This window comes from Budorcas taxicolor, chromosome 15 (assembly GCF_023091745.1).
Source record: "Budorcas taxicolor isolate Tak-1 chromosome 15, Takin1.1, whole genome shotgun sequence".
NCBI classification, from domain to species: Eukaryota; Metazoa; Chordata; class Mammalia; order Artiodactyla; family Bovidae; genus Budorcas; species Budorcas taxicolor.
Genome location: NC_068924.1, coordinates 1188309 through 2341741, shown reverse-complemented (window position 1 = coordinate 2341741; position 1153433 = coordinate 1188309). Strand labels below are relative to the sequence as shown.

At 37.5% G+C, this 1153433-nt stretch overlaps 3 protein-coding genes, 1 non-coding gene and 2 pseudogenes across 4 annotated transcripts; 5 read left to right on the top strand and 1 right to left on the bottom strand.

Annotated features, from left to right (window-relative positions):
• The first annotated feature begins 14078 nt into the window (after positions 1-14078).
• Positions 14079-14662, top strand: LOC128060890 (cytosolic iron-sulfur assembly component 2A-like). The gene has a single exon (XM_052653253.1). It carries the CDS (start codon positions 14079-14081, stop codon positions 14559-14561), a length of 483 nt encoding a protein of 160 aa, XP_052509213.1. The 3' UTR covers positions 14562-14662.
• A 250148-nt stretch (positions 14663-264810) lies between these two features.
• On the top strand, positions 264811-925180 carry GRIA4 (glutamate ionotropic receptor AMPA type subunit 4). Its single transcript, XM_052652329.1, has 16 exons — positions 264811-264898; positions 266111-266269; positions 491570-491809; positions 717746-717930; positions 791403-791456; positions 836069-836227; positions 841218-841385; positions 843048-843152; positions 853890-854000; positions 861679-861885; positions 867539-867909; positions 870269-870467; positions 876468-876715; positions 912180-912294; positions 920993-921127; positions 925016-925180. Exons 1-16 carry the CDS (start codon positions 264811-264813, stop codon positions 925178-925180), a joined length of 2709 nt encoding a protein of 902 aa, XP_052508289.1.
• Positions 528485-528556, top strand: TRNAS-GGA (transfer RNA serine (anticodon GGA)). Its single transcript has one exon. It is a non-coding gene; the product is annotated as a tRNA-Ser (tRNA).
• Positions 575578-575696, top strand: LOC128061041 (uncharacterized; annotated as a pseudogene).
• Positions 925181-943523: 18343 nt separating the features above from the next.
• Positions 943524-982125, top strand: LOC128060591 (splicing factor 45-like; annotated as a pseudogene).
• A 47456-nt stretch (positions 982126-1029581) lies between these two features.
• LOC128060915 (myb/SANT-like DNA-binding domain-containing protein 4) lies at positions 1029582-1030961 on the bottom strand. Its single transcript, XM_052653273.1, has 2 exons — positions 1030497-1030961; positions 1029582-1030157 (listed from the first exon to the last, which is right to left on the bottom strand). Exons 1-2 carry the CDS (start codon positions 1030956-1030958, stop codon positions 1029582-1029584), a joined length of 1038 nt encoding a protein of 345 aa, XP_052509233.1. The 5' UTR covers positions 1030959-1030961.
• Positions 1030962-1153433: the final 122472 nt, after the last annotated feature.

The following is a 1153433-nucleotide window of genomic DNA, read 5'->3' as shown; positions in this document are numbered from 1 at the left end:
CACAGGGAGATTAACCAATACGTTTCTAAATAAGCAACAGGTTATTGAAAAGATCAAAGGGGAAATTTAAAAAAAATTCTAGAAACAACTGAAAATGAAAACACAACAACTCAATACCTATGGGATGCAGCAGAAGCAGTTTTAAGAGGGAAGTGTATAGCAATGCAATCCTACCTCAGAAAACAAGAAACATATCAAATAGAAAACCTAACTTTATACCACAAACACCTGGAAAAAGAAGGACAAAAACACCCAAAATTAGAAGGAGGAAAAAAATAATAAAGATTAGAGCAGAAATAAATGCAAAATAAAAAAAATAAAAAATTAATCAATCTAAAAGTTGGTTCTTGGAGAAGGTAAACAAAATTGACCAACCTTTCTAATCAAGAAAAAAAGAGAGAATTTTCAAATCAACAAAATAAAAATGAAAAAGAAGAGGTTACAGTAAACAATATAGAAATACAAAGGATTATAAGGGATTATTATGAACAACTATATGACAATAAAATGGATATCCTGGAAGAAATGGAAAGACACTTAGAGAAGTTTAGTCTTCCAGGGTTGAACCAGGAAGAAATAGAAATTATGAACAACTCAACTAAAAGCACTGAAATTGAAGCTGTGATAAAAAAAAATCTCCAAAAAGACACAAAAGCCCAATACCAGATGGCTTCACAGGAGAGCTCTATCAAACATTTAAAGAAGAGCTAATGCCTTTTTTTGTAAAGCACTTTCAAAAAATTGCAGAGGAAAGAACACTTCCAAACACATTCTATGAGGCCTCCATCACCGTGAGACCAAAACCAGACAAAAATAACATAAAAACAGGAAACTACAGGCCAATATCACTGATGAACATAGATGCAAAAATCCTCCACAGAGTTTTAGCAAACAGAATTCAACACCACATTAAAAAGCTCATACACCATAATCAAGTTATGTTTATTCCAGGGATGCATGGATTCTTCAATATACAGAAATTAATGAATATGATACATCATATTAACAAACTGAAAAATAAAAAACATATGATAATCTCAATAGATACAGAAAAAGCCACTGATAAATTTCAGCACCCATTTTTGATGCAAACTCTTCAACAAATGGGCATATAAAGAACCTACCTTAATATAGTAAAGGCCATATATAATAAACCTCTAGGAAACATTATTCTCAATGGTGAAAAATCGAAAGCATTCCCCCTAAGATCAGGAACAAGACAAGAGTATCCACTTTCACCATCATTATTCAAGTTTTGGAAATCATAGATATAGCAATCAGATAAGAAAAAGAAATAAAAAGAGTCCAGATCAGAAAAGAAGTAAAGCTCTCACTCACTGTTTGCAAATGACATGATACTGTATATAGAAAACCCTAAAGATACTATCAGAAAATTACTAGAGTTAATCAGTGGATTTAGTAAAGTTGCAGGATACATAATCAATACACAGAAACCATGTGCATTGCTATAAACTAACAATGAAAAATCAGAAAGAGGAATTAAAGAATCATTCCCATTCACCATTGCAACAAAAAGAATATAAAATCTAGGAATAAACTTACCTAGACCAAAGAGGAGACCAAAGAGACCCATACATAGAAAATTATGACACTAATGAAAGAAATCAAAGATGATAGAAACAGATGGAGAGATATTCCATCTTTCTGGGCAGGTAGGAAGAATCAATATTGTGAAAATGACTACACTACCAAATGCAATCTACAGATTCAATTACAAATTACCAATGGCATTTTTCACAGAACTAGAATAAAAAACATTCACAATTCATATGGAGACACAAAAGACCCCAAAAAGCCAAAGCAGTCTTGAGAAAGAAGAGGGGAGCTGGAGGGATCAACTTTCCTGACTTCAGATTATACTACAAATCTACAGTCATCAAGACAGTATGGTACTGGCACAAAAACAGAAATATAGACCAATGGAACAAGATAGAAAGCCCAGAAATAAACCCATGCACCTTATGAGTACCTTATTTTTGACAAAGGAGGCAAGAATATACAATGGGGCACACAGCCTCTTCAATAAATGTCACTGGGAAAACTGGACAGCTACATGCAAAAGAATGAAATCAGAACACCTAATAACACCATATGAAAAGATAAACTCAAAATGGATAAAAGACCTAAATGTGAGACCAGAAACTATAAAACTCTTAAGAGGGAAAGGTCAGAACACTCGATGACATAAATCAAAGAAAGATCCTCTATGATCCATCTCCTAGATTAATGGAAATAAAAACAAAATTAAACAAGTGGGACCTGATTAAACATGAAAGCTTTTGCACAGCAAAGGAAAGTATAAGCAAGGTGAAAAGACAGCCCTCAGATTGGGAGAAAATAATAGCAAATGAAATGACTGACAAAGGATTAATTTCTTAAATATATAAGCAGTTCATACAACTCCATACCAGAAAAACAAACAGCCCAATCAAAAATTGGGGAAAATACCTAAACTGATATTTCTCCAAAGAAGACATATAGATGGCTAACAGATACATGAACAGATGCTCAGCATCAATCATTATTAGAGAAATGCAAATCAAAACTAAATTGAGATATCATCTCACTCCAGTCAGAATGACCACCATCAGAATGTCTACAAACAATAAATGTGGAGAGGGTGTGTAGAAAAGGCAACAACTTTGCACTGTTGGTGAGAATGTAAATTGATACAGCCACTATGGAGGACACTATGGAGATTCCTTAAAGAGCTAAGAATAAAACCACCATATGACCCAGCAGTCTCACTCCTAGGCATATAGCCTGAGGAAACCAAAACTAAAAAAGACTTATGTATCCCATTGTTCTTGAAGCACTATTTATAATAGCTAGAACATAGAAGCAACATAGATGTCCATCAACAGATGACTGGTTAAAGAAGTTGTGGTACATATGCACAATGGAATATTACTTGGCCATAAAAAAGAATGCATTTGAATCAGTTTAAGAGGTGGATGAAACTAGAGCCTATTATAAAGACTGAGGTAAGTCGAAAAAAACAACGATAAAAATCATGTTTTAATACACATACATGGAATCTAGAAAAATGGTACTGAAAAGTTGATTTGCAGGACAGCAATGGAGAATCAGACATAGAAAACAGACTTATGAACATGGGGAGAGGGATGAGAGGCTGCAATGTATGGAAAAAGTAACATGGAAACTTACATCACCATATGTAAAGTAAAGGTTGAAAAGGGAGGGGATATATGTATACCCATGGCTGATTCATGTTGAGGTTTGAAAGAAAACAACAAATTCTGTAAAGCAGTTATCCTTCAATTAAAAAAAAAAATCATATCCAGCAAAGAATAAAAAGTTGACCTAGCAACTAGCAACCAGGGAGTCTGCATTACAGAAAGGGCAGTTCACCACAGAACACTGAGTAGATTTTAGCTCTTACATTCTTTAATCCTCACAACAGCCCATACTGTTGCTCTTGAGAGTTTACAGAAGAGAAAATCTATCTCCAATAAATGATTCAGATCTCACCCACATTCTTGCTCATAAAGCAACTTCTGAATTCCTTTGGGTTTTAGTCTATAAGCATGGTGACCTAAATGGGATTAACTGCAGAAAAATAGGGGATGTATGTATATATGCAGCTGATTCACTTTGCTGTACAGTAGAAACTAACACAACATTGTAAAGCAACTATACTCCAATTAAAAAAAAAAAAGGAATAAAAGACCACAAATAACAAATATTGGTGACAATGTAGTGCAAAGGGAAGCCTAGTACACTGTTAGTAGAAATGTGAATTATTGCAGTCACTGTGAAAAACATTGTTAAGTTTCCTCAAGGTATTTAAAACAGAATAACCCTTTGATCCAGAAATTCTATTCTCGTGTATATATCCTCCCCAAATGAAAACCCTAATTGGAAAAGATACATACACTCCAATATTATTAACAGCATCATTTATTACATGCAAAATATGGAAGCCTCCTAAGTGTCTATCAACCAGTGAACCTATAATGATGTGATATGCATATATATATATATATATATATATATATATAACATAAAAATGAATTCAATTTTGCTATTTGTAACAATATAGATGAACCTAAAGGGTATTAACTTACTGAAGTAAGTCGAACAAAAAAAGACAAATGTTGCAAATTAGCACTTAGTGGAGTCTAGAAAAAAAAAAAAAAGGAGCAAATATAACAAAACAGAAATAGACAGATAAGAATAACAAAATTGTGGTTACCAATGAGGAGAGGAAAAAGGAGAGGGACAAGGTAGGGTTAGACTATTAAGAAGTGCTAAGTACCAAGTGTAAAATAAATGAGTACAAGGTGATATATATATATATATATATATATATATATATATATATATAATATATTTATTGTACAGCACAGGATGAAAGAACTGGCTTGAAGCTCAACATTAAAAAACTAATATTTAAAGAACAGAATTTTGGACTCTGTCAGAGAGGGAGAGGGTGGGATGATTTGGGAGAATGGCATTGAAACATGTATACTATCATGTAAGAAATGAATCGCTAGTCTAGGTTCGATACAGGATACAGGATGCTTGGGGCTGGTGCACTGGGATGACCCAGACAGATGACATGGGGAGGGTGGTGGGAGGGGGGTTCAGGATTGGGAACTCATGTACACCTGTGGTGAATTCATGTCAATGTATGGCAAAACCAATACAGTATTGTAAAGTAAAAAAAAAGAAAACTGAAGAAAAAAAAAGAAAACAACAACAACAAAAGAAAAAAAAAAAACATAAAAAACTAATATCATGGCATCTGGTCCCACTACTTCATGACAAATCGATGAGGGAAAAGTGGAAGAAGTGACAGATTTTATTTTCTTAGGCTCCAAAATCACCACAGATGGTGACTGGAGCCATAAAATTGTCACTTGCTCCTTGGAAGGAAAGCTACAACAAACATAGTATATTAAAAAGCAGAGATATATAAAAAGGAGGTCTGTTTAGCCAAAGCTATGAATTTTTCAGTAGTCATGCATGGGAGTTAGAGTTGTGCCACAGAGAAGTCTGAGCACCAAAGAATTCATGCTTTCTAATTGTAGTGCTGTAGAAGACTCTTGAGAGTCCCTTGGACTGCAAAGAGATCAATCCAGTCCATCCTAAAGGAAATCAGTCTTGAATATTCATCAGAAGGACTGATGATGAAGCTGAAATTCCAACATTTTGGCCACCTGATGAGAAGAACTCATTTGAAGGAACCCTGATGCTGGGGAAGATTGAAGGCAAAAGAAGAGGACAGCAGAGGATGAGATGGTTAGATAGTATTACCAACTCAATGAACATGAATTTGAGCAAACTCCTCGAGACAGTAAAGCACAGAAAAGCCTAGTGTGCTGCAGTCTGTTCGGTCTCAAAGAATCGGACATGACTTAGCAACTGAATAACAAGAAAACCAAGGAATATAGCCAATGTTTTGTAATAACTTTAAATATATTATAATCTATAAGATTATTATTGAATTACTATGTTATAAATCTAAAATTAATATGTGATTGTAAATCAATTATACTTCAACAAAAATCACATATTTACAGAAGAGCACAAGAAACAGCATTTAAGAAAACATAGCTGACTTTTCAGTGCAGTCTTCTGGAATCCATATCCTAATCCAAGTGAGTGGTTCTACTAATACAATTTTAGTCAAATTAGCAAGTAATAAAAGAGATCCTTTTGGACAGGGAGACATTTACTCTCCCTCAAACACATTTTCTTGTGTAATTATTCACAGGAATATTTTAAAAATTATAATGCATATTTTAAGTACCAATTTGCATTTAAAATTATAGAGAACATCCAATGAGTAAATTGCAATGCCTTATTATTTTACTTTGTCAGTTTAATGATCCCATCCTGAGAATTTTGAATTCATTGGCAAATTTATTTTTCTTACCTTTAAATTTATCATTTAACATAGCAGGAAAGGTACAATCAACTCACCTGGCAATAGGTACTATAATATGTTTAATAGCATTTTATAGAAATGTCATATTCAATTAGTAGTTTTACCATGCCACCTCAATAATTTGTGAACTAATCTATTAAATGCCATTAAAAATCACATCAAGGGAGTTTTTTTTCATCAGTCATTAAGAAGTTATTAATACACTGTCAAGTTTAGAACTCAAGCTGAATTCATAGCAAATCCATGATCTTCAGATTTTCTCAGTGACTTTATGAACCAGTGACTTATAGGTGAAAGACTATTTTCCTATTTCCTTTTATCTAAATTATAATCTTTTCATTTCTCTGTGTGTCTCCACTGTTCTTCCTACATGACTAGAATCATGAGTTGTATTGGCACTGAGTTGAGTCTCCTACTCAACTCAGCTTCTGCCTATTTCTATATCCAGTTAGAAGATGATGGGTTTCACTGGAATTTCAAAGACAGAATATGCCACTAACATTGATTTTTTTGTAATCTGTAAGAGGGTATTATGTTGACATCCCTTCATTGAAATTTTAAATATGTGTGTTATTCACAAAATCATATTATTCAGAAATACTGTAAGTATAATATTCCTGTTTTCATATATCAAAACTACATTGTGCTTTGTTCTTTCTTTTGCTTTTAAAATTTTTTTTCTCTTGTAATATGCAAATTTCAGGCAATTCCTGGTTGTTGCTTTTCATAAACTTCAATATAAAATTAAGATCTGCTTTTCCTAGGACAATATTTCAGAATAATTGTGTAGATATGTCCCTGCCACTAGGATATAAGTTAAACTATTTATTAACCAACCAATATTTTGAAGTGTCTAGTTTAAGAAGAACTGAAGGGATACGAAGAGATGGCCACATTTTGTCCTTAAAGAGCTTACAGTTTAGGTTAGAAGGAAATGCTCAGTCAAATGAAAAATCAATTAATAATAATGAGTTAATTTGGAATGCAATCTTGATTCAAACGGTGTGACTCAATATTATACGACCATTAAATGACTAGTGAAAATAGAATTTCTGTGGTCCAGTGAAGCTTCAAAATACTTTAGCTAGGCTTTGAAGGACAGCATTAAAATTTAGAGATTTTTGTGGAGAATCCAATCCTAGCTTCAAAATCAACATATAATTAAATAAATCTGATTCCCTCTTGGGATCCTCTTATTTTAATTTGTCTTTAACTGGTAATTCCAGGATACTAAAAACCTGCAAAGAGCATGGACAATCCCTAATCCTGGCATCAATAGCCACACCCAAGATGAGCTACTCTATTTTTTCATGTTTCACTGACCTATTTTGCCCTTAAACTTCAATTCAAATTAAGCAAAGGCCATCTGTCAAAGCTTGTGATGGGTCACTCAGGGTTATAAAAATGAATATTATAGGTTGCTGTTTATATTTTCATGGGAAAGATAGTCTCTCAGATTCCCCTTCCCTTTATGAAATGGCATATGATGGAGAAAGTGGGTTTAAATGACTTTGGAGATTTACAGGAAAAAGGGTTCTCATAATCATAGGACTCTTCCGGAACTCCACAGTATTTAAGCTTGTTTTCTAAATGAAATCTGAACTGGAGACAAAACTGAACCAGTGACAAAACTGAACCAGTGACTGATGAGCTGCAACTGGTTCTACTATGCTCTTTTGGAGAGTTAAATATTATTGCTACTACCCACTGAAGTGGTTCTGATGATTTATTCCTGATCATAAAGCCCAAAACTTTATCAGCTTTTCATCCTGATCTACAGTTCTGCCTTTATACACGTACCCTCAAGCCAGACAGGAATTCCTTGGATTACTGTAAAATAACTATGGATAACCAAGACCTCTGTTCCAGGACCACCTGTTTGGATGCTTCTTATCAATGAGTCTGTTAAGTAACTGCTTTTAGGGATGTCCCCAGAAATTTACAGACTCTTACTAATGTCTGAAGTGAAGCATGAAACAAGTCCTTATATTACCCATTGATGGTGCAGTGGGTAAGAGTCTGCCAGTCAAAGCAGGGGACAGAGGTTCAAACCCTGGTCTGGGAAGATTCCACATGCCTCAGAACAACTAAGCCCATGCACCACAACATGAGAAACCTCTGCAATGAGAAGACTATGCACTGCAATGAAGAGTAGACCAGCTTGTCACAACTAGAGAAAACCTGCATGCAGCAATGAAGACACAGTGCAACCAGAAATAAATAAATAAAATAAACATTTTGGAAAATTATTTTGCTATTGTCTAAACCTAATGATAAGCTTGGAGTTTTGCCACAAACATGTCAGGTGCTTATAGTTAGCTCTATCTGATTTATTATCTTTTTGTTTTATTTGCTCAGTCATGTCTGACTCTCGTCGACCCTGTAGACTGTAGCCCACCAGGCTTCTCTCTCCATGAGATTTTCTGGGCAAGAATACTGGAGTAGATTGCCATTTCCTTATCCAGGGGTCTTCCGGACCCAGGGATTGAACCCAGGTCTCCTACATTGCAGGTAGATTCTTTACCATCTGAACCACCAGGGAAGTACATTATTTTTGAAATGATCCTAATTAATGAACCTCTCCATCTATATGTAGATAAAATCAAGCTGGTTACAGATTTGAAGTAATCAATTTAAGTTATAGATTTGAAGTAATTTGATTTGAAGTTACAGATTTGAAGTAATTTGATGAAATCTTGCATTGAAAAAATGTAAATAAGAAATTAAATTTCTCTGATAATGAGTGATGTTGAGCATCTTTTCCTGTGTTTGTTAGTCATCTGTATGTCTTCTTTGGAGCAATGTCTATTTAGTTCTTTGGCCCATTTTTTGATTGGGTCATTTATTTTTCTGGAATTGAGCTGCAGGAGTTGCTTGTATATTTTTGAGATTAGTTGTTTGTCAGTTGCTTCATTTGCTATTATTTTCTCCCATTCTGAAGGCTGTCTTTTCACCATGCTTGCAGTTTCCTTTGTTGTGCAGAAGCTTTTAAGTTTAATTAGGTCCCATTTGTTTATTTTTGCTTTCATTTCCAATATTCTGGGAGGTGGGTCATAGAGGATCCTGCTGTGATTTCTGTCAGAGAGTGTTTTGCCTATGTTCTCCTCTAGGAGCTTTATAAGAAAGCTGTGGTACATATACACATGGAGTATTACACAGCCATGAAAAAGAATACATTTGAATCAGTTCTAATGAGGTGGATGAAACTGGAGCCTATTATACAGAGTGAAGTAAGCCAGAAAGAAAAACACCAATACAGTATACTAACACATATATATGGAATTTAGAAAGATGGTAATGATAACCCTGTATGTGAGACAGCAAAAGAGAAACAGATGTATTGAACAGTCGTTTGGACTCTGTGGTAGAGGGAGATGGTAGGATGATTTGGGAGAATGGCGTTGAAACATGTATAACATCATATATGAAATGAATCACCAGTCCTGGTTCGATGCATGATACTGGATGCTTGGGGCTGATGCACTGAGATGACCCGAGGGATGGTATGGGGAAGGAGGAGGGAAGAGGGTACAGGATGGGGAACACGTGTATACCTGTGGTGGATTCATGTTGATGTATGGCAAAACCAATACAATATTGTAACGTAATGACCCTCCAATTAAAATAAATAAATTTATATTTAAAAAAGAAATTAAAGTAATATTTAGCACAATATTGCTCCAATTAAACTCTGGAAAAAGGTGATATGGATACGTATCAGTTAGAGTTCTATCAAATAGGACCCATAGGACACTATGATCATCATAATAGGTAAAAGAGATATTGACAGGCTGGAATAGGAACTATAATGTAAGAGCTGATGCTTCAGTCCATCGACCAGCAGAATTTCTTGTTCCCTGAGGAAACTTGTTTTGCTGTTGAAGATTTTTCAAGTAACTGGTTAATTTCTCATTTACTTAATACCAACTGATTGTGGATATTAAGCACCATCTATGAAATAACTACATAATGTCTATATTAGTGTTTTATTTCATAAATGGCTACCATAGTGTAGTACAGTTTAAAACAAAAAGCAAAAACTAACAACTGCTGTTACTGTCATTCAGTCACTAAGTCCCATCTGACTCATTGCAACCCTGTGGACTACAGCACATCAGGTTTACCTATCCTCTACTATTTCATGTCCCATGAATTGGTGATGCTATCTAACCATCTCATCCTCTATCGCCCTCTTCTTTTGCCCTCAGTCTTTCCCAGCATCAGGGTATTTTCCAAAGAATCAGTTCTTTGCATCAGGTGGCCAAAGTACCAGAGCTTTAGCTTCAGCTTGTCTTTCAATGAATATACAGCATTGATTTCCATTAGGAAAATATGTGTTTTTTAAAGAATGTTTAAAAGAATATCTTTATGACCTTGTGGCTTGCTAAAATATCTTTGACAGTAACACAAATGCACACACACAACTGTACATTGACCACTGATAAGCTGATCTCTTTCAAAATAAACAATTTCTGCTCATTTAAAGTCATCATGAAAAAGTCAAGTTATAGCATAGGTTAAAATATTCACAATACAAATGTTTGACAAGACACATATGTAGATGTGAAAAGCTCTTAAAACCAATATTAAAAATCAAATAACCCAAGTAAATAGTGAACAAAGACTTCAATATTTCACAAGGAAATATACAACTAGACAGAAAACAAATTAAAATGTGCTACAACTGTCATTAGAGAAGGAAAATTATCTGATACCACTACACTCTAACACTGCAAAAATAAAAGGAACTGAAAGCATGAATATCTGTGAGTTTCTTATGCAACCAGAACTTTCATTCATCGACAGTGGAAATATGAAATGGAACCAAGTTAGAAAACCATTTGATAGTTTCTTATAAATTTCAATATGAACTTTCTATGACTCAAAAATTCCATTTTGTATTTATTTTTGCAAGAGAAATTAAAACATATATCCACAAAAAATTAGTACAAGAATGTTCAAAGCTCCAAATATTTCCAACAAACTGGAAACTTCCTAGCTGTCTATATACAGATGAATAATTTTAAATGTATATATACACAATGTAACACTTCTCTGAAATTAAAACTAGCTTACAACTCATATCCTCAACATAATGGATTAAATAAAAAACAGTACATAAAACAGAAAAAGGTTTATGCAAAACAGATCATTTGTGTGATTTGATTTATATAAATTTTAAGAAAAGGCAAAACAAATTTGTGATGATAAAAATTAGATCTGATATCTCTTGTTGTAGGAGCACTGATTGGAAAGGAATATGAAAAAACTTTCTGGGATGATAAGAGTTCTAAATCTTGATTGTGATATTTGTTACACAAGTTTATGTTTTTGTCAAAATGTACTGAACTAATAAGGGAGATCCATACATTTCTCTACATGCAAATTATACATTATAAAAATAAAGTATTAGGATCTCTCAGCTTACTTAGCAGATGGCAGTCAGTGAGGAAGTGCTTATCAGAAATTGGAACCATGCCAATTATTATAAAGGATAGTTATTTTGTAAAATTGTTTCCTTTGAAAATCTGGATAGCTGAAGAAGAAAAGGTTATACAGCAGACCATCAGTTATGTGTGCTGTTTTTAAAGTGACACAGTAAAGCACTGCTGAAAATAAATAACTATGTAAAAACAGAGATGAGCCTCAGGAAGAATTGGGTAATTTGAAAGCAGAAGTGAATTTAAAAGAGAAGAAATAAGAAAAATCTAAGACTCGCAGACTGAAAAAGTCAGCTGCTTCTAGATCCCCACCTGGGAGAGGCTCACCTAGATCTTTTTGTTGAACAAAGGACTTAGTTATAGGCAGAAGCTGAAGTGTGGGGAAAACTGAGTAACAGGGTTCAATTCATATGTAATTAATTTCAGAGGGAATGAAAGAAAATCAAGGAGGTAAGACTGAAATAAATAGATCAAGCTAGATAACTAACATCTAGCAGCAAACTTGAGTATAGCTTCAAATATGTGGTACTGACCAAGGTGATTAGATTCACTTATTCAAAGATTTTATTGTCAAATAAACCATAAGCCTGGCCTAAAAATAATTTTACTTTCAGGATATGGCCTCAGAATATGAATTCCACAAGAAGGAATACTCCCTAATGCCCATTACAAATGTTGTCATGGATTACAGGGGGAAATGAAAAGAAAAACAAGAACAAAAACAAAAACAAAAAACTGTGGACAAAAGATTTGTTCCCAGAGAACAGAGTGAAAGTCTGCTTAAATAACTTTCTCTATTACCAGGGCAGAGAGTATTTATAAAGTCAGTCCTGTAGGTTTTCATCATTGCTGTGACTCTCCCACCCTTCACTTCCCCAAATGAGACTTTCAGTGAAGTTTGCAGCCCTCCCTGCTTCAGGAAAGACATTTCACTTGTCTTTTTCCATCTATTGTCAGAGTAGGATGTCATACCTAATAAAGAGGACTGCACAACCCCCACAAAGCCCACTTGGACTTTGAAATGGATATTTCCTGGGTGAGCGAGTGATGTTTAATGAGGCTTGGGAGGCAGATTATGCAGGAATTTTTTTGACAAACTCAGTGAATTTAACTTCAAGCAATGGTCAGCTGTTGAAGGATTTTAGCGGACATGGCATGACCTGATGCATGTTTTGAGAATGTATCTCTAACTATATGTAATATGTTGAGTGGGTTAGAAGTGGATCTGAGTGAAAAATAGGCAATAAATTAAGTTTTACAGCAATTAAGATAAAGATGATGACAGCTTGTAATAGGCTTGTGGCAGAGGAGATTTAGGAGCATGAGTCAATCAGAAATACTTAAAAGGTAGTTAATCGAAACTGGTGATGCATTAGAAATAGGTGAGAGAAGGCTGAGAGCAAGAGAGTCTTTTTACATTTGACATAAAAGCTTAGTTGTATTATGGTGTTATTTGTTGGGTAAACAACTAAAAAATAACCAGGTTTGAAGGAAATATATTGAAATTGGACCAGTTGGATAAGGGGTGGTAATAGTCACCTGGAGCTATCTAATGTCTTGACTTCAGGAGTGACATGATCTTTGAATACTCATCTAGGAATAAGTAAGATATAAAAAATGATTGAGGATATTGTTTTAAATTAGTCTAGGAAGAAACTGTGGGCTTCCCTCATAGTTCAGTTGGTAAAGAATCCGCCTGCAATGCAGGAGATGCCAGTTCGATTCCTGGGTTGGAAAGATCCACTGGAGAGGGGATAGGCTACCCATTCCAGTGTTCTTGGGCTTCCCTTGTGGCTCAGCTGGTAAAGAATCTGCCTGCAGTGTGGAAGACCTGGGTTCTATCTCTGCTTGGGAAGATCCCCTGGAGAAGGGAAAGGCTACCCACTCCAATATTCTGGCCTGGAGAATTCCATGAACTGTATAGTCCATGGGGTCACAAAGAGTCGGACACGACTGAGTGATTTTCACTTTCAGGAAGAAACTGTAGAAGGGAGGGGGGTTCAGGATGGGGAACACATGTATACCTGTGGTGGATACATGTTGATGTATGGCAGAACCAGTACAATATTCTAAAGTAATTAACCTCCAATTAAAATAACTAAATTAAAAAAAAAAAAAAAAAGACAAGAAAGCCTAAGTCAGTGGAAGGGGGAGCTCCATTAAATAATTATGTCTAATGGAAGTTTGGTAGCATTTAGATTAAGTTCAAATTGAATTCCAAATATGTATCATATTCTACAATTCAATGGAATATGCTGCAGAAGTAAGAATTTGAGTCAAAATATCATTTTGTCAGTTAATAGATGTTGACATTCATCTAAATATTTAACCATCCCAGGGTTCCGTTTACTCATGGGAAAAGTAGGATAGAGACTGATTTGGAAAACTATTGTGGAAGATTATGGTTATTTTTAAAAGATAAAGCATTTGATATGTATTGCGAGTTCAAAACAAAAGTATCTCTATATTATCAACTCTGTGACCTTAGAAATATTGGGGCAAAAACATGCCCCTGTTTAAAATTTTACATGTGAATTATTCTTTTAAAAATAAATGTAGAGGCCCCGCCTATTATCTGCTCCCCTGGACATATAGGCTTCTCTTGGCCCATTTGAAGATCAGGAAGTTGATAACTCGCGAGGCTCGCTACTGAGAGACAGTGGCTCGGATGGGACAGTCGCCAGGGATGGCTGAACGTAAGGATGGAGCGGGAGTCCGGACTACTCTCTTGGACGCTGAGCAGATTCCTGTGGCTCTCGGGCCTCTCTGAGCGGGAAGCTGCCCGGCAGCCCCGGATCATGGAAGAGAAAGCGCTAGAAGTTTATGATTTGATTCGAACCATCCGGGGTCCAGAGAAGCCCAACACTTTAGAAGAACTGGAAGTGGTAACGGAAAGTTGTGTGGAGGTTCAGGAGATTAATGAAGACGACTGTTTGGTTATTATAAGGTTCACACCAACGGTACCTCATTGCTCTTTGGCGACTCTTATTGGGCTGTGCTTAAGAGTAAAACTTCAGCGGTGTTTACCGGTTAAACATAAGTTGGAAATCTACATTTCTGAAGGAACCCACTCAACAGAGGAAGATATCAACAAGCAGATAAATGACAAAGAGCGAGTGGCGGCTGCCATGGAGAACCCCAACTTACGGGAAATCGTGGAACAGTGTGTCCTGGAACCTGACTGATAGCTGTTTTAGAGCCACTGAAGTATAATCGTTTGATATATTTGTTTAAAGTCTTTGTAAAATGTAAAAGATTCATGTTTAATACATAGGTGATTTGTACCTCAGAGCATTTTTTTAAATGATGATTTCCAAGCAAGATTTAATTATCAGGTAGTACTTAGTTTGTCCAATGTCTAACATTCTCAGGATTTGTAACCCTTAAATGATCAGACAAAAATATTTTCTAGTTATTGTCTGTAAGATGAGTTGCTATTTTTCTGATGCCCATTCTGATGCTTTTCATGTCAAAATATTTACTGTGCCCAAGTGTATTCATTTTAAACCATTACTCTGTAAAATAAATAAAACAGAGATGATTCTTATAAAAAAATAAATAAAAATAAATGTACTAGTAATTACTATGTAATTATCAAAAATATTAAAAATTAATATTCCATATTCATTATTTATAATCAGATTGAAAGGTTACTTTAAAATTTAATTGAAGAAAAGTGTTATTTTTATATCAGAGATAAAGAGAAAAATGCTTATAACTTTGCTGTGGCAATAATGGGGCAACTGTAATATTAAGATGACTTTTTTCAGTAGTTATCAGTATCATTTTTCCTGCCACATTATTTCCAAGATAAAAGAAAATTAGCAACTCTCAGCCATAGTTACTCTGAAACATTTCATTAATGTGGCTCATATTATTTGTACATTTAATTATTCTCTTTTTTCCCCTTTTGAAGATGAGTAATTAATGTTTGCTGGGTGAGGACTTAACAGATACAAAAATTTTATTCACAAGGAGAAAAAGTTTTTTCAGCCTGTTTTAGTATCTTTATTGACATGTTAGAAAATAAATTTTTTGAGGGTATGGGATGTCTTTTTTTTTTTTTTTACTTTATTTTACTTTACAATACTGTATTCGTTTTGCCATACATTGACATGAATCCACCACGGGTGGGATGTCTTTTACTTCATTACAAAGTTTATTTTCTAAAGAGATCTCTAATCTAAAAACTCCTTTAAATCAGTGAATATGTAATAAAAATTGCTGATTAAAAAAACAAGAAAAATAATATAAAAGCACTTAGATATTTGATCATTTTATTTTCTATGAAGTATTTTAGTTATGCTGTATCTACAAAGTTCTATGTATGAAATTTAATTTTTCAGAATTTCCCTGAAATTGCCTGTGGTGTGAAGGTAAAGGAGAGGATCATGCTAGAAACAGACTTAAGAATATGTTGTGTGCTATTCACTAACAGAGAGAAATATATTTAAAATTAACAATTGCTATGTTACCATCAGAGCAGGGTCAAGGGAAAGGGAAAACTAATGGGAACAAAGCTTCAGGCAAACTATGAAATCAAAAGCACTAATTAGTCTTGTCAAACAAGCAGCTACAGTCACCACATTGTGATCAACTTGAGAAAAAGATGTGAGACTATTTTTACTAGCATTTTGACAAAAATTCACTTTTTGTGCAAAGAAATAACTTTTAGCATGTCTGTGTCCTTAGATCAAAATTGTGTTTCATTACTATCACTTTGAAATATCCAAGGATTTTCAATCTGACTCTGCCACTCAGCACTCCCACAATTTCTAGACTGGACACTAAGCGCATGGATTTTATATATGTGTGTGTATATATATATATATTCCAACAGGAGAAAGCAGCTTTATATGAATTTCATCTTGTCAAAGAATAAATGATCACTAAATAACTGGCATTTAAAACAGTTCGGGGGTGACAAGTATTCATTTTATATATTTTAATGTACACATGTATTCACAAATATTTGTGTTTTCAGTTACTCTATTTTCTCTGCAGATTTGTTTATCAAAATTGGAAAGAGTGAACTTAACTCCCATTTGCATTCTTACAGAAGAAAATAAAAAGGTTAGAATAGTCCTAGTTTTTACATGATATATATATATATATATATATATATATATATATACATATATATATATGATTTTTTGTTCAATTTAGATTTGTTAACTCTTGTCTTAAGAATTTTAATTTGAAGATTGGAAAGTTTTCATTTCACAGTCTGTTTTAGGCTTTTTTATTAGGTTTTTATTAACATTTTCTTGTCCTCCTTTCAAATTCTAAATTCTGCTTAAACTGTGTGTGTTTGTCTGATTTAGGCATCCACTTTGTTATTTCTTTATTTGTTGGTGTTGTTGTGTCCAAGTCTTTGTGACCCCATGGACTGCAGCACGCCAGGCTTCCCTGTCTTTAACCATCACCCAGAGTTTTCTGAAACTCATGTCCACTGAATCAGTGATGCCGTCTAACCATCCCAATCCTCTGTCATTCCCTTCTCTTTTTGCCTTAGATCTTTCCCAGCATCAGGGTCTTTCCCAGTGAATAGGCTCTTCACATCAGGTGGACAAAGTGTTGGAGCTTCAGCTTCAGAATCAGTCCTTCCAATGAATAATCAGGGATGATTTATTTTAGGATTGACTGGTTGGATCTCCTTACTAGTCCAAGGGACTCTCAAGAGTCTTCTCCAGCACCACAGGTCAAGGCCATCAATTTTTCATCGATTGCTCAGGCTTTTTTTTGTTGTTGTTGTTCAGCTCTCACGTCTATACATGACTACTGGAAAAAACATACTTTTGACTATACTGACCTTTGAAGGCAAACTTATGTTTCTGCTTTTTAATATGCTGTTTAAGTTTGTCATAGCTTTTCCTCAAAGGATCTTTTAATTTCATGGCTGCAGTCACCATCCACAGTGATTTTGGACCGAGAAAATAAAGTCTGTCACAATTTCAAATGTTTCCCCATCTGTTTGCTATGAAGTGATGGAAAAGGATTCCATTATCTTTGCTTTTTGAATGCTGAGTTTTAAGCCAGCTTTTTCACTCTCCTCTTTTACCTTCATCAAGAGGCTCTTTCATTCCTGTTCACTTTCTGCTATAAGGGTGATATCTTCTGCATATCTGAGGTTATTGATATTTCTCCCCACAATCTTGATTCCAGCTTGTGTGCAACTTCACATGATGTGCTTTGCATCAGTTACATTCTGTTCAACCACTCAGTCATGTCTGATTCTTTGTAATCCAATAGACTGCAGCACTCTAGGTTTCCCTGTCCATCACCAACTCCTGAAGTTTGCTCAAACTCATGCCCATCGTGTCTGAGATGCCATTCAACCTCATCCTCTGCCATCCCTTTCTTCTCTTGCCTTCAATCTTGCCCAGAATCAGGGTCTTTTCCAATGAGTCCATTATTTGCATCAGATGGCCAAATTATTGTAGTTTCAGCTTCAGCATCCATCCTTTCAATGAATATTCAGGACTAATTTTTTTTTAGGATTGGCTGGTTTGTTCTCCTTGCCATCCAAGAGACTCTCAAGAGTCTTCTCCAACATCACAGTTCAAAAGAATCAATTCTTTGGTGCTCAGCTTTCTTTATGGTTCAACTCTCACATCCGTACATGACTACTGGAAAAAACATAGCATTGACTAGATGGAGCTTTCTTGTTAAAGTAATGTCTCTGCTTTTTAATATGCTGTTGAGGTTTGTCAAAGCTTTTCTTCTAAGGAGCAAGGGTCTTTTAATCTCATGGCTGTAGTCATCATCTGCAGTGATCTTGGAGCCCCACAAAATAAAGTCTCTTACTGTTTCCATTGATTCCCCATCTATTTGTCATGAAGTGATGGGACAGAATGCCATGACCTTAGTTTTCTGAATTTTGAGCTTTAAGCCAACTTTTTCACTCTCCTCTTTCACTTCCACCAAGAGGCTTTTTAGTTCTTTCCGCCATAAGAGTTGTGTCATCTGCATATCTGAGGTTATTGATTCTTCCCCGGGCCATCTTGATTCCAGTTTGTTCTTTATGCAGCCCAGCATTTCACAAGACATACTCTGCATATAAGTTAAATACGCAGGGTGACAAGATACTGCCTGAAGTAATTTCCTGATTTGGAACCAGTCTGTTGTCTCATGTCCAGTTATATCTTTTGCTTCCTGACCTGCATACAAGTTTCTCAGGAGGCAGTAAGGTGGTCTGGCATTCCCATCTTTCTAAGAATTTTCCACAGTTTGTTGTGATATACACAGTCCAAGGGTTTAAGGTAGTCAATGAAGCAATATTAGATGTCTTTTTTCCGTTTACAGTTATCCTAATCTTAATGGGATGTCCCTGGTGGCTCAAATGGTAAAGAATCCACCTGCAATGCAGGAGACCTGGGTTCGACCCCTGGGTTGGGAAGTTCCCCTGGAGAAGGGAATGACTACCCACTCCAGTGTTCTAGCTTGGAGAATTCCTGGAACAGAGGAGCCTGGCGGGCTTCAGTCCACGGGGTCACAAAGAGTTGGACATGACTGAACAATTTCACTTTTACTTTTCACATTCAATATTAATATAACTGGTTAAGATCAATTAGGCCATTCATGCTTTTTCTCTTCAGTTGATATCATTGTATCAAGGAAATTTAACTCAGAAGACTGAAACAAGCTTATCACTTTTTTCTCAATTTCCTGCTCCTTCCACATAGGGGACTCCTCCAGTGTTCATCAAGGCCGGGTGAATCCAGCTGGCTGAATCCAGCTGGCTGTGTTGAGTTTTCAGAGTCACTTGGGCACTGGGGACAATCTGGCTCATTTATTAGTATCTGAATTTTTGGTCCAAAGAACAATATCGCATAAACAGCACTTATAAAAGTCTCAGTTTTTCAGGATGTCAAGTTTTGTGCAAACCATCTTCTTGGAAAAGATATACTGTTTTTCCCTATTCCAGCTAACGATATTTTTTCAACATTACTTTTTGGAAAGAATACCTGTGGAATTTAGTTGAAAAACTAACAACAAAAACAAAACAAAACACAACAAAAAACCCAAACCCTAAGTGATGCAAATGGAAGTGGTTCCTGTGTGCTAAGTTACTTCAGTTTTGTCTGACTCTGTAACCCTGTGGACCATAGCCTGCCAGGCTCCTCTGTTTGTGGGATTCTCCAGTCAAGAACACTGGGGTGGGTGGCTATGCCCTACTCCAGAGGCTACGCCTGACCCAGGGGATTGAACTGCTTCTCTTATGTCTCCTGGCTTGGTAGGCTTGCTCTTTAACGCTCGTGCTAACTGGGAAGCCCAAATGGGAGTGGAGATAGGACAAAATCGGCAAATCACTCAATTTCAACAATATCTAATTTCCAAACAAAATTTTCTGAGCTATATATTGTGCAATCTACATCTATTTAGTGATGCTGGATTTTGGTCTCACTAAAAAAAAAGAAAAGAAAACAAAAAAAAACACACCCTTAGGTATCCCCTGGTTTAAACTCTAATTCCAAGTTAGCAAGCGGGTTTTGTGTTAGGAAAAGTCTATTGCAGCTCAAATGCAAAAGATTATTTCCATAAACTTTACACATAATTGCAGTGAAAATAAGCAGTGATTAAGCAATTTGAAGTGAACAGTATGAAAAGGCAAAATGGTAGGATACTGAAAGAGGAAGTCCCCAGGTCATTAGGTGCCCATTATGCTACTGGAGATCAGTGGAGAAAAACTAGAGAAAGAATGAAGGGATGAAGCCAAAGCAAAAACAATACCCAGCTGTGGATGTGACTGGTGGTAGAAGCAAGGTCCAACGCGGTAAAGAGCAATATTGCCTAGGAACATGGAATATCAGGTCCATGAATCAAGGCAAATTGGAAGTGGTCAAACAGGAGATGGCAAGAGTGAACGTCGACATTCTAGGAATCAGCAAACTCAAATGGACTGGAATGGGTGAATTTAACTCAGATGACCATTATATCTACTACTGTGGGCAGGAATCCCTCAGAAAAAATGGAGTAGCCATCATGGTCAACAAAAGAGTCTGAAATGCAGTACTTGGATGCAATCTCAAAAACAACAGAATGATCTCTGTTCACTTCCAAGGCAAACCATTCAATATCACAGTAATCCAAGTCTATGCCCTAACCAGTAAAGCTGAAGAAGCTGAAGTTGAACCGTTTTATGAAGATCTACAAGACTTTTTAGAACTAACACCCAAAGAAGATGTGCTTTTCATTATAGGGGACTGGAATACAAAAGTAGGAAGTCAAGAAACACCTGGAGTAACAGGCAAATTTGGCCTTGGAATACGGAATGAAGCAGGGCAAAGACTAATAGAGTTTTGCCAAGAAAATGCACTGGTCATAGCAAACACCCTGTTCCAACAACACAAGAGAAGACTCTATACATGGACATCACCAGATGGTCAACACTGAAATCAGACTGATTATATTCTTTGCAGTGAAAGATGGAGAAGCTCTATACAGACAACAAAAACAAGACCAGGAGCTGACTGTGGCTCAGGTCATGAACTCCTTATTACCAAATTCAGACTCAACTTGAAGAAAGTATGGAAAACCACTAGACCATTCAGGTATGGCCTAAATAAAATCCCCTATGATTATACAGTGGAAGTGAGAAATAGATTTAAGGGCCTAGATCTGATAGATAGAGTGCCTGATGAACTATGGAATGAGGTTCATGACATTGTACAGGAGACAGGGATCAAGGCCATCCCCATGGAAAAGAAATGCCAAAAAGCAAAATGGCTGTCTGGGGAGGCCTTAATAATAGCTGTGAAAAGAAGAGAAGTGAAAAGCAAAGGAGAAAAGGAAAGATTTAAGCATTTGAATGCAGAGTTCCAAAGAATAGCAAGAAGAGATAAGAAAGCCTTCTTCAGTGATCAATGCAAAGAAATAGAGGAAAACAACAGAATGGGAAAGACTAGAGATCTCTTTAAGAAAATTAGAGACACCAAGGGAACATTTCATGCAAAGATGGGCTCGATAAAGGACAGAAACGGTATGGACCTAACAGAAGCAGAAGATATTAAGAAGAGGTGGCAAGAATACCCAGAAGAACTGTACAGAAAAGATCTTCATGACCCAGATAATAACAATGGTGTGATCACTCACCTAGAGCCAGACATCCTGGAATATGAAGTCAAGTGGGCCTTAGAAAGCATCACTACGAACAAAGCTAGTGGAAGTGATGGAATTCCATTTGAGCTATTTCAAATCCTGAAAGATGATGCTGTGAAAGTGCTGCACTCAATATGCCAGCAGATTTGGAAAACTCAGCAGTGGCCACAGGACTGGAAAAAGTCAGTTTTCATTCCAATCCCAAAGAAAGGCAATGCCAAAGAATGTTCATACTACCACACAATTGCACTCATCTCACATGTTAGTAAAGTAATGTTCAAAATTCTCCAAGCCAAGCTTCAGCAATGCATGAACCATGAACTTCCAGATGTTCAAGCTGGTTTTAGAAAAGGCAGACGAACCAGAGATCAAATTGCCAACATCGACTGGATCATGGAAAAAGCAAGAAATTTCCAGAAAAAAACATCTATTTCTGCTTTATTGACTATGCAAAGTCTTTGACTGTGTGGATCACAATAAACTGTGGGAAATTCTGAAAGAGATGGGGATACCAGACCACCAGACCTGCCTATTGAGAAACCTATATGAAGGTCAGGAAACAACAGTTATAATTGGACATGGTACAACTGAGTGGTTCGAAATAGGAAAAGAAGTATGTCAAGGCTGTATATTGTCACCCTGCTTATTTAACTTCTATTCAGAGTACATCATGAGAAATGCTGGGCTGGAAGAAGCACAAGCTGAAATCAAGATTGCTGGAAGAAATATCAATAACCTCAGATGTGCAGATAACACCACCCTTATGGTGGAAAGTGAAGAGGAACTAAAAAGCCTCTTGAGGAAAGAGAAAGTCGAGAGTGAAAAAGTTGGCTTAAAGCTCAACATTCAAAAAATGAAGATCATGGCATCTGGTCCCATCATTTCATGGGAAATAGATGGGGAAACAGTGGAAACAGTGTCAGACTTCATCTCTTTGGTCTCCAAAATCACTGCAGGTGGTGACTGCAACCATGAAATTAAAAGAACCTTATTCCTTGGAAAAAAAAAAAAATATGATCAACCTAGATAGCATATTGAAAAGCAGAGACATTGCTTTGCCAAGAAAGGTCCATCTAGTCAAGACTGTGGTTTTTCCAGTGGTCATGTATGGATGTGAGAGTTGGACTATGAAGAAGGCTGAGCACCGAAGAATGGATTCTTTTGAACTGTGGTGGTGGAGAAGATCCTTGAGAGTCTCTTGGACTGCAAGGAGATCCAAACAGTCCATTCTGAAGGAGATCAGCCCTGGGATTTCTTTTTTTTTTTTTTTTAATTTTTATTTTTATTTTTTATTTTTTTTAATTTTAAAATCTTTAATTCTTACATGTGTTCCCAAACATGAACCCCCCTCCCACCTCCCTCCCCATAACATCTCTGTGGGTCATCCCCATGCACCAGCCCCAAGCATGCTGTATCCTGCGTCAGACATAGACTAGCGATTCAATTCTTACATGATAGTATACATGATAGAATGCCATTCTCCCATATCATCCCACCCTCTCCCTCTCCCTCTGAGTCCAAAAGTCCGTTATAGACAGCTGCGTCTTTTTCCTGTCTTGCATACAGGGTCGTCATTGCCATCTTTCTAAATTCCGTATATATGTGTTAGTATACTGTATTGGTGTTTTTCTTTCTGGCTTACTTCACTCTGTATAATCGGCTCCAGTTTCGTCCATCTCATCAGAACTGATTCAAATGAATTCTTTTTAACGGCTGAGTAATACTCCATTGTGTATATGTACCTCAGCTTTCTTATCCATTCATCTGCTGATGGACATCTAGGTTGTTTCCATGTCCTGGCTATTATAAACAGTGCTGCGATGAACATTGGGGTACATGTGTCTCTTTCAATTCTGGTTTCCTCGGTGTGTATGCCCAGCAGTGGGATTGCTGGGTCATAAGGGAGTTCTATTTGCAATTTTTTAAGGAATCTCCACACTGTTCTCCATAGTGGCTGTACTAGTTTGCATTCCCACCAACAGTGTAGGAGGGTTCCCTTTTCTCCACACCCTCTCCAGCATTTATTGCTTGCAGATTTTTGGATCGCAGCCATTCTGACTGGTGTGAAGTGGTACCTCATTGTGGTTTTGATTTGCATTTCTCTGATAATGAGTGATGTTGAGCATCTTTTCATGTGTTTGTTAGCCATCCGTATGTCTTCTTTGGAGATGTGTCTATTTAGTTCTTTGGCCCATTTTTTGATTGGGTCATTTATTTTTCTGGAATTGAGCTGCATAAGTTGCTTGTATATTTTTGAGATTAGTTGTTTGTCAGTTGCTTCATTTGCTATTATTTTCTCCCATTCAGAAGGCTGTCTTTTCACCTTGCTGATATTTTCCTTTGTTGTGCAGAAGCTTTTAATTTTAATCAGATCCCATTTGTTTATTTTTGCTTTTATTTCCAGAATTCTGGGGGGTGGATCATAGAGGATCCTGCTGTGATTTATGTCTGAGAGTGTTTTGCCTATGTTCTCCTCTAGGAGTTTTATAGTTTCTGGTCTTACATTTAGATCTTTAATCCATTTTGAGTTTATTTTTGTGTGTGGTGTTAGAAAGTGATCTAGTTTCATTCTTTTACAAGTGGTTGACCAGTTTTCCCAGCACCACTTGTTAAAGAGATTGTCTTTACTCCATTGTATATTCTTGCCTCCTTTGTCAAAGATAAGGTGTCCATATGTGTGTGGATTTATCTCTGGGCTTTCTATTTTGTTCCATTGATCTATATGTCTGTCTTTGTGCCAGTACCATACTGTTTTGATGACTGTGGCTTTGTAGTAGAGCCTGAAGTCAGGCAAGTTGATTCCTCCAGTTCCATTCTTCTTTCTCAAGATTGCTTTGGCAATTCGAGGTTTTTTGTATTTCCATACAAATCTTGAAATTATTTGTTCTAGTTCTGTGAAAAATATGGCTGGTAGCTTGATAGGGATTGCATTGAATTTGTAAATTGCTTTGGGTAGTATACTCATTTTCACTATATTGATTCTTCCGATCCATGAACATGGTATATTTCTCCATCTATTAGTGTCCTCTTTGATTTCTTTCATCAGTGTTTTATAGTTTTCTGTATATAGGTCTTTAGTTTCTTTGGGTAGATATATTCCTAAGTATTTTATTCTTTTCGTTGCAATGGTGAATGGAATTGTTTCCTTAATTGCTTTTTCTACTTTCTCATTATTGGTGTATAGGAATGCAAGGGATTTCTGTGTGTTGATTTTATATCCTGCAACTTTACTATATTCATTGATGAGCTCTAGTAATTTTCTGGTGGAGTCTTTAGGGTTTTCTATGTAGAGGATCATGTCATCTGCAAACAGTGAGAGTTTTACTTCTTCTTTTCCAATTTGGATTCCTTTTATTTCTTTTTCTGCTCTGATTGCTGTGGCCAAAACTTCCAGAACTATGTTGAATAGTAGCGGTGAAAGTGGACACCCTTGCCTTGTTCCTGACTTTAGGGGAAATGCTTTCAATTTTTCACCATTGAGGATAATGTTTGCTGTGGGTTTGTCATATATAGCTTTTATTATGTTGAGGTATGTTCCTTCTATTCCTGCTTTCTGGAGAGTTTTAATCATAAATGGATGTTGAATTTTGTCAAAGGCCTTCTCTGCATCTATTGAGATAATCATATGGTTTTTATTTTTCAGTTTGTTAATGTGGTGAATTACATTGATTGATTTGCGGATATTGAAGAATCCTTGCATCCCTGGGATAAAGCCCACCTGGTCATGGTGTATGATCTTTTTAATGTGTTGTTGGATTCTGATTGCTAGAATTTTGTTGAGGATTTTTGCATCTATGTTCATCAGTGATATTGGCCTGTAGTTTTCTTTTTTTGTGACATCTTTGTCAGGTTTTGGTATTAGAGTGATGGTGGCCTCATAGAATGAGTTTGGAAGTTTACCTTCCTCTGCAATTTTCTGGAAGAGTTTGAGTAGGATAGGTGTTAGCTCTTCTCGAAATTTTTGGTAGAATTCAGCTGTGAAGCCGTCTGGACCTGGGCTTTTGTTTCCTGGAAGATTTCTGATTACAGTTTCAATTTCCGTGCTTGTGATGGGTCTGTTAAGATTTTCTATTTCTTCCTGGTTCAGTTTTGGAAAATTGTACTTTTCTAAGAATTTGTCCATTTCTTCCATGTTGTCCATTTTATTGGCATACAACTGCTGATAGTAGTCTCTTATGATCCTTTGTATTTCTGTGTTGTCTGTTGTGATCTCTCCATTTTCATTTCTAATTTTATTGATTTGATTTTTCTCTCTTTGCTTCTTGATGAGTCTGGCTAATGGTTTGTCAATTTTATTTATCCTTTCAAAGAACCAGCTTTTGGCTTTGTTGATTTTTGCTATGGTCTCTTTTGTTTCTTTTGCATTTATTTCTGCCCTAATTTTTAAGATTTCTTTCCTTCTACTAACTCTGGGGTTCTCCAATTCTTCCTTTTCTAGTTGCTTTAGTTGTAGAGTTAGGTTATTTATTTGACTTTTTTCTTGTTTCTTGAGGTATGCCTGTATTGCTATGAACTTTCCTCTTAGCACTGCTTTTATAGTGTCCCACAGGTTTTGGGTTGTTGTGTTTTCATTTTCATTAGTTTCTATGCATATTTTGATTTCTTTTTTGATTTCTTCTATGATTTGTTGGTTATTCAGAAGTGTGTTGTTCAACCTCCATATGTTGGAATTTTTAGTAGTTTTTCTCCTGTAATTGAGATCTAATCTTAATGCATTATGGTCAGAAAAGATGCTTGGAATGATTTCGATTTTTTTGAATTTATCAAGTTTAGATTTATGGCCCAGGATGTGATCTATCCTGGAGAAGGTTCCATGAGCACTTGAGAAAAAGGTGAAATTCATTGTTTTGGGGTGAAATGTCCTATAGATATCAATTAGGTCTAATTGATCTAATGTATCATTTAAAGTTTGCGTTTCTTTGTTAATTTTCTGTTTAGTTGATCTGTCCATAGGTGTGAGTGGGGTATTCAAGTCTCCCACTATTATTGTGTTATTGTTGATTTCCCCTTTCATACTTGTTAGCATTTGTCTTACATATTGCGGTGCTCCTATGTTGGGTGCATATATATTTATAATTGTTATATCTTCTTCTTGGATTGATCCTTTGATCATTATGTCGTGGCCTTCTTTGTCTCTTTTCACAGCCTTTGTTTTAAAGTCTATTTTATCGGATATGAGTATTGCCACTCCTGCTTTCTTTTGGTCTCTATTTGAGTGGTATATCTTTTTCCAGCCCTTCACTTTCAGTCTGTATGTGTCCCTTGTTTTGAAGTGGGTCTCTTGTAAGCAGCATATAGAGGGGTCTTGTTTTTGTATCCATTCGGCCAGTCTTTGCCTTTTGGTTGGGGCGTTCAACCCATTTACGTTTAAGGTAATTATTGATAAGTATGATCCCGTTATCATTTACTTTATTGTTTTGGGTTCGGGTTTATACACCCTTTTCGTGTTTCCTGTCTAGAGAATATCCTTTAGAATTTGTTGGAGAGCTGGTTTGGTGGTGCTGAATTCTCTCAGCTTTTGCTTCTCTGTAAAGCTTTTGATTTCTCCTTCGTATTTGAATGAGATCCTTGCTGGGTACAGTAATCTGGGATGTAGGTTATTGTCTTTCATCACTTTAAGTATGTCTTGCCATTCCCTCCTGGCCTGAAGAGTTTCTATTGAAAGATCAGCTGTTATCCTTATGGGAATCCCCTTGTGTGTTATTTGTTGTTTTTCCCTTGCTGCTTTTAATATTTGTTCTTTGTGTTTGATCTTTGTTAATTTGATTAATATGTGTCTTGGGGTGTTTCGCCTTGGGTTTATCCTATTTGGAACTCTCTGTGTTTCTTGGACTTGGGTGATTATTTCCTTCCCCATTTTAGGGAAGTTTTCAACTATTATCTCCTCAAGGATTTTCTCATGGTCTTTCTTTCTGTCTTCTTCTTCTGGGACTCCTATAATTCGAATGTTGGAGCGTTTCATATTGTCCTGGAGGTCTCTGAGATTGTCCTCGTTTCTTTTAATTCGTTTTTCTTGTTTCCTCTCTGATTCATTTATTTCTACCATTCTATCTTCTATTTCACTAATCCTATCTTCTGCCTCCGTTATTCTACTATTTGTTGCCTCCAGAGTGTTTCTGATCTCATTTATTGCGTTATTCATTATATTTTGACTCTTTTTTATTTCATCTAGGTCCTTGTTAAACCTTTCTTGCATCTTCTCAATCCTTGTCTCTAGACTATTTATCTGTGATTCTATTTTGATTTCAAGATTTTGGATCATTTTCACTATCAATATTCGGAATTCCTTCTCAGGTAGATTCCCTACTTCTTCCTCTTTTGTTTGGTTTGGTGGGCAACTCTCCTGTTCCTTTTCCTGCTGAGTATTCCTCTGTCTCTTCATCTTGGTTATATTGCTGGGTTTGGGGTGGCCTTTTTGTATTCTGGTAGTTTGTGGAGTTTTCTTTATTATGGAGCTTCCTCACTGTGGGTGGGGTTCTATCAGTGGCTTGTCAAGGTTTCCTGGTTAGGGAGGCTTGTGTTGGAGTTCTGGTGGGTGGAGCTGGGTTTCTTCTCTCTGGAGTGCAGTGGAGTGACCAGTAATGGGTTATGAGACATCAAGGGTTTTGGAATAATTTTGAGCTGCCTGTATATTGAAGCTCAGGGGAGTGTTCCTGTGTTGCTGGAGAATTTGAGTGGTATGTCTTGTTTTGGAACTTGTTGGCCCTTGGGTGGAGCTTGGTTTCAGTGTAGGTATGAAGGCATTTGATGAGCTCCTATTGCTTAATGTTCCCTGAATTCAAGAGTTCTCTAATGTTTTCAGGCTTTGGACATAAGCCTCCTGCTTCTGGTTTTCAGTTTTATTTTTACAGTAGCCTCTAGACTTCTCCAACTATACAGCACCGATGATAAAACATCTAGGTTAAAGATGAAAAGTTTCTCCACATTGAGGGACACTCAGAGAGGTTCACTGAGTTACAAGGAGAAGAGAAGATGGAGGGGGTAGTTAGAGGTAACTGGAATTAGATGTGGTGAGATCAAAAGAGGAGAGAGCAAGCTAGCCAGTAGTCACTTCCTTATGTGTGTTCTATAGTCTGGACCGCTCAGAGGTATTTACGGAGTTATACGGGGAAGAGGAGAGGGAGGAAGTAGACAGAGGTGACCAGGGGGATAAGAGAGAGGAATGAGAAGGAGAGAGACAAATCCTGCCTGTAACCAGTTCCTTAGGTGTTCTCCACTGGCTGGAACACACAGAGATTCACAGAGTTGGATAGAGAAGAGATGGGGGAGAAAAGAGGCAGAGGCCACCTGGTGGAGAAAAAGGAGAGTCCAAAGGAGGAGAGAGTGGTCAAGCCAGTAATCTCGCTCTCAGGTAAATTTGGGTAGTGAAGTTTGGGTTTTTAGATGTACAAAATTGACAACAGAAACCTAAGAGCAAAGATTAAAAATCTAGAGTAGAGGTTGGATTTTAAAAAATACAATATTAAAGAAAAGAAGCAGAAGGAAAAAGGAAGAAAGAAAAAAAACACACAAGAATTATTTAAAAAACAAACAAACAAAAAAACAAAACAAACCAAAAAAAAACAAAAAACCACCAACAACCATCCAAAGGCTATATATGGTGTTTGCCTTAAAAAAAAAAAAAAAAAAAAAAAAGTCTTTTTTTTAAAAAATATTAATAGTAGGTTATAGAAATAAAAATTAGAGGATAAATAGAAGACTTAACAATTAAAAACAATAGTTAGAAAAAAAAAAAGAAGAAAAAAAAGAAAAAAAAAAAAAGGAATGATTTTAAAATTATTAAAAATATATCTGGCCGTTCTCTGATGTTTTGGGCCGTGTGGGATCACTTCCAAGGTGGTTCCCTCTGTTTAACTTCTTCTGTTTGCTGGTTTTTTAGGCTCACTAGTTCAGTCGCGCTGTGGGGAGGGGGGATGCTGCAAACAAATAGCACTGTCGTGTGCACAGTGTCTCAGCCCCGCCTGACTTGTCCCTTCTTGCGGCGTACAAACCGCTCCGGCTCTACGATGCTCCGCCGGGGACCGTCTGGGGCCGGCCCTAGGCTGCGTGCACTTCCCCGGTCCAAGCCGCTCAGGCCGTCCTCAGAGGCACAGATTCGGCTGGGACTGCGTTTTGTGCCCTTCCCAGGTCCGAGTAGCTCAGGAGTTTGGCGAGCGCGATCGCCGCGGCGTGTCACCTTTTCTGCCGCTGCTGCTCAGCTTTCTGGGTGGACCGCTGGCGTCCCCCGTGAGGCAGATTGTGAGTGTCCAGCACCCCCAGAAGTCTTAGCAAAGAGGCCTGCTTGCAGTTAGGTAAGTAAAGTCTCTCCGGGTCTGCAATTGCCCCTTTCCAGTCCTTACGGCTCTGGCTGCCTGTCCCCGGCGGGGGATGGTCTGCAGCCGGCTTTTTCCGTTCCGTCCTTTGTTCTGTGCTCGGTCCTGGCGGTGTCTTATGTTCGAGCTTTTCGCGTGGTAGCTATCCCACAGTCTGGTTTGCTAGCGCAAGTTAGATCGTTCTGGTTGCGCGTGGGGCGTTCCTGCCCGATTCTTACAAAGCACTGTAGCCTGCGCCTCCCGCGCGTCCCTGCCCTGCCCCCACTTCCCAATGGCGGATGCAGGCGTCTGTGCCGCTTTTCCGCTGGGGGAGTTACTGTTGGGCTTGTAATCTCTTGGTCTTAATTATTTCTTTATTTTTCCTTCCTGTTATGTTGCCCTCTGTGTTTCCAAGATTCGCCACTGACTCGGCAGGGAGAGTGTTTCCTGGTGTTTGGAAACCTCTCTTCTTAAAATTCCCTTCCCGGGACGGGCTTCCCTTCCCGGGACGGAGCTCCCTCCCCACCTCCTTTGTCTCCTTTTTCGTCTTTTATATTTTTTCCTACCTGTTTTTGAAGACAATGGTCTGCTTTTCTGGATGCCTGATGACCTCTGCCAGCCTACCGAAGTTGTTTTGTGGAGTTTGCTCGGAGTTGAAATGTTCTTTTGAGGAATTTGTGAGGGAGAAAGTGGTCTTCCCGTCCTATTCCTCCGCCATCTTTTCGCAAGCAACCCTGGGATTTCTTTGGAAGGAATGATGCTAAAGCTGAAACTCCAATACTTTGTCTACCTCATGCGAAGAGTTGACTCATTGGAAAAGACTCTGATGCTGGGAGGGATTGGAGGCAGGATGAGAAGGAGAAGATAGAGGATGAGATGGCTGGATGGCATCACTGACTTGATGGACGTGAGTCTGAGTGAACTTCGGGAGTTGGTGATGGACAGGGAGGCCTGGCGTGCTACGATTCATGGGGTTGCAGAGTCTGACAGGACTGAGCGACTGAACTAAACTGAACTGAAGTGAAGTTAAAGTCACTCAGTCATGTCTGACTCTTTGCCACACCATTGACTGTACAGTTCATGGAATTCTCCAGACCAGAATACTGGTTTGGGTAGCTGTTCGCTTCTCCAGGGAATCTTTCCAACCCAGGGATCAAACCCAGGTCTCCTGCATTGCAGGCAGATTCTTCACCAACTGAGTCACCAGGGAAGCCAAGAGTACTGGAGTGAGTAGCCTATCCCTCCTCCAGTGGATCTTCCCAACCCAGAAATTGGACTGAGGTCTCCTGTATTGCAGGTAGATTCTTTGCCAGCTGAGCTACCAGGGCAGACCTTTAACAATGTAATAGCTTTCAAATCTTGTTGCACTAAACAACTGATATTTTCTTTCTTAACTGTTAAAAGAGTAAGACACAGGTCAAGTAGGCTGAAATAGAGATGGTATTGTGGGTTATATACAAAGTTTACTTAATGTAATTGTTACTTAAAAGCTCCAAGGTGGGTATAGCAAGGCATAAGTCAGGGGCCCAAGAGACCAGCCCTGAGTCAACAACAAATTAATACAGACATGGACACAGTAGTGTCCAGGGTCAAAACAGAGTTAAAGAGCTTATACCAACTGAAAGGCAGAAAGTCCAAAAAGTAAGGTGGCAAAGTATAGACCTGAATGACTAAATCAATAACCAGAAAGGTAAATGGGGTAGTAGAAGATGGGGATCTCCAAAAGGAAAGCCAGATAGTACTTGATTCTAATGGACATAGTTCTACCTCACAGTTTTTATCTAAAAACTGTATTTCTATCTAAACACTGACTTTGAAGACAAACAGTTGAAACTTTAAGGCCAAATGAGTACTCTCTAGAATTAATTATCCTAGAGATTCAGTGGGTGCATGCTAACTCACTTCAATCATGTCTGTCTCTTTGTGCACCTATGAACTGTAGCCCACAGGCTTCTCTGTCCATGGGCTTCTCCAGGCAGGAATACTAGAGTGGGTTGCCATGTTCTCCTCCAGGATACCTTCCCGACCTGGGCTCAAACCATCTCTTATGTCTCCTGCATGGCAGGCAGGCTCTTTACCACTAGCGGTACCTCAAAAGCACAGCCATCATTAATATCCACACCTGAGTGTTCATATGTATATATTACTAGATGGTACTTAAAAATAAAGTTGTTATGTATTTATCTATTTATTTTATAACCTGCTACTAGAGTAAAATAAGAAAAGCATCCTTTTCTATCATGTTCATGGCTATATGCCCAGCAGATGGCTTAAAATGAGCATGTATCAGTTGCTTTATAAATATTTGGTGAATGAGTCAATAATAGCTATTTTTTTCTTTTACTTTAATGCTCCATTTTTTAAAATTATGAATCATGTCTCATGACATTCTTTTTTGTACAGTTTCAATCTCTGTTTTATTACATATGAAAATGGAAATCTTTATTATGTAGATATATTAGCACTGCTCAGAAGCAACAGAAGTTAATTCTAAATACCATTTTCTATTGGAAGCACATCCAAAATCCTAGGAGATTATAAAAATGAAACAGTGGCATATGGTGTGATAAGATTAAATAGGACAGAAGTGTAAATTCTCTTAAAAAAAAAAAAAAGAGAAAACAGTACTTTAAGAAGAAACATATTTATCCTAAAATATCATAAGTGCATAGTACTAACAACATTTATTAGTTAATATAATTTCTATAAATTACAAAGACTAGTGCTTTAGTCTATATAACCTTATCATTTCTATATTATAAATTATATATAGATATAAATTTTGGAAAAACCTATTATATAATGTTGCTGAGCAAATAATAAATATGACAAATCTGGGATTTAATATTTGTTTTTATTTTGGTTCCATGTTACCTTATTATAAGTAGAGAACTTCTTAAAGAAATTCCATCATAGTTGACTATTGCCTATGTTAGGGAAGATTCTCAAACCTGGCTTCAAACTGGAAACCAAATCAGTCTAGCTGTGTGTTGTTAAGGGATTAGATCATGTGATGCAAAACCTGGCAAAGGAATTACTGCCTCTCCAACAAGGCTGAATGGAGCAGTTCCCTTACTAGGGGACAGATTGGGACATCCCCATAGGTAGGCCCTAACATTTAAGAAAGTTTAGATGGAACTTAAAAATTCACCATAATTTTCCAGAAGTCATGTACAGATGTGAGAGTTTGACCATAAAGAAGGATGAATGCCAAATAACTGAGGCTTTAAAATTGTAGTGCTAGAGAAGACTCTTGAGAGTCCCTTGGACAGCAAAGAGATCAATCCAGTCAATCCTAAAAGAAATCAACCCTGAATGCTCATTGGAAGGATTAATGCTGAAGCTCCAATACTTTGGCCACCTGACAGGAAGAGTCAACTTGTTGGAAAAGACCCTGATGTGGGAGAGATTGAGGGCATGAGGAGAAGAGGGTGACAAAGGAAGAGATGCTTAGATGGCATCATCAACTCAAAGGCATGAATTTTAGCAAACTCTGGGAGATAGTGAAGAACAGGGACACTTGACATGCTGCAGTCCATGGGATGACAGAGCGTCAAATACAAGTGAGTGACTGAACAACAACAAAAACTCCCCATAGTACACTCTACTGGGTATGTTTTTATAATCGGTAAATAACTTCCTTATTTTCTTGACACATGTAGAAATAATTGAAAGAGAGACGCAGGAATCACACAAATGGAAATCAAAATGCCAGTGTCATAATTAAGACTGTTTGAGAAGCTTGGCTTAGCTCTATGGCAACAGTGGCCTTCTTAAATGCTGTACTCTAAAATTAAATTTGTCCATCTAGTCATTAAACATGCTCAGATACTCCAGAGCTCATCCAAAGAGGCTGTGCTTCTAAACCTAATGATATGTAGAAGCAAAGAAAACCTAGCTGGATATTTATAAGAATCAGTTCAGTTCAGTTGCTCAGTCGTGTCCGACTCTTTGCGACCCCATGAATAGCAGCATGCCAGGCCTCCCTGTCCATCACCAGCTCCCGGAGTTCACTCAAACTCACGTCCATCGAGTCCGTGATGCCATCCAGCCATCTCATCCTCTGTTGACCCCTTCTCCTCCTGCCCACAATCCCTCCCAGCATCAGTCTTTTCCAGTGAGTCAACTTTTCGCATGAGGTGGCCAAAGTACTGGAGTTTCAGCTTCAGCATCATTCCTTCCAAAGAAATCCCAGGGCTGATCTCCTTCAGAATGGACTGTTTGGATCTCCTTGCAGTCCAAGAGACTCTCAAGAGTCTTCTCCAACACCATTGTTAAAAAGCATCAATTCTTCAGTGCTCAGCTTTCTTCACGGTCCAACTCTCACATCCATACATGACCACTGGAAAAACCATAGCCTTGACTAGACGGACCTTTGTTGGCAAAGTAATGTCTCTGCTTTTGAATATGCTATCTAGGTTGGTCATAACTTTACTTCCAAGGAGTAAGAGTCTTTTAATTTCATGGAGCCTCCAAAAAATAAAGTCTGACACTGTTTCCATCTATTTTCCTTGAAGTGATGGGGCCAGATGCCATGATCTTCATTTTGTGAATGTTGAGCTTTAAACCATTCAATTTCCCAAATTGATTCTTCACCTAGATCTATTGCTATCCCAGGGAGTAGAGATGGAAAGGGCACAAAGAGAGGGGTCAGGGTTACCCTAAAGAGTCCTTCTTCTCAAGAGGTCAAGTGGTTGAAACTTAGTGTCACTCTATGACACCCTTAATCCTTTAGTCTTGCATGTGAATGTCCTATCCTAATAGATACCTGCTAATATATGTTGCTGCAGATTAATTGTTCCTTTTTTCCTCCTTTAATATTTTCTTACTGTTTCTTTTCTATCTCTTTCATTTCGTATTTTCTTATTTTTACAATATAAACTGTATTATTAAATAACTATTCAAAAATAATCTGCTATTTATGGAAAAACATTGGAATACTTTCCATCACAAATGTCTCAATCAAAGGAAAATTGGAAAAAAAGCAAAACCACTTAGAGTTTAGTGAAAGCAGAGGGATTTCATTAAAAGTTAAAATAAATAAATGTATATTTAAAAAGTTAAAATGAATTGAATTGTCATGGACGGCAGAAGTATATGAAGAGCCATAGACAGGTTTCTGGGAATATAGATGCGAAGTAAACACTGAGAAAAAGATCTTGCCCTTAAACACCAGTCTTGGTATTACAGTCCGGAACATAAAAAGTGTATGATCAAGGGTAATGAAGGCCATTTATGCCTAACTATATTGGGATATTTCAGAAATGTAGCTCTTCATTTTTTCAGGCAGAATATATTTAAATGGAATAAAGCATTAGACATACAAAGGGTGTAGCTTTGTAACATTTTATGAGTAAATATTTCAAGTAATAAGAAATCATGTAAAAAGTACAATTTAAAATATAAAGAAAAAGTTATTCTACTGTAAAACAGAACATCATTTCCCACACATTTCGTACAAAATATGATTTTAAGTAATTGTGAAATTTATGCTCTTTTCTTATTGTTTATTCAGAAGGCAAATTTGCTTACTGACCATGTAACAGATTTATCTTTGAAGACTCAGCCATCAGACAATAAACAAAATCTATACTACTTCAGCTATGCTAAATATCAAATTGTGCACTGTAAGAAGAAATGACCTCAAAAATTCTTCACCTCACTTCGGAAGTAGCAGGAGGCTTTCCTGCTTGATATAAACATAAAAATTCAATTTCACTTTTATACTCAAGTCCTGAAGAATAAATGAATAAATCTGGTCAGGAGTCAAACTGGGTAGAAACTCAGGCTGGAAATGAACCAGCTAAGGGTTAAGGACTGCAGCAGGTCATAAACAGTTAGAGATCTGGACCTCAAGTCCTTGAAATGGAAGTTACACAATTTCAATTCTGACTAATCTGAAGAAAGCTGAAAACATGAAAACAGGAATATAGCAGGAGAGGATAGAAAGAGGTCAAGGCAGGCAGATGTCAGCAAATATGAAATCGCCTATATTCCAAGAACACTAAAATCGCAAGTGTGACCAACTCTGATTGGATTGGATTGTTTAGCCACTTAGTTGTGTCCGACTCTCTTGCAACCCCAAGGACTGTAGCCATAGACAGAGGAGCCAGGCTCCTCTGTCCATGAGATTTCCCAGTCAAGAATACTGGAGTGGATTGCCATTTCCTTCTCCAGGGGATCTTCCAGACCCAGGGATCAAATCTCCATCTCCTGCATTGGCAGGCAGATTCTTTTCCATCTGAGGCATAAGAATGCTCATGACTGACTCCATATCTAGGTTTTTGTCTTTGATTTTTTTTTTTTTTTCAAGAGCAGGAGGCTATGAATTAGAAATAACTATGGGAAATAGTTATTTCCTGGGTAAAGGAAATGTCAGCAATTCTACAAAAATTGTCTAACCAATCTCTTTCTTTAAACAACCAACAGACATACAGGCACACCTCTGATTTATAGCTTCATTTTTTCAGAAATTAATGGAATATTCAATTGTAATTCTGGTATTCATTTTTTTCAATGTGTTTCACTGCCTTCGTGGTCTCTAGATCTTCTAACTTTGATTCATGTTTGGTGTCAGATTTGAAAATAGAATCCATATTTCTATAGTAGCTTGCTAGGACCACAACAAAGTATCACAAAATTGAATGGCTTAAACAATAGAAATTTATTATCTCACAGTTCTGAAAGCTAAGTTTGAGATCAAGGTGCTGGCTGGGTTGGTTCCTTCTAAGAGTTGTAAGAAAGAATCTGTTCCATGCTGTTCTCCTAGCAATCATTGGCATTGGTTGAACTGTAGGTGCAACAACTTATTTCTGATTCATGTTTAAATGGACTTATCCTGCATATCTGTGTCCAAATTTTACCTTTTTATAGCAACGTCAGTCCTCTTGGCTTTGGGGTATACCCACTTCAGTATGACCTCATCTTAACTAATTTCCTACAATTATTTTACTTCTAATAAGGTCACATTCTGAGGTACTGGGAGGTACCTTAATAGATTAATTTTGGAAAAATAGAACCAATCCATAACAGTTATTCTAATCATATGGATTTCATGCAAACCTTGTGCATTAACCTTGTTTTAAACCTACTCCTTCAAAGAGTTGTGATTGGTATAGTCACTAGGGAACATAGTATGAAGATTCTTCAAAACAAAAAATGGAACTACCATATGGCATAGCAACCCCAAATCTATGTATATATATGAAGAAATTAAAATCACTGTCTCAAAAAGGTAGATGCAGCCTCGTCTTTGCTGCAATATCATTCACAGTATCCAGACACAGAAACAGTGTAAGTATCCACAGAAGGATGAAAACGTTTTTTATTTTATTTTTACTTTACAATACTGTATTGGTTTTGCCATACATCAACATGAATCCGCTACAGGTATACATGTGTTCCCCATCCTGAACCCCCTCTCTCCTCCCTCCCTGTACCATCCCTATGGGTTGTCTCCATGCACCAACCCCAAGCATCCAATATCATGCATTAAACCTGGACTGGCTGTTCGTTTCATATATGATATTATGCATGTGTCAATGCCATTCTTCCAAATCATCCCAAAGCGTTTTTTAAAATGTAGTATGTGGAAAAACATTTAGCCCCCCAAATAAAGGAAAGCCTGCTATTTGTGGCCACATAAATGAACCTTGAGGGTTTCCCAGGTGGCAAGGTAAAGAACTTGCCTGCCAGTGCAGAAATGGATCCTTGGGTCAGGAAGATCCCCTGGAGGAGGAAGTGGCAACCCCCTCCAGTATTCTTGACTGCAAAATCCCATGGACAGAGGAGCCTGGCAAGCTACAGTCCATAGGATTGAAAGGTTGTTGTTGAATCACGACGCTGGGATTCTTGGCCCCCGGAGGAGAATAATTCAATCCGGGGCCACAGACGAGGCTTGATCACTCAGAGCCTTTATGTAATAAAGTTTTATTAAAGTATCAAGGAGATAGAGAAAGCTTCTGACATAGGCATCAGAAGAGGGCAGAAAAAGTATCCCCCTGCTAGTTAGTCTTCAGCTGGATGTTATATAGTCACTAGCAGTCTGTTAATGAAAGAAAGGAATGTCTTAAAACTCAGAATGGCACCAGGCCCTCACCCATAAGATGCATTTGGGGATAATCTTGGTACAAAATGGTTTATCCTGGGCCATAAAATGATTAACTTGAATCTTGAAGAAGGGAAGCTCACCATACAAATAGTTTCATTTGCATAGATTGGAGGAACAATATCTGAGTATAACATACTGGTTTGTCAAGCAGGTTCTGAGCCAAGAGGCAGAACCAACTTGAAGACAGAGTTTAGGGTAAATGCATAGTACATTAGCATAGCTTAAGATAAACATTTCCATAAGAAAAAGACATTGGTTATCTCTAGGTTTGAGAATAGTTAACTTCAGGTGAAACCAGGTGTCATTCTGGCAACACAGTATTTTAAGAGAAACCTCCTTTTAAATTTGTTTAGAGAAGGAAAAAATATCTCTAGTTTGTTTCCTCCTGCTGCTTAAGAGAGATAAAAATGTCTGACACTTGCAGGCTATTTCCTCCGTTTGGAGACCCCTGGCCTTCCTGCCTTTTGCCCTCTCAGGATCACGAGGAGTCAGATATGACTGAAACGACCTGACATGCACATACACAAACTGACCTTGGGAGCAATATGCTAAGTGAAATAAATCAGACAGAGAAATGAAAATACTGTATGATATCATATATGGTGGTAATTTAGTCATTAAATCATGTCTGACTGTTGTGACCCCGTGGCTTCTCTGTCGATGGGATTCTCCAGGCAAGAATACTAAAGTGAGTTGTCATTTCCTTCTCCAGGGAATCTTCCTTACCCAGGAATCTAACTTGGGCCTCCAGCATTGCAGGCAGATTCTTTACCAACTGAGCTACAAGGGAAGCCCATATATGGAATAATTTTTAAAAACTCCTAAAAAGAGAATAGAACAGTTCTTGCTAAAGGCTCTGAGGAGGGGGAAAAGAGGAAATACTGATCAAAGGGTACAAACTTCTAGTTATAAATGAATAAATTCTGGTAATCTAAAATCTGGCACAGTGTGGTGACTATAGCAAAAATACTGTGTGGAAGTTGTTAAGAGAATAAATATTAAGTGTTCTCACTACACACACACACACACATTAACTATGTTAATTAAGCTAATGATGGTAATTCATTTTTGCAATATATATACAAATCAAAACATCAGGCTGTACAATTTAAACATATATGAAGCTATATATCAAATATACTTCAATAAAGCTTGAAAATCTTACAACAAATAAACAAACTAAGAATTGATTGTGAAGATGAACGAAGAGAATTGAGTTAGCTAGATAAGTTACTAGACAAGTTGTATTATGGGGTTTCCCTCATAGCTCAGTTGGTAAAGAATCTGCCTGCAATGCAGGAGACCCAGGTTTGATTGCTGGGTTGGGAAGATTCCCTGGAGAAGGGAATGACAACCCACTCCAGTATTCTTGCCTGAAAAAATCCCATGAACAGAGAAGCCTGGAGGGCTACAGTCCATGGGGTCAGAAAAGTCAGACACAGCTTAGTGACTAAACCACTAACAGAGTTGTGTTATAACCAAAAAAAGCTTATTTCTTTAAAAATAGTAATTTTTACTATTTCTGTCTTTCTTTTCTTTTTCTTTTCTTTTCTTTTTTCTTTTTTTTTTTTACCATCTCCTGACTCTCTACTCATTTTTTCCTGGCTTTATACTTAGCATTTGCACAATAGTGATCACTTGAAGACTGCCTTCATGTAACTTTAAAATCTCCAAATTGAAAGTTCTATTCTTCATTTCAGTCTCCTCTAAACTGCAGCAATTTTCATCACAGCCATATTCAGACTCTCTCTTCTCCAGGATTTAATTAGACTCAATATCTAGTCTCTTACATTATGTCTCTGAACCACATACTTTCCATTGTACTGTCTATCTCTCCATCTTTCTGCTGTTTCCGTAAATATTTACTGAATAATTGAGTGTATAGAAAAATGGATGAATGGACAGGTGGACAAATGAGGAAATTTTGGGCTTATAGGAAATGGAAAGTTTTACTAAGGGAATTACACAACTAGATGTGTATTTCCTTTCCAAAAAAGAAATTATATTTTTGATAAGCGAAGTGAAGTCGCTCAGTCGTGTCCGACTCTTTGCGACCCCATGGACTCCAGCCTACCAGGCTCCTTTGTCCATGGGATTTTTCAGACAATAGTACTGGAGTAGATTGCCATTTCCTTCTTCAGGAAGGAAATCTTCCCAAACCAGGGATCAAACCCAGTCTCCCGCATTGTAGACAGATGCTTTACAGGCTGAACAATACATATATATATAGTGAAATGATACCGTACTCAAGCTAAGATATCATCCCTTCACAAAGTTAATATTTTGTGTGTGTGATAAAAGTACATGAAATCTACCCTCTTAGCCAATTTCTTATATGAAATGCAATATTTTAAACTACAGTTATCAGGATGTACACTGAATCTCTAGATTCATTCATCTCTCATAAGTTCAACTTTTTAAACTTTGACAAACATCTTCCAATTTTCCCCATCTCTTCACCTGCTGATAACCACCATTCTACTTCTGTTTCTCTATATTCAACTACTTAGAAACAAAATACAAGAGATAACATTGTTTTATTTTGTTTTTATTTCTCTGTTTGACTGATTTCACTTAGCATATTTCATGGTAGTATTTCCATAGTTTTTCCTTTTTTTCTAACTTAATTTCCCCCCAACAGTTTATCAATTTACTATTTTTTAAAACAACCTTTATCAGGAACATCATTGGGACTCATTAACTGAGTAACTAATAAATACATTACTCCAGATTGAAGTCTTTAAATTTTTCATCAGCCCCACTCCCCACTATTTTCATATAGGTGCTCTAAGATAGTAATCAAGTACTTTTGAAGCCTATATATATATATATATTTTTTTTTTTTAAATTTCTGAGATATTGTGACTACCACTCACTCTGCCTGGAACATCTTTTAGAAATGGATTATTCACCTATGTGTTAATAAAATTAGTTTTAAATATGTTATCAATTATTTCCTGGGGAAATTCTTTTTGCATATTATCTGACAGTTTTGTTTCCCAGAAGTGGAAAAATAATTTATTTTCTTCTGGAACTTTCTCAGATAACAATACCTCTTACAATTATTTAGAAGGATTAGTATTACTTCCATTTCTCAGAAGTTTTATGGCTGTTCATTTTATACTGATGGTCATATAGAAATTTACATGTAAAAGTTATAGAATTTTATGATTTTAAATAGGTTCTATTTCTGACTTCCCTTGATCTTGCTACTCTTAGGTCAAGAAGAATTAATGTATGTTTATTTTCTTAAACATTGTTTACTTGAAAATAATAAAAATGTTTAGATAATCAGCTGATAGAAAGTTGGATAAGAGATCAAAGTCATTTAATTTTTAGTATTTTTCTAGACAGCATAATAAAAAGCAGACATTGGTTTGCCAACAAAGGCCTGTATGGAAAAGTTATGGCTTTTCCAGTAGTCATGTATGGATGTGAGAGTTGGACCATAAAGAAGGATGAGTGCCAAAGAACTGATGCTTTGAACTGAGGTGTTGGAGAAGACACTTGAGATTTCCTTGGACTGCAAGGTGATCAAACCAGGCAATCCTAGAGGGAATCAACCTTGAATATCCATTGGAAGGACTGATGCTAAAGCTGAAACTCCAGTACTTTGGCCACCTGATGCAAAGAACTGACTCACTGGAAAAGCTACTGATGATGGGAAAGATAGAAGGCAGGAGGAGAAGGGGACGACAGAGGGTGAGATGTTTAGATGGCATCACCGACCCGATGGACATGAGTTTGAGCAAGCTCCAGGAGTTGGTGATGGACAGTGAAGCCTGGAGTGATGCAGTCCATGGGGTCACAAAGAGTTGGACATGACTGAGCAACTGAACTGAACTTAACTGAACTGAACTGATGTTTATTATAGAAGAAGCTGGAAATTTAAATATAAGAAAATTCATTTTCTTTGATAATTTCTATTCTTCTTTCTTTTGAAATGACATTTTTCTATTAAGCCAGTATCATTGTTCTGGGTTACACTAAAAATAATGAGAATTCTTGTGCATAAAGTTCATTGTTACTTGTCCTTGAAAGCAAACTTTAAAATACAATGAGAAAAAAAATTATAACATTAAAATTAGAGAAAATTTTAAAAACTCTCCTTCAAGTTGTTTTTAAAAATTGTTAGACTTGCTTTCATAGGTTACTTATTGGGAAATATCCTCTAGATACAGGGCATCAGCAACTTTACATACTTTCAAAGAAGAAACACTAACTGAGTTTTATATTGATTTTTAGTACTGTGGAATTTGCCACAATCAAAAAATCCACAGATAATTTTTAAATGAACATTTTTATTTTAGAGCAGTTTTGGATATATAGAAAAATAGCTAGTACAAGTTACATACTCAATTCCCCCTCTATATAATGTCTTACACTAGCATGCTCTATTTGTTTCAATTAACAAACCAATTGAATTATTATTAACTTAAGGCTGTAATTTATTATGATTCCCTTTGTTTTTACCAAATGTCTTTTTTTATTTTCCAATATAGCGTGTTACATTTTATTGTCATATCCTCTTAGGCTCCTCTTTACTGTGGCAGTTTCTCACACTTTCCTTGCTTTTAATGGCCTGGGAGTCATTTGAGGATGACCAAACAAGTACTTTGTAAAATATGTTTCAGTTGTGATCTGTCAAATATTTTCTCATGATCAGATTTAATTATGGATTTGTGACAGGAGGATCATAGAAGTACTGTCTTAATCATATCACATATAGGGTATGTATGATTAATAGAACTTACAATTATAGTGTTATCACCTAGCTGAGGTGGGACCAATTTTTCAGAATTTCTTCTACTTACCCTCAACTCTGCTTTTCCATACTGTACTCTTTGGAAGAAATTATCTGTGCACAGCCCACAGTTAAGAAAGTAGAGTATCTACAAAAGTAGTTTTAGATTTTTCTTCATGAGGCATTGGAATATTCTCCATAATTTTTGTATGTAGTCATTTATTTCTATTGGTACAAGCTCATGACTATTGATCATTTACTTTAGACTATAATCTAATGACATTATTTTTTGTTATTGTTGTTCCAGCTTAGACCTCTGGGTGCTTTAGTTGTCTCCTGTTTACCTTTGATATACCTTATGCTTATGTTTTTGTTTTTAGCTTTTTCCTAATTTTTTGGCATGTTCCAAAATCATCTTTTATATTTTCTGCCTTGGGCCTACAATGAGCCATTTTTTTCCAAGAAGCTGTGGTTCCTATTATGAAAGAATGATATTAGAAACCAAGATCTGGGTTCTAGAAGTGCTTGTTTATTGCTATTAGGGTATTATGGCTTCTAGGATATCTCAGCTAATAAAGCAAGATTTCACATGTGTGCATGTAACCTATGTATATATACATATATGTGTATATGTGAACTAAATGGCTAAGTGGTAAAAGAACTCAGCTGCCACACAGAAGATGCAGGAGACTCACATTCAATCTCTGGGTAAAGAAGATCCCCTGGAGGAGGAAATGACAACCCACTACAGTATTGTAGCCCAGAAAATCCTATGGATGGAGGAGCTTGGCGGGCTACGCTCCATAGGTTTACAAAGAGTTGGACATGACTGGCAGAGTATACACACACACACACACACACACACACACACACACACGCGCATCCAAAAATGTTTCAGTATGTAAACATGTGTATGTATATTAACCTATAAGAATTCATACTTATCTTCCACCACAATCTCTCGTCACCTGGATTTTTATAACATTCTCCTCTTGCTTTTCTGTAACCTTCCAATTCAACAGTGAGAAATCTAACTCTCATCATCTGTCATTTGTTTATTTAATTCCAGGGTATATGTACAGCAGTATCAGAATTTTTAACCAGTACCCTGATGGGAACAAGCTTAACCATCAGATTACCAGGCTCTGTACAGTTTTTCTGCCTTTAGTCTTAACAGACTTCAGTCATTTCCAAAACTACTTAGGTCAACAGGGGAATCTCATCATACCCCTTCTGTGAGGTCATTTTATATATTTGTAAAACAGCTAGATTCTCTCATAGAGTCTATATTCTATCTTATATCCTACAATGTTCACATGATTTTTATAAATGTGTATATGTTTCAGCTCACTTTTTGTATTGTCAAGTTCTATGGCCTTACACAAAGGCTTAGTGTCATGGTATCATATATAATAATTTGATCTCTACTTTAAAAATTCATGTTTTAACTCCAAAAAATTGCCTCAAAGTTCCTGGCAACCATAGATCTTTTACCATTTTTATAGATTTGTCTTTTTCAAACAGCAGTTTTAAAATGGGATTCTTTCACTTTTTGTTGATCAGTCACTCAGTCATATCGAACTCTTTGTGACCCCATGGACTGCAGCACGCCATACTTCCCCGTCCTTCACCATCTCCCTGAGTTTGCTCAAATTCATGGCCATTGAATCAGTGCTGCCATCTACCCATCTCATTCTCTGTCATCCCCTTCTTTTGCCTTCAATCATTCCCAGCATCAGGGTCTTTTATAATGAGTTGGCTCTTTGCATCAGGTGGCCAAAGTATTGGAGCTTCAGCTTCAGCACCAGTCCTTCCAGTGGATATTCAGGGTTGATTCCCTTTAGGATTAACTGGTTTGATCTCCTTGCAGTCCAAGGGATTCTCAAGAGTCTTCTCCAACACCTCAGTTCAAAAGCATTAATTCTTTAATGCTCATCCTTCTTTATGATCCAACTCTCACATCCATACATGACTGCTGGAAAAACCATAGCTTTGACTAGATGGACCTTAGTTGGCAAAGTAATGTCTCTGATTTTTAATATGTCATCTACATTTGTCATAGCTTTTCTTCCAAGAAGCAAGCGTCTTAATTTTGTGAATGCAGTCACCATCTTCAGTGATTTTGGAGCCCAAGAAAATAAACTCTGTCACTGTTTCCATTGTTTCCCCATCTATTGCCATGAAGTGATGGGAACAGATGCCATGATCTTAGTTTTCTGAATGTTGAGTTTTAAGCCAACTTTTTCACTCTCCTCTTTCACCCTCATCAAGGGGCTCTTTATTTCCTCTTTGCTTTCTGCCATAAGGATGGTGTCATTTGTATGTCTCAGGTTACTGATATTCCTCCTGGCACTCTTTATTCCAGCCTGTGCTTCATCCAGCCCAGAATTTTGCATGATGTACTCTGCATAGAAGTTCCATGAGCATGGTGATAATATACAGTCTTGTACTCCTTTCCCAAATTGAAACCAGTCCATTGTTCCAGGTCCAGTTCTAACTATTGCTTCTTAACTTGCATGCAGGTTTCTCAGGAGGCATTGAAAGGTGGTCTGGTATGCCTATCTCTTTGAGAAGTTTCCACAGTTTGCTATGACCCACACAGTCAAAGGCAGTCAGCGAAGCAGAAGTAAATGTATTTCTGGAACTCTTGCTTTTTCAATGATCCAATGGTTGTTGACAATTTGATCTCTGGTTACTCTGCCTTTTATAAATCCAGCTTGAACATCTGGAAGTTCTCAGTTCAAATACTCTTGAAGTCTGTTGTGGAGAATGTTAAGCATTATTTTACTAGCATGTGCGATGAGTGCAATTGTGTGGTAGTTTGAGAATTCTTTGGCATTGCCTTTCATTGGGATTGGAAGGAAAACTGACCTTTTCAAGTTCTGTGGCCACTCTGAGTTTTCCAAATTTGCTGGCATATTGAGTACAGCACTTTCATAGAATCATCATTTAGGATTTGAAATAGCTCAACTGGAATTCCATCGTTCCACTAGCTTCGTTCACAGTGATGGTTCCTAAGGCCTACTTGATTTTACACTCCAAAATGTCTGGCTCTAGGTGAGTGATCACACAATCGTAATTATCTGGGTCATTAAGATCCTTTTTGCATACCTCTTCTGTGTATTCTTGACACCTCTTCTTAATATCTTCTATTTCTTTCACTTTGTGATATGCATTTAGCTTTTTTCACATTTTTCTCTAGCTAAATATATTTCATTTTACAGATGTTCCAGAGGGTATGGTGTTTTGTTTGTTTCTTTCTTTAGTTAATTTTCATTGGCATATAGTTGTTTTACATATTGTCTTAATTTCTACTGTATATGGCAGCATGTATTTAATCCATTCACCTGCTGAGGATAAATTAGTTGTTTTTAGTTTTTTTTTTTTTTTTTTTTTTTTTTTTCTTTTACAATATTGTATTGGTTTTGCCATACATCAACATGAATCCGCCACAGGTATACACGTGTTCCCCATCCTGAACTCCCCTCCCTCCTCCCTCCCTGTACCATCCCTCTGGGTCGTCCCAGTGCACCAACCCCAAGCATCCAGTATCATGCATCAAACCTGGACTGGCGATTTGTATCATATATGATATTATACATGTTTCAATGCCATTCTCCTAAATCATTCCACACTCTCCCTCTCCCACAGAGTCCAAAAGACTGTTTTATACATCTGTGCCTCTTTTGCTGTTTCACATACAGGGTTATCATTACCATTTTTCTAAATTCCATATATATGTGTTAGTATACTGTATTGGTGTTTTTAGTTTTGTCAATTAAAAATAAAGCTACTCTGAACATTTATGTGCAGATTTTTGTGTGAACATAAATTTTCAATTCATTTGGGAAATGGCAATGAATATAATTGCTGGATTTTATTGCATGACTATGTTTAGCCTTGTAAGAAATTCCCAATCTGTTTTCAAAGTGCCTCTATCACTTTGCATTCCCACCAGCAATGAATGAGAATACCTGTAGCTCCTCATCCTCTCCAGCAACTGGCACTGTCATTTTATTTTTAATTTTAGACATTTAAATGGGTATTTTGTGGTATCTCATTGCTGTTTTAACTTGTAATTACCTGATGACAAATAGTTTTAAGTGTCTGTCATATGGTCATATGCTCACTTCACATCTCTAGATCTTTTTTTAAAAAGTGTCTGTTCAGATTTCTTTTCTTCATTTTTTATTTGTATTTGTTTTCTTATTCCTGAAGATTAAGGGTTCTTTGTATTTTGGATACAAGTTCATTAGCAGCTATATGCTTTGTAGATATTTTCTCCCAGACTGTGGCTGATCTTTTCACATCTTTAATATCATATTTGTATGAGATTTTAACTGTAAAAAAAAAGTTATCATTTTTTTCATGGATATATTTTCAGTTTTGTTTGTAAAAATAAACAAGACAAAAAGATAACTCTTAAATGGGAGGAACTATTTGTAAATTAAGTAACTGACAAGGGATTAATCTCCAAATATACAAATAGTTCATACAGCTCAATATCAAACAACAAACAGCCCAATCAAAAAATGTGTGGAAGACCTAAATGTCTTCTTTTCTCCAAAGAAGACATACATATGGCCAAAAGGTACATGAAAAGATGCTCAACATCATTAATTATTAGAAAAATGCAAACCAAAACTACAATGAGGTACCACTTCATACTTGTCAGAATGGTCATTATTAAACAAAAAAAAAAAAAAAAAGAAAGAAATTTACAAACCGTAAGTGCTGGGGAGGAACTGGAGATAACAGAATCCTCTTACATACCTGTGTAATATAAATTAATACAACCACTATGGAGAACAGTTTGGAGATTCTTTAAAAAACTAAAAATATAAATACTATATGACCTAGCAATCCCACTCCTGGGTATATACTCAGAGAATACCATAATTCCAAAAGATGCATGCATCCCAACATTCACTGAAGCACTGTTTACAATAGCCAAGGCATGGAAACAACTAAAATGGACATTAACAGAGGAATGGATATAGAAGATGTGATGCATGTACACAATGGAATGTTACTCAACCATAAAAAGATACGAAATTGTGCCATTTGCAAAGACACGAATGGACCTAGAGAGTGTCATACAGAGTGAAGTAAGTCTGAAAGAGTAAAACAAATATCTTATATTAAGGCATATGTGCACAATCTAGAAAAATGATACCGATGAACCAATTTGCAAAGCAGAAATGGAGACACAAACCTAGAGAACAAATGTATGGACACCAAGGGGGATAGGGTGGTGGTGTGATGGACTGGGAGATTGGGACTGACATATGTACACTATTATGCATAAAGTAGATGACTAATGAGGGCCTATGATATAGCAGAGTGGAAAAGTAAAACAAACAATCTGTTTGTAGGATATATGTTAAATTAACCTTAAAAATGCATTCCAATATACATTAAAGTGAAGTGAAGTTGCTTAGTCACGTCCAACTCTTTGCGACCCCATGGACTGTAGCCTACCAGATTCAACCATCCATGGGATTTTCCAGGCAAGAATAGTGGAGTGGGTTGCCATGATGCAGACAAATTCTGTTTTATTCCACTTATATAAGGTACATAAAATACTCAAATTCATAGAGTCAGAAAGTATATTGGTAGATATCAGAGGTTGAGGGGTGATGGTGGGAAGGGGGAATAGGTAGTTAGCATTTAATGGGGACAGAATTTCAGTTTAGAAAGGTGAAAAACTCAGGAGATGGTTGGTGGTGAGAGTTGCACAACAGTGCGAATGTACTTAATGCCATTGAACTATAGAGCTAATTAAATATGGTTAAATAGCATGCTTAATATTATGGGACTTTTACCACAATTGGAAAAAAAAATATTAAAAAATCTTGTGTGCACAGATGTATCGGTTCCATCAGTTTCCTTTTAGAGTCACCATTTGGTCCCCTCCTCTGGAAATTTAGGGATGGATGCAGTGGTTATACTGTTTTTTTCTTAGGAGGACCAACCAAGAAGTGTTCCAGATACTAGAAGGAGGTTCAGTTCAGTTCAGTTCAGTCACTCAGTCGTGTCCAACTCTTTGTGACCCCTTGAATTGCGGCACGCCAGGCCTCCCTGTCCATCACCATCTCCTGGAGTTCACTCAGACTCACTTCCATCGAGTCCGTGATGCCATCCAGCCATCCCATCCTCTGTCATCCTCTTCTCCTCCTGCCCCCAATCCCTCCCAGCATCAGAGTCTTTTCCAATGAGTCATCTCTTCGCATGAGGTGGCCAAAGTACTGGAGCTTCAGCTTTAGCATCATTCCTTCCAAAGAAATCCCAGGGCTGATCTCCTTCAGAATGGACTGGTTGGATCTCCTTGCAGTCCAAGAGACTCTCAAGAGTCTTCTCCAACACCACAGTTCAAAAGCATCAATTCTTCAGCACTCAGCCATCTTCATAGTCCAACTCACATCCATACATGACCACAGGAAAAACCATAGCCTTGACTAGACGGACCTTAGTTGGCAAAGTAATGTCTCTGCTTTTGAATATAGTATCTAGGTTGGTCATAACTTTTCTTCCAAGGAGTAAGTGTCTTTTAATTTCATGGCTGTAATCACCATCTGCAGTGATTTTGGAGCCCAAAAAAATAAAATCTGACACTGTTTCACTGTTTCCCCATCTATTTCCCATGAAGTGATGAGACTGGATGCCATGATCTTCGTTTTCTGAATGTGGAGCTTTAAGCCAACTTTTTCGCTCCCCTCTTTCACTTTCATCAAGAGGCTTTTTAGTTCCTCTTCACTTTCTGCCATAAGAGTGGTGTCATCTGCATATCTGAGGTTATTGATATTTCTCCCAGCAATCTTGATTCCAGGTTCTGTTTCTTCCAGTCCAGCATTTCTCATGATGTACTCTGCATAGAAGTTAGATAAGCAGAGTGACAATATACAGCCTTGACGTACTCCTTTTCCTATTAGTTCGCTGAAACAAATAGAAATTCATTTTCTCATAGTTCTGGGAGCTGAAAGTCTAAGTAAGACTCCAGCAGGTTTTTCTTCCTCTGAGGCCTCTTTCTTTGTCTTGCCAATGGCCACATTTTTGCTTTGCTCCCTCTATGTACATAAGCACTAGGTATTTCTTTGTGTATTCAAATAACTTCTTTAAAAAACTTATTTGGTCAGATTAGATTAGTATCCACCCCTAATAGCCTTGTTTTAATAGCCTTGTTTTAAATTTAGCCTAATCTCTTAATGTCTTTAAAGGCCCTATCTCTAAATACAAGTTAGTATTTGAAAATATGAATTTGAGGGGGTTATAATTCAAATCATGATAGTGATTCTGGCTAAAATATAGACTTGAATGCTATCAATTGCTATGGGCTCAATTGTGTCTGTCCAAAATTCATGTATTGAAGTTCTGCTTCCCAATGTGATAGTATTTGGAGCTGGAACCATTGAGAGAAATTAGATTTAGATAAGATCATCAGGAGGGGCCCTTGAAGCATTAATGTTCATATAAGAAAAGATACCAAAGAGTTTGCTCATTTTCTATCTCTGTCAAGTGATGGCACAGTAAAAATGCAGCCATTTACAAATCAGGAAGAGAGGTCTATCCAGAAATTGACCTTGCCTATACATTGGTCTCAGACTTTTCAGCATCCAAGACTGTGAGAAAATACATGTCTGCTGTTAAAGTCTCCCAAATGTATCATATTTTGTTATTGTAACCTAGTCAGACTAAAATATCAGTGAATGGTAGATGAAGCCACATGAACAATGAGATTACCTGGGGAAGAAGGTTCAGGGAAGAACTGTGAGAAATACCACAAGGGGAAGACAGAGGATGAGATGGTTGGATGGCATCACCGACTCTACGGATATGAGTTTGAGCAAGCTCCAGGAGTTGGTGATAGACAGGGAAGCCTGGAGTGCTGCTGTCCATGGGGTGACAAAGAGTCAGACGTGATTGAGAGACAAGTGAACTGAAAAATGCTGGAATGAGTTGCTGCCATTTTCTTTTCCAGTGTTCTGCTTCTTTGAAAAATCCTAAAACTAAAAAATAACTAATGTAAATTAATACGACACTAATACCCAATACCCAAGTATTCTTAAACATCAGGGAATTTCAGTAACAATTTGAAATGTGTCAATTTTGTAGAAATCAGAAAGAGTCACAAATTAAAAAAAAAATTATATTGTCAGAGTATCAAAGAAAACTTTAAAAGTCCATGGGAAAATATGAAGTAAGTGAAAGTGAAAGTGAAGTCGCTCAGTCGTGTCTGACTCTTTGCAACCCCGTGGACTGTAGGCCACCAGGCTCCTGCGTTCATGGAATTTCCCAGCCAAGAATACTGGAGTGGGTTGCCATTTCCTTCTCCAGGGGACTTTTCCCGACCCTGGGATCAAATCCAGATCTCCCTCATTGCAGGCAAATGCTTTAACTTCTGAGCCTCCAGGGAAGCCCCCATATATACACTACACTTTGGAAAATATGAAAAAATTTAGAACATACTATGATGCAAAAACTGTAAGTTTAACTTTACTAATTAGTTCCGACAGAAGTAATTTCCTACAGAGAGAAGCTCATTTCTTAAAATTTGTCTTTAAACATAAATAGAATAAAAATAACAGAGAATATTACTTATTCAGTATATTAATTATTGAGCCCTAACCTAAGCCAATTGTTGTGCTGTTTGGTATGTCTACAGAGAAGCAGGAGACATTCAGGAGAGGGTATATATATTATTAAATGTATATGTGTTACCGTTTTAAACAATACTCAAGCACTTACTTTTTTAGTTTTCATCATACCTCTATACCTATATCTACAATTGTGTACATATAATATTTCAGCAATTAATAAGTATGCCTATATGCTCAGCTGCTCAGTCATGTCTGACTCTTTTGTGCCTCATGGACTATAGTCTTGCATAAAGAATAAACTGTCAATCCATATATATTGCCACCTAAAAATGTTAAGAACTAAGTATATTTAATGGGAGGATAATATTATCTTCTGTGTTATCATGACTCATTTTCCTATTCCATTTTGTATGATTATATGAAAAAAAATTATGAATAATTTTCCTCTATAGATACCCCTCATAATGATGATTAGCAGTTATCTTCCTAAACATTACAGTGAGGGTTGCAATTTTCATTTCTAATATTCTATGTGCTGAGTGATAATTATATATTTATATAGGGGAAAAGAGTCACAGTTTTCTATTAAAAGTTTATAACTTTATTCTCTTTATGTTGAAATGAGTTGCAGTTCATAAACTGCCTTTTCCCTTTATCTATAACAGGAATATCACTTTAGTCCTATAATTTGACAGCTCAGAGAACTGTGTTTGGATATTAAAAGGAAGCCAGCCTCTTTATCATATTTGTGCTTTACTGATACATATTAACTTTCAGAATTGATTAATCTTTCCTGACTTTCTCTCTTTCAGAACCGAGACTAATAGTCTGCTAAAATTCTGAGTCCCATAATGGAAAACATGATTGGCCTAGCATAGGCAAAATATATAATCTTGATTAAAAGAGCTGGAACTAAGGATATAGATTTACATAATAGTATAAAAACACTGTATAACCAGTGTGTAGTACATTCTTGACACTTCTGCAAATTAAGTTAATAAATATTTAATTCATTGAGCATCTGTTTTGCAACTAGTAATGTTCAATGAAAATATTTAGCAGGATAAGGTTTAATTCAGACATTTTACAAATATTTTAAAAGTTTATTTTAACCAAACATAATGTTCTAGAAAAGACTATATAAAATTATAAAAATCCTTATGATTAAACTGACCATAAAAATAGCAAAATATTTCATCAGAGAAAAAGTAAATAATAACAAGAACAGTCTGATTATAGGTAATTGTTAAGCATACATTTTAACATACTCCTTTATAGAACAATTTGTCAGAGCTGCTTTTATTATCCTCCTCATTTTTTACAGATGAGAAATTGAGAGAGGAGCTTTCTAAAAACTATTTCCCAAATAGAGAGTGATGGAGAAGAGACTGAACCCAGTCAATTTTTCATCAGCATCTGGTTTCTAAAGCAATTTCTTTAAAAAATAAATTCTATATAACTATTCAATTTAAAATGAATCATCCATATTGTCAAGATAATTAGTCAAGTTGAATGAAAAATTTTCAAATATTTTTTCTAAAGATTAAAAAAAAACTCATGGATTTTAAAGTTAAGTTCAATTAAAAAATATATGAAAATAAAACCATAAATATGTAAATAAGATATATAAATTTATATGAATAGTGATCAAACCTGTGAAGAAGAGAAAGATCTCTAAATTTAGAAGCAAAGGAATATCATAAAGGATGAGATGATCATATTTCACTATCATAAAAAACTGAAATCCTTTACATTGATGCTTTAATGATTAAAATTATTAAAATAATGCTTTAACGAGTAAAAACAAATAAGAAATACATCTGCAATAAATGCTAAAGTCAAAAGGTACAATTTGTTCCTAAAAAATGTTTGCAGGTTTAATCCAAAGGTATGAATAATTAATATTACTATCTATAAAAAGAGGAACAGAGCATTTGAATTGTAAAAGAAATGCACAAACTGCAATACTTAAATAGAGAACAGGAATAAATACAAAATCAACAAAAGGATAAATAAAATAGGCTTACAATCATAGAAAAATATCAACTTATTTTTATGGTACCAGCATTATAAGTTAATGTATTATTTTCATCATTTAAATTAAGAAATATTTTTAAGACATTCAATACAGCAAAAAATGAAATAAGAAAGATAGTCTCAGATACTGCTCATAGGAATAGAACTCTAATATCAGATATTGTCAGTAACTATATAATATTCATGGATTATGATAAAGAGATTTTCATTCATGGTAATAGTCAATAAAAAAATACATTAGGAATAGAAAACCATGCACTTGATAAAAACTGAAAATAGTCTATCCAATTATTTGGTGGAATGCTAAAAATTTAGAATGTACCTATTCAGAGGAATATTAGCTATCTCATTCCTTATATATAATATTATCTCTTCCATCATTCAGTCATGTTCCACTCTTTGTGACCCCATGAACTTCAGCACACCAGGCTATCCTGTCCATCACCAACTTCCAGAGCTTACTCAAACTCATGTCCATGAAGTCGATGATGATATGCAAACATCTCATCCTCTGTCGTCCCATTCTCCTGGCTTCAATCATTCCCAGCATAAGGGTCTTTTCAAATGAATCAGTTCTTCATATCAGGTGGCCTAAGTATTGAAATTTCAGCTTCAGCATCTGTTCTTTCAATGAATATTCAAGACTGATTTCCTTTAGGATGGACTGGTTGGATCTCCTTGCCGTCCAAGGGACTCTCAAGAGTCTTCTCCAACACCACAGTTCAAAAGCATGAATTCTTTGGCACTCAGCTTTCTTCACAGTCCAACTGACTACTGGAAAAACCATAGCCTTGACTAGACTGACCTTAGTCGGCAAAATAATGTCTGCTTTTGAATATGCGATCTAGGTTGGTCATAACTTTTCTTCCAAGGAGTAAGTGTCTTTTAATTTCATGGCTGCAGTCACCATCTGCAGTGATTTTGGAGCCCCAAAAAATAAAGTCTGACACTGTTTCCACTGTTTCCCCATCTATTTCCCATGAAGTGATGGGACCGGATGCCATGATCTTTGTTTTCTGAATGTTGAGCTTTAAGCCAACTTTTTCACTCTCCTCTTTCACTTTCATCAAGAGGCTTTTTAGTTCGTCTTCACTTTCTGCCATAATGGTGGTGTCATCTGCATATCTGAGGTTATTGATTTCTCCCGGCAATCTTGATTCCAGCTTGTGTTTCTTCCAGTCTAGAGTTTCTCATGATGTACTCTACATAGAAGTTAAATAAGCAGGGTGACAATATACAGCCTTGATGACTCCTTTTCCTATTTGGAGCCAGTCTGTTGTTCCATGTCCAGTTCTAACTGTTGCTTCCTGGCCTGCATACAGATTTCTCAAGAGGCAGGTCAGGTGGTCTGGTATTCCCATCTCTCTCAGAATTTTCCACACTTTATTGTAGTCTTGACTAGATGGACCTTTATATAATATTATAGATATGTTGATATAATATTAAATGAGAAGTACAGGACATAATGCTATACATTTAGAACAAAAATGTTTGGGGTCTTCAAGACAAGGAGTCTTCTGTCACCATTCTTATTCATCACAGGCCTTGTTGCTGTTGTTTACTCACTAGGTCATGTTTGACTCTTTGCAACCCTATGGACTGGAGCATGCCAGCATAATCCTAGCCAGAGCAATTAGACAAGGAAAAGAAATAAAAGGCATTCAAATTGAAAAAGAAAAGTAAAACTGTGTCCTTTCTCCTCTCCTTAAAGATATTTGGTAGAAACAATCTCAATGGTCTGAAGCAGAGTTGTAATGACCTTTTTTTTTTTTTAATTTTTTTGTTTTTTAATTGAAGGATAATTGCATTATAGAATTTTGTTATTTTCTGTCAAACCTATCACTGATTCATGTTGACCTTTTTTTTTTAATTTTATATTTTATATTGGAATATAGCCAGAATGGACATGGGATTAGTGTATATCAATGACTGGGTTGCACACACACACAAAAAGAAAAAGTAAAACTGTCATTGTTTTCAACTAACACGATTTTATATTTATAATACTGTAAAAATTCTACAAAAACTACTAAAAATAATAAACAAATACAATAAAGTTGCATGGTACAAAATCAATATAAAAATGTGTTGCATTTTAACACACAATGAACTAGCAGAAACAGAAATTAAGAAAATAACTTCATTTAAAATTTCAATAAACAAAGAATAAAACACCTAAATATAAATCTAGCTGAGGTAAAAGATACATACTAAGAAAACTATAAGATATTGTTGAAATAAATTGAAGAAGACACAGAGAAATGAAAAGATATTTTGTGCTCAATTGGGAAAAACTAACATTCCTAAAATTTCCATATTACCTAAAGCAATCTACAGATTAAATGCCATCCCTATTGAAACTGCAGCAACATTTTTCACAGGTATAGAACAAATATCCTAAAATTTATATGGAACCACAAAAGACCGTGGATAGCCAGCCAAAGCAATCCATGGGGGCGGGGGTGGGAAAAGAATTAAGCTACAGGTATCATAGTGCCTGATTTCAAACTGTATTATAAAGCTATAGAAATCAGAACAACATGATACAGGGAGAAAAACAGACATATAGATCAGTGGAACAAAGATGTGAGCACAGAAATAAGCTCTCAAATGGACAATTAATTTATGACAAAGGAGCAAAGAACATAAAATGGACAAAAGAAGAGTCTCTTCAGTAAACACTGTGAAAATTAGACATCAAAAGAATGAAACTAGACCACTACCTCACACCATAAACAAACATCAACTGAAAATGGATTAAATACTTGAATATAAAACCTTAAAGCATAAAGCTCCTAGAAGAAAACAACAACAAAAAAAAAGTGCAACTTTTGACATTGGTCTTAGCAATATCTTTTTGGCTATGTCTCCTCAGGCAAGGGCAACAAAGGCAAAAGTAAACAAATGGGACTTCATTGAACTTAAAAGATTTTCACAGCAACAGAAACCATGAACAAAATGAAAAGACAATTTATTGATTGGGAGAAGATATTTGCAAGTCATATATTTGAAAAGGGTTAATATTCAAAATATATAAAGCATACATACAACTCAACAATAATAAAAAAAAAAACCTGATTAATATATGGACAGAAAAGCAGAATAGACAATTTTCTAAAAGAGGCATAAGAATGGCTAAAAGACATATGAAAAATCAAAACTACACAGTAATATCACCTTATGCCAATTAGAATGGCTATTACCAAAAAAAAAAGGCAAGAAATTACAAGTGTTAGAGTGTGGAGAAAAGAGAATTCTTATACACTTTTGGTGGGAATGTAAACTGGTGCAGCCACTATGAAAAACACTATGGAAATTACTTTAAAAATTAAGAATAGAACGATAAGATCCAGCTATTTCACACTGGTTATTTATTTAAAGAATATGAAAACATTAATTTAAAAAGATATATGTACCATGAGAAAACCACAATTCAAAAAGACACATGTACTCCAGTGTTCACTGCCGCACTATTTACAATAGCCAGGACAAGGAAGCAACCTAGATGTCCACCAGCAGATGAATGGATAAAGAAATTTTGGTACATATATACAAAATAATATTACTTAGCTGTAGAAAAGAATGAATTTGAGTCATTTGTAGTGAGGTAGATGGACCTAGAGCCTCTTATACAAAGTGAAGAATGTCAGAAAGAGAATAAGAAACACAGTATATTAAAGTATATATGTGGAACCTAGAAAAATGATACTGATGAACCTATTTGCAAGGAAGGAGTTGAGACACAGATGTAGAGAATAGACTTGAAGTCAGAGTGGGGGAAGGAGAGGATGGGACAATTGAGAAGGTAGCACTGACATGCACACACAGTGGGATATACATAGTTATGACTGATTCACAATGTTGTACAGCAGAAACCAACACATTATAAAGCAATTACACTATAATTAAAAATAAAAATTAAAAATTAAATGGAACAGAAAAAAGACATATGCACCATTATGTTAGTCACAGAATTATTTACAATAAGCAAGATATGGAAGCAACCTAAGGGCCCACTGATGGATGGATATAGTATATATACTACATATATGGATATACTATGTCTATATATGTACTATATATATGAATAAACTAAATCCATATATATATATTGGATATACATATTCCTAGGTGGCTCAGTGGTAAGAATGCAGGAGACAATGATTCAGTTCCTGGGTTGGGAAGATCCCCTGGAGGAGGACATGGCAACCCACTCCAGTATTCTTGCCTGGAGAATTCCATGGACAGAGGAGCCTGGCAGGCTACAGTCCATAGGGTCACAGAGTCAGACATGACTGAAGTGACTGAGCATTCACATAAGTGAATCTCTGAATCATCATATATATTCACATGATATATATGAAGATATATATCCACATAAAGATATATTATATATACTGAAACTCTATCTAGCCACACACACACACACACACACACACACACACACACACAACAGTGAAATGTTGCAATTTGCAACAATATGGGTGGACATTGAGGATATCATGCAAAGTAAAATAAGTCAGAAGGAGAAAAAGAAACAGTGCATGATTTCACACATCTGTGGAATACAAAAATAAATATATAACAAATAGATAATAGACAAAGAAGCAAACAAAACAAACAGGAAACATGTAAATACAGAAAACAGAGTAGTGATTACGAGAGTAGTGAGTTTTTGTTCAGTCACTCAGTCATGCCCAACTCTTTGCAACCCCATGGACTGCAACATGCCAACCTTCCCTGTGCTACACCATCTCCCAGAGCTTGCTCAAATCCATGTCCATGGAGTCAGTGATGCCATCCAACCATCTCATCCGCTGTCATCCCCTTCTCCTCCCACCTTCAATCTTTCCCAGCATCAGGGTCTTTTCTAATAAGTCAGCTCTTCTCATTAGATGGCCAGAGTATTGGAGCTCCAGCTTCAGCATCAGTCCTTCCAATGAACATTCAGGATTGATTTCCATTAGGATTGACTGGTTGGATCTCCTTTCAGTCCAAGAGACTCTCAAGAGTCTTCTCCAACACCATAGTTAAAAGCATCAATTCTACAACACTCAGCCTTCTTTAAGGTCCAACTCTCACATCCATACATGACCACTGGAAAAACCATAGCTTTGATTATAGTAGGGGGTAATGGGAATTAACTGGTGACATATGGAAACTAACTTTTTGATAGTGAGCATGCTATGAAGTATACACAAGTCAAAATATAATGTTGTAAACATATAATTCATGTTGTAAGCCTATGTCATGTCAATAAAAATATAATCTTATTTATGTCAATAGTTATTTACCAAGATATAGGTACAAGCATGTACCTCTGTTTCTGTGTGAAAGAACCTAAAACAAAGTTGACCAAAATATCAACTAATTTTTATGAGTGACATTTCTGAATTTCTGAAAACATGTAATAATTATGAATCACCTTTAGAGTGAGAAGAGGAAAATGTTAACAAAACAAAAGAAATGGGTAATGAAGTATCAAAAAGCTTCCTAATGAAATATCATAATATAAAATGCATATTGGTGTTTTCTCTAATACTTTGTCACTTTTGTATATGAAATATTTTACAGAGACAGTGAGTTTTGGAAAAATGCCAGCATAAGGCCGTAACCACTTTTCATCATTTAGGAATCTACTTCTCAGATGATCCAAAAAGAAACTCATTTTTTTTTTTGTTTTTGTGAACTACTTCTTTAAACTGAAACAAAATCTTCAGGTCACAATTCAATGATAAAAATCTGAGAACACTCTCCTGATTTGAAAATTAAATTCTGGGGGAATAATAGGTAATAAGATCACCAAATTTTATTACCTATTAGTAATAAGTTATACTCTTGGAATTCTACTCTTTCCTTGAACTATTTTCATTTCAGAGTTATCCCCATGAGAAAAAAGGTGACAGTATAATTGCCCCATTGTAGGGAAGCATGTTTTCCAGAAATCATGAACAATGCGACAGCTTTCAAAAACAGCAACCCTCCTTAGAGCCAAGCAGCCTATGAATTCGAAGGGATGACAAGATAATAGAAATTGGGGGAATTCCCTGGTGAACTAGTGGTTAGGATTCTGCACTTTTGCCGACAAAAGCCAGAGTTCAACCCCTGATTGATATTCAGATCTCACAAGCCACATGACATGGCCAAAAAAAAAAAAAAAAACACCTTTTTTTTTTTTCATACAAATCTCAAATTGACAACTATATTCTAATATATTATTTTTAACCAATTTCTATTAAATAATAATTCTGACAAATACTATAAGGCCAGCATTTTATCTCTGCCTTAGAATTTATAAAGTTAAGGAGCTGACCTCATAGTTGGGATTTTTTTTTTTTAACTTTAAATGATTTTATTTTTGTGTATAGTGTTAGAAAGTGTTCTAGTTCCATTCTTTTACAAATGGTTGACCAGTTTTCCCAGCACAACTTGTTAAATAGATTGTCTCTAATCCATTGTATATTCTTGACTCCTTTGTCGAAGATAAGGTGTCCATAGTTGTGTGGATTTATCTCTGGGCTTTCTATTTTGTTCCATTGATCTACATTTCTGTCTTTGTGCCAGTACCATACTGTCTTGATGACTGTGGCTTTGTAGTAGAGCATGAAGTCAGGCAGGTTGATTCCTCCAGTTCCATTCTTCTTTCTCAAGATTGCTTTGGCTATTTGAGGTTTTTTTGTATTTCCATACAAATTGTGAAATTATTTGTTCTAGCTGTGTGAAAAATACCACTGGTAGCTTGATAGGGATCGCATTGAATCTGTAGATTGCTTTGGGTAGTATACTCATATTCACTGTATTGATCCTTTTGATCCATAAACATGGTATATTTCTCCATCTATTAGCATCCTCTTTGATTTCTTTCACCAGTGTTTTATAGTTTTCTATATATAGGTCTTTAGTTTCTTTAGGTAGATACATTCCTAAGTATTTTATTCTTTTCGTTGCAATGGCAAATGTGATTGTTTCCTTAATTTCTTTTTCTACTTTCTCATTATTAGTGTATAGGAATGCAAGGGATATCTGTGTGTTGATTTTATATCTTGCAACTTTACTATATTCATTGGTTAGCTCTAGTAATTTTCAGGTGGAGTCTTTAGGGTTTTCTATGTAGAGGATCATGTTTTCAGCAAACAGTGAGAGTTTTACTTCTCCAATTTTGATTCCTTTTATTTCTTTTTCTGCTCTGATTGCTGTGGCCAAATCTTCCAGAACTATGTTGAATAGTAGCAGTGGAAGTGGGCACCCTTGTCTTGTTCCTGACTTTAGGGGAGATGCTTTCAATTTTTCACCATTGAGGATAATGTTTGCTGTGGGTTTGTCATATATAGCTTTTATTATGTTGAGGTATGTTCCTTCTATTCCTGCTTTCTGGAAAGTTGTTATCATAAATGGATATTGAATTTTATCAAAGGCTTTCTCTACATCTATTGAGATAATCATATGGCTTTTATTTTTCAATTTGTTAATGTGGTGATTTACATTGATTGATTTCCAGATATTGAAGAATCCTTGCATCCCTGGGATAAAGCCCACTTGGTCATGGTTTATGATCTTTTTAATGTGTTGTTGGATTCTGATTGGTAGAATTTTGTTAAGGATTTTTACATCTATGTTCATCAGTGATATTGGCCTCTAGTTTTCTTTTTTTGTGGCATCTTTGTCAGGTTTTGGTATTAGGGTGATGGTGGCCTCATAGAATGAGTTTGGAAGTTTACCTTCCTCTGCAATATTCTGGAAGAGTTTGAGTAGGATAGATGTTAGCTCTTCTCTAAATTTTTGGTAGAATTCAGCTGTGAAGCCATCTGGACCTGGGCGTTTGTTTGCTGGAAGATTTCTGATTACAGTTTCAATTTCCATGCTTGTGATGTGTCTGTTAAGATTTTCTATTTCTTCCTGGCTCAGTTTTGGAAAGTTGTAATTTTCTGAAAATTTATCCATTTCTTCCATGTTGTCCATTTTATTGGCATAGATTTGCTGATAGTAGTATGATCCTTTGTATTTCTGTGTTTTCTGTTGTGATCTAAATGCAAGACCAGAAACTATAAAACTTCTAGAGAAGAACATAGGCAAAATACTCTCTGACATACATCACAGCAGGACCCTCTATGATCCACCTCCCAGAATACTGGAAATAAAAGGAAAAATAAACAAATGGGATCTAATTAAAATTAAAAGCTTCTGCACAACAAGGGAAACTATAAGCAAGGTGAAAAGACAGCCTTCGGAATGGGAGAAAATAATAGCAAATGAAGCAACTGACAAACAACTAATCTCAAAAATATACAAGCAACTTATTCAGCTCAATTCCAGAAAAATAAATGACCCAATCAAAAAATTGGCAAAGAACTAAGTAGACATTTGTCCAAAGAAGACATATGGATGGCTAACAAACACAGGAAAAGCTGCTCAACATCACTCATTATCAGAGAAATGCCAATCAAGACCACAATGAGGTACCATTTCACACCAGTCAGAATGTCTGTGATCCAAAAGCCTACAAGTAATAAATACTGGAGAGGGAGTGGAGAAAAGGGAACCCTCTTACACTGTGGGTGGAAATGCAAACTAGTACAGCCACTATGGAGAGTAGTGTGGAGATTCCTTAAAAAACTGGAAATAGAACTGCCTCATGACCCAGCAATCCCACTGCTGGGCATACACACCGAGGAAATCAGAATTGAAAGAGACAAGTGTACCCCAGTGTTCATCGCAGCACTGTTTATAATAGCCAGGACATGGAAGCAACCTAGATGTCCATGAGCAGACGAATGGATAAGAAAGCTGTGGTACATATACACAATGGAGTATTACTCAGCCATCAGAAAGAATACATTTGAATCAGTTCTAATGAGGTGGATGAAACTGGAGCCGATTATGCAGAGTGAAGTAAGCCAAAAAGAAAAACACCAATACAGTATACGAACACATATATATGGAATTTGGAAAAATGTTAATGATAACCCTGTATGTGAGACAGCAAAAGAGATACAGATATATAGAACAGACTTTTGGACTCTGTCGGAGAGGGAGAAGGTGGGATGTTTGGGAGAATGGCATTGAAACATGTATACTATCATGTAAGAAAAGAATTGCCAGCCTAGTTTCGATACAGGATACAGGTGCACTGAGATGACCCAGAGAGATGGTATTGGGGAGGGAGGTGGGAGGGGGGTTCAGGATTGAGAACTCATGTACACCCATGGCGGATTCATGTTAATGTATGGCAAAACCAATACAGTATTGTAAAGTAAAATAAAGTAAAATTTTTTAAAAAAATTTAAAAATGAATGATTTTATTAATTTGATTTTGTTCTAAGGTAAGGTAAGAAGCTAAGGTACGTTTATTTAACAAGGCACAATTTAATAGCATATTAGTAATCTGTATTCTCTGAGCAAGTAGAGTTAAATCTAAAATGACATGTTTATAGAAACAGAAACAAATAATAAAATCTTAACATGATAGGCAAAGCAAAGGTAATCCATTCTTCCATTTTTAGGCTATTTTAGATAATTCTCATTTCAGGATGTCTTAACATTTTTTCTCCCTTTTAAGGAATTTGGTGAGACTTCTGTCCTTTCTTCCTATACATTTCTAATCAACCTTTTCCCCACATTCCCATTAAAATTGCTAAATTACTTAATTCAGCAATAGTCTTATTCATTATCCCTATAACCATGAATTATGGGCCAGAGTCTTGGGCCATAAGTATGACTAACGTTTCTACTTTGATGTAACTCTTGAAAGTTTATTTTGTCACACAAATTCCTTGAAAACTGAATGATAGTTGCTTTTGTTTTGTTCTTTTTTTCTTTCTTTCATTTTCTCATGGCCTTTTTCATTTCTTTTTTTAATATAAATTTATTTATTTTAATTGGAGGCTAATTACTTGACAACATTGTATTGGTTTAGCCTTTTACATTTCTTGGATGTAATTCTGTTTAACAGTTTCAGGTCCAAATATATATTTATATATATATCACTGAAGTTGTTTCATACTATATAATATACAATAAATATACCACTTAATGATGTTAAAAGTTACTGTTTTAACTTAATTCCATTAGCAGCCATTGTAAATGGCAATTCATTAGGTGCTGCTGCTGCTGATGCTTAGTCGCTTCAGTCATGTCCGACTCTGTGTGACCCCATAGATGGCAGCCCACCAGGCTCCCCCACCCCTGGGATTCTCCAGGCAAGAACACTGGAGTGGGTTGCCATTTCCTTCTCTAATGCATGAAGGTGAAAAGTGAAAGTGAAGTCCCTCAGTCACTAATTCAATATATATTTTAAAATATATCAACAAATTTTCCATTGTCATGTTACTGTGACTGATTTCTTCAGGTATGAAGTCATTTTGAAAATGCACATAATCATCTTTTCAAAGTTTTAAGCATATCATATAAGTAGGAAGTTAATATTTTTCAGCAAAAACTATGTTAATTTTCTACTTTGATTGACTTTAAAATATACTAAAGTTAATCTTACCCATACTGAATGTTAAGGCCAAAATTATACAGTGCAATTAAATGAGAAAGCAATGAAAGTTAAAAAAAGAGTCGACAATGATCCAGATTGATAATTCAAAAATCACTCTACTAGGTAGAAGGAAAAACAAAAAACAAAAACACAGATTTGAGAGTAAGTTATTCTTTCTCCTTACTAGTAGTGAAAATTTAAAATTTATTCTGTAAAACCCATTACATAGAGTACCAAATTTATTCTGTGTAAAGGTGATAAGAAATGCAAAATACATATAATTTCCACAAGTTTATAAGAATAATTAAATTTGAAAATCTGCATTGGTATTATATTTTCATGATTTCCCCTAATTTAGTAATAAAGATATTGAATCTCAATGCTGTGTAAGCAGCACAGGTAGCTGATTATGTTTACAGTTGGACAAGCAATAAGAAAAAGTCAAATACAACTACTAGTATATAAATTGTCAAAATTATATGTTGTCATTCATTTATTGGGTTATTTTAATGTATTTACTCAAAATCAACTCCAAATCTGGCACTAAATAATTGTAAATGTTTGGGATGAAACAATCATCCCTGTCTTCATGGAGCTTATGTTATTGGGTGGGGTCAGAAAAAGAGTAAACATACTAAATAAGTAAATTAAATAGTATGTTTGAAGGTGACAAGTAATTTGGAGAATAGAAACAAGAAAATAACATGAGTATCTAGATTAGAAATAGGTGATGGTTGCCATTTTAATGAGATATTCAAGGTAGTCTCATTCAGGAAATGGCATTTGAGTAAAACTTGAAGGAGAGAATTCACTACACAGATACAGGCAGAGGGGAGAATGTTTCAAGCAGAGGAAGAGCCAGTGTGAAGGTCTTACCAAGGGAGCATTTTTATATACAAGGCAGTGGAAGTAGGTTGATGTGGTTGGATTGAGTAAAGGAGAAGCAAAAAAGAACAGAAGATGAGGCTTAGAAAGGTTCATCTCATGGAGGACTTTGTTATAGAGGATTTAGCTATTACTATGAATGAAATGCAAAATCATTGGAGGGCTTTGAACAGAGAAGTGATATAATCTAATGAATCACTTTAGATACTGTGGAAGGTAAAATAATGGCTGCTCAGAGATGTCTACATCTTAATACCTGGAATGTACAAATACATTACCTTATATGGTAAAAGGGAATTTACAGATGTGATTAAGTGGATGCAATCTGATCAAGAAGAAATTTGGAAATGTAATAGGAAGGTAGATTGCTGGATCAGAGTTGCAACATGAAAAGGACTCTATTTGTCATTGGTAGGTTTGAAGATGATGAAAGGGAGCTATAAACTAAAGAATGTGGTGGCCTCAAGAAACTAGGAATTGCTCTCAAGTTATAGACAGAAAGATAATGGGGACCTCGGTCCCCAAACCACAAGGAACTGAATTCTTCCAATGACTGGAATAATGGCAACCCACTCCAGTATTCTTGCCTGGAGAATCCCATGGATGGAGAAGCCTGGTGGGCTACAGTCCACAGGGTGGCAAAGAGTCGGACACGACTGAGCGACTTCACTCACTCACTCACTCACTCACTCCACTAGTGTCTTCAGAAAGGAACAGTCTATCAACACCTGGATTTTTTAAAGAGACCTTTACTAAGCTTCTAATCTATAGAACTATAAAATTATTTTATACCACTAAGTCTATGGCAGCCTGTTATAAGAGCAACAAAAATCTAACTCAATTACTGTGTTGATAAACTGCTTTGAAAGGTGGGGAGGAAAGGTGAAACCAAGAAGGGTTAGGAAGCTATTGCAGTAATTAGATGAGAAATGATGATTTGAATAAACGTTGTAGCCAACAATGTGAAAAAGGATCCAATTCTAGCTATCTTCTGAGGTAAAGCCAACAAGATTTCCTAATCTAGTGGATGTAGAGGATGAAAAAGAATTAAATACAGCCCTACTAACTGAAAGGATACAGCTGTCATCAGTTAAGATGGAGATGACTATAAGAGGAGCAGGTTTTGAGGAAAGCCCAAGAGATCAGTTGAGGTTTATATTAAATATCTGAGTAAAATTTGAAAGTAAGAAGTTGAATATGCAATATTGAACACTTGAGAAAGGACTGGGCTGATTATAACATTTGGATGTAGATGATATACAGACTGCTATTAAGCTGTAGACTGAATAGGGAAAGTGTTGATAGAGCTCCATTTGGCTAAATATTATTTTCAAAAAATATTTAATTTTAAAACTACACATTTAATAGATAGTTCAGTTGTCTGTAATAACCTAAATAGGAAAATAATTTGAAAAAGAAAGATGCATATATATGTATTCTTGAATCATTTTGCTGTACATCTGAAAATAGCACATTGTTAATCAACTATGTTCTAATATAAAGTAGCCTATGATATATTTGGAGAAGTCCTCCTTGCAAACCACTTTTTTTCTATCACAGGAAGTATAGAAGTGTGCAGAGTTTTAAAAGCAGGGTGTTTAGATATAGAAGATACTGATCTAGACAGAAGCGTCTGTGTGTGCTTAGTCACGCAGTCATGTCTGCTTCTTTGAGACCCCATGGACTGTAGTCTGCCAGGCTCCTGTGTCTACAGGATTATCCCAGCAAGAATAGTGGAATGCGTTGCTATTTCACCCTAAAGGGCATCTTCTCTTGTCCCAGGAATCGAATCTGTGTCTCCTGTTTGTCTCCAGCATTCACAGGTGGATTCTTTACCACGGAGCCACCTGGGAAGCCCATCTAGACAGAAGAGACCTAGACAAACAAACATAAACTTTTCTCACTAGGTTATTCCTCCTAATCTTTCTCTAATTACACAAGCACATTTTTAAAAAATTCTGACAATATTCCATATTAGAAACTGAGTCATGGTCAGTATATTAATCTCTGGGCCATTGCTTGATTTGCCTTTGGAAAAAATGGCTGCATTACTTTGTCAGACTTTTCACTTCTTCAAATGCTATAATCCCTTGAAAACAACTGAAAATACGTAAACTTTAAATAGGAAAGTCAATCTGAAACAGAAATAAGCAGACTTAGATGTCTGTCTTTCCCACACAAAAAAAAATGCCTATCTCACCAAAAAATGTCCTCCCACAAAAAAAAAAAATGCTCAGAATGTGCCAGATGCCATGCTAAATGCTCTGCATGTGTCATTTCACTTAACTCTTCACAAAAATCTTATGAGGTGGCACTATAATTGCAGGTGAAGTGAGTAAATTTTGGGGAGATTAGTAAACTTGTCAAGTATCATTCACAGAGTTAGATAATTTTACAATCAGGATTCAAATACAAGTAACACCGACTCTAAAGATTATTCTAGCAGTTTGCATGTTATTTACTAGTCAGTAACACATAATTCTAATTTTAAGTTTAATATTATCTTTAAATCTTCCCATTATCTCCATACCTACCATTAATGCTTACCTCATGCCCTCTTTATTTAATGCTATTTTATTTATGTTTCTTAATTTATATCACAATGCTTTGCTTCTCTTGCTCCTAGTTCTATTTTCTTCCAAAGCATTCTTAATGAGCTACCAGATTTATCTATCTCAAAAACAACTTTTTTTTTTTTTTACAATTATCTTGCCTTAAATGCTTTTGTGGTTGCTCCCTATATCTTATAAGATGAAGTGAATCATCTTTATTATGCTATAGAAACTCTTTGTTTTATATTTCCAACCTCACATATCATAAGTCTTACTGCCTGGCTTGTTATGTTCCAGTCACACCAACAAAATATACATCCCTGAATGAGCCCTAAGCATCCAGCAACTCTTCTACAAACACCACCCAATGAATAAATTATATTTAGCATTAAAACTTAGTGCTGGAATCTTTGCATCTTTATAGTAACTTCCTTCTACAAAAAACAAAACAAAACAAAACAAAAAAAAACAAAAAAACACACATTTATTGAGTATTTACTCTGTGCCACACACTATGTTAGACATTCTTGAATTTATAGATAAATAATATGACTATTCTTTAAAAAATATAGCATTTATCTAGGAGCAAATCATATGAACAAAATGTGAATGTGATATTCAAAGCAATAAGAGAGTTGAGCCTGGGAAATTCTAAATATACTCAGTAACCCTTTCTGCCCTCAAAAATATACTATTATACCACTTTAAAATTACCTGTGAATGATTGTAAAGACAACGTTATTTTAAACCACAAAATATTATATTTTTGATATGCTATTACTATCACACCAGAACTCATTTGAAATAAGTTTAAATTCACGTATTTTTACATAGGAAATCTGATTTCCCTTTCTGAGAAGAATGTTCTTATACTATACATATAAAATAAAAGAGCAAATATAACAATCAAAATAATAATATACTGAATATAATGATTTGTATACAATATTTGTTAACATTTAAAATTTAAAAATAAATCTCTCTAAAACAAAGTGTTATTTTGGATCAATGCATATGATTCAGATTTTTGGAGAGCATTTTTGTGAGTGCTATAAACAGTTGACTGTACATATGGACATCACTAAATACCAAAATCAGACTGATTGTATTCTTTGCAGCCAAAGATGTAGAAGCTCTATACAGTCAGCAAAAACAAGACCTGGATCTGACTATAGCTAAGATGAACTTCTTCTTCTTTTCAGATGAACTTCTTATTACAAAATTCAGGCTTAATTGAAGAAAGTAGGGAAACCTACTACACCATTCAGGTATGACCTAAATCTAATGCCTTAAGATCATACAGTAGATGCGACTAACACATTCAAGGCATTAAATCTGGTAGACAAAGTGCCTGGAAACTATGGACAGAGGTTCATAATATTGCACAGGAAGTGTTGACCAAAACCATTCCCAGGAAATGCATAAAGGCAAAATGGTTATCAGAAGAGGACTTAAAAACAACTGAGAAAAGAAGTGAAAACCAAAACAGAAAAGGAAAGATATATCCACTGAATGTAAAATTCCAGAGACGAGCATGCAGAGATAAGAAGACATTCTTAAATGAACAAAGCAAAGAAGTGGAGGAAAACAACAGAATAGGAAAGACTAGAGACTCTTCAAGAAAACTGAAGAGTTAAAGAAAATATTTCATGTGAGGATGGATACAATAAAGGACAGAAAAGGTAAGGACCTAAGAGAAGCAAAAAAGATTAAGAAGAAGTGACAAGAATACACACAAGAACTATACGAAAAGGTCTTAATGACATGGATAACCATGATGGTGTGCTTAATCACCTAGAGCCATATATCCTGGAGTGCGAAGACAAGTGGGTGTTAGGAAGTATTACTACAAACAAAGCTAGTGGAGGTGGTGGAATTTCAGCTGAGCTATTTCAAACTCTTAAAATGATGCTGTTAAAGTGCCATACTCAATATACCAACAAATTTGGAAAAACTCAGTAGTGTTTGCATGACTGGAAAATGTCAGTTTTCATTCCAATCCTAAAGATGGGGAATGGTAAAGAATGTTCCAACTACTGAACAATTGCACTCGTTTCACATGGTAGCCAGATTATGCTCAAAATTCTTCAAGCTAGGCTTCAGTAGTACATGGACCAAGAACTTCCAGATGTACAAGCTGAATTTTGAGGAGGCAGTGGAACCAGAGATTAAATTGTCAACATTCATTGGGTCACAGAGAAAGCAAGGGAATTCAGAAAAACATCTACTTCTGCTTCATTGCCTATGCTAAAGTCCTTAACTGTGTGGATCGCAAGACACTGTGGAAAATTCTTAAAGAGATGGAGTACCATACCACTTTACCTGTCTCCTGAGAAATTTGTGTGTGGGTCAAGAAGCAAGAGTTAGAACTGGACATAGAATAACTGACTGGTTCAAAATTGGAAAGAGTTTGATAAGGCTGCATATTGTTATCCTGTATATAAATATCCTATATTTGTAAGTTTTATGCAGAGTACTTTATCTTGGCCTTCAGAATGAAAAAATATAATCACAGAAAACTAACCAAAATGATCACAAAGATTATTGTGATCTTGAAACTCAATGAAACTAGACAGATGGGTCATGGTGGACAGTTCTGACAAACATGGTCCACTAGAGAAGGGACTAACAAGCCACTTCAGTTTTCTTGCTTGATAACACCATGAACAGCATGAAAAGGCATAAAGATATGACACTGGAAGATAACCCACCAGGTCGGTAGGTACTCAATATGCTAAGGGGGAAGAGCAGAGAAATAGCTCCAGGAAGAATGAAGAGGCTGAGCCAGAGTGGAAACAATGCCAAGTCCTCAATGTGTCTGACTGCTGGTGAAAGTGAAGTCCGATGCTGTTAAGAACCTGGAATGTTAGGTCCATGAATCAAGGTAAATTGGAAGTGGTCAAACAACAGATGGCAAGAGTGAACATCAACATTTTAGGAATCAGTGAACAAAAATGTATGGGAATGGGTGAATTTAATTCAGAGTATCATTTTACCTAGTACTGTGGACAAGAATCCCTTAGAAAAATGGAGTAGCCTTCATATTCAACAGGAGTCCAAAATGCAGTACGTGGGTGTAAACTTAAAAACGATAGAAAGATCTCAATTTGTTTCCAAGGCAAACAATTCAACATCACAGTAACCCAAATCTGTATATTATGTACAATATCTATACACAGTATGATAAGGCTATATACTGTCACCCTGCTTTTTTAACTTATATGCAGAGTACATCAAGCAAAATGCTAGGCTGGATGAATCACAGGCTGGAATCAAGATTGCTGGAGAAATATCAAAACTCAGATATACAGATGATACCTCCCTAATAGCAGATATTGAAGAGGAACGAAAGAGCCTCTTGATGAAAGTGAAAGAGGAGAGTGAAAAAGTTGGCTTAAAACTCAACATTCAAAAAACTAAGATCATGGCATCTGGTCCCATCACTTCATGGCAAATAGATGGGGGAAAAATGGAAACGATGGTCAATTTTATTTTCTTGGACTTCATAATCATGGCAACACTGACTGGAGTCATGAAATTAAAAGACACTTGCTCCTTGCAAGGAAAGCTATGCCAAAACTAGTTAGCATATTAAAAACTAGACACATTATATTGTGACAGAAGTCTGTATAGTTAAAGCTATGATTTTTGCAGTAGTAATGTACAGATTGAGAGTTGGACTGTAAAGTAGGCTGAGTACTGAAGAATTGATGCTTTCAAATTGTGGTGCTGTAGAAGACTATCAAGAGTCCCTTGGATTGCAAGGAGATCAAACCAGTCGATCCTATAGGAAATCAACACTGAATATTCATTGGAAGGACTGATACTGAAACTGAAGCTTCAATACTTTGGCTAGCTGACAAGAAGGGCTGACTCATTGGAAAAAACCCTAATGCTGGGAAAGATTGAAGGCAGAAGGAGATGGAGGAGGCAGAGGATGAGACGGTTGGATTATATCACTGACTCAGTGTACCATGCTATTTATAATCACACTTCTATATTCACAATATATCTTCTATATATTTTCATATGCTGTATATTTTCAAATAATGTATTCTATACCCATATTATCTTTATAAGCAATTCTATATACATTTTATATATTGAATTTAATATTGTAAGGACTTATGGCTCAGAAGTTTTGAAAACCTTTCTAGGACTTCAGAGCTAACAAATAGAACTGGAATTCTGTTCTAAGGTTTATCTGACACCAAATGATTCTTTGATCCTGATAAAATGCATTAATAGCTCAAAGGATTTGCCCACGTGTTAGTTATTTATTAATATTGCCACCTTGATCAGAAACCTAGTTTGTTCATAGTTTACTCTAGTTTTTTTGTACTAATATGTTGACACAATGGTACCTATTGATCAATTCTAGATTCCAGTAACATGAATGACTGAACTGTCATAGAACTCCCTCTCATTTTTAAAAATAAAATTCTTGAGAAAACATGATGCTTATAAAATAATACAGAGTCAGGTAATACAAAGATAACCTCCAATAACAAGAATAAAGCTGGGACTAAAAGTCACACTGGTAAAAGTCATTCAATACTAAGGTTGTTATCAGATCTGAAAAAGAGTCTCAGAAAACAGTATCTAGTATTTTAATGGTAACATAACCTTGGACTTGGTCAAATTCAGAATTGGAATTGAGAAAACTTCATCAACCTGGGGCCAAAAAAGTCTATGCAGCCATGAAAAGTGCCCAAAGCATTAAAAAAAAAAAAAAAAAAGTTTGCTTTTTCTGGGACCTCTGGTGGAAAGAAGAAAGAGAAGAAACACAGTCTTCTGTGAGAAATTAAGACCCCAAGCATACATGCTATGCATATATGGAAGTTAAATTTTCTTGACGATATGAGACTCTTAAAATAAATGGATTGACCAAAAAAATTAGTTTAGGACCCAAGAAAATCCCAGAGTTCCAGCAGAAAAAAATTAAAATAAGGCCACTTCAATACCACAAAAGCATGAGATTCCTGAGGAAAAAAGAAAAAAAAACTCTCCCTAAAGGGGAGTTTTCAACAAACATTTCAAACTAATGTGGAAATCAGGATGAGAGAAAATCACCCAGCACAATCAATAAGAAAACTGGAACACTAGAAATTACAAACTTGTCTGTGGTACATTTAAAGTGTTGTAAGAGATACAAGGGAAAACACAGTGAACAAGAATAGTGGGGGGAGGGGGGAAGATTATTTGAAAATTTTATGAATATAACATTGTAAATATAAAAGCTAATGTAATAAATAAAAGTAGATTTTAAGTGGATTCAAAAGTAGATAACTTCTAACTGGATAACTACAAGATACAGCTTAGAAAACTGACCAAAAGAGAGAGAAAAGAGATAAAAAGTTTGATTATATAAAAGTAAGATTACAAAACTTTGGAAACAAAAGTTGCATTTGTCTAATAAAAGTTTCGGTGAGGAACAATAGAAATAATAAAGCAAATGTGATACTTGGAAAGGCAGTACCCTTCATCTTCTATTTCCAGTAATAATAAATTAACATAATATGACTATTAAATATTATTGAGGAAAGCCACCATAACAGGGCAAAATACTTTTTAAAAATTATCTTGCAGGCAGAATACAAATAAAAAAGTAAATAATAAGGTCAAGGGATAGGTTCTGAAATTGTAAGAATGAACACTGCATTTTGAAATGCTACTCTCTGGGAATGCTTGGCATAGCTTTGAGCAGTATATTTGAAAGACTTGGGTCTTGGAAATAAAACTGGAATCCAGTTACCTGCAAAGCCAAAAACATGACCCTCTTCCCCTCTGAAGGAATATATGCTTGAAGTAAAGATAAACCAAACATAACTCAGAAGCTGTCCAATTTTGGGCAAATACATTTCTAACTCAAAAATTCTGACTCTCTGAATTCATATTAAAATGATTCTAGATTGCTAGTGCCAACAAGTACTGTGATAAAGAAAACAAAATCCTATCTGAAAAAAAAGAAAAAAGATTCCTAAGACTCAAGTTATTGCAACAATTATATTTCCAAATAAAAGAGATAATGACTTAGACATTTATTTTAAAAATCCACAAAATATAAGAAATCATGAATTTAAAAAGCCCTAAGATCCCTAAGAATAAAAAATTTAAAAAGAAATTTAACATAGAAACATCAAAAGGAAATTTCGAAAAACCAAAGTCAATGAGGAAAAAGATATAATACTTTTAAAGGAAAAGCAATAAAACTTAACAGTTAACTTCTCACCAGAAACAAGAGAAGCAAAAAGACAAATGACATTTTCAGTTCATGTTTTCATTACAGTAAACAAAATAGAAATAAAAATTTCAGAAAAGAATGAAAAAACATTTTTTTTTCAGAAATGAATGAACAATAAATAAAATACCAAAATAGTTCCTTTGGCCTAAAGAAAGATGATCAATATGCAAGATAAAAATTTGAAGAAGAAAAGTGTAGCAAACCATACAATGATAAATATACGGATAGATGAGATTTTATTTGTTCCAGCAATATTCCTTGAAAAATGCATTATTTCCATAATTGCACAGAGTCAATACTTGGGAAAAATCAGATAACTGTATTTGTGTTTGTCTATTTCTTAATTCTATAATTCCACTATTTTATCTCTCTATTCCAATACCATGCTGTATTGGTTCCTGTTATTTTCAGTAAGTCATTAAAGTTTCCTCCCTTCAAGCTGTTTTCATTCCAGCTATAATTGAGCAATCTGTGTCAGTTCTAACCTGCAACAACAAAAAAATTCTTTGAAGCTTTTATTATGATTGCTTTCAATTTAAAGATCTTATGGAAATACTTGATAACTTTAAAAATCCATGACCAGAATATTTCATCTTAAGACTGTCTTTCATTTATCTTGGAAAATTTTCAGTTTTCATTGTATAGATATTTAAACAATTTTATTTATTTCTAAGCATTTTAGGACTCTAATTTTACTCAGAAATATTTTGCAATTTTCACAGTAGAGGTCTTGGATGTCATTCTTTGAATTTATTTTGAAATATTTTGTATTTTCTGATTTTATTAAAGTGGCATTGCTTATATCTTTTTCCAAGTGTTTGTTGCTGATACATAAAAATGAGTATTTTTGTATATTGATGTGTGTTAAAAAAATCAGTTAGTTTTATGAATTTTTTAAATACCTTGCATAGTATTTTTTAATATACATAATAAAAATATTTCTTTGAAGAAAGATTACTCTCTTTCCAAACATTTTGTTTTATTTGAGCATGTCATAAGGCTTTGAGAGTATTTGGAGAAGACTTTGAGAGTCCCTTGGACTGCAAGGAGATCAAACCAGTCAATTTTAAAGGAAATCAACTCTGAATATTCTTTGGAAGGATTGATGCTGATGCTGAAGCTCCAATACTTTGGCCACCTGGTATGAAGAAGAGTTGACTCACTGGAAAAGACTCTGATGATGGGCAAGATTGTAAGCAAAAGGAGAAGGGGGCAGCAGAGGATAAAATGGTTAGAAAGCATCACCAATTCAATGGACATGAATTTAAGCAAACTCTGGGAAACAATGAAGGACAGAAAAGGCTGGCATGCTGCAATCTGTGAGATGTCAAAGAGTAGGACATGACTTAGCAAGTGAACAACAACAGCAAAGGTGGAGAAAAGTCAAGTTACTTAACTGTATATATAGCTCAACAATTCCGATTCTTCTATATAAAATATTAGAAGAATAAACATATTTGCTTTACATATTAGTGCATATTAAGTAAAATTAAAAGAATAAAAAAAATTATGAGTAGTGGTTACCTATGTGGAAGAAGGGTGGTAATAAGAAGATCAGTAAGGGTACATATTCATTGGAAGGACTTATGTTGAAGCTGAAACTCCCATACTTTGGCCACCTGATGCAAGAGCTGGCTCATTTGAAAAGATCCTGATGCTGGGAAAGATTGAAGGCAGGAGGAGAAGGGGGAAATAGAGGATGAGATTGTTGCATGGCATCACTGACTCAATGGACATGAGTCTGAATAGACTCCAGAAGTTTATGATGTACAGGGAGGCCTGGCGTGCTGCAGTCCTTGGAGTCGCAAAGAATCAGACACAACTGATCAACTGAGCTGAACTAAACTGAAGGGTATAGTTCAATACAAGCTGGCTTTAATAAGAGTGTTTCAGTTTTAATCAACTGTAATAAATGGTAGGTATAAGCATGTTCATTATATTACTATTGTTATATAAAATTTTTTGCACTTAATTATGCATATTCTTTAGTAGGTGTAACATTTCACAATAAAATAAATAAATGATGAAAATGAACTTATTTTGAGAAGAGTAGATTTCAAAAGATATATAAAACATGATGACATTTAGGTATATATCAAAAATAAATGAAAATACTGTATTTTAGGATACATATAAATATATGAAAACATTGTGCAAGATTACATACATTTCTGAGATTTTAATGCTGTGTAACAAATCACCCTAAAACTTAATGGCTTGAAATAATTTATTAATTTTTTGTCATGCTCTGTGAGTCGATTGGGCACATTTCGATTGTTTATACTTGGAGTTTTCTCAGAGCTACCAAAGGAGGGCAGCTGGATTGAAGTCACTAGAAAATTCTGTGCCTTGATAGTCCTTGGTCTTTTTCTTCACCTTTTGACTCATCTTCCAGGACCTCTCTATGGAAGCCTTCCACAACATGGCAATCTCAATTGCACCATACTTCTTACATGGTGGGCTTCACTTGTGCCTCAGATGGTAAGAAGTGAAGTGAAGTCACTCAGTCGTGTCCGACTCTTTGCGACCCCATGCACTGTAGCCTACTAGGCTCCTCTATCCATAGGATTTTCCAGGCAAGAGAACTGCAGTGGGTTGCCATTTCCTTCTCCAGGGGATCTTCCTGACGCAGGGATCGAACCCGGCTCTCCCTCATTGTAGGCAGATGCTTTACCGTCTGAGCCACCAGGGAATCCGCCTGCAATTCAGGAGACCTGGGTTTGATCCCTGGATTGGGACGATCCCCTGGAGAAGGGAAAGGCTACCAACTCCAGTATTTTTGCCCTGGAGAATTTCATGGACCATAGGGTCGCAAAGACTCGGACAGGACTGAGCAACTTTCACTTTTGCTTCTTTCACTTTCTTACATGGCTGCTGGCTCTTAAGAGTCAGGAAACAGAAAGTGAAAGCCAGTTGAAGACTGCTCAGAACTGACCTAGCATCAAATCTGCCTTTGGTCAAAGTAGTCTCAGCTATTATTGCTCTGATTTAAGGGGAAGGAGCAATATGCTCCTTCTCTTAATTGCAAGATTTCCACAGCTACATTGAGAAGCACATGTGGGATGTTGAATGCTTTTGTGGCCAGTTTTGGAAAATACATTCAGCCACAACATTTATTTCAGGCTAATGGTAACCATTGTAGAGGCAGGAAGAGAAGGAAAGAAACAGGTAATGTTATAGGGAGAACTTTAGTTCGACCTTCATTGTTTCATCTCTTTAAAAAGGAATTATCTGAAGTAAATATGACAAATCAGCTTGTGAATACAGAGATATTTATGATGTTATTCTTTGTACTTCTTTATGTTTAGAGTATTAAAGCATTTTGTAATTGTGAACAAGTATATAATATTTTTAAAAAAAATTCTAACTTTTAGAAGATAGAAGAAACCTGTTACATCTTAAGTTGTCCTGTATCTAAGCTGTCACAAGTCAGACATTTTAGTTTTGGATAATTTTTAAATATTTTGGTTCTAGATTATCCTTTTAAATAAGCTAAAATATAATTTTATATTCCAAATAATTTAAAATATATAATTATCAACTCTATAATCACTGTTTCATTTCCCTGAGTAAAATATAGTTGAGTAAGTCTTGATTTTAAATTATTTCCTGAAGTTATATTAAAAGTACTATGACATCTCTATAAGGTTTATAGAAGGAAAAAATTTAAAACCTATACTTTTATTATAAAAGTAGAACTGCAATTTAAACATGTTCTGATTTAGAACACTAAGTAACTAACTGAATTTACTGTTTTCTAATTCTTTCATTCACTAATCACTGCAAGAATCTGAAGAACATTACAATTCTTTAAGAAATGAAAAATCATGTGCATCATAAAACATGGCTTGCATTTTCATATAGCATTGGTTTGGTAAAATTCTAAAATTAATTGAATCAAAAACACTTTGAGAGTCAACTACTTTATGTTTTCCTGGTCACCATCCTGTTTTCAACCACGCTTCTTCGGCTGTTTGTTTTCTGTCTTCCAAGTGAAGCTTGTTGAATGATTACTGAAATTTTGGAAAGAGCTTCCAAAAGAGAACATTATTACTGATTCTTAGAGTAATAGTTACCAGAACAATAATATACAAAATGAATTACTGCAAATTACATTGTATTTTTCTATTAATTTGCACCAACATCAGACTGAAGCAATTATCCCCTCTTATCAACTCTAATGATATGTGTTGTCAACTTGTTAACTGAGCTAATATTTCTACAATAAAATGCTGACCCAAGGACAAACAAACAAAAAATACTTTGAATGTCACTAGTTCTAAGGGAAAGATTTAGTCATTTTATAAGCTATTTTTCTGATATTCACTGCTATGCTTTATTTGCCATAAGTGAAAGTCACTCTTATGGACAAAGAATATGGTGTTTGTGTCAGGCATGCACAGTCCTGAGAACCCTGGTCAAAGAGGGACATGTTTTGGTCACCATTTCCCTTCTCATCAGTTCAGTTCATTTCAGTCGCTCAGTCGTGTCCGACTCTTTGTGATCCCATGAATTGCAGCACCCCTGGCCTCCCTGTCCATCACCAACTCCCGGAGTTCACTCAAACTCATGTCCATTAAGTCAGTGATGCCATCCAGCCATCTCATTCTCTGTCGTCCCTTTCTCCTCCTGCCCCCAATCCCTCCCAGCAACAGAGTCTTTTCCAATGAGTCAACTCTTCATATGAGGTAGCCAAAGTACTGGAGTTTCAGCTTTAGCATCATTCCTTCCAAAAAACACCCAGGACTGATCTCCTTTAGAATGGACTGGCTGGATCTTCTTGCCCTTCTCATAGCATTTCTCAAATAGGTATGCTACACTTAATGATCAAATGCAAAAAGAATGTTTTGCTTCGATATGGGGAAATCCCTCATATCTACTTATATGTAGTCAGAAGACTTTTTAACAAAGACACAAAATTGGCAGCAATTTGTCTTTTAGCACTATAATTTTCTCAGCCCTAAAATTTGATTTAAGCCAATATATGAACTTCAATTTGAGAAAGAAGCAACGTAATAGCATAAACAAATAAATATTGCATTTTAAATAAAAAATAAAGATTATGAAAACTTTCTCATAGAATGAGAATATCACCCATTTTTCTCTACAACTTTATTCACAAAATCAAGTGAGCAGAAAATCAAGGGCATTTTTCTGATATAAATTCATTTCAATTTTAATAGGTGTTGGTAAGGAGAAACTTGAATCTCATTCAGTTTTCATCTCTACTCTCCTCTGCCTTTGCCTAAATTTTAGTGGTCTTTACACAGAGTTGAGGTATTGGAGGAGGAGTCATTTTACATTCAAGTCCTTCATACTCAAAGGTATCTATAGAGATGCCTGTCCTCCCATCTGGACTGGGATATTTACAGATTGTTTCTGTGATACCCCTCATTTTCATAAATATCCTTCAGGTCTGGAAGATCTTTCATACACTTCTTCTTCATCATTGAGAGTTAGAACTTCCTCTGGTGTTTCTTTCCTTTCTTTGGATCATGGATATATCTGTGAGATCATCCGTTGTCTTCATCTATCTAGACTCCTCATAGAGACAGAACCTATATCCAACAAAGAGACAAAGAAGTCCTATAAATTAGAAAAATATAGATAAATCAGTACAAAATTGAACAAAAGCCTTCAAAAGAGGATGTTTAACAAAACATGCGCCAACATATTATTTATTGGAAAAATTCAAGTTAAAGTTATGAGATACCATTACATGCATAAGATTTCCAGGTGGCTGAGTGCTAAAGAGTCTGCCTGCCACAGCAGGAGATGCAAAAAATTCAGGTTTGAGCCCTGGACCAGGAAGATCCCTCTGGAGGGGGAAGTGGCAACCTGCTCCAGTATTCTTGTCAGAGAAATCCTATGAACAGAGGAACCTGGAGGGTTATAGTCCATAGAGTCTCAAAGAGTCAGACACGACTGAGTGACTGAGTATATGAGCATCACATATATACTGTAGACAATGTTTTTAATGTAAAAGCCATTGCATGTGTAAAATCACCAGACTTCCCTTTGACTGGTAGAAATACAGATTCGTGGTACTGTTTTTAAGATTTTGGACAATATCATCTATGAATAAATATATGCATAAACCCCACCACTGTGATTTTTATTTATCTTCTAATCTATCTACTCATCCTAGCATACCCAAGCACATGTACACATGATCAGATATGCGCTATTCATAATATCTAAATTTTTATCAAGAGTATAATGAAGAAAATATGGCACATTCATGGAATATAGTACTATAGATGAATGAGCTTCAAAATGTAATTACTGGGTCAACAGTATCAGTAACAACTGAGAATAATTGAGTCATATCAATCGATTTAACTGCAAATTATCAGTCCTCACAACAAATCTTCTGATTTGAGGACTCTAGAGGTGGGGCTTCACTTTTCAGTTTCTGATAAATGTTCCAGGTGGTTTGGATGCATGCCTAACTTAGGAAGCATTATTCTAAATGAAAATATGGATGTATAATTATATATATATATATTCCTGCTTAGTAGCTCAGCGATGTTCGACTCTATGCAACCCCAGGGACCATAGCCAGCCAGGCTCCTCTGTCCATGGGATTTTCCAGGCAAGAATACTTCAGTCGGATGCCATTCCTTCCTCGAGTGCATCTTCCAGACCCAGGGATTGAATCCCTGTCTCCTTCATTGACAGGTGGATTCTTTACCACTAAGCCACCAGGGAAACCTTCATCAGATGGTATTCAAGTATGTTCAGTCATGTCCAACTCTTTGTGACCCTATAGACTGTAACCTCCAGGCTCCTCTGTCCATGAGATTTCCCAGACAAGAATACTGGAGTGGGTTGCCATTTCTCCCTCTAGGAGATCTTCCCAAGCAAGGATTAAACCTGAAATTAAACCTGAATCTCCTGGGTCTCCAGCATTGGCAAGTAGATTCTTTACCATTGAGCCACCTGGGAACCCCACATCAGATGATACTGATGGCTTTATTTGTTGATCACTAAGAACAAACCTAGAGGAGGTGATATAATTCCAACTGAGCTATTTAAAATTCTAAAAGGTGATGCTGTTAAGTGCTGCTCAATATACCAGCAAATGTGGAAAACTCAGCAGTGGCCACAGAACTAGAAATGGTCAGTTTTCATTCTAATCCCAAATATGGGGAATGGTGAAGAATGTTCCAACTACTGAGCAATTGTACTTATTTCTCATGTTAACAAAGTTATGCTTAAAATTCAAGCTAGGCTTCTGTCGTACATTAACTGAAAAATTCCAGATATACAAGCTGGGTTTTGAAGAGGCAGTGGAGGTAGAAATCAAATTACAAACATTTGTTAGACCATGGAGAAAGCAAGGGAGCTCCAGGAAAACATCTACTTCTGCTTCACTGATAATGCTAAAGTCTTGGACTCTGTGGATCTCAACAAACCGTGGAAAATTCTTAAAGAGATGAAAGTACCAGACCACCTTACCTGTCTCCTGAGAAACAGGTCAGGAAGCAACAATTAGAACTGGACATGGAACAACGGATTCATTCAAAATTGAGAAAGATAAAAGCTGTATATTGTCACCCTGCTTATTTAACTTACATGCAAGAGTACTTTGTGCAAGATGCTGGGCTCGATGGAATCAAAATTTCCAGGGGAAATATCAACAACCTCAGATATGCAAATCATATCATTCTAATGACAGAAATTGAAGAGAAACTAAAGAGCTTCTTGATGAGGGTGAAAGAGAAGAGTGAAAAAGCTGGCTTGAAACTCAATATTTAAAAAAAAAAAAAAAACCTTAGAAGATGGCATCCAGTCCCATCACTTCATAGTAAATAGAAGGGAAAAAAAATTGGAAACAGTGGCAGATTTTTTTCTTGAGCTCCAAAATCACTACTGACGGCGACTGCAACCATGAAATTAAAAGATGTTTGTTCCATCTATGATAAACCTAGGCAGAATACTAAAATCAAAGACACTTTGTTGACAAAGATCCATATAGTCAAAGCTATGATTTATCCAGAAGTCATGTAGGAATGTTAAGAGTTATACTATAAAGAAGGCTATGCACTGAAGAACTGATGTTTTTGAACTGTGGTGCTGGAGACTCTTGGGAGTCTCTTGGACTGTAAGGAGATCAAACCAGTCAATCCTAATGAATACAATACTTGGCCACCTGATGCAAAAAGCTGACTATTGGAAAAGACCCTTATGCTGGGAAAGATTGAAGGCAAAAGGAGAAGAGAGTGGCAAATGATGAGATGGTTATATAGCATCCCCAACTCAATGGACAGGAGTCTGAGCAAACTTTGGGAGATAGGGGAGGACAGAGGAGCTACAGCCCATGAGTCTCAAAGAGTCAGACGTGAACAACAATAACAACCATATGGTAGGTACTTCACATATGTCACTTTATTAAACCTTGCTATGAAATAAAAACATTCCTGTTTTGGAAATAAAAGTTCTGAGGCCTAGAGAAACTGCATAATTTCCTCAAAAAGTAAGTGACAAACAGGATTAGAAATCAAGTATGGGGAGAGAGCAAATTAGCCAAGATGGCATGTTCAGGCTCTCTTGCCCCGCGTTTTGTAAATAATGTCTATGTAACAGCTGAGCTCATTTATAGCATGCTGCATGTGCATCATGAGGTACTCGCTTCGCATGGGCTATTGTGCTGTACACATATCTGAGATCCATCTACAAAGTGGTCGTGTTACTGCTGTGTCACGGCTGTGTCTGTTGAGTCAGCCACAAGAGGTGAGGATATTCATGTCTGCTGCTACGGCTGCTGCACCAGACAGGAGAGAATACTGCTACGGCTGCTGTGTCAGCCAGGAGAGAATAAACATGTCTGCAGTTCCTACGTCTCTTCGAGTCTCCTTCCAGGCTCTTAGCTCATGCCTTTCCTTATCCTGAGTTCACCAAACAGTGTGAACAGTGAGACAATTGGTGTCACAAACAGGATTAGCAATACATCGTTTGTCTAAATTCAAGTTCATAATTCTTCTAGAGTATTATAGGTAATATCATAACAATAGCAGAAGTTACTACATTGCCACAGAAAGAAAGTGAAAGTGGAAGTGAAGTCGCTCAGTCGTGTCCAACTCTTTACGACCCCATGGACTGTAGCCTATCAGGCGCCTCCGTCCATGGGATTTTCCAGGCAAGAGTGCTGGAGGAGTGGATTGCCATTTCCTTCTCCAGGGGATCTTCCCGACCCAGGAATCGAACCCGGGTCTCCTGCATTGCAGGCAGATGCTTTACCATCTGAGCCACCAGGGAAGCCTTTCATTTCCACTAGATGCACAAAACAATTATTAAATCTACCTAGTATACGATTATGGGAAAGACAAATGAGATTTATAATGCTAGGAACGTCATATGCTTCTTTCTCCCTTATACCCAATGGTTACTATTCTGCTTACTTTAGTGTCATGAAAAATATTATTTATATGACAGAATATCAAGCATTCAAAGTCTATATATATATATATATATATATATATATATATATATATATATATATATATATATAGTTCCTCCAGTCTACACTTTGTTTGGTCCCATTTCTTTCAGTATTACCTGCTTTTTGGGCCACTTTATGATCTTACTCTTTCCCTTCTGACTATTTCAATTTGTTTATATCTTTTTTTAAAGAGTGGTCATACTTAGGTCTTGTCTAAGAAGCAAAGCAGAGCAGTAACACTTCATTTTTTTTTTTTTTTTGAAGTCTCAAGTGCTTTTCATTACGCCAGAGAACTCTAAGAACTGAAAGGGTAGAAACTACCTATTTTTGTTTAATATATACTTCAGCTTGGATCAGGTCCTTGTAAGAGCTTAAACAGAGGAAAAGTGAAAGAGAAGTCACTCAGTCATGTCCGACTCTTTGCGACCCCATAGATTACAGCCTAAGAGGCTCCTCTGTCCATGGGATTTTCCAGGCGAGAATACTGGAGTGGGTTGCCATTTCCTTCTCCAGGAGATCTTCCCGACCCAGGGATCAAACCTGGGTCTCCCGCATTGTAGGCAGACGCTTTACCTTCTGAGCCACAAGGGAAGTCTAAACAGAGGAAAGATTTTAATAACCATAATTGTAGCGCAATTATAATTGTAGTGCAATTATAATTGATCTGCCTCATCCTCAGTTGTGCGAAGCATTTTCATCAGAGTAATGAGATGATCAGTATAACCCATATTAGATTCATAGATAGAATGCCTGACAGTTAATGTGTGAACTGGATAATTGTTTTCCCTTCTTTAAGTGAGTGTTCTTACTAACAGTGAGGTAACATCTCACACTGGTCAGAATGGTCATCATCAAAAAGTCTACAAGAAATAAATACTGGAGAGGGTGTGAAGAAAAGGGAACCCTCTTACTCTGATGGTGAGAATGCAAACTGAGAGAATACTATGGAGATTCCTTTAAACCCTGATACTACAATTGCCATACAAACCAGCAATCCCACTGCTGAGCATACACCCTGAGGAAACCAGAATTGAAAGAGACACATGTACCTCAATGTTCATTGCAACACTATTTACAATAGCTAGGCCATAGAAGCAACCTAGATGTCCATTGGCAGAGGAATGGATAAGGAAGTTGTGGTACATATACACAATGGAATATTACTCAGTTATAAAAAGGAATGCATTTGAATCAGTTCTAATGATGTGGATGAACCTGGAGTCCATTATACAGAGTGAAGTCAATGAAAAAGAGAAAGACAAATAATGTATATTAATGTATATTAATTAATTACTGTATTATTACTGCATTAATTAATTACATGTTAATTATTGTATATTAATAAATGAAATTTAGAAAGACATGGCAAAAAGTGAAGAGGAACTGAAAAGCCTCTTGATGAACGTGAAAGTGGAGAGTGAAAAAGTTGGCTTAAAGCTCAACATTCAGAAAACGAAGATCATGGCATCTGGTCGCATCACTTCATGGGAAATAGATGGGGAAACAGTGTCAGACTTTATTTTGGGGGGCTCCAAAGTCACTGCAGATGGTGACTGAAACCATGAAATTAAAAGACGTTTACTCCTTGAAAGAAAAGCCATGACCAACCTGGATAGCATGTTGAAAGGCAGAGACATTACTTTGCCAACAAAGGTCCATCTAGTCAAGGCTATAGTTTTTCCAGTGGTCATGTATGGATGTGAGAGTTGAACTGTGAAGAAAGCTGAGCACCAAAGAATGGATGCTTTTGAACTGTCGTGTTGGAGAAGACTCTTAAGAGTCCCTTGGACTGGAAGGAGATCCACTGGTCCATTCTGAAGGAGATCAGCCCTGGGATTTCTTTGGAGGGAATGATGCTGAAGCTGAAACTCCAGTACTTTGGCCACCTCATGCGAAGAGTTGACTCATTGGAAAAGACTCTGATGCTGGGAGGGATTGGGGGCAGGAGGAGAAGGGGACGACAGAGGATGAGATGGCTGGATGGCATCACTGACTCGATGGACATGAGTCCGAGTGAACTCCGGGAGTTGGTGATGGACAGGGAGGCCTGGCATGCTGCGATTCATGGGGTCACAAAGAGTCGGACACAAATGTGACTGAACTGAACTGAACTAAACTGAACTGAAGGATGATCCTACATGCAAGGTAGCAAAGGAAACACAGATATAAAGAACAGACCTTTGGACTCTAGGAGAAGGCAAGGATAATATGATTTGAGAGAATAGCATTGAAACATGTACATTACCATATGTCAAATAGATGACCAGTGCAAATTCAATGCATGAAGCAAGGCACCCCAAACTGAAGTTCTGGAACAACCCAGAGGGGACAGGGTGGGGAGGAAGATGGGAGTAGAGTTCAGGATGGGGGGACTCATGTATAACTGTGGCCAATTCATGCTAATGCATGGCAAAAGGCATCACAATGCAGTGAAGTAATTATCCTCCAGTTAAATTAATTAATTAAAAATAAAATATACAACTTCTTAAAAAATTAAGGGATATGAATTATTTACTAATGTAGGAACCATAAATCTGTAATTGGTCTAGAACTATGTCAAATATACTCTCTCCTATCAAGTAAGAAAATGGAAAATAATGTAGCTTAAACTATGATGAATATAATATTAAATAGATTGAACAAAAAGAAATGGACTTGTCCACTTGAGTGGACTAAGTGAAAAAAATTATAAAAGTGATAGTGTTTAACACATAATAGCTTAATTCATTTCTCCTTTCCACAGTTCCCCAAAAGACATAGAAATATAGGACTAGCTTATTCAAATAGCAAACATCATTTCACTATCATAACCATCACAGCCATACCATTATCATCATTATCACACATATTTTTTACATGTTTACAGTGTGCCAGACACTTTCACAACCCTTTTCATGTTTTACTTCATTTTATTAAACTCTTACATTAACTTCCTGCAGTAACTCTTTGTATTAATATTATTGTACACTTGAGGAAATTAAGGCACAGAAAAGTTAATAACAAAATGTCATTGTTTATACCAAGGTAGTAAATGATGATGTACAGTTCTATACTACAGATTCTAAGAACCTTTATGATTAAAAGAAAACATTAATTCTGTATCTTCATTAACAATATATTTGGCCACACATGCTCACTTTTAATCAAAGAGTTATGGAGCACATTGCTATGAGCCAAGTATTTAATAAATTTCTTTATTAAATAAACAGCTGCTGCTGCTGCTAAGTCGCTTCAATTGTGTCCAACTCTGTGCGACCCCATAGACGGCAGCCAAGAGAAAAATATTCTTCTATGGAGCTTACACCTTAGAGGAGACAAAAATAATGCAGTTGAACCAAAGAGCAAAAGGAAATTGCCATAAGCTGTGATTGCAGCCATGAAATTAAAAATAAACAAACAACCAAAAAAAAAAAACTGCTTAATCCTTGGAAGGAAAGTTGTGACCAACCTAGATAACATATTAAAAAGCAGAGATATTACTTTGCCAACAAAGGTCCGTCTAGTCAAGGTTTTTCCAGTGGTCGTGTATGGATGTGAGAGTTGGACTGTGAAGAAAGCTGAGTGCTGAAGAATTGATACTTTTGAACTGTGGTGCTCGAGAAGACTCTTGCAAATCCCTTGGACTGCAAGGAAATCAAACCAGTCCATTCTGAAGGAGATCAACCGTGGGATTTCTTTGGAGGGAATGATGCTGAAGCTGAAACCCCAGTACTTTGGCCACCTCATGCGAAGAGTTGACTCATTTGAGAAGACCCTGATGCTGGGAGGGATTGGGGGCAGGAGGAGAAGGGGACGACAGAGGATGAGACGACTGGATGGCATAACCAACTCGATGCACATGAGTTTGGATGGACTCCGGGAGTTGGTGACGGACAGGGAGGCCTGGCGTACTACAATTCATGGGGTCGCAAACAGTCGGACACGACTGAGCAATTGAAATGAAACGAACTGATCTGATGATATATTCTACAAAATATTAGAAAGCGCATAGAAGGAGTTAATAATCAAGAATGGTTAGGAGGCAAGTTTTTTCAAGAGAAAAAAAATGCAAATACCTAGAATCTACAGAAATTTCAGATTTTAAGTAAATTGTAAATTAGTTTTATGTATACAAAATATAGAATTTTTAACCCCCCCAACAAGTCATGAATTTGGAAAGATATTTAGGGGCCAAATCTAGACATAATACTTATAAGTTTTGGACTTATCCTAAAAGTGATGCAGAACGTAAGAAAATTTTTGTCATGGGAATAATGTAAGTAGTCTGAGGTTTTAGACAGTCTTTCAGATAGTGTTGTTGGAACTGATGAAGAGAGAGAGTGAAAGAAATTGAGGAAAATGGTCTCAAAAGAGAAAGATTAGTAATCAGTGAAATTTCTGCAAATTAAAAAAAAAAAAAAAAAAGGCATGAGGTGCTAAAGAGGGATGATAGAGAGAAGGGGGCCAGATTGGGGTACATTAACAAAAGTGAACCAGTAAGACATGGTGTATGTTTCTGTGTGCATGTATATGTGTATTTGAGGTGTGAGGAGGTGAAAAAATGGGGGAAAACAAAAACAAAAATGAGTCTCATTTTGTAAAAATGCATCTCTCTTGATGTGCCTTTAATCTTGTTTCCCTTCTTGGATGTAATAGCATATAGATATTAGCAGCCTTTGCTTTATTTTCCCCTACCTCTGCTTGTGTCCTTTTAAAGATTAAACTACTTTTTTTCCAACCTGAGTTTTAATGACTTTCAGAATAATTCCCCAATTTCCAGAATAAAACAAACTAGAGAAGGGAAATATTTAAGCAACATCAGACTCAGATTTAGGTCACTTTCCCATGCATACAGAATGTAGGTAAATTTATTAATAAACCCACCATTTTCCAATAATAAACTGTATTTCCTGAGTCAACACCCTAGCAGGCTAACGAGGGTCACCAGACCCCAGGACTCATCAACAGGTTTTAGGAATTTTATCTCATTCCCTCGAAGCTGGAGCACAGCCATTGCTGACCAACAACTTCTCTCAGGTCACACTTTTAATCTTTATGCCCTTATTCAGATATTGAGGTTCCTATATCTAAGATCAAGTACTTATTACTACTTGGTTTTTATTTTGGCTCCTTTTCTCACATGCTTATGTTTGTAACCTGCTTAGTATTTCAAACCTCTCCTAAAACAGTCACAGTTCTGCTATGTTCACACCCTGGGAACTAAAACACTGCTGGTAATTTGTCATTTTGGAGTAAGTAACTAGTTACCTATTTTTCACATGCCCCCAAAACTATCTTTTCTGGAGCTCTGTATATATTCTGATTGCCTTTTCATTGATCTTTTTTCCTGATTGAGTATCTTGGTATGCTTTCACTCCATGACACTAAGAATGAAATACCTAATTTTGAATTAGAACGCTCCAGGAACACAACATTGTCCATTGGCAGCTGACCTAGAATCTACCCCTAGGTTCTCATCTTATACCGTTTCATTACTTTGTGACCATGTAGTCATGCCCCATCAATCCACTCTGAAATGTAATAGGCATCATCCATAAATTTTCCTTCTTTTAAGATAGGATATCAAACACATAAAATGTCTCTGAATTATAAAAAAAAAGAATAATGTTACTTGATAAAAAATTTTTATACAGATAAAAATATTCCATCACAAGCATCAGTAATAGCATCCTTATGCCCTGCTTCTCTGCAGTTATCTTAAAGGAAATTAACTTTATAAAACAGCTATGGTAAAGAGTGTTTGTTTGCAAAATAGTTCATTTTAACTGTAAATTTGAATATCTCTATTATATAATCTGGAAAAAAATTTCTATCCATTCTATCTTATAAAACACATTCATTTATAAGTCCAAAAATATGCTAGAGTAGAAAGGATATGGAGACACTGGAACCATTATACATAGCTGATGGTAATGTAAAATGTTGCAGCTGCTTTGGGAAACAGTCTGGCAGTTCCTCAGAAAGTTAAGTATAGAGATAAATAATCCTCAAATCTACTCCTAAAAAGCCTATATTTACACAAAGACTCATGTGTTTTCATAGCAGCATTATTTATAATAGCCAAAAAAATAGGAAAATTTCAAATGCCCATTAGCTTCTTAGTAGATAAATATTAATAAAATGTCATATCCATACAATGGAATATTATTCAACTAAAAGGAATGGAATACATACATGCTACAATGACTTGAATCTTCACGCTAAGTAAAAGAAGACAAGCCAAAGAAAAGCCATATGTTGTATAATTCCATTTATATTAAATGTTCATAATAGAGAAATCCATAGAAATTGAAAGTCAATGTATGTTTGTTCATGGATAGGATAAAGGGGGAGGAAAGTAACTGCCAAGGGGCACAAGTTTTCTTTGGGGATTGATGAAAATATTCTAGAATTAAATAATGGTGATGATTGCACAAATTTGTAAATATCCTAAAAATATTTCAAAATGGTGAATTTTATAGTATATATATTACATTTTAAAATGTAATAAATCAGAATAGGGCAATGTGCAATATAATACACGAAATATCTGGAAATGCAATAAAAAAATCACTTGATTAGATAATTTTTTAAAAAGATACGAATTGAGCCATAAAGCCCTAAATCAGAATGTATTGGAATTCTGTGCTTTCCTTTTTCTTTATAATCATATTATTTCCTGAAACTTTAAAAGTAATTGCAAATTCCTAGAGATTCACAGAACACTTCAGAACTTCCTCATCTGAAAGATAATTTAAAAATTTAAAGACCACAGTGGTTCTACTTACTTATTTGTTTATTTTTGCTGGATTTGAATTGCTGCTATGATCTATAGGAAGAAAATTCTCTAAAGTAATTTTCAGAGATGAAAAAAAAAGTGCAATAATGCTATCCAATCCTGTTCTTAAAATGATAGAGAAACTAATATCTATCTTTGTTAACTGAGCTGCTGTCTACTAGTATAAGTTTAGCTAGTAGCACAACTAAGATCATGTCACTAAATCATAATGAATTATTATGTCATCCTTTAAGGCATAAGAATTATTTCTTACTTTTTGAAAGGTTAAACTTTGATAATCATTTATTAAAATTTTCTTATCCTAAGTTGTTAATTAAATATTATAGTTAGGTCAAATATTCCAGGATGGGGTCACTGAACATGCTCTGCCCTCTGTCCAATTCTCTGACCTTTTCCACTGGTGTTCTTCCCCTCTCTCATTCTCCGGCCCACATTGGCCTTCCGTTTATCTTCTAGCATCTAATCATTTTCTACCTTAGAGACTATGCATTTAATATTTCATCCATCTGAAAAGTTATTTGCCTAGAACTGTGTGCAGTGTGTTCCTTCATATCATTCATAGGCCTATTCAGAGACCCTCTATGACCACCTAACTAAATTCAGTCCTTTATCATCCAGAAACCTAATATTACCTGAAATATTTTACATTTATCTGAAAGGATGCTTTAGTTTGGAGGACAACTACTTCATAGTGTTGTGTCGATTTCTGCTGTACAACAATCATCCATAAGCACACCCATCCCCCAGCCCTCTTAAGCCCCCTGCCCACCACTTCCTAGCCCTTTAGGTCAGGACACAGCACCAAGCTGAGTTTGCTCTGCTCTATAACTTCTTCCTGCTACTAGCTATCTATTTCACACATGGTAGTGTATATATATTAATGCTAATAAACCCCACCTCTTTCCCTCACTATGCCCACAAGTTCAATCCCTATGTCTGAGTCTCTATTCCTGCACTACAAATAGGTTCGTCAATACTATTTTTCCAGACTCACTATTTGTTTTTTCATTCTAGCTTATTTCACTCTGTATAACAGATTATAGGTTCATCCACTTCACATCAACTGACTTAGATTCATTCCTTGTTATGACTAATACTCCATTATGTGTATATATATATATATATATATATATATATATATATACATATATACATATATACATATATACATATATACATATACATATATATGCACACACACACACACACATATATATGCACACACACACACACACACACACACATATATAATCCACACTTTTTAATCCATTCATCTGTTGATGGACAATTAGTTTGCTTCCATGCCCTAGCTATCGTAAATAGTGCTGCTGTGAACATTGCGGTACACATGTCTTTTTAACTTACAGTTTTCTGAGGGTACATGCCCAGTAATGCAGTGGCTAGGTCATATAGTAGTTCAACTTTCCTGACTTTAGGCTGTACTACAAAGCTACAGTTATTCAAGACCATATAAAATTGGCAAAAAAAAAAAAAAAAAGGAACAAGATAGAAAGCCCATAGGTAAACCTATGGCACCTTATCTTTGACATAGGCAAGAACAAACAATGGAGGAAAAGCATCCCCTTCAGTAAGTGGTGGTGGGAAAACTGGAGAACTACATGAAAATGAATGAAACCATACACAAAAACAATCTCGAAATGGATTAAAGATCTAAATTTAAGGCGAGAAAGTATAAAACTGTTAGAAGAAAATGTATGCAGATCACTCTTTGACGGAAACCACAGAAAGATTCTTTTTGACCCACCTCCAATAATAATGGAAATGAAAATAAAAATAAACAAATGGGACCTAATTAAACTTAAAAGATTTTGTACAGCAAAGAATACTATAAACAAGATGAAAGGACAATCCTCAGAATGAGATAAAATAATTGCAAATGAAACAACTGACAATGGATTAAATTTCAAAATATACAAGCAGCTCATGAAACTCAATATCAGAAAAATAACAACTTGATCAAAAAATGGGCAGAAGACCTAAACAGACGTTTCTCCAAAGAAAACATATAGATGGAAAACAAAACACATGAAATGATGTTCAGCATCACTCATAATTAGAGAAATCAAAACTACAATGAGATATATAATTATTTTGTGCTATAAATTTAGTTTGTCGTTTCCATTCTGAAAGGGCAAGAAAAGTAAAGGTTACGATCAAGATATTTATTTAGTTTTATTTTTTTAAGATTTGGAAAGAATTTTATTTGAGCCAAACTGAGGAATATAGCCTGGGAGATGGATTCAACAAGCACTTGAATTTTGTCCACCAGACCATAAAAATGGGGGAAACTTATAAATGAAAAAAAAAAAAGAAAACACCATGAAATCACATAAGTTAACTGTGAAGAATTAGGATATTAGGATTCTGGCAAGAAGTAAAGGTATTTCTTTTTTGATTGTTTGTTTTTTTAATTTATTTATTTTTAATGGGAAGATAGTTCCTGTACAATGTTGCATTGGTTTCTGTCATGCAACAATGTGATCAGCCATAAATACAAATATGTTACTTCCCTCTTGAAACTCCCTCCTCCATCCCACCGCCTTCCACCCCTTAGGTTGTCAAAGCATACCCAGTTGAGCTCCCTGCATCATTCAAATTTACATTGGCTATCTATTTTACATATGTATATATGTCAGTGCTACTCTCTTAATTCGTCTCACCCTCTCCTTCCCCTACTGTGTCCACAAGTCTCTTCTCTATGCGTATGTTCCTACTGCCACACTGCAAGCAGGTTCATCAGTACTATTTTTCTAGATTTCATAAATATGCATTAATATATGATATTGTTTTTCTGTTTCTGACATATTTCACTCTGTATAATTGGCTCTAGGTTCATCACCTCACTGGAACTGACTCAAACAATTTTTTTTTTTTTTTAATGGCTGAGTGATATTTTAATGTATATATGTACCACAACTTCCTTATCCATTCACCTGTTGATGGACATCTGGGATGTTTTCATGTCCTGACTTTTATAAAAAGTGCTGCAATGAACACTGAAGTACATGTGTCTTTTAGAATTGTGGCTTTCTCAGGGTGTATGCCCTGTAGTGGGATGGCTGGATCATATGGCAGTTTTATTCCTAGCTTTTTAAAGAAATCTTCATACTGGTTGTATTGATTAACATTCCCAGCAACAGTGCAAGAGGGTTCCTTTTTCTCCACATTTGCCTACTGCATTTATTGTCTATAGGTATTTTGATAATGACCATTCTGACCAGTGTGAGGTGATATGCCATTGTAACTTTAATTTGCATTTCTCTAATAAACAGTGATGTTGAGCACTTTTTTTCACATGTGTGTTAGACATCTGTATATCTTCTTTGAAAGGTTTAGTCACTCAGTCTAACACATAGATTACAGAGAAGGGGATGACAAAGGATGACATGGCTGAATGGCATCATTGACTCAATGGACATGAGTTTGAGCAAACTCCATGAGATGATGAAGGACAGGGAAGACTGGTGTGCTGCAGTCCATAGGATTGCAGAGTCAGACACAACTAAGCAACTGAACAAGTCCCTCAGTCATATCTGACTCTTTGCTACCCATAGACTGTAGCCCTCAAGGTTTCTCTGTCCATGGAATTTTCCCTGCAAGAATAATGGAGTGGGTGAACACTCCCTTCTCTAGGGGATATTCCCGACCCAGGGATCCAACTCAGGTCACTTACATTGCAGGCAGATTCTTTAGCATCTGAACCAACAGGGAAATGTCTGTTTAAGTCTTCTGCCCATTATTTTATTGAGTTGCTTGTTTTTCTTATTCTGAGCTGGCTTAAATATTTTGGAGGTTAATGGTTTGTCAGTTGTTTCATTTGCAGTTATTTTCTTCCATTCCAAGTGTTATATTTTCATCATGCTTATGGTTTGCTTTGCTGTGCAAAAGTGTTTAATCATTTATCATTTGTTTATTTCTGTTATTATTTCCATTAATCTAGGGGCTGGGTCATAGAGGATCTTGCTGTGATTTATGTCATAGTGTGCTGTGTATGTTTTCTGCTATGAGTTTTATAGTTTCTGGTCTTACATGAGTTCATCTTTGTATTTGGGGAAAGGAAGTGTTCTAATTTTATTATTTCACATGTTATTGCTGTTGCTGTTAAATCGCTAAGTAGTGTCTGACTCTTTGTGACCCTGTGGAGACACTATCTCCTGGAGATTGCCAAAATTCATGTCCATTGAGTCAGTGATGCTGCCCAGTCATCTCATCCTCTGCCATACCCTTCTCTTTATGCCCTTAGTCTTTTCCAGCATCAGAGTCTTTTCCAATAATTCAGTTCTTTGCATCCAGTGGCCTAAGAACTGGAGCTTTAGCTTCAACATCAGTTCTTCCAATGAATATTCAGGGTTGCTTTCCTTTAGAGTTGACTGACTTGATCTCCTTGCAGTCCAAGACACTGTCAGCAGTCCTCTCTAGCACACAGTTTGAAAGCATCAATTATTTGGCACTCAGCCTTCTTTATGGTCCAACTCTCACATCTGTAAATGATTACTGGAAAAACCATAGCTTTGACTATATATATACACCTTTGCCAGCAAAGTAGTGTCTCTTGTTCTTTATATGCCATCTAGGTATGTCATAGCTTTCCTTCCTCTTTTGAACATAGCTGTCCAGCTTTCCAATACCACTTATTGAAGAGGATGTCTTTTCTCCATTGTATATTCTTGCCTCCTTTGTCAAAGATAAAGCTCCCATATGTGCATGGGTGAGTGTCTGGGCTTTCTGTCTTTTCACATTGGTCCATATAACTGCTTTTGTGCCAGTACCATACTGCCTTGATTACTGTAGCTTTGTAGGATAATGTTAAGTTAGGAAGGTTGATTTCCCCTGGTTTAATTCTTCTTTCTCAAGATTAATTTTGCTGTTTGGAGTCTTTTATTTTTCCATACAAACTGTGATTTTTGTTGTTGTTATTGTTCTAATTCTGTGGGGGAAATGCCACTGGTAAATTAACAGGGATTACACTGAATCTGTAGATTGCTTTAGGTAGTATACTTATATTCACAATATTAATTCATCTAATTTGAGAACTTGGTATATCTCTCCATCTGTTTATGTCATCTTTGATTTCTTTCATGAGTAAATTTTGGTATACAGGCCTTTTGTCTCCTTAGGTAGGTTTATTCCTAGGTATTTTATTCCTTTCTTGCAAAGAAGAATTGAATTGATTCCTTAATTTTTTTTCTGACGTCATTATTAGTGTACAGGAACACAAGAGATTTCCAATCACTGATTTTATATCCTTTGAATTTACTAAACTCACTGATTAGTTCTATTAATTTTCTGATAATATCTTTAGGGTTTTCTATGTATAGTTTAATGTCCTCTGCAAACAATGAGAGTTTTGTTTCTTCTTTTCCAATCTGGATTCCATTTATTTATTTATTTATTTATTTTTTCTTCTCTGGTTGACATGGAAACAGCTTCCAAATCTATGGTGAATAATAGTGGCAAGAGTAAGCACACTCGTATTATTCCTGATCATAGAGTTTTCTGTTTTTCACCACTGAGAACAATGTTTGTTGTGGATGTGCCATCTATATCCTTTATTATGTTGAGGTAAGAACAAAAGAGCCTCTTGATGAAAGTAAAAGAGGAGAATGAAAAAGTTGGCTTAAAGCTCAACATTCAGAAAACTAAGATCATGGCATCTGGTCCCATCACTTTATGGCAAAGAGACAGGGAAACATTGGAAACAGTGGCAGACTTCACTTTTTGGGCTCCAAAATAACTGCAGATGGTGACTGCAGCCATAAAATTAAAAGACGCTTACTCCTTGGAAGGAAAGTTACGGCCAACCTAGACAGCATATTAAAACTCAGAGACATTACTTTGCCAACAAAGGTCCATCTAGTCAAGGCTATGGCTTTTCCAGTCGTCATGTATGGATGTGAGAATTGAACTATAAAGAAAGCTGAGCACTGAAGAATTGATGCTTTTGAACTTTGGTGTTGGAGAAGACTCTTTAGGGTCCCTTGGACTGCAAGAATATCCAACCAGTCCATCCTAAAGGGGATCAGTCCTGAGTGTTCATTGGGAAGACTGATGTTGAAGCAGAAACTCCAATACGTTGGCCACCTTATGCAAAGAACTGACTGATTGGAAAAGACCCTGATGCTGGGAAAGTTTGAAGGCAAGAGGAAAAGGGGACTAAAGAGGACGAGACCATTTGATGGCATCACCGACTCAATGGACAAGAGTTTGGATATACTGCAGGAGTTGGAGATGGCGAGTGGCCTGACAGGCTGCAGTCCATGGGGTCGCAGAGTCAGACACAACTGAAAGACTGAACTGAACGGAACTGAGAATCCTTCTGGGCCCATTTTCTGAATAGTTTTCTTCATAAATGTGTGCTGAATATTTTGAAAAGCTTTTTTTGAAAATATTAAGATCATTATAGTATTTTTATCTTTTAATTTGTTAATATGGTGTATCACATTGATTGATTTTCATATATTGAAGAATCTTTGCGCCGCTTGCTTATACCTGAGTTAATCATGGTGTATGATCCTTTTAATGTGTTTTTGGATTTTGTTTGCTATAATTTTGTGAGAGTTTTGCATCTATATTCATTGGTGTTATTGGCCTGTAATTTTCTTCTGTGTGTGTGATGTATTTATCCGGTTTTGGTATCAGGATGATGGTGGCCTTACTTGTAAATTTTGGAAGAATTCATTTCTTTTCAATTTTTTGAAAGAGTTTGCAAAGGATAGGCATTAGCACCTCAGAAAATGTTTGATAGGATTCACCTGTGAACCCATCTGCTCTTGAGCTTTTGCCTTAGGGGGAGATTTTTTTTTTTTTTTACAATTTTTATTTCATTGCTTGTGATTGCCTTGTTCATAATTTCAATTTCTTCCTGGCTCAATCATAGAAAGTTGAAATTTTCTAAAAATTTGTCCACTTATTTTAATTATCTGTTTTGCTAGCATATGATTGCTCATAATAACCTCTTATGATCCTTTATATTTTTGCACTGTTATAACTTCTTTTTATTTTTCTTAAATTTTGATTGTGCTAATTTGCATCTTCTCCCTTTTTTTATTAGTGAGTCTAGATAATGGTTTGTCAATTTGTTTATCTTCTCAAAGAATCAGCTTTTAGTTTTATTGATCTTTGCTATTGATTCCTCCATCTCTCCATCTCTTTTTCATTTATTTCTATTCTGATCTTTTATGAGTTCTTTCTTTCTATTAACTTTAGGGGCTTTATTTTCTTTATTCAGATGCTTTAGCTGTAAAGTTAGGATGTCTGTTTCATATTTTACTTGTTTCTTGAGGTATGATTGTATTACTATAAACTTTCTTCTTAGAATTGCTTTTGCTGAATCCTATAGTTTTTGAGCTGTTTTCATTGTTGTTTCTAGATATAGTAGTCTTCCCCCCCCCGCCCCCTTTTATCTCTTGAGTAACATGCTGGTTTATTGTTGTTGTTTGGTCACCCAGTCATGCCTGTTTGTGATCTCCAAGTTCATGTTCATTGCATCAGTGATGCCGTCCAGCCATCTCATCCTCTGACGTCCTCTTCTCCTTCTGTCCTCAATCTTTTCCAGCATCAGGGACTTTTCTGTGAGTCATCTGTTCGCATCAGATGACCAAAATACTGGAGCTTCAGCATCAGTCCTTCAAGTGAATATTCAGGGTTAATCTCTATTAAGATTGACTCATTTGATCCCCTTGCTGTCGAAGGGGCTTTCAAAAGTTTTCTCCAGCAACACTGTTCAAAGACAGCTATTATTTTACATTCTGCTTTCTTTACAGTCCAGATCTCAAAAGCGTATGTAATCACTGGGAAAACTATAGCCTTGACTGTATGGATGTTTGTTGGTAGAGTAATGTCTCTGCTTTTCAATACACTGTCTAGGTTTTGCATCACTTTCCTGCCAAGAAGCAACCGGATCCTGATTTCATGGCTACAGTCACCATCTGCCATAACGTTGGAGCCCAAGAAAAGGAAATCTGTCACTACTTCCACATTTTCCCCTTCTATTTTCCATGCAGTAATGGGGCAATATATCATGATCTTAGACTTTGTTTTTAGCATTTCATGTTAAGCTGGCTCTTTCACTCTTCTTCACCCTCATCAAGAGTCTCTTTAGTTTCTTTGCTTTTTGACATGAGTGGTATCATCTGCATATCTAGGGTTGTTGGTGTTTTTCCTGTCTACCTTGATTCCAACTTGTAACTCATCCAACTTGGTATTTTCCATGCTGTGCTCAGTGTATTGGTTAAACAAACAGGATGACAGCAGGCAGCCCTGTCATACTCCTTTCTTGATCTTGAACCAATCGGTTGTTCCATACAGGGTTCTAACTGTTGCTTCCTGATGCACATAGAGGTTTCTCAGGAGACAGGTAAGAGAGTCTGGTATTCCCATCTCTCTAAGAGCTTTCCACAATTTGTCATGATCTGAACAGTCAAAGGCTTTAGCATAGTTGATGAAACAGAGATAAATGTTTTCCTGAAATTCCCTTGTTTTCTCTATAATCCAGTGAATGTTGGCAACTTGATGTCTAGTTCTTCTTCCTTTACAAAACCCAGCTTGGACATCTGGAATTCTTGGTTTATATAATGCTGAAGCCTAGCATGCAAAATTTTAAGTATGACTTTACTACATGGGAGATGAGTGCAATTGTCTGATGGTATGTCATTCTTTGGTACAACCCTTCTTGGGAATTGGGATGAGAATTGACCTTTTCCAGTCCTGTGGTCACTCCTGGGTCTTCCAGATTTGCTGACATAATGAATGCAAACCTTGTTTGCATCATCCTTTAGGGATTTGAATCATTCTGCTGGAATTTCATTGCATTCAGTAGCTCTATTAAAAGCAGTGTTCAGTTCAGTTCAGTTCAGTTGCTCAGTCGTGTCTGGCTCTTTGTAACCTCATGAATCACAGCACACCAGACCTCCCTGTCCATCACCAACTCTCATAGTTCACTCAAACTCATGTCCATAGAGTCGGTGATGCCATCCAGCCATCTCATCCTCTGTGTCCCTTTCTCCTCCTACCTCGAATCCCTCCCATCATCAGGGTCTTTTCCAATAAGTCAACTCTTCGCATGAGGTGGCCAAAGTATTAGAGTTTCAGCTTCAGCATCAGTACTTCCCATGAACACCAGGGAATACTCTACATATGAACATCACCAGATGGTCAACACCGAAATCAGATTGATTATACTCTTTGCAGCCAAAGTTGGAGAAACTCTATACAGTCAGCAAAAACAAGACCGGGAGCTGACTGCAGCTCAGATCAAAAACTCCTTATTGTCAAATTCAGACTTAAATTGAAGAAAGTAGGGAAAACCACTAGACCATTCAGGTATGACCTAAGTCAAATCCCTTATGATTATACAGTGGAAGTGAGAAATAGATTTAAGGGACTAGATCTGAAAGACATAGTTGCTGATGAACTATGGACGGGGGTTTGTGACAGTGTACAGGAGACAGGGATCAAGACCATCCCATGGAAAAGAAATGCAAAAAAGCAAAATGGCTGACTGGGGAGGCCTTAGAAATAGCTGTGAAAACAAGAGAAGTGAAAAGCAAAGGAGAAAAAGAAAGATATAAGCATCTGAATGCAGAGTTCCAAAGAATAGCAAGAAGAGATAAGAAAGCCTTCTTCAGCAATCAATGCAAAGAAATAGAGGAAAACAACAGAATGGGAAAGACTAGAGATCTCTTCAAGAAAATTAGAGATACCAAGGGAACATTTCATGCAAAGATGGGATCAATAAAAGACAGAAGTGATATGGACCTAACAGAAGCAGAAGATATTAAGAGGAGGTGGCAAGAATACACAGAAGAAGTGTACAAAAGAGAGCTTCATGACCCAGATAATCATGATGGTGTGATCACTCACCTAGAGCCAAACATCCTGGAATATGTAGTCAAGTGAGCCTTAGGAAGCATCACTACGAACAAAGCTGGTGGAGGGGATAGAATTCCAGTTGAACTATTTCAAATCCTGAAAGATGATGCTGTGAAAAGCAGTGTTAACATATAATATAAATTAATAAAATAAAAACAAATTAATTATAAAAATTATATTATAAATATAAATAACTGATTATTTAACAGCATATTGTTTAATCTCCATGTGTTTATGTTTTCCGCAGTTTTTTCCTGTAATTCCTGTATTTGACCTCTAATCTCATAGCATTCTGATCAGCAAAGATGCTTAATAGCATTTCAATTTTCTTGAATCTACTTAGGTTTGATTTGTGATCCAAGATGTGATTTATCATGGAGAATGTTCCATGTGCACTTGATAAGAAACTGTGTTCCTCTGCATTTGGATGAAGTGCCATGAAGATATCAGTTAGGTACATCCAATCTGATGTGCCATTTACACCTTGTATTTCCTTATTAATTTTCTCTTTTGATGATCTATCCATTAGTGTCAATTCAATTCAGTCACTCAGTCATGTCCTACTCTTTGTGACCCCAGGAATCGCAGCACGCCAGGCCTCCCTGTTCATCACCATCTCCTGGAGTTCACTCAGACTCACGTCCATCAAGTCGGGGATGCCATCTAGCCATCCCATCCTCGGCCGTCCCCTTCTCCTCCTGCCCCCAATCCCTCCAAGCATCAGAGTCTTTTCCAATGAGTCAACTCTTTGCATGAGGTGGCCAAAATACTGGAGCTTCAGCTTTAGCATCATTCCTTCCAAAGAAATCCCAGGGTAGATCTCCTTCAGAATGGACTGGTTGGATCTCCTTGCAGTGCAAGGGACTCTCAAGAGTCTTCTCCAACACCACAGTTCAAAAGCATCAATTCTTCGGTGCTCAGCTTTCTTTACAGTGCAACTCTCACATGCATACATGACCACTGGAAAAACCATACCCTTGACTAGACGGACCTTTGTTGTAGTGGGATATTAAAATCCCCTATTGTTCTGTTACTGTCAGTTTCCCCTTTTTGTCTTTTAGGGTTTCCCTTATGTACTGAGGTGCTCATATTGGTGCATAAATATTTATAATTTTTATGTCTTCTTCTTGGATTGACCCATTGAATTTTATGCAATGTTCTTCCTTATCTCTTGTAATATTTTTAATTTTAAGGTGTATTTTGTCTGATATGATAATTGCTACTCTGGTTTTGTTTTACTATTCATTTTCATGGAATATCATTTTTCATCCTCTCACTTTCAGTCTATATGTGTCCCTAGGTCTGAAGCAAGACTCTTCTAGACAGCATATACGTGGGCCTTTTTTTTTTGTATACATTTAGTCTGTCTGTGTCTTTTATTTAGAACATTAATCCATTTACATTTAAAGTCATTTTTAATATATATGTTCCTATAGGTATTTTCTTAGTTGCTTTGGATTTCTCTTTGTAGGTTTTCACTTTTTCCGATGTTTCTTGCCTACCGAAGTTCCTTTAGCATTTGTTGTAAAGCTGGCTTGCTGGTACTAAATTCTCTTAACTTTTGCTTTTCTGTAAAGTTTTTGTTTTCTCCATAAATTTTGAATGAGATCATTGCTGGGTAGAACAATCTTGGTTATAGGTTCTTCCCTTTCATTACTTTAAATATACACTGTCATTCCCTCTGACCTGCAAATTATTTGCTGAAAGATCAGCTGTTAATAATATGGGGTTTTCCTTGAGTGTTACTTGTTGATATTCACTTGCTGCTTTTAACTTTTTTCTTTATTGATTGTTTGATTAATATGTTTCTTGGCATGTTTCTCTTTGGATTTATAAATTATGGAATTTTCTGCTCTTCTTGAACTTGATTGACTATTTCGTTTCCCATGTTAGGGAAGATATGTACTATAATCTCTTCAAAAACTTATTCAGACCCTTTCTTTTACTCTTCTTCTGAGCCCTCATAATTTGAATGCTAATGAATTTAATTTTGTCCCATAGATCTCTGAAACTATCCTCAGTTCCTGTCATTCTTTTCTCTTCATTCTGCTATACAATAGTGGTTTCCATCATTCTATCTTCCAACTCACCTATTTGTTTTTCTGTTATAGTTATTCTATTGACTCCTTCTAGATTGTTTTTAATTTCATTGTTTGTGCTGTTCATTATTGTTTGCTTAGTCTTATTCCTTTTAGGTCCATGTTAAATGTGTTAAATGATGCTTGCATTTTACCCATTATATTTTCAAGATTTTGGATCATCTTCACTATCATTACTCTGAAATCTTTTTCAGCTAGTTTGCCTATTTCCACTACATTTATTTGGTCTTGTGTATTTCACCTTTTCCTTCATGGGAACAGTATTTCTTCTGTCTTTCATCTTATGTAACATACTGTGTTTGAGATCTCCTTTGCTTGGGGTATAGGACAGTAGTTCCTCTTGCTTTTGGTCTCTGCCCTTGGTTAATGAGGTAATGGTCCAGGGGTTTGTGTAAGATTCATCATATTGGGAGAGACTCGTGCCTGTGTTCAAGTGAGAGGAGGTGAGTTTTACCCTCTGAGGTCAGGGATGTGTGAAGTCGTGTGTTTTGAGGTGTCTGTAGGAAGTCTGCCTGCTGACGATTGTGTCTGTGTTCCTGCCTTGCTTGCTGTTTGGGTGAGTTTTCTTGCTGTGCTGGCCTTGGGTACAGGTGGAGGTCTTCATTAGAGTTCTCACTAGCTAATACTGCTTCAGGTCAGGAGTTCTCTGGCAATCTTGTATCTTGGAATCAGCACTCCCACACCAGAAGCCCAGGAATGATCTCTGGTCAAGGAACCAAGATGCCACAAGTTGTTTGGTATGACAAGAAAGGGGATTAAAACAGACACATAAAACAAACAAACAAAAATATCCAAAAAAAAAAAAAAGGAAACAAAAAATGAATCCCAGAAAAATGGTAAATGAAGAATCAGACAAATAGAAATAAAAACAATGGTACAAACACACACATACATATTTATACACAAACAAAACCAAAATATTCCAAGAAAATTATGGACAAGAGAGTAACCTGGTGAAAAAAGGAAACCAAATATGATATCAACCAATTAAAAACAAAATTAACTAAAACACAAAACAGGATACAAGACCAAAACAGAGCCAACTGAGGAATAAAGCAAAGCAAACAAAACAAACTAGGAAATATACTGAAAAGAGGAAAAAAAATAGAAGAATGCAAAGTTTAAAAAAGTATATTAAAATATTTAAATATCTTAGAGAATATTTACAGCAACAAAAGAAAAACAAAGAAAAAAAGAGAGCCAAAAAGAAAGAAAGAAAAACAACAACACAGAACTGCAAAAAGTCAGTGAAATAGTACAAGTATATAAAGTATATTGAAAGTGTGAATTTAAAAATAAATTATCAAAATTGAAGCAATAATAATAACAAGAACAACAGGAAAAAAAAAGAGAGAGAAAGAGAAATCCAGAACCAACTACAGAAGGAATCAAAGTAGAAGAACAACTGTTTCTCTAAGGTCTCAGTTGCCAGCATCCTTTCCCCCACTGTGAGCCACAGCCCATCACCACCTCCCTAACAGACCGTCCAATACTGTGAGTGAGGGAGTGGTTTCATCTTTGGACCTGATCTGGGGACAGCTCAGACTCTAATCTGGCTCTACTCTTTCATTTTTGTGCCTTCAATGTCCACAGCTGCTTGAGTTAAGGCATTTTCTTTGTGCAAACACTTGCCTTTTGATATATTCCATAGACAGTTTACCCAGTTAAACATGTGGATTTAATATGAAGCTTGCACAGCTGGTAGGAAGGTTTTTAATCCTCTTCCTTAACCACTCCACCCCTGCAGCTCCATTGTGGTTTTACTTCTACCTCTGCATGTGGGCCATCCACAACTTTGCTCCTGAGGCTGTCCTGGAAACTTGGGTGTGTCCCACTGAGAACCAGGCATGAAGGTGCCATGGCTGCTAGGATCATATGGACCCTGGTGGCATCAGGTGCACAGGGAAGCTGGAGGACTTAGGTACAAGAGATATGGCATTATCATGACTCTTTTCTAGCCTCTGGCAGCTCTGTCCCAGTGAGAACAAAGCTTGGAGGTGGCATGACTGCTTGGATCGCAGAAATCTCAGTGACACCAGGTGCACAGTGAAGCAGAAAATATGGTTCTCCTAGGATATTTTTATAGCCTCTGACAGCTGGCATTCAAAGAAAATCCCTGGCTGGCCCTTTTCTGCCACTCTGCGCATCAGGCACTCAAAGAGCCACCCTCTCTGGGGTCTTTCTCTGTTGATCAATTGCTGGTACCAGCATCTGGGGAGAGAGAGGCTACAGTGATGGTTGCATCTATTGTGCATGAATCTGCAGTAGCACCCTGCCTTCATTGCTGCCTAGATTTCCTCCAAAGGCATTCCCCACCACTGTCTCCTGCCTGTCCCTTCAGGTTGCCTTCCTGAAGTCAACAGCAGTCCTCACACCAGGATTTTTCTCCCATTTTCACACTACAGCTCCCAACTGCTGCACATTCCAGTGGACTTTCATCCCTGTCCAGGGTACATAGGAGTGATAGTTGCTCAGTCATGCCTGGCTCTCTGCAACCCCACGAACTGTAGCCTGCCAGGCTCTTATGTCCATGGAATTTTCCAGGCAAGATTACTGGAGTGGGGGGTACATAGTTTTTTGGTTCTTCCTCCATTCAGACTGCCACAGATGAGCTACTTCACTCTCTGACAGTCTCAAATGCTTTATCTCTTTGGCAACAAATTGCCCTGATTTGGAGATCTTACCTCTCCTCAGCTCCCACACCACCCATGTGCATTTCTGCTCCCTCTTACATACATCTCCTTTAAGCTTCTTTTATAGGTCCTACCAAGTTTTGCATGGATATATATTTCTTTCTTATGATCAGAGATTCCTCTGCCACTTCTCAACTGGTGCTCTGTGAGATCTTCTGCAACTGAAGATATATTAATGATGCACCCTTGGAGTGAAATGCACTCCACATCCACCAAGTCTTCCACCACCTTGTCCCTCTATTTTATTAATGTTTATTTTAAATTGAAATGTGGTTGTTACCAATGTGTTAGTTTTAAGTGTATAATGCAGTAATTTAATTATATATAAAACATTTATCTATTCTTCAAATGACTTTCCCATTAGATTTTTACAAAATATTGAGCCTCATTCCCTGACCTGTACAGTAGGTCTGTGATAGTTCTCTATTTTAAATATACCAGTGAGTACATATCAGTCCCACACTCCCAATATATCCCTCTCCCCAACCCTCCTTTACCCTGGAACAAAAAAACATTCCTGGGTCTATTTTGTTTTGTAAATAAATTCACTTGGATCATTTTTTTTAAATTCCACACATTAAGTGATATCATATGATATTTGCCTTTCCCTGTCTGACTTACATAGTGTGTTAATCTCCTGGTCCCTCTATGTTGCTGCAAATGGTATTATTTCATTCTTTTCAAGGGCTTAGTAGCACTTCTTTGTGTGTATATATACACAATGGGAGGTATATATACATATATATATATATATATATATATATATATATATATATATATATATATATATTCTTTATCCATTCATCTGTCAATGGACATTTAGGCTGCTTCCATGTTTTCATTATTGTGAACAATGCTGCAGTGAACATTGGGATGCATGTATCATTTTGAATTATGGTTTCCTCTGGGTACAAACACAGGAGTGGGATTACTGTTCATATTACAGTTCTACTTTTAGTTTTTAAAGAACTTCCATACGGTTCTCCATAGTTTCTGTACCAATTTACATTTACAAAGCAATGTCAGACAATTCACTTTTCTTCAGATCTTCTCCAGTATTTATTGCTTGACAACTTTTTGCTGATGGTCATTCTGCCTGCTAGGCGATAAGTCATTGAAGTTTTGATTTGCATTTCTCTAGTAATTAACAATGATAAACATCTTTTCATGTGCCTGATAGCTATCTGTAGGTCTTTGAAAAACTATCACTTCTTTCAAATAGTTTAATTTGTTTTTGGCTTCCCTGGTGGCTCAGACAGTAAAGAATCTGTCTGAAATACAGGAGACCCAGGTTCAGTCCCTGGGTTGGGAAGATCCCCTGGAGAAGGGAATAGCTACCGATTCCAGTATTCTTGCCTGGAGAATTCCATGGACAAAGGAACCCGACGGGCCACAGTCCATGGGGTCAGAAAGAGTCAGACATGACTATATGACTAACACTTTCTATTTAGCTTTTCTGTGTATTTTTTATTAGGTTGTTTGTTTTGTTTTTCATATTAAGCTGCATGAGTTATTTGTCACATCCTTTGCAAATATTTTCTCCCATTCTGTGGATTTGCCTTTTCATTTTCTTTATGGTTTCCTTAAAACTTTTGAGTTTAATTAGGTCTTATTTGTTTATTTTGTTTTTATTTCCATTATTCTAGGAGATAGCTTGGAAAAGATATTGCTGTGATTTAGTTTAAAGACTCTCCTGACTATGTTTTCCTCTAAGAGTTTTATATTCAGCCTTATGTTTAGGTCTTTCATTCATTTGGAGCGTATTTTTGTGTATGATGCTAAAGAATGATCTATTTTCATTCACTTGCATTTATCTGTCCGGTTTCCCCAGCACCATTTGTTGATTAGACTGCATTACCTCCAGTGCATCCTTTGTCATAGATTAATTGACCATAGGTGTGTGTTTATTTCTGGGCTTTCAATCTCATTCCATTGATCTATATTTCTGTTTTTGTGCCTGTTTCATACTGTTCTGATTACTTTAACTTTGTAGTATAATCTGAAGTCAGGGAGCCTGATTCCTTTCTTAAGATTGCTTTGACTATTCCGGGTCTTTTGTATCTCCATACAAATTTTAGGATTGGTTTTGCTTTAGTTGCATGAAAAATGCTATTGTCAGCTTTATAGGTATTGTACTGAATCCATAAATTGCCATGGGTAGTATAATCATTTTGGCAATATTGATTGGATGTGACAATTCAAGAACATGCTACATTTTTCCATCAGTTTATAATATCTTCACTTCTTCCATCAGCAAATTATAGTTTTCAGGTACAGGTTTTTTCTTACCCTTAGGTATGTTGCTGCTGCTAAGTCACTCAGTCATGTCTGACTCTGTGCGACCCCATAGACAGCAGCCCATCAGGCTCTGCCGTCCCTGGGATTCTCCAGGCAAGAACACAGGAGTGGGTTGCCATAGACATTACTTTGCCAACAAAGGTCTGTCTAGTGAAGGCTATGGTTTTTCCTGTGGTCATGTATGGATGTGAGAGTTGGACTGTGAAGAAAGTTGAGCACTGAAGAACTGATGCTTTTGAACTGTGGTGTTGGAGAAGACTCTTGAGAGTCCCTTGGATTGCAAGGAGATCCAACCAGTCCATTCTGAAGGAGATCAGCCCTGGGATATCTTTGGAAGGAATGAAGCTAAAGCTGAAACTCCAGTACTTTGGCCACCTCATGCGAAGAGTTGACACATTGGAAAAGACTCTGATGCTGGGAGGGATTGGGGTCAGGAGGAGAAGGGGATGACAGAGGATGAGATGGCTGGATGGCATCACCGACTCGATGGACGTTGAGTTTGGGTGAACTCCGGGAGTTGGTGATGGACAAGGAGGCCTGGCGTGCTGCAATTCATGGGGTCGCAAAGAGTTGAAGATGACTGAGCGACTGAACTGAACTAGGTATGTTTATCCCTAGGTATTTATTCATTTAGATACGATTGTAAGTGGAATTGCTTCCTTACTTTCACTTTATGATCTTTTTATTTTTTTTTCTTTTTTGCCTTAGAAAATGCAGCTACTTTTTATACATGTAAAGATGTTCTTACAACTAAATAGAGGAAGATACAAAGTTCCAATGATTACTTCATCCATTTCTAGGCTAGGTCATGTTATCTTAGTCACAGTCCCAAATATTTACTTATGTATTTATTTAATTGGAGGATAATTACTTAACACGGTTGTGTTGGTTTCTGCCATACAATAACACAAATATGTCAAAGCTATGTATATTTATGTATATGTGTGAATGCATATATGTATACACACTATATATATATAGTAGGCTCCTGCTCCCCACATTCTACCATTCTAGGTCATGTCATAGGGCCATGCAGGCTCCCTGTGTTATATAGAAGCTTCACACTATATAACACACAGCAGTGTATATATGTCAATTCAATGCTCCGTTCTCAATTCATCCTATCCTCTCTTCCCTTCAATGTGTCCACAAGTTTGTTCTCTATATCTGTATCTCCATTCATGCCTTGCAAATAGATTTATCAGTACCATTTTTCTAGATTCCATATAAATATGTTAATATATAACACTTGTTTTTCTCTTTTTGGCTTATTTCACTTTGTATAGCAGGCTCTAGGTTCATCTATCTGACTTCAACTGACTCACTTTCATTCCTTTATGTGGCCAAGTAATATTCTATTGCATACATGTATCACTTCTTTTTTATCCATTTTTTTTGTTGATGGACATTTAGGTTGCTTCCAAGTCCTGGTTAATATAAATAGTGCTTTGATTGAGGTATATGTACTTTATATGAACTATGGTTTTCTCAGGGTATATTCCTGATGCCTCAGCAGTAAAGAATCTGCACACAGTTCAGTAGCTGCAGGAGATGTGGATTCATTCCCTGGGTGGAGAAGATCCCCTGGAGGAGAGTATGGAAACCCACTCAAGGATTCTTGCCTGGAGAAACCCATGGACAGAGGAGCCTGGAGGATTACAGTCCATTGGTCAAAAATAGTCAGACACGACTGAAGCAACTTAGCACACACATGCATGAATGCCCATGAATTAAATTACTGTCATATTATAGTTTTATTTCTAGTTTTTTAAAGAAATTTCTACAATGCTGTCCATAGGCTGTATCAATTTATATTCCCCAAATCATGCAAGATAGTTCCCTTATCTCTACATCCTCTCCAGCATTTACTGTTTGTAGATTTTTTTGATGGTGGTCATTCTGATTGGTGGAAAGTGATACCTCATTGCACTTTTGATTGCATTTCTCTGGTAAAGAGCAATGTTGAGCATATTTCCATGTGTTTGCTGGCCATCTGTATGTCTTCTTTGGAGAAACTTCGTTTAGATCTTTCTCCTAATCTTTGATTGGGTTGTTTTCCTGATATTGAAATGTTTATTTACTCTGGAAATGAATCCTTTCTCAATTGTTTCATTTGCCACTATTTTCTCCCAATCTGAGTCTATCTTTTCATCTTGCTAATATTTTCCCTTGTTGTGCAAAATCTTTTAAGTTTAATTAGATCTGACTTGTTTATTTTTTAAATTTATTTATTTTAATTGGAGGCTAATTACTTTACAATATTGTAGTGGTTTTGCCATACATTGAAATGAATCATCCATGGGTGTACATGTGTTATAATTCCATTACTCTAGGAGATGGGTCATAGAGGATATTACTGCAATTTTTTTCACAGTATTCAACCTGTTGTCCTCTACAAGTGTTATTGTTTCTCGACTTTAAGTTTCTAATCCATTTTTAGTTTATTTTTGTGTATGGTACTAGGGAGTATTCTGATTTCATTTTTCTACATGTAGCTGTCCAGTTTTCCCAGCACTTCTCGTTAACAAACTCTCCTCCTCATTGTTTCCTCTTTCCTCCTTCCTCAAATTTAAGGTGCTCATAGGTGCATAGATTTACCTCTGGGCTTTCTAATTGCTTCTTTTGTGCCAGCACCATACTGTCTTGATTACTGGAACTTTGTAGCGTGAAGACTGGAAGGCTAACTTCTTCAGCTGTTTCTCTTTCTCAAGATGTCTATGGCTATTTGGGGTCTTTTGCATTTCCACACAAATAGTATACATTTTTTTGTTCTAGTTCTGTGAAAAAATTGCATTGATAATTTGATAGGGCTCACTTTGAATCTCTAGATTGCTTTGCACAGTATAGTCATTTTCAAAATATCCACTCTTCCCATCTAAGTGCATGGTGTATCTCATCATCTGTTTATATCATCTTTAATTTCTTTCATCAATGTCTTATGGTTTTCTGCATACAGCTCTTTTATCTCTTTAGGTAGGTTTATTCCTAGATATTTTATTCTTCTTTTTGTAATTGTGAATGGTATTGTTTCATTAATTTCTTTTTTCTGATTTTTCATTGTTAGTGTAAAGAAATGCAATATATTTATGTTCATTAATTTTGTACCCTGTGGCTTTACAAAATCAATTGATTAGCTCTAGTAATTTCCTGGTAACATCCTTAGGGTTTTGTATGTTTAGTATCATGCCATCTTCAAATAACGACAGTTTGACTTCTTTTCCAAAATGTATTACTTTTATTTCTTTTCCTTTTCTAATTGCTGTAGTTAGGACTTCCAAAAGTATATTGAATAATAGCAGTGAGAGTGAGCATCTTTGTCTTGTCGCTAATCTTAGAGGAAGAGCTTTCAATGTTTCACCATTGAGAATAATGTTTGTTGTGGGCTTGTTGTATACGTCCTTTATTATATTGAAGTAGGTTTCTTCTATTCTTGAGAATTTATTTTATCATAAATGGGTTTTTAATTTGTGGAGAGCTTTCTCTGTATCTAATGAAATATCACAAGGTTTCTATCTTTCAAATTGTTAATATGATGTATCATGCTGATTGATTCGCATATGTTGAAGAATCTTTGCATCTCTGGGATAAAACCCACTTGGTCTGGTATATGGTCCTTTTAATGTTTTAATGTTCAATTCTGTTTGCTAGAATTTTGTTGATGATTTTTGAATCTATGTTTATCAATGGTATTGACCTGTAATATTATTTTTTGTGATAGCTTTTTGTGGTTTTGGTTTCAGGACGATGGTGATCTTATAATATCAGTTTGGGAGTTTTCATCCCTCTGAAATTTTTTTGGAGTGAAGCCTTTTGATTTGGATAGGTATTAGTTCTTTTCTAAATATTTGATAAAATTCACCTGTGATGCCGTCTGGCCCTGGGCTTTTGTTTGTTCCAAGAACTTTGATCACAGTTTCAATGCCAATGCTTGTGATCGGTATGTCCATACCTTTCTTACTGGTTTAGTCTTGGAAGGTTGCACTTTTCTAAAAATATGTCTATCTCTTCCCAGTTGACCATTTTATTGGTGTATAGTTGCTTACAGTAGTCTCTTATGAGCTTTTGCATTTCTATGTTGTCTGCTGTAACTTTTTTCCATTTCAAATTTTGTTGATGTGAGTCCTCTTCCTTTTTTTTTTTTTTTTTTTTTGTTAGGCTAATTGTTTGTCAATTTTGTTTATCTTCTCAGAGAACGAGCTTTTAGTTTTATTGATCATTGTTGTTGTTTCCTTCATTTCTTTCTCTTTTATTTCTTTTCTGATATTTATGATATCTTTCCTCCTACTAACTTTGGGGGTTTTGTTCATCTTTTTCTAATTGCTTTTTAGGTGAAAGGTTAGGCTGTTTATTTGATGTTTTCCTTGTTTCTTGAGGTAGGCTTATATTGCTATAAATTTCCCTCTTAGTATCTCTTGCTGCATATGACAGATTTTGGGTTATTATGCTTTAGTTGCCATTTGTTTCTAGGTAATTTTTAATTTCTTTGATGTTTCAGTGTCCACATAGCTACGTAGTAGTTTATCATATTGTTTAGCCTCAATGTGTTTAAGATATTTACAGTTTGTTTTTTTCTTTCCTGTCAGTCAGTTCGGTTGCTCAGTCATATCCGACTCTTTGCGACCCCATGAATCTCAGCACGCCAGGCCTCCCTGTCCATCAACAACTCCCGGAGTTCAATCAGACTCACGTCCATCAAGGCAGTGATGCCATACAGCCATCTCATCCTCTCTCATCCCCTTCTCCTCCTGACCCCAATCCTTACCAGCATCAGAGTCTTTTCCAATGAGTCAACTCTTCGCATGAGGTGGCCAAAGTACTGGAGTTTCAGCTTTAGCATCATTCCCTCCAAAGAAATCCCAGGGCTGATTTTCAGAATGGACTGGTTGGGTCTGCTTGCAGTCCAAGGGACTCTCAAGAGTCTTCTCCAACACCTCAGTTCAAAAGCATCCATTCTTTGACACTCAGCTTTCTTCACAGTCCAGCTCTCACATCCATACATTACCAATGGAAAAACCATAGCCTTGACTAGATGGACCTTTGTTGGCAAAGCAATGTCTTTGCTCTTCAATATGCTATCTAGGTTTGTCATAACTTTCCTTCCAAGGAGTAAGCGTCTTTTAATCTCACGGCTGCAATCACCATCTGCAGTGATTTTGGAGCCCCCAAAAATAAAGTCTGACACTGTTTCCACTGTTTCCCCATCTATTTCCAGTGAAGTGATGGGACCAGATGCCATGATCTTCGTTTTCTGAATGTTGAGATTTAAGCTAACTTTTTCACTCTCTTCTTTCACTTTCATCAAGAGGCTTTTTAGTTTCTCTTCACTCACTTTCTGCCATAAGGGTGGTGTCATCTGCATATCTGAAGTTATTGATATTTCTCCCGGCAATCTTGATTCCAGCTTGTGCTTCTTCCAGTCCAGCGTTTCTCATGATGTACTCTGCATAGAAGTTAAATAAGCAGGGTGACAATATATAACTTTAAAATACTCCTTTTCCTATTTGGAACCAGTCTGTTGTTCCCTGTCCAATTCTAACTGTTGCTTTCTGACCTGCATATAGGTTTCTCAGAGGCAGGTCAGGTGCTCTGGTATTCCCGTCTCTTTCAGAATTTTCCACAGTTTATAGTATCCACACAGTCAAAGGCTTTGGCATAGTCAATAAAGCAGAAATAGATGTTTTTCTGGAACTCTCTTGCTTTTTCAATGATCCAGCAGATGTTGGCAATTTGATCTCTCTGGTTCCTCTGCCTTTTCTAAAACCATCTTGAATATCGGGAAGTTCACGGTTCACGTATTGCTGAAGCCCGGCTTGGAGAATTTTGAGCATTACTTTACTAGCGTGTGAGATGAGTGCAATTGTGTGGTAGTTTGAGCATTCTTTGGCATTGCCTTTCTTCGGGATTGGAATGAAAACTGACCTTTTCCAGTCCTGTGGCCACTGCTGAGTTTTCCAAATATACTGGCATACTGAGTGCAGCACTTTCACAGCATCATCTTTCAGGATTTGAAATAGCTCCACTGGAATTCCATCACCTCCACTAGCTTTGTTTGTAGTGATCCTTTCTAAGGCCCACTTTTTTCCTGTAATTGATATCTAATCTTTTAAAGTTTTGGTCAGAAAAGGTGGCTTCTATAATTTCAGTTTCCCTAAATTTACCAAGGATTATTTTTTGGCCCAAGATGTTATTTATCCTGGAGATTTTCTGTTTACATTTAAGAAAAAAATTGTATTCTGTCACTTTTTTTGTGGAATGTCCTTTAAATAATACACTAAGCCTATTTGGTCTATTGTGTTATTTAAGGCTTGTCTTTTCTATTTTCTATTTGCATGATCTGTCCATTGGTGTAAGTGGAATGTTATCGTTCTCCAGTATTATAGTGTAACTGTAGATTTCCCCTTTTATTCCTGTTAGTATTTGCCTTATATATTGAGGTGCTCCTATGTTGGCCATATATGTTCTTATAATTGCTATATCTTCTGCTTAAACTGAACTGAATCCTTCATCATTATGCAGTATCCTTACTCATCTCTTGTAACAGTCTTTATTTTGAAGTCAATTTCATATGAATAACTATCACTACTCTTGACTTCTTTTGATTTCCATTTGCATGGAATATACATTTGTCCATCCCTGTACTTTTAGTCTTAATATTTCCCTAAGTCTTAAGTGGTCTTTAGTAGACAACACGTATGTAGGTCCTGCTCTGTTTTGTATCCATTCATCCAGTCTATATCTTTTGGTTGGGGCATTTAATCCATTTACATTTAAGGTAATCATTTATATATATGGCCTTATATTCATTTACTTTACTGTTTGGGATTTATTTTTGTTAAGTCCTTTCCTTCTCTTTCATTTCCTATCTAGAGAAATTCCTTTAGCATTTGTCATAAACTGGTCCACTGGTGCTGAATTCTCTTAACTTTTGCTTATCTGTTAAGCTTCTAATCTCTCCATCTAATCTGAATCTGATCCTTGGTTATAAGTTTTTTCCTTTTACAATTTAAGTATATCCTCTCACTCCCTTCCAGCTTGTATAATTTCTGCTGAAAAATCAGCTATTAACCTTATTGAAATTCCCTTAAATTATTTCTTCCTTTTCCCACTGCTTTTTCATCCTGATTAACTTTCAGAAATGTGGTTTTTGTTCTAGCTGCTGTGGGATTGTGGTTCTTCTATCTACAGTCTGATGGAGGAGGCTAAGGGACCTGTGTAAGCTTCCTGATGGGAGGGACTAGAGTTCAGAAAAACTGGATCTTGCTCTGGTGAGCAAGGCTGTGCTTAGTAATTGTCTGATCATGAATGGGGTTGTGTGCCCTTCCTGTTAGTTTTTTAGTCTGAGGTGACCCAGCCCTGAGGTCTATGGTCTCTATGGTAGTGATAGCTGTGATCTCCAAGAGGACTTTCACCAAGACGCCCCTTCCAGGACTACTGTTTCCAGTGCCCCCATCCCCACAGCAAGTCACTGCTGACCGATACCTCCACAGGATACTCTCCAATACTAGCAGGCAGATCTGGTTCAATATTCTGATCACTGCTGCTTTCCCTGGGTCTTGGTGCACACAATATTTTATTTGTGCCCTCCAAGAGTGGAATCTGTTTACCCCAGTCCTGTGAACGTACTATAGTTAAATCCTGCTGGCCTTCAATGTCAGATTCCCTGGGCATATCCAGTTTGTTTGTTGGATCCCCAGGCTGGGAAGTTGTATGTGGGGCTCAGAACCTTTACAAGAATAGGAGAACTTCTTTGGTATTACTATTCTCCAGCTTGTGCATCACCTATGCAGCAGTTATTCTGCTTTTGGTTCTCTCTAGTGCATTTTTTTTTTCCCCCTTTCAGCTATTGTATTATTCATTGATGATGTTTGTCCTTTATTTCTTCTAGGTCCTCTTTAAACATTTGCTGTATCTTCTCAATCTGTGTCTTCATTCTATTTATCTGTACATCCATTCTATTTTTGAGGGTTTGGATCATCTTTACTATCATTATTCTAAATTCTTTTTCAGGTAGACTGCTGATTTCCTCTACATTTGTTTGGTCTTCTAGATTTTTACTTTGCTTCTTCATTTGATGCATGTTTCTCTCTCTTTTCATTTTGTTTAACTTACTGTGTTTGGGGTATCCTTTCCTTAGGCTGCAGGGTCACAATATCTCTTACTTTTAGATTCTGCCTCCAGTGGGTGGTGGGTGGGATTCATTCTGGTGGGTGGAGCTGGACTTTGTCTCTCTGATGGGCAGTGTCACATCCACTGTTGCATTTTGGCGTGTATGTGAGCTTATTAAAGCTTTAGGTGACCTATCTATTAATGGGTGGGATTTTCTTTTCCTGTTTTGCTATGGCATGAGACATCAAGTACTGTAACTTGTTGGGTAGAGCCATGTCTTAGTATTGAAATGGAGGCCTTTGGGAGTATTATATATATTATATATATATAAAATATATATTACACATTATATATAATACTATACATATATATTTAAAATTTTAAATTTTTATATTTTATGTTTTATAATTTAATTTTATATTTAAAATTAAAATTTACATTTTATAAAATTATGTTATAAAATTTATGTGAAAATTTTTAAATATTTAATTTTATATAAAATTTTATATTTCATATTTAAATTATATATTTATATATTATATAAATATATTTAAATATACAATATATGATTAATATAGCATATATTTTATATTACATATGCAATATGTAATACTATATAATATTATACATTATTTAATATTCATTTACTGTTTATTTAAAATATTTTTATTTTTAATATTAATTTTTAATTTTAATTGGAGGCTAATTACTTTACAATATTGTATTGGTTTTGCCATACATCAACATGAATCTACACAGGTATACACGTGTTCCCCATCCTGAACCCCTCTCCCTCCTCCCTCCTTATACCATCCCTCTGAGTTGTCCCAGTGCACCTGCCCCAAGCATCCAGTATCATGCATCAAACCTGGACTGGCGACTCTTTCCATATATGATATTATACATGTTTCAATGCCATTCTCCCAAATCATCCCACCCTTTCACTCTCCCACAGAGTCCAAAAGCCTGTTCTATATATCTGTGTCTCTTGAAAATCACCAATACACTATACTAACGCATATATATGGAATTTAGAAAGATGGTAATGATAACCCTGTATGCAAGACAGTAAAATATTTTTATATTTTAGCAAAAAGAATATTTTTCTATGGCCTCAGTGGTCAATGTCCTTGCCCCCAACTTGAGCTACAGCTAATCTGCCTACTCAGACAGTCCTTCAGTCTTTCTAGGAAGGTCTCTGGGTCTGATGTGGGCACTGTGGTCCCAGTTCAGATTCTGATCTGGCCTTACTTCATCTTGTAGGTGCTTCCAAAGTCTGCAGTTGCTTCCACAGTCCGCAGTCTCAAATATAGGAATATTCATCACCTATTCAGATATTTCAAAGATACAGAATTAACCAAGTCAATTGCAGGAATTTAATGCACTATTCCTGAGGCTACATGAGCGAATCCCCCTCCTCTTCTTTGGTCACCTGGTCCCCAGTTACTCAGCTTTGGTTTTTACCCCATCTCTCTATGCTGCCCTCCTGCATTGCTTCCCACAGGGACAAGAGGGGGTGAAAGCAGCGACTGATTAGGACTCACTGGAAATGGGAAGAGGGAGGGATATGGCAGACACATTTGAGAATGTTCAGGGAGTGCCTGCAGTAACAGGGGCCGGCAGGAATTTGCTGCAGCCTGAGTCAGGCTTTGTGTCTCCCAGGGGAGTTTGCCCCAGGTGGTGGGTCCCTTGGCAGTGCAAGGGTGCAGGGGCTGCTGGGAAGATATGGATAAATGACCTGCATTTGCTTATAGCTTGTTGGCAGCAGCTGTCATGTCCACCTCTGGGGTTGGATATAGCAGCCACAGCTTGCACTGCCTCTGGAGCTCACTAAGGCAGTGCCATGCCACATTTGAACACATGGATTTAGAGGATATTTTGCTTGTCTCCTCTTCTCCTCACATACCCCAAGACAATGATCTCTTGCCTCACTGGTAAGCCCAGATGTTTCCTTGGACTCCCACAGCTTTATTGCACTGTCCCTCTCAGACTATCTTTGTAGCAGTCAACCACAGTCTTCTCCCTGAGGTCTGACCCCCAAAGCCTTAGCCTCAGTGCCCAGCTTGCACCCACCCTAGCAGATCTGCAGACAAACTTCTCAGACTAGAGGGTGCTTGTCAGCACTGATTCTGTGAAGAATTACTCCGCTTTGCTCTCTGCACACCTGTAGCTACGCTCTTCTCTGATGCTTCAAAGCCTTCCTCTATGCCTAGAAGGGAGGGTTTTCCCAAGTGTGTGGAAAATTTTCCTCCTTCACAGCTCCCTCCCAGAGGCTCAGATCCCATTCTAATTCCTTTGTCTTTCTTTTTTCTTTTTTTTTTTCTTTTATTTTGCCCAACCCCATTATGTGAGGATTATCTTGCCTTTTTGACAGTTTAATGTCCTCTGTCAGCATTCAGTAGGCATTCTGTAGGAGTTGTTCCACATGCAGTTATATTTTTGATGCATTTTTGGGGAGAACGATGATCCCCATGTCTTACTCTTCTGTCATCTTGAAGGTTCCCTCTGATCTTTTGGTTTATTGTATAGGAATGCAAGACATTTCTGTATATTAATTTTGTACCCTGAAATTTTGCCAGATTTATTTATGAGCTCTCATAATTTTCTGGTAGCCTTTTTAAGATTTTTGTGTATTAGTATCATGTCATCTGCTAACAATGACAGTATTACTTCTTTTCTAATTTGCATTCCTTTAATTTCTTTTTCTTCCCTAATTGTCATGGTTAGGACTTCCAAAACTATATAAAATAAAAGTGACAAGAATAGACATCCTTATCTTTTTCCTTATCTTAAAGGAAATTCTTTCAGGTTTTGTTGTTGTTGTTAACCAAATGTGATGGTTTTATAATCATTGAACGTGATGAGTGAAGATCCAGATTTTTGATGGTTGAACTTCAAAATGACTACCATCAGAATTGGTTAGAGAGAGCTGTTGTGGAATGTGCAAATTTTCATGCCCACATCAGAAGTCTACTTGTAGGCTTCTTAGTTTGGAATATGTTTATTATCTAATAAGACCATGTTTTCAAATTTATCTTCCATGCTGTTAATTTAGTATATGTATTTTGATTCTTTACCATGAATTAATGTGATAGATAATGAAGCTGTTAGATACAAAAACAGTGCTTGATAATTACAAAGAGTAAACCAAAATTCACCTTATTAAAGTATCTTATTATTCTCAGGTTTTTCCATAATGCAAATATGTCAAATGCTAAGAAGAGCTAATATTTCCTTATTGTTCAGTTATTTTACTATTTATATGAGAGCAGCAGGCTGTACAATCTTTCTGTCATTTTTTCACCGTGAATGACAAAGTGGATTTTTTTTTTTTTTTTGGTTAAAATTAATTTATTCTCTAGTCTGTTCCAACTGAGCGTGTTTCAAATAAATATGCAAGCATTAATTTTGTACTACAAAGAGATTTTTTTCTTCCTGCAAAATTTGCCTTGAAATATTTCTTCAAAACCTGAGGTCTCGATCAATACTTCAGTACTGATCATAATTTTCACTTGAATTGGTTGAGTATTACCAGGAATCTCTTTTTCACAAAAAATGTCTTGTCAATCACTGACACTGACAATTCTTAAAAATAAAATTTGTCAGATGATTTTTTTTAATGCACATATCCTAAAATAGCTTGTTATAAATTAGTAGCTCATAGACCATTTTCTCAAATGAGATATTCAGATTGTGTTAACAGTTGGATGCCTGTGGGAATAATGTCACTATGAATTTGGAAATGTGAAAAATGTTACTACTGCATTAATTTGCTAGAGTTGCCATACCAAAATATCACAAATAGGTGACTCATTAAAAAGTAAATATATTGTCTCACAATTCTGAAGAATAGAAATTTGAAATCAAGATTTTGGTTATTTCTGAGACCTTTGATAGAAGGATTTGTTCTAGCCCAATCTTTTGGGGCTTAAGTGTGGTCATTTTTATCTCTACATCTCTTAATATCATCATCCCACTACCATGTATCCACCTCTATTTTATTTTTTTTATTTTTTTTTTCATTTTTAATGAGAACATCAGTTTATTGGATTAGGGGCCTACTCTAATTCACTATGACTTTTTCTTAACTGTTTACATCTGCAACAACTCTATTACCAAATAAAATAACATCTCAAGTATAGGGGGGATACATATGAATTTTGAGGAAACACAATTCAACTTATAATAACTACTAATAATAATCAGATCTTTTGTGCATAGTGTTATATTTAACCCTTTATGAGGTAGATGGTATTAATACCTTTTTTGTAGACAAGGTTAAAAGGGTGATTTTTTTACAGAGTTTATTATAGGCTGAGATTGGAATTACTCCTGACTCCAAATTCATTGCTGGACAATTCTACTGAGTTTGACCATTTTGGCCATGACCCCTTGTTTAACAAACTGAAATAAAATGTAACTATAAAGTGATGACTTATAATGTATTGAATTATTTACATTTACAATTACTGATTTATCTATTTTTATGTAGCTACCCTCAAACCTAGACGCTTAAATGACCATCTTTGTATTATATCTCATGATTTGGGGGTTACTCAAATGTCTGGTGGAGAGGTCTGATAGAATGTGCTCCACTGGAGAAGGGAATGGCAAACCACTTCACTATTCTAGCCTTGAGAACCCGATGAACAGTATGAAAAGGCAAAATGATAGGATACTGAAAGAGGAACTTCCCAGGTCAGTAGGTGCCCAATATGCTGCTGGAAATCAGTGGAGAAATAACTCTAGAAAGAATGAAGGAAGGGAGCCAAAGCAAAAACAATACCCAGCTGTGGAAGTGACTGGTGATAGAAGCAGGGTCTGATGCTGTAAAGAGCAATATTGCATAGGAACCTGGAATGTCAGGTCTATGAATCAAGGCAAATTGGAAGTGGTCAAACAAGAGATGGCAAGAGTGAACTTTGACATTCTAGGAATCAGCGAACTAAAATGGACTGGAATGGGTGAATTTAACTTAGATGACCATTATAGCTACTGCTGCGGGCAGGAATCCCTCAGAAGAAATGGAGTAGCCATCATGGTCAACAAAAGAGTCTGAAATGCAGTACTTGGATGCAATCTCAAAAATGACAGAATGATCACTGTTCATCTCCAAGACAAACCATTCAATATCACAGTAATCCAAGTTTATGCCCCAACCAGTAAAGCTGAAAAAGCTGAATTTGAACTGCTCTATGAATACTTACAAGATCTTTTAGAACTAACCCCTAAAAAAGATGTCCTTGTCATTACAGAGGACTGAAATGCAAAAGTAGGAAGTCTAGGAACACCTGGAGTAACAGTCAAATTTGGCCTTGGAATGCGGAATGAAGCAGGGCAAAGATAAATAGAGTTTTGCCAAGAAAATGCACCGGTCATAGCAAACACCCTCTTCCAACAACACAAGAGAAGGCTCTACATATGGACATCACCAAATGGTCAACACTGAAATCAGACTGATTATATTCTTTGCAGACAAAGGTGGAGAAGCTCTATACAGTCAACAAAAACAAGACCGGGAGCTGACTGTGGCTCAGATCATGAACTCCTTATTACCAAATTCAGACTTAAATTGAAGAAAGTAGGGAAAACAGCTAGACCATTCAGGTATGATCTAAATCAAATCACTTATGATTATACAGTGGAAGTGAGAAATAGGTTTAAGGGCCTAGATCTGATAGATAGAGTGCCTGATGAACTATGGAATGAGGTTCGTGACATTGTACAGGAGACAGGGATCAAGACCATCCCCATGGAAAAGAAATGCCAAAAAGCAAAATAGCTGACTGAGGAGGCCTTACAAATAGCTGTGAAAAGAACAGAAGCAAAAAGCAAAGGAGAAAAGGAAAGATATAAGCATCTGAATGCAGAGTTCCAAAGAATAGCAAGAAGAGATAAGAAAGCCTTCTTCAGCGATCAATGCAAAGAAATAGAGGAAAAAAAACAGAATGGGAAAGACTAGAGATCTCTTCAAGAAAATGAGAGATACCAAGGGAACATTTCATGCAAAGATGGGCTCGATAAAGGACAGAAATGATGTGGACCTAACAGAAGCAGAAGATATAAAGAAGAGGTGGCAAGAATACACAGAAGAACTGTACAAAAAAGATCTTCATGACCAGGATAATCACAATGGTGTGATCACTCATCTAGAGCCAGACATCCTGGAAAGTGAAGTCAAGTGGGCCTTAGAAAGCATCTCTATGAACAAAGCTAGTGGAGGTGATGGAATTCCAGTGGAGCTATTTCAAATCCTGAAAGATGATGCTGTGAAAGTGCTGCACTCAGTATGCCAGTAAATTTGGAAAACTCAGCAGTGGCCACAGGACTGGAAAAGGAGAGTTTTCATTCCAATCCCGAAGAAAGGCAATGCCAAAGAATGCTCAAACTACCACACAATTGCACTCATCTCACATGTTAGTAAAGTAATGCTCAAAATTCTCCAAGCCAGGCTTCAGCAATATGTGAATCATGAACTCCCTGATGTTCAAGCTGGTTTTAGAAAAGGCAGAGGAACCAGAGATCAAATTGCCAACATCTGCTGGATCATGGAAAAAGCAAGAGAGTTCCAGAAAAACATCTATTTCTGCTTTATTGACTATGCCAAAGTCTTTGACTGTGTGGATCACAATCAACTGTGGAAAACTGAGAGATTTGGGAATACCAGATCACCTGACCTGCCTCTTGAGAAATCTGTATGCAGGTGAGGAAGCAACAGTTAGAACTGGACATGAAACAACAGACTGTTTCCAAATAGGAAAAGGAGTACGTCAAGCCTGTGTATTGTCACCCTGCTTCTGTATATTGTCACCCTGCTTATTTAACTTATATGCAGAGTACATCATGAGAAACGCTGGACTGGAAGAAACACAAGCTGGAATCAAGATTGCTGGGAGAAATATCAATAACCTCAGATATGCAGATGACACCACCCACCCTTATGGCAGAAAGTGAAGAGGAACTCAAAAGCCTCTTGATGAAAGTGAAAGAGGAGAGTGAAAAAGTTGGCTTAAGCTCAACATTCAGAAAACAAAGATTATGGCATCTGGTCCCATTAATTCATGGGAAATAGATGGGGAAACAGTGGAAACAGTGTCAGACTTTTTTTGGGGGGGCTCCAAAATCACTGCAGATGGTGATTGCCGCCATGAAATTAAAAGACGCTTACTCCTTGGAAGAAAAGTTATGACCAACCTAGATAGCATATTCAAAAGCAGAGACATTACTTTGCCGACTAAGGTCCGTCTAGGCAAAGCTATAGTTTTTCCAGTAGTCATGTATGGATGTGAGAGTTGGACTGTGAAGAAGGCTGAGCACTGAAGATTTGATGCTTTTGAACTGAGGTGTTGGAGAAGACTCTTGAGAGTCCCTTGGACTGCAAGAAGATCCAACCAGTCCATTCTGAAGGAGATCAGCCCTGGGATTTCTTTGGAAGGAATGATGTTAAAGCTGAAACTCTAGTACTTTGGCCACCTCATGAGAAGAGTTGACTCATTGGAAAAGACTTTGATGCTGGGAGGGATTGGGGGCAGGAGGAGAAGGGGATAACAGAGGTTGAGATAGCTGGATGACATCACTGACTCGATGGAGGTGAATCTGAGTGAACTCTGGGAGTTGTTGATGCACAGGGAGGCCTGGAGTGCTACGATTCATGGGGTCGGAAAGAGTCAGACACGACTGAGCGATTGAACTGAACTCAACTGATCAGATGTCCGATTATTTTGTTCCACATGATGTCAACCGGAGTTACTCAATAGTATTTAGCTGAAAGTTTATCTTATCAGGAGGATCCAAGAAGACTTCATTCACATAGCTAGGATCTTAGTGGAACAACTAGGCCTGAGTTCAGGAGCTTCTGGTCGTCAGAAATTCTGTTCAGCAAGTAATTGAACTTCTATGCTGCTCAAAGTTTCAACAGTGAGTATACCAAAAGACTTTTCTTGAACGGCATTAAATTTGTTAAGAGTGACTGACTGACAATTAGAGAACAGAATCACAAATTTTCTTGGAAGTATAGTTCACTTGGAAGCCCCATTTGAAAATGACTGAAATATTATAAGGACTTAAAAACCACCAAATTTAGTTTTCAATCTTGTTAAGTACATCAGCAAATGAAATTTTTAATGTTTTTTCATATTTGTGGTATTTAAATATTATTATAAATTACAATAATAATTTGATTATAAGCTCAATAATATTTCATCTGCTCTTCTATTCTAGTATTTATGGTTATATAATTAACAAATAAGAACTTGTTCCACAATCACTTGTTTTTATTTCTGTAAGCTAAAACATATTTATCTATTTGATTACAGTCTTCAAAAACAAAACTATCAGATACCAACCGTTTCTAAAAGCATAGAGAAAAAAAGGTGAATAATTTCAATTCCCAAATCTTGGTTTTGAGATATCTGAGGCAGGCCTGAAAGATGACATGTTTTCTCCAAGATTACCTCTAGTCTAAAGAGTAGACCTCATAACTCCTAGATTTGTTTCTAATAAAACAGTATTGCTCTCTCTTGCTGCTTCAGCAGTAAATTTTGCAGGAATACAACCTTGTAGAGTAGTTAAGCATAGATACAAGACATATTTAGGTTCATAATCTGGTTGTGGTCATTGAAAGTTAAGTTACTTTATATCTCTCTGTTTCACTTCCTTCAGTATTATGTAAGGTTAATATTAATATATATTTTAAGGAGATGTGAGAATTTAGAATTAATAAATGAAAAACATTTAAATCAGTCTAAGACATGGTAAGTATTACATAATCGTTTACTAACATTATTGCTATGATTGTTCAGTCTCTACGCTGTGTCTGACACCTTACAACCCTATGGACTGCAGCAGGCCAGGCTCTTCTGTCGTTCACCGTCTCCTGGGGTTTGCTCAAATTCATACCTATTGAGTAGTAATCTTATATAACCATTTCACTCTCTACCACCCCAATCTCCTTTTGCCTTCAATCTTTCCAAGGATTGGGGTCTTTCCCAAAGAGTCAGCTCTTTACATCTGGTGACCAAAATACTGGTGTTTCAGCTTCACATCAATCCTTCCAGTGAATATTCAAGGTTTCTATCCTTTAGGATTGACTGGTTTGATCTCCTTGCTATTCAAGGAACGATCCAGACTCTTCTCCAGCATCATGACATGAAAGCATCAGTTCTTTGGTGCTCAGTCTTCTTTATAGTCCAATTCTCACATTAATACATGACTACTGAAAAAACCATAGCTTTGACTATACAGACCTTTGTCAGCAAAGTGATGCTTCTGCTTTCTAATATGCTGTCTAGTTTTGTCAAAACTTTTCTTTCAAGGAGCAAGGGTCTTTTAATTTTATGGCTGTAGTCACTGTCAGCAATGATTTTTGAGCACAAGAAAATAAATCTGTCACTGTTTCCAATTTTTCCCTTTCTATCTGCCATGAAGTGATGGGACCAGATGCCATGATCATAGTTTTATCATAGTTTCTTTAATGATGTTTCAAGCCAGCTCTTTCACTCTCTTCTTTCACCCTCAACAAGAAGCTCTTTAGTTCCTCTTATCTTTCTTCCATTAGAGTGGTATTACCTGCATATCCGCAGATATATACAGAGTGGTATTATCTACATACCTACAGATACATACAGAGGAACCTGCTAGGCTACAGTCCATGGGGTCACAAAGAGTAGGATGTGACTGAGCAACTGACAAACACACATCTGCATATCTGAAGTTTGTTGATATTTCTTCCAGCAGTCTTGATCCCTGTCTGTGTTTCATCCAGCCTGACATTTCACAAGATGTTCTCTGCATATAAGTTAAATAACCAGGGTGACAATATTGTATTCCTTCCCAATTTTGAACAAGCCACCTGTTCCATGTCTGATTCTGTTGCTTCTTGACCCATATACAGCACTAATCCATTCACAAAAAAGTAGTAATCATTGACACAAGTGAATAGAAAGCATGTTTCTTTTCCTTTATATTTGATCTTAGAAAAAGTTGACATTTAAAATTATTTAATAATATTAATTAGACAACTTTAATATGTAATGTAGTTTATATACTTGATTTACTTAAAATCTTAAAGCCTATAACATATACCTGGAACCATGGACTTTAATTCTGTGCATGCATTCTAATAATCATATTATTATTATTGGCATCATGTCAATCATTCCCCACTCTTTGTGACCCTACAGACTGTAACCTGCCAGCCTCCTCTGTCTGTGGTATTCTCCAGGCAAGAATACTGGACTGGGTTTCCATTTCCTACTTCAGGTTATCTTCCTGACCCAGGGATTAAACTTGAGTGTCTGGTATCTCCTGCATTGACAGACAGGTTCCTTACCACTATAGACACTTCAGTTCAGTTCAGTTTAATTCAGTCGCTCAGTCGTGTCTGACTCTTTGCAACCCCATGAATCGCAGTACGCCAGGCCTCCCTGTCCATCACCAACTCCCGGAGGTCACTCAGACTCACGTCCATCAAGGCAGTGATGCCATCCGGCCATCTCATCCTCGGTCGTCCCCTTCTCCTCCTGCCCCCAATCCCTCCCAGCATCACAGTCTTTTCCAATGAGTCAACACTTCGCATGAGGTGGCCAGAATACTGGAGTTTCAGCTGTAGCATCATTCCTTCCAAAGAAATCTCAGGGCTGATCTCCATCAGAATGGACTGGTTGGATTTCCTTTCAGTCCAAGGGACCCTCAAGAGTCTTCTCCAACACTGCAGTTCAAAAGCATCAATTCTTCGGCACTCAGCCTTCTTCACAGTCCAACTCTCACATCCATACATGATCACAGGGAAAATCATAGCCTTGCCTAGATGGACCTTAGTCAGCAAAGTAATGTCTCTGCTTTTGAATATGCTATCTAGGTTGGTCATAACTTTTCTTCCCATAGACACTTAGGAAAGTCCTTTTAGTTCTAGAACAACTTTTTTTTTAATTCTAGGCAAATTTTTCTGAATATTTATTTTACAGATTGGGAATATTTTGTCCAAAAAGGATATGCAATTTATCCAAGTCTGCACTGTGTAAAAGTGAAAAATGATATATATTTTTCTCTTAATAAATTAGTGATATTTCATCTCTAGCATATTTCAGTTTCAAAATCAAACCTCAAATTCCTCTGTTTACATTCAAGTGGAAACTTGCACATCAAATCTCCTTACGTTTTGTGACTATTAAGAAATGCATAATATCTTGAGTAATTGATAAACCTTGTAGAGACCACATAAGCAAATACAGGACATTGAAGTGTGGAATATATTGAGAATGCATGCCAAAGCAAGTGACAGTTCTAAGTATGATGATACTCTGCCCTCTGCCAAACAAGCATGTAACACTTGGGCTGATCAAGATTTCTAATTGGTTTTGCCATACATCAACATGAATCCGCCATGGGTGTACACGTGTTCCCCATCCTGCAATACAATATCGTAAGGTAATTAGCCTCCAATTAAAATGAATAATTTTTTATTAAAAAAAGATTTCTAATTGGTACATCATTGCTAGAAAGATGACATATGTTAGTATTTCATCTTTCTCAAAAGCAGGATGTTGCGAAGATAATTACCAAATTTTAACAACAACAAATAATTGCTTTAAATAATAACAACCAGTTAAGTAATTGAGAGAAATAATTGCTAGCAAATATGGACTGTTGGAAGAACAGCACTTTAATGAACAGAAAACATCTCACAAAGAAAGCACATGTAGTGGGGAAAATATATACAGACAAATAGTAAAATCTGTGTGTTAGAATCACTTTATGCTTCTCAAAGAAATTGGAACTCCATCATGCAGTGCAGAAAGCATAACTATTAACCATCTCCGTCTGTGCCTGTGGTGTGAGTAGGCCATTTCCTACCTTAGTCTATTTGTATTCCTTCATGGCCATAAGGATTATATTCACATTACCAGAAATATTCATCATCACATTTTGATTGGCTTTAGAAAATAAGTGGGTCCTTATAAATAAAAGAGCAATTTCTGTTTAAAGCCCTTCAAGTTTTCTCCACTGACCAAGCACAATTTCCCTTTCACCCACTTCTTCAGCCCTGATCTACCCCATATCTTTCTCCTCTGTCTACCTATCTCAGTCATATTGGGCTCTATTTATTCAACCATCCCATACCCTACCCAATCTTCAGTCTTAACACATCATAGCTTTCCTGTATAGAATGCTCTTCCTTCCCACTTTTCATTAAATTCTTTAGACCTGAGCCTGGTTATCAGCTACTTTAGGAATTGATGCTTTTGAACTGTGGTGCTAGAGAAGACTCTTGAGAGTCCCTTGGAGTGCAAGGAGACCAAACCAGTTAACCTTAAAGAAAATCAGTCCTGAATATTCATTGGAAGGACTGATGCTTAAGCTGAAACTCCAATATTTTGGCCACCTGATGTGAAGAACTAACTCATTGGAAGAGACCTTGATGCTAGGAAACATTGAAAGTATGCCATGATCTTAGTTTTTTGAACGTTGAGTTTTAAGCCAATTTTTTTCACTCTCCTCTTTCACTTTCATCAAGAGACTCTTTAGTCCTTCTTTGCTTTCTGCAATAAGGGTGGTGTCACCTGCATATCTGAGGTTATTGATATTTCTCCTAGCAGTCTTGATGTTAGCTTTTGCTTCATACAGCCTGGCATTTCTCATGATACACTCTGCATATAAGTTAAATAAGCAGGTGACATCATACAACCTTGACACTCTCGATTTCCCTATTTAGAACCAGTCTGTTGTTCATGTCCAGTTCTAACTGTTGCTTCTTGACAGGCATACAGATTTCTCAGGGAGCAGATTAGGTGGTCTGGTAATCCCATCTCTTGAAGAATTTTCTACAGTTTGTTGTGATTTATACAGTCAAAGGCTTTGGTGTCATCAATAAAGCAGAAGTATATGTTTCTCTGGAACTCTCTTGCTTTTTCGATGATCCAGCAGATGTTGGCACATTGATCTCTGGTTCCTCTACCTTTATTAAATCCAGCTTGAGCATTTGGAAGTTCTCAGTTCATGTTGAAGCTTGGCTTGGACAATTTTGATCATTACTTTGCCAGCGTGTGAGATGAGTGCAATTGTGAGGTAGTTTGAAAATTCTTTGGCATTGTCTTTCTTTGAGATTGGAATGAAAACTGACCTTTTCCAGTTCATCTTTTAACATTTGAAATAGTTCAACTGAAATTACATCACCTCCACTAGCTTTGTTCTTAATGATGCTTCATTAGGTCCATTTGACTTCACATTTCAGGATGTCGAGTCTAGATAAGTGATTATACCATTGTGGCTTTCTGGGTTATGAAAATCATTTTTGTGTAGGTCCTCTGTGTATTCTTGCCACCTTTTCTTAGTATCTTCTGCTTCTGTTAGGGCCATACTATGTCTGTCCTTTATTGTGCACATCTTTGCATGAAATATTCCCTTGGTATCGCTAATTTTCTTGAAAAGATCTCTGGTATTTCCCACTCTATTGTTTTCCTCCATCTCTTTGCATTGATCACTGAGTAAAGTGTTTTTTTGTTTGTTTGTTTTTATTTTTTATCCTTTAGCACTATTCTTTGAAACTGTACATTCAAATGGGTATATCTTTCTTTTTTTCCTTTGCCTTTAGCATTTCTTCTTTTCTCAGCTATTTGTAAGGCTTCCTCTGACAACCATTTTGCCTTTTAAAATTTCTTTATCTTAGGCATGGTCTTGATCACTGCCTCCTGTTCAATGTCGCTAACCTCTCAGTCTATTGTTCTTCAGTAACTCTGCCTATTAGATATAATCCCTTGAATCTATTTGTTAACTCCACTGTATAATCATAACGGATTTGATTTAGGTCATATCCAAATGGTCTGGGGCTTCCCTGTTAGCTCCATTGGCAAAGAATCCACCTGCAATGCAGGAGACACCAGTTCGATTCCTGGGATGGGAAGATCTGCCTGAGAAGGGATAGGTTATGCCTTTCAGTATTCTTGGGCTTACCTTTTGGCTCAGCTGGTAAAGAATTCATCTGCAATGCTGGAGACCTAGGTTCAATTACTGCATTTGGAAGATCCTCTGGAGAAGGGAAAGGCTATCCACTCCAATATTCTAACCTGGATGGACATGGAACAACAGATTGGTTCCAAATAGGAAAAGGAGTACATCAGGGCTGTATATTGTCATCCTGCTTATTTAACTTATATGCAGAGTACATCATCAGAAACGGTGGGCTGGAAGAAGCAGAAGCTGGAATCAAGATTGCCGGGAGAAATATCAATAACCTCAGATATGCAGATGACACCACTCTTATGGCAGAAAGTGAAGAGAAATTAAAGAGCCTCTTGATGAAAGTGAAAGTGGAGAGTAAAAAAGGCAGCTTAAATCTCAACATTCAGAAAACGAAGATCATGGCATCTGGTCCCATCACTTCATGGGAAATAGATGGGGAAACAGGGGAAACATTGTCAGACTTCATCTTTTTAGGCTCCAAAATCACTGCAGATGGTGACTGCAGCCATGAAATTAAAAGACTCTTACTCCTTGGAAGAAAAGTTATGACCAAACTAGATAGGATATTCAAAAGCAGAGACATTACTTTGCCGAATAAGGTTCATCTAGCCAAGGCTATAGTTTTTCCAGTGGTCATGTATGGATGTGAGAGTTGGACTGTGAAGAAAGCTGAGTGCTGAAGAATTGATGCTTTTGAACTGTGGTGTTGGAGAAGACTCTTGAGAGTCCCTGGGACTGCAAACAGACCCAACCAGTCCATTTTGAAGGAGATCAGCCCTAGGATTTCTTTGGAGGGAATGATGCTAAAGCTGAAGCTCCAGTACTTTGGCCACCTCATGTGAAGAGTTGACTCATTGGAAAGGACTCTGATGCTGGGAGGTATTGGGGGCAGGAGGAGAAGGGGACGACCTAGGATGAGATGGCTGGATGGCATCACTGACTCAATGGACGTGAGTTTGAGTGAACTCCGGAAGTTGGTGATGGACAGGGAGGCCTGGCGTCCTGCGATTCACGGGGTTTCAAAGAGTTGGACACAACTAGGCGACTGAACTGAACTGAACTGAACTAATACAGTATCTGGGGTCACAAAGAGTCCTACATGACTGAGAGACTTTCACTTTCATAACTGAATGGGGATTGGTTTTCCCTACTTTCTTCAATTTAACTCTGAATTTTGCAATAATAAGTTCATGATCTGAGCCACAATCAGCTTCCAGCCTTGTTTTTGCTGACTGTATAGTGCTTCTCCATCTTTGGCTGCAAAGAATATAATCAATCTGATTTCAGTGTTGACCATCTGGTGATGTCCATGTGTAGAGTCTTCTCTTGTGCTGTTGGAAGAGGGTGTTTGTTATCACCGTTGTGTTCTCTTGGCAAAACTGAATGGTCAAGGACTTCCTTGATAGCTCATTTTGTAAAAAATCTGCTTCATTCTGTACTCCAAAGCCAAATTTGTCTGTTACTCCAGGCATTTCTTGACTTCGTACTTTTGCATTCCAGTCTCCTATGATGAAAAAGACATCATTTTTTGGGTGTTAGTTCTAGAAGGTCTTGTAGGTCTTCATAGAGCAGTTCAAATTCAGCTTCTTCAGCATTAATGGTTGAGGAAAAGACTTGGATTACTGTGATATTAAATGGTTTGCCTTGGAAATGAACAGAGTTCATTCTGTCATTTTTGAGATTGCACTCAAGTGCTGTATTTTGGGCCTTTTGTTGAATATGAGGGCTACTCCATTTCTTCTAAGGGAGTCTTGCCCACAGTAGTAGACATAATGGTCATCTGAATTAAATTCCCCCATTTCAGTCCATTTTAGTTCACTGATTCCTAAATTGTCAGTGTTCACTCTTGCTATCTCCTGTTTGACCACTTCCAACTTGCCTCAATTCATGGAACTAATATTCCATGTTCCTATGCAATATTATTCTTTACAGCATCAGACTTTACTTCCACCACCAGTCACATCCACAGCTAGGCATTGCTTTTGCTTTGGTTTCATCTCTTCATTCTTCCTGTTGTTATTTCTCCACTCTTCTCTAGTAGCACATTGGGCACCTACCAACCTGGGGAGTTCATCCTCAGTGTCCTATTTTTTTGCCTTTTCATACTGTTCATGGGGTTCTCAAGGCAAGAATACTGAAGTGGTTTTCCATTCCGTTTTCCAGTTGACTACATATTGTGAAAACACTCCACCATGACCCGTCCATCTTGGGTGAACCTACATGTTATGGCTAATAGCTTCATTGAGTTAGACAAGGTTGTGTTCTATGTGATCAGCTTGATTAGCTTTCTGTGTTGTGGTTTTCATCCTGTCTGCCATCTCATAAGGACAAGAGGCTTCTGTAAGCTTCCTAATGGGAGAGACTGACTGTGGGAGAAACTGGGTTCTGTTCTGATGGTCAGGGTCACACTCAGTAAATCTTTAATCCAATTTCTGTTGATGGATGGGGCTGTTTTACCTCCCTGTTGTTTGACCTGAGAGGAAATTGTGGTGGAGTTAAGGAAGATAATGGTGACCTCCTTCAAAATGTCCTGTGCATGCACTACCACACACACTGCCCCTGACCCTGCATCAGGCCTCCATCAACCCATGCCTCCACTGGAGACTCTGGAACACTCACAGGCAAGTCTAGGTCAGTCTCCTGTGGAATCACTGCTCCTTTCTCCTGGGTACTGGTTCCAAGGAACTCTCCACTACCACAGCTTGATACAATCAATTCTTCAGTGCTAAGCCTTCTTTATGGCCTTACTCTCACATCTGTACATGACCACTGGTGTGCACAAGGTTTTGTTTGTGCCCTCCAAGTGTCTGTTTCCCCAGTTCTGTGTAAGTTCTGTAATCAAATCCCACTGGCCTCCAAAGTCAAATTCCCTGGGGATTCTCAGTTCCTTTGCCAGATACCCAGGTTGGGAAATCTTTTGTGGGTCCTATAACTTTCTTAACAGTGTGAGAATTTCTTTGTTGTAATTGTTCTGCAGTTTGTGGGTCATCTGCTCAACAGCTCTGTGATGGGGTTAATGGCAACCTCCTCCAAGAGGGCTCATGACACATATGTGTGACCTAGATCTGCTGCATCCAGTGCCCTGCCCCTGTGGCAGGCCACTGCTGACCCATACCTCCACAGGAGACACTCAAACACTCAAAGACAGGCCTGGCTCAGTCTCTGTGGGGTCTCTGGGTCCTAGTGTGCACAAGGTTCTGTTTGAGCCCTCCGAGCATCTCTGATGGGTATGGCGTTTGATTCTAAACTTGATTTTGCCCCTTCTACCATCTTACTGGGGGGGGTCCTCCTTTGCCCTTGAACATGGGGTATACTTTTTTGGTGAGATCCAACATTCTCCTTATCAACGATTGTTCAGCAGTGAGTTGTAATTTTGGAGTTCTCCCAGGAGAAGATGAGCACATATCCTTTTACTCCACCATCCCTCACCTCAGTCTGAGAAACTGTTATCAAGACTAAATATTAAGCCTGGAAAGAGTTATCAAGAGTAAATATTAAGGACAAGAGCTTCTCATTGTTTGTTCCATAAATAAATCATTTTATCAGTATCAGAATTAAGATGAATATTTATTTAAAGTTCATATGTATCAGCTTTCCCCAAGAACTATTGGATAATTCTAGAATACAGGCTGTGCCTAGATGCTCAGTCATGTCTGACTTTTTGAGACCCCATGGACTGTATAGTCTGCCAGGCTCCTCTGTTCCTGGGGATTCTCCAGACAAGAATACTGGAGTAGGTTTCCATTACCTTTTCCAGGAGAATACAAGCTAGAGACATTCATTTTTGCAAATATCCCCATGAATTTTACAAACACCAACGTTATGAAATTCACTGTAATAAAGTATGGCTGTGGACAATACATGAGAACATAAGAAAACAGATTATTTTTAAACCATGATTTATATGGCCAAGTTTCTTAGATAAAGTAGTAAGTAAAATATCTTTATGTGATAATTTTGAGCTGAAAACATTATTTTGGAAGCATATAATTCCAGTTGTCATGTACAGATGTGAGAGTTGGGCCATAAAGAAAGCTGAGCACTGAAAAGTTGATTGTATCAAACTGTGGCACTGGAGAAGAATCTTTAGAGTTCCTTAGAGAATAAGTAGATCAAACAAGTCAATCAATCTTAAAGAAAATCAACCCTAAATATTCCTTGGAAGAACTGATGATGAAGCTGAAGAGGCACAAATGTGAAGAGTTGGCTCATTAGATACTGGGAAAGAATGAGGGCAGGAGGAAAAGGGGGTGACAGAAGATGAAGTGTTTGGATGGCATCACTGATTCAATGGACATGAATTTGAGCAAACTCAGAGGGATAGTGAACGGCAGGGAAGCCTGGCGTGCTGCTGCGTATAGGGTCACATAGAATCAGACATGACTGAGTGGCTGAGCAACAACAAAAATACTGTGATAGAAACAAAGTAGAGGTTTGTCTGGACAAGAAATAGTGTAGAGTGAGAGGGTCTGTCATCAGAGGGATTGAGCAAGTATTCATTAATATAGTAATAATGAAGAGACAGGGAGTTTCAAAGGAGTGTTGCTACTTCTAAAATCCATCAAGTTTAATTTAAAACTTAAGCTTTGTTGAACATTTAGCCTATGTTTATTAAAAATGCTACATTAACATAATCTTCAATCATTTATTGTTACTGAATTAACATAAAAAATCATTGTAATATAAATGTCTATTTTTTCAGAAATTAAAATTTTTCTCAACTCAACTCAATGTCCATGCTCAGATGTGTCCTGGAATGTGAAGTCAAGTTGGCCTTAGAAAGCATCACTATGAACAAAGCTAGTGGAGGTGTTGGAATTCCAGTTGAGTTATTTCAAATTCTGAAAGATGATGCTGTGAAAGTGCTACACTCAATATGTCAGCAAATTTGGAAAATTCAGCAGTTGCCACAGGACTAGAAAAGGTCAGTTTTCATTCCAATACCAAAGAAAGGCAATGCCAAAGAATGCTCAAACTACCACACAATTGCACTCATCTCACATGTTAGTAAAGTAATGCTCAAAATTCTCCAAGCCAGGCTTCAGCAATAAGTGAACCATGAACTTCCTGATGTTCAAGCTGGTTTTAGAAAAGGCAGAGGAACCAGAGATCAAATTGCCAACATCCACTGGATCATGGGAAAAGCAAGAGAGTTCCAGAAAAACATTTATTTCTGCTTTATTGACTATGCTAAAGCCTTTGACCGTGTGGATCACAATAAAATGTGGATAATTCTCAAAGAAATGGAATGCCAGACCACCTGACCTGCCAAGTAAGAAACAAATATGCAGCTCAAGAAGCAACGGTTAGAATTGTACATGGAATAACAGACTGGTTCCAAATAGGAAAAGGAGTACGTCAAACCTGTATATTGTTACCCTGCTTATTTAACTTATATGTAGAGTACATCATGAGAAACACTGGGCTGGAAGAACCACAAGCTGGAATCAAGATTGCCGGGAGAAATATCAATAACCTCAGATATGCAGATGACACCACCCTTATGGCAGAAAGTGAAGAGGAACTATAAAACCTCTTGATGAAAGTGAAAGTGGAGAGTGAAAAAGGTGGCTTAAATCTCAACATTTAGTAAAATCAGATCATGGCATCCAGTCCCATCACTCCATGGGAAATAGAATGGGAAACAGTGGAAACAGTGTTAGACTTTATTGGGGGGGGGGGGGGCGGGGGCTCCAAAATCACTGCAGATGGTGATTGCAACCATAAATTAAAAGACGCTTCCTCCTTGGAAGAAAAGTTATGACCAACCTAGATAGCATGTTGAAAAGCAGAGACATTACTTTGCCAACAAAGGTCCATTGCCGGTGTCCAGCCCCGGTGGATCCCGGGAATTCGAAGGGTGGATGGAGTCGGTGAGGAAAAAACTTATTTATTTATTAATATAAGATTAGATTAGGAAGAAATAGTGTAGTAGGAAAATTAAGTGGAGGAAGAGGGCTGAATAACTTGGATTATGCGGAAGACCAATAAAATTCCAGACAAGGAATTTGCACCATCTACGTTGGGCCACCAGCACTAGCTTGAATATCTAAGGGTGCCTTGCCTTAGGCTCCCTTTTGCGCGCGTCTTAACAGCCAGGGCAAGTAAGTAGACTTGGTGAGCCTCCGTGCCCCAGATGGGAATTCAGCCTGAAATTAAAGAGCAGAGGGAGGGAAAGGGAGAAAGACACGGAGGAAACCAGTCCAGCGACTGACTCCATCCTCTATTGTTCAGAAGGCCTTTTATATTTTTGATAAAACATGGAGATCAATGGGTAACACAAAGTTATGCAGCATTAGCAGTCCTGACTCTTATCAAAACCAGGCTTTTCTCTCTGCATACCTAATTGTATACACAAGTCTTAGGTGATTTACATCATCTTCTGGCTAAGAAGGGCCAATTAACATTTTACAGCCTTTTTTCTGATAAGGGTTTGTTAACTAGAAGACTTATTTGTGTTGATCTTCCCAATGTCTGGTGCCATTCTCAGAAAGCACTAAATAAAGTTACATTCTTACATAGCAAAGATACAGCAGTTTATAACAAATGAAAGGAGTACAGTGATTTATAACAAAAGAAAAGTAATTAATTCAAAAGTCTAGTGTTGCTAACATAAAAACTACTATATATCTTTTTCCATATTCCATTTACATTGATTAACATCCTCCCAGGTGCCTAAAAGATAAAGAATATGGAGGCCTGGCAGCAATCATTGAGTCAACAGTGAAAACCCGTCACCAATATGATTTTTAACTCTTTAGAAAAGGCTCTGTATCTTTAAGACACTTTTAAGCTTTGTGCCTCTCCCTGTTGGGGGGCTGTAAGCAATTCACAAGCTATAAGAGGTCTGGGGGAAACTGTTAGGCAAGCTAGAGAGTTATCAGAGGGGGTTTAACTGAAACATCCCTTTCAAATGCAGAAGACTAAAGCCCTGATTTGACATTTTCCAGAGACTATTAGAAGAGCGGAAAAGCAGAGCACAAAAGCCGGCAGATTTTTGTTTTTTTGTGGGGTGGATGCTCAGGAAATTCCAGGGGAAAAACCTGAGGTCTGATTATCCTTGCCATCAGAGCTCTTGCCGCATGACCTTGTCACGGGTGGAATTCCTCACACTGGCTCCCGGCAGTTCGTCTAGTCAAGGGTATGGTTTTTCCAGTGGTCATGTATGAATGTGAGAGTTGGACTGTGAAGAAAGCTGAGCACTGAAAAATTCATGCTTTTGAACTGTGGTGTTGGAGAAGACTCTTGGGAGTCCCTTGGACTGCAAGGAGATCCAACCAGTCCATTCTGAAGAAGATCAGCCCTGGGATTTCTTTGGAGGGAATGATGCTAAAGCTGAAACTCCAGTACTTTGGCCACCTCATGCGAAGAGTTGACTCATTGGAAAAGACTCTGATGCTGGGAGGGATTGGGGGCAGGAGGAGAAGGGGACGACCGAGGATGAGATGGCTGGATGGCATCACTGGCTTGATGGACATGAGCCTGAGTGAACTCCGGGAGTTGGTGATGGACAGGGAGGCCTGCCGTGCTGTGATTCATGGGGTTTCAAAGAGTCGGACACGACTAAGCAACTGAACTGAACTGAAACATAGATAGATAGTGATGATTAGATAAATGAATGATAGATAGGAGTGAGGGCTAATTTTCTTTGTGTGTTGCTATTTGTAGAATTATTTCTTTCAGTTTAGTTTAATTCAGTTCAGTCACTCAGTCATATTCAACTCTTTGTGATCCCAAGGACTGCAACACGCCAGGCTTCCCTGTCCATCACCAACTCCCGGAGCCTGCTCCTTCTTTTTAAATGCATGTAGAAAATGATGAATTTTATAGAAAAGTAGGAGTCACATCTGGCAAGCTATTTTTTTTTTTTTATTTACTGAGCTTGGAATAGCTGCAAAAATACTTTATCTTACAAATTTGTATAATCAATCATTTGTTGCTTTCTTTGCATACCAGAATTAGTTTTATATTACTAAGCTTTCTCTCCATTATATATCATTAATATATGTCACAAAGCAATTCAGTTCAATTTTAAATTCAATAAAATTAAGAGTATGAGTAGAAGTTTTCTGCTAATGCCTTTCTAATATATACACATACAGCAGCAAAGTCCGAGTCTTTAACCACAACAAGCTCTTAACTATACTTGAGATCTCCTCCAAGTAAAATAAGAAATTATGGAGTAACAAAATAGAGAATTCTGGAATTTGAACTGAAAGAAATATTTTGTAAAGGGTCAAAATTGGAAAGCAGCACTCAGTATTGATAGCAAGATCCAAAGAGAGCTTCATAATAAAGATGGACAAGTGACTTAAGTTTGGGTAGACTTTGAATAATTTTTCACTTCTTCCATGGCAAAAAAAGTTTGAAAGCTGAAAAGTTTGATTATGCAGGGATCAGTTAAGGGGTAGTTTATGATTTAGACTTTTGAATGTCAGACTTTTATATATGTCAGCTACTTAGCAATAATGTAAGCCCTTTGAGCATCGAAACTAGGAAGGTAAAATTGATAATGGAAAGGTTATAAACTATAGAATCATAAAAACCTCACTTCTCAATCTTGTCTTGGCATTCATCAGCAAGGTTATATCTTGGAAATTTACTGGCATTCTTTGAGCTTGGGATTGGCTTTTTTTTTTTTTTTTTTTTAATAACAATGGAAATGTGTGCTTAGTCGTTCAATCGCGTCTAACTCTTTGCGACCCCATGGACCACACCAAGGTCCTCTGTTCATGGGATTTTCCAGACAAGAATACTGGAGTGGGTAGCCAGTCCCTTCTCCAGCATATCTTCCCCACCCAGTGATCAAATCCAGGTCTTTACTATCTCTGCCACCAGGAAAACCAATGGGAATAATTAACCCTTTCTTGAAGGACTGTAGTAAAGATTTAATAAGAGTAATACTGTACAACAAATAATGAGTAAAAATATATGAACTTTCTTGGTGTAAGTATGTACACTGAACATAATAAGGGTTCATTATGTGTGATGTGCCTGAAAGAAAGATGATTCTGTAGGTAGTGGGACATCATTATATATTTTTTTCAAGAATTTTAGGTACTTAAATCATTAAAATGGATAAATTTTTATCACCAAGGGCTGACTGTGACTCAGATCATGAACTCCTTATTGCAAAATTCAGACCTAAATTGAAGAAAGCAGGGAAAGCCACTAGACCATTCAGGTATGACCTAAATCAAATCCCTTATGATTATATAGTCAAAGTGACAAATAGATTCAAGGGATTAAATCTGAGAGACAGAGTGCCTGAAGAACTATGGACTGAGGGTTCCTGACATTGTACAGTAGCCAGTGATCAAGACCATCCCCAAGAAAAAAATGCAAAAATGTTGTCTGTGGAGGCCTTACAAATACCTGAGTAAAGAAAAGAAGTGAAAGGCAAAGGAGAAATGGAAAGATATACTATATAAATCTGCACGCAGAAAAACCAGTCTTAAAACTCTACACTCAAAAAAAAAAAAAAATCATGAAAATGGATAAAATTACACAAGGAGAACATGTGAAGGAAAATAGATTAAGGATAGAAACATGGAAAGAATCACAATTACAGAGTGGGAAGAGGAGGAAAATTTCAGAAGAGAACATAGAATAAGTGGTTAAAAGTATGGAACTACATGCTCAGGAGGGCATGGAAATAGTGAAGGCAACAGAACAGAAAATACCAAAACACACAAAGTGTTCAACAGAGTCTAATGTGTTAGAGAAACCAGAAGCTGTAAACACTGAAAATTTTCCATTGGATGGAGACCATCGATAAAGCTTCGTAAGAACAGGTTCACCTGTGTGGCTGGGGAGAGAGATCAAACTTCAGAAGGCTTAAGAATGAAGGAAAGCTGAGGAAATGCAGTGAACTCCTACTGCTTTTCAAGACTTTGCTGACAACAGAAGAGAAAAAGCTAGGCAATTAGAAGGGATGCTGTGTTAAAAGTGAAAGGAAAGTCAGAAGCTTGAAACAGAAGTGTGGAGCAAAACCTAGCCTCCTTGGAGTGAGCTGAGAAGGTTTAGAGAGAATAAAGTAAAAAGTGAATTGAGATGTTTACAATGTGCATTGTTTAGAGGTAGGAGGTAGATCTGGTAGATCTTATATGCTTATATAAGATCTTTACCACTAACCACAGGAACCATGATAAAATTTTCTTAGATAAACCATGTTCGTGGAGGCATGTGGGAAGAAAAGTAAAGAGGAAGAGAGGGATGCAGCTTGTATTCTTTGTTTGAATAAATATCATCAAAAAATGTATTACATTGAGATTTATTGTAAATATAGACTATATTAAAATATTTAGTCCCTGCATAGCATCCATAGAAAAAATTAAAAATAAATTTGGAAAACGAGGGAAATCAGATGGAGAAGTAAGGGAATCTGGAGCTCATTGCTCCCTCAAAACCCACAAATACATGAAAAAATTCATCTATATGTGGGAAAAAAATCTCATGGAAAATTAACTGGAAACTGACAGAAGAATTCCTACAAAATCAAGCCTGTAAAAACTCCTACTTCCACATAATCTAGTAGGACTGGGGAAAAAAATCTATTCGGGAATTGTGCCACTGGGAAGGGAAAGCTGCTGCTGCTAAGTTGCTTCAGTCGCGTCCAACCCTGTGCGACCTCATAGATGGCAGCCCACCAGGCTCCCCCGTCCCTGGGATTCTCCAGGCAAGAACACTGAAGTGGGTTGCCATTTTCTTCTTCAATGCATGAAAGTGAAAAGTGAAGGTGAAGTCACTCAGTCGTGTCCAACTCTTGGCGACCCCATGGACTACAGCCTACCAGCCTCTTCCATCCACGGGATTTTCCAGGCCAGAGTACTGGAATGGATTGCCATTGCCTTCTCCTGAGAGGGGACTAAGAGAAAAAGAAGATGACCTGGGCAGAGTGGGCATGTCAAGCCACAGACTGAGTTTCCCAGTCCAACGGGTCCTAAGCAGGGTAGAAAAGATCCTGTGAATGTTTGGAGAATGTTAGGGCTGAAAGAAAGCCTGGTGAGGAAGAATACATGGGTGCTAGCTCTCTTGCCATCAAACAGGACAGAGAAAAGTCCACCCTAGTAGTTGCAGCCCTACTGCACTCCCCAAACCAACCTGAGTAAATACTCAGATCTCACTCATTCCACACTACAGCTTCACACTGTATCTAGAAAGGCCGGCTCCTAGGAATAAGTTCAATCTATAAAAACAGAGGTTACCCCTGGGACCTGAGGTTTCTAGGTGGGAGGATGGTGGCTATTTTTGATAACTACCAAAACAGTGCCTCAGAAGACCAGACTTTTGAGGGTGGTGCAGTCTCTTCAATTTCCATGAAAACAAAGCTCTGACTCACAGTTACAGTCAAGAAAATACTCCAGCCCCACCTGCTCCATACCATAATTTTGCCCTATGTCTGGAAGGACAACAGGGAAATAGATGCAACCTTGGACTGTGTCTGAGAGGAGCCACAGATATCTACATCATACCTGTACGTATATAAACCTTACGTTAGTACTCTTCTCCATTAGGGCAAAAGTTCTAGTGTGCAGAGAATGAAAAGCACACACTTAAAGGGAACAGAGTCACCTTAAGCCTGAACCTAAGGGGATCGTCTTCAGTAATATGGAAGCAGAACCCACCTAAGACAAGACTGTGACTGCCACTGAGAAGAGAGCAAGTCTCACCTCACACATTGCACAGGCTCTAGTTTCTGCAACACTAGACACACTCCCATCAAGGTGATGTGGATGCCAGTCACACCTTTTCTCAGGGTATGCTAGCCACTATCACCTCTGTTTTCCCCTTTTTCTCCTGCCCTCAATCTTTCCTAGAACCAGGGTCTTTTCTAATGAGTCACCTCTTTCCATAAGGTGATCAAAGCATTGGAGCTTCAGTTTCAGCATCAGTCCTTCCAATGGATATTCAGGGTGATTTCCTTCATGTTTGACTGGACTTGCTGTCCAAGGGACTCTTAAGTGTATTCCCCAACACCACAGTTCAAAAGCATCAATTCTTTGGTGCTCAGCTTTCTTTATGGTTAAACTCTCACATCATACCTGACTACTGAAAAAACCGTACCTTTGACTAGACAGACACCTGTTGACAAAGTAATGTCTCTGTTTTTAATACACTGTCTAAGTTGGTCATAACTTTTCTTCCAAGGAGCATGCATCTTTTAATTTCATAGCTGCAATCACCATCTGCAGGGATTTTGGAGCCCAAGAAAATGAAGCCTGTCAATATGTTCATTGTTTCCCCATCTATCTATCATGAAGTGATGGGGTCAGATGCCATGATGTTCATTTTTGAATGATGAGCTTTAATCCAGCTTCTTCACTCTCCTCTTTCATTTTCATCAATGGGACTCTTTAGTTCTTCTTCACTTTCTGCCATAAGGGTGGTGTCATCTGCTTATCGGAGGTTATTGATATTTCTACCTGCAATCTTGATTCCAGCTTATTCTTCATCCATCCTGGCATTTCTCATGATGTATTCTGCATATAAGTTAAATAAGCAGGGTGACAACATACAGCCTTGACGTACTCCTTTCCCAATTTGGAATATAAGGATATTCCCATATAAATATACACTTTCAAGATCACAATAGGTAACTGCTTCACCTAAGTTGATAAATACAGAGAAAATTAAGTTAAATAAAAGATAGAGGAGATACTTTCAATTGAAAAAGCAAGAGAAAAAAATAATTAAACAGATAATCAATGTACAGACTATGAGTTCAAACTTCGGTAATAAAAATGCTGACAGAATTAAGAGAGATAATTGATCTAAACACATATTTTATAATGATTTTCCATAATGATGTATTATAGGATATTGAATACAGTCCCTTGTGCTGCGCAATAGGGCCATACTGTTTATCTATTCTACATATGCAATACTTTGCATGTGCTAGACCCAAACTAATAATCTAATGCTTCCCTAAATTCTCCTCCACATTGGAAATTACAAAAATATTCTCTATGTGTGTGTGAGTTTGTGTCTGTTTTTGAGGTAAGTTTTCATTTGTCATATTTTAGATTCCACATATAAGTGATATCATATGGTATTAATCTTTCTCTTTCTGCCTTAATTTACTCAGTATAATAATTTCCAGGTCCATCCATGTAGCTGAAAATGGCATTATTTCACTTTTTTATGGCTGAATATTATTTTATTGTATATAATACAATTATACATACTATATATTTGGCATCTTTATCCATTCAACATTTGATGGACATTTAGGTTGTGATTATGTCTTAGTTCAGTTCAGTTCAGTCACTCAGTCTTGTCTGACTGTTTGTGACCCCATGAACCACAGCACGCCAGGCCTCCCTGTCTATCACCAACTCCTGGAGTTTACCCAAACTCATGTCCATTGAGTTGGTTAGGCTATATAAATTGTGTTCCTATGAACATTGGGGTGCAGGTAACTTTCTGAATTAGAGTTTTTATTTTTCCAGATAAATGCCCAGGAGTGAGACCACCAGATTATATGAAAACTCAATTTCTTATTTTTTGAAGGAAACTCCATACTATTCTCCATACCGGTTGTATCAGTTTACATTCCATCAACAGTTTAGGAGAATTCCCTTTTCTCTTAGGTGATACCTCAATGTAGTTTTAATTTGCATTTCTGTACTAATTACAATAATAAGCATCTTTTTTGTATGCCTTTTGGCCATCTGTATGTTTTCTTTGGATAAATTAAACATAAATCATTTTAACATGGAATTCAGTTCAGTTCAATTCAATTTAGTCGCTCAGTCATGTCCGACTCTTTACGACCCCATGAATCGCAGCATGCCAGGCCTCCCTGTCCATCACCAACTCCCGGGAGTTCACTCAGACTCGCGTCGATCAAGTCAGTGATGCCATCCAGCCATCTCATCCTCTGTCATCCCTTTCTTCTCCTGCCCCCAATCCCTCCCAGCATCAAAGTCTTTTCCAATGAGTCAACTCTTCGCATGAGGTGGCAAAAGTTCTGGAGCTTCAGCTTTAGCATCATTCCTTCCAAAGAAACCCCAGGGCTGATCTTCAGAATGGACTGGTTGGATCTCCTTGCAGTCCAAGGGACTCTCAAGAGTCTTCTCCAACACCACAGTTCAAAAGCATCAATTCTTTGGTGCTCAGCCTTCTTGACAGTTCAACTCTCACATCCATGCATCACCACAGGAAAAACAATAGCCTTGCCTAGATGGACATTAGTCGGCAAAGTAATGTCTCTGCTGTTGAATATGCTATCTAGGTTGGTTATAACTTTTCTTCCAAGGAGAAAGCATCTTTTAATTTCATGGCTGCAGTCACCATCTGCAGTGATTTTGGAGCCCCAAAAAATAAAGTCTGACACTCTTTCCACTGTTTCTCCATCTATTTCCCATGGAGTGATGGGACCAGATGCCATGATCTTTGTTTTCTGAATGTTGAGCTTAAGCCAACTTTTTCACTCTCCTCTTTCACTTTCATCAAGAGACTTTTGAGTTCCTCTTCACTTTCTGCCATAAGGTCCCGGGGCCAGCGTGAGGAACTCCGCCCATGGCAAAGGTCATGAGGAAGGAGGCTTGGCATAGACAAAGGCGTGATCAAGCCTCAGGAAACCCCCTGTTCCCGAGCATCTACCCCGAAACCAGAGTCTGTTTTATGCTCTCTTCCATAACCGTTTTTCTTGGAGAAGGAATAAACGTGCAGCTCCAAGTCAATAAAAATTCTTGGGCGTGACAAATGTGTTTCAGCTTAGGGATTCCTCTGAAGGTTATCTAGCCTGCCTGTATAGGTTCGTCAGACCACATGTGATTGTTTACAGCCTCCCAACCTGAGAGGCATGAGATGTTTTAGACTTACTAAAGGCAAATTCTTTTGGGGAGTGGAAAATTATTAGTACAGTGGGTTGGTTAGGAATTATATTGGTGAAGGGTTTTTCATTTGTTGTGCCAATAATTGCTGCTAATTCCCTACCCTGGGTGTGACAAGGGTGTTTCAGGTCAAACCTCTCTGCTGACAGACTAGCTTGTGTGACAGGATTATCCATACTCCTGCCACTACACACATGATTGTTTACTACCTCTCAACCATAAACAGCACAGAGTTTCGGAGTATTTTGAGAGTCTTAATTAGCATAGGGCTTTTTCTTCTTGTTGAGTCAATGATTGCCACCAGGCCTCCATATCCTTAGGCACCTGGGAATATATTAATCAATGTATTTGGAATATAGAAAAGTAAATAAGTAGTCTTTAAGGTTAGCAATACTAGACTTTTTGAGTTAATGAATTTTCTCTTTTGTAATAGATCACTGTACTTTGTTATAAATCACTGCGTCCTTGCTATGTAAAAATGTAACTTTATCACTATCTTAAGACTAAATTGATCTTAAGGGGAACATTGATGAAAGGATTTTCATTTGCTGGGCTGATGTTTGCTGCTAAATTTCCATATTCCCTGCCCTTATAATGAATATAACTAGCATTTAGGAGAAATAAGCATTAACCTTTAAGATTAATCACGTTAACCTTGGGTTAAATAAATTCTTTTCTTGATTGTAACTCACTACACGCTCACCCTATAGGAATGTAACTTTTTGGAGGGTGGTGCCTGGTTTAAGAAAAAACACCCTTGGAAAAAATAAGTTTTTGGTTATCAGAAAGAAAGGATCATAAAATCCTTAAGACCTTTTTATGTGAAGCACTGATTTTGATGAAGGTCAGGACTGCTGACCCCCACGTGACTCTGTATTCATCCCTATATGTGACAAAAGGTATATAAGCAAACCCAAAAATAAACAAATCAGACCACTTTCCAGAAAGACTGATTCCCCCATGTCACTTCTTTCTTACTCTCATTTTTCTGGCTGAATTTCCACCTGGAGCATGAATGCTATTCTACTTAATCCAAGTTATTCAGCCTCTTTTTCTCCACTAATCTTCCTACTACACTATCCGTTTCTAGTCTCTCTCTATATCTGTAATTAAATATGTATTTTTCCAAAGACACCGACGCCGTCCCCACCTTTGAATTCCCCGGATCCATCGTGGCTGGACCCCGGCAATAAGGGTGGTGTCATCTGCATATCTGAGGTTATTGATATTTCTCCCAGCAATCTTGATTCCAGCTTGTGTTTCTTCCAGTCCAGCGTTTCTCATGATGTACTCTGCATAGAAGTTAAATAAGCAGGGTTACAATATATAGCCTTGACGTACTCCTTTTCCTATTTGGAACCAGTCTGTTGTTCCATGTCCAGTTCTAACTGTTGCTTCCTGGCCTGCATACAGATTTCTCAAGAGGCAGGTTAGGGTGTCTGGTATTCCCATCTCTTTCAGAAATTTCCACAGTTCATTGTGATCCACACAGTCAAAGGCTTTGGCATAGTCAATAAAGCAGAAATAGATGTTTTTCTGGAACTCCCTTGCTTTTTCCATGATCCAGTGGACGTCGGCAATTTGATATCTGGTTCTTCTGCCTTTTCTAAAACCAGCTTGAACATCTGGAAGTTCACGGTTCACATATTGCTGAAGCCTAGCTTGGAGAATTTTGAGCAGTACTTTACTAGCATGTGAGATGAGTGAAATTGTTCAGTAGTTTGAGCATTCTTTGGCATTGCCTTTCTTTAGGACTGGAATGAAAATTGACCTTTTCCAGTCCTGAGTTTTCCAAATTTGCTGACATATTGAGTGCAGCACTTTCACAGCATCATCTTTCAGGATCTGAAAGAGCTCAACTGGAATGCCATCACCTCCACTAGCTTTGTTCATAGTGATGCTTTCTAAGGCCCACTTGACTTCACATTCCAAGATGTCTGGTTCTAGATGAGTGAGCACACCATCGTGATTATCTGGGTCGTGAAGATCTTTTTTGTACAGTTCTTCTGTGTATTCTTACCATCTCTTCTTAATATCTTCTGCTTTTGTTAGGCCCACACAATTTCTGTCCTTTATTGAGCCCATCTTTGCATGAAATGTTCCCTTGATATCTCTAATTATCTTGAAGAGATCTCTAGTGTTTCCCATTCTGTTGTTTTCCTCTATTTCTTTGCATTGATTGCTGAGGAAGGCTTTCTTATCTCTTGCTATTCTTTGGAACTCTGCCTTCAGATGCTTATATCTTTCCTTTTCTCCTTTGCTTTCACTTCTGTTCTTTTCACAGCTATTTGTAAGTCTTCCCCAGACAGCCATTTTGCTTTTTTGCATTTCTTTTCCATGGGGATGGCCTTGATCCCTGTCTCCTGTACAATGTCACGAACCTCATTCCATAGTTCATCAGGCACTCTATCTATCAGATCTAGGCCCTTAATTCTATTTCTCACTTCCACTGTATAATCATAAGGGATTTGATTTAGGTCATACCTGAATGTTCTAGCGGTTTTCCCTACTTTCTTCAATTTAAGTCTGAATTTGGTAATAAGGAGTTCATGATCTGACCCACAGTCAGCTCCTGGTCTTGTTTTTGGTGACTGTATAGAGCTTCTCCATCTTTGGCTGCAAAGAATATAATCAATCTGATTTCAGTGTTGACCATCTGGTGATGTCCATGTGTAGAGTCTTCTCCTGTGCTGTTGGAAGAGAGTGTTTGCTATGACCAGTGCATTATCTTGGCAAAACTCTACTAGCCTTTGCCCTGCTTCATTCCATATTCCAAGGCCAAATTTGCCTGTTACTCCAGATGTTTCTAGACTTTCTACTTTTGCATTCCAGTCCCCTATAATGACAGGACATCTTTTTTGGGTGTTAGTTCTAAAAGGTCTTGTAGGTCTTCATAGAACCGTTCAACTTCAGCTTCTTCAGCATTACTGGTTGGGGCATAGACTTGGATTACTGTGATATTGAATGGTTTGCCTTGGAAACAAACATAGATCATTCTGTCATTTTTGAGATTGCATGCAAGTACTGCATTTCGGACTCTTCTGTTGACCATGACGGCTATTCCATTTCTTCTGTTTTTTCTTTGCCTCCATCCCTTCATTCTTTCTGCATTTATTTCTCCACTGACTTCCAGTAGCAAATTGGGCACCTACTGACCTGGGAAGTTCCTCTTTCAGTATCCTATCATTTTGCCTTTTCATACTGTTCATGGGGTTCTCAAGGCAAGAATACTGAAGTGGTTTGTCATTCACTTCTCCAGTGGACCACATTCTGTCAGACCTCTCCACCATGACCCACCCATCTTGGGTTGCCCCACGGGCATGGCTTAGTTTCATTGAATTAGACAAGGCTGTGGTCCTAGTGTGATTAGGTTCACTAGATTTCTGTGAGAATGGTTTCAGTGTGTCTGCCCTCTGATGCCCTCTTGCAACACCTACCATTTTACTTGGGTTTCTCTTACCTTGGGCATGGGTTATCTCTTCACGGCTGCTCCAGCAAAGCACAGCTGCTGCTCCTTACCTTGGATGAGGGGTATCTCCTCCCACCACCCTTCCTGACCTTCAACGTGGGGTGGCTCCTCTAAGCCCTCCTGCACCCGGGCAGCCACCACTCTTTGGACATGGGGTTGCTTCTCCCGGCTGCCACCCTTGGCCTTGGGCATGGGGTTGCTCCTTCTGGCCGCAGTCCCTGGCTTCGGGTGCTGTCCCAGCTTTGGGCACTGCCCCAGCCTCGAATGCAGTGTGGCCCCTCCCAGCCGAACCTCAGACGTGGGGTAGCTCTTCTTGGCCGCCGTCCCTGACCTCGGACGCTGGGTGGCTCCTCTCGGCCATCCCTGTGCCATCACAGCCTGTCAATCTAGGCAGCTGTCCCTGACCTCGGACATGGGGTAGCTCTAGGCTGCACTTAGTGCGCCACCACCGCCACCACCGCCTGTGCTTAGTGTGCCGGCCGCCGCCGCTGGTGCCTAGAAACTATAAAGTAGAACCAATTAACAATGATAATTCAATTTCTGAGATAAAAAGCACTTTAGAAGCAATGCTGCTGCTGCTATGTCACTTCAGTCATGTCTGAGTCCGTGTGACTCCATAGATGGTAGCCCACCAAGCTACCCCGTCCCTGGGATTCTCCAGGTAAAAATACTGGAGGGGGTTGCCATTTCCTTCTCCAATGCATGAAAGTGAAAAGTGAAGTCGCTCAGTCGTGTCTGACTCCTAGCGACCCATGGACTGCAGCCTACTAGGCTCCTCTGTCCATGGGATTTTCCAGGCAAGAGTACTAGAATGGATTGCCATTGCCTTCTCCCTTAGAAACAATGAGTAATCAACTAAATGACACAGAATACATGTTGGATGACAGAATAACGGGAATCACCTAATCAGAACAGCAAACAAAAAGACAAATTAAAAATGAATGTAACATAGGCGATCTATAGGACAATATAAAGTGTGCCATACACATTATAAGATTTCCAGAAGGGGGAGAGAGAGAAAGAAAGAAATAAAAAATGTATGTGAATAAAATATGGTTAAAAACTTTCCCAAACTAATGAAGGAAACAGATAATCAGCTGCAGGACACACAAAATATGTATTTTGGTCAGTCTCACCAAGAAGAAAAAAGAGAGTACCCAAATAAACAATATAAGTAATGAAACAGGAGAATTAATAACTGACACCACAGAACTACAAAAATCATAAGAGAATATTATAAAGTTATATGCCAATAAGTTGAACAACCTAGAAGAAATGCACAGATTTCTAGAAGCATATAGCCAGTCAAGACTAAGTCAAGGAGAAGCAGAAATCACTAAAAGCGAAATCGAATCTGTAAATTTAAAACTCTCAGCAAACAAATGACCCCTGGGAGAGGAAATGGCAACCTATTCCAGTATTCTTGCCAAGAGAATCCTACGGACTGAGGAGTCAAGATGGCTACAGTTCATAGGGTCATAAGGAGTCACACATCAGAGTGACTGAGCACACATGGAAACAAATGACCAGAATTGGATGGCTTCCTTGAGGAATACTACCTAACATAAAGAAAAATCTATACCTATCCTTGTCAAACTGTTCCCAAAAATTTAAGTGGAGGAAAATCTAGCAAATTCATTTTATGAGTCTGCTATTACCCTGATACCAAAACCATTCAAAGACACTACAAAAAAGAATATTACAGGTCAATATCTTTGATGAATATATATGCAAAAATCCTCAAAAAAATATTAGCATACCAAATCGAACAATACTTTAAACGAACATATACCATAATCAAGTTGGATTAACTTCATGGCAAAAAGGATGGTTCAATATATACAAACAATGTGATACATGACATTAGTAAAAGGAAATACAAAAACCACATGATAATCTCAATAGGAACAGAAAACCATTTTGACAAATTTCATGATAAAAGCTCTTATCAAAGTGGGAATACAGGGAACATACCTTAATATAATGAACACACACAAAAAAATGAAAGAGTAGTCATTCAGTAGTGCCCCACTCTTTGCTACCCCATGACTGTAACCTGCCAGGTTTCTCTGTCCATAGAATTTTCCAGGCAAGAATACTGGAGTGGATAGCCATTCTCTTCTCCAGAGGATCTTCCTTACCCAGGGATCAAACTCGTGTTTTCTGCATTGCAAGCAGATTCTTTACCATCTGAGCCATCGGGTACAATACAATAAACCCAGAACCAACATAATACTCAACAGTGAAAAGTTGAAAACCTCTCCACTAGATTTCAGAACAAGACAGAATAATCCACTTGCAATACTTCTATTTAATGAAGTCCTAGCCATAGCACTCATATATATATATATATATATGTATGTATCCATAGTGAAAAGGAAGAGAAAATTATCACCATTTGTAGATGACATGACACTCTATAAAGAGAACTAGAAAGTCTTCACCTAAAGCTAAAAACTCTTAGAATTAAGAAAATTTCAGGAAGATAGCAAGATATAAAATTAATATGCAGAAATTTGTTGCATTTCTATACACAATAATAAAATATCAGAAAGACAATGTTTAATAATTCCATTTAAAGTCACATTAAAATACCGAGGGATATATTTTATCAAGGATATGAAAGACCTATATTCTGAAACTATAAAACACTGATGAAAGAAACTGAAGAGATTGGAAAGATAAAGAAAAAGATAGAGAAATGAAAAAAAAAAAATCCTGTGCTTTTGGATTGGAAGACATATTAAAATGATCATAGCACCCAAAGTGATCTACAAATTTAAAGTAATCTCTATCAAAACACCCAGGACGGTTTTTACAGAGCTAGAACAAATAATCATATAATTTCTATGGAAGCATAAAAAAAAAAAAAAAAGAATTGCCAATGCAATCCTGGGAGAGAACAAAAGGAGAAGTGTAACTCTCTCAGAATTCAGGCTATATTACAAAGTTACAATAATCAAGGCAGCACAGTACTGGCATAAAAACTGATACAGAAATTAATGGAACAAAATAGAGTACCCAGAAGTAAATCCACAGGTCAATGGTCAAGCAATCTTTGACAAAAGAGACGGGAATATAGGATGGATAAAAGATCGTTTTTCAAATAAGCAGTGTTAGGAAAACTGGTCAGTTGCATCTAAAACAATAAGATTACAACATTCTTCACACTGTATAAAAATTCAAAATATTTCTAAAAAATAAATTAAGACATGAAAATATAAAACTCCTAGAAGAGCACATAGTGGGAGAATTATTTGTCATAAACTGTAGCAATAATTTCTTGGCTTAATCTCCTAAGGCAAAATAAATAGAAACACAAACAAATAAGACATTAAACTTTAAAGCTCTTGCACAGCAAAGGAAACCATCAACAAGATGAAAACTAAAAAATATGGGATGGGAGAAATATTTGCAAATGATATGACTAAAGAGTTAATATTTAAAAAAAATAGGAACAGCTCATACAACTAACTATCAAAAAACAAAAGATATCAATGAAAAGTGGACAGAAAAATCAGCTTGTCCCAAAGACATAGAGATGGTGAACAGGCACATGGAAATATGCTGAACATTGCTAGTCATTCAGTTCAGTTCAGTTCAGTTCAGTTGCTCAGTCATGTCCAGCTCTTTGCAACCCCATGAACTGCAGCATGCCAGGCCTCCCTGTCCATCACCAACTCCCGGAGTCCACTCAAACCCATGTCCATTCAGTCGGTGATGCCATCCAACCGTCTCATCCTCTGTCGTATTTCCCAGCACAGGGTCTTTTCCAGTGGGTCAGTTCTTCCCATGAGTTGGCCAAAGTATTGGAGTTTCAGCTTCAACATCAGTACTTCCAATGAAAACCCAGGACTGATCTCCTTTAGGATGGACTGGTTGGATCTCCTTGCAGTCTAAGGGACTCTCAAGAGTCTTCTCCAACACCATAGTTCAAAAGCGTCGCTTCTTCGGCACACAGCTTTCTTTACAGTCCAGCTCTCACATCCATACATGACCGCTGGAAAAACCATAGTCTTGACTAGATGGACCTTTGTTGACAAAGTAATGTCTCTGCTTTTTAGTATGCTGTCCAAGTTGGTCATAACTTTCCTTCCAAAGAATAAGCGTCTTTTAATTTCATGGCTACAATCACCATCTGCAGTGATTTTTGGAGCCCAGAAAAATAAAGGCAGCCACTGTTTCCACTGTTTCCCCGTCTACTTCCCATGACGTGACGGGACTTGATGCCATGATCTTAGTTTTCCATATGTTGAGGATTAAGCCAATTTTTTCACTCTCGTCTTTCACTTTCATCAAGAGGCTCCTTCATTCTTGTTCACTTTCTGCCATAAAGGTGGTGTCATCTGCATATCTGTGGTTATTGATATTTCTCCTGGCAATCTTGATTCCAACTTGTGCTTCCTCCAGCCCAGCCTTTCTCATGATGTACTATGCATATAAGTTAAATAACCAGGGTGACAATATACAACCTTGATGTACTCCTTTTCCTATTTGGAACCAGTTCATTGTTCCATGTCCAGTTCCAACTGTTGCTAGAAACATAGAATAAATCCACAGTGAGGATTCTGACCTCACACTTGTCAGAATGATTATCATCAAAAGTATGCAAATCACAATTGTTGTAGAGGATATGGGGAAAAGGGAACCATTGTACACTATTGGTGAGAATGTCAATTGGTGCAGCCACTATGAAAAACAGTATGGAGTTTTCTTTAAAAACTAAAAATTGAACTACCATATAATCCAGCAATCCCACTCTTGGTTGTATATCCAGAAGAAACAAAAACACAAATTCAAAAATATACATGCATTGATCATAGTAAAGATATAGAAGCAACCCAAAGCCCCATCTACAGAAGATTGGATTAACAAGTGTGATATACAGTGGGATATTACTCAGCTATAAAAAGGGAATGAAATACTACCATTAGTGACAATCTGGATGGTGTTATAGAATATTATACTTCATGAAATTGCATTTAGGGAAAGATAGATTAAAATATGATGTCACATATACAAATAAATTATATACAAAAAACAGAGTCACCAAATAGAAAAAAATCTTGTGGTTACCAAAAGGAAGAGGAACAAGAGGAGGAAACAGGGACAAATTAGGGACATGGGATTAACAGAAACAAGCTTCTTTATATAAAATAGATGGGCAATAAATATAGGTACATATATTGCATACCCCAAAAAAACACAATATTGTAAATAAATTATACTTCAATAAATACATAATAAAGAGCATATTTCAGAAGTTTAAGTACCATATAAAACTCTGGAAAAAGCACAATTAAACTATTTTGTTTAGTCTTATTATATGGTTTCAAAAATGCAAGGAAATGATAATCCACCATTCAGAGCAAGTAGGATGGTAATGAGATAGGATAGAAGAACTACACATGACTCATATCAGTGCTATTATTAATTTTCTAGTTAAATTGTGTGATGGTTTTACTGATGTTTGTTATCTTTCTCCATAACTTACATACACTTCTATAACTATCAGACAGTTCAGTTCACTTTTGTTGCTCAGTCGTGTCCAACTCTTTGCGAGCCCATGAATCGCAGCATGCCAGGCCTCCCTGTCCATCACCAACTCCCGGAGTTCACTCAAACTCACGTCCATTGAGTCGGTGATGCCATCCAGCCATCCCATCCTCTGTCATTCCTTTCTCCTCCTGCACCCAATCCCTCCCAGCATCAGAGTCTTTTCCAATGAGTCAACTCTTCACATGAAGTGGCTAAAGTATTGGCGTTTCAGCTTTAGCATCATTCCTTCCAAAGAACATCCAGGAATGATCTCCTTTAGAATGGACTGGTTGGATCTCCTTGCAGTCCAAGGGACCCTCAAGTGTCTTCTCCAACACCACAGTTCAAAAGCATCAATTCTTCTGTGCTCAGCGTTCTTTATAGTCGAACTCTCACATCCATACATGACCACTGGAAAAACCATAGCCTTGACTAGACGGACCTTTGCTGGCAAAGTAATGTCTCTGCTTTTGAATATGCTATTTAGATTGGTCATAACTTACCTTCCAAGGAGTAAGTGTCTTTTAATTTCATGGCTGCAATCACTATCATATACTACTCAGTATGAATATATTAAAACACCTTTAGTACACTAACTCCTCAGAGTAGAACCTGTCCTGCTTTCCTGGTAGAGTTCCACACATATTTAGATCATTAAATCCTTGCATTTTCTGCAGTTCCCTTTGCCTAGAAAGCATAGATTGTCACTGAGACTTGTATTCCCTGATACCACTTGTAACAATCAGGCTATTTGTTAACTTTGCTTAGTTAACACTGCCAGTTACACTTTCTACCATTCATTCTTTCCCAGGGAAAAGGATTTTAAATGTTTTTGTATATCTTGCCTGACATTTCCATTTAGTTCATTTAATCACTAATCTTATGGAAATATTTTGAATATAATATGAATAATCCCTTAGCCTAGTTATTAAAAGTGTTGGTTTTAAAGCCAGATTTCTTGGGTTCAAACTCAATCTTCATCATTAGCTAGTATTATGATTGAGCAAATTAGCTTCATTATACTTCCATCATCTCATTTATAAGGTGAAAGTAATAAAAAAAAAAAACTAATCACACAGATACTGTGTATTTAAAGTAATTTATATCTTTATACCATTTAAAAAGTAGTTGGCATTTTGCAAGCTTTTAATTCATGTTAGCTATCATTTTGTATATGTTATTTATTTTCTAAAATAAATGCTTAAAGAGAATTTCTTCTTTTATCCCAACATTGAATACTTAAAAAAAAATAACAAAAGAGAGTTGTTTAAAATTTTTACAAAAATAGATGAACCTAAAAAATCATCATGCTAAGTGAAAAAAGTAAGTCATGACTACATGTCATGAAACTACATGCTATGATCCCACTTATATGAAGTGTCTAAAAGAGACAGATTTAGAGATAGAAAGCAGAACAGTGGTTTCCCAAGGCTCTGGGTAAGACGAAAAATAACAAAATGGAAGTGATGAAAATGTTCTAAAATTGTATTATGGTGATGATTACATGACTTCATAAATATACTAATATCATTGGATTGTACACATATAAAGCTTATTTAAAGGACATGTTCAGAACATTTACTTTAATAGAACTTTCATCAGTATGGGTAAAATCTGATTAAACTCTCATATTTGAATATAGTAAAAAATTCAGCAATATACCATCATGTGTGGGTGGCATAAATTATGTTATATGTTAATTGGGAGAAAGCTGATTTTATTAAACCTTGTGTTCAAGAATGCAGTATATTTTTAAAATTAAAAACTACATCTGAAGAAAGGGAGTTCAGTTCATTTCAGTCATTCAATCGTGTCCAATTCTGCAACTCTATGGATTGCAGCACACCAGGCTTCCCTGTCCATCACCAACTCCCAGAGCTTACTCAAACTCATGTCCATCAAGTCGGTGACATCATCCAACAATTTCATCCTCTGTCTTCCCTTTCTCTTCCTGCCCTCAATCTTTACCAGCATCAGGGTTTTTCCAGTGAGTCAGTCCTTCACATGAGGTGGCCAAAGTACTGGAGTTTCAGCTTCAGCATCAGTCCTTCCAATGAATATTCAGGGTTGATTTCCCTTATGATTGACTGGTTTGATCTTCTTGCAGTCCAAGGGACTCTCAAGAGACTTATCCAACACCAGAGTTCAAAAGCACCAATTACTCAGCTATAAAAAAGAATGCATTTGAGTCAGTTCTAAAGAGGTGATGAAACTGGAGCCTTTTATACAGACTGAAGTAAGTCAGAAAAGAGAAACACCAATACAGTATATCAATGCATATATATGGAATTTAGAAGGATGGTTACAATGATCCTATATGCAATACAGAAAAATAGACACAGATGTAAAGAACAGACTTTTGGATTATATAGGAGAAGGCAAGGATGGGATGATTTGAGAGAATAGCATTGAAACATGTATATTATCATATGTAAAATAGATGACCAGTGCAAGTTTGATGCATGAAGCAGGACACTCAAAGCTGGTGCTATGGGACAACCCAGAGAGACCGGGTGGGGAGGGAAGAGGGGAGGGGAGTTCAGGATAGGGGACATATATGCACCCAGGACTGATTCATGTCGATGTAAGGCAAAAAATACCACAAACTCCTAAGGTAATTATCCTCCAATTAAGATATTTTTTTTTATTTTATTTTTCTAATTTTAAAATCTTTAATTCTTACATGTGTTCCCAAACATGAACCCCCCTCCCACCTCCCTCCCCATAACATCTCTGTGGGTCATCCCCATGCACCAGCCCCAAGCATGCTGTATCCTGCGTCAGACATAGACTAGCGATTCAATTCTTACATGATAGTATACATGATAGAATGCCATTCTCCCATATCATCCCACCCTCTCCCTCTCCCTCTGAGTCCAAAAGTCTGTTATAGACAGCTGCGTCTTTTTTCCTGTCTTGCATACAGGGTCGTCATTGCCATCTTTCTAAATTCCATATATATGTGTTAGTATACTGTATTGGTGTTTTTCTTTCTGGCTTACTTCACTCTGTATAATCGGCTCCAGTTTCGTCCATCTCATCAGAACTGATTCAAATGAATTCTTTTTAACGGCTGAGTAATACTCCATTGTGTATATGTACCACAGCTTTCTTATCCATTCATCTGCTGAGGGACATCTAGGTTGTTTCCATGTCCTGGCTATTATAATCAGTGCTGCGATGAACATTGGGGTACATGTGTCTCTTTCAATTCTGGTTTCCTCGGTGTGTATGCCCAGCAGTGGGATTGCTGGGTCATAAGGGAGTTCTATTTGCAATTTTTTAAGGAATCTCCACACTGTTCTCCATAGTGGCTGTACTAGTTTGCATTCCCACCAACAGTGTAGGAGGGTTCCCTTTTCTCCACACCCTCTCCAGCATTTATTGCTTGCAGATTTTTGGATCGCAGCCATTCTGACTGGTGTGAAGTGGTACCTCATTGTGGTTTTGATTTGCATTTCTCTAATAATGAGTGATGTTGAGCATCTTTTCATGTGTTTGTTAGCCATCCGTATGTCTTCTTTGGAGTGAATAACGCAATAAATGAGATCAGAAACACTCTGGAGGCAACAAATAGTAGAATAACGGAGGCAGAAGATAGGATTAGTGAAATAGAAGATAGAATGGTAGAAATAAATGAATCAGAGAGGAAACAAGAAAAACGAATTAAAAGAAACGAGGACAATCTCAGAGACCTCCAGGACAATATGAAACGCTCCAACATTCGAATTATAGGAGTCCCAGAAGAAGAAGACAGAAAGAAAGATCATGAGAAAATCCTTGAGGAGATAATAGTTGAAAACTTCCCTAAAATGGGGAAGGAAATAATCACCCAAGTCCAAGAAACACAGAGAGTTCCAAATAGGATAAACCCAAGGCGAAACACCCCAAGACACATATTAATCAAATTAACAAAGATCAAACACAAAGAACAAATATTAAAAGCAGCAAGGGAAAAACAACAAATAACACACAAGGGGATTCCCATAAGGATAACAGCTGATCTTTCAATAGAAACTCTTCAGGCCAGGAGGGAATGGCAAGACATACTTAAAGTGATGAAAGACAATAACCTACATCCCAGATTACTGTACCCAGCAAGGATCTCATTCAAATACGAAGGAGAAATCAAAAGCTTTACAGAGAAGCAAAAGCTGAGAGAATTCAGCACCACCAAACCAGCTCTCCAACAAATTCTAAAGGATATTCTCTAGACAGGAAACAGGAAAAGGGTGTATAAACCTGAACCCAAAACAATAAAGTAAATGATAACGGGATCATACTTATCAATAATTACCTTAAACGTAAATGGGTTGAACGCCCCAACCAAAAGGCAAAGACTGGCCGAATGGATACAAAAACAAGACCCCTCTATATGCTGCTTACAAGAGACCCACTTCAAAACAAGGGACACATACAGACTGAAAGTGAAGGGCTGGAAAAAGATATACCACGCAAATAGAGACCAAAAGAAAGCAGGAGTGGCAATACTCATATCCGATAAAATAGACTTTAAAACAAAGGCTGTGAAAAGAGACAAAGAAGGCCACGACATAATGATCAAAGGATCAATCCAAGAAGAAGATATAACAATTATAAATATATATGCACCCAACATAGGAGCACCGCAATATGTAAGACAAATGCTAACAAGTATGAAAGGGGAAATCAACAATAACACAATAATAGTGGGAGACTTTAATACCCCACTCACACCTATGGACAGATCAACTAAACAGAAAATTAACAAAGAAACGCAAACTTTAAATGATACATTAGATCAATTAGACCTAATTGATATCTATAGGACATTTCACCCCAAAACAATGAATTTCACCTTTTTCTCAAGTGCTCATGGAACCTTCTCCAGGATAGATCACATCCTGGGCCATAAATCTAAACTTGATAAATTCAAAAAAATCGAAATCATTCCAAGCATCTTTTCTGACCATAATGCATTAAGATTAGATCTCAATTACAGGAGAAAAACTACTAAAAATTCCAACATATGGAGGTTGAACAACACACTTCTGAATAACCAACAAATCACAGAAGAAATCAAAAAAGAAATCAAAATATGCATAGAAACTAATGAAAATGAAAACACAACAACCCAAAACCTGTGGGACACTATAAAAGCAGTGCTAAGAGGAAAGTTCATAGCAATACAGGCATACCTCAAGAAACAAGAAAAAAGTCAAATAAATAACCTAACTCTACAACTAAAGCAACTAGAAAAGGAAGAATTGGAGAACCCCAGAGTTAGTAGAAGGAAAGAAATCTTAAAAATTAGGGCAGAAATAAATGCAAAAGAAACAAAAGAGACCATAGCAAAAATCAACAAAGCCAAAAGCTGGTTCTTTGAAAGGATAAATAAAATTGACAAACCATTAGCCAGACTCATCAAGAAGCAAAGAGAGAAAAATCAAATCAATAAAATTAGAAATGAAAATGGAGAGATCACAACAGACAACACAGAAATACAAAGGATCATAAGAGACTACTATCAGCAGTTGTATGCCAATAAAATGGACAACGTGGAAGAAATGGACAAATTCTTAGAAAAGTACAATTTTCCAAAACTGAACCAGGAAGAAATAGAAAATCTTAACAGACCCATCACAAGCACGGAAATTGAAACTGTAATCAGAAATCTTCCAGGAAACAAAAGCCCAGGTCCAGACGGCTTCACAGCTGAATTCTACCAAAAATTTCGAGAAGAGCTAACACCTATCCTACTCAAACTCTTCCAGAAAATTGCAGAGGAAGGTAAACTTCCAAACTCATTCTATGAGGCCACCATCACTCTAATACCAAAACCTGACAAAGATGTCACAAAAAAAGAAAACTACAGGCCAATATCACTGATGAACATAGATGCAAAAATCCTCAACAAAATTCTAGCAATCAGAATCCAACAACACATTAAAAAGATCATACACCATGACCAAGTGGGCTTTATCCCAGGGATGCAAGGATTCTTCAATATCCGCAAATCAATCAATGTAATTCACCACATTAACAAATTGAAAAATAAAAACCATATGATTATCTCAATAGATGCAGAGAAGGCCTTTGACAAAATTCAACATCCATTTATGATAAAAACTCTCCAGAAAGCAGGAATAGAAGGAACATACCTCAACATAATAAAAGCTATATATGACAAACCCACAGCAAACATTATCCTCAATGGTGAAAAATTGAAAGCATTTCCCCTAAAGTCAGGAACAAGACAAGGGTGTCCACTTTCACCGCTACTATTCAACATAGTTCTGGAAGTTTTGGCCACAGCAATCAGAGCAGAAAAAGAAATAAAAGGAATCCAAATTGGAAAAGAAGAAGTAAAACTCTCACTGTTTGCAGATGACATGATCCTCTACATGGAAAACCCGAAAGACTCCACCAGAAAATTACTAGAGCTCATCAATGAATATAGTAAAGTTGCAGGATATAAAATCAACACACAGAAATCCCTTGCATTCCTATACACCAATAATGAGAAAGTAGAAAAAGCAATTAAGGAAACAATTCCATTCACCATTGCAACGAAAAGAATAAAATACTTAGGAATATATCTACCCAAAGAAACTAAAGACCTATATATAGAAAACTATAAAACACTGATGAAAGAAATCAAAGAGGACACTAATAGATGGAGAAATATACCATGCTCATGGATCGGAAGAATCAATATAGTGAAAATGAGTATACTACCCAAAGCAATTTACAAATTCAATGCAATCCCTATCAAGCTACCAGCCATATTTTTCACAGAACTAGAACAAACAATTTCAAGATTCGTATGGAAATACAAAAAACCTCGAATTGCCAAAGCAATCTTGAGAAAGAAGAATGGAACTGGAGGAATCAACTTGCCTGACTTCAGGCTCTACTACAAAGCCACAGTCATCAAAACAGTATGGTACTGGCACAAAGACAGACATATAGATCAATGGAACAAAATAGAAAGCCCAGAGATAAATCCACACACATATGGACACCTTATCTTTGACAAAGGAGGCAAGAATATACAATGGAGTAAAGACAATCTCTTTAACAAGTGGTGCTGGGAAAACTGGTCAATTAAGATATTTTTTAAAAGCAAAAATTTTTGGCACTGAGTTTTCTTTATGATCCAACTCTCATATCTATACATGACTACTAGATTTGGCTAAATGGACCTTTGTTGGCAAAGTAAAGGCTCTGTTTTTAATATGTTGTCTAGGTATGTCATAGCTTTTCTGCCAAGTAACAAGTGTCTTTTAATTTCATGGCTGCACTCACAATCTGCAGTGATGTTGGAGTCCAAGAAAATAAAGTCTGATACTCTTCCCATTATTTCCCCATATATTTGCCATAAAGTGATGGGACCAGATGCCATGATCTTAGTTTTTTGGAAGTTGAGTTTTAAGCCAGCTTTTCACTCTCCTCTTTCACTTTCATCAAGAGTCTTTTAGTTCCTCTTCACTTTCTGCTATAATGATGGTGTCATCTGCACATGTGAGGTCATTAATATTTCTGCATGCAATCTTGATTTTATACTTCATGCAGCTTAGCATTTCCCATGATACAGTCTGTATATAAGCTAAACATTCAGGGTGACAATCATCCTGACATTCTCCTTTCCCAATATGGAACCAGTCTGCTTTTCCATGTCCAGTTCTAACTGTTGTTTCTTGACCTGCATACAGTTTCTGAGGAGGCAGGTAAAGTGGTCTGCTATTCCCATCTCTTCAAGAATTTTCCACAGTGTGCTGTGATCCACACAGTTAAAGGCTTTCACATACTCAGTAAAGCAGAAGTAGATGGTTTCTGAAACTCTCTTGCTTTTTCTATGATCTAACAAATGTTGACAACTTGATATCTGGTTTCCCTTTTCTTTTTATTTTTTTAAATATAAATTTATTTATTTTAATTGGAGGTTAATTACTTTACAATATTGTATTGGTTTTGCCACACATCAACATGAATCCACCACAGGTATACATGTGTTCCCACCCTGAACCCCCCCCTCCCTACTCTCTCTCCGTACCATCCCTCTGGGACATCTCAGTGCACCAGCCCCAAGCATCCAGTATCCTGCATTGAACCTGGACTGACGATTCATTTCATATATGATATTATACATGTTTCATTGTCATTCTCCCAAATCATCCCACCCTCTCCCTCTCCCACAGAGTCCAAAAGACTGTTCTATACATCTGTGTCTCTTTTGCTGTCTCGCATACAGGGTTATCGTTACCGTCTTTCTAAATTCCATATATAAGCTTTAATATACTGTATTGGTGTTTTTCTTTCTGGCTTACTTCACTCTGTATAATAGGCACCAGTTCTAAATCCATATTGATCATCTGGAATTTCTTGGTTTATGTACGGCTGAAGCCTAGTTTGGAAAATTTTGAGCATTACTTTACTATCATGTGAGATGAGTACACTTGTGCAGTAGTTTGAACATTCTTTGGCCTTGCCTTTCTTTGGGGTTGGAATGAAAACTAACCTTTTCCAGTCCTATGGCCACTACTGAGTTTTCCAAATTTGCTGGTATATTGAATGCAGCACTTTCACATCATCATCTTTTAGGATTTTAAATAACTCAGCTCAAATTCCATCCCCTCCACTAGCTTTATTTGTAGTGATGATTCCAAAGGCCCACTTGACTTCTCATTTCAGGATATCTGGCTCTAGGTGAGTGATCACACCATCATGATTATCTGGATCACAAAGATCTTTTTGCATAGTTCTTCTGTGTATTCATGCCACCAGTTCTTAATATCTTCTGTTTGAGTTAGGTCCTTACTGTTTCTCTCTTTTTATTGTGCCCGTCTTTGCATGAAATATTCCCTTGGTTTCTCTAACTTTCTTGAAGAGATATCTAGTCTTTTCCATTCTATTATTTTCCTCTACTTCTTTATATTGATCACTGAGGAAGGCTTTCTTATTTCTTCTTGATATTCGTTGAAAGTCTGCATTCAGATTGATGTATCTTTCCTTTTATCCTTTTCCTTTTGCCTCTCTTCTTTTCTCAGCTATTTGTAAGGCCTCCTCAGACAACCACTTTGCCTTTTCGTATTTCTTCTTTCTGGGATTGGTTTTAATCATGTCCTCCTGTACAATGTCATGAACCTCTGTCCATAGCTCTTTAGTAACTCTATCTATCAGATCTAATCCCCTGAATATGTTTGTCACTTTCACTATATAATCATAAGGGATTTGATCTAGCTCATACCTGAATGGTCTAGTGGCTTTCCCTACTTTCTTCAATTTAAGTCTGAATATTACAATAAGAAAGGGTGCTATTTGAGTTTAAATGAGATTAAATTAATTTTTAATTACATGTTCTACTTATTTACTCAACTAAGTTTACAAGATCAAAAACCTTGTCATCCAGGGAAGAACTGTTACAGTGTAAATTTGAGAAAAAACATGTTTAGGTACAGTGACCAAATGATATATCATTTGAAATAATTTATATAGAAAGAGCTGTGAAACATAGAATTCTATCCTCTGAATGCTAAAATACCACACACATCAAAATCCTGAACTAAAACAAGAGAAGAAAGTAAAATAATCATCACATTTGTAACTTCTGTCATATAAATTGCAAAACAGACTTTCTTACCATTCATTTCCATTAAAGATCCAACTTCTTTTTCAGAAACAACTTTGACCCTGGACCTCGGGCAAGATTCCACTTGGTTTGTTACAGTCTGCTTTCACATTCACTAACTTTTTGTAAAAATTCTTCACTTTCTGACATCATGTTTTGCAGTATTTGATACTCATTTGGAAATAGTCATTTTCCTACTGAAAGGTTGTTGCTGATCTGTGAAAGACACCAGGATTCTTGCCCTCCAGAGGAGAGCAATTCAATCTGGGGCCAGTGATGTGGTTCAGTCACTCAGAGCTTTTGTGTAATAAACCTTTATTAAGGTATAAAAGAGATACAGAATGCTTTTGACATAGACATCAGAAAAGGGCAGAAAGAGTGTCCCCCTCCTAGTCTTTAGCAGGACGTTATATAGCTACTAGCAGGCTGCTTATTAGAGAGAGGAAATGTCTCAAAACTCAGAGAGTGTCCCCAGGCCCCTCACCCACAACATGCATTTTGAGATAACATTGGCACAAGGTGAGTTGTCCTGGGCCATAAAATGATTGACATAAATCTTGAAGAAAGGTAAGTTTCCAAGCAAATACATAGAATCATTAACATAGCTTAAGAGACCATTTGCATGAGTAAAATCTACTGGTTTGTTGAGTAAAACATACTGGTTTGTCAAGTTAGTTCTGAGTCTTAGGAGAACCTTGAAGAGTCTAAAGTAAATATATAGTTTATTAACATAGCTTAAGAAAAACATTTCCATAAGAAAAATGCATTGGTTAGCTCAAGGTTTTGAGAAAAGTTAAGTTCAGGTGGAACCAGGTGTTGTCATGGCAACATATAATTTTAAAAGAAACCTCCTGTTAATTTTGTATAGAGAAGGGGGAAAAAAAGAAAAAAAAAAAACCTGACAGTTGTAGTCTGCTTCCTCCTGCCACTTAAGAGAGAGAGAAAAAATATTTGATACTTGCAGCCTACTTCCTCTGTTTGGGTTCCTCTAGCCTTCCTGTCTGTTATGCTTTCACTGGATTCTAATGATGTCTAATCCAGTGCTGGAGCTGGACTCTGGCAGGGAGCTGCGTTAGGCATTACTGACAACCCAGCAGCTGAAAGCTACTGAAAATATAGAAAATGTGTATGCACAGTACAAAATTCTTTAAATTATGGCTGCTGCTTAATTTGCAATTTTGCTGTCATATAGTATGACCAGTGCACTATATGAAAACCTGAATTCCACAAATATGTAGATTTTTAACAGCTTATTAGGGTATTCTCGTGTGAATTGAATAAAAAAGTTCATGTGTCTGAGGAAAACAAATCTGACTTGATTTAAATATTATTACTTTATTAAACTAGTTGAGCAGTGTCACAAGCTGGTTAAGTGTGTCAGTACAGGAGTTAGAAATGGATAAGAATTCTAGTCACGCATCTTGGAAAGTTATGTGATCTTAGACAAGATTTTTAAACTATATGAGCTTTAGTTTTTCTATAAATAAAATGGGGATGATTAACATACATACCTCTTGGGTTGTTTAAAGTTTAAAGGAAATGATAGCATTCACTCAGCACAGTGGCTATTAGATAGCAAGTTCTCAGTGAGTTCTAGTTACTATAAGTCAACGACAATGAAAAGGTTTTGGGTTTCTTAATGTTATGCATTATAAACAATATTATTGAATTTATTTTATCTCTTTAAAATGTACTTCAACTGATTTTAATGCCAACTTAGAATAAAATGTATAAGTTTGATCTTTTTCTTTTTGCATAAAACATTTGTGCACATGGTTTTGTGCCTGGCTTCAGAATCCCTCTATAGATGTAACTTGCAATCAGTTCTTTCTCTCCTTCCTTCCACACTGACTCCTCTTTGAACTTCTGTGGATGCAAAGATGCTGATGGTGGTGGTCAGAGTTTTTAGAAGCAGGAGCATTCACAACATTTCCTCAAACAGTGGAATAATCACCAGATTTTTGTTTGTTTGTTTGTTTGGTTGGTTGGTTGGTTGGTTTTCTTATTAGTGTTAATGAAGGACCATCTGCTACCACAAAACTGTCATGGCTTGATTTTACTTTACTAGTCTAATCAAGCTCTCAGTGCCTCCATTGATTCTCTTTTCCTAACTAGGAGTTTACATGATTAGCTAATACTCACAAAAATGATAGTTGGATATGATGACAATTACTAGTCATCCCCTGACAGAATTTTATTTTTCACCCAGCTGTTAAGACTTGATGACCATGTTACCCCTTGGAATTTCTAGTGACTATTGTTCAATACTTGCAATCTCAGTAATCTTCAATATCTATCTCTGAACTTTACAAGTACAAATCTTCAATTGCCGGGGGCCAGCGTGAGGAACTCTGCCCATGGCGAAGGTCATGAGGAAGGAGGCTTGGCATATGCAAAGGCGTGATCAAGCCTCAGGAAGCCCCCTGTTCCCGAGCACCTACCCCCAAAACCAGAGTCTGTATTATGCTCTCACCTACACCTCTGACTTTACGGGGGGCTCTCTCCCATCACCATTTCTCTCGGAGAAGGAGTTAATGTGCAGCTCCAAGTCAATAAAAATTCCTGGGCATGGCAAGAGTTTTTCAGCTTATGGACTCCTCTGAAGGTTATATAGCCCACCTGTATAGGTTCGTCCAGCCACATGTGATTGTTTGCAGCCTCCCAACCTGAGAGGCATGAGATGTTTTAGACTTACTAAAGGCAAATTCCTTTGGGAAGTTGGAAATTGTCAGTATAGTGGGTTGGTTAGGAATTATATTGGTGAAGAGTTTTTTCATTTGCTGTGCCTATAATTGCTGCTAATTCCCTGCCCTGGGTATGACAAGTATGTCTCAGGTCAAACCTCACTGCTGACAGACTAGCTTGTATGACAGGATTATCCATACTCCTGCCACTACCCACATGATTGTTTACTACCTCTCAACCATAAACAGCACAGAGAGTTTGGAGTATTTTGAAAGTCTTAATTAGCATAGGGCTTTTCTCATTGTTGAGTCAATGATTGCCACCAGGACTCCATATCCTTAGGCACCTGGGAATATATTAATCAATGTATTTGGAATATAGAAAAGGAAATATAGTAGTTTTTAAGGTTAACAATATTAGACTTTTTGAGTTAATGAATTTTCTCTTTTGTAATAGATCACTGTACTTTGTTATAAATCACTGTGTCCTTGCTATGTAAAAATGTAACTTTATCACTATCTTAAGACTAAATAGATCTTAAAGGGAACATTGGGGGAAGGATTTTCATTTGTTGGGCTGATGTTTGCTGCTAAATCTCCATATTCTCCTTCCTTATGATGAATATAACTAACATATAGGAGAAATAAGTATTAACCATTAAGCATATAGGAGAAAAAAGTACTAACCTTTAAGATTAATCATGTTAACCTTGGGTTAAATAAATTCCTTTCTTGATTGTAACTCACTACACCCTCACCCTATAGGAATGCAACTTTATTTGGAGAGTGGTGCCTGGCTTAAGAAAAAACACCCTTGGGAAAAATAAGTGTTTTGGTTATCAGAAAGAAAGGGTCATAAAATGTCAGCAGGTCTCATGGCCAGAAGATGATGTAAAACCCCTAAGACCTTTTTTTTATACATTTATGTGAAACACCTGATTTTGATAAAGGTCAGGACTGCTGACCCCCACGTGACTCTGTATTCATCCTTATGTGTAACAAAAGGTATATAAGCAAACCCAAAAATTAAGAAATCGGATCAGTTTCCGGAAAGACTGATACCCCCATGTCGTTCTTTCCTGCTCCCCGTTTCTCTGGCTGAATTCCCATCTGGAGCGTGGGTGCTCGCCATGTCTGCTTACTTGCCCTGGTTTTCAAGCCCACGTGAGAAGGAGCCCAAGGAGGGGCACCTTCCAATATTCAAGTGGCACCGGCGGCCCAACGTAGATGGTGCAAATTCCTTGTCTTGGAATTTTATTGGTATCCCACAAAAACCAAGTTATTCAGCCTCTTTTTCTCTCCTACTGTTTTCTGGCCGAATTCTCATCTGGTGCATGGGTACCCTCCAAGCCTACTAATTTTGCCTGGGCTTCTAAGATCAGACTGGGGGGGCCTCAGTGCCTCCTCTCCTTCGGGAGAACAGGAAGACCCCTGCGGCCTATGTAGGTGGTGATTGGTATTCCATGTGAACCAAGTTATTCAGCCTCTTTTTCTCTGCTAATTTTCTAATCCCTCTCTATCTGTAATTAAATAAGTTATTTCCAAGGACAGCGACTCTGTCACCACCTTTGAATCACCCTGGATCCACTGGGGCTGGACCCTGGCATTCAATCATGAACCCCACATCATCATCACCACACACACTATTGCCAATCTCACTATGGCAAAAGAAGAAATACAGAAAATGAAATGGATTAAAATGAGTATCATCATTTGCTTAGCCATAAAGGGATGGAAATCCATATTATTTGCTGATACAGAGTCCATCTAAGCCAGACATCAAGAACAAACACCACAGGTTAATAAAAATCTTGGCAGAATTTCCCAGAAGGTTTGCCTGTTATGTCTCACAATCATAGGACCATTCTCATTATAAAAATTGTTGTGATTTTCAAAGAAATCAGAAAGACTGAGACGCCATTTTCTTGAAGCCTCATTCTAATACTAAGAAGAACAGATAATCATGTAAGTCCCCAGCCCCCCACCCACCCCCCCACGATAAATTTTTTTGTCGTATATCACCTAAAACTCTACAGGGATCTAGATGAAGATTAAAACCCTATGTTGAAAGTGAAAGTCACTCAGTTGTGTCTGATTCTTCGAGACCCCATGGTCACGATAAAATTCATGGAATTCTCTAGGGCAGAGTACTGGAGTGGGTAGCCTTTCCCTTCTCCAGAGGATTTCCCCAACCCAGAGATAGAACCCAGGTCCCCACATAGCAGGAAGATTCTTTACCAGCTGAGCCACAAGGAAAGCCCAAGAATAGCGGAGTGGGTAGCCTATCTTTTCTCCAGTGGATCTTCCTGATCCAGGAATCAAACCAGGGTCTCCTGCATAGCAGGCAGATTCTTTACTAACTGAGCTATCAGGGAAGCCCAAACTCTATATTAAGAAAGGAAAAAGAGCTAATATATTGATCCCAAGCAAAGGGTAAGTGTTGCTGAAGGTATGTGCTAATATTTTCTGTCAACCAGTGTTTCTCAAGACTCTGCTTAGCTTCAAGAATAACAGTGTTTATCTTCTCTATAAAACTTTTATATGCAAGACAGCAAAAGAGACCCAGATGCAAAGGACTGTTGGACTCTGTGAGAGAAGGTGAGGGTGGGATTATTTGAGAGAATAGCCTTGAAACATGTATATTATCATATGTGAATCAGATTGCCAGGCCAGGTTCAATGAATGAGGCAGGGTGTTCAGGGCTGGTACACTGGGATGACCCTGAGGGATGGGATGGGGAGGGAACTGGGAGGGAGGGACAGGATGGGGAACACATGTACACCCATGGCCGATTCATGTCAATGTATGGCAAAACCACCACCATATTGTAAAGTAATTAGCCTCCAATTAAATTTAAAAAATAAAAATAAAAGAAAGCAAAAGAATAAGTAAATAAAACGACGCCAGAGAAGAATAGAGGAAAAATGTGAGTAGAAATTATATACATTGTATTTAGATCCTAAAAGAACTGTGTGTATTGGCAATGGTTGCAAGATCGATTTATAGTTATAATGACAAATTAATGGTGGTAGATGGAGAGAGAGATTGATTATTATTGCTGGAATAATTGGAATTTTTCTTTATTTGGTTTTTTAAGTTTTTACAGTAAAAAAAATTTCCAAAATGTAAATTTGCACTTTGGTGCATCATTTTACAAAATGATAGGTAATACTCTTCATGAACAAGCTTGAAAACCTATTAACTGAGTGCTATATTCCTACAGCTGTCATCAGATAACATTATAAATAACATGCAAAATTAAATCCTTTACAATATTCCCTTGAATATTATATGATACTCTACAATGGTTCTGAGTTTATTACATGTAATATTTGATCTTTTGAGATGTGAGAGTTAATTTTATGGAAATTTATATTATTTATTGTATTTATATTATTTCTTTTAAAATATTTATTTATTATTTAAGATTTATTTCATTTTTAAGATTTATATTATTTTTTAAGAAATAATAATTATTTTAAAGACTTTATTGAATTTGTTACAGTATTGCTTCTGTTCTATGTTTTTGTTTTCCAACCACAAGGGGTGCCAGATGCTAACTCCTCCACCAGGGTCAAACCCACAGCCCCTGTCACTGTAAGACTAAGTTTCAATCACTGGTCCACTGGGGAAGTCCCCTATATTGTTGCTTAACTTTTTCATATAAAGTCTTACTGAAGATGATATACAAAAGTAATTAACCTCACTTTTTGTGCACAAAATTAGTTAAGACTTTATCCAAAAAAAAATTCTTTTGAGCAATTAACATTGTAGAACTTCTAGAATATACCCTATTGGTTACCCTCTACAGTTCCATGCTTTCCCTTATGTTTTCTAAAATACCCAGATTTTACTCAACTATCCAACCCTTTATCAATATGAAAAGAAAGAAAGACCCCATTTAAATATCATTGACTTATTTCTTCTTTTTTCAATTTTAATTACTTTATTTATTTTTTAAAAAATTAAATGAAAATATGATAATGCATTTACAGGAGACTTGGAAAATACATAACAAAATTACATCTAGTTCCACAATATATTGTAATTATTTTTAAGTAGATAAATTAAGTTTGATATTATGTAAATTAAATTTAATATTTAGTTAAAACATTAATATCAAACTTACAAAAATTAACAGAATGAACATATAGAAAATTAGAAGGATATATTAAACCTGAAAAGCACTACAAATCAATCCAACATAATTAAGATTATGCAATTTTCACACAACAATAGTATACAAATTCTATTCAAGTGCCATAGACTATAAACTAGGAGACGCTGGAACATATCAAGGAATATAAAATAAAATGCAAACATTTCATGCTTTAAGGTTATTAAAGTCATATAGAGTCTGTTCCTTTCTCACTGTGGAATTATGTTAGAAATCAATATCAAAAGATACTTGAAAATAATCCACATATTTTCCAATGCAAAGTGACATTTACCAAGAGAGATCTTTGACTTAGCCATTGAAAATCTCAATAAAGCTAAAAGACTGAAAAACACAGAGGGTGATTCCTGAGAAGCATTTATATGAGAAATTAATATCGAAGACACTTTAAAAAAAAGCCCATGTATTTGGAAATGCAATGCCCACTTTTAAATGATGAATCTAAGAAAAGAAAACTGGAAAACTTTTGTACCAAAATAAAAAGTAAAACAGAATTTACCAGAATTTGTTGAATGCTGCTGAAGCTGCTTAGTGCAACTAAATACAATGTAGAATCTTGAATAAGGTATGAAAACAATTCATGGACTTTAGCATAAAATTTTGTGAAATTTGAACAAGATCTGCACTTTAGTTAATAATAGTGTATCACCTGTTAATTTCCTTTTTTTAGACAATATATTATTTCCTTGTACTATTAGAATTTGATTAAAAGTCTCAAGCCTCATTCACATATTTAAAAATCACTAATATATAAGCTTTCTAGATTTTTAGCAGTAATGGCAGATGACAGTATAAAAGGAGACATGAAAATTTTAAGTGAATATAAATCAGAAATTTGGCATTAATTTCATACTTAATCAAACAAGTGGCATTAAATTGTCATAAATATTTTAGGCAAAAATTTGTCAGTTTTCTAAAGAACCTTACCTTCCTCCTGAGAAACCTGCATTGTAGGTCAAGAAGCAACAGTTAGAACTGGACATGAAAGAATGGACTGGTTCCAAATTGAGAAAGGATTGTCACCCTGCTTATTTAACTTATAGCAAAGTATATCATGAAAAATTCTGGGCTGGATGAATCACAAGCTGGAATAAAGATTGAAGGGAGAAATACCAATAACCTCAGATATGTAAATGACACCACCCTTATGGCAGAAAGCAAAGAGGAACTAAAGAGCCTTTTGATGAAAGTGAGAGGAGAATGAAAAAGCGGGCATAAACTTCACATTCAAAAATGAAGATCATGGAATCTGGTCCCATCACTTCATGGCAAATAGATGGGGAAATAATGGAAACAGTGAGAGACTTTATTTGGGGGTGGGGGGTCTCCAAAATCACTGCAGATGGTGACTGCAGCCATGAAATTAAAAGATGCTTACTCCTTGAAAGAAAAATTATGACAAATCTAGACAACATATTAAAAAGCAGAGACATTACTTGGCCAACAAAAGTCCATCTAGACAAAGCTATGATTTTTCCAGGGCTTCACTCATAGCTCAATTGGTAAAGAATCCGCCTGCAATGCAGGAGACTCTGGTTCAATTCCTGGGTCAGGAAGATCCGCTGGTAAAGGGATAGGCTACCCATTCCAGTATCCTGGCCTGGAGAATTCCATGGACTGTATAGACCATGGGGTCGCAAAGAGTTGGACAAGACTGAGCGACTTTTGCTTTTGCTTATGTATAGATGGGAGAGTTGGGATATAAAGAAAGCTGAGTGCCAAAGAAGGATGCTTTTGAACTGTGGTGTTGAAGACTCTTGAGAGGCCCTTGGACTGCAAGGATATCGAACCTAAACGAAATCAATCCTGAATATTCATTCAGTTCAGTTCAATTCAGTTCAGTCGCTCGGTTGTGTCTGACTCTTTGCAACCCCATGAATTGCAGCACGCCAGGCCTCCCTGTCCATAATCAACTCCCAGAGTTCACTCAAACTCACGTCCATCGAGTCCACAACTGGATATTGTTTTTGCTTTGGCTCCATCACTTTATTCTTTCTGGAGTTATTTCTCCACTAGAAGGACTGATACTGAAACTGAAGCTCCAATACTTCAGCTTCCTGATGTGAAGAGCCAACTCATTAGAGAAAAACTTGATGCTGGGAAAAATTGAAGGCTGGAGAAGGGGATGACAGAAGATGAGATGGTTGGATGGCATTACTGATTCAATGGACATGAATTTGAGCAAACTCCGGGAGATGGTGAGGGACAGAAAAGTATGGGATACTGCCGGCCATGGGGTCGCAAAGAGTTGGACAAGACTGAGTGAGTAAAGAAATGTTTATGTGTATATATAATATATATAAATGCTATATATACACATATTATATAGAAATGCCTTATATATATAAATACAAAAACCTTTATATACTTGATAAAAGCTTAAGAAAGAACAACATAAAAAGAGACAGAGAAATTGGAAAAAAAACATGAAATGAAATGGGAACACTGAATATGAAATAGAAAAAGTCTAACAAGCTAGATAAAAGTAAAATATCATCACATAGTCTAGTTTGTTTTAACCATGGCTGCTCATTAGAATCACATCTGAAGATTTGGAGAAAACAATACCTAGGCATTTGTATTTTTCCAAAAATTCCAGGATAAGTCTAGTGAGCATCTGGATTTTAAAAAGTGATTACAGGTTTTTTCTATTAAATGGTAATTCTAGTGATATAGAATTCTATTATTTTCTGTTGACCAATTCTGATACAATGGTATTAAAATGAGTAATAGTAACATAATCACAAAAGTAAAAGATGTTGATCAGTTTTCACAATAAATAGCCAGACAAAACATAAAAGATAATTACAACTGTAAGCCATAATGGAACCATGATTAATCCAACAATATAAAATAATTACATGAACTTTGGGGGTTTATGTAGAGCTCCATGTGGTAAGTGAAAGCACATGGATATGCTTGTTTTCATACACCCAGCTATTCTGTGTCTTTTTGCTGTTGCATTTAATCCATTCCCCTGGGTCAGGAAAATCCTTGGAGTAGGAAATGGCAACCTGCTGCAGTATTCTTGCCTGGAAATCAGTGGAGCCTGGCATGCCACAGTCTGTGGGGTCACCAAGATCTGGACATGATTGAGAAACTGAGCATGTGCACGTGCGCGTGCACACACACACACACACACACGATTCAATTACCATTTTCTTAATTATTTGGGTTTATTTTTTGTAGGTATTTTTCTTTTCTTGTGTATCCTGCCTAGAGAAGTTTCTTTAGCATTTGTTGCAAAACTGATTTAGTGATGCTGAATTCTGTTAATTTTGCTTGTCTGGAAAGCTTTTGATTTCTCTATCAAATCTGAATGAGAGTCTTAGGTAGAGTAGTCTTGCTTGGATGTAGGTTCTCTTTTTTCATCACTTTAAATACAGTGCACTGTTCCCTCTGGCTTGTAGAGTTTCTGTTGATAAATCAGCTGATAACCCCATGGGAGTTCCCTCATATATTAGGCTGAACAACTAACCAACCACCACCATGACCACCTGAAGGATATGGGATTTGATTTTTATGTTGATTTCCTCCCTCCTACCATTTTGTAAAATTTAAAACTGTAATTCTTTGGCCTTTAATAATTCAGTGGAATTATTAAAGATGGAAACAAGCTGGATTATGGAAGTAAGCATTAGCTATAATTAGGAACTCAAAGGACATTTGGCAAATTCAGTGAAGCTACAATTTGTAGGTGTTAATGTCACTTTGCGGAGAAGGATATGGCAACCCACTCCAGTACTCTTGCCTGGAAAATCTCGTGGATGGAAGAGCCTGGTAGGCTACAGTCCTTGGGGTCGTGAAGAGTCGGACACCACCAAGCGACTTCACTCTCACTTTTCACTTTCATGTATTGGAGAAGTAAATGGCAGCCCACTCCAGGGTTCTTTCCTGGAGAATCACAGGGATGGGGGAGCCTGGTGTGCTGCTATCTATGGATTTGCACAGAGTCGGACACAACTGAAGCAACGTAGCAGCAGCAGCAGAATGTCACTTTGATTTCAAGTTAAAAGTTAAAAGGCTACAGGAACACCTATATTGAAGTGCAGTGATGATAATAGATTATTGTATTATATTTATTAAGATTAATGGTAGCTTCTGTTTGTCTTTGGATGTATTTTTTCTTTTTCTTTTTTTTTTTTTTTTTGGTGAGTTCCAGCATCCTCCTGTCAAAAGCTGTTCAACTGTTCAATTTTGGTGCTCTCATGTGAGAAGATGAATGCATGTCCCTCTACTCTACCAACCTGAATCAATCCCTCCAGACAGTAGGCCAAGATAATTGTGGTAATCTGATTGCCCTCTGCAGCAATCAATTGATTATGTCTGAGTATGTCATTCTGATCAATGAGATATAAGGACAAATTTATTAAGGAACAGTAAAAAGATGCACTTCCTACTTAATAAAGAAATAATGTAATAGAAAAAACTTCTTTGAACTTTGGTTATTATGCTATTTCGATGTGACACCTGAAACTGCTGAAATTAGTTAAGGATAAAGCCATGTAATCAACACTGAAATCAGATTGATTATATTCTTTGCAGCCAAAGATGGAGAAGGTCTATACTGTCAGCAAAAGCAAGACTTGGAGATGATTGTGGTTCAGATCAGGAAATCGTTATTGCCAAATTCAGAGTTAAATTGAAGAAAGTAGGGAAAAACACCAGACCATTCAGATATGACCTAAATCAAACCCCTTATGATTATACAGTGGAAGTGACAAATATATTTAAGGGATTAGATCTGATAGACATAATTCTTGAAGAACTATGGACAGAAGTTTGTGACATTGTACAGGAGGCATTAATCAAGAACATCCCCAAGAAAAAGAAATGCAAAAAGGCAAAATGGTTGGCTGATGAGGCCTTACAAATAGCTGAGGAAAGAAGAGGACCTAAAGGCAAAGGAGAAAAGGAAAGATATACCATTTGAATACAGAGTTCCAAAGCATAGCAAGGAGAGATAAGAAAGCATTCCTCAGTGATCAATGCAAAGAAATAAAGGAAACCAATAGAATGGGAAAGACTAGAGATCTCTTCAAGAAAATTAGAAATACTAAGGGAACATTTTGTTCAAAGATGGCACAATTTAGGACAGAAAAGGTATGGACCTAAGAGAAGCAGAAAATGTTAAAAAGAGGTGCCAAGAATACACAGAACAACTATGTAGATCTTGATGACCCAGATAACCACAATGGTGTGGGCACTCACCTAGAGCAAGATTCTGGAGTGTGAAGTCAAGTGGGGCTTAGGAAGCATCACTATGAACAAAGCTAGTGGAGATAATGGAAATCCAGTTGAGCTATTTCAAATCCTAAAAGATGATGCTGTGAAAGTGCTACACTCAATATGCCAGCAAAATTGGAAAACTCAGCAGTGGCCACAGGACTGGAAAAGGTCAGTTTTCATTCTAATCCCAAAGAAAGATAATGCCAAGGAATGTTCAAACTATTGCACAATTGCACTCATCTTACACACTAGCAAAGTACTGCTCCAGCTTTTCCAAGCCAGGCTTCAACACTACATGAACTGTGAATTTCCAGATGTTCAAACTGGATTGAGAAAAGGCAGAAGAACCAGAGATTAAATTGCCAACATCCGTTGGATCATTGAAAAAGTAAGAGATGTCCAGAAAAACATCTATTTTTGCTTTATTGATGACACCAAAGCCTTTAACTGTGTAGATTACAACAAACTATGGAAAATTCTTCAAGAGATGGGAACACCACACCACCTGACTTCCCTTCTGAGCAATCTGTATGCAGGTTAAGCAGCAACAATTAGAACCGGACATGGAACAAGAGACTGGTTCCAAATAGAGAAAGGAGTACGTAAAGGCTGTATGTTGTCACCCTGATTATTTAACTTAAATACAGAGCACATCACGCAAAAGGCTGAGCTGGATGAAGCACAAGCTGGAATCAAGATTGCAGGGAGAAATATCAACAAGCTCAGGTATGCAGATGACACCACCTTTATGGGAGAGAGTGAAGGAGAACTAAAAAGCCTTTTGATGAAAGTGAAAGAAGAGAGTGAGAAAGCTGGCTTAAAACTCAACATTCAGTAAACAAAGGTCATGGCATCTGGTCCCTTCACTTCATGGCAAGTAAATGGAGAAACAGTGGAAACCGTGAGAAACTATTTTGGAGGGCTCCAAATCACTGCAGTTGGTGACTGCAGCCATGAAATTAAAAAACACTTGCTCCTTGGAAGAAAAGCTATGACCAATCTAGACAGCATATTGAAAAGTAGAGACATTACTTTGCCAATAAAAGTTTGTTTAGTCAAAGCTATTGTTTTTCCAGTCATCATGTATGGATGTGAGAGTTGGACTGTAAAGAAAGCTGAGCATCGAAGAATTGATGCTTTTGAATTGTGGTGTTGGAGAAGACTCTTGAGATTCCCCTGGACGGCAAAGAGAGCCAACAGGTCAATCTTAAAGGAATTCAGTCCTGAATATTGATTGGAAGGACTGATGCTGAAGCTTAAATTTCAGTACTTTGGCCACCTGATGTGAAGAACTGTCTCCCTGAAAAGCCCCTGATGCTGGGAAAGATTGAAGGTGGAAGGAGAAGTGGACAATAGAAAATGTTTGGATGACATCACCAACTCGATGGACATGAGTTTGAATAAGCTTCAGGAATTGGTGATGAACAGGGAAGATTGGTGTGCTGCAGTCCATGGGGTCGCAAAGAATTGGACACGACTGAGCGACTGAACTGAGCTGAAAGCCATCTAATAGAGGACTGATCTCTGATGTGCTGGACCTGGGACTTATATGTCTTCTTATATGAGATAACATATATCTGCATTACTTAAACCAGTTTCAAATGGGCTTTTCTTATAATTAAAAAATCCAATTCTTTGACATTTAATAATTCAGTAGAAAAGCTACTCAAATTGTAAACACGAAGAGTTTATATTTAGGTTATCTGCAGCAGAAAACAAATTGGATTGTTAAAGTGAATATTAGCTATAATTAGGAACTCAAAGCACATTTGGCAAATTCAGTATAACTACAATTTATAAGTGTTTACATGACTTTGATTTGAAGTCAAATGGTAAAAATCTTCTGGAACATCTGTATTGTGATAGGGTGATGATAATAGATTATTTTTTCATATTCTTAAATTAATTTTAGTCAAATCTTATTTAAAAATTAAATTAGATTGGATTTATCACTCAGATATAATTTAAACATGTTTAGACTATACATATCTAGCACTCATGAACCTATAATCTTGGAAAACTTATGAACCATTCATTTAACAGAACAACAAATAAAATGCCATCAGACTATAATTACTCAAAGATGTGTCAGTAAGAGTTATGGAAATACAGGATTTTCAATGAGAGATGTAGAACTCTCTGACCATGCCTGTCATGGGAAGATATTAGATACTGTAAAGTGAAGCACTCACTGTAATTTGTAATACATGACAGAAAGTATCTCAAGGGATAATAATGTTGCTTATCAGTTTCTATAAGTAAAACTAATATTGTCCCAGTTACACAGGCTGGGAGTCACTTCTCTCTTTTCCTCAGTTTACTATAGCCAGTTTACTGAATTGTTCCAATTCTTCCTCCGTGATATCCTTAATTCCTCCTCTTTGTTTTCACTACAGAAAATATTTCTGTTACAGAAAACTCCCTAACTAGGATCAGTGTTTTCACTCTAAATGGATTCTTCTGGTTACCTCAAATAAGTATTTCCAAAGTGCTGATGTCACGCTGTCATGAGTTCGAGTGAACTCTGGGAATTGGTAATGGACAGGGAGGCCTGGCGTGCTGCAGTCCATTGAGTCACAAAGAGTCGGACACAACTAAGCTAAGCTACTGAACTGACTGACTGACTGATGTCACCTTATTTCTTTCTCGTCAAAACCCTGTATAATCTTTATTGTCTTCAGGAAGGAATAAAGAAATGAAAAAATTTACCCCTTCTTTTAAATACTTCATAGTATGGTAGAAAATTACAGGAAAACATACACGTAAGTAAAATAAATTATTAAAGAATTTCTGATAGAAGTTTGCTCTTAGTAGAAAATATCTTAATGATTGAGCAAATTAAAATATTTATCCAGACAAAACGACTCAAAGTAATTTATACTTCTTCATCACTACGTCTTTTCATAAAACAGTTCTCTTCTCTGGAAAATTTATTGTCATAATTTGTTTGTTAATCCATAGATATTCCTCAAGGCTTATTCAGAATTTAGCTTTCTCCTCATTTTATAAGCTTTTATTCTTTATATAGATTCCACAAGCCTCTTCCTAGCCATTCTCTGTGGTGCAGAGGCGCATTGTACTTTAGAGAGCAGCTTGTTCTATTTATAAACTATGTGGATTATCAGCAAAAACTTGCTTAAATGGAACAAAAATTTACTTTTCTCTGTCACTTTTAGTAGAATATTATAATGCAGCATTAAAGAAAATATTTTTGTCTCATATATAACAATTATTTAAATATAAGAAAATTTTATCATGGCATCACTATATTTTCTCTTTTCTAGGAAAGCTATCAACAACAGATATGTTTCTCCAATAGTGCTCTTTCTAGACATTCACCATTTTATTGATTTTATTTTAGGAATTAATTATGGAATTGTTAAAAATAAAATGAGAATCCAGGATATCTGCTTCTGACTATGGTAAATGATCTTATATTACAACAATTGCTCCAAACATACCAAGTAGGAAAACTCAACAATGTAATTTATTGGCCACCTATTTCAAGAATTATATTTCCTAAGAATGTAAAGAACTTAAGAGAAAAAATCAAATACAGAAAGTAAATATAAAGAGATGAGCCAAAACTTTCAAGGGTTGCTACTCACCAAGGAAGATGTCAGTACTGAATACAAGTCAAAAGCTGAACAAAGGAAAAGACTTTTGGACCTAGAGATTGCCATATGCAGTTCAGCTCAGTTCAGTTGCTCAGTCGTGTCCAACTCTTTGTGACCCCATGAATCGCAGCACGCCAGGCCTCCCTGTCCATCACCAACTCCCGGAGTTCACTCAAACTCATGTCCATCGAGTCAATGATGACATCCAGCCATCTCATACTCTGTCATCCCCTTCTCCTCCTGCCCCCAATCCCTCCCAGCATCAGAGTCTTTTCCAATGAGTCAACTCTTCTCATGAGGTGGCCAAAGTACTGGAGTTTCAGCTTTAGCATCATTCCTTCCAAAGAAATCCCAGAGCTGATCTCCTTCACAATGGACTGGTTGGATCTCCTTGCTGTCCAAGGGACTCTCAAGAGTCTTCTCCAACACCACAGTTCAAAAGCATCAATTGTTTGGCACTCAGCCTTCTTCACAGTCCAACTCTCACATCCATGCATGACTACTGGAAAAACCATAGCCTTGACTAGACGGACTTTAGTTGGCAAAGAAATGTCTCTGCTTTTGAATATATTATCTAGGTTGGTCATATTAAGTAAAGTAAATCACAGAAAGATAAATATCATATGATATAACTTATTTGTGGAATCTATAAAATGACTGTTATTCAGTTGCTAAATCATGTCCAACTCTTTGTTATCCCATGCGCTGTAAGGTGCCAGGCTCCTCTATCCTTCACTGTTTCCCAGAGTTGCTCAGATTCAAGTCCACTGAGTGGGTCATCTATCTTATCCTCTGTCATCCCCTTCTCCTTTGGCCTTTAATCATTTTCAGCATCAGGGCCTTTTCTACTGAGTCAACTCTTTGCATCAGGTGGCTGAAGCATTGGAGCATCAGCTTCAGCAACAGCCCTTTCGATGTATATTCAGCCTTGATTTCCATATTGACTGGCTTGATCTCTTTGCTGTCCAAGGGAGTCTAAAGAGTCTTCTCCAGCACCACAATTTGAAAGTATCAACTCTTTGGCATTCATCCTTCTTTATAGTTAAACTCTCACATTAGTACAGGACTACTGGAAAAAACATAGCTTTGACTATACACAGGTTTATCGGCAAAGTGATTGTGGGGAGAGAAAATTAGCAAAGATGACATGCTCAGGCTCTCTCGCCACACGTTTTGTAAATAATGACTGTGAAACAGCTGAGATCACTTACAGCACTCTGCAGGCACATCACAAGGCATTTACTTGGCCATGGGCTACTTTGTGCTGTACGGATATGAGTTCCATAGAGAAAGTGGTGGCATTACTCCTGCATCATGGCTGTGTCTGTTGAGCAAGAGGAGAGAATATAGCATTTCTACTGCTACAGCTGCTGCATCAATCAGGAGAGAACGCTGTTATGGCTACTGTGTCAGCCAGGAGAAAATAAACATATCTGGAGTTCCTATGGCTCCTTGAGTCTTCTTCCAGCCTCTTAGCTCATGCCTTGCCTACCCTGGGCTCAGTGAACAGTGAGACAACTGTCATCATGAACAGGATCAGCAATAAAGTGATGTTTCTGCTTTTTAATATGCTGTCTAGGTATATCAGGGCTTCCCTGGTGGCTTAATGGTAAAGAATCTGCCTTCAATGCAGAAGACATGGGTTCAATCCTTGGGCGAGGAAGATCCCCTGGAGAAGGAGATGGCAACCTACTCCAGTATTCTTGCCTGGGAAATCTCATGGCAAAAGAGTTGGACAAAACTTGGCAAAACAAGAACAATAACAACCAGGTTTGACATAACTTTTCTTCCAAGGAGCAAATGTCTCTGAATTTCAGGGCTGCAATCATTGTCTGAGGTGATTTTGGAGACTAAAAAATGAAATCTGTCAATTTCCACTTTTCCCCTATCTATTTGACTTGAAGTGGTAAGACTGGATGCCATGATGTTAGGTTTTTGAATATTGAGTTTTATGTCACCTTTTTCCTTCTCATCTTTCACCCTCTTCAAGAGGCTTTTTAGTTCCTCTTGATTTACTGCCATTAGAGCAGTATAATCTGCATATCTGATGTTATTGGTGTTTCTCCTGGCAATCTTGATCCTGACGTGTTTCATCCACTCCAGTATTTTGTATGATGTAGTCTGCATATAAGTTAAATCAGCACAGTGACGATATAGTGCCTTGTCATACTCCTTTCCTAATTAAGAACCAGTCAGTTGTCCCACATACAATGAACTTATTTACAAAGTAAGAAATAGACTCACAGACATACAGTGCAAATGCATGAGTACTAAAGGGGATAGCAGCATGTGGGAGGGAGAGAAATATGGAGTTTGAGATTAACATACATATACTATTATATAGAAAATAGGCAAAAAAAAAAAAATGACCATGTATATATCAGGGAACTACACTCAATATCTTCTAATAACCTGTTATAAAAAAGGAATTTCCAGGTGATTCAGCAATAAAGAATCTACCTGCAATACAGAAGATATGGACTTGATCTCTGGGTTGGGAAGATCCCCTGGAGAAGGAAATGGCAACCTACTCCAGTATTCTTATCTGGAAAATCCCATGAACAGAAGAGCCTGGTGGGCTACAGTGCATGGGGTTGCAGAAGAGTCAGACCGAACTTAGTGACTAAACAACAAACAAAATAATGAAAAGGAATGTGGGAAAAAAAGTATATATGCATACATATATGGATATGTGTGTGTGTGTATTCAGTTCAGCTGAGTTCAGTTCAGTCACTCAGTCATGTCGGACTTTTTGAGACCCCATGAATCGCAGCACACCAGGCCTCCCTGTCCATCACCAACTCCCAGAGTTTACCAAAACTCATGTCCATCGAGTTGGTGATGCCATCCAGTCATCTCATCCTCTGTTGTCCCTTTCTTTCTATATATTTGTATGAGGCTGCTAAGAGAAATGGAGTTTAGAATTAGCCAAGGAGGGGAGGTATTGATAAAATGCCAGTCTCTCACTTGAGACATCTAAAGGTTCACAAACAATAGTAAAAACAATTTAAACAGTCTGAATCTCACAAAAACTGAAATAAATAACCTCAATATAAACATGCTTTATAGTGATCTGCCTCTTCCTTAATATACTTCCAAGAAGAAAAATTAAAACTAAAAAAAAAATTTTTAATAAAAAATAATAGCAGACTAGCTCTCTAAATTTTCATACCAAAGGGTTGACAATTAATAAAAAAATAAAAATCACCAAGTACACCAAAAAACAGGATTATTAAAAACTAGAAGGAAAAATTTAAAACAGAAACATAAGATTATACATGATTAAATATATTTTTATAATCAGAAACAAACTTTAAAATAAAGTTGATCAATTTTTTTTACAGAAAAAGAATTACACTGTGAAAAATTTAAGCAGAAAATAAAACTATTTTGTAAAAAAATAGACAATGCAAATACTAAAATTAAAAAAAATGCCATTTAAAATTAGTCAAAAACTCAAAATATTGTGTAAAATATCTACAGTACTTGTATGCTGATTTATTCTAAATGAAATGAAAGAAATCAAAGAAAAGCTGGATATATGGAGAGGCACACTATGTTCATGGATTGAAAGAATCCACATGGAGAAGTTGTCTGTTGTCCCCCAAACTGTATAAATTTAATGTCATTCCTACTAAAATATCAGCCCATCTTTGTAGGCATAGGCAAAATTATTTTATAATTTATATTGAAAGCCAAAGGAACCAAAATAGCTAAAATAATTCTGAAAAAGAATGGTAGAAAGGAAGAAAGTATTCTACCAAATTTAAAATTTTATTACACAACTACAATAACCAAGACCACATGCTCTGGTTAGAGGAATAAACACATTAGTCAATGGAACCATAAAAAGAAATCATATCCAACCAAATATAGCCAACTGATTTTAGAAAAGGCATAAAAACAATTCAATGGAAGAAATATAGCTTTTCAACAAATAATGCTGTTAAACATGGACATCCAGAGGCAAAAAAAAAAAAAAACAAAACACTAAACCTCAATCTAAACCTCATACTTCCTATAAAAGACTCAAAATAGACCACAGAATTAAATGTAAAATTATAAATCAATATAAAAATGGGAGAAAATATTTGAATTCTAGGTTTAGGTAAAGATTTAGACTTGGTATCCAAAGCATAGTCCATTAAGGAAAAAAAAAAGTAATTGGACTTCATCAAAGTCAAAAACTATTGCTCACAAAAATACACTATGAGAGTATGAAAAGACAAACAGCAAACAGAAAAAAATTTGAAAAACACATCCAACAAAGAACCAATTCTAAACTATAAAATAATTCTCACACTAACAGGTAAAAAAAAAAATTAAATTAGAAAATGGGCAAATAATATACAAAGACATTTCCTTGAAGAGGACATAGTGATGGCAAGTAAACACATGAATAGATACTTAACATTAGCAGCCATTGGAGAAATGCAAATTAAAACCACAATAAGGATCTACTCTATAGCACAGAAAACTCTACTCAATAATCTGTAATAATCTATATGGGAAAAGAATCAGGAAAGGATTAAATATATGTGCATGTATAAGTGAATCACTTTGCGATACACATGAAACTTACACAATATTGCTAATCAATTAGTTTGTTGTTGTTGTTCACTAAGGCATGCTCCCTTCTTTTGTCGTCTCATGGAATGTCGCCCACCTGTCTCCTCTGTTCATGGGATTTTTCAGGCAAGACTACTGGAGGAGGTTGCCATTTCCTTCACCAGGGGATCTTTCAGACCTAGGCATCAAATCTGCGTCTCTTGCTTGGCCAGCACAATCTTTACTACTGAGCCACCTGGGAAGCCCTATACGCCAATAAAATTTAAATATATATATATATATATATATATATATATATATTAAAAAAAGAATAAACAACAGCTTAAAAGTTTTAAACAGTTTTAAAGTTATGACCAATCTAGGTAGCATATTAAAAAGAAGAGACATTACTTTACCAACAAAAGTACATCTAGTCAAAGCTATGGTTTTTCCAGTAGTCGTGTGTGGATGTGAAAGTTGGACTATAAAGAAAATTGAGCACTGAAGAATTGATGCTTTTGAACTGTGGTGTTGGAGAAGACTCTTGAGAATCCCTTGGATTGCAAGGAGGTCAAACCAGTCCATCCTAAAGGAAATCAGTCCTGAGTATTCATTGGAAGGACTGATGCTAAAGCTAAAGCTCCAATACTATGCCCACCTGATGCGAAGAACTGACTCACTGGAAAAGACCCTGATGCTGGGAAAGATTGAAGGTGGGAGGAGAAGGGGACGACAGAGGATGAGATGGTTGGATGGCATCATCAACTCAATGGACATGAGTTTGGGTGAACTCCGGGAGTTGGTGATGGACAGGGAGGCCTGGCGTGCTGCGGTTCATGGGGTCACAAAGAGTCAGATACGACTGAGCAATTGAACTGTATAAAACTTGTTAATATCAGGAATGATAGGGAAATGGGAAAGTAGAGATCTCATAGATTTTTAAATGTTTATTAAAGGACATTATAAATAAGAGTATGTTAAAATTTGAAAAATTAAATGATGTTGACAAATTTCTTTAATCATAAGCTGTGTTAACTAACAGAGCTTATAAAGATTAATACAAGTGTAAAAGAAAAATATCTAAAGCACTGATTCTACTGAGGGAGGTGGGTTCAGGATGGGGAACACGTGTATACCTGTGGCGGATTCATGTAGGTGTATGGCAAAACCAATACAATATTGTAAAGTAATTAACCTCCAATTAAAATAAATAAATTTATATTTTAAAAAAGAAATTAAATATTCAATTTAAACCTGCCTGTGAAGAAAACTTTAGATCCAGATGACACTAATTATTCATTCTTCCATTAATTATTGATTTCTCCCATTGATGTGATGAAATATTTCTAGAAAGAATATTGCCCAAAATCTTTCAGGAAAGAAAAAAAAAAAAAAAGACAATAATCACCATATCATTTTCTGAGAACAACATATTTTGATAAAAATTGAACAAAAACAGCATAACAAAGGAAAGCTTCCATGAAATTGCTCTCAGAAATAGAGATGTAATCATCGTGAAAAAAAATAGAAATCCCAATTCAGCAAAGTGCAAAATGGATAATATGTCATATTCAAGGTTGATTTATTTCAGAAACATGATCCATTAGAAAAATATGTCAATGCAAATCGCCCCATTCATTGATTATTTCAGTTGACTCAGGAAAGCATTGAATAAATTTCAACACCCACTCATGACTTGTTAAAACTGTGTCACCTGATACAAAGAACTTACTCATTGGAAAAGATCCTGATACTGGGAAATTTTGAAGTCAGGAGGAGAAGGGTACAACAGAGGATGATATGGTTCCTAGCATCACTGACTCAGACTTGAGTTTGAGCAAGCTCTGGGATTCAGTGATGTATAGGAAAATCTGGCTTCTACAGTCTATGGGGTGCCAAAGGGTCAGACATGACTGAGTGACTGAACTAAATTGATAATTTTATATAGCAGATATTATGTAATATATTTTTAAAGATTAATAAGACACTAAAAACATCAAATATCTAAGAAGGAATACAACAAAAGAAAATCAAAAAATGTAAAATATAACACATTAAAGAAATTAGTGAACTGTTTCTAGTCTATCATGTTTATTGATAACAATAAACAATATAAAAATATTCTCCCAAATGTATCTCAATTCAATATAGTCACAATCAGATTCTTAGACAACTTGTGTGTATGGCCTTTCTTAGAATTGAGAATTGTAAAATCTATTTAGGAAAAAGGAAGTAGGAAAATTGGAAGAGTAGGAAGACTTTGAGTTTACCTCCTCTCACAGGCACATTAATGTTACAACTATTTACTGAGTAACTATCAATAAGATCAACCTGAAGACTAGCAGAAAAAAAAATATTATAAAAATATAAAGAAGGAACCACAATGAGACAGTTAAGAGGGGCAGAGACATTGTATAATCAAGACCCAGAGCTCCCGGTGTGAAACTGACAAATGGGAGAATAATTACAAATGCAGGGTTCTCCCCAAAGAGCAAAGGGTTTAAGTCCCACATTTGTTCCTTAGCCTGGGGCTCCTGCAGTAGAAAGACAAGCCCCTAGAAAGTTTATCTTTGACTAATAATGGGATGTACTTTCAGGAGAGCCAGTGGACTACAGAAAATGAAAACTTTACTCTTTTTTAAAATTAATTAGTAAATTAATTTTCTTAATGTATTTTTGGGCTGTGCGTCCTAGTTGTGCCATGATGGATTTTTTGTTGTGGCCCTTGGTCTCTTTGTTGCCACAAGAGGGCTTCTCTCTAGTTGTAGCATGTGGGCTCCAGAGCATGTGTGCTCAGGAGTTGCACTGTACAGGTTTTCTAGTTGTGGCACACATGGTCAACAGTTGTAGCACATGGACTTAGCTGCCCCATGGCATGTGGGATCTTAGTTCTCTGACCAGGCAATTAACTCCCACCCCTGGCTTGGAAAAGCAGATTTTTAACCTCTGGACCACTAGGGAATTCCTGAGACTTTATTCCTAGTATACCCAAAATCTTATATTTTGAGTCCCAGGGCAGAGGCAGAAATTTAAAAGAAGCCTTGGTCAGATCCACTGTCTGATCTTGGAAAGCCACCTAGAGAGGCAAGGGGTGATTAGGACTCACTTTGGGGACATAAATATTGACAGTAGCCTTTTAGCAGAGTTCATACTACCATGTGAACAGTGATGACCATGTTTGGAATGTACTCTCTAGCATTGGGCCTGCCCCACCCACCATCCAGTCACCATCAGTCCTAGGACACCCCAGTCCAGGCAGCTTGCTGGGTAGTGACACAGTCTGACCAATCAGCAGGTAGGCTGCAAAGACCCAAAGCCTTCATTAAACCGCTCCACCCATCAGAAAGCAGACACTAAGTTTGAGACTTTCAGGGCTCTGTAGCCAGAGACCCTAAAACCCACCCTCATTCACCATAGTGCCAGCACTAACACCAGGACACACTGGGTCCCAGTCTAGCCCATTAGGTTGCTAACATCAAATTCTGGAAACCCTACTTAATGTAGTCACATACCAAGGACCCTGTTTCACCCACCAGTGGGTGGGCACCAAACACAAGGAACCCTTGAGACCTTCCCTGGTCTAATATCCACTCCCAGATCATCAGTGTCCTACAAGCAAAGATCCAAGCTTCATGCACTAATGAACATACGAAAGCTCTAAAATATCCGTGACTCAAAGATAAAGACTCCAGGTCCCAGCTCCGGAAATCAGTGAGAAAGCATCAGTCCCAGGATCCCTTAGACGTTGTCCCCACCCATGAGAAGGCTGACACTAGCTTTGGTACCATTTGAAGTGAAGTTGCTTGGTTGTGTATGACTCTTTGCAACCCATGAACTGTAGTCTACCATGCTCCTCTGTACATGAGATTTTCTGGGCAAGAGTACTGGAGTGGGTTTCCATTTCCATCTCAAGAGGATCTTCCCAACCCAAAGATTGAACCTGGGTCTGCCGCATTGTAGGCAGACGCTTTACCATCTGAGCCACCAGCGAAGTACACTGAACCTCTGGGACCATTGAATCTCTCCAAAAGTTGCCCAAACCACAGTGTACAGAAACCTGCTCTACGATTTGCCAGCCTCACCCAATAGCCATTATTTAGGACCCAACAGTCCAGAACTCCACCCACAAACAGGCAACACTAATACTTAGGATTCCAGTGTGACAACCAACTAGCCCTGAACACAGATCAGTTGCCAGTGGGCCAACAGTAGCCCCATAACACCACAGGTCTTCACAGTCAGTTGGTTTATAACCCAACTCTGCCCACCAACAGGACAGCAATACCCAGGATACCCTGAGCTCTGCAGCCAACCTTGTCTGCACTTGCCTCTGCCCACCATCTGCCAGCAGCCTCTGTACTAGAAAGAGCTTACCAACCAACTAGACTGGAGGCCAACCATACCTACAATCATAACTGTGGTAGTAGGCTACCAAAACAGAAAGGCCATTGCATCTCACATAGAGAGAAACCTAAAGCATACAGCTCTGATGACAGGAGGGAGTACACTTCAGAGCCCTATGGGATAGCTCATACAAACTGTCATTTCTCCAAGATCAAGAAATGTAAGCAAACTACCAAATACATAGAAATAAAAACAGAATTAGGCAAAATGAGGTGACAGAGGAATATGTTCTCAATGAAGGAACAAGATAAAATCCAAGAAGAATTAGATGAAGTGGGGATACATGATCTGAACATTAAGAGATCAAAGTAACGATGTTAAAGATTCTCAAAGAATGCAGGAGGAGAATGTATGAATACAGAATTTTAACAAAGAGTTAGACAATATAAAGAGCTGTGTGTGTATGTGTGCTGTTGCTCAGTCATGCCCAATTCTTTTTGCCCCATAGACTGCAGCCCACCAGGCTCCTCTGTCCATGAAATTTTCCAGGCAAGAATACTGGAGTGGTTTGCTGTTTCCTATGCCAAGTTTTCTTCCCAATCCAAGGATCAAACCTGTGTATCCTTCTGCATTGCAGGTAGACTGTTTGCCACTGAACCACTGGGGAAGGCCCAAATAATAACTAAACAGAGCTAAAGATAAATGAAATTAGAAAACACACTAAAAGGAATTCATAGTAGATTAGATGATGTAGAGCAAAGGATTTACAAAGTAGAAGACAGAGTAGGCAAAAACACTGAAGTTGAACTAAAAAGACAAGAAAAAATGACTTTAAAAAACGAGAGCAGACTAAGAAACATCTGAGACAACATGCATTGTATTTACGAATGTTCACAGCATAAGAATCCCAAAGGAAGAGGAGATAGAAAGGGACAGAGAACATATCTGAAGGAGATGAAAACTGTCCTAACCTCAGAAAGGAAAGATATCTAGGTCCAGGAAGAATAATGAACATCAAGCAAGAGGAATCCAAAGAGTACCACACTAAGGTACATTGTAACTAAAATGGAAAAACATAAAGATAAAGGGAGATCCAACCAGTCCATCCTAAAGGAAATCAGTCCTGGGTGTTCATTGGAAGGACTGATGTTGAAGCTGAAACTCCAATATTTTGGCCACCTGATGTGAAGAGCTGACTCATTTGAAAAGATCTTGATGTTGGGAAAGATTGAAGGCAGGAGGAGAAAGGGACGACAGAGGATGAGATGGTTAGATGGGATCACTGACTCAGTGGATATGAGTTTGGGTAAACTCCAGGAGTTGGTGATCGACAGGGAAGACTGGAGTTCTGTGGTTCATTGGATTGCAGAGTCGGACATGACTGAACAACTGAACTGAACTGAACTGAAAGATAAAGGGAGATTATTTAAAAGAGCAAGGAAAAAGCAACAAGGTATATGCAACGAAATTCCCATAAGATTCACAGATGACTTTTCAGTCAACATTGCAAGCCAGAAAGGAGTGGCATGATATTATCTATGTGATCAAAGAAAAGAACTTACAACCAGGAATGCTCCAACTGACAAACTTATATTTGAAAGAAGGATTAAAAGTTTTACAGAAAAGAAAAGCTAGCAGAGTTTAGACTTCACAAGAAATGTAGGAACTTATCTAAGTGAAAAAGAAAAGGGTACAACTGAAAATATAAAAGTTATAAAAGGAAAAATATCACTGGTAAAGGCAAATATATAGTAAGGGTAGGAGATCAACCACTTATAAACCTAGAAAGAAGGTTAAAGGCTAAAGGAGTAAAATCATCTATATCCACAATGAGTAATTAAGAGGTGCACAAAACAAAAAATATGCAAAATATCATGTCAAAACATTAAACAAAAGGGGAGAAAATATACAGAATTGTTAAAATGCAATAAGTTAAGTTTAAACTTAAAAGATCAGCAACTTTAAATAAACAGAAAGATTTATCACTATAAAGATAAATAGACCCATAAATAGAGCCTCTATCTATGAGGTTATAGACAAACCTCATAGTGACCACAAATCAAAAATCTAAAGCAGATATATACAAGAAATAACACTAAAGATAGTCATTAAACCACAAGGAAAAAGAGCAAGAGGAAAAAAAAAGAAAAGAAGAAGAACTATAAAAACAACCAGAAAACTATTGACAAAATGGCAAGTACAAACCAACCAATTGTTACTTTAAATACAAATAGAATAACGTTAAATCAAAAGATATACACTGGCTGAATGGACACAAAACAAGATACATATGCTGTCTACAATATACTCAGTTCAGATCTACATCCACAGATTGAATGTGAGGAGATGTAAAAAAGTATCAAATGAAAACATAAATGAAAAGAAAATCAGGATGATAATACTTAGGCAAAATAGACTTTACAACCAAGACTGTAACAAGAGAGAAAGAGCAATACATAATTATAAAAGGATCAATTCAATGATATACACAAATAGCAAATATATATGCACACAAAATGAGAATACCTTGATACAAAAAAAGAAATATTAAAAGACTTAAATGAAGAAGTGGACAATACCACAGCAATAGTAGATGGCTTTAACACCTCCATTTACATCAGTGGACAGATAACCCAGAGAGAAAAAAATCAATGGGAAAACCCTCTCCTTTAACTTATTGAACCAAATAACAGTTCAATTAAGACCTACAAGACCTTCTAGTACTAATACCCAAAAAAGATGTCCTTTTCATTATAGGGGACTGGAATGCAAAAGTAGGAAGTCAAGAAACACCTGGAGTAACAGGCCAATTTGGCCTTGGAGTATGGAATGAAGCAGGGCGAAGGCAAATAAAGTTCTGCCAAGAGAATATACTGATCATAGCAAGCACTCTCTGACAAAAACACAAGAGAAGACTCTACACATGGACATCACCAGATGGTTGACACCAAAATCAGATTGATTACATTCTTTGCAGCCAAAGATGGAGAAGCTCTATACAGTCAGCAACAAGACTGGGAGCTGACTGTCACTCGGATCATGAACACCATATTGCTAAATACAGACTGAAATTGAAGAAAGTGGAGAAAACCACTAGACCACTCAGGTATGAACTACATCAAACCCCTTATGAGTATACAGTGGAAGTGGGAAGTAGATTTAAGGGACTAGATCTGATAGAGTGCCTGATGAACTATGAATGGAGGTTCACGACATTGTACAGGAGACAGAAATCAAGAACATCCCCAAGAAAAAGAAATGACAAAAGGCAAAATGGCTGTCTGAGGAGGCCTTACAAATAGCTGTGAAAAGAAGGGAAGTGAAAAGCAAAGGGGAAAAGGAAAGACATAAGCATCTGAATGCAGACTTCTAAAGAATACCAAGGAGAGATAAAAAGGGCTTCCTCAGCCATCAATGAAAAGAAATAGAGGAAAACAACAGAATGGGAAAGACTAGGGATCTGTTCAAGAAAATTAGAGATACCAAGGGAACAGTTCATGCAAAGATGGGCTCAATAAAGGACAAAAATGGTAAGGATCTAACTGAAGCAGAAGATATTAAGAAAGGTGGCAAGAATACACAGAAGAACTGTAAAAAAAAAATCTTCACGACCCAGATAATCACAATGGTGTCATCACTCACTTAGAGCCAGACATCCTGGAATGTGAAGTCAAGTGGGCCTTAGAAAGCATCACTACGAACAAAGCTAGCAGAGGTGATGGAATTCCAGTTGAGCTATTTCAAATCTTAAAAGATGATGCTGTGAAAGTGCTGCACTCAATATGAGAACAAATTTGGAAAACTCAACAGTGACCACAGGACTGGAAAAGATCAGTTTTCATTCCAATCCCAAAGAAAGACAATGCCAAAGAATGTTCACACTACCACACAATTGCACTCATCTGACACACTAGTCAAGTAATGCTCAAAATTCTCCAAGCCAGGCTTCAGGATTCCGTGAACCATGAACTTCCAGATATTCAATTGATTTTAGAAAAGGCAGAGGAACCAGAGATTAAATTGCCAACATCTGCTGGATCATCAAAAAAGCAACAGAGTTCCAGAAAAATATCTATATCTGCGGTGTTTACTATGCCAAAGACTTTGACTGTGTGGTTCACAAAAAAACTGTGCAAAATTCTGAAACAGATGGGAAAACCAGACTACCTGACGTGCCTCTTGAGAAACCTGTATGCAGGTCAGGAAGCAACAGTTAGAACTGGACATGGAACAACAGACTGGTTCCAAATAGGAAAAGGAGTATGTCAAGGCTGTATATTGTCACCCTACTTATTTAACTTCTATGCACAGTACATCATGAGAAACGCTGGGCTGGAAGAAACACAAGCTGGAATCAGGATTGCCAGGAGAAATATCAATAACCTCAGATATGCAGATGACACCACCCTTATGGCAGAAAGTGAAGAACTAAAGAGCCTCTTGAGGAAAGTGAAAGAGGGGAGTGAAAAAGTTGGCTTAAAGCTTAACATTCAGAAAACGAAGATCATGGCATCTGGTCCCATCACTTCATGGGAAATAGATGGGGAAACAGTGTCAGACTTTATTTTTGGGGTCTCCAAAATCACTGCAGATGGTGACTGCAGCCATGAAATTAAAAGATGTTTACTCCTTGGCAGGTAAGTTATGACCACATAGACAGCATATTTAAAAGCAGAGACATTACTTTGCCAGCAAAGGTCCGTCTAGTCAAGGCTATTGTTTTCCCAGTGGTCATGCATGGATGTGAGAGTTACACTATAATGAAAGCTGAGCACCGAAGAAGTGAATCTTTTGAACTGTGGTGTTGGAAAAAACTCTTGAGAGTCCCTTGGACTGCAAGGAGATCCAACCAGTCCATCCTAAGGGAGATCAGTCCTGGGTGTTCATTGGAAGCACTGATGTTGAAGCTGAAACTCCAATACTTTGGCCACCTGATGCGAAGAGCTGACTCATTTTAAAAACCCTGATGCTGGGAAAGATTGAGGGCAGGAGAAGGGGATGCCAGAGGATGAGATGATTGGATGGCATCATTGAATCGATGGACATGGTTTTGGGTAAAATCTGGGAGTTGTGATGCACAGGGAGGCCTGGGGTGCTGTAATTCATGGGGTCGCAAAGAATCAGACATGACTGAGCAACTGAACTGAACTGAACTGGACTTAATAAATCTTTTTAGGTTTTATTCAAAAGCAACACAATACACATTCAAGTGCTCATATAAAGTCCTCTAGGAGAGATCCTGAATTTAACCAAAATACAAGTCTTCATAAGTGTAAGAAGATTAAAATTATTAATATATGAAGCATCTTCCCAAACACAATGCAATGAAAATAGAAACCAACAAAGAAAAATCTGTAAACACACACGTACACACACACACACACACACACACACACACACACACACAAATGCATGAGAGTTAAACATTACACTGCTAAACAACCAATGGATCACTAAAGAAATTAGGACTGGAATGAAAAACAAAAACAAAAAACCTGGAGACAATTGCAAACAAAAACTCAAATTCCAAAATCTATCTGATGCAATAAAAGCACTTCTAAAAGAAAACTTTATAGCAATAAAAGTTTACCTTAAGAAACTAGAAAAGTCCAAAATAAACCACCTAAAGTTAAACCTAAAGGAACCACAAAAACAAGAAAACCCAAAAAGTTAGCACAAGGAAGTAAATAAAGATCAGAATATAAATAAATAAAATATGAACTAAAAATATCAATGAAACTAAGAGCTGGTTCTTTGAAAAGATAAATGAAATGATAAACCTTTACTCAGATTCATCAAGAAAAAAAGAAAATTTAAATTAACAAAATAAAAAAGGTTTAAATTAATAAAGTCATAAATAAAAGATGTTATAATTTAATTCATAGACACACAATCATTTAAGCTTACTATCAATAATTATATACCAAGAAAATGGACAAGTCATACTTCAGCATAATAAAGCACGTATACTGAAAAGGTCACAGCTAACATTATACACAACAGAGAAAAGCTGAAATCAATTCTTCTAAAATCAGGAACAAGGCAAGACTGGCCACTCCATCCACTTTTATTTAACATAGTATTAGAAATCTTAGCCGTTGCAATCAGACAAGAAGATATAAAAAAGAATCCAAATTGGAAAGAAGGAAAAAAAGTCACCATTTGCAGATGACAGGAAAATCATAGAAAATCCAAAAAATGTCAACCAAAAAATTCCTTGAAATTTTCAATTAAGTTTGTAAAGTTTCAGTTGATAAAATAATATGTAGGAGTCTGTTATATTTATATACACTAAATACAAAATGTAAGAAGAAAAAAATAATAAAATAGCCCTATTTGTACTTCTATTGGAAATAATAAAATATAAAGAGTAAATGTAAGTAAGGAGGCAAAGAACCTGTATTCAGAAGAGTGGAAGCTTTGTGCTCTCTGATTTTGCACTATACTACAAATCTGAAGCAAACTAAACAATATGGTAATTTGGCACAGAGGCAACTACCTCAATGTAATAAAGGCCATATATGAAAAACCCACAGGCTTCTCTAGTGTCTCAGATGGTAAAGAGTCCACCTACACATGCTGGAGATCCAGACTCTATCCCTGGATTGGGAAGATCCCCTGGGGAAGGAAATGACAGTCTACTCTAATATTCTTGCTTAGAAAATACCATGGAAGGAAGAGCCAGGTAGGCTACAGTACATGGAGTTGCATAGAGTCAGACATAACTGAGTGACTAACACACATACACATATGTGACAAACCCACAGCTGATATACTCAATGGAGAAAAGCTGAAAGCATTTCCTCTAAGATAAGGAAGAAGGCAAGGATGTCCACTCTCATCACTTTTATTCAACATAGTTGTGGAAGTACTAGCCATGGCAATCAGAGAAGATGAAAAAAGAAAAGGAATCCAAATTGGAAAACAGAAATCAAATTATAACTGTTTGCAGATGACATACTATATATAGAACTTCCTAAAGACACTGTCAGAAAACTACTCGAGCTCATTAAAGTTGCATGATACAAAATCAATGCACATAACTCTGTTACACTTCTATCCACTGACAATGAAAGATCAGAAAGATAAAGTAACAATAGCATTTACTATTTCATCAAAAAATAAGATACATTTATTGACTATGACAAGCCTTTGACTGTGTGGATCACAATAAACTGTGGAAAATTCTGAAAGAGATGGGAATACCAGACCACCTGACCTGCCTCTGAAGAAACCTGTATGCAGGTCAGGAAGCAACAGTTAGAACTGGACATGGAACAACAGACTGGTTCCAAATAGGAAAAGGAGTACGTCAAGGCTGTATATTGTCACTCTGCTTATTTACTTTATATGCAGAGTACATCATGAGAAATGCTGGGCTGGAAGAAACACAAGCTGGAATCAAGATTGCCAGGAGAAATATCAATAACCTCAGATATGCAGATGACACCACCCTTATGGCAGAAAGTGAAGAGGAACTAAAAAGCCTCTTGATGAAAGTGAAAGTAGAGAGTGAAAAAGTTGGCTTAAAGTTCAACATTCAGAAAATGAAGATCATGGTATCCGGTCCCATCACTTCATGGGAAATAGATGGGGAAACAGTGGAAACAGTGTCAGACTTTATTTTGGGGGGCTTCAAAATCACTGCAGATGGAGACTGCAGCCATGAAATTAAAAGACACTTACTCCTTGGAAGAAAGTTATGACCAACGTAGGTAGCATATTCAAAAGCAGAGACATTACTTTGCCGACTAAGGTCCATCTAGTCAAGGCTATGGTTTTTCCAGTAGTCATGTATGGATGTGAGAGCTGGACTGTGAAGAATGCTGAGCACCAAAGAATTGATGCTTTTGAACTGTGGTGTTGGAGAAGACTCTTGAGAGTCCCTTGGACTGCAAGGAGATCCAACCAGTCCATTCTGAAAGAGATCAGCCCTGGGATTTCTTTGGAAGGAATGATGCTAAAGCTGAAGCTCCAGTACTTTGGCCACCTCATGTGAAGAGTTGACTCATTGGAAAAAACTCTGATGCTGGGAGGGATTGGGGGCAGGAGGAGAAGGGGACGACAGGGGATGAGATGGCTGGATGGCATCACTGACTCGAAGGACGTGAGTTTGAGTGAACTCCGGGAGTTGGTGATGGACAGGGAGGCCTGGTGTGCTGCGATTCATTGGGTCGCAAAGAGTCAGACACGACTGAGCGACTGAACTGAACTGAATTGAAAGAGGCAAAAGACCTGTACTGTGAAAGCTATAAGATGTTGATGAAAGAAATCAAAGAAGACACAAAAAATGGAAAGATAGACTATGTTTTTGAATTAAGGAATCAATATTGTTAAAATGAATTTATTACCCAAGGCAAGCTACAGGTTCAATGCAAGAATGAACAAGTTTTCCATGGCATATTTCACAACACTAGAACTTCAAAACAAACAAACAAACAAACAAACAAACAAAAAACTCTTGTATGGAAACTCAAAGGACCTGAAATAGCCAAAGCAATCTTGAAAAAGAAAAGTGGAGCTGGAAGAATCAGGCTCCTTGATTTCAGACATATGACAAAGCTACAATAATCAAAATAGTATGGGGCTGGCAATAAACGAGCTTATAGATCAATGGAACAGGATAGAAAATCCAGAAACAAACCCAAGCATATACGGTCAATTAATTTACAACAAAGGAGGCAAGAATATGCAATGCAGAAGAGACAATTTCTTCAATTAGTGTGGTGCTGGGAAAACTGCACAGTTATGTTTGAAAGAATGAAGTTAGATCATTCTCTATTGCCATAAAATAAACAAAAATAAACTCAAAATGGAATAAAGACCTGATTTTAAAACTGGGTACTATAAAATCCATAGAGGGAAACATAGGAAAAACAATTTTTGACATAAATCTCCATAATATCTTTTGAATCCATGTCCTAGAGTAATGGAAATGAAAACAAAAATTAAAAAATGAGATATAATTCAACTTAAAATCTATTGGACAGAAAAGAAAGCCATAAACAAAATGAAAAGACTTCTTACAGAATGGGAGAAAATATTTGCAAATGATGTGACTGACAAAGGATTAATCTCCAAAATATACAAATAGCTCATATAGCTCAATATCACACAGAAAAACAATCCTATCAAAAAAATGTGAAGATGACCTAAAAAGACATTATTCCAGAGAAATCTTACAGATGACCAAATGCGCATGAAAAGATGTTCAACGTCACTAATTATTATAGAAGTGCAAGACAAAATTTAAAGGGTGTATCACCTTACACTGGTCAGAAAGTCATCATTAAAAGGTCAACAAATGATAAATGCTGGAGAGGGTGTGGAGGAAAGGAAACCCTCCTACTCTGTTGATGGAAATGTATATTACTGCAGTCACTATGGAAAACAGTATGGAATTCCTCAGAAAACCATATATAGAAATGCCACACGATCCAGCAAAACCAATCCTGGGAATATATCTGAATACCATAATTGTTAAAGATACATGCATTTCAAAGATCATAACAGCACTGCTTACAATAGCCAAGACATGGAAGCAACTTAAATGCCTATTGATAGATAAATGCATGAAGAAGATGGAGTCATTTGCATCCCCAACATCTTTATACATATATATGGCATCTTTATATTTATATATATGATGTGTATACACCAGAGAAGGCAAAGGCACCCCACTCCAGTATTCTTGCCTGGAAAATCCCATGGATGGAGGAGGGTGGTAGGCTGCAGTCCATGGGGTCACGAAGAGTCAGACATGACTGAGTGACTTCACTTTCACTTTTCACTTTCATGCATTGGAGAAGGAAATGGCAACCCACTCCAGTGTTCTTGCCTGGAGAATCCCAGGGATGGTGGAGCCTGGTGGGCTGCCGTCTATGTGGTCTCACAGAGTCGGACATGATTGAAGTGACATAGCAGCAGCAGCAGCAGACACACACACACACACACACACACACACATATGAAGATGGGGTTATTTGCATCCACAACATCTTTATACACATACATGGCATCTTTATATTATATATATATATGTATACACACACACACACACATATATATATAGCATCTTATAGTTGTTATTGTTGTTCAGTCACTAAGTTATGTCTGATTCAGTAGGGCCATGAACTGCAGCAACCATACTTCCCTGTCCTTCACTATCTTCCTGAACTTGATCAAACTCATGTCCATCGAATCAGTGATGCCATCCAGCAATTTCATCCTCTGTTGCCACCTTCTCTTCTTGCCCTCAATCTTTCCCAGCATCAGGGTCTTTTCCAATAGTTGGTTCTTCAGATCAGGTGGCCAAAGGATTAAAACTTCAGCTTCAGTCTCAGTCCTTCCAATGAATATTCAGGATTGATTTCCTTTAGGATTGACTGGTTTGATCCACTGCTGTCCAAGGGACACTCAAGAGTCTTCTATAGCATCACATTTCAGAAGCATCCATTCTTCAGCACTCAGCCTTCTTTATGATCCAACACTCACATCCATATATGACAACTGAAAAAAAACATAGCTTTGCCTATATAGATCTTCATCAGCAGTGATGCCTCTGCTTTTTGATATGCTGTCTAGGTTTCTTATAGCTCTTCTTCCAAGGAGCAAGCACCTTTTAATTTCATGGCTGCAGTCACCATCTGCAGTGATTTGGGAGCCCCCATAAATAAAGTCTCTCGTTTCCATTTTTCCCCATCTATTTTCCATGAAGCGATGGGACCAAATGCCATGATCTTCATTTTTTTGAATGTTACATTTTAAGCCAGCATTTTCACTCTTCTCTTTCACTTTTATCAAGAGGCTCTTTCATTCCTCTTCACTCTCTACCTTAATGGTGATGTCATCTTGAGAAGGTATCAGGCAGGAAGCCTGTTTCCTCCCCAAACAGAGGAAATAGGCTGCTAATGTTGGACGTCTTTTATCTCTGTTAAGCAGCAGGAAGAAACAAACTACAACTGTCAGATTTTTTTCCCTTCTCTATACATAAATTAAAAGGAGGTTTCTTTTAAAATTCTATGTTAGAGCACCTTGTCCCACCTGAACTTAACTTTTCTCAAACCTTGAGCTAGCCAATGCATTTTTTCTTATGGAAATGTTCTTGTTAAGCTCTGTTAATAAACTATGTACTTACCTTAGACTCTATCTTCAAGTCAGTTCCATTCTGCCTAAGACTCAGAACATACTTGACAAACCAGTATATTTTGCTCATGCAAATGTTCTCTTAAGCTTTTTTAATGAGACTATATATTTGCTTGGAAACCTGCCTTTCTTCAAGATTTATGTCAAACTTTTTGTGGCCCAGGATGACTCATCTGGTGCCAATGGTATCTCAAAATGCATGTTGTGGGTGAGAGGCTTGGTGCCAGTCTCTGAGTTTTGAGACATTCCCTTTCTCTAATTAGCAGCCTGCTAGTAGGTATATAACGTCTTGCTTAAGACTAGTGGGGGGGGGGGGGATGGGGGGGGCGACATTCTTTCTTCCCCCTTCTGCTGTCTATGTTGGTACCTTTCTCTATCTCTTTTATACTTTAATAAAATTTTATTACACAAAAGCTCTGAGCGATCAAGCCACATCACTGGCCCTGGATTGAATTATTCTCCTCTGGAGGCCAAGAATCCCAGTGTCTTTCATTACTCAGCAACAACCTTTCAATCTGCAAATCTGAGATTATTGATATTTTCCCCAGCAATCTTGATTCTAGCTTGTGCTTCATCCAGCTCAGCATTTCACATGATGTATTTACTCTGCATATACATTAAATGAGCTGGGTGACAACATACAGTCCTGACGTACTCCTTGCCCAATTTTGAACCAATCTGTTGTTCTATGTCCAGTTCTAACTGTTGCTTCTTGTCCTGCATACAAGTTACTCAGGAGGCAGGTAAGGCGGTCTGCCATTCCCATCTCATTAAGAATATTCTACAGTTTGTTGTGATCCACAAAGCCAAAGGCTTTATCATAATCAATGAAGAAGAAGTAGATATTTTGTGGGGGGATTCCCTTTCTTTTTTATGATCCAATGTATACTGGCAATTTGATCTCTGGTTTCTCTGCCTTTTCTAAATTCAACTTTATATATATATATATATAAAAAGTTATATATATATATATATATAATGTTATATATATATATATATAAAGTTATATATATATATAAAGTTCTCAGTTCATGTACTTCAGAAACCTAGCTTGAAGGATTTTGAGCATAATCTTGCTAGCATGTGAAATGAATGCAATTGTACAGTAATTTGAACATTCCTTGGCATTGCCTTTTTTGGTATTACTGAGCCATAAAACAATGAAATAATGCCATCTGCAGTGACATGAATGGAGATAAAATATCATATGAAATTCAAATATATGATCTCATATATGTTTGGAATCTAAAAAAATACAAAATAAATGAACTTATTTAGAAAACATAAATAAGCTCATAGACATACAAAACAAATTTATGGTTATCAATACTTTGGCCACGTCATGCAAACAGCCAACTCATTCGAAAAAACCCTGATGCTGGGAAAGATTAAAAGCAAGAGGAGAAGGGGATGACAGGATGAGATGGTTGTATGGCTTCACTGACTCAATGGACATGAGTTTAAGCAAGTTCTGGGACATGGTGAAGGACATAGAAGCCTGGCATGCTTCAGTACATGGGGTCACAAAGAGTTGGACGTGACTGAGCAACTGAACAGCAGCATAGTTAGAAAAGGAGGTGAGAGAGAAATTAGGAGTTTAGAATGAAAATAGGTACACTACCAAACATAAAATATATAGTAAATATATAGTAGGTAGATAGACAAAGAGATAAAATAGACAACAAATAAGGGCCTACTGTATGTCACAGGAAACTACACAAAATACCTTGCAATAATCTACAATGGAAGAGAATGAAAAAATTAATATATAATACATATATGTACAACTGAATCATTTTCTGTACTCTTGAAACTAATGCAACATTGTAAATCAATTATATTTCAACTAAAAAATATAAAATAAAAACTGTATGCTAATGAACCAACAGCAGACATATAGATTAATGGAACAGAAGATAGTGCCCAGAAATGAACTTTCACTTAAATAGTTATGGAAGGTTTCCCATTTGGCTCAGAGTTTAAAAACCCACCTGCCAATGCAGGAGATACAATTTCAATTCCTGGGCTGGGATGACCCCTGGGGAAGGAGTTGGCAACCTACTCCAGTATTCTTGCCTGGGAAATCCCATTAATAGAGGAGACTGATAGGCTAAGTTCATGAGGTTAGCAAAGAGTCAGACACGACTTTATGATGAAACAGCAACAACAAATCTATGATAAAGCAACAGGAATAGACAATATGGAAATGAGAATCTCTTTAGTAATTTGTGTTGGAAATCTGAGCAACTTCACACACACAAAAATTAAACTTTCTCATATCATATGCAAAAATGAACTCAAAATGGAGCAAAAATTTAATTGTAAGAACCAAAACCATAAAACTTCTAGAAGAAAACATAGACAGTACATTCTTTGAAATGGTTGTAGCAACATCGTTTGGACTATCTCTTGCCATGCAATGGAAACAAAAGGGAAAATCAGCAAATTGGATTGCATCAAAATAAACAGCTATTAACAAACAGAAAAGGCTAAGCACTGAATGGTAGAAAATATTTGCAATGTCTAATAATCAGTTAATGTCTAAAGTAGACTAAGAGCTCATTCAACTGAACATCAAAAAAAATTGATTAAAAAATGTGTAGAGGATACAAATAGACATTTTTCATAAAAAGTGATACTGACAACCAAAAGACACATTAAAAAATGCTTAACATGGTGATCATCAGGGAAACGAAAATAAAAATCACAATGAGATAGCACCTCATGCATATGAAAATAACAAATAACAGGAATTGGCAATAATGTGGAAAAAAAGGGAAGCACTGTGTACTGTCAGTAGGAATGTACATTGATGCAGCCACTATGGAAAAGAGTATCGAGATTCCTCAAAAAATTATATATATATAAATTTATAAATATAAAATTTATATATATATAAATGATCCAGAAATTCTACTCCTGGGTTTTTATCCAAATAAAACTCTAATTCAAAAATATATGTGTGCCCTCATTTTCATAGCAGCATTATTTTTTTTTAATTTTTATTTTACTTTACAATACTGTATTGGTTTTGCCATACATTGACATGAATGCACCACGGGTTTACATGCGTTCCCAAACATGAACCCCCCTCCCACCTCCCTCCCCATAACATCTCTCTGGGTCATCATCGTGCACCAGCCCCAAGCATGCTGTATCTTGCGTCGGACATAGACTGGCGATTCGATTCTTACATGATAGTATACATGTTACAATGCCATTCTCCCAAATCATCCCACCCTCTCCCTCTCCCTCTGAGTCCAAAAGTCCGTTATGCACATCTGTGTCTTTTTTGCTGTCTTGCATACAGGGTCGTCATTGCCATCTTTCTAAATTCCATATATATGTGTTAGTATACTGTATTGGTGTTTTTCTTTCTGGCTTACTTCACTCTGTATAATCGGCTCCAGTTTCATCCATCTCATCAGAACTGATTCAAATGTATTCTTTTTAATGGCTGAGTAATACTCCATTGTGTATATGTACCACAGCTTTCTTATCCATTCATCTGCTGATGGACATCTAGGTTGTTTCCATGTCCTGGCTATTATAAACAGTACTGCGATGAACATTGGGGTAAATGTGTCTCTTTTAATTCTGGTTTCCTGGGTGTGTATGCCCAGCAGTGGGATTGCTGGGTCATTACTGTACCCAGCAAGGATCTCATTCAAATACGAAGGAGAAATCAAAAGCTTTACAGACAAGCAAAAGCTGAGAGAATTCAGCACCACCAAACCAGCTCTCCAACAAATTCTAAAGGATATTCTCTAGACAGGAAACACAAAAAGGGTGTATAAACCCAAACCCAAAACAATAAAGTAAATGGTAACAAGATCATACTTATCAATAATTACCTTAAACGTAAATGGGTTGAATGCCCCAACCAAAAGACAAAGACTGGCCGAATGGATACAAAAACAAGACCCCTCTATATGCTGCTTACAAGAGACCCACCTCAAAACAAGGGACACATACAGACTGAAAGTGAAGGGCTGGAAAAAGATATTCCACGCAAATAGAGACCAAAAGAAAGCAGGAGTGGCAATACTCATATCCGATAAAATAGACTTTAAAACAAAGGCTGTGAAAAGAGACAAAGAAGGCCACGACATAATGATCAAAGGATCAATCCAAGAAGAAGATATAACAATTATAAATATATATGCACCCAATATAGGAGCACCGCAATATGTAAGACAAATGCTAACATGTATGAAAGGGGAAATCAACAATAACACAAAAATAGTGGGAGACTTTAATACCCCACTCACACCTATGGACAGATCAACTAAACAGAAAATCAACAAAGAAACGCAAACTTTAAATGATACATTAGACCAGTTAGACCTAATTGATATCTATAGGACATTTCACCCCAAAACAATGAATTTCACCTTTTTCTCAAGTGCTCATGGAACATTCTCCAGGATAGATCACATCGTGGGCCATAAATCTAAACTTGATAAATTCAAAAAAATCGAAATCATTCCAAGCATCTTTTCTGACCATAATGCATTAAGATTAGATCTCAATTACAGGAGAAAAACTATTAAAAATTCCAACATATGGAGGCTGAACAACACACTTCTGAATAAGCAACAAATCACAGAAGAAATCAAAAAAGAAGTCAAAATATGCATAGAAACTAATGAAAATGAAAACACAACAACCCAAAACCTGTGGGACACTATAAAAGCAGTGCTAAGAGGAAAGTTCATAGCAATACAGGCATACCTCAAGAAACAAGAAAAAAGTCAAATAAATAACCTAACTCTACACCTAAAGCAACTAGAAAAGGAAGAATTGGAGAACCCCAGAGTTAGTAGAAGGAAAGAAATCTTAAAAATTAGGGCAGAAATAAATGCAAAAGAAATAAAAGAGACCATAGCAAAAATCAACAAAGCCAAAAGCTGGTTCTTTGAAAGGATAAATAAAATTGACAAACCATTAGCCAGACTCATCAAGAAGCAAAGAGAGAAAAATCAAATCCATAAAATTAGAAATGAAAATGGAGAGATCACAACAGACAACACAGAAATACAAAGGATCATAAGAGACTACTATCAGCAGTTATATGCCAATAAAATGGACAACGTGGAAGAAATGGACAAATTCTTAGAAAAGTACAATTTTCCAAAACTGAACCAGGAAGAAATAGAAAATCTTATCACAAGCACGGAAATTGAAACTGTAATCAGAAATCTTCCAGCAAACCAAAGCCCAGGTCCAGACGGCTTCACAGCTGAATTCTACCAAAAATTTTGAGAATAGCAGCATTATTGACAACAGCTTGGATATAGGAAAAGCCCAAGTATATCCATCAATAAATGAATAGATAAAGAAGATAAGGTATCCATACACAATGGTATATTACTCAGCAAGAAAAAAATAAAGAATTAAATATTGCCAAATGTGACAACCTGGATGAACCCAGAGGGTATCATGCCAAGTGAAATGTCAGGCATAAAAGACATATACTGTATGATTTCTCTTATATATGGAATATAACAAACAAAACAAATGAATAAATGTTATTAAATAGAAAGTTACAGATATAGAAAAAAAGTAGATGGTTGCCAGAACAGAGGGGTTGTTAGAGGGAAAAATGATTGGTAAGGAGATTAAGAGATTCACACACAAAATAAATAAGTCACAAGTATGCAGTTTACAGTGTGCAAAATGTAATCAATAATTATGTAATATCTTTGTATGGTGACATAACATAGTTAGAATTTTCGTGGTGATAATTTTGAAATGCATAGAAATGTCAAATCGCTATGTTGTGTATAAGGAATTTTGGTTACCAAAGGCTGATGGTGAGAGAAATTTAAATTGTTTGAAGATATTCAAAATGTACAAACTTCTAGTTGTAATTACGTACTAGGGAAGTCATGTACTTTAATAAATACAATCAACACATATACTGTCTTATATATGCAGTCTGTTAAGAATAAATCTTGAGTTTTCCCACAATTTTAATTTTTCTCTATTTTAAAAAATCGTTAGATATTTTCTGTGATAACTTCAAGATATAAGTCAAACTATGATGCACATCTTAAACTTATACAGTGCTCTATGTCAATTATATCTAAATGAACTGGAAGAAACAATAAAATTAATTGTATTTCAAAACTGTAAGATCCAAGAATATCCAAAATGTTCTTTAAGAAAAAAGAAAAAAGAAAGGAGAACAATACTGAATGGCAACAATTGGTATATTTAATATAGTATGGTATTAGTACAAAGCTAGATTAGAACCCAGAAACCATAATAGGGATGCACACATATAGATATTATATATGACAAAGATGTCATTCTTGAGCAGTCATTGAAGGTCAATCTTTTTTTTTTTTTTTTAATTTTATTTCACAGACTTGTTCCAAATAGGAAAAGGAGTACGTCAAGGCTGTATATTGTCACTCTGCTTATTTACTTTATATGCAGAGTACATCATGAGAAACACTGGGCTGGAAGAAGCACAAGCTGGAATCAAGATTGCCGGGAGAAATATCAATAACCTCAGATATGCAGATGACACCACCCTTATGGCAGAAAGCGAAGAGGAACTAAAAAGCCTCTTGATGAAAGAGAAAGTGGAGAGTGAAAAAGTTGGCCTAAAGCTCAACATTCAGAAAACGAAGATCATGGCATCTGGTCCCATCACTTCATGGGAAATAGATGGGGAAACAGTGGAAACAGTGTCAGATTTTATTTTGGGGGGCTCCAAAATCACTGCAGATGGTGACTGCAGCCATGAAATTAAAAGACGGTTACTCCTTGGAAGAAAAGTTATGACCAACCTAGATAGCATATTCAAAAGCAGAGAGATTACTTTGCCAACAAAGGTCCATCTAGTCAAGGCTATGATTTTTCCAGTGGTCATGTACGGATGTGAGAATTGGACTGTGAAGAAAGCTGAGTGCAGAAGAATTGATGCTTTTGAACTGAGGTGTTGGAGAAGACTCTTGAGAGTCCATTGGACTTCAAGGAGATCCAACAAGTCTATTCTAAGGAGATCACTCCTGGGTGTTCTTTGCAAGGAATGATACTAAGGCTGAAACTCCAGTACTCTGACCACCTCATGTGAAGATTTGACTCATTGGAAAAGACTCTGATGCTGGGAGGGATTGGGGGCAGGAGGAGAAGGGGACGACAGAGGATGAGATGGCTGGATGGCATCACCGATTCGATGGACATGAGTTTGAGTGAACTCCGGGTGATGGTGATGTACAGGGAGGCCTGGTGTGCTGCGATTCATGGGTCGAAAAGATTCGGACATGACTGAATGACTGAACTGAACTGGACTGAACTGAAGTATAGTTAATTAACAATGTGATTAGTTTTTGGGTGGACAGAGAAGAGATTCAGTTGTACATAACTTGTATCTATTCTTTTGCAGATTATTTTCCCCTTTGGATTTTACAGAATATTCAGCAGAGTTCCCTCTGCTATCAGTATGTCTTTGTTGGTTATCTATTTTAAATATATAGCAGAGTGTACATGTCAGTCCTAATTTTTCTGGGTTAATTTGCTATCGATGCAGAAAACATGTTTTCCAATATTTCACACTACAGAGAATAATCAATGCTAGGTGCATTGCAGATCCAAATGACAATGGTAAATAAGTCAGTTTTTTAGAAGATAATTTTTAAAAATCCTCAGTATTTCAAGGATAAATTTGACAACATTAATACCAAGAACTTGCAAGACAAAATAAAAATAAAAATGAAAGCTGATTGCTAAATATATTTGCTATATATTTAATGAAGAACTTAACAAAAGAAAATTTCCATACAGCCAATGAACAGGGAACCCATACATCCTAATTTTCCTGAAATGGTCCTGGTTTACATCTACTCATATTGTTTCCAATTATTGCCCCTTTCATTCTCAAAATATATAAATTATAATATCTTAACACTATAATAAATTATAGGGTCACTCTGATGCATTGTTTTGAATACTAGCAATACTTCCTAGCTTTGCACTCACATGTCACTGAAATGTGACTTCAATTCCTCCTTTCAATAAGAGTCATAGCCTTATTACCTATTTCTCCATTTATCCCTTTGAATTTATCTGGATTTGTAATGGCAGCTGACAATTAAAATGCAACAGAAGTCACTTCAGAGGAGTACTAGTGAAAAGTCCAAGCTAGTCCCTATGAGAATGAAATACCACATAAATAGAGAAGGCCCAGCTGACACCACAGACAAGACACTTTAGTGCTACCATCTTAGATATCCAGCCCAAGCTGAGCTACAAGATGCTGATAGCAACAGGACCAGCCCCATGATGGAACACCTGATTACTGGCTGCTGGTTACAAAGTTCTGCTCAACTTTTGAGAATTCATTCAGCTCAACCACTTTTTTTTTTTTTTTTTCTATTTAGGTTATAATTCAATGAGTTTATTTTACAAATATAGTCCTGAAATCCAAATTCAAAATTCTTATAAGATGTGGTCATTCTAGTGTAACTATTATCTTCACTATATTGGACAAATTCCTCATAAAATTCATATTAAAATTTATTTGATTTTTAAGAAGCCAACCCATTGTTTCAATTTGCAGTCACTTTAAGGCACTTAAATTTTACCTGCACTACTACATAATGAATTTTTTCTTTCCAGTTCTATGTTGAGAAGGTTTTGTTTTTAGGCCCAAGTGTAATATATCCCTGTTAAGTGTGATTTGGTTACTTTTATGATTTAAGCATTATTTTAACCTCTGAAGGTACATTTAAATTTTCCTTCATAGTCAAAAATCGAGGGAGAGGACTAGATGGAGGAGGAGTAGGTGAGCATGGAGTATATGTCTCTCCACAGATACATTAGGAATACACCTTCAGACACAATAGATATTCCACAACACCAGCTGAGAGCAGGCAGGAGTACCTGATCATCTGAAAGAATATATAGAACCACACAAAACTCGGTAGGAAGAAGAAAATAGGGAGAAAAAGAGAAGAGTTAACAGGACTGGACCTCCCCTTAGTAGGGCGGTGGGGAACAGAGGCATGGGTCTGATCTACACATCAGGGCAATTGTTTGGGACAAAGGAGAAACATTTGAGGCTGTGAGTGAAGCAGCTGACCTGTTACAGTTCAAACAGAATAAGAATCACACAGACAATCCTTGCTGCAGCCATATATACCCCGGGCAGTAACGCAAGTCCCCTAGAAGACACAGAGGCTTGGAGCTGGAGAGCAAGGATTGAAGAGTAATCCTAGGGAGAGGTCTGCTGTTGACTGTAGGGAGGCAGCTCAACGGGACATGAGGGAGGAGACTGTGGTGGGAAATGCCGATGAAGGAAAACCAGGCAGCCATGGAGGTAAGGCTGAGTCATGGGTAGGGGGTGGAGCCATCATTGTAGCCTATCTCTGCCTACATTCCATCAATGGCAGCTGAATAATAGAGAACCTGGCCCTTTAAGCACGTGACACTGAACAACAGAGTAGGACCCAAGCCAGGGGGGCACTTTAAGCGCCTGAATAGGCAGAACAACCGAGAAGGACCAGACAAAGAAACTCTCTGTTCGCCAGCTGCCAGAGACTAGTAAAAGACTAATAGGCCCATGGCTCCTGCAGCTGAGGAAGTCAGTTGGTCAATTCAGTCACTGAGTCATGTCCAACTCTTTACAATCCCATGGACTGCAGCACTCCAGGCTTTCCTGTCCATCACCAACTCCCAGAGCTTGCTCAAATGCATGTTCTTTAAGTCAGTGATGCCATCCAACAATCTCACCTTCTGTCATCCCCTTCTGCTTTCAATCTTTCCCAGCATTAAGGTATTTTCTAATGAGTCATCTCTTCACATCAGGTGGCCAAAGGATTGGAGCTTCAGCTTCAGCATCAATCCTTCCAATGAATATTCAGGATTGATCTCACTTAGGATTGACTGGTTTGATCTCCTTGCAGTCCAAGGGATCCTGGAGAATTTTTTTTCCAAAACCACAGTTCAAAGGAATCAATTCTTCATTGCTCAGTTTTCTGAGCACTGTAAGGTCCAACTGTCACATTCCTACATGACTACTGGAAAAACTGTAGATTTGACTAGAGGGACCTTGGTTGGCATAGTAATGTCTCTGCTTTTTAATTTTCTGTCTAGAGTTGCCATAGCTTTTCTTCCAAGGAGCAAGTGTCTTTTAATTTCATGACTGCAGTCACCATCTGCAGTGATTTTGGAGCCTAAAACAATGAAGTCTGTCAATGTTTCCATTATTTTCCCATCTATTTGCCATGAAGTGATGGGGCCAGATGCCATAAGCCAATTTTTTCACTCTCCTCTTTCATTTTCATCAAGAGGCTTTTTAGTTCCTCTTCACTCTCTGCCATAACAGTGATGTCATCTGCAAATCTGAGGTTATTGATAATTCTCCCGGTAACCTTGATTCTAGTCTGTTCTTCATCCAGCTCAGAATTTCACATGATGTACTCTGTACATACATTAAATAAACAGGGTGACAATATACAGTCTTGGCATACTCCTTTTCCAATTTAGAACAAGCCTGAGGCAGTCCATGGCCCTGTACAGTTAACACCATCAGGGGCCCCAGGACTCAAGCAGCTCTGTGACCTTCATACTCAATCTTCACTGGGACAGAGATGCCAAGGACAGAAAGAAGCCCCAATAATGCCATATCTCCTGTGACAATAGCTGCCAGTGCCGTTGCATAGCTGGCATTGCCAAAATCCCCGTGGTCCAAGAAACTGTGCCACCTCCATCCATGATCACCACTGGGACAGAGCTTCCAGAGGCTAGAAAAACTCCTGTGGGCCTGCAGGTGAGGTGGTTTCAGTCATGTCCAATGCTTTGCAACCTTGTTTACTGTAGCCTGCTAGCTTCTCTGTCTGTGTGTTTCTCCAGGTGGGAATACTGGAGTGGGTTGCCATGCCCTTCTAGAGCACCATATTTCCTGCTGGCCTAGCCACAGGCTCCTCTGAGTACCTGGTGCTGCCAGGGCCCCTGCAACTCAAGCAGCAGTGCTACCTTCACATCCGGTCCTCACTGCGGGAGACCCAAGTCCTTCAGAGCAGCCACAGGAGTAATTTCCTTTGGGCGACGCACATGCAGAGACAGAGATAAAACCACAATTGAAAACCAAGGGCTGTGCAGCTAAGGAAGAGGACACAAAACCTCATCACCTGCACAAGGTGCAGATTAAATCCATATAATCAACTAGGCAGATGCTGTGTCTATGGAATACATAAAAAGACAATGAAAGTTCCCAAAAAGAAAATTCACTAGTTCTGATAGTTGTGGACGTTTGAGGCAGGAGCACACAGAAGTAGGACCAGACTAGAGTCTAAGCTGCCCCTACAGTATGTTCAGAGACCAGCAGACATCCTGAGGAGGCGAGCTGGACTGTGACTCCCAGGGAGGGAAAAGACACAGATCAATAAAATTGTGTATTATTCTTATATTTTGCCTTGTTTTATAGTTGCTTCTGCATTATTCTTTTCTTCTTTTCCCCTCCATTGTTGTAGTTGTTGATTTCATTAGTACTATCAAATCATTAAGCTTTTGAGAATTTTTTTTAATGACACTCTTTATATATTTCTGCCTCTATGTTGGCCTTTTGTGTTTCTGTGTGGTTTTCCTATTTTTTCCCTGTTTTATTTTACTTTAAAAAATTTTAAAATTCATTATTTTTCTTCCTATGTTTATTCTATTGCTTGTTTTTCCTATTGTTCTTTTCCCAATGTAGTTATTCTTTAATATGTATAAATCTTCTTTATCTAGCACTATTTAACTTTGCATTTCTATTCTTTCTTTCCTTTCTTCCTTTTCTTTCTTTTCCTCACCCGTGTTTGTTTGTTTTGTTTTCATTGCTTTATCCCCCAATTACCATCTTGCTTTAGTTTTGTTTTCCAGTTTGTGCCTTAGTTAGTTTTGTTTTTAACTGGTTGATATCACTTTTTGTTTCCTTTGCTTGCTAGGTCAATCTATTGCACTTTATTTCTTTTGGATTCTTTTGGTTTTGTTTATGGGTGTATATGTATGTGCATATATTCTGTTATTTTACTTATTATTTGCCTGATTTTGTAAGTGTCATTTGTCTGGGGTACCTCTTCTGTTTCTTGTGTCTGTGTTTGTTTTAATGCCAGTTAATGCTATTAACAAAACAAAAGAACATCTTGTGGAATCTCTATTCCCAGAGCCTTTGGAGTGGAAGCACTGACTCCAAACCCTAGACTAGACTACCACAGATCTCCTAATGCTGCTGCTAAGTCACTTCAGTCGTGTCCAACTCTGTGTGACCCCATAGATGGCAGCCGACCAGGCTCCTAACACTAGGGGATATTAATTAGTGAGGGCTCCCACAAAGACAATCACCTGTATACAAGACCCAGCATGAACCAATTGCCATCAGCTCCCTGTGCAGGATGACTCATCCAAACAACAAACAAGACAAAGCACAAACTCAATCATCAGTAGACAGGATTACCAACTCATACAGCCCTGCCTATCAGAGGGAAAGAAAAAAAAAAAAAAAACTAACCACTTCCCACCACAAGGCAAGCACAGCTCATACCCTACATAAAGCTGAGGCAAACCACTGGTCCAACCTTACCCACTAACGGCAGAAACTAAGAAGAAGAAAGAATTCAACCTAAAAGCCTGGGAACAGGAGACCTCAAACACATAAAGTTAAAAAAAAAAAAAAAAAAAAAAAACAGAAAAGGCAGAGACCAAATGAAGTAACGACCTAGAAACACAAAACTCCAAATAAATGAAGAGGAAATAGGCAAACTACCCGAAAAATAATTCAGCATAATGATAATAAAGATGATCCAAAACTTAAAAAGAAAAATAAAAAATAAAGAATAGAGAAGATGCAATAATCAATTAACACATTTAACAAAGACCTAAAAGAAATAAAGAATAAACAAATACAAACAAACAAGTACAGGCAAAATCAAACAAATACAGAAAAAAACACATTTACTGAAATTAGAAATACTCTAGAAGGAATCAATAGAAGTACTGAGGCAGAAGGTTATGTAAGCAATCTGGAAAATAGAATAGTGGAAATAACTGCTGACTGGCAGAATAAAGTAAAAAGAGTATAAGAACTGAGGATAATCTCAGAGACCTCTGGGACAATATTAAATGCTCCAGCATTCGAATTATATGGCCAAGAAGAAGAGAAAAAAAAGAGGTATGAGAAAATTTTTGAAGATATTATAGTGAAATTTTCCCCAACATGGGAAAGGAAATAGTCAATCAAGTCCAAGGAGTGCAGAGTATCATACAATATAAACCCAAGGAGAAAAAATGCTAAGATATACTAATCAAACTGACAAAGACTAAACACAAAGAAATATTAAAATCAGCCAGGGAAAGCAGTAAGTAACATACAAGGGAAACCCCATAAATGTAACAGCTGATCTTTCAGCAGAAACCCTGCAGGCCAGAAGAGAATGGCAGGACTATTTAAAGTACTGAAAGGAAAAAATCTGCAACCAAGATTACTCTACCCAGAAAGGATCTCATTCAAAATTGATGGAGAAATCAAAAGCTTTAACTTTTACCTTAAACAAAAGTTAAGAGAATTTAGTACAAAAAACTCAGCTTTACATAAAAAAAAAAATGTTAAAAGGACTGATATATACAGAAAATACTAGAAAAATAAATATAAAATCAAACCACAAACAATTAAGAAGATAGCAATAGGTATATATATATATATATAAATCAATAAAAAATTTAAATGTACATGGATTAAATACTCCAACAAAAAGACACAGACTGGCTGAATGGATACAAACAAAAGACCCATATAAATGCTGCCTACAAGAGACTCACTTCAGACCTGAAGACACATGCAGACTTAAAGTGAGAGGATGGAAAAATATATTCCATGCAAATGGAAATCAAAAGAAAGCCAGAATTGCAATCCTTGTATCAGACAAAATAGACCTTAAAATAAAGATTACAAAAATAAGGAAGGACACTACGTGATTATCAAGGGATCAATCCAAGAGAAAGACATAACAGGCTTAAGTATTTATGCACCAAACATAGGAACACGTCAATATATAAGAAAAACTCTAACAGACACAAAAGGAGAAATTGACAGTAACACAATAACTGGGACTTTAACACCCCACTTATACCAATTAACAGATCATCAAAACAGAAAATTAATAAGGAAACACAAGCCTTAAATGACACATTAGGCTAGATGGATCTCGTTGATGTCTTCAGGACATTCCATCCAAAAGCAGAACACACTTTCTTCTCAAGTGCACATAGAACATTCTCCAGGATAGACCACACCTTTGGTAACAAAACAAATTTCAGTACATTTAAGAAAGTTGAAATCATATCAAGCATCTTTTCTGATCACAATGCAATGAGATTAAATAACAATTACAGGGGAAGAAAACTTTACAAGAAAAAAAAGGACACAAGCACATGTAGATTAAACAATACGTTTCTAAATAACAGGTTATTAAAGAAAGAAAAAGGGAAATTTAAAAATTCCTAGAAATAATTGACTGTGAAACACAACACCTCAAAACTTGTAGGATTCAGCAAAAGCAGTTCTAAGAGAGAAGTTTATAGTAATACAATCCTACCTCAAGAAAGGAGAAAAATATCAAATAGACAACCAACTTTTGCTCCTGAAACAAAAGGAAAAAGAACAACAACAGCAACAAAAAAAAACAAAAAATAAAGTTAACAAAAGGAAAGAAGTTATAAAGATCAGAGCAGAAGTAAATGAAAATGAAATGAAAGAAGCAATAGTAAAGATTAATAAAATTAAAAGCTGGTTCTTTGGGAAGATAAACAAAACTGGCAAACCTTTAGACAGACTCATTATGAAAAAAGAATGAAGAATCAAATCAACGAAATTAGAAATAAAAAAGAAAAGGTTACAACAGACAATGCAGAAACACATAGGATTATAAGAGACAATTATTAATAACTATATGACAATTAGGTGGATATCCTGGAAGAAATGGACAGACTCTTAGAAAAGTTCAATCTTTTGAGATTGAATCAGGAAGAAATGGAAATTATGAAAAACCCAATTATAACTTTTGAAATAAAAATTTTTATCAAAATATCCCGCCAAAAAAAGCCTAGTGCCAAATGGCTTCCCAGGTGAATGCTACCAAGCAGTTAGAGAAGAGCTAAAGCCTATACTTCCAAAACTGTTTCAATAAATTGCAGAGGAAAATTGCACTTTCAAACTCATTGTAAGAGGTCACCATCACCCTGATATCAAAACCAGACAAAAACAATACACAAAAAAAGAAAATTATAGGCCAATATCACTGATGAATATGATGAAAAATCCTCAACAAAACTCTGGCAAAGAGAATTCAACAACAGATTAAAAAGACAATACACAATGATCAAGTTGAGTTTATCCCAGGGATGCATGGATTCTTAATATAAACAAATAAATCAAAGTGATATACATATTAACAAAATGAAAGATAAAAATCATATTATAATCTCAATAGATGCAAAAAAAAGCCTTTGACAAAATTCAGCAATCACTCATGATTAAAACTCTTAAAAAAATGGGCATAGAAGAAACCTCAGTTCAGTTCAGTTCAGTTGCTCAGTCGTGTCCGACTCTTTGCAACCCCATGAATCGCAGCACGCCAGGCCTCCCTGTCCATCACCATCTCCCGGAGTTCACTCAGACTTACGTCCATCGAATCCGTGATGCCATCCAGCCATCTCATCCTGGGTCATCCCCTTCTCCTCCTGCCCCCAATCTCTCCCAGCATCAGAGTCTTTCCCAATGAGTCAACTCTTCACATGAGGTGGCCAAAGTACTGGAGCTTCAGCTTTAGCATCACTCCTTTCAAAGAAATCCCAAGGTTGATCTCCTTCAGAATAGGTTGGTTGGATCTCCTTGCAGTCCAAGGGACTCTCAAGAGTCTTCTCCAACACCACAGTTCAAATGCATCAATTCTATAGCACCCAGCCTTCTTCACAGTCCAACTCTCACAGCCATACATGACCACAGGAAAAACCATAGCCTTGACTAGGCAGACATTAGTGGGCACAGTAATGTCTCTGATTTTGAATATGCTATCTAGGTTGGTCATAACTTTTCTTCCAAGTAGTAACTGTCTTTTAATTTCATGGCTACAGTCACCATCTGCAGTGATTTTGGAGCCCAAAAAAATAAAGTCTGACACTGTTTCCACTGTTTCCCCATCTATTTCCCATGAAGTGATGGGACCAGATGCCACAATCTTCGTTTTCTGAATGTTGAGCTTTAAACCAACTTTTTCACTCTCCTCTTTTACTTTCATCAAGAGGCTTTTGAGTTCCTCTTCACTTTCTGCCATAACGGTGGTGTCATCTGCATATCTGAGGTTATTGAGATTTCTCCCAGCAATCTTGATTCCAGCTTGTGTTTCTTCCAGTCCAGCGTTTCTCATGATGTACTCTGCATAGAAGTTAAATAAGCACGGTGACAATTTACAGGCTTGACGTACTCCTTTTCCTATTTGGAACCAGTCTGTTGTTCCATGTCCAGTTCTAACTGTTGCTTCCTGACCTGCATACAGATTTCTCAAGAGGCAGGTTAGGTCGTCTGGTGTTCCCATCTCTTTCAGAATTTTCCACAGTTTATTGTGATCCACACAGTCAAAGGCTTTGGCATAGTCAATAAAGCAGAAATAGATGTTTTTCTGGAACTCTCTTGCTTTTCCATGATCCAGCAGATGTTGGCCATTTGATCTCTGGTTCCTCTGCCTTTTCTAAAACCAGCTTGAACATCAGGGAGTTCACGGTTCACATATTGCTGAAGTCTGGCTTGGAGAATTTTGAGCATTTCTTTACTAGCATGTGAGATGAGTGCAATTGTGTGGTAGTTTGAGCATTCTTTTGCATTTCCTTTCTTTAGAATTGGAATGAAAACTGACCTTTTCCAGTCCTGTGCCACTGCTGAGATTTCCAAATTTGCTGGCATATTGAGTGTAGCACTTTCACAGCATCATCTTTCAGGATTTGAAACAGCTCAACTGGAATTCCATCACCTCCACTAGCTTTGTTCATAGTGATGCTTTCTAAGGCCCACTTGACTTCACATTCCAAGATGTCTGGCTCTAGAAGAAACCTACCTCAACATAATAAAGGCCATGTATAATAAAGCCACAGCAAATATTATTCTCAATGGTGAAAACCTGAAAGCATTCCCCCTAAGATCAGGAACAAGACCAGGGTGCCCACTTTAACCACTATTATTCAACATAATTTTCATAGTCCAAGCTACAGAAATCAGAAAAGTAAAAGAAATAGAAGGAATCCAAATCAGAAATGAAGTAAAACTCTGACTGTTTGCAGGTGACATTATACTATACATAGAAAACCCTAAAGATAGTATTAGAAAATTACTAGAGTTAATCAGTGAATTTTGGGCTTCCCTGGTGGCTCAGAGGTTAAAGCGTCTACCAGGAATATGGTAGACCTGGGTTCCATTCCTGAGTCAGGAAGATCCCTGGAGAAGGAAATGGCAACCCACTCCAGTGTTCTTGCCTGGAGAATCCTATGGATGGAGGAGCCTGGTAGGCTACAGTCCGTGGGATTGCAAAGAGTTGGACATGACTGAGCGTCTTCACTTCACTTCACTTCACTTCAATCAGTGAATTTAGCAAAGTTATGGACTGCAAGGAGATCTAACAAGTCCATTCTAAAGGAGATCACTCCTGGGTGTTCTTTGGAAGGAATGATGTTAAAGCTGAAACTCCAGTAGTTTGGCCACCTCTTGCGAAGAGTTGACTCATTGGAAAAGACTCTGATGCTGGGAGGCATTAGGGGCAGGAGGAGAAGGGGACAACCCAGGATGAGATGGCTGGATGGCATCACCGACTCGATGGACGTGAGTTTGAGTGAACTCCGGGAGTTGGTGATGGACAGGGAAGCCTGGCGTGCTGCAATTCATGGGGTTGCAAAGAGTCAGACATGACTGAATGACTGAACTGAACTGAACAGGATAAAAAATCAATAACCAGAAATCATCTGCATTTCTATGTACTAACAATGAAAAATCAGAAAGAGAAATTAAAGAATCAATTCCATTCACCATTGCAACAAAAATAAAAAAAATATCTAGGAATAAACCTATCTAAGGAGAAAAAAAGAACTGTATACTGAAAACAATAAGACACTTATGAATCAATCAAAAAGGACATAAACAGATAGAGAGATATTCCATGTTTCTGGGTTAGAAGAATCAATATTGTGAAAATGACTATGCTACAAGATTCAGTACACTGATTCAATGCCTTCTCAAATTACCAATGGCATTTTTCACAGAACTAGAATAAAAAATTTCACAATTCATATGGAAACACAAAAGACCCCAAATAACCAAAGCAATCTTGAAAAAGAAGAATGGAGCTGGAGGAATCAACATTCCTGACTGCAGACTATACTACAAAGCTACAGCCATCAAGACAGTATGGTACTGGCACAAAAACTGAAGTGTAGACCAATGGAACAAGATAGAAAGCCCAGACATAAACCTACACACCCATGGATACATCATTTTTGACAAAGGAGGCAAGAATATGCCCAATACAATATAGTAAAGTAATTAGCCTCCAATTAAAATAAATAAATTTAAATTTAAAAAAAAGAATATACAATTGGTCAAAGATTGCCTCTTCAATATATGTTATTGGGAAAACTGGACAACTATATGTAAAAGAATGAAATTAGAACACTTCCTAACACCACACACAAAGATTAATTCAAAATGGGTTAAAGACCTAACTGTGAGACAAGAAACTTTAAAACTCTTAGAGGAAAACATGGGCAGAACACTTGATGACATAAATCACAGCAAGATCCTCCTTGACCCAGCTTCTAGAGTAATGGAAATAAAAACAAAAATAAATATGTGGAACCTAATTAAACTTCAAAGCTTTTTCACAGCAGAGGAAGCTATAAACAAGGTGAAAAGACAACCCTCTGAATGGGATAATATAACAGCAAACGAAACAACTGTCAAAGGATTAATTTCTAAAATATGCAAGCACCTCATATATACCAATACCAGAAAAACAAACCACCCAATCAAAACGTGGAAAAAAATACATTTTTCCAAAGAAGATATACAGATGGCTAAAAAATACATGAAAAGATACTTAATATTTCTCATTATTAGAGAAAGGCAAATCAAACCTACAATCAGTACAATCACACCAGTCAGAATGGCCGTCATCAAAAAGTCTACAGACAATAAATGCTGGAGAAAATGTGGAGAATAGGGAACCCTCTTGCATTGTTGGTGGGAATGTAAACTGATACAGCCACTATGGAAGATAGCATGGGGATTCCTTTAGAAACTAGGAATAAAACCACCATCAGTTCAGTTCAGTTCAGTCACTCAGTCGTGTCCAGCTCTTTGCAACCCCATGGACTGCAGCACTCCAGGCTTCCCTGTCCATCACCAACTCCAGGAACTTGCTCAAACTCTTGTCCATCGAGTTGGTGATGCCATCTTTACAACATATCACCCAGTAACCCCACTACTAGGCATACACCCTTAGGAAACCAAAACTGAAAAAAACACATGTATCCCAATGTTTCAGTTCAGTTCAGTTCAGTCGCTCAGTCGTGTCTGACTCTTTGCGGCCCCCTGAATCTCAGCACACCAGGCCTCCCTGTCCGTCACTAACTCTCGGAGTTCACTCGGACTCACGCCCATCGAGTCGGTGACGCCATCCAGCCATCTCATCCTCTGTCGTCCCCTTCTCCTCCTGATCTCAATCCCTCCCAGCATCAGAGTCTTTTCCAAGGAGTCAACTCTTCGCATGAGGTGGCCAAAGTAAAGGAGTTTCAGCTTTAGCATCATTCCTTCCAAAGAAATCCCAGGGTTGATCTCCTTCAGAATGGACTGGTTGGATCTCCTTGCAGTCTAAGGGACTCTCAAGAGTCTTCTCCAACACCACAGTCCAAAAGCAGCAATTCTTTGGCACTCAGTGTTTACTGCAGCATTATTTACAATAGCTAGAACATGGAAGCAACCTAGATGTCCATTGACAGGTGAACAGATAAAGAAGCTGTGGTACATTTATATGAAATATTACTCAATCATAAAAAGGAGTGAATTTGTGTCAGTTCTAATGAAGCGGATAAACCTAGAGCCTATTATACAGAGTTATGTAAATCAGAAAGAGAAAAATAAATATCATATATTAATATATATATGGAATCTAGAAGGATGGTACTGATGAAGTCATTTGCAAGGCAGCAGTGGAGATGTAGACATAGAGAACAAACTTATGGACATGGAGTGGGGAGCAGTATGGAGACGATGGGATGTATGGAAAGAGTAACATGGAAACTTACATTACTATGTTGAAAATAGAGAGCCAATGGAAATTTTCTGTATGACCCAGGAAACTCATGATGGGACATTGTAGCAAACTAGAGGGGCAGGATGGGAAGGGAAATGGGAAGGAGGTTCCAGAGAGAGGAAACATGTGTATACCTATTGCTTATTCATGTTGATGTTTGGCAGAAATCAACACAATTTTATAAAGCAATTATTCTTCAAATAAAAAATAATTAAATTTAAAATACAAAAAAATTAAAAAAAAAAAAAAAACATACACCCTGAGCAAAACAGAATTGAAAGAGACATGTGTAGCCCAATGTCCATTGCAGGAGTATTTACAATAGCTAGAAGATGAAGACAATCTACATGTCTATTGGCAGATAAATGGATAAGGAAGTTGTGATACATATACACAATGGAATATTACTCAACTATAAAAAAGAATGCATTTGAGTCCATTCTAAAGAGGTGGATAAACCTGGAGCATATTATACAGAATGAAGTAAGTCAGAAAGAGAAACACAAATACTGTATATTAATGCATATATATGGAATTTAGAAAGACAGTAAAAATAATTATATATGCAGGGCAGAAAAAGAGACACAGATGTAAAAATCAGATTTTTTAACTCTGTGGGAGAAGGTGAGTGTGGGATTATTTGAGAGAACAGCATTGAAACATGTATATTACCATATGTAAAATAGATGACCAGTGCAAGTTTGATGCATGGAGCAGGTAATTCAAACCTGGAGCTCTGAGACAACTCAGAGGGATAAGATGGGGAGGGATGTGGCAGAGGGATTCAGAATGGGGAACACATGTTCCTGTGGCTGATTCAGTTCAATGAATGTCAAAAAATATCACAATATTGTAAAGTAATTATCCTCCAATTAACACAAATAAAATTTTAAAAAAAAATCAAACATAGTTTCCTTTGAAATTGCTAATTTTCTGAGTTTACTTCTTATAATTGAGTAACCTGGAAATTTTATAAATGTGTGTTAAAATGCTGGATGAAAACTTATGTGAGTTTACTGTAAATTAAATATTTCCAAAGCTATGATTTGATTTATATATAATACATATATTGATAGGAAATGAGTTGATATACAAATGCAAATATAAAATAATTACTTATCTTTGGATATTTCTACTGAATGGCAATGCAGTGTAGAGATTAAGAAGTTTATATTTGGAACAAAACTAAGGTGATTTAAAACAGTACCCGTGCTACCTACACACCACAAGACATCAGGTAAGTTACTTAACGTTTCCATGCCTAGAAAAAGGGAGAAAATGACAGTACCAGAAGTCATATATGGATGTGAGATTTAGACCATAAATAAGGCTGAGCACCAAAGAAGTGATGCTTTTGTATTGTGGTGCTGGAGAAGACTCTTCAGAGTCCCTTGGACTCCAAGGAGATGAAATTCTTCAATCCTAAAGAAAATTAACTCTGAATGTTGACTGGAAGGACTGATGCTGAAGTTCCAATATTTTGGCCACTTACTGCAAAGAGCTGACTCATTGGAAAAGACCCTGATGCTGGGAAAGTGAGGGCAAAAGGGAAGGGTACAGCAGAGGATGAGACGGTTAGATAGCATCACGAACTGAGTGTACATGAATCTGAACAAATTGGGAGATAGTGGAGGACAGAGAAGCCTGGAGTATTGCGGTCCATGGGGTTACAAAGAGTTGGACACTACCTATCAAATAAACAACAGTACACACTTCAAACACTTTTTGTGCAGATTAAAGGATCTAATTACATATAGATCACTCAGAGTACAATTGTGCAGTATAGCAGTTCTGCCTTAATACAGTAAATGCTCAATGATTGCTAGTTAGTAATTTTTATTTGGTGAAATTATTGACATGAAAAGCAAAGCTGCTGAAACAAGAGGACTCAAACATATAGTGGCTCAAAGAATATACAATTGAATTATTTTTTGCACTACTTTTCCAAGGTGAATGGTCCAAACTCATCAAGATATTCAGTGTCCCAAATTCATTCCACCAGGTGTTGCATTGCCATCTCTCCTTACTTTTATCTGCAAGATCACACAAAACCTTAAATATGTCCATGCTCCAGGTGACTAGAGGAAAAGCACATATTGAGCCCTGTGTGTTCAAGGCCTCATGGTTCATGCTGCTGCTGCTGCTAAGTCGCTTCAGTCATGTCTGACTCTGTGCGACCCTGTAGACGGCAGTCCTCCAGGCTCCCTCATTCCTGGGATTCTCCAGGCAAGAACACTGGAATGGATTGCCATTTCCTTCTCCAATGCATGAAAGTGAAAAGTGAAAGTGAAGTCGCTCAGTCATGTCCGACTCTTTGAGATCGCATGGACTGCAGCCTACCAGGCTCCTCCATCCATGGGATTTTCCAGGCAAGAGTACTGGAGTGGGCTGCCATTGCCTTCTCCACTTATGGTTCATAATTTTATATAATCTCCATTCACATCCCATGGTAAAAAAATATAGTTACATCACTACACCTAGCTCTAGAGGAGTCTAGTAAATATAGTCTATCATTATTCACTTACTCTGGAAAAGGGGGAAAGTGAAAAAGAAAAAAGGTGGATTTCAGTGACCTGGATAATACTTAATATTTGACATATGAAGTTGTTGTCCTTGAATGGTTAAAATGGGTAGCTCTGATCAAAACAATAAGAAAATGTCTCTTTAAATGGGTGTTTCCTAAATCACTGATATTAGTGAATATTTAATGTAAATGAAAGGAAAGTAGCAGAGATGCAGCCCAAGGTCAAATGCAACTTGCTCAATCTGTGCACAGTAGGATATTGACAATTAGAAAAACTGCCATATAGAAAAACCATAGTACATATCCATATAATAGTTTAAGTACAAGTTCCTCAATTTTTTGTAAATGTAAAACCTTTCTCCAAGATGTAGCTCTAGAATTGGGACTTTGTAGAATGTTTTGGGAAATATGCCTCTAGTTACTGGCTTGCTTCCAAATCTACTTTATGTAGATATAGTTTCTTAGAGTTTTTTAAATGAAAGTTTTATTTTATTTTTAGAAACATAGATTGCCAGGAAAAATATTAATAACCTCACATATGTAGATGACACCACCCTTATGGCAGGAAATGAAGAGGAACTAAAGAGTATCTTGATAAAGGTGAAAAAGAATCGTGAAAAAGCTGATTTAAGACTCAACATTCAAACAAAGAAGATCAAGGCACCCAGTCCCATCATTTCATGGAAAATAGATGGAGGAACAGTGGAAACAGTGACAGACTTTATTTTGGGGGGCTCCAAAATCACTGCAGATGGTGACTGCAGCCATAAAATTAAGACACTTACTCTTTGGAAAAAGGCTATGACAAACCTAGACGGAGTATTCTAAAGCAGAGACAATATTTTGCTGCAAAGGTCCAAATATTCAGAACTATGTTTTCTTCAGTAGTCATGTATGTATGTGAGAGTTGGACCATAAAAAATGTCTGAGCACTGAAGAATGGACGCTTTCAAACTATGGTGTTGGAAAAGACTCTTGAGAGTCCCTTGAACTGCAAGGAAATCCAACCAGCCAATTCTGAAAGAAATCAGCCCTGACAATTCATTGGAAGGACTGATGCTGAAGCTGAAACTCCAATACTTTGGTTCCCCGCTGTGAAGTATCAGCTCATTAGAAAAGACCCTGATACTGGGAAAGACTGAGGGCAGGAGGATAAGTGGATGACAGAGGAAGAGATGAATAGATGATATCACTTACTCAATGGATATGAGTTTGGCAAAACTCTGGGAGATGGTGAAGTACAGAGAAGCCTGGTGTGCTGGGATTGCAAATGGTTGGACATGACTAAGTGACTGAGCAACAACAATTGTGTAAATTTAAAGTGTAAAATATGTTAACTTGATATATAATATAATTTGACTGCCATATATACTTAATATATACATATTTGCTGTATATATTTTGATGCATTTGAATACATGGATACGTCTGTAATAACATCACAATCAGAGTGATAAATACAGCTATCATCTTCAATAGAGTTCTTTCATCCCCTTGCTTTATTTATTTATTTTGGTGGCAATGAGACAGGCTGGGATCTGGGACCTGGGAACCTTTGCTATAGTGCTTGCAACTGAACAACCATCTCCTTAAGAAACAAAATACAAAGAGCTATAATGGACTAAACATAACTACATGCAAGCACAGTTAGGGAAAATTATGAACAATAAGATACAAAAAGACAAAGAAAAAACCCTGCCATTTCTGAATAGCTGAGAGCAAGAACAGTGCATTGGGAACAAAATCAGGATATTTCACATGCCTCTGCATTCAACACCAGCCAAGTCACCATTCTAGCATGACCCCTTGACACAACCCTAACTCAACCCATGTAAGAAACAGGTTTGCCTTCCTTTAGGAACAAACAATGGAGAAGGCAATGGCACCCCGACTCCAGTACTCTTGCCTGGAAAATCCCATGGATGGAGGAGCCTGGTGGGCTGCAGTCCATGGGGTCGCTAAGAGTCAAACAGGACTGAGTGACTTCACTTTCACTGTTCACTTTCATGCATTGGAGAAGGAAATGGCGACCCATTCCAATGTTCTTGCCTGGAGAATCCCAGGGACAGGGGAGCCTGGTGGGCTGCCGTCTATGGGGTCGCACAGAGTCAGACACGACTGAAGTGACATAGCAGCGGCAGCAGGAACAAACAAGGCAACCTTTACTCATTTTCACTGTGGAAGCACCAAGAAAGCCTAAGTTTCTGGTCTGGCTTCTTTTCAATTTCTATGTGTTCGAGAAGGCTAAGAACCCCAGTTGGTGTCAGACTTAGCAGTAGTCAACAGGCATAGCTCTTTCCTCCCAGGAAGGCTTGGGCGCCACCAAGACTATCAAATGCAGCATCCCCATTGGTGACAAGTGACCATCTGAACCTCTTATTTTAGCATCACCACATTTGGTAAGTCTGCTTTTCTGGCCCCGAGGAGCCATAGTACTCTCATTCAAGCAATATTTCTCTTCTCCCCATAGTCTCATTTCCTGTTCTGACATCTCTCTACTTCTTGGCTGTATCCTCCAAGAGAGTATATGTCAGGCAGCTACAGCATCATTCCTCTAAGCTTGTGAGAACATGCTCCCTGTGATCAGTTTTCACCTATCTCATTTTGATGAGTGAAAAGCGGAGGTGGGAAAGTCTCACATTATACTGTGCAGAACCTGGTGCAGTAGGTTCAGGAGGTTTATGAAAGAGATAGAGGTTTAAAGCACATTTCATGCAGTGACTAGAAATACTATCACCACAGTATTCTCACCTTTATTTTGTGCTTACATTTTATCTTTTTTTCAATATACTTCCACCTCTTATTTCACCCCTGAAACTTGTAACTTCACTCCCATCCTGTTTATGCTGAAGACTTCTTGTGTCTTCAAGTTTTGATCATTGCTATCTTTGCATTATGTAGTTTTCTGATTGTTTGTTGACTTTTTGGTATTGTTGTTTGTTTGTTTTCCTGTGCAACTGCTCCTGCAAGTCTCTGATGAAATTGCAAGCATGGTGGAACACTTGAGCCTTTAAAAACAAACACAGCAAACAGCCCATGGTGCACGAGATTTCAGCCTTGGGTTACTTCAGGTCAGTTCAGTTCAGTTGCTCAGTCGTGTCCGACTCTTTGCAACCCCATGAATCACAGCACACCAGGCCTCCCTATCCATCGCCATCTCCCGGAGTTCAGTCAAACTCATGTCCATCAAGGCAGTGATGCCATCCAGCCATCTCATCCTCTGCCATCATCTTCTCCTCCTGCCCCCAATCCCTCCCAGCATCAGAGTCTTTTCCAATGAGTCAACTCTTCGCATGAGGTGGCCAAAGTACTGGAGTTTGATTCCTTCCAAAGAACACCCAGGAATGATCTCCTTTAGAATGGACTGGTTGAATCTCCTTGCAGTCCAAGGGACTCTCAAGAGTCTTCTCCGATACCACAGTTCAAAAGCATCAATTCTTCAGTGCTCAGCTTTCTTCACAGTCCAACTCTCACATCCATACATGACCAAAGGAAAAACCATAGCCTTGAATAGACGGAAGTTTGTTGGCAAAGTAATGTCTCTGCTTTTGAATATGCTGTCTAGGTTGGTCATAACTTTTCTTCCAAGGAGTAAGCATTCTTTTAATTTCATGGCTGCAGTCAACACCTGCAGTGATTTTGGAGCCCCCCAAAATAAAGTTTGACACTGTTTCCACTGTTTCCCCATCTATTTCCAGTGAAGTGATGGGACCAGATGCCATGATCATAGTTTTCTGAATGTTGAGGTTTAAGCCACCTTTTTCACTCTCCACTTTCACTTTCATCAAGAGGTTTTTTAGTTCCTCTTCACTTTCCGCCATAAGGGTGGTGTCATCTGCAGATCTGAGGTCATTGATATTTCTCTGGCAATCTTGATTCCAGCTTGTGCTTCTTCCAGCCCAGAATTTCTCATGATGTACTCTGCATATAAGTTAAATAAGCAGAGTGACAATATACAGGCTTGACGTACTCCTTTTCCTATTTGGAACTAATCTGTTGTTCCACGTCCAGTTCTAAATGTTGCTTCCTGACCTGCATATAGGTTTCTCAGAGGCAGGTCAGGTGGTCTGGTATTTCCATCGTTTTCAGAATGTTCCGCAGTTTATTGTGATCCAAACAGTCAAAGGCTCTGGCATAGTCAATAAAGCAGAAATAGAGGTTTTTCTGGAACTCTCTTGTTTTTTGGATGATCCAGCGGATGTTAGCAATTTTACTTCTGATTCCTCTGCTTTTTCTGAGACCAGCTTGAACATCTGGAAGTTCATAATTCATGTATTGCTGAAGCCTAGCTTGGAGAATTTTGAGCATTACTTTACTAGTGTGTGAGATGAGTGCAATTATGTGGTAGTTTGAGCATTCTTTTGCATTGCCTTTCTTTGTGATTGGAATGAAAACTGACCTTTTTCAGTCCTGTGGCCACTGCTGAGCTTTCCAAATTTGCTGGCATATTGAGTGCAGCACTTTCACAGCATCATCTTTCAGGATTTGAAATGGCTCAACTGGAATTCCATCACCTGCACTAGCTTTGTTCATAGTGATGCTTTCTAAAGCCCACTTGACTTCACATTCCAGGATGTCTGGCTCTAGGTGAGTGATCACACCATCGTGATTGTATTGGTCGTGAAGGTCTTTTTTGTACAATTCTTCTGTGTATTCTTGCCACCTTTCTTAATATCTTCTGCTTCTGTTAGGTCCATACCATTTCTGTCCTTTATCGAGCCCATCTTTGCATGAAGTGTTCCCTTGGTATCTCTAATTTTCTTGAAGTGATCTCTAGTCTTTCCCATTCTGTTGTTTTCCTCTATTTCTTTGCATTGATCACTGAGGAAGGCTTTCTTATCTCTTCTTGCTATTTTTGGAACTCTGCATTCAGATGCTTAATTCTTTCCTTTTCTCCTTGGTTTTTCACTTCTCTTCTTTTCACAGCTATTTATAAGGCCTCCCCTGACAGCCATTTTGCTTTTTTGCATTTCTTTTCCATGGGGATGGTCTTGATCCCTGTCTCCTATACAATGTCATGAACCTCATTCCATAGATCATCAGGCACTCTATCAGATCTATTCCCTTAAATCTGTTTCTCACTTCCACTGGATAATCATAAGGGATTTGATTTAGGTCATACCTGAATGGTCTAGTGGTTTTCCCTACTTTCTTCAATTTAAGTCCGAATTTGGCAATAAGGAGTTCATGATCTGAGCCACAGTCAGCTCCCAGTCTTGTTTTTGCTGACTGTATAGAGCTTCTCCATCTTTGGATGCAGAGAATATAATCAATCTGATTTCGGTGTTGACCATCTGGTGATGTCCATGTGTAGTCTTCTCTTGTGTTGTTGGAAGAGGGTGTTTGCTATGACCAGTGCATTTTCTTGGCAAAACTCTATTAGCCTTTATCCTGAATCATTCTGTTTTCCAAGGCCAAATTTGCACGTTACTCCAGCTGTTTCTTGACTTCCTACTTTTGCATTCCAGTCCCCTATAATGAAAAGGACATCTTTTTGGGGTGTTAGTTCTAAAACGTCTTGTAGGTCTTCATAGAACCATTCAACTTCAGGGTTACTTAGTAGGATTTTAAACAGGGAAAAAGGAGAGGAGCTTGTATCTCCTATGCTTTTTCAAAGCAACTCTGCTACTTGGGCTCAAGAAGCTTACATTTCTTTCCTTTGCCTGTGCAATGCAATTATTCTGCCTGCATTCTCAGGAACTATCTGATTCATCTGTAGTTTCACAGACTGAGAGGAAAAAAAAGAGAGAGAGACCTTCTTAAATTCAAGTTGGAAAACTATGAGATCTCTGGTTCTGTCTTTACATAATAGTTAGCTTGTAACTTAGCTACATTTAATTGGCTTAAAAAATTAAGTGCTTCTATATATTATCAGAAATATAAAAGAAACTGACCAAAATGCATTTCAGGTTCATGTGATCTGGGAAATATTCAATATTGAATTAATATCTAGTATTAAAGCTAGCTTAAGTTTGTGGGTTAATTAATACAAATTTGTCTTTACAGTCATCAACACTAAGTATGGTAATTTTATTGTATTGATGGTTACTGAAAGTCAGTAAGTACATGTTTTTGTTATAAAATCTAGCAACAGAGAAAATAACCTGATGTGATCAAACTTTTAAGTAAATGTAACAGACAGCTTTTTGGTAAACTCAGTAGGAGTAATTATGCTTTGGAAATGTCCATCTAAAATAGTCCCTCCAAATTTTGGTGGCTTGAAACAAAATTTAGTTAAATGACAGAAATGCATTGAACATCCAGGTCATTTCAACTAAGATGAAATACTGGAACATTTATTGCTAAACAGATCTAAATTTACCTACATTTGTTTTCTTATGAGAGAGAAACTACAGTTCTTTGGGTATATTAAACACAAGTCTGGTTCCACATAGGAACCAGTTTCTTCTGAAGGAAAGAAATTGTGCTTTGGAAAGAAGCATGTTTCTAGAGGTCATGGGATATTCCAATCAGGGAATGCTAATGTAAAAGATAGTTTATGGTTTTACTTACAGAAGGTAGGATGTAGATTTTCAGTAAAGGAAGATATGCAAAATGGAAATATGTTCCATTAAAGGAAAAAGGGTGATTTTACTTTTGATTATTTCTGAATAGGAGAAAAGGGACAAAATTGTATGGCTTCAGAAAATTGCAATAGTTTTGAGGAAAAGGAACACTGGGAAAAGAATTGTGTATGTGGTCAAGACTTTTTTAAGATTGGATTACATTTTATTAGATAAGTAGATTTTATCAAGAATGTTTACCTAGAATCCTGCATTTCACAACATCATGTGAGTTTGTGTGTCTTAACTGATTTGTGTTTACTTTTGCAATCCTTTTTTCACCCTAGCTCAAGGATAAGTACCTATGATCTTATCTGACTGGATGTTTTAAAATTTTTTGACAGACTTTAAAAATATCAAATTTTAATTAAAGTTATTTTGATCACCAGCTACATTTGGGGTGTCTCAAAGGGTCCCTGGAGCATCCAAAAGAGAGATCCTAAGTTAATTGTGCTCATGTGGTACATTAACTTACATGGGACACACTGTTTAAACTCATGGTTGTTTTTATCAGATGGAATCATTGGGTTCACCTCCTTTTTATTGTACCTGCCAAACAGATAGGGGCAATGGGTTTGGGCTATACTGCTACCTAGTCACTTACCTATGTCCAAAAATCCCCTGTAGACTCCCACCTCTAAGTCTTCAGGTCCTGACCTTCATAGGATTTTCCATTGAGCCCAGCTCCAATTCTTTCAGGAGTTTCTTTTTAAATCTCTAGGACCCCCTTCACTTCAGGACTTAGCAGACATACACTGTTGAAGACTACCTATTGTGCTGGCCACTTCCAAGCAGCCTACATCCTAGGCTTTATAGATGCTCAATCTTGAGGAATACATCCCAGTAGGGAAACTCATTGTAGGAAATAAGCTTTATAGACAACAGATCCCCATCGAGGAGAGTCTTGGCAATGACTGCTTCAAATTTCCCCTCCTGGGGACCCATTATGCAAGTGACTGGGTTGACCAGAGATATCTGGTTATGTGACAGGAGAGTGGAGGACACTGAAAATCCCATTAAGTAAGAAGGGGATTTGGAGGACACTTCAACCCCCTTTCAGACATAAGTCTCCTGGTAAATGTCTCTGGGATACCAGACTTCATTTCTAGCAACATTCTCAGTTGTAAGCTATTCAGCATGGGAGGATCATCTTCTAAGTCAGAAGAAACCCCTCTGGAGTGTATCCTTAAAAGTTGGAAATTTTTAAAAATAGGCAGGCTGAAAGGGAAAAACATAAACTTAGTGTAACAGTGCTAGCTTTTATATAATTTGGGGATGGAGAAAAAAAAAAAAAAAAAGCCTGGAAATTGCAATACCATCTTGTAATTTGATCTTTACTGTCACAAGATAGGAAAATAGACTGAAGTTCCCTATATTCAAGCCTTCATGGTCCTTTACCAAAATCCCACTCTATGAGGCATCTATAATCAAGTTTGGGGAACCAGAAAACACTCCTGATATTTTAGATGACCCCTTTGTAAACTTTCCCAACTCTCAGGGTGGAAACGAAGTTTCACCTGCTTCTCCAGAGTCACTTACTTCTCCAGAGGTACTTACTTCCCAAAATACTTCTGACAGATCCCATACTTTGCCTTCCTATGTCACCTTATACTACCCCAGGTAGTAGAGGCTAGTCCCTCCATGGTAACTCATATTGGAACTTGGATCAGAGAAGATAAGCCCTCTTAGTGAAGAGGGTAAATTAGGGCACATGTGCCCTTCTCCTTAACCAATGCAGACAGAGACTGGGCTAATTTTTCTGAAGAGCCTAGTAAGTTAGCTGAAGAGTTTCAGGCCTTAAATCCTGCCTTTGCTTTAACTTAAAAAGATGTCTACATAATTCAGTCTACTTTGTTGTACCGTTGAGGAAAAAGAGGTAATTTGAACATCATCCCAGCAGTACAGCAACCAGCTTGCCACGGACCCAAACACAACATTTTGTTATGGATGGAGTCAAAGTTCCAAATAAGGAAGCCCATTGGAATTATAATTCCAAGAAAAGAACAGAAGGAAGGAAGCACATGATTCAGTGCATATTAGAAGGGGTGAGAAACTGTATCAAAACACCAGTTAACTATAAAAAGGCTAAAGCAATTCCCCAAGAAGAAAAAGAAAATCCATCCCTTATTCTGGGACAGCTTATAGAGGCTTTAGAAAATTGATCCTGAGGGTCAATGTCCTCTGGCACAGCATTTTATCAACCATTCCACCCCTAATACTAGGAGTAAATTCCAAAAGTTACAATTTGTTCTCCAAACCTTAATGCCCCAGCTCTTACAGATGGCCTTGGGGATATTTAATAATGGAGATCAAGCTGAGGAGGAAGGCAGAACTCAACATGAAAACAAACAGGCCAGAGCTCATACTAAACATGGCCATTGCAGTCAGCCATGCCTTGAAACTTCAGCACAACCCAAGGGGCTCAAGGAAATTTAACCATCCACGTGGAGGTAAAACCAGCAGGGGGAAATGCTTCAAACACAAGTAAACTAGCCACTGGGCCCATAAATGCCAGAAAGATTCGCCTAGTTCATAAGCAGTCTGAAAATGAACAGCTTATTGAACTGGGACTGCCTACAGTTCTAAAGAGGAAGAGGGAGCTCCCATTCCTGATACACTTATGCTAAACAACTGAGGTAGCCTGGGGATTCTGGCATCTTCCCTCCCCACTCCCCACCACGAACTGTCTCTCTCCATCAAGGAGTGCTAAGTGGTCCTTTCCATAGTACGTATGAAAATCAGTTTTTCAATGGATTCAGAAGTCATTTACTCTGTACTGATCTCTTATGCTGGGTCTCTATCCCCTCTAAAAGTTCTATAACGATCAGTGTCAACAAAAAGCCTAATACCCGTTACTTCACTGGGCCTCTCACTTGTTGATTTGAACAGTGTCAGAGAACATCAAATGCTTTTTTAGCTGTGCCTGAGTGCTCTGGAGAGATCTTCTGGGCTCCTCTGGGGCCATATTATGATTAGAAGGCCCGAGCAGCCTCTTTTCCTGACTCTAAGACAAATCAGCTAGAGGAACAAGGGCCTATTACCAGTCACATTCTGTACATAGTAAACCATGCCGTTTGGAACAAAGGAATCTCTGGGAGGGTTATAGATGTTCAATATTTAAAATTAACCTTAAGCCAGAAGTCACACATCCTAGCAAGAGAGAATATCCCATAAAGCTGGAAACAAAAAAGAAAGACTTTGCAACCTTTTATAAATTCTTAAATATGGCCTCTTAATATGCTTTCAGTCTCCATGCAGTAACCCTGTTATGCTAATTGTTCAATCAAATGGAGGATATCAAATGGTATAAGACATTAGAGCAGTAAATGATGCAGTGGTCCTTATATATCTCCTTCTGACCAATCCTTATATTAGCCCAGGTTCCTGGAGATGCCAAACAGTTTACTATTCTCACCTTCTTTTGCATCCAACTTCATCTTTCATCACAGTATCTATTTCCCTTCAAAGGGACTGTCACCCTTTGGGGCCAAATGTAACAATATACCTGTGCAGTGTTATCTCAGGTATTTCAGGATAGCCCACACTTGTTGGTCCAGGACCTAGGAAAGGGATTAAAGGGAATACACTTAAAAGAAGGAGCAATTCTACATGATATAGATGATTTATTAGGTGGTAAAGTGTCTGTCTACAATGTGGGAGACCCAGGTTCGATTCCTGGGTTGGGAAGATCCCCTGGAGAAGGAAATGGCAATCCACTCCAGTACTATTGCCTGGAAAATCCCATGGACAGAGGAGCATGGTAAGCTACAGTCCATGGGTTTGCAGAGTTGGACACGACTGAGCGACTTCACTTCAGCCTCACCATAGAGTTCTCAGATCAGAACCACTGAAGTTCTTAATTTCCTTGGGACCCAGGGCTACAGGATTTCTCAAAAAAAAAAAAAAAAAAAAAAAAAAACCAGCACAAATCTCAAAAGATCATGTTAAATACTTGAGATATCTTGTGAACCCTGGAAGTAGACAATTATCTCCAGATAGAAAGCAAACTATACTAGACCTAAGCACCCTAAAAACAAAGAAACACATTCTCAGGCATGGCAGAATCTTGAAAAATTTGGATTCCAGGATTCAGACTAATGACTAAGCTTACATATGAAGCCACTAAAGGCCCAGATACAGAAACATTTTTTGGATTAGGAAAACAAGAGATTTTTATTATATCAAACAGGCCTTCACCAGATCTGCTCTGGGTCTTCCCAACTTAAAAAAAGTCACTTTTCTTGCACCTAGACAAAAAGCAGGGGACAGCTCTGAGAATCCTCATATAAAAACTTAGAGAAGCTCCCCAGCCTATAGGCTACTTTTCCAAAATTACATTTTATAGCCCAAGTTTAGTCTCCCTGCCTCTGGGTGGTAGCTGCCATCTCTTTATTAGAGGAAGATGCTAAAAATCTTACCTTTGAACAACCACTTGAGAGAGTCTGGAGTTAAGGAAGTCCAGACTCCTCATCAATGACAAGGAATTCTGGAGATTAAAGGCCACCACTGGGTAACTGGAGGCTGCCTTAAAAAGTACCAAGTACTCCTTGATTTCCCCAAGGTAATCCTCAAAACTTAACATACACTTTATACCTGTCCATTCATTTGCTCAGTTGTATCTGAGCCAACCCAATGGACTCCAACACGCTAAACTTCCTTGCCCATCACCAACTACTGGAGCTTGCTCAAACTCATGTCCATTGAGTTGGTCACATCATCCAACCATCTTGTCCTCTGCTGTCCCCTTCTCCTCCTTCCTTCAGTCTTTCTTAGCATCAGGATCTTTTCTAATGAATCAGTCCTTCGCATCAGGTGTCCAAAGTGTTGGAGCTTCAGTATCAGTCCTCCCAGTGAATATTCAGGATTGATTTCCTTTAGGACTGACTAGTTTGATCTCTTTACAGTCCAAGGGACTCTTGAGAGTCCTCTCCAATACCACAGTTCAAAAGCTTGATCTATTAGACCAGGCCACAGAAAATATTGAGGAGGAATGGTTTACTGATGGCAATCATTTTGTTAAGATAGAGTCATGAAGGCAGGCTATGCTATTGTGAGGACACACAGTATCATAGATGGAAAGCCTTTGCCACCCAACACATCAGCCGAGAAAGCTAAACTGATGGCCCTACTCTGAGCTTTAATATTAGGGGAAAGAAAAATTAGAAAGGTTTCATTTCAGTTCAGTCGCTCAGTCGTGTCCGACTCTTTGAGACCCCGTGAACTGCAGCATGCCAGGCCTCCCTGTCCATCACCAACTCCTGCAGTTCACTCAAACTCATGTTCATCAAATCAGTGATACCATCTAGCCATCTCATCCTTTGTCGTCCCCTTCTCCACCTGCCCCCAATCCCTCCCAGCATCAGAGTCTTTTCGAATGAGTCAACTCTTTGCATGAGGTAGCCAAAGTATTGGGGTTTCAGCTTTAGCATCAGTCGTTCCAAAGTACACCCAGGACTGATCTCCTTTATTTTTATTTTTTTAAATTATTTTATTTTATTTTTCTTTAGAATGGACTGGTTGGACCTCCTTGCAGTCCAAGGGACTCTCAAGAGTCTTCTCCAACACCACAGTTCAAAAGCATCAATTCTTTGGTGATCAGCTTTCTTCACAGTCCAATTCTCACATCCATACATGACACTGGAAAAATCATAGCCTTGACTAGATGGACCTTTGTTGACAAAATAATGTCTCTGCTTTTGAATATGCTACCTCCGTTGGTCATAACTTCCCTGCCAAGGAGTAAGTGTCTTTTAATTTCATGACAGCAGTCACCATCTGCAGTGATTTTAGAGCCCCCAAAATAAAGTCTGACACTGTTTTCACTGTTTCCCCATCTCTTTCCCATGAAATGATGGGACCGGATGCCATGATCTTCGTTTTCTGAATGTTGAGCTTTAAGCCAACTTTTTCACTCTCCTCTTTCACTTTCATCAAGAGGCTTTTTAGTTCCTCTTCACTTTCTGCCATAAGGGTGGTGTCATCTGCATATCTGAGATTATTGATATTCCTCCCAGCAGTCTTGATTCCCGCTTGTGCTTCTTCCGTCTCAGTGTCTTTCATGATGTATTCTGCATATAAGTTAAATAAGCAGGGTGACAATATACAGTTTTGACGTTCACTTTTTCCTATTTGGAACCAGTCTGTCATTCCATGTCCAGTTCTAACTGTTGCTTCCTGACCTGCATACAGATTTCTCAAGAGGCAGGTCAGGTGGTCTGGTATTCCCATCTCTTTCAGCATTTTGCACAGTCCACACAGTCAAAGGTTTTGGCATAGTCAATAAAGCAGAAATGGATGTTTTTCTGGAACTCTCTTGCTTTTTTAATGATCCAGCAGATGTTGGCAATTTGATCTCTGGTTAATCTGTCTTTTCTAAAACCAGCTGGAATATCTGGAAGTTCATGGTTCATGTATTGCTGAAGCCTGGCTTGGAGAATTTTGAGCTTACTTTACTAGCATGTGAGATGAGTGAAATTGTGCAGTAGTTTGAGCATTCTTTGGCATTGCCTTTCTTTAGGATTGGAATGAAAACTGACCTTTTGCAGTCCTGTAGCCACTGCTGAGTTTTCCAAATTTGCTGGCATATTGAGTAAAGCACTTTCACAGCATCATCTTTCAGGATTTGAAATAGTTCAACGGGAATTCCATCATCTCCACTAGCTTTGTTCATAGTGATGCTTTCTAAGGCCCACTTGACTTCACTTTCCAGGATGTCTGGCTCTAGGTGAGTGATCACACCATCGTGATTATCTGGGTCGTGAAGCTCTTTTTTGTACAGTTCTTTTGTGTATTCTTGCCACCTTTCTTAATATCTTCTGCTTCTGTTAGATCCATACCATATTTGTGCTTTATGGAGCCCATCTTTGCATGAAATGTTTCCTTTGTATCTCTAATTTTCTTGAAGAGATCTCTAGTCTTTCCCATTTTGTTGTTTTCCTCTATTTATTTGACCTGATCGCTGAGGAAAGTTTTCTTATCTCTCCTTGTTATTCTTTGGAACTCTGCACTCAGATGCTTATATCTCTCCTTTTCTCCTTGGCTTTTCACTTCTCTTCTTTTCACAGCTATTTGTAAGGCCTCCCCAGACAGCCATTTTGCTTTTTTGCATTTCTTTCCCATGGGGATGATCTTGTTCCCTCTCTCCTGTATAATGTCATGAATCTCCATCCATAGTTCCTCAGGCATTCTATCTATCAGATCTAGGCCCTTAAATCTATTTCTCACTTCCACTGTATAATCATAAGGGATTTGATTTAGGTCATACCTGAATGGTCTAGTGGTTTTCCCTATTTTCTTCAATTTAAGTTTGAATTTGGCAATAAGGAGTTCATGATCCGAGCCACAGTCAGCTCCTGGTTTTGTTTTTTGCTGACAGTATAGGGCTTCTTTATCTTTGGCTGCAAAGAATATAATCAGTCTGATTTTGGTGTTGACCATCTGATGATGTCCATGTGCAGAGTCTTCTCCTGTGCTGTTGGAAGAGAGTGTTTGCTATCACCAGTGTGTTCTCTTGGCAAAACTCTATTAGCCTTTGCCCTGCTTCATTCCATATTCCAAGGCCAAATTTGCCTGTTAATCCAACTGTTTCTTGACTTCCTACTTTTGCATTCCAATAAGCACGGCACACATGAATTTCTTTACGAAACAGAAATAGAGTCACAGATATTAAAAGAAAAACTCATGGTTACCAAAGGAAAAAAGTTGCAGGGGAAGAGAGGATAAACTAGGAAGTTGTGATGGATATGTGCACACTATTATGTACAAAATAGATAACTAATAAGGGTCTACATTATAAGACTGGGAACTCCTCTCTGTTCTCTGTAATGAGCAATATGGGAAAAGAATCTTAAAAGAGTATGTATATGTATATGCACAACTGATTCACTTTGCTATATAGCAGACATTAACACATCATTGTAAATCAACTGTACTCTCATAAAAATTTTTAAAAAGACAAATCATATGATTATCTCAACAGATTTAAAAAAAAAAAGGTTTTGACAAAGTTCAGCATCCATTTATAATAAAAGCTCTCAACTGAGTTCAGAGGGAACATACTTCAACATAATAAAGACCGAATAACACATACACACAACTATCATACTTAGTAGTGAAAAGCTAGAAATATTTCCTCTAAGAATAGGAACAAAACTAGGATGCTATTCTTTGTCATGTCGTTTTGAAAGTCCTAACTCCAGCAATCAGAAAAGAAAAAAAAAAAAAATAAAACTAATGCAAATTAAGAAGGAAGAAGTATTAACAGAACTATTTTTTGCACATGACATCATACTATATTTAAGAAATCCCAAAGACATCACCAAAGCTCCTAGAATTCATCAATGAATTCAGTAAAGCTCTAGTATTCAAGATTAATAGATCTGTTGCATTTCTATACATTAGAAATAAACTATCAGAAATAGAAATTAAGAGAATAATCTCATTTGCAACTACATCAAAAAAGAATAAAATACCTTGGAATAAATCTCATTTAGAAGGTAAAAGACATGTACTCAGAAAACACACTGGCAAAAGAAATTGAAGATTACACAAACAGATAGAAAGGTATACTGTGTTTATGAATTGGAAGAATTAGTATTTTTAATATCAGTATACTTCCAAAGGCAATCTACGGTTTCATGTAATCTCTACCAAAATACAAATGACTTTTTGTTTCACAGAACTAAAACAAATAGTTCTAAAGATTTTTTGGAATCACAAAAGCATCTGAATAGCCAAAACAATTTTGAGAAAGACAAACAATGCTGGAAATATCAGGTTCTCTGACTCCAAAGTATACTATAAAGTTACAATAATAAAACAAGTATGATATTACACAAAAACAGACAGATAATCAATGGAACAGAATAGGAGCTCAGAAATAAATATACAACAGAGAATGATATCCTCTTAAATAAATGTTGTTGGGAAAACTGAACAGGTACATGCAAAAGAATCTAACTGGACTACTCTCTGACACCATGCACATAAAATCAATTTGAAAAATTGAAAGTATCAATTACATTCAATTTGGTAAGTAGATTAAAGACTTAAATGTGACCCTTGAAATCATAAAACTTCTGGAAGAAAACATAGACAGTACACTTTTTGATATTGGTCTTGGTAATAAATATGGATATATCTCCCCAGGCAAGGGAGACAGAAACAAAAGTAAACAAATGGAACTACATCAAATTAGGAAGCTTTTGTAGAGGAAAAGAAGCTATCAATAGAAAGGAAAGGTCACCTACTGAATTCGAGAAGATATTTACAAATAATATATCCAATGAGGCATTAATATTCAAAGTATACAAAGAACTCACATAAGTCAACACAGAAAAGAAAACTTATTAAAAAGTGGAAAGACGACCTTAATAGACATTTTTTTTTCCAAAAAATGCATGCAGATGGCCAAGAGGCATATGAAGAGACAATTAACATCACTAAACAGAAGGGAAATTAAATCAAAACTACAATGAGATATCATTTCACACCTGGTAGAATTTCTATTATCAAAAAGACCACAAATAACTGGCATTGTTATAGAATGTACAGCATGAAGAATATAGTCAATAATCATGGAATATCTTTATTTGGTGATGTTCTATAAATAGGCTTATCATAGCCAAGTTGTCATTTTGAAATATATAGAAATATTAAATCACTATATTATGTACCAGGAACTGACATAGTACTTTAGGTCAATTATACCAAAATACAAACAAACCTACTCAGAATAAGATCAGATTTACAGGTACTAGAGGAGGAAATTAAGGGGAGGTGGAACTGAATGAAGGCAATCAAAAGTACAAACTTCCAGTTCCAAGATAATTAAGTACTAGGGATGTAATATATAACATGATAAATGTAAGTAACATTGCTCTCTGTTGTATGTGAAAGTTGTTAAGAGAATAAATCCTAAGGGTTTTCATAAAAAAAAATTAAATGCAAGGCTTCCACACAGAGTTTGAATAATTTGTTGGTTGAATCAATCAAACAATAAATATGAGTGCATACAGTAAATAATACAGTAAACTTGTTCCATCTGGATCTGTATACATTTACAGTGTATTTTCAACTTTGCAGGCCATTAAACCCAGTACCAAAACAAACCAAAATTATAACCAGATCTTCAAATGCCTGTACCTTAAAGAATGAAAGCAAAATTGCAAAACTAGTGAAATGTATTTGATCAAACTGCTGTCTTACAAATTAATGATACATAAAAACATACTGGAAGATACAGAATATGCTACCAGATTTTATTAATAAATTATAAAAACAATATTTTATGGAAAATTAAAAGATTTTCCTCTTAAGAAAAAAATCAAATTGAAATATTCTTTATTTCCTAGTTCTTAATATCCAATTTCAATGGTTTACCTAAGAATTTACATACACTCTGCCATTAGAAAATATGCAATCACTGTTTTACACATTGGCATAGTCTGTGTGTTGCTCAGATTTCTCTACCCATCTGATATGTTCCTTCTCTGTCTTACTATGAATTTCACTTATGGGATATGGATTCTACTTCAACCAAGATATTTTTACATACTTTTATGCTTGTTCCAGAAGTACTTGGTCCATTTCAATCATATACATTTTGTTTCTTCCAATTATAAAGGAAATTCAACCACTTTTCTCCACAAATTGGTTTAATGTCCAAATACATTAAATTGATAAGATATAGCTAATGTTCAAACATATTTTGGATTATAATAAATGCAAATTATTATAAATATCACTAAATTTATATTAGAATATGTGTTCTTTTTTTATTAATAGAAGAATGAAGAAAAATTTGGATACTACTATCACCACAGTATTAAAAGTCTTTCATAATACAACCATGTCCACAGGATGCTATGTGGTTCCTTTGTCTACCATCTGTCTGACCTATATTCTAACTTTCTTTATGCATATAGAATAAACACCCTAAGAATGGATACAAAACTAATATACAGAAATACTAACAGCAAAGTATCAAAAACATAGTACAATTTCATTTATAACTACATTGAAATAATAAAATAAAGAACTAATCTAAGAAGGTATTATAAAAGAACTTTACTGAACAAACTATAAGACGCTGGACAAAAATAAGTTTAAGATGACATGAACAGATAGTAAAATAAAGTATGTTCAAGGACTGGAAAAACTGATTGTTAAAATGACCATATTACCTCAGAAAGTGAAAGTGAAGTTGGTCAGTCGTGTCCGACTCTTTGCAACCCGTGGACTGTAGCCCACCAAGCTCCTCTGTCCATGGGATTCTCCGAGCAAGAATACTGGAGTGGGTTGCCATTTCCAGGGAATCTACAAATCAATGCAATCTCTGTCAAAATACCAATGGAATTTTCCACATAATTAGAACAAATATATCTACAGTTTACATGGGATCACAAAGACACTGAATAACCAGAGCAATCTAGAGAAATAAGAACAGAGCTATAGGTGGTATACTCTCTGGCTTCAGACTATACTACAAAGCTACAGAAATCAAAAGAGTGTGGTATTAGCCCCATACCTTCTCCAAAAAAAGACATGTAGACCAATAAAACAGAGTAGAGAGCCCAGAAATAAACCTGTGCACTTATACTTAGAGTCAATTAGTCTATCACAAAAGAGGTAAGAATATACAATAGGGGAAAGATAATCTGGGAAAAATGCATCTACACATAAAAGGAAGAAATTAGCACATTTTCTGATACTACATACAAAAATAAACTCATAATGGATTAAATGTAAGATTAAAATCATTAAAACTTATAGAAGTAAAGATAGGAAGAATACTCTTTGATATTCAGTTTAGTTCAGTTCAGTCACTCAGCCATGTCTGACTCTTTGTGACTCCATGGACTGAAGCATGCCAGGCCTCCCTGTCCATATAAATCAGCAATATTTTTTGAAATTGTTTTCTAAGGCAAAAGAAACAAAAGCAAAATTAAAAATGTGGCTTAATTTAACTTAAAAGCTTTTACACAGCAAAAGAAACCATCAAGAAAATGTAAACAACCTACAGAGTGGGAAGAAATATTTGCAAATGATGTGAGTGGCAAGGAGTCATTATCCAAAATATATGAGCAGTTCATATAACTCAATACAAAAAAAAAAAAAAATCCAATTGAAAAACAGGCAGAAGACACCAACAATTTTTTTTAAAGAAGACATAGACATGGCCAACAAGCATATGAAAATATTCTCATCATTGCTATGCACAAGGAACCTACAAATCCAAACAAAAATGAGATATCATCTCACACCCATCAGAACGGCTATTATCAAAAAGAACACAAATAAAAAAATGTCGGAGAAAAGGGAACCTTGTACACAGTTGATGGGAATGGTAGTTGTTGTAGTGACTGTGGAAAACAATGTGGAGTTTCTTAAGAAGAATAAAAACAGAACTAATATATAATTCAACAATTCTAATCTGGTTACATATCCAAAGAAAATGAAACTAATTGGAAAATAGATGTGCACCCCAAAATTCATAGCAGCATAATTTCCATAAGCCAAGATATGGATGAAACTTAAGTGTCTATCAACAAATGAATAAATAAACAGGATGCAGCATAAATGCAATGGAATATTACACAGCTTTAAAAAATGAATGAAAATTTGCCATTTGCAAAAGCATGGATGACCAAGTAGGTACTAAACTGAGTGAAATAAATCAACAGAGAAAGACAAATACTGTGTGTTATGACTTAAATGTGGAATAAAAAGAAAAAAAACATGAATTTAATAAAAGAGAAGCAGATTCACAGATATAGGGGAGAAAAAATTGGTTACTAGTAGAATAGGTAAGAGGGAAGGATGCAAGATAACGGGAGGGGCTTAAGAGGTACAAACTACTAAATATAAAATACATAAGGCATAAGGATATATTGCACAGCACTAGAATCTAATAAATATTTTATAAAATTTTAAATGGAGTACAATCTATAAAATTGTTGAATCACTATGTTGTACACTGGAAATTTATATAATACTATAAATCAACCATACCTCCATAAATCAATACAGACTACTGTAGAATTTTTGAAAGTATGTAAAATATATAAAAGAAGACAGAATTACTTATGATACCTCATCCCCAAATACCATTAATAATGTTTTGTTTGGCTTCAAGTTAGATGGCAGGGTAGAAGAATGCTGTTTGGGAGGTTTGGGGAGAGGTGTGGGTTCACAGTGGCCTGCTGTGGGATCAGGACCACTACCAGGAGCATTGGTCCAACACTGTCAGTGTGTTGGCATAAGTCTTCTTGGAGAAGGTTGCCATTAGGCCTAACAAAGACTATAGCACTTCCATGGAGAGTACAAGACTCCAGGATTCGGCTGCCTCAGGCCAAACTACAGGGAGGGAGCCAGCCTCACTCATAAGCAGAAAATCGTATTAAAGATTTGTTGATCACAGCTCTGTCCACCAGAGCAAGAACCCAGTTTTCCCCACAACCAGTCCCTCCCATAAGGAAGTTGGCACAACCCCCTCACCTTCATCCATCAGAGGGCAGACAGTATGGAAAACACAATCACAGAAAACTAACTAAAATTATATTACATTGATCACAGCTTTGTGTAACTCAATGAAACTGTAAGCCATGCCATGCAGGGCCACCCAATTTGGATGGGTCATGGTTGGAGACCTTTGGGAAAACATGGTTGACTTGAGAAGGGAAAGACAAACCACTTCAGCATTCTTGCCTTGGGAACACCATGAACAATATCAAAAGGTAAAAATATATGACACTGAAAGATAATCCCCCCAGATCAGGAGGTCTCCAATATGCTACTGGAGAAGAGTGGAGAAAGTCCAAAAAGAAAGAAGAGGTTGAACCAAAGTGTATACGATGCCCTCTTGTGGATGTGTCTGGTGGTGAAAGTAAAGTCTGATGCTGTAAAGAAAAATACTGTATAGGAACCTGGAAGATTAAGTCCATGAATCAAAGTAAATAGGATGTAGTCAAACAGAAGATGACAATAATTAATATTGATGTTTTAGGAATCAGAGAACAAAACCGGTAGGTAAAGGGCAAATTTAATTCATAAGATCATTGTATCTACCACTTGAGGCAAAGATCCCTTAGAAGAGGAGTAGTGTGGACTTAACAGAAGCAGAAGATATTAAGAAGAGGTGGCAAGAATACACAGAAGAACTATACAAAAAAGATCTTAATGACCCAGGTAACCACGATGGTGTGATCACTCACCTAGAGCCAGACATCCTGGAGTGTGAAGTCAAGTGGGCCTTAGGAAGCATTACTATGAACAAAGCTAGTGGAGGTGAAGGAATTCCAGCCAAGCTATTTCAAACCCTAAAAGATGATGCTGTAAAAGTGATGCACATTCAATATGCCAACAAATTTGGAAAAGTCAACAGTGATCACAGGACTGGAAAAAGTCATTTTTCATTTCAATCCCACAGAAGGGAAATGTCAAAAATGTTCAAACTGTGACACAATTGTGCTCATTTCACATGCTAGAAACATAATGTTCAAAATCCTTTAAGATATGCTTCAAAAATGCATGAACTGAGAACTTCCAGATATACAAGTTGGATTTAGAAAAGACAGAGGAAACAGAGATCAAAATGCACTATCCATTGGATCATAGAAAAAGCAAGGGAATTCTAGGGGGGGAAATTACTTCCGTTTCATTGGCTATGCTAACACCTTTGACTGTGTGTATCAGAACAAACTATGGAATATTCTTAAAGAGGTATGAACACAAGATAAATTTACCTGCCTCCTGACAAATCTTTATGAGTCAAAAAACAACAGCTATAACTAGACAGGGAACAATGAACTGGTTCAAATTTGGGAAAAGAGTAGGTCAAGGGTGTTTATTGTCACTCTGCTTATTAACTTATAAGCAGAATACATCATGCAAAATGCTGGGCTGGATGAAGCAGAAGCTGGAATCAAGATTGCCTGGAGAAATATTATACCACTCCAATGGGTGAAAGTGAAGAGGAACTAAAGAGCCTCTTGATGAAAGTAAACTAGGAGAGAGAGAGAGAGGAAAAAAAAAAAAAAAACCGGCTGGACTCTGTGGGAGAGGGAGAGGTGGGATGATTTGGGAGAATGGCATTGAAACATGTATAATATGTAGGAAATGAATCGCCAGTCCAGGTTTGATGCATGATACTGGGTGCTTGGGGCTGGTGCACTGAGGCAACCCAGAGGGATGGTATGAAGAGGGAGGAGGGAGCAGGGTTCAGGATGGGGAACACGTGTATACCTGTGGTGGATTCATGTTGATGTATGGCAAAACCAATAAAATACTGTAAAGTAATTAACCTCCAATTAAAATAAACAAATTTCTATTTTTAAAAAATTAAAAAATAACTAATAAATTAAAAAAAAAACCTCAACATTCAAAAAACTAAGAACACAGCATGCAGTCTCATCCTTTCACAGCCAATGGATGGGGAAAACTGGAAGCAATGATAGACTTTATTTTCTTGGGCTCCAAAGTGACCACAGATGGTGACTGCAGCCATGAAATTAAAGGACAGTTGCTCCTTAGAAGAAAAGCTATGACAAACCTAGACATTGTATTAAAAATCAGAGACATCACTTTGCCAACAAAGATACCTATAGTCAAAGCTATGGTTTTTCCAGTGATCATGTACAGATGCGAGAGTTGAACAATAAAAAAAGCTGAGCACTGAAGAATTGATGCTTCTGAACTGTGGTTCTGGGGAAGACTCGAGTCCCTTGGACTGAAAGAAGATCAAATCAGTCAACCCTTAAGGAAATTAACCCTGAATATTCATTGGAAGGACAGATGCTGATTTTGAAACTCTAATAATATGACTTAGTCTAATACTAAGTATTTGACTTAGTCTAATACTAAGTATTTGACTTAGTCTAATACTAAGTATTTGTCAAATACTTAGTCCTGTATGGATGTGAGAGTTGGACTATAAAGAAAGCTGAGCACCAAAGAATTGATGCTTTTAAAGTGTGGTGTTGGAGAATACTCTTGAGAGTCCCATGGACTGCAAGGAGATCCAACCAGTCCATCCTACAGGAGATCAGTCCTGGGTGTTTATTGAAAAGACTGATGTTGAAGCTGAAACTGCAAACCTTGGCCACCTGATGCAAGGAACTGACTCATTTGAAGAGATCCTGATGCTGGGAAAGATTGAAGGTGGGAGGAGAAGGGGACAACAGAGGATAAGATGGTTGGATAGGATCACTGACTCAATGGACACCAGTTTGAACTCTGGGAGTTGGTGATGGACAGGGAAGCCTGGTGTGCTGCAGTCCATGGGGTCACAAAGAGTCAGACACTACTGAGCGACTGAACTGAACTGAATACTTTGACTACCTGATGAGAAGTGCAAACTTACTGCAAAAGACCCTGATGTTAGGAAAGATTGGAGGCAGGAGAAGAAGAGGGTGACAGAGCATGAGATGGTTGGATGGCATCAACAATGTAATGGACATGAGTTTGAGCAAACTATAGGAGATAGTGAAGGACAGGGAAGCCTGGAGTGCTTCAGTCCATGGGGTCACAAAGAGTTGGATGTGACTAGGTGACTGAACTGAACTGAATGCTTTCTTTGATATATCTGAGTTACATGCAGTATTTTATTGTGTATAATTATACATACTTTAGAAAAATATAGTTTTGTTTTCTTCTAGTCCCTTGGACTACAAGGAGATCTAACCAGTCCATTCTGAAGGAGATCAGCCCTGGGATTTCTTTGGAAGGAATGACGCTAAAGCTGAAACTCCAGTACTTTGGCCACCTCATGCGAAGAGTTGACTCATTGGAAAAGACTCTGATGCTGGGAGGGATTGAGGTCAGGAGGAGAAGGGGACGACAGAGGATGAGATGGCTGGATGGCATCACTGACTCGATGGAAATGAGTCTGAGTGAACTCTGGGAGTTGGTGATGGACAGGGAGGCCCGGCATGCTGCAATTCATGGGGTCGCAAAGTCAAACATGACTGAGCGACTGAACTGAACTGAACTGAACTGAATAAAGTTTTTAAAATAATCTCATATTAAGAGTGTATCTGGGGATAGTTGTAACCGATCACTTTCAAAAATAGCTTATCTATAATCTCTCTTTTGGACTAAGAAGTGTGCTGGGAGACCAACATTGCACAAGAATGTTTTGAACATTCAGAAAACCAGGAAGTTTGTGAGCAGAATTATCTTGAAAGTGAAATCAGTATGACTCCATGTTATTTTTGTTAAAAATACTATGCCAAATACATTCATTCACAGTCAAATATATATAAGGGAATACAGTTGGATAAGATGTGACTAAATGCATACAACTCAATCTTATGTGACAAAAAAGGAAGAAAGAAAAAGAATCTGAGAAAATTTATAAATTAAATGTAATAAACCAGGGTGTATATGATTAATAATAGGGAAGAAGGTGATTCTATTATACATCAATTATTCGAGTTGTTTCAAGTACTGGCCTTCCCTGGTGGCTCAGACAGTAAATAATCTGTCTGCAATGTGGGAGACCCGGTTAGATCCTTGGGTGGGGAATATCTCCTAGAAAAGGAAATGACAACCTGCTCAAGTATTCTCACCTGGAGAATCTCATGAACAGAGAAGACTACATGGGTTACACTCCACGGTGTCACAAACCACTGGACATGACTGAAAGTTAGTCTTTCACACTTTCTTCCAAGTATCAAATGTTTATGTGACTAGAGTGTGCCTGTGTATTTCCCTTTTTTAATTTTTTTTCCTTTTTAACCAATCAAACATTTATATTTGTTAAGCTGGAAGAAATAATTACAATTGATCTAACTTTGCTATCATGGCATTTTTCTTAAATGACCCAGTGAGTAGTAATATTTCAAAAAAATGAAAATATACATAATTTTTTTCATTAATGATGCATAAGCTTCAGCTTAAATCAGAGCCATGACAATGATAATAATTGTTGTAAAGCAAACATTTGTCTTTTTTCATAAATATATGTGATATTTATTGAATTAGATATCTCCTTGAATCCTGATGTACCATTTCTAGCTATGTGACACTGGCCTTCTTACTTAAACAGTTTAGGCTATAATTTTCTCATCTCTAAAGCAAAGTTAGTAGTACTTACATTGGAAGATTATTTTTTAAGAACTAAAAATTGCATTCTTATATCACAGTAGTTGCCTAATAAAGAACAATTATAGTCATCACTTTTAAACTGTCCAAAATTGAATTAAACTTTTAAATATTACATGTATAATTTGTGAATGTATCCAGTGTGGTTGTTTAAACAGGAAATAACAGTACAATATTTACTTTTTAAATCTGAAATATCATTTTGGAAAAGCTTGATTATCCAAATAATTTCATCAATTTTCCATCAACTGTCTATATATGAATCAAGTTAAGCAAAACAACCTGTGACTTCATAACTAAAATAAATACAATAGCACTTGTTAACAAGGTAGAGGAGAAATGTATGACTCAACACCTTTTTTGTATCCCTTGTCAGTTTTGTTTACAAGTATTTATTTAATGTCTACATATGCCGAACTCTTCAAAGTCTGGCTTTAACCAAGCTCTTGAGTCCAGCTGACTGTGTACATGCTGCATGCTCAGTCCCTGCATGCTCAGTTGGTCATGTCCAACTCTTTGCAATCCTGTGGACTGCAGCCTGCCAGGCTCCTCTGTCCATGGGATTCTCCAGGCAAGAATACTAGAGTGGGTTGCCATGCCCTCCTCCAGGTGATCTTCTTGACCCAGGGATAGAAACTGTGTCTTCTGAATCTTTGCATTGTAGGCACATGCTTTACTGCTGAGCCTTCAGGGAATCCCCACTGGTTACTAATTGCCATCTTGACAACTACTTCTGGGTTACTCATTGTTTCTAATGCACAACCACTTCTTTCCTCTGTCTGGAATGCTTCTCCATTACTCAACAAAAGATAACCATCCAGGTTTTGTAACCATGCTCAAGTACTAAATTTCCCATGATACTTTACTTGATGATTTCTATCCTTCAGCAAGTATTAAGATGAGGAATTAACATTAGGGAGAAGTAGATTCATGTTTAATATAACATAATTCTTACCTTGAAGGAGATAAATCACATCAGTTTCTACCACTGAAGTAGGGTTTACTTTTTTTTTTTCTTTTGTACTTACTTGTGTATGTGTGTTTATGTACACAAGTCTGTATTTAGGATCTTGTAATTTTAAGAAACAAATGTCATAATTGCTAAAACATGCTTTCATTCCTTCATGATGCCATGATACATAATAAATGTTCTATAAATAAACAGTGAATGAATGAGTGAATTAGTTTTACTTAGTGATCCCTTTCAATTATAGTGACTCCAGAGTGGAATGGGGAACATAAAGCAAGAAAAGTAGTCTCTTTTTGGGTGTTCAAGAATTCTGTGGTTTTGAAGGCGAGATAATTTATCAACATTAAAATTACACTCAATGTCAGTCAGTTTCATGGAGAAATTCTATGAGGTAGAAGACAAAAAGTAAATTAATCAAGTAACTGCTTTAGGGCAAGATTAGTGTGCTGATTTCAAGCATGTTTGACAGGTAGATAAAAAGGTACAACAATGAGGCAATAGGGTATTCACATTGATGGAAAGTGATTTCATCAACCTATATGAAAATCAAAATGGTTCAATTTAAATGGGGAAAAAATGTATATATTGAAAAATCTAAACCCTACCAAGAAATGATTTAGTTAATAAATACATAAGAAAATATATTTACTAAACTGTTGGTATTAGTCTATTTAATGCATTGGCCTCTTATAGGACATAAAGCCATAGACAATGTCACCCATTTATTTTAATGTCTATAGAATTCATTGTGTTTCAAGCATGCAGAAAATCAAAAATAGTATACATGCTTTTTCAGTAATCATGAGTGGATGAAAACAAAAATATGGTAAAAAAATTAAATTGCTTTGGAAAACTTAGATTTGGGTTTATATCATAAGTAAATATATTTTACTTGACTGGGGGAACCATGTTTCCCATGGTTAGAGAGAAGTTATGAATTGATTTCCTAACATATAAAGACTGATGAGAATGGTTTCTTTTTAAACTCATCATTATAATGTCATAGATTTAACAGTTATATAATATAGTCCAGATATAATTTCTTTTGATATCTAACAATATGAGAAAAAGGGAGGCTACAGCACAGTCTGTAGCGCTGGATTTGAGGTGGAAACATCAGTATGAACTCATATTTAGTTTAATACATATGTAGATGAATAACATGGAGTAAGAAATGACAGTTCACTCCAGTATTCTTGCCTGGAGAATCCCATGGACAGAGGAGCTTGTCAGGCTACAGTCCAAGGGGCTGTAAGAGTTGGACATGACTGAAGCAATTTAACACAGCACAGCACATGGATAGCTAGAAAAATAACTTTCAGTATGTATGTATATATAGGTTGGGCTTCCCTTGTGGCTCAGATGGTAAAGCGTCTACCTACAATGTGGGAGACCTGGGTTCGATCCCTGGGTTGGAAAGTTCTCCTGGGGAAGGAAATGGCAACCCACTCGAGTATTCTTGCCTGGAAAATCTGATGGATGGAGGATCCCGGTAGGCTACAGTCCATAGGGTCGCAAAGAGTAGGACACAATTGAGCGACTTCACTTCACTTCATACATAGGTTAGTATACAAGCTCTATCTTACTGAAAACCTGGAAGCAATGAAAACCCAGTAACAATGAGAAAACTCATTGCCTAGATTTTTTTTTAATATCATGCTCTAATAAGAGAAAATAGGACTCTTTAAAGAAATGTACCATACTAAGGCTACAACAGAAATAGCATGTAAAAGTGATAGTAGTTTTTCAGTCATGTCCCACTGTTTGTGATCCTATAGACTGTAGACCATGAGATTTCCATGTCCATGGAATTCTCCAGGCAAGAATACTGGAATGGGTATCCATTCTCTGCTCCAAGGGATCTTCCTGACCTAGGGATTGAACCAGAGTCCCCTGCACTGCAGGCAGATTCTTTACCATCTGAGACACCAGGGAAGCCCCACAATAAGCATGTGATGGTGTAGTCACTACATGGTGTCTGATCCTCATGACCCCATGGACAGTAGCCTGCCAGTCTCCTCTCTCCATGGGATTTCCAAGGCAAGAATACAGAAGTGGGTTGTCATTTCCTTCTCCAGGATATCTTCCAAACCAGGGGTCAAATCTGGGTCTTCTGCTTTGCAGGTAGATTCTTTACAAACTGAGGTATCAGAGAACTCACAATAAGCATGGGAGTATTCAAAAAACAAGAGGATGGTGTCATAACAATAGTTCCAAATGTCCAAAGATGAACTAATGTAAGCAACAAACAATTGACAGAAAACTAAGCAAAAAAAAAATCTTCATAACCCAGATAACCACAATGGTGTGATCACTCAGCTAGAGCCAGACATCCTAGAATGTGAAGTCAACTGGGCCTTAGGAAGTATCACTATGAACAAAGCTAGTGGAGGTGATAAAATTTCAACTGATCCATTTCAAATCCTAAAACATGATGCTGTTAAAGTGCTGTACACACTATTCCAGCAAATTTGGAAAACTCACCAGTGCCCACAGGACTGGGAAAGGTCAGTGTTCACAGCAATTTCAAAGAAAGGCAATGCCAAGGAATGTTAAAACTACCACACAGTTGCACTCATGTCACCCACTAGCAAAGTAATGCTCAAAATTCTCCAAGCCAGGCTTCAACATTACATGAACTGAGAACTTCCAGATGTTCACACTGGATTTAGAAAAGGCAGAGAAATGAGAGATCAAATTGTTAACATCTGTTGGATCATCGAAGAAGCAAGAGAGTTCCAGAAAAAACCCTACTTCTGCTTTATTGACTATGCCAACGCCTTTGACTGTGTGGATCACAATAAACTGTGGAAAATTCTTCAAGAGATGGGGATAACAGATCACTTGACATGCCTCCTGAGAAATCTGTTTGCAGGTCAAGAAGCAACAGTTAAAACCAAACATGGAACAGCAGACTGGTTCCAAATTGGGAAAGGAGTATGTCAAGGCTATATATTGTTATCTTGCTTATTTAACTTCTATGCAAAGTACATCATGCAAAATGCTGGGCTGGGATCAAGATTGCTGGGAGAAATATCAATAACCTCGGATACACAGATGGTAGAAACTTATGGCCGAAAGTGTAGAAGAATTAAAGAATCTCTTGATGAAGGTGAAAGAGGAGAGTGAAAAAGTTGGCTTAAAAATTGACATTCAAAAAACTTAAGATCATGGCATACGGTCTCATCACTTCATGGCAAATATGTGGAGAAACAATGGAAACGTGACAGACTTTATTTTCTTGAACTCCAAAATCACTGTAGATGGTGACTGCAGTCATGAAATCAAAAGACACTTGCTCCTTGGAAGAAAAGCTATGACCAGCCTAAACAGTATATTAAAAAGCAGAGACATTACTTTCCTGACAAAGGCCTGTCAAAGCTATGGTTTTTCCAGCAGTCCTGTATGGATGTGAGAGTTGGACCATAAAGAAAACCTGATAGTCGAAGAATGGTGCTTTTGAACTGTGGTGTTGGAGAAGAATCTTCAGAGTCCCTTGGTCAGCAAGGGGATCAAACCAGTCCATCCTAAAAGAAATCAGTCCTGAATATTCATTGAACAGACTAATGCTGAAGCTGAAATGCCAATACTTTGGCCACCTGATGCAAAGAACTGACTCATTGGGAAAGACCTTGATACTGGGAAAGATTGAAGGTGGGAGGAGAAGGGAATGACAGAGGATAAGATGTGGATGGCATTGCCGACTTGATGGAAATGAGTTTGAGTAAGCTCTGGGAGTTGGTGATGGACAGGGAGGCCTGGAGTGCTGCAGTCCATGGGTCGCAAAGAGTCGAACATGAACTGAACTGAACTGAAGCAACAAAATAATTAGTAAATAAATTAATTTTGGATTATAGCCCAAAGTATAAAATGAATATGTCATTCAGCTGGTAAAGAATCTGCCTGCAAGGTGGGAGACCCGGTTTGATTCCTGGGTTGGGAAGGTCTGCTATACAAGGAATAGGCTACGCACTGCAGTATTCTTGGGCTTCTCTGGTGACTCAGAGGCTTGGATTTGATCCCTGATTTGGGAGGATCCCCTGGAGAAGATAACAGCTATCCACTCCAGTATTCTGGCCTGGAGAATTCCATGGACTGTATGGGGTCACAAAGAGTCAAACACGACTGAGTGACTTTCACTTTCACTTTTCTTCATATTTATTTAAACAAAAAATTAAATTTAAGGGTGAGGATATGAGACAAATCTTCCTTACAAAATTCCAAGTAATACATGTAGATATCCTGTCATCCTGGAGAGTGAGCCATACTTCATGACTCACTGCTATGGACTAGATTAAGGAATGGAAAAACTGTAACCTTACAGTGGAGAAGCCTTGCAAATACTTTAACCAGATGATGAAGATTATCACTAGCTATGTCAATGGGAATAGCATGGAACCCTGGTATGATGTGTTAAGAAGGGCACGTCAATTCTTTGGTATTCTTACCAAAATTCTATAGTCTCAGTTCGCATGAGAAAGTGTCAAATCCAAACTGGAGAACATTCTACCAAACTCCATGTTTTGTACTCATCCTACCGTTGAGGTCATGAGAAACGAAGATGATGAAACTTGCAGAATAACAGAGACACAAATAATCTGCCTGCAGTGCAGGAGACCTGGGTTCAACTAAATGCATAGAAGTATTCTGAATTGAATTCTACAGCAGAGTAAAACAATAATGGAAAAACCAGTAAAACACAAAGTCTGGAGTTTTTTTGTTGTTGTTTTTTTTAAGAGTAACATGCTAGTGTCAGTTTCTTAGTTTGGATAAATGTACCAAAGTAACGTAATCTAACATTGCATTAAATAAAATAAACTAGGTTAGGGGTATAGGGAAACACTCCATAGTACCTCTCCAACTCTTCTATAAATCAAATATGATGCTAAAATGAAAAGTTTATGTTAAAAATTTATGACTTGGTTTCCTAACACCTTATAAAGTAGACCAATGAAGCCTCTATCTCTTTTTAAAATTATCACTATGATGCCATGGATTTAACAGTGATGTGTTATAATGTACCTTTTGATATTTAAATTATCACATATTCAATCAATGGAAAGATCTTCCAGTTAGCTGCTGGAAAATCTCGACGTGAACTCAGTAATTATGTCTTCATTTCTTTCTGTTACAACACACTGTTTCAAGCGCATTGTACTGTTTCTTCTGTAGACCTGAAATGAGCCATTTCCCTACACTTGAAATGTATTTTAGGTGGGTATAGTATTAGATACCATAAAATGTGCACAAGAAATGCTGATTTTTATAGTTTAGTCATTATTTCTAAGTCTTTAGTATGTGGAACTAGAAAATACATATTTTATTGAAAATATAACATGTCATTAATCCATATGGAAATTTCCAGTCCCAAACTGCCAGGTGTTTTACTTACCCTCTTTGATCTTAAGTAACTAGCCTCCAATTAAAATAAATAAATAAATATTTTAAAAAGTTACAGTAAAAAGGTATCACCTTTCTCCAATGCTTTTTACAAGATCACCAGCATAATAGTTCATTGGCTTTGTGTAACAATATATACAAAACATTTTCCAAGCTGTAATATCAATATTAGCGAAAGTAGTGTAAATTTTTGTATTTAGGAGATATCCCACTATAGAAAATGCCAGAATTATCTGCTTTTAAATAAATTAAAATAATGAAAACCCAAGTAACCATAGAAGGTTTATTGCTTCTTCCTCGTCACCCTGACTTTCTGTCCCTATAGTAAATACACCTTCTTTTAGGTAAATGCTAGTGTGCATATATGTGTCTCTGCCTTTCTTTCTCTCACATAATATATCCTTGAGGTCATTCCACAGAGGTATATGGAGGCACTTCTCTTTCACTGAATAACTCATAGCACACCAATGTTTAGCACACCAATGGTACAAACTCATACCATAGTTTGTAAAATAGTCTCCTCTCAAAGGACATTTGGGTTACTTTGGTTTTGCTATGATAAATAATACATAGCTTTGTACATGCAACTTTCATAATTCTGCTAGTATATATCTGGGTTCCCCTGGTGACTCAGTGACAAAGAATCTACTTGTCAATGTAGGAGACACAGGTTTGATCCCTGGGTCGGGAAGATTCCCTTGGGACGTAAATGCCAACCCACTTCAGTGTTCTTTCCTGGGAAAACACATGGGCTCAGGAGCCTGGTTGGTTATACTCCATGGGGTTGCAAAAGAGTTGGACATGACTTAGACACTGAAAAACAACATATTAATATATGGGTCAGAAAGCTAACATATGATTTCATGTAAATTAAATTATTACTTTAGTTACACGATCATTTTTTCACCTAGACTATTTCTACAGCTTTCAAGTTGGAGTTTCTTGCCTCCAGCTTCATCATATAGCTTGCTACACATTTCAAGATTTTGGATTTGAGGATCTAAAATGCAAATCTGATCATTTTATTCCTTTATTGACAACCTTTGTTTCTCTATCTCTACGAGATTCAGACAAACTACTGAATGAAACATTCCATGACCTTCCTTTGCTTTGCTTTCCAACCTTACTTCCAGTACTAACCCCAATACAACCTTAAGTCCAGTTATACGAAACGTCTAGTAGTTTATAGAAAGGCCTATGCCCACTCATGTCTTGCATCTAATCTTCTCTCTCTACCTAATCCATAAAACACACCCATAAAAATTCAGTTCAAATTATCTTTCTTTGTGAGTTCTTTCTGGATTCCCTCAAAATCAGAATTAGACCTCTTATTTGCTCACATGGTACTCTATGCCTCTCTATTAGTACTTTGATCACATATTTTTTGGTAATTCCTTATTAATGAGAACTGCCAGAACTGTAAACAGTTCTTTATTAATAAGGACTGTTCCAGAACTGTGCTGGAAATTTACATATATTCTATCAGAATAGAAAGTTAAGTAGTGTATCTATGCTAATGCATAGACACTAGTCTCCTAAAATCTCAACCCAGTTAGTTTACTGTAAAAGCCTGAGGTCTCTGAACTAGATATACTACATTGCATTTCTAAACATTGTGGATTCTTCCAATTCACTTTTTCTCTTCCAAACCCCTTTTTGTACCTTAAGTTGCACCTTAGCTCATTAACTCAGCAGGTTTTAATGAGGACAATATGGTCTATGAAGTTAAACAGACCTGAGTTTTATCCCTAACTCTTGGTTTCATCAGTTACTAAGAATATAAACGTATCAGAATTTTAATCTTTAGATAGGTTTTCTAATCAGTTTAATAATATTTAAATTTTTTTGTAGATCAAATTATATATGTAAGGCAGGAAGAGAAGAGGACAGCAGAGGATGATATGGTTGGATGGTATCATTGACTTGATGGACATGAGTTTGAGCATGCTCCAAGAGTTGGTGATGGACAGGAAGGCCTGGCATTCTGCAGTCCATGGAAGAGTCAGACATCACTGAGCGACTGAACTTAACTGAGGTTCACAAATATTAGGAATCTTACAGTAATAGCCTGAATTTTGTCTGTTTACCATTATATCTCAAACACTTACACATCGTAGGCACTCAGTATATAACTATTTGAGCATGAATTGTTTAATAAAAAGCCTATTTCCCAGAAAACTTGCCTTTCTTTTAAGTTCCTTTTCTCAACTGAGGGTATTGCCAACCTGCTGATGACCGCTTTATAGAATAATCAGGTTTCAAACTTGAGGTTACCTTTGATCCTAGCTCTTAAATATGTGCCACACTCCCATGACTCCCCACCAGGTGACGATTGTGCTCTGTCAGCTTTATCTTGGCAGTAACTTTTATATCTTGTTTATCCCATTTCTTTTTACAGTTTTATCCCAGACATTTGTGCCATTTCACTTGATTTTCTGAAAGGGCAGCCTATAAAATAAACTAGTCTCTGCTTCTGCCTTTCCTGTTACACATCACCAAACCACTTCACTATCACCAATGTCCCCTTTCCATATGTATACATTCTAGACACTGTCTCATAGAATATATCAAGTACTTCCTTCCACATGCTCTCTTTTATGGTCCAACCTGACTTTCTGTCTTGTCATCCTCTATAACCCCAAATTTGTACCTCAAAACCACTCAGCAGCATGTGCTTTATACCATCAGGACTTGGACACCATTTTTCTACTTAGAAAGCAATACCTATCTATCAATATATATTTCTTCTCACTGAAAGTTCTCCACAAAGCCTTCACTGATACACTCTAAGTGCTATTTCTCCTCTCCTCTTTCACAATGATTTACTGATTCTATGTGATCACATTTGGCCACACAAAGTGAATGTTGTTGTTATTGTTGTTTTTTTTTCCTATTTTTAAAACTTTTTTTTTTTAATTAGCCACAATTATACATATATCCCCTCCCTCTTGGTCGTCTCTCCCCTCCCCTCATCCCATCCCTCCAGGCCATCACAGAGTGCCAGATTGGGCTCCCTGTGCTACACAGCAAGTTCTCACCAGCGGTCCATCTTACACCTGACATGGTGTATATGTTGATGCTATTTTACCCATTTATACCATTCTCTCCTTGTCCCTCTGTGTCCACAGGTCCATTCTCTACATTTTTGTCTCCATCCCTTGCATATGAGGTTGTGGTACATTCAACTGTGGATTGCTCACAGCATCAGGGCATTTCCAACAGTAGAATTGTCCAAATCCTGGCAGAACTGATCATAAGATCAAAGATTTGAGTAACTATAAGAAATTTTAGAAATCTTCAGGTTTGATACCTTCTTTTAATAGATTAGTAAATTGTATTTCAGAAACTGAAAACATTTACTTAGAATAACCAAAAAGCAATAAAATATGTTTGATTTTCTCAGCTAGCAGCAACACTTTGAAATTTTGGTAGTGATGTAGCAGGATCTTTTACCTCTGCCTTTACGAATATTCCAAAGAGAAGATAAAGAAATTGGTTTTTATATATAAATACATACCTGGAATAACAGGAAGTGGGTGACAAAATTTATAACATTTTTTGTTGTTCCTCAGTCGCTCAGCCATGTCCAACTCTTTGCAAGCCCATGGACTGCAGCACGCCATACTTTCCTGTCCTTCACCGTCTGCCAGAGCTTGCTCAAATTCATGTCCCTTGAGTTGGTGATGCCATCCAAAAATTTTATCCTCTGTCATCCTGTTATCCTCTTTCCTTCAATCATTAGGGTCTTTTATAATGAGTCAGTCTTCACACCAGGTGGGCAAAGTACTGGAACTTCAGCTTCAGCATCAGTCCTTCTGATGAATATTCAGGATTGATTTCCTTTAGGATTGACTGGTTTGTTCTCCCTGTAGTCCAAGGGACAACTCAAGAGTCTTCTCCAACACCACAGTTCAAAAGCAGCATTTTTAAAGTGCTCAGATTTTTTATGATCCAACTCTCACATCCATACATGACTACTGGAAAAACAATAGCTTTGCCAAGACAGACTTTTGTTGGCAAAGTAACATACCTGCTTTTTACTATGTTTTCTATGTTGGTGATAGCTTTTCTTTCAGGGAACAAGCGGCTTTTAATTACATGGCTGCAATCACCATCTGCAGTGATTTTGGAGCCCAAGAATATAAAGTCTGTCACTGATTCCATTATTTCCCTATCTTTTTACCATGAAGGGATGGGACTGGATGCCATGATCTTCATTTTTTGTATGCTGAGCTTTAAGCCAGCTTTTTCACTAAGCAGGGTGACAATGAACAGCCTTGACATACTCCTGTCCCAATTTTGAATCAGTCTGTTGTTCCATGTCTGGTTCTAACTGTTGCTTCCTGACCTGCATATAGATTTCTCAGGAGGCAAGTAAGATGGTCTGGTATTCCCATCTTTTGAAGAAGCTTCCACAGTTTGTTGTTATCCACACAGCCAAAGGCTTTAACATCAACAATGAAACAGAAGTAGATGTTTTTCTGGAACTCTCTTCCTTTTTTTATGATCCAATGGATGTTGGCAATTTGATCTCTGGCTCCTCTGCCATTTCTAAATCCAGCCTGAACATTGTGAGTTTTCGATTCATGTAATGTTGAAGACTACCTTGGAGAATTTTGAGCTTTACTTTGGGCTTCCCTGATAGCTCAGTTGTTAAAGAATCCACCTGCAATGTGGAAGGCCCAGGTTCAATTCCTGGGTGGGGAAGATCTGTTGGAGGGCGATAGGGTACCCACTCCAGTATTATTGGGTTTCCCTTGTGACTCAGTTGGTAAAGAATCTGCATGAATTGAGGGAGGCCTGGCTTCGATCTCTGGGTTGGGAAGATCCCCTGGAGAAGGGAAAGGCTACTCACTCCAGTATTCTTGCTTAAAGAATTCCATGGACTGTATAGTCCATGGGGTCACAAAGAGTTGCACATGACTGTGCAACTTTCAATTTCACTTTCACTTTGTTAGCATGTGTGATGAGTGTAATTGTGCAGTTGTTTGAACATTCTTTGCCATTGTCTTTTCTTTGAAATTGGGATGAAAACTGACTTTTCAAGTCCTGTGGCCACTGCTGAGTTTTCCAAGTTTGCTGGCATATTGAGTGTAGCACTTTGCCATCATCATCTTTTAGGAATTGACATAGCTCAGCTGGAATTTCATCTCTTCTACTAGCTTTGTTCACAGTGATGCTTCCTAAGGCCTACTTGATCTCCCAGTCTAGAATGTCTGGCTCTAGGTGAGTTATCACATCATAATGCTTATCTGAGTCATTAAGACTTTTTTTTGTTATAGTTATTCTGGGTATTCTTGCCACCTCTTCTTAATATTTTATGCTTCTGTTAGGTCCATACCATTTCTGTCCTTTATTGTGCCCATCTTTGCATGAAATATTCCCTTGGTATCCCTAATTTTCTTGAAGAAACCTCTAGTCTTTCCCATTCTATTTTTTCCCTCTATTTCTTTGCATTGATAACTTAGGAAGGCTTTCTTATCTTTCCTTGCTATAGTATGGAACTCTGCATTCAGATGCCATTTACAGAAAACTAACCATAGTGATCACATGGATCACAGCCTTGTCTCACTCAGTGAAACAATTAACTATGCCATGTAGGGTCACAAAGATGGACAGGTCATTGTCAAGAGCTCTGACAAAATGTGGTTCACTGGAGAAGAGAATGGCAAATCCCTTCAGTTTTCTTGCCTTGAGAACCCCATGAACAATATGAAAAGGTAAAAAAGGTATGACACTGAAAGATTAACTCCCCAGGTCAGTCAATGCCCATTATGCTACTGGAGAAGAGTGGAGAAATAGCTCAGGAAAGAATGAAGAGACAGAACCAAAGCAGAAACAAAACCCTGCTGTGGATGTGACTAGTAAGGTCCAATGCTGAAATGAAAAATAATGCATAGAAACCTGGTATGTTAGATCAATGCATCAAGGTAAATAGGAAGTGGTCAAACGGGAGATGGCAAGAGTGAACATAGACATATTCAGAATCAGTAAACTAAACAGATGAGAATGGGCAAATTTAATTCAGATGACCATTACATCTACTGCTGTGGGCAAAAATCCCTTAGAAGAAATGGACTAGCTCTCATAGTCAACAAAAGAGTCCAAAATCCAGTACTTGGATACAATCTCAAAAATGACAGAATGATTTCTGTGTGTTTCCAAGGCAATCCGTTCAATCCGTTCACAGTAATCTAAGTCTATACCCCAAACACTAATACCAAAGAAGCTGAAGCTGAATAGTTCTGTGAAGACCTACATGACCTTCTAGAATGAATACCAAAAAAAAAAAAAGATGTCCTTTTCATCATAGGGAACTGGGATGCAAAGTAGAAAGTCAAGAGATTTCTGAAGTAACTGGCCTGTTTGGCCTTGAAGTACAAAATGAAGCAGGGCAAAGGCTAAAAGTTTTGCCAAGAGAATGTACTGGTCATAGTAAACACACTATCCCAACAACACGAGAGATGACTCTACACATGGACATCACTAGATGGTCAATATCAAAATCAGATTGATTATATATATATTTTTTGTAGCTGAAGAGGAAGACACTCTATACAGTCAGCAAAAACAAGACTGGGAGCTGACTGTGGTTCAGATCATCAACTCCTTATGGTAAAATTCAGACTTAAGTTAAAGAAAGTATGGAACATCACTAGACCATTCACGTACGACCTAAATGAAACTGCTTACAATTATACAGTGGAAGAGACAAATAGATTCAAGGGATTAGACCTGATAGAGTGCTAAGAACGATGGATGGAAGTTAAGGAACATTGTACAGAAGATTGTGATCAAAACCATCCCAAAGAAAAAGAAATGCAAACAGGTTGTCTGATACAATATTGTAAAGTAATTAACCTCCAATTAAAATAAATAAATTTATTAAAAAAAAAAAAAAAGGCTGTCTGAGGAGGCCTTAAAAATAGGTGAGAAAAGAAGAGAAGCAAAAGCCAAAGAAGAAGGAAAGGAAAGATATAGCCACATGAATGCAGAGTTCTAAGCAATAGCAAGGAGAGATAAGAAAACTTTCCTAAATGATCAAGGAAAAGAAATAGAGGCAAAAAATAGAAAGAGAAAGACTAGAGATCTCTTCAAGAAAATTAGAGACATTAAGGGACGATTTCATGCCAAGATGGGCACAATAAAAGACAGAAATGGTAGGGACTTAACAGAAGCATAAGATATTAAGAAGAGGTGGGAAGAATACTCAGATGAACTATTAAGAAAAGATGTTGATGACCCAGATAACCACGATGGTGTGATCATTAACTAAAGCCAGACATCCTGGAGTGTGAGGTCAAGTGGGTCTTAGGAAGCATCATTGCTGACAAAGCTGGTGGAGGTGATGGAATTCCAGTTGATCTATTTCAATTCCTAAAACATAATGCTATAGAAGTGCTGCACTCAATATGCCAGCATATTTGGAAAACTCAACAGTGGCCAGAGGACTGGAAAGAGTAATTTTCACTCCAATCCCAAAGAAAGACAATGACAAGGAATGTTCAAACTACTGTTCAATTGCACTCATCTCACACACTAGCAAAGTAATGCTTAAAATTCATCAAGCTAGGCTTCAATATTATGTGAATTGAGAACTTCCAGATGTTCAAGCTGGATTTAGAAAAGGCAGAGGAACCAGAGATTAAATTTCCAAACTCCACTGGATCATAGGAAAAGCAAGAGAATTCCAGAAAAAATATCTACTTCTGTTTCACTGATGATGCTAAAGGCTTTGACTATGTGGAAGACAACAAACTGTGGAAACTTCTTCAAGAGATGGGAATACCAGACCACCTTACCTGCCTCCTGAGAAATCTGTAAGCAGGTCAGGAAGCAACAGTTAGAACCAGACATGGAACAACAGACTGATTCAAACTTGGGACAGGAGTACATCAAGGCTGTATATTATCACTCTGCTTACTTAACTTTATATGCAGAGTACATCATGTATAATGCTGGGCTGGGTGAAGCACAAGTTGGACTCAAGATTGCCAGAAGAAATATCAGTAATCTCAGATATGCAGATGACACCACCCATGGCAGAAAGTGAAAAGAAACTAAAAGTCTCTTAAGGAGAGTGAAAAAGCCAGCTTAAGACTCAACATTCAAAAAATGAAGATCATGGCATCTGGTCCCATCACTCCATGAAAATAGTTAGGAAAAACATGGAAACAGTGACAGGCTTTATTCTCTTGGGCTTCAAAATCACTGCAGAGGTGACTGCAGCCATAAATTAAAAGTCGCTTGTTCCTTGGAAGAAAAGCTATCACCAGCCTAGAAAATATAGTAAAAGGCAGAGCATTACTTTACCGACAAAGGTCTGTCTAGTCAAAGCTATAGCTTTTCCAGTATTCATGTATATGTGTGAGAATTCACCATAAAGAAATGAGCACTGAAGAACTGATGCTTGAACTGTGATGTTGGAGAAGACTCTTGAGAGTCGCTTGGACTGCAAGAAGATCCAACCAGTCCATCCTAAAGGAAATCAGTCCTGAATATTCATCAGAAGGACTGATGCTGAAGCTGAAACTCCAATATTTTGGCCGCCTGATGTGAAGAACTGACTCATTTGAAAAGACCCTGATGCTGGGAAAGATAGTAGTCAGGAGGAGAAGGAGATGACAGAGGATGAGATGGTTGGTAACATCACCAACTCCATGGACATGAGTTTGAGCAAACTCTGAGAGTTTGTGATGGACAGGGAAGCCTGGAGTTGCAAGGAGTTGGACATAAATTAGCACCTGAATTGAACTGAACTGATACAAAAGCATATATCTTTCTTTTTCTCCTTTGCCTTTCACTTCTCCTCTTTTCTCAGTTATTTATAGCACAGTTGGTAAAGAATCTGCCTGCAATGCAGGAGACCGAAGTTTGATTCCTGGGTTGGGAAGATTCCCTGGAGAAGAAAATGACAACCCACTCCATTATTCTTGCCTGTAGAACCCCACGGGCAGAGGAGCCTAGAGGGCTACAGTCCTTGGGGTCCCAAGAATTGGACACAACTTAGCGACTAAACCACCACCGCCTCTGAGAACCATTTTGCTTTTTTTGTATTTCTTTTTCTTGGGCATGGTTTTGACCATAGCCTCATGTAGAATGGTGCTAACCACTGTCCATAGTTCTTCAGACACTCTGTCTCTCAGTCCAATCCCTTGAACCTATTTGTCACTTCCACTATATCACTGTAAGCGATTTAATTTAGGTCATACCTGAATAGCTTAGTGATATTCCCTACTTTCTTCAATTTCAGTCTGAATTTTGCCATAGGGAATTCATTATCTGAGCCACAGTCAGCCCCCAATCTTGTGTTTGCTGGCTGTATAGAGCTTCTCCATCTTTGGCTACAAAGAAAATAAACAATCTGTTTTCAGTATTGACTATATGTAGAGCTGTCTCTTGTGTTACTGCAAGAGGGTGTTTGCTATGAATAGTGTGTTCTCTTGGCAAATTTCTGTTAGTCTTTGCCCTGCTTCAAGTCCAAGTTTTGTACTCCAAGTCCAAACAGGCCAGTTACTCCAGACATCTCTTGACTTCCTACTTTTGCATTCCAGTTCCCTATGATGAAAAGGACTTTTTTTTTTTTTTTTTTTTTTTTGGTGTTCATTCTAGAAGGTCATGTAGATCTTCATAAAACCATTCACCTTCAACTTGTTTGATATTAGTGGTTGGGGTATAGACTTGGATTACTGTGATATTGACTGGTTTGCCATGGAAACATACAGAGTTCATTCTGTCATTTTCAAGATTGTACCCAAGTACTGCATTTTGGACTCTTGTTGACTATGAGGGCTAGTCCATTTCTTCTAAGGGATCCTTGCCCACAGTAGTAGATATAATATCATAATATGAAATATATATAACATAGTTTGTAGTAGTAGTAGATATAATATTTTTTGGAGGGCCAAAAATTCAAGATTAAAAGTGCAGCTATACTTACCAGATCCATTTTTATTTTTCACTGCTTTGTCTTCACCATTGTGATCATCATTCTGTTATATATGAATGCACAGCATTTGCCACAGCCTCCACTTGCTGTCATTCCCAGCCAAATCCAACCTTTTTTTTCTTTTGTTAAATCTTAACAAAAGAATCTGCCTTAAAGACAGGCATGACAGGAGGGCATGTCTATATGTATATCCATGTAGGTATAGATATAGAGAAAAATATCTAGGTCTATATATTGGAAAATATAGCCAAGGTCATTTTTAGCCAAGGTGCCATCATACTGATTAGATGAAAAATAAAATTTGTTTTGCACTTCGATTGATAGTGGCATTTCATCCTACGAATCCTCAACTCTTCATTTTTGAGAACAATGGTTAATAATCACCTCTATGCGTTAAGGAGAGCTAGACTATTTGCCCAGGAAGTGATGAATTTAATGGCTTTCTGGGTTTTGAAATTTTAATTTCAGCTCACTTCAACTTAAATTTTATGTGATCTATTTTATTATCTTCTTATAAGAGAAACAATAATATAATTACAATTTGGTTTTTACATTGACAGAAAAGACAAAAAAGCAAGCATTTCAAATCCCACTTGACTTGAAAAACTAAAGCTTTATAAACTAAGTGACAAATGTATGCTTTGTGACATCCAATTACTCATAACTGTTTAAGTTGTTTTTTGTCATGACAATTTGTAGAGAAATGTAACAGAAAAGTAGACGAATAACAACAACAAAAAGATGTATTTAAAAGTAAAATTCAGAACTTAAAGAAACACTCTGAAGAAATGCACTCTGACATTTCAGCCAAGATTATTACATGTCATCCTCAAACTCCAAATACAGGCACTTGGTGACATCTAATAAAAGGATACTTGAAGGAGTAAAGGTAATACATATTTCAAAAAGTCTTTACCAATTGAGCCCTTGTAAGAACTCCACACTAATCAGTTCTTTCTCTTCTTTTCCCAAACGTTACATCAAATAAACACAGGCACTTCCTATATTCATTCCTAAAATATAATAGAAGACAGTACTTTAAGTGTAAAAGATACCAATGCATTAAATGAAGGCATCATGTCTCTACATTTCTAAAATTTCTTACAGTTAACCTTTAAGGGGAATCCTTCCCTCTAACAACTCTTCAGAACTTTGGCTTTAGCTAATGTGACCCAGTATTGCAGACTCTAAAATGAGATGATTCAAGCAATGGCACGAAAAGACCTGTAAAGATTTAAAACACTTTTTCTTTCATCACTTAATGGAATTTGGGGATTAAATATACTGTCTAGGTCAGGAGACAGATGGTACAGAGGAAATTAGAAACCTTTCATCCCTTGCTTGTGCAGTGGCTCTCTGGGTGTGGCACAGGCTCCATCCAACACAGTCAAGTGAATTGAAGTCGTATAGATGACCCATGGAGAGGCAGTGAAACCATAGCTCTAAAACTTTTTGGATAATGAATTTTCTTCTACCCATTTAAAGCAACTATTGACATCATCAACACAGTGCTTAAGCACTCCTGGGATGACATGGAGTAGAGCTGAGTATTCTGGAGCTCCAGTTAAGAAAAGATGTGCATGAAAAACACCCGATTTTTCTATCGGGCACAAATAGTCACTCGTGCCCGCTAACCCAAGGAGGACTAAGAGGTTCTCCTTCGTCAGCCTCTGAACTATGTGCTTCCTAAATCCTGAGGCAGGTCCAGCACAGAGGAAATGTGTCACCTGAAAAAAGCCTGCAAAGAAAGGACTCTTTAACTCTCCTTTATACTTGGCAGCTCAAGCGGTTCTTACTCCTAGTTCCCTGACTTTCAAAGAACAGCGTAGAGGCCCTATTCAGTTTTCATTTCTCAGTCCCTTCCCCACCTTGGTCGTTACCTTTCTTTGTTCTTTAAATTAACTTTTCCTTCCTTGCTCTCTTTCCTAGCCTGTTTCAGCCTCCCTGTGTTTCTTCTCCAGCCTGACGTTCCTCACTTCTTCCGTCGCTGGTCCCGGACTCAGACTCGCCCGTGGCTGCCCTTTGCGCCTTTCCTCATCCTTGCTCTCCCTGAGACCCCTCATCTCATCCATCCCTTTCTCAGGCCCTCCAGATTCCCTGGGCTGTTTGCTGATAAGAAACATTTGCTGCAGCGCGGACCGGAGTCCTGTGCGCAGCCCAGTGGCAGAACAGGGTGAGGCTGAGAGAAAGGCTGAGCTGGAGAGGGAGGCAGCCGGTCCTCCCCAGAGCCTGCAAGAATGCGGCAGGGTGCCTGGAGCACCGGGAGGGACCAGCTCCCAGGGGCCCTGGTCGGGGCTTGAGGACCTGGCCCGCGGGTAGATTTCCAGCCTCACGTGGCCGCGGAACAGGGGTGCCTGGAAAACAAAGAGAGGGACCCTGGGGGTGCCCACCCCCAGAGTGGAACCCCCTGCCAAAGCGGGAACGAGAGAGGCGGGAGCGGTGAAAGGGAAAAACCTGTCTCCTCTGGCTGCGGAGCGTTGGAGAGCCTGGGGCGCTCCGGTGAGCAGCCGGGGGCGAAGACCGCCGGGCGGTGGGCGAGGGACGTGTGGAGCTAGCGCTCGGCGCCCACGGAGGGGCCGCCGGGGGGCGCGACGCGCGGGGCGGTGGGGACTCTAGGTGGCCGGTGGCAGACCCCAGCCGCGGAGCGCGCGGCGGCCGCGGCGCCAGTGTGTGTACGTGTGTGTGTGTGTGTGCGCGCGCGCGCGCGCGTGTGTGTGTGTGTGTAGGTGAGAAAGCGAGGGCCGAGCGTGAGTGTGAGCTAGGCACAGAGAGAGCGCATGTCTCATCCCTGCGAGCAGCCAGGAGCCGCTCCACCACCATCTTTTGCATGGGCAACATTTGCAGCCGGACAGCAAACCTCTCCCAGGGCTATGGAGACTGCAGGAAAAACCTGGCAGCTCGGGATGGATTGCTAAGGGAAGTCATAACCCTAAACAGTCCAAACCTCTTTCCGTTTTTTTTTTTGTTTGTTTGTTTGTTTTTAATTTTATCGCCGTAGTCCTCAATGCCTCTCTGAACGGTCTTTAGGAAGAGTACGAGAGAAAGAGCGCGCGCCAGGGAGAGGAGAAAAGAAGATGAGGATTACTTGCAGACAAATTGTCTTGTTATTTTCTGGATTTTGGGGACTCGCCATGGGAGCCTTTCCGAGCAGCGTGCAAATAGGTAAGCTCTGATTCACTGGGGTACGCATGTGGGTGGCTGTAGCAGATACCGAAAGTGAGTTAAATGAGTTGCTGATAAGCAATTTAAGGGAACATTCGGCGTCTCCTTTCTGCTCTTCTCTCGTCTTTTCTTCCCTTTATAAAGACTGCCTCTTTGGTGCTGGTTCAGTCGAAACAGCACAGAGCGGTTCTCAATCTACATTCCATCCATCCTCAGTCTATACTCCTATTTGTCTCATGTCGCTGAAGTAGGATTGCAATAAGTTGGGATAAAATCTCCGTGGGGTTTGATTGCATTTTATCTAATATCTCCTTTCATTTCTTTCTCTGGAGTGTGAAGGGATGTAGAGTTTGCTTAAACAAAGCAAAACCCATCCACTCTTCTTCCCGTGCTATAGGCAACAGCTTTTGCTATTACAAGAAGACATTGCTTAGGTAAAAAAAAAGAAAAAAGAAAGAAAAGGAAAGAAGACATTTACACCCTGACCTACTTGCCTTTGCTTGCTACCAGTTAACCGATTCCAAAATTATGTCCCTTTCCTGGAACCTTTTCTTCTTTTATTTTCCTCTTGAATTTTTTGCCCTTAATCCCTCCTCTAGACTCTATTTCTGGGGACCCTATCCGTCCTGCCCTTGGCTTTTTTTTTTTCTATTCTCCCCTGTCTTTTGATGGGACGCAGCTCTTGAATTCCTTCCAACTAAGCCCAGCCTCACACTGCATCATTTCTCATGGACATTGCACAAAACGGGGCTAATTAGGCTGGGTCCAGGAACTGCATAAAAACAAAGTTCACGTCTCCCTTTGATTTCCCTCTCACCTGCATGTCATCACAAACCTTCATTTCTCTATTTTAATGCGAATTGTCTTTTCTGCTCATCTGCATGCATCTTAGAAATGCCTGGAACTGGCTTCTGTAGCAGTGTGCTGGGAATCATAGGGAGGGCAAGGAGAGAAGGCAAAACACACTAAATGGTCTGTCTCAGAGGCCACTGTGATCATGACAAATTGGGACAGTAAAAAGCTGAGCTGTCCTAAAGACTGAAATGCTAAACATACTCTTTAGAGACAAAGGGCAGTCTCCCAAGATGTGGCAGGGCTAGCTCCTTAATGTGTGTATTGGTGAATGGCCGTGGATTTGACAGTGCTTAGTGCGGGTGTAATAATAGTTACAAGAGGAAACACTGAACGGGCTTTTTCTGCTGTTTTTGCTAGGTGGTCTCTTCATCCGAAACACAGATCAGGAGTACACTGCTTTTCGATTAGCAATTTTTCTTCATAACACCAGCCCCAATGCGTCAGAAGCTCCTTTTAATTTGGTACCTCATGTGGACAACATCGAGACCGCCAACAGCTTTGCTGTAACAAATGCTTGTAAGTAAAACATAAGTTGAAGATAAATGAGAAAAGAATTAAGTCAGGGCAATAGAGGCCCTTTTCTCTGTATTATTACTGTTATTATATTTCAGAAAGACATTCAAGCTCTCCACAGTTTGCTGGTTAGAGAGGAAATCAGAGTTACAGCAAGATTTAGTCTCCAGGATATTTGGCTGGTCTTTCCTTCTCTTCCTTCCTCCTTCCCTCCCTTCATCTCTCCTTCCCTCCTCCTCCCTCCCTCCCTTTCTTCCTTTCTTTCTTCTTTCCTTTTTCTTGAAATTACTTTCTCCTTTAACATTTCAGTATTAGTCCTACAACCTGCATGTCAAGTTAGTGAAAATTGTACTCAATCTTGTTTTTTATTTATTTTCCTTTGGTTTGTATTTGCTTTTCACTTGAGTGAGCATACAAGACACATGCTCTCTTACACTGATAAAGGGAATGGAAGGTGTGCTAACAGTGAGAGAGTGGGGAGTGGTGGTGTGGAGGATGTATATTCCACTAGGTTGGTTGACACTGCAGATGATCTGGTGATGTCACTTGAAGCTGCCCTGCTCTTATATTCTGGGTTGTAAATGTCTCTTGCTATCAGGTAATGTATATATTCTGTGGATATAACTCCATGGAGTCTTACCTTGGTGGCAAATCATGTTAATCTCCAATCCACTGAATTCACATACTAACCCAGCTGGATCTATTATCCCCACAATACAATTTAGATTTGGTGATCTTATCTAATGTTATGATTAAACAGTTTTTTAGAGCTCCTCTGTGAAAATACTGTATAACATAAAGTAAAAATATAAGCAACTGTGTAAAAATCAATAAAATATGATCAATAGAGCATTTAGGTTACATTTTCACTCGAGGAAAATACATGTTTTCCATACCTCCTTATTTTTAGATGCTAATTTACAGCTCCTTAAAATTTGTGTGTTAAGATAATTGTTATAGATTACGTAAGACGTGTAGGAATAGTTCCTATATAAAGTTTTGCACAATAATAATAAAATATTCAGTCTGCATTGTATAATATTTTTAATATATCAGACTGAGTATATTTTTATTTTGAAAGTACTCTAAGTACAAGAAACTGTATTTCGAACAAACAAGTGAATTTGAAAACAAAGAGTTTTTATGTGTTAGGAGGATATCTGTTTCATTTAGCTTATATATATCTGCAATTAATTCATCTAACAAATAACATGATCATGTTTCCTTAATTTTAGGCACCTAATTAATACTTTATTTTTGAACTTCATTTCATAAGGAGGTTAAAGCATTTGACTTCTTTTTTTAATCTAAAGCAATTGTATTCATTTGCAGGAATGTTTTAGTTCCTTTGAGTACTACTTAATTTGAAAAATCACTTGCTTTATTTAGTAATAAAATAAATATTCTTTATAAAGATAATTATATGGGAATTATTTTTAAGCAGAAATGAACATAAATTAGAGCTAAATTTATGGATAGCTATTTTTTTAATGTCTTGTTATTATTTTTTGTTCCAAGTTTTGATAGAGATGTCAACATTTCAAATTAGCTCTAGGTATAAAATATTTTCCTTAGTACATGAATGCTATCTGTTGATTTAAGTATTTTCCTTATATCTCTCATGAGATTTTGGCAACAAAAACACTACTAAGTTTAAAAATAATTTATGATTCAAATACATCTGAAGGTAATTTGTCTACAGTAAATTGCTATTTAAATATATTTTTTTATTATTTAATTTTGAAAGACTTTCATAAAAGTGGAACTATATTAGTTTTATTTTTCCAGATTAGGTTCTTAAGTATTCTAAAGTTTGTATTCTGGCTTCCAGCTTTATAAACTACAGTGATAATTCCTTCTTTTCTCCTTCCACATAGTTTGTTAATCTCATTCAGGTTAATTTTAATATCATATTATTTATGTGATAAAAATGTTATATAGAATAAAACGAAAGTGGCAAATAACCTGTAAACATAAAAAAAATTAATAAGAAACTGTACACAGCATGAAAAAGTAGAAACAGGTATAAAATATAGGTAGTATGCTATTCTTTAACGTGTTAGAATTGAGAAAATTGAAGCTAAGAAAACAAAGTCTGCTTACTTTGATTCCAAGTGTAATGTAATGTTAGTGGTATCATGTTTTTGATCAGAGGGTATGGGTCAGGTGATTGGTGTTTGTTAAGTGAACTGACCAAGAGCCTGTATGCACGTGATTTTCCAGTCTAATCAAAGGTGAAACATAAGCAATAAGTATGAGGCAACCTCATGTATCAAGCTCTATGCCTTTGGGTACAAAAGGTAAAAATAGTGTTCTAGAGAATTAACATGAATTTATTCCTCATAGCAATACAGACTAGATTTTAAAATTTTTCATGCTGAATTAAATATAAATGTACAATATGTGTTCAACTAGGTTTATTTTAAATATGATTTTCCTAAAGTGAATCCTTGTAAAACTGAGTAATCTAGTATCTTTGTGAATGAGAACCACTGTATAGGATATATTTATTTTATGAAATATACACTTAAAAACTAAAAATAGCAGACTAAGGAATAAAGAGTATTATTGGTCATCTACTGGATAAATGTAATTTAAGGTTGATTCTTCTGTCTCAAAATTAAAGTTTAAAGAATATTTTGGACAATGTAAACATTCTGCGTATGGAGTTGACATACTACATAAATATAAACCCCAATAAACTTAAAATTTGCACTGTTCGGATAAATCTCAAATTTCTGAAGGAGAATCAGGTTTATTTTGGTTTGTAACTTTAAAAAAAAAAAAACAGCATTTGTGTAAGATTAAATTAAAATGCTGTTCTCTTTTTAAACTATTCCCATTGTTGAAAAATCATACTTTGCCTAGTATAAAACTGAAACTACAAGAAATACAGATAATATAGAATTATGGCATATTTAAATAACAAAGTGTAGGTGTAATAGGTGGCCCAAGTAGTCAAATTTCAAAATGTAATTAAAGATATACATTTATTTGCTGTAATCTATTCAAAGTATGGGCTTTGGCAAAATAGATATTTAAAAAATAATTTGATGTGGACAGTTTTCTTTAACAAAATATTATGCATTTGACTCCAAATAGCTATCTTCACAAGCAAACATGCTAGTTAAATAGAGTATGTTCTCTGCAAAACATTTAAGACAACCTAAAATGAGGCTGTGTTCTTATATTTTTCTAACAGTTAATTAATAAAGATGTTTTTGTTTTGGAGGATGATATATCTTAAATTTGGCCAAAGTAATAATGACCAAAGTACTGATGTAGTCTATCATCAAGTTTTCTAAAAGATAAAACAAAATTAGATATTGCAATTATCACTTGAACTCAGTTATGTTTGAAATCCTGTAAAAGAGGTAGCCTCTTTACAATAAAACACAGAGATGTTCAGTTTCTCAAATGATTCTTTTAATTTCAAATGGGTAGTGGAAAATACATAATAAGATACATTAAGTAGTTATGTATTGTCACTTAGGTGAAATATAATTTTTGCTGAATATTTCCAACTTTTTAAACTTGGATAGGAAAGACTAACTGGTTAATATTTTTGTTATCTTTTATTTATTTTTTTTAATGATTTGTTTATCTTACTCACCTTTTCTGTCTAAAATCTGTCTATTCAGTGGTTTGCAACATGACGGATTAGAAAGTTGTAAATCAAGAATGGAATGCATATTATACCTTAGTAATGATGAAAAAGTTGTTCTTTTTTAACTTAAATATTAACTCTATTTGTGAAGGGTTTGTTTACCAATCCTAAATATCCAAGTTGAGTGCTACTTGTAAAAGTAGGTTAGTGTGTAAAAAAGACTTGTTTAGTTAATCTAAATATGTTTTAAATGTGACAGTATATCCAGTAGGGTCCACAGACATTTTTGCTTATATACTACGGACTGAATTAAAACATGTTAAATTTAAGGGTGCTGAATAATAAGGTCTTGTGGCTTTAACAATATTTAAATATTATATATCTTTCTTTTCAGGAACATGAAACCCTAAAAAGGCATTCTAAAAGTATATATTGGACTGATATAATATTTTTAAAATGCTAAAATAAAAACTCTGATATTTTGACCTTGTTATAAGAAATATATTACAATTGAATATTGTTTGACTTTTGATTATTTTTAGGAAAATGAGTTACTGGAATTCTTTCCTTATTTTGAGTTGGTAGCAAGATTCTTTGTTGATTTGAAATAATTACTTAGTTTTATAATATTATTTTCCCCTTTTATCTTAATTTTCCATCATGACATTGATGACAAAGATGAGTCATATTCCTGTGCCTTGGACCTTTCTTAAATGATGCACAATTGCATTGATGTATTTCAGAATTGTCACAGGATTAAACTTCCTTAAAGCCATTTGAAAAAATTATCTTTACTTTTTTCTTATGAATTCTCCAAAGAGGTTTTATTTCTCAAAGAGGAACAATTTGTACTTTCTGACTTTAGGAATTATGTATATATCTTAATAACAGAATTTTACTAGTGTTCAGGAATTTAAAATGAGAAATAAATTCCATATACCTTCCATTTTATTATAACACAGGTTTTATACTGTTTTTGTGTACATGATTTTATTTGACCTCAGCTAATCTTGGAGTGAGCCTGTCTGAGAAGTTAGTCATTATTTTTTAGGTAAGCCAGATTTGGCTCAAAGAAATCGTTTGATTTGCCAAAGACCATGTAGCTAAAAAGTCACAGAGTTTAGATTTGAACCCAGTTGTTCTAGTCACTATCCTAGCACTTTAAGCAGGAGACCATGGATGTGAAAAGTACATCTGTACTGAGATTACTTGAATCAAGAAATAAAATAACTGTCTTTTTTTTCTAATTTTATTGTAATATTTTTAAGAAAACAGGGCAAGACATTTCTGGGCAACTTATTAATTAATCAGATGACAGTGAGTGATGCAGCAAAGACCAAAGTTATATTTTGTAATGAATCTGCCCATTCACTCACTAGATTAGGTAATAAACATAGTCACTTATTCATTAAACATGTTTATCAAGGACAACTGTATTTAAGACACTCTACTAGAAATGAAGATTGATATTTAGTCGCTAAATCATATCTGACTCTTTTACAACCCCGTGGACTATAGCCCACCAGGCTACTCTGTCCATGGAATTTCCCAGGCAAGAATACTGGAGTAGGTTGCCATTTCCTTCTCCAGGGATTGTCCTAACCCAAAGATCCAACACGTGTCTCCTGCACTGAAGGCAAATTCTTTACCACTGAGCTACCTGGGTAGCCCAGAAATGAGGATACTGAAAATTATGAGTAGTTGTTGCCGTCAAGGAGCAGTAGGAAACACATACAAGCCAATTATCACAGTTCAGTAAAACAAAGTATTATGACAGAGAAATAGAGTGCTGTAACAGAGTAACACAGGAAGGAACCTCAAACTTGTCATGCTGCCCTATGGGAGTTATTACCTGATCTGAGTTTTATGGTGCTAGTTATTTGAGATATTGACAGGAAGGAAGGCACCCCTCGCCACAGTAGGAGCACATGACAAGGCATCAAAGGATGGTGAGGCCAGATGTGATTGAACCACTGAATGTGGTTTAGTCTGACTGTAGTACTGGGTGTGAGGGGAAGGAGAGGTGTGCTAAGGGGCGAGCTTTGTAGATCCACACAGGGACTAGTAGCTCTTGTAAGGAAACTCTTTTGAATAAAAGGGGGGGCCCATAAATAATTTAACACAACAGTGGCTGAATCAGATTTATGTTTTATAAATAACAGGATTATTTCAAGAAGGAAAATGTACTAGAAGGGGGCAAAATGGGAAGAAAAAAATAGTTGTCTTGAAGTAATTCAACTTAGGATAGTAAGTTCTTAAATAAAAGTGGAAGCTCTGAGACAAGAGCAAAGTAAATAGACAAATACAGAACTGTTGACAGAACATAGTGATGGATTGGATGTCTGTGTAGGCTGCTGAAAAGAAGCATCAGTTCAGTTCAGTTCAGTTCAGTCACTCAGTCGTGTCCGACTCTTTGCGACCACATGAATTGCAGCACGCCAGGCCTCCCTGTCCATCACCATCTCCTGGAGTTCACTCAGACTTACGTCCATCGAATCCGTGATGCCATCCACCCATCTCATCCTCGGTCGTCCCCTTCTCCTCCTGCCCCCAATCCCTCCCAGCATCAGAGTCTTTTCCAATGAGTCAACTCTTCACATGAGGTGGCCAAAGTACCGGAGCTTCAGCTTTAGCATCATTCCTTCCAAAGAAATCCCAGGGTTGATGTCCTTCAGAATGGACTGGTTGGATCTCCTTGCAGTCCAATGGACCCTCAAGAGTCTTCTCCAACACCACAGTTCAAAAACATCAATTCTTCGGCACTCAGCCTTCTTCACAGTCCAACTCTCACATCCATACATGACCACAGAAAAAAACCATAGCCTTGACTAGATGGACCTTAGTCGGCAAAGTAACGTATCTGCTTTTGAATATACTATTTAGGTTGGTCATAACTTTTCTTCCAAGGAGTAAGTGTCTTTTAATTTCATGGCTGCTGTCACCTCCTGCAGTGATTTTGGAGCCCCCCAAAATAAAGTCTGACGCTGTTTCTGCTGTTTCCCCATCTATTTCCCATGAAGTGATGGGACCGGATGCCATGATCTTCTTTTTCTAAATGTTGAGCTTTAAGCCAACTTTTCCACTCTCCTCTTTCACTTTCATCAAGAGGCTTTTTAGTTCCTCTTCACTTTCTGCCATAAGGGTGGTGTCATCTGCATGTCTGAGGTTATTGATATTTCTCCTGGCAATCTTGATTCCAGCCTGTGTTTCTTCCAGTCCAGTGTTTCTCATGATGTACTCTCCATAGAAGTTAAATAAGCAGGGTGACAATATACAGCCTTGACATACTCTTTTTCCTATTTGGAACCAGTCTGTTGTTCTATGTCCTGTTCTAACTGTTGCTTCCTGACCTGCATACAGATTTCTCAAGAGGCAGGTCAGGTGGTCTGGTATTCCCATCTCTCTCAGAATTTTCCACAGTTTATTGTGATCCACACAGTCAAAGGCTTTGGCATAGTCAATAAAGCAGAAATAGAGGTTTTTCTGGAACTCTCTTGCTTTTTCGATGATCCAGTGGATGTTGGCAATTTGATCTCTGGTTCCTCTGCCTTTTCTAAAACCAGCTTGAACATCAGGGAGTTCACGGTTCATGTATTGCTAAAGCCTGGCTTGGAAAATTTTGAGCATAACTTAACCAGCATGTGAGATGAGTGCAATTATGCAGTAGTTTGAGCATTCTTTTGCATTGCCTTTCTTTGGAATTGGAATGAAAACTGACCTTTTCCAGTCCTGTGGCCACTGCTGAGTTTTCCAAATTTACTGGCATATTGAGTGCAGCACTTTCACAGCATGATCTTTCAGGATTGGAAAGAGCTCAACTGGAATTCCATCACCTCCACTAGCTTTGTTCATAGTGATGCTTTCTAAGGCCCACTTGACTTCACATTCCAGGATGTCTGGGTCTAGATTAGTGATCACATCATCATGATTATCTGGGTCGTGAAGATCTTTTTTGTACAGTTCTGCCGTGTATTCTTGCCACCTCTTATTAATATCTTCTGCTTCTGTTAGGTCCATACCATTTCTGTCCTTTATCAAGCCCATCTTAGCATGAAATAATCCATTGGTATCTCTAATTTTCTTGAAGAGATCTCTAGTCTTTCCCAGTCTGTTCTTTTCCTCTATTTCTTTGCATTGATCGCTGAAGAAGGCTTTCTTATCTCTTGTTGCTATTCTTTGGAACTCTGCATTCAGATGCTTATATCTTTCCTTTTCTCCTTTGCTTTTCACCTCTCTTCTTTTCACAGCTATTTGTAAGGCCTCCCCAGACAGCCATTTTGCTTTTTTGCATGTCTTTTCCATGGGGATGGTCTTAATCCCTGTCTCCTGTACAATGTCAGGAACCTCATTCCATAGTTCATCAGGCACTCTATCTATCAGATCTAGGCCCTTACATCTATTTCTCACCTCCACTGTATAATCATAAGCGATTTGATTGAGGTCATACCTGAATGGTCTAGCGGTTTTCCCTATTTTCTCCAATTTGAGTCTGAATTTGGTAATAAGGAGTTCATGATCTGATCCACAGTCAGCTCCTGGTCTTGTTTTTGTTGACTGTATAGAGCTTCTCCATCTTTGGCTGCAAAGAATATAAAAGAAAGAAAAGAAGTATGGTAAGAATTAAATATGATTTCTTCAATTTTTAGTTTTGACAAATTATCAAAACCATACTAGGAAGGCGCACACCAAAGAAGGAGCAGATTTGAATGAGGAAGGTGACTTTAGTGTGGATGTACAGATAAGGAGGCATTTAAAAGACATTTAAATGCAAAAGAGTTCTGGTCATATATATCTGGAGCTCTTGGGCTCAGTCTGAACTGAAGAGAGACACTGAATAATGAATGAAACCATGGATGTGGATGATATCATCCAGAGAGAGCAAAATCAGTGAAAAGAATGCTGAGGACAAAATCCGAAGAAATACCAGTATTTCAGGGACAAGGAGAGAAAAGGAAACTGAAGGAAATGGGTCAGAGTTCAGAGGAAAGTGAGGTAGGAATAATTCACGATAGCCAAGAGATGGGAAGAATTTCAAGTAAATAGTGATCAATCATGTCTTTGATTGATGAATTTTTATAACAAGTTGCAAGGGTAATTGATTCTTAACCTCAGTCTTTTACTTTTTTTTCTTTAGTGTTCTTTTTTTATTTTGACTAAAAAAAAAAAAAGCAGCCTTTATTAATCCCACATAGATTCTATTAATGCATACTCTTTGTGTATAGCGGCCTAGAATATTCTTATAATTAGTGATAGGGATAATCTTTTCTGGACTTTTGATCCAAATGGGCTTGGATTTGCAGCCTGATAGTGGGCCAGTTACTTGCACTTTTGAGCCTCAGTTTCTTCATTTATTAACAAAAGACCCATATATTTTATGAATATTAGAAAAGTGCATGGAAAATATTTAGCCTATAATTGTAACTCAATTAAATTTAGCTATATTACTTTTTCTATGTCACAGAGAACATTTATTTCTGAATCAGTGGAAAAATTTCAAGTTTATATTTCCTGTTTATATTTTGAAAAGTAATTTGTGTTTTGAATAAATATATTTTATTTATATTTCATAGGAATTTTTGACCTCTAACTTAATTGTTAATTTTAATTTATACACAAATCTAAATGCATATTTGTCTAAACTATTTCTAAGTCCTACAAGAGGGTAACTTTGTTGGGAATCTGTGGACCATTTGGAGAAAAAATTGGTTCATGAATGGATTAAAGGGATTAATGGATTCTCCTAATTGTATGCACAATTGTGTGTTCTTGAGTGTGGCATGTGTATTTGCATGTATGTGTGTGTAAACAGAGAGACAGTCTAAATTTTTGAATAGATTATCGATGAATTTCAGTCCACTCACACACACACACACACACACACACACAACAGCCCACAGCCCTAAAGGAGTTATACATAGATTAGATAAACAGTACTCCATTCCTTATCTTCTTCATTTCAAAAGCCAGTTGGATTTTATTTTTAAAACTAACCAAGAACTTTTCCATAAACTTCATCTCCAATAACTTCTTCCTCATCATAGAAAATAATCAATGTGTCCTAGCTGGGAAAATGCTTGGTTTGGTATTCTGCCTATTAAACTATTATCATATTATTTTTATTTCTTCTCTTAACTATCAAAAGCTCTACACATTCCACATCAACTCCTATTTTTATCATGACTTGCCTTTTCCTTTAACAATCACCACTACTACAACAGTGTTCTTGAAGGTCATCAGTGATTTACAGATTAGTAAATTCCATTGTTCCTTAGTCACAGTCTTTTAATAATTTACATAACTTGACATAGCTGATTATCCCCTGTTCTTGAAACTCATTTCTCCTTGATAATATAATTAGCTAGTGATTATATGCCAAGGGTCTATATTAATTACTTATATTCTTACACAACTGTAAGAAACAGGCATCACTATTGTTTTCATTTTATATATGGAGAAACTAAAGATTTGTAGTTAAGACAATTTGCCTAACCACAAAGTATTCAGGGCATCAGATCCTAAAGTCAGTTTTGCCTTCCACTCACATTAAAGTGTCCTGATTAGTATAGTATATATAAGATAACCATCACTCTGTGTGACAGTGGTTAGCTAACTCCTAATTTGAATAGAAAGATGTTTCCCTCAAAGTTACTTCTTTAACAATTTCCATTTACCCAGTGAATAAAATGCCACCTGGAGAAGACAATGGCAACCCACTCCAGTACTCTTGTCAAGAAAATCCCATGGACGGAGGAGCCTGGTAGGCTGCAGTCCATGGGGTAGCTAAGAGTCGGACTTGACTGAGTGACTTCACTTTCACTTTTCACTTTCATGCATTGGAGAAGGAAATGGCAACCCACTTCAGTGTTCTTGCCTGGAGAATCCCAGGGACGGGGGAGCCTGGTGGGCTGCCGTCTATGTGGTCACACAGAGTTGGACATGCCTGAAGTGACCTAGCAGCAGCAGCAGCAGCAAAATGCCACCAAGTGTAAAAATGAATGACTACCACCAGATTTTAAAATGAATAAATGAGTCTTTATATGCGGCACAAACATTGGATGCTTCATTATTTGGCCAACCTACATAGTCTTTATAGGAATGTTATTTGATGACCAGTGGTCAGAGAGTTCATTTCAGGTTTTCCCTTACATGTTTTTGGATTCCAATAAACGTAATGAGGAATGTCTTAAAGATCATTGACCTAAGTCAAAATTGCTGCCGTCTTCATAGTGTCCTTACTTGCCTCCAATTTGATAAAACTACTAGAGTCATAAATAAAAAGTTCAATGTTATCTTAGAAAGGAAAGGTAAAAAATTGTGATGTAATACTTTTCTTTGAACAAGCCATTATACTTCTCCAGCAAAAATTACACCTAAACTATAACCATTGTTTGCTTATTTTTGCTTATATCCTTATTTTTAAAAAAGCAATTTCTCATTGTTGCTGCTGTTCAATCACTCAGTCTCTTTGCAACCCCATGGACTGCAGCACACCAGGCTTCCCTATCCTTCACCATCTCCCAGAGCTCGCTCAAACTAACAGCCAGTGAGTCAGTGATGCCATCCAACCATCTCATCCTCTGTCATCTGCTTCTCCTCCTGCCTTTCATTTCTAATCGTTCCCATCATGGTGGCCAAAATATTGGAACTTCGGCTTCAGCATCAGTACTTCCAATTAATATTCAGGACTGATTTCTTTTAGGAGGGACTGATTTGATCTCCACACTGTCCAAGGGACTCTCAAGGATCTTCTCCAACACTATAGTTCAAAAGCATCAATTTTTCAGCATTCAGCCTTCTTTATGTCCAAATCTCATATCCATATATGACTACTGGAAAAATCATAGCTTTGACTATATGGACATTTGTCGGCAAAGTGATGTCTCTGCTTTTTAATATGTTGCCTAGGTTTGCCATAGCTTTTATTTCAAGAAGCAAGCACCTTTTAATTTCATAGCTACAGTTACCATCTGCAGTGATTTTGGAGCTCAAGAAAATAAAGTCTGTCACTGTTTCCATTGTTTCCCCATCTATTTGCCATACAGTAATGGGACTGGAAGCCATGATCTTCATTTTTTGAATGTTGACTTTTAAGCGAGCTTTTTCACTCTCCTCTTTCACCTTCATCAAGAGGTTCTTTAGTTCCTATTCACTTTCTGCCATAAGGGTAATGTCATTTGCATATCTGAGGTTATTGATAATTGTCACAGCAGTCTTGATTCCATCCTGTGCTTCATCCAGCCCAGCATGCTCATGAATAACTTTCTCATCAGTAACTTTATATATATATATATATATAACCTATTGTGTTCTTTCCATTCTCATATTTCTATCTTTTTAAACTGACCCATGAAAATTTCAAGTGATTTAGAAATCTTAAGAGCCAAAATATTATTGCAATCTCACCACTAAGGGGTAATCACAGTAAATAGATCTTTCTGGAATTTTCTTTTTATGTGTATAGACCTAAAGTGAGCAGTAGAATACTATAAACATAAAATACATACATATATATAACTTTTTAATAACAATATTAATCTATAAGCATATTTTATTAATGTTTTATTTCATGCAAAGTTTTCCCTCAGTGTATAAGACCTATCTTATTTTCTTTTACTGCTATGTAATGCCATTAGAAAAGACTCTGATGCTGGGAGGGATTGGGGGCAGGAGGAGAAGGGAACGACAGAGGATGAGATGGCTGGATGACATCATTGATTCGATGGACGTGAATCTGAGTGAACTCCGGGAGTTGGTGTTGGACAGGGAGGCTTGGCGTGCTGTGATTCATGGGGTCGCAAAGAGTCGGACACAACTGAGCGACTGAACTGAACTGAATGCCATTGTGCAAAGTTTCTATTAAATGTAGTCAGTACCCTCTGTATCAACATTTATGTTGTTTCCCGTTTTTTATGTTACAAACAGAATAGCAGTAAAGCTATCTGAGTACCTGTGTTAATATTCCCGTAGGATTAATTCCTGGAAATGAAATTACTAGATTGAACAATGTGTATTTTTGCTTTTAGTCCATATTATTAATGTTCTTTCCTCAAAAAGTATTATTTATATTTACAGCAACCAAGATGTAAGAATAATTGGTTTTCTATGACCTGCTAACACTAGTCATTATCAGTTTCTTGAATCTTCACTTGTCCTAATGCATGAAGTTAAGTTCAGTTCAGATCAGTCACTCAGTCGTGTCCAACTCTGGGACCCCATGGACTGCAACATCCCAGGATTCCCAGTCCATCACCAACTCCTGAAGCTTATTCAGACTCATGTCCATCAAGTCAGTAATGCCATCCAACCATCTCATCCTCTGGTATCCCCTTCTCTTCCTGCCTTCCATCATTCCCAGCATCAGGGTCTTCTCCAATGAATCAGTTATTTGCATCATGTGGCCAAAATACTGGAGCTTCAGTTTCAGCATCAGTCCTTCCAATGTATATTCAGGAATGATTTCTTTAGGATTGACTGGTTTGATCTCCTTGCAGTCCTAGTTACTCTCAAGAGTCTTCTCCAGCACCACAGTTCGAAAGCAGCAATTCTCCATCTTTCTTAATGGTCCAGATCTCACATCAACACACGGCTACTGAAAAAACCACAGCTTTGACTAGACAGAACTTTATTAGTAAAGTAATGCCTCTGCTTTTTAATATGCTGTCTAGGTTGGTCATAGCTTTTCTTCCAAGGAGTAAGCGTCTTTTAATTTCATGGCTGCAGTCACCATCTGCAGTGATTTTGGAGTTCAAGAAAATAAAGTCTGACACTGTTTCCATTGTTTCCCCATCTATTTGCCATGAAGCGATGGGACTGGATGCCAAGATCTTAGTTTTCTGAATTTTGAGTTTTAAGTCAGCTTTTTTACTTTCCTCTTTCACTTTCATCAAGAGGCTCTTTAGTTCTTCTTCAATTTCTGCCATGGGGATGGTGTCATCTCCATATCTGAGGTTATTGATATTTCTCCCAGAAATCTTGATGCCAGCTTGTGCTTCATCCAGCCCAGCATTTCACATGATGTAGTCTGCATATAAGTTAAATTAACAAGTGACAACATGCAGCCTGGACATACTCCTTTCCCAATTTGGAGCCAGTCCATTTTCCCATGTCCAAAATACTGAGGAAACACACTCTTGGAGGGCAGAAATAAAACTTTGTTCGAACCAGGATCCAAGAGGAAGGAGCAGTGTCCCCACAAGAGACTGAGCCTAACATGCCTATGAGTGTGTGGGAGTCTCAGATGGAGGCATGGTTCAATAGTGGCCTGCGGTGGGGTTAGGGACACTGTGTATCATAGTGTGGGCATAAGTTCTCAGGCCAAACAACAGGGAAGGAACAAAGCCCAGTCCACCAACAGAAAGTTGGATTAAAGATTTACTGAGCATGACCCCGCCCATCAGAACAAGACCCAGATTCCCCCACAGTCTCTCCCATCAAGAAGTTTCCAGAAGCCTTTTATCCTTGTCCATAAGAGAGCAGACATAATGAAAACCATAGTCAAAGAAAACTAACCAAATTACTCATGTGTATCACAGCCTTGTCTAACTCAATGAAACTATGAGCCATGGCATGTAAGGCCATCCAAGCCGGACAGGTCATGGTAGAGAGTTCTGACCAAACGTGGTCCACTGGAGAAGGGAATGGCAAGCAACTTCAGTATTCTTGCCTTGAGCCCCATGAAGTGTATGATGGGTCTAAATGACATCTAATTGATGCTTTAATTTGCATATTTTTGATTAATAGTGAGGCTAAGAATATTTTCCTGAATCTATAAGACCTTTTATCTCTTTCTGTGTGAACTGTTGTTCTTTCACTTTACCAACGTTTTCTTCTTTATTTGAGGGAGTGTTTTACTATAGAAACTATAGAAATGAATTCTTTGTCATGATGTTTAAGATTTTTTTTTTTTTTTTACTATTTTTCTATGTGCCTTTGGCTTCCAGCTTCATTTATGATGCCTTTTACCATACAGATATTTACAATTTTTATATAGTCAAATCTGTGAGTCATTTTCTTCATGGCTTCTAGATTTCATGCTATGCTTATAAAGGTATTCCTATCCTTAAAACTGTAGAATATTGTTCCACATTTTTTTTTTTAAGAATACTTTATGGTTTTATATTTGATATTTATAATGCTAACTCTTTGGGGATTTTTTATGTGTGTTAGGTACTAATCTTTATTTTTTTCTGTTTTATTTATTTGAAAAGCTATTTTTTTTTTTTTACTATTTCTTTGAACTGATACATTTGTGCAAATCTCCTGTAATCATGACTGAATTTGAGCTTGAACAGTTCTGCATTTTACCTCTTCCCAAGTTCTCCTTTTTGCAGTTCTTCATCTCCCTGTCCTGACAGTCTTACGTGGTCATACTTGCTAGTTTTGATGTTTTTATTATCTGCTTTCTTGGTCCACCTATTACTTTCCTAGGTTTTCCCCAAGTTTGTTGCCATCTGATCAACTACTCTTGTTTCTATCTCCAAAATTCATTACAAATATTTCCAACTTTCACCATTTCCAGCCCACAATTCTAATGCAAGTCAATTATACTTTTCTAATAATTTAGTACTGAATATCCCGCTACTGCCATTTCCTCTCCCCACTCTCTTTACATACCAGAGCCTGTGGTTCCCTTCGGAAGTGAAGCAAAATACTGTTTCTTCTTACTTAATGCCCTCCAGTGGTTTTCAGTTTCTTGGAGTAAAACTGCAACTCTTTTAACAGACTTGGACTCTAAGCATGATCTGTCTCTCATCCATCTTTTTGCCATGTTCCACCATGTTGGAGTTTACTCAGTCTTCTTTTTGGTTCCTACACATGATTTAATCATTTCTTTCTATTATCTATGCCTTTTCATTTTCCATTCTCATTTTTGGGGATGGGAAGTCCTCCAATGCAGTTTTTTTCAAGTAGCTTTTTCTGGATCTTCAGGACTCAGGTCAAAGTCATTGCCTAAGAGAAATCTTCCATGACAACCTCTGTAGAGTAAGCTCTCTCACACTAAACTCCATTTACTTAGTACTGCATTGCCAACCCTATTATAATCTTTGCTTTTTTTACAATCTGTAATTGTTATTTTCATTTGTTTACATATTTATCATCTATATTTCCAGTAGAATAAAAACTCCCACACCCAGGACTTTATTTGCCTTGTTAAACAATATATCCTCATAGCCTTACTCAATACCTGGTACAAAATAAGAATCATCATGTATCTTTGAATACATGAATGAACAATGTGTTATGAGTATTCTCTTCACTCATCTTTGGGACATTCTTAAGATAGCTAAGACTTTTCATGTATTTTTTTTATATAAATTTATTTATTTTCATTCAAGTTTAATTACTTTACAATATTGCATTGGTTTTGCCATACATCAACATGAATCCACCACAGGTATACACGTGTTCCCCATCCTGAACCCCTCTCCCTCCTCCCTCCCTGTACCATCCCTCTGGGTCATCCCAGTGCACCAGCCCCAAGCATCCAGTATCATGTATTTTAGAAGAAAATTGAACAGAGCATCTAAAAACAATAAGGTATTGGGTTCATTCCTTATCTTAAGCATATATATATATATGTTTTTCTCATTTGTTTTCATTAGAGTCACTTGATGCAATGGGCTAGGTAAGGAGGAAGATAAGTCTTATGAAGAAGAAAGTGGAAGTATTAATGCAAATTGATTTATATTGCATTGGCCTGAAGGCACTTTGGTGAATTTAAATATGGTAGAAAAGAACTTCTAGGTACTTATAACATGTAGTCTATGCTGACAAAAGAACTAGAAAATGCTGATTCAGTACTCTTTCAGAGTAGAAGAAAGCACACGTGGGAAGCCCAGGTGTATTAGTAAGCATGCTCAAGAGAATCATCTGTTCAGATGATCTGTTCATTGGCTGCTTCCTTGAGTGAGTGAGTGAGTGAAAGTCACTCAGTCGTGTCGGACTCTTTACAACCCCATGGACTGTAGCCCACCAGGCTCCTCTGTCCATGAATTCTCCAGGCAAGAATACTGGAGTGGATTGCCATTTCCTTCTTAGCGAATCTTCCCAACCCCAGGGATTGAACCTGGGTCCCCTGCATTGCAGGCAGACACTTTACTGTCTGAGCCATCAAGCCCCGCTTCCTTAGCGCTTCTTGAAGTTCATGAAATTAGAAGACATGTGAAAGAAAGCATCTGTAGTCAAATGTACAATGAAAACCTTTCAATTCTTAATTACCTACACTGAATTTTTTATACATTTCACAATTTGCCAGTTTCAATAGCCCTTATCCGTCCTGTTTGAAATTAATTTATTCTTGTTTAAATTGCTTAATTTAAGCTATGTATATAATCTTACCTTGGCAAGTTGGAGAAGCATTTCACTATTTCTCTGCTCCAGTGATTTAAAATCAAGATAAATATATACTTTCTGAAAAAACTGTGTATATGCTTTCTTTTTTGTAATGAAAAACATGTCAGTCCAAATGGTTCCCTTTTTGCTCTGATTACCAAGGAGCTCAATTTTCACGTTTACTGATAAGTAACAACACTGGTCCCCAGTTGAAAAAAAAAAGAGCTTTGTATCATTTTTCTAGATTCCACATATATGTTAGTACATGATATTTGTTTTTATCTTTCTGAATTACTTTACTCTGTATAATAGTCTCCAAGTCCATCCACATCTCTACAAATGACCCATCTCTTTTATGGTTGAGCAATATTCCATTGTATATATGTTGTATATATGTACCACATCTTCTTGGACTTTCCACGAGGCACAGGTGGTAAAGGACCCACCTGGCAATGCAGGAAACTTAAGAGATGCCTGTCTACACCTGTGTTGGGAAAATTCTCTGGAGAAGAGTGTGGCAACCCACTCCAGTATTCTTGCTGGAGAAGATCATGGACAGAAGAGATTCATAGGGTTGCATAGAATTCATAGAGTCCATAGGGTTGCAAAGAGTTGAATATGACTGAAATGACTTAGCATGCACACACCACATCTTCTTTATCCATTCATTTCTTGTTTGACTTTTAGATTGTTTCCCTGCCCTGGCTATTGTAAATAGTGCTGGAATTAACACTAGGGTAGAGAGATCCAGGCATAGAGAAGGGACATATGGACACAGCAGGGGGAAAGAAAGGCTTGGATTAATTGGGAGTGTATGACACTATCTCAGGTAAAATAGATATTGAGAATCTGCTATAAAGCACAGGAAGCCCATCTTGGTGATCTGTAATGACCTATATATGTAAGATGGGGGTTGGGGGTGAAAAGGAGGGGTCATATGTATACATATAGCTGTCTCACTTCAGTGTAAAGCAGAAACCAACACAACATTGTGAAGCAATTATACTCCAATAAAAAAAAAGCTTTGTTTATATATTTTTGTTTTTCTAAACTAATATATATAATATAAATAATATGAGTTTTATCTATGATACAATGTAGATATTGAACATTGTATAAATAAACAATGCATAAACATTGTATATATGATACATAAATATATCTTATAAGACTATACACATCATTTTAAGAAAGAAGCACAAAGGTACAATATCTATAAATTAAGATTGTAGACGATACCCCTTTTGATCAGCTTTTGCTTGAATAGTCAACTTTTGTATATAGTACTTTCTATATATTGTATATGCCTTGGAAGATTATATATTGATAGGTACATAACCTGTCAATTCCATTAGATTGTGAGTTGGGGACAAGTATTAACCTCAGATATGCAGATGACACCACCCTTATGGCAGAAAGTGAAGAGGAACTAAGAAGACTCTTGATGAAAGTGAAAGTGGAGAGTGAAAAAGTTGGCTTAAAGCTCAACATTCCGAAAACTAAGATCATGGCATCTGGTCCCATCACTTCATGGGAAATAGATGGGGAAACAGTAGAAACAGTGTCAGACTTTATTTTGGGGGGCTCCAAAATTACTGCAGATGGTGAATGCAGCCATGAAATTAACAGACGCTTACTCCTTGGAAGAAAAGTTATGACCAACCTAGATAGCATATTCAAAAGCAGAGACATTACTTTGCCGACTAAAGTCCGTCTAGTCAAGGCTATGGTTTTTCCAGTTGTCATGCGTGGATGTGAGAGTTGGACTGTGAAGAAGGCTGAGTGCCGAAGAATTGATGCGTTTGAACTGTGGTGTTGGAGAAGACTCTTGAGAGTCCCTTGGACTGCAAGGAGATCCAACCAGTCCATTCTGAAGGAGATCATTCCTGGGTGTTCTTTGGAAGGAATGATGCTGAAGCTGAAACTCCAGTACGTTGGCCACCTCATGAGAAGGGTTGACTCATTGGAAAAGACTCTGATCCTGGGGGAGATTGGGGGCAGGAGGAGAAGGGGACGACAGAGGATGAGATGGCTGGATGGCATCACTGACTCAAAGGACGTAAGTCAGAGTGAACTCTGGGAGTTGGTGATGGACAGGGAGGCCTGGCGTGCTGCGATTCATGGGGTCGCAAAGAGTCAGACACGACTGAGCGACTAAACTGACTGACTGACTGACTGATGGTAATCTTATTAGTATGTCTGTTCCATGAGTCTATCACTATACTAGGATGTTCTACGCTTAATGAATGTCTGCTGACTGATTGTAGGGCAAGAGGAAGAAGGGAAGGAATCCTTTTCTTGGTTGGTTATTATAACAACTAATTCCTAGTCAGAACTGAATTAAAATAACATAAATCAACTTCTTTTCCACATGAACCAAACCCTTTACAATTTTGAAAACAGATGTCACAAATCCCCTTTGGGCTTCCCAGGCTAAATAACACTTCTTTATATGGTATACTTTCTAAAAAATTTAACATTCTAGTCCTGGCATTTTGAATATCCCATGAATTTGTCATAATTTTATTAAAATATATTCACCTAAATTAACCCCATTCTCTTGTCATAAGCTGTCCAGATTTAAACCACAATTTCTACACAGATGATTATGATCTGACATGATCGATCCAGGTGAGAATATTAATTCCAGTTATTTAGGCATTATACATATAAAGTGTAGACCAAGATTATTTGAGTTTTATTAGCCTGTTATATCACTCTGTTCCTGATAAATTCATTGTCAATTAAAACTTAAAACTTTGCTCTTTATCCTACATGAATTGCTACAGATCAACCTCTCCATAAGGCAGTTTTTAAAATTCAAAATGAAAGATTTTACATGCTCAGTTCAGTTCTGTCACTCAGTCATATCCAGCTCTTTGCGACCCCATGGACTGCAGCACACCAGGCCTCCTTGTCCATCACCATCTCTAGGAGTTTAGGGAAACATCAATACCATTTTGAGTTATAATTAAACTAGCTGTAAACCATTTTCAACTCCATGTGACTCTTTGCTGTATGATTATCCTCATTGATGATCAAAATTAAAAAACAAGCTGTGGCACCAAGTCATGAACCAATACTCTTTAGGTATGTGTGGTATTTAAATGTGAATTATCCTAAAATAATGTATGATCAAATTTCTCCATGTTGCTTATAAAAATTGTCATTTCACTGCACTTTTACTTTTCAAACATTAAAACAAACACAAAGGTCATCAAATTCAATTGAAAAGGAAAATTTTAAATCACTCAAGATGGCTAGGGCATTTAAAATTGATACAGTGCTTTTGAAAATCAATTGGTCACAATAGGTCAAAGACAATAAAAATTGTGAATCACTTGAACTCATGAAAACAGGAAAATCTCTAGTCATGAAAATGTTCATTAAAGCTTTACTTAGCAATATGATTAAATTAATTAAAATCCAACCCAGATTCTTTAAGGAAGAATATCAATTGTAATCCTCTATTTGACTTGTCCCACCAGTCCTGAGTTCAATAATTTTTCCTATTTATATAGAGACTCTCTATATGTTTGTTTCCTTTCTTTGTATTATTTTGTTTTGTTTTCTTACTGAAAAACCAGTGTCATAATAGAAAAGAAGAAGTGTTCTAGTCAGATATAAACAAGATGTTTTCAAAGTGTGATAATGACTATTGGAGTTGGATAGAGCTATTTGAATGGTTTTTAAAAGCATCAGCTGTTTAGAGGGCATAGATCTTCCACACCAGTGCTGACTGATAGCCAGGTAAAGGTAGGCACATTGTCCTGGAGGTGGTGTATTTCATGGTTCTGTGCAAATATATGGGAATTCTAGTAGATGAATAATATGAGAAATCACTGTCATTGGCTTTGCCCAATTTCTCTAATCTTCCCCTCACCTTTCATCCTCCCAAGCACAGAAGATATTGAGAGAGATTCAGGAATTATGTGATAATCTTGGGTCTGAAAGATGCATGAGATTTTGCCATTATGTAAAGGGAAACATATTTCTACAGACAAAAGAGTATCATAGAAAAAAAAAGTGTAAAGGTGTATGGACAATTTTGGGTAGCAGAAATGCAGAAGGAAAATAGAGGCATGGATGGGAGAACAGAGGGTCAAGTGGAAGGTTTGCAAACCTAACTACAGAGGCAGGGAGGAATCTTCAAATTGCCTTGTAAGTTAGGATAAGGATTTTATTTCTTTTCTTCTGGGCCAGAAGACAACAAGAATCATTTTAAGCAGTTTATAACATATTTGTGTTCTAGGAAGAATTCTAGCACCACTCTTCATCATTCATGTGTATAGTTTAATGGGATTCCTTTCCATGCCAAATACACAAAGAAATCATTTCCTAGGCATGAAATGCTATTTTGCTACTTCAGTTGCTCTTTGTAAAACTCATTATTGTATGTGATTCTACTCACTATTTTCAAGAGCTGGTACTTCCAACAACAACAAAAAAAGCACCTCAGATGGGGAACACGTGTACACCCGTGGCGGATTCTTGTTGATGTATGGCAAAACTGATACCATATTGTAAAGTAATTAGCCTCCAATTAAAATAAATAAATTTAAATTAAAAAAAAAAAAAAAAAAAACCTCAGGTTATCATTTCAACCATGTACATTCAAACAGCAAATCAGATCTTTTATAATATGCAGGTTGGAAGAGAGTTGTTATCTATGGGAGGGGAAAAATGAACAAAATATCATTTGTAATATGTTTAAAGGCAAATAAGTCTCCTTAAAGATTGGTATAGATTCTGATAGAACACTACATATGCATTCCAGGTTAAATTTCAGACTATCTTCCCTCTTTTAAATGATTGATCTTCAGTTCAGTTCAGTCGCTCAGTCGTGTCTGACTCTTTGCGACCCCATGAATTGCAGCATGCCAGGCCTCCCTGTCCATCACCAACTCCAGGAGTTCACTCAGACCCATGTCCATCGAGTCAGTGATGCCATCCAGCCATCTCATCCTCTGTTGTCCCCTTCTCCTCCTGCTGCCAATCTCCCCCAGCATCAGAGTCTTTTTCAATGAGTCAACTCTTCGCATGAGGTGGCCAGAGTACTGCAGTTTCAGCCTTAGCATCATTCCTTCCAAAGAACACCCAGGGCTGATCTCCTTCAGAATGGACTGGTTGGATCTCCTTGCAGTCCAAGGGACTCTCAAGAGTCTTCTCCAACACCACAGTTCAAAAGCATCAATTCTTTGGCACTCGGCTTTCTTCACAGTCCAACTCTCACATCCATACATGACCATAGGAAAAACCATAGCCTTGACTAGATGGACCTTAGTCAGCAAAGTAATGTTTCTGCTTTTGAATATGCTATCTAGGTTGGTCATAACTTTTCTTCCAAGGAGTAAGCGTCTTTTAATCTTGGAAGAGGTTTATTATTCACTTTAGTTGTCACAGATGAGCATCTATACTAAAATTGTGACTTGTCACTCAGTCACATAATGCAGAGTTATAAGAACTGGTTTTTAAAAAGTAAGCTGAAAAGTTGTAAGACTAGAATAATAATTAGTACAGTTACAAATAACTGTAAATAACTATACACTTTTATTTATAGATGCAAAAATATATAGCATATACATCAGAATCTGTTGTGTACATATATATTTATGACTTTAGCATTTAATTCTTATTGTTTTATACACAATTTGTTTATGGCTGTATATTCAGTTCAGTCCAGTTCAGTTCAGTCCCTCAGTCGCCGCCGACTCTTTGCGACCCCATGAATCGCAGCACGCCAGGCCTCCCTGTCCATCACCAACTCCCGGAGTTCACTCAGACTCGCATCCATCGAGTCAGTGATGCCATCCAGCCATCTCATCCTCGGTCGTCCCCTTCTCCTCCTGCCCCCATCCCTCCCAGCATCAAAGTCTTCTCCAATGAGTCAACTCTTTGCATGAGGTGGCCAAAGTACTGGAGTTTCATATATTATGAAAACATAATTGGTTATGAAAATATGCCTCATTTTACAGAAATGAAAAATCATAGATTAGAAACCAAGTATGAATATTTAATTGAGAAGGAATTCTTGCTAAATTTTTAATTTTTTTTCCAAAATAACAATATCTTTACTTATCCTGCAGTTTATTTCAAAGGGTAATTTTACATTTCATGATAGTAATACTCCAGTGCTTTTAAGTTAATAGAGCACAACCAATGTGCTCAGTCTGGTAGAATAGCATGTGCACTTGAGCATGCTCAGTAGCTCAGTCATGTCTGACTCTTTGCGACCCCCATGGACTATTGCTTGCCAGGCTCCTCTCTCCATGGGATTTCCCAGGCAAGAATACTGGAGTGGGTTGCCATTGCCCCCTGTGAGGGATCTTCCCAGCCCAGCAACTGAACACGCATCTCCTGCAACTCCTGCAATGGCAGATGGATTCTTTACCACTAAGCCACCCAGGAAGCCCCAGAAGAGTAAATAATTAGAGACACTTAATATATAGGATATAACATCAGTGAAAAAATATAGGCTCTCTTTGATTCCATTTTCATAAGAACCATAATACATACAAGAGATTTAAAGTTACCATACTAAAGTTTTGGTAATGATTGTTTTTCTTTAATGTTATTATGCAGAATTTTTGTTTTTAATTTACATAGTTCTGAGGTTTTTATGTTTACAAAAAGCATACATTTAGAGTTTTCTGATTAACAATATTTAATTAAAAGAACATATTGTGCTCTCACCACTAAGTATTCTATTTGTCTTGCACTATTAAATGTGACAGATAACCTATGGAGATCTTTAGACATTTAAGCCAATATCAGATCTTGATGTCAGACTATCATGTCCACTTATCAGAAACCATGTTTGATCTCTTTGTTTATGTACATTCATTATTTTAAAATGGAAATATCAGCTTGAATTAATTAAAAGTATTAAAATTAAATCATTATGTTTACTTTAAAAGAATCAAGACAACATTTGGTGATTACAAGCATTTTTCATTGCCAATTAAAATATATAACTTACCACGTCTAAGAGTATATATTATTTTCAGTTCTGTAGAAAGCATACTACTGGGTTGATGGCTTTTGACTATCTGGTCACTGTCTTTCAGTCATCTTTTTTGATCACCCTGGGCTTCCTTTGTGGCTCAGCTGGTAAAGAATCTGCCTGCAATGTGGGAGACAATCATGAATACAATGTGTTTATACAACTATAATAATTGTAATAATATTTACAATTATGCATGAGTCATCTACTCGTATGGGGATGTCAATAAAGAATTATTTTCCATGTTTTTTTAGTGTCTACAGTCACATTGCCTTCAGAATGTTGACATTCTCCCCCTGGAATGTAAACTCCTGGTTGACTAGGTTCCCATTGTTTTTGTGAATGAATCCCTACTGCTTGGTTCATGGAACAATGCCTAGCATATATCACTAAATTACTGCCTATTGAGTTTATGGCTATGAGAATGGGGAAATTTATGATGACATACTAGTGTTGTTTTTTTTTCTTCAAACTTTAGACTTTTTTATTTGTATTGGGGTATAGCCAATTAACCATTGTGTTAGTATCAGGTGAACAGCAAAGGGACTTAGCCATACTAGAAACTACTGTTTTAAATCAAATTTTTGATCATCTAGTTAAGAATTGTGGCAGATTCTGTATTACTGTCTAAGACACTATAAAACCATGGTAAACAATTCTTTGTTGGCATCCCCATATGAATAGATGACTCATGAATAATTGTAAATACATTATAGATGTATAAACACATTGTCTTCAGGATTTAGAGGCTAAGAATTCTATATTTAGACTCTCCATGTGAGAAGGAACAGCCTAACAAGTGGCCTTCCCTCTGAGTTCATATATCTCAAGAGGATTGTTTCACCTGAATTATTGTTACTTGCAGGATGCCTGCACATAACAGGGATATCTCAGCTCTCCATTTAAAATTCTGACCCAAGCATCAATAATTTCTTCTCATTTCTACTCCAGACTTTGTTTTTTACACAGCATCCATAAAAGTTTAGACCCCTCAAAATTCTTGCATTTCTACCTGCTTCCAAGACAACTTTTTGTGTGTCTAGTGTGCCAAGCGATATTCCATTCTGGAGACCCAACCCTCTTTGCTTTTAAGTGAAATACTATCTACTGATGACCACTGAAAATCTCAATGTAATGTGACAGATACTATGATTACATTAGAGAGGAGGCAGCTAACTCCACATGTGTACATGTTTTTATAATGTACTTTTAAAGGCATATTCTCTTTTACCTCCTCAAGGGGAGAGGACAGTTTGACTGTCTCTTATAAGGCCAAGATAACAGATTCAAGAAAAGATTCAATACTAATTTGATTAATGAAGTAAGATTGGATGATCTAGTCAGATGCCAGAATTTATATGGAATATGATACCAAATAGAAAATAGAAACCCAACTTCTTTGTCAGTAGGTTTCAATCAACAACTATGAATCAGAATGGCTCATATTGTCTCATAGACATCAAAATACTTATCATTTCTATATACTGTATTCCTTAAGCATCTGTAAGTGTTTGCCACCAAACTATTCTGCCCCTGTTCATATGCAGCTTTTTAAGCGCTCAATTGTCAGTTTAGTTAATTGACTGCTCATTGGCAACAGTCTTTTTTCTTCATTGTGCTGCACATTTTATTGAAAAGAAATATTAGATGTGTGTTAGATGTGATATTGCGATATTTATCGCTTATAATTTGCTGGAAAAGTATAAACAACTAGATGTGAAATAAGAGAATAAGATGATGTTAAATTAGAATATGGATAATTGCCAAAGAAAGAATATCAGAAGAGGCCATTCTTTATAAACGTAAACTTTCAGTTCAGTTCAATTCAGTTCAGTCACTCAGTCGTGTCCAACACTTTGCAACCCCGTGAATCACAGCACACCAGGCCTCCCTGTCTATCACCAGTTCCCGGAGTTCATTCAAACTCATGTCCATCGAGTCGGTGATGCCATCCAGCCATCTCATCTCATCCTCGGTCGTCCCCTTCTCCTCCTTCCCCCAATCCCTCCCAGAATCAGAGTCTTTTCCAATGAGTCAACTCTTCACATGAGGTGGCCAAAGTACTGGAGTTTCAGCTTCAGCATCATTCCCTCCAAAGAAATCCCAGGGCTGATCTTCAGAATGGACTGGTGGATCTCATTGCAGTCCAACGGACTCTCAAGAGTCTTCTCCAACACCACAGTTCAAAAGCATCAATTCCTCAGCACTCAGCTTTCTTTACAGTCCAACTCTCACATTCATACATGACTGCTAGAAAAACCATAGCCTTGACTAGATGGACTTTTGATGGCAAAGTAATGTCTCTGCTTTTGAATATGCTATCTAGGTTGGTTATAACTTTCATTCCAAGGAGTAAGCGTCTTTTAATTTCCTGGCTGCAGTCACCATCTGCAGTGATTTTGCAGCCTAAAAAAATAAAGTCTGACACTGTTTCCACTGTTTCCCCATCTATTTCCCATGAAGTCATGGGACCGGATGCCATGATCTTTGTTTTCTGAATGTTGAGCTTTAAGCCAACTTTTTCACTCTCCTCTTTCACTTTCATCAAGAGGCTTTTTACTTCTGCTTCACTTTCTGCCATAAGGGTGGTGTAATCTGCATATATGAGGTTATTGATATTTCTCGTGGTGTCTTGATTCCAGCTTGTGCTTCTTCCAGCCCAGCTTTTCTCATGATATACTCTTCATATAAGTTAGATAAGCAGGATGACAATATACATGTTTGACGTACTCCTTTTCCTATTTGGAACCAGTCTGTTGTTCGATGTCCAGTTCTAATTGTTGCTTCCTTACCTGCATACAGGTTTCTCAAGAGGCATGTTAGGTGGTCTGGTAAACTTTAATAAAGTTTAATAAATTAAAATCTTGTCATAAAAGTATTTGGAAGGGTAAATAGCGGCATAAATAAAAGAGATTTGAACAGAGAAAGCACACATACTGACCTCTTGAAAAGGCAGTAGGAGAGCCCAGAAAAGTGTCTCATTGGATCCAGGTTGAGTTAGAGTGAGGGGTGACAGATAGGGCAGCCCATTTCAAATTCAGGAGTGTGGAAGCCAAGAAAGGGAGCTGATAACAAGGAACATCTTAAGGCTTGACCAGGAGACTTGCATTATGAAAAGTAGAATTTATGGGTCATTATTTTGGCATGATATGTGGGATCAACAAGAGAGAAAAGAGGGCAGATGCAAGAACATGAAATGAACCTGAACAAAATGTCACTCATCTCTAATTACTCTCAATGTCCTGGGTTCCCTTCAATCTATAGTTTTAACTGACTTCTCATCTTAGCTCCTCATAAGAATCTTCTCTAGACACTTCTGTTTACTTATATTTCTCACTTTCCAACCTCTTTTCTTTCTCACTTCTATCTAGCTTCAAAGACAATAAATTACATTACTTTAAATGTTTTTCCACATTTACATAGGTAGAAGCACTTCCACCCTTTTAATCGAGGTTCTTGTGGAGGGAGGAAAGTATAGACTTGAGGTAGACATAGATTCAATTCCCATCATTGTCACTCAACTGTGAATTTTTGACGAGCTAAACTCAGCAGTGGCCACAGAACTGGAAACGTTCAGTTTTCATTCCAATCCCAAAGACAGGCAATGCCAAAGAATGCTCAAACTACTGCAAAATTGCACTCATCTCACACGCTATTAAGGTAATGCTCAAAATTTTCTAAGCCAGGTTTCAGCCATATGTGAACCATTAACTTCCAGATGTTCAAGCTGGTTTTAGAAAAGGCAGAGGAAACTGAGATCAAATTGCCAACATCCGCTGGATCATCGAAAAAGCAAGAGTTCCAGAAAAACATCTATTTCTGTTTTATTGACTATGCCAAAGATTTTGACTGTGTGGATCACAATAAACTGTGGAAAATTCTGAAGGAGATGGGAATGCCAGACCACCTGACCTGCCGCTTGAGAAACGTGTATGCGGGTAAGGAAGCAACAATTAGAACTGGACATGGGACAAAAGACTGGTTCCAAATAGGAAAAGGAGTACGTCAAGTCTGTATATTGTCACTCTGCTTATTTAAGTTCTATGCAGAGTACATCATGAGAAACACTGGGCTGGAAGAAGCATAAGCTAGAATCAAGACTGCCACAAGAAATATCAATAACCTCAGATATGCAGATGACACCACCCTTATGGCAGAAAGTGAAGAGGAACTAAAAAGCCTCTTGATGAAAGTGAAAGAGGAGAGTGAAAAAGTTGGCTTAAAGCTAAACATTCAGAAAACGAAGATCATGGCATCCAGTCCCATCACTTTATGGGAAATAGATGGGAAAACAGTGGAAACAGTGTCAGACTTTATTTTTTAGGCTGCAAAATCACTGCAGATGGTGACTGCAGCCATGAAATTAAAAGACGCTTACTCCTTGGAAGAAAAGTTATGACCAACCTAGATAGCATATTCAAAAGCAGAGACATTACTTTGCTAACAAATCTGTCTACTCAAGGCCATAGCTTTTCTAGTGGTCATGTATGGATGTGAGTTTTGGACTGTGAAGAAAGCTGAGTGCTGAGGAATTGATGCTTTTGAACTGTGGTGTTGGAGAAGACTCTTCAGAGTCCCTTGGACTACAAAGAGATCCAACCAATTGATTCTAAAGGAGATCAGTTCTTGGAAGGACTGATGCTAAAGCTGAAACTCCAGTACTTTGGCCACCTCATGCAAAGTGTTGACTCTTTGGAAAAGACTCTGATGCTGGGAGGGATTGAGGGCAGGAAGGGAAAGGGATGACAGAGGATGAGATGTCTGGATGACATCACTGACTCGATGCACATGAATTTGAGTAAACTCCGGGGGTTGGTGATAAACAGAGACGCCTGGCGTGTTATGATTCATGGAGTCGCAAAGATTCGAACATGACTGAGTGACCGAACTGACTGACTGAATCAACCTCCTTGAGTTTCTGGAGCCTAAATAATAAATTAAGTGGAATATTAATTTTTTAATTGGAAACAGAAAACTATGTGTTAAAATATGTCATATAAATTGTGTTTAGGTGTTCTCCTCTGAGGATTGTGTAACTGCAGTAATCATTGAAATAATAATATGTATCATTCACTCAGCCTCATGTGAAGAAAATAAAATACTGACTTTAACGGCTGATGGAGGTAAATGGGCAGATGTCTCTACTATTAAGAGTTAAAAGATAGTTGAGAGTATGGTTGCTAAGCAGGATATGGAATGAAGATAGAATTAAAGGTCCTAGAGCAATGTATGCTTTATTTTATAGCTAATTAAATTATGAATTCTTTCTGCTGGAGGAGTCCTTAGGCATTTGGGTAGTCAAGTAGCTGCAGAAAGTTCTGAGTTAAAGATACGGGTTTTACAGTAGTCTGCAGGTAGGTGACAGTTAAAAATATTAACAAGAAGGAGATTGCTGAAATATATGCTTTTAGCTTAAAGAAAAGAAAAGGATTCCTGGGGAATATCAATAGCAGGAGAAGGAAGACAAAAGCGGTCATATTTGGTTCACAGGACTTTAAAAATGTAATTTATTTCCAAGCTAAAAATCAGTAGCTTGTACATAAAATTTTATATTTCTAAGTTCTATGGAAAATTACAAAATCTTTATTACAATTTATCAGAATTTCCTAATGACAGCAATAATATGAAGATTAGTAAGTGCCCCAGTTAAATCAGATCTCATTTCTCTAGTCAGGTGATAGAAACCCTGAGGCCTACTTCCATTCAGGCCTTATATGCATTTGACTAGATGACTCCTGAGAAAAAGAACAAATAAGCAAGAACAGTTTCTCAGAGATTCACAAACTTGGCATATGCCTCAGAGAGGTGTAGGGAGTAAAACTGAAATATCTGTGATTAGTGAGAGACTACTCTGACTGCCCTGTGGGACAGGGAGAAAGTGAGATGATTTGGGAGAATGGCACTGAAACATGTATAATATCATATAAGAAACGAATCACCAGTCTATGTTTGATGCAAGATACAGGATGCTTGGGGCTGGTGCAGTGGGATGACCCAGAGAGATGGAATGGGGAAGGAGGTGGGAGGGGGTTTCAGGATTGGGAACACATGTACACCCGTGGTGGATTCATGTTGATGTATCGCAAAACCAATACAGTATTGTAAAGTAAAATAAAGTAAAATAAATAAATAAATAATAAGATCATTTAAGAAGGCAACCTCCCCAATACCTTGCAGTATTTAGAACAAATCAGAACATAAACATAGAAACTCCTTGAAGGTAGTTACTCTGTTGTGTTCTATGTTGTATTTTATATATTATGAGAAATATTAGTTCTGTATGTGCTTAGTAATTACTAAATGACCTTAATAAAAAGTGCAATTTAAATAGAAGAAATTTACTCTTCCACACATGTGTATATCTGCTTGAAAATTATCTTAAAGTCAAGGTTGATGTTTTTATTTTTTTGGTCAGGAATCATTGATTTTCATGACTGACAGTGTTGTCATTTCTTTTTGAAAGTTAATTACTTGTGGCTGCTCTGGATCTTGATTGCTGTGTGCGGGCTTTCTCTGGTTGTGAAGAGTGGGGACTACTCTCTAGGTGTGGTGCATGGGCCTCTCATCATGGTGGCTTCTCAGGTTGTGGAGCATGGGCTGTAGGGCACATGAGTTTCAGTGGTTGTGGCTCAGGGGCTTAGTTGCCCTGCGGCACGTGAAAATCTTCTGGACCGGGATCAAACCTGTGTCCCCACAACTGGCAGGCAGATTCTCAACCACTGGGCCACTGTGGAAGCTCAGTATTGCCATTTCTTAGAAGATTTTTATACGTCTATCTAAAACAGGAGTCCCCAACCTCCGGGATCTAATATCAGATAATCTGAGGTGGAGCTGATACAATAATAATAGAAATAAAGTGTAAAATAAATGGAAGGCCCTTGAATCAACCTGAAACCATCCCCCTCACCATGGTCCCTGGAAAAATTGTCTTCCATGAAACTGGTTTCTGGATGTTTGGGACCAAAATGTTGTGGACCGCTAATCTAGAGTATGTATTTTTCTGGTTATCAAATTCAAATAAACAGATTCCAAAGTATACATTAACAAATTCTGCAGCAAGTTGTAAATCTGCTCAGTACAGTATAAGCTTCTCCTGGACAGAGTCTATGGCTATGTTCTGTTTTATACCCTGAATATAGAACATAGCAAGTATGCAAATTGTAATAAACTCAGGAAATATTTTTGCCTATAGATTTGCATTATTACTCAAGCTGTGAGTCCACAAATCAAGTATAATTGCACTGGAGGTTTTTTATTTTTTAATTTATTTATTTTAATTGGAGGTTAATTACTTTACAATATTGTATTGGTTTTGCCATACATCAACATGAATCAGCCACAGGTATACACGTGTTCCCCATCCTGAACCCCCTTTCCTCCTCCCTCTCCATACCATCCCTCTGGGTCCTCTCAGTGCACCAGCCCGAAGCATCCAGTATCATGCATTGAACCTGGACTGGAGATTCGTTTCATATATCATAATATACATGTTTCAATGCTATTCTCCCGAATCATCCCACCCTCGCCCTCTCCCACAGAGTCCAACAGACTGTTCTATACATCTGTGTCTCTTTTGGTGTCTCACATACAGGGTTATCATTACTATCTTTCTAAATTCCATATATATGCTTTAGTATGCTGTATTGGTGTTTTTCTTTCTGGCTTACTTCATTCTGTATAATAGGCTCCAGTTTCATTCACCTCATTAGAACTGATTCAAATGTATTCTTTTTAATGGCTGAGTAATATTCCATTGTGTATACATACCACACTTTCTTATCCATTCATCTGATGGACATCCAGGTTGCTTCCGTATCATGGCTATTATAAACAGTGCTGCGATGAACATTGGGGTACATGTGTTTCTTTCAATTATGGTTTCCTTGGTGTGTATGCCCAGCACTGGGATTGCTGGGTTAAGGCAGTTCTATTTCCAGTTTTTTAAGGAATCTCCACACTGTTCTCCATAGTGGCTGTACTAGTTCGCATTCCCACCAACAGTGTCAGAGGGTTCCCTTTTCTCCACACCCTCTCCAGCATTTATTGCTTGTAGACTTTTGGATCGTAGCCATTCCGACTGGTGTGAAATGGTATCTCATTGTGGTCTTGATTTGCATTTCTCTGATAGTGAGTGATGTTGAGCATCTCTTCATATGTTTGTTAGCCATCTGTATGTCTTCTTTGGAGAAATGTCTATTTAGTTATTTGGCCATTTTTTGATTGGGTCATTTATTTTTCTGGAATTGAGCTGCATGAGTTGCTTGTATATATTTGAGATTATTTGTCTGTCAGTTGCTTCATTTGCTATTATTTTCTCCCATTCTGAAGGCTGTCTTTTCACCTTGCTTATCATTTCCTTTGTTGTGCACAAGCTTTTAAGTTTAATTTGGTCCCATTTTTTGATTTTTGCTTTTATTTCCAATATTCTGGGAGGTGGGTCATAGAGGATCTTGCTGTGATGTATGTCGGAGAGTGTTTTGCCTATGTTCTCCTCTAGGAGTTTTATGGTTTCTGATCTTATGTTTAGATCTTTAATCCATTTTGAGTTTATTTTTGTGTATGGTGTTAGAAAGTATTCTAGTTTTATTTTTTTACAAGTGGTTGACCAGCTTTCCCAGCACGACTTGTTAAAGAGATTGTCTTTAATCCATTGTATATCCTTGCCTCCTTTGTCAAAGATAAGATGTCCCTAGCTGCATGGATTTATCTCTGGGCTTTCTATTTTGTTCCATTGATCTATATTTCTGTCTTTGTGCCAGTACCATACTGTCTTGATGACTGTAGCTTTGTAGTAGAGCCTGAAATCAGGCAGGTTCATTCCTCCAGTTCCATTCTTCTTTCTCAAGATTGCTTTGGCTATTCGAGGTTTTTTGTATTTGCATACAAATTGTGAAATTATTTGTTCTAGCTCTGTGAAAAATACCGCTGGTAGCTTGATAGGGATTGCATTGAATCTATAAATTGCTTTGGCTAGTATACTCATTTTCACTATCTAGATTCTTCTGACCCATGAACATGGTATATTTCTCCATCTATTAGTGTCCTCTTTGATTCATTTCACCGGTGTTTTATAGTTTTCTATGTATAGGTCTTTAGTTTCTTAAGGTAGATATATTCCTAAGTATTTTATTTTTTTCATTGCAATGGTGAATGGAATTGTTTCCTTAATTTCTCTTTCTGTTTTCTCATTATTAGTGTATAGGAATACAAGGAATTTCTGTGTGTTGATTTTATATCCTGCAACTTTACTACATTCATTGATTAGCTCTAGTAATTTTCGGTGAAGTCTTTAGGATTTTCTATGTAGAGGATCATGTCATCTGCAAACAGTGAGAGTTGTACTTCTTTTCCAATTTGGATTCCTTTTATTTCTTTTTCTGCTCTGATTGCTGTGGCCAAAACTTCCAGAACTATGTTGAATAGTAGCGGTGAAAGTGGGCACCCTTGTCTTGTTCCTGACTTTAGGGGGAATGCTTTCAATTTTTCACCATTGAGGATAATGTTTGCTGTGGGTTTTTCATATATAGCTTCTATTATGTTGAGATATGTTCCTTCTATTCCTGCTTTCTGGAGAGTTTTTATCATAAATGGATGCTGAATTTTGTCAAAGGCTTTCTCTGCATCTATTGAGATAATCATATGGCTTTTATTTTTCAATTTATTAATGTGGTGTATTGCATTCTTTGATTTGTGGATATTGAGGAATCCTTGCATCCCTGGGGTAAAGCCCACTTGGTCATGGTGTGTGATCTTTTTAATGTGTTGTTGGCTTCTGATTGCTAGAATTTTGTTAAGGATTTTTGCATCTATGTTCATCAGTGATATTGGCCTGTAGTTTGTGTGTGTGTGTGTGTGTGTGTGTGTGGCATCTTTGTCAGGTTTCGGTATTAGGGTGATGGTGGCCTCATAGAATGAGTTTGGAAGTTTACCTTCCTCTGCAATTTTCTGGAAGAGTTTGAGTAGGAAAGGTGTTAGCTCTTCTCAAAAGTTTTTTTTTTTTTTTTAATTTTAAAATCTTTAATTCTTACATGTGTTCCCAAACATGAACCCCCCTCCCACCTCCCTCCCCATAACATCTCTGTGGGTCATCCCCATGCATTCTATCATGTATACTATCATGTAAGAATTGAATCGCTAGTCTATGTCTGACGCAGGATACAGCATGCTTGGGGCTCTTCTCAAAATTTTTGGTAGAATTCAGCTGTGAAGCCATCTGGACCTGGGCTTTTGTTTGCTGGAAGATTTCTGATTACAGTTTCAATTTCCGTGCTTGTGATAGGTCTGTTAAGATTTTCTATTTCTTCCTGGGTCAGTTTTGGAAAGTTGTACTTTTCTAAGAATTTGTCCATTTCTTCCACATTGTCCATTTTATTGGCTTATAATCGCTGATAGTAGTCTCTTATGATCCTTTGTATTTCTGTGTTGTCTGTTGTGATCTCTCCATTTTCATGTCTAATTTTATTGATTTGATTTTTCTCCCTTTGTTTCTTGATGAGTCTGGCTAATGGTTTGTCAATTTTATTTATCCTTTCAAAGAACCAGCTTTTGGCTTTGTTGATTTTTGCTATGGTCTCTTTTGTTTCTTTTGCATTTATTTCTGCCCTAATTTTTAAGATTTCTTTCCTTCTACTAACCCTGGGGTTCTTCATTTCTTCCTTTTCTAGTTGCTTTAGGTGTAGAGTTAAGTTATATATTTCACTTTTTTCTTGTTTCTTGAGGTATGCCTGTATTGCTATGAACTTTCCCCTTAGCACTGCTTCTACAGTGTGCCACAGGTTTTAGGTTGCTGTGTTTTCATTTTCATTCATTTCTATGCATATTTTTATTTCTTTTTTTATTTCTTCTGTGACTTGTTGGTTATTCAGAACTGTGTTGTTCAGCCTGCATATGTTGGAATTTTTAATAGTTTTTCTCCTATAATTGAGATCTAATCTTACTGCATTATGGTCAGAAAAGATGCTTGTAATGATTTCAATTGTTTTGGAATTTACTAGATTTATGATTTATGGCCCAGGATGTGATCTATCCTGGAGAAGGTTCTGTGTGCACTTGAGAAAAAGGTGAAATTCATTGTTTTTGTGTGAAATGTCCTATAGATATAAATTAGGTTTAACTGGCCTATTGTATCTTTTAAAGTTTGTGTTTCCTTGTTAATTTTCTGTTTAGTTGATCTATCAATAGGTGTGAGTGGAGTATTAAAGTCTCCCACTATTATTGTGTTATTGTTAATTTCCCCTTTCCTACTTGTTAACATTTGTCTTACATATTGTGGTGCTATGTTGGGTGCATATATATTTATAATTGTTATATCTTCTTATTTGATCCTTTGATCATTATGTAGTGTCCTTCATTGTCTCTTTTCACAGCCTTTGTTTTAAAGTCAATTTTATCTGATATGAGTATTGCTACTCCTGCTTTCTTTTGGTCTCTATTTGCATGAAATATCTTTTTCCAGTCCTTCACTTTCAGTCTGTATGTGTCCCCTATTTTGAGGTGGGTCTCTTGTAGACAACATATATAGGGGTCTTATTTTTGTATCCATTCGGCCAGTCTTTGCCTTTTGGATGGGGAATTCAACCCATTTACTGATAAGGATGATATTATTGATAAGGATGATCCCATTGCCATTTACTTTATTGTTTGGGGTTTGAGTTTATACACCCTTTTTGTGTTTCCTTTAGCTTTTGTTGGAGAGCTGGTTTGGTGGTGCTGAATTCTCTCAGCTTTTGCTTGTCTGGAAAGCTTTTGATTTCTCCTTCATATTTGAATGAGATCCTTGCTGGGTACAGTAATCTGGGCTGTAGGTTATTTTCTTTCATCACTTTAAGTATGTCTTGCCATTCCCTCCTGGCCTGAAGAGTTTCTATTGAAAGATCAGTTGTTATCCTTATGGGAATCCCCTTGTGTATTATTTGTTGTTTTTCCCTTGCTGCTTTTGATATTTGTTCTTTGTGTTTGACCTTTGTTAATTTGATTAATATGTGTCTTGGGGTGTTTTGCCTTGGGTTTATCCTGTTTGGGACTCTTTGGGTTTCTTGGACTTGGGTGATGATTTTCTTCCCCATTTTAGGGAAGTTTTCAACTATTATCTCCTCAAATATTTTCTCATGGTCTTTCTTTTTGTCTTCTTCTTCTGGGACTCCTGTGAATCGAATGTTGGGGCATTTAACACTGTTCTGGAAGTCTTTGAGATTGTCCTCATTTCCTTTCATTCGTTTTACTTTTTTCCCCTCTGATTCATTTATTTATACCATTCTATCTTCTAATTCACTAATCCTATCTTCTGCTTCTGTTATTCTACTATTTGTTGCCTCCAGAGTGTTTTTGATCTCATTTATTGCATTATTCATTATATTTTGACTCTTTTTTATTTCTTCTAGGTCCTTGTTAAACCTTTCTTGCATCTTCTCAATCCTTGTCTCCAGGTTATTTATCTGTGATTCCATTTTTATTTCAAGATTTTGGATCATTTTCACTATCATTATTTGGAATTTTTTATCAGGTAGATTCCCTATCTCTTCCTCTTTTCTTTGGTTTAGTGGGCATTTATCCTGTTCCTTTACTTGCTGGGTATTCCTCTGTCTCTTCATCTTGTTTATATTACTGCATTTGGGATGTCCTTTCTGTATTCTGGCAGTTTGTGGAGTTCTTTGTGGAGTTTCCTTGCTGTGGCTCGGATTGTATAGGTGGTTTGTCAAGGTTTCTTGGTTAGGGAAGCTTGTGTCGGTGTTCTGGTGGGTGGAGCTGGATTTCTTCTTTCTGGAATTCAATGAAGTGTCCAGTAATGAGTTATGAGATGTCAATGGTTTTGGAGCAACTTTGTTCAGCTTGTATATTGGAGCTCAGGTCTGTGTTCCTGTGTTGCTGGAGAATTTGCATGGTATATCTTGCTCTGGAACTTGTTGGCCCTTGGGTGGTGCTTGGTTTCAGTGTAAATATGGAGGTGTTTGATGAGCTCCTGTCAATTAATGTTCCCTGGAGTCAGGAGTTCTCTGGTGTTCTCAGGGTTTGGACGTAAGCCTCCTGCTTCTGGTTTTCAGTCTTACTTTTACAGTAGTCTCAAGACTTCTCCTATACAGCACCATTGATAAAACATCTAGGTTAAAGATGAAAAGATTTTCCACAGTGAGGAACACCCAGAGAGGTTCACAGAGTTACATGGAGAAGAGAAGAGGGAGGAGGGAGTTAGAGGTGACCCAAATGAGATGAGGTGGAATCAATAGAGGAGAGACCAAGCTAGCCGGTAATCACTTCCTTATGTGCACTCCACAGTCTGGACCACTCAAAGATGTTCATGGAGTTATACAGTGAAGAGGAGGGAGGAAGGAGACAGAGGTGGCCAGGAGGATAAAAGAGGGGAATGAAAAGGAGAGAGACAGATCCAGCCAGTAATCAGTTCCCTAAATGTTCTCCATCGTCTAGAACACAGACAAATTCACAGAGTTGGGTAGAGAAGAGAGGGGGTAGGGAGGAGACACGGTCGACCTGGTGGAGAAAAAGGAGAATCCAAAGGGGGAGAGAGCAGTCAAGCCAGTAATCTTGCTCCCAAGTAAAAATGTGTACTGAAGATTGGGTTCTTAAAGGTTTAAAATAGATAGCAAATACCAAAAAGCAAAGATTAAAAATCTAGAGTAGAGTTTGGAATTTCAAAAATACAATATTAAAGAAAAGAAGATAAAAAAGAAAAAGTCACAAAAATTTTAAATATATATATATATGTGAAATTTGCTTTTAAAAAATAGTCTTTTATTTTTGCAAAGTAATAGTAAGTCATAAAAGTGAAAATTAAGGGAGTAATAGAGGACTTAAAAATTTTAAAAAAAATAAAAGAAAAGAAAAGAATGATCATAAAAATAGTAAAAATATATCTAGGACTTTCTCTGGTGTTGTTGTAGGTATTGTGGCGTCAGTTCATTTTTGGATAGTTCCTTGCTCCAGCTTATATTTCTCTAGATCTGTAGGCCTCTTCCTAAGTAGTCGGTACTAACGACAGGGTTTTAATCTATTGCACCTGTCACTTCCAAAGTGGTTCCCTCTGTTTTAGATTCTTCTGTTTCCTGGTCTCTTCAGTGTCTGATTTCTGCCCTGACACCAAAGGGGCGGTGATGGACACTTTTTTTAGGCTCATTTGTTCAGTCGTGCTGTGGGGAGGGAGGAACGCTGCAAACAACACTGGCATGTGCTCGCAGTGCCTCAGCCACACTGGGCCTACCCCTGCTCATGGCACCTGTACCCTCCCTGCCCACACTGCTGAGGCTCTAGGTTGCTTCACCAGGAACTGTCCGAGGCTGGCCCTGGGCTGCACGCACCTCCCAGATCTAAGCCGCTCAGATTCAGACACTTGGGTAGTCCTCAGAGGCACAGACTCGGTTGGGCCTGCATTTTGTGCCCTTCCTAGGTCCAAGCAGTTCAGGTGATGAGGTTTTTGGTGAGTGCAGTTGCTGCGACTTATCACCACCCCCGTCCCTGCCGCTCAGTTTTGTTGGTGTACAACCAGCGCACCTTCTCAGGTGGATGTTGACCGTCCAGAACCCCAAGAAGTCTTAGTTAGCAAAGAAGCCTGCTTACAGTTTTGTAGATAATGTCTCTGGGGCTGCGATTGCCCCCTTCTGGCTCTGGCTGCCTGTCACTGGAGGGGGATGATCTGCAGCCTGCTATCTCTGTTCAGTCCTTTGTTCTGTGTGCTGGCCTGGCAGTGTCTTAAGTTAGGGCTGGCTTTTCACGCGGTAGTTATCCCACAGTCTGGTGTGCTAGCCCAAGTTAGTTCACTCAGATTATGCTAGGGGCATTCAGGCCAGATCCTTGCTCTAAGCAATGCAGCCCGCACCTCCCTGCCCAGCCCCTGCTTGCTAGTGGCGGGTGCAAGAGTCTGTGCTGCTTCTTTTATGGGGGAGTTACTGTTGGGCTCATAATCTGTGGGTTTTAATTATTTATTTTTCCTCCCTGTTATGATGCCCTCTGTGCTTCCAAGGCTCACCACAGACTCGGCAGTGAGAGTGTTTCCTGGTGTTTGGAAACTTCTCTCTTTTTAAGACTCCCTTCCCAGGATGTAGCTTCATCCGTATCACCTTTGTCTTTTTTTGTCTTTTACATTTTTTCCTACCTCCTTTCGAAGACAATGGACTGCTTTTCTGGGTGCCTGATGCCCTCTGCCGGCATTCAGAAGTTGTTTTGTCGAATTTACTCAGCGTTTAAATGTTCTTTTGATGAATTTATGGGGGAGAAAGTGGTCTCCCCTTCCTATTTCTCCACCATCTGAGGACAGCCCCTGAACTGGAGTTTGGAAGTGGAGTTTGGAGATCTCATGTGCCACAGAAATTCAGACTAAGTCAAAGAACTGTATTCCAGACCAAGTTCAATAACAAAATCAGAATCCAAACCTGGAAAACACTTTGGAATCATGTAAATGACAATAATATAATTTATAAAACCTCTCATAAAGCTTATGTTACTTTCTTTTAAATACAACCCTGAGAAATAACTAGAAATATTCATCTGGAATCTGGGACTCCTAGCACTAGCCTGGAGATTAGTGTTCTTTGGCTGAAAATGGTTTCTGCCACTTCCTAGACATCATGACCTTAAGAAGACTATTGAACCTTTTCGAGTCTCAGGTTCCTGATATGCAAAACAGGGAAAATAGTAATAACCTAAAGGGCTCCTGTAAGCTTTGACAGAGATTTTGCTTGTAAAGTGCTTAGCATAGTATCTCTTGCATGGATCAATCCCACTGTGACTATGATTATTTTGCTATTTGATTATTTTGCTACTTGCCCACGGTCCCTCAGCCAGTAAATGGACTCCAAACTGAAATTTTCTGACTCCAGATTCTAAGTTTTCTATTCCACAGTAGACTATACAGACTTAAAATTTCCACTATTTAATATCTCAGATTATAAGAGTCCCCAAATTTCTTAGGTTACTTTTGTATACTTACATAATATCATATGTGGAAAATAATATTTTGGACTGGCTGCATGACTGTGAAACTAAAACATTGCTAGATACTCTAGGTATAGGTGAATGTTGGAAAAGTTTTCATAAAAACTATTTTTTAAAAGTGCACACCTGCAGTCATGCACCAGCATTTTTACTAAATGATTTTGGGGGTGTGTAATTTTGGACTGAGACTTGAAGAATATGAATACCTTTGTCTGTAGAGCTGTGATAATACCTCACACATGTATAGTATGTCACAATGTTTAAAAAATTAGATGATATACAGAGTTTCTGATAAGTGAGTCGCCAGTTAAAACTACAACTTTTGTCTTTTTCTTAAATATCTACAATCAGACACAGGAGTCATATTTAAACATTCTATAAAAAAGCACTGTCAGAAACTTCAGAAATAAAGTATCTTTAATTTTCTTTGGAACACAAAATAGAAGCAGGGGAATTAACCTCTCCACAGGATATTAACAGTGAAAAGTAAAATACAGTGTCAGTATTTGAATTACAACATTAGGAGAAAGAAAACAATATTGTAAGGGGAAAGACAATATAAAGAAGAGCTGTAAGTGCTGATAAATGATGGTTTCACAGTTAAGTGTCAAGCATAAAAATGTGTATTATAAATTTCTTTGGTTTTAGTCTAGGAGAAGTAGCTAAGTAAAACTGACATAGGCATTATGGAAGTTACATTTCTGACAAAGGAAAAACTATGAAGGGCATTTTGTAATTTCTGTGGAACTCACAGAGGTGAGTCTCATCCTGGGTTCATGCCATTTCACAGATCATTAGAGGCATGAGAAGAGCCTTTTTGCCTGGCTGAGTTGTGGCAGCATTCCACACAGACTCCAAGCCAAACAATTCCAAGTGACCCTCATCATCATTGCACTTGAAATTGTATTAGTGGCTAATGGCAGATTTTGGCCTTGAATATGAACCAGTATGGACTATTTCTCACATTTTTATGTACAAGTTAAATATCACAGTAGAATCTAACCTTATTTCAACTATTCTCCATAAAATTAAATCCTAAGAAACCATATATACATTATTGCATGTACTAAGAAACTGGAAGAAACAGCACAATCATCTCTCTCATGTGAGAGAGTGCTTCCAGAGAACGTGAGAGCTGAGTGATCCACATCAAACTAGAGGCACCTCTGCTCATGTTTCTGTTACCATGAGTGTGTACAATGCTAAACACTGGCTCTTGTTTATTGGAATCCTTTAAATGTGAAGGCATTTAAAAGCAGTTTTGGAATACAAAGTGAGCAGCTTCTAATACATAGAAAGTAAGACAAATGTCTTTTTGTTTTCCATTAGTTATTTTTGTTAGATGAGTCCCCACATGAAATGTCTAACAGTATAAAATTTTCATGTTTTTAAAAGAAGATAATGTTCGTGAAATGTACATTTTAAGGCAATAATGAATAAAATTTGCAGAAGTATAAATAGTATACTTCTAGGTTTTTTCCTAATAACCTGGTCTCTTCATTTTATACCTGAAGAATACTTCACCATTTTTCATCACACCTTTGATTTTCAAAGTGACTTTTTATTCAGAGTCTTACATTCCTTACCCCACCTGACCTACATACCAAATCAAAATGTCATATATTTTCATCTCTTTCTCTTCTTTATAGTAATCTATACATTTTCAGGGCTAACCTGGAAAAGAGTTCCCCAGCCATTTTCCCTAGTGTTCCAAGGTTTCAGAAGTCTGTGGTCTAAAGTCCACCCTCATATAATGCACACCATATGGTGATACTTCCCCACTGTTGTGACAATGTCATTGTAAACATATGCTTAGGTGAAAGGATGCTTATTTAATCCATTAAATCTTTGTAAAGAAAAATTCTAAAATGATGACCTGGGATGACGGTATCTCTCAACAATGAATCATTTCAAATAAACCACAGAGGCAGAGGTGCTGAGTTCCTACAGCACTTGGCTAGAATTGAATCAGCACATTACCTGAGATCCTGAATTCTTATAATGGTATATTTTTGTTACCAATACATCATGTAAGTTTGAACTAACTTCACTGTCACTTGGTAGACGATATAGGTTGATATTTCTGAAAGAACTAGAGTAGCTTTTATGCCAAGTTGTTATGCCAGAGTGAAATTGTGTGGTTCCTCTCCCAGAGAAATCCTGAAGTTGAAACACTATTAATGGTGAATTGACATGAAACCAAAGTAGCAGACAGATCATGCTGATATGAATACGGGGAGATGAAGTGGAAAAGATGGTTCGGAAACATTGTTAACTAGAGGCTATACAGGCCTGGTCTTCCCAGTAGCTCAGCAGTAAAGAATACTTCTACAATTCTCCTGGGTTTGATCCTTGGGTTGCGAAGACCACCTGGAGAGGGAATGGATAACCACCCCAGTATTTTTGCCTGGAGAATTCCATGGACAGAGGAGCCTGGTGGACTACAGCCTATGGGGTCGCAAAGAATAGGACACGCCTGAGCAACTTAGCACCACCATCAAAGCCTGGAGTGTGCACAAAAAAATACTCAATAAGCACAGTGTATATGCTTTCTTTGAATTACCCAGCTTTCTTTGAATTATTGGAACTCTCTTCCTTTAGCTTTTCAGGGTAATATTTAGTCTTCATTTTTCTTCTCCTTCATCTTTTACCATTTTTATTAGTGAAGTTGTCCTCATATTCTTTTCTATTATATACTCTTAGTTCTCAAATTAAGGTACTACATGTAGTAGATAATCAGAAGATATTTACATGAACACTCAGTATTTCAGATTCCTTGAATTTGCTGAACACCTATTGTTTTAAATCTTATTACTTTATTCTGTAAAAAAAATACATAAATTTATTTTTAAAATAAATGCAATAGTTACAAAGTAGTGATATTATCAAATAATTTTTCTCCTCAGGAATCTTCACCTTTGAGAGTACTTTTTTCTATATATATTTTACTACTGCAAGTATTTGCACCACTTTTGAAATAACATCTTCTATTATTCAGCCTTTTTTTTAAAGTTTTAATAGTGAAAACTTACTATTTTCATTTACCCTAATCTTTCAAAGTTTTTTCATTGACCTTAGGTTTTCACAGTTTAGCCTGCATAACTTATAGTGAACTACCATTTTCACTTCCTCTCTACTCCTGGAGGGAAGTACTTGCTTTATCCAGCTTTCTTTGAATTATTTGAACTCACTTTCTTTAGCTTTTTCAGGGTAATATTCAGTCTTCATTTTTCATCTCCCTCATCTTTAACCTTTTTAATTAATGAAGTCATCCTCATATTCTTTTATATTATATACTCTCAGCTCTCAGTTAAGGTTCTATATGTAGTAGATAATCAGAAAATATTTATATGAACACTCAGAATTTCACTAACCATGCCTTTATTTTCCCTTAAAACATAGAACAACAAAGAGAGAAAACAAATTTTCATAAATAAAGCAAGAAATAGATCTTATCTCACACTTTATGGGAAAGGGAATATTTATTTAATCATATTAATGGTTAAGTACACTGATTATCTTTTTTTCTTGAAATGTTATTTATAATACCTACAATATTATGCCAATTCCAGGTCTACAACATAGTGGTTCAGTATTTCTATACATTACAAAATGATCTCAATAAGTCTAGTTATCATTGCCACTATGCAAAGATATTACAATATTGTTGACTATATTCCCCATGCTTCACATTTCATTTTGTTACTCATTTATTTCATAACTGGAAGTTTGTGTCTCTGAATCTTTCTAACCAATTTCACTCATCTCCCATCTTTAACTCCTGCCCCTCTGGCAACAACTTGTTTGTTATATGTATCTTTCAGTATATATTTTAGATTCCACATATAACTGAAACAATATGGTATTTTGTCTTTCTTTGACTTATCTCACTTGATATGATACCATCTAAGTCCATTCATATCTTCACAAATGGTGAGATTTCTAACGTTTTTTATGGATGAGTAATATTCCATTGAATAGATACATATCCTTTGCCATAGATTAATTGACCATAAGTGTGTGGGTTTATTTCTGGGCTCTCTATGCTGTCCCATTGATCTATATGTCTTTTCCGTACCAGCACCACGTTGTTTTGATGACTGTAGCTTTGTAGCATGGTCTGATGTCAGGAAGCATAGTGCCTCCAATTTTATTCTTCCTTCTCAAGATTGTTTTGGTTATGAGGGGTATTTTATGCTTCTCTATGAATTTTCAGATTATTTTTTCTAGTTCTTTATAAAGTTTCATGACATTTTAATGGAAATTGCATTGAATCTGTAGGTTGCTTTGGATAATATGGTCACTTTAATAATATCAATCATTCCAACCATAAATTTAGGAAATCATTACTTTTTGTGTATCATCTTCAATGTTCTTCATCAATGTTTTATAGACTTCAGGGTATAGGTCCTTCAGATTCCTTGGTTAAGTATATTTTTATCTATTTTATTTTTTCTGATGTAATTTTGAACAAAAATGTTTTCTTACTTTCTCTTATAGTTCTTTATTAATGTATAGAAAACTAACAGATTTATGTATATTTATCTTAGATCCTTCAACTATGACTCATTAATTTCTGAGTTCTAGTAGTTTTTGGTGGAGACTTTGTGCTTTTTACATGTAATAGCATACCATCTTCAAATAGTGATGGTTTTACTTTTTCTTTTCCAATTTAAATGTTTTTTATTTCTTTTTCTGTTTTGAATGCTAGGACTTCCAATCCTATGTTTAATAAGTGATGGAAGTGGGCATTCTTGACTTTTTCTGGATTTTAGAGGAAGATTTTTTTCTTATTACTTTTCAATGTTAAATGTGATGTTAGCTATAGATTTTTCACAAAGTCTTTATTACTTTGAGATATGTTCCCTCTATAATAGCTTTGATGCAAGTTTTTATAATGATTGAATGTTAAATGTGTTTTGTCACTTTTTTTTTTTTTTTTGGTGCATCAACTGAGATGATTTTTATCCTTCCCTTTGTTAATGTAGTATATCACATTCATTGATTTCCAGATAGTGAACCATCCTTATATCCCTTGAATAAATTCCACTTGATCTTGTTGCATGATCCTTTTTATATATTGTTGAATTTGATTTGCTATATTTTGCTGAGTATTTTTACATCCATATTTGTCCAAGATATTGGCCTATAACTTTCCTTTTCTTACTATGTCTTTAGTTTTGATATCAGGATAATGATGGGTTTGTCTCATATAATGAAGTTTGGGGTGATAATTTTTTACAAATTTTTGGAAAAGTTTAAGAAAGAAGATATTAGCTCATTATATATTTGGTAGAATTCCCCTATGAAGCCATCTGGTTCTGGACTTTTATTTTCCAGGAGTTTTTTGGTTATCAGTTCAATTTCACTACTAGTGATCAATTTGTTGAGATTGTATGTTTCTCTTTGAATCAGTCTTGGAATAGTGTATGTTTTAGAAATTTACCCATTTCTTCTAGTTTGTCCAAATTGATGGCATTACTGTTCATAGTATTTATTTTCCCATGATTTTTTTGTATATCTGTGATATTAGTTGTAATTTCTCCTCTTTTATCTTTTTATGTATTTTCTCTCTCTCTTTTTTATTTTTTTCCCCCTTGTAAGCTGGTCTAGAGGCTTAGCAATTTTGTTAATTATTTTAGCAAGACAGCTCTTGGTTTTGTTGATTATTTCTGTTGCTTTTGGTTTGAATATTTCCTTCTTTCTGCTGAAATTTAAACTTTGTTCTTTTTCTAATTCATGATGGTTAGGTTGTTTACTTGATATTTTTCTTATTTCTTGAGGTAAGTCTCTATACATACATATATATATATGTATATATCTTTGAGGTAAGTCTCTATACATATATATGTATATTCCTTGAGGTAATGTTGACTTATAGCTGCATGTTGATCTATATTTACTTATTTTAATTGATAGTCACTTAAGTTCAAACACATTCTGAAAAATTTATATTTTTATTTGCCTCCCCCACATTTCACATATTTAACATTGTATTTTGCATCTTTATGTCTAACTCTTAACCATTTATTGTATGTGCAGGTTATTTCACACTTCTTTATAGTGGGATTTCTATTTGGTTTGAAAATCATTACCAGGGGGCTGTAAGAAACTGAATGCGCATATGTTTATTCCTGGGAACAACTCCAATAATTAATGTGTCATTTAAGATTAGTGTTTCCTTATGGATGTTTAAGTCCCCAAATATTATGGTATGATTGTCAGTTTCCATTTCTACATATTCTTCTTCCTGTAGCTTTTTATTTTCCACCTGAAGAAGAGTTTTTAATAATTCTTGTAAGGCTGGGCTAGTGTTGATGAAATCTCTAACCTTTGCATGTCTGGTAACTAACCTCTCCCCTTCAGCTCTGAATATGTTGGCCATGGTGTGTGTATCATAGGCCCTGGGTGTTCCCTCTCAGGACTTACTACATCATGCCACTCCCTTCTGTCCTGTAAAGTCTCTTTTAAAAATAGGCTGATGCCCTTATGGGGGTCCCCTTGTACATGCCTGTGTGCTGCCTTTAAAATTATCTTTATTGATTTTACCATTTATGAAATATCTAGGTATAGGTCTCTTTGAGTTCATCTTGCTTGGGACTCTCTTTTCTTCCTATACCTGGAAATCTGTTTTTTTCTGCAGTTTTGGGAAATTGCAAGTCACAATTTTATAAAATACACTTTCAACCTTTTTTTTTTCTTTTCTTTTAATTTTCTTCTTCTTTTTGGACCCTTATAATAAGAATGTTTGTATGCCTGATGTTGTCCAAACAATCTGTACAATATACCTATTTTTGAAAATGTCTTCTTCTTCTTACTATTCTGATTGGATGACTTCTATTCTATTTTCTAGCACTTTTATACATTCCTCTGTATCACCTCCTTTGCTGTTAACTCCTTCTAGTGTACTTTTCCTTTTAATTATTGTTTTCTTCAGCTCTGAATCTTTCTTTTAGCATTCTTATTACTAAATGCTTTGAACTCTTTATCTGATAAATTATCTCTTTTTTTATTAGGATTTTTTCAGGGATCTTTATTGCTCTTTCATTTGAAATGCATTTTTCTGTCTTCTCACTTTTTTTTAAACTTTCCTTCTTTATGAAATAAGATAATAAGATAAAATAGTTACCTATCTTGATCTTGTAGGGATATACTTTTGCGTGGAGATCACACTGTTGTCTGCATTTGTCCAGTGGCTGTGGTAGGAGATCTGGATCTGAAGTTAGCACAGGTAACATTTTCCCCCAGAATGTTCTGACAGCTGCCACTTCGTTGGGAGGCAGGGAGTAGACACGGTGACACTAGAGCCAGAGCAAGGTTTGAGCCAGGGCTTTTCCTGTGCCCATTAGCAGTCACCATTTTATTGGGGTGGTGGCAGGGTCCAAGGTGCTGGAGTAGAAACCCTCAGAATCACCTCTGAGCTGTCCCTTCTAAGTTGTGCACTTTCCTTGCTAATGACAGTGTTCCCCCTAGTGGAGAGCAATACTTGAGCAAGAGGGATGAAGTGGGTGCCCTGTGCAGTTTGGGGGTACGAGTTGTGGTGGTCTTGGCCAGTGATTCAGAGTCCCAGGCAGTTTCCAATACTGCTTCTGTGTAAGTGCTGCTAATGTGTGTGTGTGTGTGTGTGTGTGTGTGTGTGTGTGTGTTTCTTTTTTGCCATGTTCAGAGACATTGTCTGGTGCAAGCTAGCTCTATCCCTTCTAGTTGTGCACAGTCTCATTTGCAATGTCACCTCTGCCCTAGTTGAGAAGAATGCTGGAGCAGGAGGAGCTGGAGCAGGTGCCCAGGATGGGCTAAGGTTTGGGCTGGAAGGATCCTAACAAGCTGGTCAGACCAGTTTTCAATCTACTTCCTCTATGTTTTTCCCAGGAATAAGCATATGCACATTCAGTTTCTGACAGCCGCCTGGTAAGTTCTCACTGATTTTCAAACCAGCTGATAGTACTCATTTTCCCTGTGTCAGACCCCAGGCATGGAGTATGCAATATGTGGCTTGAATTACTCATTCCCTGAGCCCCTGATATGTCCCTCCTCTTTCATGTCCTCTGCTAGGGGTGTGGGACTTGTCCTCCTCCCTTAAATTACTTGGTTTCATATGGATCTTTCTTTACAGCTTTGGTTGTAGAAAAGCTTTACTGACAGTCTCCAGATTGTTTTCAATGTTGCTTAATATGTAGATGTATTTTTGATGTCTTCACTGGAGAGGTGAGCTCAGCATCTTCCTACTCCTTCATCTTGATCTCCCTTACAATGGATAAAATTTTTTAAATAAAAAAAATAATGTATTTGTTTTCAGTTCAGTTAAGTTCAGTTGCTCAATTGTGTCTGACTCTTTGGGACCCCATAGACTACAGCATGCCTGCCTTCCCTGTCCATCATCAACTCCCAGAGCTTGCTCAAACTCATGTCCATCGAGTCGGTGATGCCATCCAACCATCTCATTTTCTGCCATCCCCTTCTCTTCCTGCCTTCATCTTTCCCAGCATCAGGGTCTTTTCCAACGAGTCAGTTCTTCCCATCAGGTGGTCAAACTGTTGGACCTACAGCTTCAGCATCAGCCCTTCCAATGGATATTCAAGACTGATTTGCTTTAGGATTGACTGATTTGATCTCCTTGCAGTCCAAGAGTCTTCCCCAACATCACAGTTCAAAAGCATTAATTCTCTGGTGATGTTTTCTTTATGATCCAACTCTCACATCTACACATGACTACTGGAAAAACCATAGCTTTGACTAGATGGAAATTTGTCAGTAAAGTAATGTCTCTGATTTTAATATGCTGTGTAGGTTTGTCATAGCTTTTCTTCCAAGCAGCAAGCGTCTTTATATGTCATGGCTGCTGTCACCATCTGAGGTGATTTTGGAGCCCAGGAAAATAAAGTGTCACACTCTTTCCATTGTTTCCCAATATATTCACCAGGAAGTGATGGAACTGAATGTCATGATCTTTATTTTTTGAATGTTGTGTTTTAAGTCAGCTGTTTCACTCTCCTCTTTCACTTTCATCAAGAGGCTTGTTAGTTCTTCTTAACTTTCTGCCATAAGGGTGGTGTCATCTGCATATCTGAGGTTATTGACATTCTCCCAGCAATCGTGATTCCAGCTTGTGCCTCATCCAGTCTGGCATTTCACATGATGTACTCTGCATATAAGTTAAATAAGCAGAGTGGCAATATACAGACTTGACATACTCCTTTCCCAGTTTGGAAAATTTCTCATTGGTTTCCTGGATTCTGGTGTGTACAAGGTATTGTTCGAGTCCTCTGAGCATCTCTGCTGGGTATGTGGTTTGATTCTAAATGCATTTTCACCCATCCTTTTGTCCTATTGAAGCTTCTCCTTTGCCTTTGGATGTGAGGTGTCTTTTTTTGTGCTGAGATTCAGCATTCTCCTTTTGAGGTTCATCGGTTAGTTGCAATTTTGAAGTTCTCACAGGAGAAGATGAACACACGTCCTTTACTCTATCATCTTGGCCAGATTTTAAATGCACCTGTTAGGCAATTTTCAAAATTCGGCTATAAGAAACAAAACAATTAAAATCACAGTAATTAGACTACTAAAAAATAAATTTATGCATACTAGTTTTACTGTTTTGAAGACACTTATTTTGTAAACTATGTTGTGCTGCTTTACATTAACATTTTGTTTTAGGCCTTTTCCCAGTAAGTTATAAAAAAATATTGTTTTAATGATCAACTAATATTTTAATCTATGGATGTTAATAGTATATTTAACTGAAAATTTTAAAATGGTTTAATTTTTCCAGTTTATAACAAACTTAAGTAACAATTTGGTCATATTCCTTCTTATGTCCATTGAGTTTGTTTATAGAATTGCTGCATGAAGAAGCATGAATATTTAAAGACTCTTGATACTTACTGTGAAATTGCTTTCCAGACAGACAAATATGGCCGTCATTAGTGTCTTATGAGATACTTTTCGTCACACTATATATTAATTTTTATTTATTTTTTAATTAGATGGATGACTTTTCATAGTTAAGTATTTTCATTTTGTTTTACTTTCTTTGTTATGTATTTTAAACTACATTTCCTTTGCTCAGTTTTTACTTTTCCCTTAATTTACATGAAAAAATAAATTAGATTAAACTGGTCTTTTCAGCCTCAAACAGGACATATTTTATAGCATTATTCTTATCTTAACTGTTTTTATTCATGATATTTAAAATTATGCAACTTTTCTATATAAGCTTTTAATGAGCACTTACAAATGTTTATGAGTGTCTATCCAGTGTTGTCATGATAATATTGAAGAAAATAAAAGTAAAATAAAATGGAACTTTGATTTATCATTTAAATCTAGAAACTTAGTAGCATTTAATGAATAAGTAATGTAGAATAATTATTAAATTTATATGTATACTAAAATTCTGAAATCAGCAACAATATTATTGTTTAATTAGAATTTAATTTTTATCAAATTTAGATCTAGTGGTCATTTAACCTAAATTGTTGTATTACATTTGGCTTTTGCTCTCTACCCTGGCCATTATCTTCCTTTGGATGTTATTTCCCAGTTCAATCTGGTCACTGATATTTGTTTTAGTAATTATATGAGCAGAAAATTGAGAATTTTTTGCTTAATGGTTTAGCTGAGGCTAGTACAGAGAGCATTAAAATGTCAATAGACTTGATAGGTAAGATATCTCTGATATGGGAAATTGTTTTTAATATACAAAGAATCCTTAAATATAACAAAATAAGGCATAATCTTCACAAATATATGGGCCAGCATATGATATCATTCTATGTCATCCTTCACTTTGGTCATGTGGATCTTATGGGCCCTATGGTGATGTCATTCATCGATTTCACTTCTAGCCCATAGAAAATTGGCACCTGTCTGTCCTTCAGTACTTTGCTGTAGGAAAAACAGTTCTCCAGTAAGTGTTCTGCTAGTGGTCCACAAAGCAGTGTTCAGTTCAGCTCAGTTCAGTCGCTCAGTCGTGTCTGACTCTTTGTGACCCCATGAATCACAGCATGCGAGGGCTCCCTGTCCATCACCATCTCCCAGAGTTCACTCAAACTCATGTCCATTGAGTCAGTGATGCCATCCAGCCATCTCATCCTCTGTCATCCCCTTCTCCTCCTGCCCCCAATCCCTTTCAGCATCAGAGTTTTTTCCAATGAGTCAACTCTTCACATGAGGTGGCCAAAGTACTGGAGCTTTAGCTTTAGCATCATTCCTTCCAAAGAATCCCAGGGTTGATCTCCTTCAGAATGGACTGGTTGGATCTCCTTGCAGTCCAAGGGACTCTCAAGAGTCTTCTCCAACACCACAGTTCAAAAGCATCAGTTCTTCAGCGCTCAGCTTTCTCCACAGTCCAACTCTCACATCCATACATGACTACTGGAAAAACCATACCCTTGACTAGACCTGTATCTTATTCCTTGCAAGATACAAAATTGCCCTTTCCACTGTACTCCTGTGCTTTCACAGAAATGCACATTTGTAGGAGGAGGCATGGACAGCAAATAAGTTAAGACCACTCATTGCATTAAACAAAGTTACCCATGCATCCTGAGGGAAACCCGTTATTCATGAAACAAAATTGGATACTCTTTGTTAAATGGTATGCTGAAATTTCATCCATACAGTTGGATCACATCCAACAATCCTTGGGATGTTAATGGGTGATCCTTATTCCTAATTAGGGACCTAAACCTTTACAGTCATATAAAAACTTCAAAGGTATTAATTAACTACATCATCAATATTCTTAATTATTAAGCAAATATATAACTGGCAAAAGAAGCCTTACCCTCCTACTTTACCAGTCACTAAAGTTCTGGAAAAGAATAGATGTATCTAAATTGATCTAGACCACATGTCTTAGATCCTAGGTTTAGGCTCTCTATTGGACTCTATTAATGCAAGATAAGTTTTATTATGTAGTTAAATCAGACACATCTAGCTTAAAATATTGCTTGTTTTTAATTCTGATTCAAATCCAGGTCCTACACATTCTATAAACATTTAGGTAATTTGTTTAAGTAGAGTATTTCATATTTCTTCCTGATTTTTGTTTTGAGTACAGTTCAGCGTTCAATACAATATGTTCAATACAATACAATATGTTTGATATATTCACCATTTTATCTGCTTCTAAATTCCTAAAAATATTATAAACACTCAAAGGAATGATAGTAATATCAATGTAGTATAGGAACATTAAAAGATGACACTGTAGAATTTCTTTTAAAAAATCTCTCCTTTTGAAAATGTTGATGTCTGTCAATAGTCAACGTTATTTAACCAGTTAAAATGACTCTGAAATATGTTCTTCTGAAGTGCCAATAAATTAGATGTACCTCGTTTTCCTGATCTCCTTCATTGGAATTGGTAGGAATCACCCTCATAGTAGAAATGTAGGTACTACTAGTAGTTGTAGATGTGAAAGTAACAGTACTTGTAACATTGTGTTACACACAGTTATTCCTGCTGCAGTTTAACTAAGTTACCAATATAACTTAGTTATATCAATATAACTTAGTCAGATATAAAGCTAAATATGAGAAGAGTTCTACATAGAAAGATTTTTCAAAGGAAGTTACTGAAAACCTGATTGTTTTTGCCAAAGCTGGAAAAAATGGTAAAATCCAGAAATGCTCCTTAGCACAGGGTCAACTGATGTGGAAAGAAAGTGGGAAGAAATAAGCCCAAAATGGAGCTGCCCTTTGCCTCAGGCATTATTTACAGCTTCCTTCAAGCAAGTGAATAACTAAAGCATCCAGTTTAAAGAATCAGGAGAAGATTCCAACAGCATCTGTTTAAACAAGGAGGGGAAATAAAATACAAGCCATCAACATTATTTTGGGGCAGTTAACAGGAATGAATGGAACTTCTCTAAGTCATAATTAAACAGTATAAAAACAACAAACGCAGCAAAGAATTCATGGTAACTCTGTAAAGTTACAAATCGACAAAAAAAGAAAAAGAAAAAAAACAAACAAACAGAGATAGCATGCAAGGACAAATGAGGAGTATTTAGTTAAATGTATAATCTAAGATATTGGAAACAAAAGCAGGTGTTTGAACTTTAAAGAAAATTAAAGAGACTATGATATCTATGAAATGAATTATTAGAGTAAAGAAAGAACATAAAGAGTTTAAAGGGAGCTGGCAAAATTAAGTAAAACATTTGATTAGAAAAGCAAAATCACCTCAAAGCTTAAACCTACATTAGCAACATCAATAAGTAAAATCAGCATTTTTAAAGTAAGGAGGATAGAGTGGAGAATATATCACACAATGAAGACCTGCAGAATCAGAACCTAAGAAACGATGGATTAGCTATTATAGAAAGAATTATAGGTTACCTAATCTATAGGAAGATAATGTTGCTCAAATATATAAATAATTGTCATTTTTAAAGATGAGGAAAGAATGAAAAAATGAATACAATGAAGTTCCAGATATGGAACAATGTTCACTTTAAGTTCTGTGTAGTAAAATCTTGTTTTATTGTGTGAAAAAAAGCTCATGCTTTATGGCAAGACAAGAAAAACGTAAACATAAAAAAAAATTTTTCTCTAGCTTTTGGCTTCCTCTCTCCTCTCTGCTCTGCTTTGTGTATCTGCATTATGCATTGACCAGATCTCTCCCATCGACAGAAATACCTGTGTGCTGTGCTATGTTTAGTCACTCACCCATGTCCGAATCTTCACCACTCCATGGACTGTAGCCTGATGGGCTCCTCTTTCGACAGGGATTCTCCAGGCAAGAATACTGGAGTGGGTTGCCATTTCCTTCTCCAGTGGACCATATTTTGTCATAACACTTCCATCTTGTGTGGTGCTTCACAGCATGGTTCATAGCTTCATTGAGTTATGCAAGCTTCCTCTCCACAACAAGGCTATGATCCATGAAAGATTTTTACATTGATGTTCCTTTAAAAAATCATCCTATAAGGAAGGAACTTTGATTTTAAAATGAAAAAAAAAAAAAAGCTATTTGGGGCTGAGGTGGGATTGAAAACTCTCCATTGGAAAATATGTAGTTATTAATTCAATAATGAACCTGATAGAAGAATGTATGCTAAGGGTACACTAATAATAATTTAATGAAACAGTTTACAGTCCTGAGTAGGTACTATCATTTGACCTGTACATTTAGGATGATTGTTTTATCTCTGAAGGAAACAAAAACAATATAAGTTAAATGAAATGCAAGCTTTTAACCTAGTGGCTAATAGGGGCCATAGAAACTATATAGAGAACCTAGGAAACAACATTGGTAGGTGTGATAACCCTCAATTTCAGTAGTTAACATTGGAATAAACAAATTTATGCTAAGGAAACAATTATTGTTAATAGATAGAAGCTTACGCTTTCCCCACACTTTTTATGAGCAGCAATCACATTTTTCAAGTTATTCATAATATGCAAAAATATTTTACAAATATTGGAATAAATTTTCTTTTCCTTAGTTAACAAAAGAGATATCATGATTCTTAGATGTGTTATTCATCTTCCATTTATTTACCCTTAGTAGTTTTGACTGGGGACTTCCCTGCTGGCTTAGATGGTAAAGAATCTGTCTGCAATGTGGGAGACCCGGGTTCAACCCCTTGGTTGGGAAGACCCTCTGGAGAAGGGAATGGCTACCCACTCCAGGTTTCTTGCCTGGAAAATTCTGCGGACAGAGGAGCCTGGCAAGCTACAGTTCATGGGTTGAAAAGAGTCAGACATGAATGAGTGATATTTCTAACCTAATGTTAGAAGTCATGCCAAAATCTAAGAAAAGATGAAGGGGCTGGCCCATACACTCTTGGTAAAAGTCATTTGTAAGCTTCTTTAAGTTACTGTTAAACTGTCTTTCCAAATCCTTTGGTAAATCTGCTCTGATATGTCTTAGTATTCTGAATGTTGCAATACATTTTAGGGTCAGATGCCCATTGATGGAATCAGCAATGTTTCCAGTTTTCATCTCCTCATGATAGTATTCTCAACTATTAGGTTGCCTGAGACATAGATACATGATTTTACAGCATTTAGACGGACCTTAGTCGGCAAAGTAATGTCTCTGCTTTTAAATATGCTATCATAACTTTTCTTCCAAGGAGTAAGCGTCTTTTAATTTCATGGCTGCAATCACCATCTGCAGTGATTTTTAAACCTAAAAAAAAAAAAAGTCTAACCCTGTTTCCCCTGTTTCCCATCTATTTCCCATGGAGTGATGGGACCGGATGCCATGATCTTCATTTCCTGAATGTTGAGCTTTAAGTCAACTTTTTCACTCTCCTCTTTTGCTTTCATCAAGAGGCTTTTTAGTTCCTCTTCATTTTCTGCATAAAGGTTGTGTCATCTGCATATCTGAGGTTATTGACAATTCTCCCAGCAATCTTGACTCCAGCTTGTGTTTCTTCCAGTCCAGCGTTTCTCATGATGTGCTCTGCATAGAAGTTAAATAAGCAGGGTGACAATATACAGCCTTAATGTACTCCTTTTCCTATTTGGAACCAGTCTGTTGTTCCATGTCCACTTCTAACTGTTGCTTCCTGGCCTGCATACAGATTTCTCAAGAGACAGGTTAGGTGGTCTGGTACTCCCATCTCTTTCAGAATTTTCCAGTTTATTGTGGTCCACACAGTCAGAGGCTTTGGAGATAAAAATAGTTCCTTTACATATAGCTAGTAAATATTGATGTTTCATCAACAGAGTCACTTTAGAATTATACAGTGTTGTAGAATCTATACCTGAAGGTGTGGAAAATTCCAGAAAAGACTATGTATTGCATCATAATCATAATACTTCATTGTGTCTCAGACAGCCACATAAAGACCAGTGATAAGAAGCAATGGATTACAGGACATAGAGAAAATATTGACTTCATTCTTAGAAATATTAGAATCTGGTTTATTATTTGCTGTTATAAAAGTCTTATTCTATGTGGAAATTTCACCTTCAAAAATTGTAATTTAAAGAAACAGTTATGGACTTAATGATTAAATATGGGCACATACACTATATGATGGATGCACAACAGGAAAAATATACAATTGCATATTGGACCTTCTGATTGAAGTTTGACATGAATTTTTTACTTTATTTAGTAGCTGATTAATTTAAGAATCCAAAATAGTCTGTTTCAAAGGACTGTGTTTTATTATATATGCAAAATTAGATTAACTTCTTTTTTATATAAATTTATTTATTTTAATTGGAGGCTTATTACTTTACAATATTGCATTGGTTTTGCCATACATCAACTTCTATATGAAAAGGAAAAATACAATTTATATATTTAAAGAAAATGCAGGTGGAAGCCAATTTCATTTCCATGAAATAAAATTTTAGATTTTTATTATAGCTTTTAATTTAGTCATTTGGGTTTACATATATTTTATCTCTAAGTTCCTCACTTTAAATAATATTTTTAAAGAAAATGTTAACATACTTTATAAATACTGGAAAGTTAAAAAATTGAAAATTATCAATATGAATATCATATAGTCTATACTTACAAGATGTTTGCTTATATGGCCTTTCTTAGGTTCCAAGTAATCAGTAGTATTGCTTAAATATATATATAGAAATTCAAGTTATGTGGTGGACATTGTCATCATGTACCAGAAAAAGTTAAATTTATTAAACAATTTATATACTTATATATGTAAATTTGCAACTTAGAACCTATAGAGAGAAATATTTCTAGTAATGAAACATTTCACTGATTTGAAAGATGAGGAAACCAAAGTTTTAAGGTACAAAGTGAATTTTCTAATTTAAAAAATGTTGAATCTATTATTTTTGGTGCTTTACTTGTGAGTATAACACTGTTAAAAATTATACTTTTTGTTCTGAATGTATCTAGAAATCTGAAACATTTATGCAAAGGTAGGATGCTGACCTTAGACTATGTCTTTTGTAAAATAGCATCACAATTTTTCAAAGACTATTACAGTTAATGCAATAGGTTTTATAATAAATAACAAATTTGGGGATGAAAAAATATTGGTGTCTTTTGGGGGTTTAAAATATCTCTAGATGAATTTGCTACATGCTATGACATTGTACAGGAGACAGGGATCAAGACCATTGCCAGGAAAAGAAATGCAAAAAAGCAAAATGGCTGTCTGGGGAGGCCTTACAAATAGCTGTGAAAAGAAGAGAAGTGAAAAGGAGAGGAGAAAAGGAAAGATATAAGCATCTAAATGCAGAGTTCCAAAGAATAGCAAGAAGAAATAGGAAAGTCTTCCTCAGGGATCAATGCAAAAAAATAGAGGAAAACAACAGAATGGGAAAGACTAGAGATGTCTTCAAGAAAAATAGAGATACCAAGGAAACATTTCATGCAAAATGGGCTCGATAAAGGACAGAAATGGTATGGACCTAACAGATGCAGAAGATATTAAGAGCTGGCAAGAATACACAGAAGAACTGTACAAAAATGATCTTCATGACCCAGATAATCCTGATGGTGTGATCACTCACCTAGAGCCAGACATCCTGTAATGTGAAGTCAAAAAAAGAAAGCATCACTACGAACAAAGCTAGTGGAGGTGATGGCATTCGAGTTGAGATATTTCAATTGCTGGAAGATGATGCTGTGAAAGTGCTGCACTCAATATGCCAGCAAATTTGGAAAACTCAGCAGTAGCCACAGGACTGGAAAAGGTCAGTTTTCATTCCAATCCCAAAGAAAGTCAATGACAAAGAATGTGCAAACTACCACACAATTGCACTCATCTCACATGCTAGGAAAGTAATGCTCAAAATTCTCCAAGCCAGGCTTCAGCAATACATGAACCATGAACTTCCACATGTTCAAGCTGGTTTTAGAAATGGCAGAGGAACCAGAAATCAAATTACCAACATCTGCTGGATCATGGAAAAAGGAAAAGAGTTCCAGAAAAACATCTATTTCTACTTTACTGACTATGCCAAAGCCTTTGAATGTGTGAATCACAATAAACTGTGGAAAATTCTGAAAGAGATGGGAATACCAGACCACCTGACCTGTCTCTCGAGCAACCTGTATGCAGGTCAGGAAGCAACAGTTAGAACTGGACGTGGAACAACAGACTGGCTCCAAATAGGAAAAGGAGTACATCAAGGGTGAATATTGTCACCCTGCTTATTTAACTTATATGCAGAGCACATCATGAGAAATCCTGGGCTGGAAGAAGCACAAGCTGGAATCAAGATTGCTGGGAGAAATATCAATAACCTCAGATGTATAAATGACACCATCCTTATGGCAGAAAATGAAGAGGAACTAAAAAGCCTCTTGCTGAAAGTGAAAGAGGAGAGTGAAAAAATTGACTTAAAGCTCAACATTTAGAAAATGAAGATCATGGCGTCTGGTCCCATCACTTCATGGCAGATAGGTAGAGAAACAGAGGAAACAGTGTCAGACTTTATTTTTTGGGGCTCCAAAATCACTGCAGATGGTGACTGCAGCCAAGAAATTAGAAGACCCTTACTCCTTTAAAGGAAAGTTATGACAAACCTAGATAGCATGTTGAAAAGCAGAGACATTACTTTGCCGACTATGGTCCGTCTAGTCAAGGCTATGGTTTTTTCAGTGGTCATGTATGGATGTGAGAGTTGGAATATAAAGAAAGCTGAGTGCTGAAGAATTGATACTTTTGAACTGTGGTGTTGAAGACTCTTAAGAGTCTCTTGGACTGCAAGGAGGTCCAACCAGTCAATTCTCAAGGAAATTAGTCCTGAATATTCATTGGAAGGATTGATGCTGAAGCTGAAGATCCAATTCTTTGGCCATCTGATGCAAAGAACTGACTCTTGAAAAGACTCTGATACTGCAAAAGATTGAAGGTGGGACAAGGAGGGACAGAGGATGAGCTGGTTGTATGGCATCACTGACACTATGGACATGAGTTTGAGTATGCTCCAGGAGTTGGTGATGGACCAGGAAGCCTGGTATTCTGCAGTTCATGGAGTTACAAGAAGTCAGACACAACTGAGTAACTGAACTGATCACAGATGAAACCCTGAAGCATGTCTAAAAGAAGAAAAGGTCACTTTTCTAGTAAAAGTATATGGGTTTAAGAGGGGTGACTTCTGTGGGGACCAACTGGTGGAAGTTTATGAATTCAATATGAGTAAATTCATGCAGAAAGAAATGAGGGTCTGAAGGAAAAAATACTGACAAGTAAAACAAGAGATGGCGGAAATTATTTTGGCTGTGATATTTTGACATCAACAAAACATATTATAAGGATACAAACTCAAATGTGAAATGAACGGAGACTTCCCAGATCATTACTGAAGCTTTTGAGGAAGTTTCTAAGAGATGTTGTTCATGGAAAACTAGCAGGATGTAATAAACTTACACTTTCCTCCTTAAATGTGACTTGAAAAGTAGGTTGGTAATTAAAACTCCAACTGATCCTGAATTTAAAATTTTCATGTCAAAATGATACACTGAATTCACACATTTATCTCTTCTTCTAAAACCCTAAAAAATGACATTCAAGTAATTAAAAGATATAAATCCACATTGATGGAGGTAGTGGGGAAAGGCCATCAATAGATCAAAAAAAGTTCTCAGAAACAAAGCAGAAAAGAAACCAATGAATTTGGCCAAACACTAAAAAGATTCATGACTCAAAAATACATGGAAGTTTCACAACATTAGTTCATTCCTCATCTAACCCGTATATGACAGATGCTTGGGATTAGTAACCCAAATGTTACCCATATTAACCTCCAAATTTTTCTTTATTGAAAGAGATTACTGTCACCATCAAGCTTAAAGTGCCAAATATTCATTTTTTGAAGACTTATACATCTTGGTCATGAGCATTTGACCCAACCCTGATAAGCTGAATGGATAGGAGCTCTTAAGAGACTCCTGGGGAAGGTATGTCTCACTATGATAAAGAATTTTAGGAGAAAACATCCTTTTTATTCATGTTTATCATGTCTACCTAGGATATCTGGAATTGCCACAGACTTCTGTTAGTAAAGGACAAACCTATAACCCTCTTCCCTGAATAGAATCATTGAATTTATGATTAACCCTGGAATAACCTACCTAAATATTTATAGATTTTCCAAAGTTTAAGGCATTTTACTTAATCATTGTGTTACTGAGGCCAAAATTATTCCAACAGACAGCCTCAAATAAAGCTTCTGATTGACAAACTCCTACCCTATCCAAAGTCCCAGTCAGTTTTTATTAGCTAATTTTAAAATATAAACAAATAGGCAAGGGGCACCAGACTTTTGAGGAAAGCCTATAATGTGGTACTAAATGTATACTTTAAAAATACCACAGAAAAGAAAAATAATTCAATTAAAAGAACATAAATTTGACTGAAATCTCTAATTATATCATCAGCAAGTTTACTGTCCCTAGTAACTTCTATAACATAAGAGATTGAACTCACAAAAGAACTAAATGCAATTTGTAATATATGGATCCTGTTTAGATTGGATTCAAAGAGCTTTTTGAGAGATATGTAACTTCGAAATAAATAGGAAAATAAAAATATAGGCTGAATATTAGATGAAATCAAGGAATTAGTTGTGTTAGGTAATAAAAGGACATCTTATTAGATGATAAAAATTTATGTACTTTTAAAGAAATTTTTGTTTAATTCCTTGTACAGAAGGCTATATAAAAAGATTGGATAGCATTATGTCTGGACTTTACTTTTAAATGAAATCCACCTGAGTTGGGAGGATCAAGGGAAGGGGAAAATATAAGTAGTATGGTAAATTCTTGATAATGATTAATTTTGGGTGATGGCATATGGTGATTAAATAATATTTTTTGCAAACACAGTTTTGCCCCTAGAGAAGACTTGGTTAGGAAAGATGAGACAACAGATTTTCTTGTCATTATAGGACTTTCTACAACACTTGCTTTTTTTTTTTTTTTTTTTTTTTGAAAATTGTGTTCATATATTTCAATGCAAAAAATGTAATTTATTCTTCTAATATAACCATTAAGGAACTGTAAAGTTGAGGTAATAAGACTTTTAACTGTGCAAAGTATGTGTGAATGTGTGTGCACACACCAAATGTATATTAAAAGTATGAGCTCAATAGTATTTGACAAGGTGAAAAAAATGTGATGTGGCAAGTCAGGCAAGACAACAAAGCAGATGAGATTTTATTTGTCACAGAATAATAGTGGGCCATATACATTTATGCTACCTTATACACAATTAGAAATTTGTCTGTCCACTATAAAATGAACTCCCCAGGTCAGTAGGTGCCCAATATACTACTGGAGAAAAACAGAGAAATAGCTACAGAAGGAATGAAGAGGCGGAGCTGAAGTGGAAATAACACCCAACTGTTAGTGTGTTTAGTGGTGAAAGCAAAGTCCAATGCTGTAAAGAAAAATATTGCATAGGAACCTTGAAGGTTAGGCCTATGAATCAAGGTAATTTGGAAGTGGCAAACAGGAGATGGCAGGAGTGAACAATGACATTTTAGGAATCAGTGAACTTAAATGCATGGGAATGGGTGAATTTAATTCAGATGACCAGTATATCTATTACTGTGGGCAAGAATCACTTAGAAGAAATGGCATAGCCCTGAAAGTCAATGAAAGATTCCAAAATGCAGTACTTGGGTGCAGTCTCAAAAACGACAGAGTGATCTCTGTTTGTTTCCAAGGCAAACGATTCAATATAAGAATAATCCACGGCTATGCCCCAAGCAAAAATGCCAATGAAGCTGAAGTTGAACAGTTCAATGAAGACTTACATGACCTTCTAGAACTAACACTGAAAAAAGAAAAAAAAAAAAAATGTCCTTTTCATCACAGGCACTGGAATGCAAAAGTAGAAATTTAAGAAATACCTGGAGTAAACAGGCAAGTTTGGCCTTGGAGTGGCAAGGCTAACAGAGTTTTGCCAGGAGAAAACATTGATCATAACAAACCCTCTCCAACACACGAGAAACAACTCTACTCATGGACATCACCAGACAGTCAATACCTAAATCAGACTGATTTTATTATTTGCAGGAAAATATGGGAAAGCTCTATACAGTCAGCAAAAACAAGACTGGGAGCTGACTGTGTCTTGGATCATGAACTTCTTATTGCCAAATTTGAATTTAAATTGAAGAAAGTAGGGAAAACCACTAGGCTATTCAGGAGAGACCTAAATAAATTCCCATATGATTATACAGTGGAAGTAATAGATAGAACCAAGGGATTAGATCTGACAGTGTGCCTGAATTATGAACAGAGGTTCATAACATTGCGTAAATGGAGGTGGTGATCAAAACCATCCTCAAGAAAAAGAAATGCAAAAAAGCAAAATGGTTGTCTGAGGAACACTTGAAAATAAATGAGAAAAAAGAGAAATGAAAGGCAAAGGAGAAAAGAAAATGCACACCCATCTAAATGCAGAGTTCCAAAGAGTAGTAAGGAGAGATAAAGCCTTCCTCAGCAATCAATGCAAAGAAATAGAAGAAAACAATATAATGGGAGAGACTAGAGATTTCTTCAAGAAAATTAGAGGTACCAATGGAACATTTCATGCAAAATGGGCACAATAAAGGACAGAAATGGTATGGACCTAACAGAAGCAGAAGATATTAAGAAGAGATGACTCTAATACAAAGAAGATCTATATATAAAACATCTTAATGACCCGGATAACCATGATCACTCAAATAGAGCCAGACAGGTTGAAGTGCAAATTCAAGTGGGCCTTAGGAAAGCATCGCTATGAACAAAGCTAAGTGGAAGTGATGGAATTCCAGCTGAACTATTTCAAATCCTAAAAGATGATTCTGTAAAAGTACTGCATTCAATATGCCAGCAAATATGGAAACTCAGCAGTGGCCCCAGGACTGGAAAAGTCAGTTTTCATTCCAGTTCCAAAGAAGGGCAATGCCAAGAATGTTCTAATTGCCACACAATTGCACTCATTTCACATGCTAGCAAAGTAATGCTCGAAATTCTCCAAGCTAGGCTTCAACACTGAATGAACTGAGAACTTCCAGATGTTCAAGCTGGATTTATAAAAGGTAGAGGAACCAGAGGTCAAATTGCTAACATCTGTTGAATCAAAGAAAAAGCAAGATAATTTCAGAAAAGCATCTACTTTTGCTTCACCGATTACACTAAAGCTTTTGACTGTGTAGACCAAAAGAAACTGGAAAATTATTCAAGAGATGGGGATACCAGAGCACCTTAGCTGCCTCCTGAAAAACCTGCATGCGGGTCAAGAAGCAACCGTTAGAAACAATTATGGAACAATGTACTGGTTCCAAATTGGGAAAGGAGTATCTCAAGGCTGTATATTGAAATCTGGCTTATTTAACTCATACACATAGTGTATCATGCAAAATTCTGGGCTGGATAAAGTTTAAGTTGGAATAAAGATTGGTGGGGAAAATATCAATAATCTTAAATATGCAGATAACACCAAGCTAATGGCAGAAAGCAATGAGGAACTAAAGAGTCTCTTGAGGAAGGTGGAAGAGGAGGGTGAAAAAGCTGGCTTAAAGTTCAAGATTCAAAAAATGAAATCATGGTATCTGGTCCCATCTCTTCATGGGAAAATAGATGGGAAAACAATGGAAACAGTGAAAAACTTTAGTTCTTGGGCTCAAAATCATTGTGGATGGTGACTGCAGCCATGAAATTAAAAGATGCTTCTTGGAAGAAAAGTCATGATGAACCTAGACAGTATATTAAAAAGCAGAGACATTGCTTTGCCAACAAAGGTCCATATAGTCAAAGTATGGTTTTTCCAGTCATCATGTATGGATGTGAGAATTGGAACTTAAAGAAAGCTGAGATCTGAAGAATTGTTGCTTTTGAACTGTGATGTTGGAGAAGACAATTGAGAGTCCCTTGGACTACAAGGAGATCCAACCAGTCAATCCTCAAGGAAATCAGTCTTGAATATTCATTGGAAGGAGTGATACTTAAGCTGAAGCTCCAATAATTTGGCCACCTGGTATGAAGCACTGAGTCATTGGAATAGACTGTAGTAGCAGAAGTATCGACAGAGGATGAGGTGGTTTAATGGCATCACTGACTCAAAAACATGAGTTTGAGCAAGGTCCGGAAGATGGTAAAGGACAGGTAAGCCTGGAGTGCTTCAGTCCATGAGTTTTCAAAAAGTTGAACATGACTGAGCGACTGAACAACAACAATAATATCATTTTATAGAACACTTGTAAGATATACTTTTCATAGGGTGGATAGGATGGGTAATGAAAATGCTAATAGTCCAAACTGAGGAGGTTAAATTGAGATGGAAAAGAGGATCTATCGGATGAGTAGGACTTAATAGCTGTAAACAAGGCCATGGTAAAGTGACAATACTGAATTTTTAGGGAGAAAAAAAGTTTTACTCTTGACTCATTCTGAAGTAGAATTTTTAGAAAGATGGAGAATACTATATGACAAAGCAAATACTATGTAATTAGAAAGGCATCTGTAGAAAGGTGAAAGTAAATGATGTAGGAGAATGCTAAATATTTCAGAAAATATAATGATTGAAAGCAGAAAAAGGAAGTTACAGCCTGAGGCTAAGATTTCCTCAGCACTGATAAGAGGAAAGATGGAAGGGCATCTCTGTGTTCTTTAACTACAAGTGAAGATTTCATTGTAGTTGAACTCATACTCTCTCACACTAAATTGTTTGCTGCTCTACAGCTATGACAGAGAAAGGAAAATATTACATAGTAAAATATTCTAGAATATAAAATATTCTAGAAATTAGTTCACAGAATAAATTTTGCCAAACATTTATATAGCAGATAATCCAAAATGTCCTTATATCTTTATGAGGAAACATTGTTATTGAATACCAGTAATTATAAACTCATGCCTCTGAGAAAGAAAAATTTTAAAAAGTATAACTGTCTTGAAAACTATGAACTCTTTTTATCTAGTCCATCAATTTACTCAGCTAATTTTTGATATTGAAAAGTTTATATATCTAAAGTGCATAAGATTTCCAATTCAAAGTTACTCGGTTAAGAAATTTTGTCACGTTATAAATCTCTCTACAAAACACAGTTCAATAAACAACAAAAATCTCATCGTAGACATAAGTAATAGAGATTACCTAAATTCATCTATTTCTTCAACAGGCATTCATTGCAACTCTACTATATTTGAGGCATAGTAGCTACATAGATAAGAAGGCAGAGTCATTACTCTAATGGAACTCATACTCTCATGTGGAAAATCAACATGGAAATGTGTTTTAAAGTGACAGATATTGCAATAGACATCGGTATAACATGATATGCAAGCAGAGATGATGGCAGGGCTCACAGTGTTCAAGTTTTTATTCATCTTTGCTAGTAGGTTAGTCAAAATATAAGAGTTTTGGAGCCAGAAAAACCAGATGCTAAATCTGGGCCCTTACTAGTTATAAATCATAACAATATTTACCTAGCAAGGTTGTTAGGAAGACTGAATTAAGATGTTTTATGTATCACTAGCAGCACACAGACTATCATGTAAAAAAATGATATTCCACTCTTCAACAAATAATTTATTGTGTCTAGTGTATGGAGTGAACTAATCAAACTTTTGGGGATACCTTAGAGAAAAGATAGCAAAGGTGTTGATTTCTTGGATACTAGATTCTAGTAATAGGGGTAATTAGATGTGTTTTCTCATTTGAAGTGAATCTGTGGTCAAGACATAAACAATTGAGTGTCAGACAAGTGAGGATCAGGAAAAAAGAGTCCAAACCAGGGACCTATGTTCAAAATGAGCCTGTGAATTTTGAAACAGAAAGTAAACCAACATTTCTAGTATGAAGACACGGTGGCAAGTAGTAAAGAAAGTGGAACAAGATGAGATCCAAGAGGTATGTACATGTAAGGACTTTGAAAACCAGAATGAGTTTTGATTTCTATCCCTAATTGGGATAAGGAAAAAAAAAATCTGATGTATACATGAAAATGATAACTACTCGGATATGTATTTTGTAGCTTTGATGTTCAGTTCAATTCCATCACTCAGTTGAGTCTGACTCTTTGGAACCCCATGGACTGCAGCACACTGGGCTTCCCTGTCCATCACTAACTCCGGGAGCTTGCTCAAACTCATGTGCATCGAGTAGGTGATGCCATCTAACCATCTCATTCTTTGTTGTCCCTTTCTCTTCCTGTCTTCAATCTTTCCCAGCATCAGAGTATTTCCCAATGAGTCAGTTCTTCGCATCAGGTGGCCAAAGTATCGGAGTTTCAGCTTCAGAATCAGTCCTTCCAATGAATGAATACTCAGGACGGATTTCCTTTAGGATTGACTGGTTTGCTCTCTTTGCTGTCCAAGAGATTTTCAAGAGTTTTCTCCAACACCACAGTTCAAAAGTATAAATTATTTGGTACTCAGCTTTCTTTAAGGTCCAACTCTCACATCCATATATGACTACTGGAAAAACCATAGCTTTGACTAGATGGACATTTGTCAGCCAAATTATGTCTCTGCTTTTTAATATGCTGTCTAGGTTGGTCATATCTTTTCTTCCAAGGAGAAAGCATCTTTTAATTTCATGGTTGCAGTCACCATCTGGAGTGATTTTGGAGCCAAATAAAATAAAGTTTGTCACTGTTTCCATTGTTTCCCCATTCATTTGCCATGAAATGATGGAACTGGATGTCATGATCTTAGTTTTTTGAGTGTTGAGTTTTAAGCCAATTTTTTCACTCTCCTCTTTCACTTTCATCAAGAGGCTCTTCATATGGCTCTTTCTGCCATAAGAGTGGTGTTATCTGCATATCTGAGGTTATTGATATTTCTTCTGGCAATCTTGATTCCAGCTGTGCTTCATCCAGCCCAGCATTTCGTGTGATGTACTCTATATATAATTAAGTGAGGATGACAACATACAGCCTTGACATACTCCCAGTTTGGAACCAATCCGGTGTTACATGTCCATTTCTAACTGTTGCTTCTTGACCTGAATACAGATTTCTCATAAGGCAGGTAAGCTTGTCTGGTATTCCCATGTCCTGAAGAATTTTCCACAGTTCATTGTGATCCACACAATGAAAGGCTTTGTCATGTCAATAAAGCAGAATTATCTGTTTTTCTGGAACTGTCTTGCTTTTTCAATGATCCAACGAATGTTAGCAATTTGATCTCTAGTTCCTCTGCCTTTTCTAAATCCAGCTTGAACATCTGGAAGTTCTCGGTTCACATACTGTTGAAGCCTCAGTTGAAGAGCTTTGATATGATTGATATTATCTAACACATCTGTTGCAGAATCAGTAGTCTTTTCTATCTGTAAAATAACTTGTTAAAACAACCAATTAAAACCTTGCTTTGTTAGACTAGTATGACTTAATTAGTCCTCTGTAAAATACAGCAATATTCTGGCCAATCTTCAGAAGATAAACTATTGTGAGACCAAGATGTCAAAGGTGATTCCAATCAAGATGATGGAATAATAAGTTGTTAAACTCACCTCCTCCCACAAATACATCAAAAACATATCGACATGTAGAACAATTCTCACCAAATACCTACTGAACACTAGCAGAAAATCTCAGACAGCCAAAATTATAAGAAAGATCTCCACATAACTGGATAGGATAAAAAACAAAGGAATCAAGATAGGGCAAGCACCTTCAGGAGAGAACTATGAAAGAGGAATGATTCCCTCACCCTGGTAAGCCTCTTCACCAGTGGGGAGACCAGGTGGAACAGAAAGGTAGCTTCAGAGACTCAGAGGAGTGCAGTAGCCAGTTTGTAATAGCACAGAGGTCTGTGTTACCTCCTTTTACTCCTCAGTCCAAGATGTGCATCCACTAGGGTGGGCAGGGGCTCAGTACTAAAACTTGGGCTTCAGAGGACAGACCCAGGGAAAGGATTGGAGTTGACTATGTGGAGAAAACCTGAAAGGGTGGAAGTTTGATACAGGCTGCAACTGGAGGTATACATGAGAGGAACCCAGGCCCATCACAGAGGGTAAGCATCATTATTAGCAAGTCCATGAAGAAAAAGCCAAGGCCCACCATAGCATCCTCTTTCTCAGCACAATTTCAACCATCACGGCAACACTTCTATGGGCTCTGGAACCATGCAAGCACCAGAATGTCACCAGAATATATGGAAATGGGACAGAAATCAAAGCTGATTTCCTGGGGCCATATGACTTAGGAAGCTGGACCGAAATCTGAGCTTTCTCCTTGCAGGTGTGGTTTACACAGGTATACAGCTCAGCCTCTGGGGCTTTGTAAACTCAGGGACTGTAGGACATCCCAGTGGACTATGGGTGCTCCTGTGGCCTGGGTGTGTCCAGCATTAGCAGCCACAGGCATAGTGGGTGTGCATATGTGGAGGTCAGGCCTAGGCCAGCCTTCTTCTGTAGCTCCCAGTGCAGATGTGGATGCACAACTGCTGTGATCCTGGTACCTGAATTTAGTGAAAGTGTGCTTATGGTCTGCTCTGGTGGATTTGTGAACACAGCATCTGCATTCCCATGGTTGAGGCAAAGCCAAGGGCAGTGCCAACAACAATGTTCTTTGTGAGCCTGCACAGTGTGCAGCACCACAAAATGCACTCCTTAGCTGGCAGCTCCAGCCGAAGAGTACTCACAGGCTCCTCTCACAGTAGGAGCTTTCCAATCCCACCTACTTCACACCACAGCTCAGAAATAGTTCTGGGGGCTTCTACTCCAACAACTAAGAAGCAAGCCCTACTCCTGACAAAGCTGTGACAATCACAGAGCAAAGGGGAGGCTTCATTCAATATCGAGTGCAGACTCTGGTAAGCACTAATCACACTCATGATCAAGGAGATAAAGGCTAGCACACACTGAGGAAAGATGCAACAGGGATCCATACTAAAAACAGTCCTCACATCCAAAATAGTAGCCCACTCAGCCTACATAGGAATGCTGTCACATAAAATTAGCCTTCCAAGAAAACAATGTATAACTGTTTCCTCTGAACTCATAGACTCAGAAAAATAAATAAAACGAAGAAACAGAGAAACAATTTTCAATTAAAATATCAAGAGAATTCCCCTGAAAGAACAATCAATGAAAGAGACATGTTCAGTTGAATAGACATTAAGTTCAAAAAGGAGGAAATGAAAATACTGAAGGAATTAAGAAAGGCTATCAGTAGAAAATGGATTCCTAGGTGGCTCAGTAGTAAAGCATTTGCTTAGCAAGTCAGGAGCCACAGGAGATGTGGGTTTAATCCTTGGACTGAGAAAATTCCCTGAAGGAGGAAATGGCAACCCAGTCCAGTATTCCTGCCTGAAAAATCCTATGGACAGAGGAGCCTGGCAGGCTACAGTCTAAGGTATTGCAAAGAGTCAGACATGACTGATCAACTGACCACATGCTCATCAGTGGAAAAGCAAAGTACTGTAAAAAGGAATGAGAAACTATAAGCGGTGACAAGAATATTTAGAAAACTCATTTGCCAACACAAAAGCCATGCTAAAGACAAAATAGCAAATTGAATAATACAGAAGCACAAATAAGTTATCTGGAAGATAAAATAATGAAAATTAACCAATCAGAACAGCAAACAGAAAAAGAAATGGGGAAGAAAAAAAAAAAACAAAAACATCAGTAAAGAGAACTAATATGACATGTGTCAATCTACACATGATAGGGATCCCAGAAGGAAAAGAAACAGAAAGGAGGATCAAAAATGTATTTGCAGAAATTATGACTGAAAAATTCCCAAATCTAAAGAAGGAAACAGATATCCAGGTACAGGAAGCAAAAAGGTTCCCCCAACATATAAACCCAAATAAATCTATAAGGCATGTTGTAATTAAAATGCCAAAAGTTAGATAAAGAGAAAATTTTAAAGATGAAAGGTGAACAAAGATTTAATTACAAAGCAACCCACAGAAGACTATCAACTGATTTGTCTACAGAAACATTGTAGGCCAAAGGGAAGTACAAGATATATTGAAAGACTTGAAAGAGAAAGTTCTGAAACCTAGGATACTCTAACCAGAAGAATTATCATAGAATTTAGAAGGATAAATTTAAAAATTCTCAGAAAAGCAAGAAAACAAAAAGAATACAGCAATACCAAGCTTATCCTAGAATAACTATTAAAAGTTCTTCTGTAAATAGAAAAGAAGCAAAAATCTGAGGGACCAAGAAAATCACAATTGGAAATTAAAACACTTCAATAATTCAATATATATGTTTTAGAAAAAAATGTGAAAGAAATGGTAACCACAGTGAAGAGCACAGTGATAAAAATGAAGATGGGCAAGTGGACATCAAAATCATAAAATGTGGGGAAAGAGAGTAAGAATGCATGGATTTTTAAAAATGTGTTTCAGCCTGTATGACTAGCAATCTAAAGCAAGAAGATACAGGACAGGGTTAATATACTTGAAAAACAGGGTAACCACAAATCAAAAACATACAATAATTTCACAAAAATAAAAAAGAAGAGGACACAAGCATAATAAAAGTGATTTTGGGGGAGAATGGATACATGTATATTTATGGCTGAGTCACTTTGCTGTGAACTTGAAATTATGACAACATTGTTAATCAGTTGTATTCCAATACAAAATAAAAAGTTCAGGGAGGGAGGAGGGAGGGGGGTTCAGGATGGGGAACACGTGTATACCTGTGGTGGATTCATGTTGATGTATGGCAAAACCAATACAATATTGTAAAGTAATTAACCTCCAATTAAAATAAATACATTTATATTAAAAAAATAAAAAAGTTAAAAAAAGAAAGAAAAACATCACACCACAAAAGGAAAAACAAAAAGAAAAAGAAAGGAACATAGAAGGGATACAACTGGAAAACAAGTTAAAATAGCAATAAATATATATCTATCAATATTTACCTTAAAGGTCGATAGACTAAATGTACCAATAAAAAGATTCTGAGGGGCAGATTGGATAATAAAATAAAAACCTACAGTATACTGCTTACAAGAGACCTACTTTAGGGGGAAGCACACATTGATTGGAAGTAAAGGGATTGAGAAAGATATTTCATGCAAACAAAAATGTCAAGAAAGCAAGGATAGTGATAGTATCAGACAAAACAGACTTAAAATACATGCTGTAAAGAAAGATAGAGGACACTGTACAATGATAAAAGTATCAATAAAAGATGATATTATACTTGGTAATATAGATGTACACAATATAAAAGCACTTAAATACATAAAATAGATACTAGCTGACATAAGGGAGAAATTGGCAGGAATGCAATTTTAGTAGGATTGTAGTAGGATTTTAACACTCAAGTCATATTAATAGACAGATATTTGAGACAGAAAATACACAGAGATGACAGGGCTTGCATATTAAGAGGAAACAGAGATCCTAAATGATACAATCAAGTGGCTAGACTTAGTTGATATTTTCAGGATATTTTATATATATATATATATGTTAAAAAATACACATTCTTTTCAAATGAACATAGAACATTCTCTAAGATTGACCATATATTGGGTCACAAAATATGCCTCAACAAAATTAAGAAGATATAAATTAGTTCAAGCATTTCTTCAAGCATCTTTTCTCACCACAACAGCATGAAACTATAACTCAAGCACAGGGAAAGAAATGAGAAAAACAAAACAAAACAAAACAGTTGCATGAATACTAAACAACAAGTTTAAAAAAAAAAATTACATTCTTTTACCATTTATTTCATTATAATTCTCTCTACAAACAAAAGTCCAGGACCAGATGATTTTACTAGGGAATTCTACAGAACATATAATGAACTTACACCAAGAACTTATACCAACTTATACTAACTTCTCAAACTTTTCCAAAAAAATTGCAAAATAAGGAACAATACCAAAGTCATCACTCTGTTACCAAAATCAGACAAACACTACCAAGAAGGAAAATCACAAGCCAATATCTTTGATGATGACAGATACAAAAATTTTCAACAAAAATATTAGCAGATCAAATCCAACAACACACACACAAAAATATAATACACCACGACCAAGTTTGGTTCATCCATGGTCACAAGGATAGTTCAACATAAGCATACCAATGAATGTGATTTGCTACATCAAGAAAAGAAAAATCATGATCATCTCAGTAGATGAAAAAAAAAGCATTTAATAAAATTCAACATACATTCATGATAAAAACTCTTATCAAATTGGGTACAGAGAGACCATATCTTAACATAATAAAAGCTATTTATGACCAACTTTATGATGGAAAGCTGAAAGATTCCTGTTCAAATCTGGAACAGGACAAGAATGTCCACTGTCACCACTTCTATTCAACATACTATTGGAAGTACTAGCCACAGTTGTCAGATAAGTAGAGAAGTAAAAATTACCCAAATTGAAAGGGAAGAGGTAAAACTGTCATTAATATACAGATGACATGATACTATATATAGAAAACCCTAAAGACTAAACACAAAAACCACTAGAACTGACAAATGAATTCAGAAAGGCAGTGAGTTAAAAGATTAATATATAGAAATAGTTTGCATTTCTTTACATTAAACAATGATATAACAAAAAGAGAAGGTTTAAAAATAAATCCCTTTCAAAGTTGCATCAAAAATATTTATTTATTTTATTTATTTATTTTTAATTTTACTTTACAATACTGTATTGGTTTTGCCATACATTGACATGAATCCACCACGGGTGTACATGCATTCCCAAACATGAACCCCCTACCTCCTCCCTCCCCATAACATCTCTCTGGGTCATCCCCGTGCACCAGCCCCAAGCATGCTGTATCCTGCATCGGACATAGACTGGCGATTCGATTCTTACATGATAGTATATGTTTCAATGCCATTCTCCCAAATCATCCCACCCTCTCCCTCTCCCTCTGAGTCCAAAAGTCCGCTATACACATCTGTGTCTTTTTTGCTGTCTTGCATACAGGGTCGTCATTGCCATCTTTCTAAATTCCATATATATGTGTTAGTATACTGTATTGGTGTTTTTCTTTCTGGCTTACTTCACTCTGTATAATCGGCTCCAGTTTCATCCATCTTATCAGAACTGATTCAAATGTATTCTTTTTAACAGCTGAGTAATACTCCATTGTGCATATAAACCTGATCAAGGAAGTGAAAGATTTATATGAGAACTATAAAACATATCAGTGGATATATGGAAACAATGTGATTCAAAGAAAAGGAAAGATATCCCATGATCTTGGATGAGAAGAAATAATATTTTTGAAATGGCTATACTACCCAAAACAATCTACAGATATAAAGCAATCTGTATCAAATCACTCTTGACGTTTTTCACAGAACTAGAACAAATAATCCTAAAATTTATATGGAACCGGAATTGCCCAAACAATTCAAAGGAAAAAAAGAAAAAACAAGAGGCATAAACGTCCCTGACTTCAGACAATACTACAAAGCTCCAGTAATCAAAAAAGCAGGGTCTTGGCACAAAAACATCATCTAGATCAATGGAACAGAATGGAGAGCCCATAAATAAATCCACACACCTATGGTCAATTATAACAAAGGAGGCAAGAATAGACAATGGATAAGACAGTCTCTTTAGAAAGTGATGCTGGGAAAGATGGAAGTGAAGTGAAATTCATTCAGTCATGTCTGACCTTTTGTGACCCCATGGACTATATAGTCCATGCAATTCTCAAAGCCAGAATACTGGAGTGGGTAGCCTTTCCCTTCTCCAGGGGATCTTCCCGACCCAGGGATCGAACCCAGGTCTCCCACATTGCAGGCGGATTCTTTACCAGCTGAGTCACAAGGGAAGCCCAAGAATACTGGAGTGGGTAGCCTATCCCTTCCAGAGCGGATCTTCCCAACCCAGGAATCAAACCGGTGTCTCCTGCATTGCAGGTGGATTTGTTACCAAATGAGCTATCAGGGAGGCCCAGGAAAGATGGAAAGTCACATGTAAATCAATGAAGTTAGAACATTCCCTCACACCACACACAAAAATAAACTCAAAATGTCCTATAGAATTAAATATATGAAAGGACACTATAAAACTCCTAGAAGAGAACATAGGCAAAACCTTCTCTGAGATAAATTATAGCAATTTTTTTTTAGGTCAGCCTATGAAAGCAATAGAAATAAAAATAATAAGCAAATGGGACCTAATCAAGCTTACAAGCTTTTGCACAGCAAAGGAAGCCATAAACAAAGCAAAAAGACAACTCCATTTATTTGGATCTATCCATGCTGACTCTTATTCCAGGTTTTTTATGATTACTCTGTATCAAAGTAGAATTCTTCATGGGGAATGGCATTAGGACAGGACCAGGTGGAATGCTACAAGGAGCTAGGGCATAATACTAGGTACTGGGAACTGAAATGAAAGGAGACCAGAAAGTAGAAAACACAACTGTGAAGCAATTTGTCTGAGTGTAACATACAAACAAAACATTAATTCATATATATATAGCACACACACACACACACACAACTGAATCAGTTTGCTATACATTTGAAACTAATACAACATTGTGAATTAACCATACTTCAATTTAAAAATCTGAAAATATTAACAGGCTAAAAGTTTACTTTGATTTTGGTTTAAAAAATAAATAAAGGGAATTCCCTGATAGTCCAGTGATTAAGACTTGCTTTCGCAGCCGTGGTCCAGGTTGAGTCCCTGGTCAGAGAACCAAGATCCCATTTGCTATGCGGCATGGTCAGAAAAAAAGAAAAAAGTGAATAAAAACTGAAGTCTTAATTTCAGTACCTTTCCTGAGCTTTGCTCATCTGTTTCTGACCTTCTCTGCTGGACATTGCCAGCTAGGTGCTCCTGGCACAATGCTGCCCCCCCCCCCCCAAAAAAAAAAAAACAGTAATAATTTTACCCTTTCATCATTTGCTGCATTTCTTAGAGTACCATACATTTCAGTTATATATGCCAGAAAACTAGAAGCCACATTTATATTTCCTATACTTGCTACATTAATTAGTTACCAAACCCTTATTATTCCTACCAGGTATTTTCAAAATTTCTCTTATTCTGTGTTCTCTTTTCCAATTTTACAGCCTCTGTTCTAATTTTGTTTTCTCCCTGAATCACTAAAATATTCTTTTTCGCATGTACCAACTTTACACTAATCTCTTTGGACTTCACTCTATCTTCCATACCAGAATTAAAACAGAATTAAAGCATATATAATTAACACACACACACACACATATATATAATGTTGTCATATGTTCACTTTCTATATTCTTTATCACCTTCAAATTCAGTCATACAGGATGTGCAGTCACTGTTCATTTATTCATACTGCTCTTTCTGACTGGGTAGACTTTAACCAAACCTTTATACAAACAAAATCTCATAATCTCTCTCCCAAGACCAGCTTCACTTTCTACTCAGAATACGTAATGCTGTGATTTATTTTCTTTCTGACCTATTTCGATCCTTTATCACAGGTAGACACAATGCATTGTAGTTAATGGTTAATTTGTTGGTCTCGCTAACCCTATTACCTTTTTAAACTTGGCAATTGGAGACTTCTTTTGGCTGTGCTGGGTCTCTGTCGCTTTGTGCCAGCTTCTTCTAGATACCATGAGTGGGTGCTGGCCTTCATTACTATGCACAGGCTTGTCACTCTGCTGACTTTTGTTGTTGAGCACCGGCTTGAGGCGCGCGGATACGGTTGTGGCACACGGGCTCAGTAGCTGTGGCATATGTGCTTAGTTGCTCCATGGCATGTGGAATCTTCCTGGAGCAGGGATTGAATCCTTGTCCCCTGCATTGGCAGACAGTTTTCCATCCACTGCACCACAGTGGAAGTCCCAGATCAGAGACTTAATAGATGAGTATATATTCTTCTGTATATCGGGTACCCAGGAGAGTGTCTCCTCACGTTAAGGAAGTTTGGGAGTGGTGAACACCATGTGTTTTGTATCCGCATGATTCTATATCGTTGGTCTTCAGTCCTTCCCAAAGTGCTCCCTTAAGTGGGACCAAAAGTGTGTATCTTGCAAAATTGTTTCTGCAGGGTGCTGATCCTGTATGAGTACACCGGTTTTACATATTTTAAATAGATAGCTAATGGGAAATAGTGAGCTCAACCTGGTGCTCTGTGGCAACCTAGAGGGGTGGGATGGGGTGGGGGGTGGGAGGAAGGTTCAAGAGGGAGGGGATGATTCACACTGTATGGCATAAACTAACACAACATTGTACAGCAGTTATTCTCTGTTTAAAACCAAGTGTGTCAATAGGGCTTCTCCCCTTCCCAGAAGCCAGGTCTGTTATATCAGTCTCCTTGCCTTTTCCAGCTCCTAGGGGCTCTTTGTGTCCCTTGGCTCCTGGATTCTGTCTTCCAACTTAAGAAAAAAGAAAAAAAAAGCAACAGTGAATCTTTTTTGTTGTTGAGGGTTTTTTTTTTTTTTAAGTTGAAATATAGTTGAATTACAATGTTGTGTTAACTACTGTTATACAGCAAAGTGACTAATTTATACATATACACACTATTTTTCATATTATTTTCCATTATATTTTATCACAGAATATTGAATATAGTTCATCACTAATTATTAGAGAAATTAAAATGAAAATTACAGTGAGGTACCATCCCGTGCTGGTCAGAATGGCTATCTTAAAATACCTACAAATAACAAATGTCAGAAAAGGTGTGGAGAAGAGTGAACCTTCCTACACTGTTGGTGGGAATGTAAGCTGGTGCAGCGACCATGAAAAACAGTATGGACGTTTGTCAGAATAGATAATATATACAAATAGATAATATATTCAAATATATAATCCAGCAATCCGACTCCTGGGCATATATCCAGATAAAACTATAATTCAAAAAGAGAGATACACTATAGCAGCACTGTTCACAATAGCCTAGATGTGGAAGCAACCTAAATAAATATCCATCAGCAGATGAATGGATAAGAAGATGTAGTACATATATAAAATGTAATATTACTCCACCCTAACAAAAAAAAATGCTATTTGACAAATGCTCTTTTTTATGCCTTTTTACTATAGTCACTTCATCTTCTCTGACCACATCTGGTAAAGGTTCTTTACTTTCATAGGTTCATGTGATTATATTAGTCCTTCTTGGATAATATAAGATAATCTCCTCATTTCAAAGTCATTACTCATTTCTGCAAGACCCTTTTAGCTCCATAACCTGTATTCAATTGGTTCCAGGGATTGAAACATGAATGCCTTTGTGGAACCATTTTTCTACCTACCATGCCTTGTTTTCAGAATGGATAAATGGCTTGGGGATCTGTGAGAGGGAGTTAAAAGGACTATACAGAGGATGTGATCAAAAGAAGTTTTATTTCTGACATTGATAACTGGTCAAATGAGTTTCAAAATCAGAATTTATGTAACTATGGATTTAACTGTATGGTCCATATAATATTAGAGAAATAAAAATGAAACTGATAATCTATTCTTAAGGAAATACCTATTAATATTCATAAAGTTTTATTCCATTTTTACAACTGATATTTAGGGACTCTGTAACAATGTACATCCCAGACTCCATTCACTATGGATGTTGACTCAATAGGCCTTTGATTGGGTGGAGACTTTTGCTTTTTAGCATTCATATCAGGTGATTCTGATTGTGTACATTTACTACAATGCTTCAAGAAATGTTGCTATAATTTTTATGTTTTTACTACTGGAGCTGCTGCTGCTGCTGCTAAGCCGCTTCAGTCGTGTCCAACTCTGTGCCACCCCATAGATGGCAGCCCACCAGGCTTCCCCATCCCTGGGATTCTCCAGGCAAGAACACTGGAATGGGTTGCCATTTCCTTCTCCAATGCATGAAAGTGAAAAGTGAAAGTGACGTCATTCAATCATGCCTGACTCTAGTGACCCCAGGGACTGCAGTCCACCAGGCTCCTCCATCCATGGGGTTTTCCAGGTAAAAGTACTGGAGTGGGGTGCCATTGCCTTCTCCAACTACTGGAGCTAGAACATCTTAATTGCTGTTACTGAAATTGTGAATCACTGCTTTAGAGAATATATATATTATTCAAAAGTGACATTCAGTATGAAATAGAATAGTGTAATATATAGTTTTAAATTAAAGTAAATATAATTACCAAGGTCTATGAAAAATACAACATTTTAATCAGTTACTACAATTCTTTCATCGTTTAATAATTGTATAGAATTAAAATGAGATGAATAATCATAAATTTTGGCTTTATTCAAAATAAATTCATTTATTGGTCACCCTACACATAAATGTGGGCTAACTGCTATGTGAGGATCGAAGTAGTCACATCTTTAGAAAGCACATTAGTCTTACCCATTCTACTTAAAAGGTAAAGAGGAAAGAATTTCTTTATATTAATGGAAAAATACAGCTAATGTAGCTCATAAATTACCAAAGAAAATATTTGTTTTAATATTACTATATTTAGTTTACTTTAAATATAATACAAATTGAAGGCTACATTCTAACACTAAGGCCCAACCATGGAACTTCCCTAGAAAGACAAGTCTGGAGGCTCCAGTGGAAATAAACTGACTTTTTAACATAAAACTCAGAATAACTTTCCAATGTAGAGCTTAATATTGACCTCTGTTTGCAAGGATAATGGCATCCTCACAGCCAAATAATTGGGCATATTTTTATTTTACTGCATTATCATCTGTTATTTAACTCAGAGATGCAGTCATTTCCATAAGGTAGTTCAGCTGTGATTGCTATAAGAAATGATACATGTTAATTAAGGAATTATTTAGGAAGTTTAATTTTTTCTAATTTTTGATTAATTTTACCAATCTAGAATTTGTTTTCTATTCCTATAGACCCGGGGTCTAGTTTCCATATCAATTTTCATGCCCACAAATATATTACAGCTATTTATTAAATACCAGAATTCATTTAAAATATATGTTTTCAGAATAGGTCATTTGTGTCCTTGTAGCTGATTTGAACTTTTCTAATTGAAAATCAGATTGGATAGTTCACTTAATTTTTTTAATTAAGCTCTTCTGATCTATCCCCTTTGCTTTTAGGATAACTCTAAATATCCTAGTATGACTGAAAAGGTCAACAGTATCTGACTTTTACTCACCTCTCCAGCCTTATTGCATATACTTATCTCTACCCACCAAAGTTATAGCTATTATAATTCAGTTGCTGGGAGTCACATTTTCTGTACTTTTTCTGAGCATGTGCACATGTTATTCTATTCCAAGAACATGCCACTCTCTCCACATTCTGCCTGGATACCTCTTACTGTTAAGCACACAAATTAGCACTATGAATTAAGTGCAAGTTTTCTTCTCTATCTAACTGAATTGTATTTGCCTACATTGTCCCTGAACTGTAAATCTGTTGAAAATAGAACCCTAGAACAAGCTAACTAAAAGAAGTGATATCCTGGTGCTGAAAAGGTGATTGAGACTAGGTGCCTGGTTCCAAAAATAATGGAAAAACAAAAAATTGGAAACACATATTAAAGTGTTATATGATAAGTAACATTGACATACACTATACTTATTTAAGGGGTTCAGAGAATAAAGAATCTGCCTGCAGAGGGGGAGACCCAAGGTTCAGTCCTTAGGTGAGGAAGTTACCCTGGAGAAGGGAATGGCTACTCACTCCAATATTATTACCTAGAGAATTCCATGAACAGAAAAGCCTGGCAGGCTAAAGCCCATGGGGTCGCAAAGAGTTGAACAACAACTGAGTGACTTTGACTGTCATATGCTATGTAAAATAAAGTGTACAAATCGAAATGTTTTCTGACTTTTTCATTGGAGCTGGCAAAATGTAAAACTAGAAGGAATCCCCTTATAAATTGATGTAAATAAGTGTTTTCTTCCAAATGAAAAAGAAACACCACTCTCATTTTTTCCACATTCATCTCTCATAAAATAGCTCTATTTTATTTAAAGTTCCCATGTTGCTATATTACTTAGAAATAAAGATTAAAATTTTAATTAACATGTGTTTAATTAATTAAAGACAAGAAAGTACTTAAAACAGGTGTATGGATTATTTTTTCTTACATTCAGAAACTTCATTACTGGTAAAACTATTTCTTAAATTTATCTACATCAAATTATAAGATCAACTGATTATAGTTTCAGTGGCAAAATTTTTCAAATAGTAGAATATATCTAATATTTTAAAAATATAAGTGGATTCTCAGGTGTTCTTAGATTATTAAATGTAGTGAGAGTTAAGGAAAGGACTACTTCACCACTTGCATACTCAATCCATTTAAAGTTATATCTATATTGGAAATGTAATGTGCTACTTACCTGAATGACATATGAATCATGAAGATTGTGGAAACATATGTGGAAATGGAGAAATAGCACTTTAAATGTTTACTTTTTTAATCTAGTAGTGAAATATTCTGAGTTTCTTGCAATCATGTTATGAAATGTGTATGTATTTTGACAATATGTGTATTCCACGATGTATTTACATTTTTCCATGCAAGTAAGTCAGTTTCAAATTTTGAGCAATGTTGAATTAAGGTAAGTTTAGCAAAGTAATGATGTGTGTGTATGAGTGTGTGGTGAAAGAATTGGGTAATCTTTAGTCACACAGAAGTCAAGTCCACGTCTCTATAACTTGACATCTACCAGATGTTTTAGAAACCCATTTGCCAAGGATGATTTCTGTTGAAAGAAAAAGGATGGAGTAGACTTCTGAAGACAGTAGTAATGCTGTGGCAATATACAGGTTATATTGCAATTCAGTTATGAGCAAAATTATGAGTTTCCATCTGGTGAACCACATTGTTTCATTGTGTTTGCAAGTTTGAAATCATATGCATAAATAGAGAGTCCAATTATTTCAGGATTTCCATTAAGATATACTTATATATACTACTAAGATATGCATACAAACTAGGATGCCTATATATATATTTTGTATTATCACAGTTATTACTACTGGGCATTAAAAGTGTGCATCAAAAGGAAAACCTAGCTTCCAAGTTTAAGAAAAGGAGTATTGCAAGAAGAAAATGGAAGGTTACTTTAGAATCCCTATTTATAAATGTGAAATAATCTTTTACTCCATGAAAAAATAGAACAAACTCAGGTGAGAGACTCAGTTGTAAGATCAAAAACTCAGTAGTACTAGGCCATCATCTTGCAGATGAAAGTATTAACTCTCTCTTAGTCCTCAGGGACTTGTAAAGAATTGAAGATGTAAGTGCTTATGTGAAAAAGGAAATCTCTGTATGGAGAACATTTTTAAACTACTAAAAGGGTTCCTTGGGGGATATGTTCTTATTGTAGCTAACAGGTAGAGTGCTCATGCTCTTTTCAAGATTTTCAGTGTAGCTGAAGCTCAGGAAACTAATGGCACAGACTTTGAGTTGGTTTCTATTTTCAAGTAATTAGGTATGAATTGATGTCAACATAGAAAAAAAATCCCATGATTCCCCTTTGTATTGATTCTGACTTTGTAAAAAGCTATCTGCTCCTTGTTTGTAAAAAACATTTTTAATGTATGATTTTTGTGACCTAGGTTAATTTTTTTTTTATATTGCAACTCTTTTATTTACCTCTTGAAATATTTTTATTAATCTCAAATAAAAAGGAAAGCTTCTTCCTTAATAGTTGGATTGTTTGGTTTCCTGGAATAATTTCATATATTTTGCAAACTTGGATAGTTTGGTAGTTTTAAATAATCGAAGGCTTGTTAATAGTTACATCAGAAATTAGAGCTATTGTATATGATAATTTGACGTTTGAAGTTTTAACTGAAATATTCTGTCCATTTTAGCAGTACATTCCATAAGAATATAATTACTTGAGCCATTTACTTATTGACATGATCAGAGTAACAGTTCTAATATTTAGGACTCAAAACACAGTTTATTGACCAGGAGATTTAATTAATCCTTAGAGTATCTCTCTTGCTCAATTTGTAATAGAAAACATAGACAGCCAAAGCGAATTTGCTGTATGTCTCAGAAAACTCAAAAAGGGGCTCTGTATCAGCTTAGAGGGGTGGGATGGGGCGGGACATGGGAGGAAGATTCAAGATGGAGGGGATATATGTATACCTATGGCTGATTCATGTTAAGATTTGACAGAAAACAAGAAAATTCTGTAAACAACTATCCTTCAATTAAAAAAAAAATTAAAAATGAACACTGAGAAATTTAATAGTAAACATAACGACACTTAAAAACTCTATCTCAGATGTCATAGTCTTCCCTAATTGGAATCATCAGTCTTTTCACATTTATAAATATATTACTTTATTCAACAAGTATTTAATAAATACAAACTAACCAAGGTAAGTAGTTAAGCACAGGGGATACGTTAATAAATAAAATAGAGAATATTCCTTTTTGAAATGTAGCATATAAGTATTGAGTCTAGGTGTTTCAGTGGTAAAGAATCGGTTTGCCAATGCAGGAGATGTGGGTTCAATCCCAGAACCAGGAAGATCCCCTACAGAAGGAAATGGCAACTCACTCCACTACTTTTGCTTGAGAAATCCCATGGACAGAGGAGACTGCTGGGCTACATTCCAGCATCACAAGAGAGTTGGACATGACTTAGTGACTAAAAGAACAAAATAGAAGTCTTGGAAAGAATAAGAGGAAGTAGGTGAGTTCTTGCACTGCTGATGTATAAAAATTTGTTATACCAACTGTATTAGGGAGTTTGGTAGTAAATAGCATTATTAATGAAACAATGGACTGGTTCCAAATTAGGAAAAGAGTACATCAAGGCTGTATACTGTCACCCTTCTTATTTAACTTATATATAAAATACATCACATGAAATGCTGGGCTGAATGAAGCACAAGATGGCATCAAGACTACTGGGAGAAATATCAACAACCTCAGATACACAGATGACACCACCCTTAAGGCAGAAAGTGAAGAAGAACTAAAGAGCCTTTTGATGAAAGTGAAAAAGAGGAGTGAGAACGTTGGCTTAAAACTTAACATTCAAAAAGTTAAGATCATGGCATCTGGTCACATCACTTCATGGAAAATAGATGGAGAAACAATGAAAACAGTAACAAACTTCATTTTCTTGGGCTCCAAAATCACTGCAGATGGTGATTGCAGCCATGAAATTAAAAGACACTTGCCCCTTGGAAGAAAAGCTGTGACAGACATAGACAGCATATTAAAAAACAGAAAGATTACTCTGCTGACAAAAATCCATCTAGTCGAAACAATGGTTTTTCCAGTAGTCATGTATGCATGTGAGAGTTGGACTATTATAAAGAAAGTGAAAGTGAAAGTGAAAGTAAAGTCACTCAGTCATGTCCGACTCTTTGCGACCCCATAGACTGTAGCCTACCAGGCTCCTCTGTCAGTGGAATTTTCCAGGCAACAGTGCTGGAGTGGATTGCCATTTTCTTCTCCAGGGGATCTTCCCAACTCAGGGCTTGAACCAAGGTCTCCCACATTGTAGACAGACACTTTACCATCTGAGCCACCAGGGAAGCTGGGTGCCAAAGAATTGATGGTTTTGAACTGTGGTGTTGGAGAAGACTCTTGAGAGTACCTTGGACTGCAAGGAGATCAAACCAATCAATCTTAAAGGAAATCAGTCCTGAATATTCAATGGAAGAACTGATGCTGAAGCTAAAACTCCAGTACTTTGGCCACCTGATGCAAAGAACTGACTCTTTGGAAAATACCCTGATGCTGGGAAAGATTGAAGGTGGGAGGAGAAGGGGATGACAGAGGAATAGATGGTTGGATGGCATCACTGACTCAATGGACATGAATTTGAGCAAGCTCCAGGAGTTGGTGATGGACAGGGAAACCTGGTGTGCTGCAGTCCATAGAGTCACAAAGAGTTGGACGAAACTGAGTGACTGAACTGAATTGAGCATTATTAAAAATTTATGCATATTCTTTTTGAACAAGCTTTTGGGTATCTATTCTAGAAAAATACCTGTACAAATATACACAAGGTAGTTTCATTATTTTACATCAGGATTGTTTGCATTAGATGAAATAGAGGAACAAACCAAATGTCCTTCCATTGGTAATGGCTAAATAAACTTCCCTGTAATTTATACAAATATTTGAATGAACAGGACAAAAGTTTCATTTGGTTTGTAGAACATATTCACTAGGTATATTTAAAAATATTTATACAAACAAATGAAGATATTTGTCAGAGGGGGTGTGTATGTGTGTGTGTGTGTGTGTGTGTGTGTGTGTGTGTGTATGTGTATATTTATAAATGCATAGAAAGAAGTCACAAAATATATACATGAATTGATAATACTAATTACTTATGGGGGAAAAACTGGCTATGTGGTGATGGTAAAGGTGGATTTTAGCATTATTTCTCTATTTCATATATGTAATAACTGTAAAGTGAAAAATAAATAGCAAAAATGAATTTAATGTGATGCATGCTACAGAAGCATGCCTGAGCAAAGAGCAGTAACTAATTTTAGGTGTCTCTAGAGCAGGGAAATAGTTCACATGCATGAGTTCAACAAGTATTAAGTGTATGTGTTACATTCCAAAGTGGTTTTTTTACCAATTTATATCTTAAAGTTTTCATGGATTTATGGCATAGAGTTTGTGCAGTTTTTCCCATGGCAAAACTTCCAACAGTGCCATTACATATTATTTACCTCAAAGGCTCACATTTAGGACAGCTCCTCCCTCTCCACTGCCCACCCCACACTGACTATGCCGTTTCCTCTTTCGTGTCCTCCTTCTGGGTCCTGTGAATCTCATGCAGTCTTTTCCTCCAAAAGGCTACTAGATATCCCTCGTGACCCTCCCACCACAGTGTATTCCCTAATCTATTCCTTTTCTTGTGAGGAAAACCTCGCCATTGAATTCTAGCTGCTGAAAGATTTCACGTCATCATGCATTGTTATCTAGTAAACATTGCACTGGGTGCTGTGAGTACCAAATGAGTCAGGTAAAAAATCTCATCTTCAAGAAGCTTCATTTTTAGAAGGGGAAAGATTCAGGTGGACCAGGAAGTGTGCTAACACCCTGTAAATAAAGAGTTGTATATGCATGCTCAGTTGTATCCAACTCTTTGCAGCCTCATGGCAACGGAATTTTCCAGGCAAGAATACTGGTGTGGGTTGCCATTTCCTACTCCAGATCTTCCCAACCAAAGGATTGAACCTGTGACTCCAGTATTGGCAGGCAGTTTTTTTTTTTTTTTTTAACCACTGTACCACCTGGGAAGCCCCAAATGCAGAGATAGAAGTATGTAATGGGGACAGTGATCACGAAGGGAAACAATTAAATTTAAATGGCAAGGACAGAAAAAAATTCACAAAGAAAGTGAAATTTTGAGTGAACATTGGAGGAGCAAATTGTGCTCTTTCTGGAACCTGAAGGATGATTTTAATGATTCAGTTTAAGAGACTATATTTTAATAACCACAGAAATGTTCAAATACTTTGGAATTACTAGAGAAAAGAATTATTGGGGAGCAGATGAAGCAGGTGAAAATTTCTCTTCGGATATTTACTATTGAATACTTAACAATTACATATGAATACAAATGGCTCAAGTAGTAGAGAATCTGCCAGCAGTCCAAGAAGCTCATGATACTTGGTTCAACTCCTAGGTCAGAGAAATCCCCTGGAGGAGGAAATGGCAACCCATTCCAGTATTCTTGCCTGGAAAATCCCATAGACAGAGGCTCCTGGTGAGCTACAGTCCATAGGGTCGCAAAGAGTCAGATACAACCAAGCATACACGCATAAGTAAATTACATAGGTTACATGTTTTAATAAGAAAAATGAGCAATTTAAAAAATTCAATTATACTAAGTACAGAATTCGTAAAGAACAGAAGTAGATTTACATGTTACTGTTAATGCATACATGTGAAAAAATCAGACCTAAAGATAAAATTATTTTCACCATTTCTAAATGAGTGACAAGTGATGCAACCTCTAATTTTTATTTATCTCTAGAATAAGTAATTAAAGTCAATATTTAAGCTATAAAACCTTAAGTACAAAGTGCCTTTGGTGTGTCTTCTGATGAAGTCAAGAGAAGGGCAAAGTGATAAGCATGGTCAAGCAATACACTCTTGATGCTTGTGGTGAAAGAATACTGGAGTAGGTTACCAATTTCTCCTCCAGAGGAATCTTCCCAGCCTAGGGATTGGTCTGTGTCACCTACGTCTCCTGCATTGAAGGTGGATTCTTTATCCACTGAGCCATCAGGGAAATCCAGTGAACAATTAGTTAACTGGGCAAAAATAAGCTGAGCTAGCTTTCTCCTGTCTTCCTGACCAGGGACCATTCCTAATAAACTGCATGATCAGTTAATAAAGTATCAACAAATTAAGACAATGTCAAAAAACAGGAAATAGACAATGTGATAGAACTAGTGATTTTTTTCAAAAGTAATTTACAAATTCAAACAAAGAAGAGTTTACCCAGGTACTCCCTCCCTAAACAAAAAGAAAGCAAAATTTCAATTCAGATCTTGAAAATTTGTAGTATATTGGATTTTTAAGTATTTTATGTTGCCACCTCTCAGATTCCTTCTTGTCTAGTATTCCTCATATTCCTTTTGAAATTAAAAAAAGTAGTACAGACATGCAGCAATTTCAGTCTAGAAAGAAGATAATTTTTGAGTCCAGTTTGAATAAGAAAACTAGCCAAGCAAAGACCTACAGAAAGAAATGTAGGTTCAGGAAACAGCCATTGCAAAAGCCAGTCTGGCTAGTGTGCATGAACAATGATGGTATTTCTATGAGTAAAGGATCAGGTCACAGAGGCAGAGACTAAGTAAATGTTTGTAAATTATGAAAAGGAATCTGGATATTTTACACTGTAATCATTTATGTGTCTACATCTTCTATAACCTGCTCAGAGACTAACTCCATCTCATCACCCAGTGTCATCACTGAGGTTTACACAATGCCTGGCACTAAACAGACACTCAATAAATATTTTTTGGATAAAATCATATTGGAATTTGATATTTCCATGTGAAAGTGAAAGTCGCTCAGTCCTGTCCAACTTTTTGTGACCCCATGGACATGGAATTCTCCAGGACAGAATACTGGAGTGGGTACCTGTTCCCTTCTCCAAGCGATTTTCCCAACCCAGGGCTCAAACCCAGGTCCCCAACATTGCAGTTGGATTCTTTACCAGCTGAGCCACCAGGGAAGTTTCTATTCAAGTATGCACTTTTAAAAATATTATAGTTTTGTATTTCAAAGCCTGGGAGCAAGCAATATTTAAGCCAGGATATGGGTCACTAACAATAATGAGAAAATTCTGTATGAGTAAATGTAAAGGTCATGTAGGGGCCCAATTAGGTAGATGTTTTAAGCTTAATCTAGTTCAGCATTGACTATGATGTTTCCTTTCTCACTTAGAACTCTAATGGGCTTTACCCATTATCATTATCTTGCTCATTAGTGAGCAAGCATTTCAGAAGATTAAAAGAGAGTGGTAAGAATTGAAAATTGTTCCCACTTGTCTTTTTCACTCTAACTCTACATTTAATTGGGGGAGCTAATGCTTTTCTATTTCAGTTTTCTATTCATAACTGTTTATGAATAGAAATGCAGTATAGTTTTTGACATTTCACGTAAGCCACACCAAATTTGTATTCTACATTTATTTAAGCAAGTTTCATAACCTGGTGCTGCATGTATAAGCTCTATGTTTAGTATCCAAAATTCACCTCTGAATTTCAGCTTTTGAAATTAATTTCTGAGTGTTTTTACACAGGAGCTTCTCATTGAAATTGCCATTCATACAGATGTCAGTGAAGTACATCAAGAAATTATAAGATGAGACTATGAATAAGCCATTCTAGATAATAAAAAAAAAGTTAAGCTAAAAGCATACTAAATGAGCCAATTTTTTGTAGAAATAACTAAAATTAAGCAAATATTTAATCATAGTGGGTAGGATGTAAGGTCTTTTGGGGTCCAAGGGGATAAATTAGGAGTGGATTGTAGTTAATTTTCCCTCTTGAAGAGAATTCAACCCTGAATGGAATGGTTTACAGAATGTTTTTTAACTGAAAAAAAAAAAAATACAAGATTTGGAGATTCAACTAAGAAAATTTTGATTTAGTGAATGATTAGTCTAGGTTCCCTATAGAAACAGAATCAATATTATATATATATATATATATATATATATATATATATATATATAGAGAGAGAGAGAGAGAGAGAGAGAGAGAGAGAGAGGGAGAGGGAGAGAGAGAGAGAGAGAGAGAGAGAGAGAGAGAGAGATTTAAGAAACTGGATTACATGATAATGGAGGCCAGTAAGTACAAAATTTGCTAGAGTATTGGCAGGCTGGAGACCCAGGGAAGAGCCATGTTATAGCTCAAGTTTAAAGACCATCTACTGGCAAAAATTCTTTTTGATTGGGGAAGGTGTTTTTTTGCTCTAGTAAGGCCTCAACTGATTAGATGAGGCCCACTCACATACACGGAGAAGGTAATGGCAACCCACTACAGTACTCTTTCCTGGAATATCCCATGGACAGAGGAGTCTGGTAGGCTGCAGTCAGTCCATGGGGTCGCAAAGAGTCGGGCACACTGAGCGACTTCACTTTCACCTTTCACTTTCATGCACTGGAGAAGGAAATGGCAATCCACTCCAGTGTTCTTGCCTGGAGAATCCCATGGACAGAGGAACCTGGTGGGCTACAGCCCATGGGGTCTCAAAGAGTCGGACATGACTGAGCAACTTCACACTATCTGGGCATCATGGTTCAGGCAAGTTGACACATAAAATTAACCATTACGAACTACTCCTTGTCATGTTGGCACCTATATGCATCTTCTAAAGCATACTTAATGTTTCAGGAAAGACAATCAGTTCAGTTCAATCACTCAGTCATGTCCGACTATTTGCAACCCCATGAATTGCAGCACGCCAAGCCTCTCTGTCCATCACCATCACCCAGAGTTCACTCAGACTCACACCCATTGAGTCAGTGATGCCATCCAGCCATCTCATCCTCGGTCATCCCCTTCTCCTCCTGCACCCAATCCCTCCCAGCATCAGAGGCTTTTCCAATGAGTCAACTCTTTGCATGAGGTGGCCAAAGTACTGGAGTTTCAGCTTTAGCATCATTCCTTCCAAAGAAATCCCAGGGTTGATCTCCTTCAGAATGGACTGGTTGGATCTCCTTGCAGTCCAAGGGACTCTCAAGAGTCTTCTCCAACACCACAGTTCAAAAGCATCAATTCTTTGGCACTCAGCTTACTTCACAGTCCACTCTCACATCCATACATGACCACTGGAAAAATCATAGCCTTGACTATACAGACCTTTGTTGGCAGAGTAATGTCTCTGATTTTCAGTATACTATCTAGGTTGGTCATAACTTTCCTTCCAAGCAATAAGCGTCTTTTAATTTCATGGCTGCAATCACTATCTGCAGTGATTTTGGAGTCCAAAAAAATAAAGTCTAACACTGTTTCCACTGTTTTCCTATCTATTTCCCATGATGTGATGGGACCAGATGCCATGATCTTCGTTTTCTGAATGTTGAGCTTTAAGCCAACTTTTCACTCTCCACTTTCAATTTCCTCAAGAGGCGTTTTAGTTCCTCTTCACTTTCTGCCATAAGGGTAGTGTCATCTGCATATTTGAGGTTGCTATTTCTCCCGGCAATCTTGATTCCAAAGTTTCTCTTGATGTACTCTGCATATACGTTAAATCAGCAGGGTGACAATATACAGCCTTGATGTACTCCTTTTCCTATTTGGAATTAGTCTGTTGTTCCATGTCCAGTTCTAACTGTTGCTTCCTGACCTGCACATAAGTTTCTCAAGAGGAAGGTCAGGTGGTCTGATATTAAATAAAGTCATAATTCTACCTAACATGATACAACCACAACCATCCTTCATACAACTGGAAAAGCTAATCCATTTCCAAGGAAAGAAGCAAAGTCTTTATGTGATTCTTACTCTTCTCCTTGACATCCTGTAGCTTAAATATTATGATGTAAAGTTAATAATATTTAAATATGATGATACAAAGTAAATGGATTTTATGTTACATGATAAGAGAGGACCAAAAAACAAATATATTTGTGTGCATATATATGCAAACTCATGTAAAACAAAATAAAGAAAATATTCATGATAATTATAATTCTGGTTTCTATTAACTACCCTTGTGATCACAGTTCGTATGACCTCAGCAGGCATCTCATCTCAGTTGGTCATGGTTTATTACCTGGTAAGGAACCCCATTCAACAATACGGTAATCCAACTCTATGCCCCGACCAGTAATGCTGAAGAAGCTGAAATTGAATGATTTTCTGAAGACCTACAACCTTTTAGAACTAACATCCAAAAAAGATGTCCTTTTCATTATAGGGGACTGGAATGCAAAAGTAGGAAGTCAAGAAACACCTGGAGTAACAGGCAAATTTGGTCTTGGAGTACAGAATGAAGCAGGACAAAGGTTAATAGAGTTTTGCCAAGAGAGAATGCACTGGTCATAGAAAACATCCTCTTCCAACAACACAAGAGAAGACTCTACACATGGACATCACCAGATGGTCAACACTGAAATCGGACTGTTTATATTCTTTGCAGCCAGAGATGGAAAAGCCCCATACAATCAGCAAAAATAAGACTGGGAGCTGACTGTGGCTCAGATCATGAACTTCTTATTGCCAAATTCAGATTTAAATTGAAGAAAGTGGGGAAAACCACTAGACCATTCAGGTTTGACCTAAATCAAATTCCTTATGATATATAGTGGAAGTGAGATACAGATTTAAGGGACTAGATCTGATAGACAGAGTGCCTGATGAACTATGGATGGAAGTTCATGACATTGTACGGGAGACAGGAATCAAGATCTTCCCCAGGAAAAAGAAATACAAAAAAGCAAAATGGCTGACTGAGGAGGCCTTACAAACAGCTGAGAAAATAAGAGAAGCAAAAAGGAAACTGGAAAAGGAAAGATATACCCATTTGAATGCAGAGTTCCAAAGAAGAGCAAGGAGAGATAAGAAAGACTTCCTTAGCAATCAATGCAAAGAAATAGAGGAAAATGATGGAATGGGAAAGACTAGAGATCTCTTCAAGAAAATTAGAGATACCAAGGGAATATTTCATGCAAAGATGGAGGGGCACAATAAAGGACAGAAATGGTATGGACCTAACAGAAGCAGAAGCTATTATGAAGAGGTGGCAAGAATACACAGAAAAGCTGTTCAAAAAAGATCTTCACATCCCACATAATCACGATGGTGTGATCACTCACACTCACCTAGAGCTAGATATCATGCAATGTGAAGTTAAGAGGGACTTAGGAAGCATCACTACGAACAAAGCTAGTGGAGGGGATGAAATTCCAGTTAAGCTATTTCAAATCTTCAAAGATGATGCTGTGAAAGTGCTGCACTCAATATGTCAGCAAATTTGGAAAACTCAGCAGTGGCCACAGAACTGGAAAAGGTCAGTTTTCATTCCAATCCCAAAGAAAGGCAATGCCAAAGAATGCTCAAACTACTGTACAATTGCACTCATCTCACATGCTAGGAAAGTAATGCTCAAAATTCTCTAAGCCAGGCTTCAGCAATACATGAAACATGAACTTCCAGATGTTCAAGCTGATTTTAGATAAGGCAGAGTAATCAGAGATCAAGTGATCCAATCAACATCTGCTGGATCATCAAAAAAGCAAGGGAGTTCCAGAAAAATATCTGTTTCTGCTTTATTAACTATCCCAAAGCCTTTGACTGTGTGGATCACAATAAACTGCGGAAAATTCTGAAGGAGATGGGAATACCAGACCACCTGACCTGCCTCTTGAGAAACCTGTATGAAGGTCAGGAAGCAACAGTTAGACCTGGACATGGAACAACAGACTAATTCCAAGTAGGAAAAGGAGTATGTCAAGGCTGTATATTGTCACTCTCTTTACCTAGCTTATATGCAGAGTACATCATGAAAAACGCTGGGCTGGAGTAAGCACAATTTGGAATCAAGATTGCTGGGAGAAATATCAACAACCTCAGATATACAGATGACACCACCCTTATGGCAGAAAGTGAAGAGGAACTAGAAAGCCTCTTGATGAAGGTGAAAGAGGAGAGTAAAGTTGGCTTAAAGCTCAACATTCAGAAAACTAAGATGATGGCATCCAGTTCCATGACTTCATGGGAAATAGATGGGAAAACAGTGGAAACAGTGGCTGACTTCATTTTTGGGGCTCCAAAATCACTGCAGATGGTGACTGCAGCCATGAAATTAATTCCTTACTCCTTAGAAGGAAAGTTATGACCAACCTAGACAGTGTATTAAAAAGCAGGGACGTTACTTTGTCAACGAAGGTTGTCTAGTCAAGGCTATGGATTTTCCAGTAGTCATGTATGGATGTGAGAGTTGGACTATAAAGAAAGCTGAGCAGCAAAGAATTGATGCTTTTGAACTGTGGTGTTGGAGAAGACTCTTGATAGTCCCTTGGACTGCAAGGAGATCAAACCAGTCCATCCTAAAGGAGATCAGTCCTGGGTGTTTATTGGAAGGACTGATGCTAAAGCTGAAACTCCTGTACTTTGGCCACGTCGTGTGAAAAGATGACTCATTTGAAAAGACCCTGATGCTGGGAAAGATTGAAGGCAGGAGAAGGGGACAACAGAGGATGAGATGGTTGGATGGCATCACCAACTCGATGAACATGGGTTTGCATAGACTCTGGTAATGGTAATGGACATGGAGGCCTGACGTGCTGTGGTTCATGGGGTCGCAAAGAGTCGGCCGTGACTGCGCTATTGAACTGAACTTAACTGAATGAACCCCAAACCCCCATTCCTGAGACATAGGTATTATGATGTATGATACAACTGTTTAGGTTTCTTATGAGTTCTAGCTGAAGACAAATTCCTCTTTGACATACTTAAGCACTATTTCCAGAATATTGAAAAGAAAGTACCATTAACAGCATGCTGCTGCTACTGCTGCTGCTAAGTCGCTTTAGTCGTGTCTGACTCTGTGCGACCACATAGACGGCAGCCCACCAGGCTCCCCCACCCCTGGGATTCTCCAGGCAAGAACACTGGAGTGGGTTGCCATTTCCTTCTCCAATGCATGAAAGTGAAAAGTGAAAGTGAAGTCACTCAGTTGTGTCCGACTCTTTGCGATCCCATGGACTGCAGCATACCAGGCTCCTCCGTCCATGAGATTTTCCAGACAAGAATACTGGAATGGGGTGACAGTGCCTTCTCCAGCCTTCCTCGGCTACAAAACTAGTGCATACCCCATCTCTCTTCAGTTTGGAACCCCTCAGTGGTCAAAAATGACACTCTTTCTCAAATTTATAATTAGCAACAACCTTCTACTTAATGTTTTTTAGTCACTAAGTCATGTCTGACACTCTTGCTCCCCTGTGGATTATAGCCTGACAGGCTCCTCTGTCCATGAGATGTCCCAGGCAAGCATACTGCAGTGGATTGCAATTTCCTTCTCCAGGGGATCTTCCTGACCCTGGGATTGAACATGCATCTCCTGCATTGGCAGGTAGATTCTTTTACCATGGAGTTGCCTACAAAGCCCTTTTAGCAACGAAGTGTAAACTAGTAAACTCCATTAAATTTTATTTGCCTTACAAAATAGTACTTCTTGATTACTTTCTATCAAGTAAAATGAGCCAAGGATCATATGATACACTTTTCATTGGAGATCAGTATAAGCAATGTGTTCAGAAGGCAGTTAGGATCTGTCTACTCGGCAGTGGGATATAAATAGATAGCAAGCAATGCACTTCTTGGATAGAGATGTCATTAGCCCAGCCATGGGTATTACTTAACCCTGTGTACAAAAACAAGTCATGATCAGATTTTTACTGTTTTCTCTCTTATTTTAACACAGCACTGCAGTTGGCTCAGTTCAGTTCAGTCGCTCAGTCCTGTCCGACTCTTTGTGACCCCATGAATTGCAGCACACCAGGCCTCCCAGTCCATCACCAACTCCCAGAGTTCACTCAGACTCATGTCCATCGAGGCAGTAATGCCATCCAGCCAGCTCATTCTCTGTCATCCCCTTCTCCTTCTGCCCCCAATCCTTCCCAGCATCAGAGACTTTTCCAATGAGTCAACACTTCACATGAGTAGCCAAAGTATTGGAGTTTCGGCTTTAGCATAAGTCCTTCCAAAGAAATCCCAGGGCCTATTTCCTTCAAAACAGACTGGTTGGATCCCCTTGCAGTCCAAGGGACTCTCAAGAGTCTTCTCCAATACCACAGTTCAAAAGCATCAATTCTTCAGCGCTCAACTTTCTTCACAGTCCAATTCTCACATCCATACATGACCACTGGAAAAACCATAGCCTTGACTAGACAGACCTTTGTTGGCAAAGTAATGTCTCTGCTTTTCAAAATGCTATCTAGGTTGGTCATAACTTTCCTTCCAAGGAGTAAGTGTCTTTTAATTTCATGGCTGCAGTCACCATCTGCAGTGATTTTGGAGCCCCCCCCCACAAAGGGAAAAAAAAAAAAAAAATCTGACACTATTTCCACTGTTTCCTTATCTATTTCCCATGAAGTGATGGGACCAGATGCCATGACCTTATTTTTCTGAATGTTGAAATTTAAGCCAACTTTTTCACTCTCCTCTTTCACTTTTCTCAAGAGGCTTTTTAGTTCCTCTTCACTTTCTGCCATAAGGGTGGTGTCATCTGCATATCTGAGTGTCGGGGTCCAGCCCCAGTGGATCCAGGGTAATTCGAAGCAGGGACGGAGTCAGTGAGGAAAGACTTATTTATTTAGAGATATAAAGAGACATTAGGAAAGAATAGTGTAGTAGGAAAATTAGTGGAGAAAAGAGGCTGAATAACTTGGTTTACACAGGAGACCAATATAGCTCTGAGACAAGGGGCTTGCACCATCTACATAGGCCACTGACGCCTGCTTGAATAGCAGAGGGTGCCCTGCTTTCGGCTCCCTCTTGTGTGGGTCTTAGAAGCAAGGGCAAATAAGTAGACGTGGAGAGCCTCTGTGCTCCAGATGGGAATTTACCCTGAAAAGGGAGGAAAGAATGACATGGGGAAGTCAAGCATTGGTGCCAGACCCAAGACTTTATTTTCAAAGGCAGCTTATATACCCCAAGTTGTACATAAAGAAATAATGGAATATGTAGAGTTATGTAGGGGCATCAGTCCTGACCCTCATTGAGACCAGGCTTTCTTTTTGCATACCTTCCCATATACAAAAGGTCTCAGGTGATTTACATTATCTTCTGGCCAAGAGGCCTGTTAACATTTTTATGGCTCTTTTCCTAGATAAATGTCTATCAACCAGAAAACTCATTTTCCCTTGAAGTGTTCTTTTCTTTAATCTGCATCACCCTCAAAGTATTAAATAAAGTTACATTCCTGTAGAACAAAGGTGCAGTGGGTTATAACAAAGAAATTACTTAACTCAAAGATCTAATGTTGCTAATGCCAGGGCAACCACCTGTTTTTTCTACGTACCAACTATATCAACAAATAAAAGATATGAAAACTTGGCAGCAAGTATTGGCTCAACAATGAAACCCTTAATCAGTCCTATTCTAATGATTTGGACTCCTCAGAAGCCCCTACATTCCCAGGATGTTTTAAGCTTCCTGTGCCCCTCGAAGTCAGGAGGCCGCAAACAATCACATGCTCAGCTGTAAGAGTCTGGACAAACCTGTCAGACAGGCTAGAAAGCCATCAGAAGGGTTTTTGGATCAAAACACTCTTATTATGCCCAGGAGACTTATTATCTATAAGCTCTAAATTAACTTTTTCCAGAAAAAGGTGGTGGGGGGACAGCCCCTTGTTAATGTCAGAGGAGTTGGTGAAAGGTATAACATAGTAAGGCAGACAGATTCTGGTTTGGGGGTAGATGCTCAAGTAAATCCAGGGGGACCCCTGAGGCATGATCCTGCCTTTGTGTTTGTCAGGCCCCCTTCCTCATGACCTTTGCCATGGGCAAGATTCCCCATGCTGGCTCCCAGCATCTGAGGTTATTGATATTTCTCCCGGCAATCTTGATTCTAGCTTGTGCTTCCTCCAGCCTAGCATTCCTCATGATGTACTCTGCATTTAAGTTAAATAAGCAGGGTGACAATATACAGCCTTGACATACTCCTTTTCCTATTTGGAACCAGTCTGTTGTTCCATGTCCAGTTCTAACTGTTGCTTCCTGACCTGTATATAGGATTCTCAAGAGGCAGGTCAGGTGGTCTGGTATTCCCTTCTCCTGAAGAATTTTCCGCAGTTTATTGTTAGCCACACATTCAAAGCCTAGGTGATTACTTAAGAAACACTAAAATTTAAAGAAGACCACAGCTTGGAACCCCAACATTAATCTCTTGGAAATGGCAGTCACCTTCATGGTAATAAATGATTGGAATAGCAATTGTAGTTGTCTTTAGCAAAACCCATTTGCTTGAACTGATGGTTCATCTTCCTGATGTGAAGAATGTCAAAACCTTCACCCATCATATAAAAATGCCCTGTTATCTAGGCATTATTTTTTTTATGAGTGAAATCCTCTTGGATAGAAAGAAAAAATCTCTGATATTAATAGTAACTTTGAAATACAAAATCCATTTATACTAATAATAGGTCTTGGATTTTTTCTAGTCTTACAGCTCTAAGGAAATAAATCAATAAGCTAGATTAAAACATTTAAGATAGAGTGGAAGTACAAGGAATTTAAAGCTTTTTTCTCTGTTATATTAAACCATATGTTACTTTAACAGGCATTTTGTTCAATGATATTAAATGATAATTATATTTCAAGTTTTTATGGCACTTGATATTTTGCAAATAAATCATTGTATATTGTGGCCCCTAAAATGACATTAATTAATATTAATTACTTTTTCTTTACTCCTACCCAAAATCAATCTGAAGCAGTCAATTACTAGTATTTTTGACATTTTTTAAAAAATCAATATTTTGATTAGGAAATGTATGAAAATAGACAATATTTACTTAAACTTGGAACTAAGCTTAAAACCAAGGTTTCTAAAGGCAGAAAGATTTGTTTTTCCCAATATAAAATAATCTATAACCAACTTTTTAGAAACTTCCTAAGGCTTTAATTTATGACTCAATTATAGAGTATATCATCAAAGAGTATAAATAAAATATTTCATTATTTTATTATTCATGGCAATATTTGGTTCTACTTTCTAATTCTTCTTTCATGTGAGTAATAAGATATAAAAAATACTTTTACATGATTATCATTAACTTTCTCAAACAATACATGATAGATGGATTTGACTATCTGATCACAATTTTTGGATATTACAGTGCTACTTAATATCATAGGATTAAGGAAAAGAGCAAAGAGGGGGAAAGTGAAAGTTGTAAAAGAGTGAAAATGGGGAAAGAGGAAGATATAGATGAAATAGAAAAAAATGCATATTATTGGAATGGAGGTGTGCCACACAGAATTTTGAAAGGGAAACTTAGATTTAGTATGACAGATCTTATGTCTTTAGGATATTCTTAGCTTGAGAATTTCCTGGATGATTTTATACAAATAGGGAGCAGACATTGTATGATTTGTTCATCATTATACCATGTATCTGTTACAACTATATGTGTAGCCCTAATGTTTTATGTCTCAGTCATTTGTATGAGTGAGTGACTTGCTTTTGTTTCAACTGTTAAACTAAAATGATGTGAAGATTATGTTGGCTTACAGTGAACACAGAAAACAAGCAAAAAACATCTTATGTGATTTTTGTTTCTGAGGAAAAATAGGATAAATTGAGACCCTGTGGACTGCAGCACACGAGGCCTCCCTGTTCATCCAATTCCCAGAGTTTACTCAAACTCATTCCACTGAGTTGGTGATGCCATCCAATCATCTCATCCTGTCGTCCCCTTCTCCTCCTGCCTTCAATCTTTCCCAGCATCAGGGTTTTTCAAATGAGTCAGTTCTTTGCATCAAGTGGCCAAAGTATTGGAGTTCCAGCTTCAGCATCAATCCCTCCAATGAATATTTAGGACTAATTTCCTTTAGGATGGACTGCTTGGATCTCCCTGTAGTTCAAGAGACTCTCAAGAGTATGTGCCAACACTACAGTTCAAAAGCATCAATTCTTCTGTGCTCAACGTTCTTTAGAATCCAACTCTCACATGCATACATGACTACTGGAAAAACCATAGCTTTGACTAGGTGGGCCTTTGTTGGCAAAATAATGTCTCTGCTTTTTAACACGCTGTCTAAGTTGGTCATAACTTTTCTTCCAAGGTGCAAGCATCTTTTAATTCCATGGCTGTACTGATCATCTGCAGTGATTTTGGAGCCTGCCCCCGCCCCCGCCCCCCCCCCCCCGCCCCACCAAAAAATAAATAAATAAATGAAAAAAGTCTCTCACTGTTTCCCCATCTACTCTCAATGAAGTGATGGGACCAGATGCCATGATCTCAGTTTTTTGAATGTTGAGTTTTAAGACAACTTTTTCATGCTCCTCTTTCACTTTCAGCAAGAAGTTCTTTAGTTCTTCTTCCCTTTCTTCCATAAGGGTGGTGTCATCTGCATATCTGAAGTTACTGATATTTTTCCCAGAAATGTTGATTACAGCTGGTGCTTCATCAGCCAAGCATTTCTCATGATGTACTCTGCATATAAGTTAAATAAGCAGGGTGACAATATAGAGCCTTGACATACTCCTTTCCCAACTTGAAACTAGTCTGTTGTTCCATGTTCAGGTCTAACTTTTCCTTCCTGACCTGCACACAGATTTCTCAAGAGGCAGTACAAGTGGTCTGATCTCGTTAAGATCTCGTAAAGAATTTTCCACAGTTTGGTGTTTTTCTTTCTGGCTTACATCACTTTGTATAACAGGCTCCAGTTTCATCCACCTCATTAGAACTGATTCAAATGTATTTGTTTAATGGCTGAGTAATGCTCCATTGTGTATATGTACCACAGCTTTCTTATCCATTCATCTGCTGATGGACATCTAGGTTGCTTCCATGTCCTGGCTATTACAAATAGTGCTGCGATGAACATTGGGGTAGTGATCCATACAATCCAAAGCTTTGGCATAGTCAGTGAAGCAGGAGTAGATCTTTTCTTGGAACTCTCTTGCTTTTTCTAGGAACCAGAGGATGTTGGCAATTTGATCTCTGGTTCCTCTGCCTTTTCTAAATCCAGCTTCAGCATCTGGAAGTTCATGATCCACATACTGTTAAAGCCTGGCTTGGAGAATTTTGAGCATTATTTTACTAGCATGTGAGATTAGTGGAATTGTGTGGTAGGTTGAGCGTTCTTTGGCATTGCCTTTCTTTGGGATTGGAATGAAAACTGACCTTTTCCGGTCCTGTGGCCATTGCTGAGTTTTCAAATTTGCTGGTATATTAAGTGCAACACTTTCACAGCATCATCCTTTAGCATTTGAAATAGCTCACCGGGAATTCCATGATCTCCACTAGCTTTGTCATAGTGATGCTTCCTTAGACCCCTTTGACTTCACAATCCAGGACGTCTGGCTCTAGGTGAGTGATCATACCATCATGATTGTCTGGGTCAGGAAGGTATTTTTTGTACAGTTCTTCTGTGTATTCTTGCCACCTCTTCTTAATAGCTTCTGCTTCTGTTAGGTCCATACCATTTCTGTCCTTTATTGTGCCCATATTTGCATGAAATGTTCCCTTGGTATCTCTAATTTTCTTGAAGAGATCTCTAGTTTTCCCATTCTATTGTTTTCCTACATTTATTTGCATTGATCACTGAGGAAGGCTTTCTTATCTCCTTGCTATTCTATGGAATTCTTCATTCAAATGAATATATCTTTCCTTTTCTCCTTTAGCTTTCGTTTCTCTTCAGAGCTCCTCAAACAACTATTTTGCCTTTTTGCATTTCTTTTTTTTCTTGCAGATGGCCTCAATCCCTCCCTCCTGTACAGTGTCACAAACTTCCATCCATAGCTCTTCAGGCACTCTGTCTATCACATCTAATCCACTGAATCTATTTCTCACTTTCACTGTATAATCATAAGAAATTTGATTTAGATCATACCTGAATGATCTACTCATTTTCTCTAATTTATTTGATGTAAATCTGAATTTGGCAATAAGGAGTTCATGATCTGAGCCACAATTTGCTCTGGGTCTTGTTTTGCGGTTTAGAGCTTTTCAATCTTTGGCTGCAAAGAATATAATCAATCTGATTTTGGTATTGACCATCTGGTGATGTCCATGTGTAGAGTCTTCTCTTGTGTTGTTGGAAGAGGGTGTTTTCTATGACCAGTTTGTTCTCTTGACAAAATTCTATTAGCCTTTGCCCTCCTTCATTCCTTACTCCAAGGCCAAAGTTGCTTGTTATTCCAGATATCTCTTGACTTCCTAATTTTGGATTCCAGTCCCCTATAATGAAAAGAACATCTTTTTTTGTGTTAGTTCTAGAAGGTCTTGTAGGTCTTCATAGAACTGTTCAACTTCAGCCTCTTCAGCATTACTGTTTGGGGCATAGACTTGGATTGTCGTGTAATTGAATGGTTTGCCTTGGAAAAGAACAGAGATCATTGTGTCATTTTTGAGATTGCATTTCAGACTCTTTTGTTGAGTATGATAGCTACTCCATTTCTTCTAAGGAATTCTTGCCCACAGTAGTATATATAATGATCATCTGAGTTAAATTCACCTATTCCAGTCAATTTTAGTTCACTGATTCATAAAATGTCGATCTTCACTTTTGCCATCTCCTGTTTGATCACTTCCAATTTACCTTGATTCATGGAACTAATATTCCAGGTTTGTATGGTGATTACAGCCATGGAATTAAAAGACACTTATTCCTTGGAAGAAAAGTTATGACCAACCTAGATAGTTAATTCAAAAGCAGAGACATTACTTTCCCAACAAAGGTCCGTTTAGTCAAGGCTATGGTTTATCCTGTGGTCATGTATGGATGTGAGAATTGGACTGTGAAGAAGGCTGAGAGCTGAAGAATTGATGCTTTTGAACTGTGGTGTTGGAGAAAACTCTTGAGAGTCCCTTGGACTGCAAGGAGATCCAACCAGTCCATTCTGAAGGAGATCAGCCCTGGGATTTCTTTGGAAGGAATGATTCTAAAGCTGAAACTCCAGTACTTTGGCCACCTCATGCGAAGAGTTGACTCATTGGAAAAGACTCTGATGCTGGGAGGAATTAGGGGCAGGAGGAGAAGGGGACGACTGAGGATGAGATGGCCGGATGGCATCACGGACTCGATGGACGTGAGTCTGAGTGAACTCTGGGGGATGGTGATGAATAGGGAGGCCTGGCGTGCTGCGATTCATGGCATCACAAAGAGTCGGACATGACTGAGCGACTGAACTGAACTGAACTGATGCAATATTACTCTTGAAAGAATTGGACTTACTTACATCACCAATCATATCCACAGCTGGGTGTTGTTTTTGCTTTGGCTCCATCTCTTTACTCTTTCTGGGGTTATTTCTCCACTGATCTCCAGTAGCATATTGAGCACCTACTGACCTGGGGAGTTCATCTTTCAGTGTCCTATCTTTTTGCCTTTTCATACTGTTCATGGGGTTCTCAAGGCAAGAATACTGAAGTGGTTTGCCATTCCTTTCTCCAGTGGAGCACGTTTTGTCAGAACTCTCCACCATGACCCATCCATCTTGGGTTGCCTTACATGGCATGCCTCATAGTTTAGTTGAGTTAGACAGGCTGTGGCCCATGTGATCAGGTTGGTTAATTTTCTTTGATTGTGGTTTTCAGTCTGTCTTCCCTCTGATGGAAAAAGATAAGAGGCTTTTGGAAGCTATCTGATGGGATAGACTGACTGAGGGGAAAACTGTGTCTTGTTCTTATGAGTGAGGCCATGTTCAGTAAATCTTTAATCCAATTTTCTTTTGATGGGTGGGGCTGTGTTCCCTTCCTGTTATTTACCTGGGGCCAAACCATTGTGGAGGTAATGAAGATAATGGGGACCTCCTTTGAAAGCTCCCTTGCAGGTAGTGTTACACTCAATGCCCCCAACCCTGCAGCAGGCCACCACCGACCCATGTTTCTACCGGAGACTACTGAACACTCACAGGCAAGTCTGGATCAGTCTCTTGTGGGGTCACTGCTCCTTTCTCTTGTGTCCTGGTGTGCACAAGGTTCTGTTTGTGTCCTCCAAGAGTCTATTTCCTGTGTCCCGTGTAAGTTCTAAGAGTTCTCAATAGAAAATAGTAAATTGACAGATATTCTCATAAAGAAATCGTACTTTTCTGAAAAAAAAAAAAAAAAAACACACACACAAACAAACCTTATTTCCCAGGTAATGTAAAGAATTGGAATCTTGAACAACTATTTTCATTGATTCCTTTTGTGAATAAAAATAATATGACTGATCTGACTACAGAAGAACAGTATTCCTGGTATGTCTTGATGATAGCATTTATGATCAGATAGCACATCTATTTATCAATTACCTGCCACCTAGATTCCTTTGAGTCTTTGGTTTTGCCACAAAAATCCTAGCTACAAAAATAGAGGGAATGAGAAAGAGAAGGAAGGAAGGAAAGAGAGAGGCTAGGAGAGAGGGAGGGAGAGGGGAAGGAAGAAGGGAAGAAAGACAGAAAAATTCTTCACATACCCATAAAACTGAAATAAAACTTAAAAATACCCACTGGCTGCAGCCTATTTTTCAGAAATGGATGTGACTTCAGAAATGGAGGTCACTTCATTAAAGTGAGATTCTCAGTCAAAGCTCTAAGCTTAAAATGTAAACTTTAAAAAATGTATTCAAACTTACCAGACTTAGCCCCTGGTTTCAAATCACTGCCAAACTGGCTCTGTAATAGCATAAAAATATAATGTAAAATCATATGGGCTTGCCACTTTAAAGGTCAACACTGAAGATTCAATACTTTGATATATTTCAGCCTGATAGAAGAGTAACAGTCACTACAGCATATGTGGAGAGAATATAAAACATAATCGTTGGCCAGTAGCTCCTAATTACGTAAAAGAAAGAAGTATGGAAATTGATTTATATATGATCAGAAAAGTTTTAAACTGAACTAGATTGGATTGAGAATGAAAGTTAGATGGAAGACATTCTAAGAGAAAAGAGAAATACCAACAAATTTATGAAAGAGTAAAAATGTAGAGTGTATCAGAGAGTTATAACAGAAAAAAATAGCCTTCTATGTGTTGCATGCGAAAGAACAGAGAGAGGCTAGAATCTAAAGGTTAACAGTGGCCAGATTTTAAAGATCTTTTGACACTACATGAAGAATTTATGAATCTAGTATATAATAGAAAAAATAACAAAAGTTTTTCATTCACATAAGCTGTCCTGAATTTCTAAAAGATAGATAAGGCAATGGCAAGCATATTGGACAAAAAGAGTATGAGACGACTGTCAAAGCTGAAAAATAAAATTGAAACTACTGCAGCAATGATATTCTGGCAATAAAGCTAGACCAAAATTGGCAAAAGAAATGGGGCCCAAAATAAAAATAAAAAGGCTTGAGAAACATTTAAGGAGTTAGTTGAAAATTTTTGCTCTCTTCTATGGACAAGACTGGGACATTCCATTGGCTCAGCAGTAAAGAATCCAGCTGACAATGCAGGAGATGTGAGTTCAATTGCTGGACAGTGAAGATCCCCTGGAGAAGGAAATGACCAAAGTATTGGCCCTTCAGATTCAGCATCAGTCCTTCTAATGAATATTCAGTGTTGATTTCCTATAAGCATGGTTGATTTGATCTCCTTTCTGTCCAAGAGACTCTCAAGAGCTGTCTCCTCTTTTATCCTCATCAAGAGGCTCTTTAGTTTGTCTTCCGTTTCTTCCATTAGAGTGGTATCATCTGCATATTTCTCCTGGTAATCTTGATTCCAGTTTGAGATTCACCCAGCCCAGCATTTATCATGATGTACTCTGCATAGAAGTTAAATAAGCAGGATGACAATATATAGCCTTGACATACTACTTTGTCAGTTCTGAATCAGTCAGTTGTTCCATGTCCAGTTCTAACTATCACTTCTTTACCTGCATATAGGTCTCTCAGGAGACAGGTTAGGTGATCTGGTATTCCTATGTCTTTAAGAATTTTCAACAGTTTGCTGTGATCCACACAGTCAAAGGCTTTAGTGTAGTCAGTGAAGAAATAGATGTTTTTCTGGAATTCCTTTGCTTTTTCATGATCTAACAAATGTTGGCAACTTGATCTCTGGTCCCTCTGCTTTTTCTAAGCCCAACTTGTACACCTGAAAATTTTTGATTCACATACTGCTGAATACTAGCTTGAAGGATGTTGAGTATAACCTTATAATATGTGAAATGAGTGCAATTATATGGTCTAAAATAATCACAAACTAGTGAGTATAACAGAAAAGAAAAATTAAAAAAAAAACACATATATAGATAAAAAACTAGTAGTTACTAGTTGGGGGGAGGTAATATAGTAGTAGGGGAGTGGGAGGTAAAAACTATTGGGTATAAGATAGGCTCAAAGATTTATGGTACAACATGGGGAATATAGCCAATATTTTTCAATAATTTTGGATGAAAGTAACCTTTCAAATTTCCATAAAAATTTTTAAAGTAACAAAATAAAATTGTTATAATTATTTTTAAGGAGAGTTCAATTTTATTGCCAAAAGATTGCTCTATTATTTGCAGAAATAAATCATAATTGATACCAAAAGAGTACAACCTTCAAGAGAAAGTTTTTCAAAACATCAAATGGAACACTTAGTTTCTAATTGGTCTAGTTTATCTTCATTATGATCTTATTCTCTCTCCTTTACTCCAGTATCAGCAAGTCATGTGATAGAATCCCTCTCATGTAGTCAGCCCAGAACTTTCCATTCCAAATTCCAAACTCTCTAGCAACTAACTTTTGTGCAGTAGGGCTTCAGGAGGTTGTAAGCAAAGCACAATTATTCTTTAACTTTGAAGATTTGCCCATCTTTGCAGAAAGGCTTTCAAATTCCTATCAGCAGCTTCTGGTCTAGTCCTTACGCTATAGCTATGCTTAATTAGTTCTTATCCTTACACCTCAGCTAACCCCCCTTTTTTGGAGCAGCTTTCTGCTACCCCTGACAGAAGAAGCATTTTACTTGCATTTTCCCCTTGCACCTAAAGAAATGCAGTGTTTTCATCTCTCTTGATCGCATGACTTTTCTGACCTTTCAGAAAAGGAGTGTAACTTGATTTCCATGGCAACCCCAATGCTCCAGCCTTTAGCAAGTTTATACTTAACTTTCCCTTGTATTTGAGTTGACATTATTTTTCTTAACTGAGTTCATGTTCGGTTGCTGACAGAAGCTGCATTTTTTTTTAAAGAAAGATCTTACATTGTCACACAGAAAAAAGTCAGTCATATAGAGATAGACAAATATCATATGATTATTGCTTATATGTGGAATCTAAAGACATGGTATACATGAACTTATTTACAAAACAGAAATACAGCCACAGGTGTAGGAAACAGAGTTGTGGTAACCACGGGCTAAGGTTGGAGAGGGATAAATTGGAAGATTGGGATTAACATATATTCACTACTGTATATAAAACGAATAACTAATAAGGACCTGCTGTACTGCATAGGAACTCTTCTCAATACTCTGTAATGACCTGTATGGTAAAAGAATCTAAGAAAGAGTAGGTATATGTACATGTATAACCGATTCACTTTACTGTACCCCTGAAACTAACACAATATTGTAAATCAACTATACCCCATTTAAAATTTTTAAATTGTAAATAAACAAGTTACACTTTGGCGGCGGCTTTAATATTTGACCAGTCTGCAGTACATATGTGGCTAAATTAGCTCTGTGTAGGTTAATCAGTCAGTTTTACCTTAATGGAAATTAACAGATTCTGATAGATTTACTCTTAACAGAGTTAGGGAAGAGTAGGGTCTGAATAGGGATATTAACATTAAAGGGACATTCCTAAAATAAAGATTCAAAAATGAAAGAATCAGGGATAAACATAAATCTTATTTTACAACATTTTCACAACCTCTGTGATAAAGTTGCTTAAATAACAGAAATATGTATGTATTTTAAGTAAAAAGATACATACATGCTATATCTCAAAATTTTGAAAATATTCAACCACCTACCATGGATAGATATTTTCTTGCCCAGGGTGGAGATCACTCCAAGTGACTTTTCTAGGGATTTTTAAATAATCACATCTCAGATACCACTTATATTTAATAAAGACAAAGTTACTAAAGAATTGACATAACTTCAAGATAAAATATTTAAACTATGTGGGTTAATAAATTTTCCCACCAGTCTTTTTTGTGTTCTTTCTCTATGTGCATTTCATATTCAGTTTTTATTTGAAACTGTCATAAGGGCCTGCAGTTTACTTGGAGATTACTCAGAAATGGCTTTTTATGATGCTGTATAATCTCTGTGTATGTGTGTTTGTGTGTGCTTCTGTATTTGTTCACTCATGTAGCGAAGGAATCCTTGTTATACTACCAGTCTCCTATATACAAATAACTGATTATATTGTATCATTTTTCCTTAATATTAAGGACTTCTTAAAATTTTGAAATAAATAGAAAATAAATGGATGCTTTTCTTGGGTAAACCTTGTCTTCCCTTTGTGTTAGTACTTCACTGAGTAGTCAAGGGCAGAGAGTGAATATAAAGAAGGAAGATAATAGAACTCCAAGGAGAATAAACAAGATCAAGTGCTTCCTGCAGTTTGCACTGACTCAGAAGAAAATAATTATGGTGCTAAGAAAAAAGATGAAAGGAAAAATCACCTACGCCTTGTTGCAAGTTTTTATTTTTCTAGCTATATGGTTGATTAGCTAATTGTTTGGCTAGTTAATGAGATAGTTCATTAGTTTAAGACTAGCATGCTGGAAAGTGCATGCAGGTATGATGTCTTGGTATAGATTTTTATAAATAAGTAAGTTACAACAGCCAAGTTAGACTAACTAATGTGTGCCTGCTGGAGGTGACAAGATTGAGTAATCAAGAAAAAAAAAATGTATATATATATATGTGTGTGTGTATGTGTGTGTGTGTGTGTGTGTTTCCAGATTGTGTTGTTTAAATACAGAAAATAAAAGGAAAGAAATAAGAACAAGACAGACAGGAACAGAACAAGAACAAGACAGAATAAGGAATTTCTTAGAAAAAAAAAATACTATATTTTTGTAAGAGGAGAAATTAAATTGTCCTATGAAAATCATATTTAAAATCTATTGAGTCTGAATAATTTCTCACTTAGCTTAATTAAAAGTTAGTTTTAAATAATTGAATCTCAGTTTTCCCACCTATAAAATAAAGATAAGGATAGTAGTAATGTCATAGGACTATTTTGATGATTAAATGAATAATCTTACTGAAGCCTATTTTAAAACACTGTCACGTAGTATTAAATATTAGATATACAAAAGCATATTTCTAAGTTCTAAAACTGTACACCTAAGAGAATATCTATCATACACCATGACCAAGTGGGCTTTATCCCAGGGATGCAAGGATTCTTCAATATCCGCAAATCAATCAATGTAATTCACCACATTAACAAACTGAAAAATAAAAACCATATGATTATCTCAATAGATGCAGAGAAGGCCTTTGACAAAATTCAACATCCATTTATGATTAAAACTCTCCAGAAAGCAGGAATAGAAGGAACATACCTCAACATAATAAAAGCTATATATGACAAACCCACAGCAAACATTATCCTCAATGGTGAAAAATTGAAAGCATTTCCCCTAAAGTCAGGAACAAGACAAGGGTGTCCACTTTCACCGCTACTATTCAACATAGTTCTGGAAGTTTTGGCCACAGCAATCAGAGCAGAAAAAGAAATAAAAGGAATCCAAATTGGAAAAGAAGAAGTAAAACTCTCACTGTTTGCAGATGACATGATCCTCTACATAGAAAACCCTAAAGACTCCACCAGAAAATTACTAGAGCTCATCAATGAATATAGTAAAGTTGCAGGATATAAAATCAACACACAGAAATCCCTTGCATTCCTATACACCAATAATGAGAAAGTAGAAAAAGCAATTAAGGAAACAATTCCATTCACCATTGCAACGAAAAGAATAAAATACTTAGGAATATATCTACCCAAAGAAACTAAAGACCTATATACAGAAAACTATAAAACACTGATGAAAGAAATCAAAGAGGACACTAATAGATGGAGAAATATACCATGTTCATGGATCGGAAGAATCAATATAGTGAAAATGAGTATACTACCCAAAGCAATTTACAAATTCAATGCAATCCCTATCAAGCTACCAGCCATATTTTTCACAGAACTAGAACAAATAATTTCAAGATTTGTATGGAAATACAAAAAACCTCGAATTGCCAAAGCAATCTTGAGAAAGAAGAATGGAACTGGAGGAATCAACTTGCCTGACTTCAGGCTCTACTACAAAGCCACAGTCATCAAAACAGTATGGTACTGGCACAAAGACAGACATATAGATCAATGGAACAAAATAGAAAGCCCAGAGATAAATCCACACACATATGGACACCTTATCTTTGACAAAGGAGGCAAGAATATACAATGGAGTAAAGACAATCTCTTTAACAAGTGGTGCTGGGAAAACTGGTCAACCACTTGTAAAAGAATGAAACTAGATCACTTTCTAACACCACACACAAAAATAAACTCAAAATGGATTAAAGATCTAAATGTAAGACCAGAAACTATAAAACTCCTAGAGGAGAACATAGGCAAAACACTCTCAGACATAAATCACAGCAGGATCCTCTATGATCCACCCCCCAGAATTCTGGAAATAAAAGCAAAAATAAACAAATGGGATCTAATTAAAATTAAAAGCTTCTGCACAACAAAGGAAAATATCAGCAAGGTGAAAAGACAGCCTTCTGAATGGGAGAAAATAATAGCAAATGAAGCAACTGACAAACAACTAATCTCAAAAATATACAAGCAACTTATGCAGCTCAATTCCAGAAAAATAAATGACCCAATCAAAAAATGGGCCAAAGAACTAAATAGACACATCTCCAAAGAAGACATACGGATGGCTAACAAACACATGAAAAGATGCTCAACATCACTCATTATCAGAGAAATGCAAATCAAAACCACAATGAGGTACCACTTCACACCAGTCAGAATGGCTGCGATCCAAAAATCTGCAAGCAATAAATGCTGGAGAGGGTGTGGAGAAAAGGGAACCCTCCTACACTGTTGGTGGGAATGCAAACTAGTACAGCCACTATGGAGAACAGTGTGGAGATTCCTTAAAAAATTGCAAATAGAACTCCCTTATGACCCAGCAATCCCACTGCTGGGCATACACACCGAGGAAACCAGAATTGAAAGAGACACATGTACCCCAATGTTCATCGCAGCACTGTTTATAATAGCCAGGACATGGAAACAACCTAGATGTCCATCAGCAGATGAATGGATAAGAAAGCTGTGGTACATATACACAATGGAGTATTACTCAGCCGTTAAAAAGAATTCATTTGAATCAGTTCTGATGAGATGGACGAAACTGGAGCCGATTATACAGAGTGAAGTAAGCCAGAAAGAAAAACACCAATACAGTATACTAACACATATATACGGAATTTAGAAAGATGGCAATGACGACCCTGGATGCAAGACAGGAAAAAGACGCAGCTGTCTATAACGGACTTTTGGACTCAGAGGGAGAGGGAGAGGGTGGGATGATATGGGAGAATGGCATTCTATCATGTATACTATCATGTAAGAATTGAATTGCTAGTCTATGTCTGACGCAGGATACAGCATGCTTGGGGCTGGTGCATGGGGATGACCCACAGAGATGTTATGGGGAGGGAGGTGGGAGGGGGGTTCATGTTTGGGAACACATGTAAGAATTAAAGATTTTAAAATTAAAAAAAAATAATAATAATAAAACTGTACACCTAAGAGAATATCTAAAATCAACAAAAACTGAGTTACAAGTTAACCCCATGGTTCTGATCTATTTGAAATATACCTTTCCTAAGATGTATAGAATGTAGAGATTGTATAAGTTTGATGGTGTTGTGATGTTGATGATGGCAAAGATGATGATGAGAAACAGGATAATAGCCATCATTTACTTAAGTACATTACATGGATTAAATCTGCAATAGAAACATTGCATATGCAATCACATTAACTTATTTAAGCTGGTATTTATTGAGTGATTTTTTAAACATCATTGGGTACACAAAGACTCTAATGGTACCTCTCATCTCCAAACACCCAGTGCTATTAAAGAAATACCAATACAGTATTGTAAAGCAAAAGAAAAAAAAAGAAAGAAAGAAAGAAATATGATATGAACTGGGGCAAATTAAATGTCAATGAAATATTTGCTATTCCTTCAAACTTCTGTAGATTCATCCCTTTGATTGGAAAGTAGTACTGTTTTCAAATGTAAATCACTCATAAAACCAACTGGGGGAAAAAAAAAAATCCATCTTAACATGTTCCATTAGAAACCCAAATCAAAGAATGGACTTATACCCATTTAACTAGAGCTAGACTCAAAATAGCCACTTGTTTAACTATGCTTTTACATAACCTTTTAGTAACTCATTCATTCAGCTTTAGATAAGGAAGATATTTGGATATCTGAGAGAGATGGAATTCTGAATTGTAATCACTCAAAACTACAATAATGTAATAAATAACATATAAGTTGAGTATTTTTTCCTTTAGGGATTAATGAACATTATTTTACAAAAATTATTAAATTAATTTTGGTTTGGTATAGTAACTAATTCATGTCTGACTCTTTGCAACCACATGGACTGTAGCCCATCAGGCTCCTCTGTTCGTGGGGATTCTTCATGCAATACTACTGGAGTGGGTTGCCATTTCCTTCACCAGGGGATCTTGCTGACCCAGGAATCAAACCCAGGTCCCCTGCATAGCAGACACATTCCTTATCAACTGAGATATAAGGTAATTGTAGTATTTTTTATTTCAGCTAAATGATGCAGTTTTGAGCATTGCTAAACATGAATGGATATTAAACATGTGAAAGCATATTGTAGCCTTTTTGGCATACACTGTACTTATTGGGAGAAAATATATATTAGATTCTATATTCATAGCATTTGCCACTAAGTCATCATTTGTCAGAGATTTCACTGTAGGAAGGGAGTTGAACGCTTCAACTATATCTATACCACTACAGTCAGATCAGTCACTCAGTTGTATCCTGCTCTTTGCGACCCCACGGACTGCATCACACCAGGCTTCCCTGTCCATCACCAGGTCCCTTTCCCGGAGCTTGCTCAAACTCATGTAAATCGAGTCGTGATGCCATCCAACAATTTCATCCTCTATAGTCCCCTTTTCCTCCTGCCTTCAATCTTTCCCAACATCAGAATCTTTTCCAATAAGTCAGTTCTTCGCATCAGGTGGCCAAAGTATTGGAGTTTCAACGCCAGCATCAGTCCTTCCAATGAATATTAAGGACTAACTTCCTTTAAGATTGACTGGTTGGATCTCCTCATTGTCTGAAGGGACTCTCAAGTGTCTTCAGCACTACAGTTGAAAAGCATCAATTCTTCGGTGTTCAACATTTTTATGCTCAAACTCTCACACCCATTTAGGACTATTGGAAAAACTATAACTTTGATTAGACAGACCTTTGTTTCCAAAGCAATCTCTCTGCTATTTATTATGCTATCTAGATTGCTCATAGCTTTTCTTCCAAGGAGCAAGCATCTTTTAATTTCATGGCATTCACCATCTGCAGTGACTTTGGAGCCCAGGAAAATAAAGTATCCCACTATTTCCATGTTTCCCCATCTATTTGCCATGGAGTGATGGGACCAGATACTATGATCTTAGTTTTCTGAATGTTCACTTTTAAGTCAATGTTTTCAACCTCCTCTTTCACTTTCATCAAAAGGCTCTTTCATTCCTCTTCATTTTCTGCCATAAGGATGGTATCATCTGCATATCTGAGGTTATTGATTTTTCTCCTGGCACTCTTGATTGCAGCTTGTGCTTCATCCAGCCTGATATTTTTCATGATGTACTCTGCAAATAAGTTAAATAAGCAGGGTGATAATATACAGCCTTGATGTACTGTCTTTCCCATTTGGAACCAGTCTGTTGTGCCATGTCTGGTTGTAACTGTTGCTTCTTGACCTGCATACAGATTACTCAAGGGAAAGGTAAGGTGTCCTGGTATTCCCATATCTTTAAGAATTTTCCATCATTTGTTTTGATCCAAAGAGTCGAGGAATTTGGCATAGTCAATAAAGGAGAAGTAAACATTATTCTAGAACTCTCTTGCTTTTTCAATGACCCAAAGGATATTGCCAGTTTGATTTTTGGTTCCTCTGCCTTTTCTAAATGCAGCTTGAACATCTGGAAGTTCACGGTTCACATGCAGTTGAATCCTTCCTTGGATAATTTTGAGCATTACTTTACTAGTGTGTGAGATGAGTGCAATTGTGCAGTAGTTTGAACATTATTTGACATTGCCTTTCTTTGGGATTGGAATGAAAACTGATATTTTCCAGTCATGGGACCACTGCTGTGTTTTCCAAAATTGCTGGCATATTGAGTGAAACACTTTCACAGCATCATCTTTTAGCATTTGAAATAGCTTAACTGGAATTCCATCACCTCCACTAGCTTTGTTTGTATTGATGCTTCCTAAGTCCAACTTGACTTCACATTCCAGGATGTCTGGCTCTAGGTGAGTGATCACATCTTCTCGGTTATCTGGGTCATGAAGATCTTTTTTCTATAGTTCTCTGTGTATTCTTGCCACTTCTTCTTAATATATCAGCTTCTGTTAGGTCCATATCATTTTTGTCCTTTATTGTCCCCATCTTTGCATGAAATGTTCCCTTGGTATCTCTAATTTCCTTGAAGAGATTGCTGTCTTTCCCATTCTACTGTTTTCCTTAATTTCTTTGCATTGATCACTGAGGTAGTCTTTTAATCTCTCCTTGATATTGTTTGCAACTCTGTATTCGGATGGATATATCTTTCCTTTACTCTTGTTTTTAAGTTCTCTTGTTTTCTCAGATATTTGTAAGGCTTCCTCTGACAATCATTTTGCCTTTTTGCATTTCTTTTTCTTGTGATTGTATTGATCACTGCCTCCTGTACAATGTCATGAACCTCATCCATAGTTCATCAGGCACTCTGTCTATCAGATTTAATCCCTTGAATCAATTTGTCACTTTCATATATAATCATAAGGAATTTTATTTAGGTCATACCTGAATGGTCTAGTGTTTTTTCCTACTTTCTTTAAGTCTGAATTTTGCACTAAGGTAGTCATGATCTGAGCCACAGTCAGCTTCCAGTCTTATTTACGATGACTATATAGAGCTTGCCTGTTGACTCAGCTAGTAAAGAATCTGCCTGCAATGAGGGAGACATGGGTTTGATCCCTGGATTGGGAAGATCCCCTGGAGAAGGGAATAGATACCCACTCCAATATTCTGGCCTGGAGAATTCCATGGATTGTATAGTTCATGGGGTCACAAAAAATCAGACATGACTGAGTGACTTTCACTTCAGTTCACACAGAGTTTCTTCATCTATGACTACAAAGAACATAATCAATCTGATTTCAGTATTGACCCTCTGGTGATGTCCATGTGTAGTCTTCTCTCATGTTGTTGGAAGAGGGTGTTTGTTATGACCAGTGAGTTCTCTTGGCAAAACTCTGTTAGCCTTTGTCCTGCTTCATGCTATAATCCAAGGCCAAATTTTCCTGTTGCTCCAGGTATCTCTTGACTTCCTACTTTTGCACTTCAGTCCCCTATAATGAAAAGGACATCTCTTTCTAGAAGATCTTTCAGGTCTTCATAGAACTATTCAACTTCAGTTTCTTCAGCATTACTGGTTGGGGCATAGACTTGGATTACTATGGTATTGAGTGGTTTGCCTTGGAAACGAACTGAGGTCATTCTGCCCTTTTTGAGATTACTCCCAAATACTGCATTTCAGATTGTTGACTATGAGGGCTACTCCATTTCTTCTAAGGGATTCTTGCCCAAAGTAGCAGATACAATGGTCGCCTGAATTAAATTTGCCCATTCCCCTGCATTTCAGTTCGCTGATTTCTAATATCAGTGTTCACTCTTGCCATCTCCTGTTTGACCAATTTGCATTGATTCATGGACTTAACATTCCAGGTTCCTATGAAATATTTGCTCTTTATAGCATCGGATTTTGCTTCTATCACCAGTCACATCCACAACTGGCTATTGTTTTTGCTTCGATTTCATCTCTTCATTCTTTCTGGAGTTATTTCTCCACTTTTCTCCAGTAGCATATTGGGCATCTACAGACCTGGGGAGTTCATCTTTCAGTGTCCTATCTTTTTGCCTTTTCATGCTGTTCATGGGGTTCTCAAGGCAAGATACTGAAGTGGTTTGCTCTTCCCTTCTCCAGTGGACCAAGTGTTGTCAGAATTCTCCACCATGACCCATCTGTTGGGTGGCCCCACATGGCATGGCTCATAATTTCATTATGTTAGGCAAGGCCATGTGATCAGTTTGATTAGTTTATTGTGACTGTGGTTTTCATTCTGTCTGCCCTCTGCAGGATAAAGATAACAGACTTATGGAAACTTTCTAGGGTGAGAGACTGACTGAGAGGGAAACTGGGTCTTATTTTGATGGAGGAGGCCATGCTCAGTAAATTTTTAATCCAATTTTCTATTGATGAGCTGGACTGTATTCCCCCCCCTGTTGTTTGACCTGAAGCAAAGGTATGGTAAGGGAATGAAGGCAATGGCAACATCCTTCAATATGTCCCATGTACACACTGTCGCACTCAGTGCTCCTGACCCTGCAGCAGGCCGCTGCCAACTCACAGGTCTACCAGAGACTCCTGGACACTCCTGGGCAAGCCTGGGCAAGTCTCTTGTGGGGTCACTGCTCCTTTTTCCTGGGTCCTGGTGTGCACAAGGTTTTATTTGTGCCCTCCAAGAGTCTGCTTCCCCAGTCCTGTGTAAGTTCTCTAATCAAATTCCACTGGCCTTCAAAGTCAAATTCCCTGATGGTTCTCAGTCCAGTCGCCAGATCCCTAGGTTCGGAAATCTGTGGTGGGCCCTAGAACTTTCTTAACAGTGTGAGAATTTATTTGGTATAATTGTTCTGAAGTTTTGGGTCATCTACTCGGTGCCTCTATCGTGGGGTTAATGACAACCTCCTCCAAGAGGTCTTATGCCACACGTTGTATGACCCAGGTCTGCTGTAGCCAGAGCTCCTGACCCTGTGGCAGGCCATTGCTGACCCATAGCCCTGCAGGAGGCACTCAAAAGCTCAGAGGCAGGTCTGACTCAGTCTCTGTGGTATCTCTGTGTCTTGATGCACACAAGGTTTTGTTTGAGCCCTCCAAGCATCTCTGACGGGTATGAGGTTTGATTTTAAACACGATTTCACCCCTGCTACCATCTTGCTGGACTCCTCCTTTGCCATTGGACATGGGGTGTCTTTTTTTGGTGGGATTTAACATTCTTCTGTTGACGGTTGTTCAGCAGTGATTTGTAATTTTGGAGTTGTCACAGAAGGTGAGCGCACATCCTTATACTCTGCCATCCTGTAGGGACTATACCACTTTATGCTATTAATATTAGTAGATTGTAATTTTTAATATTGTCACTCCCCCAGTAATTAAAAGACATAACTAAATAAAATAAATGAGTGAAATCAAATCAAAGTTCAGAAAAAAGGAGTGAAAATAAAACAAATAATAATGTCTACTATTTAGTCCCTTGCAGACGAATATTTGTGCATGTTATGAAAATAATTCTTACACTCACTCCATTCTTGCCTCTGATAAATATAAGTTTATCAGCAAACTGGCAAATGACATCTAGCCAAGGGAAGAATAAAATATTGTTGGGGTTTAAGATTTCTAAAATTAATTATTAAGAAGCCTTAATCAGTGTTTTTGACTTTTAGGAAAAGACATTTTTTTAAAAATATTTAACTGTAAAGCGAATTTTTAAAATTTGCAGAATTTAAAAGAGAGGATATAAATATTCCTAGAGATTGTGAATTCTGTGTTGTGGTCAGTCATTCAGTCATATCCAATTCTTTGCAACCCCTTGGACTGTAGCCTCCAGGCTCTTTTGTCCACGGACTTTTCCAGACAAGATTTCTGTAGTGTGTTACCATTTCCTACTCTGGGCATCTTCTCAACCCAGGGATAAAATCTGCGTATTTTTCATCTCTTGGATTGGCAGTTGGATTTTTTACCACTGTGCCTCCTGGGAAGCCCATTCTTAGATACATGCTGTCCCTAATGGCCAGAGAGAGATCTGGTGTGTCTTCCTGTGTCCTCACACAGTGCAGAATCCTTTCTAGCATGTTATTATACTTATTATTGGTTTACCTGTTATTCATTGTAAACCCTTGAACGGTGCATAGTATTTAATATTTATTTTCTTCCTTCCTCCCTTATTTTCCTCTCTTATCTCCAGAAGCATGTCCTTGCAGTCTACTAAGTCGTCTGTACATTTACCACTGTTTAACCATCCCTTTTTTCAGTGAAAAACTCCCAGTTTGCCTCTTACTCCAGGCTAGTCCAGTGTCTGAATGTAGTATCCTACAGCAAAAGAATTTAACTAAAATTTAACTACCTGTGGAAATCACAAAATATATTTAATTAGGAACAATTATGTGCCAGGTATTCTCTGAGATAAATCAATGAACAACACTGAAATCCTTGTCTCCTAAAATTTATATTTTATATTTTGCCTAGAAGAGTCAAACTCATAGTAAACTCTTGTTTATGTTGCCTCTTGTGTTTGTTTCTGATTCAGTTTGGAGCACTTTTAAAAATTACAAAACATTTTTAAGTTCTCACACCCATTGGTTTTTGAAACTTCTATCTTTCTGTTTCAACTAAATAAAACTGAAGAATTAAATTAACCATGCCTTCAGTTGAATGTTGTATTCTTAGAAGATATTATATGTGTATATGTTAATTATATGTGTATGTATGTATATATATATATATATATATATATATATATATTCCTACATACATACATATATTTGTGTGTGTGCGTGCACGTGCACAATATACTTTTATGTTAGGAATTTTTCTTTTACTTCTAAGTGTTGAACCTTGGGTAAAATTTTAAACTTTTACTAAGTATTTTTTTTTTCAAAATATATATAATAGGGTTCTATTTGATCATCTGTCATGATGATCAGAAATAGTGTAAGAAAATGATCATCAAAAGGTCACTTATACTGTCACAAAAGCCTGAACAGATGTGGAATTTAGGGATTAAAATTAGCAAAGTAATTTGCCCAAAAGTATAACTTGCTTAAGTTTAATTGTTGCTAAGTTGTATCCAACTTTTTGCCACACCATGGACTGAAGCATCCCAGGCTCCACTGCCTCTATCTCCGGGGGTTTGCTCAAATTCACATTCATTTTTCAGTTGTCCTATCTCTTCCTCGGTACCCTCTTTTTCTTTTGCCTTCAATTTTTCCCAGCAAAATGGTCTCTTTGCATCAGGCAGCCAAATTATTGGAGCTCTGGCTTTAGCAACACTTCTTTGATGAATGTTACAAGGTTATTTCCTTTAAGATTAACTGTTTGGATCTCTTTGAAATCCAAGGCACTATCAAGAGTCTTCTGCAGCACATCACAGTTTAAAAGCATCAATTCTTCAGTCCTTAGCCTACTTTATGAACCAACTCTTTTCTTGACCTGCATACAGGTTTATCAGGAATCAGGCAAAGTGGTCTGGTATTCCTATCTTTCTGAGAATTTTCCACAGTTTCTTGTGACCCACACTGTCAAAGGCTTTACAGTAGTCAGTAAAGCAGAAGTAGATGTTTTTCTGGAACTCCCTTGTTTCCTCCATGATCCAACGAATGTTGGCAACTTGATCTCTGGTTCCTTTGACTCTTTGAAACTCATTTTGTACATCTGGAAGTTCTCACTTCACATACTGCTGAAACTTAGCTTGAAGGATTTTCAGCATAACCTTGCTAGTATGTGAAATGAGTGCAATTGTACCATAATATAAACATTCTTTGGCAATGTCCTTCTTTGAAGTTGAAATGAAAACTGACCATTTCCTGTCCTGTGGCCACTGCTGAGTTTCCTGTATTCAATGACACATTCAGTGAGGCACTTTAACAGCATCATCTTTTAGTACTGCAAATAGCTCAGCTAAAATTCTGTCACCTCCACTAGTCTTGTCCATAGTAATGCTTCCTAAGGCCCACTTGACTTCACACTCCAGGATGTCCAGGTCTAGATGAGTGACCACACTTTCATGATTATCTGGGTCATAAGATCATTTTAGAATAATTCTCCATATTATTGGCACCTCTTCAAAATCTCCTTTGTTTCTGTCAGACTTTAACAATTTCCTTCCTTTATTGTGTGCATTTCTGTGATTGTGGTATTCATTCCGTCTGCCCTCTGATGGATGAGGATAAGAGGCTTATGTAAGCTGTATGGAGGTCAAGAATCAACAGTTAGAATTCGACATGAAACAACAAACTGTTTCAAAATTGGGAAAGGAGTACATCAAGGCTGTGTATTGTCACCCTGCATATTTATCTTCTATGCAGAGTACATCATGCAAAATGCCAGGCTGGATGAAAAACAAGCTGAAATCAAGATTTTAGGGAGAAATATCAATAACCTCAGATACACAGAGGACACCATCCTTATGGAAGAAAGCAAAGAGAAAATTAGTAACCTCTTGATAAAAATGAAGGAGGGGAGTGAAAAAGCTGGCTTAAAATTCAACATTCAAAAACCTAAGATTATGGCATCTGGTCCCATCACTTCATGGCAGATAGATGGGGAAATAAAGGAAACAGTGACAGACTATTTCCTTGAGCTCTACAATCACTTCAGATGGTGACTATAGCCATGAAATGGACGTTTAGAAGTTTCATGGCTGAAAGGACGTTTGCTCCTTGGAAAAAAACTGTGACCAACCTAGATAGCATATTACAAAGCAGAGACATGACTTTGATGACAAAGGTCCGTCTGGTCAAAGCTATGGTTTTTCCAGTAGTCATGTATGGATGTGAGTTGAACTGTGAAAATTGATGCTTTCTACCTGTGTTGCTAGGGAAGACTCTTGAGAGTCTCTTGGACAGAAAGCAGATCAAAACAGTCTCCTAACGGAAGTCAAACTTGAATATTCATTGGAAGGACCAATACCTCTTTACTTCCTAATTTGCATTCCAATCCCTTATGATGAAAAGAGCATTTCTCTCTTTCTTTCTTTTTTGGTTTTAGTTCTAGAAGGTGTTGTAATTCTTCATAGAATCATCAACTTCAGCTTCTGTAGCATCAGTGGTTGGAGCATAGACTTGGATTACTGTAATGTTGAATAGTTTTCTTGGAAATGAACCAAGATTGTTGTGTTGTTTTTGAGATTGTACCCAAGTACTGAATTTTGAACTCTTTGGTTGACTATGAGGGGTAAGAGATTCTTGCCCATAGTCGTAGATAGAATGGTTCTATAAATTAAATTTGCCCCTTCCCTTCCATTTTATTTCACAGATTTCTAACATTTTGATGTTGACTCTTGCTGTCTCTTAACTGACCACGTCCAATTTGCTTTGATTCATGGATGTAACATTCTAGGTCCCTATGCAATGTTGTTCTCTACAGCATTGAACTTTACTTTTACCACCAGAAACAACCACTTGAGCATAGATTCTGCTTTAAACCAGCTGCTTCATTCTTCCTGGGGCTATTCATAATTGCCCTCTGCTCTTCCGTAGTTGCATATTTGACACCTTCCAAAATGAGGGGCTCATCTTCCAGTGTCATAACTTGCCTTTTTATACTGCCCATAACGTTCTCCAGGCAAGAATACTGGAGTGAGTTGCCATCTCCTCCTCCAGTGGACCACAATTGTCAGGAGTTTTCACTGTGACCCATCCACCATGGGTGGCCCTAACGATGAGGCTCACAGCTTAAGTTAGTTATGCATGCCCCTTTATCATGACAAAGCTGTGATCCTTGAAGGGGCCCAAGAAAGTAGAAGATCTGAACTCAAGATTGCCTGATCACATTTTTTCTCCAGCCTTACAATCATACGGCCATTTAGACATGGCTAAAGTATTGTTTATTTGTTCATTTAATCTGAACTAAAATTCTTTATGAAACATATTAACTACACATTTCCCACTTGTGCCTTGTGGAGCACTGCATTTATCTCATTGTGTTTTATTTTGTTTTGGTGAAGGCCAATTACATCTGCCATCTATTCCCAAGTGATTTTCTTCTCTGCTGTGACAGTCTTATCAGCCTTATCAGTCTTTTTCAGTCCATGGAGTAGCTCCATAGCCAGAACCAATGCTGCTCATTTGCATTACCTTCTTCTCTCTCTTAAGTTTTCATTCTAGAGAAAAGAGAAAGTGATAGGAGGACGAATATTTCTTCTTCCCTTTTTTCTTACTTTGATTTGAAAACGGTGGCTTTTCCTGAAAAATTCAGTTAATCAGTGTTTTTATCCTAACATTTGTTTGGAGGACAGTCTTAAAATCCATTATTTTTAGAGATACGTGTATTTTTTGTTGTGTGCTAAATGATAGTTTCTTTGACAGGAAATGAAAGTGTAGGGTTTTGTTTTACTTATTCTTTTCCAGTTTTTATTTATAAGAAAACATTCGTTACATCTGAAGTTTATGGAAACAAAATTCTAAAGACCTGAAGTATTTGAACTAATTTCACAGCTGACCTGCCTCTTGAGAAACCTGTATGCAGGTCAGGAAACAACAGTTAGAACTAGACGTAAGGAGTATGTCAAAGCTGTATATTGTCACCCTGCTTGTTTAACTTACATGCAGAGTACATCATAAGAACTGCTGGGCTGGATGAAGCACAAGCTGGAATCAAGAATGCCAGGAGAAATATCAATAACCTCTGATATGCAGATGACACCACCCTTATGGCAGAAAGTGAAGAGCAACTAAAAAGCCTCTTGATGAAAGTGAAAGAGGAGAGTGAAGAAGTTGGCTTAAAGCTCAACATTCAGAGAACGAAGATCATGGCATCTGGTTCCATCACTTCATGGGAAATAGATGGGGAAACAGTGTCAGACTTTTGGGGGGGGGGGGCTCCAAAATCACTGCAGATGGTGATTGCAGCCATGAAAGTAAAAGATGCTTACTCCTTTGAAGGAAAGTTATGACCAACCTAGATAGCATATTGAAATGCAGAGACATTACTTTGCCAACAAATGTCCATCTAGTCAAGGCTATGGTTTTTCCAGTGGTCATGTATGGATGTGAGAGTTGGACTGTGAAGAAAGCTGAGTGCTGAAGAATTGATGCTTTCGAACTGTGGTGTTGGAGAAGACTCTTGAGAGTCCCTTGAACTGGAAGGAAATCCAACCAGTCCATCCTAGAGGAGATCAGTCCTGGGTGTTCATTGGAAGGACTGATGTTGAAGCTGAAACTCCAATACTTTGACCACCTCATCTGAAGAGTTGATTCATTGAAAAAGACCCTGATGCTGGGAGGGATTGGTGGTACGAGGAGAAGGGGAAGACAGAGGATGAGATGGCTGGATGACATCACAAACTCGATGACATGAGTTTGAGTGAACTTCGGGAATTGTGATGGACAGAGAGGCCTGGCATGCTTTGATTCATGGAGTTGGAAGGAGTAGGACATGACTGAGAGACTAAATTGAACTGAAAATGGTGGCTTAGGTGGTAAAAAATCTGCCTGAGATTCAGGAGGACAAGGTTCGACCCCTGGGTCAGCAAAATCCCCTGGAGAAGGAAATAGCTTCCCACCACAGTATTCCTGCCTGGAAAATTCCTTGAACATTTTATTGAGTCCAAACTCACTCTGCTCACTGCACAACAGGCCAGTGAATCCAAGAGATGAGATGTTGAGGCAAGGAATATGACTTAGTCTTAAAGCTGGCAGACCTAGAAGATAGCAGACTAATGTCTCAAGACAACCATTATTTTCGTGGTCTGGATGTCAGGTTATTTTATAAAACTAGGAAGAGAAGAGGTGAGAAAGTAAAATAGAAAAGGCAGAATAGAGAGAGGTGGGAAAGTAAAAAGGGCCATCAGTTTTGCAAACATCTCTGGGAATCAAGGAAGCATCAAGAAAGGGAGGGATGTCTTAATCTCTTCTTGCTTTCAGAATTTCATAGATGGTCAGGGTCAGGTTATCTCTCTAATATCTGAAGAAAGACACTTTAAAAGGCAGAGGGGTCATTATGTGTGACTATAATAACAAAAACAAGAAGCTGTTCAAAGAAATACTTCCAACGTAGAATCAAAATTGGTCCTTCTCTGCAACAGACAGAGGAGCTTGGTAGGCTACAGTCCATGGGGTGGCAAAAATCGAACACAACTGAGTGACTCAAGGTATTTAAGACAGTTCTTTTTTATTTTTTGCAATTTTTCATTTTTTAGAAAAATATTTATTTTTCTAGATTCCTTATAATTATGTCAGAATATGATATTCATCTTTCTCTTTCTGACTTACTTCATCCTGCAGAATAGACTCTAGGTTCATCCACCTCCTTAGAACTGACTCAAAGGCCTTCCTTTTTTATGTTGAGTAATATTTAATTGTGTATATGTACCACAACTTCTTTATCCATTCATCTCTATATGGACATCTAGGTTGCTTTCATGTTCTAGCTATTGTAAATAGTGCTGCAATGAACAATGAGATACATGTGTGTTTTTCAATTTTGGTTTCTTCAGGGATTATACCTAGGAGTGGGATTATGGGTCTTATGGTGATTTTATTCCTTGTCTTTTAAGGAATCTCCATATCATCTTACAAAGTGGCTGTATCAATTTACATTGCCACCAACAGTGCAAGAGTGTTCCCTTTTCTCCACACACTTTTCAGCCTTTATTGTTTGTAAACTTTTTGATTATGGCAATTCTGACCAGCTTGACGTGATATCTCACTGTAGTTTTGATTTGCATTTCTTTAATAATGAGAGATGTTGAGCATCTCTTCATGTGTTTGTTAGCCATCTGTGTGTCTTCTTTGGAGAAGTGTCTGTTTAGGTCTTTTTCTCACTTTTTGATTGGGTCTTATTCTTCCTGGTATTGAGCTGTATGAGCTGCTTTTATATTTTGGAAATTAATCCTTTGTCAGTTGTTTCATTTGCTATTATTTTCTCCCATTTTGAGGGTTGTCTTTTCACCTTGCTTATAGGTTCCTTTGCTGTGCAAAAGCTTTTAAGTTTAATCAGGTCCCACTTGTTTACTTTAATTTTTATTTCCATTACTCTAAGAGGTGGGTCATAGAGGATCTTGTTTTGATTTATGTCACAGTGTTCTCCCTGTTTTCCTCTAAGAGTTTTATAGCTTCTGGTCGTACATTTAGGTCTTTCATTCATTTTGAGTTTATCTTTGTGTATCTTATTAGGAAGTATTCTGGTTTCATTCTTGTACATGTAACTGTCCACTTTTGCCAGCACCATTTATTGGAGAGGTTGTCTTTGCCCCATTGTATTTTCTTGTCTCCTTTGACAAAAATAAGGTACCCATAGGTGCATGGACTTATTTCTTGGCTTTCCATTTTGTTCCATTGGTCTATGTTTCTATTTCCGTGCCATTACCATGCTGTCTTGATGACTGTAGCTTTGTATTATAATCTGAATTCAGGAATGTTGATTCCTCCAGCTCCATCCTTCTTTCTCAAGACTATTCAGGGTCTTTTGTGTTTCTGTATCAATTGTGAAATTTTTTTGTTCTAGTTCTGTGAAACATGCCATTGGTAATTTGATAAGGATCACACTGAATCTGTAGATTGCATTTGGTAGTATAGTCATTTTCACAATATTGATTCTTTCTACCCAAGAACATGGAATATTTCTGCATCTGTTAATGTCATCTTTGATTTCTTTCATCAGTGTTGTTATAATTGTCTGTGTACAGTTCTTTTGTCTCCTTAGGTAACTTTATTCATAGATATTTTTATTATTTTTGTTGCAATGGTGAATGTGAATGATTCCTTAATTTCTCTTTCTGATTTTTCATTGTTAGTATATAGAAATGTAAATGATTTCTGTGTATTGATTTTGTATCCTGTGACTTTGCTAAATTCATTGATTAGATCTAGTAATTTTCTGATAGTGTCATTAGGGTTTTATATGTACAGTGTCATGTCGCCTATAAACAGTGAGAGCTTTCCTTCTTCTTTTCTGATCTGGAGTCTTCTTATTTCTTTTTCTTCTCTGCTTAATGTAGCTAGGACTTCCAAAACTATGTTCAATAGTAGTGGTGAAAGTGGACACCCTTGTCTTGTTTTTTATCTTAAGGGGAATGCTTTCAGGTTTTCACCATTGAAAATAATGTTTGCTGTAGGATTATCATAAATGGTCTTTACTATGTTGAGGTAGGTTCCTTGTATGCCCATTTTTTGAAGAGTTTTAATCATAAATGGGTGCTGAATTTTGTCAAAGGCTTTTTCTGCATTTTTGGAGATTTTTTTTTTTTTTAATCTCTCAACTTGTTAATATGATGTATCACATTGATTGATTTTCAAATATTGAAAAATCCTTGCATTCCTGTAATAAACTCAACCTGATCATGTTGTATGAGCTTTTTGATGTGTTGCTGAATTCTGTTTGCTAAAATTTTGTTGAGGATTTTTGCATCTATGTTCATCACTAAAATTGGCCTATAGTTTTCTTTTTTGTGTTATCTTGTCTGGTTTTGATATCAGGGTGATGGTGGCTTCGTAGAATGAGTTTGGAAGTGTTCCTTCCTCTACAATTTTTTGAAAGAGTTTTCGAAGGATAGGCATCAGCTCTTCTCTAAATGTTTGATAGAATTCTCCTGTGAAGCCATCTGGTCCTGGGCTTTTGTTTTGTGGGAAATTTTTGATTACAACTTCAATTTCAGTGCTTGAAATTGGTTTGTTTATAATTTTTATTTCTTCCTGGTTCAGTCTTGGAAGATTGAACTTTTCTAAGACTCTTTCCGTTTCTTCCAAATTATCCATTCTATTGCCATATACTTGTTCATAATCTGCCTGCAATGTGGGAGACCTGGGTTCAATCCCTAGGTTGAAATTCCCTGGAGAAGGGAAAAGCTACCCACTCCAGTTTTCTTGCCTGAAGAATTCCATGGATAGTCCATTGGGTCACAAAAGGTCAGACAGTACTGAGCGACTTTCATGTTCACTTTCAATAGTGTCTTATAATCCTTCATATTTCTGCAATGTCTGTTGTAACCTACCTTTTCAATTCTAATTTTGTTGATTTGATTCTTCTTTCTTTTTTTCTTGATTAGTCTGGCTAAAAGTTTTGTCAATTTTGTTATTCTCAAAGAACCAGCTTTTAGTTTTATTAATCTTTAATATCATTTCTTTCATTTCTTTTTCGCTTATTTCTCTCGAAATTATTATTTCTTTCCTTCTGCTAATTTGGGGACTTTTTTGTTCTTCCTTTTCCAGTTGTTTTAGGTATAAAGTTAGGTTGTCTATTTGATGGTTTTTGTTTGTTTCTTGAGGTAGGATTGTATTGCTATAAACATCCCTCTTAAAACTGCCTTTTCTGCATCCCATAGATATTCAGTTGTTGTGTTTTCATTGTCATTTGTTTCCAGTGAGTTTTTTTGCTCATTTGTTTGTTTTCTTTTGATTTTTTTCAGTATCCTGTTGGTTATTTAGAAACATATTATTTAATCTCATTGTGTTTGTATTTTTCACAGTTTTTTTTTTTCCATAGTTGATATCTAGTCTAATAACATTGTGTCAGAAAAGATGGTTGATACAATTTCAATTTTCTTAAACTTACTGAGGTTCGTTTTGTGACCCAAGATGTCGTCTATCCTGGAGAATGTTCCATGTGCACTTGACAAAAAGGTTTATTCTTCTACATTTGGATGGAATGTTCTGAAGATATCGCTGAGATCCATCTCTTTGAATGTTTCATTTAAGACTTGTGTTTCCTTATTAATTTTCTGTATTGATGATCTGTCCATTGGTGTCAGTGGGGTGCTAAAGTCTCCTACTATTATTGTGTTGCTATCAGTCTCCTTTTGTGTCTGTTAGTGTAGGTCTTATGTTCTGAGGTGCTCCTATTTTGGGTGCATTGGTATTTACAATTGCTATGTCTTCCTCTCAGATTGATCCATTGATCATTGTGTAGTGTCATTCCTTGTCTCTTGTAATCTTTATTTTAGGGTCTATTTTGTCTGATATGAGGATTGCTACTCCAGATTTCTTTTGCTTTTCATTTGCATGGAATATATTTTTCTATCCTCTGACTTTCAGTCTATATGTGCCTTTATGTCTGAAATGGGATTCTTCTAGACTGCATATATACGGCTCTTGTTTTTATATCCATTCAGCCGATCTTTACCTTTTGGTTGGAACATTTAATCCACTTACATTTAAAGTAATTGTTATATATGTTCTTACTGATGTTTTCTTAATTGTTTGGGGTTTGATTTTGTAGATTTTTTTTCTTCCCTTGTATTTCTTGATTATATAAGCCCCTTTAACATTTGTTGTAATGCTGATTTGGTGGTACAGAATTCTCTCAAATTTTGCTTGTCTGAAAAGCTTTTGCTTTCTCCATCAGTTTTGAATGAGATCCTTTCTGGATAGAGCAATCTTGTTAGTAGGTTTTCCCCTTTCAATATTTTAAATATATTCTGCCATTCCCTTCTGGCCTGCAGAGTTTCAGCTGAACAATCAGCTGTTAAACATATGTGATTTCCCTTGTTTGTTACTTGTTGCTTCACCCTTGCTGCTTGTAATATTCCTTCTTTGTGTTTAATATTAGTTAGGTTGATTAGTGTGTGTCTTTGTGTGTTTCTCTTTGAGTTTATACTGTATGGGACTCTTTGTACCTCTTGGACTTGATTGACGATTTCCTTTTGCTTGCTGGGGAAATTTTCGACTATAATCTTTTCAAAATTTGTCTCATATTCTTTCTTGTTCTCTTCTTTTCCTGGTACCCCTATAACTCAAATGTTGCTTCCTTTGATATTGTCCCAGTTGGCTCTGGGACTATGATTAGTTCTTTTCATTCTTTTTACTTTTTTCTGTTCTTCAGAAATTATTTCTACCATTTTATCTTCCAGCTCACTGATTTGTTCTTCTGCCTTAGATATTCTGCTATTTTGTCCTTATAGAGTATTTTTAATTTCAGTAATTGTGTGGTTTGTCTTTTTATGTTTATTCTTTAATTCTTCTATGTATTTGTTAATTGAATATTCCATTCTCTCCATTATGTTTTTAAGGTTTTCTATCATCTTTACTTTCATTATTCTAAATTCTTTTCCAGGTAGTTTGCCTATTTCCTCTTCATTTCTTTGGACTTCTGTGTTTCTAGTTTGTTCCTTCATTTCTGCACTATTTCTCTACCATTTCTTTCTTTTTTTTTTTTTTAATGCATTGTGTTTGAGGTCTCCTTTTCCCAGGCTTCAAGGCTGAATCATTACTTTGTTTTGGTTTCTGCTTGTCTAAGGTTGGTCCAGTGGTTTGAGTAAGCTTCTTATAGGGTGCAATTTGTACTGAGATCCGCCACCCCCCCCCCACCCCCCGCCCGCCAATGGACAAGGCTGAGTGAGATGGTAGTCTTGTCTGTTGATGATTGGGTTTGTATTTTTGTTTTGTTTTTTTTTTGTTTGTTTGTTTGTTTGGCTGAGGTGTCCTGCGCAGGGTGTAACTGGTGGTTGGGTGATATCAGGTCTTGTATTCAAGTGATTTCCTTTGTGGGAGTTCTCACAATTTGATGCTCCCTAGGGTTAGGTATCTCGTAGTCTTGAGTCTTAGAGTCAGAGCTCCTACTCCAAAGGCTCAAGGCTTGTTCTCTGGTCAGGAATGAAGATTCCACAGGTAGTTTTTTATGGCATTAAATGAGATTAAAACAAATACCCAAAAATTAGCAACCAAAGATGAACCCCAGACAAATCACAGTTACAAAATCAGGCAAAGAAAAAGCAATTAAATTAATGAATATACACATATACATATACACCCATGAGCAAAATCAAAACAGCCCAACAAAAATAAACTACAATAGATTGACCCAGCAAAGGAAACCAAAAATTGCATCTACTAGTTAAGAACAAAGTAAACTAAAGTGCAAACTGGAAAACACAGCTAAGGCAAAGTGCCAAGTGGGGATTAAAACAATGAAAATGAAACTAACACATATGTGGAGAGGAAAGTAAAGAAAGAATAGATATGCCAAGTTAGGTTGAGATAGATAAAGAAGATTTATATATATTAAAAATTAACTGCAAGGGGAAAAGAGCAGTAGGTAAAGTAAATGGAGAAAGAAATGTAGAAAAAATATTAATAGGTTTTTAAAAAATAAAATTAAGAGAAAAGAAAAAAGGAAGAGAAAAAAAAGAAAAAACTCCATAGAACTGCAAAAGCCCAATGTAGAAAAAGAGGTTTATAACACCCATACAAAAATGTGTGATTTAATTTTTAAAAATCCAAAAACTTAATTAAATTTCATAGCACCAATAAAATCCACAGCTACAACAGAGGGAAAGGGGAAGGGGAAAAAAAAAAAAGTTAAAAAAAAAATCATCAAAAGAAACTACAGAACAAGTGAACACATAAGAATAATAAATGTTTGTTTTTGTTTTTGTTTTCTTTTTTAGTCACTCCTGTCAGTGTCCTTTCCCTCACTGGGAGTCACAGTCCACCTCTCCTTTCTAGAATGCCCTCCAACACTCTGCTAGTCTCTGGACCTGCTGTCGGGCAGCTCAGATTCTAATTTGGTCTGACTCCTTTGTGTTCATGCTGCCAATGTCCACAGCTATCAGAACTGATGCTTTTTTTTTTTTTTTTTGGTAGGAGCTCTCAATGTCCTTTTATATATTCCATAGACACAGTCTCTGCCTATTTGATCATGTGGACTTAATCTGTAGCTTGTAGATCTGGTGGAAAGATTTGGGGGCTTCTTCCCTAGCCACACTGCCCCCGGGTTTCAATTGTGGTTTTATTCCCCCCTCTGCATTTGTGTCATCCACTGGGGTTTGCTCCTGAGGCTGCTCTGGAGGATTTGGGTCTGCCTCTGTGATAACCAGGTGTGGAGATGGTGCAGCTGCTTGGGTCCCAGGGGTTCTGGCAGCACCAGCCACTCAGGGAAGTTGATGGCTAGGGCAGCAAGAAATATAGTGCTTATGGCAGAAAGTGAAAAGGAAATAAAAAGCCTCTTGATGAAAGTGAAAGAGGAGAGTGAAAAAGTTGGCTTAAAGCTCAACAGTCAAAAAACGAAGATCATGGCATCTGGTTCCATCACTTCATGGGAAATAGATGGGGAAACAGTGGAAATAGTGTCACACTTTATTTTTTTTGGACTCCAAAATCACTGCAGATGGTGAGTGCAGCCATGAAAGTAAAAGACATTTACTCCTTGGAAGGAAAGTTATGATCAACCTAGACAGCATATTAAAAAGCAGACATTACTTTGCCAACAAATGTCCATCTAGTCAAGACTATGGTTTTTCCAGTGGTCATGTATGGATGTGAGAGTTGGACTATGAAGAAGGCTGAGCACTGAAGAATTGATACCTTTGAACTGTGGTGTTGGAGAAGACTCTTGAGAGTCACTTGGACTGCAAGGAGACCCAACCAGTCCATTCTGAAGGAGATCAGCCCTGGGATTTCTTTGGAAGGAATGATGCTGAAGCTGAAACTCCAGTACTTTGGCCACCTCATGCGAAGAGTTGACTCATTGGAAAAGACTCTGATGCTGGGAGGGATTGGGAGCAGGAGGAGAAGGGGACGACAGAGGATGAGATGGCTGGATGTTATCACTGATGGACCTGTGTTGGGTAAACTGCGGGAGTTGGTGATAGACAGGAAGGCTTGGTGTGCTGCAGTTCATGGGGTCAGAAATAGTCAGACATAACTGAGCAACTGAACTGAACTGAACTGAAGAATGGTATGGCAACCAGTATTGGCTAATACACTCCAGTATTTTTGACTGCAGCACCTCCAGACAAAGAAGCCTGGCAGACCACAGTCCACAGGTTTGGAAAGAGCTGAACATGCCTGAAGTGACCCAGCGTGCATAGATGCAAGACTTTTTTTTTTTTTCTTTGCCTCTGGCAGCTCTGCCCCAGTGAGGGTTGAACGTGAAGATGGCACAGCTGCTTGAGTCACTGTGACCCTGGCAGTGCCATGTGTGCAGAGATAAAAACTGCGTCAGCCACAGGAGTTATGGCCTAATTAGAGGGTTTTTTTGTTTTTTTTTTTTTTTTTTTAACTACTGATAGCTGGTAATCAGAAGGCCTCTTTGGCTAGTCTTTCTCTGTTCAGTTCAGTTCAGTTGCTCAGTCGTGTCTGACTCTTTGTGACCCCATGAATCGCAGCACACCAAGCCTCCCTGTCCATCACCAACTTCCGGAGTTCACTCAGACTCACGTTCATCGAGCCCGTGATGCCATTCAGCCATCTCATCCTTGGTCATCCCTTTCTTCTCCTGCCCCCAATCCCTCCCAGCATCAGAGTCTTTTCCAATGAGTCAACTCTTTGCATCAGGTGGCCAAAGTATTGGAGTTTCAGCTTTAGCATCATTCCTTCCAAAGAAATCCCAGGGCTTAGGCACTCATAGTGCCCATTCAGGCACTCTCTTGCCTGGGGTCCCTCTCTTTTATTCGGTTCTTCAGGCACTTAAAGGAGCACTCTGGGTGGGGTCCTACTCTAGAGTTCAGTGTGTCAGGCACTTGACAGGCCAGCTTCTCTATGGTTCAACTGCAGATTGTGGCCTGTGGGGAGAGAGGCTATGATGATGGCTCCATCCCCTTCATGTGACTCAGCAGTATCACCTTGTTTCCATAGCTGCCTGGCTTTCCTCTACAGCCATTTCCCACCATGATCTCTTCCCTCATATTCTCTCAGTCCATCTCTCCGCAGTCAATAGCAGCCCTCACCCTGGGATTGCTCCACAGTCCCTAAGCTGCAGCTCCCAGCCATTGTGCCTTCTAGGGGAACTGCATCCCTGTCCAGTGTACATATGGCTGCAGCAAGGACTGTCTGATTCTCATTCCATTTAGGTTGCCACAGATAAGCTGTTTCACTCTCAGCTTTAAATGTTTCTCTTCTGACTCAGACAATTTCCCCGATGTGGGGATCAGACCCCTGCTTCAGTTCCCTCACCCCCCCAGATAGCAGGTCCAGTCCTAGTAACACTCCTCTTTTTCCTCCTAGATCCTTCATCCTACCGAGCTTTTGCATGGTTCTATATATTCTTTTCTGCTCATCAGTTACTTCTGTCTACTCTCAGCTGGTATTTGGCATGCACTTCTGTTCCTGAAAGTCTATTCCTGATGTATCTATGGGGAGAGATGTATTTCATCTCCACTTACTCCACCACCATCTTGTTCTCTTTGTTCTTTCTTGACTCTTGACTTTGCAAATATTATTCCCCATTCTTGGTAAAATTTCTCTCCCATTTTTGATAGGATGTATTCACTGTTCCTGACTTAAGTTTGGAGACTATCGTATTCAGAATTTTCTTCATCCTCCGGGACGAATTAGGTGTCTTTCCTCTGTGCTTCCCTGGTGGCTCAAATGGTAAAGAATTTGCCTGCAATGTAGGATACCTGGGTTCAATCCCTGGGTTGGGAAGATCCCCTGGAGAAGAGAATGACTACTCACTCCTGTATTCTTGCCTGGAGAATTCCATGGACAGAGGAGTTTGAGGAGCTACAGTCTATGGGGTCACAAAGAGTCAGACACGACTGAGCAACTAACACTTTCACTTTTATCTGTGCTTATATGTCACACAGTGATCACTTTTATCATAAGATTTAAAACACACAGTACTAAAATTGCCTATTTACTTTCTTGCTTACCCATTAGCCTACTATCTAATAGATAGCCACTATCTACTTACCCACTAGCCAAATATCTAGTAGATAGTATATAGCCACTACTATTATCTGTGTTAAACACAGTGCTTAACACACAGTATTTAGCATCATTTGTTGAAAAAGTGCTTAATTGCTATGAAAACGTATTTATATTCATGCAGATAGTATGCTTTTATAGCATCTATCTACAAGTCACTTTTAGGAGTTCACAAGTTTTTAAGAAAATCAGAGGCTTTAAAATATATACAAATGTGTTTTAAAATTAAAGTTTTTCTTTATTTCAAAGCAGAATGTACCCATTACCTGTGATCAATAATTCACTTCCATTATTGAATAGAGTATATAGGTCCTTATGAATATGAAATAAAGTTTATTTAGGGTATTGGGTAACACTTTCTGCATGTGTAAGGAAAACATAATTTTGAACTTTCTTGAATGCAATTAAACAATGTGGAGAAATCATGGATTAACATTACACCTTCACTTAGTTTCTTCCACCTGAAAAGTGTTAACTGCTGGATTTGTGACAACACTAGAAAATGAATAAGAAGAAGTTAATAAACATAATACACTTTCAGACCTGATACTATCAGACTGTAAAATGACTTCCCCTGAAGTTAGGTGTGTGACTTAAAACTGTAAAATGTTTCATTTTTATATTATTGCTGGAATAAATATTTTATCACAGTTATATATATTTTTTCTCAAGCGATTTTTATTCTTATATACTTTTTTCTAGTCATTTATGAACAGTTAACTGTGGCTATGTACAGCTTCAAAGACAACCCACAATAAAGTTCCAATTAAAAATAAAACAATTGAAAATAAAATTTAATATCCAAGTCATTCAGAACATTCTAAAGTAATACAGGAAAATACAAAGAAAAACTGATAAATATACATATATATAACTAAAATATAAATATACATATATATACATATATAACTAAAAAGAAAATAATATTAAAAATAATGATGAAGATAAAGATAATAAGAAAACTAGGGATGGGAAACATGTAGTTGAAAACAAGAATGGGAAGAAATTTATATAATAAAGACATTTTTTAAAATACTAACAATTCACACTAATAATACTAGATAACATATATATTATTTTTAAATTTAAATTTTTATTGATATATCAATATAATGAACACATAACATTGTATAAGTTTAAGGTGTAAAATGTAATTTAATATATTCATATATTGCAATATGATATCCCTCATAGTATTAGTTAAACCTGTATCATGAGTGAGAGTGAGAGTGCAAGTCATTCAGTCGTGCCCAACTCTTTGGGACCCCATGGACTATACAGTCCATGTAATTCTCCAGGCCAGAATACTGGACTGGGTAGCCTTTCCCTTCTCCAGGGTATCTTCCCTAACCCAGGGATTGAACCCAGGTCTCCCACATTCCAGGTGAATTCTTTATCAACTGAGCTATGAAGGAAGCCCAAAACCTGTATCATGACTCATAATTATATTTTTGTGATAAAGAACAACTAAAATATAATCTCTTAACAACTCTGAAATTTATAATACAATGTTGGTGTCCATAGTCACTATTTTAAGCATTACAGCTCCAGGATTATTTATCTTCTAGTTTTTAGTTTAAACAACATCTTCCAATTTCCTCTACTCTCCAACCCTTTCTAACTATCATTCTACTCTCTGTTTTAATGAATTCGTTTTATTAGATTTTACATATAAGTGATATCATACAGTACTGTCTTTCTTTGCCTGACATCTCACTTTACATAATACTCTCAAAGCCCAATCATATATACAAATTACAGGGTTTCTTTCTTTTTTGTGGCTGAATATTATTCCTGTGTATATTTATATAATACCATCTCATTTTACTACTCTTCACTTAATTGCACTTCATTGATATTGCATTTTTTATGATTTAGAGGTTTGTGGCAACCCATGTCAAGAAAGTCTGTTATCATTTCTCCAACACCATTTCCTCACTTTTTGTCTCTGTGTCATATGTTGGTAATTCTCACAATATTTCAAAATTTCATTATATAATATTTGTTAAGGTGATCTGTGACCTAATGTTACAGATATGATTGTTTTGGGCCACCATGAACCTTGCCAATATTAGAAAATACACTTAACTGATAAAAGTTGTTTGTGTTCTGAGTGATCCATTAATTGACCAGCCATTACCTCATCCTTCTTCCTCCCCTCAGACATGCATATTCTCTGTGTCACAAAAATGCTGAAATAAGTCAGTTGGTAATCCCACAATGAACTCTAAGTATTCAAGTGAAAGAAAGTCACACGTTTCTCTCTTTAAGAAAAAAGCTAAAAATGGTTAAGCTTAGTGAAGAAGGCATGTTGAAAGCCTAGGTAGAAACCTAGGCGTCTTGCACTAAACAGGTAGCCAAACTGTGAATGCAAAGAAAAAGTTCTTGAATGAAATTAAAAATACTACTCCAGTGAACAAATGGTAAGAAAAAAAAAAAGTCTTATTACTAACATGGAGAAAGTTTTACTGGTCTATAAACAAGATCAAGCTAGCTACAATATTCCCTTGAGTCAAAGCCTAATCCAGAGCAATACTCTAAACTTCTAAGTTATAAGAGGGCTGAGAGAGCTGGGGAAGGTACAGAAGAAAAACTTGAAGCTTAGTAGAGGCTGGGTCTTAAGGTTTAAGGAAATAAGCCATCTTCATAACATAAAACTACAAGGTGAAGCAGCAAGTTCTAATGTGGAGGCTGGAGTAAGGTATCCAGATATCTAGTTAAAATAGTTAATTATGATAGCCACACTAAATAATAGATTTTCAATGCAGATGAAACAGCCTTATGTTGGAAGATGATATATTTTAAGACTTTCAAAGCTAGAGAAGACTTCAAAACTTTAAAGAACAGACTCTCTTGTTAGATGCAACCTTCAAATTTAAGTTAAAGCCAATGCTTATTTCAGTTAAATTCAGTTCAGTCGCTCAGTCGTGTCCAACTCTTTGCGACCCCATGAATAGCAGCACGCCAGGCCTCCCTGTCCATCACCATCTCACGGAGTTCACTCAGACTCACGTCCATCGAGTCCGTGATGCCATCCAGCCATCTCATCCTTGGTCGTCCCCTTCTCCTCCTGCCCCCAATCCCTCCCAGCATCAGAGTCTTTTCCAATGAGTCAACACTTTGCATGAGGTGGCCAAAGTACTGGAGTTTCAGCTTTAGCATCATTCCTTCCAAAGAAAACCCAGGGCTGACCTCCTTCAGAATGGACTGGTTGGATCTCCTTGCAGTCCAAGGGACTCTCAAAAGTCTTCTCCAACACCACAGTTCAAAAGCATCAATTCTTCAGCACTCAGCCTTCTTCAGAGTCCAACTCTCACATCCATACATGACCACAGGAAAAACCGTAGCCATGACTAGACGGACCTTAATCGGCAAAGTAATGTCTCTGCTTTCGAACATATTATCTAGGTTGGTTATAACTTTTCTTCCAAGGAGTAAACGTCTTTTAATTTCATGGCTGCAGTCACTATCTGCAGTGATTCTGGAGCCCAAAAGACTAGAGTCTGACACTGCTTCTACTGTTTCCCCATCTATTTCCCATGAAGTGATGGGACCAGATGCCATGATCTTCGTTCTCTGAATGTTGAGCTTTAAGCCAACTTTTTCACTCTCCTCTTACACTTTCATCAAGAGGCATTTTAGTTCCTCTTCACTTTCTGCCATAAGGGTGGTGTAATCTGCATATCTGAGGTTATTGATATTTCTCCCGGCCATCTTGATTCCAGCTTGTGTTTCTTCCAGTCTAGCATTTCTCATGATGTACTCTGCATAGAAGTTAAATAAGCAGGGTGACAGTATACAGCCTTGACGTACTCCTTTTCCTATTTGGAACCAATCTGCTGTTCCATGTCCAGTTCTAAGTGTTGCTTCCTGACCTGCATACAGATTTCTCAAGAGGCAGGTTAGGTGGTCTGTTATTCCCATCTCTTTCAGAATTTTCCACAGTTTATTGTGATCCACACAGTCAAAGGCTTTGGCATGGTCAATAAAGCAGAAATAGATGTTTTTCTGGAACTCTCTTGCTTTTTCCATTTACCATTCCAAAAATCCTAGGGTCCTTAAGAATAATGATGTATCTACTCTGCCTATACAATATGCATGAATCAACAAAGCCTGGATGACAGAACATCGGTTTACAACATGGTTTCCTGAATAGTTTAAGTCCATTGTTGAAAACTACTGCCTAGAAAAAGAATTCCTTTCAAAATATTACTGCTCATTGACAATGTGTCTGATCACCCAAAAGCTCTGATGGTGAGGTACAGTGAGATACATGTTGTTTTCATGCTTGCTAACACAACACCCATTCTGCAGTCAATGTATCAAGGAGCAGTTTTGACTGTCAAGTCTTAGAGATAATGATTCCTCCAATGGATCTGGGCAAAATAAATGAAACCCATTTCAAAAGTATTCACCATTCTAGATGCAATTAAGAATATTAATGCTTCATGGGAAAAGGCCAAAATATTAACATATATAGGAGTTTGGAAGAAGTCAATTTCAACCCTCATGGGTAACTTTGAAGGGCTGACAACTTCAGTAGAGGAAGTAACCTCACATCTGGTGGACATAGCAAGAGAACTAGAAGTGGAATCCAAAGATGTGGCAAAATAGACTGCTTCAATTTCATGATAAAACTTTAACAAATGAAGAGTTGTTTCATATGAAGGAGCAAAAAAGTAGTTTTTGAGATGGAATCTACTTCTGGTGAAGATGCTGTGAAGATTATTGAAATAGTAACAAAGGGCCTAGAGTATTATATAAACAACTGATGAAATAAAAGAACTTGGGAGGACTGATTCCAATTTTGAAATTTCTTTTGTTGGTAAAATGCTAGCCAACAGCGTTGCATGCTGCAGAGAAATTGTGAAAAGAATAGTCAATCGATGCAGCAGATTTCAATGTTGTTTTATTTTAAGTACGACAGCTATGTCAGCGTTCAGCAACCACCACCCTGATCGGTTAACAACCATCAACATCAAGGCAATATCCTCCACCAGCAAAAAGATTACCACTTGCTTTAGGTTCAGGTGATGGCTAGCACTTATTAGCATTAAATTATTTGTAATTAAGGTATGTACTCTGTTTTTTTTCTTTTTACATATAATGCTGCATGTGTGCTAAGTCACTCAGTCATGCCTGACTCTGTGACCCAATGGACTTTAGAATGCCAGGCTCCTCTGTCTATGGGTTTCTCCAGGCAAGAATACTGGAGTGGGTTGCCTTGCCCTCCTCCAGGGAATCTTCTTGACCCAAAGATTGAACCCACCTCTCTTATGTTTCCTTCATAGTAAGGTGGGTTCTTCGCCACTCACACCATCTGGGTAGCCCACATATAATGCTGTAGTTCACTTAATAGACTGCAGTATAGTTTAAAGATATCTTTTATCTGCATTCAGAAACCAAAATGTTTGCGAGACTTGCCTTGTTGACATAGTCACTTTATTGCAGGGATCTGGCATTGAACCAGCAATAGCTCCAAGGTTTGCTGTATATCCAAAAATGGAATTGCTGGACCAAATATGAGAAGGGGATGGCATCACTCGCTCAATGTACATGAGTTTGAGCAGGCTCTGAGAGATAATGAAAAACAGGGAAGCCTGATGTGCTGCAGTCCATGGGGTCACAAAGAATCAAACATGACTAAACCACTTATCAACAACATGATAAGTTTCCTTTATTTAATTTTCAATGTTGTTTGTGTACTGTTGTTAGTACAACTGGTTTCTGTATGGTGATTTTATACAAAGAGCTGATACATGCGTTTATACTGATAACCTAATGGAAGTTCCTTTGTAGGGTCACTATTAATCCTTAGCTGCTGTTGGAATTCTGTATCTTTGATTTTTGACAGTTTCTTTATAATGTGTCTTGGAGAAGGTCTTTTTTAGAGTGATCTCTCAACTTCATGTACTTGGATGTCCAGTTCTCTCCCAGGTTTAGGAAATTTTCTCAGTTATTATTTCTTTTAAATAGTTTATCTCCCCTTTGCCCTCTCTTTTTCTGGACTCTGGCTATTCTATTTGTTTTTTGTTTTTGTTTTTTGGAACCCCATAGAGCACATTTTTTCTTACTCTTGTCCAATATTTTTCTTTGTTCTCTAAGTCAGCTATTTCAAGCTCCCTTTTCTATACTTTATTTATTATATCTTCATTTGCCCTGCTCTACTGCAGATGCTGTTTATTATATTTTATTTCATTCACTGAATTTTTAAGCTCCAGAATTTCTGTTTAGTTCTTTCATATAACTTGTGTTCTTTTGGTAAATATCTCATTTTGATCACTACTTTTTTTTCAAGACTTCATTGAAAAGTCTTTCTGAGTTCCATTATATTTTGTTGAGTTTCTTTAAAAAAGAAATTCAAAACTATTTTGAGGTATTTATCAATTAGATCATATACTTTAATGATCCTTTCAGCTCAGTAATTGGAGAATTACTTTTGTTGATAATATTATCTTGATATTTTTAAAGTTCTTTTTAGTTTTATGTTGCTTCTTTTATATTTTATGTAGCAGACTCCTCCTTAAATCTTTGCTAGTTTCCTTCAGATGGGTTATTCTGTTTATTGGCCCTATATCTTATACTTATTCATGTGTGCTTATTTGAGTCTGACTCTTTGTGACCCCATGGACTGTCTACCAGGCTCCTTTGTCCATGAAATTTTCCAGGCAAGAATACTGGAGTGGGCTCCCATTTTCTCCTCTAGCATATCTTTCATACCCAGGGATCAAACCTGTGTCTCTTGAGAGTCCTGCCATTGCAGGTAGATTCTTTACCTACTAAGACATACAGGAGCTGGATCTTTTATAATATAAGACGAAAAAAAAAAAAATCTAGGGTTTCTTTTCTTTTGTATAGGTACATTCTAATCTTCTTCTCCCTCTTGTGGCAGAATTCTTAAGCGTTGACGTCTATCTACTTTGGTTCTTAGCAACTCATCAGGCTGCTACTGGAAACTTTGGTTTTTCAAAAGGTGGCACTATAGCTCAAGTTTGTACCTTCTCCCTTGCCCACAGATCCTGGTATGTTTTCTGAATGTATTTCCTGTCTACTGTATCTTGCCCTTCCTTCTGCACAAGAAGCTGCCTCAGTGTGGCAGGTGGTGTGTGTTTGGCACCTGCGACCTGCAGACCTAGTAAGAAGATACTCAGATGAGGTATTTCAGAAGCTCACAAGTGTGGACTTCCTGCTCTAGTCTACTGTGCAGAATTCAGGAACTGCATTCCTTTAATGTACTTTGATATTGTTATCTGCCTCTTTCCTGATCATCCCTCTCCTCCAAGTATACTGCCTCAGTACTCTGTGTGCTGCTAGAGAGAAATGGGTCCACTGATCTCCCTTTTTATTAAAAGTTCTTTTTCAATCATGAAATAATTAAAAAATGAACCAGATGTTAAGAAAGTAAAATGAGAGTTTATTTATTAAAAAGTACACCCTCAGGAGGAAAGCTGGCACACAGGTGAAGAGCTACAACCCCTGGTCTTTTTGTGAAGCTTGTCTTGTTATTGTTGTTGTTTAGTTGCTAATTCATATCCTACTCTTTTGCAGCCCCATGGACTGTAGCCCACTAAACTCCACTGTCAGTGGGATTTCCTGGGCAACAGTACCTGCGTGGGTTGCCACTCTTTTCTTCAGAGGATCAGTATACAAATCAAGGGGAGAAATATTCACTGGGAAAGGAGGAGTTTCTGGGTCAAATTCCCTGATTTTTCATCCCAGCTCCATTTCCTTAGGGGAGGAGGAATTTTTGACCTTATTTAGCTTAGATCAGAAGTATTGTTGTGTCAGTGAATAATAAGTACTTCTTATATGTAAGGCTAATTTTACTGTAATGTGAGCATAAAGAACACAACATTACATTCAGATACAAGAAATTGCTGTCTTTCCCCAGCTTTCTTTGTTACTGGGACACTTATCACCAAAAATTTGTGGTTTCTTGTTTCTTGTCAGTCTTGAGATTCGTGCTTTTCTTTGTCTGCCTATAGACTCCCTCTGTTTACAAGATCTGTGATTTCCTGGATCCTGGCCTCTGCCTCCATTTCTTTGCTCACACCTAACTACCTGCCTGCTGTAACAAAAGATGGCCACTGCTGGATAGTTCAGCCACATGTGGTATTGCATGGGGTGGGTGTAGGGAGTGGACTGGGGATAACATTGGCAAAGTTTTCACCATCTTCACTGCATCCTAAATAGTATATTTTTTTTCCAATTGTCTGCTAGAATTTCCCCTCAAGAGAAATTTCCCTTCTATAGTTTGGCTTTCATTTATGCATATCTTCCCAGGTGAGCCCTATTCAGGATTTTTCCTGACTTTGGTTAGCGATGGAGGCAGCTTGGCTGCTCGACCAGCCTGTACTCTCTGTCTTCCTGTGTTGGATACACAAATGACAAGACTTTTCCAAGTCCCTTGTCATGTAACTTTGGATCCCATTACTCCCAGAAGGGCATCTAATTTTTTGTTGTTATAAAGGAGACAAAAGTAGAAACATTTCTTGCCACAATGATGCTAATTTCACTCATATATAATGTTTGAGGTGTGCCAACTGTTGTTCTAAACATTTTTTCATATATTAATGCATTAATCCTATAAGAGATGTGATATTATCCCCGCTTGAAATAAGATAACTAAAAGACAAATAGGATAAATCACAACACAGTGTTAACTAACTAGAAAATGACAATGTCTAGATAGAACGTGTACAAGGATTATTTTCCACATAAAATCGTGTAAATATTTAAAATAAGGACAAAAACTACAATTGTAAAGATTAATAGAGCACAGACACTTATGAATAACCATCAATTAAGTAGTGAGTTGTTATTGTTCTCTTGACCAGTTTGATATTCAAACAACATGATTTTATTAAAACTTCTGATATTATTTCTTATAATTTATATCAAAGAAATAATTCAAAAATTAAATAATTAAAAGTTTTTGTGTAAAGATATTGCAACATATTTGCACAGAAAGCTTAGTACGGCAAGACTGAGTAGTTGAAATAAATTTTTTAAAAAGTCAAAAATTGATGAATTGTTAAATAGATTGGAGATATTGTAATAAAATTGATATTGCCATTAAAATTATATATTTCAAAAATATAAAGCAGTACCAAGAAGTGAAATAAAACTACATGAAAGGGGAAAAAAAATACATTTTTTGGAGTATAGTAGGCTTGCAATTTTGTGCTAGTTTCAGGTATAGAGCAAGGTAAATCTATTCAATATATACATATATCTACTTACTTTTAGATTATTTTCTCATATAGGCCACTACAGAGTATCGAGTAGAGCTCCCTGTGCTATACAGTAGGTCCTTATTAGTTACTTATTTTATGTAATGTGTATATGTCAACCCCAAACTTCCAATTTATACCTCCTTCATTTAAACCTGATAATTATGTTTATTTTCTACATCTGTGACTCTATTTCTGTTTTGTAGGTAAGATTATTTGTACGCTTTACTTTATGTTTCATATATAAACAATATCATGTGGTATTTGTCTTTCCCTCTCTGTCTTATTTCACTGAATATCACAATCCCTACCTCCATCCATATTGCGGCAAAAAGCATTATTTTGTCCTTTTTATGGCTGAGTAGTATCCCATTGTATATATGTACCACATCTTCTTTATTCATTCCTCTGTTGATGGACATTTAGGCTTCTTCCATATCCTGGCTACTGTAAATAGTCAGGGGGTGTATATCTCTATGAATTATGGTTTTCTCCAGATATATGCCCAGCAGTAAGATTACTGGATCATATGGTAGCTCTGTTTTTAGTTTTTTAAGGAACCTCTGTATTGTTTTCCATAGTGGCTGTATTGATTTACATTCCCACCAACAGTATAGAAGAGTTCCATTTACTCCACAATTTCTTCAGCATTTATACATGGTTTGATGATGGCCATTCTGACTCGTATGAGGTGATACCTCACTGAATAATTAGTGATGTTGAACATCTTTTCATGTGCTTTTTAATCATCTGTATGTCTTCTTTTGAGAAATGTGTATTTAGATGTTCCGCCAATTTTTTGATTTGATTTTTTTGATGTTGTTACCAAGTCTAAGCTCTCACTCCTTGCTGCACAACAGGCCAACGAACCTGAGAGACAAGGTGTTGAGGCAAGTAATACACCTTTATTTGGAGAGCTGGCTGATTTAAAAGATGGCACAATAAAGTATCAAAATACCCATCTTCTGAGGGGCAGATGAGGAAACAAAGTAAAAAAGGCCATTAATCTTGCAAATATTTCCTAGAATGGCAAGCCTCAGACAGGGTGATGTGTTAATTTCTTCCTTCCTGTCATCTACAGGTGGATAGAGTTCTGAACAAAGGCACTTTAGTTTAACAGTCTGGCAGTGGGGCAGGATTCTGAGCCAGGCCATTACGAATGATTATAATAACAAAAGCAATGGAAAGCAATTCAAAGAAACCGTTCCAACATGGACTCCTAATTGACTTCTCCCTGCACCAATTCCCCACTGTAAAACCCTAAAATCCTGTAGAAAAGGGGCAATGACCCTTCTAATTGCTACATCAGAAGGATCTTTCCAGGAGTGTCCAACATTAGTGTCAGTGTTCCAGTGCTGATATTTGTCTTAATTTGTTCCATTTGGAAAGTTTCGACTTTACAAGAATAGACTTAGAAAAACCCCTGGGGCAGCGTCTAGGAGTTTAGCACTTTTCTATGTATGGAAAGATGCAAGCACTCACTAAAACCATTTCATTGATAGTACCTCAGCTATTCAGGACCCGTAGCCCTCTATTCCTGGAGTTTCCTCAGGGTTCACCACAGGGAGTGTCCACAATCTGATGATTGCCATATGGCAAGTATTCTGCTTCCTCGGGGCTCACTGTCTGATGCTGGAGGGCTAGACTATTGATTCCAATTATCAGGTCTTACCCTCTTGCTGCCTTCAATCTTTCCCAGCATCTGGGTCTTTACAAATGAGTCAGTTCTTCACATCAAGTGGACAGAGTATTGGAGTATCAGCTTCAACATCAGTCCTTCCAATGAATAGTCATGACTGATTTCCTTTAGCATGGACTGGTTGGATCTCCTTACAGTCCAAGGGACTCTCAAGATCTTCTCCAACACCACAGTTCAAAAGCATCAATTCTTCAGTGCTCAGCTTTCTTTATATTCCAACTCTCACATCCATACGTGACTACTGGAAAAACAATAGCTTTGACTAAATGGACCTTTGTTGACAAAGTAATGTCTCTGCTTTTTAATATACTGTCTAGGTTGGTCATAACTTTTCCTCCAATGAGCAAGCACCTTTTAATTTAATGGCTGCAGTCACCATATGCAGTGATTTTTGAGCCCAAGAAAATAAAGTCTGTCACTGTTTCTTTTGTTTCCACAACTATTTGCCATGAAGTGATGGAACCATGATCTTAGTTTTCTGAATGTTGAGCTTTAAGCCAACTTTTTCACTCTCCTCTTTCATTTTATCAAGAGGTTCTTTAGTTCTTCTTCACTTTCTGCCATAAAAGTGGTGTCATCTGCATATATGATGTTAATGATATTTCTCCCAGCAATCTTGATTCCAGCCTGTGCTTCATCTAGTCCAGCATTTCTCATAATGTATTCTGCATGTAAATTAAATAAGCAGGGTGACAATGTACAGCCTTGACATACTCCTTTCCCAATTTAGAACCAGTCTGTTTTCCATGCCCAGTTCTAACTGTTCCTTCCTGATCTGCATACAGATTTCTCAGGATGCAGCTCAGGTGGTCTGATATTCCCACCTTGTGAAGAATTTTCCATAGTTTGTTGTGATCCACACAGTCAAAGGATTTGGTGTAGTCAATAAAGCAGAAATAGATGTTCTCCTGGAACTCTCTTGCTTTTTTGACAATTCAGCAGATGTTGGCAATTTGATTTCTGGTTCTTCTGCCTTTTCTAAATCCAACTTGAACATCTGAAAGTTCACAGTTCATGTACTGTTGACTGTCTTGGAGAATTTTGAGCAATACATTTCTAGCATGTGAAATGAGTGTAATTGTGAAGATACTTGAACATTCTTTGGCACTGACTTTCTTTGGGATTGGAATGAAAACTGACTTTTCCACTCCAGTGATACCTGCTGAGCTTTTCAAATTTGCTGGCATATTGAGTGCAACACTTTCACAGCATCATCTTTTAGGATTTGAAATATCTCTACCAGAATTCTATCACCTCCACTAGCTTTGTTCATCGTGATGTTTCCTAAGGCCCACTTGACTTCGCATTCCAGGATGTCTGCCTCTAGATGCCATGGTATACCATGGCAGGTGCTAAATTTTGGACCAGGTCCCATAAATTAATTAAAGGTTCTCTGTTGTCTGTCTAATTATAATCTGGGAGACATTTTCCCTTGTTTCTTCTTCCAGTTCCTAGATTCACACTATTTCAATTATTTTGTTATAAATATGATCTATTTTTTCAAGACATTTAGCCATAGAAGTTTTTTTAAAGGCCTCTACTGAGTGGCTCTAGTGGTAAAGGACATGCTTGCCAGTGCAGGAGCCATAGAGTACAGGTTTTATCCCTTGGTTGGGAAGATCTCCTGGAGGAGGACACAACAACTCACTCCAGTATTCTTTCCTGGAGAATTCCACGGAGAGAGGAGCCTAGTAAGCTACAGTCCATGGAGTTGCAAAGAGTCGGACATGACTGAGCCAACTTAGGATGCATGCACTGTCAGAAACAATAACCTTATACATTTGACAGGATAATAGTAACACAGCTAGTCACACTGACAAAGACGTAGTGCAAAGAGGAAATGCAAAGCACTGGAAAATAAAGAACACATTTAAACAATGATTAGTATAACTAGCTGTAATCCAGTTGTAATAACTGATTTAATAAATTATCTGCAGTTTCACTGTAATGGCCATACACACTTATGCATGACTTAACCTTTGAGATAAGCATATGCCCCTGGCAGAATCAACCAGGTAGAGAGAAAAAGATAAGTGTTTCAGTTCTACTCACAAAAGACACAATCTACCAAACTACTGAAAGTCATAATTATTTGAAGGAGATTTTCCTTACATCTGGAAAGCACATATTTAAACCAATAATCTTTTAAAAGTAGAAACCATAAAAATTACAACCATGTTTACCAGTTTACTGAGTCCTATGTAACTAGTACATTTTGTTAACAGTTTTATGAAGTCATCATCTTTCTCATTAGAATTCTTCAAGTTTTTACTCAGTTCAGTATTATGATCTGAAAGACAGAAACATGTAAAAATCCAAATGTCCTTTTTATAAATCTTGAAGAGGCATTTTCCCAAAGGCATCTGAGTGAAAACAGAACTGTCTGTTTGACAGTTAACGACAAAAAACTTAAGAAGGCACGTTTATATCTAATGCAATTGACAAAGTAACCTGGTTACTGCTGTGACATACAACACTTTCAGTAAGAAACTAGAATTATGGACAGCAAGGAGATCAAACTAGTCAATCCTAAAGGAAATCAGCTCTGGATATTCATTGATGCTGAAGCTGAAGCTCCAATACTTTGGCCACCTGATGCAAAGAACTGACTCATTGGAAAAGACCCAGATCCTGGGAAAGATTGAAAGCAGGAGAAGAAGAGGATGACAGAGGATGAAATGGTTGGATGGCATCACCGACTTGATGGACATGAGTTTGAGTAAGCTCCGGGAGTTGGTGATGGACAGGGAAACTTGGCATGCTGCAGTCCGTGGGGTCACAAAGAGTTGGACACAACTGAGTGACTGAACTGACAGACAGATGACTGATATTATTTTACCAGGATATATTAGATTTTTAGGAGCTCCATATAATCTCTAGAATATCTGTATCATTTACCACATGATAAAACTTAAATTTTATTATCCATTTGCTATCAATTCACATGCAGTTCAACACACCAAATAAATCAATTAGTTTAATACCTACCTCCCTTTGGGTCTTTCAGGGGACTTTTGAAACATCCCAAAGTTAGCAACAGGACAAGTGTACTTTATCAGAATTTGATTTGGGATGTTTTGTCAAAAGAGCAGTAAAACAAAAACACAACAGGATCATAGATCACTGTGAAAGTGTAGTTACTTAGCCAAAGTGACAATAAAAGATTTCAAAGGCAAATACAGATTATTTAAAAGGTAAATAAACTTAAAATCTCTTATTAAAGTTTAACATCTTCAGAAAACTTGTCTTTTCTAATAGAAGTCAAGTTTAAGGTTTACACCAACTTAAAGATTCATTTACTCAAATCCCTGGTAGCTCAGACAGTAAAGCATCTGCTTATAATGCAGGAGACCTGGGTTCAATCCCTGGGTCAGAAAGATCCCCTGGAGAAGGAAATGGCAACCCACTCCTGTATTCTTGCCTGGAAAATCCCATGGACTGAGGATTCTGATAGACTACAGTCCATGGGGTCCCAAAGAGTTGGACACGACTGAGCGACTTCACTCACTTTTACTCAATTAAACTTGTTTAAACTTGGCCAGTCCTGACTGCTCATGTACAAAACTCCTTTTTCAGGGTCTATTTTTCACAAACGTTCCATCACTTAATTTTAGCACAATATTAACTTTCATGTTGTTGAATAGCTTGAAAGATCTGAAAATATGATTATTTCTAAAAGTTCACTCAAAACTCTTATCACATTTGCACCTTCCTCAAAAGTTACATTATATCGAGTTACTTTCCTCACTTGGATGTATGTATGTGTTCCTTAGATCTTTCTATGGGTGTGAAAGTTGGGCTATAAAGAAAGCTGAGCACCAAAGAATTGATGCTTTTGAACTGTGGTTTTGGAGAAGACTCTTGAGAGTCCTTTGGATTGCCAGGGGATCCAACCAGTCCATCCTAAAGGAAATCAGTCCTGAATATTCATTGGAAGGACTGATGCTGAAGCTGAAACTCCAGTATTTTGGCCATCTGATGTGAAGAAATGACTCATTTGTAAAGACCCAGATGCTGGGAAAGATTGAAGGCAGCAAGAGACGGGGACAACAGAGGATGAGATGGTTGGATGGCATCACTGACTCAATGGACATGAGTTTGAGTAAGCTCTGGGAGTTGGTGATGGACAGGGGGATGTCCTGGCATGCTGCAGTCCATGGGGTCACAAAGAGTCAGACACAACTGAGTCACTGAACTGAACTGACTTTCCTTGTCTACAAATCTGCAACAGATATAATAAGATCTAATTTAGTTTATATTAAACCTAGGTACAATGAAAATATGATATTTAATATTGATTACTCAAACATGTGTATATTAATTATATGATCAAAACAGAACATTATTGCTAGTACCAATGTAACATTGAACATTTCCCAGTTCATGTGTACCTGAAATTAATTTATCTTAATTTATCTCATATTCAGAATTATTTGATTCCTAAGCACTAACTTTTGTTTAAGTCAATTAAATAGAGCTTTCACAAATCAGCCACAGCAATGCTCTTCAAAAATATATTTAAAAAACACACAGTGAGACCTCAGTTTTTATTTCAAAATTTCAATCCTAAATCAGGTGCAGCATGTAAATCCCATCAGTTTACAAGAGGTTGAATTAGAACTGGGTTTCTCACAGATGGAGCAAGTCAAGCCCACTTGGCTAGATGGCTAATATTTGCATAAAAACAATTTCTAATTACCTTGGACAAGCCAACTTCTAAATTATATTCTCCTCTTGAAAATTTGCATTTTAAAAAGACCACAGAAATTAGGGTTCCTGAGAAGAACAGGAAGACATCTGCATCTCAAAGATACAGACTAGTTCTTCCTAGGATGACTTTGTTTTCCCTTTGTTTAATACTGAGGGTGAAAGATGTGAAGGCAACAGGAAAGACAGGCTTAGTAATCTGACTTATAGTCCTGCCAGGAGTTCAGCAGCCAGGAGGGAGTGGGCTCAGTGTTTTGCTTGAAACAATATATGCCTAACAATGCACATGTGTGCCATGTCGCTTCAGTCATGTCCAACTCTTTGCAACCCCGTGGACTATATCCCACCAGGCTCCTCTGTTCATGTGATTCTCCAAGCAAGAATACTAGAGTGAGTTTCAGTTTTCTTTTCCAGAGCATCTTCCTGACACAGGGATCAAAGCAGCATCTCTTGCATCTCCTGCATTGGCAGGCAGGTTCTTTATCACTAGCACGAACGGGCAAGCCCATAACAATGCACAGAAGTTGTCTTGTTGGGGGCAGGCACTAATGGTCTGCTCCATTCCCTTACTCCCTTATCCTGTCATGGGAGTCTTCAGGAGGAAGGTGCCCTAAAGGCTTTTAAGTGCCTGACCCATGCTTACACAATTTTAATTGGTCTGGTCCTCAGCTTAAGGGATAAAGAGGAAAAGAGAGTCCTCACCCATTTGGGGACAGTGGATTATGGGGCCTTTGGAACACTCCAGAGTGTAACCCTGGCCAGAGTTCCCCAACTACTTCCACAGGCACTAGCCTGTTTGCAGAGGGTTCAAGGAGTGAGAAATGAGATTAGGGGGAACTTTATAGGAAGTGCTTCTCAATTTAGCCTGAGTGGTTAGTACCAGATGTTTGTGTATTACCAAAGTAGCTAGAATGAACCAAAACCTAGCCAGCCAGAAAATCACACTAACCTGACTTCCCAGTCTCATTAGATCTGTGACCTTTGTCTAAAGTGCCTTATAAATGGAATTTTCCTTCACAGGGAAACTCCCCAAGTTGAAGCTAAAACTCCTCACTATCAAAGTTACCCAAGGCTCCTGTAGGAAAAATTAGAATCAGGTGCCTCAAGTCCAAGGGAGCCCCCAGCTCTTTTCATTCATTATCAAAGTGTTCCTCTCCTTTGCAAGGTGTTTGTAACTGTGAAATTGTATAATTGGGAGCCATTTAGAGACCATTTCTTTTCTGTTCCTCAGATATCTAATATAGGCCCAAAGCAGTTTCCTTCAAAACAGATGAAATATTTGTCATCTTTATAAGTTTGATAACACCAAAGCACAAAAGACAGGCAGATTTCACGAAACACACACACACAAATAAATTGCACTGATACACAGATGATCCAGTTCCCAACTCAGGTAAATAAATTTACTGTATAAAAGTGAACTGTTACAACTAGGGTAGGCTTAACCCCTCTATGAACTAGTTCCCAATGAACCAGTTCTAACTCAGGTAAATTCCAAAACCTCCCCCTGCCAACAAGATACCCCATCCAAATTGGCATGTCCTATAAAGAAAAGTCCAAATTGAGGGGATAATATGTTCCCAGCACACCAGAGAAACATAGCTTACAAAATCAAGTCCATCAACTCATAGCACAAAGGGGCACACAGAAATGCAGACAAACTGGCTATTGAATTGGGTAAACTTACCCCATGAAATTGATTCCATTGATTCATAAAAGTTTGTCTGTTCCTTGCTTCAGCTGACAAGTGTAGGAAGAGCCAGTGCTGCTTCAAGGAATCTTGAACAAAAGATCCTCAGGAAAAATGGACCAAGCAGCTGCTAGAGCCTTGACCCATTATTTCCTGACTGGGTTGACTAGCCGTAAGGAGCAAGGATGCTGTCTGGCTAAGCCAAATTTGTTACTGAGTCCAAGCTTGATCTGCTTGCCACATAACAGGCCAATGAATCTGAGAGAGGAGGTGTTGAGGCAAGAAATATGCTTTCATTCAGAGAGCCAGATGACCAAAGAGATGCCAGAGTAATGTCTCATAATAACCATTTTGTCAGGGAGAGTCTAGATGTCAGGTTCTTTTATGGATCAGAGATGGGGAGGGAAGTGAGGAAACAAAATAAAAAAGCCATTAATCTTCAAATGGTTAAATCTGTAGGCTGATGTATTAATTCCTTCCTTCCTGTCATCTACAGGTGGATAGAGTTCTGAACAAAGGCACTTTAGTTTAGTGAGTCAGAGGGGCAGGATTCTGAGGTAGGCCATTATGTATGATTCTAACAGCAAAGGCAATGGCAAGCAAGTCAAAGAAACAGTTCAAAATGGACTCAGAATTGACTTCTCCCTGCAACAAAATTGAGCTCCATGAGCTGTTTGTACATTTTGGAGATTAATTCCTTGCTAATTGTTTCATTTGCAAATACTTTCTACCATTCTGAGGGTTGTCGTTTTGTTTTGTGTTTAGTTTCCTTTGTTGTGCAAAAGATTTTACATTTGATTAAATCCCCCCCCCCTTTTTTTTCCCATTTTTCTTCTTGTTTACATTACTCTAGGAGGGAATGGGAAAAGATTATCTTTTTTTGTAATTTATGTCACAAATTATTCTGCCATTGATTTCCTCTAATATTTTCATAGTATCTGGCCTTACATTTAGATTATCAATCCATTTAGAGTTTATTTTTCTGTATGGTGTTAGACAGTGTTCTAATTTCATTGTGTTATATGAAGCTGTTTTGTTTTCCCTGCACCAACTTATAGAATAAGCTGTCTTTTCTCCATTTTGTATTCTTCCCTCTTTTGTCTAATATAAAGTGACTATAGCTGTGTGAGTTTATCTCTGAGCTTTCTATCCTTTTCCATTGATCAACAAATACTTCTATTTTTATGCCAGTACCATACCGTCTTGATGACTATAGCTTTGTAGTATAGTCTTAGGTCAGGGAACTTGATTCCTCCAGCTCCATTTTTCTTTCTCAAGGTTGCTTTGGCTATTTGGGGTCTTTTGTGTCTTCATACAAATTGTAAAACTGTTTGTTCTAATTCTGCAAAAAAGTTTTTGATAATTTGATAGGGATAGCATTGAATCTATAGACTGCTCTGGGTGGCATAGTCATTTTGATAAAATTTATTGTTCCAACCCAAGAAAATAGTATGTTTCTCCATCTGTTTTTTGTCATTGTATATATTTTTCACCAGTATTTTACAGTTTTCAGGCAAAAAAAATAAAAAAAAAAAAAACACACCTCAAATGAGTAACACACCAGGAAACACCTTAATTAAACTAACAAAAATTAAATACAAAGAAAAAAGTATTAATAGCAGCAAGGGGAAAGCAACAAAAATTACACAAAGGAGTCCCCATAAGGTAATCAGTTAATATTTCAGCAGAAACTCTGCAGGCCTGAAGGTTAGTAGCAGGATATATTAAAAGTGATGAAAAGGAAAAAAACTGCAATCAAGATAACCCAACAAGGCTCTCATTTAGATTTTTCTTTATTTTTTAAATTATTTATTTTGGTTAATAAAATGTAAGTATTTTTTTTTTTTTTACAGTTTGCCAAAATCCTTTTTTATTTTTTTGCACGATACTTGACTTACTTTGTTATGCTGGTTTCTGCCATACATCAACATGAATCAATCATAGTTATAGACATGCCCTCTCCCTCTTGAAACTCCCTCCCCCTTCCCACCCCATTCCATCCCTTTAGGTTGTCACAGAGCTCCAGACTGAACTCCCTGAGCTATACAGTAACTTCCCATTAGCTATGTTTTACACATGATTGTGTATTTATCTCAATGTTATTCTCTCAATTGCTCACACCCTCTCCTTCCTCCCCTAGTGTCCATAAATCTGTTCTCTATGTCCAAGTCTCTATTCCTGCCCTGCAAATAGGTTCATCAGAACCATTTCTCTAGATTCTGTATATATGCATTAATATATAATATTTGTTTTTCTCTTTCTGACTTAACTTCACTCTGTATAACAAGCTCTAGGTTTATCCACCTCACTAGAACTGACTCAAATGTGTTCCTTTTCATGCCTGAGTAATATTCCATTGGTTGTATATACTACAACTTCTTTATCCATTCATCTGTCAGAGACATGTAGGTTGCTTTCATGTCCTGGCTATTGTAAATAGTATTTCAATGAACATCGGGGTACATGTGCCTTTTTCAATTATGGTTTACTCAGAGTATATGGTCTGTAGTGGAATTGCCGGATTTGGCTAGGAAATCAGAAGGTTTACAGATAAGTAAAAGCTAACAGAATATAGTACCACCAAACCAGTTTTAAAACAAATACTAAAAAGAATTTCTGTAGGCAGGAGACATTAGAGAAGGGAACAAAAGAGAAAGAGAAGAAAAAAGATCTACAAAATGAAGCCCAAGCAATTAAAAGAATAGGAACAGAAACATACATTATCAATAATCACCTTAAATGTAAATGGACTAAATGCTATAATCAAAAGACATAGATTGGCCCAATGGATACAAAACCAAGATTATATATATGCTGTCTACTAGATACCAACTTCAGATCTAAGGACAGATGCAGACTGAAAATGAAAGTAAGAATTAAAGATTTAAAAATAAATAAATAAAAAAGGAAAAATATATTTCATGCAAAAGGAAATCAAAAGAAAGCTGAAGTAGTAATAGTTATATAAAAATATAGAGTTTAAAAGAAGACTGTTACAGGAAACAGGGAAGAACACTGCATAATGATCATGGGATCAATCAAGAAGATGTAACAACTGCAAATATATATGCACCCAACATAGGAACATCTCAATATACAAGGCAAATCCTAACAACTATCAAAGGGGAAATCAACAGTAACAGAACAATAGTGGTAAACTTTAGCTCCCCTCTTATATCAATTGGCAGATTATTCATACAGAGAATTAATATGGAAACACAAGCCTTAAATGACAGATTAAACGTCATAGGGCATTCCATCTGAAAACAGAAGAATATACTTTCTTCCCAAATGCACACAAAACCTATTTCAGGATAATCACATCCTGGTTCACAAATCAAACCTCAGTAATTTAAGAAAGTTGAAATCATATCAGGCATTTTTTCCAAACACAAGACTACGTGATTAGAAAACAACTACAAGGGAAAAAAAAAATATTTTTTTTAAAAGAAGGTTAAACAATATGTTGCTAAATAATCAATGGATCTTGGAAGAAATTAAAGAGGAAATTTAAAAATACCTATAAACAAATGACAACAGAAACATAATCAAAACCTATAGGACATAGCAAAAACAGTTATAATAGGGAAGTTTATAAACAATGCAATCTTACCTTAAGAAAACAACCTCAAATAAACAACCTAACCTTACACATTAATCAACTAGAGAAAGAACAAACAAAAGCCAAAGTAGAAGGAAAAGAATCACAAAGATAAGAGCATAAATAGATGAAATAGACATGAAGAAAGAGCAGCAAAGATCAGTGAACCTAAAAGCTATTATTGTTCTTTTTTTTTTTTAAGATAAACAAAACTGATAAAACCTAAGCTAGACTCATCAAGATAAAAGGAAGAGGACTCAATTCAATAAAACTAGAAATGAAAAAATAAGAAATTACAATATACACCACAGAAATATAAAGAATTTAAAGACATTACTACAAGCAGCTATATACCAATCCAATGAGCAACCTTGAAGAAACAGATTCTTAGAATGGTATAAATTTCCAAGACTGAAACAGGAAGAAATAGAAAACATGAACAGATCAATCACAGTTGAAAGGAAAAAAAAAAAAGCAAAGAAAACATAAAAATAATCAAGAAACAAAAGCTGAGAATCAAGCAGAAAAAAAATGAAACAGTGAAATAAAAATATATTAAAAATGTAAGAAGTAAAAATAGTGAAACAACAACAAAAATTCCCTGGGGCTTCTGCTACCGGTATCCTTGCCTCCATGGTGAGCCACAGCCAACCCCTACCTCCTCTACAGGCCCTCAAGACCTTAGGCAGGTCTCTGGACCCACTGTGGGCACTGTGGGGGCAGCTCAGACTCTGACGTCTCCCAACTCCTACATGTATGTGCCCACAAAGGCTACAGATGCTAAAGCTAGACTGATCTTAGTTGTGGAAGAGTTCATTGTCGGTTCCGATATTCTGCAGGTGCTGGGCTTACCGGGTGATTGTGAGGTTTAATCCACAGTTTTGTGCAGTTGCAAGTAGAGATTTCAGTTCTTATTCCTTAGTCTCTCAGCCTCTGTGGCTCACCTTTGGTTTAGGGCTCACCTTTGATTTGAGTCCCACCTCTGCATGTGGGGTAACTTCAGGTGTCTGCGGAGATGTCTGCCCCAGGATAGAGGGGGCAAAGGCTGGAACTGGAGGCATGCTGCTCCATTTTGACTGGATGGGATGGGGCAACAAGTGACTGGGGCACTCTTGCTAACTTAGGTGGGATGGGCAAGAGGTGGTGACTGAAAGGCAGATGCTCACTCATGTTGGAGAAGAATAAGGCAGCAACAAGTGGGACACTCATGCTTGCTCTGGTCAGAGCCCCTCCCAGTGCCTAGGGCAGGGGCTGGCATGTGGGGAAAGAGGCCTCGATGGTGGCCCTGCCTTTCAGCATCGGTGCCTGGCTTCCATGGCAGTCTGCGCTTCCTCCTGGGTCATTCCTGGCTGCAAAGCTCCCCACTGTCAGCCCCTGAAGCTGTCTGCACACAGCCAACAGTAGTCCTCTCCCTGGGTACACTCTCTAAACCCCAAGTTTTAGCACCTAGCCTTTGCCAGCATCAGCAGACACCTATCTGTTGCTTGGATATGAAAAACTGTGGCATGGACCATCTGTGTAAGTCTTGTTCTGTCCTGCCTGCCACAGACTGACCTCTGCAGTTTCCTCTGATAGCCAGCCCGCAAGGCTCCCCCAAGGCTCTATTTCAGCTGATCTCCCAGCTAGTGAGGGGGCTTCCCCGAGTCCAGTAAATCTCCTTTCCTAAAGGTTCCCCCAAGCAGGCAGGGGTGTGCGTCCCATCCCATTTCCTCTTTTCTTTTTCTTCCTTTTCTCTTTCATCTAACCTATCCAGGTTAGGGACTTTTCTTGTCCTTTTAGGTGCCTGAAGTCCTCTGCTAGTGTCCATGAGCTGCTCTGTGAAAATTGTTCTATGTGTTAATATATTCTTAATGTACCTGTGGCAAGAAGTGAACCCTAGGTCCTCCTATTCCACCAACTTGACGCAAACTCTAGATGACTTAAAAAAATTTTTTTTAAGTATACTCTTACTGCTGCTGCTGCTAAGTCGCTTCAGTTGTGTCTGACTCTTAGCGGCCCCATGGACTACAGCCCACCAGGCTCCTCCATCCATGGGATTTTTCCAGGCAAGAGTACTGGAGTGGGGTGCCATTGCCTTCTCCTACTCTTACTAGGATTCTATTAAACCCATGTATACAAAAAAATAAATATTGGTAAACAGAAATACAGTACTTATTGCCTAATGGAGATAAAGCAATAAATTATTTTAAATTTTTTCCTCTTTAATGTTTTACATTTCTTAAAAAATAAATTCACTCCTCAATGCACTTACAAACATAAAAAAAATTAAGACTACAGTTTTGTTTTTAATTTGCCAAATTCTCAAACCTATTACCTTCTGCCTTTTCTGCATTAGATTCCAAAGTCTAATGGTATATGTAAAGAATGAGTAGTTTCATACAAATTTTTAAAAGATTAATCTACTTCATCTAACATTTTAGTCATAGTACATTCAAGTGCTAACAATACTTTTCTGTAAAAAATAAGATTAACAGTATTTAATTTATTTTGCAAGCATACACATAAGAGTAAAGAAGAGGATCTAAAACTCTTGATATATTTTAGAATTATAAGTGTATCTTTTAATCTAATTTATTTCAAAGGCTCGTAGATATTTCCAGCTCTATAAATATAGTAAATACTTACTCAATACAATTTAAAGTGTTTGCTTAAAAGGATAGGTTTACTATCTTCATTCAATAAGAGTCTGTACTACAGAATAGTCTGTGGCAGCCATCAAAGAAAAAAATTATTTCCCCATAAGTTTTTATTAATCAATTTATAACCTAGTTAACTATTAAATTCCAATTTCAGGGAATGCTTAAAAGGTAAAGATTCTATAAAGTGTAAAATGCACACTGAATTCAGAGATTAAGAAACATATCCTCAAGATAGTGACAGATCTGAGTAGTGAAAAATGACTAAGGTGACTAGGTGAGGAAGTAGTGGTTAAGTGCACAGGAACATTTCAGGGTTGAGGAAGTAAGTATTTTCTTATAAAAAGAAAAATGGATAATGTGGCTATATAGGCCAGAAGGTAGAAGACTTGTTAGGCCTATGTAGGAACTTGGTCTTCATTTTATGCAGAAGTTTTTGAAGGACTTCAGAAAAAATATATATATATATATATACACTTTTAAAAAGATCACCCTGGATCCAATGTAGAGAAACAATTGAAGGAAGATATGAATCATTGCTGAGAGTTTCTTAAGTAGCCTAAGAAAGATATGGATGGGTACAAAAAAAAAAAAAAAAAACAAAAACCTATAACAACTGCAGCAAACAAGATTAAATATTTCAAATAAAAAGAAATATGCATTACCTTTATAAGAGAAACTTTAAACCATACCTGAGAGATGCAAATTAGACTTGAGTAAGTAGAAAGACATTTCATCTTCTCGTGTGAGACTATTCAACTATAAAGATGTCAGTACTCACTTAATAAACTTATAAACTTAACTCAATCTTAATCAAAATATTAGCAGACTATTTTATGGTATAAAACAAGTAAATAATGAAGTTCATATGGAAAAGCAAACATACAAGATGAGGCAGGAAAACACTGAAAAGGAAAATGTATGAGAAGATATTAGCTGTGCCAGATAGAAAGGTATAGATTTACTTCCAACTTTCTGTTAAGAGAACAGAGGAACAGAATGGAAAACCCAGAAATAGATCCATGTACATAAAGAAATTTATTATATGATAAAGGTAATATATTTGGAGCAACAATGACTCAAAGATGCAGTTTTAAATGAATGATTGCTGACCAACTGGGAGATCATTTGGAAAAAATAATGTTTTATAAATATCACACACCATATACCAGAATAAATTCCAAATAGATCAGGAATCTAAATATAAAAATGAAAATAACACAAGAACTAGAAGAACACTGGGATGAGTTTCTCTTTATCATCATAATAAGAAAATACATTTTATTTTTCAAACTGTAGAAAAATGAAAGAAAAAACACTGATGAATTTGACCACATGAAAGTGAAGTTAAAAAAAAAAGCTAAGATAATAACATGAAGTATCACAGATAATTGATGAACTGGGAGAAAATAATTGTAATGTGTAACACAGAGAACAACACTATTGATACACTGTTCTTGTTCACTTGCTAAGTTCTGCACAACTCTTTGTGACCCCATGGATTTCAGCCCACCAGGCTCCTCTGTTCTCCATTATCTTTCAAGATTTGCTCAAATTCATGTCCACTGAGTAGGTGATACTATCTAATAATTTCTTCTTCTGCTGCCCATTTCTTTTTTTTGCCTTCAATCTTTCCCAGCATTAGGGTATTTTCCAGTGAGCTGGCTCTTCACTTCAGGTTCCCAAAGGATTGGAGCTTCACCTACGGCATCCATCCTTACAATGAATATTCAGGATTTATTTCTCTTAGGATTGATGAGTTTGATCTCCTTCCAGCCCAAAGGACTCTCAAGTATTTTTTCCAGCACCACAATTCAAAAGCATCAATTCTGCAGTGTTTAGCTTTCTGTATGGTCCAACTCTCACATTGTACATGAATACTGGAAAAAACACAGCTTGGACTATATCAACTTTTGTTGGCAAATTGATGTCTCTGCTTTATAATGTGCTGTCAAAATTAGCTTTCCTTCGAAAGAGCATGTATCTTTGAATTTCATTGCTGTGATTACTGTCCTCAGTGATTTTTGAAACAAAAATAAAATCTGTCAGTGTTTTCATTTCTTTCCCTTCTATCAAAGTGGTTGTGCCATAATCTTAGTGTTTTTTTTTTTTAAATGTTGAATATCAAGCCAACTTTTTCACTTTCCTCTTTCAGTCCCATCAAAAGGATCTTTAGTTCCTCTTCAGTTTCTGAAGAGTGTTATCATCTGCATATCTGAGGTGTTCACATTTCTATCAGAAATCTGGATTCCATATTGTGATTCATCCAATCTGAGATTTCAAATGATGTACTCTGCATACATGACTTCCCTAGTGACTCAGTGTGTAAAGAATCTGCCCATGATGCATAAGATGCAGGAGACATGGATTCAGTCCCTGGGTCAGGAAGATCTCTTAGAGGAGGGCATGGCAACCCACTCCAGTGTTCTTGCCTGGAGAATCCCATGGACAGAGGAGCTTGGTGGGCTACATACCACGGGGTCACAAAGAATAAGACATGACTGAAGTGATGGAGCATGCACACATGGACTCTGCATATAAGTTAAGTAAGTGGGGTGACAGTATACAACCTTATCATGCTCCTTTTTTCAATTTTGAACCAGTCAGTTATTCCATGTATGGTTTTAACTGTTGCTTCTTGACCCTGTTATAGATTTCTCAGGAGAAAGGTGAGGTCTGATATTCCCATCTCTATAACAATTTTCCCAGAGCTTATAGTGATCCACACAGTCAAAGTATTTAGCAAAATCAGAAAAGCAAAATAGATATTTTTCTGGAACTCTCTTTCTTTCTCTATGATTGAACGACTGTTAGCAATTTGATTTCTTCCCTCACTTCAATTAGCTTTACTCGTTGTAATGCTTTCTAAGGTCCTCTTGACATCACACTCTGGGATATCTGGCTTAGGTGAGTGACCACACCATCGTGGTTATCCAGGTCATTAAGATCTGCTTTGTATTGTTCTTCTGTGTATTCTTGCCACCTCTTCTTAATCTCTTCTGCTAAGTCCTTACATTTTCTGTTCTTCATCATGCCCATTGTTGTGTGAAATCCTTCCTTGATGTGGCCAATTTTTCTGGGGAGATCTCTAGTCTTTTCTATTCTGTTGTTTTCCTCTATTCTTTTGCATTGTTTATTTAAGAAGGCCTTTTTATATCTCCTTGCTCTTCTCTAGAATTCTGCATTAAGTTGGGTATGTGTGTTTGTTGGTCACTCAGTTGGGTTTGACTCTTTATGACCCTTGGACTGTAACCCACCCAGCTACTCTAACCATGGGATTCTCCAGGCAAAAATGCTGCAGTGAGTTGTCTTTCCCTTCTCTAGAGGATCTTCCAAAGCCAGGGATCTATCCTAGGTGTCCTGTACTCCAGGAAGATCTGTTACCATCTGAGCCACCAGGGAAATCCTCATTTTGGCATGTCTTTGTCTTTCTCCCTTGCTTTTTTCTGCTCTTCTTTCCTCAGCCATTTGTAAAGCCTCCTCAGACAATCACTTTGCCTTCTTGCTTTTCTATTTCTTGGGGATGGTTTTGGTCACTGCTTCCTGTACAATGTTATGAACCTCTGTTCATAGTTCTTCACATAATCTGTCTACCAGATCTAATCTCTTGAATCTATTTATCACCTCCAATGTATAAGGGATATGATTTAGGTCACACCTGATGGCCTAGTGCTCTTTCCCTATTTTCTTTAAGTCTGAATTTTCCAATAAGGAGCTCATGATCTGAGCCACGGTCAACTCCTGGTCATGTTTTTGCTGACTCTATAGAGTTTCTCTGTCTTTGGTTGCAAAGAATATAATCTATCTGATTTCAGTGTTGACCATCTGGTGATGTCCACATGTAGTCTCATGAGTTGCTGTTAATTGGTGTTTGCTATGACCAGCACGTTCTCTTGACAAAAATCTGTTAGCTTTTGCCCTGCTTCATTTTGTACTCCGAGGCCAAACTTACCTGTTACTCCAGATATCTCTTGACTTCCTACTTCTGCATTCTAATCCCCTATGATGAAAAAAAACTTTCCAGGTGGCATAGTGATTAAGAATCTGCCTGCCAATGCCAAAATATGCAAGAGATGCAGGTTTTGTCCCTAGGTCAGGGAGATCCCCTGGAGTAGGAAATGGCAACCCACTCCACTATTCTTACCAGGAAACTTTCATGTAGAGAGGAGCCTGGTGGGCTACAGTCTATGAGGTCACAAAGAGTCAGACACAACCAAGCAACTGAGCACACACACATGCTGAAAAGGCCATCTCTTTTTGGTATTAGTTTTAGAAGGTGACTAGGTATTCATAGGACCTGTCAACTTCAGCTTCTTCAACATCAATGCTTGGAGCATAGACTTTGATTACTGTGATGTTAAGTGGTTTGCCTTGGATATGAACTGAGATCATTCTGTTGCTTTTGAGGTGGCACTGAAGTACTGCATTTTGGCCTCTTGTTTACTATAGGGCCTACTCCATTTCTTCTAAGGGATTCTTGCCCACAGTAGTAGATATCATGGTCATCTGAATTAAATTCACCCTTTTCCATCCATTTTAACTCACTGATTCTTAAGATGCTGATGTTCAGTCTTGTCATCTCCTGCTTGACGATGTCCAATTTAACTTGACTGATGGACTTAACATGCTTGGTTCCTATGCAATATTGTTCCCTACAGCATTGGACTTTATTCACTACCAGAAGCATCCACATCTGCCATCAGATACAACTGAGCATCATTTCCACTTTGGTCCAGCTGCTTCATTCTTTGTGGAGTTGTTAGTAACTGCCCTCTGCTCTTCTTCAGTAGCCTATTGGACACCTTCCAACCTGAAGGGCTCATCTTCTAGTCTCATATCTTTTTGCCTTTTCATACTGTTTATGGGGTTTTCATGGCAAGAATACTGGAGTGGGTTGTCATTTTCTCATCCAATGGACCACTTTTTTGCCAGAACTCTTCACTACAACACAACCTTATTGGGTGGCCCTTCATGGCATGGCTCATAGCATCATTGAATTACACAATGGAAGTTATGATCTTTTATCCTAATACATATAGGCCTCTTAAAACTAAAAAGAAAAAAAAAAAAAACACACACACACAAAAGTTCAATAGTCTAACAAAATAAGAAAAAGACCCAAGAAGAAATTCACACACGAAAAAAGAAAAAAAATAAAAATAAAAATCACCCTTAAATATATTATTTTAAAATTTCATTTGTTTGGCAAAATTTTAAAATGTAACAATATATCCTCTTGGTGGTGAACAGGGACTTACATATTATCAGAGAGAATGCAAACTGGCAGGACCCTTCTTGTGGAGAATTTAACAAGTAAAAAAATACTCTGTGTGTGTGTGTATATACACACACACTTATCTTTTGATATTTTGATCTGGTCATCCCACTTTTAAAACTCTACCTACCTTGAAGATACACCTCTAACAATACATATGCATAAGTTTCTTCTTTGCAGTACTGTTTGAATTACAAAATATTGGAAATTACCTAGGTGATCTTACCCAGCAGAGTGCCTGAATAAAGTATATACTTCCAACAACAGAGTACACTACCATGTTTTAAATTAGATAGCTGGTAAGAAGTTGCTATATAAAACAGGGCATTCTGTGATGACCTAGAGGGGTGGGATGAGGGGAGGGGAGAGAGCCTTAAGAGGGAGGTGATATATGTATAATTATGACTGATTTGCATTGTTGTCTGGCAGAAACCAACACAACATTGTAAATCAATTATTCTCCAAAAAAAAAATAATAAAAATAAATTTTAAAAGGGAATAAAGAACATCTCTACAAGATAAAGTGAAGTAATTTCCAAGCTATATTGTTGTTTTTCCTTTTTAATCTTGTTGCACACAGATTTTCACACATGGGAAAACAGGAAGGGAATGGAAGCTACTGTGTCATGCAGGTTGTCTCTCACTTCACCAGTGCATGCCTCACTACCGCTTACATAAATTCTTTGATGATGATGACCTGCAGTCTTTCAACAGATTAGGCCAGTATCAGAGCACTGCATCCTCATCTTACTCAGGCTTATGCCAAAGATGATGACAGTGTCTTTGGTAAAGACACTAAAGCTTTAAGGTGTATTAGACATTTTAGTTGATGTTAGAGTCATTACCAAGTGGCTAAAGGGAAGAACAGTGTTTGAAAAGTCCAAAAATAACAAAAGATGGTGTGGCTACTGCAAAGTCAATTGCAATACTGAATAAATATTAAAATATTGGACTATACTTGTTTAAAAATGTTGCCAATAATACAAATGAAAAGATTGCAGACCCACCACCAGTGCCGCAATACAGATATACTCTATTATGAAAGACAGCTGAGAAAACATTGAAAGTCAAGTGACTGTGCTGGTAGCTCAGTCGTGTCCAACTCTTTGTGGCTTTATGGACTCTAACTCACCAGGCTCTTCTATCCATGGAATTCTCCAAGCAAGAATACTTGAGTGGGTAGCCATTCCCTTCTTTAGCGTGTCTTCCCAACCCAGGGATCAAACCTGGGTCTCTTACATTGCAGGCAGATTCTTAACCATCTGAACCACCAGAGAAGCCCAAAGACAGCTTAGAGAAAATTAGCAAAGGTGTTAATACAGTAGAAATCATAAAAGGTGTAATCAGCTATAGATACTGTAATTGCTAAACTTAATATGCAGTCCAAAACTGTATTAGCCCTTGAAGAAATTGCTGATTGCTAAGATTTCACCAAAGAGATGGGCTATATACAATGATGGATAAATCATGAATGATGATTATAAATTATTAAATTATTAAGTGGAAGTATAATTCTTCATATTTTTATTCACCAAAAGATCAGAAATGTTAATTTCAGAATGCCTGTATTCTATTTAGTGAAAAGAGAGTGTCTAGTCCGTTATTGCTGCCTTTGAAATTGCCAATGCTCATTGTTGTCTTTGATAATGATTGCTGAAAATATTAACGGGGAAGCTCTAAATAAATTCATTTTGAATAGGCTAAAAGTTTGTCTTCAGATTGTAGCAATCCAGATGTTGTTGATAATATGAAAAATCTGCTTAAGGACATGCCTGTCACTGCTTGTGGGCTTCCCAGGTGGCTCAGTGGTAAAGAATCCACCTGCCAATGCAGGAGATGCAGGCTTGATCCCTGCATTGGGAAGATCCCTGGAGGAGGAAATGGCAATCCACTCCAGTATTCTTGCCTGGACAATCCCATGGACAGAGGAACCTGGCAGGTTACAGTTCATAAGACCACAAAGAAGAAGAAACTAGGGAGAAAAAGCAGTCACTCACCACTATTTGTTGGTTCAATGCTTGGAGAAGAGAGTTTGGTGTTAAACCTTGATGCTGATGTTGTTCTCACTGATGACGTAGACAAAGTTGGGGAGGTCATGGTGACCAAAGATGAAGCTCTGCTCTTAAAAGGAAAAGGTTGACAGTCTAAAATTTAAAAGCATGTTTAAGAAATCAATGAGCAGTTAGATATCATAACTAAAGAATATGAAAAGGAAAAACTGAATGTACTTGTAAAACTTTCAGTGGAATAGCTGTGCTGCAGGTTAATGAAACAAACTATGTTGAAGTGAATAAAAAGAAATTTACTCTTGGAGTTCCAGGAGTTGCTATTAAAGAAAGCATCATTCTGGGAGGGAGTTGTAATCAGCTTTAATACCTTTCAGCCTTAGAGTCACTAAATTTTTGAGTGAAAATTTATTTAATGATATAGAAATTACTAAAAGAACACTCAAAATCTTGTTGTGATCATTGTTTAAAAGATGTACATGTAGGAAGATTATTGATAATTGATAAAATCATGCTAAGTTTCTCAGTAGTTGGTTGTGATGCTATGCTTGGAGATTTTGTGAATATGTTGAAGAAAGGAATTATTGATTGATATTAATATTGCAAGAATTTCTTTATTGGGTGGTAAAGAAGAAAAATATCCTGGAACTCAGTGGAATGGGTGGAATAGGGGATGATATGTTCTAATTATTAATGAACTATGACAGGATGTTTGAGACAATGTTTCTCACCAATAATTTCAGAGAAGTCAGTTGAAGAAAGTGACTGAAGAAAAGGCTGTCTGATATTTAAGAAATTTGCAATAAACATCATTATGAGTTTTAGTTGACAATATATAATGATTTACTACTGTCATTGTCCATACTTATTGATATCAATAATATATTTTGTATTTCAAATTAAAAAGTCATTTGTACAATCATGAAAAAGGGACGTGTGAAAGAATATCTGTATTATGCTATCCTTTATGTAAGGAAAAGGGGCAATGATAGAAAATATATTTATCCACTAATCTCTTCAAAAGAAATATCAGAAAGACAAAGCAGAAACTCATGAAATTGGTCCTCAGTATTAGGTGGATAGGAATGGAAATGAAAGAATGTGAAAGCAACCTCTAAGTATAATTTCCTGTGTAGCACTGTCTTTTAGGATATACCCTACAACAAAAATATATGATAAAACCAGATGTAGAGGGAGCCCAAAATGGAATACAAGAATAGCAATAGTACCAAATACCTAGCTATTAATATATTATAAATAAATGATATAACCATATATAGAGAAAAATGAATTCACTTAGTAATTTTGGGACACAATATTTTGTTTGGGAAACAAAATTGAGTTAGTATATACAATACACAAATATATACTACTGTTGACTTAAAAAATATTCACAACCTAAAAGGAAACTTTAGGACTTCAAGCACAAGAAAAACCCTCTCAAGTAAAACCCTGAGAGCAGTACTTAAAGGAAATGAGAGGGGATCCAAGTTATATTGAAGTTTTGCAGGTCAAAATGTCAAAAGATTAATTAATTAAAGGAAACTCGATATCCCAAGTTAAAGACTTCAGGGCTTTTCTAGGAATGGGACAATGCAAGAGTCTAGGCTCACTGAAATCATTCTTATGATATGATTCTCAGCTATTTGTGGCCAGTATCCTTCATTTTCACATCCTGAGTTTCCTTGGGACACACTAGCTGACACTGGAGGGCTGTAATCACTGGTGACTGTGAAACCCTTTGTTTATGATACAGTAGCCAAAGAACTGATGCTTTTGAACTGTGGTGTTGGAGAAGACTCTTGAGAGTCCGTTGGACTGCAAGGAGATCTGACCAGTCTATTCTAAAGGAGATCAGTCCTGGGTGTTCTTTGGAAGAACTAATGCTAAAGCTGAAACTGCAGTACTTTGGCCACCTCATGTGAAGAGTTGACTCATTGGAAAAGACTCTGATGCTGGGAGGGATTGGGGGCAGGAGGAGAAGGGGGTAACAAAGGATGAGATGGCTGGATGGCATCACTGACTCGATGGACGTGAGTTGACTGAACTCCGGGAGTTGGTGATGGACAGGGAGGCCTGGCATGCTGTGATTCATGGGGCTGCAAAGAGTCGGACACGACTGAGCGACTGAACTGGACTGAACTGAACTGAACTGAGGAAATACAGTAAGTCCCTACATATAAATGAATTCCACTCTGAGAGCATGGCTGTGAATCCAACAGTTAGCCTAGGTATCCAACTAGCACAATGTGCGCTATAATAGATTTATAATACTTTTCACACAAATAATGCATCACAAGCACAAAGACTAAAGAAAACATATCTAATATCATAGTACATTGCCTTGAAAAGCGTAGCACACAGCAGTACAATACAATAGCCCAACATCTGGCATAGAGGGGCTGGCATTGAGCATTCAGGCAAGAAGAGTTACTGAGTGGAGGAGAGATAGCAGGTGGGAGATGATAGAGCTGAAGGAATGTTAGCAATAGAAGACAGAGAGCAAGCTGCAATTTCACTCACACTTGAGTTTATGACATAGGTTCTGGTTCCTCACTGGATTCAATTCGATCTACCCTCTTGAAAAAAATAATCCAGTGGTGTCTGAGTAGTAGCTGTTTTTTTCCTCATCATGAATGACATGGTAGCACTGAATTGGCTTCTGAACAGCTGCTGCGACCTTCATGTACCATTCCACATTTAGGTCCTGTGTCTAAAAAACTAATAGTGCCTCCTCAGACAAAGAAAAATCCCTTTGCCATTTCTTGTACTATGAATCTCTTCAGCTCTTCAGTTCTTCCATTACTTCTTCTTCCTCTTGTCTGTCTTCATCCTTTCTCTGGGGCTCCAAATCCATCAGGTCTTCATTAGTAAGCTCCTTGAGTTGCACATCAAGGTGTTCAGTGATTTTCCTTTTGCAGATCTAGCTCCAGCTTCTTTCTGAGGGTCATTAAGTTGCAGAAGAAATCTTTGAACCACTCATCCACCTTCTCAAATTCATGAAAATTGTGAATGAACTGTGGGCAAAGTTTCTTACAAACTCCACTCATGGTGACAGCCATAATCTCACACCAAGCAAAGCCAATGCTTTTTATGGCCTTGTAGATGTTATAGTTCATCCGAAATTGTTGCAAGGTTGCTACTGATTTATCACTTATCATTACTCTTTGACAAAAAGTGTGACATAAATAATATTTCTTGAAAGTCACCAAAACTCCCATAGATTGAGTATTCAGTGGTAGATGCACTACTTTGATGTTGAGATGAAAGTCATCAATTATAGGAAGTGTCCTGGAGCATTGTTGAGCAGCAGAAAAATGTTGGATGGAATGTTCTTCTTTAAGCTATATTTATCTATCTCTAGGATAAAGTGGTATAAAAAACAGTCCTGGATTACAGCCTGTGTAACCGAGGCTTTGGGGTTATCATCCCCACAACAGGAAGAGAGCTCTTGGCTATGTGTTTAAGGGCTCTTGGGTTCTCTGGATGATAAACTAAGAGAAGCTTAGCTTTACATGACCAGAAGTATTGCCACCAAACAGTAGAGTTTCTGATCTTTGCTGCTTTAAAGCCTGGCATCAGCTTTCCCTCATTACTGATGTAACTTTAGTCTGGTGTTCTTTTCCAGTACAGTTCTGTTTTACCCACATTAAAAACCTGCTTGAATATTATATGTTTCTTCACCAATAGTTTCTCAAATAGTTTCAGGAAATTCCTGGACAGCTATCATATCTGCACTCACTGCCTCACCATTTACTTTCAGGTTGTGAAGCTTGGCTCAAGTTTTAAACCAATGGAACCAGCTATATCTGATATTAAAAGATGTGCCCTCTAATCTTTTGCCATGTTTCTTCTTCATGTCTTTATAAAGGCTTTAGACTTTCTCTCGAATCAGCAGTAAGCTGAGCAGGACTGAATGCTGGATGCTGATCCTGCATCTACATGCTGAGAAGTTTCTTCATCTCCTCCACCACTTTTCCATGCTTTTTCAATTATTGTCAACATTATCAGCAGAGCAGACCTTACACGTGCCGTGATCTTGTCCTTGTTCTTCTGAATTGTGCCAATGATTGAACAATTCATGTTACAAGAACAAGCAACATCTACCATCTTATAACTTTGCTTCATTCAATCGTTTTCACCCTTTTTTTCAATCATTACTGTTTGGCATGTCTTAGCAGTACCAGCTATCTCACTGCTGCTTTTGTCCTTGCTTCCACACATTCTGGGCTTGAAATAAAGATATTTTAATACTGTATTCTATATAGTACTATATAATAAAGTACACAAAAGCACAACCACTTGTAGAAGATGCCTGCATGTGACAACATACACCAGATATGTGAACTAACTTATGTGATTGGGCATGTGGACACATGTTCACATCTTTAAAAGTTCACAACTTGAAGGTTTATATGTGTGAGACTTACAATATTCCATTTGTCAGTCACATTATTAAGCCAACATTAGTTAATCTATTTATTTGAAGATCATACATATCAATATAGTGGATCATTGCTAAAGCAGACAGATAATTGTTAATGTATACACAATATACTTTTGACCTATGTAATGCAAATTTATTCACCTAATTTGGCTCAAAGCAACATTCTAAAACTAAATTTATGAAGAGGATAAAAATTATTCCTTCATGTGTTAAAGCATACTTGTATTTTATGTTGTCCAGACTTTTGCTTATTATAAAGAGCTTGATTCCTATGGATTTGATCCATATACTTCCTTTGGGGAAAAAAAAAAACAAAAACTGAAAATGAACAAAGTAGAAGCCACTCTGAAAATAAAATACTCAGAACACTATTTCAGTGAGAGTGACTTTTTTTTTTTTTTTTTAAGGCAACTTTTAGAAGAAATGTCAGGGATGATGATATAGGAAAACAGACTGTTTAGTGAAATCAACACTGATTAAGCATGGTCCATGTCCCAGACAGTATAAGCAATTTTATTGATATAATCTTTTTAAGATGTGGTATCTGTCCTTAAGGGTTTAGAACCAGATAAGCCTTCACTTAAGGCTCAATTTTATTCTGGCTCAGCAATTAACTAAACTATACTATTGGACAAGTTAAAAACCTTTCTAAACTATGGTTTCACCCTCTTAATATGGGAATATCACAACACTTATTTTGAAAACCTGTGAGAACTAAATGTAAAATATTGTGAAGGTAATTTGCCTGGAAATAAATGTCTGTGTTTCTTTCCCTTACCCTTTATCACAGCATTTTTTTTTAGAAGATTCAGCTTTAAAATACATGGATGTCATAAATCATTATATAAATGAAAATAATTGTTATTAAGAATAATTAGAAAAATGGCTTTTACTGTTATCAGTCTCATAAATGAACACACATTTTTGTACATTTTCATGGTCAACATGTAGACATAGGACATTGGAAAATAGGGTGGCTTTTTCCCTTATGGTAAAGATCTGATGTATCTAATTCATGTTAAACTGTCCAAGAGATTTATGTCTAGAATATCTAGATATAAAAATAAAATCTTCGGATAGTAAAAATAAACTCAAGGGAACTAAAAGGGTCTATAGGCACATTCCTTGCCATGCTATGTCAGCCATATAATTCAGTAAATTTCTATCTTATTCAGAATAAGAAAATAACATAGGAATGGAAATAGAATAAATAATACAAAATTCTGCTACATACAAGAAGATTTCAAAGTCAATTCATATTTGCTTCTCAACAAAAACATTATTTCGATACTTCAACTCATTTCTGTGCAGAATTTAAAAATCACATTACTTTTTTCCCCTTATTAAACTTAGTGAATCTTTTTCATGTAGCTTTTTGTTAATATTAAAAAATCTTCAGTGAAGTATCTATGAACAAATCATTGAACTCCAGATATAAAGGTATATTTGGATCAGATCATTCCTCAAAACTAAAAAATGCTCAAAAAATGTGACAAGAGTGTTAAAAAGGCACTGAAAAAATTATTTCATTAACAGACATCATACAATAAATTTAAATATATTTTAAAAATGGAAATATCATTCAATATTTTTGTATATGAAAATGTTTAATTTCTTGATGGAGATATAAAAATAGTGTTTATCTTTAGAAATCTAAGCAAAACTCTTCTACTAAGAGGTTACTATTGCAATACAGAATACAAAAACATTCCAAATACATTTAATTTTGTTCCTATGGACACACACTCAAAGGAAATTTATAAAATGAAATTACTTATTAAAATGATAGGATTATGGGAATTTATTCAATTTTTTCCAATGCTTTAATAAATAAAACCCATGCTTAATTTATGAAAATCCCATCATTCATTATGCATTCCAATTTTAACTGCAAGTGTTTGCTCTTTCCTGAATGATCAATGGGAATAGACGCTTTCAACATATTTTCAACTACCTGTTTCTCTGTCTTATACAAGAAGCAATAGTAGGTACAGCTGTCGGTGAAACAATTACTTGTGTACTGGCAGGCTTTGGAACTTGTAGATACTTCAGTGAGCACAGGTATGCTACACTAATTTCATTTGTTATAATAATAATATTGAAATCACTAAATTTAGAAAGGCCTTGGGACAGCCCATGATTAGGTTTAAGTTTTATATGACTTAGGTTGTATAAAATATTTTTTGAGTTTCTTGTATGTGAGAATTAGAGAATTTATGTGTCAACTTCCAAATTCAATTTACAAAACATTACTACAGGCTATATTTGATAAACCAAAATTATATTTTTTACTTTTATAGGAACTGATCTCAATCTTATTTTGGTAATTTTTATGCTAAGAATTACAAAAATTTATCGTGAAATACTTTAAATTCTAAAAAAAGACAAATAGAAACCAAATAAATATACAATTTTGATTTAAAAGCTATTGGTGCAACTTTTATATAAACCAATGCAATATTGTAAAGTAATTAACCTCCAATTAAAAAAAATAAATTTATATTTAAAAAAAGAAATTATTCTGGAGAATATGTGTCACAAAATTAGACTATGTTCAATTTCTTAATATTTTAATAATGTGTTACCACTTCTACATAACCTTGTTGAAATTTCCCTATAATAAATGATGGACAAATCACCATATAAGAATAACATGTCACAAATAACATGTCACAAATCAACAACAGTAGAACATAGTATGTTAATATTATTAGTTATAAGACTGGCATAATCTATTATGAAATAACATCAATTGTCCTTCAAGATGTAATTAGTTCATTTTTAAATAAATCTATCTTAATGAATGGACTTCAAAATAATTATTTTATTCAGATTCATCAGAAATCTATATTGCTCAAATTAGATATGTCAATGCAGATATTTATTGAATTGCAATGATAACATCTGCTTTAGAATATAATACAATTATACTGCACTGAATGATTCTGTGCCTTTAATCAAGTTGGAACAGACCCAGAAGTCTGTGAGTGTGCATTTATGTGTGTGGTATTCTGACTGTTTCAAAGGTGTCTTTGAAAGTTATCTATTAGTAAAGATTCTAGATTAAATTTCCTTATGTCCACAGAAGGATAGTAGCCAAACCATATACTTTTCTGCTCTCCAACATAATGGATTCACCATCAACAAACAACTCAGAAATTTCTTCCATGGAGGTCAGATTTGATACAATCATAGTCACAATTGATTGCTGTGCAATATAATATCATATATGAAACGAATCGCCAGTCTAAGTTCAATGCATGATACTGGATGCTAGGGGCTGGTGCACTGATACGACCCAGAGGGATGGTACGGGGAGGGAGGAGGGAGAGGGGTTCAGGATGGGGAACATGTATATACCTGTGGTGGATTCATGTTGATGTATGGCAAAACAAATACAATATTGTAAAGTAATTAACCTCCAATTAAAATAAATAAATTTATGCTAAAAAATAAAAAAATAAAATGAGGAACAAAAGTCTGGCACACAGATATCATATCTTATGGAGAATTTCTAAAGACAGTGCTGTTAAATAAATCTGATCTTCAGTTTGTGGCAGGAAAATATCAATTACCTATTTACTATGTATTACTTTGACACCCTGCAGAGCTGCCAAGCATGACAATCAATAGATGCCACAACTCACTATATTATTGAATCTATTAATTACATTTCTTTCAGGCATGTTGTTGAGGTCATTTTCTATTATGTTTATGTCTTCTCTATATGAAGTTTCATGTTTAAAATATACTTTAGAATTTAACATTAGAGAAATCTTTCTTTCCATCTCTGGGAATGTTTTTTACCCACTGGAAGTAAGAGTAATTAACTTTTCATTTTTCCATTTTGCTTTGATGGCCAAGAAGCCTACAGACAGATGTTTCACTCTAATTAACAGTCAATTGATTAGCATAAGAAATCTGATAAGGAAAAGACCATTTACATCAAGATGAAAGCAATAGGAAGTCTGCAAGAAAGATAACGACTTTGAGCCAAGTCTGAGAATATAGACTATATTTGGACATTAGACAGGCAGAAAGAATTCAATAGAGCTCTGTTCTGGCTAGAATAGGATAAGTTGCTATGACAAAAAGACATAAACATTTCAAAATCAATGAAAGAGAAGTCATAACTCTATAATGCATGTTCGAGTCAACAGAAGAAGGGTTTTCCTCTATGTCGCTTCTGGGCACCAAGGATCCTTTCATTTTATGGTGTTGGCATCCTGTAAAGCCATCCCTGCTGTCTTCCTTCAGCTAGCAGGAAAAAGTACAAAGTACACGTGAGAGGTGAAATGTGTCAAGCTGGAAAGTGGCTCATATGATTCTACTAAATTTTCATTGGGCAAGATTTATTTCCTCAGCCACCAACAACTGCAAATGAGCTGGAAATGTAATGGAACTGAGTGATAGGAAGCAAACCAGAGTAGATGCTAGTGAACTCTGATACAAATATTAAAATAATAAATTACTTATAAAATACAAATATTATTGGAGATACTAATAAGCATATTTTTCCCTTAGATATGTTTATAATTTCTCTATAAATTTCTTATCAATTATAGCTATTTGTTTTTCCACACATACGAAACTTTATCTATATACTAAAAGGTTTTGAATCTATTGAAAAATCCTATATCTACAGGCCACTATCCTATACTTCAGAACATTTATTAATTGTGATTAAATGCAGATTTAATTGAGAGCACAGAAGAAAGAACAAACATCTGTTTACATAAAAAGTAAAATAATTTGCTTACTTTTACAGTCTATTAGATAATACATACTTTTCCAAAGATTTTTAAAGATTTTATTTATCACTGGATTCTCAACTTCCTCAATTTCAATAATTTTAAATGATCATGAAGTTGTTTAAAACTTTAGTTTTCTAAATTAAAATTTACTGCATCACTGAAAATCTAAAATATCTATGCTATAACAGAACATGATGCATAGATACTCTGGTTAGAAAAAAATTGGTAGACAGTTTCCCAAAACCTCTGTACTATACACCTTCACTGTACAGATGTGTATAGTCTGGCTGTATGCTATTAGCAGCATATCAACGTGCCCTAGTACAATTTTCTAGAGTAGAATTCTTGTGTTTAACATCAACACCACTTTCTATAGACATACTATGTGTCTATAAATGTATTTCTATGTCATATAGTATTATGAGGTTTCATAACTTAGTAGAAATACTCCTGTATAACAGAGAACAAAATTCTGTAAAGTGAGGAATTATTGAAAAATCTACACTCAAATAGACTGCAATTCAGCACTGAAATAGAAAAGATACTATGTTATAATGTAAATTACCTTGCTGCCTTATATTCAGAAGAGAAAAATGTCTCACTTTCTACCACTTGATAAGCAGTTGCTCTAATTCAGAAAATAAGAAACTCTAAATCTGTGCCTTTCCCTACTCTCCATAACCTTTACTATTCAGTCTTACATCAATTCAGTTTAGTCACTCAGTCGTGTCTAACTCTTTGCAACTCCATGGACTGCAGCATGCTGGGCTTCCCTGTCCGTCACCAACTCCCGAAGCTTGCTCAAACTCATGTCCATCGAGCCAGTGATGCCATCCAATCCTCTGTCCTCACCTTCTCCACTCACCTTCAGTCTTTTTCAGCATCAAGGTCTTTTCCAATGAGTTAGTTATTTACATCAGGTTGTCAAATATCAGAACTTCAGCTTCAACATCAATCCTTCCAATGAATATTCAGGGTTGATTTTCTTTAGGATTAACTGGTTTGATCACCTTGTTATCCAAGGGAATCTCAAAGAGTCTTCTCCAACACCACAGTTCAATAGCATCCATTCTCCGGCTTTCTTTACAGTCCAAATCTCACATCCATCAGGACTACTGGAAAAAAACATAGCTTTGATTACAGGGACCTTTTTCGGTAATGTCTCCGCTTCTTAATATGCTGTCTAGGTTGGTCATAGATTTTCTTCCAAGGAGCAAGCATCTTTTAATTTTATAGCTGCAGTCACCAGCTACAGTGACTTTGGAGCCCAAGAAAATAAAGTCTCTCACTATTTCCATTGTTTCCCCAACTATTCACCATGAAGTGATGGGACCAGATGCCATGATCTTAGTTTTCTGAACTTTGAGTTTTAAGCCACCTTTTTCACTCTGCTCTTTCACTTTCATCAAAAGGTTCTTTAGTTTCTTTTCACTTTGCACCACAAGAGTGGTGTCATCTGCATATCTGAGGTTATTGATATTTCTCCTGGCAATCTTGATTCCAACTTGTGCTTCATCCAGTCTGGCATTTCACATGATGTACTCTGCATATAAGTTAGATATGCAGGGTGACAATATACAGCCTTGATGTACTCCTTTTCCTATTTGAAATCAGTCCATTGTTCCATGTCCAGTTTTAACTGTTGCTTCTTGACCTGCACTCACTGTTCTCAGGAGCTAGGTAAGGAGGTCTGGTATTCCCATCTCTTAAAGAATTTTCCCCAGTTTGTTGTGATCCACATAGTTAAAGGCTTTGGCATAGTCAATAAAGCAGAAATAGATGTTTTTCTGGAATTCTTTTGTTTCATTTTCTCTATGATCCAATGGATGTTGGCAATTTGATCTCTTGTTCCTCTGTATTTCCTAAAGTTCGGTAGCTCCTCCCTTCTTCAGGGGATCTTCCCAACCCAGGGATCAAGCCCAGGTCTCCCACCTTGCAGGTGGATCTTTACCAGCTGAGCCACAGGAAAGCCCAAGAATACTGGAGTGGGGAGCCTATTCCTTCTCTACGGGATCTTCCTGACCCCGGAATCAACCTGGGGTCTCTTGCATTGCAGGTGTATTCTTTACCAGCTGAAATACCAAATCCAACTTTATATAGATGTTTATTTTAATAAAATCTTTCATGACATTTTATCCATTAATCTATGAAATTAGAATAATTTCATAGAATTGATTCATAGAATATAATTGAATTAATTCTATGAATTAATTTTATGAATTCATTCATAAAATTGATCTATGAAATCCATTAATCTATGGAAAAAATATTCCTCTTATTTTGAAGATTTTTTCCTCTTATTTTGAAGATTTTTTCCTCTTATTTTGAGGATTAAATTGGCATTATCTTAAGCTCCATAGGCTGACACATTAGAAAGATTAGAACTCAGAATTCCTGAAATGCCAGTCCAAATGGGCCCTGTCCAAAAGTCATCTTTTTAAAATTCATTTTTCCATGTCAGTTCAGTTCTGTTCAGTCCCTCAGTCATGTCTGACTCTTCGTGAGCCCATGGACTACAGCATGCCTGCTTCCCTGTCCATCACTAACTCCTAGAGCTTACACAAACTCACATCCATTGAGTCGGCGATGCCATCCAACCATCTAATCCTCTGTCATCCCCTTCTCCTCCCACCTTCAATCTTTCTTTCCATGTCAGATTATGACAAATCCCATGATAGGTAAATTTCCTATGTGACTATAAACAGAACATATTTGCTTAACAAAAAGAAGAAAGGAAAAAAATTAAGGTAAGAAATTCTCCTCTTACCTGAGCTACAGTAGCAGTTACTTTTAAAGAACTTGTAGTGATGAGCTTTTTAGAGAATGTGAAATAAATCTCAACTTCATTCTCTACTAAAGCAAGACTTCACCTAAGACAAAGTCTTTGACTCAATGACACATTTCTGAATTCCTAAAAAGATATCACTACCAATTAGATTTTTTTCTTGCAAATAAGAATTAGTCATACTGGGGGAAAGAAATAGAAATGCCGATGAGAATAAGCCATCAGTCTAGGATCAACAATGAAGAGGAGAAGAGAAATGGAGTGAACCTGACTATGATATTCAAGTGCAGGCTTTGTGCTTATGAAAAAAGAATGAAGCATTGCTTAACTATGTACTAAAGTCAAAATCAAGTTATGTGCTTTGGTTCACCTCAAATATATACCCCATATGAGAACAGAATACATATAATCTTAAAAATCTTAAGAGCCATAGTACCTGTGAAACTCATGTACAAAATTCATTGTTATCACACAAGTATATAGAATATATGTGAAGCACAGCTGAGCTTTTCTGATATTTCACTAGTTTGTAAATGGATCTACGGTATAATTCATAGATGACTTATAACTATATGAGACTCTAGGCAGCAGTACCAATTGTATATTTTATGTACAATAAGCACACTCTCTCTTCCATCTAAGTTCTTGTGATGCTTTTAAACAAACCTCATTGTTTAGGTGAATGGATGGGCAGATGGCTATTTGAGGCAGGTGAAGATTTCAAAGATTTTGAAGCCAATATAAATAACAAGAGAAAATTATTGCTGAACCATGATAACATATGTAGAAAAGAATGAGGAAACTTTAACTCACTACATACAGATGGAATGATTATCTAACACAGGCAAACATGCCTATTAACACACATGATGCAAGGCAAATATTAGCTATCAGAATCATTATCCTTTTAAGAATCTGGGAGATCTCACAAGTTGTGATGTGATAGAGTGCCAATATTCGCAAAGATATATTGATAGAATCTTCAGAGATAACATCTTTGTCTCTTTGAAGGAGGGATTCTCAATTAAAAATGTTTAGCAATTCTCTTTATAAGAAAATTTGCATACCTTTCACTACAATAAAGGAAACTTGATAGCAGAGAGTTACAAAGGTCAGTGACCTTAAAAAAGTGTTTATTTTCTCATCAAAGATATGCATATTCAGAGTCTTAAATGAGGTATCCTTTTTTGTTTGTTTGTTTTGGGTGGCAGTGATTTTTTTTTTTTTTTTCATTTACCTAGTTAGCTAATATCTCTTGAAAGGAACTAAAACAAAATTCTGAGTTACTATTAGGTGAGTACTGATAACAGGAGAGGGAATGCCTGTCCATCCATTGCTCCATCAACAGCTGTTTCCTTAGAATTATCAGAGCATTGAAATGGAAAAAATTAGTGCTTGCTCAAACTCCCAGAGCATAATTCTTGTCTGTTTCAATCAGTGGCCTACTTAAGAATTTGGAACCAGAAAAGAGACACAAAGTGAGGAATTATACATGAATGAACTTACATCCCAGGTATGTCTGTTGAGCTCCATATTTGAGGCATTGACAGCATTGCAGTCTTTATTCTTAAAACATTGACCTTTTTCTATCTCACAATCTCTCTCTCTCAACCTTTCTCTCTCTTTTTCTTTTTTTGATATGAAAATTAATGTTTTGAATCATTTTTAAATTTAAAAGGAAGTCAACTGATTACAGTTTAACTGCATGGTACAGACAACTTAATCTCTTAAAGTACCTCATCTTGGTGCTCAATTTTTTAATTCTAACTTTAGAAAGTGCTATAAAGAGGTCTAGTTTTCACCCAAAGGATATTAATGAGTAATAGAATTCTACATTTTCCCTATTACTATGTTTGCTAGAGAGAATTGTGATTCATATTAGGAATTGTCAAGATGACTAGGTTATTATGATGTAGTTTTCCCATGAGTCACTATGTTTTGGCAGATTATGATTTCTGATCTGTTATGGACATACCTATTACCAAACTAGCAGTCCTTTGTGCATGGGCATGTTTTTAACCTTTGTAAATGTTAGAAACAAGTCATTTGGAGAGTTCTGAGCAGGTAGAGAAACTTGTATAATTATGAACCCCTTTAAAGCAAGAGGTGAGTTATATAGTCCTCAGGACATGGCATAGTGGGCAGCAGGAACAAATAGGCACTCAAGACAGAGTTTATTTAAGATAAACAAGTATAATCATTTTATTCTGAAAACTAAATGAAGCCCTCATCACTCATTGGGCTTTTTTATTTCAGGGCCTTGAGTAAAAGTATATAAAAATATATAGCACAAAGATGTTGTGTCAGTTTTTTCTTTGTAAATGACTCAGATGGACCTTGACTAAGTCGGAGAGAAAAATTTGTTGATGGAGAAAAGGAGCCTGACTTGGCATGGATAATATTCCAAGCCATGACTATTGAAACTGTAAATGTGAATGGCTTCCTATTCTAGATTGCATTCTTCATAGCAAATATAACATCCTTCATAATCACATTGTTCACATAACTGCTAATTAGTCTTTCCCTCAGCATATTTCATTTCAGATTCCCCATAAACTTTTAAAATTTATTTATGTTTTTGTTTTTTATTGTGGTAAAATTTATGTATATTGATATGCATAGATATTAAGTGTACAATTTAATGAGTTTTGATAACTGTATTGATCTATGGGCCCATGATCCTATCATTCCAGAAAATTATTTAATGATTCCTTCCAATCAATCATCACATCTGTAGACAATTATTACTCATTTCTTTCACATAGATTTTAATAACTTGTTCTTTAATTGTGTATAAATGAGTCACATGAAATATACTCTTTCTTCTACTGAACATAATGTTTCTGAGATTCACCCATGTTGTTAAATGCATCTCTAACTCATTCTTTTAAATTGGTGAATAGTACTTATACTGTGATTCATCTATTCTGTTGATGGGCATTTGGATTATTTCAAGTTTAGGTGATTATGAATAAATATACTACTTTTGTACAAGTTTTTCAGTAGTCATGTGATTTCATTTGCCCAAGGGGTAGAATTGTTGGACTGCAGGGGTAAATGGTTTTTAATTTCATAAGGAACAAACAATTTTCTGAAGTATTATACAAATTTACACTCTGATCAGCGACATATGAAAGTTTCAGTTGCTTTTTACTCAAGTGAAAGTGTTAGTCGCTGAGTGCTGTTGGACTCTTTGCAACCCCATGAACTGTAGCCCATCAGGCTCCTCTGTCCATGGAATTCTCCAGGTAAGAATACTGGAGTGGGTAGCCATTCCCTTCTCCAGGGGATCTTCCTGACCCAGAGACTGAGCCCAGGTCTTACATATTGCAAGCAAATTCTTTACCATCTGAGCCACCATAATGCTGTAGATGTGAAGCTTCACTCCAGTTCAGTTCAGTTACTCAGTCATGTCTGACTCTTTCCAGCTTCATGGACTGCAGCACGCCAGGCTTCCCTGTCCATCACCAACTCCTGGAGTTTGCTCTATTTCATGTTCATCAAGTCAGTGATGCCATCCAACCATCTCATCCTCTGTTTTCCCCTTCTCCTTCTGCCTTCAATCTTTCCCAGGATCAAGCTCTTTCCCAATGACTCAGTTCTGCACATCAGGTGGCCAAAGTATCGGAGTTTCAACTTCAGCATCAGTCCTTCTGATGAATATTCAGTGTAATTTCCTTTAGAATTCCTAAATGAAGCTTGCATAGTTATAAATTAATGTTACCTCAATAAAAATATTTTTAAAAAAGAAAATAATTAGGGGCATCTCTTACTTGCATTAAATTTAATTAATTGATTTAATTAATTATAGAACAGCATTATATTGAGTTGATCAGAAAGTTTATTTGATTTTTTCTGTAACATCTCATGGAACAACCCAAATGAACTCTTTCACCAATCCAATATTTTTACTTCTATGTAAACTACAGCAGGCTTCCCTGGTAGTTCAGCTGGTAAAGAGTCCACCTGCAATGCAGGAGACCCTGGTTCAATGCCTGGAGAAGGGATAGTCTACTCATTCCAGTATTCTTGGGCTTCTCCAGTGGCTAAGACAGTAAAGAATCCATCTGCAATGTGGGATACCTAGATTCCATCCCTGGGCTGAGAAGATCCCCCTGGGGTAGGGCATGGCAACCACTCCAGTGTTCTCACCTGGAGAATGCCCATGAACAAAGGGGCCTGGAGGGCTACAGTCTATGGTATTGCAACTGAGCAACTAAGCACAGCACAGCACAGACTATGGCATCTTTATCACCAAAAGCTTAGTTATACTAGTCACCATAAAATTGACTTCCTTTACTTAATTCACCTACTCAGTTCCTGCCCTGCCCCTCAGGTAAATATTACTCTGTTCTGTGTCTATGTGTTGGTTCTTGTTTGATTTGTTCATTTATTTTTTGTTTGTTTATATTCTTATATTTTAAATATTAATTAATCATATTATTTGTCTTTCTGTCTCTGACTTATCAAAATGAAAACACAACCTACTGAATGAAAGAAAATATTTTCAAGTCATATATCCAATAAAGGGCTAACAGTCAAAGTATATAAGGAACTCACACAATGCAACAAGAGAAAAACAAACAGCTCAATTATAAAGACAAAGGAGCTGAATAGACATATTTTCCAAAAAGAAATACAGATGGCCTGCTGGTACATGAAAAGATAGTCAGCATCACTAGCTATGAAGGAAATACAATTCAAATCCACAATAAGATAATACCTCATGGTTATTATTCAAAAACTGAAGAAATAACAAATGTTGGTGAAGTGGAGAATAAGGAACCCTCATAGGCTGTTGGTAAAAACACAAATTGGTATAACCACTGTGGAAAACAGTATAATGATTCCTCAAAAAATTAGGAATAGAAATAACAAATAGCTATGCCACTACTGAGTATTTATCCATACAATATGAAAACACTTATTCAAAAACAATATTCATTTTTACGTTCTGCTGCTGCTGCTGCTGCTAAGTCGCTTCAGTCGTGTCTGACTCTGTGCCACCCCATAGATGGCAGCCCATCAGGCTCCCCCATCCCTGGGATTCTCCAGGCAAGAACACTGGAGTGGGTTGCCATTTCCTTCTTCAGTGCATGAAAGTGAAAAGTGAAAGTGAAGCCGCTCAGTCCTATCCAACTCTTAGCGACCCCATGGACTGCAGCCTACCAGGCTTTTTATGTTCATCACAGCATTATTTACAATAGCGAAGCCATGGAAATTACCAGATGGATGAATAAAGATGCAGTCTCGCCACTCATGACAATGTAGATGGACCTTGAGCATTCTGTACTTTAGTCTTTAATGTGTTGGAAAATATATTCACCTGCTATCTGTGAAGAGAGTATCTTCTAACAAAGGTGCAAAATTGTGTCAAAGTGCCAAATTTGATCTCTAGACTACTATTTTCTTTAGCCAAAATTAATTTTAAAATTTTAATTATGACCTAATATTTTCAAATTTTGAAATGACTCATAAAATTCCAAGTGTCTGGCTTTCCCAGAACATTTTAAGATTCAGCATTTCTAACCCTATATGTCTACATAGCAATCATTTGTTAAAGCAGACTAGCAGCAAATTGTTTCAGAGAGAGAAGCACTTTTCATTTTGCCAGAAGCCTGATGTCACTCTTCATCATCTCAAACTTTTTTTTTTCCATAAAGTAAAGTTAGCAAAAATGAAATATTTCATGTATCCATGATCATACCTAATGTGAGAAAATAAAATATAAAGCTTAAAAATTTATGAAGTTTTCAAAAAATGTAAAAAAGCATATATCTTGGTGAAAATTAAAAATATTTAAACAATATGTTTTTAATAAGCACAAAGAGTATAATGTGAGTTTGTCTTAACTTACAACCAAATTGCTTGACTCACTTTAACTGTTCCACTTCTTGGGAATTTATATTTTAAAGTAACAGAAACTATTAACACATGTCTTGGTGCCTGTTCTATCAAGTGTCAACTCACATTTTTGAGAAGTGTACAAAAGTTTGAGTACATAAATCTCCAGTCTGTCATATCACAGAAATACTGCAACATCACAGACTGGGCCTGCAGAAGAATTGGCTGCTCTTTTGGAATATTATTCCAATCCGTCTAGAGATATCAGGAATAAAGTATATTTGGGAATTAACTGGATAGGATCTATGCAGTGCTCAACAGCCTCCAAGTTTTATCTAAAGTTGTAAATAGCAAGGGTTGCTGGTTCCCAGAAGTCAAGTGGGATTGGGGCAGTCTGACTTGAAGAATTTCCACAGACAGTATCACGTTGTTTGATTGCTTCTTCTTGAGACTGGAGCCTTGTTCTTGGAATTGGTGCCTGCTTCCTATATTTCATCTGGTTGATTATACTGTGATTTGGACTCCATGTTTAGGGTTTTTAACATCTATATAATTTCTTTTGCTAATTGAACCCCTTAAGGCTCATTGAAAAGAATATATGTATATACATACATATATATATATGGGGCAGATGGCTCCCAAAGATAGAACAGTCAAAAAGGAAGAAAATTCTAGTTCTTCTGTTAGTGGTTTTTATTTATTTCTGAGCACCACCTAAAACCCAACAATGTCCTTTTCCTTCTCTTGTTGCATTTCTGCCTGAATTTTCATTTCCCTCTCACATCTCTTCTCCATTCTGACAAACTGGTTAAGGAAATCACCAGATTCAAGGACTCATGTTTAATTTCTATTCTGACTATTAATCTCTGGGAGCGTGTTTTTTGTTATTTATAAAAATAATTTATGAACCAGTACTCCAACATTAAGGAATATGCTATTACTGGATTTCTTGCACTGATTATACAAATATTTATTGAGGGTGCAAAGCACTGTAAAAAGTGCAGCAGATAGATTCCTGTAGAAGGTCTAGCTCTAGTAGGTTTTACAACCAAACAGAAAAGAAATTTCATTAAACTTGCAATTGTACAATGATTAATCCTGACCTTTACAATTTTCTCCCTTCTTCCTGGAGCATTTTGCCCTCAGCTATTCCCACAGCAGGCTAAATCTTATCCTCCCAATCATTAATATTGGGCATGAAGATCTTAAATAGCCCAAGACAAACTGCATTAGAGATGCAGGGAGAGCTTTGGTTTTCATCTCAAAAATAGTTTGCTCTTTGCAGAAGACCAGTCATGATCTTCATACATTCAAAATAAAACTTATTTTTCCTAATTATAAAAGTAATGAGTCTTGAGTATAGCAAATTTGATATAGCTGGAAATTATAATAGAATATATAAAAGTTCTATATACTTGCCTCTCCATGACAACTCTTCTTGATATATTGACACATGTTCATTCTTCTATTCTCCTAATCTGAAATCATATTGTATATTCAACTCTGAAACTTCTCAATATTGGGAAATTAAGTACTTTCCAACTCCCCTGTACTGCTATGCTATCAATATTAGACATCTTTGTGTATTAGTCTGATACTTTCTGCTGATGGTGGGCAGTGGCAGTGAACTTCAGCTCCCACTCAGCCACTCAGGAGGATAAATGTTTATAAACATTTTGTTTTTTACTTTCAGAACAGCATTCAATAAATTAGATAAGATATTCCACAATTCTTGATTTTGCCCAACTGTAGGTAAATGTGAGTGTTCTGAGCAGATGGAAGCTCAAGTAATTCAGCTATGATATTACATAGGTTCAGTTCAATTCAGTTCAGTTCTGTCACTCAGTCATGTCCAACTCTTTGTGACCCCATGAACCACAGCACTCCAGGCCTCCCTCTCCATCACCAACTCCCAGAGTCCACCCAAACTCATGTCCATTGAATCGATGATGCCATCTAACCATCTCATCCTCTGTTATACCCTTCCCCTCCTGCCTTCAATCTTTCCCAGGATCAGGGTCTGTTCAAATGAGTCAGCTCTTCTTTTCCAATTTGGATTCCTTTTATTTCTTTTTCTGCTCTGATTGCTGTGGCCAAAACTTCCAGAACTATGTTGAATAGTAGTGGTGAAAGTGGACACCCTTGTCTTGTTCCTGACTTTAGGGGAAATGCTTTCAATTTTTCACCATTGAGGATAATGTTTGCTGTGGGTTTGTCATATATAGCTTTTATTATGTTGAGGTATGTTCCTTCTATTCCTGCTTTCTGGAGAGTTTTTATCATAAATGGATGTTGAATTTTGTCAAAGGCCTTCTCTGCATCTATTGAGATAATCATATGGTTTTTATTTTTCAATTTGTTAATGTGGTGAATTACATTGATTAATTTGCAGATATTGAAGAATCCTTGCATCCCTGGGATAAAGCCCACTTGGTCATGGTGTATGATCTTTTTAATGTGTTGTTGGATTCTGATTGCTAGAATTTTGTTGAGGATTTTTGCATCTATGTTCATCAGTGATATTGGCCTGCAGTTTTCTTTTTTTGTGACATCTTTGTCAGGTTTTGGTATTAGGGTGATGGTGGCCTCATAGAATGAGTTTGGAAGTTTACCTTCCTCTGCAATTTTCTGGAGGAGTTTGACTGTTTGCAGATGACATGATCCTCTACATGGAAAACCCTAAAGACTCCACCAGAAAATTACTAGAGCTCATCAATGAATATAGTAAAGTTCTAGGATATAAAATCAACACACAGAAATCCCTTGCATTCCTATACACTAATAATGAGAAAGTAGAAAAAGAAATTAAGGAAACAATTCCATTCACCATTGCAACGAAAAGAATAAAATACTTAGGAATATATCTACCCAAAGAAACTAAAGACCTATATATAGAAAACTATAAAACACTGATGAAAGAAATCAAAGAGGACACTAATAGATGGAGAAATACACCATGCTCATGGATCGGAAGAATCAATATAGTGAAAATGAGTATACTACCCAAAGCAATTTACAAATTCAATGCAATCCCTATCAAGCTACCAGCCATATTTTTCACAGAACTAGAACAAATAATTTCAAGATTTGTATGGAAATACAAAAAACCTCGAATTGCCAAAGCAATCTTGAGAAAGAAGAATGGAACTGGAGGAATCAACTTGTCTGACTTCAGGCTCTACTACAAAGCCACAGTCATCAAAACAGTATGGTACTGGCACAAAGACAGAAATATAGATCAATGGAACAAAATAGAAAGCCCAGAGATAAATCCACACACCTATGGACACCTTATCTTTGACAAAGGAGGCAAGAATGTACAATGGAGTAAAGACAATCTCTTTAACAAGTGGTGCTGGGAAAACTGGTCAACCACTTGTAAAAGAATGAAACTAGATCACTTTCTAACACCGCACACAAAAATAAACTCAAAATGGATTAAAGATCTAAATGTAAGACCAGAAACTATAAAACTCCTAGAGGAGAACATAGGCAAAACACTCTCCGACATAAATCACAGCAGGATCCTCTATGATCCACCTCCCAGAATTCTGGAAATAAAAGCAAAAATAAACAAATGGGATCTAATTAAAATCAAAAGCTTCTGCACAACAAAGGAAAATATAAGCAAGGTGAAAAGACAGCCTTCTGAATGGGAGAAAATAATAGCAAATGAAGCAACTGACAAACAACTAATCTCAAAAATATACAAGCAACTTATGCAGCTCAATTCCAGAAAAATAAACGACCCAATCAAAAAATGGGCCCAAGAACTAAATAGACATTTCTCCAAAGAAGACATACGGATGGCTAACAAACACATGAAAAGATGCTCAACATCACTCTTTATTAGAGAAATGCAAATCAAAACCACAATGAGGTACCACTTCACACCAGTCAGAATGGCTGCGATCCAAAAATCTGCAAGCAATAAATGCTGGAGAGGGTGTGGAGAAAAGGGAACCCTCCTACACTGTTGGTGGGAATGCAAACTAGTACAGCCACTATGGAGAACAGTGTGGAGATTCCTTAAAAAATTGCAAATAGAACTACCTTATGACCCAGCAATCCCACTGCTGGGCATACACACCAAGGAAACCAGAATTGAAAGAGACACATGTACCCCAATGTTCATCGCAGCACTGTTTATAATAGCCAGGACATGGAAGCAACCTAGATGTCCATCAGCAGATGAATGGATAAGAAAGCTGTGGTACATATACACAATGGAGTATTACTCAGCCATTAAAAAGAATTCATTTGATTCAGTTCTGATGAGATGGATGAAACTGGAGCCGATTATACAGAGTGAAGTAAGCCAGAAAGAAAAACACCAATACAGTATACTAACACATATATATGGAATTTAGAAAGATGGCAATGACGACCCTGTATGCAAGACAGAAAAAAAGACACAGCTGTGTATAATGGACTTTTGGACTCAGAGGGAGAGGGAGAGGGTGGGATGACTTGGGAGAATGGCATTCTATCATGTATACTATCATGTAAGAATTGAATCGCTAGTCTATGTCTGATGCAGGATAAAGCATGCTTGGGGCTGGTGCATGGGGATGACCCAGAGAGATGTTATGGGGAGGGAGGTGGGAGGGGGGTTCATGTTTGGGAACACATGTAAGAATTAAAGATTTTAAAATTAAAAATATATATATAAATAAAAAACAAACAAACAAACAAACAAACAAATGAGTCAACTCTTCGCATCAGGTGGCCAAAGTACTGGAGTTTCAGCTTCAACATCAGTCCTTCCAATGAACACCCAGGACTGGTCTCCTTTAGTATGGGCTGGTTGGATCTCCTTGCAGTCCAAGGGACTCTCAAGAGTCTTCTCCAACACCACAGTCCAAAAGCATCAATTTTTCTGCACTCAGCTTTCTTTGTAGTCCAACTCTCACATCCATACATGACCAATGGAAAAACCATAGCCTTGACTAGATGGACCTTAGTTGACAAAGTAATGTCTCTGCTTTTTAATATGCTGTCTGAAGTGAAGTGAGGTGAAGTCGCTCAGTCATGTCTGACTCTTTGCGACCCCATGCTGTCTAGGTTGGTCATAACTTTCCTTCCAAGGAGTAAGTGTCTTTTAATTTCATGGCTGAAATCATCATCTGCAGTGATTTTGGAGCCCAAAAAAATAAAGTCAGCTGCTGTTTCCCCATCTATTTGCCATGAAGTGATGGGACCAGATGCCATGATCTTAGTTTTCTGAATGTTGAGCCTTAAGCCAGCTTTTTCACTGTCATGTTTCACCTTCATCAAGAGCCTCTTTTGTTCTCCACTTTTGGCCATTAGGATGGTGTCATCTGCATATCTGAGGTTATTGATATTTCTCCCAGCACTCTCGATTCCAGCTTGTGCTTCATCCAGCCCAGTGTTTCTAATGATGTACTCTGCATATCAGGTAAATAAGCAGGGTGACAATATATAGCCTTGACATACTCCTTTGCCTATTTGGAGCCAGTCCATTGTCCCATGTCCAGTTCTAATTGTTGCTTCCTGACCTGCATACAGGTTTCTCAAGAAGCAGGTCAGGTGGTCTGGTATTCCCATCTCTTTCAGAATTTTCCACAGTTTATTGTGATCCACACAGTCCAAGGCTTTGGCATAGTCAATAAAGCAGAAATAGATGTAGTTTTGGAACTCTCTGGCTTTTTCAATGATCCAGTAGATGTTGGCAATTTGATCTCTGGTTCCTCTGCCTTTTCTAAAACCAGCTTGAACATCTGGAATTTCACGGTTCACGTATTCCACAGGTTAGGAGACATTAAATGCATTTTCAGTTCACAGTATTTTCAACTTAGAGTGAGATTATCAGGATATAACCTCACTGTAAGTCAAGGGAGATTGGTATGTATACATTCCTTTAAATTTTATGAATTATTTTTAAAAAATATTTGGCTGCATCTGGTCTTAGTTGGGGCACATGGAATCTTTCACTGTGTTGCATAAACTCTCTAGTCGTGGTGTGAGGGCTCAGTAGCTGTGGCTTGTGAGCTTAATTGTTCTACAGCATGTGTGACCTTAATTCCCCGATCATGGGCCAAACCTTTGTCTCCTGCATTGTAAGGTGGATTCTTAACTACTGGACCACCAGGGAAGTCCCTTTTATATGAAATCTTGTTTCTATCAGCAGTAAATACAAGCTCTAGTTTTATTGTGCTTTTACCAATATTGATTATATATTTTTACAAACTTCTCTAACTTCTAAGGTTAAAATGGTATCACTAACTTTTATTTCCTTGAAATTATATTTTAGTTTATATCTATATATCATCTGATATATATCATATTATGATGTCATAGCTATGATATATATTGCATTAATCTCTCAGTCGTGTCTGATACTTTGCAACCCCATGAACACACCAGGCTCCTCCATCCAGGGATTTTCCAGGCAAGAATACTGGAGTGGGTTTCCCTTCTCTTCTCCAGGGGATCTTCTCAATCCAGGGATTGAACCCAGGTCTCCTGCATTATAGGCAGTCTCATTACCATTTGAGCCACTAGGGAAGCCATATAATATATATACACAATAATAATGTAGACTAAATATTTAAGTATTTATTTAAGTAAATATTAAGTATTTATTTAAGAAAATATTTAAAAACTTAACTTCACAACCAAATTTCCATGCTCAAGTTATTTTTATAATGAAATCATATTATAACCAAATGAATACAATCACAGGCTTTGAATTTGTCACTCCTGCAAATCACCTTATTTTTTAAAAAATTATTTTTTCTTTTAAATGATTTTTCACTTAATTAAATATTAAGACTGTTAGAGATGTAATAGCTCAGTGTTAATGACCCCACAATTCAATTCCAGGAAGAAAACAAATGGACACTGAAATCTGGCAAAGAATAAGGTTGAAGAGATACTTATTTTAAAAAGAAAGAGGGGGATAAAATGCTCCTAATTATATACAAATGTCTCAGCAGTGAGCAATCATGGAAAGGAAATGTTGGAAAAGTACTTGACATTTAAATGTCAATTTAATCAAATTATGCAATTTTTAAACTGCCGTTGAGTGCAATGGGCTCTTTAAATTGTTTAAACCTTGCCTCTTCCTAAAATGGTCCAGGAGCATTTAGTTGCTTAAGCTGTGTTTTGAAACTATGTAAAGAATGACTGACTAAACTACCTCCTTCCACTTTAAAAATAAACATGTAAATTTAAATTCTGCATTTCTCAAGAATAAAATATATCAACATATCTAATGAACAATAATGATTGGTTAATGTTTATGGTAAATTAATAAGATGATGTTCCAAAGAATAGATTAGAGAGTTAGGGTGTGTAAATTCTAAGAAGGAAAGTTATTCACACAATGAGAAAGAAAGGATATAAGATTCTTACTCCCTACTAACTTTATTAACATTGTCTTTGATAGGAATTAACTTTAACCCCAAGTTCCTTATCCTCCCTAATCTATACCATTCACTGGATAGAGAATTAATAATTATCTTAGATTTCCCAAAATATCAGTTTATAGGGAAACTGTGATGAATGGGTAGAAAATGATTAGGAAATATCTCAAGGAAATGTTAACTCAGTTTGGCCCCGAAGTTCAATAAAATCTGAGCTCTGGATTGAGCACTAATGATACCGAAGTAGCTTTTTCTCTCTAGCTTGACTGTCAAATATTAATTCCTGTTGTTGGGGAAAAGTAAAAGTCTGTGTTTCATCACACATTATTGTCACAAAAAACTTCCGGTAGCTCAGATGGTAAAGAATCTTTCTGCAAGGCTAAAGACCCAGGTTCAGTCTCTGGGTTGGGACTATCCCCTGTAGAAAGGAATGGCAACCCACTTCAGGTTTCTTCCCTAGAGAATTCCATGGACTGAGGAGCCTGGCCTTCTACAGTTCATGGGGTCACAAAAGGTCAGACACGACTGAGCGACTAACACTTATTGCCACAAAAGTTATAAAGAAGATGTCTGCCAGTGCAAGTAAGAGCACCAAATTTAGAAATCAAATGCCAATTTGACTATAATCTCTACTATTTAACTCTGATTTTGGACAAATCTTTTCTCTCTGAGCTTTAGTTTTATAAAATATAGATAATTGCTACTTTATCAGATTTGTAACAGGATTAAATATAATATATGTACAATAATTGTAAAATACCTAAACAATGTAAGTCCTTAGTAAATATTAGCTATTTCTAACAGTTTTCTTAATACCAAGCAATGGAAACTAATTCTAGCTCACTTAACACAAAAACTACTTCATTAGAAATTTACTAACTAGAACTAGAACTACTAACTAGAATTTTCAGGCCAACTGGTTAGCTAGATCCAGAAATATGACGTGAACATTGCACAAACTAACCACAAAATGGTCCAGTGAGGACATGTGTGTGCTGTACACAGAATATAGCCTTTTGCACCAGAAACTCCTCAGGACTAAAACCTGACTGCCACCACAGAAAGCACCCTGTGATTGCTAATTCTACACAGCATTAATACCTACTTGGATTGGCAAAATTCAGATCATGAGCTGTACCAGTTAGAATCTAATCATGACTTAGAAGCCAAGTAATTATTTGCTAGTAGGGGCTGGGGAAATGATTTATTATAAACAATCATTAATACAATCAAATTAAGTACTAAAAGGCATACAACAGTGTCCAGAATTAGCAAGTGCAAAAGAATAGCTACAGTCCTAGAGTGAGGAAGAGTGAACAATAGGAATTAAAGATGGAGGAAGGTTCCCTGCCAAGGGAAGAAATTCAGACTTCTGTGAAGAGAGTATAGCTACCATAGGAAACTGCAGCCTGCAGGTAGCAAAGAAACCTTCCACAAATTGCAGGCTAATCCTGGTTTCTAGAAATGATCCAGAACAAATCTGTTGAGTGAAGGGTTTGAGTGGGCAGAGTTCATATCTTCAGATGCATTTGAAGCTGCTATTGTGGAGAATGTATGGGTTTGTAGAACAGCTCTGTGTTGCTAGTGTGTTCTAGTGTGTTGAAGAAGCTTGGAAGTCTCTAGTGGGGAGAGTGTGACCTGGAATGTTGTTGGAGCTCCTCAGAGGGAGCTACTGGATGCCTCCTTGGAAAATACTAATGGAGGGCCAAACTCTAAAGAAAATATCTACCTTCTACTATCACTTTGTGCCCTCTGTGAAAGCCTCACATTCCACCAGCTGGCAAAGGGGAATATTCACAGGATCTAGCACCAGTGGTACAAAGCAGGATCAAGAGCCAGTATCACATGAAAACATAGATTTGGAACAGAGGGAAATAAGTCACACAAGTTCACAGGTTAGTTTCCAGGGAGGCTGGGAAAACAATGTCTGGTATTTTCAGGCTTTAAGATTCATGAGGTGGTGAATTTCCTATACACAGGCAAGCATTTCCAATATCAGGCAGTTGAAATTACTGACTAAGATCTATTGCACTATCATTAATTGCACAATTTACACATTGCTTTCACATTTATTATCTCACTTGATGTAGTTAAATGTCCATATTATAACATAAAACATCCTCTTTATATCTTATGTTTCATATCATCTTTCTTGTGTGCAGATTGTGGCTAAATGTAAATTCAGTGTATAGGCAAACCGATTTTTTTAGATACATCATATATCTTTAAGGCATAATAGTTGAAAGAGTTAATACAGCTTAATAAATGTATATCTCATTGTAATAAAGTTACCAAACTCCAAGAAAATAATTATAACCAGTGATATCTTTAATATCACACTATTGGATGAAATAACCCTTCATATAAGATACTGCGTTAATAGTATTAATATACCAACACATGTAGCTAGAAGTGATAAGGGTGTATATATGATACACATATGAAACAGACACTTATTTACAATTAGACATTGATGGACTCCTAAATAAATATGGAATGGATGTATTCTTTGCATCTGTAAGTAGTTTTTTTTTTTTTTTTTTTTTCCTCTCATTCCTTGGTTTCTCTTTGGTTTCCAATGATTTCTATTCTTATCTTGTTTTAATGTCCCCATTCTGCCCAGGCAGTCTTGGGAATTAATGACCCCTTATCTTTTCTGAATCACTTTTTTTCCATTATTATTCTAGGATTATTCTATGATGACACATTGTACTGACTTTCTTTTCATTCTCATACCTTTCCTACTATGGCTAGCCTCAATCTGTAAGTTTTTTCTAAAATTTTCAGCTCCTCTAAATTCAGAGGGAATTTATGTTTAATATGATCAAATATTCTATCACCAGCTTTAGATGTATGTGCTGAACTGCCTAATTGGCATTTCTCTTTGAACTTCTTCTAGGTATCTCAAACTCAGTATGTACAAAACTGGACTCACTTAACCTTCCACAGCTTATTCTGCCTCAGTGAAGGGTGAATACCCCAGCTATCTTTCAACCAGTTGCTTTCACAGGAAACTGAGACATGAATTTGCCTAATACTCACATATTATTAATTACAAAAGTTGATTACTTCTACTTTCTAAGTATAGCTTGAGTCCTTGTATTTCTCTCCATCTTCACAGCCTCTGAATTCTAAACTGTCATCAGTCTGGACTACTACAATGGGAGATATCAAGTTTCCTAGGATCTATGATTTGTTGTTCAGTTGCTAAGTTGTTTTTCTCTACAACCCCATGAACTGCAACATGCTATGTTTCCTTGTCCTTCACTATCTCCCTGAGTTTGCTCAAACTCAAGTCCGTTGAGTCAGAGATGGTATCCAACCATCTGATCCTCTGTTGCCCCCTTCCCTTCTTGCCCTGGGTATTTTCAATGAGTTGGCTCTTCACATCAATATTGGCAGTTCAGCATCAGTCTTTCCAATGAATATTCTTGGCTGATCTCCTTTACGATGGACTGGTTTGATCTCCTTGTTGTCCAAGGGACTTTCAAGAGTCTTTTCCAGCACCACACTTCAAAAGCATCAATTCTTCAGTGTTCAACTTTCTTTATGGTCCAACTCTCACGTCCATATATGACTACTGGAAAAACCATAGCTTTGACTACTATATGGCTATTTGTCAGCAAAGATACATGATTAACCTTGTTTAATTTTTCCACAAAGCAGCTAGTATTCTAAAAACACAAATCAGAGTGCTTTTCTTTTCTACTTCCCAATAAGAGAGTGGTTTCCCATTGTATTTAGGATAAAGTGCAAAATCCACACTGTCCTTACACATCTTCTCAAAGAACTGGCTTTGTATTTCTTCTTCAGATTTAACACTTGCAAAAACAAGAATCTGCTTAAAGACTCAATAAAGTAGAATATGACTTACATGTCCGTTCACCTACAGACATGAATAAATGTCTGTAGTGAATAGATTTTAAAAACCAACTCATTTTCTTACTCAGCAGAAGAAAAAGGAGAACAGTTTATACAAAATGAAACACTGATTAAATATTTGAGTAATTAAAATGTGCTCAGACCCAGAATGAAAATCTACAGGCATATTTGGCAGACACTCTGAGCTCAATACTTTCGTAAAATATAGTTTAACACCATGACAAAGGACAGTGTATACTTTCTTTGCTCACAGATCTCCCTGCTCTACCAGTAACAAATAATACACTCTATAAAATTTAAATATCTATTAATTCATAGTTAGGATCTTTCCATTGAGTTACTTCTTTTATTTGAACGGACTTCTGACTTGTGCTGTTTGTCTAAGCTAAGGATGTCTGCTTTACTTTGTCAGTTTCTAGAGGTCATGGGAAAGTGACTGTATAATAAGAATACACTTTCTTACTCCATGGAGATAGTTCAATCAGGGTGGTCTCTAAAAGTTCTTCCAGTCACCAAGTTCCGTAATCTAGGAAAAATATTTTCTCTTTGACACTGGAAATATACCCACTTATATACTTATACATACTTTTTAATATCGACAATAAACAGTTCAAATTTAAGAGCACCAGGTTAACATAAACAATGTGAAATTCATAACACTTAGTTTGGCAATATATTGTTAAACCTAAATGAAGAGAAATAGATTATTTCTGTCTAGAAATAGAAAAAGACTAGAAAATAGAAATAGCAAATAGAAAAAGACTATTTCTGTCTAGAAATAGTCCCAAAATCTTTTGTTTCTAGTAAATATGCTGCCCACAAATAAAAATTGTCCCAACTCACTCTACAATAAATAATGTTTCAATTGTTGGCCAACATTTAAAAATGAGACTACTCAGAAATATTCATATTTAAATACTTGTTGAAAATTCTAAATTCCCCACCACATTGAGCCATTAATCCCCCTTATAACAATTACATAAAGATGAGAACGACTAGCCCCCTTAAATGGGCAAGTTCTCTCAGGCTCATTACTGATTTCATCACCCTTCCCCTGCCCTGTTTCATCCAAGCACATGTCCCACGTAGCAACTATGGGGATCAAATTTTGTAGTCATCATTTAGAGGACATTAATATTAGGTGAATAATCAGGAAGACTTTATATACATATATATATATATGAGAGGAGCAAAACTGAAAAAAAATCATTATTCACTTCTTTTAAAAAATGTTGCTTATGTTAGAAGACTATTATATTTGAAAAGCTTAGGATTTTTCAGAAAACTATGGATCTTAGTATTAGTATATCATTTCTGAAATCTATTATTTTCTTTCACAGTGTTCCAAATAATCAAGTTATTTAGAAAAATTTTAGATTCTCCCTGTGTAATATATTGTATAAAAACTGTGTCTGTCAGTCTTTTCAACACTTGACATAAATTTACTTATACATGATTAAAACTTTTATTGCAAAACTTATTTTTCTTCAGATAAAATGAATAAATGTTTCTTTGTTTAATTGGCCAAGAAACATGTACATAAATTGACTTTTTTTTCAAAAATCTATGTTCTAAATCTATGTTTTTTGTCATAAATAATTTTAATTATTGTAAGAAAAGTTATTAGAAAAAATGTTTTAGTGTAAAAGCAAGAAGATATAAACTTTAAATTTTAATTCTATATGCGAGACAGCAAAAGAGACACAGATGTAAAGAACAGAATTTTGGACTCTGTAGGAGGAGGCAAGGGTGGGATAATTTGAGAGAATAGCATTGAAACAGGTATATTGCCATATGTGAAATAGATCACCAGTCCAGGTTCGATGCATGAGACAGGGTGCTCAGGGCCAGAGCACTGGGATAACCCTGAAGGATGGGATGGGGAGGGAGGTGGGAGGAAAGTTCAGAATGGGAAACACACATACACCCAGGGCTGATTCATGTGAATGTATGGCAAAAACCATACATTGTAAAGTAATAGCCTCCAATTAAAAAAAAAAAAAAAAAAGCTTCAACATCATTCCATCCAATGAACACCCAGGACTGATCTCCTCTAGGATGGACTGGTTAGATCTCCTTGCAGTCCAAGGAACTCTCAAGAGTCTTCTCCAACACCACAGTTCAAAAGCATCAATTCTTTGGCACTCAGCTTTCTTTATAGTCCAACTCTCACATCCATACATGACTACTGGAAAAACCACAGCCTTGACTAGACAGAGCAAAGCAATTTATGGCTTTACAGTAAGAATGTCTTTAACTATGAAAACTCTGGAAGTGATACTAAGATGTCACAAAAGTTAAAAATATAACTTTGACAAAGTAACTGGAGTGTCTTATTATTTCCATTTTGTGTTTTCTTTCTTAGTGCACAGTTCAGATGTTTGAAAGTTGTTCTTGAAGTTTGAGCATAGGCAAAACAATGTACCATGACACACAAGTAAACCAATCATTTTATGACCATTACTAACATCTGACTACTGGTTTTAATTATATTCTAGAAAGGGAAAAATGTAGATGCTTTTATAGCTGAACTAACTACCCTGCAAATATTTAATATCTCCATCTAGTCATGGTTACTTGTAAATTCTCTTTCAGGATTTTGTTCAGGGTGATTTGCAAATGCACAATTACAAAGAAAAAAAATTTGAACAGTGAATACTGCATCTTACTTGTCTGAATTATGTATGTGTTGTTTGTTCTTTTTAAATTGACAGTTAAAACTCGGTTTGCTTTAAGAAGTGACTTTTTAACACAAAATCAATTTTCTATAATCTCTTAAGACCTACTTCTATTTCCATGAAATATAAGTATACTTTTCATGAATAAAGGTATAATGGCCAACATCCCTTCAGTAGAGCAGAATGGAAGAAGTGCTTAACCAGATTTTTCCTTTCAAGCAGTAGAGTAGAATGAGCATGAATTTTGGAATCTGATGGGTTAAAATTTTCTCTTTTACCACTTAGACGAAGAAACTTATACAAATTACATAGCTTTACCAAATTTAACTTCTAAAAAAGAAAAAGAAAAAGCATAATGCCTACCTTGTAGGGTTGTCAGGAAGTTTGAATGCTATAATAAATGCAAAATGACTAGTACAGAGCCTGACACACTGTAGGTATTCAATAATTAAGTTATTTCCCCTTTTGCTTCTTCAGCTAGCTGTCTAGATGGCTCCCTCATGCTTGGGAATGGCATTAGAACATTTGTATATGTATCCTTAGCCTAAAGCACAGAGTTGGCAGTCCCATTAAAAGTATGTAAGCTGTAAGTTCCAAACAAGTTTTACGTAAATTAGCTTTGGTAAAATTGTGTCATCTTAAATACAATACATAAGTATACTTTGTGAAAATACAGTTTTGCATGTTAGATTTGCTTGAAATGGCTACTTGTATCATTCAAAATATTATTTATAGCCAAATATCTTAATGAATCACAAATACTTTTCACACATTATCTCTTCTTTGTCTCCATTGAGTTGGTTATTCATTCAGCAAATATTTACTCACCACCGACTATGTGCCACAAACTATGTTGAATGCTGGAGGAAAAAACTTTTGATCAAAGCAGCTAGAATCTTTGTTATCCAAAAATTATGTCTAGTAGTACCAACATAAATTAAACAAATGTCACAAATTCTGCATATAAGTATTGACACTCCAGTTATTCAGGAAGCATAATATTCATGAGAATAGTTCTTTCTAAAACTGACAATTGAGTAAAACCTACTCAAATACCTAACAAATACTATTCCATTCCACTTTTAATTGATGTTATCCTCTTCTACAACATACTCAAATCTTTTTTTGGAAGACAGCTGTGTCTCCTCAAAGGAAGAAAAGCTTTCAACGTATTATTTAGATCCTTGGGAAAAAAATGTTTATCCAGCATAAAAAGAAGCTACTGAAATTATGCTATTGAGTTCAGTTCAGTTCAATTCAGTCGCTCAGTCGTGTCCAACTCTTTGCGACCCCATGAATCGCAGCACGCCAGGCCTCCCTGTCCATCACCAACTCCCAAAGTTCACTCAGACACACGTCCATCAAGTCAGTGATGCCATCCAGCCATCTCATCCTCTGTCGTCCCCTTCTCCTTGTGCCCCCAATCCCTCCCAGCATCAGAGTCTTTTCCAGTGAGTCAACTTTTCACATGAGGTGGCCAAAGTACTGGAGTTTCAGCTTTAGCATCATTCCTTCCAAAGAAATCCCATGGCTGATCTCCTTCAGAATGGGCTGGTTGGATCTCCTTGCAGTCCAAGGGACTCTCAAGAGTCTTCTCCAACACCACAGTTCAAACGCATCAATTCTTCGGTGCTCAGCCTTCTTCACAGTCCAACTCTCACATCTATACATGACCACAGGAAAAATAATAGCCTTGACTAGATGGACCTTAGTCGGCAAAGTAATTAATATCTCTGCTTTTGAATATGCTATCTAGGTTGGTCATAACTTTCCTTCCAAGCAATAAGCGTCTTTTAATTTCAGGGCTGCAATCACCATCTGCAGTGATTTTGGAGCCCAAAAAAATAAAGTCTGACACTGTTTCCACTATTTCCCCATCTATTTCCCATGAAATGATGGAACCAGATGCCACAATCTTCGTTTTCTGAATGTTGAGCTTTAAGCCAACTGTTTTACTCTCCTCTTTCACTTTCATCAAGGGGCTTTTAGTTCCTTTTCATTTTCTGCCTTAAGCGTGGTGTCATCTGCATATCTGAGGTTATTGATATTTCTCCCGGCAATCTTGATTCCAGCTTATGTTTCTTCCAGCGCAGTGTTTCTCATGATGTACTCTGCATAGAAGTTAAATAAGCAGGGTTACAATATATAGCCTTGACGTACTCATTTTCCTATTTGGAACCAGTCTGTTGTTCCATGTTCAGTTCTAAGTGTTGCTTCCTGACCTGCATACAGATTTCTCAAGAGGCAAGTCAGGTGGTCTGGTATTCCCATCTCTCTCAGAATTTTCCACAGTTTATTGTGATCCACACAGTCAAAGGCTTTGGCATAGTCAATAAAGGAGAAGTAGATGTTTTTCTGGAACTCTCTTGCTTTTTCCATGATTCAGCAGATGTTGGCAATTCTGTTGAGTTACATAGTATAAAATATAGATGATGAATCAAAATTTTCCATTAAGGGACCACTTAAATGTAAAGATTTACTCCAAATCCTTGAATGTTAAACAGTAAATCACTGGCTGCCCTTCCCTGTACACGTTCGTCATGATTGTAAGCTAACAAATAACAAACATATTTGTTATGTCTTAGTTGCTTTTTAGAATTGATTTCTTTCTCTCCTTTTACTTTCCTTCCTTCTAAAGGCTCACTTCTTGAGTCTTTTAGTTATATATTAGTAGTGTAAAAGAATGACTGATATTCTTGGCACATAAACTGTTGCCAAGGAAGCAATCTTACGCTAACTGGAATCTTGCTTCACATCCTGAGTATTGCAGATAGCCTCTGCTTATTCCTTTACAGGCCTCGAAAGAAAAAATGTGCCATCGGTTTCCATTATGATGGCCTGACTCCAGAAAGAAATGTGCAAACAAGTTTGTATATTTTGCTAAACTTTCAGTTAGTTTAATTTAGAATTTAGATGTTCTTTCTAGCTGAGACATCATAAAAATGAAGGGGAACATGTACAGTGCTCTGCAAGTGCAGCCCATGATTATATCTCATTGTGATATTTGAAGGCCTTGTCCAGAGCATCTTCAGAGAAGACATCTGAGAAAATGAAAGAAATTAATTGTGATATAATTAAAGTGAAATATTTTTGTGTAATTTGAATTTCAACTTGTCGTTTATAGGGATGAGCTTCAGAAAGCTTATATACTTTAGCTAACCACCATCCGGACATCTAACAAAATTAGCTTTTACATATTAATAAACTATAATAATGCCTTAAAGGCATACATTAATGAATTCTGGGTCCAGCATGTGCTAATCACTATCTATTTTAGTCTTTCCAAACCTAAACATGAAGAGCTAATCATGTTAAGAACAAGTAATTAAAGAAAGAGTAAAATGCTTAATGAATACTTCCTTTTTCAAGATTTCATATAAACTGTTAGTGTTTTAAGAAAAATTATTTTAAAGATTTGATGGGTGAGTACATTTCTTTTAAAAGAAAAATAAATAGAAGGAATCTAAAAATTAACAGGTTGAAACTACGTGAATTCATGGTGGAATAGAGTAAAGAAAGTCTAGGACCAGGAGCTATACAGAGTGAGGTTCAGGAAAGTATACAAGACCAGGAATAAATAGAATTTCACATGCAACTTCAGATTCTGTGCTGTGGTAAACTTATAGCCTCATCATCTTCTAGCTAAAATTAAATGTATACAAATTATAGAATTGCTCTGATAAAAATATAAAAATATATTTGTGGACAATTGTGAAGAAAAGAATCATTCTATTGCCTGAATTTTAAGTTGTTAAAAATTATTATATAATTTGATTGTATATTTGATTATATAATTTGATAATTATATATTTGATAATTTGATAATAACTGTATACTAATTATTATATAATTTTGTATAATAGATTTCCTTATACCAAATTATTAAATTTCTATGTCAAGAGCTCACAATTTTTATTTTTTATTTCTTTTAAAAAAATTATTTATTTTACTTGTAGGCTAACTACTTTTCAATATTGTAGTGTTTTTTGCCACACATTGACATGAATAAGCCATGGGTGTACATGTGTTCCCCATTCTGAGCCCTCCTCCCACCTCCTTCCCCATCCTATCACTCGGGGTCATCCCAGTCCACCAGCTCTGAGCACCCTGGTTCATGCATCAAACCTGAACTGGTGATCTGATTCACATATGATAGTATACATGTTTCAATGCTATTCTCTCAAATCATCCCATCCTCGCCTTCTCCCACAGAGTCCAAAAGACTGTTCCATACATTTGTGTGTTCTTTTGCTGTCTCATATATAGGGTTATCATTACCATCTGACTAAATTCCATATATATGTGTTAGTATACTGTATTGATGTTTTTCTTTCTGGCTTACTTCATTCTGTATAACAGGCTCCAGTTTCATCCACCTCGTTAGAACTGATTCAAATGTATTCTTTTTAATGGTTGAGTAATACTCCATTGTGTATACGTACTACAGCCTTCTTATCCATTAGTCTGCTGATGGACATCTAGGTTGATTTCATGGCCTGGCTATTACAAGCAATGCTACAATGAACATTAGGATACATGTGTCTCTTTCAATTCTGGTTTCCTCAGTGTGTATGCTCAGCAGCGGGATTGCTGGGACACATGGCAGTTCAATTTCTAGTTTTTAAGGAATCTCCACACTGTTCTCCATAGTGGCTGTACTAGTTTGCATTCCCACCAACAGTGTAAGAGGGTTCCCTTTTCTCCACACCCTCTCTAGCATTTATTGTTTGTAGATAAACAGTCATTCTGACTGGTGTAAGATGGTACCTCAGTGTGGTTTTGATTTGCATCTCTCTGATAATGAGTGATGTTGAGCATCTTTTCCTGTGTTTGTTAGCCATCTGTATGTCTTTTTTGGAGAAATGTCTGTTTAGTTCTTTGGCCCATTTTTTGATTGGATTATTTACTTTTCTTGAATTGAGCTGCAGGAGTTGCTTGTATATTTTTGAGATTAATTCTTTGTCAGTTTATTCGTTTGCTATTATTTTCTCCCATTCTGAAGCCTGTCTTTTCACCTTTATTATAGTTTCCTTCGTTGTGCAAAAGCTTTTAAGTTTAATTAGGTCCCTATTATTTATTTTTGCTTTTATTTCCAATATTCTGGGAGGTGGGTCATAGAAGATCCTGTTGTGATTTATGTTGGGGAGTGTTTTGCCTATGTTTTCCTCTAGTTTTATAGTTTCTGGTCTTACTTTTGACCTTTAATCCATTTTGAGTTTATTTTTGTGTATGGTGTTAGCTTCATTCTTTTACAAGTGGTTGACCAGTTTTCCCAGCATCACTTGTTACAGAGATTGTCTTTGCTCCATTGTATATTCTTGCCTCCTGTGTCAAAGATAAGGTGTCCATAAGTGTGTAGAATTACCTCTAGGCTTTCTGTTTTGTTCCATTGATCTATATTTCTATGTTTGTGCCAGTACCAAACTGTCTTGATGAGTGTAGCTTTATAGTATAGCCTGAAGTCAGACAGGGTGGTTCCTCCAGGTCCATTCTTCTTTCTCAAGATTGCTTTGGCTATTCGAAGTTTTTTTGTATTTCCATACAAATTGTGAAATTATTTGTTCTACTTCTCTGAAAAATATCGTTGGTAGCTTGAAAGGGATTTCATTGAATCTTTAGATTGCTTTCGGTAGTATACTCATTTTCACTATATTGATTTTTCTAATCATTAACATCACATATTTCTCCATCTGTTTGTGTCCTCCTTGATTTCTTTCATCAGTGTTTTATAGTTTTCTGTATCTAGGTCTTTTGTTTCTTCAGGTAGATTTATTCCTAAGTATTTTATTCTTTTTGTTGCAATGGTGAATGGAAATGTTTCCTTAATTTCTCTTTCTGTTTTCTCATTGTTAGGGTATAGGAATGCAAGGGATTTCTGTGTGTTAATTTTATATCCTGCAACTTTGCTATATTCATTGATTGGCTCTAGTAACTTTCTGGTGGAGTCTTTAGGGTTTTCTATGTAGAGGATCATGTCATCTGCAAATAGTGAGAGTTTTACTTCTTCTTCTCCAATCTGGATTCCTTTTATTTCTTTTTCTTCTCTGATTGCTGTGGCTAAAACTTCAAAAACTATGTTGAATAGTAGTGGTGACAATGGGCACCCTGTCTTCTTCCTGACTTTAGGGGAAATGCTTTCAATTTTTCACCATTGAGGATAATGTTTGCTGTGGGTTTGTCATATAGAGCTTTTATTATGTTGAGGCACATTCCTTCTATTCCTGCTTTCTGTTTGTTTTTGTGTTTTTTTTTAATCACAAATGGATGTTGAATTTTGTCAAAGCCTTTCCCTGCAACTACTGAGATAATCATTTGTTTTTTCTGTTTCAATTTGTTAATGTGGTGTATTACATTGATTGATTTGAGGATATTAAAGAATCCTTGCATCCCTGGGATAAAGTCCACTTGGTCATGATGTATGATTTTTTTAATATGTTGTTGGATTCTGTTTGCTAGAATTTTGTTAAGGATTTTTGCATCTATGTTCATCGGTGATATTGGCCTGTAGTTTTCTTTTTTTGTAACATCTTTGTCTAGTTTTGGTATTAAGGTGATGGTGGCCTCATAGAATGAGGTTGGAAGGTTACCTTCCTCTGCAATTTTCCAGAAGAGTTTGAGTAGGAAAGGTGTTAGCTCTTCTCTAAATTTTTGGTAGAATTCAGCTGTGTAGCCATCTGGTCCTGGGCTTTTGTTTGCTGGAAGATTTCTGATTACAGTTTCAATTTCAATGTTTGTGGTGGGTCTGTTAAGATTTTCTATTTCTTCCTAGTTCACTTTTGGAAAGTTTTATTTTTCTAAGAATTTGTCTATTTCTTCCAAGTTGTCCATTTTATTGACATATAGTTGCTGATAGTATTCTTTTATGATTCTTTATATTTCTGTGTTATCTGTTGTGATTTCTCCATTTTCAGTTTGTTGATTTGATTTTTCTCCCTTTGTTTCTTGATGATTCTGGCTAATGGTTTGTCTATTTTATTTATCTTCTCAAAGAATCAGTTTTTGGCTTTGTTGATTTTTGCTATGGTCTCTTGTGTTTCTTTTGCATTTATGTCTGCCTTAGTTTTTATGATTTCTTTCCTTATGCTAACCCTGGGGTTCTTTATTTCTTCCTTTTCTAGTTGCTTTAGGTGAGATTTAGGTTATATATTTGACTTTTTTCTTGTTTATGGAGGTAAGCTTGTATCACAATCAACCTTCCTCTTAGCACTGCTTTTACTGAGTTCCATAGGTTTGGGGTTGTATTTTCATTCATTTCTATGCATATTTTGATTTCTTTTTTGATTTCTTCTGTGATTTATTGGTTATTCAGAAGCATGTTGTTTAGCCTCCATATGTTGCAATTTTTAATAGTTTCTTTTCTTTTTTTTTTTTTCCTGTAGTTGACATCTAACCTTACTGCATTGTGATCAGAAAAGATGTTTGGAATGATTTCAATTTTTTTTTTTTATCAAAGCTAGATTTATGGCCCACGATATGATCTATCCTGGAGAAGGTTCCGTGTGCACTTGAAAAAAAACGTGAAATTCATTGTTTTGTGGTGAAATGTCATATAGATATCAATTAGTTCTAACTGGTCCATTGTATCATTTAAAGTTTATGTTTCCTTGCTAATTTTCTGTTTAGTTGATCTATCCATAGGTGTGAGTGGGGTATTGAAGTCTCCCACTATTATTGTGTTAATTTCCCCTTTCATACTTGTTAGCATTTGCCTTATATATTGTGGTGCTCCTATGTTGGGTGCATATATATTTTTAATTTTTATATCTTCTTGGATTGATCCTTTGATCATTATGTAGTGTCCTTTGTCCTTTTTCACAGCCTTTATTTCAAAGTCTATTTTATCTGTTATGAGTTTTGCTATGCCTGCTTTTTTTTTTGGTCTCCATTTGCATGAAATATATTTTTCCAGCCCTTCACTTTCAGTCTATATGTGTCCCTTGCTTTGAGGTGGGTCTCTTGTAAACAGCATATATGGGGTATTGTTTTTGCATCCATTCAGCCAGTCTTTGTCTTTTGGTTGGGGCATTCAACCCATTTACATTTAAGGTAATAATTGATAAGTATGATCCCATTGCCATTTACTTTGTTGTTTTGGGTTTGAGTTTATACACCTTTTCTGTGTTTCCTGTCTAGAGAAGATCCTTTAGCATTTGTTGAAGAGCTGGTTTGGAGGTGCTGAATTCTATCAGCTTTTGCTTGTCTGTAAAGCTTTTGATTTCTCCTTCATATCTGAATGAGATCCTCACTGGGTATAGTAATCTGGGTTGTAGTTTTTTTTTCTCTTTCATCACTTTAAGTATGTCTTGCCATTCCTTTCTGGCCTGAAGAGTTTCTACTGAAAGATCAGCTGTTATCCTTATGGGAATCCCCTTGTATGTTATTTGTTGTTTTCCTCTTGCTGCTTTTAATATTTGTTCTTTGTGTTTGAGCTTTGTTAATATAATTAATATGTATCTTGGGATGTTTTACCTTGGATTTATACTGTTTGGAACTCTCTGGGTTTCTTGGACTTGGGTGGCAAATTCCTTCCCCAATTTAGGGTAGTTTTCAACTATTATCTCCTCAAGTATTTCCTCATCGTCTTTCTTTTTGACTTCTTCTTCTGAGACTCCTGTGTTTCAAATGTTGGAGCATTTGACATTGTCTCAGAGGTCTCTGAGGTTGTCCTTTCTTTTCATTCTTTTCTCCTCTCTGCTTCATTTACGTCCACCATTCTATCTTCTACTTCATTTATCCTATCTTCTGACTCACTTATTCTACTGTTAGTTCCCTCCAGTGTTTTTTTTTTAATCTCATTTATTAAATTATTTATTATTGATTAACTTTTTTTTATTTCTTCTAGGTCCTTTTTAAACATCTCTTGCATCTTCTCAATCCTTGTCTCCAGGCTGTTTATCTGTAACCTCATTTTGTTTTCAAGATTTTGGATCATCTTTACTATCCTTATTTTGAATTCTTTTTCAGGTAGACTCCCTAGCTCCTCCTCTTTTGTTTGGTTTGGTGGGCATTTTCATGTTCCTTTACCTGCTGAGTATTTCCCTGGTTTTTCATCTTGTTTAGATTGCTGAGTTTGGGGTGGCCTTTCCTCCTTGTGGGTGGAGTTGGATGAGTGGCTTGTCAAGGTTTCCTGGTAAGGGATGATTGTGTCAGTGTTCTGGTGGGTGGAGCTGGATTTTTTCTCTCTAGAGTGCAATGAAGTGTCCAGTAGTGATTTTTGAGATATTTATGGGTTTGGTGTGGCTTTGGGCAGCCTGTATATTAAAGCTCAGAGCTATGTTTCTATGTTGCTGGAGAATTTATGTGGCATGTCTTGCTCTGGAACTTGTTGGCTCTTGGGTGGAGCTTGGTTTCAGTATAGATATGGAGGCTTTTGGATGGAGCTTACAGTTTTTAGAAACTAAGATTTAATTAAAAACTAATAGTGAGCTGGCACATGGTTGAACGGGAAGAGAGAACACACAGAAACACGTATATAATTGTACTGCATGTGTTGTGTTAGATACTGTTGTGAATAAAATAGGCATGGTTCTTTGTCACCACATAATTCATAAACTGTTTATGTTTTCTTGGTTATTTTTCTGCCCTACCCTCTGCAACAACTTGAAACCTCTGCAGTTTTAAACACCAGTCTCAAATCTCACTGATACAACTTTACATTTTATATCAGTGCAACTAAAAAACTATCAGCTCACATCTTACCTAATTTTTTCATTTGTGGAATCTATAGAATGAGGTACCCTTAACACACCTGCACATTTCATTCAAGGTCAATCTTATATTGACCCTGACCAAAAAGATTCTGCTTTTCTGGGGCCTTACTTAATTACTGTCCCTTTTTTCTTCTGTATTCTATCTTCCTCTCTTCTGGCTTCATTTCTTCAATCCATAAACATGTTCAAGTTTCTCCTTTCCTCCCTCCAGGATACCCCAAGATAATATCAATATTACCACTTGATATTCTGTAAAATCATATTTCTTTGAAGATAGATTCAGCATCATTAACAAAGACAACAATTTATTGGTATCTAATCCTATTGTTGATGGAATCATGAATCTGAAAAAGTATTATTGGGAACTTTTTAATACTTATATTGCTAATTATCTCCTAGTTGTTATGTACAACAACTTTGATCTGGAGTTCCTGGATGAGAAGCCATGTCTCTCTTACAGTGACAAGAACCTCATTGACCCCATGGACCAAACGACATACTTTGGCTGTTTCACTCTCCTCTTTTTCATTCTCCTCTTTCACCTTCATCAAGAGGCTCTTTAGTTCTTCTTCACTTTCTGCCATAAGGGTGGTGTCATCTGCAAATCTGAGGTTATTGATATTTCTCTCGGCAATCTTGATTCCAACTTGTGCTTCATTTAGTCCAGCATTTCTCACGATGTACTCTGCATATTACATTAAATAAGCAGGGTGACAACATACAGACTTGAGGTACTTCTTTCCTGATTTGGATCCAGTCTGCTGTTCCATGTCCAGTTTTAATTGTTACTTCTTGGCCTGTACACAGATTTCTCAGGAGACAGGTCAGGTGGTCTGGTATTCCCATCTCTTGGCCCAAATTGTTGGGATCCACACAGCCAAAAGCTTTGGCATAGTCAATAAAGCAGAAGTATATGTTTCTCTGGAACTCTCTATAATAACCTATTTATTGATTTCTATGTCTTCAACCTTAGCCTTCATAGACAGGTGTCATTCCTCCTGTCTGCCTTCTCTATGTCATCCTGACTCCTCTGTATCCTCATTCCCTGCACCAATTCCTTATTGAATTCACCATCTTGAATATCAATTTATATCTCTATCTTGTCCTCTAGAGTGTGAATTCTCAGTGAAGATATCCTATCAACGTATTTTGTTAAAATGTTTAACACAATGACTAAGCAGTATGTAAGAATTTGTTGAATGACATGAGTGATAGTTTTAAGTCTACCCTTTTTGCAGTGCATTATTTCTGAAACAAATGGAACATCAATGCTTTTTCAATATTTTATACAGTTTGTCCAAACCAGGAAACAGTTATGTTTATGTAGGAAAATGGATAGGTTAGTCATCTAAATTCAAGTATCTACAAGACTGGGCTATTACCATAAATATCTGAAGTATCATAGTAGTAGTAATAAGAAGTGGTTTATCTTGCAGCTTACTAAGGCATGCACCCTCAACCATAAAGCATTCATACTCAACTGGAATAAAACTGGGGACAAATAAAGCTCATATTTTCTAGATTTATGGGTTTAAGCTGGTGATACCTGCTATAGATGTACTACAATAAATAACCCCTGTCATCTTAGCTCAGAAAATGGCAACTCACGGAGAAGGAAATGGCAACCCACTCCAATATTCTTGCCTGGAGAATCCCAGGGATGGGGGAGCCTAGTGGGCTGCCATCTATGGGGTTGCAAAGAGTCAGACACGACTGAAGCAACTTAGCATGCATACATGCATATAAATATATTCTACATATTATTTACAAATTGGATAGTACAAAAGATGATAATGTAATTTTAATAGCTTTATATTTTCTGCTCTGCTCTTTTTGACAGAGCCAGTGTGTCCACAAACCATGCATTACACTTTTCAACTTTTCATAAAGTTTCCAATTTTTAGTGATTTTATCATAGTGACATATTTTCTATCTGCAGGTTCCAATCATACTTTTGTTGCTATAAATACAGTAAATTTCCAAAAAGAGTAAGTAATTAAGATTTTTATAAGAAAAATGATTAGTTATTTTTTCTGTACTCTGATAATATGTGAGCATTGTTGTTTTTGTTGTTTAGTTGATAAGTCATGTTCAACAATTTTGCAACCCCATGGACTGTAGCTGACCAGGCTCCTCTGGCCATGGGATTTCCCAGACAACAATGCCTGGGTGGGTTGACATTCCCTACTCCAGGGGATCTTACCAACCCAGGGATTGACCTGTATCTCTTGCATTTGCAGGTGGATTCTTTACCACCAAGTCACTGGGGAAAATGAAAGCACTGAATCAAAAACATATGTACTCCCCAGTGTTCATGGCAACGTTATTTACAGTTGTAGGCTATGGAGGCAACCTGGGTGTCTATCAATAGATAGATGGATAAACAGGATACAGTGTATGTATGTGGTGCAATGTCACTCACCCACAAAGGAGACTGAAGTTTTGCCATTTGCAACAAACATGGATGGATTTAGAAAATATATTGATCTGGGTAGGGTGATTCAGACACAAAGGGACAAGTACAATGTGGTTGTGTGGAATCTAAAAAATAAATCAAACTAGTGAATATAATAAAATAGAAACAGACTCATGGATACAGAGTACAGACAGGTGGTTGAAAATGAGACTAGGTAAGGGCAAGGAAGGGATAGAGGTTTAAGAGGTACAAGTCATTATATATAAAATAGATAAAAGACAAAAACATATTATACAAAACAGGGAACATAGCCAATATTTTATAATAACTATAAATTAAATATAACTTTTACAAGTTGTGAATCACTATGTTGTACACCTGAAACTTATGTAATACTTTACATAAACTGCACATCAGTAAAAATGAAAAATAAAGAATGAGTAGAGGAAGAAGTTAGCAGTTCCAAAGAGAATAATTTTAACATTAGATAAATTTCTGTGACCTATATTTTCATGTACTAAGGAATAATTAATATTTTCTTTCATATAAAATGTAAATGATAATAGTAACAATAAAATAGCAATAATAATAAATGAGGTAATATATGTGAATTTTCTTAGAAAAATGTAAAGACCTATCTAAATGAATAAGCTCTTGTCTTTTTAAATCTTTTGCCTACATATCCTAGCACTTCTGTAGCAGAAAAGGCTGGGGAAAATATTCAAGGCAATAGATTTTCATTAATGCTAACAAAGTCAGCTAATTTATCAAAGTCATCAGAGTGGAGAATTTGTTTATTTCTTGGGTATCTACAAATGTCATAATGACCAGCAGGTAGAACAAGTGGAAAAGACTGGTTCCAAATAGAAAAAGGAGTACATCAAGGCTTGTATATTGTCACCCTGCTTATTTAACTCACATGCAGAGTACATCGTGAGAAACTCTGGACTGGAAGAAGCACAAGCTGGAATCAAGATTGCCAGGAGAAATATCAATAACCTCAGATATGCAGATGACACCATCCTTATGGCAGAAAGTGAAGAGAAACTAAAAAGCCTCCTGATGAAAGTGAAAGAGGAGAGTGAAAAAGTTGGCTTAAAGCTCAACATTCAGAAAATGAAGGTCATGGCATCTGGTCCCATCACTTCATGGGAAATAGATGGGGGAAACAGTGGAAACAGTGTCAGACTTTCTTTTTTCGGGAGCTGCAAAATCACTGCAAATGGTGACTGCAGCCATGAAATTAAAAGACACTTACTCCTTGGAAGAAAAGTTATGGCCAACCTAGATAGCATATTGAAAAGCAGAGACATTACTTTGCCAACAAAGATCCATCTAGTCAAGGCTATGGTTTTTCCAGTGGTCATGTATGGATGCCAGAGTTGGACTGTGAAGAAAGCTGAGCACTGAAGAATTGATGCTTTTGAACTGTGGTGTTGAAGAAGACTCTTGAGAGTCCCTTGGACTGCAAGGAGATCCAGCCAGTCCATTCTGAAGGAGATCAGTCCTGGGATTTCTTTGGAGGGAATGATGCTGAAGCTGAAACTCCAGTACTTTGGCCACCTCATGCGAACAGGTGGCCAAGACTCTGATGCTGCTGGAAAAGAGGTGGAAAAGACTCTGATGCTGGGAGGGATTGGTGGCAGGAGGAGAAGGGGACAACAGAGGATGAGGTGGCTAGGTGGCATCACTGACTCGATGGACGCAAGTCTGAGTGAACTCTGGGAGTTGGTGATGGACAGGGAGGCCTGGCGTGCTGTGATTCATGGGGTCGCAAAGAGTCAGACACAACTGAGCGACTTAACTGAACTGAACTGAACTGAGAACAAGTGAAGTAACACATAAGCACAAAGTACCTATTATGTTTACCCTGACTAATCCATTAGAAGGAAAAATCAACAGATCTAAGCCAATATCTCTAGCATAATAATGCATTTTACCTTACAATCCTTATAAGTTTACCTATATCTGGCTCACACATTCTTCCCTAGCTCTATCTGCAAAATGTAAAGACTACTTCATTTGTTGTTCTAACTAACCATTTTAAACATTATTTGCATTGGTAAATATTAGTATAAAGAAGAGGTTTATCACCATAGCAGCTAGCAATGAGACTTGTGTATTTCAATCTATTTTGAGACCTGTACCCAACATGGCCTTGTTCCAACACATTCTTAAGTTACCTCACTTCTGTGATCATAGGAATATAAATATCCTTTAGCCTCCCCTTTTTTTAGCTTATCTCTTTCTCCTCAATATTTGCCTTATTGTTCTTCTTCCCCTGAAGTTACAGAGTCATCACATTCTATTTCTGATAACCAAAATTAATACATTTTCCTCCTCCAATATTAATAGATACAATTTTTATTAATATTATCTAACAATTATTGTTGAAATATATCTATAAACATTTATGCAATATGTCTACATCATGCAATATCTAATATTAATTGTATACATAAACCTAGTAGCTAAGAAAGAAACAAATAACCTGGCTACAATATAATAATAGAAAGCAATAAATTTTCTGAGAGAATATTTCAGATCACATGAAATGATAAGCTTCCTTAAAATATTGTATTTTTTAAAATTTATTGAGCTTCAGTGGCACTAGTGGTAAAGAATCTGTCTATCAATGCAGGAAACAAAAGATGTGCGTTCAATCCCTGGGTTTGGGAGATCCCGTAGAGTAGAAAATGGCAACCCACTCCAGTAATGTTGCCTGAAATTACATGGGCAGAGACGCCTGGCCAGCTACAGTCCAGGGGCCACAAAGAGCTGGACATGACTGAGCACATATATGAGTTACAGATGTGCAACAGAGTGACTTATTTAGGTACTTGTTCACTCAACAAAATATCCATTGGCGAATATAAGATGACTAAGACTCCCAGGAATCTCATGGCTATTGGTAGGGATAAATAAGAAAAATAATTGTAACAAACATAGCTTAAAATGTTCAATGTTTCAAGAGAAATGTATAGAGTAAGAAATGTATAGAGTAAGAAAGAACAAAAGAGGAGGGACCTCTAATTCACCCTAAGGAAATCAGGGAAAGTTTGAAAGAAAATAAAATTTCTGCATTATTAGGACTGATAATTCTTCAGTTCAGTTCAGTTCAGTTCAGTCTGTCAGTTGTGTACGACTCTTTGTGACTCCATGAATTGCAGCACTCCAGGCCTCCCTGTCCATCAAACCCCCGAGATTCAGTCAAACTCACGTCCATCGAGTCAGTGATGCCATTCAGCCATCTCATCCTCTGTTATCCCCTTCTCCTCGTGCCCCGAATCCCTACCAGCATAAGAATCTTTTCCAATGAGTCAACATTTTGCATGAGGTGGCCAAAGAACTGGAGCTTCAGTTTAAGCAAGGAAATCCCAGAGCTGATCTCCTTCAGAATGGACTGGTTGGATCTCCTTGCAGTCCAAAGGACTCTCAAGAGTCTTCTTCAACACCACAGTTCAAAGCATCGATTCTTCTGTGCTCAGCTTTCTTCACAGTCCAACTATCACATCCATACATGACTACTGGAAAAACCATATCCTTGACTAGATGGAGCTTTGTTGGCAAAGTAATGTCTCTGCTTTTGAATGTGCTATCTACGTTGGTCATAACTTTACTTCCAAGGAGTTCAGTTCAGTTCAGTTCAGTCGCTCAGTCGTGTCTGACTCTTTGTGACCCCATGAATCACAGCACGCCAGGCCTCCCTGTCCATCACCAACTCCCGGAGTTCACTCAGACTCACGTTCATTGAGTCAGTGATGCCATCCAGCCATCTCATCCTCTGTCGTCCCCTTCTCCTCCTGTCCCCAATCTCTCCCAGCATCAGAGTCTTTTCCAATGAGTCAACTCTTCATATGAGGTAGCCAAAGTACTGGAGTTTCTGCTTCAGCATCATTCCCTCCAAAGAAATCCCAGGGCTGATCGCCTTCAGAATGGACTGGTTGGATCTCCTTGCAGTCCAAGGGACCCTCAAGAGTCTTCTCCAACACCACAGTTCAAAAGGATCAATTCTTCAGTGCTCAGCTTTCTTCACAGTGCAACTCTGACATCCATACATTACCACTGGAAAAACCACAGCCATGACTAGACAACATTTGTTGGCAAGGTAATGTCTCTGCTTTTGAATATGCTATCTAGGTTGGTCATAACTTTTCTTCCAAGGAGTGCGCATTTTTTAATTTCATGGCTGCAGTCACCATCTGCACTGATTTTGGAGCCCCCCAAAAATAAAGTCTGACACTGTTTCCACTGTTTCCCCATCTATTTCCCATGAAGTGATGGGACCAGATGGCATGATCTTCATTTTCTGAATGTTGAGCTTTAAGCCAACTTTTTCACTCTCCTCTTACATTTTCATCAAGAGGCCTTTTAGTTCCTCTTCACTTTCTGCCATAAGGGTGGTGTCATCTGCATATCTGAGGTTATTGATATTTCTCCCGGCAATCTTGATTCCAGCTTATGCTTCTTCCAGTCCAGCGTTTCTCATGATGTACTCTGCATAGAAGTTAATAAGCAGGGTGACAACATACAGCCTTGACGTACTCCTTTTCCTATTTGGAACCAGTCTGTTGTTCCATGTCCTGTTCTCACAGTTGCTTCCTGACCTGCATAACCGTCTTTTAATTTCATGGTTGCAATCACCATCTGCAGTGATTTTGGAGCCCCAGAAAATAAAGTCTGACACTGCTTCCACTGTTTCCCCATCTATTTCCCGTGAAGTGATGGGACCACATGCCATAATCTTCGTTTTCTTAATGTTGAGCTTTAAGCCAACTTTTTTCACTCTCCTCTTTCACTTTCACAAGAGGCCTTTTAGTTCCTTTTCACTTTCTGCCATAGGGTGGTGTCATCTGCATATCTGAGGTTATTGATATTTCTCCTGGCAGTCTTGATTCCTGCCTGTGCTTCTTCCAGCCCAGCATTTCTCATGATGTACTCTGCATAGAAGTTAAATAAGCAGCGTGACAATATACAGCCTTGACATATTCCTTTTCCTATTTGGAACCAGTCTCTTGTTCCACGTCCAGTTCTAACTGTTGCTTCCTGACCTGCATATACGTTTTTCAAGAGGCAGGTCAGGTGGTCTGATATTCCCATCAGGCCAAAATATATCAGGGTCTATGCCAAACATAAGTCTGGATGAAATTTCTACTTTAGACCACAACATCTTAGTCACATATATAACAAAGGCTTACAGAATTATTTCTAATTCTATAATATAAAGCATACATTTTAAAAACAATTGTAGAGCAACACCTACATATGTATATACTACCATGTGTGAAACAGGTATCTTGCAGGAAACTGCTGTAACAGAGGGAGATCAGACTGATGCTCTGTGATGACCTAGAGTGGTGGTGGAGAAGGGTGGATGGGAAGAAGGATAACGAAGGAGGGGATACATTATAGTTGATTCACGCTGTTTTATGGCAGAAACCAACAAAATATTGTAAAGCAGTTCAGCTCAGTTCAGTCACTCAGTCGTGTCCGACTCTTTGTGACCCCATGGACTGGAGCATGCCAGGCCTCCTTGTCCATCACCAACTCCCAGAGTTTACCCAAATTCACCTCCATTGAGTCGGTGATGCCATCCAACCATCTGATCCTCTGTTGTCCCCTTCTCCTCCAGCCTTCAATCTTTCCCAGACTTGAGTCAGCCCTTCACATCAGGTGGCCAAATATTGGAGTTTCAGCTTCCACATCAGTCCTGAACACTGATGACTGATCTCCTTTAGTAGGGACTAGTTGGATCTCCTTGCAGTCCAAGGGACTCTCAAGAGTCTTCTCCAACACCACAATTCAAAAGCATCAATTGTTTGGCCCTCAGCTTTCTTTATACTCCAACACTCACATCCATACATGAGTACTGGGAAAACAATATCCTTAACTAGATGCACCTTTGCTGGCAAAGTAATGTCTCTGCTTTTTATTTTTTATTTTTTATATAATATATTATTTATGATATATTTAATATATTATTTATTTATTTTAATTTTATTTACTTATTTATTTATTTTTACTTTATTTTATTTTAAAATACTGTATTGGTTTTGCCATACATTGACATGAATCCGCCACTGGCGTACATGAGTTCCCCGTCCTGAACCCCCCTCCCACCTCCCACCCCATATCATCTCTCTGGATCATCCCCGTGCACCAGCCCCATATATCCTGTATCCTGTATTGAACCTAGACTGGCAATTCGTTTCTTACATGATAGTACACATGTTTCAATGCCATTCTTCCTAATCATCCCACCCTCTCCCTCTCCCTCAGAGTCTGCTTTTTAATATTCTGTGTAGGTTGGTCATAGCTTTTCTTTCAAGGAGAAAGTGTCTTTTAATTTCATTGCTGGAGTCACCACCTGCAGTGATTTTGGAGCCCAGAATAATAAAGTCTGTCACTGTTTCCATTGTTTCCCCATCTATTTCCCCTGAAATAATGGGGCCAGATGCCATGATCTTAGTTTTCTGAATGTTGAGCTTTAAGCCAACTTGTTCACTCTCCTCTTACACTTTCATCGAGTGGCTCTTTAGTTCTTCACTTTCTGCCATAAGAGTGGTGTCATCTGCATATCTAAGGTTGTTGATATTTCTCCTGGCAATCTTGATTCCAGCTTGTACTTCATCCAGTACAGCGTTTCTCATGATGTATTCTGCATATAAGTTAAATAACCAGGTTGACAATATACAACCTTGAAATATTCTTTTTCCTATTTGGAACCAGTCTGTTCTTCCATGTCCAGTTCTAACTGTTGGTTCCTTACCTGCATACAGATTTCTCAAGAGGCAGATCAACTAGTCTCTGTTTCCATCTCTTGAAGAATTTTCTGCAGTTAATTGTGATCCACACAGTCAAAGGCTTTGGCATAGTCAATAAAGCATAAATAGATGTTTTTTCTAGAACTCTATTAAGAAGAGGCAGCAAGAATACACAGAGGAACTGTACCAAAAAAAAAAAAAAAAAATCTTCATGACCCAGATAATCACAATGGTGTGATCACTTACCTAGAGCCAGGCATTCTGGAATGCGAAGTCAAGTGGGCCTTAGGAAGCATCACTACGAACAAAGCTAACTGAGGTGATGGCATTTCAGTTGAGCTATTTCAAATCCTGTGAAAGTGCTGCACTCAATACTTCAGCAAATTTGGAAAACTCAGCAGTGGCCACAGGACTGGAAAAGGTCACTTTTCATTCCAATCCCAAAGAAAGTCAGTGCCAAATAATGCTCAAATTACCACACAATTGTTCTCATCTTACATGCGCGTAAAGTAATGCTCAAAATTCTCCAAGTCATGCTTCAACAACATATGAACCATGAACTTCCAGATGTTCAAGCTGGATTTATAAAAGGTAGAGGTACCAGAGAACAGATTGCCAATATCTACTGGATCATCAAAAACGTGGATGAGTAAAAGTAAAGCAATTATCCTCCAAACAAAAATAAATTAATTAAATAAAAAACAATTAAAAGTATTAGATATTTCAAATGTATATTGACTTTTCAGGCTTATATCTGAAAGACAGAATTGGGGAACTGAAAGCAATAATATTTTAAAACAAGAGTGGGCTGTGCAGCTTTCATTGAGAAGATTTTAATGTAATGTCTGAATGAGAACATTATTTTAAAGACATTGCCAACAGATGGCATGAAGTTGGAGTTAAGACTACCATATAAACCAGGCTTTAGGGAAAGTGCATATTTTTAGTGGCTTGCAAGAGCTCTTTAGACAAAAATAATCATAATGATGGTCTCCCATGAGAATTTTTATATAGTTTCCTGCTCTCATGCAAGATTCCTGTACAAAGTTATGCACTCTGAATTTTCTAAGAGTCCATAAACTGAGAAATTCATGGATATTGCACATAACACATGCACATACACACACAACAGCACCACTATGGCCAACAAAAGTACAAATGCCTTGATGTGCTTGGCAGTGAATGAAGTGAGTGAGTGAAGTCACTCAGTTGTGTCTGACTCTTTGCAACCCCGTGGACTGTAGCCTCCTAGGCTGCTCCATCCATGGGATTCTCCAGGCAAGAATACTGGAGTGGGTTGCTATTGTCCTTGGCAGACTAATGGCAAATTTGCTTTGGAGAAATGTTTCTCTGAAGCAGGTTTCTGTAAATTCTCACAAACAGACTTTGCTAAAATGAGCTCAGTATACAAAACTATGTAACTAGAAAGTTGACAACTCACCTTGAGCAAGCATTAGAATCCACAAAGTTCAGTTCAGTTCAGTCGCTCAGTCGTGTCTGACTCTTTGTGACCCCATGAATCACAGCACACCAGGCCTCCCTGTCCATCACCAACTCCCGGAGTTCACACAGACTCACATTCATTGAGTCAGTGATGCCATCCAGCAATCTCATCCTCTGTCGTCCCCTTCTCCTCCTGTCCCCAATCCCTCCCAGCATCAGAGTCTTTTCCAATGAGTCAACTCTTCGCATGAGGTGGCCAAAGTATTGGAGTTCCAGCTTCAGCATCATTCCCTCCAAAAAAATCCAGGGCTGATCGCCTTCAGAATGGACTGGTTGGATCTCCTTGCAGTCCAAGGGACTCTCAAGAGTCTTCTCCAACACCACAGTTCAAAAGCATCAATTCTTCGGCACTCAGCTTTCTTCACAGTCCAACTCTCACATCCATACATGACCACTGGAAAAACTATAGCCTTGACTAGATGGATCTTTGTTGGCAAAGTAACATCTGTGCTCTTGAATATGCTATCTAGGTTGGTCATAACTTTTCTTCGAAGGAGTAAGAGTCTTTTAATTTCATGGCTGCAATCACCATCTGCAGTGATTTTGGAGCCCCCAAAAATAAAGTCTGACACTGTTTCCACTGTTTCCCCATCTATTTCCCATGAAGTGATGGGACCGGATGCCATGATCTTCTTTTTCTAAATGTTGAGCTTTAAGCCAACTTGCTCACTCTCCATTTTCACTTTCATCAAGATGCTTTTTAGCTCCTCTTCACTTTCTGCCATAAGGGTGGTGCCATTTGCATATCTGAGGTTATTGATATTTCTCCCGGCATCTTGATTCCTGCTTGTGCTTCTTCCAGCCCAGCGTTTCTCATGATGTACTCTGCATAGAAGTTAAATAAGCAGGCTGACAATATACAGCAAAGAAGTGTTAAATTACCAAGAGTTTCAGAAATATGAGATAGAGGCTATGATATGTTTAAAATGTTTAAACACATGAGGAACTACAATATTGAATAATAAAATGTATGACAAGAACACAGTTTCTAGGATAAAATGCTTAAATATCTTTGTGTTATTCAGATGGAATGTGGATTTATTTATTAAATTTAGAATTTTACAACCAAGGCGGCAGTGTAGCCGACCCAAGCTTCTGTCTTCCCACAGAAAACAATAATTAAGGCAGTTGTCCTCAAACGAAAATAACTCTTGGAAAGCTCAGGAACTTTAGAAACACCACAGAGCAAAAATCTTAGTAGCCACACAAAAATGATAGGAAGAAAAACTTCATTTTGTCTCCATCATCCCTGCTCAGTGCCCAAAGGGGGCTCCCAACCTGAAAGAGTTCTCTTGGTCCGGTAAAGAAGAGCAGGGTGAGTGATCAGTTTCCCCAGTCTTTTAGGGAACTGCACAAAGTACCCACTGTGGGTTTGCCATATCCAGAGACCAGAGATGCTGAGACATCTAGGAATAATGAAGAAGGGAAGGGGTTACCAATAATAGTCATATGCAGAGATGACCTGGGTTCCAGGAGCCTGCTTGTTAGAGAATCACAGTAGGCTTCATGGCTAAGGATATCAACAGCCCTTAAAGACTTTGCAGACCAGCACAACTTTTGTCACTAGACCCCAGAAAGCTAGTCTACAGCAGACCCAAGCAGATTTCTCTGCTGACGAAACCAATTAGAATAACCATCACAGAGTCCCTGTATATTTCATGGCTGAAATTTTTGTCCTGCATATTTTCACATTAACAGATGCCAGTTGCTTGATTCCCTTGCTGCTTTCTTCCTTCCTCTTTTGCCAGACCCAAGATCTGTACTAGCATTCAGACCCAGCCTGTGCAGTTACATGCATGCAGGATGCCAGCCTGGATCCCTATAGCCAACTCCCACTGCTGTGTTCACATCCATTATTAGCTCCTATAGCCATATAAGTGCTCACCAAAAGCCAAGGTCCCAATACCTGCTGTGGGCCCAGATCTGGTCCTGACCTTTCTCACTGGCCTGCACTGCCATTGGTTACCTACAGCTTGTCCTAGTAGCCAACAACCTGAGCAATCCTTGCCCTGATTCCCATCACCAGCTGCCACCCCATCACGCATGCACTTGCAGTTAGCCCATGCTGTCACATGACTACATACGAATAACCTGGGCTTCAAAAACTGCTAGTGTTCTTGCAGCTAGCGCTGGATCCTGCTTCCAGTCTCAGCTCTCACTACTGTATGTGCTTATGCAGCCAGCCAAGGATATGAACACCGTTGGTTCTAGTCACCACTGTCACCTTCCCTTGACCCTTGCTACTGGATCTGAAGATGCTGTGAGAACCCCAGTAACCTTAGTGGCCACTGTGCAATCACCCCCACAGCTATTACTAAGGACCATCCAGTTTTCAATGTTATAGACCCCAGCTGCCTGAGCTGATGAGGGAAACATGACAGCACAAAAGGAACACAGTAAATATCCAGTAATTGACCACAAGAAAATGATGATCCATGAATTGCCTGACAAAGAATGCAAAATAATTTTCTAAGGGTTCTCAACCACAGGAGGAGACAGATAAGCAATTTAAAGAATTCAGGAAAGCAATACCAAGAAATGAGTTCAACAACAAAAGTAGAAATAGAAAATATAAAAAGAACTAAATAGGAACCTTGGAGCTCAAAAAATATCATGACTCACTGGAGGACTCAATAGAAAGTTTCAACAGCAGGCTCAACCAATAAGAGGAAGAATCAGTGAGCCTGAAGGCACACTACTTGTAAATATCCAATTGGACTAACATTTTTTAAAAAGGAGGAAAGAAAGAAAATGAAGAAAACCTATGAGACTTATGAGATACCATAAGATAAACAGTCTATGAATTATGGGATTTCTGGAAGAAGAGAAGAAAACAGGAACTGAAAACTTACTTAAAAAATAATGATTGAAAATTTCCCAGATCAAGGATAAGATTGGGACATTCAAGATCATTCAAGATCACAGGTCACTAAATTCAACTTGAAGGTTTCCTATCCTTTTGCATATTTATTGTATTTTCTCCCTTCTTTTCTGATATCTTGAAACGTCTGTACTGTCATTGCTCTCAGTTCTTTTTCAGATAGGTTGCCTATTTTCTTTTCACTAATTCCATCTTAGAATTTTTTTACCTTGCTCCTCCATCTGTAACATATACTTTCGTCCCTTCGTTTTTTTGGATAGGTAGGATTGTGTTTCTGTCTTAATAGTTATTTGGCCTGAGGTTTCTAGGAGTGGGATTTGCAGGCAGTTGGGTAGAGCTGAGTCTTTGTGTTGAGATGTGAACCTCTAGGATATCTCACTCAGATTACTATTCCCAGGGTCCTGACATACTTTGTCACTCCAGCAGTTTGGACTCAGTGCTACCACCTCAGCGGCTCAGGAATGATTTCTGCACTGTAAACTGGGATCCCACAAGTTGTGGAGTGTGGAAAACCAAAAAAAAAAAAAAAAAAAAAAAGAGAGAGAGAGAGAAAAGAAAGGAGCGTCAACATATATACACTATTATGTATAAGATGGATAGCTGTTGAGAAGTTGCTGTGTAGCACAGGGAGTCCAATCTGGCACTCTGTGATGACCTGGAGCAATGAGATGGGGGGAGGGAAGGGAGGCTTTGGAAGGAAGGATGTATGTATACTTATGATGTACATGTAGGTATACGTATGTATACTTTGTGTTGCTGTATGGCAGAAACCAACACAACATTGTAAAATATATTTTAGAAAAAATAAAAATAAAAGACTTGAATAGGCATTTCTCTAAAGACAAATTGATACATGAAAATATCCTCAACATTAGAGAAATCAATCAATCTGGAAAATGCAAATCAAAAGCACAATGTGATATCACTTCATACCTGATAGAATGGCTATTATCAATAAGACAAATGATAACTGTGTAAAAAGTAAAACTGTAGAAGATGTGGAGAAAAAGGAAGACTCAGACTTTGTGGGGGGCAGGGAGGATACAAATTGGTATAGCCACTATAGATAACAGCACAGAGGCACCTTCAAAAATTAAAATAGTACGACCATATGATTCATTAATGTCACTTTTGGGTGTATATCTGAAGGGAATGAAATCACTATCTCAAAGAGATATCTGCACAGCCATGTTAACTGCAGCATTTGTACATGCTTAGTATACAGTGGCCAATGTAAGGAAACAAACTAAGTGTTCACTCTAGGGTGAATAAATAATATAGATATATAATATTTTTATGAAATTTTATGAATTGATGCAAAAGTATAATATTTAGCACCAAACTGAAAGCCGGTATCTTAGATTTGAGTTCCAAATCACTTCAACTTTTTTTTCGGTAAAGTGTATAATAAAAATTAATTGAACCAGATTACTGGATTACTTAGTACATAAAAATTGAGAGTGGGCCAACTTGCATGAAAAATCCACTTGATTTTACATGAAAATCAAAGGAACAGGAAAGTATGAAATAAGAAATTTACTTAGTAACTCCAAGCTATATGCCAAATTATTAATACTTACATAAATATATCCAAATCTTGGTGGAACTTTCATGAGGTTAAGGTCCAGTCCAGCAACAATTTTATTAGGTGTTTTAAATTAAAGAACTTTATTGAGTTCAAATTGAAAATATCCATGTTAAGCTATGATGTTTCTCATAACTTCCAGGAAAATTATAGCAAGTTATTTTGTCAGAACAAGCTTTCTAGGTTAGTGAATCTACTCAATTAATCAAATTCTAGTTCCTAATGAATACAGATTAGAATTGAATATTCTTTCTTGGTAGAATTTCTTTATAAACCCTAATGCAAACATTCATGAAAATAATTGGTATTTGTTATGCAGAATCTGAATACTTGGTTTTCGATGAACTGTGGTATTTCACTCTCTAATCCTTTTGTGCTCATACTAAACACTACAACACAAATATAGAAAATTTGTGTTCATAAGATCAGCCACTTACTAATCGCCTCATATATACTTATAAGATGATAGACTTACATGCATGCTCATTTGCTCAGTCCTGTTCGACTCTTTGAGAACTCATGAACTGTGGACCACCAGGCTTCTCTGTCCATAGATTGTTCAGAGAAAGAATACTGGAGTGGATTACAATTTTCTTTTTTTCTTTTTTTTTGAAAATCATGAAATTGTTTTACTTCAGACAAAAGGGAGACATTTTTTTTTAACATTTTCACATTTAGATGTGTTTTTCTCACATTAACCAGGATTGTCTTTTTTTTTTTTTTCCCCCTGCAAAAATCAGGGGAAACAACAGTGGTAAGGTTTCACTAAATATGCAAAAGCAAAAAAGATTATGGAGGGGGCATTAAAACATGTTTACATAATATTTGAGACAATACAGGATGTAAATATTTGAGAAAAGCAATAAAAATACATGATTTTGCAAGGTAGCGTTGGTCAGTGGGTTTTTAAAATTATTTATTTATTTATTATTTTTGGCTATGCTGGGTCTTTGTTGCTGTATATGGGCTTTCCTCTAGTTGTGGTAAGCAGGAACTTTTCATTTTGTTGTCCTCTCTTGTTGCAAAGCAGGGACTCTAGGGCACATGGGCCCAGAATTTTTGGCACATGGGCTAAGTAGTTGTGGCTCTCGAGCTTACAATTTTCTACTCCAGCGGATCTTTTCGACACAAGGATCAACTTGTCCACATCTCTTGCGTTTCCTGCATTGGCAGGTGGATTGTTTACCACTGAGCCACCTGGGAAGTCCAGTCTTATATACTTTATCTCATATGATCCTTGACATTTTATATATTCATTGTTGTGGTTGTTCAGTTGCTCAATCATGCCTGACTATTTGCAAGCCCACGGACTACAGCATGCCAGACTTCCCTGTCCTTCACTATCTCCTGGAGCTTGCTCAAACTCATGCCCATGGAATCAGTGATACCATCCAACCATCTCATCCACTGTCATCCACTGCTACTCCTGTCTTCTGTCTTTCCCAGCATTAGGGTCTTTTCTAATGAGTCAACACTTCACATCACATGGCCAAAGTACTGGAGCTTCAGTTTCAGCATCAGTACTTCCATTTAGTATTCAGGACTGATTTCCTTTAGGACTGATCTCCATGCAGTCCAAGGTACTCTCAAGAGTCTTCAACCACAGTTCAAAAGCATCAATTCTAGGTGCTCAGCTTTCTTTGTGGTCGAACTCTCACGTCCATACATGATTTCTGGAAAAAACATAGCGTTGACTAGATGGACTTTTGCTGCAAAGTAATGTCTTTGCTTTTCAATATACAGTCTAGATTTGTCACAACTTTTTTTTTCAAGGAGCAAGTGTCCTTTAAATTCATGGCTGCAGTCACCATCTGCAGTGATTTTGGAGCCCAAGAAAATACAGTCTCTAATTGTTTCCATTGTTTTCCCATCTATTTGTCATGAAGTGATGGGACCGGATGCCATGATCTTAGTTTTTTGAATGTTGAGTTTTAAGCCAGACATTTTAACTCTCCTCTTTCACCTTCATCAAGAGGCTCTTTAGTTCTCCTTTGCTTTCTGCCATAAGAGTGGTGTCATATTCATATCTGAGGTTACTGATATTTCTCCATGCAATCTTGATTCCAGCTTGTGCTTCATCCAGCCCAGAATTTTACCTGATATACTCTTCATATAAGTTAAATAACCAGAGTGACAATATACAGCCTTGGCATACTCCTTTCCCAATTTGGAACCAGTCTGTTGTTCCATGTCCAGGTCTAACTGTTGCTTCTTAACCTGAGTACAGGTTTTGGGAGGTAGGTAAAGTTGCCTGATAGTCCCATTTCTTTAAAATTTGTCCACAGTCTGTTGTGATCTACACAGTCAAAGGCTTTAGTGTAGTCAATGAAATAGAAATAAATGTTTTCCTGGAATTCTCTTGACTTTTCTATGATCCAACTGATATTGGAAATTTGGACTCTGGTTACTCTGCCTTTTCTAAATGCACCTTGAACATATGAAAGTTTTCAGTTCACATACTGTTGAGGCCTAGCTAGAATAATTTTGAGCATTACTTTGCTAGCATATGAAATGAGAGCAATTGTGCGGTAGTCTGAACATTCTTTGACATTGCCCTTCTTTGGGACTGGAATGAAAACTGGCCTGTTTCTGTCCTGTGGCCAGTGCTGAGTTTTCCAAATTCCCTGGCATACTGAATGCAGCACATTCACAGCATCATCCTTTTAGGATTTAAATAGCTCAGCTGGAATTCAATCACCTCCACCAGCTTTTTTTGTAGTGATACTTCCTAAGGCCCACTTGACTTCACACTCCAAAATATCTGGCTCTAGGTGAGTGATCACACCATCGTGGTTATCTGGTCTTTATGATCTTTTCTGCATAGCTCTTCTGTGTATCCTTGACACCTCTTCTTAATATCTTCTACTTCTGTTAGGTCCATACCGTTTCTGTCCTTTATTGTGCCCATCTTGCTTTAAATGTTCTCTTGGTATCTCTAATTTTCTTGAAAACCTCTCTAGTCTTTCCTATTCTATTTTTTCCCTCTATTTCTTTGCATTTATCTTGTAGGAAGACTTTCTTATCTCTCCTTCCTATTCTTTGGAACTCTGCATTCAGATGGTTATATCTTTCCATTTCTTCTCTGTCTTTCGCTTCTCTCTCTCTCCCTTTTTTTTTTTTTTTTTTTTCCAGCTATTTGTAAGGCCTCCTCAGACAACCATTTTGCATTTCTTTTTCTTGGTGATGGCTTTAATCACCACCTTCTGTACAATGTTATGAACCTCTATCCATAAATCTTCAGGCAGTCTATCTATCAGATCTAATCCCTTGAATCTATTTGTCACTTTCACTGTATAATCATATGGGATTTGATTTAGGTCATACCTGCATGGCCTATTAGGTTCCCCTACTTTCTTAAATTTAAGTCTGAATTTTGCAATAAGAAGTTCATGATCTGAGCCACAATCAACACCTGATTTTTTTTTTTTTTTTTTTTGCTGACTGTATAGAGCTTCTCCTTCTTCGACTGCAAAGAATATAATCAATCTGATTTCAGTACCGACCATCTGGTGTTGTCCTTATGTACAGTCAGCTCTTGTGTTGTTGGAAGAGGGGGTTTGTTATGACCAGTCCAGGGTATTCTCTTGGCAAAAGTCCATTAGCTTTTGCCCTGCTTCATTTTTTACTCTAAGACCAAACTTGCCTGTTACTCCAGGTATCTCTTGACTTCCTACTTTTACACTGTGGTCCCTATGATGAAAAGGACATCTGTTTTGGGTGTTATTTCTGGAAGGTCCTGTACATCTTCATAAAACCTTTCGACTTCAGCTCCTGTTCATTAATGTTTGGGGCATAGACATGTAAACTGTGATATTGAATAATTTGCTTTGAAAATGAACAGAGATCATTCTGTTGTTTTTGAGATTGCACCCAAGTACTGCTGCAGCCAGAGCCCCTGTCCCCTGGCATGTCACTGCTGAACTGTGCCTCCACAGAAGATACTCATATACTCGAAGGCAGATCTGGCTCAGTCTCTTGTTTAGGTCACTTCTCCATTTCCTGGGTCCTGTTGCACAGAACAAATTGTTTGCACCCTCCGAGAGTCACTGGTGGGTCTGTGATTTGATTTTAAACACAATTGCACCCCTCCTACTGTCTTGTCTGGGCTTCTCCTTTGCCCAATGTCAGTTCTATCTTAGTCTTATTTGGATGAGCATAGACTGTGGTCCCTTAGTTGAGCTTTAATTTTTGTGGAACATGCATGTATCTCTTGGAGAACATCATCTAAAGAAAATCAATAGCACTTTTATTTTAATTGTTACCCTCTTCCAATTTAATTAAATCTCTTAGACTCCATCCCCAATTTCAAGACACACAATAGAAAAGAATAAAAGAAACATTTCCAGATTTTATTAATTTATCTTATATAATTATTCTTCATAATTTCCTAAATCCCAGGTATAGAACATAGATACAAATGTTATCAGGATTGCTATTTTTTTCAAGAGCCTATTACTGCAAGTTTCTTATATTTCACAAGGAATTATACCACTATCCAACATTCTAGGCTTCTTAATGAATTTATCAGTTAAATCTATAAGTAAATTTTTCTATAACTTGAGAAGTTCTTAAGCTAGCTATATGAACCCAGAAGAAATAGGCCTTTAGCCATATGTGATTAACTGTAAGAATTTGGAATTCAAACATTCTTGATTTACTGTATATACAAAAAAGAGTATCCTTTAATGCAGGTCTGTATCCATTAAATTTTAATTTAAAAGTCATCCAAGTTTGAAAGCAGTCATATCAAAAGAGGGAACAGAATATGATTTTTCAAGAATCTTGAGAAAAGTTTTTTGGTTTGGGGTTTTTTTTTCTCTTTATGAATTGGCCTTCTTGTCCATGTGACAACTGAGAGCATGGGAAAGAAATGTCAAGACGAGCCTGTGCACTTATTTACCTGAAGTTCTTTTAAATACTTCAGGAAAACTTGGTTCCATTGGGTTTGAGAATTGCTTCCACCTAGAAGCTACACAGTAGCTCAGCTGGTGAAGAATCTGCCTGCAATGCAGGAGACTCCAGTCCTATTCCTGGGTTAGGAAGATCCCCTGGAGAAGGGATAGGCTACCTACTCCAGTATTCTTGGGCTTCCCTGGTGTCTCATATGGTTAAAGAATCTGCCTATAGTGTGGGTAGACCTAGGTTCTATCCCTGGGTTAGGAAGATCCCCTGGAGGAGAGCATGGCAACCTACTCCAGTATTCCTGCCTGGAGAATCCCCATGGAAAGAGGAGCCCTGGCGGACGGCAGTCCATGAGGTCACACACGACTGAGCGGCTAAGCATGCACATGCGCAGAAACTACACAACTGGCCACAATTCCACTAACCTTCTAGGATAGCACAATAGTGACTTTTCAGATAGAATAACCTCTTGTTTTCAAATGTAAATCAAGAGAACTCTAAAGTTGTGGTAAAAACTGAAACCTACCTTGCAAAAGAAAACAAAAAAGTAATAATTTAGACTAAGTAGCAAAAGCAATCTAATTCAAAATAGAAAAGACAAATAAATGCATATAGTTTAAGAAGGATAGCACTGCTGCTAACTGCTGCTGCTGCTAAGCCGCTTCAGTCTTGTCCGACTCTGTGTAACCCCATAGACTGCAGCCCACCAGGCTCCCCCGTCCCTGGGATTCTCTAGGCAAGAACACTGGAGTGGGTTGCCATTACCTTCTCCAATGCATGAAAAGTTAAAAGTGAAAGTGAAGTCACTCAGTCGTGTCCGACTCTTAGCGACCCCATGGACTGCAGCCCACCAGGCTCCTCCGTCCATGGGATCTTCCAGGCAAGAGTACTGGAGTGGGGTGCCATTGCTTTCTCCGATGAATTGACCACAGACAGCAGATTCCTGTAGATCTCCAGCATCACGTCCCTGTAATGTAAATGCTCCTCTAATTAATAATCAGATATTTTTAACTATATTATGATATTTTTGCATATAATAAAACATAGAGAGAAAAATTGGTATTTGTCATACTTAAAAATTTCTAGCATAGGATTTGTCACATTATCATGGAGAGCTATATATTATTTGATTTTAGTCAAATTTTCCTTAATTTAAATTGGTTTCTTGAGTAAACCTCTTGTTATCTCATTCACTGCAGGGCACTGAGTACAGCCTCAAGAGTTCATTAATTATTTATATCACTGATTGCACACTTCACTTTTTCTCTTCCTCATATTATATTCCTGACATATCAATGATTCAGAAATTTTTTTCATAAACTGTAGATGTGGAGTCAACAATTTTAAAAATGCACTAATAGTTTTTTTTTCTTCTTCTTCTTCTGTTTTAGTCTGTTCCCAGTATTCCAGAGGAGTATTTGCCATTTTTGGACTCTATGATAAGAGGTCAGTACACACCTTGACCTCATTCTGCAGCGCCTTGCATATCTCCCTCATCACACCAAGTTTTCCTACTGAGGGGGAGAGCCAGTTTGTGCTGCAGTTAAGGCCTTCCTTAAGAGGAGCCCTCTTAAGTCTGCTGGATCACTATGAATGGAACTGTTTTGTATTCCTGTATGACACAGACAGGGGTAAGTTGAAATTCCACATCTACATAAGTAAAACTCTAATTTTCAGTTTAAATGACTTTGTATCACTTGTGTGATTTAGCAAAATATTTTGATCCTTAACATGGCTTAAATGAGAAAATGGTCAATACGAATTCTTACTGTTTTTATCTTGATTCTGGGGAAAATTTTCTAATTAAATGAACTTCAAATTCACAAGGTCACTCATGCAATATCTACTCTGTTACTTAGTTGAAATTGAAATATATATATTTTTTAATTTCCATGGTAATATTTCAGGTGCAGTCATAAAATAAGTGTTTTTTACCTCAAATGCATATCCTTTAATATTTCAGAAGATTTTAAAACAGTATCAGGTTGGGTTAAATGTGTAATTGAAGGGTCATGACAATGAGAATAAAGATTTGGTGGTAAGGCCTCTGCTTGCTGGCAACCTTTCACTTTATCTTTTTCTATAAGTCTATATAGATTAATAAGTGATACAATATGATCCTTGTATTGGATAAATAAGATAGATAACATTGAATGGGGAACAGGTGTACACCCATGATGGATTCATGTTGATGTATGGCAAAACCAATACAATATTGTAAAGTAATTAGACTCCAATTAGACTCCAATTAAAATAAATAAATTTTATATATTTTTAATTTATTGCAATACACACAATTTTGTACAATGTTGAAATATTTTTATTTTATTTGGAGATGTATCTTAAAGAATTCCAATTTTTGCTCAGTTTTGCTCTTTATTTGGTGACCAAAATCATAGCAATATATTATGTTTCAAACAAATATCAAGGAAGCACCTGTAGGGATTTGTCCAGTCCTTTTTTCTTAAAGCATAAGGTTTATGAGCAAAGAAGTTATAGTAAAAGTTCAACCAGGCAACATTTTAGGAACATGCTTGAGTAAGTCTATCTGTATAATGAATTTAAAATAAATGTAAAAATAATAAGCAAGCAAAATAAGTAATTTAATATATAATTATCTTCAAATTCCAAATATTCAGAATCTTATATTCAGAGATGAAAATTCATTAAATGAATTCATTTCTCATTAAAATTTGCATATTTAATGATATTTAATTTACACACCAATGATAGCCCTTTGCTTAAATTGGCATTCTTGGTAAACTTACCATTTGGAAACAAGCTCAGAAAATTTAATATCATCAGTGTATTTTCTTCAGTATTGTAACATACATTAATTCTCACTTGGAAATTTGGGAGCATATCTATATTTCTTGATGCCATTTTCCAATAACTGGCAATCCAAAGCATCCTAGAAGATGAATTACACACTAAAAAATTACCACTCTGTTCATTTCTAATATTTAGAATTATCGTTAAGTAAAAGGACACTGAAAATGGAATCATAATGCAAATTAAAACAACGATGAGATACTACTATATATCTATCAGAATGGCCAAAATTCAGATCACTGACAACATCAAAGGAGGATTAGGACATGGAGAAACAAGAACTCTCCTTCATTGTTGGTGGGAACACAAAGTGGTATAGCTATTTTAGAAGACAATTTGACGATTCCTTACAAAATTGAATTTATTCCTACTATATGATCCAGCAGCCATGATCCTTAATATTTTCATCCAAATCATAGAAAAATCTTCACACAGATGTTTATAACAGTTTTATTCATAATAACCACAACTTAGAAGCAACCAAGATGCCTTTCAGTAGGGGAAGAGAAGGTTAAACTGTGGTTGCTGTTCAGTCATTAAGTCGTGTTGAACTTTGAGACCCCATGGACTGCAGCATACCAGGCTTCCCTGTCCTCCACTATCTCCAAGAGTGCTCAAATTCAGGTGCATTGAGTCAGTGATGCCACCCAACCATCTGATCCTCCGTCACCCCCTTATCCTCCTGCCCTCAATCTTTCCCAGCATCAGGGTCTTTTCCAACGAGTCAGCTCTTTGTATCAGGTGGCCAAAGTACTAGAGCTTCAGCCTCAGTATCAGTTCTTTCAATGAATATTCAAGGTTGGTTTCCTTTAGGATTGACTGGTTTGATCTCCTTGCAGTCCAAGGAACTCTCAAGAGTCTTCTCCAGCACCTCAGTTTGAAAGGATCAATTCTTCAGCACTCAGTCGTCTTTATGGTCCAACTTCTCACATCTGTACATGACTACTGGAAAAACCATAGCTTTGACTTATAGGGACTTTTGTCAAAAAAGTGATGTATCTAATTTTTAATATGCTGTTTAGGTTTGACATAGCTTTTCCTCCAAAAAGCAAGTGTCTTTTAACTTTTTGGCTGCAAGTCACCTTCTGCAGTGATTTTGGAGTCCAAGAAACTAAAATATGTCACTGTTTCCACATTTACCCCATTTATTTGCCATGAAGTGATGGGACTGGATGTCATGATCTTGCTTTTTGAATACTGAGCTTTAAGAAGGTTTTTCACTCTGCTGTTTCACACTCATCAAGAGGCTCTTTAGTTCCTCTTCACTTTCTGCCATTGGAGTGGTGTCATCTGCATATTTCACATTGCTGATATTTCTCCCAGCATTCTTGATTCCAACTTGTCATTCATTCACCCTAGCATTTCATATAATGTACTCTGCATATAAGTTAAATAAGCAGGGTGACCCTATACAGCCTTGTCATACACCTTTCCCAATTTTGAACCAGCTTGTTGTTCTATGTCTGGTTCTAACTGTTGCTCCTTGACCTGCAGACAGGTTTCTCAGGAGAAAGTAAAGGTCAGCTGATATTCTCATCTCTTAAAGAATTGTCCGCAGTTTGTTTAGATCCACACAGTCAAAGGCTTCTACATAGTCAATGAAGCAGATGTTTTTCTAGAATTTCCTTGCTTTTTCTAAGATCTAATGGATATTGGCAATTTGATTTTAGGTGTTTAAAAGCTGAATCATGATGTTAAGAAATACATACTGGAATATAGATGAGATGGCTCTTTCTGTGGTCTATTATGACACAGCTCAGTTTGCCGTTAAGGGCAAAAGTTGCTCTGAGAAATACCACAAGTAACTGTCCTGCTTCTTTCTTTGCCTTGTGAAAACCAGTCTCTGGCAAGGAGAGGGTTCTAGGCATTCATGCATCAACCTCCCCACCCAATAAGGATTAAAACAGTACTGAAAGTGAAAGTGTTAGTGACTCAGTCCTGTCCAACTCTTTACGACCCCCTGAACTGTAACCCACCAGGCTTCTCTGTCTATGGAATTCTCCAAACAAGAATACTGGCATGGGTAGCCATTCCTTTTTCTAGGGGATCTTCCCCACCCAGGAATCAAACTCACATCTCTTATGTCTGATTTGTGTTATTGTATGGCAGAAACCAACGTGACTTCTCAGTCACTCAGTCCTGTCTGACTCTTTGTGGCCCCATGGACTATAGTCCACTAGGCTACATGGGATTTTTCCCAGCAGGAATGTTGGAATGGATTGCTGTTTCCTTTTCCAGGGGATCTTTCCAACCCAGGAATTGAACTTACATCTCTCGTGTCTCCTGCATTGGCAGATGGATTCTTTACCACTGAGCCACCTGGGAACACAACATTGTAAATCAACTATCCTTCAATTAATAAATAAATAAATATAAAAATTATGCTTTGTTTTTGCACCTGTTTATACTTTTTAGGATACTCACTTCTGCATAACAATTCAGATGCTCCAATCTTAAATCACCTCCATTTTTTTTTTTACCATGAGATCACTCTAATGTAAGCAGATAATACTTGGTTATTAAAGGCTTCTTTTTCCTGGCTAAATATCCGCATTCAAAGGATTAAATTCATCATGGTACAAGCACTATTTCTTCTAATAAGCAACTTGAAACTATTAACGTACTTAGCTTGCTGAACAAAATGCCTCCTCTTTTTTGTCACCACCCAATAATTGAACTGGTTTACTTCTAACCAACTGATGCAAGTCACTCTCTAGAATCTCTAGTTTCTCTCCGGTAACTTACTTTGGGATGAATAGCTAGTCATTTGAACGGCATTTTGTTATAGTAACTCAGTGTTTCCAAGGTGGTTCAAATGGTAAAGAATCTGCCTGCCACTGCATAAGCTGCAGGAGACGTGGGTTTGATCCCTGGGTCTGGAAGATCCCCTGGAAGCGGAAATAGCTTTGCACTCCAGTATTCTTGTTTAGATAATCCCATGAACAGAGGAGCCTGTCAGTCTACAGTTCATGAGATACAGAGTTGGACATGACTGAGTAACTGAGTACACACAAACACATAGTAACTCAACCTAACTTCTAAATATACACCTTTATTCCAGGTGGCAATTACATGAATAAAAATAACATGTTTCTTATGTTCAGTTGGTTCACTCTGCCATGATATTAACATTTTTATCAGTATTCTAGGTCTTACTCTAGCACTTGCAAAGGACAAGAATAATTCCCCCCCCCTTTGAAATTATTATACTCATTTGATGATTTTAGGATCACAAGCCCAATTTAACTCCTCTTAGATACGGTGTTTAAAATTATGCCTCATTATCACCAACTGAAGTATGAACCTCAGTTATGAAAGTGTGTTTAACTTCTATCATAAACATAGTTGGCTAAGAGTCATCTATATTTTTACCTCATTAAGAATTAAAAGAATGTTCACACATCAACATTAGAGACCAGATTAAAAAAAATAATAATAATGCACAAAACCAAATGTAAGGAAATAAGGTAGTATGGTATACTTTGGTACTTTTACCTAATCCTTTATTGTTATTATGAACTGCTCATCAAAACATTTCATCTATTAAAAGTAACTGCCTTAATATGATCCTGGATTTCTCTGTGAACTTGAGTGAAACATAACTTTCTTTATTTTTTATCTTTTTAGTTTATTTATTTTAATTGGAGGCTAATTACTTTATAATATTGCACTGGTTTTGCCATACATTGACATGAATCAGCCATGGGTGCACATGTGTTCCTCATCCTGAACCCCCTTCCCACCTCTCTCCAGATTCCATATCTTTCTGGTGCCTCATAAATTCTTATTTTAGAATAAATTATTTCATTGATCCACTGAGTTATTTCTTAAATTGTTATCACTTATTCTATTCTTTCCTCTGAAATGGTGGGGGAAAGAATTAAGATAATAGGTAGAGTAAGTGATCTCTTTACCAGTTGATGACTACCTGCTTCTGGTCATTTGACTGACTTTCAAAGAAGAAAAAAAGAAAAAACTGTTCATTTATTTATGGGTTCAATGTATTTATTTATCTATTTAGCATTCAATAAACCTTTGTTTTTCAGATTTAATCAAGTAATTTGATAAGTATTAACAATGCAATAATAAACAAGACGCTACTGAAAATAAGCTCTTGCTATGACTTCGTTAGGAAATAGTACACAACATTCTACTTGACAACTAGAAACTTGCCTTTGATTCATAGCTTAGTGTTTTTACAGTTTTAAATTAGAACACAATTACTTTCCATAAAAATCTTTGTCTTTTAAGAAAAAAACACTATGAAATGTCATTTAAACACAAACTTTGGTAAGATTTTTGTGTTAATAAATATGACATCATTAAGTTATTTACAATATGGCTTATATACCTGCCTGAGAAACTGAATTTTAACTTTTATCTTTAATTGATTAATTTAAATGGTTAATTTGCCTAAAAGCTACCATATTGGAAAACACAGCATATCTAACCAGTGAGCTCATTTATAATAATTTATTTCACTTTGAGTGAAATTTCCAAATCTCTTTTTGATTCATATTTTACTGTGTAAGAAAAGAACTTAGAGAACATCCTGTGCATAATCCTTTTATAGTAAATTTCACACTGCAATGTGTATACATTTACATATCTTTTCTTCCTTTAGAAATGAAAGTTCTCCAGTTGTTGTTAAATCTTTTTATATCTATACCTTTTCTGTTTAACATAGTAATGCCTGTTAGGCATACTATAAATATTGAATACATGAATTAATCAAGTGAAGTCATTGGCAATAAGTATCAAATTATTTTAGAGCTCTAAAAACTAATCATGTAACTCATTTTTTATTAAAGGGCTTCCTAGGTGGCTCAGCAGTAAAGAATCCACCCTTAAGGCAGGAGACCCAGGTTCAATCCCTGGGTCCAAAAGATCCCCTAGAGAAGGAAGTGGCAACCCACTCTAGTATTCCTGCCTAAAGAATCCCATGGACAGCAGAGTCTAGTGGGCTTCTGTCCATGGGGTCGGGTGCCATATTTTAATGGACTGGATAGTTCATAGAATAGTCAAAATGAAAAATTTTCTTGTAGGAATGTACTTGAATTGAATGCAATTTCAAGAAACATCAAGAAGGCTGAAAAATAATGTTCTTAATTTAGATATATTAAATATTTTTAAAATGTTTAAAAATATTTTCAGTAATATAAAATCTTGATTTTTTTTCAGATTTCCTTGAGTGAAAAAACATATTAATTTAAATATTCACAAAATAAGTAATGGTTAATCTTCAATAAACCTTTTCAAAATAAATATTTTTATTTTGTGTCTGTTGCCCAACATTTTAAGTATTATGATGTGTTTAAGGCTATTTCTAACACCATTGATAACAAGGTGAATTTATGATCAATGGAAAAAAGAAGAAATATAAACCTCACTTTTTCTTAAATTTCAATGAACACTGTCCATATTTTTCATAAGTGTTACGATGGCCAATGATGGCCATCAGCTTTGATCTCATGTCTAACCTAAGCAATGGCTGACACGGACCTTATTTTACTTAATCTTGGTTCACTTTAAAGTTTAATGCTCAATGTTTTACCTACATCAGTACTTTCCAAGCTATTGATGTTGTTTCATTTGTTTCTAAATATCTTTTACCCGCTATCATAATAAATATTATAGCTTTATGTAAAATATGTCTAGGAGAGATATATGTGACAAAGCATGGAGGATAAAACTTTACTTTGTTAGTTTTGGCTTCTTTCCTTTTGTGTTTCTTGTTTTTTTTTTATTTTTTTTTTGGGGGGGTGAGCTTTTCTTTTGCTACAAAAATATGTTCTACACATTGCATAATCTATGTAATGAGAAGCTTAAAAAACAATACTGTGGATGGCATAATATGTACATGCTGATTATCCTATGCTGAAGCCAGTGTAAGTAATGAGGGGATGGAAAAAAAATATATACATATGTTTGCCTAAGGAGGGGAGGCATCTTGGTATTTTATTTCTGCTTTTTGGTTTTCACCACATGCATACCATTTATTTTTAAACTGCCTTAAATCCATTTGCAACAAATTGAGGTCTAAGTAATAGAAAAAGGAGTAAATGAAAAAGCATGAGATACCTTTCAGTATCCCTTTTACTCACCCCAAATTAAACCTGTATGAATCACTCCAGAAATCTCTCCTGTCTTTCTTTTGGGTTCAGCTCCAATTTTCTTCTCTATTTTTTTTTTTCACATTGTTTCATTTTATTGTTCTTTCCCTCTTTCTCTGCCTTCGCTCATAACCTAGAGTGGGTAGGCAACATGAATGATTTCAATCACATTGAGAACCTTAATCTTTCTCTCAACCATTACCAATTATGGACTCCTACAATCTCCTTAAACTCAAATTTATAATAATGTAGAGGGATGACAGAGCAAAGATCGCTAAGGAATACAGTCTAATGACTTCAAGTCACACAAAAGTAAAATTACTGATATCTACTCCTTCTTTGAAGTCTTTTTCAAATAAGAGTGAGATGGGGAAAAATCAAGAGTAATTATGCAGTCATACAGACTGTCAACTGAACTTGGAGTTCCTAGTGTCTACAGTACTGATTCAGTTCAGTTCAGTTCAGTCACAGTCGTGCCCGACTCTTTGTGACGCCATGAATCGCAGCACACCAGGCCTCCCTGTCCATCACCAGCTCCAGGGAATTCACTCAGATTCACATACATCGAGTCAGTGATGCCATCCAGCCATCTCATCTTCTGTCGGCCCCTTCTCCTCCTGCCCTCAATCTCTCCCAGAATCAAAGTCTTTTCCAATGAGTCAACACTTCGCATGAGGTGGCCAAAGTACTGGAGTCTGAGCTTTAGCATCATTCCTTCCAAAGAAATCCCAGGGCTGATCTCCTTCAGAATGGACTGGTTGGATCTGCTCGCAGTCCAAGGGACTCTCAAGAGTCTTCTCCAACACCACAGTTCAAAAGCATCAATTCTTCGGTGCTCAGCCTTCTTCACAGTCCAACTCTCACATCCATACATGACCACTGGAAAAACCATAGCCTTGACTAGACGGACCTTAGTCGGCAAAGTAATGTCTGTGCTTTTGAATATGCTATCTAGGTTGGTCATAACTTTTCTTCCAAGGAGTTAAGTGTTTTTTAGTTCCACGGCTGCAGTCACCATCTGCAGTGATTTTGGAGCCCCCCAAAATAAAGTCTGAAACTGTTTCCACTGTTTCCCCATCTATTTCCCATGAAGTGATGGGACCAGATGCCATGATCTTCGTTTTCTGAATGTTGAGCTTTAAGCCAACTTTTTCACTCTCCTCTTTCACTTTCATAAAGAAGCTTTTTAGTTCCTCTTCACTTTCTGCCATAAGGGTGGTGTCATTTGCATATCTGAGGTTATTGGTATTTCTCCCAGCAGTCTTGATTCCAGCTTATGTTTCTTCCAGTCCAGTGTTCCACATGATGTACTCTGCATATAAGATCGATAAGCAGGGTGACAATATATAGCCTTGACGTACTCCTTTTCCTATTTGGAACCAGTCTGTTGTTCCATGTCCAGTTCTAATTGTTGCCTCCTGACCTGCATACAGATTTCTTAAGAGGCAGGTCAGGTGGTCTGATATTCCCATCTCTCTCAGAATTTTCCACAGTTTCTTGTGATCCACAGAGTCAAAGCGTTAGCATAGCCAATAAAGCAGAAATAGATGTTTTTCTGGAACTCTCTTGCTTTTCCCATGATCCAGTGGATGTTGGCAATTTGATCTCTGGTTCCTCTGCCTTTTCTAAAACCAGCTTAAACATCAGGAAGTTCATGGTTCACGTATTGCTGAAGCCTGGCTTGGAGAATTTTGAGCATTACTTTACTAGCATGTGAGATGAGTGCAATTGTGCGGTAGTTTGAGCATTCTTTGCCATTGCCTTTCTTTGGAATTGGAATGAAAACTGACTTTTCCAGCCCTGTGGCCACTGCTGAGTTTTCCAAATTTGCTGGCATATTGAGTGCAGCACTTTCACAGCATCATATTTCAAGATTTGAAAGATCTGAACTGGAATTCCATCACCTCCACTAGCTTTGTTCATAGTGATGCTTTCTAAGGCCCACTTGACTTTGCATTTCAGGATGTCTGACTCTAGATGAGTGATCACATCATCGTGATTATCCAGCTCATGAAGATCTTTTTTTGTACAGTTCTTCTGTGTATTCTTGCCACCTCTTCTTAATATCTTCTGCTTCTGTTATGTGCATACCATTTCTGTCCTTTATCAAGCCATCTTTGCATGAAATTTTCCCTTGGTATCTCTGATTTTCCTGAAGAAATCTCTTGTCTTTCCCATTCTGTTGTTTTCCTCTATTTCTTTCTCTATTGATCGCTGAAGAAGGCTTTCTTATCTCTTCTTGCTATTCTTTGGAACTCTGCATTCAGATGCTTATATCTTCCCTTTTCTTCTTTGCTTTTCGCCTCTCTTCTTTTCACAGCTATTTGTAAGGCCTCCCCAGACAGCCATTTTGCTTTTTTGCATTTCTTTTCCATGGGGATGATCTTGATCCCTGTCCTGTACAATGTCACCAACCTCATTCCATAATTCATCAAGCATTCTATCTATCAGATCTAGGCCCTTAAATCTATTTCTCACTTCCACTGTATAATCATAAAGAATTTGATTTAGGTCATACCTGAATGTCTAGCGGTTTTCCCTACTTTCTTCAATTTAAGTCTGAATTTGGTAATAAGGAGTTCATGATCTGAGCCACAGTCAGCTCCTGGTCTTGTTTTTGGTGACTGTATAGAGCTTCTCCATCTTTGGCTGCAAAGAATATAATCAGTCTGATTTCAGTGTTGACCATCTGGTGATGTCCATGTGCAGAGTCTTCCTTTGTGTTGTTGGAAGAGGGTGTTTGCTATGACCAGTGCATTTTCTTGGCAAAACTTTATTAGTCTTTGTCCTGCTTCATTCCGCATTCCAAGGCCAAATTTGCCTGTTACTCCAGGTGTTTCTTAACTTCCTACTTTTGCATTCCAGTCCCCTATAGTGAAAAGGACATCTTTTGGGGGTGTTAGTTCTAAAAGGTCTTGTAGGTCTTCATAGAACCGTTCAACTTCAGCTTCTTCAGTGTTACTGATTGGGGCATACACTTGAATTACCATGATATTGAATGGTTTGCCTTGGAGATGAACAGAGATCATTCTGTCATTTTTGAGACTGCATCCAAGTACTGCATTTTGGACTCTTTGTTGACCATGATGGCTACTCCAGCACCTTTTTTTTCCCCCTCATCCCTACCCATCTCCAATTGTTAATTACCACACATACTGATACTCTGCTAACATACATCTACTATTAAATTCGCCACTTAAAATGCTTCAGGACCATCTTTCTTATTAAAAACAAAATTAGAAATACAATATCAAGACAGAGTTAATTGACATATAAAGTTAGGAGAAGTAAGAATCTTACAAATTATAATTGGGTATTTTTATGATCCCATAGACTGTAGCCCACCTGGCTCCTCTATCCATGGGATTATCCAGCAAGAATACTGGAGTGGTTGCCATTTCCTCCTCCAGAGGCCTTTCTGGCCCGGGGTTCAAACCCACATCTCCATCAGCTCCTGCACTGGTGGGTGGATTCTTTACCACTGAGCCACATGGGAAGCCCTTTTATCCAAGAAAGGATAAGTAATTTATCTTTAATTCTTTACAGCATTAAGCCCTATTTTCAACTTATTTTCTAGTCCTGAAAAAAAAAAAAAAAAAAATCTTTGTCTAAAGCACTTACCAGGATGAAAATTAATTCTGTTTTGTAAACCTCTCATGACAACTTTCAGGCAACGATCCATTTATAGTGAATACATTAGGATTTAGACTATACTATATAGCTCATCCAAACGTGCTTACTGACTTTTATTACATTTATGGTCAGACTGACATGCCAAATACTTACTTGTTTCAAATTGCCAAGTGTGAGGAAAACCCATTCCAACAAGAGGGAAACAACACAACTATATCTTTCAAAAATGTATTCCTGCCTTCCTGCTGGATCCAGGTCAGTGGAAGAGCAAAGGAAAATGTGGATATAACAATGGAGCTTCGTACAGAGATTCTAACTTGTAACTGAGGGAGAAATAGCACAGTAGTCCCCTCTTATCCTTGGGGAATATATTTCACCCCTAGTGGATGCTTGAAACCATGAATAGTGCTCAATGTTTCATATGCTGTTTTTCCAGTGATAAACTTTAATTTATAAATTAGGCACAGGAAAGACAATAACTAAAAGTAGAAAGTTATAAAAATGTACTGTAACAAAATTTATATGAATGCAGTCTCTCACTCTAAAAGTATCTTGTTGTAAAACTGTAATGCCTTTTCTATCTTAACTGAACACATCACAGAATGTGATACTTTTATAGTTTGTACAACAGAAAACCTAGTACAAATTTCTATTTTCTTCTTCATTCTTTCATAGATAGAACATTCGTTCCAACCACGGACCTTAGCAATTTCATCATACATTTTTTTTTCTTATTAAGAATTTTCACTTTTATACTTAAAGGAAACACTTTATGGTTTCTCTTTGGTATATCCAGATTTGCCATAATCACTGCTCTTATGCCTTGGGGCCAAACTTAAGTAAAATAAGGGTGACTTGAACACAAGTACTGCAATACCTTGACAGGTGATATGATAAGCAAGTCAGCTACTAAATTAATAAGGTGTAAGATAGATGGACAAAGGGAGGATTCACATCTCAGGCAGAATGAAGCAGGAACAGTAGGAGATTTCATCATACTTCTCAGAAGGGCACACAATTTAAAACTTATAAACTGCTTATTTCTACATATTTTCATTTAGTATTTTTGGGCCATGGTTGACTAAATGCTGCTGAAACCATGGAGAGTAAAGCCTCGGATAACAGGAACTAGTGTGATCAGAAAAAGGCAAGGCATTTCCTGCTCCCTGAATAGCCTCTCCTTTGGTTGTTACTGCAAAGTGTATTGGGGCTTCTCAGGTGGCGCTAGTGGTAAAGAACCTGCCTGCCACTGCAGGAAACTTAAGGGATGAGGGTTTGATCCCTGGGTCAGGAAATCCCCTGGAGGAGGGCATAGCAACCCACTCCAGTATTCCTGCCTGGAGAATTCCATGAACAGAGAAGCCTAGTGGGCTACAATCCATGGGGTCACAAAGAATTGGACACAACTGAAGCAACTTAGCATACATGCATGCAATGTTTATTCCCTGTTCTTGTTAACCCAGAGTCTATAGGCTGTTGCTACTGTGGGCTAGGAAGGGGAGAAGTGTACTAAGGGGTGCTGCTGCTGCTGCTAAGTCACTTCATTTGTGTCCGACTCTGTGTGACCCCACAGACAGCAGCTCACTAGGCTCCTCTGTCCCTGGGATTCTCCAGGCAAGAATACTGGAGTGGGTTGCCATTTCCTTCTCTAATGCATAAAAGTTAAAAGTGAAAGTGAAGTCGCTCAGTTGTGCCCGACTCTTAGTGACCCCATGGACTGCAGCCTACCAGGCTCTTCCATCCATGGCATTTTCCAGGCAAGAGTACTGGAGTGGGGTGTCATTGCCTTCTTTGACTAAGAGGTGAGTGGATAGAATTAAGGAATATTGGTGGGTATTTTTATAAAGAGGGTTTGTGTCCAATCTCTTTTCATTGTGAGAGAAGTCAAAAGAGGTGCACATTTATCTGTCATCTCCCACTTTTCCTGGCTATAGAATGAAAATTTGAGGACAAATACTAGAAGTTAATAAAATGAAGATCATGGCATCTGGTCCCATCACTTCATGGAAAATAGATTGGGAAACAGTGGAAACAGTGTGAGGCTTTATTTTTGGGGGCTCCAAAATCACTGCAGATGGTGATTGCAGCCATGAAATTAAAAGACGCTTACTCCTTGAAAGAAAAGTTATGACCAACATAGATAGCATATTCAAAAGCAGAGACATTACTTTTCCAACAAAGGTCCATCTAGTCAAGGCTATGGTTTTTCCAGTGGTCATGTATGGATGTGAGAGTTGGACTGTGAAGAAGGCTGAGCACTGAAGAATTGATGCTTTTGGACTGTGGTGTTGGAGAAGACTCTTGGGAGTCCTTTGGACTGCAAGGAGATCCAACCAGTCCATTCTGCAGGAGATCAGCCCCGGGAATTCTTTGGAAGGAATGATGCTAAAGCACAAACTCCAATACTTTGGCCACCTCATGTGAAGTGTTGACTCATTGGAAAAGACTCTGATGCTGGGAGGGATTGGGGGCAGAAGGAGAAGGGGACGACCGAGGATGAGATGGCTGGATGGCATCGCTGACTTGATGAACATGAGTCTGACTGAACTCCAGGATTTGGTGATGAACAGGGAAGCCTGGTGTGCTGTGATTCATGGGGTCGCAAAGAGTCAGACACGACTGAGAGACTGAACTAAACTGAACTGAACTGGAAGTTAAATGCTGAAAGAATGCTGAAATCTGGCAAGGAGAATGAATCGGAATAGGACTGCCAAACAAGGCAGAGATTAGCAAAGAACAATGATATGAAGCTAAAATAAGGGAAGTCAAAGAAAAAAGCAGAGCCAGAAGCAGCAAAATAATTAATGGGTTGGCAGGATGAAGAAATTCTAGGGTGAAATATAGATGCCTACCATTGATTTTGTGGTGCCAAAAGCCTTTAGAACATTCACTTGAAAGGTTAAAGACACCTGAGTGGAAGGGCAGAGAAAACAATTATGCAGTCTTCATGAATATTTGAGCTGAATTTGAATATTAAGTTGTAAATAAATTAACAAAAATTTAGTTGTTACTTAGTAGGCACTAGACACACATTGTTGACTGACTGACAGATCACCTGTCTGGACGTTCTTTCTTTGTTACTTATTCCCACTGTGTGCTCAGTCTATAGATAAGAAAATAAGAACATAACTGGGTGGGGGAGAGACCATGGGGACAGAGTTAAAGGACACAGAACTTGCCTCCCTCAAAGGTCACATCAAAATTTTTGTCCACCTATGGAACAGTTCTCACTGCAAACACTGCCAGTGGGGACTGGCAGAAAGAGTGTACAAACCGAGTGTGAGAAAGGTCCACACAGAATCAGGTAGGAGTGGAAGAAAAGCAGTCAGGTTGGAACTGTGCCCTCAAGAAGGAACACAGAAGAGGAATCTGTCAGGCTGGTTGGAGAGCCAGTGGCAGTGAAGGAAGGCTGTCGGAAGCCTAAACTCCACTCCTGAGGAGCACACACACACTCCTGAAGCAAGGCAAATTGAATCTGTATGGGATCACTGGCCAGTTTTCCAGGACCACCCGTGCACAGACCCTATCCTAAACTGAGTGACTGCCTCAATCCCAGTTGCCTCAGGACACAGCTCCATGCTGGGGTGAAGGCTGCTGCAGCTGGGGGTAGCTCAGCTGTGAGGGACAAAGGCAGCTCAGGATCTGAGCTGCATCTGAGCAGAGCAAGGGAAGCTGTGATGGTGCTTACACAGGCAGTGTATCAGAGTCGCCTTGGGGTTCCAGCTATGGTGGGACTGCCACAGCCCATGCCCAGACTCATGTGGGCCTCCCACACCAGCCCTTCTACCCAAGCACTGCTCTCCTCAGGGGTGAGAGCACCAGTGCTAGAGGATAGCAGAGCATACACTTAAAGGGAACGCAGCCATCTAGGATTTAACCATCAGAATTTATGCTCCACCAACTTAGGACCCACCTCCCACCCAGATAGGGCAGTGAAGGCCACTGAGCATAGGAGACTCCCCAGCTACACCTGACTGTGGTCTAGCCACTGCATGTTAAGGCCCACTTCCTTCCAAGGTGATAGCTACCAGCACCTCCTAGGAAAAGGCAAGTCTTTTGTGTTCATATCAGATCCAGCTCTACCAACAAAGTCATTGAAGTGAATTCGCTCAGTCATGTCTGACTCTTTGCGATCCTGTGGACGGTAGCTTATCAAGCTCCTCCGTCCATAGGATTTTCCAGGCAAGAGTACTGGAGTGGGTTGCCATTTCCTTCTCCAGGAGATCTTCCCAACCCAGGGATCGAACCCGGGTCTCCCATATTGTAGGCAGACGCTTTACCGTCTGAGCCACCAGGGAACCAAGTCATTGGGCACATGCAAACTATACACAGACACTCCCACACAAAGACATCCTCCTTCAAGACTGCAATAGGTAAACACTTCACTTAATTTCACAAAGAAAGAGAAAGTTAAACAGAATGAGAAGACAGGTTTCAATTGAAAGAGCAAGAAAAAACAAACAAAAAAATTTAACAAATAATTTGCAAGATAAAGAGCTCAAAGCATTAGAATAAGGATGCTAACTGAATTAGGGAAAAGAGTGGTAATAAAAATGTTAACTAAATAGGGAAGTTTGGTGTGAATTATAAAAAAGGAACTAGAAAATATAAAAAAAAAAGAAGCAGTTAGAATTGAATAATTCAATAACTGAAATGAAAAACACATTAGAAGTAATTGTCAGTAGACTAGATGATAGAGAAGAACTCCTCACTGATCTTGAAGACAGACTAATGGAAATCACCCAATTAAAACAGCAAAGAGAAAGGCAATTAAAAAAAAAAAATGAGAACAATTTAAGAGGGCTCTAAGGCAACATGAATTGTACCAGCATTCACATTACAGGTCCCAGAAGTAGAGAAAGGGAAGAGAGTCAGAAATATACAGCAAGCAAAGAGGGTTCCAAACAAGATGAATGAAAACAGTTCACACCAAGATTCCACATAATTAAAATGGCATAATTTAAAAATAGGACTATAAAAGGCATCAAGAGGAAAAAGCCACATACAAGGCAACTTTCATGGGGCTATTAGCTGACGTTTTTTGCAGAAAATCTGCAGGCCAGAAGGCAATGGTAGTATATATTCTAAGTCCTGAGAGGTAAAAACCTGCAACCTAGGATACTCTTGGGCTTACCTGGTGACTCAGATGGTAAAGAATCCTCCCATAATGCAGAGGACTTGGGTTCAATTCCTTTGTGGGGAAGATCCCCTGGAGAAGGGCATGGCAACTCATTCCAGTATTCTTGCCTGGAGAATCCCCATGGACAAAGGAGCCTGTTGTGTTACCATCCATGAGGTTGCAGAGTCACACACAACTGAGCAACTAAGCACAAACTGACAGGATACATTATCCAGCAAGACTATCATTTAGAACAGAAAGATTTTCTCTCAAATCAGGAAAAAGACAAGAAGGTCCATTCTCACTCCTTCAATTTAACTTAATATTGGAAGTCCTCACCACAATTCTGGTGGCTCTGTGGTGGGCTTAATGGAGATCTCTTCCAGGATGGCTTATTCCACACCCAGGTCTGGCACCCAGAGCCCCTGCCCCTGCAGCAGGCCACTGCTGACCCGTACCTCCACAGGAGACACTCAAACACTCAAAGACAGGTCGGGCTTAGTCTCTGTGGGGTCTCCTGGTGCGCAATGTTTTGTGCCAAAACTTATACAGGACTGGAGAAACAGACTCTTGGAGGGCACACACACACAAAATCTTGTACACACCAGGAACCAGGAGAAAGGAGCAGTGACCCCACAAGAGACTGACCCAGACTCGCCTGTGAGTGTCCAGAAGTCTTTGGCATAGGTGTGGGTTGGTGTGGCCTACTTCAGGGGCAGGGGCACTGAGTGCTTCAGTACCTGCATGGGACTTTTTAAAGGAGGTCCCATTATCTTCATTACCTCCACCAAAGTTTGGTCTCAGGTCAAACAACAGGGAGGGAACACAGACCCAATCATCGACTGAAAATCTGATTAAACATTTTCTAAGCATGGCCCACCTATCAGAACAAGACTCAGTTTCCCCCAGAGTCAGTCTCTCCCAGCAGGAAGCTTCCATAAGCCTCTTATCTTATACTTCAAAAGACAGACAGAATGAAAACCACAATCACAAAAAAACAAGTCAAACTGATCACATGGACCACAGCCTTGTCTAACCCAATGAAACAATGAGCCACCCAAGATGGAGGGGTCATAGTGGGGAGTTCTGAAAAAATGTGGTCCATTCAAGGGGGAATGGAAAGCCACTTCAATATTCTTGAGTATCCTGTAAAGAATATGAAAAGGCAAAAAGATATGACACTGAAAGATGAACTCCCCAATTCCATAGGTGCCCAATATGCTACTAGAGAAGAGTGGAGAAATAACTCCAGGAAGAATGAAGAGATGGAGCCAAAGGAAAAACAATGCCCAGTTGTGGATGTGACTGGTGATGGAAGTAAAGTCCGATGTTGAAAAGAATTATGTATAGGAATCTGGAATGTCAGGTCGATGAATTAAGACAAATTAGAAGTGGTCAAACAGGAGATGGCAAGAGTGAGCATCAACATTTTAGGAATCAGTGAACTCAAATGGACTGGAATGGGTGAATTTAATACAGATAACCATTGTATCTATTACTGTGGGCAAGAATCCATTAGAAGAAATGGAGTAGCCATCATAGAAAACAAAAGAGTCCTAAATGCTGTTCTTGGATGCAATCTCAAAATGGCAGAATGGTTTCTGTCCATTTCCAAGACAAACAATTCAATATCACTGTAATCCAAGTCTATGCCCCAACCAGTAATGCTGAAGAAGCTGAAGTTTAAAGGTTTTATGAAGACCTACAAGACTTTCTAGAACAAACATCTGACAAAAAAGAAGTCCTCCTCATTATAAGGGACTAGAATGAACAACGAGGAAATCAGAAGATACCTGGATTACTATAGGCAAATTTGGCCTTGGAGTACAAAATGAAGAAGAGCAGAGGCTAACAGAGTTTTACCAAGAGAATGCACTAGTCATAGCAAAAACCCTCTTCCAACAACAAGAGAGATGACTCTACACATGGACATTGCCAGATTGTCAATATCAAAATCATATTGATTACATTCTTTGCAGCCAAAGATGGAGAAGCTCTATAGAGTCAGCAAAAACAAGACTGGAAACTGGCTATGGCTCAGATCATGAACTCCTTATTGCAAAACTCGGACTTAATTAAAGAAAGTAGGGAAAAATCACTGGCCATTCAGGTATTACCTAATCAAATCCCTTACAGTTATACAGTGGAAGTGACAAATAGATTCAAAAGATTAGATCTGATAGACAGAGTGGCTAAAAAACTATGGATGGAAAAACTATCCATTACCTTGGACAGGGGCCAGTGATCAAGACCATCCCCAAAAAAAGGAAATGCAAAAAGGCAAAATGGTTGTCTGAGGAGGCATTAAAAATAGCTGAGATGAGAAGTGAAAGGCAAAGGAGAAAAGGAAAGATACACCCATCTGAATGCACAGTTCTAAAGAATACCAAGGAGAGATAAGAAGTCTTAGTGATAAAATGCGAAGAAATAGAGGAAAACAATAGAATGGGAAAGACTAGAGATTGGTTCAAGAAAGTGACAGGTACAAAGGGAGCATCTCAAGCAAAGATGGGCACAATAAAGGATAAAAATGGTATGGATCAAACAGAAGCAGGAGATATTAAGAAGAGGTGGCAAGAATACACAGGAGAACTATACAAAAAAAGATCTTCATGACCCAGATAACCACGATGATGTATTCACTCACCTAGAACCAATTGAGTGTGAAATAAATGGGCCTTAAGAAGCATCACTACAAGCTAAGCTAGTGGAGGAGATGGAATTCCAGTTGAGCTATTTCAAATCCTAAAAGATAATGCTGTGAAAGTGCTGCATTCAATATGGCAGCAAATTGGGAAAACTCAGCAGTGGCCACAGAACTGCAAAAGGTCAGTTTTCATTCCAATTTCAAAGAAAGTCAATGCCAAAGATGCTAAAACTACTGAACAATTGCACTCTTTTCACACGCTAGTAAAGTAATGCTCAACATTCTCCAAGCCAGGCTTCAACAGTATATGAACTGTGAACTTCCTCAAGCTGGATTTAAAAAAGGCAGAGGAACCAGAGAGCAAATTGCCAACATCCACTGGATCACAGAAAAAGCAAGAGAGTTCCAGAAAAACATCTATTTCTGCTTTATTGGCTATGCCAAAGTCTTTCACTGTGGATCACAACAAAATCTAGAGAAGTCTTAAAGAGAAGGGAATACCAGACCACCTTATCTGCCTCCTGGGAAATCTGTATGCAAGTCAAGAAGCAACAGTTAGAACTGGACATGAAAAACAGACTGGTTCCAAACCAGGTAAGGAGTATGTCAAGGCTGTATATTGTCAACCTGCTTATTTAACGTATATGCAGAGTACATTATGCAAAATGCCTGGCTGGACAAAGCACAGGCTGGAATCAAGATTGCTGGGAGAAATATCAGTAACCTCAGATATGCAGATGAGACTACACTTATGGGAGAAAGTGAAAAGCTAAAGAGCCTCTTGATGAAAGTGAAAGTGAAGAGTGAAAAAGTTGGCTTAGAAGTCAACATTCCGAAAACTAAGATCATGCCATCCGGTCCAATCACTTCACAGCAAATAGGTGGGGAAACAATGGAAACAGTGAGAGACTTCATTTGAGGAGGTGGGAGGCTCCAAAATCACTGCAAATGGTGACTGCACCCATGAAATTAAAAAATGCTTGCTCTTTGGAAGAAAAGCTATGACCTACCAAGACAACATATTAAAAAGAAGAGCCATTACTTTGCTGAAAAATTTCTGCCCAGTCAAAGCTATGAATTTTATTGTAGTCATATATGGTTGTGAGATTTGGACTTAAAGAAAGCTGAGCTCCAAAGAATTGATGCTTTTGAACTGTGATGTTGGAGAACACTCTTGAGAGTCCTCAAAGTGATGAAATGTGTGTATAACAATTTAGCAATTGTTTTATCTTAAAAGGTCAAGCTGCATAAACTTTCTATGGTTCCACCTTTTCACTGACCCATAACTTTCTAAAGCAGGAATTTGGAAAATGAGTTGCAACTTCCTGACAAATTCTTCATTTAAAAAAATGTTGCTTAATTAAAGATCTGAAAGGAAAAATTAGCTGTTCTGATTGAAGACAGGGCCTCAAGATTATTTTCACTGTCTCAATTAATTTTCTTTCTATTATAAAAATGAAACAAAATGTGCATGTAATGACAATGCACAATTAACGTTAAAATCCTTACAATGTAACACTTATACCAGAGGTGAGCTTTACTCAAATGTGTTTATATGGTTTATTTGCCATGTTATAACATATATGCTATTAAAACTATGGAAAGCAGTAACTTCCTGTGTGAAGCAATGGGAAAGAGTTCTAAGATATAACTTCCTTAGTTTAATCTATTATATAGCTCTGATGATCTCTTGCATGCTTAAATAGAAATAATTCCAATATTATTTCAGTTATATAGCCCAGATTTTGCCCGTGGAGGACAGCCCAAAGACTGTAATGTTAAGTGCATGAATTCAAAAACAAGCTGTGTTACTTATTAGTTCAGTTCAGTTCAGTCACTCAGTCGTGTCCGACTCTTTGCGACCCCATGAATCACAGCACGCCAGGGCTCCATGTCCATCACCAACTCCCAGAATTCACTCAGACTCACTGTCCATCGAGTCCGTGATGCCATCCAGCCATCTCATCCTCGGTTGTCCCCCTCTCCTCCTGCCCCCAGTCCCTCCCACCATCAGAGGCTTTTCCAATGAATCAACTCTCCTCATGAGGTGGCCAAAGTACTGGAGTTTGAGCTTTAGAATCATTCCTTCCAAAGAAATCCCAGGGTTGATCTCCTTCAGAATGGATTGGTTGGATTTCCTTGCAGTCCAAGGGACTCTCAAGAGTCCTCCAACACCGCAGTTCAAAAGCATCAATTCTTCAGTGCTCAGCCTTCTTTACAGTCCAACTCTCACTTCCATACATGACCACTGGAAAAAACAGAGCCTTGACTAGATGGACCTTAGTTGACAAAATAATATCTCTGCTTTTGAATATGCTATCTAGGTTGGTCATAACTTTTCATCCAAGGAGTAAGCATCTTTTAATTTCATGGCTGCTGTCGCCATCTGCAGTGATTTTGGAGCCCAAAAAAAGAAAGACTGACACTGTTTCCCCATCTATTTCCCATGAAGTGATGGGACCAGATGTCATGATCTTCGTTTTCTGAATGTTGAGCTTTAAGCCAACTTTTTCACTCTCCTCTTTCACTTTCATCAAGAGGCTTTTTAGTTCCTCTTCACTTTCTGCCATAAGGGTGGTGTTATCTGAATATCTGAGGTTATTGATATTTCTCCCGGCAATCTTGATTCCAGCTTGTGCTTCTTCCAGTCCAGCATTTCTCATAATTTACTCTGCATAGAAGTTAAATAAGCAGGGTGACAATATACAGCCTTGACGTTCTCCTTTTCCTATTTGGAACCAGTCTGTTGTTCCATGTCCAGTTCTAACTGTTGCTTCCTGACCTGCATACAGATTTCTCAAGAGGCAGGTCAGGTGGTCTGGTATTCCCATCTCTCTCAGAATTTTCCACAGTTTATTGTGATCCACACATTCAAAGGCTTTGGCATAGTCAATAAAGCGAAATAGACGTTTTTTTGTAACTCTCTTGCTTTTGGCATGATCCAGCGGATGTTGGCAATTTGATCTCTGGTTTCTCTGCCTTTTCTAAAACCAGCTTAAACATCAGGAAGTTCATGATTCACGTATTACTGAAGCCTGGCTTGGAGAATTTGGAGCATTACTTTACTAGCATGTGAGATGAGTGCAATTGTGCGGTAGTTTGAGCATTCTTTGGCATTGCCTTTCTTTGGAATTGGAATGAAAACTGACCTTTTCCAGTCCTGTGGCCACCAAATTTGCTGACATATTGAGTGCAGCACTCTCACAGCATCATCTTTCAGGATTTGAAAGATCTCAACTGGAATTCCATCACCTCCACTAGCTTTGTTGGTAGTGATGCTTTCTAAGGCCCACTTGACTTCATTTTCCAAGATGTCTGGCTCTAGATTAGTGATCACATCATCATGATTATCTGGGTTGTGAAGATCTTTTTTGTACAATTCTTCCGTGTATTCAGGCCACCTTTTCTTAATATCTTCTGCTTCTGTTAGGTCCATACCATTTCTGTCCTTTATGGAGCCTATCTTTACATGAAATGTTTCCTTGGTATCTCTAATTTTCTTGAAGAGATCTCTGGTCTTTCCCATTCTGTTCTTTTCCTCTATTTCTTTGCATTGATTGCTAAAGAAGGCTTTCTTATCTCTTCTTGCTATACTTTGGATCTCTGCATTCAGATGCTTATATCTTTCCTTTTCTCCTTTGCTTTTCATCTCTCTTCTTTTCACAGCTATTTGTAAGGCCTCCCCAGACAGCCATTTTGCTTTTTTTTTTTTTTTTTTTTGCATTTCTTTCCCATGTGGATGGTCTTGATCCCTGTCTCCTGTACAATGTCACGAACTTCATTCCATAGTTCATCAGGCACTCTTATCTATCAGATCTAGGCCCTTAAATCTATTTCTCACTTCCACTGTATAATCATAAGGGATTTGATTTAGGTCATACCTGAATGGTCTAGCGGTTTTCCCTACTTTCTTCAATTTAAGTCTGAATTTGGTAATAAGAAGTTCATGATCTGAGCCACAGTCAGCTCCTGGTCTTGTTTTTGGTGACTATATAGAGCTTCTCCATCTTTGGCTGCAGAGAATATAATCAATCTGATTTTGGTGTTGACCATCTGGTGATGTCCACGTGCAGAGTCTTCTCTTGTGTTGTTGGAAGAGGGTGTTTGCTATGACCAGTGCATTTTCTTGGCAAAACTATATCAGTCCTTGCCCTGCCTCATTCTGCATTCCAAGGCCAAATTTGCCTGTTACTCCAGGTGTTTCTTGGCTTCCTACTTTTGCATTCCACTCCCCTATAATGAAAAGGATATCTATTTTGGGTGTTAGTTCTAAAAGGTCTTGTAGGTCTTCATAGAACCGTTCAACTTCAGCTTGTTCAGCGTTACTAATTGGGGCATAGACTTGCACAACTGTGATATTGAATGGTTTGCCTTGGAGATGAACAGAGATCATTCTGTCGTTTTTGAGATTGCATCCAAGTACTGCATTTCAGACTCTTTTGTTGACCATGATGGCAACTCCATTTCTTCTGAGAGAATCCTGCCTGCAGTAGTAGATATAATGGTCGTCTGAGTTAAATTCACCCATTCCTGTCCATTTTAGTTCACCGATTCCTAGAATGTCGATGTTCAGTCTTGCCATCTCTTGTTTGAGCACTTCCAATTTGCCTTGATTCATGGACCTGACATTCCAGGTTCCTATGCAATATTGTTCTTTACAGCATCGGATCTTGCTTCTATCACCAGTCACATCCACAAATGGGTATTGTTTTTGCTTTGGCTCCATCCCTTCATTCTTTCTGGAGTTATTTCTCTACTGATCTCCAGTAGCATATTGGGCACCTAATGACCTGGGGAGTTCCTCTTTCAGTATCCTATCATTTTGCCTTTTCCTACTGTTCATGGGGTTCTCAAGGCAAGAATACTGAAGTGGCTTGCCATTCCCTTCTCCAGTGGACCACATTCTGTCAGGCCTCTCCACCATGACCCGCCTGTCTTGGGTTGCCCCGCAGGCATTACTTGGTTTCATTGAGTTAGACAAGGCTGTGGTCCTAGTGTGATTAGATTGACTAGTTTTCTGTGAGTATGGTTTCAGTGTGTCTACCCTCTGATGCCCTCTTGCAACACCTACCATCTTACTTGGGTTTCTCTTACCTTGGGCGTGGGGTATCTCTTCACGGCTGCTCCAGCAAAGCACAGCTCCTGCTCCTTACCTTGGACGAGGGGTACCGTTCCTGACCTTCAATGTGGGATATTTCCTCTAGGCCCTCCTGCCCCTGCACAACCACTGCTCCTCGGAATGCTTCTCCTGGCAGCCGGCCCTGGCCTTGGGTGTGGGTGGCTCCTCCCAGCTGCCGCTCATGGCCTCGGGCTCCAAGTGGCTCCTCAGGGTCTCCGCCCCTGGCCTGTGTTAATTATTAGTTGTTACTTATTAGGTGTTCCTTAATACAGTTAGATCTCAATTTCTTAGACTGAAATATAATATTAATAATCAAATCTACCAGGCTATTATGAGTTATATGTGAAGTGATAATAAAGTTATATATAAAGCTACATATAACTATATAAGTCACCCTGTTGTTGCTGTTGTTACTGTTTTTATTTTGGTAGTAATAATATACTAACTATTAATTAGTATAATTAAGTCACTAAGTCACTCATTCATGTCCTACTCATTTCGACCCCATGGACTGTAGTCTATCAGGCTCCTCCATCCATGGGATTCTCCAGGCAGGAATACTGGAATGGGTTGCCATTTCCTTCTTTAGATCTTCCCAACCCAGGGATTGAACCCGGGTCTTCCTCATTGTAGGCAGACACTTTACTGTCTGAGCCACCAGGGAAGTCCAATAATATATATACTGATACTATAATAATTTAGGCTTAGATTCTTATAAATACTGATAAATTTAATATTATTAGCCATCAATCAAAGGTGTTTAGTTAATTTTTATACAATATTTTATAAGACAAGTTTTATTATAAGATAGCAGCTTATGAGATCAAAATCTTTATAAAGAAAATTCTTAAAGAGATGGGAATATTATACTGCCTTACTTGTCTCCTGAGAAACCTCTATGAAGATCATAAAGCAACAGGTAGAACCAGACATGGAACAACAGACCAGTTCAAAATTGGAAAAGGAGTATGACAAGGCTGTATATTGTCACCCTACTAATTTAACTTATATGCAGAGTACATCATGTGAAATGCCAGGCTGGAGGAATCACAAACTATAATCAATATTGCCAGTAGAAATATCAACAACGTCAGATACACAGATGATACCACTCTAATGGCAGAAAGTGAAGAGAAACAAAAGAGCCTCTTCATGAGGGTGAAAGAACTGGCTTGAAATACAGCATTCAGAAAATCATATCATTGCATCTGGTCCCATCACTTCAAGGCAAACAGAAAGGGGAAAAGAGGAAGCAGTGACAGATTTTATTTTGAGGGAGTCTAAAATCACTGTGGATGATGATTGTAGCCATGAAATTAAAAGACGCTTGCTCCTTGGAAGCAAAGGTTTAATAAACCAATACAGTGTATTAAAAAGCAGAAACATCATTTTGCCAATGAAAGTCCATGTGTCAAAGGTATGATTTTTTCCCGTAGTCATGTGCAAATGTAAGAGTTGGATCATAAGGAAGTCTGAGAGCTAAAGAATTGATGCTTCTGAATTGTAGCACTGGAGAAGACTCTTGAGAGTCCCTTGAACTAACTGCAAGGGGATCAAACCAGTTGATCCTAAAGGGAATAATCCTGAATATTCTTTGAAAGTACTGATGCTGAAGCTGCAGTTCCAATACTTTGGCCACCTGATGTGAAGAGCCACCTCATTGGAAAAGACTTTGATGCTGGGAAAAATTGAAGGCAAAAGGAGAAGGGAGCAACTGAGGATGAGATAATTAGATAGTATCATGGACTCAGTGGACATGAATTTGAGCAAACTTTGGGAGATAGTGGAAGACAGAGGAGCCTGGCATCCTGCAATACACGGAATCACCAAGAGTCTGACATGCCTTAGCAACTAAACAACAATAACAGGAATAAATAAGACACTTCTGGTTATAAATGCTAAATTGATGACTGAATCATAAATTTGTGATTTCTTATTTTTCATTTCCTTCATAGACTTCTTCTAACTTCTCTTAAAATGCTGGTATTCCCCCATGGGGTCTTGCCTCAGCCACTTTCCCTCTGTAAATTTCCATTCTTGATTAGAATTTACTTCATGAATTTTAATATTACTTTTTTTAATAAAGTTCAAATTCCTTAAGTGATACTTTATAATACATCTCTTGATTGTTTCTCACACACCATTATATAGTCCACTTCTCCTGAAATACCAAGCCCCAGCGAAAATGGCCTTTTTAAAGATTTTGAGTCCTAAGTTCTCTCATTGGCCTTGACAACTCTGCAATTGCCATTCCCTCAACTTCAGACATTTATTGCATATCTGTGAAATAACTCCTATTCCTCCTTCAGGTATGAACATACCTATAATAGATTCAAGAACTTTTTCTACATCTACATCTACCCTCTACTGAGTTAACCTCCCTTTCATGTACTCTGATAGTATTTTGCATTATCTCTATTGTGCTCAATTGCTAAATCATATCTGACTCAGAGTAACACCATGATCTATAGCCTGCCAAGTTCCTCTGTCCATGGAATTCTCCACGCAAGAATTCTGGAGTGGGCTGCCATTCCCTTCTCCAGAAGATCTTCCTAATGCAGGGATCAAACTCATATTTCCTGCATTGCAGGCAGATTCATTACTATCTGAGCCACCAGGGAATCCCTTTATTATCTCTATCAACCTGATATTTAACTCTTTGTTTAATTCTATGCCTTTGTCATTGGATTATTTAAGGTCAATAATAGCAGGAATTCTGTCTTACTCACTGAGTTTCCCTAAGCAAGGACTGGACCAGTTATTTAGTCATACTCAATAAATACAAATCAATGAATCTTATGGTCTCGTCTTCACATGTGTGACACATTTACCTGGCATCTATTGAATTTCCCACTTGTATCTAAAAGCTCAGCTTTGTAAGAGTGAATCTCCCACCATCCCCCTCAAACATGTTCTCTTCATACATTCTCTATCATAGAAGGTGGTTCTCTGCTTTGCGTGCTAGACTTGCTCCTCTCTTCTCCAAACCAATCACCAACCTTGCCAAATGTGTGTTACATAAAAAGATGTCAGATTCATCCTTTTTTCTATGTAAGTGCACAGAACAAAGATTTGAGGAGGATAGTAGTGGAGACTTTGCTCAAGCCTTCTTCATTCCCCTGCGTCAATCAATGTCTCTCCTTGGCTCCAACACTGTTCTTCTTAAATTCATCTTCCATTCACTTGGAAGGGTGAATTACTTACAACACAGATCACAGATTGTCACTTTTGTGCTTTAAAATCTTCAAAAGTATACAGAAATTGTACATTGAACTTGCAAATACTTCCTACATATTTGGAAAGAATAATTTATGAGATACTTGTGTGAAGTGTGATATTTCTAAAGAAAGTGCCACAAAAGATTACTAGAAACTGTTTCCTATCTTGGCTAGTATATGAAATAGGAATAGTTAAGGATTCAAATAAAACAAACACAGAATAATATTATATATCAATACACACATATTATATATATATATATATATATATATATATATATATATATATATAATACATATACTATGGAACTATTAGGAGAAGGAAATGGCAACCCACTCCAGTACTCTTGCCTAGAGAATCCCGTGGACAGAGGAGCCTGGTGGGCTGCTGTCCATAGAGCCACACAGTGTCAGACACAACTGAAGTGACTTAGCATGCATGCATGCATTGGAGAAGGAAATGGCAACCCACTGCAGTATCCTTGCCTGGAGAATCCCAGGGACAGAGGAGCCAGGTGGGCTGCCATCTATGGGTTCGCACAGAGTTGGACATGACTGAAGCGACTTAGCAGCAGCAGCAGCAGCATGGAGCTATTACATAACTCCTCTGGAAGCCCCATTATATTTTAGCAATCAGACTTCTATTATTGGTGCTACAACATCCTTAACATGCGTCTTCACTTAAAGGTCCATGGTGGCTACTTAAGCTCCAGTCAGGTATCCTAAGTGTTTAACAGTCAACAGGAAGAAGTGGCGGAGAATAAAACCACAGCACCCCCTTATGCAATCCCTGGTTTGGGAAGATCCCCTGGAGAAGGGCATGGCAGCCCATTCCAGTATTCTTGCCTGAAGAATCCCATGGACAGAGGAGAGCCTGGTGTGCTACAGTCTATGGGGTCGCAAAGAGTTAGACATGACTGAGCAACTTTCACGCACTTACTCACCTCCTCATTTTACACATGTAGTTACACATGCAATTTTGAAGCAAGGTTATGAGGGCTTTCTAGACTATGTTGCAGAATATTCTTTATTTTTTCTGTTTTCTGCATGTGTTTGTATGTTAAATCTAACTTTTCCTCAAAAGTTTGATAAAACATGTCTGAAAATATTTAGGCATGAAGTCTGAAAAACCTTTTTAACTATGTTTCAACTTCTTTTATGAGTCAATAACATCATTCAAATGTTTCATTTCTCCTTGTGTCACACTTGTTAAGATACATAAAATGCATTTGTGTGAAGTGCTTAATGAATTCTAGCAGAAAATGTGTTCTCTGCGATACTAATTTTTTAAACTTTTTAGAACTTTCTTCATGTTCCAATGCATGTACAACTTTAATAATATTCCATAAAGCCTAAAGATAGTTTCCATTTTTTGCTGTAAATTTCTATATAATTATATATTTTATTCAAATTTCTGTTTTTATTAAATTTTTGACTAACTTGAGACATGTACATAGAAACCTCCAACTGTGCTCATAGATTTCTCAATTTCTTACTGTATTCCTATTGATTTTTGCTTTATATGTGATCTATTTTAATATAGAATACTTTAGAATTTTTAACATCTTCCTAGGAAATTGAACCTTTTTTATACTGTGTAATGAAACTCTCTCTCTTCAATGATACTTTTTGTCTTAAGGCCTCTTTTTCAATCTTTTAACATAGCTAATATGTAAATTTTCTTTTGGCGCATATGTGTCAAATATATCTTATGCCATAATTCTTTTTTTCCCTGTATTCTTAGATTTTTTTTTTTTTACTTTACATATCTTTTTCACTTTACCACTGTCATTCTGCACTGTTATCTACTATGTATGTTATATGTTTAATTCTCTCCAAACTCAAAAGATAAGTAGAATTATTATTCTGTTTTGTTTCTGAATAATTAAAACTTAGTTTAAATATTTTTTCCCAAAGTCATATAACAGTCAATGAGAGACCAAAGCCTCGGTAGTCAACAAACTCCTGCCTTTAAGTGCTTTGTTATACTATATGCCAAGAAAAGTTTACATTATGTTCATTGTTCCTTACCTAATGAGGGAGGGTGATGAATGCCAAGGCTTAGCAAACTTTTACTATACAGAGGCAGATAGCAGGCAGTTTAGTCTTTGCAATGCGGTTTCTGTCACGAATGATGTTGTAGCAAAAAGAAGCCACTGATGCAGAATACATGAATGAATGAGCAATTATAAGTTCTAATGAAACTATATTATAGACACTGAAATTTTAATTTTATATAATATACATATGCCAAATGTTTTTTTTTTTTTGTTTCACTCTCTCCCCTCTAGACATTTAAAATGTAAAAACCACTAATTCCTTATATGAAGTGAAGTGAAGTGAAGTGAAAGTCGCTCAGTTGTGTCCGACTCTTTGCGACTCCAGGGGGATTTCTTTAGGCCAGAATACTGGAATGGGTAGCCTTATCCCTTCTCCAGGGGATCTTCCCAACCCAGGGATTTAACCCAGGTCTCCTGCATTGCAGGTAGACTCTTTACCAGCTGAGCCACAAGGGAAGTCCAAGAATACTGGAGTGTTTAGCCTATCCCTCCTCCAGCGGATCTTCCCGACCCAGAAATCACAATTGAACCAGGGTCTCCTGCATTGCAGGTACACTTTTTACCAACTGAACTATCAGAGAAGTCCAATTCCTTATAGTCTACAGCAAGACAATTGGGGGCCTGGCCCATGAACTGTAGTTTGCAAAACGTATACAGATCGCCATTTTTTAAAACTCTTAACTTTTAGACATTGTGTTGTTGTTTAATAAGATTAACTGTATTAAATTAAAAGTTCACTAACATGTGAGAAATGATTCTCCAATTATATAGCTAAAGGAGTGTTACAACACATGTATGAGCCTGTAAACCTTCCCAGCACATCTCTTACTTATACTCCTTTGGAGTGTCTTAATATAAACTCAAAAAAAATACTCTTTGTTAAATTTTTGCTTAGAGTCCAAGTAATAACTTTTCTGACAATTATTTTCTTGATGATTTTGTCTCTAATTGGTTAATTAGAATAAACTGATCTCTAACATTGAAATCCAAATCTCCAAGCTATGAATTATTAGTTTGTTTTGTAAATATGTATCTGCCATAAATATTTTTGCTTGCTTGAGGAATTTTTACATCATAATGCATTGTATACTACACGTTAATAGGTTACAGAAAAAAAAAATAAAACTATTTCAGATCAATTTCAGTAGCAACTGTTGACTCAAATTTAAGGACCATGTTTCAGTGTGTGGCATATGTATGGTCCTATCAAAGTAAAGGAGTGGGTGAAATACAAAATAAAAAGAGCATATTGGTAAATATCAGGTTCAAAGTAATAGGAGATTCTAATACCCTTTGCTGACTGACAAGTGATCAGTCATATCCCACTCTACAATCCTGTAGCCCTCAAGGATCCTCTGTCTGTGGGATTTTTCCAAGCAAGAATACTGCAGTGGGTTGCCATTTCCTTCGCCAGGGGATATTCCCAATCCAGGGATTGATCAAACCCATGTCTCTTGAGTCTGTTGCATTGGCAAGCAGATTCTTTACCAGTAGTGCCACCTTTAGGGGAGGACAAAATAGTCTCATGACCAAGTGGGCTTTATCCCAGGGATGCAAGGATTCTTCAATATCCTCAAATCAATCAATTTAATACACCACATTAACAAACTGAAAAATAAAAATCATATGATTATCTCAATAGATTCAGAGAAACTCTTTGACAAAATTCAACATCCATTTATGATAAAAACTCTCCAGAAAGCAGGAATAGAAAGAACATACCTCAACAAATGACTTTACAATTTAAAAAAAAGCACAAAGAAAAGTTAAAAAAAGAAGCTATATATGGCAAACCCACAGCAAACATTATCCTCAGTGGTGAAAAATTGAAAGCATTTCCCCTAAAATGAAGAACGAGACAACGGTGCCTACTCTCACCACTACTATTCAACATAGTTTTGGAAGTTTTGGCCACAGCAGTCAGAGCAGAAAAAGAAATAAAAGGAATCCAGATTGGAAAAGAAGAAGTAAAACTCTCACTGTTTGCAGATGACATGATCCTCTACATAGAAAACCCAAAAGACTCCACCAGAAAGTTACTAGAGCTAACCAATGAATATAGTAAAGTTGCAGGATAATTTTAACACAGAGAAATCCCTTACATTCCTATACACTAACAATGAGAAAGCAAAGGGAAACTAAGGAAACAATTCCATTCACCATTGAAATGAAAAGAACGAAATACTTAAGAATATATCTACCTAAAGAAACAAAAGACCTAGATATAGAAAACTATAAAACACTGATGAAAGAAATCAAAGAGGGCACACATAGATGGAGAAATATACAGTGTTCATGGATCGGAAGAATCAATACAGTGAAAATGAGTATAATACACAAAGCAATCTATAGATTCAATGTAATGTATCAAGCTGCCACTGATATTTTTCAAAGTAGAACAAATAATTTCACAATTTGTATGGAAATACAAAAAACCTTGAATAGTCAAAGCAATCTTGAGAAAAAAGAATGAAACTAGAGGAATCAACCTGCCTGACTTCAGTCTCTACTACAAAGCCACAGTCATCAAGAGAGTTTGGCACTGGCACAAAGACAGAAATATAGATCAATGGAACAAAATAGAAAGCCCAGAGATAAATCCACACACCTATGGACACCTTATCTTTAACAGAGGAAGCAAGAATGTACAATGGAGAAAAGACAATCTCTTTAACAAGTGGTGCTGGGAAAACTGGTAAACCACTTGTAAAAGAATGAAGCTAGAACACTTTCTAACACCATACACAAAAATAAACTCAAAATGGATTAAAGATCTAAATGTAAGACCAGAAAATATTAAATTCTTAGAGGAAAACATAGGCAAAACCCTCTCCAACATAAACTACAGCAGGATCCTCTATGACCCACCTCCCAGAATTTTGGAAATAAAAGCAAAAGTAAACAAATGGGACCTAATTAAACTTAAAAGCTTCTGCACAACCAAAGAAACTATAAGCAAGGTGAAAAGCCTTCAGAATGAGAGAAAATAATAGTAAATGAAGCAATGGAAAAATAATTAATCTCAAAAATATACAAGCAACTTCTGCAAATCAATTCCAGAAAAATAAAAGACCCAATCAAAAAGTGGGCCAAAGAACTAAATAGATATTTCTCCAAAGAAGACATATAGATGGCTAACAAACACATGAAAAGATGCTCAACATCACTCATTATCAGAGAAATGCAAATCAAAACCACAATGAGGTACCATTTCATGCCAGTCAGAATGGCTGTGATCCAAAAGTCTACAAGCAATAAATGCTGGAGAGGGTGTGGAGAAAAGGGAACCCTCTTGCACTGTTAGTGGGAATGCAAACTAGTAAAGCCACTATGGAGAACAGTCTGGAGATTCCTTTAAAAAAAAAAAAAACAAAAACTGGAAATAGACCTGCACTATGACCCAGCAATCCCCTGCTGGGCATACACACTGAGGAAACCAGAATAGAAAGAGACACGTGTACCCCAATGTTCATCGCAGCACTGTTTATAATAACCAGGACATGGAAGCAACCTAGATGTCCATCAGCAGATGAATGGATAAGAAAGCTGTGGTACATATACACAAGAGAATATGACTCAGCCATTAAAAAGAATACATTTGATTCATTTTTAATGAGGTGGATGAAACTGGAGTCTATTATACAGAGTGAAGTAAGCCAGAAAGAAAAACACCAATACAGTATGCTGCTGCTGCTAAGTTGCTTCAGTCATGTCCAACTCTGTGCAACCCCATAGATGGCAGCCCACCAGGCTCCCCAGTCCCTGGGATTCTCCAGGCAAGAACACTGGAGCGGGTCGCCATTTCCTTCTCCAATGAGTGAAAGTGAAAAATGAAAGGGAAGTCGCTCAGTCTTGTCTGACTCTTAGCAACCCCATGGACTGCAGCCCACCAGGCTCTGCCATCCATAGGATTTTCCAGGCAAGAGTACTAGAGTGGGGTGACATTGCCTTCTCCCCAGTACAGTGTACTAATGCATATATATGGAATTTAGAAAGATAGTAACAATAACCCTGTATGCGAGACAGCAAAAGAGACACAGATGTATAGAACAGTTTTTTGGACTCTGTGGGAGAGGGAGAGGGTGGGATGATTTGGGAGAATGGCATTGACACATGTATAATATATAAGAAACGAATCGGCAGTCCAGGTTCGACTCATGATACAGGATGCTTGGGGCTGGTGCACTGGAATGACCCAGAGGGATGGGATGGGGAGGGAGGTAGGAGGGTGTTTCAGGATGGGGAACACATGTACACCCATGGTGGATTCAAGTTAATGTATGGCAAAACTAATAAAATATTGTAACATAAAATTAATTAATATTTTTTTAAGAGTCTGAAGAAATAAGATTTCTAGAAGAAAAGGGAGTAAAGAAAGAAGGCATTCTTGGTAGAGTTGGCAGAATAAATCAAAATGTGAAAGTGAAAAAGCTCACGGAGTGTTTTTCAGATGCTAAGAAGTCTGGTTTGGTTAAATCTTTGGCATATAGGATTTACAGGGAGGTGCAAGTTGAGACCAGTGATGTGGTTGTGGTGACTATGCTTCACTAAGATTAATGGTTGGCCCTGTGCCATTGTGTATTTACTAAAGTTTTTAAAACTTGTGAGAAAGTATGGAATGTAACTAGAATCATCTATTCATGGAAGAAGAGATAAGATCTACTAAACAGATGGAATATACCAGAAGAGTTTGGTGACTAAACACAGTAATCATTGTCATACAAAAGATTACATTCTAACTATTTTTCAAAGTTTATTTTCTGGTTTTATTATGTTTTGATAGTTGCCAGATTATGACCAATAACAAACGAACATTTTTTCTCTACTAGAGGAAAATAGCATAAATGTTCTCCTTTATAACATCCTGCCACTTCAATTTGCAAAGTAGAGAAAATAATTTTTGAGGGATATTGCTCCCTGGAACGTTTACATTTTTGCCTACTATACCCTGCCAGAAATGATTCCATGTCATAGGATAAGTTATGTGAGTGCACATCTTACTTTGGTTCTCTCTTACTTCATTGGGAATCGTTTAGCTCTTTTCATATGAAATTTAGAAAATGATATTTGAAAGGGGCATTTCTATCAATTCTAGTAAGAAAAGATTTGAGCTATAAGTCATTTAAAATTTTTGTTTACTTATATCTTAAAATCCCACAAGCATAACCTTAAAAGGTCAATTTAGAAAAAGATGACAAGTAGAGTATAAAATTAAAACTAAGATTTTGTCACTGATATATCCTGAAAATATTATTTTTCTGCAGTTTTATATCAAATTTGATAATTTATGTTAATTCTTATTTCCATTTTTACCTGAAATGTATGTCATTTGAAGTATTTCATTTACTTCATTTTATGAGTTTTATGTTATCTATTTACATTATCTCTTGGTAAAGAATCTGCCTGCAATGCAAGAGATGCAGGTTTGATCCTTGGGTCAAGAAGATCCCCTGAAGAAGGAAATGGCAACCCATTCCAGTACTCTTGTCTGGGATATCCAAGGGACAGTGGAATCTGGTGGGCTACCATCAATAGGGTCTCAAAGAATCAGGCTTAGCAACCAACACTTCACTCAGTTACTTAGAAAATAAATGATATATAGAATCAAAGATTTCACATGCCTATTAAGTCTAAAAAAATACCCCTCTAAGTTAATTTAAATGAAAAAGAATTTCTCTGTACCTCCATCCCAGCCCCAACGCCATGAAGATCTACTTTTTTTTTTTTTTTTAAACACCAGAGATATACATAGTGTATTAAGGAGTTCAGTTAAATTCACTTCAGTCACTCAGCCGTGTCCAACTCTTTGAGACCCCATGGACTGCTGCATTCCAGGCCTCCCTGTACATCACCAACTCCCTGAGCTTGCTCAAACTCATGTCCATTGAATCAGTGATGTCATCCAGCCATCTCATCGTCTGTCATCCCCATCTCCTTCCACCTTCAATCATTCCTGGCATCAGGATCTTTTCTTTCATTTTTTTTCTTTTATTATTATTTATTATTATTATTATTATTACTTTACAATATTGTATTGGTTTTACCATACATCCATGTGAATCTGCCAGGGGTGTACACGTGTTCCCCATCCTGAACCCCCTTCCCACCTCCCTCCCCGTACCATCCCTCTGGGTCATCCCAGTGCACCAGCACCAAGGATCCTGTATCATGCATCAAACCTGGACTGACAATTTGCAGCACTGTTTACAATAGCCAGGACATGGAAGCAACCTACATGTCCATCAGCAGTTGAATGGATAAGAAAGCTGTGGTACATATACACAATGGAGTATTACTCAGCCATTAAAAAGAATACATTTGAATCAGGATTTTTTCAAATGAGTCATTTCTTCTCACAAGTTGGCCAAAGTATTAGAGTTTCAGCTTGAGCATCAGTGTTTCCAATGAATATTCAGGACTAATTTCCTTTAGGATGGACTGGTTGGATCTCCTTGTAGTCCAAGGGACTCTCAAGAGTCTTCTCCAACACAACAGTTTAAAACCATCAATTCTTTGGCACTCAGCTTTCTTCAGAGTCCAACTCTCACATCCATACATAACTACTGGACAAACCATAGTTTTGACTAGATGGGCCAGTGTTGGCAAAGCAATGCTTCTGCTTTTTAATATGCTGTCTAAGTTGGTCATTACTTTTCTTCAAAGGAGCAAGTATCTTTCAATTTCATGGCTGCAGTCACCATCTGCAGTGATTTTGGAGCCCCCCAAAATAAAGTCTGTCGCTGTTTCCACTGTTTCCCCATCTATTTACCATGAAGTGATGCCATGATCTTAATTTTCTGAATGTTGATTTTAAGCCAACTTTTTCACTCTCCTCTTTCAATTTCATCAAGAGACTCTAGTTCTTCTTTGCTTTCTGTCGTAAGTGTAGTGTCATGTGCATACCTGAAAGTGAAGTTGCTCAGTCGTGTCTACTCTTTGAGACCCCGTGGACTGTAGCCCACCAGGCTCCTCTGTCTATGGGATTCTCCAAGCAAGAATACTGGAGTGGGTTGCCATTCCCTTCTCCATAGGATATAGATATTTCTTTCAGCAAATTGATTCCAGCTTGTGCTTCATCCAGACCAGTATTTCTCATGATATACTCTGCATATACGTTAAATAAGTAGGGTGACAATGTACAGCCTTGACTTGCTCCTCTCCTGATTTGGAACCAGTCTTTTGTTCCATGTCCAGTTCTGTTGATTCTTGACCTGCATGCAGATTTCTCAAGAGGAAGGTCAGGTAGTCTGGTATTCCCATCTTTAAGAATTTTCCACAGTTTTTTGTGATCCACACAGTCAAAGGCTTTGGCACAGTCAATAAAGCAGATATAGATGTTTTTCTGGAACTCTCTTGTTTTTCCTATGAGCCAATGGATGTTGCAATTTGATCTCTGGTTCCTCTACCTTTTCTAAATCCAGCTTGAACATCTAAAAGTTCTAGGTTCAGGTACTGTTGAAGCGTGGCTTGGAGAATTTTGAGCATTACTTTGCTATCATGTGAGATGAATCCAATTGTGTGATAGTTTGAACATTCTTTGCCATTGCCTTTCTTTGGGATTGGAGTCCCTGGTGGCTCAGAGGTTAAAGCATCTGCCTGGAATGCAGGAGACCTGGGTTCAATCCCTCGGTAGGGAAGGTCCCCTGGAGAAGGAAAATGGCACCCACTCCAGTACTCTTGCCTGGAGAATCCCATGGAGGGAGAAGCCTGGTAGGCTACAGTCCATGGGGTCCCAAAGAGTTGGACACGACTGAGCGACTTCACTTTCACTCTTTGGGATTGGGATGAAAACTGACCTTTCCAGGTGTGGCCACTGCTGAATTTTCCAAATTTTCTGGCATGTTGCACGCAGTACTTTCACAGCATCATCTTTCAGAATTTGAAATAGCTCAACTGGAATTCCATCCCTCCACTAGCTTTGTTCATAGTGATGCTTCCTAAGGCCCACTTGACTTCACATTCCAGGATGCCTGGCTCTAGGTGAGTGATCACACCATTGTGGTTATCTGGATTTTTAAGATCTTTTTTGTACAGTTCTTCTGTGCAGTCTTGCCACCTCTTCTTACTATCTTCTGCTTCTGTTAGATCCATACCATTTCTGTCCTTTATTTGCCCATCTTTGCATGAAATATTTCCTTCATATCTCTAATATTTTTGAAGATATCTCTACTCTTTCCCATTCTATTGTTTTTCTCTATTACTTTGTATTAATCACTGAGGAAGCCTTTATTTTATTGATTGTGATTATAAAATTGATTGTCAATAGAATCATCGTGTGTGAAAAGGTTTGTTTCTTCTCCTCTGTATACGTTTACATTGCTAAATGAACCAAGTTTGCAGAATACAAAAATACATTTTAAAAATCATTCTTAAAAGTAACTACGTATTTGGCAAGCTAATTTAAGTATAAATACTATTTTCTTGCTGCAAGTGTAAGTATGACTAGCATGGAAATAACATTTACTATGTCTATTTATACCATAAATAGTGATATTACACCTGATATATTGCATTTCTGACCTAACAAAGTTTTAGTTTTCATATCTTTCACAGTAATAATGAACTATTCCTACCAATTATGAGTCTTTCTTTTTAAAGAAAGATATTTTCTATTCTTCAGGGTAGGCTACAATCACAAGACAAACCTGATCAAAGACTCTAATGTGATATATCCAACTAGGGATTTTTTTGTTTGTTTGTTTGTTTGCTTTTATGCATGAGATGCCTAGGAAAAATATTAAGGCATCTCAGTGTGTAGAAGTTTTTTTTTTTTTTTTAATGTATATATGTGTAGATTAATAAAAACAACATAAAATAATGTCACTTATCTCAAGTCATATGTAGCTTTTTTGTTTGTTTTATGCTGCCTTATATCTTTTGAAAAGTAATATATATATTTGGAAATTAAACTTGAACCAATTGTAACATAGCACCAGTGCTTTTAATGGATTTACACATATTTCCAAACTCTTAATTGGGCATATATATATATATATATATATATATATATATGACTTAGTTTTCTTTTATGACTTAGATACTAATTCAAATAAAAAGTAGATCAAAGGCAGAGGCACCACCATATATATGCTATGTTGCTACTATAGCTTCTTTTGTTATCTACCTTGCCTTTTTCTATTTTGGTATTCTTTATTATTATTTGGCATAATAATAACAACATTATTTGGTATTCTTTATTATTTTTTATTTGTTTAATTTTTATTTTATACTAGAGCATAGTTGATTACCAAAGTTGTGTTGGTTTTAGGTGTACAGCAAAGTGATTCAGTTATACATATATATGTATCTATTCTTTTACAAATTGTTTTCCCATTTAGGTTATGAAAGAGTATTGAGCAGTGTTCCCTATGCTATAAACTAGGTCCTGGTTGTGGATTGCTACCATAGCTCCTTAAATGACTTCTCTGCTTTTGTCCTTGTGCCTAACCTTGGTGAATTTAGAACAAAACATATGACTTGAGATAAGTACATTGTTCTAACTTCACCAGGGTTAGGCATAAGCCCACAATGTTTTGATGATTCATACATTTTTATAAACAAGAAGCATATGCTACAAAATGCAAGTGTAAAAAACATGAACACTGAAAAATGTTAATTTTAGATATTAGAGGACTGTTTCTTTCTAGTAGTGTCTGAGGTTTTTCAAAAATTAGAATCTAATAATAATTGCAAGCACTCATATAGGGCATAAAATATGCAGGCATGATTCTAAAAACTATATATGTAAACTCATTTCATAGTCATAGCATTCTGAAGTGGCTGATATTACTTCTATTTGTAAAGATCATAAATCTGAGGCCTACAGAGGTTGAATAACTTGTCCAAGATAAAACAGCAAGTCAGTTAAAGATCCAGGCTTCAAATCTGGGTAGCTGGACTTCAAAATCTGTGCTCAACACACTACACTATGCTACCAAGACTTCCACCTTTAATTTGAATCAGAGATAGGGAATTCTCTGAAAGTCCAGTGGTTAGGTCTTGGTACTTTCACTGCCAGGGTCCACGTTCCATCCCCAGTCAGGGAATTAAGACCCTGCAAGCCCAGTGGCAGGGAAAAAAAAGAATCGGAGATAGCTAAAGAAGATGGCAGAGTAAGCAGACTCTGGGCAGTTCGTATATATCACTACGCCTCACTGGGAAATCCCAACAATTTCTGAATGGCTCAAAAAAGAACCAGTCACAGATCCAAATATTTCAGCTTTAGAAATTTACTTCAGCATGGACATCTGAGTGCTGCAGCTGCTGTGTATGGTCTTTTGTGTGGTCACAGGTGTTGGCTGTATTACTAGAGCACACAATGGAGAATGACAAGGCAAGCATAGTAGGGACTGCCAGCCCCAAGAGATAATGTGCCAAGTTTAGTACTGAAAGTCAAAGACATTCCTGTGCCAGTTTTCTTCTAAATGCATTTTTATTGAAGAAAAACAAAGCTGTCTTCTAAAAACATCATCTGTGCATGGATAAAGGATGGCACTGCCTTAAAAAGAGTAGCATTAGCAGGCTTTGAAAATTAAAATTTTATTTTAATTAAAATTGAATATAATAGACTAATGAAATTAGACAGTTACATCAAGGAATAACCACTTGAATATCAAGTAAACAATAAGAATCTATATATTTCTATTTTAGGAAGTCAAAGTGTTGCTTATGTTTTCATGGGAAAAAATTAAAAAGTGAAAAATAAACCATATGCTCAAAAAACCAGTGCTTAAAAAAACAAACAAACAAAAAAACACCTGGAACTTTCTATAAATAGAGGTTTCAATGACTGTATTAAGTGGTGCTTTGGTCAAGGGGACTAGAGCTTTACTTATACGAGTTGAGTCATCCAACTGACTTAAACAAATATCTGTGGATGATTATTCATGTGTACTATCGCAAGATGAATATACACATAAACTATAGATCTTGATAGCAACAAGAAAACAGTACACAAGTCACTGTAATATAAATACATTAAGAAAGTAACATGATAAAATTACAAAGAAATGTTAGGATTCAAAGGAAGAAGATCCCCTTATCGTTTTGAGACTAAGATTGTCCTAAGTAGGAATTAGAATTTGAGTTGGTGCCTAAGAAGTTAAAGCATGCATTCAACTAGAGAAAAAGGAAGGCATTCCAAGGATGGGGAGAATTGAATGAATAAAGGGGAAGAGATGGGAAGATAAAATTTCAACATGAATGGAGATCTGTTCAAATTTTCTGGGGCAAAGTTTCAGTAACCTAGAAAAGATTACAGTCTAGTAACAGAACTGTGAACCAAAGGACAAGTACTAGGTCTTGTTCAAACTCCTCAGACCAGTGGTTGGATATATAACAGGCATTTGGAATTTAGGTGAAATTAAATGACTTGTAAGTGAAATGTTAAATGGAAAAATTTTGTAATAATATCTATGCAGATAACCATTATGTAATTAATGTAAGAGTGTGCATGTGCTCAGTATTGTCAAACTCTTTGAGACCCCATAGACTGTAGCTAAGCTTCTCTGTCCATGGAATTTTTCAGATATGAATATGGGAATGGGCTGCCATTTCCTACTCCAGGGGATCTTTCAAACCTAGGCTTTGAACTGGCATCTCCTTCATTAGAAAGCAGATTCTTTACCACTGCAGAAATGTAAACCATACAAGACGCATTAAGGCACATACAAGACTGTGCACAGGAACAAAGAATACAGATTAATTTGCCTAGACAGTCAGAGGAGACTTCAAAAAGGATAATATTTAAGCTAAGCAGATTTTAAAGAGTAACAAAGAGGCTTCCAGATGAAATGAGTAAAGAATGGTATTTTTTAGAGATGATAGGACATACATCAGCATGATACATTATGCAAATGGTAAATTACTCAGTGTGGTTTAATAAAAAAAGAAGTAGGAGATGATTGGCAGGGAGAATGGGACTGACTGAGAATTGGGACATATGAAAACAAATAAAGTTGGATTGTATATGCCCTCCTGAGAATATAGACTCTGTGCCCTAAGTAAGGGGGTGCCAATAATTAGAGTGTTGATATGATAAAAGTTTTTGTTTCAAAAATATGACAATCAATATGGAGAATGAAGTGGAAGTGGTAAGTTTCTGCAGACTAGAAAAAGGAACCATGAAAATTAGAACGTGACACATAAACAAGTAAAAATGAGCATGGGAAAACCTATATACATTATTGTAAAACATAAAAGTAAAGTGAAGTCGTTCAGTCATGTCCAGTTCTTTGCGAATCTGTCGACTATAGCCTGCCAGGCTCCTCCGTCAGTGTCAATGGGATTTTCCAGGCAAGAATACTGGAGTGGGTTGCCATTTCCTTCTCCAGGGGATCTTCCCAACCCAGGGATCGAACCCAAGTTTCCTGCACTACAGGCAGACTCTTTATGTCTGAGACAGCAGGGAAGCTCACATAAATGCTACTGCTACTACTACTGCTAAGTCGTTTTAGTCGTGTCCGACTCTGTGTGACCCCATAGACGACAGTCCACCAGGCTCCCCCGTCCCTGGGATTCTCCAGGCAAGAATACTGGAGTGGGTTGCCATTTCCTTCTCCAAGGCATGAAAGTGAAAAGTCAAAGGAGGTGTTATATCCATGAATCATCAGAGTAGGCTGGCTGACAAAATTTATCATTTGGGATTTGGATTCAGATGTTATTTTTTTTTTAAGTCCCCACATTCTAACTTTTATGTTACTCTTAAGTAACAAAAAGCAAAGTAATACTTTAACTCATGGATCTGACATCAGTTCTATATTTCAACATGTACTAAAGATGCCAGTAACATCAATATATATATATTTTTCTTCATGTCATAATACATCAGTTATAGTACTGCTAAGTCGCTTCAGTCATGTCCGGCTCTGTGCGACCCCACAGACGGCAGCCCACCAGGCTTCTCCATCCCTGGGATTATCCAGGCAAGAACACTGGAGTAGGTTGCCATTTCCTTCTCCAATGCATGAAAGTGAAAGTGAAAAGTGAAAGTGAAGTCGCTCAGTCGTGTCTGACTCTAGCGACCCCATGGACTGCAGCCTACCAGGCTCCTCCGTCCATGGGATTTTCCAGGCAAAAGTACTGGAGTAGGATGCCATTGCCTTCTCCAGTTATAGTACTATTTGGTGTAATAGTAATACATATATAGAATATGATACACATATAGAATACGGATGATAAACTGCTCTAGCTTGCTACAGCTTTATAATGTACATAGCATCCTGATGCAAGGAGAATTTGACTGTGATGACCCAAATACTTAATATATTAAGTATTTGAGTGCATGACTTAGCAATACCCTCCAACTCAACATAATTTTTTAAAATAAACCCAATCATTCAATCTTTCCCTACTTCTAAGCTTCCAGTTAGTCCTGAGGAAAGACATAAAATGGTAATGCTTTGTACCATTACAAACTGATCTAGGCTCTCACTTCTGCTAAGTGATTTCTGCTTATCTCTACTTAAAATCTTGTTACTTTACCCAAAGTTCTTATTTAAAGTATTTTTATATTTTTCACAGATATAAAGCTAGCTTTTTTTTTTTTCCCCCTCCCTTAATTCTCTGGAAATCAAGTTGTTTTCCTTGAGGCCATTTAATATGAGCTACCTCAATATTTATCCACATCAGAATGATCTGAATATTCCTCCTATGTTCTTTTTGCCTTCAAGAAATAGTCTTTGAGGAAATTTCTCCAAATGTTCAAGGGTAACTCTCCAAAAATTTTCTCTCATTTTACCCTTTGGTCATTTACACAACCTCTTTGACCTTCAGTTTTCCCTCTTCGTCTATACATATGACTAAAATTTCTCCAACTGTAAGCAAACTTTTAGCACTCTTTATAACCTGAACTCTCCTGAGCCAGTATGCTAAATCCCTCATCATCACATTCATTGCAACAGAGTCTACAAAATCCTTCCTACATTTTCATGCCTTAACCCTTTGTAATTTGGGTTCTACTACCATCACTCTACCCTACAGATTTAACCTCTTCAAAAATTAACCTTCAGCTCTCCAAATCCAAGGTTGCTCCAGATATTTCATATTCTTGAATGCTTCTTATTCTTTATCCTCTTAAATTGTTCTTTGATATCTGATACTAATTTGCACTAGTTTTTGAAACTATATTTCCATGATCATCTTCAGTACAGTCAGACCTCCATAACCATAGGTTCTATACCTGAAAATTCAACAAACTGCAGATCAAAAATATTCAGAAAAATTTCTAGAAGTTTCCCCAAATCAAAATTATTTACATAGTATTTATATTGCATTAGGTTTCATAAGTAATATCAAGATTATTTAAAGAATATTGGAGGATGTACAGAGTTTCATGCAAATACTGTATTTCATATAAGGGATTTGATCAACTGTGGATTTCAGAATCTGCAGCAGTCCTGAAACTGATACTCTGAAGATACTAAGGGACAACTATGCTGTTTGTTCTCTGCCTCATGTTCCTCATCCTAAGCATTAGTATTCTCCACATTCAGTCCTTACTGCTCAACTCTGTTCTCTCAACATTCTCTCCGGAGCCAATACTGCTTGTACCATTGCTTTTAATGGTAAAAATGTTTTTAAATAATTTTGATCTGAATGATTCCTGAATCTCTACCTCTACATGAGGTCATGCTAAAGCTTCAGTCTCTTTTTTTCAAACAAATTCCTCTAAGAAGGTATAATTAACATTCTTAAATAAACTAGGTATTGATTGATTTACACAGCTAATATTGAAGAAATAAGCACTGAAATGATTAGGATTAAAGGAGCATAATATATACATTTTGTGTCAGAAAAAAGTATGTATAACCCATGGAATATATACATGTACATGTATACATAGATAGATATACATATTTGTGTGTAGAATTGATAACTCTAAGTAAATTTGTGTATATGGATTTTTGTATTATTTTTATACTTAAACTTTTCTGTAAGCTGAAATTATTTCCAAATGTAAATTATAAAAATATCTGCAATGTAATTGAAACTGTACTGAGAGGTATTTCATACTTTTGAAGAAATTTATCATAAAACAAGAAAATTAAATACAAATAAACTAATCTTTCAACTCAAGATGCTTAAAAAACAAAAGGACACACTTTATATATCTAAGGTAAACATGAAGAAAAAATTAAATAATGTGGTCAAGGGTAAAAATTAATATATGTGAGTAATATACATGAGTATCCCTGTTTTGAGAAGATTCCCCTGGAGTAGGAAATGGCAACCCACTCCAGTATTCTTGTCTGGAATATTGCATGGACAAAGAAGCCAGACAGAATACAGTCCATAAGGTCAGAAAAGAATTGGACAGACTTAGTGACTAACCAACAGCTACAATAAAGCTGCAGGAAATATTCACCTACCAATTTGTTGCTAAATAGGTCCTCATTCATTTCCCATGGAGATGAACCGTTCAATTTAATATTCATATGTCTTTCCTTACATCTGATTAAAATAAGTCCTTACTCCTTTTAGTGCATAATCATTGAGGAAAATCTTTACCATTGTTTCAATGGTGATCTAAATAACACATTAATTTAAAAAAACATATTCTTTTATGATTTTAAATACCATCAGGATGAAGTGTTCATAGTTCATGGAAATATGAAAGAATGCCTGGAAAATTTCACTTTCTAGAGTCCAGTTTACATATTAGAATGGCAGCAATTCATCCCAGTAACTTTTATATGAATAATTGAAGTATAATAATAGTCATAAAAAGAAATTACTTCTTCCAACCGCTCACTTGAAAGTAACAGGAGTGTGCTGTAACAGGAATGCACATAAATAGGAATGTAAGTAGCAGGAATGTAAATAAAATCTTTAAATAACTAAGTATAAAAGAGGATGTTTAAGACACCAATCAAGGAAAACATTATTAAAAATCTCATCAATGTGAGAGTACAGATATCAGCTCATATGTAAGCTATCAAAATATGACAAATATCCACATTTATATTCAATAGCTCACATTTATGGCCTTTGCTTCATTGGTGGTGCTTCCTGGTCCCAAAGTCAAGAATACAAAGAGGTCTCAGTAAGGAAAAAGGATCAAGAGCTGAAAAATCACCAGGCCAGGCAGGAGGATGCTCTTCTGGTTTGGGTTTTCACTTCATAGTTTCTATATTTCAAGAATGGGTCAGATACTGGTTCACTCCACAGATACTGATTCATGAGTCTAAGCCAGAATGTACTGGATTGAGTCTTCTTAGTTTTTATTACAAATTTCTATTAAAGGGAATTCTTGGCCAAGATTTGGTAAGGAATTCCCCTTGAACTAAGGATAGTGGTCTCCTCATGTTTCCTAAAGTTTCCCTGATGCTTTTAAAAGCCTTTTAGCTTCTATTACTGAATGTCATTTTATTATAAATTCAGGGATTCCATCTTATAGATTGTATGTTCAGAAAAGGAGGTCATTAATGCCTTGTGGAAATCCCTAAATATATATATTTTTTGCAAAAGTGCACACACCTTTTTAAAATGACCTTCTTATTTTACCAAATGAATGCAAACAAACTCTTTAAATAACTAAGTAGAAGGGAGGATGTTTAAGACACCAATCAAGGAAAACATTATTAAAAGTCCCATCAGTGTTACAGAGTACAGAGCTCATACTCTATTTCTACGATCATAGTAAGTCATTCAAACAAGACAAATATCCACATTTATATTCAATAGCTCACATTTATGGATTTTCCATTTTAAATGGATAGTAGTTGCTTGAAAACTATGGAATGTCTATTTTCAATGGGGCATTGATTGACTCAAGGGGTTGCTTGAAATAATAAGTGCATTCAATTCAGTTCAGTTCAGTCGCTCAGTCGTGTCCGACTCTTTGCAACCCCATGAATCACAGCATATCAGGCCACCCTGTCCATCACCAGCTTCCAGAGTTCACTCAGACTCACGTCCTTCGAGTCAATGATGCCATCCATCCATCTCATCCTCGGTTGTCCCCGTCTCCTTCTGCCCCCAATCCCTCCCAGCATCAGAGTCTTTTCCAATGAGTCACCTCTTCGCATGAGGTGGCCAAAGTACTGGAGTTTGAGCTTTATCATCATTCCTTCCAAGGAAATCCCAAGGCTGATCTCCTTCAGAATTGACTCATTGGATCTCTTTGCAGTCAAGAGTCTTCTCCAACACCACAGTTCAAATGCATCAATTCTTCAGCACTCCGCCTTCTTCACAGACTAACTCTCACATCCATACATGACTACTGGAAAACCAATAGCCTTGACTAGATGGACCGTAGTCAGCAAAGTAATATCTCTGCTTTTGAATATGCTATCTAGGTTGGTCATAACTTTGCTTCCAAGGAGTAAGCGTCTTTTAATTTCATGGCTGCAGTCACCATCTGCAGTGACTTTGGAGCCCCCAAAAATAAAGTCTGACACTGTTTCCACTGTTTACCCATCTATTTTCCATGAAGATGGGACCAGGTGCCATGATCTTCGTTTTCTAAATGTTGAGCTTTAAGCCAACTTTTTCACTCTCCACTTACACTTTCATCAAGAGGCTTTTTAGTTCTTCTTCACTTTCTGCCATAAGGGTGGTGGAATTGCAGAGCACTGATTAGTTCTCAAAAAGATAAATGTATCAAACCTACCCTACTGTCTACCTACAGCAGTTTCATCATGTGTAGCCTTCCCTCACACTTTCAAAGCCTTCAGGGTGTTGGATTCTAACAAGGACATAGCTTTGGATCTCCAGTTCTTCTCCTATATTTGATCATCCATACTCCTGTTCTTTTTTTCTTCCACCATTCAGAGACTTTTTTTAAAATCAAAGATGAAGTTTCCAGATATATAAAGTGAATAACTATTTTCTTCATTTTTGTTTCACAATTTCTGTGGTACACTTCATTTTATATTGGTTACTATCTCATACTTCATGTGAAATAAAACTTAAAGCTTCTATATAGAATTAGATCTTACAGAAAAGAAACACTGTTTACTCATTGGTACTCTCAATTTATTGTTATTCAGTCACTGAGTTGTGCCCATATCTGCAACTCCATGGACTGCAGAATGCCAGGCTTCCCTGTCCATCACCATCTCCCAAGGTTTATTCAAACTCATGTCCATCAAGTCGGTGATGCCACCCAACCATTTCATCCTCTGTCATCCCCTTCTCCTCCTGCCTTCAATTTTTCCCATCAGGGTCTTTTCTAATGAGTCAGCTCTTCGCATCAGGTGACCAAAATATTGGAGCTGCAGCTTCAGCATCAATCTTTCCAATGAATATTCAGAGTTAATTTTCTTTAGGACTGACTGGCTTGATCTCCTTGCAGTCAAAGGGACTCTCAGGAGTCTTCTCCAGAACCACAGTTTGAAAGCATCAATTCTTTGGCACTCAGCTTTTTTTATCATCCAACTCTCACATCCATAAATGACTACTGGAAAAAAACATATCTTTGACTATAAGGACCTTTACAGGCAAAGTAATGTCTCTGCAATAAGTATTTCATGATCTGAGCCACAGTCAGCTGCTGGTCTTGTTTCTGCTGACTGTACAGAGCTACTCCATCTTCAGCTAAAAAAGAATATATCCGATCTGATTTTGGTATTGACCACATGGTGATGTCCATGTGTAGAGCTGTCTCTTGTGTTGTTGGAAGAAGAGGATGCTATGACCAGTACATTCTCTTGGCAAAAGTCTGGTAGTCTTTCTCCTCATTCATTTTGTATTCCAAGATCAAACTTGTCTGACATTCTAGGTATATGTTGAGTTCCTACTACTGCTTTCCAGTTCCCTATAATGAAAATCACATCTTTTTTTGGTGTTAGTTCTAGAAGATCTTGTAGGTTTTCAGAGAACCATTTAACTGTGGCTTCTTTGGCATTAGTGCTTGTGGTATAGACTAGGATTACTGTGATGTTGAATGCTTTGCCTTGGAAACAAACCAAAGTCATTCTATAATTTTTGAGACTGCCCACAAGTACTGCACTTTGGAATCCTTTGTTGACTATAAGGGCTGTTCCACTTATTCTAAGGAATTCCTGCCAACAGTAGTAGATATAATGGTCTTCTGAAATTAAATTTGCCCATTCCTGTCCATTTTTGTTTACTGATTCCTGAACTGTTGTTGTTCACTCTTGCCATATCCTGTTTGATCACGTCCAATTTAACTTGATTTATGAGCCTAACATTCCAGGTTCCTATGGCAATAATGTTCTTTACAACAATACTTCACTTTCCTTGGAAGAAAAGTAATGCAAACCTTGACAGCATAGTAAAAAGCAGAGACATGACTTTGCCTACAAAGATCCAAAGCTATGGTTTTTATAGTAGTCATGTAGAGATGTGAGAGCTGGACAGCAAAAGAGGCTGAACACTGAAGAACTGATGCCTTTGAACTCTGGTGTTGGAGAAGACTCTTGAGGGTCCCTTGGAGAGCAAAGAGATTAAACCAGTCAATCGTAAAGGAAACAACGCTGAATATTCACTGGAAGTACTGATGTTGAAGCTGAAGCTCCAATACTCTGGCCACCTGTTGCAAAGAGCTGATTCTTTGGAAAAGACCTTGATGCTGAGAAAGATTGAAGGCAGGAGGAGAAAGGGAAAACAGAGGATGAGATGGTTGAATGGCATTACTGACTCAATGGATATGAGATTGAGCAAGCTCTGGGAGATGGTGAGGGACAGGGAAGCCTGGTGTGCTGCAGCCCATGGGTCTCAAATAGTTGGACATGCCTGACCAACAGAACTACAACAACTGCTTTCTAAAATGCTGTCTAGGTTTGTCATAGCTTTCCTTTCCAAGGAGCAATTGTCTTTTAATTTCATGGCTGCAGTCATCATCCACAGTGATTTTCAGCCCAAGAAGTCTCTATTTCCACTGCTTCCTCATTTATTTGTCAAAAGTTATTGGACTGGATGCCATGATCTTACGTTTTTGAAAGATGAGTTTTAAGCCAGCCTGTTATCTCTCCTCTTTTACCTTTATCAAGAGGTTCTTCAATTCCTCTTCACTTTCTGCCATCTAGGTTGTGTCATCTGCGAAAGTCTGTTGCTGAACCATGAAAGACGCTGGGATTCTTGGCCTCCAGGGGAGAAGAATTCAATCCAGGGCCAGAGACGAGGCTTGATCTCTCAGAGCTTTTATGTAATAGAGTTTTATTAAAGTAAAAAAGGGATAGAGAATGCTTCTGACATAGATATCAGAAGGGGGCAGAAAGAGTACCCCCTTGCTAGTGTTAGCAATGGAGTTATATATCTTTTAATTAGTTATTACAATGAATCAAAAAAATGTCTGGAAGTTGTAAAAGTTTTACCAGACCCACTCCCACAGTTTACATTCTAAGATACCAGGATTACTCACAAGGTTTTCAGGAAGAAGAAACTGTCCTCAAGCAGGATACGTTGTTGTTGTAGAATCCCTAGTAAAGAGTTTAAACTGAGTTATGTAATTGACTAAGACTAAGAAATGTAGACAAAAAAAAAAGTTTGTCCTTTCATCCTTGAGAATTCCAGACCCCTCTCTCCTTGGGGACACCGGACTTCTTATTAACCTGCCTAGGAATTGACTCCCATCTGCATATCTGAAGTTGTTGATATTTCTCCTGGAATCTTGATTTCAGTTTGAGCTTCATCTACCTTGACATTTTGCATGATGTATTATGCATATAAGTGAAATAAGAAGGGTGACAATATACCACCTTGACATACTGCTTTCCCAATTTGGAATCAGTCCATTGTTCCAAGTCCAATTCTAACTGTTGCTTCTTAACCTGCATACACGTTTCTCAGGAGGCAGGAAAGGTGGCCTTGTATTCCCATCTTTTTTTAAAAAAAAATTTATTTTTTTACTTTACAGTACTGTATTGGTTTTGCCATACATTGATATGAATCCACCACAGGTGTACATGAGTTCCCAACCCTGAGCCCCCCTCCCACCACCCTCCCCATATCATCTCTCTGGGTCATTCCAGTGCACCAGCCCCAAGCATCCTGTATCCTGTATCGAACCTAGACTAGCAATTCATTTCTTACATGAAAGTATACATGTTTCAATGCCATTCTCCCAAATCATCCCACCCTCTCCCTATCCCACAGAGTCCAAAAGTCTGTTCTTTACATCTGTGTCTCTTTTGCTGTCTCTTAGGGTTATCATTACCATCTTTCTAAATTCCATATATATGTGTTAATATACTGTATTGGTGTTTTTCTTTCTGGCTTACTTCACTCTGTATAATCGGCTCCAGTTTCATCCACATCATTAAAACTGATTCAAATGTATTCTTTTTAATGGCTGAGTAATACCCCATAGTGTATATGTACCACAGCTTTCTTATCCATTCGTCTGCTGATGGACATCTAGGTTGCTTCCATGTCCTGGCTATTATAAACAGTGTTGCGATGAACATGGGGGTACACGTATCTCTTTCAATTCTGGTTTCCTCGGTGTGTATGCCCAGAAGTGGGATTGCTGGGTCATAAGGCAGTTTTATTTGTAGTTTTTTAAGGAATCTCCACACTGTTCTCCATAGTGGCTGTACTAGTATTCCCGTATTCCCATCTTTTTAAAAATTTTCCAGTCTGTTGTGATGCACCTAGTCAAAGGCTTTCCCATAGTCAATGAAGCAGAAGTAAATGTTTTTCTCTAATTATCTTGCTTTTTTATGATCCAGTTGATATTGGCAATTTGATCTCTGGTTCCTTTGCTGTCTCTAAATCCAGCTTGTACATCTAGAAGTCTTGGTTCATGTACTGTTGAGTCCTAGCCTGGAGAATTTTGAACATTACCTTGCTAGCATGTGAAAGGAGTGAAATTGTCTGAACATTCTTTATCATCGCCTTTTTTGGGGATTTGAATGAAAACTGACTTTTTCCAATCCTGTGGCCACTGCTGAGTTTTCTAAATTTGTTGTCATATTGAGTGCAGCACTTTAACAGAATCATCTTTTAAGATTTGAAATATCTCAACTGGAATTCCATTATCTCCACTAGCTTTGTCTATAGTGTTGCTTCCTAAGGTCCACTTGATTTCACACTCCAGGATGTCTGGCTCTAGGTGAGTGATCACAACATTGTGTTATCCTGGTCTTTAAGATCTTTTCTCTTTTTTTAATATAAATTTATTTATTTTAATTGGTGGTTAATTACTTTACAATATTGTATTGGTTTTGCCATACATCAACATGAATCCTCCACAGGTAAACAGATGTTCCCCATCCTGAACCCGTCTCCTTCCTCCCTCCCCATAGCATCTCTCTGGGTTGTCTCAGCTCTTCTGTGTATTTTTGCCACCTCTTCTTATTATCTTTCCTTCTGTTCAGTCCATGTCATTTCTGTCCTTTACTGTGTCGATCTTTTCATGAAATGTTCTCTTGGTATGTTTGATTTACTTGAAGAGATCTCTAGTCTTTCCCTTTCTATTATTTTCCTTTATTTCTTTGCATTGTTCACTTAGGAGGGCTTCCTTATCTTTCCTTGTTAGTCTTTGGAACTGTACATTCAGATGGGTATATATTTTCTTTTCTCTTTGCCTTTTGCTTCTCTTCTAGTCTCAGCTATTTGTAAGGCCTCCTCAGACAGCCATTTTTTTTCCCTTTTTTGCATTTTTTTTTTTTTTCTTGTGGATGGTTTTGATCACTGCCTCCTGCACAAACCTCCATCTATGGTTCTTCAGGTATTCTATCAGATCTAATCCCTTTAATATATTTATTACTTCCACTGTATAATCATGAGGGATTAGATTTAGGTCATACCTGAATGGCCTAGTGGTGAATTCTTTTGGCAAAACTCTGTTAGTCTTTGCTCTGCTTCATTTTTTACTCTTAGGCTAACTTGCCTATTACTTCAGATATCTCTTGCCTTCCTACTTCTGCATTCCAGTCCCCTATGATGAAAAGTACATCTTTTTTCGTGTGTATGTGTGTGTTAGTTCTAGAAGGACTTGTACATCTTCACAGAACCATTCAACTTCAGCTTCTTCAGCATTAGTGGTTGGGACGTAGACTTGGATTACTTTGATGTTGAATGGTATGCCTTGAAAACAAATTGAGATCATTCTGTCATTTTTCAAACTGCACCCAAGGACTGTATTTTGGACTCTTTTGTTGACTTTGTGGGCCACTTAATTTCTTCTAAAGGATTCTTGACCAAAGTAGTAGATATAATGGTCATCTGAATTATATTTGCACATTCCCGTCCATTTCAGTTTACTGATTCCTAAAATGTTGATGTTCACTCTTGCCATCTCCTGTTTGACCACTTCCAATTTACCTTGATTCATGGACCTAACATTCTAGATTCCTATGCAATATTTTTCCTTACAGCATCAGACTCTATTTTCACCACCAGACACATCGATTACTGGGTATTGTTTCAGCTTTGACTCAGACTCTTCATTTCTTCTGAAGCTATTTTTCTGCTCTTCTCCAGTAACATATTGGCACCTACTGAACTGTCAGTTTATCTTTCAATATCATATCTTTTTGTTTTTTCACACTGTTCATGTGGTCCTCAAGAAAGGAATGCTGAATCCCTTCTCCTGTGAACCATGTTTTCTCAGAACGCTCCATCATGACCAGTCCATCTTGGTTGGCCCTGCACAGCATGGCTCATAGTTTCACTGAGCTACCCATGTGGTTAATTTGATTAGTTATCTGTGGTTGTGGTTTTCATTCTGTCTGCCCTCTGATGCATGAAGATAAGGGGCTTGTGAAATCTTCCTGATACAAAGGACTGGCTGTGGAGAAAAGTGCGTCTTGCTCTGGCCATACTCGGTAAATCTTTAATCCAATTTTCTGCTGATCTGTGGGTCTGTATTCCCGCCCTGTAGTGTGCCTTGAGCTCACACTATTGTAGGGTTAATGACGACCTCCTCCAAAAGGATTTATGCCGGTGTGCCATAACTCCCAGTGTTACAGGAAGGGGAACCTCTTCCAGGGCCTGAAAGTAGGCTCTTCTCTAACCATCAGAAATAGATTGTCCAAGGAGACACATGTGCTGACAAAGCAAGAGATTATTGGAAAGGTGGCCAGAGAACAGTAGGGTAAAGGAATCCAGGATAAGTGCTCTCCACATGGCTCACTTTTATGGTGATTGGGATTAGTTTCTGTGTTGTCTTTGGCCAATCATTCTGACTCAGAGTCTTTCCTGGTGGCACACACATTGCTCATCCACAATGGATGCTAGTGAGAAGAATTCTTGGAAGTGGTTGGACAATTGATGCCTCCTTTTGACCTTTTCTGAACTCTTCCAGTTGGTGGTTGCTTATTATAAATTTTATGTTCCTTACCAAGATCTCTTTTCATAAAACAATGCAAAAGGTTACAGTGGTGCCTAGCCAGCATGAGTGGTTTCAGTCAGCATGGTTCCACTAACATCATAACTGCTACAGTCAGTGTCCCTGGCCCAGCAACAGGCCACTGTTGACCCACGCCTCCACCAGAGACTCCAGAACACTCACAGGCAAGTCTAACTCAGTCTCTGGTGGGGCCACTGCTCGTTTCTCCTGGGTCCTGGTGCACACAAGGTTTTGTTTGTGCCCTCCAAGAGTGTATTTCCCCAGTCCTGTGGAAGTTCTATAATCAAAACCCACTTACCCTCAAAGTCAAATTCCTTGGGGGTTCTCAGTCCCTTTTCTGGATCCCCAGGTTGGAGAATTTGTTGTGGGCACTAGAACTTTCACAACAGTGTAGAACTTCTTTGGTGTAATTGTTTTCCTGTTTGTGGGTCATCTACTTGGTGGCTCTATAGTGGGGCTAATGGTGACCTCCTCCAAGGGGACTTATGCCACACACTGAGCCTCTCAGGACTGTTGCTACCAGATCCTTGTCCCTGTGGCAGGACACTGCTGACCTGTGCCTCTGCAAGAGACCCTCAAACACTCACAGGCAGGTCTGGCTCAGTCTTTGTGAGGATCGCTGTCCCTTTCTTTGGTTCTAGTGAACACAAGGTTTTGTTTGTTCATTCCAAGCATCTCTGGCAGTATGAGATTTGATTTTAAATGTGATTGCACCCCTACTACCATCTTGTTGTGTCTCTTCCTTTACCCTTAGACGGGGAGAATCATTTCTGGTGGTATCCAACACTCTCCCACTGATGGTTGTTCAACAGCTAGTTGCAATTTTGGTGCAATCGCAGGAGAAGATTAGCACAAGTTCATCTACTCTGCCATCTTGAGTGTCCACTCTTTCTATTTATAGATAGGATTAATTCAACTCAGAGTTCTATTAGAAACCACTTATAATCTCCCATCACCTAGGCAATAATGGAATGCAACTTTCATTCACATTTTTTAAGTTCTGGGGAACCCCTCTTTAACCTTTATTTTTAATACACATGCATTTTAATGTGTATATTGCTCATTTGTATGATTATGGTGTGATCACTCACCGAGAGTCAGACATCCTGAAATGCAAAGTCAAGTGGGCCTTAGGAAGCATCACTATGAACAAAGCTAGTGGAGGTGATGGAATTCCAGTTGAGCTCTTTCAAATCCTGAAAGATGATGCTGTGAAAGTGTTTACTCAATATGCCAGCAAATTTAGAAAACTCAGCAATGGCCACAGGACTGGAAAATGTCACTTTTCATTCCAATCCCAAAGAAGGGCAATGCCAAAGATTGTTCAAACTACAGCACAATTGAACATATCTCACACACTAGCAAAGTGATGCTCAAAATTCTCCAAGTCAGACTTTGACAGTATGTGAACTAAGAACTGACTGATTTTCAAGATGAATTTCAAAAAAACAGAGGAATCAAACATCAGATTGTCAATATCTGTTGGATCATATGCAAGGCAAGAGAATTCCAGAAAAACATCTATCTGTCTAACTGATTATGCTAAAATCCTTTTCTATGCAGATTACAACAAACTGTGGGAAATTCTTCAAGAGGTAGTAGTATCAGATCCCTTCCCCTGTCTCTTGAGAAATATGTATGCAGGCCAAGAATCAACAGTTAGAATCAGACATGGAACAAAAGAGTGGTTCTAAATTGGGAAAGGAGTATGTCAAGGCTGTATATTGTCACCTTGCTTATTTTACTTATACGCAGAGTACATCATGTACTGGATGCAGAGTACATTCCAGACTGGATGTAACTCAAGCTAGAATCAAGATTGCCAGGAGAAATATCAATAACTTTAGATATGCAGATGTCCAGAGAGGGCACTGGCAGCCCACTCCAGTACCCTTGCCTGGAGAATCCCAGGGACGGAGGAGCCCAGTGGGCTGCCGTTTATGGGGTCGCACAGAGTCAGACACGACTGACACGACTTAGCAGCAGCAGCAGCATGCAGATGTCACCACCTTTATGGAAGAAAGTGAAGAGGAACTAAAGAGCCTCTTGATGAAAGTGAAAGAGGAGAGTGAAAAATCTGGCTTAAAGCTCAACAATCAAAATATGAAGATCATGGCATCTGGTCGCATCATTGCATGGCAAATAGATGGGGAAACAATGAAAACAGTGACAGACTTTATTTTGGGGGGCTCCAAAATCACTGCAGATGGTGACTGCATCCATGAAATGAAAATATGCTTGCTCCTTGGAAGGAAAGCTGACAACCTAGACAGCATATTAGAAAGCAGAGACATTACAGACAAAGGTCCATCTAGTTAAAGTTATGGTTCTCCCAGTAGTCATGTATGGATATGAGAGTAGGACTATAAAGAAAGCTGAGAGCCAAATAATTGATGCTTTTGAACTGATGTTGGAGAAGACTCTTGAGAGTTCATTGGATGTCAAGGATAACAAACCAGCCAATCCTAAAGGAAATCAGTCCTGAATATTCACTGGAAGTACTGATGTTCAAGCTGAAACTCCAATACTTTGGCCACTTGATGCAAAGAGCCAACTCACTGGAAAAGACCCTTATTCTGGAAAAGACTGAAGACAGGAGGAGAAGGGGGCGACAGATGATGAGATGGTTGGATGGCATCACTGACTCAATGGACATGAGTTTGAGCAAGCTCCAGGAGTTGGTGATGGACAGGGAAGACTGGTGTGCTGCAGTCCATGGGATTGTAAAGAGTCAGACACAACTGAATGGCTGAACTGACCTAAGCCCAGAAAAATAGAAAATATTAACAGACTGATTATAAATACTAAATGAATTTGTAATTTTAAAACTCCCAGCAAGTAAAAGTTTAGGACCCGGTGGTTCCGCAGGCAAAGTCTAACATTTAGAGAAGAGTTAGCACATATTCTTTTGAACCTATTTTAAAAAAATTGCAGAGGATGAAACAATTTTGAGCTCATTCAATGAGGTCACCATCACCCTGATAACAAAACCAGACCCAGATACTATAAAGGAAGAAAATTACAGCCAATATCACAGATAAACATAGATTCAAAAATCATCAATAAAATACAAGCAATCTGTATCCAACAAGACATTAAAAGATCATATACCATGATCAAGTGAGATTTAATCCCAGGGATGCAAGTATTTTTCATTATCTACAAATCAATCAGTGTGGCGTACTAAATTGAAGAATAAAAAACAATTTTGATACATGCAGAAAAAGCTTTCAATAAAATTCAGAAATAATTTGTGACTCTCCAGAAATAACTCTCTGAAATAACTCTCCAGAAAGTGGGAACAGAGGGAACATATGACATACCCACAGCTAACATCATACTCAGTGGTGAAAAGGTGAAAGCATTTCCTCTGAGATCAGGAACAAGACAAGGATGTCCACTCTCTCCCCTTTATTCAACATAGTTTTGGAAGTCCTAGCCACAGCAATAAGAATTGTAAAATAAATAAAAGGAATTAAAACTGGGGAAATAGAAGTAAAATTGTCACTATTTGCAAATGACATGATATTATTATACATGTGAAAGTATTAGTTGCTCAGTCGTGTACAACTCTGCAACCCTATGGTCTGTAGGCAACCAGGCTCTTCTGTCCATGTAATTCTCCAGGAAAGAATGCTGGAGTGGGTAGTCATTCCCTTTTCCAAGGTATCTTCTCAACCATGGGATCAAACCTGGGTCTCCTGCATTGCAGGCAGATTTTTTTTTTTTTTTTTTTTTACCATCTGAGCCACCAGAGAAGCCTGATATTATACATAGAAAATCCTAAAAATGCTTACTTTTGAAGTTTCAGTGAACCCAAGAGTAAATTATACACAATAACCTAGAAAAAATAGTTGGTCCCCAAAGAGAAGCATTTATTTCTGCACTGCAGATTTATTTTCCAATCAGCAAGAAGGTATTAAGCTTTTTGAGTAATGTTTGTTTAAAGATTCAGAGGAGGGTAGACTTTTGTTAATTGTAAAATAAACAAATCTGAAGCAGAAACAGGAGATTATGCCCAAGAAAAACTGAATATGTTTTCTAAAGCATAAAGATAACCTTGAAAACTATTCCCCTCACTGAATTTAGGACCACTTATAATCAAGTCACGAATAGTGTATCTGGCCTGGGACTAAGTTCTCTATCAATTATAGTATCAATAACCCTTGACCTATGCAGTTTAGACATTTTCCCACCAGGAAACTTATATGACTTTTGCCTCATTCCCTCAGGAAATTTCTAGATATTTACTAATTATCTCACAAATTCACCAGCATTAACTTTTTAAAGCATGATTCTGAGTAAAAATGCATTCTACCACGATATGTGTTTGATGTTAACATAGTTTCTTAGAAACAAAATCTCACAACCCAGAGTTTTCATACTAAGATATTTTCAAGTTTTGAGACTTTTTAAGCACATGCTTATGTTTCAATGATAATAACCACAGAAAATTAGCGAAGGGTTATTGAATATCCTTTATAACTAAGGGGTGTTTGATTTCAGTTTTTCTATAAATGTGTGAATTTTTACTCTCCATCTTTCCAGAGATCGAACCCAGGTCTCCCACATTGCAGGTGGATTCTTTACCATCTGAGTCACCAGGGAAGGCCAAGAATACTGGAGTGAATAGCCTATCCCTACTCCAGGGGATCTTGCCCACCCAGGAATCCAACCAGGTCTTCTGCATTGCAGGCTGATTCTTTACCAGTTGAGCTACCAGGAAAGCCCCCATTATATGGAATCAAATAATAAAGCAAAGGTACAGGGCTTAGTTTTTAAGGTGATGTTTTTCACATTAGCATTCACAGACTCTGAGAGGTCTGAAGATAATCTTTCAGGTCTGTGATTTCCCAAGTTTGAGAAACACTACCTTAAATTCAAGACTGAATCAAATGGATAAGTGACAGGATGAAGATTATGCACTGTTGTGAGTAGATCTTTGTGTCCATCTCAGATCACACCAAGGAACTGCCCACTTCTCATCAACAAAAGCCCAACATGACTTTATAAAGGAAGAGAAATATTTGTGTGCTATGGAAAGGTCAAGGGCTTTGGGTTCAAACAGAACTGGCTCGGATTTAGATTATGGCTTCAGCATTTTCTGGCTGGTTATCAGACTTCAGTTCTCTGGTAAGGCTGAAGATAGAGTGAAATAATAAATGCAAAGTTGTATTGGTACTCAAATCAATACCAGGCCCATAATAACTGTTTACTAAAGGTTGCTCCCACTTAACTCAGAATTTAGCATGAAAATGAAATATTCTGACACCAAATTCAGTGGTTTTACCTTTTTAATGCCAAAGTAAAACTATTACGTCGCTCAGTCATGTCCAGCTCTTTGTGACTCTATACTCTGTCCAAGGAGATCCAACCAGTCCATTCTGAAGTAGATCAGCCCTGGGATTTCTTTGGAAGGAATGATGCTAAAGCTGAAACTCCAGTATTTTGGCCACCTCATGCGAAGAGTTGACTCATTGGAAAAGATTCTGATGCTGGGAGGGATTGGGGGCAGGAGGAGAAGGGGACGACAGAGGATGAGACGGCTGGATGGCATCACTGACTCAATGGACATGAGTCTGGGTGAACTCCGGGAATTGGTGATGGACAGGGAGGCCTGGCGTGCTGCGATTCATGGGGTCGCAAAGAGTCGGACATGACTGAGCGACTGAACTGAACTGAACTGAACTGACTCTGTCCATGGAACTCTCTAGGCAAAATCACTGGGGTGGGTTGCCATTTCCTTCTCCAAGGGATCTTCCCAACTCAGGGATCAAACCCAAGTTTCCTGCATTGTAAGCAGATTCCTTACTGTCTGAATGACCAGGGAAGCTCTTATAATGCCAAGTTGCCCTTGGGGGGAAAAAAAAAAAAGTAAAATAATTCAAGGATAAATGTTTTTTACTGTGGTTCTTTATTATTTCCAGTGAAGAATAGAAAATATATGCATTAATTGTATCATTATCATGGATTAAAAGGCATTTTGAACTAATCTAATCTGAAACAATTTACTGTGTGTAGTTCTCAAACATTTGGGAAAGTTTAAAACCAAAATTAAGAGAACGCAAAGCCCCACAATCTTCTCATTTCTAGAATCACTTTCAGTCTTAGCCTCACACAGCTGTTATACTGGGAACCATCCAACTGCACAGAGATAGATCTCTTTCCACTCATTTGCATAATTCTGAATTCCTTTCAGAGGATGCATAATACCAGTGCAGAAATATAAAGACTCAACAACAGTCATCTAAGGAAGAATTCAATCAACTAGAACAGCTGTTCATCAGAAATGTTGCAAAGCTTCCTTTATCAACCATATGTTTCTTCCTGACAGTTGCAATTCCAAAATTATATTGGTTACCTTTTATTCGGGTATAGTATTAAAATATTTCTCAATTGCACCATTCAAAACATAAAAAGCTTTGAAATAAAACATTAAAATAGCTTCTTGGTTTGTGTGTGTGTGTATAAAAGAGAGAAAAATCTTATGCACCAGTATTTAGCTTCATCTTACTCAGTTTTGCGAAGTTGCATTGTAATACATTAATCATTTACATGTTGATTTAGATGTAGCAAAATTATTAGAGCATAATCATCTTCAATGCTAACCTACCTGGGTTTACATCCTGATTTTACCTCTTATATTATGTGACTGTGGGTTGCTTATCTCTGTGTTCCTCACTTCAACATGTCAAATGGAGACAATAATACTACCTTCCCTATATACTTGTTTTGAAAGATTGAGTGCATCTATGAAAAAGCATAGAACAATGTTTGAATCATCATAAATATTATATAAGTTATAGTTTTCATAATTAGTACTATTTAACATTATCCCATAAATTTATCCCTATTTTTTAAGCAAAGTAATTGCAGTGTAATTTGGTTACCCTATTATCGGGCTTCCCTGGTGGCTAAAATGGCAAAGAATTTGCTTGCAAGAAAGAGATCCAGGTTCAGTCCCTGGGTTGGGCAGATTCCGTGGAGAAGGGAATGACAACCAACTCCAGTATTCTTGCCTAGAGAACTTCATGGATGGAGGAACCTGGCATGCTACAGTCCATCAGGTAATTATGAGTCAGATATGACTGAATGACTAATCAGATCTAATTTGGAAGATATTTACTTTGGAAGACAAAAGAAGCATTTTCTATAGTCTGTTAGACATCACATTTTTATAATTTGCATACAGACTAGACAGATAGCTATTAAAACTTTAATTATGTTATTAAAACAATTAGTTCAATATTAATTCTTGAATATGACCATTTCATAGTTTAAATGGCATGAGTACAGGGGTCTGCCCCCACTTGTTCATCTTCATAACCCTGGTAATTAGCACAGTACTGGACATGTATTTACACTCAATCAGTGTGTGCTGAGATATATTTAGTAAATGAGATCTATTTAGTAAATGAGTTCTATTTAGTAAATACTGGATATTGGCTTAGATGTCTTGAAATTTTGTGATTTTTTGTACAAATTATCTTTTCTATTGTATCGCAATAAAGTACCAATTTTCCATTTTTAAGTCATGCAAACTTTAAACTTTACAAGTATTTCTTCCAATCAAAGATTTAGCCATACTCCTTTTGCTGGCATAAATCAGATTTGTGTTGTTAAAAAAAAAAGTGAAAGTGAAAGTCACTCAGTGGTGTCCAACTCTTTGCAATCTCATGGACTAAACAGTCCGTGGAATTCTCCTGGCCAGAATACTGAAGTGGGTAGCGTTTCCCTTCTCCAGGGAATCTTCCCACCTCCAGGGATCAAACCCAGGTCTCCTTCATTGCAGTTGGATTCTTTACCAACTGAGGTATCAGTGAAGCCTGTTAAGAAGAAAAGAACTCTTAAAACGTAACTACTATTGCAAGGAAAAAATAATTTAAAAAATTTAAGCATCACTTAATTGGATAGACTATAGTTGTGGTTCTCAATAGAGATTCTGATTCAATGGATATGGGATCTATTTCAGAATCTGTAGAAATTCACCAATGCTTATTGAAAGTCGTTTGCATATATGTGCAAAATGTGCATATGTTAATTATTGCTAATATATTGATCAATTATATCAGTCTGAAAGGCAATAAATGCTGTTTCCAATATCAAATGGGGAATAAGTAAGATATTACAGGGAGGGTAGAATAAAAAAGTATTATAAGTAAATAAAACACTGATTAAGGATGATTTAATTTATTTCTGGAGAAGGCAGTGGCACCCTACTCCAATACTCTTGCCTGGAAAATCCCACGGACAGAGAAGCCTGGTGGACTGCATTCCATGTGGTCGCTAAGAGTCGAACACTACTGAGCACTACTGAGCACTACTGAGCGACTTCACTTTCACTTTACACTTTCACGCATTGGAGAAGGAAATGGCAACTCACTCCAGTGATCTTGCCTGGAGAATACCAGGGCTGGGGGAGCCTGGTGGGCTGCTGTCTATGGGGTTGCATACAGTTGGACATGACTGAAGTGACTTAGCAGCAGCAGCAATTTATTTTAATTTATTTTTTTTATTTTTTAATATAAATTTATTTCTTTTAATCGGAGGTTAATTACTTTACAATATTGTATTGGTTTTGCCATACATCAGCATGAATCTGCCACAGGTATACACGTGTTCCCCATCCTGAACACCCCTCCCTCCTTCCCCGTACCATTCCTCTGGATCGTCCAGGTTCAATGCATGATACTGGATGCTTGGGGCTGGTGCACTGGAGCAATTTATTTCTGTAAGGTGTCACAGAGACATAAAATGTTTCTTGGGAAGTTGCAACTAACCATCACCTTTAGACATTTCTAATAAAGCTTGAACTAAGCATGTGCTGATATAGCTTAGACCTTTAATATTTTTCAAATGATAGTCCTTTCATAGGAAACTTACAATATATATAATCAAATTATGCTCACATCTTTACAGTTATGTCAAAAAGTCACTTGTTCCATATTTAAATAACATCTAGCTAATCTCTCAACTTCTGGATTCTGTCTTTTAATCTACTACTAAAATCAAACAATTGAAACATGAAAATATTGGAGAACTCTTGCCAATGGTAACAATTGCCTAGGGTAAAGGTGTTCACGCCTAGAATAAAATGTGTGCTATTAATCAGCAGTTTATTAAAATGCTTTTTAAAAATATTAATGATCTTGTTACAGCACTTAAGATCATGTCATTGAGGTGTATCTACTATTATAATGGTTTATTGCAAGTCATGATGAAAGTGAAGCATAATTTTTTCTTCTTTAGGTTCATTCATTATAACAAATTTCAAAATCTAATCATTAAGCAGTGTAGATTTTACTTCTCAATATATTATTGATTTATGAAACATTTATCTTTATAATGCTTTCCTATCTCCTTATGAGAATTTTTTAGGTGAAAGTGTACCAAACAGAATCCAAGACTGGATTAATTATACTAATTAATTTACTAATTCATTCATTTAACCAAGAATTTTCAGGTGCTGGTGTTGTATCATGTACTGTGATAGACTCAAATTACAAATAAGATATAGTATATATTAATTTTTCTCTTGTAATTCAGTGTGGGGGAAAATTCTTGGTCCATAACCAAGGTCTTTTATTGTGAGGTTCTTTCGATTTTTTGTAAGATAAGCCTAAATGTAATGTGAACATTATTCTGCAGGAGCAGTTCTGTCTAAATATTTAACCTAAATAGACATTTCTCCAAGGAAGACATACAGATGGCTAACAAACATATGAAAAGATGCTCAACATCACTCATTATCAGAGAAATGCAAATCTAGACCACAATGAGGTACCATTTCACACCAGTTAGAATGGCTGCAATCCAAAAGTCCACAAGCAATAGATGCTGGAGAGGGTGTGGAGAAAAGAGAACCCTCTTACATTGTTGGTGGGAATGCAAACTAGTACAGCCACTATGGAGAACGGTGTGGAGATTTCTTAAAAAACTGGAAATAGAACTGCCATATGACCCAGCCGTCCCACTGCTGGGCATACACCCTGAAGAAACCAGAATTGAAAGAGACACGTGTACGCCAATGTTCATCACAGCACTGCTTATAATAGCCAGGGCATAGAAGCAACCTAGATGTCCATCAGCAGATGAATAGATAAGAAAGCTGTGGTACATATACACAATGGAGTATTACTCAGCCATTAAAAAGAATACATTTGAATCAGTTCTAATGAGGTGGATGAATCTAAAGCCAATTATACAGAGTGAAGTAAGCCAGAAAGAAAAACACCAATACAGTATACTAACGCATATATATGGAATTTAGAAAGATGGTAATGATAACCCTGTATGCAAGACAGCAAAAGAGACATAGACGTATAGAACAGTCTTGGACTCTGGGATAGGGAGTGGGTGGGATGATTTGGGAGAATGGCATTAAAACATGTATAATATCATATAAGAAATGAATCATCAGTCCAGGTTCAATGCAAGATACAGGATGCTTGGGGCTGGTTCACTGGGATGACCCAGAGGGATGGTACAGGGAGGGAGGTGGCTGGGGAGTTCAGAATGGGGAACACGTGTACACCCGTGGTGGATTCATGTTGATGTATGGCAAAACCAATACAATATTGTAAAGTAATAATAATAATAAATAAATGATAAATGGTTAAAATAAATAAATAAATATTTGATCTACACAACAGTGGTTTTAATTGAATCACTAGCAATTCCACCATGAATTAGGCTGTAAACATGCTGTTAAGGTACATCCTGAACTTTCAGAAAAGAGAAATGGACTCCCTCAATCAAAGAGAAATCTCCTTCAGAGACTAGATAAAGGATAGTTACCAGAGCCAGGACTCACCCCCATGGAAATGGAGGCATTGCTTTCTGACTCCCCAGATTCTCCTCAGAAAACAGAGGTGAAAAGCACTCTTTTCCTTAGTGTATGTTTTAAACATTACAGTGATTTTTATTCATTCCATTCTAGTGAAAAAAACAGAGAGACTCTAATCTGGTAGTTCAGACCAAAGACAGTTTTAGAACTGTTCAAAACCCATCTTTCTTCTCTGCATAAACAATCAAAAAGCATTTGGTTCTAGTAGACTATAGTCAAAGTAATTCATAAATGATTATATAATACTTAATATAAATTTGAGCAGACACAGTGAATGAGTAATAGTGATTATCTTTCCCCAATTGTACATGAAGCCCCATGGTTTATGTAGAGCTTTATTAGAACCCCTACCCCTTGAGAAATACAAAAACTGTAATGTTGTTCCTACAGTCATGGAGTTTAGAGAAATTTAAGAACAAGGAAACATTTTGTAAACAACATAACACAGGCTGTAAGAAGTGAAGAATTCTGTTCATTGAGCTGTTCTTCAAGTTCAGAAACAGAAAAACAAAGTGGGAGAATTATGCAAGTATCATGTATCATATAATTTTGATGTTTTAAAATGTTGTTTACTGTTTGTAGTAAAATAAAAAGGTGAATTGACAGTATTCCTAGTTTGGGGTTTTATCTCTAGTTCTGTTTTTGTTTTATTAGCATTAACAATGAAAATATACTGTCTTTACAATAGTTTACTTCTATTTATTAAATAGGAGTATATTGACTGTTCATTGTAAATAAGAGATTCCCCCCAAAAATCAAAGAAATAAAAGTGAATGGAACTAGTCCATGCTTGATTAGTAACACTAATACTGAAAACTGTTGTTGAAAATAAGATAATGTTCAATATAAAATTGATATTGAATGACTATATGACAAGAAATATCATTCTAGAAATCAAAATATGCTATATTAAAATGGCGTTAAAATATTCTAAGCAGCCTATAAAACTCTATGTGATGTTTCTAAAATTAATACAATTAAGATAGTCTACAATATCACTGTTAATTTCAAAAAGCAACTGGAAATATCTATGCAAATAAATAGTAGAGAATAAAAGGCTTTGCAACCACTACTCCATACATTCATGACTAGCTGGATTGAAAACTAGAAGTCAGGTATGAAATAAGGACAATCTGTTAAAGCCTTTGAAAATGATGATAATAGAAATTTTTGATAAACTATATTCATATAAAAATAGACAGTGACATGAAGAATACTTAAAAATGTTGAATTATGGAATCTGGAATTCTCAAGTCAAAGGAAATCAGGGCTCATGACTAAAATATCTGCAGTTAAATGTGGGAGTTAGACATTTTAGCCACACACAGGGAGATGGAAGCATTTAATGGATTCTACCCTCGTTCTGAAGGAAAATCGAACCAAAAGGTAAATAAGCACTTTTTGGAAAAAAAAGAACACAAGATTTGGTTTAATTACAAATACAATTGATAAAAACCAGGAAACATAAAAGTGTACAAGACAAATTAAGATGTTAACTTCATGATGTGATGAAATACAGATCTATAAAAATAGTGATAGGCTGCTAGTTCTGTGAATTGCAACTATAAAAGGCACTTGATATTAGAATTTTACCAAAGGTTCAAGGCTTATATTAAATCTCAAAGTGCTGATCTCAAACTACCCAGTTCAATTCAGTTCATCGCTCAGTCGTGTCCGACTGTTTGTGACCAAATAAATCGCAGCACTCCAGGCCTCCGTGTCCATCACCAACTCCCGGAGTTTACCATCTAGTTGGTCATCGAGTTTGGTTCATCAAGTTGGTCTGTAAAGTTGATGATGCCATCCAGCCATCTCATCCTCTGTCGTCCCCTTCTCCTTCTGCCCCCAATCCCTCCCAGCATAAGGGTCTTTTCCAATGTGTCAACTCTTCACATGATGTGGCCAAAGTATTGGAGTTTCAGCCTCAGCATCAGCCTTCCAATGAACACCCAACTGATCACCTTTAGGATGGACTGGTTGGATCTCCTCGCAGTCCAAGGGACTCTCAAGAGTCTTCTCCAACACCACAGTTCAAAAGCATCTATTCTTCAGCACTCAGCTTTCTTCACAGTCCAGCTCTCACATCTGTAAATGACGACTGGAAAAACCATAGCTTTGACTAGATGGAAATTGTTGACAAAGTAATGCCTCTGCTTTCGAATATGGTATATAGGTTGGTTATAACGTTACTTCCAAGGAGTAAGCGTCATTTGAATTCATGGCTCCAATCATTATCTGCAGTGATTTGGGAACCCCAAAAAATATTCTGACACTGTTTCCACTGTTTCCCCATCTATTTGCCATGAAGTGATGGGACCAGATGCCATGATCTTCGTTTTCTGAATGTGGAGCTTTAAGCCAACGTTTTCACTCTCTTTCACTTTCATCAAGAGGCTTTTTAGTTCCTCTTCACTTTCTGCCATAAGGGTGGTGTCATCTGAATATCTGAGATTATTGATATTTCTCCCAGCAATATTGATTCCAGCTTGTGCTTCATCCAGCCCAGCGTTTCTCATTATGTACTCTGCATATAAGTTAAAAAAGCACAGTGACAATATACAGCCTTGACATACTCCTTATCCTATTTGGAACCAGTCTGTTGTTCCATGTCCAGTTCTAACTGTTGCTTCCTGACCTGCATATAGGTTTCTCAAGAGGCAGGTCAAGTGGTCTGGTATTCCCATCTCTTTCAGAATTTTCCACAGTTTATTGTGATCCACACAGTCAAAGGCTTTGGCATAGTCAATAAAGCAGAAATAGCTGTTTTTTTCTGGAACTCTCTTGCTTTTTCCATGATCCAGCAGATGTTGGCAATTTGGTCTCTGATTCCTCTGCCTTTTCTAAATCCAGCTTGAACATCTGGAAGTTCACGGTTCATGGAATGCTGAAGCCTGGCTTGGAGAATTTTGAGCATTACTTTACTAGTGTGTGAGATGAGTGCAATTGTGCAGTAGTCTGAGCATTTGGGGCACTGTCTTTCCTTGGTGTTGGAATGAAAACTGACCTTTTCTAGTTCTGTGGCCACTGCTGAGTTTGCCAAATTTGCTGGCATATTGAGTGCAGCACTTTCACAGCATCATCTTTCAGGATTTGAAAGAGCTCAATTGGAATGCCATCACCTCCACTAGCTTTGTTTGTAGTGATGCTTTCTAAAGCCCACTTGACTTCACATTCCAGGATGTCTGGCTCTAGATGAGTGATCACACCATGTTGATTATCTGGGTTGTGAAGATCTTTTTTGTACAGTTCTGTGTATTCTTGCCACCTCTTCTTAATATCGTCTTCTTCTGTTAGGTCCAGACAATTTTTGTCCTTTATTGAGCCCAACTTTGCATGAAATGTTCCCTTGGTATCTCTGATTTTCTTGAAGAGATCTCTAGTCTTTCCCATTCTGTTCTTTCCGTCTATTTCTTTGCATTGATCACTGAAGAAAGCTTTCTTATCTCTTCTTGCTATTCTTTGGAACTCTGCATTCAGATGCTTATATCTTTCCTTTTCTCCTTTGTTTTTCACCTCTCTTCTTTCCACAGCTATTTGCAAGGCCTCCCCAGACACCCATTTTGCTTTTTTGCATTTCTTTTCCACAGGGATGGTCTTGATCCCCGTCTCCTGTACAATGTCACAAACCTCAATCCATAGTTCATCAGGCACTCTATCTATCAGATCTAGTCCCTTAAATCTATTTAGGTCATACCTGAATGGTCTAGTGGTTTTCCCTACTTTCTTCAATTTAAGTCTGAATTTGGCAATAAAGAGTTCATGATCTGAGCCACAGTCGGCTCCTGGTCTTTTTTTTTTTTTTTTTACTGACTTAATAGAGCTCCATCTTTGGCTGCAAAGAATATAATCGATCTGATTTCCATGTTGACCTTCTAGTGATGTCCATGTGTAGAGTCTTCTCTTATGTTGTTGGAAGAGGGTGTTTGCTATGACCAGTGTGTTCTCTTGGCAAAACTCTAGTAGCCTTTGCCCTGCTTCATTCAGTACTCCAAGGCCAAATTTGCCTGTTACTCCAGGTTTTTCTTGACTTCCTACTGTTGCATTCCAGTCCCTTATAATGAAAAAGACATCTTTTGGGCGGGGGGTGTTAGTTCTAAAAGGTCTTGTAGATCTTCATAGACCCATTCAACTTCAGTTTCTTCAGCATTACTGGTTGGGGCATAGGCTTGGATTACCATGATATGAAATGGTTTGCCTTGGAAACAAACAGAGATCATTCTGTCATTTTTGAGATTGCATACAAGTACTGCATTTCAGACTCTTTTGTTGACCATGATAGCTACTCCATTTCTTCTAAGGGATTCCTGCCCTCAGTAGTAGATATAATGATCATCTGAGTTAAATTCATCCATTCCAGTCCATTTTAGTTCACTGATTCCTAGAATGTCGACATTCACTCTTGCCATCTCCTGTTTGACCACTTCCAATTTGCCTTGATTCCAGTTTCCTATGCAATATTGCTCTTTACAGCTTCAGACCTTGCTTCTATCACCAATCACATCCACAACTGGGTATTGTTTTTGCTTTGGCTCCATCCCTTCATTTGTTCTCAAGCTTTTTCTCCACTAATCTCCAGTAGCATATTGGGGACTTACTGACCTGGGGAGTTCCTCTTTCAGTATCCTATCATTTTTCCTTTTCATACTGTTCATAGCGTTCTAAAGGCAAGAATACTGAAGTGGTTTGTCATTCCCTTCTCCAGTGGGCCACATTCTGTAAGACCTCTCTCCCATGACCCATCCATATTGGGTGGCCCCACACAGCATGGCTTAAATCAATGGCTTAATTTCATTGAGTTAGACAAGGCTGTGGTCTGTGTGATTAGATTAGCTAATTTTCTGTGATCATGGTTTCAGTGTGTCTGCCCTCAGATGCCCTCTCACAATATCTACCATCTTACTTGGGTTTCTCTTACCTTGGACATGGGGTATCTCTTCATGGCTGCTCCAGCAAAGCACTGCTGCTGCTCCTTACCTTGGACAAGGTCGCCCTTCCTGATCTTGAACATGGAGTAGCTCCTCTCAGCCCTCCTGCACCCTTGTAGCCGCTGCTCCTCAGATGTGGGGTAGCTCCTCTCGGCCGCTCCTGCACCGTCGCAGCCTGTCACTCTCGGTCGCCACCCCTGACCTTGGGCATGGGGTAGCTCCTCTCAGCTGCACTTCTGTGGGGGTCCATTTCAGTCGCTGCACTTCTGCTCAAGCTACTCAAGGCCCTACTAATTTTATTTTCTCTGAACTTATCTAGATTATGAAGAGACTAACACCAATTGTAGTACATATATGTGACAATTTCTGCAGCATTCAGAGACATGATGCATGTGTCCTATTGCAGTCTTCTTCGCAACATAATCTGACTCAGTGCTGGACTTGAAGAGTCTTTTGCTTTACTTGCTCTGTGACCTTGAGCAGTTTTATCTTTTTTAATCCTTCTTGTTTCTTTTTTTTTTTTTTTTCCCAGTTGGATAATCATTAAAGTCAATCATACCCTAAACTGTTTACAGTACCAATTCAAATTCTGTTATCTTATTTGTGTTGACACTGCTTCAAAGAAAAACACAGAAGGCAATATTCTGACATGCTGAAGTGAAATTTAAGCTTACATAAGCAGATTTTCTAATGATTATCTTTAATTTCATTGTGGCTCAGGATGACTTTACTGACCAAAAGCAGCACGCACACACACACACAAATGCTGAGTGAAATCATTGTGATAGTCTTAACAGTCTTAAATGTCAATTTGAAAAATAGGTTACTTCTTCTGAAGCATTCCCCTTTAGAACATAGTGTACTGCAACACTGATGGATGATCAAGTCATACAAGTGGACTTTATGCTTCTCCAAATTAGGAGAAAACACAGAATTTTTTTTTTTTTAATCACTCTCACAGCCATGAAATGCTGCTAGCTATTCAAAATGCAAAATTGGCTACCAAAACCTGAGAGAAGATAATCTTTTTTTTTTCCTACCACCTGCATGGGTAAGAACCACAGGCTTGTGTGGGAACTTCTCCAAATTTCTTTCTCCTTTTCTACATCCTTTTTGTATACAAATAGTTTCTCTAGCTAACCTGTAGAAGAGACATCTGTTACCTTTATGTAAGCCAATGTACATTGGTCTATGTCACCTTTTGTTTTTTCAGTGCCTGCATGCTGCATCAAATCTTTCTAAGTTTCACCCGGGAAGTCTGTTTAGCTGTGTCACTAAGGGCACGTGTGTTGTCCATCCTCAACTTCAGACACTGGCAGCAGGTATCTGGAGCTTACTTATCTATTTACATGCTGAAGAAATGACATGAAACCTCTATAAATTGCCAGTTTTTAAAATACTATCAAGTACAGAAAATTAAGGAAAAAAAAAATGAAGCATCCCTTATATAATCTCAATGCCCTTGTACACCATTCTTCCATTACATTTCCTCTTTCTGTCTCAAGTCAGGGAACAAAAAGGATTAAGTGAAATGTTATAAATTTAAAAAATGTAAGTCTGTGGAGGTCTTAGTAGATGTTTGCAGGATACAGAAACTTACTGTGCTACTACTGGTATTTTAAATGCAATGCTTTTATTTATTTACTTTTGCCATTCAATAATTTTATTTAAAAAATATTACTGGACTGCAAGTCTCTTGGACAGCAAGGAAATTCAACCAGCCAATCCTAAAGGAAATCAGTCTAGAATATTCATTGGAAGGACTGATGCTAAAACTGAAACTCCTATACTTTGGCTACCTCATTCAAAGAACTGACCTACTGGAAAGGTTCTGGGAAAGATTGAAGGCAAGAGGAGAAGGGGATAACAGAGGACGAGATGGTTGGATGACATCACCAACTTGATGGACATTAGTTTGAGTAAGCTCCAGGAGTTGATGACGGACAGGGAAGCCTGGTGTGCTGTAGTGCACGGGATCACAAAGAGTCGGACAGGACTGAGTGACTGAACTGAACTGACTGAATTTTATTTAGTGTGTTTCTTTTATTGAAATGTAGTTGGTTTACAATACTGTGTCAGTTTCAGACATATAGCAAAGTGAGTCAGGTATATAAATATATATGTATGTGTTTGTGTGTGTGTGAGCACACACTAAGTCGCTTCAGTCTAACTCTTTTAGACCCCAAAGGCTGTAGCCCACCAAGCTCTGCTGTCCATGGAATTCTCCAGGCAAGAATACTGGAGTGGGTTGCCATGCTCTCCTCCAGGGGATCTTCCTGATGCAGAGATCAAATTTGTGTCTCTTTTATCTCCTGCATTGGCAAGTGGGTTCTTTACCACTAGCACCACCTGGCAAACTTGTGTGTGTGTATATATTGTTTTTCAAATTATTTTCCCTTATAGGATATTACAAATATAAATATAGATCTCTATGCTATACATTAGAGATCTTGGCTTTTATCTATGTTGTATACAGCAGTATGTATATGTTAACCTCAAACTCCTAATTTATCCCTCCCCATCATTTCCCCTTTGGTAATTATAAGCTTGTTTTCTATGCCTGTGGGTTTAACTCTATTTTGTGTATCAATTCATTTGTATCTTTCTTTTATTTTAATTCTGTTTTGACTGTGTGGATCACAACAAACTGGAAAATTCTTTAACAAATGGGAATATCAGACCATCTTACCTGTATTCTTAGAAACTTGTATGCAGATCAAGAAGCAACAGTTAGAACCAGACATGGAACAATGGATTGATTAAAAATTGGAAAGTAGTACATCAAAGCTGTATACTGCCACCTTGCTTATTTAACTGATATACAGACTAAATCATGCAAAATGCCAGGCTGGATGAAGCACAGTTGGAATCAAATTGCTGGGAAAAATATCAACAACCTCAAATATGCAGCTGACACCACCCTTATGGCAGAAAGTGAAGAGGAACTAAAGTGCCTCTTGACGAAGATGAAAGAGGAGAGTGAAAAAGTGACTTAAAACTTAACATTTAGAAACTAAGATCATGGCATCCAGTCCCATCACTTTACTGCAATTAGATGGGGAAACAATGGAAACAGTGAGCAATTTTATTATCTTGTGTTCCAAAATCACTGTGGATGGCAACTGAAGCCATGAAATTAAAAGATGCTTGCTCCTTGGAAGAAAAGTTATGACAAGCCTAGACAGCATATTACAAAGGAGAGACATCACTTTGCTGACAAAGGTCTGTATAGACAAAGCTATGGTTTTTCATAAAGAATGCTAAGCACCAAAGAATTGATCTTTTGAACTGTGGTGTTGGAGAAGACTCTTGAGAGTCCCTTGGACAGCAAAGCAATCAAATAAGTCAATCCTAAAGAAAATCAACCCTGAATACTCATTGGTAGAACTGATGCTGAAACATTTGGGCACCTGATTCAAAGAGCTGACTCATTGGAAAAGACCCTGATGCTGGGAAAGACTGAAGGCAGAAAGAGAAGAGGATGACAGAGGAAGAGATGTTTGGATGACATCACCGACTCAGTGGACATGAGTTTCAGCAAACTCCTGGAGATATTGGAGAACAGGGAAGCCTGGCGTGCTGTATTCCATGGGATCACAAAGAGTTGGACATGACATAGCAAATGAACAAAACAACAATATAAAGAGAAAACATGTAATGTTTATGCATATCTTTTGAGGAGGGTTTTATCTATATTGTTCATTTAAACAAATATACTTTAAAGAGTAAAGGCATTTCCTTCAAGTGGTTTATAGTATAGAACAGGACATAGACACAATAGTGACATTATAAATTTTTTTTTCTAGTGTTATTGAAATGCAATTGATATTCAGCACTTTATGAATTTAAGATGCATGGCATAATCATTTGAATTGTATGCATCATGAAATGTTTACCACATAAGTTTAGTGAACATCTATGATTAAAGAAATAGAAAAAGTATATTTTCTTGTGATAAAAACTCAGGATTTGCTTTCTTAACTTTTATTTATAACATGCAACAGTGTTAATTGTATTTATCATGCTGTTCATTACATTTCTAGCACTCATTTACCTTCAAATTGGAAGTTTGTACCTTTTGACTGGTTTGTTCAGTCACCTCTTCCCCTGCCATAACCTTTGATACACATATAAATCTGATCTCTTTTTCTAGGATTATATTTGTTGCGTTACTTAAGTTTGTAGTATAACTGACCTAAAATAATATGTTAGTTTCTAGTACACAACATCAATTCAGTCAGTTCAGTTCAGTCGCTCAGTCATGTCCGACTGTTTGCGACTCCATGTAACACAGCACACCAGGCCTCCCTGTCCATCACCAACTCCCGGAGTTCACTCAAACTCATGTCCATCTAGTCGGCGATTCCATCCAGCCATCTCACCCTCTGTTGTCCCCTTCTCCTTCTGCCCCCAATCCCTCCCAGCATGAGTCTTTTCTAATGAGTCAACTCTCTACATTAAGTGGCCAAAGTATAGGAGTTTCAGCTTTAGCATCAATCCCTCCAATGAACACCCAACTGATCTCCTTTAGGATGGACTGGTTGGATCTCTTTTCAGTCTGAGGGACTCTCAAGAGTCTTCTCCAACACCACAGTTCAAAAGCATCAATTCTTTGGCTCTCAGCTTACTTCACAGTCCAACTCTCACATCCATACATGACCACTGGAAAAACCATAGCTTTGACTAGATGGACCTTTGTTGGCAAAGTAATGTCTCTGCTTTTTAACATGCTGTCTAGGTTGGTCATAACTTTCCTTCCAAGGAGTAAGCGTCTTTTAATTTTGTGGCAGCAATTACCATCTGCAGTGATTCGGGAGCTCAAAAAAATAAGGTCTGACACTGTTTCCACTGTTTCCCCATCTATTTCCTATGAAGTGATGGGACCAGATGTCGTGATCTTCGTTTTCTGAATGTTCAGCTTTAAGCCAACTTTTTCACTCTCCTCTTTCACTTTCATCAAGAGGCTTTTTAGTTCCTCTTCACTTTTTGCCATAAGGGTGGTGTCATCTGCATATCTGAGGTTATTGATATTTCTCCTGGCAATCTTGATTCCAGCTTGTGCTTCTTCCAGCCCGGCGTTTTTCATGATGTACTCTGCATATAAGTTAAATAAGCAGGGTGACACAACATAGTGATTCAATATTTCTATGTATTTTATAATGATCACCACAGTAACTCCAGTTACTGATTGTCACTGCAAAAATATATAATTATTGACTATATTCCCAACACTGTAAATTTTATACTCATGACTCATTTATTTGCAACTATAAGTTTGTAACTCTTAATTTCCCTCACCTATTTCTATTTTCTCTCTAAACCCATCCTTCTGGCAACCACCTGTTTGTTCTTTAAATCTGTGACCCATTTCTTTCTATGCTTATTTATTTGCTTTATTTTTTAGATTCCACACAAGTCAAATAATATACTCTTTATATATCTCTGTCTGAACTTATTTCGTTTAACATAATACCCTCTATGTCTTTCCATTTTGTCACTGAGAACATGATTTCATTCATTTTTATAGCTGAGTAAGAAATCATTGTGTATATATATAAATATACACAACATCTTTATTCATTCATCCATTTATTGGCACTTAAGGCCCTTCCATATCTTTATTATTGTAATGAACATAGGGATGCATATATCTTTTTGAATGAGTGTTTTCATTTTCTTCAGATAAATACTCAAGTGGAGTTATAATAATTCTGTTTTTAATGTTTTGAGGATTCTCCATGTTTTCCATAGTGGCTACACCATTTTACATTCCCATCAACCGTGCACAGTAGTTCTCTTTTTGCCACATTATTGCCAACACATTATTTGTTGTCCTTTTGCCATTCTGAAAAGTGTGAGGTAACATTTCATCATGGTTTTAACTTTACATTTCCCTGTTTATTAGTTATGTTGAGTATGTTTTCAAGTCCCTTTTGGCCCTTTCTTTCTTCTTTGGAAAAATGTCTATGTAGATCCTCTGTCCCTTTCTTCAACAGATTATTTACTATTTTTATTTTGAATTGTATGAGTTCTCTATATATTTTGGATAGTAACCTCTAATGGTATGTGTCATTTGTAAATATATTCTCCCATTAATAGGTGACCTTTTTTTTTTTCTTTTCTTTCTTTCTTTCTTTTTTTTTTTTTTTTGACAGTTTCCCTCACTGTGCAAAAGCTTTTTAGTTTGATGTAATCTAATTTGCTTATCTTTGAGAATACGCAGAGAAGGCAGTGGCACCCCATTTCAGTACTCTTGCCTGCAAAATCCCATGGATGGAGGAGCCTGGTAGGCTGCAGTTCATGGGGTCTCTAAGAGTCCAACACGACTGAGCGACTTCGCTTTCAGTTTTCACTTCCATGTATTGGAGAAGGAAATGGCAACCCACTTCAGTGTTCTTGCCTGGAGAATCCCAGGGATGGAGGAGCCTGGTGGGCTGCCGTCTATGCGGTCACACAGAGTCGGACATGACTGAAATGACTTAGCAGCAGCCATAAAATCATTGCTAAGACCAATGTCAAAGAGAATACTGCCTATTTTATTCCAGAAATTTTAGTTTAATGTCTTACATTTAAGTCTTTAATGTATTTTGAGTTTATTTTTGTATATGGTATGAGAAAGCAGCCCAGTTTGATTACTTTGCATGTAGCTGTACCAAACAACATTTATTTAAGAGTCTGCTTTACCTTATTGTATACTCGGCTCCTTTGTCCTAGATTAATTGAGCATATAACTGTGAAATCATTTCTGGGCTCTGTATTCTGGTCCATATTTATCCACGTGTCTGTTTTTGTGCCAGTACCATACTGTTTTGATTACTATAGGTTTGTTTTATAGCTTGAAATCAGATAGCATAATGTATCCAGATTTTGTTCTTTCTCAAAAATTGTTTTGGCTATTTGAAATCTTTTATGTTTCCAACAAATTTCAGAATTATTTGTTCACTTGTGTGAAAAATGTCATTTTTTAAATAGGGATTGCATCAAGTCACAGATTGCTTTAGGTAGTATGATCATTATAACAATATAACTTATTCCAATCCATGAGCATGTTGTCTGTTGTCATCTTTTGTGTGGTCTTCAATTTCTTTCTTGTGTCTTATATGTCTCCAAATACAGATCTTTTACCTCCTTTGTTGGATTTATTCCTCTATATTTTATTATTTTTGCTGCAATTACAATTGTTCTTTTAATTTTTATTTCTGATACTTTGATGTTAGTGTATATACAATACAACAGATTTCTACATATTAATTTTGTGCCCTGGAATTTACCAAATTATTACTTCTAAATATCTTGGTCATATCTTTAGAATTTTATATTTATAGTGTCATGTCACCTACAGTGATATATTTATTTCTTGCTTTCCAATTTGGAGGTCTGTTATTTCTCTTTTTAGTCTGATTGCTGTGGCTACAAATTCTGATATTATGCTGAGTAAAATTGTTGAGAGTAGCCATCCTTGTCTTATTCCTGATATTAGAGGAAATTCTTTCAGCTTTTTACCATTGAATATGACACTTAGCTCAGTTCAGTCACTCAGTTGTGTCTGACTCTTTGCAACCCCATGATTACAGCATGCCAGGCCTCCCTGTCCATCACCAACTCCCAGAGTTCATCCAGACTCACATCCTTCGAGTCAGTGATGCCATCCAGTCATCTCATCCTCTGTCGGCCCCTTCTCCTCCTGCCCCCAATCCCTCCCAGCATCAGAGTCTTTTCCAATGAGTCACCTCTTCGTATGAGGTGGCCAAAGTACTGGAGTTTCAGATTTAGCATCATTCCTTCCAAAGAAATCCCACGGCTGATTTCCTTCAGAATGGACTGGTTGGATCTCCTTGCAGTCCAAGGGACTCTCAAGAGTCTTCTCGAACACCACAGTTCAAACACATCAATTCTTCAGTGCTCAGCCCTATTCACAGTCCAACTCTCACATCCATACATGACCACTGGAAAAACCATAGCCTTGACTAGATGGAACTTAGTCAGCAAAGTAATGTCTCTGCTTTTGAATATGCTATCTAGGTTGGTCATAACTTTTCTTCCAAGGAGTAAGCGTCTTTTAATTTCGTGGCTGCAGTCACCATATACAGTGATTTTGGAGCCCCCCAAAATAAAGTCTGACACTGTTTCCACTGTTTCCCCATCTATTTCCCATGAAGTGATGGGACCAACGCCATGATCTTACTTCTCTAAATGTTGAGCTTTAAGCCAACTTTTTCACTCTCCTCTTCCACTTTCATCAAGAGGCTTTTTAGTTTCTCTTCACTTTCTGCCATAAGGGTGGTGTCATTTGCAATTCTGAAGTTATTGATATTTCTCCCGGCATTCTTGATTCCAGCTTGTGTTTCTTCCAGTCCAGCGTTTCTCATGATGTACTCTGCATATAAGATAAATGAGCAGGGTGACAATATACAGCCATGATGTATTCCTTTTCCTATTTGGAACCAGTCTGTTGTTCCATGTCCAGTTCTAACTGCTGCTTCCTCACCTGCATACATATTTCTTAAGAGGCAGGTCAGGTGGTCTGGTATTCCCATCTCTCTCAGAAATTTCCACAGTTTATTGTGATCCACACAGCCAAAGGCTTTGGCATAGTCAATAAAGCAGAAATAGATGTTTTTCTGGAACTCTCTTGCCTTTTCCATGATCCAGCAGATGTTGGCAATTTGATCTCTGGTTCCTCTGCCTTTTCTAAGACCAGCTTGAACATCAGGAAGTTCACAGTTTACGTATTTCTGAAGCCTGGCTTGGAGAATTTTGAGCATTACTTTACCAGCGTGTGAGGTGAGTACAATTGTGCAGTAGTTTGATCATTCTTTGTCATTGCCTTTCTTTGGGATTGGAATGAAAACTGACACTTTCCAGTCCTGTGGCCACTGCTGAGCTTTCCAAATTTGCTGGCATATTGAGTGCAGCACTCTCACGGCATCATCTTTCAGGATTTGAAAGAGCTCCACTGGAATTCCATCACCTCCACTAGCTTTGTTCATAGTGATGCTTTCTACAGCCCACTTGACTTCACATTCCAGGATGACGGACTCTAGAGGAGTGATCACACCATCGTGATTATCTGGGTCATGAAGATCTTTTTTGTACAGTTCTTCTGTGTATTCTTGCCACCTTTTCTTAATATCGTCTGCTTCTGTTAGGTCCATACCATTTCTGTCTTTCATCAAGCCCATCTTTGCATTAAATATTCCCTTGGATCTCTCATTTTCTTGAAGAGATCTCTAGTCTTTCCCATTCTGTTCTTTTCCTCTATTACTTTGCATTGATCACTGAGGAAGGCTTTCTTATCTCTTCTTGCTATTCTTTGGAACTCTGCATTCAGATGCTTATATCTCTCCTTTTCTCCTTTGTTTTTCACCTCTCTTCTTTCCACAGCTATTTGCAAGGCCTCCCCAGACACCCATTTTGTTTTTTGCATTTCTTTTCCATGGGGATGGTCTTGATCCCTGTCCTGTACAATGTCACGAACCTCAATCCATAGATAGGCACTCTATCTATCAGATCTAGTCCCTTAAATCTATTCCTCACTTCCAGTGTATAATCATAAGAGATTTGATTTAGGTCATATCTGAATGGTCTAGCGGTTTTCCCTACTTTCTTCAATTTAAGTCTGAATTTGGTAATAAGGAGTTCATGATCTGAGCCACAGTCAGCTCCTGGTCTTGTTTTTGTTGACTGTATAGAGCTTCTCCATCTTTGTCTGCAAAGAATATGATCAATCGGATTTCAGTGTTGACCCTCTGGTGATGTCCATGTGCAGAGTCTTCTCTTGTGTTGTTGGAAGAGGGTGTTTGCTATGACCAGTGCATTTTCTTGGCAAAACTATATCAGTCCTTGCCCTGCCTCATTCTGCATTCCAAGGCCAAATTTGCATGTTACTCCAGGTGTTTCTTGACTTCTTACTTTTGCATTCCAGTCCCCTATAATGAAAAGGACATCTTTTTTGGGTGTTAGTTCTACAAGGTCTTTTAGATCTTCATAGAACCGTTCAACTTCAGCTTCTTCAGCATTACTGGTTGGGGCATAGACTTGGATTGTGGTGATATTGAATGGTTTGCCTTGGAAACGAACAGATCATTCTGTCGTTTTTGAGACTGCATCCAAGTACTGAATTTCAGACTCTTTTGCTGACCATGATGGCAACTCCATTTCTTCTGAGGGATTCCTGCCTGCAGTAGTAGATATAATGGTCATCTGAGTTAAATTCACCCATTCCAGTCCAGTTTAGTTTGCTGATTCCTAGAATGTCAATGTTCACTCTTGCCATCTCTTGTTTGGCCACTTCCATTTTGCCTTGATTCATGGACCTGACATTCCAGGTTCCTATGCAATATTGCTCTTTACAGCATCGGACCTTGCTTCTATCACCAGTCACATCCACAGCTGGGTATTGTTTTGCTTTGGCTCCATCCCTTCATTCTTTCTGGAGTTATTTCTCCACTGATCTCCAGTAGTGTGTTGGGCACCTACTGACCTGGGGAGTTCCTCATTCAGTATCCTATCATTTTGCCTTTTCATACTGTTCATGGGGTTCTCAAGGCAAGAATATTGAAGTGGTTTGCCATTACCTCTCCAGTGGACCACATTCTGTCAGACCTTTCCACTGTCAGACCTTTCCACTTTCCACTATCCTCCGCCCATCTTGGTTACCCTGTGGGCATAGCTTAGTTTCATTGAGTTAGACAAGGCTGTGGTCCTAGTGTGATTAGATTGACTAGTTTTCTGTGAGTATGGTTTCAGTGTGTCTGCCCTCTGATGCCCTCTTGCAACACCTACCATCTTACTTGGGTTTCTCTTACCTTGGGCATGGAGTATCTCTTCATGGCTGCTCCAGCAAAGTGCAGCCACTGCTCCTTACCTTGGACGAAGGGTATCTCCTCACCACTGCCTTTCCTGACCTTCAACGTGGGATAGCCTCTCTAGGCCCTTCTGCGCCTGTGCAGCCACCACTACTTGGATATGGGGTTCCTCCTCCCGGTGGCCACCCCTGGCCTCGGGCACAGGGTGGCTCCTCCCTGCCGCCCCAACCTTGGATGCAGGGTAGCTCCTCTCGGCCGCTGCCCCTGGCCTCCGATGTGGGGTAGCTCCTCCTGACCACTGCCCCTGACCTCGGATGTGGGATAGCCCCTCTCAGCCATTCCTGCACTGTCGCAGCCTGGCACTCTCGGCTGCTGCCCCTGACCTCGGACGTGGGGTAACTCCTCTTGACTGCCGCCCTTTGGGCATGGGGTCCTCCTGGCTTCTGCCCCTGACCTCGGACGTGGGGTAGCTTCTTTCAGCCAAGCTTAGTGCACCAGTTGCAGCCGCCCACGCTTAAATTTTTCATTTAGACTTCATTATACTGTTATGTTTCCTCTATACACACTTTATTATCTGTTTTTTATCATAAATATTTGTTAGATTTTGTTGAAAGATTTTCCCACATCTATTGAAATGATTATATTATTTTGTTCTTCAATTTGGTAACATGGTAAGCACATTGATTGACTTAGGGATGTTGAACTATCCTTGTATTCCTGAAATGAATCCAATTTGATTATTTTGTATGATTTTTTAATGATCATTGAATTGGGTTAGCTAATATTTTATAGAGAAGTTTTACATCTACCTTTATCAGAGATATTAGCCTAGAATTTTCTTTATTGTGATATCTTTGGTTTGACATCAGGATGGTGTTCATATCTTACAATGAGTTTGTAAGTATTCCTTCTTTTGCTGTTTTGTTGGCTAATTTAAGAAGGATGGGTGGTAATGCTCCTCTAAATATTTGGTAGCATTTACCTGTTATGTCAATAAACACCTGTGATCTTTATTGAGATTTTTTTTAATTAATGACCCAATTTTATTGGTAATTGGTCTCTTCATATTTACTTACTGATTTAATCTTGGGATAAGGAACATTTATAGGAATTTGTCCATTTCTTCTAGGTTGTCAATCTTATTAGCATATGATTGTTTATAATAATCTTTTATGATCCTTTGTATTTCTGTGATATCAGTTGTAATGTCTCCTTTTTAACTTCTAACTTTATTAATTTTGAACCTCTCCTTTTCTTTTTCTTTTCTTTTCCTTGTTGAGTCTGTCTACAAGTTTTTCAATCTTGCTTCTTTTTTCAAATAACTAGCTCTTGGTTTCATTCATGTTTTTTTTTTCTTTATTTATTTATTTTATTTTTAGTTCTTATGTCATTTATTCCTACTATGATACTTATGAATGTTTTTCCTTCTACTGAGTTTGTTCTTTACAGCATTGGGCTCTACTTCCATCATCAGTCACATCCAAAACAGTGCATTGCTCTCACATCTGCTTTGTCTCTTCAGTGTGATGCTGTAAATAATAGTGTTGTATAGGAATCTGGACTGCTTGGTCCATAAATCAAGCTAAACTGGAAGTGGATAAACAGGAGGTGGCAAAAGTGAGCATCAACATTTTAAGAATTGGTGAAATAAAATGGACTGAAATAGGTGAATTTAATTCAGGTGACCATTTATATGTACTACTGTGGGCAAGAATCACTTAGAAGAAATGCAGTAGCCCTCATAGTCAACAAAAGACTCCAAAAGCAGTACTTTGGTCCAATCTTAAAAATGACAGAATAATCTCTGTACATTTCCAAGGCAGACCATACAATACCACAGTAATCTAAGTCTATGCCTCAACCACTAATGCTGAAGAAGCTGAAGCTGAATTGTTCTATGAAGACCTACAAGATCTTCTAGAACTAACACCAAAAACAGATGTCCTTTTTCATCACAAGGGGCTGGAATGCAAAAGTAGGAAGTTAAGAGGTACCTAGAGTAACAGGCAAGTTTGGCCTTGGAAGTAAAAAATGAAGCAGGGAAAGGCTAACAAAGTTTGCCAAGAGAATACACGAGTCATAGCAAACACCCTCTTCCAACAACACAAGAGATGACTATACACATGGACATGGCCAGATGGTCAGTACAGTAATCAGATTGATAATATTTTTTTGCAGACAAAGATAGATAAGCTCTATACAGTCAGCAAAAACACAACCAGGAGCTAACTGTGGCTGAGATCATGAACTCCTTATTACAAAACTCAAACTTAAATTGTAGAAAGTAGGGAAAACCACTAGACCATTCAGGTATGATCTAAATCAAATACTTAACAATTACTCAGTGAAAGTAACAAATACATTCGAGGCATTAAATCTAATAGGCAGAACTATGGATGGAGGTTCATGACATTGTACAGGAAGCAGTGATTCAGAACATCCCCCCAAAAAATAAATGTATAAAGGCAAAAAGGTTGTCTTAGGAGGCCTTACAAATAGCTGAGAAAAGAAGAGAAGCTAAAGGTAAAGGTGAAAAAGAAAGAAATACCCATCGAATGAAGAGTTCCAAAGAATAGAAAGGAGAGAAAGAAGCCTTCCTCAGTGATCAATGCAAAGAAATAGAGGAAAGCAATATAATGGGAAAGATTAGAGATCTCTTCATGAAAATTAGAGATACCAAGGGAAAACTTCATACAAATATGGGTAAAATAAAGGACTGAAATTGTATGGACCTAACAGAAGAAGAAGATATTAAGAAGAGGTGGCAAGAATACACAGAATACCTATACAAAAAAGATCTTAATGACCCACATAACCGCTGGTTAACCCAGATGGTATGATCACTCACCTAGAGCCAGACATCCTGAAATGTGAAGTCAAGTGGGTGTTAGGAAGCATCACTATGAACAAAGCTAGTGGAGGTGATGGAATTTCAGTTAAGCCATTTCAAATACTAAAAGATGTTGCTGTGAAAGTGCTGCATTAAATATGCCAGCAAATTTGGAAATCTCAGCAGTGACCACAAGACTAGAAAAGGTCAGTTTTCATTCCAATCCCAAAGACGGGTAATGCCAAAGAATGTTTGAACTGCTGCATGCTTGCACTCATTTCACATGCTTGCAAAGTAATGCTCAAAATTCTCCAAGCCAGCCTTCAACAGTACATGAACTGAGAACTTCCAAATATTCAAGCTAGATTTAGAAAAGACAGGGGAACCAGAGATCAAATTGCCAACACATGTTGGATCATACAAAAAGAGAGAGAGTACCAGAAAATATCTACTTCTGTGATATTTGCTACGCCAAAGTCTTTGACTGTGTGGATCACAGCAAACTGTGGAAAATTCTTAGAGACTGAAACACCAGACAACCCTACATGCTTCCTGAGAAGTCTGTGTGCAGATCAAGAAGCAACAGTTAGAACTGGACATGGAACAATGGACTAGTTATAAATTGGGAAAGGAGTGCATCATGGCTGTATAATGTCACCCTGCATATTTAACTTACATGCAGAGTATATCATGCAAAATGCTATACTGGGTGAACCACAAGTTGGAGTCAAGATTGCAGGAGAAATACCAATAATCTCAGATATACAGATGACTCCTTGAAAGCAAAGAACTAAAGAGTCTCTTGATGAAAGTGAAAAAGGAGATGAAAAAGTTGACTTAAAACTCGACATTCAAAACATTAAGGTTATGGCATCCGGTCCTATCACGTCATGGAAAATAGATGAGGAAACAATGGAAACAGTGACAGACTTTGGTCTCTTGGGCTCCAAAATCATTGCTGATGGTGACTGCAGCCATGAAATTAAAAGATGCTACAGCCATACCATCCTGAATGCGCCCGATCTCATCTGATCTCAGAAGCTAATCAGGGTTGGGCCTAACCAGTACATGGATGGGAGGCTGCCTGAGAATATCAGGTACTGTAGGCTTTTCTTTGAGGGCTTTCCTGGTGGCTCAGACAGTAAAGCGTCTGCCTGCAATGCAGGAGACCAGGGTTCAATCCCTGGGTCAGGAAGATCCCCTGGAGAAGGAAATGGCAACCCACCCCAGCACTTTTGCCTGGAAAATGCCATGGACTGAGGAGCCTAGTAGGCTACAGCCCATGGCGTTGCAAACAGTTGGACACGACTGAGCGATTTCCCTTTCTTTTCTTTCTTTGCTCTCTGGAAGAAATGACTAACCTAGATAGCATATTAAAAAGCAGAGACTTTAGTTTGCCAGCAAAGTCCTGTCTAGTCAAAGCTATGGTTTTTACAGTCATGTATAGTTGTGAGAGTTGGACTATAAAGAAGACTGAGCACCAAAGATTTGATGCTTTTGAACTGTGGTGTTGGAGAAGATTGTTGAGTGTCCTTTGGACTGCAAGGAGATTCAACCAGTCAATCCTAAAGAAAGTAAGTCCTGAATATTCATTGGAAGGACTGATGTTGAAGCTAAAACTCCAGTACTGTGGCTACCTGATTCACAGGTAGAAGGATTCTGGGAAAGATTGAAGGCAGGAGGAGAAGGGGACAACAGAAAATTAGATGGTTGGACGGCATCACAGACTCGATGGCCATGGGTTTGAGCAAGCTCAGGAAGTTGGTGATGAACAGGGAAGCCTGAAGTGCTGCACTCCGTGGTGTTGCAAAACTTCAGACATGACTGAGAGACTGAACTGAACTGAACTACTGGGTTTTGTCTGGGTTTTGCTTGTTCTACTTTTTTTTACTTTAATGAAGTATGCAATTAGTTCATTTACTTGCTTTTTTTTATGTCTCCAGAGGCAGAGTTCTATCACCATAAACTTCTCACTTACAACTAATTTGTTGCAACCCATAGATTTTGGGTCATTGTGTTTTTATTTTTCTCCAGATATTTTTTTGGTTTCCTCTTTGATTTCTTCAATGGTCCATTAGTTGTTTTTAGCATGTTGTTTAACCTCCAAATATTTGTGATTTTTGCATTTTTAATGCAAACTGTTAATAAAATAGTTGATTTATAGTCACATAGCAAAGTGATCAGAAAAGATGCTTCCCATGAATTCAGTTTTTTTTGTGTTTATTGATTAATATTTTATGGCCTAGCACCTGATCTTTCCTAGATAATGTTCCATGTACACTTGAAGAGAATATGTATACTGCCACTTTGGATGGAATGCTCTGTTATCATTTAAGTCCATTGGCTCTATGTGTCATTTAAGATCAGTGTTTCCTTATTGATTTGGATGATTTGGCCATTGATGTAAATGAGGGGATAAAGTCCACTATTATTATTGTGTTTGTTTTATGTATTTAGGTGTTTCTATGTAGGGACAATATATATTTACAGTGCTTTATCTTTTTCTTAGATTGATCCCTTGATCATCTTGTTACAGTCTTTGTTTTAATGTCTGTTTTGTCTTATATAAATATTGATACTCCAGCTTTCTTCACTTTCATGGAATACCTTTTCTCATCTCACATGCAGTCTGTGTGTGTTTATATCTGAAGTAAGTCTCTTGGAGGCAGCTTCTGTATGGGTCTTATTTATGTATACATTCAGTCACTCTGTGTCTTTTCTTTGGACCACTTAGTCTATTTACATTTAAGGTAATTATTAATAGTTTTGTACTCATTGCCATTTTGTTAATTGATTTTGGATTATTGTTGAGTAGTTTTTTGGTCCTTTCTTTCCTGTTGATATATTCCCCTGTGATTTGATGACTATCTTTAGAGATATAGTCAAATGTCTTTCTCTATTCCATAGGTATATTTATGACGGATTTTTGGTTTGTGATTACCACTGTTGTTATTGTTCAGTCGCTAAGTCATGTCCAGCTCTTTGTAATCCAATGAACTTCAGCACATCAGGTTTCCCTGCCCTTCACCATCTCCCAGAGTTTGCTCAAACTCATGTCAATTGAGCCAGCAATGCCCTCTAACCATCTCATCCTCTGTCACCTGCTTCTCCTCCTGTCCTCAATCTTTTCCAACATCAGGATCATTTCCAATGAGTCAGCTCTTCACATCAAGTGACCAAAGTATTGGAGTGGTTACCATGAGGTTTATATACACCATCTTATGTATACATGATTATTTTAAGTTGCAGTTCTAAGTTCAAATGCATTTTAACAGCCCACTCCCATTTACAGTTATGACATCATGTTTTACACTTTCTTGCTTGTGTATATCTTAATTATGCACTATGCATATAGATGATATTCCTACTTTGATCTTTTAAGCTTCCTACTAGCTGTGTATGTGGTCAATTTATTAACTTAACTGTATATTTACCTTTACCAACAAATCTTTCCTTCCATCCACTTGATATTTCTAGTTGTGGCTTTTTCTTTTCTACTTAGAGAAGGCCAAAGAACATTTCTTGTAAAACCCTTTGCTAGCTTGCTGAACTCCTTCAAATCAGAATGAAATCCCTGCCAGATAGCCTTCTTAAATGAAAGGCTTCTTGGTTGTGCATGTTTCCTTTTTGTCATTTGTAAATATATCATGCTATTCCCTTATGGGTTCTTCTCTGGTGGCCTAAACAGTAAAGAATCTGCCCATAATGTGGGAGACCCAGGTTTAATCCCTGGGTCAGGAAGATCCCTGGAGAAGGAAATTACAATCCACTCCAGTATTCTTGCCTGGAGAATTCCATGGACAGAGGAGCCTGGCAGGCTACAGTCCATGGGGTTGCAAAGAGTTGGACACAAATGAACAACTAACACATTTCCTTATGACCAACAGAATTCCTGCTGATAAGTGTGCTGATAGACTTTTGGGAATTCCTTTATGCTTAACTTGTTGCTTTTCCCATGCTGATTTTAATAATATTTCTAAATTTAATTTTTACCATTTTGAATATGATATGCCTTAGTGTGTACTTCCAGTTTGATCCTGTTTGAGACTCTCTGTGATTCCTGGACCTGGATATTTGTTTCTTTCTCAGGCTAAGGAAATCTCCAGCTATTTTGTCTTCAAATATAATTTCTGCCCCTTCTCTATCATCTCTTTCCGGGACCCCTAAAATATTAATGTTAATATGCTTGACATTGTTTCATAGTTCTCCTAACTGTCCTCATAATTTTACTGTTTTTTTCTTTCTTCTTTTCAGCTTCCACTTTTCTTGCAGTTCACAAATCTGTTCCTTCATATCATCTAATCTACTGTTAATTCCTTCTAGTATATATTTTATTTCAGTTATAGTATTCTTAAGCTCTGTTTGAATCTTTTTTATATTTTCCAATTCCTTGTTAAAGTTCTCAATGTGTTTGTCCATTCTTATCTCAAGTACTTTGAGCATCTTTATGATCATTATCTAGGACTCTTCATTGGAGAGATTGCTTATCTCCACTTAGTTCTTCTTCTAGGGATTCATTTTGTTTCTTCATTTGGAACATATCTTTGTTCTTCTCATTTTGTCCAGTTTGCTGTTTTAATTTTTGTATTGTTATGTTAGTTAAATTTGCTGATCTTGGAGAATTGGCTTTTTCTATGGATGTCTCATGCATGGGATGAATCCATTCCTCTAGTCACCAGGGCTATATGCTCTAGGGGAGCCCCTTACATGAACTGCATGGGCCTTTCTATTGTGAAAGGCTGACTGCTGTGGGTAGTCTTGTAAATGTGGCTTTCCTATAGTTCCACTGCTTTCCAGACCCTGACTTGTGCAGCAAATGTTGGCCAGTGTGGCCAGGTCTTAATATGGCAGGCTGTGTAGCTTCAGGCTATTGCTGGCCCAGAAGTGAGAGGAGTTGAGTCCCAGAGTGACTAGTGCTGGCCAGGGGATCCCAGATTTACTGTTGGCTTGTTGATGGTGGGGTCAGTTCCTAACACAGCTGGCTACAGGCTCCAGAGTGTCCCAAAGGTAGTGCTGCCTTGCTGGTGAATGGTATCAGATCCTAAGGTGAGTGGATTAGGAGTCCAATGAGTCTTGGACTGGATGCAACATGCCAATGAGAAGCATTGGAGCACAATGTGGTGCTAGGGCTGGTGTCAGTACTGGTGAGTGGGACCAGGGCCCAGGGTATCACAGGACTAGTACTGTCTCACTGATGGGTGAAGCCATTTCCTGGGGCTATTGCCAACTCACTGGTAAATTGTATTGGATTCCTGAATCTGTTGCTATAGGGAGCAAATATCTCAGAGCTGATATCAGTACACTGGTGGGTGGGGCAGCAGCCTAGGGAGTCCAGAGACTAGTTCCAGCCCACTTGGGCATGGAGCTGGGACCCGCAGTCTCTTATTGCCCTTGCAATAGGAATCTCAGGAGTCCCTGAACTAGTGCTAGACTGCTGGTGAGAAAGGCTGGGTCCTGGCCCCTCTTATGAGCACGGCTGGGTCTCAGAGCATCTGGGGACTCAGGGGTGTCCTGAGGCAGCTTCCTTGGTGGCACATGGAGCTGTAGTCTCACCCAGATAGCTGCTTGGCCTGAGACATCTCGGTACTAGTTCCATGGTTGGGTTTGGATTGGGTTTTCATGCTAATCAGCTTGAGGGAGGATTCTGAATTGGTGCTTACTAGCACCAGTGTTCTCATGACAGAATGAGCCTCTAAAAATGGCTGCTTCCAGTGTCTGTGTTCCCAGGTTGAACTCCATTTGCCTTCTGCCTCTCTGAGTCTCAGCAAGTACATCTAACCCAGGCTCCTTTCAAACCACTGCTTATTCCCTGGGTCCTTGAGCATGTGAGATTTTGTGTGTGCCATTTAAGAGTGCAATCTATTTCCTACATGTCTGGCTTCTCTGAAAGTAAGCCTCATTTGACGTCCAAAATCAAACATCAATTCCTTGGTCCATGATCCCCAGTCTAGGGTGCTTGCTGTGGGGCTTGGATCCATTGCTCCTTGGGGAGAAACTTTGTCATTGTCCTGTTTGTGGGTCATTGACCCATGGGTATGGATCTTGAATATACCTTATTTATACCCTTTCTAACCATATCATTATGGTCTATTCTTTACATCTTCAGTTGTAGAAAACCTTTTCTTTTTCTTTCTTTTTTTTTTTTTTTGTTGGTCTTCAGATCTCTGTCATCAATGCTTGTTTTATTCAGTTCAGTTCAATCACTCATTCATGTCATATTCTTTGCAACTCCATGCACTGCAACACATCAGGCTTCCCTGTCCATCACCAACTCCCAGAGCTTACTCAAACACATGTCCATCGAGTCTGTGATGCCATCCAACCACCTTATCCTCTGTTGTCCCCTTCTCCTCCTGTCTTCAATCTTTCCTAACATCAGGGTCTTTTCCAATGAGTCAGTTCTGTGCATCAGGTGGCCAAAGTGTTGGAGTTTCAGCTTCAGCATCAGTCCTTTCAATGAACATTCAGGACTGATTTACTTTAGGATGTACTGGTTTGATCTCCTTGCAGTCCAGCTGTAATTTTGTTGTGCTCATGTAATTTTGTTAAGCTCAGGGTTTACCTACACCACTAACTTCCTAAATAAATATTTAAAGTCTCAATCAGGGATATGGTCAAGTCTATGCCAGTTTACCAACTGGTTGATCCATAATACACAAATAGGCTACATATTTGTCTACTCATAAGTTAAATTATTGAGATTTTTAAATAATGCATTCAAAATCATGCTAGGTTTTCACAGATTCCCTTTATTCTCTTTTTTAAGGAAAAGTATGCATTACCAACAGGGAAACAATTTCTTGTGGCAGCAGTCTAAAAGCATCATAATTTCATTAAAATCACTTTGGTTCAGTTCAGGAATCATTTATAGCTAGCTACCATACACTGGACACTGTGCCAACTCCTGGAGATACAAATAAAAGTAAGACTGGGTTAGTACTCTGTGGGATTTTAGGCTAGAGAAAGTAGATTTAAGTGAGGACCAGTAAGTCTCTTGAAAACATACCTGAAGCCAATGTCATTTCCTATACTTTTAAAGATGTAGACAGTAATAAGGACACTATACATATATGAGTACATAAGGATGTCCCTCTTCTACGTCCTCCTCAAGAGTAAATAGAGGATGAGGGATAATGCCAGTCAGGTATTAGGATCACAATATCTTGACACAATCCCTTTGGAGTTTTGGGAACCCCAAAATGCATGCATTCTTCTACCTCTCTTAAAATTGACCTTTAAATATTCTCAGTAAAGCAGGAATGAATGTTCTCAGATTTGAAGGGTTTTCTTTCCCACAGGGAGTTCAGAAGCAGTGTTTCAATAGAGAGAGTGATGTGTCAGCTTTACTGAGGTCCCATAATTTAGAGAAAGGAAAACAAATATATGCAATAACAGGCAGATAATTTAATTCCTGTCTGTCAGCTATTCACAAATATAGACATACCCAAAGTGCTACTTGAACACCAAGGAAGGATTCCAAACCAGACTGGTGAAGCTATGTGGAGAGGAGTGTAGAAAAATCTTCCCAGAGAAGTGATATCTCAGTCCTGAAAAGTTAGTAGTTACCAAAAAGAATGGGATCTCAAGGAAGGGATAATTGGATAAACAAGGATATGAAGGTGTATAAATTATGGTTCTATATCAAGAAGCCCTAAATAAGCAGGCTGTTATGAACATGTATGTTTTAAACAGTAATAATTTCTTTCCACTTTAAATGATCTCTTTATTATCAGCCAATTAATTCAGAACTTCAATACCTGACTAAAACCTGCTATGGCTAATTCATGTTGAGGTTTGAGAGAAAACAAAAAAATCCTGTAAAGCAATTATCCTTCAATTAAAAACTAAATAATTTTTAAAAACTGCTATAGTAGGTGTTTCTAGACACTTATTGATCTTAGAAAAGGTCAAAGTAACAGAGAAATATTGTATTCCATGAACAATATGAGTCTCTTTGATGTGCTTCCCTCTCCCATGAGAATGAAAATTCCATGAAACATACTGCTTTTGTCTTATTATTCACAGCTCTATCTCCAACACATAAAACAGAAGTTGATATATATGTAGTTATGTTATAGTTGTATAATTACATAGTCAAAAAGTGGGGATTCAATGACAGGCAGGAAAGATCTAGTGCCTCTCCTTACTGAGTTGACACGTTAGTAGACAGGCTTTAGCCTAGGATAGCTAGAGGGCATTGTAAACTTGTATTAAAAAAATGGCATCTTTAGTTTTCCTTACCTATAACTGAAAATTAGCATTAAATTTAATTATTAATATAGGCCATAAATCACAGAGGTATTAGTAGTAAATGTGACTCTGTCACCATTAAAAACCATAGATAATACCTCTCAGTGTTGCAGATATCTGAAAATATCATTTTTACTCCTCATGATATTTTTTAATTAATTTATTTTTATTGAAGGATAATTGCTTTACAGAATTTTGATGTTTTCTGTTAAACCTCAACTTGAATCAGCCATAGGTATCATATATCCCCTCCCTTCTGAACCTCCCTCCCATTTCCCTCCCCATCCCACCCCTCTAGGTTGATCCAGAGCCCCTGTTTGAGTTTCCTGAGCCATACAGCAAATTCCAATTAGCTATCTATTTTACATATGGTAATGTAAGTTTCCATGTTACTCTTTCCATACATCTCACCCTCTCCTCCCATCTCCCTATTTCCATAAGTCTATTCTCTATGTCTCTTTCTCCACTGTTGCCCTGTAAATAAATTCTTAGTACCATTTTTCTAGATTCAGTATATGCATTAGTATACGGTATTTCTCTTTCTCTTTCTGACTCACTTCACTCTGTATAATAAGTTCTAGGTTCTTCCACCTTATTAGAACTGACTCAAATGTTTTCCTTTTTATGGCTGAGTAATACTCCATTGTGTAAATGTACCACATCTTTATCCATTCTTTTGTCGATGGACATCTAGTTTACTTTCATTTTCTAGCTATTATAAATAGTGTTTCAATGAACAATGGGATAAAAAGACAATCCTCAGAATGGGAGAAAATAATAGCAAAAAAAACAACTGACAAAGGATTTATTTACAAAATATACAAGCAGCTCATACAACTCAATGCCAGAAAAACACTCTTCATGATTTTTAAGTTGTTTGTTATTGACTTACCACTAGGTTTTATTACTTAATGCAATAATTAAAAATCAGGAATATTAGTATGACATCAGTTTAATTATTAATGTCTCAAATATATATTTCAATATAACAGGTTTCTCTTTGTTATTCTAAATAACCTATCTTGTGTCTTTAAAAGCATTGTTCTGAGAAGGGAACTAATAAACCTCATCAGAATACTAAATAGGTTCATGACACCAAAATTTGTTAAGAACTCCAAGTCTAGAAATATAAAATAATTTAACTAAAAATTAATTATTGTTCAATGATATGGCAACTGTACTGATAGGGGAAGAATAGAATGCTGTTACATATATAGGATAGATGGGTGTCTTGCAAAGATTTTCATGCCCTGCTTCGTCTGAAAAATTAGTAGGAGAGTATACATGTACAGACACTGAAGGAAGTTTATTGTGAAAGGAACCAGATGTGACTGTGTGGGTAGAGGAGGTGAGTGTTTAGAGGATAAGAAATACACCTTCACTAAGTGAGACAAGACTAAAAAAAGTTTGCACGTTATTCCAAGGATAATACAAAGCTACTCATGAGTTTTAAAAATAGAGTAAAAGATCACTCTGGAGTGAATATATATGGGGAGCGGCAAGCATTAAGCAGGGAGACCAATTAAAATAGTTACAATAATTCAGGATCATTGTCTGAATGCTACATTGTCATTAGAAAAATACAGATAAAGAAAATCAACATAGTGCTAGAACATCAATGTTTATTATGTTTTCGTATTCAACTTCACTAATGCGGGACACCTGACTTCAATCATTGGTTTGGAAAGATTCCTTGGAGAAAGGAAACGCTACCCACTCCAGTATTCCAGCCTGAAGAATTCCATGGACTCTAGCCCATAGAGTCTCAAAGAGTAAGACATGACTGAACATTCCCTTTCACTTTCACTTTCAAGATGATTTTGTTATTAGTAACATAAATTTTCAAACTACCACACAATTGTACTCATCTCACACACTAGCAAAGTAATGCTCAAAATTCTCCAGGCTACACTTCAGCAGTATGTGAACTAAGAACTTCCAGATGTTCAAGCTGTATTTAGAAAAGGCAAAAGAACCAGAGATCAAATTGCCAACATCCACTGTATCCTAGAAAAAGCAAGAGAATTCCAGAAAAACATCTACTTCTGTTTCATTGATTATGCTAAAACCTTTGACTGTGTGGATCACAACAAACTGTGGAAAATTCTTAAAAACGTTGAAGTACCAGACCACCTTACCTGCCTCCTGAGAAATATGTATGCAGGTCAAGAGTTAGAACAGGACATGGAACAAAGGACTGGTTCCAAATTGAGAAAGGAGTAATTCAAGCTTGTATATCATCACCCTGCTTATTTACCTTATACGCAGAGTAAATCATGTGACATTCTGGACTGGATGCTGGACAAGCGGAAATGAAGATTGCAGAAGAAACATCAATAACCTCATATATGCAGATGATACCACCCTTATATCAGAAAGTGAAGAGGAACTAAATAGCCTCTTGATGAAATTGAAAGACAAAAGTAAAAAAAAAAAAAAAAAAAAAACCTTGCTTGCTTAAAACTCAACATTCAAAAAATGAAGATTATTGCCTCCAATCCCATCACTTCATGACAAATAGATGGAAAAACAGTGGAAACAGTGGGAGACTGCATTTTCTTGAGCTCCAAAATCACAGCAGATGGTGACTGAAGCCATGAAATTAAATGACACTTTCTCCTTTGAAGAAAAGCTATGACAAACCTAGACAGGATATTTAAAAGCAGAGACATTACTTTCCCGACAAATATCCATATAGTCAAAGTTATGGTTTTTCCAGTAGTTATATGTGGATGTGAGAGTTGGACAGTAAGACAGCTGAGCACTGAAAAATTGATGCTTTTGAATTGTGGTGTTGGAGAAGAGTCTTGAGAGTCCCTTGGACTGCAAAATCAAATCAGTCATTCCTTAAGGAAATCAGTCCTGAATATACATTGGAAGGACTGATGCTAACGCTGAAACTCCAATACTTTGGTCACCTTATGCAAAGAACTGACTCATTTGAAAAGACCCTGATTCTGGGAAAGATTCAAGACAGGAGGAGAAGGGGATGACAGAGGATGAGATGGTTGGATGGCATCACTGACTCAATGGACGAGTTTGAGCAAGCTCCGGCAGTTGGTGATGGACAGGGAAGCCTTGTGTGCTGCAGTCCGTGAGGTTGCAAAGAGTCAGACACGACTGAGAGACTGAACTGATCTAAACTGAGCATAAGCTTTATTGCTCTTGCCTAATGCAACTATTTTCGTTTCATTTGATGGTTAAAGGAAGTAATGTTCAGCAAATTACAAATGCCAATGCAGCGGTAAGTCCATGCAAGAAAGACTACCAGCCAACTGCCTTCAGGAAAGCCCATTTTAATCATCATCCTAAGCCTTCATTTGGATATAGTTATTTCTTGATGAGCTCTATCATTTTAAAGGACACATATCAGTTAGTTCAACTTTAATTCTATCTTTAGCCAAATTCTCTCTTTCCTCTACTGCTTGTTCCCCAGGATAAAATTCAATATTTTCATTGATTCCATCCAACTAATTTATAAATCTAAAATCAAATGCCCCATGTTGTTCAGCAAGATTATTCAAAATTTTGCTTTTTTTTAGCATGCATTCATATATTTGGATATTTTCTGCTGATTAAATGCTAAACCTGTTGTTTTCTTTCTAAATCCATTGAAGCATGATACAACTTTTATTTTGTTTATATACAATCATTTTACATATGATCTTATATAAAATTTATATATGATTTTTTAAGTTACATATTTTGGAGACAATTAGTGAACTCTGGAAATGACAAACTTGGTTATTAAAGCATTTAGTCTCTATTCTAATTAGTCTCATGAATATCAGTGTTCATTGTAGTCAAAAATTTCAAATATTTGATAAATATTGTGTCATTACTGTATTTACTTTCAACCAACCTCCTGTGCAAGCTGATTTACATCAATGTTCTTGTTCTTCCATCATCCTGTGAGGTACAAGAGAAGGCAAATAGGCAGTTATTTAGAATGTAAACACATGGAAAAATAAGAAAGAAAATGTATCTTCTTTATAAGATAAAGAGACTCTGTAAATAAATAAAATAGAATTTATTTTCCTTTAAACATTTTTTAGATAGCTGTACCAAACTTACCACTAAGCAATAGATTAATCCATTGATAAATACTGATGATTTTTCTTATAAAGAGCTCATAGAAGATTTTCTCATTTGCCTTTCTTTTCCATGCAATGTAAACTTTAATATCCTATTTTGTTAATGAGAAGAAAGAAGCCCAAATAAATCAGAGAGAGACTGTCCATAAGGCACTACATTAGAAGCAATGACATATTGCAAATACTAAAGATTTTGTGTTTAGATGACAAAAGAGACATATATAAAACTCATTGTCAAACACGGTTATCAAATGAAAGTTTAATGGGTTGTATGCACCTTCTAGAAAATTATTATGGTATACATGTGCACAAAGTTGCTTCAGTCCAATTCTTTGCAACCTTATGGACTGTAGCCCTCCGGGCTCCTCTGTCCATAGCATTCTCCAGGCAAGAATACTGGAGTGGGTTGCCATGCCCTCCTCCAGGGGATCTTCCCAACCCAGGGATCATAACCATGTCTCATGTCTCCTGCATTGGCAGGTGGCTTCTTTCCCATCAGCACCATCTGTAAAGCCAATCATGGTATATACACATAACAAGGAAAATTTGAACTGTTTTGGTTCTAGAAATATGAATAATTAGGAAGCTTGATTATATAGTGAGCTTGGGGGTCTATGATTGCACTCTAACTCACAATTTAACACTGCATGCTTCTGTATTTTGCTTGGAATACCATCACCAAATTAAAATTCATTCCCTTAAATCATCCTAATTAGTCAGTTCTCCAACATCCTTCCAATCTAACTCATGGTTTATCCTTGTTTTCTAGGTAAATATTACCCATTGCTTAAATCAGCTTAATTATACCACTTTTGGAAACCATAGTGGATTCCTGTATATTGTATCCATCTCCCCTTCTTGGGATTTGTAATCAGTACCACACCACTTGCAAATAATTATAGGCCAATTTCTGCTACTTATTGTTGACTTCAACTGCTTTCCAGCAAGAATGTAAACTCTCTATCTGCATGTCTTCTAGTACACAGCAAAGAGCTAAATGTATCTGTTGAGTGGCTGACTACAATTTAAATGGGCTTCCCTGGTGGCTCAGATGGCAAAAATCTGTGTATAATGCAGGAGACCCAGGTTCAATCCTTGGATCAGGAAGTTCCCCTGGAGAAGGAAATGGAAACTCACTCCAGTATTCTTGCCTGGAGAACTCCATTGACTTAGGAGTCTGCTGGGTTACAATCCATGAAGTCGCAAAGAGTCAGACACAAGTGAATGGCTAAAGCTTTCACTCTCACAATTTAAATAATAGAAATTAAGTGAAATGTCCTATAAATATCAATTAGATCCATGTAGTCCAATGTATCATTTAAAGCTTGTGCTTCCTTACTAATTTTCTGTCTGATGTGTCCATTGGTGTGAGTCCTGTGTTAAATTCTCCCCTTGTGTTATTGTCAATTTCCCCTTATATAGTTGTTAACATTTGCCTTATGTATTGAGGCTTCCATGATGGCTCAGAGGGTAAAGATTCTGCCTGCAATGTAGGAAACCCAAGTTCGATCCCTGGGTCAGGAAGATCCACTGGAGAAGAGAATGGCAATGCACTCCAATATTCTTGTCTGGAAAATTCCATGAACAGAAGAGCTTGGCAGGCTACGGTCCATGGGGCCACAAAAAGTCAGACATGACTGAGTGACTAACACTATGTATTGAGTAGCTTCTATGTTGGGTGTGTATATATACATATATATATATATCTTCTTAGATCAATCATTTGATCATTATGTGGTGTCCTTCCTTTTCTCTTGTAATGGTCTTTACTTTAAAAGCTATTTTATCTGATATGAGTATGGCTACTCATGCTTTCTTTGGATTTATATTTGCATGGAATACCTTTTTCCATCCCCTCACTTTCTGTCTATTCTGTAGACAGAATATATAGGGATCTTGTTTTTTATCCATTCAGCCAGTCTGTGTCTTTCAGCTGGAACATTTAGCCCATTTACATTTAAGGTAATTATTGATTTGCATGATCCTTTTACCATTTACTTTATTATTTGGCTTTGTTATTGTAGATTTTTTCTGTCTCTTGTGTTTTCTGTCTAGAGAAGTTCCTTTGCATTTGTGTAAAGCTGGTTTTGTGGTGCTGAATTCTCTTAACTTCTGCTTATCTGTAAAGATTTTCATTTCTCTGTCGAATCTGAATGATATCCTTGCTGGCTAATCTTGGTTGTAGGTTTTTTCATTGCATCACTTTAAGTATACCTTGCCACTCCTTTCTGGCCTGAAGAGTTTCTTTTGAAAAATCAGCCATTTGCCTTATGGGGATGCCTTATATGTTATATGTTGTGTTTCTCTTGTTGCTTCTAATATTTTCTTTGTGTTTAATCTTATTACTTTGATTAATATGCTCTTGATGAAAGTGAAAGTGGAGAGTGAAAAAGTTGGCTTAAAGCTCAACATTCAGAAAATGAAGATCATGGCATCCACTTCCATCACTTCATGGGAAATAGATGGGGAAACAGTGGAAACAGTGTCAGACTTTATTTTGGGGGGCTCCAAAATCACTTCAGATGGTGATTGCAGCCACAAAATTAAAAGACACTTACTCCTTGGAAGAAAAGTTATGACCAACCTAGATAGCATATTCAAAAGCAGAGACGTTACTTTGCCGACTAAGGTCCGCCTAGTCAAAGCTATGGTTTTTCCAGTGGTCATGTATGGATGTGAGAGTTGAACTGTGAAGAAAACTGAGCACCAAAGAATTGATGCTTTTGAAGTGTGGTGTTGGAGAAGACTCTTGAGAGTCCCTTGGACTGCAAGGAGATCCAACCAATCCATTCTGAAGGAGATCAGCCCTGGGATTTCTATGGAGGAAATGGTACTTTGGCCACCTCATGCGAAGAGTTGACTCTTTGGGAAAGACTTTGAAGCTGGGAGGGATTGGGGGCAGGAGGTGAAGGGGCCGACCGAGGATGAGATGTCTGGATGGCAACACTGACTCGATGGACGTGAGTCTGAGTGAACTCCGGGAGTTGGTGATGGACAGGGTGGCCTGGTGTGCTGTGGGGGTCGCAAAGAGTCGAACACAACTGAGCGACTGAACTGAACTGGTGTGTTTTTCCTTGTGTTTATCCTGTATGGGACTCTCTGGGCTTCCTGTAATTGGGTGTCTATTTCCTTTCCAATGATAGGAAAGTTTTCAGCTATAGTCTCAACAAAAATTTTATTTTATTTTTTCTTTTCTCTTCTTCTTCTGTGATCCCTTTAATTCAAATGTTGGTGTGCTTAAAGACTCAGACGTCTCTGAGGCTGTCCTCATTTTTTTTATATTCCATTTTTCTCTATTTGGCTCTGCTTCAGTTATTTCCACTATTCTATCTTCCAGCTCATTTATCCATTCCTCTACCTCAGTTATTCTGCTATGGGTTCTCCCTAACATGTTTTTTCTTAGTTATTGTGTGGTTCACTGCTAATTGTCTATTATTTTTTTCTTCTAGATCCTTGTTAAACATTCCTTGTATCTTTTCAATATGTTCCTTTATTCTATTTATTGGTGCCTCCATTTTATTTCCAGAATTTTGCATCATGTTTACTATGATTCCTCTGAATTCTTTGGTAGATTCAGATCTCCTATTTCCTCTTAGTTTGTTGGTGGGTTTTTTTGTTTTGTTTTGTTTTGGTTTTGGTTTTGGTTTTTACCATGTTCCTTCATCTACTGCACGTTTTTCTGTCCTTTCATTTCGTATGATTTACTGCGTTTGTGGCCTCTTTTCTGCAGGTTGCAAGGTTGTAGTTCCTCTTGTTTGTGGAGTCTGCCCTCAAAAGGCTGGGATGGACTAGAGCCTTTTGAGGGTTTCCTGGTTGGGGGGACTGCTGCTTGTGTTCTGATGGGTAGAACTGGAATATGTCTCTCTGAAGGACAGTGACATGTTCAGTGATGTGTTGGGGTTGTCTTGGAGCTGGGAATGGTTTGGGTAGCCTATCTGCTAATGGGTATGGTTGTGTTCTTATTTTACTGATGGTTTGGCATGAGGTGCCTGCCACTGGAGCTTGCTAGCTTTTGGGTGAAGCCTGGTCTTAGTGTTGAGATGGAGGCTTTTGGGAGAGCTCTCCCCAATTAATGTTTCATGGGTTCCAGAGTTCTCTGGCAGTCCAACATTCTAAACTTGGGGCCCCCACCTCAGAATTTTACCAGGACTCCACAAGCTATACAGCACAGAACAGAAAGAGAAAGAGATAAGGTGGTGGGGGCTGGGGGGAGAAAGTCAAGGAAGTATACAAATAAAAAAAGTAATGGACACACAAGACCCCAAGACAAATGGTTTAAGCAACAATCAACAGACAAGAACACCCAAAGAAACTCACACACTCCTGAACAGAAAGAAGAGAGATAAAGAAGAACAAAACCAGAGGTCAGAAAAGAAGAGATCAATCTAGCCAATAAACAAACCCGTATATAAAAACGAATAATAAAAACTATACTAGAAAAATACAAAATAGAAAACATGAGGGGAAATGCAACATAACTAAAGAAAAATGTAAAAATAGGAAAAATAGAATAAAATGAATTTATTTAAAATAGAGTTTTAAAAAGGAAAAAGTAAGTTAAAAATTAAAGGCATAATAAAGAAGGACAACAGAAGAACAATACAATAAAGAAAAAAAAACTATATATATATATATATATATATATATATATATAGTGACTGCAGCCATGAAATTAAAAGATGCTTGTTCCTTGGAAGAAAAGCTATGACAAACCTAGACAGCATATTAAAAAGCAGAGACATTACTTTGCCAACAAAGTCCATATAGTCAAAGCTATGGTTTTTCCAGTAGTCATGCATGGATGTGAGAGTTGGATCATAAAGAAGGCTAATGAGCAACTGAATGGCAACTATATATGTATATATATATATATATATATATATATATATATATATATATATGTATGTATTAATTCAGTTCAGTCTCTCAGTCTTGTCCTACTCTTTGCGACCCCATGAATCGCAGCATGCCAGGCCTCCCTGTTCATCACCAATTCCCAGAGTTCACTCAGACTCACATCCATCAAATTAGTGATGCCATCCAGCCATCTCATCCTCAGTTGTCCCTTTCTCCTCCTGCCCCCAATCCCTCCCAGCATCAGAGTCTTTTCCAATGAGTCAACCCTTCACATGAGGTGGACAAAGTACTGGAGTTTCAGCTTTAACATCATTCCTTCCAAAGAAATCCCAGGGCTTATCTCCTTCACAATGGACTGATTGGATCTCCTTGCAGTCCAAGGGACTCTCAAGAGTCTTCTCTAACACCACACTTCAAAAGCATCAATTCTTCAGTGCTCAGCCTTCTTCACAGTCCAACTCTCACATCCATACATGACCACTGGAAAAACCATAGCCTTGACTAGACCTTAGTCAGCAAAGTAATGTCTCTGCTTTTGAATATGCTATCTAGGTTGGTCATAACTTTTCTTCCAAGGAGTAAGCGTCTTTTAATTTCATGGCTGCAATCACCATCTGAAGTGATTTTGGAGCCCCCCAAAATAAAGTCTGACACTGTTTCCACTGTTTCCCCATCTATTTCCCATGAAGTGATGGGACCAACGCCATGATCTTCGTTTTCTGCATGTTGAGCTTTAAGCCAACTTTTTCACTCTCCTCTTTCACTTTCATCAAGAGGCTTTTTAGTTTCTCTTCACTTTCTGCCATAAGGATGATGTCATCTGCATATCTGAGGTTATTGATATTTCTCCCGGTAATCTTCATTACAGCTTGTGTTTCTTCCACTCCAGCGTTTCTCATGATGTACTCTGCATAGAAGTTAAATAAGCAGGGTGACAATATACAGCCTTGATGTACTCCTTTTCCTATTTGAAACCAGTCTGTTGTTCCATGTCCAGTTCTAACTGTTTCTTCCTGATCTGCATACAGATTTCTCAAGAGGCAGGTCAGGTGGTCAGGTATTCCCATCTCTTTCAGAATTTTCCACAGTTTATTATGATCCACAGTGTCAAAGGCTTTGGCATAGTCAACAAGGCAGAAATAGATGTTTTTCTGCAACTCTCTTGCTTTTTCCATGATCCAGAGGATGTTGGCAATTTGATCTCTGATTCCTCTGCCTTTCCTAAAACCAGCTTAAACATCAGGAAGTTCACGTATTGCTGAATCCTGGCTTAGAGAATTTTGAGCATTACTTTACTGGCATGTGAAATGAGTGCAATTGTGCGGTAGTTTGAGCACACATATATATTGAGAGAGATAGGGAGAGAGTGGCAGTAAGAATGTCCTCCTGAGTCCTCCATAATCCTCATCACACACAGTGAGCTAATCTTCCTACTCATGAAGTCATCCAATATCTTTAGAAAGGTCTCTGGACCTGCTGTGGGCACTGTGGGGTCAGTTCAGACTCAGATCTGTCCTTACTCTAGCTTCTACTTTCTTCCAAAGTCCATAATTTCCCCCAACGTCCACAATGTCAGGATAATTGCAGGGATTTAATCCACTGTGCCTGGTGTGCTGTGATTCATGGGGTCGCAAAGAGTCAGCCACGACTGAGAGACTGAAATAACTAACTAACTTACCTGTCATTTCAGGAGCAAAGTCCCTTCTTCCTAAGGCACACAGCCCCTGGGGCTCAGCTTTGGTTTTGGCACTACTTCTGTCTGTAAGCTGCCCTCTGTTGTCTATTACCCATTCAGACAAGAAAGGACAAAAGTAGAAGCTTATTAGGGCTCACTTGCTCAGTCAGGCTGAGGAGAGAAAGTGGTAGGGCAGCCACAGTCAGGGTTTGTGTTGAGTGCCTGCTGTGGCCGAAGCCTTTGGGAAGTTGCTACAGTCTGGGGCAGTTCATGCACTCCCCCAAGCTATTCAGGCTGGTGTTGTGGATCCCTCAGCAGAACCAACCTGCACAGGCTTTCAGGAGGTTGTGGGCAGAGATCAGCACCTGCTCACAACTTGGTGGTAGCTGCAGCTCCTGGAGTCGGGACCATGGCAGCCTCCTGTTCTATACCTCTTGAACCCACACTGCCTTGGCAGTAACCAAGTGGCTATCATTGCCCTCTCTGAGACTGCAAACTGCAGTTGCAGGTAGCCCTACCTCTGGCATTGTCACTGGCTTTGGTGTATGTACTTCTGGGGTCACAGTCCATGGCAGTGGCTCAGCCCACCTATGACACTAATGAAGACGGGGTCCTGCAAGCACGCAGTGTTAGTTCCCGGCAGCAATGTTCTCTTGACTCTTTTGAAACCCCAGGCTTTTCCCTGGACTCCCTCAGCCATGTGCATACTAGCCTCAGAATATCTTCATGGCAGTCAACCCCAGTCTTCTCCCTGTGGGCTGAGCCTTAAGCCTGAGCCTCAGCTCTCAGCCCCCACTCACCAATGAGGGCACGCAAGCAGTTTCTCAGCTGGGAAGTGTTTGTCAGCAAGGATCTCTGCAGTGAATTCTCTCCATTTTTGCCTTCCAAGCACTTGTTTCTCCATTCCTCTCTGAGATTCTGAAGCTTTCTCCTGTCCTCGCCCATGAGGGGTTTTCCAAGTGTATGGAAACTTTTCCTCCTTCACGGCTCCCTTTCTGAGCCATTAGTTTCCATCTCAAATGCTTTGTCTCTTTATTTTCCCATATCTTTTGTCCTACTTCATTCAGTGGAGATTAGCTTGCTGTTTTGGAAGTCTGAGATCTTCTGCCAGTGTTCAGAATGTGGTCTGTAGGAGTTGTTCCACATGCAGATGTATTTTTGATGTATTTGCGAAGAGAAGGTGATCTCCCCATCTTACTCCTGCATCATATTGAAAGTTCCCCTATTAATTTTTAGAATAAGATAAGCCTAGTTTGAATTCTTCTTCCTCTATGTATTCATTTATTTAGCAAATATTTATAGAAACTACTGTGTGCCAAGAACTATCCTAGATTTAGCAATATAAGCAAGACAAATGAAATCACAATACACACACACACACAAACAAAATAGAGCTATGAAGAGGAATATGAAGTGTTAGTAGGAGAGTGGATTCACCTGTCAGGTAACTTTGAGTAAGATCTGAAGGAAGTGAAGGGTTAGCCTTGAGAATATCTATGGGAGAGTTTTCAGGCAAAATAACAGTTGTGAAAACCTGAGCAAGAAAATAACTTCCTTTTAGTGCTTGAGGAATAGTGATGAAGTGAAGAGTCTGGGAAAATAGGATGAGGAGGAGAATAAGGAAGTTGGCTTAGAGAGGTCATGGATGTTATATTACATGGGACCCTGCAGGATCTAGTTTTGAATGAAAAGAGAAATGACATAATATGACTTACGTTTTAGCAAGATCTCTATGTTTACTGATTGACAATTGCAGTGGGCAGAAACATGGGGCCACTTAGGACAGTATTACAATAATCCAAGAAATGCATGGATTCGCACTAGGGTATGGTCACAAATGGTTAAATACAGGATATGTTTTGAAGGTAGAGTCAATAGGACTTGTGCTATGATGGAGTAAGAGGAACATGGAAGGAACAGCAATGACATCAAGTTTTCAGTCTCTCAGTTCAGTTCAGTCACTCAGTCGTGTCTGACTCTTTGCAACCCCATGAATCGTAGCACGCCAGGCCTCCCTGTCCATCACCAACTCCTGGAGTTCACTCAGACTCACGTCCATCGAGTCCATGATGCCATCCAGCCATCTCATCCTGGGTCATCCCCTTCTCCTCCTGCCCCCAATCCCTCCCAGCATCAGAGTTTTTTCCAATGAGTCAACTCTTCGCATGAGGTGGCCAAAGTACTGGAGCTTTAGCTTTAGCATCATTCCTTCCAAAGAATCCCAGGGTTGATCTCCTTCAGGATGGACTGGTTGGATCTCCTTGCAGTCCAAGGGACTCTCAAGAGTCTTCTCCAACACCACACTTCAAAAGCATCAATTCTTCGGTGCTCAGCCTTCTTCACAGTCCAACTCTCATATCCACACATGACCACTGGAAAAACCATAGCCTTGACTAGACGGACCTTAGTCGGCAAAGTAATGTCTCTGCTTTTGAATATACTATCTAGGTTGGGCATAACTTTTCTTCCAAGGAGTAAGCGTCTTTTAATTTCATGGCTGCAGTCACCATCTGCAGTGATTTTGGAGCCCCAAAAAATAAAGTCTGACACTGTTTCTACTGTTTCCCCATCTATTTCCCATGAATTTAACTGAGATGACCATTACATCTACTACTGCGGGCAAGAATCCCTCAGAAGAAATGGAGTAGCCATCATGTTCAACAAAAGAGTCTGAACTGCGGTACTTGGATGCAATCTCAAAAATGACAGAATGATCTCTGTTCATCTCCAAGGCAAAACATTCAATATCACAGTTATCCAAGTCTATGCCCCAACCAGTAATGCTGAAAAAACTGAAATTGAACGGTTTTATGAAGACCTACAAGATCTTTTAGAACCAACACCCAAAAAAGATGTCCTTTACATTATAGGGGAGTGGAATGCATCTTTCAGTCTCTAGCAGCCAGAAAATGGGATTGTCATTACTGAGATAAGGACAGGCAGGAAAACACTGGGGGGAGTCAAGGAGAATTCAGTTTTTAATATGTTAATTATGAGGTGTTTATTGTTAAATCTCCAAACGGAAGTGCTAAGTAAATATGTTGGTCTAGAATTAAGAGAGGATCAATATTAAGATATAGATTTTGGAGTTATCAGTATTAAGATGATATTGAAAGTCATCACCATCACTAGAGGATATTAACACCTGGACAGTAAGGATAGAAAAATAAAAGAAGTCCAAGTAGTGAACTATGCCCTAGGTGTACTGTGATTTGTTGAGATGGATGAGATAAAATCAATAAAATATTGTAAAGTAATTAGCCTCCAATTAAAATGAATAAATTTATATTTAAAAATTAATTAATTAATTTAAAAAAAGGATCAACAGAGTCTGAGTAATGAATGGCTAGAAAGAAGGAAGGGCCTTCCCCAGTGGCTCAGATAGTGAAGAGTCTGCCTGCAATTCAGGAGACCCAGGTTCAATCCCTGAGTCAGGGAGACCCTCTGGAGAAGGAAATGGAACCCACTTCAGTATTCTTGCCTGGAAAAATCCCAGAAAGAAGGAAAATGAGGTAAGTTTGGTAGTTCTAGATGCCAAGTATCAAATGGTTTCAAGGAAGAGTGGTCATTTGAGTAAAATGCTTTTTATTAATATAAATTGAGTATGATTAGGCCTGAAAAATTCCCATTGGATTCAACAACTGCTCCTCACAAGAAAAGTCTCACCAAAAGAACTTAAAACTTAATTTGTGCTCAAGAAAGAATAGAAGAGAAATTGAAGACAACAAGAATAAACTACAGTTTCAAGGAGTTTTACTATAAAGAAAAGGACAAAAATGAGGCAGTAGCTGAAGGGAAAATAAGACCAAGATGTAGAAGAAATAACAGCATGCCTATAAAGCTGATAAATGATCCAGAGTAGAAAAAGTGGTGATTCTGGAGAGAAAGATGTCCTTGAATAGGTAAAGGAAGATGTAATGTAAGGCACCCATAGAGGACTTGGTCTTAACTAGGAACACAGGTAATGAACTCACAGGAACAGGAGAAAAAGTGGAATATTTGCACACAGAGTCAGCTGCATTTGTGGATATAGTGACAGTAGCTTATGAAAGCTCTTTTTTGAAAGCCTAAGTTTATAAATAGCAGGCTTCCCTGATCGCTCATTTGGTTAAGAATCTGCCTGCAATGCAGGATACCCCTGTTCAATTCCCAGGTCAGGAAGATTCCCTGGAGAAAGGGTAGGCTATCCATTCCAGTATTCTTGGGATTCCTTTGCGGCTTAGCTGATAAAGAATCTACCTGAAATGTAGGAGACCTGGGTTCAATCCTTGGGTTGGGAAGATCCCCTGGAGAAGGGAAAGGCTACCCACTCCAGTATTCTGGCCTAGAGAATTTCATGGACTATTTAGTCCATGGGGTTGCAAAGAATTGGACATGACTGAGTGATTTTCACGTTCAAGTTTTTAAATACAATAGGGGTTAAGGTCATCTTCTGAAATTGAGCATGTGAAAAAAATTGAGAAAAGAAAAGATTTAGAAATCACCTGAGATAGAAGGAAAGAATAAATAGGGAAACAGTGTAAGGTTTCCAGGAACAATAAAAGGGACACTAATTTGTATGACTGAGATTTTACCCAACCACATTCAAGTATATGCATGTAGGCTCCACATGATAAAGAATTGAATTTAATCTGGGTTAGATTTTTTTTTCATATAAATACAATAAACTGGAAAGAGTTAAATGAATTGATAGTGTATGCAAGTGTAAAATCCATGAATTTTAGGCTAGTTTAAGAGACAAGAGAGTTCCAGAAAAACATTTATTTCTGCTTTATTGACTAGGCCAAAGCCTTTGACTGTGTAGATCACAATAAACTGTGGAAAATTCTGAAAGAGATGGGAATACCAGGCCACCTGGCCTGCCTCCTGAGAAACCTATATGCAGGTCAGGAAGCAGCAGTTAGAACTGGACATGGAAAAACAGACTGGTTCCAAATAGGAAAAGGAGTACGTCAGGGCTGTATATTGTCATCCTGTTTATTTAAGTTATATGCAGAGTACATCATGAAAAATGCTGGACTGGAGGAAGCACAAGCTGGAATCAAGATTGCTGGGAGAAATATCAATAATCTCAGATATGCAGATAACACCACCCTTATGGCAGAAAGTGAAGAGAAACTAAAAAGCCTCTTGATGAAAGTGAAAGAGGAGAGTAAAAATGTTGGCTTAAAGCTCAACATTCAGAAAATGAAGATCATGGAATCTGGTCCCATCACTTCATGGGAAATAGATGGGGAAACAGCGGAACCAGTGTCAGACTTTATTTTGGGGGGCTCCAAAATCACTGCAGATTGTGATTGCAGCCATGAAATTAAAAGACACTTACTCCTTGGAAGGAGGATTATGACCAACCTGGATAGCATATTAAAAAGCAGAGACATTACTTTGCCAACAAAAGTCTGTCTAGTCAAGGCTATGGTTTTTCCAGTGGTCATGTATGGATGTAAGAGTTGGACTGTGAAGAAAGCTGAGCAGCAAAGAATTGATGCTTTTGAACTGTGGTGTTGGAGAAGACTCATGACAGTCCGTTGGACTGCAAGGAGATCCAACCAGTCCATTCCATTCTATTCTATCTCCCCTATTCTAAAGGAGATCAGTCCTGGGTGTTCTTTGGAAGGAATGATGCTTAAGCTGAAGCTCCAGTTCTTTGTCCACCTCATGCGAAGAGTTGACTCATTGGAAAAGACTCTGATGCTGGGAGGGATTGGGGACAGGAGGAAAAGGGACTGACAGAGGATGAGATGGCTGGATGGCATCACCGACTCGATGCACATGAGTTTGAGTGAACTCTGGGAGTTGGTGATGGACAGGGAGGCCTGGCGTGCTGCAGTTCATGGGGTCGCAAAGAGTCGGACACGACTGAGTGACTGAAATGAACTGAACTGAACTGAAGAGACAAGAAAACACACAAAGACAATGAGGGCTAGAGCAAAAAGAGTGGGACCAATTGACCAAGAATTCTAATGGGGTCAAAGAATTGTTGGAATATGGGTCTCAGGGGAATTAGTTGGAGGAACAGGAAGTGAAGTTTAGAGGGTAACTGATTATGTAGGGATTGCAGTTTTTGTCAATATCACAGCTGTATCTATGGGTATGAGTGGCTACAGTGTGTTGGGTGAAATTAAGATAGCTTAAAAATAAGAAACAACAAAATTGAAGGAAAAAAAAAAAAGAGGAAGAAGCCTAGGACCACAATCTACTAACTATAACTTTTGGGAAATTACTTAACAATTTCTGAACTGTGGATTTTTGCTTCCACTCTTATTTTCCATGGGGAGAAAAATATTTTAATAGAAAATTTTGTGCTATAAATAATAATAAACACTATATTTATTGTCTTCAGTGCATAAGCTTAATGCCCTTTTTGAGGCCAACAAAGGATAAAACTACAGAGAGGTTGAATTTGACTCAAAATAAGAAAGAAATTTCTAACAAAATGTATAATGAAAATGGAATTGAGTTCCTTCTGATCACAGAGGTTTGCAAGAAAATATTTTATATCTAGCAGTCTATAATGCTAATGGTGTAACACCTAGGTATGAGTCACAAAGAAAAGATATGAAGCAGGTCAGAATTATAGACAACGTTGAAGATACTTGGCATCTGGTATGCCAATTCTAGAAGAAAGAGGCAGCAAACTTCGTGGAATGAAGAAAAAGAATAACTTAACCAAGTCACCCTGCTTAGGACCAGATAGACAGATGTTTCATCAGTTTGATCAATGACCCAAAACAAGCTTACAGACCCAGGACAGCTGAGTTCCAGGGACTGGCAGTGGGAAAATAGAGCATAAGAACAGAAAAGCCAAATGGAACCTGGAGTTTAAGAGAAAAAATCCTTCTGCTAGTGGAACATCAAAAGTAAAGCCAGAATGGCAGTGCTAGACAAGATGTTGAAATAGAGCTTCTATGCATTCCTGTTTAAGAGCTGAGTCAATCACTTTTAGATTTAGAACAATCTGAGATAAATAGATACTTGCAGTATGAAGACGAGTAGACATACATTAACAGCAAACAAAATCTGAAGATTTAGTTAACCTCATCAGTGACTCAGGCTGTCAAAATGTAGGAAGTGTTAGCGCTAATTGAACTGTAGCCACAAAATGAGGAAAATGGTTTGATATACAAACAAGCCTATCAACAAAGGCAATTATTAATATTTCTGAGTCTGTTATAGTAGGTGGGATATTCTCTTTCTTCTCAACAATCAGTAAAGCTTCATAAGGTTTTTTAGATATGCTTATTAAATCAATTCAAAATTTTTATGAATAAATACTGATAATTTCTTTAACGTTTACCAAGAATTGTTTTTCTTTACAAGCATATTAAATATAATTTTTCTTACTAAAATTCATCACATAAGTTAATTTCAAAGTATATGTCCTTGAAATATCATTTACTTTTACTTCTTTCAAAAAGATTATTTATAGCTATATTCTATTAATTTATATTGTTATGACATATTAAGAATATAAATATTATGCACACTATATACCTGCATAGACACACTGCATATACATATACAAACAGAGGTGCAAGCAGACATACTAGAACCTCATAATAATACTTATCACTATATAGTGATACTTTAATTTTTTGGGGAAAACATAACAAAAGAGCTGGGCTTTGCATCTCAGATAGAAAAATAGAGATGAATTCTGGCACTATTTATCAGCTGTACAACTTTTGAAAAGTTTCTTACCTTCAGTAAAACTCAACTCTATTGAATAGATTAATCACTCCTTCTTTATTGGGTTGTTGTTAGGTTTGGTAGTTAATGCATCATGTACCAAACATGTGTCAATAAATTTTAGGCATTTCCCCACCCCCCCTGTAAATCCTTCTTGAGAGCTCAAGATTTGAATATATATCACCTTTCTGGTCTAGAAGCTTTTTTTTTTTTTTTTTTTTTCCTGAATTGTTCTGTTTCTTATCTAAGTATATGTGCAAACATGTTCAAACCAACTGTCCTCCTCTAGCTCTAGTTATTGCTGTTCTTTCTACCATTTGATCCCCTCCATCCATTTCTCCCACACGCTGCTTCCAGCAAAAACCACCAATCTGTTCTCTGTATAAATAAACTTGTTTTGTTTTGTTTAGACTCCATATTTGAGAAAGATCATACCATATGTCCTTCTCTGTGACATCTCACTTAGCATAAAACCCTCTACATCGATCCATGTTGTCACAAATGGCAAGATTTCATTCTTTTTTATGTCTGAAAAAATATTCCAGTTTGTGTTTGCATGTGTGTTTGTCATAATTTCTATATTCATTTGTCCATTGATGGATGTCCATTGATTGATCAATTCATTCATTGGGTTGCTTTTATATCTTAGCTCTTGTGAATAAATGTCACGACACACATTGGAGTGCATGTATTTTTTTAAATTAGTATTTTTGTTTCTTCAGGTAAATACCCAGACGTAAGTTTACTGCATTGTATGGTAGCTTTACTTTTAATATTTTTAGGATGTCTATATTATTTTCTATTCCCATCAACAGTGCACAATGGTTCCCTTTTCTCCACATCCTTACCAACATTATTATGTGTTGTCTCATTGAAAATAACTATTCTGACAGGTGTCAAGTGATATTTTATTGTTGTTTTACTTACATTTCCGTGATGACTAGCAATGTTGAGCATCTTTCCATTTGCCTATTGATCATCCATAGGTCTTCATTAGGGAAAATGTCTATTTAGATTTGCTGCCCATCTTTTCATCAGGTCGTGTATTTATTTATTTTTTATGTTGAATCCTATGAGTTCTTCATGTTTTGGATATTAACCCCTTATGGCTTTTATCATTTGTAAACACCTTCTCCAATCAGTAGGCAGCTTTTATGTTTTGTTGATAGTTTCCCTCATTGTTAAAACTTTCATTTGATGTAATCTCATTTGTTTATTTTTGCTTTTGTTTCTCTTGTCTGAGGAGATATATCCAAAAGAATATTGCTAAGATTGATGTCAAAGAGTGTACTGAGTATATTTTCTCCTAGGAATTTTAAGGTTTCAAGTATTACATTATTTGTTTTAGTTCTGTGAAAAATGCCATTGGTATTTGGATGAGCATTGCATTAAATCTGTAGATTTGCCTTGGGAGTATGGTCATTTTAACAATAACAATTTTTCCAATCAATAAGCATAGAATATATTTTCATTTGCTTTGTTATCTTCAATTTCTTTCATTAATATAGTTAAAGGAGTACAAGTCTTTCCCCTCCTTGGTTAGATTTTTTCCTAAGTATGTTACACTTTTAGATGAGGTTATTTTTAATTTCTATTTCTGATAGCTTGTTGTTAGTGTATAGAAATGCAACAGATTTCTGCATGCTAATTTTTATCTTTCAACTTTATATATTGAATATATGAATTGAATAAAAGTACTTCATTTATTGCTTTTAAACGTTTTTTTGGTGGCATCTTTAGGATTTTCTATAGGTAACAGCATATCTTCTGCAAGTAGTGTCAGTTTTACTTCTTCCTTTCCAATTTATATTTTTAATAAATTTATTTATTTTAATTGGAAGCTAATTACAATATTGTAGTGGTTTTGCCATACATTGACATGAACCCACCACAGCTGTACATATGTTCCCCATCCTGAACCTCCCTCCTACCTCCCTCCCCAGCCCATCCTCCTTTTGGTTTCTTTTTCTGGTTTGATTGTTGTGACTAGAACTTCCAATACTCTGTTAATGTTTTTCTTTTTTTTTTTTTTGGTCATTAATATGTTGAGATATGTTCCTTTTATGCCTACTTCATTGAGAATTTTTATCATAAATGAATGTTGAATTTCCTCAAAAGAGTTTTCTATATCTATTGGCATGATGATATGATTTTTATTTTTCACTGTTTCTGTGGCATATCACACTGATACGTTCACAGACTTTGAATTACCCTTGCATCCATGGGGTGATTCCCACTTGATCATGGTTTTATAATCCTTTTAATGATTGAATTTGGTTTAACATTAGTTCCATAATATAAAGAAGACTGAGGGTTTATTATTTGGAGTTATTGACACTTTGAAGTCTAGATTCTTTCCTAGCTAATAATACATTTAGGTCAATGTGTAAAAAAAAAATAAACATATCTTTAGTATACATTCATAGATGTATACATGAATTTAGATTATAATATGACAGCTTTATGTATGATATTATGTTTCATAAAGCATAACAAAAGTTATTTATTCATGTTAATGTGAAAGCAAATTTACACTGACAAGTTAATTATTTGTTTTAACTGCTTTGAGGCATAATTGAGGTAATTAAACCCATAGACTTTTCTGAAAAATATTTTTTAAATATTCATTTACAGCTAAATAAATTGAACTGCTGTTTCTCTCATAATTTTAATTAGTTAAGCAATATACACTGTAAATCTTTCAGTTAAAGAACACTTTATGAGCTCTTAATGAACTTTGTTTTAGGCTTCAAAATTATAGATGTGGTGCTAGTCTCAAAGTATGCTTATAATGTAGTTGGTAAATTGAAAAGATAAGTGATGCTAATTGGTGCTATAACCAAAAAATTAAATATCAAGATACTGGTAACTTGAAATTTGCAATTAAGAAGAGCTCTCTCTTGTGTGTTTCTTATTTCCTAGATTTGAAAAAGCCAAAGGTAAATTTGAGATAAGAAGAATGAGGTATTTGAAAGAAAATTATAAAACATGTTTATTTGCTATCTTTAGAAACTTTGTTATAGAATATATTGTTAATTATTTGTTTTTGATGTTACTTTTATTTAAAGTAGAGATTAGTAATCTAGTGAATCACTCTTATATGACATACTTATGAAATGTTAACTAAGCATCTTAATTAATACATATGATTAATACTGTTACCAAGCCTCAATGAGTAAGTGACCACACAAGGGGTCTTTTGTGCAGTGCAGGCACAAATGCTAATCAAATGAAGCTAGGTTCAATATAAGCAAATCAAGACCTTTATTCATTGATCAAGAAATGAAAAAGAGAGAACTCATACTCTAAAAACACATTCTCCTCAAAGAAAGGGCAGTAGGGAATTTTAAGGGGTAAAAGGAAGAAATGTCTTCAGGGCTCTAGAGATTTCCAGGGGAAGAAAGGCAGCTGGGCACAAACTTCCACATTATTTTACAGCTAATAGAGTACAAATAACCTTTGTGCAGAAATGGTAATGAAGCAAAATTAACTTGGACCCCTCATGTCTTATCTGCGCAGGCATGTTCCTGTGGTCAAATCAGAACCACTTAAGGGCCGTGGCCAACATGTATCTCTTAAAGTGCAGATAGAAAACATCTCTGTCAAGCACCAGGGGCTTTTGGAATAAACACATAGCTAAATCAAGGCTGGATCATTTAGGTTTCAGGGGCAGGTATGGGTGATAAAATAATCTCTAAAAATAATTTCACTCAGACTTTGAAAAGTGTAAATCTGAGCAAGGGATAGATCAGAAGATTGTGATTGACATATACACACTACTATACTTTAAAGAGATAACTAATAAGGACCTAATATATAGCACAGGGAACTCTACTGAATACTCTGAAATGATCTAAATGGGAAAAGAATCTTAAAAAGAGTGGACATGTATATATGTATAATTGATTCACTTTATTGTACAGCAGAAATTAACACAATATTGTAAAGATTTTGAAGAAAATAAATACATAAACCTGAATATTAGTCATATTATGTCATATTAGTCATGATTAGTCATATTATGATTGAATATAAACTTTAGTTTCTCCTGGGCTTCCCTGAATTTGGTTCCAAATCCAGAAAGGAATATGTCAGGGCTGTATATTGTCACCCTGCTTATTTAACTTATATGTAGAGTACATCATGAGAAATGCTGGGTTGGATGAAGCATAAGCTAGAATCAAGATGGCCGGGAGAAATGTCAATAACTTCAGATATGCAGATGACACCACCCTTATGGCAGAAAGTGAAGAAGAAATAAAGAGCCTCTTGATGAAAGTGAAAGAGGAGAATGAAAAAGTTGGCTTAAAACTCACCATTCAGAAAACTAAGATTATGGCATCTGGTCCCATCACTTCATGGCAAACACATGGGGAAACAACGGAAACAGTGAGAGACTTTATTTTGGGGAGCTCCAAATCACTGCAGATGGTGATTGCAGCCATGAAATTAAAAGACACTTGCTCCTTGGAAGAAAAGTTATGACCAACCTAGATAGCGTATTAAAAAGCAGATACAGTACTTTGCCGATAAAGGTCCATCTAGTTAAAGCTATGGTTTTTCCAGTAGTCATGTATGGATGTGACAGTTGGACTATGAAGAAAGCTGAGCGCCAAAAAATTGATGCTTTTGACTGTGGTATTGGAGAAGACTCTTGAGACTCCCTTGGTCTGCAAAGAGATCTAACCAGACCATCTTAAAGGAAATCAGTTCGAATATTCATTGGAAGGACTGATGCTGAAGTTGAAACTCTAATATTTTGACCACCTGATGCCAAGAACTGACTCATTTGAAAAGACCCTGATGCTGGGAAAGATTAAAGGTGGGAGGACAAGGGGACGATAGAGGATGAGATGGCTGGATGGCATCATCAACTCGATGGACATCATTTTGAGTAGGCTCCAGGAGTTGGTGATGGACAGGGAAGCCTGGTGTGCTGCAGTCTATGGGCTCACAAAGAGTCGGACAGGACTGAGTGACTCAACTGAACTGAACTGGACTTCCTTGATAGCCCAGATGGTAAAGAATCTGCCTGCAATGTAGGAAACCCAGGTTTGATCCCTGGGTTGGAAAGGTCCCCTGGAAAAGGGAACAGCTACACACTCCAGTATTCTGCCTAGGGGATTCCATAGGCAGAGGATCCTGGCAGGCATTAGTTCATGGGGTTACAAAGAGTTGGACATGACTGAGCAACTAAAACTTTCACTTTTCACTTAGTTTCCCCTCCCCTTCATGGATCACAGCCTTATCCTCATGAAGGGGCTTGTATAAATCAATGAAACTATGAGCCATGCCATGCAGAGCTACCCAAGGGGGTCATAGTGGAGAATTCTGACAAAATGAAGTCCACAGGAGAAGGATATGGAAATTCACTCCAATATCATTGCCTGAAGAACCCACAGACAGTAATGAAAAGACAAAAAAGACATAAAACCAGAAGATTTTCAACCTGAGCCTCTCAGGTTGAAAAGTGTCTAATAGGCTATTGGGGAAGAGTGGAGGACAATTACTAATAGATCCAGAAAGAATGAAGGGTTTGGGCCAAGCAGAAATGATACTTAGTTGTGGATGTGTCAGGTGGTGAAATTAAAGCCCAATGCTGTAAAAACAGTATGGGGTAAATTCGACATGGTGAAACAGGAGATGGCAAGATTGAACATCAACATTTTAGGAATCAGTGAACTAAAATGGATGGGAATGAGATAATTTAATAAAAATGGCCATTATATCTGCTATTGTGAGCAAGAATCCCTTAGAAGAAATGGGGTAGCCATTATTGTAAACAAAAGAATCTGAAATGCATTACTTTGATCTCTAGGATAAAGATAGTTTTTATTTAGCTTTGCTTCACAGCTTTCATCCATTCAGTCTGGAGTTTAGCTTGCAACTTCCATTTTTTTTAGTACATTTCATCTTTTTTGCATTCAAACAATTAATATCTGTATGTTTTATTTTCCACCTGAAATGATAACCTTGTATATTGTAGGATGGGGTTATATTCCTTTAAAAAAACTGCATAATAATATGAAGCCCTATATGATTGTCACTATTCAAGAGATACACGTTTGTTTTATACAAAGGAAAAAAGTCTATTTGTTCCTCCACTGTTGGCTAATAAATTAACTAAGTCATATCACAGCAGCCTTGTTCCATGACAGTTTCAGTCAAGTAACATAGTTTTCTCCTTTGCCTTTAGCTTCTCTTCTTTTCCCACCTATTTACAAGGCAAAGGAGAATAGGAAAGATATTCACATTTGAATGCAGAGTTCCAAAGAGTAGCAAAGAGAGATAAGAAAGTCTTCCTCAGTGATCAATAAAAAGAAATAGAGGAAAACAATAGAATTGGAAACACTAGAGATCTCTTCAAGAAAATTTGAGATACCAAAGGAACATTTCATGCAAAGATGGGCACATCTGTTGGATCACTAAAAAAGCAAGAGCTCCAGAAAAAACATCTACTTCTGCTTTATTGACTGCACTAAAGCCTTTGACTGTGTGGATCATAGCAAACTGTGGAAAATTCATAAAGAGTTCAGAATATCAGACCACCTTACCTGCCTCCTGAGATATCTGTATGATGATCAATAAACAACAGTTAAAACTGGACATGGAACAACAACTGGTTCCAAATTGGGAAAGTCTATATGTTGTCACAATGCTTATTTAACTTACATACAGTGTACATCATCTGAAATGCTGGACTGGATAAAGCACAACCTGGAATCAAGATTGCTGGGAGAAATATCAGTAACGTCAGATATGCAGACGACACCACCCTTATGGCAGAAAGTGAAGAACTAAAGAGCCACTTGATGAAAGTGAAAGCGGAGAGTGAAAACATTGGCTTAAAACTCAATCACAAAGAAAACAAAGATCACAGCATACAGTTCCATCACTTCATGGCAAATAGATGGGGAAACAGTGAGAGACTTTATTTTCTTGGGCTCCAAAATCACTGCAGATGGTGACTGTAGCCATGAAATTAAAAGATGCTTGCTCCTTGGAGAAAAGCTATTACCAATCTAGACAGCATATTAAACAGCAGAAACATTACTTTGCCAACAAAAGCACATCTAGTAAAAGCTATGGTTTTTCCAATAGTCATATATGGATGAGACAGTTGGACCATAAAGAAAACTGAGTGCTGAAGAATTGATGCTTTTGAACTGCGGAGTTGGAGAAGACTCTTGAGAGTCCCTTGGACTGCAGGGAGATCAATCCAGTCAATCCTAAGGAAACTCAGTCCTGAATATTCATTGGAAGGACTGGTGCTGAAGTTGAAACTGCAAATCTTCGGCAACCTTATGTGAAGAACTGACTTCTTGGAAAAAACCCCTATGCTGGGAAACATTAAAGGCAGGAGGAGAAGGAGACGACAGGGCACGAGATAGTTGGATGGCATCACCAACTCTATGTACATGAGTTTGAGCAAGCTCTGGGTGTTGGTGATGGACAGGGAAGCCTGGCATGCTGCAGTCCATGGAGTTGCAAAGAGTCGGACACAACTGAGTGACTGAACTGAACTGAACTTAGTTTTAACACTGGAAGAGAGCTTGCCAGTGTTAACCTCTTTCTTTCCTCTTAAATGAAGGGCAATAGTAGGGGATCTAGACCTCCACTTGACTGAGAGCCAGAGTCTGCAGTACTCACTAGCCATCTGGCTACCTCCTACAGGTGATTTAAAGGACTGCAGGCAACGGCATTTGCCAAGCAATTCAGCTAAGTGAAACTGTCACAGTGAAAGCCCATTTTTAAATAGTTTATTCCATTAGGTCCTAGAGGGATTAATCTTCAAGGGGGTTATAAAGGGAGATCACCGCTGTAAATCTTAATATATCTAAACAGCATTTCTTGACTATCAGTGGCCAAAGTAAGGAAGAAAATAATTCCCTGAGGAATTTTTCCAGAATATACCTGTCTTCAACCTTCTCCCTAAGATGTAACTGATTCTCTAAAGAAGAGGTTATAGGTAAATATTAAAGCTTGCTTGGATATTCAGGTAAACTTCCCTTACTATCTCCCCAGCATCTTTGAGAATTTCACCTGATACCTGAAAACAGGAATAAGCAGATTTTTTGCATAAGCTACAATAAGGGAAAAGGCAAATGCTTGTTGACTTTTTTTTTTTCAGAAATATTTTTATAAAAAATTGCAATATCTGCAACTGTGTTTAAGCATATTTTAAAATGTTGATTACTGTTTCCTTTTATTATACCTGTGGCAGATTCATGTTTGATGTATGGCAAAACCAATACAATATTGTAAAGTAATTAACCTCCAATTAAAATAAATAAATTTATATTTAAAAAAGAAAGAGAAAAAGATATAAATAAATAAAAATAACCTGCTATTTCTGAAGCTGTCTAGCCTGCACTGCAATACTGATTGCAATGCTACAACTTTTAGCAAATTATATGCCAGATGAGATTCTGTATACTTGAGAAGAGGTAGGGGAGAGATGATTTATTTAGAAGCGATGAGTTGAATTTTTATTAGAATGAAATCACCCTTCCTCCCAATTATAAAATTACCCATGCAGTGAGTCTTAAGTGGTAAGAGAAGAAAGGAAGTCACAACTGTGAGCCATGATTGAGATAGAGCTGCAAGGACTGCAGAGAGTGCATGGTGAGGGAATTGTGTTAAACATGTGACTTTCAGACTTACTTCAAGAGTCTTAGACTGTAAAAGAGAAATGAAAATTCTTACTTCAATCTATCTGGGAACCAGAGGCAGGGAGACCTTTAATCTATCTCTTCAGTTCCTTTTTCTCTAACTCTATCTCCCACATTCCTTTGGTATGTCAAGTCCCAAATGTCAAGGCCCCAAAGGCAGCATCTGATGTCAGCAACTTCCAAACCCCAACCTGCCAGTACACAAAGGGTTGGCTAGAATTGCTCAGTCTCAGGAGGAATGATATTTTTAATGATCACTTACTAATGAAACAGTGATAATATTGGTATGTTTATTGTTTTTGAAAAAATGAAACTCAGACTGGACTGACAAAACACAGGACACCAAGCTAAATTTGAATTTCAGATTAACAATGAATAATGTTTTTGAAAGGTATATTTCAAACATTGCATGACATGCACTAAAATTTGATGCTCATCAGAAATTGAAATTTAACTGAGCATCTTATATTTTTACTTACCATGTCTGACAATCTTAGATCACCTCACTTTAGTCATGTCCGACTCTGTGCGACCCCATAGACGGCAGCCCACCAGGCTCCCCAGTCCCTAGGATTTTCCAGGCAAGAACACTGGAGTGGGTTGCCATTTCCTTCTCCACATCACGAATCTAGGCCATGATAAAACATCACTTGATGGAAAATAGAAAGGGAAAAGTTGGAAGCAGTGACAGATTTTATTTTCGTAGGCTCTAGAATTACTGCAGACTGTGACTGGAGCCATGAAATTAAAAGACGGTTGCTTCTTGGAAGGAAAGCTATGACAAACCTAGACTGCATATTAAAAAGCACAGACATAACTTTGCCAACAAAGGTTAGTATAGTTAAAACTGATTTTCCAGTAGTCATGGCCAGATGTGAGAGCTGGGCCATAAAGAAAGCTGAACGCCAAAGAATTGATGCTTTTGAGTTGTGGTGTTGGAGAAGAACCTTGAGTCTCTAATCCTAAAGGAAATCAATGCTGAATATTCATTGGAGGAATTGATGCTGAAGCTAAAGCTCCAATACTTTGGCTGTCTGATGCAAAGAGCAGATTGACTGGAAAAGACCCTGATGTTGAGAAAGATTGAAGACAAAAGAAAGGAGTGGCAGAGGATGAAGTGGCTCAGTGGACATGAATTTGAACAAACTCCAGGAGGCAGTGAATGACAGGAGAGCTTGGCGTGCTGCAGCCCATGGGGTCACAAAGAGTTGGACAAGACTTAGTGACTGAAAAACACCACCACACTCTCCTTAGTAAGTGTTTCTGCTGGGTTAAAATTCACAGATTAATATCCTTGTGGCACTCATCGGTTCCCTTCTATTCCTGTCATCCTTTGCTTTACCCTTCCCTCCCCTGCTTTTCAGAAAGGGAGCCTATGAACTCTGATTTTAGAGTAAGATGGTTCCATTAGTATACACAGAATGAACATCTGGACAGGTGGGAGAGTGTTGAGGAGAAAGGAAAATACCTGAAGTAACCATGAATATATCAATTTTGCTGAGGATTATCTCTGTTATCTTAGAACTGATTCATTCAACCACAATGCTTTTGGGTTTGTACTGTTCTCTGTCCTTTCTCATGTATTGGGTTGGCCAAAAAGTTGATTTGGGTTTATCTGAATGAAAATTTTGGCCAATTCAATAGCATAAAGGGAATCTTTCACATTTATTTGTTAAGTATTTAAGAACGAGTGAAAGTCTGTCAGTAATGTCCGACTCTGTGACAGCATGGACTATAGAGTCCATAGAGTGAATTTTAATATTTTATACATACTTACTGTTCAATGAATGTTAGCAATTAATAGTTTATTGTTGTTGTGTTGGTGTTTGGTTGCTAAGTCATGTCTGACCCTTTAAAACGCCATGGACTGCAGCAGGCCAGGCTTCCTTGTCCTTCACTATCTCCCAGAATGTGCTCAAACTCATGTCCAGTGAGTCAGTAATGCCATCCAACCATCTCATTCTCTGTCACCCCCTTCTCCTCTTCTCTTCAATCTTTACCAACATTTTTTCCAATGAGCGAGTTCTTTGCATTAGGAGGCCAAAGTATGGGAGCTTTAGCTCCAACATTAGTCCTTCTAATGAATATTCAGGGTTGATTTTCTTTAGGATTGACTGGTTTGATCTCCTTGCAGTCCAAGGGACTTTCAAGAGTCTTCTCCAGCACCACATTTCAAAAGCAGCAATTCTTTGGCGCTCAGCTTTCTTTATAGTCCAAATCTCACATTCATACATGACTACTGGGAAAACCATAGCCTTGACTAGAAGGATCTTTGTTGACAAAGTGATTTCTCTGCTTTTTAATATGTTGTCTATGTTTGTCATAGCTTTTCTTCCAAGGAACATGTGCATCTTTTAATTTCATGGCTATAGTCACCATCTGCAGTGATTTTGGAGTCCAAGAAAATAAAATCTGCCACTGTTTCTATTTTCCATCCCCCAATCTTTGACATGAAGTGATGGGACTGGGTGCCATGATCTTAGTTCTTTGGTTGTTGAATTTTAAGCCAGGTTTTCATCAAGAGACTCTAGTTCCTCTTCATTTATTTTTTCCATTTTGGTAGCATCATCTGCATATCTGAGGTTGTTGATATTTTTCCTGACAATCTTGATTCCAGCTTGTGACTCATCCACCTGGCATTTTGCATAATGTACTCTGCATATAAATTAAATAATCAAGGTTACTTTTTAAATAAAATCTGCTAGTTATTATTTTTGGTATTACTCTAAGTGTATAAGCAGATTATTAGTGACCTTGTCATGTGCTTGATAACCATTAAAGAAGTTAAAATGATATGGTCTCTATCATTAGGTTAGATAAGCTATTTTATACATATTTTGGTTTCTGTGTAGCCTTGAGCAAATTATCTCACTGAAAATTCAGTGTTTTGGTGTGTAAAATGGTAACAATGGTAAGGTGTTGGGATTCATATGAGAAAACATAAAATGCCCAGAAGAGAGGCAAATAATAGGAAAATAACAAATGCTACTCATTATTATCATTTTAAGTGTATACACAAAGGGAAAAACAAAATTAGATATATCTTCAGCTTCATATCCATAAGAACATGTGCAATATATACAGAAATAAATGCAGAGAAATTCATGTAAACATCTATTGTCATAATATTCCTGGCAGACCTTCCTCTTATTCCTTCTGCTACAGGGAATCCCAACCAATTCATGAAGAGTCCCTCCCAATGATGGGGTAGATCCTATTCATCATTAACCTCCTGAATTTGCATACACACTGACACTTTATTCATGTCTGACTCTGCAACAATATGGACTGTAGCCACCAAGTTCCTCTGTCCGTGGGGATTCTCCAGGCAAGAATACTGGAGTGGGTTGCCATGCCCTTCTCCAGGGGATCTTCCCAACCCAGGGATGGAATCTGCATCTCCTGTGGCTCCTGCATTACAGGCAGATCCTTTACCTCTGAGCTATGGGGGGAAGCCCCCCACCAACTAACACATACAAACATAACTCACGATTGACCAAACTATAACATCACCCCCCAATCCAGAGTGATAGATTCAAAATGGACATATGATCCAAGCTTTGCCAGTCACAGCAATAGCAAAAAATAAAATAAAATAACCTTTTGTTGGAGTGAATACATAGATAAGCTCTATCTGGTACTATAAGCAAAAAGGCTCAATTTTGCTCATTGAGAAATAGACTCCTAATGACAGTGTATATGTCTCTAAATCAACTAACACATAAAGCCAGGCTTTCACTGGACATCTCCAGTTACATGAGTCAATAAACCCCCACTTTTTGCTTAAACCAGTGTTATGAATCAGATTCTTATCTAATAGATCAGCTAATATATTCGACTATTTGGGGCACAAGTTTAGTGTTCTCCAAAGCAAATATTTCACTCTGTCTTGAAAAAGGGATTTAGAAATATAACCAGCTAAGACAAGAAATGTGGCTAAGATTCTTTCACCTCTCAGAAAGTAAGTGGAAATGTCCTTCCTTTCCCAGAGTCTTGTTGTTCTTCCCACTCTTCATCTGTTCTCTTGCCTGACTTCTGACTTCCCTCAGCTACCAGATCATCCTCAAGTCTGAAATCTCGCTGTGTCCTTTTTGTTGCCTAACCTAATGATTTTGCTCCAGCTGACATTGCTGAAGGCTGAGTAAGAAGCTTTTAGATACACTGACAGGTATGTATTTAAAGAGTTTATATAAATGAAAAAGAACTTCCCTGGTGGCTTAGATAGTAAAGAATCCATTTAAATATGGGAGACATGGGCTTGATCCCTGGGTTGGGAAGATTCCCTGGAGGAGGGTATGGCAACCCACTCCAGTATTCTTGCCTGGAAAATCTTCATAGACAGAGGAGCTGGTGGACTACAGTCTATGGGATTGCAAAAGAATTGGACATGACTGAGAGACTAAGCACATAAATGAAAAATGACAAAACAAAACAAAACTTGTATGAAACAAAATTTGGATTTCTTCTTTCTTATACCCAAAGCATTAGCAAAGTTGTTAGATTTTGGAAGTAATTTCTAAATTTTTTTAATTAATTTTTAATTAAAGGATAATTGCTTTACAGAACTTTAATAAAAATTTTAGGAAGTAAGATAGCTTCAGGGAGCATATGATTTTAATAGAAAAGGTCATAATTTCTTATGAAATTTCTCAGTCACTTTAAGGTTGATTGAATTTTTTTTTTCAATTATTTTTTCAATTGAAGGATAATTGCTTCACAGAATTTTGTTGCTTTCTGTCAAACTTCAACATGAATCAGCCATAGGTATACATATATCCCCTCCCTCTTTTTTTTAATATAAATTTATTTATTTTAATTTATTAATGAGCCAAGATTCATTCATTTTTCTACATGTTTCCAGGAAATAATTAAGATACATCTCCTTATTGCCCAGTAGCCCACGTGATACCATTCCTAACATTCTGGGTGTATGTGATATAACATAAGATAGCATAGCATAATGAAGAAAGCACAGGCTTTAGATTTCCTATGCCTGGGGTCTCTGCTCACTCATCCTATGTCTGTAACATTGGGAAAAACCAGTTCTCTGAGCATTAGTGTCCTATTCAATAAAATAATACCTACAATGTAAGGTAGCTTCCCTGGTGGCTCAGTGGTTAAAAAAAAAAAAAAAAAAAAAGCCTGCTATTCAGGAGATGCAGAGAGGTAGATTTGATCCCAGAGTCAGGAAGATCTCCTGCAGGAGAAAATGGCAACCCACTCTAGTAATATTGTGGGGAAAATTTCTACAGTGCATGGGGTTGCAAAAGCGTCAGACACAACTGAGCAACCAAACAACAACAAAATAGGTTATTTTATGTTTAGAAATAGTACATGTATGATTCCTAATAAAGTATTGCATATTGTGATAGACACTTTAAGTATTATGTGACTATTTTATTTTTTGCCCAGTTCCAGTTATTTTGCAAACAAACCAAATGCCCATCAACTAATGAATGGATAAACAAAATATGGTCTGTTTATATAATGGAGTATTATTCAGCAATAAAAAAGTACTAATACATCATCAATAAACCTAGAAAACATTGTGCTAAGTAAAAGAAGCCAGAGACAAAAGGCTGCAAACTATATGACTCCCTTTACAGGAAATGTTCAGAATAGGTAAATCTGTAGGGACAAAAAGTAGATTAGTTGCCAAGAGTTGTGAAGAAGTTGCCAGGAGATGACCACTGAAGTGTCCAAGGTTTCCTTTTGAAGCGATTAAAATCTTCTGGAATTAGATAGTGGTGATAGTTGTACAACATTGTGAATATACTAAAAACTGTTGTACACTGTTTAAAAGAGTAAATTTTATGGTATGTGAATTACATTTCTTTTTTTTTAATTTTTATTTTTACTTTATTTTGCTTTACCATACTGTATTTCTTAAGATAGCATATCTAAGAACAACACAACTCCAAAGTTTGGATGACCAAAATCTTGTGGAATATCTATAGAGTTTACTTTAAAAACATTTATCTCATTCAAATCATAATCAAAAATTATAAATATGGTAAAATAAAGCTAGCTACTTCACCTCTTGGAATTTTCCACAATAAACAAGAAAATTAGAAACAATCCTAAAGGCCATTATTGGTGAAACTAGAAAACAACAGAAATCTTTAGAAAAAAAAATTATTTATTTATGAACAATTTGCTTGATACCAAAGCAGTGTCAAGTGGGGTTGTGGTCGAAGGCAATATAGAAATGACATTGAGACAGATTTCAGAACTGGAAACTTGCATCTTAAAGTAAGAGGCTCAATTTGAGGTATAAAACTTAAATTTCATGTCAGTGACAGTAATAGAGCATAGTGGTAGCAGTTTCCCTGGACTGTTTTGTTCCAAGAACTACAGAAGCTATAGCTAAGGAAGGACTAACGAAAACAATCTGTACTTGCAAGAAGATAAATCCCAATATCTGGTAGGGAAGAGAGTGTTTACATTGCCAACAATCTCGAATCTCTCTTTCCCCACTGAATGGGGAGCAATAAAAGTGAAACACACTTATCAGCAAAACCCAAGTTCTGAATAAAAATTTGTTTCCATAGAAAAGAGCTACACCCATCCCTCTTCAATATATATTGCATACTAATAGATATTTCAGGAATAACTCGACCTCCTTCAAAAGTTAATAATAAAAAAGCATGGGTCAGAAGAGGTAGGAAGAATGTAAATGAATGGAGAAAACAAGCAACAAAAAAACATATACTAACAAACTAAATCCAATGAAACTTGTGGTAAACCTCTTTTGGGGAACATTTACTTTTAATTTTATTTTCTTAGTTTCACTGTGCTATAACTGACATAAAGTCCACTGTTGTTTTAGGTATACAACATCATGATTTGACTTACATACATCATGAAATAAGTATAGCAATAGTTTAGCTCAACAGGTTTAGTTTAGAACATCCATCATCCCATAAAGATACAAAATAAAAGAAAAAATGTGCATAATGAGAACCCGGAGAAATTTTTATCTTAACTTTCATATATAACATAAAGCAGCATTAATTATATTTATCATGTTTTGCATTATATCTCTAGTACTTATTTATCTTATAAGTTGAAATTTCCAGTACCTTTTGACTGCCTTCATCCAGTGTCCCTTTTCCACACCCACTGCCTCTGATAACCACAAATTTGGTCTTTTTCTATGAGTGAGTTAGTTTGTTTGGCAAGCATTTTAATTTAATGATGCAAGCACTTAAATGATGAAAGAATACAAGCAGAGATACAAATGCTCAAGAAAATAAAGGGATAAAAAAGAAATAATGATAAAATTAGAAGGACAGGAGAGAATTAACACTACTAAAAGTACAGTATGATTCATCAAAAATCAGCCAAATAAAGCTAAAGACTGTTAGAGGTGTCCTTGCTGGCTCAGCGGTAAAGAATCTGCCTGCAAGGGAGGAGACCCAGATTTGATCCCTGGGTTGGGGAGGCCCCCTAGAGGAGAGCATGGCAACCCACTCTAGTACTCTTGCCTAGAGAATCCCATGGACAGAGGAACCTGGTGGGCTGCAGTCCATAGGGTCACACAGAGTTGGACATGACTGAAGTGACTAAACAGCAGCAGCAGCAGTAAAGACTTTGAAGAGATTATATAGCAAATTGCAGTGATGGAAGACAGGTCCAAGAAATCTGCTCAATGCAGAATTATAGTCCCTAGAGTTAGTAGGAAAAGATGATGCTTAGTTTAGCACCTAATGACTTAAAGTGCCATGCCACACTCACATTGAGATGTCCCATAGAAGGTTGGAAGAACAGGTCTGTTTTTCAGGAGAGAGGTGGATGCAACTTCAGAACATTGTTTTCACATTAAGAGCCTGGGTAACCTACTACACTCCAAAAACTTGGATATATGACTGGTGATAGTTCCAACCATTATAACCAGTGATACTTACAAAGAGCTATCCCTCATCCTCCTTTGCTTGTTATGTTATATGCTCCAAATATTTAGTTAATAGTTTATTACACATAATAACAGTGACAGAGATTATTCAGATCAATGACATTCTTAGAATGGCACAAACTTCGTCTGAGTGACACTTTCATCACCTTAGAGCACAAAATGCATGCTAAGAATAATTCTGTGACAGATGCAACTTTTACACACTGACCTCTTCCCTTCACGTGCATAGAGGAGAGCATCAATTCAGCTCAGTTCCGTTCAGTTCAGTCGCTCAGTTGCGTCTGACTCTTTGCGACCTCATGAATCGCAGCTCGCCAGGCCTCCCTGTGCATCACTAACTCCCGGAGTTCACTCAGACTCACGTCCATCGAGTCAGTGATGCCCCCAATCCCCCCCAGCATCAGAGTCTTTTCCAATGAGTCAACTCTTCGCATGAGGTGGACAAAGAACTGGAGCTTCAGCTTAAGCATCATTCCTTCCAAAGAACACCCAGGACTGATCTCCTTTAGAATAGGGGAGATAGAATAGAATGGAATGGACTGGTTGGATCTCCTTGCAGTCCAACGGACTGTCATGAGTCTTCTCCAACACCACAGTTCAAAAGCATCAATTCTTTGGAACTCAGCCTTCTTCACAGTCCAACTCTCACATCCATACATGACCACAGGAAAAACCATAGCCTTGACTAGACGGACCTTAGTCAGCAAAGTAATGTCTCTGCTTTTGAATATGCTATCTAGTTTGGTCATAACTTTTCTTCCAAGGAGTAAGCATCTTTTAATTTCATGGCTGCAGTCACCATCTGCAGTGATTTTGGAACCCCCCAAAATAAAGTCTGATACTGGTTCCACTGTTTCCCCATCTATTTCCCATGAAATGATGGGACCGAAGCCATGATCTTCATTTTCTGAATGTTGAGCTTTAAGCCAACTTTTTCACTCTCCTCTTTCACTTTCATCAAGAGGCTTTTTAATTCCTCTTCACTTTCTGCCATAAGGGTGGTATCATCTGCATATCTGAGGTTATTGATATTTCTCCTGGCAATCTTGATTCCAGCTTGTGTTTCTTCCAGTCCAGCGTTTCTCATGTTGTATTCTGCATATAAGTTAAATAAGCAAGGTGACAATATACAGCCTTGACGTACTCCTTTTCCTGTTTGAAATCAGTCTGTTGTTCCATGTCCAGTTCTAACTGTTGCTTCCTGACCTGCATAACTGGACCCAAATGACTGAAGGGCAAGCATCAGGATAGAGAATGTAGCCACAAAGGGCTTCTGTTAATAGCCAAACTTAAGTGACCTTTACCACATGATGCCAACATAACCCTGAAAATAGTCACAAGTTTGATATGGGATTTTAGAAGTCATATGTTTTAAACCTAAACATTTCCTCTGTTTTTAATTAACTTTTTACGATTGAAAAGAAAATCAAGGTATATAAATTGCTAGATTTCAGACCATCCACTTTAGATAAGGAAATTAGGACAATGGAAGAAAAAGTTCCCTTCATTTTTCTGAGGCACATAGATTAAGGACCTAAAAAGCAGACTTTCAAGTTTGAGCACTATCAGTTTTTCTTTGTATATAAGTTTTCCCTTGAGTCACTATGAAACATTTTATGCTTTAAGGAAGAACTAGGGCCTCCAAGGATAGAAAAGTGGAAATGTATCTTTATTTATCTGCATGCCATTATTGAGAAACATACCAGCAGAATTCAAGAACCTGTGGTCTAACCATTATATCTGATTTTGGATCCTGGCTTCCCCTCTTACTATTTATGTGACCTTCTGTAATGCTGTTAACATCTTGTACCTTGCTTTTTCCATCTGTTAAAATGAGGATGGTCATGAATCTATTTGGGTGACAGCTATTTCATATAATTTCACAATAGTGATCAGTACATAATATGCACTCAATTAATTTTATATTTTATAACAAGCTTACATTGTTATACTTTATCATATGTAAGCCTCTCAACAATGCAATGAAATATGCAGACATTACAGTGCCTCTAACTGGTTGAATTGTGTCCCCTTAAAAAAAGAGAAAAAACACTGAAATCCCAACATCCAGTAACTCAGAACATGACCTTACTCACATATAGGATCACTGAAGATGTATTTAGTTAAGATAAAGTCATACTTAAAAGATAAAGTCATACTGGGGCTTCCCAGGTGGCTCAGACAGTAGAGAATCTGCCTGCAATGCAGGAGACCTGGATTCAATCCCTGGGTCAGGAAGATCCACTGCAGAAGGCACAGCAAACTACTCCAGTATTCTTGCCTGGAGAATTCTATGGACAGAGGAGTCTGGCAGGCTACAGTCCATGGGATTGCACAGAGTTGGACATGACATAACACTTTCACTTTCTTTTCAAAATCATACTGGAGTAGGGTGCTGTGAATCAAATATGACTAAGGAATCCTGATAAGACAATATGTGAAGCCAGAGATACAAGGGAAGAATGCCATGTGACAACTAAAGCAGACAATGAAGGTATGCAGCTCCAAGCCACGCACAGCAAAGATTGTAAGCAAACCATGAGAAGCTAGGAAAATGCAAAGAAAGATTTCCCTACAGATTTCAGAGGAAGTATACTTCTGCCTTGTAAACTGCAGAAGTGTGAAGATAATGTACTTTAGTTGTTTTAAGTCACCAAGTTTATGGTTTTTGTTACAACAGCTCTAGGAAACTAATACAATTCCCATTTCATAAATAAGGAAATTCAGGCCCAGACAGTAAAAGATTCATCCAAGATCACATAATTAGTAAGTAAAGGAAGCAATATGTTTTGGATTTAAGATCCAACTCCCTGTCTCTTTCCAGCATTACTTCATACACCTTCCATTCCAGGAAGCCATGATTCTCAACTAGTCCTTCCCCACTGCCAGGCATGTATACTGTGCATTTGGCCATAGAAAGAAAAATGTCTTCATGACTGGTTCCTCCACACAAGACATCACACTGCCAGTTTGCATATATAATGTTCTCTCAGAGTAAAATATTTTCCTTCATTTTTCCTTCACAAAAATCCTCACCCTTCAAATTCTAAGTCAGACACCCCAAAATCCTTGTTTTTCATCTACCTTGTCAGAATTACTCCTTTTTTTCCTGTTTATATCCATGTTCTATCCTTATTTATTATCCATTTTTTTCACTTAGCTCTCATTTCATTCAGTAGTGTTTGCAGGTGATTAGTAACTTAAATGAAGGCATTAGTAACCTCATGAATTTTAAATTCCTTACAGTCAGGATCAATAAACTAAGGCATTCATACCTTTTAAATGCATCACTTGCTACATCTGTTTTTATGTAAACTTTGTCCTAATCTCCAACCCAGAAATTGATCAACAGGCTGTTAGGGACAGAGGGAAGACTTCCATGACAGTGTATGAATCTTGGGCTTCCAGTAGTTTGTCACTGTTGCTGTTGTGTATTGATTGGCTCTCCATTTATACCACTATTCATACCTCTTCCTTGGAGAAGGAAATGGCAACCCACTCCAGCATTCTTTTTTTTTTTTTTAACTTTATTTTACTTTACAATACTGTACTGGTTTTGCCTGGAAAGTCCCATGGATGGAGGAGACTGGCAGGCTACAGTCCATGGGGTCGCAGAGTCAGACACAACTGAGCGACTTCACTAGCACTATACCTCTTCAATTGCATGTCTTCTGTTACAGTTTAAATTTCATTGAATCTTTAGAACCCCCTAAACTAAGAGCTCACTTCATCTCAATATTCAAGAAAATAGTGAGACTAAAAACTTAGAGTCAAAAGTTGCATTTTAGAAATTGTTTTCATAAAATAATATGTTAAAAAAAGAAAAAGTCAGAATCTGAATTATTTAATTAAAATTGTATTTAAGCAATTTAATTTTGGCAATATCACTCTTTCTGAAGAAATTTTCAAAAGATCTTGCTAGTTTGAATTCTGTAATTTTTATTTCCTGTCCATAATTTCCCAACAAAAATTAAGTTAAAAAAATTATAAACATACACATATGCACACACATAGGGACAGTACATTAGACCAAAATCCAACACAAACTATGACTTATCATATTAAGCAGAGTCAGACTGATTTCACTGCTACTCTGAAGCACCCACAAAATGCAGCAGAGCTATTACATACTGCAGATACGCTAGCCTAAGCTTTGCTAGCTATAAAGGTTCCCAGAAATGGGAAAATCCTTGTACTGCAGAAGAATTTGCATTACAAAGAGATGGTAATATCAAAAACTTAAGTAGAACTGAAAATACTTAGCTTTAAGCCAAGCCATCCCTTTGTATATATAATGCTATTTCAATTCCTGTAGCACCTTTCATTCTTCAAGGTAATAAGGCACTTGACAAATGATATAAATATGGTTTTTTAACTGGTATGTGATAATAACCAAGATAAAGTTTAAATGACAGCAGAAGACTTTGCTTGGAGTGCTGCCTGAAGCCTACCCCAAAGGAAAGCAAAAGTGTCTTTGAGAAAAAAAATCTGAGGTTTACTGACCTTTCCATTTGATTTTAGTTGATTTTAGAGAATAATTTGTTAAGTTTGGGAATGTTAGATACTTACTATATGTGCTTATCTTTATGCAGACTGATGTCAGCAACATAGATTTTAACCTCTTGGGAAATAAACATGTTTTAATCACTTTTGCATGTATGTAATATTTAGCATAATGTTGGCAAACAGTAGGGTATTCAAGAAATGCATTGATTTTTTTTCTACTGATTTTCCTTTTACTATATTTGTTCACATTCTTATTCTATTTCCTTGTAAGTACTTAATTTTTTGTGTGTTTTGGAAGTAATTAATTAAAATATGATGAACTGGGACTTAATTAGCCCTGTCTACTAAAAAAAAAAAGAAAAAAAGCACAACTAAAAGTTGAGAGTTATGTTTTATTCAGCAGGCTTCTTAGGATTTCTAGAAGACAGCATCTCAAATGAATCTGAGAGACTACTTCCAGAAGGCAAGTAGGGAACCAGGATTCATAGGAGTTTTTGCAACAATGGGCAGGTAGTCAGAACATCAAAAGGTTATTAAAGAAAGCGATCCATCTCAACTTAAGAAATTTAGGTCTTTTTTTATGTATGAATCATGCAGTACCTAGAGGACTGCAACATTCTTTGTTTACCTATATGGCTGGCAGCGTTCTTAGTTTACAGCCTTAATTAAATAGCTTAACATACTAATGTAGTATAATGGCAGGGAAAAGAGCAAAACTATCTGAAAGAAGAAGGTGGAGTCAATATGGCAAAAAATTATATAACCAAAATGGATTTTTTGATGGGATTATATAATATTTGGGCATTAGTTTTCCAGGTCTGACTACAATATGTAATGTATTTATTGGCCAATTCCTTTCTGCTATCTTTAATACAGTTGATACTTCTGAACGTACCTAATGTCATAATGTTCTAACTACTCAGGTTTTTTTCAGTATTTTTAGGCTATTCCCAATGTTTTCAGTTCTTTTAAAATGAAACTGGTGGTAAGCAATACATTAACTCTCTCTCAGTCCAATCTCATTTCACACATCTCCATTAATTTTGTTCAGTATTTCTGTCAGGATCTTCTCAAATGCATTGTGATAAAACAGGATTCTTATCATTGCTTACAAAAATTCATTTGGAATCACAATGTTTGTTTGCAGATATCTCCCAAAGAATTTTCCAGGGTTGGTTTGGACTTATAATATTATAGAGTTTGAATTACAGAATTACAGACCATAAAGCCAACTTTTTTTTTTTTCTTCTCTTGCCATAATCATTCAGTTTCTCTAAAGAACAGGAAGAACTTTGTGGTTAAGTTCTTGTGGTGGTGGGGTCAAAGGGTACTAAGTTAAAAAAAAAAAAAAAGAGAGAGAGAGAGAGACAGAGAAGAGGTCAAAAATGAAAGAAAGAGAATTAAAAAAAAGAAACACAAATGAAAAAATCCTGGGTGAATTCAAGATACCAGGTGGTAGAAAGGGTGTTTTGCAAGATTAAATGGGACCAACTGACAAAACAGTAGTGTCGCTTTCCTACAAGATATTGTGATTACTTCTATTTTGCTTCAGTTCACTTCAGTTCAGTTGCTCAGTCATGTCTGACTCTTTGGAACCCCATGAACCACAGCACGCTAGGCCTCCCTGTTCATCACTATGGTTTGGTTCACCCAAACCATGTCCATCGAGTCAGTGATACCATCCAACCATCTCATCCTTTGTCATCCCCTTCTCCTCCTGCCCTCAATCTTTCCCAACATCAAGGTCTTTTCAAATGAGTCAGCTCTTCTCATCAGGTGGCCAAAATATTGGAGTTTCAGCTTCAGCATCAGTCCTTCCAATGAACACCCAGGACTGATCTCCTTTAGGATGGACTGGTTGGATCTCCTTGCAGTCCAAGGGACTCAAGAGTCTTCTCCAACACCATAGTTCAAAAGCACCCATTCTTCAGTGCTCAGCTTTCTTGATAGTCCAACTCTCACATCCATTCATACATGACTACTGGAAAAACCATAGCCTTGACTAGATGGACCTTTGTTGACAAAGTAAATGCCTCTGCTTTTTAATATGCTGCCTAGGTAGTGAATGTCTTTTAATTTCATGGCTGCAATCACCATCTGCAGTGATTTTGGAGCCCAGAAAAACAAAGTCAGCCACTGTTTCCACTGTTTCCCCATCCATTTGCCATGAAGTGATGGGACCAAATGCCACAATCTTCGTTTTTTGAATGTTGAGTTTTAAGCCAACATTTTCACTCTCCTCTTTCATTTTCATCAAGAGGCTCTTCTTCATTTTCTGCCATAATGGTGGTGTCATCTGCATATCTGAGGTTATTGATATTTCTCCTGGCAATCTTGATTCCAGTTTGTGCTTCATCCAGCACAATGTTTCTCATGATGTACTCTGCATATAACTTAAATAAGCAGGTGACAATATACATCCTTGACGTACTTCTTTTCCTATTTGGAACCAGTCTGTTGTTCCATGTCCAGTTCTAATGTTGCTTCCTGACCTGCATACAGGTTTCTCAAGAGGCAGGTCAGGTGGTCTGGTATTCCCATCTCATTCAAAATTTTCCACAGTTTACTGTGATCCACACAGTTAAAGACTTTGGAATAGTCAATAAAGCAGAAATAGATGTTTTTCTGGAACTCTCTTGTTTTTTCAATGATTCAGTGGATATTGGCAATTTGATCTCTGGTTCCTCTGCCTTTTCTAAAACCAGCTTGAACATCTGAAAGTTCATGGTTCACATATTGCTGAAGCCTGGCTTCAGAGAATTTTGAGCATTACTTTACTAGCTTGTGAGATGAGTGCAATTGTGTGTTACTTTGAACATTCTTTGGCACTGCTTTTCTTTGAAATTAGAATGAAAATTGACCTTTCCCAGGCCTGCACCCACTGCTGAGTTTTCCAAACTTGCTGACATACTGAGAGCAGCACTTTCACAGCATCATCTTTTAAGATTTGAAATAGCTCAACTGGAATTCCATCACCTCCACTAGCTTTGTTCATAGTGATGCTTCCTAAGGCCCACTTGACTTCACATTCCAGGATGTCTGCTTGACATCCTGCTTGAAACATGTAAATGGATCTAAAATTAAATGTTACTTTTCAAGTTATGTCATATTATACAAAGCATTAATATAATATTTCAGCTGGCAATGAAGTTTGAAAGTAGAACTAACTATAAAGTCCTATAAGGTTTAAATTTGAAGGATGTTTTTAAGATATGATTTTTTAAATTAATTAATGTGTAAATTATGGGCTGAATTGCATTGCCACCAAATTCACATGTTGAAGCCCTACCTCCCAGAACCTCAGTGTAACTATATTTGGAGATAGGACTTTTAAAGAAGTGATTAATTTTAAAGGAGACCTTTATGGTGGGCCCTAATCCAATTTGACTAATGTCCTTATACGAAGAGCAAATTTGGACAGAGAGACACGAGGGATGCACAAGGAAAAGTGTATATGAAGACACAGAGGGAAGGCAGCAGTCTGTTAGCCAAAGGAGGCCTCTATTGACTAAAAAATATTCACAACCTAAAAGTTGAGCTATATTTTATTCTGTGGTAATTTTTAGGACTTCAAGCCCTGGAGATATCATCTCTGGTAAACCTGAGAGAATTGCTCCAAGGAGGCAAAGAGGGGCAGTTGAGATATATAAGAATTTTACATCAAAAGACACATTGTTATATATTCTTAATTAAAGAAAACCAGATATGTCAGGTTAAAGAATTTAGCACTTTTCTATGTGTGGGAAGATGCAAGACGCTGGGCTCACTGAAATCATTCCTTATTAAGATAAGGAAACTTTGCTCTCTTGTCAATAGCAAGCATCTCAGCTATCTGGAGCCAGTATCCTGTGCTTTTACCTCCTGAGTTTCCTCAAGACTCACCGTTAGGGAGTGGCTATAGTCTGATGGCTGCTAGATGGCAAATATTCTTTTCCTTCTAGAGTTCTCTCAGGGCTCACCAGCTCACTACCCAGTGGTGGCTGCATGTGACATCATTTGTTTACTGATATGGCAGGCAATATTCCATTTCTCTATATGACAAAGTTTCATATAGTCAAAGCTATGGTTTTTCCAGTAGTCATGAACAGATGTTAAAGTCTGACTATAAAGAATGCTGAACCCTTAAGAATTGATGCTTTTGAGTTGTGGTGCTGGAGAAGACTCTTGAGATCGCTTGAACTGCAAGGAAATCAAGTCAGTCAATCCTAAAAGAAATCAACCCTGGATATTCATTGGAAGGACTGATGCTGAAGCTGAAGCTCTAATACTTTGGCTACCTGATATGAAGATCCAACTCATTGGAAAGCAACCTGATGCTGGGAAAGCAGACAATGAGGTGACTAGATAACATCACTAACTCAATGGACATGAAGTAGAGCAAACTCTGGGAGGTAGTGGAGGATAGAGAAATCTCATGCACTGAAGTCAATCGGCTGGAAAAGAATCAGACATGATTCTTTGACTAAAGTAAAACAACAATTCAATTTCTCACCTAAAAGAAACCAAACTCATCAGCATCTTGATCTTGAACTTTCAGCCTGTAGAAATGCAAAAAATGAATTTCTGTTCTTTAAGCCTGTTGGACAGTATTTTGTTATGGTATCCCTAGCAAACTAATACAACATGCATATGGTTTTACAAGTCAAACAGTCCAGAGTTTGCTCAAACTCATGTCCACTGAGTTGGTGATGCCATACAACCATCACGTCCTGTCATCCCCTTCCCCTCCTGCCTTCAATCTTTGTAAGCATCAGGGTCTTTTCCAATGAGAGGACTCTTTCCATCAGGTGGCCAAAGTATTAGAGTTTCAGCTTTAGCACCAGTCCTTCCACTGAATATTCAGGACTGATTTCCTTTAGGATTGACTGGCTTGATCTTCTTGCTGTCCAAGGGACTTTCAAGAGTCTTCTCCAACACCATAGTTCAAAGCCATCAATTCTTTGGTGCTCTTTTTATTTATTTATTTATTTTTACTGTCCAGCTTTCACATCCGTACCTGACTATTGGAAAAACCATAGCTTTGATTATTCAGACTTTTGTTGGCAAAGTAACATCTTTGCTTTTTAATAGGCTGTCTAGGTTTGTCTTGGAGAAGGCAATGACACCCCACTCCAGCACTCTTGCCTGGAAAATCCCATGGACGGAAGAGCCTGGCGGGCCACAGTCCATGGGGCCGCTAAGAGTCGGACACGACTGAGCGACTTCACTTTCACTTTTCACTTTCATGCATTGGAGAAGGAAATGGCAACCCACTCCAGTGTTCTTGCCTGGAGAATCCCAGGGATGGTGGAGCCTCATGGGCTGCCGTCTATGCAGTTGCACAGAGTTAGACATGACTGAAGCGACTTAGCAGCAGCAGCAGCAGGTTTGTCTAGGTGTTATATATTTACCTATTTAAATATCATTTTGTGTTATTTCTTTAAGTTTTTTTTGTTAAGTGAAAGTGAAGTCGCTCAGTCATGTCTGACTCTTTGCGACCCCATGGACTGTAGCCTACAAGTATTCTCCATACATGAAATTTTCCAGGCAACAGTACTGGAGTGGGTTGCCATTTCCTTCTCCAGGGGATCTTTCTGACCCAGGGATCGAACCTGGGTCTCCTGCATTGCAAACAGGTGCTTTTACGGTCTGAGAAACAATGTTTAATGATTCACACTAAGAAAGATGGAGATTTAGCTCTTAAGGACCTTATTCCACTAACACAAAACCACATCTTATACATCTTTCACATCTCTCACCTTTACAATATAAATTCATCATTCTATTTGGTGCTTTCATTTCTATGATTACTGAAATATTCATCACAATTAAGCCACATAGAGCACCATGAGTATAATTGGACAATATTCATTTTCCCTGGAGTTAATAATTTCCTTACAGATTGTACACAAATAACAAGTCAATTATCTTTTCAGAAAGATCTCCCAATAAGCCAGGGGTCTCCTCATTTTTTTAAATTAGTTTTTTATTGAAAAATAATTGCTTTATAGAATTTTGCTGTTTTCTGTCACACATCAACATGAATCAGCCATATGTATACATATGTCCCCTCCTTCATGAACCTCCCTTCTATCTCCTCTCCCATCCCACCCCCAAGGGTTGGTACAGAGCCCCTGTTTGAGTTCCCTGAGACAAACAGCAAATCCCCACTGACTATCTATTTTATATGGCAATGTAAGTTTCCATGTTACTCTTTCTATACATCGCACCCTCTCCTCCCCTCTCCCCACGTCCATAAGTCTGTTCTCTATGTCTGTTCTTCAATTTTTCTAGACTCCATAAATACGCATTAGTATATGATACTCATCTTTGTCTTTCTGACTTTCTTCACTCTGTATAGTAGGCTCTAAGTTCACCCACCTCATTAGAACTGACTCAAATGGGTTCCTTTTTACGACTGAGTAATATTCTATTGTGTATATGTAGCACAATGTCTTTATCCATTCATCTGTCAATGGACATCTAGGTTGCTTCCATGTTCTAGCTATTGTAAATAGTGCAGCAGTGAATATTGGGGTACATGCATCTTTTTCAATTTGGGTCACTGCAGGGTATATGATAGGAGTGAGATAGCTGGCTTATATGGTGATTTTACTCCTAGTTTTTGAAGGAATCTCCATACCGTCTTTGATAGTGGCTGTATCAATTTACATTCTCACCAACAGTGCAGAAGTGTTACCTTTTCTCCACACCCTTTCCAGCATTTATTGTTTGCAAACATTTTGATGATGGCCATTCTGACTGGTATGAGGTGATATCTTATTGTAGTTTTGTTTTGCATTTCTCTAATAATGAGAGATGTTGAGCCTTAATTCATTTGTTTGTTAGCCATCCGTATGTCTTCTTTGGAGAAATGTTTGTTTAGGTATTTTTCTCACTTTTTCATTGGATTGTTTGTTTTTTTCTGGTATTGAGTTGAACGAGCTGCTTGTATATTCTGGAAATTTATCCTTTGTAAGTTGTTTCATTTGCTAGTATTTTCTCCCATTCTGAGGGTTGTCTTGTTTATGGTTTCCTTCACTGTGCAAAACTTTTAAGTTTAATCAGATTCCATTCGTTTACTTCTGTTTTTATTTCCATTACTCTAGGAGGTGGGCCATAGAGGATCTTGCTTTGATTTATGTCACCGAGTGTTCTGCCTATGTTTTCCTCTAAAAATTTTATAGCTTCTGGTCTTACATTTAGGTTTTTAGTGTATCTTTGTGTATGATGTTAGGAAATGTTCTAATTTCATTATTTCATGTGTATCTGTCCAGTTTTCCCAGTGCCACTTATTGAAGAAGCTCTCTTTGCCCCATTGTATATTTTTGATTCCTTTGTCAAAAATAAGGTACCCATAGGTTCATGAGTTTATTTCTGGGCTTTCTATCTTGTTCCATTGGTCTATATTTCTGTTTTTGTGCCATTATCATACTGTCGTGATTACTGTAGCTTTGTAGTACAATCTGAAGTCAAGAAGGCTGACTCCTCCAGCTCCATTCTTCTTACTCAAGACTGCTTTGGCTATTCAGGGTCTTTTGTGTTTCTAGTTCTGTGAAAATTCCATCGGTAAGTTGATAGGGATCACATTGAATCTGCAGATTGCATTTGCCAGCATGGTCTTTTTCACAATACTTACCCAGGATCATGGAATACCTCTCCATATGTTTATGTCATCTTTGATTTCTTTCAACAGTGTCTGATAATTCTCTGTATACGGTTATTTTTTCTCCTTAGGTAGGTTTCTTCCTAGATATTTTATTTGTTGTTGTTGTTGTTATTGCAACAGTGAATGGGATTGATTCCTTGATTTTTTTTTCTTTCTGATTTTTCATTGTTGATATGTAGGAATGCAAGTGATTTCTGTATATTGATTTTGTATCCTGTGACTCTGCTAAATACACTAATTAACTCTAGTAATTTTCTGATGCTGTCTTTAGGATTTTCTATGTATAGTACCATGTCATCTGCAAACAGTGAGAGCTTTGCTTCTTCTTTTCTGATCTGGATTACTTTTATTTCTTTTTCTTCTCTAATGGCTGTAGCTAGGATTTCCAAAACAATGTTGAATAACAGTGGTGAGAGTGGATACCCTTGTCTTGTTCCTGACCCAAGGGGGAATGCTTGCACGTTTTCACCATTGAGAATAATGTTTGCTGTGGAGTTATAATGTATGGCCTTTACTATGTTGAGGTAGGTTCCTTTTATGCCCATTTTTGGAATAGTTTTAATCAAAAATGTGTGCTGAATTTTGTCAAAGGCTTTTTCTTCACCTATTGAGATTGTTGAACAGTTTTTATTTTTCAATTTCTTAAAATGGTGTATTACATTGATTGATTTGCATATATTGAAGACTCCTTGCATCACTGGAATAAACCCAACTTGGTAATAGTGTATGAGTTTTGTAATGTGTTGTTGAATTCTGTAAGCTAGAATTTTGTTGAGGATTTTTGTATCTATGTTCATCAGTGATATTGGCCTGTAGTTTTCCTTTTTCTGTTGTTTCTGTCTGGTTTTGGTATCAGGGTGATGGTGGCCTCATAGAATGAGTCTGGAAGCATTTCTTCCTCTGCAACTTTTTGAAAGTGTTTTAGAAGGAGAGGCATAAGCTCTTCTCTAAATATTTGATAGAATTTACCCCTGAAGCCATATGGTCCTGTGTTTTTTGTTTTTCAAAAATTTTGATCACAGTTTTGATTTCAGTGCTTGTAATTGGGTTGTTCATAATTTCTATTTCTTCCTGGTTCAATCTTGGAAGGTTGAATATTTCTAACAGTCTGTCCATTTCTTCCAGGTTGCCCATTTCATTGCCAAATAGTTGTTCAAAATAGCCTCATAATCCTTTGTATTTCTGCATTGTCTGTTGTAACCTCTTCTTTTTCAGCAGTTATTTCCAACATTTTATCTTCCAGTTCATTGATCCATTCCTCTGCTTCATATATTCTGCTATTGATTCCTTCCAGATTATTTTTAATTTCAGTAATTGTGTTGTTTGTCTCTATATGCTTATTCTTTAATTTTTCTAGGTCTTTGTTAATTGATTCTTCTATTTTCTCCATTTTTTTCAAGGTTTTTTATCACCTTTTCTATCATTATTCTGAATCCTTTCTCAGGTAGTTTGCCTATTTCCTCTTCATTTATTTAGACTTCTGTGTTTCTAGTTTGTTCCTTCACTTGTGTAGTATTTCTTTGCCTTTCATTATTTTGTTTAAACTTGTTATATTTGAAGTCTCCTTTTTCCAGGATTCAGGGTTGAATTCTTTCCTCATTTTGGTTTCCGCCCTCCTAATGTTGGTCCATTGGTTTGTGTAAGCTTTGTATAGGGTGACATTTGTGCTAAGTTTTTGTTTTTGTTTTTTTTTTTTTCCCCTCTGATGGGCGAGGCTGAATGAGGTGGTAATCTTGTTTGCTGAAGATTGGGCTTGTATTTTTTCCTTGTTTGCTGTTTGGATGAGGCATCCTGAGGCAGCAAGGGTGATACCAGGTCTTGCATACAAGTGGTTGCCTTTGGGGGAATTTCCACTATTTGATATTCCCAAGGTTAAGAGTTCTCTGGTTGTCTAGTGTCTTGGAGTCAATACTCCCACACTAAAGGCTCATAGCTTGATCTCTGGCCAAGAACAGAGATTCCACAGGTAGTTGGTTATGGCATTTAATGGGATTAACACAAATGCCCAAAAAGAAGAAACCAAAGATGAACCTCAGACAAATGACAGTTACAAAATCAAGCAAATCATAATTAAAATAATGGAATATACACATAGATGTATAATCCATAAGCAAATCAAAACAGCCCAACCAAAATAAAGTGCAATAGATTGGCCAGGCAAACAAAGGAAACTAAAAATTATATCCACCAGTTAAGAACATAACTAACTAAAGCACAAACTGGAATACAAAACTAAAGTGAGGTGCCAACTGGGAAGTAAAGCAATGAAAACAAAACTAATGAATATGGTGAAGAAAAGAAACAAAAAAGAAAAAAGAATGAATACAAATGCAATGTTAAATAGAGGTATATAAAGAAGACATATATATTAAAGATTAACTGCAAGGAGAAAAGAACAGTGGGAAAAGCAAACAAAGCAATAAATGTAGAATAATAATAATGGGTTTAAAAGAAAAGAAAAGAAAAGAAAAAGGAAAACTCCACAGAACTGAAAAAGGCCAACATAGAGGCAGACGTTTATAACAGCAGTAAAAAGTCTGATTAAAAAAAAAATCAAAAGCTTAATTATATTTCATAGTGCTAATAAAATTGACAACTAAAACAGAGGTAAAGAAAGGGGGAGAAAAAAATAAAAAGAAATTGAAAAAAACTACAGAACAAGTCAAAGTATAAGAATAATAAATTGTTTTCTGGAGTCACTGCTGTCAGGGTCCTTTCCCTTGCAGGGAGTCACAGTCCACCTCACCTCCCTAGGATGCTCTCCAACACTGCACTGGTCACTGGACCTGCTGCGGGGGCACCTCAGATTCTAATTTGATCCTGCTCTTGTGTGTTCTTGCCTCCAATGTCCACAGCTATCAGAACTGGTGTGTTTTCTTTTGTGGGAGCTCTCAGTGTCTTTTAACATGTTCCATAGACACAGAGTCTGCCTAGTTGATCTTGTGGATTTAATCTCCAGTTTGTACAACTAATGGGAAGGTTTTGGGTCTTCTTCATTGGCCACACTGCCGCTGGATTTCAATTGTGGTTTTATTTCAACCTCTGCATGTGGGTTATCCACTGGGGTTTGTGTCTGAGACTTCCCTGGAGGACTTGGGTCTGCCCCAGTGAGGGCCAAGTGTGGAGGTGGTGCAGCTGCTTGAGTTGCATGGCATCTGGCAGCACAAGTTACTCAAGGGAGTTGGTGGATAGGGCAGCTGGAAATATAGTGCTCTAGAAGGGTATGGCAACTCATTCCAGTATTCTTGCCTGGAGAACCCCATTGACAGAGAAGCCTGGCAGGCCACAATCCACTGGGTTGCAAAGAGTTGGACATTATTGAAACAACCCCCCATGTAGCAGCTTTACCCCCAATGAGAGTTGAGCAGGAAGTTGGCACAGCTGCTTGGGTCACAGGGACACTGACAGTGCCAAGTGTGCAGGGACACAGACTGCTTTAGCCACAGAAGTTATGGCCCTATCAGAGTCTTTTTTTTTTTTTTTTTTTTTTGAGCCTCTGTTAACTGGCAACCAGAAGACCTCTTTGGCTAGTTTGTTTTTTTTTTTTTTTTTTTTCTGTAGCTCTGCCTGTTCAGGCACTTAGAGGGCTCCCTTGCCTGGGATTTTTCTCTGTTGTTCAGCATGTCAGGCACATAGAGGGGCCCCCTGGACTGGGGTCCTACTTTGTTGTTCAGCACATCAGGCACTTCAAAGGGGCACCCTGGGTTGGGTCCTACTCTGTTGTTCCCTGAACTTGATGGGCCAGCTGCTGATGCTGGCATGTGGGGAGATAGAGACTAGGGTGATGGTAAGCACTTCCCACCACAATCTCCTCCCTCACGCCCTCTCAGTCCATCTCTCTGCAGTCAACAGCTGCCCTCACTCTGGGATTTCTCCACAATCCCTATACTCCAGCTGCCACCTGCTGCACCTTCTAGGGAACCTGAGTCCCTCTGTGGCAAGGACTGTCTGTTCTCATTCTATTTAGGCTGCCACAGATCAGCTGTTTCACTCTCAGCCCTAAATGTTTCTCCTCTAACCCAGACAATTGCCCTAATGTGGGATCAGACCCCTGCTTTATGTGCCCCACATGCTGAGGGCAGGTCCAGTCCTACTAACACTCCTGTTTTTTCCCCCCTAGTTCCTTCATCCTACTGAGTTTTGCATGGGTCTATGTATTCTTTTCCAGTGGTCAGGTACTCCTTTCTGCTCTCAGCTGATGTTCTACAAGCACTTCTGTGTCTGAAGGTATCCATTAAGGCATACATCATGGTATACTATGAAGGTATACACAATATGGTATACCATATCATGAAGGTACACATCCATTCCTGATGTATCTATGGACAGAGATGTACTCCATGTCCCCCTATTCCTCCACCAACTTGTTCCTCCTGTCTCCTCGTTGTGAACAGGTTGCCATGTCATCTGAAGACAGGCATTTCCTTTAAAACTGGGGCTCTTTATTTTAAGCCCAGTTGATGATGATGGCTATTTTGTCATGACTAGTATGATGATTCATCCAGGGAGCAATGGTGGCAATCTGAGTATTGTAGTCTCAATCAGCCCTTGATTCCAGTCTTATTCCAGAGAATGGGCCCATTCCTGTTGTTAGTCACTGAAAAAAGTAAATGACTCAGTTTAATCAGCAACCGCAATTTTTTCTCACAATTTGTGGTCTCAAAGAGAGTATCACTAATCTGCTAATTTATAGGTCTCCAATTTTCAGGCCAAAAAGTTAAGGCCATTGGCAATCACCTATGAGTCAGTAAAAATATAATGAGGTTCATGAAGGAGAGCAGTATTAGCCTGAAGTATGGAAACAAGCTTGAGTTCTGCTCACTAAACAAAATGACCACATCCATTTTCAATTGTGTGGTTGGTAAAACCTGCAGTATTTCAGTGGACATCACTAGACTTCAGCCTAGCCGAAACATCAGTGACCATCAGTAAACTGGGTCCAGGCATTCAGAAGAATTGATGTAAACTAGAGGTATCACTGTGCCAGAGATTTTGTTCAGATAGTACAATTTCTTTACCTAAAATTGATATGCTGCTGTGTCTATGCCAGTGACATTCTTTGCTGTCTAATAGTTGAGGCTTGCTGGCCCTTTGACCTTGTTATACATTGAGTCCAAGTTGACTTACCCAAAGATGGGAATGTCAGGTCAGAGTCTAAAAGCTACTATGTTTAAGACATTGATTTCGACAAGAACAAAGAAACAAAAACTCCTTTACAAAAGCATGCACCTGGTAGCTGTGTCAGGGACACAAAAGATTCATGTCGATGTATGACAAAATCCCAGTACAATATTGTAAAGTAAGTATCCTCCAATAAATCAATCAAAAAAAAAAAAGAAAGAAAGAATCCCAAACCACAAGGGTATCTCTCAGTAGAAATTGCCTTCTTTTGTCAGAAGTTTCAATTGGCAAAATCATCAGTCACAGAGACAATTATCTCAAAGGATTGAGGAGCCCCCAAGATACTATCACTTCTCCAACTATAGCACCTCCCATTGGGGAACATCCCTCTGTGGTATTTGTGAACATTCATAGTATAGGCATACAATACCAATGATGCGTTCTACAGTAGAAACCACAATAACACAGTGAATTAGCACAAAAGGCCTGACTCACAAGGTCATTTCAGCTTCTCTCCTCACTGGGAACTCTGTTTAAATATTATCAATTAAATGAGGGTATTCCTTCTTCTGAGCAGGAAAGAGTAGGATACTGGGCACCTATATACAACCTATATTTCAAATCTTGAAAGTGCTGCATTCCATATGCCAGCAAATTTGGAAAACTCAGCAGTAGCCACAGGACAGGAAAAGGTCAGTTTTCATTCCAATCCCCAAGAAAAGCAATGCCAAAGAATGCTTAAACTACCACATAATTGCACTTATCTCACACGCTAGTAAAGTAATGCTCAAAATTCTCCAAGCCAGGCTTCAGCAACACATGAACCGTGAACTTCCAGATGTTCAAGCTGGTTTTAGAAAAGGCAGAGGAACCAGAGATCAAATTGCCAACATCTGCTGGATCATGGTAAAAGCAAGAGAGTTCCAGAAAAACATCTATTTCGCTTTGTTGACTATGCCAAAGCCTTTGACTGTGTGGATCACAATAAACTGTGGAAAATTCTGAAAGAGATGGGAATACCAGACCACTCGACCTGCCTCTTGAGAAACCTATATGCAGGTCAGGAAGCAACAGTTAGAACTGCACATGAAACAACAGACTGGTTCCAAATAGGAAAAGGAGTACATCAAGGTTGTATATTGTCACCCTGCTTATTTAACTTATATGCAGAGTACATCATGAGAAACGCTGGGCTGGAAGAAGCACAAGCTGGAATCAAGATTGCCGGGAGAAATATCAATAAACTCAGATATGCAGATGACACCACCCTTATGGCAGAAAGTGAAGTGGAACTAAAAAGCCTCGTGTTGAAAGTGAAAGAGGAGAGTGAAAAAGTTGCCTTAAAGCTCAACATTCAGAAAAGAAAGATCATGGCATCTGGTCCCATCACTTCATGGGAACAGTGGAAACAGTGTCAGACTTTATTTTGGGGGGCTCCAAAATCACTGCACATGGTGATTGCAGCCATGAAAGTAAAAGACGCTTACTCTTTGGAGGAAAAGTTATGACCAAACTAGATAGCATATTCAAAACCAGAGACATTACTTTGCCAACAAAGGTCCGTCTAGTCAAGGCTATAGTTTTTCCTGTGGTCATGTATGAATGTGAGAGTTGGACTGTGAAGAAAGCTGAGCTCCGAAGAATTGATGCTTTTGAACTGTGGTGTTGGAGAAGACTCTTGAGAATCCCTTGGACTGCAAAGAGATCCAACGAATCCATTTTGAAGGAGATCAGCCCTGGGTTTTCTTTGGAAGGAATGATGCTGAAGCTGAAACTCCAGTACTTTGGCCACCTCATGCGAAGAGTTGACTCACTGGAAAAGACTCTGATGCTGGGGGGGATTGGGGGCAGGAGGAGAAGGGGCTGACAGAGGATGAGATGGCTGGATGGCATCACTGACTCAATGGATGTGAGTCTGAGTGAACTCCGGGAGTTGGTGATGGACTGGGAGGCCTGGCGTGCTGTGATTCATGGAGTCGGAAAGAGTCGGACATGACTGAGCGACTGAACTGAACTGAACTGAACTGATATAATACAACAGAGCTGTAAAACTTAATTTCCTTCCCTCACTGACATACTCAGATACGTGTATATAACCTTCCTTTCCCCTTAAGGAGACCCAACCCCACCATTTAACATCTTTATCCTTAAAGCAGCTGACACTGGAGTCACTGGGAAGGAGATATGGAGAAAGGGAGGACTTAGAGGAAGAAAGCAGCCCTGTAGTGGCTAGGTGCTGCTTTCATTTTCTGTCTCAATTTGGGGTCAGTTTCTTATTCTGCAGTGTGTCAACTGCATTAACAGGGCACTGAGAGCCCCCAAACTAGTCAAAACTTCATCTGTAGTTTTGGATTAAAGTTTATCTAATTCAAGGAAATGTACCCAAAAAGGCAAAAGCTCCCATTTAGCCACCAACATCCACTACAAAACAAAAACAAAACTCAGATCTTCTGTTATCTTCTGTGAATGGATTAGAGTTTGTCAGGATAGACTGTAAGAGAGATGAAGCCTGACGATGGCCTTGCTGTTGACATACTTCCTTAAAAATATTATATAACCTGCCTCCACTTTGCAAACATATTCTTAGTGAGAGTGCACAATCCTGAAACTATTATCTGAAATGTAGGAACACCTTCTTACCCCACAAAATGAGCAGTACATGCCTACATACTAAGTCACTTCAGTCATGTCCAACTCTTTGCAAGCCTATGGTCTGTAACCCTACGGACAGTCTCCCCTGTCCATGGGATTTTCTAGGAAAGAATACTGAAGTGAAAGTGAGTGAAGTGAAGTCGCTCAGTCGTGTCCGACTCCTAGTGACCCCATGGACTGCAGCCTACCAGGCTCCTCCATCCATAGGATTTTCCAGGCAAGAGTACTGGAGTGCGGTGCCATTGCTTTCTCCAAGGGGATCTTCCTGACCAAGGAGTATAACTCACGTCTTCTGTGTCTCTGCATTGGCAGGTGGGTTCTTTACCACTGAGCCACGTGGGAAGCCCAGAATGAACAGTAGTAATGCAATACAATAGGGTAGACCTGAGACTGCATATCACACTGGCAAGGAAGTCCGCTGTCTGGAATAGAGTTAACAATGACTAGGGAAAGTCTAGGGCTTCTCTGGTGGGTTCAGATGATAAAGAATCTGCCTGCTATGCAGGAGACATGGGTTCAATCCCTGTTAGTTCAATCTCTGGATCAGGAAGATCTCCTGGAGAAGGAAATAGCTACCTACTCCTGTACAAGTGAGTGACTAACATGCACACAGGGCACTGTTTGGGCAACTGTCTTTGAACCCACATCTTGTTACTCAGTCAGCAACCATGTCTTCAATTCCTCCTCACTAATAGGAATGGGATAATTTACTGCCTTGCATGATGATATAGTTTAGTCAACAATTTTGCTACTGATTGGATTTCCTTTAAAGCTTGTAAACCAGCCTTTGGTTGAAAGACCCTTCTGCTCTCAGAATGCCATTACCTCTCCACATTTCATCCTCACTGTCAAAACTGTCAAGAATTGTAATGGATCTGAGATTGCACCCTGTCTGTAAGCTAACTAGCTATCCTGATATTGTTTTATGAATGCTGGAGAAAGACAAAATTCTCCTGAATCAAAGATGAAAGACAGTTTATTACTCATAGCAATCACAGCTGCTAGAGTATCATCATTTTTATGTCCATTTCTCAAGCTTCAATTTACAGAAGATGAAACAAAAAGAGTTAGGTGACACCTGTATATGCAGTATGTTGCATCTAAGGAAAGGAACCCTAGGCTGAGGGACTCTGAATCTTTTTCATGGGCAGTAGGCATGTGTAACCCTGTGCACCAGAGGAGACACTCTTTTACTTCCAGAGCTTTAAACAAACCTCCTCTTTGCCCGAGAAGTGAATTCTATTTTTCAAGGTGGTTTGCTATACAACAATCTATGAAAAAATAGCCTGGGAAAAAAGTAGTTCTCCAAAACATGCACAAATATGAAAAGTCATGAAGAATTGTCTCCTGACGATAGGTGTGAGAAAAACATTTGTTCTTAAAGTACGTGTTTAGAGTAAATTGTTTCAAAATTCTTGCCTTTCATTTCTGAGAAACTTTCTTATTGTTTCTTTGGTAATTTCTTCTTCTCTGTGTTCTGTGCTTTCCTTTATAAAAAGTCTCATTATTTAATCAAAAGATTTTGTGTGTGTGTGAATAATACTTTTATTAAGTCAATTTCATATATAATACCAAAGGTGTCATGTTGATGTATGGCAAAACCAATACAATATTGTAAAGTAATTAACCTCCAATTAAAATAATCAAATTTTTTTTAGACTTATCTCCTAATTTTTCGTATGTTTCCTCTTATTTCTATTTGTGTACTTTAAGAGATTTTTCTTAACTTTTTCTTCTAACTTGGTTGTTAAATTTTTTATTTCTGCTGTCATTTTTTTTTTTTTTTTTCCAAATTTAAATTCTAGGTTTCACCCAGAGGGATGGTACGGGGAGGGAGGAGGAAGGGGGGTTCAGGATGGGGAACACATGTATACATGTGGCAGATTCATGTTGATGTATGGCAAAACCAATACAATATTGTAAACTAATTAACCTCCAATTAAAATAAATAAATTTATATTTAAATAAATAAATAAATTTCTGAATATTTCTTTTCAAAAGCTTACTCTTTTTTGTTTCGTGAGTATAGTACTTTTTCTTACCTCTGAGTCTTCTTCTGTTCCAAGAATTTCTGTGTTCCCTTTAAGTTCTTTTTTGTTTTGATCTCCATCTTTAATCTTAAAGACTTTTTTGAATGTGTGATATTCCTTGTCTATTTGTCCTTATTTAAAATTGAGATAACAACAACAACCAAAAACAAAGAAAAAAAGAAAGAAAACTGCCTAGAATCTCTGTAACAATGGCTGAAGCTTGTCAAGTGATTTGCATCATTACAGAATGAGTAGAGAAGAATCTACTGTTTCAACTCCTTAGGTCTTGGACTAAGGGCTAAATCCTTAAGTTCTTGAACTACTCAATATCCCCAGGAAGAATCATCAGTCTCTCATCTATTGTATGTAACCGTAATGGCCACAATTCTTGGAAATGAGTTTGAAAAGGGGACTGAGATTCTTCACCTTTTAATATGTAGACTTTCACCTTATTCCTTCTGTTTAATATAGTGCCCTTACTCTCAGCTCTGCTGTTATCCTCCACAGGAAGTAAACTAACTGTTTCCTGGCAGGATTAAAGAGAAAATCTAGGAAACTAACCCACTCTATTTCTGTTATTTCGTCCTACTGATTGTCCATCCTTCAGAAGTAACTGACACCTCCAAATCATGAGACATTGATGTTTTGCAGCATTTGTCTTGATTCTTGTTTCCTCCATTCAAACCACAGCTTTCATCTGCCTCTGCTTGTCTAAATAAGTCACTATATTTTCAGTTTCCAATATGTTATTGATATCTCAAGTGTGCTCTCATATTATATCCAATTTTCTGTACTTCTGTGAGTTTTTGCCTTCACTGCAGATAGTGACTGCAGCCATGAAATTAAAAGATGCTTACTCCTTGGAAGAAAAGTTATGACCGACCTAGATAGCATATTCAAAAGCAGAGATATTACTTTGCCAACAAATGTCCATCTAGTTAAGGCTATCATTTTTTCCTGTGGTGATGTATGGATGTGAGAGTTGGACTGTGAAGAAGGCTGAGTGCCGAAGAATTGATGCTTTTGAACTGTGGTGTTGGAGAAGACTCTTGAGAGTCCCTTGGACTGCAAGGAGATCCAACCAGTCCATTCTGAAGGAGATCAGCCCTGGGATTTCCTTGGAAGGAGTGATGCTAAAGCTGAAACTCCAGTACTTTGGCCACCTCATGCGAAGACTCATTGGAAAAGACTCTGATGCTGGGAGGGATTGGGGGCAGGAGGAGAAGGGAACAACAGAGGATGAGATGGCTGGATGGAATCATTGACTCCATGGACGTGAGTCTGAGTGAACTCCGGGAGATGGTAATGGACAGGGAGGCCTGGCGTGCTGCGATTCATGGGGTCACGACTGAGCGACTGAACTGAACTGAACTGAATGTCATTTTAGTTGAATTTCAGGAGGAAGCAAAAATAATCATCTTTATTCAGTCTGTCATGTTTAACCAGAACAATGATAGATTTTTAAGGAAGAGACGGCCTATTGAGATCCAAAATAGGAAAAGACTCTCACTTTCTATAGATGAAATTGAGGTTTCTTTGTATGTTAATTGAGCAACACTGTTTGCAAAGCTCCAAATATTCGAAAATAGAAGTGTTTAAGCTCAGCAATTGCTTTCAAATGACCTAACATAATATCTAGGCTGCACTTGATAATATTGAATAAAATGGTTTTCAAGCTTGAGAAATTCTAAAATATCTACTTGAAATCTGAACAGATTCCAAAAATATACATTAAACAAAGAATTCATAAAATATTGCAATAACAAAATAATATTTTGTTATACACAAGTGTTTAAGATGATTAAGGAAGAAAATTTACAAAGTTTATCTAACACTTCCTGAAGTGAGCAGTCTTTGTTCCCAATTTCCAGAGAACTGCAAAATGAGGCAGAAGGCAGAAATCTTTTATAGGATAAAGGATAAGAGATAGGAAAGAGAAAAAATAGAAAATGCATAAAGAATACAGAAATAAGTATAAATCCCAGAGTTGGCTTGATGTTTGAAGAATGACTAGATGTTTCAAGAATGTTTTTCAGACTAGATGTTTGAAAAATGACTAGGTTTCTGGTTAAATAGAGCATTTACAGGGACAAAAGAGTGTTGATTGGGGGAAAAAAAAAAGCACAATCTAAACACTGAGGATTATGTTTATGAACTTGTTAAGGACTTAAGCTCTGGATGCAGCCTCTCAAAGAGCTTTGAGAGACTACCCCAGAGAGGTAAGAGATGAGCCAGGATATACAGATATTTTTGCAACAAAAGCCAAGTAGTCAGAACATCAAAAGATTATTGTTATTAAAGAAAATAAGGCATCTCAAGTTAACGAATTTAGGGCTTTTCTATATGTGAAACGATGCAAGAGTCTGGGCTTACTGAAATCATTTGATAGACATCTTGACTGTCTAAGGTCTTCCCTGGTGGCTCAGAGGTTAAAGCGTCTGCCTGGATTGTGGGATACCCAGGTTCCATCCCTGGGTTGGGAAGATCCCCTGGAGAGAGAAATGGTAACCCACTCTAGTACTCTTGCCTAGAGAATCCCATGGAGGGAGGAGCCTGGTAGGCTACAGTCAATGGGGTCGCAAAGAGTCAGACACGACTGAGCAACTTCACTTTCACTTTCACTTGACTATCTAGGGCCACTATCCTGTTTTTCTGCATCCTGAATACCTTCGGGGTACACAGCAGGGGTGGCTACAGTGGCTTATGACCTGATGGTCAAAACATCCTTTGTTTACTAATATAACAAGTGATACTTTTTTTTCTTTTTTAATTATTATTTTTAATTTTACTTAACAATACTGTATTGGTTTTGCCATACATTGACAAATATATAAGAAAGCAGTGGTACATATACACAATGGAGTATTACTCAGCCATTAAAAAGAATACATTTGAACAAGTGATACTTTTTCATCCATAAAAGTTATCTAAATTTCAGTCTGCTGACATGTCCCCACCCCCACCCCTCAGCAGGAGTGGCTCCATCCTAGGCCTAGTAATTTAATTCAATATAAGATAACAATGTCAGTGACATAGTATTTGCTAAATTACATTGCTAACTGATTACAATGAAGCAAATTATAAAACATATAGAAGAAAAAACAGCAAACTAGAGAAATAACCTAAAGTTAAATTTATATTTTGGAAAAATTTCTCATGTTAAAGCAGCTTATCTTAAAATCAATCCTTTCCATTTCATATATTTACTAAAATATTGTAATTTTATTTAATAATCAGAGGAGGAGAAAAGAATGTCATAGCTATTCTGGTATAACCATCTTTCCAAAAGTAAAAGAAATGAGAGCTAAAAAAAAGATTTTTTTCTTTTTTAAGTTCTCTTCTCTTATCAGTGCTACAAAGTTTGAGAGTAAACAGAGCTATATGATATTGCTGCTGATTATTTTATAATCTTCATCATCAAAAGAACAGAGGGGAAACTAATGGTGATATTCAAAAGCAGAAATATTCACTTATTAAGTCTCCTTACATTCCAGTATACTGAATAAATATTTTTAAATCAATAGTTTATATTTAAATCAATGTTTATTAACTGAATTTGCTTCCTTATATATACAATTCAATAATGAGTCCCAGATTCTGTCAAACTACTTAATATATTTCTAGTATAAAGAATTTTAGTGCACATAATAATAATTTTAGAAAAAACACATGCAGCAAACACTTCTAATATGTTGCGCCTTTTTAAGATATCGTCAGTGAAAGAGGTCTGCTTTTTCAGTTAGAGTTTTATTGTAACGCTAGTTTTAGACATTAAAACAGGTCCACAAGATTTTATTTCTACCTGACAATTGACATAACAAATATGAATTAAATAGGATTAGTCATTTTAAAATACAGGTGAAGGGTAACAGCTATGGATATTTCAAATATATTATTGTTACTCCTCCACAAAATTTACTTTATTTTTCAACTGATTAAGTGTTTCTGGGTGTTGTTGAGGGAAAAATAAAATCTTCCAAGGTGTTTTGGTCTATTTAAGAGACACAGTATTCATGCTGAGTCAAGACGGACTTTTAAATGTGGACAAATGACGTAGCCAAGCATACACCTTTTATGCATGAGAAACTGTGGTTGGCACAATAGCCACCTCCAACTATGTATGTGGTATGTATCCAGATGATTCCATATGTTGGAATGTGGCTAAGCACTGTTACTAGTGCTTAACAGCCCTGAGGCTGCCAGTACAAGGTAGAGAGGCTACTAAAATAGATGAAAATCATATTTAAGGAAGCTTGTACCTCCTGATCACAATTCAAAATAAGGAGAGATTTAAACATGACATTTTGCCAGTCAACAGACTTTCTAGAAAATGAGGGACTGGTGAGACAAATCTGTGTTTTCAATATAAGTGTTAGGCTTTCAGATTTTCAATTTTTCTTTGCCCCATGATCTGATTTTTCATACATGGTGTAACAAAACTTTTAAAGATCTGTAGTACAATTCTTGAGAAATGGTTTATCTGAAAACATTATAGCTTCATGCCTTAAGAGATTACCTCCTGTTCTATGCAGAGTCACAAGATGTGATTTTTGACATGAGATTGCTTATATTCAGCCCCTTAAATGTATAGAGACAATTTTCAGATTTATCTCAGAGAATAGCTTTAATATTACAAACTGAAAAATTCTCCTTGAGAAGGAGGACATAGAGTTCCCAGTATTCCCAGACAGACTTAAAATAAGGAAAAGAGTCAGAGAATCACCTAAAAATAATAGCTCTATTTATTGGCTACTTATGTCAATGATTACAGTGGAAACAGTGTCAGACTTTATTTTTGGGGGCCCCAAAATCACTGCAGATGGTGACTGCAGCCATGAAATTAAAAGACGCTTACTCCTTGGAAGAAAATTTATAACCAACCTAGATAGCACATTCAAAAGCAGAGACATTACTTTGCCAACAAAGGTCCGTCTAGTCAAGGCTATAGTTTTTCCTGTGGTCAGGTATGAATGTGAGAGTTGGACTGTGAAGAAAGCTGAGCGTCAAAGAACTGATGCTTTTGAAGTGTGGTGTTGGAGAAGATGCTTGAGAGTCCCTTGGACTGCAAGGAGATCCAACGAATCCATTCTGAAAGAGATCAGCCCTGGGTGTTCTTTGGAAGGACTGATGCTAAAGCTGAAACTCCAGTACTTTGGCCACCTCATGCAAAGAGATGACTCATTGGAAAAGACTCTGATGCTGGGAGGGATTGGGGGCAGGAGGAAAAGGGGATGACAGAGGATGAGATGGTTGGATGGCATCATGGACTCGATGGACATGAGTTTGAGTGAACTCTGGTAGATGGTTATGGACAGGGAGGCCTGGCGTGCTGCGATTCATGGGGTCGCAAATGGTCGGACACGACTGAGCAACTGAACTGAACTGAACTGATGTTCACATATACACACTTATACAGACTGATAATGTCTAATTCTCTATGGTATAAAGTATAATGGTATAAAGACGATACAATTATAACTCTTTTACAGATGAGAAGAGTAAAACTCATTTAGGTTTAGTAACTTATGGAAAACCGTCCAATTTGCAAGTAAGAGAGGGATTTTAACTGAGGACATGTCTAAAATTAGGAATTGAAAAATCAAGTCCATTTGAAGTTGATGTCCTGATTTCTTACAATGCAAGAATAATAACATTCTTTAGCAGGAGTGACATGGAGTCAAGAAATGTCTCCTAATATGTAATCTTCTTACTCAGTGAATCTGTTAAAAATTGAGAAGACTTCAGAGGACGTATGTAGAATGATCTTAATTTAGAAACCTCATCTGCCAGTGACAAAAGTAGCAATGACTGCTGGCTTCTGGAAATAAAACCTGCAGTTGTCTTTGTGGAAAACAAAGGGACTATGCCAGGTAGCTTAAACTGAAACATATCAACTACCCACATTTAGTCCTCATAACAGCACATGCACATACTCAGAAACTCAGTTGTGTCCAACTCTTTGCAACTCTATGGAACATAGCCCTCAAGACTCCTCTGTCCATGGGATTTTTCTTAACAAGAATACAGGAGTCGGTGCCATTTCTTTGTCCAGGGAACTTTGCCAATTGAGGAATCGAAACTGCATCTATTTTGTCTCCTGCATTGTCTGGTGTGTTCTTCACCACTAGCACAACATGGGAAAACATTACTACAAGACTCTTAAAATGATCCAGTTATAAGATATATTCCCTATTTCATGTCAACATGTATTAACAGAGATCCTGATATTTATTTTGGGAAATTTTCAAAGAAAAGGGAAATATTTTCTGATTTACAGTGATTGTTTCCACTTTCTTTCACTTCAGTTCTGCTCAGTCACTCAGTCATGTCCAACTCTTTGCAACTCCATGAACTGCAGCATGCCAGGCCTCTCTGTCCATTACCAACTCCCAGAGTCCACCCAAACTCGTGTCCATTGTGTCGGTGATGCCATCCAACCATCTCATCCCCTGTCATCCCCTTCTCCTCCTGCCCTCAATCTTGCCCAACATTAGGGTCTTTTGAGATGAGTCAGCTCTTCACATCAGATGGCCAAAATATTGGAATTTCAGCTTCAACATCAGTCCTTCCAATGAACACCCAGGGCTGATCTCCTTTAGGATGGACTGGTTGAATCTCCTTGCAGTCCAAGAGACTCTCAAGAGTCTTCTCCAACACTATAGTTCAAAAGCATCAATTTTCGTGCTCAGCTTTCTTTATAGTCCAACTCTCATATCCTTACATGACTACCGGAAAAACCATAGCTTTGACTAGACAGACCTTTGTTGACAAAGTAATGTTTCTGCTTTTTAATATGCTGCCTACGTCAGTCATAACTTTTCTTCCAAGGAGTAAGCATCTTTTAATTTCATGGTTGTAATCACCATCTGCAATGATTATGGAACCCAAAAAAATAAAGTCTGACACTGTTTCCCGATCTATTTGCCATGAAGTGATGGGACCGGATGCGAGGATCTTAGTTTTCTGAATGTTGAGCTTTAAGCCAACTATCCTCTTTCACTTTCATCATGAGGCTCTTTTTCACACTTGCCATAACGATGGTGTCATCCGCATATCTGAGCTTATTGATATTTCTCCCTGCAATCTTGATTCCAGCTTGTGCTTCATCAAGCCCAGCATTTCTCATGATGTACTCTGCATAGAAGTTAAATAAGCAGGGTGACAATATACAGCCTTGATGTACTCCTTTTCCTATTTGCAACCAGTCTGTTGTTCCATGTCCAGTTCTAACTGTTGCTTCCTGACCAGCATACAGGCTTCCCAAGAGGCAGGTCAGGTGGTCTGGTATTCCCATCTCTTTCAGAATTTTCCAGTCTATTGTGATCCACACAGTCAAAGGCGTTGGCAAAGTCACTAAAGCAGAAGTAGATGTTTTTCTGGAACTCTTTTGTGGATCATCCAGTGGATGTTGGCCATTTAATCTCTGGTTCCTCTGCCTTTTCTAAGATCAGCTTGAACATCTGGAGTTCACAGTTCACATATTGCTGAAGCCTGGATTGGAGAATTTTGAGCATTACTTTACTAGCATGTGAGATGAGTGCAATTGTGTGGTAGTTTAAGCATCCTTTGGTATTGCCTTTCTTTGGAATTGGAATGAAAACTGATCTTTTTCAGTCCTGTGGCCCCTGCTGAGTTTTCCGAATTTGCTGGCATATTGAGTGCAGCACTTTCACAGCATCATTTTTTTAGGATTTGAAATAGCTCAACTGGAATGCCATCACCTCCACTAGCTTTGTTCATAGTGGAGATGCTTAGATGCTTCCTAAGGCCCACCTGACTTCACATTCCAGGATGTTTGGCTCTAAGTGAGTGATCACACCATTGTGATTATCTAGGTCATGAAAATCTTTTTTGTAGAGTTCTGTGTATTCTTGCCACCTCTTCTTAATATCTTCTGTTTCTGTTAGGTCCATACCATTTCTGTCCTTTACTGAGCCCATCTTTGCATGACGTGTTCCCTTGGTATCTCAAATTTTCTTGACGAGATCTCCAGTCTCTCCCATTCTATTATTTTCCTTTATTTCTTTGCATTGATCCTGAGGAATGCTTTCTTATCTCTTCTTGCCATTCTTTGGAACTCTGCATTCAAATAGATATATATTTCCTTTCCTCCTTTGCTTTTTGCTTCTCTTCTTTTCACAGCTATTTGTGAAACCTCCTCAGAAAGCTATTTTGCTTTTTTCCATTTCTTTTTTCTTGGGGATGTTCTTGATCCCTGTCTCCTGTACAGTGTCATGAACCTCTGTCCATAGTTCATCAGGCATTGTCTGTCAGATCTAGTCCCTTAAATCTATTTGCCACTTTCACTGCATAACTGTAAGGGATTTGATTTAAGTCATACTTGAATGGTCTAGTGGTTTTCCCTACTTTCTTCACTTAAGTCTGAATTTGGCAATAAGGAGTTCATAATCTGAGCCACAGTCAGTTCCCGGTCTTATTTTTGCTGACTATATAGAGCTTCTCCATCTTTGGCTTCAAAGAGTATAATCAATATGATTTCAGTGTTGGCCATCTGGTGATGTCCATGTGTAGAGTCTTCTCTTGTGTTGTTGCAAGAGGGTGATTGCTATGACCAGTACGTTCTCTTGGCAAAAGTCTATTAGCCTTTGCCCTGCCTCATTCCGTATTCCAAGGCCAAATTTGCCTGTTACCCCAGGTGTTTCTTGATTTTTTACTTCTGCATTCCAGTCCCCTATAATAAAAAGGACACCTTTTTGGAGTGTTAGTTCTAAAATGTCTTGTTGGTCAATTTTCTTTAGATGACATAAAATGGGAGTAGAGAGGCAGAAAGCTTTTTTATCTATATATAAATATAAATTTAAAGTTGTAGACTCAGAGATAGGTAAAGTGGCGGTGGGGGACTAAGTCAGGGAAACATGGGACTGTGAAAGTAAATTGGAGCATGAAACATGTGCAGATTAAAGTGGAAACGGACATAAAATAGACCCACAAAAAATAGTTGCTATGACCTAAAGCTAGGAGCTTTATTAAAATCAAGAGAAAGTAATTGATCTGACACTGGAAGACATTTTCAAAACACTGCTTTAATTATTTTACTCCCTTCTGAAAAATCATTATACTTATTCCATATTAAATAAAACCCAAACTCCTTATCCCCTCTCTGTTGCTCTTAAGAATTACTCCATTCTGTGTGTTGAGAAATTCAATGGCACATTTTCTAATTGGGCAGTAAAGTGACTGATTTGTGTTTTAAGAGATCACTAACAGCAAATGCTGTGTTAGTGGAAGGAAACAGAAACTTGCTGGGGCTAGTGGTAAACAATTCACCTGCCAATGCAGGAGACACGGTTTCAACCCTTGTATCAGAGAGATCCCATGGAGTAGGAAACAGCCATCCACTCCAGTATAATTTCTTGGAAAAATTCCATGGACAGAGTAACCTAGCAGGCTACCATCCATGTATCAAAGAGTTGGACATGGCTGAACACACACACACACACACACACACACACATACACACACAGAAACTATAGACAAGGTAACGATTTAGGAAACTAATGTAGTGGTTTAGTGTTAAAGATGAAACGGCTATAAAATAGTGTAAGTGGAATGGGAATTGCATTGGACTTGAATTTCAAAATGCTAAGATTTATCTAAGTTTCCTCAATACATATTTTTTTGTCTCAAGGCCATTTACAAAAAATCCAAAAGACACATGAGATAAGAAGTGGGAAGAGAAAAGCAAACTTCTCCCTGCTGGTTCCTAGTTCCCATGGAGTTGATGATGGTTCTAGTCATGTATATGACAAGCTACATCTCAGCAGGTTTTCAAATCTTATAGACAAGTCAGAAGATTGTAGAGATGCCGTTTATGGAATTTAAAGGTAGAAGAAATGTTGAGAACTTCTCGGTCTTCACTTGCTTCATTTTGATTCACTTACTTGAAGTTTTATCAACTTAGTTAGGCATAGATATGACATATAACGGGCTTGTCAGGTGGCACTAGTGGTATAGAATCTGCCTGAAATGCAGGAGACATAAGAGATGCAGATTCAATCTCTGGGTCGGGAAGATCCTTTGGAGGAGGCCATGGCGACCCAGTGCAGTATTCTTGCCTAGAGCATCCCATGGACAGAGGATCTTGGTGGGCTACCTGTAGTAAGGAAGACAACAAATCCCATTTTGGTCATTCTGGGTTTGAGGTGACTTGTTCAGTCACTAAGTCGTGCCCTCTACAGCCCCATGGACTGTGGCATGGCAAGCTCCTCTGTCCTCCACTATATCCCAGACTTGGTTCAAATTCATGTCCATTGAGTCAGTGATGCTATCCAACCATCTTATCCTTTGCCACTCTCTTCTTCTTTTACCCTCAAATCTTTCCCAGCACCAAGGCCTTTTTCAGTGAGTCAGCTCTTCTCATCAGGTGGCCAAAGTACTGGAGCTTCAGCTTCAGCATCAGTCCTTCCAATGAATATTCAGGGTTGATTTCCTTTAGGATTGACTGGTTTGATCTCCTTGCAGTCTAAGGGACTTTGAAGAGTCTTCTTCAGCACCTCAATTTGGAAGCGTGAATTCTTTGGCACTCATCCTTTTTTTATGGTCCAACTCTCATATCTGGACATGACTACTGAAAAAATTGACTATATGGAGCCTTGACAGCAAAGACTGTTGGCAAAGTGATGTCTTTGCTTTTTACTATGCTGTCGAGGTTTGTCATAGCTTTTCTTCCAAGGAGCAAGTGTGTTTTATAAATTTCATGGCTGCAGTCATCATCCACATTGATTTTTGAGCCCAAGAAAATTCAAGTATCTACAAGGCTGAACTATTACCATAAATACCTGAAATGGCATAGTAGTATTAATAGAAAGTAGTTTGGCTTGCAGTTTACTAAGAAGTGCACACTACACAATAAAACATTCACATTCAACTGGAAAAGAATTGGGGACAAATAAAGTTTATATTGTCTGAATTTATGGGTTCAACTTGGTGATACTTGCTATTGATGTACTGCAACTCATAACCCCTGTCACCTTAGCTCATAAAATGACAACTCAGATAAATGTATCCTCATATTATATACAAATTGGATAGTATAAAAGATAATTTAAAGTAGCTTTTGTAGTTTTATCTGGTTTTAACTTGGGATCTGGTGGATTGGTGAGTTCTGTTCCATTATCTGTTCTTTCAGGATATTTCTCTTGCTCTTCCAATTGAGAGTAGTTTCTTTGTCTTTTCATTTTACTTAACTTTTGCTGTCTCTGTGCATTTTGAAGAAAGAGTTATATACTGTGATCTTGAAGGGGTCTTTTTCTGTGGGAGCATCCCTGCTTAGACTGTCTGTTAGCAGTTCTGGTTTTAATATGGATGCCAGACACACCTATCCTCAATATGTGCTGGTTGTCATCCCCTTAAAGGGTGTGTGGTTGGTGTTGGGGAGTTTAAAACTTGTACAGGATGTGAGGTGAGACTTCCTTCCTGCTCCATAGCTATTGCTGCACTGTCAGGGAAGGGGTCTAATGAAACAAGTCAGGCTCATACAATCACAGAGGACTGCCTATCGAAAGGTCTTTGTTGTACCCAGAACCAGCTCAAAGTCTTGTCTCTTTTTTGTTGTGTGTATCCCCATTCTACTGCGTGACTGTAGCATGGAGTTCATGGACCATTGTGCCCATCCCATTCAGACTGGGGACTGGGGTGAGCTGGCAGCCACCAGTGCAAGGCGCTCTCTGCCTTGATGATTGGCAAAGCAGCTTGCAGGTACTCCTTGCAAATAGAGTCTAGTTCTCCCTACCTCTTGTCTCCATCGCAGTGGTTCTCCTGGCAGACAACATACTTACAGGGTCTCAGGACTGTGATGCCCAGATTGTGGCTTGACCTGCTCACTCCTAAGGGCTAGGGTCTGCCCATACAGAAGGTTTCTTTGTTACATATCCCTCCCAGGTGCTGATCTGATGTCTTTTTTCCCATTCTGCTTAGTTATGTGGAGATATTTCTTGAAGCTTTGATTGCCAGTTTTCAGTTAGTTCTACATGTAGATTTATTTTTTATATGTTCTGGGGGAAGACGAGTTCCATTTCCTCCTACTCTACCATCTTGCTCCCCTTGTATGTTTTATTTTTAAAATGCTGATTAGCTTTGTGCTTTATAAGATATGGAATATAGTGCCCTTATATTGTTTCCTACCTATGTTCAACCATCTTTCAGTTGTATTTGTTTGTTATGTTTCTACTTTTACATGATCAATATTTATTAAATTTATTTAGTGTGTTTTTTTAAAACATAATCCCTGGATATTGTCTCAATTACTTATTTTAGGGAAAGCAACATTCATCAACAATCACTTTACCATGCCTTTCTATTTTAAAACAATATATTTTTATTCATATGTTGATTAGTTGTTTCAAAACAGTCAGTGTAAAAGAATGTTATAATAAACTATTGTAATTGTCCTGACTTTGGAAAAACGGGAACATCTGAGTATATCATAGTTAGAAAACATTAGCAGAGGGAAAGAAGAGTTGACACGGTTCTAAAGGTTGCTGTCTTTATACCTATATACATACACATACACACACACATGCATATTCCATCTTCCATATCTCAATTCTTCAATATTTTCATAATATCTAGTAATTATTAACATGGTAATTTAATCTATGCAAGACAGGCAGATTTGTTTAATCCCTTGAAACACAAATAGGGCTTAAAATCTTAGCTAAGACATTTACTAAACTAAGTGAACATATTTTAAAGTTTCAGGGAAAAGCAACAAGAATGCAATTTGGAAAAATAATGAGTGTCAAGTTCGTCACAGCCCAGTGCCCCTCCTCTGCTGTTACTATCCAACCCTAAGCAACACGTTGCTCTGTCACCATCTGAAAATTCGACTCAAACTTGGAAAATTTCACTATATTTTTCTTTGTTTCTCAAAGGAAAACGTGAAATAAAAATCAATTTTACATGTAAAAACAAAATAGAATAGAAGATCAGTGTGAAAATATTTAAGGACAAATGATGTCTCAGAGCCCAAATTATCCCACATATGCTGCTTATACACTTGGCACTATCCATTACAAAGCTCTGATCATTCTGTGTTAAAATCAGCAGACTTGAATATAACGTCACTAAACAGAGAATGACATAGTAGCATGCTACTACACTTTGGCCACACTAGTGAAATGTGTTTGGGAAGAGCAATGCTAGTATTCTTTAGGGGAAACACAGTAGCATTTTAAAGAGAAGAAATATAAAATATCTTAAGTGAATCAAAGAGCTATGGAAAATATGCTTTTTACCTAGAAATATGCAGCAAAACATAAAATTATTGAAAGAAATTTACACGTGTAAGTATTATTGTCCTGCTACACAAAGACTTATTTTAGCTTCCACACTGATTGGCCTTAAGGGATAAGTTCAGCTTCCGGTGTATTTAAGCAGATACCCCAGTCTTGAGCATGCCAGCAGCAAGATGATGTACTAACAAAGAGAAAATGTAACCAGGGTGATTGTTTAAATGTCAGTTTCCTGTAAATAGCCTTCAATAAATTTTAATATCATCCTAATAAATACAACTCATTAGTATAGTGCATTTGATTCAACAGTTTCTGATCAATATATGTATGAGATTAAGGGGTAGTTAAGAAAATTATTCATCTTTTGTCATAAAATACAAAGTAATCCTTTCTATTTCTAGAAATGTTAACATTAAATTGAAAATCTAAAACCTGAAACACGTTATTCTCTATTCCATGTATTCTATAATGCATTTTAATTTTTTAATATTTTAAATTTCATTATTAAACATTGTACATAATTTTGTAAGATTTGAGTAAAACAAATCAAAAAAGGTTGTTTATGTTGACAAATTTTATTTATTTATTTTTGTTTATTTATTTTTTTAATTTTAAAATCTTTAATTCTTACATGTGTTCCCAAACATGAACCCCCCTCCCACCTCCCTCCCCATAACATCTCTGTGGGTCATCCCCATGCACCAGCCCCAAGCATGCTGTATCCTGCATCAGACATAGACTGGCGATTCAATTCTTACATGGACAAATTTTAAATAGAGAATTTTCTTCATCAGTTAAAGTATTCTATGATCATATATAAAAAACTTGATTTACACACGAGGGATGCATCCATTACATGACATGGTTTTTACTAATATACACTAATAAATATTTAACTTGCAACTTTTTACAAATTTGTATATAGTATATGAAAGTGAAAGTTAAGTTGCTCAGTTGTGTCCGACTCTTTGCAATCCATGGACTGTAGCCTAGCACGCTCCTCCATCCATGGGATTTTCCAGGCAAGAGTTCTGGCTGCTGCTGCTGCTAAGTTGCTTCAGTCGTGTCTGACTCTGTGCGACCCCACAGACGGCAGCCTACCAGGCTCCCCTGTCCCTGGGATTCTGCAGGCAAGAACACTGGAGTGGGTTGCCATTTCCTTCTCCAGTATATGGTATATAAATAACACAAAAATGTGTTATACACTGTATAGTAGTGTAAGTCACCTAATCATGTCCTACTCTTTGCAACCCCATGGACTGTAGCCCACCAAGCTACTCTATCCATGGGGTTCTCCTGGCAAGAAGACTAGAATGGGTTGTCATTCCCTTCTCCAGGGGATCTTCTCGACCCAGGGATCAAACCCACATCTCTTGCATTGCAAGCAGATATTTTACCATCTGAGCCATCAGGGAAGCCCTCTTATACACTATGAAGAAAATGTTAGTCGTTCAGTCCTGTCCAACTCTTTGTGAACCCATGGACTGTAGCCTGCCAGGTTCTTCTGTCCATGAGATTCTCCTTGTAAGAATACTGGAGTGAGTTGCCATGCCCTCCACCAGGTGATCTTCCCAACCCAGGAATCAAACCCAGGTCTCCCACATTGCAGGTAGTATTTTTACACTCTGAGCCTTCAGGGAAGCCCATTCAGTTTAGTCAATTCAGTCACTCAGTCATGTCCAACTCTGTGTGACCCCATGAACTACAGCATGCCAGGCCTCCCTGGCCATCACCAACTCCCGGAGCTTACTCAAACTCATGTCCATTGAGTCAGTGACACCATCCAAACATCTCATCCTCTGTCATCCCCTTCTCCTCCTGCACTCAATCTTTCACAGCATCAGGGTCTTTTCAAATAAGTCAGCTCTTCACATCAGGTGGCCAAAGTACTGGAGTTTCAGCTTCAATATCAGTTCTTCCAATGAACACACAGGACTGATCTCCTTTAGGATGGACTGGTTGGATCTCCTTGCAGTCCAAGGGACTCAAGAGTCTTCTCCAACACCATAGTTCAAAAGCATCAATTCTTTGGTGCTCAGCTTTCTTTATAGTCCAACTCTCACATCCATACATGACCACTGGAAAAAGCATAGCCTTGACTAGATGGACTTTGTTGGCAAAGTAATGTCTCTGCTTTTTAATATACTGTCTAGGTTGGTCATAACTTTCCTTCCTAGGAGTAAGCGTGTTTTAATTTCATGGCTGCGATCACCATCTGCAGTGATTTTGGAGCCCAAAAAAATAAAGTCAGCCACTGTTCATCCCATTATACACTGTACAAATGTCTGAATCTATTAAATACAGATGTGTATGATTTTTTAATTTAGATTATGCTAAACTATGATTTTTCATTCTCATCCTTCATTTTAATAAATAAGAAATAAATCTATGAATTCAACAGTGGGCAGAGTCAAATGCTGATGAAATGTAACCAATTATGTCCAAATAACAATCGACAGATCCATGGGCTGTCATTAAATATTGTATTAATACTGGTGATCAATTAACTATTTGGCCAATGGATTCCCAGATGATACATATAAAACTCCATAATCCTTTTATAGCTTTTAATCAACACGAAAAAGAGTGAGTCATTTGATTTAGAAAATCAGAAACTATTGGTGATATTTGAGAGTGGTGTCTTTAGTGTGGAGCTAGAAATAAAAGGTTGCAAGAAAATGAGTTCAGCAGATAAACACACTAGTCATTTGAGAAGTTTGATAATGAAAGAAAGAAGAAAAGCAATACAATAATTAATTAGGGTGAGAGAAAGTGAAAGTGAAAGTCGCTCACTTTCAAAAAGTTATAAAGTGTCCGACTCTCTGTGACCACCTGGACTATATAGTCCATGGAATGCTCCAGGCCAGAATACCGGAGTGGGTAGCCACTCCCTTCTCCGGGGGATCTTCCCAACCCAGAGATTGAACCCAGGTCTCCTGCATTGCAGGCTGATTTTTCACCAGCTGAGCTATCAGGGAAGCCCTAGGGTGAGAGAGGGTAAGGATAAACAGTTTATCAAGATGGAAGGGTCTAGGTGTGTTTGAAGATAGAAGGTAAGAGCTGATCTGTGGAGATTTTGAATATGAGAAAGAAGAAGGGGATAAAGATGGTAACAAAAGCATATTGTTAATTAATAGAATGTCAGCTCAAGAATATTCCCTTTGCTTTCCTCAGTAATGAAGAGTGACTCTCCTAGGCTGATAGAAAGGGAAAGTAAATAGTCATAGTAACATGGGACTCTTGAAGTAGCAACTTTGATATATTCCTTTCCCCTCCTTTCCACCAGATCTGGAGCACAAAAAAAGAAAGGAAAAAGTACTAAATGCTAACTTGATCTACTTGACTCAATTATTTGATGAACAATGAGGGTAGAAGCTAGTATTGGAACCACCTCACAATTTCAGTGAGAAGACTGTCCAAAGAGATGGAGTGGTGACTGAAAACTTTTAGCCATTGAGCCGAGAGTAATCATGAGGTGATAAACTGTTATGAAGAGTACAGACTAGCTGATTGGTGGAGTTACTATCCTTCCCATTTGTATGTGTGCATGCTAAGTCACTTCACTTGTGTCCAAGGCTTTGCAACCCTATGGACTGTATGAACAAACCTCCTCTGTCCATGGGATTCTCCCAGCAAAAATACTAGAGTGGGTTGTCATTTCCTACTCCAAGGGATCTTCCCAATCCAGGTGTTGAACCTGTGTCTCTTATGTCTCCTTCATTGGCATTTGGTATCTTTACTACTAGCTCCATCTGGAAAACCCTTGTCCTCTCTTTATTCTGTATTTCTTTCTTTGGCACATCTTCCTTCATATTATGAACTCTTCACCTTAGGTTTCAACTCCAGAGCCTTCATAGTTTATACTGTCTTTGCCATCATAATAAGTCAATGACTCTCAAACTTTATTTTCCATGATAATCATATGATAGTCATGTGAGTTTGTGAGTCCCATACTCAGAAGTTCTTATTTAGTGGGTCTGGTATACAGCCCAAGTATATTCTTTTTAACAAGCACAATGTGTAGTTTTGATGTAAATGATCTGAAAATAACATGTTGAGAAATAGTCTTAAGTAGTATACACTAATGAATTTACTATGTGTGTGCATTACTTCTAATACTAACTTTGATTTTATGTTTTATGTGTGTGATTATCCATATTCAAATAATTATTTGTGTAGTATATTGAACTAGCAACAGGATTCAAATGACATAGTTAAAATTAGTGATTCCCCCTGATAAGGATTTTCCCAGACACATTACGAACACATTGGGTCTCCGTCTGCTACATCCAAGACCAGCTGTAGTCATTGGCATGAGAGAGAAAGAGAAACACCTTCCAATTGTCCTTCCATCATTGAGGAAAGGGCAAGAAGCACAATCTAGACTAAAGTGTTAGGGAATGTTTGAAGGACATCCTTCCAGATGTCTTTCATCTTCTCAGTCAGGTAGAGGAGCAAGACCACCTGCAGAAGGTGGGACTCTGGTTTCTCTTCAGATCGTATAAATATAGGACAGAGGGAAACTAAATATACAAAGCTAAAAGGAAAAGAGAAGCATTCTGTGGAACCCAATCCAAAACCAATGTTTATTCCATACTACCATGGAATAAGTTTTCATAGTATGAAGAAATGGTTTCAATCAGGATTTCCTGAATTTTGCCTGATTTTTAAGGTTTAATATAATATTTATTATCTTGTGTGTATGTGTGTGTGATATGTGTGTGCTCAGTCATGTCTGACTCTGTGTGACCCCATAGACTGTAGCTCCTCTAGCCCCCTTTGCCCATGGGATTTTCCAGGCAAGAATATTAGAGTATCTTGCCATTTCCTACTCCAGGGGATTTTCCCAACCCAGGGATTGAAACTGCATGTGTCTCTTGCATGTCTCTTGCATTGGCAGACGGATTCTTTATCACCTCAGAAGGCCTATATTATCTTTTAATTAAATTAAAAAATATGACATATTTAAGTATTAGCATACTTTTGTTTCCAAATAAGAATTACATATCATTATGAATCACAGGGCTAAGTGAGAAGACAAGACAGAGTAGTCAACTCCATTCTACTTGCAAAGGAACTAGAGAGCTAAAGCCTACTCTATTCCTCTTATCTGAAGACATTTTATTTAAATTAGTTTCAAAATGATTGACCTATTTCTGGCAATTTTCAAAATCACAGTAAGATTTTGATCATTAAGATAAATTAAACTTTGATTATTAGTTGATTGCAATGCTCAATAAAAGGTAAACATCAAAAAATGAGTATTTAACACCAACATTATTTTCTAATAAAGATAAAAATTATCAATCAAATAATCACAATTCTCTTTTTGTGAGTTAAAATGCTTTAAAGTTTTAAATTAAATTCTGGAATTTCCATTTCTATAAATTAAGCCATAATATGAACCTTTCTAATATGATGATATGGCATGTGTGAATAGGCACAGACATTTTCGTTCTGTATAAAGTAATGTGGTTTATTCTGCTGTGGGGCTAACAGGCCCAGCCTACTACTCTATAGATACGTATTTTATACTCAGGTAAATGTTTGCCCATGGAGTTCTGGCCATGCAGGGTGATCTAAGTGGTATTGGCTAAAATGATGCAGAAAAGTTGACCTTCATTTGATGCTTGGAATAGTCTCAAGTCTGCCTGAGGCAAAAACACTGCTTCCCAAGTCAATTCAGAAAGTGACATGAAGTTGCTCAGTAGTGTACAACTTTTTGCAATCCCATTGACTATAGCCTACCAGGCTCCTTCATCCATGGCATTTTCCAGGCAAGAGTACTCATCTGGTTTGCCATTTCCTCCTCCAAGGGATCTTCCCAACCCAAGGATCTAACCCAGGTCTCCAACATTGCAGGCAGACACTTTATCCTCTGAGCCATCATGGAAGCCTAATTCAGAGGACTACTGCATTAAAGAAAACACTGTCTCTGTCTTGGTGACAGGATAATGACTAATGACAGGCAGAGGCCTGAAATGTGACCACTCCCTGAAATTGACTTTCAGGCTCCTACTAGCACAGCTTTCTTCTTTGAGAACTTTTCTAGTTCTTGATACTCAGTAGAATTTCATTTTCATCTTCAGTGTCTCCCATGTCCTCATGCAAATTTTGAGAGACAAGGCTCTTGTCCTATCCCATCCATATACAGGCTTCCTCTAGCCTGCCATCTACTGCTGTGGCTTTGTCTCCTTCCTTTCTGATGCTATGGAGACATACCTATGGCAGATTTTACTCACTCTAGTAAAAAAAGCTATTGCTATTGAACTTTCACAGTAGTGTATCTTGAGCTCTTAAGTTATATCTACTAATTTCAACCTTGTATAAAAGTTACTTATGTTCATGTCTACTTTCCTACTGTAGAGGAATATTCCTGCCTCTCCTGACACAGTGTGAGTTGTTCATGGGCACGGGCTAGCTTCATTTCTCTTTATTTCTCAAGTCTAAATTACTATATCTAAATATAGAAAAGTGCTCAATAAATATTTATTGAATGAATACCAAGGAAACAAGATTATCTCCATTTTTCCTTCTATTCTGATAATGGTTTCCTTTCATTAACCTTTTTTTTGGGGGGGGGGTGTCATTTAGTCTCTATCTCATTTTATTTGGCTATAAAATGGTAAAGATATTCTTCCTTGAAAATGTATTATGTTTGTATGGCATGCTGTGTTAAAATCTTATATAAGTGCAATCAATAATATCTAAGAATTAATGGACTAAAGATTCAAAATAAGGATCACAAATTACACATTTAGTCTTATTTCTAGTTTGTTAATAGTGATTGATACTTAATTCCTATAATCAGCTTCTCTGTTTGTGAAATGGAGATAATCATAACTCCCTCCATTCTCTGGTGGCTCAGGAGGTAAAAAATCTGCCTGCAATGAAGGAGACCTGGGTTTAATCCCTGGCTCAAGAAGACACCCGGGAGGAGGGAATGGCTGCCCACTCCAATATTTTTGCCTCGAGTATTCCCATGGACAGAGGAGCCTGACAGGCTCCTGCATCTATGAAGTCACAAAGAGTCAGATACAACTGAGTGACTAACACGTTCACTTTTCACTTTTATATTGTACACAATTCAATATATATAGAAATATATAGTGGTAAACATTTCTGCATTAAGACAAAAATAGTACTATATATAACTAACATAATTTCCATAATGATCTTACAAAGAAATTTGCATAATTTTAATCATAATCAACTTTAATTTGTTATTTTATTTTATCAATGTTATTTTTTTTTACAAAATTTCATTGATAACTAAAGAAAGTGTAAACTTAGGCCTACCTTATCTAAACTTTTACAAGTTTAGATGAATTACTTAAAGCTATAGAAGTATTTTCAGATTGCTTTGTTATTACTGCCAAAACAAATTTTTACATTTTAATATAATTTGACTCATTTCATAAGTTATTATAGATAGATAATATTACAACATTTCAAACAATTCTTATTTACTTTGAATAGTAGATTAAAATCCCTGAAGGCTTTTATTCTTTTTTTTTTTTTTTTCTTGTCTGATTGAAGTATAGTTGATTTACAATATTGTCTTAGTTTGGGGTATTTAACAAAATGATTCAGTTATATAATTTTCAGATTATTTTCCACTATTGATTATTATAAATGTTGAATATAAATAAGTCTCTATATAGTAAATCCTATTTTATGTATCCTAATTTTTATTTGTTATTCCCATACTCTTAATTTATTCCTCTTTTCTTCACTTTCCATTTTGGTAACTGTAAGTTTATTTTCTGTTTCTATTTTGTATATAGATATATTTATATTACTTTTTAGAATCCAACATATAAGGGATAACATATAATCTTTGTCTGTCTTACATATGCTATTTAGTATGATATTCTCTAGGTCCATCCATGCTGCTGCAAATAGCAATATTTCATTCTTTGTTAGACTGAGAGATATTTCATTATATATCACATCCTTTTAAACTAATCATCTGTTGATGGGCACTTGGGTTGTTTTCATATCTTTACTATTGTAAATAATGTTGCTATGAGAATTGGGGTACATTTATTTTGTTGAATTACACAAGTCAGATGGTTATCATTAAAAAGTCTACAAATAATAAATATTGGAGAGGGTTTTCTTTAAAAACTAAAACAGAGCTATCATATGATCCAACAAACCCCACTCTTGGGGATATATCTGTAAGAGATGAAAACTCTATTCATTTTTAAGTCAATAAATTCTTCTTTTCATAAATTAAAATTTTCTCCCATTTTAAACTGCTGCACACAAGCTTTCCACAATGTAAAAACTACTAATAGGTAGTACATAAGTACATTATTCTGTTTCAAATTCCAATACTGTCCCTCAAAATTCACAACATAACTCATAGGGGAGCTTAATAAACATAATGTGATAGGTGAATGTGAAAGATTTGTTTTGATAGAAATTTCCATACATACCTGCCACATGTACCCACAGCATTTAGAATGCCTTATTAATACAGCATAATGGATGTTGATGTGTTATAGAGTACTGGTGGTGATGTGCTGTGTTCACATATATGCAGAAGGTTTGAAATATGTAGTTTCTTATATTATAACATACCCCAGAATTGCTTCGTGGAAGCTCTCAATTTCAGTCTATTGTGTGTAAGTTTAACTTTTGACATCAAAAAGGAGAAACATCTCACAGATTCAAAATGTGCTGAAAGTGTGCATCAGTTAGAAAGATATAATCTCATAAAGAAATTGGAATCTAAATTCTCCTCATTTTATTATGCCTGTGGTTTCATAAATTGCTCATTATCATATACTATTAACCAAGAGGTTTCACCTTTTTTTACCTTTTAGACCTTTTCATAATCAACCATCTTAAAACCTCAAAAAATATACTGTTACCCCACCCCCACCCCGACAAAGCTCTAAAAGCAAGCAAGGGGTCAGCCTCTGTAGAAATGACTCTATTAAGAAGCCCTTTAAAAAATAGGGTCTTCCAGTCTAGGTTCGATGCAGGATACAGGATGCTTGGGGCTGGTGCACTGGGATGACCCAGAGGGATGGTATGGGGATGGAGGTGGGAGGGGGGTTCAGGATTGGGAACACATGTACACCCGTGGCAGATTCATGTTAATGTATGGCAAAACCAATACAATATTGTAATTAGCCTCCAATTAAAATAAATAAATTTAGATTTAAAAAAAAAAGAAGCCCTAAAAATTTTGAATTTTGTTTTGGGCTTCTCAAGCTTCCAGTCTGTTCCATGGCAAAATTCAAATGACTAACATTCCTCCTTGAGATTTTAATAGTTTCTCTTTAATTCTTATTTCTTAATGATACAATTTCTCCTTGATAAAATCAAAAAAGTCAACATTCCGATGCTTGAACTGAAAAAGGAATATAGGATGCGCATTTAAAGTCTTAAAATTTTCACTCTTGTTTCTGTATACAACATCTTAACCCCTAAAAAGTGAAGAAATAAGCACGATTCTGTCTGCAGCCTTGTGGGAGGGAATTTGCTCTCTCTGCAGATGACTGTGACACAGTCACAGCAGAATTGCAAGTCTAGAGTCCAAAGCTCGTGTCTGTTATGGACCCGCCTTCCAGAGAAAACAAAGAGAGAAAACCAAGTCAGTGTAGAGGGTTTCTGTGAAGCCTTTTTTTTTTTTTTTTTTTTTTTAATTTGGATAAATGCTCCTTATTCTAAAGCTATATCTTTCCTACTATTTTAGAATTAAAATGTATTTGTCTATAAAACTATGCAGATATAGATGGTAATAACCAGATTTTTTACATTTTTTTATCATCCTGATTTTAAAATAAAAACAAAGTGAATACTTCCATTTTTGTTGTTGCTGTCATTCCAGAGACTGTAGCGTCTTGAGTCCAAGGCCATATGGAGATTTCGCTCCAGTTCTGGATTTGCACCCCTCAGATCTACACATGCTATTTTATGCTACCCAAGACAAAGTAGAAATAGGAAGAGATCTATGTCACAGCTAGTGGGGCACAAGTCATAGTCCTTCACTCATTTAATTAATATTTACGGAGTTCCTTCCACATACTAGCCACTGGAGATACAGGTTTGACTTTGTAAATTTTTTTAACTTTAATTTTTAAAAGTGCTCTGGGAAGGCCTCATGGCCTATTTCAGTGAAACTTGAAAGAAATGAGAAAGCTGTGTGTCTTTCTGAGGAAAAGCATGGAAGCTGGAGGGAACAGCATGTACAAAGCCTTGAAGAGAGAGAGTATACATTTTATAATTAAGGAATATCAATGAGGTCAGTTTACTAAAGCAAGGTAAGCAAACAGCTGAGGAAAGGAAAAGAAATTCAACAAGTACAAGGGTGGCCTAAAAGTGCCAATGTAAAGCTTAATTTTAAAAAAAGTACTTAATTTAAATAAGTATTAATGTGTGTATGTCTGTATTGCCCTAGTGTTAGTCACTCAGTCGTGTTCAACTCTTTGGGACCCCATGGACTGTAGCCAACCAGGCTCCTCTGTCCATGGAATTCTCCAGGAAAGAATACTGAGATGGATTACCATTCTCTTCTCCAGGGGATCTTTCTGACCCAGGGTTTGAAACCAGGTCTCCTGCTTTGCAGGCAGATTCTACCGTCTGAGCCACCAGTATTGCGCTAAATGATATGGAAAGCTATCGGACGGTTTTGAGCAAAGATGTAGGATGAGAGCAGTTTTCCCATGTAGCACTAGTGCAAAAGAAAAAAAACCCACCTGCTAATGAAGGTGATAAGACACACTCCAGTATTCTTGCCTGGAGAAGCCTCATGAACAGAGGAGCCTAGGGCTCTACAGTCCATGGGGTAGCAAAGAGTTGGACATGCTTGTCGACTTAGCTTGAATGCACTCATATAGGATCAGAACAGGATCAATCTGACTACTGTGAGGAGAACAGACTGAAAGAACTCTGGAGCCAAAACAGGATAACTTAGGTAAGAGATTATGGTGATTTAGACTAGAACAATAGTAGTAAAGATGTTGAGAAATGTCCACATTTATTTTGAAGGCAGAACCAAAAAAATTTAGAGAATATAAGATCTAACAATAGTAGATCATACTTCCTTGAAATGTATGGGTAAGTGAATTTCTAGAGCATTCTACCAACAAATATGTTAACTGTAATTTTGCTTAAGTAGACTATGAAACAATCACATGATAATTTTCAACCCATACTCTCTTGATCTCTTCTGAGGCAGCCACTCCTTTTAAACAAGAAATGAAGGGGTGAAAGCACTGAGATACAAAGAAAAGTGGAATTTCAGGTCCACAGAGATTGGAACTAACCAATCATTGAATGATTCTTGAATTGTTGATGCAAATCTGTTCCTAGAAAATTATGAAGCTTAGGAGAAAGAAAATCAAACTAGGGACAAATCTTAAGAATATTCTTAAGTCTTTATTTCAATAAGAACTCAAAAGTCGCATACTTCTTTTTCCTCTTTTGTTTTATTCTGCCCAAAGCTAATGGAAGTCCAAATCCTTTTGAGAACTGCTGACATTCTTAGCTTTGCCCCATCCAGATTTCCCCAAGGACAAGGACAATATTCTCAGAGACACAAGAGCTTGTTTTTTTAGATCATTCTCTACCACCAACCAGCTCCCCATAAATAGCCCTTTGCCTTGGGCAAGTCATGTAAGCACTCTGGCTTAGCTTTTGTGTTCACATCAAAAGTTTGATTAAACTGCACTGTAATTCCTCCTAGCTATAAAATGCTTTGATTAAACAGATTAAAACTGAAAGTGAAATCTTCTTGCCTGATAAGTTCTCTTGATCTTCAAATTTACTAGCCTATGTTGTTTTGTTTAAAATAAATACCATTATGTTTATTTGTTAACACTTCTAAATTGGTTTGAAAAGTATTGATAAAAATATTATATATAATAAGCAAAAACTTAAGTAAACAAAGTAATAGGCTTATGTTTGAATTCTCTCATATGTCTAAAAGTTAATTTTGCTTTGCAGGAATAGAATCCATTCTGTTAACCCAAATGTATTACCCTTTTAATTTTTCCAAACTGAGAAAGCTTGAATTGCTTTACTTTGGAATTCTTGTCTGGGAAATTCCATGGACAGTAAAGCCTGGCAGGTTACAGTTCATGGGGTTACAAAGAGTAGGGCATGGCTAAGCTACTCCAGTATTCTTGCCTGGAGAATCCCATGGACAGAAGAGCCTGGTAGGCTACAGCCCACAGGGTCGGAAACAGTCGGACACGACTAAGCGACTTCACTTTTCACTTTCAAGCAACTGAGCACACATATGTGCATATATATCGTCCCTTTAAAAAAAAAAAAAAAAAGAGTGTTGATAGGTTCACATGTAAGTCCTCAGAGACATGGATTAGTTACACTTTGGCCAAATAAAAACAAGAGAACTTAAAGGAGATTCAGAGATTATCTAGACAACTAAGACCTCTTCACAGATAATACCTCTAGACTTTCTTTTTTTTTAATTTATTTAATTTTAACTGAATGCTAATTATTTATACATATTGTGGTGGATTTTGCCATACATTGACATGAATCAGCCACTGGTATACATGTGTCTCCACATCCTGAATCCCCCTCCCACATCCCTCTCCACCCCATTCCTCAGGGTTGTCCCAGACTTTGAGTGCCCTGCTTCATGAATCAAACTTGCATATATGGTATATTATATTATATATATGGTAATATATATGTTTCAATTCTGTTCTCTCAAATCATCCCACACCCACCTTCTCCCATATAGTCCAAAAGTCTGTTCTTTACATCTGTGTCTCTTTTGCTGTCTTGCATAGAAGATCATCATTATCGTCTTTCTAAATTCCATATATATGTGTTAATATACTGTATTGGTATTTCTCTGACTTACTTCACTCTGTATAATAGGTTCCAGTTACATCCATCTCATTAGAACTGAATCAAATGCATTCTTTATTATAGCTGACTGATATTCCATTGTGTATATGGACCAAAATGTCCTTATCCATTCATCTGCTGATGGACATCCAGGTTGCTTCCATGTCCTAGCTCTTGTAAACAGTGCTGCAATGAACATTGGGGTGCATGTATCTCTTTCAATTCTGGTTTCCTCAGTGTGTGTGCCCAGCAGTGTGATTGCTGTGTTGTATGACAATTCTCTTTCCAGTTTTTTTTTTAAGGAATCTCCACACTGTTCTCCATAGTGGCTGTACTAGTTTGCATTCCCACTAACAGTGTAAGAAGATTCCTTTTTCTCCACACCCTCTCCAGCATTTATTATTTTAGATGTTTGATGGCACCCATTCTGACAGGCATGAAATGGTACCTCATTGTGGTTTTGATTACATTTCTCTTATAATGTTGAACAACTTTTCATGTGTTTATTAGCCATCTGTATGTCTTTGGAGAAATGTCTGTTTATTTATTTGGCCCAATTTTAGATTGGGTCATTTATTTTTCTGGTATTGAGCTGCATGAGCTGCTTGTATATTTTGGAGATTAATTCTTTGTCAGTTGTTTTGTTTGCTATTGTTTTCTCCCATTCTGAAGGCTGTCTTTTCACCTTGCTTATAGTTTCTTTCCATGTGCAAAAGCTTTTAAGTTTAATTGGGTCCCGTTTGTTTATTTTGTTTTCATTTCCATTACTCTAGGAGGTGGGTCATAGAGGATCTTGATTTGATTTATGTTAGAGAGTTTTCTGCCTATGTTTTCCTCCAAAAATTTTATAGTTTCTGGTCCTGCATTTAGATATTTAATCCATTTTGAGTTTGTGTACGGTGTTAGGAATTGTTCTAGTTTCATTCTCTTACAGATGGTTGACCAGTTATCCAAGCACCACTTGTTAAAGAATTTGCCTTTTCTCCGTTGTGTATTTTTGTCTCCTCTGTCAAAGATAAGGTGTCCATTCAGTTCAGTTCAGTTCAGTCGCTCAGTCGTGTCCGACTCTTTGTGACCCCATGAATTGCAGCACGCCAGGCCTCCCTGTCCATCACCAACTCCCGGAGTTCACTCAGACTCACGTCCATCAAGTCCATGATGCCATCCAGCCATCTCATCCTCTGTCGTCCCCTTCTCCTCCTGCCTCCAATCCCTCCCAGCATCAGAGTCTTTTCCAATGAGTCAACTCTTCACATGAGGTGGCCAAAGTACTGGAGTTTCAGCTTTAGCCTCATTCCTTCCAAAGGAATCCCAGGGTTGATCTCCTTCAGAATGGACTAGTTGGATCTCCTTGCAGTCCAAGGTGTCCATAGGTACATAGATTTCTCTCTGGGCTTTCTATATTGTTCCATTTATCTGTATTTCTGTATTTTTTCCAGTATCATACTCTCTTGATAACTGTAGCTTTGTAGAATAGTCTGAAGTCAGGAAGCTTGATTCTTCCAGTTCCATTCCTCTTTCTCAAGTTTGCTTTGGCTATTCAAGGTTTTTTGTATTTCCATGCAAATTGTGAAATTATTTGTTCTTGTTCTCTGTAAAATACCATTAGTAGCTTGATACGGATTGCATTGAATCTATAGATTGCTTTGAGTAGCATACTTATTTCCACTATATTTATTCTTCCAATCTAAGAACATGGTATATTTCTCCATCCATTTTTGTCATATTTGATTTCTTTTCTCAGTGTTTTATAGTACTCTCTATATACGTTTTTTATTTCTTTAGGTAAATTCAATCCTAATCAATTCTTTTTGTTGCAATGGTAAATAGGATTGTTTCTTTAATTTCTCTTTCTGTTTTATTTAAGGGATTTCTCTGTATTAATTTTATACCCTGCAACTTTATTCATTGATTAGTTCTAGTAATATTCTGGTGGTGTCCTTAGGGTTTTCTCTGCAGAAGGTCATGTCATCTACAAACAGTGAGAATTTTGCTTTTTCTTTTCTAATGTGGAATCCTTTTATTTTATTTTTTTTTTTCTTTTCTGATTGCTGTGGCTAGGACTTTCAAAACTATGTTGAATATAATAATGTTGACATATGCTCCTTCTATGCCTGCTTTCTGGAGAGTTTTTATCATAAATGGGTGTTGGGTGTTGAATTTTGTCAAAGGCTTTTTCTGCATCTATTGAGATATTCATATGGTTTTTATGGTTTTTTTTGGGGGGGGGGTTGCAATACACAATTTATTTTATTTTATTTTTTAATATAAATTTATTTATCTTAACTGGAGGCTAATTACTTTACAATATTGTATTGGTTTTGCCATACATGGACATGAATCTGCCACGGGTGTACATGTGTTACCCATTCTGAACCCCCCTCCCTCCTCCCTCTCCATATCATCCCTCTGGGTCATCCCAGTGCACTAGCCCCAAGCATCCTGTATCATGCATCAAACCTGGACTGGTGATTCTTTTCACATATGATAATTTACATGTTTCAATGCCATTCTCCCAAATCATCCCACTCTTGCCCTCTCCCACAGACTCCAAAAGACTGTCCTATACATCTGTGTCTCTTTTGCTGTCTTGCATACAGGGTTATCGTTACCATCTTTCTAAATTCCATATATATGTGTTATTATACGGTATTGGTGTTTTTCTTTCTGGCTTACTTCACTCTGTATAATAGGCTCCAATATCATCCACCTGAATAGAACTGATTCAACTGTATTCTTCTTAATGGCTGAGTAATATTCCATTGTGTATATGTATCACAGCTTTCTTATCCATTCTTCTGATGATGGACATCTAGGCTGCTTTCATGTGCTGACTATTATAAACAGTGTTGTGATGAACATTGAGGTACACGTGTCTCTTTCAATTCTGGTTTCCACGGTGTGTATGCCCAGCAGTGGGATTGCTGGGTTGTATGGCAGTTCTATTTCCAGTTTTTTAAAGAATCTTCACACTGTTCTCCATAGTGGCTGTACTAGTTTCCATTACCACCAACAGTGTAAGAGGGTTCCTTTTTTTCCACACCCTCTGCAGCATTTATTGTGTGAAGACTTTTTTCTAGCAACCATTCTGACTGGCATGAGATGGTATCTCATTGTGGTTTTGATTTGCATTTCTCTGATAATGAGTGATGTTGAGCATCTTTTCCTTCATTTGTGTTTGTTAGCCATCTATATGTCTTCTTTGGAGAAATGTCTGTTTAGTTCTTTGACCCAGTTTTTGATTGGGTCATTTATTTTTCTGGTATTGAGCTGCAGGAGCTGCTTCTATACTTTTGAGATTAATTCTTTGTCCATTGCTTCATTTGCTATTATTTTCTTTCATTCTGAAAGCTGTCTTTCCACCTTGCTTATAGTTTCCTTCGTTGTACAAAAGCTTCTAAGTTTGAGTGGGTCCCATTTGTTTATTTTTGCTTTTTTTTCCACTACTCTGACAGGTGGGTCATGGAGGATCCTGCTGTGATTTATGTCAGAGAGTGTTTTGCCTATGTTCTCCTCTAGGAGTTTTATGGTTTCTGGTCTTATGTTTAGATCTTTAATCCATTTTGAGTTTATTTTTGTGTATCGTGTTAGAAAGTGTTCTAGTTTCATTCTTTTACAAGTGGTTGACCAGTTTTCCCAGCACCATTTATTAAAGAGATTGTCTTTTCTACATTGTATATTCTTGCCTCCTTTGTCAAAGATAAGGTGTCCGTAGGAGCATGGATTTATCTCTGGGATTTATATTTTGTTCGTTCCATTGACATATATTTCTGTCTTTGTGCCAGTACCATACTGTCTTGATGATTGTGGCTTTGTAGTAGAGCCTGAAGTCAGGCAGGTTGATTCCTCCAGTTCCATTCTTCTTTCTCAAGATTGCTTTGGCTATTCGAGTTTTTTTGTATTTCCATGCAAATTGAGAAATTATTTGTTCTAGCTCTGTGAAAAATGCTGCTGGTAGCTTGATAGGAATTGCATTGAATCTATAGATAGATTGGGGTAGTATACTCATTTTCACTATATTGATTCTTTCTCCATCTATTAGGGTCCTCTTCAATTTCTTTTACCAGTGTTTTATAGTTTTCTATATATAGGTCTTTTGTTTCTTTAGGTAGATATATTCCTAAGTATTTTATTCTTTTCATTGTAATGGTGAATGGAATTGCTTCCTTAATTTCTCTTTATATTTTCTAATTATTATTGTATAGGAATGCAAGGGATTTTTGTGTGTTGGTTTTTATCCTGCAAATTTACTATATTCATTGATTAGCTGTAGTAACTTTCTGGTGGAGTCTTTAGGGTTTTCTATGTAGAGGATCATGTCATCTGCTAACAGTGAGAGTTTTACTTCTTATTTTCCAATTGGATTCCTTTTATTTTTTTTTCTGCCCTGATTGCTCTGGCCAAAACTTCCAAAACTATGTTGAATAGTAGTGGTGAGAATGGGCACCCTTGTCTTGTTGGTTTTTTTATGTTTTAACTTGTTAATATGGTGTATCACATCGCTTGATTTGTGAATATTGAAGAATCCCTGCATCCCTGGGATAAAGCCTACTTGGTCATGATATATGATGTTTTTAATATTTTGTTGGATCCTGTTTGCTAGAATTGGTCATGATGTATGATCTTTTGAATATGTTGTTGGATCCTGTTTGCTAGAATTTTGTTGAGGATATATGCATCTATGTTCATGAGTGATGTTGGCTTGTAGTTTTCTTTTTTTGTGGCATCTTTGTCTGGTTTTTGCATTAGGGTGATGATGGTGTCATAGAATGATTTTGTGAGTTTACCTTCCTCTGCAATTTTCTGGAAGAGTTTGAGTAGGATAGGTGTTAGCTTTTTTCAAAATTTTTGGTAGAATTCACCTGTGAGGCCATCTGGTCCTGGGCTTTTGTTTGTTGGAAGATTTTTTATTACAGTTTCAATTTCCATGCTTGTGGTGGGTCTGTTAAAATTTTCTATTTCTTTCTGGTTCAGTTTTGAAAGGTCATGCTTTTCTAAGAATTTGTGCATTTCTTCCAACTTGTCCATTTTATTGGCATATAATTGCTCATAATAGTCTCTTATGATCTTTTGTATTTCTGTACTGTCTCTTGTGATTTCTCCATTTTCATTTCTAATTTTATTAATTTTATTCTTCTCCCACACCTTTTTTTTTCTTGATGAGGCTGGCTAACTGTTTATCTATTTTATTTATCTTCTCAAATAACCAGCGTTTAGTTTTCTTGATTTTTACCAGTCTCCTTCATATCTTTTTCATTTGTTTCTGCTCTGATTTTTATGAATTCTTTATTCTACTAATTTTGAAATTCTTCTTTTCTTTATCTAGTTGCTTTAGGTGTAAAGCTAGGGTGTTTATTTGGTGTTTCTATTGTTTCTTGAGGTAAGCTTTTATTGCTATGAATCTCCCTCCTATCCCTGATTTTACTGAGTCCCATAGGTTTTAGGTTGTCCTGTTTTCATTTTCCTTTGTTTCTCTGCATATTTTGATTTTCTTTTTTATTTCTTCTGTGACTTGTTAGTTATTCAGAAGCATGTTGTTTAGCTTCTGTATGTTTTCATTTTTAATAGGCTTTTTTTTTCTGTAGTTGACATCTAATCTTACTGCATTGTGATTAGAAAAGATGCTTCAAATGATTTCAATTATTATTTTTTTTTTAATTTACCAAGGCCAAATTTATGGCCCAGAATGTGATCTGTCCTGGAGAATGTTCCACGTGCACTTGAGAAAAAGATGAAATCCATTGTTTTGAAGTGAAATGCCCTATAGATATCAGTTAGCTTTAACTGGTCCATTGCATCATTTAAAGTTTGTGTTTCCTCCCTAATTTTATCTTTGCTTGATCTATCCATAGGTGAGAGTCAGGTATTAAAGTCCCCTACTATTATTTTATTACTGTTAATTTCCCCTTTCATATTTGCTAGCATTTGCCTTATGTATTGAGGGACTCCTATGTTGAGTGCATATATAATTGTTATATCTTCTGTTTGGGTTGATCCTTATGTAGTGTCCTTCTTTGTCTCTTACTGCGGTCTTTATTTCAAAGTCTATTTTCTCTAATATAAGTATTGCTACTCTTGCTTTCTTTTGGTCTCCATTTGAATGTAACATCTTTTTCCAGCCCTTAACTTTGAGTCTGTACGTGTCCCTAGGTTTGAGGTGGGTCTCTGGTAAACAACTTATATGGGGGTCTTGTTTGTATCCATTTGGCCAGTCTTTGTCTTTTGTTGAAGCATTTAACCCATTTACATTTAATGTAATTATTGATAAATATGACCCTGTTACCATTTACTTTGTTGCTTTGGGTTCATTTTTATAAACCTTTTCTGTTTTTCTTGTCTAGAGAAGATCCTTTAGCATTTGTTGAAGTGCTGATTTGGTGGTGCTGGAGTCTCTCAGCTTTTGCTTGTCTGTAAAGCTTTTGACTTCTGCTTCATGTCTGAATGAGATAGTTGCTGAGTAGAGTAATCTTGGTTGTAGGTTTTTCTCTTTCATCACTTTAAACATGTCCTGCCATTCCCTTCTGGCCTGAAGAGTTTTTATTTAAAGATCAGCTCTTATCCTTATGAGGATCCCCTTGTGTGTTATTTGTTGCTTTTCCCTTGCTGCCTTTAATATTTGCTCTTTATGCTTGATCTTCATTAATTTCATTAATACGTGTCTTGGGGTGTTTTGGCCTTGGGTTTATCCTGTTTGGAACTCTCTGGGTTTCTTGGACTTGGGTGGCTATTTCCTTCCCCATTTTAGGAAAGTTTTTGACTATTATGTACTCAACTATTTTTTCATGCCCTTTCTTTTTGTATTCTTCTTCTGGGACTATGATTTGAATGTTGGGGCATTTGACATTACTTCAGAGGTCTCTGCAGTTGTCCTCATTTCTCTTAATTTTTTTTTTCTTTTCTCCTCTCTGCTTCATTTATTTGACCATTCTATCTACCACTTCACTTATCCTCTCTTTTGCCTCAGTTATTCTACTGTTGATCCCCCCCCAGAGTGCTTTTAATGTCAGTTATTGCTTTGCTCATTATTTATTGACTCCTATATTTCTTTTGGTCCTTGTTAAACAAATCTTGCATCTTCTCAATCCTTGTCTCTAGTCTATTTATCTGTAATTCCATTTGGTTTTTAAGATTTTGGATCATTTTTACTATCATTAATCTGAATTACTTTCCAGGTAGACTCCCTATCTCCTCCTCTTCTGTTCAATTTGGTGAGGTTTCATCATGTTCTTTCACCTGCTGAATATTTCTCTGCTGTTTCATTTGTTTAGACTGCTGTGTTTGGGGTGCCCTTTCTGAAGGTTTGAATTTCATTGTTCCTCTTAATTGTGGAGTCTCCTCCACGTGGGTGGGGTTACACCAGTGACTTCTCAAGGTTTCCTAGTTGAGGGAGCTTGTGTCTGTGTTCTGGTGGATGGAGCTGGATCTCCTCTCTGGAGTGCAATGAAGTGTCCAGTAGTGAGTTTTGGGACGTCTATTTATTTGGCATGTCTTTAGGCAGCCCATATTTTAATGTTCAAGGTCGTGCTTCTGTTTTGCCAAATAACTAGTGTGCTGTGTCTTTCTCTGGAACTTTCTGGCTCTTGGGTAGATCTTGGTTTCAGGGTAGGTATGGAGACTTTTGGATGAGCTCTTGTCTATTAATATTCCCTGGACTCAAGAGTTCTCTGATGTTCTAAAGTTTTGCAGTTAATCCTCCTACCTCTGGCTTTTGGTCCTTCTCGTACAGTAGCCTCAGGACTTCTCCATCCATACAGCACAGAAGGTAAAACCTCTAAGTTAGTGGTGAAAGAGTTCTCCACAGCCAGGAACACCCAGAGAGATTCATAGAGTTATATAGATAACAGAAGAGGGAGAAGGGAGATAGTGGTGACCAGGAGGAGAAAAGGGGGAGTCAAAAGGGGAGAGAGCAATTTAGCCACTAATCAAATCCCTAAGTGCTCTCCACAGCCCAGAACACCCAGAGAGATTCACAGATTTGGGTAGAGAAGAGGGAGGACGGAGATAGAGGTGACCTGGAGGAGAAAAGGGAGAGTCAAAAGGGGAGAGACCAATCAAGCCAGTGATCAAAACCCTAGGTGAAAATCGATACTGAAGACTAGATTCTTAAAGGTACAAAATTGATAACAAATATCAAAAATCAAAGACTAAAAAGCTAGAATAGAGGTTAAACTCTCAAAAATACAATATAAAAAATACAAAACAAAATCAAGCACAGAAGTTTAAAAATATATATATGGAATTGGTTTTTTAAATAGGGTGTTTTTTTTTTTTAAGGTAATCGTAGGCTATAAAAATGTAAGTTAAAGGAGTAACAAGGAACTAATTGTTAAAAAAATTAAAAGTGATCATATTAAAAATATGTCTAGAAATTTCTCTGGAGCTGTTGTGGGCAGTGTGGTGTGAGTTCATTGTTGGATAGTCTGTTGTTCCAGCTGGTGTTTTTTCTCAAGGTCTACAGATGCCCGTCAAATGCACAGTTTCAGAATTAACTGCAGAGTTTTAATCTGATAGCACCTGTCACTTCCAGAGTGGTTTCCCCTTCTTTGTTTATCTTGGCTTCCTCTGCTTGCAAGTCTCTTCAGTGTCTAATTTCCACCCTGGCACAAGGCGAAGGTGGCCACTTATGTAGGCTTACTTGTTCAGTTGTGCTGTAGGGAGGGAGGGACACTGCAAAAAAAAAAAAAAAAAAAATATATATATATATATATATATATATATATATATATATATACTACTGGCATGTGTGGGGAGTGCTCACAGTGGATGGACCAAAGTGGGTTTGCCACAGCCCAAGGCAGCATGTATTTCCCACGTCCATACTGCTCAGGCTCCAGGGTGCTCTGCAAGGGCACTGTCCCAGGTAGGCCCTGTGTTTAGTGCAGCTCCCAGGTCTAAGCCACTCAGGTGCTCCTCAGGGACACAGACCCAGATGTTCTGTTTGTTCTTTGCCCTTCCCAGGTCCAAGCAGCTTGGCAACTGGGTCCAAAACCCATGAAACTGGGTCCTAGGAGAGTGCACTGTCCCAGGTGGGCCATGTGTCTTATTTACCTTTTCAGTCCTGGCCACTTGGTTTCCTGGGTGTGCTGCGAGTGCACAGTCCCAGGAGTATTGTGTGTCTCCTCTGGGGAACTCATTTCAGGTTGTGACACTCCTGGCAGATGTCAACTGTCCAGGATCCCAGGAAGACATGGTTAGCAACTGGGAGCCTGCTCACAGTTTGGAGGAAGATGCAGTCTCTGTGACCAAGATTGCAGCAAACCTTTTCCTTCCAGCTCTGGCTGTCGCATGCCTGCCTCTCTGCCTCCAGGGAGGGAGGGCGTTATATGGCAGCTGGCTTGCTCTCCTTTGGTATTCATTCAGCCCTTTCTTTTGTGAGCACACCAGGGATTACTGTGCGATCTAGGAACATTTTGTGGGAAAGGTCTTTATGTGTGTCTCTCTGGTGATCCCACAGTTTGTGTTGCTATCTCACATTCGCTCCCTTGGGTTGTCCTCAGGGCATTCAGGCCCGGTCCTTACCCTAAGGACCAATGATGCAGCCCACACTTCCCTGCCCAGCCCCCCACTCGCTGGTGGTGAATGAGAACATCTGTGTCACTTCTCCATCTCCACGTGAAGTTGCGGTTAAGCATGTATTCTGTATTGACTTTTTTTCTCCAAGATATGTTGCCCTCTAACATTTCAAAACTCCCCACAGACACACCTGTGAGAGGATTCCCTACTGTGTGGAAACTTCTCCTGCTTCACTACTCCCTCCTCAGGGTAGGTCTCCATCCCAAAATATTTTATCTTTTTTTTATCTTTTATATTTTCTCCTACCTCTTTTTGAAGAGATTGGGTTTCCTTTCTGGGTGCCAGGTGTCCTCCACCAGTTCTCAGAAATTGTTTTGTGGAAGTTGTTCAACATTCAAAGGATTTTTTGATGAATCTGTGGAAGAGAAAGTGGTCTCCCTGTCCTATTCTTCCACCTGCCTCCTCTACCTCTGGACTTTCACATGACCTCGCCCATTGGTCTTTTTTTTTTTTTTTTTCCCCTGCCAATGCTTTTTATCAGTTCTCAATTACAGCATGGGAGAAATTTGAAAATTATGAGCTGCCTAGGCGCAATGCCTTCTTTATCTCTGTGTCCCCAGAACCTAGATTGATAGCTAACTCTTCATTTAGGTTTGCCTGCAAGGTTCCGGTTCATACCTCACACTCCAGTGTAATATATACAGTGCCCACTTTTACTTTTTAAATATCTCAGTTTGCATGATAAATTTAACAGTCATGCTACTTATTAATATAATGAGCAAAGTTAAATATTTTGGGGCTAAGAAGTGATCAATCCAGTCTGAATACATTTGAGATGCAGATCACCTTCAGCCTTGCTTGAAAAAAATTCAGATTATTCAGTGAATGAATAGTTTATTGCTGGGGATCAAGAAGGCAAACTAAGAAGATTATGAGATTAATCACTTCCTAAGGACAAATGAAGACTACAGCTACATATTAAACAACTATCTCTGAAAGCTACACGAAGACTAGCAGAAAAGCTCTTCTACAATTAAGGACATCAGGAACAAAACTTCACCAGGATGGATAGAAGAGAGTGATCTAGTAATGATCTATATTCCATAGCAGGAAACTCTAAAGAGGTAGGGAGTATCACAAACTCAGAGGTCCTCCCCAAGAAGCAAAGGATTCAGGCTCCACACTTGACACCCTACTACCAGGATCAACACTGGAAAGATGAGCCTCGTTAGTGGTTTCAAAAACCAGTTTACCTGGATAAGGTAATGACAAACCACATCACTATTTTTGCCTTAAGAAACCCATGAACAGTATTAACTAGTCATGTTGTGTTTATCTGTAAAATGAGTGATAGGAATAAATTCCTGATGACAACATGTAAACACTTAATGGAACCTGCATATACAATATTTCTTTGTTAATAATTCTAAAAATTAGCGAACTTGGGTATTTTGAATTTGGAAAACAAAGTCCACTTTAAAATTATTGACTTTTCTAATGTCATTACATGTAAATTGTTTTAATAGTACGTATAGTTAGTTTTCGGAGAAGGCAATGGTACCCTACTCCAGTACTCTTGCCTGGGAAATCCCATGGGTGGAGGAGCCTGGTAGGCTGCAGTCCATGGGGTCGTGAAGAGTTAGACATGACTGAGCAACTTCCCCTTTTTTTTCCCTTTCATGCACTGGAGAAGGAAATGGCAACCCACTCCAGCGTTCTTGCCTGGAGAATCCCAGGGATGGTTTAGCCTGGTGGGTTGCCATCCATGGGGTCACAGAGTCGGACACGACTGAAGTGACTTAGCAGCATAGTTAGTTTTGAAGAAGAAAGGAGGACATTATTTTTACATATATTCATATGAAATTTCAGAAAGTATTTTCATAGGTATTTATAACTTCATTTTTAACAAATTGGAATTGAGATGATTTTACAATATAATGAAAATGTAAATATATAATATACTATAGAATGCATATATATGGAATTGTATATATATGTGGAATTATATGCCTATGTATTTAAACATTATACGTATACCTATCACACACATTATATGTGTATATTACTTTAAAAGAAATAAGAGACAAATACATGAAAAAGAAGGAAAAAACTAGGAAAATATAGGACTAAATCTAGACGACCTCCTAAAACTAACACCGAAAAGAGATGCTCTATTCATCACCAGGGATTGGAAGGCAAAAGTAGGAAGTCAAGTGACACCTAGACTAACAGGCAAGTTTGGCCTTGGAGAACAAAATGAAGGAGGGCAAAGACTAACTGAATTCTTCCAAAAGAATGCGCTGGTCATGGGAAATACTCTTTTTCAACAACATAAGTGATGACTACACAAGGACATCAACAAATGATCAATACCAAAATCAAATTGATTACATTCTTTGTAGATGAAGATGGAAAAGCTGCATACAATCAGCAAAAACAAGACCTGGAGCTGACTGTGGTTCAGATCAAATTTAGACTTAAATTAAAGAAAGTGGGGAAAACCACTAGGCAAGCCAGATATGACTTAAATCAAATCCCCTATGAATATGTAGTTGAAGTAATGAATAGATTACCTCAACTGGTAATCTAGTTGAGGGATTAGATCTTATTAACAGTGGGCCTAAAGAAGAACTATACAGAAAATATCTTCACGACCAAGATAATTGCAATGGTGTGATCATTCAGCTAGAGCCAGACATCCTGGAATGTGAAGTCAAGTGGGCCTTAGAAAGCATCGCTATGAACAAAGCTGGTGGAGGTGATGGAATTCCAGTTAAACTCTTTCAAATCCTGAAAGATGATGCTGTGAAAGTGCTGCACTCCATATGCCAGCGAATTTGGAAAAATCCGCAGTGGCCACAGGACCGGAAAAGGTCAGTTTTCATTCCAATCCCAAAGAAAGGTAATGCCAAAGAATGCTCAAATTACCGCACAATTGCACTCACCTCAAACGCTAGTAAGGTAATGCTCAAAATTCTCCAAGCCAGGCTTCAGCAATACATGAACCGTGAACTCCCTGATGTTCAAGGTGGTTTAAAAAAAAAACAGAGGAACCAGAGATCAAATTGCCAGCATCCACTGGATCATGGAAAAAGCAAGAGAGTTCCAGAAAAACATCTATTTCTGCTTTATTGACTATGCCAATGCCTTTGACTGTATGGATCACAATAAACTGTGGAAAATTCTGAAAGAGAGGGGAATACCAGACCACCTGACCTGCCTCTTGAGAAATCTGCATGCAGGTCAGGAAGCAACAGTTAGAACTGGACATAGAACAACAGACTGGTTCCAAATAGGAAAAGGAGTACGTCAAGGCTGTATATTGTCACCCTGCTTATTTAACTTCTATGCAGAGTACATCATGAGAAACGCTGGAGTGGAAGAAACACAAGCTGGAATCAAGATTGCCGGGAGAAATATCAATAACCTCAGATATGCAGATGACACCACCCTTATGGCAGAAAGCGAAGAGGAACTAAAAAGCCTCTTGACGAAACTGAAAGTGGAGAGTGAAAAAGTTGGCTTAAAGCTCAACATTCAGAAAACAAAGATCATGGCACCTGGTCCCATCACTTCATGGGAAATAGATGGGAAACAATGGAAACAGTGTCAGACTTTATTTTGGGGGGTTCCAAAATCACTGCAGATGGTGACTGAAGCCATGAAATTAAAAGATGCTTACTCCTTGGAAGAAAAGTTATGACCAACCTAGATAGCATATTGGTTTGTTGTTGTTGTTGTTGTTGTTGTTGTTTTACTTTAAAATACTGTATCGGTTTTGCCATACATTGACATGAATCCACTATGGGGGTACATGAGTTCCCAATCCTGAACCCCCCTCCCACCACCCTAGATAGCATATTGAACAGCAGAGACATTAATTTGCCAAAAAAGGTCTGTCTAGTCAAGGCTATGGTTTATCCAGTGGTCATGTATGGATGTGAGAGTTGGACTGTGAAGAAGGCTGAGTGCCGAAGAATTGATGGTTTTGAACTGTGGTGTTGGAGAAGACTCTTGAGAGTCCCTTGGACTGCAAGGAGATCCAACCAGTCCATTCTGAAGGAGATCAACCCTGGGATTTCTTTGGAAGGAATGATGCTAAAGCTGAAACTCCAGTACTTTGGCCACCTCATGCTAACAGTTGACTCATTGGAAAAGACTCTGATGCTGGGAGGGATTGGGGGCAGGAGGAGAAGGGGCCGACAGAGGATGAGATGGCTGGATGGCATCACTGACTCGATGGACGTGAGTCTGAGTGAACTCCAGGAGTTGGTGATGGAGAAGGAGGCCTCGCGTGCTGCAGTTCATGGGGTCACAAAGAGTTGGACACGACTGAGTGACTGAACTGAACTGATAGATAGATATAAATAGTAATTCAAAAACTTTTTCACCAGAGTGACCTAATTCTATAATTTAATGTTTGATGTCCTTACAGAAAGAAAGTAGTTGATAATATGTCCTGAGCAATGCCAAGGATTACATCATTTTTTAATATAAATTTATTTATTTTAATTGGAGGTTAATTACTTTATAATATTGTATTGGTTTTGCCATACATCAACATGAATCTGCCACAGGTATACACGTGTTCCCCATCCTGAACTCCCCTCCATCCTCCCTCCCCCCACCATCCCTCTGGGTCGTCTCAGTGCACCAGCCCCAAGCATCCAGTATCATGCATCAAACCTGGACTGGCGATTTGTTTCATATGTGATATTATACATGTTTCAATGCCATTCTCCCAAACTATCCCACCCTCTCCCTGTCCCACAGAGTCCAAAAGACTGTTCTACACATCTGTGTCTCTTTTGCTGTCATGGAAGCAACCTAGATATCCATCAGCAGATGAATGGATAAGAAAGCTGTAGTACATATACACAATGGAGTATTATGCAGCCATTAATACACTTGAATCAGTTCTAATGAGGTGGATGAAACTGGAGCCTATTATACAGAGTGAAATAAGCCAGGATGACATCATTAATCAAACTTGATCACAGGGCAGCATTCACACACTATCGTCAAAGAAGAAACTTTGTTCGTTATTGTAATCTTTTCAGTGAAGGGATGGTACTTCACTTCTCTGTGAACCTGGAATTAAAGCAGCAAGCATTCCCTAAGTTGAATAGAAGGCACAGTGCTCTGTGGATATGTTGATGGTATCTAGGAATGCTTCACAGTCAGGGATACTTTTGTGGCAAAAATTAATTCTTGATAAGGGGATAAAACTAATCCAAGCAGAATAGAATTGAATGTTCATTGTACTATACACAATATCATAAAGGAGAATAGAAGGCATCCTTTAATATAGGACAGAAGGAGGCTCTACCAATTAATAGCTAAGTCGTTTTGGCCAAGAACTTAACTTCTCCATCACCAGTTTTCTTTATACAAAGTGAAAACAATAAAACTAACACTATGCACACAAAGCAATTAATACAGTCTACTATAATTTGGCAGACCACCAATGACTGTCAGTCATTTTTTTTTTTTATCTTTCTATTATTGGCCTTGATCAAGTAAGGGAGGGGTTATATAAAAAGGCAGAATTTTTACCCTGCCATTCAGTTCAATCTAACTCATACTTATCTTATTCTTTCCTGAGTGTGGGAAAAAAAAAAAAAAAACTAGAGAAACAAAAATGAATAGGAACTCATTTTTAAAGAGAACTAGACAGGTAAGCCAGATATTGCAAATATTGTAATTCAACATCTTTGAAATCAATAACTGTGACTCACTGCATACTTAGTACTTTCAAAAGTAGTATATAGAGGTTTCTTGATTTTAAAAAAAATTACTTCAGTGAGACGTGAGGTATAATTATACAGAAAAGTTTGGAAATATAAAGCAAAAGCACAATTCAATATAATAAGGTTAGCGATGTCTTCTCAAATGGTCTAAAGCTAAAGCTTAAAGTAGGATTATAAATTGCAACTGAGGATAAAAATTACAGATTTCTTAGCATGAGGAACTGCCATTGCAATGCATTAAGACAAGAGAGAACCTGGTTTATTCAGCACACAATCAGTCTGTAGTATGACATGAGTGGTGCATACCTAAAAAAGAGTGGTTTGGAAAGATAAGCACCCTTCCCACCATCATCTTCAGTCCTTTCTGTCCTGCTTTTCCTTCATTTTTCCTCATATCACTTACCACTTCTTGTCATTATACTATAAATGTATTTGTGTATTTGTTTATTGTCTGGCTCAGCCCCTGGAGGGTAAACTTCATGAAGGTAGGCACATTTTACTATTTTTATTATTTGTATATCTGCAGTCCCTATAGCAATTGCCTGACATATAGTAGACACTCAATAAATATTCTTTGAATGGAAAATGAAAGCATAAAAGGGACTTGCTTATGAAAGACCTTAAATATATTATTTAGAAAGAAAAATCAGGATTGACTTGATATAAGTGTAAAGAACAGTTGACAAGACTGAGACTATTACCTAAGTTTCTGACTGAAGTGATTAAGTAAGTGGCTAATAACTAAATATTAGTTTAAAAATAAGAGTTAAGGTTTTGTTTTCTTTCATTTTTGAGATGGACTATGATGTTGAGTCATATATTATGATTCTCCCAGAGTTGTAGAGAAGAATCCCCTTACCTATCAAGAATTCACAAAGTATTTCCCTCAAAAGTACAACAGCATTCTAAATTCACTCTACCATAAGTAATGAAGCTGGCAATGGCACCCCACTCCAGTACTCTTGCCTGGAAAATCCCCTGGATGGAGGAGCCTGATACGATGCAGTCCATGCAGTCGCTAAGAGTCAGAAATGACTGAGGGACTTCACTTTCACCTTTCACTTTCATGCATTGGAAAAGGAAATGGCAACCCATTCCAGTATTCTTGCCTGGAGAATTCCAGGATGGGGAGCCTGGTGGGCTGCCATCTATGGGGTTTCACAGAGTTGGACATGACTGAAGTGACTTAGCAGCAGTAGCAGAAGCATAGAGCAAACTACTATAACTAATAAAATCTTACATTTTGAGCTTCATTGCATAGAAGTCAAAGTGGACAATTAAGGAATTCAAATAACCTGCCACAGAACTGTATATTTGAAATGGGAAACACAATTTTTGCAGTTGAAATTAACTGAGTCTATCCCTGAACCTGGCATGCTGTGCCAGAAACCACTCTTTATTTAAATTATAAACTCAGCATCATTTCCCTACTAAAGAAATTTAATAGTAAGTAATCAAATGTATTCATTCTCATTGTCACTGACATGAGTTTACAATTACTTCTTGGACTTGAGCTTGCCTCAGTGAGATATAAAAATTAGAATAATCATATGGTGAATACTTACTTCTTCTTGTGTGTCTCTGCTAAAGACAGAAATTGTCTCACTAACTGTATTCAAATCCTTTCCCCAGAAACACCCCAGAAAATTATGTATTGCTATTCCTTTTCTAAAGAAATGACAAAAGTAACATTTTAAAACACTTTCAAATCAATAATAGTGAATTGTTTTGGTTTTATGCATAAGATATAGATCCAAATCTATTATTTTTGGATAATAATCCAATATTATTTACAGTACACAATTTGAAATCTGAATACAGTTAACTGATATTTAATATGTTATGAAACACTTCTGTGTGATTCATTGCTAACGATGTTTTCATGACTAGTTAATGAGATATATTGACCTCAAACTTCAACTTAGGATAGAATAAACTAATTGATTTTTAAGAACCAGAATTCTATGTAGAGGATTGGCTATGTTGCATCCTTGCCAGGGTCCAGCCCCGGTGGATCCAGGGAGTTCGAAGCAGGGATGGCGTTGGCAAGGAAAACTTATTTATTTATTAATATAAGATTAGATTAGGAAGAAATAGTGTAGTAGGAAAATTAAGTGGGGAAAGAAGGCTGAATAATTTAGTTTACATGGGAAGCCAATAAAGTTCCAGACAAGGAGCTTGCACCATCTATGTTAGGCCACCGGCATCCTCTTGTATATCAGGGAGTGCCCCGCCTTGGACTCACCCTCGCATGGATCTTAAAAGCCAGAGCAAGTAAGTAGACATGGTGAGCCTCCACGCCCCAGATGGGAATTCAGCCAGAAATTAGAGAGGAGACACGGGGGAAATCAGTCTAGCGACTGGCCCCATCCTCTATTGTTCAGAAGGCCTTTTATACTTTTTGATTATACATAAAGATCAATGGGTAACGCAAAGTTATGCAGAGTTAGCAGCCCAGGCTCTTATCAAAACCAGGCTTTTCTCTCTGCATACCTAGTTGTATACACAAGTCTTAGGTAATTTACATCATCTTCTGGCCAAAAGGGCCAATTAACATTTTACAGTCTTTTTTCTGATAAGGGTTTGTCAACCAGAAGACTTATTTGTGTTGATCTTCCCAAAGTCCAGTGCCACTCTCAGAAAGCATTAAATAAAGTTGCATTCTTACATAGCAAGGACACAAGAGGAGTGCAGTGATATATAACAAAGAGAAAAGTAATTAACTCAAAAGTCTAGAGTTGCTAACATCAAAATTATTATATATCTTTTTCCGTATCCCGTTTACATTGATTAACATCCTCCCAGGTGCCTAAAAGATAAAGAATATGGAGGCCTGGCAGCAGTCATTGAGTCAACAGTGAAAACCCTCTACCAATATGATTTTTAACTCTTTAGAAAAGGCTCTGTATCTTTAAGATGCTTTTAGGTTTGTGCCTCTCCTGGTTGGGGGGCTGTAAGCAATTCACAAGCTGTAAGAGGTCCGGGGGAACCTGTTAGGCAAGCTAGAGAGTTATCAGAGGGGGTTTGAGCTGAAACATCCCTTTCAAATGCAGAAGACTAAAGCCCTGATTTGACTTTTTCCAGAGGATATCAGAAGAGTGGAAAAGCAGGCAGATTCTTATTTTTTGGTGGGTGGATGCTCAGGAAATTCCAGGGGGAAAACCTGAGGTCTGATTAGCCTTGCCATCAGAGCTCTGCGCATGACCTTGTCACAGGTGGAATTCCTCACGCTGGCTCCCGGAACATCCTCAACCAAAAAAATGACCTTTCAGAGTTAGCTGAAGATTTTCTTTTTTATAAACCAAAAGTATGCCTGTTTCTACCATTTAGAGTATAGTTCTTTCTAAAATGAATTTCACACTTCCTTTAACTCTAAGTTTTTTGAGACTTATTTTAGCTTTTATTAATGATTCAAGAAAGCTGTCATAAAGACTGATCATGAAAACTCCAGCAATTTCCATGGATAACCTAAGGACTTGCTGAGGTGTGCAGAGCTCTTAGTTCATACAGCTCATGAACTTCCTCTGCCCCAGACTGGGAGTTTTTGCATTGTCACATTTTTAGGGTCTCACTATATAAAGTAGATCATTTTCATGTCACTATAATTCTACTGAAAACTGTTCATTATAGATTCAGAAACTATCTTTAGATTGAACCATGAGACATTTGCTGAAATTTGGTTACTTTAGACTAACAGTAATGTCAACTTCATATGACTCCACCGGATATAATGAAAAATATCCTGGCTGTTACATAGTTAAGTACAAAATGACAGAACACGTATTGGACTTAGGGGCTTACCAGGTGGCACTAGTGGTAAACAACCTGCCTGCCAATGCAGGAGATATAAGAGACATTGGTTCAATCCCTTGGATTGGAGAGAACATACCAAGGCAAAAGACTGAGATAGAGTACCACCCATCATGTTACTGCAACTGCAAAGAGGCAAGTTTACTAGTGATATCTGAGAGTGAGAGTAGATGAGGTCAGAGATGTGGTGAGGTACCATATAAAGAATCAGTTGGAAGCTTTGGAACTGTGAGTGATATGATCTGACTTGCTTGCTATGAAGAGTTTGAAAAAGGCAAAGGCAGAGCATGAAATCTTGTAAGGACATAATTGTAATAATCTAAATGAGAGGAGATACTGTTTGGACAGTGGATGCAGGAAGAAATGGTCAGATTCTTGACATATTTTAAAGATAGCACTGACAGAATATGTTACATCATGAGGTGTTTGTGAAACAGAAGTGTTGATGATGACTTGCTTAAAGGCCTTCACAACACAGCTTCAACCTTCCTTTCTGATTTTATCTCCTGCTCTCCCTATTCACTAAAAGTGCAGTCAAAAATTGCCTAGATGTGAAAATGTCAAACTGTATCTCTGCCACTTATTAGTAAAATGATTTGATATAAATCACATAATTATCTTTATTGCTGTTTCTTCACTTACAAGGCAGGGATAATAATACTAACTGAATACTAACTAATACTAATAATACTAACTAATACTAACCAAAATCAGATTGATTACATTCTTTGTAGCCAAAGATGGGGAAGTTGTATACGGTCAGCAAAAACAAGACCTGGGGCTGACTTGGGCTCGGACCATCATCAGCACCTCATAGCAAAATTCAGGCTTAAACTAAGAAAGCAGGGAAAGCCACTAGGCCCATCAGGCATGACTTAAATCAAATCCCCTGTGAATACAGTGGAGGTGACAAATACATTCAAGGAATTAGATCTAGTAAACAGAGTGCCTGAAGAACTATGGACAGAGGTACATAATATTGTATAGGAGGCAGTGACCAAAACCATCCCAAAGAAAAAGAAAGGCAAGAAGGCAAAGTGGTTGTTTAAGGAAGATTTTCAAAAAGCTGAGGAAAGGAAAGAAGTGAAAAGCAAGTACACCCAACAAAATTCAGGAGACAAGAAGGCCTTCTTCAATGAACAGTGCAAAGAAATAGAGGATAACAACAGAAAGAGTAAGACTAGAGATCTCTTCAAGAAAATTGGAAATATTGAAGGAACATTTCATCCAAAGATGGGCACAGTAAAGGACAGAAACAGTAAAGACCTAATAGAAGCATAAGAAATCAAGAAGAGATTTAAAGAATACACAGAAGAACTGTACAAAGAAGACCTTAATCTCAATTACCTGGAAAACCACGGTGGTGTAGTCTCTATTCAAAGCCAGACATTCTGCAATATGAACTCAAGTGAGGCTTAGGAAGCACTGCTGCCAATAAAGCTAGTGGAGGTGATGGAATTCCCACAGAGCTATTTAAAATCCTAAAAGATATGCTATTAAAGTGCTGCATTTCATTATGTCAGCAAGTTTGTAAAACGCTGCAGTGGCCACAGAATTGGAAAAAATCAATCCTCATCCCAATTTCCAAGAAGGGCAATACTAAAAAATTTGCAAACCACTGGACAATTGCACTCATCTCTCATGCTAGTAAGGTTCTGCTCAAAATCCTCCAAGCTAGGCTTCAGCATTACATGAACCAAGAACTACCAGATGTTCAAGCTGGGTTTAGAAAAGGAAGAAGAACCAGAGGTTAAATTTCCAACATTCACTAGATCATAGAGAAAATAAGGGAATTCCACAAACACATCTACCTCTTTTTCACTGGGTCTTCCCTGGTGGCTCAGAGGGTAAAGCATCTGCCTGCAATGCAGGAGACCCGTGTTCAACCACTGGGTTGGGAAGATCCCCTAGAGAAGGAAATGGCAACCCACTCCGGTACTCTTACCTGGAAAAGTCCCATGAACGAAGAACCCTGGTAGGCTACAGACAATGGGATCGCAAAGAGTCCGACAGGACTGAATGACTTCACTTTCACTTTCTCTTTCATTGACTATGCTGTATGTACCATAGCAACTGTGTAAAACTCTTAAGGAGATGGGATTACCAGACCATCTTACCTGTCTCCTGAGAAATCTGTATGCTTGTCAAGGAGCAAAATTTAGAATCCTGTATGGAACAACTGACTGGTTGAGGATGGAGAAAGGAATAAGAAAAGACTGTTTATTATCACCCTGTTTATTTAACTTATACACAAGGCACATCATGCGAAATGCCAGGTTGGATGAGTTAAAAGCTGGAATCAAGATGGCCAGGAGAAATATCAACAACCTCAGATATGTGAAGGATACCACTCTAATGCCAGAATGTGAAGAGGAACTAAAGAGCCTCTTGATGAGGGTGAAGGAGAAACGTGAAAAAGCTGGCTTAAAACTTAATATTAAAAAAAAAAAACAACAACAACTAAGATCATGGCATCCAGTTCCACCACTTCATGCTAAATAGAAGGGGGAAATATGAAAATAGTGACAGATTTCCTCTTCTTGGGCTCTAAAATCACTGTGGATGGTGACTGTAGCCATGAAATTAGATAATTGCTTCTTGGCAGGAAAGCTATGACAAACCTAGACAGTGTGTTAAAAAGCAAAGACATCACTTTGCTAACAAAGTCTGTTTAGTCAAGGCTTTGGTCTTTTCAGTAGTCATTTATGGATGGATATGAGAGCTGTACAATAAAGATGGCAGAGCGCCAAAGAATTGATGCTTTCGAACTGTGGTGCTGAAGAAGACTCCTGAGAGTCCCTTGGAAAGCAAGGGGATCAAACAAGTCAATCCTAAAGGAAATCAACCCTGAATATTCTTTAGAAAGACAGGTGCTGAAGCTGAAACTCCAATACTTTGGACAACTTATTCTGGGAAAGATTGAAGGCAGAAGAAGAAGGTGACAGAGGATGAGATGATTGGATGGCATCATTGATTCAATGGACATGAACTTGATAAAGCTCTGGGAGAAGGAGAGGGACAGGGAAGCCTGGTGTCTGCAGTCCATGGACTTGTGAAGAGTTAGACATAACTTGGAGACTGAACAACAACAATAATACCTACTTCACAGGGCTTTTATGGGATCCAATTGTATTGTAAAGTGATAATAAAACAGAAAACTAGCCTATTGAATATTGATAATTTATGAAGTATTCATTAATTTTCTTGCCTCTCTGACTTTGCCTTATGCTGTAGTAGTTCATTTCTCTTTACCGTCTCCAGCATTAATTCCTAACCTCCAAGAATCAAATGATAGTACAGGTCATGATCTTTGTAGTGAAGTCCACTCTGAGGGGCTTTTTTACTCCTTTCAATTCAACATTCTGCTTTCCCAAAGTGTTAGTGTATAACTTTAACATGCCAGATTAGGTCTTAAGTACTTTAAAAGCTTAATATGAGAAAAACATTATTCAGGTAACTGTTAACTCATAAATTTATATTATAATCTCCTTATGAAGACAATCATTGCATTTTATGCAAATCTGAATTGCAAACCTTATATATTTTGATATTAAAAATAGGTAAAATCAGAATTGTGAATTTTTATAGTATACACTAAAAAATAGATAAAATCTCAACTTAGCAAATATTTAGCTAGATATTTATTTTTTAGAAAATGAATCTGTAGTTAGATTTTTAAATTATGCAATTTGCAACAATGTTTTTCTAGCATAAAGAGAGATTTCATTATATTATAAAAAGATACTGATAAGTATCCCTAGTGCTGAGGAAGTAAAAATGCTAGAGACAAACTTTAAAAACTAACCAATTATTCTTAGGGAATATAAAAATCTACAGAGACTGTGTCTAGAAAAATTGACGTTAACATAAAGGAGAAAAATGGGTTTCTTAAATCTTTGGCTGATTAAGGATGTGACTGTAAACACCATCTCATTAGAAGTTATTTGACATCTGAAATTAATTAGAAAAATACTTGCATCTTTAGAAGATTAAAAAGACCTAGGAGCTCTTCCATAAACAAATAAAATTACTACCAGTAGAATAGATTGTCATTATGATCAAATATTCCTTCTTATTATTTCTTCAGTTCAGTTCAGTCACTCAGTGGTATCTGACTCTTTGTGACCCCATGAATTGGAGCACACCAGGCCTCCCTGTCCATCACCAACTCCTGGAGTTCACTCAGACTCACGCCCATCAAATCAGTGATGCCATCCAGCCATCTCATCCTCTGTCATCCCCTTCTCGTTCTGCCCCCAATCCCTCCCAGCATCAGAGTCTTTCCCAATGAGTCAACTCTTCGCATGAGGTGGCCAAAGTACTGGAGTTTCAGCTTTAGCATCATTCCTTCCAAAGAAATCCCAGGGCTGATCTTCAGAATGGACTGGTGGGATCTCCTTGCAGTCCAACGCACTCTCAAGAGCCTTCTCCAACACCACAGTTCAAAAGCATCAATTCTTCGGCGCTCTGCCTTCTTCACAGTCCAACTCTCACATCCATACATGACTACTGGAAAAAAAACATTACCTTGACTAGGCAGACCTTAGTCGGCAAAGTAATGTCTGTGCTTTTGAAAATGCTGTCTAGGTTGGTCATAGCTTTTCTTCCAGGGAGTAACGGTCTTTTAATTTCATGGCTGCAATCACCATCTGCAGTGATTTTGGAGCCCCCAAAAATAAAGTCTAGCACTGTTTCCACTGTTTCCCCATCTATTTCCCATGAAGTGATGGGACCAGATGCCATGATCTTAGTTTTCTGAATGTTGAGCTTTAAGACAACTTTTTCACTCTCCTCTTTCACTTTCATCAAGAGACTTTTTAGTTCCTCTTCACGTTCTGCCATAAAGGTGGTGTCATCTGCATATCTGAGGTTATTGATATTTCTCCTAGCAATCTTGATTCCAGCTTGTGTTTCTTCCAGTCCAGCATTTCTCATGACGTACTCTGCATAGAAGTTAAATAAGCAGGGTGACAATATACAGCCTTGATGTACTCCTTTTCCTATTTAGAACCAGTCTGTTGTTCCATGTCCAGTTCTAACTGTTGCTTCCTGACCTGCATACAGATTTCTTAAGAGGCAAGTCAGGTGCTCTTGTATTCCCATCTCTCTCAGAATTTTCCACAGTTTCTTGTGATCCACACAGTCAAATGCATTGGCATAGTCAATAAAGCAGAAACAGATGTTTTTCTAGAACTCTCTTGCTTTATCCATGATCCAGCGGATGTTGGCAATTTGATCTCTGGTTCCTCTGCTTTTCTAAAACCAGCTTGAACATCAGGAAGTTCACGGTTCACGTATTGCTGAAGCCTGGCTTGGAGAATTTTGAGCATTACTTTGCAAGCACGTGAGATGAGTGCAATTGTGCGGTAGTTTGAGCATTCTTTGACATTGCCTTTCTTTGGAATTGGAATGAAAACTGAGCTTTTCCAGTCCTGCGGCCACTGCTGAGTTTTCCAAATTTGCTGGCATATGGAGTGCAGCACTTTCACAGCATTATCTTTCAGGATTTGAAAGAGTTCCACTGGAATTCCATCACCTCCACTAGCTTTGTTCATAGTGATGCTTTCTAAGGCCCACTTGACTTCACATTCCAAGATGTCTGTCTCTAGATGAGTGATCACCGCATCATGATTATCTGGGAGGTGAAGATCTTTTTTGTACAGTTCTTCTGTGTATTCTTGCCACCTCTTCTTAATATCTTCTGCTTTTGTTAAGTCCATACCATTTCTGTCCTTTTTTGAGTCCATCTTTGCATGAAATGTTCCCTTGGTATCTTTAATTTTCTTGAAGAGATCTCTAGTCTTTCCCATTCTGTTGTTTTTCTCTATTTCTTTGCATTGATCGCTGAAGAAGGCTTTCTTATCTCTTCTTGCTATTCTTTGAAACTCTGCATTCAGATGCTTATATCTTTCCTTTTCTCCTTTGCTTTTCACTTCTCTTCTTTTCACAGCTATTTGTAAGGCCTCCCCGGACAGCCATTTTGCTTTTATGCATTTCTTTTCCCTGGGGATGTTCTTGATCCCTGTCTACTTTACAATGTCATGAACCTCATTCCATAGTTCATCAGGCACTCTATCTATCAGATCTAGGCCCTTAAATCTGTTTCTCACTTCCACTGTATAATCATAAGGGATTTGATGTAGGTCATACCTGAATGTCTAGTGGTTTTCCCTACTTTCTTCCATTTAAGTCTGAATTTGGTAATAAGGAGTTCATGATCTGAGCCACAGTCAGCTCCTGGTCTTGTTTTTGTTTACTGTATAGAGTTTCTCCATCTTTGGCTGCAAAGAATATAATCAGTCTTATTTCAGTGTTGACCATCTGGTGATGTCCATGTGTAGAGTCTTCTCTTGTGTTGTTGGAAGAGGGTGTTTGCTATGACCAGTGCATTTTCTTGGCAAAACTCTATTAGTCTTTTCCCTGCTTCATTCTTCATTCCAAGGCCAAATTTGCCTGTTACTCCAGGTGTTTCTTGACTTCCTACTTTTCATTCCAGTCTCCTATAATGAAAATGACATTTTTGGGGGGTGTTAGTTCTAAAAGGTCTTGTAGGTCTTCATAGAACCATTCAACTTCAGCTTCCTCAGCATTACTGGTTGGGCCATAGACTTGGATCGTGGTGATATTGAATGGTTTGCCTTGGAAATGAACAAAGATCATTCTGTCATTTTTGAGACTGCATCCAAGTACTGCATTTCAGACTCTTTTGTTGACCATGATGGCTACTCCCTTTCTTCTGAGGGATTCCTGCCCACAGTAGTAGACATAATGGTCATCTGAGTTAAATTCGCCCATTCCAGTCCATTTTAGTTTTGTGATTCCTAGAATGTCAACGTTCACCCTTGCCATCTCTTGTTTACCACTTCCAGTTTGCCTTGATTCGTGGACCTGACATTCCAGGTTCCTATGCAATATTGCTCTTTACAGCATCAGACTTTGTTTCTATCACCGGTCACATCCACAGCTGGGTATTGTTTTTGCTTTGGCTCCATCCCTTCATTCTTTCTGGAGTTATTTCTCCAATGATCTCCAGTAGCATATTGGACACCTAATTACCTAAGGAGTTCCTCATTCAGTATCCTATTATTTTGCCTTTTCATACTGTTCATGGGATTCTCAAGGCAAGAATACTGAACTGGTTTGCCATTCCCTTCTCCAGTGGACCACATTCTGTCAGACCTCTCCACCATGACCCGCCCATCTTGGGTTGCCCCGTGGGCATGGCTTGGCTTCACTGAGTTAGACAAGGCTGTTGTCCTAGTGTAATTAGACTGACTAGTTTTCTGTGAGTATGGTTTCAGTGTGTCTGCCCTCTGATGCCCTCTTGCAACACCTACCATCTTACTTGGGTTTGTCTTACCTTGTGCGTGGGGTATCTCTTCACAGCTGCTCCAGCAAAGCACAGCTGCTGCTCCTTACCTTGGACGAAGGATATCTCCCCCCAACCTCCCTTCCTGACCTTCAATGTGGGATAGCTCCTCTAGGCCCTCCTGCGCCAGGGCAGCCACCACTCCTTGGACGTGGGTTGATCTTCCCAGCCACCGCCCCTGGCCTCAGGCAGGGGGTGGCTCCTCCCGGCCGCCGCCCCTGATCTTGGACGTGGGGTGGCTCCTCTCAGCTGTTCCTGCACCGTTGCAGCCTGGCACTCTCGGCTGCTGCCCCTGACCTCGGACGTGGGGTAGCTCCTCTCGGCCACGCTGAGTGTGCCGGCCGTCGCAGCCTCTTGCGCTGAGTGCACCGGCCATCATGTTTCACAATAACCAAGTTGATTTATTGTGCCACTTTAATCTAGAACCTACTCGTCTTATTACCTCTTAGCTGAATTACTTCATTTTGGACCCCAGACGGTTTTCCCATTTTTGTGTTACTTCCATTGTATTCTTCATACCTTAGCTAAATGATCCCTCTAAAACACATTCATGTTTTTTCATCTCTTTTTTTAGGCACTTATTTACTTATGTATTTATTTATTTCACTGCACTGGGTCTTTGTTGCTGTGTGCAGGCTACATGCTAGTTGCAGTGTGTGGGTTTCTTCTTTTTTTTTAATTTTCAAAATTTTGTTATTGGAGTATAATTTCTTTACAATGTTGTGTTTCTGCTAGTTAAAGGTCCTCCCATGTTCTTTTATTATTTTCTTTTTTAATTAATTTATTTTTTATTGAAAGATAATTGCTTTACAGAATTTTTCTGTTTTCTGTCAAGCCTCCACATGAATCAGCCATAGGTATACATATACCCCCTTCCTTTTCAACCTCCCTCCCATCTCCCTCCCCATTCCACCCCTCTAAGTTGATACAGAGCCCCTGCTTGAGTTTCCTGAGCCATACAGCAAATTCCCATTGGTTATTTATTTTACATATGGTAATGCAAATTTCCATGTTACTCTTTCCAAACATCTCACCCTCTCCTCCCCTCTCCCCATGTCCATAAGTCTATTCTCTATGTCTGTTTCTCCATTGTTGCCCTGTATATAAACTCTTCAGTACAATTTTTCTAGATTCTGTATATATGTGTTAGAATACAGTATTTATTTTTCTCTTTCTGACTCACTTCACTCTGTATAAAAGGTTCTAGCTTCATCCACCTCATTAGAACTGACTCAAATGTATTCCTTTTTATAGCTGAGTAATATTCTATTGTGTATACATACCACAACTCCTTTATCCATTCATCTATCAATGGACATCTAGGTTGCTTCTATGTTCTAGCTATTATAAATAGTGCTGTAATGAACAATGGGATACATGTGTCTTTCAATTTTAGTTTCCTCGGGGTATATGCCTAGGAGTGGGAATGCTGGGTCATATGGTGGTTTTATAATTAGTTTTTAAGGAGTCTCCATACTGTCTTTCATCGTTGCTTTATCAATTTACATTCCCAACAACAGTGAAAGACTGTTCCATTTTCTCCACACTCTTTCCAGCATTTATTGTTCGTAGACATTTTGACGAGGGCCATTCTGACCAGTTATCACCAGTGAGATGATATCTCATTGTAGTTTTGATTTGCACTTCTATAATAATGAGCAGGGGACAGGAATCAAAACCATCCCCAAAAAAGAAATGCAAAAGAACAAAATGTCTGAGGAGGCCTTACAAAGAGCTGTGAAAAGAAGAGAAGTGAAAAGCAAAGAAGAAAAGGAAAGATATACCTATTTGAATTCAGAGTTCCAAAGAATAGCAAGGAAAGATAAGAAAGCCTTCCTCAGTGATCAATGAAAAGATATAGAGGAAAACAATAGAACGAGAAAGACTAGAGATCTCTTCAAGAAAATTAGAGAAACCGAGGGAATATTTCATGCAAAGATGGGCTCAATAAAGAACAGAAATGTTATGGACTTAACAGAAGCAGAAGATATTAAGAAGAGGTGGCAAGAATACACAGAAGAACTGTACAAAAAAGATCTTCGTGACCCATATAATCATGATGGTATGATTACACACAATCACCTAGAGTTAGACATCCTGGAATGTGAAGTCAAGTGGGCCTTAGGAAGCATCACCACAAACAAGCTAGTGGGGGTGATAGAATTCCAGTGGAGCTATTTCAAATCCTGAAAGATGATGCTGTGAAAGTGCTGCATTCAATACGCCAGCAAATTTGGAAAACTCACCAGTGGCCACTCAGCACTGGAAAATGTCAGTTTTCATTCCAATCCCCAAGAAAGGCAATGCCAAAAAATTCTTAAACAACAACACAATTGCACTCATCTCACAAGCTAGCAAAGTAATGCTCAAAATTCTCCAAGCCAGGCTTCAGCAATACGTGAACCATGAACTTCCAGATATTCAAGCTGGTTTTAGAAAAAGCAGAGGAACCAGAGATCAAATTGCCAACATCCGCTGGATCATCGAAAAAGCAAGAGAGTTCCAGAAAAACATCTATTTCTGCTTTATTGACTATGCCAAAGCCTATGACTGTGTGGATCACAAGAAACTGTGGAAAATTCTGAGAGAGATGGGAATACCAGACCACCTGACCTGCCTCTTGAGAAGCCTGTATGCAGGTCAGGAAGCAACAGTTAGAACTGGACATGGAACAACAGACTGGTTCCAAATAGGAAAAGGAGTACATCAAGATTGTATATTGTCACCTTGCTTATTTAACTTCTATGCAGAGTACATCATGATAAACGCTGGACTGGAAGAAACACAAGCTGGAATCAAGATTGCTAGGAGAAATATCAATAACCTCAGATATGCAGATGACACCACCCTTATGGCAGAAAGTGAAAAATAACCAAAGAGCCTCTTGATGAAAGTAAAAGAAGAGAGTTAAAAAGTTGGCTTAAAGCTCAACATTCAGAAAACTAAGATCATGGTATCTGGGCCCATCATTTCATGGCAAATAGATGGGGAATCAGTGGCTGACTTTATTTTGGGGGACTCCAAAATCCTTGCAGATGATGATTGCAGCCATGAAATTAAAAGATGCTTACTCCTTTGAAGGAAAGTTATGACCAACCTAGACAGTATATTAAAAAGTGAAGACATTACTTTGCCATCAAAGGTCCATCTAGTCAAGGCTATTGTTTTTCCAGTATCATGTATGGATATCAGAGTTGGGCTATAAAGAAAACGAGCCAAAGAATTGATGCTTTTGAACTGTGGTGTTGGAGAAGGCTCTTGAAAGTCCCTTGGACTGCAAGGAGATCCAACCAGTCCATCCTAAAAGAGATCAGTCCTAAGTGTTCATTGGAAGGACTGATGTTGAAGATGAAACTCCAATACTTTGGCCACTTGATGTGAAGAGCTGGCTCATTTGAAAAGAAAGATTGAGGGCAGGAAGAGAAGGGGACTACAGAGGATGAGATGGTTGGATGGCATCACTGACTCAATGGACTTGGGTTTGGGTGGACTCCGGGAGTTAGTGATGGACAGGGAGGCCTGATGTGCTGCAGTTCATGGCATCATAAAGAGTCGTACAAGACCGAACAACTGAACTGAACTGAAGAATGAGTGATGTTGAGCATCTTTTTATGTGTTTGTTAGTAATCTGTATGTCTGCTTTGGCGAATTGTCTGTTTAGGTATTTTTCTCACATTTTGATTGGCTTTTTTTTTTTCTGGTATTGAGTATGAGCTGCTTGTATATTTTGGAAATTAATCCTTTGTCAGTTGTTTCAGTTGCTATTATTTTCTCCCATTATGTGAGTTTTCTTTTCACCTTGCTTATAGTTTCCTTTGCTGTGCAAAAGCTTTTAAGTTTAATCAGGTCCCACTTGCTTACTTTTGTTTTTATTTCCATTACTCTAGGAGTTGGATCATAGAGGATCTTGCTTTGATTTATGTCATCGAGTGTTCTGCATATGTTTTCCTCTAAGATTTTTATAGTTTCTGGCCTTCTAATTGGGTCTTTAATCCATTTTGAGTTTATCTTTGTGTATGGTGTTAGGAAGTGTTCTGATTTCATTCTTTTACATGTAGCTGTCCAGTTTTCCCTGGAGAAGGCAATGGCAAACCGTTACAGTACTCATGCCTGGAAAATCCCCTGGACGGAGGAGCCTGGTACCTGGTACGCTGCAGTCCATGGGGTCGCTAGGAGTCAGACACGACTAAGCAACTACACTTTCACTTTTCACTTTCATGCATTGGAGAAGGAAATGGCAGCCCACTCCATTGTTCTTGCCTGGAGAATTCCAGGGATGGTTTAGCCTGGTGGGCTGCCATCCATGGGGTTGCACAGAGTCGGACACGACTGAAGCGACTTAGCAGCAGCAGCAGCAGCAACAGTCCAGTTTCCCAGCACCGTTTATTGAAAAGGCTGTTTTCACCCCTTTGTATATTCTTGCCTCCTTTGTCAAAAATAAGGTATCCATAAGAGCATGGGTTTATCTCTGGGCTTTCTACCTTGTTCCATTGGTCTGTTTTTGTGCCAGTACCATACTGTCTTGATGAATGTAACTTTGTAGTATAACCTGAAGTTAGAAAGCTTGATTCCTCCAGCTCCATTCCTCTTTCTCAAGACTGTGTTGGCTATTCAGGGTCTATCATATATGGCCTTTACTATGTTGAGGTATGTTCCTTCTATGCTCATTTTTGGAAGAGTTTTAATCATAGATAGGTTCTTAATTTGTCAAAGGGTTTTTCTGCATCTATTGAAATGTTCATATGGTTTTTATCTTTCAATTTGTTAATCTGGTATATCATATGGTTTGATTTCCATATACTGAAGAATCCTTCTATCCCTAGAATAAATCCAATTTGATCATGGTGTATGAGCTTTTTGCTGTGTTGCTGAATTCTGTTTGCTAAAATTTTGTTGAGGATTTTTGCATCTATGTTCAACAGTGGTATTAGCATGTAGTTTTCTTTTTGTGTTGTCTTTGTCTGGTTTTGGTATCAGGATGATGGTGGCCTCATAGAATGAATTTGGAAATGTTCCTTCCTCGAGTTTTTTGAAAGAGTTTTAGAAGGATAGGCATTAGCTCTTTTCTAAATGTTCGATAGAATTCTCCTGTGAAGCCATCTGGTCCTGGGCTTTTGTTTTTTGGGAGATTTTTGATCACAGCTTCAATTTCAGTGCCCATAATTGGGTTGTTTATAGTTTCTATTTCATGCTGGTTCAGTCTTGGAAGATCAAACTTTTTTAAGAATCTGTCCATATCTTCCAAGTTATCTATTTTATTGCCATATAGTTGTTCATAATAGTCTCTTATAATCCTTTGTATTTCTGCATTGTCTGTTGTAACCTCTCCTTTTTCAATTCTAATTTTGTTGATTTAATTATTCCCTCTTTTATTCTTGATGAATCTGGCTAAAGGTTTATCAATTTTGTTTATCTTATCAAAGAACCAGCTTTTAGTTTTAATATCTTTACTATTGTTTCTTTCATTTTTCATTTGTTTCTGCTCAGATCTTTATTATTCCTTTTCTTCTACTAATTTTTTCTTTTCTTCTTCTTTTTCCAGTTGCTTTAGGTGTAAAGTTAGGTTTTCTAGTCAACGTTTTTCTTGTTTCTTTAGGTAGGATTGTATTGCTAGAAACTTCCTTCTTAGAACTGCTTTTGCTGCACCCTATAAGTTTTGAGTTGTCATGTTCTCAATGTCATTTTATTCTAGAGAATTTTTAATTTCTTCAGTAAACTATTGGTTATTTAGAAACGTGTGTTTGTCTTTCTTACAGTTTTATTCTTGTAATTGATGTATAGTCTCATAGTGTCGTGGTCAGAGAAGATGCTTGATATTTCAATTTTCTTAAATTTACTGATTTGTGACTCAAGATGTGGTCTATCCTGGAGAGAATGTTCCATGTGCACTTGAAAAGATGTATTATTCTGCATTTGAATGGAATGTCCTGAAGATATTAATGAGATCCAACTCATCCAATGCATCATTTAAGACTTGCGTTTCCTTATTAATTTTCTGTTTTGTTGATCTGTGCATTGGTGTGAGTGGGGTGTTAAAACCTTCTACTATTATTGTGCTATTGTCAGTTTCTCCTTTTATGTCTCTTAGTGTTTTTCTTATGTATTGAGGTGTTCCTATGTTTGATGCATAGATATTTACAATTGTTATGGCTTCCTCTTGGATTGATCCCTGGATCATTATGTAGTGTCCTTCCTTATCTCTTGTAATCTTCTTTATTTTAAGGTTTATTTCGTATGATATGAGGATTGCTACTCCAGCTTTCTTTTGCTTCCCATTTGCATGAAATATATTTTTCCATCCTCTCACTTTCAGTCTGTATGTGTCTTAAAGTCTGAAGTGGGTTTCTTGTAGACAGCGTATATATGGGTCTTGTTTTTTGTATCTAATCAGCCAGTCTGTGTCTTTTGGTTGGAGCATTTAATTCATTTACATTTAAAGTAATTATTGATATATATGTTCCTATTGCCATTTTCTAATTGTTTGGGGTTGATTTTGTAGATCTTTTATCTTCTGTTGTATTTCTCAACTATAGAAGTCCATTTAACATTTGTTGTAAAGCTGGTTTAATGGTGCTGAATTCCTTTTGCTTGTCTGAAAAGCTTTTTCTTTCTCCATCAATTTTGAATGAAATCCTTGCCTGGTACAGTAATCTTGGTTGTAGATTTTTTCCTTTCAGTTCTTTAAATATATCCTGCCATTCCCATCTGGCCTGTGGAGTTTCTGCTGAAAGATCAGCTGTTAATCATATGGGATTTCCCTTGCATGTTACTTTTTGCTTCTCCCTTGTTGCTTTTCATGTTATTTCTTGGTGTTTAGTCTTTGTTAGTTTGATTAGTATGTGTCTTGAAGTATTTCTCCTTGAGTTTATCCTGTATGGGACTCTTTATGCCTCTTGGACTTGATTGGCTATTTCCTTTTCTATGTTGGAGAAATTTTCAACTATAATCTCTTCAAAAACTTTCTCACACCCTTTCTTTCTCTCTTTTTCATCTGGGACCCCTATAATTCGAAGGTTGGTGCATTTGATATGGTCTTGGAGATCTCTGAGACTGTCCTCAGCTCTTTTCATTCTTTTTAATTTATTCTGCTCTTCAGTAGTTACTTCCACCATTTTATCTTCCAGTTCACTGAATCGTTCTTCTGCTTCAGATATTCCACTGTTGACTCCTTCTAGAGTATTTTTAATTTCAGTAATTGTGTTATTTGTCTCTGTATGCTTATTCTTTAATTCTCTAGGCCTTTGTTGATTCTTGGATTTTATCCATTTAGTTTTCATGGTTTTTTATCATCTTTGCTATCATTATTCTGAATTCTTTATCAGGTAATATTCCTATTTACTCTTCATTTATTTGGACTTCTGTGTTTCTAGTTTGTTCCTTCATTGGTGCAGTATTTCCCTGCCTTTTGTTTTCTTTTATTTAAAGTTATTGTGTTTAAGGTCTCCTTTTCTCAGGCTTCAAGGAAAGTTGAGTGCTTTCCTTAAAGTAGGTTGAATTCTTTATTTCTTTTGGTTTCTGCCCTCCTAAGGTTGGTCCAGTGGTTTGTGTGAACTTCATATCGGATGAGATTTGTACTGAGGTTTTGCTTGTTGTTTGTTTGTTTTTCCCCTGATGAGCAAGACTGAGTGAGGTGGTACTCCTGTCTGCTGATGACTAGGTTTGTATTTTTGCTTTGTTTACTATTTAAATGAGGTGTCTTGCATGGGGTGCTACTGGTGGTGGGGTGGTGCCAGGTCTTGTATTCAAATGGTTTATTTTTGGTGAGTTCTCACTATTTGATTCTCCCTAGGGTTAGTTATCTGGTAGTCCAGGGTCTTGGAGTCAGTGGTCCCACTCCAAAGGCTCAGGGTTTTTTCTCTGGTCAGGAATGAAGATTCTACAAGTGGTTTGTTATGGAATTAAGGGAGAATAAAACAAATACCCAAAAATGAGAAACCAAAGTTGAACCCCAGACCAATGGCAGTTACAAAATCATGAAAATAATAATTAAAATAATGGAATATACGCATATACATATACACCCATGAGCAAAGTGAGAACAGTAGAACAAAAATAAAGTACAGTAGATTGATCTGCTGAACAAAGGAAATCAAAGTTATATTTACCAGTTAAGGACAAAACTAACTTGAGCACAAACTGGAAAACAAAACTAGGGAAAGATGCCAAGTGGGAAATGAAGCAATGAAAACAAATCTAGCAAATATGTTGAGAGGAAAGGAAAGAAAGAAAGAAATAGATATGCAAAGTTAAATGGAGCTAGATAAAGAATTATATACGTTAAAGATTAATTGCAAGAAGGAAAGAACAGTAAGAAAGGCAATCAAAGGAATAAATGTAGAAAAATAGAATAGGTTTAAAAAAATTAAAATTTTAAGAAAGAGGAAAAAATGGAAGAAGAAAGAAAAAAGTGAGGGAGGGGAGGAAAACTCTATAGAACTGCAAAAGCCCAATGTAGAGGCAGACGTTTATAACAACAATAGAAAGTGTGACTGAATATACACATATACATATACACCCATAAGCAAAATCAACACAGTCCAACAAAAATTAAGTAGAATAGATTGACCCAGTGAACAAAACTAAAAATTACATTGACCAGAACAAAATTAATTAAAGCACAAACTGGAAAACAAAACTAAATCAAGGTGTCAGTTGGGGTAAAAAGCAATGAAAATAACACTAACAAATATTTTGAAAGGAAAGTAGAGAAAGAAAAGAAAGAAAATATAAATGCAAAGTTAAATAGAGGTAGATAAGATTTTAAATCAGTGCAAATGTAACTGCAGCCATGAAATTAAAAGACGCTTACTCCTTAGAAGAAAAGTTATGACCAACCTAAACAGCATATTAAAAAGCAGAAACATTACTTTGCCAACAAAGATCCATCTAGTCGAGGCTATGGTTTTTCCAGTAGTCATGTATGGATGTGAGAGTTGGACTATAAAGAAAGCTGAGGACTGAAGCTTTGATGCTTTTGAACTGTGATATTGGAGAAGACTCTTGAGAGTCCCTTGGACTGCAAGGAGATCCAACCAGTCCATCTTAAAGGAGATCAGTCATGAGTGTTCATTGGAAGGACTGCTATTGAAGCTGAAACTCCAATACTTTGGCCACCTGATGCAAATATCTGACTCATTCGAAGAGACCCTGATGCTGGGAAAGATTGAGGGCTGGAGGAGAAGGGGATGACAGAGGATGAGATGGATGGATAACATCACTGACTCAATGGAGATGAATTTGGGTAAACTCTGGAAATTGGTGATGGACAGGAGGCCTGGCTTGGTGTGGTCCATGGAGTCGCGAAGAGTCGCACAAGACTGAGCGACTGAACTGAACTGATAAAAATTAAAGGGGAACAACAAACAAAAGTATAAATGTAGAAATAATAACAATAGGTTTAATAAATTAAAAATTAAAATTTAAAAAAGAAAAACTAGAAGAAAACTCCACAGAACTGTAAAAGCCCAAAATAGAGGTAGAGGTTTGTAAAAACAATAAAAAATATGACTGAGGAAAACAAGAAAAAAGAAGGCTCAAAAGCTTAATTGTATTTCTTAGTGCCAACAAAATCGACAACTACAACAGAGGGGGGAAGCAAGGAAGACAAGAAAAAAAAAAAAATCCAAAGAATCTATAGAAGAATTCAAAAAATAGGAATAATGAATGTTTTTCTTGAGTCACTGCCGTGACTCAAGAAAGTGACTCCTAGTCACTTTCCAGCGCTAGGAATCACATTTCACCTTAGTCCCTAGGATGCCCTCCAATGCTGTGCTGTGGGGACAGCTCAGACCCTAATCTTTTCCTACTCCTGTGTGTTCTTTCCTCCAATGTCCACAGTTACCAGAGCTAGTGAGCTTTCTTTTGTGGGAGCTCTTGATTGCCTTTTTATATTCCATAGACAGAGTCTGCTTAGCAGATTGTGTCCATTTAATCTGCAGCTTGTACTGTTGGTCAGAAGGTTTGGGGTCTTCTTCCTTAGCCACACTGCCTCTGGGTTTCAATTGTGGTTTTATTTCCACCTCTGCATGTGGGTCATCCACTGAGATTTAGTTCTTCAGGCTGCCCTGAAGGGTTTGTGTTTGCTCCTCTGAGGGCCAGGTGTGGAGGTGGTGCAGCTGCTTGGGTCTCAGGGGTTTTGGCAGCACAGGTACTCAGGGGGATTGGCGGCTAGTGTAGTGGGAAATATAATGCTCTAGAAGGACATGGCAACCAGTATTGGTCGATACACTCCAGTATTCTTGCCTGAAGAACCCCCTCTCTGACAGAGAAGCCTGGCAGCCCACAGTATACAGGGTTGCAAAGAGTAAGATACTACTGAAGTGACCCTGTGTGCATAAACACAAGACTTCTATTTTTTTCTTTTTTTGCTTGTAGCAGCTCTGCTCCAGTAAGAGTTGAGTGTGAAGGTGGTGCAGCTGCTTGGCTTTCAGGGACCCTGGTGGCACCAAGGGTGCTGGGACACAGACACAGACTGCCTCCTTGGTAGGAATTACGGCCCTATCAGAGTCTTTTTTCAAGCCTCTTGTAACTGGTGATCAGAAGGCCTCTTAGGCCAGTCGCTCTCTATAGCTCTGCCTGTTCAGGCCTTTCTTTTTTTTTTTTTTAATGGAGGATAATCACTCTACAATGTTGTGTTCAGTTTTGCCATATAGAAACCTGAAGGTGTGCGGGCTTTTCTTTGTGGTGGCTTCTGTTGTTGCAGAGCATGGGCTCTAGACACTTGAACATCATAGGTTGCAACACATGGGATCAGCAGTTGTGTCACATGGGCCCTAGAATGTGCAGGCTTCAGTAGTTGTGGCGCAGGGACCAGCTCCTTTGCGGCATGTGAGATCCTCCATTCCCATACTGAAAGGTTGTTGCTGAGCCATGAACTACACCAGGATTCTTGGCCCCAGGAGGAAAGGAATTCAATCCGGGGCCAGTGACAAGGCTTGATCGCTCAGAGCTTTTGTGTAATAAAATTTTATTAAAGTATAAAAGAGATAGAGAAGGCTTCTGACATAGACATCAGAAGGGGGCAGAAAGAGTGCCCCCCCGCTAGTCTTAAGCAGGAAGTTACATACCTGCTAGCAGGCTGCTAATTAGAGAAAGAAAAGGTCTCAGAACTCAGACAGTGGCACCAGGCCCTTTACCCACAACATGTGTTTTCAGATAATGTTGGCACAAGATGAGTCATCCCGGGGCCATAAAACGATTGACATAAATCTTGCAAAAAGGCAAGTTTCCAAGCAAATACATAGTCTCATTGACATAGATTAGGAGAACAATTGTATGAGTAAAATGTACTGGTTTGTTGAGCCAATATTGGTTCTGGGTCTTAGGTGAAATCGACTTGAGGAAAGACAGAGTTTAGGAAAAATAAGTAGTTCATTAACATAGCTTAAGAAAAACATTTCCATATGAAAAATGAATTCATTAGCTCAAGGTTTGAGAGGTCAGTAGATGCCCAACACGCTACTGGAGATCAGTGGAGAAATAACTCCAGAAAGAATGAAGGGATGGAGCCAAAGCAAAAACAATACCCAGCTGTGGATGAGACTGGTGGTAGAAGCAAGGTCCGATGCTGTAAAAAGCAATATTGCATAGGAACCTGGAATTTCAGGTCCATGAATCAAGGCAAATTGGAAGTGGTCAAACAAGAGATGGCAAGAGTGAACGTTGGCATTCTAGGAATCAGCGAACTAAAATGGACTCGAATGGGTGAAATTATATCTACTACTGCGGGCAGGAATCCCTCAGAAGAAATGGAGTAGCCATCATGGTCAACAAAAAGTCTGAAATGCAGTACTTGAATACAATCTCAAAAACGACAGAATGACCTCTGTTCGTTTCCAAGGCAAATCATTCAATATCACAGTTATCCAAGTCTATGCCCCAACCAGCAACGCTGAAGAAGCTGGAGTTGAACGGTTCTATGAAGACCTACAAGACCTTTTAGAACTAACACCTTAAAAAGATGTCCATTTCATTATAGGGGACTGAAATGCAAAAGTAGAAAGTCAAGAAACACATGGAGTAACAGGCAAATTTGGCCTTGGAATTTCCCATTAACTTATTTCTGCATTCAGACAACTCTTTGCTGAACATCTACTGAAAACCAGTAGAATATGGACAGAGCAAAGAAATATTACTTTCAGGGAGCCTACAAGATGGGTGGGGGGGAGAGGGAACACACTAATCAGTTTAACATTCAAATATATGTTTAAACTTATTTAAAAATCTCTGAAAGAAATGCACAGAAAGCTATAAGAGGTTATATGAGGGGGGAGTGACTTAGTTAGAACATAAGTGATATCTGAGATGAGATCTGAAAGATAAAGAGAAGACAAAAGTGGAAGGATTCATGTTGATATATGGCAAAACCAATACAATATTGTAAAGTAATTAATCTCCAATTAAAATAAATAAATTTATATGAAAAAATCCTGGAAGAAAAAAATTTTTTAAAAGCCACAACATAAAATAAATAAATAAAGGGAGCACTAACTAGTATGTGCAAAGGCACTGAAATACATAGTACTTTTTATAACATCTGAGGGAGGCAATGTTGCTAGAGGGTAGAATGCAAGGAAAGTAGTGATACAAAATGAAACTACAAAGAGAGGGAGGGGTCACATATGACCAGATTTTGGTTTGCTTCATAAAAGAATAGGAAACGTTGAAAGATTCATTCAAAGAAGTACCATAGATTTTCCAGTTAAAAACGAAGTAGACAAGAATAAGTCTAGTTGCCATGCAAACAAGTGAAATAAAATACTTCCGTGATCTAGTTCTAGAAAAGCCCAAGAGAAATAAGAAAACATGCATGTCTGAGAGGAGTTCAGTGCCTGGACCTGTGACAAATAGTTGAAAGTATTTGCTATATGCCTATATAAATAAGGTTTATGTTGCAACTGACAGAAAATTTTTAAGATTTAAAGTATCGAATTCTCCTATATCACTAAAGTAAATATGTAAGGATCAAGAAATAATGAACACTACCGTCAGAAAACACAAGAGGACTTAGAGAAAATCTAAGACCCCAAACACCCAAAATAACCATATTTGAATAATTTTTTATTTTTACTCTTGATTCTTTGTAAAAAAAAAAGAAAAACTTAAAACATTCCATCTTACTTCCAGGTTTACACATGTGGCTTCAAACAGTGTAAGTTGAAAGATCTTTCCTTATTCTCACTATGCCTTTCTTGAATTTGTTTGCTTGCGAAGTCACTTCAGTCGTGTCCGACTCTGTGCAACCCCATAGACGGCAGCTCATCAGGCTCTGCCGTCCCTGGGATTCTCCAGGCAAGAATACTGGAGTGGGTTGCCATTTATTTCTCCAATGCATGGAAGTGAAAAGTGAAAGTGAAGTCGCTCAGTCGTGTCCTACTCTTCGCGACCCCATGGACTGCAGCCTACCAGGCTCCTCCATCCATGGGATTTTCCAGGCAAGAATACTGGAGTGGGGTTCCATTGCCTTCTCTGCTTTTTTGAACTAGGATGTAAATAAATGCTATAGACACAGCAGCAGATAATCTTAACCAAGCTACAATGTCCAACTCTTTCTGTGTTCAGAGATTTTAGAGTCCAGACTGTAATTTTTGAACATGTTATATTTTTTTAATTTAATTTTACTTTATTTTACTTTACTATACTGTATTGGTTTTGCCATACATCAACATGAATCCGCTACGGGTATACACGTGTTCCCAATCCTGAACCTCCCTCCCACCTCCCTCCCCATACCATCTCTCCGAGTCATGCCAGTGCACCAGCCCCAAGCATCCTGTATCCTACATTGAACCTAGACTGGCGATTAGTTTCTTATATGATATACATGTTTCAGTGCCATTCTCCCAAATCATCCCACCCTCTCCCTCTCCCACAGAGCCTAAGCTGTTTTGGAAAGGGTCCAAACTAAATGGTGACTAAATCGGCTCTTTAGTTCTAACATGATGGCATTAAATGCTGTGAAGATTACAGAATCTTATTCCTTTCTATGACTAAGGTTTAAGCACATAAAGTAGTCCTTCAGACATATACATCTTTCTCTTGGAATATGCTAGCTTTGGATGCCAGTAATTGTGACAGATCAGAGAAATCTGGTAGTAGGTGATATTTGCATAGCAATTTATAGGATTAATGAAAGAGGCTCTAATTTGAGTAAGTATTGAATACAAGCTGCTGCTATATCCCTTTCTCACTTCTTTTAAAGCTTAACAGTGTCCCATGGTACAGACCAGTCCTCTCCTTAGCAAACCAGTTCCCAGGGCCTCACTGTTTATCTCATATTTATCATAATGGCATATCCCTTATTGCATTTAATTAATTATTCTGATGATATTCCTTCATAATTTCTACATTTTCACTTCTCATTTTCTCTTCAATTTCTTACTTCTCTGCAATATGACTCCTATATTCAGCATTCCATTGATGCTACTCCTGTTATGTGTACCAGTGACCCTCTAATTAAAAAGCAGTTTTCTGTTCTTATCTCAGTGGAGGTTTTTTAATAGCATACAAATAATTATCTCTTTTTTTGAAATTATATCCACTCTGACATGCACTTATCCTGACTCTCCTCCTTCCCTTCTGTGTGCAGATAGTTGAATCAAATAAATCTTGCAAAAGAGAACATCAAACAAATAAGCCCAGCTTCTGTTGCTAGCAGCTGTATATCTGGAATGAACTAGTCATCCGAAATAGGTCATTATTCATAGGTTATATAAAAAAGTGTTGATGCATACAGATACAGTAGCTCAAAACTGCTTAAATTGCCATGAATTTATTTAGGATAATTAGCAATATCATTATGTAATTTAACATTTTTTAATATTTATATGTATAATTGATTGTGTTCTCTAATAACCATGAAAAAGCCTTTAATTACTCATTATAATCCAAAAATGTGATCTTGTCCATCATACATTTTCATTACCATTCTAATAAAATTATTTTGGTGCCTTTGAATTTGTTTATACAATACAATGCAATTTGCATAATAGTTAGTTTACCTAAATAAATATCAGTTTTGCTAGTTAAATCCGTTTTAAGCATCATAACTCTGCTTATACTGGGATACGTTAAAGAGTTTGGGACATCTTTATTTTTAATAAATTAAATTAAAATGTTAGCTTTAAATAAAAGAAAGATTTTTTAAAAATTTGCAGTAGTGAACTCCCCATTAGTCTTGTGATATTTAAGAGTAGCATTCATGTTCTGACCAACAATATTTCACTAGATTTCACAAGATTTTCTAATAACTAGGTGATACTAATCATAGCCAGACATAGAATTAAATGACTCGACTTGTGATTTTCTAGTTTCTATAACAGATAAGTTACACAATCATAGATTCAGCGGCAGTATTTTCTCTGAGTTACAATATATTCCCAGCAATCTTGGCAAATAAATAAGACAAGCACATCTGAGTTGCAGTGAATAAGAGGATATTAAAATCAAATACAACTTAGAAAAGAACTCAGATTTTCAACTGGGTTCTGAAACTATAATTGTGTGCCCTCTGCACTGTATAGAAAAGATGCCACATATTTCTGACTTTGATTAGTGATTCTTTTTAGGCAGGCAACTTTCTTTTCCATTTAACAAATATTGTGTCCTAGGGCTTTGTTTTATTTCAATTCTATAGTCACTTCTAAATCTGAAAAATCAGATTTAAAAATGTTGAATTTGAACTGTGTTTTATTAATGTGAATCTTTCAATATCTGTCATGCAACTGCAAGCATATATAAATTTCATCAGAAAGTATATAGGTCAATATTCTGTAAAATTCCTGTAGGCAGAAAAATAACAGCCTATCACTGACACGAAGCAATGATAGCAAACAAAAGCAATGTTTAAAAAACTGTGCCAAGCTATGGTCATAGAGGATGTGGGCGGAAATTAGTTATTATTTTTACAACAAACAAGAAAATCAAACAAAAGGGTTTTTTTTTATTACTTTGATATAACAATAAATAAAATGAGAAAAGTGAAAATATGTTAAGTGACATTTTTAAAAAGAACATGTTAATAGGTGTCAAAAATGAATGAAAGAATATTGAATTACTGCTGCTGCTGCTGAGTCGTTTCAGTCATGTCCAAATCTTTGACACCCTATGGACTGTAAGCAGCTAGGCTCTGTCCATGAGGATTCTCCAGGCAAGAATAACGGACTGAGTTGCCATGCCCTCCTTGAGGGGATTTTCCTGACCCAGGGATCAAACCTGCATCTCTTACATCTCTTACATTGGCAGGAGTGCTCTTTACCAGTAGTGCTACCTGGAAAGCCCTTCAGTTCAGTTCAGTAGCTCAATTGTGTCCGACTTTTTGCCACCCATGGACTGCAGCATGCCAGGCCTCACTGTCTACCACCAGCTCCTGGAGTTTCCTCAAACTCATGTCCATTAAGTCAGTGATGCCATCCAGTCATCTCATCCTCTGTCATACCCTTCGCTCCCACCTTAAATCTTTTCATCAACAGGGTCTTTTCAAATGATTTAGTTCTTCACATCACGTGGTCAAAATATTGGAGTTTCAGCTTCAGCATCAGTCCTTCCAATGAATATACAGGACTGATTTCCTTTAGGATGGACTGGTTTGATCTTCTTGCAGTCTGAGGGATTCTCAAGAGTCTTCTCCAACACCACAGTTCAAAATCATCAAATCTGTGGTGCTCAGCTTTCTTTATAGTCCAACTCTCACATCCATACATGATTACTGGATAAACTTTAGCTTTGACTAGACAGATCTTTGTTGGCAAAGTAATGTCTCCGCTTTTTGATGTGCTTTCTAGGTTTGTCATAACTTTTCTTCCAAGGAGCAAGTGTCTTTTAATTTCATGGGTGCAGTCACCATCTGCAGTGATTTTGGAGCCCAAAAAAGTAAAATCTGTCACTGTTTCCACTGTTTTTCTATCTATTTGCCATGAAGTAATGGGACCAGATGCCATGATCTTAGATTACTGAATGTTGATTTTAAGCCAACATTTTCACTCTCCTCTTTCACTTTCATCAAGAGGCTCTTTAGTTCTTCTCCCCTTTCTGCCGTAAGGGTGGTGTCATCTGCATATCTGAGGTGATTGATATTTCTCCCAGCAATCTTGATTCCAGCTTGTGCTTCATCCAGCCTGGCATTTTTCATGATGTATTATGCATATAAGTTAAATAAACAGGGTGACAATAAACAACCTTGATGTACTCCTTTCCCAATTTGGAACCAGTCTGTTGTTCCATGTCTAGTTCTAACTGTTGCTTCCCGACCTGCATACAGATTTTTCAAGAGGCAGGCCAGCTGATCTGGTATTCCCATCTCTTTAAGAATTTTTCACAGTTTATTGTCATCCACGCGTCAAAGGTTTTAGCATAATCAATAAAACATAAGTAAACATATTTCTGAAACTCTCTTGCTTTTTTGATAATCCAACGGATGTTGGCAATTTGATCCCTGGTTCCTCTGCCTTTCTAAATCCAGCTTGAACATCTGAAAGTTCACAGTTCATGTACAATGTATGCCTGGCTTGGAGAATTTTGAGCATTACTTTGCTGGCATGTGAGATGCATGTAACTGTGTAGTAGATTTAACCTTCTTTCTCATTGCCTTTCTTTGAGATTGAAATGAAACCTGACCTTTTCCAGTCCTGTGGCCACTGCTGAGTTTTCCAAATTTTCTGGCATGTTGAGTGCAGCACTTTCACAGCATCATCTTTCAGGATTTGAAATAGCTCAACTGGAACTCCATCACTTTCATTAACTTTGTTCATATCAATGCTTCCTAAGGCCCACTTTGCATTCCAGAATGTATGGCTCTTGGTGAGTGGTCATACCATCATGATTACCTGGGTCATGAAGATCTTTTTTGTACAGTTCTTCTGTGTATTCTTGCCACCTCTTCTTAATATCTTCTGCTTCTGTTAGCTCCATACTATTTCTGTACTTTGTTGTACGCATCTTTGCATGAAATATTCTTGTGGTATGTCTAATTTGCTTGAAGAAATCTGTATTTTTTTCCCATTCTGTTGTTTTCCTCTATTTCTTTGCATTGATCACTGAGGAAGGCTTTTTTATCTCTCCTTACTATTCTTTGGAATGCTACATTCAAATGGGTACATCTTTCCCTTTCTCCTTTGCCTTTCACTTCTCTTCTTTTCTTAGCTATTAGTAAGGCCTCCTCAGACAACCATTTTGTCCTTTTGCATTTTATTTTTCTTGGGAATGGTCTTGATCTCTGCCTTCTGTACAGTGTCACAGACCTCTGTCCATAGTTCTTCAGGAACTCTATCAGATCTAATCTCTTGAAATCATTTGTCACTTCCACTGTATAATCTTAAGGGATTTGATTTAGATCCTACCTGAATGATCTAGTGGTTTTCCCTACTTTCTTCAATTTAAGTCTGAATTTGACAATAAGGAGTTCATGATCTGACCCACAGTAAGTTCAGATTGATAGGCACTGGAGCGATGGCTACCCCATGTCCAAAGGCAAAGTAGAAGCCCCAGCAAGACCACAGGAGGGGCAAAATCACATTTAGAATCAAGTGCCATAGGTGCCAGAGATGCCCAGAGAGCTCAAACAAACCTTGTGCACACCAGGACCCAAAGACCCTACAGAGAGTGAAACAAAACTGTGTTTGAGTGTCTCCTGTGGAGGTATGGGTCAGCAGTAGCCTGCCACAGGGATAGAGGCTCTGGGTTCAACAGACTTGTGTATGGCATAAGCCCTCTTGGAGCAGGTCTCATTAACCCCACAATAGAGCTGCCAGAACTTACACAGGACTGAAGAAATAGATGCTTGGAGGTCACAAACAGAACATGTGCACACAAGGATTCAGGAAAAAGGAGCAGTGGCCCCACAAGAGACTGACCCTGGCTTGCCTGTGATTGTCCAGGAGTCTCCAGCAGAGGCGTGGATCGGTGGCCTGCTGCAGGGTTGGGGACACTGAGTGTAGCAGTGCATGTATGGGACCTTTTGAAGAAGGTCGCCATTATCTTCATTACCTCCACCATAGTTTGGCCTCAGGAAAATAACAGGGAGGGAACACAGTCCCACCTTTCAACAGAAAATTGGATTAAAGTTTTACTGAGCATGGTGACGCCCATAAGAACAAGACCCAGTTTCCCCCTCAGTCAGTCTCTCCCATCAGGAAGTTCCCATAAGCCTCTTATCTTTCTCCATCAGAGAGCAGACAGACTGAAAACCACAATAACAGAAAACTAACCAATCTAATCACATGGACCGCAGCCTTGCCTAACTCAATGAAACTGTGAGCCATGCCATGTAGGGCCACCCAAGACAGACGGGTCACGGTGGAGAGTTCTGACAAAACGTGGTCCAGTGGAGAAGGGAATGGCAAGTCACTTCAGTATTCTTGCCTTAAGAACCCCATGAACAGCATTGAAATGCAAAAAGATAGAACACTGAAAGATGAACTCCCCAGATCCATAGGTGCCCAATATGCTATTGGAGATCAGTGGAGAAATAACTCCAAAAGGAATGAAGAGACAAAGCCAAAGCAAAAACAACACCCAGTTGTGGATGTGAATGGTGATGGAAGTAAAGTACTATGCTGTAAAGAACAATGCTGCATAGAAACCTGAAATATTAGGTCCATGAATCAAGGCAAATTGGAAGTGGTCAAATAGGAGATGGCAAGATGGAACATCGACATTTTAGAAATCAGCGAACTATAATGGAATGAATGGGTGAATTTAACTCAGATGACCATTATATCTACTACTGTGGGCAAGAATCTCTTAGAATAAATGAAGTAGCCATCATCATAAACAAAAGAATCTGAAATACAGTACTTGGATGCAAGCCCAAAAATAGCAGAATGATCTCTGTTCGTTTCCAAGGCAAACCATTCAATATCACAGTGATCCAAGTCTATGCCCTGATGAGTAATGCTGAAGAAGCTGAAGTTGAGCGGTTCTATGAAGACCTACAAGACCTTCTAGAACTAACACCCAAAAAAGATGTCCTTCTCACTATAGGGGACTGGAATGCAAAAGTAGGAAGTCAAGAAACACCAGGAGTAACAGGCAATTTTGGCCTTGGAGTACAGAATGAAGCAGGGCAAAGGCTAATACAGTTTTGCCAAGAAAACACATTGGTCATAGTAAACACCCTCTTCCAACAACAGAAGTTTCTACACATGTACATCACCAGATGGTCAATCCCAAAATCAGATTGATTGTATTCTTTGCGGCCAAAGATGGAAAACCATATCAGAGAAGAAATCCCAGTAACGGAATAAATAAGGAATGAACATGTACACTAATGTCTAAACCAAGTTTGTGTGCTAGATGCATAGTGAGGCCAAACAAAAAGAAAAATCAGAGCTTTCAGCAGAGAAAAGTTTATTGATCTTGGGCACTGCCCTCCAGAGAAGATAGGAGATGGCTGTTCACAGTTCCATCATGCTGGCTGGCCAGGGTGCAAAGTTCTTAAAAGCAAGAAGAGTAAAGAGGAGGAAAGGGGGCTTTGTAATTTTAGCTTCCCACAGATCTCAATTGCAGACTTACTGCCACTGTCTTATGACTCAGTGTGATTTTGATGATTGTTCCTGCAGAGCAAATTAGTAAGCCTTCAACTCTTATTCTACAGAGAGCAAAAAGAATAGTTGAGACATTTTATTATTTACTTAGAGCATTATGTATTGGTCAAGAATGTCAATTCACAATGGCTCCTGATTTTTTTTTTTCTTTTAAGTCCTTTTGAGATTTCTGTTTCCTGCAAGACCATTTGGGTTTGCTTCACTTGTGTTCCCTCACTTTCCTAATTATAGTAATTGTAAATGAGTCCACTCTTTGGAACTCAGGGAAGGCCTAGAAGACTTAAAGCCTTTCTCTAAAAATCAGAAATGAGGGACTCTGAGGGACTTTTGAACCAAGGAAGATCCCTCAAGTCCTGTTTGATTTCATTAAGGCAGGACACAATCTTCATGTTGCATATGCATAAGGTAGGGAACAAGGGAAAGAGTACTTGATTAGGGGCAGGGAAGGAGGGAATCTAGGTAAGATTTGAAAAGATAATTAGAGGCATACATTACAAAAAGAAAGACTACCTGGAGCAATAGATATACTAAAATAATTATATAGTAATCAACATGCCCTCTAACTTCCTCTTTGGGAATTATTTTTTCATTTAGATAACAATAAATCCTCACTGCCACAGTATTTCATTTGGCAGGATATCAGGTAATTCATATTTCAAATATGATCTCATCATCAATTCCATGTGTTGACATTAATTGAACATCTCTAATGTTTGAAGCTCTGGCTTGTAGAAAATATACCCAAAAATCAAAATCCTTAAATCTGAGAGACTCATATAAAAATTAGAAAACTGAGAAAAGGTGATTTTTATCCAAAAAATGCTTTGTACTCATTTTAAGTCTTCACTTTTAAACTCCCCAGCTCTTCAATCTAACTACAGGAAGCAAGATCAGTTCAGTCACTCAGTAGTGTCCAACTCTTTTTGAATTCATGGACTGCAGCACACGAGGCTTCCCTGTCTATCACCAACACACAGAGCCCCCTTGAAGCTCATGTCCATTGAGTCGGTGATGCCATCCAACCATCTCATCCGCTGTTGCCCTTACTCCTGCCTTCAGTCTTTCACAACCACAGGATCTTTTCCAATGAGTGAGTTCTTCTGGGGACCATCTATAGGCCAAAGTATTGGGCCTTTAGCTTCAGCATCAGTCCTTCCAATGAATATTCAGGACTGATTTCCTTTAAGATTGACTGGCTTGATTTCCTTGCAGAAGACTCTCCAACAGCACAGTTTAAAAGCACTGGGACGACCCAGAGGGATGGTACGGGAGGGAGAAGGGAGGGGAGTTCAGGATGGCGAACACGTGTATACCTGTGGCGGATTCATGTTGATGTATGGCAAAACCAATAAAATATTGTAAAGTAATTAACCTCCAATTAAATAAATAAATTTATATTAAAAATTTCAAAATAAAAGCATCAATTTTATCTATGATCCAACTCTCACATACATATCACTACTATAAAACTCATAGCTTTTACTATACAGACTTTATCTCTTCTTTTTCACATGCTATCTAGGTTTGTCATAGCTTTTCTTCTAAGGAACAAGAATCGTGTAACTTCATTGCTACAGCAACAGTCTGCAATGATTTGGGGCCAAAATAAAGTCTGTCACTGTTTCCATTGGTTCCTCATCGATTTGCCATGAAATGATGGGACCAGATGCCACTTTTTTGAATGTTGAGTTTTAAGCCATCTTTATCACTCTCCTTTCACTTTGATCAAGAGGCTCTTTAGTTCCTCTCCACATTCTGCCATCAGGGTGGTGTCATCTGCATATCAGAGATTATTGACTTTTCTTCCTGCAGTCTTCATTCCAGCTTGTACCTCATCAACCACAGCATTTCACATAATGTACTTGCATATAAATTAAATAAGCAAGGTGACAATATACACCCTTGATGTACTCCATTCCCAATTTGGAACCAGTCTATTATCCCACATACAGTTCGAACTGTTGCTTCTTGACCTACGTACAGGTTTCTCAGGAGGCAAGTAAGGTGGTCTGGTATTCCCATCTCTTTCAGAATTTTCCATTCTTTTGTGATCCACACAGTCAAAGACTTTAGTGTATTCAATGAAGCAGATGTAGAAGTTTTTTGGAATTATCTGTTTTTTCTATGATCAAATAAATTTTGGTAATTTGATCTCTTGTTCCTCTGCCTTTTTAAAATCCATCTTGAACATCTGGAAGTTCTCAGTTCACATACTGTTGAAGCCTCTCTTGGAGAACTTTGAGCATTACTTTGCTAGTGTGTGAGATGAGTGCAATTGTTTGGTAGTGTGAACATTCTTTGGCATTGCCTTTCTTTGGGATTTAAATGAAAACTGACCTTTTCCAATTCTGTGGCCAATGATGAGTTTTCCAAGTTTGCTAGCATATTGAGTGCAGCACTTTCACAGCATCATCTTTTAGGATTTGAAATAGCTCAGCTGGAATTCCATCACCTTCACTAGATTTTTCATAGTGATGCTTTTTAGGGAGTAAGGGAGGAATAAATTACAAGAAACTATAGCTGACATAGAATAAGCTCAAATAAGAATTATACCTTTTTAAAGGCTTACGCTTACCTTTAAGAAGCATAAGTGCCACCTTACTTGCCTCCTGAGAAACCAGTATGCAGGTCAAGAAGCAACAGTTAGAACCAGACATGGAACAAAGGACTGGTTCCAAATTGGGAAAGGAGTATTTCAAGGTTGTATATTGTCACCTTGCTTATTTAACTTATATGCAGAGGACATCATGTGAAATGGTGGGATGGTAGAAGCACAAGGTTGAATCACGTTTGTTGGGAGAAATATCAATAACTTCAGATATCCAGATGACACCACCTTTATGGTAGAAAGTGAAGAGGAACTAAAGAGCTTCTTGATAAAAGTGGAAAAGATTGCTTAAAACTCAACATTCAAAAAGAGAAGAGCATGGCATCTGGTCCCATCACTTCATGGCAAATTGATGGGGAAACAATGGAAACAGTGGCAGACTTTATTTTGTGGGGCTCCAAAATCATTGCAGATGGTGACTGCAGCCATGAACTTAAAAGACGCTTGCTCCTTAGAAGAAAAAGTATGACACACCTAGAGAGCAGATTAAAAAGCAGAGACATTACATTGCCAACAAAGTTCTGTATCGTCAAAGCTATGATTTTTCCAGTAGTCCTGAACTGATTTGAGAGTTGCACCATAAAGAAAGCTGAGCATTGAATATTTGATGTTTTTGAACTGTGGTGTTGGAGAATACTCTTGAGAGTATTCTCAAGGAGATTCGCAAGGAGATCCAACCAGTCCATTCTAAAGGAAATCAGTCCCAAACATCATTGGAAGGACTGATGCTGAAGCTGAAGCTCCAATACCCTGGCCACCTGATGTGAAGACCTGACTCATTGGAAAAGACACTGATGCTGGGAAAGATTAAAGGCTGGAAGAGAATGGGACAACAAAGGATGAGATGGTTAGATGGCATTATTGACTTGATGAGCATGAATTTGAGCAAGGTCCTGGAGTTTCTTATGGAAAGGGAAGCCTCATGTGCTGCAGTCCATGTGGTCCCTAAAAGTCAGAAAACACTGAGTGACTGAAGAACAAAAAGGCTTATGCCAAATGCTATATATAGATTCAAAGGTTTTTTTCCTTTTTTTTTTTTTTTTCTTTACACATTCCACTTCAAAACTGAGAGCTGGAAAAGGCAAGATTCCAAGGAAATGTTAACATGAAGAAATATTCTAAAGGCTGGTTTCATGAGTCTGCCCCTTCTTCTTTTACCAAGATATTAAGACCCATACTTCTCCTCTGTATGGAGAGAGATCTGGATCAAGAACAGAGTAAAGACCATTCCACTCCCTGGAAGGCTGTCTCCAGCTAATAAACACTTTCTTCAGCAATGTTAGAGGTACCTTCTCAACCTTCAAGACCCAATTCAAATCGTTTCTTCTCAGGGCATTTTCCCTTGTCTCATCAAGGCAGATTTAACCAAATTTTCCCTTGGGCCAAAACCTTTCCTTGCATGCAGCAATCATTACAGTTTTAAACTAAGTTGCATTTTTTTTAATTGAATGTTTTTTTCTTCTACTAGATTATGAGCTTGAGAGGTCATTCCTTCATCTGGTTTTCATTCAATTCCCCCTCAATCCACCTAATTCCCCTGCCAAAACAGGAAGTGTTAAATAATGGTTCCTCCACTTATAATAATCGGTCTTCAATAAATACTTTTGTAATGTTTATTTCATAACTTATCTTCCACAGTTGAACCCCAAAATGTTATTATTTGTTTAAGAGGAGAGTCAATACAGATGTTCAAAATTAATTCTGTTGAGTAAGTAAAATTAGCAAAGATTTTGGAAACTGTTCTTGACTACAGAGGGTACTAGATGTTGTTTTAGTTTTATCTCATCAAAAATGTCTTCAAAGCAATGTCTTTGGTAGAAGAATTTTGAGAACCTTTTCAAGGTATGATTTGATACTTCATTCAACCAATATTTTTAAGGAATGTTTATTCAGTAGAGGGATTTTGAGAGTGCTTACTCAAGGTATGACGTTGTTACTTCATTTCAGGCAATATTTTTAGGGCATGTCTTTGTCTTGAGTAAAGAAATTAAAGAGGCTTCCTTGGCAGCTCAGAGGTAAAAAACTCTGCCTGCAATGCAGGAGATGAGGGTTCTATCCATGGGTCAGGAAGATCCCCTGGAGGAAGGCATGGCAACCCACTCCAGTATTCTTGCCTGGAGAATCCCATGTATATAGGAGCCTTGTGGGCTACAATACATAGGGTTGTAAAGAGTTGAACGTGACTGAAGCAACTTTGCACACACACATGCAAAGTAAGGTAAATTGAATGATTCGGAAATAACCACTCATTTTTTAATTTCTAAGAACTCATTTTTTAATATAAAAATATTGATGTAGAATCCGTGCCTGCATAAGTTATTTAAGGGCATGTTTTTAGTAACCACTCTGAATGTTTTCCCCACTAGGATACTCGATTCTTCAAGCTATTATGGAAAAAGCAGGACAAAACGGTTGGCATGTCAGCGCTATATGTGTGGAAAATTTTAATGACGTCAACTACAGGCAACTTTTAGAAGAACTTGATAGAAGACAAGAGAAGAAATTTGTAATAGACTGTGAAATAGAGAGGCTTCAAAACATATTAGAACAGGTAAGTGCTGGATTTTATGTTGTTATTATTAACCTAGATCTTTTACAAATATGGTTGATTTTTATTGATTGATAAATATGTTCTCTCACCCATTTAGTCAAAGTGTGGAGTTTGGGAGTTTTTGCTCCATGATCTATTTATTTCTAATATTAAGTCATGGGGCTTCCCAGGTAGCTCAGTGGTAAAGAACCCACCTGTCAATGCAAGAGACACAAGAGATGAGGAATCAATCCCTGGGGGGGTGAGGGGGGGTGCAGGGGTGGGGCGAGAAGATATCCTGGAGGATGAAATGGCAACCCACTCCAGTATTCTTACCAAAAGAATTCCATGGACAGAGGAGCCTGGCTGGCTACAGTCCATGGGGTCATAAAGAGTTGGACACAACTTAGCGACTGAGCACACACACAGGCAAGACTAAATCATAATTTTTTAACACCAAAGACAGTTTTTGTTCTCAATGTACTTAGAAGCACTATTTCTCATACATTTTTTAAGCTGTAGAATAGAAAGGACTTTTTGTGACTCAAGAACTCTTGACCTCCAATTTTCATAAACACTAATTCTAAAGATTAATGCCTTCTAGAATATTACAAAATGTGACTCTGTATTTTTTATAACCTTTAGAGAACTAGCTATGTGAGAAATATCCAAAGGAATTAATAAGGCAATGAAATAAAACAAAATTAAGTGACATACTGTGCATATTTTCTTCTAAATGTTTTAAGTAAATACATTACCACTACAGTGAAGATGGTTTTCAAATCTTCTCTCAAGGAAGAATCCTTTAATAAAGATTTTCAGTGCTTGTTGACTTGATTTAAAGCATACAGGAAAAGGTAAAATTGAACTCTGTCATTGCGTTAAATGATAGAAAAATATCATGAAATAAGGGATAATACTTGTTCCTAATCCTGCATATCATGATAAAGCTTTAAAGGCTGTATTTGGCCAAAATTGCAGTGAATTAATGCCATCTAGTGGTTTTATAAATGTTTGCTCATATTTACCTACAATATCTTAGGCTTGCTGAACAATATTGTAGATTGTTTCATTTGTTAGTTTGTTACATACAGTTCATTTGCATAAAATGATTTGATTTGATTACTATGATTTGATTCATAGTAATAACTTACCAGTTTGAAAGTTTGTTTATAAGAACAACTTAAGTACTCAACTCTACAAATCAAAACCAAGACATGTTTCAGAGATTTCTCCTTAATATCCAAGGACACTAAACTAGATGCCATAAGTTTATTTATTCAACAATAATTAGCATTTGTAAAAGTCAAAAGCAAAAAAGCCTGTAAAATTTATTTTAAAGTTCTTTGAAGCCAGACTATACTGTAAGAAAAAAATGACGGTATTCTCCACCTGTTGCCCTTTTATAGAAGGAAGTGAAAGCGATGTTGCTCAGTCGTGTCCGACTCTTCGCGACCCCACCGACTGTAGCCTACCATGTTCTTCCATCTGTGGAATTTTAGGCAAGAGTACTGGAGTGGGTTGCCATTTCCTTCTCCAGGGGATCTTCCAGACTCAGGGATTGAACCCGGGTCTCCCGCATTGTAGGCAGACGCTTTACCATCTGAGCTACCAGGGAAGTCCTTTATAGAAGAAGCGGGGAGAAAAACAGTTGATTGATGAATTGTTATTATTCTATTAGAAAATGTTAATTTTAACCTGTATATCACTCAGGTTTATTCCTCAGGGAGTCCAAGAAATCATTAAGGTTGTAATTGCATAAAGTATATGAAAGCTTTAGTGTGCATTTATGGAATCCAAGAAAGAATATTACTTTCTCTCTTGAGCAAGACCTAGTCACTTCAGCTCAAACTCCCATTTCTTCCTTCTCCCACTCCACTTCTATGCTGAGAGTTTGAGTTGTTTGACATGAATAACTGACACTTTGTAAATAACTCTTCACAAATCCTACAGGAGAGTCAATTGTAAGAACTTCAGGGATTATCAAGTTCCTGTCAGTTGGTGAGTAAGGCTCAGATCCTCTAGTTCCTAAAACACTTGTGCTATGAAAGACCACCTCTGGAGAAGAAAACTGAGTGCCTAGACCACACTGACCCATTTCAGAGGTTTAGCAGGTTTCTAAGAAGAAAATCAGCACACCCAGGGGCTATGGATAATTGTTGAATAAATAAAGTTAAATAAACTCTTGCTAAGGAAACCAAGCATCTTATTTTTGTCACAGTTTCAAAGAAATTAACTTTTTCCAGCTTTATTGAGATATGATTAACATACAAGAGAAATACATTATACTTTGATACACAAATATATTGTGAAATGATTACCAGAGTAAGGTTAGTTAACATCTCCATTGTGTGCTGTAATCTGTCGCTTAGTCGTGTCTGACTCTGTGACTCCGTGGACTGCAGCCCACCAGGCTCCTCTGTCCATGGCATTTTCCAGGCAAGAATACTGGAGTGGATTGTCATTTCCTCCTCCAGCACTTCACATGACTTTTTTCTTCTTGCATACCTTTTACGACTATGCGAACTACACAAATTTTTTTCTTCTTCTTCTTAGGAGTGGCAACATTTAAGATCTATTTTCTTAGCAACTTCTGAGTATATGATACAGTGTTGTTAACTATAGTTACCAAGCTGTACATCAGGTCCCAAAACTTAGAAAAGTTGAGTGTCTACCATTATTAACTCTATTTTAATTATTCCAGAAATCTGAGGTTTGTTTTTATTTTTTTAACATGAGTGCACAGTAATAATGAGACTATTAACAAATCTTTGTCTCTAAAATACCACTCAAATATAAATTTCATAATTTGTAACATAGTCCATTCTAGTGTAAGAATACATTATATGTTCTTAATTGTCCTATAAGATTTCTCCTCAAGAAAAGCTGTTCCGATCCTGAACATTTTTTCACTGTTTGTATTTTAATTCCTGTAGCTCTAAGCAAAATCACTTTTAATGTTTCTTGATTTCATTTCTGATTCATCTAAAAACAAAAGCTAAACTAAACTTTGTCAGGAAATTGTACATGCACTTCAATAACTCTGTTTCAACATCTTATTTAATAAAATAATAGAAAAAAAATTCAGAGAATCAAAGTATTTTTTTACAAAGTAAAATGCTAAATAATCTTGATCATAAAAATGTCTCTGAGGTTTTTCTATTAAAATATAAATTATTTTCAAGTATACAACATAAAGTCAATATTTTCATAGATTATATTCCATTTAGAGTTATTATAAAATATCAGCTATATTCCCTGCACTGTACAGCATATCTTTGAATCTTACTTATTCTATGCATAGTAAATTGTACCTCTTAATCCCCTACTCCTATCTTGTCACTCACCTATTCCCTCTTCCTGTTGGTAACCATTAGTTATTTCTCTATGTTTGAGTCTGTTTCTGTTTTGTTATGTCAATTTCTTTAATTTATTTCTTGAATTCAACACATAAGTGTATAAACAGTATTTGTTGTTCTCTGTCTGATTTATTTTACTAAGTAAAATACCCTCCAGTTCTATCCATGGAAATTTTTTGTTTCTTTATGATTGAGTAATATTTCATGACATACCACATGTTCTTTATCCTTTTTCCATTATCCACTTTATCCATTATCCATTTATTCACTTAAATAAAGTTGATATTTACCTTGGGTATCATAAATAATACCTTGAGTATTGTAAATAATGCAGCTATGAACTTTGAGGTACATATATCATTTAAATTAGTTTTTACTTTCTTTGAATGTATACCCAGGAGTGGGATTCCTAAACAATATAGTAGTTCTATCTTTTCATTTTTTAAAGGAACTTTCATATTTGTTTCCATAGTGGCAGCACCAATTAACATCCCCCCTAACAGTGTAGTAGTGTTCCCTTTTCTTCATATCCTTGCCTACATTTGTTGTTTGTGGAATTTTGACAACAATGGTCATTCTGACGGTTGTGAGGTACTATATTATTGTGGTTTTTTATTTGCATTTCGCTAATATAGTGGTGTTGAGCATCTTTTCATGTGATTGTTGGCCATCTCCATCAAAAAAGAAACAATGTTAATTCAGGCCTTCTGCCAATGTTTTAATCAGATTTTTTTTTAATCTTAAATTCTGTGTGTTGTTTATATATTTGGAATGTTAATCCTTTATCACTCATATCATTTGTTAGTAATTTTTCTCATTAAGTTGTCTTTCTATCTTGTCAATGGTTTCCTTTACTATGAAAAAGCTTTTTAAGTTTAATAAGGTACCATTTGTTTACTTTTGTTTGTTTCCTTTGTCTAAAAAGAATGGTCCAAAATATATTGCTATGATTTATGTCAAAGATGGTGTTCTGAACATTTTCTTCTAAGAGTTTTATGGTTTCCAGCCTTTAATACTTTCCAATCTTTAATACTTTCTTTGAATATATGGTCTGACAAAATGTTCTAATTTCATTCTTTTACATATAACTGTCCAATTTTCCAAGCACTACTCGGTGAAAAGACTGCCTTTTCTCCATTATATATTCTTGTCTCTTTACTGTAGCTTAACTGACAATAGGTACATAGGTTTGTTTCTGGGATCTTTAGGCTGTTCCATTGATCTATGTGTCTTTTTGGTGCCAGTACCATCCTGTTTTGATGATTGTAGCTTTTTAGTATAATGATGTCAAAGAGTGTGATTACCTCCTGTTTCATTCTTTTTTCTCGAGATTGTTTCAGCTATTCAGGATCTTTTTTGGTTCCATATAAATTTTTTGATTATTTGCTCTAGTTTTGTGAAAAATATAATTGTATTTTGGTAGGAATTGCATTAAATCTGTATTGAATCTCTAGGATGGCCATAAAAAAACTGGCCAGAATCCCAGGGAGTTTTCAATCTGCTTCCTTCCCATTTTCCCAAAAACAAGTGGATATGTGTGCATTCCTCAAAAGTAAAATCTTATTTTCTTTCAGCCCCATGCTAAGTCCAACTAGTTTTCAAACCAGCTAAAGTGATGTGTCTTCTCAATGTAAGACCCCAGGAATGAGGTGTTCAATACGTAGTTCAAACCCTGATTTCTTTGCCTCCTCTATTACCTATCTCTGTGTGGGCCTTTCTTACAGTCTTGCTCGTCGAAGAGCTGTCTGCCAGTTTCCACTTTGTTTACAGCTAGAGTTGCTCTACATGCAGATATATTTTTGATGTGTTTTGGGGAATAAGTGAGCTCAATGTCCTCTTTCCCTGCATCTTTTTTCCCTTTAAAAAAAAAAAGCCTTTGACAACTTAGCCCTTTCTAAGATGGAGAAATTAATACAATGAGGATAAGAGAATATGTTATTAAATTTCTAGGAACATGGACACACTTCATATTGTGGTGGTAGCCCTCAATAATTACTTCTGTGACATTTTAATTGTACCAACTTTCAAAAACATGAAACACAATTTATTTTCAGAATACATTAATAAAAAACTGTTTGAGAAGCATTTTATCTTCTGTACATGTTTTCCAAATTATTTTTATGCTATGAACCAATTAGTTCTCATAAATGTCTGATAGTTAAAATAGCACTTAGCCATATATTCATTCAACTATCTCAAAACGTGAATTTCAAAACAAATATTTGAAAATGAGTTTTAAAGATATATTGATTTTTCCACTCTTAAATATACAATAGGGGGGAAAATGAAAAAATTTATGTATGAATAAGTATAATAAATAGGTATCACTGACAGGGCTGTAAAAAATATAAAATAGAGAGATTTTAAATATTTTATATATAGAGAGAAATATATGAAATTATAAAAACATATTAAAAATTATATAAAAATAGAAATATATTTTAATAAAAATTACCAAGTTAGGTTTATTGTATTGTTTGTATCATAGTCCAATAAAAAATGCATTATTATATCTCTGAATCCCACAGCAAATTGTTTTATTCATTAGCAAAAAAAAATATATTATGAAAAAAAAAGCATAAAGCTAAAAACAATTTTTAGGTATTTGTTGAATTTGTGATTAATTAATGATAGTTTTCAATTTTTACTTATAATAGTATACAATTTTAGACACTGACACTACTCACAACATCAAAATCAGATTGATTATATTCTTTGCAGCCAAAGATGGAGAAGCTCTATACAGTCAACAAAAACAAGACCAGGAGCTGACTGTGGCTCAGATCATGAATCTCCTAATTACCAAATTTAGACTTAAATTGAAGAAAGTAGGGAAAACCGCTAGACCATTCAGGTATGACCTAAATCAAATCCCTTATGATTATACAGTGGAAGTGAGAAATAGATCTAGGGGCCTAGGTCTGATAGAGTGTCTGATGAACTATGGAATGAGGTTTGTGACATTGTGCAGGAGACAGGGATCAAGATTATTCCCATGGGAAAAAAAATGCAAAAAAGCAAAATGACTGTCTGAGGAGGCCTTACAAATAGATGTGTAAAGAACAGAAGTGAAAAACAAAGGAGAAAAGGAAAGATATAAGCATCTGAATGCAGAGTTCCAAATAATAGCAAAAAGAGATAAGAAAGCCTTCTTCAGCAATCAATGCAAAGAAATAGAGGAAAAGAACAGAATGGGAAAGACCAAGATCTCTTCAAGAAAATTAGAGATACCAAGGGAACATTTCATGCAAAGATGGGAGCGAAAAAGGACAGAAATGGCATGGACCTAACAGAAGCAGAAGATATGAAGAAGAGGTGGCAAGAATACACAAAAGAACTGTACAGAAAAGATCTTCACGACCCAGATAATCACGGTGCTGTGATCACTCATCTAGAGCCAGACATCCTGGAATGTGAAGTCAAGTGGGCCTTAGAAAGCATCACTATGAACAAAGCTAGTGGAGGTGATGGAATTCCAGTGGAGCTATTTCAAATCCTGAAAGATGATGCTGTGAAAGTGCTGCACTCAATACGCCAGCAAATTTGGAAAACTCAGCAGTGGCCACAGGACTGGAAAAGGTCAGTTTTCATTCCAATTCCAAAGAAAGGCAATGCCAAAGAATGCTCGAACTACTGCACAATTGCACTCATCTCATGCGCTAGTAAAGTAATGCTCAAAATTCTCCAAGCCAGGCTTCAGTAATATGTGAACCATGAACTTCCTTTATTGTGTGGATCACAATAAACTGTGGAAAATTCTGAAAGAGATGGGAATGCCATACTACCTGACCTCCCTCTTGAGAAATCTGTATGCAGGTCAGGAAGCAACAGTTAGAACTGGACATGGAACAACAGACTGGTTCCAAATAGGAAAAGGAGTACGTCAAGGCTGTATATTGTCACCCTGCTTATTTAAATTCTATGCAGAGTACATCATGAGAAACGCTGGAGTGGAAGAAACACAAGCTGGAATCAAGATTGCCAGAAGAAATATCAATAACCTCAGATATGCAGATGACACCACCCTTATGGCAGAAAGTGAAGAGGAACTAAAAAGCCTCTTGATGAAGGTGAAAGAGGAGAGTGAAAAAGTTGTCTTAAAGCTCAACATTCAGAAAATGAAGATCATGGCATCTGGTCCCATCAGTTCATGGGAAATAGATGGGGAAACAGTGGAAACAGTGTTAGACTTTATTATTTTATTTTATTTATTTATTTATTTTTTGACTCTAAAATCACTGCAGATGTGATTGCAGCCATGAAATTAAAAGACGCTTACCCCTTGGAAGAAAAGTTATGACCAACCTAGATAGCATATTCAAAAGCAGAGACATTAGTTTGCCGACTAAGGTCTGTCTAGTAAAGGCTATGGTTTTTCCTGTGGTCATGTATGGATGTGAAGAAGGCTGAGTGCCAAAGAATTGATGCTTTTGAACTGTGGGGTTGGAGAAGACTCTTGAGAGTCCCTTGGACTGCAAGGAGATCCAACGAATCCATTCTGAAGGAGGTCAGCCCTGGGATTTCTTTGGAAGGAATGATGCTAAAGTTGAAGCTCCAGTACTCTGGCCACCTCATGCGAAGAGTTGACTCTTTGGAAAAGACTCTGTTGCAGGGAGGGATTGGGGGCAGGAGGAGAAGGGGACGACAGAGAATGAGATGGCTGGATGGCATCACGGACTCGATGGATGTGAGTCTGAGTGAACTCTTGTGAGTTGGTGATGGACAGGGAGGCCTGGCATGCTGCGATTCATGGGGTCGCAAAGAGTTGGACACACCTGAGTGACTGAACTGAACTGAGTTTCTTTATCAATTGTTTTATGGCATAGTTTAATATGATTATGTTATATAGTTATATAATATAATATAGGCAGTTACTATAACTCCTTATTGCCAAATTCACACTTAAATTGAAGAAAGTAGGGAAAACAATTAGGCCCTTCTGGTATACAATGCAAGTGACAAGTAGATTCAAGGGATTAGATCTGATAGACAGAGTGCCTGAAAAACTGCAGACAGAGGTAAACAACATTGTACGGAAGGTGGTGATCAAAAACATCCCCAAGAAAAAGAAATGCAAAAAGGCAAAATGGCTGTCTGAGGAAGCCTTTCACATAGCTGCAGAAACAAGAGAAGTGAAAGGCAAAGGAGAAAAGGAAAAACATAACCATCTGAATGCAGAGTTCCAAAGACTAAGAAGGAGAGATAAGAAAGTCTTCCTAAGAGAATGGTGCAGAGAAACAGAGGAAGACAATAGAATGAGAAAGACTAGAGATCTCTTCAAGAAAATTAGGGATACCAAGGGAACATTTCATGCAAAGGTGGGCACAGTACTTGACAGAAATCATATGGACCTAACAGAAGCAGAAGATAGTAAGAATAGATGGCAAGAATACACCAAAGAACTATACAAAAAAAAAATTACCTTAATGACCCAGATAACCACGATGATGTGATCACTCATGAAGAGTCAGACATCGTGGAGTGTGAAGTCAGGTAGGCCTTAGGAAGCATCACTATGAACAAAGCTAGTGGAGGAGATGGAATTCCAGCTGAGCTATTTCAAATCCTAAAAGATGATGCTGTGAAAGTGCTGCACTCAATATGCCAGCAAATTTGGAAAACTCAGCAGTGGCCACAGAACTGGAATAGGTGGTTTTCACTACAGTCCCAAAGTAAGAATGCTCAGACTACAACACAATTGCACTCATTTCACATGCTAGCAAAGGAATGCTCAAAATTCTCTGAGCCAGACTTCAAAAATACATGAACCAAGAACTTCCAAATGTTCAAGCTAGATTTAGAAAAGGCAAAGGAGTCAGATATCAAATTGCCAACATCTGTTGGATCATAGAAAAAGCAAAATATTCCAGAAAAACATCTACTCCTGCTTTACTGCCTACATCAAAGCCTTTGACTATGTAGATCACAACACACTGTGGGAAATTCTTAAAGACATAGGAATACCAGACCACCTTACCTGCCTCCTGAGAAACCTGTATGTAGGCCAAGAAGCAACAGTTAGAAACAGAAATGAAACAACAGGTTGATTCCAAATTGGGGAAGGAGTACGTCAAGGCTATACATTATCACCCTGCTTATTTAACTTATATGCAGAGTACATCATGTGAAATGCCAGGCTGGATGAAGCACAAGCTGGAATCAAGATTGCTTAGAGAAATATAAATAATCTCAGATATGCAGATGACACCACCCTTATGGCAGGAAGAGGAATTAAAGATCCTCTTGATGAAAGTGAAATAGGAGAGTGAAAAAGCTAACTTAAAACTCAGCATTCAAAAAATGAAGATCATGGCACCCAGTCCCATCACTTCATGGCAAATAGATGGGGAAACAATTGAAACAGTGATGGACTTTCTTTTCTTAGGCTCCAAAATCACTGCAGATGGGGATGGCAGCCATGAAATTAAAAGACACTTGCTCCTTGGAAAAAAAAAAAGCTATGACAAACCTAGATAGTGTATTGAAAAGCAGAGACATTACTTTTACAAAGGTCCATATAGTCAACACTATGGTTTTTTTTCAGTAATCATGTATGTATGTGAGAACTGGACCATAAAGAACACTGAACACTGAAGAATTGATGGTTTTGAATTGTGGACTTCAAGGATATCAAACCTAAAGGAGTCAATCCTAAAGGAAATCCGTCCTGAATATTTTGATGCTGAAACTGAAGCTGCAATACTTTGGCCATCTGTTCAAAGAGCTGACTCATTAGAAAAGATACTAATGCTGGGAAATATTGAAGACAGGGGGAGAAGGGGATGACAGAGGACGAGATTGTTGGATGGCATCACCTACTCAATGAACTTGAGTTAGAACAAGCTCCAGGAGATGGTGAAGGACAGGGAAGCCTGGAATGCAGCAGTCCATGGGTTCAACAGAGTCAAACATGACTGAGCAACTGAACAACAGCAATGTAACTTGACATAAGTGAATTATTTTTATATCAAAAGAAATGCCCACTATAAATAGGGAAACTTTTCATATATTATTTGATTTCTACACATAGCCATTGATTTTAAATTTTGAACTTAATTACTTGTAAAAATCCCTAATAATTTATCTCATACCTTATCAGTCTTCTACCTCTCCCTTTGGTCTATTTGCTTATATCCATGAAATTATGATGTTTACAAAAATGATGAATGCTTTCACTTTCTGAGAGATGGGTAAGAAATCCCCAATTGTAAATTTTTAAATTAATTTATTTTAATTGGAGGCCAATTACTTTACAACATTGTAGTGGTTTTTGCAGTACATTGACATGAATCAGCCATGTGTGTACTTATGTTCCTCACCCTGAAGCCCCTCCCACCTCCCTGCCCTCCCCACCCCTCAGGGTCATCTCAGTGCACCAGCCCTGAGTTCCCTGTCTCATGCATCAAACCTGGACTGGTGATCTATTTCACATACGATAATATACATGTTTCAGTGCTAATCTCTCAAATCATCCCATCCTCGCCTTCTCCCACAGAGTTCAAAAGTCTGTTCTTTATATCTGTGTCTCTTTTGCTGTCTCGTGTATAGGGTCATCATTACCATCTTTCTAAATTCCATATATATGCATTAATATACTGTATTGGTGTTTTTCTTTCTGACTTACTTCACTCTATCTAATGGGCTCCAGTTTCATCCACCTCATTAGAACTGATTGAAGTGCTTTCTTTTTAATAGTTGAGTAATATTCCATTGTGTATATGTACCAGAGTTGTCTTATCCATTCATCTGCTGATGGACATCTAGGTTGCTTCCATGTCCTGGCTATTGTAAACAGTGCTGTGATGAACATTGGGGTACATGTGTCTCTTTCAATTCTGGTTTCCTCAGTGTGTATGCCCAGCAGTGGGATTGCTGGGTCATATGTCAGTTTTATTTACAGGTTTATAAAGAATCACCTCTCTGTTTTCCATTGGAGAAGGAAATGGCAACCCACTCCAGTATTCTTGCTTAGAGAATCCTGTGGACAGAAGAGCCTGGTAGGCTGCTGTCCATAGGGTGGCATAGAGTCAGACACAACTGAAGCGACTTAGCATGCATGCCTGTGTTGGAGAAGGAAATGGCAACCCACTCCGTATTCTTGCCTGGAGAATCCCAGGGATGGAGGAGCCTGGTGGGCTGCCATCTATGGGGTTGCACAGAGTCGGACACAACTGAAGCAACACAGCAGCAGCAGCAGCTCTCTGTTCTCCATAGTGGCTGTACTAGTTTCCATTACCACCAATAGTGTAAGAGGGTTCCCTTTCCTCCACACCCTCTCCATCATTTATTGTGTGTAGACTTTTTTCTAGCAACCATTCTGACTGGCATGAGATGGTATCTCATTGTGGTTTTGATTTGCATTTCTCTGATAATGAGTGATTTTGAGCATCTTTTCATTCATTTGTGTTTGTTAGCCATCTATACGTCTTCTTTGGAGAAATGTCTGTTTAGTTCTTTGACCCAGTTTTTGATTGGGTCATTTATTTTTCTGGTATTGAGCTGCAGGAGCTGCTTCTATACTTTTGAGATTAGTTCTTTGTCCATTGCTTCATTTGCTATTATTTTCTCTCATTTTGAAGGCTGTCTTTCCACCTTGCTTATAGTTTCCTTCATTGTACAAAAGCTTCTAAGTTTGAGTGGGTCCCATTTGTTTATTTTTGCTTTTATTTCCACTACTCTGACAGGTAAGTCATGGAAGATCTTGCTGTGGTTTATGTTGGAGAGTGTTTTGCCTATATTCTCCTCTAGGAGTTTTATGGTTTCTGGTCTTATGTTTAGATCTTTAATCCATTTTGAGTTTATTTTTGTGTATCGTGTTAGAAAGTGTTCTAGTTTGATTCTTTTATAAGTGGTTGGCCAGTTTTCTCAGCACCACTTGTTAAAGAGATTGTCTTTTCTCCATTGTATATTCTTGCCTCCTTTGTCAAAGATAAGGTGTCCATAGGTGCATGGATTTATCTCTGGGCTTTCTATTTTGTTCCATTGATCTATATTTTTGTCTTTGTGCCAGTACCATACTATCTTGATGACTACAGCTTTGTAGTAGAGACTGAAGTCAGGCAGGTTGATTCCTCCAGTTCATTCTTCTTTCACAAGATTGCTTTGGCTATTCGAGGATTTTGGATTTCCATACAAATTGTGAAATTATTTATTCTAGTTCTCTAAAAAAAAAAAAAAAAAAAAAAAAGCGTTGGTAGCTTGACAGGGATTGCATTGAAAGTATAGATTGCCTTGGGCAGTATACTCATTTTCACTATATTGATTCTTCCAATCCATGAACATGGTATATTTCTCAATCTATTACCGTCATTTTTTAATTTTTTATCAATGTTTTACAGTTTTCTATATATAGGGTTTTTTTTGTTTGTTTCTTTAAGTAGATATGGTCCTCAGTATTTTATTCTTTTTTTTGCAGTGGTGAATGGAGTTGAATCCTAAATTTCTTTTTCTGTTTTCTCATTGTTAGTGTATAGGAATGCAAAGGATTTCTCTGTGTTAATTTTATGTCCTTCAACTTTACTATATTTATTGATTAGCTCTAGTAATTTTCTGGTGGAGTCTTTAGGGTTTTCTATGTAGAGGATCTTGTCATCTGCAAACAGTGAGAGGTTTAGTTTTTCTTCTCCAATCTGAATTCCTTTTATTTCTTTTTCTGCTCTGATTGCTGTGGCCAAAACTTCCAAAACTATGTTGAATAGTAGTGGTGAGTGGGCACCCTTGTTGTGTTCCTGACTAGAATAAATGCTTTCAATTTTTCACCATTGAGGATATCAGTTTATCATACATGGCTTTTATTATGTTGAGGTATGTTCCTTCTATTCTTGCTTTCTGGAGGGTTTTTGTCATAAATGGATGTTGAATTTTGTCAAAGGCTTTCTCTGCATCTATTGAGATAATCATATGGTTTTCATCTTTGTTAATGTGGGATATCACATTGATTGATTTGTGGATATTAAAGAATCTTTGCATCCCTGGGATAAAGCCCACCTTTTTAATATGTTGTTGGATTCTGTTTGCTAGGATTTTGTTAAGGATTTTTACATCTGTGTTCATCAGTGATATTGACCTGCAGTTTTCTTTTTTGTGGCATCTTTGTCTGGTTTTGGTATTAGGGTGATGATGGCCTCATAGAATGAGTTTGGAAGCTTACATTCTTCTGCAAATTTCTGGAAGAGCTTGAGTAGGATAGGTGTTAACTCCTCTCGAAATTTTTGGTAGAATTCAGTTGTGAAGCCATCTTGTCCTGGGCTTTTGTTTGTTGGAAGATTTCTGATTACAGTTTCAATTTCCATGCTTGTGATGGGTCTGTTAAGATCTATTTCTTTCTGGTTCAGCTTTGGAAAGTTATACTTTTCTAAGAATTCATTCATTTCTTCCAAGTTGTCCATTTTATTTGCATATAATTGCTGATAGTAGTCTCTTATGATTCTTTGTATTTCTGTGTTGTCTGTTGTGATTTCTCAATTTTTCAGTTCTGATTTTGTTGATATGATTCTCTTATCTCTCCCTTTTTCTTAAATAAGTTTGGCTAATGGTTTGTCTATTTTATTTATCTTCTCAAGGAACCAGGTTTTAGCATTGTTGATTTTTGCTATGGTCTCCTTTGTTTCTTTTACATTTAAAGAAATAAAATAAAGTAAAGTTGCTCAGTCGTGTCCGACTCTTTGCAACCCCATGCACTGTAGCCCACCAGGCTCCTCCATCCATGTGATTCTCCAGGCAAGAATACTGGAGTGGGTTTCTTCCTTCTCCAGAGGATCTTCCTGAATTCCCGCCCTAATTTTTATGATTTATTTCCTTCTATTAACCCTAGGGCTCTTCATTTCTTCTTTTACTAGTTGCTTTAGGTGTAGAGTTAGGTTATTTCTTTGATTTTTCTCTTGTTTCTTGAGGTAAGCTTGTATTTCTATGAACCTTCCCTTTAGCATGGCTTTTAATGTATTCCATAGATTTTGGGTTATTTTGTTTTCATTTTCATTCGTTTCTATGCATATTTTGATTTCTTTTTTTATTTCTTCTGTTGTTTGTTGGTTATTCAGGAATGTGTTGTTTAGCCTCTATATGTTTGGATTTTTAATAGGTTTTTTTTTTTTTTTCCTGTAGTTGACGTCTAATCTTACTGCATAGTGATCAGAAAAGATGCTTGAGATGATTTCAATTTTTTTGAATTTACCAAGGTTAGATTTATGGCCCAGGATGTAATCTGTCCTGGAGAAGGTTCCATGTGCACTTGAGAAAAAGTTGAAATTCATTGTTTTGGGTTGAAATGTGCTATAGATATCAATTAGGTCTAACTGGTTCATTGTATCATTTAAAGTTTGTGTTTCCTTGCTTATTTTCTGTTTAGCTGATCTATCCATAGGTGTGAGTGGGGTATTAAAGTCTCCCACTATTATTGTGTTACTGTTAATTTCCCCTTTCATACTTGTTAGCATTTGCCTTACATATTGTGGTTCTCCTATGTTGGGTGCATATATATTTATAATTGTTATATCTTCTTCTTGGACTGATCCTTTGATCAGTATGCAGTGTCCTTCTTTGTCTCTGTTCATAGCCTTTATTTAAACGTCTATTTTATTTGATATGAGCATTTCTACTCCTGCTTTCTTTTGGTCTCCATTTGTATGAAATATCTTTTTCCAGACCTTCAGTTTCAGTCTGTATGTGTTCCTAGGTTTGAGGTGGGTCTGTTGTAGACACCATATATAGGGGTCTTGTCTTTGTATCCATTCAGCCAGTCTTTGTCTTTTGGTTGGAGCATTCAACACATTTACATTTAAGGTAATTATTGATAAGTATGACCCCATTGCCATTTACTTTATTGTTTGGGTTCGAGTTTATACATCCTTTCTGTGTTTCCCGTCTAGAGAAGAGCCTTTAGCATTTGTTGAAGAACTGGTTTGGTGGTGCTGAATTCTCTCAGCTTCTTCTCCGTCATATTTGAATGAGATCCTTGCTGGGTACAGTAATCTGGGTTGTAGGTTTTTTCTTTCATCACTTTAAGTATGTCCTGCCATTCCCTTCTGGCATAAAGAGTTTCTATTGAAAGATCAGCTGTTATCCTAACGGGAACCCCCTTGTGTGTTATTTGTTGTTTTTCCGTTGTTGCTTTTAATATTTGTTCTTTGTGTTTGATCTTCATTAAATTGATTAATATGTTTCTTGGTGTGTTTCGCCTTGGGTTTATCCTGTTTGGGACTCGCTGGGTTTCTTGGACTCGGGTGACTACTTCCTTCCTCATTTTAGGGAAGTTTGCAACTATTATCTCCTCAAGTATTTTTTCATGGCCTTTCTTTCTGTCTTCTTCTTCTGGGACGCCTATGATTCGAATATTGGGGCATTTGACATTATCCCAGACATCTCTGAGGTTGTTCTCATTTCTTTTAATTCCTTTTTCCTCTCTGCTTCATTTATTTCCACCATTCTATCTTCCACCTCACTTATTCTAACTTCTGCCTCTGTTATTTTATTGGTGGTTCCCTGCAGAGTGCCTTTGCTCTCAGTTATTGCCTTATTCATTATTGATTGACTCTTTTTTATTTCTTCTAATTCTTTGTTAAACATTTCTTGCATCTTCTCAATCCTTGTCTCCTGACTATTTATCTGCAACTCCATTTTGTTTTCAAGATTTTGGATCACTTTTACTATCATTATTCTGAATTCTTTTTCAGGTAGACTCCCTATCCTCTCCTCTTTGGTTTGGTGGGCATTTATCATGTTCCTTTACCTGTGAATATTTCTCTACCTTTTCATCTGTTTAGATTGCTGTGTTTGGGGTGGCCTTTCTGTATGCTGAAATTTTGTGGTTTCTCTTTATTGTGAAGGTTCTTCCCTGTGTGTGGAGTTGGACGAGTGGCTTGTCAAGGTTTCCTGGTCAGGAAGGCTTGCATCTGTGTTCTGGTGGGTGGAGCTGTTGCTCTTCTCTCTGGAGTGCAATAAAGTATCCAGTAGTGAGTTTTGAGGTGCCTGTGGGTTTGGTGTGACTTTTGGGCACCTGTATTTTAATGCTCAGGGTTATGTTCCTGTGTTGTTGGAGAATTAGCTTGGTATGTCTTTCTCTGAAACTTGTTGGCTCTTGGGTGGAGCTTGGTTTCAGTGTAGGTATGGAGGCCTTTTATGAGTTCTTGTCTATTAATGTTCCCTGGATTCAGAAGTTTTCTGGTGTTCTCAAGTTTTGGATTTAAGCTTCCTGCCTCTGGATTTCAGTCTTATTCTTATAGTAGCCTCAAGACTTCTTCATCCATACAGCATCAATGATAAAACATCTAGGTTAATGGTGAAAGCATTCTCCACAGTGAGGGACACCCATAGAGGTTCACAGAGTTACATGGAGAAGAGAAGAGGGAGGAGAGAGATAGAGGTGACCCAAAGGAGAAGAGGGGGAATCAAAAGAGGAGAGAGCAATCTAGCCAGTAATCAATTCCCTATGTGCTCTCCACAGTCTGGAACACTAAGAGAGATTCACAGAATTACATAGAGAAGAGAAGAGGGAGAGACGAGATAGAGATGACCAGGAGGAGAAGAGGGGGAGTCAAAAGGAGAGAGACAGATCTAGTCGGTAATCAGTTCCCTAAGTGTTCTCCACAGCCCGGAATACCCAAAGAGATTCACAGAGTTGGGTAAAGAAGAGAAAAATGAAGGAGGAAATAGAGGTGACCTGGGGGAGAAAAAAAGAGAGTTAAAAGGGGAAGAGAGCAATCAAGTCAGTAATCATACTCCTAAGTAATAATGGGTACTGAGGATTGGATTCTTAAAGGTATAAAATTAACAACAAATACCAAAAAGCAAAGATTAAAAATCAGAGTAGAGGTTAGAATCTCAAAAATACAATATTTTTTAATTAAGAAACATTATAAATATGTATATTTGAAATTTGCTTTAGAAATAGGGTCTCTTTTTTGTAAGGTAATAGTAGGTTATAAAAATGAAAATTAAAGGAGTAATAAAGAGCTTAAAAATGTAGAAAAACATTTAAAAATGATAATAGTAAAGTATATCTAGGAATTTCTCTGAAGCTGTTGAGGGCAGTGTGGTGTCAGTTCAGTTTCAGATTGTTCCTTGTTCTAGCTTTCACTTCTTCTCAAGGTCTATAGGCCCCTTCCAATGTAGTCAGTGCTAACTACAGGGTTTTAATCTGTTGCACCTATCACTTCCAAAGAGGTTCCCTCTTTGTTTATTTTGGCTTCCTCTGTTTGCAAGTCTCTTTGGTGTCTATTTTCCACCCTGACACAAGGAGGTGAAAGTGGTCACTTATTTAGGCTCACTTGTTCAATTGTGCTGTGGGGAGAAAGGAACACTGCAAACAAATATTACTGGCATGTGTGGGTAGTGCTCACAGTGTCTGGGCCACACTGGGTTTGCCCCCGCTCACAGCGTGTGTGCTTTCTGTGTCTACATTATTCAGGCTCCAGGTTGCTTTGCAGGGGAACTGTCTAAAGCTGGTCCTGGGTTGTGTGCACTTCCCAGGTCTAAGCCACTCTGGTTCAGGTTCTTGGGTACTCCACAAAGGCACAGACTCAGTTGGGACTGTGTTTTGTGTCCTTCCTAGGTCTGAGCAGCTCAGGTGACCAGGTGCTTGGTGAGCGCACTCTCCTAGTTGGGCGATGTGTCTTATCACCACCCCTGTCCCAGCCGCTCAGTTTTCGGGGTGTGCAGTGGTAATGTTGTCTCAGGTGTGCTGTGTGTCTCCTCTGGGAAGCTGATCTCTGGCTGTGACCCTCTTGGGAGATGTCAACCTGCCAGGATCCCAGGAAGACTTGGTTAGCAACTGGGAACCTGCTCACAGTTTGGTGGAAGTTGCCATCTCTGGGGCCGAGTTTGCCCCTTGTGTTCCAGCTTTGACTGTCGCCCGCCTGCCTTTCTGCCTCCCGCAGGGGGTGGGCTGGTCCGCAGTGGGCTAGCTCTCCTCTGGTATTCACTCAGTCCTTTGTTCTATGAGCAGGCTGGCAGTGCCTTAGGTTAGAACTTTTGTAGGAAAGTTTCTCTCTCTCTCTCTCTCTCTCTCTCTCTCTCTCTCTCTCTCTCTCTCTTTCTCTCTCTCTCCTGTTTTTCTCTCTCTGGCTATGCCACAATTTGAGTTGCTATCTCACATTAGCTCCCTCAGATTCCCCTCAGGGTATTCAGGCCCAGTGGTTACCCTAAGCATGCAGCCCACGCCTCCCTGTTCAGCTCCCACTCACTGGTTGCAGATGAGAGCATCTGGGCTACTTCTCCACAGGGAGTTGCAGTTAGGCACGTAGTTGTGGGTTTTTTGTTTTGTTTTTTTGTTTTTTTCCTCCCAGTTATGTTGGCCTCTGAGATTCCAAAACTCCCCATTGGTGAGAGGCTTTCCTGCTGTTTGGAAACTTCTTATCCTTCACGACTCCCTCCCAGGATGGGTCTCTGTCTCTAACTCTCTTGTCTCTCTTTTTATCTTTTGTATTTTGTCTTACCTCCTTTTGAAGAGAATGGGCTGCCTTTCTGGGTACCTGGTGTCTTCCATCAGAGTTCAGAAGTTGTTTCCTGGAATTTTCTCAGCATTCAAATGATCTTTTGATGAATTTGTGGGGGAGAAAGTGGTCTCCCCATCCTATTCCTCCACCATCTTAAGACACCCCCTCTCCAATTGTTAATGTTTAAAAAGTAAGTGGAGTAACTTGGCACCAGTGACTCTTATTCTCCTCACTTTAAATAAGGAGCATTGGGCTGAGATGATCTTGAAAAACTCTGCTCATTCTCAAAGTCAATAATGCCATTTACAATGAAGATTTCTTGATAATTGTCATTGATCCTGAAGCAATATATAATTTTACAAGTAAGCTATACCTTGAAATTTGGAGAAGGAAATGGCAACCCACTCCAGTATTCTTGCCTAGAGAATCCTATGGACAGAGGAGACTGGCAAGCCGTGGCCCACGGGGTCACAGAGAGTCAGGCACAACTGAAGTGACTAAGCATGCAGTATGCCTTGAAAAGAAGCAGGAAATAAAACATCAATCAAGTGGCTTTTTCTGTATATTCATTCATTTTACAGATATTTATTGAGTCTCAACTTTATTTAGGTCAGGCATTATGCTCTGCTGAAGTAAACTGATAAGCAAAACTACTATAGTTAGTAACTCTTATTGGTGAACTAAGGCTCAAATTAAACGCATTTGCTAAAATCCTACTAAAATTTATTATTTCTTTTAGACGCACAATACATAAAAAATGATCAAGCATCTCAAGAATTTGGCTATGAGTGCCAAATTCTTATTCAATAGATGATGGTAGAAAAAGCACTGGATAGAGAAATGGAACTATGTTGGCCTTAGGACAATTTATTTATTTGGCCATAGGATGTATTTAAGGAATCTAAACAAGTATTTTTGGCTCACAAGTATCTCAAACTGCCTCTTTGTTGCATACCTCAAGCTAGTTGGTAAAAATACTTTCAACAGTATTCTCACTTTCACTACACAAAAGGGAAATTCAGTGTCACATTAGATACTCAGTTAATTGGCAAACCGAGTGACATTTCATACTGCTTGCAAAGAAAAAAAAAGCCTAAAAACAATGATGACCTCTCAGAGGCTGGTTACATCACCAAAAGAAGCCAATAATTCTATCTCAATTAGATCAATTAGAAAAAGGAAAATTCCTCACAAACAGAAATTTGGCTGTTTGCACACAAGAAACAAAATGTTACTAAGTGTAAATGTTAGCCCCAACTTAACTTATTCTAAATCCAAGGCTACCTTCTTATCTAGCATGACCTAAGTGAGGTGTCACACCCCAGATAGGATTTTTAGCAAGTTACTCAATGTGTGACAACAGACAAAATCTGATTATTTGGAGTCTGCATTTACAAATTTTTAGAATTCTCTAACATAAAGAATTGTACTATATGTAGAACTCTACCCAATACATCTCAACTTCCAAAAACATCTCTGACCTCTGAATAAAACATTAGAAAGAAGCTTATGTATTCTGCCTTCTTATGCCATAATTGGCTACATCAATATCTAGAAGGAAATAAGCATTTTAGTTACCGGCTAATTGCCATAAGGTCATTTTTCACACTAAAATTTTAATAGAAAACATCAAAAACAAAAGAGTAAGGGATAGATGAGACAAAAAGAAGCACAAAGAGAAGAGAAAATCCACTTTTAGTTATAAGAAGTAGTTGCTTAAGAAGAAATCTGATATTGGATTTAATAGCTTCGATTATTTGAATCATCTATAGAATTAAATAGCACACATTCTAACAGTAGAAATGAATCAACAACAGTAGAGTAGACAATTCTTCACTATATTCCTATCATACTAATTCATCATTTATGTGCCAGACGTCACTGTAGGCACTGCAGTGCTGTATGTACAAAGATAACCAAAGCAAGGTCCCTACACTGAGGATGCTTACACTGAAGCTGGAAACTCAGAAACATGAATAAATAATTACAAGATAATTTCATGGGCTCAGAAACAGAGATATTACAAAATATATCAGGAACCCAGAAGATATGACTGAATATAATCAAAGAAGTCAGATATACTTCACAGAGAAAACAGACATTTAAATTGAAAAGACATTGCATTTTCCCAGGAATAGAAAAAAGGTAATGTTCAGTAGGAAAGAATTCACCTGAAAAAGGATCAAAAGATTATTGTCAAATAAATGAGAGTATGAATAAGTTTTTATGTGTTCAAGGGAAGAGCTTACAGTAGGACCTGGAGTTTCTGAAGGTAAGCTCTCAGTTACCTGAGAAATTTTGTTATCCAGAATATTTCCTCCACCAAATATAATGGGAAATCTGGTAGTTCTATGGTTTGTTGTATAAGCTGAAAAAGATATAAGAGTTTCATTTATATATATTAGAGTAATAATGCATAAGATTAAATGGAACAAAGCAGACACTCATATTATTACAGCATTTAATTATATACTACAGCATATAAATTATATAAATTGCCAACATCAGTTGGATCATCGAAAAAGCAAGAGAGTTCCAGAAAAACATCTACTTCTGCTTTATTGACTATGCCAAAGCCTTTGACTGTGTGGATCACAACAAACTTTGGAAAATTCTTAAAGAGATGAGAATACCAGACCACCTGACCTGACGCTTGAGAAATCTGTATGCAGATCAGGAAGCAACAGCTAGAACTGGACATGAAACAACAGACTGGTTCCAAATCGGGAAAGGAGTATATCAAGGCTGTAAATTGTCACCCTGCTTCTTTAGCTTATATGCAGAGTACTTCATGAGAAACACTGGGCTAGATGAAGCACAAGCTGGAATCAAGATTGCAGGAAGAAATATCAATAACCTCATATATGCAGATGACACCACCCTTATGGCAGAAAGCAAAGAACTAAAGAGCCTCTTGATAAAAGTGAAAGTGGAGAGTGAAAAAGTTGGCTTAAAGCTCAGCATTCAATAAACTAAAATCATGGCATCTGACCCATCACTTCAAAGCAAATAAATGGGGAAACAGTGGAAACAGTGATGGACTTTATTTTGGGGGGGAGGGGGTGCCTCCAAAATCACAGCAGATGTTGACTTCAGTCATGAAATTAAAAGACGTTTGCTCCTTAGAAGAAAAGTTATGACCAACCTAAACAGCATATTAAAAAGCAGAGACATTAATTTGCCAACAAAGGTCTGTCTAGTCAAATCAATGGTTTTTACAGTAGTCATGTATGGATGTGAGAGTTGGACTATAAAGAAAGCTGAGCATTGAAGAATTGATGCGTTTGAACTGTGGTGTTGGAGAAGACTCTTGAGAGTGCCTTGGACTGCAAGGAGATCCAACCAGTTCATCCTAAAGGAGATCAGCCCTGGGTGTTAATTGAAGGACTGATATTGAAACTGAAACTCCAACACTTTGGCCACCTGATGCAAAGAGGTGACTCATTTGAAAAGACCCTGATGCTGGGAAATATTGAAGCCAGGAGGAGAAGGAGATGACAGAGGATGAGATGATTGAATGGCATCACCGACTCAATGGACATGAGTTTGAGTAAACTCCGGGAGTTGGTGATAAACAGGGAGCCCTGGCATGCTGCAGTCCATGGGGTCACAAAGATTCGGACACGACTGAGCGACTGGAGTGAACTGATAAATTATATCAGCAGTTTCTCACACTGTAGTACTGGAAGATTTTGCCACTTTTGCTTCATTATAAAGCTCCTTTTGCAGCTTTACATAGTCAGAAGATTTGCTGTCAGATGCTGCAGAAAAGTAAGAAAAATTTAAAGGACATTAGGTTACATCTAAAAAAGGGAGAATTTTACTTAATCTTACTTTTTACAAATTGATTTGAACGTACAAGTCCCATTACAATGCATGGGTTTTGTTGTTTTCATAAAAAATGGAAATGCTTTTACAGATCTCAAACTAATATAAACATAATTTTGGAAGTTAGAAAGGAGTCTCTAATTGTCTTTTATCCACTGCTGCCATGGTAGTAGCCATTTCTAATTGTCTTATAAATTTTTAAAAGATAAATTGAAAAATAAAACAAAGAATACATTTTTTAAAAAGAAAAATATACTTTTTGGCTTAAAATAATTGCAAATTCTAGAATTAGAGTGTGATCAGCTAATTTTGTTTTAGTTGATGCTGTATGAAAATTTATTCAAATAGTTTCTTTTATTGTCAGAAACATTCAAAACCTCAGTTTAAAAGTAGATTAAAATATCTACTTTATAGTTTCAGAAATATAAAATAATTTCGTTTTACTAGCCTAAAATGGAAAACAGCTACTTAGAAGTATCACTATGGTTTAGGGAAAAGCAAATAATATTTCTCTTTAAATAGTAAGGGGAAGATAACTTTATAGTTTAGTTCAGTGGAATTTTACATCTATTCTTCAAATGTTTAAAAGGCAGTGATTAACAAAAAAAGAAGCAAAGCATTCACAATGCCTTTGAGGACACTTTTTCGAATCTTGCAAATCTTGTAAATACATATAAATGTCCTTTATAAATTCTAGAATATATTAAATAGTTCAGTGATAAAGTATACTAGTGAACCAGTGAAGTCTGTCAGTAGTGTCTGACTCTTTGCCATCCCATGGACTGTAGCCAGGCTCTTTCATCCATGGAATTTTCCAGACAAGAGTACTGGAATGGGTTGCCATTTCCTTCTCCAGGAGATCTTCCTGACCCAGGGATCGAACCCAGGTCTCCTGCATTGCAGGCAGATGCTTTACCATCTGAGCCACCAGGGAAGCCCAAACTACATGCCAGTAAATGAAGTGATAGATTTTTTTGATCACTTTGATTCAGTCAGAAAGGTAAAGGAAAAAATTCACTTCTAATTATCCCCTTAACTATGTAATCATTCAATACTCCCTTCCTGATTTTCTGGATTTCCTCTGAGTTTATATACAAGCAATGCCAAGTTTAAGATCAGATCATCGCGGCAGGAAATTAAAGTGATCTTATTCTTACAAAAAAAGAGAGAGAGAGAGAGAGAGAGAGAGAGAGAGAAAGAAAGAAAAATAATAGAGATTCACATAATCCCTGGCAAATGGAAGAAAAATCAGGATTAGATACAGGGAATTTATTTTCTGTTTTTCAATGTTTTTTCAAGGTCACATACCAAATTATTGTTACATACTTCCAAAGCCTAGGCTTAAGTTGTATCTGAACTTGCCCTAAGACGTTCCCTTTAAAATCATAGGACGTATACTGGAATATATATTTGAATTCTATTTTTATAATTAGTGTTTTTTAATTGTTATCACAAGGTAAATGTAAAAGTAAAATTGTCTGTCTAATATAAAAATACAAATAATTTGCTAACAAATGAGAAACAAACTTATCTGCCTACCCCAACCCATCATTTTTATTTTTTTTTCTTGACTTTTTATTGGGGTATAGCTGATTAACAATACTGTGATCGTTTCAGATGAGCAATGAAGGGAACTAGCCATACATATATACATATATTCATTCTCCCCAAACTCTCCTCCCATCCAGGCTGCCATACAACTTTGAGCAGAGTTCCATGTGATATACAGTAGGTCCTTGTTTGTTATCTGTTTTGAATATAGCTGTGTACATATCCATCCAAAACTTCCTAACTATCCCTTCTTGTGCCAATCATAAATTCTCTGTCTGTTACAAAACAGAATCTCTTTCTGTTCTGTAAGTTCATTTGTATCATTTTATTTTAGATTCCACATATAAGGGATGTCACATGACATTTCTCCTTCTCTGTCTGAATTATTTCACTTAGTATGACAATCTCTATGGACCATGACAACACGGTCCATCCATGTTGCTGCAAATGGCGTTATTCCATTTTTAATGGTTGAGTAATATTCCACTGTATAAATACACCACATCTTCTTTATCTATTCCTCCATCTATTAACATTTAGATTTCTTCCATGTCTTGACTACTGCAAACAGTACTGCAATGAACATTGGAGTACCTGAATCCTTTTGGATGTTATTTTTCTCCCCTTTTTCTTTCTTATACACGTATACAACACTCATCCATTTGTTCATTTATTCAACAAGCATTTATCCAATACCTACTAATTTCCAAGCACTGTTAAGAAATTTAAATTGATTTTGATTCAGGGATGAGGACAAGGTGGCAGAATAAGAAGAGCCTTGACTCACCTCCTCCCACAAACACATCAAAATTATAACTACATATAGAGAAACTATCTCTGAGACCAATCTGAAGCCTAACAGAAAGATTTTCACAACTAAAAAGAAAAAGAAAAAGCCACATTGAGATGGATAGGAGGGACAGAGACATGGTCTGGTCAGAATCCACACTCCATCACAACAACTCTTAGCTGGGAGGAATATCATATGCTTGGCAGTCCTCCTTGAGGAATGATGTGTGCAAACACCACACTGGACTCTCCAGTCTGGGAACCTGCTTTGGGAACATGAGCCCCCATAATCTCTTATTTTGAAAACCAGCAGGGCTTATTCCCAGGAGATTCAGAAGGCTATAGGAAACTGGGAATCTGCACTTACAGGGTGCACACTTGAAAACTTACTCTCTCCCAAGTCCAAGCACAGATATAATAGTTTGAAAAACATGTCAGTCATGAAGGAGATTAGTTGACTAACTTTAGGGCATATGTCTTCATGGTAGGGATCTTTTGGAACTTTCTCTGGATACAGAGGAACTGGTAGATACCAGTTTGGGGCACGGAGGTTGAGGGGAGATTTTCCTCACCCTTTACCTTGCTGGCCCAGCACTGTCAGATGCCATTTCCGATTCTCCCCATCTAATTAAATACCATTCACTTCACCTTGAACTCACCTACAAACCAGATCCAACCAGCAATCCTCCAAAGCAGATCCAGTAGGCTCCCTCAGCAGGCACTGGAGCCCCTCCAAAGTGGCTCCCCACTCCACCAATCCTTTCAGGCACCCATGGATGCCACCAATGCCCTCAAAGTGGCTCCACAGAAGGGGCCAAACTTGCACATGAGCGCTTTCATAACAGTTACAGCTGGGCCTTAGAGCCAGACTCACCAAAGGCAGCTCCACAAACTAACTCTCACAGAGTAAGCCACAACAGAAGGGAAAACTGAGCCAACACACAGGATCCTCCTGGAGGACCTGGATCTAGCGACAAGGGAGACCATTCTACTGAACTCCAAAGGCTATCTTCTACGTAAGGCTACTCTTTCAAAACAGGTAGATGTAGCCAAATGAATAGAAACAGACAGAGTTAGGTAAAATGAAGAAACAAAAGAATATGTTCCCCAAATGAAGGAACAAGACAGAACTTCAAAAAAAGAACTAAGAAAAATGTAGATAAGCAATTTCCAGTTAAGAATTCAAAGTAATTATAAAGATGCTCACTGGACTCAGAGGAAGAATGAAGAAACACAGTGTGGACTGTTTTTACAAAGAGAACTATGTACAAAGCAATTATTGATGAGAAAGAGCCAAAGACTATCAGAAAAGATCATTTATAATTAAAGATATAAAGAAGAAATCACAATGAGACTGGTAAAAGGGGTGGAGACACAATATAGTCAAGTCCCATATCCTCAGGTGGTGATCCACAAACAAGAGGATAGTTACACTTTTGGCAGCAATTTTGGGAAGCCTCGTCTCCTACATGAACAATGATGCTGGCAAATGCCATTTTTGAATTCTCCTTCTAGCTTATTTGTTCCAGGACCTGGCCTTGCCCACCAGTCCATTGACAGCAATACTGGGATAACTCAGCCAAAGCAGCTATCCAGGCAGGGACATAGACCAACCTATTAGCAGGCTGGCTGGGTCCTCTGAGCCTCCAGCTACCCTAGGACCTGAAACTACCCACCAGAAATCCCAGGACCCAGACCCATTCACTGGTGTGCTGTCACTAGCCCCAGCATTCCTGGAGCTCTGGAGCCCACGACCCCAGGACTTAACTCAACCCACTAGTGGGTGAACATTAACTCTGCTGCTGCTGCTAAGTCACTTCAGTCATGTCCGACTCTGTGCAAGCCCATAGACAGCAGCCCACCAGGCTCCCCTGTCCCTGGGATTCTCCAGGCAAGAACACTGGAGTGGGTTTTCATTTCCTTCTCCAATGCATGAAGGTGAAAAGAGAAAGTGAAGTCGCTCAGTCGTGTCCGATTCTTAGTGACCCCATAGACTGCAGCCAACCAGGCTCCTCCATCCATGGGATTTTCCAGGCAAGAGTACTGGAGTGGAGTGCCATTGCCTTCTCGTGAACATTAACTCTAGTACCTGCCTAACCCACTGCTGGGCAGGCATCAGCCTCAAGGCCTCTGGGTCCTGGCTCTGACCATCAGCAGGCTGAAATCAACTCCAAGACATCCAAAGACCTACACCCAGAGACTCTAGGACTCCATAAGACTGCTCTGCCTGCCAGCAATCACCTCTAGCCCCAGAACTACCTAAGCAACACACGTCTGGGACCACTGGAGCCTGAATTAGAGACCTAAGGACTCAGCTATCAGCAGATTAACACCAGTTTAGGGACACCATGCACACCACAGCCAGTTGTGTCAGGAATCATCCATGCCCACCAGGGGGCAGATACCTGTCCAAGATCCCCAGGGCCCTGTAGCCAGAGACTCTGGGACAAAACTCCATCTATCAGCAGGCCAGCACTATCGCTAAAACCATGTGGCTCCAGGCCTGGCAGTCAGTAGGTCAAGAGCAGTTTTAAGACAACTTGGGCTCCTCAACCACCCCCCACAGGACACAGTCCCACTCACCCTTGAGCCAGTGCCAACTCTGAGACCTCCTAGATCCAACAGTCACTCATTTCAGGAGCCAACCTTTCCCATAAAGAGGCCAAAATTAGATGAGGGACACTTGGTCCCACAACCACTCACCCCAGGCCTTGAATCCACCCACTGGTGTGCCTACTAGCCCTGAGAGTCTCCCCCAACCAGCCAGCCAATTCATGACCAGGCCCCACTCACCAGTAGCTGGCACCTTCTAAACAAGTTCAGGTCCTGACAACCAACTGGAATAGATGCCAGCCATGCTTACCAGATCATCCACATTAGTTACCCCACAACAGAAGAGCTCATGCAGCCCACAGAAGGGAGTATACTGCTGGGATGCATAGGACATCTCTCACAAAAGATCACTTCTCAAAGACTAAGAAATGCAACCAACCTACCAAATACATAGAAATAGAAACATAATTAAGCAAAATGAGGTGACAAAGGGATGTATTTCTAAAGAATGAACAAGATAAAACCTGAGGAGAACCTAGTGTAATGGAGATAAGCAATATACCCAATAAAGATTTTAGGTAATAATTATAAGAATGCTCAAATAATTCAGGGTAAGAATGGTTGAACACAGTGAAAAATTTTAAAAAGAATTATAAAATATAAAATGAAACCAGTCAGAGTGAAGAATATAATAACTGAAACCAAAATATATCAAAAATAATCAACAGTTAATTAGATCATGAGAAGAATGAGTCAGAAAGAAAGAGTAGCAGTTGTCACTGAAACTGAACAGAATTTTTTTTTTTTAAATAAGCACAGTTAAAGAGACTCTAGGGCAACATTGGGCTTACTAATATTCAAATTATAGGAGTCCCAGAAGAAGAGAGAAAGGGACAGGGAAAACATTTGAAGACACAATATCTGGAAACTTCCCTAACCTAAGAAAGGAAACAAACATCCACGTACAGAAAGTACAGAAGGCCCCAAATACAATCAGCCCAAAGAGGACTACATTAAAACACACTGAAATTAAGGCAGCAAAAAATAATTATAAAGAATATTACAAGCAGCAAGTGAAAAGTTACAAATTTTGAACAAGGAGTTTCCATAAGGCTATCAGCTGACTTTTAAATAGAAACTCTGCAGGCCAAAAGAGAGTGGTGTAATATACTTAAAATGATGAAAGAGTAAAACATGAGACAAAAAATACTCTACTCGGTAAGGCTTTCATTCAGGTTTGAAGTAGATATCAATGATTTTTTTAATATAAATTTATTTATTTTAATTGAAGGTTAATTACTTTACAATATTGTATTGGTTAATGGTTTTACATCACAGTTTTGGATCACATGCTAGGGCACAAAATAAGCTTCATAAATTTAAGAAGTTTTAAAGTATACTAAACATATATTCTAATACAATGCTATGAGACTAGAATTCAAGTTTTTATTACAAGAAAAAAAACTGCAAAATACACACACACACACACAAAAACTGGTGGAAGCTAAAAATATGCTACTAAACAACAAATGCATCACTGAGTCAATGAAAGAAGAAATAAAACACATCCAGAGACCAAAAAAATAAAAAAGAGTGAAAACACAATGATCCAAAACCTAAGGGACAAAGCAAAAGTAATGCTAAGAGGGAAACTTATAGTAATAAAGGCCTATTACAAAGAAAAATCTCAAATAAACTACCTAATCTTACACCTAAGGGAACTAGAAAAAAAGGAACCACTAAATACAAACATAGTAAAAAAGAAGAAGTCACACATAAAGATCAGACTAGAAATAAAAGAGAAACAAACAAACAAAAAGTACAATTGCAAAGATCAATGAAAATAGAAGGTGGTTCTTTGAAGAGATAAACAAGCTGATAAAACTTTAGTGAGATACATCAAGAAAAAAGATAGTGGGTCAAAAATCAATAAAATCACACATGGAAAAGAGGAACTTACATTTAACACCACAGAAATACAAAGGATCATAAGCGATTACCACAAGCAAATATACATCAATAAAATGTACAACCTAGAAGAAATGCACAAATTCCTAGAAATGTACAATCTCCCAAGACTAAACCAGGGAAAAATAGAAAATCTGAGAACACCAATTACCAGTAATTAAATTAAATCAGTAATTTTTCAAAAATTGCTGACTTCCTGTCCGGTTTGCCAGGAGTCTTCCGCAGCTGTTTGTGCTGCGGCTGTTGCTGGTTTCTTGGACGGTGGCTGAGCATGGAGCGCCCGGGGCCCAGCGATGGCTCAGACACATCAGGACCAGACCCACAGCTGGCGGTCACCATGGGCTTCACGGGGTTCGGAAAAAAAGCTCGCATATTTGATTTGGAAGCAATGTTTGAACAAACTCGAAGAACAGCAGTGAAAAGAAGTCGGAAAGCACTGGTGGAACCGGTTTTTGGAAGGCTGAGCTAGAGGTGGCTGTCAGAGTTGTGTACACCACTGATCGTTGACCCAGACAGTATAGAAAATTGAGCCATCCAGTGAATGGGGCTGGTGCTGTTGAATCCCTGCATTCATGAGTTGTACCAGACATTTAATGAAGGCCTTAACTTCCAGACTCTCTGGTTTGATACCAGGTGGTTGGCAGTTCTAGCTACCACCTCAGGATCTTTGGAGCTGACTGTCTCCTCTACTGCTTTCTTTAGATCTGATTCAGATCATTCTTATACTAGAGAAAGGATAGATGTAAACTGATAGAGCAGAAGGCACTCAGAACCAGAGACAGGACACCTGGAAGAATTTAAGTGAATGTTGCTCCAGTTTTTTTTCGTTTTTGTTTTTTTTTTTTTTTTTAATTTTTATTTTTACTTGATTTTACTTTGCAATACTGTATTGGTTTTGCCATACATTGACATGAATCCACCACGGGTGTACATGCGTTCCCAAACATGAACCCCCCTCCCACCTCCCTCCCCATAACATCTCTCTGGGTCATCCCCGTGCACCAGCCCCAAGCATGCTGTATCCTGCGTCAGACATAGACTGGCGATTCGAATCTTACATGACAGTATACATGTTACAATGCCATTCTCCCAAATCATCCCACCCTCTCCCTCTCCCTCTGAGTCCAAAAGTCCACTCTACACATCTGTGTCTTTTTTGCTGTCTTGCATACAGGGTCGTCATTGCCATCTTTCTAAATTCCATATATATGTGTTAGTATACTGTATTGGTGTTTTTCTTTCTGGCTTACTTCACTCTGTATAATCGGCTCCAGTTTCATCCATCTCATCAGAACTGATTCAAATGTATTCTTTTTAACGGCTGAGTAATACTCCATTGTGCATATGTACCACAGCTTTCTTATCCATTCATCTGCTGATGGACATCTAGGTTGTTTCCATGTCCTGGCTATTATAAACAGTGCTGCGATGAACATTGGGGTACATGTGTCTCTTTCAATTCTGGTTTCCTGGGTGTGTATGCCCAGCAGTGGGATTGCTGGGTCATAAGGTAGTTCTATTTGCAATTTTTTAAGGAATCTCCACACTGTTCTCCATAGTGGCTGTACTAGTTTGCATTCCCACCAACAGTGTAGGAGGGTTCCCTTTTCTCCACACCCTCTCCAGCATTTATTGCTTGCAGATTTTTGGATCACAGCCATTCTGACTGGTGTGAAGTGGTACCAGTTTTAAAATGATAAATTATATAGCAGTAATATCTCACATTTGAGAAGTGAGCATGATTTCTGGTCTCCGGAAGAATAATAGTTTTTGATTTGTGTGTGTGTGTGTGGTAAAAAGACAGGTATCTACATATAATGTGTATTGTTTAAAAAAGGTTCAACGATTACCTGAAATTTCAATTGCATACAGAAGTAAAAGAATAAACTCCCATATTTCTATCACACATATTTAATTATTGTAACAGTTCTTCAGTTTAGTTCAGCTCAGTTCAGTCGCTCAGTTGTGTCCGACTCTTTGCCACCTCATGAATCGCAGCACGCCAGGCCTCCCTGTCCATCACCATCTCCCAGAGTTCACGCAGACTCACGTCCATCAAGTCAGTGATGTCATCCAGCCATCTCATCCTCTGTCTTCCCCTTCTCTTCCTGCCTCCAATCCCTCCCAGCATCAAAGTCTTTTCCAATGAGTCAGCTCTTCACATGAGGTGGCCAAAGTACCAGAGCTTCAGCTTTAGCATCATTCCTTCCAAAGAAATCCCAGGGCTGATCTCCTTCAGAATGGACTGGTTGGATCTCCTTGCAGTCCAAGGGACTCTCAAGAGTCTTCTCCCACACCACATTTCAAAAGCATCAATTCTTTGGCGCTCAGCCTTCTTCACAGTCCAACTCTCAAATCCATACACAACCACAGGAAAAACCATAGCCTTGACTAGATGGACCTTAGTCGGCAAAGTAATGTAACTGTTTTTGAATATGCTATCTAGGTTGGTCATAACTTTTCTTCCAAGGAGTAAGCGTCTTTTAATTTCATGGCTGCAATCACCATCTGCAGTGATTTTGGAGCCCCCCAAAATAAAGTCTGACACTGGTTCCACTGTTTCCCCATCTATTTCTCATGAACTGTTGGTACCCGCTGCCATGATCTTCGTTTTCTGAAAGTTGAGCTTTAAGACAACTTTTTCACTCTCCTCTTTCACTTTCATCAAGAGGCTTTTTAGTTCCTCTTCACTTTCTGCCATAAGGGTGGTGTCATCTGCATATCTGAGGTTATTGATATTTCTCCCAGCAATCTTGATTCCAGCTTGTTTCTTCCAGTCCAGCGTTTCTCATGATGTACTCTGCATATAAGTTAAATAAGAAGGGTGACAATATACAGCCTTGACGGACTCCTTTTCCTATTTGGAACCAGTCTGTTTTTCCACATCCAGTTCTAACTGTTGCTTCCTGACCTGCATACAGGCTTCTCAAGAGGCAGGTCAGGTGGTCTGGTATTCCCATCTCTTTCAGAATTTTCCACAGTTTATTGTGATCCACACAGTCAAAGGCTTTGGCATAGTCAATAAAGCAGAAGTAGATGTTTTTCTGGAACTCTCTTTCTTTTTCCACGATCCAGCAGATGTTGGCAATTTGATCTCTGGTTCCTCTGCCTTATCTAAAATCAGCTTAAACATCAGGAAGTTCACGGTTCACGTATTGCTTAAGCTTGGCTTGGAGAATTTTGAGCATTACTTTACTAGCATGTGAGATGAGTGCAGTTGTGTGGTAGTTTGAGCATTCTTTGGCATTGCCTTTCTTTGGAATTGGAATGAAAACTGACCTTTTCCAGTCCTGTGGCCACTGCTGAGTTTTCCAAATTTGCTGCCATATGGAGTGCAGCACTTTCACAGCATCATCTTTCAGGATTTGAAATAGCTCCACTGGAATTCCATCACCTCCACTAGCTTTGTTCATAGTGATGTTTTCTAAGGCCCACTTGACTTCACATTCCAGGATGTCTGGCTCTAGATGAGTGATCACACCATCGTGATTATCCAGGTCGTAAAGATCTTTTTTGTACAATTCTTCTGCGTATTGTTGCCACCATGGCCAGTGTTATTTCCATTTACTTCTCCTCTCAGATTGCTTTGACAAAAATCCTGGATATTTTTGTATGTCTTTAAGTGATAAGGATTTTAAAAAATCTTAACTGAAATACTATTACTACACCTAAAAATATTAAATAATTTAGTATCATCAGACAACATGTAGAGACATGCTCTCTGTAGCATATGTACAAATGTACTATGCACTTCATCTTTGAATGTTTCAGTGAACCTTATACTGTTCCAGTTTAGCTTTCCAGCATGTGATACCAAATGCTTTGAATAGTGATTGTCTTATTCCCCTACTTAAGTTTTATAGTCCCCATTACCATGTCTCATAAGATAGGTTCTCAGTATTTATTTATGCAGATTGAATTGAATTTAAAACTTGCAATATTATCTTTAAAAAAATAAATCCTGCATCTTTGGGAAAAAAAAAAATTTGCCAACATCCAAAAGTCCAGGAACACATGACTCCTCCAAACACTTAGAGAAGAGGTAATACTTCTCCTTCTCAAACTTTCCTAAAAAATTGCAGAGGAAGAAATGCTTCTGAACTCACTCAACAAAGTCAGCATCACCCTGATACTAATCAGGCAAAGATATCACATGAAAAAGGGAATTACAATATTCCTGATGAATATAGATGCAAAACTTCTCAAAGACAAATGATGCAATGAGACATTAAAAGTATTATACACTATGACGGTGTAGGTCTTCTTCCAAGGATTCAAAAATGGCTCAACATCCACAATTCAATCAATTTGATATAACTATTAACAAAACAAAGGATAAAAATCATACGTTAAGCTCAATAGATGCAGAAAAAGCTTGTGACATTTATGATAAAAACTCTCAATAAAGTTAGTATAGAGAGAATACACCTCTACTTAATAAGACCTTAGCTGTCAAGCCATTAGCCAATTTCATACTCAAAGGTGAAAAGCTCAAAGCTCTTCCTCTAAAATCAGGAACAAGTCAAGGATGCACAGTCTCGCCATTTTTATTTAACATAGTATAAGAAGTTCTACCACAATAGTCAGACAAGAAAAATAAAAACAAATCCAAATAAGAAAGGAAGAGTAAAACTGTCACTGTTTGCCAATGGCATGATTACAAATAGAAAATCTAAAATACACCACCAAAAAACTCCTAGAACTCTTCAGAGAATTAAGTAAAGTTGCAGGGTATGAAGTTAATATATGGAAATCTGTTACATTTCTATGTACTAACAATGAACTATCAGAAAGAGAAATTAAGAAAACAATCCAACTTATAGGACAATGAATAAAATACCTAGAAACAAATCTAATAAGGTGATAAGACCCATAATCTGACAACTTAAAAACACTGATGAAACAAATTGAAGACAGCACAAATAAACTGAAAGATATATGGTGTTCACGGATTGGAAGATTTAATGCTGTTAAAATGTTCATACTACTCAAAACAATCTACAGATTTAAAATAATCCCTATAAAAATGCCTAGTACTCACTCACAGAACTAGAACAAACAATACTAAAAGTTGTATGTAACTACAAAAGATCCTGAATAGCCAAAGCAATTTTAAGAAAAAATAACAAAGCTGGAAGGATCATGCTCCCACACTTCCAACTACTAAACAAAGGTATGGTTAATCAAATTATATGATAGTGACACAAACAGATAAAGAGATACATGGAACAGAAAATAGAACCTAGAAATAAACCTACACAATGCAATCAGCTAATATATGACAAAGAAACTGAAATACACAATGGGAAAAAGAGTTGCTTCATTAAATTGTGTTGGGAAAACTAGATAGCTACATGCAAAAGAGGAAAATTACACCATTTTCTCACACCAAAAGAAAAAGCAACTCAAAAAGGATTAAACATTTAAATATAAGATCCCAAACTATAGAACTTCTAAAAGAAATCAGAGACACTATGCCCTTTGAAAATGATCTGAGCAATATTTTTTGAATTTGTCTCCTTAGGCGAGGGGAAAAAAAAAATGAACAAACAGGACTGCATAAAACTAAAAATCTTGTAGAGTGATTGAAGCTATCAATAAAATGAAAAGGCAGTTACTCAAAGGAAGAACATATTTGCAAAGCACAAATCTATTAAAGGGTTAATATGCAAAGAATATGAAGAAATCATACAACTCAATTCATTCAGTTCAGTCCCTTAGTTGTGTCCGATTCTTTGAGGCCCTATGGACTGCAGCACACCAGTCTTACCTGTCCATCATCAACTACCTACTCAAACAGATGTCCAATGTTTTGGTGATACCATCCAATTATCTCATCCTCTGTTGTCCCCTTCTGCTCCCACCTTCAATCTTTCCCAGCATCAGGGTCTTTTCAAATGAGTCACTTCTCATCAGGTGGCCAAAGTATTGCAGTTTCAGCTTCAACATCAGTCCTTCCAATGAACACTCAGGACTGATTTCCTTTAGGATGGATTGGTCAGATCTCCTTGCTGTCCAAGAGACTCTCAAGAGTCTTCTCCAACACCACAGTTCAAAAGCATCAATTCTTCAGTGCTCAATTATCTTCATAGTCCAATTTTCATATCCATACATGACCAATGGGAAAACCATAGCTTTGACTAGACAGACATTGTTGGCAAAGTAATGTCTCTGCTTTTTAATATACTGTTTATGTTAGTCATAGTTTTTCTCCCAACGAGCAAGCATCTTTTCATTTCATGGCTGAAATCACCATCTGCAGTGATTTTGGAGCTCCCCAAAATAAAGTCTGTCACTGTTTCCACTGTTTCTCCATCTATTTACCATGAAGTGATGGGACCAGATACCATGATCTTAGTTTTCTGAATGTTGAGCTTTAAGCCAACTTTTTCACTCTCCACTTTCACTTTCATCAAGAGGCTCTTTAGAACTTCTTCACTTTCTGCCATAAGGGTGGTGTCATCTGCATATCTGAGGTTATTGATACTTCTCCCAGCAATCTTTATTTCAGCCTGTGATTCATCCAGTCCAGCATTTCTCATGATGTACTCTGCATGTTAGTTAAATAAGCAGAGTGACAATATACAGATTTGACATACTCCTTTCCCAATTTGGAACCAATCTCTTGTTCAATGTCCAGTTCTACTGTTGCTTCTTGACTTGCATACAGATTTTTCAAGAGACAGCTCAGGTGGTCTGGTATCCCCATCTGTTGAAAAATTTTCCATAGTTTTTTCTGATCCACACAGTCAAAGGATTTGGCATAGTCAATAAAGCAGAAGTAGTTTTTTTTTTTTTTTTTTCTGGAACTCTCTTGCTTATTCAATGATCCGATTGATGCTGGTAATTTGATCTCTGGTTCCTCTACCTTTTCTAAATCCAGTATGAACATTTGAAAGTTCATCTAGTGGTTTTCCCTACTTTCTACAACTTAAGTCTGAATTTGGCAATAAGGAGTTCATGATCTGAGCCACAGACAGTTCTCAGTCTTGTTTTTGCTGACTATATAAAGTTTCTCCATCTTTGTCTGTGAAGAATATAGTCAATCTGATGTTGGTATTGACCATCTGGTGATGTACATGTGTAGAGTCTCCTCTTATGTTGTTGGAAGAAGGTGTTTGCTATAACCAGTGTGTTTTCTTGGCAAAACTCTGTTAGCCTTTGACCTGCTTCGCTTTGTACTGCAAGGCTAAATTTGCCTGCTACTCCAGGTGTCTCTTGACTTCCTACTTTTGCATTCCAGTCCCCTATAGTGAAAAGGACATCTTTTTTGGGTGTTAGTTCTAGAAGGTCTTGTAGGTCTTCATAGAATGATTCAATTTCAGCTTCTTCAGCGTTACTGGCCAGGGCATAGACTTGGATTACTCTGATATTGAATGGTTTGCAAACGAACAGAGATCATTCTGTCATTTTTGAGACTGGGTCCAAGTACTGTATTTCAGACTCTTTTGTTACTATGATGGCTACTCTATTTCTTCTAAGTGATTCTTGCCACAATAGTAGATATAATGGTCATCTGAATTAAATTAACCCATTCCAGTCATTTTAGTTTGTTGATTCCTAAGAGGTTGATGTTCACTCTTGCCATCTCCTGTTTGACCACTTCCAATTTGCCTTGATTCATGGACCTGATCTTCCAGATTCCTATGAAATATTGCTCTTTACAGCACTGGATTTTACTTCCATCATTGGTCTCATCCACAACTGGGTGTTGTCTTTGCTTTGGCTCTGTCTCTTCATTCTTGCTGAAGTTATTTCTCCACTGATCTCCAGTAGCATATTGGGCACTTACCAACCTGGGGAGTTCATCTTTCAGTGTCTTATCTTGTTTTTCCTTTTCATACTGTTCATGGGGTTCTCAAGCAAGATTACTGAAGTGGTTTACAATTCCCTTCTCCAGTGGACCACGTTTTGTCAGAACTCTCCACCACGACCCATCCGTCTTGGGTAGCCCTACATGGCATGGCTCCTAGTTTCATTGAATTAGACAATGCTGTGGTCCATGTGATCAGATTGATTCGTTTTCTGTGATTGTGTGTTTCATTCTCTCTGTCCTCTGATGGAGAAAGATAAGAGGTTTATGGAAAATTCCTGATGGGAGAGACTGACTGAGGGGAAAACTGGATCTTATTCTGATGGGCAGGGCCATGTCTAGTAAATCTTTAGTCCAATTTTCTGTTGATGGGCGGGGCTGTGTTCCCTCCCTGTTGTTTCACCTGAGGCCAAGTTATAGTGGAGGTAATAAAGATAATGGCGACCTCTTCAAAAGGTCCCATGCAGGCACTGCTGCACTCAGCGCCCCACCTGCACTCAGGTGTCCCCAGCAGCCAGGCCACTGCCAACCCACACCTCTGCTACAGAGTCCTGGCCACTCCAGAGTAAGTCTGGATCAGTCTCTTGTGGGGTCACTGCTCCTTTCTCCTGAGTCCTGGTGCACACAAGCTTTTGTTTGTGTCCTCCAGGAGTCTGTTTTCTCAGTCCTGTGTGAGTTCTGACAGATCTATGGTGGGGTTAATGGGGACCTCCTCCAAGAGGGCTTATGCCATACCCAGGTCAACTGCACCCAGAGCCCCTGCCCCTGCAGCAGTCCACTGCTGACCCATAATTCTGCAGAAGATACTCAAACACATTTCTGGCTCAATCTCTGTGTAGTCGCTGGGTCCTGGTGTGCACAAGGTTTGTTTGAGCCCTCTGAGCATCTCTGGTGCCCATGGAGCTTGATTCTAAATGTGATTTTGCCCCTCCTACCATATTTCTGGGTCTTCTCCTTTGTCCTTGAGGTATCTTTTTTGGTGGGATCCAACATTCTCCTGTTGATGATTGTTCAGCTGTGAGGTGTAATTTTAGAGTTCTCACAGGAGAAGATAAGCACACATCATTCTACTCCACCATGGAGCCTTAGATGTAATTACCAAGTCCACAATATGAACCAATTTCTGTGTGACTGCTCCAACATCATTTGGGTAACTTCACATTCAAGGATTCTACATCTTAAAACAATCTCCAGCGGATTCTCTCCCAGGACTGCCCTTAGGGCACAGGGCCAGTATAACCTCCCTTTCCAAAGGGGCTCAGCTTTCTGGAGCACAGCCCAGATTCAGACCCATATCCCCACAATTCTGCACACAGCTGGGAGATGTCCCAGGACTCGCTCCCATCCTGCACCCCGATCCGGCTCACCTCAATACAACTCAATATCAAAAAACAATGTGACTTTTAAAATGGTCAGAGAATATGTATAAACATTCCTACAAAGAAGATATATAAATGGTCAGCATATACACAAAAAGATATTTAGCATCATTAAGTATGAGAGAAATGCAAATTAAACCCCAATAAGATATCATCTGAGATCTGTCAAAATGGTTATTATCAAAAGTGTTTATGAGAATTTGGAAAAAAGGGAACTCTCATGCACTATTGGTGGTCTGTAAAACGTGTTTAAAGTAATGCTATTTCTCAGTATTTTTCCAAAGAAAACAAAAACAGTAATTCAGATAGACATAAGCACTCCTATGTTCATTGGAGTTTTGTTTACAATAAACAAGATATAGTAGTGACTTATTAATAAATGCCAACCAATAGAAAAATTGAAGAAGAAAATGTGGTATGTGTATATGTTAAATGTTACTCCAGCCATAAAAAAGAATGAAAACTCAAATGGTTTTTTGAAACTCAAATGGTCCTGTACATTTTATGCTGTGAAATTAAGTCCAAAAAAGAAAGATAAATAATATATGATCGCACATGTAGAATCAAATAATAGCAAACAAACAAAAGAACAGAAGGAGACTATAGATACAAAGAGCAAATAGGTAGTTTCTAGAGGGATGGGGTTGACAGATGAAGGATGGCTATGAGATTTAACCATGATTATTCTTGTTAGTGTTCAGTTGCTCAGTTATGTCCAACTCCTTGCAACCCCATGGACTGAAGCATGCCAGGTTTCCCTGTCCTTTACTATCTCCTAGAGTTTGCTCATCTCCACTGAGTCAGTGACTCCATCCAAACATCTTACCCTCTGTTGCCCTCTACTCCTCCTGCACTCAATCTTTCCCAGCATCAAGGTCTTTTCCAATGAGTTGGCTCTTCACACTTCACATCATGTGGTAAAATTATTGGAGCTTCAGCATGAGTCCTTCAATGAATACTGAGGGTTGAGGTCCTTTAGGATTGACTTACTTGATTTCCTTGAAGTCCAAGGGACTCTTAAGAGTCCTCTTCAGCATCACAGTTTGAAAGCATCAATTCTCCAGTGCTCAGACTTCTTTATGGTCCATCTCTCACACTCATACATGACTACTGTAAAAATCATAGCTTTGACTAGATGGACCTTTGTTGGCAAAGTCATGTTTCTGCTTTCTAATACTCTGTCTACATTTATCATAGCTTTTCTTTCAAGGAACTAGATCTTTTAATTTCATAGCTGCAGTTAGTGTCTGCAGTGATTTTGGAGCCTAAGAAAATAAAGTCTGTCACTGTTTCCTCTTTTCCCCCATCTATTAGCCATGAAGATATGGGACCAGATGCCATGATCTTCATTTTTTGAATGCTGTTTTAAGCCAGCTTTTCACTCTCCTCTTTCACCTTCATCAAGGGGCTCTTTAGTTCTTCTTCACTTTTTGTCATTAGGGTGGTGTCATCTGCATATCAGAGGTTATTGGTATTTCTCCCAGCAGTCTTGATTCCAGCTTGAGATTCACCCAGCCTGACATTTCATATGATGTTATGGGCATATAAGTTAAGTAAGCAGAGTGACAATATACAGCCTTGACATATTCCTTTCCCAATTTTGAAGCAGTTCATTGTTCCATGTTTGGTTCATTTTTAATGTATTTTAATGTCAATTCACTAAGTTGTACACCTGTCAGTCAGTTCGGTCTCTCAGTCATGTCTGATTATTTGCAACCCCATGGACTGCAGCATGCCAGGCCTCCCTGTCCATCACAATTCCCAGAGCCTACTCAAACTCATGTCCATTGAGTTGGTGATTCCATCCAATCATCTCATCCTCTGTCGTCCCCTTCTTCTCCCACCTTCAATCTTTCCCAGCATCAGGGTCATTTCCAAGGGGTTGGTTCTTCGCATCAGGTGACCAAAGTATTGGAGTTTTAGCTTCAGCATCAGTCCTTCCAATGAATATTCAGAACTAATTTCCTTTAGGATGGATTGGGTGGATCTCCTTACAGTCCAAGGGACTCTCAAGAGTCTTCTCCAACACCACAGTTCGAAAGCATCAGTTCCTCAGCACTCAGCTTTCTTGTACACCTGAAATCAATGCAATACTGTACATACATTATACTTCAATTTCAAAGAAAAAAATTTTAATCTACCCCTTGAAGAAATTCCCACGGGAAAAGAAAAAAAAAAAAAAACTAAAGAACCCAAGCAAATACTACAGCATAATATGGAAAAATATAGTAAAGATGAAAGCAAATTTCTGAAAAATGAGTCATAATCCACTGGGAAGAAAAACTGGAAATGACATTCAAAGCACATGAAATATGCCAGAGCAGAGCACCGAGAAGGAATTGCATGTATAGGGAAGCAAGTGATTGTGTTTGGAGCATAGGGGAAATGAGAAGATGGTCAAGGCAAATTGGATACAAGTTACAAAGGATCTCATAGGGTTTACTAGGTAGATTTTTTTAAACATTTTTCATTTATTTATATATTTTTGATAAAATATTATGGCTTCCCTGGTGGCTCAGATGGTAAAGAATCTGCCTGCAATGCAGAAGACCCAGGTTCAGTCCCCATGTGAGGAAGATCCCCTGGAGAAGTAAATGTCTACCCAATCCTGCATATACAAAAGTTGCATGATTATTTGATAATACATACACAGTGCAAAGATTACTGAAGTCAAGCTAACTAACATATTATCATTTTACATGGATACAGTTTTGAGGGAGTGATAATTACTTTCAGTATATCCCTTCTGTTCAGGAAAATGTTGTTAAGTGTAGTCATTCTGCCTAGATGTGAAATCCCTACATAGCTTCAATTTGGTGTCCTTTGACTCACATCTCACCATCTTCTCTGTTCCATCTCCTGGTGACCACCATTCCATCCTCTGCTTCTAAGAGTTTGCATTTTTTTTTTTAGTTTCTACATATAAATGATACCATGCATTATTTGTCTTTCTCTGTCTGACTTATTTCACTATGTATAATATCCTCCATATTGATACATACCCTCAGAGAAAGTAAGATTGATATATTCATCATGGAATACATCATGAAAATTTCTCAAAAAATTTAAAATAGAACTGCTATATGATACAGTAATCCCACTGTTTGGAAAGAAATTCATATTAGGGTCTCAGAGAGATATCTTCACTCTCATGTTCATTGCAGCATTACTCACAAGAGTCAATATATGGAAATAACTATCAATTTATGGGTAAAAAAATGAAAAATATGTTACTTAAATAATTGCTATACTATTCAGGCATGAGAATCTGTGTATGTGTTCAGTTGCTAAGTCATGTCTCACATCACGACCCCATGGACTGCAGTACTCCAGGTTTCTCTGTCCCTCACCATCTCCTGGAGTTTGCCCAAATTCATGTCCATTGACTTGGTGATGCCATCCAACAATCTCATCTTCTTTTGCCCTCTTCTCTTTCTGCTTTCAATCTTTCCCAGAATTGGGTCTTTTCCAATGAGTCAACTCTTGTCATCAGGTGGACACAGTATTGGAGTTTCAGCTTTGGCATCAGTGTTTCCAATGAGTATTCCATTCCAATGGGTTGATTTTCTGTAAGATTGACTGCTTTAATCTCCTTGTAGTCCAAGGGAATCTCAAGAGTCTTCCGCAGCACTACAGTTTGAAAGCATCAATTCTTTGGTACTCTGCCTTCTTTATGGTCCAGCTCTCACAACCATGAGAGCCAACTAGTTTTGAATTTATCATAGCTTTTAGATACCACTAAATCTTTTTAATCTAATAAACTTTGTATTTTAAAATTATCACTCTTATGACAACTTAAAGAATGGACTTGAAAGGTGGATGAACTGGTGACTAAATAGAGTAACAAATGAGTTATTGTTCCTAATCTTTATTTTTTATGTTTCTTGTATACCAGCATATGATTTCATTTATCTGACATCTACATAATAAATACTGTTTTTTTTAATTGTCCTGTATGTTCTAAGCTCAGTGAACGTCCCTGCACCATGAAACACAACACAAGAAGCAAGTAAATAAGCAATGTGATACTGAGAAGTTGTTTATCAAATGTACTTATACTTTGACAAGAAACATGATATGAACTTAAGTTAGGAATTCATAGTCTTCTTTTTTTTTTTTTAAGAGTTTGAGAAGTTTAACTGTTTGACTGCAGTTTAATTTTTCTTTCCTTTTGGAAATTTTCACAGTATTGTCAGCTATTAGAATAACAGTCTTTAAATTTTGACTGTCCTATGTAAAATATGGACAAATACCAATCCAGTGAGCTTGCTATTTCATGTCAGCACCAAAGAGGGGAATCTAACTGCATCGGAAAAGGCATATTCTGAAAAGGCATGTTCTTAAAAATAATTTTAAAGTTAATCATTTAAACAAATGTAAAGGGTTTACTCAGAAAAACAATCCTTATTTATGAATATAGTGTCTACTTAGATGTATGTTATCTCTCTGAATATACTTGGTAGAAATCTGGTACTCCAGTACCAAACTATTTGAAGTATGAAAAAACAAACAAGGTCAAATTCAAGGGAAATACTCTGTTGAAAGAAAGGGAAAGAAAATAAATCTTTATGTAAATCACTTCAGTTCAGTTCAATTCAGTCACTCAGTCGTGTCTGACTCTTTGCAAAACCATGGACTGCAGCATGCCAGGCCTCCCTGTCTATCACCAATTCCTGGAGTTTACTCAGATTCTATTGAGTCCATCAAGTCCATGATGCCATTCAACCATTTCATCCTCTGTTGCCCCCTTTCACAAAATAATGTCTCTGCTTTTCCTTATGCTGTCTAGGTTGGTCACAACTTTTCTACCAAGAAACAAGACTTTTAATTTCACGGCTGAAGTCACTATCTGCAGTGATTTTGGAGACCCCAAAAATAAATTCTGCCATGGTTTCCACTCTTTCCCCATCTATTTGTTATGAAGTGATGGGACCAGATGCCATAATTATAGTTTTCTGAGTGTTGAGTTTTAAGCCAAATTTTTCACCCTCTTCATTCACTTTAATCAAGAGGCTTTTTAGTTCTTCTTCGCTTTCTGCCTTAAAGGTGGTGTCACCTGCATATCTGAGGTTATTGATATTTCTCCTGGCAATCTTGATTCCAGCTTGTGTTTCATCCAGCCCAGCATTTCACATGATGTACTCTGCATGTAAGTTAAATAAACAGGATGACAATATACAGCCTTGACATACTCCTTTCCCTATTTGGAACCAGTCTGTTGTTTTTATTTACATAAATAAGTTTACATATTTAGTTAATCACAATTTTAATCTGTAGAATATAATTACTAAAATGCAAATTTTACTTTTTATTTTTATATAAATTTATTTCTTTTAATTGGAGGTTAATTACTTTATAATATTGTATTGGTTTTTGCCACACGTCAACATGAATCGGCCACAGGTATACACATGTTCCCCATCCTGAACCCCCTCCCTCCTCCCTCCCCGTACCATCCCTCTGGGTCATCCCAGTGCACCAGCCCCAAGCATCCAGTATCATGTATTGAACCTGGACTGGCTATTTGTTTCATATATGATATTATACATGTTTCAATGCCATTCTTCCAAATCATCCCACCCTCTCCCTCTCCCACAGAGTCCAAAAGACTGTTCTATATATCTGTGTCTCTTTTGTCATCTGGCATACAGGATTATCATTACCATCTTTCTAAATTCCATATATATGCATTAGTATACTATATTGGTGTTTTTCTTTCTGGCTTGCTTCACTCTGTATAATAGGCTCCAGTTTCATCTACCTCATTAGAACTGATTCAAATGTATTCCTTTTAATGGCTGTGTAATACTCCAATGTGTATATGTACCACAGCTTTCTTATCCATTCATCTGCTGATGGACATCTAGGTTGCTTCCATGTCCTGGCTATTAGAAACAGTGCTGAAATCAACATTGGGGTACACGTGTCTCTTTCAATTCTGGTTTCCATGGTGTGTATGCTCAGCACTGGGATTGCTGGGTCATAAGGCAGTTCTATTTGTAGTTTCTTAAGGAATCTCCACACTGTTCTCCATAGTGGCTGTACTAGTTTGATTTCCAACCAACAGTGTAAGAGGGTTCTCTTTTCTCCACACCCTCTCCAGCATTTATTGCTTGTAGACTTTTGGGTCGCAGCCATTGTGACTGGCGTGAAATGGTACCTCATTGTGGTTTTGATTTGCATGTCTCTGATAATGAGTGATGTTGAGCATCTTTTCATGTGTTTGTTAGCTATCTGTATGTCTTCTTTGGAGAAATGTCTGTTTAGTTCTTTGGCCCATTTTTTTTTTAAATTTATTATTTTTATTTTTTTTCCCTTTATTTTAATTTACAATACTGTAATGGTTTTGCCATACATTGACATGAATCCACCACGGGTGTACATGCGATCCCAAACATGAACCCCCCTCCCACCTCCCTCCCCATAACATCTCTCTGGGTCATCACCGTGCACCAGCCCCAAGCATGCTGTATCCTGCGTCAGACATAGACTGGCGATTCGATTCTTACATGATAGTACACATGTTACAATGCCATTCTCCCAAATCATCCCACCCTCTCCCTCTCCCTCTGAGTCTAAAAGTCCGTTATACACATCTGTGTCTTTTTTGCTGTCTTGCATACAGGGTCGTCATTGCCATCTTTCTAAATTCCATATATATGTGTTAGTATACTGTATTGGTGTTTTTCTTTCTGGCTTACTTCACTCTGTATAATCGGCTCCAGTTTCATTCATCTCATCAGAACTGATTCAAATGTATTCTTTTTAACAGCTGAGTAATACTCCATTGTGTATATGTACCACCGCTTTCTTATCCATTCATCTGCTGATGGACATCTAGGTTGATTCCATGTCCTGGCTATTATAAACAGTGCTGTGATGAACATTGGGGTACATGTGTCTCTTTCAATCCTGGTTTCCTGGGTGTGTATGCCCAGCGGTGGGATTGCTGGGTCATAAGGTAGTTCCATTTGCAATTTTTTAAGGAATCTCCACACTGTTCTCCATAGTGGCTGTACTAGTTTGCATTCCCACCAACAGTGTAGGAGGGTTCCCTTTTCTCCACACCCTCTCCAGCATTTATTGCTTGCAGACTTTTGGATCGCAGCCATTCTGACTGGTGTGAAGTGGTACCTCATTGTGGTTTTGATTTGCATTTCTCTGATAATGAGTGATGTTGAGCATCTTTTCATGTGTTTGTTAGCCATCCGTATGTCTTCTTTGGAGAAATGTCTATTTAGTTCTTTGGCCCATTTTTTGATTGGGTCATTTATTTTTCTGGAATTGAGCTGCATAAGTTGCTTGTATATTTTTGAGATTAGTTGTTTGTCAGTTGCTTCATTTGCTATTATTTTCTCCCATTCTGAAGGCTTTCTTTTCACCTTGCTTATATTTTCCTTTGTTGTGCAGAAGCTTTTAATTTTAATTAGATCCCATTTGTTTATTTTTGCTTTTATTTCCAGTATTCTGGGAGGTGGATCATAGAGGATCCTGCTGTGATTTATGTCGGAGACTGTTTTGCCTATATTCTTCTCTAGGAGTTTTATAGTTTCTGGTCTTACATTTAGATCTTTAATCCATTTTGAGTTTATTTTTGTGTATGGTGTTAGCAAGTGATCTAGTTTCATTCTTTTACAAGTGGTTGACCAGTTTTCCCAGCACCACTTGTTAAAGAGATTGTCTTTACTCCATTGTAGATTCTTGCCTCCTTTGTCAAAGATAAGCTGTCCATATGTGTGTGGATTTATCTCTGGGCTTTCTATTTTGTTCCATTGATCTATATTTCTGTCTTTGTGCCAGTACCATACTGTCTTGATGACGGTGGCTTTGTAGTAGAGCCTGAAGTCAGGCAAGTTGATTCCTCCAGTTCCATTCTTCTTTCTCAAGATTGTTTTGGCTATTCGAGGTTTTTTGTATTTCCATACAAATCTTGAAATTGTTTGTTCTAGCTCTGTGAAAAATATGACTGGTAGCTTCATAGGGATTACATTGAATTTGTAAATTGCTTTGGGTAGTATACTCATTTTCACTATATTGATTCTTCTGGTCCATGAACATGGTATATTTCTCCATCTATTAGTGTCCTCTTTGATTTCTTTCACCAGTGTTTTATAGTTTTCTATGTATAGGTCTTTAGTTTCTTTAGGTAGGTATATTCCTAAGTATTTTATTCTTTTCGTTGCAATGGTGAATGGAATTGTTTCCTTAATTTCTTTTTCTACTTTCTCATTATTAGTGTATAGGAATGCAAGGGATTTCTGTGTGTTGATTTTATATCCTGCAACTTTACTATATTCATTGATGAGATCTAGTAATTTTCTTGTGGAGTCTTTAGGGTTTTCCACGTAGAGGATCATGTCATCTGCAAACAGTGAAAGTTTTACTTCTTCTTTTCCAATTTGGATTCCTTTTTATCTTTTTCTGCTCTGATTGCTGTGTTCAAAACTTCCAAAACTATGTTGAATAGTAGCGATGAATGTGGGCACCCTTGTCTTGTTCCTGACTTTAGGGAAAATGCTTTCAATTTTTCACCATTGAGGATAATGTTTGCTGTGGGTTTGTCATATATAGCTTTTATTATGTTGAGGTATGTTCCTTCTATGCCTGCATTCTGGAGAGTTTTTATCATAAATGGACGTTGAATGTTGTCAAAGGCCTTCTCTGCATCTATTGAGATAATCATATGGTTTTTATTTTTCAATTTGTTAATGTGGTGAATTACATTGATTGATTTGCGGATATTGAAGAATACTTGCATCCCTGGGATAAAGCCCACTTGGTCATGGTGTATGATCTTTTTAATGTGTTGTTGGATTCTGATTGCTAGAATTTTGTTGAGGATTTTTGCATCTATGTTCATCAGTGATATTGGCCTGCAGTTTTCTTTTTTTGTGACATCTTTGTCAGGTTTTGGTATTAGGGTGATGGTGGCCTCATAGAATGAGTTTGGAAGTTTACCTTCCTCTGCAATTTTCTGGAAGAGTTTGAGGAAGATAGGTGTTAGCTCTTCTCGAAATTTTTGATAGAATTCAGCTGTAAAGCCGTCTGGACCTGGGCTTTTGTTTGCTGGAAGATTTCTGATTACAGTTTCAATTTCCGTGCTTGTGATGGGTCTGTTAAGATTTTCTATTTCTTCCTGGTTCAGTTTTGGAAAATTGTACTTTTCTAAGAATTTATCCATTTCTTCCACGTTGTCCATTTTATTGGCATATAACTGCTGATAGTAGTCTCTTATGATCCTTTGTATTTCTGTGTTGTCTGTTGTGATCTCTCCATTTCCATTTCTAATTTTATTGATTTGATTTTTCTCCCTTTGTTTCTTGATGAGTCTGGCGAATGGTTTGTCAATTTTATTTATCCTTTCAAAGAACCAGCTTTTGGCTTTGTTGATTTTTGCTATGGTCTCTTTTGTTTCTTTTGCATTTATTTCTGCCCTAATTTTTAAGATTTCTTTCCTTCTACTAACTCTGGGGTTCTCCATTTCTTCCTTTTGTAGTTGCTTTAGGTGTAGAGTTAGGTTATTAATTTGACTTTTTTCTTGTTTCTTGAGGTATGCCTGTATTGCTATGAACTTTCCTCTTAGCACTGCTTTTATAGTGTCCCACAGGTTTTGGGTTGTTGTGTTTTCATTTTCATTAGTTTCTATGCATATTTTGATTTCTTTTTTGATTTCTTCTGTGATTTGTTGGTTATTCAGAAGTGTGTTGTTCAACCTCCGTATGTTCGAATTGTTAATAGTTTTTCTCCTGTAATTGAGATATAATCTTACGGCATTATGGTCAGAAAAGATGCTTGGAATGATTTCAATTTTTTTGAATTTATCAAGCTTAGATTTATGGCCCAGGATGTGATCTATCCTGGAGAATGTTCCATGAGCACTTGAGAAAAAGGTGAAATTCATTGTTTTGGGGTGAAATGTCCTATAGATATCAATTAGGTCTAACTGGTCTAATGTATCATTTAAAGTTTGTGTTTCTTTGTTGATTTTCTGTTTAGTTGATCCGTCCATAGGTGTGAGTGGGGTATTAAAGTCTCCCACTATTATTGTGTTATTGTTGATTTCCCCTTTCATACTTGTTAGCATTTGTCTTACATATTGTGGTGCTCCTATTGTGGGTGCATATATATTTATAATTGTTATATCTTCTTCTTGGATTGATCCTTTGATCATTATGTAGTGGCCTTCTTTGTCTCTTTTCACAGCCTTTGTTTTAAAGTCTATTTTATCGGAAATGGGTATTGCCACTCCTGCTTTCTTTTGGTCTCTATTTGCATGGAGTATCTTTTTCCAGCCCTTCAATTTCAGTCTGTATGTGTCCCTTGTTTTGAGGTGGGTCTCTTGTAAGCAGCATATAGAGGGGACTTGTTTTTGTATCCATTCAGCCAGTCTTTGTCTTTTGGTTGGGGCATTCAACCCATTTACGTTTAAGGTAATTATAGATAAGTATGATCCTATTACCATTTACTTTATTGTTTTGGGTTCGGGTTTATACACCCTTTTTGTGTTTCCTGTCTAGAGAATATCCTTTAGAATTTGTTGGAGAGCTGGTTTGGTGGTGCTGAATTCTCTCAGCTTTTGCTTGTCTGTAAAGCTTTTGATTTCTCCTTCGTATTTGAATGAGATCCTTGCTGGGTACAGTAATCTGGGCTGTAGGTTATTGTCTTTCATCACTTTAAGTATGTCTTGCCATTCCCTCCTGGCCTGAAGAGTTTCTATTGAAAGATCAGCTGTTATCCTTATGGGAATCCCCTTGTGTGTTGTTTGTTGTTTTTCCCTTGCTGCTTTTAATATTTGTTCTTTGTGTTTGATCTTTGTTAATTTGATTAATATGTGTCTTGGGGTGTTTCGCCTTGGGTTTATCCTGTTTGGGACTCTCCATGTTTCTTGGACTTGGGTGATTATTTCCTTCCCCATTTTAGGGAAGTTTTCAACTATTATCTCCTCAAGGATTTTCTCATGGTCTTTCTTTTTGTCTTCTTCTTCTGGGACTCCTATAATTCGAATGTTGGAGCATTTCATATCATCCTGGAGGTTTCTGAGATTGTCCTCATTTCTTTTAATTCGTTTTTCTTGTTTCCTCTCTGATTCATTTATTTCTGCCATTCTCTCTTCTATTTCACTAATCCTATCTTCTGCCTCCGTTATTCTGCTATTTGTTGCTTCCAGAGTGTTTCTGATCTCAATTATTGCATTATTCATTATATATTGACTATTTTTTATTTCTTCTAGGTCCTTGTTAAACCTTTCTTGCATATTCTCAATCCTTGTCTCTAGGCTATTTATCTGTGATTCCATTTTGATTTCAAGATTTTGGATCATTTTCACTATCATTATTTGGAATTCTTTCTCAGGTAGATTCCCTACCTCTTCCTCTTTTGTTTGGTTTGGTGGGCAACGCTCCTGTTCCTTTACCTGCTGAGTATTCCTCTGTCTCTTCATCTTGATTATATTGCTGCGTTTGGGGTGGCCTTTTTATATTCTGGTAATTTGTGGAGTTCTCTTTATTATGGAGCTTCCTCACTGTGGGTGGGGTTGTATCAGTGGCTTGTCTAGGTTTCCTGGTTAGGGAGGCTTGTGTTGGAGTTCTGGTGGGTGGAGCTGGGTTTCTTCTCTCTGGAGTGCAGTGATCAGTAATGGGTTATGAGACATCAAAGGAAAGGTTTTGGAGTAACTTTGAGCTGCCTGTATATTGAAGTTCAGGAGTGTGTTCCTGTGTTGCTGGAGAATTTGTGTGGTATGTCTTTTTCTGGAACTTCTTGGTCCTTGGGTGGAGCTTGGTTTCAGTGTAGGTATGGAGGCGTTTGATGAGCTCCTATTGCTTAATGTTCCCTGAATTCAGGAGTTCTCTGATGTTTTCAGGCTTTGGACTTAAGCCTCCTGCTTCTGGTTTTCAGTTTTATTTTTACAGTAGCCTCTAGACTTCTCCATCTATATAGCACCGATGATTAAACATCTAGGTTAAAGATGAAAAGTTTCTCCACATTGAGGGACACCCAGAGAGGTTCACTGAGTTACAAGGAGAAGAGAAGAGGGAGGGGGTAGTTAGAGGTGACTGGAATGAGATGCGGTGAGATCAAAAGAGGAGAGAGCAAGCTAGCCAGTAGTCACTTCCTTATGTGCGCTCCATAGTCTGGACCGCTCAGAGGTATTTATGGAGTTATACAGGGAAGAGGAGAGGGAGGAAGTAGACAGAGGTGGCCAGGAGGATAAGAGAGAGGAATGAGAAGGAGAGAGACAAATCCTGCCAGTAACCAGTTACTTAGGTGTTCTCCACCATCTGGAACACACAGAGATTCACAGAGTTGGACAGAGAAGAGATGGGGGAGAAAAGAGACAGAGGCCACCTGGTGGAGAAAAAGGAGAGTCCAAAGGAAGAGAGAGTGGTCAAGCCTGTAATCTCGCTCTCAGGTAAAATTGGGTAGTGAAGTTCTGGTTTTTAAATGTACAAAATTGACAACAAAAACCGAAGAGCAAAGATTAAAAATCTAGAGAAGAGGTTGGATTTTCAAAAATACAATATTAAAGAATAGAAGCAGAAGGAAAAAGGAAAAAAGAAAAAAAAAAAGCCATAAGAATTATTTAAAAAAAAAAAAAAAAACAATAACCACCCAGAGACTATGTATGGTGTTTGCCTTTAAAAAAAAAAAAAAAAAAAAAAAGCCTCTTTTTTTTTTTTTACTATTAATAATAAGTTATAGAAATAAAAATTAGAGGAGAAATAGAAGACAACTATTAAAAAAAAAAAGTCAGAAAAAAAAGGAATGATTTTAAAAATAGTAAAAATATATCTGGCCCTTCTCTGATGTTGTGAGCATTGTGGGGTCACTTCCAAGGCGGTTCCCTCTGTTTAACTTCTTCTTTATGCTGGTTTTTTAGGCTCACTAGTTCAGTCGCGCTGTGGGGAGGGGGGATGCTGCAAACAAATAGCGCTGTCGTGTGCACACAGTGTCTCAGCCCCGCTGGACCTGTCCCTTCTCGTGGTGTACAAACCGCTCCGGCTCTACGATGCTCAGCCGGGAACCGTCTGAGGCCGGCCCTAGGCTGCGTGCACTTCCCCGGTCCAAGCCGCTCAGTTTCGGCGCTCAGGTAGCCCTCAGAGGCACAGATTCAGTTGGGACTGCGTTTTGTGCCCTTCCCGGATCTGAGTAGCTCAGGAGTTTGGCGAGCGCAATAGCTGCAACTTGTCGCCTTTTCTCCCTCTGCTGCTCAGTTTTCTGGGCTTGTGAGGCAGATGATGACTGTCCAGCACCCCCAGAAGTCTTAGCAAAGAAGCCTGCTTGCAGTTTGGTAAGTGAAGTCTCTCCGGGTCTGCAATTGCCCCTTTCCAGCCCTTACGGCTCTGGCTACCTGTCCCAGGCGGGGGATGGTCTGCAGCCAGCTTTTTCCGCTCCGTCCTTTGTTCTGTGCTCGGTCCTGGCGCTGTCTTATGTTCGAGCTTTTTGTGCGGTAGCTATCCCACAGTCTGGTTTGCTAGCCCAAGGTAGATTGTTCTGGTTGTGCGTGGGGCGTTCCTGACAGATTCTTACAAAGCACTGCAGCCCGCGCCTCCCAAGCTTCCCTGCCCTGCCCCCACTTCCCAGTGGTGGATGCAGGCGTCTGTGCTGCTTTTCCGCTGGGGGAGTTACTGTTGGGCTTGTAATCTCTTGGTTTTAATTATTTCTTCATTTTTCCCTTCCTCTTATGTTGCCCTCTGTGTTTCCAAGGCTCGCCACAGACTCGGCAGGGAGAGTGTTTCCTGGTGTTTGGAAACCTCTCTTCTTAAAATTCCCTTCCCGGGACGGGCTTCCCTTCCCGGGACAGAGCTCCCTCCCCACCTCCTTTGTCTCCTTTTTCGTCTTTTATATTTTTTCCTACCTGTTTTTGAAGACAATGGTCTGCTTTTCTGGTTGCCTGATGTCCTCTGCCAGCCTACAGAAGTTGTTTTGTGGAGTTTGCTCAGCGTTGAAATGTTCTTTTGAGGAATTTGTGAGGGAGAAAGTGGTCTTCACGTCCTATTCCTCCGCCATCTTAGGACCGCCCCCCTTTGGCCCATTTTTTGATTGGGTCATTTATTTTTCTGGAATGGCACTGCAGGAGTTGCTTGTATGTTTTTGAGATTAGTTGTTTGTCAGTTGCTTCATTTGCTATTATTTTCTCCCATTCTGAAAGCTGTGTTTTCACCTTGCTTATAGTTTCCTTTGTTGTGCAGAAGATTTTAAGTTTAATTAGGTCCCATTTATTTTTGCTTTTATTTCCAATATTCTGGGAGGTAGGTCATAGAGGATCCTGCTGTGATGTATGTCAGAGAGTGTTTTGCCTATGTTCTCCTCTAGGAGTTTTATAGTTTATGGTCTTATGTTTAGATCTTTAATCCATTTTGAGTTTATTTTTGTGCATGGTGTTTTAAAATGCATGATCAAAAATATTGCTAGCTGAAGTTATTAGATACTGAGATGCTGTCACAAAAAAAAAATGGCCATAATTTTCTTAAATATGCCTCAAGTAGTTTCAGTTAAGTTCAATTCAGTTGCTCAGTCATGTCTGACTATTTGCGATCCCATGGACTGCAGCATGCCAGGCTTCCCTGTCCATCAGAAACTCCTGGAGTTTACTCAAACTCATGTCCATTGGATCAGTGATGCCATCCAACCATCTCATCCTCTGTCTTCCCCTTCTCCTCCCACTTTCAACTTTTCCCAGCATCAGGGTCTTTTCAAATGAGTTGGTACTTTGCATGAGGTGGCCAAAGTGTTGGCGTTTCTGCCTCAGCATCAGTCCTTCTAAAGAATATTCAGGACTGATTTCCTTTAGAATGGACTGGTTGGATCTCTGTGCTGTCCAAGGGAATCTCAAGAGTATTCTTCAACACCATAGTTCAAAGGCATCGATTCTTTGGCACTGAGCTTTCTCTATACTACAACTCTCACATCCTTACCGGAGAAGGCAATGGCAACCCAGTGTTCTAGCCTGGCGAATCCTAGGGAAGGTGGAGCCTGGTGGGCTTCTGTCTCTGGGATTGCACAGAGTCAGACAAGATTGAAGCGACTTAGCAGCAGCAGCAGCACATCCATACGTGACTACTGGAAAAAGCATAGATTTGACTAGAAGGACCTTTGTTGGCAAAGTAATGTCTCTGCTTTTAATATGTTGTCTAGGTTTGTCATGACTTTTCTTCCAAGGAGCAAGCTTTTTTTTTTAATTTCATGGGTGCAATCACCACCTGCAGCGATTTTGGAATCAAAAAATAGTTTCTCACTGTTTCCATTGTTTCCCCATCTAACTGGCATGAAGTGTTGGGACCAGATGCGATGATCTTAGTTTTCTGAGTGTTGAGTTTTAAGCCAACTTTTTCACTCTCCTCATTCACTTTCATCAAGAGGCTCTTTAGTTCTTCTTTTCTTTCTGTCATAAGGGTGGTGTCGTCTGCATATCCGAGGTTATTGATATTTCTCCTGGCAATCTTGATTCCACGTTGTGCTTCATCCAGCCCAGCATTTCTCACGATGTACACTGCATATAAGTTAAATAAACAGAGTGACAATATACATCCTTGACATATGCCTTTCCCAATTTGGAACCAGTCTGTTGTTCATGTTCAGTTCTAACAGTTGCTTATGGACCTGCATACAGATTTCTCAGGAGGCAGGTAAGGGGGTCTGGTATTCCCATCTCTTTAGGACTTTCCCACAGTTTGTTGTGATCCACACAGTCAAAGACTTTGGCGTAGTCAATAAAGCAGAAGTAGATGTATTTGGAGAACTCTCTTGCCTTTTTGATAATCCAACACGTGTTAGTAATTTGATCTCTGGTTCCTCTGCCTTTCTAAATCCAGTTTGAACATCTGAAAGTTCATGGTTAACATACTGTTGATGGCTGGCCAGGAGAATTTTGAGCATCACTTTGCTAGCATGTGAGACGACTGCAATTGTCTGGTAGTTTGAGCATTCTTTTGCATTGCCTTTCTTTGGGATTGGAATTAAATCTGACCTTTTCCAGTCCTGTGGCCATTGCTGAGCTTTCCAAATTTGCTGGCATATTGAGTGCAGCATTTTAACAGCATCATCTTTTAGGATTTGAAGCAACTCAACTGTAATTCCATCACCTCCACTAGCTTTGTTCATAGTGACATTTCCTAAGGACCACTTGAATTTGCATTCCAGGATGTCTGGCTCTAGGTAAACGATCACACCATGGTGATTATCTGGGTCTTGAAGATCTTTTCTGTATAGTTCTTCTGTGTGTTCTTGCCACCTCTTCTTAGTATCTTCTTCTTCTGTTAGGTCCATACCATTTCTGTCCTTTATTGAGCACATCATTGCATGAAAATAGTCCCTTGGTATCTCTAATTTTCTTGAAGAGATCTCTAGTTTTTCCCATTCTATTGTTTTCCTCTATTTCTTTGCATTGATCACTGAGGAAGGCTTTATTTTCTCTCCTGGATATTCTTCATAACTCTGCATTCAAATGGGTGTATATTTCTTTTTCTTCTTTGCCTTTCACGTCTCTTCTCAGCTATTAGTAAGGCCTCCTCATACAACCATTTTGCCTTTTTGCATATCTTTTTCTTGAGGATCATCTTGATCCCTGTCTCATGTACAATGTTTCAAACCTCTGTCCCTAGTTCTTCAGGCACTCTGTCTATCAGATCTAATCCCTTGAATCTATTTCTCACTGCCACTGTACAATCATAAGGGATTTGATTTAGGTCATACCTGAATGGTCTAGTGGTTTTCCCTACTTTCTTCAATGTAAGTCTGAATTTGGTAATAAGAAGTTCATGATCTGAGCCACAGTCAGCTCCCAGTCTTGTTTTTGTTGACTGTATAGAGCTTCTCCATCTTTGTCTGCAAGGAATATAATCAATTTTATTTTGATATTGACCATCTGGTGATGTCCATGTGTAGCGTCTTATCTTGTATTGTTGGAAGAGGGTGTTTGCTATGACCTTTTTTCTTGGCAAAACTCTATTAGCCTTTGACCTGCTTCATTTTGTACTCCAAGGCCAATTTTGCCGGTTACTCTAGGTACCCCTTGACTTCTACTTTTGCATCCCAGTCACCTATAATGAAAAGGATGCCTTTTTTGGGTGCTAGCTCTAGGTGACCTTATAGATCTTCATAGAACCGTTCAGCTTCAGCTTCTTCAGCATTACTGATCAGGGCATATACTTGGATTACTGTGATACTGAATGGTTTGCCTTGGAAATGAACCACGATCATTCTGTCATTTTTGAGATTGCATCCAAGTACTGCATTTTGGACTCTTTTGTTGACTATGATAGCTACTCAATTTCTTCTAAGGGATTCTTGCCAACAGTCATCTGTATTAAGTTCACCCATTCAGTACATTTTAGTTCACTGATTCCTAAAATGTCAATGTTCATTCTTGCCATCTCCTGTTTTACCATTTCCAATTTGCCTTGATTAATGGACTTAGCATTCCAGGTTCCTATGCAATATTGCTCTTTACAGCATCGGACTTTACTTCTATCACCAGTCATGTCCACAACTGGATGTTGTTTTTGCTTTGGCTCTGTCTCTTCATTCTTTCTGGAGTTATTTCTTCACTGGTCTCCAGTAGCCTATTGGACAGGTACTGACCTGGGGAGTTCTTGTATCAGTAGTTTAGTTATTACTGTGGATAAAATGATTAACACTGAAGAGAAATAAGAAAGTGCTGCTGAAACAGCTGAAGTCTCTAATGTATGTAGAAGTTAAAGAGATGAGTGAAGAGTAATGCTATAGAAAGGATATCCTTAAACAACTTATAAAACTCTACAGAACTTCATACTATATTTTCCTCTTGGGATTTTGGTGCACATGCATGTGTGCTGAGTCATTCAGTCATGTCTGACTCTTTGCAATCCCATGGCCTATATCCCTCCAGTTTCCTCTGTCCATGGAGACTTTCAGGCAAGAATACAGAAGTGAGTTGCCATTTCCTCTTCTGGGTTATCTTTGTGACCCAGAGATGGAACCCACGTCTCCTGTGTCTCTCTCTTTGGCAGCCAGATTCTTTATCAATGGGTCACGTGGGAAACCAATTCAGTGGAGGTTAGCATAAAGTCTCTAAAAATTCCTACAACAAAGAAACCTCTTAAATCCTATTTAACATAGTCTTTTCAGCAAAAGTGGCCACGGAATTTTTTTCAAGCACTTCTTTACATTTCACTCCACAAGAAAATAAGGGAAAATAAAATATGTCCTAAAGCATAAGGCAAGTTTTGAATTAAGAAAAATGAAAGAGGAAAAATGTTCAAATGATAATATTTCAAATGAATATGATAAAATAAATATAAAAGTAAGTGGTTGGTGGTTCGCACATGGATAAGTTACACAAGTATATCTTGATCATTAGTTCACAAAATCTCAACACTACAAAGTCACAGAATCAGACCTTCAGGTTGGCTGGATTTAAAGGCCATGCACTCTATGAAAATTATGTTCTCGTGTTGCTTCCTACTAAGCAGAATATCTCATTTCGTGAGGTCTCCCTAACTAGACATATCACCAATGAATAAATATATAACTTGAGCGGGCAGTGGGGATGGAAATAAAATTTATATTCAAACTCACATATTTTCACATATGTATTACAGGGATATATGAAGGAATATGAAGGAACCTATATACAGATCAAGAAGCAACAGTTAGAATTAGGCACTAAACAACATTAAAGAACATTTCATGAATTTCATACCAAATATGTTCAAGATGAAACCAAGCTGTTCAAACATGGCCTACATAAGCAACACGGGTTTGATTCCAGGGTTGGGAAGATCCCCTGGAGGAAGTCATGGAAACCCACACCAGTATTCTTGCCTGAGAAATCCCATAGACAGAGATGCCTGGCAGGCTACAGTCCATAGGGTCACAAAGAATTGGACAGGACTGAAGACACTTAGCATGAGTTAGATTTGCATTAACTAACATTCAAAGTCAGGTCTGGCTCAGTCGCAGGAGATCTCTTTGTTCTGGTGCACACAAGGTTTTGTCTGAGCCTTCCAAGCAACTCTGAAAGGTATGGGGTTTGATTCTATACGTGATTTCATCCCTCCTACCATCTTGTTACAGTTTCTCCTTTGCTCTTGAACCTGGGGTATATTTTTTTATTGGGATCCAGCATCTTGCTGTTGATGGTTATTCAGCAGTGAGTTGCAATTTGGGAGTTCTCCCAGGAGAAGACGAGTGTATGTCTTTTTACTATGCCATCTCTTAATTGAGCCAGACCTGCCTTTGAGTGTTTGAGTATCTCCTGTAGAGGCACAGGTCAGCAGTGGCCTGCTGTGAGGACAGGGGCTCTGGCTGCAGCAGACCTAGGAGGCCTGACATGTGGCATAAGTCCTCTTGGAGGAGGTTGTCTTTAGCCCCACCATAGAGCCACCCAGCGGATGACACACAAAATGGAGAACAATTATATCAAAGAAGTTCTCACACTGTTGCAAAAGTTCTAGAGCCTACAACAGATTCTCCAAACTGGGGATCCAACAAAGTGACTGAAACCCCCCAGAGTTCTTTGAAGGCCAGTGGGATTTGATTACAGAACTTCCACAGGACAGGAGAAACAGACCCTTGGAGGGCAGAATCAAAACCTTGTGTGACCAGGACCCAAGAGAAAGGAACGGTGATTCCCCCCAAGAAACTAAACCAGACATGCCTATGAGTGTCCAGGAGTCTCTGGCTTGACTTGGGTATACAGTGGCCTGCCACAGGGTCAGGGGCATTGGATGAAACAGTCCTGGGAGCCGTGGGGCATGCTGGCATAGTCCTTTGGAAGGAGGTCACCATTATCATAACTACCACTACCATAGTTTGGCCTCAGCCAAATTGAACTGGGTTCAATTCCTGTGTTGGGAAGATACCCTGGAGGAGAGCATGGCAACTCACTCCAGGATTCTTGCCTGGAGAATCCCCATGGACAGAGTAGCCTGGTGGGTCCATGAGGTGGCAAAGAGTCATACATGACTAAGCTACTAAGCACAGCACAGTACATAAGCATTTTATTCTTGTAAAGATGGACTTCTTTGAAAGAATATGATTAATATGACTTGTATATGTTTCAGAACACAAACAGACTCAGAGAGTTCATTATTCTTTATTTGCTTCCTCTATGTCTTTTAAGAAGATGAAAAGAATGGAAATGAAGATCCTCTACTCACATTTTTCTGTCCCTATGAAAGCCCATAGTAAATCATTCCAACCAAGTCCTCACCCTGGGCATTGTTTTGTCTTAACAACTTGGCCTAGCACACTTGTATAAAGGTAGTGCCAGTTTATATTGATATCGTTCACCTCAAGCTGTTTATTTTCCCTCATTATAAAAGAATAACATCAGAAATGCAGAGTAACAATATTTAGTTTGCATCCAACATCAAATCACTCAGATTTGTTTTTGTTTTAAAAGATAGTCTTCACTTTGGTTGTGATGATTAAATTCATGAAAAACCATACCCATAATATTGTCAGTTTTACAGAATCATTTAAAAAAAAAAAAAAAGCTTTAGACAAATGACCCTCTAGGCATAGGACACTTTACTATGGAATATAACTTTGGTTATTTTCCACAAAGATATTTCCTTCTAATTCTAGATTCTTGGCAGAGAGACCAAAATCTGACCTTATGCTATGGGTACACAAGCTTAGGGTGGTGAGTGTTCAAAGGCAATGAGGCCTTTGCAACAGTTTATCTAGAACATTTGTTTTGTTTTGTTTTGTTTTGTTTTGTTTTCTCAGCCAGGATCTGATTCGGCAAAAATGATATTCTCTCTAGCATCATCAGCCAAGTAAATAAATCTTAAGATTTCTGCTCCTTGAGCTCTCAGCTTCCAGATTATTGGGATAAATCAAGCTCTACAAGGTCTTTTCTGCCAGGATTTATGTCACTTTCAGTTCTTCGTGGTTTTGTTAAGTTCTCACCTCTTGAAAATATATTACAAAAGCTTTTATTTATTATAGATCTTTGCTAGGCAATCTAGAACTGACAGTGATTTTTTCATGAAGACACCTAGTGCAGAATTTCCACTGGTCTCATATCTTTCTAACATTCATAAGTGTTTTTACTTTAAAATAAATTTAATAGAAATTAGAGGTTATTGACTAAAGCCACACAGAGATTGCAAGCTGAGAAACAAGAGGCAGGATAATACGTGGGCTTAAAAAGATCTTGTAAAATGCTTAAATAGCCACACCAGAGAAAAGTTAGAGTGAATCAGCAAGAAATAAATAACAGATTGCTCAGTTCAGTTCAGTTCAATTGCTCAGTCGTATCCTACTCTTTGAGACCCCATGAATCGCAGCACGCCAGGCCTCCCTGTCCATCATCAACACAAACCATGCTGAGATTAAATAGCAAGAATCTCTAGAAAGAGTCAGTAATAGATTATACAGTTTCCCAAATGAGTACCAACCATCTTTGATAATTATCTTTGTACAGGCTGTACCTGAAATTCCCAGAGAATAAGACCTCTCCAGCCTGCTCAACCTATGCTAAATCACTCAGGTTCACATTACCCAATAACATGAGTAATTAAACTGCTTATTTACTGAACTTTTTTATGCTCCAGTGTATCTGTTGCTTGACGTCATCTTTATGGTGATACTGTCAAAAGAAGTTCAGTTTTAGATAAACTATGGACTCATAAATTTGGCAATATAAAACATATAGAAATGCTAAATAAAATATTATAAATGCATAGCAGAATTTCCAAGAAAGTAAAGAAAATCTTTAGGAACCAGGAATGAAAGATGACTGTGCTGAAGGAAGTTGTCAGATTGGGTAGCTTGACTAAGGATTTAATGCTCACCCAAGAACAGGAACTTTGTGCTCAGTCAAGGTAATAAGTTAAATCTTAAGTCCCTTACAGAGCCAGGCTATTGAAGGGCAACACCTTAAAAAAGAGAAAGAATAGGAAATAATAGGAGAAGGGGATGACATAGGATGAGATGGTTGGATGGCATCACTGACTCAATGTGCATGAAGTATTTTCTGTCTTGGCCTGGGCTTAATGTAGAAAGGGAGATATCTTTGTGAGAATTTGTCTTCACAGCATTCTTTAGGCAGAGTACAGTTTGAATTTATAGGACATACTGTGATCTGAGAATCTGGAAACTGAGAAATTATCATAAAACTGGCCCTAGGCTACTGATACCAACATTGCAATATCAGTTAGAAACAAAAATAAATTTGAATGGATAGTGCATGGGATACAATCCTCAAAATTAGGAAACACAAACATGTTGAACAAATTAAACAAAAATTAAAAAGTAAAAATTCAAGCTCATTGTAATGAAACTGTAGAATCCTTAATACAAAGAAAAAGGTCTGTCTCGCATGCAAAGTTATTGTTACCATCTTTCTAAATTCCATATATATGCATTAGTATACTGTATTGGTGTTTTTATTTATGCATTGGTGTTTTTATATATGCATTAGTATACTGTATTGGTATTTTTTTTTTATTTCTGGCTTACTTCACTCTGTATAATCGGCTCCAATTTCGTCGAAAGAGACAGAGATGTATAGAACAGTCTTTTGGACTCTGTGGGAGAGGGAGAGGGTGGGATGATTTGGGAGAATGACATTGAAACATGTATAATATCATATAAGATATGAACCGCCAGTCTAGGTCTGATGCAGGATACAAGATGCTTGGGGCTGGTGCACTGGGATGACCCAGAGGGATGGTATGAGGAGGGAGGTGGGAGGGGGTTCAGGATTGGGAACACATGTACACCTGTGGCAGATTCATGTTGATGTATGGCAAAACCAATATAATATTGTAAAATAATTAGCCTCCAATTAAAATAAATAAATTTAAAATTTAAAAATAAATAAATAAATAACAAAAAAAGAAAAAGGTCTTACATGTAATCAAAAAGAAAAGGGATGAGCAGAGACACCATTTCACCAATAACCATGTGTGTAAAACTCTGTTTTCCAACACAATTTATATATTCTGGATTTAAAATAAAAAGAATTGAGGAGTCAAGACAGTGGAGAGGTAGGAGGATGTTGTTTTTCTTTCCCGACAAATGCATCAAGAATACATCTACACATGGAACAATTCTTGCAGAGCACCTGATAAACACTAGTAGAGGAGCTCAGACACCAAAAAGACAAGAAAGCTCCCCATGTAAACATGTAATATGGGAGAAAGAAGAAAGGACAAAGAAGAGGAGAGGAAGTGAGATAGCACCCACACTCTTGAGGGGATAGAAGTAGAGGAGTGTGTCCCCCATATGGGAAAGCCCCCTCAGCAGAAAAAGATGAGCTAGGACAGAAGGGAAGATTCAAGAGCTTGGAGGCGAGCACAGCAACCAGTCTTTTGTAGGCAGAGTAGAATAAGACCTACACAGAGGGTGCAAACACAGCCTTGCATATCCCAGATAGAGACATTTGTACCCAATGTGGTCAGGACCTGGGTGCTGAAAAATGGGGTTTAGAGAGCAGATCCAAGGGGGGGACTACTGTTAGCTGAGAGGAGACAGACTTAGGGAATGGGAAAGAGGAACTCTGCAACTGAAAATGCTCCTGGAGGAAACACAAACCACCAGAAAAATGAAGCACAATTGTTGTCGTTCAGTTGTTCAGTCATGTCGAACTTTTTGCAATCCTTGCATGGACTGCAGCATACCAGGTTTCCCCATCCTTCACCATCTCCTGGAACTTGCTCAAACTCACACCCATTGAGTCAGTGATGCCATCCAACCTTCTCATCCTATGTCATCCCCTTCTCCTCCAACCTTCAATCTTTCCCAGCATCAGGGTATTTTCTCATGAGTCAGCCTTTTTCATCAGGTGGCTAATATATTGGAGTTTCAGCTTCAGCATCAATCCTTCCAATAAATATTCAAGATTAATTTCCTTTAGGATTGACTGGTTTAATCTCTTTGCAGTCCAAGGGACTCTCACGTGTCTTCTCCAACACCACAGTTCAAAAGCATCAATTCTTCAGTGCTCAGCCTTCTTTATGATACAATTTTTAAATTCATACACGACTACTGGAAAAACCATAGCTTTGACTAAATGGACCTTTGTCAGCAAAGTAATGTCTCTGCTTTTTAGTATGCTGTCTAGGTTGATCATGACTTTCTTTCCAAGGGGCAAGTGTTGAGTGATGCACAGACAGAAGGGCTGCCACTGCAGCTTCTCTCCCCACACACTGGCACCTGCCTCTCCTTGGCAACAGGAAGGGATCTTACCAAGGCCAGCTCTCTCTTGCTTGCAGCCACTGAAATCCCACACATCCCATCCCCACTAGGGAAGGCTCTTGAGCTCTGGAACATTCTTGAGAGTAGATACTTGTGGGTGGCCCACTTGCAGATATTGAGCTGAAACCCCAGCTGAGCCCCAGGGACATTGCAACTAAGGAAGAAAAGCTGAAATCTCTCCTCATAAATTGTGGGATTACACCCCTGTGACTGGCTTTGTAAACTTAGTGCCTGCAGAACATCTGAACAGTCAATGAGTGCTCTTGCAGGTGAGATGGGTCTAGCTTTAGCAGTTGGGTTTTGTAAGTACATATATGCAAGGAATGGGCCAGGTCAGAATCTGAGCTGTCCCCATAGAGCTCACAGTGGGTCCAGATCTATGATTACTGCAATCCCAGGACCTGACTTCAGTGTATCTATGCTGGTGTCCTGGTGAAAACAATGCCTGAGAGGCACCAGGGTCAATTGCCAGCATACCCATGATTAAGGTGGAGCCAAGAACATTACCAACAATAGACTAACTTGTGACCTCATGCAATGGGTGAAAGGTGACATAACAAAACACATTTTTCAGGTGAACAACTCCAGAGGAGGAATTCTCAGTGGCTTCTCTCCCAGGGGCAGTGCTCCAATCCCACCTACCTCACACTGCAGATCAGAAACCCAGCTAAAAGACAGATCTGAGGGCCTCTATTCAGCTGACTAGGGAGCAGACACTGCCTTTGATGAGTGCTGACAAACAGAGCAAAGGGGAAGTTCTGCTCAACATCCAGGGAAGGCTCCAGTCACCACAACATCAGTCAAATACCTTATCAAGTTAATAATGGCCAGCGTATGCTGAGGAGAGGTGGTGGACATCCATATTATAAACAGCTCTCTCTCACACACACAAACACAAAGTTAAACCCAAGCAGACTTCACAGGAGCATTCCCACATAAAAATAACCCTTCAAGACTTTCTGAAGGTCTGGAGTTACAAGAAGGAACCCCTGAAGCATTTAGCTTTGAAGACCAGCAGGATTTGAGGGCAAGAGACCCATAGCGCTGGGGGAAACAGATACTCAATTCTTGGAGGGCAGACAGAACTTATCACAGACACTGGTACTCAGCACACACACACACACACACACACACACACACACACACACACACAAACCTCCAGATGAACTGGTGTTAGATTAATTTATGTGAATTGGAAAGTCTCCTGGAAAGGCAGAAGTTGATTGTAGTTCACCAGGGAGATGAGGACATTAGTAGCAGAGGCTCCAGAGAATTACTTAGGATGAGATCTCTAGGAGGCCCCCATTTTGATGCCAACACCAGACCCTGCCCAACAGCCTACAGGCTCCGGTGCTGGAATGCCTTACACCAAACAACTAACAAGACAAGAAAACATTGTGCCCATCATTAGATAGGCCGCCTAAAGTCTTACTAAGCTCACAAGCACACCAAAATGCACCTCTTGACATTTCCCTGCCCACCAATGGGACAAGACTCAACCCCACCTACAAAAGGGAAAGCACTGGCTACCCCTTCCATCAGGAAGCCAACACAAGCCCCTGGACCAACATCACCAACCAGGGGTCAGTCACCAGAAGCAACAGGAACTACAATCATTCAGCCTGTGGAAAGGAGACCACAAACAGTTAAGATGATAACAAAATGAAATGACAGAAAAATGCATTGCTGATGAACAGCAAGATAAAAACCTACAAGAAAAATGAAATTTAAAGGATATAGACAATATACCAAGGAACGAATTCAGAGTAATTACAGTAAAGACGATCCAAGATCTCAAAAAAGAATGGAAGTTCAACCTAAAGAGATAAAAGAAATGATTAACAAAGAAATAAAAGATTTAAAGGAGAGACAAAAAGAGATGAATGACACAATAATAGAAAATTTTAAATGCATTATAAGGAATCAATAGTAGAATAACTGAGGCAGAAGAATAAATAAATGAGTTAGAGGACAGAGTGGTGAAAGTAACTGCCATGGAATAGAATAAAGAAAAAAGAATGAAAAGAAATGAGAATAATCTCAAAGGCCTCTGGGACAACATTAAATGCAACCTTCATATTATAGGGTGCCCAGAAAAAGAGGATAAAGGGCCACAAAAAAATCTGAAGAGATTATAGTCAAAAACTTCCCTAACATGCGAAAGGAAATAGTCACCCAAGTGCAGGAAGTGCAGAGAGTCCTATAAAAGATAAACTCAAGGATGAACATGCCAAGATTAATATTAATCAAACTATCAAAAATTAAACACAAAGAAAAATATTAGAAGTAACAAGAGAAAAGCAACAAATAAATAAAGAGGAACACCTATAAGGTTATTAGTTGAGTTTTAAATTTTAAGCAAAAACTCTGGAGGTCAGAAGCAAGTGGTACAATATGTTTCAAATGATGAAAGGGAAAAACCTACAACCAAAAATATTCTACCCAGCAAGGCTTTCATTCAGATACCACAGAGAAATCAACAGTTCTCAACATAAACAAAAGCATCAATAGAATAGCATTACAACAAATCCTAAAGGAGCTTCAGTAGAAAGGGAAAAAAGAGGCCACAATGAGAAACAAGAAAATTACAAATTGGAAAGCTCACTGCTAAAGGAAAAATTATATAATAAAAGTAGGAAATCACAGATACACAAATATACTATCAAAACAAGCAATCATAAGTAAAGCAGAGCGTAAATGTGGGAAATTGCAATTGCACTTGAAATTAAGATATCAGCAACTTAAAACAACCTTATTTGTATACAGACTGCTAAATCAAAACCACATGGTAAACACAAACCAAAAAATCTACAATAGCACCTACATAAAGAAACCAAAAGCAGTTAAGGAAAGTGATAGTAGGAACATTCTTATTTACAATTACCTTAAATGTGAATGGATTAAAGGTTTCAACCAAAAGGCTGAATGGACACAAAAACTAGGCTCATATATATGCTGCCTACAAAAGACCCACATCAGACCTGGAGACACATACAGACTGTAAGTGGGACGGTGGGAAAGTATTCCATGCAAATGGAACTTGAAAAAAAAGCTGGAGTAGCAATAATCATATCAGAGAGAATGGACTTACAAATTGTTGCAAGACACAAGAAAGGACACTATATAATGATCAATGGACCAATCTAGGAAGAAGATATAACAATTGTAAATATATATACATCCAACCAAGGAGCACTTCAATAAAGAGGGCAAAACCTAACATCCATAAAAAGATAAATTGACAGTAATACAATAACAGTGGGAACTTTAGCATCCCATTTACACCAATGGATAGATCATCCACAGAGAAAATTTAATAAGGAAACACAAGCCTTAAATGATACATTAGACCAGATAGACTTTGGTATTTATAGGACATTCCATCAGAAAGCAGCAAAACACATTTTCTTCTCAAGTGCACATGAGACATTTTCCAGGATAGATCACATCTTGGATCACAAATCAAGTTTAAGAAAATTGAAATTATATCAAACATTTTTCTGACCACAACACTATAAAAATAGAAAACAATTACAGGAAAAAGGTAAAATATATATATTTTAAAAAATAGAGGCTAAATGATATGTTACTAAACAACCAGTGGATCACTGAAGAAATCAACGAGGAAATTTTTTAAAATACCTGCAAATAAATTACAAAACCTATGGGACACAGCAACAGTAGTTCTAAGATGGAAGTTTAGAGCTATAGAATATTACCTCAGGAAACAAGAAAAATCTCAGATAAACAACCTACCTTATACCTAGAGCAACTAGATTAAAAAAAAATAATAATAAGATCAAAAACAACAAAAACTGAAGTTACTATTAAGGTTAATGGAAAAGTAATTGTGATTTTTGACCTCAAATTTTAAATCATCAAACCTAGGCTCAAATACATCTTTCTTAATCAAAATAGGAACTATTACAATCAGCACATTTTTGTTAATGAGAAATAAGTTTGTTTCTTCCTGTAGCACAGAAGTCCATGTGTTAGGAATCAACAAACTCTTGGAAAGAATTTTCTGCATCTGGCAGGTTATAGAAGCTTTTTCGCTGAAAAAAAAAAAAAAAGGATGTCCAGATGCTTGAAGAAGTGGTAGACGGTTGGCAAGAAGTTAGGTCAATATGTCGGATGAGACAAAAACTTGTAGCCCGATTTGTTCAACTTTTGAAGTTGTGTGATGTGCACTGGTTGTGTGATGTGCAGTCGAGCATTGTAATGGAGAAGAATTGGACCCATTCTGTTGATCAATGCCAGTTGTAGGCATTGGAGGTTTCAGTGTATCTCGTCTATTTGCTGAGAATGCTTCTCCAATGTAGTGGTTTCCCTGGGATTCAGAAAGTTGTAGTGGATTGGACTAGTAGCAGACCACCAGTGACCATGACCATTCTGGGGGGCATGGTTAGCTTTGGGAAGTTCTTTGGAGTTTCTTTTTGGTCCAACCACTGAGTTGGTTATTATCAATTGTCATAAAATCCTTTTTTTTTTTTTTTTTTTTTTTTTGTCCTACATCACAATTTGATTGAGAAATGATTCATTGTTATTGTGTAGGATAAGAGAAGACAACACCTTAAAACAATTTTTGTTTGTTTCTGGTCAGCTCATGAGGCACCCACTTATTGTACTTCTTCACCTTTCCAATTTGCCTCAAATCCTGAATGGCCATAAAATAGTCAGCACTGAGTTCTCCAGAAACTTCTCATGTAGTAGAAAGATGATCAGCTTTGATGATGAAGACTCGCAGCTGATCATTGTCAACTTCCAATGGCTGGCTACTATGCTCCTCATCTTAAAGGCTATTGTCTTCTTTGCAAAACTTCTTCAACCACTGCACTGTTAAGTTCGTTAGCAGTTCTCGAGCCAAATGTGTTGTTGATATTGTCACACACAAGAAAAAAAGGTGAGAAATCAAATTAGCAAAACATAAATGAAAAAGAAGAAGTTAGAACTGACACTGCAGAAAAAAAAAGATGATAAGAGAATACTACAAGAAACCATATGCCAATGAAATGGACCACCTGGAAGAAATGGAAGAACTCTTAGAAAAGTACAACCTTCCAAGACTGAATCAGAAAGAAATAGAAAATATGAACAGACAAATCACAAGCACTGGCATTGAAACTATGACTAAAACCTTCCAACAAACAAAAGTCCAGGACCAGATGGCATCACAGGCTAATTCTATCAAGTACTAAGAGAGGAGTTAATGATTATCCTTCTCAAACTCTTCCAAAAAATTGCAGACAAAGAAACACTCTGAAGCATATTCAAGGAGGCCACCATCACCCAGATACCAAAAGCAGACTAAGATACAACACACAAAAAAGAAAATTATGCGCCATTATCACTTATGAACATAGACACAAAAACCATCAACAAAATATTAGCTAACCAAATCCAAAAACACATCAAAAGAATCATACATCATGTTCAGGTGGGATTTATTCCAAGAATGTGAGGATTCGTCACTACACACAAATCAATCTATGTAATATGCCATATTAACAAATTAAAAAATGAAAGTCATATAATTATTTCAATAGATGAAGAAAAAGCTTTGAACAAAATTCAACACCCATTTATGATTTTAAAAAATTTCTCCAGAAAGTGGGCATCAAGAAAACATACCTAACATAATAAAGGTTGTATATGATAAAAACCACAGCAAACATCATTTTCAATAGTGAAAACCTGAAAGAATTCCCTCTAGGATTAGGAACAAGACAAGGGTATATACTTTCAATGCTTTTATTCAACATAGTTTTGGAAGTCCTAGACATGGCAATCAGAGAGGAATAAGAAATAAAATAAGCCTAAGTTGGAAAAGAAGTAAAAATGTCAGTTTTTGCAAATGATATGATACTACATCTGGAAAAATCCTAAAGATACTACCAAAAATTACTAAAGCTCATCAAGGAATTTGGGGAGGTTGTAGGATGCAAAATTAATACACAGAAATGTATTGCATTTCTATACACTAACAATAAAAGATCAAAGAAATTATAATCCCATTTGTTCTCGTATTAAAAAATAAAATACCTAGGAACAAACTTACCAAATGAGGCAAAAGAACTATACTCAAAAACTGTAATATATTAATGAAATAAATAAAAAATGACACTAATAAATGTAGAGATATACCATGTTCCTGGATTTGAAGAATCAATATTGCTAAAATGACTATAGTACCCAAGGCAGTAAACAGATTCAATGCAATCCCTATTAAATTACCAATGGCAATTTTCATAGACTTGGAGCACAATATTCTACAATTTTTACTGAAACATCAAAGACCCTAAACAGCCAAAATAATCTTGAGAAAGAATGACAGCTGGAGAAATTAGTCTCCCTGACTTCAGACTATACTCCCTCAAAACAGTATTTACAGAAAGATAGAAATATAGATCAATAGGACAGAAAGTTCAGAGATAAACCCATGCACCTACGGTCACCTGATCTATGACAAAGGAGGCAAAAATATATAATGGAGAAAAGACAGCCTCTTCTATAAGTAGTGCTGGAAAAACTGGACAGATACATATAAAAGAATGAAATGTAAAGACTCCCTAACACCACATATAAAAATAAATTAAAAATGGATTAAAGATCTAAATGAAATGCCAGACACTATAAACCTCTAAGAGGAAAACATAGGCACAACACTCTCTGACCTAAAAATGAAAGATTTTTTTTGATCCACCTCTTAGAGTAATGGAACAAAGCTAGTAGAGGTGATGGAATTTCAGTTGAGTTATTTGAAATCCTAAAAGATGATGCTGTGAAAGTGCAGCACTCAATATCTCAGCAAATTTGGAAAACTCAGCAGTGGCCACAGGATTGGAAAAGGTCAGTTTTCATTACAATCCCAAAGAAAGGCAATGCCAAAGAATGCTCAAACTACCACACAATTGCACTCATCTCACAAGCTAATAAAATAATGCTCAAAACTCTCCAGGCCAAGCTTCAGCAATACATGAACTGTGAACTTCCAGATACTCAAGCTGGTTTTAGAAAAGGCAGAGGAACCAGAGATCAAATTGCCAGCATCCGCTGCATCATCAAAAAAGCAAGAGAGTTCCAAAAAGTGTCTATTTCTGATTTATTGACTATGCCAAAGCCTTTGACTCTGTGGATCACAATAAACTGTGGAAAATTCTGAAAGAGATGAGAATACTAGACCACCTGGACTGCCTCTTGAGAAACCTGTATGCAGATCAGGAAGCAACAGTTAGAACTGTACATGGAACAACAGACTTGTTCCAAATAGGAAAAGCAGTACATCAAGGCTGTATATTGTCACTCTGCTTATTTAACTTCTATGCAGAGTGCATCATGAGAAACGCTGGGTTGAAAGAAGCACAAGCTGGAATCAAGATTGCAGGGAGAAATATCAATCACATCAGATATACAGATGACACCACCCTTATGGCAGAAAGTGAAGAGGAACTAAAGAACCTTTTGATTAAAGTGAAAGAGGAGTGAAAAAACTAAGAAAACTAAGATCATGGCATCTGGTCGCATCACTTCATGGCAAATAGATGGGGAAACAGTGAAAACAGTGGCTGGCTTTATTTTGGAGGGCTCCAAAATCACTGCAAATGGTGAATGCAACCATGAAATTAAAAGACACTTACTCCTTGGAAGGAAAGTTATGACCAACCTGGACAGCATATTAAAAAGCAGAGACATTACTTTGCCAACAAAGGTCCATCTAGTCAAGGCTATGGTTTTTACAGTAGTCATGTATGGATGTGAGAGTTGGACTATAAAGAAAGCTGAGCACCAAAGAATTGATGCTTTTGAACTGTGGTGTTGGAGAAGACTCTTGAGAGTCCCTTGGACTGCAAGGAGATACAACCAGTCCATCCTAAAGGAGATCAGTCCTGGGTGTTCATTGAAGGACTGATATTGAAGCTGAAATTCCAATACTTTGGCCACCTGATGCGAAGAGCTGACTCATTTGAAAGGACCCTCATGCTGGGAGGGATTGAGGGCAGGAGGAAATGGCTCATGTTGGGAGGGATTGAGGGCAGGAAGAAAAGGGGATGACAGAGGATGATATGGCTAGATGGCATCACTGACTTGATGGATACGAGTTTGGGTAAACTCCAAGAGTTGGTGATGGACAGGGAGGCCTGTGGTGCTGTGGTTCATGGGGTCATAAAGAGTTGGACACGACTGAGCAACTTAACTGAACTTAGAGTAATGGAAATAAAAATAAATAAATGAACTTAAAATCTAATTAAACTTGAAAGCTTTTTCACAGCAAAGGAAGCCATAAGCCAAACGAAAAGACAGCCCTCAAAGTTGGAGAAAATATTTAAAATGAAGTAAATGACAAAGGATTAATCCTCAAAACATACAATGAGCTCACACAGTTGAATATCAAAAGAGAAACAGCCCAGTCAAAATATAGGTGGAAGATCTAAGTAGAAATCTCTTCAAAGAAGACATACAGGTGCCCAAAATCATATAAAAAATTGATCAACATCACTAATTATTAGAGAAATATAAATCAAAACTACAATGAGGTATCATTTCACAATGGTCTGAATGGCCATCACCAAAAAATCCACAGACAATAAATGCTGCAGAGGATATGGAGAAAAGGCTATGCTCCTACACTGTTAAATGAAAATTGTTGCATCCACTGTGGAAAACAGAAAAGAAGCTCCTAAAAAACTTAAAACGAGAGCTACCATAGTATCCAACAATCCCACTCCTGGGCATATACTCAGAGATACACTACAATTCAAAAAGATACATGTACTCCAGTTTTAATTGCAGGATTATTTACAATAACCAGGGCATGGAAACAATCTAAATGTCCATCAACAGAGCAATGAATAAATAAGATGTGGCACAAATACAATGGAATATTACTCCACCAAGAAAAAGAACAAAATAATGTTATTTGCAGTAACATGGATGAACCTAGAGATTGTCATACTGAGTAAAGTAAGTCAGACAGCGGAGGGTAAATATCATATGATATTACTAATATGTGGAATCTGAAACAAAACAAACAAAAAAGTACAAATGAACAGTTTTACAAAATAGAAATAAAGTGTAGAAAATAAATTTATGGTTACTTGGGCTTCCACCCAGGCAGGGGAGGGATAAATTGGGAGATTGGGATTGACATATACACACTACCATATACAAATAGTAAATACCTACTGCATAGAGCAGGGAACTCTTCTCAATGCTCTCTATTGACCTACGTGGGGAAAGAATCTAAAGAGTGGATAAACATATATGTATAACTAATTCTGTTTGCTGTACAGCAAAAGCTAGCACAACATTTTAAATCAACTATACTCCATAATTTTTTTTAATGGATTAGACTTTGCAAAATAGAAAGTAGATTTGCAAAATAGATTGGTAGGAGAAGAAAGAGCAGGTGGGAGTTTAAAACAGAGGGGACTTACATGAGGTCAACTTGGTTCTGGTTAAAAGCCAACCAAGGATTGAAGTAGAATGTAAAGTCTCATTTAGTATATCTTTGGCTTCCAGATGCTCTTTCTCAACCCTTAAATACGATAAGTTGTTTCTGGTGCTGGCCAGTTTGCAATGTGTCAGTCCTGCACAAATTAACCCCAATCTCTCAGAAATAAGCTTTATACCTGCATGAAAGTGTGGTTATGTGGAATGAATACGAATGAAAATGAGAACCATATCATAGGTCTCTAGTTCACAAATAATATATGGAATAAGCTGGTACTTACTAACAATAATCTTCACAAGGAATGTCTGATTGAAGTTTTGCTCAAACATTTCAGAGATTATCTAAACATGTCATTAAATTAAATATTTTTAGTAATTAAACTTGTAAAACTCGTATGGAAATTTTTGAAATACTGGATATAACCAATGCTTTATTCTGTAATGCTGTGCAAGCTTCAGAATAAAGCTACTTCTGCTATCATGAAAATTATAATAAATAATATAAAATAGCTTTCCTGTGTTTCATACACATCACTAATTTATAAAAAATTATTTTAGAAGATATTAAACTATCAAAAAATTCAGGTTTTTTAATGATAAAAGTATATGAAAATATATTTTATTGATATCTTTGAAGATACCAATGAGTCTACAAAGCAGCTCATTAGTAACTGCCATTAGACTTTTATCTAAAAAGGAATTTCAACATTGCAAAATCATAGAAAATCATTCTCACAGGTGAAAATATCTAACAATCTATCATGAATTCCTGTAAATTATCAGTATATTAACTATATCTAAATTATTTAAACCAAAAAACTTTCTTATGTTGAACTATTCTTTTTTAGAAATATATGAAAACTATTGGTTTGTTTCATAGCATTGTCATTCTCATTGAGGGAATTACAGCATAGTAGTTTTCTGAATAATATATAATGACATTTTTGGCATTTATACAGTATGATTGAATTTTTTATTTTACTTAAACCACTTAATTTCTAAAGTGGCTTATGAATTTCTTTTTATTAGAATAAATTACTTTTACAAGAAAAAATATTAATATATTATTCTCTTATCATGTTTCCATGTGAAATTATGCTGCAATGGTTAAAATTCTTTTTTTAAAATATAATCATTCAGTAGAGTTAAATTTATTGCCTCGTATTTTCTTATGTCTTCACAGATTGTGAGTGTTGGAAAGCACGTTAAAGGCTACCATTATATCATTGCAAACTTGGTAAGAACTCCTTATTTTCTACTTTTCATAAGAATTGTTCAGACAGTCAAGATCATGTTAACCACACCTTAAAACAGTACTGTAATAAATTGTTAAATTACATTACCTATTAAGCTTTTTAACAACACATAGGATGATACTTTTATGTGTTCACAAGAAAAGTGTTAAGAAATAGAGAGTTTTATTTAAGACTATCTGAAGGTTATGATAATAACCTAGGGGATAGTATTTTGGAAATCTTTGAGGAATGTTCTTCCCATTAGAGGTCAAAGCAACAAGATTTTCTGCACAACCAAGAGGTAAAAGTATAAGTTTTTGAGTTAAAGAGTTATGCATCCAACTAACATTGACATGAGCTTCTCTAGTGGCTCAGTGGTTAAGAATCTGCCTGCCAATGCAGGAGATGGGGGTTCAATCACTGATCTGGGAAGATCACTTGGAGAAGGAAATGGAAACCCACTCCAATATTCCTGCCTGGGAAATCCAATGGACAGAGTTGCCTGGTGGGCTACAGTCCATGGGGTGGAAAGGAGTCATACACATTGGCAGTTTTTTTGGTTGTGTTGTTTGTTTTTGTTTTTGTTTTTGTTTTAATATAAATGTATTTATTTTAATTGGAGGCTAATTACTTTACAATATTGTAGTGGTTTTGCCATACATTGACATGGATCTGCCAAGGGTGTACATGTGTTTCCCATCCTGAACCCCCTCCCACCTCCCTCACCATCCCATCCCTCTGGATCATCCCAGTGCACCAGCCCCAAGCACCGTGTATCATGCATCAAATCTGGTTTGGCGATCCTTTTCACATATGATAATATACATGTTTCAATACCATTCTCCCAAATCATCCCACCCTCGCCCTCTCCCACAGAGTCCAAAAGTCTGTTCTATGCATCTGTGTCTCTTTGGCTGTCTCACATGTGGGGTTATCATTACCACCTGTCTAAGTTCCATATATATGCGTTAGTATACTGTATTGGTGTTTTTCTTTCTGATTTCCTTCACTCTGTATAACAGACTCCATCCACCCCATTAGAAATGATTTCTATGTATTCTTTTTAATGGCTGAGTAATATTCCATTGTGTATATGTACCAGAGCTTTCTTATCCATTCGTCTACTGATGGACATCTAGCTTGCTTCCATGTCCTGGCTTTTATAAGCAGTGCTGCAATGAACATTGGGGTACACATGTCTCTTTCAATTCTGGTTTCTTCAGTGAGTATGCCCAGCAGGGGGACTGCTGGATCATATGGTTGTCCTATTTCCAGCTTTCTAAGGAATCTCCACGCTGTTCTCCATAGTGGCTGTACTAGTTTGCATTCCCACCAACAGTGCAAGAGAGTTCCCTCTTCTCCACACCCTCTCCAGCATTTATTGCTTGTAGACTTTTGGATAGCGGCCATGCTGACTGGTGTGAAATAGTACCTCACTATGGTTTTGATTTGCGTTTCTCTGATGAGTGATGTTGAGCATCATTTCATGTGTTTGTTAGCCATCGGTATGTCATCTTTGGAGAAATGTTCATTTAGTTCTTTGGCCCATTTTTTGATTGGGTCATTTTTTTTCTGGAATTGAGCTGCAGGAGTTACTTGTATATTTTTGAGGTTAATTCTTTGTCAGTTGCTTTGTTTGCTATTATTCTCTCATTCTGAAGTCTATTTTTTCAACTTGCTTATAGTTTTCTTTGTTGTGCAAAAGCTTCTAAGTTTAATTAGGTCCCATTTGTTTATTTTTGCTTTTATTTCCACTACTGTGGGAAGTGGATCATAGAGGATCCTGCTGCGATTTTTGTCGGAGAGTGTTTTGCCTATGTTTTCCTTTAGGAGTTTAATAGTATCTGGTCTCATGTTTAGATCTTTAACCCATTTTGTGTTTATTTTTGTGTATGGGGTTAGAAAGTCTTCTAGTTTCATTCTTTTACAAGTGGTGAACCAGTTTTCCCAGATTCACTCCTTAAAGAGATTATCTTTTATCCATTGTATATTCTTGCCTCCTTTGTCAAAGATAAGGTGTCCATAGGTGCGTGGAGTTATCTCTGAGCTTTTTATTTTGTTCCACTGATCTGTATCTCTTTGTGCCACTACCATACTGTCTTGATGACAGTAGATTTGTCAGTCAGTCAATCAGTCAGTTCAGTCGCTCAGTCGTGTCCTACTCTTTGCGACCCCATGAATCGCAGCATGCCAGGCCTCCCTGTCCATCACCGTCTCCCAGAGTTCACTCAAACTCACGTCCATCGAGTCCATGATGCCATCCAGGCATCTCATCTTCTGTCGTCCCCTTCTCCTCCTGCCCCCAATCCCTCCCAGCGTCAGAGTCTTTTCCAGTGAGTCAACTCTTCGCATGAGGTGGCCAAAGTACCAGAGCTTCAGCTTTAGCATCATTCCTTCCAAAGAAATCCCAAGGCTGATCTCCTTCAGAATGGACTGGTTGGATCTCCCTGCAGTCCGAGGGACTGTCAAGAGTTTTCTCCAACACCACATTTCAAAAGCATCAGTTCTTCGGTGTTCAGCCTTCTTCACAGTCCAACTCTCACATCCATACATGACCACAGGAAAAACCACAGCCTTGACTAGATGGACCTGAGTCGGCAAAGTAATGTCTCTGCTTTTGAATATACTATCTAGGTTGGTCATAACTTTTCTTCCAATGAGTAAGAGCCTTTTAATCTCACGGCTGCAATCACTACCTGCAGTGATTATGGAGCCCAAAAAAATAAAGTCTGACACTGTTTCCACTGTTTCCCCATCTATTTCCCATGAAGTGATGGGACCGGATGCCATAATCTTCATTTTCTGAAAGTTGAGCTTTAAGACAACTTTTTCGCTCACCTCTTTCACTTTCATCAAGATGTCTTTTTAGCTTCTCTTCACTTTCTGCCATAAGGGTGGTGTCATCTGCATATCTGAGGTTATTGATATTTCTCCCGGCAATCTTGATTCCAGCTTGTGTTTCTTCCACTCCAGCGTTTCTCATGATGTACTCTGCATAGAAGTTAAAGAAGCAGTGTGACAATATACAGCCTTGACGTACTCCTTTTCGTATGTGGAACTAACTGTTGCTTCCTGTCCTGCATACAGATTTCTCAAGAGGCAGGTCAGGTGGTCTGGTATTCCCATCTCTTTCAGAATTTTCCACAGTTTATTGTGATCCACACAGTCAAAGGCTTTGGCATAGTCAATAAAGCAGAAGTAGATGTTTTTCTGGAACTCTCTTGCTTTTCCCATGATCCAGCGGATGTTGGAAATTTGATCTCTGGTTCCTCTGCCTTTTCTAAAACCAGCTTGAACATTAGGGAGTTCACGGTTCACATATTGCTGAAGCCTGGCTTGGAGAATTTTGAGCATTACTTTACTAGCATGTGAGATGAGTGCAATTGTGCGGTAGTTTGAGTATTCTTTGGTATTGCCTTTCTTTGGAATTGGAATGAAAACTCAACCTTTTCCAGTCCTGTGGCCACTGCTGAGTTTTCCAAATTTGCTGGCATATGGAGTGCAGCACTTTCACAGCATCATCTTTCAGGATTTGAAATAGCTCCACTGGAATTCCATCACCTCCACTAGCTTTGTTCATAGTGATGCTTTCTAAGGCCCACTTGACTTCACATTCTAAGATGTCTGGCTCTAGATTAGTGATCACATCATCATGATTATCTGGGTCGTGAAGATCTTTTTTGTACAGTTCATCTGTGTATTGTTGCCACCTCTTCTTAATATCTTCTGCTTCTGTTAAGTCCATACCATTTCTGTCCTTTTTCGAGCCCATCTTTGCATGAAATGTTCCCTTGGTGTCTCTAATTTTCTTGAAGAGATCTCTAGTCTTTCCCATTCTGTTCTTTTCCTCTATATCTTTAAATTGATTGCTGAAGAAGGCTTTCTTATCTCTTCTTGCTATTCTTTGGAACTCTGCATTCAGATGCTTGTATCTTTCCTTTTCTCCTTTGCTTTTTGACTCTCTTCTTTTCACAGTGATTTGTAAGGCCTCCTCAGACAACCATTTTGCTTTTTTGCATTTTTTTTCCATGGGGATGGTCTTGATCCGTCTCCTGTACTATGTCACGAAACTCAATACTCATTTTCACTATATTGATTCTTCTGATCCATGAACATGGTATATTTCTCCATCTATTTGGGTCCTCTTTGATTTTTTTCATCAGTGTTTTATAGTTTTCTATATATAGTTCTTTTGTTTCTTTAGGTAGATATATTCCTGAGTATTTTATTCTTTTCATTGCAATGATGAATGGAGTTGTTTCTTTAATTTCTCTTTCTGTTTTCTCATTGTTAGTGTATAGGAATGCAAGGGATTTCTGTGTGTTAACTTTATATCCTGCAACTTTACTATATTTGCTGATTAGATCTAGCAATTTTCTGGTGGAGTCTTTAAGGTTTTCTAGGTAGAGGATCATGTTATCTACAAACAGTGAGAGTTTTACTTCTTCTTTTCCAATCTAGAGTCCTTTTACTTCTTTTTCTGCTCTGATTGCAGTCGCCAAAACTTCCAAAACTATGTTGAATAATAATGGTGAGAGTGGGCACTCTTGTCGTGTTCCTGACTTTAGGGGAAATGTTTTTAATTTTTCACCATTGAGGATAATGTTTTCTGTGGGTTTGTCATATAAAGCTTTTGTTTTGTTGAGGTATGTTCCTTCCATGCCTGCTTTCTGGAGGGTTTTTTATCGTAAATGGATGTTGAATTTTGTCAAAGGCTTTCTGTGGATCTATTAAGATAATCATATTGTTTTTATCTTTCAGTTTGTTAATGTAGTGTATTATGTTGTTTGATTTGCAGATATTGAAGAATACTTGCATCCCTGGGATAAAGCCCATTTGGTCATTGTGTATGATCTTTTTACTATGTTGTTGGATTCTGTTTGCTAGGATTTTGTTAAGGATTTTTGCACCTGTGTTCATCAGAGATACTGGCCTCTAGTTTTCTTTCTTTGTGGCATCTTTGTCTGGATTTGATATTAGGGTGATGGTGGCCTCATATAATTAATTTGTAAGTTTACATTCCTCTGCAATTTCTTGGAAGAGTTTGTGTAGGATAGGTGTTAGCTTTTCTCTAAATTTTTGGTAGAATTCAGCTGGGAAGCCGTTTGGTCCCGGGGTTTTGTTTGCTGGAAGATTTCTGATTACAGTTTCGATTTTTGTGCTTGTGATAGGTTGTTAAGATTTTCTATTTCTTGCTGGTTTGGTTTTGGAAAGTTGTACTTTTCTAAGAATTTGTGCATTTCTTCTAAATTGTCCAATTTATTGGCATATAGTGGCTGATAGTAGTCTTTTATGAGCCTTTGTATTTCTGTGTTATCTGTTGTGATTTCTCCATTTTCATATCTAATTTTGTTGATTTGATTCTTCTCGCATTGTTTCTTGATGAGTGTGGCTAATGGTTTGTCAATTTACTTATCTTCTCAAAGAAATAACTTTTAGATTTATTGATTTTTGCTATGGTACCTTTTGTTTCTTTTACATTTACTTCTGCCCTAATTTTTAAGGTTTCTTTCCTTCGACTAACCAGCGTTCTTTTTTCTTCCTTTTCTAATTTCTTGAAGTGCAGAGTTACATAGGTTATTTATTTGACTTTTTTCTTGTTTCTTGAGGTAAACCTGTATTGCTATGAAATTTCCCCTTCAGTTCAGTTCAGTTCATTTGCTCTGTCATGTCCGACTCTTCGCAACCCCATGAACCGCTGCACGCCAGGCCTCCCTGTCCATCATCAACACCTGGAGTCTACCCAAACCCATGTCCATTGAGTCAATGATGCCATCCAATCATCTCATCCATTGTCGTCCCCTTCTCCTCCTGCTGTCAATCTTTCCTAGCATCCAGGTCATTCCAGTGAGTCAGCTCTTCACATCAGATGTTCAGACAATTGGAGTTTCAGCCTCAACATTAGTCCTTCTAATGAACACCCAGGACTGATCTCCTTTAGGATGGACTGGTTGGATCTCCTTGCAGTCCAAGGGACCCTCAAGAGTCGTCTCCAACACCACAGTTTAAAAGCATCAATTCTTCGGTCTCAGCTTTCTTTATAGTCCAACACTCACATCCAGACATGACCACTGAAAAAACCATAGCCTTGACTAGATGGACCTTTGTTGGGATAGTAATGTCTCTGCCCTTTAATATGTTGTCCAGGTTGGTCATAAATTTTCTTCCAAGGAGCAAGCGTCTTTTAATTTCATGGCTGCAATCACTATCTGCAGTGATTTTAGAGCCCCCAAAATAAAGTCTGACACTGTTTCCACTGTTTCCCCATCTATTTGCCACGAAGTGATGGAGCCAGATGCCATGATCTTAGTTTTCTGAAGGTTGAGCTTTAAGCCAACTTTTTCACTCTCCTCTTTCACTTTCATCAAGAAGCTCTTTAGTTATTCTTCACTTCTGCCATAAGGGTGGTGTCATCTGCATATCTGAGGTTATTGATATTTCTCCCGGCAATCTTGATTCCAGCTTGTGCTTCTTCCAGCCCAGTGTTTCTCATGATATACTCCGCATATAGGTTAAATAAGCAGGGTGGCAATATACAGCCTTGATGTACTCCTTTTCCTATTTGGAACCAGTCTGTTGTTCCACGTTCAGTTCTAATTGTTGCTTCCTGACCTGCATATAGGTTTCTCAAGAGTCAGGTCAGGTGGTCTGTTATTCCCATCTCTTTCAGAATTTTTCACAGTTTCTTGTGATCCACTCAGTCAAAGGCTTTGGCATAGTCAGTAAAGCCGAAATAGATGTTTTTCTGAAACTTGCTTTTTCCATGATCCACCAGATGTTGGCAATTTGATCTCTGGTTCCTCTGCCTTTTCTAAAACCAGCTTGAACATCTGGAAGTTCATAGTTCACGTACTGCTGAAGCCTGGCTTGGAGAATTTTGAGCATTACTTTGCTAGCTTTTGCGATGAGTGCAATTGTGTGGTAGTTTGAGCATTCTTTGGCATTGCCTTTCTTTGGGATTGGAAAGAAAACTGATCCTTTGCAGTCCTGTGGCCACTGCTGGATTTTCCAAATTTGCTGGCATATTGAGTGCAGCACTTTCACAGCATCATCTTTCACATCTTTCACATCAGCAGCACTTTCACAGCATCACAGCATCAAAGCAAAAACAATACCCAGTTATGGATGTGACTGGTGATAGAAGAAAGGTCTGATGCTCTAAAGAGCAATATTGCATAGGAATCTGGAATATCAGGTCCATGAATCAAGGCAAATTGGAAGTGGTCAAATGATGTTAAGAAAACTGTATATTCACATGCAAAATGTCTGTTTTTATTCCAATATTGATTGGTTTACTGTAGCTTTATAATAGAGTTTGAAACCTGGAAATGTACTGCCTCCAGCTGTTCTCAATTTTTCTTTCTGATTGTTTATACTGTTTAGAAATACAACTGGGTTTTATATATTAATAGAACATTAAGAACAGCTGGAGGCATTACATTTCCTGGTTTCAAACTTAATTATAAAGCTCCAGTAATCAATATAATATTGGAATAAAAACAATCATGTAGATAAATGGTGCAGAATATAGAGCCCAGGAATAAATCCCAGCATATATGGACAGTTAGCTTTCAACAAAGGAGCCAAGAGTATACAATGAGGAAAGGATAATCTCTTCAATAAATGATGTCAGGAAAACTGAATATTGCCATGCAAAAGAATGAAAATGGACCTTTATACCATATACAAAAGATAATTCAAAAATGGACTATTGAAAACAAGATCTGAAACTGTAAAACTCCTTGAAGAAAAACTAAGGGGTAATCCCCTTGACATTGGTACTAGCAATAAGTTTTTGGATTTGAGACCTAAAGCACAAGCAACAAAAGGAGAAATAAACAAGTGGGACTATGTCAAATGAAAAAAGCTATTACACAGCAAAGGAAACCATCAACAAGTCAAAAAGACAATCTACTGAATGGGAGAAAATATTTGATAACCATCTATCAAATAAGGGATTAATATATAAAATATACTAGGAATTTTTACAACTCAATAGCAATAAAACAACTCAATTTAAAAATGATGTTTGGCAGAAACTAACACAATTCTTTAAAGGAATTATCCTTCAATTAAAAACTAAATGATTTTTTTTTAATGAGCAAAGGACCTGACAAGATATTTTTCTAAAGGCAAACAAGTTAATAATATGCGAAAAGATGCTAAACATCATTAATCATCATGGAAATGCAAATCAAAACCACAATGAGATATCATCTAAGACTTGTTAGGATGGTGATTACCTAAATAAGTAAATGGAAATATAGATTTAGGTGAGGATGTAGGTGCAGGTGCAGGTACAGATGCAGATGCAGAGATAGGGGCAGAGATGGGGCTTGCTAGGTGGCACTAGTGATAAAGAAACTGCCTGCCAATGTAGCAAACATAAGAGATATAGATTTGATCCCTGGGTTGGGAAGATTCCCTAGAGGAAGGCATGACGACCCACTCCAGCATTCTTGCCTGGAGAATCCCATGGACAGAGGAGCCTGTGGGGCTACAGTCCATAGAGTCACACAGAGTTGGACATGACTGAAGCGATTTATCAGGCATGCACATGCATAGATGTAGATATGTATATATTACACAGACACACACACGGGCATATTATGCAGCCTTAAAAAAAGAAAGAAATCCTGCCTTTTGTGACAACAATGACAAAACTGGAGGGCATTATGATAGGCGAAATAAGACAGACAGTGTAAAATAATATGACATGGTATTACGTATGGGCTTCCCAGGTGGCACTAGTGGTAAAGAACCCGCTTGTCAATGCAGGAGACTCAAGAGAGGAGAAAGAGGGCAACCCACTCCAGTATTCTTGCCTGGAGAATCCCATGGACAGAGGAACCTAATTGGCTACAGTCCTTAGGGTTGCAGAGTCAGACACAACTGAAGCAACTTAGCACACATGCAGGCATGGTATCACATATATCAGATTTTTTTTTTCCAAATCACCTCATAGAAACAGAACGATGGTGGCTAGGAGCTAGAGGGTGGGTAAAATAAGAAGTAAGTAAATTATTATAAATTTCCAGTTATTAGGTGAAAAGATCTTAGGATTTAGTGTATAACATGTTCAATACTATTCATAATAGTATAATACTGAAATTTGCTAAGATAGTAGAACTTCTGTTCATCACAAAAAAAGGAGAAAATGTGAAGTGGTGGGTATATCAACTAAATCCATGGTGGGAATCTTTCACAGTATATACATATATCAAATCATCACTGTACAATTTAAATACATTACAACTTTATTTGAATTTATCCCTCAATAACAGATGAAAAAACTGATATAATAATAGTAAGAACTGATTCCGAAAATAAAAAGTCTTACTGGTTACTGGAGACTACAAACATTCCAGCAAGTTTCAAATTTTCTGTAGTCATAAAGTTGAAAATCAAAGCAGAAAATATGAAGTACAATTCATACTTAACAAAAAGAGAAGAGTGAAGCAAGGCAAAGATCAGTACACAGTGTTTAAAATTATGCCAGGAATTTACAAACATATTTATTTGTAACTGTAGTTGATTTACAATGTTGTGTTAATTTTGTGAGTTAAAGATGTGAGTTCAGCATAGTGATTTAGGTGTGGGGTTTTTTGCAGATTATATTCCACTATAAGTTATTGCAAGTTATTGAATGTAATTACTTGTGCTATAAAGTAAATACTTGCTGCTTACATATTATATATATATATATCAATTTGTATCCATTTACCCCATTGTTGTTGTTTTGTCACTAGGTCTTGACCAATTCTTTTATGACTCCATGGCCTGTAGCCCTCAAAACTCATCCATCCATGGGATTTTCCAAGCAAGAGTACTGGAGTGGGTTGCCACTTCCTCCTCTAGGGAATATTCCCTACCCAGGGATTGAACTGTTTGTGCTGTATGAGAGGTGGATTCTTTACCACTGAGCCACCAGGGAAGCCCCATTAATCCCATTATACCTAATTTAGTTCTTCCCCCTCCCTCTTCCCTTTGTCAAACCTAAGGTTTTTCCTATGTATGTGAATCATTTCTATTTGTATTATTTTTTATTCATTTGTATTATTTTTTAGATCCCTCATATAAGTGATAACAGATAGTATTTGTCTTTGTCTGTCTATCACTTCATGGGAAATAGATGGGAAAACGGTGGAAACAGTGTCAGATTTTATTTTGGGGGGCTCCAAAATCACTGCAGATAGCGATTGCAGCTATGAAATTAAAAGACGCTTACTCCTTGGAAGAAAAGTTATGACCAACCTAGACAGCATATTCAAAAGCAGAGACATTACTTTGCCAACTAAGGTCCGTCTAGTCAAGGCTATGGTTTCCCAGTGGTCATGTATGGATGTGAGAGTTGGACTATGAAGAAGGCTGAGCGCCGAAGAATTGATGCTTTTGAAGTGTGGTGTTGGAGAAGACCCTTGAGAGTCCCTTGGACTGCAAGGAGATCCAACGAATCCATTCTGAAGGACATCAGCCCTGGGATTTCTTTAGAAGGAATGATGCTAAAGCTGAAGCTCCAGTACTTTGGACATCCCATGCGAAGAGCTGACTCATTGGAAAAGACTCTGATGCTGGGAGAGATTTGGGGCAGGAGAAGAGGACGACCCAGGATGAGATGGCTGGATGGCATCACTGACTCGATGGGCGTGAATTTGAGTGAACTCTGGGAGTTGGTGATGGACAGGGAGGCCTGGCATGCTGCGATTCATGGGGTCTCAAAGAGTAGGACACGACTGAGCAACTGAACTAAATTGAACTTATTTCACTAAGTATAGTATTCTCTAGGGAGGTTCCCAAGTGGCTCAGTAGTAAAGAATTCACCTTCCAATGCAGGAGTCACAGGAGATGTGTTTGACCCCTGGGTCTGAAAGATCCCCTAGAGGAGGAAATAGCAACCCATTCCAGTATACTTGCTGGGAAAACCCCATGGACAGATGAGTCTAGTGGGCAACAGTCTGTGGTTTCACAAAGAGTTGGACACCCCTCACTTACATCTTACTAAATATTTTCTAGGTACATCTGTGTTGCTGCACAGGGAGAGATAGATATAGATACATATCAAATATTTTAAGCCAGCTGTCAGTTGATGGACACATGGATTGCTTTCATCTCTTGACTATTGGAAAGAGTCTTCCATATAAACATTGGGATGCATGTAGCTTTTTGAATAGAGTTATCTTTTCTGGGTATATGCCCAAAAGAGTGATTTCTGTATCATATGATAGCTCTATTTTCAATTTTTCAAGGAATGTTTGTTTTCCATACTGGCTGCACCAATTTACATTCTCACCAACAGTGTCCAAACCCTCTCTAATGATCATTATTTGTAGACTTGTCAATGGTAGCCATTCTGACAGATGTAAGGTGATCCTTCATTGTGATTTTGATTTGCATTTCTCTAATTAGTGATGTTGAGCATGTTTTCATGTACCTATTGGCAATCTGTATGTCTTCTTTGGAAAAAATGTCTATTTAGTTCTCCTGCCCATTTTTTATTGGGTTCTTTATTTTTTTAGATGTTAAGGTCATGAACTATCTGTACATTTTGCATATTAACCCCTTGTCAGTTGCATCATTTGCAAATACTTTCTCCCATACCATAGGTTGTCTTTTCATATTGTTTATAGCTTCTTTGCTACACAAAAGCCATTAAGTTGATTAGGTGCAATTTGTTTATATTTACTTTTAAATCTTTCTGCTTTGGGAAACTGACCAAAGAAAATATTTCTATGATTTATGTCAAAGAATATTGTGTCTATGTTCTCTTCTAGGAGTTTGTAGTGTCCTGTCTTTAAACCATTTTGAATTTATTTTTGTATATTTTTAATTTTGTACAAAATTGCATGTAGCTATTTAGTTTCCCCATCACTTTTTAAAATTACTTTTTATTGGAGTGTAGTTGCTTTACAATGTTGTGTTAGTTTCTACTATACAGCAACATGAATCAGGCATACATATACATATATCCTCTTGCTTTTGGACTTCCTTCTCTTTCAGGTAACCACAGTGCACTAAGAAGAGTTCCCTGCATTATACAGTATGTTCTCATTAGTTGTCTATACATAGCATCAATAGTATATGTGTTTCAATCCCAATATCTCAATTGATCCCACCCCACATTTCCCTCTTGGTATTCATGTATCTATACCATTTTTCTAGATTCCATGTATATGTAATAATAAATGTTTGTTTTTCCCTTTTTAACATACTTCAGTCTTTATGACACTCTCTAGGTAAATTTACATGTCTGTAAATGACTTGAGTTCATTCCTTTTTATGACTAACATTCTATTGTATGTATACGCTACATCTTTATCCATCCATAGTTGATGGACATTTAGGTTGCTTTCATGTTCTGGCTATTATAAATAGTGCTGCTATGAACATTGGGGTGAATGCTGCTTAGTCACTCAGTCGTATTCAGCTTTTTGTTACCCCATGGACTATATCCAGCCAGGCTCCTCTGTCCATGGGATTCTCCATGCAAGAATATGATCAAACCCTCATTTCCTGCATTTCAGGCAGATTCTTTACCCGATGAACCAATGGGGAAGTGAATATATATATATATATATATATATATATATATATATATATATATATATATATATATATTTTTTAATTATGGCTTTCTTTGGTATATGCTCAGGAGTTGACTCACTGGGTCATATGGTAGTGCTATTTTTAGGTTTTTAAGAAACCTCCATACTGTTTTCCATAGTGGTTGTATCAATGTGCACTCCCACTGAGAGTGCATGTGGATCCCTTTTTCTCCACACCCTTTGAAGCATTTATTGTCTGTAGATTTTTTTGTTGACGGCCATTCTGACTGTTGTGAGGTGATATCTGATTTTACTTTTGATTGTGTTTTTCTAATAGTTAGTAATACTAAACATCTTTTCATGTTTTGCGGGCAATCTGTCTTCTTTGGAGAAAAGTCTGTTTAAAACTTCTCCCCATTTTTTTATTGTGCTTTTTTTGTATGAAATAAATAAATTGTATATTTTGGAGATTAATTGTCAGTTGCTTCATTTGCAAACATTTTCTCCCAGTCTGGGGCCTGGTTTATTTAAATTTTTATTTCTCTAGGAGATGGATTTAAAAAGATATTTCTGTGGTTTATATCAAAAAGTATTCTGCCTGTTTTCCTCTAAGAGTTTTATAGAGTCTGGCTTTACATTTAGGTCTTTAATGCATTTTGAGTTTATTTTTGTGTATGGTCTTAAATAGTGTTCTGATTTAATTCTTTCATATGTGGCTATACAGTTTTCCAAGCACCACTTATTGAAGAGGCTGTATTTGTTATATTGTATATCCTGATCTCCTTTGTCAAAGATGAGGTAACCATAGATGTGTGGGTTTATTTCTAGGCTTTCTATCCTGTTCCATTGATCTGTATGTCTGTTTTTGTGCCGGTACCATACTATCATGATGACTACATCTTGGTAGTATAGTTGGAAGCCAGGAAGTTTGATTCCTACAGCTTCATTTTTTTTTTTCTCTCTCTCTCTCAAGATTGATTTGGCTAGTTGGGGTCTTTTGTACTTCCACACAGATTGAAAATTTTTTTCTAGCTCTGGAAGAAATACCATGGGTTATTTGATAGGCATTTCATTGAATCTGTAGATTACATTGGGTAGTATTGTCTATTTCACATTGTTGATTCTTCCAATTCAAAAGCATGATATATCTCTCAATCTGTTAGTGTCACCTTTGATTTCTTCCATCAGGGTCCTATAGCTTTGTGGGTAGAGGTCTTCTGCCTTATTAGATAGGTTTATTTCTATGTGTTTTACTCTTTTTGTTGCAGTGATAAATGGAATATTTTCCTTAAATTCACTTTCTAATATTTTATTGTTAGTGTATAGGTATGTAAGACATTTCTGTGTATTAATTTACTAAACTCATTGATTAGCTTGAGTAGTTTTCTGGTGGCATCTTCTGGATTTTCTGTGTATAGCATCATACCATCTGTAAACAGTGAAAGTTTTAGTTTGTATTTGCCAAATTTGATTCTTTTTATTTCTTTTTCTTCTTTAATTGCCATGAGGAGGACTTCCACGACTATATTGAATAACATTGGTGAAATTGTTCATCCTTGTCTTGTTCCTGAAGTTAGAGGAAATGTTCTCAGTTTTTCACCATCAAGAATATGTTTGCTATGGGTTTGTCATATATGACTTTTATTTTATTAAGGCAGATTCCCTCTATGCCCACTTTCTGGAGAGTTTTTAATCATCATGGGTGTTGAATTTTGTCAAAAGTTTATCTGCATTTATTGAGATGATCATATGGATTTTATTCTTCAATTTGTTAGCATGGCATATAACATTGATTGATTTGTGTATATTGAAGAATCCTTGCATCCCTGGGATAAATCCCACTTAACCATGGCATATGACTATTTTTCTGAGTTGCTAGGTTTCATTTGCTACTATTTTGTTGAGATTTTTGGGTCTATATTTATCAGTGATATTGCTTGTAATTTTCTTTCTTTCTTTCTTTCTTTTTTTTTTTTTTTTTTTTTTGAGTGATACCTTTGCCTGCTTTGGGTATCAGCCTGATTGTGACCTAATACAATAAGGTTAGGAGTGTTCCACCCTCTGGAATTTTTTGAAAAAGTTTGAGAAGGATAGGTGTTAGCTCTTCTCTAAATGTTTGATAGAATTTTCCTGTGAGGCCATTTGATATTGGACTTTTGTTTGTTGAAAAATTTTTAATCACAGTTTTAATTTCATTGTTTGTAATTGGTCTGTTATTTCTTTGTATTTCTTCTTGGTCAGTCTTGGAAGCTTGTGCTTTTCTAAGAATTTATCCACTTCTTCCAGGTTGTCCATTTATTGGTGTATAGTTTCTCATTGTAGTCTCTTGTGACCTTTGTATCTCTGTAGCGTCTGTTCTAACTTCACTGTCATTTCTAATTTTATTGATTTGAGTCTTTTTTTTTCTTTGATTGTTCTGGTTAAAGGCCTATAAATTTTGTTTAACCTCTCAAAGAACCAATTTTTTTTATCTTTGCTATAGTTTCTTCATTTCTATTTAATTTATTTTACCCCTGATCATTATGAGTTCTTTCCTTCTACCAATTTTAAGGGGTTTTTTGTTGTTGTTGTTGTTGTTCTTCTTCTTCTTCTTTCTTTAGTTGCTGTAAGGTTAAGTTGTTTACTTGAGATTTTTCTTGACTCTTGAAGTAGGATTGTATTGCTATAAACTTCACTCTTAGAAGTGTTTTTGCTGCATTCCACAGGTTTTTTTAATGATTATGTCCTTGTTGTCATTTGTTTCTAGGTATTTTTTTATTTCCTCTTTCATTTCTTCTTCAATCTCTTGGTATTTTAGTAGTGTATTATTTAGCCTCCATGTAGTTGCATTTTTGTTTTCATTTTTTTCCCTGTAATTCATTTCTAATCTCATTGTGGTAAAAAAAAAATATATATGCTTATTATTATTTCAATTTTTGTAAATTTATCAAGGTTTGATTTGTGACCCTTTATGTAATCTATCCTAGAGAATGTTCCATGAGCACTTGAAAAGAAAGTGTATTCTGCCACTTTTGGGTGGAATGTCCTATAAATATAAGTCTATTTTACTGACAAAGGTCCATCTAGTCAAAGCTATGGTTTTTCCAGTAGTCATGTATGGATGAGAAACTTGGACCATAAAGAAAGCTGAGTGCGGAAGAATTGATGCTTTGAACTGTGGTGTTGGAGAAGACTCTTGAGAGTCCCTTGGACTGAAAGGAGATCAAACCAGTCGATCCTAAAGGAAATCAACCCAGAATATTCATTGGAAGGACAGATACTGAAGTTCCAATATTTTAGCCACCTTATAAGAAGAGCAAACTCATTAGAAAAGACCCTGATGGGGAAAGATTAAAGGCAGGAAAAGAAGGGGACAAAAGAGGGCAAGATGGTTGGATGGTATCACAGACTCAATGGGAATGAGTTTGAGCAAGCTCCAGGAGTTGGTGATGGGCAGGGAAGTCTGGCGTGCTGCAGTCCATGGGGTCACAAGGAGTCAGACACGACTGAGGGACTGAACACCAAAATTTGCTGTTCCATTGATTTATATTTCTTTTTATTTTATGCCAATATCACATTATTTTGATTACTAAAGTTTTGAGTATAATCTCAAGTCTAGAAAGAAATATTATACCTCCAGCTTTAAGCTTTTTCCTCAGGAGTACTTTAGCAATTCTGTGTCTTTTGTAGTTCTATATAAATTATAGGATTCTTCACTCTAGTTATGTGAAAAATGTCATAGGCATTTTCATAGGAATTATATTGAATCTATAGATTGCTTTGGTCAGTATGGCCATTTTAGCAATATTGACACTTTTGATCTAAGAGTACAGGATATCATTCCATTTCTTAGAATCAGTTTCAACTTCATTTATCAATGTTTTATAGTTTTCATTATAGAGATATTTCACATTCTTGATGAAATTACTTCCTAGTTTTTTTAAGGTGATTTTAAATGGGATTGAATTTTTTTTCTAAATTTCTCTCTACTATACTATTGTTAGCATAAAGAAATGAAATAGATATCTGTATAGTAAATTTGTTTCCTGCTACCTTCTGGAATACTGTCACTCAGTCATGTCCGACTCTTTGAGTCTCCATGGACTGCAGCATGCCAGGCCTCCCTGTTCATCACCAACTCCTAGAGTTTACTCAAACTCATGTCCATTAAGTTGGTGATACCATCCAACCATCTCATCCTATGTCATCCACTTTTCCTCCTGCCTTCTATCTTTCCAAGCATCAAGGTCTTTTCCAATGAGTCAGTTCTTTGCATCAGGTGGCCAAAGTATTGGAGTTTCAGCTTCAGCATCAGTCCTTCCAATGAATATTCAGGACAGATTTCCTTTAGGATGGACTGGATGGATCTCCTTGCAGTCCAAGGAACTCTCAAGAGACTTCTACAACACAACAGTTCAAAAACATCAATTCTTCTGTGCTCAGCCTTCTCTATGGTTCAACTCTCACATCCATACATGACTACTGGAAAAGTCAGTGCTTTGACTAGATGGACCTTGTTGGCAAAGAAATGTCTATACTTTTTAATATGCTATCTAGGTTGGTCATAACTTTTCTTCCAAGGATCAAGAGTCTTTTAATTTCATGGCTGCAGTCACCATCTGCAGTGATTTTGGAGCCTCAAAAAATAAAGACTGCCACTGTTTCCATTGCTTCCCCATCTATTTCCCATGAAGTGATGGGACCAGATGCCATGATCTTAGTTTTCTGAATGTTGAGCTTTAAGCCAACTTTTTCACTCTCCTCTTTCACTTTCATCAAGATGCTCTTTAGTTCTTCACTTTCTGCATAAGGGTAGTGTCATCTGCATATCTGAGGTTATTGATATTTCTCCTGGCAATCTTGATTTCAGCTTGTGCTTCATCCAGTCCCACCTTTCACATGATATACTCTGCATATAAGTTAAATAAGTAGAGTGACAATATACAGCCTTGAAGTATTTCTTTTCCAATTTGGAACCAATCTGTTGTTTGATGTCCAGTTCTAAGTGTTGCTTCTTGACCTGCATACAGATTTCTCAAGACGTAGGTCAGGTGGTCTGGTATCCCCATGTCTTGAAGAATTTTCCACAGTTTTTTGTGATCTACATAGTCAAAGGATTTGGTGTAATCAATAAAGCAAAGGTAGATGTTTTTCTAGAACTCTCTTGCTTATTAGATGATCCAACGGATGTTGGCAATTTGATTTCTGGTTCCTCTGCCTTTTCTAAATCCAGCTTAAACATCTTGAAGTTATCGGTTCACATACTGTTGAAGTCTCTCTTGGGGAATTTTGAGCAATACTTTGCCAGCGTGTGAGATGAGTGCAATTGTGCAATAGTTTGAATATTCTTTGGCATTGCCTTTCTTTGGGATTGGAATAAAAACTGCCCTTTTCCAATCCTGTGGGCACTACTGAGTTTTCCAAATTTGCTGGCATATCGAGTGCAACACTTTCACAGAATCACCGAATTACATCACCTCCATTAGTTTTGTTTGTAATGATGCTTCCTAAGGACCACTTGACTTCACATTCCAGGATGTCTGGTTCTAGGTGAGTGATCACACCATCGTGTGAGTATCTGGGTCATGAAGATCTTTTTTTATATAGTTCTTATGTGTATTTTTGCCACCTCTTTTAATATTTTCTGTTTCTGTTAAGTCCATACTATTTCTGTCCTTTATTGTACCCATTTGTGCTTTAATCATTCCCTTGGTATATCTAATTTTCTTGGAGAGATTTCTAGCCTTTCCCATTCTATTGTTCTCTTCATTTCTTTGCATTGATCACAGGAAGGCTTTCTTATCTTTCCTTGCTCTTCTTTGATACTGTGCATTCAAATGGGTATATCTTTCCTTTTCTCCATTGCCTTTCACTTCTCTTCTTTCCACAGCTATTTGTAAGGCCTACTCAGACAACTATTTTGCCTTTTTGCATTTCTTTTTCTTGAGTATGGTCTTCATCCCTGTCTCCTGTACAATGTCATGAACCTCCATCCATAGTTCTTCAGGCACTTTATCAGACCTAATCCCTTGAATCTATTTCTCACTTCCACTGTACAATCATAAGGGATTTGATTTAGGTCATACCTGAATGGTCTAGTGGTTTTCCCTACTTTCTTCAACTTAAGCCTGAATTTGGAAATAAGGAGTTCATGATCTGAGCCATAGTCCGCTCCCATTCTTGTTTTTGCTGACTATATAGAGCTTCTCCATCTTTGTCTGCAAACAATATAATCAATTTGATTTCGGTATTGATCATCTGGTGACGTCCATGTGTAGATCTTCTCTTGTATTGTTGGAAGAGGGTGTTTGCTATTACCAGTGCATTGTCTTGGTAAAACTGTTAGTTTTTGCTCTACTTCATTCTGTACTCCAAGGCCAAATATGCCTGTTACTCCAGGTATTTCTTGACTTCCTACTTTTGCATTTAGTCCCCTACAATGAAAAGGACATCTTTGGGGGGTGTTAATTTAGAAGATCCTGTAGGTCTTCATAGAACCATTCAACCTTGGCTTCTTCAGCATTACTGGTTGGGGTATGGACTTGGATTACTGTGGTATTGAATGGTTTGCCTTGGAAACGAACAGAGGTCATTCTGTCATTTTTGAGATTGCATCCAAGTACTGCATTTCAGACTCTTGTTGACTATGATGACTGATCCATTTCTTCTAAGGGATTCTTGACCACAGTAATAGATATAATGGTCAACTGAGTTAAATTCACCCATTCCAGTCCATTTTAGCTCACTGATTTCTAAAATGTCAATGCCATCTCCTGTTTGACCACCTCCAATTTGCCTTGATTTATGAACCTAACATTCTAGGTTCCTATGCAATATTGTTCTTTACAGCATCTGACTTTCCTTCCATCACCAGTCACATCCACAACTTGGTGTTGTTGTTGCTTTGATTCTGTCTCTTCACTCTTCCTGAGTTATTTCTCCACTGATCTCCAGTAACATATTGGGTACCTACCGACCGGGAGAGTTCATCTTTCAATGTCCTCTCTTTTTTCCATTCCATACTCTTCATGGGGTTCTCAAGGCAAGAATACTGAAGTGGTTTGCCATTCGCTTCTCCAGTGGACCATGTTTGGTCAGAACTCTCCATCATGACCTGTCTTTGGTGGCCCTACACAGCATGGCTCTTAGTTTCATTGAGTTAGGCAAGGCTGTGGTCCACGTGATTAGTTTGGTTAGTGTTCTGTAATTGTAGTTTTCAGTCTATCTGCCATCTGATGTAGAAGGATTATTATCCTTAAGAAGCTTATGGAAGCTTCCTGATGGGAGAGACTGACTGAGGGGGAACTGGGTCTTGTTCTGACGGGTGGGGCTATGCTCAGTAAATCTTTAATCCAATTTTCTGTTGATGGGTGGGACTGTGTTCCCTTCCTGTTAAACTATGCCAAACTATGGTGGAGGTAATGAAGATAATGGTGACCTTCTTCAAAAGGTTCCATGCACACCCTGCTACACACAGTGCCCCCAACCCTGCAATAGGCCTCCACCAGAGACTTCTGAACACTCACGAGCAAGTCTGGGTCAGTCTCTTGTGGGGTCACTGCTCCTTTCTCCTGGGTCCTGGTGCCCACATCATAGTTCTCTATAAAGTATTATTTTATCTGCAAATAGTGACAATTTTAACCTCTTCCCTTCCAATTTGAGTATCCAATTATTTTCCTCTCTTGTATGATTAGTGTGACTAAGACTTCCAGTATAATGTTGAATAGAAGTGGTGAGTGGAGAAGGCAATGGCACCCCACTCCAGTACTCTTGCCTGGAAAATCCCATGGATGGAAGAGCCTGGTGGGCTACAGTCCATGGGGTCACTAAGAGTTGGACACGACTGAGCGACTTCACTTTCACTTTTCACTTTCATGCATTGGAGAAGGAAATGGCAACCCACTACAGTGTTCTTGCCTTGAGAATCCCAGGGACAGGGGAGCCTGGTGAGCTGCCATCTATGGGGACGCACAGAGTCGGACACAACTGAAGCACCTTAGCAGAATTGGTGAGAGTGGGCATCCTTTTCTTCTTATTATTATTTTTTTACTTTACAATATTGATTTTGGGGAAAGGCTTTTAGCATTTCAGTGTTGAGAATTATATTGGCTGTGGGCTTATTACATAAACAGCCTTTTATATTGAGATACATTCCCTGTATACCTATTGTGATGACAGGTTTTATCATGAGTAGATGTTTAATTTTGTCAAATGCTTTTTCTGCCTCTTTTTGGATGATTATGTGTTCTTTCATTTTATTGATGTGATACATCACATTGATTGATTTGCATCTGGTGAACCATCCTTGTTGCCCTAGAATGAATCCAAATTGTTTTTGGCATATGATCTTTTTTATGTGTTATTGGGCTCAGTTTCCTAACATTTTGTTGAGGATTTTTTGCTTCAATACTCATCTAAGATATTGACCTTCAATTTTCTTTTTTGGTAGTGCCTTTGTCTGATTTGGGTATCAGGCTGATAGTGGCTTCATAGAGTGACTTTCAGAAGAGTGTTCCCTCATATTGTTTTTGGAATAGTTTGAGAAACATAGGAATTATCTCTTCTTTACAAGTTTGGTAGAATTCCCTCTGAAGGCCTTTGTTCCTGGACTTTTGCTTAGAGGGACTTTTTTTTATTATTATTATTTAATTACAGATTCAATTTCACTTCTACTAATCAGCCTGTTCAAATTATCTATATATTCTTGATTTATTCTTGGCAGGCTATATGTTTCTAGAAATATTCATTTCTTCCTGGTTGCCCAATTTCTTGACAGATAACTGTTCATAATATTCGCTTATGGTTTTTTGTTTTCATTTTTTTGTACTGTCTGTGGTATTCTTATTTCTCCTCTTTAGTTTTTTGCTTTGCTGATTTGGGTCCTCTCTTTTTCTTCTTGGTTATCCTGGCTAAAAGTTTTCAATTTTGTTTATGCTTTCAAAAAAAAAATGATTTTCCTTATCTTCTCTGATGCTTTTTTTTTCAATTTATTGACTCTGCACTTTATCTCTTTCCTTCTGCTGACTTTGGGTTTTGCTTGTTCTTTTTTTCCAATTCTTTAGAGGATAGGTTAGTTTGGCCATTTGAGATTCTTCTTGTTTCTGAATGAATGTCTGTGTCACCACAGAGATTTGATAAAGTCGTGTATTCATTTTCATTTGGATTGACATATTTTCCTTCTTTGATGTCATCATTGACCTATTGGTTTTTAACTAGCATATTATTTAGTCTCCACTTTTTAATCCTTTTCTTATTTTTCCTTCTATAGTTGATTTCTACTGTTGTACCATGGTGATCAGAAAAGACGCTTGAAATAATTTCTATACTCAAATTTAACGAGGTTTGTTTTGTGACCCGTATGTGGTCCATCCTAGAAAAGTTTCCATGTACACTAGAAAATAATTTTTATTCTTGTTTTTTCTTTTTTTTTTTTAATGTAGTGTCCTGTACAATGAATTCAGTTTGCAATCTATAACTTCTATTCCATTTTTTACTTTCTGTCTTGTTGATGTAAGTGGAGTGTTAAAGTCTCCTACTAATAAATAAGTCTTCTACACATCTCTATTTATGTCTGCTAGTATTCGATTTGTATACTTAACTGTCCCTATATTGGTACGTATGTGTAAAGAGGTGTAACTTCCTCTTCCTGTAATGATCTCTCCTTTGTTATGTAATGCCCTTTTGTCTTTCTTTATGGTCTTTGTTTTAAAGTCTATTTTGTCTGATGTGAAAATGGTGCACTCACTTCTTGTTATTCCCATATGCATGAAATATTTTCTCTGTCCATTTAGTCTGTGTTTGTCTTACGTGCTGAAATGAGTCTCTTGTAGGCAACATATTGCAAGTTCTTAGCCTTTTTTTTTTTAATAATCAATCTACCATGCTATAGTTTTTATCAGAGCTTGTTGTTTACTAAAATTTAAAGTAACTATTGATATGTATGCACTAATTGCCATTTTAATACTTGTTTTACAGTTTTGAGGGTAGCTCTTTTTTGTTCACTTGTTCTTTTAGTTTTTCCTTTTCACATTTGATGATTTTTTGTTTTTTATAAAACCATGCTTTTCATTTATAGCTACCATAGAGTTCAAATATGTTGACCCAAGATATTTATTTGATTCAAACTGATAGTAATTCAAGTTCAAATGTATTCTCAAAGCTCTGTATTTATATACTCCTCTCACCCACATTTTGTGATTTCAGTGTCCTATTTTACATCTTCATGCTTATCATTTATACTGTATTGTAGCGGCAATTATTTTTACAACATTTTTATTGTTTTTCAATCTATGTACTAGCTAAGTGTAAAGAAGGAAATGCCAACCCACTCCAATATTCTTGCCTGGAGAATCCCATAGAAATAAGAGCCTGGTGGGCTACAGTCCATGGAGTCACAAAGAGTCAGACACGACTGAGTGACTAACACACAAACACACTAGTTAAGTGATCTTCAATCCTTCCTTATATTTGCCTTCCCGTTTTCTGAAAGAATCTTGCTTCTTTTCCATTTAGAGAAGAGCTATCAATATTACTTTCAAAGTAGAAATAATATTTCTGAATTATTTTAGTTTTCATTTATCTAAGAAACTATTTTTCTTCTATTCTAAATTATAATCTTGCTTATTAGAGGATTCTACACTGCAGACCTTTCCTGTTCACAATTTTGATCTAATCATGCCACCCTATTCTGGCCTGGAAGGTTTCTGCAGAGAAACCAGCTGATAGTCTTATAGGGATCCCTTGTAAATGACTCTGTTTTGCTTTTGCTGCCTCTAGAATCCTGTCTAACATTTCCCATTTTAATTGTGACCTGTCTTTTGGTGCACTCAGCTTGAGTTCATCTTGTTCTGGACGCTCTGTGCTTCCTATGCCTGTTTATCTGTTTTCTACATTAGATTTAAGTTTTCAGCCATCAGTTCAGTTCAGTTCAGTCATTCAGTCATGTCCAACTCTTTGCGGCCCCATAAATCGCAGCAGGCCAGGCCTCCCTGTCCATCACCAACTCCCAGAGTTCACTCAGACTCACGTCCATCGAGTCAGTGATGCCATCCAGCCATCTCATCTCTGGTCGTCCCTTTTTCCTCCTGCCCCCAGTCCCTGCCAGCATCAGAGTCTTTTCCAATGAGTCAACTCTTCCCATGAGGTGGCCAAAGTACTGGAGTTTCAGCTTTAGCATCATTCCTTCCAAGGAAATCCCAGGGTTGATCTCCTTCAGAATGGATTGGTTGGATCTCCTTGCAGTCCAAGGGACTCTCAAGAGTCTTCTCCAACACCACAGTTCAAAAGCATCAATTCTTCAGTGCTCAGCCTTCTTCACAGTCCAACTCTTACATCCATACATGACCACTGGGAAAACCATAGCCTTGACTAGATGGACCTTAGTAGGCAAAGTAATGTCTCTGCTTTTGAATATACTATCTAGGTTGGTCATAACTGTTCTCCCAAGGAGTAAGCGTCTTTTAATTTCATGGCTGTAGTCACCATCTGCAGTGATTTTGGAGCCCAGAAAAATAAAGTCTGACACTGTTTCCACTGTTTCCTCATCTATTTCCCATGAAGTGATGGGACCAATGCCATGATCTTTGTTTTCTGAATGTTGAGCTTTAAGCCAACTTTTTCACTCTCCTCTTTCACTTTCATCATGAGGCTTTATAGCTTCTCTTCACTTTCTGCCATAAGGGTGGTATCACCTGCATATCTGAGGTTATTGATATTTCTCCTGGCAATCTTAATTCCAGCTTGTGCTTCTTCCAGTCCAGCGTTTCTTATGATGTACTCTGCATAGAAGTTAGATAAGCAGGGTGACAATATACAGCCTTGATGTACTCCTTTTCCTATTTGGAACCAGTCTGTTTTTCTATGTCCAGTTCTGACTGTTGCTTCCTGACCTGCATACAGATTTTTCAAGAGGCAAGTCAGGTGGTCTGGTATTCTCATCTCTTTCAGAATTTTCCACAGTTTCTTGTGATCCACACAGTCAAAGGCTTGGACATAATCAATAAAACAGAAATAGATGTTTTTCTGGAACTCTCCTGCTTTTTCCATGATCCAGCAGATGTTGGCAATTTGATCTCTGGTTCCTCTGCCTGTTCTAAAACCAGCTTGAACATCAGGAAGTTCACGGTTCACGTATTGCTGAAGCCTGGCTTGGAGAATTTTGAGCATTACTTTGCAAGCATGTGAGATGAGTGCAATTGTGTGGTAGTTTGAGCATTCTTTGGCATTGCCTTTCTTTGGGATTGGAATGAAAACTGACATTTTCCAGTCCTGTGGCCACTGCTGAGTTGTCCAAATTTGCTGGCATATGGAGTGCAGCACTTTCACAGCATCATCTTTCAGGATTTGAAACAGCTCCACTGGAATTCCATCACCTCCACTAGCTTTGTTCGTAGTGATGCTTTCTAAGGCCCACTTGACTTCACATTCCAAGATGTCTGGCTCTAGATGAGTGATCACACCATTGTAATTATCCAGGTGGTGAAGATCTTTTTTCTACAGTTCTTTTGTGTATTCTTGCCACCTCTTCTTCATATCCTCTGCTTCTGTTAGGTCCATACCATTCCTGTCCTTGATCGAGCCCATCTTTGCATGAAATGTTCCCTTGGTTTCTCAAATTTTCTTGAAGAGATCTCTAGTCTTTCCCATTCTGTTGTTTTTCTCTATTTCTTTGCATTGATCGCTGAAGAAGGCTTTCTTATCTCTTCTTGCTATTGTTTGGAACTCTGCATTCAGATGCTTATATCTTTCCTTTTCTCCTTTGCTTTTCGCCTCTCTTCTTTTCACAGTTATTTGTAAGGCCTCTCCAGACAGCCATTTTGCTTTTTTGCATTTCTTTTCTATGGGGATGGTTTTGACCCCTGTCTCCTGTACAATGTCACGAACCTCATTCCATAGTTAATCAGGCACTCTATCTATCAGATCTAGGCCCTTAAACCTATTTCTCACTTCCACTGTATAATCATAAGGGATTTGATTTAGGTCATACCTGAATGGTCTAGTGGTTTTCCCTACTTTCTTCAATTTAAGTCTGAATTTGGTAATAAGGAGTTCATGATCTGAGCCACAGTCAGCTCCTGGTCTTGTTTTTGTTGACTGTATAGAGCTTCTCCATCTTTGGCTGCATAGAATATAATCAATCTGATTTCAGTGTTGACCATCTGGTGATGTCCATGGGTAGAGTCTTCTCTTGTGTTGTTGGAAGAGGATGTTTGCTATGACCAGTGCATTTTCCTGGCAAAACTCTATTAGTCTTTGCCCTGCTTCATTCTGCATTCCAAGGCCAAATTTGCCTGTTACTCCAGGTGTTTCTTGACTTCCTACTTTTGCATTCCAGTCCCCTATAATGAAAAGGACATCTTTTTGGGGTGTTAGTTCTAAAAGATCTTGTAGGTCTTCATAGAACCGTTCAACTTCAGCTTCTTCAGCGTTACTGGTTGGGGCATAGACTTGGATAACTGTGATATTGAATGGTTTGTCTTGGAGATGAACAGAGATCATTCTGTTGTTTTTGAGATTGCATCCAAGTACTGCATTTCGGACTCTTTTGTTGACCATGATGGCTACTCCATTTCTTCTAAGGGATTCCTGCCCGCAGTAGTAGATATAATGGTCATCTGAGTTAAACTCACCCATTCCAGTCCATTTTAGTTCCCTGATTCCTAGAATGTCGACGCTCACCCTTGCCATCACTTGTCTGACCACTTCCGATTTGCCTTGATTCAAGGACCTGACATTCCAGGTTCCATGCGATATTGCTCTTTACAGCATTGGACCTTGCTTCTATCACCAGTCACATCCACAGCTGAGTATTGTTTTTGCTTTGGCTCCATCATTTCATTCTTTCTGGAGTTATTTCTCCACTGATCTCCAGTAGCATATTGGGCACCTAATGTCCTGGGAGTTTTCTTTCAGTATCCTATCATTTTGCCTTTTCATACTGTTCATGGGGTTCTCAAGGCAAGAATACTGAAGTAGTTTGTCATTCCCTTCTCCAGTGGACCACATTCTGTCAGACCTCTCCACCATGGCCTGCCCATCTTGGGTTGCCCCATGGGCATGGCTTAGTTTCACTGAGTTAGACAAGGCTGTGGTCCTAGTGTGATTAGATTGACTAGTTTTCTGTGAGTATGGTTTCAGTGTGTCTGCTCTCTGATGCCCTCTTGCAACACCTACCATCTTACTTGGGTTTCTCTTACCTTGGGCGTGGGGTATCTCTTCACAGCTGCTCCAGCAAAGCACAGCTGCTGCTCCTTACCTTGGATGAGGGGTATCTCCTCACCACCACCTTTCCTGACCTTCAACGTTCGATAGCTCCTCTAGGCCCTCCTGTGCCCGCGCAGCCACCACTCCGTGGATGTTTTGTGGCTCCTCCCGGCCGCCACCCCTGGCCTTGGAAGCGGGGTAGCTCCTCTGGGCCATCCGCCCTGACCTCGGATGTGGGGTAGCTCCTCCCAGCCGTCGCCCCTGACCTTGGATGCAGGGTAGCTCCTCTGGGCCATTCCTGTGCCGTCGCAGCCTGGCACTCTCGGCAGTTGCCCCTGTCCTCGGATGTTGGGTAACTCCTCTTGGCCACTGCCCTTCGGACATGGGGTCCTCCCGGCTTCTGCCCCTGCCTTGGACGTGGGGCAGAAGCTCCTCTCGGCCACACTTAGTGCACCAGTTGGTTGCAGCCACCTGCGCTTAGTGCTCCAGTCAGTTATAATTTCTTCAAATACTTTTTTGATCCCTCCCCCCCTTCTCTTTTGGGAGCCCCTATATTATCCCATAGATCTCATGTGTTACTTTCTTTTCTTACTTTTCTTCCACTTATCTTTTTGTCTGCTGTTCTGATTGGTTGATTTACATTCTTCCATCTTCCAGATCACTTATTCCTTCTTATGTTGAATTTAATCACCTATTCATTGCTTTTAGATTTCATCTCAACAATTGAATTATCTATCTTTTATTATTTCATCTTTATAGTTTTAGTTTCTTTTTTACTGCATTTTTATAGGAAATATTTCTTAAATCAGTTATAGTTTTATTACCAACTTTTGGAACATGGATCCTCATTTATATTGGAGATTGTTGTGAGGTACAGCTACCAGTGCTAGGCTCTGTCTGTCCTGATTGATTACAAGCTAGCTGGCAGTCATGCCTTACAAGTATTAATATAATTTAGGCTTCTCTAGTCTCTTTACTATCCCAGCAGTTTTCCCAGCAGGCAAATTTCTTGTCTCCTCCTCACAAGACTGCACTACTGGAATGCCCAGACTGTGGCTTGATCTGCTCACTCCCCAGAGTTAGCATTGCATGTATAGACCTTCTCTTTTTGACAGATCTTTCCCAGAACCTCATTTCCTGATCCGAAGCTTATTTAAAAAAAAAAAAAACTATCTACTTTTATAGACATTTCTTGCAATTTTGGTTGTACAGTAGTTCTGTCAGCTTCTAGTTAGTTTTCTGTGAGAAATGCTTCACATATAGATACATTTTTAATGTGTTTGTTGTGGAAGGTTAACTCCATGTCTCCTACTCTCCCAGTTTGATCTTACTCTCTTATAAGCACACTTTTTGTATAAGTCAAAAGCCTCCCATATTTAAACTAAATTGACTCTCTGAAGCAGCTGAAATTTTAAATATGGATATTCTTTGGATTCTTTATGAATGATATATCTCTAAAATAAGAGACAGAATAAGTAATGACACAGATATATTGGCTTTTTAATTGCTATCAAGTTATTTTTGCTAGAATATATAAGGTAGATCTTGTGTACTTAAAGTAATATTCACTTTCATTATGGGTAAGAATGCAAGTAGTTTTTAAATGCTTCTCAACATTATTTTAAGTTGACTTTTTATTACATATAAGATGAATTTATCTTCTTTGCCTAGTGACAATTGCATCTCATTCATCCTTCTATCCTGATGAAGTGGGAATAAATTGATATTTTCCCTGTCTCACTGATTCTCTTACACAGCTACTACACTTTACTAAGATCTCACCTCCAATCAGGCCAAAATAAATGGGAATCTCTTCCCTTTTATTACTCAGACCTTACCCTTCTAAATATCCAAAGAGACCAACAATGAGTTTATACCATCTAAACAGTATGAGTTGTGCCTGATATCTAAATGGATGGGCATCTCTTTTTAGAAAATTGAAGTGTAATTTACTTCAATATTGTTTTAAATATACAACACACTGCTTTAATATTTTGAGGTTGTATTCCGTTTAAGGTTAACGTTCTCAGAAATTCTACAATTATCCCCACGTCCTTTCACTAAATTATTTTCTGTTTGCACTGGCCTAGTCAGTGTCTGATGTTTACAAATGAGAGCCCTGATGGGTTCACCTGCCATGGACAGTGCATGCAGCTCCTATCTTCCTGCCCACTGGAGAGCAGAGAAATCACATCCACTGCCACTCTCAGTCTTCCATGTGACCTGTCACCATTGGGATGGCAGATTAACCATCCACTTCTTCCTCAAAGTCTTCCTTTGTATTTTATGGGACTCACCACCAGAGAAATCATTGGTAACTCTCAGTTCTTAAAATTCCCCTTACCTCCCCAGGGCTTCCTTTGTGGCTCAGCTATTAAAGAATTTGCTTGCAATGCAGAAGACTTGGATTTGATCCCTGGGTTGGGAAGATCCCTTGGAGAAGGGAAAGGCTACCCACTCCAGTATTCTAGCCTGGAGAATTCCAAGACCAGTATAGTCTACAGGGTCCAGTATAGTCCAAGGACTGTATACTCCATGGGGTCACAAAGAGTCGGGCACAACTGAGTGACTTTCACTCACTCACTCAAGGTTCTAAAATATTAGCTATGTTCATTGTGTTTGTAGCTTATTTATTTTACATATAGTAATTTGTACATACTACCTCTTACCCCTAACTTGCCCTTCCTCATTTTCCTTTCACCCCTTGTCACTCCCAACTTCTCTATATCTGTGAATCTGTTTCTCTTTTGTTACAATAATTCATATATTTTTTAGATTACAGATAAAACATACATCATGCAACATTTATATTTCTCTGTCTGACTTATTTCACTAAGCATAACACCCTCCATATCCATGTATGGTGCTGCAAATGGCAAATTTTCATTATTTTATGGATAAGCAAAATCTATTGTTTATAGCACATCTTTTTTAATCCACATACATTGATGGGCACTATGGTTGCTTCCCTATATTGACTACTTTAAATAATGTTACTATAAACATTGGAATACCCATATATTTTTAAATTAGGGTTTGTTTGTTTGTTTTTCTGGATATATACCCAGACATGGGAGAAGGGAATGGCAAACCACTTCAGTAATGTTGCTTCAAGAACCCCATGAACAGTATGAAAAGGCAGAAAGATACAAGGATGATGAGCCCCTCAGGTAATTAGGTGGTCAATAAGCTACTGGGGAAGAGTGCAGAAATAGCTCCAGAAAGAATGAAAAGGCTGGACCAGAGCAGAAAAGATGACCAGTTGTGGATGTGTCTGGTGGTATATATCAAATCTGATGCTATAAAGAACAATATTGCATAGGAAACTAGCATGTTAGGTCCATGAATAAAGGTAAATTGGATGTGGTCAAGCAGGACATGGCAACAGTGAATGTCAACATTTTAGGATAGTTCTATGAAGAACTGCAAGACCTTCTAGAACTAACAACAAAAAAGATGTCCTTTTCATCATAGGGTATTAGAATGCAAAAGTAGGAAGTCAGGAGATACCTGGAGTAACAGGCAAGTTTGGCCCTAGAATACAAAATGAAGAAGGGAAAAGGCTAACAGAGTTTTTCCAAGAGAGTACACTGATTATAGAAAGCACTTTCTTACATAAACACGAGACAACTCTATACATGGACATCACCAGACGGTCAACACCAAAATCAGAATGATTATATTCTTTACAGACAAAGGTGGACAAGCTCTATATGGAAAGCAAAAACAAGACCTAAAGCTGGCTGTGGCTCAGATCATGAGCTCCTTACTGCAAAATTCATGTTTAAATTGAAGAAAGTAGGGAAAACCAATAGGCCAATCAGCTATGACCTAAATCAACCCCCTTAGGATTATACAGTAGAGGTAAAAAATAGATTCAAGGAATTAGATCTGGTAGACACAGTGCCTGAAGAACTATGGGTGAAGGTTCATAGCATTGTACAGGAAGCGGTGATCAAAATTATACCTAAGGAAAAGCAGTGCAAGAAGGAAAGGTGGTTATCTGAGGAGACCTTACAAATAACTGAGGAAAGAAGAGAAGTGGAAGGCAAAGAGGAAAGGGAAAGATATACCCAACTAAATGCAGAGTTCCAGAGAATAGCAAGGAGAGATAAGAAGCTTTCTTAAATGATCAATCAAAATAAATAGAAGAAAAAAAATATAATGAGTAAAGACAACAGTTCTCTTCAAGAAAATTGGAGGTATCTAGGGAAATGTCATCCAAGGATGGGCACAATAAAGGACAGAAATGCTAATGACCTAACAGAAGCAGAAGATACAGTGGCAAGAATACACAGAAGAATTTACCAAAAAAAAAAAAAAAAAGATATTAAAGACCCGAATATCCATGATGGTTTGTTCACTCACCTAGAATCAGACATGCTGGAGTGTGTAGTCAAATGACTTTAGGAAGCATTATTAGGAAAAAAGCTAGTGGAGGTGATAGAATTCACCTGAGCTATTTAAAATCCTAAAACATGATGCTTTAAAGTGTTGCACTCAATATGTCAGCAAATTTGGAAAACTCCCACAGGACTGGAAAAAACCAGTTTCCTTTCCAATCCCAAGGAAGGATAATGCCAAAGAATGCCCAAACTACCACAGAACTGTGCTCATTTCACATGCTAGCAAGGGAATGCTCAAAATCCATCAAGCTATGCTTCAGCAGTATGTGAACTGAGAACTTCTAGGTGTACAAGCTGGGTTTAGAAAAGACAGAGGAACCAGAGATCAAATTGCCAAGATTCACTGGATCATAGAGAAAGCAAAGGAATTCAAGAAAAACATCTATTTGTGCTTCACTGACTACACTAAAGAATTTGACTGTGTGGATCACAACAAACTGGAAAATTCTTAAAGAACTAGAACTAGCAGACCACCTTACTTGTCTCCTGAGAAACATGTATGCAAATCGAGAAGCAACAGGATGTGAATCTAGAAGCAACAGTTAGAACTAGACATGGAACAATGTACTGGTTGCAAATAGGGAAAGGAGTACATCAAGGCTATATATTGTCACCCTACTTATTTAACTTCTATGCAGAGTACATTGTGAGGAATGTCAGGCTGGAGGAATCACAAGCTGGAATCACAATTGCTGGGAGAATATCAACAACCACAGGTATGCAGATGGTACCACTCTAATGGCAGGAAATGAGGAGGAACTGAAGAGTCTCTTAATAAGGGTGAAAGAAAAGAGTGAAAAAGCTGACTCGAAACTCAGCATTCAAAAAATTAAGATGATGGCATCCAGTCCTATCACTTTACGGCCAAAAGAAGGGAGAAACGTGGAAGCAGTGACAGATTTTCTTTTCTTGGGTTCCAAAATCACTGTGGAAGGTGACTGCAGCCATAAAATTTAAAGATGCTTGTTGTTTAGAAGGAAAGCTATGACACACCAAGATAGCACATTAAGTAACAGCCAACAAATGTCTGTATAGTCTATGGATTTTCCAGTAGTCACGTGTGGGTGTGAGAGTTTGACCATAAATAAGTCTGAGCACCAAAGAATTGATACTTTCAAATTGTGCTGGAGAAGAATCTCTATGCAGGTCAAGAAGCAACAGTTAGAACTGAACTTGAAAAGACAGACTGGTTCCAAATGGGGAAGGGAGTATGTCAAGGCTGTATATTGCCACCCTGCTTATTTAAATTCTATGCAGAATACATCATGTGAAATACTGGGCTGGTTGAAGCAGGAGATGGAATCAAGATTGCTGGGAGAAATAGCAATAACCTCAGATACATAGATGACACCACCTTTATGGCAGAAAGTGAAGAACTAAAGAGCTTCTTGATGAAAGTGAAAGGGGAAAGTGAAAACGTTGTCAAAAGATCAACATTCAAAATATTAAGATCATGGCATCCAGTCCCATCACTTCATGGCTAATAGATGGGGAAACAATGGAAACAGTGACAGACTTTATTTTCTTGCACTCCAAAATCATTGTAGATGGTTGACTGCAGCCATGAAATTAAAAGATGCTTGCTCTTGAAAGAAAAGCTATGACAGCATATTAACAGAATATTAAACACATATTAACAGCACAACAATAGCATATTAAAAAGCAGAGACATTACTTTGCCAACAGAGATCCATCTAGTTAAAGCTATGGTTTTCCAATATTCACATATGGATGTGAGAGTTAGAGCATAGAGAAGGCTGAGCACAGAAGAATTTATGGTTTGTACTGTGGTGTTGGAGAAGACTCTTGAGAGTTCCTTGGACTGCAAGATCAATCGTAAAGGAATTTGGTCCTGAATATTCGTTGGAAGGATGGATGCTGAAGCTGAAACTCCAGTTCTTTGGCCACCTAATGTGAAGAACTGACTCATTTGAAAAGACACTGATGCTGGGAAAGATTAAAGGCAGGAAGAGAAGGGGACAACAGAGGATGAGATGGCTGGATGGCATCACCGACTCAATGGACATGAGTTTTGGTAAACTCCAGGAATTGGTGATGGACAGGGAGGCCTGGAGTGCTGCAGTTCATGGGGTCGCAAAGAGTCAGACATGACTGAGCAACTGAGCTGAACTGACTGAAGTAAACATGGATATTGAAGATTAGATTCTTAAAGGTACAAAATTAGGAACAAATACCAAAAAACAAAGATTAAAAATCTAGAGTAGAAGTTAGACTCTCAAAAATACAGTTTTAAAAACATGAAACAAAATCAATTAGAAAAATTATTTAAAAAATACGTATGAAATTTGCTTTAAAAATAGGGTCTTTTTTGGCAAGGTAATAGTAGGCTTGGTTTCATTGAGTTAGACAAGGCTGTGGTCCTAATGTGATTAGATTGATTAGATTTCTGTGAGTATGGTTTCAGTGTGTCTGCCCTCTGATGCCCTCTTGCAACACCTACCATCTTACTTGGGTTTCTCTTACCTTGAGCGTGGGGTATCTCTTCACGGCTGCTCCAGCAAAGCACAGCTGCTTCTCCTTACCTTGAACAAGGGGTATCTCCTTACCGCCGCTGTTCCTGACCTTCAACATGGGATAGCTCCTCTAGGCCCTCCTGTGCCTGCACAGCCACCACTCCTCAGGTTGCTCCTCCCCGCCGCAGCCTCTGGCCTTGGGCTCAGGGTGGCTTCTCACGATCACCACCCCTGGTCTCAGGCACGAGGTGGCTTCTCCCGGCTGCCCCTGACCTCGGTCATGGGGTGTCTCCTCCTGGCCACCACTGACCTCGGACTCAGGATAGCTCCTCTCGGCCACCGCCCCTGACCTTAGATGCGGGATGGCTCCTCCCGGCCTTTCTTGCGCAGTTGCAGCCTGGCACTCTGGGCCGCTGTCCCTGACGTCGGACGTGGGGTAGCTCTCGGCTGTTCTTGGTGCACTGGCCCGCCACCGCCACCGCCTGCGCTTAGTCTGGGGAGGCCTTACAAATAGGTGTGAAAAAAAGAGAGGCGAAAAGCAAAGGAGAAAAGGAAAGATATAAGCATCTGAATGCAGAGTTCCAAACAATAGCAAGAAGAGATAAGAAAGCCTTCTTCAGCGATCAATGCAAAGAAATAGAGAAAAACAACAGAATGGGAAAGACTAGAGATCTCTTCAAGAAAATTAGAGATACCAAGGGAACATTTCATGCAAAGATGGGCTCGATCAAGGACAGGAATGGTATGGACCTAACAGAAGCAGAAGATATTAAGAAGAGGTGGCAAGAATACACGGATGAACTGCACAAAAAAGATCTTCACGACCCAGATAATAATGATGATGTGATCACTAATCTAGAGCCAGACATCTTGGAAGTGAAGTCAAGTGGGCCTTAGAAAGCATCACTATGAACAAAGCTAGTGGAGGTGATGGAATTCCAGTGGAGCTGTTTCAAATCCTGAAAGATGATGTTGTCAAAGTGCTGCGCTCAATATGCCAGCAAATTTGGAAAATCAGCAGTGGCCACAGGATTGGAAAAGGTCAGTTTTCATTCCAATTCCAAAGAAAGGTGATGCCAAAGAATGCTCAAACTACCACACAATTGCACTCATCTCACATGCTAGTAAAGCAATGCTCAAAATTCTCCAATCCAGGCTTCAGCAATACGTAAACCATGAACTTCCTGATGTTCAAGCTGGTTTTAGAAAAGGCAGAGGAACCAGAGATCAAATTGCCAACATCTGCTGGATCATGGAAAAAGCAAGAGAGTTCCAGAAAAACATCTACTTCTGCTTTCTTGACTATGCCAAAGCCTTTGACTGTGTGGATCACAAGAAACTGTGGAAAATTCTGAAAGAGATGGGAATACCAGACCACCTGATCTGCCTCTTGAGAAATCTGTATGCAGGTCAGGAAGCACACTTAGAACTGGACGTGGAACAACAGACTGGTTCCAAATAGGAAAAGGAGTACATCAAGGCTGTATATTGTCACCCTGCTCATTTAACTTATATGCAGAGTACATCATGAGAAACGCTGGGCTGGAAGAAACACAAGCTGGAATCAGGATTGCCAGGAGAAATATCAATAACCTCAGATATGCAGATGACACCACCCTTATGACAGACAGTGAAGAGGAGCTAAAAACCCTCTTGATGAAAGTGAAAGAGGAGAGTGAAAAAGTTGGCTTAAAGCTCAACATTCAGAAAACAAAGATCATGGCATCCGGTCCCATCACTTCATGGGAAATAGATGGGGAAACAGTGGAAACAGTGTCAGACTTTATTTTTCTGGGCTCCAAAATCACTGCAGATGGTGATTGCAGCCCTGAAATTAAAAGACTCTTACTCCTTGGAAGAAAAGTTATGATCAACCTAGGTAGTATATTCAAAAGCAGAGACATTACTTTGTCGACTAAGGTCCATCTAGTCAAGGCTATGGTTTTTCCTGTGGTCATGTATGGATGTGAGAGTTGGACTGTGGAGAAGGCTGAGCACCAAAGAATTGATGCTTTTGAACTGTGGTGTTGGAGAAGACTCTTGAGAGTCCCTTGGACTGCAAGGAGATCCAACCAGTCCATTCTGAAGGAGATCAGCCCTGGGATTTCTTTGGAAGGAATGCTAAAGCTGAAACTCCAGTACTTTGGCCACCTCAGGCGAAGAGTTGACTCATTGGAAAAGACTCTGATGCTGGCAGGGATTGGGGGCAGGAGGAGAAGGGGACGACAGAGGATGAGATGGCTGGATGGCATCACGGACTCGATGGACGTGAGTCTGAGTGAACTCTGGGTGATGGTGATGGACAGGGAGGCCTGGCATGCTGTGATTCATGGGGTCGCAAAGAGTCGGACATGACTGAGCGACTGAACTGAACTGAACTGAATAGTAGGCTATAAAACAAAATTAAACGAGTAATAAAGAACTTAAAATTTAAAAAATTAAAAAGTGATAATAGTAATATATATCTAGGAATTTCTCTGAAGCTGTTAAGGACAATGTGGGGTCATTTCAGTTTCTGATAGTTCCTTGTTCCAGCTTGTACTTCTTCTCAAGGTCTATAGGCCCCTTCCCATGCTTAGTCAATGTTAACTGCAGAGTTTTAATCTGTTGCACCTGTCACTTCCAGAGTGTTTTGCCCTTCTTTGTTTTCTTTTGGCTTCCCCTGTTTGAAAGTCTCTTCCATGTCTAATTTCCGCCCTGACACAAGGGGGCAAATGTGGTCACTTATTTACATTCACTTGTTTAGTTGTGTTTTGGGGAGGGAGGAACCCTGCAAACAATTTTCACTGGTGTGTGTGGGGAGTGCTTGCAGTGTATGGACCACACTGGGTTTGCCCAAGCTCACGGCTTGTGCTTTCTGGTTCTACACTGCTCAGGCTGCGGCTCTGCAGGACACTGTCCAAAGCAGGCCCTGGGTTTCATGCACTTCTTAGGTCTAATCCACTCGGGTTCAGGTTCTCAGGTACTCCACAAGGGCATAGACTCTGTTGGACATGCGTTTTGTGCCCTTCCCAGGTCTGAGCAGCTCAGGTGACCAGGTGCTTGAGGAGCACCCTGTCCTATTGGGCCATGTATCTTAATCACCTCTCTGGTCTTGGGTGTGCCACGTGTCTCCTCTGGGAAGCTGATCTCAGGCTATGACCCTCCTGGCAGATGTCAACCATCCAGGATCCCAGGAAGATGTGGTTAGCAACTGGAGGCCTGCTCACAGTTTGGTGGAGGGTGCCGGTCTCTGAGGCCAAGATTGGAGCAGCCCGTTGCCTTCTGGCTCTGGCTGTAGCCCACCTGTCTCTCTGCCTCTGGCAGGGAGGGGATGGTATGCAACTGGCTAGCACTCCTTTGGTGATCACTCAATCCTTTGCTTTGTGAGTGGGCCAGGCTGTGCATTAAGTTAGAGCATTTTGCAGAAAAGTTCTTTCTCTTTCTCTCTCTCTCTCTCCCTCTCTCTGGCTATCCCACGGTTTGGGCTGCTGTCTCATGGTAGCTCCCTCAGATTCTCCTCAGGGTATTCAGGTCTGGTCCTTACCCTAAGCATGCAGCCTGTGCCTCCCTGTCCAGCCTCCAGTGGCTGATGTGAGCATCTGGGCTACTTCTTTGCTGGGAGTTTTGGTTAGGCACCTATTTTGTGGGTTTTTTTTTTTTCTTTTTCTGCCCAGTTATGTTGCTCCCTGAGATTCCAAAACTCCCCACAGACCTGCAGGTGAGAGGGTTTCCTGCTGTTTGGAAACTCCTCCTTCATGACTCCCTCCCCAGGATCGGTCTCCATCGCTAACTCTTTTGTCACTCTTTTTGTCTTTTATATTTTGTCAAACCTCCTTTTGAAGAGAAGGGGCTGCCTTTCTGTGCAGATGTTGTTTTGTGGAAGTTGCTCAGCATTCAAATGAACTTTTGATGAATTTGTGGGGGAAAGTGGTCTCTCCGTCCTATTCCTCAACCATCTTGGGACCACCTTCCCAAGTCAATTTTTAACCTAACATTTAAAAGGTGTTAAAAGGGAATTTCTCCCATTCTATTTGACACTCTTTCTTTTAAGTGCACCTGAGCTGTCTCAGTATGATTTAGTCAACCTGTGAACCTGAAATGCAAAACACAGAAATTCTTTCTTAATTAGAAAAATATAAAATAAGTATTAATTAAACACATATGATATGATGAACCAGTATATTTACATCAGTAATCATCAGGATATCTGAAGCTCTCTAATTTATTAATTTCACTTTCCCTCTCCTTCCCAGAGGATGTATCAACTCTAAATGAAAATTAAAAGGAAAGCCAAGTTGGAAATTAATATTTTCTTAGGATGCCATTAACTATTGTGAAATGCAGATGTTGTTGAGTAGCCCATTTCAATAAGCAGAAACTCTCTCACTGGTCTCCCCTCTGCCCTCTGGGGCGTTATTTACTTAGTTATTTAACCACTGACCACCTCTCCCTTCACTGCTCTAGGACTGTAGAGATGATTTCATTACAATGTTTTCCACACTTTCAGTTCCACAGTCAGTTCAGTTTGGTTCAGTAGCTCAGTCATGTCCAACTCTTTCTGAACCCATGGACTGCAGCATGCCAGGCTTCCCTGTCCATAACCAATACCCGGAGCTCAAACTTGCTCAAACTCATGTCCATCGAGTTGGTTATGTCATCAAACCATCTCATACTCTGTCGTCCCCTTCTCCTCCTCCCTTCAATCTTTCCCAGCATCAGGGTCTTTTCAAATAAGTCAGTTCTTCACATCAGGTGGGCTAAGTTTTGGAGCTTCAGCTTCAGCATCAGTCCTTCCAAAGAATATTCAGGATTGATTTCCTTTAGGATGAACTGGTTGGATTTCCTTGCAGTCGAAGGAATTCTCAAGAGTCTTCTCCAATACCATAGTTCAAAAGCATCAGTTCTTCAGAGTTCAGCTTTCTTTATAGTCCAACTCTCACACCCATACACAACTACTGGAAAACCGTAGCGCTGACTACATATTGGCAAAGTAATGTCTCTACTTTTTAACATGCTGTCTAGGTTGGTCATAGCTTTTCTTCCAAGGAGCAAGCATCTTTTCATTTCACCACTGGCTGCAGTCACCATCTGCAGTGATTTAGGAGCCCCCCCCCCCCCAAAATAAATTCTCTGTTTCCATTGTTTCCCCATCTATTTGCCATAAAGTGATGGATCGGATGCCATGATCTTTGTTTTTTGAATGTTGAGCTTAAGGCCAGATTTTCATTCTCCTCTTTCACATTCATCAAGAGGCTCTTTGGTTCTTCTTTGCTTTCTGCCATAAGGATGGTGTCATTTGCATATCTGAGGTTATTGATATTTCTCCCAGCAATATTGATTTCTGCTTGTGCTTCATTCAGCCCGGCATTTCACATGATGTACTCTCCATAGAAGTTAAATAAGCAGGGTGACAATATACAGCCTTGAAGTACTCCTTTCCCAATTTTGAACCCGTCTGTTGTTCCATGTCCAGTTCTAACTGTTGCTTCTTGACCTGCATACAGATTTCTCAAGAAACAGGTAAGGTGGTCTGGTATTCCAATCTATTGAAGAATTTTCCACAATTTGTTCTAGAAGCTGTTTGTCCCACAGTTCCACAGTATCCTGTGCTTAAAAACTAAAACCTACTTAGTCATCAAAGTAACCTTCCATGAAAACTGCTTTCCAGTCTACAGCCTATCGATTTTCTATATGAAATTAGTTTAAAATATGAAAGAAAAAATATTGCCTATACTCAAATAGATATAGCTAAAATTAACTGAGTCACTTACCATTCTTTAGATTATAACTAAAAGAAGCTTATAATCAGATTGGTAATCTTTTTTCCTTTACCTTCAGCATAGCAACAGAATGGAATCAGAGAAATGTAAACTATTATTTATCAGTTAGGGTTTACATCAGATGATTTTTCTGAAGGCTGCAGCTTTGCCTGTAGGTATTGTAACTGTGGGAAAACTCTATAAAAAAAAAAAAAAACTTGGCAGGTATTCTATTTCACCAACTCCTAAAATAAAATAATACTGTTATCAGTTAGCAAGTAATGCAGTAGTTGAATCACTGTAGCTTTTGGAAAATTGAAATTATTTGCCTATCTCTGGGTCTGCCCTATCTTCTCATTTTTATGAACAAATGCTCAACTGACATTTAACTAGCTAGAGATTGATAGTGTTTTTCCAGTTTCAAAAATCATATATCTGATTTCTGGTGTCTAATTTTCTTCCCAGTAAAATGAGAATATTACTGATGAACTGTCAAATCAGCTAGCACATAATTGACATGAAATAAATATTTATTGACTTAATTAATTAACAGTAGCTATTATTTATTAAATTCAAACCAGATGTGCTAGCTGTATTAGCATTATCTTTCTTATTTTGCATGTGGGAAACCTAAGGCTAGAAAGTTGCAAAAATGAGATTCAGAGCCTGGATTGCTTTCTACAGTATCTCCCTGCCTCTCCTAAAAATATTATGATAAGTATCAAAATTGAAAACACATGAAAAGTGAAAGTCATTCAGTCGTGTCCAACTCTTTGCAACCCCATGGACTGTATAGTCCATGGAATTCTCCAGGCCAGAATACTGTAGTGGATAGCCAGTCCCTTCTCCAGGGGATCATCCCAACCCAGGGATCGACCAGGTCTCCCACATTGCAGCGGATTCTTTACCAGCTGATCCACAAGGGAAGCCCTATTTCTTCAAGTGAAAACACATATTTGTGTAAAAATACACAAGAGCATAATTTTTAAAAAGCAAAGTTGAGAATCTTTTGGTTCTAATATGTATTTGCTGAGAGATCTTGACTAGTTTTGCTTTAGCCCACTGACACTTGGCTTCGTCATTTTTAAGATAGGATATATCTCATAAGTTTGTTGTGAGAATTAAATTAGATTGATAATCAGTGGAATGTGCTTATCACAATGCCTGATCCATAATCAGCCCAGCATTAATATTAACTATGAAAACACACTCTGGGTCTTTCATCGTCCCTTAGTTGCCGATAGCCAGACAGTAACATGCATATATTGGCTAGAAAGAAATTCCTCTTTGTTATTAAAATTAAAAACAGGGAAGTTTCCAAAATCATGGCTGAGACACATGCAACAGGATAGGTAACACTAGGTTTGCCTCTTCTCCTTGATTCCTACTATAACTGTAGGGTCACTGCTGCATAATTTATGTTGACAAAAAAAGAGAAAAAGATAAAATTTTTCTCAAGACTACTGAATCAAATTCACATTTTTAAAAAGATTTCCTAAATACCTAAAGGGGACAGACAGGAAAGAAAGTGCAGATGCTTCAAACTCTATGTGTGTGGTTTACTTTTGTCTGAGTTAATGTCTTTGGTTATAATAATTCACTTTTGTAATATACTTTTTGTCTTTTTCCTATAATTGTTTGTTTATAAAATTGGGTGTGTGTTTTTGTAAGTTACCTCAAATTTCTAATGAAAAAGTAGAGCCAGGTATGGAATACATATGTAAAAGGTAGAGAGAGAGAGAAATGAGAGAAACAGATAGATGATAGAAAGATATAGCTAGAAAATAAATAACTTTTTTCCAGAATTTGTTTAACTTAGTTAACTACCTCTGAACCAAATGAGGTTACACCTTCCTGTCCACCTTCCTCACTCCACCTGCTGGGACTTGTATATTTCCCTACCACACGTAAATGGCCTATTTGCTCTCTTCTCATGCACTGCCACTTCCCAGAACTATGAGGAGTGTAGTGACTGATACAATCAAAGCTTTCACTCTCTCTGTCTCAAAACACTATCTCTATCTTCTTTTAAACCACTTTGTATCTAAGCTGAACCTCCGTGAAAAGTGTTACACATCACAGACTCAGAGTACCATAAAATCTTAATATTATTATAAGACACATTTTCCCATAAGACACGTGTCTGCTTAGGTGTCTTATATTTGATGCTTTTCATTCATCTCCTGAATCCTCCTCCATGCTTCATAAAAGGCACTCAGAGCTTTTCAGAAATACTGATACTTGTTAAATTGAGTTGAACTGAACTAGAAACATTTATATCCTTTTCTTTCTTTCTTTTTAATTTATTTATTTTAATTGGAAGCTAATTACTTTACAATATTGCATTGGTTTCGCCATACATCAACATGAATCCACCACGGGTGTACACGTTCCCCATCCTGAACCCCCCTCCTTCCTCCCTCCCCGTACCATCCCTCTGGGTCATCCCAGTGCACCAGCCCCAAGCATCCTGTATCCTGCATTGAACCTGGACTGGCGATTCATTTCTTATATGATATTATACATGTTTCAAGGCCATTCTCCCAAATTATCCCACCCTCTCCCTCTCCCACAGAGTCCAAAAGACCATTCTATACATCTGTGTCTCTTTTGCTGTCTTGCATACAGGGTTATCCTTTTCTCATGTGTTATATTTTTTAATTGAAATATACTTGATTTGTAATGTGTTAGTTTCAGGTGTAAAGAAAAGTGATTCAGTTATACACATACTCATGCGTGTGTGTATATATGTATTTATATATATATATTTTTCAGATTATTTTCCATTATAGATTATTTTAAAATATTGAATGTAGTTCCCTATTATATATGTTAGCATACTGTTTATCTATTTTGTATGTAGTAGTATATATTTATTAATCCCAAATTCTTAATTTATCCTTCCCACCTCTCCACCTTTAGTAAACATATATTTGCTTCCTATGTCTGTTAAGTCTGTTTTATAAATGAATTAATTTGTATTATTTTATTCTAATTCCACATACAAGTGATATCATATGATATTTGTCCTTCTCTATGTGACAATTCAGACAGAGTATGATAATATCTAGGCCCATGCATGTTGCTGCATGCATTCTTTCTATTATGGTTGAGCAATATTTCATAATGTGTATATGCCATATCTTCTTTATTCATTCATTTGTGATGGACATTTAGGTTGTTTCCATGTCTTGGTAATTATAAATAATGCCACTATGAACACTGGTGTGCAGATGTCTTTTCAAATTAGAATTTTCTCCAGATATATGCCCAAGAGTAGAACTGCTGAATCATATGGCAACTCTATTTTTAGTTTTTTAAGGAACTGCCATACTGTTCTCAGTAGTGGTTATACCAATTTACATTCCCATCAAACAGTGTCAGAGGGCTCCCTTTCCTCCACACCCTTACCAGCATTTAATATCTGTAGACTTTTTGAAGATGTCTATTTTGACTTGTGTGAGGTGATCCCTCATTGTGATTTTGATTTGCATTTCTCTAATGATAAGCAATGTTGAGCATTTTTCATGTGTTTTTTGACCATCTGAATGTCTTCTTTGGAAAAATGTCAGTATGAGTCTTCTGCCCATTTTTTTTGATTGGGTTGCTTGTCTTTGTGATATTAAACTGTATGAGCACTTGTATTAAGTCCTTGTCAGTCACATCATTTGCAAATATTTTCTTCCCCCCTGTAGGTAGCCCTTTCATTTTGTTTATGATTTCCTTTGCTGCTCAAAAGTTTTTAAATTTGATTAGTTCCCATTTGTTTATTTTTGCTTTTATTTTTTTTTATTTTTTTTATTTTTTGGCTTTCAGACACTAACCAAGGCAATAGTGCTCAATTTATGTCAGAGATGGTTTTGCCTATGTTTTCTTCTAGGAGTTTCATGGGATCAGGTCTTGTATTTAAATCTTTAAGCCATTCTGAGTTTATATTTATGTATGGTGTGAGGGCATGTTCTTACATCATTGATTTATATGCAGCTGTCCAGCTTTCCCAAGCCACTTGCTGAAGAAATTGACTTCCTTTTCTCCATTATGTAGTCTTGGCTGTCTCACTGAAGATTAACTGACTGTAGGTTGTGTTGGTTTCTTCCTGGGCTCTCTATTCTGTTCTATTGACCCATATGTCTGTTTTTGTGCCAAGACCATGCTGTTTTGATTACTGTAGCTTTATATTACTGTCTGAAGTTTGAGACAGTTAGGCCTCCACCATTGTTCTTTTTCTTCAAGATTGCTTTTTAATTCTGGGTCATTTGTGGCTCCATATAAATTTTAGGATTATTCATTCTAGTTCTGTGAAAAATGTCACTGTTATTTGATAAGGATCTCATTAAATCTGTATATTACTTTAGGTAGTTGGCTATTTTAATAATATTAACTCTTCCAATCTAACAGCATGGGTTATTTTTCTATTTCTTTGAATCATCTTCAGTTTCCTTTATCATTGTTTTATAGATTTTAGCATTTAAGTCTTTCACCTCTGTGGTGAAGTTTATGCCCAGGTATTTTAAGTTTTTTTTTGATGTATCTAATAATTTTTTTACGTTCACTTTCTGATATGTGTTATTAGTGTTAAAAATGCAGCAGATTTCTGTATGTTAATCTTGTATCCTATTACCATGCTAAATTTATTTTTTATCGGTTCTAGTAGTTTTTCTGTGGAATCTTTAGAGTTTTCTATATATAATATCATGTCATCTGCAGATAATGACAACTTTACCTTTTCCCTACCAATTTGAATAACATTTTGTTTCTTTTTCTTGTCTAATTGCTGTGGCTAGGACTTTCAATTGTATGTTGAATAGAAGAGGTGACAGTGGGCATCCTTGTTTTATTCCAAATTTTAGCAAGAAGGCTTTCAGCTTTTCACCATTGAATATTATGTTGACTGTGGGTTTGTCACAAATAGCTTTTATGTTGATATATGTGTCCATTATATTCACTTTGATGGGAATATTTATCATGAATGGATGGCGAATTTTGTCAAATGTTTTTTCTATATCTGGTGAGGTGATCATGTGATTTTTGTCTTTTTTGTTGTTGTTGTTGATGTGGTGTCATGCATTAGATTTTGAATGACAGAATTTAACAGCTAAATTGACATAATTGTTATTATGTCAACATTGACATAATCTTCCAGTTGTTTATAGCCATCACTTTTAAATCATATTGGTTATCAATTCATGTTAACATTGAGTAGCCAAAATGTTAGCTATTAACTCCAATAATTAACTAAGCTTAACAAACTGTCATACTGATTTTTATAGGGATTCAAGGATATTTCTCTTGAGAGATTTATACACGGTGGAGCCAATGTTACAGGATTCCAGTTGGTAGATTTTAATACACCTATGGTGACCAAATTAATGGATCGCTGGAAGAAACTAGATCAGAGAGAATATCCAGGATCTGAGACACCTCCAAAGGTATTTATTTGTTTTTATCTTATGTATTTTTAGTACTTTTTAAAATTTAAGGTAGAAAGTTCATTCTACAGTTCTTCTAGTAATATTTTGTCAGGCATAGTGTTGCCTGGCACAGAAATATTTTGTCACTATTTGTCACACAAGTCAATATTTTCTAAATTTTTATATTTTATGGAGGAGATGTTAGCCATTTCTTAAGTAGTTTATTATTATTATTATTAATTTGCATGTGAATGTCCCTGAATAAATTATATATTTTTAAAATTATTTCAAATGTGAATAACCACTAGTAACTATTCCACTCAGAAAACAACTATATTTGCAAAATGATTTACAATAAGTGAGGAAAGTGGTAAAAAATGTAAAATATATAGCTTCTGCAAAATTTCTCTTTCAATTTAACAGTGAAATGTCAAATTGTTTAATTTTATCTGACAGACATTGCAGAAGTATGTTATTGATATTTGCAAAGGGAGTTGGTAAATTTCTGATCATAAGCACGTTTTTATCTCTCCTGAAAAGATAAATTCCTTCGATATCATGTAGATAATGACATAATGTTTCTTAAACTCTAACTTAGTGGTTTTGAGCTTTTCCATAATAAGATATTGAGTTGGTAATGCCATCCGACTCAATGGGCATGAATTTGAGTAAACTCCAGGAGCTGGTGATGGACAGGGAGGCCTGGCATGCTGCAGTCCATGGGATCATGAAGAATCAGACATGACTGAGTGACTGAACTGAACTGAACTGATAATAAGACATCATCATTTAAACAACTTTTACTAATCTCTCATTGACAGTATATCCAAGTAAAAAGTTTCAAACATAATTTGGAATTTGAAGCCTAGAAAACTATAATCTACAGTAGAAAATCTCAGTTCTTCCAGTTTTGTCAATTTCCTCTGTGTAGTATAGCAGTTTGGCTAGTCATACCATTTTCACTACTTTCAAAAGAAAGCATTTACTGAGTATCTGCTAGGTGTCAAGCACTATAGTCCACCTCCTGATTTTACAAATTTCTAAATGCAAGATATTAAATGGTATGTTAATTGATTGTCCTTGAGTTAAGGACCAGATTTGTGAAATGTTTGCCCAGGACCAAGTTATGAACTCCTTGAGCCTTAGACAAGAGCATTGTCCACTATATTGCACCACTTTGCAAGCTTAGATAATACATATGAAAGCATATTAAAAAGCAAAAATATCTTCAAGATGCACACCACCTTCAGGATAAAAAGAAACTTAAGAAGTCTTTCAGTCCACTTTTCTTTCAAGCTGGCTCAGAGGAAAATTATCCCGAAGACTCAATTATTTCAAATATTAACACACAAGGAAAAACAAGCATCAAGCTTCCTTCCAAACTCATCTGAATAATTTCCTTTACAGCATGTTCCTCCCATTATTCATCAGTGTATGTAGAGAGAGTCTTGCCCTTCTCTTTCTTCTCTTTCTTTCTCACATATTTTTCAGCTATTTTTTTTTAATCTCAGCATTTATTCTATAAACCATCTATTCAAGTCCTTGTTATCCTGAGAATTTCAGTATCTAGAATGGGCTTCAAACTTCTTGGCAGTGTCTTGTGGTTCCTTGTAACTGTTTTGTTTTGTTTTGTTTTAATTTCAGTGACAATGTGTAATAATATTTGTCCACTGTGGTCCTTCTGTCCAGATACACTGGTGTGGTTATTCCTTCCCTCTTTTGCCTTTAGCCTATCATAAGGTGTACCATTTGATAATCTCCAACCAGACTTATCTATGTCATAGCTTTGGGCACTTTGTTTTATTTTTCACAGCTATCTTAGTATGCTAGGTATCCAGTGACCATTTAATAAATACATACAGTCAGTTCTCATTATTTATGGTAGTTACATTCTATAAAGCTGCCATGAACACTGAATGAGCGAATATTGAACCCTTACTTCTAAGGAAAATTACAAAGTTAGGCACAACAGTTTTGTCAACCAATCAACACATACACTTTGTTATATGTGTGTTTCTGTTTAAACATATCTTATTTAAGATATTGTCAATCAGTTAATATTAATTGAATTCACAGTCAGTAGCAGTATAACTCAAGCCTGAACAAAGCTTATTGAACATATATTTTCTCTATAAAGCACATCACAGCTTTCTTGCACTCAGGAACACTAGACAGGACTTTAACACTACACCTTTGGGCCATCTGTGTAGGCTTCCCAGGTGGCACTAGTGGTAAAGAATCTTCCTGCCAATGTAGGAGACATTAGACCCATGAGTTTGATTCCTGGGCCAGAAAGATTCCCTGTAGGAGAAAATGGCAACCCACTCCAGCATTCTTGCCTAGAGAATCCCACAGTCGAGGAGCTTAGTGGGCTACAGTCTATGGGGTTGCAGAGAGTAGTACAGGACTGAAGTGACTTCACACACATGTAGTTGTCACAGTTCCTAGCCAGTGTCTAGCACACTTTTCAAAGAACTCTCTGATATAATATGAAATTTTATCCTCACAACTACACCGAAAATAGTCATTATTTTATTTTATTTTGTTCTGTTTTGTACTTTGTAAACAGAAAACATACTACACATTTCCATAAAACTATGAATGGAATTAGAATTCATGTAGTTATTTCTTCTAAAAACCCAGACCCCTGTTACTGCACTATGATTCCACCAAACTATACCTTTTTATATACAATCTTTGATAAACAGAATTCATCCCATCATTCTAATCACTGCTTAAAGCAATAAATAGCTCTAGGTCAACACATAGTTTCAGTTAGTGTTAGTTGCTCAGTCGTGTCCAACTCTTTGCGATCCCATGGACTGTAACTCACCAGACTCCTCAGTCCATGGAATTCTCCAGGCAAGAATACTGGAGTGGATTGCCATTTCCTTCTCCAGGGTATCTTCCCAAACCAGGGATCAAACCCAGATCTCCCTTATTTTAGGCGGATTCTTTACCATCTGAGCTACCAGGGAAGTGTGCCTTACCTCCAAAATGAAGAGCATGTTTAATAAGAATTTCTAGATTCCATCTAGAAATTTATGGGCATATGTGCCCATAAATATGATTTCTTGGACTTGCACAATAGGACTCATAGAAAATAATGAAATCCTTTTAAAAAGTAAAACCAATTTTAACTACTGCTTCTTTCCATTTATCAGCTCTATGACCTGTCAAAAGGCTTTCCCACTGGCTAAATATCCGCTTTGCTCTGCTCCAGTCTGTACGATATCTGTTCTCTTTTGTAGTTCACTTGTTTCATTAAAATGAATGGACTTTTTAAACACAGCAAGTGCTTTTGCTTTTCTGATGTCATATCTTCTCAGCTTTTTTCTCCCATTTAGAAAAACAACAATAGTTTTCTTTTTTTCTCTCTTGATCCTAAAATGCTAGCATTGCTTTTTTTTTTTTCTGTGTCAATGCTTGTTTTTCTTTTCTTGCCATCCAGAAAGATGATTAGATGGCTTTCTCTACCCAAAAGTATGTTGGTCCAGGCAGGGGAGGAGGTATATCCATTTTTGGTTAAGTATCTTAATTTTCATCAACTATACCACTCCAATTATGCTGCGATTCATGGGGTCGCAAAGAGTAGGACACGACTGAGCGACTGAACTGAACTGAACTGATGCTTATCTTTAAGTCCATTTTTTCATGTCCTTGAAGAATATATAGCAAGACTTATAATTAATATGTCACATATAAATCTTTCTGATGAAGCTTTAATTAGATTCTTTACCATTGAAAAGTTCTTTGTTAGAGTTTGTATTCTCTATCTTATCTGTATTTCAGTCCTTCCTGGGAAAACTGATTGCTATACTCAATAGTCATATTGCCTAAGTTTACTTTCTACAATTTAAATTTCTAATGATTTTTCTTAATTTATAAGCAGCAAATCAAGATCATCTTCCATGTTCCATGACACAAAACTACCCTTAGAATAAGCTTAAAATGTGTTAATCATATAGAATTGTGCATATATAAAATTCTTGAAAGAGAAAATGTAGTTTTTCATCATGATCAGTGGTTGATGCTCTGCCACACTTCAAGAAAATCGTACCATATTTTTCATATGATTAGGAATTCTGTAAACAGATTTTATAAGTATTCCTTGTTCTCTTGATTTTCAGATTAAACAAACCACAGTTTCTTCTCAGTTTTTCTTCATTTTCTCTCTTAACCTTAATAATCTTTTCCTGAGATTATTTCTCTTTTCTCAAAGAGAAGCACGGAAGATCATCAGAAAACAGATGATCTATATTTCATTTCTCCACTTTGATCTAAGTTACAATAGAAACTTAGAGAAGTGATCTAACCTTCCTGAGCACACTCTGCAGGCATGGGCATAACAGTACTCATGTTTATTTAGCAATGTGCATATACATTTGGTAAATAAGTAGATGTTACTTCAGGTACCCTATATTTAAAGTAACAGTAAGTATTCTCATTCATTCTTCTGAAAAACTAGACAGAGATAAACACTTTAAGTCAAAAAATATATATGAAATCTAAGGAAAACCTGATGGACATTGAGAGAAGGAAAGAGTGAAATACCCAGCCCTTCTGAGGCTCACCCACAGCAAGAGATTACAAGGTAGATTGTGGAAATACTGCATTTAATCTTTTTAAGAAATACATTAGCTGTTTCTTCTTGGACACAACAGAAAGACCTCACCTAGAGGGTTTGCTTCTCCCAACTGATGGAAAGCTGTGCAATAGAATTTCTATTTTACAGAGTATGTTTTTTCCTTTTTAAAATCATAGTGGTAAGAACTGATATACAGTGTTTGTGATAAGGCAAAAGTAGAAATTTCTGCAGCTATAGGAAATTAATTAAAGTTAAATTAAAGGAATTTAATTTAAGGGGAAGTTAAATTAAGGGCAGTAATTTATCTGCCCTTCAGACAGCATGGTACTTTATGTCAAAAACCCACAGAGTCCCCAGACGAATCCTAAAGATTGATAAGAATTTAACATTTTACCATTATATTTACTTTAATTTTGTTAGTATACATCTGCTCTGACTTATGATGGAGTACTTGTGATGGCTGAAACATTCCGAAGTCTCAGAAGACAGAAAATTGATATTTCCAGGAGAGGAAATGCTGGAGATTGTCTGGCAAATCCAGCTGCTCCATGGGGCCAGGGAATTGACATGGAGAGGACACTCAAACAGGTAACTCACAATTTTATTTATGTTCAGTTTGTTTCACATGTGCATGTGTGCTAAGTCACTTCTGTTGTGTCCAACTCTTTGCAACCTTATGGACTGCAGCCTGCCAGGGTGCATGGGATTCTCCAGGCAAGAATACTGGAGTGGGTTTCCATGCCCTCCTCCAGGGTATCTTCCCAACCCTGCATCTCTTATATCTCCTGCATTGGCAGGCAGGTTCTTTACCACTAGAACAACCTGGGAAGCCTTCAATTTATTTCACTGTCCTTTTTAAATGGAGTATTCAGGAAAACAAAATAATCTATTGGCAAATACCTATATATTACAATTTCCATTTTAATATGTTGAGCCATTATCATTTCTGAGACATTTCTACATAGGATACTGGATAGAATGGTGGAGGTAGTGGTTTATTCACTAAGTCATGCCCAACTCTTTGTGAACCCATGGACTGTAGTCTGCCAGGATCCTCTGTCCATGGAATTTCCCAGGCAAGAATACTGGAGTGGTTTGCCATTTCTCCCCCCGGGGGATCTTCCCAACAAAGGAATCGAACCCACATCTCCTGTTTGGCAGACAGCTTCTTTACCACTGTGCCACCTCGGAAGCCCACTAGATAGAATACTGGTGTTTATATGTTATGTAGATGCTGTAGATGCTTAGCCATTAAGCTAGGTTATGTAACAGTAATAAACAACCCCAAGCTTCAGTGGCTTAAAACAGTAAAGGAGGATTCCACACTCACAGACACACATCAGATTAGTAGGGGCACTCTGCTTTTTATTATCACTCAGGGGCCCAAGCTGACATAGCAGCTACCATCTTGAATGCTGCAAAAGAAAAGAGTTGTAGGGAAGTTTCTAATTGGCAATTAAATGCTTTAGCACTCATTACATGTGTTTACAACGCTTTTGTCAGAAAGAGTCACAGAAACCTAGCTAACCAGAAAGGGTCCATAAAGAGCACGCCCATCTTGGACCCAGAATGAGGAAGAACCTGAAATATTTGGCATACAGTCTTAGACTACTAATCTACTGACTGTCTCAATAGACCTTCAAATTGCCTTGTAACCTTGGATTAAGTATTTATTTTAGTCTTTTACAGTTATACTAACAAATGATTACTGTAATATGTGTGTATTTTTAGTAATACATTTTAAATGTTCTGAAATGCCACAGGTTCAGAACATAAGTTTAAATGAATTAAAAGGATTAGGAATAAAGTACACTTGAATATTTTCAAATATATGTTTATTTTTCTGAATGTCTTAATTTTAACATTAGCAAGGAGAAATATGATCTGCTCTGGTTATCGGGTTGTTTAACCATTATATGGATGTGTAGATAAAACTGAAAGTAACTAAAAAGGAAACCATGTTTTTATTCTTATAAATAATATTTCAAAATTGAAGAAGTACAATGGAAACTTCATAATAAAAACATATTTATCTTTCAAGTACATAACAAAATCACTTATATATTTCTTTGATATTCATCTATCGAATTCTATCCCAGTAGCTCAAATACCCCACGGCTTTTTTAGTGAGTTGCTTATAGATTATAGTTCCACACCTATGTGTAGTCATAAGCCTAGCAGATAAAGTAAGAATTTCTGTAAGTAAAATGGCAAATGATTACATGTGTAGATTTTCTTTTTCATTCATAGGTTCAAATTCAAGGACTAACAGGAAATGTTCAATTTGACCACTATGGACGTAGGGTCAATTACACAATGGATGTGTTCGAACTAAAGAGCACAGGACCTAGAAAGGTGAGCCACACTTGAACTGTCTTCTTAGTTTGCATTTGACATTTTTAAAATCTTATAGGTGAAATATAGCTGGATAGTCTACATTTTTTAAAAAAATTGTGAATGTGGCTAACCCTTGAACAAAGTGAGATTTAAGGAATCTAACTCTCCACACAGTCAAAAATCTGTGTCAAAATTATAATGGGCCCTCCATATATGTGGTTCATCCATTGCTGCAGTTACACATCTGAGGCTTCAACCAACACAGATTGTGTAGTATTGTGGTATATACTGTGAAAAGAATCCGTGTAAAAGTGGACCTGAGCAGTTCAAACCTGTGTTGATAAGGGTCAAGGGTCATGCTGAAATAAATTATTGTGTCATATGATTGATGTTAATGGTGTACCAAAGCTGAAATGAACTATTTACTCACTGTTTATATTCCTTATCCAAAATAAAAGCAATTTTTTAAAGGCTTAACAAAAAGAATCCCAGAAAACCCATAATATACTCTTCAGGAAAGCGCACAATGTAAGTAAGAGACTTATTCATTTTCATGTAGTCATTTCTGAAACCATTAGAGAGAGAACAAGAAAACTACTTCTAATGAATAGGCATATTATAGAAGGCTAAATGTTCCTGAAATAAACATTCAAAGAAAAGAGTTGATGGAAGATAATATTATTACGATTACTGTTAGGTTGAAGAGAGAGAGAGATACTTCAACTGAGGGACCAGTGAGGTTGTTCAGAAAGCTGGTGGTGATATACTTTTGGATTTCAGAAGATAATTGGTCATCTTGTGATGTGACTAAGCGTCATAAGCATCAACAATGTTCTCAACATCCAAAAAGTTCTTTATATATTAGAGCAATACAATTCCACCACAGAAATTGACTATAAACTTTTGCTACACCTAACATATAACTTTTTAACATTCCTTTTCTCTAGCATTAGCTAAGACGATTCAGAAAGATATGTTCAACTTATCTTATTTAAAAATTATCTGTTTCAACACTTGGATGTTAAAAAAAAAAAAAAAAACTTTCCCCAATATACTTTCCTGTGTTAATGTAGCATTGATAGTTACAATTTATGAAACACCTACTATGTTCCAAGCACTGGACTTGGTGCAATTTAATCCTCACAATGAGCCTGTAATGGAGCACTATTTTCTCCCTTTTCCCAGTGAGAAAATTATAGTGCAATTGTTGTTGTTGCTGTTCAGTCACTCAGTCATGTCTGACATTTTGCAACCCCATGGACTGCAGCATCCAGCTTCCCTGTCCTTCACCATCTCCTGGAGCTTGCTCAAACTCATATCCATCAAGTCAGTGATACTATCCACCAACTCATTTTTCATCATCGTCTTCTCCTGCCTTCAATCTTTCCCAGCATCAGGGTCTTTTCCAGTAAGTTGGTTCTTCATATCAGGTGGCCAAAGTATTTGAGTTTCAGCTTCAGCATCAGTCCTTCCAATGAATATGCAGGGTTGATTTCCTTTAGGATGGACTGACTGGATCTCTTCGCAATCCAAGGAACTCTCAAGAGTCTTCTCCAACACCACAGTTCAAAAGCATTAATTCTTCAGTGCTCAGCCTTCTTTATGGTCCAGCTCTCACATCCATGCACGACTACTGGAAAAAAACATAGCTTTGACTAGATGGACCTTTGTCAGCAAAGTAATGTCTCTGCTTTTTAAGACACTGTCTAGATTTATCATAGATTTTCTTCCAAGGAGCAAGTACCTTTCAATTTCATGGCTGCAGCCACCATCTGCAGTGATTTTGGAGCCCAAGAAAATAAAGTTTGTCACTGTTTCCACTGTTTCCCCACCTATTTGCCATAAAGTGATGGGATGAGATGCCATGATTTTAGTTTTTTGAATGCTGAGTTTTAAGCCAGCTTTTTCACTCTCCTCTTTCACCTTCATCAAGAGACTCTTTAGTTCCTTTTCACTTTCTGCTACAGTGCAATATATTATAGCTATTTGTCTAAGGTCTATAAATGAGAAAACAAAGATTTTAATTCAGATATATCTGACTTCAGAAGCTTTCTACTCATTAACCCACTTGAGCAGACTCTGCCCTAAAAGAGTTTATTTTCTAGCAGGATAGAATATAGTAAATTCAATACAGCAGTTAAAGAGAAAGCATTTGGAAAGCCTAAAGCAGAAGAGATCACTTCCTGGTGGAGGAAAACAAATCAAAGAAGGCTGCATGGAGGAGCTGAGGTTCAAAGTGAGGGTGTGAAGTTAGAGTTTGAATAGGTAGAAATGGTACAGGCAAGATCCAAAGACAAGCTGGAGGCAGGATAATTAATGTCACACACTGGAAGATGGTAAAGGCTTTCAAAGTTGTGTTTTGCTCCAGTCTGTCATAGTGTGTGTTCCTCGATTTGAAACTGCCATGAAAACCATCTCCAGACTTTCACCTTTTTAGTGGCATTGCTGTGAGTGCACACTGCCAGCCGATACAGAGCAGGCAGGAGCCTATATGATCCAGATCAGGTAGGGTAGAACACAAAATGGCAGTTTGAAAGGCAGGCTGTATGATGCACCCTTTTAAGTGTACTTCCTGAAGAAAAGGACAGAGATACGTGGCCAAGAAAAAATTTAATGCAAACACTGATTCTACTCACTCTGTAGCACAAAGTCTGCAACAAGAAAGGAAGAAGCCCATTTTAAGCTAAGTCCCTCTGCTACCTATGGAGCAGACAGAATATTCTACAAGTCCCTAAGAATATTGACTAACTGGTATAATCAGACTATCACAAATCAAATTCTGCAAAATTAGCCATTTAAGTAGAACCTTTCTAAAATGCAAAGGACAGTCCATATTTCCCAAAACAGTAAGTACAAAAAGTAAAATGATCTCTTCATTAAAGAAAGAATAACGGAAAAAGGAAGCTGGTGGTAACTAGTGGTAACATCAAGTGAGATATTTAAAGCAGTGAATCTTTTCATGGCCTATTGAACCATGATGGTAACAAAAATTAAGGTTTTTAGAGGAGAAATTTTAAAAATAAGTTGGGAAAGTAATGAACAATACATCTTTACACTCAGCTGATATTTGTCTAAAACTGTTAAAAGAAATATGAAGTGTGAATTGGTGTAGACTTATCTATCCTTGTTTTTCTGGGGCATTCTGTCAGGAATATCAAACTTAAAAATGAACTACTGTGAGAAACACTAAGCTGGTGAGTTTTGGCAGTATGTCTGAAAAGCGAGCAGTCATTCTTATAAACTGAACACTTGCCCATAAGGGAGCTATTTTTGTTTGTTTGTTTTGTATATATATATATATACACACATAGTTCATTTCTCTTTTTAAATATAAATTTATTTATTTAAATTGGAGGTTAATTACTTTACAATATAGATCAGAGAGTTCGAGTACCAGTTCGCTGTATTCTGTAACAGAAAATTAACCAGAGTCTCATTAAACAGAAGCCATAAAGCTCTTTCTGAAGTATCAGTTCCTAAGTACTCTGGAATCTTCTCGGAATTTCAGTGATGTTACAAACATGCTCTAAAACCAGGCTTCCATGATTTCAATAATTCTTAAGGTCAGTTCAGTTCAGTTGCTCAGTCGTGTCTGACTCTTTGTGACCCCATGGACTGCAGTACACCAGGCCTCCCTGTCCATCACCAACTCCCAGAGTTTACTCAGACTCATGTCCACTGAGTCGGTGATGCCATCAAACCATCTCATCTTCTGTCATTCCCTTTTCCTCCTGCCTTCAATCTTTCCCAGCATCAGGATCTTTTCAAATGAGTCAGTTCTTCACTTCAGGTGGCCAAAGTATTGGAGTTTTAGCTTCAGCATCAGTCCTTCCAATGAATATTCAGAACTGATTTCCTTCAGGATGGACTGGGTGGATCTCCTTACAGTCCAAGACACTCTCAAGAGTCTTCCCTAACACCAAGGTTCAAAATATCAATTCTTTTGTGCTCAGCTTTCTCTATAGCCCAACTCTCACATCCATACATGACTACTGGAGAAACCATAGCTTTGACTAGATAGACCTTTGTTAATCATACATATTATATTTATTGAGAGTAGATTATATGCCAGACATATGAAGGAAAATTTTTGTACATTTTAATATTTAATCTTACAGCAATCTGAAAACTAGACATATTTTTTTCATTTTATATAAGAGAAAATTAAGGTTCAGAGAAACTAAGTAATCTGCACAAGGATGTTCAACTAGAAAGAGATGGCGCTGGGGTGGAGACCAAGGCTCATTGTCTAGCTTCAAAGCTGCTCTCTTAGCTGCCACAAAATGTTATCAGTCCCAGGGCCCATAACTTTTCTCCTCAAGGTTGGTATAAGTATTAAGCCATGTTTTTCAGGACAGATCTAGTCAAATCATCTCTCCCAGGAACAAACTTTGAGTAAAACAGAGGCTTCTCATGGCCCTTCAATCCCTACATTGCAGGGCAAAGTCTGCTGTAAATACAGAGATATTTGCTGTGTGTGGTGCTTAGTCACTCGGTTGTGTCCAACTCTTTAGCAACCCCATGAACTCACCAGGCTCCTCTGTCCATGGGGATTCTCCAGGCAAGAATACTGGAGTGGGTTGCCATGCCCTCTTCCAGGGGATCTTCCCAACCCAGGGATTAAACCCAGGTCCCCCACATTGCAGGCGATTCTTTACCATCTGAGTCACCAGGGAAGCCCAATAATACTGGAATGAATAGCCTGTCCTTTCTCCACGAGATCTTCCTAACCCAGGACAGGGTCTCCTGCATTGCAGGCAGACTGTTTAACAACTGAACTATGAGGGAAGCCTCTACCATAAAAACAGAGATATTTACTCATACATTATATTATGGTTATGTTTGTGTACAATTCATCTTTAGGAATCCAAAGAAGACAAATATTTCTCTGACATTTCCTACAGTTTAGCAATTTAAATACTTGCCATATTTTTACATTACATTTTTACATTACAAGAGCATTACAAAACTCTTGTTCACCCAATTTCTGTCTCTAGAAGAAAAAACATGCCTACTTTTCTACTTAAATGAGATCAGGCATGGGAAGAGTTCTTGGAGAGAAAAAATATTTCACATGAGGTTTTAGGTACAAACTTTAATATCTTTTACTTTAGGAAATGACTTTTGAGCTATTGTTCACCCTGAACTGTCTTTCTTCACAGTAATTCCATGGCCCACATGACATCTATGTACAAACCATGGTTCTGTACCACAAAACTTGGATTAATTTTTCAAAAATTCCAAGTAGATTTAAGATAAATAGATACAGTCGGGTAAATTTTTGGTTATTATTTTAATTTGCCATTACTTCTAAATCATTTTTCTTGGGATGCAGAGAGATACTCATGAACCCACAGGCTGTCCTTAAGTACAAAATATCAAGGTCTTGTCAACATCTGAAGACTCTCCAGAATGTGTCTCAGAACTATAGTTTTTCTGTTGTGGAAACTCATTAACTCATTAACAAAGAAAATTTGCTTTTCCAGAGAATGGGCTGCTGAGATCTGGAAGGTGGCTGCATTTTAATGGAGTACTAAACTGTGAAACCTATTTTTATGTTGTAAACCGTCATGTGCAAAGGAAAATTAACAGGAAGCAACTGACATGCTTTTTAAATTATTTTTTAAGTACATGTAGAAGTTGAGGAGAGGGTAGTTCTCAAAGTACATTTATTTTGTTTTAATTAAAATTTTCACTGATATTAACTGTGTTAGCACAAATTCCCTGAGAGCTCAGTTGATAAAGAATCCAACTGCAATGCAGGAGACCCCAGTTCAATTCCTGGGTTGGGAAGATTCACTGAAGAAGGGATGGGACACCCACTCCAGTATTCTTGGGCTTCCCTTGTGGCTCACATGGTAAAGAATCTGCCCGCCATATGGGAGACCTGGGTTTGATGCCTGAGTTGTGAAGACCCCTGGAAAAGGGAAAGGCTACCCACTCCAGTAATCTGGCCTAGAGAATTCTGGCCTGGGGTGCAAAGGGTCAGACACAACTGAGCGACTTTGACTTTCAGTTTCAAATTCATACGGGCAATTAAAAATAACTGCTGAATTATACTCATAATTTTGGATCAAACTAAGCAATGTGGCAAAACATTAAAAAAATTATTTTTTCTATATTCTGTTAATTATCCCAGGGACGGGGGAGCCTGGTGGGCTGCTATCTGTGAGGTCGCACAGAGTCGGACACGACTGAAGCGACTTTAGCAGCAGCAGCAGCATACCTGCAATATTTATAAATAATATAGTGTTTCTTTTTTATGTGCTAATGCTTATTTTATTTTAATATGTTCACAAATACTAACATGACAGTAAAAACTTGAAGGAAACAAGACTTTCAAAACATATTAGAACAAACAGTGAATACAGACCAGTAAGCAATTTGTTGTTGCTGTTAGTCTCTCAATTGTATCTGACTCTTTGCGACTCCATGGACTGGAGAAAACCAGGCTTCCCTGTGATCAATTGCATACATTTCATTGAAAACATGAGTTTTATCAACTGCATCTGGAAATTCAAGAAAGAAGTTTCAGTTCAGTTCAGTTCAGTGGCTCAGTCTTGTCTGATTCTTTGCGACCCCGTGAACTGCAGCACGCCAGGCTTCCTGTCCATCACCAACTCCCGGAGTTCACCCAAACCTATGTCCATCAAGTCGGTGATGCCACCCAACCATCGCATACTCTGTCGTCCCCTTCTCCTCCTGCCCTCAATCTTTCCCAGCATAAGGGTCTTTTCCAATGAGTCGTTCTTCACATCAGGTGGCCAAAGTACTGGAGTTTCATTTTCAACATCAGTCCTTCCAATGAACACTCAGGACTGATCTCCTTTAGGATGGACTGGTTGGATCTCCCTGCAGTCAAAGGGACTCTCGAGAGTCTTCTCCAACACCACAGTTCAAACACATCAATTCTTCAGCGCTCAGCTTTCTTTATAGTCCAACTCTCACATCCATACATGACCACTGGAAAACCCATACATAGTCTTGACTAGACGGACCTTTGTTGGCAAAGTAATGTCTCTGCTTTTTAGCAGAGGTTGGTGTCTAGGTTGGTCATAACTTCCCTTCCAAGAGTAAGCGTCTTTTAATTTCAGGGCTGCAATCACCATCTGCAGTGATTTTGTAGCTCAGAAAAATAAAGTCAGCCACTGTTTCCACTGTTTCCCCATCTATTTCCCATGAAGTGATGGGACCAGATGCCATGATCTTCGTTTTCTGAACGTTGAGCTTTAAGCCAACTTTTTCACTCTCCTCTTTCACTTTCATCAAGAGGCTCTTTAATTCTTCACTTTCTGCCATAAGAGTGGTGTCATCTGCATATCTGAGGTTATTGATATTTCTCCTGGCAATCCTGATTCCAGCTTGTGCTTCATCCAGCCTAGCATTTCTCATGATGTACTCTGCATACAAGTTAAATAAGCAGGGTGACAATATACAGCTTTGATGTACTCCTTTTCCTATTTGGAACTAGTCTGTTGTTCCACGTCCAGTTCTAACTGTTGCTTCCTGACCTGCATACAGATTTCTCAAGAGGCAGGTCAGGTGGTCTGGTATTCCCATCTCTTTCAGAATTTTCAACAGTTTGTTGTGATCCACACAGTCAAAGGCTTTGGTGTAGTCAATAAAGCAGAAATAGATGTTTTTCTGGAACTCTCTTGCTTTTTCCATGATCCAGCAGATGTTGGCAATTTGATCTCTGGTTCCTCTGCCTTTTCTAAAACCAGCTTGAACATCTGGAAGTTCACCGTTCACATATTGCTGAAGCCTAGCTTGGAGAATTTTAAGCATTACTTTACTAGCGTGTGAAATGAGTGCAATTGTGCGGTAGTTTGAGCATTGTTTGGCATCACCTTTCTTTGAGATTGGAATGAAAACAGACATTTTCCAGTCCTGTGGCCACTGCTGAGTTTTCCAAATTTGCTGGCATATTGAGTGCAGCACTTTCAGAGCATCATCTTTTGTGATTTGAAACAGCTCAACTGGAATTCCATCACTTCCACTAGCTTTGTTCATAGTGATGCTTCCTAAGGTCCACTTGAGTTCACATTCAAGGATATTTGGCTCTAGGTGAATTATCACACCATCGTCCTTATCTGGGTCGAGAAGATCTTTTTTGTACTGTTCTTCTGTGTATTCTTGCCACCTCTTCTTAATGTCTTCTGCTTCTGTTAGGTCCTTACCATTTCTGTCCTTTATTGAGCCCATCTTTGCATGAAATGTTCCCTTAGTATCTCTAATTTTGTTGAAGAGATCTCTAGTCTTTCCCATTCTATTGTTTTCCTCTATTTCTTTGCATTGATCACTGAGGAAGGCTTTCTTATCTCTCCTTGCTATTTTTTGGAACTCTGCATTCAAATGAGTATATCTTTCCTTTTCTTCTTTCCATTTTTCTTCTCTTGTTTTCACAGTTATTTGTAAGGCCTCCTCATACAGCCATTTTGCTTTTTTGCATTTATTTTCCTTGCAGAAGGTCTTGATTCCTGTCTCCTGTACAATGTCATGAACCTCCGTCCATAGTTCCTCAGGCACTCTGTCTATCAGATCTAGTCCCTTAAATCTATTTCTCACTTCTACTCTATAGTCATAAGGGATTTGATTTAGGTCATACTTGAATGGTCTAGTGGTTTTCTCCACTTTCTTCAATTTCAGTCTGAATTTGGCAATAAGGAGTTCATGATCCGAGCCACAGTCACCTCCCAGCCTTGTTTTTGCTGACTGTATAAAGCTTCTCCTTCTTTATCTGCAAACAATATAATCAATCTGATTTTGGTGTTGACCATCTGGTGATGTCCACATGTAGACTCTTCTCTTGTGTTGTTGGAAGATGGTATTTGCTATGACTAGTGAGTTCTCTTGATAGAATTATATTAGCCTTTGCCCTCTTCATTTCATACTTCAAGGCCAAATTTGCCTGTTATTCCAGGTGTTTCTTAACTTCCTACTTTTGCATTCCAGTCCCCTATAATGAGAAGGAAATCTTTTTTGGGTGTTAGTTCTAAAAGTCTTGTAGGTCTTCATAGAACTGTTCAACTTCAGCTTCTTCAGTGTTACTGGACTTGGATTACCATGATATTGAATGGTTTGCATTGGAAATGAACAGAGATCATTCTGTCGTTTTTGAGATTGCATCCACATACTACATTTTGAACTCTTTTGTTGACAATGATGGCTACTCCATTTCTTCTAAGGGATTCCTGCCCACAGTAGTAGATATAATGGTCATCTGAGTTAAATTCACCCATTCCAGTCCATCTTAGTTCTCTGATTCCTAGAATGTTGATGTTCACTCTTGTCATCTCCTGTTTGACCACTACCAATTTGCCTTGATTCATGCACCTAACATTCCAGGTTCCTATGCAATATTGCTCTTACAGCATCAAACCTTGCTTCTATCACCAGTCCCATTCATGACTGGGTGTTGTTTTTGCTTTGGCTCCATCCCTTCATTCTTTCTGGAGTTATTTCTCCACTTATCTCCAGTAACATATTGGGCACCTACCTACCTGGGGAGTTCATATTTCAGTGTTCTATCTTTTTGCCTTTTCATACTGTTCATGGGGTTCTCAAGGCAAGAATACTGAAGTGGTTTGCCATGCCCTTCTCCAGTGAACCACATTCTGTCAGACCTCTCCACCGTGACCTGTCCAGTTTGAGTGGCCCCATATGGCATGGCTTAGTTTTCTGAGTTAAACAAGGCTGAGGTCCATGTGATCAGATTGGCTAGTTGTCTGTGATTGTGGTTTCAGTCTGTCTGGCCTCTGATCCCCTCTCTCAGTGCCTACCGTCTTACTTGGGTTTCACTTACCTTGAAAGAAGTTTGGCAAGCATTAAATGAACACTCATTTGGGTGTATGTAGCATAACAGTAAAGTATAAGTACCATAAGAGTAAAGTATATGGACTTGTAATTGCACCTACCTTTGTATTTGCTGTGTGTATAAACTTTAAGATGCATTTATTTAAGCATTGATTACAGTGTCTGTCAGAGAGCAAGCAGTAAAGTAGTCTGCATTCTGAAAAGAATCTTAAATTTCCAGTAGAATCCCATTTTAGTTTGCTACTTTGTATAGTGCTTAATTAATTACTTAACATATTTTATGGAAAAGAGTTGGCTTCAAGTCTAAATGAGTAATATAAGGATTTGAAATTTTAAAAATACTAATTTAAATTTTCAAAAGTGAAAATATTAAGTAATCATTAACATTTTATATATTTAGCATTTTAGAAATGGTATAATTCTTATCTAGAGGCTAGGTTATATGAAACCAAAAACTATTTCTATATTGCTTTAAAATACACAAATCAATTTTTTAAAAAACATCCTGTACATGTGCCCCATGTAAATCTATTCTCTTTACTGTAAAATCTGTAACATTATTGATAAAAATCATGTAAATTAAGTATAGAATTTTCCAACCAATATCACTACAAGAGCATCAGAACAAAATGGTATTCCATCTGTATCTATATTCTTTTTTGAACCCATTCATTCTCAATGTCTTAGCTAGTCCATGAGTGTATTAATAAATTATAAAGTTGGCAAATGTGTAAGTAGGTAGTATCACTAACATTATAAAAACTGGCTCATCATCAATTAAGAAAACTTCCAAACACATTTTTTTGTGTGTGCTTCATAAATTTGTTTTGTGTGCTTCATAAATTTGTTTTGTTTTCTTGTTAATAATTCTCATTGTTCCGATAAGAACTAGAGAAAACTCTTCTAAAATGTGTTTTCAAGATTTTTCTCTCTTGACAGGTTGGGTACTGGAATGATATGGACAAATTAGTCTTAATTCAAGATGTACCTACTCTTGGCAATGACACAGCAGCTATTGAAAACAGAACAGTTGTTGTAACCACTATTATGGTAAGTTTTGGTCTGTGTTTTATGATGTTTCATTTTGCCCACAGGCATTTTTAATTCCCAGCTATGTGAAGGTTGCATCTTAGTGATGGTGGCATTGGTGTTCTGATCAACAAAAGTCTATTGAGGCTTTGAATAAGTTTGTCCTGAACTCATTTCAGTACTTTTATTTATATTATCTTTTGTTACATTATTGTTCTTGGAAAAATACTCAGATGTTAAAAACTGAAACTCTTTCATTGGAAATGAATCAAATGCTAAGATTTCAAAGGACAAAAGAATGAACATGAACAAGATCAACAACTAATCACATGAAATACCCAGTAGTAAACATCGTATATTGTTACTGTTTTTAAAACATCAATGTAATAATAGCTAATAGTGTTGAACATTATAATTTTCAGGTACTTTATTAATTTAATAATGATTTGCATTGTCTTTATAATAGAGATATGAATGTTAAGATTTTAATGAGCATGTTTTACACAACTGTATGCTTTAAAAATAAATTTTGTTTTATATTTACTTCACAAAGGAGTTTTTGTACCGATTATTTTTCTCATTGACCTGTGGGGGGGAAAATGTATTAAAATTTTTTGAAATTCTCCTAAATTAATAAAAATATGATTTTCATTTGGTCACACTATAAAATGAAAAATACTCTAAATCTTAAGCCTGCTTTTTGAAAGAGATTTTCATGAAATTATCTTTTAAATAGTGTATCTCATATTTTTCTCTTCTAAATTCAAACATACTCTTTAGAGTCAATGCTAGTCAAAGGAGATCAACAATCGGTAACTGTTTCTATCTAATTTTAAGTTACATATCCTCAGCTCACTGTCTCATTTAGCAGGACACATTTTTAACTTTTATAAAGCCCTTACTCTAAATGAAGATAAACTATTTTCTGTAATTTAATTTTTAGCTCATGTAATTTTAACTTTATGTTTTTAGTAATGTCAAGTTATTTCCAACATTTTGACGTTGAGGTCAAAGCATGAAAATGCCAGAGAAAAGCTTTCACATGTTGCAATTAATTTTATCAGTGTTGCGCTACCAGCTAGCAACTTAATGTTAATTTGTCAAGCCTTAATTGGAAGTTTATAATTTTAGAATTCAAACCAACCAACAGGAGTTTTTGTGTATGAATGAAAAATATATATCTTCTAACTTAATTGTGTAATGCATGGGACTTAAATATATATATATATATATATATATATATATATATATATATATATATATATATATGTGTGTGTATATGTATATGTACATATACATATATATGTTCCTAAAAAAGACACAGTAATGGAAAGTCATACTTCAGTACAGTCCTCCTCTTTTCAGCCTCTGATGAAGAATCCTATTTTAAGAAATTGATCAAGAAAGAAATGAGCTCCACGTTGTTCGACTATTCCTAACTAAAGCTCAAGTCTTGTTCTTCTGTGTAGTAAATTTAAGCTAATTGTTCATTCTTCTTGGATGATCAACTCTGGACTACCAGAAAAAAACATTTATTTTTAAGTTCTGTGACTTTCCTGAGATACTAGAACAAAGAAGAATTAATCCTCATCTTTTTCAAGAAACTAAATGTTGAAAACTAATACTTAATTCTGATATATCAATTCCCATATCTTGAAATGAGGTCATTGTACATAAATGATGGAATTCTATCACTTCTAATTCCAAGAGTAGATTTTCTAAATGTAAATATCTATGAATTTGCATCCTTCTTTTCTGGATACACATAGTTGCTTTCTTTAATTTTTCTTTTTTTTTGAAATTTTGCCTGTTCTACATGAAATAAGGTGTTTTAGTGTTCATTATAGGTATAATGTAGATTCTGTTATTAAAGGGGGTGGAAGTACAATTCGTCAGGCCACAATATTGAATTAGTTTTGCAAGCATGGTTATTTTTCAGAAAGCATGCTGTCAAAAAATGAGTAAAAATGATTGAAAAATCCAATTGTTTCCTATATATATAAAGACTATTCTGTACAATTATCTTTTCTTTTTGACAGTGATGTCACCAATATTTTTGCAATGAAAATAGTGCAGTACTAGTATCTTTTTGTATAAAAATGTAATCTTTATATAAATAATACCTATGATCTTTGCAACTTCAATAAATCAAAAACAAATATGCTAACATCCTTTCGCCGAAAGTGTTCCTTGTATTTGCTTTTGTTGATATTATCCCAGGACCTATGATATCTCCATCATCTCTTTCATCTTGAAAGAAATGTGCTTTTTTGTAGATGAATGAGATATTGACACTGGTGTATTATAATCCCTCAGATTAAGTTGAAAACTTTCAACAGGAATGGAATTGGTTAGATGTTAAACTATGTGCAAGACAGATATCTAGACATAAAAAGAAGGCTGTTGTGACACTGGAACTCATTCATTTTGATCAAAATTGTTATGACTTTGCTGTTCTACCATTTGTCTTTCCTTTGTGTTTGTTGTTATTTACATGTTGGTACACTGTAATAGTATATGGTATTGTTGAATAAAGTTGATTGAGAAATTTATTTATTCATTCAAAAATATTTATTAAGCGTCTGCTATTTGCTAGGCACAGTTATAAGCCTGAGATATGTTAGACAAGAAAACAAACCAAAATCCTGCACTTTCAGTTGAATTTTAATTCTAATGAGAGAAAGTAGACAAGAAACATAAGTATAGTAGATACCATTTTTCAATAAAATGTGTCTTTAGCTTTTGCATTGCTGAAATCTATTTGTTTTATGTCTTCGTTTTAATGATTAATTTATTCTTCCTGAATATAGTCATACTGAATATAACTTAAAAAAATCTAAATAAAAGTAAGTTTACAATATCATCGCATGAGAATCATGACTACAAAATTGAAAGATCTAAAGTTTTGGATTCAGATGCTCAACATTTTTTCTCTTAAATCTTAGTGACTAAAACTTTTATAACGTTTGTAAAATTTATGAGACTGTGACCATGTTAATTTAACATTTTGCATTTAAAATAAACAGCCTAAGGAAGCCAAATCTGTGCCATGTGGTTTAGTAAATGTAGCAATTGAGGGAAAAGTGGTTTGCAGTAGACACTGGGGTGGTGGTTTCCTCTGTAATTTCACTACTTCCTTTTGCTGAGCTCTCTGGAAAAGGAGAGATGCAATTAAATTTCAGTCAATCTCATTTTTTCCCCAAATCTTTCACTGAAAGTAAATGAAACTTAAGCATTCCTTATCATCTCATGAACTCAACAATCCTTTTGGAAAATTTTCCACAAAATCCAAATTTATTCACTGCAGTATCATAATTACTTTATAAGCCTTAAAACAATTTTACTTATAACAGTCCTTCCAGGAATATTTTTTATTCTTTGTATGAGTTGTTTGATAATTATGTGGAATTTTGTAAATGCACTGCACATAGATATATATGTATATACAATATACAAGTGCATATTTATACATAGATATAAATATCTATACAGATTGTTTTAAAAAGTTTAGAATGAGTTTATTGATAACCACAAAATGACTTGCTGAGCTTTTGGTGGGCTGTGGTATATATACACAATGGAGTATTACTGAGTCATTAAAAAGAATACATCTGAATCAGTTCTAATGAGATGGATGAAACTGGAGAGTGAAGTAAGCCAAAAAGAAAAACATCAATACAGTATACAGATTTTTTTAATTTTCTTTCTTATACAAAATATTAATCTTCCCAATACATGCATCTGCTTCCAATGAGTTTATAACTCAATGCTTTTAAATGTTATTTCCAATAAACTTAAGATTACACCACTATTAAATTTACTGATTTCTTATCAATTGAATAATAGCATTTTGATATTCACTTTTAAGAATTTTACCCATAGGATAAATTATCTACATTAAGATTCTTTGGATAAAAGCAAATATCCACATAGCAAATAACTTTTGATATTACTGATTTTATTATTTTACCTGTTTCAACTAGTGGTTTCAATGATTATATTTGTGATGTTTAGAAAATCTTATACTTTGACAGTTTTATTTTTGCAAAATAGCAAGACAAATATTCCAAACAAAAGTTTTCTCAGTAGGAAAATGATACTTTATTTATTGAAAATCATCTTAATTCGTTTATATAGGCATTTTCATAAGCAAACCCTAATGCCATAGCTTTAAACAGAGATTAATTTCTTTCCTGAAATAGCAGAGCAGATGTAGAACCCTATGCATATGGAAATTGTACTAATAAACTCATAATCACTAAGAAGTAATGCATTTCAAATAACTTTTTTAAGGAATTGTTGTCCCACAGAACACAGCAATTGATAAAAAAGATGGTCGGTTATAGTCTTCCATTTTAATCCACAATTGAGAACGTGGGGCTCCAGAAGGTTGCTTATCCAAGATGGTCCACGCACACCCTTTAATGATTGACTATAACTCATTTTTTACTATTCTGAAAAGACTTGGTATTTTCTTCAGCATAACTTTGTATTGAGTCTCCTCAAGTATGCAGTGTTTGAAGGGCTACTTATACATAAATTATCAGGTTTGAGATGGGACAAAAGAAAAGATTGAGAGCATGTTGAGGATTTTCTGCTAATTTGGATTTAACATGAAAGAAAAGAGAAATGAGACAGATTCAAAGAAACTGGAAAGAGCTGAGCAGTTATGAGAGATCTTGTTCAAGAAATGCCTAGCTGTTCTCTCCTTTCGTTCTTCCATCTTCCTGAGTGTGATTATCTTATTTCTCTTAATTTGCATGCACCAATATTTGAATCTCAACAATTATTCATGCCCCTAAGAGTCAGACATGACAGTGACAGAACAGCAACAAACTTCTAATAAATATTTTCAGTTTTGTTTGTTAGGAAAACAAAAATCTGATGGGTGCTGCTATCCAAAAAAGAAAGTGAAAAATATCAAAAACACTAAATAAATTTGTATTTAGTGTATTTTGAAACAAGCCTGTTTCAAAAGAGATGATCTGGACCTCACTGATATTTACTTTCCTTTTGAACCTCTGAACCAGAAGTTCTAATGTAAACACCTTGCCATGATATTCTTATTTAGAAAGCATTGATAGACCAGGAAATCTTTATATTTATTGAGTACCAGACACTATGAGGAAATGCGGAAAGGTATTAATTCATTGTTTTTTCAAAACTTTCATTCACTAAAAATACAGAAATTCATATGTTTAATCTTGTCTTCTCTCTTGTTAAATCACATGAAATCTCAAATAGTTGCATATATTTTGACAGATGCTACAGTAGCTTCAACAATGTCCAGTCATTTCACATTATGGGTTCAATTTCCACTCCTGCTAGTTCTGTGAAATTGAACAGTTTGTTGAAATTCTTTAAGCTTAAATTTTCCATCTGCAAAATGGGAAATGCCTGTCTCAAAATGGCAGTGTGAAAAATAAATAAAAAGATACCATTAAATAACAGTTAAATAACTTTATACTTGACACAGAGCAAGCACTAAATAACTGAGGGCTTGTATTATTTTTTACTATATATTTTATTATGTATGGTGGTCTCCCACCATTCTCACTGCTGTACCTTTATTACAAAGAATTTAATCATAATCGTAAGAGAATGAGGAGCATATATAATTTATTTTTATACCCCTAGTTCCCAGCAAGCTGCCTGGCACACAGCAGGTATTTATCAAATATTTGACTAAACATTGAAAATGTAGCTTTTAATGAAACAAATTATTCACTATATAATGTAGAGGGGATTTTGCAAGCTAGATGATAATACTAGCTAAAGAGACTTCTGTACACAAGCTAATACACATTTGAGGGCTAAAATTCATGTGTTCAAGTATTTCAGACTCTTTAGAATTTATCAGCCTTAGTAGCAAGTGTGAACTTTAGCGGTACTCGTTTTGAAAACCTCTCATTTGTAACATTAACAATCATTTCAATTAGAATGTTAAGGATTGTGAAAATATGCAATTTGTGTTTGTTTATACATATTCTTCCATATTTTAACTAACTATCGCAAGAAGAAAAGAGACAAAATGAAAGTATTGGTTCATTTTAAGTAATATTCCATAACATATCTTAGAAATTAACAATCTTGCAACAACTTACAATTTTTATAACCACATTCATATTTTGCAAAATGATTTATATCTGGAGAATGTTTTCTTTAAGCTAACAAATAATTTTCTTCTATCTAAAGAGATAATTAGCTGCCTTTATTTTGTAGGTGGAGAAATTTCTTAACCAAGTCCAGTGTTAGAATATCCATCAAATTCAAGGAAGAAGTGAGAGACTTCTGGTTCTTTTGACCATGTCTACCTAAGGCAGGATTTAAGAAAATAATACAAGATCAAATCCTAAACAATTGCCCACAATAGAGTTATTTAGGGCATTTCTATGAGAAAATCACATATTATATAATTTACACTTCTATTGCTTTTTGAAATAGTTTCTATAGTTACAAAGTATTTTAAAACAAAATCAGAATTAGTGTAGACTGTCATGTAATGCAAAGTAAATCATCTTCTAATGAGTTTTAAGAACAAGTTCAATTTTCCAAACTACAGATTTGCTGGGAGAAAAGAAAAGATACATATTAAAATTACTAAATGAATATCACAGTGCTATTTTATAAAATATATATCATGACTTCAATAACATTGTAGTCAAAAGTGGTCATTCCTTGTCTGCAAATGATTAAGAAATCTGAAATGTGACCTGGAGTTCTGTATGTACTGCATGTTCACTGAGCCTATCTTTTAGTTGGTGGCATTAGGTTTTATTTATAAATTCAAGTGCTTTTCTGCTAATGTCTATTTAGTTTCACAGACTTTAAATGGTTTGGTTTAGGGATGTGTGCGTGTGTGTGTGTATGTACCAAAAACTGTTCAGTTATTATGAATTAGCAATAATCTTTTCATTTCACAATAATTCTTCATCTTATTTCATCTTATTGCTTCAAAAACTAAATGAGAATATTACTGTAAATATTACTTGAATAGTTATGATTTTCACAATTAGGAAAAATTATTAGCTTCCATTGGGAACATATTTTTATAATAGAATAAAAATTCTTGGATCACAACCTTAATTAAAGCCAAAATACAGGACAATTTTAGGAAAACCAATTTAATACAAATTAGTATGTAAAATGTTAAGGACTGCTAATTTGTTTCTTCTTTGCACTTGCTAAATACCTGCTCTGACCAAGGCATCTTGCTAAATCCCAGAGAGCAAAGAAAAATAATATGGCTCTTTTCCTGAAGGAAGTCACAGTTGAATGTAAACAAGATGCAGAATACAGAGACCTATGACTTTGAATAAGTCTTTTATTGCACAAAGTTGATTCCTAAGTAGTCTTCAGGTCATGAGATACTTTGAAAGTGGTAATCCCATTGACATAGATGATAATTTATGCTTCTCTAGTCAATTATTAACATATATTTTTCCTATCACAGTCACAGTGCTAAGTATGTAATAATCACTCAAAAGAAATTTATTTTATTTTAAAAATTTTATTTTTAGTATAAAAACAAAATCTATAAAGCAACTTAATATACTTCTAAGCATAGTTATATATTCATCCGTTTTATTATCAATTCCTTGCCACACAAAACCATTAGTTAAGTTGTGAAAGTGAAAGTTGCATGGAATTTTTAATGTTTCATAATTTCTCCTTTACAGTTCTACTTCTCTCATTATAGGAATCCCCATATGTTATGTACAAGAAAAATCATGAAATGTTTGAAGGAAATGACAAGTATGAAGGATACTGTGTAGATTTGGCATCTGAAATTGCAAAACATATTGGTATCAAGTATAAAATTGCCATTGTCCCAGATGGAAAATATGGAGCAAGGGATGCAGACACAAAAATCTGGAATGGGATGGTAGGAGAACTTGTTTATGGGGTAAGCAAATCAATCTATTAGAAAATTTACTTACATAAACCTGAAAGTTTTTTTCACTTGGGCACATATCAATTGTTAAATGTTTATTGTTGTTGTTGTTGTTTTTAATTTGCAATTACATTCAAAGAAGCATATATAATGTCAAATATTTCTCTATTTCATTAGTAGTGTAATTTCCTAACAATTAGGGAAACTAATACTTGATAACTTCAAAAAGATAAAAACCCAGAATATAATATTCTATTTAAAAAAAAAAAAAAACCACTAACTTCAATATCTATGATGATTGTTCTCTTAAGCTTGATGCTGCTATACCAGGGACATGTTTTGAGAGCTACAAAACAGTCCATTACTTATCTGTTACTTGATAATTGTAGGAGCAGATTTCCTTTAACAGCATAAAGTTGAGCCTTTTTTAAGCTAATTATTTATATTTCTATTGGTTGTATTTACAAGTAAATATCTTTTAAATTATTAGTGAAGCAATCAGCAAACTAGCTAGCATATATTAAAGACTCATCAATAATGTGAAATTCTTACAACTCTGCTGAACACAATAAATTTAAACTTACATGCAATGACATCATTTTTTCCAACATAGTAAACACAAAAGTGATAATTTATTCCATAGTGGGCCTCACATGAAACCATGTCATGCCCTTCCCTTTGAGTTCACCAGATTTTTAGTGTACATATTCAAAGTGAAAGTGAAGTCACTTAGTCATGTCTAAATCTTTGTGACCCCATGAACTGTAGCCTACCACACTTATCCATCCATGGGATTTTCCAGGCAAAACTACTGGAGTAGGTTGCCATTTCCTTCTCCAGAGGATCTTCCCAACCCAGGGATTGAACCTGGGTCTCTCCCATTGTAGGCAGACATTTTACCATCTGAGCCACCAGGGAAGTCATACATATTCAAAATCAAGGGCAAATTCAGTGTAGCCATTCCTGCCTGAAGTAGAACAAGATTGGGTCTCTTCAGCTAACATTGCAGTGTTAAAATCAAGCCAGTATTTATCAACTGCCAGTGACGGTATGTTTCCAAAGTCCCAAAATCAAACCTAGAGCCTACAGTGAGTTCTATTCATCAAGTAACCAATAAAAGTCATATACACTTGAAATGTATTCTGAAATTTCCTATAAGCCAATTTACATTTCACAAATTTCATGTTCAAAACACATTCTGTCTGATTAATTCTCCAAGATTCCCTTTAAAAATTAAGAATTACACAACAGTAATCCTTCTCCAGGAAAGAATAAAGGTAGAACAAGTTAGAACATTGGGCTTCCAAGGTAGCTCAAGTGATAAAGAATCTGCCCACAATGCGGGGAGCTTGGGTTTGATCCATGGGCCAGGAAGATCCCCTGGAGAAGGGCAAGGCAACCCACTCCAGTTAGAACATAACTGAAGTATCTAGAGGGGCTCACTTTTGAGCCAGAACTGCAGTTCAATACTTTTGCATTTCTACACCCTGCTTTCAGACCATGAAAAAATGAACATTCTCTGCACAGAACAGGTGTAACAGTAAGAGGAAATTATTTGTCATTAAAAAGCAATTCGTTAGCTTTATATTCATTTGAAAGAACTGCTGACTAATTAGATGCCCTAAATGAGGAAAAGAAAATTTTCAGTCTTAAAAAATCAAAAAGTATTTTACTACTGGGCTCATCAACAGTTTGATATTGCGATTTAATTATCAAAGAAAAAGAGTTCTTAAAGCATGTATTTGTTGGAAATGTATTAAACTTTAAGATTTTAAATGTGAACACTAACCTAGTGCCTAGAACTACAATAATTCATTTACCTTCAGAAAACACTATTGAGTATTTCATCCCAAAAAACGCATTCTTGTATTGTCAGTTAATTTCGGACCAGATTACTAATCAGTTATTTTCTACAATTGTTACATCTCTCTCCTCTGGAGTCCTTAGCAAGTTGGTAACCCAGGCTCACTCCTTTGCAAGTGTACTTGATTATGTTTTATTGGGAGAATATTGTTTAAATAGTGAAAACAAGTGATATGAAGGGAGTAGTATAATTAAAAACAACAAAACTGTATCGCTAGTACATGTGTCACATGGCACAGAAAGTCACAAAGCCAGGCTGTTCTCAGAGAGAGAAGATAACATAATGGTTATTACTCTTTATTGATTCCTCAGCCAGTTTGCAAGGATTTAAATAATCTGATCTTTGCCACTTGAATTGTCCAATTTTTTCCCAAAAAGAATCTTTGTTCATGTCTCATATACTTTCCACAGATTTGATATTTTCCATTCTGGTGTCTGCAAAGCCTTTACTTGCCTCTCAACTACTTTTTTTTTTTTCCTTTCTTACTGCTAATGCACACATGAATTCTCAGTTTACAAGCCCTAAGTAAAACTGTGTATATTCTTCTGCTCAACAAAGCCAGCAAGATGATAAACTTTGAGTGCGTTTATTTATTTTTTTTAACTTTATCCTTTGCAAACCTTGTTACTGTAATTGTTAGGAATAGATTATCTGCCAGACACTTAGATGTTATCTCAGCACACCACCAAGTAGTTACCCCAAGGCTCGAAACCTCCCTTACACTTTCAGGTTCTTTCTTCCTGTCACTACTTCACATTGCAACAAATTCCTCATAGGATCTTCTGTGGTATACTGCTCCAGGGCCTTTTCTGTGCCTTTCTGTACTTCTGTATGTATATTTTAACAAAAGACATTTTTCTCAGAGCAAATTCCATGTCCTGCCAACACTAGAATTACTTGTGGTATGTGTTAAAATGCTTGTTCATCAGCCTCACTCCAGAAGTCACTGAGAATCCAAATATTATCAAGGTTTTACAAGAGACATTTTTCACAATTTTGGGAATCACTGAGAGCTAATGGAACAAGACAAATGCAGCATCTCCAAAGTTAGCAGAGAAAACTCAGATGTATCTTCTGTTCCCCGGCCTCTTTCAGAATTTCAAGTGTGTCCTTACTGAGCGTTGCCGTCACCACTGTTATCTAATGTTTGCTTTCCATTGCACCTAGTTCTACGTGCTGGAGACTCCTTTATTTCTGTTCATGCTTCTCTACCTTTAGAGTGTTTACTCTCATCAATGGTCACTTGTATGAGTAAAAAATTTCAGAAGATACTACACAGAACAGTGTAGTATTTGAAAGGTGATATTTCACATCAGAGAAAGGAAGCATTATCCATTTATCCCTACTGGTAAAGCAGGACAATTTTGAAATATATTATCATGTAATATGCTAGATAAATTATAGAGGGATTATAGGTACTAGAATAAAGTATATATTGAGGTTGATCAAACACTATGAGAAGGATTTTTCTAAGCATGAAATCAAAGGCTGAAAATACAAAAATATAATTTTATATGGCTACAAAAAAATTTTTAAACATGTATACTAAAATAAAGTATCACAAACCAAGTAATGTAATTAAAACGATGACTAGAAGAATATTTAAAATATATATATTGAAAATAATATTTTAAAATATTTTAAACAAATAAATTAGTGAGCAAAAAAAGAATAGCCCCTATGGAAGTGGGGAAGATTATGACAAGTAATATATAAAAGGAGTAAAATTGTCTGTTTTACAAAAATTTTAAAAATTCAAGAAAGTACAATGAGATTAGCAAATTGGTGAAGATAAATGGGAATAAATGAAAAAAATCCCCTAGAAATACACAGGGAATATCCAGGGTTCAAAGCTGAAGGTGCTTTCACACAGTGCTTATAACAATACAAATTTGCATGATCTTTAGGGAGAAAAATTGGGCAAAATATGTAATGAGCATTAAATAACAAAGATATATGTGAGGATTTGTCTTCAGAGTTGTTTATATCACCATTGTTATAAATTGTATAAACCTGGGAACAATACAGAAATCCCCCCAAAATAAATTGAATGAGTAAATTTTGATACTTTAACATGATAAAATATTTGCAATCATTTAGACTTATTTTTACTATATATGTTGAAATAATGTTGAAATACCTCATCATATTCTCTTGAGAAAAGGAATTATAAAATATCATGTTCTATATTATCCAATTTTAAAATAAGAAATAATATTCATAAAATAATTTCTGATAGGGCATATTTAAAGAATAAGAGTAATGAAGAAAATGAAGACAACTTTTCTTAATTTTCTGTTTCTGTTTTTATATTCTATATCTACTTCATATATCACTGTGTAATGAAAATTAAACAAATAATAATAACTTTGGGGAAGTAATAACCTCTCAAAAATGATTCTGACTTGTGTATGATATATAGCCATTTTTGATATGAACTAAATTTATTCCCACTTGAAAGCATATGCACTTACTTTTCAGACACTCAGTGGAAAGCATGACAACAAAAGTACATTTCCCATTCTAACCCTCCAGTTGCCTTTGTACCAAGCTGCTGGCCATCATATCAATCCAGGGGCCTAAAGATATATAGAGTTAATATAAAAGTGGTAGCTACTATGTAAGAACATATATGTTTGTGTTTCAGATTCCATTTTAATACCAAATATTTTCCTTCTAAAATAAATAACCAAAAAAACTTTTCTCATTTGTAGATCCTGTAACAATTTACAGTTTTTTCACCATATTTCATTTCATTTCGTTTTAGTGATGACATGATTTAACAGAAATACAATCTCAAATTGCAGAGCTTCTATGATGTGTAAAACTAATTTGAGTCTCAGTCTCAACCATCTGTAAAACAATGATAAGCATAACATTTTTTATCTGTTCACAATGGTTAAGTGAGAAGCCATTCAAAACAGTTAAATCCGCATAGACATAAAATCTCTCAGTAATTGTTCAGTAAATGTTTTATTGTTTCATTAAGATTTGTTTAATAATCACAATAATGTAATGAGGCAAACAAGAAAAAAATGTCTTAATTTTGGAGATATGGAAACTGATTCTGAAAAGTTTCTCAAAATCACAACATAAAAATGGAAGCTGGTATCTTATTAATAAAATTTATAAGAATTGAATGTACCATTTCCAAATTTTTTTTTAGAAATTGAAAGTAGAAATCAAAGTATGTGAATAGGAAGAAATAAATGCCAATTTCCAGATTTTTGTTTATATTCTGGGTTGAAAAATGTTGTCAAATGACAGGTTTCTTCTATTTTACAAACACAAGCTTCATGCTAGGTTTTCTCATAACTGGAAAGAAATAAGAAAAGGCTATTTGAAATTTGCAATTCAAATTTTAAGGAATGGCCAAGTAATGAATTAGTGACAACATTCCAAATAGAAAAGACTGCAAAATATCAGCAATTCTAGCTAAGAAATTCATAAATTCAGCCATATGGGAAAACTTTCACGTGTCCTCCTCTGCACTGTCAGACCCTTAAAGACTAATGCAGTTATTTGAGTTTAAGCTATTTTTGCTATGCCTACTCTTTCTCTTTTTCTCTCCCTCTTATCTAATTACTAGCACAAATAAAAATATATTTGCAATTAAAGTGACATAATATCTTATAAAAAAAATCTACTGTTCATCTTTGTCACTGGCCTTATTTATTGTAGGTATTCCCAAAAAATTTAGAATAAATACTAACAGGTTAAAATCTGAGTGAATCAATCGGTACTAAATGGTTCATGGAATCTATTAACCCACATTTTTTTCATGTGTCTTTTCTTTTATAGAAAGCAGAGATTGCTATTGCCCCTCTGACAATCACTTTGGTCCGAGAGGAGGTCATTGACTTCTCTAAGCCCTTCATGAGTTTGGGCATATCTATTATGATCAAAAAGCCTCAGAAATCTAAACCAGGAGTGTTTTCCTTCTTGGATCCTCTGGCCTATGAAATTTGGATGTGCATAGTCTTTGCCTACATCGGTGTCAGCGTGGTCTTGTTCCTGGTTAGCAGGTTTAGTCCATACGAGTGGCACACAGAAGAGCCGGAAGATGGGAAGGAAGGACCCAGCGACCAGCCTCCCAACGAGTTTGGCATCTTTAACAGCCTCTGGTTTTCCCTGGGTGCTTTTATGCAGCAAGGATGTGACATTTCACCCAGGTTAGTTTCAAAGCCCTTAAGTTCTTCACCAACTCCCTAGTAATTCTAAATATTGTGCATAACTTCTCTCTATATGTTCTTATTCTAGAGGCAGAGCATTACCTAAAACAGAGAAAGACTTTTTACTGCCCAAATTAATCTAAATACACTCATAACCAATTTTTCCAGATTAGCACAAAGTATGGATGCTTCATAAAGGTTAATTTCCCACTGGAAAAGGAACATATGGAACCCATCTGAATTCTCAAAAATCATTTAGTATTAATATTTCTTATGGTGACTTGACAGGTGGAAACCAAACCTAAATTCTTAAGAAAATAAATTTATTTTCATGTTATTTCCTTTACAAAATCAAATGTTTTTGTCATTGTTGTTCATATTTCAGAATTAATTTTGAATTCAACTTAAGTCCTGTGTAACTTAATGGAAATTTCTGCCATGAAATTACCTAAAACCTAAGTCAATATAGTAGGTTCCAGATATACATTTTTCTGAACAATCATAAGCTAAGCAGTATACAGAGTCAGAAATGTAAATACTATATATATTTTATCTGTGGAGTCATAGCTCTTGTCAGTTAAGACATAGTTTAGTTAAGTTTGCCAAAAATACAGCCAACCTACTGCTACAAGAAAAATATCAAATTTCTCTGAGAAAAGTAGGTGAAGGCAAGAGAAGCTAAGAATTAAACTTAAACAGTGACATATTAGCATCACATATATGTGTATCATTTTAAGAAATCTTTCTTAAAAAGAGACATTCTAGCAACAATGCACTTTGTATTCCTTATGACCCAGTTCAGTTCAGTTCAGTCACTCAGTCGTGTCCAACTCTTTGTGACCACATGAATTGCAGCACACCAGGCCTCCCTGTCCATCACCAACTCCCGAGTTCACTCAAACTCACGTCCATCAAGTCGGCGATGCCATCTAGCCATCTCATCCTCTGTCAGTCCCTTCTCCTCCTGCCCCCAATCCCTCCCAGCATCAGAGTCTTTTCCAATGAGTCAACTCTTCACATGAGGTGGCCAAAGTGCTGCAGTTTCAGGTTTAGCATCAGTCCTTCCAAAGAACACCCAGGACTGATCTCCTTTAGAATGGACTGGTTGGATCTCTTTGCAGTCCAAGGGATACTCAAGAGTCTTCTCCAACAGCACAGTTCCAAAGCATCAATTATTCGGCACTCAGCTTTCTTCACAGTCCAACTCTCACATCCATACATGACTACTGGAACACTATAAATGTGCATAAATTCCAGCATAGGTATTTGAATAAATAATCTTCAATTAATGAAAAGACATCAAAACAAATCAAGTAATAATTTTATGGCTTTAAAAATCAGGATTAAGTAAATGCTAAGTTAAAACCAATAGGTGCCACTTATATAGTAACATTAAGAAGGGAGCATTTTGAGCTAGAAATGCCATGGAAAATATTAAGAAAATATTTTAAAATAATTCTCACAGGAATTTTAGGTAGTCTGATGGTCCTATTGGGTGAAATCAATTATGACTATGCTCTGAATTTTTTATTCATTTCATTGTCACTTTTTCTCTACTCACTCACACATCCTTGATAGCCAGAGAAAGGGTGAGAGAAACCATTTTTTGAGCTCTAGCATCAGTTTTCAGTGCTGTTATACTGCACACTGACAAGCCACATGCTTTGGCCTCATGTGGGCAGTGGCAAAGAGAACATTTTTATATCAGTGTGGAAAGCACTTTAAGACATAGCTCATCCTCCACTCAGAAAAGAAATATAATATACTTATCCAACAAACAAACAAAGTGTTCTCAACTATGGTTCCTTGGAGACCAATCCTAGGTATTTTTCCGGTCAAGCCCCACCTTGGCATATGTCCTGTCTATCCTTGCATACCTCTGACTGAAGGTAAAAACAAGTTCTCTCACAAAAGCATCTACCACCTTGTATCAAAATCTAAGAGCTTACCCATTGTTAAGATGTATTGCTATTTTATAATAGTGCTGCCAATCAAACTGTGATACTGTGTTTTATCTTGTCAAACATAGGCTGCATCCTAATTTCAGAGACACTGAAGTGTAAGAGGAGAGTCAATGAATTTAAGCAAGTGTTCCTCCTTTGGATCTGAAGGAAAGGGATTTGGTTCCGCATTTCTGCCAAGTAAACAATTAAAAGGAAAAGTATTTTAAAAATGGCATTTATACATTCAATATAGCATGAAAGATATCAAACGATACAAAAATACTAGAATCATTCTTGAGTAGACTATTCAGAACATAAAATGACACTTGCAATTATTTTTAAACATACACAATGTTATTTCTTTTCTTTATGTTGATTATAGAAAGGAAAATGTACATTATCTTATCCATGTTTAGATCGCTCTCAGGACGAATTGTTGGAGGTGTTTGGTGGTTCTTTACACTCATCATTATATCATCTTATACTGCTAACCTCGCTGCTTTCCTGACGGTTGAGAGAATGGTCTCCCCTATAGAGAGTGCAGAAGATTTGGCCAAACAAACAGAAATTGCCTATGGAACACTGGACTCAGGGTCAACAAAAGAATTCTTCAGAGTAAGTTGAGGGGAAAACTAAAAAGGAAATGTTCATAACTTTGAAATTTAAGCAGTTTTGCAAACAATTATACTATGGGCTCTAGCTATCAGAGGCTTTGCAAACACAATGGTAGCTGCTATATTTAAACATAGCTATGCTGTATATTTCTACTTGTATTTTAGTGATTTTAAGTTGCAAAAGCCTATTGATTTACTCACATTGCAAGAGGGACCCTCACTAAGGAAAAGTAACAGCAAAAAAGGTAAATAAAGCAACTTTATTTAATAATTCATCCCAAAGATTCCAGATAATGCCATGATACTTTATCTGGTAAGATTTGGATTTGTCTAAACTTTGGGACTTAGAGCAAAAAAATGAAAACAGAGCATAAAAAAAAAAAAAAAATACAATTACCTTACTGCATTTGAGTATCAAAGCCTTAATAGCATGTTATAGTACTTATATGAGGTTTATTGTTCCATAATGTATTCTGTAACAATGGATTTCAAAGCAATATATTTGCTTTCTCACTAGATAAAAAGAATAATAACTACTAAGTTCTAGCACCCTTGTAAAACATTGTGTGGTATTTCATTTGAGCTGACTTCTCTGTTTTTGCAGATAAAATTGCTCAAACTGATACAATTGCATTTCACATATGGGTATGATTCCTTTGGCTTGCCATCAGGATGGCAGGTATTTTGGAGGTTTTTGGTTTTCAGCTCCTAGTGCCACTCTAAGGATGAATTTTTTGATCAGAGAATCTCTTTTACCCTGGTTTTACTTAAACCCAGAAATTTAAATTTCATAATATCTGATCAAAGATAAAGTTTCATTTTGTGACTTCAGAATCAAAAAACTAAAAAGTAGTAAGGGTAACATTTTCACAAATATTTAGCTAGGTAATAATTGCATCTTATATTAGTATTAAACATCAATTGCTTAAAGACTAGATATTTAACAATTTAGAGGACAAGATATATTTCACTATTTCCTAAACTATTATGTAAAATTAATGATAGCCCTTTAAAGCAAATTCACTCATATATAGTACTTGGGAAATTATACTTTCTTTTAAAATGTATACATTTATTGTTTTCTCATTCAGGTTTCAAGTTACTCCTTAAGCCAGGCTTAATTTTCATGCACTTGAATTTCGATAAGATATTTCTCTTTTTTAAAAAAATTCAATTACAGTATTCTTATATACTATAAATGCTGATGTAACACTAAATCATTGATGTAACACTAAATCACTGATGTAACACAGCAAATCATTCTAAAACTGTCAAACCCATCATTGCACATTGTGTTTTTAAAAAATAAAAAAAAACAGACAGTGAACATATTTATCAACAATTTGGAACATTACAAATAGATATAAAATTTTAATTATAAAGTATTTGTAGATTTTTCTAAAATTATAAATAATAGTCATGACAATATATTTTATTAACTTAATTAGCCAAACTTTTTTAACTTACTAAGTGCATCCCAGTCTCTGAAGCTTAATATAATAGCATACTGCTCTAATATATTTGAGCATAACTTCAAAACCTTGCGAGAAATCTAAAAGGTGAAAGTGTTAGTCACTCAGTTGTGTCCAACTCTACAAGCCCAAGGACTATAGCCTTCCAGGCTCCTCTGTCCATGGGATTTCCCAGGCAAGAATCCTGGAGTGGGTTGTCATTAAAGTTTCACCCAAAAGAAAGTAGGTAAAATGTAGTGATTTGCCTAAAAATCGGTATAAATAGTATACAAATTTGTGCTATTCATCGCATTTTACTGAAAAATGATGGCTGGTTTTCATGTAAATGAAGCAAATATTTATAGGTTCATCATTCTGCTTTGAGTGAAAAAGGAGAAAAGAAACATCATAGTGATTTCCTGAAAATATTTCAAAGCTGACTCTCTGTAAATCTCTTTGTCATCAAGTACATTGAAAATATTATTTCTAATCTTTATAGAATTTTTAAAAACTCAAATTTAATAAACTAATGAGGTAGATAAGAGAATATATTGATTAAAATATATAAGAATAAAAAAAGCTGCTTCCTAGACACAGTCTTCCATATAAGTTGTTCAGTCACCATGCCCTATCTCCTTTCTGTCCTACCCAATTCCAATTTTAAAATTGAAAGAGTTTCATAAGTATAGGTATTTATGCTGCAGAAAAGTTGATCCCAAATGGGACAAGAAAATAATTTTCCCTGGAAGCACACTTCCAGGAATGCATAAATTTCAGTTCTCTGATAAAAACCTCATTCATTTCCTACCCTGTGTTCTTCCTCCTCTCTCATACATAATGACCTGGTTTAAATAAACTATTTGTCTGATAGACTGACGAAACAGACTGTGAAAGGCATTTTTGTCCCTAACAAAATGTTTTCTTACAGGAACACAGTAATGGTACATCTATCAGCTTCACTAAATTTCCTCAGGCAGTTATCTATACTCAGGACTTCAAAAAATGTTGCCTTTGTTTTGGAAAAAGATTTAAGCCATGGGGAAAATAATATCCGAATTCAACTATTGCCTTGGTTTTTGCCCCATTAACAAACTTGATAACTCTCTTGTTCTGTGCAGCTTGTTAAGCATACACATGGAGGCATTTAAGGAGAAGGCAATGGCAACCCAATCCAGTACTCTTGCCTGGAAAATCCCATGGACGGAGGAGCCTGGTAGGCTGCAGTCCATGGGGTTGCGAAGAGTCGGACACGATGAGAGACTTCACTTTCTCATTTCACTTTCATGCATTAGAGAAGGAAATGGCAACCCACTCCAGTGTTCTTGCCTGGAGAATCCCAGGGCGGAGCCTGGTGGGCTGCCGTCTATGGGGTCGCACAGAGTCGGACACGACTGAAGCGACTTAGCAGCAGCAGCAGAGGCATTTAAAGAAATTTTGTGTTTGTCACTTAATGACTGGCTTCTGTAAAGGCACTTTTACATTATACCTGATTTGAGCACTCTGATTTTCATTTCAGTGCAATTTTATCCTGTGCCTGTTTATCATCAGTGAAATTATGAATGCATAAATGAGGCGGATTAGTATCTCAGTTGTTATAATATGATCATAGTGCATTGATGAGCTCTTAGTGGAACTTCAGTCTTGCTGCATAAGCTACTAAAAGCAGGAAATAATTCACATGATAACAATGTAAATATCAACTACAGTGTATGACATTTTTATATTTATATTAAAAGCAGAAATGACAAAATACTTAATTTTGAGAAATTAAAAAGAAAGCACATTTTTAAATCTCCGAGAATTATTTTAAATAACAAAATAGTGTTCTAAATTAAATAGCTTCCCATATATTCTGTTTCATAATAAAGATGAAACTGACATTAATTTCATGATTTTAAAAAGTAGTGATATATTACATTTGCTTATTACCTTGAGCATATTCACTCCCCAAATCTGATCTTTACGGTTGAAGGTAAAGATATTAAAAGTGCTATTATCATTACATTTATGAACTTGCTGAGTCTGCAGAAATTTCCTCAGTTTAGCCTGTCTTATCAAATTTATAACGATTACCTTGCCCTCTTTCCTTAACAGCACCCTCTTACAGTGACAGGTAAGGCACAGCAGTATTATTTCCAGTGCTTTACTTCTTGAATTCTCCCACCTCACCTTCTCCACCACGGGGATTTGATGTTTTCCAAACCATGGCCCTTTTAAATCAGAATCAGAATTTTTAAACACTAACATAGTGACACACCATGTAAATTTTTTTATAGTTTTTTCATCATTCCTAATTTATATTATACTAATACATAAGAACTGTTAAGCATAATTACACTAAAGATTCTTCTTTCTTCAGGATTTTAAAGGAGTTAGTTTCTTTTGCATTTACGGTATATGTAATCAATATGACAAACAAATTCAGCAGTAATTTTCCTCACATTAACATTATGGGAATGGACTACAATAAAATATCAATAACAAAGGTATTTTATTCCTTTACAAAAATAACTTGCTTTAATTTTCTGTTGCATTTATATTGTAAAATTACTTGTATAATTACCAAGCCCTAAAATCTTTCTTTTTTCCATTTTGCTGTGTTAGTATTCTTTACTTGTTTCTTGTTCCTGTAATGAAATACTGAATAATAAGAAAGTTGGCAAGTAACAAGCATGATTCTTGTATTCCTAAGTTTTTTAAAAGAAATTTTAATCAAACTAATACTCAGATTTTATTTCTTCTAGTTTCAATTTAGTATACACAGTGAAGCAAATATATACATATGTATTACTATATGGCTAATAGATGTTTACCATCAAGTCTCTAAATTGAAATAACCAGAATAGATGGTTAAAGACAAGATTAAGTGATCCAGAGAATTTATGATTTTCAGATATTGGAACTCACTGTAAAATGGAATAGTTCATTCTTTGGAAGAGAACTTCATTATTAGAGATGAAATGAATGAGGCCAGGCAATATGGCCTCCCTAGTGGATCTTATTAATTCAGATAATCTTCTGCCCTGGAACCACACAGAATCTTTGCAATGGAAATATAGTTGGCATAGAATGTTCCTAATATGAAGATTTCTATAGCGAGAAGAAACCTGTCATTACCTGAACACACATACATAAATACATCAAGATCTCTGTATCATGAGATATTTTTAAGTGTTAATAATGTAAAAACATTTCAGATACCTATTTCCTGAAATAAATAATTTCCATTTCCTGAAAATTTTCAGGGTATCTATTTCCCATCTGATATTTATCACTATCTGAATGTATATTAACATAAAATATCTGGAGTTTGATTTTTTAGGTATGCAAATATCTTGTGTGGCTTATTGTATAGGTTTATTGATTGCTAAATTCCCATCTTATGAAGCCAAAAGTTTGAATACCACTTTTAATCAATCATCTGAGTAATTTGCTTTTGCCTAGAACATATATTCTTAAGTTTGCTATTCAGGTTCCTTGTCAAATTATTGAATATCTGCTTCTTGTTGGATTCTATCTTCTGGTAATCAAACAAAGTTGGCTTACATAAGTATACACGATACTCAGAATTTGGCCTCATGCATAGAGTCAAGTTTGGTGGAAATTTCCACTACTTTTAGTTTTGATCCAGGTGCAAAATTTCCCCACTTTGCTATTGAACAAAAATAACTGCACCAGATAAAAGTCTGTGCGTATCATTGTATTAACACCAAACAGGATTCACACTTTTCTATTTTATTAAACACATCCTTAGGGACATTTGCATTCACTTGGATGTATTTTCACATAAAAAAAAAAGAATGTATGGATTAAAAAATCTAATATGAATGCAGATACCCACAAAAGGAATTGAATAAATTAAGTACAAAAAACAGTGTAGATCAAGCCAATAAATGAAAAAATAAAATTTCTTTACTGAAGTCAAGGGATTAGAAAAACTAACTTTCCAAAATAGAAAGTGGAAAAACAGGAATCACTTCTCTTTAAGTTTAATGTATCTTCTATTTGGAGGTTTTGTTAGAAAAGGTCTAAAAATGCTTTGGTGGACCAAAAATTTGATTCCTGGTTTACAGATATTTGGTTTACAAACTAGGGCAGATTTCTCCTCCTCCTTTGGTGCTCAACTACTGACTTGATAGGGACTGCATATTTTGTATGTATCTTTTTAGAATGGTTCTCATTAAAACTTGGAGACATGGGAAAATATAAAAATAAAACAATATAACAATTCTCCTTGTTTGCTATAATTCAGTACAACTCTCTCTATGGATGTATATATTTCATAAAAAAAGTTGTTCTTTAAGCAGTTAACTAGGGTAATTATGACATGAGGTAACTTTTTTATCAAATATCACTTTTAAATATCTTTCATTTCATTGATTTTCTTAAACAATGTTAAAAGGCAGTTTTCTAATTGAAAAAAATAGTGTAATTATGACAAATTGGAATTAGGGTGTAATGTAAAAGGCTTTATCCTGATTCCAGTTCAGTCAATATTAACATCTTGTTCCCTTCTTTCCTGTATTTAATTTTATTTTAATTTCCTCCAGAGATCAAAAATAGCAGTGTATGAAAAGATGTGGACCTACATGCGATCAGCAGAGCCATCAGTGTTCACTAGGACTACAGCTGAGGGAGTAGCTCGTGTCCGAAAATCCAAGGGCAAATTTGCCTTTCTCCTGGAGTCCACTATGAATGAATACATTGAGCAGCGAAAGCCATGTGACACAATGAAAGTTGGAGGAAATCTGGATTCAAAAGGCTATGGAGTAGCAACGCCCAAGGGCTCTTCATTAAGGTGGGTGGAATAGTATAACAATGTAACATGTGTTGTTATAGTATTCCACCTTCCCTGATGTCCCTGAGAGAATTATTTTGTTTTGTGTGTGAACATGGTATGTTTGTTTGTTTTTCTTTCTCTCCATTTCATATTTTTTGGTCAACAATCAGGTAATTTTTTTTTTTAATTTTAGAATAATTAATCATAATTGACATATATCTTTTAAGGCCATATAAAAACCAAACTGGTTGAACACCTGCTGCTTCCAGTGGGCCTAAAACATGGGTAGCATATGCTTCTATATCTCATCAACTTTTTTTGGTCACTGAAATCTACATTCTCATTATGTCAGTAATAATTCTACATTTTTCATTATTTTTTAAAATTATGCCTGCCCACTAGTTTCTATGAAGAAATCAACATCTTCTAGAAAAACACTTATTTTTCCATTTCAATGTTTCATTTATTATGACATCATTATATTTTTAGAAAATCCTCATGTTGTACTGATGCTAACTTTGCAAATCACATTTATTTAAAAATGCAGGAGGGAAAACTGGGCTCTAATTTTATGGTTCTTACTCAAGTCACACTCTCATCTGTTGCAAAGGGAGTATGGCATAAGTAAGATCTGTAAAATTAGACCCAATAACAATGCAAAATTGTTAACACATAGACCCCTATAATATGACTTATGACTAAAGCATCACACATGTGGTTAATAGCCCACAAGTGTTAAAAGTGGCACTTTAATTCTTAAGGAAATGTTGGTAAAACCTGCCCTTTTTACCCTTTTGGTCCTGGACATAGAAAATCCACATGTTTATGTCCAGGAGGTAGTGTTTCCTATTTTCCTTAAGTAATAAAGGCTGCTTTTGAGTTGCTGGGACTAGAATAAAGCCAGGGTGAAAAGTGACAACTGACAAATTACTCTGGTCTCAGTGCTGTTTAGGAGAGATTCATACAAAACACAGATTCAAGAGGAAATCAGAATCTTTGCTAAAGGAATTAATCAAGAACCTGATCTTGAGAAATGATGTTTCTGGTAAGCCTTGGAAAATTAAGGTAATAAGACCTGTACTATTGCCTAGTTAAGAGTGAAAACAATATAATAATATATGATTGGTTTCAAAGGGGGAACTGCAAAGGGCTTTGGGTATCTGTATTGGGTGGTGGAGGAGTTGAGACAAATATAAGAAACAAATACTAGTACTGAAAAGTTGTTTTAAACCAATATTTTGTGCTTGTAAACAACACTGTAACAATTAGAGAGCAGTTTCATGTTATGTTCAAAAGGGATGATTTTTAAAGAGATAGAAAAAGTTAGCCAGTAAAGACAAATTTGAGTGTAAAGTTTGGCAATTCTGAAGTCAAGTTTATTTGAACATACTTCTCATGTGAAACTGGAGAATTGTGCAAGAGGGATGTCGAACATAAATTATCCATGGGAATCCTTTAACTATAACAGAGGAATCTGTAGTTCTTAAATAATGCTGGGCAAAGTATAGATCAATATTTATATATCAAATAATTGTGAAATATCAAAATAAATAAATCAATTATCCATGATAAAATTCTACCCTAAAATATGTTAGCCATTCAGAATCAGGCATCAGGATATTTGGTCTTGAAAGGGTTTATTTTGTTTAATGAAATATAAGAAAGATGTAATCTCAATGAGGCCATGTGGCAAATACATCTCCATCAAAATAGTAACTACAAGAGTACAAAGTATAAATTATTTTTAAAAAACCCAAAGAGAGACAGCTATGATGGTTGATATGTAGATCACTCTTTAGACTATTGATTACATTCATTGGATGTAGCATTTGCTCTTAGTTAATTCTGTCTGGATGTGGCTGCCTTGTCCTCTGTCTTGTGTCTACTGATAAAGGCAAGTTCCAGGGACTGAATTTGGCCTGCAGATACTGGTGCGCCTGACTCCCATTGATAGCAACAGTGTTCCTGTCTTAAATGTGCCACTTTGTCAAATCCACACTACAGGGATTGTTTGGGGGGAAGCTGAAGGACTTCATCTGTCTAGAACTGTATAATAATCAGCTCTGGCCTCCCCCGGCTTTTCCTGTCTTTCCCTGGATCTTGTTAATGAGGCAGTTGTTAAACTCAGCTTCCTGGGTGAAGAGTTTGATTATGTGCTTTGCTTTATACATGCCACAATTTCCTGAGCAAGCTGGCCCCTTCATGACAAAAACAGTCATTTTGTCCTGCCTTTGAGAATGCTGGAAGGGCACTGAGGGCTAGCCAGCATTCACCTTACCCACACCTCTTCACTCCTTCACACTTAGCCCTACTGAGTAGCAGGCTCATTAAGCTTAAATTCTTGTTCTTATTCAACCAGTAACCCTGTGCTTCAAAACAGGGAAACTAACGTAGAGAAGAATGTAGAGATTGACTAATAGGCAGCTTCTGTATAAAAGAAAAAATGCAAAAGAATTGCAGTCCTTAGAGCAAAATCCAGAGGGTATAACTGCATCAGAGTATCTTCGAAAGCTTTCTTGCTTATTTGTTCAGCTGAGACTAAGTCTATTTTCCTGTAAGATCTTTTTTAACCAGATTTTTGGGTTAATAGTTCTGGATACAATGAGACTGGTCTATTTTGTTGTCATTAATTATGGCTTTCTTTCAAATGCTGCTATTTTGATTCAAGGGCAACATGAGATTTTAAGAAAAGGAAAAAAATCTTCCTCCTATATATGTATACATAGTAAAGTTGTACAGTTTACTATCAAAATAGTACTTTCTTTTGTATATTATCTATATTACACTAGTTTCTATACTTTTAACTTTGCCATGCAATAAGTAAACTGCTAAAGATTCCTTAGAGTGAATCATAATTTACTTAATACAGATTTATTGGCTATTACATGGTTTCTAAATGAGAAATACCCTTTTTAAAGATATTCATGGTATCTAGAATCTTCAAGTACCTCTAAGGAACCTAGAAGTAGATCATACCTTCAGAGTTTTCCTGGCATTTGTAAGAATGTGTATACTTGACCTTAACGTTTGAAATCAAGTTAAAGAACTAGCCTTCCGGGAATTCCCTGGAAGTCTCATGGTTAGGACTTGGTTTCACTGCCCTGGACCCGTGTGCAGACCTTGGCCAGGGAACTAAGGTCCTATAAGCCACACAGTGCAACTAAAAATAAATTTTAAAAAGGAAAAAACTAATTTCCTCTACTTTTATTTTTCAATAGTTATAATCCCCATTCACGTGTTGCCTTCTCTAAAGATATGAAGTATTTGTGGAACTGTTGCTAGTATAAACTAATGATCTGTCAAAAAAAAGTGTCTTCCAAGAGAAAACAGCCCTAAAAGAACTTCATCAGTGTTTGAAATCTGGAGGGAAAAGAGGTCCAGTTTGACTTGGGAGCTGATCCTTTGAAACCAAGCACGTCATGCTTAGTTTGAAAGAAGCCAATTAGAACCCCCACAGCAATAGCGTGGCAGGAGGGGACAAAGTACTAAAAATGGGAATAGCAGGGCACATCTTCAGTGGACCTTTTATTTGAGTGTTTAACACAATTATTGTCCTCATCAGACACTTGGCTCAATTCTAAATCTGTAATAGGGTAGGTAGAGTTCTCTGTATGCCAAATTATGTTTCTTCCACTTCGGAGTATTCTTTAGAGCAGATGTATTCAACTTAACATTTAAATTCATGTGTGAAAAATATATTATCTGTAAACAACCACTTTCCTATGTAAAATTTGTGGGACATATTTAGTCATCAGTTCAGGAGTTCTTAGAAAGTTTAGAAAGGAGGAGTTTCTTGATATTGTTTGTGAGAATAAAGTTGTAGTCTATTTTTGGTGTTAGTAACAAGTCAATTGTTAACACTTAATATAGACACTAGTAAAACTTAGAAGTGCAGAAATTTAAAGCTGTGTACTTATTAGTACTCAGCCTCAAGTACTTTTAATTTGTTTTCTGGAAATGAATTACAGAAGATTAGTATACAATTTTGTTTTTGTTTTTTTTTAGCTATTATGGGAAAAGAGAGAAATTCTCATTTATAAATATCCTTCATTTTATTTGGTGTCATATTAAAAAATGATACAGATAACTTACATATTAAAAAATGCTACAGATAACTGATATATTTAAAAATGCTACACAAAAACTTAGTTCTTGTGATCTCTTTATGTTTTGGAACTTAGTCTGATAGCCTAGTCTAGGGATTAGAAAAATGCACTCATATAGACATCAATAGCACCTCTCAGCATACAAACACATGCAATTCCCCCTGGCTGTGATATGCTTAAGCACTTACCCTGTTTGCTGTTAGAGATGTGAAAATACCAAGTATTTCACATTCACATGGTAAAGGTATCAGTGTTAAATGTGTCCCAGGGGGAAATATTCCTCTTTAGCATTCATACATTCCATCCTCCTCTTGCTTGATATGGAGTACAGTAGGAAACATAAAACTTTCCACTGCCATTTAAAATTTTAAGTGTTTCATTTAACTTTTTTCCTACAATTAAAAGATGACTAAAATTACAACTTCCCATGCAAAGGAAAAAAATCTTGCATTTTTCTACACTTCTTTAAGATTCATGAAGCATTAACATTTTCCATTCTTCCCGCTCATTAAAAAACATGCTAATATGATTTGCCTTTACTCATTTGCCAGTTTATTCAACAAATGGTTGTTGAGTTCCAACTGAGAATTTACCAAATAGATTTCAAGTTGTTCTCTCTAGGGATGTTTTGTGGCTAGCTAGGTAACACCATTTGACCGTTTCTAAATTCAATATTCAGCTGTGTTTCTAAATCAAATATTCAGCTCTCTATTACATTTAGAAGCAATATTTTAGTAACTTGCCTGAAAAAGTGAATAATATGTGGCTGTTGTAGTTTATACTGCTTCAAAGAGGATTAAATTTAACAAGATAAAATTGCTAAAAAAGAAGTTCAACAGGTAAACTTTCACAAACTGATTTAACAAGAAATCTAAGACTAGATCTCCATTTTGACAGTGCAGTGAAAAGCTAGAATTCCACACTGCTGTTCTTTCATCCCACACTATTATCTTGTAAACAAATACTCTGAAGTATAAAGAATTCCCCCAAATATCTATATCCTATAAATTCAGGTTAATTCACAACTAATGTGAGTGCAGAATCTATAACCTTGAGTTACACCTGCCACATATATTTAGAAAACATAAAGTTGTCTCTAAGACCAAAGTTCATAATCTGATATGTATAAATATGCTGTAGATGTGTTTCATCTTGGTATATGTCTAATAGCTGGACAAGTTCCATATTATGTCACTCATCTTTACAGATCATCTCACTATAAGAATTGGTTTCTAGAATTGCAGTATTAGTGTTCAGGTTATAAAGGGGACACAGAGAAACAAGAAAGCAAGTGAACAATGGGTCTGTTCAGCTAAGAAAATATCAGCCAAGTTTGTGTGGACTGGTTTGTTATTCATATTTAAGAGAAAGAAGATAAAATATTTTGACAGTCATTTGAAATGAACTGGAAAATAGTAAAGACTATGATTTATAATTATATTCTAAGTAGAAATAAGAAACTGTAACTCGTTTATTTTATAAATGTTTATTTCTCCCCAAAAATCAGTCCTGTAACTTTTGTTTTCAAAATGAGATAACATACATTTGAGATAGCTTTGCTACAAGCATAATATCATATGCACCTGGCAACACCTGAATAGAAAGTCACCATTCAACTCTCCAAAATACCTCACCTGGCCTCAAACCTTCTTAGAAATGGCATTATATTGACTCTAAGAACATTTTATAAGCAATAATTATACAAACAGAACTTAGAAATACTATGAATACATTGTCTATCCTCCATTAATACCACATATGGGTTTTTCATGATTGCTGCTGCCGCTGCTAAGTCGCTTCAGTCATGTCCGACTCTGTGCGACCCCATAGATAGCAGCCCACCAGGCTCCCCCGTCCCTGGGATTCTCCAGGCAAGAACACTGGAGTGGGTTGCCATCTCCTTCTCCAATTCATGAAAGTGAGAAGTGAAAATGAAGTCGTGTCCGACTCTTCGCAACCCCATGGACTGCAGCCTACCAGGCTCCTCCTCTGTCCATGGGATTTTCCAGGCAAGAGTACTGGAGTGGGTTGCCATTGCCTTCCCCTTTCATGATTAAAAGTAGTTTATTTTTAATGAATAGGTACCATACTTTCTAAAAACCTAAAACATTGTTAGGACTCATTCAAAGAATGAAATACTCTTTCAAAAACTCTGTAAAGCCATTTGAACATGTTTCTCTACCGTCATACAACTCAACAATGAAAAAACGTTAAAGGCATAAAAATATTCTTAGCATTAAATTGTGCCTTTCAAAGTATACTATGCCAAAATTTGTAAGAAATCTATTGTTTAAACTCTACTAACCAAAATCATGACATCATATTGAAATAACCACGGTTTTATTTATATTGCTTTTTCTCTAAGATTCTCAATGAAGAAAATGCATAAGTATTTTTTTACAGAAATGTTAAAAATTCAATCTGTTTTCTCTAAGTGTTAATTCTTTGGGAGTTTGCCAAAATAAAAATCAAACTGGAGTCAATCAAACAAGTATAACACAAGCAACTCACTTTCAAAGGCAGTATGAGTATATGGACTCCTCTCCATTGTTGCTTTACTATGCAAGTTTATATAAAAGCTGTCAAGAACTATCTGCAAGGCCTCTGCTATTACAGAAGCCTAGTCATTTCATATTTGGAGCTGAGAGATATGCAACTTCTAAACATCCTTTTTGATAGAGTAACAGGCCAGAATACTATTAGTAAATAAGAGAAGATATCACCAGATCCCCAGTCCCTAAGTCTCCTCTCTTTTTAGGTGCTTGTAACTAAGACCACAGAAAAAGTATTATCAACAAGTCATTGCTACTGACTTTAGCATGAAAAGCAAATGCTTTTTTAAAAGCATGAGAAATAGAAAACTTAAAATTAAACCAATATCCAGAACCCTAAATCAATACCCTAACCTTTGGCTTATGTTTGAGGCTAGGCTAGCGAGAAGTAAACAGGATCCAAAAAAAAATGGACCTGATTGTCTTTCAGAGTAAATATGAAGGGCATAGACTAAAAAAAAAAAAAAAAAATTACTTTCCATGAAATGATAAAGTAATGATAATATAAGGCAAAGAATCAGTTAGTCTATCATTTTATTAGTATTTTTAATTTGTTCACTTTTAAGACATAATGTTTGCATTTAGCTTAATGTATAACTCTAAAAGTTGCTGGGCAGGCTATTTCAAAAATGAAATAATATTAGTAAAAATACAGCATTATGGCTTTCAAATCACTTTCATATATATATATTCACCTGCTCCTTTTAACCTTCTCATGATGTCATTTTATTATAAAGGAAGACATAAATTAGAGATGTTAAGTGACTTGCCCACAGTCCCACACAGCTGAGATTGGAAATGAGATCTTCTGACTCTCTCCAGTGCTCTTATGGGAAAAGAACAGCAACAACAACAATGAGAAAACCTCTTTACTGTAACTATAGTTTACTTTGAAAGGTTCTTGAATAGATTCTATGATTATTCTATGTTGTAGTTTCATCAATATTGATAATTTCAAGGTATATTGAAAATACCCATATAAGAGCTCAAGAAATTATGTTTAATTCATATTATAAACTAAAGAAACTGCTAAATTAACTAAATTAGACAGAGGTAGGTTTCAGGTCAATACAAAGAAAGATTTTACAACAATTAAAATAGGTTCAAATAATGGGGGGAAAATTGGCTATGTTTCCCAAATTGTTCAAATAGAAGAGATTCTCACATCTCAGAGAGTACACACAGTGACATCTAAATTTCCATCTCATTTCGAGAGTCTGAAATTCTGGGTCATGTCCTGAACTGTCTTTAGTAAAACAACCAAAGAATTCTGTTATACCTCTTTGAAGCTGTGGACACTTAATAACACTAGGGGGAAATTCATTCCCAGAATTTCAATAGAAGCTCATTAGGCTTTGGGATTAAGTAATTCACTAATTAAGTAAATAGCTGCTTTTATCATAGTCTGTCTACAATGCGAAATGGGAAAAGAATTTAAGGAAAACACTTCTCTGAGAGAACCAGAGAGACACAGTTCTTGTATAATTATATAGAGTTTTAAAATTAGATAATGACATCAAATTTGGGGCAATATGCAAATCTGACAAAACCCTTTGAATTATATGAGTGGTAGTAAAACAGCTAAAGTGAAGCACATGGATGTAGAAGGACTTTCTTTGTTTTTTAAGAATGAAACATTTTTCCATATCTAGATATGATTTTTAAAATTGGTCTATATAATATTGTATCCTGTATTGTTTCAGTATGTAATACTTGAGAGTGTCAATTTTTAAGGGCACTATAATATCTCCAACAGGTTTATTACTATTTAATTTCTTTTCCATTTTTTTCCTTCATCATAAATAGCAATCAGTTAATGCCCTGAAGCAGGAAGACTGCACAGCCATTGTGATTGTAACCAAGCCTGGCAGTGTACCTACAGTTTTTCTTTTTCATAGATTCTCAGATTATTTGGAATATAAAGGTATTTCTGTCAAAACTCTGTCATATAAGTGGGCTCCATGGATGAAGTAGGTGTTTCATAAAATATGCTCTTTTTTATATTTATAGCATAGATTTATGATTTCTGAATGTATCTTTTTCAAAAAAAAGTATTTCTGTATATTTTCTTTAGAATTTATAGAACATAACGGATAAAGACAGGTTTGTCAAAAGAGCCATTCTTAGAATATTCATTAAAGAGATGATGTTAAAGTTTCTAAGGATGTGAAAAATGTGCATATTTATAGTTGGAGGAGTTTTATGGTGCCATAGAAATATTATGGAACTTTAAAGTGATTAAAGATCATAGGGTGAATCTAATGCTAAATAAGTGGTAATAGTAATAGATGTGTAATACAGAATCTTACATACAGTGTTTTTTCCCTGCATATATTCATAATAGCCATTTGAGTGACAGCTAAGACATCCTTCATTTTTATATTTCTGGAATATATTGTGACAACCTGAGCTTCCAAAAGTACATCCATTTTCTCACTTGATGTCATTTTACTTGATAAAGAATTTTAATAAGTTACCCAAAGTTAAATAACAATAGCACATGATCTTGTATGGGTTCAGGCTCATTCTTGGTCTCCACTTTCCTCCATGTCTCACAGAATTTAATTAACTGTCTGGTATTTGATTTTTTATGGGAGCCAGTCACTATCTCCGAAATTATGTCAAGGGGTATCCAGGAATTGGCTCGAAAGTCAATTAATTAGACAGCGGTCTCTGAAGATTTGAAGTCATTCAAGTAAGAAAAAAATATATCATGTATAACTGACTTACTTTTTTGTACAGCAGAAACTCCAATTTTAAAAAAGAACATATCAGAGACCATATAAATGAAAAGAAAACAATTAATATCTACTACATATCAAGCATACATATATGAACATATTTCCCCCCACAGCCCTTTGATGTTGGTATCTTCATCTGGACAGACGATGTTGTTGAAATTCAAGTCAAATAACTGAGAAATGACAGAACTGGAATAGAAGCCCATTATTGTATATTTACCAAATCCATATTCATTTCACTATGCTATCTTGTTTCTCTCCAAAGAAGCCAAGAGTCCTAGTTAGATACACACATTAAGAAAAAAAAAAAAAATTCTATATTTATCTTACCTATGATTCCATGTTTTGAAAAATTAAATCACATAATTTGCAATCATACTCATCTCTCAGACTTTTTGTTAGTCTTCCAATCTAATGACCTATTAAGGGGTTTTTTTTTTCACTTTTATAATAATTCTAGTTCATATCAGATTTAATACTGCTCCAAATATGATGTTGCCTCTAGCACTATCATTTTGCTCTCAAAAGACATGAACATCAGGGAAATGGGTTGAAACATCACAGCGTGCCTCTCCCTTCCTGGGGAACTCTAAGCCTCTCATGGTACACCCTACATAATTCACTCCACCTGATGAAAATTAACAAGTCAATGCTCTTCCGTAAATTAGTTTGCTCTAAATCAGTATTCAATTTATTGGAGCTCTAATAAAATAGGCTGACTAAAGAGCACACAATTTTGTCCCCCTTACACAGCTAATGTTGGCTTAACCCTTAAATGGATCTTAAATTGAATTCAGTGAATGCTCCAGTATATCAGACAGTTGGTAATGTCTTGTGAGACATGAGAAAAGGATCAGCCAGAACTGAACTTGACTTTAATACAAGACCATGTCCTATTATTGTTTAACTTTGGGTATTTCTCCCCTAGGAGGAGGACAGAGGAGAACTAACCAGCTCCAGGACCAAGGTAAGAGGGGAGATTTCTTTCAAAAGAATGGGTTCCATTTATTTGAAGGAAACCCCTCCCCCACCTATTTTTAATCCTCTTTTCTTTATACATTTATATTTTTTAACTTAACAGGGTTAAGAAACCAGCTTGCCACCTGTGCATAATAATTATTTGAATACCCACATACAAATGTAATAGCAGAATAGAAAAACCTTCACACGTCTTATCAGTTATATGCTAAGGTTTTTTATCATCATTAAACATCAGTGCCAGTCTTCTATTAAGGATTAGATTCTTATATAGGTCTTAGGAAATTGTCATCAGCTTGGAATTTTATTACATGTAAAATATGAATGGTAACTGGCAATCAAACCAAAATGGATAATAAGATTGCAAAAATTTTGGTAAAATCCAAAGTGTTTCTATAGAAAATATATTATTAAGAAATTTTTTACTTTAAATAAGCAGCTGATGTAATTTAAATGATATATAATTATAAGTATGGTCAGGTTAGACTTGGTGTGAAGTAATATATATTAGTGAAATTTTAAGGTACCTTTTGAAAGCTGTGGTTAGAAAAATCTAAGAGGAAAGGGAGGCAATATTGCTTCAACCAGTATTTCCCCATGCTTATAGAAGCACTTACCAGGCCTCTTGCATTACTATTAATGATTTCCAGTGTTACTTCTCATGTTTTATGTTATTATCCATAAACATGACATCAGTATTTTCTGAATTTAATATCGTATTTCAAATTGGTCTCTCCATAGGGGAGAAATGCAAAGTGAGAAACAAGTGAAATTCAAAGTGAGAATTTATAAAACACCCATAATTTGAGATATTTGAAGAAGTCTTATGGATTATGGAGGGATCAGCTCCCAGATTCCATCCAGTAATATTTTTCTGTGACTCAAACAGATTTTAAGAAAGCTCTAGGATCATATAACTAAGACACTTGTGGATCAAGAAGGAAATTTTAGAAAAACAAAAAGAAAGAAATGTGCAGAAAGAATGAGAATTCAAGCAGTGAGTTGCTAGTAAATAATCATCTTTCAGAAGCAGTTTTTTCTTTGTTACAGATATGTTTGACATCAGCTTAAAACTGGATTTTGGAGGTTTTAGTGAAACAAAGTCATTTCAGAAGGATATATTATTGTTAGAGTTTGTTGCCTTCTGAACGGGAACCAAACTAGTCGTGTAAATTTGATTTTATACCAACATTTATGTAGATTAATGATATTGCCTTGTCGTGCTAAATCGCTTCAGTCATGTATGACTCTCAATACTATGGACTGTAGCCCACCAGCCTCCTCTGTCCATGGAATAATCCAGGCAAGAGTACTGGAGTGGGTTGTGACGCCCTCCTCCAGGGAGCCTTCCTGACCCAGGTGATCGAACCCAAGTCTCCTGTGGCACACACATTATAGGCAGATTCTTTACCACTGAGCCAATGGGGAAACCCAATGATACTGCAATGGTCACCAAATCCAGAAACCTAATTACTGAACTTTTAGCAGATAAAGCATTTTGTCAGATAGAACTTAACTTTGGCTTTCTCACTCACTGACTCTTAGTGAAAAGTATAGGATATATTTAAGGTACATTATTTATTTCTAATGTATTTATTCCTGAAATTTATCATGCCAGATACATGGATTGCTTAAGCAAAAAAAAAAAAAAAAAAAAAAAGTCACAATATTTTTAGTGAAGTATTGATGTGTTAGAATTTGACACCACACAGACATTAGTTATGTCAGGCAGATCTGTTATATACTTTGAATTCTTATAAAATATATCATGATAATCTCATTCTAAGAAAGAATTGGTGGTTCTGCAGTGATTTCTAGTTCTTTTGGATAACCTGAAATTGAGATAAAACATCATTTTTTCTTTTTTTAGTTTCTCAGTAAAGTGAAAGTACTAATCTCATGTTACCTGCATTCAATTTATTAAATATATTAAGACTAGATGGTGAAAGTGCCCAAACTGGTAATTTAAAAAATATCCGACCCCTGATGAGAAGCTAATAGCTAAAAGACTGTGTGATATTGTTCTAGTATTAACATCAATAGGAGCAATGGTAGGTGAGATTATTTTAATAATTTTAACTTTCTTCCTATTTAAATTTTAATAAAAATAAATATTAAAAAAAATATGTTTCTGTTTTGAAATATGATTGTATGCCCTGTCGCTCTCAAAAATAAGAGCTTTATATTTCACTTAGGATGGCATAAGCTTATAATATTCACAGGCAAATGTACTTAGAAATCCAAGTCTTCAGTTCTTTTCAGAGAATAATGGAAAAGCCACACGTTCTTCTAGTTATGAGCCCTCTTTGAATGGCAAGTTCAGATAGCTTCTTTTCAAGACCCTATTTTTACCAAACAATTTCCTTTTTCTGTTTGTGCTATTCTCCCACCTAACCAAAATCTGAGTCAAAACTTAAAGATAGATGAAACAAGATCACTTAAAAGACACTTTAAGCTATATATTTTAAGTTATATTTAAAGGCTGTGCATGCATGCTCTGTCACTTCAGTCATGTCAAACTCTGCGACCCTATGGACTGTCAGTTGCCTGGCTCCTCTGTATCCAGGCAAGAATACTGGAGCAGGTTGCCATGCCTTCCTCCAGGGGATCTTTCTGACCCAGGAATCAAACCAACAATTCATGTCTCCTGTATTGCCTGGCCATTCTTTACCACTAGAATCACCTAGGAAGCTAGTCTATTACTAAAAAACAGAAACCTTAAATGAAAGAGAAAAATTAAAACTTTAATATTTTCTTTCAAGAACTTGATAGGAAATTTAAAGCATTTGTATATAAAGATTAAGTAGATGTATTTAGTGAATTAAATACATATTTATATGTACAACAAAATAAATCTTAATCAAGCTAAACCAAATACAGTTGACATTTAAAATCTGTTTATGATAAATGAAATTTTTAATTTCTGAAATATGCTGAATTATATTGTTCTAAGTAGAAAAAATATTTTTTAAGGTAGTATGTTTTATTTGCTACACTAAAATAGATTAGAACTGAACTACAGAAATACTAGTATTTGTGATTTTTATCTTTGAGTTTCATTAAAAGTATCAGATTTCCCTTGATATTCACAAACTTATATTTGATTTTATCTTTTAGTATTCTTTTTTTTGGCGACACAAACTGAACTGGTGATCCCTTTATTTTAAGTATCTATAATATGGAATACCTTTTTAGATTATTTTGTTTATACAGTGGACAAAAGTTCTAGAGTCAGTAATTTCATATGTTCCTCTTGCCAATATTTAACAGACAGTTTTAAAGACTTTTGCTTTATTTTATTTTGTTTTAAAACATTCATATCGTCTTCTCAAAATTTATCAGGTTCCATAGTTGAAAGATTCTCTTTCATTGTATAACACACTATGCTTTCATTTGAATGGTTACTTGAAAACTAGCACCTTAAGTCAATTCATTGAGATATCGTCCCACATTTAGTTACTGCATGCCTACTATATTTCTTGCCCTGCACTGGGACTGAAAATGTTATAAAGTATTACAAGACACAGCTGCTGCTTTCCAAGGAGAAAAAATATATACAGCTAACATTGTAATGAAAAGTGAAACTCAGAGCAAATTTGATTCTACATAATATATAGATAATTTAAAGAAGCAGAAGGTAATTAGAATATCTGGGAAAGACCTGATAAAATAGGTTCAGATGTACCAGTTGAATGAATAAGTCAATGAGTGATTACTGGAAAATTATAAGAAATTTAGAAAAGCTAAGAGACAAAAAAAGGAATTCCTGGTGAACTTTCTATCATGAGACTGGAATTGATTCTGAATAAAATATATTTGAGACTATAAGAAAATAAGACTGGCTAGAGGAAGAGAAGTTCTGTTTGGTGAACTAGTGCTTAAGAGGCTGGGCTTCTGTGTTAGAGATACCCAGGGTCCCATTTTCATTTGCCATTTACTAGCCATGTGGATTCAATGAGGATTCAGATAGAATACACATAACTTGACACAGAGTCTGGCTTAATAAAATTATATTGTAAAGGTATATGTAAATTGAATTGTTAGAAAGCCATTAATACCAGAAAAATTAGAATAATATTTTAGAGACAATCAGGAATCACTGAAGGTTTTTGACAAAGCACCACATATGAGCAGAGAAGCAAAGTTCTTTTGACTGTGAGCATCTGAGAAGGGACTGAATCAGTGGATCTTGTCTCAGGTGATAATGGTTTTCATAAGGTGGTATAAATGTAACAGAAATGAAAATAGAAGACATTTTCAGAAAAACAGTTCTTAATGGATGATTGACTATGGGAAAGGAGAGGAAACCAGAATTCAAAGATGAGACTGAGTTTTTGTGACCATCTAATTCATTATACTGATGCTTCATTATGATGCTGTTTCATTATGAAACTCAAGATTACATATTATAAAAGATCAGCAACTTAAATCATTAAGAACATTGTATCAAAATAAACATATCCAATTTTAACCTAGGAGAAAATAAATGTTACCATCAAATGAAATCAAATCACCATTTAGGTTGTTAGTATTGTTTTTTAAAGAAAGTCATCTACTGTACTTTCTTCTAGGAAGGATCAGGTCAGTTGACAAGATTATTTGCCTTTTAAGATTAATCTCAGCTCAAGGAGTGTTTAGAGAGAACAGATATTGCCAGCTTAATAGGGCAAGGCATAGGAATCAAAGCTTAACCAAAAGGTAACCCCTACCAAGCATGAAAAACTTCTCAGGAAAAAGGAAAGTTTCCTTAGAGAGCCATAGGAAGGATGAGTAAATAGTTTAACTTCACAGGATGACAGGAAGCAAATATACCATAGTACTGTGGGAAAGAGCACTGGACTAGAAGGCAGAAGACCTGTGTTCCAGCTGGGCTTTGTTGAGCAAGTCACCTAACTTTCATTAGACCCCAGTGACCACATCTATAAGATGAGAAAGTTGGAGACAACCTCTAAACCACATTTTGACTCAAATATTATAGGATTCTAGTTCTTTAAACAATCAATAAAAGCTTTTAAGAACTGGCAAAGGATGGAAGAAGGAAACATGGTCAGGGTACATGGAATGGAATCGTTTAGAATTCTGGAAGGTGTGTAAAAAGAGTAAAGAGAATGGTCTAGGAGATGAAAGTATTTAAAGTTGGGGATGGGACAGGGTCCACATAGAAAATGAAAGTCCAGACAAAGCATCTTTGTGAAAGACCTAGTATTTTTGAAGTTTTACTTTAGAATGATGATAATCACAACTTCAAAAAGTGAATGATAACCAGAGGTAACTTGAAGCACTTAATCTAGATAGTTATAATCTCATCTTGAAATGAAATCCTCTTTTGTACAATTTGATCATGGATAGTGATAACAATGGGCTTCCCTGGTGGCTCAGAGGTTAAGCGTTTGCCTGGAATGCAGGAGATGCAGATTCAATCCCTGGGTCAGGAAGATCCCCTGGAGAAGGACATGGCAACCCACTCCAGTACTCTTGCCTGGAAAATCCTATGGAGGGAGAATCCCTTGGAAGGAGGAACCTGGTAGGCTACAGTCCATGGGGCCACAAAGAGTTGGACACTATTGAGCGAGTTCACTTCACTTCAGTGATAACAATGGGGTGGCTTAGGGTGGGGACTTTATCTCATATAATCTCAAACTGCACACTCAAAAGGCCACCAAAAATAAAATAAAATTTACATTATTTAATATGATTACATTTTCTAAATATTATGTAAGGATAAATAAAAGTATGTTTTGACAACATTTCTTTTAAATTTTTATTGATTTAACATGCATTCCTTTAAAAAAAAAAAACCCATATATGATATGTTTTCAGAATGATTACAAATGGAGTTAATATCTTGGAAATTCACTTCTGCCAAATCATAGTCTGAAAACCTCTTCTCTTTAAAATTCTGGAGCCAATATGGGTCACAGAAATTTTTTACTTATCTTCAATAAGCATACTTGAAAAGTCATTAATTAATTTTAAAATAGGTTTATTAGAATTGTCAGAGAGAGTTAGACACCCTTCCTCTACCCTAGCCAGGCTAAGAATTAAATTGATATGAGACAGATTACAGGAGAAAATAAAACAAAAGTTTAATAACATGTATACAGGGAGAGACCCAAGAAAACTGAGTAACTCACCAAATGGCCCAAACCCTCGCCTTAAATGCCATCTTCAGCTAAAGACAAAAGAGACTGTTGAGGGTAGTGATTTGGTACCTCAAATGGGGGAAATACAATTCACATAGAGATGGAAAAGCAAATATTTGGGAAACAAATGCTTGAGCTATGGGGATAGAGTGGGATGCTGAGTATATTGTGATCTCTAGCTTTTCCAACACACCTAGCCCATATTCTCTGGTGTTAGTTCTAGTCCTATAAAAGGCTTTCTACCTAAATTATCAAGGCAGTTAGCAAGGTCAAAATTTCTTCCTGAGCCTTTCAAGACTTGATTGTTTTCAATTTGAAATTATTTGCATGCCAGAAATATTTGGCAGCAACAGATTTTGTTCACCTATAGTCTTGTCTTTGAAGTTTCTTCTAAAGGTTTCATAGTTCAGAATTTGACTTGATACACTGCTTTATAGTGCATCAAATCAGCTGCATAGTCTGACAACAAATCAGTTTATTTCAGGAGGCCATGATGCAGGTGGGCTCTCAAAGTTAAAGCTATATGGTGCAAACAATCAGGTAGGAGGTATTTGTGTGGAGGCAAAAATGATTGGAGTAAATTATAAACCCAGTATCTGAATCCTGAGAGCTGCCAGTCAAGATTTCTAGATATCAGGACTAAAGCATGTTTTGCAGTATGAAATGTTTTCAATGATGTCATTAGGTATTCAGGTAAATTTTCTGAGAATCTTACACAGCAATAGTCAAGAAGTTTGTCTAAATATAGGCAATTATTGTGATTACTCAAGTTTATATCAAGTTGTTCAGCTTCAGTTTGCAGGGCATCAGGAAAAGGGCAGCGTTTATTCTCAATGATTCCAAGTTAAAAGAAGCAGAAGAAAAACTGAAAACACTAAGCTTTTTTTTTTCTCTAAAAAGTACCCTTACTTCTATCAAAGAAAATAAAATTAAGACCAATTTGGCATTGAAACATGTATAATATCATATATTAAACGAGTCACCAGCCCAGGTTCAATGCATGATACTGGATGCTTAGGGCTGGTGCACTGGGACGACCCAGAGGGATGGTACGGGGAGGAGGGAAGGGGGTTCAGGATGGGGAATACGTATATATGTGTGCTGGATACATGTTGATGTATGGCAAAACCAATACAATATTGTAAAGTAAAAAAAAAAAAAAGACTAATTTGTTTTCAAAATTAATTTAGTGTCATTAAATTTGCCCTGGTTATTTACCTAAGTCCAGCAAAAATGATAATTGATCTACTTTGCTGGAATTTTTCAAAAGAATCTCCAGATTAAATTTTTAAATGCCTCTCATACCATGAAACCATGCCAATGACTTGCTACCAGATTTACCTGTAATATATATAAATTTGGGTAAATTCTTCTCATCTTGAAAGAGAAAGTGAAAGTTGCTCAGTTGTGTCCGACTCTTTGAGACCCCAGGGACTACACAGTCCATGGAATTCTCCAGGCCAGAATGCTGGAGTGGGTAGCCTTTCCCTTCTCCAGGGGATCTTCCCAATCCAGTGATCGAACCCAGGTCTCCCACATTGTAAGCGAATTCTTTACCAGTTAAGCCACAAGGTCTCCAAAATATCCTGAATTTCTTGTGCCTTCCAGGAAATAACCTTCCTTACTTAACTGGTAAGGCTTCTAGGAACCATATAAGAAAAGTACCAGGGTATTTTTCCAAAGGGTTTTATGGCTCCATACAGTCGATCTTAATTCCTTCAAGCTGTCTGGTCGTATCTGATTCTATGGACATTTTTAAATATGACATTCCAGTCAAAGCCTTGATAATATAACCAATTGTTTCCAATTGTCTTCTAATACAAGAAGCACAAATTCATAGTGAAAGTATGTAAATAAATATATTGCCATGAAAATAAAAATACTCATAAGAGTTTCTAAATTCTGAGGGGATCAGGTAGGAAGAAAAAGATGTTTCAATTCTATTTACATAGGTACAATTTGCCAAATTGCTATAAGTCATAGTTAATAGAAGAGGAAATATTTCTTTGTATCTGGAAAGCAATGATGAAAAGGCCAGTAATATTTCAGATGAAAAGTTATAAAAATTATAAATCATATTCATCAGTTCATTCAGTTCCATATAATTAATTCTTATTGATCTTGATCATTTATTAACAGTTTTATGAAGCCATTAAGTTTTTCATTAGAATTCTATAATTTCTTACCAGTTTTGTGTCATGATCTAAAAGTTATCACAAACTTATATTTGTCCAAAAATCATTTCTATTAGCATCTTCATTTTCTAAGAGAATTTTAGTAAAACAAAAACTATCTATGAATGACAAAAACTTAAAATCACATGGTTAAAGATCTAATTGCAATGCAGTTTACATGGAAATTTGTCTATTTCTGTGACATGCAACATTTTAAGATAATAACTAGAAATATGACTGATAACATACCAGGACACATCTGAATTTTAGGAATTTCATATAACCTCTAGAACACCTGTATTAATAGCATTTACCCACACAATACACCTAAGAAGATTTATCATTGCTCATTTAACAATGATTTCCATATAATTTAATGTACCATGTTTTTTAATTTAATATATCTCTTTGAGATGTTTCAGGGGCCTTATGAAACATCTCAAAGTTAAGTAGAGGCTCAAAGGGACTTTATTTAGAATTTTGATTTGGGAGACTGTCAAAGTTATCAAAATGTTTTAAATCACTTGGTCAGATACAACTACAGGTCACTGTAAAGCAATACTTATTCGCTTAACCAAAGTGACAATAAAAGATTTCAAAGGCAAATACATAAATATACAAATATTCGAAGAAAACTTTAACTCTTAATAAGACTCCCTTACAGCCTAATTTTTTTCAATGTGATCCATGACACATTTTAATAAACCCAAATATGTTTAGTTCTCTGTAATAAGAAAACAAAAAATAGACTTTGATTTATTTAACAATTAATGTTTTGGTATTTTATCTTCTCTGGAAATGATCTAAACATTCAGGAATTCCCATCATTTAAGTTAGCAAAACTCTAAAGCTTCAAGTTACCAAAACAAATTTGAGGAAACTATTTTTAAGTATCTATGCCACAAAACATAATTATTATTAAAGATTTCACCTAAAAACTTTTGTTTCATTTAAACTTATTTAATTACTTGTGAAAATTTTATCATACAAATTTATCATTTTTTTGCTGACAAATTTTGTACCAGAGATAGCTGAATGTGTTTAACTTGTGGTAAACCTAGTAGTCAGACTTTATTTTTGGGGGGCTTCAAAATCACTGCAGATGGTGACTGCAACCATGAAATTAAAAGATGCTTACTCCTTGGAAGAAAAGTTTTGACCAACCTAGATAGTATGTTGAAAAGCAGAGATACTACTTTACCAATAAAAGTCCGTCTAGTCAAGGCTATGGTTTTTCCAGTAGTCATGTATGGATGTCAGATTTGGACTATAAAGAAAGCTGAGCACCAAAGAATTGATTCTTTTGAACTGTGGTGTTGGAGAAGACTCTTGAGAGTCCCTTGGACTGCAAGGAGATCCAACTAGTCCATTCTGAAGGAGATCAGTACTGGGTGTTCATTGGAAGGACTGATGCTAAAGTTGAAACTCCAATACTTTGACCACCTCATGCGAAGAGTTGACTCTTTGGGAAAGACACTGATGCTGGGAGGGATTGGGGGCAGGAGGAGAAGCGGATGACAGAGGATGAGATGGCTGGATGGCATCACCGACTGGATGGACGTGAGTCTGAGTGAACTCCGGGAGATGGTGATGGACAGGGAGGCCTAGCGTGCTGCGATTCATGGGGTCTCAAATAGTCGGACACGACTGAGTGAATGAACTGAACTGAAACCTAGTAGAATATAAGCTTTACAATTAAAGCTGGTATCTCTTGAGATAGGCCTATTTAATTAAACCAACAAGCTTAAACTTGCTTTTACTTACTAAAGATTAATCCTATATCAGGTACACTGGAAAACATTTGGGTTAGTTTCTACTACATTTAGAAATTTAATTCATAAGCACTTATTTTTAAGGCAATTAAAAACAGCTCTTCTGCAAATTAATTTTGATAATATCATTTAGAGATAGGAAAATGCCGTATCAATAATGCACATACATAAACATAAACACAACCAGAACTCTCATAGCTTTCACTGTAAAACCTAAGTCATGAAGCAGGTATATCACAAACTCACTAGTTTATAAATAAAAATTGGAAAAAAAATTGTATATGCTCAGATTTTTAAGGCTTTTTACTATTTGTGGAAAAAACTTATATACTTGTCCTTGATAAATCTTTAAGGAGGATGTGAATTAGATTTCCTGTGAGGGAGCACTTCCACATACCGGTTCACTCTTGGGGTAAAATCTTCCACTATTGCTTCTTTTAGCCCCTAAATATCAGCCCTCAGTTTCTGGGTTTCCATCTCATACTATGTGGGCTCAGCACTATCAGCTTCCTTTATTCAATTAACACTCCCTAAACGGTGGGTTTACCTGCCCCATCTTACAAAACCAGGCAAGGGAAGACAAAATCCTCATCCCTACAATATAATCAAGGCAAAAAAAAAAAAATGCAATCATCTTACATAAAGTCCACTCAAATGCACAATTTTTTAATTAACTTCCATCTCAGTTCTATCAGTTCTGTAACTTTAGTTTCCACTAAAATGCCATCAACAAGTCCCAGTTTTACAAGGAGTCCCAGAAACTTTTTATCCCCCAGCCATTTGCTTCATTCCTATACAAAGGTTCTGATGACCCCAGTAAGGGGTAGACCCAAGGGACCAAGGCTCTTTTGTCAATATTTAACTTGATTAATTGGCCTAACTGTTGCCCCCAAACAGTTGCAGGTTTCTCAGTGTGTAATCTTTTCCTTCCAGCTTTTAAAATGTATATAAACTGAAGTAATTAGAGTAGACTTGTTTGGGATCTTTACTGTTGGAGAGAACCAATATAGGGTCCTTTGGGCTCACACAATCTTAGGTAGTGCTGTATTATAAAACCTTTGTTTTGATCCTACAAATGCTCATTTTATTTATCCCAATTCTTAATAACCATCTAAAGATTTTCATCCAGCTTTGATTAATCCCATGACTCTTCCCTTTCTGATTCCTCTTTATTCCCACTTTCATTTTTTGTTTTATTTAAGTTATTATTGAACAACTCTTTAGAATTTTTTTTTTGGGGGGAAGAGTCTCTTTTCGTTCCATTTGCTTATTAATAAACAATGTTTTTATTAGCACCTGTAAGACCCATTTAGAATATGAATTTAATAAGGCTTCCTGAAAAGATTTTCTTTTATTTTTAAAACTAAGAGACTTTTTAAGGTTAGCTGTTATATTTCTTTGCATCCAGCTTTTAATTTGGTCTTTCCATAGATACTAGTAATACAACTATCTATGATGAGAGCTTTGCAAATATTGACCAATTTAGAAGCTTTTCCAATTCTAAAGATCCATCATCTGGCCATTGATGTTATTGTCATTTGTTGTTCAGTTGCTAAGTCGTGTCCACCTTTTTGCAATCCCATGGACTATAGCATGTCAGGCTCCTTTATCTCCACTGTCTCCCAGAGTTTGCTCAAATTCATGTGCATTGAGTTGATGCTTCTATCTAACCACCTCATCCTCTGCTGCTACCTTCTCCTTTTGCTTCAACCTTTCCCAATGAGTCAGCTCTTCTCATGAAGTGGCCAAAGTATTGGAGCTTTAGCTTCAGCAACAGTCCTTCCAATGAATATTCAGGATAGATTACCTTTATGATTATCTGATTTGATATCTTTGCAATCCAAGGGGATTTCAAGAGTCTTCTCCAAGCATCACAATTTGAAAACATCAATTCTTGGTGCTCAGCCTTCTTTATGGTCCAACTCTCACATTTGTACATGACTGCTGGAAAAACCATAGTTTTGACTATACGGACCTTTGTCAGCAAAGTGATGTACTCTACTTTTTAATATGCTGTCTATGTTTATCATATCCTTCCTTCCAAGGAGCAAGCATCTTTTAATTTCATGGCTGCAGTAACTTTCCTCAGTGATTTTTGAGCCCAAGAAAATAATATCTGCCACTGCATCTACTTTTTCCCCTTCTATTTGCCATGAAGTGATGGGACTGAATGCCATGATCTTAGTTTTTTGAATGTTGAGTCTCAAGCCAGCATTTTCACTTTCCTCTTTCACCCTCATCAAGAGGCTCTTTAGTGCCTCTTAATTTTCTGCCATTAGAATGATACTGTCTGCATGTCTGAGAATGTTGTTATTCTTCTCACAATCATGATTCCAGCTTGTGATTCATCCAGCCCAGAATTTCACATGATGTACTCCACATATATGTTAAATATGCAGGACAATATACAACCTTGTCATGCATCTTTCCCAATTTTGAATCAGTCAGTTGTTCCATATGAGGCTCTAACTATTGCTTCTGAACTGCATTCAGATTTTTCAGGAGACAGGTAAGGTGGTCTGGTACTCCCATCTGTTTAAGAGTTTTCCACAGTTTGCTGTGATCAACATAAAGGCTTTAGCACAGTCAATGTAGCAGAAGTAGATGTTTTTCTGGAACTCCCTTGCTTTCTTCATGATCCAACAAATGTTGGTAATTTGATCTCTGGTCCCTCTGCATTTTCTAAATCCAGCTTGACCACCTGGAATTTCTTAGTTCACATGTTGTTGAAGCCTAGTTTGAAGAATTTTGAACATAACCTTGCTAGCATGTGAAATGAGAACAACTCTATGGTAGTTTGAACATTCTTTTGCATTGCTGTATTGGGGGGTTGGAATGAAAACTGACCTCTTCCAGTCCTGGGACCACTGCTGAGTTTTCCAAATTATTGACATATTGAGTGTAGCTCTTTAAGTCACCAGGTTTTAGGATTTTAAATAGCTCAGCTGGAATTCTTTCATCTCTATTCTTCATGCCTTGTAAGTCAATTCAGTCATGTCCGACTCTTTCCAACCTCATATACTATAGCCCACCAGGGTCCTCTGTCCATGGGATTCTCCAGGCAAGAATATTGGAATAAGTTGCCATGCCCTTCTCCAGGGGATCTTCCTGACTCGGGGATCAAATTCGCATCTCTTATATCTCCTGCAATGGCAGGGGATTTCTTCACCATTAGCACCACCTGGAAAGCCCTTCACCTCTACTAGCTTTGTTCATAGTATTGCTACCTGAGGCCCACTTGACTTCACACTCCAGGATGCCCAATTCTAGGTGAGACTACACCATCGTGGTTATCCAGGTCATTTAGACCTTTTTTGTATAGTTATTCTGTGTATTCTTGCCACATCTTCTTAATCTCTTTTGCTCTTGCTAGGTCCTTACTATTTCGGTCCTTTATTGTGCCCATCCTTACATGAAGTGTTCCCCTGATATCTCTGATTTTCTTGAAGAGATCTCTAGTCTTTCTCATCCTATTGTTTAACTCTGTTTCTTTGCATTTTTTAAAAGGCCTTCTTGTCTCTCCTTGCCATTCTCTGGAACTCTGCATTCAGTTGGGTATATCGTTCCCTTTTTCCCTTGCCTTTTGTTTCTATTCTTTTCTCAGCTATTTGCTTAGCCTTCTAAACAACCACTTTTTCTTCTTGCATTTCTTTTTCCTAGGAATGGTTTTGGTCATTGCCTCCTATACAGTGTTATGAAACTCCATCCATCATTCTTCAAGCACTGTGTCTATCAGATCCAATCTCTTGAATCTATTTGTCATCTCCACTGTATAATCATAAGGGATTTTATTTAAGTCATGCCTGAATAACCTAGTGGCTTTCCCTACTTTCTTCAATTTAAGCCTAATTTTGCAATAAGGAGCTCATAATCTGACACAAGTTCAACTCCAGGTCTTGTTTTTGCTGACTGTATAGAGCTTCTCCATCTTGAACATAATCAATCTGATTTCTGTATTGACCATCTGGTGATGTTCATGTGTGGAGTCATCTCTTGGATTGTTGGAAAAGGGTGTTTGCTATGACCAGCATGTTCTCTTGATGGAATTCTGTTAGTCTTTGTCCTGCTTCATTATGTAATCCAAGGCTAAACTTGCCTGTTATTCTGGGTATATCTCTTGACTTCCTACTTTTGCATTCCAATCCCATATGTTGAAAAGGACATCTTTTTCTTTTTTTTTTTTGCATTATTTCTAGAGGATGTTGTAGATCACTACAAAAACTGGTCAACCTCAGCTTCTTCAGCATCACTGGTTGGCACTTAAACTTGGATTACTGTGATGTTGAATCGTTTGCCTTGGAAACAAACAGAGATCATTCTGTCCTTTTTAAGACTGTGCCCAAGTACTGCATTTCTAACTCTTTCATTGACTATGAGGGTACTCCATTTCTTCTAAGGAATTCTTGACCACAGTAGTAGATATAATGGTCATCTTAATTAAATTCACCCATCCCCATCTATTTTAGTTCGCTAATTTGTAAGGTGTCAATGTTCACTCTTGCCATCTCTTACTTGACCATGTCCAATTTACCTTGATTCATGGACCTAACATTCCAGGTTCCTATGCAATATTGTTCTTTACAGCATCGGACTTCACTTTTACCACCAGACACATCCACAACAGAGTGTCATTTCCACTTTGGCCCATCCACTTCATTCTTTCTGGAGCTATTAATAATGCTCTCTTTTCTTCCCTAGTAGCCTATCGGACACTTTCCAATCGAGGGGCTCATCTTTGGTGTCATATCTTTTTGCCTTTTCATACTGTTCATAAGGTTTGCATGGCAAGAATTCTGTAGTAGTTTGCCATTCTCTTCTCCAGAGGACCACATTTTGTCAGAACTCTTCACTATGACCATCTAGGGTAGCCCTGCATGATATGGCTCATGGATATATTGAGTTATGCAAGCCCTTTCACCATGAAAAGACTGTGATCCATGAAGGAGGACTGCTGATGAGTAGGAATTTAATAGTGATTTAAACCAATAAGTCAATTTATAGAAAGACCCTGAAGTAACTTTCTAGACATGATATCATGGACACAAGTGTCCTGAAATAAAGCCATGGATGATTTAGTTCCCATGTTCCATGACTCTCAAAATAGCCAAAAAATTTGAGAAGAAAGGCCCCTTATAGACTGGACCCCTTATGACAAAGCTCCCTGTGAGAGCTTGCAAACAGACTGTTCAGAATTTCAGCCTATTTAACTGGCTGCTAAATGAACACTGGTATGTGTACCTTTTGGATGGCAGAAACCAGAGAGATTTTTCTCACTAATATATAAACCAAACCCTCAAGACATAGAACAAGACAAAAGGAAAACTTAATCACACCAATGGCTTTCTCCTTTAAAAAAAAAAAAAAATGACACAAAAGACAAAGACAAGGAAGATCAGTGACCATCTCTGGGGAAAAATGATCAACAAACCAAGGGTAGTACTTTATGAATCTTTAAACCAAGAGTCACAAAGTCCAAGAAGCTAGCCTCACAAGTATTTTCTCCTGTTAATCTAATTTTAGAAAAGAGATCTTGCCAATCTCTTTTCCAACAGACCCTGCAGCCAGAGATTTATGAGACTAGCCCACATGGTAACAAATAATACCTTGTGCTGGCTTTTGTCAGGTGCCCCAGGGTCTCTTAACTGCAGCAGCTTTATGGGGAGTAGTGTTCAGCCAATAAAGTTGAATCCTATCTGTTGGGGAGAAATAAATTTTCCTTTACCCTTATAGGTTCTTCTGGCTAGTCTAAAAATTAAATTGACATGAGATAGATTAACAGGAGAAAATCAAACAAAAGTTTAATAACATGTATACATGGCAGAGACTCAGGAAAACTTAGTAACTAGCTAAAGTGGCCCAAATCCTCACATTAAATACCGTCTTCAGCAAAAGACGAAAAAGTGATGTTGTGGGTAAAGGTTTGGAACTTCAAAGGGGAGGAAGGCAATTCACATAGAGATAGAAAAGCAAATTTTTGGGAACCAAATGTTTGCAGGGCCAGGCAGAGACAATGGGATACAAAATAGACCCTGATCTCTAAGAGTTTCCCCCATGATACCTACCTAGCCAATATTCTTTGCAGATATCCCTGGCGGTAACTCTATTCCTGTAACAGAGGAATACTATCTCAATTCTTAAGGGAGTTAGCAAGAAGATCAAAGTTTCTTCTTGAGTCTTTTGGGCCATGATTATTTTCATCTTGAAATAATTCACATGCCAGATATATTTTGGCATGGCAGATTTTGTTTCCATGCAGTTCCCTAAAACTGTCTGAGTTTTGCATGTTTGTGCATTTTTCCTGAGGAAGTATACATGCTTTCATTGACTTCTAAAACAAGTCTATGACCAAAAGAGGGCAAAAAATTCTAGTCTGCGACCTAAACCTGACAAAAATCAAGAAATCAGGCTGAATAAAATATTTGTAAAGATTACATTTAAAAACCTCAATATTAAAATACAATGTTTTTGCTGTTTTTCATAATCTCTAGCTAGTGTGCTACCTAAACTAGTGGCAGATATTTTCACAAAAAATAATAGTGTTCTTTCTAAGAATCACATTCTTGGGGCCTAGTTCTCAAATAGGAATTAATCACTCAAATCCCAAAGAACACAATTTAGAGACAATTCTTGGAATCTAGCTCAATGTTAACTCTATTTGTTCAGTTCTTTTTCATTCAATTGAAATATGAAATACAAACATTTCTATCAGTTCAGTTCAATCACTCAGTCGTGTCCGACTCTTTGCGACCCCATGAATCACAGCACTCCAGGCCTCCCTGTCCATCATCAACTCCCGGAGTTTACAAAAACCCATGTCCATTGAGTCGGTGATGCTATCCAGCCATCTCATCCTCTGTCGTCCGCTTTTCCTCCTGCCCCCCAATCCCTCCCAGCATCAGGGTCTTTTCCAGTGAGTCAACTCTTCACATGAGGTGGCCGAAGTATTGGAGTTTCAGCTTCAACATTAGTCTTTCCAATGAACACCCAGGACTGATCTCCTTTAGGATGGACTGGTTGGATCTCCTTGTAGTCCAAGGGATTCTCAAGAGTCTTCTCCAACACCATAGTTCAAAAGCATCAATTCTTCAGCGCTCAGCTTTCTTCACAGTCCAACTCTCACATCCATACGTGACCCTAGAAAAACCACAGCCTTGAGTAGACTGACCTCTGTTGGCAAAGTAATGTCTCTGCTTTTGAATATGCTATCTAGGTTGGTCATAACTTTCCTTCCAAGAAGTGTCTTTTAATTTCATGGCTGCAATCACCATCTGCAGTGATTTTGGAGCCCAGAAAAATAAAGTCTGACACTGTTTCCCCATCTATTTGCCATGAAGTGATGGAACCAGATGCCATGATCTTAGTTTTCTGAATGTTGAGTTTTAAGTCAACTTTTTCTCTCTCCTCTTTCACTTTCAAGAGCCTTTTTAGTTCCTCTTCACTTTCTGCCATAAGGGTGGTGTCATCTGCATATCTGAAGTTATTGATATTTCTCCTGCAATCTTGATTCCAGCTTGCGCTTCTTCCAGCCCAGCGTTTCTCATGATGTACATTTCTATATATATAACTTAATTACATATATGTCATCCAAACTCCAAAATAAAGACAAGAAATCCCTCATTATAAAAGTGGTTTCCAAATGCTCATTATAAATCTTGCTGGGTCTGAATTGCCTTTTCACATTAAATAATTTTCCCTCTGAATTTTGATATTAAATTATTGATCAATACTGCCACTTTTTTTCTCTTTTTCTTCCCTTTCTTTTTTTTTTTTTTTAATTTTACGTTATTTTACTTTGCAGTACTGTATTGGTTTTGCCATACATCAACATGAATCTGCCACGGGTGTACAGGAGTTCCCAATCCTGAACACCCCTCCCACCTCTCTCCCCATACCAATTCTCTGGGTCATCCCAGTGCACCAGCCCCAAGCATCCTGCATCAAACCTAGACTGGTGATTTGTTTTTTACATGATATTATACATGTTTCAATGCCATTCTCCCAAATCATACCACCCTCTCCTTCTCCCACAGAGTCCAAAAGTCTGTTCTAGACATCTGTGTCTCTTTTGCTGTCTTGCATACAGGGTTATCGTTACCATCTTTCTAAATTCCATATATATGTGTTAGTATACTGTATTGGTGTTTTTCTTTCTGGCTTACTTCACTCTTTATAATCAGCTCCAGTTTCTTCCACCTCATTAGAACTGATTCAAATGTATTCTTTTTAATGGCTGTGTAATACTCCATTGTGTATATGTACCACAGCTTTCTTATCCAGTCATCTGCTGATGGACATCTAGGCAATGGATAGCACATTGGACTTCCAATAGTGCCACTTTATGCAAACCTTAACTGTCATCACATAAGCAAGCTGGAGTGAAACCTTAATATTTTTTCTAAAAATGTCTGCATATACATATAGAACAACTTGGCCCAAATTCTTCCTTTGGAAATGAGCACACGAACCCAAAGAAGCAAAAAAAGTCTTGTGCTTATTTACTGGAAGGAAAAATTTGAGGGAAAAATAGTAAGAGCATAGCTACAAGTTAAAATGAAAACAGTGGAACATTGATAAATGCTAAGAATTAGCTTGTCTTCCAGGCCTACATAGCAGATAAAGGGTAGAACTGTGAAACAAATATCTTTCCATATATCAGATTTATTTAGTTATTTGATAGCCTATTGATTTTTATTCACTTTCTATATTTCTTTAAGTAATAAAATAGTTCTTTTTATCAGTTAGTTATTAACTGACTATATACAAAGTTCTGGAATTTGTTGTAAATTCTCAGTTTTCCTGCTAATTTCCTCTAGCTACCTTTATGTAAGGGTGGGGAGTGAACGGGAGGACATGATTAAACCACAAAAGTAAAATCCTCTGTGACATTTGCTCCTGTCTACCTATTTCATCTTCCATATGGGATGAAATTTCATGTACATAACACTTGTTAAAATACTGAGAATGCAGCCATTTAAATATCAGAATGACTAGTCTATACAGAGTTGGCCATTATTTATATTTTATGAAATTACTATTTTCCTATTAGAGTGGCCCTGGAAAAACTTCTGTATATATTTACCTGCTACACAACAAAATTTAAATCAGATGAGTTTTCCAATCTGCAATTTTAGCATGATTTCAAAAAGAAGGATAGAAAAAGTATGTTGTATGATGGAAGGTTTTTGTTTTTTTTTAATTCCCTTTTTTAAAACCTCTGAAAAAAGTTTTTCCTTAGCATTTAATACTCATTTGAAAAAGAACATAGCTTCCAACCATATAATCTTTTTCTAAAAACAAAGCTATATATGTATGTATGTGTATATATATATATAGATATAGATATAGATATATAGATATATATAATGGCCAATTTAGCAGGACTCAAGTTTATTCACAATCACCTTCATTTAATCTGTCCTAAGGGAAAAAATTCACCTTGTCTATGTAATTTTTGTGAAACAGCAAGGCTTCTCTCTAGGCCACTGAGAGTTCCATTAACCTCTGGAGGATACCTTCTGTTGGGTAGACTCACACCTCTCTGACAGGCCTGCTCCCCTCAAATAAGGTAGAACCTTTGTAGAAGCCAAATGTGTCACATGTTCTCCATCCAGCCTTGACTAGAGACACAAAACCAAGTGAGCCAAAGCAAACCATACTATCCAAACAATGAATGCTTTCCTGAGATCCTTAAGAAAAATTTCTAAGTTCTAACTTCCTTAATCTTTCTTGATCCAAAATAGAATATATATTTTAATTTGCATGAAACAATTCTAATATGCATATTATAAAATAATTAAGAGAGTAGTTTTGTTTGTTCTTTACTAAAGTGTCACTTTTCATTGAAGAAAATTTTGAATGAGTGGGAAAGCACAAAGAACAATATGCAAGCCAAATCAATCATAATCCTACTACCTACAGAGAGTGACTTTCATTAACATCTATATATACAAATAAACAGAATTTAAATAAATATTTAATATATATATATGGCACATATATATATATATACATACATACAAACATTATATATCTTTTCTAAAATTAAGATCACAATGAATATACAATTTGTTTCTTTTATTCACTCAACATTAAGCATTTCCTTTGTCATTAAAATCCTATAATGATTGTTAAACATTCAGTCATATGGATTATTGGTGCTTATCATTGCTATCCTCTAGGGAGCTTTCTAAAAATGTATACACGCTGCCCCTACGTCAGAAGATTCTGATACAGCAAGTTAGTCCTGAGCATCTGTATTTGTATTAAATGGTTCTAATATTTAAATCAAGATTGAAAACCACTGTTGTACACTAAATCTACTTAATTCTCCCTTTTGGTTGGGCAAGTAAGTTGCTTTCAATGTTTTGTTATATAAACATGCTATAACATTTATCATATTACTTTGTCAACATCATTAATTTATTTCTTAGGATAGATTCCTCAAAGGGGAATTGTTATTAATAATTTGCAAGGGTAATAACTGAATTTTTTGTTTTATAAAACCATATTATTTTGTTTCTATTCTATTTCAGTGCATTCTAATTTCAGGACAATATTAAATCCTTGGCTATATTAAATATTATCCTTACTTTTATATTTTCTAATATTAAGAGCAAAAAATTTGCATTTCTTTGATTCACATTAGTTTAATTCCAAGTAAGAGTAAGTCATTTTTATATCATTTGTACTTCTTCCTGCATAAACTATCTACCAATGTCTTTTGCAGATTTTAAAGGATTTTCTAAGGTATTTTACACAATTTCTTGTTGAGTCACATAATATTAAAATTTACTAGGAGTATGAAAACACTTTGTAGCATCATTCAGGTAAATATTCTGGATATTGTAACACCTGATATTTAAATTTTATAGAGAATTAAGTATGAAAAGAACACTCAAGTTAAAAGAGTACAGGCCTAAAACTAAGGAAACTTTTTCATGTGCATATAATCAATGAATCCTTCTTTATAAGGATAATAAAGCATTAGCAAAATTACACAGTGATTTAGACAAAAAAAATCCATTAAGCCCATATATTATCGATATCAGAGACAATAATGAAGTATTCATCCTACTGAGTAAAATGTAATTAATTTTTCTTTAACTAGATTAAATATAATATTGTTGACTATTTTAGAAATTATATATACCCTAAATTTCTTATGTACAAACAATAACTATATCTAAAGCTTGTATATCGGTCCTTTATGATAATATTCTCAAATCCAGGAAAACATGAGTACTTTATTAAACAAATCTTTCAAGTTTTCTCTATATGAATGTTAATATCTCACTAACAGAAAAAAGCTATAAGAATTATGGTCTAGAAGTAAATACAATGAGTAAGGCATAAAGTAAGCATAAAAGAGTATCTAAATCTATAGATTAATAATAAATTACTTATGGGAGGATAGAGAGGAAAATATAAATATCTTAGCCTGAATTAAGCCTGTTTTCAACAAGAAAACCTTAATTTGCATTAAATTAATTTATACAAAATTAATAAATGGAAGAAGTTTAAATCTATTAGTTCCCATTCTATAGCTTTTGTTTAGTTAACAAAAATGGGCCCCAGAGGCTTGGGCAATGAGAGATAGATTTCATAATCTCAAACTCAATTGGACAACAATTCAGGAATAAAAACCCTTGAAATTTTTCCAGAGTTCCTGAAATTTGACTGGGTGAACATTTTTGTTTCAACCCTGAATTGTGTTCCCCATCATCTCACCACCATGAAAAACCTATTTGGAGAGGGCTTTTTCTTACCTAGGACTCATAAAAGGACAAGGCAAATAAGTATCTTACATAGCTCCTGTTGTAGTCTATAAACAGTCATGGTCAACATACCTGGGCTCTCAAATGTGGTTTACATCTCTAGCAAAAAAATGTGATCAGTTGTTGTTTCTTCCTCTCTTTCCATTTTTAAAAAGCAATTTATTTCATTTGTTTATTCTATAGAAGCTGCATTTAATAGAATGAAGGGAATAATTAATGTAAAACATAACCCTCAATATTTTTCTTTTTTCTTATCTGCTTGGCAGATCACTATTGCAATTTCTCTAATGCTTAATCAAGACAAGAATATTCTCATCATCAATTTTAGTTTGTTGACATAGATTTCAAAATCTATGTCTGAAATGTATGAAGGGAATTTCAAGGCAATAGTAAAATGTGCTGCAGCAAGGATCTGCTTTCTGTGTCCTTTATTTTCCTGACTCCTTCTGAGTTCCTTAGGCTTGCTTGTAATTATGTCTTTAGTGTTCCTTTCCCTTTTTACCTGGATAGAAAATGGTTTTTAATCTAATCTAGAAAACTGAGTAAAGTAACTTTAGGTGTGTGCATGCTCAGTTGTGTCCAACTCTTTGTGACCCCAGGGACTATAGACCATCATAAGTAACTTTATGTATATTTTAAAAGTCAGTTTAAAAGTCAGTTGATTCTTATTAATAATACATAAAAGTGATGCATTCCATAAAGTAGAACAGATGTTCAAATGGTCCTTACAGATGTGCTTTGTGCTGTATTATAAATAGCAGTCTAAGGAAATCTTTAGACCTAAACTGATTACATAAAGAAATTACATCTTGAGTCAGACAATTACAGAAAATAGCAAGCCTTTTTAAAAGGCAAAGAAATCTTGAAATCCTAAAGTGAAAGTGAAAGTGAAAGTGAAGTCGTGTCCAACTCTCTGGAACCCCATGGACTGTAGCTTACCAGGCTCCTCTGTCCCTGGGATTCTCCAGGCAAGAGTACTAGAGTGGGTTGCCATTTCCTTCTCCAGGGGATCTTCCTGAACCAGGGATCAAACCCAGGTCTCCTGCATTGTAGGCAGATGCTTTACCATCTGAGCCATCAGGGAAGTCCTCAAAATCCTAAAGATTGTCCCTAAATATTCATTACAAAGTGCCTTCATTTATGGAAAGTACATTTTACATGTGATAGTATTAAGTGAATTCTACTGAGGAACCAAAGGAAAATGTGGATTAATTGTGAACTGGGCAGTGACTTAACCTACTGGTCAAGAGTGTTATATTGACTAATATAGATATACATACATGCACATATATGGATAGCAGTGTGAAACTGAGCTGTTTTTACATGGCCTATTAGATGTTATTAGAAAGACAATGTCTTAGAATAACTTTGTAGGAAGCTTTATTCCAAACAATTTTCTCAACATAAAACTTTTTTTCCTTATCCATTTTTTAATTTTGCTTTTTTGTTTTCTATTGTGCTGTGAAACTGTTTTTGGATATGGCTAATAACCCTGTTAAATAACCCTCTCATGAAATGATCACAGTTTTATCAAAGGAGTGGTCTAAACCAACATATAAAATAACTGGGATAGCACTTTACTGAAAAAGAATCTGATAGAAATGTTTAAGACTAAAATAAAATGGATTATAAGAACAATTTTATCCAAAATAGAAAACTTTTGTTAGTTTCAATTCAATGAAAGACAAATTTAGTTTCTGTGGAAAATAAATTAAACAATTCTTTTCTCCTAACAGCATTTTTAAAAAAATAGATGTCTCTAGCCGCACTGAGTTTTCATTTATTCCTACATTTCAGTCTGGTCCTTTTGCTGATTAAACTGATAATTTTCACTTCAAGAAGTATATTACTTATTTTACACCACTAGCATGGGACTTACTTCAGAGTGTGGGAACAGCTAACTATTTAATTAGCATTTAGTAAATGGCAATCTAACTCTTAGAAAGTGTTCATCCTCTCAAAGTATGTGGTTTACTCATGGGAAATATTTACTCTCCAAGTGGATCAGACCATTACAACACTAGAAAATGGACATAATTTACCTGAAATGTTACAAACACATTTTAAGAGAATAAATATTTTAATAGGCTGATTTGTGGTGAAACAAACAATGCATTTTATTAATCAACTAAATGATATTTCACTTGCAAATCAATGTTCAAATGCTATCCATTAACATGAGGTTGTTTTTATTTTATTATTAATTAATTAAGTATAATAATAAATTAAGTATTAAATATAATTATTAATTTGTCATTAATCAGTCACCAAACTGGGCAATTATCAAACAGAATGGCACAAACTGAACCCAAAGTCTCTCAGTATATAAGCCACACACTAGATTTAACAGACATTTCATTAAATGCTGGGAAAACTTTTTTTTAAAGTTAATGGTTCAATTAAAACCTGTACCTTGAAAGCAAGAAAGAAACCAAGTACAGGGGAAGCAAAACCCATGACACATTTTTTTAAACCTCTTAGGGAATAATTAGAATATGCCACCCTTATCCCCTGTAGAGATACACATGGAGGAAATCTAATCTAGTGTTTGTTTGCCCATATCACATGCAGCATATTTTCCTGGGGTTTAATTATACAATTTAAACAATCAAGTTGGATGTATGATCCTGTTTTCTAAATAGCATCTAGTGACTTTAAAAATCAACACAGAATTCAAATATAATTTCCCTGAGAGCTGCTACTACCGTTCTTTTGACCATCATCCTATGACTTCCAGACCAGAAAACTGAACCAATACAAATAATAAAAGGAATAATAATTAAGCCATACTCTTTGTTAGGAAGTCAGTACACAAAAATTAGTTGCAGATTTGTTGATTTGTTTGTGCAATTATATTTTTCCTTCTTGGAATGTATTTTCATTTTTTTTCCTATTTGTCATTGACATTCTAGAAGCAAGGGAATTCAAGACACAATCGTTCTCAATTACTAGTAAATTTAAGTTTATTACTGTTTTGCAAAAATAAAAAATCATGTAATTGGTTGATGTTGATGTCAGTTACTTGATAATAAATGAACTGTGAAAGTGAACAGCACCAAATACCATAGGTTTAATATACTTTGAAGGAAATTACAATTGCCTGGTAGAAGGGGCTGCAGGATGACAAAATGAGAGGTTTATTTAGCATCTGGGAGAAGCTTATAAAAGAGCTTAAACCCTCATTCCTTCTAACATCTTAACAGCTGTGCAGTTTCTTACAAGATATGTTTTATCGTTTCAAGAAATGCTGTTAACCTCGCAGTTTTAAAACTGAATGAACAAGGCCTCTTGGACAAATTGAAAAACAAATGGTGGTACGACAAAGGAGAATGTGGCAGCGGGGGAGGTGACTCCAAGGTTAGCCTCAATGTCACCAAGAGCGGGTAACAGTGTGTGAAGTAATAGGTGCATCTGCTAGGAGACGCAATTCAGACCTGCGAATACCACGGGAATTGCCAGTCAAATCCCTTCACAAACTTAAGTATGCAATTACTGTCAAAGCAAAAATATTTGCAAACAATATCAATTTGGGGACACACTAACAAATCTAACTAAAACTGTCACTTAAATCTCCAGTTTGGAAGAAGTTACAGATCAGACATAGTCCTAGGAACCTTGGTGTTAGAAAGCAGGCTTTTGAAAGTGATGAGGAGAGAGAACAGAAAGGGTCAATCTGTCTTGTTTTCTTCACCAGAGCTGCCACAAAATAGTTTTGAATAATAGCAATAGTCTAGCCTCACCTAGACCACGTACCTTCCAGAAAGACATTTCTCCATGTAAAACTGTCAGGCTTCCATTAAATAGCAAATTACATAACAAATCAAAAGAAATTATGAACTATACGGTTCTGCCTTCCATAAATGAATCAAACTAAAGAAAGATAGGATTGTAAAAACAAGACCAACTCAGCTTTATCTTTACCACATCCATGTCATACTTCCAGCTTCATAAAATAACGTTTTATTTTTATTTCTAAGCGGTGTCTTTTTAAGAAAGTATGCAGTTAGCAGAAATTATTAACCAGTGTTTCAGAGCTCTTTTTCACTGTAGAAGACTTAAAGCAATCTAGAGATGGGAACATTCTGACTGAATTTCTTTCCTTACATATCTTCCACTGGTATGTAAGAACATTAAAAATTTTAAAGTATACATTCTTGTCTTTCTTTTAAATTCTAGAGTAGTGCCCGAAACAAGAAGCCTTGCTCTTCTTCAGGTTCTTCCCTGGGTTACAAATTCTCTCACTTGGCTGGCCACCAAGCCCAAAGCTCTATTTAAAAGGAGCATCTGTCTATTTTACATATAGTAGTGTAAAACTATTGCAAAATTTTAAAGTAATTATCCTCCAATTAAAATAATTATTTTTTTAGAAAAGGAGTATCTGTCAAGGAAACTGCTAACCTCACCCTCTTTCAATGCTGATAACTTCCCCCTCGATCCTGATCTGAAAAGCCTTTCAAATTCAGCTCCCTTGCGCATCCTGCCAGCCCTGTTGCAGGAAGAGAAAGAATAAACTTTGCCAAATGATTATTTCGGCAATAGAAGGAGGCATGAAAGAAGACGAAAAAACAAAATGGTGTAGACACAATTCTCATCATTCATCTACTATCCTGAGGGAGAATATGAGCCCCCTAGAGAGCCATCAGGGTTCATCTGAGATGATTCCCCTTTAAGGCACCTCCATTCAAGACACCAACTGTTTGTTTTCTTTAGGAGTGTTAACTCTTTTGTATTTTGGTGCCCCAACTTGCCTAGAACATTTCGGCCATTTTCATAAAATATAAATACATACATATATATGCACATAAACAGAAAATTACTCATTTACAATAATAACCTCTCCTTTATGCAAATTAGAAATGTAAGAAAATGTACTCTAATAGAACCAGAGAAAACAAAATTGAAGATATTCTATTCAGTTAGGAAAAGAAATTGTTTGCAAATTTATAGTTTTTGTCACAAATATAAACAACGTATAACATTGCTTAACATATAAAGTTTTCCATAAAAATAATGAATTCCTGTTTTAGTGTACATTAAAGGCTCTTTCCACAGAAAAATAAGCAAAGAGAAGCAGAAATGTACACATGATGGAAAAAATCTATGTAACAAAAGTCCTTTTAATTTATTTAAATAAGGGATTGGACAGCTCAATTGAATTTAATCTATTTGCATCCAACACATTGTTTGGTACATAATGGACACCAAATAAATATTTGTCATCTAAAGAAATAAATATGAAGCTAACCTTGTAGTTTTCAAAAATCAAACTGCTTGCCCCTGTTACTTTCATCAAACATAAATTCTAAGATAATATTTTCAATTTTTTTAGATATAAATTTAAGATATGAAAATATTATTTCATATCCTAATAAGTCATTTTCTGAAATGCTATAAAAATTAACATAAAATGCATGTTAATTATTACGTTCTATTTTCCCTCAAGAATTTTGATTTCATACTATAAAAAAATTTTAGTAGGTTGTGTACTGATGTAATATTTGTCACCAATAGAATGGGTAATTATAATACCACCCTTAGGAGATGGTGAGTGACAGGGAGCCCTGGCATGCTGCAGTCCATGGGGTCACAAAGACTCAAACACAACTGGGTAACTGAACAACAATAAGTCTGCATCTATTTTAAAAGATGATATTTTAAATGGCCTGACCTAACTTAGAATTAAAGTAAACTATCAGGAGGCAGTTGCTGCTTTTTAATTTTTGTTCTGTACCTTCTTTGGCTGACTGATTTTCTTTTTGAACTTAGCTCACCCCTTCCATTTGGCCTGATCTTTATTGAAAAAGGTAAAAGGAGGAGAAATACTGAATTGGAAGATGATGCTGGCTTGTGGGCTTTGATAAGTATAAAGCCAAAGCAGAAGAGAAAATTAAATGCTGCCAGTTTATCTACAATGCACATTGTGTACAGTACACATTCAGAGATCTCATCACAAGTATACAATTATCTGATGTGATCTGATTTTGAGATATACAGTCTTAGTAGGAAAAACTTAATTTTCCTAACAGTGACTCATCTGGTGAAGGGGGAAAAGCATGGAAAGCTGTAGCACACATGAATAGGTTCCAGTGAGGAGCCAATTGAGCCACCTGTTATTTACAGGACTGTAACAAGGAAAGATATCTCCAGACTTTCACACAATGGCATAATAGTAAAGTTGTGTTTTACCTGGGCCATGCACCAGTATCTGTGGGTAAAAAAAAAAAAAAAAACGTACTATTCATTCCATCAAGGAGCTTATGATTTAATATAATCAACAACTAAATTATTTAGAGTCACAGTGACAGCTTCCATTTGCACTCCATGGCTACAAAATAATCAGCTCAACTGATAGCCATTCCCAGAACCAGTGGCTCCACAAAAGAAATAAGGTAAAAAGTCTGATATGTAAAATGAAATAAAGTGGAAAAGCATGATTTGGGAGAGGATGAAATTGTTTGCTTGAAAAATTACTCATTTGAATGTTATTGTCCTGTGGTCATTTTTATGATCATAAGAAAACCATACTCATTTTTGTGAATAACAAAAATTCCCTAATTGACAATGAACCAAATTATAAGTTTCACTGCAGTGTCTAAAACATATCCCCTTTGATTAATCTGCTATGATTTAGTCTGAGCACAAACCATACACAGAATTTTATCCCTATTTCTTTGTGAATTGTTTAAACCAGGTTCTAATAGGAAATTTTGGCAATGCTTATAAACATTAATGACCCATAATGCTAATACTATCTACAAAATTATTGATTTTTTGCTTGTTTTATAGTTTATTCTCCTCATATACATATAATATATATATATAGGCATACTCATAGATATAGATATTTATATTAAAGCCATTTTGTAAATGTGATTACCAAATAATGAGTTCTTTAGAGTATAGTAAATCACATAATATCCAGTTTTTATTTTGACACTTTAAAGAATACAGCCTGACTAAAATATGTTATACTTGCAAATGGCCTTATCCACAGCCATGGAAACCAATGCAATAATAAAGGAATTATTATGGAAAACATGCATTCATAAGCAGGAAAAAATGTATTAAACAAAGATCAATCAGGAAAGCTAACCCTTAGAGAAGGACTCTCCTAGTAATGAATTCCTTGCTCAGTGTCTGACATTCCACCACTTGACCATTAAGTTTGGTTATTGATAAATAGCTTATACTCAAAATTCTAATCTAATTTTATCCTCTAAAACCAAATTACTGGAGTGAATAGCAGAAAGGGCAAAGAGGGAAGGGAAAAATGAAGCAGGTAGGAGAAATGATACCTTAGGAAAGGAGAGAGGTAAGTCAAAGGCAGTCTTCATTTAATATATAGTTTTGCGTTCAGCTTCCCTTCTATAAGAAACTTAAAGGAAACTGCTTTCAGTTTCCTTCTCTTTTCAGCATTAAATCTTCCTCTTCCCACCACAACCCATTCAAGAAGTGCAATGTGGGCTAATATAATGTACTCTATGCTTGCGTGCTCAGTCCCTTAAGTCATGTCCGACTCCTTGTGCCCCCAAGGACTGTAGCCTGCCAGGCTCCTTTGTCCATAGGATTTTCCAAGCAAGAACACTGGAATGGGATGCCATTTCCTACTCCAATAATGTACTCTGTACATGTGTTAAAAAGGCTTTAGTAGGCTAGCTTGATGAACAAAAACCCCTTAGTATCAGTTTTAAACAGTGCTTGTCCTGGATTCAAAATAATTCAGATGTAATAATTTTATAGAGCACCTAACCTGAGTCATATACCCTTGTAAATATTTTATAAAGATGAATGACATATATCTTCTATTCTCGAAGTTCACAGTTCACCAACCAACACTCAGGTGTGGTTTTATAACAATCACTTAATAAATGGAAGCAGTAGATGTATGTGGATGTGGGGAGGTTATAGATAGTAAAATCTAGATTAACTGGGGCTAACCAAGGACTCCAGTTATTCATAATCCTCACCTCACCCCGCCCCCAAACTCAGTTTTTAGTACAGTTTTAAATCATGCTGTTAGATTTTAATACAAAAAAGTAATATAATATTCTAGGAATGTGGCAATTGCATATTTTTAAATCGAACAATAAACCTTGTAAGATCTTATAACATTGGTACAAAAATTAAGTTGAATTCAAAAACCATATAACTGAAAAGAAAAATATACTTTAGAAACTTTTTTCAGAACCAACAATACCTTAAAAAAGTGAATTTTAGTTTAACTGTTAATCAGAAAACTCAACAAACTAGAAATCCCTATTTCTTGAGTCTTCTGTTGTTAATATTTTTAATTACACAGCTATGAAAGTAGACCATTACAAACCCTGATTCAGCTCCTTCCTAGATGTGCCTAGATGAGTTAACCTTTCTGTGTTTTGATTTCCTCATTTGTAAAATACAGGTGATAATAGCAATTAAACATGTAAAATGCTTTTAATAGTCCTTTGATACACAGTAAGTGCTCAGTAAGTTTTAGGAATCATCATCAGCATCATTATTACTGCATTACCTAGTTGTGTAGATAGGTTTGTGGAATTAATTTCCTTGTAACCAAATAGATATATACTGTGTTTCTCCAAATGGATCCAACATTTCCTAGAAGTGAGGCATTAGGTGATACAGCCAGACAAAATGATTGTGGCAGCCTTAAAAATGTCAAGAGGAATGCAAGCAGTCTCTCTTTGAATGTTTGTAAAAAGCAAAAAGAAATGAAAACCAAACAACCACAAAAACAGAATAATAATACCTATTGTTATAATAAAAACAGAAGGTCCTACGTTTTACTGCTTGCCACCCATCTCCTTAGCCTTTATTCTACACACAGAGGTTAACATGGGAATGAGAGAATAATTCTTAGATTCCTCAGAACCCTCATACTGACCGACCAGTGAACATTTCCTCTCTCAGACTCCTTGTATAATATTTAGTATTGAAGGACTCAAGGACGATAGAAAAAAGAAAAGGAATTTTATAGCATGAAGAGTCTGTCTATTTATAAAAATCTTGGTTATCCCTAATCTATATTTGTTGGTAAAAATTTATAGAATATAAAATCGTCACTGCACTTCAGAATATATTCATATGATAGATTCAAGATAGATGAAAATTATTTCTGATGATATTTAAGTTAAATACTGTAATTCAGAAGGAAAATATCAGCACTGGCTTACACTTTAAAATAATGATTTACATATTTGTCTTATAAGGACTTTCCTCTGCATGAGGTAGCTCTGTGTCAGTAACACTTGAATCAGAATCACCCTCCTCTTTAAATTAGGTCTTGGATGAGAGTGGCAGAGGAGTCAATTTAATGATGGATACTTACAGTATCTGTACTTTTAAAGCATAAAGCAAAATTTCATTAGCTGAATAATGTTGCCTGCAAGAAACCAGTCCTATCTAGCTTCTATTTTTTTAAGTCTGTCAACCTATAGCCACTTTTGAAGAGATTCTAGATTTTGAATGACTCTACATTTATGGTGGGAAAATTGAAAATGATGAAGAAACCCAATCCAGGCTAATAGTTTTGGATTCACAGTAATTGCATACATTTTGTTTAAAAATCCTCCCTAGCAGTATGTGCCTGTTACCTAAAGCGATGGAGCAGGCCCCAGTTTTATGTCTGATTCGAAACCTGGGCCTACAGTACAAGACATAACATCTACTGTGGCCTCTGCTCTGTCACTTTGCCATGCGATTCTAATGTAGTTTTACTTGAATAACATAAAATAACATATATAATGTTATTTATGTTATTTTCCACGTGAAGAACTCCTGTAAACCTTGCCGTTTTGAAACTCAGTGAGGCAGGCGTCTTAGACAAGCTGAAAAACAAATGGTGGTACGATAAAGGTGAATGTGGACCCAAGGACTCTGGAAGCAAGGTCAGTCACTGCAGTTCGGGGCCTCCTCTTGTGTTCACAAAGCAGTAAATGGGAGCAATTGTCAAGAGTATATGGAAACAGTAAAAACTAAATGTTTCTCTATACCTATCTAGACTAGAAACTAATGCAATAATTTAAGCCACAGGGATTATCTTTTCAGAAAATTGCAAACTGCTCCCCAATATTAAGGCTTTTAAATAAACTTAAATTAACTGTAAAAATATATAAAAAAAATAAAATTCCTGTATTATTCTCAAATATACGTACCACTAATAACAGTAGTGCTTTCAGGTTTGATTTTTGTTTGTTTTGGAGGCAAAGAACATCAAATCTGTTATTTCAAGAACTGATGTATTCTCAAAACAGGAAATGGGAAATTGGTCAGTAGTTTTCTACCGAAAGAAAATTTTAAATATTAAATGTTTCTTATTCAGAAGTTCAGTCTTTTGTCATTGTTTTGCCAATCATTCCACTTTAGTTTGAAGATGGTCTATTATATTTTCGTTCTGACAGATAAACAGAGTTAAATTTTCCAACTCTGTTCTATCAAAATTATTTTAATAAATCAATGTTAATGAATAACACCCTCAACTTCTAAGATCTCATTCATGCAGAGATCTTATATCAATTATTTTCAGAACAATACATGAAGTTATAAGTCTGATTCTGAGTACAAATGAAAATAGTGTTACAGTTATGTTTTCATTTAAAAAACAAACTGTAACAGTTTATCAGTGAATCTAAATACTTGCATAAATTAATAGGACGTAATGCTTGAAAGCCATGGTTGAGGATTTTTGAAATATATTTTCTGTATCTTCTTGTAGAAAGAAAAAATCTATTAGCTACCCTACGACATTAAATAAGTGAGTTACCTATATAGGAAAACGTCAGTTAATTTAAGAAAGAGATAAAGTAATATTAACTGATCTCTTTTCAAGCATCTCCCTGTGTTTTAATCATTTCTGTCTGCCTTTGAACCAGAGTGGAATGAGACAAGCTTGTCCAAATAATGAAAAAGCTATTTCAAACCCTTATGTAAAGTCAGAAAAGCGCAAGTACTTAATTTTTAAAATGAAGTTATCCTAAATTTTTGCTCTAATCAGTTGATATCATGGCTAAGTGGATATAGTGTACATAATACTTAAGTTAAACATTCTCCTAATAAAACTAATTAAGTTTACACAAGACACACAACTGAGAAGATGATGGCCTCAGGGCATTCTTTAGGTAGTCAACCTAAAATACCTACTCAAATAATTTTATATAATATAGATTTACAATTTATAAAAAATATGAATTATTGTTATAATTTTAATATCTTCCAATAATATGCTTGACTATTTCTGAATTTATTATAAAATAATATGTATATGAAAGCTCTGGAGAATATATGTTTAAAATATTGACTGAATAAGCATTTTAAAGTGAAATAGAATCATATTTTAAAATCAATAAAAATAGTTTTAACTCTGTCCACAAATGGCTTCTTTTTCAATTGATCATGGAAAAATTTGTATATTTTCTTAAAGTTACCAATGTGCTGCATACATAGTTATTCCTAAATAGTATATAATATGTTAAAGTGCCACTTTCCAACAGATTTCCCAAACATATGTGACTAAATGAATAAATAACATGTACCTACACTATTTGCATATATTTGATGAATTCATGATAAACAAGATGTGAAACTGCTAGCTTAAAGTCCCTTACTTCTTTAAGTAGGAAACATGAACTTAGCTTTGTTGAAGAGAAACATCAAACACTAAAAATTTTCTAATGGAAGGAAAGGGAAAACAGTTTCCCTTCTCATGCAATTGGGTTTTAAGCATGTCATTTTCAAACTTAACAATAATAAGCCCACTTCTGCTACCCTATACTCATATATGGTTAAGTATAGTGCTCTTCTTTATACAGTTAACAATGATAAAATGTTACAGATTTTATTGAATGTAATTATATACAATTTATTGGTTATCGTAATTTCATTTCTCTCAAGAACTATAAGCTTTATGTTTAAATTCATAGTGTTACACTAGTGACTTATACAAGCTAAATAATTTCAGGCTAAATTACATTGACTTTAATTAGCTGTTTGGATTTCATGTGTTCTTTCACCTTCTGGATGTGACTTTCCACAGTTAACTGAGATGTCTTTATCCCCCCAGGACAAGACGAGTGCCTTGAGCCTGAGCAACGTAGCAGGCGTCTTCTACATTCTGGTTGGCGGCTTGGGCTTGGCAATGCTGGTGGCTTTGATAGAGTTCTGTTACAAGTCCAGGGCAGAAGCGAAGAGAATGAAGGTGGCAAAGAGTGCACAGACTTTTAACCCAACTTCCTCGCAGAATACCCAGAATTTAGCAACCTATAGAGAAGGTTACAACGTATATGGAACCGAAAGTATTAAAATTTAGGGGTAGGACGTAGGGCCACTACAGTGAGTGGGTGATGCATTCTGTAAATGGAGTGTTGTGACCTGTCTGTCCAGTGATGGTACTGCTTGCTTCTAATTTAGAGCTTTATATTTTTGAAAACTTCAGTGCAAAGTGGTTCAGTTTTCTTTGGCTGCAGATGTACTGTTCAAAACTTTATGTTACCAATAGATATCTGCATTGAAAGGGTTTGAAAGACAAAAGTAAACCTCCAGAATTGCTCTGTAAAATTATTTAAATAGTATATTCTATCTGAAAATTGGGATAAATTTGAAATTAGATCTGAATTTTCTTGTACACAGAACAGACTTTTCTCTGGAATAATCTACTGCTAACAAAATAAGCATAAAATTTTTTCAAATTATCAAAGCCTAGACAGTTGCCTATTTTGATAATGGTGTGTTGTTTTCTGAGAAAACACATGTAAAATCTCCAGGGCACATAGTAAACACTTGGTGAGTTTAAGCTATTCTTCTGGTTTCTTTTACATGAGCCATCTTTCTATATTTTTAGAGGGAAACCCCGATGTTTGTTCATCTGGCAGCAGTCCTTGAACCAGACCTTTAGGCAGGAGTGACCATTAGAATATTGACTACAATTCACATTTATTAGATGAAATTCAATTTTCATTTTCACAACATCACTGAGGTGAATAAACATTTTAGGCAATTTCTCCATCAAAAATGTCAGCAATATATTTTCTTTAGGAGAGACACAGTAAAAATAAAACTTGCAGTGAGTTTTATTGACTTTTGTTTTCATTTCAACTGCTTTTGAGTGAGCCAGATCAGTCTCACTTACATCTTCTCACCATGTGACAATAAAAAAATTACAAGCATTCAGTGAAACACAGGATGAAGTTCATTTTTTAAGATTCTAAATGTCCAGTACTTTTTCCCTTTGATGATAGAAAATGAATTTAAAATAAGACTTGGAAGCATTTGTTGTTGCTTTTCTTAAAATCAGGCCTCTAAAACCCATTTTCTGAAATTGTATATAAGAGCCATTCTAGTTATAACGATAAATGAAAATTTGAACCCACAAGAGACATTTAGTGCCTGAGGTATCCTAGAGTCAAACCCAATAGAATTTTTCTAAGAATAAGAAGTACACCTGAAGTTATGCCAGATAAATGTGCTCAATTTTTATATTTATTTATTTTAAAAAGCTATTGAGCGTGTTCCCTGGTAGCCTAGTGCCTAGTGATTAGCAGTCCAAGCTTTCACAGAATACTGCAGGCCAGGTGGCACAGCCCAAAAAAGGCTACTGAAATACTTGTTAGTATCTTAAAGCAAAGAACAAAAGCTATTTCTTTACATCAAGATCTAATTGCTTCTATCCATAATCTAGAAATAGAATAGTGACTGAGTACAATTGCACATAGACAAGCCCAAAGTTTTTTTCTTTCCAAATTTTGTGGAAAGAATTGATCATGAAATTGTCAATTCACTCAGATTAGAATGTTTAGAGCATGTCTTTTCTAATAGCAGAAAAGCAAACTGATAAGATCAAGGTTTCTTAGTCATTACAGTAATGATTTCATCTTAATATTTACATAACTGAGGAGAGATTTATTTCCAAACAGAAAAACAATATGTGACAAGTTTTTACAGCCAATTATTCGGACTTCATTCTGTGATGAATTTCATAAAATATATTTTTAAAATTTTCCTTTAGCATACCAAATGCAATCTAGAAAAATTCTAGAAATGCTCACATATGACAGTTTAATACAAAGTCCTGGGGAATTGCTCGAAAGAGATGTGCATTCTCATAGGAAAGACGTAATAGTATTCAGAGCAAATTAAATGATATGCACTTGTAGAGATTTGAGAGTGTTTTTAATTGTACTCCTATATTATATGGCTTTTTCCTTTCAAAAATTCTACTGAGCATAATTATGAAAATGACTGATAATTTAGATAATATTTAGTGTCAGAATTTCAAAAACAAAACCTGAATGTTTACTCTAAAAGTAATTATCCCTCAAGGAAACACATAAATAAATTTACAGCCATTGCCACAACAATCCAACCAGACTCAGACTATATTATAAATTTATAAGAAAGTTTTGTAGTTTGAGTAGTCTCAATAAGATTACATAAAGATGAACAGAAATGACATTTTATGTAAGAAGCACGAGATTTAAATGTAGAATATAACAATGCTAAGAACTAAGAACACAAAGATTTAAAGAGAGAATAAGCAGTTGGCAGAATCATCAGCACTCAATTGCATTAATCTACAGAGAAGGAGAGATTACTTGAGAGGATATGGAATCCTTCCCTTTTTGATATTTTCATTTCCTTATAAAGACAATCAAGAAAATAAAAGGAAGAAACAGATTTTATGACAACTCTCCTTAAAAGTTGCAATGCTTTTATTATGTATTAATTAGTATTACTAAATACTAACTTCTCTCTTCAAAAAAAAACAAAACTAATAGATTTTTTACATGATTGTTTTACTTAATATTAAATGTTGAAAAGGAATCTGAAGAAACAAATTCAGACTGCCATCTTGCTTGGTTTGTTTTAATTTAGTGATGAGTAGTTTCTGTAGAGATTGTCTCCTGACTCCTGATTATAAAGATAGATTTTAATTTTTGAGATTGTTCACTGAAGGCAAACTATAATAATGACCTTGGTGTTTATCATAGATATGTCAGCAGCATTTTGACTTCAAGTTTCTGAAATTAGGGCAAATGATCATTAAACTTTTACATTATAACATTTTTAATCCAACATTTATTTCATATTTAATATATCATTATTCTAATATTTAAGGTACAAGGTGGAATAAATACAAGGATAGAATTTCCAAAAGAACTGGGTAAACTTAAATTCACAGCAAGGAATTAAGATACAATATGAATTATGAGAAAATTATGATCTAAACTACAACAAATAACATTGAAACTCAGCAACTAGAAAGAATTTAAAGGCATGAATGAACAGTCAGAAGATTTCAATAATAATGATGCCTGTTTCTCCTCAGTGTAGTATTATTACCTGCTACCTAATATGACAGAGCAAGAATATAATGAGGATTTCAAAGACCTGACCCCATAACATCAACCTGCAAAGTTTCCCAGTGATGACCATTCATGAAGCATTGAAACAGTGCACTTTCCTTTAAGCAGTTAAAGCTTCTTGAAATATGAGCCTTAACTTCCATTATAGGCATAGAATGAACTTTATGTGACTGATTTGCCTTTCTATAGCTGTCTATAGCAGCTGTAGTGAATGAGTGAAAGCATCTGTGGATAGATCTGTGTTCTATAAACAGGAAGATCTGTTATAAATAGTCTACATAGAGTTCCCTTAGACAATTCATCATGATTTTAAGAGTACAATCATTTAACTGTTAAGATATTTTCTAACAGAAAAAAAAAAAAAAAGATACAAAGAAAGATTGTTGTCAAACGTAAGGGACCTTCTAAGTTCAACTGGAAATACTAGGGTGTAAAGTGCAGCAAGTTAAAAGATGTGTCCTGCCCAGATTTGCCAAACAAAATCTTGCAGGATTTTAGAAAATTAGTTCTTAAATAGGACCAGTAACTCTAGAGTGATTTATTCTTCCAGGTGGTTGAGTTTCTTTTTCCTGTGAAAAGTAGTTTTAATATGACCAAAAGAGTATGGGAAAAAATGCAGATGTCTAATTATTGATATTTTGGTGTTTGTTGTGTCATATTTTGCTGAAAAGACAGAAATATTGTAACACTCTGCATTCTTTCTGTTTCCTTTCCATGCAACCCAGCTGACCTTTTCTGAAGCCATAAGAAACAAAGCCAGATTATCCATCACTGGGAGTGTGGGTGAAAACGGTCGCGTCTTGACACCTGACTGCCCTAAGGCTGTACACACTGGAACTACAATTAGACAAAGTTCAGGATTGGCTGTCATTGCATCGGACCTTCCATAAAAACCAAAAAAATAATTGAGTGCCTTAATTAAACTGTTTGTGACTGATGGAAACGCAGCCCTGAGGGACAGGCTAAGCGCAGGTCTTCGCTCAAACAATCCTTTGGCTGAGAGCGGGAAGTTCGTCCTAAGGCGCTAAACATCAGCAACGTGTGCATGAGCTCAGCTCGAAAACCCAAACTCAGATTTTATATCAGGAAAACTCACAATTTAGATTTTTTTTCGGGTAGTGGGGGTCGGGGAGGGTGGGGAGCTGGGATGGGTGTATCAACAGCAACAAATTTCACTTGAGTGGACTTAAAAACTAATCAGACATGCAAGTTAGCACATCAAAGTGTGAAGTTCTTGCTCAGAAAGGCCTATCTTCATTTCAAGGCATAAAATAGTTATAGAAGTCAATGAATATGCTAACCTGTATCTCCAGAACACCCATATATTCAATGGAAGACTATCCAGCTGAGAAAACAAATCACTATACTCTGACAAGAAATAATAAACAAACATGTAAATCCTGTGGAAAAAAAACTTAAAGGAAGTAATTACACTTACTTTGGAGAAAACAAATACTGAAACATGCTTGCTTTTTAACTGACATAAATTCAGTAGAGGACAACACAATTCTTTTTTCTAACCATCTTAGGGACAATACATTGCAATAATTGAAATAAATGCCATCACTGTAATAAACTTCAGAGACTTTTTTAATATAAAAGTTGTTGGTCATTTTGTTTGCTGTAACCTTCACTCTGTCACATGAGTCAGTGTCCACAGATTGCATTTGTCTCACTACCAGGAACAAAATGAAGACAACATTAACATAAAATCATCAGTCTACAATGTAGAATCAGAAGATACTATGGGTCATTCATGTTATCAATATTATTTATAATCTTGTTCTGTGTACAAAATTGTGGTTTTTGTACCCACCAAAAAGAATAAACAATATTTACATTCTTACAATATTTACAAAGCTTAAAGTTTTTTCTTATCATTATAAAAATTATTTGAGAAATTATGAGCCTATAGGTGGGATAGTAAAAGTAAACTGTAGGCCATATTGGAAAATGTAGCTAGCCCTTATTATTTTTGCATAGTAAGCTAATTTTTTACACAGATCTTTGCCTCATTAGCAGTTAAATTGTCAAAGATGGAACGTTTGAATTGGGGAATTTAATCATTGTCATAATAACAACATACCCGATAATTACGTACTGAAATTTTACTTGGCTCTATTTTGCTGCATAAGATAATGTCTCTTGAGCTTCTCTCCACATTCCCATTTTTCGTTTAAATCATTTGAAGGCACTAATCAGTTTGTGGTAGAAAACATATGAAGAATTAGTCTTTGTTTTCAATTGAAAATTGTGAAAAAAATTATACATGATTATTTACAAAAATCACCTTTTTAGTTATGTAGGGATTAAATTAACAGTTCAAAAGAAAGCTTAGATCATTTGAAATAATGAGTACAACATAGATAAACATCGCAACACTTAGAGATCTTGGCAGAAAGCACAAGATAAGATGATTTTGAAAGTTTGGCTTTGAAGGATAAGTTGAGTTTCATAGGTGTTGAAAGCCTTATAGGTGAGTGATGACCCAATACATAGCTTGTCAATGGACTCTTTAAAGAGTGTATGCAACAGGAAGGGCTGGAGAGAAATGGGTGTGATATCATGGAAGATAAAATTGGAAAAGGTGAAAGACTGATCACCTTGCTTCAATTCTCAAGATTCCCATCCCCCATTCAATTTTTGTGCTGCAGTAAGAGCAATCCTAAAAAGTGCAAACCTGATAGCGCATGCACACACATGCGTGCGCACACATGTACACACACACACAGAGTTCCCTCAGGAAAAATTGCAAGCTCTTGAGCAAAGCAAATGAATCACTTTATAACCTGACCCTTACTTATTTCTTCCATGAACTCTCTCACCCCCTGCCCAACCTCTGCTACCCATGAAAAACCTCAGAAGCAGGGACACTGCTATTTACTGCATTTACTATTTCCTCAATCTATAACACTTTCCTATCTTCTCTTTACCTGACTAACTAGTGCTCATCCTTCAGTACTCAAATCATATTTTACCTGTCATGGGAAGATTTCCATGACTGTCTCCCAGTCCCTGCCTATGAGACTGAGCTAGGTGCCCTTTTGATGTTTTGTCACTATCACAGCACTTACCATACTGCATTGTAATTGCCTGTGTACTTGTCTGTTTAACTACTAGACTGTAAGCCCTTTGAGGGCAGGGACTGTGTCTATCTTGTTCACAGTTGTATCCCCAGCACCCAGCACAGTGCCTGGCATATTGTAGGTGCTTAATAAATATTTGTTGAATGAATGAACTGAATTGAATTGAATCAAATTAATTTAGTAGACACAGAAAAGACATCTTTCCTCATTAACAGTCTTTTTCTCATTAACAATGTGTATTAAGTATACAGTGAGTTAAAAAGAAGAGTAAAGTTTGGCTGATTTCATGACATTGTCTACTTCACTGTCTATCACACTAAAAAAAGAGATGATCTGATAAATTTTATGACCAGATGGGAAGGTATTCCATGTAATTTTATCTACTTGTGGAATAATTTGTTTAGTTAGAGAAATTGTCATAGATAATTAAGGTTTTAGCCATACTTCTAAAAGTAGCTTTCATTTAAGTCACTGAGTGAATTAGTTGTGTACATTTAAAAGTAATATTTCTATATTAATAATCCTATTATATAGTTGAATTTCTGTATTTCCTATAGAATAATTTTGCCAAAAACAAAATTTTTAATTTGGCTTTATTAAAAAGTGATATCTGTCTGGACTCCAATCTGAGGAAGTGCTATAAAACTAGGAAAAGTTGTTTAAAAACACTTAAGTTGAAACTCTTAGTTCTATAGAGCTAAGAACTCAGTTACCAAGCAAGCATGATCACCATCTAGGGCAGACCTTCCTGAACATATTAGGAAAAGCCAATTTTGAAACTACATCAGCAAGTACATGATGACCACATTTGAAAGATATAGAGTCCTCAGGAGAACCACTTTATTGCACTCAGTTCAACAGATACTAATTGAAAATGGCACACTGTTTATACTTGCTTCAAGCTTGCTGCAGGCCAGTACCTGGTTGTCCACCCACTGACTGGCAACTTATTCTGTTTCTCAAAGACATAGCACATAGTAGGTGTTCAATACATTTCTCAATGCATAAGCATAACTTTAAATAGTCAGTATCAGTGAAAAATGGTCTGTTTTCCTGGAAAATAGAATATCCCAGTTGGAAAAACCAATAAAGTGTCAGTAAGAATAAAAGCTAAATGAAAAGTTATATCCAAGAGAGTTTCTGAAAAGACAAATTAAAATTGCACAGATTCATTTTCCTTATACTTATGAATATAATGCTGCATGAAAAATGTGCCTTTTTGTGCATAATCATAAATAGGCTTTAATTTCATATAGTCCAGCAGGCTAGAGTACATAGCATTTGTGAAACCAAATGCAAATTTAATCAGCGGTATGTGTATATATTTTCTAAACAGCTAGTACCAGAAATCTTTTCAAAAGAGAACTGCTCTTTAAGAAAATATTTTGATAAATTATGAAGAGCAAGAGATGAGATTTGGAAATTATATCTCAAAAAAACAAAGAGCTAAATTACTTTTCATGAAATAAGAATACACCAGTTTATTTATTTATCTTGCTTTGATTTTATTTCCTTTGGGTGAAAAAATGGACTGAGAAATGAAAAATAAAAGATAAGGGAAAAACGGAACTTTAAGAGAGTAGAAAGTCAGGTAAAAGGCAGATAGGAATCCCCTGGGTAACCAAAAAAACGTATGGGAACAGGAATGTATGGCATGTGATTTTCCCATGGTAAGTATTTAATTTTTGATGTATTTCTTCTTCTCATAACCTGCAGATTAAAATTTCCTACATTCCCCAGACTGGTATTTTTGGTTGGATTAAAGGAGGGAGTCAAGGAGAAAATTCTAAATCTTGTGTTTGGCTTGATGCTAGGCCAAAAGTAACCCTAATAACATGTCTCTTTCCCACACACAAAAAAATGTGCAGAAACCTAGATTGAGACTTGTCCTTCTACATGGCAAAGAATGAAGGTTCATTTTATTTTTTTCTGAATCTGAAGAAAATGGTAGGCCAGAACACATAACTGTTTTTTAGCCACCGGTGCTGGCTTAAAAGTATCATAAACAACAAAATAAAGCATAAAACATAGATCATTATTCAATTAGATAATAACATCATTAAGTAAATAATCTGTTAAGTTATAATGTCCAATTCATGGCTTGAGTGAAGAACTTATTTACAAGATTTGTAATCCTATAATCCTAAACACAAAGAGAATCTACTTAAGTAAATTGTTATAACTTCCCTCTCAGAGTTTATACATTTGACCAACACTTCTAAAGTTCCTAAACATTTAGTAATGGCTGAAATCTGTGTCACTGGCAATCACTGTTTCAATATATGATTGATTGAACTGACTGACTAAATGAATAAAGGAATTAATGAGTGAAGACCAATTGAAGATATTCATGATCATTGCCTATACAGAAACTTCTGCCAGCTCCTTAGCTAATTTTCTGCATAAATGTGAATGCTTTCAATGTTTTCTAACAAAGAAGGTATTAGAAATAATTTAGACCATATCTGTCTCCATGTTGAGATTGACCTTAGTCATTGAAAACCGGTGCTGTTTTAAACTTTTTAAATGTGGGGGTTGATTAACTCTGAGACTTTCTCAATGTCATCCTTCCCAACAATATTCTGTTTCTAACTCTAAATACAATAAAAGTCTATTAGCATCATTGATCTTTTAAGACCACCCTCAGACAAAGTCAAAGCTTCCAGATCTTTGGGTGTTAGATGTGTACAGGAATTTCTGATACTTTGATTTAAGCTTCACTTGAAATGTTCAACCCACTAGGCCTACATCCATGCCATTCTCTGTCACAAGAAGTTATCCCAATAGACTCTCTCTCTCTCATTCCACATTTTCCTTCCTACATTATCCTGCGCTTCTCATATTTACATTCATCTTCTCACTGTTTTCCCCCTCTCCCTGACTTTGCCATCCTTCTTCTTAGCATCCTCATTAGAAAGTCAGGAAACTCCTGATAGCTACAGTCTCTCCCCAGAGCACTGCCCAATATCCTAATAATATCAGTCTACATAGAGCAATGGAACCTAGAAGGAAAAAGAATGGCAACCCTTACAATTACACATCTTCTCCCATGCATAAAAAACCCTTCCTCTTTGAAGTGTATATCATGTAAACATGCTGTCACAATGGGCTGCCTACTTAGCCATTTTGTCTGCTGATTTCTCTGTCATTGCCTCATCAAGGACTATGGCATTTGGCTTATTCTTTTTTCCAAGTTCTATTATCATTTTGAACAACTTCAAGGTCAATGTATGGAAGCCTTGGCTCTGCAGTTCTTTTACTCTATGTTAAGCCACCTATACTAATAGACATGTAGCAGACCTTAAGATCATTTACCTTCCCATCTTCCTCCAGATAATGACTCAATTCTCTCCTTCCTTTCATACCCTAGTCACTGAAAAGAGTGACCTTTTTCCCCATATTTAATCTCTCTATATAGTTTTCCCTTAATCCCCTGTTTATTCTTTCTCATTCTATTTTATGTTCCTTATTACCTCCAATCAAACCTGTTTATATTACCCAGGGTTGTGTTGTAGCCTCTTCCCTTTTCTTCTCAGGACATAAATCACCCAGCTGATTTCACCGTCATTAAGATGTCCATAAACATCTGTTTATTAGCTCAGAAATCCTTATCTTTCATTTCAGCCTCACTTATCCAATTTTCTAGTGGTTAGCTCTTTTTGACTTAATTGCAACTTGTTAAACCTTCGCTCTACATTCCTACCTCCTTTTATATCCCCTGTCTCAGTGAGTGGCACTAACATTTATCTCATTTCCCAAATTAAAAAAGTGGGAATGATTCCAGAATGCTTTTCTTCATCATTCTCACATATAATTAATTGACATCTTAAATTTCTTGCATACTCTAAATATCTCCTTACTCTGTCCCATGCTCTTCATCCATACAATGGCTGACTTAATCAAAGACTCAATCTCTCACTGTTACTACTACAATTGTATCCTATTAGATTTCCTTGCTTCATTTCTCACTTATATCTTCCTTAGTCCATTTTCTATGTGGCTGCCAGAGAGAATTTTCCAAAACATAAATATGATCCTATCACCTTCCTGATTAAAATAACTCAGTGTCCATTCTGTGAGGCCTATAAATATCTCTGGTATGTTCTCTCATCTACACTCCATTCCATTAACACCAAATCACTGTAACAGCTTGTTTTCAGAATAATTCATGTTCTTTCCCTTTTAAGTTTTGCCAATTATTACTTCTATCTGAAATGTGTCTGTTTCAGAAAGGATTCCTAACCAAAAGAACCACTTTCATTCAGTTAAGCAAAAAGTGAATTTATTAATAAATACTAGAGAATTCACAGAACTTCTGGGAAACACAGAGAGTCAGACCTGAAGGAAAAGCAGCCAGGAATAATACATAAATTATATCTCTGACCTGCCCCTAACCACCAGTGGACACATATATCAGAACAAGGACACTGGACAAGGGACACTGTTGTTAGGACTTCTGTTTCAACTGCCTCTGAAGATGAGGCACCTGCCAGCATATTCTGTTACCTTCTCAGGAAATAAGCATTAAGTATGACCTCTTTCCAATTAAAATTTCAGGCACGAATATCTAACTGGTGGTTTCAGGTGACAACTTGGTTCTCTTCTTCCTTTTGCACCCTAGGGAGACAGGGAAACCAAACACTGGCTTCCACTTTAGGGAAACATATTATGGAAAATAAATGTAGGAAGATATTCAAAAGAAGCTGAGTGGGCACAAAGTATGGCATATATCATCTGTCCATTTGTGCCTAATTCCTACTCATCCAATAAGGATGATAGTTGGATTGTAGAAATCATATCTTTGGGTATACATTCCTGATTATCTCAGTTTGGAGATCCCTCTTTTTTATTTACTATGTCCTGTGAGGCCTGGCGTGCTGCGATCCGTGGGGTTGCAAAGAGTCGGACACAACTGAGCGACTGAACTGAACTGAACTATAATAGGATTTATGCCACTGTTGTTGTTCAGTCACCAAGTTGTGTCTGACTCTTCACAATTCCATGGCCTGAAGTATGCCAGACTTCCCTATACCTCACCATCTCCCAGAGTTTTCCCAAGTTCATGTCCATTGAATTGGCAATGCTATATACCCAAACTCGTGTCCATCAAGTCGGTGATGCCATCCAGCTATCTCATCCTCTGTCAATCCCTTTACCTCCTGCCCTCAGTCTTTCCCAGCATCAGGGTCTTTTCCAATGAGCCAGCTGTTCACATCAGTTCACCAAAGTATAAAATAGCCACTGTTACATGGTTATTTTTGTAAACGCCTTCACTTTGTCTTTCTACACTCTTTGGTTCCAGAGGCAACAAGTATTAAATTAGCCTTAGACTCAGACAGAACTAAGTGTACATCCTTTTTTAGGCATTTGCTTCTCAAACTTCGGTGGGGGGTGGGGGGGGGGGGGCGGGAGGGAAGCCAATTGTTTCATATATAAAATGGAAACAAGAATACCTAACATTTGATGATGCTGTGAAGTTGAGAATGTCAGTTACAAATTGGCACATGCCATGGGTGCTTGCCATCTTCCTCGACAAGAATAAGATTATGTGCTGCTGCAGTTGCTGACTTTCCACACCCCCTGGAGGAGTTCAAGGTAGAGAGCAGAAATAAGGTGCTCTGTGTTCAGGGGATAGCTCGTAGTACAGGACTTCAGATACCTAGATATTCTCAGGAGCTGATTTCATGAGCCCAATTCTTATATCTCCTCATATCTGGAAAAGCACTAAAATCCTTCATGGTGACAACTGTTTCTCATGCCTAGCAGAAGCTTCATGAGATCAGTATAAATCTTTTGGAAAAACATGTACTTGATTGCATATATTTCTCCCTTTACCAAAATAACATATATACTGACTTTTCCCCTGCCTTTTTAAAACAGTTTCTCAGAACTATCCTAGGTCCTATCTCCTGGGCTGTAGTCCTCATATTTACCCAAATAAAACAACTCATAGCTCTCGTATTTTGCTTTTTTTAGTCAATAAGAATAAATGTTTACAAATTGCTTATTACATATCCAGTAACAAGAGCTCAATAGGATAGATCACATCCTGGGCCATAAATCTAGCCTTGGTAAATTAAAAAAAATTGAAATCACTCCAAGCATCTTTTCTGACCATAATGCAGTAAGATCAGATCTCAATTATAGGAGAAAAACTATTTTAAAAATCCAAAATATGGAGGCTGAACAACATGCTGCTGAATAACCAACAAATCACAGAAGAAATCAAAAAAGAAATCAAAATATGCATAGAAACAAATGAAAATGAAAACACAACAACCCAAAACCTGTTGGACACTGTAAAAGCAATGCTAAGGGGAAAGTTCATAGCAATACAGGCATACATCAAGAAACAAGAAAAAAGTCAAATAAATAACTTCACTCTACACCTAAAGCAACTATAAAAGGAAGAAATGGATAACCCCAGAGTTAGTAGAAGGGAAGAAATTTTAAAAATTAGGGCAGAAATAAATGCAAAAGAACAAAAGAGACCATAGCAAGAATCAACAAAGCCAAAAGCTGGTTCTTTAAAAGGATAAATAAAGTTGACAAACCATTAGCCAGACTCATCAAGAAACAAAGGGAGAGAAATCAAATCAATAAAATTAGAAATGGAAATAGAGAAATCACAATAGACAACACAGAAATAAAAAGGATCATAAGAGACTACTATCAGCAATTATATGTCAGTAAAACAGACAATGTGGAAGAAATAGATAAATTCTTAGAAAAGTACAACTTTCCAAAACTGAACCAGGAAGAAATAGAAAATCTTAACAGACCCATCACAAGCACGGAAATTGAAACTGTAATCAGAAATCTTCCAGCAAACAAAAGCCCAGGTCCAGACAGCTTCACAGCTGAATTCTACCAAAAATTTCGAGAAGAGCTAACACCTATCCTACTCAAACTCTTCCAGAAAATTGCAGAGGAAGGTAAACTTCCAAACTCATTCTATGAGGCTACCATCACCCTAATACCAAAACCTGACAAAGATGCCACAAAAAAAGAAAACTACAGGCCAATATCACTGATGAACATAGATACAAAAATCCTTAACAAAATTCTAACAATCAAAATCCAACTACACATAAGAAACATCATACACCATGACCAAGTGGGCTTTATCTCAGGGATGCAAGGATTCTTCAATATCTGCAAATCAATCAATGTAATACACCACATTAACAAATTGAAAAATAAAAACCATATGATTATACCAATGGTATTTTTCACAGAGCTAGAACAAATAATTTCACAATTTGTATGGAAATACAAAAAGCCTCAAATAGCCAAAGCAATCTTGAAAAAGATGAATGGAAATGAAGGAATCAACCTGCCTGACTTCAGGCTCTATTACAAAGCCACAGTCATCAAGACAGTATGGTACTGGCACAAAGACAGAATATAGATCAATGGAACAAAATAGAAAGCCCAGAGATAAATCCACACACCTATGGACACCTTATCTTTGACAAAGGAGGCAAGAATATACATTGGATTAAAGACAATCTCCTTAACAAGTGGTGCTGGGAAAAGTGGTCATAAAAGAATGAAACTAGAACACTTTCTAACACTATACACAAAAATAAACTCAAAATGGATTAAAGATCTAAATGGAAGACCAGAAACTATAAAACTCCTAGAGGAGAACACAGGCAAAGCACTCTCTGACATACATCACAGCAGGATCCTCTATAATCCACCTCCCAGAATACCAGAAATAAAAGCAAAAATAAACAAATGGGACCTAATTAAATTTAAAAGCTTCTGCACAACAAAAGAAACTACAAGCAAGGTGAAAAGACAGCCTTCAGAATGGAAGAATATAATAGAAAATGAAGCAACTGACAAATAACTAGTCTCAAAAATGTACAAACAACCCCTGCAGCTCAATTCCAGAAAAATAAATGACCCAATCAAAAAATGGGCCAAAGAACTAAATAGACATTTCTCCAAAGAAGACATACAGATGGCTAACAAACACATGAAAAGATGCTCAACATCACTCAATAACAGAGAAATGCAAATCAAAACCACAATGAGGTACCATTTCAAGCTAGTCAGAATGGCTGTGATCTAAAAGTCTATAAGCAATAAATGCGGGAGAGGATGTGGAGAAAAGGGAACCCTCTTACACTGTTGGTGGGAATGCAAACTAGTACAGCCACTATGGAGAACAGTGTGGAGATTCCTTAAAAGACTGGAAATAGAACTGCCTTATGACACAGCAATCCCACTGCTGGGCATACACACCGAGGAAACCAGAACTGAAAGAGACACGTGTACCCTAATGTTCATCGCAATACTGTTTCTAATAGCCAGGACATGGAAGCAACCTAGATATCCATCAGCAGATGAATGGATAAGAAAGCTGTGGTACATATACACAATGGAGTATTACTGAGCCATTAAAAGAAATACATTTGAATCAGTGCTAATGAGGTGGATGAAACTGGAGCCTACTATACAGAGTGAAGCAAGCCAGAAAGAAAAACACCAATACAGTATATTAATGCATATATATGGAATTTAGAAAGATGGTAATTATAACACTGTATGCCAGGCAAAAAAAGAGACACAGATGTATAGAACAGTCTTTTGGACTCTGTGGGAGAGGAAGAGGGTGGGATGATTGGGAGAATGACATTGAAACATGTATAATATCATATATAAAATGAATAGCCAGTGCAGGTTCGATGCATGATACTGGATGCTTGGGACTGGTGCACTGGGATGACCCAGAGGGATGGTACAGGGAGGGAGGTGGGAGGGGGGTTCAGGATGGGGAACATGTGTATACTTGTGGCAGATTCATGTTGATGTGTGGCAAAATCAATACAATATTGTAAAGTAATTAACCTCCAATTAAAATAAAGAAATTTGTTTTTTTTTTAAAAAAAAGGTCAATTAAAAATACTATATTCATTTCATCTCTATAGCCTTGGCTTTCTGCTTTTACCTAGGAAATATAAAGCTCCAAATTATCACTTTCACCCTAGTAATGAGAAAAAGTCAAAAATTTTTTTAAAAAATCATAACTTTTATTGCACAGGTCTTCTCATGGCATCCAAGTAATCAGAATTTGGAAGAATAACAAATCCCTTCAGAAATAAATGGGATACAAAAAGTTTCACACTTGGTACAGTGAAGAGGAGGTGATACTGTTCTTGTTAGCACAGGTCAATAAGAAGAATTTAGCTAAAATTTCAAAAAAATTCTTGATGGCCAAGTGTTGACTGGTCAGTTTGAAACAGCTAAGACCCTGGATCAAGACTCTGGATCAAACATACTTGCAAGCTCTTTCTCCTGACCCTTCACTAAGTATTCAGAAGAAAGATAGAAAGATTGTGGGCAGGGTGAGAGACTCATTTGATGGAGCTGGTGTACATGAGGTGAATACCATCTACTGGGAGACATTCAAGATGTCCTGCCTGATTTCCCAGACCCTTTTGTTTTACAAATCAAAAGTCTCAAGCTACTGGAGGAGGAGCAACAAATCCTTTTGTTTCCAACACCCAAAGAATTATGGTTTCTGGAGAAATAATTGAACTAACTGAACAGTTGAAATAATGAAGCCCCTCTGCAAGAGGTATTGGTATCTGTATGGGCCCAAGATTCTATACCAACACTCCACAGACATCTACTTCTACTGGCAAAAGGCAAGAATTCCTCACCCCAAATAGGCTGCAATCTTACTTCTAAAACATGGAATAGCAGGAATGCTGAGAAAGTCTCACTTTAAATGCCAAAATAAAAACTGCCTACCTATGACTGATCATGTATGGTCATGTATGGTCATATATGGATGTGAGAATTGAACTATAAAGAAAGCTGAGTGCAGAAGAGTTGATGCTTTTGAACTGTGGTGCTGGAGAAGACTCTTGAGAGTCCTTTGGACTACAAGGAGATCCAACCAGTCCATCCTAAAGGAGATCAGTCCTGGGTGTTCATTAGAAGGACTGATGTTGAAGCTGAAACTCCAATCCTTTGGCTACCTGATGCAAAGAGCTGACTCACTTGAAAAGACCCTGATGCTAGAAAAGATTGAGGGCAGGAAGAGAAGAGGACGACAGAGGATGAGATGGCTGGATGGCATCACTGACACGATGGACATGGGTTTGGGTGGACTCCAGGAGTTGATTAGGGACAAGGAGGCCTGGCATGCTGCGGTTCATGGGGTCACAAAGAGTCAGACATGACTGAGCGACTGAACTGAACCTATGACTGATGTTAGACAAGCATAAAAGAAAATCCTAGTTTGCTCCCACAAGACTAGTACTGATTAACGAGCTACATCTGTCTGCTACTGAGGGGAAGAAAGAGTGTGGAAAGAGACTTCTGCTTTGACAAAGTTGAGAAGGAATCACTGAAAGCTTATGTGAGGAACAGAAATATAGAGAAAAACCCTCTTGCTTCTCAGTCTACACATTATGCAGAGGGTAACAATGACCCTGGTGGCTCAGACAGTAAAGAATCCACCTATAATTCAGGTGACCTGAGTTTGATCCCTGGGTCAGAATGATCCCCAGGAGAAGGAAATGGCTACCCACTCCAGTGTCTTGTCTGGAGAACTTCAAGGACAGAGGAACCTGGTGAGCTACAGTCCATGGGGTTACAAAGAGTCGGACATGACTGAGCAACTAACATTTTTCACTTTCAATTTCTTCAACAGCAGCCCACCTCTAGATGACTGAAATCTGTAGAATACTGAAAGTTTCACTAATAACAGCAAAGCAGCACAACTATTAACTAGATTTACTCAACACTCTAAAAATAAAGTCCTGACCAAAAAATAGAAGTTCCATTTACACATGTAAATACCTTTCACTTCAGTTTCTACTGTTCTTCTGCCTGTAATATTCAATATTTAATATTACTTAAAAAAAAGGCGCACACACACACAGAGAAAGAAGGAAATAACCCATAATCAAGAAATAAATCAATAAACAGAAATGTACAAAGATGTTGGAACTATAATACAGGGTCTTTAAACAAATTGGAATAGACCCTAATGATGAGAAAGATTGAAAAGTTGTTGTTGAATCACGACGCCAGGATTCTTGGCCCCGAAGGAGAATAATTCAATCTGGGGCCAGAGATGAGGCTTGATCACTCAGAGCGTTTGTGTAATAAAGTTTTATTAAAGGAGATAGAGAAAGCTTCTGACATAGGCATCAGAAGGGGGCAGAAAGAGTACCCCCCCTGCTAGTCTTCAGCTGGATGTTATATAGTCACTAGCAGTCTGTTAATGAAAGAAAGGAATATCTTAAAACTCAGAATGGCACCAGGTCCCTCACCCATAAGATGTATCTTGGGATAATCTTGGCACCAAATGGTTCATCCTGGGCCATAAAATGATTAACCTGAATCTTGAAGAAGGGCAGATCACCACACAAATAGTTTCATTTACATAGATGAGAGGAACTATATCTGAGTAAAACATATTGGTTTGTCAAGTAGGTTCTGAGCCAAAAGGCGGAATTCACTCGAAGACAGAGTTTGGGGTAAATGCATAGTATATTAGCATAGCTTAAGATAAACATTTCCATAAGAAAAAGGCATTGGTTAACTTCAGGTGAAACCAGGTGTCATTATGGCAACACAGAATTTTAAGAGAAACTTCCCTTTAAATTTGTATAGAGAAGGAAAAAATATTGCTAGTTTATTTCCTCCTGCCACTTAAGAGAGATAAAAATGTCTGACACTTGCAGGCTATTTGCTCTGTTTGGAGACCCCTGGCCTTCTTGCCTGTTACCCTCTCAAGATGAGAGCTGGAGGAGAAGGAGGCACAAAGGTTGAGATGGTTGCATGGCATCATTGACTCAATGGACTTGGTTTGAGCAAACTCCAAGAGATAGTGAAGGACAGGGAAGCCTGATACGCTGCAATGCATGGGGTCACAAAGAGTCAGAAACGACTGAGTGACTGAACAACAACAACAACAAGCGGATGCATTAGGCAAAATTCTAAGATGGCCCCTAATGATGCAAGCTCTTATATAATCTCCTCTTCTTAAGTGGGGAGCACTGGGCAACACTGGTAGATTTGAGAGCCTGACACACCCTTGCTATGATACATTACATGGAAAATGGTTTTTTTTCCAGATATTATTAAGGTCTCAAACCAGCTGATTTCAACAAAAGGGAGATTGTTCTGGGTGGGCTTAACCTAGTAAAGTGAGTTCTTAGAAGGAAGTCCAGAGGTTAAAAAAAAAAAAAAAGAAGAAGAAGAAGAAGAGAGATGCAGTGCTGCTGGCTTGAAGAATATCATCTTGTGAACAGTCAAGGAACTGAAGGGGTTAAAACACATTAAAACATTCATGATGATAATGCTACAAAAGAAGGGAGGGGGGAATTGAAGGTACACTATGTGAAGTTTCTTACACTATACATAAAATACTGAATTATTTGACTGTAGATTTGATGAAATATGGTTCAGTTCAGTTCAGTTCAGTTGCTCAGTCGTGTCTGACTCTTTGGGACCCCATGAACCGCAGCACGCCAGGCCTCCATGTCCATCACCAACTCCCGGAGTCCACCTAAACCTATGTCCATTGTGTCGGTGATGCCATCCAACCATCTCATCCTCTGTTGTCCCCTTCTCCTCCTGCCCTCAATCTTTCCCAGCATCAGGGTCTTTTCCAATGAGTCAGCTCTTCACATTGGGTGGCCAAAGGACTGGAGTTTCAGCTTCACCATCAGTCCTTCCAATGAACTCCCAGGACTAATCTTTAGGATGAACTGGTTGGATCTCCTTGCAGTCCAAGGGACTCTCAAGAGTCTTCTCCAACACCACAGTTCAAAAGCATCAATTCTTTGGCGTTCAGCTTTCTTTATAGTCCAACTCTCACACCCATACATGACCACTGGAAAAACTATAGCCTTGACTAGATGGATCTTTGTTGGCAAAGTAATGTCTCTGCTTTTTAATATGCTATCTAGGTTGGTCATAATTTTTCTTCCAAGGAGTAAGCGTCTTTTAATTTCATGGCTACAATCATCATCTGCAGTGATTTTGGAGCCCAGAAAAATAAAGTCTGACACTGTTTCCCCATCTATTTGCCATGAAGTGATGGGACCAGATGCCATGATCTTTGTTTTCTGAATTTTGAGCTTTAAGCCAACTTTTTCACTCTCCTCTTTCACCTTCATCAAGAGGCTCATTAGTTCTTCTTCACTTTCTGCCATAGGGTGGGGTCATCTGCATATCTGAGGTTATTGATATTTCTCCTGGCAATCTTGATTCCAGCTTGTGCTTCCTCCAGCCCAGCGTCTCTCATGATGTACTCTGCATAGAAGTTAAATAAGCAGGGTGACAATATACAGCCTTGACACACTTCTTTCCCTATTTGGAACCAGTCTGTTGTTCCATGTCCAGTTCTAACTGTTGCGTCCTGACCTGCATACAGTTTTCTTAAGAGGCAGGTCAGGTGATCTGGTATTCCCATCTCTTTCAGAATTTGCCACAGTTTATTGTGATCCACACAGTAAAGGCTTTGGCATAATCAATAAAGCAGAAATAGATTTTTTTTGGAACTCTCTTGCTTTTTTGATGATCCAGCAGATGTTGGATCCCTCACGGGGGCTACACATGCACACCAACATAGCGGCTGTGATGACGCACAAGCGAGGTTGAGAGGAGCTACCCCACATCCAAGGTAAGGAGCAGCAGCTGTGCTTTGCTGGAACAGCCATGAAGATATACCCCACGTCCAAGGTAAAAGAAACCCAAGTAAGAGGATAGGCTCTGAGAGAGGGCATCAGAGGGCAGACAGACTGAAACCACAATCACAATTCATCCCACCATCGCCCTAACCCCTTGGTAATTATACGTTTGTTCTTTATGTCTGCCTCTATTTCTCCTTTGCAAATAGGATCATCTCTACTATTTTTCTAGATTTAACATATATGTGTTAATATACGATATTTTCTCTCTTTCTGACACTTCACTCTGCATGACAGTCCTAGGTCCATCTATGTCTCTGTAATTGATACTATTCCGTACCTTTTAATGGATGAGTAAGATTCTACTGTATATACACACCACCTTTTATTCATTCCTATGCTGATGGACATTTAGGTTTCTTCCATATCCTGGCTAAATGTAAATAGTGCTAAAATGAAAATTTATATACATGTATCTTTTTGAATTATGACTATCTCCATGTATATGCCCAGTAACAGGACTCCTGAGTCTAGATTGTTCTATTTTTAGTTTTTTAAAGATCCCCCGTACTATTCTCCCACTGTTTTCCAATGTTTCCCCATCAGTTTGCCATGAAACAATGGGACTGGATGCCATGATCTTACTTTTCTGAATGCTGAGTTTTAAGCCAACTTTTTCACTTTCCTCTTTCATCAAGAGGGTCTTTAGTTCTTCTTCACTTTCTGTCATAAGGCTAGCATCATCTGCATATCTGAAGTTATTGATATTTCTCTTGGAAATCTTGATTTCAGCTTCTGCTTCACCCACCCTCACATTTCTCATGATGTACTCTGCATGTAACTTAATTAAGCAGAGTGACAATACACAGCCTTGATGTAATCTTTTCCCAATTTAGAATCAGTCTGTTGTTCCATGTCCAGTTCTAACTGTTGCTTCCTGACCTGCATACAGATTTCTCAGCAGACTGGTCAGGTGATCTGGTATTCCCATCTCTTTAAGAATTTTCCACAGTTTAATGTGATCCACACAGTCAAAGGCTTTGGTGTAATCAATAAAGCATAAGCAAATGCTTTTCTTCCAGAAAAACTACTTGCTTTTTCAATGATCCAACAGATATTGGCAATTTGATCTCTGGTTCCTCTGCCTTTTCTAAATCCAGCTTGAACATCTGGAAGTTCATGGTTCACATACTATTGAAGTCACCTTGGAGGATTTTGAGCATTACTTTGCTAGCATGTGAGATAAGTGCTATTGTGTGGTAGTTTGAACATTCTTTGTCATTGCTTTTCTTTGGGATTGAAATGAAAACTGAACTTTTCCAGTCCTGTGGCCACTGCTGATTTTCCAAATTTGCTGGCATATTGAGTGCAACACTTTCACAACATCATCTTTAAGGATTTGAAAGAGCTCCACTGGAATTCTATCACCTCCATTTGCTTTGTTTGTAGTGATGCTTCCAAAGGCCCACTTGACTTCACATTACAGGATGTCTGGCTCTAGGAGAGTGATCATACCATCGTGGTTATCTGGGTCATGAAGATCATTTTTGTATAATTCTTCTGTGTATTCTTGCCACCTCTTCTTAATATCTTCTGCTTCTGTTAGGTCCATAACATTTCTGTCCTTGATCGAGCCCATCTTTGCATGAAATGTTCCCTTGATATCTCTAATTTTCTTGAAGAGATCTCTAGTCTTTCCCATTCTGTTGTTTTCTTCTATGTCTTTGCATTGATCACTGATGAAGGCTTTCTTATCTCTCCTTGTTTTTCTTTGGAACTCTGCATTCAAATGGGTATATCTTTCCTTTTCTCCTTTGCCTTTCACTTCTCTTCTTTTCACAGCCTCAGACAACCATCTTGCCTTGTTGCATCTCTTTTTCTTGGGGATGTCTTGATCTCCTGTACAATGTCATGAACCTTCGTCCATAGTTCTTCAGGCACTCTGATAGACCTAGTCCCTTGAATCTATCTCTCTCTTCCCCTGTACAATAATAAGGGATGTGATTTAGGTCATACATGAATGGTTTAGTGGTTTTTCCTACTTTCTTCAATTTAAGTCTGAATTGGCAATACAGAGTTCATGATCTGAGCCACAGTCAGCTCCTGGTCTCGTTTCTGTTGATTATATAGAGCTTCTCCATCTTTGGCTGTAAATAATATAATCAACCTGATTTTCGTATTGACCATCTGTAGATGACCATCTGTCCACGTGTAGAGTCTTCTCTTGTGTTGTTGGAAGAAGGTGTTTGCTCTCACCAGTGCGTTCTCTTGGCAAAACTCTCTCAGTCTTTGCCCTACTTCATTCTTTACTCCAAGGTCAAATTTGCCTGTTAACTCCAGGTAGCTCTTGATTTCCTATTTTTGCATTCCAGTTCCCTATAATGAAAAGGACATCTTTTTGGGGTGTTGGTTCCAGGAGGTCTTGTAGGTCTTTCATAGCACCGTTCATCTTCAGCTTCTTCAGGTTTACTGGTTGGGGCATGGATTTGAATTACTGCGATACTGAACGGTTTGCCTTGGAAATGATCAGAGATCATTCGGTCATTTTTGAGATTGCACCCAAGTACTACATTTTGGATAGTGTATAGTTAACTCTTGTTAACTATGAGGACTACTCCATTTCTTCTAAGGGATTCTTTTCCACAGTAGTAGATATAATGGTCATCTGAGTTAAATTCACCCATTCAAGTCCATTTTAGTTTCCTGATTCCTAAAATGTCGACGTTTACTCTTGCCATCTCTTGTTTGACCACTTCCAATTTGCTTTGATTCATGGACCTAACATTCTAGGTTTCTATGCAATATTGCTCTTTACAGCATTGGATCTTGCTTCCATTACCACATCTGTCACATCCACAACTGGGTGTTGTTTTTGCTTTGACTCTGTCTCTTCATTCTTTCTGTAGTTATTTCTCCACCTTTCTCCAGTAGTGTATTGGGCACCTACCGACCTGGGGAGTTCATCTTTCAGTATCCTATCTTTTTGTCTTTTCATACTGTTCATGGTGTTCTCAAAGCAAGAATACTGAAGTGATTTGCCATTCCCTTTTTCCAGTGTACCACATTTTGCTAAAATCACTGCAGATGGTGACTGCAGCCATGAAATTAAAGATGCTTGCTCCTTGGAAGAAAAGTTAAGACCAACCTGAAAGTGAAAGTGAAGTCGCTCAGTCGTGCCCAACTCTTTGTGACCCCATGAATAGTAGCCTGCACCAAGCTCCTCTGTCCATGGGATTTTCAAGGCAAGAGTACTGGAGTGGGTTGCCATTTCCTTCTCCAGGGAATCTTCCCAACCCAGGGATCAAACCCGGGTCTCTCACATTGTAGACACAGACACTTTACCGTCTGAGCCACCAGGGAAGTCCATGACCAACCTAGACAGCATATTAAAAAGCAGTGACATTACTTTGCTCACAAAGGTCTGTCTTATCAAAGCTATGGTTTTTCCAGTTAATCCTAAAGAAATTCAGTTCTGAATATTCATTGGAAGGACTGATGCAGAAGCTGAAACTCCAGTACTTTGGCTACCTGATGGGAAGAACTGACTCATTTGAAGAAACCCTGATGCTGGGAAAGATTGAAGGTGGGAGGAGGAGGAAATGACAGAGAATGAGATAGTTGAATGGCATCACCAACTCGATGGACATGAGCTTGAGTAAGCTCTGGGAGTTGGTGATGGACAGGGAAGCCTGGTGCAGTCCATGGGGTCACAAAGAATTGGACACAACTGAGTGACTGAATCTGAACTGATACTTTTCTCCATTGTGGCTGTACCAATTTGCATTTACACCAACAGTGCAGAAGGGTTCCCTTCTCTCCATACCCTTTCTATCAGTTATTATTTATAAAATTTTTGATGATGGACATTCTGACGGGTGTGAGGTGATACCTCATGGTAGTTTTGATTTGCATTTCTCTATGAAATACCTTTTTCCATCCCCTCACTTTCAGTCTAGTGTGTCTTTAGATCTGTAGTGAGTTTCTTGTAGGCAGCATGTGTATGATTCCTATTTTTATATCCATTTAACCACTCTGTCTTTTGATTGGAGCATCTAGTCCATTTACATTTAATTACTGCCTTCTATGTTCTTATTGCCATTTTGTTCATTGTTTGGGGGTTTTGTAGGTCTTTTTTGTTCCTTTTTTCGTCTTTTGTTCTCTTGTGATTTCACAACAATCTCTAGCTTTATGGCTGGATTCCTGGATTTCTTTTTTGTGTATTATCTATTATAGACTTTTAGTTTGTGGCTACCATGAGATTTTTGAGTAACAATCTATATTTATATGGGTTTGTTTTAAGTTGCTTAGCTCTTAATATCAAAAGTATTTTAGCTACCCTAAATTTGCACTCATCTTCCCTCAAATTTAGTGTTTCTGATACTGTGTTTTATATCTAATTGTTTTGTGCATCTCTTAACTGTCCATTGTGAATATTCATGATTTTACTACTTTTGACATTCCTACTAGATTTGTGTGTGGATGCTTTCCTACTCTCACTGCATCTTTGCTTTTACTGATGATTTTCCTTTCATAATTTTCATGTTTCTGGTTGTGGCCTTTTCTTTTTTTGTTTAGAGAAATTCCTTTAGCATTTCTTGTATAACTGGTTGTGGTGCTGGACTCTTAGCTTTTGCATGTCTGTAAAATTTTTGATTTCTCCATGAAACCTGAAGGAAAGCCTTTCTGGGTAGAGTATTCTTGACTATAGGTTTTCACTTTCATCACTTTAAATGTATCGTGTTGTTCTCCTTGGGCCTGAAGTTTCTGGTGACAAATCAGCTGATAGCCTATGGGATTTCCTTTGTATGTTGTTTGTTTCTTTTCCTTTGCTACTTGTAACATTCTCTGTTTATCTTTAATTTTTTTCATTTTGTTTGCAATATGTCTTGGTATAGTCCTCTTTGGGTTAATCCTATATAGGATTCTCTGTGTTTCATGGGCTTTTATGACTGTTTCCTTTCCCAGGTTAGGAATGTTTTCAGCTATTATGTCTTGAATATGTTATCAGGCCATTGCTCTCACTTTTCTTTCTGGGACCCCTACCATTCAAATATTGATATATGATGTTGTCCTTTCGGTGTCTTAACCTGTCTCCATTTCTTTTCATTCTTTTTTATTATTTATGTCCAGTTTCAGTGATTTCCACTACTCTGTCTTCCAATTCACCAATGTGCTCTTCTATATCATTTAGTCTACTGTTGATTCCTTTCAGTGCATTTTTCATTTCAGTTATTGTGTTCTTCATCTCTGTTTGGTTCCTATTTATATTTTCTTACTCTTTTTATTTAAAACATCTAACTTCTCATACTGTGCATCCATTCTCCTCCCTCGTTATTTGATTGTCTGTATGATCATACCTCGAATTCTTTCTTTGGTAGATTGCTTATCTCCATTTCACTTAATCTTTCTTCTGGGGTTTTATCTTGTCCTTCATTTGAAACATGTTCCTCTGTTACCTCATTTTGCCTAAGTGCTGCATTTCTTTTCATGTATCTGGTAGGTTACTTACATTTCCAGGCTAAAAGGTCTAAAAGTGGCCTTTGTAGATGTTTTATGCTTCCCTCCACTTTCATCTCTTGAGCTGTATGTTCTAAGGGATTCCTCCTATAAGAGCTGCATGGGTTTTTCATTTAGTTTGCAGGAGGGTAGGGAGCATGTCAACAGGCTATGAAGGTAGTGTTTCCTTGTGACTGGAGTCTGTCCCAGATAGGTGAGACTTGTCTAGAAGCTAGAGATTCTAGGGTGGTTACTTGCCCACTAGTGGGGTGAAGCTATTTCCTGGGGCTTTTGCTGATGTAATGGCTGGCAGAGCTGGGTCCTGGAGTCTGACTGCAGCACCCAGGGATCTTTGAGGTGGTGTAGATTGCTGGTGGGTGGGGGGTTTTCTGACACAGTTGGTTGCAGTTTTTGGGGGTGTCCTGAAGCTTATGGTGGGCTGATAGTGGGTGGGGTCAAGACCCAAGCCATTCCACTGCAGGATCTGGCCTGTTGTTGGAGTGGAATGGGTCCACAGGCTGTGGAGCTGTTGCATTCTTGAGACTAGTGTCTGTCCCTTGGTAGGTTCAGCTTGTCTAGAAGTTAGAAAGGCTTCCTGGAGGGTGGGACTACATACTTTTTTTTACATAATGATGTGATATTGTAATTTATAAATATATATTTATGTATAAATTCATCTCCATTTCTGGCACAGGGCTCTTGAAACACTTGCAATTTTTGAATAATAGAGGTGTCTTTTGTTCTAATGAGGAGACTCTGTGTGGGCTCCTGGACAGCTCCTGGATGAATGGCCATTGACCAGAAAGACCGAACCATTATTAGAAGCTTAGAATTTTCAGTCCCACACTTTTTCTCTTGAGACAGGCTGAAAATGGAGTTAATAATCCATCATGTCTGTGTGATAAAACCTCCATGAAAACCCTAAAAGTGTCTACTGAGTTCCTAGTTCTTTCAGTATCCATATGCTGAGAGTATGATGCACCTTCCACAAGGCAGAAGCTCTTGTACTCAGGAGTCTCCCAGCCCTTGTCCCTTGTATCCCTTCATCTGGCTTTTCATTCGTGTTTCTTATCATATCCTATCATGAACTGGTAAAGATAAGCATTTCCTTGAGATTATGAAATGCTCAGCAAATTATGAAATCCAACTAGAAGCAGGCAATGGGAAGACTTCATTTGTAGCCAAGTCTAACAGAAGTTATGGGTAACTTGGGAACCTACTATTTGCCATTGGCATCTGAAGTAGGGTGAGAGTAGTCTTATGGGGCTGAGCTCTTAAACTATGGGATCTGACACTCTCTGTCAAAGTTGATAGAAATTATAGGATGCCAGATGATGTTGTGGAGAGTTGCTTGGTGAGGAGGAAAAAAACCTGAATATTTGGTGACCAGACTGTGAGATGTAAAGTGTTCTGTGTGAGGAGTAAGAGAGACACATAGAAGGAAGATCATTAAGTTTTTCTAACATATTGGTTGTCAGTTTCAGTAAAGTATTACCAATTAAATTCATTCATCAAAAAGCAATTTGTAGTGAGTATGAACATTAAGAATGTGTGCTTCTTTAAATGAATCTACCTCCTTTTCCAAGGCCAATATTAGAGTGAAATCAGTGAGGAATCTGCTTTCAGAGGAAAAATAAAGAGGAAACCAAATAACTCAGTAATTCAAGTTAAACAATATTTTATTGCAATATTGTTAAAAAAATTACTGCAAAATATTTTGATAAAAATATTAAAATTTTAAATAGAGACAATATTCAGAAAGATCCATGCCAAACTATTAGGGGCCTTGAGATAATGAAAAAATGTCCCTATACACATATTTTAATTTGAATGACCTACCTTTATTATAAAATATTAAGGTATTGGAAAAATATCAAAAATTTAGAAAATAGATATATTCAGTTCAGTTCTGTTGCTCAGTCATGTCCGACTCTTTGTGACCCCATGAACTGCAGCACGCCAGGCCTCCCTGTCCATCACCAACACCTGGAGTTCACTCAAACTCATGTTCATCGAGTCGGTGATCCCATCCAGCCATCTCATCCTCTGTCGTCCCCTTCTCCTCCTGCTCCTCAATCCCTCCAAGCATCAGAGTCTTTTCCAATGAGTCAACTCTTCACATGAGGTGGCCAAAGTGCTGGAGTTTCAGCTTTAGCATCAGTCCTTCCAGAAAACACCAAGGACTGATCTTCTTTAGAATGGACTGGTTGGATCTCCTTGCAGTCCAAGGGACTCTCAAGAGTCTTCTCCAATACCACAGTTCAAAAGCATCAATTCTTCAGCGTTCAGCTTTCTTCACAGTCCAACTCTCACATCCATACACTCTGCTGCTGCTAAGTCACTTCAGTCATGTCCGACTCGGTGCGACCTCATAAACAGCAGCCCACCAGGCTCCGTCGTCCCTGGGATTTTTCAGGCAAGAACACTGGAGTGGGTTGCCATTTCCTTCTCCATACATGACTACTGGAAAAACCATAGCCTGACTAGACGGACCTTTGTTGGCAAAGTAATGTCTCTGCTTTTTAATATGCTATCTAGTTTGGTCATAACTTTCTTTCCAAGGAGTAAGCATCTTTTAATTTCATGGCTGCAATCACCATCTGCAGTGATTTAGGAGCCCAAAGAAATGAAGTCTGACACTGTTTCCACTGTTTCGCCATCTATTTGCCATGAAGTGATGGGACCAGATCTCTAATCTTTCTCATTCTGTTGTTTTCCTGTTTCTTTGCATTGATCACTGAAGAAGGCTTTCTTATCTCTTCTTGCTATTCTTTAGAACTCTGCATTCAGATACTTATATCTTTCCTTTTCTCCTTTGCTTTTCACTTCTCTTCTTTTCACAGCTATTTGTAAGGCCTCCTCAGACAGTCATTTTGTTTTTTTGCATTTCTTTTCCATGGGGATCTCTTGATCCCTGTCTCCTGTACAATGTCATGAACCTCCATCCACAGTTCATCAGGCACTCTATCTATCAAATCTAGTCCCTTAAATCTATTTCTCACTTCCACTGTATAATCATAACGGGTTTGATTTAGGTCATATCTGAATGGTCTAGTGGTTTTCCCTACTTTCTTCAATTTAAGTCTGAATTTGGTAATAAGGAATTCATGATCTGAGCCACAGTCAGCTCCTGGTCTTGTTTTTGTTGACTGTATAGAGCTTCTCCATTTTTGGCTGCAAAGAATATAATCAATCTGATTTTGGTGTTGACCATCTGGTGATGTCCATGTGTAGAGTCTTCTCTTGTGTTGTTGGAAGAGGGTATTTGCTATGACTAGTGCATTCTCTTGGCAAAACTCTATTAATCTTTGCCCTGCTTCATTCCACATTCCAAGGCCAAATTTGCCTGTTACTCCAGGTGTTTCTTGACTTCCTACTTTTGCATTCCAGTCCCCTATAATGAAAAGGATATCTTTTGGGGCTGTTCTAAAAAGTATTGCAGGTCTTCATAGAACCGTTCAACTTCAGCTTCTTCAGTGTTGCTGGTTGGGGCATAGACTTGGATTACCATGATATTAAATGGTTTGCCTTGGAAATGAACAGAGATCATTCTGTCGTTTTTGAGACTGCATCCAAGTACTGCATTTCGGACTCTTTTGTTGACCATGATGGCTACTCCATTTCTTCTAAGGGATTCCTTCCCACAGTAGTAGATATAATGGCCATCTGAGTTAAATTCACCCATTCCAGTCCATTTTAGTTCGCTGATTCCTAGAATGTTGACGTTCACCTTTGCCATCTCTTGTTTGACCACTTCCAATTTGCTTTGATTCATGGACCTGACATTCCAGCTTCCTATGCCATATTGCTCTTTACAGCATCAGACCTTGCCTCTATCACCAGTCACATCCACAGCTGGGTACTGTTTTTGCTTTGGCTCCATCCCTTGATTCTTTCTGGAGTTATTTCTCCACTGATCTCCAGTAGCATATTGGGCACCTACTGACCTAGGGATTTCCTCTTTCAGTATCCTATCATTTTGCCTTTTCCTACTGTTCATGGGGTTCTTAAGGCAAGAATACTGAAGTGGCTTGCCATTCCCTTCTCCAGTGGACCACATTCTGTCAGACCTCTCCACCATGCCTGCCCATCTTGGGTGGCCCCACAGGGAATGGCTTAGTTTCATTGAGTTAGACAAGGCTGTGGTCCTAGTGTGATTAGACTGACTAGTTTCCTGTGATTATGGTTTCAGTGTTTCTGCCCTCTTGCAACACCTACCATCTTACTTGGGTTTCTCTTACCTTGGATGAGGGGTATCTCCTCACTGCCGCCCCTCCTGACCTTGAATGTAGAATAGCTCCTCTATGCCCTCTGGCACTGGTGCAACCCCTACTCCTTGGATGTGGGGTCGCTCCTCCTGGCCGCTGCCCCTGGCCTCAGGCAAGGGTAGCTCCTCTCGGCTGCTCCTGCGCTGTCGCAGCCTAGCACTCTCAGCTGCCGCCCCTGACCTCGGACATGGGGTAGCTCCTTTCAGCCACTACCCCTCAGGGGTGGGGTCCTCCCGACTTCTGCCCCTGACTTCAGACGTGGGGTAGCTCCTCTCGGCCATGCTCTGCATGTCATCGCAGCCACCAGAAGAGGTGGCAAGAATATACAGAAGAACTATACAAAACAGATCTTCACAACCAAGATAATCATGATGGTGTGATCACTCACCTAGATCCAGACATTCTGGAATGTGAAGTCAAGTGGGCCCTAGAAAACGTCACTATGAACAAAGCTAGTGGAGGTGATGGAATTCCAGTTAAGCTATTTTAAATTCTGAACGATGATGCTGTGAAAGTGCTGCACTCAATATGCCAGCAAATTTGGAAAACTCAGCAGTGGCCACAGGACTGGAAAAGGTCGGTTTTCATTGCAATCCCAAAGAAAGGCAATGCCAAAGAATGCTCAAACTACCACACAATTTCACCCATCTCACATGCTAGCAAATTAATGCTCAAAATTCTCCAAGCCAAGCCTCAGCAATACGTGAGCCATGAACTTCCTGATGTTCAAGCTGGTTTTAGAAAAGGCAGAGGAACCGGAGTTCAAATTGCCAACATCCGCTGGATCATAAAAAAAGCAAGAGAGTTCCAGAAAATCACCTATTTCTGCTTTATTGACTATGCTAAAGCCTTTGACTGTGTGGATCACAATAAACTGTGGAAAATTTTGAAAGAGATGGGAATACCAGACCACCTGACTTGCGTCTTGAGAGGCCTGTATGCAGGTGAGGAAGCAACAGTTAGAACTGGACATGGAACAAAAGAGTGGTTCCAAATAGGAAAAGGAGTACATCAAGGCTGTATATTGTCATCTTGCTTATTTAACTTCTATGCAGAGTACATCATGAGAAACGCTGGGTTGGAGGAAGCACAGGCTGGAATCAAGATTGCCAGGAGACATACTGATAATCTCAGATATGCAGATGACACCACCCTTATGGCAGAATGTGAAGAGGAACTAAAATGCCTCTTGATGAAAGTGAAAGAGGAGAGTGAAAAAGTTGGCTTAAGGCTCAACATTCAGAAAACGAGATCATGGCATCTGGTCCCATCACTTCATGGCAAATAGATGGGGAAACAGTGGAAACAGTGTCAGACTTTATTTTTTGGTTCTTCAAAATCGCTGCAGATGGTGACTGCAACCATGAAATTAAAAGACGCTTACTCCTTGGAAGGAAAGTTATGACCAACTAGATAGCATATTCAAAAGCAGAGACATTACTTTGCCAACAAAGGTCCATAGCAAGGCTATGGTTTTTCCAGTGGTCATGTATGGATGTGAGAATTGGACTGTGAAGAAGGCTGAGCACTGAAGAATTGATGTTTGTTGTACTGTGGTCTTGGAGAAGAGTCTCGAGTCCCTTGGACTGCAAGCAGATCCAACCAGTCCATTCTGAAGGAGATCAGCCCTGGGGTTTCTTTGGAAGGAATGATGCTGAAGCTGAAATTCCAGTACTTTGGCCACCTCATGCGAAGAGTTGACTCATTGGAAAGGCTCTGATGCTGGGAGGGGTTGTGGCCAGGAGGAAAAGGGAACGACAGAGGATGAGATGGCTGGATGGCATCACTGACTCGATGGACATGAGTCTGAGTGAATTCTGGGAGTTGGTGATGGACAGGGAGGCCTGGTGTGCTGCGATTCATGGGGTCGCAAAGAGTCGGACACGACTGAGTGACTGAACTGAACTGAACTGATGGGACCAGATGCCATCATCTTCGTTTTCTGAATGTTGAGCTTTAAGCCAACTTTTTCACTCTTCTCTTTCACTTTCATCAAGAGGCTTTTTAGTTTCTCTTCACTTTCTGTGATAAGGGTGGTGTCATCTGCTTATCTGAGGTTATTGATATTTCTCCCAGCAATCTTGATTCCAGCTTGTGCTTCTTCCAGGCAAGCGTATACTAAACCAACAATATTATTTTAGGTTTAAATATTTTATTCATTTCAAAGCAAAGTGCATTCTCTTTTTACTTTCATCATTTAAATGAAGGCACACACATAATATTTTAAAAATCAACTTATCTTCTTATCAATTGGGAAAATTGACATTTTTCTTACTTTTTAAAAATAAGTAAACACCTTCAGTAATTTTTAATCAATTTCACCTTACTGAAACTTCCTTTGCAAAGTGGCAACGTACCATTTGTTTTACTATGTCACTTTTTAAATTTCAAATTTTCATATTTTGTTTATTAAGAATTTTGCATGAATTTTTATTAAAAAATACATTAAAATAAATTTATCAATTACTTAGGTTTTTGGTCCCCCATTAAATTTTGCATTAGATCAAGGGCCACATTCTGTGCTACAGCCATAGAAAATCATTTTTCTACACCAAAGCATGCCAAGAATAAAGCTTCTGAGTCTTTCTCCATGCAGCAGCCTCTGACTGAAAGCTTTTCTATGCTCTGTTTTTGTCTTTCATTAAAAATTCTAAGACCCACTCCTAGGAAACTTCCTGAACACTACTCTCAAGAAAAACCAATCACTCTCTTCCTCAGGCGTCACTAAACCTTGCACATGCTTCCATCATACTTATCACCTGCTTACTTCAAATGTGTTCATTGCAAGCCACTTTAAGGGTAGGAACAGTCTCATATGATTTTGAAACATTTTTACTAGCACAGGCCCTCAGCAATACTTCATAAATATTGAATTAAGGAAGAGATGGAAACTAAAAGTGAGGAGGAAATGAGGGAGAGAAGAATGTAAGAGAATAGAATTGTCTAATAAAAAAGAAAGAAGTGGACAGTTATCTGATAAGAATATCACTAAGGTAATTTACTTTTTTATTAAAGTTACCTGGATAAATAAGTTTTAAAACATGTTTTATGTAACAGAAACTCCAAATCAAACAACTTAATCTAACTCCCCCCCCACCCCCACCCCGGCTAAAATAAAGGAATGGGGGAATGGGAGTGCTCTAAATTTATATCAGGAATTTAATTTACAGAGGTATGGCTGAGTGACAACATGAAGAGGGGAAAGACTTCAAAGAAGATTTTTATTTCTTACATTTCCTAAAAGAAGGGAGAATGCCACACCATGCAGTATCACAGAAGTGTCAGGCCTTTGGCTAGAGGCAGAAGAGTAATTGAAAAGCCTGGCCAAAGTTTTTATTGGAGTCTCCATGGAAAAGCCATGGCAGAGCAGTTAAAACAACTTTGGACTGGCCAGTTTGAATAATGTTGCTTACCTGGTCCTGGGTTTAAGGCAGAGGAATTAGTAGCTTGTTGTATTATAGCTTGATAAATGAGATCCCTGAGACATATTGACTCAAGGTTAGTTGGCTTACATATGAAATGCATATACCAGGCTATCTCTAAAAATTCACTAGTACTGAGAGAAGCAGTCTCTACCCAGTCAAAGAGGTAACAAAGAGACCCTGTGATGAATGTACCCCAAATAGACAAATGTAGAATTCAGGAAAGTGCAGAACAGGGAGAAATTCCCTGGTTCATAAAATCGAAAATTCATCATTAGTGTCAATATCAAGTGAGGTTTTATTTGGGAGTTCAAGTGATCTCATTAAGAGCTCAACTTTACCCTCTCATTTCTATCTTCTCTGATAGGCTGTTTACAGAGACTTCCCAGCTATACCATTCAATATAATAAAATGGCTTCACACCTCTGCAGACATCTCATCTCCATGGGAAACAGATGTCAAAGAGAAAGAAGGAAGTTTCTTTCTTAGAAGTTTCAACAAATACCTTCTTCAGTTTCATTTGCTCTGAATGAGTTATGTGCCTGTCTCTGAACCAACCATTGTAGAAAGAGAATGAAATATATGGATAATTGAACTCACCTTACTCCTTTCCTAGAACTTGGGATCAAGTCAACTTTACTTGGACTATGAAAATGGGAAATTTAGTGAATTCTAGAAAAAAATCTATAAAGTCAGGAAGGGATAGGAATTCTGGGTATACCAAAATATGCCTGTTAGTCAGAATTTTTCATATTTCTTGTACCAGTTTGAAAAAGTGCCAGATTCCTCTGTTGGTACACTGTAGAAAAAGATGGGCGATCCCCCCTTCCTTTCAGGACAAAAGTGAATGGCTTTACCAGACAGTAACTGAAATAATTAGGAAACATTTAGAAAAACACACAATTTACTAATATGTGTTTTAACAAGTGGAGAAACATATTATTAATACCATTTTGATTCAACTGAAGCATTACTTTTACTAGTGCAGTCTTTCACATATTGGTCTACAACAAAGCACTAACATTGTATCATATTATTGTTTTCTCCAGATATATGCCCAGGAATGAGATTATAGGGTCATATGGTAGCTGGGTCATTTTTAGTTTTTAAGGAATCTCATTGCTGTTCTCTATAATAGCTGTACCAATTTACATTCCCAACAATAGTGGAGGAGGTTTCCTTTTTCTACATATCCTCTCCAGCATTTATTGTGTTGACTTTAAAAAAAAAATGCACAATGTGAAAGCTGCAAGTTAGGTTTTGTTGTTGTGGTTCATTTGCTAAGTCATGTCCAAATCTTTGCAACCCCATGAACTGCAGCATGCCAGACTTCCCTGCAATTCACTATCTCCCAGACTTTGCTCTCATCCTCTGTTGCACCCTTCTCTTCTTGCGCTCAATCGTTACCGACGTCAGGGTCTTTTACAATGAGTTGGATCTTTGCATCAGGTGGCCAAAATATTACTCTCCACCAAAGCAGTGGCTGCGGGTATACCCTAGGAAAGATAAAATCCATGCTTCAAATCCTGGTCTCCCATGAAAACCACTGGGCAACTACAGACTACATGGGGATGGTTCTACACAAGGACACCCACCTTCAGGACCAGGATAGGTAACTGTTTTGCCTGCTTTCAAGAAAAAAAAACACAGAAAGTCAAACAAAATGAGAGCAGAGGAATATGTTCCAAATGAAAGAACAAGATAAACCCCCCAGGGGAAAAAATAATGAAATGGAGATAGGTAATTTACCTGATAAAGACTTCAAAGCAGTAGTGACAAAAATTCTCACTGAATTTGGGGAAAGAATAGAAGAACACAGTGAGAACTTCGTCAAAGAACTAGAAAACATCAAAAAGAACTGATCATAAAGAAAAATACAATAAATCCTCAGAAACGATCTAATTCAGAATGTCATATAGAATAAAATTTTACTTAGGATAGCTCAAGAAACCTCCAGGATAGAGTCAAGTTACAAATATTTGTATTATAGGGGACCCAGAAAAAAGAGAGAGAGAATTAAAAGAATACATTTGAATCAGTTCTAATGAGGTGGATGAAACTGGAGCCTATTATATAGAGTGAAGTAAGTCAGAAAGAAAAACACCAATACAGTATACTAATGCATATATATGGAATTTAGAAAGATCATAACGATAATCCTGTATGTGAGACAGCAAAAGAGACACAGATATATACAACAGTCTTTTGGACTCTGTGGCAGAGGGAGAGGGTGGGACGATTTGGGGGAATGGCCCTGAAACATGTGTAATATCATATAAGAAATGAATCGTCAGTCCAGGTTCTATACAGGATACTTGAGGCTGGTGCACTGGGATGACCCAGAGGGATGATACGGGGAGGGTGTGGGAGGGGGGGGGTTCAGGATGGGAAACACGTGTACGCCCATGGTGGATTCATGTTGATGTGCAGCAGAACCATTACAATATTGTAAAGTAATTAGCCTCCAATTAAAATAAATAAATTTAAATTTTATAAAATAGAAATCAAAGAGGACACTAATAGATGGAGAAATATACTGTGTTCATGGATCGGAAGAAACAATATAGTGAAAATGAATATATCACCCAAAGCAATCTATAGATTCAATGCAAACCCTATGAAGCTACCAGCGGTATTTTTCAGAGAACTAGAACAAATGATTTCACAGTTTGTATGCAAATACAAAAAAAAACTCAAATAGCCAAAGCAACCTTGAGAAAGAAGAATGGAAATGAAGGAATCAACCTGCCTGACTTCAGGCTCTGCTACAAAGACACAGTCATCAAGACAGTATGACACTGGCACAAAGACAGAAATATAGATCAATGGAACAAAATAGAAAGCCCAGAGATTAACCCACACACCTATGGACACCTTATCTTTGACAAAGGAGGCAAGAATATACAGTGGAGAAAAGACAATCTCTTTAAAAAGTGCTGCTGGGAAAATTGATCAACCATTTGTAAAAGAATGAAACTAGAACATTTTCTAACACCATGCACAAAAATAAACTCAAAATGGATTAAAGATCTAAATGTAAGACCAGAAACTATAAAAGTCCTAGAGGAGTACATAGGCAAAACACTCTCCGACATAAATTACAGCATGATCCTCTATGATCCACCTCCAAGAATACTGGAAATAAAAGCAAAAATAAACAAATGGGATCTAATTAAAATTAAAAGCTTCTGCACAACAAAGGAAACTATAAGCAAGGTGAAAAGACAGCCTTTGGATGGGATAAAATAATAGCAAACAAAGCAGCTGACAAAGAATTAATCTTAAAAATATACAAACAACTCCTGCAGCTCAATTCCAGAAAAATAAGTGACCCAATCAAAAAATGGGCAAAAGAACTAAATAGACATTTCTCCAAAGAAGACATACAGATGGCTAACAAACAATGAAAAGATGCTCACCATCACTCATTATCAGAGAAATGCAAATCAAAACCACAATGAGGTACCATTTCATGCCAGTCAGAATGGCTGCTATCCAAAAGTCTACAAGCAATAAATACTGGAGAAGGTGTGGAGAAAAGGGAACCCTCTTACACGGTTGATGAGAATGCGAACTAGTACAGCCACTATGGAGAACAGTGTGGTGATTCCTTAAAATACTGGAACTAGAACTGCCATACAATCCTGCAAACCCACTGCTGGGCATACACACCGAGGAAACCAGAATAGAAAGACACACATGTACCCCAATGTTCATCGCAGCACTGTTTCTAATAGCCAGGACATGGAAGCAACCTAGATATCCATCAGCTGATGAATGAATAAGAAAGCTGTGATACATATACACAATGGAGTATTCAGTTCAGTTCAGTCGCTCAGTCGTGTCCGACTCTTTGCGACCCCATGAATCACAGCATGACAGGCCTCCCTGTCCATCACCAACTCCCGGAGTTCACTCAGATTCACATTCACCGAGTCAGTGATGCTTTCCAGCCATCTCATCCTCTGTCGTCCTCTTCTCCTCCTGCCCCCAATCCTTCCCATCATCAGAGTCTTTTCCACTGAGTCAACTCTTCGCATGAGGTGGTCAAAGTACTGGAGTTTCAGCTTTCGCATCCTTCTTCCAAAGAAATCCCAGGGCTGACCTCCTTCAGAATCGATTGGTTGGATCTCCTTGCAGTCCAAGGGACTCTCAAGAGTCTTCTCCAACACCACAGTTCAAAGCATCAATTCTTTGGTGCTCAGCCTTCTTCACAGTCCAACTCTCACATCCATACGTGACTGCTGGAAAAAACATAGCCTTGACTAGACGGACCTTAGTCAGCAAAGTAATGTCTCTGCTTTTGAATATGCTATCTAGGTTGATCATAGCTTTCCTTCCAAGGAGTAAGTGTCTTTTAATTTCATGGCTGCAGTCACCATCTGCAGTGATTTTGGAGCCCCCCAAAATTAAGTCTGACACTGTTTCCACTGTCTCCCCATCTATTTCCCATGTGTTAGTACACTGTATTGGTGTTTTTCTTTCTGGCTTACTTCACTCTGTATAATCGGCTCCAGTTTCATCCACCTCATTAGAACAGATTCAGATGTATTCTTTTTAATGGCTGAGTAATACTCCACTGTGTATATGTACCACAGCTTTCTTATCCATTCATCTGCTGATGGACATCTAGGTTGATTCCATGTCCTGGCTATTATAAACAGTGCTGCAATGAACATTGGGGTACAGGTGTCTCTTTCTATTCTGGTTTCCTTGGTGTGTATACCCAGCAGTGGGATTGCTGGGTCATAAGGCAGTTCTATTTCCAGTTTTTTAAGGAATCTCCACATTGTTCTCCATAGTGGCTATACTAGCTTGCATTCCCACCAACTGTGTAAGAGGGTTCCCTTTTCTCCACACCCTCTCCAGCATTTATTGCTTGTAGACTTTTGGATTGCAGCCATTCTAACTGGTGTGAAGTGGTACCTCATTGTGGTCTTGCTTTACATTTCTCTAATAATAAGTGATGTTGAGAATCTTTTCATGTGTTTGTTAGCCATCTGTATGTCTTCTTTGGAGAAATGTCTATTTAGTTCTTTTGCCCATTTTTTGATTGGGTCATTTATTTTTCTGGAATTGAGCTGCAGGTGTTGCTCGTATATTTTTGAGATTAGTTGTTTGTCTGTTGCTTCACTTGCTATTATTTTCTCCCATTCCGAAGGCTGTCTTTTCACCTTGCTTATAGTTTCCTTTGTTGTGCAGAAGCTTTTAATTTTAATTAGATCCCATTTGTTTATTTTTGCTTTTATTTCCAGTATTCCTGGAGGTGGATCATAGAGGATCTTGCTGTAATTTATGTCGGAGAGTGTTTTGCCTATGTTCTCCTCTAGGAGTTTTATAGTTTCTGGTCTTACATTTAGATCTTAAATTCATTTTGAGTTTATTTTTGTGTGCGGTGTTAGAAAGTGTTCTTGTTTCATTCTTTTACAAGTGGTTGACCAGTTTTCCCAGCACCGCTTGTTAAAGAGGTTATCTTTAATCCATTGTATAATCTTGCCTCCTTTGTCAAAGATAAGGTGTCCGTAGGTGTGTGGATTTATCTCTGGGCTTTCTATTTTGTTCCATTGATCTATATTTCTGTCTTTGTGCCAGTGTCATACTGTCTTGATGACTGTGTCTTTGTAGCAGAGCCTGAAGTCAGGCATGTTGATTCCTCCAGTTCCATTCTTCTCTCTCAAGATTGCTTTGGCTAGTCGAGGATTTTTGTATTTCCAAACAAACTGTGAAATTATTTGTTCTAGCTCTGTGAAAAATACTGCTGGTAGCTTGATAGGGGTTGCATTGAATCTGTAGATTGCTTTGGGTAGTATACTCATTTTCACTATATTGATTCTTCTGATCCATGAACATGGTATATTTCTCCATTAGTGTCCTCTTTCATTTCTTTCACCAGTGTTTTATAGTTTTCTCTATATACATCTTTATTTTCTTTAGATAGATATATTCCTAAGTATTTTATTCTTTTCGTTGCAGTGGTGAATGGAATTGTTTCCTTAATTTCTTTTTCTGCTTTCTCATTATTAGTGTATAGGAATGCAAGGGATTTCTGTGTGTTGATTTTACATCCTGCATTATTACTATATTACTGTATTCATTGAATAGCTCTAGTAATTTTCTGGTGGAGTCTTTAGAGTTTTCTATGTTGAGGATCATGTCATCTGCAAACAGTGAGAGTTTTACTTCTTCTGTTCCGATTTGGATTCCTTTTCTTTTTCTGCTCCGATTGCTGTGGCCAAAACTTCCAGAACTATGTTGAATAGTAGTGGTGAAAGTGGGCACCATTGTCTTGTTCCTGACTTTAGGGGAAATTATTTCGATTTTTTCACCATTGAGGATAATGTTTGCTGTGCATTTGTCATAGATAGCTTTTATTATGTTGAGGTACGTTCCTTCTATTCCTGCTTTCTGGAGAGTTTTTATCATAAACGGATGTTGAATTTTGTCAAAGGCTCTCTCTGCATCTATTGAGATAATCATATGGCTTTTATTTTTCAATTTGTTAATGTGGTGAATTACATTGATTGATTTGTGGATATTGAAGAATCCTTGCATCCCTGGGATAAAGCCCACTTGGTCATGGTGTATGATCTTTTTAATGTGTTGTTGGATTCTGATTGCTAGAATTTTGTTAAGGATTTTTGCATCTATGTTCATCAGTGATATTGGCCTGTAATTTTCTTTTTTTGTGGCATCTTTGTCAGGTTTTGGTATTAAGGGTGATGGTGGCCTCATAGAATGAGTTTGGAAGTTTACCTTCCTTTGCAATCTTCTGGAAGAGTTTCAGTAGGGTTAGTGTTAGCTCTTCTCTAAATTTTTGGTAGAATTCAGCTGTGAAGCCGTCTGGACCTGGGCTTTTGTTTGCTGGAAGATTTCTGATTATAGTTTCAATTTCCGTGCTTGTGATGGGTCTGTTAAGATTTTCTATTTCTTCCTGGTTCAGTTTTGGAAAGCTGTACTTTTCTAGGAATTTGTCTGTTTCTTCCACATTGTTCATTTTATTGGCATATAATTGCTGATAGTCGTCTCTTATGATCCTTTGTATTTCTGTGTTTTCTGTTGTGATCTCTCCATTTTCATTTCTAATTTTATTGATGTGATTTTTCTTCCTTTGTTCCTTGATGAGTCTGGCTAATGGTTTGTCAATTTTATTTATCCTTTCCAAGAACCAGCTTTTGGCTTTGTTGATTTTCTATGGTCACTTTTGTTTCTTTTGCATTTATTTCTGCCCTAGTTTTTAAGATTTCTTTCCTTCTACTAACCCTGGGGTTATCCATTTCTTCTTTTTCTAGTTGCTTTAGGTGTAGAATTAGGTTTTTTTTTTTTACTTTTTTCTTGTTTCTTGATATATGCCTGTATTGTTATGAACTTTCCCCTTAGCACTGCTTTTAGTTTCCCACAAGTTTTGGGTTGTTGCCTTTTCATTTTCATTCGTTTCTATGCATATTTTGATTTCTTTTTTGATTTCTTCTGTGATTTGTTGTTTATTCAGGAACGTGTTGTTCAGCCTCCATATGTTGGAATTTTTAATATTTTTCTCCTGTAATTGAGATCTAATCTTACTGCATTATGGTCGGAAAAGATGCTTGGAGTGATTTCAATTTTTTTTTTTTAATTTATCAAGGCGAGATTTATGGCACAGGATGTGATCTATCCTTGAGAAGGTTCCATGAGCACTTGAGAAAAGGTGAAATTCATAGTTTTGGGGTGAAATGTCCACCATCTATAAATGTCCATTTATAGATATGAATTAGGTCTAACTGGCCTATTGTATCATTTAAAGTTTGTGTTTCTTTGTTAATTTTGCGTTTAGTTGATCTATCCATAAGTGTGAGTGGGGTATTAAAGTCTCCCACTATTATTGTGTTATTATTAATTTCCCCTTTCATGCTTGTTAGCATTGTCTTACATATTGTGGTGCTCTGCAATATGTTGGGTGCATATATATTTATAATTGTTATATCTTCTTCTTGGATTGATCCTTTGATCATTATGTAGTGTCTTTCTTTGTCTCTTTTCACAGCCTTTGTTTTAAAGTCTATTTTATCTGATATGAGTATTGCTACTCCTGCTTTCTTTTGGTCTCTATTTGCGTGGAATATCTTTTTCCAGCCCTTCACTTTCAGTCTGTATGTGTCCCTTGTTTTGAGGTGGGTCTTTTGTAGACAATATATACAGGAGTCTTGTTTTTTATCCATTCAGCCAGTTTTTGTCTTTAGGTTGGGGCATTCATCCCATTTATGTTTAAGGTAATTATTGAAAAGTATTCAGGTATGACCTAAATCAAATCCTTATGATTATACACGGGAAGTGAGAAATAGATTTAAGGGACTAGATCTGATAGATAGAGTGCCTGATGAACTACGGAATGAGGTTCGTGACATTGTACAGGAAACAGGGATCAAGACCATCCCCATGGAAAAGAAATGCAAAAAAGCAAAATGGCTGTCTGGGGAGGCCTTACAAAAAGCTGTGAAAAGAAGAGAAGTGAAAAGCAAAGGAGAAAAGGAAAGATATAAGTATCTGAATGCAGAGTTCCAAAGAATAGCAAGAAGAGATAAGAAAGCCTTCTTCAGCAATCAATGCAAAGAAATAAAGGAAAAGAACAGAATGGGAAAGACTAGAGATCTCTTCAAGAAAATTAGAGACACCAAGGGAACACTTCATGCAAAGATGGGCTCAATAAAGGACAGAAATGGTAGGGACCTAACAGAAGCAGAAGAAATTAAGAAGAGGTGGCAAGAATATACAGAAGAACTATACAAAAAACGATCTTCAAGACCCAGATAATCACGATGCTGTGATCACTCACCTAGAACCAAATATCCTGGATGTAAAGAAAGTGGGCCTTAGAAAGCATCACTACAAACAAATCTAGTGGAGGTGATGGAATTCCAGTTGAGCTGTTTCAAATCCTGAAAGATGATGCTGTGAAAGTGCTGCACTCAATATGCCAGCAAATTTGGAAAACTCAGCAGTGGCCACAGGACGGGAAAAGGTCAGTTTTCATTCCAATCCCAAAGAAAGGCAATGCCAAAGAATGCTCTAACTACTGCACAATTGCACTCAACTCACACGCTAGTAAATTAATGCTCAAAATTCTCCAAGCCAGGCCTCAGCAATACATGAACCGTGAACTTCCTGATGTTCAACCTGGTTATAGAAAAGGCAGAGGAACCAGCGATCAAATTGACAACATCCGCTGGATCATGGGAAAAAAAAGGGAATTCCAGAAAATCATTTATTTCTTCTTTAAGGACTATGCCAAAGCCTTTGACTGTGTGGATCACAATAAACTGTGGAAAATTCTGAAAGAGATGGGAATACCAGACCACCTGACCTGCCTCTTGAGAAATCTGTATGCAAGTCAGGAAGCAACAGTTAGAACTGGACATGGAACAACAGACTGGTTGCAAATAGGAAAAGAAATATGTCAAGGCTGTATATTGTCACCCTGCTTATTTAACTTATATGCAGAGTACGTTATGAGAAATGCTGGACTGGAAGAAACACAAGCTGCAATCAAGATTGCTGGAAGAAATATTAATAACCTCAGATATGCAGATGACATCACCTTTATGGCTGAAAGTAAAGAGGAAATGAAAAGCCTCTTGATGAAAGTGAAAGTGGAGAGTGAAAAAGTTGGCTTAAAGCTCAACATTCAGAAAACAAAGATCATGGCATACAGTCCCATCACTTCATGGGAAATAGATGGGGAAACAGTAGAAACAGTGTCAGACTTTATTTTGGGGAGCTCCAAAATCACTGCAGATTGTGACTTCAGCCATGAAATTAAAAGACGTTTACTCCTTGGAAGAAAAGTTATGACCAACCTAGATAGCATATTCAAAAGTAGAGACATTACTTTGCCGACTAAGGTCCACCTAGTCAAGGCTATGATTTTTCCTGTGGTCATGTATGGATGTGAGAGTTGGACTGTGAAGAAGGCTGAGCGCCGAAGAATTGATGCTTTTGATGTGTGGTGTTGGAGAAGACTCTTGAGAGTCCCTTGGACTGCAAGGTGATCCAACCAAGTCCATTCTGAAGGAGATCACCCCTGGGATTTCTTTGGAAGGAATGATGCTAAAGCTGAAACTCCAGTACTTTGGCCACCTCATGTGAAGAGTTGACTCATTGGAAAAGACTCTGATGCTGGGAGGCATTGGGGGCAGGAGGAGAAGAGGACGACAGAGGATGAGATGGCTGGATGGCATCACGGACTCAATGGACATGAGTCTGAGTGAACTCCAGGGGTTGCTGATGGACAAGTAGGCCTGGCATGCTGCGATTCATGGGGTCACAAAGAGACGGACGCAACTGAGCGACTGAACTGAACTGAATGATCCCGTTGCCATTTACTTTATTGTTTTTTGTTCGGGTTTATACACCCTTTTTGTGTTTCCTGTCTAGAGAATATCCTTTAGTATTTGTTGGAGAGCTGGTTTGGCGGTGCTGAATTCTCTCAGCTTTTGCTTGTCTGTAAAGCTTTTGATTTCTCCTTCATATTTGAAAGAGTTCCTTGCTGGGAACAGTAATCTTGGCTGTAGGTTATTTTTTTTTCATCACTTTAAGTATGTCTTGCCATTCCCTCCTGGCCTGAAGAGTTTTTATTGAAAGATCTGAAGTTATCCTTATGGGAATCCCCTTGTGTGTTATTTGTTGTTTTTCCCTTGCTGCTTTTAATATTTGTTCTTTGTGTTTGATATTTGTTAATTTGATTAATATGTGTCTTGGGGTGTTTTGCCTTGGGTTGATCCGTTTGGGACTCTCTGTGTTTCTTGGACTTGGGTGATTATTTCTTTCCCCAGTTTAGGGAAGTTTTCAACTATTATCTCCTCAAATATTTCCTCATGGTCTTTCTTTTTGTCTTCTTCTTCTGGGACTCCTATAATTTGACTGTTGGAGCATTTCATATTGTCCTGGAAGTCTCTGAGATTGTCCTCATTTCTTTTAATTTGTTTTTCTTTTTTCCTCTCTGATTCATTTATTTCTACCATTCATCTTCTATTTCACTAATCCTATCTTTTGCCTCCATTATTCTACTATTTGTTGCCTCCAGAGTATTTCTGATCTCATTTATTGCATTATTCATTATATATTGACTCTTTTTTATTTCTTCTAGGTCCTTGTTAAACCTTTCTTGCATGTTCTCAGTCCTTGTCTGCAGGCTATTTATCTGTGATTCCATTTTGATTTCAAGATTTTGGATCATTTTCACTCATTATTTGGAATTCTTTATCAAATAGAATCCCTATCTCTTCCCCTTTTGTTTGGTTTGATGGGCATTTATCCTGTTCCTTTACCTGCTCGGTATTCCTCTATCTCTTCATCTTGGTTATATTGCTGCATTTGGGGTGGCCTTTCTGTATTCTGGCAGTTTGTGGAGTTCTCTTTATTATGGAGTTTCCCCACTGTGGGTGGGATTGTATCAGTAGCTTGTCAAGGTTTCTTGGTTAGGGAAGCTTGTGTCGGTGTTCTGGTGAGTGGAGCTGGATTTCTTCTCTCTGGAGTGCAATGAAGTGTCCAGTAATGAGTTATGAGAGGTCAATGGTTTGGGAGCAACTTTGGGCAGCCTGTATATTGAAGCCCAGGGCTGTGTTCCTGTGTTGCTGGAGAATTTGTGTGGTATGTCTTGCTCTGGAACTTGTTGGCCCTTGGGTGGTGCTTGGTTTCAGTGTAGGTATGGAGGCATTTGATGGACTCCTATTGATTAATGTTCCCTGGAGTGAGGAGTTCTCTGATGTTCTGAGGTTTTGTACTTAAGCCTCCTGCTTATGGTTTTCAGTTTTATTTTTACAGTAGTCTCAAGACTTCTCCTTCTATACCACACCATTGATAAAACATCTAGGTTAAAGATGAAAAGTTTCTCCACTTGAGGGACACCCATAGAGGTTCACAGAGTTACATGGAGAAGATAAGAGGGAGGAGGTAGTTAGAGGTGACCCGAATGAGATGAGGTGGAATCAAAAGAAGAAAGAGCAAGCTTGCCAGTAATCACTTCCTTGTGTGCACTCCACAGTCTGGACCACTCAGAGATGTTCACGGAGTTATACAGAGAAGAAGAGAGGGAGGAAGGAGACAGAGGTGGCCAGGAGGATAAAAGAGGGGAATGAAAAGGAGAGAGACAGATCCAGCCAGTAATCAGTTCCCTAAGTGTTCTACAATCTCTATCTGGAACCCACAGAGATTCACAGAGTTGGGTAGAGAAGAGAAGGGGGAGGGAGGAGACAGAGGCGACCTGGTGGAGAAAAAGGAGAGTCCAAAGGAGGAGAGAGCAATCAAGCTAGGAATCTTGCTCTCATGTAAAAATGGGTACTGAAGATTGGGTTTTTGAAGGTATGAAATTGATAACAAATACCAAAAAGCAAAGATTAAAAATCTTGAGTAGAGGTTGGATTTTCAAAAATACAATATTAAAGAAAAGAAGAAGAAGAAAAAAATAACAAAATCACAAGAATTATTAAAAAGAAAAATATATATACATGAAGTTTGCTTTAAAAATAGGGTCTTTTTTTGAAAAGTAATAGTAGGTTATAAAAATGAAAATTAAAGGAGAAATAGAGGACTTAAAATTTAAAAATGTTTAAAAAAAGAAGAAAACAACCAAAAAAATAATAAAAATAGTAAAGATAGATCTAGGACTTTCTCTGGTGTTGTTGTGGGCAGTGTGGGGTCAGTTCATTTTCGGGTAGTTCCTTGGTCCGGCTTATATTTCTCAAGATCTATAGACCCATTCCTATGTTGTTGGTACTAACAACAGGGCTTTAATCTATTGCACCTGTCACTTCCAAGGTGGTTCCCTTTGTTTTAGCTTCTTCTATTTGCTGGTCTCTTCAGTGTCTGATTTCTGCCCTGACACAAGGGGGGCAGTGGTGGACACTTTTTTTAGGGTCACTTGTTCAGTCGCGCTGTGGGGAGGGAGGGACGCTGGAAACAAATAACATTGGTGTGTGTGCGCAGTGTCTCAGCCACACTGGGCCTGTCCCCGCTCACTGCGCACACAGCTCAGGCTCTAGGTTGCTCTGCCGGGAACCGTCTGAGGCCAGCCCTGGGCTACATGCACCTCCCAGGTCTAAGCTGCTCAGGCTCAGGTACTCAGGTAGTCCTCAGCAGTGCAGACTCTTTTGGGCCTACACTTTTTGCCCTTCCCAGGTCCGAGTAGCTCTGGTGTTTGGTGAGCAAGGTCGCTGCAACTTATCGCCTCTCCCATCCCTGCTGCTCAGTTTTCTGGGTGTACAACTGGTGCACCTTCTCATGCGGATGATGACTGTCCAGAACCCCAAGAAGTCTTAATTAGCAAAGAAGCCTGTTTGCAGTTTGGTAGTTAATGTCTCTCTGGGGCTGCGGTTGCCACCTTCTGGCCCTTCCAGCTCTGGCTGCCTGTCACCGGAGGGGGATGGTCTGCAGCTGGCTAATTCTGTTCCATCCTTTGTTCTGTGTGCGGTTCTGGTGGTGTCTTATGTTAGAGCTTTTCGCATGGTAACTATCCCACAGTCTGGTTTGCTAGCGCATTAGCTCATTCTGGTTATACTCGGGGCATTCGGGCCCTATACTTAAAATGCAATGCAGCCCGCACCTCCCTACCCAGCCCCCGCTTGCTAGTGGCGGATGCAGGCGTCTGCGCTGCTTCTCCGCTGGGGGAGTTACTGTTGGGCTGGTAATCTGTGGGTTTTAATTATTTATTTATTTTTCCTCCCTGTTATGTTGCCCTCTGTGCTTCCAAGGCTTGCCACAGACTCGGCAGTGAGAGTATTTCCCAGTGTTTGGAAATTTGTCTCTTTTTAACACTCCCTTCTCAGGATGGAGCTCCCTCCCTACCTCTTTTGTCTCTTTTTTTGTCTTTTATATTTTTTCCTACCTGTTTTCGAAGACAATGAGCTGCTTTTCTGGGTGCCTAATGTCCTCTGCCAGCATTCAGAAGTTGTATTGTGGAATTTATTCAGCGTTGAAATGTTCTTTTGATGAATTTGTGGGGGAGAAAGTGGTCTCCCCATCCTATTCATCCACCATCTTAGGACTGCCCCCAAATTGGTTTAATTTAGAAGCAATGGATAAATTGCCAGAAGCATACACTTGTCCAAGACTGTATCAGAAAGAAATAGAAAAACTGGATGTACTGAATACTAGTATTAAACTGAAGTAGTAATCAAAAAACTCCCCCAAAAAGAAAAAGTCCAGGACAGTAAGACTTCATAGAAGAATTCTATCAAATATTTACAAAAGAGTTTATACCCATATTTCTCAAAGTTCTGCAAAAGCCTGAAGGGACTGGAATACTTCCAAAGGTATTCTACTATGGTGAGTATTACCCTGATACCAAAAACAGACAAAGAAACTACAATAAAAGAAAATTAAAAGCCAACAACCCTGATTAACACTCACAAAATTCTTCAACAAAATAGTAACAAACAAAATTCAACCATACCTACATCATGATAAAGTGGAATTTATTCCAGGGATATAAGGATTATTAAATATCCATATCAATCAACATGACAGAGTAATATTCACCTGATTACCTCAACAGATGCAAAAAAGTATTTGACAGAATGCAACATGCATTTATGATAAAAATTCAACAAAGCTTGTATTAAGGGAACATAGCTAAATATATGTTGAGGGAAGAGCAGGGAAATAGCTCCAGAAAGAATGAAGAGGTTGAACCAAAGCAAAAATGATTCCTATTTGCAGATGTATTCCTATTTGCAGAAATATTTCATGCAAAGATGGGCACAATAAAGGACAGAAACAGCAAGGATCTAAAAGATGCAGAAGAGATTAAGAAGAGGTGGCAAGAATATGTGGAAGAACTGTTTTTTGTTTTTTGTTTTTTGTTTTTTTTAAAGCCTTGATGATGCAGATAACCACAATGGTATGGTCACTCACCTACTTTCTAGTTGTGAAAATAAAGTCCAATGCTGTAAAAAAAAAAAAAAAAAAAAACAATATCGCATAGTAATCTGGAATGTTAGGTCCATGAATCAAGGTAAATTGGGTGTGGTCAAACAGGAGATGGCAAGAGTGAACGTCAATATTTTAGGAATCCGTGAACTAAAATGGATGGGAAAGGGTGAACTTAATTCAGATGACCATTATATCAACTACTTTGGGAAAGAATCCAATGGAAGAAATGGAGTAGCCCTCATAGTCAACAAAAGAGTCCAAAATGCAGTAGTTGGGTGCAGTCTCAAAAATGACAGAATGATCTCAGTTTGTTACCAAGGCAAACTATTCAACATCACAGTAATCCAAGTCTTTGCCCCAACCACTAATGCTGAAGAAGCAGGAAAACAATAGAATGGGAAAGACTAGAGATCTCTTCAAAAAAACTAGAAATACAAAGGAAATATTTCATGCAAAGATGGGCACAATAAAGGACAGAAACAGCAAGGACCTAAAAGATGCAGAAAGATTAAGAAGAGATGGCAAGAATACATAGAAGAACTGTTCTTTGTGGGTTTTTTTTAAAGTCTTAATGATGCAGATAACCACAATGGTATGGTCACTCACCTAGAGCCAGGTATCCTGGATTCTGAAGTCAAGTGGGCCTTCGGAAGCATTACTATGAAGTTAGTGGAGGTGGTGGAATTCCAGCTGAGCTATTTCAAATCCTAAAAGATGATCTTGTTAAAATGTTTCACTGAATACATCAGCAAATTTGGAAAACTCAGCAATGGCCACAGGACTGGAAAAAGTCAACTTCAATTCCAACCCCAAAGAAGAGGAATGGCAAAGAATGTTCAAACTACCACAAATTGTGCTCATTTCACATGCTAGCAAGGTAATGTACAAAACCTTTCAAGGTAGGCCTCAACAGTATGTGAAAAAAGAACTTCCAGATGTATAAGCTGGATTTTAAAAAGGCAGAGGAATCAGAGATCAAATTGCCAACATTTGTTGGATCATAGAAAGAGCAAAAGAACAGGAAAGCATCTACTTCTGATTAATTGACTATGCTGAAACATTTGACTGTGTGGATCACAACAAACTGGAAAATTCTTCAAGAGATGGTAATATGAGACCACTTTACCCGGCTTCTGAGAAACTTGTATACAGGTCAAGAAGCATCAGTTAGAACTGGACATGGAACAACAGACTGGTTCCAAATTGAAAAAGGAGTATGTTAAGGCTGTATATTGTCACTCTGCTTATTTAACTTATATGCAGAGTACATTGTGCAAAATGCTATGCTGGATGAATCACAAACTGGAATGAAGATTGTGCCGAGAAATATCAACAACTTCATATATACAGACGACACCACCCAAATAGCAGAAAGTGAAGAACTGAAGAACCTCTTGATGAAGGTGAAAGAGGAGAGTGAAAAGGATGGCTGAAAATTCAACATTCAAAACACTAAAATTATGGCATCCAGTCCCATCACATCATGGCAAATAGATGGGGGAAAAAGTGATAACAGTGACAGACTTTATTTTCTTGGGCTCCAAAATCACTGTAGATGGTGACTGCAGCCACAAAATTCAAAGACATTTGCTTCTTGGAAGAAAAACTAAGATGAACCTAGACAGTGTATTAAAAACCAGCAACATCACTTAGCCAACAAAGGTCCATATAGTCAAAGTTATGGTTTTTCCAGTAGTCATGTACAGATGTGAGAGCTGGACCATAAAGAAGGCTGATAGTCGAAGAACTGATGATTTCAAACTGTGGTGCTAGAGAAGACTCTTGAGGGTCCCTTGGACAGCAAGGATATTAAACTAGTGAACTTTAAATGGCATCACTGACTCAATAGGCATGCATTTGAGCAAACTCTGGGAGACAGTGAAGGACAGGAATCCTGAAGTGTGACAGTCCATGTGATCACAAAGAATTAGACATGACTGAGTGACTGAACAACAACAACAATCTCAACATAATAAAGGCCATTTATGACAAATCCATATCTAACATCATATTTAATAATGAAAAACAAAGTATTTCCTGTAAGATCAGGAACAAGACAAACAAGCCCAATTTGACTGTTTCTATTCAATATGTAATTGAAAGTCCTAGCCACAACAATCAGACAATTTTTAAAAAAATTTTTAAGCAAAATGGAAAAAAGCTGACTGTTCACAGATGATATTACACTATATATAAAACCTGAAACTGTCATGATATTTTTTGTTAATTGGCTATGTTTAGTATTAGTTGCTCAGTCATGTCTGACTCTTTGCAACCTCATGGACTGTAGCCCACCAGGCTCCTCTGTCCATGGAATTCTCCAGGTAAGAATAAATTTTTCAGGATATGAGATTAATATACAGAAATTTATTATTTTTCTATGCATTAATAATTTACTACCAGAAAGAGAAATCAAGAAAATAATGTCATTTACAACTAAATCAAGAGGAATAAAATACCTTGGATAATTAAGGAGGCTAACTAAGGAGGTAAAAGACCTATACTTTGAAAACTAGAAAACACTGATGAAGGAAATTCAAGACAATGCAAATAAGTGGAAATGTATCCTATGTTCATTAATTTGGAGAATTAATATTGTTTAAGTGACCATATTAACTAGGCACTCTACAGCTTCAGTGCAATTTCTATCCAAATACCCATAATATTTTTTACAGAATTAGATCAAATAATCTTAAGATTATGTGGCACAACAAAATGCCCTGAATAGCAAAAGCAACCTTGAGGAAAAAAGAAAAAAGCTAGAGGTATCAGGCTCCCTGGCTTCAGACTATACTACAAAGCTACAGTAAGCAAAACAGTACAGTACTGGCACAAAAATAGACACATAAATCAGAAGAACAGAGTAAAGAGCCCAGAAATAAACTCATGCATACAAGGTAAAAAAGGCAAAAGTATACAATGGAGAAAACACAGTCTCTTCAATAACTGTACTAGGAAAACTAGACAGCTACATGTAAAAGAATGAAACTAGACCATTTTCTCACACTGGGTACAAAAATAAACTTAAAATGGATTGAAGAACTAAGGGTAAGACCTGTAACCATAAAACTCCTAAAATAAAATATGGGCAGTATGCTCTTTGACATCAGTTTTAGTCATAATTTTGAGGTACTCTGTCTCCTCAAGCAAGAGAACAAAAACAAAAATAAATGGGACCTAGTCAGATGTAAAAACATTTTAACAGCCAAGGAAACATTTAACAAAACTAAGAGGCAACCTATTGGATGGAAGAAGATATTTGCAAATGACATGTCTGATAAGAAGTTAATATTCAAAATATATTTTTAAATTATATAAACAAATATTTTAAAATGAACAATTTAATTTAAAAAACAGTCTGGCACCCAGCCACTGGCCCAGGTGCGCAGCCATGGCTCAGGAGCATTGGCTAGGCAGACAGTCATTAAACTGGGAAGGTATCTCTGTACAATGACCTGGGAGTGAAGACCAGTGACTCAAAAACATAAGGCTGGTCCAAAACTTTCAAATTTCTTCAGTCTCAGCTCCAGATGAAGAAGACAGCTCTCACTCAGACCAAGACCCAGAGGACAATACAAAGTACAGTCTTAGGTTCAGTAATCAACCTGAAGCAAGGTGATTCTTCAGATAAGTGGCAGATCCCCCTCTGCACTTAGCCATGGGACTCAAGAACCTTGTTCCCAGGTTGTTTTCTGCAGAAGATTTGATCCTCTTATCTGATGAATATGAGCCCAGGTTTCCTAATGATTATGAGAAAGTAGTGAAGCACCAAAGAGAGGAGCAACAGATACAGTGGGAGCTGGAAAGACAGAAGGAAATAGAAGAGAGGGGAAATAAATGTAAAGACAGACGTGAAGCTAGTGGGTTTTCCAGGTGACCAGAACCAGATTCTGATGAAGATTATGACTAAGAGAGGAGCAAGATGGGTGGAGTTGCCATCACACCATCCACTTCTCTTATAGAAAAGGACAAAGAGTTACCCCAAGACTTAACCAGGAAGAGGATTCAAGACCTCACTCACAGTCTTCCAAAGGTGCTATTCCTCCCCCAGTGTACAAGGAATAAGACAAACCCAGATCCCCAGTCAGCCTCAGCAACTCCTTCTTCACCAACATGGGGGTAGGGTAGCATATAAAATCATGCAGAAGTTTAGCTTCTGGGAAGGCCCAGTCTTAGGAAGCACCAGCAGGGCCTGAGCACCACCAGCAAGTTGTGGGGGGTGGGGGTAGGCATGGCAAGAGCATATGCCTGACACCATCAAGAAAGATTCAGCCAAAAAGTTGGATTTAGGGGGGCGGTCCTAAAATGGCAGAGGAATAGGACAGGGAGACCACTTTTTCCCTCACAAATTCATCAAAAGAACATTTCAGCACTGAGTAAATTCTACAAAACAACTTCTGAATGCTGGCAGAGGACATCAGGCACCCAGCAAAGCAGATCATTGGCTTCAAAAACAGGTAGGAAAAAATATAAAAGATGAAAAAAGGGACAAAGGAGGTAGGGAAGGAGAGAGTCCCGTCCTGGGAAGAGACTCTTAAAAAGAAAGGTTTTCAAACACCAGGAAAAATTCTCGCAGCCGGGTCTGTGGTGAGCCTTGGAAGCACAGAGGGCAACATAACAGGAAGGAAAAATAAATAAATAATTAAAACCAACAGATTACGAGCCCAGCTGTAACTCCCCCAGTGGAAAAGCAGTGCAGATGCTTGCATCCGCCACTAGCAAGTGGGGGCTGGGCAGGCAGGAGCGGGAGGCACAGGCAGCAGTGCTTTTTAAGAATCATGCCATGGGAGGCTCAGGCTACAGTGCTTTTTTGAGAATCGGGCCAGAACACCCCACATGTGGCCAGAGCGAACTAACTTGGGCTAGCAAACCAGACTGTGGGATAGCTGCCACACGAAATGCTAGAACATAAAACACTGCCAGGACCGTGCACAGAACAAAGGACGGAACAGAAATAGTCAGCTGCAGACCATCCCCCTCTGGTGGCAGGCAGCCAGAGCCTTAAGGGCTGGAAGAGGGCAATGGCAGCCCAAGAGAGACATTACCGACCAAAATGCAAGCAGGCTTCTTTGCTAACTAAGACTTCTGGGGGTTCTGGACAGTCATAATCTGCCTGAGAAGGAACGCCAGTGGTACTCCCAGAAAACTGAGCAGCAGGGAAAGGCCATAAGTCGCAGCGATTGCACTCGCCAAACTCCTGAGCTACTCGGACCTGGGAAGGGCACAAAACTCAGGCCCAACCAAATCTGTGCCTCTGAGGGCTTCCTGAGCACCCAGCCTGAGCAGCTTAGACCAAGTAGGTGTATGAAGCCTAGGGCCGGCCTCAGACAGTTCTCCGGGGGAGCAACATAGAGCCTGAGCGGTGTGTGCCGCGAGCAGAGGCAAGCCCAGCGTGGATGAGATACTGCAAGCACACGCCAGTAATATTAGTTTGCAGCATCCCTCCCCACCCCCCCACCCCACGACAGCACGCCACCACCACCCTCCATGTGTCAAGACAGAAATCAGACACTGAAGAGACCAGCAAACAGAGGAAGATAAACAGAGGGAACCACCTTGGAAGTGACCCCACACAGCCCACAACACCAGCGAAAGGGCCAGATATACCTTTACTACTTTTACGATCTTTTTTTTTTCAGTTGATGTGGTTGCGTGATTGTTTTTTCTTTTCTTTTTCTTCTTTTTTTTAACTTTCTTAAATTTTTAAGTCCTCTATTTCTCTAATTATTATTTTTATAACCTATTATTACTTTTCAAAAAAAAAAAGGACCCTATTTTTAAAGCAAACGCTGTATACAGTCTTTTTGTGGTTGATGTTTTTGTTTCTTAATAATTCTTGTGGCTTTGTTTTTTTGTTTTGTTTTGTTTTTTTCATCTCCTTCTTCTTGTTCTTTTCTTTAATAGTATATTTTTGAAAATCCAACCTCTACTCCAGATTTTTAATCTTTGCTTTTTGGTATTTGTTGTCAATTTTGTACATTTAAAAACCCAATCTTCAGTACCCAATGTTACCTGAGAGTGAGATTACTGGCTTGCCACTCTCTCCTCCTTTGGACTCTCCTTTTTCTCCACCAGGTCGCCTCTGTCTCCTCCCTCCCCCTTCTCTTCTCTACTCAACCGTATAAATCTCTGTGTGTTCCAGACAGTGGAGAACACTCAGGGAACTGGTTACTGGCTGGATCTGTCTCTCTCCTTTTCATTTCCCTCGTTTATCCTCCTGGCCACCTCTGTCTACTTCCTCCCTCTCCTCTTCCCTGTATAACTCCGTGAAAACCTCTGAGCAGTTCAAACTGTGGAGTGCACATAAGGAAGTGATTACTGGCTAGCTTGCTCTCTCCTCTTTTGATCCCACCTCATCTCATTCCAGTCACCTCTAACTATCCCCTGCCTCTTCTCTTCTCCATGTAACTCAGTGGACCTCTATGGGTGACCCTCAATGTGGAGAAACCTTTCATCTTTAACATAGATGTTTTATCATTGATGCTGTATAGATGGAGAAGTCTTGAGGCTATTGTAAAAATAAAACTGAAAACCAGAAATAGGAGGCTTAAGTCCAAATCCTGAGAACATCAGAGAAATCCTGAATCCAGGGAACATTAATCAATAGGAGCTCATCAAATGCCTCCATATCTACACTGAAACCAAGCACCACCCAAGGGCCAACAAGTTCCAGAGCAAGACATACCACGCAAATTCTCCAGCAACACAGGAACACAGCCCTGAGCTTCAATATACAGGCAGCTCAAAAATACTCCAAAACCATTGACGTCTCATAACCCATTACTGGACACTTCATTGCACTCCAGAGAGAAGAAATCCAGCTCCACCCACCAGAACTCCAACACAAGCCTCCCTAACCAAGAAACCTTGAAAAGCCACTGATACAACCCCACCCACAGTGGGGAAACTCCATAATAAAGAGAACTCCACAAATTACCAGAATATACAAAGGCCACCCAAACGCAGCAATATAACCAAGATGAAGAGACAGAGGAATACCCAGCAGGTAAAGGAACAGGAGAAATGCCCATCAAACCAAACAAAAGGGGAAGAGATAGGGAATCTACCTGAGAAAGAATTCCGAATATTGATAGTGGAAATGATCCAAAATCTTGAAATCAAAATAGAATCACAGATAAATAGCCTGCAGACAAGGACTGAGAACATGCAAGAAAGGTTTAACAAGGACCTAGAAGAAATAAAAAAGAGTCAATATATAATGAATAATGCAATAAATGAGATCAGAAATACTCTGGAGGCAACAAATAGTAGAATAATGGAGGCAGAAGATAGGATTAGTGAAATAGAAGATAGAATGGTAGAAATAAATGAATCAGAGAGGAAAAAAAAAACGAATTAAAAGAAATGAGGACAATCTCAGAGACCTCCAGGACAATATGAAATGCTCCAACAGTCGAATTATAGGAGTCCCAGAAGAAGACAAAAAGAAAAACCATGAGAAAATACTTGAGGAGATAATAGTTGAAAACTTCCCTAAAATGGGGAAGGAAATAACAAACCAAGTCCAAGAAACCCAGAGAGTTCCAAACAGGATAAACCAAAGGAGAAACACCCCAAGACAAATATTAATCAAATTAACAGAGACCAAACACAAAGAACAAATTTTAAAAGCAGCAAGAGAAAAACAACAAATAACACACAGGAGGATTCCCATAAGGATAACTGCAGATCTTTCAATAGAAACTCTTCAGGCCAGGAGGGAATGGCAAGACATACTTAAAGTAATGAAAGAAAATAACCTACAGTCAAGATTACTGTACCCAGCAAGGATCTCATTTAAATATGAAGGAGAAATCAAAAGCTTTACAGACAAGCAAAAGCTGAGAGAATTCAGCACCACCAAACCAGCTCTCCAACAAATGCTAAAGGATATTCTTTAGACAGGAAACATAAAAAGGGCGTATAAACCCAAACCCAAAACAATAAAGTAAATGGCAACGGGATCATACTTATCAATAATTACCTTAAACGTAAATGGGATGAATGCCCCAACCAAAAGGCAAAGACTGGCTGAATGGAAACAAAAACAAGATCCCTATATATGCTGCCTACAAGACACCCACCTCAAAACAAGGGACACATACAGACTGAAAATGAAGGGCTGGAAAAAGATATTCCATGTAAATAGAGACCAAAAGAAAGCAGGAGTAGCAATATGCATATCTGATAAAATAGACTTTAAAACAAAGGCTGTGAAAAGAGACAAAGGAGGCCACTACATAATGATCAAAGGATCAATCCAAGAAGAAGATATAACAATTTTATAAATATATATGCACCCACAATAGGAGCACCACAATATGTAAGACAAATGCTAACAAGTATGAAAGGGGAAATTAACAATAACACAATAATAGCAGGAGACTTTAATACTCCACTCATACCTATGGACAGATCAACTAAACAGAAAATTAACAAAGAAATTCAAACTTTAAATGATACATTAGACCAGTTAGACGTAATTGATATCTATAGGACATTTCACCCCAAAACAATGAATTTCACCTTTTTCTCAAGTGCGCATGGAACCTTCTCCAGGACAGATCACATCCTGGGCCATAAATCTAAACTTGATAAATTTTAAAAAATCGAAATCATTCAAAGCATCTTTTCTGACCATAATGCATTAAGATTAGATCTCAATTACAGGAGAAAAACTACTAAAAATTCCAACATATAGAGGTTGAACAACACACTTCTGAATAACCAACAAATCACAGAAGAAATCAAAATATGCATAGAAACTAATGAAAATTAAAACACAACAACTGAAAACCTGTGGGACACTATAAAAGCAGTGCTAAGAGGAAAGTTCATAGCAATACAGGCATACCTCAAGAAACAAGAAAAAAGTCAAATAAATAACCCAACTCTACATGTAAAGCAACTAGAAAAGGAAGAATTGGAGAACCCCAGAGTTAGTAGAAGGAAAGAAATCTTAAAAATTGGGGCAGAAATAAATGCAAAAGAAACAGAAGAGACCATAGCAAAAATCAACAAAGCCAAAAGCCGGTTCTTTGAAAGGATAAATAAAATTGACAAATCATTAGCCAGACTCATCAAGAAACAAAGGGAGAAAAATCACATCAATAAAATTAGAAATGAAAATGGAGAGATCACAACAGAAAACACAGAAATACAAAGGATCATAAGAGAATACTATCAACAATTATATGCCAATAAAATGGACAACGTGAAAGAAATGGACAAATTCTTAGAAAAGTATAGCTTTCCAAAACTGAACCAGGAAGAAATAGAAAATCTTAACAGACCCATCACAAGCACAGAAATTGAAACTGTAATCAGAAATCTTCCAGCAAACAAAAGCCCAGGTCCAGACAGCTTCACAGCTGAATTCTACCAAAAATTTCGAGAAGAGCTAAAACCTATCCTACTCAAACTCTTCCAGGAAATTGCAGAGGAAGGTAAACTTCCAAACTCATTCTATGAGGCCACCATCACCCTAATACCAAAACCTGACAAAGATGCCACAATAAAAGAAAACTACAGGCCAATATCAGTGATCAACATAGATGCAAAAATCCTCAACAAAATCCTAGCAATCAGAATCCAACAACACATTAAAAAGATCATACACCATGACCAAGTGGGCTTTATCCCAGGGATGCAAGGATTCTTCAATATCCACAAATCAATCAATGTAATTCACCACATTAACAAATTGAAAAAAAAAGCCATATGATCATCTCAATAGATGCAGAGAAGGCCTTTGACAACATTCAACATCCATTTATGATAAAAACTCTCCAGAAAGCAGGAATAGAAGGAACATACCTCAACATAATAAAAGCTATCTATGACAAACCCACAGCAAACATTGTCCTGAATGGTGAAAAATTGAAAGCATTTCCCCTAAAGTCAGGAACAAGACAAGGGTGCCCACTTTCACTGCTACTATTCAACATAGTTCTGGAAGTTTTGGCCACAGCAATCAGAGCAGAAAAAGAAATAAAAGAAATCCAAATTGGAAAAGAAGAAGCAAAACTCTCACTGTTTGCAGATGACATGATCCTCTACATTGAAAACCCTAAAGACTCCACCAGAAAATCACTAGAGCTAATCAATGAATATAGTAAAGTTGTAGGATATAAAATCAACACACAGAAATCCCTTGCATTCCTATACACTAATAATGAGAAAGTAGAAAAAGAAATCAAGGAAACAATTCCATTCACCATTGCAATGAAAAGAATAAAATACTTAGGAATATATCTACCTAAAGAAAATAAAGACCTATATATATAAAACTGTAAAACACTGATGAAAGAAATCAAAGAGGACACAAATAGATGGAGAAATATACCATGTTCATGGATCGGAAGAATCAATATAGTGAAAATGAGTACGCTACCCAGAGAAATCTACAGATTCAATGCAATCCCTATCAAGCTACTAGAGGTATTTTTCACAGAACTAGAACAAATAATTTCACGATTTGTATGGAAATACAAACAACCTTGAATAGCCAAAGCAATCTTGAGAAAGAAGAATGGAATTGGAGGAATCAATCTGCCTGACTTCAGGCTCTTCTACAAAGCCACAGTCATTAAGACAGTATGGTATTGTCACAAAGACAGAAATATAGATCAATGGAACAAAATAGAAAGCCCAGAGATAAATCCACACACCTATGGACACCTTATCTTGGACAAAGGAGGCAAGAATATACAATGGACTAAAGATAATCTCTTTAACAAGCGGTGCTGGGGAAACTGGTCAACCACTTGTAAAAGAATGAAACTAGATCACTTTCTAATACCACAAAAATAAACTCAAAATGGATTAAAGATCTAAACATAAGACCAGAAACTATAAAACTCCTAGAGGAGAACATAGGCAAAACGCTCTCCGACATACATCACAGCAGGATCCTCTATGATCCACCTCCCAGAATACTGGAAATAAAAGAAAAAATAAACAAATGGGATCTAATTAAAATTAAAAGCTTCTGCACAACAAAGGAAACTATAAGTAAGGTGAAAAGACCACCTTCTGAATGGGAGAAAACAATAGCAAATGAAATAACTGACAAACAACTAATCTCAAAAATATACAAGCAACTTATGCAGCTCAATTCCAGAAAAATAAATGACCCAATCAAAAAATGGGCCAAAGAACTAAATAGGCATTTCTCCAAAGAAGACATACGGATGGCTAACAAACACATGAAAAGATTCTCAACATCACTTATCATCAGAGAAAGGCAAATCAAGACCACAGTGAGGTGCCATTTCACACCAGTCAGAATGGCTGTGATCCAAAAGTCTACAAGCAATAAATGCTGGAGAGGATGTGGAGAAAGGGGAACCCTCTTACACTGTTGGTGGGAATGCAAACTAGTACAGCCACTATGGAAAACAGTGTGGAGATTCCTTTAAAAATTGCAAATAGAACTGCCTTATGACCCAGCAATCCCACTGCTGGGCATACACACCAAGGAAACCAGAATAGAAAGAGACACATGTACCCCAATGTTCATCACAGCACTGTTTCTAATAGCCAGGACATGGAAACAACCTAGATGTCCCTCAGCAGATGAATGGATAAGAAAGCTGTGGTACATATACACAATGGAGTATTACTCAGCCATTAAAAAGAATACATTTGAATCAGTTCTGATGAGATGGATGAAACTGGAGCCAATTATACAGAGTGAAGTAAGCCAGAAAGAAAAACACCAATACAGTATACTGACACATATATATGGAATTTAGAAAGATGGTAATGATGACCCTGTATGTGAGACAGCAAAAGAGACACAGATGTATAGAACGGACTTCTGGACTGTGAGAGAGAGGAAGAGGGTGGGATGATTTGGGAGAATGGCATTGGAACATGTATACTATCATGTAAGAAACGAAGCGCCAGTCTATGTTCAATACAAGATACAGGATTCTTGTGGCTGGTGCACGGGGATGATCCAGAGAGATGATATGGGGTGGGAGATGGGAGGGGGATTCAGGATTGGGAGCTCGTATACACCTGTGGTGGATTCATGTCAATGTATGGCAAAACCAATACAGTGTTGTAAAGTAAAATAAAGTAATAAAATTAAAAAATAATAAATAAAATAAAATGTTTAGGTTAAAAAAAAAAAAGTTGGATTTAAATCCATTAACTGAAATATTTGTGTCCTACCAAAGTGGTCCCACTCAGTAACATGATTGGTGCAGGAGAGGTGGATGAAGACTTGGAAGTAGAAATCCAGGAACAGTACGAAAAATATGGCAGAGTTGAAAAATATGTTATATTTGAAATTCCTGATATCCCTGATTGTAGTAGACAGGAAGAATAAAAGAAAGCAGGCCCCAGCAAGGGCCACAAAAGAAATTTATAATTATTAACAAACTGGATGCTATAAGGCATGAAACTCAGAACAAGTCAAGAGGAAACAGTTCATAATCTTGAAAACAAGATATGATCCTGGGGTTGGAAAACCGACCTCAGACTGTTTCTCAACTGGCATCTCAGAGTCACATGTTTTATGTATCTGGTGGAAAATCTGTAGATAAGAATATTAGTCTTAGTTACTAATTTGTTATTGATTACTGTTTCCTAATTATTCAATGGTTAATGATCATTTTGTTCTTTGGCCCTGAAGGCCACATGAGTTATAGTTTCATTCACAGCTGAAATTATAATAAAGTATAGTAAAGCTGGCTTGGATTCAGTTTCAGCACCTTCACCTTGGTGCAGTGTTTGTCCCCTGATATCTCTTTCTCTGAATTCTTGTGTCTCATTTCTCATTCTCTTGCTGTATTGTGCTTTCGGAAACCCTGTTTGTCGAGCCGGTCTTGACACTTGATGATGAAGCAGTATGAATATTTTTAGAATTCCGGAGGGTTGAGTCTGTTGATGATCTGAATGGGAGATATTTTGGTGGACAGGTGCTCCAAATATGTTTCTACAATTTAGATAGATTCAGGGCCTTGGATTTAGCAGAACAAGTTTGATTTTAAAAACTAGAGCCTGAGTCATCTCCAGCAATCCTTCAGTGAACTGCATACTACGCAGAGGAGAACAAGGCAACAGGCAGCCTTCATGGCTGTGGGCACTGGGAAGGACTTCTAAGACATATGTTGACTGATCCTTTTTTTATTTTGTGTTTTTTTAATATAGCATAAAAATCCTTCTGAAACACACACACACATACACACACATATATGGTCAATATGGGTATGTTCAACATCACTAATCACTCAGAAATAGACATAAAAAGCATGATGAGAGGAGAGTAGAAGACGGCAGAGGAGTAAGACAGCCTCCCCACAATACATCAAAAACTCATCAAGATATAGAACAACTCCTGCAAAGCAACCTCTAGGTGACAGTAGAAGACCGCAGGCCTCCAGAGGGGCAGGCTAAGCTCCCTGGAATGAAGTAGGAGAGAGGATGGAGACATAAAAAGGGAAAAGATGGAGAACTTCTAGATGGTTCCCAACTAGATGGTGTCCTGAAGGGAGGGAGGAATCATGAAGCAGAAAGAGTTCCTGGTGTACTAGGAAACTCCCTCACTGGCGGGCCAAAGGGGGAGCTGCAGAATCTTGGAAAACTGGGCAAAGCAGGGACTTGGAGGGCACAGAACAGAGAAAGCTGCACTTCTCAGCCCATAAACAGCTCACAGACTGTGCCCTCCACCCCAGACAGCGGATTTGGGGAACCAAGAAAGGACCACAGAAGCCCCGTGGTGCAGAGGCCAGGACCAGGGTGCCGAGAGAGGCCTGGCATAGAAACCTCTACAGCACACACAAATCTCTCCAGCGCATACAAACCTCACAGCACAGGGCACAGGGGCGGGCGGCGGGGGGGGGGGGGGGGGGGGGCATGAGCCTAAACAAGTGCACATAGGCCCTGAGACATAAAGGGAGGGCCTGGGGAGCCGGGACAAGTGAACACAAGCCTTGGAACACAGAGGGTGGGCTCATGGGTCTGAGGGAAGCCCACAAAAGCCTCCACAATGTAGAGGGCTGTATCGGGGAGATGAGAAAAGATCCACACAAGCCCGTACCTAGCAGACTTTGGCCTGCTGCGCAAGGTGGAACCAGAGAACAGAAGTACCAGCAAAGATTCCAAGGACAAATAGGGGGCTGGTGGCAGTGAAGATATGCTGAGCAGGCGGCTTTGATGAGGCTGCAGAAATAGAGGTGTCTAACACTGTCAAAGAGTCAGACACGACTGAGTGACTGAACTGAACTGAACTGAACACTGCCAAAGCCAGAAGGACTCCCCAAAGATATGCTGAACCCATGGACACCCCAAAACCTACTACTGAACACTGCAATGCCCTTCAGAGAGATGAGATCCAGGTCCATCAACCAGAACACAGTCACAAGCTCCCCAAACCAGGAAAACATCACAGGATGCTAATCCAACCTCATCCATGGGGGCAGACTCCACAACCAAGAATTATGACCTAGAGAAGAGAAATTTTTTTTCCTTATAAATAATTCTGTTTGTTCCTCCTACAGATTTCTACCTTCACATTAGCCTTTTGTGGTGCTGTGGAGTTTCCTCTTTGTTTTTCTTCTTTAAAAAAAAAAAAAATCTTTCTACGTTTTTTTTTTCTGTTCTTTTTTTCTGTTTCACCCTTTTCTGTGATTATTCTGATTTTGTTTTTTATATTTTTTGACTGCTTTTCTTATAGTTCTTTACTGGCTATAGTTATTCTTGAATCTATATAAATCTTTTTCACATACATCTATTTATCCTTGCTTTTCTGATTTTTTTCTGTTCTACTTTTTTACACTCTTTTCCACCCCTCCCTTTTCTCTCCCTTTTCTTTTTTTCCTTCTTTTTCTTTTCCATTTTTTCCTTCATGCTTTCTTTTTCATCAGGTAAGTTAAATTGTTGAGCTCCCTTTGTTATATTTCCCATTGGCACTCTGCTCAGGCTCAGTTTTCCTGATTGAGCAGTAGCTAGCTCAATTTTGGTTTCCCTTGTTCACCAACTAAGTCTCTCATACTTTTTTCTTTGGAATACTTTGGTTATAACTGTGTATGGAAATGCGTGATATGTCCCATTATTTCTGTAATTACATGCTTGATCTCCTTCCATTAGAATGCAGACACAAATCATCCCTAACAAGAAGTCGACAAAAACCATTCAACCAACCTTTCCTTTTAAGGGCAAAAACCAAAAGGAAGAAGAAATACAATCCTAAAGCCTGGAAAAGGGAGACCTCAAGCAGAGCAAGATAGGGGAAAAAATTAAAAGATAGAGAAATACAACGCAATGAAAGAACAAGGTATAAACTCATAAGACCAAATAAATGAAGAGAAAGTAAGCAATCTACCTGAAAGGGAAATCAGAATAATGATAGTAAAGATGTTCCAAAGACTTCAAAAATAGAATGGAGAAAATGAAATAAACAATTCACACAATTAATAAAATCACCAATGGCATAGATGAAAGAAAGAATAAGCAAACAGAGATGAATAACAAAATTACTGAAATTAAAAATATTCTAGAAGCAACCAATAGCAGAATAACTGAGACAGAAGAATGGATATGTAAGCCACAGATAGAATGCTGGAAATAACTGCTAAAAGAAGAAAAAAGAAAAAGAATGAAAAGAATTGAGGATAGCCTCAGAGACTACTGGGACAATGTTAAATGCACCAAAATCTGAGTTATAGGGGTCACAGAGGAAGAAGAAGAAAATAAAAGCACTTAGAAATTTTTTTGAAGAAATGATAGTTGAAAATTTCCCAACATGGGAAAGGAAATAGTCAATCAAGAAGCACAAGAGAGTCACTTACAGGGTAAGCCCAAGGACAAACACATCAAGACACATATTAATCAAGCTAACAGAGACTAAACACAAAGAATATTAAAAGCAGCAAGGGAAAAGGGAAAAACAACAAGCAACATACAAGGGAAAACCCATATGATTAACAGCATATCTTTCAGCAGAAACTGCAGGCCAAAGGGCATGTCAGGATATATTTAACGTACTTAAAGAAAACAATCTACGACCAAGATTACTATACCGTGCAAAGATCTCATTCAACATTGATGGAGAAATCAAAAGCTTTACAGACAAGCAAAAGTTAAGAGAATTTAGCGCCCCTGAACCAGCCTTACAATAAATACTAAAGGGACTTGCATAGCTAATAAACATGAGAGAAAGGAAAGACCTACAACAACAAATACAAAACAATTAATAAAATGCCAATAAGGACATATAAATCAATAATTACTTTAAATGTAAACAGATTATATGCACCAACCAAAAGATACAGACTAACTGAATGGAAACAAAAATAAGACACATATACATGCTGCCTACAAGAGACCCACCTCAGACCTAGAGACACAAACAGGCTGAAAGTAAAAGGATGGAAAAAGATATTCCATGTGAATGGAAACCAAAAGAAAGCTGGAGTGGCAATCCTTATTTCAGAAAAAATAGATTTTAACATAAAGAATATTTTAAGAGACAAAGAAGGACACTACATAATGTTCAAAGGATCAATCCAAGAGGAAGACATAGCAATTATAAATATTTATGCCCCCAACATAGAGCACCTCAATACATAAGGCAAACAATAACAGGCATAATAGGGGAAATTGACAGTATCACAATAATAGTAGGTGACTTTAACACCCAAATTACAACAATGGAGAGATCATTAAAATAGAGAATCATCAAGGAAACATAAACCTTATATGATTCATTAGACAAATGGACCTAATTTGTATCTTCAGGACATTACATCCAAATGCAGAAGAATACACTTTCTTCTCAAGTCCACAAGGAACATTCTTGAGGATACACTACAGCCTGAGCCACAAATTAAGCCTCAGTAAGTTTAAGAAAATTGAAATTGTATCAAGAATCTTCTCAGACCACAACTCTGAGACAAAGTATCAACTACAGGGAAAAAAAAAACACACAAAAAATACGAACTCATGGGGATTAAACAATACATTACTAAATAAAGAAGAGGTTACTGAAGAAATAAGAAGAGAAATCAAAAGATTCCCAGAAACAAATGACAAAGAAAATATGACAAACCCAAAACCTATGGAATTCAGCAAAAGTAGTTCTAAGAGGGAAGTTTATAGCAATACAATTCTATCTCAAGAAACAGGAAAAACATCAAATTGACAACCTAACTCTCCATCTAAAGAAGGAATTAAAAGAAGAACAAAAAACACTAAAGTCAGCAGAAGGAAAGAAATCATAAAGATCAGAGAGGAAATAAAAGAAAAAGAAATAAAGGAAATAATAGCAAAAATTAATAAAATTAAAAGCTGGTTCTTTGAGATGATAAGCAAAACTGACAGACCTTTAGCCAGACTCATCAAAAAAAAAGGGGGGGGGGGGAATTTAAAAATGAGAAATGAAAAAGGAGAGGTTACAACAGACACAGAAATACAAAGGATCATAAGAGAATACTATGAGCAACAATATGCTAATAAAATAGACAACCTAGAGGAAATGGATAGATTCTTAAAAAATTCAACCTCGCAAGACTGAACCAGGAAGAAATATAAATTATGAACAAACCAATTACAAACACTGAAATTGATGTTGTGATCAAAAAGTCCCCAGAAAACAAAAGCCCAGGGCCAGATGGCTTCACAGGGAAATTCTAGCAACCATTAAAGAAAAAGTAATGCCTACTTTTCCGAAACTTTTCCAAAAAATTATAGAGGAAGGAACACTTCCAAACTCACTGTATGAGGCTACAATCACCCTGATACCAAAACCAGGCAAAGACAACATAAAATACAAAACTGCAGGCCAATGTCACTGATTAACATAGATGTAAAAATCCTCAACAAAGTTCTAGCAAACAGAATTCAACAACACATTAAAAAGCTCATACATGATCAAGTTGGGTTTATTCCAGGGATGCAAGGAATCTTCAATATACACAAATCAATCAATGTGATACACTATATTAACAAATTAAAAAATGAAAAGCATATGATCACCTCAATAGATGCAGAAAAAGCATTTGACAAAATTCAGCACACATTTACAATAAAAAAAAACAATTCAAAAAATGGGCATAGAAAGATACTACCTCAACATAGAAAAGGCCATATATGATAAGTTCACTGTTCTCAATAGTGAAAAACTGCAAGCACTCCCTCTAAGGTCAGGAAGTCAAGGGTGTTCACTCTCACCACTATCATCCAACATAGTTTTGGGTGTCTTAGCTAAAGCAATCAGAGAAGAAAAAGAAATAAAAGGAATACAGATTGGAAAAGAAGAAGTAAAACTCTGTTTGATGATGACATGATACTATACACAGAAAACCCACAAGAAACTATCAGAAAATTACTAGAGCCAATCAGTGAATTCAGTAAAGTCACAGGATAGAAGGTCAATATACAGAAATCACTTGCATTCTTATATACTAACAATGACAGATCAGGAAGAGAAACTAAGGAATAAATCCCATTCTCCACTGCAACAAAAAGAATAAAATATCTAGAATACAAAGGATCACAAGAGACTACTATCAGCAATTATATGTCAATAAAATGGACAATGTGGAAGAAATGGACAAATTCTTAGAAAAGTACAACTTTCCAAAACTGAACCAGGAAGAAATAGAAAATCTTAACAGACCCATCACAAGCATGGAAATTGAAACTGTAATCAGAAATCTTCCAGCAAACAAAAGCCCAGGTCCAGACAGCTTCACAGCTGAATTCTACCAAAAATTTCGAGAAGAGCTAAAACCTATCCTACTCAAACTCTTCCAGGAAATTGCAGAGGAAGGTAAACTTCCAAACTCCTTCTATGAGGTCACCATCACCCTAATACCAAAACCTGACAAAGATGCCACAATAAAAGAAAACTACAGGCCAATATCAGTGATCAACATAGATGCAAAAATCCTTAACAAAATTCTAGCAATCAGAATCCAGCAACACATTAAAAAAATCATAAACCATGATCAACTGGGCTTTATCCCAGGGATGCAAGTATTCAATATCCACAAATCAATCAATGTAATTCACCACATTAACAAATTGAAAAAAAAGTCACATGATCATCTCAATAGATGCAGAGAAGGCCTTTGACGACATTTAACATCCATTTATGATTAAAAAAAAAAAAAAAAAAACCTCTCCAGAAAGCAGGAATAGAAGGAACGTACCTCAACATAATAAAAGCTATCTATGACAAACCCACAGCAAACATTGTCCTGAATGGTGAAAAATTGAAAGCATTTCCCCTAAAGTTAGGAACAAGACAAGGGTGCCCACTTTCACTGCTACTATTCAACATAGTTCTGGAAGTTTTGGCCACAGCAATCAGAGCAGAAAAAGAAATAAAAGAAATCCAAATTGGAAAAGAAGAAGCAAAACTCTCACTGTTTGCAGATGACATGATCCTCTACATAGAAAACCCTAAAGACTCTACCAGGAAATTACTAGAGCTATTCAATGAATATAGTAAAGTTGCAGGATATAAAATCAACACACAGAAATCCCTTGCATTTCTATACACTAATAATGAGAAAGTAGAAAAAGAAATTAAGGAAACAATTCCATTCACCATTGCAATGAAAAGAATAAAATACTTAGGAATATATCTATCTAAAGAAAATAAAGACCTATATATATAAAACTGTAAAACACTGATGAAAGAAATCAAAGAGGACACAAATAGATGGAGAAATATACCATGTTCATGGATCGGAAGAATCAATATAGTGAAAATGAGTACATTACCCAGAGAAATCTACAGATTCAATGCAATCCCTATCAAGCTACTAGTGGTATTTTTCACAGAACTAGAACAAATAATTTCACGGTTTGTATGGAAATACAAACAACCTCGAATAGCCAAAGCAATCTTGAGAAAGAAGAATGGAATTGGAGGAATCAATCTGCCTGACTTCAGGCTCTACTACAAAGCCACAGTCATCAAGACAGTATGGTACTGACACAAAGACAGAAATATAGATCAATGGAACAAAATAGAAAGCCCAGAGATAAATCCACACACCTATGGACACCTTATCTTGGACAAAGGAGGCAAGAATATACAATGGAGTAAAGACAATCTCTTTAACAAGTGGTACTGGGAAAACTGGTCAACCACTTGTAAAAGAATGAAACTAGATCACTTTCTAACACCACACACAAAAATAAACTCAAAATGGATTAAAGATCTAAATGTAAGACCAGAAACTATAAAACTCCTAGAGGAGAACATAGGCAAAACACTCTCCGACATACATCACAGCAGGATCCTCTATGATCCACCTCCCAGAATACTGGAAATAAAAGAAAAAATAAACAAATGGGATCTAATTAAAATTAAAAGCTTCTGCACAACAAAGGAACTATAAACAAGGTGAAAAGACAGCCTTCTGAATCGGAGAAAATAATAGCAAATGAAATAACTGACAAACAACTAATCTCAAAAATATACAAGCAACTTATGCAGCTCAATTCCAGAAAAATAAATGACCCAATCAAAAAATGGGCCAAAGAATTAAATAGACATTTCTCCAAAGAAGACATACGGATGGCTAACAAACACATGAAAAGATGCTCAACATCACTCATCATCAGAGAAAGGCAAATCAAGACCACAATGAGGTGCCATTTCACACCAGTCAGAATGGCTGTGATCCAAAAGTCTACAAGCAATAAATGCTGGAGAGGATGTGGAGAAAGGGGAACCCTCTTACACTGTTGGTGGGAATGCAAACTAGTACAGCCACTATGGAAAACAGTGTGGAGATTCCTTTAAAAATTGCAAATAGAACTGCCTTATGACCCAACAATCCCATGGCTGGGCATACACACCAAGGAAACCAGAATAGAAAGAGACACATGTACCCCAATGTTCATCACAGCACTGTTTCTAATAGCCAGGACATGGAAACAACCTAGATGTCCATCAGCAGATGAATGGATAACAAAGCTGTGGTACATATACAAAACGGAGTATTACTCAGCCATTAAAAAGAATACATTTGAATCAGTTCTAATGAGATGGATGAAACTGGAGCCGATTATACAGAGTGAAGTAAGCCAGAAAGAAAAACACCAATACAGTATACTGACACATATATATGGAATTTAGAAAGATGGTAATTATGACCCTGTATGCTAGACAGCAAAAGAGACACAGATGTGCAGAACAGATTTTGGACTCTGGGAGAGGGAGAGGGTGGGATAATTTGGGAGAATGGCATTGAAACATGTATACTATCATGTAAGAAATGAATCGCCAGGCTAGGTTCGATGCAGGATACAGGATGCTTGTGGCTGGTGCGCAGGGATGATCCAGAGAGATTATATGGGGTGGGAGGTGGCAGGGGGGGTTCATGATTGGGAACTCATGTACACCCATGGTGGATTCATGTCAATGTATGGCAAAACTAATACAGTATTGTAAATTAAAATAAAGTAAAAATAAAAATTTTAAAAATAATAAAAAAACTTTTTTTAAAGAATAGCATATCTAGGAATAAACCTACTTAAGGAGAAAACAGAACTGTAAATGGAAAATTATAAGACACTGATGAAAGAAATCAAAGATGTTATAAACAGATGGAGAGATATTCCATGTTCCTGGGTAGGAAAAATCAATATTATGAAAATGACTAAACTACCAGACTCAGTTTACAGATTCAATGCAATCCCTATCAAATCACAAATGCCATTGTTCACAGAACCCTAACAAAAAATTTCACAATTCATATGTAAACACAAAGGAGCTCAAATAGCCAAAGCAATCTTGAGAAAGAACAATGGAGCTGGAGGAATCAACCTTCCTGACTTCAGGCTATATTACAAAGCTACATTCATCAAGACAGTACAGTACTGGCACAAAACCAGAAATATAGACCAATGGAACAAAATAGAAAGCCCACAGATAAACCCATGCACCTATGCATACCTCATTTTTTACTAGAGGCAAGAATATAAAATGAGGCAAAGAAAGGCTTTTCAATAAGTGGTGTTTGGAAAGCTGGACAGCAAAAGAATGAAATTAGAACATTTCCTAACATCATACACAAAGATACACTAAAAATGGATTAAATACCTAAGTGGAAGACCAGAAACTATAAAACCCTTAAGAGGAAAACATAGGCAGAACACTCAAAGACATAAATCAAAGCAAGATTCTCTATGACTCACCTCCTAGAGTAATGGAAATAAAAACAAAAATAAACAACGAGGACCTAATTAAATTTAAAAGCTTTTGCACAACAAAGGGAATTATAAACAAGGTGAAAAGACAACCCTCAGAATAATAATAGCAAAAGGAACAACTGACAAAGGATAAATTTCCAAAATATACAAGCAGCTCATACAACTCAATACCAGAAAAACAAACAACCCAATGAAAAAGAGGGGGAAAGACTTAAATAGACATTTTTTCAAAGAAGACATACAGATGGCTAATAAACACGTGAAAAGATGCTCAACATTGCTCACTATTAGAGAAATGCAAATCAAAACTCCGATGACATATCACTTTACACCAGTCAGAATGGCCATCATCAAGAAGTCTACAGACTATAAATACTGGAGAGGGTGTGGAGAAAAGGAAAACCTCTTGCATTGCTAGTGGATGTAAAGTGATTCGGCCACTATGGAAAACAGTATGGAGATTCCTTTAAAAACCTAGAAATAAAATGACCGAGCAATCCCACTCCCAGGCATATACTTGGAGGAAACCAAAATTGAAAAAGACACATGTGCCCCCATATTCATTGCAGCACTATTTACAATAGTTAGTACATGGAAGCAACCTAGATGTCCATCAACAGATAAATTGATAAAGATGTTGTGGTACAACTGGTAATATACAATGGAATATTACTCAGCCATAAAAGAGAACACATTTGAGTCTGTTCTAATGAGGCGGACAAACCTCAAGTCCTTCACACAGGGTGAAGTAAGTCAGAAACAGAAAGATAAATATCATGTACTAATGTATATATATGGATTCTAGAAAGAAGGTACTGATGAATATAGTTGCAGGGCAGCAATGGAGAAACAGACTTAGAGAATAGACTTATAGACACAGGGAGAGGGGAGAAGGGAGAGGGTAAGATATGTGGAGAGAGTAACATAGAAACTTACACTACCATATGTGAAACAAATAGCCAATGGGAATCTGCTGTATGACTCAAACAGGGGCTCTGTAGCAATCTAGAAGGGTGGGATGGGAGGGAGATGGGAGGGAGTTTCAAGAGAGAGGAGACATGGGTGTATCAATGGCTGATTCTTATTGATGTTTAACAGAAAACAACAAAATTCTGTAAAGCAATTATCCTTCAATTTAAAAATAAATAATTTTTTTTAAGGAAACTCAAGGTAATATCCAAGGTTGGCCAGAGCAGTTGAGTGTAAGAAGTACTGTTCAAATAGCAAAGACTGAGGAAGAAAAGAGGTTTATGTGTGGTTTTGGTGATAGCCAAGGACTACAGATTGGACACTGTACAACTGCAACATTAAGCATGAAAGTAGCAATAGCTTACACAGTACTCATTATATATCAGACACTTGTGGATGCATTTTAGACTTTGGCTGGTCTAATCTTCATGATAACCCTGTTTGAGGGTTGTGACCCATCTCCTCACTTGATAAAGCAGGACATCAAAGTAACCTATCTTAGGTGACACTGCCAAGTATCATGGAAGTGGACACATAAACAAAACAGTTATGTAGGTAGACTTATTACTCAGAATATATAGTTCTAAGCTGATTTTTGAATGCTCAAAATTCTCCAAGCTAAGCTTCAACAGTATGTGAACAGAGAACTTCCAGCTGGATTCAGAAAAGGCAAAGGAACCAGAGATCAAATTGCCAACATCTGTAGGATCATAGAAGTAGCAAGAGAACTCCAGAAAAACATCTACTTCTGCTGTATTGACTCCACCAAAGCCTTTGACTGTGTGAATCACAACAAACTGTGGAAAGATTTAGGAATAACAGACCACCTTACTTGTCTCCTGCAAAACCTGTATGCAGGTCAAGAAGCAGCAGTTAGAACCAGACAGGGAACAACAGACTGGTACCAAACTGGGAAAGGAGTACATCAAGGCTGTATATTGTCACCCTGCTTATTTAAGGTATATGATGAGTACATCATTCAAAATGCCAGGCTGGATGAAGCACAAGCTGGAACTAAGATTGCCAGAAGAAATATCGATAACCTCACATATGTAGATGACATCACTCTTATGGCAGAAAGTGAAGAACTAAAGAGACTCTTGATAATGGTGAAACAGAAATCTTAAAAAAGTTGGCTTAAAACTCAGCATTCAAAAAATGAAGATCATGGTATCCAGTCCCATCACTTCATGGCAAATAAATAGGGAAACAATGGAAACAGTGACATACTTTATTTTGGAAGGCTTCAAAATCACTGTGGACAGTGACTGCAGCTATGAAATTAAGATGCTTATTCCTTGGAAGAAAAGCTATGACAAATCTACACAGTGTATTAAAAAGCAGAGAATTTACTTGCTAACAAAGGTCTATCTAGTCAAAGCTGTGCTTCTTCCAGTAGTCATGTATAGATATGAGAGTTGGACCATAAAGAACTCTGAGTGCAGAAGAACTGATGTTTTCAAACTGTGGTGTTGAAGAAGACTCTTGCAAGTCCCCTGGACTGCAAGGAGATCAAACCTGTCAAACCTAAAGAAAATTAGTCCTGAATATTTATTGGAGGACTGATGTTGAAACTGAAGCTCCAATACTTTGACCACCTGGTGTGACAAAACTGATTCACTGGAAAAGACCCTGATGCTAGGAAAGATTGAAGGCAGGAGGAGAAGAGGATGACAGAGGACGAGATGGTTGGATGGCATCACTGACTCAATGGACATGAGTTTGAGCAAGCTCTGGGAGATGGTGAAGGACAGCAAAGCCTGGCATGCTGCAGTCCATGGGTCTGCAAAGAGTCAGACATGACTGAGCAACTGAACAACAACAACAAGCTGAAGACCACCAATTGTTGGCCATCAAGAGTTTCGATGATCAGTAAATTTCATAGCTCTGTAGACAAGAATATAAGCAGAAAAAAAAAAGCGCCTTTCTGTTTTGATAATTTGACGAAACAATATAAAGAAAGATTTTAAAAAGCATGATGAAATATCACCTCACACATATCAGAATGGCTATTGTCAAAAAGATAAGAAATAACAAGTGTTGGTAAGGATGTGGTGAAAAGGGAGCCCTCATGTACTCTTGGGCAGGTATGTAACTTGATAACAGTAGGGATGTTGTTCAAAAAACGAAAACTAAACCTATCATACAATTCAACCACTTCACTCCAGGATATTTATTCAAAAAGAACAAAAACATTAAACCAAAAAGGTATACACACCCTAATGCTCACAGTAGAATTATTTATTATAGCCAAGATATGGAAGCAGTCGAAGTATTCACAAACAGTTAAATTGATGAAGATGGTAGTATACACATATGCAATGAAATATTAGCCATGAAAAAGAAAGAGTGAAATTTTGCCTCTTGTGAAAACATTGATGCAGTTAGAAGGTATTGTAGTTAGGGAAGTAAGTCAGAGAAAAAGAAATATTGTATATTTTCACTTATAGGTGCAATCTAAAACATAAATAAATATAATAAAACAGAAACAGACTCACAGATACATAGAACAAAGTGGTGGTTACCAGAAGGAAGAGGGATGAGTTGACGACCAAAATAGGTGAGGGGCACTTAGAGGTGTAAACTACTCAGATTAAAATAAATAACTTACAATGATACATAGCACAAGGAATATAGTCAATATTTTATAACTCTGTATGGAATATAGTCTATAAAAACATCAGATTACTATGTTGTATATCCAGAACTAATATAATATTTTGGCAACTATGCAGCAATTTTTAAATGATATCAATTTTATATGATAAAATATTTCCATTTTATTCAGTGAAATTCATTTTTATAGTTTAAATTATGGTAAAGAATAGTAGAAATGGCAATGTCCCCAGATCTGAAAGAGCATTTCTCACTGATTGTCACTCTAGGATAGAAATTGAAAATTTCAAATGTGAAAGCAACATGATCAAAAGAAAATGCATGGGGCATTTGGAAAGAAGCTTGAGAAACCTATTTATGCTGGTATATGAGATAATTTTAGACAGGATAGGCAAAGACCATATGAGGACATCACACTTGTTTCACAGGGAATCCTTATCAGAGATTTAAAAAAAAAATTATAATAACTTTAAGTTGATTTCTAAATTCTAACTGCATTCTCATAGATTAATTTTATTATTATATATACAGTGAGAGTTAGGCAAGACATAATATTCAATGTAATAGAGACAAAGAACCACAAAGCTGAGAGACACCAACTGCCCCAAATAACCCAGCTGATAAAGTGAAGCTGAGAGTGTACCTATGGTTTTTCCAGAGCTCTGCTCCTCTTCCACTATTTTATGTCCTATTAATTCTAGGGCATAATGAATGCAGTACTTTGTGAAACCTATTCTGGAAGTGTCAAACGGGAAGAATTAAAGAGAAAGGAACTGAGAATCAAGAATCCTCAAACTACCACACAATTGCACTCATCTCACATGTTAGTAGAGCAATGCTTAAAATTTTCCAAACCAGGCTTCAGCAATACGTGAACCATGAACTTCCAGATGTTCAAGCTGGTTATAGAAAAGGCAGGGGAACCAGAGATCAAATTGCCAACATCCTCTGGATCATCGTAAAAGCAAGAGAGTTCCAGAAAAACATGTATTTCTGCTTTATTGACTATGCCAAAGCCTTTGACTGTGTGGATCACAATCAACTGTGGAAAATTCTGAAAGAGATGGGAATACCAGACCACCTGACCTGCCTCTTGACAAACCTGTATGCAGGTCAGGAAGCAACAGATAAAACCGGACATGGAACAACAGACTGGTTCCAAATAAGAAAAAGAGTACCCCAAGGCTGTATACTGTCATCCTGCTTATTTAACTTATATGCAGAGTACATCATGAGAAACGCTGGGCTGGAGGAAGCACAGGCTGGAATCAAGATTGCTGGGAGAGGTTATATCAATAACCTCAGATATGCAGATGACACCACCCTTATGGCAGAAAGTGAAGAGGAACTAAAAGGCCTCTTGATGAAACTGAAAGAGGAGAGTGAAAAAATTGGCTTAAAGCTCAACATTCAGAAAAGGAAGCTCATGGCATCTGGTTCCATCACTTCATGGCAAATAGAAGGGGAAACAGTGGAAACAGTGTCAGACTTTATTTTGGGGGGCTCCAAAATCACTGCAGATGGTGATTGCAGCCATGAAATTAAAAGACGTTTACTCTTGGAAGGAAAGTTATGACCAACTTAGACAGGAAATTAAAAAGCAGAGATATTACTTTTCCAACAAAGGTCCACCTAGTCAAGGCTATGGTTTTTCCAGTAGTCATGTTTGGATGTGAGACTTGGACTATAAAGAAAGCTGAGCACCAAAGAATTGATGCTTTTGAACTGTGGTGTTGGAGAAGACCCTTGAGAGTCCCTTGGACTGCAAGGAGATCCAACCAGTCCATGTTAAAGGAGATCAGTCCTGAATAGTCTTTGGAAGGACTGATGATGAAGCTAAAACACCAATACTTTGGCCACCTGATGCAAAGAGCAGACTCATTTGAAAAGACCCTGATGCTGTGAAAGATTGAGGGCAGGAAGAGAAGCAGACGACAGAGGATGAGATGGTTGGATGGCATCACGGACTCAATAGACATGGGTTTGAGTGAACTCTGGGAGTTTTTGATGGACAGGGATGCCTGGCGTGCTGCCGTTCATGGGGTCGCAAAGAGTAGGACACAACCAGGCGACTGAACTGAACTGAACTGAAAATCAAGAGACTGCTGAAATAAAGGTTGCAAATGTCACAGTGCTAAAGACTACATGTGAAATTGAAGGAGGTTGGTATGAAGCAGCTAAAGAAAGTCAGAACTTGATCAAAAACATGAATAGATTAAAGATGGCAAGGAATTAGAAAACAACACTAAATTTCCAACCAAATAATCAGATGTTACCTAACAACAAATGTTGCCAACTGTATAAGGGAGATAATTTACAGATAAGAGAAAATGAAATTAATAAATTTTATTCTGGTATGTACCAGGTATTTCAGGAAACACAAAAATATGCTAAAATTTTTTTGTAAAATTCCTTGTTCAGTTCAGTCGCTCAGACATGTTTGACTCTTTGCGACTCCATGAATTGCAGCACGCCTGGCCTCCCTGCCCGTCACCAACTCCCGAGTTCACTCAAACTCACGTCCATCAAGTCGGTGATGCCATTCAGCCATCTCATCCTCTGTTGTCCCCTTCTCCTCCTGCCCCCAATCCCTCCCAGCATCAGAGTCTTTTCCAATAAGTTAACTCTTCGCATGAGGTGGCCGAAGTACTGGAGTTTCAGCTTTAGCATCATTCCTTCCAAAGAAATCCTAGGGCTGATCTCCTTCAGAATGGACTGGTTGGATCTCCTTGCAGTCCAAGGGACTCTCAAGAGTCTTCTCCAACACCACAGTTCAAAAGCATCAATTCTTTGGTGTTCAGCTTTCTTCAGAGCCCAACTCTTACATCCATACATTACCACTGGAAAAACCATAGCCTTGATTAGATGGACTTTTGTTGGCAAAGTAATGTCTCTGCTTTTGAATATGCTATCTAGGTTGGTCATAATTTTCCCTCCAAGGAGTAAGCATATTTTAATTTCATGGCTGCAGTCACCGTCTGCAGTGATTTTGGAGCCCCCAAAAATAAAGTCTGACACTGTTTCCACTGTTTCCCCTTCTATTTGCCATGAAGTGATGGGACCAGATGCCATGATCTTCCTTTTCTGAATGTTGAGCTTCAAGCCAATTTTTTCACTCTCCTCTTTCACTTTCATCAAGAGGCTTTTTGGTTCCTCTTCACTTTCTGCCATGAGGGTGGTGTCATCCACATATCTCAGGTTATTGATATTTCTCCTGGCAATCTTGATTCCAGCCTGTGCTTCCTCCAGCCCAGCGTTTCTCATGATGTACTCTGCATATAAGTTAAATACGCAGGATGACAGTATACAGCCTGGACGTACTCCTTTTCCTATTTGGAACCAGTCTGTCGTTCCATGCCCAGTTCTAACTGTTGCTTCCTGACCTGCATACAGGTTTGTCAAGAGGCAGGTCAGGTGGTCTGGTATTCCCATCTCTTTCAGAATTTTCCACAGTTGATTGTGATCCACACAGTCAAACGCTTTGACATAGTCAATAAAGCAGAAATAGATGTTTTTAAAATTCCTTAGAACAATTGAAAATATAGGTTTATAGTTCAATTCAAATGTTGGAACTGGAAATTTAGGCTTGAGAAGAATTGACACCAAATTAGAAGAATTTTATATTTCAACTTGTTAAATTTTTTAAAGATGAATGAATCTCATCAGAAAAAATAAGTGGTAAATAATAAAGGGTATTCTCTAATAAAATTTTGTCAAGAAAGTTTTTCTCAGAATATATTTATCAAAATTCAAACTTTATAGTCTTCATTTCTCATTTCTTCTGGTCTCAGTTTAATTCACTGTGGTTTCAGTGCCTCTGTCTACAATGGTGCATTTATCTACTGAGATTTAATCTTTCCAAGAATATGTGTTCTTTGGTTGTCTTCCTGCTATGTGTGGGTTAAATACTTTCTGATATGCAGGGAAATTTCAAAGTCATAATTTGACTTTTCTCACCTGGGTTTTAATTAAGGCACTGCAGAAAATGCCACCTGATATGCATGATGTAAAAGACCAGCACATGTCAAAAAGAAGTTAGAGGTTAAAAAATGAAACAAGTGTTTAATATTCTGGGAGCTTTAGAAGTTATAACTTCAAGTGTGATAGTGATTAGAAAGCCTTGACAGTTAAAAGTCAAACCTTTGAATTGCATAGGTTGAGCTGTCCACTTATATGCAGATATTTTTCAATAAATATACTGGAACTTTTTGTGACAATTTGAAAAACTTCCTGAATGGAACTTCATAGCCTACAAATATAAAACATAAGAAAAAGTTAGGTATGTCATGAATGAATAAATATGTAGGAACTAGTCTATTTCATCATTTACTATCATAAAATATACAACCATCTGCTATAAAAAGTACAATTTATCAAAACTTACATACTCAAACACTGACAGACCACACATGGCTCCATTCACAGTCCAGAGAAATGTAAACAAATGTAAAGATCCAGCATAAAGTCATAAGTGCAGAAATTAACTGTAGCAATTATTATATTACTATAATAATTTGATAGCTACCTCTTGTTGCTATTGTGGTGAGCTTGTGTTATATCAGCTTAAAATGCCATGTGATGCTAAATATTTCTATGCGAGTAGTTTAATCTCTTAAGTAAATAGCATAGCCCAAAAAAAGTGACCTCTCACAGTTCCTGTGTATTTTTCATTGTGTTTGGCACAGTACCATAAAGCTTGAATAACACCATGGGACCCATACAAAATGCTGCAAGTGGTGCTGAAAGTGTTCCCAAGAAGCAAAGTCATAATTTTATAAGGAAAAGTTTAATTGCCCAATATGCAGAGTACATTAAGTTTAACAAATGTGGTTACCTGCCATTTCAAAACACATGGATTTAGCCTAAGGATCACTGTAAAAAAGGAAAAGAAAACCTGTAAAGCTGTCACTGTGGCTACACCAGCAGGTGTGAAAATCTCATACATTTTGCAAAGTATTTTTTTAATCTTTTTTTACTGGATTATATTTACTTCACAGTGTTGTGTTAGTTTCTGCTGTATAACAAAGTGAATCAGTTATATGTATACATATATCCTCTCCCCTTGAGCCTCTCTCCTACCCCACCATCCATCCTATCCTTCTAGGTCATCACAGAATACTGAGATGAGCTCCATGTGCTATACAGCAGTTGCCGACTACCTGTTTTACACATGGCAGTGTGTGTATGTTAGTGCTATTCTCCCAGTTCATTCCACCCTCCCCTCCCTTCTCCCCGTGTCCATTGGTCCATTCCCTATGTCCATATCTCTATTCCTGCCCTGAAAAGATTCCATATATATATATGTTTTAATACATGAAATTTGTTTTTCTCTTTCTGAATTACTTAACTCTATCTGATAGACCCTAGGTTCATCCACATCACTACAAATGACCCAATTTCATTCCTTTTAAAACATCTTTATCCATTCCTCAGTTGATGGACGTTTATGTTACTTCTGTGTTCTGGCCTAGTGCTCCAGTGAATACTGGGATACATGTTGAATTATGGTTTTCTCAGGGTGTTGGCCAACAGTGGGATTGCTGGGTCATATGTTAGTTTTATTTCTAGTTTTTTAAGGAAATTGCATATTGTTCTCCATAGTGGTTGTTATCAATTTACATTCCTACCAACAGTGCAAGAGGGTTCCGTTTTCTCCACATCCTCTCCAGCATTTATTGTTTGCAGATTTTTTTGATGATGGCCATTCTGACTGGTGTGGGTTGATATCTCATTGTATATTGCAGTTTTGATTTGCATTTCTCTAATAATAAGTGATGGTGAGCATCTTTTCATGTTTTTATTCGCCATCTGTATGTCTTTTTGAGAAATGTCTGTTTAGGCCTTCCATCCATTTTTTTATTGCGTTGCTTATTTTTTTATATTGAGCTGCATGAGCTGCTTGTATACTTCAAAGATTAATCCTTTGTCAGTTGCTAATTTACAATATTTTCTCCCATTCTGAGGGTTGTCTCTTTGTTATGTTGATGGTTTCCTTTTGCTGTGCAAAAGCTTTCAAGATTAATTAGGCCCATTTGTTTTTGTTTTTTATTTTCATTACTCTAAGAGATGAGTCAAAAAAGATCTTGCTGCAATTTGTCTCAGAGTGCTCTGCTATGTTTTCCTCTAAGAGTTTTATAGTGTCTGGCCTTAGGTTTAAGTCTTTAATCCATTTTGAGTTTATTTTTGCATATGGTGTTAGGAATATTCTAATTTCATTCTTTTACCTGTAGCTGTCCAGTTTTCCCAGTACCACTTATTGAAGAGACTGTCCTTTCTCCATTGTATATTCTTGCTTCCTTTGTCAATGATAAAAGTGGTCACAGGTGTGTGGACTTATCTCTAGGCTTCTGTCCTGCTCCACTGATGAATATTTCTGTTTTTGTGCCAGTGTCATACTGCCTTGTTTACTATAGCTTTGTATTAGTAGTATAGTCTGAAGTTGGGGAGCCTGATTCTTCCAGCCATGTTTTTCTTTCTCAAGATTTGCTTTGACTATTCTGGGTCTTTTTTGCTTCTATAGAGATCATAAAATGGAAAGATGATGGAGGAGTAGGTGGACGTGGAGTACATCTCTCTCCACGGATACATTGCTCCCTGGAATATACCTGCAGACATAGAAGTGCTTGCAGAGCACCAGCTGAGAGTGGGTAGCAGTACCTGACCCCTGGAAAGAATATATAGAACCATGCAAAACTCAGTAGGACAAAGGGGCTAGAGGGGAAAACAGGAGTGTTAGCAGGACTGGACCTGCCCTTGGTAGGTGGGGGAACTGAAGCAGGGGACCTATCCCCACATTGGGGCAATTGTCTGGGTCAGAGGAGAAACATTTGAGGCTGAAAAAGAAGCAGCTGATATTTAGGCTGTGACAGCCTAAATGGAATGAGAATCAGACAATAATTTTGCCACAGCCATACGACCCATGGACAGGGATGCAGGTCCCCTAAAAGGCACAGCAGCTGGGAGTTGGAGCATAGGGATTGCAGAGCAATCCCAGGGCAAGGGCTGCTGTTGACTGCTGGGAGAAGGTCCAAGGGGATGTCAGGGAGGAGATTGTGGTGGAAAGCCAGGCAGCCATGGAAGAAAGGTGATACTGTTGAGTCATGCCCTCACCGTAGCCTCTCTCTCCCCACACGTCATCACCAGCACCTGAACAAAAGAGAAGTTGGCCCACCAAGCACCAGATAGACAGAACTACAGAGTAGGACTCCACCCAATGTACCCATTTAAGCACCTGTTGCACCAAACAACAGACTAGGACCCCAGCCAGGATGGCCACTTAATGTGCCTGACTCACTAAACAGCAGAGAAGGACCCCAGCCAAGGGAGCCCTCTAACTGCCTGAATGGGCAGAGCAATAGAGAAAGACTAGCCAAAGAAGCCTTCTGATCACCAGCTGCCAGAGGCTCGAAAAAGACTCTGATAGGGCCTTAACTCCTGCAGTGGGGCCAGTTCATGTCCCTGTACACTTGGCACCACCAGGGTCCCCATGACCCAAGCAGCTGCACGACCTTCATGCTCAACCCTCATTGGAACAGAACTGTCACAGGCAAAAAAAAAAAAAAAAAAAAAAAGTCCTGCATCTATAAACATGGGGTCGCTTTGGTCGTGTCCAACTCTTCGCAGCCCTGTGGACTGTGGCCTGCCAGGCTTCTCTGTCAGTGGGGGTTCTCCAGGCAAGAATGCTGAAGTAGGTTGCCATACTCTTCTAGAGCACTATATTCCCTGCTGCCCTAGTCACCAATTTCCTTAGTATCTGATGCTTCCAGGGCCTCTGTGACCCAAGCAGCTGCACCATCTCCACACTTGGCTTTCACGGGAGCAGACCCAAGTCCTCCAGGGCAGCCTCAGGAGCAAACCCCAGTGGATGACCCACATGCAGAGGTGGAGATAAAACCACAGTTGAAACCAAGGGGCAGTGTGGCTGAGGAAGAGGACCCAAAACGTTCCCATGAGCTGTACAGCTGCAGGTGAAATCCACATGTTCAACTAGGCAGACTCTGTGTCTGTGGAATATATAAAAGGACATTGAGAGCTCCCACAAAAGAAAACGCACTAGTTCTGATATCTGTGGACAATGGAAGCAAGAACACACAGGAGTAGGACCAGATTAGAGTCTGAGCTGCCCCCACAGCAGGTCCAGAGACCAGCACATTGTTGCAGGGCATCCAAGGGAGGTGAGGTAGATTGTGAGTCCCAGAGAGGGAAAGGACACTGACAGCATTGGCTCAAGAAAAAAATTTATTATTCTTATATTTTGACTTGTTCTGTAGTTTCTTTCGGATTTTTTTTACATTTCATTTTACTATCCCCCCCCCCCCCCGCCCCGTTGTAGTTGTCTATTTAATAGCACTATAAAATCTATTTAAGCTTTTGAGATTTTTTTTTCAATCATACTTTTTACTTCTGTTATAAACTTCTGCCTCTACGTTGGCTTTTGCAGTTCTGTAGAGTTTTCCTTTTTTTCTCTTTTTCTTAATTTTAATTTTTAAATCTTTAAACTCACTATTATTTTTTCTACATATATTCCTTTCTTTGCTTTTCCTACTGTTCTTTTCCCCTTGCAGTTAATCTTCTTTGTCTACCTCTATTTAACTTTGAATTTCTATTCTTTATTTCTTTTCTTTATTTCTTTTCATTCTCACCATATTTGTTAGTTTTGTTTTCATTGCTTTATTCCCCAGTTGGTACCTTGCTTTGGTACTGTTTTTCAGTTTGTGCTTTAGTTAGTTTTGTTCTTAACTGGTGGATATCATTTTTGGTTTCCTTTGTTCAGCCAATCTATTGTACTTTATTTTTATTGAACTGTTTTGATTTTGCTTATGGGTGTATATGTCTGTGTGTATATTCCATTATTTTAAATATTATTTGTCTGATTTTGTAACTGCTATTTGTCTGGGGTTTATCTTTGATATCTCATTTTGGGGCATTTGTTTTAATCCCATTTAATGCTGGAACAAACCACCTGTAGAATCTCTGTTTTTGGCCAGAGATCAAGACCTGAGTCTTTGAAGTGGGAGCACTGACTCCAAGACCCTAGAATACCAGAGAACTCCTAACCCCTATCTTTTTTTCCCTGATAGACAGCAGCTTTATTCACTATTGGAGAAGGAAATGGCAACCCACTCCATTATTCTTGCCTGGAGAATCCCATGGACAAAGGAGCCTAGCAGGCTACAGTCCATAGGTTTGCAAGAGTCAGACATGACTTAGTGACTAAACCATGACTTATTATTAAAACTCTTCAAAAAATGGGCATAGAAGGAATCTACCTCAACATAGTAAAGGCCATATATGAGAAGCCCACAGCAAGCATTATCAGGAACAAGACAAGGGTGTCCACTCTCACCAATATTATTCAAAATAGTTTTGGATGTCCTAGCTACAGAAATCAGAGAAGAAAGAGAAATAAAGAAATCCAGACCAGAAAAGAAGAAGTAAAGGTCTCACTATTTGCAGATGACATACTGTACATAGAAAATCCTAAAGATACTATCAGAAAATTACTAGAGCTAATCAGTGGATTTAGCAAAGTCACGGGATACAAAATCAACACACAGAACTCACTTGCATTCTTATAAACTAACAATAACAAATCAGAAAGATACACTAAGGAACCAATCCCATTAACCACTGCAACAAAAAGAATAAAATATCTAGGAATAAATCTCCCTAAAGAGAAAAAACTGTATATGAAAAATCATAAGACATTGATGAAAGAAGGATGACATAAACAGATGGAGAGATATTCCATGTTCCTGGGTAGGAAGAATCAATATTATGAAAATGACTATACTACCAAACTCAGTCTACAGATTCAATGCAATCCCTATCAAATTACAGATGCCATTGTTCACAGAACTAGAACAAAAAAATTCACAATTTGTATGGAAACACAAAGGACCTCAAATAGCCAAAGCAGTCTTGACAAAGAAGACTGGAGCTGGAGAAATCAACCTTCCTGACTTCAGGCTATACTACAAATTTACATTCATCAAGACAGAACAGTACTGGCACAAAAGCAGAAATATAGACCAATGGAACAAGATAGAAAGCCCACAGATAAACCCATGCACCTATGCATACCTCACTTTTTACCAAAGAGGCAGGAATATAAAATGGGACAAAGACAGCCTTTTCAATAAGTGGTGTTTGGAAAGCTGGACAGCAAAAGAATGAAATTAGAACATTTCCTAACATCATACACAAAGATACACTAAAAATGGAGTAAATACCTAAATGGAAGACCAGAAACTATAAAACCCTTAAGAGGAAAACATAGACAGAACACTTAATGACATAAATCAAAGCAAGATTCTCTATGACTCACCTCCTAGAGTAATGGAAATAAAAACAAAAATAAACAAGGGGACCTAATTAAATTTAAAAGCTTTTGCACAACAAAGGAAATTATAAACAAGGTGAAAAGGCAACCCTCAGATGGGAGAAAATAAGAGCAAAGGGAACAACTGACAAAGGATAAATTTCCAAAATATACAAGCAGCTCATACAATTCAATACCAGAAAAACAAACAACCCAATGAAAAAGAGGGGAAAAGACCTAAACAGACATTTTTCAAAGAAGACATACAGATGGCTAATAAACACGTGAAAAGATGCTCGACATTGCTCACTATTCAGTCAGTTCAGTCGTTCAGTCGTGTCCAACTCTTTGCAACACCATGAATTGCAGCACGCCAGGCCTCCCTGTCCATCACCAACTCCCGGAATTCACTCAGACTCACGTCCATCGAGTCCGTGATGCCATCCAGCCATCTCATCCTTGGTCGTCTCCTTCTCCTCCTGCCCCTAATCCTTCCCAGATCAGAGTCTTTTCCAATGAGTCAACTCTTCACATGAGGTGGCCAAAGTACAGGAGTTTCAGCTTCAGCATCATTTCTTCCAAAGAAATCCCAGAGCTGATCTCCTTCAGAATGGACTGGTTGGATCTCCTTGCAGTCCAAGGGACTCTCAAGAGTCTTCTCCAATACCACAGTTCAAAAACATCAATTGTTCAGCGCTCAGCTTGATGAAAGTGAAAGAGGAGTCCAACTCTTCACAGTCCAACTGTGAAGAGTCCAACTCTCACATCCATACATGACCACTGGGAAAACCATAGCCTTGACTAGACGGACCTTAGTTGGCAAAGTAATGTCTCTGCTTTTGAATATGCTATCCAGGTTGGTCATAACTTTTCATCCAAGGAGTAAGCGTCTTTTAATTTCATGGCTGAAGTCACCATCTGCAGTGATTTTGGAGCCCAAATAAATAAAGTCTGATACTGCTTCCACTGTTTCCCCATCTATTTCCCATGAAGTGATGGGACCTGATGCCATGATCTTCGTTTTCTGAATGATGAGCTTTAAGCCAACTTTTTCACTCTCCTCTTTCACTTTCATCAAGAGGCTTTTTAGTTCCTCTTTACTTTCTGCCATAAGGGTGGTGTCATCTGCATATCTGAGGTTATTGAGATTTTTCCCGGCAATCTTGAATCCAGCTTGTGTTTCTTCCAGTCCAGCATTTCTCATGATGTACTCTGCATGTACGTTAAATAAGCAGGGTGACAATATACAGCCTTGACCTACTCCTTTTCTTATTAGGAACCAGTCTGTTGTTCCATCTCCAGTTCTAACTGTTGCTTCCTGACCTGCATACAGATTTCTCAAGAGGCAGGTCAGGTGGTCTGGTATTCCCATCTCTCTCAGAATTTTCCACAGTTTATTGTGATCCACACAGTCAAAGGCCCTGGCATAGTCAAGAAAGCAGAAATAGATGTTTTTCTGGAACTCTCTTGCTTTTTCCATGATCCAGTGGATGTTGGCAATTTGATCTCTGGTTCCTCTGCCTTTTCTAAAACCAGCTTGAACATCAGGGAGTTCACGGTTCACGTATTGCTGAAGCCTGGCTTGGAGAATTTTGAGCATTACTTCACTAGCATGTGAGATGAGTGTAATTGTGCGGTAGTTTGAGCATTCTTTGGCATTGCCTTTCTTTGGGGTTGGAATGAAAACTGACCTTTTCCAGTCCTGTGGCCACTGCTGAGTTTTCCAAATTTGCTGGCATATTGAGTGCAGCACTTTCACAGCATCATCTTTCAGGATTTATAAGTGTGAAAAGAGAGCCGAAAAGCAAAGGAGAAAAGGAAAGATATAAGCATCTGAATGCAGAGTTTCAAAGAATAGCAAGGAGAGATAAGAAAGCCTTCTTCGCCAATCAATGCAAAGAAATAGAGGAAAAGAACAGAATGGGAAAGACTAGAGATCTCTTCAAGAAAATTAGAGATACCAAGGGAACATTTCATGCAAAGATGGGCTTGATAAAGGACAGAAATGGTATGGACCTAACAGAAGCAGAAGATATTAAGAAGAGGTGGCAAGAATACACAGAAAAACTGTACAAGAAAGATCTTCATGACCCAGATAATCACGATGGTGTGATTACTCATCTAGAGCCAGACATCCTGGAATGTGAAGTCAAGTGGGCCTTAGAAAGCATCACTATGAACAAACCTAGTGGAAGTGATGGAATTCCAGTTGAGCTATTTCAAATCCTGAAAGATGGTATGAAGTCTTCTTTAAAAAACTTGAAATAAAACCACCATATGACCCAGAAATCCCACTCCTAGGCATATGGTTGGAGGAAACCAAAGTTTAAAAAGACACGTGTCCCATTGCTCATTGCAGGACTATTTACAATAGCTAGAACATGGAAGTAACCTAGATGTACATTGACAGATGAATGGATAAAAAAGCTGTGGTACATATACACAGCGGAATATTACTCAGCCATAAAAGAGAAAGCATTTAAGTCAGTTCTAATGAGGTGGATGAACCCTGAGTCTATTAAATAGAGTGAAGTAAGTCAGAAAGAGAAAGATATAACACATATATATGGAATTTAGAAAGATGATACTGATTATCATTTATTTGCAAGGCAGCAATGGAGAAACAGAGAACGACTTCAGGGAGAGGGGAGGAGAGGGTGAGATGTATGGAGAGAGTAACATGAAAACTTACACTACCATATGCAAAACAGATAGTCAATGGGAATTTTCTGTATGGCTCAAACAAGGGCTCTGTAACAATATAGAAGGGTGGGATTGGGAGGGAGATGGGAGGGAGTTCTAAGAGGGAAGTGACATCCATACACCTATGGCTAATTCATGTTGATGTTTGACAGAAAATAATAAAATCCTGTAAAACAATTATCCTTCAATTAAAAAAATAAATTTTTGAAAAAAATCATATAGTCAAGAAAATACCAGCAAAAATCCTTATATTTCAGTAGATTCTTGAAGTAGGAGAGGAAGCGGAATTCAGCAATGTTGGAAATGAGATTGCAAGCAAAATGAAAAGACAAAGACCCAAACACGCTTATTTGTGTTAAAGTAACAAAAACTTCGTGCCTAGAGCACTGTGGTAAAGGTGGACAGCAGCAGGAGAGGATATAAAAAAAGATTATGGAAGACTTAGGGGAAGGCAAGAAAAGCCATAGTTCTAATGGAATATCACTCAACCATAAAAACGAATAAAACCCTGCTTGTTACAACAAACATGGATAGACCTTGAAAGTATTATACTAAGATAAATCAGAGAGAGAAAGAAAAATGCCATTTGATTCCACCCATATGCAGAATCTAAAAGCAAAACAAATGAACAAACAAAAATAAACAAAAACTAAACAGAACACATTAGTGATTGAGGTTGTTCAAGTCACCCAGTCATGCCCAGCTCTTTGCAACCCCACGGTCTGCAGCATGCCAGGCCTCCCTGTCCATCACCAACTCCCAGAGCTTGCTCAAACTCATGTCCATTGAGTCAGGGATGCCATCCAACCATTTCATTCTCTGTTGTCCCCTTCTCCCCCTGCCTTCTGTTCTGCCCAGCATCAGGATCTTTTCCAATGAGTCAGTTCTTCACAACAGGTGGGCAAAATATTGGAGCTTCAGCTTTGGCTTCAGTCCTTCCAACAAACATTCAGGACTGATTTTCTTTAGGATTGACTAGCTTGATGTCCTTGAAGTCCAAGGGACTCTCAAGAGTCTTCTCCAACGTCACAGTTCAAAAGTGTCAATTCTTCAGCACTCAGCTTTCTTTATAGTCTAACTCTCACATCCATACATGACGACTGGAAGAGCCATAGCTTTGACTAGACAGACCTTTGTCGGCAAAGTAAGGTCTCTGCTTTTCAACACTATGTCTAGGTTTGTCATTGCTTTAGATTAGTAGTTATCAGAGGGGACATGAAGGACAGTGGGTAAATAGGGTGAAGAAGATGATATATGGCAGCTATATTTGTGGTAGTGATAACTCTGTAGTATACATAGATGTCAAATCATAATGCTGTACTCCTGAAATATATTTTTTTTAAATAAGAATAAAATTTGCAAAACAATAAAAAAGAAATCATAAAATGTTTTGTTCAAGTTCTGAATAAAAGGCATTGGTAATTTGATAGAGATTGTATTGAATTTGGGAGTAATGTAGTCATGTTCACAATATTCATTCTTCAAATCCAAGAACATGGTATATCTCTCCATCTGTTTGTGTCATCTTTGATTTCTTTCACCACTGTCTTATCATTTTCTTCACAGGTATTTTGTCTCCTTAGGTAAGTTTACTCCTAGGTATTTATTCTTTTTTCTGCAGTGGTGAATGGGATTGTTTCCTTAATTTCTCTTTCTGATTTTTTGCTGTTAGTATATAGGAGTGCAATAAATTTCTGTGTATTAATTTTATATCATATGACTTTAGTAAATCCATTGATTAACTCTAGCAGTTTTCTGGTGGCATCTTTAGGATTTTCTATAGTATCATGTCATCTGCAAAAAGTGACAGAAATTACAACTGACACTGCAGAAATGCAAGGATTCCTAAGAGACTACCACAAGCAACTATGCCAATAAAATGGACAACCTGGAAGAAATGGACAAATTCTTGGATGACCTTCCAAGAATGAACCAGGAAGAAATAAAAAATATGACCAGACTGTTCACAAGTACTGAAACTGTGATTAAAATCTTCCAACAAACAAGAGGCCAGGGTCAGATGACTTCACAGATGAATTCTATGAAACATTTAGAGAAGACCTAACACATTCCCTTCTCAAAATCTTCCAAAAAACTGAAGAGGGAGAAACACTCATTCTATGAGGCTACCAGCACCCTGACACCAAAGCCAGACAAAGAAACCACACAAAAAAGGAAAATAACAGGCCAATAGAATTGATGAACATGGATACAAAAATCCTCAACAAAATACTAGCAACAGAATCCAGCAATACATTAAAAGGGTGATACTCTATGGACAACAGGGATTTATGTTAGGAATGCAAGGATTCTTCAATATATGCAAATCAATCAATGTGATGCACCACATTAACAAACTGAAGGATAAAAGCATATGATATGATATGATAATCTGAATAGATGCAGAAAAAGAAAAGACAAAATTCAAAACCCATTTATGATAAAACTCTTCAGAAACTTGGCATACCTTTATTTAATAAAGTCCATATATAAGCACATAGCAAACATTATTCTCAATGTTGAAAGCATTTCCTCTAAGATCAGGAACACACCTAGGGTGCCCACACTCACCACTATTATTCAACATAGTTTTGGAAGTCCTAGCCATGGCAATTAGAGAAGAAAAAGAAATAAAAAGGATCCAAGAAAAGAAAATGCAAAATACTTATCTTATATTGAAAGTGCAACTTTCATTTGGAGGCAGGGTTGCTAAAAGAAAGGCATATCGATAGACTCTAATATGAGTCAAGAAAAAGCAAAATAGTTACATTTAAAGCAAGCAGGTGATGGATCAAAAACTGGAGAATTTAATGCTAGCAAAGGATAGTTTAATAATTTTAAAAAGGTGTTTTGTTTTGTTTTTTTAAACGTCAGGACCATAGGAGGAGAACCTTATGGTGACCAAGAGGCAGCAGACAAGTTCCCAAATGCCATTAGAACGTCATTGAGGAGAATGGATATCTTCCTGAATAGTTCTTTTTTGTTTGTTTGTTTAATACAGACAAAAGTGCCCTATTCTGGAAATAAATTCCATGCAGGACATTTATTACTAAAGAAGAGATATGAGCACTAGGATTTAAGGCAGGGAGGGATAGGCTAACTACTGACCTGTGCAAATACAATGGAGTTTACAATCAGCAGTGCTCTTATTTATAAAATTGCTAACACTTGTGCCTTGAAGGGAACAGATAAACACCAGCTGCTAGTCTTTTAGTTGTACAACAAGAAGGACTGAAAGTGAGAACAGTTTTTCTGGATTAGTTCCATTGAAGATTTGTCCTTGAAGTTAGAAAGTATCTTGCCAGTAAGGAGCTGCCTTATAAGTTATTTAGCTATTGGACAATGCCACTGGCCACCCAAAACCCCGTGAGTACAATTATTGAGTTCAGCATTGAAGGCATCAAAGTGATCTACTTCCCCTCAAACACAACATCTCTAATTCAGCCTCTAGATCAGAGGGCCCTAGGGACCTTTAAGGCTCATTCCACATGGTACTTTATGGAAAGAACTATCAACACAATGGAAAAAAACCCTGATAGAATATGGTGAAAGCCTGGTAAGACTGCATCACTGAAGACACCATGGTTATTTTGTAAAAAGCCATTAAGCCTGAAACAGTCAATTCTTGTTGCCAAAAACTGTTCAGATGTGTTACATGACTCCACAGGATTTATGATAGAGCCAATCAAGGAAATTATGAGAGAGATCGTGAATATAACCTAAAAAGGGGGGAGGGGGGGGCTGTGGAGGAACGGTTTCAAGATAAAGATCTTGGAGAAATTCAGGAGCTGATAGACATTACATTCAGAGAAATTAACAGAAGACAACTTGATGAAGATGTGTGCTTTTGAACTAGATGGGAAAGAAGTTGTAGAAGCAGCAGTGCTAGAAAACAAATTGACATTAGACAATCTGGCAGAAGGGCTCCAATTATGCAAAACTGCATTTGACTTCTTTTACAACATGGACCCTCTGTAATATGAGCAATGAAACTAAAGCAAATACTGTAAGGATTGGTACCATGTTAAAACATTTTTAGTAAAAAGAAAAAGTAAAAAAGACAGAAATTACAATGTATTTCCATAAAGTTACACAGAATGTGGCTGCCTCTCCTGACTCCCCTTAGAACTCCTCTACCTCTTCTGCCTCTTGCTACCCTGACAGCAAGATTAGCTTTCTTTGTGTCCCCCTCCTCAGACTACTCAAGGTAAATACTATGAGAATGAAGACCTTTAATATGATCCATTTCACTTAGTGAATAGTAAATAATCACCCTGCTGTTAATAAACTTATCTGTTGTGTTTATATGTCTTCATGTGAAAATCTAATAACTGTATGGCAAGAACTGTAAGAGATATTTTCATGTCATAATCATCTCCTAAGTATTCATTATATAGAATACCATATGCAAGATTTGTATTTAAGTGGAAAGCCTATCATTCTATAGGCATAAAGAGATATTTCTTAAAATTCATAATGTGTTAATCTCCTTGCTACTTTATACCTTGTTTTCAAAGTATTATATTACTGTAGGGTATGCCTCTCTCTCATAACTGGGAAAACAGTATCAGCCTATCATCGTGATTTTTTAATGTAATGTTTCCAATTTGTACCATGACTATTAGTGTATACTATATGCCATAAAATTCTTATAATCATTCACTTTTATTTTTATTGAAGGATAATTGGTTTACAGAATTTTGTTTTCTGTCAAAACTCAACATGAATCAGACATAGGTATACATATATCCTCTCCCTTTTGAAACTCGCTCCTCATCCCACCCCTCTAGATTGATACAGAACTCCTGTTTGAGTTTCCTGAGCCATACAGCAAATTCCCATTGGCTATCTATTTTACGTATTGCAATGTAAGTTTCCATATTACTCTTTCCATACATCTCACCCTCTAATCCCCTCTCCCCATGTCCACAAGTCTATTCTGCATTGTTTCTCCATTGCTGCCCTGTAAGTAAATTCTTCAGTACCATTTTTCTAGATTCCGTATATGTGTGTTAGAATACGATATTTACCTTTCTCTCTCTGACTCACTTCACTCTGTATAATAGGTTCTAGGTTCAACCACCTTATTAGAACTGACTCAATGGTGTTCCTTTTTATGGCTGGGTAATAGCCATTGTGAATTTCTTCTCTGATCTTAATGAGTTCTTTCCTTTTAATTTGGGGAAAGGGGAAGGTTGTTCTTTTTCCAGTTCCTTTAGGTGTAAAGTTAGGTTTTCTATTCGATGTTTTTCTTGTTTCTGAGGTAGGATTGTATTGCTATAAACTTCCCTCTTAGAACTGTTTTTGCTGCATCCCATAGGTTTTGAGTTGTGTTTTCACTGCAATTTGTTTCTAGAAATTTTTTATCTCCCTTTTGATTTCTTCAGTAACCTGTTGGTTATTTAGAAACGTATTGTTTAAAGTCCCTGTGCTGTATTTCTTACAGTTTTTTTTTTCTTGTAGTTTATATCTAGTCTCAGACCACTGTGGTCTGAGAAGATGCTTGCTGCTGCTGCTAAGTCGCTTCAGTCGTGTCCGACTCTGTGTGACCCCATAGATGGCAGCCCACCAGGCTCCGCCACCCCTGAGAGTTTCACGGCAAGTATACTGGAATGGGTTGCCATTTCCTTCTCCAACTCATGAGAGTGAAAAGTGAAAGTGAAGTCGCTCAGTCGTATCTGACTCTTCGAGACCCAGGGGACTGCAGCCTATCAGGCTCCTCCATCCATGGGATTTTCCAGGCAAGAATAGAGGAGTGGGTTGCCATTGCCTTCTCCAGAAGATGCTTGATACTATTTCAATTTTCTTAAATTTACTGAGGTTTGATTTGTGAGCAAAGATGTCTATCATGAAGAATGTTCCATATCCTGGAGAATATCCACAGAAGGTATATTTTTCTGCAATTGGATGGAATGCCCTGAAGATATCAATGAGATCCATCTCATCTAATGTATCATTTAAGACGTGTTTCCTTATTAATTTTCTGTTTTGATGATTGGTCCATTGGTGTGAGTGGGTTATTAAAGTCTCCTACTCTTATTGTGTTACTGTCAATTTCTCCTTTTATGTCTGTTAGTGTTTGTCTTATATATTGAGGTGCTCCTATGTTGGGTGCATAGATATTTGCAATTGTTATGGCTTCCTCTTGGATTAATCCCTTGATCACTATATTTTGTCCTTCGTTATCTCTTGTAATCTTTATTTTAAGGTCTATTTTGTCTGATATAAGGATTGCTACTCCAGCTTTCTTTTTCCCATTTGCATGGACTATACTTTTCCATCCTCTTGCTTTCAGTCTATATGTGTCCTGAGGTCTGAAGTAGGTTTCTTATAGACAGCATATATGTGGGCCCTGTTTTTGTATCCATTCACCCAGTCTTTTGGTTAGAACACTTCATCCATTTACATTTAAAGTAATTATTGATATATATGTTCCTATTGACATTTTCTTAATTGTTTGGGGTTGATTTTGTAGATCTTTTTCCTTCTCTTCTGTTTCCTGACTATATAAGTCCCTTTAACACTTGTCATAAACCTGGTTTGATGGTACTAAATTTTATTAACTTATGCTTGTCTGAAAAGCTTTTGATTTCTCCATCAATTTTGAATGAGATCCTTGCCAGTCACAGTAATCTTGGTTGTAGATTTTTCCCTTTCAGTACTTTAAATATATCCTGCCATTCCTTCTGGCATGCAGAGTTTCTCTAAAAGATCAGGTGTTAAACATATGGGGTTTTCCTTGTATGTTACTTCTTGCTTTTCCCTTGCTGCTTTTAATATTCTTTCTTTGTGCTTAGTCTTATTAGTTTGATTAGTATGTGTCTTGGCGTGTTTCTCCTTGGATTTATTCTGTATGGGACTCTGCACCTCTTGGTCTTGATTATTTCCTTTTCCATATTGGGGAAATTTTTAACTATAATCTCTTCAAAAAATTTTTCATACCTTTCTTTTTCTCTTCTTCTGGAATCCCTATAATTTGAATGTTGGTGCATTTGATGTCCTGGAGGTCTCTGAAGCTGTCCTCAGTTCTTTTCATTCTTTTTACTTTATTCTGCTCTTCAGAACTTATTTCCACCATTTTATCTTCCAGCTCACTGATTCAGTCTTCTGTTCCAGATATTCTGCTATTGATTCCTTCCAGAGTATTTTTAATTTCAGTAATTGTGTGGTTTGTCACTGTATGTTTATTCTTTAATTCTTCTAGTTCTTTGTTAATTGATTCTTGTATTTTTCCCATTTTGCTTTAAAGGTTTTCCATAATCTTTACTATGATTAATCTGAATTCCTTTTCAAGTAATTTGCCTATTTCCTCTCCGTTTATATAGACTTCTGTGCTTCTAATTTGTTCCTTCATTTGTGTAGCATTTCTCTGCCTTTTCATTATCTTTTTTTAACTTATTGTGTTTGAGGTCTCCTTTTCCCAGTCTTCAAGACTGTATTCTTTCTTCCTTTTGGTTTCTGCCCTCCTAAGGTTGGTCCAGTGGTTTGTGTAAGCTTCATATAGAGTGAGATTTGTGCTGAGTTTTTTGTTGGTGTTGTTTGTTTGCTTTTCCTCTGATTGGCAAGGCTGAGTGAGGTGGTAATCCTATCTGCTGATGATTGGGTTTGTATTTTTGTTTTGTTTGTTTAGATGAGGTGTCCTGCCCAGGGTGCTACTGGTGGTTGGGTGATGTTGGGTCTTGTATTCAAGTGGTTTCCTGTGTGTGAGTTCTCACTATTTGATACTCCCTAGGGTTAGTTCTCTGGTAGTCTGGGGTCTTGGAGTCAGTGCTCCCACTCCAAAGGCTCAGAACTTGATCTATGGTCAGGAATGAAGATTCCACAAGTGGTTTGTTATGACATTGAGATTAAAACAAATACCCAAAAATGAGAAACCAAAAATGAACCCCAGACAAATGACAGTTACAAAATCAGACAAATAATAATTAGAATAATGGAACATACACATATACATATACACCCAATAAGCAAAGTCAAAACATCCCAACAAAATAAAGTACAGTAGATTGACCCAGCAAACAAAGGAAATCCAAAGTTATATTTACCAGTTAGGAATGAAACTAACTAAAACAAACGAAAGCAAGATGCCAAGTGGAGACTAAAGGAAAGAAAACAAAACTAACATATATGTTGAGAGGAAGGGAAAGAAAGCAAGAATAGATACTCAAGGTTAAATAGAGGTAGATGAAGAAGATTTATATACATGAAAGATTAACTGCAAGGGGAAAAGAACAGTAGGAAAGGCAAACAAAGGAGTAAATGTAGAAAAAGTAAATAGTTTAGAAAAATGAAAAGTTAAAATTATAAAAAAGAGAAAAAAAAAAAAAAAGGAAGAACAAAGAAGAAAACATCCATAGAACTGTAAAGCCCAATGTGGAGGCAGAGGTTTATAACAACTATAAAAAGTGTGACTGAATATACACATATACATATACACCCATAAGCAAAATCAAACAGTCCAACAAAAGTAAAGTACAATAGATTGACTCAGTGAACAAAGGAAACAAAAAATTATATCTACCAGTTAAGAATGAAACTAACTGAAGCACAAACTGGAAAACAAAACTAAGGCAAGGTGCCAATTGGGGAATAAAGCAATGAAAATAAAACTAACAAATATGTTGAGAGGAAAAGAAAGAAAGAATGAACTGATATGAAAAGTTAAATAGAGGTAAATAAAGAAGATTTCTATACATTAAAGTTTAATGGCAAGGGGGAAAGAAAAGTAGGAAAGGCAAACGAATAAATGTAAAAAATAATATGATAGGTTTAAAAAAATTTAAAGAGAAAAGAACAAAAAAAAAAAAAAAAAAAGGTAAACTTCACAGAACTGCAAAAGCCCAATGTAGAGACAGAGGTTTATAACAACAATAAAAAGTGTGACTGAATATACACATATACATATATACCCATAAGCAAAATAAAAACAGTCCCACAAAAATAAAGTATAAAAAATTGATCCAACAAATAAAGGAAAACAAAAATTATATCTACTAGTTAAGAATAAAACTAACTAAAGCACAAACTGGAAAACAAAACTAAAGCAAGGTGTCAAGTGGGGAATAGAGCAATAAAAATAAAACTAACAAATATGTTGAGATGAAAGGAAAGAAAGAAAAGAAATAATTGATATGCAAATTTAAATAGAGGTAGATGAAGAAGATTTATATACATTAAAGTTTAACAGCAAGGGGAAAAGAACAGTAGGAAAAGCAAACAAAGGCATAAAAGTAGAAAAAATAATAGGTTCAAAAAATTAAAATTAAACATAAAAAAAAGGAAAACTCCACAGAACTGCAAAAGCCCAACGTAGAGGCAGAGGTTTATAACAACAACAAAAAATGTGACTGAGAAAAAAAAAAAAGAGCTCAAAAGCTTAATTAGATTTCATAAGATTTCAAAGTATTAGTAAAATAAACAACTATAACATAGGTGGAGGAGAAAGCAAAAGAATCTACAGAACAAGTCAAAACATAAGAATAATAAATGGTTTTCTGGAGTCACTGCTGTCAGAGTCTTTTCTCTCACTCGGAGTCACAGTCCACCTCCCTGGGATAACCCCCAACACTGTGCTGGTCTCTGGACCTTCTGTGGGGGCAGCTCAGACTCTAATCCGGTCCTACTCCTGTGTGTTCTTGCCTCCAATGTCCACAGCTATCAGAACTAGTGCATTTTCTTTTGTGGGAGCTTTCAATATCCTTTTATATATTCCACAGACAGAGTCTGCCTAGTTGATCATGTGGGTTAAGTCTGCAGCTTTTACACCTAGTGGAAAGGTTTTGGGTCCTCTTCCTTAGTCACATTGCCCCTGGGTTTCAATTGTGGTTTTATTTCCACCTCTGCATGTGGGTCATCCACTGAGGTTTGCTCTTGAGGCCTTGGGTTTGTCCCTGTGATGACCAGGTATGGAGGTGGTGCAGGTCCTTGGGTTGCAGGGATTCTGGCAGCACTAGGCACTCAGGGGTGTTGGTGGATAGGGAAGTGGGAAATATAGTGCTGTAGAAGGGTGTGGCATATTGGGCACCTAATGACCTGGGGAGTTCTTCTTTTCGTATCCTATTATTTTGCCTTTTCATACTGTTCCTGGGGTTCTCAAGGCAAGAATATTGAAGTGGCTTGCCATTCCCTTCTCCAGTGGGCCACATTCTGTCAGACCTCTCCACCATGACCTGCCCGTCTTGGGTTGCCCCACAGGCATGGCTTGGTCTCATTGAGTTAGAAAAGGCTGTGGTTCTAGTGTGAGTAGATTGACTAGTTTTCTGTGAGTATGGTTTCAGTGTGTCTGCTCTCTGATGCCCTCTTGCAACACCTACCATCTTATTTGGGTTTCTCTTATCTTTGTCGTGTGGTATCTCTTCACGGCCGCTCCAGCAAAGCACAAACGGTGCTCCTTACATTGGACCAGAGGTATCTCAATACCGCTGCTGTTCCTGACCTTCAACGTGGGATCAGTGGAGAAATAACTCCAGAAAGAATGAAGGGATGGAGCCAAAGAAAAAACAATACCCAGCTGTGGATGTGACTGGTGATAGAAGCAAGATCCGATGTTGTAAAGAGCATTATTGAATAGGAACCTGAAATGTCAGGTCCATGAATCAAGGCAAATTGGAAGTGGTCAAACAAGAGATGGCAAGGGTGAACGTCAACATTCTAGGAATCAGAGAACTAAAATGGACTGGAACGGGTGAATCTAACTCAGATGACCATTATATCTACTACTGCGCGCAGGAATCCCTCAGAAGAAATGGAGTAGCCATCATGGTCAACAAAAGAGTCCGAAATGCAGTACTTGGATGCAATCTCAAAAACGACAGAATGATCTCTGTTCGTCTCCAAGGCAAACCATTCAATATCACAGTAATTCAAGACTACGCCCCAACCAGTAACGCTGAAGAAACTGAAGTTGAACAGTTTTATGAAGACCTACAAGACCTTTTAGAACTAACACCCCAAAAAGATGTCCTTCTCATTATAGGGGACTGGAATGCAAAAGTAGGAAGTCAAGAAACACCTGGAGTAACAGGCAAATTTGGACTTGGAATGCGGAATGAAGCAGGGCAAAGACTAATAGAGTTTTGCCAAGAAAATGCACTGGTCATAGCAAACATCCTCTTCCAACAACACAAGAGAAGAATCTACACATGGACATCACCAGATGGTCAACACCGAAATCAGATTGATTATATTCTTTGCAGACAAAGATGGAGAAGCTCTATACAGTCAACAAAAACAAGACCAGGAGCTGACTGTGGCTCAGATCATGAATTCCTTATTATCAAATTCAGACTTAAATTGAAGAAAGCAGGGGAAGCCATGAGACCATTCAGGTATGACCTAAATCAAATCCCTTATGATTATACAGTGGAAGTGAGAAATGGATTTAAGGGCTTAGATCTGATAGATAGAATGCCTGATGAACTATGGAATGAGGTTCGTGACATTGAACAGGAGACAGGGATCAAGACTATCCCCATGGAAAAGAAATGCAAAAAAGCAAAAAGCCTATCTGGGGAGGCCTTACAAATACCTGTGAAAAGAAGAGAAGTGAAAAGCAAAGGAGAAAAGGAAAGATATAAGCATCTGAATGCAGAGTTCCAAAGAATAGCAAGAAGAGATAAGAAAGCCTTCTTCAGTGGTCAATGCAAAGAAATAGAGGAAAAGAACAGAATGGGAATGACTAGAGATCTCTTCAAGAAAACTAGAGATACCGAGGGAACATTTCATGCAAAGACGGGCTTGATAAAGGACAGAAATGGTATGGACCTAACAGAAGCAGAAGATATTAAGAAGAGGTGGCAAGAATACACAGAAGAACTGTACAAAAAAGATCTTCATGACCAAGATAATCATGATGATGTGATCACTAATATAGAGCCAGACATCTTCGAATGTGAAGTCAAGTGGGCCTTAGAAAGCATCACTACAAACAAAACTAGTGGAGGTGATGGAATTCCAGTGGAGCTATTTCAAATCCTGAAAGATGATGCTGTGAAAGTGCTGCACTCAGTATGCCAGCAAATTGGGAAAACTCAGCAGTGGCCACAGGACTGGAAAAGGTCAGTTTTCATTGCAATCCCAAAGAAAGGCAATGCCAAAGAATGCTCAAACTACCGCACAATTGCACTCATCTCACATGCTAATATAGCAATGCTCAAAATTCTCCAAGCCAGGCTTCAGTAATACGTGAACCGTGAACTCCCTGATGTTCAAGCTGGTTATAGAAAAGGCAGAGGTTCCAGAGATCAAATTGCCAACATCCGCTGGATCATGGTAAAAGCAAGAGAGTTCCAGAAAAACGTCTATTTCTGCTTTCTTGACTATGCCAAAGCCCTTGACTGTGAGGATCACAATAAACTGTGGAAAATTCTGAAAAAGATGGGAATACCAGACCACCTGACCTGCCTCTTGAGAAATCTGTATGCAGGTCAGGAAGCAACAGTTAGAACTGGACATGGAACAACAGACTGGTTCCAAATAGAAAAGGAGTACTTCAAGGCTGTATATTGTCACCCTGCTTATTTAACTTATATGCAGAGTACATCATGGGAAACACTGGAATGAAAGGAACACAGGCTGGAATTAAGATTGCTGGGAGAAATATCAATAACCTCAGATATGCAGATGACATCACCCTTATGGCAGAAACTGAAGAGGAGCTAAAAAGCCTCTTGATGAAAGTGAAAGTGGAGAGTGAAAAAGTTGGCTAAAAGCTCAACATTCAGAAAACGACGATCATGGCATCAGGTCCCATCACTTCATGGGAAATAGATGGGGAAACAGTAGAAACAGTGTCAGACTTTATTTTTGAGGGGCTCCAAAATCGCTGCAGATGGTGACTGCAGCCATGAAATTAAAAGACACTTGTTCCTTGGAAGAAAAGTTATGACCAACCTAGATAGTATATTCAAAAGCAGAGACATTACTTTGCCGACTAAGGTCCGTCTAGTCAAGGCTATGGTTTTCCCTGTGGTCATGTATGGATATGAGAGTTGGACTGTGAAGAAGACTGAGTGCCGAAGAATTGATGCTTTTGGACTGTGGTGTTGGAGAAGACTCTTGAGAGTCCCTTGGACTGCAGGGAGATCCAACCAGTCCATTCTGAAGGAGATCAGCCCTGGGATTTCTTTGGAAGGAATGATGCTAAAGCTGAAACTCCAGTACTTTGGCCACCTTGTGCGAAGAGTTGACTCATTGGAAAAGACTCTGATGCTGGGAGGGAATGGGGGCAGGAGGAGAAGGGGACAACCGAAGATGGGACGGCTGGATGGCATCACGGACTCGATGGACGTGAGTCTGAGTGAACTCCGGGAGTTGGTGATGGGCAGGGAGGCCTGGCATGCTGCGATTCATGGTGTCACAAAGAGTCGGACACGACTGAGCGACTGAACTGAACTGAACTGAACTGAGAAGGGTGTTACAACCAGTATTGGCCAATATGCTCCAGTATTCTTGCCTGGAGAAATCCCCTACCTGACAGAGAAGCCTAGCAGGCCAGTTTGCAGGGTGGCAAAGATTTAGACATGACTGAAGCAACCCTGAACACATAGATGAAAATTTTTCTTTTTTTGCTTGTGGCGGTTTTGCCCTAGTTAGAGTTGAGCTTGAAGGTGGCACAGCTGCTTGACTTGCGGGGACCCTGGTGGCACAAAGTTTGCAGGGACATGGACTGCCTCCACCCCAGAAGTTATGGCCCTATCAGAGTCTTTTTTCGAACTTCTTATAGCTGGCCATCAGAAGGCCTCTTTGGCCCATCTTTCTCTGTAGCTCTGCCTGTTCAGGCGCTTAGAGGGCTCCCTTGCCTGGGGTTCTTCTCTGTTGTTGGGCGCATCAGGCACATAGAGGGGGCCCCCCTGGCTGGGGTCCTACTCTGTAGATCAGTGCATCCGGCACTTAAACAGACACCCTGGTTGGGGTCCTACTGTGTAGTTCAGGGCATCCGATGTTTGGTGGGCCAGCCTCTCTATTGTTCAGCTGTGGATGCCAGACTGTGGAGAGAGAGAGACTATGGTGATGGCTCCACCCCCTACGTGTGACTCAGCAGTATCACCTTGCTTCCATGACTGCCTGGCTTTCCTCCGCAGGCATTTCCCATCATGTTCTCCTCCCTCACACCCCCTGGATTCATCTCTCCATAGTCAACAGCAGCTGTCACCCTGAGATTGCTCCACAATCCCTAAACTCCAGCTCCCAGCCTCTGCACCTTACTGGGGACCTGCATCCTTGTCCAGGGTGTGTATGGCTACGACAAGGACTGTCTGTTCTTGTTCCATTTAAGCTGCCACAGATCAGCTGTTTCACTCTCAGACTTAAATGTTTCTCCTCTGACCCAGACAATTGCCCCACTGTGGGGATCAGACCCCTGCTTCAGTTCCCCCACCCACTGAGGGCAGGTCCAGTCCTACTAACACTCCTGTTTTTCCCCCTAGTTCCCTCATCTTACAGAGTTTTACATGGTTCTATATATTCTTTTCCACTGGTCAGGTACTCCTGTCCACTCTCAGCTGGTGTTCTGCATGCACTTCTGTGTCTGAAGGTACATTCCTGACGTATCAGTGGAGAGAGATGTACTCCATATCCACCTACTCCTCCATCATTTTGTTCTTTCTAATGATTCATTATTTTAGTGTGTAGGCTAGGCTACCATGAAGTAATTATATTGATTACACTAAGCTAGCATAGGCAATCACATTGCTGCTTCTTTATTATCAATACATGAATCATTATACCTGTAAATAAATTTTCACATAATCTTTACATTTTTGATATCTAGTACTAATACAAACAACATCTACAGTGATTTCTATCATATAAGACAATATTGATGGAGATACTGCCAAGACAGATAATTCATCTTGTATGTAGATGTTGTAAACGTAATGTATAGATAAATACAGTAGGGTACTGTTAAATGTATTTTCTTTTTCTCATGATTTTCTTAATAACATTTTCTTTTCTCTAGCTTACTCTATTGTAAGAATACAGAACATAATACATGTATAAAATATGTTAATGTTAACCAACTGTTTATCAGTAAAGCTTCCAGTCAAGAGTAGGTTATTAGTAAAGTTTTCAGGGAGTCAAAAAGTGTATGCAAATTTTCTGCTGCATGGGCAGAGGGGTGAGTGCCCCTAACCTCCAATATCATTTAAGGGGTCATCTGTATTTAAGAAATTAATTTATCAGGGGGAAGTATAATGTTAAAGCAAATATAGAGCAAACCAATGAAAATAATTTTCATTTCAAAAAATTAAGGAGAGATATGAAAGGTAGCTATCAATTTAAAATAAAATATTCTAGAAAGGCTATGATCTGCTTTTATTTTCAGGATTTAATGACAAAGCATGAAGAGGTAGAAAAATGAAAATAGAGAGGCAAAGTAATAATAGAAAAAAAAAAGGACAATTTAGGTAGAAAACAAAAGAAGTAAAGAATTCTCTTCACTTACAGACTAATGTGTTTAATTTATAAGAAAAAGCCTGAGCACACACTTTGTTTTTCTGCAAATGTATGGCTCCTATCTTCTTTAAAATCAGCATCCTTACAAAAGGTATTCTTCATGATCAGAATGACAATATAATTTAATGCCCATATTAGGGTATTTCTGTCTAGAACTAATGCTAAACCAGATAAACTACCAATACCACTGACATAATCGGGAGCATCCAGATAAACCAGAATGGCCATGTAGTAGATTATGAGAATGAACACAATTCCTTACCCCTCTCTGTATCCATTTCTTTTCAGAAAGACTTTCAGTTCACTTCAGTTCCTAAGTCGTGTCCGACTTTTTGTGACCCCATGAACTGCAGCATGCCAGGCCTCCCTATCCATCACCAACTCCCAGAGTTTACCCAAACTCATATCCATTGAGTTGGGGATGCCATCTAACGATCTCATCCTCTGTAGTCCCCTTTTCCTCCTGGCCTCAATCTTTCGCAGCATCAGGGTCTTTTCAAATGAGTCAGCACTTCGCATCAGGTGGCCAAAGTATTGGAGTTTCAGCTTCAACATCAGTCCTTCCAATGAACACCCAGGACTGATCTCCTTTAGCATGGACTGGTTGGATCTCCTTGCAGTCCAAGGGACTCTCAAGAGTCTTCTACAACACCACAGTTTAAAAGCATCAATTCTTCGGTGCTCAGCTTTCTTTATAGTCCAACTATCACATCCATACATGACTACTGGAAAAACCATAGCCTTGACTAGACGGAACTTTGTTGACAAAGTAATGTCTCTGCTTTTTAATATCCTGTCTAGGTTGGTCTTAACTTTCCTTCCAAGGAGTAAGCGTCTTTTAATTTCATGGCTGCAGTCACCATCTGCAGCGATACCAAAAAATAAAGTCTGACACTGTTTCCCCTTCTATTTGCCATGAAGTGATGGGATCTGATGCCATGATCTTAGTTTTCTGAATGTTGAGCTTTAAGCCAACTTTTCACTCTCCTCTTTTACTTTCATCGAGAGGCTCTTTAGTTCTTCATATTCTGCCATAAGGGTGGTGTCATCTGCATATCTGAGGTAATTGGTATTTCTCCTGGCAATCTTGATTCCAGCCTGTGCTTCCTCCATCCGGCATTTCTCATGATGTACTCTGCATAGAAGTTTAATAAGCAAGGTGACAATATACAGCCTTGATGTACTCCTTTTCCTATTTGAAACCTGTCTGTTGTTCCATGTCCAGTTCTAACTGTTGCTTCCTGACCTGCATACAGGTTTGTCAAGAGGCAGGTCAGGTGGTCTGGCACTCCCATCTCTTTCAGAATTTTCCACAGTTTATTGTGATCCACACAGTCAAAGGCTTTGGCATAGTCCATAAAGCAGAAATAGATGTTTTTCTGGAACTCTCTTGCTTTTTGCATGATCCAGCAGATGTTGGCAATTTGATCTCTGGTTCCTCAGCTCTGCATATCAAAAGGTGACACTCTCCCCCACCTTTGAACTCTGGTATGACCCAGTGATTTGTTTTGGCCAATATCATGCAGCAGAAGTGAAGTGCCAGTCCTGAGCCTTGGCCTCAAAACACCTTGATCATCACTTCTTTCATTCTTGAACTCCTGCTATCCTCACTAAAATAAGTCCTGTTAGATAATTAAACACCCTCAGGAGAGCTGAGACAAACCCCTCACCCCAAACCAATATCCAATTAACACCCCCAGAAGCTGAACAGCCTAGCCAACCTGAAGCTGACCATGAGAAAACACCCAAATCAGAACTACCCAACTGAGTTCAGCCTAACTGCCTCTAAAATAATAAGCAACATGAGTCACTAAGTTTTGGACTGGTTTATTACACAGAAACAGCTAACTAAAATGATTTTGAGCTCCAAATCACTGCAAATGGTGACTGCAGCCACAAAATTAAAAAAAAACACTCGCTCCTTGGAAGATAAGCTATGACAAATCTAGACAGCAAATTAAAAAGCAGAGACATCACTTAGCCAACAAAGGTACATATAGTCAAAGCTATGATTTTTCCAGTAGTCATGTACAGATATGAGTTGGACAATAAAGACTAAGCACCAAAGAATTTGCTTTTGAACTGTGGTGCTCGAGAAGACTCTTGAGTATCCCCTGAAAAACAAGATCAAACAAATCAATCCTAAAGGAAATCAACCCTGAATATTCATTGAAAGGACTGATGCTGAAGCTGAAGCTTCAATACTTTGGCCACCTGATGCAAAGAGCCAACTCACTGGAAAAGACCCTTACACTTGGAAAGATTGAAGGCAGGAGGAGAAAGGAGAGACAGAGGATGAGATGGTTGGATGGCATCACTGGCTCAATGGACATGAGTTTGAGCACTCTCCTGGAGATAGTGAAGGACTTGGAAGCCTGGTGTGCTGCAGTTCATGCAGGTCACAAAAAGTCAGACATGACTTAGTGACTGCACAACAGCAACAACAAATTACACAGAAACAGCTAAGTAAAATGACTCACTCCAAGTGTGCATACTTCAGAAATGCAGCAATGAAGTTTCCTACTACAGTGAACCAACTGAATCCATCTATACCTGGGACAGTGTTAAGAAGTTCAAAGCTCTTCAACCAAAGCCCTGGAAGATAGTAAGCTGATGCTTCTTTTTTTTTAGGTCTCTTACTTCTTGGAACCAAGAGTGCTCCAACCATAAATAATACTTTCTATCTTCAATGCTTACTTCTAGGAAGTTAAAAATCTATTGATCTTAAATGTTAACACTAGTATCAACTTGCCTTTAAAATAGCATTTTATTTTATATATTATTAACAAAAAAAGAACTATGAAGCATACGTAGAGCAGATATCATTACACTCATTTTACAGATGAGGAAATCAAATCATAGTTTAAATGACTTTCACAAGTAGCAAGGAACTAAGCTACAATAATTATAACTACATCTATAAACCTTCAGTACTCCTTCTCCTTAGAGCTTTATGCTAAAATCTTGGGTCAGTATTGGCATATCACTTTTTTATGTATTTTTTTTAATTTTTATTTTTTAATATAAATTTATTTAAATTGGAAGTTACTTTACAATATTGTATTGGTTTTGGCATACATCAACATGAATCTGCCACAGGTATACACGTGTTCCCCATCCTGAAACCCCCTCCCTCCTCCCTCCCCGTACCATCCCTCTGGGTCATCCCAGTGCACTAGCCCCAAGCATCCAGTATCATGCATCGAACCTGGACTGGCGATTCATTTCATATATGATATTATACATGTTTCAATGCCATTCTCCCAAATCATCCAACCCTCTCCCTCTCCCGCAGAGTCCAAAAGATTGTTCTATACATCTGTGTCTCTTTTGCTGTCTCGCATACAGGGTAATCATTACCATCTTTCTAAATTCCATATATATGCATTAGTATACTGGAGAAGACTCTCGAGAGTCCCTTGGACTGCAAGGAGATCCAACCAGTCCATTCTGAAGGAGATCAGCCCTGGGATTTCTTTGGAGGGAATGATGCTAAAGCTGAAAGTCCAGGACTTTGGCCACCTCATGCGAAGAGCTGACTCATTGGAAAAGACTCTGATGCTGGAAGGGATTGGGGGCAGGTGGAGAAGGGGACGACAGAGGATGAGATGGCTGGATGGCATCACTGACTCGATGGACGTGAGTCTGAGTGAACTCCGGGAGTTGGTGATGGACAGGGAGGCCCGGCATGCTGCGATTCATGGGGTCGCAAAGAGTCAGACACGATTGAGCGACTAAACTGAACTGATACTGTATTGGTGTTTTTATTTCTGGCTTACTTCACTCTGTATAATAGGCTCCAGTTTCATCCACCTCATTAGAAATGATTCAAATGTATTCTTTTTAATGGCTGAGTAATACTCCATTGTGTGTATATACCACAGCTTTCTTATCCATTCATCTGCTGATGGATATCTAGGTTGCTTCCATGTCCTGGCTATTAGAAACAGTGCTGCAACGAACACTGGGGTACACATGTCTCTTCCAATTCTGGTTTCCTCGGTGTGTATGCCCAGCAGTGGGATTGCTAGGTCATAAGACATTTCTATTTCCAGTTCTTTAAGGAATCTCCACACTGTTCTCCATAGTGGCTGTACTAGTTTGCATTCCCACCAACAGTGTAAGAGGGTTCCCTTTTCTCCACATCCTCCGCCGTATTTATTGCTTGTAGACTTTTGGATCACAGCCATTCTGATTGGCATGAAATGGTACCTCATTGTGGTTTTGATTTGCATTTCTCTGATAATGAGTGATGTTGAGCATCTTTTCATGTGTTTGTTGGCCATCTGTATATCTTCTTTGGAGAAATGTCTTAGTTCTTTGGCCCATTATTTATTCTTTAATTAAACTGATGAATTACTGTTTCCTTTCTTCTAAAAATTTGGCCAAAATGACTCAAGGCTTAAGAAACAAAATAATGCATGAAAAGCACATAGCATAATCCCTAACACAAATGTTAGGCCCCTTGCCCCCACTCACCAGGATAAAGCTCTCTTCCAGCCTTGACAACCTCAACCCTCACGGCATTGAGCATCACTTGAAATGATAAATATTCACACAATTAGTATCGGCAAATTCATTTCTATGGTAGAAGCATTTATTTCAATTATACAAAAATAACACTATTCCAAACGCAAGGTAACTAAAGTGTATATTTTTGCCTCATATACCATACTCATATGTTACAGATGGTTTCAAGACATTCTTAAATTAACAAGAATCAATTTAGAATCAAGGTAGTATCTGTCAATAGAACAGACGTACTAAGGCTACTTATACTGGAAATGGGAAAATACAAATTGATCTCATGCAGTGATTCTCTTTAGTGTGCGTCAGAATCATCTGGACAGTGGAAAAATTACCTTTAGGAGACTGAAGGCAAATCACCAGATTAAGTAAACCCTCGGTCTCAGAATAAATACCAAAACGACTGACTAAAGATACAAACTCCGTTTCACAGGGAGGAATAAAGACAAAATGCATCAAGATATATGAAATTAGTCATTTAAGTGAAGTGTGAGTTCTCTAAGCCTCAGGTTCAGGAATACTACTCTCAAGACTTTTTCTACAGATTATGTCAGATAGTGTGCAACAGTGCTTCCCTAATTCATAATACACCACTACTATCATTATTTCATCACCATCATTACTATTGGATACAGAGGACATTCTCCCCCACCCCCATTCCCAGTTCCAAATAGTTATTATCTATTTTAAAAATTAAATGACCAACTACTGAGTTTCAGTTCATTGACTACTGGCACCATTTTTAAACTGGTAACATTCTTACTAGCTTCAAACGAGTATATTAGGATTTCAGTACATGGTTGAAATGACAATTTTTGTCTAAACTACTGGCTTAGTCAATGGAGTCAGAAGAAAGCGTAAAGCTTACAAAAATGTGTGCTGTTTCTAAAGCACTAAAGGCTAAACGAATGAACTGCTTTGCAAAGTAACCCACTTGAGACAACCTCTGATGTTGCCTATACTTTTCTGACTCTCACATTATCTACAGATGGAAACAAAGGAATAAAACATCTATAATCTTCATCATACCTATAGTCAATATAGTATAGTTTCATAGTTAAAGTGTGGGGCCATTTAAGTAATTCCTACATAAATATCTGCGGTTTTAACATTTTGAAACTGAAACATAGCTAAAAGAGGTGCTCAGCCAGGCTAAGACAGGGTTCTTCAACTTCAGCAATATTGCCGTTTTGGATTTGATCATTCTTTTTAGGGGGGAGGGTGGAAACTGTCCTGTGCATTGCAGGATGTAGGCATCCCTAGCCTCTATATACTACATGCCAGTAGCAATGTGCCCAACTCTCCAATTGTGACAACCAAAAAATGTCACCAGAGATTGCTAAATGTCTTTGGGGGGGCCAAAGTCACCCCCAGTTAACAACTACTGAGCTAGAATTTTATACAGACATAATTGTAAACTGAGTCCATAGATTATACAAGACTGGAATTTTACTAAAGAGTATAGTACAACAATTTCTGCTACATTGTTTATGCTAGGGCACATAGTTTTCATAGAAGACTTAAGCATATAATTATCCACAAATAATCATCTTTTTCCTACTGAAAACACTATTATTAAACAGGGGAAAAGAAACCAACAATACAGCTAATCCTGCAATGATTTTTAAACTGAAACCTATGGTTTACAAACATTTGATAAATGGAGACCTAGATAAATCACTGCAAGTGTCCTTCCTTCTGAATTCGTAGTCTCTCTTTCTCTACTTGTAAGCGTTCCTTTTCAATCTGCAGCTTCTCTGATTCAAATTTCAAAAACTGTAGCCTATCTTTTTCCAGTTGTAAGCGTTCTCTCTCAAGTTTTAACTTCTCAGTTTCTATATCCTGTGGCTGATGTATGGACTTTTCCCCTTGACCAAGTTCACTTTCCAAAGATGGCTTCTCTGAGTTGACTATCTGTAACCTCAGCTTCTCTCTTTCAATCTGCAACCGCTCCTTCTCCAGCTGAAGTCGCTCATGCTCCATGTCTAAATGTCGCAGCCTCTCTTTCTCAATCTGTAGGCGTTCCTTCTCTACCTGCAGTCTTTCAGCCTCAATATCAAGCCTTCGTTTTTCCAATTCTAGTTTCTGTTTCTCTATGTTTACAAGCAAATGGGGCTCATCATATGCAGACCTAGATGGTGTTGAGTTCAGAGTAAAAAATTCATCAATGTGGGGGAAATCAGGAAGTTCATTTTCCCTCCTGGAATCTGGTATGACTGATGACAACATTTCTTCTTCCTCTTCAATCTCAAACTAAAAGAGAAAAGTAGTTAGTATTTATTTATATTCATGGTTTTAAATTTGTTTAGGCATTTCTTTAAAGCTTTCTGTATTTGAGCACACAAAACCATTTGAATTTTGAAAAATATTTACAACTGTGTGACATTACTAATAATGTACAGTTACAAGAGTACATTGAGGTGAGAAGAGATTAATGACGGTAAGATAGTAAAAAATGGAATGACTCTGTTATGTACTATTTTTAAAGTTAGCTTGAAAATCTGGGAATTTCTTAACTGTTCTCGGTCTATAACAAACTCTCATATCAGAAATGAAGAAATAAAAAGAGGGTTCACATAGGCTAATACTTACTTCAGGACTCTGGGGATCTCTTTCTTCCTCTTCCACCTTGACCTCAGTTAAGGATCCACCTGCATCCCTGAAATCTGCCACATTTTGCCAATCAAAATTTGTATCACTTCGGAATCCAATCTTTTCATCTATCTCTTCAGTGAGAGAGTCATCTAAATCAGATGTGGGAAGGGGAAACCCTGAACCAACTAGCTTAATGTTTGCCTTCATCTTCTTTCTCTTCATAAGGGCTCGCCAGTCAAGGTACCTTCTTTTCACTTCTGTCCCTGTTCTCTGTTCTCCTTCTCCTACAGCATTCACACACTGTGCAATCTCCTCCCAAGCCATTCGCTTCATTACATTAATTGTTGTATTGAGCTGCTTGGAAAAAATTACTTCTTTCCTTTTCGTAATTTCTTTCAAAAGGGTCTGAGTTTCTTGTACACTGAAATTGCTTTTCCTTTTCCTCTTCAATTGCTTCATTTTCTAACTTAAATGCAGTTTTTACAGTAAGGAAAGATGTGAAAAGAATTTGAGGAAGAATTTTTCTACAAAGTACAAAAATCAAGGACAATTCCTTGTTAGTACTTTGTTTAAATCAGAGTTTTCCATTCATCTAGTAGCACAGGCTGGCTGGATGATTCCTAAAGAGAAAAAAGTAAAAATCAATCAGCTTGCAACTTTTGCAATATATTCAACACAGTAAGTTATATAATTTAAAAACAAACAAACAAAAGCCCTCTTAATATGGCTTAAAACTGACTACATTTTCTGTCTCTGCCAGCACTACCACAGTCCAAGCTACCATCTTCTCTCACCTAGGCTGCTGTAAAGGTTCCTAACTAACTGCCAGTATTTACTCTTGATCTGCTCCCTACTTCTGCTCTCCCCAAATCATCCTCTAACTGCAAAGGCCTTCTTTAAGTCACCCACTGTTGTCAATCTCTTTCCCTGTTCAGGCTTTTTGTACACACTATTCCCTCTGACTAGAAAATAGATTGTTCCCTGTTTGGCCTACTTAATCCCTCCTCATCTTTCAGCTTGCAGATTAGACATCTGCTCCTCAGTGAATCCTCTCCTGACAAGTAAATTACTCATTTTCCTCACCTAAATGTTGCACCTGTGCTAATATACAACTAAGAGTGTCTCTTTTCCATTTCACTGTTAGTTTCAGAAGACAGCAATATTTCTGCTCACCATCCTATCTCGAGAGTCTAGCAGAGATCCTGGCACATGGCAGGCATACATACTATAAACACTTTTGAATGAATAAATCAGTCAACCTGCCAAAGTGACCACTAGATGTTAAAAAGCAAAAAAATATAAGACTGAAAGAGGCTATACCTGAAACTTGTTAAAAAAGGAAACTTTTCAGGCCCCACCCCAGACCATTTGAATACAGCACTCTGGGGGCAAGATCTGGCAATCTATGTTTCAATAAGTCTTCCAGATGATCCTAATACTTGCTAAAGTTTGAAAACCATGGTGCTGACCCACACCAGTAAACAAATGCTTTAAACACCTGATTCTCTCACACACTTTGATTTCAAGTCTTATACAAATGTATCTCTTTGGTGGAATCTAAAGTACATTCAGATCCTCAATACAATAGCTGGTAAATGTAGTTTTTCTGCTATCTAACCTTTGCATTATGGGAAGGCACACAAACAAACTGGAAAAGATGTTGAATGGGTCTTTTCCTTGGTAAAGAGATTTTAAAAGTATGCAATGAGGAACAAGGGCTTTCCTGGTGGCTCAGCAGTGAAGAATCTGCCTGCCAATGCAGCAGACAGATGTGGGTTTGAATCCCGGGTTGGAAGATCTCTTGGAGAAGGAAATGGCAACCAACTCCAATATTTTTCTCTGGAGAATCCCATGGACAAAGAAGCCTGGAGGGGGGCTACAGTCCATAGTGTCACAAAGTTGGACACGACTGAAGTGACTTTGCACACACACATTCACACAAACCATATTTTGTGACTTCAGATTCACTCAATGATCACTGCTACAGAGCTTCTTTTTTCCCTCCTTTACAAAATGAGAGGGTAGGCTGTTAAGGTGCCCTCCTGCTCTATCATTGTAGGATCATAAACATTTCCTGCCAATAGAAAAAAAATACCAGTATCATTAAATTCCATGTTCCATCATTAAGTCTGGATAAAGTTCTATATGTAGCCAGAAAACTCTCCAAAGTTTCAATCAGTTATGTTTCACTCTACCACAGTTTCTTCAGTGAAAAACTTTAATATTTGCCAGTTTAAAATTTTATTAGTAGAGTGAAAAATATTTCTCTAGTAACTGACAGTATAAATAGTATTTTCTACTGAAGCAAAAGTATAGTAAGTAAGGTAACTAAATTTAATCAGTAAATGCACAAATCTTTTCTATCACTATTAAACCTCTTCTCTCCAGGGCCTAAATATGGATGCAAATCCCTTATTTCTAAACTCGAAAAAAAACATATTTTTTATTAAGATTTCACTGCTTGTATGCATTTTTTCCAGGTTTCCAGTAATACTTATTCAACTGATCTTGTGTGTGTCTAGTAACATCATCAAAAAAATGCCCACCAATGCATCTTTTTGTTTCTAACCATTGATGTACAGTAACCATCTCCTGAACTACTCCTTGATGATAAAATGAAGACCAGAGAGAACTAAAACCTAAAAAGAGCAGACAATAAACCCTTAAAAAGTCACTGTCAATTTCGTACACCCACAAAAAGGGCAGAGCGGGCAAAAATACGGGAAAAAAAAAAAGATTGCAGCAAACTATTCTAAAGAAGACTTCCAATTACTTGAGATATTTAATAATAAAATTGAAATCCACTAAATTAGAATGCATAATCAAACAGTGGCAGCACTTTTGATCCTGTCGTAGGCAAATACTGCCATTATAGTCAAATATAAGCCTCTTGTCACTAGAGTATAAGCAAACATATTCATACATTAAAAAAGCATCAAAACAGGCTGTGGCTCAGTGGTAAAGAGGCTCAGTGGTAAAGAATCTTCCCGCCAATGACCCACTGGAGAAGGAAATGGCAACCCACTCCAGTATTCATGCCTGAAGAATCCCATGGACAAAGGAGCCTGGCAAGTTACAGTCCATTGGGTTACAAAGAGTTGGACACGACTGAGCATGCACACATTCCAATGCACAGTGTAATGGTTATAAGCACAGGCTGTGCAGTCAGATGCCTGGTTGGAATCCCAGTTCCACAACTTTCTAGCTTTGTGCCTTAGTTATTTAACTTCCCTATGTGCAATTCCATTTGTAAAATAATATTATTACTTCATAGAAATACTATAAGGATTAAAGGATTTAGTAAAATATGGAGAATAGTTCCTGGCACACAGTAAGTTAAGTTCACTATTATTGCATGAAAGGCAAATCTCTAAAGGAAGAAAAAGGCCACAATAATATTGGTATTGTTCTAGTTCATAGGTCAAGTGGTAAATCTGTTGGTCTTTATTACTATGCTTTGTAACACTAGGAGTATATTGGAGCCTGCTGATATGATCTGGTGAAGGTCATTGTACACTTCCCAACTCCATATTCAGTAATGTCATGTTGGGAACTAGAAACTGGCCAAGATGGCAGTATTTACAACACAGAAATGGACAAATGTTGCAAACTAGTATGTTTTTCTTTTCAGTGGTCAAGGAGCTGGTTTACTAGTATACTTAAAGCTACATGATTTTTCAATATTTCAAATATTACCTAATAAAAAATAAGAAAATGGCATGTTTTAACATCTGATCCTACAACAGTTTAGTGAACATTCTAGAAGCCTTGTAATTTTAGAGGATCTCATTGAATTAGCACTGACCTAACATTCCTTATGTAATTCAAGTTCTCAGTTGAGCCGGGCAAGTATATTGCTTTTCTCTAGAGGCAACTGAATAATAATCATTAAATATTATATTTATGGGACTTCCCTGATGGCTCAGACAATAAAGAATCTACCCACAATGCAAGAGACCTGGGTTCGATCCCTGGGTCAGGAAGATCCCCTGAAGAAGGGACTGGCAACCCATTCCAGTATTCTTGCCTGGAGAATTCCAAGGACAGAGGAGCCTGGTTACAGTTCATGGGTTGCAGAGTTGGACACAACTGAAAGACTAATGCTTTCTTTCTTCACTATATTTATAAGCAACATAAAAAAGGAACTGAAGAAAACTGATTTACACATTATTTGCAAATCATTAAACGAGCCCCAATATACTTCTCTTTAGTACCTATAGGGCCATTGCATCACATTTCAAAGAATTAGTGCAGTCAAATTTCGTTTCCTCCTTCCTCTACCATTTGCTCCACCCTTATGAGGATCTAGAAGATGGTACCCCACCTGCTCCAAAGACAGTATCTTCAATACATAACATTGTGCCTAATAGGAGGTAAAAATGCAACACAAAATAAAAAACTGATTGAGGGAGGGGAAAGAGCAGAAAATCAAACAGACAATAACTCAAGTAAGGTAAGCTAGCAAAACAAACTGCTACAGGCAAAGTATATATTTAAAGAAAAAGGCAGCCCAAGTCAATATAGGCAAGAAGCAGTTTATGAGATTAAGTGAAGACCTTAAATTACCTACCCTATAACTATACTAAATAACATAACAGTTAACAAGTTATACAAAATTCTGAAAAGAATATTTTAAATAAATAGGCTATGAAGAACTACTTAGGCAGTATGAACTAATGAGGAGCAGATTATTAAAAATTTATTTAAGAAATGGAATCAGCAGGCCAGATGTCCTTAAAAATAGAAAAGATTGCTAAAGTTACACCAAATTCCATATCAAATTAAGGATGACTTTTTGTTTCCAAAAGATACAGAATGTCTCAGATATTTAAATGGCTTCTTGAACCATTTAAAAGGTAGAAGTATGGTAAAAATATAAATATTCAATAAGGGATTATATGAATAAACTGCAGTGCAGCCACATAATGGAATACCCAATTAGATTATGAATATGGCTTAGCACAACATTATTAGTATGTTAATGCAAGCCAACAAAATCAGAAAAGGAATATATATTTATGTCTATGCTGTATACATATTCACAGAAGCTCAGTTTTCAACCTAAGAATATTTCTAGACAGAACATGCTATGCTCTACAAGTTCACTCACTCTGTCCACCATCATTCACCAGCTCTAGAGATCACATATATGGTCATTTATCTCAGTCATATAGCTGTTTGTTGGCCTAGCCACATGCTTCCACTAATAGGCTATTATAATCACTTATTTTACATTAGAAGCAATAATGGATCAAAGATGAATATACTATTTCTAACAAATAATCTATAATCTATTAAAACATATGCATAAAATTTACATGAAAAACTTCATAATGGAGACTATAAACAGAAAGTTTTAAATAGAGACTACCAAGGCTTGTATATTAATTCCACTACTTAGAAGCTCTATGATCTGAATACATTACTTAACCTTTTAAACTTATTTCCTAATTTTTAAATGGGAAAAATAATAGAATACTACAATACTTTGAGGAGTAAATGAGACAACCCAAACAAAAAGCTTATAATATCTAAGATATAATAAGCCCTTAACAAATATCAGCTATTATCCACTTCCTAGTATAGTCTGGACACAGTAAATGAATACTTCTTTACTTGATGAATAATGTGAATGTAGGAAAAGTGCATGAAGAGAAATACTAACAAAATATCCTGGGTGTTCAGAAGGCATAATTTTTGGTTGGATCAAGGAAAGTTGTCAGAAGGAATTGGCATTTTATTTGGAGGGACAGTAATACATGGCAGAAGTATCAGGAATCAAAGTTAAATAACTAGGTTGGGGACAAATGTCAGGTTGGCTTGAAAGGCCCTACTCTTTGCTAAGAAACTTACTCCAAGAGGCAAATATATCTGAAAATTTGTATTTTTTTTTGAAACTCAAGCAATATGCCTTTTATATGGAAGCACTGTTACACAAACTATAACATACAAAATACAAGTGCATAATAAACAATGATTACAGTTGACAACAGAATCTTAACTTAGACAAAAATCTGTAATCAGATTTTGCTGCTCTTAGAATGTGAGATCAATTGTGTAATGATAGAAATAACAATCCTCTTAAAACTATGCCTTAGTCAACATATTCTTAAAATTTGGGCAGCAGTTTCTACTATTTGCATATTCTGTGCACCCCCGCCTCCAACAATTTGCAATTCCGTATCTCTGCCCTACAAAAGTGGTATCCCTTTGTCTTTGACCTATGTTCCTAACCCTTTGTTCTATACCAAACTGATGGAACTAGTTCACTGATAAAATGCACTTTTTAAAAAAAATTTCTGGCTGACAGGCATGGCTTGTGGGAATTTTCCAACCAGGGAATTCTGGGCCACAGCAATGAAAGCACAGACCCTAACCACTAGACAACTAAGGAACTCTTGATAAAAGGCATTTGCACTTTAACACACATTTTCTACCTCACTGAAATTGATATCAAAAGGTATCTTAGACTTCCGGTCAGTCACAGCTTCATTGTGTGAAAATCTTTGACACCTTCTGATTAATGTAAGATAGTACCCAAATCAAAGCAACCTTGAGTTGATATTTGGTTGCTATGCTTGCATGAATAGAAACTAAGCTGTTTTCAGGAATTTTTTTCTCTCTTCTCCTTTACATTTTTGTACTCATGTAACGGTTTGGGTTTTCATCATCCATTACCCAATAATTTTATTCAAATATATCAAGCTCCTACTATGTGCCAGGCACGTATTCTTGGTGCTGGGGCTAAATACCTCACAAAATATTTTTAAAAGCCATATTAGATGTCAAATACTATCCCTTTTATATTGGTTGTCTTCCGTATCTTTACAAAAGGGAATTTAGTAGTTGCAACCTCTAAAAATTCATAGTTTTTCCACACCCAATCACAGAGAACAGCTATTTTCCTGAAATCTCATTTCACAATCATTCTTTATTGGGTGAAAATAGGTGTAAGTAGTTCATTTGCATAATCCTTGTGAATATGGTGTACCACCAAAGGCATATTACACCTGGGTAATTTTTTTCTAAGGACTTAACACTTGAGAATGAAGTTCCTAAATACCGCATGATAAGACAGAATTAAGAGGTCTAAGTAAAATCGGAAATAAATTCTGGGTCAAAAATTTTTTTTCAGGTAAACTCATTAGATTGTGCATGAAGAAAAACATCACAAAATCTACAAACTTCCCCCAATCCTCTTTGAAGTGGGCTTCCCACCTCCCACCAACACCGGGCCCTACTGTCTCCACTATACTCTTAGAGGACATTCAACTCCCTGCCTGTAACTTCTGGTAGGTAAATGACTAAAGTTTACTTAAGAGTCCCCTGTTATCATATTAATAAAGTACCTTTCACTCCCATGCTCTCCCTTTGGAACAGCCCCTTGGGAGAATACAGGAAGGCTGATTTCCCAGGAGGCCATCCAGGAGGAGGGAGCGCGCCGCAGACTCGGCCACAGCCACAGCCACAGCTGTACCTGACAGGATACAGGGCAACCTGGAAGAGAGTGCTCGCTCCGCAAATCAGATCCCTGAGAGGGGCCTGGAAACTTTTCCAGCCTTGCTGCAGAGGCCTGGGCCCTCCCCACCCTCCCAGGTCAGGCTGAAGCGGCGAGTTCTATCTCTCCTGAGCGTTGTGGTCCGCGACGCGGCGAAGCTGGGTCCAAAGCCAGCGGCGGGGTGACTGCGGCCTGACACCACCCCGCTGGCACCTACCGTCCGCGGAGAGGCCGCCCCTCTCACAGCCTCTTTCGCGGCGCCGCCGCTCACCTGCAGGCCGGGGAGGGCCTCCCCACCGTCGCCTCTGGGGTGTGTGTGGGGCGGGGTGGCAAACAGAGATGCTTTATCAATTCCCCGCCCACGGACTCGGCCCGCCCCTGCCTCTACGCCACTGGCTGCCGCGGCCGCCGCTCGTCTAACGAGGTTCGCCCGTTGGCCCGGAGGACGCTGCCGTTCTGGCTGAGGGCCCACCCGGGTCCGGCCTCACAATGGAAAGCGCGTCCCAAGCCGTTCCGGGTTAGTGCCCTGACTCCGCCCCCCGTGACTCGGCCTCCCGCCGGAGCTCCTTGGCGCCGGGCCCCGTCAATCTAGAGCGCTGTGGGGAAGGATTGGCCCCTGGCGGTCGCCCGCTGCGCCGTTCTGCCCGATTGGAGCACAGTCAGCTTCATCTCCAAACCATTCCTGTCCTTGACCCAAACCTGTTAAAAGGGCAAAGAGGAAGTGGAACCCTCGCATTTCCTCAGCTGGTTCCGAACCCAGCATCGTCTTCTGCTCAGCCAACGGTGACCTAATTTTGCTTCAGTCATTCCCTCAAAAACTACCCCTCCAAAGGTCACTGGTGATTTCCTTTCGGCTAAATCTAGTCATCACTTCTCAGCTCTTGATGCTGCTGCTGCTAAGTCGCTTCAGTTGTGTCCGACTCTGTGTGACCCCATAGACGGCAGCCCACCAGGCACCTTTGTCCCTGGGATTCTCCAGGCAAGAACACTGGAGTGGGTTGCCATTTCCTTTTCCAATGCAGGAAAGTGAAAAGTGAAAGTGAAGTCGCTCAGTCGTGTCCGACTCTTCGCGACCCCATGGACTGCAGCCCACCAGGCTCCTCCATCCATGGGATTTGCCAGGCAAGAGTACTGGAGTGGGGTGCCATCGCCTTCTCAGCTCTTACCTCCTCATAAATATTTGACTTGTTGACCTTTCTTCATTTGATTTCTATAATGCTTCCCCTGGTTTTCTTCCCTCTCAGTTCTCTTCTCTATCCCCTTTGCAATTGCCGAGGCTTTAGTTGCTATCTCAAATTCTAGTTCTGGTGTTACTAATGAGTCTGTTTTTCCATTGCCTTTGTTCAGGCCTCCATTGAAATCCTCAGTTACATCACTAGCATCCTTACTGGGCTGTCAATCATACCGCCAAGAGGACTGTAGTCTATTCTTCGTACTGAAGCTAAGACAGGCTGCTTACAGGTCACTAATGGAACCATACTCATAATAAAGTATAAACTCTTTATAAGAGTTTCTTCTATTTTTCTCTCAGGCTTCATCTTTCATCAACATTACCCCTCTTTCATTTACCTTCTTCCTTACCCCAATTACTTTGGCTTCTTTCAATTCCTGGACTTAACAGTGGCCTTGGGACTTTTAGTGTGCATTGCATTTTTTCCACTCAGAATGATTTCTCCCTGCCTATTCCCTGCTATGCCCAGAATTTGTTTTAGAAGTTATTTTCCAAGTAAGCCTTCCTTTCTCTTCATTCACCCTATCTCCACTTATAAGTTGTCCCTCTAATGTAGGTTTGCCAGATAAAAGACAGGATACTCAACTAAATTTGTTGTTCAGATATGTAACATAATTTTTAGAATAACCGTATCCTATGTAATATTTGACATCCTGTATTTTTATTTGGTAAATCTGCCAACCCTACTTCAGAATGTTCCCACGGTAGCTAGCTCCTTTCCTCTGACAGCTCTTATCACATATTCCAGGTGGGTAGGTCTTCCTTGTCCACTGCTGAAATTTCTTTTCAGTGCCTGAAATATAATAGGCACTCAAAAGAGTTTTCTTAAATAAATAAAGGAATATTCTGGGTGAATTGTGAATACTTGCTCAATATTCCTGAAGGAATTCTCTTCCATAAAATAGAAGCACTTATGAAATAATGCTCTTTGAAATGTAAACAGTTTTGTTTTTGGAAAAATATGACACCTTGTATTTTATAGTTTGGGGTTTTGTTTGTAGTAGACATTTTCTATGTGAGTGTATTGAAAAGGCAAAAGGGCTATCCATCCGTATTATGAACAGACTCTTTCTGACCTTTTCAGAGTCTGTCTACTATTTAAATCTATTTATTTACCTACGTAAAAGGGTTAAGGCCTTGTAAGTCAGTACGTATTAAGAACTTTCTACCTTTATGTCATGAACTCTTTAAGCTTCCTCCAATTACCTCAGTCTCTTTGCTGACTGAGAGATCTTTTCCAGATACCCTCTTTTTTTGGTCTCATCTGTATCTTGTCTGAGTAAGCACAGAGCAACAAGGGAGAGATGAAAGATAATCCAAAATGCCTAACATTAATATTAGTACCCCATTACTAACCTGATAGTCTTCTTGTGAATTTGATTTTTGAGATAGTAATTTCAGGCAAGAAAATTGACCTAATACTTATTCTAGAACTGAGTTTGTTTCACTGCAGGAGCCACTTGGTAGATGAGCCCTTGAGATTTGGCTACTACAACTGAGTAACTGAATTTTAATTGTATTTAATTTTGATTTAAAAACTAATACTCAATTCAGTTAATGGATAATGTCTAAGTATGTTTGGGAAACTTGAGTGATGTAAATCTACTTTTTCAATTATAAACTTTTTGATATATAAGTACAGATTGAATATTGCTGATAAAGAATATCTGAATTGAGATGTGCTCTAAGTTTAAAATATATACATGAGTTTGAAGATTTAACATAAAATGTAAAATGTCACACTGATCATTTTATATTGATTATACTGAAAAATTGAAATTATAATATATTGCATAATTATGTTAAGGAAATATATTATTAAAATTAGTTATACCTGTAAATTTTTTTTATTTTTAAAATGAGTCCAATAAGAAATTTAAATGTTTATATTTGGATAGTATTATATTTCTCAGAAAATGCTGTACTAGACTGTGCCTGGCCATAGCTTATCAAAAATTTCAGAGTGGAAATATAATTGTTAACTAAAATATACCTATTTCATTGTGTATTATTTAACCAAAAACATCACTTTTCCTGTCTCTTCCACACGCCGCTGCTGCTGCTCCTAAGTCGCGCCAGTCGTGTCTGACTCTGTGCGACCCCATAGACGTCAGCCCACCAGGCTCCACCATCCCTGGGATTCTCCAGGCAAGAATACTGGAGCGGGTTGCAATTTCCTTCTCCAATGCATGAAAGTGAAAAGTGAAAGTGTAGTTGCTCAGTTGTGTCCAACTCTTCGCAACCCCATGGGCTGCAGCCTACCAGACTCCTCCATCTGTGGGATTTTCCAGGCAAGAGTACTGGAGTGGGTTGCCATTGCCTTTTCCCAAACATAATTTAAGATAAAAACCCAGTGAACATATTATGTATGTTGTTAACTGTATCTAACTGTATCAGTGCTGTTATCAGTCTCCCTTTTTGCCTTTGCACATGCTATTTCCTTTTCCTTAGCACATGTACTGCTTCCTCCTTGTCTTGTCCATATGACATACTCTTATTACTCTTTAAAACAAACTCTTCCCTGACAGTGTTAGGGATCAACATTTCCTTTTTTCTATGAGTTTTACACTTACACTGTTGCTATTATTATTGTTCAGTTCCTAAGTTCTGTCTGACTCTTTGGACCCCATAGACTACAGCATGTCAGACTTCCCTGTCCATCACCATCTCCTGGAGTATGCTCAGATTTTTGTCCACTGGGTCGGTGATGCCATCCAACCATCTCATCCTCTGTTGTCCCCTTCTCCTCCTGCCTTCAATCTTCCTCAGTACCAGGGTCTTTTCCAATAAGGCTCTTCATATCAGGTGGCCAAAGTATTGGAGCTTCAGCTTCAGCTTCAGCATCCAGTCCTTCTCATGAATATTCAGGAATGATTTCCTTTAGGATTGACTGGTTTGATTTCCTTGCCGTCCAAGGGAATCTCAAGAGTCTTCTCCAACACCACAGCTCAAAAGCATCAATTCTTCAGCTCTCTGCTTTCTTTATAGTCCAACTCTCACATCTATACATGACTACTGGAAAAAATCATAGCTTTGACTATATGGACTTTGTCACCAAAGTAATGTCTCTGCTTTCTAACATGTTATTGAGGTTTGTCATAACTTTTCTTCCAATAAACAAGCATCTTTTACTTTCATGGCTGCAGTCATTTTGGAGCCCAAGAAAATTAAGTCTGTCAGTTTCCAATGTTTCCCCATCTATTTGCCATGAAGTGATGGGACCAGATGCCATAAACTTAGTTTTTTGAACATTGAGGTTTAAGCCACCTTTGGCACTCTCCTCTTTCACCTTGATCAAGAGGCTCTCTAGTTCCTCTTTGCTTTCTGCCATAAGGGCAGTGTCATCTGCATATGTGAAGTTACTGATATTTCTCCTTGCAGTCTTGATTCCACCCTGTCCTTCATCCAGCTTGTGATTCATCCAGCCCAGCATTTCTCATGATGTATTTCTGCACATAAGATAATAAGCAGGGTGACAATATACAGCCTTGACATACTCCTTTTCCAATTTGGAACCAGACCATGTTACATGTCCAGCTCTAACTATTGCTTCTTGACCTGCCTACAGGTTTCTGAGGAGGCAGGTAAGGTGGTCTTGTATTCCCATCTCTTTAAGAATTTCCCACAGATTGTTGTGATCTGCACAGTCAAAGGCTTTAGCATAGTCAATGAAGCAAAAGTAGATGTTTTTTTCCTCCAATTCTCTTGCTTTTTCTATGATCCAACAGATGTTGGCAATTTGATCTCTGATTCCTCTGCCTTTTCTAAATTCTTCTTGAACATCTGGCAGTTCATGGTTCATGTGCAGTTGAGGCCTAGCTTGTAGAATTTTGAGCATTATTTTGCTGGTGTGTGAGATGAGTGCAATTGTGTGGTACTTTGAGCATCCTTTGGTGCTACCTTTCTTTGGGATTGGAATGAAAACTGACCTTTTCCAGTCCTATGGCCAGTGCTGCATTTTCCAAATTTGCTGGCATATTGAGTGCAGCCCTTTCCCAGTACTATCTTGAAGGATTTGAAATAGCTCAGCTGGAATTCCATCACCTCTACTAGCTTTGTTAGTGGTGATGTTTCCTAAGGCCCACTTAACTTTGGACTACAGGATATCTGGCTGTAGGTGAGTGATCACACCATCATAGTTATCTGGATCATTAAGATCTTTTTTGTATAGTTCTTCTGTGTATTCTTGCCGCCTCTTCTTAATATCTTCTGCTTATGTTAAGTCCATACAGTTTCTGTCCTTTATTGTGCCCATCTTTGCATGAAATTCCCTGGTATCTCTAATTTTCTTGAAGAGCTCTCTAGTCTTTCTCATTTTATTGTTTTCCTCTATTTATTTGCATTGATCACTTAGGAAGGCTTTCTTATCTCTCCTTGCCATTCTTTGAAACTCTGTATTCAGATAGGTTTATCTTTCCTTCTGTCTTTTGCCTTTAGCTTCACTTCTTTCCACAGCTATTTGTAAGGCCTCCTTAGACAATCATTTTGCCTTTTTGCATTTCATCTTCTTGGGGATGGTTTTGATCACTGCCTCCTGTACAGTGTTACAAACCTCTGTCCTTAGTTCTTCTGTCTCTCTATCTATCAGATCTAGTCCCTTGAATCTATTTATCTCTTTCACTGTATACTCATAAGGGATTTATTTAGGTCATACCTGAATGGTCTAGTGGTTTTCCCTACTTTCTTCAATTTAAGTGTGAATTTTGCAATACAGAGTTCTTGATCTGAGCCATAGCCAGCTCCTAGTCTTGTTTTTGCTGACTGTATAGATCTTCACCAACTTTGCCTGCAAAGAATTTAATTAATCTGACTTCAGCATTGACCATCTGGTGATGTCCATGTGTAGAGTCTTCTCTTGTGTTGTTGGAAGAGTGTGTTTGCCATGACTAGTGCATTCTCATGGCAAAACTCTGTTAATCTTTGCCCTGCTTCATTTTGTACTCCGGGGCCAAACTTGCCTGTTATTCCAGGTATCTCTTGACTTCCTACTTTTGCATTCCAGTCTCCTGTGATGAAAAGGGCATCTTTTTTTGGTGTTAGTTCTAGAATGCCTTGTGCTGCTTCTGCTAAGTCGCTTCAGACGTGTCCGGCTCTGTGCGACCCCATAGACGGCAGCCCACCAGGCTCCCCCATCCCTGGGATTCTGTAGGCAAGAGCACTGGAGTGGGGTGCCATTGCCTTCTCCAAGAATGCCTTGTAGGTTTTCATAAAACCATTCAACTTCAGATTCTTTAGTATTAGTAATGTGAGCATAGACTTGGGTTACTGTGATATTGAATGGTTTGCCTTGGAAATGAACAGAGATCATTTTGTCATATTTGAGATTGTAACCAAGTACTGCATTTTGGACTCTTTTTGAGTATGAGGGCTGCTCATTCTAAGGGATTCTTGCCTGCAGTAGTAGATATAATGATCATCTGAATTAAATGTACCCATTCTGATCCATCTTAGTTCAGTGATTCCTAAAATGTTGATGTTCATTCTTGCCATCTCCTGTTTGACCACTTCCAGTTGCCTTGATTCATGGACCTAAAATTCCAGGTTCCTATGCAATATTGTTCTTTACAGCATTGAACTTTATTTCTAACACCAGTCACATCCATGTGTTGTTTTTGCTCTTCCTCAGTTTCTTCATTCTTTCTGGAGCTATTTCTCCACTGTTCTCCAGTAGCATATTGGGCACCTACCGACCTGGGGAGTTCTTCTTTCAGTCTCATATCTTTTTGCCTTTTCATACTGTTCATGGGGTTCTCAAGTCAAGAATACTGAAGTAGTTTGCAGTTCCCTTCTCCAGCGGACCACATTTTGTCAGAACTCTCCACCATGACCTCTGTCTTTGGTGGCCCTACACAGCATGATTCATAGTTTCATTGAGTTATACAAGGCTCTGATCCAAGTGATCAGTTTGGTTAGTTTTCTCTAATTGTGGTTTCCATGTTGTCTACCCTCTGATGGATAAGGATAAGAGGCTTGTGGAAGCTTCCTGATGGGAGGGACTGGCTGTGGGGGAACCTGGGTCTTGCTCTGATAGGCAGGGCCATGCTCATTAAATCTTTAATCCAGTTTTCTGTTGCTAGGTGGGGCTAGGGGTAATGGCAGTAATGGCTAACTCCTTCAAAATACTTATTCCAAAACTATTTTATTCAGTGCCCCTGACCCCACAGAAGGCCACTGTTGACCCATGCCTCCTCTGGTGACTCCTGGACAGTCACAGACAAGACTCCAGGAAACTCACTGACTCAGTCTCTTGTGGGGTCATTTCTCCTTTCTCCTGGGTCTTGTTGCACACAAGGTTTTGCTTTTGCCCTCCAAGAGTCTGTTTTCCCCATCCTGTGGAAATTCTGTAATCAAATACCACTAGCCTTAAAAGTCAAATTTCCTGGGGGTTCTCGGTTCCTTTGCCAGATCCCCAGGTTGGAAAATTTGTTGTGGGACCTCTACCTTTCACAACAGTGTAGAACTTCTTTGGTATAATTGTTCTCCAGTTTGTAGGTTGTCTGCTCAGTGGCTCTATGGCAGAGCTCACATGCCATACTCAAGATGGTATCTTTTAATCTCCATTTTCTAAAAAAGAAAACATGTCCAGAGTGATTTATGACTTATCTAATAACTAATTAGTGGGTAATCTGAGACGACCTCAGAAGTTTGGCAGCTCCTGCTATATTTTCTATTATATAACTTCAGAGTCATACTCTGCCTTTTCAAGTAGCATGTTCTTCTATATGAAATTATTTGATTTTTCAAAAACTTTGCAATTGAGAAACAAAAGACAGACAAACATAAAATAGACCCATGTTATGTCCTTTCTGAATTCCTTCCATTTCTATAGTTCCCAGCTAGAAAATGTAACAACTGCTAAAATTGCTAGATTCTTACTAAATACTATGGACTTCCCTCATGGTTCAGGTGGAAAAGAGTCCACCTGCAAAGCAGGAGACCCCAGTTCAATCCCTGGGTCAGGAAGATCCCCTGAAGAAGTAAATGGCAACTGACTCCAGTATTCTTGCCTGGAGAATTTCATAGACAGAGGAGCCTGGTGGGCTACAGTCCATGGAGTTGCAAAGAGTTGGACACGACTGAGCAACTTTCACTCATTTCTAAGTACAATGCCTACATTATCTCTTTAAAGGGGTTTATAGTTTGGGAAAATAAGTCAGGGGGCTTAGTTTATATTTAGCTATGTAGGCCATTTTGGATATTTTGGAAACTAATCCCTCATCGGTTCATCGTTTACAAATAGTTTCTCCCATTCTATACTTCATCTGATTTGTTTTGATTATGGTTTCCTTTGTGGCACAAAAGCTTTTAGGTTTATTTAGGTACCATTGTGTTGTTGTTGTTGTTGTTTTTATTTCTGTACATCTAAAAAAATAAATTCAAAAAAGTATTGCTGCAATCGGTATCAGAGTGATCTAAATATGTTTCCCTTTAGAAGTTTTATAGTATCTGGTGTTACATTTAAATTCATAATTCATTTTGAGTTTATTTATGTGTAGTATTAGAGAATGTGCCAATATCATTCTTTTACATGTAGCTGAATTCTTGCTTCCATCGTCATAGATAAATTGACCATAGGCTCAAGGGTTTATTTATGGGATTTCTATACTGTTCCATTGATCTATGTGTCTATTTTTCTGCCAGTACCATTGACTATTATAGCAGTATAGTATAGTCTGAAATCAGAGAACGATCCCTCCAGCTTTATTCGTTTTTCTCAAATTTTTTTTGACTATTTGTGGTGTTTTGTGTTTCAATACAAATTGAAAACTTGTTTTTTCTAGTTATATGTAAAGCACCATTGGTAATTTGATTGGGATAGCATTGAATCTGTACATTGTCTTGGGTAATATAGTCATGTTAACAGTATTGATGCTTCCAACCCAAGAACATGATATATCTTTCTATCTGTTTGTGTTATCTTCAATTTCTTTTATAAGCTTCTTACACTTTTTGGACTACAGGAATCTCAGCCTCCTTGGGTAGTTTTAGCCATAGGTATTTTATTCTTTTTGATGCAGTGGTAAATGGGATTCTTTCCTTAATTTCTCTTCCTGATAGTTTGTTGTTAACATATAGAAATGCACAGATATCTGCATATTAATTTTCAATTTGCTACATCACTGAATTCATTGATGAGCTCTAGTAGTTTTCTGGTGGTGTCTTTAGGATTTTTCTGTGCATAGGATCATGTCATCTGCAAACACCAATAGTTTTTTTTTTTTTTTTAATCTATCTTTAGAGATCTTTTTAAAGAAATAAATACATTTCAATTTTCTTCATTTCTTTATTGGATTATAAATGATATACAATAGTGTTAGGATTTCTGGAGTACAGCAAAGTGAATCTGTTATACATATACAAATATCTACTTGATTTTAGATTCTTTTCCCATAAAGGCCATTGCAGAGTATTGATTAAAGTTCCCTGTGCTATACAGTAGGTCCTTATTAATTATCAATATATATATAGTAGTGTGCATATGGGGCTTCCCATGTGGCGCAATGGTAAAGAATCTGCCTGCAATGCAGAAGACACAAGAGACATGAGTTCAATCCCTGGGTACAGAAAATCCCTTGGAGTAGGAAATGGCAACCCACTCCAGTATTCTTGCCTGGGAAATCCCATGGGCAGAGGAGCCTGGAGGGCTAGAGTCCAAGGGATCACAAAGAGTCAGACACGACTGAGTGACTGAGCACATATGCAGTGTGTATATATCAATCCCAGTCTCCCAATTTATCCTTCCTCTTATCTCCCCCTGTCCTGGCAACTATAAGTTTGTTCTCTATGTCTGTGACTCTATCTCTGTTTGGTAAATAAGTTCATTTGTACCATATTTTTTAGATTACACATAAGATATGATATTTCCCCTTCACTGCCTGACTTACTTCATTCAGTATGACAGTGTCTAGGTCCATCCATGTTGCCAAAAAAGGGCATTATTTCTCTTTTATGATTGAGTAATAGTCCATTGTAGATGGATGTATAGGTTGCTTCCATGTCCTGGATAGTGCCACGATGAATATTGGGGTGCATGTATCTTTTCAAATTTTGGATTCCTGCAGATATACGCCCAGGAGTGGAATGGCTGGTTCATATGCTAGCTCTATTTTTACTTTATTGAGGAACCTCATTACTGTTCACCATAATGACTGTACCAAGTTATGTTACCACCAAAGTGTAAGGGGCTTTCATTTTCTCCACATCCTCTGCAGCTTTTATTGTTTGTAGAATTTTTGATAATGGGCATTCTGACCTGTGTGAAGTTATACTGCATTATAGTTTTGATTTGCATTTCTCTAATAATTAGCAACGTCAAGCCTCTTTTCATGTGCATTATGCCATCTGTATGTCTATTTTGGAAAAATATCTTCTGCCTGTTTATTTTGACACTTTATTTTTTTAATTGAAGGATAATGCTTTACAGAATTTTGTGGTTTTCTGTCCTTTTTTTTTATTAGTTTGTTTGCTCTTTTGATTTTGAGCTCCATAAGCGGTTTTTATATTTTAGAGATTAATACCTTGTCATTTGCAAATATTTCTCACATTCTCTGGGTTATTGTTTTCTTTTATGTGTGGTTTCCTTCACTGTGCAAAAGCTTTGAAGCTTAATTATGTCACATTTGTTTATTTCTGTTTTTATTTTCCTTACTCTAGGAGGTGGATCAAAAAAGATCTTGCTGTGGTTTATGTCAAAAAGTGTTCTGCATACATTTTTCTGTAAGATTTTTAACTATCCAGGCTTACTTGTGGTCTTTAATCCATTTTGACTTTATATTTATGTATGCTGTTATGGAGTGTTCTAATTTCAATAGCAGTCTAGTTTTTCTAGCACCACTTATTGAAGAGACTGGCTTTTCTCCATTTTATATTCTTGCCTCCTTTGTCATATACTAGGTGACCATAGTTGTTTTGGTATATCTCTGGACTTTCTATCCTATTCCAATAATCTGTATTTCAGTTTTTGTGCCAGTACCATACTGTTTTGATGGATGTAGCTTTGCAGTATATTCTGAAGTCAGCTGACTCCTCCAACTCTATTTTTCTTTGGCAGGATAGCTTTGGCTATTTGTGATCTTATGTGTTTCCATGAAAATTGTAAAGTTTTTTGTTCTAATAGTGACTATTTTTGTTCTTCTTTTCCAATATGGTTTCCTTTTATTTGTTCTTTTTTTCTGATTGCCATGGCTATGACTTCCAAAACTATGTTGAATGTCCATTTTCTGGAGTTTTTGTTATGAATTGGTATGAAATTTTATCACAGGCTTTTTATGCATGTATTTAGTTGATCAAATGGTTTTACCATTCAGTTTGTTAATGTGGTATGTTAATTTTCAGAAACTGAAAAATATTTGTTTACCTAGGATAAATCCCACTTGATCATGGCATATAATACTTTTAATGCACTGCTGGATTCAATTTGCTAGGATTTTCTTGAGGATTTTTGCATCTGTTATACTGGCCTGTACTTTTGTGTTTTGTGTGTTATTTTTCTGGTTTTAGTATCAGAGTGATGATAACCTCCTAGAATGAATTCAGAAATGTTCCTTCCACTGGAATTTTTTGGACTATTTTCAGAAGGGCAGAGAATTTTATTCTCTAAATGTATGGTAAAATTCATCTGTGAAGTCATCTGGTCCTGGATTTGGGGGGTTCAGTTCAGTTCAGTTTAGTAGCTCAGTCATGTCCGACTCTTTGTGACCCCATGAATCACAGCACGCCAGGCCTCCCTGTCCATCACCATCTCCCGGAGTTCACTCAGATTCAAGTCCATCGAGTCAGTGATGCCATCCACCCATCTCATCCTCTGCCGTCCCCTTCTCCTCCTGCCCCCAATCCCTCCCAGCATCAGAGTCTTTTCCAATGAGTCAACTCTTCGCATGAGGTGGCCAAAGTCCTGGAGTTTCAGCTTTAGCATCATTCCTTCCAAAGAAATCCCAGGGCTGATCTCCTTCAGAATGGACTGGTTGGATCTCCTTGCAGTCCAAGGGACTCTCAAGAGTCTTCTCCAACACCACAGTTCAAAGCATCAATTCTTCGGTGCTCAGCCTTCTTCACAGTCCAACTCTCACATCCATACATGACTACTGGGAAAACCATAGCCTTGACTAGATGGACCTTAGTCAGCAAAGTAATGTCTCTGCTTTTGAATATGCTGTCTAGGTTGGTCATAACTTTTCTTCCAAGGAGTAAGCGTCTTTTAATTTCATGGCTGCAGTCACCATCTGCAGTGATTTTGGAGCCCAAAAAAATAAAATCTGACACTGTTTCCACTGTTTCCCCATTTATTTTACTAAAGTATTAATTCAATTTCGGTACTAGTAATTATCCCATTCTGATTTTCTATTTCTTCCTGTTTCAAGCTTAGGAGATTGTACCTTTCTAAGAATTTGTCCAGCTCTTCTAGGAGCTGGACAAATTTGTCCATTTTATTAGTGTGTAGTTGCTCATAGTAGTCTCTTATGATCCCTTGTATTAATATCTTCTGTGGTGTTAATTGTCACTTCTTCTTTTTCATTTCTGAGTTACTTGATTTTGGCACTCTCCCTTTTTATTCTTGAAGAGACTGGGAGGGGTCCTAAGATGGCAGAGGAATAGGATGGGGAGACCACTTTCTCCCCCACAAATTCATCAAAAGATCATTTGAATGCTGAGTAAATACCACAAAACAACTTCTGAACATTGGTGGATGGCACCAGATACCCAGAAAGGCAGCCCATTGTCTTCAAAAGGAGGTAGGACAAAATATAAAAGATAAAAAGAGAGACAAAAGATTTAGGGTGGAGACCCGTCCCAGGGAGGGAGTCTTACAAGAGAAGTTTCCAAATACCAGGAGACCCTCTCACTGGTGGGTCTGTGGGGAGTTTTGGAATCTCAGGGGGGCGGGGGGCAACATAACAGGGAGGAAAAAATAAATAAATAAAACCCACAGATTACAGGTCTAACTACAACTCCCAGATGAGAAGTAGCCCAGATGCTTGCGTCCAACACCAGCAAGAAGGGGGAGCTGAACAGAGAGGTGCAGGCTGCATTGCTTAGTGTAAGGACCGGGCCTGAATGCCCTGAGGGCAATCTGATGGAGCTAACATGAGATAACAACCCAAACCAAGGGATAGCTGGGTGGGGGAGGAGGAAAGAGAGAGGGAGAGAGAGAGAATTTTCCCGTGAAAACCTCTAACCTAAAGGCACTGCTGGGCCCACTCACAGAACAAAGGATTGAGCAAATACCAGAGGAGACCTAGCCTGCTGCAGACTGGCCCATCCCCCACCAGAGGCAGGGAGGCAGGCGGGTGCCAGCCAGAGCCAGAAAGAAAGGGGCAAACTTGGTGACAGACAGCATCCGCTACCAAACTGTGAGGAGGCTCTCAGTCACTAACCAAGTCTTCCTGGGATCCTGGATGGTTGACATCCATCAGGAGGGCCACAGCCAGAGATCAGCTCCCCAGAAGAGACACACGGCACACCTGTGATGCAGCTGCACACCAGGAAACCGAGTGGTTGGGACTAGGGTGGTGATAAGATGCACCACACCTGGGGAGTGTGTCCTTCCCAAACACCTGGTCACCTGAGTTGCTCAGACCTGGGAAGGGCACAAAGCACGGGCACAAAAATGCAGGCCCAACTGAGTCTGTGCCTTTGTGGAGCACCCAAGAACCTGAACCTGAGTGGTGTAAATCTGGGAAGTGCACGCAACCCAGGGCCTAACCCAGAAAGTTCCCCAGCAGAGCAACCTGGAGCCTAAGCAGTGTAGACCCGGAAACCACACACGCTGTGAGCAGGGGCAAACCCAGTGTGACCCAGACACTGTGAGCATGCCCCACACCAATCAGTGATATTTGTTTGCAGTGTTCCTCCCTTCCCACAGCACAATTGAACAAGTGAGCCTAAATAAATGACCACCTTTGCCCATTTGTGTCAGGGCAGAAGTTAGATACTGAAGAAAGTTGCAAACAGAGGAAGCCAAAATAAACCAAGAAGAGGGAATGGCTCTGGAAATGACAGTTGCAACAAATTAAAAACCTGTAGTAAACACTGACTACATTGGAAGGGACCTATAGGCTTTGAGAAAAAGTATAAGGTGGAACAAGGAACTATCTGAAACTGAACTACCACGCACTGTCCTCAACACCTGCAGAGAAATTCCTAAATATATTTTACTATTATTGTTTTTTAATTTTTAAATTTTGTATTAATCCTTTAATTTTCATTTTTAAAACCTACTGTTACCTTGGGGGGAAAAAAAGACTATTTTTAAAGAAAATTTCATATTGTTTAATGTAATTTTTGTGGGTTTTTTTTAATATTGTATTTTTGAGAGTCTAACCTGTACTCTAGATTTTTAATCTTTGGTAATTTTTTTTGTTAACTTTTATCAATTTTGCACCTTTAAGAATCCAATCTTCAGTACCCATTTTTACTTAGGAGTGTTATTACAAGCTTGATTGCTCTCTCCCCTTTTGACCCTCCTTTCTCTCCCCCAGGTCACCTCTATCTCCTCCCTTCCCCTTCTTTTCTCCACTTAACTCTGTGAATCTCTTTGTATGTTCCAGGCTGTGGAGAAAACTTAGGGAACTGATCACAGGCTAGATTGGTCTGTCTCCTTTTGACTCCCCCTCCTCTTCTCCTAGTCACCTTTATCTCCTTCCTCCCTTTTCTCTTCTCTATGGAATTCCATGAACCTCTCTGAGTGTTCCAGACTGTGGAGAGCAAATAGGGAATTGATTACTGGCTAGACTGCTCTCTCCCCTTTTGATACCCCCTCTTCTCTTCCTGGTCACCTCTATGTTACTCCTCCCACTTCTCTTCTTCAAGTAACTCTGAACCTCTCTGGGTGTCCCTTACAATGAAGAATCTTTTCACCATTAACCTAAATGTTTTGTCATCAGTGCTGTATGGATGGAGAAGACGAGGTTACTACAAGAATAAGACTGAAAGTCAGAGGCAGGAGGCCTAAATCCAAAACTTCAGATCACCAGAAATCTCCTGACTCCAGGGACCTACACTTAATTGACAAAAGCTCATCCAAAAGCCTCCATACCTACACTGAAACCGAGCTCTATCCAACCAAGCTAATTCTCCAACCACACAAGAACATAACTCTGAGCACAAAAATACAGGCGGCCAAAAGTCACACCAAACCCATAGACACCTCAAGACTGGTTACTGGACACTTCATTGCACTCCAGAGAGAAGAGATCCAGCTCCACCCACTAGAACACTGAAGCAAGCTTTCCTAACCAGGAAACCTTGACAAGCCACTCGTCCAACCCCACCCACAGGGAGGAACCTCCACAATAAAGAGGAACCACAAACTTCCAGTACACAGAAAGGCCACCCCAAACACAGCAATCTAAACAAGATGAAAAGGCAGAGAAATATTCAGCAGGTAAAGAAACATTATAAAAGCCAACCAAATCAAACAAAAGAGGAGGAGTTAGGTAGTCTACCTGAAAAGGAATTCAGAATAATGATAGTAAAAATAATCCAAAAATTTGAAAATAAAATGGAGTTACAGATAAATAGTCTGGAGACACATATTGAGAAGATGCAAGAAAGGTTTAACAAGGACCTAGAAGAAATAAAAAAAGAATCAATCAATATGCAATAGCTGAGATCTAAAGCACTTTCAGTTCAGTTCAGTTTAGTCACTCAGTTGTGTCTGACTCTTTGCAACCCCATGAATTGCCGCATGCCAAGCCTCCCTCTCCATCACCAACTCCTGGAGTTCACTCAGACTCACATCCATCGAGTCGGTGATGCCATCCTACCGTTTCATCCTCTGTCATCCCCTTTTCCTCCTGCCCCCAATCCCTCCCAGCATCAGAGTCTTTTCCAATGAGTCAACTCTTCTCATGAGGTGGCCAAAGTCCTGGAGTTTCAGCTTTAGCATCATTCCTTCCAAAGGGCACTCTAGAGGGAACCAATAGAAAAAAATAAGGGAGAAGATAGGATAAGTGAGGTGGAAGATAGAATGGTGGAAATAAATGAAGCAGAGAGGAAAAAAGAAAAAAATAAAAGAAATGAGGACAACCTCAGAAACATCTGGGACAATATCAGATGCCCCAACATTTGAATCATAGGAGTCCCAGAAGAAGAAGACGAAAAGAAAGGCCATGAGAAAATACTTGAGATAATATTTGAAAACTTCCCTAAAATGGGGAAGGAAATAGCCACCCAAGTCCAAAAAATAGAAGAAAGTCCCAAACAGGAAAAATCCAAGGTGAAACACCCCAACACAATATTAATCAAATTAATGAAGATCAAACCACAAAGAACTAATATTACTAGCAGCAAGAGAAAAACAACAATTAACCAACAAGGGGATCCCCATAAGGATAACAACTGATCTTTCAATAGAAACTCTTAAAGCCAGAAGGAAATGGCAGGACATACTTAAAGTGATGAAAGACAAAAACTCACAACCCAGATTACTGTACCAGGCAAGGAGCTTATTCAAATATGAAGGAAAAATCAAGAGCTTTACAGATAAGCAAAAGCTGAGTATTCAGCACCACCAAACTAGCTCTCCAACAAATACTAAAGGATCTTCTCTAGACAGGAAACACAGAAAAGGTGCATAAAATTGAACCCAAAACAACAAGTAAATAGCAACGGAATCATACTGATTGACAATTACCTTAAATGTAAATGAATTGAATGTCCCAACCAAAAGACAAAGACTGGCTGGATGGATACAAAAACAAGACCCCTTTATATGCTGTCTACAAGAGACCCACCTCAAAACAACGGACACATACAGACTGAAACTGAAGGGCTGGAAAAAGATATTTCACGCAAATATAGACCAAAAGAAAGCAAGAGTAGCAATACTCATATCATATAAAATAGACTTTGAAATAAAGGCCGTGAAAAGATAGAAAGAAGGACACTACATAATGATCAAAGGATCAATACAAGAAGAAGATATAACAATTATAAATATATAGGTTCCCAACATAGAAGCACTGCAATATATAAGGCAAATGCTAACAAATATGAAAGGGGAAATTAAGTAACACAATAATAGTGGAAAATTTTAATACCCCACTCACACCTATGGATAGATCAACTAAACAGAAAATTAGCAAGGAAACAAACTTTAAATGATACAATGGACCAGTTAGACCAAATTGATATCTATAAGACATTTCACCCTAAAGCAATGAATTTCATCTTTTTCTCAAGTGCACATGGAACTTTCTTCAGGACAGATCACATACTGGGCCATAAATCTAGCCTTGGTAAATTCAAAACAAAATTGAATTATCTCAAGCATCTTTTCTGATCACAAAGTGGTAAGATTAGATGTCACCTACAGGAAAGAAACTATGAAAAATACAAACATATGGAGGCTAAACAACACACTTCTGGCTAACCAGCAAAATCACAGAAGAAATCAAAAAAGAAATCAAAATATGCATAGAAATGAATGAAAATGAACACACAACAGCCCAAAACCTATGGGATTCAGTAAAAGCAGTGCTAAGGGGAAGGTTCATAGCAATACAAGCCTGCCTCAAGAAACAGGAGAGAAATCAAATAAATAACCTAAATCTACACATAAAGCAACTAGAAAAGGAAGAAATGAAGAACCCCAGTGTTAGTAGAAGGAAAGAAATCACAAAAATTAGGGCAGAAATAAATGCAAAAGATCAAAAGAGATTATAGCAAAAATCAACAAAACTAAAAGCTGGTTCTTTGAGAGGATAAATAAAATAGAAAAGCCATTAGGCAGACTCATCAAGAAACAAAGGGAGAAGAATCAAAAAAGCAAATTTAGAAATGAAAATGCAGAAATCACAACAGACAACACAGAAATACAAAGGATCAAAAGAGACTACTATCAGCAGTTATATGCCAATAAAATGGACAACTTTGAAGAAATGGAAAAATTCTTTGAAAAGTATACTTTCCAAAACTCAACTAGGAAGAAATAAAAAATCTTAACAGACCCATTACAAGCACAGAAATCAAAACTGTAATCAGAAATCTTCCAGCAAACAAAAGCTCAGGACCAGAAGTCTTCACAGCTGAGTTCTACCAAAAATTTAGAGAACAGCTAACACCTATCCTACTCAAACTCTTCCAGAAAGTTGCAGAGGAAGGTAAACTTCCAGACTCATTCTATGAGCCCACTATCACCCTAATACCAAAACCAAACAGATTCCACAAAAAAGAAAATGACAGCCCAATACCACTTGTGAACATAGATGCAAAAACCCTTCACAAAATTCCAGCAAACAGAATCCAACAACATATTTAAAAGATCATACACCATGACCAAGTGGGCTTTATCCCAGGGATGCAAGTATTCAATATTTGCAAATCAATCAGTGTGATACACCACATTAACAGATTAAAAGATAAAGACCATATGATTATCTCAATAGATCCAGAGAAAGCCTTTTGACAAAATTCAACATCCATTTATGATTAAAAAAAAAACCCTCCAGAAAGCAGGCATAGAAGGAATATACCTCAACATAATAAAAGTTATATATGACAAACACACAGCAAACATTATCCTCAATGGTGAAAAATTGAAAGCATTGCCCTTAAAGTCAGGAACAAGACAAGGATACCCACTCTCACCACTGCTGTTCAACATAGTTTTGGAAGTTTTGGTGACAGCAATCAGAGCAGAAAAAGAAATAAAAAGAATCCAGGTTGGAAAAAAAAGTAAAACTCTCACTGTTTGCAGATGACATGATCCTCTACATAGAAAACCCTAAAGACTCCACCAGAAAATTACTAGAGCCAATTAATGAATACAGTAAAGTTGCGGGATATAAAATTAACACAGAGAAATCCCTTGCATTCCTATACACTAACAATAAAAAAACAGAAAGAGAAATTAAGGAAACAATTCCATTCACCATTGCAACGAAAAGAATAAAATACTTAGGAATATATCTATCTAAACAAACAAAAAAACTTACATATAAAAAACTATAAAACACTGATGAAGGAAATCAAAGAGGACACAAATAGATGGAGAAATATACCATGTTCATGGATCAGAAGAATCAATATAGTGAAAATGAGTATATTACCCAAAGCAATCTATAGATTCATTGACACCCCTATCAAGCTACCAACGGTATTTTTCAGAGAATTAGAACAAATGATTTCACAGTTTGTATGGAATTACAAAAAACCTCGAATGGCCAAAGCAATCTTGAGAAAGAAGAATGGAATTGGAGGAATCAACCTGCCTGACTTCAGGCTATACTACATAGCAACAGTCATCAAGAGAGTCTGGTACTGGCACAAAGACAGAAATATAGATCAATGGAACAAAATAGAAAGCCTAGAGAGAAATCCACACAGCTATGGACATCTTATCTTTGACAAAGGAGGCGAGAATATACAATGGAGAAAAGAAAATCTCTTTAACAAGTGGTGCTGGGAAAACTGGTCAACCACTTGTAAAAGAATGAAACTAGAACACTTTCTAACACCATACACCAAAATAAACTCAAAATGGATTAAAGATCTAAATGTAATACCAGAAACCATAAAACTCCTAGAGGAAAACATAGGCAAAACACCCTCTGAAAAAATTACAGCTGGATCCTCTATGACCCACCTCCCAAAATAATGGAAATAAAAGCAAAAATAAACAAATGGGATCTAATTAAACTTAAAAGCCTTGCACAACGAAGGAAACTATAAACAAGGTGAAAAGACAATCTTCAGAATAGGAGAAAATAATAGCAAATGAAGCAACTGACAAAGAATTAATCTCAAAAATATATAAGCAGCACTTGCAGCTCAATTCCAGAAAAATAAGTGACCCAATCAAAAAATGGGCCAAAGAACTAAACAGACATTTCTCCAAAGAAGACATACCAGTGACTAACAAACACATGAAAAGATGCTCAACATCACTCATTATCAGAGAAATGCAAATCAAAACCACAATGAGGTACCATCTCACACTATTCAGAATGGCTGCTATCGAAAAGTCTACAGACAATAAATGCTGGAGAGGGTGTGGAGAAAAGGGAACCCTCTGACACTGCTGGTGGGAATGCAAACTAGTACAGCTACTATGGAGAACAGTGTGGAGATTCCTTAAAAAGCTGAAAATAGAACTGCCATATGACCCAGCAATCCCACTGCTGGGTATACACACTGAGGAAACCAGAATTGAAAGAGACACGTGTACCCCAATGTTCATCACAGCACTGTTTACAATAGCCAGGACACAGAAGCAACCTAGATGTCCATCGGCAGATGAATGGATAAGAAAGCTGTGGTACATATACACAATGGAATATTACTCAGCTATTAATAAGAATGCATTTGAATCAGTTCTAATGAGGTGGATGAAACTGGAGTCTATTATGCAGAGCAAAGTAAGTCAGAAAGAAAAACACCAATACAGTATATTAACGCATATATATGGAATTTAGAAAGATAGTAATGATGACCCTGTATGCAAGACAGCAAAAGAGACATAGATGTAAAGAACACACTTTTGGACTCTGTGGGAGAAGGTGAGGGTGGGATGATTTGAGACAATGGCATTAAAACATGTATATTAACTTATGTGAAATAGATCCCTAGTCCAGGTTTAATTCATGAAGCAGGGTGCTCAGGACTGGTCCACTGGGATAACCATGAGAGATGAGATGAGGTGGGAGGGAGGGTCAGGATGGGGAACACATGTACACCCATGGCTGATTCATGTGAATTTATGGCAAAACCACCACAATATTGTAAAGTAATTAGCCTGCAATTAAAATAAAAGAAAAGTAATTTACAAAAAGAAGAGACTGAATAACAGTTTACAATTTTTTTGTTGTTTTTAAAAGGATGTTTAATGTTTCTTCTAACTCCAAATGATTGTTTTATTTGAACACATTTTTTGATTGGTCAGTAATACTTCTTACATAGAATTTACTTCTGATAAATTGGAAATTGAAACTGTTAAATATTCAAATTCTACTTGCTTTGTTTTTTTCATTTATTTTTCTGAAGAAAGAACTTTTAGTTTCATTCATCTTTTCTATTGCTTTCTTAGTCTCTTATGTCTTTTCTAATCTTTATAATTTCTTTCCTTTTATTAAATTTGGACTTTATTTGTTCTTCTTTCTCTAGTCAATTTAGGTGTAAAGTTAGGTTGTTAAGAGTTTTCTTGTTACCTGAGGAAAGCTTCTATCTCTAGAAATCTCCCTTTTAGTACTGCTTTTCCTTCATTCCATAAGTTTTGGTTTTCATTTTCATTTGTCTCTAAACAGCCATTAAATTAAAAGACACTTGCTCTTTGAAAGAAAAGCTATGACCAACCGAGACAGTATTAAAAAGCAGAGACATTACTTTACCAATAAAGGTCCATCTAGTCAAAGCTATGGTTTTCCCAGTAGTTATGTAAGGATGTGAGAGTTAGACTATAAAGAAAGCTTAGTGCTGAAGAATTGATGCTTTTGAACTATAGTGTTGGAAAAACCTCTTGAGAGTCCCTTGGACTGCAAGGAGATCCAACCAGTCCATCCTAAAGGAAATCATTCCTGAATATTCATTGGAAGGGCTGATGCTAAAGCTGAAACTCCAATACTTTGACTACCTGATGCAAAGAACTGACTCACTTTTGAAAAGACCCTGACGCTGGGAAAGATTAAAGGCAGGAGGAGAAGGGGACGACTGAGGATGAGATGGCTGGATGGCATCACTGACTTGATGGACGTGAGTCTGAGTGAACTCCAGGAGTTGGTGATGGACAGGGATGCCTGGCATGCTGCAATCCATGGAGTCGCAAGGAGTCAGACACGACTAAGTGACTGAACTAAACTGAACTGATTTTTTAATTTTTTCCTTTGATTTCTTCAGTGACGTTGGTTGCTTAGTAGCATATTGTTTAGCCTCTACGTGTTAGTGTTTTTTGCAGTTTTCTGTTTGTTGTTGGTTTCTAGCCTCAAAGCATTGTGGTAAAAATGTTTGATATGACTTCAGTTTTCTTAAATTTACCAAGGCTTGCTTTGTGGCCCAGCATGTGATCTATCCAGGAGAATGTTCCATGTACACTTGAAAAGAATGTGTATTCTGCTGCTTTCAGATGGAATGCTCTATAAATATCCATGAATTCCATCTGGTTTAAAGTGTCATTTAAGTCTTGTGTTTCTTTATTGATTTTTCTGTCTAGATGATCTGTCGCTTGATGTAAGAATGCTGAAATCCCCCCATATTATTGTGTTACTATTGATTGCTCCAATGTTACATCTGTTAACATTTCCTTTATATATGGGAGTTTTCTTCTGTTGCATGCATATGTATTTACAACTGTTTGAGCTTCTTTTTAGATTGATCCTTTACTTATTATATAGTGTCCTACTTTATGCTTACAACAGTCTCTATTTTTTTTTCTAATATATGTATTGCTACTGCAGCCTTTTTATGATTTCCATTTGTATGAATAACCTCTTTCCAACCCCTCATTTTCAGTCTGTGTGTATCTCTAGATCTGAAGTGAGTCTTATAGGCAACATACATACAGGTCTTGGTTATCTTTTTGTTGTTGTTATTGTTTTTGTGTGGGTTTTTTTGTTTTTGTTTGTTGTTGTTTTTTGTTTTTTGTCTATTCAACTTGTCTGTCTTTTGGTTGAAGCATTTAGTCCACTATTTTTAAGATAATTATAGATATGCATGTTGCTGTTACCATTTTGTTATTTGTTTTGAATTTGTTTTTGTAGGTCTTCTTTTCATCTTTCTACTTGTGATTTTTTTCTCTTGTAATCTGATGCCTATCTTTAGTGTTATGTCTGGATTCCTTTTCTTTTTTGTATGTATATCTACCATAGATATTTGGCCTGACATTACCATGTTTTACTATAAGAGTCTCCCTCTCTCCTTTCTCTGTCTCTTGCCCTCTCTGTCTCCCCTTACATTCTCTCTAAATAAATAGAGAGAGACTATATGTGTGTGTGTGTGTGTGTGTGTGTGTGTGTGTGTGTGTGTCTACACACACATGTTGCTAATCTCTTAATTAAAAGATGCTTACTCCTTGGAAGGAAAGTTATGACCAACCTAGATAGCATATTCAAAAGCAGAGACATTACTTTGCCAACAAAGGTCCGTCTAGTCAAGGCTATGCTTTTTCCAGTAGTCATGTATGGATGTGAGAGTTGGACTGTGAAGAAAGCTGAGCACTAAAGAATTGATGCTTTTGAACTGTGGTGTTGGAGAAGACTCTTGAGAGTCCCATGGACTGCAAGGAGATCCAATCAGTCCATTCTAAAGGAGATCAGTTCTGGGTGTTCTTTGGAAGGAATGATGCTAAAGCTGAAAACTCCAGTACTTTGGCCACCTCATGCGAAGACTTGACTCTTTGGAGAAAACTCTGATGCTGGGAGGGATTGCGGGCAGGCAGAAAAGGGGACGACAGAGGATGAGATGGCTGGATGGCATCACGGACTTGATGGACATGAATTTGAGTGAACTCCGGGAGTTGGTGATGGAGAGGGAGGCCTGGCGTACTGCAATTCATGGGGTCACAAAGAGTCGGATATGACTGAAGCGACAGCAGCAGCAGTAGCAGCAGCCACTAATGATTGCTGTTTTTGATACCATATTTCCTTCTAATTATTTTGTGTATCCATTAGCCACTTATTGTGGATACATGTGATTTTATTACTTTTGTCTTTTAAACTCCCTATGAGTTTTTTTGTGGATTATTCCCTGTCTTTAGTATATGCTTGCCTTTACTGGTGAGCTTTTTCATTCTCTAATTTTCTTGTTTCTAGTTGTGACCTTTTTTTTTCCACCTAGAGAATTTCCTTTAATATTTTTTTGTAAAGCTGGTTTAGTGGTGCTTTTAGCTTTTGCTTATCTGTATAGCTCTTGATTTCTCCATCAAATCTGAAGCGCCTTGCTGGGTACAGTATTCTTGGTTGTAGAGTTCTCTCTTCATTACTTTAAATATATTGTGCCATTCTATTCTAGCATGCAGATTTTCTTTTGAAAAATCAGCTGATAGTCTTATGGAAGCTCCCTGTATGTTATTTGTTATGTTTCTCTTGTTGCCTTTAGTAGTCTCTCTCTTTATTTTTTGTCATTTTAATTATAAGCTGCCTCAGTATGTCTCTCTTTGGGGTTAACCCTGTATGATATTCTCTGCATTTCCTGGACTTGGGTGACTGTTTCCTTTCCCAAGTTAAGAAATTGTTTTCAGCTCATTATCTCTTCAAATATTTTCTAGGGTCTTTTCTCTCTCTCTCCTGTTTCTTGTACCTTATAATGCAAATATCAGTGTGCTTAATGTCCCAAAGGTCTCTTAAACTGTCCTCATTTCTTTTCATTCATTTTTCTTTTTTCTGTTCTGCAGTAGTAATTTCTTTTTCTCTGTCTACCAGCTTTATGATCCATTCTTCTGCATCATTTAATCTTCTATTGATTCTTTCTAGTATATTTACACTTTGCTTAGTTCTTCTGGGGTTTTGTATTACTCTTTCATCTGAAATATAATCCTCTGCCACCTCATTATATCTAAGTTGCTGTTTGTATTTTTAGGTATGTGGTGAGTTAGTTTCATTTCTCAACCTTGGAGAAGTAGCCCTCTACTGGAGATATCCTATGTGGCCCCAGAATACATGCCCCTTTTCACACAAGAGCCAAGTTTCTAAGGTAAGGTCTAGCCTGCATTTTTTTTCCCAACAGTCTGTTGTATTTTATTTTTGTTTATTATTATTATTATTATTTTTACTTCTGATGTCTGCCCCTTGATGAGTGGGGTGGTCTAGAAACTTGTGCAGGCTTACTGGTTGTAGGGTCCACTGGTGTGTGTAGTTGGGCCTTGTCCCTCTGGTGGGCAAGGCTGTGTCTAGGGGCACATCATGAAGTGGTTGTTGGCCCAGGATAACTTTAGGCAGCCTATCTGCTTATGGGTGGGGCTGTGTCCCTGTCCAGCTAGTTATTTTTCCTGATGCATCCTTGTACTGGAGATGCAGTCTGTTGGCTGGGACTACATTTTGGTGCTAATGACCCAAGATGTCAGCCACTAGGAGGGTGCAGACACATACAACTTCCTATTATGTCTCTCATCAGAGCCACAGCTTCCACACAAGACCATCCAACAGGTGGTTCTTGTCCATATTCCCACCGAATTACTTTTTTTTCCCTTTTCCTTTTGCATGTGACATTTCATTGGCATCTCTTAAGGGTAAAGTCTCTCTAACCCCTGCCCCCTCCACCACCCAGCCTTTTGGAGTTCCTGAAACTAAGCCTCACTGGCTTTCAAAGCCATATTCTTTGCGAGTTCCTCTTCTTGGTATTGGACAGTCAAGCTGCGGAAGCCGATGTGGGGCTCAGAGCTCTTACTTTTATGGGAGAACCTCTGCAATATAATTCTTCTCTAGTTTCTGGGTCTCCCACCTGGATTTATGGGAGTTGATATATCATAAGTCCACAGTGCCTACCTGTCTTATCATTATTCTTCTTTATGACTTTATTTGTAGAAGATCTTCTCTGGTAGGTTCCAATATCTTTCATTGATGGTTGTTCTGCAGTTTTTTGTGATGTTTTTGTGCTCATGGGAGAAGCTGAGCTCAGGGTGTTTCTACTCTACCATGTTTGCTGCTCATTGCTCAGGCCAAATGTGTTGGTGACCTCTTCAACTTTTCTATTTCATACCCTATGTCCCATCCATCAGGGATTCTTGTAGACGCTCCCTTCAAAAAATAACCAGCAGCATCATTTCTTCTGCTTTACCTGGTCCACAGTCATATCCCATATAAATTAGTTGTAATAACCTCTTATTCTCTCTGCTTCCACTCTTCCACCCCTGAAATCTGTTCTCAACACAACAGCCAGAGTGGCATCATTAAGATAAATGTAGATCAGATCTCATTTTTCTGCTCAAAACCTTCCAATTACTCCAAATTTCTATAAGAAAACCAAAGGCCATACAGTAGACCTTTTCCTTCTTATCTTTCTCACCTCCTCACTTACTGTTTTCCACTCACTCAGCACAGGTAGTTCTTCTTAATGTCTTTTATAGTGGCTGTTTCCTTTGATTGAAATATTCTTCTCCCAGTTTTCTGCATAGCTAAATCCCTCTCTACCTAACTCAAATGTCACCTTCTCAATGACACAAACTCTAGTACACTGTTTAAACCTACAATCATCCCAGTTTCCCTAAAGACTCCAGTCACTCACCCTGTGCTCTTCCTTTACCCATGGCACGGCTCAACTTTTAACACACGATATAGTTATATTTTATATCTCCCTCAAATAGATTTTAAGTTCTGTTAAGGTCAGTGTTCTTAGTCTTCAGTCTATTGCTTCACTGATACATCTCAGGTACCTAATAGCTGGTACACAGTGGGTGCCTAAGAGATATTTGTTGAGTAACTAAAGGAGATTTTAGAAACTGCATATTTTACCTGTTTCAGTATCAGAATCAGGCCAAAATGAATTTAAATACATTAAAAGAGCTTCAGCAAGGCCTTCAGGAGGATTGTGACTCAGCCTCTGGGCCCGAGGCAGAGCTCTCAGACGCCGGCGACGCTCGCGGCGACAGTCCCGGTGGCGCCGAGGCCTAGGGACAGTCCTGCTGTCGCCGGAGATAGGTTCTCTAGGTTTCTGAGGAGGGTGACCATCGCGGCACACCGGAGCCGGCTTGAGGGGTGGCCTGACCGGGTCGACCAGCATCTCCCCGTGCCCCTGCGGCCGCGGAGATGGACCGCCCGGACCCTACCTGGGCCGGGCTGCCGCGGTGGGCAGGAAGAGGGTCTTCCCTGCCCGGAGTGCCTGGACTCGGGCTCGGCGGTCAGGACTCCTACTGGGCCATCCTCAGGAGCGTTTGCTTCGCCCTCGGCGCCGCTCCGGAGGTGGGGACCCACCCAGACGGTGGCTTGGAGGTCGCCGGAGGGCGTGCCTGGGTCCGGGCCCAGCAGTATAACAATTAACATTAACTATTCTAGGTGATAACTGTTTTCTGAATGTAAATCATATCTCACCTAAGGCCAGTTCCAGATAAAATTTTTGAGAGAGATTAGCTAGTGTTTTTCCTTCTACTAATCTTTCCTCCTTTTCTTATTTTTATAATCTGTATCCCATTTTGGACACCTACTGATCTGGGGGGCTCATCTTTCAGCGGCATATCTTTTTGCCATTTTGTACTCTTCATGAGGTTCTCAAGGCAAGAATACAGATGTAGTTAGCCATTCACTTCTCCAGTGCATCACATTTTGTCAGAAACTCTCCACCATAACCCATCCATCTTAGGTGGCCCTGCACAGCATGGTTCATAGTTTTGTTGAGTTTCACAAGGCTGTGATCCATATGATCATTTGATTACTTTTCTGTGATTGTGATTTTCCTTCTGGAGGCCATGGGATTGAAGTTCTTGATTCTTCTATTTGCCCTCTGATGAATGAGCATAGAACAAATGCTCCCAGTGCCCCTGACTGCATCAGGTCATTGTTAACCCACACCTTTATTGGATATTTCCCAGCAGGCAACACTCACAGGCAACTCTGGCTCAGTCTCAAAAAAACAAAAAAACAAAACAAAACAAAAAAAACGAAGACTAGTTATGCTCAAAACCGTTCAAACTATGCTTCAGCAGTATGTGAACTGAGAATTTCCAGATGTGCAAGCTAGGTTTAGAAAATTCAGAAGAATCAGAGATCAAATTGCCAAATTCCTTGAATCACAGAGAAAACACAAGAATTCAGAAAAATATCTATTTTGGCTTCATTGACTATCCTAAAGTCTTTGACTGTGTTTATCACAAAAAATTGTGGACAATTCTTAAAAAGAAGAGAATATCTTACCACCTTACGTGTCTCCTGAGAAACCTATATGCAGGTCAAAATGCAACAGTTAAAAGCAGACATGGAACAACAGAATGGTTCAAAATTGAGAAAGGAGCATGACAAGTCTAAATATTGTCACCTGCTTGGTGAACTTATATGCAGAGTACATCATGTGAAATGATGGGCTGGAAGAATTGCAACCTGAAATCAATATTGCTGGGAGAAACATTAACAACCTCAGATATGCAGATGATGCCATTCTAATGGGAGAAAGTGAAGAAGATCTAAAGACTACTTTGATGAGGATGAAAGAGGAAAATGAAAAAGCTGGCCTGAAACTCAACATCCAAAAAACTAAGCTCATGGCATTTGGTCCCAAAAACTCACGGAAAATAGAAGGGGAAAAAAATGGAAACCATGACATATTTTATTCTCCTGGGCTCCAAAATCACTGTAGATGGTAGCTGCAGCCATGAAATTAAAAGACGCTTACTCTTTGGAAGGAAAGTTATGACCAATACAGACAGCATATTAAAAAGCAGAGACATTACTTTGCCAACAAGGTCCGTCTAGTCAAGACTATGGTTTTTCCAGTAGTCATGTATGGATGTGAGAGTTGGACTATAAAGAAAGTTGAGCACAGAAAAATTGATGCTTTTGACCTGTGGTGTTGGAGGAAACTCTTGAGAGTCCCTTGGACTTCAAGGAGATCCAACCAGTCCATCCTAAAGGAGATCAGTCCTGGATGTTCATTGAAGGACTGATATTGAAACTGAAAGTTCAATACTTTGGCCACCTGATGCGAAGAATTAACTCATTTGAAAAGACTCTGATGCTGGGAAAGATTGAAGACGGGAGGAGAAGGGGATGACAGAGAATGAGATGGTTGGATGGCATCACCAACTCAATGGACATGAGTTTGAGTAAACTCCAGGAATTAGTGATAGACAGGGAGGCCTGGCATGCTGCAGTCCATGGCATCACAAAGAGTCAGACACAATTGAGCAACTGAACTGAACTGAACTGATAGAGATTTTCCACCTTTGGCTGCAAAGAATGTAATTAATCTGATTTTGGTATTGACCATCTGGTGATGTCCATGTGTAGAGTCATCTGTTGTGTTGTTGAAAGAGGATATGGCTGTCACCAGTGTGTTCTCTTAGAAAATGTCTTAATCTTTGCCCTGCTTCATTTTGTATTCCAAGGCCAAACTTGCCTGTTACTCCAGGTATCTCTTGACTTCCTACTTTTCCATTCCAGTGCCTTAAAATGAAAAGCACATCTTTTTTCTGGTGTTAGTTCTAGAGGGTCTGTAGGTCATCACAGAACTGTCCAGTTTTGGCTTCTTTCGCATTAGTAGTTGGGGCATAAACTTGGATTACTGTAATATTGAACTGTTTGCTTGGAAAAAACAGACATCATTCTGTCATTTTTGAGATTGCACCCAAGTACTGCACTTTGGACTCTCTTGTTGACTATGAGGGCTACTCCATTTCTTCTAAGGGACTCTTGCCCACAGTAGTAGATATAATGGACATCTGAATTAAATTCGTCTATTCCAGTCCACTTTAGTTCATTGATTCCTAAAATATCGATGTTCACTCTCATCATCTCCTGTTTGACCACTTCTAATTTATCTTGACTCATGGACCTAACATTGCAGGTTCCTAGTCAGAGTAGGAAGTACTAAAAGACAAATCGCCAGATAGAAAGCCTCCTATAGGCAATTGCAAATCTTAGATGTGATGTCTCTAAGACTCTAGAAGAGATATTTTACCTACTGGAAAGTCCATGATAAGGAGGGATAAGTCATTAAGAGCCTTGCTCACTGCACCTATAGACGGGGGAATATCAAATAGACACTAAAATTAAGAGTCACAAAGAAATGTATTGTGTGCTTGTTTGCTGCTGCTGCTGCTGCTACTAAGTCGCTTCAGTCGTGTCCAACTCTGTGTGACCCCACAGACGGTAGCCCACCAGGCTCTGCCATCCCTAGGATTCTCCAGGCAAGAACACTGGAGTGGGTTGCCATTTCCATCTCCAATGCATGAAAGTGAAAAGTGAAAGGGAAGTCACTCAGCCATGTCCGACTCTTAGCGACCCCATGGACTGCAGCCTACCAGGCTCCTCCGCCCATGGGATTTTCCAGGCAAGAGTAGTGGAGTGGGTTGCCATTGTCTTCTCGGTGTGCTTGTTTAGGTAGAGGGAAACAGAAATGAATACCCTAAACTCTGGGAGCTCTTCTGGCACTGTGACTAAATATGGGTAGGATTCAAGCGTCCACTAACAAAGCTCAAGGGAAGCTTATACAGAAGAAAAGACTATAATAAAAGCTAAAATATAAGATTATCCTTTTCCTTTTCAGGATATTCTGGTGAAGAGAGGTTATGCATCTAACCTATCAGAAGCAATGGTAAGTAGTGGGAATAAAGAGTGGTAACAGTAATTATAGAAGTAATAAGGCTGATGTTAGTGACATAGGCAGCAAAATAGCTAATCCTGACTCCAAAACAGATATCAAACAACAAATTCCAATTAAAACTTATAAAGCATCATAATGGGTACATTATATTCATTTCTTATTCATAATTATAGATATCATAATTTCCATTTAGTGTATTAAAAGATGAGTAAACCGAGGCATAAGTTTTTGTATACTAAATGTGGTCCATTGGAAAAGGGAATGGCAAATAACTTAGTATTCTTGCCTGAGAACCCCATGAACACTAATGAAAAGGCAAAAAGATAAGACACTGAAAGATGAACTCTCCAGGTCAGTAGGTGCCCAATATGCTACTGAAGATCACTGGAGAAATAAGTCTGGAAAAAATGAAGAGACGGAGCCAAAGCAAAAACAACACTCAGTTGTACATGTGACTGGTGATGGAAACAAGGTCCAATGCTGTAAAGAGCAGTATTGTGTAGGAACCTGGAATGTTAGGTCCATGAATGTTAGGCAAATTGGAAGTGACCAAAAAGGATATGGCAAGAGTGAACGTCATCATTTTAGGAATCAGCAGACTAAAATGACCTGGAATGGATGAATTTAATTCAGATGACCATTATATCTACTACTGCGGGCAAGAATCCATTAGAAGAAATGCAGTAGCCATCATAAACAACAAAAGAGTCCTAAATGCAGTAGTTGGATGTAATCTCAAAAACAACATGATGATTTCTGTTTTTATCCCAGGCAAACCTTTCAATATCATGGTAATCGTAGTATATACTCCAACCAGTAATGCTGAAGAAGCTGAAGTTGAACAGTTCTCTGAAGACCTACAAGACTTCTAGAACTAACACCCAAAAAACATGTTCTTTTCATTATAGGGGACTGGAATGCAAAAGTAGGAAATTAAGAAACACCTGATGTAACAGGCAAATTTGGCTTTGGAGTATAAGATAAAGCAGAGGAAAGTCTAATAGAGATTTGCGAAGAAAATGCACTGGTCAGAGCAATCACTCTCTTGCAACAACACAAGAGAAGACTCTACACATGGACAACACTAGATGGTCGTCACTGAAATCAGATTGATTATATTCTTTGAAGCCAAAGATGGAGAAGCTCTACACAGTCAGCAGAAACATGACCAGGAGCTGACTGTGGCTCAGATCATTAATTCCTTATTGCCAAATTCAGACGTAAATTGAAGAAAGTAGGGGAAACCACTAGACCATTCAGGTATGACTTAAGTCAAATCCGTTACGGCTATTCAGTGGAAGTGAGAAATTTAAGGGACTAGATATGATAGACAGAGTGCCTGATGAACCATGAACATAGCTTCATGACATTGTACAACAGACAGGAATCAAGACCATCCCCAAGAAAAATAAATGCAAAAAAGCAAAATGGCTGAATGAGGAGGCCTTACAAATAGCTATCAAAAGAACAGAAGCGTAAAGCAAAGGAGAAAAAGAAAGATACACTCATTTGAATGCAGAGTTCCAAAGAATATCAGGGAGAGATAAGAAAGTCTTCCTTGGTGATCAGTGTGAACAAATATAGGAAAACAATGGAATGAGAAACTCTAGAGATCTCTTAAAGAAAATTAGAGATACCAAGGGAACATTTCATGGAAAAATGGGCTGAAAAAGGACAGCAATGGTATGCACCTAACAGAAGCAGAAGATATTAAGTAGAGGTGGCAAGAATACACAGAACAACTATACATAAAAGATCTTCATGACCCAGATAATCACAATGGTGTGATCACTCACCTAGAGCCAGACGTCCTGGAATGTGAAATCAAATGGGCCTCAGGAAGCATCACTATGAACAAAGCTAGTGGAGGTGATGGAATTCCAGTTGAGTTATTTCAAATCCTAAAAGATGATACTGTGAAAATGCTTCACTCAGTATGCCAGCAAACTTGGAAAACTCAGCAGTAGCCACAGGACTGGAAAAGGTCAATTTTCCTTCCAATCCCAAAGAAAGGGAATGCCAAAGAATGCTCAGACTACCACACAATTGCAGTCATGTCACATGCTGGTAAAGTAATGCACAAAATTCTCTAACGAGGCTTCACCAATACGTGAACCCTGAGCTTCCAAATGTTTAAGCTGGTTTTAGAAAAGGCAGAGGAACCAAAGATCAAATTCCAACATCCACTGGATCATGGAAAAAGCAAGAGAGTTCCAGAAAAAATATCTATTTCTGCTTTATTGACTATGCCAACGCCTTTGACAGGGTGGATCACAATAAAATGTGGGAAATTCTGAAAGAGATGGGAATATCAGATCACCTGACCTCCCTCTTGAGAAATCTGTATGCAGGTCAGGAAGCAACAGTTAGACCTGGACATGGAACAACAGTTCAGTTCAGTTCAGTTCAGTCACTCAGTCGTGTCCAACTCTTTGCGACCCCATGAATCACAGCACGCCAGGCCTCCCTGTCCATCACCAACTCTCGGAGTTCACTCAGACTCACGTCCATCGAGTCAGTGATGCCATCCAGCCATCTCATCCTCTGCTGTCCACTTCTCCTCCTGCCCCCAATCCCTCCCAGCATCAGAGTCTTTTCCAATGAGTCAACTCTTTGCATGAGGTGGCCAAAGTACTGGAGTTTCAGCTTTAGCATCATTCCTTCCAAAGAAATCCCAGGGCTGATCTCCTTCAGAATGGACTGGTTGCATCTCCTTACAGTCCAAGGGACTCTCAAGAGTCTTCTCCAATACCACACGTCAAAAGCATCAATTCTTTGGCGCTCAGCTTTCTTCACAGTCCAACTCTCACATCCATACATGACCACTGGAAAAACCATAGCCTTGACTAGATGGACCTTTGTTGGCAAAGTAATGTCTCTGCTTTTGAATATGCTATCTAGGTTGGTCATAACTTTTCTTCCAAGGAGTAAGCATCTTTTAATTTCATGGCTGCAGTCACCATCTGCAATGATTTTGAAGCCCCCAAAAATAAAGTCTGACACTGTTTCCACTCTTTCCCCATCTATTTCCCATGATGTGATATGACCAAATTCCATGATCTTCATTTTCTGAATGTTGAGCTTTAAGCCAACTTTTTCACTCTCCACTTTCACTTTCATCAAGAGGATTTTTAGATCCTCTTCACTTTCTGCCATAAGGGTGGAGTCATCTGCATATCTGAAGTAATTGATATTTCTCCCGACAATCTTGATTCGAGCTTGTGCTTCTTCCAGCCCAGGATTTCTCATGATGTACTCTGCATAGAAGTTAAATAAGCAGGGTGACAATATACAGCCTTGACCTACTCCTTTTCCTATTTGGAACCAGTCTGTTGTTCCATGTCCAGTTCTAACTGTTGCTTCCTGACCTGAATACAGATTTCTCAAGAGGCAGGTCAGGTGGTCTGGTATTCCCATCTCTCTCAGAATTTTCCACAGTTTATTGTGATCCACACAGTCAAAGGCTTTGACATAGTCAATAAGGCAGAAATAGATGATTTTCTGGAACTCTCTTGCTTCTTCCATAATCCAGCAGATGTTGGCAATTTGATCTCTGGTTCCTCTGCCTTTTCTAAAACCAGCTTGAACATCAGGAAGTTCACGGTTTAAGCATTGCTGAAGCCTGGCTTGGAGAATTTTGAGCATTACTTTACTAGCATGTGAGATGAGTGCAATTCAGCAGTAGTTTGAGCATTCTTTGGCATTGCCTTTCTTTGGGATTGCAATGAAAACAGACATTTTCCAGACCTGTGGCCACTGCTGAGTTTTCCAAATTTGCTGGCATGTTGAGTGCAGCACTTTCACAGCATCATCTTTCAGGATTTGAAATAGCTCCACTGGAATTCCATCACCTCCACTAGCTTTGTTCGTAGTGATGCTTTCTAAGGCCCTCTTGACTTCACATTCCCGGATGTCTGGCTCTACATGAGTGATCACACCGTCGTGATTATCTTGGTCATTAAGGTCTTTTTTGTACAGTTCTTTTGTATATTCTTGCCACCTCTACTTAATATCTTCTGCTTCTGTTAAGTCCAGACCATTTCTGTCCTTTATGGAGCCCATCTTTGTATGAAATGTTCCCTTGGTATCTCTAATTTTCTTGAAGAGATCTCTAGTCTTTCCCATTCTGTTCTTTTCCTCTATTTCTTTGCATTGATCGCTGAAGGCATTCTTATCTCTTCTTGCTATTCTTTGGAACTCTGCATTCAGATGCTTATATTTTTCCTTTTCTCCTTTGCTTTTTGCTTCTCTTCTTTTCACAGATATTTGTAAGGCCTTCCCAGACAGCCTTTTTGCTTTCTTGCATTTCTTTTCCATGGGGATGGTCTTGATCCCTGTCTCCTGTACAATGTCATGAACCTCAGTCCATAGTTCATCAGGCACTCTATCTATCAAATCTAGTCCCTTAAATCTATTTCTCACTTCCACTGTATAGTCATAAGGGATGTGATTTAGGTCATACCTGAATGGTCTCGTGGTTTTCCCTGCTTTCTTCAATTTAAGTTTGAATTTGGTAATAAGGAGTTCATTATCTGAGCCACAGTCAGCTCCCAGTCTTGTTTTTGTTGACTGTACAGAGCTTCTCCATCTTTGGCTGCAAGAATATAATCAATCTGATTTCAGTGTTGACCATCTGGTGATGTCCATGTGTAGATTCTTCTCTTGTGTTGTTGGAAGAGGGTGTTTGCTATGACCAGTGTATTTTCTTGGCAAAACTCTAATTTTTGCCCTGCTTCATTCCGTATTCCAAGGCCAAATTTGCCTGTTACTCCATGTATTTCTTGACTTCCTACTTTTGCATTCCAGTCCCCTATAGTGAAAAGGACATCTTTTTGGGGTGTTAGTTCTAAAAGGTCTTGTAGGTCTTCATAGAACTGTTCAACTTCAGCTTCTTCAGTGTTACTGGTTGAGGGATAGTCTTGGATTACTGTGATACTGAATGGTTTGCCTTGGAAATGAACAGAGATCATTCTGTCATTTTTGAGACTGCATCCAAGTACTGCATTTCGGACTCTTTTGTTGACCATGATGGCTACTCCATTTCTTCTGAGAGATCCCTGCCCACAGTAGTAGATATAATGGTCATCTGAGTTAAATTCACCCATTCCAGTCCATTTTAGTTCGCTGATTCCTAGAATGTCAACGTTCACACTTGCCATCTCCTGTTTGACCACTTCCAATTTGCCTTGATTCATGGACCTGACATTCCAGGTTCCTATGCAACATTGCTCTTTACAGCATCAGACCTTGCTTCTATCACCAGTCACATCCACAACTGGGTGTTGTTTTTTCTTTGGCTCCATCCGTTGATTCTTTCTGGAGTTATTTCTCCACTGATCTCTGGTAACATATTGTGCACCTACCCACCTGGGGAGTTCCTCTTTCAGTATCCTCTCATTTTGCCTTTTCATACTGTTCATGGGGTTTTCAAGGCAAGAATACTGAAGTAGTTTGCCGTTCCCTTCTCCAGTGGACCACATTCTGTTAGACCTCTCCACCATGACCTGCCCGTCTGGGTGGCATCACGGGCATGGCCTAGTTTCATTGAGTTAGGTAAGGCTGTGGTCCTAGTGTGATTAGATTGACTCTTCTGTGAGTATGGTTTCAGTGTCTGCCCTCTTGCAACACCTACCATCTTACTTGGGTTTCTCTTCTCTTGGATGTGGGGTATCTCTCCACCAGGGCTCCAGCAAAGTGCAGCCACTGCTCCTTACCTTGGACGAGGGGTAAGTCCTCACTGCCGCCTCTCCTAACCTTGAACGTGGAATAGCTCCTCTAGGCCCTCCTGCACCTGCACAGCCACTGCTCCTTGGACGTGGTGTTGCTCCTCCCTGCCGCTGCCCCTGACCTCGGACTGGTATAGCTCCTCTCTGCTGTTCTTGCACTGTCGCAGCCTGGCACTCTTGGCTACTGCCCCTGACCTTGGACACGGGGTAGCTCCTCCTGGCTGCCACCGCTGACCTTGGACTGGTATAGCTCCTCTGCCATTCTTGCACTGTCGCAGCCTGGCACTCTCGGCCGCTGCCCCTGACCTTGGACACGGGGTAGCTCCTCCCGGCCACCGCCTCTGACCTCGGACTGGTATAGCTCCTCTCTGCCATTCCCGCACCGTCACAGCCTGGCACTCTCGGCCACTGCCCCTGACCTTGGATGGGGGTTAGCTCCTCTCAGCCGTGCTAAGTGTGCCAGTTGCAGCTGCCTGGGCTGCAATAGACTGTTCCAAAGAGGAAAACGAGTATGTCATGGCTGTATATTGTCACCCTGCTTATTTAACTTATATGCAGAGTACATCATAAGAAATGCTGTCTGGCTTGTGAAAAGATGGCGGAGGAATAGGACGGGAAGACCACTTTCTCCCTCACAAATTCCTCAAAAGAACATTTCACCTCCGAGCAAACTCCACAAAACAACTTCGGTAGGCTGGCAGAGGTCATCAGGCATCCAGAAAAGCAGACCATTGTCTTCAAAAACAGGTAGGAAAAAATATAAAAGACGAAAAAGGAGACAAAGGAGGTGGGGAGGGAGCTCCGTCCCGGGAAGGGAAGCCCGTCCCGGGAAGGGAATTTTAAGAAGAGAGGTTTCCAAACACCAGGAAACACTCTCCCTGCCGAGTCAGTGGCGAATCTTGGAAACACAGAGGGCAACATAACAGGAAGGAAAAATAAAGAAATAATTAAGACCAAGAGATTACAAGCCCACCAGTAACTCCCCCAGCGGAAAAGCGGCACAGACGCCTGCATCCGCCATTGGGAAGTGGGGGCAGGGCAGGGACGCGCGGGAGGCGCGGGCTGCAGTGCTTTGTAAGAATCGGGCAGGAACGCCCCACGCGCAACCAGAACGATCTAACTTGCGCTAGCAAACCAGACTGTGGGATAGCTACCACGCGAAAAGCTCGAACATAAGACAGCACCAGGACCCCGCACAGAACAAAGGACGGAACGGAAAAAGCCGGCTGCAGACCATCCCCCGCCGGGGACAGGCAGCCAGAGCCGTAAGGACTGGAAAGGGGCAATTGCAGACCCGGAGAGACTTTACTTACCTAACTGCAAGCAGGCCTCTTTGCTAAGACTTCTGGGGGTGCTGGACACTCACAATCTGCCTCACGGGGGACGCCAGCGGTCCACCCAGAAAGCTGAGCAGCAGCGGCAGAAAAGGTGACACGCTGCGGCGATCGCGCTCGCCAAACTCCTGAGCTACTCGGACCGGGGAAGGGCACAAAACGCAGTCCCAGCCGAATCTGTGCCTCTGAGGGCGGCCTGAGCGGCTTGGACCGGGGAAGTGCACGCAGCCTAGGGCCGGCCCCAAATGGTTCCCGGCGGAGCATCCTAGAGCCGGAGCGGTTTGTACGCCGCAAGAAGGGACAAGTCAGGCGGGGCTGAGACACTGTGCACACGACAGTGCTATTTGTTTGCAGCATCCCCCCTCCCCACAGCGCGACTGAACTAGTGAGCCTAAAAAACCAGCAAACAGAAGAAGTTAAACAGAGGGAACCACCTTGGAAGTGATCCCACACGGCCCAAAACATCAGAGAACGGCCAGATATATTTTTAATAATTTTAAAATCATTCCTTTTTTTTTTTTCTTTTTTTTCCTTTTTTTTTCTTCTTTTTTTTTCTAACTATTTTTTTAATTGTTAAGTCTTCTATTTATCCTCTAATTTTTATTTCTATAACCTACTATTAATATTTTTTAAAAAAAAAAGACTTTTTTTTTTTTTTTTTTTTTTTTTTTTTTTAAGGCAAACACCATATATAGCCTTTGGATGGTTGTTGGTGGTTTTTTGTTTTTTTTTGGTTTGTTTTGTTTTTTTGTTTGTTTGTTTTTTAAATAATTCTTGTGTGTTTTTTTTCTTTCTTCCTTTTTCCTTCTGCTTCTTTTCTTTAATATTGTATTTTTTAAAATCCAACCTCTACTCTAGATTTTTAATCTTTGCTCTTAGGTTTCTGTTGTCAATTTTGTACATCTAAAAACCCAAACTTCACTACCCAAATTTACCTGAGAGCGAGATTACTGGCTTGACCACTCTCTCCTCCTTTGGACTCTCCTTTTTCTCCACCAGGTGGCCTCTGCCTCTTTTCTCCCCCATCTCTTCTCTATCCAACTCTGTGAATCTCTGTGTGTTCCAGCCAGTGGAGAACACCTAAGGAACTGGTTACAGGCAGGATTTGTCTCTCTCCTTCTCATTCCTCTCTCTTATCCCCCTGGTCACCTCTGTCTACTTCCTCCCTCTCCTCTTCCCCGTATAACTCCGTAAATACCTCTGAGCGGTCCAGACTATAGAACACACATAAGGAAGTGACTACTGGCTAGCTTGCTCTCTCCTCTTTTGATCTCACCACATCTAATTCCAGTTACCTCTAACTACCCCCTCCATCTTCTCTTCTCCTTGTAACTCAGTGAACCTCTCTGAGTGTCCCTCAATGTGGAGAAACTTTTCATCTTTAACCTAGATGTTTTATCATCGGTGCTGTATAGTTGGAGAAGTCTAGAGGCTACTGTAAAAATAAAACTGAAAACCAGAAGCAGGAGGCTTATGTCCAAAGCCTGAAAACATTAGAGAACTCTTGAATTCAGGGAACATTAAGCAATAGGAGCTCATCAAATGCCTTCATACCTACACTGAAACCAAGCTCCACCCAAGGGCCAACAAGTTCCAAAACAAGACATACCACTCAAATTCTCCAGCAACACAGGAACACTCCCCTGAGCTTCAATATACAGGCAGCTCAAAATTATTCCAAAACCCTTGATGTCTCATAACCCATTACTGGTCACTCCACTGCACTCCAGAGAGAAGAAACCCAGCTCCACCCACCAGAACTCCAACACAAGCCTCCCTAACCAGGAAACCTTGACAAGCCACTGATAGAACCCCACCCACAGTGAGGAAGCTCCATAATAAAGAAAACTCCACAAACTACCAGAATACAAAAAGGCCACCCCAAACCCAGCAATATAACCAAGATGAAGAGACAGAGGAATACTCAGCAGGTAAAGGAACAGGGGAGTTGCCCACCAAACCAAACAAAAGAGGAAGAAGTAGGGAATCTACCTGAGAAGGAATTCCGAATATTGATAGTGAAAATGATCCAAAATCTTGAAATCAAAATAGAATCACAGATAAATAGTCTAGAGACAAGGATTGAGAAGATGCAAGAAAGGTTTAACAAGGACCTAGATGAAATAAAAAAGAGTCAAAATATAATGAATAACGCAATAAATGAGATCAGAAACACTCTGGAGGCAACAAATAGTAGAATAACGGAGGCAGAAGATAGGATTAGTGAAATAGAAGATAGAATGGTAGAAATAAATGAATCAGAGAGGAAACAAGAAAAACGAATTAAAAGAAACGAGGACAATCTCAGAGACCTCCAGGACAATATGAAACGCTCCAACATTCGAATTATAGGAGTCCCAGAAGAAGAAGACAGAAAGAAAGACCATGAGAAAATCCTTGAGGAGATAATAGTTGAAAACTTCCCTAAAATGGGGAAGGAAATAATCACCCAAGTCCAAGAAACACAGAGAGTTCCAAATAGGATAAACCCAAGGCGAAACACCCCAAGACACATATTAATCAAATTAACAAAGATCAAACACAAAGAACAAATATTAAAAGCAGCAAGGGAAAAACAACAAATAACACACAAGGGGATTCCCATAAGGATAACAGCTGATCTTTCAATAGAAACTCTTCAGGCCAGGAGGGAATGGCAAGACATACTTAATGTGATGAAAGACAATAACCTACATCCCAGATTACTGTACCCAGCAAGGATCTCATTCAAATACGAAGGAGAAATCAAAAGCTTTACAGAGAAGCAAAAGCTGAGAGAATTCAGCACCACCAAACCAGCTCTCCAACAAATTCTAAAGGATATTCTCTAGACAGGAAACACGAAAAGGGTGTATAAACCCGAACCCAAAACAATAAAGTAAATGATAACGGGATCATACTTATCAATAATTACCTTAAACGTAAATGGGTTGAACGCCCCAACCAAAAGGCAAAGACTGGCCGAATGGATACAAAAACAAGACCCCTCTATATGCTGCTTACAAGAGACCCACTTCAAAACAAGGGACACATACAGACTGAAAGTGAAGGGCTGGAAAAAGATATACCACGCAAATAGAGACCAAAAGAAAGCAGGAGTGGCAATACTCATATCCGATAAAACAGACTTTAAAACAAAGGCTGTGAAAAGAGACAAAGAAGGCCACTACATAATGATCAAAGGATCAATCCAAGAAGAAGATATAACAATTATAAATATATATGCACCCAACATAGGAGCACCGCAATATGTAAGACAAATGCTAACAAGTATGAAAGGGGAAATCAACAATAACACAATAATAGTGGGAGACTTTAATACCCCACTCACACCTATGGACAGATCAACTAAACAGAAAATTAACAAAGAAACGCAAACTTTAAATGATACATTAGATCAATTAGACCTAATTGATATCTATAGGACATTACACCCCAAAACAATGAATTTCACCTTTTTCTCAAGTGCTCATGGAACCTTCTCCAGGATAGATCACATCCTGGGCCATAAATCTAAACTTGATAAATTCAAAAAAATCGAAATCATTCCAAGCATCTTTTCTGACCATAATGCATTAAGATTAGATCTCAATTACAGGAGAAAAAATACTAAAAAGTCCAACATATGGAGGTTGAACAACACACTTCTGAATAACCAACAAATCATAGAAGAAATCAAAAAAGAAATCAAAATATGCATAGAAACTAATGAAAATGAAAACACAACAACCCAAAACCTGTGGGACACTATAAAAGCAGTGCTAAGAGGAAAGTTCATAGCAATACAGGCATACCTCAAGAAACAAGAAAAAAGTCAAATAAATAACCTAACTCTACAACTAAAGCAACTAGAAAAGGAAGAATTGGAGAACCCCAGAGTTAGTAGAAGGAAAGAAATCTTAAAAATTAGGGCAGAAATAAATGCAAAAGAAACAAAAGAGACCATAGCAAAAATCAACAAAGCCAAAAGCTGGTTCTTTGAAAGGATAAATAAAATTGACAAACCATTAGCCAGACTCATCAAGAAGCAAAGAGAGAAAAATCAAATCAATAAAATTAGAAATGAAAATGGAGAGATCACAACAGACAACACAGAAATACAAAGGATCATAAGAGACTACTATCAGCAGTTGTATGCCAATAAAATGGACAACATGGAAGAAATGGACAAATTCTTAGAAAAGTACAATTTTCCAAAACTGAACCAGGAAGAAATAGAAAATCTTAACAGACCCATCACAAGCACGGAAATTGAAACTGTAATCAGAAATCTTCCAGGAAACAAAAGCCCAGGTCCAGACGGCTTCACAGCTGAATTCTACCAAAAATTTCGAGAAGAGCTAACACCTATCCTACTCAAACTCTTCCAGAAAATTGCAGAGGAAGGTAAACTTCCAAACTCATTCTATGAGGCCACCATCACTCTAATACCAAAACCTGACAAAGATGTCACAAAAAAAGAAAACTACAGGCCAATATCACTGATGAACATAGATGCAAAAATCCTCAACAAAATTCTAGCAATCAGAATCCAACAACACATTAAAAAGATCATACACCATGACCAAGTGGGCTTTATCCCAGGGATGCAAGGATTCTTCAACATCCGCAAATCAATCAATGTAATTCACCACATTAACAAACTGAAAAATAAAAACCATATGATTATCTCAATAGATGCAGAGAAGGCCTTTGACAAAATTCAACATCCATTTATGATTAAAACTCTCCAGAAAGCAGGAATAGAAGGAACATACCTCAACATAATAAAAGCTATATATGACAAACCCACAGCAAACATTATCCTCAATGGTGAAAAATTGAAAGCATTTCCCCTAAAGTCAGGAACAAGACAAGGGTGTCCACTTTCACCGCTACTATTCAACATAGTTCTGGAAGTTTTGGCCACAGCAATCAGAGCAGAAAAAGAAATAAAAGGAATCCAAATTGGAAAAGAAGAAGTAAAACTCTCACTGTTTGCAGATGACATGATCCTCTACATAGAAAACCCTAAAGACTCCACCAGAAAATTACTAGAGCTCATCAATGAATATAGTAAAGTTGCAGGATATAAAATCAACACACAGAAATCCCTTGCATTCCTATACACCAATAATGAGAAAGTAGAAAAAGCAATTAAGGAAACAATTCCATTCACCATTGCAACGAAAAGAATAAAATACTTAGGAATATATCTACCCAAAGAAACTAAAGACCTATATACAGAAAACTATAAAACACTGATGAAAGAAATCAAAGAGGACACTAATAGATGGAGAAATATACCATGTTCATGGATCGGAAGAATCAATATAGTGAAAATGAGTATACTACCCAAAGCAATTTACAAATTCAATGCAATCCCTATCAAGCTACCAGCCATATTTTTCACAGAACTAGAACAAATAATTTCAAGATTTGTATGGAAATACAAAAAACCTCGAAGTGCCAAAGCAATCTTGAGAAAGAAGAATGGAACTGGAGGAATCAACTTGCCTGACTTCAGGCTCTACTACAAAGCCACAGTCATCAAAACAGTATGGTACTGGCACAAAGACAGACATATAGATCAATGGAACAAAATAGAAAGCCCAGAGATAAATCCACACACATATGGACACCTTATCTTTGACAAAGGAGGCAAGAATATACAATGGAGTAAAGACAATCTCTTTAACAAGTGGTGCTGGGAAAACTGGTCAACCACTTGTAAAAGAATGAAACTAGATCACTTTCTAACACCACACACAAAAATAAACTCAAAATGGATTAAAGATCTAAATGTAAGACCAGAAACTATAAAACTCCTAGAGGAGAACATAGGCAAAACACTCTCAGACATAAATCACAGCAGGATCCTCTATGATCCACCCCCCAGAATTCTGGAAATAAAAGCAAAAATAAACAAATGGGATCTAATTAAAATTAAAAGCTTCTGCACAACAAAGGAAAATATCAGCAAGGTGAAAAGACAGCCTTCTGAATGGGAGAAAATAATAGCAAATGAAGCAACTGACAAACAACTAATCTCAAAAATATACAAGCAACTTATGCAGCTCAATTCCAGAAAAATAAATGACCCAATCAAAAAATGGGCCAAAGAACTAAATAGACACATCTCCAAAGAAGACATACGGATGGCTAACAAACACATGAAAAGATGCTCAACATCACTCATTATCAGAGAAATGCAAATCAAAACCACAATGAGGTACCACTTCACACCAGTCAGAATGGCTGCGATCCAAAAATCTGCAAGCAATAAATGCTGGAGAGGGTGTGGAGAAAAGGGAACCCTCCTACACTGTTGGTGGGAATGCAAACTAGTACAGCCACTATGGAGAACAGTGTGGAGATTCCTTAAAAAATTGCAAATAGAACTCCCTTATGACCCAGCAATCCCACTGCTGGGCATACACACCGAGGAAACCAGAATTGAAAGAGACACATGTACCCCAATGTTCATCGCAGCACTGTTTATAATAGCCAGGACATGGAAACAACCTAGATGTCCATCAGCAGATGAATGGATAAGAAAGCTGTGGTACATATACACAATGGAGTATTACTCAGCCGTTAAAAAGAATTCATTTGAATCAGTTCTGATGAGATGGACGAAACTGGAGCCGATTATACAGAGTGAAGTAAGCCAGAAAGAAAAACACCAATACAGTATACTAACACATATATACGGAATTTAGAAAGATGGCAATGACGACCCTGGATGCAAGACAGGAAAAAGACGCAGCTGTCTATAACGGACTTTTGGACTCAGAGGGAGAGGGAGAGGGTGGGATGATATGGGAGAATGGCATTCTATCATGTATACTATCATGTAAGAATTGAATCGCTAGTCTATGTCTGACGCAGGATACAGCATGCTTGGGGCTGGTGCATGGGGATGACCCACAGAGATGTTATGGGGAGGGAGGTGGGAGGGGGGTTCATGTTTGGGAACACATGTAAGAATTAAAGATTTTAAAATTAAAAAAATAATAATAATAATAAAAAAAAAATAAAATAAAAGAACCCAATCTCCAGACTCAAAAAAAATAAAAATAAAAAAAAAAAATAAACTCTTCTGTCAAAAAAAAAAAAAAAAAAAAGAAATGCTGTGCTGGAGGAAGCGCACACTGGAATCAAGACTGCTGAGAGAAATATCAATAACCTCAGATATGCAGATGACACCACTCTTATGGCAGAAAGTGAAGAGCAACTAAAGAACCTTGATGAAAGTGAAAAAGGAGAATAAAAAATTTGGCTTAAAGCTCAACATTCAGAAAACTAAGGTCATGGCATCTGATCCCATCACTTCATGGAAAATAGATGGGGAAACATTGGAAACAGTGGCAGATTTTATTTGGGGGGGGGGCTCCAAAATCACTGCAGATGGTGATTGTAACCATGAAATTAAAAGATGCTTACTCCTTGGAAGGAAAGTAATGACCACCCTAGACAGCCTATTAAAAAGCAGAGACATTACTTTGCCAACAAAGGTCCATCTAGTCAAAGCTACAGCTTTTCCAGTAGTCATGTATGTATGTGAGAGTCAGACTATAAAGAGCTGAGGACAGAAGAATTGATGCTTTTGAACTGTAATGTCTGAGAAGACTTTTGAGAGTCCCTTGGACTGCAAGGAAATCCAGCCAGTCCATCGTAAAGGAAATTAGTGCTGAATACTTGGAAGGACTGATGTTGAAGCTGAAACTCCAATTACTTCGGCCACCTGATGCAAAGAGCTAACTCATTTGAAAAGACCCTGATTCTGGGAAAGATAGAAGGATGGAGAAGCAGGGGATGACAGAGAATGAGATGATTGGATGGCATCACTGACTCAATGGACATGAGTTTGAGTAACCTCCGAGAGTTTTGAAAGACAGGGAGGCCTGGTGTGCTGCATTCCATGGGGTTACAAAGAGTCGGACTTGACTGAGCAACTGAACTGAACAGAACTGTCTGAAGACACACAACTAGTAAGGTGAGCAGATCAGGATAGAACCAGGAACTATTTTCTTGAAACCACACTGCCTCTGTATAAGAGTTTTTATTAACCAGATCACTAAATTGACTAGAACACTCAATTCCAAGATGCCATAGTTGGAAGTAGCACAGTTGTGAAACTTTATTTCATCAACGTTTTTTACTGTATTACCAGAAAAAAAAAAAAAGGCTTTTGTTCAACATATTAAGGTTATTATCCAACTAATTATTGAAATGTGAGCCCTTCTGTGATTAACTAAAATGGCTCAAAGTTTGAGAGTTATTGAATTACATTATTGACCAATTATGCAGATTGAGTCACTCAGCTGACTATAAATTAGAAATATGCTTGCTCTGTAGAAGAAAAATAGCCTATACAGTTTTACTGCTACTTTGATTTCTCCTCTGCTTATCCATTATTCAGAGAAGCAGAATTGATTTTTATTTCCTCTTTCAAATTACCTTAGTCAAGAAACAATGAAACAGAATTCTTTTAAGACTTTGTAACTTGTTTAAAGAATTAGAAAATCATTTTTATAATTTAAAAATGTAGGATACTTTCAGATCATATTGAAACAAAATGTATAAATTTGAATGAGAAACAGTAATATTGCTTAAAAGATTGCTATTAAAATAGCATAATAGGATATCTGCATTTTTAAATTTTTTAATTTATTTAATTGGAGGATAATTTCTTTACATTATTGTGATGGTTTTTGCTATACATCAACATAAATCAGCCATGGGTATACATGTGTCCCCCCGTCATGAACCCCCCTCCCACCTCCCTTACCACTCTGTACTTCTGGATTGTCCCAGAACATTGGCTTGGGGTGCCCTGCTTCATGCATCAAATTTGCACTGGTCATCTATTTCACACATGGTAATATACATGTTTCAATGCTATTCTTTCACATCATCCCACCCTTACCTTCTCTCATACAGCCCAAAGTCTGTCCTTTACATATGTCTCTTTTGTTGCTCTGCATGTAGGATCATTGTTGCCATCTTTCTAAATTCCATACATATGCGTTAATATACAGTATTTGTCTTTCTCTTTCTGACTTACTTCACTCTGTATCATAGGATCCAGTTTCATCCACCTTCTTAGAAGTAACTCAGATGTGTTCCTTTTCAATAGCTGAGTAATATTCCATTAGGTATGTGTACCACAACTTCCTTATCCGTTCATCTGCTGATGGACATCTAGGTTGCTTCCATGTCCTAGCTATCATGAATAGTGCTGCAATGAACATTGGGGTACATGTATCTCTTTTAGTTCTGGTTTCCGTGGGGTGTATGCCCAGCAGGGGGATTGCTGGTTCATATGGAAGTTTTATTTCCAGTTGTTGTTCTTTTTCTTTTAAGAATTTCCACACTGTTCTCCATAGTGGCTGTACAAGTTTGCTTTCCCACCAACAGTGTAAGAGGGTTTCCTTTTCTGTACACCCTCCCCAGCATTTATGGTTCATAGACTTTTTTTATAATGGCCATTCTGACCACTGTGAGATGATACCTCATTGTGGTTTTGATTTGCATTTCTCTAATGATGAGTGACATTGAGCATCTTTACAGGTGTATATTAGCTATCTAAATGTCTTCTTTGAAGAAATGCCTGTTTAGTTCTTTAGACCACTTTTTGATTGGGTTGTTCACTTTTCTGGTATTGGGTTTCATGAGCTACTTGTATATTTTAGAGGTTAATTCTTTGTCAGTTTTTTCATTTGCTATTATTTTCTCCTATTCTGAAGCTGTCTTTTCTCCTTGCTTATAGTTTCTACCATTGCACAAAAACTTTCAAGTTGAATTAGGTCACATCTGTTTATTCTTGTTTTTATTTCCATTACTCTAGGAGGTGGGTCATAGACGATCTTGCTGTGGTTTATGTCAGAGAGAGTTCTGCCTATGTTTTCCTCTGAGAGTTTTATAGTTTCTGCTCTTACATTTAGGTCTTTAATCCATTTTGAGTTTATTCTGGTATATGATATTAGAAAGTTCTCTAGTTTCATTCTTTTACACACGGTTGACCAGTTTTCAAATTTTATGATGAAAAGGAAAAAACTATGTCCTTTTCATCATAGGGGACTGGAATACAAACGTAGAAAGTCAAGAGATGCCTGGAGTAGCAGACAAGTTTGGCCTTGGAGTACAGAATGAAGCAGAGCAGAGGCTAACAGTTTTTCCAAGAGAACACACTGGTCATAGCAAACTTCCTCTTCCAACAACACAAGAGAGGACTCTACACATGGACATCACCAGGTGGTCAATAGTGAAATCAGATTGATTACATTCTTTGCAGCCAAAGATGGAGAAGCTCTATACAACCAGCATAAACAAGACTAGGAGCTGACTGTGGCTCAGATCATGAACTCCATATTGCAAAATTCAAACTTAAATTGAGGAAAGTAGGGAAAACCACTTAGGTATGACCTAAATCAAATCCTTTACATTATACAGTGGAAGTAACAAATAGATTCAAGAGATTAGATCTGACAGAGTGCCTGAAGAACTGTGGATGGAGGTTTGTAACATTGTACAGGAGGTGATGATCAAGACCATCCCCAAGATAAAGAAATGCAAAGAGGCAAAATGGTTGTCTGAGGAGACCTTACAAAGTGCTGAGAAAAGAAGAGAAGTGAAAGGCAAAAGAGAAAAGGAAATATATACCCATCTGAATTCAGAGTACCAAAGAATAGCAATGAGAGATAAGAAAGCCTTCCTAAGTGATCAATGCAAAAAAATAGATGAAGAGAACAGAATGGGAAAGACTAGATATCTCTTCAAGATTTGAAATACCAAGGGAACATTTCGTGCAAAGATGGGCATACAAAAGGATGGAAATGGTATGGCCATAACAGAAGTGAAAGTGACAGTCGTTAGTCTTGTCAGACTCTTTGTGACCCCATGGACTGTAGTCCATGGAATTCTCTGGGTCAGAATACTGGAGTGGGTAGCCTTTCCCTTCTCCAGGGGATCTTCCCAACCTAGGGATCGAACAAAGGTCTCTCACATTGAAGGTGGATTCTTTAACAGCTGAGCCCCCAGGGAAGCCCAAGAATATCCCTTCTCCAGAGGATCTTCCCAACCCAGGAGCTGAACTGGAGTCTTCTGCATTTCAGGCAGATTATTTACCAACCGAGCTATCAGGGAAACCCTGGATATAACAGAAACAGAAGATATTAAGAAGAGGTGGCAAGAAAACACAGAGGAACTAAGCAAAAAAAAAAAAAAAAAAAGGTCTTAATGACCTGCTGCTGCTGCTGCTTCTAAGCCGCTTCAGTCATGTCAGACTCTGTGGAACCCCATAGATGGCAGCCCACCAGGCTCCCCCATCCCTGGGATTCTCCAGGCAAGAACACTGGAGTGGGTTGCCATTTCCTTCTCCAATGCGTGAAAGTGAAAAGTGAAAGTGAAGTTGCTCAGTCGTGTCCGACCCTCAGCAACCCCGTGGACTGCAGCCTTCCAGGCTCCTCCGTCCATGGGATTTTCCAGGCAAGAGTACTGGAGTGGGGTGCCATTGCCTTCTCCACTTAATGACCTAGATAACCATAATGGTGTGATCACTCCCCCAAGCCAGATATCCTGGAGTGAAAGGTCAAGTGAGCCTTAGGAAGCGTGACTACAAACAAAGCTAGTAGAGGTGATGGGATTCCAGCTGAGCTATTTCAAATCTTAAAAGATGATGCTGTTTAAGTGCTGCACTCAGTATGCCAGCAAATTTGGAAGACTTAGCAGTGGCCACAGGACTGGAAAGGGTCAGTTTTCATTCCATCCCTAAGAAAGATAATGCCAAGGAATATTCAAACTACTGCACAATTTCACATATTTCACACGCTAGGTACTGTCTTAATGACTGTAGCTTTGTAGTATAGTCTGAAGTCAGAACGGCTGATTCCTCCAGTTCCAATCTTCTTTCTCAAGATTACTTTGGATATTCAAGGTTTTTTTGTGTTTCCATACTTCCATGGATGAGCATGGTGGGCTATAGTCCATGGGATCACAAAGAGTTGGACACGACTAAATAACTAACTTTCACTTTCATACAAATTGTGAAATTATTTGTTCTAGTTCTCAGAAAAATACCGTTGGTATTTTGACAGACATTGTGTTGAATCTGCAGATTGCTTTGGGTGGTATATTCAGTTTTCAAGAATCAATATTGATTCTTCCAATCCACGAAAACGGTATATTTCTCCATCTATTTGTGTCATCTTTGCTTTCTTTCACCAGTGCTATATAGTTTTCTATGTACACATCTTTTTCTTCTTCAGTAAATTTATTCCTAATACTTCATTCTTTTCATTGCAGTTGTGAATGTGATTGCTTCCTTAATTTCTCTTTTTAATTTTTCATTGTTAGTATATAGGTATGCAAGGGAATTCTGTGTATCAATTTTATATCCTGAAACTTTACTATATTCATTGATTAGTTGTAGTAGTTTCTGGTGTTATCTTCAGAGTTTTCTATGCAGAGGATCATGTCATCTACAAACAGTGAGAGTTTTACTTCTCTTTTCAAATATGGATTCCTTTTATTTCTTTTTCTTTTCTGATTGCTGTGGTTAAGACTACCAAAACTATGTTGAACCGTAGTGGTGAGAGTGTGCACCCTTGTCTTGTTCCTTATTTTAAAGGAAATGCTTTCAGTTTTTAATCTTTGAGGATAATCCTCTCTGTGGGTTTGTCATATATGGCTTTTATGATGATGAAGTATGTTCTTTCTGTGCCTACTTTCTGGAGTTGGTTTTTTTTTTTTTTTTTAAAGTCATGAATGGGTATTGAACTTTGTCAAAGGCTTTCTCTGCATCTATTAAGATAATCATATGGTTTTTATCTTTCATTCATAATATGATGTATAACATTGATTGATTTGTGAATATTGAAGAATCCTTGCATACCTGGAATGAAGCCCACATAGTCATGGTGTATGATCTTCTGATAGGTTATGGCCACAAGCTGTGAAAAAGGCCTGTATTTGTGACCTCTGGAGGAGCAAATTTTGATCCAGGACCAGAGATGAGGCTTGATCACTTAATTGCCTTTGTGTAGCAGAATTTTATTAAAGTATAAAGCTTTTTATAAAGCTTCTGACATAGACATCAGAAGGGGGCAGAAAGAGTACCCCCTTGCTAGTTTGTAGTAAGGCATTATAAACCTGTTAGCAGAGTTGACTCATTGGAAAAGACTGATGCTGAGAGGGATTGGGGGCAGGAAAAGAAGGGGACGACAGAGGATAAGATGGTTGGATGGCATCACTGACTCGATTGACGTGAGTTTGAGTGTACTCCGGGAGATGGTGATGGACAGGGAGGCCTGGTGTGCTGCAATGCCTGGGGTCAAAAAGAGTCGGACACCACTGAGCGACTGAACTGAACTGAGCAAGCTGCTGATCATAAATAAAAGAAACACCTCAAGACTGAGAGAGTTGCACCAGGCTCCTTTCCCAACACATGCATTTTGAGATAGCATCAGCACAAAGGGAGTCATCTCTGGCCGTAAAACAATTGACATGTGTCTTGAAAAGAGGCTTTTCTGGTAGCTCAGTTGGTAAGGAATCTGCCTGCAGCACAGGAGACCCCAGTTTGATCCCTGGGTCAGAAGATTTCCTGGAGCAAGAAATGGCAAACTATTCCAGTGTCCTTGCCTGGAAAATCCCATGGACAGAGGAGCCTGAGGGGCTGCAGTCCATGGGGTTGCAAAGAGTCGGGCACAACTAAGCTACTAAAAAAAAAAAAAAAAAAAAAATTTTTTTTTAGAAAGGCAGATTCCCAGGCAAATACATAGTTTCATTAACATAGCTTAAGAAAAACATTTCCATGAGCAAGATGTATTGGTTTGCTGAGCCATTAGCAGTTCAAGATTTGAGAAAAAGTTTCAGGGAGAACCAAGTGTCATTATGGCAACACAGGATTAATGGAGCCACCTTTAATCCTGTGTAGAGAAAGGAATGTAGAAAAAGAAAAGAAGAAAAAAAAAAAAAAAATGTCTGCAGCTTGCAGTTTATTTCTCCTCCCACTTGGGGGACCCTGGCCTCCCAACTGAGGCCTACCTGACCATTAGCTCTTTCACTTTTTGCTAAGTTGTTGGATTCTGTTTGCTAGAATTCTTGAGGATTTTTGCATGTGTGTTAATCAGTGATATTAACATGTAGTTTTCTTTTTTTGTGACATCTTTACCTGGGTTTGATCCCTGGGTCAGGAAGATCCTCTAGAGAAGGAAATGGCAACCCACTCCAGTATTCTTGCCTGGAGAATCCCATGGACAGAGGAGTCTGGTGGGCTACAGTCCATGGGGTCGCAAAGAGTCAGACATGACTGAGTGACTTCACTTGTCTGGTTTTGGTGTCAGGGTGATGGTGGCCTCATAAAATAAGTTTTTAGAGTTTTCCTTCCTCTGCAATTTTCTGGAAGAGTTTAAGTAGGATAAGTGTTAGCTCTTCTCTAAATTTTAGGTAGAATTCACCTGTGGAGCCATCTGGTCCTGGGCTTTTGTTTGTTGGAAAAATTTTTATTACAGTTTCAATTTCTGTTCTTGTGATTGGTCTAAGATTTTCTATTTCTTCCTGGCTCAGTTTTGGAAGGTTATACTTTTCTAAAAATTTGTTCATTTCTTCCAAGTTGTCCAGTTTATTGGCATCCAGTTGCTCATAGTAGTCTATTATGATCATCTGTATTTCTGGGTTGTGTGTTGTGACTTCTCCATTTTCATTTCTAATTATATTTATTTGAGTTGTCTCCCTTTTTTTCTTGATGAGTCTGGCTAATGCTTTGTCTATTTTGTTTATCTTCTCAAAGAACCAGCTTTTAGTTTTGTTGATCTTTTATGCTCTCATTATCATGATTTATTTTCTTCTACTAACTTTGGGGGGGTTTTTTGTTCTTCTTTTTCTAGTTGTTTTAGCTGTAAAGTTAGGTTGCTTAATTGATGTTTCTCTTGTTTTTTGAGGTAGGGTTTGTATTGCTCTGAACCTCCCACTTAGCACTGCTTTTACTGAACCTCATAAGTCTTGGGTTGTCGTGTTTTCACTATCATTTTTTTCTGTGCATATTTTTATTTCCTTTTTTATTTCTTCAGTGATCTGTTGGTTATTTAAAAGCATGTTGTTTAGCCTCCGTTTGTTTGTGTCATTTATTTTTTTTCTCTGTAGTTGATATCTAATCTTATTGTGATCAGAAAAGATTCTTGAAATGATTTCAATTTTTTTAATATATCATGGCTAGATTTGTGGCCCAGGATGTGATCAATCCTGGAGAAGATTCCATGTGCACTTGAGAAAAAGGTGAAATCCATTGGTTTTTGGTGAAATGCCATGTAGATACCAATTAGGTTTAACTGGTACATTGTATTGTTTAAAGCTTGTATTTCCTTGTTAATTTTCTGTTTGATTGATCTATCCATTGGTGTGAGTGGGGTATTAAAATCTCTGACTATTATTGTGTTTCTGTTGATTTCTCCTTTCATACTTCTTAGCATTTGCCTTATGTATTGAGGTGCTCCTATGTTGGGTGCATATACATTTATAATTGTTGTATCTTCCTCTTGGATTAATCCCTTGATCATTATGTAGTGTCCTTCTATGTCTCTTATAACAGTCTTTATTTCAAAGTCTATTTTATCAGATATGAGTATTGCTTACTCACGTTTTCTTTTGATCTTCATTTCCATTAAATATCTTTTTCTGGCCCCTCACCTTCAGTCTGTATGTGTCCCTAGGTTTGAGGTGGGTCTCTTGTAGACAGCATATACAGCAGTTTTTTGTTTTGTTTTTATCCATTAGGCCAGTCTTTGTCTTTTGATCAGTGCATTTAAAACATTTATGTTTAAAGTAATTATTGATGAGTAAGATCATATTACAATTTACTTTGTTGTTTTGAGTTTGTTTTTATAAATCTTTTCTGTGTTTCCTGTCTAGAGAGGATCCTTTGGCATTTGTTGAAGAGCTGTTTGGTGGTGCTGAATTCTCTCAGCTTTTGCTTGTCGGTAAAGCTTTTGGTTTCTCCTTTGAATCTGAATGAGATCCTTGCTGGGTAGAATAATCTTGGTTGTATGTTTTTCTCTTTCATCACTTTAAGTATATCCTGCCATTCCTTTCTGGCCTATTGAAAGTTTCTATTGAAAGTTTCTATTGAAAGATCAGCTGTTATCCTTATGGGAATCCCCTTGTATGTTATTTGTTGCTTTTCCCTTGATATTTTTAATATTTGCTCTTTGTGTTTAATTTTTGTTAGTTTGATTAGTATGTGTCCTGGCATGTTTTGCCTTGGGTTTACCTTGTTTGGGACTCTCTGGGTTTCTTGGACTTGGGTGGCTATTTCCTTCCTATTTTAGAAGAGTTTTCAGCAATTATCTCCTCAAGTATTTCTCATGCCCTTTCTTTTTTCTTATTCTTCTGGGACCTCTATCATTCGAATGTTGGGGCATTTAACATTGCCCCAGAGTTTTCTAAAGTAGTCCTCATTTTTTAAATTCCTTTCTTCCTTTCTGCTTCGTTTATATCCCCTATTCTATCTTCCTCCTCCCTTATCCTTTCCTCTGCCTCAGATACTCTACTACTGGCTCCCTCCAGGGTGTTTTTAATCCCAGTTGTTGCATTGTTCATTACTGATTGACTCTTCTTTATATCTTCTAGGTTCTTGTTAAATATTTCTTGCATCTTCTCAATCTATGTCTCTAGCCTATTTATCCATAACTCCATTTTGTTTTCAAGATTTTGGATCATCTTTACTATCATTATTCTGAATTCTTTTGCAGGTAGATTCCCTATCTTCTCCTCTTTTGTTTGGTTTGTAGTTTTATCATGTTGCTTCACCTGCTGGATATTCTTCTGTCTTTTCATTTTGTTTAGATTGCTGTGCTTTGGGTCCCCTTTCTGCGGGCTGGAGGGTTGTGGTTCCTCTTAATTGTGGAGTCTGCTCCATGTGGGTGGGGTCGAACCAGTGGCTTGTGAAGGTTTACTGGTTGGAGTAACTTGTGTCTGTATTCTGGTAGATGGAGCTGGATCTCTTCTCTCCGGAGTGCAATAAAGTGTCCAGTAGTGTGTTTGGGGGTGTCTATAGATTTGGTATGGCTTTTTGCAGCCTATCTTTTAATGTTCAGGGTTATATTCTTGTTGTGGTGGAGAATTAGCATGGCATGTCTTGCACTGGAACTTTCTGGCTCTTGGGTGGAGTTTGGTTTCAGTGTAGGTATGAAGACTTTGGGTGGGCTCTTATCTAATAATGTTCCCTGGGGTCTGGAATTCTGTGATGGTACAAAGCTCTGAAGTTGAGCCTCCTGCTTCTGGGTTTCTGTCTCCTCACTTCCAATACCCTCAAGACTTCTCTATCCACACAGCACAGAAGACAAAACACCTAGGTTAATAGTGAAACAACTCTCCACAGACAGAAACACCTAGAGAGATTTACAGAGTTCTATAAAGAAAAGAAAAGGGAGGAGGGAGATAGAGGTGACCAGGTAAAGAAAAGGGAGAGTCAAAAGGGGAGAGAGCAATCAACCAGTAATCAAATCCCTAAGTGAAAATGGATACTAAAAATTAGAATTTTTTTAATTTTACTTTATTTTACTTTACAATACTGTATTGGTTTTGCCATACATCAACATGAATCTGCTACGGGTGTATATGTGTTCCCAATCCTGAACCCCCGTCCCAGCTCCCTCCCCATATCATCTCTCTGGGTAATCCCAGTGCACCAGTCCCAGGCATCCTGTATCCTGCATTGAACCTAGACTGGCGATTCATTTCTTATATGATATTATACATGTTTCGATGCCATTCTCCCAAATCATCCCACCCTCTTCCTCTTCCAGAGTCCAAAAGACTGTTCTATACATCTGGGTCTCTTTTACTGTCTCGCATACAGTGTTATCGTTACCATCTTTCTAAATTCCATATATATGTGTTAGTATACTGTATTGGTGTTTTACTTTCTGGCTTACTTCACTCTGTATAATCAGCTGCAGTTTCATCCACCTCATTAGAACTGATTCAAATGTATTCTTTTTAAAGGCTGAGTAATACTCCATTGTGTATATGTACCACAGCTTTCTTATCCATTCATCTGCTGATGGACATCTAGGTTGCTTTCATGTCCTGGCTGTTATAAACAGTGCTGCCATGAACACTGGGGTACACATGTCTCTTTCAATTCTGGTTTCTTCACTGTGTATGCCCAGCAGTGGGATTGCTGGGTCATAAGGCAGTTCTATTTCCAGTTTTTTAAGGAATCTCCACACTGCTCTCCACAGTGGCTGTACTAGTTTGCATTCCCACCAATGGTGTAAGAGGGTTCCCTTTTCTCCACACCCTCTCCAGCATTTATTCCTTGTAGACTTTTGGATCGCAGTCATTCTGACTGGCGTGAAATGGTACCTCATTGAGGTTTTGATCTGCATTTCTCTGATAGTGAGAGATGTTGAGCATCTTTTCATGTGTTTGTTAGCCATCTGTATGTCTTCTTTGGAGACATGTCTATTTAGTTCTTTGGCCCATGTTTTGATTGGGTTGTTTATTTTTCTGGAATTGAGCTGCGGGAGTTGCTTGTATATTTTTGAGATTAGTTGTTTTTCAGTTTCTTCATTTGCTATTATTTTTTCCCATTCCGAAGGCTATCTTTTCATCTTGCCTATAGTTTCCTTTGTTGTGCAGAAGGTTTTAATTTTAATTAGATCCCATTTGTTTATTTTTGCTTTTATTTCCAGTATTCTGGGAGGTGGGTCATAGAGGATCCTGCTGTGATTTATGTCTGAGAGTGTTTTTCCTATGTTCTCCTCTAGGAGTTTTATAGTTTCTTGTCTTACGTTAGATCTTTAATCCATTTTGAGTTTATTTTTGTGTGTGGTGTTAGAAAGTGTTCTAGTTTCATTCTTTTACAAGTGGTTGACCAGTTTTCCCAGCACCAATTGTTAAAGAGATTGTCTTTTCTCCATTGTATGTTCTTGCCTCCTTTGTCAAAGATAAGGTGCCCATAGGTGTGTGGATTTATCTCTGGGCTTTATTTTGTTCCATTGATCTATATTTCTGTCTTTATTCCAGTACCATACTGTCTTGATGACTGTGGCTTTGTAGTAGAGCCTGAAGTCAGGCAGGTTGATTCCTCTTTCTTCCATTCTTCTTTCTCAAGATTGCTTTGGCTATTCGAGGTTTTTTGTATTTCCCTACAAATCGTGAAATTATTTGTTCTAGCTCTGTGAAAAATACCACTGGTAGCTTGATAGGGATTGCATTGAATCTGTAGATTCCTCTGGGTAGTATACTCATTTTCACTATATTGATTCTTCCAATCCATGAACATGGTATATTTCTCCTTCTATTGATGTCCTCTTTGATTTCTTTCACCAGTGTTTTATAGTTTTCTATATACAGGTCTTTATTTTCTTTAGGTAGATATATTCCTAAGTATTTTATTCTTTTTGTTGCAATGCTGAATGGAATTGTTCCCTTAATTTCTTTTTCTACTTTCTCATTACTAATGTATAGGAATGCAAGGGATTTCTGTGTGTTGATTTTATATACTACAACTTTACTATATTCATTGATTAGCTCTAGTAATTTTCTGGTGGAGTCTTTAGAGTTTTCTACGTATAGGATCATGTCATCTGCAAACAGTGAGAGTTTTACTTCTTCTTTTCCAATTTGGATTCTTTTTATTTCTTTTTCTGCTCTGATTGCTATAGCCAAAACTTCCAGAACTATGTTGAATAGTAGCGGTGAAAGTCGGCACCCTTGTCTTGTTCCTGATTTTAGGGGAAATGCTTTCAATTTTTCACCATTGAGGATAATGTTTGCTGTGGTTTTGTCATAGATAGCTTTTATTATGTTGAGGTATGTTCCTTCTATTCCTGCTTTCTGGAGAGTTTTTATCATAAATGGATGTTGAATGTTGTCAAAGGCTTTCTCTGCATCTATTGAGATAATCATATGGCTTTTATTTTTCAATTTGTTAATATGGTGTATTACATTGATTGATTTGTGGATATTGAAGAATCCTTGCATCCCTGGGATAAAGCCCACTTGGTCATGGTGTATGATCTTTTTAATGTGTTGTTGGATTCTGATTACTAGAATTATGTTAAGGATTTTTACATCTATGTTCATCAGTGATATTGGCCTGTAATTTTCTTTTTTTATGACATCTTTGTCAGGTTTTGATATTAGGGTGATGGTGGCCTCATAGGATGAGTTTGGAAGTTTACATTCCTCTTCAATTTTCTGGAAGAGTTTGAGTAGGATAGGTGTTAGTTCTTCTCGAAATTTTTGGTAGAATTCAGCTGTGAAGCCGTCTGAACCTGGGCTTTTGTTTGCTGGAAGATTTCTGATTACAGTTTCAATTTCCGTGTTTTTGATGGGTCTGTTAAGATTTTCTATTTCTTCCTGGTTCAGTTTTGGAAAGTTGTACTTTTCTAAGAATTTGTCAATTTCTTCCACATTGTCCATTTTATTGGCATATAACTGCTGATAGTAGTCTCTTAGGATCCTTTGTATTTCTGTGTTGTCTGTTGTGATCTCTCCATTTTCATTCCTAATTTTATTGATTTGATTTTTCTCCCTTTGTTTCTCGATGAGTCTGGCTAATGGTTTGTCAATTTTATTTATCCTTTCAAAGAACTTAAGATTAGATTTTTAAAGGTACAAATTTGATAACAAATATCAAAAAGCAAAGAATAAAAACCTAGAGTAGATTTTAGACTCTCAAAAGTACAATACAAAAAATAAAAAACAGAACTGATCAGAAAAATTTAAAATGTACCTGAAATTTGTTTTTAAAAAATAGGGTTTCTTTTTAGACAGGTAATAGTAGGCTATAAAAATGAAAGCTAAAAGAGTAATAGAGAACTAAAGTTTTTAAAAACTAAGAAATGATAAGAAAAATACATCTAGGGATTTCTCTGGAGCTATAGTGGGCAATGTGGTGTCAGTTCAGTGAAAGATAGTCCCTGTTACAATTCGTACATGTTCTCAAAGTCTATAGTTGCCCCTCAAATGCACATTCTCAGCTTAACTGCAGGGTTTTAATCTGTTGCACCTGTCACTTCTGGGGCAGTTTCCCCTTCTTATTTTGGCTTCCTCTGTTTGTAAATATCTTCAGTGTCTAATCTCTGCCCTGGCATGAGGGATGAAGGTGTCCGCTTATTCAGGCTCCCATGCTTAGTTGTGCTGTGGACAGGAAGGGACACTTCAAACAAATACTGCTGCCATGTGGCAGGGGGTTGGTGGGGAGGAGGTTGCTCAAGTGGATGGACCACGCCAGGATTGCCACAGCCCACGGTGGCATGTACTCCCCAGGTCCACACTGCTCAGCTTCTTGTGTGCTCCAGGAGGCCACTGTCCCAGGTGGGCTGTGCATTTTATTCCCTTCTCAGGTCCAAGCCACTCAGGAGACCAGGTACTCAGCAAGCACACTGTTCCAGGTGGGCTGTGCATCTTGTGCACCTCCCTGTCCAAGGTGCTCTGTTTCCTGGGTGCACCACAAAGACATTGTCCCAAATGTATCATGTGTCTCCTCAGGGAAGCTGATCCCAGACTGTGACACTCCTAGCCAACGTGAATCACCCAGGATCCCAGGAAGACATGGTTGGTGATTGGCAGCCTGCTCACAGCTAAGTGGTAGATGCCATCTCTGGGTCCAACATTGCAGCGGCCCCTTAACTTCCACTTCTGGCTGTCACATACCTGCCTCTCTGCCTCCATGGAGGGAGGGTTGTAAACTGCAGCAGGCTTGCTCTCCTTTGGTATTTGCAAGGGTGCTATCCTTTATTCTATGAGTGCACCAGAAATCACCATGGGGCATTAGAGCCTTCTCACATGAAAGATCTTTTGTTTCTTTTTGTCTCTCTGGTGTTCCCATGGTTTGGGTTGCTATGTCACATTAGCCCCCTCAGATTGTCCTTAGGGCATTCAAGCCCACAATTCTATGCCCAGCCCTCACTTGCCACCAGTGGTCCAGAGCATCTGAGCCACTTCTCTGCTAGTAACTGCAGTTTGGAGGTAATTCTGTGGTGATTTCTTTTTCTTTCGCTTATGTTACCCTCTGAGATTCCAAAGTTCCCCCCTGACCTGCCTGTGAGAGGGTTTCCTATTGTATAGAAACTTCTCCTCCTTCACGACTACCTCACCAGGACGGGTCTCCACCCCTAAATTGTTTGTCTCTCTTTTCATCTTTTATCTTTGCCCTATGTCCTGTCAAAGAGATTGGGTTGCCTTTCTGGGTGTCTGGAGTCCTCTGTTAGCATTCAGAAATAGTTTTATGGAAGTTGCTCCACATTCAAATGATCTTTTGATGTATTTGTGAGGGAGAAAGTGGTCTCCCTGTCCTATTCCTGCACCACCTTGGGACCACCCCCCCAATTTCTATGTTTAATAAAAGATATTTCACCTAAATTGAAAGCTACCACTAAGGAAATACAGTTATCTAATCTCAGATATCTTGACTTATAATTGGACAGAATAATCATGAGGTAATGAAAACATACATACATGGGCAAACACAAATCAGTAATATAGACACATAGACATTTTTCACAGAACAATAATATTATTTTGCCTCCTCTGAACTTCAACCTATTTTTCTTCTTTGAACATCACAGCAAGCATATAAGGAAGATAAACACCAGTTAATGTTCATATCTTATAGAGGTAGATGAAAAACCTCTTCAGCCACTGGATTACTAAATGACAGAAATGAAACAAGAATCTTATTTTGGTTATCTATTGCTGTGTAATAAAACACCTCCAAAATTTACTGGTTTAGAACCAACATTGCATCTGCCACCCCCTCCCATTTTGTGGATGAGAAATTTCAGAATGTTTGGCTCTGTGGTTTGTTTCTAATCTGTGAAGCACCAGCTGTGCCAGTAGGTGAGGATTCAGCTTCCAAAATGGTTTCTTCATGTGCATGTCTGCTACCTCAGTGCTTCATACTGCCTTTTCACCTCCAAATCATATTATATCCTCCAGGATCTCTCCATGTGTGGACTTCTCAGAATAGTCACACATATATAGTGGTGCCTTGTAAGAGGCAGAAATGAAAGCTCCCATACCAGTTGAGTTATGTCTAGAACTTGCATAACACTGCTTCTGGTGGCTTTCTTATTTCTGTGTTTGGGGACTTTTGTTTCTTGTTTTTGGTCAAGGTAGTCACAGGACCTGCCCATTGATTCAAGAAGGAGAAATAGACTCCTTCTCTTAGTAGGGAAGTGGCAAGGTCACATTGTAAAAGAATGTGGGGACTGGGAGATATTGTTGTGGTCACCTATGGAAAATATAATGTTCCACTTTTAAATATTTATTTTTATTTATTTGGCTGCACTGTGTCTTAGCTGCAGCACGTGGGATTTCTAGTTGCAGCATTAGAACTCCTAGTTGCACCATGTAGGATATGGTTTCCCTCAGTTCAGTTCAGTTCAGTTGCTCAGTCGTGTCCAGCTCTTTGCGACCCCATGAACTGCAGCATGCCAGGCCTCTCTGTCCATCACCAGCTCCCAGAGTTCACTCAAACTCATGTCCATCGAGTCAGTTATGCCATCCAGCCATCTCATCCTCTGTCGTCTTCTTCTCCTCCTGCCGCCAATCCCTCCCAGCATCAGAGTCTTTCCCAGTGAGTCAACTCTTCACATGAGGTGGCCAAAGTACTGGAGTTTCAACTTTAGCATCATCCTTCCAATGAACACCCAGGACTGATCTCCTTTAGACTGGAGTGTTTGGATCTCCTTGCAGTTCAAAGGACTCTCAACAGGCTTCTCCAACACCACAGCTCTAAAGCATCAATTCTTCAGTGCTCAGCTTTGTTCACAGTCCAACTCTCACATCCACACATGACCACTGGAAAAACCATAGCCTTGACTCAGTTCAGTTCAGTCACTCAGTCGTGTCCGACTCCTTGTGACCCCGTGAATCGCAGCATACCAGGCCTCCCTGCCCATCACCAACTCCTGGAGTTCACTCAGACTCACGTCCATCGAGTCAGTGATGCCATCCAGCCATCTCATTCTCGGTCGTCCCCTTCTCCTCCTGCCACCAATCCCTCCCAGCATCAGTCTTTTCCAATGAGTCAACTCTTCGCATGAGGTGGCCAAAGTCCTGGAGTTTCAGCTTTAGCATCATTCCTTCCAAAGAAATCCCAGGGCTGATCTCCTTCAGAATGGACTGGTTGGATCTCTCTGCAGTCCAAGGGGCTCTCAAGAGTCTTCTCCAACACCACAGTTCAAAAGCATCAATTCTTCGGCTCTCAGCCTTCTTCACAGTCCAACTCTCACATCCATACATGACTACTGGAAAAACCATAGCCTTAACTAGACGGACCTTAGTCGGCAAAGTAATGTCTCTGCTTTTGAATATACTATCTAGGTTGGTCATAACTTTTCTTCCAAGGAGTAAGCGTCTTTTAATTTCATGACTGCAGTCACCATCTGCAGTGATTTTGGAGCCCCCAAAAATAAAGTCTGACACTGTTTCCACTCTTTCCCCATCTATCTCCCATGAGGTGATGGGACCAGATGCCATGATCTTCATTTTCTGAGTGTTGAGCTTTAAGCCAACTTTTTCACTCTCCTCTTTCACTTCATCAAGAGGCTTTTTAGTTCCTCTTCACTGTCTGTCATAAGGGTGGTGTCATCTGCATATCTGAGGTTATTGATAATTCTCTCAGCAATCTTTATTCCAGCTTGTGTTTCTTCCAGTCCAGCGTTTCTCATGATGTACTCTGCATAGAAGTTAAATAAGCAGGGTGACAATTTACAGCCTTGACGTACTCCTTTTCCTATTTGGAACCAGTCTGTTGTTCCATGTCCAGTTCTAACTGTTGCTTCCTGACCTGAATACAGATTTCTCAAGAGGCAGGTTAGGTGGTCTGGTATTCCCATCTCTTTCAGAATTTTCCACAGTTTATTGTGATAACCTTGACTAGACGGACCTTTGTTGGCAAGGTGATATCTCTGCTTTTCTATATGCTATCTAGTTGGGCCATAACTTTCCTTCCAAGGAGTAAGCATCTTTTAATTTCATGACTGCAATCACCATCTGCAGTGATTTTGGAGCCCCCCCAAAATAAGGTCGGACACTGTTTCCACTGTTTCCCCATCTATTTCCCATAAATAAATACATACTACCAAAAAAGAAAGAAAATTGGAGATACCAAGGGAATATCATGCCCTGATGGGCACAATAAATGACAGAAAGAGCAAGAACCTAACAGAAGGAAAAAAAAAAAAAACTAAGACAAGGTAGCAAAAATACACAAAAGAACTGTACAAAAAAGTCTTAATCAGGTGGATAACCACAATGGTGTTGTCACCTACCTAGCACCAGTCATGCTGGAGTGTGAAGTCAAGTGGACATTAGGAAGCATTGTAGCAACAAAAGTAGTGAAGGTGATGGTATTTCAGCTGAGCTATTTCAAATCCTAAAAGATGAAGCTGTTAAAGTGTTGTGGTCAATATGTCAGCAAATTTGGAAAACTCAGCAGTGGCTACAAGACTGGAAAATGTCACTTTCATTCCAATCCCCAAGAAAGGTATAGCCAAACTATGTTCAAATCACTGTACAATTGCACTCATTTCACATGTTAGCAAGATTATGCCCCAAATCCTTCAAGCTAAGCTTCAGTAGTATGTAAACCAAGAACTTCCAAATGTACAAGCTGGATTTAGAAAAGGCAGATGAACCAGATCAAACTTGTCAATATCTGCTGGATCATAGTAAAAGCAAGGGAATCCCCCCAAAAATCTACTTCTGCTTCATTGACTACATTAAAGCCTTTGAGTCTGTGGGTCAGAACAAAATTTGGAAAATTATTAAAGTGATGGTCCTTACCTGCCCCCTAGAAAACTTGTATGCAGGGCAAGAAGCAATAGTTAGAACCAGACATGGAAAAACTGACTGGTTCAAATTTGGAAAAGGAGAATGTCAAAGTTATATTTTGCCACTCTAGTTATTCAATGTCTGTTTTAAAATTTATTAATTAATTTTAATTGGAGACTAATTACTTTACAATATTGTAGTGGGTTTTGCCATACATTGACATGAATCAGCCATGGGTGTACATGTGTTCCCCATTCTGAACCCACCTCTCACCTCCCTCCACATCCCATCCCTCAAGGTCATCCCAGTGACCAGCCCTGAGCACCCTGTCTCATGCATCGAACCTGGACTGCCGATCTATTTCACATATGATAAAATACATGTTTCAATGCTATTCTGAAATCATCCCACCTTCGCCTTCTCCCACAGAGTCCAAAAGATTGTTCTTTATATCTGTGTTTCTTTTGCTGTCTTGCATATAGGGTCATTATTACCATCTTTCTAAATTCCTAAATTTCTAATTTCTAAATGTGTTAGTATACTGTATTGGTGTTTTTCTTTCTGACTTACTTCTCTCTGTATAATAGGTTCCAATTTCATCCACCTCCTTAGCACTGATTCAAATGCATTCTTTTTAATGGCTGAGTAATATTCCACTGTGTATATGTACCACAACTTTCTTACCTATTCATCTGCCGATGGACATCTAGGTTCCTTCAATGTCCTGTCTATTGTATAGAGTGCTGCAATGAACATTGGGGTACACGTGTCTCTTTCAATTCTGGATTTCTTGGTGTGTATGCCCAGCAGTGGGATTGCTGGGTCATAAGGCAGTTCTATTTCCTATTTTTTAAGGAATCTCCACACTGTTCTCCATAGTGGCTGTACTAGTTTGCATTCCCACCAATGGTGTAAGAGGGTTCCCTTTTCTCCACACCCTCTCCAGCATTTATTGTCTGTAGACTTTTTGATAGCAGCCATTCTAACTGGCGTGAGATGGTACCTCATTGTGGTTTTGATTTGCATTTCTCTGATAATGAGTGATGTTGAGCATCTTTTCATGTGTTTGTTAGTCACTGGTATGTCTTCTTTGGAGAAATGTCTGTTTAGTTCTTTGGCCCATTTTTTGATTGGGTGGTTTATTTTTCTGGAATTGAGCTGCAGGAGTTATTTGCATATCTTTGATATTAATTCTTTGTCAGTTGATTCATTTGCTATTATTTTCTCCCATTGTGAAGGCTGTCTTTTCACCTTGCTTATAGTTTCCTTCATTATATATAGCTTTGTGCAGAAGGTTTTAAGTTAATTAGTTCCCATTTGTTTATTTTTGCTTTTATTTCCATTATTCTGGGAGGTGGGTCATAGAAGATCCTGCTGTGGTTTATGTCGGAGAGTGTTTTGCCTATGTTCTCCTCTAGGAGTTTTATAGTTTCTGGTATTACGTTTAGATCTTTAATCCATTTTGAGTTTATTTTTGTATATGGTTTTAGGAAGTGTTCTAATTTCATTCTTTAACAAGTGGTTGACCAGTTTTCCCAGCACCACTTGTTAAAGAGATTGTCTTTTCTCCATTGTATATTCTTGCCTCCTTTGTCAAAGATAAGGTGTCCATAGGTATGTGGATTTATTTCTGGGCTTTCTATTTTGTTCCATTGATCTATATTTCTGTCTTTGTGCCAGAATCACTCTTTTGATGACTGTATCTTTGTAGTATAGTTTGAACTCAGGAAGGTTGATTCCTCCAGTTCCATTCTTCTTTCTCAAGATTGCTTTGGCTATTCGACATTTTTTGTATTTCCATACAAATTGTGAAGTTATTTGTTCTAGTTCTCTGGCAAATACCATTGGTAGCTTGATAGGGATTGATTTGAATCTATAGATTGCTTTGGGTAGTATACTCATTTTCACTATATTGATTCTTCTGATCCATGAACATGGTATAGTTCTCCACCTATTTGTGTCCTTTTTGATTTCTTTCATCAGTGTTTTATAGTTTTCTATATACAGGTCTTTTGTTTCTTTAGGTAGATTTATTCCTAAGTATTTTATTCTTTTTGTTGCAATGGTGAATGGAATCGTTTCCTTAATTTCTCTTTCTGTTTTCTCATGTATAGGAATGCAAGGGATTTCTGTGTGTTAATTTTATATCTTGCAACTTTACTGTGTTCATTGATTAGATCTAGTAATTTTCTGGTGGAATCTTTAGGGTTTTCTATGTAGAGGATCATGTCGTCTGCAAGTAGTGAGAGTTTTACTTCTTCTTTTCCAATCTGTATTCCTTTTATTTCTTTTTCTTCTCTGATTTCTGTGGCTAAAACTTCCAAATACTATGTTGAATAGTAGTGGTGAGAGTGGACACCCTTGTCTTGTTCCTGACTTTAGGGGAAATGCTTTCAATTTTTCACCATTGAGGATAATGTTTGCTTGGGTTTATCATATATGGCTTTTATTGTGTTGAGGTATGTTCCTTCTTTGCCTGCTTTCTGGAGGGTTTTTATCATAAATGGATGTTGAATTCTGTCAAAGGCTTTCTCTGCATCTCTTGAGATAATCATATGGTTTTATCTTTCAATTTTTTAATGTGGTGTATCACATTGATTGATTTGAGAATACTTAAAAATATTTGGATCCCTGGGATAAAGCCCACTTGGTCATGATGTAAGATCTTTTTAACATGTATATGGATTCTGTTTGCTAGAATTTTGTTAAGGATTTTTGCATCAATGTTCATCAGTGATATTGGCCTGTAGTTTTCTTTTTTTGTGATATCTTTTTCTGATTTTGGTGTTGGAGTGATGGTGGCCTCATAGATGGTTATTCAACTTCTTTGCAGAGTGCATCCGGCAAAATGCCAGGCTGGATACTCCCAAGCTGGAATCAATATTGACAGGTGAAATATCAACAGTCTCAGATATGCAGATGATACCACTGTAATGGCGAAAAGTGAAGAGGAACTAAAGAGACTATTTATGAATGTGAATGAGGAGAGTGAAAAAACTGGCTTTAAACTCAACATTCAAAAAAACCTCCAGTCCATCACTTCATGGCCAGTAGGTGGGGAAAAGTGTAAACAGTGACAGATTTCATTTTCTTGGGCTCCAAAATCATTGTGGACAGTAACTGCAGCCACGATATTAAGAGACACTTGCTCCTTGGAAGAAAAGCTATGACAAAGCTAGACTGTGTACTAAAAGGCAGAGACATCACTTTGCTGACAAAGGTTCATCTAGTCAAATCTATGGTTTCTCTGGTAGTCATATATGGATGTGAGAGTTAGACCATGAAGAAGGCTGAACGCTGAAGAATGTATGCTTTTGAAGTGTTGTGCTGAGAGTCCCTTGGACTGAAGGGAGATCAAACCAGTCAATCCTTAAGAAAATCAATCCTGAATATTCATTTCAAGGACTGATGTTGAAGCTTCAATTCTTTGGCCATCTGATGCAAAGGCCTGACTCATTGGAAAAGACCCTGATGTTGAGAAAGATTGAATGTGGGAGAAGGGGACAACAGAGGATGAGATGGTTGGATGACATCACCAACTCAATGGACATGAGTTTGAGAAATCTCAGGGAGATAGCAGAGAACAGGGAAGTCTGATGTGCTACAGTTCATGGGGTAGCAAAGCATCGGATATGACTTACCAAATGAACAACAACATAACACCATACACAAATATAAACTAAAAGTGGATTAAAGACAAAAATTTAAGGCCAGATACTATAAAACTCTCAGAAGAAAACATAGAATACCCTTGGGCATAAATCATAGCAAGACCGTTTTTGATCCACCTCCTAGAGTTATGTAAATAAAAACAGAAATAAACAAAAGGGACATAATTAAACTTCAAAATTTTTGCACAGCAAAGGAAACCACAAACGACACAACAACGTACAGAGTGGGAAAAATGTTTGCAAATGACAATGGATTAACCTCCAAAATCTACAGACAACTCATGTATCTCAATATCAAAAGAAAAAACGACCCAATGAAAACAAAAATGGTTAAAAGATCTAAATAAACATTTCTCAAAAAAAAAAAAATCCAGACGGATAAAATCACATGAAAAGATTCTCAATATTGCTAATTATTAGAGAAATGCAGGTCAAAACTACAATGCATATCACTCACACTGGACAGAACAGCCATTATCAAAAAGTCTACCAACAGTAAAACCTGGAGAGGGTGTGCAGAAAAAGAAACTCTCCTACACTTTTGGTGGGAATGTAAGCCACTAAAAAGAAGAGTAATGAGGTTCCTCAATAAACTAAAAATAGAGCTTACATAAGAAGCCACAATCCCATTCCTGGACATATATCTAGAGAAAAACATAATTTGAAAAGAAACATGCACCCCAGTGTTCACTACAGCACCATTCCCAGTAGCCAGGACATGGAAGAAACCTACAAGTCCATCAATGGAGGAATGGATAAAGAAGATGTGGTACATATATACAATGGACTATTACTCAGCCATAAGAGAGAATCAAATAGTGCCATTTGTAGCAACATAGATGGACCCAGAGATTTTCATACTGAGTGAGGTTAAATCAGACAGTGAATGCCCACATATGTATAATCTGAAAATGGTACAAATGAACTTATTTATAAAAGAAAAATAGGGTGACAGATATAGAGAACAAACTTTTCATTAGCAGTGTATGTAGAGGGGAAGATGAGGAAGGATTAATTGAGAGATTTTGACTGATATATACGGGCTATGCTTTGTTGTGTGAAGTCGTTCAGTCACATCTGACTCCTTATGATCCCTTGCACTGTAGCCCACTAGGCTCCTTTGTCCATGGGGATTCTCCAGACAAGAATACTGGAGTGGATTGTCATGCCCTCCTCCAGAGGATCTTCCCAATCCAGGGATCAAACCCATGTTTCCTTCATTGCAGATGGATTCTTTACCATCTGGGCCACCAGGGAAGCCCATACATGGACTACTGTGTATAACATATATAACATAACTAGTAGGACCCTACAGTATAGCATAGGAAACTTTATTCAATACTCTTTAATGGTCTCTATGGGGAAATAATCTAATTTTGAATGGATATATGTATATCAGATTCACTTTGTTGTACACTTGAAATTAATACAACATTGTAAATGATTTATACTCTCATAAAAAATTTTTTAAATACAAGGACAGAGGGGAGACAGGTAAGTTACTAGGTAAGTGGGTGGATATCCTTACCTTCCCATTTCCCCATCCTTATTTTCATTTCATTTAACATATCCTTCCATGCTTTATGTGGTCTTCCCTGGTGTCTCAGATGATAAAGAATTGGCCTGCAATACAGGAGATCTGGGTTCTATTCCTGGGTCAGGAAGATCCCCTGGAGAAAAGAATGACCACTCCAGTATTCTTGCCTGGAGAATTCCATGAACAGAAGAGCATGGCAGGCTACAGTTCATGGGGTTGCAAAGAGACAAACATAACTGAGCAACTAACACTTTCAGTATACTCTGAAGTCATTGTGAAAGTGAGGAAATTTAGGATTTGGGGGTGGGGGAATTGGTTATGAAGTGATACTGTAAATAGAAATGTGAAGAAATTTAAAATGTATTCTTCTTTTAAAAAACCTTTAAAGATGAGAAAAAAATAAAATTGTCACTGTTTGCAGATGATATGATACTGTCTATGTCTGACCCAGGATATAGCATGCTTGGGGCTGCTGCATGGGGATGACCCACAGAGATGTTATGGGGAGGGAGGTGGGAGGGAGGTTCATGTTTGGGAACACATGTAAGAATTAAAGATTTTAAAATTAAAAAAATAAATAAATAAATAAAAAATAAAAGAGAAAATAGAAAAAAAATTAAAAAATTTAAAAAAAATAAAAAAATAAAAAAATACTATAAAATCCTAAAGATACCACCAGAAAACTAAGAGCTCATCAATGAATTTGGTGAAGTTGCAAGATAGAAAGTTAATATACAGAAATCTGTGCATTTATACATGTAACAACAAACTATCAGAAAAAAAAAATTAGGAAAGAGTCCCATTTACCATTTATTTCTTCAAAAAGACTAAAATACCTAGGACTAAATCTTCTTGTACTCTGAAAATATAAAATGCTTATGAAAGAAATTGAAGATGACAAAAACATATAGAAAAATATACCATATTCTTGGATTGGAAGTATCAATATTGCTAAAATGACTTTGTTACCCAAGACAACGTGCAGATTCAATGCAGTCCCTATCAAATTATCAGTGGTGTTTTTCACAGAACTAGGACAAAATAATTTAAAATTTGCATGGAAACAAGTGCATGCAGGTATGCTAAGTTGGTTCAGTCATGTCCAACTCTTTGCAACCCTATGGATTATAGCCTGCCAGGCTCCCCTTTCCATGGGATTCTCCAGGCAAGATTTCTGGAGTGGGTTGCCATAGTCCTCCTCCAGGGGCTCTTCCTGATCCAGGGATTGAACCCACGTCTCCTGTGGCTCCTGCATTGCAAGCGGATTCTTTACTGATGAACCACTGAAGAAGTCAGTGAAAACACAAAGGATGCAAATAGACTTTTTTTTTTTTAGAAAGAAGAATGGAGCTGGAGGAATCATGTTCCCTGACTTCAGACTATACTACAGTCCTATGGTAACCAAGAAAGTATAGTCTGACAATAAAACAGACACATAGACCAATGGAATAGTATAGAAAGCCTGGGCTTCCCAGGTGGCACTAGTGGTAAAGAACCCACCTGCCAATGTAGGAGATATAGGAGTTGTGGGTTTGACTCCTGGGTCAGAAAGATTCTCTGGCACCCCATTCCAGTATTCATGCCTAGGGAGTCTCATGAACAGAGATCCATAGTCTTTCAAATAGTTAGACACGACTGAAGCAACTTAGCACACATGCACATAGAAAACCCAGAAATAAACCCACACTCCTATGGTCAATTAATTTACAACAAAGGAGAATATACACTGGAGAAAAGACTATGTCTTCAATAAGTGGTGCTGGGAAAATTTGATAGTTACATGTAAAAGAGTGAAATTGGAACTTTCTTTAATACCATATATAAAAGTAACCTTAAAATGGATTAAAAGTCTAAATTTAAAACCATATACTGTAAAACTCCTAGAGGAAAACATAAGCAGAACACTGTTTGATCCAAATCACAGCAATACTTTTTTGGAGCCTTCTTCTAATAACAGAACTAAAAACAAAAATAAACAAATGGGATCTAAACAAATGTAAAAGCTTTTGCACAGCAAAGGAAACCATAAACAAGAGGAAAAACAACAAACAACATGGGAGAAAATATTTGCAAATGATGTGCCCAACAAGGGACTAATTTCCAAAATATACAAACAGCTCACACAGCTTAATACAAAAGAATATATAACCCAATCAAAAACTGGGCAGAATCCTAAATAGACATTTGTCCAAAGAATACAAAGACATGGTCAACAGGCACATCAAAAGATGTTTAATATTGCTAACTGTTAGAGAAATGCAAGTCAATACTACAATGAGGTATCACACTTGTCAGAATGGCCATCATCAAAAAGTCTACAAATAATAAACGCTGGAGAGGATGTGGGCAAAAAAGGAACCCTCCTTTTTCTCCCTACACTGTTTGTTGGTGGCAGTGTAAATTGTTATAGCCAGTATGGACAATAGTTTGGAGGGACCTTCAAAACTAATAATATGATTACCATATTATCCAGCAATACTACTCCTGGCATATATCCAGAGAAAACTCTTATTCAAAAAGATACACACATCCCAATATTCACAGTAGTGCTATTTACAAAAGCCAAGGCATGGAGAAATCTAATTGTGTCCACTGACTGATGAATGGATTAAGAAGGTGTGGTATGCATATATATGTGTGTCTCTGGAATATTATCCAGTCTTAATTAAGAAAAGAATGAAATAATGCTATTTACAGCAACAAGAATGTACCTAGAGATTATCATACTATGGGATGTAAATTAGACACAGAAAAACAAATATCATATGACAACACTCATGCTTGAAATCTAAAAATAATAATACAAACGGATTTATTTACAAAACAGAAATAGACTCACAAACATAAAACAGTGGTGGGGAGCAAAGAGGAAAGGGGCAAGGGATAAATAAGGTATTTAGAGTGAGCACACTATTATATATAAAATAGATAAAAACAAGGACCTGTTGTATGGCAGAGGGAATAATGCTCAATATTTTGAAATAATCTGATATAAAGCATATGTATATTATACACATACATATATTATACATTATACATATATATGTATGTATATGTATATACACATATACATATACCTCACCTTCTGAGATAGCTCACATCCTGTGGAATGTGTTTCTCTCTAAATAAGTTCACTTCTTACCTACATTTGTCTTTTTCTTAATTCTTTCTGTAGTGTCTGGGGTCGCAGAGTTAGACATAACTGAGGGACTGAACTGAACTGAATGATTTCTGCAATGAGACGTAAAGAACCTGAGCTTCATTAAATCCTGAGACTAGGTGTCTGATCTCAATTTAAAGGTAGTGGGTTCTGTCTGGGTTTGAGTCCCTGTACATGGGTTCAAGTTCAATCTGAGGTGAATGATTTCAGCTGGTGAGACACAAAGGGACAATATAAGGTAAAAAAGTGCTGAAAGTTAGGTGTTGGTCCTAGAATGGCTCATGGGATGCCATGAGCAAGGTTTACCAGGGAGAATGCTCCATTGATGTCTGCCCATGTTTGTCAGTCTTGTTGGCCCCAAATGTTTTGGGGCTCTGATTGAAAACCTAAGTCCATACCAGAAGAATGGTGGCAACTGGAATGGTTTGCTATAGAAAGATGATCTGAAATGGCTATGCTTATGCACATCCAACAGCAAAACTGTCACAGCAAGATTTGATAATCGGTACTCTTCTCCTGGACTCTGAAGTCTTTCTTCTGCATGCTATATTCACTCCTGTTCCATTTCTTTCTTTCTTTTCTAAACTGCAGGAGACCTGTGTGACTGCCAATATATACTTGTTGTTGATAAATCCTGACCTTTTATTTCCAACTTATAGTTAGACCAATTCTCACTCATTATCAACACTGATGGGGACACTTTCTGTTCCATTCATTTGCATCACTGGGGCACTATCAACTGGTTAGGAGACTACCTCAGAAGTAGTAAATCTTAAGTACCAACCTTGACCAAATTGCACGGTGAGTTTTGACTTAAAAGTGGAGTTTTGGATAGCATGGAAATTAGAGCTATCACCTCAGGCTTGTGTCTGAAATGAATCAGGCCATATCAGTTCTGACCAATTCCCCCTGGGGCATATATTCCAAGATTGGGAAAAAATTGACAAAACACGTTAAAAAGTGAAAAGCTTATTAAGTTATATAATCAGATTTGCCCGCATTATGAGTCAGGAAATTTAAATGGAGTGAGGTACCATATGTTCAAATTTTCATGACCTTGTATTTAGGCTATGAAACCCCCTCATAATTAACACATGTGTAGCTTGGAGGGATGACTCTAAGAAAGACAGAAAAGACATTTCAATAGACTCCCCTTGTGAGGCCATGCAGTACACTGTGTGGGGAAAAACACTGCTTCAAGGTGGACACACAATGGAATTACCAGGCAAATTTTATTGATAGGAATAGACAGGACCATATGATTACCTGTTTAGTAGAAATTACAAAAACAGTAAAACATGTCAATTCTGAAAAGTGAAAGAGGCATAACGGGGACAGGACAAAAATATTGCAGTCTTCCAAGGGAGACTAGTGTAGGCTTTTAGGAAGTATATGAACATGGATCCCTCTTCCCTCAAGGAATAAGCTCTTTTAGCTATTCATTTTGTAACTGAGTCTGTCCCAGACATCAGGCACAAAATTCAGAAAGCAACTGCTAGCCCTCAGATACTGGTAAATGATTGGCTTATTTTGGTTTTCAATAATAAGGATATGGCCAAAAAGGCTGACTGCACCCAGAAAAATATGCAAAGGCCCAAAAGATTGCAGTGGCTTTGTCTGCTCAGAGACCACCAAAAGGGAGGTTGGCTTTTCTCATGGAGGTGTCAGGAAAGAAGCAGTGGCACACTTTCCTGGAACCCATTTTGTGCAACACTGATGGCCTGAGGTTTTACATTCCCTTCTGTTTGTGCCTGATTGTCCCATCCATTTAATGGTAAGAGACTTATTAACTAAGCTAGGGGCCACTCTATTTCTTGAGGGGCAATAGAACCACCTTCATCATCAAATGATTTTTACAGAAAGTGGAAAGGAGCAGAATGAATCTGAAGCTGAAACAGAAGCCTTAGTAGATCCTGGAGTGTGGAATATCAAGGTTCTGGTCTTGGCCAAAGATTATCTAGTTGGTGGTTATTAAGTTTAAAAGGGTTATAGAGTGTCTAAATATAAGGCACAAATTTCTTAAACCAGGATGACCCTTAAAAGGGTTTGTAAGTTGATTACAAAAATGGGAGGCCACTGGTCAAGCTAAACTAACCATAGCTGATATATGGAACCTGATAGGAATTTTCGAGAAGGCCTTCTCTCCTAAGCTGAATGAGAGAAAGTAAAACCTTACAACATAGGTGAATGGGTGGGTCAGTCATTTGATATCATTGAGGTGGCCATTCAGTTCTTTGAGGGAAAAAAAAGAAGAAAATATATTTTTTCTGGCCTTAAGGAAAAAAGTCACCCTTAGAGAAGTTTTCCCAGGCCATGGACTTCCCTTGTGGCTCAGCTGAAGAATTTGCCAGCAGTGTGGGAGACCTGGGTTTGATCCCTGGGTTAGGAAGATCCCCTGGAGAAGAGAAAGGCTACCCACTTCAGTACAGGGGTCACAAAGAGTCAGACATGACTAAGCGAATTTCACTCACTTTAGATGCAAAATGTCTTTTCCATGAACATTTATTGCCACCGTCTTTTTTAAATGCAAATTTTGAAGAAAGGGGGAAGGTAATTTAGAACTTGACTTGTCAAGGGTAAATATAAATCTTAAGTGTCTTTTCATACTGTTCATGGGGTTCTCAAGGCAAGAATACTGAAGTGGTTTGCCATTCCCTTCTCCAGTGGACCACATTCTGTCAGACCTCTCCACCATGACCCGCCCGTCTTGGGTTGCCCCACGGGCATGGCTTGGTTTCATTGAGTTAGACAAGGCTGTGGTCCTAGTGTGATTAGATTGACTAATTTTCTGTGAGTATGGTTTCAGTGTGTCTGCCCTCTGATGCCCTCTTGCAACACCTACCATCTTACTTGAGTTTCTCTTACCTTGGGAGTGGGGTATCTCTTCACAGCTGCTCCAGCAAAGTGCAGCCACTGCTCCTTACCTTGGACGAAGGGTATCTACTCACTGTCGCCCTTCCTGACTTTCAACGTGGGATAGCTCCTCTAGGCCCTCCTGTGCCAGCGCAGCCACCGCTCCTTGGACGTGGGTTGCTCTTCCCGGCGCCACGCCTGGCCTCGGGTGCAGGGTTTCTCCTCCCGGCCGCCACCCCTGGCTTCAGATGCGGAATGGCTCCTCCTGGCCCCCGACCCTGGCCTCGTACATGGGGTGGCTCCTCCAGATCATTGCCCCTGACCTCGGATGCAAGGTAGCTCCTCCCAGCCACCACCCCTGGCCTTGGACACAGGGTGGCTCCTCTTGGCCCTTCTTGTGCCATCACAGCCTGTCACTCTGGGCCACTGCCCCTGACCTCGGACGTGGGGTAGCTCCGCTCTGCCACGCTGAGTGTGCCAACTGTCGCAACCGCTTGTGCTCCGTGCACCGGCCATCACAGCCACTTGCAAACAGTATGAAAAGGCAAAATAATAGGATACTGAATGAGGAACTCCCCAGGTTAGTAGGTGCCCAGTATGCTACTAGAGATCAGTGGAGAAATAACTCCAGAAAGAATGAAGGGATGGAGCCAAAGAAAAAACAATACCCAGCTATGGATGTGACTGGTGATAGAAACAAAGTCCGATGCTGTAAAGAGCAATATTGCATAAACTTGGAATGTCAGGTCCATGAATCAAGGCAAATTGGAAGTGGTCAAACAAGAGATGGCAAGAGTGAACGTCGACATTCTAGGAATCAGCGAACTAAAATGGACTAGAATGAGTGAATTTAACTCAGGTGACCATTATATCTACTACTGCGGGCAGGAATCCCTCAGAAGAAATGGAGTAGCCATCATGGTCAACAAAAGAGTCCGAAATACAGTACTTGGATGCAATCTCAAAAACGACAGAATGATCTCTGTTCGTTTCCAAGGAAAACCATTCAATATCACCGTAATCCAAGTCTATGCCCCAACCAGTAATGCTGAAGAAGCTGAAGTTGAACGGTTCTATAAAGACCTACAAAACCTTGTAGAACTAACACCCAAAAAAGATGTCCTTTTCATTATAGGGGACTGCAATGCAAAAGTAGGAAGTCAAGAAACACCTGGAGTAATAGGCAATTTGGCCTTGGAATGTGGACTGAAGCAGGCCAAAGACTAATAGAGTTTTGCCAAGAAAATGTACTGGTTATAGCAAACATCCTCTTCCAACAACACAAGAGAAGACTCAACACATGGACATCACCAGATGGTCAACACCAAAATCAGATTGATTATATTCTTTGCAGCCAAAGATGGAGAAGCTCTATACAGTCAGCAGCAAAAACAAGACTGGGAGCTGACTGTGGCTCAGATAATGAACTCCTTATTATGAAATTCAGACTTAAATTGAAGAAAGTAGGGAAAACCGCTAGACCATTCAGGTATGACCTAAATCAAATCCCTTATGATTATACAGTGGAAGTGATAAACAGATTTAAGGGCCTAAATCTGATAGATAGAGTGCCTGATGAACTATGGAATAAGGTTCATTACATTGTACAGGGACAGGGATCAAGACCATCCCCATGGAAAAGAAATTAAAAAAGCAAAATGGCTGTCTGGAGAGGCCTTACAAATAACTGAAAAGAAGAGAAGCAAAAAACAAAAGAGAAAAGGAAAGATATAAACATCTGAATGCAGAGTTCCAAAGAATAGCAAGAAGAGATAAGAAAGCCTTCTTCAGCGATCAATGCAAAGAAATAGATGAAAACAACAGAATGGGAACGACTAGAAATCTCTTCAAGAAAACTAGAGATACGAAGGGAATATTTCATGCAAAGATGGGCTTGATAAAGGACAGAAATCGTATGGACCTAAGAGAAGCAGAAGATATTAAGAAGACGTGGCAAGAATACACAGAAGAACTGTACAAAAAAGATCTTCATGACCCAGATAATCACGATGGTGTGATCACTCATCTGGAGCCAGACATCCTGGAATGTGAAGTCAAATGGGCCTCAGAAAGCATCACTACAAACAAAGCCAGTGGAGGTGATGGAATTCCTATTGACCTATTTCAAATCCTGAAAGATGATGCTGTGAAAGTGCTGCACTCAATAAGCCAGCAAATTGGGAAAACTCAGCAGTGACCACAGGACTGGAAAAGGTCAGTTTTCATTGCAATCCCAAAGAAAGGCAATGCCAAAGAATGCCTAAACTACTGCTGAATTGCACTCATCTCACACGCTAGTAAACTAATGCTCAAAATTCTCCAAGCCAGGCTTCAACAATACGTGAACCGTGAGCTTTCTGATGTTCAAGGTGGTTTTAGAAAAGGCAGAGGAACCAGAGATCAAATTGCCAACATCCGCTGGATCATGGAAAAAGCAAGAGAGTTCCAGAAAAACATCTACTTCTGCTTTATTGACTATGCCAAAGCCTTTGACTGTGTGGATCACAATAAACTGTGGGAAATTCTGAAAGAGATGGGAATACCAGACCACCTGACCTGCCTCTTGAGAAATCTGTATTCAGGTCAGGAAGCAACAGTTAGAACTGGAAATGGAACAACAGACTAGTTCCAAATAGGAAAAGGAGTACGTCAAGGCTGTAAATTGTCACCGTGCTTATTTAACTTCTATGCAGAGTACATCATGAGAAATGCGGACTGGAAGAAGCACAAGCTGGAATCAAGATTGCTGGGAGTAATATCAATAACCTCAGATATGCAGATGACACCACCCTTATGGCAGAAAGTGAAGGCGAACTAAAAAGCCTCTTGATGAAAGTGAAAGCGGAGAGTGAAAAAGTTGGCTTAAAGCTCAACATTCAGAAAATGAAGATCATGGCATCCGGTCCCATCACTTCATGGGAAATAGATGGGGAAAAAGTGGAAACAGTGTCAGATTTCATTTTGGGGGGCTCTGAAATCACTGCAGATGGTGACTGCAGCCATTAAATTAAAAGATGCTTACTCCTTGGAAGAAAAGTTATGACCAACCTAGATAGCATATTCAAAAGCAGAGACATTACTTTGCCAACAAAGGTCCGTCTAGTCAAGGCTATGGTTTTTCCAGTAGTCATGTATGGATATGGGAGTTGGACTGTGAAGAAGCCTGAGAGCCGAAGAATTAATGCTTTTGAACTGTGGTGTTGGAGAAGACTCTTGAGAGTCCCTTGGACTGCAGAGAGATCCAACCAGTCCATTCTAAAGGAGATCAGCCCTGGGATTTCTTTGGAAGGATTGATGCTAAAGCTGAAACTCCAGTACTTTGGCCACCTCATGTGAAGAGTTGACTCTTTGGAAAAGCCTCTGATGCTGGGAGGGACTGGGGGTAGAAGGAGAAGGGGACGACCGAGGATGCGATGTCTGTCTGGCATCACTGACTCGATGGACTTGAGTCTGAGTGAACTCTTGGAGTTGGTGAGGGACAGGGAGCCCTGGAGTGCTGCAATTCATGGGGTCGCAAAGAGTCGGACACGACTGAGTGACTGAACTGAACTGAAGTGTCTTCTCTATAGACAGTAGTAAAATGTATTTAGCCACCTAGACAGGTAACCTTGATTTCTTCTGTCTGTGAGAAACCTAATTTGATTCAACCCCTTGTAACTAATGGATTTTATATTGTTGTACCTGAAATTTTGAAATGGAAACTATGAGATCTCTGTGTTTGTGTATCTATATGTATTGTAGATGTATGGTGTTGCAAAAATTAATTAATAAAAGTGCTGTTTAATTGGCCTAATTAAATAGATTGGCCTAAGGGAACTTAAGTTCTTATATAAACACTCATAAATGTGAAGAAAATCAGCCAAAACGAATTTCAGGTTCACAGGATCTAGGAACTATTCGATATTAAATTAATATATGATATTAAGGCTGACTTAAGCTTGTTAGTTTAATTATTATAGACATATCTTTAAAGTTATCAATGTTAAGTATAATAGTTCTGTAGTACCTAGGTTTACTGAAAATCAAGTTTATGTTATTCTTGTTACAGAGTTTGTCAGCAGGAAGAGAAACACTAAGTTAACTAGGATTATTTGGTATGTTAAATGTAGTCATTTGTGATCCTCGTTATTATAACTGAGTTTATCCATGTCAACTACAGATTGGCACTTACCAAGAGCATTGCCAACAACTAAACCACAAAGGCATTTGCCATCTGCCTCTGTAGCTGTTGACCTTCAACAACCCCTGAGGGAGATCAGGGTGGAGTGAGGTACTCTGTGCTTCAGGGAATCTGGTTGGACAGGTCTTTAGAGAGTTAGATGTTTTTAGGAATAGATTTTATGATCTCAATCCTTGCATCTCCTCATATCTAGAGAAGCACTAGATCCCCTCATGGTGATATCAGTCCCTCATGACTCACAAAAAAACCTTTTGTAAAATGAGTGCTTCATGGTATTGAATTCCCCCTTCACCAAAACCTTATATATTGACCTTCCCCCACTGCCGCTTTGGAGCAGTCTCTCAGAGCTATCTGAGATGCTGTCTCCCAGGCTGCAGTCCTCATTTGCCCCAAATAAAATGTAACTAGCAACTCTCAAGTTATACATCATTTTTAGTTGACATCCATTACACTGTAATCAGATATTTAACCATGCTTTTTAAGTCTTTTGTCATTTACAGATAGTCATCTTTCACTCTGATGCAGTTACAAAAGTGCTTAATCATCAAGAAGATTCATAGGAAGGCTAAAGAAACAGTAACAACAGTTGCACATCAAGATTATGGCTATGGAAGGATTCCAGTCCATACCAACTTACAACTGTCAACTAGAAATTGGCACTTGCCTGTGAACTATGAACTGGTGCTTGCCAAGAGAATTGGCTGAAGACTGCACAGCAACAACAAGGGCATTTGCCATCTGCCTGTGCTGCTGCAACTAATGACATTTGATATTCCCTGAAGGGAATTCAGGATGGAGAGTGAGGCACTCTGTGTTCCAGAGAAACTGGTAGAACAGGTCTTTAGATAGCTAGATATTTTCGGGAACTGATTTCATGATCCAAATCCTTTCATCTCCCCATATCTAGAAAAGCACTAAATCCTTTCATGGTGACATCAGCTCCTCCTGACTCCCAGGAAACCTTTCCTAAAGTAAGCTTGATTGCATTGAAGTTTGCCTTTACCAAGATCTTATATATTGACCTTCCCCCACTGTCTCTTTGAAGCAGTCTCTAGAGCTATCTGAAGTGCTGTCTCCTGGGCTGCAGTCCTCATTTTACACCAATTAACTCACAACTCTCACACTGTCCATCTATTTCAGTTGACAAATAAAAGAGCTGTCCTGCCTTGGAGGCCCTAGGTCAGGCATCCAGAGATTTTTACTCCCTGATAGGCAGGGTCAACATCCCTACTCAGCTGTTGAAGAAGACAGATCTTTGCCCCTCTGCTTTATAAGAATTTGGGGACAAAACCCCTGAGGAGGAATGAAACAGGAGGGAAGGAGGCAGGGCACAATCTTTAAGAGTGACAAGAATTGTTGTTCTTCAGTTGCTAAATCATGTCCAACTCTGCGACCCCATGGACTGCAGCATACCAGGCTTCCCTGTCCTTCACTATCTCCCAGAGTATATGCTCAGATTCATGTCCGTTAAGTCAGTGATTGTATCTAAATATCTTATCCTCTGCTGCCCCCTTCTCCTTTTGTCTTTAATCTTTCCCAGTATGAGTCTTTTCCAATGAGTTGGCATTTCACATCAATTAGCCAAAATACTGGAGCTTCAGCATCAGTCCTTCCAGTGAATATTCAGGATTGATTTATTTTAAGAATGGTTGGTTTTTATCTCATTGCAATCCAAGGTACTCTCAAGGGTCTTCTTCAGCAGCACTATTCAAAAGCATAAATTCTTCAGTGCTGTCTTCTTTATGGTTCAGCATTCACTCCTATACATGATTACTGGAAAACCCATAGCTTTGACTAGACACACTTTTGTCAACAAAGTGATGTCTCTGCTTTTTAGCAAGCGGCCTAGGTTTTTCATCACTTTCCTTCCAAGGAACAACTGTCTTTTAATTTCCTGATTGCAGTCACTGTCTGGAGTGATTTTGGAGCCCCCCCCCAAAAAAAATCTGTCACTGTTTGCACTTTTTCCCTTTCTATTTGCCATAAAGTGATGGGACAAGATGCCATGATCTTAGTTTGTAAGGGTGAGTTTTTAAGCAGCTTTTTCACTCTTTTCTTTCACCCTCATCAAGAGGCTCTTTAGTTCCTCTTCAGTTTCTGCCATTAGAGTAGTGTAATCTGCTTATTAGAGGTTGTTGACATTTTCCTGGCAATCTTGATTCCAGCTTGTAATTCATCAAGCACAAAATTTCATATGTTGTATTCTGAATAGAAGTTAAATAAGGAGGGTGACAATTTACAACCTTGTTGTACTCCTTTCCAAATATTTTTGTTTCATTTCCATCATTCCATGTTCAGTTCTAATTGTTGCCTCTCTATCTACATTACAGGTTTCTCAGGAGACAGGCAAGGTGGTCTGGTATTCCTGTCTCCTTAAGAATTTTCCACAGATTGCTGTGATCCACATAGTCAAAAGATTTAGTGTAGTCAAAGAAGCAGATGTAGATGTTTTTCTGAAATTTCCTGCTTTCTCTGTGACCCAACATATGTTAGCAATTTGATTTCTGGTTCTTCTGCCTTTCCTAAATCAAGTTTATACATCTGGAAATTCTCAGTTCCTGTACTGCTAAAGCCTGTCTTGAAGGATTTTGAGGATAACCTTGCTAGCATGAAAGCTAGCATGAAAAGAGCACAAATGTATGGTGGTTTTAATACTATTTGGCATTGCTTTTGCAGGGAGGATTGAATGAAAACTGACCTCTTCCAGTCCTATGCCACTGCTGAGTTTTCCAGATTTGCTGACATATTGAATATGGCACTTTAATGGCATCATCTTTTAGGATTTGAAATAGCTCAGCTGGAATTCCATCATTTCCACCAGCTTAGTTCATAGTATTGCTTCCTAAGACTCACTTGACTTCAGAATCCAGGGTGTCTGGCTCTAGGTGAGTGACCATACCATCATGGTTATCTAAGTCATTAAGACTTTTTTGGTATAGTTCTTCTGCATGTTTTGTAACTTAATCTCTTCTGCATCTGTTAGGTCCTTATAATTTCTGTCCTTTATTGTGCTCATCTTTGCGTGAAATGTTCCCTTCATATCTCCAATTTTCTTGAAAACATCTCTAGTTTTTCCCATTCTATTGTTTTGCTCTTTTTCGCTGCATTTTTCATTTAAGAAAGCCTTGTTATCTCTCCTTGCTATTCTCTGGAACTCTGCATTTAGTGGGTATATCTTTCCCTTTCTTCTTTCCCTTTCACTTCTCTTCTTTTCTCAGCTTTTTGCAAAGCCTCCTCAAACAATGACTTTGCCTTCTTGCATTTCTTTTTCTTTGGAAAGGTTTTGGTCATTGCCTCCTGTAAAATATTACAAACCTTCATCCATAGTTCTTCAGGCAGTCTGTCTATCAGATCTAACCCCTGAATCTATTTGTCACCTCTACTATATGTATAATCATAAGGGATTTGATTTAGGTCACAACTAAATGGCCTACTGATTTTCCCTACTTTCTTAAAGTCTGAATTTTTCAGTAAGGAACATATGAACTGATCCACAGTCAGCTCCTGGTCTTGTTTCTGCTGACTGTATGGAGCTTCTCCATCTTTGGCTGCAAAGAATATAATCAATCTGATTTTGGTATTGACCATCTGGTGATGTCCATGTGTATAGTCATCCTTTGTGTTGTTAGAAAAGTGTGTTTGCTATGATCACTGTGTTCTCTTGACAAAACTCTGTTAGCCTTTGTTCTGCTTCGTTTTGTAGTCCATGGCCAAACTTACCTATTACTCCAGCTATCTCTTGATTTTCTACTTTTTCATTCCAATCCTATATGATGAAAAGGACATCTTTCTTTGATGTTAGTTCTAGAAAGTCTTGTAAGTCTTCATAGAACTGGTCAGCTTCAGCTCTTCAGCATTAGTGGTTGGGGCATAGACTTAGATTACTGTGATGTTGAATGGCTTGCCTTGGAAATGAACAAAGATTATTCTGTCATTTTTGAGATTGTACCCAAGTACTGGATTTTGGACTCTTCTGTTGACTATGGGGGCTACTCCATTTCTTCTGAGAGATTCCTGCCCACAGTAGTATATATAATGGTCATCTGAATTAAATTTGCCCATTTCCATCCAATTTAGTTCACTGATACCTGAAATTTCAATGTTCACTCTTACCATCTCCTGGTTAATCTTATCCAATTTACCTTGATTCATAAACCTAACATTCCAGTTCCTATGCAATATTGTTCTTTACAGCATCAGACATTACTTTCACCACCAAACATATCCACTACTGAGCATCATTTCTACTTTGGCCCAGATGCTTCATTCTTTCTGGAGCTATTAGTAATTGCCCCCCTCTCTTCCCAGTAGCCTATTGGACACCTTCCAACCTAGGGTCTCATCTTCCAGTGTCATATCTTTTTGCCTTTTCATACTGTTCATGGGGTTCTCACAGCAAGAATACTGGCGTGTACTGGGGACCTGCCCAGTTGGATCCAGGGTATCCAAAGTGTGATGGTATTGGCGACTAAAATTTATATTTATAGATTTAGAAATATATATAGAGATAAGAAAACAGTTAAGAAAATAGAGAAGAGAAAAGAGGCTGATATTCCTTGGTTTATGCAGAAGGCCAATGAAGCCTCAGACAAGAGACTTGCTCTGTTCACATAGGCCACAGGCGCCCGCTTGAATAGCGAAGGGTGCCCTGCCTTGGGCTCCTTCTCACGTGGGTCTTAGAAGCATAGGCAGGAAAGTGAACTCAGAGGGCCTCTACACCCCAGGGAGTCAGCCTGAAAAGAAAATAAAGAAAGAAACAAAGAAAGACACAGGGGAGCCAAGCAATGATGAGGCGAGGACCAAAACTTTATTTTCCAGGGGAGCTTATATACCTTGAGCTGTACACAGAGAATAATGGAAAATGCAGAGTCATGCAGGGTCAGCAGTCCTGACCCTTATCAAGACCAGGCTTTCTCTCTGCATTCCTTCCGACATACAAATGTCTCAGGTGATTTACACCATCTTCTGGCCGGGAGGCCTATTAACATTTTATGACTCTTTCTTCTGATAAAGGTTAGTTAACCAGGAAGCTTATTTTATTTTCTAAAGTCAGGCGCCATTCTCCAAAAGCACTAGATAAAGTTGCATTCCTATAGGGCAAAGGTGCAGTGGGCTATAACAGGAAAAGAATTTATTAACTCAAGGTTTAGTGTTGTTAATATCAAGGCCACTACTTATATTTCTATAATCAGCTATATTAATTAATGCAGTCCTAGGTACACAACAAAAGATATGAAAACTTGGCAGCAAGCATTGGCTCAACAATGAAACCCTTAACCAGTTCTATTCTAATGATTTTTAACTCCTCAAAAGGCTCTACATTCCTAGAATGTTTTAAGCTTCCCGTGCCTCTCACAGTTGGGAGGCTGTAAACAATCACATGTGTAACTGCAGGAGTCTGAACAAACCTGCAGGCAAGTTAGAAAGCGATCAGAGGGGTTCAAATTGAAACACTGCAATTACACCCAGGAGACTTATTAACTAGAGGTCTAAGTTAATTTTCCAGAGAAAAGTGGTCGGGGATAGCCCCTGTTAATATCAGAAGAGTGTAGTATAGCAGACAGTAGACAGATTTTGGTTTCAGGGTAGATGCTCAGGCAGATCCAAGGGACGGACCCCTTGAGACCTGATTTGCCTTTGCTCGTCAGGTCTCTTCCTCATGACCTTTGCCATGGGTGGGGTCAGGGAGTCCCTCAAGTCCTAATTCTGCCTTGCCCATCAGGGCTCTCCCGCATGACCTTGTCATGGGTGGATCTCCCGTGTTGGCTCCCAGCAGGAGTGGTTTGCCATTCTCTCCTCCAGTGGACCACGTTTTATCAGAACTCTCCACCATGACCCTTCCATCTTGGGCGGCCCTGCGTGGCATGGTTCATAGCTTCTTTCAGTTATGCAAGCCCCTTCACCATGACAAGTCTGTGATCTATGACAGGGGACACAGCCACAGGACATGAGAAAAACTGGTTAGAAACAACTAGGTCCAAGATGGTGGAAGATGTGACTTCCAGTAGACATTTGGCCTCATTATATGCTCATTGTAATACACTAACATGCTAAATGACATACCCACAGACACCATGAGAGTTCAGAAGCTAACCATAAAAGACCAAAAAGTGGGCGATAGCCCAATTCCTGGAAATCTTCACCCCTTCCACCAAATAATTGGAATAATCCTCCCACTCATTAGTCCAGTTCAGTCGTTCAGTCGTGTCAACTCTTTGCCACCCCATGGACTGCAGCACACCAGGCTTCCCTGTCCATCACCAACTCCCGGAGTTTACTCAGACACATGCCCATTGAGTTGGTGATGCCATCCAACCATCTCATCCTCTTCAGTTCAATTCAGTTCAGTTCAGTTCAGTCGCTCAGTCGTGTCTGACTCTTTGCGACCCCATGAATGGCAGCACGCCAGGCCTCCCTGTCCATCACCAGCTCCCGGAATTCACTCAAACTCACATCATCGAGTTGCTGATGCCATCCAGCCACCTCATCCTCTGTCGTCTTCTTCTCCTCCTGCCCCCAATCCCTCCCAGCATCAGAGTCTTTTCCAATAAGTCAACTCTTCACATGAGGTGGCCAAAGTACTGGAGTTTCAGCTTTAGCATCATTCCTTCCAAAGAACACCCAGGACTGATCTCCTTTAGAATGGACTCGTTGGATCTCCTTGCAGTCCAAGGGACTCTCAAGAGTCTTCTCCAACACCACAGTTCAAAAGCATCAATTCTTTGGCACTCAGCTTTCTTCACAGTCTAACTCTCACATCCATACATGACCACTGGAAAAACCATAGCCTTGACACGACAGACCTTTGTTGGCAAAATAATGTCTCTGCTTTTGAATATGCTGTCTAGGTTGGTTATAACTTTCCTTCCAAGGAATAAGTGTCTTTTAATTTCATGGCTGCAATCACCATCTGCAGTGATTTTGGAGCCCCCAGAAATAAAGTCTGACACTGTTTCCCCATCTACTTCCCATGAAGTGATGGGACCAGATGCCATGATCTTAGTTTTCTGAATGTTGAGCTTTAAGCCAACTTTTTCATTCATCCTCTTAGCCTATGTAATTACCTAGATTATAAAAACTAACCATACCATATTTCAGGGTATCTCACTTTTGAAGATGGTTCACACTGTGTCTGTAAAGTGTATTTCTCTGTAGAAGAAAGCAAAATAAAGAAGCAAATATATATATATACATATATATATGTATATATATATCATTCACTTTTTTGTAGCCCTGAAACTAACACAAGTTTATAAAGTATACTTCAAGTAAAAGAGAATAAAAAGAAATAATACAGCAACAACAAATAATAAGAGTTTTGTCCCCCTCAAAATAGCATAGAGATATATAATTACAGAGTTTTAAGAGAGTATAGTAGTTTAGTGGGCTTCCCAGGTGAAATGTGTTAGTCGTTTAGTCGTGTCCAAGTCTTTGGGACCTCATGAGTGTAGCCCTGCAGGCTGCTCTGTCCATGGGATTTTCCAGTCAAGAATACTATAGTGGGTTTGTATTTCCTTCTCTAGGGGATCTGTCTGGTCCAGGGATCAAATCTGGGTCTCTTTTATTGCAGGCAAATTCTTTACCTAATCTGAGCCACCAGGGAAGGTCCTCCCAAATAGCATTAGTGGTAAAGAACCTGCCTGACAGTGCAGGAGACATAAGAGATGCAGATTCATCCCCTGGGGTAGGAAATGGCAACCAGCTCCAGTATTCCTGCCTGGAAAATTCCATGGAAAAAGGAGCCTGGCAGGCTACAGTCTATGGAGCCACAGTCGGACTCAGCTGAGTGACTGAGCACATGCTACTTCTATTTGGCTTCCCGAGAGGCTCAGCATGAACACATGATGGGACCAGATGCCATGATCTTCATTTTTTGAATGTTGAGTTTCAAGCCAGCTTTTTCATTCTCCTGTTTCACCCTCATCAAAAGGCTTAGTTACACTTTACTCTCTGTCATCAGAGTGATGTCATCTGCATATCTGAGGTTGTTGATATTTCTCCCAGCAAACTTGACTCCAGCTTGAGCTTCATCCTGCCTGGCATTTCCCATGTTGTACTCTGCATAGAAGTTAAATAAGCATAGTGATAATATACAGCCTTGTCGTACTCCTTTCCCAATTTTGAATCAGTCAATTGTTCCATGTCCAGTTATAACTATTGCTTCTTCACCCACACACAGGTTTCTCAGGAGACAGGTAAAGTGGTTTGGTACTCCCATCTCTTTAAGAATATTCTACAGTTTATTGTGACTCACACAGTCAAAGGCTTTAGCATAGTCAATGAAGGAGAAGTAGATGTTTTTCTGGAATCCCCTTGCTTTCTCTATGATCCAATGAATGTTTGAAATTTGATCTCTGGTTCCTTTGCCTTTTGTAAACCCAGCTGGTACATCAGGATTTTCCAATGTGGTTAGTGGTAACAGTTAATAGAAGTCTCCTCAGAGCACTTCAGTTTTGGTTTTGTGAAATAAGTATGACAAAGCAAGAGAGGGGTGCCGGGAACCAATGTGAGGAACTCCGCCCATGGCAAAGGTCATGAGGAAGGAGGCTTGGCATACGCAAAGGCATGATCAAGCCTCAGGAAACCCCCTGTTCCCGAGCATCTAACCCCCAAACCAGAGTCTGTTTTATGCTCTCACCTACACCTCTGACTTTACAGGGGGCTCTCCCCCATCACCATTTCTCTCGGAGAAGGAGTAAACGTGCAGCTCCAAGGCAATAAAAATTCTTGGGTGTGACAAGAGTGTTTCAGCTTATGGACTCCTCTGAAGGTTATCTAGCCCACCTGTATAGGTTCGTCAGGCCACATGTGATTGTTTACAGCCTCCCAACCTGAGAGGCATGAGATGTTTTAGACTTACTAAAGGCAGGGATTTTCCAGTCCTGCAATAAAAGAGACCCAGATTTGATCCCTGGACCAGACAGATCCCCTAGAGAAGGAAATACAAACCCACTATAGTATTGGGGAGTTGGAAATTATTAGTATAGTGGGTTGGTTAGGAATTATATTGGTGAAGGGTTTTTCATTTGTTGTGTCAATAATTGCTGCTAATTCCCTGCTCTGGGTGGGACAAGGATGTCTCAGGTCAAACCTCTCTGCTGACAGACTAGCTTGTGTGACAGGATTATCCATACTCCTGCCACTACACATGATTGCACATGATTGTTTACGACCTCTTAACCATAAACAGCACAGAGAGTTTTGGAGTATTTTGAGAGTCTTAATTAGCATAGGGCTTTTTCTTCTTGTTGAGTCAATGATTGCCGCCAGGCCTCCATATCCTTAGGCACCTGGGAGTATATTAATTAATGTATTTGAAACATAGTAAAGGAAATATAGTAGTTTTTGATGTTAGCAATACTAGACTTTTTGAATTAATGGATTTTCTCTTTTGTAATAGATCACTGTGCTTTGTTATAAATCACTATGTCCTTGTTATGTAAAAATGTAACTTTATCACTATCTTAAAACTAAATAGATCTTAAGGAGAGCATTGGTGAAAGGATTTTCATTTGTTGGGCTGATGTTTGCTGTTAAATCTCCATGTTCCCTGCCCTTATAATGAATATAACTAACATATAGGAGAAATAAGTATTAACCTTTAAGCATATAGGAGAAATAAGTATTAACCTTTAAGATTAATCATGTTAACCTTGGGTTAAATAGATTCTTTTCTTGATTGTAACTCACTACACCCTCACCCTGTAGGAATGTAACTTCATTTGGAGGGTGGTGCCTGGTTTAAGATAAACACCCTTGGAAGAAATAAGTTTTTTGGTTATCAGAAAGAAAGGATCATAAAATGTCAGCAGGTCTCACTCATGGCCAGAAGATGATGTAATATTCCTAAGACCTTTTTTATACATTTATGTGAAGCACCTGATTTTGATAAAGGTCAGGACTGCTGACCCCTGCGTGACTCTGTATTCATCCCTATGTGTATATAAGCAAACTCAAAAATAAAGAAATCGGATCAGTTTCCAGAAAGACTGATACCCCCATGTCGTTCTTTCTTGCTCCTCGTTTTTCTGGCTGAATTCCCATCTGGAGTGTGGGTGCCCTCCAAGTCTACTTATTTGCCCCAGTTTTCAAGCCCACACGAGAAGGAGCTGAAGGAGGGGCACCTTCCGATATTCAAGTGGCACCAGTGGCCCAATGTAGATGGCGCAAATTCCTTGTCTTGGAATTTTATTGGTATCCCACGTAAACCGAGTTATTCAGCCCCTTTTTCTCTCCTACTATTTTCTGGCCAAATTCCCATCTGGTGCATGGGTACCCACCAAGCCTATTAATTTTGCCTGGGCTTCTAAGATCAGACCAGGGGGGCCTCAGTGCCTCCTCTCCTTTGGGAGAACAGGAAGACGCCTGCGGCCTGCGTAGGTGGTGATTGGTATCCCATGTGAACTGAGTTATTCAGCCTATTTTTCTCTGCTAATCTTCTAATCCCTCTCTATCTGTAATTAAGTAAGTTATTTCCAAAGATGCTGAAGCCGTCCCCACCTTCGAATTCCCTGGATCCACCGGGGCTGGACCCTGGCAGAGGGGCAAAGGATTTGAGCATGCCATGTATGCATGGGAGTGATTATAAAGTTTGACAATGGAATGTAAGCCTTTTTTTACCTTATGATGTAACTTTATCTTGCAAAGGTAAGACAGAAAGAGAGGATATAGAGGCAGAAGTTTGAGGAAATATGAGTGCCAAAAATAGTACAGAGAATATGAGTAAAGAGAAGAAGCTCAAAGAATCCATATTCTAACCTATGAGTACTTACTTCCTAGAGAGAACTCAGAATTAGATTCAATACACTGGTAAATTGTTAGAAATGATACCCAATAAACCATATCTTTTTTCTGTACCTTTTGAAATACGTGTTTGTTATATGCTATGGCATCTATTTCTTATCCCTTAAATCTGTGTTGTTTTGTGAATTGCTCTGATTAGTAGAATATGGAAGTGGTGTCTGAGATGTCTCAGTCCAGGTCTTGAGGCTCTGAAGCTATGCTATCAGTTAGAAGGAAGCCAGGTACCATGAAAAGAAGTTCAGCTCCTGCTGGAGCCACATGAAGAAAAAGGCCCTAGAATAATGCTTTCCAACAGAAATTTCTGCTATGATGAAGTACTCTACATTGTCCAATGTGACATCCACGAACTACTGTGTACTTGAAATGTTACTTGCAATTGAGAAATTATATTATTAATTTAAAAAACTTTTTGACTAACAATTTTTTATGTAAAAAGCCGCATGTGGATAGTGCTTACCATACTGGACAGTACAGCCCTAAGAGGAAAGATACCACATAAAGAGAGAGGCCACATGAAGGGAGCTGAGCTGCCCCACTGACTGATAGCACCAAGGTACCAGGGGTGTGAGGCCTCCAGTTCTCCCACACGAACCTATCCAGCCCATGTGGAACAAAGACAAGCTGTCCCTTTGTAGAGCTCTGCTCAATTTCCTGATCCACAGATTTATGAGCAATGAGATCTTCATGTGCATATATATATATATGGAAGACACACAGGGTCTTCATATGCAGGCTTCTCACCTCTTCTCAGAGAGATCTCTGTGATATAATGGAAGTTTACAAGAAGGAAATCTGGGCCCCAGCCACTGGATTTGAGTGTCTATTCTCTGGGCTCAACAAAATATGTAAGTCCAGATCCCTCCTACTCCCCATAGCTATCCTTTACTCCCCACGCAAAGATGCACATTGTCATAATTCCTGGCCATATGTAAGTGTAGTCTAGTTAAGGCAAGAGATGTTGACTGAGCAGAACAGAGTCAAAGAATGACAATTTACAGCAGTGGCTGACCTAATTCTTCTTACACAATCTCTAGTTTCTATCCTTCAGCCCTCCTATTACTGCTGAGGTCCTGACTGCACTGTATCATTAGTATTCTTGGTCACATGAAATGTATACTACTTGCCCCTGCTTTCATTTACTCCGCTGATGCTGCATTACTTGCAAGATTGAGCTGGACTCTTAAATGATTAATGAGAAGGATCATTATATGTAATTGAAAATTTTCAAGACTGACCATCCTCATTTTGTATTTCTAAATACCAATAAGCTGACCTCTGCACATATTCTTAAGTCTGTTATTTTGGGGAGGAGTATGCTTGAGGAAAAAGTGAGAAATTCTTACCAGGTGAAAAAATATTAAAGTAGTACTCTACATGATATAAGGGTTTGTCAACCTGACCTTTTTTAACTTTTTTAAAAGTGTAATTAATTTATTTTATTTGGAGGCTATTTACTTTACAATATTGTGATTTTTTGCCATACATCAACATAGATCAGCCATGGGTGAACATGTATTCCCCCATCTTGAACCCCCTTCCCTTATCCTTCCCCACTCTATCCCTCTGGGTTTTCCATTGCACCAACTTTGAGTGCCCTGCTTCATGCATCAAACTGGCACTGGTCATCTATTTTACACATGGTAATATACATGTTTCAGTGCTATCCTCTCATATCGTCCCACCCTCACCTTCTCCCGCATAGTCCCAAAGTCTGTACTTTACATCTGTGTCTCTTTTGCTGTCTTGAAAATAGGGTCATTGTTACCATCTTTCTAAATTCCATATATGTGCATTAATATATGGTATTGGTGTTTCTCTTTCTGACTTAACTTCACTCTGTATAACAGATTCCAGTTTCATCCACCTCATTAGAACTGACTCAAATGTGTTCTTTTTTTTATATACCTGAGTAATATTCCACTCTGCATATGTAGCATAACTTTCTTATCCATTCATCTGCTGATGGACATTTAAGTTGCTTCCATGGTCTACCTATTGTAAACAGTGCTGCAGTGAACACTGAGGTGCATGTGTCTCTTTCAATTCTAGTTTCCTCAGTGTGTATGCCCAGTAGAGGGGTTGCTGGGTCGTATGGCAGTTATTTTTCCAGTTTTTTAAGGAATCTCCACACTGTTCTCCATAGTGACTGTACTAGTTTGCATTCCCTCTAACAGTGTAAGAGGGTTCCGTTTACTCCATACCCTCTCCAGCATTTACTGTTTGTAGACTTTTTGATGGCAACCATTCTGACCAGTGTGAGATGTACTTCATTGTGGTTTTTGATTTGCATTTCTCTGATAATGAGTGATGTTGAGCATCTTTTCATGTGTTTGTTAGCCATCTGTATGTCTTTGGAGAAATGTCTGTTTAGTTCTTTGGCCTACTTTTTGATTGGGTGATTTATTTTTCTAGCAGTGAGCTGCACTATCTGCTTGTACATTTTAGAGATTAATTATTTGTCAGTTGTTTAATTTGTTATTATTTTCTCCCATTCTGAAAGCTACTTTTTTACCTTGCTTACAGTTTCCTTCACTCTGCAAAAGCTTTTAAGTTTAAGTAGGTCCCATTTGTTTATTTCTGTTTTTTTCCCACTGCTCTGGCATGTGTGTCATAGAGGATCTTGCTGTGGTTTATGTCAGAGAATGCTCTGCCTATGTTTTCCTGTAATTTCTGGTCTTACAGTTAGATCTTTAATCCATTTTGAGCTTATTTTTGTGTATGGTGTTAGTGTTCTTTTTCATTCTTTTACATGTGGTTGCCCAGTTTTCTCAGCACCACTTGTTAAAGAGATTGTCTTTTCTCCATTGTATATTCTTGCCTCCTTTGTCAAAGATAAGTGGTCCCCTTATCTGAGCTTTCTATTTTGTTCCAGTGATCTATATTTCTGTCTTTGTGCCAGTACCATACTGTCTTGATGACTGTAACTTTGTAGTATAGTCTGAGATCAGGAAGGTTGATTTCTCCAGTTCCATTCTTCTTTCTCAAGATTGCTTTGGCTATTTGAGGTTTTTGTGTTTCCATACAAATTGCAAAACTGTTCTAGTTCTGTGAAAAATACATTTGGTAGCTTGATAGGGACTGTCTAGAACCTATAGATTGCTTTGGGTTGTAAACTCATTTTCAACATATTGATTCTTATGATCCATAAACATGGTATATTCTTCCGTCTATTTCTGTCATCTTTGATTTCTTTCATCAGTGTTTTATAGTTTCCTATACATAGGTCTTTTGTTTCTTTAGGTAGATTTATTCTTAAGTGCTTTATTCTTTTTGTGAATGGGACTGTTTGTGGTGAATGGGACTGTTTCCTTAATTTCTCTTTCTGTTTTTTCATTGTTAGTGTATAGGAATGCAAGAGATTTCTGTGTATTGCTTTTATATCCTGAAACATTACTGCATTCGCTGATTAGCTCTAGTAATTTTCTGGTGGTATCTTTACAGTTTTCTATGTAGAAAATCATGTTATCTGCAAACAGTGAGAGTTCTTCTTTTCCAATATGGATTCCTTTTATTTATTTTTTTTTTCTTTTCTGATTGCTGTGGCTAGGACTTCCAAAACTATGTTGAATGGTAGTCATGAGAGTGGGCGCTCTTGTCTTATTCCTGAGTTTAGGAGAAATGCTTTCAGTTTTTTGCCATTGAGAATGATGTTTGCTGTGGCTTTGTCATATATGGCTTTTAAATGTTGAGGTATGTTCCTTCCATGCCTGCTTCCTGGAATGTTGTTATCATAAGTGGGTATTGAGCTTTTACAAAGGCTTTCTGTGCATGTATTGAGATAATCATATGGTCTTTATTTTTCAATTTGTTAATGTGGAGTATCACATTGATTTGCGAATAATGAGAAATCCTTGCATCCCTGGGATAAAGCCCAATTGGTCATGATGAATGATTTTTTAATTTATTGAAGTACAATTGCTTTATAGAATTTTGTTGTTTCTGTCTAACCTTAACATGAATCAACCATAGGTATACATATATCCCCTCCCTTTTGAGTCTCCCTCCCATCTCCCTCCCCATGCCACCCCTCTAGGTTGATACCGAGCCCCTGATTGCGTTTCCTGAGCCATACAGCAAATTCCCATTGGCTATCTATTTTACATATAGTAATGTAAGTTTCCACGTTACTCTTTCCATACATCTCACCCTCTCCTCCCCTTTGCCTATGTCCATAAGTCTATTCTCTATGTCTGCTTCTCCACCGCTGCCCTGTAAATAAATTCTTCGGTACCATTTTTTCTAGATTCCATATGTATGCATTAGAATACGGTATTTATCTTTCTTTTTGGACTCACTTCACTCTGTATAATAGATTCTAGGTTCATCCACCTCATCAGAACTGACTGAGATGTGTTCCTTTCAATGGTTGAGTAATATATCATTGCGTATATGTACCACAACTTCTTTATCCATTCATCTGTCTATGAACATCTAGGTTGCTTCCATGTTCTCAGTTCAGTTCAGTTACTCAGTCGTGTCCAACCCTTTGCGACCCCATGAATTGCAGCATGCCAGGCTTCCCTGTCCATCATCAACTCCCGGAGTTCACTCAAACTGATGTCCATTGAGTCAGTGATGCCATCCAGCCATGTCATCCTCTGTCGTCCCCTTCTCCTCCTGCCCCCAATCTCTCCCAGCATCAGAGTCTTTTCCAATGAGTCAACTCTTCACATGAGGTGGCCAAAGTATTGGAGTTTCAGCTTTAGCATCATTCCTTCCAAAGAAAATCCAGGACTGATCTCCTTCAGAATGGACTGGTTGGATCTCCTTGCAGTCCAAGGGACTCTCAAGAGTCTTCTCCAACACCACAGTTCAAAAGCATCAATTCTTTGGTGCTCAGCTTTCTTTATAGTCCAACTCTCACATCCATACATGACTACTAGAAAAACCATAGCCTTGTCTAGTTATTGTAAATAGTGCTTCAATGAACAACAGGATACATGTGTTTTTTTCAGTTTTGGTTTCCTCAGGGTATATGCCTAGGAGTGGGATTGCTGGGTCATATGGTGGTCTTATTCCTAGTTTTTTAAGTAATTTCCATACTGTCTTCCTTAGCGGCTGTATCAATCTACATTCGAAACAAAACTGCAAGAGCATTCCATTTTCTCCACACCGTCTCCAGCGTTTATTTTCTGTAGACTTTCAGATGATGGCCATTCTGACCAGTGTGAGATAATATCTCACTGTAGTTTTGATTTGCATTCCTCTAATAATGAGCAATGTTAAGCATCTTTTCATGTGTTTGTTAGCCATCTATGTCTTCTTTGGGGGAATGTATATTTAGATCGTTTTTCCGCTTTTTGATTGGGCTGTATGTTTTTCTGGCAGTGAGTTGTATGAGCTGCTTGTATATTTTGGAAATTAATCCTTTGTCAGATGTTTCATTTGCTATTATTTTCTCCCATTCTAAGGGTTGTTTTTTCACCTTGCTTATGGTTTCCTTTGCTGTGCAAAAGCTTTTAAGTTAAATCAGGTCACACTTGTTTACTTTGGTTTTTATCTCCATTACTCTAGGAGATGGCTCGCAGAGGATATTGATTTGATTTATATCATCGAGTGTTCTGCCCATGTTTACCTCTAAAGAGTTTTATAGCTTCTGGTCTTACATTTAGGTCTTTAATCCATTTTGAGTTGATCTTTGTGTATGGTGTTAGGAAGTGTTCTAATTTCATTCTTTTACATGTAGCTGTCCAGTTGTCCCAGCACCATTTACTGAAGAGGCTGTCTTTGCCCCATTGTAGTCTTGTCTACTTTGTCAAAAATAAGGCACCCATAGGTGCATGGATTTATTTCTGGGATTTCTATCTTGTTCCATTGGTTTACATTTCTGTTTTTGTGTCAGTACCATATTGTCTTGATGACTGTACTTTTGTAGTATAATCAGAAGTCAGGAAGGTCGATTCCTCCAGCTCCATTCTTCTTTCTCAGGTCTGCTTTGACTATTCAGGGTCTTTTGTGTTTCCATATGAATTGAGAAATTTTTTCTTCTAGTTCTGTGAAAAATGCCATTGGTAATTTGATAGGGATCGCATTGAATCTGTAGATTGAATTTGGTAGTATAGTCATTTTGACAATATTGATTCTTTCTACCCTGGAAAATGGAATATCTTTCCATCTGTTTGCATCATCTTTGATTTCTCTCATGAGCATGTTATAATTTTCTGTGTATAGTTTTTTGTCTCCTTAGGTAAGTTTATTCCTAGATATTTAATTCTTTTTGCTGCAATGGTGAATGGGATTGATTTCTTAATTTCTCTTTCTGATTTTTCATTGTTAGTATATAGAAAAGCAAGTGATTTTTGTGTATTGATTTTGTATCGTACAACTTTGCTAAATTCACTGACTAGCTCTAGTAATTTTCTGATACTATCTTTAGGGTTTTCTATGTATAGTATCATGTCACCTGCAAACAGTGAGAGCTTTACTTTTTCTTTTCCAATCTGGATTCCTTTCTTTCTTTTTTTTTTTTTTTTCCTTCTCTGATTGCTTTGGCTAGGACTTCCAGAACTATGTTGAATAATAGTGGTGAAAGTGGACACCCTTGTCTTTTTCCTGATCTTAGGGGGAATGCTTTCAGTTTTTCAACTTTGAGAATAATGTTTGCTGTAGGCTTATCATATACGGCCTTTACTATGTTGAGGTAGGTTTCTTCTATGCCCATTTTTTGAAGAATTTCAGTCATAAATGGGTGCAAAATTATGTCAAAGGATTTTTCTGCATCTTATGAGATGATCATATGATTTTTATCTTTCAATTGGTTAATATGGTGTATCACATTGATTGATTTGCATATATTGAAGAATCCTTGCATTCCTGGAATAAGCCCAATTTGATAATGGTGTATGAGCTTTTTGATGTGTTCCTGAATTCTGTTCACTAAAATATGGTTGAGGATTTTTGCATCTTTGTTCATCAGTGATATCAGCCTGTAGTTTTCTTTTTTAGTGTTATTTTTCTCTGGTTTTGGTATCTGGGATATGGTGGCCTTGTAGAATGAGTTTGGAAGTGTTCCTTCTTCTGAATTTTTGAAAGAGTTTTAGAAGGATAGGCATTAGCCCTTTTCTAAATGCTTGATAGAATTCTCCTGTGAAGCCATCTGATCCTGGGCTTTTGATTTGGGGGGATTTTTTAAAATCACAGCTTCAATTTCAGTGCTTGTAATTGGGTTCTTCATAATTTCTATTACTTCCTGGTTCAGTCTTGGAAGATTGAACTTTTCTAAGCATCTGTCCCTTTCTTCCAGGTTATCCATCTTATTGCCATATAGTTTTCATAATAGTCTCTTATAATCCTTTGTATTTCTGTATTGCCCATTGTAACGTCTCCTTTTTTTGTTTCTAATTTTGTTGATTTGATTCATCTCTCTTTTTTTCTTGATGAGTCTGGCAAAGAATGCTCAAACTACTGCACAATTGCACTCATCTCACATGCTAGTAAAGTAATGCTCAAAATTCTCCAAGCCAGGCTTCAGCATACATGAACTGTGAATTTCCAGATGTTGAAGCTGGTTTTAGAAAAAGCAGAGGAACCAGAGATCAAATTGCCGACATCTGCTGGATCAGCAAAAAAGCAAAAGAGTTCCAGAAAAACATCTATTTCTGTTTTATTGACTATGCCAAAGCCTTTGACTGTGTGGATCACAATAAGCTGTGGAAATTTCTTCAAGAGATAGGAATACTAGACCACCTGATCTGCCTCTTGAGAAACCTGTATACAGGTCAGGAAGCAACAGTTAGACCTGGACGTGGAACAACAGTCTGGTTCTAAATAGGAAAAGGAGTATGTCGAGGCTGTATATTGTCACCCTGCTTATTTAACTTCTATGCAGAGTACATCATGAGAAATGCTGGGTTGGAGGAAGCACAAGCTGGAATCAAGATTGCCAGGAGAAATATCAATAAACTCAGATATATATGCAGATGACATCACCATTATGGCAGAAAGTGAAGAGGAACTAAAAATCCTCTTGGTGAAAGTGAAAGAAGAGAACGAAAAAATTGGCTTAAAGCTCAACATTCAGAAAATGAAGATCATGGCATCTGGTCCCATCACTTCATGGGAAATCGATGGGGAAACATTGGAAACAGTGGCACACTTTATTTGGGAAGTGGGGGGTGGGCCCCAAAATCACTGCAGATGGTGATTGCAGCCATGAAATTAAAAGATGCTTTCCTTGGAAGGAAAGTTATGACCAAACTGGACAGCATATTGAAAAAGCAGAGACATTACTTTGTCAACAAAGGTCCATCTAGTCAAGAGTGTTTTTTCCAGTAGTCATGTATGCTTGTGAGAGTTGGACTATAAAGAAAGCTGAGTGCCGAAAAATGGATGTTTTTGAACTATGGTGTTGGAGCAGACTCTTGAGAGTCCCTTGGATTGCAAGGAGATCCAACCAGTCCATGCTAAAAGAGATCAGTCCTGGGTGTTCATTGGCAGGACTGATGTTGAAGTTGAAACTCCAATCCTTTGGCCACCTGATGCTAAGAGCAGACTCATTTGAAAAGACCCTGGTGCTGGGAAAGATTGAGGGCAGGAGGAGAAGGGGACGACAGAGGATGAGATGATCGGATGGCATCACCAACTCAATGGACATGGGTTTGAGTGTACTCCGGGAGTTGGTGATGGACAGGGAGGTCTGGCGTGCTGTGGTTCATGGGGTCGCAAAGAGTTGGACACTACTGAGCAACTGAACTGAACTGGCTGAAGGCTTGTCAATTTCATTTATCTTCTCAAAGAACCAGCTTTTAGTTTTTTTAATCTTTACTATTGTTTCTTTCCTTTCTTTTTAATTTATTTCTGCTCAGGTCTTTTGATTTCTTTCCTTCTATTAATTTTGAGGTTTTCTTGTTCTCCTTTTTCCAGCTGTTTTAGATGTAAAGTTAGGTTATCTATTCGATGTTTTTCTTGTTTCTTGAAGTAGGATTGTCTTGCTATAAACTTCTCTCTTAGAACTGCTTTGGTGCATTCAATAGGTTTTGAGTTGTTATATTTTCATTGTCATTTGTTTATAGAAAATTTTTTATTTCCATTTTGTTTTCTTCAGTAACCTGTTGGTTATTTAGAAACGTGTTTAATCTCCTTGTGTTCCTGTTTCTTACAATTTCTTTCTTGTAATTGATATCTAGTCTCATAGTGTTCTGGTCAGAGAAGATGCTTGATATGATTTTAATTTTCTTAAATATACCAAGGCTTGATCTGTGACCCAAGATGTGGTCTATCATGAAGAATGTTTCATGTGCACTTGAGAACGTGTATTCTTCTGTATTTGGATGGAATGTCCTGAAGATATCAGTGAGATCCATCTCATCTAATGTATCATTTAAGACTTGTGATTCCTTATTAATTTTCTGTTTTGATGAACTGTTCATTGATGTGAGTGGGGTGTTAAAGTCTCCTACTCTTATTGTGTTACTGTCAATTTCTCCTTTTATGTCTGTTAGTGTTTGTCTTATGTACTGAGGTGCTCCTATGTTGGGTGCATAGATGTTTACAATTGTTATGTCTTTCTCTTGGATTGATCCTTTGGTCATTATTTTAAGGTCTATTTTGTCTGATATGAGGATTGTTACTCCAGCTTTCTTTTGCCTTCCAATTGCTTCCCAATTGCTTTCTTTGCTTCCCAGTTTGCTTCCCAATTTTTCTACCCTCTCACTTTCAGTCTATATGTGTCTTCAGGTCTGAGGTAGGTTTCTTGTACACAGCGTATATATGGGTTTTTTGGTTGTTGTTGTTTTTAATCCTTTCAGCCAGCCTGTGTCTTTTGTTTGGAGCACTTAATCCACTTACATGTAAAGTAATTATTGATATATATGGGTCTGCCCTGGTGGCTCAGAGGTTAAAGTGTCTGCCTGCAATGCAGGAGACCTGGGTTTGATCCCTGGGTCTGGAAGATCCCTTGAAAAAGGAACTGGCAACCCACTCCAGTATTCTTGCATGGAGAATCCCATGGATGGAGGACGCTGATGGGCTACAGTCCACAGGGTCGCAAAGATATATATATATATGTTCCTATTTCCATTTTCTTAATTGTTTGGGGTTGATTTCGTAGATCTTTTTTCTTCTCTTGTATTGCTTGACTATACAGGTTCCTTTAACATTTGCTGTAAATCTGGTTTAGTGGCACTGAGTTCTCTTAATTTTTGCTTGTCTGAAATTCTTTTTATTTCTCCATTAATTTTGAATGAGATCCTTGCCAGCTACAGTAATCTTGGTTGTAGATTCTTTCCTTTCAGTACTTTAAATACATTCTGCCATTCCCTTCTGGCCTGCAGAGTTTCTGCTGAAAGATAGGTTGTTAAGCACATGGGGCTTCCCTTGTATGTTACTTGTTGCTTCTTCCTTGCTGTTTTTAATATTTTTTCTTTGTGTTTAGTCTTTGTGAGTTTGATTAGTATGTGTCTTGGCATGTTTCTCCTTGAGTTTATCCTTTTTGGACTCTTTGTGCCTCTTGGATGTGATTGACTATTTCCTTTACCATGTTGGGGAAATTTACAACTATCATCTCTTCAAAAATTTTATCATACCCTTTCCTTTTCTCTTCTTCTGAGACCCCTATAATTTGAAGGTTGGTGCATTGTATATTGTCCCGAAATCCCTGAGACTGTCCTCAGTTCTTTTCATTGTTTTTACTTTATTCTGCTCTTCAGAATTTATTTCCACCATTTTGTCTTCCAGCTCACTGTATCGTCCTTCTGCTTCAGATATTCTGCTATAGATTCCTTCTAGAGTATTTTTAATTTCAGTAATTGTGTTGTTTGTCTCTGTATGTTTATTCTTTAATTCTTCTAAGTTTTTGTTAATTGACTCTTGCCTTTTCTCCATTTTGTTTTCAAGGTTTTTGATCAACTTTCCTATCAGAATTCTGAATAGTTTTTCAGGTAGTTTGCCTATTTACTCTTCATTTAATTGGACTTTTGTGTTTCTAGATTGTTCCTTCATTTGTGTAGCATTTCTCTGCCTTTTCATTATTTTTTTAACTTATTGGGTTTGAAGTATCCATTTCCAGGCTTCAGTGTTGAATTCTTTCTTCCTTTTGGTTTCTGCCCTTCTAAGATTTGTCCAGTGGTTTGCGTAAGCTTCATATAGATTGAGAATTCATCTGAGTTTTTGTTTGTTTGTTTGTTTTTCCTTTGATATGCAAGGCTGAGTGAGGTGATAATACTGTCTGCTGATTATTGGGTTTGTATTTTTTTGTTTGTTTCCTGTTTAGATGAGAAGTCCTGCAGAGGGCGTTACTGGTGGTTGGCTGTTGTTGGATCTTGTATTCAAGTGGTTTCCTTCCCGTGGTTTCTCACATTTGAAACTCACTAGGGTTAGTTCTCTAGTAGTCTGGGGTCTTGGAGTCAGTGCTCCCTCTCCAAAGGCTCAGGCTTTGATCTCTGGTCAGGAATGAAGATTCCACAAGTCGTTTGTTATAGCATTACGGGAGAGTAAAACAAATATCCAAAAATGAGAAACCAACTATGAACCCCAGACCACCTAACTCAGGAAGCATTAATAGACAACATCTCACACAAAAGTCTTCATCAGTTCAGTTGAGTTGCTCATTTGTGTCCGATTCTTTGCGACCCCATGAATCGCAGCATGCCAGGAATCCTTGTCCATCCCCAACTCCCGAAGTTCACTCAGACTCACATCCATCGAGTCAGCGATGACATCCAGCCATCTCATCCTCTGTCGTCCCCTTCTCATCCTGCCACCAATCCCTCCCAGTATCAGAGTCTTTTCCAATGAGTCAACTCTTTGCATGAGGTGGCCAAAGTACTGGAGTTTCAGCTTTAGCATCATTCCTTCCAAAGAAATCCCAGGGCTGATCTCCTTCAGAATGGACTGGTTGCAACACTTTGCAGACCAAGGGACTCTCAAGAGGCTTCTCCAACACCACACTTCAAAAGCATCAATTCTTCAGCACTCAGTCTTCTTCACAGTCCAACACTCACATCCATACGTGACCACAGGAAAAACCATAGCCTTGACTAGACAGACCTTAGTCAGAAGTAATGTCTCTGCTTTTGAATATACTATCTAGATTGGTCATAACTTTTCTTCCAAGGAGTAAGCATCTTTTAATTTCATGGCTGCAGTCGCCATCTGCAGTGATTTTGGAGCCCAAAAAATAAAGTCTGACACTGTTTCCACTGTTTCCCCATCTATTTCCCATGAAGTGATGGGACCGGATGCCATAATCTTCGTTTTCTGAATGTTGAGCTTTAAGCCAACTTTTTCACTCTCCTCTTTCACTTTGATCAAGAGGCTTTTTAGTTCCTCTTCACTTTCTGCCATAAGAGTGGTGTCATCTGCATATCTGAGGTTACTGAGATTTCTCCTGGCAATCTTGATTCCAGCTTGTGCTTCTTCCAGCCCAGCATTTCTCATGATGTATCCCACATAGAAGTTAAATAAGCAGGGTGACAATATACAGCCAAGACATATGCCTTTTCCTATTTGGAACCAGTCTGTTGTTCCATTTACAGTTCTAACTGTTGCTTCCTGACCTATATACAGATTTCTCAAGAGGCAGGTCAGGTGGTCTGGTATTCCCATCTCTTTCAGAATTTTCCACAGTTTATTGTGATCCACACAGGCAAAGGTTTTGGCATAGTCAATAAAGCAGAAATAGACGTTTTTCTGGAACTCTCTTGATTTTTCCATGATCCAGCGGATGTTGGCAATTTGATCTCTGGAACCTCTGCCTTTTCTAAAACCAGCTTGAACATCAGGGAGTTCACGGTTCACGTATTGCTGAAGCCTGGCTTGGAGAATTTTGAGCATTACTATACTAGCATGTGAGATGAGTGCAATTGTGTGGTAGTTTGAGCATTCTTTGGCATTGCCTTTCTTTGAGATTGGAATGAAAACTGACCTTTTCCAGTCCTGTGGCCACTGCTGAGTTTTCCCAATTTGCTGGCATAAGGAGTGCAGCACTTTCACAGCATCATCTTTTAGGATTTGAAATAGGTCAATAGGAATTCCATCACCTCCACTAGCTTTGTTCATAGTAATGCTTTCTAGGGCCCATTTGACTTCACTTTCCAGGATGTCTGGCTCTAGATGAGTGATCACACCATCGTGACTATCTCAGTCGTGAAGATCTTTTTTGTACAGTTCTTCTGTGTATTCTTGCCACCTCTTCTTAATATCTTCTGCTTCTGTTAGGTCCATACCATTTCTGTCCTTTATGGAGCCCATCTTTGCATGAAGTGTTCCCTTGGTATCTCTAATTTTCTTGAAGAGATCTCTAGTCTTTCCCAGTCTGTTCTTTTCCTCTATTTCTTTGTACTGATTGCTGAAGAAGGCTTTCTTATCTCTTCTTGCTATTCTTTGGAACTCTGCATTCAGATGCTTATATCTTTCCTTTTCTCCTTTGCTTTCACCTCTCTTCTTTTCACAGCTATTTCTAAGGCCTCCCCAGACAACCATTTTGCTTTTTTGCATTTCTTTTCCATGGGGATGGTCTTGATCCCTGTCTCTTGTACAATGTCACAAACCTCATTCCATAATTCATCAGGCACTCTATCTATCAGATCTAGTCCCTTAAATCTATTTCTCACTTCCACTGTATAATCATAGGGATTTGATTTAGGTCATACCTGAATGGTCTAGTGGTTTTCCCTACTTTCTTCAATTTGTGTCTGAATTTGGTAAGAAGGAGTTCATGATCTGAACAACAGTCAGCACCTGGTCTTGTTTTTGTTGACTGTATAGAGCTTCTCCATCTTTGGCTGCAAAGAATACAATTAATCTGATTTTGGTGTTGACCATCTGGTGATGTCCATGTGCAGAGTCTCCTCTTGTGTTGTTGGAAAAGGGTGTTCACTATGACCAGTGCATTTTCTTGGCAAAACTCTATTAGTCTTTGCCCTGTCTCGTTCTGCATTCCAAGGCCAAATTTGCCTGTTACTCCTGGTGTTTCTTGACTTCCTACTTTTGCATTCCAGTCCCCTATAATGAGAAGGATATCTTTTTTGGGTGTTAGTTCTAAAAGGTCTTATAGGTCTTCAAAGAACCGTTCAACTTCAGCTTCAGGATTACTGGTTGAGGCATCGACTTGCATTACAGTGATATTGAATGGTGTGCCTTGGAAACAAACAGAGATCATTTTGTCGTTTTTGAGATTGCATCCAAGTACTGCATTTCGGACTCTTTTGTTGACCATGATGGCTACTCCATTTCTTCTGAGGGATTCCTGCCCGCAGTAGTAGATATAATGGTCATCTGAGTTAAATTTACCCATTCTAGTATATTTCAGTTTGCTGATTCCTAGAATGTCGACGTTCACCCTTGCCACCTCTTGTTTGACCACTTCCAATTTGCCTTGATTCATGGACCTGACATTCCAGGTTGCTATGCAATATTTTTCTTTACAGCATCAGACCTTGCTTCTATCACCAGTCACATTCACAGCTGGGTATTGTTTTTGCTTTGGCTCCAACCCTTCAATCTTTCTGGAGTTATTTTTCCACTGATCTCCAGTAGCATATTGGGCACCTAATGACCTGGGGAGTTCCTCTTTCAGTATCCTAACATTTTGCCTTTTCATATGTTCATGGGGTTCTCAAGGCAAGAATACTGAAGTGGCTTGCCATTCCCTTCTCCAGTGGACCACATTCTGTCAGACCTCTCCACCATGACCCGCCGGTCTTGGGTTGCCCCACAGGCATGGCTTAGTTTCATTGAGTTAGACAAGGCTGTGGTCCTAGTGTGATTAGATTGACTAGTTTTCTGTGAGTATGGTTTCAGTGCATCTGCCCTCTGATGCCCTCTTGCAATACCTACCATCTTACTTGGGTTTCTCTTACCTTGGGCGTCGGGTATCTTTTCACAGCTGCTCCAGCAAAGCGCAGCCACTGCTCCTTACCTTGGATGAAGGGTATCTCCTCTCCACCACCCTTCGTGAACTTCAACATGGGATAGCTCCTCTAGGCCCTCCTGCGCCTGTGCAGCCACCACTTCTTGGATGTGGGGTTGCTCCTCTGGGCCACCACCTCTGGCCTCGGGCGCAGGGTGGCTCCTCCCGGCTGCCCCTGGCCTCAGACATGGGGTGGCTCCTCTCGGCCACCGCCCCGGGCTTGGACGCTGGATAGCTCCTCCCAGCCACTGCCCCTGACCTTGCACGCGGGGTAGCTCCTCTCGGCCGTTCCTTCGCCATCAGAGCCTGGCACTCTCGGCCACCGCCCCTCAGGCATGGGGTCCTCCCAGCTTCTGCCCCTCACCTCGGACGTGGGGTAGCTCCTCGTGGCCATGCTTAGTGCATCAGTCGCAGCCGCCCATGCTTAGTGCTTAGTCTTCATACGTACACTCAAATCAAGAGTCACACAAGAGCCAACAAGCTCCAGTGCAAGGCACACCATGCTAATTCTCTAGCTAACAGGAACACAATTCTGAAAATTGAAAGACGGCTGCCAAAGGCCATACCAAACCCACAGACTCAGTACTGGACACTTCATTGCACTGCAGAGAGAAGAAATCCATCTCCACCCACCAGAACACAGACACAAGCTCCCCCAACCAGGAAACCTTGAGAGGCCATTGGTCCAACCCCACCCACAGGGAGCACACTCCTCTATTAAGAGGAATCACAAACTTCTAGCCTGTAGAAAGGGTACCCCAAACACAGCAACCTAAACAAAATGAAAAGGAAGAGAAATATACAGCAGATGAAAGAACATGATAAAAACCCAACAAACCAAACAAAAGAGGAGGCGATAAGGAGTCTACCTTTAGAAGAATTCATAATAATGATAGTAAAAATGATCCACAATCCTGAAAACAAAATAAAGTTACAAATAAATAGACTAGAGACAAGGATTGAGAAGGTGCAAGAAATGTTTAACAAGGACATAGAATAAATAAAGAATAGTCAATCAATAATGAACAATGCAATAAGTAAGATTAAAATCATTCTGGAACAAGCGAGGATAAAATAAAACGTGACCACCACCGTGCCCCTTGTGTCAGGGTGGAAATTAGACACTGAAGAGTCCAGCAAACAGAAGAAGCTAAAATAAGCAGAAGGAACCGCTTGGGAAGTGACAACTGCAATAGATTAAAACCCTGTAGTTAGCACTGACTACATAGGAAGGGACCTATAGACCATGAGAAGTACAAGCCGGACCAAGGAACTATCTGAAAATGAAGTGACTGCACACTACATCCACAACAGCTCCAGAGAAAGTCTTAGCTATATTTTTATTCATCATTTTTTAAATTAAAAATTATTTTTACCTAATTTTTTTGTTATTTTTAAGTCCCCATTACTCCTTTAATTTTCATTTTTATAGCCTACAATTACCTTACAAAAGAAGAAAGACCCTATTTTTAAAGCAAACTTCATATATATATATATATATATATATATATAATTTCTGTGACTTTGGGTTTTCTTTTTGTTTTGTTTTTGTTGTTGTTGTTATTTTTTTTTTTTTAATATTGTATTTTTGAGAATCTAACCTCCACTCAAGATTTTTAATCTTTGCTTTTTGGTATTTGTTATCAACTTTGTACATTTAAGAACCCAATCTTCAGTACCCATTTTTACTTGGGAGCGAGATCACTGGCCTGATTGCTCTTTCCCTCCCTTGACTCTCCTTTATCTCCACCAGGTCGCCTCTATCGCCCCCTCCCCATTTTCTTCTCTACCCAACTAGGTGAAGTTCTTCGTGTGTTTCAGGCTATGGAGAACACTTACGAAACAGATTACTGGCCGGATCTGTCTCTCTCTTTTTGATTCCCCATTTTATCCTTTTGGCCTCCTCTGTCTCCTTCCTCCTTCATCTCTTCTCTGTGTAACTCCATGAACAACTCTGAAGGATCCAGACTATGGAGAGCACATAGGGAAGTGATTACTGGCTAGCTTGCTCTCTGCCCTTTTGATGCCCCTTCTTCTCCTCCTGGTCACATCTATCTTCCTCCTCCCTCTTCTCTTCTCCATGTAACTCTCTGTACCTCTCCAGGTGTCCCTCACTGTGGAGAAACTTTTTATCATTAACCTATATGTCTTATCATCAGTGCTGTAAAGATGGAGAAGTCTTGAGGCTACTGTTAGAATAAGAATGAAAACCAGAGGCAGGAGGCTTAAGTCCAAATCCTGAGAACTCCTGAATCCAGGGAACATTAATCAATAGGAGCTCATCAAATGCCTTCATACCTACACTGAAACCAAGCACGACCCAAGAACCAACAAGCTCCAGAGCAAGACATACCACGCAAATTCTCCAGCAACACAAGAACATGACCCTGAGCTTCTATACACAGGCTGACCAAAGTCACACAAAACCAACTGACATCTCAAAACTTATTACTGGACACTTGACTGCACTCCAGAAAGAAGAAATCCAGCTCCACCCACCAGAACACCAACACAAGCTTCCCTAACCAGAAAACCTTGACAAGCCAACCATCCAATCCCTACCCATATCGAGGAACCTCCACAATAAGAGGAAACAACTGCCAGAATACAAAAAGGCCACACCAAACACAAAATATAAAAAAAGGCACAGAAATATCAAGCAGGTAAAGGAACAAGATAAATGCCCACCAAACCAAACAAAAGAGGAAGAGAGACGAACTCTACCTGATAAAGAATTCTGAATAATGATAGTGAAAATGATCCAAAATCTTGAAAACAAATTGGAATTACAGATAAATAGCCTGGAGACAAGGATCAAGAAGATGCAAGAAAGGTGTAACAAGGACTTAGAAGAAATAAAAAAGAGTCAACATATAATGAATAATGCAATAAATGAGATCAAAAACACTGTGGAGGGAATCAATAGTAGAATAACTGAGGCAGAAGATAGGATAAGTGAGGTAGACTATAGAATGGTAGAAATAAATGAATCAGAGAGGAAAAAAGAATTAAAAGAAATGAGAACAACCTCAGAGACCTCTGGAATAATGTTAAACACCCCAACATTCGAATCATAGGAGTCCCAGAAGAAGAAGACAAAAGGAAACATCATGAGAAAATACTTGAAGAGATAACAGTTGAAAACTTCCCTAAAATGAGGAAGGAAGTAATCACCCAAGTCCAAGAAACACAGAGAGTCCCAAACAGGATAAACCCAAGGCAAAACACCCCAAGACACATATTAATCAAATTAACAAAGGTCAAACACAAAGAACAAATATTAAAAGCAACAGCAAGGGAAAAACAACAAATCACACACAAGGGGATTCCCATAAGGATAACAGCTGATCTTTCAACAGAAACTCTCCAGGCCAGAAGGGAATGGCAGGACATACTTAAAGTGATGAAAGAAAATAACCTACAGCCCAGATTACTGTAGCCAGCAAGGATCTCATTCAAATATGAAGAAGAAATCAAAAGCTTTACAGACAAGCAAAAGCTGAGGGAATTCAGTACCACCAAACCAGCTCTCCAACAAATGGTAAAGCATCTTCTCTAGACAGGAAACACAGAAAAGGTGTATAAACTCGAATTCAAAACAATAAAGAAAATGGCAACGGGATCATGCTTATCAATAATTACCTTAAATGTAAATGGGTTGAATGCCCCAACCAAAAGACAAAGACTGCTTGAATGGATACAAAAACAAGACCCCTATACATGTTGTATACAAGAGACCCAGCTCAAAACAAGGGACACCATACAGACTGAAAGTGAAGGGGTGTAAAAACATATTCCATACAAATAGAGACCAAAAGAAGGCAGGAGTAGCAAAACTCATATCCGATAAAATAGACTTTAAAACAAAGGCTGTCAAAAGAGACAAAGATGTACACTACATAATGATCAAAGGATCAATCCAAGAAGGAGATATAACAATCATACATATGTATGCACCCTACATAAGAGCACCAGAATATGTAAGACAAATGCTAACAAGTATGAAAGGGGAAATTAACAATAACACAATAATAGTGGGAGACCTTAATACCCCACTCACACTTATGGACAGATCATCTAAACAGAAAATTAACAAGGAAACACAAACTTTAAATGATACAATAGACCAGTTAGACCTAATTGATATCTATAGGACATTTCACCCCAAAACAATGAATTTCACCTTTTTCTCAAGTGCACACGGAACCTTCACCAAGATAGATCACATCCTGGGCCATAAATCTAGCGTTGGTAAATTAAAAAAAAAAAATCAATCACTCCAAGCATCTTTTCAGGCCACAATGCAGTAAGATTAGATGTCAATTACAAAACTATTAAAAATTCCAACATATGGAGGCTGAACAACAAGCTTCTGAAAACCCAACAAATCAGAGAATAAATCAAAAAAGAAATCAAAATATGCATAGAAACCAATGGAAATAAAAACACAATAACCCAAAACCTATGTGACACTGTAAAAGCAGTACTAAGGGGAAGATTCATAGCAATACAGGCTTACCTCAAGAAACAAGAAAAAAGGCAAATAAATAACCTAACTCTGCACCTACAGCAACTTGAAAAGGAAGAAATAACGAACCCTAGGCTTAGTAGAAGGAAAGAAATCTTAAAAATCAGGGCAGAAATAAATGCAAAAGAAACAAGAGAGACCATAGCAGAAATCAACAAAACCAAAAGCTGGTTCTTTGAGAAGATAAATAAAATTGACAAACCATTAGCCAGACTCATCAAGAAACAAAGGAACAAAAATCAAATCAACAAAATTAGAAATGAAAAGGGAGAGATCACAACAGACAACACCGAAATAAAAACGATCCTGAGATACTACTATCAGAAACTATATGCAAATAAAATGGACAACTTCAAAGAGACGGGCAAATTCTTAGAAAATTACAACTTTCCTAAATTGAACCAGGAAGAAATAGAAAATATTAACAGACCCATCACAAACATGGAAATTGAAACTGTAATCAGAAATCTTCCAATAAACAAAAGCCCAGGACCAGACGGCTTCACAGCTGAATTCTACCAAAAAATTTAGAAAAGAACTAACACCTATGCTTCTCAAACTCTTCCAGAAAATTGCAGAGGAAGGTTAACTTCCAAACACATTCTATGAGGCCACCATCACCCTAATACCAAAACCTGACAAAGATGCCACAATAAAAGAAAACTACAGGCCAATATCACTGACGAACATAAATGCAAAAATCTTTAACAAAATACTAACAAACAGAATCCAACAACATATTATAAAGATCATACACCATGACCAGGTGGCCTTTAATCCCAAGGATGCAAGGATTCTTCAATATCTGCAAATCAATCAATGTAATACAACACATTAACAAATTGAAAAATAAAAAACATATGATTATTTCAATAGATGCAGAGAAAGCCTTTGACAAATTTCAACATCTATTTATGATAAAAACCCTCCAGAAAGCAGGAATAGAAGGAACATACCTTAACAAGATAAAAGCTATATATGACAAACCCTCAAAAAACATTATCCTCAATGGTGAAAAATTGAAAGCATTTCCCCTAAAGTCAGGAACAAGACAAGGGTCCCCACTCTCACCACTTACTATTCAACAATGTTTTGGAAGTTTTGGCCACAGCAATCAGAGCAGAAAAAGAAATAAAAGGAATCCAGATTGGAAAAAAAAGTTAAACTCTCACTGTTTACAGATGACATGATCCTCTACATAGAAAACCCTAAAGACACCAACAGAAAATTATTAGAGCTAATCAATAAATATAGCAAAGTTGCAGGATATAAAATTAACACAGAGAGATCCTTTGCATTCCTATACAATAACAATGAGAAAACAGAGAAATTAAGGAAACAATTCCATTCACCGTTGCAATGAAAAGAATAAAATACTTAGGAATATATCTACCTAAAGAAACTAAAGACCTATATATAGAAAACTATAAAACACTGATGAAAGAAATCAAAGAGGACACTAATAGATGAAGAAATATACCATGTTCATGGATCGGAAGAATCAATATAGTGAAAACGAGTATACTACCCAAAGCAATCTACAAATTCAATGCAATCCCTATCAAGCTACCAGCGATATTTTTCACAGAACTAAAATAAATAATTTCAAGATTTGTATGGAAATACAAAAAACCTTGACTAGCCAAAGCAATCTTGAGAAAGAAGAATGGAACTGGAGGAATCAACTTGCCTGACTTCAGGCTCTACTACAAAGCCACAGTCATCAAGACAGTATGGTACTGGCACAAAGACAGAAATATAGATCAATGGAACAAAATAGAAAGCCCAGAGATAAATCCACACACATATGGACACGTTATCTTTGACAAAGGAGGCAAGAATATACAATGGAGTAAAGACAGTCTCTTTAACAGGCGGTGCTGGGAAAACTGGTCAACCACTTGTAAAAGAATGAAATTAGTTCACTTTCTAACACCGCACACAAAAATAAACTCAAAATGGATTAAAGATCTAAATGGAAGACCAGAAACTATAAAACTCCTAGAGGAGAACATAGGCAAAACACTCTCCAACATAAATCACAGCAGGATCCTCCATGATCCACCTCCCAGAATTCTGGAAATAAAAGCAAAAATAAACAAATGGGATCTAATTAAAATTACAAGCTTCTGCACAACAAAGGACACTATAAGCAAGGTGAAAAGACAGCCTTCTGAATGGGAGAAAATAATAGCAAATGAAGCAACTGACAAACAACTAATCTCAAAAATATACAAGCAACTTATGCAGCTCAATTCCAGAAAAATAAACGACCCAATCAAAAAATGGGCCAAAGAACTAAATAGACATTTCTCCAAAGAAGACATACGGATGGCTAACAAACACATGAAAAGATGCTCAACATCACTCATTATTAGAGAAATGCAAATCCAAACCACAATGAGGTACCACTTCACACCAGTCAGAATGGCTGCTGTCCAAAATTCTGCAAGCAATAAATGCTGGAGAGGATGTGGAGAAAAGGGAACTCTCTTACACTGTTGGTGGGAATGCAAACTAGTGTGGCCACTATGGAGAACAGTGTGGAGATTCCTTAAAAAATTGCAAATAGAACTGCCTTATGAACAATCCCACTGCTGGGCATACACACTGAGGAAACCAGAATTGAAAGAGACACATGTACCCCAATGTTCATCGCAGGACTGTTTATAATAGCCAGGACATGGAAACAACCTAGATGTCCATCAGCAGATGAATGGATAAGAAAGCGGTGGTACATATACACAATGGAGTATTACTCAGCCATTAAAAATATATTTGAATCAGTTCTGATGAGATGGATGAAACTGGAGCCGATTATATAGAGTGAAGTAAGCCAGAAAGAAAAACACCAATAGAGTATACTAACACATATATATGGAATTTAGAAAGATGGCAATGATGACCCTGTATGCGAGACAACAAAAGAGACACAGATGTGTATAACGGATTTTTGGACTCAGAGGGAGAGGGAGAGGGATGATTTGGGAGAATGGCATTGAAACATGGATACTATCATGTAAGAATCGAATCGCCAGTCTATGTTCAATGCAGGATACAGCATGCTTGGGTCTGGTGCACGGTGTTGACCCAGAGAGATGTTATGGGGAGGGAGGTGGGAGGGGGGTTCATGTTTGGGAAAGCATGTACACCTGTGGTGGATTCATGTCAATGTATGGCAAAACCAATACAGTATTGTAAAGTAAAATAAAGTAAAAATAAAAATTAAAAAAAAAGAATAAAATACTTAGGAATATGTCTACCTAAAGAAAAAGAAGACCCATATATAGGAAACTATAAAACACTGGTGAAAGAAATCAAAGAGGACACAAATAGATGGAGAAATATACCATATTCATGGATCAGAAGAATCAATATAGTGAAAATGAGTATACTACCCAAAGTAATCTATAGATTCAATGAAATCCCTATCAAGCTACCAAAGGTATTTTTCACAGAACTAGAACAAATAATTTCACAATTTGTATGGAAATGCAGAAAACCTCAAATAGCCAAAGCAATCTGAGAAAGAAGATAGGAACTGGAGGAATCAACCTGCCTGACATCAGTCTCTTCTACAAAGCCACAGTCATCAAGACAGTATGGTACTAGCACAAAGTCGGAAATACAGATCAATGGAACAAAATAGAAAGCCCAGAGATAAATCCACACATCTATGGACATCATATCTTTGACAAGGGAGGCAAGAACATACAATGGAGAAAAGACAATGTCTTTAACAAGTGGTGCTGGGAAAACTGGTCAACCACTTGTAAAAGAATGAAACTAGAACACTTTTAACACCATACACAAAAATAAATTCAAAATGGATTAAAGATCTAAATGTAAGACCAGAAACTATTAAACTCCTAGAAGGAAACATAGGCAAAACACTCTCCAAAATAAACCACAACAGGATCCTCTATGACCCACCTCCCAGAATACTGGAAATAAAGGCAAAAATAAACAAATGGGATCTAATTAAAATTAAAAGCTTCAGCACAAAAAAGGAAACTATAAGCAAGGTAAAAAGACAGCCTTCGGAATGGGAAAAAATAATAGCAAGTGAAGCAACTGACAAACAACTAATCTCAAAAATATATGAGCAACTCCTGCAGCTCAATTCCAGAAAAATAAACGACCCAATCAAAAAATGGGCCAAAGAACTAAATAGACATTTCTCCAAAGAAGACATACAGATGGCTAACAAACACATGAAAAGATTCTCAACATCACTCATTATCAGAGAAATGCAAATCAAAACCAGAATGATGTACCATTTCACGCCAGTCAGAATGGCTGCAATCCAAAAGTCTACAAGCAATTAATGCTCGAGAGGGTGTGGAGAAAATGGAAGCCTCTGACACTGTTGGTGGGAATGCAAACTAATGCAGCTGCTGTGGAGAACAGTGTGGAGATTCCTTTAAAAACTGGAAATAGAACTGCCATATGACCCAGCAATGCCACTGCTGGGCATACACACCGAGGAAACCAGAATTGAAAGAGACACGTGTATCCCAATGTTCATCGCAGCACTCTTTACAATAGCCAGGACATGGAAACAACCTAGATGTCCATCAGCAGGTGAATGGATAAGAAAGCTGTGGTACATAGACACACTGGAGTATTACTCAGCCATTAAAAAGAATACATTTGAATCAGTTCTAATGAGGTTGATGAAGCTGGGACCTAATATTCAGAGTGAAGTAAGCCAGAAAGAAAAACACCAATACAGTAAACTAGCACATATATATGGAATTTAGAAAGAAGGTAACGATAACCCTGTATGCGAGACAGCTTCAGAGATACAGATATATTGAACAGTCTTTTGGACTCCGTGGGAGAGGGCGAGAGTGGGATATTATAGGAGAATGGTTTTGAAACATGTAAAATATCACATGTGAAATGAATCGCCAGTCCAGGTTTGATGCATGATACAGGGTGCTTGGGGCTGGTGCACTGGGATGATCCAGAGGAATGGGATGGAGCAGGAGGTGGGAGAGGGGTTCAGGATGGGGAACACATGCACACTCATGGCAGATTCATGTCAATGTATGGCAAATCCAATAGAATACTAGAAAGTAAAATAAATAAATTTTTAAAATAAATAAATAAATGAAATGAAATCACTCTGGAGGGAACCAACAATAGAATAACAGAAGCAGAAGAGCAGATAAGTGAGGTGGAAGATAGAATGGTGGAAATAAATGAAGCAGAGAGGAAAGAAGAGAAAAGGAATTAAAAGAAGTGAGGACAACCTCAGAGTCCTCTGGGGCAATGTTAATTGCCCCAACATTTGAATCTTAGATGTCCTAGAAGAAGACAAAAATAAAGGGCATGAGAAAATACTTGAGGAGATAACAGTCAAAATGTCCCTAAAATTGGGAAGGAAATAGACACCCAAGTCCAAAAGACCCAGAGACAGGATAACCCCAAGGCAAAACACTCCAAGACACATATTAGTTAAAGTAACAAATTTCAAACACAAAGAGAGAATATTAAAAACAGCAAGGGAAAAGCAGCAAATAACACACAAGGGGATCCCCATAAGGATCACAGCTGATCTTTCAATAGAAACTTTTCAGGCCAGTGGGGAATGACAGGACACACTTAAAGTAATGAAAGAGAAGAACTGAAAACCAAGATTACTCTACCAAGCAAGGATCTCATTCAGATTCAAAGGGGAAATCAAAAGCATTATAGATAAGCTAAAGCTAAGACAATTCAGCACCACCAAACCAGCTCCTCAACAAATGCTGAAGGATCTTCTCTAGACAGGAAACACAGAAAAGGTTTATAAAAACGAACCCAAACAACCAAGTAAATGGTAATGGGATCATACTTATCAATAATTACCTTAAATGTAAATGGGTTCAATGCTCCAACCAAAAAACAAAGACTGGCTGAATGGATACAAAAACAAGACACCTGTATATGCTGTCTACAAGAGACCCACCTCAAACCTAGGGACACATATAGACTGAAAGTGAGGGGCTTGAAAATGACATTTCATGCAAATGGAGACCAAAAGAAAGCAGGAGTAGCAATACTAATATCAGATAAAATAGACTTTGAAATAAAGGCCAAATAAGACACAAAGAAGCACACTACCTAATGATCTAAAGATAATCCAAGTGGTAGATATAACAATTATAAATATATATGCACCCAACATAGGAGAACCTCAGTACATAAGGCAAATTCTAACAAGTATAAAAGGGGAAATTAACAGTAACACAATAATAGTGGGGGACTATTATACCCCACTCACACCTATGGATAGATCAACCCAACAGAAAATTAGCAAGGAAACACTAGCTTTAAATGATACAATGGACCAGTTAGACCTGATTCATATCTACATGGCATTTCACCAAAAACGAATGAATTTCACCTTTGTCTTAAAGAGCACATGGAACATTCTTCAGGAAAGATCACATCCAGGGCCATAAATCGAGCCTTGGTAAATTTTTAAAAATTAAAATCAATTCAAGCATCTTTTCTGATCACAATGCTTTAAGATTAGATGTCAACTACAGGAAAATAACTATTAAAAATATGAACATACAGAGGCTAAACAACACACTTCCGAATAACTAAGAGATCATGGAACA

Coding starts and splice junctions, on each gene's coding strand:
- LOC128060890 (XM_052653253.1), top strand. CDS start 14,079: ATGGAGCGGGAGTCCGGACTACTCTCTTGGACGCTGAGCAGATTCCTG.
- GRIA4 (XM_052652329.1), top strand. CDS start 264,811: ATGAGGATTACTTGCAGACAAATTGTCTTGTTATTTTCTGGATTTTGG. Junction 791,457..836,068: donor ATTATATCATTGCAAACTTG/GTAAGAACTCCT, acceptor TGATTTTTATAG/GGATTCAAGGATATTTCTCT. Junction 876,716..912,179: donor CCCAAGGGCTCTTCATTAAG/GTGGGTGGAATA, acceptor TATCGTTTCAAG/AAATGCTGTTAACCTCGCAG.
- LOC128060915 (XM_052653273.1), bottom strand. CDS start 1,030,958: ATGAAGCAATTGAAGAGGAAAAGGAAAAGCAATTTCAGTGTACAAGAA. Junction 1,030,158..1,030,496: donor GAGATCCCCAGAGTCCTGAA/GTAAGTATTAGC, acceptor TTTCTCTTTTAG/TTTGAGATTGAAGAGGAAGA.